Raw genomic sequence first — 992,941 nt, 5'->3', positions numbered from 1 at the left:
AAAAAAAAAAATTGTTTAATTTACTAATGTTTGTATTTTGAGAACGATTTCCGAAGTGGAAATTGAAACGTCAATAAACGTATTTTAACCTTTAATTGTGGCTTATTCCCAGTTAAATAGTGTGAATAGTTAAATTGAGTGAACATCAATCCTATATTAAAAATAGAGAATTTGATAGATCTCAAATATGTAAACATGCATGGGATAATGAACATAGGGTTCAATGGAATGATTCAAATATAGTCCTAAAAGAAACGGATGGTAAAAAGAGAAAAATCAAAGAAGCGGCTCTAATTATGCTAAATGAGACCAATTGTGTCGCGAATTCCTCGGCAGAATGTAGTAGGATCTGGTTACCCATATTGAAAGAGGAAGTTATTAAAAAGAAAATACCAGTATTGGTAAGTCAGTAACATATAGAGAATACATCATTTATATTTTTTAAATAACAAACATATAAAATCGGAATTTGGTATTTATTGAAGGTAAAATAAATGCAAGATCAAATACTTACCATATCGGGATAGTATTATGAGGTTTTTTTCCTGGTTTTTCCCTCATAATTTACTATGGAATCACTAACAGGAGAATTTTACTGTCATCATGGCATGTATTTGTCTTTTTAAAGACGAATTACATGTTATGATCTTTTCTGACGGATATTCTCAAGTTAAAGTTGATTTCATGTAATCGAATGAACTATCTTATAAGTAAAGTCGTCCCAGGAACGCAACTCAACAATATTGGCAATATCATTTTAAAGTCGTCTACTTTAAAATGTATAATGTATGTCTGAATTGTCAATATAGATGAGTCAGATAAAATTAAATTAATAGAAGAATTTTTCACTAAGTAACAAAAACAAAATTTGTTTAATTTACTAATGTTTGTATTTTGAGAACGATTTCCGAAGTGGAAATTGAAACGTCAATAAACGTATTTTAACCTTTAATTGTGGCTTATTCCCAGTTAAATAGTAATTAATTGTCACAGGTATGTTTGCATATCTATGATCTCTCCAAGTCCCTTTTTTGATACATGTTTCATGCTCGTTTATCCTGAAACTTAGTGGTCTTTCGGTTTCTCCCACATAGATATTGTTGCATTCACAGGGTATCTTATAGATGCAGTTCTTCGATCTCTCTTGTGTGTTGTTAGGTTTGGTTTTGAAACGGATAAATCTGAGTATATTGGTTGTTTTAAATGTTGTTTAATTTTTCTGATAAGGCCTTTACATATGGTATTGTCATCCTTGAATTCCTTCTTGTGAGTGTTTCTGGATTGTTTGTGGTATTTTGTTGTTGTCTTTCTTCTATCTTGTGGAATTCTTTGTGGATAAATGACAATGGGAGGTCATTTTTTGTTAAAACCTTTATAGTTTCTTTTCTTCTAGCAATGCCTTTTTATTAGAGCAGGTGTTTTGGACTTTATCGTGTATTGATTTTATTATTCCTTTTTTATGTTTACTTGTGATTTGAGTGGTAATTTAAATATCTGTTGGAGTGGGTTGGTTTTCTGTAAACTTTGGTTGCACATCCGGTATCCTCTTTTGTGATTAGCACATCCAGAAAAGGAAGTGAATTATTGTGTCCTTTGTCCATGATGAATTTGATTAATTCTTCTTTATTGTTGATGTCCATCAGATATTTATTCAATGCTTCTGGTCCATGAGACCAAATGGAGAACACATCGTCTATAATAATCTCCACCACTCAGGGTTGATTCGTTGTTTTGTTTATGTATAATGTTTTGTTCGAAATCTTCCATGAATGGGGAATCGCTAATAAGGGAGATAAGGATGACCCCATGGCTAATCCGACGTTTTGCTCATAGAAATCAGTATTAAGTTGAAAGTAAGTATTGTCTGTGAAAAGTGTTAGATCACTTACAAAGACAACGGTCAAAAGATGAAGCTGGAGCTTTAAGCATATTTTTTTCTGTAAGAATCATATGAGATTGATCCCGATTTTCGAAGAAATGCTGACCATCTCCGATGAAGATAGTACCGTTAATCGAATAAACGGCTATGGAACTGGAAAGTGTTTCACCATTGATAATGCAAAACACTTTTCAATTGGAGAATATGTTGTCACTTTTGATATAAGCTTTTTGTATATACAGTTATCAAATGAATATATTGTAATACATCATTAGAGTTATAGAACGACGAAAAAAGAATTGCTACTGGACTAAAAAATCAGATGCTATTTTTAGTGAAAAATAATAAATTCTTGTGAATTGCAGAGAAATAAAACACCATAGATCTCTCAATGTATTGTTAGTAAACTAATGCTGAAGCTGTTTTTATTTCTTCTGTATATATCCAGTTTAAAATTAAAGGTTTTGGGTGTTTACATTGTTATTGCATGTTTTGCCTACGATTTTCAGAAAAAAAATCACAGTAACATTACAATGTTACTATACGTTAATGTATCCCCAAATAGTATAGTTACCCATAATGTAACTATACATATTATCAGGTAAATATTCAAAAAACTTTTAAAATTTCACAGTTCCTCCCTCTTACTGTCATGGTAGTGCTGAAATTGATTCAAATTATTAAAAAGGAAGACTTTCTCAATAGAGCACTTTTTCTTGCTCAATCAGAAATAATTATTATTATTCTTCTTCTTCTTCTTCGCGCTACTAGGATTACTCCTGATTGTCTGCCTCTTATTCTGTTTCAGTCGTTGTTGACTGTACATTATCTTTCCACCTTTTTGGTGGCCTTCCAACGGGTCTTCTGCTATACGGCTTGTTGTTTTTACAGATGTTCGCTAATCTATCTGGTCCCATTCGGTTTACATGTTCGTTCCATTTTTTTTCTTGCTTTTATCCACCTGTTAATATTTTGAGTTTTGCATTGTTCGCGTATACTTCTATTGGTTTGTCTGTCTCTTAATGATATGCCCGCTATTGATCTTAATACTTTCATTTCGAAATTGTTGATTTGTTGTTTCGTCTTTCTTGTATCAGTCCTTGTCTCCGCTGCATATGTTAGGATTGGTCTTACTGTTGTCTTGTATACTTTCATTTTGCTTTCCATGGTCAGATATTTGTTTCTTCATATGTTTCTCGGAGGCAACCACTTACTCTTGCCGCTTTTTTCTTGTCTCTGTTCTTATATCCCTGTCACTAGTAATCTCTACTCCTAGGTAATTGAATTTCATTACTTGTTCTACAATTTTGCCGTCTATTTCTAGTTTGCATCTACGCGGCTCTTACTGATCACTATACATTTAGTTTTTTCTACTGATATTCTCATATTAAGTTTGTTTGCTGTGATATTGAAGGTGTGGAGCTGCCTTTGTAGGTCATCTTCGTTATCAGCAATTAGTACTGCATCATCGGCATAGCATAGTATCGTGATTTCATGCGCTCCCATGTGGTATCCGTGTCGTTTTCTTACTTCGTGAATTATTTGATTTATCACCATATTGAATAACAATGGGCTGAGCGAGTCTCCTTGGCGGATTCCTCCTTTTATTTCTATGCAGTCTGTTTCCCCTGTTGGCATTATAACTCTGATCTTGTTGTTCTTGTTAATTTCATTAATTGTCCTTATTATCTGATAGTCTATTTGTTCAGCTTGTAATAAATTTAAGATGTCATTTCGCTTCACCCTGTCAAAAGCACTTTTTAAATCTACAAAGCACATGTATGCTGGTTTTCCATATTCAATAGACTTCTCTAATTAATTAATAATTATTCCCGTTCCCTATTAACTGTTGTACTGCTGCTTATAGTTGGTGAGGATCATTTAAAGCGTCGATGATGATGTGGTTCACAGACGTGGTGTTTGGATGGAAGTTGGCACGGAAATTCTTGATGGTCGAATCTCGATGTTCTACGGAGCGGACCATGGTATATTATAATTTAGGAAGGTCTCCATGTTGAAGGTAACTGAATGCCGCAATCTCTTTTATTTAGGGAATTAGGGCGTTTCCTAATGTCAAGAGTTTCTCGGATAATACTTTGTTTATAGAATCAGATAGAGGCTATAGTCCTGGAATTTTCACTATCAATTTTATGACCTGTATGGAGATTGTGTTGGGCTAGGACTGAAATTGAATTGTAATTCCGAACGAAAATAAAATGTTTATAAATTCCGTTTTACCTTCTTTGGTTTGATAATTTTATTGATTTTATTAGTAACACCTTTAATATAAGGAAGGAAAGTTTTCGTATGACCGTCTTATTCTTTAGATTGAGATTGAAGGAAGGATAGATGACTATGGATGCTTCTATTGATATGATTTTCGCGTTAACCGTTTTATAAAGGACATGTTCTAAAGAAGAAAGTTTTTGATTTATATCATTGTAAGTAATAGAAATATTGGGATTAATTTTTCTTGATAAGAATGTCGGCCCCAAGAAACGGTTTGGTTAAATAAGTTTCCACCTCCATCGTGAACTGGATACTAGGATGCATATTACTCAGATGGGTTTGAAAAGATACCAAAACATCCCTGTCGTGAGGACACTGGGGTGTGAACTGTATCGTCAACATAGCACATAGCGTAGCCAACATGTGGTTTGATGAGGAAGGATTGTGTTCGGGTCTCGAAGATATTGGCAATTACTGCGGAGAGTGGGAAACTATTGGGTCACCATTGATTTGCATGTAGAATTAATTTTGTGGAGAAATATTTGTTGGTAGATAAGAGGTAAGTTTGATATTATTTTTTCTCGCAATAATAATTATCTATAGTTTTAATTGGAAGCTATGGATATAACTTTGGACAATAATAATAAAAAATGTTAAGTCATATATATATAGATATATATATATATATATATATATATATATATATATATATATATATATATATATATATTGAAATGATATTATTTAAAAAAATTAATTTATAAGTTACACATTAGATAATATTAGATATTTGGTTATTTTAATAAGTTATATACTAGAGAATTTAATAAAAATTATTTATGTGAGGGCATTTTTAAGAAATTAGCATATAATAATTGTAAAAAGTTGTATTTTAATGTTGTAAATATATTTAAGTGAGCCATGTGCATAGGCAACCAACTATACAGTAAGTGACTGACAGAAATTAAGAATTTTTAGGAATATAAAGTGGGGTTATAATAATAATGTTAGTTTAAAATGTTTAATTTAAATTTTTAATTTTTAATTGAACATTAACGAATTCTCCAGAATGCAGAATTTGACCTGTGTTTATGTTGGAACATTCTGGAATAATGATTATGTCGGTGGATCGAATAGATACTTTTTTCGAGAACATCCATATAGAAGAAATAGAACTAAATCGAACATGATTTCTTACCAGATGGTTCTGGAAGATTGAAAAGATATAAATACCCGTGATTTGGATTCAAGATGGCCAGTTTATTATGAAAGTTAGTAGAAGATAGACTCATTAAGTTAGTGAAGTCAATTGTTCAGAATTTTCAAAATAGTGCAGTCAGAAAAGTTTTAGTAAGAAAGTAGGTCCAGTCCATTCAGTTACAAATAGTCCAATTGTTTAATATAGTGAGTTAAATGAAGATTAAAAATTATGCATATATTTTAATGCACATTTATAATTATACACAAATAATTATTGAAGATTAAAAAAGTAATAGTATAAATCAACTTATAATAATTGGATATTGGTATATTGAAAAGAAGAATAAATATAAATGCTGTTTTGCTGGTTTGCTTGGTGGTTTATAAATGCTGGTGAAGAAAAATATATCTTAATTTGGTAGAAGCTGATAATTGGAAAAAGTAATTTCACAAAAACAAGGATAACCGAAGTACGAAGACATTCAGTGGTGATTAGAATCTATATAGTGGAAAACAGTTCATTTAGGCATTCAGTGAAAGAAAGGTACAAAATTTTGTTAATATAATTTAGTTAGTGTCATAACAATTTCAATTTTGAAGATAGTTTGTTTAAATTTTACATTGTCTATAGAATTTAATTAGTTTTATAAGAATATCAATTTAAAGATAGTTTATTTTAAATTTACATTGGCTAGGTTAGATATATATGTGTGTTTCATAATAGTTATAATAAAGATAATTTAAAAAAGTACTTACAAACTAATTCTTTGAGAACCGCGATAAAAACCCTATATATTATATTATTAAAAATACTCATTGCTCATCATTCAAACAAACAATACATCATAACAATATATATATATATATATATATATATATATATATAGATATATATATATATATATATATATATATATATATATATATATATATATATATACTTAGGACAAAAAATCGAATTAACAAAGCTTAACTTAAAAGTTGACTTAAATAGAAAATGTTCCTTAGCATGGGTAGCATTTGAAAGATTACAAACAATATTTAAATCAAACTTACCAAATACTTTAAAGGCAAAAACTTCAGTATGTGTAAAAAAAATCAGTATGTGCTCTGCCAGTACTGACATATGGAACTGAAACATGGGCTTTTAACAACAACATAGTCCACAAACTCCAAGCGAATTAGAGAGCTATGGAACGGAGAATGCTCTATATATATATATATATATATATATATATATATATATATATATATATATATATATATATATATATATATGTCATAATAAAACTAAAGTCAATTAAAAATCACCGATCTCGAGTCATTTTCGAAATTAGCAGAGCTATTTGGGTTAACAATGGTATCGGAATCGAAATTAAATTCTTTTGTTGTCGATGCGACGATCGACCAGGGAAAATTTACTTATTATTAAGTATTTTTAACGCCACACGAGAGAAGGTAGGTATTTATCATTTAGATATAATTTCGGACCGCAGCAGAATCGAGATGAGATGCAAACCAGTTCCGATTTAGCACAGTACAGCAGCACACAGCAAAATATATGGTAAAATTCTTCTAGTTTTCAGTATGTCTTTGTGTTTTTTAGTGATTCCTCTACATGTTTATTTATATACTGTAGGAATCTGGGACATAGTGCTATTTAAGGCACTAATTAGGTCCCTATTACAAGACAGCAGTCACCAGTCAATTGTCAGTCCTTATGTTACCTATTATTTGTTTTTTAGTTTTGTTGCTGTGTGTTGTCAGCTTACATCGAATACATGTGATGTGCCATTTCATATTAATTTTAAAGCAATATTTGAACTGCTAAAATCAGTCATCGTGTATTTATCACGTTAAAATCAAAACATTTTCTGTCACACTATGATGTCAAAATTTAGCGTCAAAGTCAGAGGTCATATTATCATATTATATCATTTAAAGTTATCATTAATTTGACCCCTTAAAATGTCATTTTTAAATACTATGAAATTAAAATTTCAAACGCGTTGAGTCGATTTATTGTATTCCGGTTTAATCTCCATGATTCCGCTCCATAGTAGAGTACACTCTGTACATAGCATTTAATCAGCCTTATTCTGAGGGCCAATGTCAGATCTTTGCTGCATAAAATCTTTTTCATTTTCACGAAGTTGGCACGTGCTTTTTCAATTCTGTCTCTTATTTCTGCAGTATAATCGTTATTTTCTGTGATTATCGTTCCCAAGTAAGTATATCTTCTTACTCTCTCAATCTGCTAGCCACCTACCGTTAATATTTCGTTTGTATTGTTGTTCTTGCTAATTTTCATGAATTTGGTTTTTTTGATGTTAAGAAAAAGTTCGTATTTTCCACTATATCTTACTATATTAGAAAACTAAGAATTAAGAAAGATTAACTAAGGGTCACAATCGAACGATACCTCTAGATAGTGAATACCTGTTTCCAGACGTTTACAAATAGAATACATGTTACATGTTATCTAATCTAAAAGAAATAGATAGTTCAAGGCGTGTCTTGAATAAGTTTTCAGTAGATAGTGACCATTGAGCTGTCAAAGGAAAGGTGGTGGAAATAATGAAACTTGTAACAGGAAATAAGCTAACGAAGTCGACATCCCCCGAAAATACTTCTAAATAAGAGGAATATGTGAAAGATGGCCTTCAAAACCTAGGGAGCATTGAGCCGGAGAAAATAAATAACCAAACACTAAGACCTCTGAAACAGGATGTAGAAAGTTCTTATAGTAAACAGAATAAAACACCTGATCAAATAAGTTAACACACAAAAGAACTTATTGAAAAACAAAGATGAATCGAAGAGAATAACATAGCAGAATATAGACGAATAAGCAAAAAAATATCAAAACAAATGAGGAAAGGTGTATATGCATAGGTTTTAATAACTACCGTACGAGAGATCGTCTCTCCCACGTGTGTAGGTTATTCGTTAAAATACTATTATAATAACACGATAACTTTCAAACCTAAATTTCTATCAACCTAAAGAGTAAGCAGGTTTCAAATCCGTTTATGGTACAACGCAAACTAATTGCTGCTTTATCTGATAGTAGAGTAGACTATAGAACCATAGCTATGCAACATTAAAAAAAATGTATAAAAGAGCAACAGCAAATACGAACCTTCACACTAATACTCAACAATTAAAACGAAACATGGTGGCAAGGTGATTACATCTCATCAAAACAATGATGCTAAAGTAGGAGTACATGGGAATTAATATTGATGGTGAAAGAATAAACTACTTACACTTCTCGGACTGGTCCAAAAAAGTTCAAGAATCTTTAAGTACACTAAACTCCACGTCAACAGAAGCTTTCCATAAGCTATGCAGAAATCGAATACGTAATGTCATAAATATTCGAGCTACGAACTTAGAATACTAGGGCAGGGGTCACCAAATGGCGGACCGCGGTCCGCATCCGGACAGTTAACTTGTTTTTTGCGGACCGGCGTTAAACTCAAAATATAGTAATAAAATTATAGTGTAAAATTATAATCAAATCTAAATAAATAAATACTTATCTTTACATTTTTAAAATGCACAGTACTAATACTATATAGAAATACTCTATAGAAATATATAGTAATCTAAACAATATGTTTCGACTAAAGGGTTTTTCAAAATTTCAGAAATACCTACCTAAAAATAATATTTTAGCAAACCATAAAGGGAAGCTGCCTGAACACTAAAATTATTTTAATTTGCATATTTATGACGTACCTAGTAACCAGTCTATAAATTAAAATGTTTTCGCCAAATTTTCAGGTAATAGAACCATAATAAAATGAATTTCTTTTGTATTTCAAATTTTGAAATTCTTTTGTATTTTATATTGTTTTTTTTTTCAATTTGCATATTTGTGACATAGTAACTATTCTGTGGAATTTTATAATAATTCTATTGTGTTTAATAAAACTAAAGATTACTGGGGTTAATGTTCGATATTTTCATTTAACATCGATTTAGCATCGATGTTATCGAACACCTAAATATCGATGGCAAAACATCGACCATTGAGCCAAGGAGTACGATGTTTATCAATCATCGATTAATATCCCACATCCCTAGGCTCATTCTCAGTTTTGCTTGTTGCATCGCAGTTTTTGATCAGACGTCATTCTGAGTGTTGTTTACGTTTTTATTCTTTTTAACCTGAATGGACAGCTTTATATTTGAGACATCGTCAATTCAAGGTTTAGTGCTTGAAAGATGGTTTGCAATACTTGATAACATAAAAGAATTTCTGTCCACTATTAATAATGAAGGTGCAAATGACCATTTGGGCTTCCTCTTGGACACAGAAAACGTTGCTTTGGCGGATATCTTCAGACATCTGAACTTCTTGAATTAAAAACTACAATGCAAGAGAAAACTTGTTTGTGAACTTTTGTCGGAGATTAGAAGATTTTCTAAAAAGATTAAATTTTTTTCTGAGGATATTAAGGCAGAACTTTTGAACTTTCCTCTCAATTAGTTTTTGATAGTAATAAAGATATTGATGTTACTTAGTTCTCACGTTTTATTAATGAACTTGATTTGGAATGTAAAAACGATATGCTGATTTCCACAAAATTGAAAATGTTGTGCAATTGTTAAGCAACAGTTTTTCACTTAAGCCTAATGGTGTACCAGCGAAGCTGGTAAAGTTAAGTAAACAAACGCTATTTAAGGAAAGCTGGTAAGCTGTAAATGTTTAAATAGGTTTACATATATGTTTTATAAAATTGTTGAACACTATAGATGCAGAAAGAAAGCAACCAGAAACAGTATCATTAAACGATAAAATTAAGTTTAGTTCAATTAAGATACAAATATTTCAAATTACGCCGAAAAAATTTATTAAACAAAAACGGGAGAAAAAACAATATAATAGCTTTATAATCATCTTTTTCTCTGAGTGTATTTTATACCCCTCCCTAAACGAGGTGGCCTAGTTGCCTGGTTTTAACTACGTAACCAGGATGATCTCCTGAGGGGTGGGGTTACAAGTACTGGAGGGTTTCTGGGTAACTTCCCCCCGGTTACGCCACTGCGTGATATAGTGCTGAGTGTCCGGACCGCGGAAGTGTAGTAGTTTTTTGAAACGGACCCTCATGGAATATAATTGTGACCCCTGTACTAGGGCGATCTGATAAGTACTTAACCTACAAAAGAAAAACGAAAATTTTGGAAAAGTGGCGATTTATTTCTCAACATGTTCTACTTTTAGTTCGATTCGCTTGATCCAGCGATGCTCCAACTTCTTTAACTCGTATGAAAAATACGTTTTCTCGAGGTCTACAAAGTAGGCTTCGGTGGCGGCAATGTTTCAATTTAAATATCTGCCCGGCGAGCGCCTTTTTCAAGTTTGGAAACAAAAAGATGTCATAGCCCCATGGACAACAGTTCATAGCCCAATTCGACCAATTTCTCCATGACGACGGCGGAGTTATAGCGGGTCCGTTGTCATGGTGAAAGAGAATTTTTTTCTTCCCTAAATGGGGGCGTAGTAGAGCCCTTTGACCGTTTTGCCATTCTTCAGGTAGTCGACGTAGATCACCCCTTGTGAATCCTAAAAAATGATGACCATCATCTTTCCGGCCGATATGACAGTCTTCGCCTCCTTTGGAGCACGTTCGCCGGTTGCCATCACTGTTTCGACTATTACTTGGTCCCTGGTCTGTAGCAATGGATTCATGTTTCGTCAATGGTTACGAAAAGACGTAGAAACTCTTTCTAATTACGCTTAAATATTGTCAAACACTGCTCTGAACTGGTCTCATGGTTAAGCTTGTTATCCGGAGTGAGCGAACGTTGCAATCATCGCGCCGACAGCTTTCTCATGCCCAAAATTTCACGCAAGATACTCGGTCTTTTGAGATGGTCACTGTCTCAGCTATTTCTCTTAACTTCAGTCGGCGGTCTGCCAATATGATATTGTGGATTTTTGTCACGTTATCCTTCGTGGTAGCCGATTTCGAGGCACCTGGGCGCGGCTCATCAACAACCGATGTGCGATCACGTTGAAACTCGTTAAACCAATTTTTGAGGGTTGCCATCGAAGGTAAAGAGTCACTGTACACAGTATCCAAGCGCTCTTTGGATATGCAAAACAAAACTACGAATCCGATTCGGTTGAAATTTTGACATTAACCGTCTACGAGAATGTATTACACGATAGTAGATTTCTCTTGAGATAGGGGTGCTATAGGGCGGTGAGGCTAAGTACTTATCGGACCGCCTACATTATGTCGAGATAGCCAAACTTACGAAATTGAAAGACAAATAAAGTTAGTGTGGACAATTATCGACAGGTTAAGAATTACTTTATTTTGAGCCAATATACCGATATATTTGAAAAAGAAGATTTTTTAACAATGTCTGCTCCTACTATTGACTTATGGTCCAGAAATTAACACTAATATTAAGTTTACTTAGTATCCGGGGGATGGCCTTCATCGAATTTGGCTACGACGAACTTTTGACTTCCCCTTTCCAGCGTTTATCAGCACCTACTCCATGGTTTCAGTCTACTGAATACATAAATCACTTCACTATAACATGCACAGGTACTACTCCACTGCAGTATATAATGTTTGATACATATGTGCAACAGAAATACAAAGAAAGATCAGAAACAGAAAGGTCTCACATTGACTGCTTTTTTTAAACCGGTCGTATTGCAGCCAATCAGCTTATTGTACATCTTCCATTCCCTTATGATAACTATTCCAGGAATCAGGAACCCTGTACCAGCTTATACAGGTCCAGTGGATGGGTATATATATTTTTGGAGTCACTTGGTTGTCTTCAAAAAGCATTTGCCACCTGCGATCTAATACCTCGCAGTCATGCAAGATAAGGTTGATTTTTTCAGGTTTTTGAGCTGATTCCTGCTTATTTTTCGAAGTACTTTAGCCATATTAGCACATGTCCGTCCAATAAATGTATTTTTCCATGTGTTATAGGCTGCCTTTGGTAGATTAAACAACATTTTTAAGTCTAATATTCCAGTTTGTTTAAAAAAATTTTTAACCAATATGTTTTACCGGTTCTTATATATGATGCAGAAATACTAATTCTGATAAAAAGAACAATAAATAAAATAAGAGTTACACAACACGCTATGGAAATACCAATGTTAAGTATTACCATCAGAGATAGAGTACCACATCTAGAAATAAAAAGGAGAACAGGAGTCACGGATGCAGTTGAAAGAATAGTCATGGCTAAATGGGCTTGGACCGGACATGTTGCCAGATTGACGGATGATATATAGACCAGAAAGATTCTGGAATGGCGATCAAGATAAGAGGCATATCGAAGCAGAGTACGACCACGGACTAGATGGACGGATGATATAAAGCGCATTACCACAAATTGGATGCAAGAAAGATAGAAGATAGAAATAGGTGGAAAATTTTACGGGAGACCTAAGTTCATCAATAGACAAATAAAGCTTTATTGATAGGTATATATGTTTGATACCAGTAAATATAGTAGTAAAGTGATTGGGGATTGCGGATTTAAGAAGCTGAGGTTCCGGAATAGGTTCTGTTGAGGCAGAAATGAAATAAAAAGCGCGACGCAGATTTTTTATCAGACTTTTTTCTGCTTCATAATACTTTTAAATCGATTATTTTTTGTATCAGCAAATCAGTAAACCAAGTTCTCCAGATATATCATCTATCCCAACGGCTTTACATTTATTTATTTTATTAGTACTTAACCTGGCATTACTGGCTTTTCACAGCTAATAGTAACCCGGTCATTTTTTTTAATTTAAACAACGGAAAAGAACAATTCAGGAGATCTAAAAGTGGATAAAACCAAATCTGTGTACGAATAAATAAAGTTTTAATTTTTTAATTTTTTAAATGGCTAGAAGACCCACGATTTTTGATCCGAATGATCAGAAACAAGCCTATTTTTGAATACCACCATAATAATATATCGATGTTTCAATCTGGAGGGCCGGTACATTATTATAATAATGATTTTATTCAACTCGCAATTCATTCGGCCATTTTTTATAGCGTTTATTGGATACGCAAAGGTTGGCTGGTACCTCCATGGACAACAAGAAAACGCTAACTATCGGGTAGGCGCAACCATTGATCCTCTCATTACGTATATCAAAATTTGATGGCCAACAAAAATTTATATTAAAATAATATTGAATATATAGTGAATGTAGTCTGTTTTTAAGGTTTTTACCGAAAATGTTCCTTTGATAATGTTACACTTCTTTTAAATCAACTTTATTCACCACTAACTTGTTAACAATACTTTAATTCAATGACAACTATAAACTTCAAAATACTACTATTTTGATACTGTTTTGATACTAAGAACCAACCAGATGTAAAATAGAAATGGAGGATTGAACGAGTAATGGAAATAAAATTTCTGGGAATTACACTGTTCAGCTGTGGAAACCTGGACAAAGAAGTGAGAGATCAGGTACAAAAAGCAAATAGACTGGCAGCATGGCTCAATAACACTATATGGCGAAACACACACATTAACACTCAGATGAAGTCAAGAATTTATAAATCTAGTGTAAGACCAATAACGACATATGTCTCAGAAACAAGACCCAACACAGCCACAATGCAAAGTCTACTGGAAACGGCAGAGATGAGAGTATATGTATATATATATATATATATATATATATATATATATATATATATATATATATATATATATATATATATATATATAATCTAACACCTCTTTACCCTAAGGTGTGAGGTAAATTCAAATACAGGTTACAGATATATATATTACATCTCAAATCCAATGAAAATACAGAATTTTTTTTTATTCTATTCTGTGCACGAATTTTGTCCATTCTTTCTTGTTTTTTGCCTTATTTTGAGCTTCTGACCATTCCATTCCCCTACTTTTTAAAATCTGCCCTACTTCGTCATCCCAGGTTTTCCGTGGTCTCCCTCTGGTTTTAAACTTTTTCAATTTAGTCTACCAGACTTGCTTAACGGGTCAGTTGTCACTCATTTGGCACAGATAACCAAAAAGTACTGAGAAGCATTACAGGAAATACACTAAGAGATTGAAAGAAAAGTGAATACTTTAGAAGAAAATGTAACGTACAGTGTATAAATGAATAGACACAAACTAGAAAAAAAGAATAGAATAACAGCATAAGCAGAATGAAGGAGACCCGTGTCGTCAAAATATCAAGAGATAAGTCAAGAATCGGCTAAAGAAGTATCGGACGACCGATAAGAGGAAGATAAGGATAAAGAGGAAGAAGAAGAAGAAGATCTTAAATGTTTTCGAACTACTTCTTCTTTTTCGTCAAGGAACTTTTTGTTGGAAGCCAACAGGGTGGATCAGTTCCATGATATGAATTATCGTGGGTTTACTTTTAGCTGAAAACTGGATGCGGTAGATTAGATCGTTTATTTTCTGCAGAACGGTGTATGGTCCTTCCCAGTTTCGTTGAAGTTTCGGACAAAGTCCTTTCTTACGTGTGGGACTGTATAACCTTACTGGGTCACCTCTTTAGAATTTTGTACCTGTAGCATGCATGTCAAGTCTGGCCTTGGCTTTATCACTTTGAAGTTCCAAACTTTTACGAGCAATTTTGTACATATTTTCCAATTTTCCCTTTAAATTTTCAATCTACGTTAGGGATGAATGTTCTTCTTCGCAGGGAGACAATCTTCCAAAAATAAGATCTTAGAAAGCCTCATTTCTCTTCCGGTGATCAGCATCGATTGAGAATAACCAGATGTTCAGAACTTCTATAGGCTAACAGGAATAGATGAATTAAAGTATTCCAAATCTTTTTGATTATTAGCGATAAACATTAAAAGGTATTAATAAACAGTTCTATTATGTCTTTCGACCATTCCGTTTAATTGAGGATAGAGAGGCGTAGTGCGAGTTTTTTTAATCTTCAAGATTTTCATCAATTCTTGCCATAATTCTGATTCAAAATTTCATCCTTGATCAGAATGTAACTCTAAAGGAACTCCATGTCTTTATACGACGTGTGTTGAATGAATGCTTATGCTATTGTAGTCGCTTCTTGATTAGGAAGGGGTAAAATTTCAGACCATTTTGAAAAATAATCCATTGCGACCATTTTCTACCATTACATGCATTTTTATGCCAGTCTTCTACATCTTGGTGATAATTAATCCAGTAAAATCTGTCTCGAACTCTAGCAAGTGTTCTTTTAACTCTAAAATGCCCTCTCGAAAGGCTGCTATGAAGTTCTTGTAATAAACTTTTAATGTGTGATTTTGGCAGTACCTCTTATTGCATAGTACGTACTTCATCAGGACTCTCCCACTTCCGATACAATAGACCATTGGAAAGATACAGTGATTTCCACTTAGCCCATTACGCTTTTATGGTACCACTGTATTTGGATATTTCCTGCCATAGGTCTTATTCCATTTTTAAGCCATTCTCGTATGACATTTAAGTCATGATCTTTCTTATGACTCTTTTTAAGGGTTTCCAGGGAAGTCTGATCATTATCTTCTTTCTGTATACCTGTGGTTACCTGGAGACTTACTTCTTCGGTTAAATTCTCATTAAATTTTTCTTCAGGCTGACACTGACTTTTAACCTTCAAATTTTTTCAAAACATCTTGGAATCCTTGTAATTGTTCATTCTGCAAAATTCTTTTAACTTTTCTATTTATGTGGTCGTATGTGAGCAATCTATTTCTTGGAGACATATATCTACCAGTATTTCTAGTAGGACTATGTGACGGGCTTCTAAATGTCAATATGGGTGACCTTCTGACCTTATTCTTTGGTTCTTCTGTCCTTGCCTAGGACCAGCTTCTGTAATTATTTTGCAATTGCCCCATTCTTCCGCAATTCAAACATTTTCGTGCGAAGTATAACTGGTTGCATCCTGGGGAAAAAATGCAAAAAAATTGCTGCCTATCCTCAAAACGATACCACCAAAGCAGTTGCCATTTCTTTCTCATTGCAGCCATTTGCTCTAGCTGCAACTTTGTATTGAAAACGATAAGTTTCCCATGCTGTTTGATGGTGCTGTTTGGAATGTGGGTGGTTTTAAAATATTACTAGTTCGAATTGTACCTGGTTCAAATATGGAAGCGGTTTGTTCAGATTCGTTATTAGTTACTGAAAAAATACTAGATCAAAAAACTTGAGTAATAATTTTTAACTCAACTATTTTACTTTTAAAAAGCGGTTTTAAAATCGTTTTGTTGTTGTATTATTTTATTTTCTAAATCGTTTTGTTGTTGTATTATTTTATTTTTTAAACCATTTTGTTGTTCTTCTAATTTGTCTATTCTACTAGTGATTTGACTTACCTCTGACTTAAAATTCTCATGAAGATGGGATAAACGATTATTGATTTTTACCTCTACTTTTTTAAGCCTCTCTCCTTCTTCTTGTCTACACCTCTCTTCCTCTCCTTGACTATGCTTTTCCTTCAGGTCTTCCCCTTCTTGTCTACACTTCTGCTTTAGTTCTTCTTCTTCCTGTCTACGCTTTTTCTTCATCTCCTTATGCTTCTCTTTTTCCTCTTCCATTTTTAAAAACCATGCTGGAGGTCCGTTTGTTTATCAATTTTAGTCGATCTAGTCTTAGCCATTAACAATTACTTATTATCTTCTTTATCCCACTGCTATCACCAATATTACACTTATTAAAAATTAGCTTTATAACACCAACAATATTACAATACTTGTTTACAATAACGCAATGACAAGTATTGATAACAAAGATATACGCTTAATTAAAAATTTATACTTACAGCAAAGGGCAACTGTACGAGTAGACAACGAAACCTCACAAGAATTCACGATAAAACGGGGAGTACGTCAGGGCTGCATTTTATCACCGACGTTATTCAATACTTACTCGGAAATGCTGTTCAGGGAAGCTATTGATGGTTTAAGAGAAGGTATAAAAATCAATGGTGAAATCATAAACAATTTAAGATATGCGGACGATACGGTTTTGATTGCTGATAATGCGGAGGATCTAGACCATGTAGTGGAAGCCTGTGACAGATACGGCATGAAATTAAACGGTAAGAAGACCAAAATTCTTGTAGTAAATAAAAACAACGTAATACAGCACCAATTCACAGCTAATAATGAACCCTTGAAAATAATCTACAAAATTACATACCTTGGATGCAGTCTAAATAAGGAATGGGAACACTAACAGGAAATAAGATGTCGTATAGAAAAGGCGAGAGCTGTCTTCAATCGCCTCAGGAAGATTTTATGTAATATGCACCTGAACATTGATATAACAACATGAGTCTTGAGATGCTATGTATTTTCTACTCTTTTATATGGAGTCGAAGCCTGGACCTTGACAGAGGCAAAATCCAAACGATTAGAAGCCTTCGAAATGTGGTGCTACCGCCGCATGCTCAGAATTTCCTATATCCATCATGTTACAAACAACACCGTGATCCAAAGTATGAATGAAAGAACTGGAAATTATGCATATCGTGAAAATCAGAAAGATGACATACTTAGGGCATGTGATGCGTGATACTTGTTGACAAGTATCAACTAATTCAACTAATTTTACAAGGCAAGATAGAAGGCAAAAGATCTCAAGGGCGTAGAAGGACATCGTGGTTAAAGAACATCAGACAGTGGATAGGAATGACTACCATACATCTATTTAGAGCAGCTGTCAACAAAGTTGTATGGACCAACGTGATTGCCAACATCCACAGAGGATAGGCACCAAAAGAAGAAGAAGAATAACAAGTACACTTCAAAACTCAAAATACTACTGTTCTAAACGGTAAAAAATATCTGTTTATATATATTTTCTGACGTTCCAAACTTCACTAGACATTTCATTAATTTTCGATGTCATCTTGAATGTTCTCGAACTACTTCTACTTTTCGGAATTTTTCTATGTGAGATAAATCTTACGGAACTTTCGTAACAATATATTATTAACAGTTAGTTTGTTTATTAACCATGACATACATGCTCATCTATATACACACCCAAACACAAAATACAGATACACGCAAGCACATCTATACCATGTCCAATCAACAAGTCACCAGACTGCTGTACCACAACTGACTCATAAAAAGGTGAGATTTGTGCTGCTATGTAATGTATAAATGTACTGCCGTTCCTGCCAGTATACCGTTTCGACTGATGGGAATAAAATGGACATAAAACAAAAAAAGATTGCTCCGGAATGATTATATTTTCACTACCTGTAACACCGGAATCAATGCGACCGGTGCGGTGTACAGCAAACGGCTTTCAGAAAAAAAGTGCTGTTCTTTTTACTTTAACAGTTTTAATTTATATGTGTATTCTATATTTATTATAAATTGAAGTTTTAATTTATTTTTTGTGCCTATACGCAAATCTTCGTGTGATTTTGAAAAAAAAATCTAACCCCTTCACCACAATGTTCTCAATCGAAGCTTCTCACAGTTTTCTGTGAAAACGTTTGATTCACCACACTGAAAACATTCTTATTAAAAGTAGATATGGTTAACAAAACCCCATTTTTTATAAATCGCATACCTAAACGCGAACATAATAAATAGCTAACAATATATCGGCAGATGTAAGACATGGCCTTTATTGTGGTCTAAGTCCTTCTTAAAAGTCGAACGACAAAAACATATTAAAATGCAAATTGTGTGAATTCGTCGGTAAATTTGATCAATAAGGATTATTATAGGTGTTGTCTAACTAGATTTTAAATACAGTTTGTCTTTCGTTCTGTTGTGTGGTTATTAGTGGTGTTCACTTTATATTGAGTATACAAAACGTAACGTAGCTGCTAATATGTCGATTTCTGATAGGTTTACAAAAAAGAGTTTTTCAAATAAAGTTTTCTAATAAATCAAGTTATCTGTATAAGTAAATTAGAGCTATACCAGGTGCGCCATTGCTTCAAAATAACTAATACATTTTTTTGAATTTTTCATGTTCTGAATCTTCATTAAATTAAAAATATAACCGTTAAAACTCTAAAACTCTATTCGTTTAAAATTGACTGAAACAGGTTAATTATAAGGACGTTTTATTAACAATAGAATTAACATTAATAAATTACTTACCAATTTCATTTAAATAAATCTTCATAGTGCCTCCTGTTTTCTATTTGGGAGCATCCAAAGGAATCGTAAAAAGCAGATACGGTATTGCGCAATTGCTCATTTATTATTTGACGCGGTGTTGTCACTATTCTATTTATGATATCGTCAAGATAACTATATTTTGTTTTCTATACGATTTTTTTATCCACAAAAAAGTAGCGTAATAGCGATAAATACCTCGGGAGAATACCATTATTCCTCCACCCGCAACAAAAAGTCGCTAAAAAACTAAGAAACTCTAACGGACAGATTAGGTCATATAGCACTTGGATACCATGCTGACACACAACTGGAACAGGCCTAATCATCCACAGACTGAAACAAGCAGTGCGTGAGTCTCATATCGGAAGTTAGAATCAACTTCTGCAATTCGTTCGGTTAGCGTAGGAATCCTGTGGATAAAATATGCTAAGTATACAAAAAAATGGACTATTGAGGCTGTGAGGACTATGGGAGCCTATGAAAGGACGTAGACTTAAATGTAGTCGGTTACAATAATACAGCAAGTGCCCCTTAATCCTCACCTGCGTCCCACAGAAATAGCTAATGAAGCAATTATCAGAACCTATCTAAAGAAACAAATCAAGACCTTAAGACGAATGACTCATTGTTGAAAACTCGGAAGATCGCGGAGAATGCACAAATCTTAGTTTACACGATCGACGAGGTCTCCTACGAAGCATTGAGTACTGCTCATTTTAAGGCGTATTATAGACTTGGAAATGTATCTTTCAAAACCACCAGAGGCCTCGATGACCTTCAGCATACTAAGGCAGCTTCGGCAGAACCCACTGTTGCTAATATTGGCTAATAGCAAATTTTCCGAAATTTCGAGAACTTGTATAACAGTCAAACGACATATTTAAGGGGATTTAACGTTGGTAAAAATGAAGACCATAGAGGGAGAAACCAGTGGGACCAATCGACGGAAATTAAGATAAGGATCGAGAAGGCAAGATCAGCTTTCGTCAAAATGAAAAAAATCTTTAACAACCACGAAATAAAATTGACAATAAAAGTTCGTTTACTGAAATGCTACGTATTCCCGTTTTTTTATATGGCGTGGAGTCATGGACCTTAACTGAAGCATCACTGAAGAGACTCGAAGCATTTGAGATGTGGTGCTATAGACGCATGTTGAGGATTTCCTGGATAGACAAAGTTACCAACGAAGAAGTACTACATAGAATGGGTAAAGAGCGCGAACTAGTCATAACCATAAAACATCGCAAACTAGAATACCTGGGCCATATAATGCGCAATGAATAACGATACAACCTACTTCGGACCATACTTCAAGGTAAAGTGCATGGGAAAAGAGGTCCAGGACGAAGAAGAATATCCTGGCTGCATAACCTTCGAAAATGGTTTAACTTAATCACTACCGGACTTTTCAGGGCAGCAGTCAACAAAGTCAGAATAGCCATGTTAGTGTCCAACATCCGTAACGGATAGGCACCATAAGAAGAAGAAGAGGGAGAAAGTATGAAGAAGATAATTCTCGGATCAGCATACCTCCCATATAATCCCAAGGAAGTTGGAATAGTTAGTGAGAGATTGTAGGAAAATTGGAGTGCAATTGATGATGGCTTTGAAGCTAATGGGCTTGATGTGACCTGGGGCAGTACCAAGATCAATAAAAGAGGTGAGCCATTACTGGGGTTTGTGATGGAACATGATTAAGAGATACTAAACGTAAAATCATCCATTCTATCTGTGTCGCTATTCGAATTTGTCGGAATTCAGAAAAATGTCCATCTGATTGCTGTACCTCAATTTATATCCCGCTACACAAAAAAGGAACTACTACCAGATGTGAAAACTACCGCACATTGTCACTAATAACACATGCTAGTAAAATCTTGTTGCATATAATGAAAAACAGATTAATAACCTATCTACATTACCAAATACCCAAGGAACAAGCGAACTGCGAAGGGTTGAGTACGAAAGCAATAAAGTTAGTCTGAAAATCAATAAAGCTAAGACAAAAATAATGATGGTCGACAGATTCCACACTATTCAACTGACTAACATGTTACAGGAATACCAGATAGTGGACAGTTTTGTCTATCTTGGACCTAGTATAACTAACGATGGTAACTGTGAAGCAGGAGTTCGGAGACGTATTGGTATGGCAAAAAATGCGATGAGTCGCCTAACTAAATTTTGGAAAGACAGATCTATCTTTCAAAATATCAAGATGAGACTGGTGATTGCCTTTGTATTCTCAATATTTCTATACGGGATAGAGGATTGGACTCTTCGCGGACGCCAGCGCCAAAAAATTGATGTCTTTGAAATGTGGTGCTGAAGAAGAATGCTGCGCATATCTTGGACAACTCATAGGACAGAAGATTCCATTCTAAACCGACTGGAGATTAAAAAGAGGCTATCCACAATATATCTGCAACGTATTCTGCAATTTTTCGGTTACGTGGTTCGCAGAGGTGACGATAGTTTGAAGAGATTAATTGTTTCTGGAAACGTTTCAGGGAGAAGATCAAGAGGACGATCAATAACTAGATGGTCCGATCAAATTAAAAATTCAGCTGGAAATTCATTCTGCGAAGTTCTCAGAGCAGCTGAAAATAGAGACCAATGGATGAAAATTGTTCGGAATATTGGAATAAATCACGATCCTCAGTAATGGGGAAATGACAAGAGACACAGAAACGTAGGAAACAAACCAAATTTTATAACTTCACAACGAAAGGTGATAATTAATATAACAATGTCCACAGCTCACGTGACAAAAACTGTTAAAATATGGCATGTGTCAGATGAGGTGAGAAGTGTCAGTACTTGTTCAGCATTGAGAAGCATATTAAGCAGACCTGGAATATTGTTTAGGCAGGGTTAAAAGGACAATAATGCATGCAGACATGGCTGCCGAACAATTTCAAGAGGCTGTCATGTCAACATTGGAAGACAATTGTCCGAATATAGTGAGGAATTTCAACAGGAAAGTATTCTAGTTGATTGACAACCTTGCAAATCAAAACATAGAAGTTTAAATTTAGAACACAGATATATGTATATACTGTTGCCTTCCATCGATATACCTTTTTTGATTTTCTGTTTTGCGTGATATGCCATTACATTTTGCTTATATATAAACAGTGTTTTTGTATTAGAGTATTATGAGTACCTTTTTATGATTATTAGAGTATTAAAAAATGCTGATACATACTGTATATTATCTGTTAATTATTGTTAAGACCGCTGCCAAAATTAATTTGTTGTTTCTGAACTCATTCTTTTACCTGAACCGTTTGAAGGTCCATTACCCAAACAAATTAATTATTTTTAATTACTATTACCTGTGCACTTCTCTGAAGTTCGCCGCTCATGTGAGACAATGACGAACCTTCCAAAATTTTTAGAAAAAATTGTGCAAATGAGTGTTAATTTATTATTATAGAAGATTAGGTTATTGATACCTGGTTTGTAGTTTGCGATGTTGTTATTTATATTTTATATCAACAGGTAAAATTCGATGATTTAATCGGTTGATTGTGGTTTTGATAACAAGTTTAACTCCGGAACTTGATAGAACAAAGAGGTAAGAATGATTCTCACGGTGACATTCTTCGAATTGTTTCAGTTTTTGTCATAAGTCATATCGTAGAATAGTGAAATCGATTTAAAAAATGTGATGATTACTATTGAGATATAAATATAATGCAAATATAGATAGTACCTCACCTTTTCTATAGTGTATTTTTATGTATGAGAGAGTAATAAAACAATAAATTATGTATGCAAATCCCTAAACTGTTGATACGGGTGACTCAATGAAAAACAGATATTTGTCAACAAGTTTATAGAAGTATATAGGAAAACAATTTTAAATTGAGTATGACCACCAGGTATAAAGGTTGGAGCAGAATAGTATACAATAGTTGTGAGGGTTACTAATCCCTAAATAAGGTTGCCAGTGTCGGAGTGATGGAGGTTAACAGGTACTAATGAATTTGCAAGAAATGTAAGATGTTTATTTTATTGGTTATATATAACCAATAAAAGTTTAATAAGTTTTTTATGCAAAATAAAGTTTAATTCTTTAGATAAAATAAAACGTTTTATTTTATCTATTTGCAAAATAAAGTTTAATTCTTTGCCTATTTGCAAAATAAAGTTTAATTCTTTAGATAAAATAAAACGTTTTATTTTATCTGAAATGAGTGCATTCCACGAAGTAAGGGTTTCAACAATCAAACATTTAATTCTTTAATTCCAGGAATCTACGACAGTAATTGACTAGATAATTACCTTCTAAACTTATTCCACAGAAAATGTGATAGTGGGTTTTTCCATTTTGTATATAGGAAGGTCCAAGTGGCGTATTCAAAATTCTTAACAGTTCACTAAAAGTAGGTACTTCAGTTGCAAGGTGCAGTTTATTGTGTATACTAGTGTTATGGAAAATTTGGAAGTGCCGTGTAAACGCCGAAAAATTGGTCCTCTAACAGTTAATGAAAAAACATTAATATTTAATTGTTTTAAATCATTTACAGACAAACGTTTATGTGAAAGTGTTGATGAGACCGTTGAGTTAGTTAGCAGTACACTTGGTGTTGGGAAATCTACGATTTACAGAGTTATTAAAGAAGAGAAATGTGGTAGTTTTCAAATGCCAGGTAATGCTCCAAGGAAACCAAAATTTCAAATAGAATATCATTTTAAAGAAGGACTTCTACGGAAAGTGCATGAATTCTTCTTTAGACAAGAATTTCCAACATTGGATAAAGTTCTTGTCTCAGTTCGAGATGATAAGGATTACCCAGAAATGAGTCGAAGTACGTTATGGAAACTTTTAAAAGAAATAGGCTTCCGCTGGAAAAAGAATCCCAGAAAGTCTATTTTATTAGAAAGAAGCGATATTGTCATATGGAGAAGACATTTTCTAAGAACCATAAAGGAAATGAAAAACCAAAAAAGAAAAATATTTTATCTTGATGAAACATGGATCAACGAGGGTCATACACCAAATAAATTTTGGCAGGATGAAACTGTTACAAGTCAAAGGCACGCTTTTGTAAATAACTTATCTACTGGTTTAAACCCACCATCAGGAAAGGGACGCAGGCTGATAATAGTACACATTGGCAGTTCAGACGGTTTTGTTGAAGGTGGTTTATTAACTTTTGAATCAATTCGTACCGGTGACTACCATGAAGACATGAACGCTGATGTCTTTCAAGAATGGTTCGAACAAATGATAGATCTTCTTCCTAAGAACTGTGTAATATTAATGGATAATGCAAGTTATCACTCCAGACTTATAGAAGGACTGCCCACAACCAAGTGGTTAAAAAAAGACTTGCAGAATTGGCTGAGTTCAAAAAATATTACGTACCATCCCGGATCTATAAGAAAGGAACTTTATTCGTTGTGTGCCCTTCATAAAGAAAAATTTAAAAAATACGAAATTGATGAAATTGCCAAAAATCGTGGAATGACAGTACTTAGATCCCCACCATATCATTGTGAATTAAACCCGATTGAACTGGTATGGGCACAGATAAAGAGTGAAGTTTCAAGAAAAAATACCACTTTTAAAATTCATGATGTTAAACAGTTGTTTTTGGAGGCCGTAAATAATGTAAAACCTGAAAACTGGGAAAAGGCAGTAAATCACACTATTAAAGAAGAGGAAAAAATGTGGAAGCTGGACAATATTACTGATAAAATGATCGAGCCAGTTATTATAAATCTTGGTTCTGAAAGTTCATCTTCTGAATCTGATTTGGATTTGTAACAAGTAGCTGTAAGTTTTATATTAATATTTTTATTCATCTATTTAACATACCTTAGACGGTGTTAAAAACTCTTTTTCTCTTTTGTAATTTTTAAAAATTAAAAAAAATGTGAATTTTTTAAAACCCTTTTTAATGTAGGCCAGTCAGTTCTAATATAGTGTGTGACAGAAGAGGTCACTTTTGTTTACATACACATAACACTTTATAACACTGAAATAATTCATTTATTTTTTACAATTATTCAAAGTAATTTTTCAATTAATCTTGAGCACGCCCATGGAGTGGTCGGAGCTACCAGTTAAAATTATGCTAATTACTCTCTCGTTCATAAAAATAAACTATAATTGTGCATTCTCATTTAGATTGGCGTAAAAACGAAGAAGTAAACAAATGTTCATATAGTTCATGATAGTTCATGTAGTTTTGTAGATTTTGGTGTAACATTTTACATGGTGCTGTTAGGAATAAAGTTATTCTTTTAAATTGTACGACGAAGAGCATATTTTATATCGGCCATACATTTACGTTAGATAAAATAACTGAAGATTCAGTAAGCGATTTAGTATTAGTTCGTCGAGATTTTCTTTTCATTAACAAATTAAACGTTTTCCAATAAAAGCGGTATTGTATGTTAAGAAAGAGTTTTTATCGTCAAAAGTTATTATTCGGTATTTTCAATCGGAGTATTCTGTAGTCTTACATTTTCGTTTGAAAATTCGACAATTTCAATTCGTGCGAAATATTACGTTTCAAAATTATTGAAAGCATAGCTTTTATGATACAGCTGATAATCCCCTATGTAATGTCGTAAAACAGTGATGAAGAATTTCAAAATTATTTGAAATTTTCTCGTCTCAATTGTTGCAAAAATTTTAATTAGTCAATAATATGGGTACCCACATAAACTGATCAGCTTAAGAATATTATCATTAAGAAGCCCCTAGGGGCGTAGGGGCTTCTTAATGATAATTAGCGTAGGGGCTTCTTAATGATAATTAGCTAAATTAGCTAAAAATTAAAGTTTACAATCGAGATAAAATTTCCCATTATCAATTATTTCAGTTTCAACGCCAGCTACTCATAACCCCAATACTGGATGGATTGAACTTACTACGAACAACTGTCAACACTACAGTAATATTCCTTACGAACCCTTCACCACTGAAGAAGTCTTGAACATTATTAAAGAGCTTCATAACTGGAAATCTCCAGTTCAAAAATTCTGGCTAAAAAAGTTTTTAAGTATTCGTGAGCTTTTATCAATACTAATTAATCATGTGATTTCTAATCCACAGGAAATACCATAATTTTTTAATCAGGGAGCAGCTTACTTAATACCTAAGGATCAAAATAAAACCCAAGATCCAGCCAAGTATCGCCCAATTGCTTGTCTTCGAACTTTGTACAAATTTGCCACATAATGCGTAGCCCAGCGTATCTACCAACACTAAATAATATCAAAGAGCCTCAACAGAAGGGACGCACTAAGGGTTCCATGGGTTGCAAAGAACAACTTTAATCGACTTGGTCATTTAACACCAGACATACACCTATTTACTGCTTTAATTGACCACAAGAAGGCCTTTGATTCAGTGCCGCATGAATGGCTTGTAGATATACTGAAAATTATATAAAGTTGATGATAATAAAGTAATCTTTTTAAAGCATATAATGACGGAGTGGAAGACTAACATTCACCTTCGAATGAATAACTACAGATATCCCAATTAACCGGGGCCAAGGTGACTCCTTGAGTCCACTTTGGTTCTGTTTAGCGATTAACGCACTATCCCAACTACTGAACTTCACTGACTCAGGTTTTAGCATTTAAAATAACAATAATGTTGTGACGAAACTTAATCTGTTGTATATGGACGATTTGAAATTAATGGCTTTCACTCGATACCACCTAGATCAGATGCTAGATCTATCTATCCGAATCTAGGGCCTACCTCTCTAGGTTCGGAAAGGCTTACATGCCTATACCGTGGACACTCGGACACTGTGACACATACGATGTTAGAGTGCAACAGATGGATAGTAGAAAGGAACAGAATGGAAAGAGAGACAGGTGTGAATTTTGTTAGAGAAATGATTGAGAAAGTGATTGAATATCCGTACAATGATCAAGAAAAAGAAGAGGGAGAAAGACTGCTGAAAGCTGGACCAACGGCTAGGGTAAGAGGGAAAGATGCTGGAAGTTGAAGCTAGAAAAGTGGGTCAGACTGTATGAATTACACTGCTTGAGTCAGACTGTGGGGAAGGAGGAAATGCCCGTCTGGTAGTGATGCCATACTAGGAGCGATGAGGGTCTTCTACCCGCTACCTAAAACGAGACAGGGAGTCTCCTTACTGATGAATGGAATGCGGATATGGATGAATGGAGAATGAATGAATGAAGGTAGTGCTTCATAAGTAACGCCGGCCTTACAGCGGCCATTCCGCTTCCGCATCGCTGGATGACAGAGGAGGGTCTGGTTTACCAGGTAGGCGTTCGGTGTAGACTCGGCGGTGAGAGGGCATTTTGAAGTACCTCGGGAACTATCGCCGGGAGTGCGAAGAACAAATCCAGCACTAAGGTCAGTCAGCGGAGATGTCTTTTGAAGATTCCAGACCCCCCCTCAATAAAGACGAAAAAAAGATCAGATGCTAGAAACTGTAGAAACTTAGAGAAATGGTCAGAGGAATGGTTCAGCCTGTAGTATTCGATATTCAAGATCGATAAAACACAAAAAATTAACCCTAAACAGTAAAATAGATTAATCGGTCATTTCTTAATAGTAAAAATTTGGTTTAAGGCAATAAATACGTACGCCTGTTCAGCACGTAGCTATTCATTTGGTATTATACAGTGGTCAAAATCAGACATAAAAAGTCTTTAGCGAAAAGTAAGAACAATTCTCACAAAGGCAAAAAAACACCTTCCACTCAGTGCAATAAGGAGATCAACATAACTAGAGTACTGCGGTATCTAGGGGAAAGAGGACTTATGGTCATAGGCGAGCCACTGAATAAACAGGTTGCTAATTTAAGAACCTATTTTCAAACGCACGCTGAGACATCTACTTTATATCGCGCAATTTACGCAGTAGATGACACAAGGCCGCGTAAACTGAGGGAACAAGAAGTAAGCATAAACCCCCTGCCTAAGCAAGAAAAAATGCGCACCCGCCAAGATCAGCCAAGAATTTGTCAACAATACAGCGTAGAAACACAAAATATCAGCAAAGATGTTTCCCGAGAGAGAACGTTTCTTGCTTGCCATTTAGTATCAGGTCATTCTAACTAAAAATTACCTGAAATATATTGTCAAAGAACCTCAAGTCCAAAATGAAAAATGCCGATATGGATGCCAAGCCCAAGAAACCATCTTAACGGGGGCTGCCAGCCGTTTATCGGTACTGATTACAAGGAACGTCATGACTCAGTAGGGAAGATTATTTACCAAGAACTAGCTTACAAACTGGAACTTTTCCAAACCGACCATCTCCCTTATAATCAATACTTTCCTGACATAATGCTTGGAAACGACAACTACAAGCTATACTGGGATTGCACTGTGGTCATAGACCAACCATTGGCACATAATAGACCGGCTCTCATGGAGCATGGAAAGTACCCAGATAGTACATATTATTCTATCCACTACTGTTGTTATTCCGAAGAACCTCCTATGCAAACAATGCAGAAAGATGAACTACTTTCGACTTCCAGATGCGTACGAAAATTTTTGATAGATACTCCCACGTACCAAGTCACTCAGGGCTCGATTACACGGAAAGAGTCTTGCCAGAGCATTCTTTTGATATTATAGGTATCTGGGATGGATGAATTTTTCCCTTGGGAAGAGAGAGTGTGAGCCGTACCTATGGCTAAATCTGATAATGATAAAACAATAATCTAAATCTTCCAATTTATTGGAGAGGAAATATAAATATTTTAAATTGTAACTATATACATATTTTAGTTATGCGGGTGTAATAAATAAAGTTGAGTTAATTAAACCAATAAAAATAAATAAATATATTTGTTGAACCAACTGTACAATATACAAATTTACTCACACTTTTAACTTGTTTATTAAATTTTGAACCTTCGTCTATTTTTCCAAAAAGTCCTTTGTATTGAACTTTTTAGTTCTTGATATTTATTGCTGTTATATACTCTTCCATGTTGTCCACCTTCTTATTCTAGGAGTTTCTCTGTATATGCATTCCTAGTGGTGTCGTTATTTATCCTTCTGACCATATCTGTAACTGGTCGTCTCAGTATTTATACAATTTTCTGCTTTTTCTTCTTCAGCCTGTTTGAATCCAATCCTAGACAAAGGCCTCCCCATGAGTTCTCTACTTTTCTCTGTTTTGTGCTATTTGAACCAGTTTCTCCCCACTTTTGCTTTAATGTCATCTAGCCACCGTTTTTGTAGTCTTCCTCTACTATGACTGTGCTAGCTAATGTATAATGTTTCTCGTCCATCTTTCGTTGTTTTGTCGTACCATGTGTCATACCCAGTTCCATTTCATTCATTTGCAATTCTTCCAATTACATCTTCCACCTTTTTCCTGCTTTGCACGTCCTCATTTCGTATTTGTTCTCCCAGAGAAACTCCTAGGATAGCTCGTTCGATAGGATAGCTAGGATAGCTCCTTTGTGTTGCTCTTAATCTATTGGCTCATAACTCTGTAAGTGTCATGGTCTCCATTCCATAGGTCATAAATGATAGAACACAACTGTTCAATACCCTTTTCTTTAAATTGATTGGTATCTTTTTGTTTTTCAATACAACACTGAGTCTTCCTACTGCTGCCCAAGTCAATTGGATTTTTCTAGTTATCTCTGCCGTTTGATTATGTTTGTCTAGTTTGATCGTGTGACCTAGGTATATATACACTTCGACATTTTTGATTATACTTCCATCTTATTACTTACCGAGTCTTATTTAGTTATTTGTGATTTATTAAAATTCATTTTTAAACCGATTTTTGCAGATTCTTGTTTACTTCTTTAGCATGTAAAGTAGTTCCTCTGTATTGTCACTTATGAGTACTATGTCATCAGAAACTTTTAGATGAATTAAAAATCTGCCATTGGTTTTAATTCCGCGTTGTTCCCAATTTAACTTCTTGATTTCTCCATAAAAAATATTTTTTTGATTAAAATTATGACTACAAAATGCAAACAACTGGATGAACAATTTCATACCCTGAATGGGGCGAAATTGATTATCCTTTTTTAAGTGAATGAAAATAGCATAACTATGTAATTCCATCATGTTCATCCCACGTTATAAATATTTTTCGAAAAATGTACCTATTCTCTGTTCACAAATTGTTGAGAGCACGAAATATGCCTCAAACTCATAAAACGGTCGTAAATCATAGGCGTTCCTAAGGTGTTTATTCATTAAATAATAATATAATGTTTTAATACTGTTATATATAATATTGATAATATTTTAATACTAATATATTCAGCAAAAAAACAATTAAAACTTTCACGACTAATGTTGGTTATTATATTATATTAATACAAATAAGAATTTAACCTTTAACAATTTTGTAAATAAGAATACCTTATCTCTTTGGATATTTCAATACTAATCTTCGCGTTTAATCACTTTACTAGAAAACCTGGAATTCATATCCGAAGGTACTATTCGTTGCAAGATAATTAAGATGGAATTCCCCAGATTTTTAATAATATAATTATATTCGAAACTTAACTTGAAAGGGTGAAGTTATTACGAACGAAAACAATTTTTTTGTTTAGTACGTTTTTGATCGCATGTAATTTACGGCTCGTCGGTGTTTCCGCGTCTACGGCAGTAATTAGCGTCTCGAATATTTCTTTTGCGAATTATATGCAGTGCGTGAGTGATTTTTTATTCCATATACCTACGAACATATACGTACCTTTCGCTCGTGCTCGTTTTGTTGGATTATTTGTGATGGCTTCATCATCAAGTTTTACACCGGTACTGTTGCGTACAGTCAGTAAGTCTGTCTATACACCAAGAGAGAAGACTATTGTCCTGAATGTTCACGATGCTCTGGTTTCTCAGAATCCCACAAACACTGTTCGCAACATAGTCGAAAGTTGTGCCAACATGACTGGCGTAGGAGAGTCAACTTTATATAGGTTCCTATCAGAAAGAAAAAAACACGGTATAGCTAACCCAAACACAAACGAAAACTTAAAGAGAGGGAAAAAGCCTATTGAAATTGATGAATTTGCCAAAAATGGTATTCGAAGGAAAATTCATGGATTTTTTTTCAAAAAAGGAATACCAAACCTTAACAAAATTTTACAAGAAGTTAGAGACGACCCGGATTTGCCTCATATCGGACGAACTAAATTGTGGCAAGTTTTAAAAGAATTAAATTTCCGGTGGAAGAAATCAGACTAAAAATCACTTTTGATTGACCGGGAGGAGAAGATGATGTTGGAGAAGAAATTATCTAAGATTCATACGAAAATTCCGGGCTGAAGAAAGGCCCATCTTCTACCAGGATGAAACGTGGGTAAACTCAGGTCATACTCTAAAAAAAATTTGCTCAGATAAAAATATATTAAGCTCCAGGCAAGCCTTTATGGAAGGTTGATCTACTGGTATCTCCCCACCTTCTGGTAAAGGCAGTAGATTAATAATTTCTCACATTGGCAGTGAAAAAGGATTTGTTAAGCATGGTTTGTTGGAATTTCATTCCAAAGGCACAAAAGACTATCATGAGGAGATGACAGCTGATGTTTTCGAAGAGTATTTTGAGCAAATGATTGAACACATACCACCAAATTCAATTATAGTATTAGATAATGCACCTTATCATTCACGACTAGTAGAAAGACTTCTAACGAATGCGTGGAAGAAACAGGATATTCTTGACTGTCTGCGGAATAAGTATCTGCCTTACGAAGATGGAATGGTAAAAGCAGAACTTTCAAAAATTGCCCGGCAACACAAATCTAAATTCAAGAAATACGTAGTTGACAAAATGGCGGAAAGGCGAAACATCACAGTCTTTAGACTTCCACCCTACCACTGCGAAATAATTCCAATTGAACTCATTTGGGCACAAATGAAAAGTTATGTGGCTAGAAAAAATACGTCATATAAAATACAAGCTGTACGTGAATTGTTATACGAGTCTTTATTCTTCTTCTTCAAGTGCCGTCTCCATCAATGGAGGTTAGCGGTTATGGTGGCAAACGTTTGTCTATCTTCAGCTGTTCTTAAGAGTTCCTCAAATCCAAGTCCTGTCCAGTTTCTGATATTACGTAACCAGGACAATTTTTTTCTTCCAATTCCTCGCTTTCCTTCTATTTTGCATTTTATTATCAACTGAGGGATGTAGTATTTCTCGTTGCGCAACAAATGCCCTAAATAACGAGTCTTTATAACATATTACAAAACAAAACTGGAAAGATGCAGTAAGACATGTAATAGAAGAAGAACAAAAAATGTGGGATCTTGATAACATAATTGATGCGACCGTAGAGATTATTAACCTAATTATTAACCCTCAAGACGACTCGGATTCCGAAGTTGATCCTATTTATTTTGAATTTGAATAGTTTTCTAATCGTAATTATATAAGATAAGTAATAGTAGTTGTAATCGTAAGGTATTAAAGGGGAAAGGCGCAAAATGTCGCCTGTCAAAATCTTCAATGTGTTTTAAATGTATCAATTTTTTTTTTCAAATCCTCAGAAAACTAAAAACCATTTTTGAAAAATTTAAAGGCAGAACGAAATACTTTTTAGAATAAATAAAAAGTTTCTTTTGCATGCAATATTTTCAATTAAAAATTATACTATATTTTCTCTTTTATTTTCACCCCTGTTACATAACACATTAAAATAAACATTGTAGAAGTTTTCAGGGACTTTCTGCCCTGAGTAATAATGTAATCTTTCATTCTGCGTTTAAATTTTTCAAAAATATTTATTAGTTTTCTCCGGATTCGAAAATAATGGATACATTTAAAACACATTGGAAATTTTGCCAGGCGACATTTGGCGCTTTTTCCTTAATTAAATAAATGCATCATTTACAAATGGCAAGAAACTTTTTATTTTTGAATAAAATTAATAAGTTTTATTAAAAAATACAATTTAAATAAGTACAATTTAAAAAATATATTTATTTAGTTCAAATAAATGTTTCAATCATATACTCTACGACACTGGTCGTTCATCTCTAACCATTCATGTACCCCCGTAATAGGATTATAAGGTATTGTATTCCTTCAGATATAAGGTGGGTTAGTCGAAAACGTCTTAAACCGTCAGTTTTAGGTTGGTTTTTACTATTATATCGTATTACCTATCCTGTCTGTATTTCAGTTTTCTAATTAGGGTTAAACTTGTAGTGAGCTATCAACAAATTGTGAACCGTGTATAAGCATTTTGGAAACTGTATACTGGGGCGAAATTCATCATTGCAATTTAAACCACAATATGCTTTTCTACAGATTTATTTTTTCACACAAAAAACAAAAATATGCTAATACGCCTTAAATTAGGTTTTCAAACAGAAGTTATCAATGACATTAATAAAAACTGAATGACAGAGCCATATTCATTAAAAAGAAATATTTTCTAAAAATTGTAATCGTATGAAATAGGTCAGGAAAAGTAAACTTTAATTTGCTTAAACCAAAGGATGACAAAGTTGGACTAGTACTGCAATACAACACCAAAAAACATCTGTCTGATCAAAGTTCTTTTACTTAACTTAATAGCAGTTCCCTTTAAATTCATCACTCTTACAGGAATGACATCTCGAATTTTCACCAAAGCTTTTGCCGATTAAGAACTCATTGTTCACATCTTCGACCATCCTTAAACTTCCCTCTCGGCAGTAACCATCAGGTCTGGTCATCAAAATTTTCTTACTATTACCGGGTATTGTTACGTCACAAGTAGTTATTAAGCTCTTATAGTGTATTTTTATGTATGAGAGAGTAATAAAACAATAAATTATGTATGCAAATCCCTAAACTGTTGATACGGGTGACTCAATGAAAAACAGATATTTGTCAACAAGTTTACAGAAGTATATAGGAAAACAATTTTAAATTGAGTATGACCACCAGGTATAAAGGTTGGAGCAGAATAGAATACAATAGTTGTGAGGATTACTAATCCCTAAATAAGGTTGCCAGTGTCGGAGTGATGGAGGTTAACAGGTACTAATGAATTTGCAAGAAATGTAAGATGTTTATTTTATTGGTTATATATAACCAATAAAAGTTTAATAAGTACCTACCTATTTGCAAAATAAAGTTTAATTCTTTAGATAAAATAAAACGTTTTATTTTATCTATTTGCAAAATAAAGTTTAATTCTTTGCCTATTTGCAAAATAAAGTTTAATTCTTTAGATAAAATAAAACGTTTTATTTTATCTGAAATGAGTGCATTCCACGAAGTAAGGGTTTCAACAATCAAACATTTAATTCTTTAATTCCAGGAATCTACGACAGTAATTGACTAGATAATTACCTTCTAAACTTATTCCACAGAAAATGTGATAGTGGGTTTTTCCATTTTGTATATAGGAAGGTCCAAGTGGCGTATTCAAAATTCTTAACAGTTCACTAAAAGTAGGTACTACAGTTGCAAGGTGCAGTTTATTGTGTATACTAGTGTTATGGAAAATTTGGAAGTGCCGTGTAAACGCCGAAAAATTGGTCCTCTAACAGTTAATGAAAAAACATTAATATTTAATTGTTTTAAATCATTTACAGACAAACGTTTATGTGAAAGTGTTGATGAGACCGTTGAGTTAGTTAGTAGTACACTTGGTGTTGGGAAATCTATGATTTACAGAGTTATTAAAGAAGAGAAATGTGGTAGTTTTCAAATGCCACGTAATGCTCCAGGGAAACCAAAATTTCAAATAGAATATCATTTTAAAGAAGGACTTCGACGGAAAGTGCATGAATTCTTCTTTAGACAAGAATTTCCAACATTGGATAAAGTTCTTGTCTCAGTTCGAGATGATAAGGATTACCCAGAAATGAGTCGAAGGACGTTATGGAAACTTTTAAAAGAAATGGGCTTCCGCTGGAAAAAGAATCCCAGAAAGTCTATTTTATTAGAAAGAAGCGATATTGTCATATGGAGAAGACATTTTCTAAGAACCATAAAGGAAATGAGAAACCAAAAAAGAAAAAATCTTGATGAAACATGGATCAACGAGGGTCATACACCAAATAAATTTTGGCAGGATGAAACTGTTACAAGTCAAAGGCACGCTTTTGTAAATAACTTATCTACTGGTTTAAACCCACCATCAGGAAAGGGACGCAGGCTGATAATAGTACACATTGGCAGTTCAGACGGTTTTGTTGAAGGTGGTTTATTAACTTTTGAATCAACTCGTACCGGTGACTACCATGAAGACATGAACGCTGATGTCTTTCAAGAATGGTTCGAACAAATGATAGATCTTCTTCCTAAGAACTGTGTAATAGTAATGGATAATGCAAGTTATCACTCCAGACTTATAGAAGGACTGCCCACAACCAAGTGGTTAAAAAAAGACTTGCAGAATTGGCTGAGTTCAAAAAAATATTACGTACCATCCCGGATCTATAAGAAAGGAACTTTATTCGTTGTGTGCCCTTCATAAAGAAAAATTTAAAAAATACGAAATTGATGAAATTGCCAAAAATCGTGGAATGACAGTACTTAGATCCCCACCATATCATTGTGAATTAAACCCGATTGAACTGGTATGGGCACAGATAAAGAGTGAAGTTTCAAGAAAAAATACCACTTTTAAAATTCATGATGTTAAACAGTTGTTTTTGGAGGCCGTAAATAATGTAAAACCTGAAAACTGGGAAAAGGCAGTAAATCACACTATTAAAGAAGAGGAAAAAATGTGGAAGCTGGACAATATTACTGATAAAATGATCGAGCCAGTTATTATAAATCTTGGTTCTAAAAGTTCATCTTCTGAATCTGATTTGGATTTGTAACAAGTAGCTGTAAGTTTTATATTAATATTTTTATTCATCTATTTAACATACCTTAGACGGTTTTAAAAACTCTTTTTCTCTTTTGTAATTTTTAAAAATTAAAAAAAATGTGAATTTTTTAAAACCCTTTTTAATGTAGGCCAGTCAGTTCTAATATAGTGTGTAATAAAAGAGGTCACTTTTGTTTACATACACATAACACTTTATAACACTGAAATAATTCATTTATTTTTTACAATTATACAAAGTAATTTTTCAATTAATCTTGAGCACGCCCATGGAATGGTCGGAGCTACCAGTTAAAATTATGCTAATTACTCTCTCGTTTATAAAAATAAACTATAACATCTTCTTTGTCTTCATGAAATGACAACTCTTCACCACTGATCTCGAGAACATGATCTTTGACATTCAACCCAGCCCCAACTTTCCTTAGTAAATCCATCCCCAATATCAACTCGTCGGAGATCTCTGCAATTAATACTCTATGTTTCACTGTGGTCTGGCCAATGGATACTGACATATTAGCCTCGCCATATGTATTAATTATCTCACCAGTTGCTGTTCTAAGCTTTACTGTTGCAGGCAATAATTTAAGATGGCCTCGTACTACTTCTGGCCGTGCAATAGTTCTCGTTGCACCTGTATCTACCAAAAACGATCTACATTTATTATTGATACGACCCTCTATGTACAAGCTATGAATTCCACCTGAGGACGTAATGTTCACAGTTACTATGGGGGCTGTGTTTCTCGAGGTCGGCAGTTGCCCCTTGTTGTCGACCCGTTCTAGTTTTCCGACTGTTGTATCATTTTCTTGCAATTACGGCGAATATGACCTACGTCACCGCAATTCCAACATCTGGGCTCGCGTCTCTTCGGCATCGTGTTACGAACTATTTTTCGTACCATTTCTTCCAGACGTTCATCGTTTGGTTCGTCGCCTTCTTCAATGGTTCGTACTCGATGACTCCGTGAAGTTTGACTACCTTTTTCATGTTCCAAGGCAATAGCGAGCGCTTCATCTAGAAGTTTCGGTCTTGCTAGTCGTAAAGCTTTCTGTAATTCACTTTCTTTTAACCCATTGACGAAGGTATCTACAGCAATTTCTTCTAAAATGTTGTCTGGTACCTCCGGATAAGCCAACCGCACTATACGAGCAACATCTGCTTCAAACTCTTGCAAATTTTCACTTGCTCGTTGAATTCTACTTCTTAGTTGCGCCTTGTAGACTTGTTGTAGATGGGCATCTCCGTAACGTTTGTCTAGTCGAGTGAACAAGGTCTGGTAACATTTTTCTTGACCCTTAGGAATCGATCTTAGGATATCTGCAGCATCATCTCGTAAAGCAGCAGTCAAGGAAACAGCTTTTTCTTGTTCTGTCCAATGATTGGCTGTCGTAATAGCTTCAAATTGTCTAAGGTATATGGACCAAGAAGACTTTCCATTAAAAGGTGGCAATTTGAATCTCATATGATGTGTCGTTTCGTCTCTCGGTGATTCTTCTTTCACTACCGAATCTAAGGCTACTGTATTAACTGGTGGTAGCACTTTTGTATCGGTTATCATGCTCTCTAACTGTTTGATCTTCTCTTCTACGTCGTTTACATTTTTCTGTATCTTATCGAATGTTTTAGAAACTTCTTCAAATTTCTCATTGTTTTGATTACATACTTCTTTAATTATTTGAGAAGTCTCGTCGAATCTTCTAGTAACATTTTCGAATTTCTCGTCATTTTGTCTAGCTGCTTCTTTAATAATTTGAGACGTTTCATCGAATCTTTTGGAAACATTCTCATCATTCTTTCTAGAAGATTCTTCAATCATTTTCGAGACATTTTCAAATTTTTCTTCATTTTTTCTAGGTTCTTGTTTAATAATTTCAAACGTTTCATCGAATCTTTTGGAAACATTGGAAACAACATTTTCGAATTTTTCATCAATTATTTTCGTTAAAACTGTTTCTTCTGCTAATTGAAACTGGAATGTCTCTGGGTCGTCTCCATTCTTGTTGAGAACAGTCTTCAGTCGTTCTTGGAGTATCTTCTTGGACCCGCTGCAGTCTTCATCGCGTTCTTCTAGTTACTCATGCAACTGTTTTACTAAAAGTTCTACTATGAGCATCTTTGGTCAGGCACACACGTACTTTTTTAAATGTTCTTTCGTACAAAGATCACTACCGAACTACGCGGATATTCCCTAAGAACAATACTTTTCAAAAGTTCAAAAGTCTTTTTCAAAAGTCACTGCTGAATTTATTTTTAAATCTTACACCGGACACCAACTGTAGCGTTTTTTAAATAAAACGAGCGGTTCGAATTTATATAAATATATTTATTTATAAGTTTACAGCACGATTATATCTTATCAACTAAAACTACCTCAATCATCGTTACGTATATATATATATATATATATATATATATATATATATATATATATATATATATATATATACAAGTTATTATGTACTAGAATATTCTGGAGTAGCCCACCTCTAATTCGTCTCATCGAAAGCGCATCGAAGACGGGCGCTATTGAAATGCCAACTCTTGAGTTTTCTGGATTTATCCTCTAAGAATTGTGACGCATCGGAGATGGGCTATTTCGTTACAGTATATTAAATTTAAAGTGACATTCTACATATCCATTGTATCGACCCGTTTTTTAAGCATACAATCTGTCTTTGTTGAATTAAGGAATTCAGGATACGGCAAAATGGCAAAAATATCACTCACTTGAACCGAAATTTTTTCATGTTCGATCAGTTTGAAGGCCTTTTTACTTCATCCGTAGATTTATATCCTACAAAGTCTAGTTCATTTTCATTGGCTTTTTGAATTTTAGCAACATAGCGATAGTATTGCTTTTTCCTTCTTACTCCCAATACCTTTACTAACAGAAAAACTCATTCTTTGGTGTCATCCTTGTTATAGGCAAAATATTCAACCCCATCATTATTGTCAGACTCATCCAAGTTAGACGTTTCACTTTCTGTTTCGTTATCAATTGGTGGATCTTTTGCACTGTCGCATTCAGTTTCATCAGGTTGCTGAGCAACAACATTTATTCCTGGCTCGACATTTGGTTTAACAAAAGGTTGTCGATTTGGCCCTCTACTTCTTTATCTTCTATAGGTAACTTATTTAAAACTTTCTCAGTGGAGAAAGGGTAAATTCCTGTGGCTGCAAAGGAGGAAACAATAATTCGTTTTATAGCGCTGTTTTCGTCCGCTGTTTTTTTTTATGTCTATGTGCTGAAGGGTAGTGTGGAAAATCTTTTTTATCTATTGTGGTTAATGTGAGGTGACAGTTTTTCCAATCACTAAGAGTTTCCCTCCACGTCATCTGAAAGGGATGGAAAAAACCGACATTAAGTGGTTGAGTCAAATGTGTTGAGTTTTTTACCCAACATATAAAGCTCACATTCTTTTGTTCGCATAAGGAAATCACCTCATCGGTAAGATATAAGGAAAGGTTATCTCCTATGATGATTTTACAGATACAGAGCAGCATCTGTCAGTACAGTAAGGTGATTCTTTTGGACCATTTTCAGTCCATTGTAACTAGATTTTTTCTGCTTTATAAAGTATATATGGTGGTAACAGCAATCCTGAAGCCGAAGCCCAAATAATTCCCGTTCGGGATATTTGGTCCCGCCTGGAAATATCATTTTCCTATTTCTCAGGTTATCTTGTACATTGGTCTCATTGTAATTGAATATGTTATTAGGTGGAATATTTTCTAGTTCTTTTCACGGATTCTCGAAGTAGGCAACTAAAGTTTCTTTTGAAATATTAGCTCTAGGTCTTTTAATATTGGTCGTTACTTTTTAGGTAATTTCCCCTTTATGCCATCTGAGTAATAAATATATCCAGTCAGTTCCAGGTAAATTGTTTTTGAAAAGAGTCACTTGTCGATCCTGAGCATCCAAAACACTTTTTGCTAAATATTTTATATCTCGCAAGTCAAGGTGAAATCCCCACCCGTCGAAGCTGATTTTTTCTTCATTCGCGGAAAATTCGCAGTCTGCCACCATTTTTTCTTCCATTTTGGTCATTATGGCGGTTATTAAGGGTTCCATAGCGAATTTTATAAGTATTCTTCGGCAGAGCGACGTAAGGACCCTCCTTCCTCAAGAACTTTCTGGAGGTGTCGGCCGATATGCGCTCGGCCGTTTTGCGCCCTTACCTGAAATCGGCCGGTTTGCGCTCTAACACTTTCTTAATGGAGATGTATAGCTAATTATTTTCTTATATCGACCGTTTTGCGCTCTCTTGTAATCGACGTTTAATTTTATTCTACCATAACGATCAGATAACGGTTAGGCTAGTAAAATTAGTTTTAAAAAATCATAAAACTATAAAAAAATAAAAATAAACCATCTTCCCTTCACACTATCATTCAGGCTTAGGACTGTCATAGTTTATACATAATATAAACATTGGCGTGTTTAGAAGATGTTTTTTTTTTATTTTTTAATTTTTTTTCGTTTTTTTTTAATTTGTTAATTTTTTTTTTGTTTTTTTTTTATTTTTTTTTTTAATTTTTTTTGTTTTTTTTTCGTTTTTTTTTTCAAACTTTTGTATACAGTAAAATACAAAAAATTCTTGGGAATAAAAAATTGTCTATTTATTGCAGCTTCTGGATTTATGCCAATGTCCTTAAACACAACTATAAGTCCCTTGTATCTTTATATTTCTGGAAAGTCTTGGATATTCTTTCATCAAGATTAATATATGTTTTCTTACGCCGCTTTCCTTCTAGATTGAAAGTAAATCGATCATAAAGGTGATCACAATATTCTGCTTCTTTAACCAGGCATTTCACTAATTGGAATACATTGGGATGTGGTCTTATTAATGTATTCAGACGATGATTCCAACCTTCTAAAACGTTATTACTGCGATGTCTTTGATCATGGCAATTCCACATTTCCTTGGTAATGTGAGTATTTTCTAACCATTGTTTGACAAAGTAGTCATAACACTGTTCCATTTTTCAGAAATAGGAGACGTTTCTTGAATGCATAACCAGCCATCATCGATATCTTCTAAGGGTAGATACGCTGACGGAGCACACATTCTTATGTGCAAACGTATCTCTTCGTTGTCAGTGTATTCAGAAACAAGTCCAATATTTTGAACATTTTTCCATATACATTGATTGAAATGAAAATTACAACCAGAAATTTTGGCTTCGGGAAAATAATTTTCTAAGGCACCAATCACTGCCTGTTCAAAATCCAGTTTTATAAGAGATGGAAAGGAAAGTTAGTTCCAGCGATCTCTCATTTTGGGAATTCTAGTTACTAACTATATCTAAACAATTAACTTCCAGATAGAAGGATTATAAACAGAGGTATTAAAGATTAAAGAACACTCTGTTGTTCGACAGTATTAGAAAAATTTAATAATTTTGTTAGTTTTGATTTGACATTTTTTTTTTCAAATCTAAAGGAAAAAGATGTTTCTGTTTATTTGACATGTTTGTTTGTTCATTGCAGGTTCACCAGACTATTATTATAGAATGAAATTAAAATTATATTGCAAGAGAGCGCAAATCGGCCGATTAAGGAAACTATAGTAGTTAGATATTTCTATTATGAAAATTGCAAAGCGCAAACTGGTCGATTTCAGGTAAGGGCGCAAAACGCTCGAGCGCAAACCGGCCGTATTCCTTTCTGGGGGGCATTTTCCACCCTAACTTCGTCATAGTACTTATATGAACAAGCACCAAGTTTTCTTATATAATTTCGAATCATTTTTTCTGAAAAGAAAGCACCAATTTAAGATTTCTTCAGAAAAAAACGCACGCCCCCGGTGGAAATCAATTTCGCCCCACAAACCTGATCAAATAATCCCATTATAAATTTTTAAATTTCTCGCGTAAATTATGAAACTATTAATGAATAATTAGTTAAAACCGCACATTTTTTTGTAGTTTTTTTCAGACACCGGAAAGTTAGGAAGCTAAAGAAACTTATCAAAAATATAGCAATAATTAAAACAAGCTTTTTTCCATAAATAAAATATACTTACTTCAACTAAACAATCACAGGTTTCATGCTAGTGTTTACTAACTAAAGCTACGTTGTCAACTGTTTGTTAAGCTTCTTAGATTTCAGGGAAAATTAAAATATTCAAAATCATTCGCAATTATCAATTTCGCCCCTTTGGATCCATTTCACCTCATTTTACGGTAAAAACAATAAAAAAATCGATGAATTACAATATACTGTTACAAAATAGCTTTCTTTTATCACGAAAAGGTTTACCAAAAATGACGACAGCCGAGTTCTTGGAATATTTATACCATCGCTTCAAATTTTTGGAAGGACTCAGTTAATATGGTAATCCTTGTTTTGTTTCGTTAAAGATTTTATGGTCTATAACTGTTCCTATTGTTTATAGAGAAAAGGTAAGCACTTAGGATTAACTTGAATTTTATTTTTATTGTGAAGATATTATAAAATATGGAGTATTTAAATATTTTAAATTTCCTTCGTTTAAAATATATTCAACAGGTGAATTGCAAAGGTTTGATGGGTCAATTATTGGCAAATGAAAGACGTCAACTACTTCTTTAGTTTATTAGAATGCGTTTCTCTTTTATTATTCTTTAAAAGCATTCTCAGTTCTCTACAAAAATAATGATATAAGAATATCAGTAAAAAATGAACAGGGCTCATACTTACAAAACACTTTGTAGGTTTTTCTGATGTTCTAAAAACTCTACGATAACAACATTAAAACTTAATTAACTAAACGAGAAAAAAACCATAAGAAAAACTGAAGAGCATTAATGTTTATTAATTTAATTTTTAGGTGATTTTTAATTTGACCGATGGCTTCATTGGGATGTATGGTTTAAGATCTCAAGGATCAAACGACACTAAATTAGTAACCGTGAGAGGACGTGAACTAGAATGCAAAACTAATCATATATTTTCCATTAATTATATTGGCAAATGTCCTTGTTAGCAGGTAAGAATTGCATTGAACAATTTGATTTTACGATAGTTGATCAGATTTTCAACATTCTGATATTTCCTGTTTTGTGTATTGTTATGGTAATGCTGGTCCTCCACTGGTCTGGTAAATGCTATTTAAAAGTACATGAGAAAGTACCTCTGTTTTTAATGATCACTTCTCCACCATATTTCAAGAGTGCATTTGGTATGTCATCTGGTCCTGGAGATTTTCTGTTTTTACTTTTTAGGTTATACCTGTTCCGTCCCATTATAATTTACTTCATGTTGTTTGTCATAATTTTTGATAGTAGTAAGCTACTATCAAAAATCCTCCACCAAATATATCAAAATCGTCGAACGTGACTCTGCATTCGCGAAATCATCAAACGTATACTGCAACTACTTCACAAAATAGTTGTATTTTTTGTGAAGGTGAGCATTATGTAAGTTCCTGCCGTGAATTCACATCGTTATCGCCTGTTGAACATTACGACGCTGCTAAATAAAGGTGAATGGAGTATTAATTGTTTACGCAAAAATCATCGCGTCTTACCATGCACCGCTTCCAACTGTCGAATTTGTCATCAAAAACACAATAGTTTGTTACATTTCGATAAACCAAAAAAAGCTTCGAATAACAATAAAAATACAAACATGGATACACCTAGTACTAGCGTAAATTTGCACGCTCATTTATCCACGGAAATACTATTAGCTACCGCGGTGGTAGATATCCTAAACGGTCGCGGAAAAGCTAAAACTTGTCGAGTGTTTTTGGACGCTGGTTCTCAAGCACATTTTATTACCGAATTCGTGGCTCAATTTTTGAATCTAGATCAAAAACCCGTTAATATAAGTTTCCGGGATAGATGATTTATCGACTAAAATAACAAATTCTGCTCATGCTACAATCAAATCGCGTTTTAACAAATTTCAAAAATCTGTCAAATCAGCAAAACAATGCCGTCGATTCAAATAAATCCTACTCAACTCGAAATACCAAAAAATATCATGTTAGCTGATCCTGAATTTTGCAAACCTGCAAAAGTAGATACTCTTTTGGGAGTCAAATTGTTTTACAAACTGCTCAGTGTAGGTCAAATATCGTTGAAAAATCAGCCTAATGCTGTTCTCCAAAAAACTCAACTGGGTTGGATTGTTGCAGGTGAAATAAAAAATTCGTCTCGATTGCACCATATTTCGTGTCATAATAGTCCAATGTCGGACTTCAATTTAAATCGCTTCTGGGAAATGAAAGATATTCCAAGCATCAAAATTTTGTCACCGGAAGAAAAGGCATGCGAAGAGCATTACCAATGTCACACTACTCGAGATGTTAATGGTAGATACATCGTAAGGTTGCCATTTAATGACAAAAAATCTAAATTAGGTGATTCATACAATAGCGCGTTAAAACGCTTTTATTCGCTAGAAAATCGTTTTAGTAAAGACCCTGTTTTGCAGATGGACTATTCTGCTTTTTTGCAGTCTGCAGGACTAAGTATGAGAAATTACCACACATTTCTTATACGAATGATGTAAATGGCCAAGAAATTGGATTTTATCTTCCTCATCACGCGGTATTAAAACAAAATAGTCTCACAACTAAAACTCACGTAGTTTTTGACGGCTCGGCAAAAACGTCAACGGAAATATTGCTCGATGATACCTTCATGGTCGGTCCCAAGCTGCAGGATGACTTATTTGTCATTCTTCTTCGTTATCGTCAACATATATTCGTATTGGCAGCCGACGCAGAGAAAATATATTGCTTAATTCTTGTACATCCCGATGACACAGTATATCAAAAAAATTTATTTCGGAAAAATCCACAAGAGGCAATCAAAACGTACATTCTTAATACTGTCACGTACGGTACCGCTCCAGCATCATATTCATCAACTCGGGTTTTTAAGCAATTAGCTCAAGATGAGGGTTTTGCGCATCCTCTCGCAGCTATCGCATTAAACAGAGACTTTTACGTCGGTGATCTTCTCACTAGTGCAAAGACTCGTGCAGAAGCGTCCGCTTTGCGAGAAGATCTTATCGCATTGTTAAAAAAAGGCGGTTTTTTTTCTTCAAAAATGGGCCTCAAATAGCTCTTTAATAGTTGATCAAAATAAACACGATGAGAGTACTCACATGTCTCTAGATCCTGATGCCACCATAAACGCATTAAGAATTCAATGGAGTTCTCGCGAAGATACTCTATGTTATAAGTCGGACATTTCAAGTATCGCAACTGTAACGAAACGCTCTATTTTGTCGCAAATCGCAAAATTGTTTGATCCGCTGATTGTTGGGCCCAGTTATCGTATACGCAAAAATAATTATGCAAGTGTGCTGGAAATCGGGAGTAACCTGAGATGAATCACTTCCGCTCAAAATTCACGATTTATGGTTGTCATTTCAGGCTCAATTAAAACTTATCGAACATTTAAATTTTTCTCGTTGTATTACAATACCAAATCCCGTCGATATCCAAATTCATGGATTTTGCGATGCCAGCGAAAAAGCTTATGGCGCTTGTCTTTATTGTCGTTCTGTTGATGCTGAGGGAAATATTTTTGTGCGATTGATTTGTGCAAAATCTCGCGTGGCCCCCCTCAGCTCAATATCGTTACCGCGATTGGAGTTATGCGGCGCTTTATTTCTAGCTCGGCTCTATGCAACGCGTCAGCATTATCTTTTACTGGAAGTCAGCGGTACTTACTTTTGGTCTGACTCGACAATCACTCTTCCCTGGATAAATACCCAGCCGTATCTTCTTCGCACATTTGTCGCCAACCGGGTTGCATAAATACAAATATTAACTAATCGGTGTCATTGGCAGCATGTTTTCTCGTTAGACAACCCGGCAGATTTTTTATCGCGCGGTCAACTTCCCTCCGAATTTTTAGAAAATAATATTTGGCAAATCGGTCCGTCTTGGTTATCGCGAACCCAGTCTTCATGGCCAAAAGGAGTTTTGGATTCGATCGAAATTCCCAAACTAGAAATGGTAAGGCCTCAATCAATAAAGTGTATGCAGGTTTTGTTGAATAATAATAATATTTTAGAAAAATATAGCTCGATGCATAAATTAATTCGCGTGATTGCCTATGTTCGTCGATTTATTTTCAACGCAAAGTTGAAGGGAAAAAATAAGTGCAATTTAAACGAGCTAAATGCTCAAGAGTTGGTCGATTCGCAATCTTTAATAATTAAGATGACGCAATTCTCGGAATTTTCAAAAGAAATTAATTCTTTAAAAAACAAGGATTTCGTTATTGGTAAAGGTAAATTGGTGCCTTTGAATCCATTCCTAGATAGCAACAGAATCTTAAGGGTTGGTGGCAGACTTAATCAATCCTCGTTATCTGAGTCGCAAAAACTTCCAATCTTGCTGCCAGCTAATCATTACATTACTCGATTAATTATACGTGAAGAACACGTAAAATTAAAACATGCTGGTCCCCAAACCGCCTTATACTCCATGTGCCAAATTTATTGGCCTTTAGACGGACGTAATGTAACTGGAAAAATTTTACATCGATGAATCCCTTGTTTTCGCGTAAAACCTCGTCCGGCTAATCATAAGATGGGTATCCTTCCCGAATACCGAGTAACTCCTTCTTGACCTTTTCTTAAAACTGGAGTCGATTATTGCGGTCCTTTGTTTATCAAGGAGAAAAGGTTCCGCAAGATATATGTCGCAGTGTACGTATGCATGTCTACACGAGCAGTTCATTTAGAACTAGTAAGCGACTTAACCACCGAAGCATTTTTAGCTAGCTTTTGTCGGTTTTGTGCTAGACGAGGAAAATGTGCAGAAGTATATTCGGATAACGCTACCAATTTCGTGGGAGCAAGTCGCGAGCTGTATGAATTATTTAACTCGTCAGATTATCAAAATGCCATTAGAAAATTTTCGGATGCTGAAAGGTTCGCTTGGCATTTTATACCGCCCAAATCTCCCCACTTTGGAGGAATTTGGAAAGCCGCGGTTAAGTTAAAAATCATTTAATTCGCACTGTAGGTGATACTTTGTTAACATATGAATAATTAGAAACCTATCTTATTGAAATAGAAGCAATATTAAATTCTCGTCCTATTTCTCCTATGTCGTCTAACCCAAATGACCTTCTTACCCTTACCCCTGGAGACGCTGGAGAAGCTATCCTGAGACTGACTTTTTGGATATGTCAGCCAATAAATTATCAGCTTGGCAGCACGCCCAGCAGTTGAAGCAGCACTTCTGGAAACGATGGTATAAGGAATATCTTCATCAATTGATCAGCAGCAATAATGTTAATGCTACTGATAATGGAATAGTGGTCGACGCTTTGGTGTTCATTCTTGAGGACAATTTGCCACCGTTACAATGGGCAGTTGGACGCATCACGTCGGTGCACCCTGGGGAGGACGGCATTGTCAGAGTGGCAACTTTGAAATTCAAAACTGGAGAGTATAGACGCTGCGTGAAGAAGTTGTGTCCACTTCCGATCAGCTAGATTATCGACGTCAACCGACAACTTCATTTTGAACTTCAATAGTTCAAGGCAGGCGGCATGTTCCGTCCCATTATAATTTACTTCATGTTGTTTGTCGATTTTACTTTATTATTTTAGATTGATATCGGTAATTCTTAAAGTTTGGGTAAATTAGCTTCCAGAAATCTATTAAAAGATTAAAATGTTTATCAGTTTTCATATTTCTGGGGAAAATTTGTAGATAATAATGATAATAATAATAATCTTTAGAAATTTTTTTCGTGCCCGCCATGTATTTATGTATTTCTGAGAAGGACAATTCGTGCTTTCCCAAGATAAAATTTTATAGTTTTTAGAAACGCCCTCCCCTCCACTAGGAGCTTCTGTTAGACGTTTTGTAATGTATTTTTAGGAGTATCAATCGAAACTCAATTCTGTACACACGTTTAGCTTAGTCAATAAAAGTCCTATCAAAATTGTCGTCGTATATTATTTTAATTTGATAAAATAGTATTTTTATAGCAAATATATCTCACGGTAAACTAATCGTGAGCGAACAATACCTAATTTCTTTTTTGGGATTTTTATGTTCATTATCACTTTACTTTATTCATTTATATATGTATGGTTATCACTTTATTTCACTTTCACTCCTGTTTCTGTAGGTCTAATACTGTCTCCACTGTTAAGTTATTTTATACAGTTTGTATTAAAAGAAGCGATACGGTCGAATATTTCGCGAATTTAACATCGGATTGAAAAACACGTGTTCAATATTTTTTAAAAATCTATCGAATGACACCAAACGCGACCCCCCTGCCACATCCCTTCGAGCGGGGAGGGAGAAAACTTTGAAATCTTTGAAATCTAATGGGTAACCTATTTTTTATAACAGATCTGAATTGCTCATAAAAAAAATAAGTAACTTTTATAAAAAATATATTTTCGAACTGTTGATAGATGGCGTTATAATCGAAAAAAAAAAATATTGTGATATCCTAGGATAATTATGGTAAGTGTTTAATATCTCGAGAACTCCACTTCATGATGTAACAACAGCACATGAAAATTCTAATGAAAGTTGAGGAAATCTATCTATCTATCTGCCATTTGTATCCCACATTTTCAAAATATTTCTCAGGAAATATCTTACACAACTAAAATTTATATTCTTTTCACTTAACAAAGAAACAAGCACTGCTAGAAGGAGATTTTCCTGCTCGTGATATGGTTAAAAAATTAGAAAAATCAAAATAAAGATTTTTTCAAATGCAATATGTTTTCCGACGAAGCTACATTTACAAAAAATTAAATTTTTAATGTACATCATGCACATTATTATTCATAGGTTTGTGACAATCTCCACGTTGTTTAAGAATTTAAGCATCAGCATAGGTTTAGCATAAACGTCTGGATAGGAGTAGTTGACGATTATCTACTTGGACCCGTGGAATTGCGTGCTCGTTTAAATAGGCTTATTTACATTTTCTGCAAAATGTTTTACCCGATTTGTTAAATGATGTGCCTTTCAATATTCGGCAAAACTTATGGTTTCTAAATATTGTTCTGAAGCTATTTTCTTGTGGCATTTTAAATTAATTACTATTTAAATGGGAATAAGCCACAATTAAAGGTTAAAATACGTTTATTGACGTTTCAATTTCCGAAGTGGAAATTGAAACTATCTAAACTTAAACTAAAATTGAAATTAATTATGGTTTCTACATGACGGTTCTCCGGCTAACTTTAGCAGGAATGTACTAGAATTTCTTCAACTAGGAAAGCCACTTGTACCTGAGAATATATAAAAGCATTTGTTTATTCCATTCCAATACAAAATCGTGCACAACTCTGACTAAGGATACAAGATGCTTGCAAGGAATTTAGAAATAACTTTCGGAATTTTTGGAATAATTCGGCGTTTTCTAAGCAAAATGGAAAATTTATGCATAGAGACTAACGGTCATCACATTAAGCATCTTTTATTACTATCTACCTTTAATACTTCTTCTTTTGGGTTACTCGTTCCATCGTAATAAATACTTTGTTTTTAAAAACTTTTAATAAAATTTTGTTTTATACTGATTTTAAAACTAATGAAAAAACGAAAAATTTTCGAATCGATTTTTCTAGAAAACGGTGCATCCTACAGACTTGAAGTAAGAGGACCTTTTAGTATTAGAATACCTAAAAATTTAATAATCTAGTATCACAAATGGTTAAAAGTTAAAGACAAAAAAGTTATGTGTTAAAATAACCGTTGACCTACCTAAAACGGACGCCTATGAACGGTACTAGAAATTCGCAATTAATGGAATCGATTTAATTCTGAAGGACAAATAATCGTACCAATTTTTGTTTTTCTAAATAAATGGCTTCTGGAAGTATTAAAAAAAAAACTATTTACAAGACGCCATCTTCAAAGAGCTCTAGCTATTTTAGGAAGCATTTTCGGACTAGGTGAATTGGGTTAAATCATCTTAAAATTATCTGAGAAATTTCCGGTTTTCGTTTATCAGGAGAGTTTCTGGACACCCTTTACCTATAGGTCGTGTTTCATCTCTTTGGTGAATCGTATCCAATAGTCTCTTTTTGTGCATCTTTTCTTAGTGTTGTTTCTTGTATTTTTGCTGTATATTGCTGGTAGCTTGCCTCTTTTCTAATGCCGTAACTTATATTTGGCTATTGAATCATGTCTTTGATATTTTTGTTGTCTTATAGTTCATTTTCCTGGCTCCTATATTTTCTTTTGCAGCCAGAATTATGTTACATTCTATTTTTGTCCACATCTCGTTTACATTTTACCCCTTGTAACTGGATTTTTCTTATACTTTTGCTCTAAGCATTCTTTGTACAACCATTTTATATTCTGATCATCAGCGACAAGAGAGAGACTCTTTGTTTAGGTTTTCAGTGTATTTGGATGTTTTTTTTTCTTGATTATTGGTATTTTTATAAAAATTTGCCCAGTTTTTTAAAGCTCTTACGTCGAGAATCTGTTTTGATATTATTTCTCTATTTGTTATTAGGTTATCGTTGATTGTTGGCCTTGTATATTCTGCCAAGTATACTTGTGTCTCAACGTATGATGAAGTGTTCTTCGTTACGATTTATTGTGCATAAAAGTGAAATATCGAAAATCATGTAAGCAAATTAGAGTAGTGGGATAAGTCACTACCCTAAATAGACTGTCAGGTCCTTTAATTTTAGAAAGTGATGTGGAACGTACTATAAAATGAGAGAGATTCCATATGCTGGAGTAAGATAGTTAGCAAGATAGTTTTGATAACAGAACTGAATAAATGTCAGTGTAAAAAATAAGGTTTATATCCCAAAATGGATAGGATAAGGTTTGATAACTAATAGACAAATTTATTCGATCAAAACTTTAATCTTTGGCATTAACTTCCTCTGCATAAAAATAAAAAATAAAATGAGCATCATAAAAATTCCAAATAAATACTCTAATCGTGTTTTTTTCGAGGGTCTCGCTTTTCCCACTAACCCTCCTCATCGAGTTTCATCTTCAAAGTTAAGTCTCTAAATAATTCGGTTCTAATAAACCCTTATCTTAATAACAAAACACTTAAAAGCAAGTTTCCGAAATGAAAAAACAGAAGCGGACGACACTTCTTCTGCTTACACAGAACATAGAGATGGTGTTGATATTACAGAACATTATTAACTGACTGAAAATACCGAGAGAAAAATGGATCAATATAATTGGTATTTTTCCACAAAAGTTGTAGCTTTTTCATTTAAAAATTACTTTTGTGTGTGATCTTCTCATTATGAATGTTTCTTTAGAATATATGGTGCGTCAACTATTTCGACTTATCTTTCATTTTTTGCTCTATATTTCCTATTTTCATATTTTTTATGTTCTTTATATATATGTGCCTTCAGTGCAGTATCAAGATTATAATCCTATACTATTTCGCCAATTTTATGTTGATCTTCAAAGTAAATCCCAGCTACAGGGGACATGAGATTTTCGAAGTAAGGTGTTCTCATGTCCGAGGATCAAAAAGGTCACTCCTCGTGAAGACTGTAACGCCAACCTACCTCCTTCCCTCCCCAATCGCAGGCATAACATTGGGACGGCTTTACTTGTTTTTAGCATTAGATGCTCTGGGAAATGGGGCATTGCAGAGGTTTTTTTGTGGCGATGTAAGGTGTTCTCATGTCCGAGGATCAAAAAGGTCACTCCTCGTGAAGACGGTAACGCCAACCTACCTCCTTCCCTCCCCAATCGCAGGCATAACATTGGGACGGCTTTACTTGTTTTTAGCATTAGATGCTCTGGGAAATGGGGCATTGCAGAGGTCTTTTTGTGGCGATGTCGCTTTAGACTCGGTGGAATCGTGCTAATTTCTTTCTGGTTCACAATTCTTTGTGTGAAATTATAGAATTGCCTTTTCTTCAAATGTGTGCCCGTTCAGCGACCATCTTGGTTTTTGGTCTTGATCACTGACTCTCCATAATTGGGTTTTGTGTGTGTGTCGGACGATCTGCTGCCGACTTGGCAAACGGTGTTTCCTTATCGCGGTTTCTCCATCTGGGATACCCGTGAAAAAAATTGCTGTCCTCTTTTGGATAACCTAGAACTCTATTTAGACGTTAAATTTTGTGAGGCGATGGAACGACAATTTGTATACTTCGTGATACTCTTATGGGATCCATGGTACACTGCATTAAATAATTAGTAATTTATTATTTTGCTGAGATGCTGTTTGTTTAAACACTTGCACACGTATTTGTTTATTACCTACCTATGACTAACGTTGACAAAATTAATAGAAATTACATTTAAGTTTAAGTTTAGTTTATGTACTATCATCATCATCAATCTGTACGCGTTCACTACGCGATTTAGATTTCCCTCAGCTCTTTTCATCTATCCCTGTGCAGCTTGCATCCAGTTATTGGTAATAAGCTTGAGGTCTTCAGTCCATGTTATTGGTGGGCGTCCTGTACTTCATAGTGCTTCTTGTCTTGGTCTTCACTAGACAATACGTTTTATCCATCGGTTGTTTGACAATCTGGCGCCGGGTACTGCCCAATTTTGTTTTAGCGACGCAATTTTTTCGATAGCGTCTGATATTGTTGTTTTACGACGTGTTTCTTCGTTTGGGATTCGGTTTCTCAGAGAGATTCTCAACATATGGCGTTCCATAGCTCTCTGTGTCACTCAAATCTTATTCACTACCTTTTTTGTGAGTGTTAATGTTTCCGCTCTATAAGTAAGTATAGGTAATACTGTTGTGAATTTATTAATTGTTAAGTCTTTAATTTATAATGTCTTGTTCTTATCTTAATTCATTAAAAGGCACAATAATTTATATCAATTTATTTAAACGAATAATACACATAATTTATTTAGGCGAGCGTAACAATAAATATCGCGGCGCGGGTCTTCAGAATTAACTGTCCCTCCATATAAAAATGTTGTATTTATATACGAAATCCTGATATACTAGAATGGTCGAGAACATCTAGTTGGAGGATTCACCATAATTTGAATCTAGATCCTTCGCCAAATTTCTACAACAAAACAGAATTATTAGTCATCATATATTTTACAGTTATTTTCAGGCCATGATATTTATCGTAACATTGCCCCCCTCTTAAAAGATGGTTCCTCCTGGAACCTTGTCGGGACTGGAACCGGAACCGTATGCTGGTATCGGCAACTGAACCCTCTCTTACAACTTCCAGTTGTATAAAAATGACAAGGGACGGTTTTCTCTCCGCACAAGGTACTTAGCGGATTGCAACAGACTAACACCTGGGCTTCGGTGTCTTTGAAGATCTCCTCCACCATATTTCGGATAACCCTCCAATCCAATTGGCGGCACTCCAACTTTGGCATGGCTAACTTTTGCACGTCGGACTCCAGTACGTGCTCTCTCAATTGAAGTAAGGCTTCCCATACATCTCGGTAGGTAGGTTGGTCACGGGCAGTGTCTTTTGTTACCAGGTAGAAAAGGCAACGCGATGCATCTTGGAGTTTCAAGGTTTTACCGGGAGCTGGCACCTGGCATTGAAGTTCTGCAACTCGACCAAACTTCCTTCGAAAGACGGATGCCAACCCTGGTGCGTCTTTGATACTGGCCGGGATGGTAAGGGCCAGCGAGTAGTCATCGGAGAGCGCGAGTAGATCTTGCTTTTCTTCAGTGGTAACACCATGTCTTGCTTTACCGGTACCTCCATAGGCACCCATGAATTCCTCAAACGTGAGGTCAGACACGTCTTGGACTTGGTTTACTTCCACTTCTTCATCTACGTCGTGGTCACCTTCGAAAGACGCCAGCCGGTTATGGTGTACTATCATCGGCTTTCCCCTCGGAATCTTGCTTATTCGATAGATGACATCGTTGATCTTCTCCATGATGAGGTATGGACCTTCCCAAAACTGCTGCAATTTGGGAGAACAACCTTTTCGCTTCTTGGGATTATACAGCCATACTTTGTCGTTCTTCTTAAAGCAACCCTTTTCGGCTTGTGTATCGTACCGTTTCTTCATTCGGTCGCTAGCGATCTGAAGGTAAGAACGGACCAACTCATGTACATCGTCCATTCTTCTTCGTAATTCGATCACATAATCTTCACCTGCTACATCTTCTTCAGGTCGACACCCAAACTCTAGATCACAAGGTAGTCGCATTTCGCGTCCGAATAGGACTCTGGCTGGTGTCTGGCCTGTTGATTCGTTAACAGCAGATCTGTAGGCCATGGTGAAGAACGGAAGGTATTGGTCCCAGTCTCGCTGATGATCGGACACCATCTTTGTCAAATACTTGCCAACTGTCCTATTCATTCGTTCTACCATACCATCCGATTGCGGATGATACGCGGTAGTTCTTGTTTTCTTCATGCCTAGTCTATCACATATTCCTTGAAATAGATCGCTTTCGAAGTTCCTGCCTTGGTCACTATGGATCTCCAAAGGCACTCCAAATCGGCTGATATATTCTTGGATCAACTTATCTGCAACGGTGGCGGCCTTCTGGTCTGGAAGTGCGTAAATCTCGACCCACTTAGTGAAGTAATCCATTACTACCAGCATGTACTTGCCTCCATTTTCACTTTCTGGAAATGGCCCAGCGATGTCCAAAGCTATTCTTTCAAACGGGCTTCCAACATTATATTGTCTCATAGGAGCTCTCCTTTTTCGGTAAGGCCCGTTACTCGTGGCACAAATAGTACATTTCTTACACCAGTCTTTTACATCGTCGGAACTGTTCATCCAATAAAACCGTTCCCGAATTCGCTGAAGGGTTTTCTTTACACCAAAATGACCTCCCGATGGACTGTCGTGTAACTGACGAAGTACTTCGGCTATTCTGCTCTTTGGGATCACCAACTGTCTTCTCTTCTCTGAACCGTCATCATTTTCCAGGACTCGTTTGAGCAAGCCATCTTAGATGATAAAGGAGTCCCACTGGGCCCAATACGTCTTAACTACTGAGCATAGGTTTGATATTTCCTGCCAAGGTGGTCGACGGTTTTCCCCTTTCCATTTTCGGATTTTCTGTATAACTGGATCTCTCTCTTGTTCTTCCCTTATCTTAGTAGGCGTCCAGTCGTCGTTGACAATCGTCGTTCTTAGCACTGCTGCTTCCTTGGATTCCGTTTTGTTGCAGTGGGAACACTCTGCTGGGCATGGCCTTCTGGAAAGAGAATCAGCGTTTCTATGGCTAACTCCGGCCCGGTGCTCAATATTAAAATCGTATTCTTGGAGTCGTTCGATCCACCTGGCTATCTGACCCTCTGGATTCTTAAACTGCATCAACCACTTAAGGGCGGCATGGTCGGTTCGGATTAGAAACTTTCTGCCATAGAGATATTGATAGAAGTGCTCTACTGATTTCACTACTGCCAGAAGTTCTCTTCTCGTGACGCAATAATTCCGTTCAGGTTTTGAAAGAACTTTACTAAAATATCCGAGGACTCGTTCCTGTCCTCCTTGAATCTGAGACAGCACTCCTCCAATTCCCACATTACTTGCATCCGTATCTAAGATGAACTCTCCTTCTGGCAGTGGATACCCTAAAATTGGTGCTGTTATTAAATGCTTTTTCAACGTTTCAAAGGCATTTTGGCAGTCTATATCCCAGCGGTAATCTCTTGCTTCCTCCGTAAGTCGCGTTAATGGCTTAGCAATATCTGCAAACTTCTTAATAAACCTCCGGTAGTAAGTACATAGTCCAAGAAAACTTCTCACTTGATGTTTGTCAGTTGGTTTTGGCCATTCCTTAATGGAATCGATTTTTCCCTTATCCACGGCCACTCCTTCTTTACTGACTATATGACCCAGATAATTGACTTTACCTTGAAATAGCTGGCACTTCTTGGGGTTTAGCATCAATTGGGCAGCTTTAAGTCGATTAAAAACGTTTTCTAAATTCCTCAAATGATCTTCGAATGTCTCCCCCAAGACGATTATGTCATCTAAATAAACCAGGCATGTTTTCAAGATAACCCTCTCAACACATTTTCCATAAGCCTCTCAAATGTCGCAGGAGCATTACAAAGTCCAAATGGCATAACGTTGAATTGCCACAATCCAGATCCTGTGGTGAAGGCTGTCTTTTCTTTATCGACTGGGTCCATTTCTACCTGCCAGTATCCAGACTTCAAATCTAAAGTAGAAAACAATTTACTTCCAGCCAATGTGTCCAATGTGTCATCGATCCGAGGCAGAGGATAACTATCTTTCTTGGTAACGTTGTTCAGCAAACGGTAATCCACACAGAACCTCGTCGTTCCGTTTTTCTTCTTAACCAGGACCACCGGAGAGACCCATGGGCTCGTAGAAGGTTCTATCACCCCGTCTTTCTTCATTTCTTGAACAATCGTTTCAGCTTCCTCTCTCTTCGCCTGTGGTAATCGTCGAGCTGTTTGACGAATTGGCTTAGCATTACCAGTATCAATTTTATGCTTAACAACGGTAGTTCTTCCCGTCTTTCCTCCTTTCGGTACGAAAATATCACGATACTGCCGAAGAAATTCCCTTAATTTCCTTTTCTCCATCTGATTTAGAGACTGTCCTGCAACTGCAACCATTTGGTCGAATTTGTCGTTGGAATTATCAGATGTTGTCGCCTGACGGATTATGGATGTCACAGGTACACAAGTTCCTACCTTTGTCTCTTTCTTGATGGTCACTGGGTAGTCGTTGACATTGATAAGTCTCACAGGAATTTCTTTGGCCGAAGTCACCAATTCCTTTCCAATTATGATTCCACGGCCAACCTCATCGTCGTGGTTCCAAGGCTCCATCATAACAGGTGTCCCTTCGTCTACAATTCCCTGTAGTCGCGCTACTATGATCGTTTCGCTTCTCGCAGGCACGACTGTATCTTCTGTAATGGCTGCTTGCACAGTGTTGTCATTATGTGGATGGAGAAATACTTCCTCGTTGCCAACTTTGATTACCTTATTCTTAAAATCCAATTGAAATCCATGCATATTCATTACGTCCATTCCTAATATAACATCCTCTTCGATGTCAGCAACTATAACAGTATGGACAAACTTTTCTGCTCCAATTCCCAATTGTACCTGGATTTCTCCATGAATGTTGGCATTTTCACCTGTAGCGGTCCGAAGTCGCAACCTCGTTGGTAACAGTTTCTTTCGGCTGTTTATAACTGTCGGGCGTATAATGGTTCTGGTCGCTCCGGTATCCACCAACAACGTATGCTTTTTACCATTTATGTCTCCATCTACATATACACTATCTTCACGACATTTCAAAGAAGCTATTAGTATAAGAGGGTCTTTGGAAAAGTTCCGGGTCGAAGCTGCTCCCCTAAAGCCGACTCGTTCTGGTTTTCCTGATGGTGAGTTTCTTGATTTAATGGTCTTCGTTTTCTTATATGTCATGCTTTTCATCATATTAACGAGCTGGTCAAGTTTATCTTCATCTTCTTCCTCTTTTACAGTCCTAACTTTACTGTACCCGCCAGAGGCCTGCGTAGCTGACTCGTATTCGAGGGCGGCGGATAAGACATCAACCAGCGTCTTGTGACGAGCTAATCGTAGTGTTCTCTGCATTTCATGATCACGAAGACCATCAATAAACGTTTGAACGGCCAATTTTTCCATCATGTCTTCGGGAGCTGTTGGATAAGCATATCGTACTAATCTGGCAATATCTACCTCATATTCTTGAAGAGCCTCATCTTTCTTCTGTCTACGATTTTTAAGCTGCGACTGATATACATGCTCCAAATGTTCGTGGCCATATCGCATATTTAACCTCTTCTTCAGTTGTTCGAAATCATCGGTCTCCTCTACGGCTATGGTCTGAAGCACGTCTAAGGCATCTCCTCGAAGGGCGATAGTCAGGTTTACAGCCTTTTCTTTTTCAGACCATCCATTCGCTCTTGCGGCTGATTCGAACTGTTTCATGTAGTTGTTCCATGATGATTTTCCGTCGAAAGTTGGGACTTTAACATGAATAGAACCTCCACTTCCTTCAAATTTCGGCCGTGTCTCCAACTTACATTTCGTCTCGTCTTCTTTTATCTCCACTGTAATTGGATTGTTTCCTCTCTCTGCCGTCCCTGTTTCCTCCAGCTTCTTTTCCATCTCTTTCCATATCTTTTCTTCGAAGGCCAACATATCGGCAGCAACTTGGTTTTTTAACGAAGATATTCTATCGTCCAGGGCAGACATCTCAGAAGTGACTTTAGAGATTTCCGAAGAGATGTTAGCAGAGACTTTGCTTTCCAGCGAAGAAATCTCGTTAGAAACTTTGTCTTCCAACGAAGCGATGTCGCCGGAAACTTTGGCTACATCAGAAGAAACTTTCGAAATATCGTCAGAAACTTTGTTCTCCAATGATGCGATGTCGCCGGAAACTTTGGCTACATCAGAGGAAACTTTCGAAATCGACGAGAGGACAGCATCTTCAAATATATAAGTCTCTGGATCTAGACCTTCTTCTAGCAAAGCGTTCTTTAGTCGTTGGACTAACTCAGCCTTTTTTCCGGTAGAAGCTAATTCTCTGTCTTCGAGATGTCTTCTTAAATTCGTCACTGTGAGCTCATAAATCGTCGTCATTTTCACAATTTATTTTATATTCACTTGTATTATTATTATAAGTCTAATTTATGTTCGATCTCACTTCTGACACCATTTGTTGTGAATTTATTAATTGTTAAGTCTTTAATTTATAATGTCTTGTTCTTATCTTAATTCATTAAAAGGCACAATAATTTATATCAATTTATTTAAACGAATAATACACATAATTTATTTAGGCGAGCGTAACAATAAATATCGCGGCGCGGGTCTTCAGAATTAACTGTCCCTCCATATAAAAATGTTGTATTTATATACGAAATCCTGATATACTAGAATGGTCGAGAACATCTAGTTGGAGGATTCACCATAATTTGAATCTAGATCCTTCGCCAAATTTCTACAACAAAACAGAATTATTAGTCATCATATATTTTACAGTTATTTTCAGGCCATGATATTTATCGTAACAATACACATTGGTCAAAGATTTTCGTTTTGAGGAAAATAGGAAGGCCCGATTTAAATACATAATTTAATTTAAGAAACGCTGCCCAGGCTAATCCTATGCGACGTGGAAGCTCACATGTTTGGTTATCTATGACCAACCAAATTTCATGTCCTAAGTACTTATATGATGCAGTCTGCACAATATCCGTTCCATCAACAGTAATATTTCGATTTAGCACTAGATTAGTCATTATTTGCGTTAATCGTTCGTGTTAATCTTTAGTGATATAATTAACAATCCACGGAAGCGTGATATAATTTTTCCAACATTATTATTGCATCATCCATGCGATCGTCTACAAGGACGATGTCGTCTGCGAATCTGAAATGGCTGAGCTTCTATCCATTTGATACGTTGATATGTTGATACCATACTCGTTATCCTTATACCTTACAAGTATGTTCCAAAAGCGTCGTGAATAGTTTTGGAGATACTGTGTCTCCTTACCGTACTCCTCGCTGTATACAGAATTTATTTGTTTCTTGTTCATGATAGTCTTACGCTAGCTGTGGCATTTTGGTAGATATATTTGATTGTGTTAGTGTAGCGATGGTCTATTCTGCATTCTGTCGATACTTTTAACATTTTCTGCTGGCTTTTGGTATCGAATGCTTTCTCGTAGTCTACGAATATTAGTGCCAATGGATCGTTGTATACTGCAGACTTCTCTATCAGGTTCCTTACCACTAGTTACTTAATGCTGCATTCCGATCTAAATTTAGCTTGTTTTCTAGGCTGATAGAAATCTAACTTAGCCTTAAGTATATTTTTCATAATTTCTGTGAAACTTTTAAATATGTGTGAAAGTAACCTGATGGGACGTAGTTTTTTTAGATCTGTTATGTTTACTTGCTTGCGTAATAAAACAATAACAGCATTGTTCCATTAAGAAAGGGTTTTTTCTTGATAGATGCACTTCTTGACAAGTTTGGCCAAATCCTGGATAATTTTATTTCCACCTAGTTTGATCGCCTCGTTCACTACTCCGGTATCGCCAGGGGATTTGTTATTTTTCACTTCTAAGTGAATTCCAAGTGAAGTGTGTTTTGACTTCGTATGGTGTTATTTCTGACATTCATTTTAATCCCTGATTTGTGATTTTGGGCAAGGGCTGATCTTGCCTTTTCTCGGTGCTCTTGCATTTCGCGATAAAAGGATTCGATAGCCTCGATAATTTCGTAATATGTGGGATAAATATAAATCAATAATTTAAGTCTAAAGTGTCTCTCTTGGCTTATAATCATTGATCTTGAAAACCATGATGATCCTGTTAGTATTTTAATTGATATTATTGTAGACCGCTTCTTGCTAACCAAGTATTTTTATTTAGTAATTTGATCACCATATATATTGTTATGCTATGTAAAATTAAAAATAATATTGGTTTGCTCTTAATATATTTCAAATTATAAAATATAATAATTCAAAATATTTCAACTGATAAACTATGAAAGATATTTCAAAGAAATGAAAGTCCATTATCTTTGGATTACCTGTAGTAAACAAAATTTAAGATATGCATAAATTATTTTCTTTGTAAAATATATTTGAGTGAACGTAGTGAATTGAACAATACGCCCGGGAAACGATTAACATGTTAATAGTTTTTAGGAAAGTTATAATTGTAGTTAAGGTTGTTGTTTGTTATCTAAATGGGGATAAATATGACGAACTTTGATTGGCAAAGAGTGAAAAAAAGTGGGAGAGATAGATGAATGAGAGTTTAGCTAGATTTTAGAGGAAAAAAAGATCATCAGTTGTTTTCCAAGGGTGCAAGGCGAACAGTCGTAGTTCTTTGGCGGTTCTCAAGTGATAGTAAGCATGTGAATTGAATGTTTGTGAGTTTTCGTGGACTAAGTGTATCCTGACGGAAGCTGATCCAGTAAAATATTGTAAGTCATACTTTTCTGCTTATATATTCCAAGAGTCACTGTTCAGGCCGGAACGAGAGATTCAGTTTATCGAGAGGAGAAGAAGTTTATCTTTTGAACGATACGTGCATCTGAAGGAGATCATTGAAGACGAGAGGCTCGCAATAATTTGTTGTAAGATTGCTGATTACCTAGGGAACTGCTAAGAATAGATAGTGTAGGCTACAAGGAACAAGGATTTGGACAACTCATCATCAGAGAGATAGTTTTTTTTTCATTCGTCAGTTTTTCCTTTATCAACAAAGTTTTTTTTTATTTGCTTCAGAAAAGATAGAAATATTTATCAGGAGATATAGAACAACAATTTTGATTTGAAATTTTAATTTATATAGTATATAACATTAATTTTGAAGGTTCACGTACGTAGAACAAAATTTTGATAATCATTGTATGAGATATTTTTGGTTTAAGATATTTGAGTGTGAATTTTATTTCAATATATAATTTTGTATCATATACGTTTATTATTCCGGTATTCCTCAGACCTTACCTATCATATGTAAAGCATAGATATTGAAGCACGAATATAACCCTGAGATAAGAGAATTAAATAGTGTGATAAAATCATAATTGCATCATTTATATTTATTGCATCAAGTTTAATTAATTAATTAATTAGCTAATTAATTGCTTGGCGCATCTCTGACTTTTAATATCACAATAATATATATATTATATAATATTCTTCATATTTAAATTTAGCCCATATTCATCTCATGCTTTCACTACAATCTAAAATATAACAAATTGCCGTCAGTTGGTAATATCGTGCCTATCGTCGATTATTAAAAGGAGCACTATTGATGTTAGCTCAAATAGGTTGTCCCAAATGATTTTATTGCTAAATTTGGAGGGAGCCGTTTAATATCAGTACAAATTAACAATGATCTTTAGGTTAATATTTAAAACGTACTTTTTCGTCAATATGTAGACCTATCACTTAGCTGTACCAAAACCCTTTCGAAAAGTAAAAAAACGCCAAACGGATTTTAGTAATACAACAATAATGTTACATTACTAAAATCTTTCTTAAAAGTGATTAAATCAGCACCCTTTTCAACTTGTTTCCTGTGGTAGAATCTCCCACCTCTACAGTCTACACCCTTTTCCGTTACCTTCCCAACGTTATTGAAAAAGTTTTCGGCAAGTTATTTTCTACTTGTCGGCACCAATTTAAACTTTGTCAATTACGTCAATTGAAATAATTAATGGAGTTATTGGCCCTCTTAATTATCACCTACAGAAATTAAGTATTGGGAGCCGTCGGACAGAAGAAGCGGTGTTTCTCTTTAGTCCACTTTGTTTTCCTCATTTCTTAAGTAAAAAAAGGGAAAACGCAGACATGACTTTATGGTCTGAACGAATAAAACAAATAAATTAGAGGTGTGTACTGCTCTATACCATCAATATCGATAGGATTAAGATTGAGGATAAAGAAAATAGAAAAAAGGAAATTTCCAAACCACTAAAAAATAAGAATATATCGAAATATCTTTGAGCAAGTAACTTATTTATATTTTGGGGATTTGTTTTTCATGAAATCCATCTATTGTAAACTGGTCGTACTTCAGCCAGTTAGCTTATTGTACATCTTCTACGATACTTCTCATGATACTTATTTCAGGATTCTGGAACTATATGCAGATCTAAAGGATGGGTACCATATGTTTTTTAGTCACTCGATAGTCTCCGAAAGCATTTATCGCCTGCGATATAATGACTCACAGACATGCAAGATATGGTTGACTGTTTCAGGTCCTCTGCTACAGAGTCTACAACTTAAGTCTCTGTGAAACAGTCCCCTTATATGCGGGTATCTCCTGACTGGCGTATATGCAGTAAGGATGTCTGTTATGACTTTGAGCTGATTACTGCTTATTTTTCGAAGTATTTTAGCACCACTGATGTTCTTCTGGCAAGTACCTCTCAAGCTGTTTCATTGCCGTATATTCCTTGGTCACCTGAAACCCATACCAGTGTGATACTGTTATATTCCGCCGGTCTGTCTATTATTCTCAGCGTTCTCACACTAACCTAGAGTCCACCTTAAGGCTTATGAGTGCTCCATGTCTGTTGGGATACTTGTGCTAATTGATGGCTAATTGATCAGCAGAAGATCTGTTCGAAAGCCCTCATGTTAATTTCTCTTTCATACTTTTTCTCCGATGTTATGGTATTGAGTCCAGTTTGCTGTCATGTGTCTAGTGGTATCAGTTTTGTTTGAGATTCAAGAAATGCACACTAAAAATGTCTGTCATGGTCTATTTATTATTCTGAGTGTATTTATCGGACTCCTTTTGGAACGGGGTTATACTTATTTGAGAGTCTTTTGAGAGATGGTTGTGGAGCCTTGACATTTTTGCGTCTCTTCCTCGCAATGCCTTCTATATGATTCTCTTTTAATGTTTCTTAGTTCCTTATTATAATTAGACAGAACTTTGTAATAATCGCCCTACTCAGTTGATCTTTTAGCGAATCTTTTGAATTTTGAGATTGTGATTGCACCTGGGTATGTTCCTGTTGGAATTCTTAACTATCTTCGGACAGTTACCTTCGAGCGCTGACATGAAACCTTTTGAAATGTTTAGGCAGCCGTATCTAGGCCCAATGTAAACCTTATCGTCCCTTTAAATCTGCTTAAACAATATTCTAGGTCTGCTTGATATGCTTCACAGTTTGTTTTACGAGGAATACGATAAGTTTTCTTGATAGGTTCACTGCCTATTATTTTAAAACGTAAGTGTCGATAGTCTAAACAAATATATCATGTGACATGCTATTTTTTAACAGTTCTAGCCACGTGAGTTGTGGCCACTGTTATATCAATTACTTTCTAACAGCTTTTGTTGTCAAATTACGAAAGTTGGTTTACTTTCTACGCTTACTATGTCTAAATCATGTTCCATGGCAAACTGTAGTAATGACTCACCTCTTTCATTGGTTAGATGATGTGCATTTTCGCTTCACAGCCAGTGATTAATGGTGGTCAATTTTTTCTGCAATCTCTCACTAACTGTTCCAACTTCCTTTATGGTTTTTCTTCTTCTTCTTTCCCTTTATAAGCAATTCCGGTTATTCATTGGCGCATTAAAACCTGTATGGAAGGTTGTCACTCCATCTTTTGCGCGGTCGTCCGATACTTCTTCTGCCGATTGGTGACTTATCTTTTGCTGTTTTGACGACACGGGTCACTTTTGCTTATGTGGTAATTCCATTCTTTTTTTCTATTTAGTGTCCATTCGTTTATACACCGTATTTTCTGCCATTCTTCTCAGTACTGTCATCTCTGTCGTTTCCAGTAGCCTTTGTGTTGTGGCTGTGTCGAGTCTTGATTAATTAAATTCTTGACTTCATCCTCTGATTCATTAGTTCTTGTAAAATTATAGTTGTAAGTTTTAGGGTAGTATTTAACAAGTTTTATGGGAAGCCTACGTTCAGCAGTGGACAAATATAGGCTAGTTTATTCACAAGTTTATACCTTTTTAGTTTTCTGGCTGTTTTTTATTTCCTTTTTTTTTAAACAGTAGAATTAGTTCGCTCGTTCCCCATTCTTCCGGTTTCTATTGTGTATTATAATTTTAATAATCAATGTTGTTGATTATTCTGTCATTGCTGCTCCACAATATTTCAGTAATTCGTTTGGTTTCCGTCTTTACCTGCTGCTTCTCTGTTCTTCAGCTTTTCAAGTATTTTACGAACTCCCTGTATATTTTAATATTGTTCTGAAGCTATTTTCTTGTGGCATGTTAAAGTAACTACTCTTTAAATGGGAATAAGCCACAATTAAAGGTTTAAGTACTTTTATTGACATTTAAAAGGTCAATATCAGGATGATCGGACAATAAATAGATGTTTTATAAATACGTAAAATGACTTGCTTCTAATTTCTTAATTTATATGAGGAGATATTTAGACAGTACGTTGCAAATTACTTTATATATTTTTTATATTCATAATTAAATAAATATAATTTTGATATTTATATTTCAGATCAAGTAGATATTTATATAGTAAATAAATTGCTAACGTGAACAGTATACTGTGTAGGCTTATACCCGATTAGAATTTGTGACCCTTTAGTGCGCTATCAAATATTAATAAATAATTTGTAGTAGATGGGTGCAACACTGATTCCAAACACATAATTTAAATAATCTTCCTTGGGTATATTGCTTAAACATCTAATTGTAATGTTAACAACATATCAAAGCTAAATCAGTGAATTAAGTTGATGGAGCAATTCGGATTTCGCAAATTAGCGTCAAAGTTGTAATTTGCAGAAGGTCAAGAGCCGTTTCATAACGAAATTACTTCCTTAATTAGGTATAAAGTAGCTAGCGAATTCCGAAACAGGGAATTTGTCCTGAATAAAAAAGTGCATTTGAATGTTTATGGCTGAAATGAACTTGGAATGTTGGAAACGGTGTTAACGCTTGTGGTGGGTTAATTCAGTGAGGTGAATTATATACCTCAGATAAAAATAATATTAAATTTAATTATAAGAAAAATTTACAAATTGATCTAGTACATTGTTTAAGAAAATTGATAATACGCAATCTCAGTGCATTGCAATGTAATGTCGGCTACTTCTCTGATTCTTCTACTTCTTCTGATATATATATGTATACATTTATATATATATATATATATATATATATATATATATATATATATATATATATATATTTCAGTCAATAAAAAATTACATTTTATTTGCAGGTGTGAGCTTAATCAGTTCAAAGAATAGTTAATGTTATGTTAATAAAATATGTTATGTATTATGCAACACAAATTGGATTTTCAGAAATGACCGTGTTAATATTTTAACTTCACTTTTTTAGCCTTTTTAAAGAATTTGTTAGACTCACTGACGTAAAGCTAAGAGTTTTAACACTTCTTCGACGTTCCCTTTTTTTATCTTCTGTTTATTCTAGAATTCTTATATAAGTAGGAAGATGTTTTTAGATCTCAGTCATTATCTCATATTTTTTTAGATATATTTCTCTTATATATATTTTTATTATTTATTATTCCACTGAAAGGTTATTCAGTACACAAAATTTGCACTCAGAGTTGTTTTAATAAATTGTTGACTCTATTATATGCGGCGATGATAAATGAAAGAGTATTAAGAGGTATTAGATATCTTAAGGATGATACGAGCAGAAAACATAAGCTCTTTTATAGGTAATATTATTGCTTTTGTCACCAGGATTCTAAACTGTTAAACCTACTTATATTGTGTATTTACTTACCAGGCAATCTAACTTAGACACATGACTCTTTGAACCAGGTTGGCTGATGTCTCAAACCTTGATACAGCCTCTGCATTCGATATATACACGTTTGGTGGGATTGGAAATCGTCACTGGACAAACGACTTCTCCATGACTCAGAGTATTTATCAGACGATCGTGTTTTGGAATTCCAGGGGCCACTTAGCGCATCTGGTGGAAAGGGCACCAGTTCTATTGGTCCATCAGCACTTACGTGAAAGGAATATGGCCTTAGAAATTATAGTAACAAGTAATTTACAACTTTTGCCAGGTATAAACAATTCGTTTATACTATATTTGCAGTAAAATAAATATAGTTATCATTCAAGGTCAAGGTATATATCAAACGAAAGCCCGCAATTAGAATATCAATTTGAGCATATCCTAAAACTTTGCTAATATCCGCAACTCGGGAAGAGGCAAGTGTATAATCCATTGTATACCTTAATACAATAATTAGGGTATAAGCCACGTTAATCGAGAAAGTGATTGCAATTAGAAAAATAAACGATCAAACATATTCCAGAAATAGTACAAAATGTAAAAGATAAACACTTAAAGGCAAATAAATTAATCAAAAAAAAATCGTGGATGACAGATGTGATCCTAAAACTAAAGGACAAAAATAGAAAAGCCAAAACTGACCCAGACATATTTAAAACGATAGATGGAAAGATGCCAAGAAATTGAAACCCTACCGTCAATGTACGATAGTCAAAATGTATATAGGAAAGTTGAAGAACTCACAGGTGAACTAAGTCGGAGACAGAAATCTATCTGAAACTGACAGAGGCATCATCTTGGACAAACAAAGTAAAATAAGAATGTGGAAAGAATACCGAGAGAAACTGTTTGAAGCCTAGAGAGATAACACCTTTGAACTAGAAGAAGAGGTAAATGATGGACCAAAAATATTACAGCAGGAAGTTTATTCTGCAATAACACAGCTAAAGGATGGCAAAGCAGCAGACCCCGATAATATACAAGCAGAACTACTCATACTAATGGACAACGAATCAATAGCAATAATCACAAAAATACTTAACAACATATACAACTCTGGAGAAATATCAACAGAATGGCTGAAGTCTAGAGCTTATTGCACTTCCAAAAAAAAATCATAAGACAAAAAATGCGAAGAAGAATCAAAATTGTTCCTAAATATAATCTATAAGAGCTGCGTGAATGTCAAATATTACAAGCTGTGTGAATGTCAAATTTCGCCCAACCAGTTTGGGTTTATAAATGCTGTTGGTACGATACAGGATTTGTTCTCAATACAAGTCTGATTTCAGATATGTTCTTGCAACGTATACGCTTGTGTGGTTGATTGCGAGAAAGCAAACTCATGATAATCAGCCAAATCAACCAAACCGAAATAGAAAGAGTGAAGAACTACAACTAACTAGGCACCATAATAAATGAAGAATGTACCAACAACCAGGAGATAAAAAAGAGCATCGGAAAAGCTAGATCTACTTCAACCGGATGGGAGCCTTCTTCAAGAGCTACAACCTCTCGCTTAGTATAAAGGTAAGAATGTTTCAATGCTATATATTCTCTGTCCTTTTTTTATTGTGTTGAATTTTGAACCATGAAGAAAGATATGTGCAGATGATTGGAAGCATTTGAGATGTGGCTATATCGGAGAATACTTAAGATTCCGTGGACTGCCGAGTCACGAATGAGGAGGTCCTCAGAAGAATGAAGAAGGACCGAGAAGTACTTATCATCATCAAATCTCGAAAGTTACAATATTTCGGACACATTATGCAAATTGAATCCAGATATGCCCTCCTACAAGCCATCCTGCAAGGAAAAACATCTCGGTTAAAGAAACTCAGAACCTGGTTTAACAAAACATCTGTGCAGCTTTTCCGTACTGCTGCAGATAAGATAAAGATTGCCATGATTATGGCCATCATTCGTAACGGATAGGCACATCAAGAAGAAGAAGAGAAATAGAAGGTATAGAATTGTGTTATAGAGGTAGTAACTTTTATGAAAACAGCCACATCCAGTGTCAGAGTAGATGGTTTTTGATAACTGATGCCAAGTGTCACACCCCAGATAATCGCGTTGGTTTAATCTAAGTGAGGCTATCCAAAGAAGGTGAAATCACCGAACGATCGTCGGTATAAATGATTCAGTTTTGCTTCATTTCTATCAACAGATTCCTCAGTGAAGGTAGAAGAGTAGACTCAAGTAGGGACATTGTGTTGCGCTTGACTGGAGAAATCGACACTAAAGGCAGAAGAACCAATAGGGTCAACGGGTCAATACGGGCATCAGGATGAAGAAACTATTGCATTAAAGATCCTTTACGGATATCTTAACAAAATCACTTATTACATGGTTCGAAAAATAATTGAAGGGAAAATAGAAGGCCGAAGTGGAATAGGCAGAAAAACAATGTCATGGTTTTGCAATATCAGAGCTTGGACGAGCATGGACGTTCAACAATTACTAAGAGCGCAGAATAGAGAAGATTTTGATGTAGTGATCACAAATCTGTAGTGATGGAGTGCACGAGAAGAAGAAAAGAAATAGAAAATGGTAGTAGCTCAATTAAAAATAAGTTTTCTGCTTCGTCTTAAAAAAATCAAAGAGTACCCAATCTAAAAATATATCAATTTGACGAAAACTTGTTATAAATTTAAAACAGAAATGGGTTACAGCGATATCAGAGAAATTCTCCGAAAAGAGATCCGTTTGAAAAAAAAAACGAAAAATAATAAGCAATTTCCTAAGGAAAACCGGACGATTTTTCTCAAATAAGACGTACTTACATTCGGTTGCGTAAAGGAATACAATTGGCGTGATAACAGTTATAGCGGTCTGAGGAAACCAGTTTCCAAAGGACAAAGGTTAATTATTGTTCACGGCGGTATGAACTTCGAGAATTACCAGAAGCTGACGGATAAACTTCTAATGAATTTACCTCCAATGCATCATACTACAATAAACAAGAGGACAAACACCCAACTTTGACATCTAAAAAAGGAGATATGCAACTGTGGACTAGGAAAAGAAATATAGCATACAATGATAAAGTGCTTAGTCCAGAGTAGTACGAATTGATTAAAGTACATAAGCCTCGATATGTTAAGTATTCAATCGACCGTATTATTAGATGTTTTGAACATGAGGTATTATGTATATCTGATGCGCTTTTTGATATATTTACTTTTTAAAAATTAAAAAAAAATAGAATAAAGTCGTTTTAATTGAGGATACCTTTGTGTTAAAATAACCTTTACTTGATACAGTTTTTGATCAAATTATAATTAACTTGGCCAACGACGGAGCAAATAATGATTCTGATGAAGTTATTTATAGCTCGGATGGATTATGTAACGACCAAGAATGACAATGTTTCGGTTTGAAGTAAGGTTTTATCTTTCGATAAAACTAAATTTTTTACGCGGCAATACCGCATTTGGAACAAGCATGAGTACAATTCTATTCAATCTGTCTTCAGACCAGCCACTTCTTTCTGTTGTACTGTACTAAAATTAGATAATTTGAACGATCAAACAGCATCATACAACTTAAAGCAAATAGCAAAAAATGAACTGGCAGAAGCTATAATGAAACTGAAAAATAGAAAATCCGCCTGGATAAAGGTGGCATAGTAAATAAGCTTACTTATTAAGCTTGACTCTGCAAAGTGGTTTTGCTTGGCCCGTCGTTCGCCAGACGCAATTGGCTGAAGTGTTAGCGTGACTTGAGTCTTCCAAATCTCTCGTGGGCCATCTTCAGTTTTATCTGCTTCTGGGTGAACGTCGTGTTTCACTTTTACCACAAAAATCGTCCTAATACAAACCTCCTCGTTGGTAGAACTGTGAATCCATATTCGTTGGATCAGGAATACTAGCACTTTTAAGATCACGTACTCTGATTTGGCGAATAGTGATTGCTGATTTTACAGGATGTACCTGATTGGAAGTGTGTGCCATATTCGAGCATTTGTTACTTACTTCGGAACTCTTGAGTCGTACACCAGTGCAGTTACTATCCTTTCAGGTTTTCGAACTCTTACAAAGCTGTATACCTTTCCAGTTTCCTGGGAGCTTAGGTTTTAGAATTAGCGTAGATCCCAAATTTCTAAGTGGTGAGTAAGGTATTGTTTCCTACTCATCCAGCTAATTCCACAACCATCGAACGAGATGGTCATCTGCGTCTGTGGTACTAATTTCGCCACTCAGGCCGGTATGGCCACTCATATACGGTGGCTACGCTGCCGAGGACCCAGACAAGATGATGACAACGTTCTCATCTTGTCAAGATGATGACATAAGCTTACAACAGTTAAAAAATTGCTTCCTGGGATTTCAAGATTATCAATAATGTTCGAAGATCATGATTCCATATATTTCGTTTTTCCTCACATGGTTCACACTATCCTTGACATACCTCTTGTCTTACGATACAAAGATTCGGTTTTTGAATGGAATAAGTAAGAAACCTGTAAAAAGATACATGACACTACAGTTCATGGGATTTAAGGTCTCTAATGAACCGATTATGATTACCTTCTTTCAGGAAATCAAAGACACTAGAAATACATTAGTTGTGTGTGTGTGTGTGTGTGGGAGAGAGATGGCATTAGACAAAAAATCTTTTTGCCACAGAAAACAAATACATTAGTTATACTGAAACTTGAAACAATAGTAATATTAATGATAATTTCTTTCGTGCCACTTAAAAGAAATGTGGCAATGAAACAGTGAAGGGCGCAAGTCTGTTTGAATAACAGATAACACTAAACAACACTTAGTGTTACTAGTAACAAACGTGACAAAAATAACTCATTTCAAAAAATAAAATATTTTGTTGAAAAAAAAACTTGCATTATTATCGAATAACCTTTATAGTTACATGTAGCATTACATCTGTTATGGAATACTATGCGTTTATTTCTTCTCCGGACTAACTCTTTGTTTTGGAATTAAACAGAATATATTGACATGTATAAATTTATTATATTAGAGGATGAAAATTACACTCTGCTTGTTATTTCTTAAAACTATGAATATATAAGTTCTGTTATCTACAATTATTTAACGATGTTTCTGGATGGATTTGAGTACAAGAGATTGGACTCAAATATTAATATTAAAATAGCAAATACGGATAGCTTATCGAACAAAGAAATAAGAGAAATAAATTATTATTATTCCATAGATACGAAGTATTAGGTGAATAAACTAGCGAAACTTATTTATTCTAAATAGGAAAATATTTATGAAGAGTATTGATTCTGATTTCTAACAGCAAATAATTATTAGTGATTATACATGAGAACTTTTCATAATTGTAAATAACATATACCAGGTGACTAAAAACTATATAGAAATACATAGATACTTTAATTATCTTACATGTGAGTAGGTAGGTACATTACACCTCCTTTTGTAAGAATGAAAATAATTGTAAAATGAATTTTCATTTAAATGGTATAAAACATTTGTATACATTATTATTTTATTTTAACACATTTAAATAGTTTCTTTTAGTCTCGATAGTCTTTCACTTCGTCTTATCGGTGTAGTCTCTGTGAAACTAGTCTCTTCACACTTTTTGGATTCACTATAATCATTGTCTTTATTATGTTTACAATCTATACTTAAATCTGTCTCATGTACATGTTTTCGTTTACTTTGACATATATTTAGTGTTAAACAATTTGTAATTTGTTGACAACTATGTGACGGATTTCTACGAAATCGTCGGTAAAAATATTTAATTATCCTGTATAAAATATAAAGTAACATACATTTTATCAAAAATAAGATTGCATAAGTGAAATAAGAACTATTTTTTATTGTGTCTGAAAAATTAATATTTGTTTCTGAGGTCATTTTCTCTAAATTATCTAGTTTATGGCTTGCTAAATTTAATGCATCTCGATCGAGATTATTTAATTGTAAGGGAACAAGGTGTAATTTGGATTCATTATTTATCTTAATATCATCACAACAGACTTCTGGAAGGGATAAATCTGGAATGATAGACTGAAAATTACTTTCTTTTGGATTTGAGACAGATATCAAAATAGTTGATCCGGTGTAAGTTTTGCAATTATTCGAAGTAGAAAAAATACCTGTGTTTGAAAGAACAATAGATATTGGCGTACTAGTCTGACAGCTTAAAGTTAAATCTGTTGGTTTGGGTAAAACATATATCCAAGAATTTGGTTTGTTTAATTTATGCCAAATTTCATATTCTGTTTGAATTATACGAGTATCGCAACTAGATGGTATGTTTGTTATTGAAGTTAACAATTCAGTTTCACAAATTGGATTAGTGTGTGTAAATCGGAAAGTATCAGGATTTTTGCAAATAAGTTTTTCTTCATCTAATGAATAACAGTCTTCTAATGTATCAATAGTAACATAAATGTTTCTATTTTCTGAAAGAACAAGATATTTGACAGATGGAAGAATAAAGGTAAGTCTCTTTAATGTTGGATGAATTATAGGAAGAGATATTAGTTTAAAAAGAGAATAAGGAGTATTACTAACCAAAGGTATACTAACCGTAATTAAAATCTTGTTATCAAAATATATATATTTAAGTAAAATGATATCGAAATATTTATGAGCATAATCGATAGTCAATGGAAATGGATAAGTCGATGTACTAGGTAAATGCGTTACCGTTTTAGATAATTCTTGAATTAGTTGCTCAGGTGTTATAACAGAAGGATGAAGGTTATTATTTCTTGCAAATAGAATAACGTTTATTAAAGTAGAATATTCTTGTTGTAATTCTGTTATAAAGAAAGTTAGTAAGGTAAAATGTTCTTCAATTTTTTGTTTTAAATCTAAATTAAAATATTTATTATTCATTTTATCTGTGTAATTGGTAATTGATTCAAAATTTTTATCAAAAATCACTTTGTTTCGGTCTAGATTTGTAATAGAGTTATTAAAATTTGCAATCGTGGCTTTTACTACATGAATTTGTTGTTTTAGTAAATCAAGAAGATGATTTTCGTTACTTTCAGCTTTGTTAATAGCATTATTGAAATTTTCAGCATCATCACTGTCTAAGGTACCGAATAAGGTCCTGAAAACAGATCCAATTGCATTAAATAGAGCGCGTTTTGGTCTAAAATGTTCATGCAGAATTATGTTTTTTAAAGTTTGTTCATCTTGAAAGAGTCTAGGTATGATTTGTCCTAAGAGTTTTAGTGAAGTATCGCATAATCGTAATTCAATAAGAACTGGTTTGTTTTGACACAGTCTTAATGTTTTTTGATAGGTGAGATCTACAAAATTTAATTTGTCTGTAAAAGGTTGTAAAGGAATATGACTTAATATGTTCCAATGAGTTTCAATAAATTGAACATTTTTTATGTGTTCGTAATAGATTCCAGGTGATTTGTTGATAGGAGTATTGGTATATTTCTTGTGAATTTGTTCACTATTTGTCAGCCATATTATTGCATACCTGAAACAAAAGCATGTTTCAATCTATTCATGTGAACTTTTATTGGTTTTTTATTTACTAAAATTGTGCAATTGACAGGAGAATTTATCTCTAGAATTTTATAAGGTCCATTATAATTTTGTGTAAGTTTTTTGGTTTGACCCTTCTTTGTTTGCTCATTTTGGAGATATACTAATTGTCCTTCTAAGAAAACGGTGTCATTAATCTTTTGGTCATAATATTTTTTACTGACTACTTTAGATTCTAATAGATTCGTTTTTGCTAACTCATGAGATTTTCTAAGCTTAAGTGTTAAATTATCTAAATAATCTTCATATGTATATTTGAGTTCTACTGGTCGTATTATACTGCTAGGTAGATTAGGTGTATATCCAAATATTAGTTCATATGGTGTGAATTTGGTTGAAGTATGATTAGTTGTATTATATGAAAACATAGCAAAATCTAGCCATTCGTCCCAATCGGATTGATCAGCTTTAATATAATGTTTAAGGTAGTCTGCTAAAGTAGCGTGACTCCTTTCTAATGCAGCATTTGATTCTGGATGATAAGCAGTACAATTTATATGTCTGATTTTAAAAAGCTTGGCGATTTGAGAAAATAATTTGGAAGTAAAATCTCGGCCTTGATCAGTAACTATTATATCGGGTTTTCCAAACTTGCAAATAAATCCACGAACCAGATTTTCAGCGATAGTCTTGGTTTCATGATTCGGAATTGCATAAGCTTGAGAAAATTTTGTTAAGTCATCTTGTAATGTTAATATGAACTTATTACCTGACTCGGTTAAAGGTAAAGGACCTACTATATCTAAAAATATTTTTTCTAATGGATTTGAGCTTGTTGTTGTTATCTCCATGGGCTTTACGAATTTTTTTCTAACGAGTTTATTTTTCTGACAAGATTCACAGGTTTTTATAAAGTTTTTAATATCATTTTTCATATTATTCCATTTGAAATGTTTTTTTATACGATTGTATGTCCGATGAAAACCAGAGTGTCCAGCCGTAGGACTAGTGTGATTCTCTTGTAATATTGTAGTTATTTCCTCAGGTTCAGGATTTGTTAGTATATCATGATAAATGATAATAGATATATCAGTTTTTCTAAAAATAAATCTAATCATAGATCTAATTTTTCCCCAACTTAATTTATCGTAGCTAAAAGTTATTCTGGGTAGGCAAATTTTTAATATTTTATCGTTTAATAACCAGTCTCTTAATTTTATTAGGGAATTAAATATATCTTCATAAGAGGTATTGTCCCAATAATTATTTTTTATAAATATGTAATAAAAGTTTTTATTTTGATCAGAAATATATATAATGTCATTTAGTCTTGGATTTTTGGCTTTCAATTTTTCTATATGACTGAATTGTTTATTTATTTGTTTCTGAACGATCTCATTAAAATTTAAATCTACGGAAACAAACAATGCTAAATTTTGTGAAAATGATGTAATCTTTTCATTTGTTTCTTTTATATTATCATTTGTTATTAATATAGTTTCGGATTTAGATAAGAACTGTGAATAAGTGTCATTATTTTCTTTACTCATTTTGTTTATTTGTAAGGTGATTGTTGCCGGGTTTTTGTTTTCTTCGCAAATATTTGTTTCAGATATGGTTAAAGGAGGACGACTTAAACAATCAGCATTTTGATTTAATTTACCTGGTTTATAAATAATTTCATAGCTATATTCTTCTAATGCTAATCTCCACCTAACGAGTCTTGATCCGGGATCTTTTACATTAAATAGCCATGTGAGTGGTTTATGATCCGTATAAATGAAAAATTTATTTCCGTACAAATATGGTCTAAAGTGTTTAACACTCCATACAATTGCAAGTAATTCTTTTTCTGTTGTGCTATAGTTTGATTCCGCTTTGTTCAAGGTACGACTAGCATAAGCAATAGGTAAATCATCTGGTACTTTACCTTGAGAAAGTATGGACCCTATTGCATAATTACTAGCATCCGTTGTTAAGACAAAGGGTTTGGTAAAATCTGGATACTGAAGTATTGGTTCTGAACAAAGTATTGATTTCAGGTTCTCAAATGACTGTTGTTGAATGCTTGTCCAATTAAATTCAACATTTTTCCTCAGCAGTTTTGTTAAAGGTTGTGTTAAAGCACTGAAATTTTTTATAAAGCGTCTATAATAACCAGTGAGACCCAAAAAGCTCTTAATATCTTTTTGTGTTCTGGGTATAGGAAAATCTGTAACAGCACATACCTTTTTTTCGTCCGGTTTGACACCAAATTCAGTTATTAAATGTCCTAAATACATTACTTCGCGACGAAAAAATTCGCACTTATCTGGTTGTATTTTTAAGTTGAATGTAGACAATTTTTCGAATACTTCTTTTAATCTTTTATTATGATTTTCTAATGTATCGGCATGAATGACTATATCGTCGAGATAGACAAAACATCTGTAATTTTGTATTCCTGAGAGGACAGTATTCATTAGCCTTTGAAAAATACTGGGAGCATTTTTTAATCCAAATGGCATTCGTGAATATTGATAATGTCCAGACGGAGTTGAGAAAGCAGTCTTTGGAGAATCCTCAGGATCCATTTTGATCTGGTGAAATCCTGATGTTAAATCTATTGTTGAAAAATATTTTGAATGACCCAATTGGTCTAATATATCGACTATATTCGGAAGTGGAAATGAATCTCCTATAGTAATATCATTTAGTCGTCGATAGTCTATAACAATTCGCCATTTCTTCTTTGCTGAAGCATCGGCCTTTTTTGGCACAACCCAAAGGGGCGAATTCCATGGCGAAGTTGATTCTTCGATAATACCTTGATCTAGCATACCTTTTATTTGAGTTTCGACTTCATGTTTGTGTACTTCAGGATACCTGTATGATTTAGTGCTAATAGGTACATTAGAATTTAAAGGAATTTTGCAAGTTATGGCATTTGTACTGGTAAGTTGATCTCCTTCCAGATAAAAGATATGATTGTACTCCTTGCAAATAGAAATTAAAGATGATTTTTCTTCACTATTTAAATGATCTGTTCTCAAGGCATTTTTTAATTTAGCAATTCTGTTAGAATTCGTATTATCTTTATAAGAAGACATTTTTCGTATATTTGCATTGTTTTGTAAATTTGGAATTTTTTCTATTGCTACTTGAATATCGTTTAATTCAACATCCGTTTCAGTAGTGTTTACGATTGAGGTTAAAAAGAAATCATTTTTTACTTTAACAACACTAGGACATAAAAATACACCTTTAAAGATTTCGCGTTCGGGACATAATCCTTCGCTTAATTCATTATTTATTACTTTAATTTGAACAATTGTTTCAGTTCTTGCGGATAGAATAGTTTTATTACTTCTTGAGTTAGAATTAGAGTTTTGATTTAGTATAAGATCGTCTGAACAGGATTTTTCTTCTGAACAGGATTTTGATTTATGATTTCGTGAAGAGTTACAAGTTTTATTTGTGCATATCTCAGTGGATTTTACACATTTTGGACTTGAATTTTCTTTGGATTTAGAGTTAGATTTAGATTGAATTGGATTGGATAGTAGTTCTTCACTACTTAAGGTTATTTGGATATCATTGGTTTCTAAATAAGAATGATCCTCTATGGATTTAGCATCATAAGGAAATATTTCATCGATATTAGAACTTGTCTCGATATTTTGATCTCTCAGAAATTCGTCATTGTCATTGTTTAATGGAGATTTTATATATTCGATTGAAATAGAACAATTTTTAAAGTTTAATTTATTTTCTTTATAATCAATTTGGCATTTATTTATTTCAAAAAAATCGCTACCTAATATACCGTCGAAATGAAGAGGAAAATCGTCTTCTACGACATAGAAAACATGAGTTTGGACAAAATCTTTTATCTTGAAATTTACGTTACAACTACATATAGTTTTATTTGGATTTAAGACATTTTTATCAATGCCTCGTAGAGTAATAGACTTAGAATAAATTTTTGGAATGTTTAGTATTTTTGAATATTTAATTAAAGAAATATCTGCGCCTGTATCGATTAGAAACTTGCAAGAGGATGGATTAGAATTATTTACTAAGGGTAAATCTACATAGGAAGTGACTGAGAAGTTGATGGTTGTGATACGGCCTGAACTGAACGAACTCCTCGAGAATCGACCGTTGGTTGTCGAGGATTCTGGAAGTTTAAAGAATTTGTTGGATTTTTGTTTTTATTGTTAAATTCGCGTTTTCTACATTCTTCTATAACGTGACCTGGTTTTTTGCAGTATCTGCAAAAACGTTGGGAAGTGTTGGTATTTTCTTTTCTTAAGTTTGGAGGAAAATCAGAATTGGAATTTGAATTTGAAGGTTTATAATTTTGATTTTGAGAATTTGACCTTTGAAGATTTGAATTAGGATATTTTGGGTTTTGAAAACTAGAATTTTGAAGATGTCTAACATTTCTATCTGAATTGTTTTTATATCGACAGTTATTTGAGGAATGGTTATTTCGTTTGCAAATATTACAGAATGGTCTGAAAATTTCTTGTCTTGATAACTGTTCTTGTTCTTCGGCAATTGCTATAGCAACAGCTCTTTCTAAGGAATCTGGATTTCGGGCTTTGATTAAAATAGAGAGGTCTTTGTTTAATCCTCTAATAAAGACATTTAGTGCTTGAGTTTTTAAGAGTTTAGTACATGCATTTCTTGCATCTGGAGATAAGTCTGGATCAAGTGTATTTATTAATTTTATATAGCAATTTTCAACTTTGTTTGCAAATGACATTACATTTTCACTGGGCATCTGACGTAAGGAATGTAATTCCAATTGCCACTGACCTTCAGTTCGGCGTTCAGAATAAGCATCTAATAAGAAGTCTTTTAAATCTTTCCATTCGTCAAATGTTCTGTTTCTAGTTATGGCCCTAGCTTTATCGGTTAATTTAGTTTCTATAATGGCTAATAAGATGGGTTTGGATTGCGGATTTACTAAATTGTATGCTTTATCACAATTGTCTATGAATTCGTATAATTTTGATTTTGTACCATCAAATCGAATGAGAAGTTTTTCAGCTATTTCAATTGATACTGACATTTTATTTGAATTAGAAGTAGAAGAATTTGAAAGAGAATTTGAGTCGGGAGAAGGTATTTGTTCGTCAAATAAGTTACTTATATCAGGATATAAAGTAGACATACGTTTACAAGATTTTTAAAATATGAGACAGAATTTAAGATAGAATGTACTTACAAGTAGAATATTGTTGTTGGTCGCATAGTCTATTATTCCACGGGTTCACCTCTACTTCCGATGGAACTACAATTGGGTTATGACTGGAACTGGATTTCGAACTGGATGTACTGGACCCCAATGTAATTAGTTGTAGTGGCGATTTTTCCACACTGACAGTTTTTTTGAATGATTCCTCGAAGGAAACAAGTCAATTCAAAAATTCCTCAGCTCTCCTTCTATCAGCAATCAGAGGAACTCTGCTACTAATATCCCACGTTCTGACACCAAATTTTGTTATGGAATACTATGCGTTTATTTCTTCTCCGGACTAACTCTTTGTTTTGGAATTAAACAGAATATATTGACATGTATAAATTTATTATATTAGAGGATGAAAATTACACTCTGCTTGTTATTTCTTAAAACTATGAATATATAAGTTCTGTTATCTACAATTATTTAACGATGTTTCTGGATGGATTTGAGTACAAGAGATTGGACTCAAATATTAATATTAAAATAGCAAATACGGATAGCTTATCGAACAAAGAAATAAGAGAAATAAATTATTATTATTCCATAGATACGAAGTATTAGGTGAATAAACTAGCGAAACTTATTTATTCTAAATAGGAAAATATTTATGAAGAGTATTGATTCTGATTTCTAACAGCAAATAATTATTAGTGATTATACATGAGAACTTTTCATAATTGTAAATAACATATACCAGGTGACTAAAAACTATATAGAAATACATAGATACTTTAATTATCTTACATGTGAGTAGGTAGGTACATTACACATCTTTATATCTGTACAACCATAACGAACAGAACATTGAACATTTATTATAAAATCTATTGCGTTTCAAATTAAGATAAAACATACTTTTATTATATTATTTTACACTTTCGTAAAATGTCCTTACTTTACAAAAATTCAAATTGTAAAGCAGGTATATTCCAAGAACGGACATAATTCTCGTACCCATATCCAGTTTTCTGTTATTCAGAAAATCGTTGTTCATTGTACCGCATGTGCAGCTGCAACAAGTTTACATTTAGGGTTTGATAATCCCCAAAGAATAAAAGAACGTTCTAGAAAAGAGGAAGTTATAAAATAATGGTAATTAAATTTTAGAAGGTCAAGGAACCACTCATCGTGTCATAATAATAGTTCATGTAAATGTTCCATTGTTAATACGAAACGTGACGGTTTTTAAAAGGCTTCACTAAAACCATTCATTATCTATTAAAATAGGTAAAAAAATGTTTATATTGTTTCTTTGAATAACAAACACAAGTGGAAAAATGTACTAATAGATAACAGTTAACTGAATTTCACATAAATGAATAAATGATTTTCACATTATTTCATATTTATTAATTTTATATGCGATGATTAAATTACAGAGGAATAAATTCAAACCAGCAAATGACATAATACTATAATCAGTAGGGTTCAGATAATTATACATTTATACAGTGTGTAAAAGCCAAATGGAATAAATTCATTATTTAGGTTACTGTACATATTTATAAAAAATCCCGAAACACGTCAAATTTAAATTATAACTTGACATTCTTTAACGTGAAAATGCAACCCCTACCTTCAACCCCCTTAGAATGACAGGTACAACCCCCAATTTTTAAAATAGGAAGTATAGGCTTGTGATATATTGTTTGAAAGGTCTTTTCATTCTCCATTCAAAAATGTTGTCGCTTTCAAGTTTATTATGATTAATTAAGATAAAATAAATTAAAATCATGTGGTTACCGAAATTCGCTAAAATATACTCAAAAGTTATTTCCCGTTTAGGTCTTGATAATGAGAAAGTGAACAAAAACCATAGCAATGTGGGTTTTAGATGGTAACCATTAAAAAACTTTATAGAATTTCCGTAGCAACGTTATTTTAACACGCATTAGTAAATTGTTTTATTTAAGTTGTCACGCCCGGTTCCACCAACGTGATCTAAGTAAAATCTTACGTAAGTTTTGCTTAGTCAAAAAAATTTCTTAGTTAAAATCTGCGTTCCACCAAACAAGTTCTTACTTAACTTAATCAAGAAAAAACTTAAATTATCAAAGATACCAACTTCGCAAAATTGTCAAAAATTCTTAACCTGTTGACTCGTTATTAACAAAAAAGAAGAAAAATTTGTGTAATTTGTCATTTTTGATGCTGTCTTTAATGTCATTTCAATAATTATATTTATTATAAATGGTAATCCTCCTTGTGTATTTTGCGAATTTATTCTGTTGTTAGTTAATAATAGTAAATATTAATTTAAAATTTAGGGATAGTTTTGAAAATAGTAATTTATAGTAATAGTATAGTGATAATAATAGTAGTTTTAAACATAGATTATAGTTTTGTTTTGTCAAGAGTTAGAGTGTTGAAGTTATATTAATATGGAAAAAGTTACCAAAAGAGTGAACTTTTCTACCCAAGAAAAAGAGGAATTGATTTCCTTGGTGTCCAAATACAGGGACATCATTGAAAATAAAAAGACCAATGGTGTGTCTACCAAAGACAAAGATCATGGTTGGGAACAATTAAATTTTGAATTTAATTCAAAAGGTCTTAATACTTTTCGAACTAAGGACCAATTAAAAAAGTATTGGGCTAATCTAAAACAATTGCAAAGGCAGGCAGCAGCAACTCAAAAAATAAATAGAATAAAAACTGAAGGAGGGCCATTCGAGTCTCAGAATGAACCAGATGAGACTGTATTGGAAATAATAAACTGCAAAACAGTCGTTGGGTTGGACAACCCGTATGTTGATGAATCTGTACTGGATAAAAGCCTTTTTGTAGTAACAGGTATGTAATCTTCAATATTTAATACAATTCAAATTATTTAATTTTTTTTGTTTTCAGAGACAGAAAATCAAATAGAGGATTGTGCTCATGTAGAGTTTCAGAGTAGTCAGTTTAGTGTGAGTGATAATTCAACCTTTATTAGACCAAAGACTGATAACATTTTAAACTGCAAGCAGTTAACTAATGTTTGCGAAGGTAAGCAACATTCTAAACACAAAAATCTGCAAATTTTGCAATGTTAGGCCACTTGACCCACTTCATTTTGCAACTGGACAATAGTACATACATAATTGAACAATTGGAAATTATAATACCCAATGAAATAAGGATTTTAGTTCCTAATATTAATGATTATACTAAAAATTAGCATATACATTTGCCTTGCCATCCAAAAAGAGCATAAAAATAGAGTAACCTCTGTTATGAAAATTAATAAAAATTATTAGTAGTGGTAAAGAACTATTGCTAGTGGCCATACTCTATAGTTATTATTAGTATGGTGTCCAACTATTGATAGTTGCTGATAGTTAAAAAAAATAATTTATTTTTATTTATTTATTTAACTAAATATAACTTACATGTATGTACAATACATAATTCAATGTACTTGTTCTTCTAATAAATAATAAATTGTATATGCTCACATGTTCATTAGAAATAATTTTAACACTTTATAAACCCACATACTCCATGCCATGCTACCACCTGATATTGTAGTATAGCTCTAACATTACAATTACATTCATGTTTCTTTAGAACTTTAACCTTAAAATTAAATATGTGTACCTTTTTCAGATTCACAAGATGGAGATAACAAACCGAAGGCGAAACAACAAAAAAACAAATGTAAGATTCCAAGTAATGATCCACCAAAAATAGTAGATTTAAAGGCCCAGTATCTTGGGTACCAAATAGAAGAAATGAAAGAGAGGCTGGAAATAAAGAAAGAAGAGAGAGCCTTTCAAGCAAAACTCCAGGCCCTACAAATAAAACAAAAAGAAGTAGAGTTGGAAATAATGCTTCAACAAAAAAGAAAACTTATGTTCGAGAATGAAGCTCTAGAGAATGAAATAAAAAAAAAATGTAAACAATAATCAGTTAATACTATTTCAATAAAAAGTCATTATTTATTATATTATTATTTCTGTTATATACTGACACATTGTAGTTGATGTCACCTTTTTTATTTATTTATTGGAATAAAATTAACATGTCCATATAACTAAGGTAAAGTATAAAGTATGAAGTCTATTATATAAATATAGTATAGCCTAGTATATAAATTTTATATACTAGGATTTTTGTGGAGTATAATTAGTTGTTATATATTTGTTTGCAATACATTTGAAGCCAATGACTGTTCTATGTTTAAAAATATGAAAGTATTGAAATTGCATAGAAGTTAATAAAGTATACATAAAAAAATAAAAGAAAAATATAAAATGAAAATATGTGTAGTATAGTGAAACTTTAGAATTGATAAAAAAGACATAATGATATTCATGGTAAATATTTTTGGTATTTCTTTATTCTAGCTAACATTAAGGCTAAGTAAAATAGTTTTAAATAAAAAGTCTTCTAATTTGATCATTATTTCGGTTTCCTGCTGGCACAATGTAATTGTCATCTATCACAATATATTCACCAATATCATCATTGGCTGGAGGTTGTGGTTCGCCTTGCCTGACTGCTACATTATGCAGACAAGCTGTGGCAACAATAATTGGTAATACACTTCTCAAACTTAATCGTCATCCATATGCCATAATAGGGAATCTTCGTTTCCAAACACCAAACAGTTGTTCCACCTTTACTCTCGTTCCTATGTGAACTTCATTATAACGCCTTTCAGCATTTGTTTGTGGATTTCTGAGAGGAGTTAACAAAAAGTTGGTGCATGTGTAGCCGCCATCTCCTAAAATTATTGTAATTTAATATTGATTATTAGTTATATGTAGGTAAGGAAAATGGGTGAGTGTTTAATTAATTACAGATAGACATCACTATATTAATGTCAGTGATCATATCACCAGTGGGATCCCATACAGATTGTAAGTATGGTCCTATATAAGACAGACAAATATAAAAAAGAAATAACAATGTTTTTGTGTAATATAAAATGCTCACCTAATAAAACTCCATTTGCAAAATCTCCTCTCATAAATCTTTGTTTCACTACTGAGGTGTTTAGAATGGTTTGGTCATGGGCAGATCCAGGCCATCGTGCTGTTATATTTTGGAACAGACCATCAGCTGAGCATACTGCTTGAACGTTAATACTAAAGTATCCTTTTCTGTTCCTGTAAATTTCTGAATCATTTCCCCCTATAACAAAATAGTAACATTATAGTTATATGCAGTAGTTAAGTGACTTTTTAAATACACACTCTTACCAGGTGATGTTATTTTTATGTGAGTGCCATCAATGCATCCAACCACTCTTGGGAACCCTCTCATTTCATACCATTTATTCTGTTGCTCTCGAACTTCTTCTATATTATTTGGTAATTCAATGTAGCGAGGTCTCATTGATGCTATTAAGGGGGTAACCCGTTGAACAATCCTACAAACAGATGACTTCGAAGGTCCAAAGATGTCACTTATACTTAATAAATGTCCTCCTGTGGCATATGCTCTTAGACAAATTAAAAATTGGTCCATCGGACTTAAACATTTATTTCTGAAACAAGCAAAACTTTCATTGTAAAGCCCTTTAAACTGATTCAATGTTAAATTTGCCTTACCTTGCACTAGTAAACTGCAACTGTTCTTCTATTTGAGATAATACTTCAAAAGCACTGTTTTTTGATAATCGAAATCTTTCAAAAAAATCTTTTTCAGTATATGTTTCAAAATAGCTTGTTCGTTTGACTTGCCTTGAGATTCTAACGACCATATTATCCACTTCATCTACTTCATCCACTACATTCAATTGATTTTCCATCTGATTGTACTCATCAAGCCCAAATAAATCTTCCGCATCCAAATCCATTTTTGCAAATATCACACACTATATTCTATATATACACGATAAACTATACCTTCGGTGGAATTAAAAAAAATATATATATAAATAATCCTATCAACACTAAAATATCTACGTACACTGTATATACACTATCAACTATTATATACTACGTTTTACTATAAATTACGGTATAATTACTATAAATTTATAAAAAATAGGAATATAAAAATTAAATTAGATCAAAAAAATGCGAAAGTTAACATAACATCTACAGAATAAATTTAAATTTAACCTCACTTATATGTCAATATATGACAGATGAATGTGCTCCAAGTTAAAATTTTTGCTTAATTCGTCATAGTAGCTGACTTGAGCTTAAGCAAGAATATTTATACTTACGTAAATATTTTTAGTTGGTGGAACGAAAGTTAACGGACTTAAGTAAAAACTATTTCTTAAGATAAAATTTTCACTTAAATCACGTTGGTGGAACTGGGCGTGTATTTTAATTTAAGTAAAAAGTTCGTTCAATTCAATTCTGAAAAATGGTTAGATTAACGAAAATGCATAAAATAACAGTTTTACAAATGATTGGTTACGGAGATAACACCCGAACACAACAGGAAGTAACTCGCCTATTTCATGAGAAATTTCCTAATTTACCGCCTATATCCCAAGGAACAATAAGTAAAATAGAGAAGCAGTTTCACGAGTTTGGTCATGTAAGGCAGATATAAAAAAGCAGCTGCCAATGCACTGAGTGATCAATTCAAATTAGATGTGTTGCTTGAGTTTCAGGAAAATCCACATATATCGAGTAGACAGGCATCCACTACATTCAATGCTAGCCATACATCGATAGTAAACATATTAGAAGAAAATAAATTGCATCCTTATAAGATGATACCTACTCAGGAGCTCATGGAAGACGATTTTGATAGGAGAACTTTTTTTTGTGAGCAAATGATGGACATGTTGGATAACAATATTATCCAATTAGAAGACGTTATGTTTTCTGATGAGTGTACTTTTTCACTTAACGGTCATGCTAATCGGCAAAATTGCCGCTACTGGGCCACGGAAAATCCTCACTGGATGAGAGAAGAACCCACTCAATACCCTCAAAAGGTTAATGTTTGGGCATGGATTGTAGGAAACAATATCATTGGTCCCTTTTTCATTGAGGGCAACTTGAATGGCAACAATTATTTGGCACTACTTCAAAATGATGTCATTCCAACGTTGGCAAATTTATATCCTGATCCAGGAAACCCTCAAGTTCCAGCGAATACGATATGGTTTCAGCAGAATGGAGCACCAACACATTACCAACTTAATGTCCGGCAGTACCTCGATACAATATTTCCCAATCGGTGGATAGGGAGGCGAGGATCGATTGAATGGCCAGCGCGATCACCTGATCTTACATTATTAGATTTCTTTTTATGGGGATATGTAAAGAGCCATGTGTACAAAACTAAACCTTCTGATTTAAATGACTTAAAAGAACGAATAACGCTTGCGATTAGGTCGATCACGCCTGTTATGTTAAATAATGTTAGAAGACAGTTTTATTTGAGATTAGGATGTTGCCAAGACATTCGCGGTGAACATTTTGAACATCTACTTCATTAACATTCATAGTTCTTTTTCGTGTTCTACATTTTATTACGTTTTGCATTACACTTTAGTTTTTGATTGTATTGTAGCGAATTTCGGTAACCACATGATTTTAATTTATTTTATCTTAATTAATCTTAATAAACTTGAAAGCGACAACATTTTTGAATGGAGAATGAAAAGACCTTTCAAACGATATATCACAAGCCTATACTTCCTATTTTAAAAATTGGGGGTTGTACCTGTCATTCTAAGGGGGTTGAAGGTAGGGGTTGCATTTTTACGTTAAAGAATGTCAAGTTATAATTTAAATTTGACGTGTTTCGGGATTTTTTATAAATATGTACAGTAACCTAAATAATGAATTTATTCCATTTGGCTTTTACACACTGTATACTTGCATATATGCATTTGCTCATTTTCTAAACTTTTATAGATAAAATACACATGGCCAAAAATTAAATAACAATAAAGCATACTTTTTGGTTTTTTTTATAATATTGTTACTCTTATTACAATGTTATAATTCTTGATAACAACTTTAGCTCAAAGACAACTATTAAACATTTAATTACATTTTCTGACGATCCAAACTTTACGAGACGTTTCAAGGTTTTTCGATGACTAACATCTCTAACATTCTAGATTTCTTCTAGACTTCTTCTTTTTCGTCAAGGGTCTTGTTCTTCTTCTTCTTCTTTGGCTATTCTTCCAGTTACCTTCTCTGATGTCTCTATGTATCATAGTATTTCCTATGTACGTTTTCTATCTTACAGTAGGTTTTCCTCTTCGTCTTCTTCCCGGCGGGTCTCAGTCCAATATTCTTTTCGGCCACCTGTCCTCTGACATTCTTTGTACATGCCCCTACCACTGCGGGGCTCTATTTTCTAACTTTTTGTAATTAAGCATTTTACTTCAATTCTGTTCTATATTTCCTCTGTTCTTATTCTATCATCACCAGTGATTTGTAGACTTCTTCTTATTAAGTCCATTTAGTTTTTATTTTCTTTCGTAATGTTGTTGTCATTGAACATATTTTAATCCCTATGCATAGGGTAATATTCTGCACTATGCTTTTAAAGGCTAAATACCCCTCACGAAAATTTCAGTTGAAAACACGCAAATACCCCAGGCGAATAGAAAATTAATGCACGTTCCCTACTATCCGATGATAGATCTAATGATCATGAGTGCGAACTAGAAAACATAAAATCGGACATAGTCGGTCTCAGCAAAGTCAGAAGACGTGACGAACACTAAATTAAACTAAAATCAGGATATAGTTTTTGCCACGTAGGTGAGGACAATAATTCCTTGGGAGGAACCGGCTTTATTATACACAAGCATCTCCAAACAAGTATAGTATCACTAAAGAAATTTTCCACAAGAGTGATTTGTCTTACTCTCAAATTGAATAAAAGGTATAATATGAAAATAATACAGGTTTATGCACCAACAACAGACCATGATGAAGAAGAAGTGGATCTATTCTATGATGATATCGAAGCTGCTCATCATGGACATTTTACTTTTATATGTGGTGATTTTAACGCCAAAATAGGAATGAAATTTAACCCTATAGAAACACCACTGGGAAACTGTGTCTTTAATGGTAGAAATCAACGTGGCAAAATACTGTTAAAGTGTATGCTACAACATGAACTATTCCAAATGAACAGTTTTTTTAAAAAGAAACCACAGAGAAGATGAACATGGTAAAGCCCTAATGGAAAAACTCAAAATGAAATAGATTTTATTATCACGGACAAAAAACACACCGTTAAAGAAATCACGGTTCTAAACAGATTTGTTACCAGTAGCGATCATAGAATGGTACGAGGTAAAATAAAAATAAGCTTAAAGAAGGAGAGGTATAAGATGATTAAAAAGAAAAACAAATCAAAATCATGGGTGAAACCACCAGATGTAGATAATTTTTAGCAATGGATTTCCGACATAATATAAACGACTTAAATAATAAATTAACAAATGCCTTACTGGAAAGTCAAAACAAATTATGTCCTAGAACTCAAAAAGAAGAGAAGATTAGCCAAAATATCAGGCAACTAATGCAGAAAAGAAGAGAAATTAGAAGCGAGACGGAAACTAAAGCCGACGAACTACAAAAATTAAATAAAGAAATATCCAAAGCTGTTAGACAAGACACTCGAAAATATGTACAACCAAGAACAAATCAAACATACCATTGAGAACAACAGAAGTATAAAAGTATTGATGAAAAACTAAGAACAGGGACAAGGCAGATAATAAACATTAAAGATAGAAATGGTCATGTTACAACCAACAGAGAGGAGACCCTTAATAGTTGAAGACTTCTACAAATTGCTGTACACAAGCCAACACAAAGCAAATATAGCAGAGAAGATCAAGTACCAGAAATATTGACAAGGAAAAAGGGCATTGTCTACCAAGGATCAGAACTACTACCGGAACTCACAATAGACGAAATAAAACTAGCCCTAAGAAAAGGTAAGAATAACAAATCTCCAGGCGAAGATTGTGACGTTACTGAAGCAATCAAAATCGGAGGCACTTACCTACTTAAGAAAATAAAAAACCTTTTTAACATGTGCCTTTTTAACAGTAATATATCCGACAAATGGCACAATGCTAATGTAATTCCATTGTACAAAAAAGGAGATCCCATGAATTAGAAAACTACAGACCTAGACTGTGATCTTAGTCACTTATACAAACTCCTTACAAGAATAATAAAGAATCGTCATGAGAAAAAAACTTGATTTCTACCAGCCAATAGAGCAAGCGGGATTTCCTACCGGATTTGGAACATATGACCACCTACAGAGCATTAAAACGGTAATAGAAAAGTTTATCGAATACAATCGACCACTCGTTCGGGCTTTTGTAGATTTCCATAAAGCCTTTAACACGGTGGCATTTGACAAAATCCTGGAAGCACTACAAGCATGCCGCATTGACTACCGATATACAAGGTTAATTTACAATACATACAAGAACGCAACTATGTCGGTGAAACTACATAAAAACACAGATCATATCCCAATCGGCAAAGGAGTGCGACAGAATGATACCTTATCCCCTAAACTGTTTACCGTAGTACTAGAATATGCTTGTAAAAAACTTAATTGGGAAAAGAAAGGCCTGAACATTGACGGTAGAAAATTAACAAATGTGAAATTCGCAGACGACATATTTTTGTTCTCGGACAACCTCAAAGAGATATGTACAATGCTACATGAACTTCAGTTATTGTGTGCCAATGTGGGTCTTAAAATAAACGTCTCCATAACAAAATTCATGACAAACCTAGTACCTAACGAAAATATTAATATTAGTTAGAAAACGAAGTAGAGATGGTGGAAAAATATATATACCTTGGACACGAAATAAAGATCACAAGAGACAACCAAACATGCGAACTGCGAAGAAGAATAAACATTATAGCATGGGTAGCCTATGGAAAACTCAAAAACATCTTTAAAAGCGATTTACCAATTTCTTTAGAAAGTAAAACATATGACCAATGTATGTTGCCTGTGATGACCTACGGTGCCGAAACTTTGACATTGACCGTTACGCTTCTAAAACGCTGCAAATAGCTCAGAGGAAAATTGAAAGGTCAATGCTAAGTATATGGCTTCGTGACCAAGTAAGCAATGAAGAATTAAGACGAAGAACAGGATTTACCGATGTAATTTTCCGAATTGCCACACTGAAATGGAACTGGGCCGGACATGTCGCCCGAATCAGGGATGAAAGGTGGACGAAGAGATTTCTTGAGTGGAGGCCGAGGTTAGACAGAAGAAGTAGAGAGACCCCCTACTCGTTGGACTGACGATCTCAAGAAAATGTCAAGAAATTGGATGAAAAGAGCATAATGGACAAAAATGAGGGAGGTTTTTTTCAAGCAGTGGACGCAAAGGTCTGGGTGATGATAATGATGCTCTGAAAGATCCTTTTTTTGTATTCTTTGGTTAGAGTGTTTGTCCATATCATTCCATGGAGTGTTCTCATTCCATTCGTGTCTTAATAGTGTCTTCTTCTAAACTTAAGTTCAAATCCTCTGCAACTTCGGATCCAATATATAAGTATTTCGTCTCACATCTTACACATATTTATCTTGAGTCCCAATAGCTCATATTCTTTCTTTAATTTTCTATCATTGATTCCATGTCCCCCTGTATTGTGTAAATATGATTTGTTCATCTGCGAAAAATAGTGAATTTAATATATTTTCTTCTGCTGGTATGCCCTTTGTTCCGCATTTTCTATACCATCTTTTCAATTAAGTATATATAAATACGTTAAAAGTGTAGGTGATAGATCACATCTCTGTTTGAGGCCTTTTGTTGCGGTGATTGTTTTGGTTATTTCATTGCGTAACTTTACTTGTACCTCTGTTTCTTTATACAGTATTTATGTTATATTCACCCATTTCTTTCTAACGTGCATTCTTCTCATTAATTTTCATAGTTGTTTCCTGAAACGCTATCGCATGCTTTCTCTAAGTCCATAAAGGTCATATGTGTTTCAATATTCTTTCTGAAAAAATCTGTCTCATACAGATGCTCACAGGACATGGTTGTTTCAGGGCATACTTTTCAGATTCGTAAAGCAGAAAATAACAAATGCTTGTAGGTACTGTAAAATATCGGACACTGTCTCACACACTCTATTAGTATGCGATAGACGGATAGCCGAGAGGAGCCCGCTTGAGTGAGAGTTAGCTTCCGAGGTTTCGAGTCCGAAACAAAAATGATACCACCACAAACATGGCAGCACAGGGAATCCGTCTGACTGTAGTTGCCAAATGGACTTCAAATGTAGAGTCCCCAGAAGTCCAAAATTATGTAATTTACAGAAGAAGGAGTTTAGAGAGATTTGGCTTTCTAACCTGAATAGTGTATAAATCTAAATCTGGTGTGATGTAAAGCATCTTGGAGTAATGTTAGACTTAAGAAAGAGAAAGAATCATCATCAAACATCACATTACGTGATATATACACCTCCAGAGTTTAATGGGAAATCTTCTCGTGACTAGGTAGTCACGAAAGATATTTTTTTATTGATATGCATTGGATAATCTTAGATTATCACCAATTATCACATCAATTCAACTTCGGATAAATGGTGGAATAATTAAAACATTCCCACAATAATATGCCAGTATGTATTAGCCAGATAACACTGTCAACCATAAAATATGAATTACTGAAATCTTCGACCAGACTATATTGGGGATTTTGAAAACACTTGTAATAGATGTTAAAGGTGGAGTCTTTAAGGTCGATGATAAAGAGCTCCCATGAAGCCGCTTCTTTGCTTACTAACTACTTGCGAAGTAGCTATATCTGGGCATAGTGAAAAAATGATCGGACTGATGGACACCGCAGAGAGGGAAGTCTAATGTTGATCAAAGACATAATTGAGAAAGACATTTAACAGTTAAAGATCTTGTACGGATTATATACAATGGCGGTCATAGCTCAGTGGTCTTTTTTCATAGAAGCCAATTGGCTTATTATATATCTTCCATATCTTTATGATACCCAGTCCAGGATTCTGGTATCTTGCACCAGCTTATATAGGTCTAGAGGATGGGTACCATATTTTTTGGAATCTATTGGTTGTCTCCAAAACGTATTTGCCATCTTCAATCTAATAACTCGCAGTCATGCAAGATAGGCTATAAACAATCCTATTGTATGCGTGTGTCCCTTGACTAACGCATGTCAAGTAAGGAAGCCTGTAGTGACTCTGAGCTGATTGCTATTTGTTTTCTGCAGTTGCGGAAATTCCCTACTAGCACATGTCCGTCCATCATATATTTTGCCATGTATTTAACTGGGTATATTTTCCCAGTAAGAGTTATGTTGCTTTAGAATCCAAGATTTTTTTCGGTCGCAACGATGCTTTTTGGCTCTCCCATGGCCGGCTCTGGACCTAAGTAGTTTGTAGTTAATGCTTTTCTGACAAATGTATCAGCTCTTTCAATGCCGTATATTCCCCGGTGACCTGGAACCCATACCAGTGTGACATTGTTCTGTTAAGCTCCTCTCGGCATTCCCATACTAGGCTCGTCTACCTTAGGGCTTAGGAGTGCCCCCATGGCTTCTTGGCTTTCAGTGCACATATTGATCTGCTTCACTTCAAAAGCCCTCATGGTAGTTTTTCATGCACACTGCAAGATTGCAAAAATCTCTGCCTGATATACATCTCCCAGAGAAGTAGAAATGTTTAAATTTGTACCAAGTACAAACCTGCTTGGTTGTCTTAGTTGAGGGTTTCTTCTGTTTAATTAACGTCGTTACCGCTCTTTTGGTTATTTATTCGTTCAATTTACTGATTACAGCCTTAACTCTAATATTACCCCAAGATATCTTACTCACCTGATTTGGATGTGTACCATTTTGACTTAAAGGAATAAATCTCTTTACATTCCTCCTTGTAGTAAATTTCATGATTTTGGGCTTCTGAGGTCAACCATATAGCCCAGGACATAAAACTGGTCGTTTCTGAGTCAATCTATAAGCTCATCCATGACTAGATTCCACAAGAGAGGAGTCAAACCTCCTCTGCGGACAGCCTCTGACTACTTGTGGTGACACTGTATCCCCAATTAATATTTCTGGGGGATATTCTGACCAACTATTGTCAGGTACGGCAGTGCTCCTTTGTCGTGCGAAGGCTATAATCCCCCAGAGGGAGGATATATCCTATATATCGGTATATTCAGTGTAAATGACATAAGATTTTATGTCTGATTTTGCTAGGTTTAGATATAAAAGCCATCCTTATGAGCCTCCTTATGATACTTCTGGTATGTATCTTAGTCCTAAGCTGAAGGATAAGTAATATTAAATAAAGAATAATGAATATTAAACTTCTGGTTTTTCTTTCCCGTGTAAGTTTGTCAAATCTTTTATATTAGCTAAAATACAAAGTAAATCTATAAAATATTTTATTAAAGAAGCGTATTGTTATAGATAATATAAAAATTATACAAAAAATTAAAAATGAAGAACAATTAGCTGTTTGAAAAATACAACAATTATAATAATAATTATAGGACATAAAAAAATATACATAGCTTATTTAATTTTTCTAGTCTTTGAACTGAGATTTTCTTATAAGTTTTTAAAAGGTATATTGTCTCTACGCGGCCTCTAGTGACGTGAAATAATATTTACCTTCGCCTTCTACCCTAACTTTCTACCTAATCATCCTGCAACTCACGCAGATATTCGTTATACGCTTACTTCCAAATTTCTGCATTAGAGCGCAGCACAAATGCTTTTGTCGCCATGTTTTTTTTTGTGTTAAAATTATTCCTTCATGGTTATTTTGCTTTTAATAGTTTTAATAAATTTATATTTTCGTTTTATATGTGAAATGTGGTATGATAATGTAAAAGTCCTTATTTTAGTATTTTTGTTACAAATTGTTAATTTTACTCTTTATTAAATTCTGGTTTGTGTTTATTTAGCCATAATACCAACAAATATAATCAGCATGTCTATATTCGCTGGTAGGTATTCTAGTTCTGGTGACTGTTCTAACTTTTTTATCTTTGTTTTAGATCTGTCTAATTATTAGCAAAACTGGAGGTTTTATTACCGAAATGGAAATAGTTACCTACTACAGTTATAATATTCTTTCATTTTGTACTGTCATTATGGGATTATTTTTTTAATAAAAATTCTCATTTCTTGTGGATTTGAATTCACAATTTTTCAGTTTTTACGCTTAGTAAATTGCCGCCACTATCACTCGGTCACCAAAACAGTGCTTTCTATCTCTGCTGAAGTTAGTGTTGCTACATCTAAAACTTCTATTTGACAAGATATAGTCATATAGTCTATCATAGATCTTTGTTCTCTACGATTTTCAGAACATATTTGTATTTCACTATATGTTTCATTGGTATCATTTTTCCCGCTTATTTTCATAAATTAATTAAAGAAATTGTTTTTCTGGTGCCCACAATTTTCTTTTTAGTTTGTTCTTTATTTCAATACTCTTTGTACGTGTCACAGTTCCTAGAAGTATGGATCTAGAATATTCGATCGTTGGCATTTTCGATGCGCTTTCGACGTGACTACTCGAAGAGCACTTTCGGTGGACTACTCCAGAATATGCTAGTACATGATAATACAGAATAGAAACAAACTGGATTGCAGCAGCTAGAGATAGAGAGAACTGGAGATGTTTGGAGGAGGCCTATATCCAACGATCGATGTGAAGATGGGGCTGGATGATGATGATGATGATATATATATATATATATATATATATATATATATATATATATATATATATATATATATATATATATATATATATATATATATATATATATATATATATAACAGTATATATATATATATATATATATATATATACTGTTTTGGATGGGTTAGAGTCAATAAAAGGGCTGGTTAACTATTTTTTTATATCTCGAGCTTTTAATTGTGTTTACAATTATTATCAAGAGCTGCTAAAAAAGACAAAATATCTTACAAGGTTGAACTAGAAAGAAAAAACAATTTTTGTTAACTTACCAAATAAAAATTAGTTTAGTAAATAAAAATTGTTGCTAATACATCTTAAAAATAATTAATATAAAAATGTCCTAATCTAATAAATGCTTCTCTGAAATTTTTAGTATAATTTTTGAAAACATTTTTTTTAATACAAAAACAATTGAATTTATAAATAAGTTAAAATAGCAACCAATTACAAATAAGCCTCAATGTCATAAATGCCAACTTAAAATTTTTATTTTTGACATATTGCCAAAAATAAAATTTTGTTTAAAAAATTCTTTTTTGTTTAGTAACAAAAAAGAAGAAGATTTATTCACCATTGACAGATGTCTGAAAAAATGTAACAGATATGTGGAAAATTAAATCAAAATGTGACATTTTACAAGTTTTATATATAAATTATAAAGAAAGAATATAATTATAAAATTTGCTTAGAATTTGAATTTCTGATCTTTTGTTTAAATTATTATCACTTTCGCTAATACAAACCATTTCCAAAAAAGTCCTTTTAAATTTATTACTTTCACTACATAAAATTTTAATGTTATCAAAATCCGTAATATGGTCTTTATCGATTACATGCTCTGCTAAAGCACAAGATGGTTTTTTAATTCTGCAATCACTTTTGTGAGAAATAATGCGATTTGAAAGATTTCTTCCGGTCTTACCAACATATTCAGCCTCACACTGAGTACAACTAATGCTGTATACTAAATTCGTTTTTTCAAATTTGTCTATAGGATATTTAGTTTTGGAATATAAAGATGAAATAGTTTTGATGTTCTTTGTTGTTATTTTTATATTGTCAATAACCTTTAGTGTTTGTATTAATTTAGGTATTAATGATGGTATAAAAGGTAGTGAATGATAATAGATGTTCTGATTGTTAGATACAATGTTTTGAGATTTAGCAAAAAATGGTGTTAAGTTATTTATATTACCAATATTAGAAAAAAGCATCCTATGTAGCATATCTGGAGGATAAGAGTTTTCAATTAGAATATTTTTTAACAATTGAAGAACTTCTTGTAGATAATCTGGATGAGAAAGTTTTAAAACACGTCCTTTTAATCCTGTTATAAATAAGGTTCATTTTCATCTTAATTGGATGATGAGAGTAATAGCTTATAAATTTATTACTACATATGGGTTTTCATTTTTTGAAAACCAGATGTACTACTGTTATTTAATCTCGCTACAATATTTACATAAATTAGAACCGCTCGTTTTATTTAAAAACGGTACAGTTGGTGTCACGGTGTGAGTATAATTGATTTATTTAAAAATAAATTTAGCAGTGACTTTTGAAAAAGACTTGAACTTTTGAAAAGTATTGATCGTCGGGAACATCCGCGTAGTTTGGTAGTGATCTACTAGCAGCATCCAAAGATGCTGCTAGTAGATCTTTCAGTAAAACAGTTGCGTGAGCAACTAGAAGAACGCGATGAAGACTGCAGTGGGTCCAAGAAGATCCTTCAAGAACGACTAAAGGATGTTCTCAGCAAGAATGGAGATAACCCAGTTAAAGCAGTTTTATCGAAACTAAAAAAAGTGTATCAAATGATCGAAGAAACTTCTAGAAAAATGATAAGAAACTTGAAAATGTCTCGCAAATTATTGAATAAACTTCTAGAAAAAATGATGATAAATTCGAGAATGTTTCCAAAAGATTCGATGAAATGTCTCAAATTATTAAAGAAGTAGCTAAACAAAACGACGAGACTTCTCAAATAATTAAAGAAGTATGTAGTCAGAACAATGAGAAATTTGAAGAAGTTTCTAGAACATTCGAAAAGATACAGAAAAATTTAAACGACGTATAAGAGAAGATAAAACAATTAGAGACCATGATAACCAATACAAAAGTACTACCACCAGTTAATGCAGTAGTTTTAGATCCGGTAGTGAAAGAAGAATCACCTAGTAGACGAATGATGGAAATAAATATATCCTGGTAGCCATGAATTATTTTACGAAATGGACTGAGGCCTATGCGATACCAAATCAATAAGCTTTTACTGTTGCAAATGTACTTTTTTAAGAATTCTTTAGCCGATTTGATGTTCCCTTGGAGATCAACTCCGACCAAGGGCAAAACTTTGCGTCAACCCTTTTCCAAAACGTTTGTAAATTGATATCAATATCAATTGGTATCAATAAGACCAGAACGACACCCCTGCATCCTCAATCAGATAGAATGGTCGAGAGGATGAACCGAACTATGGGTAAACACCTGTCCAAAGTTGTATCAGAACATCAAAGAGATTGGGACCAGCATATGCATTTATTCTTAATGGCCTACCGCTCGGAAGATTATGTCGACCACCTGAAGTTAAGAATGAACAACATTCATGAACTTGCCCGACAACACATCCAGTTAGCCAGTGACAGAATGAAAGATCAATATGGTTCTCGATGCAAGAATGAAAGCTATAAAGTAGGTGATCTTGTTTGGCTTTATAATCCACAACGTCGCCGAAGCTTGTCTCCTAAACTGCAAAGACAATGGGAAGGTCCATATGAAATTAAAAAGAGAATTAATAAAGTAATATACCGAATTAAGAAGTTGCCGAAAGGTAAACCAAAAGTATTTCACATAAATCATTATGTCAAATTACGCAGAGAGAAAGAGTGCTAGATTCGGCGTGACCACAGAAGTTCAGCAGGATCATTTTAGTGTTCCGCATAACGTCCCTCTAGCCCACTGTGTTGCCCAAGATCTTGAGATGCCTAAAGGAATCTCATCCGTATTTTATAAGAAGTTCGGTCGTTTGGACGAGTTAAAAAATCAGCAGCCTAAACTTGGAAGAGTACTGAGATTAGAAGATGGTCCTCGATCTTTGCTGTATATGGTAACCAGGAAGTCGTATATAGACAGGGCAAGCTACGAGGATATATGGCGTGCTCTAACTAATTTAAAGAAAATCGTGTGCAATTATGACATCAAGAATTTGGCCTTACCCAAGATAGGCTATGCACTAGAAAATCTATATTGAAAGATTGCAGGAGCATGCTTAAAGTGATCTTCCGAGAAACCGGCGTACGAATTACTGTGTGTTGCATTAATCCGAAGGGATCGTGTCCTTCAAAGACAGTAGACTGTTATTTCTTTCTGAGGGGTTTATGCAAAGCTGGAGAGTTCTGTAGATTCAGGACTTCAGGTATAGAGGCCTTCATGTAAAATGGCTGATCGAGACGTTCAGATCTAAGAGCGGAGCAGTGTAACGAAATAGCCCATCTCCGATACGTGGTACTTGTCACAGTTCTTAGAAGTATGGATCTAGAATATTCGGTGGTTGGCATTCTCGATGCGCTTTCCACTTGAAAGATAGAGGTGGACTACTCCAGAATATTCTACTACATAATAACTTCAACTAAACAACTAAACTAGTTAATATCATCGTTACTTATATATATATATATATATATATATATATATATATATATATATATATATATATATATATTTTGCTTAGAAAAACGCAGTTAGGTCGAGGGCGAAGGCCTACATTTTTTCTACAGACCTTTTAAGTTGCCTTAATGTTATTTCCATGGACGTTACCTGCTATCGGTAAATTTTAAATTTTGGGAAATTCGAGGTTGAGATTCTTCTAAGGATATTTTTTTATTCCTGTTATTCCTGTAACAAGGATGTTTCTTAGTATTGATCATTATTAAGATCTTGAATCCTCTACTAACTTATATTATCTTCAATCCATACTAAGAAACCCACCCATACCTTTGATTGGTATGGTTTTCTTAGTATGAATTGAAGATCTCTCCTATGGTTGGTTTTGACCTACCTACGACTGGCACCATGGCAAGTTTAGCATTAAATTAAGTTCAACATCAATATATTAATTGTAGAGTCACTAATTTAGTTGGAGTAATTAGATTAAAAGTTTTGATTATTTCAAATAATATAATTTTAGTTCGGTAGCGAACACATGGTACTTGTTGAGTTGAGTTTTCAAGTGATCAGGCAAATAATTTATTAATCTGATAATTCTTTGTCTGATAATTTTTATTAGTCCATTAGTCAAGTTCAATAACCTTGTTATAACCAATATATTTCAAATTTAAACACATTTTAATTTTTCGGTCAAATTGTTTTTGATGAAGAAAACTTCGCGTGCCGCAGCTCTGAGTGCAAAATTTGTTATTAGGGTAACAGAAATCTAATGAAATGTTGATTGCTTTTTATATTTATATTACAGGACCACTCTACAGTTTCCTACACTTTGGAGGATAAGCTGCACCATCTATAGCATTTATACAATAAATGGTGCAAGAGGTCAAACTAAAAATATTCACAATAAAATATAAATTTTAGTTTGATAAGTATGATTGGTTCATAGTAGAAAATAAATTGTGGTTTATCTTTTGCTTAGATAATTTTGTGTTACTACTACTTATTATTTGGGTTTAAAGACGTTTGTCTATAAAGTTTTTCCGACACCTTGTTAAAAGGCGCGTTGAGGAAGAAGTGAAGAAAAAATAGGCGATATAAGAGAAGAAGGTAAAATAATAGACTCCGAACAAAAAAAGAAATTATTAGCAATAAGTAGTAAAACAATCAATTGTTTAAAGAACAAGAAAAGTCACGGGATAACAAAGATGCATCAAAAATGACAAAATAAATAGAAGAGCATCTACAAGGACGTACATATTATCAAATTAAAACAATAAATGAAAACAAGGATAGAACAAAGGCAAAACAAAAGTATGACCATAACATAAAAGAAAACATTAAAATAATTTTATAAAACACTAGCGAAGCAAACAAGAAAAAAATATTCAAATACGCAGAGAAAGAAAGAGGAGGAAAAGAATAACAAGCAAATTTTAGGGGTAATATGTTGGTAACGAACCGAAAATTTTTGTATTAAAAAATACAACCGACCAGTCATGAACCAACATAAAACCAGTCTATATAGAATTTTAAACAAACCGATGAAAAATAAAAGAAGATAATGCAAAACAACGGCAACGTATGATTGTGAAACTTTAGTATTAATATTAAGAATAGACGAAATCATCGCGTTAGACATGTGGGTGCGATATTGTAGAGAAGAAAAAAAATAAAGGAATAGAAATTATATACGACGCTATCTCAGATCCACGGTGTTGAAGAAGAATGCCAAACTTAGTCCTGCAGAAAACAAGTCTAAAAGGGAAGACAACGATGGCCAAACTAAAAGAATATGGAAAACAGTTATTGATTAATATAAAGCTTTGAGCTAGTCTACAATACCGCCTACTGAACCTTTTTTATACATGATTTGGTAGAGAAGAGAAGGATATTATGGAATGCCTTTTACATTTCTAAAATAACTTACTATTTTTTGAATAAAAATTCCCAAAATCATCATGACTCCATACTACAACTAACTGCAATGAACTATTAATTACTATTACTTGTAAAAAATGAAATATTTATTTTGTTTTTATAAAAATATTTATTAAAAAAAAGTTACAAATGGAGGTTAGTATGAAATAGTTGGCTAATATAGAATAGGTGTTATATTCATTGAAAAAATAATTTTTTACAGTACAATTAAGTACAGTCAAGGTACAAAGAACAGCTTAAGCATTGAATCCAAAATCTCTTCTCGTTTATCTTCGGAGAATTTTCTATTACAGAAAATACATTCAGAGTCTTTCCTTTCTGGTTCTTTAGCTGATGGCATGTATTCCATTACAGATGATATATCAGAATGGAATGATCCATCATTGCTTACACTGGATCATCTCTAGTAGGTTTAGGTCTAGAAGAGGGTAGTTCTAAGTTTAGTTTCTTAACGAGAGGTCTTTGAATTTTTGCCTTGTTTTGTTGTTATGAAGTTCCTGGTTCTTTTTTTTGTCATTCAGTTTATCCTCTAGATCGGTTTTATATAGAGAGTAGGTTATTATAAAAGAAGATCCAGCTTTTCTGCCTCTATTTGACTTCTGCATTTTTGGAGGTGGTGGTGATATATCTTTCGGTAGGATAAAAGGTTTTGACATAGAAACATTAAAAAACCACAATAGGACTTTAAGAAGAACATGATTGAAACGAATCAAAAATGGTAGACAAATAAGGAAGAAGGTCATTAGTTGGTCTCGTAGTTTCAGGTCTAGGAACAGTGAGTGTAGAAACAATGAAATCTTCACTGTTGAAAACATTTCTATTAACAGGATAAATACCAGTCACTTTGAAGTCCTTTACTGCTATGTCCTCACGTTGTACTTTAAGGTAGGCCTTGCCAAACAATTGCATCATAACAAAATCACTCAAGTGCCTTGAGCTATGTCTTAAAAATATCTCACTTTTTCACTATAGTGAGATTTTAACCGACCCATAAAGGTTTTGTCTATTGGTTGGATTTTATGTGAACTATGTGGGGGTAGACATAAAATCGTAACATGATTTTCCCTTGCTAAATTAATAATATTAATGTTACGCTTGTGGGTTATATGCTCGTCAAAGAGAAGCAGTACAAGCGACTCAGCTAAAGTTTTTGTAGCAGCAATGAAATCTTTAAACCATTTAGTAAAAATATTTGTCTGTATCCTACCAGACGGATGGCATGATGCGATGGTCCCTGGAGGAGCACCCCTAAAAAGTTGTTCATTCATGATCTTTCTCGGAAATATCACAAAAGGAGGAATAAAGTCACCTTCTGCACTCATACATGGAATAATAGTCACGAGAGAACCCCTTTCAGCCGAAGTAAGCGACCCAATTTGTCTCTTTCTTTTAGGCCTAATACATGAGCAACTTTACTTTGAACAATAGATACACCTGTTTCGTCAACATTATATATCCTGTTACGAGGATAGTTGTGTTTTTGGAAAATGATATCGACCAGGTCAAAAAGCTTTTCTTTACAAAATTCCCTAACCTGGCAAAAGATGTACCCATGGGTTTAGGGACTGAAAAATTTGGGTTCCTTTTCATAAAAGCATAAAACCAGTCTTTACCAGCAGATTCATATTTAAATGGGTGGGGGATATTATTACGATCCACTAGATGATAGGCAAGACTGCAGACATCTCTTTTTGTGAGCCCATAGAACATGGTTTTCATCTTAAGTAAATATTTTTGCATCTTCTACGTCTTTAGGGAAAACTGGCTTACGACCAAGTATAGTTAAAGTTGGTACCTGTGCATTATTCTCCTTACTGTTGACAAGGCAGAAGAGAGACTCTCTTCTTCTTTTTCTTCACGTGCCATCTCCGCGACGGAGGTTGGCAATCATCATAGCTATTCTGATCTTAGATGCTGCTGCTCTGTTAGTTCAATTGATGCGCAGCCGTACCATTCCCTCAAGTTACGCAACCATGAGATTCTTCTTCTTCCTACACTTCTCTTGCCCTGGATTTTCCCTTGTATAATCAATTTAAGTAGGTTGTATCTCTCATTAGGCATAACATGCCCCAGGTATTGCAGCTTTCGTGTCTTGATGGTTTCCAATACTTCCATTCTTTTGTTGATTCTTCTCATGACTTCGTTGTTTGTTACATGCTCGGTCCATGATATCTTCAGGATTCGTCTATACACCCACATTTCAAATGCTTCCAACTTTTTAGCAGTCGACGCGTTAAGTGTCCATGCTTCTATCCCATAAAGCAGAGTCGAGAAAATATAACACCCTGCCAGCCTAACTCTCAAGTCTAATTTTAGTTCTCTTGCACAAAGTACCTTTCTCATTTTATTGAAGTTTGTACGTGCTTTATCTATTCGAACTTTGATTTCTTTGGAGTAATCGTTTGTGTGATTAATTATTGTGCCAAGATACAGAGACACTCAGAGAACCTGTAATTCCTTGGACTCCTTAAGGTACCCCATCTTTTTCTCACGAACAGCTTGTATAGCTTTAGCCATCTCCATCTCACTACAAAGCTCCCGCTTAATTCTCTTACATTCCTTTTTTCTCGGCATATCTGAAAACATAAAACAAAGACTATCTGAAACCCTTGATACGAATGGACGGGGTAGGTTTATATAGATAAACGTACGTCCAGAAACACATTATGAAAATATATAAAAAAAAACTCGTTTTTTAACTTTACTTTTATTTATTATATTTCTTCGGGGTATATGGTGTAGGCACACTATTTACCAAAATGAGAATACATTGATCTATCAAAAAAAAATCCAAAGGTACAACTTGGTACAATGGTACTAAGAGCACCCCGTCTAGCCTTACCTACATTATTATTCTAGGCCCTTCACTCATGTCAGAAGCGATTTGTGTAGTTCTTCCAAGCTTTATATACAATCAGTTTCAATATATTATCCTTTAAAATTAAAATTAATTTATGGGCGCCATTGGTAAGGAAATGAGCTCACATAGAGAAATAAAAAAATTAAAGAGTTTAAAAACAAAGCTATTAAGAAAGCTAACCTTTATTATTTTGTAAAGAACAAACAGTTACTAAAAGATTTTAGAAAAATGCTACATTTGGGTACTGCGGTAGCAGTACCTAAAAGAGCTGTAAACTCGGTATTCCATATTTCCCGGCTATTCCATAATTTCCTCATCTCCTCTATTTATTGTAAGTTTTAAGTCCTTTTCATCCACGATATCGAAAGCTCAATATATCCACTTTAGCAAATCTTTAATCGGTTTATTTAAAGTTTCAATAGCTTGTTTATATTTACATCAAGAAAGTTTTTCCAGACATGGATTTTTTATATTATTGCATTATTTTCTCGGTCTCCTCATATATTTCAGCTATCTATCTATTTGTAACTGTCAGTTAGTATAAGCAATTTTTTATGAGGTTCCGCAAATCTTTTCATAATGGAAAGCTGCAAATTCTGGAACTATCTATGTAAATCACATTATACAAAATGATTTATTCCTTCTAATGAAGAACTACTGATTACTGTGGTAAGTGTATTCATATTTTATTTTTGATAAAATCTTTTTCTTTTTCTTTATAATTTCTACAACATAAAAAAATCCATACCACCAAAAAATTCGAAAACGATTGCCGCAGTTACGAGTGCAACATTTGGTATCAGGATAACAGAAGTCGAATGAGATAGTAGATTAGTAAAGTTGGAACATATTTAACCACACCACCTTACTTCTCTCCTTACCAGACTCCTACTTCACGGGATGCATTCGTCTACTATTTACAGTATAGATGGCGCAGAAAGTTATACTCAAAATATTTATTTAAAAATAAATAAAATAAATTAATGTAAGTAATACATAGTTCTGTTTCAAAAGAAATTTGGATTTACTTTGTATTAACTAGATCTTAGAAAACCATCTGGAATAGAAAAAATCAATAATTATGAAAGCATTACTTTATTACTCCATATAATCAATGTTGACCCTAGCATAGAGAATTGGATTCCTCAATATTAGTTTTCTTTCCCTCCATCTCGGCTTAACAAAATTAAAAAAGTCTTATTACTCAAATCTTACTTCAGTAATTCCTTGAATTTGGAGTAAGGACCATTTAAACAATATCAACAAACTGGATTAAATGTATCTGAGATGAAAATAATAAAATAATAATTCACGAAAAAGATGTGAAAAAGAGATGGAAAAAGTACTTTGACAGTTAATTAACTGAAGAATTTGACAGAAAACCAGTTGAGTTAACGGAGACAGTAACTCCAATGGCCACCAAAACAATAAAGGAGGAAGTTGTTCAAGCACTTAAAAAAAATAAATAAAGAAAAAGCAGTTGGACCAGATGACATTCCTAGGAAAGTGTGGAGAGCATTAGAAGAGACAGGTACAAGATTACTAACAGGTTTATTTAGTAGAATTATGGATGTTAGTCAAATGCCAGACGACTGGAGAAGCAGTATATTAGTAGCTGTTTACAAAAAACAAGGGAGATATGCGTACAACAATGTACAAACTACAGGGCCTAAAGCTACTTAGTCACACCATGTAAAATATAGGAGCAAGTAATTGATAGATCACGTCACGTGGATACGTGAATACATGTAGAAACCGAAATATTTGATAATCAGTTTGGCAATTTGGTTTATGTAAGGCAGATCAACAACAGATACCCCGTGTGGAAGCGGGCCGCTCTAAGGTTAAATTCGAATATTCATTTGAGCACATATTCCAAATTACTGGCCCTGTGTGAATTTCGGTAATTAATTTATCGATGTCTATAGCTTCAATAATATATACAAAATTTGGCAAACACTCACAAAAGAAATCAAATATAACCGTGGCAAAACAGTCACACGTCTGTGTTGAAGCAAGAGATATCTATCATTGATGTGCCGCCAGAAGTCATAAAACCGCCGACGGCGCATGGTACTCAGCATAGGCCACCCGGCGGCCGACGCGGCGAGCTGACAAACGACGGCTCCTCTGTTTTGCACAACATAAGTACCATAGACGAGAGACCGCTTTCAACGCCGCCGCGGCAGCCGACGTGGCGCGTGCCGCCCTGTCTGTGTTTAACCTAATAGAATACCTTCACAGTTTCTCATGCTCGTCGTAAAAGTTCCTAACTTCTCCCTGTGGGATAGTAGATACTACCAACTATCTATCATACGACACCCACACCTACCCATCATATACGTTCGAGGAGCAAACCTTCACAAATATAAAAGCCAGTGGAGGAAACCCCTGAGAACAAACGGATATGCATAGGACAGGCGACTATACATCATCCTAATATATCACCACCCCAATCTCAAGGAGTAACACCATCGTGCCAAAGGGGTGGAAAGCACTGTCACTCTGCGGCACCTGTTCCATCGGCGCTGTCAGCCTCGCACATACGCAACATGCAAACAGCACACACGCACCACGTTGAGTATGAATTGTGGCGTAAACAATTTGGAGCATCCTGAACGGCTCATTTTTAAAGGAATGGTTTTTTTCTTTAGACTTGAACTTTTAATGTTTCAAATGATTCTTTTTAGAACGCATATTGTTTATAAAAAAAGCCACGGTGAATTATTGAAAAAAGGGCTAACTTGGGTTTTAAGTGTCGTAGGACATTATGTTTTTTTTTTTAGAATTCGCGTAAAAAGCCACCCTAACGAATCCAAAAAAACATAATTTCCTACATGTTATTGCGTCTGAGTGTTTTTAATTGTTTATAAGCTTAAAATCACAGTACTTTTGCGAACCTATTTTATTATACAATTTTAAACCTTAAATAATTGAGTGATAAAATCAGCATTTTTCTTCAATCTGGTGCTTTCAGAATTTATGAAGAAACAATGGTTTACGCATTGTAAATAAAAGTTTTAATGCTAAGCTATTAATGAAACCTTTTAAAATTTTTGAAGCTGAATATTTGTGACATAGTACTTATTCTCAAGCAAAATCAAAGTTTTTTGTGGATTTTTAGAAAAGTTATTAAGAATTTTGGACAACCTTGTTAAGAGAAGTTAGACAACCTTGAAGAACTTCCGATAAAAGCGATATTAGGATTTCCAAACTCTCTTGTAACACAACATGCCATCTCAATCAAACATGAAATCGACTTCACATACGTCAAAACACAGGCCAAACAACAACATTCTCATAAGAGATCCATCCCTCCTATTAGAAATGCACCACATTCTTAAACGAACGACATCGATAATGTGTGTGAGTCAAATATATTCTGCTATTCAGAACTTCCCTTCGAACAAATTATTCCACGAACCCCGTATATATTTTTTTATCAATTCCTTGTCAACAATTCGCACAGTGAAGGTACGACCACCCACTAAGAAAAAGAATAAACACATGTGCTGTGCTAATGTGCTTCTATTTTCTAAACAAGCAAGACTTGCAACACGCAGTGTCTTTTTGGTTGTCACCACAAGAAAACCAAATGAAGCCGACGGTAAAATTTAAATTCACCGTACAATTAATTAAATTAGACTTTGTATTGACAAATAGTACTTTGTAGTGTTTTTTGTTTAAGATATTTATTTGTTCTATATGTTAAGTTTTAAGTAACTTTACGGTTTCTAGAACATCTGAAGGCCGGTTTCCGAATTCCGGTATTGCTACATTGTAGGCATTATTTTCTTTATTTGTAGTGAACTGAAGAAGCTTTTGAAAAATTAAAAAAAGCGAAACATATTTATTTATTCATTCAATAAACCAATGAAGTAGCTGATTTCTCTTTTTTTTGCCAACATAAATGACCGAATGAACGAACGATTGGATTGATTCCATTCATATACTTAACAACACACAAAACGTCAAGACTACAACATCTTATATTAGGAGAATAGAAATGACATAAGGTCGACAATAAATTTTTCACGACTGTTTCTCAATCAACACTGTGTTGCCAAGCTAATACTTTTTCCTATTAGTAACCAACGATACCGAGCCTAATTTATTAATAATTATTAATTACTTTAGATATAAAAATAATTATTAGCAAATTATGTATGCATTTTAAAACATACGTAAAAAATGTATTGCTGATGTTATATGAATTTTGCTAAGTTTACAAATTAAAAATGTTATTTACCTACTAACTACAATAATGCTTTATGAAACCGGCAACACTGTGCTCCATATATATATATTTAGAACGTTATATCATTGTTTAAATAGGACTAGTTAGCCAACGCAATGTATAAATTTGTTTGATTCTAATTGAGACAGTCACTAGATGTCACCACTCTTTCTGTCTCAATAGATTTTAATATACCATTGTTTGTTTGATATACATTATACTAGATGGTGCTATGTGAAAAAGTTAAGGACTAAACTAAACGTCCATTTTTGATCCACTGAATTAAATTCACCAGCGTTGCAATATTTCACTGACCTAGTAGCAACAGGTTTACTTACAAAAAACAGACCATGAATCACAACGTGTTCATTTAAAATAGAGTTATTACTATCAACTAGTAAATATCGTGTCAACTAAAATTGTACATAAACGTACTGTGGCTTCTAAATCTTCCTATATCTAAATAAGTTTAAAGAATTTAAATATTTTATTTTATTTGGAAGTGTATTACAAAAATTTGGTCCGAGGTAAGTAAAACATTTTAATTATATGTGTTTAAAACATAAAAAAACATTGTATGAGAAATGAACAAATTAGTTATTCAGAAATAAATTTTACCGGATAATACATACATTCGATAATATTTGAAAAAACTGATTTTAAATTAAAATAATGTTACTTCCATAATAAATAAATGGTTTTTTACAGATGGCCGGAAATATTTGTTGTTATTACAAATGTGGTTTATCACCATACAAAATTCATTGATTAAGAATGTTCAGATTTCCGACAAAAATCCTTCGGCTTGCCTAAGATGGATATTACACTCTGGTAAGTAAATAGAAACTTTTTTTATATTCTTTTATTTTACACCGTTTCCGTTACGCAATTAAATTGAAAAAATGTTTATTTTTTTTTCATTCATCATTTTTTATTATCGCCAGGGTGCACGCGTCATATTAGAGATGCATTAATTTGAATTTTACGTTTTCGTTGGTATTATAATTATGATATAATAAACTTCGGAAAAACAAATTAGTGAGTAAATATCAAGTTAATAAACATAAAGTATTAGATATTTAAATTTGTATTTATTTAGCTATCTTTAGTTATTGTATTGAAAAGTAGAAATAAGTTCGTCTTTATCGGAGAACCAATTTATACAAAGGTCCATCTGGGAAAAAATTATTGGTTTCACGTAAAAATTTTATACAGATGTTTGAAGGTTCTAAAAGGTATATGAGTGTTAGTTAATAATAAATCTGTGAAGATATACAGGTGATTTTGGCTATAAACGTTTTTTATCCAGTTTAGAGAAAAATAGTTAAAATAAAAATTGTAGATTCAAAAAGTTCTTCCATTTGTGAGTTTCTCAATTAAAATATATAAAGAATTCACCAAAATAGTTGCAAAAAACCCTTGATTTTGCAGAAATTTATAAATTTTAATAACTTTGTTTTTGCATAATGGTATGTAATGTAACTAATAAAAATAGTGACGATACGTTTATCGTAGAAAGCGATTATGTAAACAACTTTTTGTTGAGCTATCCCAGTTTAAAAAAAATTTATGTTTTACGTGCCACAGAAGTCAAGATATTGCAAATTTTGCAATCGCGCTTCATTTTGAAAAAGTTAAAATCTAAAAAAAACCGAGCTCAAATGGTTCTCCATTCTACTTTTTCGAAGCGGTATTTACGATACGAATACCATCATTTTAACGGGTTATAAATTTTTACTTATTTACCGCATATGCCATATGTAAGTTGGAACGCACAATTCAGATCTTCATTTAGTGTCCCTTCAATTTTCAGCTCTTACTGTTGATAGACAATGGAAGTATGATTTTAAGAATAAAATGCTTTGGTTTTAAATATAAAATGCTCTCTTGCCTAGTAATGGTCATAGAAGATTCTGTTTTTTTTTTAGAAAGTGTGTTTTTCACCAGTTTTTCATAAGCCTCTAAATAAGTTTGTGGCGTAAACGATATCAACGTTATTATAAATGTTTATAAACAGATTAAATAACCTATAAACTATTTGCTCTGATTGATATTTAGCGCACTTTAATAACTTATACATTTCCATAATTTCAAGGAGCTATGTTACATGTCTTTGCGCAAAAAAGAGTTATTATAATTTATAAATAACTGCAAAAATAAGGTTTTCTTTTGCAACTATTTCGGGTAATAGTTTTATGTATTTTAATTTGGATACTCTCAAAAATTACGTAACTTTTATGATCTACAACTCTAAAAAAGCTGAAAAAATCTTAAACAGATATTTAAAGTCTCTAAAAGGTATATGAGGGGTAGCTGATGACAATTATGTGAAGACTACAGCTAATTTTGCTTTGCTTTTTTATTAAACAATCGTAAAAAGTGAAAAAAGTTTATGCGCATAAAACGTTACTTATTCATGTTAGAGATATATGATTAAAATAAAAGTTATAGATCATAAAATGTTCTCTAATATTGAGATTTTTATAATTAAAATACATAAATAATTGACCGAGATAATTTAAAAACCCTTATTTTTAAAGTAAAATTTATAAATGTTAATATAAATATAAATAAAATAAATATAAATAACTTTCTTTTTTGTATAACGATATGTAATACAACTATTTAAAATTATGGCAGTTAATGAGTTTTTAAAGTGTGCTAAATATCATACAGAACGACCATACAGTTTAAGAGTTATTCAATTTGTTTATCCAGGAGACCGATTATTTAAACAACTGTACTTGTCCAAACAGTCACTCTAGGGTTATTTTGTAAATAGAAATCGATTTTTATGGCTCTGTTTTAAATTATTAAAAACAAACATCAAGATTATATTAAATTTGTTTTTAAAAATCAGTTTGAAGAATAACAAATTTTGAGCATATAAAAATTTCTAATAACTTTGACTTTTTTATGTGATACACTTGTATCTAGGCTCAATATAAAGCTAATAAAAAAACATTTAAAAAAAAACCAAAACCTTCTATTGCCCAGAGGAAATCAAATAGCATTTTTTTTCTTGTTTAAGAAATTGCAAATATTTTCATTGTTTATTAACATTAAGAGCTGAAAATTAAACACATTGTAAAAGAATATCTAAATTTTATAATTCGATTTATAAATGGCATACACAGTGAAGAAGTAAATTAGTTTTGAAACATTAAAATAATAGTACTCGTAAAATATCGCCACAGAAAAATGCAAGGGAGATCTGTCCGCTGCAATATCTCAGCTTGTTTCTTGTTATTGGTTATGTAAATTTCTGTTTTTTTTTTTAATTGTGCTTTTACACCAGCTTTTCATTGAGCCTACGTACAGCCGTATGACATGAAAAATATCAGAAGTAGTATAAATGTTTAGAAGCTAAAAAGCACTTTTTCAAACTGTTTTTTTAATAAAATGTTGAAGTTTACAAATAAAGCTTCAAATAATCGAATCAAAAAACGTCAAATAACTGTCAAAGCTTAAACACCCTTTTTAAAGCTCCTCACGGATTTTAAAGATTTAAACAGTGTTAAACAGATAAAGTAATTCATCGACGAGTTAACAATACGAAGCGAAGTTCTTTAATCACAATGTGATAAGAAAACGAGTATCAAATTTGGTTTTATATTTCAATAGTCGAATTTAATTGCGGCTATATTGGTGTAATTAAAGAAAACCAGTGAAAATCCCAAGAAATAGGTGAGATCCTTTTTTCTTTCTTTCCAGTTTGGGAGAGGGTCTATTAGGTACTCACATTTAGGTATTGTGTTACGGTCTGGGTAACCAGGACTACACATCTGAACATTTGTAATCCCTGACAAGGTGAACTTCGAAGTGTAATCTTCTCTGTTAATTAACCATGAAAATACATCCTTTAAAATATTTTTATTCTCTGACAGACTATAGTGTTTTCTTTGTAAGCTTACGGGTCGTTCCGTGGGGTCCGATTGCAAAGTCTCCAGTTGACCAGATCATACACTCATTGCAGCTAATGCTCCTCCCTCTTCTTCATTTTCAGCTAACTCTAAGGAGTCCTTAATCCTAAATCCTTAACTTCATCAAAAGAATTTCTATCTTCGGAAATTGAGTCCATCTCCGTTAACTACATACCCATCCTGGCTGCCATTATGGATTTATCCATCCCTCGTCGTACTAATTCAAAGCCCATGTTGGCGGTAGGACAAAAAAGGGGACACTTCAATGACAGTCCTCCTGATACTCCTACCATTCTATCTTCATCCGGTATTCTTGCTCTATTAAGCTTTTTTCCTCCTTCGGCATTTTCGATGCCACCCAAACCAGCCAAAAAATGTCCAAATCTAATCTTTGATTGGATTACTCGATGAAACCTTATTATATTTCCGCTATAGAAATGATTTACAAAGATAATCCGTAATACATACAAAAGAACTCTTTTGTATGTATCACCCCACTACAAGAAGCTTAAAAATCCTCCAACATAGATGGTATTCAAAAGGACTTATTGCAGCTCTACATAGGTACAAGGAAAAGATCACTAAAAAACCGTATCACTAGAATCTTAAAAAAGTTAAAAGAACAGCCTACCTCCGACTTACAAAAGTATATATAAGTGCATCCTCTGATAAATCTTCTGATGTCAAATCTAATTACAGCATACATGATGAATATAATTTCTCTCTTTCTCTCGTATTTATTCATTTTTTCTGCTCTCTGTATATTTTTACTTTATCTTTTGCCAAATTTAGACACGATATTTAATTAAGTAAGAAAACTTTATGTACTTCAAATACTAGCCCAAGTCCAGTGTGGAAAAAAAATTGTTAATAAAAAATAACCTTAAAATATCCAATCTCTTTTTTAATCGAAAGGTTATCCTTGACAATTAAGAGACAGCCAAGATTCTGGCAGAAAATTTAAAATAAAAGTTTTGCAACAAATCTGGACCTAACCATATATACTCTTTTCTTCCTTCGCCCTTTCATTATTCATCCTCAGTTTCACAAGATACCAATTATCCGAACTCTCGTATAAACTATTTCGAACTAAAAGCTGCACTCAAATCCTATAAAAACACAAAAATTAGGGTTTTCTAGAATGATCTTGAAAAATTTACATTAGGGCACCAACGACCCTCTAAATGAAGCCAGTAAATTTACCACTGACATACCGCTGACAATCGTTAATGAAAGATCTTGCCCTAATCTATACTAAGATAAAAGAAAGATCATTACAAAAAACAAACGAACACAAACGGGTTATGTCATGAAGACAAATCGTTTTCGGAATCCATATTCCATCATCAGTGTCTAGGTGTACATTATTTGAGCCACTAAATATCTGGGTAAAAACCCGTTAAAAGTTATAGGTTACAATTCAGTTTACATTATTTAGTCTTATATATTAGGATGTTAAAGTTACCAGTGGATATGATAACTCCACTCTCATTTATAAAAAAAACTGTTTCACAAATCCAAGGCAATAAAACTAACCTTCATCCTATGAATTTAGTCATCCTTTATTCTTCTATCCTAACTATTTCTCCTATCATCTTCAACAACACAGTTATCTCTGACAGTCAATTCATTTCCGACACACTCGCTAATGGGGTTGAAGACAGATTCAATAAAAGTAATATGGCTTTTACTCCCAGTTTTTTAAACGCGCTCAATCTTTCTCCACCATCTCGTCAACTCCACACGATGTCACGTTTATAAACGCCTTGTTTACCCTAAATGAACTAATATTTACCTTGTTTTCATGTACAAAATCTGCTGATGATCCCGATGATATCCCTTATATAGTTTTAAAAAATCTCTCTAATACATCTCTCTCCAAACTTCTCGAAATTTTTATAACCTTATCTAGAACACACAAAAATTCCCAGATGTTTGGCGCAATTCTATAATCATTCCAATTAAAAAATTTGACCAAACATCTATAACTCCAATATCTTTCTTCTGATTTCTCTTACTTGTATTACCTGCAAACTTCTTGAAACAATGATCAATGAAATACTCACTTGGTTCGTTAAACAGTATAATATTATTCCCGACGCTCAATCCGGCTTCCGACGTAATCGGTCCACTATTGATAACTTTTTTATTTTTCAAACACACATTTCTTAAGCAATCTATAATTAACAAGATGCCGTAGCAACTGTACTTAACGTTGAAGGGGCATTTTATTCAATCTCCAGAAAAGCAATCATTGACAAAATCTCCCACTATAATTTAAATGGTAATATTTTCTCATTTGTAAAAAAATATCTAATTGAAAGAATCTTTAAAGTCCTTGCCACGGGTAAACTTTTTAATCTCTTCCTCAAAATTAGGGTGTCCCTTTAGAATCTGCAATGAGTTTAACTTTATTCATTCTGCCATCAACGAAATCTGCCTCTTATCAAATATGTTCAATACGTTGATGACCTAATCATTTACTGCCATGTTAAATCTGTCCCAACCTCATATAAACTTATACAAAGCCAAATTAATAAAATTTTCCATAGGGATTTCCACTCCCTTCCACTTGCCTTCAAAAAATCAAATCTCTGAACTTAAAATCAATTGTTTTAAAAGGTTGAACATTTTTAAAACCCTCAGTCATCTTCAATGGGGTGCCAATAAAACTACTTCTAGGTCTGAGCGCTTTTCGCTTTAGTCCTATTGAGAGTGTATACCGTGAATCTAATGAACTTTCTCCTACCCAAGACGATAATCACTTCTACTTTCGTATGCTGCATCTACATTCGCAAATCCATTTAATCCCGTTCATTCCCTAATTGCCACAATGCCGTCTTCTTCCACTAACAATAACCAACACCTTATCATAAAACCTATACCTCAATTAATTTGTCCACTACTTAAAAATATTGACCTTTTTCTGACTAGTTCATTTCCTCTACCTTTACTTCCCCTCTGAGCTAAAGATCTCCCTTTAATATAAACCTCACTCACAATTTTTAACAAACTTGAATCTTCTAACCTGCTTATAAAGAAAGCATTTTTAGAATTTAATTCTCTATACAGATGCTTCTAAAACTACCACTGGTATTGGTTGTGCAGTAACCACTAAACATGAACTTGTAAGATCATCTCGGTTACCCTTAATATGCAACGTTTGCACAGGTGAACTATATAGTATTGTGTTGACTTTTAAATGCATCTCACATCAAAACAGATATATTGCCATTTGTTCAGATTAACTTTCATATATCCATTTAGTCAATACAATTTTCACTGAGCACCTATTAGTTCAAAACATTCATGACATAATACCAAAATCTCTCTGCTTACGATCTCAGTCTCTCTCATATGACTGCCTTCTCACACCGGAGTTACTGGTAATAAAACAGCAGATCATTTTGCCAAAGAAGCTACCAACCATGGGGTGACTGAAGTCACTCCAATTCAACTAGCTAACGAATCTCGAAATTCGTTTTTAAAAAGTCGGTAGAGCATACTTGACAAAACTTAGAACAAAAGAGCAAAACAACTTTTCATAAACTTCAATCTTTTATTGGTCATCTCTCCCTAGACTTCATAACTAGAAGAGAAGCATCGACTATTACAAGACTACGAATCAACAATACCAAACTTACCAACTGCAAACAATTCACCAACCTGTATAAAGCACTGGACTTGAAACCTACTCTAAGGAACTAGAGAATTGTCTACCTCTTCCTCAACTGTAAATTGTATATGTTGATTATGATACTTGAAAATGTTGACTATTTCAATAATTTTGTGTTGAGGAAGTGCCAAAACTAAATCATCTACATATCTTTAAAAAAAAGGAATGAAAAAAGTGCAATTGTTGATACAATCACTGATAACATCATCCATGACATAGCTACTTAGAATGGGTGAAAGACTAGATCCCATAGGACTACCAAAAATTTGTTTCTGGTAGTCCTATGGGATTTATATATATATATATATATATATATATATATATATATATATATATATATATATATATATATATATATATATAACATATATTGGCATAACTGCCGAGTTATTTATATTTAGAATACAGAACTTAAATTGTTTTTTTACTTTATTGTGCAGAAAGTTGCTTTTTTTTTCAGTTGTGTTAATAATAATATTGTTGTAGGTAATGCTGCATTGGAAAGTCTGAAGCTACCCGATTTAAAAAAAAAATTCTATGCAGTAAGCATTTTGTCCAAAAATATCTAAATGCAAACCAAAAAAATATAGAGAGGTAGAAAAGGAAGGTTTGTTAACGACACCACGCGTTTTTCATACGTATTCGATAGCAAAACAACCTCAACCAGTGCCAATAGTGTTTCGCACTACATACATTGCTTATTTTAGTTCATGAAAACAATGTTACAATCAATTTCTATAATTATTAATGTAAACAATTTTGTTTTGTTATGAATTATTATTTCGTTAATATTGTCTATGTGTAGATATTAGAATTTTGATAAGTGGTATATAAGTATTAAAATAATGCGAATTTAATTTTTACAATATCTATCACTTTGTCATTTAAAATTATTTCATTAATAAACAGCTCAAATCGGGCGAGTTGATTGAAAAAACATTCTCATTTATGTAAACAGAAATACAAAAATGGTGGTTATATTATAAAATACATAAATAAATAAAATAAAGGATACTATTTATTAAAGTGTTGTTAATTATTATTCCTTTTATCCCAACACATAGATTAATTTTTCCCTAAATATGTGTTGCCTCTTGTTGTGGCATATCGATGTGTTTATTTGTTTCAAAAGCATTATCAAAAAACCATACCCATAAATTTACTATATTTTCAAACGTCATTTTAAAGATTAAAAGATTGAAAATTTAATTTTCTCAAAACATACATAAAACCATTGTTTAAAAAGATTTTCTTTTTTAAACAATGATAAAACTTACGTCTTGACTAAAAAATAAACCTCCGCATTAGTGTTCTAAGACGATAGCAATCGAGTCTATTTCAATAAAATATTTAATCCTTTTCTAGCAAATCATATAACCAAATTAAATATCTGGTAAACTAATAAAAATTAAAAAAGCATTTACCTACTTCATTTAAATAGATTACTAACCGATTTAGATTTAGCAAGTCTCAAAATATAAAAACAATTTGAAATATTTGCTCGAAATAGTCAAGTTATCTTTCACTAGACGCATACAACGATAATAACAATAAGCATTTTTATTAAAGTCTTATATTTTCTTCACAATCTGGCATCCGTGTACAGGATGCCAATATACTCGAATAGAACCCTGCAGAGAATTAAGTTTCTGTTAATAGTTTTTTAAATTTATGACTAGATGCCGCCACATGACGGCAGACTGAAACTCAAACGTTTGTTCCATAAGGATTGTCTAACTAGTCCTATTTAAACAATGGTTATATTATTCAGAATCAGAACGTTTAGAGAACTGTTTAATAAGAAAATATGTTATAGTTTATATAAAAATTAAATCCAATAGTTTGAAACAAAAATATCGCAACTCTTGATAATTTTAATAAGTTATATTTTATTATTATTTTCAGTCTGACTGTCACTGCCATCTATTCGCTCTATACCAAAGTAGCAAATTCAACGTAAGTGTAAACTGTAAAGTGGTGAGCTTTTAAAATTTTGAGAGATTCAAATTCAAATCCTATCAAACAACTATCTCTTCAGGTTTCTGTTATCCTGATAAAAGGTTTTGTAGTCTTTACTGAATGTGGTCGAAATATTTTATTGTTATTGCTTTTAGTATGCCTAGTAGTTTAACTCTTATTTATTAAGGTCCTTATTGAAATCATCTCTTTATTTGTCCGACTGTCTTAGCGATAAATAACTATTGAAGAAACAGTTTTGAAACTTGGTACCAAGACTCCTCCTCTTGGTTTAAATAACATCTCGATTGAATTTGAAGACTATGGGTCTTCTCATATTCTTATCCTGTTCTCTTTCTTAAAGGAAAAGTCGTAGAGTTTTGAAACTTGGTATATGCAAACCTAATTACAATTTTTTCTATGGCTCAATTTCTCGCGCTAATGTAAGGATCTGTATCATATCACTGATATTGATTCTTTGTCTGTTAAATTGATTTTTGCCTTTTGTTTAAGTACACCACTAGTATTTTATAGCACACCTCTTTAACTATGCTATTACTCAGTAGCTTTTTGTGTCCCTTTTTATGCAGCGGCACGGTGTTCTCCTCATAATATGTGCTATCAGATATTATACAAGAACATTTGCTGTTCTTTGAATTTTTTATTACACCTTATACTTTTTGCTTTCTCATGTAAATTGATATTGTAAATAACATAAAATTATTATTGTAATAATTCAATTTTAATTTGGTTGCAGTTTTTAACATCTGAAGAAGCCATGTGTTGTGAAATATGTTATGTACAACTAATACAGAGTAAATTTTTCAAAAATAAAGATTAGTTTATGTATTTTATATACCAATCATACCTATCACGCGATCGGAGTCTAGTTATTCAAAGAAGCCAAAGGAAAAAATACCATAACAACATCTTACCGTGAACATTTACTTCAATTTTATGGAGTATTTTTGAAATGTGAGAACAGATAATTAGTTAAATTTGCATTAACGCCACATATCTTATCTAATCATCTGGTTATAATCATCAATGCTATTAAATATTTACCCACTGCCATCCTGAATAATGATGGACTGGTTTCATGCCATTGCGGTGAGACGTTTTTTTATGTTACGCAGTATATGCCCAAAGTATTCTAATTTTTTTTTATGCTATGTATGATCTCTGTTTATTTAGTTGATTAGTACTTCTGCACTTTAAACTCAAGATAATAGTGAAGTAAAACACTCTAATAGTTAAAAGCCCAGAAACTATAGCATGCACATCCCAATGTCTCAATAACACATTAGATAAAATTAGAGAAGCTTTAATCTCGAAAAACGAGAAGAAGAAGATGGAATCAGCAACCTATGGGGTAAACTTAAATTAAACACTACACAAGAAAAAGAACTGAAAACATCATAAACTATAAAATCAGACGAATCCAAGAGGCATGGATGAAAGAAAGATGCATTAAAATCGAAAAGCTACAAGACAAACATGATCTATTTAACACATACAAAAACGTAAAAGTTACTGGGAAATCGAGAAAACGCTCATATATCACACCACAAATGCTAAGTTAATAACTTATCAAGCGTTTCTCTGTATATTTGAACCTAGCCCGCCTATTTAAAATTAGGTAAAATCGTTTTTCTTACCTATCCCGAAAAATTTAACGCGAAAAAATTTGAACAGTTCTGTCTGTTAAGTCTGATGAGCCAAACTCTAAAACTATATCTAAAAATAATTCATCGCAGAATATATCGAAAATGTGGCACCGATATACTGCCCTATTAAGAAAGAACCCCGTATCTCCACTATATCGAGTTTTGAGAAAAACGCGATTAAAGATTTTTGTTTAATCCCTTTTGCTTTTGGTACAATAATAACATAAAACCATTTAGGTTAGAGTGTGTAGCATCGTAGTTAACTTTTTTCAAAAAAAAAATTGCAAAATTACCATATGGACATTAGTTATGCGACATACGGGCTAACAAAGCAAAAAATTATGTCAAGTTTACTTAGCTAAAACCACGTATTATCCAAATTTGTCTTAAGCTTGGTTTTAACTATGTAATTATTATAAAATTTATATAACTACCTCGAAAGGCAAAACATTTAAATATTTTAAGATTATTTTTTATGAACATCTGTTGAATAAAACATAAGTATTTCGAAAAACGTTTATTTAAAAATACAAAATGAAAATTATTATTAGTCGGAAGTTGGCAATTCTTCCCAAAATTGATGGCGGTTCCCGGTATAATTTGACCTAAGTTTTTTAATATTTGTTCTTTTCTCCTCTTAGCAATCCCAGAAGGTTTCGTCACAGGTGTGGGGTCCTTTATCCCAGATTTTAACACTCTGGTCTGCAAAAAGTCCATATCTATCAACTCCTCGCTATCGTAAATCCTAACGTGTAAAATCTTGCTCTCTCTTCACAATTACTTTAAAAATTTGTGATAGGTAAATACGTGACTTTGTTTTCTTTAATTTCGACTGTGATGATAAGTCCTTCCAGATAAGAAAATCCATTTCTTTCACCACCACACGATTCAAATTACAGGTTTTAACGGCCTCGACGAAATCATGATAATCATAAACTTTCTTCTTTTCCTTTAACGATAGTTCCACTTGGCGGTGGAAACTATTAGCGGCGTTGCTCCATTCCTTATAAAAAACCTCGCATAAAGTTTTATCCTACGTTAAAAAACCCGTATCTGCTGAGCATATACCAGGTTTTTACTACGAAGCGTTAAATGCCAGGTTTATACTAAGCATAATAGTCATTTTTGGCGTTTATTGGGAAATTATTTTCTTTCATAAAATATTTAGAAATGTAAAATACGGGTTTTTCTCTATGTGAATATGTTATATAAATCATAATTATTCATATGGTGCAAATATCCCAATTTTTCAAATTTTGGAGATACGGGATTCTTTCTTAGTAGGGCAGTATACGCATGAAACAATTTAGTTTTAGACCCGTCTTGGAACCAGGGAAGCCTTGTTCATTCGATCGGTTCTCCTATAAAAATACAGAAATTCGATAAACGAAGTATATGTTTGTTTTGGCTGTATCAAACACTCTGGAGTTAATGGAAATTCTAGATGCGAAAGTACTAGACTAAAACGGCATTAAGACTGTGTTTTAACTTAACGGCTTTTAACCGCTTTTAACGGCATTAAGAAAGTGCCCGAACAAAAAAACACCTATTAACCGGGCAAAGAAAACACTTGCAGACATAACTCTACAATACGCCAATAGAACAATTGACAAAATTCAAAAACTTGCACTGCTGGATAACAGACAACCTAGACCCAGACCAGGAAATACAAACAACATTAACATAACTGGCAACAGCAACTTTTCTTAAGATGAAGACCTTGGCGAGCCTCGGAATAATTACCAGGCTCAGATTTGTCAAATGTTACATGTATGTACTCTGTCTTGTTGTACGGCATACATACAGGCTTAGACCATGAAAATCGGTACAATGAGGTACAAGTCTTGAGGCCTTAGAAATATAGATATACCTATAATATCTTGAGTGGATCACGTAACAAATGATGAAGTTTGTTACAAAAAGCTGTAGACAGTATTCAATGTTAAAGAACATCCTTGATAAGACAGGTCTAATTTCACATATACTCTTGAGAACGGAACCACAGACAATTCGCTTAAATTGTTGTCAGCCTCCACTGGTAGAGTTGTTTTGAAAACTTTCCGTTTTTACACATGTTATCCGTAAGTGTCATGATTGTATACCTACCTAAACAAACGAGAATTAAGCAAGGAGCACTTCTTTAGAGCTTCCATATAAAAAACACAAAATAATTCGATAAAGGTATACATATAAAGGTAATAGAACGACTGGACATTTACTTCCTTAAACCAATAATGCTCAAACACACAGACACACACACGCACACACACACGCGCGCACATGCACACGCACACACACACCACACCTTATGTCTTGTGTGCCCTGCCAGCTTCACTAAGGATGCAGCCCACATTTGTGTACTGCTAAAACAGTTCTATAAGTTTTTCAGAACACCTAACACAAATACATTCCTTTGCTTACTTATTTATTAGCACTTGTATCTTCTTGATATTCAATATGAGTCCCATGTCTTGATTACCAAGCAGTTTAACGGCTCTTGTACAAGTCTTCCACTGTGTTCGCTATAATTACGGATCAACTGTTTGTCTCATATTATTAATAATTTTATCGTTAAAAGTAATATCTTATTTTCTTTCACATAATACTTGCTGGAAGACTTCTTCAAAATATAAATTAAACAAGAGAGGTGGCAGCACGCAACCTTGTTAGATCCCATGCATGATTGGTACCTCTTCTGATATCTCTGTCTACTGTTACCTTTTTTTCTAATGCCTGTAAAGATTTACTCTTATTAATTCACATTGCTTACTCATTTAGATTTTGGTTTCTTAATATTCTGATAAGTTTCTCATATCCTACAGTAACAAAAGCCATACCATTATCTCTATAACACGCTAATGCATCTACAGACTCATCCGTTCAACTATGTACCAACACTTACATGCTGAACAAAACCTCATTATATTTCTAAAACCGAAGTGTGCATTGTGCATGTTCTCTTTGCATTTGCTGTAAATACGGGCACTAATGATTTCCAGAACAGGACTGATTGTGTTATATTCACAACAATATTTGGCACTTTACTTTTTAATTAGCATCACAAAGATATCAATGAACCAATCTTTGGTTACTTTGATAGGTAGGGGAGCACGGAGCACGTTGAAACTTTGAAACATCGTTCGTATTTCAAATTCTGGCGGGTAAATGAGAACCTGTTACTATCAGTGCCGCTTCGGTTGACACCAGAACTAGTCATCTTTGTTTCGTTATAATCTCAGTTGTGTTTTGGACGCGGCTGAGAAAATTGTGTTTCTGTGTGATAAAACTAATTTACAATAAAACATAACTCGACGGGGCACCAATTAATATTTAATCAAAATAAGCAGAATTAAAAAATGTAAACTATGTAACATTATCTAGGTATGTGAAAAAGAAAAAAGACAGTGAGTGTGATACAAATTTAAAGTATGTTCCGCACTACAATGTCCAACAAGTGTTTAATGTAGAACAAGAACATAAACTGAGAGAGTATTTGCTAATGTGTTCCAAAATGTTTTATGGTCTTCCAATGGTGGATTGAAATAGCAAGATCTGGTTTCAGAATAATGCGTAAAATGCTCTGTAGCATTTTATGCATAACTATCAGTCTCAATAAGATTGAGAACACTAAAGTGTTATGTGTGGTCTCTATTACTATATGGCTGTGAGACGACATTAAAACAGTATGTCGTCAACAAATTAAATTCATTTGAAATGTGGATGTACCGCCGAATGCTAAGAATAAGCTGGACCAGCAGAACTACGAATGAAGAAGTACCGAGAGCAATGAACACACGCCCTCATCTGGTGAATCAAATGGTCATCAAATGAATTAATTCATCAAGCCCAGAACAGAGAGAAATTTGCCATATTGATCGCCAACCTCAACAGAGAAGGCACTTAGGAGGAGGACAAGATTGGTTCTATGGGTTTTTAAAAAGAAATCAATCGCTCAGTCAAAGAACGCCTTTTAGAGGGATTTAGTTTGTCCCGAGCTACTTCTTTTACAAGGGCAAATGTAGATGTATTTTTTGACAATTTGCAGTGTACAAAAATCCTTACTTTGCAGATAGAACACGAGTATTTAATCTGGAGGAAACAGGCACATGCACAGTTCAGAAGCCTCAAAAAATAATTGCCGAAAAAGGAGCTAAGCAGGTCAGCAAGTGCATTAGTGCTGACAAGGATACTAATGTGACAACCTGTTGTTTCATCTCAGCGAGCGGTATTTCGTTAGTTCGTTAGCGAAATGTTCGATTTAAATCTAAATGTTTCCAAAACCAAAATTCTAGTATTTTAAAATATACCAATAAATGTAGAATTGTATGCTAAGGGACAAAAATAATAGAACGGTCCATACAATATTTGGGAGCTGGCCAAAAGGTCCACCATAGATGCGGTCACAGAAGTAACCTCCTTAGTTACGGAGGATACAAAGAGATGGGTGGCTCTCATCCTGCTTTACGTCAAAAAAGATCATGTCCAGGCTGAGAGAATTGGGCGTTAGTGAGTACCTGGTCAATGTAATTGACAGATACTTTACTGACAGGTCCATAAAAGAAAAAGATACCAGCATCAGTTTGTCGCAGGGTGTTCCACAGGATTCAGTACTAGGTCCCATCCTGTGCGACGGGGTGTTGAGGCTACAGATGCCAAGGGAATGCACTCCTGTAGCGTATACCGATGATCTCGCACTGGTTGCGAAGGCGAGTCAGAAAACGGACATGGCTAATGCGGCTAACACAGCCCTGCGTCGCATTAGTAGGTGGATTAAAGATAACGATCTACAGCTAGCGCCTAAGAAAACTGAGGTGTTAGTTCTCAAAGGAAGCCAGGAAAAATCCTCTCTTCGCTTTATAGTGGAAGGTGTGGAGGTTGCATCGGTTAAATCGATTACGTATCTGGAAGTCTGGTTGTTGGAAGTACTAAGGTTCGTAGTACTACACATCCAAAATACGGTAGAGAAGGCGAACCGAAATCTAGAAGCGTTGATACGGCTGATGCCAAACATTGGAGGCTCAGGTAGCACCAAAAGAAAGGAGCTAAATGGAGTTTTCCAGTCAGTGGTAACCTACGCCGCCCCCATGTGGTGTATTGAATATGGGGTAAGAATGGGGTATTGAATACTGCGAAATACGCTAAGCTGATGAAGACTTCGCAAAGACGAATGCTCCTCAGGGTATCTAGCGCATATAGGACGGTTTCAAATGAGGTCTTAAATTTCATAAATTATTAATATTATTGTCTCATATTATTAATAATTTTATCGTTACAAGTAATATCTTATTTTCTTTCACATAATATTTGCTGGAAGACTTCTTCAGAATATAAATTGAACAAGAGAGGTGGCAGCACGCAACCTTGTTAGACTCCATGCATGATTCGTACCTCTTCTGACATCTCTGTCTACTGTTACGTTTGTTTTCTGATGCCTGTAAATTTTTTCTTATTAATTCGCATTGCTTACTCATTTAGATCTTGGTTTCTTAATATTGTGATAAGTTTCTCATATCCTACAGTATCAAAAGCCATACGGTTATCTCTAATACAATAATAATGAGACTATATGTCATTGGAGCGGTGATACCGATCGTTTTGTTGTGCAAAGAGCGAACGAGGGTGTATGCGAGGAGGATGGATGGAAATATAGATTAGAATGAGAGAGAAAGAACGGTAGTAGATTGGCAGAGAGAATGGGCGAATGATAGTGGAAAGGCAAACTGGACGAAGGAGCTTATTCCCGATCTGAGACCGTGGTGGGCATGTAACCAGACTACTTCCTGACGCAGTTTTTGACTAGACATGGTAGTTTTGGTACTTTCATAAATAGAATAGGCAAATCTGCCTCGGCAAACTGTAGTTTGTGGGGTACCGGACGCTTCCGCCCACATGTTTAACTGCCAGAGATGGACATATGAGAGGAGAGATTTCGAAAGGCGAATGTGATTCGGAATGGATGAAAGAAACATGGTAAACATAATGTTGAGAGAAGAGAAAGAATGGAGAGAAGTACACTGTCTAATTTCTGGGGTGATGAAGAAAAAGGAGCAGGAGGACAGAGAAGAAAATTAAACCAGAGATCTGAAATTTATGGTTAATATTATTTATTAGTTTATGGCCTAACATCTGAAATATTTTCTGATTTACGATAATAGGTATGGTTATTTATAAGTTTTTAGTTTTTTATTTTAGTTGTTTATTGAGTGGCAAGACCACCTCCCTGGAACGGTGGTTAAGGTTTTAGCAGGAACATGGTTAATCCGGCACTACCCTGGGGTCTTCTGGCCTAGTATACTACTCGGCCGAAAGATGCCAGAGTGTCTTGCTCCGTGACGTAGATGTCCAAAAAAGATTTCTCTCACCGTTGCCTGCCAGAATTCAATGGATACCTTAGGCTAGGCTCTTACTGGAATCTGGTAATATGGCAATTAAAAAAAAATATCAACAGCTAGAGTAACCCAAAAACAGATTCTATCAATAATTAAACAAGCGAGAAAAACATTCATAAACCTAAAAACAGTTTTGCAAGATCAGTTTAGAGCTCATAATCTGAATGAGGTTTTCTCCGACTTGCTCTATGGCTGTGAAAGTTGGACAATGGATTTTGAAACAGAAATTAAATAGATGCCTTTGAGATGAATATATACATACGGATGCTGAGCATTCCATGAGTATGGATGCGCATGAGTAAACAAAGAGAATTATTAAGCATGATCAAAGAGCGGAAAATACAACACTTGAGTCATGTGATGACAGGTCAAAGATATGAATTACTCGGAATCATATTGGAAGGTAAAGTACAGGGCAATAGATTAGTTGTAAGACGCCAGAACTCTTGGCTAAAAGACCTGAGAACATGATTTGACTATTCATCCACAGAAATCTTTCGTGCAGCAGTTTCTAAAGCTACAGTTGCAATCTGGACCGCCAACCAGTGAAAGGAGATAGCGAAATAAGAAGAAAGTGCTTTTCAAGTTTTTGTAAAGAGTACTGTTTCACCCCTGGTCTACTTATATCACAATCGTATCATATTTATTACTAATACCCGTACACAACTCCTTTAATTTTGATTCTGCATCAAGACTAAATTTGCCTTGTGAATCCATTAATAATCCAGTAAATACTTTGATATAACCTCAGTTCCTTTAAATTTTTTATGTTTGTTTAACGAATAGTGAAGTCTTCTTGATTTTTGATTTCACTTAACTGAGTAGATAACCATTTCTGTTTAGCTAAAATTTTCTTTTATGTAACGTTTAATGCTTCAGTTTTTCTTTTTTGCTTTGAGTTATGGCTTGTTTAATTGCATTTCATGTTATTTGAACATCTTTTTCGTCAATGTAACTTATCTCTCTATATACACTAGAGGCAAGCATAAATTGCAAACCATTTTTAAGGTATTATTTTAACAGTTAAGAAATAAAAAGAGGGTAGCTAAATATAAAAAATTATTTCAACATTAAATACACATACTAAAACATTTCTACACTAATACAAAAATTAACAGCAGCTTCATAAAAAATAAAACGAAAATGTTTAACGGTCGTCATATTTTAAGTAGTTTATTTTTCAAAAATTAAAAGAAACAGAAGTCTCATACTTTTCCACTGTAGTTTACAAATTAAACGGACTAAAATATTTTAAAAAAATACATTAAACAACAAAAATAAAAAACAATGTATCTAATAGTAGTGATTTGGGTAATTTTAGAGAACATTGTGAGATTTTTGCAACAATTTTTTGTTTTAAAGTACTTGATACGTCAAAAATATGTATTTTGTCTATTTAAACGATATTTATTCAATGTTTATATAAGAGGTATGTATATTACAACATAAACATGCTTTTAGTCATTATTGACGTTTTAAATATCTTCCTAACAACAAAAAAGTGGTGGTGGTGGACAAAAAAAAGTTTCAGGACAAATGGACTAAGTGAACGAATCAATCAATAAGAAAGATGCCAAAAATCTGTAAATTACAAAAAACTGACTACAGACACTTTCATTAAGTGCATGAATGCCCAAAAGAATATGGACATATCTATTTTTGATCTTATTTTATTTCTAGTCTTTTTGGAAATATCTTTACCACCTTCTAGTACTGAAATGTATTGAGCTTAGTATAACTATGCTTCCGGTTCTCTCCTTATCCACTTTTCGCAAGTGTTCAATTTATTCATATCAATTTTGGACCTTCCGCTTTTCCTCTTTTATTCATAACACTTCTATTTGATCATCTTCTTCCTTTCTTCGGCGACATACCCATTTATCGAATTTATATTTTTCTTGGTTTTATTTTAGTTCTTGATCTGTTGTTTGTCTTTGGGTTTGTTTTATTCGGACCCATTATATTTTTCCTTTATTTTTCTTAAATGTCGAATTTAGATTATATTTAATTTGAATGTTTGCATTGAACCCATGAATTTCAGCTTATAAGAACGGATTGACACTATTATACCATAAGTACTGTTTTATGTTCCATCCACAGACTTTAAAGTCATTTTATGTCAACTATAACCAAAATTGAATGTATGGAAAGAAAACATTTAAAAGCAAAATATCTTAATTTTAATAAATGTAACCTTCTTTTATATATAATAGTATAAAAGAAAAATGATATACTAGATATTTCCATTATGAATTTATTACTAAAATATGAGTCGAAAAAAGTGTTTTCCATTTTAGCTCTGGTTTGGATTCTACAATACTTATCTTTGAGGCTTCAAGTTGTTAAACCTACTAATTCTCAAATGTTTACAACGTTCTATAGAATTACCGTGATTGATATATGTACAATTCTAGAAAAGATAGAATGAGAATTTCAGTAATTAAAAAAATTAAGTATTTACGTAGTTGTCACTTATGTGAGTTTTGTAACAATTAAATATGTACATTAAATAATTAAAAAACGTGTATTTTAAATTGTCATGAGAGATCACCATTCCTAACAACCTAGTCATCTCACATCAGATCACTAACATTTTTTACGTGACTGTCTTCTCTTCTGATACGTCTGTAATTGTTTATTACACATAATTATCACAATTGTATTAATTTTATAACTACACTTGAGTCCGGCTTCTTCTCTTCTAATTTGGGATTAGTATATAACTTCGTACACCGTCGCCTTCTTATCTCCCGATCCGGTAACGATGTATTTGTCGTCTGTTGATATATCGCAGCTGAGAACACTTGAAGATTCCTTTGACTGAAACAGAAAATATCTTATTAATTTTAGTTTTGGTTGGTTTTATAGAGTCTAAGCCTGGTATTAGACTAGGCAACTGGTGGCGTAACTAGTGGCGCCACCAAATTACCGCACAAAAAATTATGGGCAACTGGTGGCCGATAATTGCCACCAGCAAAAATTAATACGTTTAGTAGTGAATAGTTAATATTGTTTAGTTAAGAATATGATATCAAAGGAGTCGTTGTTTCTTCTTGCCCTTTTATTCAAAAAGAAAGGAAGAGTGAGAAGGAGTCGAAAAATTCATATACATATAATGTATATGTTATTATACGTTATATACATTACATTACATTATTATAGTTATTATACTACGTTATTTCCTGAACTTTGTGCCGACGAAGTAAATTTTTCTTCGTATTTTTGCATGTTAGAACCGTCATTTTTTATGCTCTTGGAGTACATTAAAGATGACATACGTGGTATTGATACAAAAATGAGGAAATGAATTCCAACTGGCGAAAAATAGTAGTGGCTTACAATGTTTTGAAATTTTAATGTGCTAGGGTTCCTCAGCTTTCTTTAATTCTAAATAAAAACTATGTTTATATTTTAATGTAAAAAATGTAGTTACTAAAAAATAACTGAAACATGGGTCAACAATATAACAATATTCATTTCGCTAAAGGACAAATCTGAGGTACCTACAAGAGGTATCGCTAGTATCGAAAATTCAAAAAATGAAACTAAATCGATATGGATCAATAGAATTGACCAAAGAAAAATAAGTGCGGGGACTAGGCAGATTGAGACCCCGAACTCGTACGGAACCGTATCACTCTTGAAAATGGCTCCAAAATGGGTGCCGAAACGTCGAGCATTAAATTCTCAACGCGGTTCTTCCCAGAAACTAAGTGATTTTCATTTATCTGAAAGCGGAATTCTATCCGAACATATATATATATATATATATATATATATATATATATATATATATATATATATATATATATATATATATATATATATATATTTGTTTTAAACGTTTGGCATTCCTTTCCCCAGGTAGCTGTAGCTTCCTCCGTGGTTGATGTCAGTTGTTGCCCTGGAAACCATCAGGGTCTTCTAACTCTAATGCCACAAATTGGTTGCATTGCTCCTGTAGTGATCCTTTCCCAAGTTAATATGCTCCTTTTCTAACTTGGCTGCACCGTACTGAAGACGACCAATAGTCAGAAATACGTATATACGGTTGCCTTCCATCGATATACCATTTTTGGTGTAAAAACGCAAAAAAATCGATTTATTAAGAATCCGTACGCTGTAGAAAATAAATATTTTAAATAAAAAATATAGCTAAAATAATTTTTAATAATTAATTATTATTAATTAATAATTAATTATTAATTATTAATTAATAAAATAATTTAAAAGTGCCCATAAACAAAAATGTTTATGGGCACTTTTTATGTAGAATGAATCGTTCTCTTACAAACAACGCTTGAAGCGACCATCGATTGAGAATGTCAGTTACAAATAAATATCAATAAATAAATTAATGTTCAATAAAAATTGTGTCAGATCGACGGTAAAAATTCGATATCTTTTGATTCAAGTGCTCTATCGATAAAAATCAAAATGCATTTTAAAGGTAAAGAGTTTGGATTTTGTATACAAGTTTTGAATTTTGCCGCAAATACACTTAGATCTTGTGTTAAATAAATAAACGTGGCGCCATTTTTGTCATTTTTATGATTCGCATGAGATCAATACAATATATCCTTATGACTATATATATTGACTAGACCTAACCTTCAAAACCTATAGCATGGAATTTTAGTTTTGACTTTAGTTTTGAACGTTGCCAAACGTTTATTTATTTAACACCATAATAAAAACTGAGTTTTTCGCGGTAAAATACAAAACTGCATACGAAAGCTGCACTGTTTACCTTTACAACGCATCTTGATTTTTGTCGATAGGACACTTGGGTCAAAAGATATCGAATTTTTCCTGTCGAGCTGATAGCTGATTGTTTCTGAGAGAATGGTTTATTCTACACAAAAAGTGCAATAAATATTTTTGTTTAAAATTATCTCAGCTACATTTTTTATTTGAAACATTTTTTTCTACGACGTACAGATTCTTGGTACATCGATTTTTTTGCCCTTTTACCCCCCTGCCACTCCTGCCAGGAAGGTTTTAGGAGGAAGTTCGATGGTAAAAGTGGTAAACTTTTTTGCAACTTATTGAAGGTCCCAAAATTAATATTCTCTGCAAAATACAGATTGTTCGTATAACTGTTAGGCCCAACTCTCTGACGACTGGACTATATGGAACAATTCCAACTCAATCGTTACTTACAAATAAATTAATTTACAACAATTATTTGGTATTGACTGTGATGTAGATTCTTCGCATGTCAGTACTACAATAAAATATTTCTTTCCGATTTGGTCGACAAACTTCAGAATAGGACTATAAATCGGAAATCGAATTCAGGATTCGGCCTAAATATGTACTTTCTTAATGTTGCAAAATAAGCAGACCACAAATGCACTGGCATGTGGATTCATAATTGTATCCACGTCATACCAAATTGTCTAGACAGAAATCTTTTCGTGAAAACGATTTAATAATACTCCATACTAGAGTAATATAATAAAAATAAATTAGACGGTTTAGGTTGGATTTACTTACAGCGTACCACCATTCGCTGATATGCGTATTTCAGCCTCTTGGCTTCTTCAGAGCAAACTCCGGACAAGCTCTGTAGTTTACTTAAACCGCCGACGAGAACACTTATGACTTGTTTCTTCGTATAGAGGTCGCTACAAGCGTTCAGTGCTACATTATTTGATAATAATTGTCAGGTAGATGGTTAGTTTCTTTTCTCTTCGAATCTCAAAAAGTCCTCCTACTAATGAAGCTGACTAACTTGCAGAACAACAAGGTCGCCAAGTACTCCGCCCCTATCCTTACCATTATGTTTTTAATCCCAATAAAGATATATAGGGGATTAATAATGATTATTATAAATGCCACTAGTGTCATCAATGGAAAAATCAAAAATCAGTAAATTAAATATGTGGAAGGATGCACTTAAAACTATTACAAAAGGGTTAGGGACAAAGCAAGGAATAATACATAATAAACTATCGAATAATGGTGCAATAGTGATGCTGGTTTTAATATTTACTCGTGTTATTAAAGCAAATGAGAATAATGTCTTGGACATTGTTTTAACTGGCAGTTTATTTTTAAATGTCTAAACGTTGATTTCTTTGATTAGAATAAGATACAACAAGATGAAGTAATATACATGTGAAAAGGGAATTCCTCCATTGCCCTACAAAATGGACGTAGATTGTGCACACAATTAAGGAAGATAAGGAATATTTATCAGCGCTTATTCAGGCAATTGTTGAAAATCAAAATCAGGATTGTGATTAAATAACCGTTATTTCTTCAAGAGCTCTTTTACCTTTATTAAGTTGTCCGCAATATTTCCACATTCTGAGAGTCTGTTTAAAGTGATGCCAACAAACATTTGACATAATTTACAGAGTTGTCGATATGAAAAAATTTTTCGGTTGTGGTTGGTTTTCAAGAAGTTCTCCAATTTTGATCGACGAACGGAAGGATCGTTCTCTTGTTTGAAAGAAATAAAGACATTTTGCATAATTTTATAAACGACAAGAGATTTTTCAGATTTAGGATTAATTACCAAAAAAAAATGCGTTGTTAGAGGATCATTACCATTATTTAAAGATACACACACGCTTTGCTATCTTTAGTAGTAAAACTTATTTTGGAAGTGAAAATACTGCAGAAGCACGTGTCATAGAATGGCTGGTTTAAAGTGATGTGAATATTTCTTTTGGTATATTATTTACACAACATTTTATAGAAAGTTGCGAATTATTTCAACTTGACGGTGTTCTTGGATATTTTATGAAAATATAAGGAGCCATCTAGTGTGCTCTGGATTAGAGGAATAGAAAATGTCAATGTAGTAGGTTTGCTTCTTCAAACTAGATTACACTAATGAGTGAATGACAAAAAGGTTTTTTTTGTTAACCACTATTATACGAAGGGAAATGTTTTTCATTCCATCTCACCTAGCAGGTCTATCCGACGAATTAAAAATAGCAGAGAAACACGAGTCATGACTCGTGACTATGACTACAGTCTGTCCCAAACCCTTCTTTCAGTGCGTCACTAATTTTGACGTCATATAGGATTTTAAGAATGTTGAGATATATTGCACGTCATTTTAGTTAAATTTGACAGTTGCAGGATCGTAATCTCTCTTTTTCTAATTGAAAATAATTTAATAATTTTAATATTAGTCTTTGTTCGTTCTCGATATCTTTCGGCATATTTAAAATATTTTTATGACAATATATACAAAATTAAATTTTCACTGTAAAATGTCTGATAATACTAACCTGGAATGACAGTTATCATTTTATCAGTTGACATTGTGAAAATACTGTCACGATAGAGACAATCTGCGTCAAATTATATTTATGCGCATCGTTGATTGGAAATCTATTTAGCGTATTCTAAACTCCAACCAATTATACATCCGTAAGTAGAATTGGCTTTACGATAAATAATTCTATGTATAATAATCACAGACTCACGTTTTTTTCTGTCACTTCTAGCTTAATGTGTTAGAGAGAATTCGATCAACTATGACGCACTGAAAGAAGGGTTTGGGACGAACTATAGTTTGACGTGATGTGAATATTCCTTCTCGTATATTATTTACTGTAAAAGTTATATCATCCTTCGATATACATTTGTAGTGGGTACCCTCTTATTGTTTAAGTATTTTTGTCTGATCTACTAGAGGCAGTGTTATTATCCTGATGATAATGATAATAACAGTGCTTACCTGGAATATACTAGCCCCATATGGCGTCCTCCAAGCATTCAGAAGATTATCTTTTCCTGTAGAAACGAACCATTTGCCACACGCTGCGAATCGTAAACTCAGCACACAGCTTTCATGAAGGTGTAATTGGTACTTGTCCGGTTTGTTAGCATGTAGTACTTCCACATTAGAATTTTCCATACCCACCGCAAGCCATTCGCCCATCGGACAGTATCCAAGAGAGAAGATCTGGGAGCTAAAAATATAATTAAGGTTATAAACACGAATTGTTGACAAACATTTTTATATTTTACCTATAAAGTACTAAGCAGTTAATACATAAGTAAAATTAATTCTGATTAGTTGTTTTGTGTCATCAGTTTTTGCGACAAGGTTAGCTATCTGCAATTCCTATGCATCTACAAAAAACTGGGGTAAAAATCTCACTGCAATCGGTCAAGGAGACAAATAAAAGCGAAAAGCTCCTTTCAATCTTTTAATAGAAAACGTTTCGTGCAGTCTTCTACACTCTGTTTATCTTGATATCAAAGCAATTGCTTAACCAATCCATTCCCTTATTACCCATCTCAAGGATACACTTCCTGTCTTTATTAATTAACAATTTTGATAGCAAATTTTTAGACAATTTAGATTTATATTCACTTGAAAAAGATGAATTATTTAGGAGTCACTTTTTTGATTTTTTTTTTATAATAGTATAAAATACTTTTCTTCTGTTTTCAGATTTAACACAGCAATAAATTATATTTTAATATTCAATTTCTTTTCCTTTATATTTTAATTTTAACACAATTTCAACATTCAATGTTGGTTATTCTTTACGGCATGGTACAGTTTTTTTATAGAAAAAAAAATTATATTTAAGATTTTTTATTAAAAAAGTTCAATTATTATACTTTAGTTTCATACTTAAGTGTCTTAGTAAAAAAAAAACCATCGTTCGGTGTTACTGTTGTATTCCTTTTAATTGTAAATGTAAACTTTACTTTTTTATATATTTCACATTTTTAACTGTGACAACCGTATGTAATTTAGAACCAAATGGTTTATTAATAAGAACTCTGTAGCTCAACATGGTTGTAAACCTATATTTTAATTCAATAATCATTAGAAATATAGAATTCTACAGAGACTCCACCAAACATTTTCTATTAAAAGATTAAATATTTATTTCACTTTTTTTTTCTCCTTAACCGATAACCTTAATACCTCAAGTGAGAATTTTTATCCTTATCTGTATTCGCTACCTGCAAGTTCGGAAGAGCGACACATAGTGTCATAGATCAGCAAAATTATTAGCACTTTTAATATATTACTCGTATGTAAACTGTAAATAAAATGACCTAAATTTGTTTATTTAATACAATAATTATTGTAATTTATAGTAATATTTTACTTCGAAAAATTTTCATTGAAAAAATGGGTAAATATATTTTTTACGATTAGATTTCATCATTTGGAGATTAAAGATAGAGGTTATTAAAAGGTAAAAATTTCGGAAGAGCGACACCTAGTGTCATAGATCAGCACAGTTTTTAGTAAATTGCAAATAAAATTACTTAAACTTGTTTATTTAATACAATAATTATTATAATTTAATATAATTTATTATAGAAATCCACTTTCCTCTTTGTATTAATTTTTTCTTATAATTGTAAAACAAATAGAACTTCAATTGACTATTTCTTGTTGTATTTTTACAATATATAATACAGCATTTGCGAAACCCCATTTTCTTCAATGATGGTACTTATGAAATGTGCTAATAAAAATGCAAGGTCTTGCCGCTTCACGCTCACGATCGTTCTCGTATACCTTCCAAGTACTTGCAAACAGCGAGTTGTAGTTTGCCCCTATTTTTCCCTTCCTGGAATATTGAAATTTACAGAGAAATGTAGAGATTTTGTTCTTTATAATTACTAAAATATGTCTAATATTTTTGTTAAATTTACCTGAAGTCATGTTGTTGCAATTGTCTACCTTCGCGTAAGTCCCAACTTCTAACGGTGTTATCCAATCCACCTGTCCACAATTTAGTTCCTTCAGAAGAGATATCTATACACGAAGCGCCGTCAGTGTGGCCCTGGAACTGTCTTACTAAGGTCTGGTTGTGAAGATCCCAAACGGCAATGTGTCCTAAAAAATTATCCGTTGTATAATATCATTAAAAAATAATACCATAACGTTTTGTTAAAATATATCGAATGCCGAGTATATAAGGAGAACAACAAATAGACAATTAGCTCCTTAGTATAGAAATAAATTTCTTATTCTTTTAGTTATGCATATTGCCTGTTCTTCTCAACTTTACCTCTTGTGCTGCTGGAATGTAATTACTCCAACAGTTTCTAGGTTGACCTATGCTTCGTCTTTCTGTGCAACTGCCCTAGGTTGGATATTAAGCATGATTAACTAGAGAGAACTGCTACCAAAGACCATAATAGACTTTGTTAAAACAGTTGAGCTGAAGGGACTACTATAACCTAGGGATGAGCCACAATAGACCTCTTAGGTCGAGCTATTAATACTATGCACAGGCAACCACTAATTTCAGTTAAATAACGATTTTTATAAACAAGATTTTGGATTAGCCATGGACTCATTATCTCCACTATTAAAAGATATTTTCATGGAAGAATCTGAGCACATATTGTGTACAAACAAAAACAAAAACCCACAATATGGTGGATATATGTAGATTATGTGTTCTCCATTTGGCCTCATGGACCAGAAGCATCGAGTAGCTTTTTTATGGACATTAACTGTAAAGAAGAATAAATCAAATTTACCATGGAAAAAGAAAACCAGAACTCAGTACCTTTTCTGGATGTGTTATTCATAGAGGGGGTTATAGGATATGTAACCAAAGTCTATAGAAAACCAACGCACACTATATGAGCCTAAAATACTTTTACAACTTTTCGCTACAACGAAAATTCATTTTAGGAAAAAAAACAAGATTTAAATGGAAAGATGAATCAATATTCATGAAAGGAACAGACAGAAAAAGAGAAAAATCAAAAAAGCAGCCCTCATCTTGCGAAATGAAAAAAAAAATGTGTAGCAAACTCATCAATAAAATGTAGCAAGATCTGGTTTCCAATACTGAAACAAGAAGTCATTAATGAGTTAATATGTCAGAGAAACATAATTAACTATACTTAACTATAACTTAACTATAATTAACTATATAAGCATAGAAAGATCAGAATTTGATATTAACCAGAGGGTACAAATCAAAATATGGCTATTTGCCTAAAAGATTGAGGCCAAGTAAGTTAACTGTGAAATTGGTTTATAAGTTAGTTAAATCTAATAATTTCATTACATATATTTTTTTTTGAAAATGATTTCTGGATTGAAACGTGTCAAAACAAATCAATTCTAATTAAAATCAATTGTGAGTTGAGTTTACCGAAAGTACAAGCTGAATATAGTCGCAAATGTCAAAAATATTTCGGTTTGGCAGTGTTAGCATGTTTTATAATGCATATGTTGTATGCTTCAAATATAAACAGATAAAGCTTTTAAAAAGTGCATTTTGATTATACTATTTTATGAATTCTGCAATTTTTAATTCATATTAAGCAATAACGAGTAAATATTTTAAATATTTCTCTCTTTCGAGATTAATTGTAAACATCTGTTGTAATCTGGCAACTGCTGGTTTGACGATTGCCAAATCTATCCCCTAATCTATCAAAGGGTAATTGCTAAAAAAAAATTTCTAATAATTAACTGCAATTAATCTACAAAGAAACAAATATTTACTCATTGTTGTTTTAAATAAATCAAAAATTGCAAAATTTATAACATAATATAAACAAAATGTACTTTTCTAAAGCTTTATCTTTTTAGATTTGAAGCAATCAGCATCTACATTATAAAAACATGCCAACACTGATATACCGAAATTTGTTGTTCCCTGTTTGACATTTGCGACTATAATCAGCTTGTACTTTCGGTAAACTCAACCCAATATTTAATTTGGTTTTCAATCTCAAATTTGCACCTTAGTGGTTCTTTTGAAATAACTAATACATATAAAGAACCACCTTTATCTCAGCATGTTCGCCTTCATCGTCTTATGAGCAGACCATGTATTTAGGATGAAAGAAAACAGGCTTCCAAAAAACTGTTGAATGCAAGAATGTAGGGGAAGACACTTATTGGAAGACCAAGAAGGTGATGGAACGATGATGTAGATAAGGACACAAGAAATCTCCTTGGCAGTCGATCGTGGAGGAGAATGCTGAGGGAGGACAGGGCTCGAATTGAGCTGCACAGCCATAGGATAAATGATTTGTCGTTTGATACTACTAGACTTTGGTTCTTTGTGGAATACCTATTTTGTTGAATGTATTGGCTTTAGTATTGAAATGATGGAACATTCAATTTAACAATTTAAAAATAAACTAAAATTAAATAATAAAGTAACTCACCGTCTGAGCAACAACTGAAGCAAACTTTAGAGTCTGGACTTATGGCTAAAGCGTAGCAGGCGGGAGCGCTGGATGTCAGTTCTGCCTTTATCCGAGGTGTAGGACTGGCTAAGTCCCAAATAGATAGATTACTCGCTTCACCGCCCACAATAAGTGTTCTTCCGTCCGGTAATAATTTTACTGATCTGATATAGTTGTCCCTTTGCTAAAAAACAAATATATAAACACTTAATAGAAAGGAATCGCTAAAATGCAGAGCTTTTATGTGAAAAAAGTGAGCGAAACACATTGACGGGATACCTGAGTATCTTAATATGAAATAACTGGTCACCTTTATGGATATGTTATGTACTATGCAACGATAATTGGATTTTCAGAAATGACCGTGTTAATATTTTAACTTAAATTTTTTAGTCTTTTTAAAAAATTTAGTAGACTCACTGACGTAAACCTACGAGTTTTAACGTTTCCTCGACGTTCCCATTTTTATCTTGTGGTTATTCTAGAACTCTTACGTAAATAGGAAGATGTCTCCAGGTCTCAGTCATTTTCTTACTCTTATATACATTTTTATAATTATTATACTGCAGAATTACTCAGTACAAATGTTGCACTCCTAATTGTAATAATTGTTCACTTTATTATATCCAGTGATGATAAATGAAAGCTTTTATTGCTTTTGTGACCATAGTTCGAGATTATTAAATCTACTTACATAAATACAAAGACAATTTATATATTTACTTACCAGGCAATCTAACTGAGACACAGGACTTTTTGAACCAGGCTGGCTGATGTCCCAAACCTTGACACAGCCTTTGCCTCCGGTATATACATATTTGGTGGGATTGGAAATCGTCACTGCACAAACGACTTCCCCGTGACTCAGAGTATTTATCTGACGAGCGTGTCTTGGAATTCCAGGGCCACTTAGGGCGTCTGGTGGAAAGGGCACCGGTTGCATCTGTCCATCGGCACTTACGTGAAAGGAATATGCCCTAGAAATTATAGTAACATTACAAATTAAAGGATCAATTTGGACATATCCTACAATTTTGCTAATGCCCAAATCTCGGGAAGAGACAAGTGAATCATCCATTGAGTATTAGTAACATGTGTGCATGAAGAATTCAAAATTTAGCTATTTTTATATCGAGCTATTGATCGAGTACAGCACGCAAAGATGATGCAAATACTAAAAGAAGCAGGAATTAACAGCCAAGATCTGAAAATAATTAGAAATCTCCACTGGCATCATACCCCAAATCTCAGAGTTGAAGGTGAACACCTTGTATATGTGAAAACCATGCGTGAAGTGACAGCAAAGCTGTATTTTGTCCCCCCTAAACTATAATATACTGTGAAAGAATATTTATCGAAGCTTTGTACGAAACTGAAAAAGGTATTCTACTAAACGGGTTCCGGCTAAACAATCAAAAAGGTACCACAATCTACTGTAAATCATCCAACCAACCAACCAAACTCCAGTAGAAAGAGTGAGGTACTACAACTACCTCGGTACCATCATAATTAAAGAATGGACCAGCAACCAGGAGATAAGAGTGCGCATCGGAAAAGCTAGAACCATCTTCAACCAGATGGGGGCCCTTTTTAAGAGCCACAATCTCTCTCTTGGTATAAAAGTGACGATAAAAAATAAAAGACTGCGATGCTATGTCTTCTCTGTCCTTTTTTAATGGTGTTGAAACGTTAATCTTGAACGAAGATATGAGCAGAAAATTGAAAGCATTTGAGACGTGGCTATATCGGAGAACACTTAAGATCCCGTGGACTGATCGAGTCACAAATGAGGAGGTCCTCAGTCTAATTTTATAAAGATGTATAAGTAGTTGTAAATTTTAATGTTAATTTCAGAGTGTATTAATTTTCTATGATACTTTTTCTTTGTTTTGTGGCCCTCCTAGGAAACCAGAAGTTTTGAAACGCCATATACAACTGAGACCCATATATTGTTATCAAATAAAATACCACGAACCTCTAGGTGGTTAAGCTTTTCTTGTATTTTGTTCAATATTCGTATGTACTTTTTGATATTTAGTTTGTTTCAATTTGATATTATATATTTTCGTTAAGGTCGAATCTATCTCTGAGAACCTCTAAGCTGGATAGAATCAGCTGACTGGAATTTTTGGTTTTAGCAACACAATAACTCTCAAACTTGATTGGAATTATACATCAGCATTTCGTTGATTATAGGTTACAATTGATTTCCATATAGTTACCACAGCAGCAAATAGACGAATTTACATTTATTGTAAAGTAGAAAAAACTGAAAGAAAGATATTAGGATCAATACAGAACATGAAAATCATCTCTATTTCTGCTTGGCGTTTGAAGATTGGAGTACTAGCTATTAAATCCAAGGTTCAAAAGTTTAGGAAACGATACAAACAAATTCATGAAGAACTTTAAAATAAAATTATGTTCGAGGATACAACTTTTGCTGTTCCTCATAATTTTCAATATTAACTTCTTAAAGAATATAAGACTTCGTTGTCTACAAACTCTACACAGACACCCCAACAACTACCAGGAATATTTAAAACACAATAAGAAAAGTGACACACCTAGACCATGGAGCCAATTAGTGGAGAAAGATTTAGAAAAGGTCATGAGACAAGCAAGAGCCGTTTTAGTATGGAAAGAAATAAGATATTGGAGTATAGTATATCGCAAAAAGGATATACACATATATTCTGGTAGAGCAAAAACACGAACCTACTAGTCAATGTAAAGGGTCACTAAATATGAGTTATTTCTACATGTTTGCTGTCAGATACACATATGTACTAAGATATAAAAATATTATAAAACTATAACAAAAGAATCACACAGTAGGTAATAAATACGCATTCATCGAACAAGTTTATTTGTCTAAAAAATCTCAATGTAAACTTATCCTTTATTAAAACAATAACAAAAGATCTACAGAATCGTAACAGTATCGCATGCCGTATAGAAAGTAATTGTTAAACTTACGGTTTTCCTCCAGGAATTCCACCAAGTCCTGGTACGACAGGGGCTCTCATCTGTGAATGGGGGTCATATCCAACTTGTAGTGGTGGCCTTGGGTAGCTATTAAGAGCTGGTGGTATATTATTATGCAAACCAGCGTAGCTTCCTGCAGCTTGCAGATCGTGAGGAGCAGCACCTAGAAATAATGTAAGGTTGATTATTAATATAGATAACAGCACAACATGCAACTAAACGAAACCCCTGAACGGGACGAAAGATATAAATAAAATAAAGAGGAGTTTGGAAAATATATGGATAATACATATAGTCACCCAAAACGGTTAGTAACATGCAAAGAGGGAAAGAAAAAAGAAAAGAGGAAATAAATTATAGTTTGCATTGAAAATATCGACATAACAAAATAAAGACGATAGGAATAAAGCATCTAAATGTAGATAAAAACAAATTTGTCTTTAAGTACCAGTGATAAGTATACATACAATATAAAAAAGAAAATCAAAGAATTAGAGCCGATCATTTATATGATGGTGAAATGATTTTGAAAAGTAATAGTTTTAGATATAAAAACGACTATTATATTTTACGGCGCAGATTTTAACGACACTTTTTGGGGGCGTTGTTAAGTAAATGGTGGCAAGAAAACTGTGCGATAAAACTAAATAATACCTGGCAGATAAAGCAGTAACTCGAGGCAAATAAACGTCATTTTGCGCATCTCAACTGCCTCACCATAATTGGCGTTTGTTATATCAAAGTATCAAGTACTTTAAATGAGTAGAAGATCTAAAGATGACATATTGGGGGACATGTTTGTGAAAGGGAATAATATTTTGTGTTGTGAAAAGTATTGTCGCATAGTAATAATGGTAATGAGAATTATAATAGAAAATGTAAGCGGTATGGTCATCATAAATAAAGAACAAGGAAAGTAAAATAAATATAAAAGATGAGAATTATTAGGGGAATAAAACGGAGAGACAACCGAAAACATGAACTAAACTTGAGGAGATAAAGTTTTTTTAAATAGTATCCATTGCTTGTAATAATTTGCACTTACCTAAGCGTAGCTATGAATTTAAAGTAATTTTCAAGAGACAATACCTACTTACCATTAGACATTGCTAAATACGGTGGATACTGCCCCAGCCCCTGTTGCTTGATAGGTTTTAGCCCTCCTGATGCGCTTCCAGATGAAGATCCGGCTGCTGACGTCGGTGTTACAGATTTAGAAATCGGCGTGGTTGGTTTCTCCTCCATTTTCTTTGTCGATGGCGTTGATGCGTTACTAGATGTTCCAGATCTGGGACTGTGCGGTCCTGGGTGTTCTTTCTTCGGTAGTTTATCGATGCCGTTTTCTCTCGGAGAGGTGGTGCCGTTTGGTGGAGAGACGGGATCTTCGGACGCATCGTCCACCACTAAGTCTTGGTCGCTTTTTTCACCGTCACTATGCTGTAATTAATTAAAATAATATTATTAAAACAAAAAAAAAACACACCAAGCAGATATTGCAGTACGTGGAATATGCATGTATATACATATATAGATAAACACACACACACACACACACACACACACACACATATATATATATATATATATATATATATATATATATATATATATATATATATATATATATTGTTATGATGTGTTTGTTTGTTTGAATGATGAGCAATGAGTATTTTTAATAATATAGGGTTTTTATCGCGGTTCTCAAAGAATTAGTTTGTAAGTACTTTTTTAAATTATCTTTATTATAACTATTATGAAACACACATATATATCTAACCTAGCCAATGTAAATTTAAAATAAACTATCTTTAAATTGATATTCTTATAAAACTAATTAAATTCTATAGACAATGTAAAATTTAAACAAACTATCTTCAAAATTGAAATTGTTATGACACTATAATTGGTTTCAAATGAGTGTAGAGTAATAAATCATGAAGTGTCATAAAATTTTCCTGAATTTCGGTGTCGTCATGGGCGTAGGCAAATGGACGGATGTCAACTTCGTCGTCAAAAATTGATGTACCTCAAAATATCATATTTTGGATATTTTGTGATAACCAATTTTATTTAATTTTTCGATTAACTTATTCTTCAAACTCGTATTCCATTATATGGTCATTAAAGCTAATTACATTTTTATTTATAAAAACAAATTCACTTCCTTACTGAACGAATAAAAGCATTAGAAGAAATTGATAAGGGTATGACGCACCTCCTAATATTACTAAGAACTAAAATAAATCAACATGAAGACTAATAACGCGTAATGAGGTTTTACTTACACTTTCATTATAATCCCTCTTTTATTTTATTATTATCATTCGACATTCGAGTTAGTAATTGTTACTACACCAATTAAACGTACAGTAATATTGTGATATAGAAATAGTGAAAAAGTTATAAAATGGCGACATTTACTCCAAAGAAAAGAGGTGTAAAAAATTCTCCGCTATCTGTTAGTGAAAAAGTTATAATTTTAAATGTATATGATTGCATAAAACACGATCACCCTAGTTTGTCTGTGCAAGAAAGTGTTGAGCGATGTGCCCGAATGACTGGAATTGGACAGTCCACGATTTTTAAATTATTGCGAGAAAGAAAGATATCAGGCCAGTTAAGTTCATGCAAGAGAAAATCAGGAAGACCAATAAAAATCTTAGGTGAAGACACCAAACGTGACATTCGAAGAAAAGTTCATTCGTTTTATTTTAAAAAGGAAATACCCACCCTTGACAAAATACTAATGGAGATAAGCCAAGATAACGATATTCCTTTGATATCCAGAAAACTTTTATGGAAAACTTTAAAAAGTATGAATTTTTCCTGGGAAAAGCACAATCGAAAGGCACTATTACTGGAAAGTGATGAAATCATTTGCTGGAGACGAAAATATTTGAGAACTATAAAACAGTACCGCAGAGAGCACAAGAAAATTTTTTATCTTGATGAGACGTGGATAAACGAAGGTTATATAGTCCAAAAAATGTGGCAAGATAAAAATGTAACAAGTGCTCGCCAAGCTTTCATAGAAGGCCTTTCGACGGGTATTAAAGTGCCTTCGGGAAAAGGGAAGAGGCTTATAATTGCTTACATTGGAAGCGAAGAAGGATTTTTAAAAGAAGGTTTGTTAAGCTTTGAGTCGTGTCGGACGGGAGATTATCATGAGGACATGAATTCGGATGTCTTCGAAGACTACTTCGGGGAAATGTTAAAATTTCTTCCAGCTGATTCGGTCGTGGTTATGGATAATGCAAGCTACCATTCAAGGCGCATAGAGAAGGTACCAACTTCAGCTTGGAGAAAGCAAGAAATTATTAACTAGCTGTCAAATAAAGGTATTCAGTTTGAGACGAATTCAATAAAGAAGGAACTACTAGCCGTAGTAAAACAACATAAATCTCGTTTCATAAAATATGCCGTAGAAGATGTAGCAGAAAAGTATAAAGTAACTGTGCTACGCCTACCGCCATATCATTGCGAATTAAATCCCATAGAACTTATATGGGCACAAGTTAAAGGATATGTTGCAAGGCACAATACCACATTTAAAATGAAAGATGTCAAGGTATTGTTTGATCAAGCCATTATGGAAATCACATCAGAAAACTGGCAAAAAGCAATCCAGCATGTTTTAAAAGAGGAAGATAAAATGTGGGAACTGGACAACTTGGTCGATCAGGTGGTTGACCCTATAATTATAACACCAGGGGATGATGACAGTTCTTCGGATGAAGACTATAGTGATGTAGAATTGTAATAACGTATCCAGTAAAGTTTTTGTAGTTTTTGTGAATAAATTGATTTAAACTCCCCACAAGTGTTTCAATATGTAAAGTTCATTCGTGTGTGTTTGTGAGTATTTCCCGATTTCGGTTCGTATATATTTTATTGTTACATTTTATATTTTTTTTATAACACTGTTCTGCTGTATTACATTTTTATTTCCTTTAATATGATTTTTAAGAATGCATATTCTTTTGTCAATTATCCCACTAGCGCGCCTCTGGCTCAGTGTTTATCTGTCGATAACAATGGACTAATCCCTCAAAACAGGGTGATACCTACCTGCTCTTTATGAAACGACAGAATTTTGCAATGCGGACGGAATTTATTGACGGATTATTGACGGATTACCCTGTAGCGCTTTTGAATACTTCATGAGATTTTATTACTCTACACTCATTAGAAATAGATTATAACTAAATTATATTAACAAAATTTTGTACCTTTCTTTCACTGAATGCCTAAATGAACTGTTTTCCACTATATAGATTCTAATCACCACTGAATGTCTTCGTACTTCGGTTATCCTTGTTTTTGTGAAATTACTTTTTCCAATTATCAGCTTCTACCAATTTAAGATATATTTTTCTTCATCAGCATTTATAAACCACCAAGCAAACCAGCAAAACAGCATTTATATTTATTCTTCTTTTCCATATACCAATATCCAATTATTATAAGTTGATTTATACTAATCTCCAATCATAATATAATTTTAATTCCTTCCAATATTCTTCTAATATACTTTTTTTAATCTTCAATAATTATTTGTGTATAATTATAAATGTGCATAATAATATATGCATAATTTTTAATCTTCATTTAACTCACTATATTAAACAATTGGACTATTTGTAACTGATTCACTGACTCCAACTAACTTTCATATTTCTTACTAAACTTTTCTGACTGCCTTCTTGAAAATTCTGAACAATTTACTTCACTAACTAAATGTGTCTACTAACTTTCATAATAAACTGGACTCATAGTAACTGTAACTCATAACTGATCGATCCTAATCCAAATCACCGGGTATTTATATCTTTTTTTTTCTGTTCTAGAATCATCTGGCAATAAATCATGTTCGATTTAGTTCTATTTCTTCTATATGGATGTTCTCGAAAAAAATATCTGTTCTATCCACCGACATAATCATTATTCCAGAATGTTCCAACATAAACACAGGTGAAATTCTGCATTCTGGAGAATTCGTTAATGTTCTATTGATAATTTTGTTGACATTTAGGCTTTTCAGATCAGAATAAACATTTAAATCATTAAATATATATAAATTAAACATTTTAAACTAACATTATTATTATAACCCCACTTTATATTCCTAAAAATTCTTAATTTCTGTCAGTCACTTACTGTATAGTTGGTTGCCTATGCACATGGCTCACTTAAATATATTTACAACATTAAAATACAACTTTTTACAATTATTATATGCTAATTTCTTAAAAATTGCCCTCACATAAATATATTTTTATAAAATTCTCTAGTATTTAACTTATTAAAATAATCAAATACTTTTTTATATCTAATATTATGTAGTATATAACTTATAAATTATTTTCTATAAACTCCAATCGTATCAATATATATATATATATATATATATATATATATATATATATATATATATATATATATAATAACCAACATAACACTGTTGATTTATGTTGATATACAATTTATTCTAATGAAATTTTATAAAAATCTCCTAGAGTGTCTAGGTCTTTTTAGGGTAGCAGATAGATACTTTTCTAAGATACCAGTGGAAACCAGTTCTAATTCAGGGAAGCAAGCGATCCTGCCCACGCGAGCCATGCTTTACTCTCCTCACTGAGAGAAAACATGTCCCATCCCTTTATCCTTTAAAAATCTAGTTACAAAGGCAGCGTAGCAGCGATCATCAGTACCAGCTCAAGGCGCAGGATGGCAGATCGGTTTAAAACTGGACTATCGCAAGTATGACTGGAGCATATTAAGTGGTTGTGGTATTGTAATGGGGAAGGCAAAGGGAAACTAATTCTCTAGTTCATTCATAATGGCACCGACATATAATAAGGAAAGGTATACTGATCACGGTCCTCGGATACCAAGATCTGGCAGGAGAAGACAAGCACATAGGACATCCCAGGCCATTACCCAGTGAAATCCCTATGACAGTAGTTCTATTTTATTAGATAATTAGATTTTTCTAAGCAATGTATTATTTTTATTACTGTATTGGCAACAAGGCAGCGATCGGGCAACTACGTTTGCTAATTTTCGGCTGCAATATTCCCGATATAACGAGAATTGCAACAAAAAATTAACAATCAAGGACTAATCGGTAACGACAAAAAGTAGACTATAAATAGGTGAATCAGGTAAGGATGCAACGTTTCCGCTGTAAGCATGATTTCCCAGGCGACAGTACTTCGTAGGTGGTGGTTGTTAATAACATGATAGACACTGTTTTTTCTGAACCGTAAAGGTCGAAAGTAGTGTCTGGCGTCGGACAATGGAAAATTCCCTGAAACAATATAAAGGTTGGAACATTGAAAGCTCAGCAACAGACGAAGAAATAAAAAGAAAGTTGAGAGATGAAGAGGCCGATAACGATGAAAGACGAAGAATTTTAACAATTAGACCACGGAAGAATAATGAAACAAAGCTCGATACAATAATTGAAATTATGAATAAACTAACAGATGAAATTAAAGAAACAAAAAAAGATAAAAAAGCAGGAAAAAAGCAATAGATCAGGTAATTGCAAAACATCAAAAAATGTTAAGGAACGAGAACGAGGATCTAAAACAAGAAAATAAAGAAATTAAAGCCGAATTGAAACAAATCGAAGATAATATGAAATTTATGGAAAAACAAGGAAGAAAGAACGACGTAATGATAAATGATCTAACAATAGACACCTATGAGCAAAGAGTATTAGAAGAGGTAATGCGGATATTGGGTATTGAAGTTAAAATCAATAATGCATACACATTGTGAAAAAAACCGGCTTGATTGAATTAGAAAACCAGAAAGAAAATATTAAACTTATGAAGAATAAATCCAAGCTAAAAAATTAAAAAGAAAAGAAAATATACTCGTACATCAACAATTACACTGCAGTGAGAGAGAGAGAGAGAGAGAGAGAGAGAGAGAGAGAGAGAGAGAGAGAGAGAGAGAGAACAGTGAAAAGTAACGACTTCAAACGTTGGTGTAAAAACATTGTGGGTGAATAAGAAATAATGGAAATTGAATAATGAAGAAAATATAATAGACAAACCAAAAAACTAATAATGAACAATAATAATCAACAGTAAACAGTAAAAACAAACGAAGAACGACGAAAGAGGCAACAAAAAAGGACACTAGTAATGATAAAATGATGACGAAGTAGTGTTATCAATTTCTGTTGGTACATACGACTTGACACATTTTAAATTTTACTTGTAATGTATATTCAAAATAATGGTCGAAAAAACTAACAAATTTAATTAAACCAACCAGTTAAACATATTTTGATGGAAAGTAAACATTAAAAAGTGACATGAAACACTACTGGACGTTATCGTCAAGCCGTTATGTCGCTGCCGCTTTACAGAAGTAACATCGAGTGCAACAATCAGAAAATTAAACTTGTTTTGATGGATTGCAGATTTATGAACCGAGAACTTCGTAAAAAACCTATCGGAATGAAACATAAACGGGCACAGGAAAAACAAAAAAAAAATGTATCAAAGGGAACTTTCATTACCGATTTGTGAGAGGGTTTTTTTTTTAATTGCAGCAATGTTGACATTCAACAGTATATGATGCCTGCGATCAAATGCTGTGATTACGCTTCAATCACGATAACAATTGCCAAAACTGAATTGGCAGAGGTAATTTTTTTTCTAAAAGGGTATTTTCTAGAATACTGTTGTTCTGAAGCTATTTTCTTGTGGCATTTTAAATTAATTTATATTTAAATGGGAATAAGCCACAATTAAAGGTTAAAATACGTTTAATAAATAATAAACGTATTTTAACCTTTAATTGTGGCTTATTCCCATTTAAATATAAATTAATCTAGAATACTGAAAAATAAAAGTATGTACCATCACCAGTATAAAAATGTAAAGCACTGCACCGAAATAAATATATTACAAAATAATCTTAGTGACATCTAAAGTATATGGAGGATCAGAACCAATTAAATTTCGGACTTGTCTAGAGTGATCTCGTTAAATATCGCCAGCTAATTTAGACGACAGAAAGTCTGTCTTCGGTAGCACTGAATTAAGAAATTCAGAAGAGTTAGACAAAGAGATACCATTTCGCCAAAACTTTTTATCACTGTCTTGGGAGAATGGAGGCACCAATATCGACGGCGAAAGGTTAACTCATATTATATATATCATATTATAGATTCGCAGACGACACAGATCATTCTTATCATAGTCAACATCCTTGATGTAAAACAGATACTTGAGGAATTACTAAAATTCTTATTGGACGTTGATCTCCGAATAAAAGCCAGCAAAACCATAACAATGACAAATCTAGTGCTCGCACAAAACATCAGAATATCGACATAAAAGAAACACATGTTGGACACAAAATACAAATGGGAAAGAACGACCAAACGAACGAGATACAGCTTAGTATAGGTTTGGGTTGGGCTGCTTTTGGAAAATTACATAAGATATTTAAGAGTAGTATAACCATATGTCATGTCATGTCATGGTAATGACATACGGAGCGAAGACATTAACATAATCAAAAAAGTCTGCGGAAATTTTAAGAGTAGCCCAGAGAGCCATAGAAAGAGTCATGCTTGGAATCAGAAATACAGTTAAAATTAGAGACTAGATAACGAATTAAATAAAACATAATACCCAATAACACCATCAGACACAGAACGAAGATCAAAGACATAGTGAAACATGCAACTAAAATGAAACAGATGCACCAGAAGAATATTAGAATGGCGACCACGAGTAGGCAAACGTAGAATAGGTCGACCACCGACGCATTGGAACGACGAAGTAAAAATATTTGTTGGAAATAATGGCAGTCCAGAATCAAGAGACATGAAGGAGATTGGAGACTGCCTATGTTCAACAGTGGACCGTAACTTTTGCGCTGTTGTAACCCAGTTGGTACATATCTTCTTGATGTCAATAGTCCATCACGTGAGTGGCCTTCCCTGGTTTCGTTGAATCACTTTTGGTCTACTCCAAGATGTTTTTAGTCCATCTATTATTTTTCACTCTAGCGATGTATTCAATGATGTGTTTTATCTCTCTTATTATTTACATCTATAACATCTATACAGAGTTCATAATGCAAAGTTTTGAATGGTGAGGAGGAAGGAATAAACCTAGGCAGCGGTAAGATATCTAACTTGTGATTCGCAGACGACATACACTTCTAGCCTCTACTCCCGAAGAAATTACTAACTTATTAAAAATACTCGAGGTAAGACGTGCTAAGTTTGGACTCATGCTTAACTACAACAAAACCAAAATCATGGTTATTGATTGACAACAATACTTTACCTCTAGTTAACAACACAAGCAGTTGTGACCCCGAAATTCTGGGCTTTTCCATTATAATACAATATAATAATAATACATATATGTAATATATTACAATATAATATAATATAATACTTCTATTCTATCGCGTATATATTGTACATCAGCGATAGAATAGAATATACAATAGAATTATTGTATTATATTATATTGTTTTTCTGTAACATACTGTGACATTTTTGGCACTTTTTTAAGTTTGTATAAAATCTATAAAAAATTTTAATGTATTTTTTACTGTAATTTTATTGTAGTTACTAAATGTATTTTTTAACATCTAAACCTATGCATTTGACATTATTTGACATCTTTATATGACTTTACAATCATTAGAACTGAAGAAGTGCAGAAATTACTGCACGAAACGTTTTCTATTAAAAGATTGAAATAGTTTTTTCTCCTTAACCTATATCCTCATTTACAGTGAGATTTTACACTCACATAGAAACGATGACGATATGCCCCGACCTTTTCTCCCATATGCCTTAATATGAACACTGGGGGTCCGGATATGATCCATTCGAGCTATTTTTATAGAGTAATTGCTTGTTAATATGTAATAGATATACAGACCTAATTATTATATCTCATATTCCTTCCCGAAGAACATTCGTATGATCACTTTACCCCATTTATTTTTTTTAACATCCTAAAAATCCCACAGCGTTGTATTTCAATCCACGCCCAAGAATCCACATCCGAGTACCACTGATTGCAATTTATTAAGTTGAACTGCCCCCGGTAGTGGTCACTTTATGGTCGATCATAAACGATACTCGAAAATGCATGAGCCGAGGCTATTAAATTAATCCGTATTGAATATTACACGAGTGGGATCGGTATCCACAGGGTATTTGCTTTAAGGGCCGCAAGATGTTGGTATTACTTGCTAACAATGTAATGTTACATATCAGATTATTCAGGAAATGACTTGGTGTACATTGTTGCCACAAATTGACAGTGGTGGAGGGAAAAACATGAACATAAATTAAAACAAATCTAAACAAACATTAACTAAAGGAGAAGAAATTCGACCACGCCTCGATCATTTCTATATGGAAAACTAAGGCACTGTAGGGCTCTGGATTAGCGTAATAATCGAGATTAATGTGAATCAATTTTTTCAACAAATAAGAGAACAATTTATATAAACAATATCTTTGACGAACCTCACAGACCAACAGAGAATGTCTCTAGAAAACTGTTTAATTTATTTAATACCAAAGAAACCAGATCTTCAGTTCAAAGTTCTAGAAAACTCTTTAATGTTTCATTGGACATGTTTCGTTCTCATCAACTCACTGTCATGTCTTCCGATATTTTTAATTATTCCTGGTCTCAACGTGCTTTATCAAGTCCTCTTCACGTTGGCGATGTTAGTCAAGACTCTCTCTGTCTTAAGCTATTCTGAACAGTTATTCTACTCTCCGTATCCCGGTCCAATCTCTGATATTCTTCAACCACAAGGTTTCTTTTCTACCAATTCCGCTGCGTTTGACGCTATCAATCAACTGATGAGTAGCTTCTGCTCTGTTGAGAACTGCTTCGTTTATCTGCTTCACCGTCCACGATATTTTCATATCGTCTGTACAATCACATTCTAAAAGTCTCTAAGGGGTTAATAGTGGATATTTTTAAGGTCCATCCATGCTTCGACAGCATATAAGACAACTGACCATACGTAACATTTAATCAAGAGTTTTCGAAGTTGAGTTTTTAAGTTATCGTTACAAAAGAGTGACCTCATTTTTAAAAAAGTACATTATATCTCTTTATCTGGATCTAATCGTTCGGTAATATAACAACCTACATATTTAAAATTGAATACTCTTTGTATTCAATTTTATTTAACTAATATTTTTCTAACTTTATTTATGTCATCGCTAAATATAATTGTATCATCAGCGTATCTGATGGTATTTATCAGTTTTCCATTAATTTTACACCGTATTCCAAGTTCTGCAAAGCATGTTTAAAGATTACATTTGAATATAAAATAGACAACAGTGGCGACAGCACACAACCTTGCATGACTTCGTTTATAATTTTAGACTTATCTGTCGACTTTCCATTAATACGAATGGTCACTGTTTGATATCATTTTTCAATGATCCTGACGTCGCGCCTATCACTCCTTTATATTAGTAGTTTAATTAACTTGTCATCATGTACTCTATTTAATGCCTTTTCATAATCAATAAAAACTGCAAAGGCATCTTTATGTTGATCTCGGCATTTCTGTAGCAAAACATTAAATGCAAAAAGTGCTTCTCTGGTTACCAATCCATCTCTCAAACCAAGCTGCTATTCAACTTGATATTCTTTACACTTATTCCATATTCTACTGTGAACGATACACAGGAATAACTTAAAGGTGTTACTCATAGAGTCACACTCAAGACTAAGTCTACAGTCGCTACAGTGCTTCGGACGTTTTAATTAATAAGATGTACATTTGGCCTTTTTTATTCCTAATAATACTCCCAAACACACGTCATTTCAGATAAAATTAATAAATTAATCAATAAGTAGTGGGCATTTTCCAATCATATTAAAGATGTTCAAGGTAGTTTAAAGTCGTCTAAAGAAATCAACAATATTGTTCAGGTCAGTGCAGAGGGTGGGTGCATTGAAGAAATAAAGAGAAAATTAGCAATTACAAAAAATGCTATAAGTAATGAAAATCTAAAAAAAAATCAGAGCTGTAGGAAGCTTAGTTTTTCAGATTTCCTGTATACTGCCGAGAGCTGGACTCCAAGGAGAAAGATAAATGCGATATGAGATATTCTGTTGGAGACGAATGCTTAGAAACCACTAGACCCAAACTAAAAATGAGTCAATTCTAAGACAACTTTCACCTCTCTTTTTCCCTCTATCTACCACTGTCCGTCAACATTTATCCATTCACTCCTTAATGTAGGTCTCTCCCAATTGCTTCCATCTTTCTCTGTCCTGCGTCAATCTTATTCACTGTTTAATTGGAACTATTCTTATATCATCTACTTATCTCTTTTAAGCTCTCCCTATGCTTCTTTTTGTCTCCCTTGGTTTCGACTCTAGGATTCTCCGTGTCTATCGTGATCGCTTAAGGCAACTAGACATCAAGAAAAGAACAGAACTAATAATATGTTAATTCGGGCACATTTTTCGAAGAGATGATATCGGAAAGCTTACCATACAGGAAAGGTCGCAGCTAAAAGAGGTAGTGGCAATCTCCCACAAGATACGAATCGCATTGTCGCAACCGTTAGTATTCTGTTGTAGGAATGTGACAGAATGACAGAAAATATAGAGATGAGGAAAATCGAAAAAAAAATCAACTCGTGAAGTCTTGATATGATGATACTTCTCACAGGTTGAAGACTAAGAAGAAGAAAGTATCCGTTTATAGAAAAGTTTAATACATCGTCTGTCGAAATATGGAGATTTACCAACCCTGGTTATGTTAATAAATCATGGTGTCTTTGCTAACATATTTGAAATGATAACACGTATAAAAGGTGTATGGCTTTGTGTAGGTCATCTTCGAATGTTGCAAGAACTGCTTGAGCATCAGCAAAGAGCAGTTGTTAATTGAGGTTCTTGGATGGAGACTAATTTCCTTGGTTGCTTTTGTTTTCTAATGTCTAATCAAGTCGTCTACATTTATATTAAAAAGTATTCGAGATAGGCAGCATTCTTGCTGTACTCCTTCTTGATTTATTAGGATTGGTTCTAATATTTCGTCAGTACTATTGTCAATACCAATGTACCAATACCGTGTACCAATTATAAACTTTAAACAACATTGATTAGCTGTTTTGGGAAGCCTTTATTTTCTAATATCTCCCAGAGTTTATTTCTTATAAGTCTATCAAAAGCTTTCGTGAAATTTACGAATGCGATATGAGTTTCTAGGTTATATTTACTGCGTTTTTCGATTATCTGTTGAATTGTGAATATAGCGTCTAAGCATGAGCGACCCTTTTGAAACCTATCTTTATCTTCCTCCAAAAAGGATTCAGTTATTGTATGTTTGATGCTATTATTCGTGCATATATAGTTTATAGCCTGAATTAAGTAAGGTAATACCTCTACAATTGTTTGTGGCTGTTTCTTCACCTCTTTTACAAATTGATTTAACTTTAGCGATTGCCCATTTCTTTAGAAGTTTTGTTGTTTTGCAACACATTAATGAAATGAAGAAGTCCTAGTTTTAAAATATTTCCTCCGGATTTCAGTAGCTCCCTTTGGGTTTACGAATTTTCATTCATGTCAGGGCGTTGTCTAACTCTTATATTGCTATATCGTCGACATTGTTTCCTCATCGTCTTCTATAATTTGAGCAGTTGGGTTATACCAGAGATCTTTACATTGCTGAATCCAATCTTCTGTATCAATAATGTGTACTTTTATTGTGTCTTTTTGTCTTCTTTAAATGTTTTACGATTTTAGGCTATTTTTTGTATATTTTTCAGATCTCTCGGTGTGCTTGTTTGTCATGTTAACGTCTTTTCTATATTCCTTTTTCTTTATATCTGACTCCTGTTGTTCACAAAGTTGTTATATGCTATTTGTTTTTCTTGCATTGCTATTTTAATTTCCTCGTCTTATATTTTTAAGTTTTTTACGCACAGAAAAACAATATTACATTTTTCGCTGTATCATTCCTATAATACCCAACCTCAATTCCAAAATAATTACTCAAGCCAATCCTTAGCAATATTTCCTAATCCTGACTTTAACCTATACCCGCAAAATACACAGATAATTTTGGACGAGCAAAAACAAAAATCGCTCTCTTATTTTGGTTCCCGTAGAGAACAGACGCTTTTTGTTTTTTCTCTCGATTGCCGTCCACCATAGAGTAGAGACTTTTTTTTTCGCTTTTTGAACCGATTCAAAAACAAAAGTGAAGTGTACACATGTGTGAAACCTGCTTATGTGCAACTGTGGGCAACTTATAAATATTTTAAATACATATTGTAATAAATTTTCTGTATTTAATGTTTACATTTTAACGATATGCCTGTTAGACTTATGAACTCTTTAAACAAACCAAAGTATCTGCTGTTTTAAGATAAGTGTAAAGATTTAAAAATACTACGTACAACAGGGTATTTACTAGCTTAAATTGCTTTAATACAGAGAACTCTAGGTGTGTGTAATCGGCGAATAAGAGGAATTTGTAAGCTGCAGCGAATTATTTTGCGCAGATCGCTGAGAATTTGTAGCTGTAGGCTATGCTTATTCGTTTTTATTACAAAAAACTTTTTTTTTGGATCGCCTGTGTATCCAAAAATTAAGTTAACATTTAGGAATATATATTTATTAACATCCTTTAAGAATGTTCTGTATATCTAACCAATTCTTTCTATTTTAGCTATTCCCCATTTTACTCGTCTAATAAATACAATCGAGCCTTAAATTATAATGCTACTGAACATCGCAAAACAACCTCTTCACATGATGCTTAAGCCTGTTCGGCGTACAATAATAAAAAATGCAATAAGCGCTACACGCTGCAAGAGTCTCTCTTCTTGTCCACGGCTAATACGATTTATGATACTGGCGTGATATCAAGATATCAAGCGACACCGTAAATGGCCCATTATATGGTAAAGAGGCCTGAGTTGTCGCGATCTAGCCTACGCTACCTATCCCTGGGGGACCCCGTCTGCGACTGGGACGAGAAAGGAAAGAGACAGGTCCGCATTTTACAGCAGCAAATTCTATTAAATAACTTCGTACGATATTATACTAAAAAACAAATGTATAGGTATTTCTTAAATTGACGGTGATGACGATAAAAGGCCATGGACAAAAAATTAGTCATTTTTTTATGTGTATAAACATTTTCCATTTACCCTTTACCAGCTTGTACAGGACTAGAGGATGAGTACCATATATTTTTGAAGTCACTAGGTAGTCTCGCAGTCTATTCTCGCAGTCATGACTCGCATTCATGTAAGATATGGCTGACAGTTCCACGTTTTTTGTTATTAACAGAGATTACAGTTTAAGTCTCCATGAAATATTATGTGCAGGTGTCCCTTGCTGGCGCATATCCAGTAAAGAAGCATGTTATGACTCTAAGCTGATTACTACTTGTCCGCAGTACTTCAGCCCTCTTAGCACATGTTCGTCCAATATACATTTTGCCATGTGTTTGACCGGGTATTGTTTCCTAGTAAGAGTTACATTACATTCAGATCCTAACTTTTTTGGTCGCGGACGATGATTTTTGGCCGCTACCCACGCCCACTACCACGGCCGGCTCTGGACCGAAGTATTTTGTATCTGAGGCTCTTTTGGCAAGTTGATCAGTTTTTCCATTACCGTATATTTCTGGTGAACTCATATGTGTAAAGAAGTGAGGTCCAGTAGGCCCATTATAGCCTCTTGTGATTCCTAGAGAAGCAAGTCTTTGCACCTTGCTAAGTTTGTAGATGGCATTTTTGTGTACCTGAAAAACCTAATGCTACCATATCAATAATACATATGCAATTCAAAGTTGAAGACAAACGCCTTTTTGTAGGAAGTTTTCTTTAGACAGTTCTCGCTACGACTCTCATCTACGACGTGTGTGCGTATGTACACATAAAGTATCTCTTAATCTTAGCATAGGCAACGATCCTGTGCAGACTACCTAAACTTTAAGCTTGAAAACTGCACCGTTCTATGAGTCTTCTTCTTAAGGTGCCATGCATTTCTGCGTAGGCGTCCACCGTACATCGTCTTGTCAGGTGAGATGTTAAATATTCTGGATTAAATAATTCTGTTTTTAGCAGCATTGCGAAGCATTTCATAGCTGTGGATTCCTGTCCATTGTCGAATATTGCGCAGCCATGACATTTTTTTACGTCCGAGACCTCTCCTACCCTCTATTTTCCCTTCGAGTATCAGTTGCTGAAAAGTGTATCGTTCTCCTCGTATAATGTGCCCCAAGTATGCAGTCTTCTTACTTTTTACATAATTAAAAAGTTCCCTATCCTGTAAGCCCGCTCTTCTGAGTACTTCCTCATTTCTGACCCTGTCCGTCCATGATATTCTGAGCATTCGACGCAGGCACCACATTTCGAACACTTCAAGTTTGTTAATGGAACTGGCCTTTAACGTCCATGCTTCCATTCCGTACAGGAGAACAGGCCACACGTAACACTTAAGCATCTTGTATCGGAGGTTGAAGTCCAATTTGCGATCAGTCAGAAACTTACGAAGCCTCAAAAAAGCATTTCTGGCTTGTTCAACTCTGCTCTTTATTTCATTCTCGGGGTCCCAACCCTCATTCAGCAAACATCCCAAGTATTTGAATTGCCTGACTTGTTCGATTTCTTCTCCAGAGACATATATCTTTGCGTTGGGGTAATCATTTCTACTTATAATCATTGATTTTGTCTTCTTGATATTTATTTTCAAACCCCGAGCTTCACTTGCAAGAGTTAGATCATTCAAAAGGCATTGAAGATCTTCGATGTTATCTGCCACTATGGCTGTATCATCGGCATACCTGATGTTATTAATAAATATGCCGTTAACTTTAATACCCTTATTAGAGTCTTCCACTGCTTCTGCGAAGGCTTTTTCTACGTATAAATTGAACAGCATTGGAGACAGTATACAACCTTGCCTTACTCCTTTTTTAATGGAGAAATCTTCTGTTTCGTTGGAATTTTGAAGACGTACTGTTGCTGTCTGATTCCAATACAGATTGGCAATGATTCTTATATCCTTTGCATCCAATCCCAACTCTTGTAGGTATTTTATCATCAATTCATGTTTTACATTATCGAATGCTTTCTCGTAATCGATGAAACAGATAAAAACATCCTTTCTTTGATCTAAACAATTCTGTATCAATGTTTGCATACTAAAGATCGCTTCTCTCGTGCCAAGTCCATTTTTGAAACCAAACTGACTCCATCCACTGACCTCTTCACATTTCTTAAACAATGTAGTGTGAAGTATTCTCAGGAAAAGTTTCAAAAAGTGACTCATTAGGCTTATTAGTCGGTGGTCCTTGCAGAAGTTCGCACGTGGTGTTTTTGGTAGGGCGATAAATGTAGATCGAAGCCAATCTTTTGGAATCTGGCCCGTATCGTAGATGTCGTTAAAGAGCTTGACAATAATGTCTAGGTTTTCTTCATTAAGTAACTTGATTGTTTCTGCGTACATATCATCTGGTCCTGGGGTTTTGTTACTTTTTAATAGTTTGATAGCGTGTACAATTTCAGCTTTCAAAATACTTGGGCCATACAAATGGTCTCCCAGTTGTGGTGGTTTTTGTGTTCTGTCATCATTGAACAAATTGGCTGTGTACATTTTCCAAGTATTAAGTATATCGCTAGGGTCCGTTATGAATTCATTTTGGTCATTATGTATACCAGTGACTTGTTTTTTCTTGAAGACACCAGCAATTTCCTTAATTTTCTTGTGAAATTTTCTTGTTCTATGAGTAAGACGGCTTTATTACGCATTTCCTAGTATCCCATCCTTGACGCCTGGCATCTTCTTCTTCACGTTCCGCTTCTATCGGAGATTGCAAATCATTTTGGCAATTATAATTTTCTTGGTTACGCGCCTGAATAGTGCACTGCATTCAAACCATTCACGGAGATTGCGTAGCCACGAGATTTTATGTCTTCCTATGCTTCTTCTGCCTTTGATTTTGCCTTGCATTATATTCCTTAATAGTTCGTATTTTTGATCTCTCATGCTGTGCCCCAAGTATTCCAACTTCCTGATTTTTCCAATTCCAATTTCCACCTTTTTGTTTCAGAATCTATGTATGCGTTTCTTTTAGGATCCATTCATGATATTTTTAGAATACGCCGGTAATACCACATTTCAAATGCTTCCAGGTTTTTAATATTGGATTGCTTCAGTGTCCAGGCGTCAACCCCATACGAAAGGGTGAAGAAAATATAACATCGAAGAATTCTTATTCAGAGCGTTATATAGATATTGCGATTACAGAAAATTTTCCTCATTCTGTTAAAAATTGACAGTGCAATTTCAATGCGGCATTTTATTTGTTTTGTTTAATTAGTATCTTCTGTGATCCATGCTCCAAGGTATTTCTGTGAAGATATTTGTTCAATTTCTGTGTTGTCTAGTACTAGCTTAACTTTGATGTTTTGTACTTTTGTAAATACCATGAACTTGGTTTTTTTTCAAATTTATTTTTAGTCCATAATCGTTGCAATATATATATTTAGTTGTTAAGCACGGGGTGTTGCAGTTCTTCTACTGTTCCTGCCAAAAGGACGGTATCGTCAGCATATTTTATGTTATTAAGTGCCTCACCGTTTATTTTTAGGCCCTAATTGACTTCGGCCAACGATAAAATATACCCTTGGCGCACCCCACGGCAAATCTGGATATCCTTAGTCAGTTAATTTTCAACTTCCACTTTCGTTGTCTGATTCCAATATAGGTTACATATAATTCTAATGTCTCTACGCATGGAATACGCTTCGTTAACAGTTCTCACTCCCATATAAGTTTGTAAAGATCAGGGTTAATTCTCTAACTACTAGGCGTAATACTTAACGATAGCTCTACAACCCATGTGCGGATTCACTTCTTCTTATTGCGCCGTCTCCTTTCGAAGGTTGGCGATTCAAATGGCAATTTTAGTTGTGGAAACTTCTGCAGGAAATATTTCTGTGGATGAGCGGTCAAACTATCTCCTCAGGTCTTTCAGCCACGAGTTCTGGCGTCTTTCAACTGATCTTTTGCCACGCACTTTACCTTCCAATATGATTTGGAGTAATTCATAACTTTCACCTCTCAACACATGACCAAGTATTGTATTTTCCTCTCTTTGAATATATTGAGTAATTCTTTTTGTTTACTCATGCGTCGAAGTACCTCACCGGACTCACTAAGTGTACACAAACGATTATATAGGGCGCTACAAAAATCTATCCTCAAATCAATTATTATTCTCTGCATGATAAAACTTGAAATGATAAACTTTTGGGTAACTGTTAATAGTCGTAATAGTTGTTAACACTAAAACCTGAGCCAAAAGGTTACATGAAAGGAAAATGTACAATAACCTAAATTTGCTGCACAGCAATCAGTTATAACAACAACCGGCTTCCGACAAAAAAACTGTTACGTTTTCCTGTGATAAGTGCGCTGGAAAATTACTGGTAGCAGCTGGTCTTGTAGTCCTCATTCCGTGGCGAACTCTTTTTTATAGTCGTTGCAAGACTTCTTGGTTGGCAACTTTATCTAGATACGATATTTTCAGCAAACTTCTATAGGCTTCTATTTTTTCATCATCGATTTAGTAACGATGGTTGCTTTCATATTATATGATAAGATGATAATGCATACTATGTAACATCTCAGCATACCAACTATGAAATTTATTTAGAGTCCGATAGATGACCTAGATGAATTATATTAATTTTTCTGTTTGTAATGGGACCCACATTATTCAACACTACATGCGAATACATTCTTCTTCTTTATGTGCCGTCTTCGACCGAAGGCTGACGACTAGGTATGACGGTAGGTTTCTCTGTTTTGTTTTGTTTTGTGTGTGTGTGTGCGAATACATTAAACGTGGTTTTTTGGAACCCTCTGATATAGACTAAAAACTTTCTGAATGCTACACTCTTATTTGTTGGTATTTTATAAAAACATTGACTTACTGTAGGATACCTTAGATATTGTAAATAGGTAAACAAATAATTCCGTTCTGTTCGCCTACATTGGACAGGGCTTAGGCCCCCACTGACACAAGTTTATCGGACCGTCGCAAATAAGTTGCATGTTGCAGCTATGTCTTGTCCGTGTATAAGACAGTCATGGTGAATTTATCGCTGAAGTTTCTGCTATTATTGCTTAGAAAATATTATGGGTGCAGCGTGATACAAAAATTCGGAAATGTCAGTTATGATATTTTCTGTCGCATTAGTTTTTGATGCTATTAAACTTTGATTATTTTTATTTTTCTTTATACAGTTTTCACTCTCCCACGTCCGTCTCATATTTTTATACCAAGGTTAATGTCATTTCCGGAGATGCTTTAATATGCGTGACTTAAACTTTTGAGAAACTCTAAAAGTTCCTGCTTAAGTCACGGATTTCTTGAGTGATTTCAACAATAAATATCTATGTCAACAATATCAATAACCAAAAGGAATTATTCAAAGATGTATTTGGATATCATCATATCTGCTTCAATTTTGAACACAACTGAAATATTTGATAAGTGTTGCTGCCAAACTACTTTTAACTTTTACTTTAAATTTTACAGCTATGCCATTTTTCTTTGCCCTATAAAACAATCATCAGACCAATATGACACACTTAGAAAAATTAATGGTAAGTCACTATGGGACAAAGCTAGAAGTACAGACATACGACGTAGTTGCAAGATGGAAAACGTCAAGGACTTTGTAAGAAATAGAAAAGTAGAATACAATGATCATGTAAGCTGAATGACAAAAAATAGAGTAGTAAAGATGGCAAAAGACGTTTTCCCAATAGAAAGACGATCAGTAGAAAGACCACGAAAACGATGTCATTGTCGTCAATATATTCCATAGTTTGTCCCATCTAACATTATCAAATGCCTTTGTATAATCAACAAAACATATAAATATCGGGATCTGATATTCTCTGGCTTTTTCTACGATTTTCTTACATTAAGGATTTAATCTCTAGTACCTCTGCCGTTCACAAATTCAGCCTGCTCAGGTGATATTTGCCAACTTCTGAAGTTTTCTAGATGACGTTGTAGGATGTATACTTACTGGCGTATGCTATTAGAACTAGTAGTCTATGGACATTAGTCCTTCATACTAGACTCTTATGGTTGTTACAATTATTTGTTAAACCTTTCTTATGTAGAGGTATGATTATGGTCTTTCTCCAATCCTCAGGTTAGACGCCTTTGTGCCAGATTTCATTACAAAATCGATGTAATATTCTCCCTCCACATACCGGAAGATGTTTCAAGACATCAGCAGTAATGAAATCATACCCTGCTGCTTTGTGTAACTTAAGTCTTTTCAGAGCGAATTACACTTTGGCAAAAAGTATCTCAGGTTCAGATTCAAAGCTAGTATGGAGTATCCCTGTTGAAGAAGAGTGGAAAGTGGAGGCCTAACATTCAGGTACATACGGTCCACGGACATCTAGTCCGTATCCTGTATAAAGACTTACAATACGCCCTTCAAATCTCTATAACCTTATCCAAATCCGTCTGTATATTGCCTTCATCATCTCTGATAGACCAATCAATTTGACCATTGAATGATAGACCAGTGAATTTACGTGTGAGTAATCTGACTTTATCGAAGAGTTCTTTCTGTTATTTGTGTCAGCATGTTGTTGAATCTCACGGTAGATTTTCTCTATATGCTTGTTCTTGTTTTGTCTTCAAGTAGCCTGCATAGCTCTAGATAGCTGTCGGTACTGGGAATTACTAAGAGGGTTCTCAATTCTACGTTCTTCAAGGTCAAAAGTATCTGCAGTCAACCACACTTTTTTGGTCCGGTTGAGTCGGCATTACACTGTGCCTTGCAGTCAATCAAGATCTGTATCAAGGTATTTTAAAAGCTAGCCAAATCTTTTCAGAATCATGAGTACAGATGGTTGGTAAAATATTTTCCAATCTTTCATTACATTGGTTTTTGAATTGTGTATCTTTTATTTGTGATATCCTCTTGTTTTGGACCCTAGCACATGCTTTGACTTTTTGCTTTAGTGTTGCAAAACACAACTCCAAACTCCAACTTGCAACTCCAAAAAGGAGTTGGTGATCAGAGCGGCAGTCAGCGCCCGGTCGTGTTTTACTTTGACTAACAGATGTTTTCCAGCGATGTTTAATCATTATGTAATCGATCTGATTTCGGTGTCGTCCATTAGGTGAGATCCAATTGTACAATCTCCTAGGGTAGTGCTTATACATAGAGTTCATAATTTCCAAATCATTGTCAACACAAAACTGGATAAGGCAGTCTCCCCTTGAATTACGTTCACCTAATCCATAACTACCCACAACATTTCGTATATGTTCGTCAGCCACAGTAACACCAATTCTTGAGTTTAAATTGCCCATGATGATAGCGATTGCTTTATTTGGGATATTTTTTTAGAAATATGATTTCAGCTCGTTGAAAAACGATTTAGTTGTATCATAATCAGGGTTTTTAAATTAGAGAAAATGTTGATATCCCTTATATTTTATACTACTAGAGTTATTGCAAATATTAGTGCAGAAATACAATGTGGAGTTAATTAGGTTAAGACTACGTACTTTAATACTTACGTGACCGAGGTCTTTTTCTTCCTTTTTAGGCTTTTTCAGCTCTGGTTCCTGAGGTGTTCTTGGTCTGTATTTTTCAGCCGGTGATATTGAATTTCTCTGTAATAAAAAAAGCAAAATCAGAACAAATAATTATACTTCTAGGCACTACAGCTTTGTTATTTTAGAACTCTATTAGTTACTACTACAAAGTTATGAGATTACACCACGGGTCCATAATGATAGTTATTATTCCCGATGAACATTTATGAACCGAGACACGTTTGCGGCAAGGGAATATTATTCCGAGAGAATAATAGCCATTATTGCGAGTAATATACTATACTTTACCTACGTCTAATTTATTAATGTTAAATCTTTAATGAACAATTTTATTTGTTTATAAGATTGAAATGAGTAATATTACAATGAATATAATGCCCTGACCTTGAATAATCATTAACTTTGGAAGAGTTTTCAATACAAATATGTGGAATTTCGATTGCTATAAGGGAAGAATATGCTTCATTATTATTTATCTGTTTAGTAATGGTATTTGCTGTAGTTGACTTGTTTGTCATAGACTGACTAATGAATTCTTCAACTACATGTATAGAGCTCCATCTTCCATGATTCTTTAATCCAACTATGTCGCCAGTTCCATACCGAGTGGTAGATGATCTGAAATAGCAATAGCTATAACTTTGAGGATTTGGCAAGTTTAAAATTTTTCTACGAATATCTACAAATTTGGATTTTCTTATATATCCCATTGTACATTTTTATTTTTGATAATTTCTTCTTCTTCTTTAGCGCCCGGCTCGATTATCGAAGATTGGCGATCATATTGGCAATATTAACTTTATAAGAAAGTCCTGAAATTAGTCCAAAATTCCATCAACAGAGAAAAAACCCAGTACATTCTGGTTGATTACATATACAGGCCAGATATCATCAAAAATAACCAAACACATAAAAAAGAAAGGAATAACGCCAACTTCCAGAACAAACAACTTAAGCAAATTTATTAACAAGACCCAAGAGAAATAGCACTTACATAGTGGTGCACAAACGTACATGTGGCGACTGCAAAAAAAGTTACATCGGTCAAACGGGTAGTACCATTCAAAACAGATAGCGGAACACAAAAGGGCTTTTAATAATAGAAAAACAGAATCTACGTGCGTACTTCACCTTCTAGATTATAACCATTCTTTTAATAACCAATTTCAAATTCTTTACATTAAAAATAAAGGTCTTCAGCTATCATTATTAGAATCTATGGAAATTAACAAAATTAAAATTGCAGATATAATTCTGAATGACCAACTTGAGACAAACAGTTCTCCCTTCCTCAATTTATCCAGGTTAAAGACTATAAAGTGTTAGAAACATAAATATAATATAACAAATATGGCATAACAAAAATAGCTCGCTTGAGAAATGCACTCTGCCGAAACAGCTGTAGTGATAATAAATTAGAATAAAATTTGTAGAAGTGTTGAAAACAAAAATTTTCAGTATTTTATTGCTTGATAAAATGAACTTAATCCATCAAGTAACGGTCGAATCCCTCATATAATTGTTTACGGCAACTCGAAACAGATTAGCGGATGTCTCTTGATACTACTCTAGGAGATTTCGGAGCCAGGATGTTCTTCTATGACCTGGGCCTCTTCTTCCGGCGATATTGCCGTTTAATTATGAGGTGTATAGGTTATACCCCTCTGGATGTCTCATTAGATGGCCAGCATATTGTAACTTTCGAATTTGCTTTTTCATTCGGTCTAAAGCTATTTCTTTTGTTATTCGATCAACCCAACTTATCCGAAATATTCGTCGGTATATCCACATCGTAAATGCCTTAAGTTTGTCATTAGTGTTGCAGTAAGAGTTTAGCTCTCCAGCAGACTCTTTCAGCAACGTATTGATAGCCAGTCGTATACGTAGTCCAGCGTATTAATATGATATTAACGTTTAATGAAATATCTCTATTAATGAGAATTTTCTTTAGTTTTTAGAAGGCAGCTCTGGCTTTTTCAATGCGTATTCTTACTTCTTCGATTATATCTCAGATATCGTTAACATTGACGCCCAATTAGATGATATTGTGAATTCTTTCTAACTCTATTCCATACTACTACCATAACTAACTCTAGCCCATATCCAACAAATGTTTCGGTTACCTTGTTTATAAATCGTTGCAACTCTTTTTCCTTGGATACAATCAGTACCGTGTGGTCTGCGATCTAATCCCGTTGATTTTAATGCCTGCATTAAACTAATTATCTAAGGCTTCTTTGAAAATAAATTCGTACTAAATATTAAAAAGTAGAGGTAATATAATTCACCCTGCCTCACTCCACATCGTATTTCCACTGCTTCCGTCGTATTCTGACCAATTCGTATGTTTGCACATTGATGCCAATACAAATTTTTACGGAGGTCTTGGTCAACAATTCTCATCTGTTTCAAGACGCCTATCAGTTTGTCGTGGATGTCCCGGTTTTTTTAAGTCAATAAAACACATATATACTGGTTGTTCTACATCCCTACATATTTTAACCAGGACCTGCAAACTGAATAATGCTTCTCTGGTTCTAAGGTTACTTCCGATATCTCGAATTGTGTCGGTATCATTACAAATTTTGGAAGTAGCCAGTCTGTTGGTATATGCCCTGATTCGGATGTTTTATTGAAGAGGTTTAGAGGAGAATATTTACCTTTATCGTCGAGTAGTTTGATTATTTTGCTGAGAATTTCATCTGGACCAGTTTGTTTCCTATTCTTTGATAGTTGTATAGCTCTTCCCATGTCATCGAAGGTTATGTTTGGACCAGTCGATATATTTTCGATTTGTAGTTCTGTTCGTTCGTCATCAAACGATATATATTCCCTCCACCGCTACAGTTTGTTTTATTCATTGATACTACGCACTATGATATTTCCTTGTTTATCAACTATTTATCAACATTTTCTATGTTTATCCTTAAACTACTTGAAGTTTACCTATATGGTCCAGTTATTTCTTGCACCTTTTTGTACAAATTAAACGTGTCATTCGTTTTCTGCAGTTCTTCTATTTTAATACATTGCTGCTGTATAATTTTTTTTGCTTCCCAGATTTTCCATCTGATTTCTTTATTGATTTTGTTGTATTCTTCAGTGTTTTATATTTCTGTTCTCGTCTGTTTCCATTAGTCTCAATATTTCATCAGTCATCTATTACTGTTTGCGTTTATTAATAGTTTTATGCTTTTTGGTTTTTTCTTGCATCATGGTTTTGATCTGATTCCAGTGGTCTTCGATGTTATATGTTTCTTCCGATTTTTCGAACTTCTTTTTTATCTCGTGTATGATTGCTTGGCTATTATCTCGAATACAGTTAGTGTTTATCCGGTTAGTCGGTTTTTGGCAATTTACTTTTTTAAGTTTGAGTGTGATGTCGCTGATTACTTAAGTTATGAGCTGAGGGGACATCTGCTTCAGGTAGTGTTTTAGTTATCTTGATTGAATGTTGGCATCTTTCAGGAATTGTTATATAATCGATCTGATTTCTTATGATCTTCTCTTTAGAATCTGCTGGTGACTTCGAAGTGTATAAACGACGCTTGGGTAGTATTAAATTTCTCTATGTCATCTTTACTACTGCACGCTGTGGGCGCATAAAATTTGGTAATTTAGATAGAATAAATTGATTTTTACATCGAAGGGACGGAGATCGATATAAGTCCTTTCAATATTATAAAACCTAGTATTTATGGTGAATTTTTAGTACAACCTTGGTCTTAATCTTTTAACGTTTGCTACAGGTACTTTCGATTCCTTTTTGTCGACCTTATAATATATCTGCATCACACCTATTTTTTTGCTTTCTTTATACTTTTTTATGCTGGTTTATTTTTTCCCTGACTTTATTTTACCTTACCATATCTCCTTATGTTCAAATTAAAATGTTTAGGTATAAAATTTTTTAAAAATTATTTCTGGAAACCTTAATGTAATATAAATGCTTTTGAGATTCATAAGAATATAAATATTTTAACAAGGGTTCCCATCTGTTAAAGTCGAAACGATAATAACGTGTTTATTTTACAATTTTGTCTTAGTGTCACGATATATACATAAAAATGCTATAAAAAATATACCAGGTAAAACCTAGTTAGGTTGTAAAACTCACAGTCAATATTTTTTACCGTGTACTTAAAGCTCCCGTCCGCAATTTTCACATTTCGAACACGATCTACCGCGAGGAACCCCGCGGGGTCGTATACGTCTGTTTAAATCATCATAAAATAAAACTACATGATGCCGTGCAAAGGTCTTCTATGAGATGTGTGTATATCGCATGTGTATGCAAAACGACGACGAGAACATGGCAGAAAAGAGGACGAATGTATCGGTAATGCGGACCAAGAGACGTAATTTATAACTCGGTGTGAAACGTCTTATTCATGGCGGAAAACATAAGATGATGTTGTAAATTTCTACATAGGCGGTACACAGAAAATTGTGATTTTTGACTAATGAAACCATTTTTAGAACTAATGATTTCAAAGAAACAATAAACTGGATATGAACGACCAATTACAAATAGTAACAGTAAATAGTTGCGTGTTTAGTTTGCACACTGCTTCTTTGCCACTGTTAATCGCCTTTCGATGGCCGTTATCGATTTCAAACAGATGCCGCCTTTTTTTTGACAATTTTTTTTTAACAAAATAATGTTTCAAATGCATTGTGCAAAATAATTTAATTCCCACGACCATGTCAGTTTTGTTCTATAATATAAACAAAATTGAAAACGGAGGCTATCCTGAATAAAAAATTTTATCCTGAAATAATGTTAACTATACAAATATAAACGTGACAACTATACACCAGCAAAATAAATAAAATGAGTCATACGCGTGATCACTTTTTATCGTATCATTTAGATGTCCCTATGAGTTTTACCAAGAAGCGTGTCAGCAGCGGAGAATTTTTATTTAGCGTATTGCATACTAAGAACACATAATTATAAGCAATAGAAAACATTAAATGGAGTATTACAAACGAACATCTACTATATCAATATAATATAAAACATTTTCGGTCGCAATCAAGAATTTCAACTTCTTAGTCTTTCTTGCTGTTCTGTCAATAAGTTACCCTCCTTATCTCTTCACTTCTTTTGTTTGACTTCTTTTCTGCATTTGTTTAGTTTCTGGTAAAGTGTTCTTGTCCCTGTTGGCTTACTTAGTTCTTGTAGTTCTGTGTTCATTCATCTTTACTCCCTTCTTTCTGCGGTGGAATTTCTTTTCTTTCGTAAGTAGTTATTCATATTCCTCCTCTGTTTGTCGCGTTCTGTTCCTCTGTTGTTGCATCAGTTAATATGCTCTGTTTTTTTTTTCTATTATAATCTGACATTCTTCGTCAAAAAAGTTATTCGTTCTCGTTCTTCTTTGTTTACCTTCCATGCCTACTAATTCTTCAGCTGCTTATTTCATGATGTTTCTGCACCTTTCTTCACGCTTGCTTTAATTCGGCAACCCGTTATTCGATATGGACTCCAGTTCTGCGTTTGGCGAAGTGTCAATTTCAAACTAATTGAAAGATCGCTTTGTACTGCCATCTCTGTGTTATACCACATACACGTTGTAGTTATAGAATAACTTTTGGATACAAAAAAATAAGCAAGACCTATAAGATAAGTCCGTGAAATTAAAATAAAGAAAAACGAAATAATTTTAGCTCAGAATCTTTTATGCTTGCTTTCTCTTCCAGATTAAGTGTCAATAATTTTGACTTCATTCTTTTGTATTTTTCTTACAAAGAATCTAGCAAACATCAGACTATCAAAGTTCTGAATAAGTTTATTATGCAGTTAACATAATAATTTTATGAATAATTAAAATATTGACTGATTGGTATTGAAAACAATTAACTGATTGACTTTGATATACTTGTACATAGTTTTATTATTGAAAAACTACATATCGTTCCATGCATTACACTAATCCTACCGGAAAGCTCATCGAACGCGAGCTTTAAACTTTTCAAAAATGACGTATCTCACATATCAAACATTCCAACTAACCGCTTTACCTAGCGATTAGCGATTTTTTCCATTGTACAAACGAAAATTAAAATGGAATGAATCCGAATCATATGGAAACGCACAACAGTAATCCTCGTAATATCAGTTTGATACGTGTTTCTGAAAAACAATGTAAATAACGGTGATGCTATCCGAAAAAAAGTCCCATGAATAAATTAAAAACCTAATCCCGAGAGCATATTTGAACGTGATGTTAAACTGGGACACAAGGGGATGTGTTGGGGGAGTTCGGACAGAGCAGAACTTGTCTACAATTATCATTGGTGTAATCGATATCAAAGAGAATTGGTAACAATGTTTTACAATGGACTAGAATTCAAACATAGAAGCGAGGAAATCTTTACTTCAGGGAAATTCATTAGTATACAAAGTAAATTCAAACTATATTTGTGAAAAATTTATTTAGAGATGATTTGTTTTACCTCACTGTAATCAGTTCGTGAAATCCGCTGTACCACTGGCAGTACGAGGATAGATTGATATTAAACTAGCCTTTGATAGATAACGCTACTTGATACCGAATTGGTTTCGGTGTTGACATTTGCCATTCATGACATGACGTCTGTCAACATTTTAAGTTTTAAAAACAATTAGTTTGGTTTTTACAGCCGTCAAAAGCAAGCAAATTTTGTGTTTTCGGAGAAATGGAAACAGTCGAGTATCGTTCGGTGATTAAGTTCCTCCACAAAAACGGTAAAATGAATGTGCAAATCAAACTCGACCTGGACGAAGTTTATGGTGAGGTTGCACCTTCGTTAGCAATAGTAAAATTTTGGAACGCTGAATTTGTTCGTGGTCGTACGAGTGTTTTTGATGATGAGCGTACCGGGAGGCCAAATGAAGTCACCACGCCGGAAATGATCAACAAAGTCAATGACATGATTATGGCAGATCGTCGAATTAAGCTCCGCGAGTTAATAGAGGTCCTAAACATTTCCTACGAACACGTACACAATATCATTCACCATCATTTGGACATGAAAAAGCTATCCGCGCGATGGATGCCGCGTTTTTTGCTGTTACCGAAGGCAGAGAGTGCACATTCGGCCGTCAAAGTGATGACGACTGTTTTCTGTGATGCGAAGGGCATCATCCACATCGACTACTTGGAAAGAGGAAAAACAATCAATGGTGAGTACTACGCAGCATTATTGGATCGATTCGATGCCGAACTGTGTAGAAAACGCCCAGGTTTGAAACACAAAAAAGTGCTCTTTCACCAAGACAATGCACCGGCTAACCGATCGGCCGTCGCCATGGCAAAATTACACGAATTGGGCTATGAATTGGTTGAACACCCACCGTATTCCCCAGATCCTTTTAACTCAAATAGTCTTTAAAGATCTGACATCCGATAGAGTATCACTTTCAATGAACTGGGTAGCATTGAAAAAATAAGGAATAAACAAAAAAAAAATAAATAAAATCAGTGCGGTGCAGCTTTACAAAAATATGACGGTAAACGTTAAAAGTGGAAACAAATTAACTAGAGAAATTGCTATTATCAAGGGCCTAAAAAAGGCTGCTGTATAGCACTTACTCTCGTTAAAATATATCCGAATGAGGCGCTCTCAGTGTGGAGAAGAAAGTGCTGCAATATGGGCATCCAAATCGAAGACGAGAACTTGTACACGATACACTTCGCTGACGACCAAGCCATTATAGCTGAAGATAGAAGTTATGAGGAGTACACCAAGTGGAGCCTCATAATTAATATACAAAAAATCGATTACTTAGTTGCCGGAGAAAAACCAGAAAGCCTTCAAATTGAAATGGGAAATATAAAATCAACTAGAACTTTCAAATACTTGGGATACAAATACCATCACAAGCAGGGGGCAACGAAGAAATACATTCCAGGATTGGCTAAGCAAGATCAGCTACTAGAAAGCGACACGGACTATTGTGTAATAATAAAATAATTGAAGAAAATAAAAGAAGAATTTATAAAACAATAATAAAAAGTATTGGATTGTACGGCGTCGAACTCTGAAAAATCAAGCATGTAACGATTTGCATCGCCTCAATACCGTCAGCGCTTCGTATTCACGCATCCCTACCATAAGGCCCTCCTCCAACGATGTGCGCTAGAGTAGATGGAAGGCCTTCGACCGTATAAAAGAGCAGCCGCCGCAAGAGAAACCAGAGTTCTGTCGGATTTTTGATCCGAAAACAAACCCAACGGTCCAAGGAAATTGACTGACAACGACATCTGCTAATTTAGTGGTAGGAATCCGTACCCAGTCGTGGAGTATTGATCCGAGGCATACCTATTCTCTCCTGGATCCAAGTACTGATTGGACACCGTCCGTTCCTCATCGGGTCGAGTGTTGATTGGCCCGCTCCATCTCTACTCCTTTGCTCCTTCGACCCGTTTTCTACCGTATGTGTCCTGTGCGTATTAATCACAGCGTAATTGCCGTTTAGATTTTATATCATTAATTGCATTTTATTTTTCGTGGATATTAAACCTGAGTTTTACTGAGTCTGCTGTCTAAAAAAGCTACCCGTCACAAGCAAAGATAAAAATTAAAAAATAACGTCATGGAAATGAACTATTGGAGACGATGTTGCCTACTGACTACACTTAATAGGGGAAGAACGAAGATATTAGGAGAGACATGAAAATTGATCTGGACATAATAGACACAATTGAAGTCAAAAGACTAAATTGGTGTGGACACCTGCAGAGAATGCACGAAAATAGATGGCCAAAAAAGATATAAAAACGGGGTAGACCAAGACGATCCTGGAGAGAAGATGTCGAAGATGCAATGAGAGAGAAATGGCGTCAGTTGGAGAAGACTTGCCTATTATATTTATAACTAAATTACTAAAACACAGCCATATTTGCCTAAATTCGCCTATTATATAATCGACACTTCCTCGATAATTGTGGCTGTAAAAAATTGCATTTTCTTGTTTAAAGCACGTTATTGACTAACCATCTATATATATATATATATATATATATATATATATATATATATATATATATATATATATATATATATATATATATATATAAATGTAAAATCCTTTTTTTTGTTTGTTTTTGAGTTAAATAAAAATAAGGGTACAGCCCTGACAGAACGATGGTGAGAGTGTGGATTCTCCAGGGGGGTGCGAAACAACGGCGAAGTAGTGGCGACCATTTGGCCGGAGGCGGTAGTATGCGCCGCCGACGATGGCAGGGGTAATTGGGGGAGATTAAGAGATCGGCAGCGCCACATAAACACAACCCTCGCTTGTGAAAATCACTTTTCAATTCAGGATCATTGAATAATTAATATTGACTCTATTTCTGGCTGTAGATCGCATACAGTGGCGTTCTGTGTTCAATATTACCTATTGTTCTGAAGCTATTTTCTTGTGGCATGTTAAAGTAATTACTATTTAAATGGGAATAAGCCACAATTAAAGGTTAAAGTACGTTTATTGACGTTTCAATTTTCACTTCGAAAATCGTTTTCAAAATACAAACATTAGTAACTTAAACAAATTTTGTTTAAAAAAAAAAAACAAAATTCGTAAAATGATTAAAAAATCTGATGATTGTATTCTAGGTTTCAGATCATTCCGAACTTTTTATAAAAAATAAAATAAAATAAAAAAATAAAAATATAAAATTAAAAAAAAAGTATTCCATATGGTGCAGACTTAATTGAACCATATGGGAAACTAAACTAACCATGGAAAACAAAAAAAAAATACAAAAATACAGAAAAATGGCAAAATGATAAGAACAAAAAGATAAAACACCAATTAAAGAATTCAAAATAGGAACCAGGAATATTAAATCAATGTTAAAAGTAGGAGACATGGAACAAATTGCCGAAGAAATTAAAAAATACAAATAGACATTTTACGTAAATAAGACATTAAGAAATAATATTACTAATTTAAATTAATCATATTTTGAAAATAAGTAACAATAGTGCCGCTGGGAAAGATTAAAACCACTCCAAAACTTTAAAGTTTACAGGTCAACAGACAAGTGATGTAGACAAAGTAAACAAGACAAAACAGTCAGAAGGCGTCGCTGATATTTGTGTATAAAAATTTGAGTTTCGGCCACTGTATGACTATCACACTTTAGTGTACATAAGAGATGGAAAGTTAAAGAGTTTGAAAGTTGTGAGGCGTGGTCTCGGGTCAGCAAAACATAAGTATCCGAGCGCCGAGCCAACTGGGCACTGTGTAATCATATCTAGAGTGCTCATATGGCACTGGGACTCCATGTGTGTGCATGTGTGTAGTTTTTCAGGTAGAGGTAAGCTGAAAACAAACTCAGCTATATATATATTTATATATATATATATATATATATATATATATATATATATATATATATATATATATATATATATATATATACACTCTGGGCCAAAATTAACCGGCCACCTTAAAAATGGGTAATTTTTGATTTCTTATATCTCCTAAACCTGTTGTCCGATTTAAGTGATTTTTTTAATATGTTATAGCCTCATTCCTTCACAATATCATTATGATAATATTGTTGCTAAACAGGTAAATTTTCATTGTATACCGGGTGTACGAATCAAACTGTGTTTTTTTCTTAAAGTTTGTATCACTCTGTGGAATATTCTAGCATTTGTAGAATACTGAAATTAAATCGTAACTATAGCCTCATGTTTTCTCAACATTTTGTTTTTTGATTGATTCGCTTATGGTGGATAATACAAAAGTTATGTGCTTTAACAACTAGACATGTTTTTTATCAATTTTTATCTCCGTGGAGGAGAAAAAATAATCTTTTTGAAAAGAAAGTCATTTGTTACAGTAAAAATCCAATGAATAAAATCTTCGAAGAAAATTCACATTACCATTTACATGGTCACATCACATTCATTAACAATATTTTGGAAATCAAAGTCTAATTGAAAAAAAAAATGGGTATCAATAATAGGTGTTGCCGCCTCTAGCCCTTAGGACTTCTTGGAGCCGATTTGGCAATCCATTCATGATATCCAGAATATCAGGTTGATGGATATTGTGCCACTCCTCTACCGCAGCTGTCTTCAGCTCTTCAAAGGATGCAGGGGCTGGTACTCTTGCTCTTACCCGTCTTTTGAGGTTGTCCCAGATATGCTCAATTGGGTTAAGATCGGGACTGTGTGCTGGCCATGGTAGAACTTGAATCCCGACCTTATTAAGGTACCCACGGATAGATCTTGCCGTATGGCAACGTGCATTGTCATGCATTAGTCTGAAGTTATCACCAATGAATGGTGCAAAAGGCATGACATGGTCTTGGAGAACTTCTTGCACGTATACTTGGGCATTCACACTGCCTCTACCAAACACAACAAGATCAGTACGCGCTTCGTAAGAAATACCTCCTCAAATCATTATTGATCCTCCTCGGTAAGCCACTGTTTCGTTTATAGCGCATGCAGCAAACCTTTCATTTTGACGCCTATAGACACGTTAGCGTCCATCTGGACCTTTTAGGGCAGTATATTCTTCCATTCCGCCATAGTCCAGTTAGCATATTCTCTCGCAAAATGAAGTCTAGCCCTACGGTGTTGTGGGAGCAGTTGTGGTGCGCGAGCTAGACGAAAAGCCCTCAAGTTTATTTCTGACAGTCTTCTTCTAATAGTTTGTCTACTTACACTAACGTTTCTCACCTCAAGAAGAGACCTACGAGCTTCAGGAGCGGTGCAAAAGCGATTTCTCAATACTTTAGTGACAATGAAGCGGTCATCTCGAACTGAAGTGCATCGTTTTCGGCCTTGACCTGGGCTGCAGTTGTACGATCCTGCCTCCCGAAATCGTCATCCCAGCGATATGACGTTGACTGTAACCAGCATCAACTAAAACCACTGCCCTAGCAGCATCAGTTGAAACGAGTGGCATTTTTAAAATCACAAACAATAAATAAGCACTAAAAGTTCAACCTAAACAATATTCGCTCACAATGATATGAAATTACAATTTTAACTGTTAATTTTAATTACAAATTTAATTTTAATTACAAATTGTTCAAGAATTGTTATTAACACGGAAACAGATTTGCAACAATGTCGTACAACGACTATATGCCAAAAATCCTTTGATGACACAAATTTAGGAAACAAATTGTCACAGGTACTGTAAACAAAACAATAATAAAGGTGGTGGGGTTAATTTTGCTGGTGAGTTAAATCGTCTGTATTGATGAAAAACATGGCTAGTTGTTAAACTACCTAACTTTTGTATTATCCAACATAAGCAAATGAATCAAAAAACAAAATGTCGAGAAAACATGAGGTTATAGTTAGGATTTAATTTCAATATTTTATAAATGCTAGAATATTCCACATGGTGATACAAACTTTAAGAAAAACACACAGTTTAATTCGTACACCCGGAATACAATGAGAATTTACCTGTTTAGCAACCATATTAATATAACGATATTGTCAAGGAATAAGGCTATAACATATTAAAAAAATCACTTAAATCGGACCACAGATTTAGGAGATATACGACATCAAAAATTACCCATTTTTAAGGTGGCCGGTTAATTTTGGCCCAGAGTATATATATATATATATATATATATATATATATATATATATATATATATATATATATTCAACCTTAAACAAAAAAATAAGCGCAAACGGCCGATGAACTATTAATGGCAACAGAAAAAATTCAAAATATTAAAAAATGAAATATAATAAGAAATATATTCAATATTAGACCTTTTTTATAAAAAATGTCATGAATATTTTTTCATTTCAAGAAAATTAAAAATAAAATGTATTTTTTTTTTTCGTATTTTCAACATAAAGGGAGTCGTATTTTCTTCCAAACTTTTTAAGGTTCTACCTTTTAAATAATAAAAACTACTTTTTTCTTTCTTACTTAACACAATAAATTATTACCCTAACATACAAATTATTTTCTTCCTAAACTTTGGATTAAAGTTTAGTGCTACAATTGTTATTTTAATTTTTTTAGCTCTATCTATCATTCTGACTGTATAAGACCCCTTTTTGTTCCCGCCATTGCGCAGTATGTTGAATAGCAGTGCTTATTAGTCACAGAACTTGGGTAACTAATTGGGAATCTTTCCTTCAACGAAAATGCAGATATTTTGTCGCCTCGTCCGGTTGTCAGGGGTGTTTTGCCGGAGTGATTGATTTTCCTTACATCTTAGGATACCTCTAACAGTTTAAAGACTTTGTTAAAGAGATCGCAAGAAACAAGACGATACTTATTCTAAAATTTTTTCTACAGAGACGTAAATGTCAAGACTATCATTTTCAATCGGTAATTTTAAAATGGGCAAATAGTTTAACTAAGGAGATTTATTGTCTAGTAGCAATGATTTGTCATATTTCTCAGAATAACTAAGTTTCTTCTTAAAAGGTATCATTTATACATTCTGAATAATCAAATCATTAAACAAGTAACAACCGGACTTTTTAAGACATATTACTTGGAATCTCGCCATACTCTCTGCGTACATTCATGCATACGATATCCTGGGTTAAAGGTTCCAAGGGATTTTGAGGTATGAAACGGTACACAATTGTATCACGTAGTTTAAAAAAAAAAACCAAAAAACATAAGTGAATTGTAGAGAAATTATGCACTAACAATGGGATGGGGGCTATGATGTATCGTTTATGTGAAATAATTACAAGGGTTAAACTCCAATTTTAATACATTTATGTGAAAATTTTCAAATTGGTATGATGTAGGATTTACGTATAACGGGTTGCCTACCTTGATATATAATTTACCGTATGTAAATGTAATTTTTAATCTGTCTAAAATTTCATGTCGTTTTCGCCCTTAGTTATATTATTGTATGTTTTAATTAAAAAGAAAACAACTAGGAAACAATTTGAGGTGATGTTAAACTACATAAAAATTAATACAGTACGGTCGCGTTTATCCAAACCCAAGGTCGTCCGAACGAAGCAGTAGTCCGACTCGCGCGGTTGCCTCTGCCTCCCCCACGATTGAATCGACATGAATCAACATGACGAACATCGGTTTTTACTTTCCTTGCCCACCTACACATTATCTAGTTATGTTTGTGCTTTCGTATCATGATGGCTCCACGTAAACACGTGATTTTGACTATCAAACAAAAGTTTCAGTTCCAAATAGTTCGGTATTGGCAAATCTACCATTACGGACATTAAGAAGAACAAAGAAAAGATCTGAAAGTTCGTCAGCGAAACGGAAAGCGGTCTAGGAAAGAGGAAAACCATCAAACCCGCCGAATATCCTTAGGTAGAAAGTGCGTTGTTCATGTGATTCCTACAACATCGTAGACAGCATGTTCCGGTGAGTGGTGAAATGTTGTGTGAAAAAGCCCGTCATTTCGCACATGTAAGGGTTGGTTGGATAACTTCAAATGACATCATGGAGTTATACATCTCAAAATTACTGGTGAGAAACTTTCGAGTAATGACGCCGGCATCGAACCCTTCTGAAGCATTTAAAGAACTTATGATTAAACAGTTGGACACCTGAGCAAATTTACAATGCAGATGAAAGGGTTATTTTGGCGCATGTTACCAGACCGTTGTTGCCATCTCAAGAAAAAAACGCTCCTGGTCGAAAAACTATGAAAGAAAGAATCACCTTTATGCCTTGTGGGAATCACAAACTTCGTTTGCTTGTTGTGGGAACGGCTAACAAGCCTCGTGCATTCAAATCTGTTGATTTGTTCTTGAATTGGTTCAAAACTGAATTCGTCCCTGAGGTTCGTCGTCATCTCGCACGTGTGAACCTGTATCAGGAGAGAGTATTGCTGCTGGACAACTACTCTGGTCATCCATCCGCTGATGAACTTCGTAGTGAAGATGGTAAAATTTTTGCCATGATCTTACCACCCAACACGACAACTATGATTCAACTAATGGACCAGAATGTTATCCAGAACACAAAACTGCGCAATCGAAAAGCTTTACTCTCCAACGTTCTTAATGACGAGCAAAGTGGAACGGATCTAGTAGTAGCTTTGAAGAAAGTTAATCTCAAGGACGTCGTTTTCAATTTGGAAAATTGTTGGTCATCCATCCATTTCACAACGTTTAATTCAACTTTCTTGGAAAAACTTGAGCCCAAACTTAGTTTCTGTTGACGACTCTTCATCCAATGAAAAGACATCATTTTAAGCATATTTGTCGCTCAGCTGGCTCAAGAGAACACGACAATAATAAAATTACTAAATCTAAAGTTCGAGAATGAGCATCCGGTGGCTGCGACAAAGAAATTTTGCCCAAGAAATGCTCACGGAAAAAGAAATTGTAAGGGCTATTCAAAATGAAGAAACGGAAGGAGAGGATGTCGATGATGAACCACCATTTATGCTTCAAAAACTTCTCCAGCTGAAGCTGTTAAAAGCCCTGAACACGGCCATCCGTTGAACAGAAGAGAACCTTAACAGCAGCGAGGAGATCATAATGCTGAAACGTATAAGAGACAGAGCGTTTGATCGGCACGTCGAGACTGGCGTCCAGAAAAAATTACAGATTTTTTACTGCTCACCATTGAAATTTATATAGATAATATGTATTTATTAAATATATTGTATATAATATATTAAATTTGTATAATATATTTTATTAATATACGTAAAGCATTTTCAATAATTTTCATTGTGTTTTTACAGTTTTTCTTCTTGTAATAAAAAAGTCATAGGTAATCCGAACAACTCGTTTCCCCGATTCCGTTCGGATTAACCCGACCGTAATGGTCGGGTTAATCCAAACAAGTTGCAGATGGAAGATTTGGCAACTCATTTCAAAGATTCATCTTGGAGAGCCACAGATTAAAGATACATTTGATTTTAAAGATATGCATTTCATTAATGATTGATGTATTATGTTTATTATAGTATATAATATTTTTCAGAGGGAAAAGAAAACCAATCTGGGAAAATCAAAAGGCAATATTTTTATTTAACATTCTATAAATATATTGTTTATAAATGTATACCTCAATTATGAAATAAACTGAATATAAACATTTTTATTTACCAATTGTATAACACAAAGTTTGTAGCAAGACTATAATAGCTTCTCTAAGGATTTTGAAAACTTTTTTGCCACCATGTAATATCTTTTAAATATTTTTGTTTTGACCTTTTTGTAATTAATTGTAACATACATGATTTGTTTTTTTATTTAACAATATATAAATATATTGATTATAAAATTATATCATAACTATTATAAAATAAACCGAACATAAATATTTTAATTTAAAAATTTTATAACACAAACTTTGCAACAATAACATGTCTTCATATTCTCTAAGGGTTTTCAAAACTTTTGTCATCATCATCATTATCATCAATCTGTATGCGTTTATTGTTGGACATAGGTCTCCATCAGCTCTTTCCATCTGTCTCTGTCTTGTGCGGCTTGCAACCAGTTATTGCTAACACGCTTCAGGTCATCAGTCCATCTAGTTGGTGGGCGTGCTCTGCTCCGTATTGCTTCTTGCCTTGGTCTCCACTCTAAAATACGTTTTGTCCATCGGTTTTCTGATAATTTGGCGACGTGTCCTGCCCAATTTGATTTTAACGACGCAATTTTTTCGAAACGAAACAAGACAGTGAACTGTGGACAAAATGTAAAAACATAATAAGTGAGAAAGCAACAAAAATATTGGGGAAAACCAAACCAGTTAAGGAAAACGAATGGTTTGACAAGGAGTGCCAAGAAGCAACAGATAACAAAAACAGGGCATACCTAAAGACAAATCAAGCTGGATGCACAAGAAGAGCAAAGAAAGAATACCGGACCCTAAGAAGAGAAGAAAAATGATTACATAGAAGAAAAAAAAGACAATTTGAGCAAAAGCAGTTGAAAAGCACAGAATGGCTAAGAAATCAAAATGAAACTCGAAAGTTCTACAGAAATCTAAACAAAATGCGCAAAGAGTTTAAGCCAAGAATAAGGAGCTGTAAGAATGTAGAAGGAAACATCCTAAATGATACGGCCTTAATCCTAAACAGATGGGTTGAATTTTTCCCTAGCAAATCGAAATGATTGGAATCCTCTCAACCCAAACGAAAGACCACCTACCATCGAAAACGTTGCCCAAGCCATTAAAAAGCTTAAAAATAATAAATCACCAGGAATTGATCAAATTTGCAGTGAGCTCTACAAGAATGGTGGCGATGCCTTACTACAGACACTGCATAAGCTTTTACTTCTTGTTTGGCATAATGAGACCATGCCTTGTGAATGGTCTCAAGGCGTGATATGCCCGTTATATAAAAAAGGTAACCATCTCCAGTGTGACAACTATAGAGGTATAACCCTGTTAACAACTGCTTACAAAATACTAGCAAATATTCTCTACGAAAGGCTGCAAGTTTACACAGTGGGCATAGTTGGTAAATATCAAGCTGGATTCACTCCAGAAAAATTAACAATTGACCAGATTCATTCAATAAGACAGATTCTCGAGAAAACATTAGAATTCAATATTGAAACCCATCACCTATTCGTCGACTTCAAGGCCGCATACGACAGTGTCAAGAGAACAGTGCTATACCAATCAATGCATGAGTTTGGTATACCAAAGAAACTTATCCGACTAACGAGAATGACAATGTCTAACTTAGAAGCCACTGTTAGAATACAGGGAGAGAATTCTAGATCCTTTGAGATAAAGGATGGACTCAGACAAGGGGATGCTCTGGCTTGCCTCCTATTTAATATTGTCTTAGAAAAGGCAGTCCGAGATACACGAATTAGGGACGGCGGTACTATTTACAATAGATCGATACAAGTCTTAGCATATGCTGATGACATTGACATAATAGGGCGTAGCAAGCGAGATGTTGAGCAATATCTCCTAGAATTGGAAACAGCGGCGAAACAGGTCGGTCTAGTCATCATCGAAGACAAAACCAAGTACATGTTGGTTACAAAGGATCCGATAGCAAATGAGGAACGAGAAACAGTCTTTGGAAGTCATACCTTTTTACGTGTTGACAACTTCACATACCTTGGGTCGCTATTGACTGCTACCAATAAAACAAGCGAAGAAATCAAAAGACGAATAAATCTTACAAATAGGGCATACTATGGACTCCAAAAGCATTTCCACTCAAGAAACATTCAAAGAAAAACTAAAATTATTATATACAAAACATTGCTGAGGCCGGTCCTCACATATGGAGCAGAAACATGGACTCTAACGCAGAAAGATGAAAGACTTTTGGGAATATTTGAGCGTAAAATACTCTGCAAAATATTTGGAGCTATAAACGACCAAGGATTGATGACCAAGGATGAATTGTATCAGCTCTTTGATGAGCCAGATGTCATAACGTTCATTAAAACACAGCGACTTAGATGTGTTGGACACATAATACGAATGCCAGAAAATACGATTGCTAAAAAGCTAACCTAAAAGAAGCAAAGGCCGACCGCGAATTAGGTGGTTAGATGGAGTTGAAACCGACTTACGGATATTAAAAATCAGAAGATGGCAACATGTTGCCAGAAACCGAACAGAATGGCGACGAATCTTAGAGCAGGCCAAGATCCACAGAGGATTGTTGAGCCAAAGACGATGATGATGACGCAATTTTTTCGATAGCATCTGTTGTTTTTGTTCTACGGCGTATTTCTTTGTTTGGGATTCGGTCTCTCAGAGATACACCAAACATCTGACACTCCATGGCTATCTGAGTCACGCAAATCTTATTAACTAGGTACCTTTCTTGTGAGTGTTAATGTTACCGCTCCATAAGTAAGTACAGGTAACAAACATTGGTCAAAGATTTTTCTTTTGAGGCATATGGGTAGATCCGATTTAAATACATAGTTTAATTTACCAAAGGCTGCCCAGGCTAATCCTATGCGACGTGGGAGCTCACATGTGTGGTTATCTCTGCTCAACCGAATTTCATGTCCTAGGTATTTATACGATGTAGTCTGCACAATATCCCTTCCATTAATAGCAATATTTCGATTTAGCACTAGTCATTATTTGCGTCTTGTTCATATTAATCTTTAGTCCGACCTCCAAGGAAGCCTGATATAATTTTTCAAACATTATTATTGCATCATCCATACCATCGGCTATAAGAACGATAACATCTTCAAATCTCAAATGACTGAGCTTCTCTCGATTTATGTTGATACCATGCTCGTTCAGATGTGCCTTCTTACAAGTATGTTTCAAAAGCGTTGTGAATAGCTTTGGAGAGACTGTGTCTCCTTGCCGTACACCTGGATGTATACAGAATTTATTTGTTTCTTGTTCAGATAGCCCTAAGCTAGCTGTGGAATTTTGGTAGATATATTTGAAAACTTTTGTACAACTTTGTAATATTTTAGGTTTGTTTTAGATTTTTTGTTTTGTTTCGATCTTTGTGTTATTCTTTTTGATTTTGTAACTAATCGAAACATAGATGCATGTTTTGTGTTTATCACAATATTTTATTATTAATATTTGAGAAAAGACTGATATGTTTTTGTACACACTTTTACAGAAAATTGTTTAAAATTACAGAAAAATGCTCGTTCTATTTTATTTTTTCGTTTTTGTCAATGAAAAGACACACAAGAGACTGTACCCTGGACTCCACAAAAAACACATTAAAAAAATTTGGTTATGGTACAGGTGTCAGAACCCAACCATTTATTGTAGTTGAAGCAGCAGATAGCAGCAACATATCCAAAGTCAGAAAGTTCAATTGTCTTCATTTAGCAATTCATCTTCAAAATTGTCTACATTTTGATCTCTCGTTAGTTAATAGAATGTTGCTGTAGATTAGAACGGTTGAATGTTTTCAACTTTACAGCCACTTCCACTGGATAAATGGATTTTTCTTCCATGCCTAAAAAGTTTTGTTACATATCTGATTTTAAATCCATTACAGGAATTTTTTTATGGATTGTTTAGAGGACTTCTTAAAAAAATGGCTTTACTGTATAAACAGAATCAACCCATTTCTACTATCTCCATTTAAACTTTTTTTTTAATTATCAAGATGAACAAAAAGAGTTAAAATCTACTTTTATAATATTTTATTAACAACTATTTAAAATATATGCATTCTCAAAATATAGATCACTGTCGGTTTACTTAATCTAAACCTCTTTAAAGATTCTCAATCATTACAAAAATTAAAATGGTCGATTCTGCCTCAAATATTATATTTTCGCACTAAGTTTATAAACAGTAAACATCATATTCTTCGATTTCATTAAATCTTCTAATACTGGATCCATGTCTCTCACCCACAATAAACAACATTATTTAGGTTATATTTTTGATATTGTTCTGAAGCTATTATCTTGTGGCATTTTAAATTAATTACTATTTAAATGGGAATAAGCCACAATTAAAGGTTAAAATACGTTTATTGACGTTTCAATGGAAATTGAAACGCCAATAAACGTATTTTAACCTTTAATTGTGGCTTATTCCCATTTAAATAGTAATTAGTTATATTTTTGATTTCGCGATAACCTACAACATAATAACAAAATACAATAAACACAATTTATCTTCCAGATAACTTCTTATTCGGTACTTTATTTGGCAAATAAATATTTTACATTTTATCTGTCACATAAGTTAATTCATGTCAGTTGGTAGTTCAGATTTTTTCCTAGGTGGCGCTAGGTGTTTAAATCTAAACTAACATAACGCTTTAAATGATTTTGTTTATTAAATCTTAAAATTACAGCAACCAATATTTTTGGCAATTTTGCGCAAAAGTTAGTTGTATTATTAGTTATTATTAATTAAACGTATCGTTTCACAAACAAAATATGATTGACTCAGTAGAATGAAATATCGGTTGGTCGTTCAGATTTCGTTCCTAGGTGGCGTAGTTACCTCACCAGACAAACAGTCTGACTTGTCTTTTCGGACAGTCTGAACTGTCTAGTTTTTTATATAGATAGATTGACGCTGAGCAACACAACTCAAAGTGGTCTAACCTAAAAAGTACTATTTTGTCGAACATGATATTTATTAAATGGAATCCAAAATATAAACTAAATAAATTATTTATTATTTATTTATATTTTCCTAATATTTCCACAGTATTTATATAGTTCTATAATTGGGACGGGAAACAGAGAATAGGTTGATAAAAATGGAGAAACTAAATTGTAAAATATGTCATGTGTTAGTAAATATTATGTAAGTTGTTCAAAAATATTGCTTGAATTTATTTATTATATATTTAAGATCTATTATGTTTAGAGAAAATTTATAAATAATATTCGAAAAATCTAAAAGAAAGTGGAAAACAATTGATATAATATGTGATATAATTCAGCTCTGAATATATAAATTAATATCATACATCAATTGAATTCTTCAGTATACAACTAATAAAATGTAACATCCTTGTCTTTCTTCTATACAAAAACTACCTTCACCACAACTGCATCATTTGCCGATCGAACATAACTTACCTATTTCCAGTTAACCCGCAATAATGTTACGGCCAGACTGTTTTGGAAAGGGGCAAAATGTCGGCGACAATTTCAAAATCAGATACAAACAATTAAAACCCAGTTCCGGCAAAACGCCGGATTTCGTTCCTTAATATCATCATCAGTGTCTACGAGTCTTCGCCGGCGACATAATAAAAGCCAGAGAGTCAATTAATTGATGACGAAACGTCGAAAGCAAGAGCGTCAAATGATGGCATTAAACCAACAAAGAAAGACAGGCGAACGTCCTGATATTAACCGCAGAATGGGCCGAAGTAAGATAAAAAAAGCAGACGCGGTTTGAGGATTTCTCTTTGAAAAATTAAAACCATTTTTTCAAATTTTGATAAAATTAAGTAAGCTTCTCCTAGTAATGAACATTTATGCTTAGAAGTAAATTTTTATTGAAGTGACATACGAAAAAACTAAAATATCGGAAAAATTAAAAGAGAGAAAGAGAAATTATAAAGACAAAAGAAAATTCAATAAACAGTAACGAGAAATATCTTCAAGAATCTTTAAAATAACACATGGTTGCTAATTAAACAAATTAAACAATTTTGTTTACTTAGAAATTTAAAAAATTTGTTAATAATTTAAGTTTACCCGTCTCATTCATATTGATAATTCACATCCATACATTTTAATCTAGAAGACTTTAAAACTATATGACCAGCACTTTGACTTGACTATATTACTTCTGGACGTAAGCCTACCCTTTGCGTTTCCATTTTATTTTGTCTCTCGTTATTTGGTGCCACTGTCTTCTCGCCTTTTCTTTCAAATCATCCACATCTTCTTAGAGGTCGACCCACACCTCTCTTATGTAACCAAAGTATCTACTGTACGATGCGTTTAGTCCTGGTATCATCTTGTCTCACAATATGTACTACCCAAGACCACGTTAATGAAGCAGCGCGTTGTATTACGTCCTCTACTTTTGTTCTTCTACGTATTTCTTATATATTATTAATTCTAAATTTGCCAATAGCAGTCCTTGTCATATGGATTCTTCTGTCTACTCCCGCATGTTTATTTTCTCTGCTTAACTTTATTAGATGACCCAAGTAAATATATTCTCCCACCGTTTCTATCACCTCTTTCGTCACAGTGATTGGTACTTCCACCAAAGTAAGGAATTTGGTCTTTGTTAGATTCATTTTCAAGCCTATTTTTTTCTACTATATATATTGATAGGTTCATATCAGACTCGTATATAAAATTTCTGAATTTTAAATTTGAAATTTCTTAAGTTCTGAATCCAGAGAACTGCTTCAGGAATATGTGTACCAACGTGGGCTGTACCTTAGACCACTCGGGGAGGGCACTCGTATAGTATGTGACGTGTGGTCTCTCGTTCTTCTCAATAGTCTTAATCAGGGGTCTGGCGCATTCCCCATAAGTGAAGACTTCCTTCGGATTTTTCGTAACCGATATGGACTGTATTTAGAGTGGTCTTTATTTTGACTTAAACGAGACTCAAGACTGAAATTCGGAGCGTAATGATGTCTACTGTCTAGGTCGATTCAACAAGTTTCTGCAAGGTATTATTCAGAGCGCACAACTTTGTGGCTAAATTTGTCAGGTTGATGTTACAAGAAAGAGTAGTGTAGGATTAAATCGATTATTGTTTAAATGGAAGATGTTGTTTGTGGTACTTACGGTTAATCTTCACTTTTAAATCAAAGAATCGTTAAAAAAAAAATTCATATCATTTAAAAGGGTAAATTCACAGGACAAAAATCTGAGGTAGACCATTATTTAAGCATTTAGGCTTGCTAAAAATGTTTGAAGAAACGAGTCTATCTGATAACACATTATTTACTAATGTGCTATCACTCTCTTACCGTACTGTGTCGTATGCTGCTGTTAGCTCTATAAATGCAGCACCAGTCTTTTGTACTTCCTCTAATCCTCTTTCGATTGGGGCTAGTACTAATGCTTGCAGATATAGTTTAATCTAAAACAGCTTGATTTATTTCTTCTAGCAGCAACTGTTTGGCTTAAACATCGCGATATTTTTTGTTTAATTCGTTTATTTTATATGAAAGAAACTCTATGCAAGCTGACTCAAAATATGTTCCATGTAACACTATGAATCTGTAAACTGTTTGTAATCTTATATATCATTTTATTTACTATTCCAATTTCGTAGACTGGAGCACAGCAAATCCGTCTCTGTCTCACAACAAAACGAGAAAATAAGAAAGAAAAAGACGGCAAATGGAAATGGAAAGCCTTGGGAGTTTTACAATCCGTCTCCGCGTGTTCCGAGCAATTTCTCCAGCTCGACTCAAGTCGATGAAGCTTTTATTTCCTCGAGGGAATTTGTCCAAGTCGAGAAATGAAACTATACGGAACCGAAACACGTATTTTGTCACCAGAATGTCGGAATCTGGCAAAAAATAAAAGAGCAATTTCCTGCTACTGCTGCCGTCGCTCCTCCGACTACTGCGGATACTTGCTGTAACCACATGTTACTGTCTTCGATATCCGAACGGTTCATAGGCGGCGCATTAGTGTCTCCTAATGAAGGGGTTCGGTTGGTGGATGAATGTATTTTGTAGGACATACGTCACACTTAGTGACTATAAAAGTTCCATAGTGGGACACGATAGAGTGTTATATGCTCATAATGCTCATATTGTTGCTCGGAAAAAGGATTAGATTTTCTGTGCGTCTTTGGTTTCTAATCCACAATGTTATCTTATCCACAATCTTTTTCTCCTCTTTATTACACTGGATGCTTCATATTTCCCTTGTTATCTTCCTAATAAACAGTGACATTTTTTTTTCTCAAGAAAGAGAGGACCCCTTTTTAATCAGTCACCAAATATTTTGAGCTACTACTAGTGTTAATTTCCACGGTTTACTAGACTTCATTACGTAAATGTCTTTTAGTATTTAGTATTTTTTCAGACTTTTCAGATATATATTCAAAGTGTATTATGGTATTATGTAATTGGTTACTCACTATAAAACCTGTTTAAAATATTATATTAGCACATCTACTAGTTAGTTCTTGTTTAAATATTAAATTCAAGTAACTTGTTCTGTCTTGGTATTTTCCAATGTAGTACACGGGAGATTTTAATTTTTTTATATTCAATTTCACTCCAAATTCCTTCCTGTATTATAAGATTTTAAAACTTCTTCCTTACTGATTTCCTTTCCTTAACTTATTGCCCTATTATAAGAACAAGTTCAAATAAAACTAAATAAAAAATAGCAAATAGCGTACATTTATTATATAATTGTTTTGTGTAGTGCCTATACCATCTCCATAACCAACTGTATAATGAAAAAGATATCATTGTAGCCTTATGGAAATATATGGAAAATATAAAGAGAAAGAATATTAATTGAAGAAATATGAGTTAAGCTTATTATATGAGATATATTCTATATGAGAAATATAGTGAAATATGTTAAGGTTATTTGCTGCTACTATGTATGTCGTTTTCTTTTCTTTTTGGGTTAAATATAGTTGCTGAGTTGCTATTGGATATCCTTGCTTTGGCTGGTTTAACCTCTTCAATGAGCAGATATAACATTTTTACATGACTGATAGTAATATTCGATATATTGCCGTATGGCCAATTCATATTATGCAGAAGGTTTTTTAGAATGATCGGAATGAATGAATATAATCTTATGGGTTATAAGATTACGGATATGTAGCTTTCTGAGGATTTTACGTAAACTTATTTTCTTCATCGCCAGCAACCTTCCTGTTTAGTCTACGTTTGAGCAGAGAGTAAATAGCAGCACTATGTACGAGCATCGCTATTATAAATATTTTATAACTGTGGAATAGAGTTTTTGTGCTCGTGACATCAAATTTTTCCCGTAACCCAATAGGTTTGGCTTTTTTCTTACCTTCTCTAGAATTTTATTAATATAGGCCTCCCAAGTGAGCTTTCTAGTTATTTAAACTAACAGATAGGTGACCGTAGATTGGAAAACAAGTCTTTCTAGAAAGCGGACGATAATAGTCTGTATTTTTTGTTAGATTAAGAGCCACTTTCCATTTGGAACACCATTCCTCAACTCTGTTGAGTTGACGCTGTGCTAATTTTAATGTCGTTGAGCTTCTTCATGGCAATGTATTGCCTACAATGAGAAGGGCAGTGTTGTCAACAAAAAAATATTTTACAAAATAGGTGGACTGAGATAGGATATTTGACTTTTTTTGCCTGGAAGAAGTTTGTTCTACACTGATAGTACTATCATTAGGCTTATTACAAAGATTCCATTAACTATTATACAATTTCTCGGGGCTTCGGCAGATCTGCTGTATATAAGGTTTTCGCCAACACCTAATAGACCTTATTTGACCCTGGTATACAAAGGTCTTTTATATATGTCAGACCATGTCGTAGCAAAGTTCTTAAAAAACTTCCCTATGGTAAAGGTTCGTCTCTAGGACCTTAATTCAGGTCATTGGGATCAGAGACAGAAAACAGCAGGATTAGCCTCTTCCCCTCGTTTCACGTATATTTTATTTGTAGACTGAAAAGTCATTAATTTCTGAGTTCTCTTTTTTGTTCTTCTTAATTCAGCTATTTTGTATCCCAGTCCATTTTTATCTACAAGCTTGAACCGAATGCTCTCCCAGAGTTTGACAACTCTTTTAGGCACGGCTTGAAAAACACTGTACCTATTATGTATCCAATTATAATATAGGACGTAAAATTAAGTACTAAAATTAAAGAATAGATAAAACAGTTATTTAATAAACAAAGAACAGTTTTTTTTAAGAATAGTTTAAAAGAAAATCCCATAGTAATCGCCAAGATCTAAGAAAGGTGGAACATATTTTAAAGATTTAAATGAGCTGTAACTACCAAATGTCCTTGTAAATATTTTAAATTGAACAAAAGAGGTAATTAGTATTACCTATATACAACCCCAAGACGACGTGCATGTTGAACTCCTTCTTTCGCTCCAAGTTGTCATTGTAAAACGAAAATAAATGGGTTTTATTGTGTGGAAGGAAGTTCTTGCGACATCTGGTTCTGAGTCTCGGTCTGAGGTCGCCTTTGTCTTTTTCGATGCGGAGAAGATTAGAGCCAATTGCTATATATCTTTGATTCGAAAAATGATATCGCGAAAGAACAAAGGATATTCGAGAAACATAATAAGAAAAATGGGGTTAAGTTTTAGTGGTGATAGATTTCTTAAGAGTGTTAGAAATATACTTGTCTGGACGGAATTTCAAGTTGTCAAAGAAATAGATTATTAGCAAGGTGATACGGATTTACGAACAAAAATGTACAAGTGTTGATAATATACACTTATTTGATTTCAAATAAGAAATTTTAAAGTTGATAATTCAAAAGTCTTTTATTTGATGGACATTTATTTATCCACAAGGAAAACATTCTTTATATGAGGTATATAATTAAAAAGGCCCTTTCGGGCTACATCACAGAACGTTTTCGGACTAAAGAGTCCACCATCAGTGTATTATTACCAGGTATACATGAGTCAAGTTACTAAATATTTGGGTAAAAACCCTTAAAATGTTACAACATTTGTTTAACAGATACCCTGCAAGGCAACGTAAGACTCCCAATAGGGGTTGTTGCTGACCCTTAGAAAAGGGTCAATATAGGTAATACAGGTAAAATATTAAAAATAATAATTGTATTTATATGAAATTATTTTAAAATAAGAAATGTTATAAAAATGTAAACAGATTATTCAATATTGTTAATAATTGGATGATATTTATGACTTTTAAATTTTAATAATCTTTGCTAATCGAATCTTTTATTGACATATTCTTTTAATTTTTTACTTCTAATTTAATGTCTCTATTTTGCTAGTTATTTTTCATGCAGTATTTAATTTAAACCTGATTAGATTAAATATATGATGACTAGAAAAGAATTGATCGAGAGTAGTGAATTGATGTGAAGAACAGCTCCTTTGTGACGCTACCGGTGACGACGCCATCTTGTAGCGCTAATTTCGTGACGCTGGCCTCAGTATTTTACTATAGAGAAAAAAGTAAGACAACGCCAGTAAAAAAGTTTGCTTCAAAAAGTCTTAATCTGATAGCTAAAAACCATACTACTATTTCTTTTAAACTCAATGAACTCTAGTATCACCCAAGATTTAATAATTGTATGAATTGAAAGGAAGTTCAAGGAAGAAATTCCAGTCTCAAGGAAGGAGCACTTATTGAGTAAGTAAGGACCGTGAATAGCTAAAGTGAACAAGAAATAGTTGCTTCAAATTTTTTTTTGAAAATTAATGTTTAATAAAAATAGTTTTAAGAAGTAAAAAACTAACTTTTATATTTGTTATCCTATGAAATTAATCGGATTATCCGCGTAATCACTATTTCGCCCCCTCTATATATACAAGCCATGTCTCATTCCAACGCTCAGAGTTTCCTTCGAAATTAACAAAATTACCAATTTGAGCGCGAACACAACAAAACTACCGGAATTCCAAAGTAGCAACGCCGTCCTTCATTCCCTCTACCCCAATGACAAACTGAATTAGATCGGGAATTAGTAAAACCACATTGTCTTTCACCTCTATCTAATATCCCCGAAGAATTCCCACAAACTTGTCGCCGACCCATCTATCCACTTTACGAAATTACGACGATCGTGATGGAAACAGCTCAGAAACAACAATAACTGATAGAAGTATGTATTATTAATATACTTAATACGTTATTATAGTATCATTATAGGTAAATGATATTAAATCTATAGGTCACATAAACCTAATCGTTATATAAAGTTTCCCTAAATAGTTACAATAAAAATTTAATATAATGCATATATATTTGCATTCATTTACTATTTTACTTCTCATTGGAAACCTACTAAAGAGTACAGTCAACAGTCAACAAACCTGAAAAGAAACGAAACAAACAACTAGTCACTGATTTAATTCCTTTACCAGAATGACTAAAACATTACGAACATCTGCTAGTGAAAACAGACCAAAGTACAAATCTAAAGATCCACTACTTAATATAGAAGTAACATACAAAAATATAGTTATTACGATAGAGAAGTTAGAACCCTTCTCTCCATAAAGAAGAATGGCCGACCCCTAGGTTCTAGAAGTATTTCTGTCAAATTACGAAAGGTAGCAAGTCCTTATTTATGGAACAAAATAACACAACTAATAGAAAATTGCTGCCAACAAATACAGATTCTATCTGAGTGGAAAACGGAGCACTTAATATCTATTTGTAAGAAAGGCAATAGAAGAGATACCAATTGCTATCTATAGCCGGTTCACAATTTGTTGATAGCTCACTACAAGTTTAACCCTAATTAGAAAACTGAAATACAGAGAGGATAGGTAATACGATATAATAGTAAAAACCAACCTAAAACTGACGGTTTAAGACGTTTTCGACTAACTCACCTTATATCTGAAGGAATACAATACCTTATAATCCTATTACGGGGGTATTTTGAATGGTTAGAGATGAACGACCAGTGTCGTAGAGTATATGATTGAAACATTTATTTGAACAAAATAAATATATTTTTTAAATTGTACTTATGTAAATTGTATTTTTTAATAAAACTTATTTATTTTATTCAAAAATAAAAAGTTTCTTGCCATTTGTAAAAGATACATTTATTTAATTAAGGAAAAAGGCGCCAAATGTCGCCTGGCATAATTTCCAATGTGTTTTAAATGTATCCATTATTTTCGAATCCGTAGAAAACTAATAAATATTTTTGAAAAATTTAAACGCAGAATGAAAGATTACATTATTACTGAGGGCAGAAAGTCCCTGAAAACTTCTACAATGTTTATTTTAATATGTTATGTACCAGGGGTGAAAATAAAAGAGAAAATATAGTATAATTTTTAATTAAAAATATTGCATGCAAAAGAAACTTTTTATTTATTCTAATAAATATTTCATTCTGCCTTTAAATTTTTCAAAAATGCTTTTTAGTTTTCTCAGGATTTGAAAAAAAAATGGATACATTTAAAACACATTGAACATTTTGACAGGCGACATTTTGCGCCTTTCCCCTTTAATACCTTACGATTACAACTATTATTACTTACCTTATATAATTACGATTAGAAAACTATTCAAATTCAAAATAAATGGGATCAACTTCGGAATTCGAGTCATCTTGAGGGTTAATAATTAGCGGTTGTGTCTCTACGGTCGCATCAATTATGTTATCAAGATCCCACATTTTTTGTTCTTCTTCTATTACATGCCTTGCGTGCATCTTTCCAGTTTTGTTCTGTAATATGTTGTAAAGACCCGTATAACAATTCACGTACAGCTTGTATTTATATAACGTATTTTTTCTAGCCACATAACTTTTCATTTGTGCCCAAATGAGTTCAATTCGATTTATTTCGCAGTGGTAGGGTGGAAGTCTAAGGACTGTAATGTTTCGCCTTTCCGCCATTTTGTCAACTACGTATTCCTTGAACTTAAATTTGTGTTGCCGGGCAATTTTTAGTTTAAGTTCTGCTTTTACCATTCCATCTTCGTAAGGCAGATACTTATTCCGCAGCCAGTCAAGAATATCCTGTTTCTTCCACGCCGTCGTTGGAAGTCTTTCTACTAGTCGTGAATGATTAGGTGCATTATCTAATACTATAATTGAATTTGGTAATATGTGTTCAATCATCTGCTCAAAATACTCTTCGAAAACATCAGCTGTCATCTCCTCGTGATAGTCTTTTGTGCTTTTGGACTGAAATTCCAACAAACCATGCTTAACAAATCCTTTTTCACTGCCAATGTGAGAAATTATTAATCTACTGCCTTTACCAGAAGGTGGGGAGATACCAGTAGACCAACCTTCCATAAAGGCTTGCCTGGAGCTTAATATATTTTTATATGAGCAAATTTTTTTACAGTATGACCTAAGTTTACCCACCTTTCATCCTGGTAGAAGATGGACCTTCCTTCAGCCCGGAGTTTTCGTATGGATCTTAGATAATTTCTTCTCCAACATATTATCTCCTCCCGGTCAATCAAAAGTGATTTTCGGTCTGATTTCTCCCACCGGAAATTTAATTCTTTTAAAACTTGCCACAATTTAGTTCGTCCGATATGAGGCAAATCCGGGTCGTCTCTAAAAAAAATCCATGAATTTTCCTTCGAATACCATTTTTGGCAAATTCATCAATTTCAATAGGCTTTTTCCCTCTCTTTAAGTGATCGTTTGTGTTTGGGTTAGCTATACCGTGTTTTTTTCTTTCTGATGCTAACCTATATAAAGTTGACTCTCCTACGCCAGTCATGTTGGCACAACTTTCGACTATGTTGCGAACAGTGTTTGTGGTATTTTGAGAAACCAGAGCATCGTGAACATTCAGGACAATAGTCTTCTCTCTTGGTGAATAGACAGACTTACTGACTGTACGCAACAGTACCGGTGTAAAACTTGATGATGTTGATGATGAAGCCATCACAAACAATCCAATAAAACGAGCACGAGCGAAAGGTACGTATATGTTCGTAGGTATATGGAATAAAAAATCACTCACGCACTGCATATAATTCGCAAAAGAAATATTCGAGACGCTAATTACTGCCGTAGACGCGGACACACCGACGAGCCGTAAATTACATGCGATTAAAAAAGTACTAAACAAAAAAATTGTTTTCGTTCGTAATAACTTCACCCTTTTAAGTTAAGTTTCGAATATAAACTGAACAAACGAGGCACGTGGCCAAAGCATACCCATTATATTATTAAAAATCTGGGGAATTCCATCCTAATTATCTTGCAACGAATAGTACCTTCGGATATGAATTCCAGGTTTTCTAGTAAAGTGATTAAACGCGAAGATTAGTATTGAAATATCCAAAGAGATAAGGTATTCTTATTTACATAATGGTTAAATTCTTATTTTTATTAATACATATAATATAATTACATAACATTAGCCGTGAAAGTTTTAATTGTTTTTTTGCTAAATATATTAGTATTAAAATATTATTAATATTATATATATATATATATATATATATATATATATATATATATATATATATATATATATATATATATATATATATAACAGTATTAAAAAATATTATATCATTATTTAATGAATAAACACCTCAGGAACGCCTATGGTTTACGACCGTTTTATGAGTTTGAGGCACATTTCGTGCTCTCAACAATTTATGAACGGAGAATAGTAATTGAGTATCAATAATACAATAAACTAACTGTTTAGTAAAGTTACTAATGATAAAATAAGATGAAACATCAATCAAGTAATTGGAGAAGTTTAAGGCGGTTTTACATCAGATATATCCTGTACAGACAAATTATTCATTTTACAACAGATAGCAGAAAAAATTATAGTTGTAAAAAAGAAATTACATTTAGCATTTGTGGACTTAGTAAAAGCCTACGATAATGTTCGGAGATCAAAGTTGTGGGACGCCTTAGACGACTTCTCAACCTATTACAGAAATATATAGAGACAACACCGTACAAATAAAAAAGGATTGACAGTCTCAATCTATTAACATCACAAAGGGGTTGAGACAGAGTCGCAGCATGTCTCCTATCCTATTTAATCTGTATGTATAAGCTGCGCTTAAAAGTTAAAAAAACAATGTGATGGAATGGAAATATATATAAATAACAATAATACAATTTTTTCACTCAGTTGATGTAAGCAGAAGACACAGTGGTGGACCGAATAGAATAATAATTTTTGAAGTGGTTTGGGCATTTATTAAGAATGCCTGACGAGCGATGGCCTATAAAAATATATCATTGGATATCACCAGGAAGAAAACGGGGTAGACAACACGAGAAGAGGAAATCTTGGATAGGGAAGATTGGCACAGGATGATGGAAATGCGACAAGACACTGTTAATGGTTAAATGTATGTTGTATTGAAACTATACTTGCCAATTCCATAGTAAAATAATTCTTTTAGAGACAATCTTGGATAACTTTTTTTATAATAAATGGTTAAAACGTAGCTTTGACGTTGTCCAGGTATTTTTTCTAAATATTTGGTATATAAAGTATCATTTCAAATAATAACCTTGCTATTGTAATGAAGTTAAATTATATAAAAATTTTATTGGTTAAAAGCAAAGTGATTATTTTAAATGCTTAAGTCATAAACTAGGAAATATTTAAGTTAGTTGGTTAATTAATTAAAGTAATAAATAATGGAATAAAATATATTTATATGATTGAAATAAAGATAGCACAATTATCAGCACAAAGAATTTATTTAAATAACCACTCACCCCTTTGTTGCAATTATAGTTGTATTGCAACTTATCTTGAAGAAAAGACAGAACGACACTTTCTACTGAAATATGATTTGGGGTAAAAGTTAAGGAACTTTCCCACACAGATGTTTTATGGGTATCTTCTGATTTATAGCGTGGTTATATAAAAACCTTCATGCTGTTACAAAATGTACATGAGTTGCCAGTTTTAACGTAGGAAATTTAAAGAAGATAATGAAGTAAAATAAAATAATAAGAACAATAAAAATAAGCACTGAATACTGTTCTAAACATCAACTATCAAAAATTGAAACAAAGTATCTGGGCAAGAAGCTACAGAAATCCTTTTTGGAAAATTAATTCTGCACATTACGACTTGCGTAATTGATCCAAAAGAATAATTGCTAAATTGTTTTGATTTATGGCCGTCAGAGTGGATGGCACCTTGGTCTGCTGCCATTAAAATGCAATATTTTTTGATTTAGCTGATAATAGTTTTTGAGTCTCTTAGAAAATCAATTTTGTACTTAACAAAAATAAATGAAAATTAGTTATTGTAGACCGTCGACTGTTACAAAAGAACTTAACCTAATTCGCCATCCTCCATCTTCTCTATTACTCTTCACGTTCCACTCCACTCCCGTTCATTCGAAATTCGCCTACAAATTGAGTGGTTTCAGTTTTCGAGTTGTGCAAACAAAACAGACCTAAGTGTAAATGTTTCAACTAAGTTTTAATTGAGAAAGACGCCGCCGTCCGCTCACTTGGCGCTTCTTCCACCGCACGCTATGGTAGGTATTCTCCAAATCCATTAAGTGGTCAAACCAGGGAAAGACACAGCGGCGGAGAATCGTCCAGGATTTCTATTTAACTTATGATAATATTAATCATAAATTAAAAAAATTTCACAGACAACGCAAAATGCTCGGGTTTGTTCTTAAAAATATTCCCAAGAGATTTTTTTGCATTTTATTTTGAATCATATATAGATGAGCCTGCCATTTGTGATTTTTCTTCCTCTGGACCTTTTCCCTATACTGTTAGTTTTTTCTAGAAAATGGGTACGCTTTCTCACAATATGAGTAAAATATTTCATTATGTTCTAAATAATTTTGATTAGTCATTCATTTATGTTCGGCGAGGATTGAGACATCGATACAATTTTGGGCCCATGGTATTCTTAGCATTTCCCTGTGAACATTTAGAAAGCATCACCTCATTTCCTATATGCCGATTTCATCGCCCATGACACTGCAGCGTAGATGACAATGGGAAATTTAACTGTCCTCGCAAACATCATTTTTGTGTTTTTGAAGATTCCGTGATCTATCCATACTCTATGAGAGTTTGGCGACGTCAGTTTTGCCCATAGCGATTTTTCTTCCTCACAATTACCGTTATTGGTGATTTTGGCACCTTCGTCTTGTACTCACGTCGCCTTCTAGCAAAAGTTGACGATCACTCCTTTAAATGCATCTATATCTTTTACAACGTGAAGTATCTGTTCTATACTGAGGTTAGTCCAATCCCTCAGTCAAGATTTCCTTTTTCTTTTCACGCCTTTTCTTCCATTTAATCTTCCTTGCATAATTGCGTGTAAGTGAGAGTATTTATCATTTCGAAGTATGTGTCCCAGGTAGGTTTCTTTTATTTTTTTAACTTCATTTGTGATTTTAGCCGTCCAAGGAATATTAAGAACACGTCTTTAGCGCCACATTATGGATTGTGATTTTAATATCCAAGTTTTTATCCCATATAACAGTTGCGATCAAATATAGCATTTTATGAACCTCAATCTAATAACCAAACTTAATTTATTGTTTGGTATACGTTTGCGTGTGCCTCTTCCAGGAATAAATCCTGCTTGTTCTTGAGATATTTCTGAATAAACTTAGGGTTTGAGTTTCTCGTAAATTATATACAGTGATGAGTGTCTTATCCCCCGGCTTTTTAACGTAAGAGATAGAAAACACAGTTACCTTTTGAAATAAAAAGAGATGAAACTCGTAGAGGTGAGAAATAATCGGAAAAACCTATAATTTATATTACATTACATTACCACTATAGATAGTCTCACACCTTTAGACTTTAGATTCAAGCTAAATCATCTCGGTCATAATTATTATGAGTAACGTCGAATGTGTGACGTATTTCCAAATTTTGAATTTCGCAAAAAGTAAAAACTGATTGACCACAATAAAGCAAAAATGTGAATAAAATAATTTAATTAATAGTGGTTATTTAATCTAAAGTTTTAAATTATTAACCAAGAATAATTTCTACTATGATTTGAAGTTTCATACACTCTTGTCACGGAATAATTATAAATCCTTTGTGGATTAGTGGTAAGAATAATTTGAAATTATGCAAAGATCGTTTTGCTTTGAATCATTAAACAAAATTAAACAAAAACTAAAGTTAAAACAAAAAATCTTATTGACAAAACAGTATCGTCGTACTTTCGAAAATAAAGTAAAAACTTTTAAAGAATGTTTAAATAAGTAAAAATTCTACAAAATCTAATCAATCGATTAGGAAAAGTCGCACTGAGATATTCACTGACGATGCGAGAATTATGTGCAGGACAACCATCGTGTTCAAACCATATGGAATCGAAAGGTATTGGTAAATTACAAAGGGCTGGGACAATTTCATTTTGCAGAAGTTCCAAGTATTTCCGCCCAGTCAACATACCGTCTATAAAAAATGGACCAATGACATGATTCCCTATTATGCCTCCCCAAACATTTACTTTTCGAAGACGCTGGGTACGAGCGACAAAAATCTGACGAGGATTTCCTCGAGATCAATACCTAGCATTGATTGAATTGTGACGGCCATGCAATGAAAACGTACATTCATCGGTGAACAAAACGTTCTCTAAAAAATGTTCATCTTGATGTGACATTTCCATTGCAGTTTGACAAAATTCTAAACGTCTATATTGATCGCCAGGGAATTGTTCGTTGGATTTATGAAGTTTATAGGGACGGTATCGATGTCTTTACAAAATTTCACCTACTCTAAATCTTGGAATTCCACATTGTTCTCCGAGACGAGGTGTTGATTGGGTAGGATTTTGCTCAATACTTGCACAAATCAAAGTGTCTCTTAGTTCCAAATCTGGATTTACCTCCCTTCGTCTGCGAACTCCTCTTGGATCGAACACGGATCCATAAGTAAAAAAAATTATAATAGACTGAATTGTTAATCGTGCTGGAGCCGGCCTATTTGGAAACATATTTACAAATTGTTGTGTAATCATGTTGTCTGATAATCCAGTCACATGCCAGACAACAATTTGCACTTTTTCCTCGACCGTTAAAATCCTTTTCACGAATTGTTTTTTCAATAAAAAGTTTCTGTTTACCGTAAAAACACTTCTCAATGTGTTATTATTTGATAACTTGAAGGCTTGATGATTTGGTTAACTATAAAGCGGGTAGCTGTTCGCGCGCATCCATTCCAATGTCGTCAATTGTTTTGAAAATCATTACCTGTACAGAGGAATTGATATTAACACTGAGACTTTAGTGATGGATTTGACATTAAACAGTCTTCAATGGATTATTGTCGTCAATTGTCAATTGTCGTTATTGTCTTCAATGAATTATTATGTCGTCAATTGTTTTGAAAATCATTACCTGTACAGAGGAATTGATATTAACACTGAGAATTTAGTGATGGATTTGACATTAAACAGTCTTCAATGGATTATTTTTCATTCACAACTGAAGACTGTAAAACTGGAATTGAATTTGAAATATTTTGTATTTCTATTTTATAAACTATTACGCCACCTCCACATACAACAATTGTTTTCGGACTGAACATACCTATTTAGTTTAGTCAAATATTTCAGTTGAGTTATTTTTATTATTAAATAAACTTAAAGATTTATAATTTAAAATCGCTACTAATTAATGTTTTTTACTATAATATATCTTAATATATTTAATCATTTATTCTAACATCAGAAATTATTAAAATAAAATATTTTCGAGGTCATCCGTATAATTATGACTGAAGTCAAATAGACACGTCTAATAACTAGCCTTCTCGTACTATCTCACAACTTAATCTGTCTTTTATCCTTTCCGCTATTTTGCCGGGTGGTAAGACACTAATCACTGTATAGTAATATCTTGCTAGCATGAGAGACAAGAGTTATTGTTCTCTATTTGCAGCACATTGGTATATGAAGATGGATGTAATCCAATCGGTTGGCCAAACTCATGATTCCCAGATCTTATTACGTAAGATGTGCAGGAGGTCTGTCATACTGGATACCATTTTAGCTACAACGCCATCTATTTCTGCAGTTTTAGTTTTCATAAAGCTGCTTGAACTTCACTGCCTAAGATTTCGGGTTCTTGATTCTCTGCTGTTGTAAATATGTGGGTGATGGCCTGTCTGGTCACTGAAAAGAGACTAGCAGTATTCTTATTTTCTGTTAACAATCTTTTAATGGGTTTACTTTGTCGGTTGTATTTTCATCGTGGGACGTCGTATGTTTAGGCCTTTCTGCTTTAGTTTCTTTTTATGTTGAATTGAATAACATGCCATATCATTATAACAGCCTCCTAATAATATAATGATTACGTGACGTCATTAAAGTCATTAAATTCTTAATATCAAGTTGTTTAATTCGTCCCGTTTGCCTGAAGTGTCAAACTACTCTTAGGCAAGTTATTGGCACAAGGTACTTATGTGCGACGAATCTATCTTCACATTGTTTCTGATATATTGTGGATTTTAGGAAGCGACCGAACTGCCGTTAGTATAATACGTGAGCTCTAATAGCAAAATACCTGTAAGCTCAAACATGAAGACCGGGCTATCTGGACTAAACAAAACAAAGAAGTCAACACATTGATTAGTAACTGGGTGCCACACTGAAAATACCTACTGTTAATGGTTATATCTTAAATGGGTGCCACACTGAAAATACCTACTGTTAATGTTAAAATAAGATGCAATCTTAAAAAACAAAATCCGACAAAGGGCATCTCATGGCGAGAACCTAGAAGACAAAGCAGATGAAAAACAAGAAAAGTTGAAAAAACGCTTTATATAAAATATATATATATATATATATATATATATATATATATATATATATATATATATATATATATATATATAGTTTGAAGTAAACTTGCAATCAACAACAGGAAGAATTACTACCTGACTTGACAATGGCAAGTGTGACCCTGCCAAAACGTGGACAAAATAATAGTTGTTTATGTAAAACGTACTGATATCGCTGGTTTAATAATTAGAATAATAACGAAAAAATGCAATATGTGATTGTGAATAACGTTAGCCATTGATTGAAAATAAAAAAATACCTGGCGCAACTCATTAAATATTTATCTGTATAAAGAAATCACTTACCATTTGTTGAAATAAAATTTTTTATTAAAAATCCTTTATAAAAGGTATATAATTTAAAATATCCAATCGAGCTATATAACAAAACGTTTTCGGAATCCATGTTCCATCATCAGTGCACTAGGTGGGTATACATGTAATAAGCCACTAAATATGTGGGTAAAAACCCGTTAAAATTTGTTGTTTAAATTTAGATTACATTATATTGTGATAAATTCTAAGATGTTAAAGTTACCAGTGGATTTGGTAACATGGCGACGTATGACTCCACGTGAAGTTGCTGGTCCTGAGACGATGTATCTACGAGGACATGATGAAAGCAACTCGCGACGTATCAGTTACCCACATATTTTGTGGCTCATTACATGTATACCCACCTAGTGCATTGATGATGGAACATGGATTCCGAAAACGTTTTGTGATATAGCCCGATTGGATATTTTAAATTATATACCTTTTATAAAGGATTTTTAATAAAATTGTTTGTTATATATGGTATACAGCCAAACTACAGAAACTTTGATTCCTTGTGGATTTTATTTGTTGAAATGTTAATTGGCAGGGTAGAAACAGCGTCTAAGTTTATGTTTGAGTATAAAATCGGCGTCGGGGCATCGCAACGCGAGGGAAAGATGCGTCCCCGTTAACCTGGAGAATGGTTTCTCTCAAAACCAAAATTATTCAACGCGGCGTCAAACCCGAAAAACCACAAAAAGTAACTATAGTACCCGCGGAAAATTAGATATAATTATTTAATACTGCTGTTATTATTGTTGTTATCACTCATTCATATTAAGTAATTATGAGAAATATTGAGGGTGCAATTGATATTCAGGCATGCTAGTAATAATACCTTTCTGCATCTTGATTCATGAAAATAATAAGCTAATGACTTATTAAATGTGTTATGCTATAAAGAAAAACCTTAATTGAATAAATCTCCTAATGAAAGTAGGTCAAAGAGTTTTTAAACATGAAAAAAGAGAATGTAAACGAAGAAAGAACTAAATTATTCTTCAAGAACGCACATTTTAAAAGTTCACTACCTTCCCATTCCCCTCCTACTGGCCTATTTTCTCTCATTTCATCATCGTCAGTCGTGTAATATTTTTTCATTCCCCTTGTCTGAATCTAATCCATTTAACGAGCGTATTCCTTCCCTGTCTGCTGTCGGAGGCGGTTAATGCCGCGTTTTATTTCCATTCCCGAGTTTCCCGCCCATCCCATTCTTTCCGGATAAAAAAGGAGTTGGAAATGTTCCTCGAGAAGCTCTGGAAAGCCGCTTCGGTAGCGCCACTCTTATTACCGGAATTGGGGTTGAGTTGTGTTAAGATCGTAGTCGTTAAGACGTTTTTGTTGAAAAGGGTGACAGATCGCATTCAGCCGAGTTTATTCACTTCGGAATATACTGAGTTTTTTATAGTTTTAAAATAATTTTAAAGTAAAAAAGATTACTTTCTCTTGAGAGAGCAACTTTAAGCCAAAAAAATTTAGTAGTTACAGATCAGGAAAACAAATCAAAAATAAACGCGTTGGTTAACGGTGTTAGAGTGTGGCCTGTAATAAAGGTCCAGAAAAAGAAGATGGAGGTGACTAAAATAAAATTTTATAGTGAATATTGGGTAAGACTAGAAGGTACAAAAGACTATGGAGTTTTAAAATTTCGTGAGTACGTAATAGCTCGGAAATGCAAAAGTTCCTTAAGTAAATGGTGAAGCACAATAAAGAAATTTGGTTTAGGTGCCAGAGCATAACGTTAAGAAGAATGCAGATAATCTTGCTAAAGAAGGATCTAGTACTTGTTTTATCGGACCAAAACTATACTGCCGTATCTTAAAAACCCACATCATAGAGGATGTCCGAAAATGGGAAAAGCTACTCAGTGCAGCCTACTGGGAAAATATTCCAGGTCAAAGGTAAGCAACGATTATTAAAACCTTTTACTTGCTACACAAAAACTCTCTTAGAGCTTCAGATCAGCGAACTTAAAATAATTATAGGTATTTATACTTTCTTTCAGATATCTTCTCTGTAAAATGGAAAAAGAGGATAGAGCCATATGCAGATTCTGCAAAAACGCACCGCAAACAGCCAAACATATTATCTGTAACTACAGGTTTGCTATCACAACAACAACTACTACTACTAAGGAGTCCCAGAGTTTTCATTGCATTTCATCTCCAAACCCTTTTCTCTACCTATTTCTATCCTATTATTCTCCAAGTAGGTGTTTTGTTTTTTCTTTCTGCATCTTCATACTTAACATGACGATGAGGACTAAGAGATCACCTAAATGAGACTATAAATTTACCGATTTAAATCATAGGCTAATCTCAGCTAAATTCAAACTATAAATGTATTAATTAAATTGTAAATGTTCATTTATGTACTTTTAAACATCAACTATTACAGTTTTAGTTTATTTTTATTTAATACTTATTGTAATGAAGGGAGATTCGATATAAAGTGTCTCAAATAGCCTCTTCTACATAAATGCCAACCTCACTTTCACGTGGTACTCCCTGGTAGATAACAAAAGAAGCTATGGCGACAGAGTATGGGTGGTAAAACCCTAACATCGCAAGCCTGAAAAAAAATGTCTTGCTACAATGTAGAAATCGGATGGCATAACGGACAACGACTAAAAGCTACTGAACGAATATACGAGATTAACCTTAAAAATGAGAACTTCAACTGAGAATATTCAAACCATGCTGCAAGCAGGTAAAATGCTAAGTATTTCCCAGGAATTGCAGAAGTACAACGTAGACATAGCAGCCCTTCATGAGATCAGATTCAATGGATGATTAAATAAAAAAGGCTATAGTTAATATTATAGTGGAGCAGAAAGACAAGGAGAATATATAATGGGTCAGTCAGTCAATGAAAAAATAATGTAAAATGCGTTTAAAAGGCAAATTCTACAATATTACAATCATTCATATCTACGCTCCAACAGAAACAGCAGAGGAACTAGTAACCGATCTATGATGAACTCCAGATTGAATGTGAAAAAGAACAAAAGGGAGATACAAATATAGTTCTGGTAGATGCAAATGTCTAATTGGGAAAGCCTTTGTAGCATTTGCAGAAGCCTTTGTTAAGCATAGTTTACATATTATTAATAACAACAATGGTATAAGATTAGCACAGTTGGCAATGGCAGATAAACAAAGATGTAAGTACGTGTTTCCCTTACAAAAATATTCATAAGGGTACATGGAGGATACCTGGTACTAATGAATTTAATCAAATTGACCATATGTTAATATCTCAAAGGTGGGCCCAGTTAGTACCATACGTGAGATCCTATAGAGGTACAATTACGATTCCGATCGTTTCTTGGTCTTATCAACCATATAACAAAGGGAAGAAAGGAGAATGGACAGACACAGAAAATGAAACACACTGGATTTCTAAAGAGACATGTCTTTAGTAATCAGAAAAAGAAAAATGGGTACCAGCAGAAAATAAAATGGAATGTAATTAAAATAATAATTACGAATACGGCAAAGGAAACACTAGGTGAAAATATAAGAAAAAGAAACAAAGATTGGCTTGACCAAGAATGCCAATAAGCAATAAATAGCAAAAATATTGAGATAATAAACGAGAGACCAGGACAATTGACAAGGAAACCAAACGACAAACACAAGGGTTCATACCAAGATCAACAATTTGCAAGGTCAAAACGGGATAATCAATCAGTCTGAAAGAGAAAACCTGAAAATTGATTTCCAGAAAAAGAACGAGAACAAGTAGAAGAAATAATGTACAACACAGCAGAAAAGCTAGCTGAAGAATCAACATTAGAAGAAACTGTGGCTTAGAGAGTGACGGATACACAGGAGAAGGAGCAATCCTTCCCCCAAGTAGGTCCAAAATTAAAGAAAACTTATTATTTTTTATTATGGTTGGTGTTTCATTGGAAGTCTACCCCCCTCCCCCACCTCAAGGCACCCAGGCAAATATCTAGATCCGTCACTTCGCTCAGATCTTTTGAAAATTTAAAGATATCAAAAATCAATTCACACCACCACGGTCTATTAAGTTGATATTTAAGAAAATGCGGTATGCAAATTTTGACCCTATCATCATATTGCATTTCAATACTATGCGTATCACTTCAAACAGAGAATTCGCTTATTGGCGGTCACTATATAGTTACGGCGAAGTAATAAGCGAGGCGGTGAATGGCAAATTCCCTTTCTGACATAAAACGAGCGATATCATAGAACAAACATGTATGGAAATTGCGTTTCTGTGAACGCGAGACTTGTCACGTTAGTTGCAGTTGCGATGATCGTTCGTCCGATGCCTAATTACTCTACATCAAATGTTGTATTGTTGATTTATCGATAGGAAGTGACAATGCTGAATGTCAAATATGTGTCGTGCTAGTAGTTTACTAACGGCAAATTAACTATAATTTCTAGACTATTTGAATATACCAGATCATATTATATAATCGTTGATTGAATTATTCAATCAACGATATAATACACTCCTTTTATCACCTTCTAAAGGTCAGATTAATCCTAAATCAATATTCCTAAAAGTCTTACTTTTGAGAAATAAAAAGGTTAAACATTACACACATATATTTCACCGAATACCACAATGCCTATGATGGCTCTACAAAATGTTCTACATCTTTTGTAGAACATTTATATATTATATATATTATTATAAATATAGAATTTTAAAGAAATTGGAATATGCAGGCATCTGTTTCTTTAGATTAAGAATATGTAATTATTGTAGGTAAAGTGCGTCATCAAACAATGAAAAGTTTAAAAGTGTATAAAAACTTGTGCAAACAAACGGGACAATGAAAGGTCGTTTGTGTTTCCCTAATATTTGGTTACCAAGAACTATTTGTATATTTCTTTTTATCTTTATATTTTATCTTTTCTCTTTATTTATATATTTGTTTTGAGTGATTTGATTGGTTCGAGAGAGGGATTGGAGAAGTAAGAGGAAATAGAAGTTAGTTTTTTTTTGGACAAAGGATAAACGAGGAGTCTAACATAGAACTGCCAGGGAAAAGGTTGTTTCCTGTGATAAGAAAAAAAGGTGTGGACGTTGCGAGATAAAGTGGTGAATCGTGAAAGAAAGTTTGGGAAGTTGTTTGTGGCAGCAGAAAGCCGTGACAGTGTAAGAATATATATAGGGAAACAAAATACGATTTAATAAAATCGTTAAATATCGTGGGCCATCAGTACAGATGGCACATGGTACCTTTTGCAGCTACCATTAGAGGTAGAAAATAAGCAGAGACATTCGGTGGCCGCTTTGTGTTTGAATTTGTGTCTACCCGAGTCTCTGACTACGCAAGATTATGCAGAAATAACGCGTTATAAGACTTACACTACCGATTCATAGCGTATGAATCCGCTCCGTGTATGAATTTATTTATTTATTGTAGTTTATTGTTTCTGATTGTATTTTATTTTATTAATAAACACGCATGGGACTGCGTTTACTACTACACATAGTGTGTGATCGCGCGATCTTTTGTTACAGTCAATTTTATTTTTTTCACATCTGTGTAAGTAAATTAGAATCATTAAAATATATATCTACTTATTACAGTAATTACAGTAATACCACCAACAACACAACATGATTCAGAAAGGCGGTGAACAAAGTACAAATAATGCTGAATAAATTTACAATGATAGCAGCCACAATTCTTTGTTTGCTTATAAAAATCCAACAATATTGTTAACCAATAAAATGTTCCGTAATTCTCTTTATTTGGTTACTTGACAAAAAAAAAATTGTACAAATATAAATCAATTTGCGGCCAGACAGGCTAATACACTCGTTAGTAAAAAAGATGGCCAAATTGATGAACACCCTTCGGTATTCCTATTTATCTGGAATTACTGAACACGGCAGAGGAAACCTGGATTAGATTTATCGATAACGGCCCTAATGTAATTATTCGAAAATATCTTTCCAGGAATATTGCCGGGATTTTCCGCTTATGTTCCTTAATAGCTTTTAATGGCACCGGCGAGGGTTCAAGCCCCACTACATCCGGGGTTTATGTAATGAATTGTTATGGAAAAAATGATCGGTAGTATGAGTGAGAAGGATTAGGAACTTCTACATACGTTTGGAATACAAATGACGTAATCTATATACGTGGATACGTAGAAAATAGGGCGACTTGATTAATAAAGGGAAAAGTTTGCAAAATTTGATGTAAATAAATCTGAAATTATACAACTTGATTTTGTAATATTTTTAAATGTTAAAGTACTTTATTTTGACCCTTTTTCATTAACAATCTCTTTCACACGAAACGTTAATTAAAATTTTTTATGTACCTATGATAGAATTCAACCAACGCTTTTGAACGACTTCCACTGGATCTACTTATTATACAATACGTTTCTTACACTGTGGATAAGAGAAAACTGGCTGAAGGTACAACCATCTGAAGTATATTTAAGTATATTCAATCACAGTTCAGTGATACCTGTCATTTATAAGTAAAGACAAAGATATGCCTGAATGACAATTTCTCAAAAACATATATTCGAAACCGGATTACACAATAGTGAAGCTGAGTTGAGTGCCGCTATAAAAAAGATGAAGAACGGTAAGGCAACGGGACCCGATGACATTCCAGCAGAGGTCTCTTGGTCATTACGGTGCTGTTATTCTCGCCTAGCTATTTAACATCACCGAAGTAGAAGTTTCCAACTCCTGGCGAACCAGCACGACTGTGCCAATCAGGAAGGGCAAAGCTAGCATCACATAATGCTCCAACTACTGCCCAATCCGGCTTTTATGCCACGCCATAAAAATATTCGAAAGGGTAATAAAAGCCCCACTCATCACATCACATAAAATCATTAGCGACATTCCTGAAGCCTACGTGTCCTAAGTGAAACTTCATTACAATAACGTCCAAGCTCCTTCCGATGCTTATCAGGAATATCTCGGCATTTCCCTATCGCTGTTGTTGTCTACTAACGATCGGTTCTATCCGCGCTCCTTTTTATCCTATGTATGGGCTCACTCTGGACCTTAGTAAACCACATCCATGGTCGATGTTGTTTACCGATGACGTCTTCCTCGCCAGCACGACCAGGCCCAAATTGCAGCAGCAAACTCAACAATGGAAGACCCGACTCGACAAGTATGAGTTACTGCTAAACATCAAGAAGACCGTGATTGAGATGTGGATCTCAAACCAATGACACAATCATCATCGACGGTGAGGACCTTTAGAAAGTCGAGAAATTTAACTATCTGGGTTCTGCCATCAGCAGCAATGGAAGCACAACTGCCGGCATACAATCTCGCATTACCGTAACATAACAAAAATGGCGCCAAGTAAATGGACTACTGTGCGATCGTCAAATGCCCAATCGACTCATGGCCAAAGTAAACAAAACCGTTGTCCGCCCAGTGGCCCTATATGGAACGGAATGTTGGCGAGCCACAGAAAAAAAAGAACAGTCTAGATATATCATGAAAATGAGGATGCTGCGATGGATGTAAGGTATATCCTGTCTTGACACGTTAATAATAAAGATATCAGAAAAATAATGGGAGTCAATGTCACACAAGATGATACCTTGGATCGAACCAAGTGGAGAGGATTAATGCTAGAAAGGTAATGATGTAGTAAATATGAAAACGTTTAATTATTTTACTTGCACTAATACTATTTTCCTGCTAATTTTACGATTTAACTTGTATTTTGTAATTGATAAGATACTACAGTAGCAAAGATAATATTATTTTTTTAAAGGTAATCGTAAATATTGTCTCTCTCTACCGTAAAGCATTCGACCGAATGTACCAAAATAAATAATTAATTGAAAATAGTCCAAAGAAAATTCAAAGTATATTAATTTAGAAATGGGAGTGCGCCTGGGATGTGTGCTCTCTCTTATTTTGTTTAACGTATATTCCCAATACATCATTAGAGCAAACATCACTGCAGAACAGAGAAGATGGTGCTAAAATTAACAAAAACATATTGACTAATATCCCTTACACCGGCATGATTAATCCTGGTAGAGAGTATAAAACAACTTAAGAATTTGATATAGACGGGAAATAGATAAAAACAGAACTTTTTGTAATTTGTAAAAGCAATATTAATATGTGAACCACAAATATTTTCATGAACGATATCCCTTTCGTTGGCTAATCAAGGTCCCAAGGGAATCTTTGAAGGCACAAATTATCAACAATCGCAGAAGACACGAGAGTAAATACGGTTTTTTAGTTTTCACGGAAGCGGATTCATATTTTCCCTTCAGTATCTATACATCTTTTATACAGTTTTTACTACTAACTTTATACAGTACTAACTAATTCTAGGATAAATAGACAGCCGCACAAAGCTAAAGAATCCAAATTGTTAAAAAGCTGTAATTGATAATAAAAATTAGTCTTTATATATATATATATATATATATATATATATATATATATATATATATATATATATATAATATAATATATATATATATATATAATATAATATAATATAATATATATATATATATATATATAATATAATATAATATACTACTACTACTAAGGATTTCCACAGTTTTCACTGTCTTCCTTTACTCAACCGTTTTCTCCAATTTTCCCTGTCATTCCAGTCTCCATCTCGCAGGGTTCTTTTCTCCATATAATATAATATATATATATATATATATATATATATATATATATATATATATATATATAGAAATAGGCAGCGGAATAAGACAGGGGGACTCATTGAGACCTATGATCTTCAATTTAATCATGGATGAAATCATCAAAAGCTTTGGAAAGGAACAAAGGAAGAGGATACAGCGTGGGAAATAAAGAAGTAAAAATACACAGATGATAAAATATTGATAGTCTAAGATGAAGATAGTCTGCAAAGACTGGTCCACAGATTTAATATAAGAGATTTTAATATGACTATCTCATCTCAGAAAACTAAAACAATGGTAATCAACAAAGAACCAATCAGGTGTAAAATAGATATTGATGGCATGAGTATTGAATAAGTGCCTAATAGCAATAAAATACCTTGGAATTACACTGTCCAGCTATGGAGATCTGGACAAAGAAGTAAAAGATCAAGTACAAAAAGCAAATAGACTGACAGGATGACTTAATAACACTATATGGCGAAATAGACACATTAACACTGAGATGAAGTCAAGAATTTATAAAGCCAGTATAAGACCAATCATGACATATGCAGGATGCCTCAAAAACAAGACCCGATACAGCCACAACACAAAGGCTACTGGAAACGGCAGAGATGAGAGTACTGAGAAGAATTACAGGAATCAGAGATGCGCTGAGAGATCGAAAGAGAAACAACGACGTTAGTAGAAAATGTAACGTACAAAATAGCAAAATACCAATCGGCATTTGAAGTATCGGACGACCGACCGCGCAAAATATGGAGTGACAACCTTCCATAGAGGTATTAATCCTCTAATTAACAAGCAGAATTGCTTATAAAGAGAAAGAAGAAGAAAAAGACATATCTTTCGGCTTTTTAAGCGTACAGGCTCTTCCTTTAGGGATCTATGGAGTGAGTAACATCTACTTATAAGGCCCGATCTCTTGCTGTTCTACTTATCCAAAGGTCGATTTGATACATCAGCGTATTCTAGTCTAAGAAGTAGATCCATTTTGGATTGTAAACAACTACGTTAACCTTTTTGTTTTCTGGCTAGGGTCTGAACTATTTAACACTAGATCATTCACAGTGAAGTGTGAAGTAAATGAGATTCGTCCGCCTGACTCGCTGGGCTATCTGACCGACATTATATATATATACATATAAACAATACAATATACAAGATTAAAAATATAAAAACAAAAACAACGTAACAAACTAAACTTCATAAAGGGAAAACAAAATTTCATAGTACCGCCCTGGTTTATTTTTCTGGAACAAAGTACATCGCAGCTTTATTGTGTGTAGAGCCATCGAGTCCTTGGGGAAAATAAAACTGCCACAAATCTCTCGGCAGGATGAAAAGGGGCCCATTTCCTTTTTCCTCGGGTATTCGCATTATCACGGTGTATAACGAGTGAAACAACTGCTATTTTATTTACGAAAAAGTTTTAAGGGCCCACTCTTTCGTATCAAGAGTTTGCTCTGCGTGAAAATAAGCCAGACGGCAATGCGTTGTTGCCACATTATGTATATACCTAAAATCACGTAATTCAACTATCCAGAACAAAAAAAATTTTCAATTATGAAAACTAAGAATGATATAAGTATTGTTGAAACAATATCAAGCAAACGCAAAAATGTCACCACAGTTATAAAATCAAAAGAATTTTTTCAATCAATAAAAATCTGAAAGAACCAGATGAAAATAATTTTATAAATAAACCAGTTCTTACAATTCTTGCTTCTGGAAAAAAATAAATATTTTTGAATATGTATTTTAGTTCGCCCATTTTATCTGGATTGCATTAGAAAATCTAAAGCAAATTTAAAGACTTTTTGAATACTTTGGTGAAAATGAACATTTTTTGTAGATCTGGCCTTGGCAAAGTCAATTGAACAGACTATTGTTTTATTTACCAATCTACAATCAGAGTGTGGATTAAAATAAGGATGGCCATTAAAAACGATTCTATATTTTACGAATACATATGTAGTTAATCCATAGCAATCAAAACGACTGCATTGTACTACCATAAAGTTGTAAAAGCCATTAACTTTTGTACATGTTCCTGCAAATGAGCTGTTAAGCCTTTTCTTCTCAGACCAAACAACCCGATTGCTCTTTATTAGGATCTTTGGACCGATGCCAAACGAAAATGCGGTGTTAATGGAGATAGCTCCATTAAACTTTTGCTTTTTAGTCATGAAAATGAATGGTCCGTTTGAATTAAATCACGCAAGAAATAAATGACGCGATTCTTGGACAAGCAATGCTTGCACAATTTTTAAGTACTTATTGAAGTAGTAAAACGTTTATTTTCGAAAAGGAAACAAAAAGTAATGTACGTCGCTTTTATATTTCTGACAGAGTTGTTATAGTCCAAGAGCTTAAATGAGAATACATGGATATACACTAAACACTATGAAACAAAAGTCTTTATTTAAATGGAAAAAATAACTTAAAATTAAAGCAATATTTCATTTCAATATTATAAAAACTTTAAATAAAATTCATGCTAAAAATTATGTATAATTATAACGAGTGCGACATAAATAAAGCAACAAATTTTATTCAACAGTTCTTTTAACAGTATTTTATGTATCAAAAAAAAAACATAAAACAGATTTATTAATAATAAGTAAAAATATCAAATTCATAGTTTATAGAATCGCAATTATTATTTATTGATAACGTTTCATGTATTGTTTGTTTGCCTTGAATTTTATAAGTTTTAATAACATCTTCTGAGACATTTATCCTTTTTTTTTACTTAACTGACTATATCCCTAAATGATTGTTTATCTGAAAACATTTGTGTACCTCCTACTTCTTCTCACAAATTTTTAATTGAGTTACGGCCAGGCCATTGTGCCGGCCACCCAAAAGTTGAACTTTTCTTATTATCACCCACAAGAGACTTTTGATCGTTATTTTGAAAAGTCACGACGTTTCCATTCTGCGTAAGGGAGCATGATGATTTGCATTATATCTGTGTAAATAAGTCGTCACAATGTTTCATTAATAAAATATATAGGGCCTACCCCTTTAAATGAGAAACGAACCAATAAAAATGAATCAATGTTTAACTGTCAGTGTTTCGTATTTAGGATTGAACCTGCTATCGATTGGTCGTCGCACACCTTTTCAAGTGTCGAACAAATAGTACCTTTTGCTACTTGTCTACTATCAAGTTTAAATTCCGATGCTTTATTTCTTCTAGAGGATGTCCGGCTACATCTACTAAACAACTTTGCTTCTACTAAACTTTCCGTTAGCTAATGCTAATATCTGAGATTTGAGCAATAATTCTAGGTGTAGGCTTCCAAGGACCACTTTGGGAGATTCTTTAATACAACTGTTCACATTATTGTTTTTCTTGGTCTTCCGAAGTCAAATTGTTCAGCTTGTTTACCTTCTATGAATTTATCACAAATCTCTGCTTTAAGTATTTCGAAATTGGAATAATTGGTATTGGAATTGGAAAATTCGTTTTTGAAAAATAATGAAAAATGCTTCGTCTTTGATGATTTTTTAATTTTACATGATCATCAAAAAATATATACATGGCGCTGCCTTAGAAGCATTAGAACGAAATGAAAGAATTGTAAATTGAAAACAATACTGGTGGTATCAAGAGATTTCTTAGGATATAAACGTAAAATACAATATAGTAAATGCACTGAGGAATTTCAGAAGATTCCCTAATCGATGGAAAGAAGCCCATGTGATCACAATCCATAAACCAGGAAAAAACAGCATTTTTCTACAGAACTACAACAGACCAATAATCTTACTGCCAGAAGTCAGCAAAATTGCTGAAAGAGTGATATTTTCAGGGCTCGAAGGAAAAACAGAAAGACTACAGGAAGCCCTTACTAGAAGTCTTACCGGAAGCCCAATTCGGATTTAAAGCCAAACACTAAAGTGAACACCAGCTACTCAGGCTCAGATAATACATCCCAGCAGGCTTTAACGATAGATAGTACACCGAAGCAGCCTTTCTGAACGTAAGCAAAGCATTCGACAGAGTTTGGCACAAATAGCTGATCTATAAAATGAAGAACTATATACACAGCAACGCTCCTCGTACATCGCAAACCGAAAATTCAGGATTCGCATTGGACAAGTCCTATCCTAAGTCAGAATTTCGGAGGCAGGAGTACCACAGGGAGCTGTTCTGTCTCCGCTGTTGTATAACATATACATAACTAATGCCACCAGAACACCACTATGATCAACCTCTATGCAGACGACACGTCGATAGTGACCAAGCACAGTATCAAATACATTGCAACTAGAAACCTTCACTAGACGCCCTAGAAGAATGGTGCAACATTGGAAAATTACAGTAAATCCGGAGAAGACTAAAGTACTGATGTATAAGAACTAACAAGAGACGCGGCATACCAGCCGAACAACTAGAGATGTTCCTCACTCCCATCGGATGATCAAATGAAGCAAAGTACCTTGGGGTCAACAGTACATCAAACAGTACAGAAGGGAAAAATCCTGACATATGCATCTCTCGCATGGGACAGACTTGCAAGGTGAACAGAAAGAAGATTCAAGTTGTCCACAATGGAGTACTAGGAGACGCAGTAAACGTCCCTCAATACGTAGCGGAATGATTTCTTTTCAGAGACACCCAACAGATCAGAGTATTAGACCAGATGGGCGATAAAGCAAGCACAAAATTCGCCCAAATAGTGGACCATCCCAATCACATCCAGCGAGAGATCATAACGTATAATGTCTTCCATTGATGGAAACACAGAAGACCCAAACAACAACAGCTTGGCAATGACTAAGAAGAGATAGCATGTAAGAAGCTCCAAAACACTCGACTACCTCCCACCCCAATCAAAACTCCCTAAAAAAATATTAAAAAAACACAAAAATGGCATATGCCAGCCAAAAAATACTAACAAAACATTAAAAACCGGGTCGGAGGGCCCTTTTTCCCATCCGAGCGTTGAGATTCTGGAGTCAGCTCAGCTGAAAACCTCTGGTAGACTGACGGAAGCTCGATGCTCCGACACACAAAATACATACAGACGAAAAGAAAAAGAAGACTACGGGACTAGAGCGTCTCACGCGGTCCTGGCCTTCACGTTAGAGAAGACTTTCTGAGATAAAGAGTTTCGTGTCCCAAGACTCTCAAGTGACAAGCATTATTATGATAGTAGCGTCTTATAGCGTAACAGGGTATGCAAGTCTCATTCAGGTCGGGTATTACTATTGTGTATATGTATGTGTACTACAAATATCTGAGCACAAAAAATATAGAATATGTATGTTCAAGAGTAAACATATATCTATCAGAAAAAAGAAAAACCAAACCACAGGAAAAGCGACATCATTTAGCTCATACCATCACAAAACATGGGAAGAACACTTCTTCTACTACTAACAGAGACTACAGAACCCATAGAACAAAATCAAGAAGAATGTCAGTGAATAGAATACCAAGGCAAGCTCTGGAATGGCCAGGTAGAGAGAGGCTTGCGCCAGAAGGGCAAAGGGGAAGTTAAAAAGAGGGAATAGATAGATAAATGAGGAAATAAAACTAGAGGACGATCTGTGGAAAGAACGAGATGGACATTGGTAATCGGAAGATTTCGAAGAACGTTATAAACCAAATTTCCCACTGCTCTACTACTGTTCTACAGTTCTTCTACATAGCATAGAGTTCTACAGTTCTTCTACAAATGGGGAACAAAATGTTAACTATCACATGTTAGTAACTGCAATATTAATACTACTTTTCATACCCTTTTTATATGTGTACCTATGGAGGCAATTTTTATAATAAAACTCCAGCAATGATTTACTTCTCACAATAAAATACTTCTTCAATTTTAAGTTATTTGTACCGTAACATTTAAAAAATCTACACTGTGATGAAATGTGTCATTTATAAGTAAATATAATCAATTTTTTTGGAAATTTTTTAAAAACCTGGTTTGAATTTATTTGCATATTTTACATTTCTCTATATCCTGGTAGTTCGTAATTAGTAACTATTTTAGTTTTTATACATTATAAGTCTAGTCTATGTTTTTATTGATTTGATAGGTACTTTAACGATATTTACAAACACAACTTTTTTATTTGTGTAATTCCACTGCTAACCACATCATTTCCCATCCCAGTTTCCTTCACTCTACACATTCTACGGTTCTGGAAAACCAATTAATAAAATTCTGAAAATTAATCTGAAGGGATCTGTATTGGACGACGGTTGAATGGCTGAAAGCTCGAACGAGCAGGTACAGACGTGGATTAAGGACTCGAAGTCGAGCAAAATTAAGGAAGCGGATATTTGTTTTTACCTCGTTTGGGGCAAGCTTAATGAAGAACGTGGCTAATTAAATTCTGATTTAATGGGTGTCTTAAAAATAACCAAGAAATGCCTTGGAATTACTCAAAATATATTTCTACGACCTATTGACTAACGCGATTAATTTTCAATAATTGATACGGGAAAAGAAATAACTGGCAAAATAGAAATAAAATGGAAGTGAGACAAGGTCTCTTATACGAAATTGTTTATTACAGTATTGATAAAGTTATAAAATATATATCAAAGACAGGTACAATAAATAATAGAAACATTCAAATAGTAGGATATTCAAGTGATATAACCACGGTGGTTCATGAGAAAAGCATTTCAAAATATGGAATGCAAAGTCAAGTTGTATGCCATGTACGCCACATGTAGATGAGCAGACAAAGATGTAGAGTTTGAGAATGTCAAATGACAAATCTCCAAATTTAGAATTAATGGATATTATTTTGAAAAATTGAAAAAGCTTAAATATTAAGAAGTACTAATTAATCGCATAAATAATAGACTAAATAAATTTCAAGAGGTGAATTCAAGCGGAAAACAGCGCATTCTACCGAAAAAGCGGGACCACAAAAATTAAGATTGTGCAAAACAACTACACGACCAATTATAAGGTCTTAGAAAGAACGGAATTAACGACAAGAAAAAAAGAACAACTCAAAATTTTTTAAAGAAGAATATCTAATAAGAAAAAAGTATCAATAAATGAAAATTAAACAAGGCCTTGGATAAATCTTGAAATAAATATGTGGATGAAAAACCGAACATAGTAAGAGTCGATTAATAAAATCTTAAAAGATACGATGGTCTGGGCATATATTGAGGAAGACAAGAAAAATCTAGTAAGAGGTAAAGCAGGTACAAGACGACTTAAAAACTAGAGGTATGAAACCTAGGAGAGAGGTTGGGTAGAAACGGGTAGGAGAAAATAGTGAGCAAAGCGAAATGTAAAACCTATAAAATAAAATAAAACTAAGAATGTGCTGATCCCCATCTTAAATCGATTTTTAAATGAAAAACAATTACAGTTCCTCTGACAATGTACATCTTATAGATGTAACTTAATCCAACTAGATGCAAAGTAGAAATCGATGGTGTCAACATTGGGCAAGTAATTGGGATAAAATGTCTAAGATGTATACTGTTCGGCTGTGGAGACTTGAAGAGAGACCAAAGAGATTAAGTACAATAGGCCAATATATTGGCAGAATGCGTCAATGACACCGTATGACAAAACAGACAATTTAACACTGAGATGAAATCAAGAATTTATGAAGTCATTTTTCTTAGTGGTTAAACTGTTAGAAGTATTGTAATTATGTTGATCTTTTGGATGTTTTTATTTCTTTATTTCCCCTGTAATTATTGTACATTCTATCAGCGTAAGACTTATGGTTACAAAAATGTAGTCTATTTTTCTTAGGAGGGTTCTGCATTTAGCTCCTTTACCTTTCTTTTCTTGTATGGTAAGCTTCTCGAGACCACCTCTTAGATAAACGTGGTCAAAACAGTCTATAAATTGTTCTATTACTTGTGTTCTTAGTCTTTTCTTGATGCTCAGTTGTCTTAGTATTGACTCATTACTTCGTTCCACCAGGAAGATTCTAAGCATTGCTCTTTTCAATAGTAAAATTTGGACGCAGCTATAAGTCTTTTAGCTTATAGATGCGCCCGAATTATCAATAAACGAGTAGACACTAAACAAAAAAAAAAAAAAGAAAGGAATCGGCTGATCACGCAATAAATAGAGGCAACAAAAAGAAAAAGCGGAAGGGGAAGAAGAAGAAGAAGCACTGACACAGTTACAAACAATAACGTCCTTTCTATTTCATTTTTCTGTTAACAATCAATTACAACACGAAGTAGCTTCTAGACTAGCTCCTCCAGAACCATCCTCCTTTTCAGGTAGATATTCAGTTCAGTCGTATATTAAGTAAAAAAACAAAGACGATACGTTAGCAAAATGAGCATTTGAAACACTACATCTTAACAATACACCTTGTACCGGAACTGCTTATATTATTTTTATACTAATGTCACCTTTAAATGCAATAAAAACCACCCCCCTCAATTTTAACTAACATAAGTAATATGTGAACCTTTTGTACCATACCTGATGTAAGATTTGGTTAAATTAGTAGTATTACAATAAGTATTTTTTTAGCTTTTTAAATATTGTACTTTACCGGTGACCTGATGATGACCAAAAAACTGTAGCGGTCGAAACCGGTCGTCACTTACTAAATACATAGATTGTAAGTCTGTCATTTATTTCTACTACCCAGTTTAAAAATTAATGTGTTTTAGTCAACATATAGGTCTATAATAAATTTTGGTTGAGAGCCTTGGGTTCTAACAGAACGACAGGTAGTAAAAATAAAATATCTGAGACGAGTTCGAGGAGTTACCAAAAGAGATCTACACTACACAACTCTCAAATAAGACAAGATTTACAAATATAGTCAACATTAGAATATATAGAAAAAAGACGCCTCGGTCCTTTTCAGAGAATGGAGAATACAGAACCGGTGAAAGAAATTTAGCAGACAAAAACGAAACGAAAAACGGTAGACCACGACAAGTATGGGATAGAACCCTAGGAACCATCATCGAAAAAAGAGGAACAACATGGACAGAAGCCCGGGATGCTGGCTAGAAATAAGAAGGAATGAGTCAAATTTGTACATAATATAAATATATAGTAATATTAGTTAATTTTATAAATAAGATTGATAATATTATTGAACTGTATTTGTATTATAATGTATTGTCGCCCTACACCACTGTGGTATATATGTATATATATATATATATATATATATATATATATATATATATATATATATATATATATATATATATATATATATATATATATATATATATATTATTTCTAATTATTGGAATATTTAAATATTCTTTGTTAGTTATTAATAAGTTTGTGCTGCTAGATCTATTAGATTTCAAATTACTTTATGAGAACTGGCAATCGGCCAGCAGGAATTGCGCTAAATGTATTCGCTAAGTCCTTAGGAATTTTGCCAAAACCAAAATGCACGGCCCGATTTTTAAAGGGTTTTAGATGGGGTCAAGGGTCAAGATTTATTGTGTCTTTTGTTGTAGATTTTACAGTGATTTAAAGTAGTCAACAATCTATTCAGCAAGTTAATAATAATAATAAACGGAACGAGTCTATGTATTATATTTAGGTATATGGGATTAAGTCACAATTAATTGTAATAAAAATTACATTTTATATTTATTTTTGATTTTTCGATTTGCACCCCGGAAATTGTTTAAAAAAAATAGAAATTATAAAATAAGGAGGTTATTACACCTGTTGTTTATTAGTCCACTAGTCCACTGTCAAATCGCCAGCTACGACAAAGAACAGGAGTGGCTGATGCAGTAGAGAGAGTAGCAACACTAAAATGGAGCTGGGCAGGTCACGTGGCTCGAATGACAGACAATAGATGGACAAAGCGGATACTGGAATGGAGACCAAGAGATGATGCCTACCGAAGTAGAGGTCGTCCACCAACACGTTGTACTGACGACCTAAAACGTTGTCATAGGAATTGGATGCAAGAGGCACAAGATCGAAATAGATGGAAAATTATGAGGGAGATCTATGTCCAGCAGTGGATAAGCGAAGATTGAATGATGATGATGATGACTACATAAAGCACTAAAACCGGCAACATTGCCTCGAGGGTACGAGGTAATTGTAATTTTCCGATCCCCTCAGTGCCCATGACGATTCATTTCTTAGAGTACATAAATTCGATAAAAATACACGTACCTTTATAAGGCGGTGCATTTGTGTTGGTTTTTAATAATGTGAAGAATTTTTTGTGGTTGAATTAAAAATAAAAGCGCATTTTTTAAAAAAGATAAAACAATAGTAATTTACGTAACAAGTTCCGAAGGTGATATTTTACGAGACAAGTAAGAAATTTCCAGAGCAAGCCGTAGGCGAGTCCTGGAATCCTGCGAGTCTCGTAAAATTACTTTTGGATCGTTACGTACAATATTTTTTCTGCAGCCGTTTTGTGTGTTAAAAAGAATATATTATGGATAGACTTTACTTATCTCTCGTGAATGCAACATTAGAAAAATCTCCTTATGAATATTAATAACACAATTATAAAAATTATTTACATTGATATTGTTAGAAATATTAACATAAGTGGCAGTATTGAAATTAGTGTTAGACGTGTCAGTACTTTTGCTATTTTTTGAGATAATAACTTGGTTGCGGCCATTTTCAATCTGTAAAGCTATGTGAATTTTATTTCTTAAAAAATTTTCTACGTACCCCCTGCTACATTAGTTGATTTCCATCCTCCGTGTCTTTTCAAGTTGGTTATAGTACCACTACTATCAGCCAGTAAAGTGGATGAGCTCCATTTCTTGGAATTAAAAAACGAAAAACTAAGCGAAAACATATGAATCTTAAATGACAAAATGGTACTTTGGATTTAATAAATCATACCGAAAGTTTTATTTTCGGGACGGCTGCAGAAAATATACTCTTATTCAAAATAAAAAATAATTCCTAATAAAATAAGAAATAATTCTTTATGTCCTATATAAATGATTCAAATATTTGACCTTCTTCGGTTGAACAGTATCCCAATCTGTCATAAAAACTTCTGCAGACAGAGGGAAGAGTTTCTGCTGTAACCGAATTCCCTTATTCGATTTTTTAACTCATTCAAATTATGAGCTCTAGCCTCCGGATGATCGTAGATGATGCTTTTTAAATGTCCCCAAAAAAAGAAGTCCATGGGTGTAAGATCTGGAGATGGCGCAGGCCACTTAATATCGCCAGTTTCACTGATAACTCGATTCACGATTCGGGAAAGTATTGTTTAAATTCTCCCTAATTATTATAGCGTTGTAAAGTGAACAGCCGTCTTGATGAAACCAATCATGCTTCAGATTCACATCAGGAAGATTGATAATAGCGGGAAGAAATTAATTCTGCAACAAATAGAGGTATGCTTAACTATTTTAGTAACCATCAATAAAAAATGGATAAAGCTGCTGCGTTTTCGAATATTTAAAATTCTTGTAACCGTACTTTTTCCATATTTTTGTTACAGTAAGATTGCTAACATCTAATTCTCTAGCAACGCTTCTACTTGAACGTGTTGAATCTACCTCGATTGTTGCACAAATTTGTGTATCCCGGTATTCTCTTTACTCAACTTTTTCTTCCTCTTTACACTTCTTGAACGTGACATTTTCTGCAATTTTTGAGGCAATAACAACTCTCAAAATTTTTAACAATATTATGAATTGACTGTACGCAAGGAAAGAAATACACACTTTTGTCCAGAATAACCACCATAAAACCATTTTACAGTATATCCCAAAATAAACAGTACTGAACTTGTAATTAATTTATTGTTTTAAAAAGTACATATTATTGACACTTTATAACGTGTTCTAAATGAGCTCCTCCTCTCTCAAGACAGACTTCATACCGATATTCCAGATTTCTCGTAATGTTATGGATTAAAGGTTGTCTGAAGTGCGCGAAGAAGGCTCCAACTGCATACTTTAACTAATTGATCGTTTGTGGTGCCCGTTTAAAAAACGGCAATTTTAGATATGTCCCAAATATATGCGTCTGGAGATGATAAGTCTGGAAAATGTGAAGGATAGAGGAAGTCAGTAAATCGTGAAATGAATTTGTTTGGAAAATGTCCCTGAAGAAATTGACGAACTGCGACAGCAGTATGGCAAGTTATCCAATCCTGCTGGAAAAATTGATCTCGAAATGCCAAATTACGTGCACGACAAAATTGACGTAGATCAGAACTAAAGAGAGTTCAAATTTGTATGTACCTCTATGGATTAAGATTAAGTGTGACTTGCCTACCATTTTCTTCGATAAAGTATGGACCACTGATTCCGTGTCCAGAAACTGAACACCAGACACTCACTTTTGCGCTATGTAAAGGAACTTCTTGAAAGGAAAAGACTTGATTTCACGTACAGTGCCTCTGTGTATCCGCTTATACGTATCTCACCCTAATAGGGATAATCAGAGACGGCTATTCACAGTCGCTCTAAAAGTGAAAATACATCTTTTCTGTCTTAGGAAGCAACTCTAACATGGCTTCGTATAGACGCAAATAGCGACATCTGATATTAAAATCCGTAAACTAATTTTTGAAACCAAATTCTTCCTGAACTTCGTCTGGTCAGGCAAAGCCCAGAAATCGATTTGTAGAAAATTTACCCGCCCTGTTCGTGTCTGGCTGGCTTTCGGATTGTCCAAGATTCGCTCAAAAACACGTTTATGGTTATCGTTGTTGTTAACTGTCCTGGAACGCTCTAAGTTTCCTTTTCGTTGGCACAATACATTACCCGTATTTCTAAACTTTTCAACAACCTTCAAAATTACAGCATTACTGCGATTACGCCTTTATTAAACCGTTGTTTGAATTGATCACACACGTATCGCAGACTTGCACTATTACGTCGCGTCGGCCGATTCCGTATGAACGAAAATGATGCTCCACAAGAAACACTGTCTCCTCTGTACTTAACACCATTTTTAACAATTAGGCCTTAATAATTAATTGTTTAAGGGTTACTTGACAGGTTCTTACTAGTTAATTTGAATATGAATAGTTTTAGTTTCAGTACTGTTTATTTTGGGCAATACTGTATTATTTGAACTTTTTCTGCGGGCATATAAAAAAACATGTTTACAAAAATAAATTAAAAAAAATCTACGCTTTAGAACCACTGCATAATGACAAGTTCGAGAAAAGTCGACGACGCGCATTGTTGTCATTATGGGGTGTATATTTATTTTAAAACTTAACGTACTGTATATGTTTGCTTAGCACAGCCGTATTGACAACTTTTAAATTAGGAATATAGGTAGAGCTAACTGTGCATGCGAATTTTAAATTAAATGACTGTAGGGAAATAATGGGTGTGTTTCATTAATTCATATTGATTCATTTTTAGACTAAATTGGTGCATTTGCTCTTATTAGTTTCATAGTTATATCCAGTAGCCGGCTTTTGCACACAGTGTTATAATTATTAGTTAATAATTGACTATATTTATCTAAATAGATGCAAATAAATAATCAGTTCGGTCCTTGGCCAGCTATAGAAAGTAAAATAAGTTAATGTGTTCCCTAAATATTAATTAGTCACTCGTATAAAATGTGTCTCAAGATCAATATGTACATAGAGTTGGGTTAAGTATGGAACCAAGTAAATATTTCTGAAACGAAACAGACGTTATTCATGACAACTAAATGCACAATGACTTATAGCGTATTTAATGCCATATATTTTTTACTACCCTACGTCAAGTTTCATCGGAAATACCCTCAACTTATTTAATTCAAATGGGACGTCATGTATATGTATTTTTGAGGATTTAAAATAAAATATTATTTCTAATTCATATATCCCAAGTTTGGGAGAAAAAAATTGTTAAAACGAGAAATAAATCACTTTAGTGTCCAAGAAAAATAAATTTAATTACTAAATGAATAATTATAAAACAATAATTTAAAATGGTCAGAATGCTCGCCATTAACTTCCTATGCGACAATGTGAAAGCCTATTAATAAATTCCAAGGCGTCTTCTTGTAATAGTTCACATTCATCAATATTTGTTTATCTCAAATCCTGCTAGCCTGTTGGTCACGTAATGTAATCACGTGATCTTAGATAACTTCAAAGAAAAAAAATCTAACAGATTAAGGTCTGGAGAACGAGTAGCCCACTCTATGAATCCTCCACGTACAATTCATCGATTTGAAAAATTCGAATTCAAAAAAATTTCTAACCCGTCGATAATAGTGGGGAGGTGCTTCATCTTGTTAAAATCTAAATAATTGTCACCAGTCAAGTTTCCATCTATGCAAACGAGCCTATTTGGGGCAATTCTCATCCAAACATTCAACTTTTTTGGAAAGTATGTGTTTCATGAATCCAATGATGATTCTCTTTTGACCAATACCTAAAATTATGGCCATTAACTGGTCCATTTAAACAAAAATTGCCTCATCGGAAAACACTACATTAGCTGCAAAATATTCCTTTCAATTAGAAATGTTCATCAGTCGCTCGCAAAACACTATCTGTCGGTCAAAATCATCGTCTGGCAATTATTGAACCAATTGCATCTTATACAGATGATACTCTTAAGTTTCAATATTTTCCTTGCCCATTTAAATTAGTTGAGTGTATTTCTGGTGAAACCGCAAGTAGAGTAGTAACAAAAATATGGCATCAGATGTATTATGTGTAATTGTACTTGCGTGCAAAGTTTCATAAATATCGTCTTTTCCGTTTCAAAGATATTTACTTGATTCCATACTTTATCCTAACTCTGCATTAGCATCCACTGAGCAAATAATAATTCATTTGAAGTACCATATGCACACTCCTGTCTTCTGTATGTTTGTCACCACTAAAGTGAGTTGCGTCTGTGTCCAAGTGAGGCAAATCAGCTATTCTTTAGTAACTGTGTAACAAGTCCCTTTAATCCTTTCTATTTCGCTTCCTCTCATACAATTTGATATCAGGTGAGACGAATAATCTCACCTGAGTGATCATCTATTACAAATAGATGTACAATACATTAGTAAATTACGATTAATACATTGACACAAACAAACGGTGTATTAAAGTTCGTATTCTCCCCCACTGCAATGTAATATACTAATTTTCTATTGATCAGATAACATAAACATAAACTGAAATGCGAAACTATAAATTCCAAGTACGGCCTTGAGACCTTGAACGAGCTGTCAAGATCGACTGCGACAATGTGTCGATAACAAGAGATCTGTTATAGAGAAATCAGCTTTTTTTTTTTTGGTGTAACAAAGAGTATTTTATTTTTATCTAATTGGAAACTAAGCTAAGTGGAAACTGACAAATATTTTTGGTATTCTAGCATAAAAGAAGTTTCAAAATAAATACCGGACTCAGACATACCCAGAACAAAAAAGCATTTTTAAATGTTGTTTCAGAACCGAAGCAAAGTACTTGAGACGGTCCTCGAAAAACTTTCCATAACGGGCCAGATCCTCCTTTGTCTTATAGCAAACCGCTACGCGCAAGCAAAAGCCTTCGCCGACTAAATTGATTAGGTCCTGAAAGGCTCTGCGATTTTTCAGGGATGACTCGATTACTTTCAGACGCTCACTGAATGGCTGCCATTCATTCTAATTTGGTACAAGTGACTTTTCAGTCGGCGAATTGAAGGGGACGCTAAATTAATATTAAGATGAATTAGTTTCGGCTTATGGATCCTACAGGATGACTCGTTTTGACTGGCATTCCATTACGCTTTCTTTGTGCGAATTTGGCATCTGCTTTGATGTTCATAAATGTAATCTTAATCAGAAAGAAGGTTTTTGGAGAAATTGAAAAACTCAGAAGCTACACGAGGTTCTATCAACAGATAAAAGTAATATCATAAAAACCAGTAATTGTCTTTTTAAAACTATTATCAAATAGTCGAGTTTATTAAACAAAAATTAATATACTTGTTGAAGAACCAATAGAAACAATTGATATCTAAATATCTAAAGATACGGTAATTGAGAGTACGAAATTACTTAATAATTAATAAGTTCTCTTACGTATAAGTTCTCTCTCTTTCTCTCTCTCTCTTTAATCCTGACCACTCGAAGGGAGTGTAGTGGTCATCGTGATGTCATGTACTGTCCTTCTCCAAAGATCTCTATCTCTGGTCATTTCTTGTAACTCATGCATAGGTCTTTTGCATATTCCTGTAATTTGATCGATCCATCTTGTTCGGGATCTTCCTCGTAATCTTCGGCCTTCTGCCTTTTCTTGAATAATAAGTCTTTCCATGTTTTCGGTGTCTGCTCTCATAACATGACCAAAGTATTTGAACTGTTGGAGATTAACTTTGCTGAATAGCCGTTTGCTAACTTTTAGCTCATTTAGAGTTGATATATTTGTCCTGTGGTCGGTTCACGGAATTAGTAACATTCTTATACAAAAGAACAGTTCAATGGCGTTTATCTTTTTTCTTTTTACTTGTCGTATGGTTGAAGATTCACATCCGTACATCAGTATTAGAAATATTAAGCAGTTGATCAACCTAATTTTTATAGTTCGTGGAATTTGAGAGTCCATCCTATAGTGGGGATATTAAATTCCCTAGATTTTTCTATTATTTTTCTTATGTACAGAAGATGTTCTCGAGTACCTCTACCTTTGGTAAATCCAGTTTGCTCTTGGGGTATTTCTATTTATAGGAAAGTTTTGAGTCTCTCATTGATTATGTGTAGCATTATTTTGCTGGCACGTGAGATAAGAGAAATAGACGTTAGAATGCGATATTTTGTTACCCAGCAAGTGAAGCAATTTTATTCCAGTTTTTTCTGTAGCTTTATGTATAAGTTACAATTACCAAAAAAAAACATTCTTTTTCTCAATTGCTGGATATAATTTAAATAAAAGATTGAAAATAAATCACACAAAAGTATAAGTAAAGAAAATACGTTAAGAAAGTAGACGACTTCAGCAAGCTTGGATTCACAGTTCACTTAATTCTACACTTAACGCTACTAGCATACTATGTTAGTATAACGGCCATATAGATAAACACAATTTCACTTCAATCCGAGCTACCACATGTTTTCCTGATAAGAGATGAAACCTTCAAACACATGTAAACGAATGGTGAAGCTCGTTTTGAAGAGAAATGCAATCGTCTACTCATTTTAACGTATTTTCTCTACGTAAAGAGTGCAAAGCATGGCGTTTAGCAAGGTAAATTAACAAGGTAAAGCTTATTTCTAACATCGATCAATAACTTACAGCAAGCTTGGATTCCACCATGTAAACGAATGGTGGAGCTCGTTTTGAAGAGAAATGCAATCGTCTACTCTCATTTTAACGTATTTTCTCTACGTAAAGAGTGCAAAGCATGGCGTTTAGCAAAGTAAATTAACAAGGTAACGCTTATTTCTAACATCGATCAATAACTTACAGCAAGCTTGGATTCCACCATGTAAACGAATGGTGGAGCTCGTTTTGAAGAGAAATGCAATCGTCTACTCTCATTTTAACGTATTTTCTCTACGTAAAGAGTGCAAAGCATGGCGTTTAGCAAGGTAAATTAACAAGGTAAAGCTTATTTCTAACATCGATCAATAACTTACAGCAAGCTTGGATTCGCAGTTCACCTAATTCACCATCCAAGAGAAGTGTCCTGATTTATTCTTGCTTCATATAGAAGCGTACTCAGGCACATTATGTTAATATAGCGACTATATAGACAAACAGTATCATTTTAATTCGAGCTACTACAAGTCTTCCTGACGAGAGGTGAAACCTTGAAAACATGCAGAATAGTGGAGCTCAAAAATTGAAGAGAAAAACAATATATATATATATATATATATATATATATATATATATATATATATTTATATATATATGTATGTATATATATATATATATTATATATATATATATATATATTATATATATATATATAATATATATATATATAATATATATATATATATATATATATATATATATATATATATATATGAATTATCCGTACCTCGTCTATCTGCCATTGTATTGTACGTATTTCACGCTTTTGATATGATCATCAGATACAGCTTGCTAGTTTAGACGAGAATAAATAAACAAAGCAATTATATCAGCTGACTATATAGACAGATGTCAATAGATAAACAAATTAATAATATATGAACATGACGGAAATTCGCACAATAAATTAACCTTTTTGGGCGTTTTTCATAAAATTTCAAAACTATCAAATTAATACGGGTAGTCCATACTTATTTTTACTCTGTCGCCATTGAAAATTGAACGGTAGCCATTCTGATACGTTGGGATCGAATTTAGGCCAGGAAATTAAGCACTAAAAAGCACTAATCCTACCAATTTTCCGCAGAAAGATAAATCGCTGTACAACTTTTTGCATTCGATTCGGGAAAATGCAAGGAAAGTTTGTGAACACAATTTATGGTGGTAAAAAAATGCATTTCTAAAGTACATAGAAAATGAAAGTTTGCAACTCAGAAAATATCGACAGGAATGAGGTACAATTTTGTTACTCGATGGTTTTTGATATCGCCGAATACAAATATGATAACGACGATGGTCCTTAGACTACCTGGTGCCCAGGTTGGACCTCGTCTCCTGGAGTACGTTAATTTCACTCAAAATCAGTCGAAAGTTATTAATCAAGGGTTTTCGAGGTCGCTGAATACGAATATTATGACACGCCACCTGGTGGAAGGCGGTCCTCGTCTCGAAGGAGTTATGTTGAAGCATGTTCATAATTTCTTTAAATTATTCCCTTTAGTAAATTATTTTCACGCCGCCCATGCCTGCATACTTTCCTCAAATAACCGACACTACCGAGCGATTCGTTATGCCTTTTTTTACAAAGAAATAACTTCGCCAAATGCTCCTTCTTCTTTTTATCTTGTTTTGGTACATAAAAATCTTTCCTAATAACAAAGGAAAAAGGACCTATTGTGAAATCTCCGAGCTACCTTCTCAGAAAAACAGAAGAGTTGTTTTTCGTATAAAGTTTACTTTCCATTGGTAAAAGCTACGAAAATGAACCCCAGTAGCCCGGCTATTTAATGTCAATTTCGCGTGGCATCCTTCAGCCAATATCCCCTCCCTATTTTCAACCTTCGCTTGTCTAAGCCCTTCTAAGTTCACAATCCGATGTTCATTTCCAAGTTGGTTCCTGTGGCAAGCGGTCTTATCTTCGACAATCGGCGGTAAGTGGATTTTCAATTCACCCTTATTTATCTTTACACAGTGTGTCTTATATCAATTATTTTCTCTTTTGTCAAACAGACGTCTTCCAATTGAAGTCACTTCTGTTTGCCGTTCAGATTTTACACCAATTCAGATTGTACACCAATTCAGATTGTACACCGATTCAGATTTTACACCGATTCCTATTATACACCGTCCATACGTGTACAATTGTCAAGCATTCACCGCAACGTTCGCTCACCTCGATCATCAGTCATCTTTATGTTATCTCAACCACCTGTAGTACCCCGGTCTAGCTGCCTCTTTTCGTCGGCCTAACAGACAATCTAAGGGATTACGTTAGGAAGACCGCAATTTATTGTGGTCGTGTCATCCCAACTACCTGTTGTTCGGACCGAAGTCAAGTGCCTTATTGAGAGCGCCATACCATTATTTGAATACACCTGTTTTGTGAGTATAAGTTTTATTGACTAAACTGTGATAACGAAATCTTTAGAAGTTGATTTATGACTCCAGTTCAGTGTACCTTCTTATTTATGGAGGTTTAGTTTGACTGAGTAATATAGTAAAAATACAGGATAATATATACGTATAAATAACGTACCATTTATTTTATATATGTAGATTATACTTCTGATAAATTCTATTCTTAGATTTGAAGTGATCACTATCAAAAACCTAGTAACTTCATGTTTAGGTATCCTCAAGGCATAAAATTCACTTGCTTGCCAAATATTGACGTGGATATAATTATAATGTTCCTTGCCTTTTTTCTAATTCTTGAGGATACTAAATTATTTATAACTAATTTTTAAAGAGATATTTTTTGTTTGTAATTAATAATCAGTTACGCAATAATCATGCCATTTAACTGTTTAATAAAATTTGGTATAGCACATTTACCTTAACAAATAGACCTAAATATAATTTTGTTAAAGAACTATTTGCTTTTTATTTCTTTTATATTTTTTTATATAATTTGAATTTATATTTTTGTGTTTCTCTTCCAGGCATTTTTTTATTGAATTATATTATTATTTGTTTGATCGTATATTTTAAGTATATGTGTCGAAATATTAGGAGTGTACCGCATAATTCCGATACCTTTTCTTTCACGGTTTACTTTATCCTCGCGTGAGTTCTCTAGCTGTACCTTACCTTTCTCGTCATCCTTTTCTATGTGTCTTAAGGTTTCCCTGTTCCTCTAAAAATAGGGTGGTGCCCAAATAACTTTTCTTCTCTTATCTCTTATCTTCTCTTCTAACTTCTTGTCTTTGTGTCGTAAGTACTTCTTTAATTGATCCGTGATATTTGAGCTGTAACAAGAACCCCGACCAAGATACCTCTACCAGACTGAAGCCCGAGCCTAGTACCGTTCTTTGTGTAACCTCCAATCAATCATCAAGAGGGTACAATGTTAGAGAGTATGTTATTTTCATTCGATATTAGTCAAAAGGGATTACTCTGGGAGTTTTTGAGGTTGTTGAACACGAATATTACAACGGCGATAGTGTAAAGAGGATGCAGAAATCCAGAATCATATCGAGAGAATATATTAAATAAAAAAAATGAATGTTATATAAAAGGAGCAAAAATATAATGGAAAGGAATAGGCCATAATTCTAAATCAGCTAAAATTACACAAGGTTTTTTGAAAAAAATAATAAAAAAAAACACAAACAGGAATATGCGACGAATTTCTTTTTCGTAGACCCTGGCTCAGAAGAGGAGAATGCTATATTTGGATTTTAAATATACATTATGTTGTGTAACCGTTCCGCTTTAACAAAAGATACTCCCACCTTTATACCCGAAAACCTAGCACTCTTTCGCCCGCAGTCCAACGAATGTAAGTGGAGTAGCGAGATGTCAGAAGAGCCTCAAGCCGGGAACGGCGCAAATTCGGTTAATTGGTCTAATTACCGTAGTAATTATCCGAACAGTGGCGTGGCAAACTTCCCGATTCCACCAGCTCGAGTTGCCGACTTGAGCACTTGTTGAACCCACTCCTAATTATACTGTAGTTGATAGCCATCATACGCTATTAAGCTTAACCAGGACCGATTTCAGGAGGGGTTTAATTAGTTACATATTATATATAGTGATTGGGTCTTAAAATTAATACCTCTTCAGCCATTCCATAAACAATTACTTACGATTTTATTCTTTAATGCGTAACAATCAAATTTTTGATTATTTGTGCTGTATGCCTTTATTTATTGCTTAATATTTATAAAAAATCAATACAACATAAAATACAAATGAGCTGAGTTTTTATGGCAGAAGATTATAAGGCCTATAAAGAGGACTGTTCAAAGCAGAAAAATTATAAATATTGATACATTCTTATCTCAGTCTTGTATAAGAATATATTAAAATAATGTCAATTCGAATACAATACAATATAAAATGAAAATGAGCTATGTCATAAACATTGTACTAATAATAATTATCGTAACTGAGTACAACCAGAAATTAGTCGAATTTTAAGAAGTAAACGAAACCGTGGTTATTTCTCGTGTTTGCTAAAATGCATAAACGATTCTTCTTCTTCATGTGCCTCATTCTTTAACGACATTGGCGAACATCATGGCCCATTTTACTCTATCTGCAGTAGTTCTTGCTTTAGATTTTTTAACCAGGATGTGCCGTCTCTTTTTCCTTACACTTTGTCTTGTATAACCAATCGCATTAACTCATATTTTCCATTTCTTGTGTTATTTACGTTTTTGTATTGTTGTTCGTTTTTATTCTTGTTTCCTTGTAGGGGATGTATCGCCTCTCAGTTGTTGTTTGTATGATATCCTCAGGATTTTCTCTAACTCCCTCAACTTTATTTTTCTGTAGAGTGAAGTTGACCTTGTCTTTCTACTTTCTGAACTTCCTTGTGTATTTGTTCTTTAATCTGTTGGCAGAGATCAGATTCTTTTAGTTTTCTTAGATCAATTCTAGATGTTTTCGTGGGTAATTTTATTTTCTTTAGTTTGAGTCTCATGTCGGTTGTAGTCACTTGTTATATCTGCCCCTGGTTAAACTTTAGTCGATACAATCGGAATTATATACAGTCGATATAATCGGAAAGTTACGGAATCTTTGGTTTATAATTATGTAGTCAATTTGGTTTCTTACTATGTTGATAAACAATAACGGGTAAATACTTTGGCAACAGAGATTCAATATGTGTATTTTCAAAAGAAGATTAGCAGACTTTGGAAACATACTATCCCATTTCCACTTAGCTGTTCGTGGTTGAAGAAAAAACTTTTAATTAAAATCTTTGAGAACTTTAAATTTTTTCTACAGTTTGTCATCTCCTCATTTTGACAATACAGCATCAATCTACTAAGTTTTCCTGTTCTGTTGTTTTCCAAATCAAACATCGTCTAGCTGTTTATATTACATTTGACTATACTAAAGATTAGTAACCGATGGGAAGGGCAATTGAGAGAATGATTAATACATAATTCCATGGAAAGGATAATGTCCGAAGAAAAATAACAGTCCATCGTCTGAAAAAAGAAAAAAAAAGGTGAATTAAGCCGAAAAGAGAGAAGTAGGTCGTGAAAGAAGGTACTCGTATAACAAAAGAACTTTTAAAAATAATATAAATACATAATATAGTAGTAGTAAAAACTTTGCCGCCGTTAAATCTTTCCTATTAAAAAATTGATCAGATTTCTGATCTCTAAAACAAAAAGTTCAATATGAAACACGCTGAATTGGTTCTTTTCTAGCAAGAAATTTTATTTCTAGAATTCTATTACAGTGTTCCTAAGACAGGGAGTTATTCGCATGAGTTCGTAAATATTATTGGTGGTGACATGGAATACAAATCATCCAAGTTCCTGAATAAAGTTTTCGAGCAAAATAATATTACGGAAGTCAAAGTGCAGTGGTGAAATATGATAAGAAATGCAACTCCCCGAAAAGAAATCGTTGAAGTTATGTGCACACTCGGGACTTTTCCTCAACGCAGGTTCGGAGTTTACACCAAAAAAGGGTCACATAGAATAAAAATTCAGTATCGTGAATCAGATTCTTAACAAAGTACCTTACGCATATATTAAAAATTATAAACGACATCAGCACATTATTGTCTGTTGATGAAAATTTATTTTCTTTATGTTCGTCTAGAAAATAATGGATTTTATGTTTTATATTGGAGTATTACTCTTCCATCGCCCGACTTTAACTCACTAGCGAATTAAAATTCAAAACCGCAGACTAATTAGAGCGTGATTCAAACCATACATCCATATATATATATATATATATATATATATATATATATATATATATATATATATATATATATATATATATATATATATATATATATATATTTATTGGGTTTTACATCTTCGTCCATACCTTCTCTACACTTCTCGTAGCTATATATTTAGTTTTTCTTTCGTTGATTTCTAAAACTCTTTTATTTGCCGCTTTTTTCAGTCTTCTGATGTATGTCTTTTAGTTTTTCCTTTTTAAATTTTGTTAAGAGAACCAGGTCATCCGCAAAAGCTTTAGTGTATGTAGTGTACCTATTCTGTAAATATTATCTTCCCTCAAAAATATTTTCTTCTTCTTCTACACTTTCCCATTATGATTTCGCCGTTTTAACCCTGCACAGCTTTCTGTTCTCTCAGTCGCCTTCTCTGAGATCTCTCTCCATCATAGAATTCCTAGCTGGTCTTCCTCAGCGTCTTCTTCCTGGGGGTTCCCATTACATTACTCTTTTTGGCCATTTATGGCCTGCCACTCTTTGAACTGGACTGTACCATTGTAGTGGTCTGTTTTCCAACTTTTTTAATTATTGAGCATTCTACTTCCATCCGGTTCCACATTTCTTTAGTCCTTATTTTGTCCCTTCTGGTAATTTGAAGATATCTGCTCATAGAGTACAATTCGACTGTTATTTTATTTTATATTGTTGTTGTCATTGGGTATAAAGATATGGGGTAATGTTTTCCACCATGCTGTGAATTTTTGTTGTTTTCTTTGGTAAAAGTTTTATTCCATATCAACCCAGGAAGTGTGTTTGTATATTGCTTTCTCCAAGTTATTTTTATACATATTTACTATATATATATATATATATATATATATATATATATATATATATATATATATATATATATATATATATATATATATTACAATATTTTCTAAAACTAAATTAAATAGTGTAGTCGATAAGAGGATTCCTTGTCTTGTTGTCGACAACTTGAGATTTCTGATCATTTAAATAAACCAATTTGTCGTGTCTTCTAGAGTACTGCTCTTCTAGTAACTGCTAGTAAAAATTGCTTTAGTACGAAGAATTAATCTATAGTAGTTCAGTCTCTTCTGTACCATAATATACCATAGAACCATAAATCTAATAAACTAATTATATCGAAGTGGTCCGCCAGCCCGCTGCGCTATCGATACGACACTTATTAAATATTAAATCTAAATTTGAATTTTTTTAACATCTAGATCAAATAAAATTTAACGAAAATAAATGAACATATATGTTTGTTTTTTTGTTTATTTGTCAAAGTTGGTGTTTTTTAAAGGAACCTCTGTCGATATGATACGTTATTATAGTCGATGTTCGTTTCGCTTACCCATTTTAACGCGAAAACAAAATATACGTAAAATAACATATATCTCTGCCAATTTATGATCAGAAAATTTTCCCAGAGTTATTTCTTCTTTATATATTCTCCCAACTGACTATTTGCCAACTGACACATACCGGCGGTGAAAAAACCTTCTTTCTTTTGCTGTTTGCGGTGACGCCGTACAAAATGAAAAAGCACCGTTCCCTTACAAAGGAGGCTTTGATCAACCAGCTTTGAATACAGCGGTAAACAGCATATTCGGCTTTTCGAGCTGAAACAGAAAGCACAAAAAGGCGTTAAAAAACGTTTAGTATATGAGGTGTGGCGGCGTTACACAGGCAACGAAAAAGAAACATCACAGGCTTTGGATATGTACACTCGTTTGCTTCTATCTGAATGTGCATATGTAGATTGGTTGATCCTTTGTGTAGTCACAAAGGGGTGGGATTTCTACATGATATAAATATGAAACGTATCTAGGAGTTATAAGGTTATAAATTAATGTGGACGTCTACAAAATCTCTTTGCTGCATTGGATTTTTGCATTTTTATGTGACTAAAACCAGAATGTGTGTCAAAAATAATTTTTATGGTCCAAACTTTAACTTTCTTTCGTAGTCTTCTCTTTCATAATTTATGACATTCATTTTTAATGAATTCTCATTTTTAATAAATAAAAAAGACTGATATGTTTTTGTACATATTTACAGCAAAATGAATGAATGGGACAGAAAAGTGTTAAGTGTATATCATATTTACTTCCTACTTTCTGCTTACAAAGCCGAAGCGCTTAGCTAGGAATCCTCAGAGGTATAGTCTGTACTGTAGTGGTAATGGTACTTTTTAAATTTTTGACTATAGCTCTGAGGATAGCTTTCGCTCAGCTAAAAATTAAATATTTTACACACTTTTAAAATATTTTTTTTCATTCATTCATTTTTAATAAGTTTACTCTTCAACTGTAGGATATCTGGCATTTAGTGTACTTAACAATATCTACATATATGATACTTTCCCGATCCATTCTGTGGACGTGAGCCCTTCATCTCTCTCTCTCCATCTCTGCCTTCTCGAACTCGTAATCTCACCGATTCTCGTTAATACTTTTCAGCGTTTTTATTTCGGTTTCATGAATCAAGGTTTGTCAAAATCAAGTATTGTAATATTAATCAATCCATACAAAGAACACAAGAAGTGTAATCAAAGAACGATATGATACCTGAAACAAACAGCTTAATAACATATTTGCGAAGGGTCGCGGTGTTTACAATACTAAAATATATCAAGATAGGGTAAATTTAAGAAATATACTATAAGAATTATTTCGATGAAAGAGCTAACTGACGTGTTGACCGATGTATAATTTTTCTTAGCATATCTAGAAATATTAATTATATCAACAGGCAATAAAAACACACTACAAATAATGGAAACTTTGCCGTAATCTCCACTAATTATTTGGGGAAAGCTCCATGTCGACTTTAACAGAAAGTGATACTTCCAAAAATTATCCTACAACCTCGAAAATATCGACGAGCCCCAAATATGACGAAGTCCGTGCGAACACCAAATTCTTTAGAGAAATTAATGTTTATATTATATAATAATAACTGTAGCACACGGAGAGAATAGAGTAAATAATGTTAATAATATATAATCACATGTGTAGCACACGGCGAGAAAGTTTATAGTTTATTAAAACGCAGTAAAAGTCTAAATTACACTGAGAGTTTACTTTGTAATCAAAATTTCAGCACACCCGGTAAATGTCTACAAATAAAATTTTAAAGAGGGAGTCTTTAAATAAAGCGTTTCACCTTGTATATAAGCGAAGTTCTAATATGGAAAAATCTCACCCAATTTGTTCAGTCGTTTAAAGCAGCAGTCGCAAAAGCAAAATAAACTTCACTTGTGTCTTTTAGTCTTAAAGTTGATCGCGATACATCAATGTCTTTTCAAGGGTCTCTTAACCACATTCGTCAAAATATGCGAAACTGAGACATACGTACAACTTTGCGCCAAACCAAAACAATGCGGCTCGGAGGACCAAAACAAATGATAGAAACTTTGCCATAATCTCCACTAATTGTTGGGGGAAAGCTTATTGAATTTCTTTCCTCAGAGGGTACAGTACCAAATATTTTGGGACCATGAAACTGTTAAAAGATGTTCCCCCGATATGACTTAGCATTTCTCAAGGCGTTGATTTATTATGTGTAAGGTTTTATTAAGTTGTACTTCAGAGGAGAATAAAGAGTAATTGATTGATATACCACATTATTAACAAGAAAATATTTTATACCACTACTAACAAAATATAAGAGTGTTTTACACAACTGCGACTTGCTTTTGGCTTAACACAAGCCAAAGACCCTTATAAGGCACCTATGACAAATAATTTTGTACACAAGAGTTACAGTCTGTCTCATAAAATTTAAACCAATATTATTGAAAACGAAATGAAAACAATATAACTTGTCGTTTTTACATGTTGTAACATTACTGAACTAAACCAGATAAAACAAACGACTGAAAAAAAAGAAGAGTGTATTTCCTTGAAAGACAACAGGGGAAACAAAATCAAACAACAAAATTAAATAAATCATAATTAATAAAAGTGTATAAAAAGACGAATGCTGTGCTCAAAAGCCAAATAACTTACAAACTGTACAAAATGAGCTAAAGCAGTTGGAACACTTAATGAAAAATGATTCCAAGTTTAAAGATAACAGGCCACTAATATTCATTAACAGACAGACATTTAATGAAAAACAGACCCGGATATTTATTTATTTAGTTATTTTTCAATTTTCTTTATTTTTTTCTGCTTCCTGTTCCCTTTTTTTGTTATTTTTCTTTCTTTTATGATATATTAATTATTCATTATTATTACAATTAATTCTCTTTAGTCAGTTCGTGTGACTGAAATAATTGACTTTTTATCAAAGTCGATCTGCAGGTAAATGCAATCCTTGGTTTTGCAAATGAGTCACAATAATTCCACCGCCTGCTTATTTACTCGCGATATCACGATATTGTCGCGTGAGAACAAGCATTCCCACTTAGTTCAATAATATCAAAGAACTGCTTACAACCCCAATATTTTGTTCTTTGTTGCCCGTAAGAATGCCATATTGCATGCACCTTATCTCTTGCTAGATATTCTTCGCTTTAATTGTTTGTTTACTTCTTGCCATCAAGTTTCGTTTGACTTTCAGTTGGTGATAAGGCGAAAGGGAATTTGTTTTTACGGAAAACTATTAAATTAAATTATTTAAGTTGGGAGTTTAGGTTTGTGCGACTACTTTATTAGAACATGTTGACTTAAAAAAATGTGATTGTTTGGTGTTAGATATTTCAGCAATATTGTTGAGGTTTCAGAAAATTATTGCATCAACAAAGGTGGAAAAATAATTAAAAATAAATAAAAATACGAATGTTCAGACGTTAAGCTTTTAATCCCTAGTTATATTACCGATAACAGCGACACATGGAAATATAAAGGTCCGGACTTGCCCCGGCAATAACTTTTACCAACGTAATATGGTAGACGACGATTTACAAAGAAATAATAATGTTATTGCTAATCGCTTTACCCGAATTGGAAAGTTTGTGAGTCATAGATATACCACGTTTTTATATTATCACTTATCACTGCAAACAGTTGTGAACAAGAAATAATATGTTATATTTCAAACTTAGCCTGTGGTAGATTGAGTTGCGTGTACTTGTTGTACTAAAAATTCTTTAATTAAAGACATTACGTAGGTAGATACTATTAAAATGTGGCGTCACTGGGAAAACAATAATACCGAGCAAAAGGTTAAAGGACCAATAAAAGAAGATTTTTATCAATTATAAGATTTACAGGTAGACTATGTGAAACGCAAGCGAAATTATAAATATGTAACGATGCCAAAGGTCTCGAGAAAAATGTGTATGAAGGACTTATATAGGATATTATAGGAGGGATATCTACATCAAGAAAAAATATAGTGGCAAGTTCAGAAAAATAAAAAGCCACCTGATTCAATCTACATATACAACAATATACAAAATGTATGCAGCCAACATTTTCCTACGATTGAAACTCTTTCTTTCCTCAAGGCTAATTATTTAAAGTTTTGAACTATACATAAACGTCAGACACTCATGGAACAAAGCGGAATGATTTCTTTGCGAAACGAATATATTCGAAATATATTCATTGAGTCATTGATAACACATATAATGCCACGTACTTTATTCGACTATTACTTAACACTTCACTTGGTCAGGTAAATTTTGATTTTGTTTCTTATTTACGTAATAATTTAAATACAAGTAAATAATTTCATTTTTATTTCATAGCATAAGATTTGGATATAATTAGCTAGTATTAGTAATGACACTGTATACGCTATAACTAATTTCTTAAAATTCTCTGTCCCTCGCTGAATGCACTATTATTATACTTCCATAACTAACAAAAATGAATATCACAAACAAGCACTTTTTGTTCATCAGTCGGGATATTTATTGCATTCCATGTCTCATTTGTAGTCTTGTTCGATTAATTGCGTAAAATACAACCACCACGCAGCTTGAAACTCGAAACAAGTAACAGGCCGACACGCGTCAACGCGTCAGAACATATGTTAATATACGGCACGCCACTAGCCAGCCGACGCTATGGCTCTAATGTAAATTTAGTACCTATTCACGAGTGTATCCGATTCTCTGTGGGGAAACACGGATAGACTACACAAAAGCTGTAACCAATTTCGAGGTCGTATAGCTGCCCGCATATTATTACACTGGTTATATCTGGTTCTGAGTATGTATGTGAGTTCGCAAATTCGTTTATTTATTGTGCGGCTGCAGTTAATACGACTGTAATGATGTAATTAACAAACGGCTGTAGTGATTAATGGTCCCCGCCTTAAGTTCGAATTGAGGTTTGGTGGATTATGTATGAAAAATTTACAGGTTATACGCAAAGTACAACTTAAAAATGATTTGTTCCCAATAGAAATTTCTAAAATAGGCAAGACTCTTTGGTTTATTACGGTGTTATACCTCGTTTTTAAACTAGAAATAATTGAAATTTAAAGCGCAGTAATGCTTGTTTGTAATTGGTCTAGCCACAGGCAAGTTAACTGTACTAAATTATGACATTATGACATTTTGACACTATCGACATTTAAAATTCATAGGTTAATTAAGTTATATCGGTCATTTTTTGTGTTTTCTGCGTTATTCCTATAAGTTTTAATTCTTTTAATTTTTATATTTTAGCGATATATTAATGTTATTAAGTTAAATTCAATGCCAAGTACCAGTGGTAATTGCCTTTCTCCATTTAAAAAACTCCGAGTAGATTTGGGTCATTTATCATTAAATGAAAAATAATGCATTATAAACATGTATAAACAAATAAAAATTGTTGTTCCTGAAATGCAAATAACAGCCATGGTAGCAAAAATAAAACAGACAACAGGTTAGTTTTGCAGACTTTTGATTATTTAAATCAAGATTTACTAAGTAATTTGTTAATTTTAGGTGTTGCAAATTAAATTATAAAGTGAAAATAACAAATATATAAATTCTTGAAGCAAATCAATTTTAAGTAATTAAATATGGGTTAGGCACAAATATATGTATAGTAAATAAAACGTGCAATACAAAAAATCTTGATATTGTGTCTGAGTTAGGCAATCAATTATAAGAGAAAGAGCTTTATTCCATTGTACATTTTACTCAGTCGCTAAGTCTACACTAAGTCAAAAAGTATTCTCATTGAACGTGATGATATTATCAGATGAAGACATAATTACATAACTTCTATAAAACAGTACAGAAGTGAAGGTAAACCTATTACTTTACTATTATATATTATATTATATATTACTATTATATATTATTTATTATTATATTACTTTGACGAAACATGGGTAAATGAAGGTCACTCCAAAGATAAAGTGTGGATAGACATTGACATAAAAAACCGTAGATAAGCATTTATTGAGAGGGTTGTCTACTAACCCACCAGGGAAAGGAAAACGCCTCATAGTTTAACATATTGGATCAGAGTTAGGTACCTATTGTTAATGCAGGATGCAGGTGTTATTTAATTAAATAACAAACATATAAAATCAGAATTTGGTGTTTATTAAAGGTAAACTAATTGCACGACCAAATACTTACCATGTCAGGATAGTATTATGAGGTTTTTTTCCTGGGTTTTTCCTCATAATTTACTATGGAATCACTAACAGGAGAATTTTACTGTCATCATGGCATGTATTTGTCTTTTTAAAGACAAATTACATGCTATGATCTTTTCTGATGGACATTGTCTAGTTAAAGTTGATTTCATGTAATCGAATGAACTATCTTATAAGTAAAGTCGTCCCAGGAGCGCAACTCAACAATATTGGCAATATCATTTTAAAGTCGTCTACTTTAAAATGTATAATGTATGTCTGAATTGTCAATATAAATGAGTCAGATAAAATTAAATTATTTGAAGAATTTTTCACTAAGTAACAAAAAACAAAAATTTGTTTAATTTACTAATGTTTGTATTTTGAGAACGATTTCCGAAGTGGAAATTGAAACGTCAATAAACGTACTTTAACCTTTAATTGTGGCTTATTCCCATTTAAATAGTAATTACTTTAAAATGCCACAAGAAAATAGCTTCAGAACAACACTACTGAAGTATTTAGTAATAACTCTATTGTTATTCTGTACCACTTAACAGTTTTACGTAGTGAACTGGAATATGCTGTCATACCATCTAATAAATCAACTCCAGCTTTGCCTGTATTGTAAGCTAAAACCATTTTTGGTTTTACTACAGAAGTTCCTTGTTTTCTTTGTACATTTTCAGATTCAATCTAATGGCAAGTAGACAGCATCAACACATTACGTTTATCCCTCCAATTTAGAAAAGTTATCCCTCTGCTATTCTCCATAGCTGCTACTTCAGCTACTTTTAGTTTTTTGTTAGCTACTTCTGTTGGTATTAATTTTCTGTTTCGTCTGATTGTTCCTATAAGATGTGTATTTCTGTCTAGCAGTTTGTTTGCTAACTCTATACTGGTATACCAATTATCCGTACAAACAGTTCTATTCGGATCTAATATTGGTGTGCATAACTTCATAACAACGCCTAAAGAGGTAGTTTTTTCTTGTTCTAAGGTTTTACCAGCGTATATTTGTAAATTATATGTATAACCATTTTTTCAACACAATTTAAAAATTTTAATTTCATATTTTTGTCTTTTTTGCTTGTTGTACTGTTTCATCAGTAGCCTGCCTCTAAAAGGAACCATTGATTCGTCCACACGCACAATTTCTCCAGGTACGTAAATAGATTGATAGTTTTTCAAAATTGAGTTTACTAAATTATTTATTTTGTGTAATCTGTCTTCTTCTATATATTTCTCATTATTTGAAAAATGAACCATTCGCAGTAGAATTTCAAACCTATTTCTAGACATAACACTTGATGCAATAGTCTGACAATGTTGGTAATTTTACAAGTCCCATCAAAGCTATCAAACCAAAAAGCTTTTTTATTTCAACAGTGTCTGTGGGATTCCAGTTGTGTAGCCTAGAAGATGAAGGGGTGTTGATCAGTGTTTGCGTAGCGCATAAGTTTGTCTGATTTGCTATCATTTCAAATATTGAGTCAGTAACGATAGCGGAAAAGAACTCTTCTGGTTTACCCATTGCTAACATGCCAGCCACATCATTGTTAACACCAGCTTTAATTGAAAAAGTTGGCAATTGTACTTGATTACCTTTTGGTTCTGTCCAATCACCATCTACTCTATTTGATATTCCAACATCACACGTCGATATATTCTGATGATTCTCATTATCTTGTGTGTTTAGTGCTACAAATTAGTAAGTGTTAAACATTTTCAGCGCATTCATCTTCGACTACAAATATTATAACAATGGGTACAAAAATATACTTAGTAAATCAACTTACGTTCTTCGAAAGTTTCCAGTTCGTCTCCAGAATTATCAGAGATTTCATCGGAATTAGGTTTATAATTACGATCTATAATTGAATCATCGCTACATTCATGTTCATCTTCTTCGTCGGACATATTATTTAGTATTTGTTTAAGTTCATATTCTGATAAAAATTGTCTATTTCGTGAACTCATTGTATATCAACATGTATCGACAAGTACTCCAGCTACACTAATTTCTGCGTCTGCGGTGGTGGCCGTGGCGGTGGCGTGCCAAAAATCTCTCCCTACTACCTACAAAGATGGACCGGCGTAGAGTGAAGTGACTTTCAAACTCTTTCTACGCCGCGTCGGGCCCATCGGATCGACAGTGAAATATTGACATTTTTTTCGTTATTAATTACTTTTAAAAAAAAATTACAACGATGACGTTAAATATTTAACAGTAATAATTGTCAAAGTTCGGTTGGCCTGTAGGACTAATTTAAAAATATAGCTTGGCAGTTAACTTGTTAAGTGAGAGTGATATTGTGGAAGAAGTCTGTTGTAGCACTGATAGAAGCCAAATTTATAGATTAAAGGTTAAGATGGTCAGAAAACTATGATATATCTAAATGATAATCTTACAATAAGGAAAATGGTTAAATGTGAAGTTCCTGACGGAACTAGGAGAGGAAGGCTAAGACATAAATGGTTGGAGACAGTTATAAACACAAGAGATATAACTATAAACATCATAAGTAATAATATGAGCCAAAATAGAAACATGTAGAAGTTTATTAAGGAAAACCTATATCATATAGGGATAGCGGCAAAGATACTTCAAATATCAAATGATAGCCTGATGGGCCCTTATTAAGAGTTACACAAATATTTACACAGTTAAAACCAAACCACTAGTTAAAAAATGACAAATACAGGTCAACATTTACTGTGAGATCGCAGTTACTAAAATTGCTTGAATACTGTACGAACTCACTTAATTGTTATCGAACTTACACGTATTCTATAGACAATATAAAGAACATAATTGTTCAGTTAACAGTGAACACTAAAAAATAACTTGTTAAATGAACATGGACCTCATTATATATGGCATTCCTTCACATGTCAAACAAAGCACTCATGCCTTCAGGTACATGAACCAATAACAAACAATAATAAAATAAAATCCACTGACACAATAATAGAAAATCAGACGTTATCGAATGTATATTTATCAAACCCCTTCGGCCGAAACCATAGTTGATGTCTGCGTCAACACACATAATACATCAAACAATAACCCTATAGATTGACCATCGACATGAACTCACTCAATTCAAGCCAATGCGGCACTCGAATCGTCACGTTTAAATTACGAGCCCTTAAGCGACATCGAATAGGGAATTTATTGTGCATCGACTTCATTCTCCCTCGCCCTCGTCTTGTCGCTGTCAGCCATATCTCGAGGGGCTTCGCCGCCCCTCCGGTATACAATTTTACGTCTCCCCTTTTTCATATTACGCCAAACGGCTCGTGTAAAGCTTTACGATCGAACGATATAGATATAGAAAGAGACATATTGCCGCTTTTTTCCTCCTTATTCTTATTCGGCATCTAAATGGCGTTATGTATTTCTCGGGGTTAACGCACTAGGTTCAATTTTCAAGCGTGAAAAGGGCATTTTATGGCGCTATATCATTAATGTTGGAAGGAGTCAAGAATCTGTTCATGGATCACGTTCAATAATATTTAGGGTTAGACAAAACAACACACAAAAATATTAAATAAACAGTAAAAACTAAACAAAAAATGGCGAACGAAAAAAAATATATATAAAAAACCTTGTTGCGTTCTATATAACGTAACAGCTTTTTTATTTTACATTTCCGTAATTTTCTATCGATTATTCACTCTTCCCGTTTTTAAATAATTTATATTAATATAACGACCCTTTATTTTTGTTTATTGTTTCGTTTTTATAAAGAACTCATTATGTGTATCTTACACAATGCTCCAGTATTTATATGTTTTGATCTCTCCTAAAATATGTGATTGGTTTTTAATCATAACTCGGTTAGCTTTTAAGCTATGAAGTACTTAAAAATAACCATTTTGTAATTTTAAAAGAAATAAGATCATTCAAATATATTTTTTTAAACCCTTAGTTTTAAAAGTAGCTGAAAAGGCTTGAACGAGTCACTAATCACGAGTTTATCCAAACTTTGAATAGTAATATATTAACCAATTTTTGTCTTACAGAAAAACAAAAAGAACCCAATCGTCCAGAAAAGCAAAACCTATATTATTTTACTCTTCAAGATTTTTCGTATCAATAATACTTTTTAAGTTAAAAAGGTTAAGTAGAAAGGTAGCCACTTGGGCGCATTTTGACCTTTGACCTCATCTGAGCCGTACCCTTTGTAAATAAAAATTAAATTAAATTAATATACTGTTGGAAGTGTGATCTTATGATCTTGTTAGTTCTCGGCAAATACTTATTATTTTTTACATAAGTTTTTACATACTTTTTTTACAATAACCACATGGTCTTTTGCTGTTCTATGTTTGTATCAAATTGTAAACTATATTTAGTTTCAATTAATTGTTTATACAACCTAACCATTTTATGTCCAATATCTTAAGCTTCTTTACATATTATACCATTGACTGCTACATGTATTTTTGAGGTAACACATTTATATTGACTATTGACTTTTCTATGGATGTTGGTTTTTCATATTGTTCTTTTTAGATGAACTGATGATGCTTTCTGATTTGAGAGCGAAACGTCTTCAAATAAATAGATGAAGTAGCCAACTTCTTTGTCTTTTTTCTCCACCTTTTGACCGAAAAACCCACTACTCTTCCAGTGATTCTTAATTATATATATATATATATATATATATATATATATATATATATATATATATATATATATATATATATATATTATGTTTTGGAATAATATATCTATTTCTTTTAATGTCACAATTATAAAACAAGACTTGCGTCAAGAAGTAAACGTGTATAAACATAACTCACGCACTCTCTGTCTCTCTCTCTAATTAGAATGAATAAGTGTAAATCTGTTCTGTGGGGCGTAATAACTCCCAGACCAAGCGTCGCGGCGAGAATCGCGACGGTGGTGGAGTCAAAGGTGTTTATTATTAGTAGACTTCTACTATGTTGACTAGTGGAAAGAGACATTAGAGCCTTTCATAAATCATAACTAAATCAAGTAAGGGATGTACTTATATTAGGCCAGTCGAAGGATTTTTAGTACGCATGTTTTAGTTCAGCATCGTCGGAATGTCAGTATTGAAGCTTACAGTTGATATCACGACAAGTTTATTGTCCCATCTTAATAAAATGAGAAACTGTACATTAGGTACTTACTTGAATCTTTTTGAAACGATGCCTTACTTAAAATAGTTAAAGAAAATAGAAATAAACAAACACAATTGATGTCTGAAGAAAATCCTGTTAGTGCCAGACAAGTTGCTCTTGAGAATTATATTGGTTACAAATATGGTCTGAAAATAATAAAGTCAGCAAGTAAACGACCTTTCGAGCAGTCCAAGAGGTGCTTGAAGACGATACAAATCGCAGAGTTCAGTTTTGTGAATAAATGATGCACAATATTGAGGCACAAATAAAGTATTTCTGGAATCGATACTTTTTTCTGATGAGGTTACATTCACTCTAAGCAGTTATGTTAGTTAATAGAATTGTCGCTACTGGTCTGACGTAAAGCCAAACAGATGAGGAAAACTTACACTCAGTACCCAGTGAAACAATATTTGAGTTGGTATAATTGGCAGTCAAGTGAGTTTACCAATACCGTTCGATGATTCGATGAAGTTAAACATAAGATTCTCATGGAATGTCCAAAGAGAAAAAGACTCGACAAAAATGACATTAACATAGTGAGAAATCTTTATTGGAACCAACAGGCTGTGGTAAAATTAGATGAAAATAGCACGGATGCGCAGCAGATAAGTAGAGGAGTGAGACAGGGCTGTAGTTTCACCATTACTATTTAATATATATTCCGAAGACGTATTTACGCAAGCACTTGAAAACTGTACAGAAGGGATCAAGATAAATGGTGAAAATATAAATAACATCCGTTATGCTGACTATACAGTCATTATCGCTGAAAGTGAGACAGACCTGCAGACGTTACTAAACACAATTTGTGATACTGGGGAACAGTTTGGTTTAACTATAAACATAAAGAAAGTAAAAACCATGATTATCAGTAAGAGGGGCAAAGTCATTACAAGGATCCAGATAAAAAATGAAGATATTGAGCAAGTGGACAAAATGAAATACTTAGGAGTCTGGATTACGGAAGATCTAAATCCGAAATCAGAAATTCGCTCAATAATAGAGCAATCAAGAGCAGCCTTTTTGAAAATGAGGAAATTTCTGAGTAATCAAATATTCAGTCTGCAAATCCGATATGGGATGGTAAAATGTTATATCCACTCTATTCTTCTTTATGGTGTCGAAGAATGGACTGTTAATGCTGACTTAATGAGAAAACTGGAAGCTTTTGAGATGTGGTTTTTTAGGAAAATTTTGAAGATACCATGGACCGATCATATTACGAACGAAATGGTGTTGCACCGAATGGGAAGAGACAGAGAACTTTTGACCACCATTAAAAGGCGAAAGACAGCATATTTGGGGCACATACTTAGAAATAATAAGTACGAGTCGTTGAAGCTGATTATGAAGGGTAAAATCGAAGGAAAAAGGGGTCCTGGTAGACGACAAATATCCTGACTGAAAAACATTCGCGACTGGACCGGGTTAAACACACAGACACTCTTAAGAAAAGCAAAAGATAGAGACGAATTTGCAATGGTTATAGCCAACCTTCATTAGTGAAGACGGCAATAGAAGAAGAAGATTTGATGATTTGGGAAAGGCATCACTAGTTATTTCAACACCAACTACTTCCTACCTTATTCTTAAGTCAGTTATATCCAGATTTGCTTTAAGAAGATAGTGCATCACCATATTATGCTAACATACTTATGTAGCGTGCGTAACATACTTAAAATAAATTTTTACAGATAGACATGGCTTACTCCATTAGAATTTTTTCTTATGAGGGTACCTAAAAAAAAGGTTTACGTAACGAAATCAGAAAACCTAGACGATCTCAATACTCGAGAAATCTGACAGATAACTACAGCCTTTTACAAAATGTAAGAAATGAATTTTGCCATTTCGTTGGCTTAGGCCAGTACGGAGGGGCACACAAGTTAGGGGTTTACTTCTCATCCTCTTTTTGGAGTAAAAATACAAAACACACCTAAAAATATCCCAAACTTTCTTTGTTTTGTTTCTTGATGGAAATACATTGAAATAAATACATAATTTAAAAGGATTAAGACAGGGCCGTGCATGTTTGCTATTATCATTTATTATTATGGAAGTTATACAGTTATTATTAGGTATATTAGCAATCAAGTGTAAAATTTGGTCTAAATTAAAGGTAACTTAATGATAAAAAATAGTAAAAATCATAGCCCTAACAATCCTCATGATAAGTTCACAGTGGATTATGATATTGCCAAAAGAGTCACAACTTATAAAAACTTTGGTTGCTTTTGAAATGTCCAATGAGACAAAGGTCAAATAAGATTCAAAATTGAGTAGGCAGGACAAGCTTTTTTAAAATTGAAAAAATTTGTAAAAATATGTAAAGTGATCATTTTGCTTACGCTGAATACCTAATAATATATTATACCACATAAAGAGAATATAAATGATGATATTTGTAAAAGAATAGAGGCTTTCGAAATACGGATCCATAGGAGAAGGAGAAGGAAAATATTGCCATTAATGAAGATAATCTAGAGCCGACCCTGTTTTTTCTTTACGCAGCTCTCATAGCTCAAAGTTAATTAAATTAGGAAAACTACTTCCCAGAAGTTTACAGTCCCGGAAAATATTTTTTGTCGACGGTGAAAACACCGCGATGATGACTGGGATGTCGAGAGACGACGTCATCTTAAGATGAAGACGCGGTAACGAGATCTTTTGTCTTTTACGAAAGGGTTTGTGAGGGTTGTTTGAAGAAGTTCGTACGTAATTTCGCGCTATTGTCTATGTCGACGATGAAGCGCAGGGATGGCGTTTACTTCTAGGAGAAAATGGTCATCAAATTATTATTGCCACAAAAAAAAACAGAGTTGAATCATTGCACTGAAGTAAATGCAACTACTTTTAAGCAACTTCATCAGTTAAAAATAAATATAAACAAGTCTGGCTAATTGACTCTGCCAAAGCCATTTTTTAGTAAAAAAAAACTTCATCAGTTAATGCTGATAACAATCTTATTATGCTTAGTTGTTGGGGACGATGTCTAGTTTATTCCTGTTCTAATAAAAGTTTTCGTAATAATGTTTCGTCCTTCGAATAGTTATTTGGTGATTTATATATATTGGGTTTCCCCCAATCAATCATTTGTTAGTATCCTTTGCAGTTTTTTCGCAACAGTATTCCAAGCTGACATTTTTGAATTGGTCGTTTGCAGCGAAAAATTATAAGGAGGGGCTAAAATCCACAGGGCGAAGATAATTAATATTTACATCGATTACAGTTATCTAATCAAAGCTATTAAGTAGTAGGATCTCCTTAAAAAACCGATAAAAGCCAAAAGGATGTATTTAATGTAGGGTTGTGCAAGGGAGTGAAGAAACAAACTCGTTAGCAAAACGGACCTCGAGAGAAACCTTTGTGGGCCCAGAGCTGTCCTATGGCGTCGATATAGACGCTGCAAGATACGAAGTTCAAAAGTGGCTAGAAAAAAGTCATCAAAACAAATGGAGCGTTACACAAAAGGAAATACATAAAAAGACAATAATATAAACTATTGATAGAAGAAGACTCTTCAGTAACCTGATAAACTTCAACATGCGAGAGTTAAAAATGGTTACACAAATGGTGACTGGACACTATCGACTAAACGAGCAGCTATTTAGCACATGTAAGTTCAACGAACTATGATACAGAAAATAATAATTGAAAGAAGAAACTGAAATGGACAGCATTGGCGAATGTGATTTGCTTAGTGATCTAAGGAGACACCATCCTACCAAAAATTGCATAAATAGACTTACTTACTCCAAGAAGTAAACTGCAGTCTTTGTTAAAAGACTTCTGCTAAAATTTACACGATTGGTACTGGCACTTGGTCTTACGACCAAGTGTCAGAGACTGTGGTGTATTGTCTGAGAAAATAAAAAGAAAAAAAAAGATGTAATTAAATGCTTATTTATGTCAATTTTCGAGTAATATTTTCCCAGTATTAACAATTTTATTATAAATCGATAGATAAAAATAGAAAAAAACGGCTTTGGAAGAATAGAAATTTGGACGACCTCTACAATCTCAGCCCATCGTCAAGTTCCCGATTAAGCTTATTTAACCACTAAAAAAGAAATATTAGTTGTTATTTGTTACCAAATATAAATTATGCACATACTAAGTTTATAATGAGTGTCATCATCATCATTCAATCTTCGCTTATCCACTGCTGCATTCCAGTATCCGCTTTGTCCATCTATTGTCTGTCATTCGAGCCACGTGACCTGCCCAGTTCCATTTTAGTGTTGCTACTCTCTCTACTGCATCAGCCACTCCTGTTCTTTGTCGTAGCTGGCGATTTGGGATCTTGTCTCGTAGTGAAACGCCCAACATAGCACGCTCCATCGCCCTTTGACACACACGGATCTTTTGAACTGTTCCCCTTGTCATGGTCAACGTTTCGGCACCGTAAGTTAACACGGGCAAAACACACTGATTAAACGTTTTTCTTTTAAGGCATATTGGCATATCAGACGATTTGAAAATATGGTTCAGCTTGCAGAAGGCTGCCCAAGTCAGTCTTATACGACGGAGAAGCTCAACGGTTTGGTTATCTTTTCCTATGCGAAATCGCATAATGAGTGTATGTACATGGTATATCGTATAGTCCTAAGTAAGTATATCTATAACATACTTCTCTTTCTTTCTCTTCAATCCTGACCCGACAGAGGGAGTGTAGCGGTCATTGTGATGTCGTGTATTGTCCGTCTCCAAAGATCTCTGTCTCTGGTCACTTCTTTTAACTCATACATAGGTCTTTTGCAAATTTCTGTAATTTGATCGATTCATCTTGTTGGGGATCTTCCCCGTATTATTAGGCCTTCTACCTTTTCTTGGATAATAGGTCTTTCCATGTTTTCTGTGTCTGCTCTTATAACATGCCCTAAGTATTTTAATTGTTGGAGATGGACTTTGCTGGGTTTGCTGACTTTTAGCTCATATAAAATTGAAATATTTGGCCTGTGGTCAGTCCATGAAATTCATAACATTCTTCTCCGGCAGAAAATTTCAGTAACGTCTATCTTTCTTCTTTCCACTTGTCGAAGGGTCCAAGATTCACATCCGTATGTCAGTAGTTGATCAACTTTATTTCTACAGAATAGAGAGTTTAGAGAACATAATTATACCATGTAAATATAATCGTTATACAATTCACATTTAACTAACTATTGACAACTAACATTTACTTTTTAGTGGTTAAGTAACCTTAATCTGATAATGGGCTGAAATTATAGAGCCTAAACTGGTCGTCTAACTTACAATAAAATCAAATTGCAAGTACCTATTACATTATTATAATTATATTGTTTACCTATTGAAAATACACTCACATATGCAAACAATTCATCATTGTATTATACTATAACCTTAACCCACACATTCCTCCTCCCCTCGTATTCATCTATTTATCACCCTATAAGGATTTAGGTCACTCACTGAAGAAGCCACTATGCTACGCGTACGTATGCAACGTAAGCACTTTATCCGCGATTTCCCTTATCTACTGTCACGACTCCGTCCGGAGCGAGATCAATCCAAATTCCTGTCTCCGTACTCAGAAAAGGGGTAAACCTTAATAAGGGGTGACAAATCACGAATCGGTTTACGAAGGTAACAGTTTCCCAGATTACGCCACGCTCATCTGACAAGATTAAACTTTTTAGTAGAGGTGGGTTGATTGTAAATAGATGTAATTTTTGAGTAACTTACAAGAAGAGTTTGTTTTAAGTATTTCTTGAATATCTTCATAAGCATACAGCATAATATCTCATTAAGTTGGAACCATATAGAAAACTTTTCATTATTAATTTTGGGAAAAAAAGCTACTCTTCATAAAGCTTATGTATGGTTTAAAACCTAAAACACAATCTCAGGTATTTGTGAAGTATTTTTAAAAAACTTGCCAAAAAAATATCAATTTTGCTGAAGAGGAAAATATATTTATTAGTTTCAATTTTCAGTTTCGAAAATAGTTATAAAAATAGTTTATATTAACTAACCGAGCTCAAGATGCAGTCACATTAATTATATTGCAAATATGTGTTTCTAAAATACCTCTAACTGTTAAAGAACAATATTTTTTGGTAAAGTTGGCTTCGTTATTATGTTCAATTGCCATTTTATTATTAATTGAATTATTTCGGATTTAATTTTATTTAATTTTAAATTTCAGTTTCCACATGAAATCCACAGAAGCTGGATTTCGTTCAAGTTTTGGAGAGAAAATGACAACTATATAACTTTTCTTACTTGCCGGTCTGAGACTGAGTTCGTCAGTATACCAAACAGGACAGACTGGACTGAATTCCGAAACAGGTCAGAGAAGCATTTTGTTTTGACTCGTGGGAATAAAATGGGTACGAGGAAAAATAGATAGCACAGAAGAGGACTCAGAAATGATGTACTTTTCGGAGACTACCAACAAAGATATAGAAAGAAACGAGCAGATAGGCGACCTCGGTCGAAAACTCTGGCTCTGCCACTAATAGGTATCAATGTAATTTCCGTAGAACCCAAGTTGTTACGCGAAGGTTCGATGTCGCTTTAATACAAAAATCCTACGTAAATCCTACGTCAAACAAAAGGTCTATCGGGTGTTGGCGGAGAGTATATTTATAATTGATCTAACAAAATCCCGAGGATTTAATGAAATATAGACAATAATTCAATTTGCTACTGTCCGACCGGTGTATAACGGTGTAAAAAGCACTTAAGGAATGCCGAATTGACCGTCCATATGCCAACTTGATCCATAACATATATATGAATGCCGCAACGATGGTAATCAAAATCAAATCAAAATTAAATGGGATGCCACACAGACTGACCCATTATGCCTAAAACTGTTTATACCTGTCCTTGATTACAGCTTTAAAAAACTCATATGAGACACCACAGTAATAGCGATTGATGGAGAAAACTTAAATAATATTAGTTCCGCCTTCTAAGGCAAATTGGATGACACCTATATAACTTGTAGGAATAAATTGAATTGTTCGAAAAATACTGGACACAAAATCAGAATTAGCAAACAAACAGACTTGTTAGATGATAAGAAGAACAAAGCTGGTTATCGTCATAGAGTAGAGAGCATAGAGTTCGAAACGAGGAACTCAATCAAAGGACAGGGGGTTACTGATGTTATAATCAACCGTAGCGACACTGAAATGGAAGTGAACAAGACATATCAGCAAGTTCGGCGATATTTATAAGATAAACGCAGTACAGGACAACCACTAACGCGCTGGACTGCATTAAAAGAACCGCTAAAAACTGAAAGAGACTAAGCTAAAAGATTAGGGGAGAGTCTATGTCTAGCAGATAACACAAAAGGTTATATGATAAATATACAAATGGATGCGTACATTTTATCAAATAACTAATGATATATCAGAGTATATAATCTTTCTAATACTTCGTTATACTAGACAAGAAAATGAACCCTGTAATACATCAAGCCTATTAAGTAACTATAGCAATAATTATTAATATTTGACTCGTTGTGAGATATCGGTTCACAAGTGATCGAAACATTCAGCTATATCCCACCTCTAGGAATTCTACTTTTCCATGGTACATCGATTTGATGGCGTTATCTCGTGATGTCTTTCGCCGTAGCTATTACCGGCATTACCAGCATTACCGGCACTACCGGCATTAAAATGTAATTTCGGGGAAGCCGTGTCGTTCTCGAAACGTCGTCTCGTCGGGGCTCGTATTCGAGTAATGAGAACTAACTAGCTGGATTGAAGTTGACTGACGCTGAAGTAATTCGGTGGAAGTTACGCTTGTTTTATTAGGATGCTAACAACAAATGCTAAATTTACAATTCGAAAATAATTTATCCTGGAATTTCTGTTACATACTGTATTTTTTCTACGGCTTTTATACAAGTTTGGCAAAGTTTGGAAAAGCTCAGTTAAAAGCAGCGATAAACTACTTGTATTTGAAAGCCTCAACAGATTCTAAAATATTGTTTTTATTATTTAATGCTGTGACAATACATTATTTTCTTTTCCTAGGTAAAATTGGGTTGCTGAAATAGGTACAAATGTGATAGACACATAGTGGATATTCAAAAACTATTACTACCTCGGATCGCATTGAAAAAGACTACCATCTTCTATTGGATAACTGTCGAGTGACTGCGTGTCATGGAAGAGCAACTAACAACTTAGTGATAGAATCAAAAAAGAAATTGCCTTATTTGGTACAGAAGAAAGTAATTTTTCATCAGGATAACACACCTGTTACTAGTTTGACAGACTGTAAAGTCTGCCATGTAGGCTTTTCTCTGGGGAAGCTCCTCTTAGTTATAATCCATTCCCCTGCGGATTTCCTCATTTTTCTTCCATGCGGATCTCTTTTTTCCTTATACCCTACATTCAATAATTCGTTAGTAATATATTTTTATTTACACTCCTTATATGATGCAACCGATACAAATTTTAAAGGTTTTTCTTTATTTCAATATTGTGAGCATTGTTAAAATGTACTAAAGAAGATTAATTTATATTTAAATGGGAATAAGCCACAATTAAAGGTTAAAATACGTTTATTGACGTTTCAATTTCCACTTCGGAAATCGTTCTCAAAATACAAACATTAGTAAATTAAACAAATTTTGTTTTTTGTTACTTAGTGAAAAAATTCTTCTAATAATTTTTTACTGACTCATCTATATTGACAATTCAGACATACCTTATACATTTTAAAGTAGAAGACTTTAAAATGATATTGCCAATATTTTTGAGTTGCGTTCCTGGGACGACTTTACTTATAAGATAGTTCATTCGATTACATGAAATCAACTTTAACTTGAGAATATCCATCAGAAAAGATCATAACATGTAATTCGTCTTTAAAAAGACAAATACATGCCATGATCACAGTAAAATTCTCCTGTTAGTGATTCCATAGTAAATTATGAGGGAAAAACCAGGAAAAAAACCTCATAATACTATCCCGACATGGTAAGTATTTGATCGTGCATTTAGTTTACCTTCAATAAACACCAAATTCCGATTTTATATGTTTGTTATTTAAAAAACATAAATGATGTATTCTCTATATGTTACTGACTTACCAATACTGGTATTTTCCTTTTAATAACTTCCTCTTTCAATATGGGTAACCAGATCCTACTACATTCTGCCGAGGAATTCGCGACACAATTGGTCTCATTTAGCATAATTAGAGCCGCTTCTTTGATTTTTCTCTTTTTACCATTCGTTTCTTTTAGGACTATATTTGAATCATTCCATTGAACCCTATGTTCATTATCCCATGCGTGTTTACAGATTTGAGATCTATCAAATTCTCTATTTTTAATATAAGATTGATGTTCACTTATTCTAACATTTAATGGTCTTGATGTTTCACCTGGAGTGCACTTTTAGGAGTCCGTGTATGGAGAAGAGCAGCCACAGACAGACAAGGGTGGAGGCAAAAAATAAAGGAGGCCAAGGCTCATTTTGGGCTGTAGTGCCGTAGAAGAAGATGTTTCACCTAAATAAAACTGATCGCATTCACAAGGTATTTTATAAATGCAATTCTTTGTCCTTTCTTGTTCATTGTTAGGTTTGGTTTTGGACAAGATAGATCTCAACGTGTTTGTTGTTTTGAATGTTGTTGAAATGTTGAATTTATTTCCTATCCTTTTAAGCTTTTCCGATAATCCTTTTATGTATGGTATTGTTATTGTTCTCGTATTATTCCTTGCATATGCTGTAGGATCTCGTTCTAAGTTTTGTTCTATTCGATCGATTGTTGAAAATTCCTTATTTATAAACGATAAAGGATAATCATTTTTTAATAAAACAGATGTTAACAAATGTTTTTCCTCCAAGAACGATTTTTAGTTAGAACAAAATATTCTTATTCTAGATTATTCTATATTATTATAATATATTAAAGTTGATATTCTCAAGTTAAAGTTGATTTCATGTAATCGAATGAACTATCTTATAAGTAAAGTCGTCCCAGGAACGCAACTCAAAAATATTGGCAATATCATTTTAAAGTCTTCTACTTTAAAATGTATAAGGTATGTCTGAATTGTTAATGTAGATGAGTCAGATAAAATTAAATTATTAGAAGAATTTTTTCACTAAGTAACAAAAAACAAAATTTGTTTAATTTACTAATGTTTGTATTTTGAGAACGATTTCCGAAGTGGAAATTGAAACGTCAATAAACGTATTTTAACCTTTAATTGTGGCTTATTCCCATTTAAATATAAATTAATTTAAAATGCCACAAGAAAATAGCTTCAGAACAATACGAAAGAAGATATTTGGACCAACCCAATGCAGCGATGGTTCATGGAGAATTAAAATGAACCACGAGCTGGATGAACTAATGCAGAGCGCAGATATTGTTAGATTTGTAAAGTCACAAAGACTAAACTGGCTTGGTCACCTAGAAAGAATGCCAAATAATCGAGCTGTAAAAGTAGTCCAGAGATGGAAGCCCCAAGGAAACAGAACAAGAGGAAGGCCCTGTAAAAGATGGATAGACGACGTAGAGAGGGATCTTCAAACCATGAACATCAGGCTCTGGCGAAGGAAAGTATCCGCCAGGGCAGAATAGAAGAACATTGTGAAGCAGGCCAAGACTCACAAAGGGTTGTAGTGCCATTAGAAGAAGAAGTTAATATGTACTATATCATAGGTCTGAGACTAAAATACTTCGAATTCCTTAACAGCAACAATTTAACTCTAAGGTTTATTATTTATAAATATATACCATACCAAAAAACAGAAAGAACAACATAAAACTGAATAAGACTAACAAAAAATTTTTATCAGCGATTCCGAAAATATAACAATATAACGGATAACTTATACAAAAAAAGGCTCTTAAACTTTTTTTATCAAAACTTCAATAACCCAAAATATTTCTCAAAACATCCTCCTTGACAATTTTCATTGCTAGGAAAAAACCAAAAAATATCCAGGATTTGCTTCAGTTCTACTGCTTAAAAATATATTAACAAGTCAAGAAAAACTGTATATCTGGCGGAATCTATTTTCAAAGAAGTAGCTAAATCAACGACGTTGAAAAGACAATATTTTGCAAAACATTCCCCTAGACAATCACCTGAAGCCACTAAATAAAAAGAGAAAGAAGCCGCAAAGGTGAAAGGAGAAGGTCGGCGTCTGTATGAGGACCCGAAGCGACGGATGTTGTTCGCGCTTCCCTAAGCACGACAACCGAAACGAGGGGGTGAATATCATAGACGTATTTTTACAGGAAAAATAATTGGGAGTATTTAGTGTTAAATTATTTGCGGAAGCATTAGAAGACACGGAATTAGGCATTAAGGTGAACGGCATACCAATTAGCAACCTACGCTATGCAGACGACACAGTGATTATAACTGATAAATTGGAAGATCAGCAGTTATTACTTGATAGGGTGAATAGCATAGGTAAAAAATATGGCCTCAAAATCAACATTTTGAAAACGAAATATATGGTCATTAGCAGAAACCCTCCAGAAAACCCGATAATATGCATAGGTGACGATCGCATAAAACGCGTGAAAACTTTTAAATACCTTGGCACCACAATCAATGACCAATCGGATCCACAACAAGAGATAAAAACCCGAATACAAATGGCAAGACAAGCTTTTGTGAAATTCAGACCGCTTCTATGTAATCAAAACCTACATTTCGAAATACGCTACAGAATGGTCAAGTGCTACATATGGTCCATCTTGCTTTATGGCATGGAAACGTGGACTTTGAAAAAAACATCTATCAACAAACTTGAAGCATTTGAAATGTGGTCATTAAGAAGAATGATGCGCATACCTTGGGTGGATAGAGTTCGAAACGATGACGTCCTTAAGAGAGCCGGCGTGGAAAGAGAACTCTTTAAATTAATTAAAAAACGCAAGATTGGTTACCTTGGGCACATATAGAGAGGAGCAAAATATGAAAAACCTCAGTTAATCCTACAAGGGAAGATCGAAGGTAGGAGAGGAGCCGGCCGCAAACAATTATCCTGGTTAAGAAATATTAAAGAATGGACAGGAATACACAATACAGGCGAGCTGTGTCACGCCGCCAAGAACAGAATTCTAGTAATGAGATAGTCGCCTACGCACTTTGGTGTATGGCATGTTAAGAAGAAGAAGTGTTAAATATAAAACTTCTAAGAAAATTTCCAGGATTTAAATTAAGACCTGTTCGAGTTGCGACTGAAGCATTTTAAATTTATAAATTTCACCTGCTACTAAAACTGTGGCCGTCTCATAATATGCTAAACGTACTAAACCACCGTGACTCAAAGTGTGCTCCACGGAGCCACGGTGCTTAGTTAAAGCCTCCGATAGGGCTCCGCCGTCAGCAATACCACCCTAGCACCATTCGCTCCCAGACCCCAGACTATAAGCAATCAAACGACCTCGGTTCGTCGCGCCGCTTCTCGTTGACGCGTAGTTCGGAGAAAATCGTCTAATAGTTGCGCAAAGTTTATAGGCAATTCAAGATGATTCGAAGGCTGTATAGTATAAAAGGAGGATTGTTTTTTCGCAGAGAATTAATTAATGAAACATACAGCAAAATTTACTCGCACCACGCTGAGTATTTTATGTTCGCTTGTGTAGCTCATAGGGGTTGAAACCTCTTGGATTTTGTACGAGCATAGATTTTTTGTTACAAAATTAGCCAATACAAATTAGTGTTAAAGAAGAATGGAGCGTTGGCTTAACAGTGTTCTAATAAAAACAAAATGATGCATGGATGGTTCACAAGTCGTTCGCTGAAGTTAAGTACTAGTTCTCTGTTTTCAACTTCAAGTATTAAATCATCTAATGATACAGTAAAGGCGAAATCACGACATTATGATAAATCATAGATTAAACACTGATTTGTTGAGTCCAATATCACACCTCTCTGTATGTTATGCTGCAAACTCCTTCTTAATAGTTCAATAGTAGCTGCTAAAATGCGCAGACGTTTAGAAACTACGGATACCGACTTCAAAGGCAAAAGTAAAGAATTTTATGTACGTACAAATAATAATTATTAAAAAGCTAATAAACTATGACGTATGGGACCCCGACTGTGAATGAAAAGGCCACGGCGGCATCGTATTTGGTTATCTGATTGACAAAACGGTAGACACAATGTATTTTCGACGTAAATCTGTAAAGCATCTTTCTGCAGTGCCACTTTCGAACAGTTTCGCGCCTAATTAAAGATCTCGCAGGATACATAAAAGAAGAACTAGTTGTACTGTTTCAAAATAAGAATTCGTCCTGCAAATGGATGAGTCGACTGATGTTGCTGTATTGGACATATTACTATTAATTGTGCGATATCCATATTAACATTCGCTCAAAGAAGACTTGCTTATGTACTCATCGCTGCCTACTAAGACAACCGAACAAGAAAGTTTTACAGTATTAACATATTTTTTTAAGAAGGTAACGATAGGTCGAACAGTAGGAACAGCATCGTAAATAGAAATGAAAGTGCCAAATTGTAGTTCCAGCCAATGCAAGCTTGTGGTAGCAATCACAAAACACTACTGTACAAAAATACCATAATGTACTCCAATACAAAAATATTTCAAAATAAAACACTTATTGAATTCGTCCAATTGGCAGAAGCCTGAAAATATGTTGTAATTAATATCCACAACTTGCCACACAAGCTTGTACTAAACTATGGTCATCTGATAAATAATAAAACGAATGAAATCTACAAGCACAAAGCGTATATTAAATAAAAAAAAACAGTATGTGTAGGCCAAATAGTAGGAGGAAAAGGATAAGGCATTTCAAAAATCATTATAATAAAATATTTAATAACATGGAGAAAATCAAAATATTGATTAATTAGTATATTTTTAAACAGAAAAAGTATTTTTAATTGAAATGCCTATGTCAGCATTTGACCTCTGTTACGACTATGGAATTACAGCTGGAGAGAACATTACTGCGAGTGAGATAATGGATGTTGTAAAGAAGGCTTCCTAGCTAGAATAGCGGCGGTAAGTAGAAGACGTCTTGTGCATCCGCGAGCATAGCAAAGTGTAATTAAAGCTCCACCACTCCGATGAGGTTTCGTTTAATAATCCAGTCACTAAAGCCAAAATTTAAATAAGAATTAAAGCGAAAAGAAAAAACCATATATTATCATCTAGCTATAGTTGAGTCACTTAATTATGGATTTTGATATTTGCATGCATGAAAACGAGATAAAATAAAACTGAAGTTATTCAAATTAAAACCTGAAGTTAACCTTGGTTCCCCCTTTCATACTATTTAGAAGACACTCCATTTGGTAAATTACCTATCAAAATGATACATTGCAACGTGTTGCACGAAACATTGAACATCAGATCAATTGAGAAAGGATGTACCACGGTCACTGGACGTCCTGCATGTTAGTGTGTCTATACAACAATTTTACAACAATTTCTGTCTGATTAGCATCGAAACATAGTGAGACAAAATAAAATAAGGTTTAAGAAACTGACATATAAGAGAAAAGAAATAACATGACTACGATAATGAAAAAACATGAGAAAATAGTATAATATAAACAAAATACAGTGCACAACTAAACTACCATTCCACTGACAATTTTTGCCCGTTGGTTGTTTTTCGTTATTTGTTTCTGATATTTGGATTTTGAAAAGTTAAAATCTATCATGAAATCAATCAAGATTCCGTTAAATAATTGTATCTGGTGAAGACATTCTTAAGAATATTTTTCTGATGTATTGATAATGCACTTCGGTTTAATTATTGCATTGCTTTTCTTCTGCTTCTTGTATGGAAGCTTTTAATTCTTTGGTTTTTGTAATATGGGTGAACATACGATAATAGTTTCAACAGTTGAAGAAAGATTTTGATATACTTAATGGATTTTTTCAGCCTGTTGCAATTTCAAAGAAATCTATTAGCTGGTCGTATGTAAGGAGTTGACTTTCGTTGTCTAATAATTATTTTACGTGATTCGTTAATAAAACAAAATCAGTCTCTTATGTTGAAATTTTCGTACTTTACGTGTTTTTATCTTTTTGTTACATTTTCGATGAAGAGTCGGGTTTGATTTGGATGTGAACAAATAATGTTTTTTTATTTCTTTTTTTGGTCTATCAAGCTTTTTTATGTAGCATAAATAATTTCCTTATAACTATCGAATATTTAATGTATACAATTTATTTGATACGCCCCTGGCTGGTATGTATAAAAATTCCTTGAAGTTTGTTTACTCCGGTGTTATGCGAAAACATCCAAGAAAAATATTTAACTGCGAAGATAACATTTACGTTTTAATTAAATAGATTCCTACAATTTTGAAAGCCCAGCCGTCTTAAGGTTCATAATCGAATAAAAAGTGTCATTAAAAAAAGTTCCGATTGGCCGACAGCGAAAACTGGATCAGGGGTTGTGAACGGTCGAATGATCGGAGGCAAAGAAAGTGAGAGTTGAGATTTAGATTCGGAAGAAATAGCTTAGGGCGTGTAGTTTTTCAAAGCCGGCAATTTTTTTTTTTGTGGAGAGGTGAATTTGAGCTTAAGATGCTATTTGGCAGTGTTTGATGAAATAATTAATCACCCAATCACCGATTTGTTGTGCTGTGTCCCATGTGAGGAGTTTGTAAGCAGCGTTATAACCATTTGAGAGGTCCACATGGTTTTAAGCAGGAGCGTTTGAGTGGCCGAGTTTTGAAGAGTGCAGTTTGTTGTCATCCAGGATAATCCGAAGCCCGAATCAGGTTCTACCTCCCCAGAACTTGTGCATTTTGTTGTTTCCATGGCCACCCTAGACTATTTGCAGTTTTTGTGGGACACAGTTGTGTGTTGTTTGCAGTATTTTTGATTCAATTCCAATTCCAATACCAAAAACTTTCTTAAAGGAAATACCAGCCAGAGTAATATAAGGTTCTTTTTGTTAAAAGTTTTCTAAGTAAACACATATTTTCTAAGTAACATATTTTCATTATTAAAAAAAATTGCTTTCATGACAAACTAAAAAATTATAAATAAATAAAATTATTATAAGTTTTATGGATTAGCTAATTGTGATATTAGTTTTCTTTTAAATAAAGTTAGCTCTAATAATTAATATTTCAAAAAGGTTTAATATTTCATTTCGACACATGACAGTCAGTATTAGCCTTTGCTGACATTTGGTACATAACAATAATGTTGAATTCTGTTTTGTTTAAAGGTTAACCTCAATGAAAGCAATGTAAAATTATGATATTTTGATTTATAATAATTGTTACAACTAGAGCCACTGTAATGTTTGTTGATAAACTTTGTTAATATTATTTGTAATAACTTTTGATGTGAAGTACTTAATAATAAATATGTAATGTTTCTCTCTAAACCAGGAGTTGTAAAATTATTTCCTTGAAAAATATTCTCACTCTTTTGTTTTTAGGAAAGAAAAGCCTTTCTTTCTATCCAGCAAGAGGATTCTTTTAAACGGCGCCCCTTTCAAATAGTTTAGGAACCTTCTTGTGTTTGTTGTCCAGTAAATCTATGTAAGTATTTTTTTATTTCTTTCTTTGTAGGTACCACTTCCAGTCCCTCCTTTATTCATTTACTTACCCAGCTCTCCATCAAAAATAAGAGTGGCCGTTCGCAAACGTTTCGATTTGTTAGCTTACCCTATCTCCAGCACATTAATTGCTCAGTCCCCACTTTTGACTATAAGTCCTATAAGTGATACCCAATGTGGTAGATAAATTAAATCGTTACAGTTGGACCTTGGGCAGGTCATTTGGTAAGATCAGAGTGCTAAAGACAGTGTTTTTTGAGAGACCAGAGGGTAGAGGATCAGTAGGTCGTCCCAGAAAACGCCGGAAGGATTATGTCGATGCCGATTTATCTATGGGGTACAACAATGGAAAATGGAAGCGCAAGGTCGTAGAAGATAGAGGGCTATAGTGGATGCGGCGAAGACTCACCCCGAGTTGTAAAGCAAGTCAAGAAGAAGAAGACGAAGCTTGGTTCGTATATGCATGTTTTTTTTTATATCAGATTAAAGCTAATTTTTTTTCTTAAAATTGATAATATAAGGTTGTCTGATAAAAAATGGTCGCAAATTAAGGTTTCCAGCTGTTAAAAATGCGAGGTATCAAAGATAAAGTAAAATAGATTTAGTCTGGAACGACACTGGTTTGACAAGTGATAATATGTATAATATTATATATCTATCGACGCATGGTTTAAAAACTCACACAACTGACCTTAAGCCAATAGCGTTGCGCGCCAGGTGACTTTTACTTTATGTTTGAGACCCCGCATTTTTAACATCTGCCAACCCTAATTTGTGACCATTTTACTTCAAGCAACCTTATTTTATCATTTAATAAAAAAAATAGCTTTAGTTTGATTTAAAAACATGTATATGGGTCATGAGCAGCGTATTTTATTTAAAAAATAAATGAACGAAATATTTTTTTTTACAAATTAATAATTATTCATCATAATCAGTGGTGCTGCAGCCCTATTTGAGCCAGCTTTCCCCAGTGTATTTCGCCCGCCCTCAATCTCAATCTCTCCCCTCCCTCAATCAATCCCTCAATCTCAGTCTTGGTATAGCTCTACTCCTATTTTATACTGGTGCCGCTAATAGAGTTCGTCTGAGTGGGTAATTTTTATTTGATCTCAACACATATCTAGCCCATCTAAGCCTATCTATTTTTATGAAAGATATTACATCTCTACAATTAACTATTTCTTTATGCTTCTCGTACAATTCGAGATTATATTGCCTTCTCCAAAAACCATTCTCACAGATTGCGATTGATTATTATGAATTGAATTAAAAATATTTGCGGCCACTTTTTAACTGGCAACTTCGTATAGACGCAAATAGCGACATCTGATAATAAAATCCGTAAACTAATTTTCGAAACCAAATTCAGAATTTCGCTTTAATCTGTGCCTTCTAAGAATTGCAAGGCAAAACAGACGTTGATAAAGATGTTATTAGAGACATGGGGAATCTAAAAATTGCATTCCACAACATATCTCCTCAAATAAACAAAATTCTTAGCGAATTGGTTTTTAGTACTCGTACATAGTATATCGGAATAAAAAGAAAAAGACAGTTAAGATTAATGGATAAATTAATTAATAATTAATCTTAGTTAATCCTTTTATGACGTTTTTGTGACGTAATCATTAAAAATGGCGAAGGGGCTCTATTTTGTAAAACTATTTTAAATAAAATTATAATATAGCTATCCGTTTCAGCCCAAAAAACTAAGTAACAAAAAATTATCTATTTGTTCCCGTAGAAAGATTCCAGTATCTTGGTTGCTGGATAACAAACGATCTTGATCACGAGGTCGAAACTTGGTAGAGAGTATGCTAGGTCCGGTTTTAAAAGAATGAAGAAATTCCTAATAAACTCCACCTTATCATTTGTTATCCGGTACTGATTTGTAAAAAAATTCATAATATATTCCATATTGTTGTACAGAGTGTAAACATGGACTCTTGGAATTACATAAGATGGACATAAGCCTTTGGGAGGAAGGTTTTTCGAAAGATGCTAAAGATCTCTTGGATAGAGCGCATGACCAACAATGTGGTACTGAGAAGGGTGGAGCTGAAAGAGAACTTCTAAACACTGTAAAAAATAGAAAAACGAGTAATCTAGGACATATTTACAGAGGAGGAAAATACAGCTTCCCTACGACTCATAATGGAAGGGAAAGTATAAGGAAAAAGAGGTCCGTAGGAAGGAAACGCTTATGGCTGAGTGAAATAGACAGGACAGGCATGGAAACCCATATATTCTTAAGAAAAGCTCCAGATAGAAAGCAGTTTGCTTTATTATCGTCGACCGTCAGTAACGGGAAAGGTACCTTAAGAAGTAGAATCCTTCAAATGATCTATTCCATTTGTCATGTAATTCCATTTAAAATTATTATACAAAATGACACCCGTCCGTCCGTTTTAGTAATTACGCCATAATTAATATCTCCACTTTTATAGTTTTATTGTTCAGACACACACAGTCACGTTCTCGTGCACATTGTTAGTTTTACTTGAGACTCTTTTTACATAGACTAGTTTCTTCGTATATCTCCCGGTGTGTTCTACTACTTATCTTCATTATTTTTTATCGTATATAAATAAAACATCCTCCTAAAGTATCGGTAAATAATAAAATATAAAATAAATACCTCCCTTACCTTAAAAAATGCTACAATGTACGAATTCACATATACACCGATCTTGTACACTTGAAAGAGGAAAGGCAAAAAAAAGAATGCAAAAGGTACCAACACAGGTTTAACTTCAAAACTCGAAGAAAATCGCAGCACATTGTTCTACTAAACCTTCTCATTCCTGGACTATATCGGGATGATAAGGATGAGCACAGAGGAGAAGGAAGTCACATTTAATTAACCCGAGTTGGTGGGTAATCGCGATGTTAATGGGGACGAATATTTAATTGCGTCCTTATTGCTTGTGATGGATGACTTGTTCCCGTATCGATGGGTTTTAGTTGACGCGATTTCATAGGGTCGAACAGGGAGGGGGAAATTGATTAATTGAAGACAGCATTGATTAAATGGTTTTAAGAAAAATAATTAAGAGAGCTATTATGGATATTGATTTTAGGGATCAGACGCAGGTCGGAAATAGAAAGATAATTAAAAAGAGAATAAACAAATTGACAAAAAAATCTGTATTTAGAAGAAATTAGCTAAGCATTAACAATTCGAAGGTTCGTTGAAAAAGGAAAAATATTGGAAATAACTCTAGATGTAAGGCAGCACTAGACTATATAAGTGGTATGCGTGATTTTTATATTAAACAATAAATATTGTATACCAAGCTAATTATATGCTAGCTAATTATATGATATACAGTACTTAAATCCCGTATATTTAAGAAAATGAAACAAGTAAAAAGCATAAAGAACAAAAAGATTCATATGGTATTTATCGCTCTGAGAAAGAGACTGAAAGGTTGTATGGTGACCACTGAATCAGAAAAAATTAAGAGATATGCATAATACAATGACAATTAGTCTGAAAAAAACGCGTAGGAGCCATACATTTAAGTCCTTATCTATTTTCACTAGTGCTGGATGAGATGACAGGCAATTTTCAAAGAGATAGTCCTTGGTGTTTTATATGTAATAAAGATGTCCTAAAGATGTACTAAAGTGTACATGGAATGTTGAACCGTAAAAAAGAAGAAAAAAAAAACGAATAGAAGTTGCATAAATGGAATTGTTTAAATACATGAATGGTACAGAGGCTTTATTACACTTTATTGGAAACAGCCAAGAGATATCCGAAGGAATCTTTATTGACAAGATACAAGCATGACCAACAAGAGTGTTCAAAATTTGTAAGGGAATCAAGGCAAGGAAAATATTTTTTGGTTCAAGATCTATGAAAATATTTCAAAGCCATCAATAGCAACCAAATCAGATTAGTATCATCATCTTTCTTTTTGCATTTATTTTCTCAATAAGTTTTATCTTGGTTTATACCAATAGTAACTAACTTGGCAATCATGTGTTGTCCAAGCCTCTCCCACCAGTCTAATTTAATTTTTCTTCTACTTATTCCAGGAAATTGAAATAGCGAGTATTGTTCACGTCCGACATGCCCTAATCACCTGAACCTCTGCTTTCTTATTTTGGCATTAATTTCGAACGTACCTTAACTAATTTTATTATTAATTTTCAACCGAATTCACATTTCTACACCATCTTTTTAACATCAGGTTCTTTACTTCAGTACATAATAGCTGATGCATGCATGTATCTTCATCTATATCCCCTTTGCCACGTAATAACGATATTAGGTATTTGAAACTACTACTTTTTACAATCATTTCACCATACTAGTAGTAAATTCAACTTCAAATCAACAATTGTTACTGGATTTGCTTGATATGCACTTCGCTTGTGCCGCTGGTTAATAATCAAACTCCGTGCGAAAACAAAACTGATTTTATTTTGAATTACACAATACAATATATAAACGCTTATTAAGTATTATGTCCGCTCGCTCTGAATGCTCTTTCACCGATCCCGTCTCGTACTTGAGTGCTGTCTTCTTTGGGGTGCCTTAAGGGACTCGCCTTATCTTCACATATGGCATAATATATCTCCCTACGCCACTATGTTGCCGGATTGTAAAAATGCATAAATAAACTCGAATTGGATAGAGGCGTGAACATGGCCCCCGCCTTGGCAAACACTGCCAACAAAATCGTCTGCTAATGCTAAATGTTCAAATGTTTAAACTACACTTAGTCCGAAACGGGTAGCGGACACACCTTGGAAAAAGAACGAGTTATGATACCATTGTCTGTCTTTATCCTAAAAACTCTGGCTACACCATCACTGCCGCGTAAAAGTTCGATCACGCGACCTAACTTCCACCTTAATGGAGGTAAATTGTCCTCTTTTATGAGCACTAACGTGTTTTCCGCAACTTCACCGTTAGTAGTAGTCCATTTCGTGCGTTTTTGTAGTTCGGAGATGTATTCTTTGTTCCATCGTTCCCATATATGCTGAGAAAGCTGCTGAATATGCTGGAATTTTGAGAGCCGATTAACTGGAACATGACGCAAATCTGGATCTGGATTGGTAATAAGTGGTCTTCCGATGAGAAAATGTGCAGGAGTTAATGGGGAGAGATCATTTGGATCACAGGATAAAGGATGAATGGGTCGGGAATTTATTATAGCTTCAATCTGCACAAGCAACGAATAAAATTCCTCGAACGTTAAGTGCGCGTTTCCCAAAACCCTATGCAAATGATGCTTAACTGTTTTTACTCCGCTTTCCCACAGTCCGCCAAAATGTGGAGAATAGGGAGGTATGAAGGACCACGAAATATTATTCTTTAGCAAGGATTCTCTTATCGCGGGAGTGTGCTGCTCTAAAAATTTGCTTAACAATTTTAACTCCGAACTAGCTGCTATAAAATTGGTTCCATTGTCGGAGACCATCTTTTGAGGCTTGCCTCTTCGCGCAATAAATCTTTTAAAGGCCAACAGAAATGATTCCTTAGACAGTTCTGTAACTAATTCTAAATGTATGGCCTTCGTACAAAAACAAATAAAAAGACACATGTAACTCTTTATTAGTTTACAACCTCGACCCTTTCTATCGCGAATTAAGAAAGGGCCCGCATAATCAACACCTGTTACAATAAATGGTGGGCCACCTGCGAGACGCTGGGCAGGTAAGTCACCCATTATTGGCTGAATGGATTTAGATTTTAATCTAAAACATTTTACACATTTGTGTACGGTACGTCGCGCTAAATTTCTTCCTGATAACGGCCAGAAAGTTTCTCTTATAGTTGCAAGTAAAAGCTGAGGACCAGCATGCATAAGATCCTTGTGAAAATGATTAAATATTAACGATGTAACTATATGATCTGCCGCTAAAATGATGGGATGTTTTTTGTCATACGTAAACTCGGAATGCTTTAAACGCCCGCCTACTCTCATGATGCCCTGATCATCAAGAAATGGAGATAAATTTATGAGTTTGCTGTTTTTATCTAAAGATCCCTTTTGGTTCAAATGCTTTATTTCATTAGAAAATGACTGTGATTGACACAGTTTTAGAATACGATTAAATGCAGAATGTATTTCATCCAAAGAAAGGGGTTCAGAAGTTCTTTCCTTATTTTTACACATGCGGATGATGGCCATTTATCTGAATCTTGCATGATCCACTCCGGTCCATGCCACCATAAGTTGCACTCGATTATTTTATCTGGTTCCACGCCTCTGGACACTAGATCTGCAGGATTATCCTTGCCTGGCACATGACGCCACTGCGCAAACGAAGTGGTTTCCTGGATCTCTGCTACGCGGTTACTAACAAACGTCTTCAATGCATTGGCTGCTGTTTTCAACCAACTAAGTACTATCGATGAATCTGTCCAGAGGTAACACGTATCGAATTGCACATTTAATGAATTTTTGACCTTATTGGTCAAACGCGATAAAATTACTGCTCCACAGAGCTCTAAACGCGGCAAGGTAACTGGCTTTAAGGGCGCAACCTTGCTTTTTGCACATAATAAGAATGAATACGACCTGCCTAACGAATCGGTAGATTTAATGAATATGCAAGCACCGTACGCCTTTTCTGAGGAGTCGCAAAATCCATGAAGTTCTAGTTTGACCTTACTAGAACATATAACATGCCGAGGTATTTTTAAATTGTTTAAGCTTCCTAATTTATTCCTAAACTGTAAATAATTATTTGCTAAATGCTCCGGTATGGGATCATCCCATGAAAGACGCTCGAGCCATAGTTGTTGTAACATAATTTTCGCTATGATGGTACACGCACTTAATAGACCCAAGGGATCAAAAATTTGAGCTATGTCCGATAATAAAGTTCGCTTTGTGATTATATGGCCTAGAGATGAACTTATGCTATAAAACATAGTATCTGATTGCGGTGAGTACAATAATCCCAAAGTTTTCGCCTTCTCGTTTTCACCGAATTGAATAACGGAACCCGTAGTTGAATTATCCGGTATATCTCTCAATATTTCAGGATCATTTGAATAGAATTTACGCAATGTAAATCCTCCGCCTTTGAGGACCTCAAAAAATTGTTTACATGCTTCGCGCGCTTTCTGTTTTGAATCAAAACCTGTCAAAAGGTCGTCCACATAAAAATCGGATTTAATAATGCTAGCAATGTTAGGATTTTTAGCTTCTTGCTCCTCTGCCAATGTCATTAGACATTTAATCGCTAAGTAAGAAGAGCATTTCATACCGTACGTAACTGTTTGTAACTGAAATATTTCTATCGGTTCTTCCGGATTATTTCGCCATAAGATACATTGTAAGGATTTTTGATCATCTGCAACCAATACCTGACGGTACATTTTTTCTATATCCGCACTAACTACATATAAGTGTGTTCTAAAACGCAATAAAATGGAGAGTAAATCATTTTGTAAGGTTGGTCCGGCCATTTGAATACTATTTAATGAAATGCCGTTTGTAGTTGGCGCACTACAATCGAACACAACGCGCAAACGTGTCGTCAAAGAATTTTCTTTTAATACTGGATGATGTGGCATGAAATAAAATGTAGTATTTACCCTAAAGTCTGTTGCCGCTTCCGTAATTCTGCATAAACCTTTCATATGTCCTAACTCTTTATATTCCTGGATGAATTCGCTATAAAGAGTTTTAAGATTGGCATCTTTATTCAACTTACGCTCGAGATTTAAAATCTATTTTTTGCTTGACGAAATGAATCACCGAGTGAACTTATTGGTTCTTTGAATGGCAATGATACTATGAATTTGCCTGTCGCGTCGCGTTTCACCGTATCTTCGAAATGTTTTTCGCATGCAATTTCTTCGCCCGAGAGTGCAGGTTTTCCATTGAAAACCTCTTCAAGTTCCCAGAACTTACTTAGCTGTTCTGTAACTTCGATTGTGTTTGTGAAATTACACTTAGTTATTCGCTTTTCTGATGCTTTGTTTTGGCTGATATACGGCCCTGCTATGATCCAGCCAAACATTGTTTCTTGCATGAATGGTTTATTTTTACCTAAACTAATTCTGTTTGCGCCCAGTATTTGCCAAAATAGATCACTTCCTATCAACAATTCGACCCTTTGTGGTTTATGAAAATAATTATCCGCTAATTTTAAATGTTTAGGTATCTGCAAATCGCTAATGTTTATTTCAGATGCCGGCACGCACCCCGTAATTTCTGGTATTACGAAACAATTTAAAGTTGTATGAAAAGTTATATCGCTACGCGACTGTATATTTATTTCGCATTTGAATCGAACGGGAGATGCAATATTATTTATGCCCATGACTGATATGTTCGCGCTTGTCGTTTTTAATCTAAGTTTATCGCATAAATTTTCGGTTATGAATGAGCTTTGTGAACCGCAATCTAACAAAGCTCGCACTATGTATGCCTTACCTTGGCTGTCAAAAATATTAACTAATACTGTGGACAGTATAGTTTGATCTGCAGCGCTAACTGCCGAGACTGACAAATTGGTAGTGTTTAAGCTACCTTGTATATTATCTGCAGCTCGTATATCGCTCGCGTTTTCTACCGGTTGATGAACTAAAGCTGCGTTCTGTTCGCTTGATCTATCTGGATGCAATAACGTATGGTGTTTTGACGCGCATTTCTTGCATGTTGATTGTCTACACCGCTTATAGAAATGTCCAGGTTTAAGACAATTCGTGCAAAGATTGACCTGTCTTACTTTCTCAAACCGGTCCCTAGATGAAAGTTTTGAAAATTCGCCGCATTGATAAATGTTGTGTTCCCTTTTGCAAATAGGGCAACACTGTGTATTATCCGATTTATTTAAAGTTCCTTGTGATGAATATAGACCGCGAATGTTATGTGAATATTTCGTATTCCGTGAATACGCGCCCGCCTGAGAAATATTTCGTGTATTTTGCTTTTCAGCTTGATTTACCTCAAGAGATTCTAAGAGGTCCGCCCTTGATTTTAAAAACGTTTTAAAATCATCAAAACTAGGAATTTCATTATGTGTTTTGCTATTCTCCCATGCGCGTAAAGTCGATGTATCGAACTTACAAGAAATAATATGAATAAGGAGTATGTCCCACGAATCAGTAGGTAGCCCTAGCTGCTTTAACGCGTATAAATGCTTCGAAAAAATGTCAACTAATTGCCGCAATTTATTAGATGACTCTTTATGTATTGGCTCTATATTAAATAAGGCATTAACATGATTGGAAATTAATAATCTCTTATTATCGTACCTTTCCCTAATTAATTTCCACGCAACTGCATAGTTTTCGGCGGTAAACTCTAATGTTCGTATGACCTGCGCCGCACCGCCCTGTAATGAACTTCGTAAATAATGAAAACGCCTTATATTGTCTAAGTACTCATTTCTGTTAACTAAAGATTCAAAAAGATCTGCAAAATCTAACCAATTATTATAATTACCATCAAATTTTGGTAACTCGATAGGTTTAAGCTCAATACAATGCCCTGTATATGAATTCTTAGAGCGCTCACTTGCTTTATCGCTTTCTATACAAGCTACTTGTTGATTATCGCGAATGATTTTTCGCGCTACCGCTAATTGTGAATAATATTTGTTATAGAATTCTTCGCGTTCCGTATATTCATCCTCTAATAATTCAAATTGAACCGTATTTTCTATTTGCCCCTGAACTTCATCGAATTCGCCCTGTAAATGTTCTATATTATTTACCATTTCAATAGCCTGTAATACTTCTAAATCTGAAATCGTTTCACCCTTAGTTATTTTATCATTTAACGCTAATATAAATTTCGAAAATATTGTGAGTTTGCATTTAAAACCGCCCCTTTTTCGCTTTAAATTCTCCATAATTTTATAATGAATTATACAGTAAACAGAAACAGATTATAAATCGCTTGATATTCGACCCTAACGTTCTCAGAATTATCACATGTGCAGAATAAAGGTACAAAGACTGATAAATAAAAGGAAATGTGAAATGGATATGCTCACCAAAATATTGTATGTTTATTGTAACAGCTCTAGCCTCCTGGCGCCAAGAATCTTCGCCTCAGGTCTTCACAGATTTTAAACCCCCAGTTGTCCAATTATGTAACTGTCTTAAGAACAACGTTCGACAGTCTATAACGCGCTCGGGCCACTATGAATGCACTATTTCGCCCGCTAATATGATGACACAAATATGAGTTCGGAATTCGGTGAATTTACACTGTTTTAACACAAAAATTTGATGATTCGGCTCGAATAGACCATGGATTTGCTTAATATGCACTTCGCTTGTGCCGCTGGTTAATAATCAAACTCCGTGCGAAAACAAAACTGATTTTATTTTGAATTACACAATACAATATATAAACGCTTATTAAGTATTATGTCCGCTCGCTCTGAATGCTCTTTCACCGATCCCGTCTCGTACTTGAGTGCTGTCTTCTTTGGGGTGCCTTAAGGGACTCGCCTTATCTTCACATATGGCATAATATATCTCCCTACGCCACTATGTTGCCGGATTGTAAAAATGCATAAATAAACTCGAATTGGATAGAGGCGTGAACAGTTACTATTACGCCAATTCCTCTGATCAAATATGCAGACGTTCAATGTTCTAGTGGCTTCAGGGACAGTTCCGATGAAACTACTTGGAGACCCACAGTGACTAAGGAAGGAACTTCGAGAGCGATCTATTCCAGGAGATCTGCAATAGACTAGGGATGAAGAAATCAAGAACTATAGCCTATCTTCCGAAATTTGATGGAATGGTAGAGAGAATGAGTAAAACAGTTGGCAAGTATTTAGCTAAAATGGTGTCCAATCACCAACGAGAGTGGGACCAGTACCTTCCGTTCTTCGCAATGGCCTACAGATCCGCTGTTAATGGATCAACGGACCAAATATCAGCAAAAGTTCTGTTTGGACGCAAGATGCGACTACCTTGTGATCTAGAGTTTGGATGTCGATCTGTAGAAGATGTAGCTGGTGAAGATTATGTGAACGAATTACGAAGAAGAATGGACGATATACACGAGTTGGTCCGTTCCCATCTTCAGATCACTAGCAACCGAATGAAGAAGCGGTACGATACCTAAGCCGAAAAGGGATGTTTTTAAGAAGAATGGCAAAGTCTGGCTCTATAATCCAAAGAAGCGAAAGGGTAGTTCTCCTAAGCTGCAGTAGTTCGGAGAAGGTCCTTACCTTATTAGGGAGAAGATTAACGATATCATCTACCGAATAAGCAATATCCCGAGCGGAAAACTGATGATAGTACACCATAACCCATTCTAAGCAGACCACGACGTAGATGAAGAAGTGAAAGTAAACCAAGTACAAGAAGTACCTGACCTCACGTTTAAGAAATTCATGGGAGCATATGGAGGTGTCAGTAAAGCAAGACAATGTGTTACCACTGAAGAAAAGCAAGATCTACTCGCACTTCCAGATGACTATTTACTAGCCCATATCATTCTGGTCAGTATTAAAGCTGCACAAGGATTGGCATTCATCTTTCGAAGGAAGTTTGGTCGAGTTGCAGAACGTCAATGCCAACTACCAGCTCCCCGATAAGCTTTGAAACTCCAAGATGCATCACGTTACCTTTCCTGGTAACGAAAGACACTGCCCAAGACCAAACCAGCTACAAAGATGTATGGGAAACTTTACCTTAATTGAGGGAGCACGTGCTGGAGTCTAACGTGCAAAACTTGGTCATGCCGAAGCTATAATGCCGTCAATTGGATTTATCCGAAATATGGTGGAGGAAATTTTTAGACACCGAAGTCCAGGTACTAGTTCTGTTACAATCCGCATAGTTAGCGATGCGGAGCAAATACCGTCCCTTGCCACTTTTATACAGCTGGAAGTTGTAAAAGAGGGTCCAGTTGCCGATACTAGCACCCAGTTCCAATCCCGACCTATCCCGAGAGGAACTATCTTATAAGAAGGGGGCAATGCTACGCCAAGCCCTTGCTATGCATCTGATCGAACATGCGACGTTCGATGTGAAAAATGTAGACTGGGAGCGTTCAGATCATGCTACACGATGTTCGAGAGAAACGTAATCCCACCTAGAAAATTGGATGGAATTCCGTAACGACTAAAGCGACTATATATAAAGATAAATTAAATTGTAGAAATAAGTAGAAAATATAAATTTGTACGGTTAATTACATAGATGTTATAAATTAATTGTATTTTTAGTGTTAGTGTCAGAAGACTGTAAAGAAATTAAAATAAATATTAAATTACTTCTATTAGTGCCCACCACAAAAACTCCCGACGTACAATACTATAATATTATACGGTTTCTCAAGATCAGTGAATGCCATATGAGCCTTCGTATGATCGTCGGAATATATATCAATGTATATCCTTTCCGACTGGGTTAGTAGACTAACATTGCGAACAAAAAGAGACCGAGTCGAGAGAAAAGGAAAAGACATAAAAATAGCGGCTCTCGAAACTGAAATATGTTTGTCTGTTAATAAATTCTGTCGAATGGGGTTAAAGGTGGATACATTTCCTCTTATATAAGCTTGAGTGAGTAGTTTCTATACAGTACAATGTTGAAAAATATCTATCCTCGTTTCTTACGGTGAATATTTGACGCTCTCCTTCTAGAGATTTGGTTCAGTGGCGGGTTTAAATTTAAATAATTACTAGTGTTAATAAATAAGATACCTTTTTAAAAGAATTATTTATAAAATTTAATCTCTTTAAACATGTATCCCAAGTAGTAAGTGTTACTGCTCATAACAGCACTAAGTAGGTACAACACTCATGTTACTATCAACAGCAAATAATTAAAAAATTGTCTAACTCCTGGATAGAGTTTTATTGCATTAACCTACCTGATAAAACTTCGGTGGTTAGGCTGCCAGGATTCCTTCTTCACGTGGGGGAGATCAAACCGAAGTACAGAATTTAGAAGTTAAAAAGAAAACGTACCCCATACACTCTGCTATATTTTATTATCCCTAAACAATAATGGCAGAATTTCGTGTTCCACGTTGATTTATTACCATTACCAGGCATAAATACGTACATGCCTCTTACCCCTAACATTATAATAAGTGTTATATCAACTGACATATTTATATGAACATTGTAGGGAACGAGTAGAGCTTAAGCATATTTTTTTTGGATATTTAATATATTCGATATCTCGAATATATTTTGAATATTCCTTTCAAATCTTTCAATATTATGTCCATTCTAGACATTTTTTGTCTAAAATTCACATTAGGTTATGATAGGTTAGTTTTGTTTAAATTGTAGAAAGTGAATTGTGTGTTAAGCAATGGAAAAATTACAAGAAAACTAACAGTCGAAATATAAAGATTACTTAGTTTTCGACATCAAAATTCAGATAATTGCCCAAACCTGTGCCTCCTACAATTTTCAAAGCAAAACAGACGATAAATGGACAGATATGAGGAATCTAAATTTACATTAATATTTGCAATGTAACAATTCATCTAGGCAAGAACATTTCGCGAATTGATTTCTCAATAAGTGAGTAAATAAAAATACAGAAAAGACAGTAAAGATTTGATTTCAGTATAGTGCTTGTACTATTCGCTTACACGTGTTTCGTCCTATCAGGACTTTTCAGAGCAACTATGTGGAAGCTCTAAACGAGAAACGAAATATTTGATTTCACGTTTAGAGCTTCGACATAGTAGCTCTGAGAAGTCCTGATAGGACGAATTACGTATAAGCGAAAAGTGCAACCACTATACTGAAATCAAATGTTAACTGTCTTTTCTGTCCAAGAAAACTATTTATTCTACCATAACAAAATCAATCATTTACTTTTTATGCAGTAATAGTCTCTATAAATAAATGATAAATTACATAAGATCCAACATAAAGTTCTTCTAACAAGTACTCAACCGTAGTCAAACATTTATAATGCCTTATTATTCCCTAATTTATTTTGTCTATTCTGAACTGATTCTACTCTCTGTACAAAAAACCCTCCTTTACATAGACTATACATTTTATTTTCCTATTACCAACGAAATTCCTACATCGTCTCTGCGATGCTCTCAGAGCTAATATACTCGCTATCTCCGTCTCACTTCCCATGCAAATACAACTCGAACGATTTCTACACAGACGTATACACATTACATACATCTGCACACAGTAACAAACCAATCTTGAGGCAACAAGCCAGATCTATCTAGCTTGCAACGCGCCTGAAATAACTGAACCCATCTCAGATTCGCACAGGGCCGTCCCTAGGGAAAGAAAGCAATGAGGATGAATCGATTGTCTGGAAAACCAGAGAGAGAAATGTGTATTGTGGGTAGTTACAAATGTAAGCCAAAATTATTACTACCTTTTTAGACGAGTGATATCAAATATTAAAATCATAAGGTAGGTAAGTACTTTATTATTTCGAATACTGGAATTGTAATTTTGGCCAAAGGCGTAGGCAAAATCTGTATTTATTGTTATATCTGTTTAAGGACAGTACTTCTAAATAATGCAGTAATTGAGATTGAAGGCAGTGCTATATGCTTGCATTTTCAAGAAACAAACTCTTTTTTGCCTGTGGAGTGTATTAAAGAACAAAAAATAAAAAATATAAATAATAAAAAATACTAGATACGTTCATGGTAAATTAAATGTCCAAAAGTCTGATGAAAAAACTAAATAAGTCAAGCTCTAGGAGTATCGGTTCGTTAATCGATAGTATATCTGTTTTTTTTTATTTAAATGTATTTATGATCGAATATACGATATTTTAAAAAAGTTTGTATCAGGGCTTAGACTGCGGCTTCTTAATAAGTACGGAGCGGCATCCATATGCGCATATTACACTGATTCAGTCTCGGCCGATAAAAAAGTTTGATGGGCTTCCCGATTGCCTTCAACTCATATGTCGGCCAACTATTAGCGTATTGTTTAATCAGTATTATCTAACTACGACTTACGCACACACAATTAAGCAATTTATAATCTTTGATTGTAGAAACGTGCGTGATAAAGTTAATAGAAGAAGTCGAGCGAAGACCTGGGCTTTATAAACAAAAGTTTAAATCTCAACTTCTCCTCCACAGGTATAGAAAGTGTTAAATTGGTATCCTTCATGGATATAGCTGGTCCAATTAGCATGACTAGTTCATTGAAGCTGGTTAGGCTTATCTGATAAAAGGTGACAAACTTTTTTGGGTAATCAAGTAATTTAGAATAATTGTGTAAAATTTTCTACTAAATAATCACTGAGAATTGGATGTACCCAAACATTCCGAATCTATTCTTAATTTTCCTTCTCCGTTGTTGTATGAGGACAATAATAACCTAAGTACTAAATCGTTCAAAAATAGTCGGCAGGCTGTTGCTGGTATGCCCCCTCTTCACCAACCCGACTGTTTAGTTGGCTGGGTGTGCACATTAACAGACACATTAACAGCGACACACATTAACAGCCCAATTTGACTAAACTTTCAGTCAATAAAATGTCTGCAGTCTGCGGTGGTCCTTAGTGCTTCATATTCGAAAGACTGAAAAACATAAGACATGCAGACAACACCATATTTTTCGCTGAGAGGCTAAAAGATCTGCAGAAGCTTATATCGACAGAAGTAGAAGCTTATATAGACATAAATAAAATAAAGTATATGGTTATATATAAAAATAATATAACTAACGGATAAATATTAATCAATTAACAATCGATAGCACAGACCGCCAACCATTGCCACTTGGGTATGCATTGAAGTGACCAATGGGAACTAATAATATTTAATAATGAATGATTTGGTTGGTGTTTCATATTACAGAAACGATCATATTCATCATCATGGCCATCAACCTGTATGCGTCCAATGTTGGACATAGGTATCTCTCAGCTCTTTCCATATCTCTCTGTCTTTTGCGGCTTGCATCCAGCTACTGCCAATACGCTTCAGGTCGTCAGTACAACTGGTTGGTAGGCGTCCTCTGCTCCGTAGTGCTTCTTGTCTTGGTATTCACTCGACAATACGTTTTGTCCATCGGTTTTCTAATAATATGGCCCTGCTCAATTCCATTTAAGCGATATGATTTTTTCAATGGCGTCTGTTGTTTTTGTTCTACGACGTATTTCTTCGTTTGGGATTCGGTCTCTCAGAGAGACACCCAACATCTGGCACTCCATAGCCCTCTGAGGGAATCTTATTTACTACCTTTTTTCATCATAAGTGGCTCGACAAACCGTTGTGGATCTTGGCCTGCTCACAAAGAACTCGCTACTCTTGTCGATTCCTGGCAACTTCCCTCCATCTTCTAACCCTTAGAATCTGTAGGTGTTCTTCCACATCATCAATCCATCTCATTCGTTGTTGACGTTCGGTTGTCGCTCTGCTTCTTGTGCCCTCCGGTTTTGAAAATGTTAATCTCTTCGTGTATTCGTGATCTGACATCCTAACAATGTGTCCAGCCCATCTAAGTCTCTGCACTTTAACGAATTTCACAATATCTGGATCGGTGAATAACTGATATAGTTCAAAGTTGTATCTTCGACGCCATAGCCCATTTTCATTTAGGGCCCCAAAAATCTTTCTTAGTTTATAAATAGTTTAATTTACCAAACGCAGCCCAGGCTAATCCTATGCGACGTGATAGCTCACATGTCTGGTTATCTCTGCCCAACCGAATTTCATGTCTAAGGTTGGAGTCTGCACAACATTTCTTCCATCAACAGCAATATTTCGATTTAGCACTTTTAGCATATTAGTTATTATTTGCGTCTTGTTCATATTAATCCTTAGTTTGACTTTCAAGGAAGCTTGATATAATTGTTCCAACATTATTATTGCATCATCCATACGATTGGCTATGAGGACGATGCCATCTGCTAATCTCAAATGACTGAGATTCTGTCCATTTATGTTGATACCATGCTCGTTCAGATCTGTCTTCTTGTAAGTATGTTCTAAAAGCATCGTGAATAGCTTTGGAGACACGGTGCATCCTTGCCGTACTTTTTGCTATATACAGAATTTATTTGTTTCTTATCCAGATAGTCTTGGACATTTAGTAGATACATATATATTATTATGTTAGTGTAGCGATGGTCAATTCGGTATCCTGTCAATGCTTTTAACATTTTCTACTGGCTTATGGCATCGAATGCTTTCTCGTAGTCCACGAATATCAGTGCAAATGGTTTGTTGTATTCTGCAGACTTCATTAGGGGTTCTTTATCGTGGTCGTTAGTACTGTATCCTGATATAAATCTAGCTTGTTCTCTAGGCTATAGAAGTCTAACTCACTTCCAGTCTTTTTTTGATAATTTTTGTGAAAAGTTTATATATTATGTGTGAGAGGAAACTGATAGGACGGAAGTTTTTAAGATCTGTTATGTCTCCATGCCTTGTAATAAATCAATGACTGCATCGTACCATTGAGAAGTAGTTTTTGCTTGGTACATGACTTCTGTGAAAAGCTTGGCCAAAGACTGGATAATTGTATTTTCGCCTAGTATGATGTTATTTCTGGCATTGATTCTGATCCCTGGTTTGTTATTTTGGATAGAGGTAGGGCATATCTTGATTTTGAAATTAATATTCTTTGTGTGCGCATGCAGGTACGTGTGTGTACATAATCAAATTTATGACTGTAGATTCTGGATCCATTCTTCTAATTATTAGAATATAAATAAAATATGTGTTGTGCTCATCGCAATTTTTGTAGGTATTTAATGTTTAACATAGCGTATGATACAATTTTATACATTGGCTTTTAGCTCTCACAACCCGTTAAAATATTTTCATAAAGTACATTTTTTTAAAAATTGTTCACATCGAAATAATTAAATTAATGCATTTTTCCCTCTACTGGATTTTATGCATGAATGTTTCATTGCCTTTCTGTAAACACAAAATGCATGACTCTGATATAACACAGAGGTAGTAGTATTCTAAAATATTTATTCGGAAAAATAGTGTTGCAGTTAATTCTAAATGTGATGTCACGTTTTGTAGGCGACAAGGCGACAGTTTGCTACAGTGAGAGCTGTATAATTTAAGTACAGGCAAATTCTCATGAATATATTTGTGAATGTATTTTTTTAATTTTTAGAACAATCTATTATACAAAAATTAATTAAAATCCTTTGTAAAAGGTATATATTTAAATATATAAATATATATACCTTTTACAAAGAATTTTAATTAATTTTTTAATATATGGTATACAGCCAAATACAGGAACGTAGATTCCTTGTGGAATCTATTATACCTTTTTGTACTAAAACGGAATATATAAATGTTAGCAAATCAACAGGATAGGGACAAGATTGAAAGCACGAAACATTTTATATACTTAGGCATATTAGCCACCTAATTCAACAACGTCAGCGAAGAGTTTAAAGACATATTATACTGCAAATAAAACATATAACCAAGATCTGATAACATGAAATAAAAAACTAAATATCAAATATACAAAATCCTGATAATACCAGTTCTTTTACATGGATCGGAGTCATGGACACTCTAAAAAACGATAAGGAACTACCTTTAAAAGAAAAACCATCGAGAACATTGTATAGAGGAGTGAATGAATGATACAGATGATGTAATTTTTACTTATAGAGCACTTGAAATCTTCTAATTATGTCAAAGAACTTAATATCATAACATTTGTAATTATTACTCTTAAGATTACCACCCGAAAAAACAAAGCAAAAAACAGATCCGAATGTTGGAAATACACACCATAAGATACATAGAATGATACAATAAGTAAAGATCCAGAAGACATTGTTGAGCTAGTGATGATTAGTAGGTAGTAAGCTAGGTAGTGATACATTTTTGTACTAGAGCTATAGCTAAAATAAGTATAATTTCGTTACTCAATGTCATACAAACTGAAGATCGAAGGGAAAATAATAAACCAAAAATTATTTATGAATTAATACACTCGCGATCATAAAATCCGGGTCACCTTGAAAATTTTAAGTTTTTTGAATATTTTTGCCTCTGGTGCAGTAATAAGCTTTTTTTAGGCTAATGTCTTTTTTATTTGTCATCAATATTTGTTTTGAAAGAAAAAAACGGGGTTTTATTGTTTTTATTAAAAAAGCAGAAAACAAACCAAATTGTTAATAAAACAGACATACGAAAAAAAAAAAAATGGAAAATACAGAACGTGATAAAAATCAGTGAAATTTCAATGACTAATATCGTGTATTGCCTCCCCTTGCTCTAATAACCTCTTGCAGACGAGGGGGCACACTCTTAATTTTTCTCCGGATTACATGTTGTGGTATGTTATTCCACTTTCTTACTAACAGATCCTTAAGCTCTTGTGCGTTGTTAGGAGGAGGTGTATGGGTTTGAATACGTTTTTTCAAATCGTTTCAGAGATGTTCCATGGGATTCAGGTCGGGAGACCTACCTGGCCAGGGAACCTCGTAATTCTAACCTTGTCCAAGTATTGCATACTGATCCTGGCAACATGCGGCCGCGCGTTGTCCTGCATAAAAACGGAGTCTTCTCCAAGCCCTGCCATGGTGGGCATAACATGTTCTTTCAGAATCTCCGTAATGTACCTTCGTGCAGTTATGTGTTTTATGTGTTTAAAGTGTTTTCTTGTGACATGACTAAGTTAAATACTATGTTTATATAGAAATAAGCCACAACTTATTGTAATGACAATTATATTTTAGCTAAAAAATTTGACGTTTCGATTTCCTCTTCGGAAAACGTTCTCAACAAATATTATTAAATAATTTAGTTGAAAAACGGTATGCATAACCACTAAGATTGTTGACAAGGTTATGTCATGTCAAAAAAATTGGAGGTTGATTTACTTTTGCCCAAGGTGTTATAAGCGATAGCCACATTTGACTGAAAAGATGTGAGGGTTCATGACAATTGTTGTATCTTTTCATTGTACTCTATGTTCATTGCCCCAGGTACGTTTTCATATCTGTGATCTGTCGAAGTCCCTGTTTTTGATGTATGTTTTATACTCATTTATCCTCACATTTAGTGATCTTGCGGTTTCTCCCACATAGAACTTGTTGCATTCACGAAGTATTTTATAGATGCAGTTCTTTAATCTCTCTTGTGTGTTTTAGGTTTATTTAGACGAAAAATTTGGGCGTAACCTCCAACAATTATTGTGTGTATGCAAATATATTTGATCATAAGCGGTATGACCCAAAATCTTCCATGATAATGGTCTTATCTTACAGATCGATTTCATTAGTGATTATACTTTCAAAATTAACGATAGACCAGGTACATAGAGTTTCTAATATCATTGAAAGAGCACTAGAGGAAAAACAATTCTTCTTGGATGTGGGCCAACCTTTCGATACAGTATGGTACAAAGGGAATATCCATAAATTGAATAGGGCACTACCGAGGCAGTATTCACACAATTACTAGAGTCGTGTTTAACAGATAGATATTTAAGAATAAAACAGGAGAATTACTACTTAGAGTTACAGGAAATCTAGACAGCGCAGACTAGTGTGCTAGACCCAACTTTTTAGTTGAACACAAGGGATATCTCTGAACTTAAAAATAAAAAAATAATAAAAAGAAATCAACAACCTTCAGTGAACAAGATCGATGATTAGACGGAAAAAGAACGAAAGATTGAATGAGACCAAATCAGTGCATGCTAATTTCACTAATACAAGAAAAGAATATGTGCCAATTAAAATAAATAGATCTCTATTGTAGATACCAGCAGGCCAAGATCCACAACGGATTGCCGAGCTACTTATGATGATTGTAGATACCACATAAAGAAAAAAAAAACGAGAAGAACTTGAACTAAAATACAAAAAATTGTACTGGTTGGTTGGAAGAAACTCAAAGTTCTCCATAGATAATAAAGTCTTGATCTAAAAACAATATTTTAAAGATACAACAATTTCAGAACAAACTTTTAACGAGTAGCGTCGATGCGCCTTGGTACTTTAAACGATTGCATTCACAGAGACTTTAAGATAGAGACTGTTGAAGAAATAATATGTAAATGTGCCAACAATCATGAGCAAAGATTACATCTACATGTGATTATCGAGACTCTCCAAATTCTGGATAATACAGACCTAGAAGTTAATGTAGACAGTGAACAGTAAACATATTATAATGAATATAGTTCAATACACGCCACAGGAAAATAGCTATAATACTAAAACGTTTGTTAATCTCATAAAAATGAACAGGTTTTAAATTACAATTATAGCCATTTTCCACTAGTTATCCATTAAAGTATTTGACATTTTTTAAAAATTGGTTCACATCGATGTAATTCAATTAATGCATTTTTCTCTCTGCTAGTTTATACGTATAAATATTTCCCAGTCTTTCAGCAAACATATGGCCATGATGAAACACGAGCAGGGCATCGTGAAACATTAATTCGCTAAAATAATGTTGTAGTAAATTATACAAGTGATGTCGTGTTTTATATGCGATATTTTGTTACAATGGGAATATAGCGAATGTAGTGTAAAGTGAAACGATGAAAAATTCAACTTTAAAATATAACAAATGCTTTATAAAATTTTTCATTGTAGGTGTCATTTTACTAGTGAATTAATAATAATTATAGGCATTTAAATGCACCATGAAATTACATATGATTGGCATAAGAAATATTTAGCAAAATAGTATATTAAAAAACAAGATTATAAAAGCACAGATATACTAATCGAATATAGCTTTTGTGTACGAGCAAGCGCAAGGAGCAAATTCGACACCCAATTTTATACCTAATGAATTAGTGGGACCGTTCGATCATTCTAAAATGCCGTCTAGAGAATTAAGGATACTGTTTGGGAAGATCAAACGGAATTTAATAAATTTGGCATTGTTTATTTTAAAAATTTTGATAATTCTTCTTTTAACGTTTTTGTAATATTTAAATAAAAAAAAAATATATAAAAACATACCAACTCCATAATTACCATATAGTTGTATAACTATATGGTAATGTATAACTGAAAAGAAAGATCTTTAAATAAAATATCTTAAAAAAAGATCCTAAAAACTTTAGCCCCAGTGGTATATAAAGAGAAAAATCAAAAGAAGAGTAACACATCAAAAAAATAGAACTAGGGAGAATTATAGAAAAAACGTGTACAGAGATAGATCTTAAAATCACTCAAAGGGAAATAGTCTGAGAGGAGGAACAATCAAACAAAACAACTAAAGAACAAAATTCAGAACGTCTTGGAGGAATATTAATATACTTTTTAAAAACGAATTGCAGAAATTATAACACATAATGCATAAAATATATTTGAGAGATGGCTAAATGGAAAAAATTTATCGTTCGAAGAGTATGTTATATCCATGTTATATGGAATGTCCGGTTCATAGCATTCTGCGCTTTCCGGTATGGGTATAAGGAGGAATATCACCAAGCCGCAAACCCTTAACCCTTATCGTACTGCTCCACCACAGGCCGATCAGACACCAGCATATTCTATTCTAAGTAGCAGATTCATTCAGAATTTTAAACTACTGCGTTAGCCTTTGGTACTTTTTTGTACCCGGCCAGGATTCGAACTCACTTTGTAACGAAAAAGCTAACAAAAGTAGATGGTAAAAAGCTAATCGTTCAGCAAGACTTAACGAAAACCACGTTGCTCAATTCGGTAGCTGCATTAGAGTTGGGTAAGGATATGATTAATAGAAAAGTTAGCGATTGATAACAGATAGATAAATAAGAGAGAGATAATAAAAAGATAATACATAATTAGATAACGAAATATAACAGTTTGACAAAGAAAAACAAGAAACACCGAATAGAGCTAAACTGCAAAATAAATAGGGCGCTAATAATTCTGAACTAGAGAGACAAAAATAACACAAAATCGTCAGAAAACGTATCAAAGAATTACCAAAGCAAAACTATAAAAATTGACTATTTTCCCATAGGCTTGAATGGATTATATATTCAATAAAATACTTTAAAGTCAAAGTTATATCGTCTATAAAATATTATTATAACAAAATAATAAGTTAAAAATAATATTCAAAAATATACACAAATATATGTTAATTTCAGCAATTAGCCAACATGTATTTAGTAAATACTCAAAAAACGACATTTTATATAATAAACTTATATACAGTGAACGGCTAAATTATGGAATATTATCATTATTTCCAGAACCGTCGAGTTTTGAGGGAAATCCCGAAACAGGTCGATTTTTGTTACAAAATACCCATCTAATAACGTACATGGAGTAGGGATGACGTCACCGGTGTGGGTGTAGTGACATAACCGTTAATTTTTTTAAATAGAAATTGGTATAATGCGACACCTCATTTGAAGGAGAATTTAATTCTCTATTTAACGACATTACATTTTTAACTAAAATATTTTTTTAAATATATATACGTATACCAATGAAGAAGCTGAACGTAAAAACGTGCCAAAAACAGATGATACCGAGATTTTGGCTTTACCTGGTATTTTGATGGGAGATAATGATGACAACAAATTAGATTATTGCGATTTGAGGTTTAATATTTACAATTCGGCAGACCATCGTAGTTTCAATAAAGAAATTTGCAACTAGTTAGGTTTTATGTATGGAGGTTGATGCAGGAAATATTAAAAAATTGCTGTTTCCGATTTGAAACTCTGGACGTTACGTAACGACGGACAGACATTACACTTTCGTGGAGTTTGCAGAAGATATCCACATAGACTTTAGTCTAATTTTAGTTGGCACTTTTCAACAAAATCGTAGGCATATACCGGAAGTACTTAAGAAAACGGAAGGAAGGCAACTGTATTCAAATGTGTTCGCATTTTTAGATTCAAAGTCTGGAAACCCACCAGGTACTCTTCTTTCTTATGTAACACGTCAGAAGCCTACAAAGATACTTCTCTTTCTACCAACCCAGCATTCTGATGATATAAGCGGTGAATACAAAAATTAGTCAGATATCAATCGTTTTATAATAATGAGACTAAAGAAGGTGTTCATACTTTAGACCAGATATCGAGCAAATATAAATCGAAGCAATCTACGCGAAGATGGCCACTCTCAGATTTATCCTCAATTGTTTAAAATGAAATGATAATAAGAGCAATCGTCATCGTTTCTTTCTGCAAGAGTTAGGACTTGCCTTAATGCTACCTCGTGTTGAAAGAAGAACTGCAAATTTAACTGGATTTCAACATTTTGTACTACATGCCATGGAAAATATACTTGAACGCAAGTTGTACCTTGCTTAAGTTGTACCTTCAACACCATCCCAACATGTAAAGGGACAATGCCATTCATGTTAGAAATTCTTCTTCTTCTTCTTCTTAGTCGTTAACCTGATGCAGGTATCGTGATATCATGAAGCTATTAGCTAAATTTCCCAATGTTCCTCCACGTTTTTCTATCTTCTGCCATTCTAGCACATTCTGACAATGGAGCGCCAATGGCAGCAACAATATGGTCCGTGTATCGTGTGGGAGATCTACCTCTATTTCTTTTGCCTTCTATTTTTCCCTGGATGGTAAGTTTTTCAAGACCATTTCTTCGAAGCACATGTCCAAAATAGCTTATTATTTGTTCTGATATTTGTGTTCTTAGTCTTTTCTTTATGTTTAGCTGGTCCAGTATGGATTCATTTGTTCTTCGGGACACCCATGGTATTCTCAGCATTCGTCTCCAGCAGTACATCTCAAATACATCTATGTTCTTTTTGTCTTTCTCATTAAGGGTCCAGCATTCCGATGCATAAGTAAAAACTGGAAAAACTAGACTTCTTACTAGTCTTATTTTTGTATCGGTAGTTATTTCATGGCTTTTCCAAATTTTTGTTAATTTTGCTATAGCGCTTTTTGCGATTGCTGACCGCCGCTTTATTTCTTCAGTACAGCCTCCTTTGTTGGTTATTAATGAGCCCAGATACACAAATTTATCTACAACAGCGATATTGTTTATCATGACCAGATGATTTTGATTGTTGTTAGCTCTGTCAATTATCATGATTCTCGTTTTATCTCTGTTTATTTTAAGGCCCATCGTTAAACTTACGTCTTCTATCCGTTGTAGCAGGTGAATCAATTCAGCTTCAGAACTAGCGAGGATAGTAGTATCATTTGTGACCCTGAAACTATCGGTTAGTTCCCCATTTATTCTAACTCTGGCATAATTGTTATTATACAGGGTTTTAATTAGCAGTATCAGATGATTGGGGACTCCCATTTCGGACAAAACCTGCCATATTTTACTCCAGTTGACCAAATCGAAAGCTTTACTATAATCTATGAAGCACAAATATGTTGTGATGTTCAATTCTCTGGATTTTTCTACAATCTGCCGTACGTTTAAAATTTGTTCTCTAGTACCACGACCGGAGACGAAACCTGCTTGTTCCTCCGCAATGTTAGGTAGTAAAAAGGGCTTTATCCTCTCGAGAATTATGTGTAACAGTATCTTACTGCAATGCGCAATTAGAGCAATTGTGCGATAGTTGCTACATAAATCTTTCGCTCCCTTTTTATGTATGGGAATATATAGTGATTGTGTCCAGTTCTCAGGCCATGTTAGAAATTAGCAAAATCTAAAAGAGAAAAGACCAATAAGTTGGCAAAAACCACCATAGTTTGTTCAAAATGCCAGAAGTATGTATTCGGTAAGCACAGCAAGAAGTCAAATGTTTGTGTATCCTGCGGTTATGCCAATTCCACTGAGCCCGAAGACTCCGGGTAAATTATAAATTCTTATCTTTTTAACTATTCCATTAACGTCCAGGAATTTTTTTTATCCGCAAACGTGTTATTTTTAAATTGGTTTTAATAAAGAAGCACGGTTTTAATTAATATATATGTATATGTGGACGTTTATTCACCCCTAAGGATCCAGTAGTTATCACACAAGATCAAGACGACTCGTTTTTTGATTAGAAATTTAACAGGAATACAGGAGTACATGAGCAACATACAGTAACAGTATAAGTCAATTGGAGATAGACGCAGCAAGAAAAATCAAACGAAGAATAACTATTTAGGACTTAAACAAAGAATAACCTTTAACTATTTAGGATTCATAATAGCAAACACTGGAATAACGCATAAAGATTTAAATTAAAAATTAAGGCAAACACAAGACTTAAAAAAAACCAAACAAGTGTTATGGAATAACAGCATTACTCTCTTTCTCTCTTTATCAACCATTTTCCATCCACTCCTGAATGTAGGTCCCTCCCAATTGCTTCCATCTTTCTCTATCTTGCGCCAATCTAATTCACTGTTTACCTGTCACTGCTCTTATGTTATCTACCCGTCAAATTTGGGCTATCCAGCAAGCGCAGAATGTAATAAACATGAATTTAAACATAAATTGTACATATCACTATACTAAAACAAGGACAAACCGTTTAAAATTATTTAAAAATTGTTCTTGTCGCCAACAGGAGAGAATCTCTCTCCTGGTGCCGACAAGAATGTAACGTACAATAATTTTTAAATAATTTTAAACTGTTTGTCCTTGTTTAGTGTAGTGTTATGTAATTTATGTTTAAATTCATGTTTATTACATTCTGCGCTTGTTGGATAGCCCAAATTTGACGAAATGCCTCTAATGATGCTGTAGAAAGCGAAAGTACTTGGGCAAGATTTGATTATTAAAATTGTGCTCGATATTTGCCTTTAATTTTTTCAAAGTTCATTTATTCGAGCATTCAACCTTATATCAAATTATATATTTATGAATAATATGTTTTGACTTGCTTTCTGATTTCTTATATCAGGTTTAATAAATTATTTTGTTTATTTAACGTATCACTACTAGAAATTTTCCACAATAATACAAATGTCTCTCTACATCCGATAATTATTTAATCCTCATTTATTACCCTTAACACCACACCACACATTGATCGATACAACGGCAGCATTGGATAAACAGACTTTCTATACAACAACAACATCAAACAGAATTCGCGAATAGAGCAGGATATTCAAGAGATGGCGCGGATGTTTACGCAGTTGATTATAAAGTATGAAGCGATTGTATAGAGCCCGAAGGATGGGATCCATGTACAAGTATGTAGTAGACGAGGAAGACAAGGAGCGACAGCAGCGTCTTGTTTTCTCCGCGAAACCGACAGCAGACCGCAGCCCTGTACATGTTTACATGAAAACCACAGCTGAGCACTCAAGCTGCGGTCACCGAGATAGCTGAGCGAGGTTGTCGGATTGTGTCAGTTTTCGTAGAATAGAATAGAAACAGAATATGGTTGAACGTTTATAATAAGATCTGATAAAGAGTTCTTAAATTTTATTAAATTAGTTATCTTGATCACATCTATAAATTTATTATAAAACTTTAACAATTAATATATTGGAGAGCTTTTTATCGAATCTGTAAGTTGGAGTATTCTATTTAAAGATGTGACTTCTTATTCCGAAAAATGCATCATCACATCGTTTATTCTTCATTTAATTTCATTTTTTGAAGCAAAACGACAGGTTGTTATAAATGTATGTTTCTTTTAATCAAATGATTCTCTAGAATCAAATCTAACAAGTATCCAAACTATTTTTTTTTATAAATTAAAAGCTTCTGCCTTATCGCGTCGAAAAGACGATCCCAAATCGTACAAGCGAATGACTAGGTACTTGAATTAAAATTTTTAACCCGTTTTTAAGTGACAAATATGATATACTTTTAAAGAATAACACTTTTAAGTGAAGGCTCTCCAAAAATCCCTTTTTAAGTTTCCAAAATGCCGTTTTTTAAAGATACTATATTGTGCCACTTTTACACTATCTACTAATTTTTTTTGGAAATAAACCAAAATTATAATTACAAATATTATATTTTTAACGTTTTGATTCACACCTCAAAAAAATTTTCTACAGACACAAAGAGATTCCCCATATCTTTTTAATTAATTGACACCCAATTTGCACACCACGTTCTTCCTATTCAATTTCAATACTCCAGAGAACTGGCCTATCGCCCTTTTTCATCCCTCGTTTTCCTTTTCTTCGGTTACACGTAGCAACTCATAAAAATTTAATTCAATTTATGTCGCTGCAAACTGGCATATTCTTTTGAATACTTTAAGGCTTGTTTTTCCATTAAAGGCGTTCCGATACATCACATGATATTTATTGTTGTTGCCTTGTTTTTTTCCGTCGTTTCTCTCTTCGTTTTCAAGATTCCCATTAGATTTGTCGACAGTATAGAAGTTGTTCGTGATGGTATCTCGTATGCGCTAGAGGATAAGATGCTATTGTTTTAAAAATTACTTAATCGAAAAGGTGATTATTGATTTTACGTGAAGATAAAGCTAATTCATTCATATTGAAAGTTATAGCCAATATTTTTTTCTACTTTTTTACAGCAAATAAACGGTTTCAAAATCAAGAATTGTAAATAGAAAAATACAATAAAAATTTTTGTGATGAGCGCATCTTAGTGCAGTTACCGTAACGGTAACAGATTAATGTGAGAGCAGTTTTTTTTATTGATCAGAACTTGAATGGCGATTATTATTTGGCATTGTCCCAAATAATATCGTGTCATCTTTGACAAAGCTCATATCCTGATCAGCAAACTCACAAATTCCAGCTATTACGATATGATTTTAGCAAGAAGAAATAAGAAGATGAATAAAACTTACAATAATTAGATTTGTTGCGTCTGAGATGTTGAATAACGTTAAAGAAAACTTATATTTAAGATTAGGATGTTACTAACACGTTCGCGGCAGGCATTTGAACATCTACATTGGCAATTACTCACTAATTTTTGACTGTACTCTAACGAATTTCTGTATTATAATCAAATAATTTTCTCTATTTAATGTTAATGTTTACAATAAAACATATCATATTTCCGAAAGAGATAAAGATAGAAATAGAAACATTATACATGAAATACGTCTAGAATGAATAAAAAAATATAAACTACATTGTATTTAGAAAGTTGGTATCGACCACCGTTACATGATATAAACTGTATAAAAATTTTTGGTTGAAAAACTGCGTAACAAAAAATCCGAATCGACATGTCTAAGCGTTTTTCAAACACGTCCATTTATTTGTAATTGAAGTTACTGCATTCAGCTTATACACACTTATATAATACATATACAGTGTGTCAATTTTAAAACTTACAATGCGCCATATCTCACGAACAAAAGCTGATATCGAAAAACGCTTGAAACCGTTTCTAGGATAGTAACGGGGAACTAAAATGACATGAAAGAGAACTCACCCCCATCAACCCCCTAGGCCCCATCCACCACAACCAAAAAAATTTAAATTGCAAACCTCTACTTGTGATACATCATTGAGAACATTATAAAAAATGCTATCCAATGGTATAAACAATAATTATACAGGGTGAAGCAAACTTGTGAAACTTTGGCTTAAATGTAAAATTTAATGAGGTTTTTGTTGAACTACAAATTTGTTAAAAATTATAATTAAGTTAAAGTTCAAAGTGAGTTCCGTTGTTTTGTAAACAATAATACAGTCTATTTTCAAATTCTGCACGAACCTTCTGCGAATTCTATTTGAGGTAACCCCATAGAAAAAAGTCAGGTGGCGGTAAGTCTGGTGACCTCGGTGGCCACTCAATAGGACCTCTCCTTCCAATCCATTTGTTCGGATAATTAGTATCCAACCAGTGCCTAACTGGAACTGCATAGTGAGGAGGTGCTCCATCTTGTTGGAAGCGCAGCAAATCGTCGTCTACAGCTAGGTTGCCTTGATCGTCCCTTTGGTTCTCGAATTCATGCAAAATTAAAGGTTTGATGGTGTTTGAAATGAAGCATGCTCCTTTTCTAACTTGGCTGCACCGTACTGAAGACGACCAATAGTCAGAAATACGTATATACGGTTGCCTTCCATCGATATACATTTTTTGGTTTTCTCTTTTGCGAGATGTGCCATTACATTTTATTATATATATATATATATATATATATATATATATATATATATATATATATTGTTATGCTATTTAAATTGTATTATATTGCTTACTTAGGAAAAATCCTGTCTATATTTATTAAATGAACTAATCTCCAATTAATCACAATAAATCAGCATTAATTAATTACAATCTCAGGCTATTTAAATTGTACGATTTACCTTTGATCGTGGATTCAAAATATTTTCCAATTGGCGTCCTAATCGGGATAGGTAATATGACCTGAATAAAATACATAGAATTTCAACTGAACTATATGTGAGATGTCCTTTATTTTAATGAAATTTTATACAACAATCAATCCTGTAATATTTGCAATATACTAACTTTAAATATATGAGACGTTGTTTTCTATCATGGACCCAAATGTTATTTTACATTGATTTTTAATATGTGTTATAACTAAGCTCTTTTTATAATTCCTTTTTTTTTTTAGTGATCGCAAAATTAACTGTCTCTATTATTTATTCAATTTACTTAATTAATAAATGAAAATCACACTCCGGCTCTAATGAAATTTGACTGACCTTTCCTTCTCTGCCGTTGCAATTCTATGGCCACGCCACAACAAAAAAATCCTTTCTCTGCTTCTGCTCCTATTGTGGTCCAGATGACGTACACCTTTCTCCTATCTGTCCTTGTATCTCCAAATGTTTCCGGCTTCGTCTGCTATTAATATTCTTAGGCCCTTTGGTGTTCTATTTCTCTGTACCCCGTTCCTCACACTGGTCAGCTTTTCCACCGCAAATAAACACACCCGGTAAATTACGTCTTCGGGACTTCAAACAAACACAAATCACAAAGCTCCTTCCTTCTTGGACGACGAAAACTGACTAACTAACCTTTTTTTCTCTCTCCTATCTCATAGCCAAAACCAAACCTCCTTGCATTCAAAATTTGACCAATAAAAATCATCCACCTCTTGTGAGTATATCGTTACCACCCAACTCTCTCTATAAAACGTCATTCGGGTAATTCCAGAAAACAAATCTTCTTTAATTATTCTAACTAAATCTATCTACTTTACAAATATTTCTTACTAATAGCTACAAACGATACCTGTTTCTCAATTCAATGTCTTTTGTTAATAAACTTTTACCGATATAATCTTTCGGGGAGAAAACCACCGCAAATCCCGGTCCATTGTTCAACACTTTCTATATACACTTTTATTCCGGGTAAAACCATTTCACAATAACCGACTTATTTAAATTTCTTATCGATAATATTTGAAAGTCTTGTCTCTGATGCCTAATGAACAATTCTTCGAACAACTTAAAATACATATTTTGTCTTATACAGGATGTTTGAAAATTCATATGCCCGTGTCTTTATGAAATATCAATAATTTTAATTTTTATTTAAGTAATAAAATTTGTATATCGGTTTTTTATTGCTTATGGACATTCAAAAGTATAACAAATCCCCGCCTTTGTAATCGATAAAATTTATCAATTTATGCAACTAAATTTTCTCGAGGCAAAATAAACGCACTTCCTGTATGCTATCTGTACTTATGCTACGTATTATCCTATCCTACTATCTACTTTATACAAATTTAAATCTTCATTCGTGATATTTATATACATCATGGATATTATAAATACCTCTGATCTTTTCAGAATCCATATGTTTCAACTCATAGCTGTTTACTCCATCTTCGTTGTTTACTATGTATGGCCCTTCGAAAACAGGCATCAATTTTGCGCAAATACCGGTCTGAAGATTTGACACTCTTAATGCTCTTACCATTACTTTGTCACCCTTTTGGAAAGTTACTGGTCTTCGTTTCCTATTATGACCCTGTCTCTGGATGTATTTCTCATTGCTTCTTCTTAATCTCCTCTGAACGGTTTCTATAACCTGTCGATACTCTCTTTGTTCTGGATCTTCCCACGGTCTTATCGGCATGACGCCTTTCATGATGTATTCTGGTGTTTCTTTCGTTACTGTACTTGGCATGGAATTTAGGTACATCTCTATTTCTCCCAATTTTCTGTCCCATCGCCGATGTTGACCATCCGTTGCAATACGAAGAAATTTCGTTACCTCTTGTATAAATCGCTCAGAAGGATTACTTTGGGGATGCCTGATGCTTACAAAGTTCGTCTCGATTCCCCGTTCTCTAAGCTGTCCCTTGAAACGATCATTTCGGAAGTACGTTGCATTATCTAGTAAAATTTTTCTTGGGGTTCCTACCGTAGCGATGAAATTGTCTATTTTTCTCAATATTTCTTCCCCTTTTGTGGTGCGGCAACTATATAATTTTACGTATTTTGAGAACACATCCACCATCACCAGAATATGCTTGTTCCTTTGCGTGGTCACAATTAGATCGCTTAACATGTCGATGGCTATAATGTCCAGGTTGTTCCGGGAAACAATGCTCTTTGCAATATTTTCGTTTTTAAAATTCCTGCTCTTGTATTTCTGGCATACTTCGCATTTCTGTGTGATCTCTTTTGCAATGCGGTAATCTTGTCGACTGATGTAGTTTTCCCTAAATACAAGCCATACCTTTCTACTGCCAATATGTCCATTTTCCTCGTGTAGTTTCTTGATGATTCTTTCTGCCAATGTCGGTGTCACTAAATATAATTCCTTTCCGTCTATTCTCTTAAAAAATATCTCGTTTTCTAGCTCTGCTCTTCTCTTTTCTCTTTCTTCTAGGCCTTCCTGGTCGGTCCTTATCTCATTTAACGAAAATATCCCTTCGTCTTGTGTCAGTATATTCAATCCCACATGTAATGTAATTGTCTCCTTTTTTCCTGTATCTTCGTCCCGTGTTAAAGCGTCAGCTATTATGTTGTCTTTCCCTTTGATGTATCGAAATTGGAAATCATACTCTTGTAAGAGCAGAATGCCTCTGTGTATTCTGTTATTTACCAATCGATTCTTCATGATGTGTATCAATGCTGCATGATCCGTTTCGATGGTGAATTTAGCTCCCAATAAGTAAAACCTTAATTTGTTTACGCAAAATAGTACACTGGCGAATTCCAACTCGGTGACACTGTATTTTCTCTCATGTGTTTTAGTCACTCGAGATATAAAACATATCGGAACCTCTTGGCCGTTTTGTATTTGCGACAACACTCCTGCAAATTTCTGTATCGACGCATCCGTACGGAGTATAAACGGCAAATTGTAAATAGGGTGATATATTTTTGTTCCTTTAGCAAATTCTTGTTTCAATATTTTGAAAGCTTCCTCCTGTTCTTCTTTCCAATTCCATTTTGTCCCTTTCTTTAACAATTTTATTAAAGGAATTTCTTTTTGGCTTAAATCGGGAATTAATTTCTTGAAATAATTTATCGTACCGAGAAACCCTCGCAATGTTTTTAGATTTGTTGGTCTTGGGTATTCGTCGATGAGCTTTACTCTGTCCTCGGCTAGACTTACAGTTTCGGTGTCAAGTTTGAAACCCAAATAAATCACTTCCTTTTGAAAAAATTGACATTTTTCAATGTTTAGTTTTAATCCCGCTGTGTCCAATTCTTTCAAAATTATTTTGATATGTTCCACATGACTCTGCATATCTTGTGAAAAAATTAATAAATCGTCGATGTAATGGACGATGAACTCTTCATGGTGATTCAAAATGGTATGCAAAGCTCGTACAAGTGCTGCACAGGCGCTTTGTAATCCAAACGGAACTACCTTAAATCGGTATACTATACCATCAATTGAAAAGGCAGTGTAGTTTCTACACTTTTCAGCCAAAGGTATTAACCAAAAACTATGCTTTAGATCAATTTTTGAGAAAATATGTGATCCCGTGATCCTTCCAAAAATGGCCTCGATATTTAACGGTGATTCATATTGTGATACTGTGTGTTGGTTGATATTTCGGGCATCTAAACAGAGTCTTAACTCTCCACTGCTCTTCTTCACTATCACAATTGGGTTAATATAGGGTGAGTCACATCTCTCAATGATTTGATCTTCCAACATTTTTTTGATTTCTTGCTTTACTTCTTGCCGATACTTATAAGGAATTGGATAAGTCTTCGATCGAAAATTTCTCAAGTTTTTCACCTCAAATGAGTGCTCGTATTTTGTGGCCACTCGGTTTTCCTCATTTATCAGCGTTTCATAGTCTCTTAAAATTATACGCAAATCATTTTCTTTGCCTTCTCCACATATCAATTTTTTTTCTCTCCCATCAAATTTTTCGCACATATTCACCGTGTACTCCGTGTCTTCTTCAAACACCACTGTCTCCATTGTGTCCTCTTCATTTTCCTTTGTGTTTTTTTTTGTTGGGCTCGTCTCTTCTTTTGAGGAATCCCAAGTTTTGCTTTTATTTCTTGTCAAAATTTTTCCATCTTCTTCTCCTGAGCTCGTCTCATCTTTTGAGGAATCCCAGGTTTTTTTTTCTTTGATCTTTTTCAGACCTTTTCCCCTCTTTCTTCCTTTTCCTTTCTTCGTCGCCAGGTTCATTTCCACCGTTTGTTCTTTCTCTGATTCGTCCGTAATTTGTTTCTCTTGTTCCTTATCCTGTTCTTCTTCTTTTTCCTTGGCTATTTTCATCGTATTGGTTTTGAAGTCGATCACTACATGTTTTTCCGTTAATTCGTCAACGCCTACAATCATGTCATGTGACATATTCGGCATTATTACACATTGAAGTGCATACATATTTTTTTTCAATCGTACCATTACTCGTATACCTTCATTTATTGTTGCCAATGTCCGTTTATTTGCGCCCACTAAATTCACCCTAGGTATTTTATAAATTAGACTTGTTAAATTTACTTCTTCGATTAATTTTCTGTTGACCAGTGTTATTTCAGAGCCTGTGTCTATCATAATTTTAATTGGTTTCTCATTTATAAATCCATCCACAAATTTTAAATTAACTCCATTTCTCTTTTCATTGTTTCCTGCCAGTTTAATAAATTCCTTGGGGTGACAAAAAATTCCTGTTTGTTTCTTCGTTTTTAGTGAGCGCCTTCTTGAAAACACGCCTGTTGTTCTTCTGTGTTTTCTCTCCCGTCATCTTCTCTCTCATATTCATTTTCTTCTCTTTGCATATTATTTATTTCTCTTCTGTTCTCTTTTGGTCTATCATTCCCGTATCGATTACCGCGAGATTCCTGTTCATTCCGTGGGTTATTGTATCTGTTTCCTTGGTATGGGCGGTTATTTCTACTCTGATTTTCCCGATCCCTGTTTTCATTCCATCTCTGGGTTCTGGGTTCATAATTCTCTCTTCCGTTCGGTCTATTTTCATATCCCCGTCTAGGTATGAATTCTCGTCTTGTATAATCTCTTCTAAAATTTTGACCTCTATCTCTATATTCTTGGTTTTCTCTTTGTCTATAATTTTCTTGCGGTCTTCTTTCTCTTCTTTCATGCCTATGTGATTCTCTCATTTGCAAAAATTGACATAAGCTGTCAATGTCCTTGTAATTTTGGAGATTTATGTGGTCTTCCAAGGTATCTTCAAAATGTCGCGATATCAACTCTACCAATTGTTCTGATGAATAATTATATTGCAAATGTTTTGCATTATTATAGAGTTGTAATGCGTACATCTTTTCTGATACGCCCATCCTCTCATGGTATTTTCCATTTTGTAACTCTTTATTTACTTGTAGTTGCTGGATTTTTCCCCAGAAATAATTTAAGAATCTTCTCTCAAAATCTTGCCAATTGTCCAATTCTTCTTCCTTGCTGACAAACCAAAGATTTGCCTCTTCTGTGAGATGGTTTCTGATGGTTTCCTTTGCTGTTGCAAACGGTCCTATGTATTTGACTTTTTCCTTTAGGTTATTTATAAAAGGCACTGGGTGTATTTTCCTTATATCCCCGCCAAATCGTACTTTTACGTCTTCTGTGCTATGTACGATGACTTCCTTTCTTTCTACTCCTCTTATCTCCATCTCTGCAATTTGTTTAAATCTCCTTTCCGTTTCTTTCCGGTCTTCTTGTAGGGCATTTTCAAATTTTATTTCTATCTGTTCTAATTCCCTTTTTTGCATACTCTGAATATCCTTCATTTTAGTTTCGATTTCTTCTCTCTGCAATTCTATTTTCCTCTCTGTTTCTTCCCTACTTCTTTCTAAACAGACTTTTATTTCGTTTTCATATTTGTCCATACGCGTTTCCATTTTTTGTTCCATTTTTCTTTGGTTTTCTTCCAAATTGTCCAATTTTTGTTCCGTTCTTTGTTGTGATTCATCCATTATGTGTTTTGTTTCCAGTTGATTTTTATCCATTTTTTGTGACGATTCTTGTATTTGTTGTGTCTGTATTTGCATCATAGCTAATAATTTTTCTAACATCCCTGTTTCTTTTCTTTCCTCCATTATTGTAGCATTTCCTTCATTATCCGATCCTTCATCAATAATTGTTTCCTCTTCTATCTTATCCTCTTTCCTTTCTTGCGTTTTGCTTTGACTCCTTGTGGCCGACATGTTCGTTAGATTATTTATCCCCGCCAAATATGAAACTTTGAAATTTGTGCAATAATTTCCCCGCCAAATATAAAATTCTACTGGTCTGTTGCAACAAACGGGACTTTTCCTGTTCAAATGTAATAACTCTTGAGTACGAGTATCAAATTTCAATATCCCACAAATAAATCAAATGGTAAAATATCAAATGTCAAAATCAATCAAATCATTCAAGTATGGTAAAATTATCAAATTTAAATATCACACAAATAAATCAATTATGGTAACCTATAAATTGTCAATATCACGAATAAATCAATTATGGTAAATTGTATCTTAAAAAAAATATATAATCTTTATGTCCTCAATTTTTACATAATATTTCACTTTATCCCCGGCATATAAACTTTCAAATATCTGCTCGTCTACTCCTATCCTTTCAAATTTGCCAACTAGAAATATTTTTCAAAGCTTTACACGTTGGGGGCCATTTTTGTTATGCTATTTAAATTGTATTATATTGCTTACTTAGGAAAAATCCTGTCTATATTTATTAAATGAACTAATCTCCAATTAATCACAATAAATCAGCATTAATTAATTACAATCTCAGGCTATTTAAATTGTACGATTTACCTTTGATCGTGGATTCAAAATATTTTCCAATTGGCGTCCTAATCGGGATAGGTAATATGACCTGAATAAAATACATAGAATTTCAACTGAACTATATGTGAGATGTCCTTTATTTTAATGAAATTTTATACAACAATCAATCCTGTAATATTTGCAATATACTAACTTTAAATATATGAGACGTTGTTTTCTATCATGGACCCAAATGTTATTTTACATTGATTTTTAATATGTGTTATAACTAAGCTCTTTTTATAATTCCTTTTTTTTTTTAGTGATCGCAAAATTAACTGTCTCTATTATTTATTCAATTTACTTAATTAATAAATGAAAATCACACTCCGGCTCTAATGAAATTTGACTGACCTTTCCTTCTCTGCCGTTGCAATTCTATGGCCACGCCACAACAAAAAAATCCTTTCTCTGCTTCTGCTCCTATTGTGGTCCAGATGACGTACACCTTTCTCCTATCTGTCCTTGTATCTCCAAATGTTTCCGGCTTCGTCTGCTATTAATATTCTTAGGCCCTTTGGTGTTCTATTTCTCTGTACCCCGTTCCTCACACTGGTCAGCTTTTCCACCGCAAATAAACACACCCGGTAAATTACGTCTTCGGGACTTCAAACAAACACAAATCACAAAGCTCCTTCCTTCTTGGACGACGAAAACTGACTAACTAACCTTTTTTTCTCTCTCCTATCTCATAGCCAAAACCAAACCTCCTTGCATTCAAAATTTGACCAATAAAAATCATCCACCTCTTGTGAGTATATCGTTACCACCCAACTCTCTCTATAAAACGTCATTCGGGTAATTCCAGAAAACAAATCTTCTTTAATTATTCTAACTAAATCTATCTACTTTACAAATATTTCTTACTAATAGCTACAAACGATACCTGTTTCTCAATTCAATGTCTTTTGTTAATAAACTTTTACCGATATAATCTTTCGGGGAGAAAACCACCGCAAATCCCGGTCCATTGTTCAACACTTTCTATATACACTTTTATTCCGGGTAAAACCATTTCACAATAACCGACTTATTTAAATTTCTTATCGATAATATTTGAAAGTCTTGTCTCTGATGCCTAATGAACAATTCTTCGAACAACTTAAAATACATATTTTGTCTTATACAGGATGTTTGAAAATTCATATGCCCGTGTCTTTATGAAATATCAATAATTTTAATTTTTATTTAAGTAATAAAATTTGTATATCGGTTTTTTATTACTTATGGACATTCAAAAGTACAACAATATATATATATATATATATATATATATATATATATATATATATATATATGCACATCTCGCATAATGTTATTTACGGTTCTCTCATATGAAGTTCTTTCAGTTAATCCAAATTAAACTTTTAACTTTTTGTTTGTTTATATTTTGAAAAATACATGTTGTAAATCTGTTATTAATTACGCCCTGACTCTTGTGTTACGATAAAAATGTTTTAAATTTAATACAGTTTTCCAGCCTTTTAATTGATCAACTGTCCTTTTATTATCAAAATAATGAGTTAAAACCACCGAACCTTTTTTGAAGCACGTAAACAGTGGAATATAAGGTCTTTATTTATACAAAATTTACTGTTGCATCAAATTACAGCACATTTAAATTATTTAAATTTCATAGTAAATTGATATTTTCATTGATGTTATGTACTACTTCATTAGAAAAGCACATTCTTGAGAGAAAAACTGAACTTTTCTATATAATAGAATGTATACTGCAGCAGAGTAGGACTCGACGGCAGACTTGTCACTTTTTCAATGTAGACTTTTTTTGTGTACACTTTTGTACTAAGGTAAGTTGGATTCGATCAATTTATTTTTGTCCCCGGAATGCGTGATTTAATTTATGACATACCTTTTTGAAACACCCTGTATATCAATTTGTGTTTTAAGCTGTTAAAATCATCATTATCATTTGTAAATCATAGACATACATTTTTGGACAAATATTTTTATTCCCTCTACAATCTTTTTCCTTCTACAGATTTTCGTAAGAAGGTTATTCCTCATTTTTTTGTTAAAAATAAAATTGTTTACTAAAGACAACAAAGACGAGATATTAGTAAAATAACTATTAATACATTAAGCGGTGTATTTAAGTTTTAAAGGAAAGACAAGAAGCGCCCAAACACACAATTCATAACGGCAAAAATACATCAGTAGCCTCGTTCCCGACAGAATTACCTAAAGACAAGCTCACAAAAAAAGAAACAACTACAAGTGGCTCCAGGATCCGACAAAAAACTTTCTAAAGGACCCGGAACATTCTTTTCCACCCCAAGTTATGGAGCAAGAGTTGGAATTTGGTCGTAAATTAGAAGAAAACGAGGCAAAACAACAAAAAATCGAGAGATGCCCATTATTCAGCGGCGAGGCGGTTTTCAGGAGAATTACTTTATTAATTTCAGTAAAAGAGTTGAATTATTAATAGGTGATTAATTTTCTGGGGTTTGCTCGGTCGCAAAATCTGCTGGGGCAAATTGGTTTCTAAATTAAAAAGGTAGCACAATAGCTGAACTAATGAATCATAACCTGAATATGGTTTTGTTTGAGTTTCAATTTTATTTTTATTTTTGCAACTAACATTAAATATTAAATCTGAACCTTTCTAGAATTTGAGAGAGATTTGAGATTTCGAAATAGTTAACTTTAACTTACAGCTAATTTGATACAATCAGTCCGTAAATTAAATAAATCTTTCCTCCCCTTAACGAAGACCTGAATAGAATTATAAAAGTTGCGGCAGAACATTTTTTGCAGGTAAATAAAAAATTTACGTATTAACTGCGCCAATAATTATATTAAAGATAAACAATTAATATTTGCCAAGTAGCAAAAACTCTGGGTGTCTTTTTGGATTTAGATATAAAATATACTGCAACAAACTTAAGTTTGGGAATATGACTCATACCTCGACGTGTTTACTAGTGTTACCATGGAAACGGCCAGTGTACTGCTTGGCAGTCGCGTAGTCTGAGAAGTACGGATGTATCAGTAAGAATCATAGTAATAATCGCAGAGAGTATTTGACTTGTCTTGTTGATTTGATTGTGTTGTATATTTTATTATTTTTTTATAGATTAGTGCTTAGTATAGTAGTAGTGCTTGGTAGTAGTAATTCGTGTATTATAAAGTAATTTAGTGTGTTTAGATCGATTATTAATAACAGTTATTTAACAATGTGGTTCCTAAAAAGATAAGAACAAAATTAAACCATTATACTTTTGAAAAGATACTCTTCAAATCATCTGGAACAAATTGTACGTGGCGAATAACCGGGGACACTAGGTGTGTCCTAATGGAAAGTTCTGATATTCGTTTAAAACGAATAGAATATTTAAAACAGCTAATTCAATTTTAATCTAAATAATATATCTAAATAATACTCTCTTAAAGTTTCATAATAAATCAAATTCTATTGTTGAGAAAAAATTCGTAAAAAGCTTATTAACTACTGTCTACGAAACTAAGAACGAGGCAAAGGTCGTTCGGCAAAAAGTTTTTTGATAAACATTTAGTAAAAATAATAATATACAATGATTATTTTAATTCGGTCTAAAAAAAAGTATTTCTTTTCAACAAACACTAACCAAACCGGAGATATATAAAATTATACAAGCCCATAAACCACGTTTTCTACCTGTTTATGTATTATATTATGATCTTGATCAACATGGACATAAAGTACTTCGCTTGCCTCCCTATTATCCGGAGTTAAACCCTATCGAAAAATATGGGCTTTGGTAAAAGGTAGAGTGGCAACTAATTCATCAATAATTCTTGATTAGATAAATACATATATTATTTAATTAGTTAAAATAAACTACTTAATTATTTTTTTTGTAATGTTGAAACCTCTCCGTTGAAATCGCTCTTCTAGTTCCTTCATTCCATGAGCGTCGAAGTCTGCCTCTTTTTCTTCTTCGAGGGGGCTTCCATCTGTGAAGTTTTTGGGGCCAACGTTCGTCAGGCATTCTCAATAGGTGTCCAAACCATGTTAAAAATCTTCTTTCTATTCTGTCAATGACCGTTTCTGTAGCATTCATGTAATTTCTTATGGATTCGTTGGTCTTCCTTTCCAGCCTTGATGTTCTAGCACTTGTTCTCAAATAATTCATTTTACCTGCCAACAATCTTTTCTTCAGGTCTGCATTAATTGTTCATACTTCAGAGCCATAACAAAGAACTGATTCAACCATGGTTTCCCCTATTATTTTTTTATTCCTTTTGGAAATGTTCCGATCCCACCATAAGGACTTCAGACATCCTACAATTTTACGTCCCTGATTAATTCGGTATTTAATTTCGGTTTCTCCCAAGCCGTTTTTATCAATAAGTGAACCTAAATATTTAAATTTTTCCACTTGTTTGATTTCCACGTCTATCAACACTTCAAACCTTGTATCTGAATTGATAACTAAATATTTTTACTACATATATTATACAACTATATATTTTTTCATGCTGACTTGTAACCCACCATTTTACATATTCTCTGTATAGACACTGTATCCCAAATTCTAGATCATAAGAATCTTGAGCTAAAACGACTTGGTCATCCGCAAAGTTCAGGGAGAACAGTACGTCATTCCCTATGGAGATTCCCATTCCCTGGCAGTGGTTTTTCCAATTTTGGAGGGCTGCCTCAATATATAAATTAAACAGTAAGATTTTTAGGTAAGTAGTGTTATCCCTGTATACTTCTGTGATTATTCCTAAAAGGTATGGACTAATGCCGAGTTGTTGTAAAGCTTGCCACAATTTAAGTCTTGGAACTATATCATACGCCGTTTTTGTATATAAAAAAGCATTAAACTCGCCTAAAGTCTCGAAAGAGAATTTTATGGTAATCTTTTCGTGTTTAGTTGACGCAAAGTTAGAGAGATTGTATAGCTTCTTTATCGTCCCTTTTGTTTGATTAAATAATCAATCAACGAAATATCAAAATTTTCCTCTTCCATTACGTCCCCTCCTTCCTTTATTCGTTTCTTAAAGTTTTCCCGGGGTTAATTTGGTAATTTACTGCGCGAATGCACCACATTTCGAACTTTGAAATTCATTATTCATTTTATGGAGCAGCTTTCATTTGCATAAATGCGTTTCTTGCCCTCGTATACTTTCCATGTTAATCATGCCATCCATAAATTTGTTTCATCGCCCTTGTTCCCACTTTTTACAACCGCCTTTTGAAATACTACAACAAATTAAGTCGAAATTCCAGCTGGCAAAGACAGCGAACGTTTTCGGCTGGGAAATTACAGAAATATAAATTTGAGGCTGATATCGACCCTGCTGATACATATTTTAGACTGGCAAAGTTATTTGCTTTGTCAGAAAACGGTGTTCATAAACACAAAAAAATGATAACATCGATGGAACACAAATTGGATAACAGATTAATTTTTGGGTTATAAGGCAATTAGGTATACCCTTAAAAATGACAAAGCAACAATTAATGTAATTACAAACACACAGATACTACAAAACTCATTGGAATTATTCTTCAACTTCTAAGCAAGACTATCTAAATACGTAAGTAAAAGTTATATGATATATTGTAGAGGTTTTGTGATGGACATTACATAAAAAAGTAATTCCCGGTATCTTTGTGATTATTCCGATATCTCATTATCACATACTGATAAATTCCGATAGAAAAGTGGACATACTCTTAAACAAAATTTTCTAAAACTAAGTGGGAGAAAAAATAATACAGAATGTTCTGTTGAAGAAGGACTTATTATTAAAAATACTCAAATCAGAAGATGTGTTCTCACTTATTATAATGTTGTGTCAAAATACTTTAAGCGATAGAAATAGGGATGAGGAAACAGGAATAAGAAATAAAGGCAAGGTACTGACATAGGTAATAATATTAGTAAAGAAGAAGCTAGAGCACAGAAATAAGACCGACCACCCAGATAATAATAATTTTGTTCATTATAATTTTGTGAATTAAAAAGATTGATTATAAAACGCTTATTCTCTTCTGTAATTTTATTAAAACATTGCAATCGTTTGCACTTACAGTCATCACCTGTTTCATGACTCTGAACACATAGTACTTTCATAACATCCGTCATGCGTCCAGTTTTTCTTTTTTTTTTAGATGGTTCCATTATATTATATGCACAAAATGTCTTAAATACTCATCTTTAATGATTACTATTAAACCACACTAAAAGTAACATTAGGCGACAAACAAAATAAACACATAAATGGGTTAAAGTATTGTTCTAACCTTTCTTCTATTACTTCAACTGCTAACAGTAAATGGCATCTAATGACATGACATTCCCCCTTTTTGCTTGGTTCGACTATTCCCGTTTTACTTGGTACCATATGTATTTAAATGCTTTTTTATCGGTGACTGTCACCGTTTCAGCCTTAAACGATAGTTGATATTACTCCACAGACCGCTAATAACCATTAATCTGCTATATTAGTAGTAACTGTTACCAACCTTAACTCGAAAAATAAAAAAACTAAAAAAACTGACATTCCCCCTTTTTGCAGTGTACTCTTCAACTGCTAAAACTAAATACTACTTACTAGTTACGGATCATTCAAATTAACACACTTTTACCACTTTTTTCCATTTACCAGAAATTATTACAGCTGCAGAGTATAAGGAAATTGCCTCAGAAGAGTATGGAGAAAGTGGCAAGCTACATTGAAACCAAGGATAACGAGTGCGCTATAGAGTTGTGATTAATACATTAACTTCTTGTGACTCCAGTGGAATCATTGACGGGATTTGGCGAGCACTATTTCCTGTTGCACTATTGAGACAAATTCTTGACGGATCTGGATATATGTATTGCTTCGTCAACGTTCAAACTCACCCTTCTTAGGCATAGACCCATAGTTTTCGGTGTGCTTTTTTTGCGTTCAGACTGCCAAAGTGGAGCTAATTGTCTATTTTAAATTCAACAAAAATATTTTTGATATTTTTGCATATTTTCAAATGGATATATTTGGACAGTAAGAAATTAATGGATCAGATCTTTTTAGAATCTAATCAGGTAATAAATGTAAAACCGAAAGGTATAATAGGCTTAGATAGACATATATTTATCAACTATGTTAGACATTTTTATATAGTGCTCCTTTTGTTTTCCTCCTAGTCTTTTGGTTATTACGCCAATTGAATGCACGATAAAATATATGAAAGGATAGCATATGTAGACACCTTTTGGGTATTTGATTACACTGAGTAAATCGGTAACAGCGTAATCAAGAGTACGTTAGCTAACCGTTAGAAGCAATAAAGAATGAGCATTTGGTTAGCAATGCAAACAAAATACATACAAATATAGCAACACACTGTGGCATCATCAGATGTTAAAGTATCAGAGTAAAAACTGAATAACAAGAATCTTGCACACTTTTATGTTTGGAATGGTGAATAAACACCATTAGAGAAGACAAAAAGCAGATATTCTGATTAAGACTGTTTATTTTTTCGTATTTGGATTTCTTTAAAGTTTCTGTATTTAAGTTCACATTCACAACTTCCTTTTTTGTTTGTTGTACAAACATTGATTTCTAAAATCTCTTTATTCGATAAAAACTTTTAAACAGCCTGAACTTTAGGTCTGATTGTTTATACACCTTATCCCACTTCTGGTTTCAAATGCCGAAAAGGACGACCGTGGAAAGAGAACGAGACTTCGCCGCCGTCATCCGGAATTAATAGCATAACTCGACTTTCATTCCGGCCGTAAATTTTCGAGTATAAAAATCTCCTCGGGACATAAAAGCTCCGGCGGAGCATAAATATTTGATGTAACAGCACAAAGTTGAAGGAAAGTGCATTCGTGTGATACATGCACGAATGCCTCGCGACGTTCTGTCTTCTTCTCGTCCGTGGTGCCGCTCGGCGTTGCCAAAAGTTCCGCTAAAGTCATTCGAATCAATTTAGGAATCCCGAGGGTCTTTTAAATCTGTTCGTGCGGTTGGCTTTTGTAAAGCTTCTGAATGTATCTTTATATACATATAATAAACATGCATCATATATATATATATATATATATATATATATATATATAATATATATATATATATATATATATATATATATATATATATATATATATATATATATATATATATATATATATATATTAGTATGCTTATATTGAAGGAAGAATATGTTTCGTGAATTTTTTGTTGATTATTTATTCCCTAGATACACACAAGAAACATCCGAAAAATCAGCAAAACATATATTTGACTTCCTTATACCTTCACGTTCTCCTAATTTCTCTTATGGATATTGTTACCCGTATGAGATTATAACCAAAGGTAGGTATCATCATTCGAAAAAATTAAGGGGAATATATACTGGTAAGAGACGAACAGGGCACGAGTATCTAACAAATATATGTGGACAATGAAAAATATCAGACAAATGAAAGAACAAATGATGCGTATAAAACTTAAAGATCGATAAAGAATAATAATGGATTAGCGAAATGGAAAAAGTAAGATATAATTATTATGGTTAAACAAAATGATAGTTGATATTCTAGGAAAACTTTTTCAAGCCAAATCAGATATAAATGTAAAAAAATCTTTCCGAGTGATTTCTTGCCATTTCAGATTGCTGGTAAAATGTTTTTAAAAAAGATAATAATTGCTATGTCAGTAGGTAAATGAATTTTCATAATCTATCTTTTAAAGAAATTAGTACACATGACAACATCGCTTAATCCACTAGCAAGTTCTTAGTCTTATCACGACCCATATTTCACCTTCTCACCCGTATTACTAAATATACGACTACTTGACGTTCCCTGAATATACTACGAGAAGATTTAGCGCTCGGCTGAATGCAGGAAATTATGAGGTGTTGATAAATTACCGGCAGCACAGGAATTATTTGCTTTGCTTGGACAAGAATGAATTTTGATTATGCAAGTGCGCTCAGTTACCGGAATAGCTTCATCCAGAGTCGAACTTTCCCGGTTATTTCCTCTTCTACTCTTGGATAGCAGTTTTATATTATTATTGTTGTATACCAACCCTAAGCGTACTATACAGTTATGTCCAAACTACTCCAATAACTAACAATACTGAAACTAATAGAAGTAACACATTTTTAAAATCATATCTACGTTTGAGATGTACCTAACCATTTTATATTAAACAGAGTTCTGTGTACTAGAACCAGTCATTTACCTGTTACGAGTATACAGGATGCATACTGCATCAGCTAGATATGACAAGTGTTACTTTAGTTAACAATATAGTTATATTAACACTTGGTGAAAATAGCACACAAGTACAAGAAAACTTGCATTTGAATCAAAATAAAACTATTGAAAAATAAAGATAAATGAAGCAAAAACCAGCTAATTTTCAAATAACTAGGAGCTCCGTGATGTTTTGGTAGCGATTTAAAAAGTTTTACAAAGTTTTGGGATACCCTACAAAACTGCGAAATATTTTGGAGATAATCTCAATTTTCTAAAAAACATTCATTATAACATATACAGTATACTCCCTTTATAACGAACACGGTTATTACGAGGTTTCGCTTATAACGAGGTACATTAGATGTCCCGTGAAATTTATACTGAACTATAACCCTTTATAGCGAGGTAAATTTGTTTATAACGAGAGAAAATAAGATTGAAAAACGTATTTTTTACGTTTTGGCCCGGCCGTAGCTATAAATAAATACCATTTTTAACTGCGGGCCGCCCGCAATAAACTTCTTACAACTTATGATTCTTAGTCGGAAATGTAAAATTTATGATTCACAAGTGTCATTGTATTGGGTTGACCATTCACACCTAATAATATGGGTTCTAATAGACAAGATATGGAAAGTGTTTTAAAGGTTGTCAGAAACTTTATCCAAGGACAAAACGCAAATGAAGAAGCATAAAACTGTTTCACATCTTTAGAAAATATGATAGATAGAATACTGGACAATTTAAAGCAGTCAAAAATGACAAAATAACTTTATACGCTTTATACATTACAGAATACAGATTTTTTGTTTTAACGTATATCCTTGACAGTAAAAGTAAACAAATCTTTTTTGTTTTAATGCATTTCATTGAAAATAAAAGTAAACAACTTTGTTTTAAAAACGCCATTCAAACAATATTTATTAGCATCTTATATTGCTCCGAATGGCTTCACTATAGAAAGTTAATGTTTTAGAAAACTACATATTCATATGTATGCACACTATTATTGTTGTTGGATATAACGAAATCCGCTTATAACGAGGTAATTAGTCTGCCATTTCAGTTCTCGTTATAGAGGGAGTCTACTGTATATCATTATTTTATAACTTTTTCTTTGAGTACCTTCTCCTATCGAAGATCGGCAGCAATTTTGGCAAATTCTTCTCTTTTTAGGTCTTTTATTTCTCAGAAAGTCTTTTGAGCCCAAGCCTATCTAATCTCGTATGTTTTTAAGCCAGGAGTACTGTCTTCGTCCTGGACTACATTTGCCCTCAATGTTACCCTGGATTTAGAGATGTAGAAAATTGCATCTGTTGTTTTTTATTACATTTCCTAGATATGCAGTTTTCCTTGTTTTTTATGATTTCAATATGAGCTTTAGTTCTCTGCTCATTCGGTGAAAAACTTGCAAGTTATTTATAATACCACTATGGTATATAATGATACAAGGCTTTTTTCTGTTTTCGGATGAAAACTCAGGATAGATAGAATAGTGCAAAATTAAGTAGCAGAAACAAAATTAAGCTTAATATTTATTGTAAAACAAAAATACCCACAATCTTAAAATAATATTTAAACGATATTTAACCAATAGGTAATATGCTCATAAATCAGAAAACTTACAGAGGGAAAAATTAATACACATAATTTTTTTAGTTAATTAGCTTATTGTACATCTTCCAATCCTTATAATACCAATTCCAGGATTCTGCAAACCTGTATCGGTTTATATAGACTTAGTGGATGGATACCATATATATTTGGAGTTACTTCCCTCTCTCCAAAAAGTGTTTGTCGCCTGCGATTCAATGGCTCGCCATCATGCAAAATATGGTTGACAGTTTTAGATTCTCTGCTATGAGAGTCTGCAGCTCAAATCTACATTATGCAGTCCCACTATATACGTGTCCCTTGACTGGTGCATCTCCAATTAATGACTCTGAGTTGATTCCTCCTTGTTTTCGACAGTACTTCAGCCTTATCACTACATGCCCGTCGAATGTACATCTTGCCATGTGTTTGACCGGGTATATTTTCCAATGTGAGTTTTATTGCCTTAGGATCCAGGCTTCAGGCTTTTTTTCGAGGCTTTGTGACACTCCCACAGCCAGCTCTGGGCCGAAGTATTTTGTAGCTGATGCTCTTCTAGCATGTGTATCAGGTCTTTGGTTGCTATATATCCCCCAATAACCAGGAACCCATACCAGTGTAACACTTTTGTACAAACACATGCCTAGAGTCCACCGTATGCCTTATGGCTACCCCCATGGCTGCTTGGCTATCTGCATTTATTAATCTACAGACGTATATTCTACCAGTGAACTTGATAAGAGGTGATAAGAATTAAACAAAAATGTGCAAAACAAAAAGTCATAGTACATGAGATGAACTGACGATCTTAATAAACAAGCTGGAATAAGATTGATTACATCACTAGAAACATTGTTAGGAATATGTCCAAAAAGGAGTAGACAAGAGAGACGTAACTATACAAAATCAACAGATAAGATCGGAATGTAATGCGTTTGGCTCGGAATACCTTGACTCTTGTGCAAAAAAACAAATACCTACAGCATAGAGAATTATCGAAGCAAGGAGAGAAACAACGGGACAATGTGACGATAATTATTATCTCTGCCTTGCCCAATCTCGCGTGTCCTCAGAAAATATAATATAGAATCAGAAAAATAAATGATAAATGTTTTTTAAAGATTCTAATTCTCCAATATCAAATATTATAAATCTCTATAATTTATTTTAGAAACTGTACTTAGAAGTTTAATCTACAAATGTTCAGTAGTTTTTTTGCTTAAGCAGAAAAATAAAAAGTAACAAAATTTACTTGTAGAGCCTTCTTACAGTGAATTTAGTTTTATTTTGTTATAAGTAATTGACCTATGTAACATATTCTGACTTCTCTATCTTCATAAATATAATATCATACATCTGCTACCTATACTTGAAACCTATATATAGAAAAATATCGAAAAAACTTTTATAGCTAGCAGCTTGAAGATAGTGGATAAAGAACACAACAAAATGAAATTATGTATTCAATTGGTACTTACGTGTCTCTCTTCGGCGGAGTTGATACCTGCAGCGCGGAATATCCATGAAAACGACGCAAACAATGGTGAACACAACAAGGAAACAGCCAGGAACAGCGGGAACAGCATCAGCATCACCAACGGCAGACACATGAAACAATCGAGACGAAAACAATTGAGATAAAATAAGCAAAAACGTGAATGGAATTTTTACGCTGCTCTTGTGGCACACTGAGATAAGTAGTTTCAGTTTTGTAGCTTTATAAAATAGTTATTGGTGTAGTAAAGTGTTTATTGTTAAAGTATAATAAATTTTATTGTTGTAAATAAAAATATAAGCACCTGTTCAAGATTGTTTTAGTATTTTGTAAGGTTATCGACAAAAACATACAATAATCCAGGGAAATAAATTTTTCGTAGGAACTTTCAATAGCCAGATATTTGACGAGTTTTTCCGATAACATACATCTATAGTAAGTAAACCTATACATTTTTTACAGACATTTAGGAGTGGTTTTTTAATTATTAACAATTTAGTGCAAACATTTTTTCGAATTTCCAGTTACCATTTAAGCTAAACATTTTATGTGTTACGAAATAAAAAATCCTTCAAAATGGCGGTAATTTTTCAAATGCATAATTATTAATTGTTTATAATTTTTGCAAAAATCAACTTTCACTTTTGTGATTGATCTTAAAGCGAAGACTTATAGTGGGTCACAGCTTCACATAATTTTAACTCGATCTATCAATTAGTTTGAAAGTTATTTATAATTGATAATCTCAGAGGTCATTTTTTTGTAATAACATAAGACATAAAATAATGAAAATACGGTAATTCTACTGATATCATACGAAAGATGACAACTTGTACTTTTGACATACACCAAAGAAAGTTAAAAAAACCATTTTTATAACCAAAAATCGGTTTGCAAAATGACTGTTATTTTTAACGTCTAAACAATTACTCGTAGCTAATATACTTTTGCATTTAAAAAACTGACAGTTTTACACGAATTTAAACAAAAAAACAAAGTATACTTCTATGACGATTAGATAAAAAGTAGGTATAATATAATTTCTTACTTATAATATACGTTGAGATCCATCAACTAGCATCAAATATACAGAAACAATATTTTGAAGGTAATTCACATTTTTGAATGCTTAAATTTTTAGTTTCCCCTTAACATGGTAAGACTTAACTTCATTTCAACCTCATTTTTAACACTCACAAACAATGCTGTTTACGTTTAATTTTATATATTATATAAAATCATTATTTTCTACCCTTTTCTTTTCTATAATGATTTTATATAATATATAAAATTAAACGTAAACAGGGTAGAAAAGCCATATCCATGATGAACGGAATTCTGTGGAACCAAACAATATCTAAAGCGAACAAACAACTCATATACAACACCATACTTAAAAGTGTAATCACATATGGCAGCGAAGTTTGGCAAATGAAACAAAGAACAGAGAAACTGTTACTAGCAACAGAAATGGACTTCTGGAGAAGAGCAGCAGGAAAATCAAGAAGAGATCGGATACCAAATGAGAGAATACGTGAAATGATGGGAGTCAAGCATACAATAGTTGATGACATAAAAACAAAACAGTTAAATGGTACGGCCATGTACAGAGAATGCCAGATGACAGGATTCCAAAACAGATTTTGACGTGGACACCACAAGGGAGAAGGAAAAGAGGAAGGCCGAGAAAAAGCTGGAGAGAGGGAATTGAAAAAGAACTAGAGGAAAGAGAAATCCCTCCAGGCCTATGGCTAAATAGAGAAGAATGGCGGTTAGGAGTCGGAAGGCGTCGGAGAACGCTGTAAACCGATAGTAGTAGTAGTAGTATATAAAATCATTATCAACATCCAGCGTCCAAGTCCACTGCTGAACATAGGCCTCTTCCTCGTGTTTTCAATACCGTCTATGTTGCGTCACTCTCATCTAGTTTTTATTTTTTCTTCTTAAATTGTTAGACCATTGTGTAGGTAGTCGCCCGACGCCAATACTTATCTTGTCTTCCCTTGGTCTCCATACCAATAACCTCTTTGTCCATCGCCGATTCTAGCTATGGGTCCTGCCTATCTCCATTTTAGTCTGGCTATCCCTTCGATGACGTAAGTCACCTTGCTTCTTCTCCTGACCTCTTCGTTTTTTATTTTGTCTCGCAGAGTTACTCCTAACATGGATTCTCTGTGTGACTCTTAGTTTGGTAGCCGAGGCTTTTGTTAGAGTAAGTGTTTCTGCTCCGTATGTCAGCACTGGGAGGACGCATTGATCAAATACTTTTCTCTCCAGGCATGTAGGCAGCTCACTTTTAAAATTTTTTCTCAGTTGTCCATATGCTGCCCTCCCAAGACCAATTCTTCTCTTCAGTGTATGGACTGAGCTGATTTTATAAGATATTTATATCTTTGTTCTCCAGTTGTATCTTATTGATTGGTCGATTAGTTATTCTTATACCCTTATGTTTATACTAATGGTAATTTCCGATATAAATTAGGTCATGTATTCGTTTTCGCAGTGTATAACACAACGTTTTACGGTAGAAGTGAGCTTGTCGGATTTGTGCTCTCGTAATTCGGACAAAAGGAAGAGCATCCACCAGAGAACACAAGAGAAAATCTAGTTCATAAAGTGCAGCTCCAGTGTTTTCATTATTTATTTGTTTACTTCATTAGATAACACGAACTAGAAGCCTTAACATTTGTGTAAGGAAATAATAATATGGAATTGTAAGGTAAAATATTTTGGAGGGAATACATGACCGAAAACTAATTATATTAGTAGTTAATTTGTAATTACGTGAAAGTCAAAAATTATTTTTATTTGTTTGTATACTTTCGATCTAGCTTAATACACTTATTCGGACGATATTCCAAATTAACAACGAATTCATTGAAAGTTGATAAAGCCAAATTCTTGAAATATGAATTAACACCAGCCGTTACGTTAAAATAAGACAAAAATCTCTTACTCTAAAGACTTAAAGAGTAGGGGATTCAATTCACCAATTTTGGTCATTGCAATCGCATGGTGGTGGTAGCTGACTTCATTCATGAAAATGAAGCCGTTGGAGTTTTATTTTGTCAATATTTTGCTGCATAAATGGCATAATACTGCCACTTTTTGTTTTCTCTCGTTTTCTATACAGTTGATACAACTAAATACAAAAGAAATACAAAACAACAATGACTAAAAAAACGTTTGTGCCTGCTTTGATGTTGGTTAACTATTGTGTCCATTGTTTGGACTGTTATGTAGTTTAAATGGTGAGAAAAATTATGCTGGGATAGCATATGTGGAACGGCAGGAAACATGACGAGACTAAATACCACTAGGGGTATCAACTTTTCATATAAGACCTCAGACATGGTGACTGGATAATATAAAGATGGTCAAGCTCGGAAACACCGGAGAAAACAGAGAGAGGCCTATGTTCATTAGTGGTGTCACGTCAAAAATTTAAGTGAAACGGCAGGAAACATAACGAGACTAAATGCCACTAGAGGTATTAACTTTTTATATAAAAGTAAGGGAAGACACGGTAACTGGATAATATAAGAGGATCACAACAAAATGAATTTACACGACACAAGCTCGGAAGCACCAAAGAATACAGAGAGAGGTATCAGTGGTGTTACTTCCAAAATTTAAGCCTGAGCTTAAACCATTTGAGAGAATAAAACTAAAAAAATTTCTTTGGGGTTAGACAACGCAAATTACGTACATGAATTGTAATATTGTAATTTTGGCACATATTAATAATGTAATTACCTAATTTTTATTTAATTATTTCTGGAGTATTGTCGCAATCAGTCCAATTTTTGCGAATGTTAAATATGCAGCTTACAAAAACGGTTATAATAAACATGTGTTTATTTACAATTAGATTTGTTACTTCTTATTTGTTTATTAATTGTTTACCAAATCAAACGTATGTAAAACAATTTGTTTTGAGTTTATTAACACTTATTTTATTTTGTTTCTCTTACCCCACAAAACAGAATAAATTAGTTATTATATGCTTTTAAAAAACTAAATTTTATACGCTCAGCTTTCCTTCTTGCGCAAACTCTTATAGAAAGACTGTTTATGAATAGGTGAAGAAATTCCATATGCATCACGCTTATCGGATAGTAAATTTACTTGGGACACCAAATTATTTATCCAATATTCTTTTATCAAGAATTCTTCAATTAACTTTACCCGAACAAAATATTCTTGTAAATAAGGGCTGGAGAAATCCAATTTGAAAAAGTACAATAATTCAATCTATTCAAAAAATACAAATAAATTTGATCAAGAATTATGAAATCGTCAAAAACATAGAACTAAAACTTTTCTGTGCAACTTGATACAGTAGTTTAACTTTTAAATTGCTGGGAAGGTACATGAGTAACTATTACGGTTTACTTTCTACTTATTTGGCCGTTAAAAAAGATCCAGGTGACTAATTTCTTAGGAGAACTTAAAATAGGGTACAAAAAATTAGAATAAATATTTTTACACTTTTTCAATTAAACCCAAGTGGCAAAAAATCAACAAAGAAGAAAAAAAGTTAACAAAGAAAATCAAACTGCCGAAATTACCAGAAGAATAAGGTTAGCGTAGGCAGGATTGGGAACACTGAATTAGATCTTGAAAAGCACTACAATAGAACAATATTTGAAAACCAGAATTTACGATCAGTGTATCTTCCCTATACCCACGTATAGTTCACAGATGTGTATACTCACCAAGTCTAATAAGAATAAAATAGTAAAGACACAAAGAGCAATGGAAAGATCAATGCTCGGGGTGAGACTTATAGATAAAAAAAAAAAAAGGATTAGAAGCAAAACCAAAGTAAAAGACGCAGGAGAACATGCTGCCAAATTAAAATGGATACCCGACTAAAGGATAAAAGATGGAACCACGAAATACAACAATGGAGACCATGGTTGGGAAAGAGAAGCAGAGAAGACCACAAATGAGATGTACTGATGACATTAAGAAGATCGGAGGACATAACTGGAAGCAAGTGGCACAAAATAGAAAACACTGGATTTGGGGGATGTCTATGTAAAAAGTTGGATTACTTAAGGCTGAAAAAGAAGAAGGCAAAAACTTAATGATCTTTTTTGGTGACGTGAATTACTGAAAAGGTACAGTTGTACCTAGGTATAGATTGCATTGTAATCAAACAAATTAATGTGAACTGTTATTTTATTTTTATTGTAAATAATACAATCCCAATACCCAACTTAACTATTTATACATTGGTTACATGTTGGTCTGGTTATTGAATATTCATCACACACAGGTTTTTAACAGATTTTGCAAATTTTTCTTGTTTTTCGCTGTTTATGATTTTCTTGGCGGCATATATAAAAAGTCCCAACTAGGATGGCGTGTCCAGATGCATTACGTTGTGGTCTCTTTAAACTTCTGGTATTGTTAGTAGCAATAGTTGATGTGAAAGTCACGCTTCTACAGCCGTTTTGGTAAAGTAATTTCCTACTACCTCTGGAAGGGTAGCGCGGGTCTAGATGGATGCAATGCAAAGTTGATTTGCGTGTTCTTTTAGAAACATTCGACGCGTTATTTTTTTTAGTTTAGGATTGTGATTCATATATATATAATATATGTGCCCAAAACTGCCACGTCTAGGATATTAAAAAGAAATGCCAGTGGCCAACGTCGGGTTCCTCGCTTAGTGGTATATTCTGATAACATCTTATCCATTGTATCAACTCCTTTGATTTTATTATATTACAAAATCATTTCTGGTTTTGCAGACAATGTGTTTGATACTACTGGAGACTTGTGCATTGATGAAAGCAATACCACCGATTTATTCTTTTTTGGGATCATACGAGCAAACTGTGACCTCTTTTGTATATGGAAAATTAGTTGAAACCGCTTATTTGTTTTCACTGTACCAACTACACTCAGCACAATTATTGTATTGTAGTAAAAAATTGTCTGTGGTTAAGTTTTTACCAGATCCTTGGTATGGATTCATTCGCCAAATACAAAACCATGGTTTTGCCGACATCTACTTGCCGTTCGTCACCTAATGGCTTTCCCGTATATAACTGTCCTAGTAATGCGTAAGCATTTTATGCGTTACATGCCCAAAAAATCTTAATACAACATTTTGCAGGCTTTGAGGGAATGTATTGAGTAAATATTGTATGCCCTCTATATGGAAATAACTGCTCATCTATAGTTACACATTTTCAGGACTTGTAACCTTTTTTCAAATTACTGTTCAGCATGGCTCAGATGTCACAGATTGGAGCAGCTTTATCTGTTGCCTGACGTTCAGAACGTGTTCGATAGTCATCAAAACGAATTATCCTCAACAGTAATTGGAAACATGACATAGCAGCACGAACAAGTGGCAGAGCATTTAATTTCCACAACTCAATTAAATATTCCCATTTGATTATGTGACCCAAATTCGATCAGAATTCCCAGAAACGCATCCAATTCTTTTTCGGTGATGGACTTAAAAATTATTTTTTGTGGTTTATTGTCAGCATTCTTAAATTTTGGTATCTGTTCAGTATTGTTGTGTTCTGTTATTTGTTAACCTTTTGTTTTAGATTTGCCCTAGATCTAGAAGCCTTATTTGGTGTACCAAAAGGATCAGCCATAATTAGTTCCTTTTAGAACTTTATAAAATAATAATATCTCAAAATAACAACAATTATTATAAAATAGTCCAACACAACAGACGAGATTGAAATGAGATTGAAATCCTACCAATTCACACCCCAGTTTCGACTGTGGGTGTCTAAATTTAGATATAATGGGTTTCACTTAGGCTAGTCCAATCATTTGCCTATTAGCTGTTGGGGTTGCGATGCACTTCATCATAAAAATAATCTTTAAAATAATAAAACCATTTAAAGTTTCTGTAGATACAGGTGTATTTTTTACGTAATCTACGTATGTAAAAATTGCTAGTAACATAAAGGTTAAATATATAAAATATTTTACGAATTTTGTTTTTTTAACTTGAGCACACTGTACTGATGAAGACCAACATATCATCGCTTTAGTTGATTTTGTTTACATTGGGTGAACGGCTTTTTGGAATATAGTATAAGAATAAAAACACACTGAAACGAGTTGCAGTTGAGTAAAAAAAAGTTGAAAAAGAGTTGAAAACAAAAAAGGAATGAGTACCTATGCTCATTATAAGGAGAGGGAAATGAAGAATTATTATATTAAATACCGCCATTTTAATAACAAATATCAACTGTGTACATACTTATTTTATAATACTTTTACTTTTCTACACCTTTATACAATTTAAAATTTTCTTTGATTAAAGCTACAACTCTTGTTTTTAGATTTAACAAAACTTTAAACACAACAAACATACAAATACTTATTCCTTTGCTTTGCGAAATCAAATCTACGAACAAACACTTTGAAATATTTACACAAAGTAAAAGAACATCTAAGGGGATGAAACGAGCATCTTCGAGCAACAGTTGCTGCACCTGAATATAATAAAGATACAGATTAAAACGCAGCCTCCCAATCTAAATTAATTAGTACTTCCAGAGCAAGAAAGACGCTCCATTTGGAGCTTGATTCTTAATAATGAGCAGAGTTACTACAACTTGCGTCTGAAAGGATTATAGGGGTGTTCACGGAAGGGTGGAAGAAAATAATTACCTCCTTTGGTTTTATGATCGCAGTTTTTTATAGGCACTTGCTGACACAGTAAAAGCGTTATTAAAAATTCATAATTTGTCGAATCATTTCGCGTTTAGTGTAATGGTAATGAAGAAGGTAATTTATGTTAAGGGAGTAGAAACACTATAACATTTTTTATTTAATAGCTGCACGGACCCTTTTTTAAAATAAGAATCACGAATAATACAAGAATACACGAAAAAAGATTTGATAAAAAATACTTAATATACCGCCAGAATCTAACTTACGTTTAATTAATTAGCTTAATTATGGTATGTAGAGAAAAGCAGCATTTGAGTTGGTGTAATTACTAATAAATAAATGAAAAAAGAAAGCTAAAGGAATTTCCGGAGCACGGGTCAATGACTTAGGATAGCATGGGTGGTTAGGGTAGCATCAATACAATTTGTACTTGAGAAAACAGTTTTGAATGTGCTTTTTTCAAGTAAGGCTGAGTAGAACAAACTAAAATATTTTAATGATAAATTGAGTGAGATAGTGACTTAACAACAAAGAAAAGAGAGGGTAATAATGGGAGATGGATGTTATAAAAATGTGGTTCAAATTAAAACCAGAATATACTTTCAGACTTTCTTTCTTGCTCGTTCTGAAAACTCCTTTAATATTTTTTATCTACTTTATCCATAGTCTTACTATTTAGTAATAGTATTGCTTCTCTAATTTACTTTCCTCATTCCACGTTACAACTTGGTCGAAAGAAATTTCCATTTTTATGAGATATACGAGTTTTTATAAGATGTGGTAGTATTGATTTTCCATAAATATACTTAACCAACATCATGCTTATAATTTCAACAGAATCAGTTATAGAGATGCTGATTAAAATAGCATGTTTTAACCATGTTAACTATAGTTATTAAAAAAAATAGCTTTCAAGTAATTACGAATTACGTCGTGGAATGCTAATGGCGTTTCAAACCATATACTAGAGATATCACTGTTTTTAAAAATAAATAATATAGACATTATATTAATATCTGAAAGCCATGTCGCATAAAAAACGGTTATTAAGATATTTTACTATACTGTATATAATGCAAACCATCCAGACGGAGCAGCACATGCAGGCTCTGCCGTTATTATTAAATCAAAAATTAAACACTGTGCAGTCCAACCTTATATTACGGAAAAAATCCAAGCAGCAATCATTAAAATCGAAACAAACACCTCTCTCTGTAGCATCAATCTATAGTCCACCTAGACATCCCATTTCAAGTGAAGTGTATCATGATTTCATACAAACTCTTGGATCCAAATTCATAGTAGCAGGAGACTGGAAGACCAAACACACCACATGGGGTCCGAGATTAATCACGCCTAAAGTTCGAGTATTATTGTATATCATTCAACAAAATAACTTAAGATGCTTATCAACTCACATACTGACATAAGGACTTCAATAAAATCCCAGATTTGGTAGATTTTGCTGTAACAAAAGGGATAGCTGACATCCATAGTCCATAGAGTCAAACTTCGACTTAACATCAGACCACCGCACAATAATAACAACTTTAAGCACACACATAATATGGAGAACACCACCACTCAAACTCACAACTAAAAAATCAAACTGGGATATTTTTCAAAATTCTGTAATTACAAAGATTAGAGTAGATATTAGGATAAAAGAAAACCAAGATGTAGAGAAAGCAGTAGACTATTTAACAACAGTTTTACAAACAACAGAATGGGAAGCAAACCCACAGCGTTAAGGAAGTGTGCAAAAAAACCATAATATCCTTCTCCATATAAGAAAACTTGTAGCAGAAAAAAGAAGAGCTCGGTGCATATGGCATTAAACGAGAAATCCACTAAATAAAACGTACCTTAACAGGACAAGTCATAGACTAAATAGAGCACTAAATGAAGACCATTCTATATGGAAACACACAAACAAAATTAAACAACCGACAACGCAGAAAAAAACACAGTATTCGCAGACCATTTTGCAACTATATTGTCAGCACCAGACACTAATAACGATTAATATGATACGATAAGAATGTACCTCGAAACTTCATGTCAACTATCTCCTCTAACAATATTTACTTCGACAGAGGTTCGACAACAAATAAAAATACTAAATTGAAATTACACCAACACTAACAGACTAACTATACTGTATCGTATCTTACAGACCGTTGCTTCCACGTCAAAATTGAAGACAGCTACTCAAATTGCCACATCATACGCGTACCTCAGGGTAGCGTTCTGAGCCCATTTCTGTATCTAATATTTACAGCAGACGTTCCAACCAGCAATGATACCTTCTTAGCAACTTTTGCCGATGAGACGGAAAAATTGACAGTGGATATCGACCCCAAAGTAGCATCACAAAAAGTACAAAATGATTTAGACCAATTACAAAACTGGCTTAAGCGATGGAGGATCAATATTAATGCCAGCAGATCAGTACAAATTATATTTACAAAAAAAAGATCTACATGTCCACATGTTTCTATTAATAATACCCTCATTCCCATAAAACCAGTTGTCAAATACTTGGGATTTCATCTGGATGAAAAATTCACATGGAAAACGCACATTATTACTAAACGGAAACGAAAACATCTTAAACTAAAAAAATATGAACTAGCTATTTAACAAAAGGTCTCAGTTATCTCTTGAAAATAAACTGGTTTTGTAAAAAGCTATACTCATACCAGTTTGGGCATACGGAATCGAACAATGGGGCTGCAGGAAATTTTCAAATACGAAGATACATTGGATTTAAACATTCCAATTCAAAATATTCCGTATGATAAGTAAAGCTCTATGGTATGTATCTAACCAAACACTTCACAATGATCTGGTCACCAAAAACCTGGCAACCATTTGCAGAAAGAAGCCTAAAGAGAGTAGCCAGAAGACCTACGACAATAAAACTTAGAGAACCGTCACTGGACGGTACCTAACTCACGATAATTTACTAACAGACTATTTACTTATTACTCTGTATAGAGTAGAGTAGAGTAAACATTCAATGTAACAATAAAAAAAGTGCCTAACTAATACTTTCTGTAGTATGTAGTTATTTTGAATACCATAAAAAATAACAGTTCCTTCTCTAAATTTTATTTTCACATTCAAAAACATACGTCAAAATATCATGGCATTCATCAGGAAATAACAATAATATCTATGATTTTCAGGCATGAAATTTATCTCGCAAATCAGATATAAAAATATCGCAACAAAAGAAATGATGTGTAGTAAATACTGTGCCAGTTTTAGTGCTACTAAAATGTTTATTCATGTTCACCAACCAATTACAATTTGGATCAGCAATAAATATAATGCTTCTATCAGTGGCGTTTTATTTTTTTAAACTCGAAATTGAAATTATACAAAGTTGTATTATAGTAGTATTATATAAAGTTGACAAAAAACTATTAAATATGTGATTCAATAATATTACAAAACTATTTGTAAATAATAAATAAATAGTGAATGCATTCAAATGGGACTTGACATCAACACAGATAAGACCAAATTTATGATAGTATCAAGGAGTCCAATAAATAATAAACAACTAACTCTTGGTGGACAGCAAATAGAGAGTGACAAAATTTAAATATCTGGGAGCTTACATCAACACAGAATTAAATCCAGACCAAGAGATCAGGGTACGAATAGAAATGGCAAGGGCAGCGTTCTTAAAATTCAAGCAATTGTTCTGTGACAAAAATCTGAATACTGCGCTGAGACTGAGGTTTGTTGAATGTTACGTCTGGTCGCAACTATTGTAAGGGGTAGAAACATGGACATTAAAAGCGCAAATAATTAAGAAGCCTTTGAACTTTGGATATACAGGAGAATGTTGAGAATTCCATGGACTGCCAGGGTCACCAATAAGGAAGTGCTGAGAAGGATGGGTCGAGAAAAAAAATTGTTGAGAACAATAAAAGTACACAAGACTGCATATCTTGGACACATACTAAGAAATGATAAATATAGTCTTCTGCAGGTCATCATGCAGGGTAGAGTCGATGGCAAAAAGGGAATAGGTAGAAAGAGGAAGTCATGGCTGCGAAATATTCGAGACTGGACACACATGACTAGATGAATTATTCCACGTTGCAAAAGACAGAGAAACTTTTAAAAATGTGGTCGCCAACCTCCGTTAATGGGGACGGCATAGGAAGAAGAAGAAGATTTTGTGATAAGAAAAGTTGAAATTTCATAAAAAAGACACAAATAGCGACACTGCAAACTAACGTCATAAGTTGCTTGTGCTGGATATTTAAGTAGGAAGTAAAGCGAAAGAAAAATATTGGAGCAGAACACATAAGATCAAATGAAGGAACTTAAAATGTGAGAAAGAAGTTATATGCAAATAAGGAATGTCCCTCGAAAAACATCAGGATAGACAATTGAGAATTAGGAGACCTGGTGATGGTCCTTCTTTACATACTCACCAGAAACTTTTTTGTTTATGAATACACACCCTTGTGTCAATTTTATCATTTTTACAATCATAATTGTAAAAATTTAAGACTTTTAATGTGTTTTAAATTCCAAATTCGTGATGCTGACACGTTAACTGTGATAAACAACGTTACTGAGTTAAGTTTAGTTGTCTAAGAAGCTAAAGCTTTGTCGGTACTTTTGATGTTAGTAGGACAGAAATTTCGGAGTGACAATGACAGTTAAACTACTTAGTATACTAAGAAAAGTAATGAGGAAGTCGTTCAAAACTGTAGTAAAATTATAGTTACACTGAGAAACGAAGTAATCATTACAACTAGTGTTTTCTTCTCAGTATTATTCTTTTTTTACTATTATATTGTACTTAATTATATTATTATACTTTTTTAAGGTATTAAAATATGTATATGTATATATACAAAAATATGTATAACAGTATTATTCTTTTTTACTATTAAACAACACACACGGAACAACACTCCTCAATACGTAAATAAACTTCAGTTTTTGTAGGTTGACAGATAAACTATTTAGAACATGGCGGATTGTCACAGAAATTTGGATTGCGAAAAAGCCCTTCGTTTCGCTTCTTGTTGGGTGGTGTATGTTGCGGTTATGTCTCTAAACTCTGTCCTTGGGGCGACAATATCCATGAAGTTGAATAATCAATGAAATCGTCTAATTAACGGGAACTTTCCACATCACAGTGCTTCTTAACGAAGATGCAAAAATTGACTGACAGTTAATGCGAATGTAGGAGGACTAACCGAATTACAAATGAAGAGAAACTCATGAAGAAAAACCAAGTGGTACACCACCAAATCTTGATCAAACAAATTATACGAAATGAATTCATATATGCCCTCCTACAAGCCATCCGGCAAGGAAGAATATTTGGACAACGAGGTCCAGAAAGAAGAAGAACATCTTGTTTAAAGGAAGTCACAACCCGGTTTAACACAATATTCGTCACGTTTTAGGCACATTAGAAGGAAGGACAATTAGAAAACATTGTTCGAAACCAGATAGATTACATTTTAATAAAATCTAGATATAAAAACGCTATAAAGTCTCTGAGAATATACTCCGGAGCTGACATAAATTCAGACCATAATCCATTAGTAGGCGTAATGCAGATAAAACTTAAGAAGATCCAAAAACAAACAAATATACCACAGTTTGATGTCTCAAAGATAAAAGGAGAACCTATACGTCAGAGCTTAAAACAAGAAATAAATGATAACTTAAAGCAAATCAAACAAGACGTGATAAAAACAACAGATGTTAATGACAAATGGAACATGGTACAGGAAACTTTAATAAAGGCAGGAGAAAAGCTACTGCAGACAAAAATAAGAAAAAAACAGAGATGGATGACTTCAGAAATCTTAGATCTAATGGAGGAAAGAAAATAAAAGAGGCCAAATCCACCTGGCTTGCTAATCAATGCAGTGAAATAGAGGCATATGCTAAACAGTATGATAGCTTTAACATGCATAAGAAAGTAAAGGAAATGACAAATACATTGAGAAAAAAGAAAGATGCCCTTTTGAAAAATGTAAATGGAAAAATCATTATAAAAATTAAAGAGAAATTAAAAAAATGGAAGACATACATAACAGATCTGTTTGAGGATAATCGACAAGAACCGGAAGAAATCGACAGCGAAACGGGGCCAGAGATCATAATAGAGGAGCTCGAACAAGCAATACGAAACGCAAAAAACGGAAAAACTGTAGGTCCAGACGAAATACCTGCGGAACTACTGAAATGTCTAGACGATGAAACTCTACCTGTACTTCTGGACCTATTTAATGAAGTATATAAAACTGGAAAAATCCCACAGGAATGGTTGGTGTCCACCTTTGTAGCAATACCAAAAACAGTATATGCCAAAGATTGTTCAGACTATAGGACAATATCACTAATAAGCCATACCCTCAAAATATTTCTAAAGGTGATTCATGGAAGATTATATAGAAAACTAGAAGATGATATGGATGATAATCAGTTTGGGTTCCGCAAGGGACTGGGAACGAGAGAGGCATTGTTTGCTTTTAATGGCCTCTCTCAAAGATGCTTAGATATGAACCTAGATATTTATTCCTGTTTACGACAGGAATAAATATCTAGACGAGACGAGACGAGACAGACGAGACTTACGAATCATTATCAATCTGTATTGGAATCAAAAGGCCAACATAAAGATAGAAGAACAAAAGTCCGAAAATATAGATATAAAGAGAGGAGTAAGACAGGGCTGTGTTCTGTCACCATTACTGTTTAACGTGTACAGTGAAGCCATATTCCAGGAAGCGATAGCGAATCTGGGCGATGGAATCTCTGTAAACGGAAGAATAGTAAATAACATAAGATTCGCTGATGACACCGTTATAATGGCAGACACCCTGGAATCGCTACAAGAATTTGTAAATAGAATTAACGATTATTGCATTAGATACGGACTAAAAATAAATAAGAGAAAAACTAAATTTATGATTGTCTCAAAAACGCAACATGGAAATGAAAGATTAATGATAGAGCAAACCCAAATAGAAAAAGTAGAGACATATAAATATCTGGGAACCTGGTTTGATGACAAAAATGACCAAAGCAGAGAAATCAAAGTCCGAATTGAAACTGCAAGGCAAGCATTTGTGAAAATGAAGACAATGCTTACCAACAGAGACCTTCAGTTGCATCTCAGATTGAGGGCTCTAAGATGTTACATATTTTCTATCTTACTATACGGAATGGAAGCTTGGACAATGAAGAAACAACACATAAGAAAAATAGAAGCGTTCGAAATGTGGTGTTACAGAAGAATATTAAAAATTCAGTGGGTTCAAAGGATTACCAATGCTGAGGTACTACGACGTCTAAATAAGGAGTTAGAAATTATGAACAGCATAAAAAGAAGAAAACTAGAATATTTGGGTCACATAACCAGAGGAGAAAAATATGAGCTGCTGAGAATTATTATGCAAGGAAGGATCCAAGGAAGAAGAAGCATAGGAAGAAGACGCATCTCCTGGCTGACTAACCTTAGAGAATGGTTTAACTGTAGTTTACTACAACTTTTCAGAGCAGCAACCAACAAAGTGACCATAGCCGTTATGATATCCAACCTCCGATAGGAAATGGAACTTTAAGAAGAAGAAGAAGGAAGGAGGAATATGTTCATTTACGAAGAAGAGAAAGGATAGTGCAAGTTCAGAAAAATAGAACATTACATTAAACCTTTTACATGAATGGTATACGAAATGTACGTAGGGAATGTTTTTTCAACTTCTGAAAGCTTTCTAAAGTCAAGTGGTTCAAAGATATATTCGCTTTTAAAATTGAAAAGAGACATTTCCAGTGATTGACTTACAATGAAGTAAAACCTCCCTTTTGTAAAATGGTATAAAAGTTTTATTAAAATTTTTAAAAATGTGGCGAGTAAAGTGGGGGTTTGTGATCGAAGTGTATTTACGGTGATTAAGGAATATAAAACTAATCATCAGTTCGATGGACCGAAAGTATGTCTGACTCGGAAAAAGAGTTGGATAAAATAGATGATTTTGACAAAAATGCAGTTAGAGCACAGGTTCATAATTTTTTTATGAGAAAAGAAATACCCACCGCGGGCACGGTTTTAAAGGAAGTGGAGGATAACCCTGATTTGCCAACGAAAACCATATTTTAGAATATTAACTTAATTTTCAATATCAACGCAGGGGAAGAAACGCCCTTTTATCAGAGAGAGTCGACATTGTGGTGTGGCGACGAGAATATCTTCAACAGATAAGGACAGACAAGAGAAGAACAAAATTTATTATCTAAATAAGACATGGTTGAACGCTGGGCACACAAAATAGAAAATACGGGTAGACACTACAGTCAAATCATCTAAACAAGCTTTTTTGGTTGGTTGGAAACTAACAAATTCCTCAAATTTTTGGGAAAAGGTAAAAATGTGAGTCGAATGATTACCATGAAGAGATGATCAGATCCAGATCCAGATCCAGGTCAATCTTTTAAAAATTGGTAAAAATTTCCAATATCTTACCAATATTAGAAGAAAAATCTATCATTGTTTTTGTAAACGCACCATACCATTCTCGTAAAATAGATAAAATACCAACAAGTGCATCTAAAAGTACCCAGAATTGACTCCGTTCCAAAAATATAAAATTTGATCAACATATGCTTAAAGTACAGCTTCCTTTAATCGTAAAAAACATACAAAAAATTAAATATGTAATTGATGCAATAGTAAAAAACCAGAATAAACTGGTATTGAGACATTTTCCGTATCACTTTGAGTTCACCTTATTGAACTCTGGCGGCTGGACAATATAATTGAAACACATGTTGAACCACTTGTTATAAACGTTAATAATAGTGACATATTATGCAGTTTATCAGAATAATGTTTAAAAGTAGCCGAGATCTCGATCTCTGCCATATATAATTATGAATCACTATGTATTTAAACAAAAATTTATTTATTTAACCAAAAATTAAAATTAAAAATTATATTTTTTGAAAACACCCTGTATATAATATTTGTTGGCCGTTTTTAAAATAAAATAAATAATTCCTTGGTTTTTCCGCCCTGTATAAATGGTTCCTATTGTTGGATATGAAGTAAAAACAATAAGGTTCTTTGTCTCGCATTTTTGCAAAATTAAAACATAAATTTCGTATTTTCCAAGATAATACTTCTGGTCAAACGAAAAGATAATCCTAAATGCGGTCCTGTTAAAGGCATACAATTGCTAATGTTTACGTCTCCTGTATAGCTTATTGAATTTTAGTATAGTATCCTATTATCTTCATCTGAGAGTAAAAGTGAAGATAAAAATATGGTTCTAAATATTATAGAGCCACCTACTATTAATAATCGACAAGTATGGAAATCCACTTCTTCTAAATGTGCCTATCTTCTAGAGATATTGGCGACCACATTGACCATCTTATTCTATTCACAGTAGCTTGAAATAAATCAGTTGACGTTAGACCCGTCCACTTCCTAAGATAAGCCAGCCAGGATATACGTCTACGTCCAGGGCCTCTCTTACCCTCAATCTTGCCTCGTAGAATCAACTGCAAAAGTCGGTATTTATTATTACGCGTGATGTAACCGAAGTAAGCCAATTTTCTGTTCTTTACGGTGTTAATAATTTCTTTGTCTTTTCTTAGTCTCTGGAGAATAGTTATATTACTTGTATGGTGAACATACGTTGGTAGCACCACATTTCAAATGCCTCTAATTGTTTTATGGCATCTTCTGTAAGGCTCCAGCTTTCTACGCTATAGAGGAGGACACTAAATACGTACCATCTAAGAATTCTTCTGTGTATATTGATACTTAAAGATAAGTTGCAGATAATCTTCCTAAGGCTGTTGAAAGAGCTTCTGGCTTTTCAATACGAGTTTTTATTTCGTAGCTGTAATCCCAAGTATCCCTAATATTGCAGCCCAAATAGCATATTTTTCCAACTCTTTCTAACGGTGTCTCGCTATTGTAATTTGGGCGTTTATGTTGATGTTCTTACTAATGATCATATCATGATATGATCATGAAAATCCACAGCAGATAATATTAAATAAATAACAGCATCTTAGTACCTAAGTAAAAAAAGGAGATATCAAAAACATATCACAAAAATATGAGAGAGAGTAATTGCTAAACAAAAGATAATATAAAATGAAGCAATTTTATACAACACAGATTAATAACACATGTCCTTTTCTTTAGAAAACCGCTAATAAAAAAAATACGAATAAATAAAAATCAAGCGCATTGAAAGCGCTTACCACTGGATTTACTCCTAATATGCCGTTTATGATCATATATAAATCTAGTGTCTTATAATAAATTAAAACACAAACAATTGAAAAATGATCCGATATTCACTAAATAATATGTAACTCATCATTCTCTAAAACCAATATAATATGTCACCAAGATGCTCAAAACAAACATTTCTAAAACCCTCTGCTTAGAAAGACATATTAACGACTCACAACAATATCTCAAGTTCGCGTCTTTGTCCTGCTCACCCCTCATGCCTTTGAGTATGTGCGGTCTTTTGAGATGATAAAGATTGAGAGCAAAAAACGAAAGAAAAAAAGGAGGCCGAATTAAGAAGATGTGAAAAAGGCGAAGCGTGAAATCCCTTTTTATGTATCACAGAAAGAGAGACCAGCTTTACAAATGACTACACATATTGAAGCAGGGTTGGCATAAAAAATATGGATGTCAATTGTTAAAAAGTATTTTAATCTGAGTTTGCATTTGGCTTATATTAAATTCTCGTTAGTACTGGATCAGATACTGAATCAGATTTGACGGTGTTTAATGTATGCTGAAGATGTGGTGTTTGTCTTTTGTTTTGCTCCTATACTAATCCTAATTGATTATGTTTGTAAATCTCGGTCTAGTCGAATTTTCGTAGTGTTATTTTACTATATATTATGGATTATTTAATACACTATCTTCAATATAAGCGGCAATTTGTTAAGTGTTGGAAGATATTTTTACCTTAATGGATACATATACAGCGTCTTCCAAACTTTGACAGTTGGTAGCAGCTATATTTTTGAAACTACATCTGTCAAATTGGCATTTATTCAATCTGTTTTTTCAAATCACCATGGGTACCATGTACCATATAGCGTACAACAACACGTGCAAATAAAATTGTTGCATCAAAATGGATATTCATAATATCGTGGATAACTTTAAGTCCACTGGTTCAGTAAACAATCAAACAACACTCGTACGTCGATGAAATGCCAGATCTGCCAAAAACATCGTCGCTGTCCATGACAGTGCAACAATTTGGGCTTTCACAGACCACAACTTGGCGAATTTTGTATCGTGACTTGGGCATGCCCCCGTATAAAATTCAAATGATATAGGATCTCATGGTATTATAGAGAATGTTTGAATAAATGGTTAGCATACCCATTTATCAAACAGAACTGTCGAATTTGGGACGATACCAATTCAGTCTTAAATGCATCTCGAAAAGTCACTGTTTTGTATATTTTGGGCTGCGGCGCCATCAGTCCACATTTCTTTGAGAAAGACGTTGGCCAAGCCATCACCGATAATGGCAAGTGCTATAGGTTGCAAACCATATGCGGTTTCAACAGTCAGACAGTCTGCACGAACGAATTGAGGGCATGGTCATCTCACGTGATATGAAATGGCCACCAAGATCGTACGATTTGACCCTGCTAGACTCTTTCTTGTGGGTTTTTTAGTCGCAGATCTATGCGAATAAGCCACAAACATTGGAAGTGGAGTTCAAAGCTTACATAACCCATGCCATCGGTAAAATCCAGCCTAATTTATGTAACATAGTTATGGAAAATTGGACATTTCGCATGCGCTCCACCGTCATCCAAAATGTCCGAAAGTCTTAACGGACATTTGAACCATATTATATTCCATATATACTGGTATGGAGAGGCATTTCAAACGAATAAACATTTTCGATGATATCTGACAGACAGTTTTGTTTTATTTAAATATAAAAATAAGGAGTGCTTAATGAAAGACCCCACGTCCATGATCTGGGACAATAAAAGAATCTGAGTCAACCGAAAATATTAGAATAGAGCATATTTGGAAGACTTTTTTACATCGTTAAAAATAAAAAAATGTCTGAAAATGTTTGAAATTAAGAACGAAGATATTCAATGTATGTACCAGGAACAACTTCTATTGGTTGACTGTTTCAGGTTCTCTGAAGTTTACGTAACAGCCCCATTGTATGCGAGTGGCCCTTGATTGGCACATTTCCAGTAAGATAGCCTGTTATGATTCTGAGCTGATTCCTGTTTGTTTTCAGCAGTACTTCAGCCCTATTAGCACATATCCGGCCAATACACATATTATCATGTGCTTAACCGGGTATACTTTCTCAGAGAGAGTTATGTTGTCTTCGTATCAAGACTTTATCGAAATCGTGGATGGTAGGAAGAATTTTTATAGCTGATCCTCTTCTGGCAAGTTCATCAGGTCTTTCGTTGTCGTGTAGTCCCTGAAGTAAGGACAGGATCTTAAGTAGTAGTACCTTAAGGAAGTAATAAAATAACAATATTTGAAATGTATTATTGCAGGATAATGTGTATCTCATAGATGATTCGAATTATAACACATACGTTTAAGCAATCATTAGATCAAGATCACAACCTAATCTGCACAGTTAACTTAAAAACCTTACAAATTTTATGTCACGTGACGACAATCTATACGTACTACAATATTCAAGTTATACTGCATGAAAAAATTAAGAGGAAAATGCGGGCCGGGTAGACAGTGACGAATCTCTTGGCTAAAAAATCTGAGACAGTGGTTGTTTGGTAAAACATTATTAGAGCTATTCCGAGCAGCTATAAACACACTTATATGGGCCACAATGACCAAGAACATCCATTTACGGTATGGTACTAAGCAGACCAGAAGAAAATCATAGGTATTACAGAGCTATGGAGAAAGAACGTATGTCCTAAAAGTTTTGGCACAAAATTCATTGGCTTTAATATTATCAAAAATAAAATCATACAAAACAAAAAACCTTTGGAAACAAAAGTTTGTTTACTTTGGGTACTGTCAGTTTACAATTTATTTTAAAGTTTCGCTTTAACGTATCGTATAAATTAGAGATAACAAAAAGTATCTAGTTGGTTGGGCGAGTACCCATAGCTGAAATCTGTCGAATATTCCAAAATGAAAATATTTCACGCAGAACCATTTGTAGAACAATAGAGGAGTGCCAGCAGTGAATACTATGTCTGAATCTCCAAAAAAATGGAAGATCACGTGCATTTATTGCATAGAAGTCAGAGAGATTGATGAGAAAAGCAAATACCAGTTTGGATATCAACGAGGAGACTGGCTCGTCATACGAATACAAATCTTCTAAGACTACCATATCGTTGTAATTGAGGAGAAATGGTCTTAAATATCGATAGGGATGTTAGTGCACTACATACTCTCAAGCGCAACTCTGTTTTATACCAAGATGCTGTCGTCAACTGAGGTGGGTATACTTTGCCAATGAAAAAATAATTAATTTAGATGACGAAAAGTATTTTACTTTAAGTAATTCTGAAATGAAGAGAAACGGAGGATTTTATATAGACAACTTTGAAGAATGCCCTGACAATGTTAGATAAATATAAAACGAAATTTGCAGATAAAACAGGGGTGTATCCCGACCTTTTGTGAGACGAGTAAGAGGTGAAGCTTTGAATAGTCAGAGCTATATTAATAACTTCCTTTCTAAATTACTTCAGTTTGGCCACAAACATTATGCTAACGACGATATCATGTTTTAGCCATACCTAGCATCATGCCATTACTCAAGAGATACCCAAAGTGGCTGCGACAACACCACATACCTTTTGTTCCCAAAAACGATAATCTTCCAAACTTGTCGAAGGCTCGTCAAATAGACGGGCTTTAATGTGTAGGAAGGTTTATTGTGGAGGCTGGGAAGCCCAATATAAAGAACAATTAGGACGGAGAATTTAGGAAAAACTAAGAGAAATTGATCTGAATTCCGTCCAGGACCTCATGAAAGACATTCGACATAAGGGCCACTTTACATAATTCGATAGTACAATTTAGTTAAGTATTGAGTTAAAATTTTATGATCTATGAACTAGTTAGTGTTGAAATAAATTTCTTCATTAAAAAAAAATCCGATAAATATTTTGTACCAAAACTTTTAGGACATACATTACATGAAGGTAGATCAAATACAAGTGAAAACGATAAAATTAAAAGTAAATATATCAGAAGAAATCTAGGTATGGCACACATTGATGCCAAAATTAGACACGTTCAACGCCAAAAATGATAATCAACCCAGACGAAGAATCGCTAATATCAAAGTAGGAACTAAAGGCCAAAAAAAGACAAGACGGGATAATATGGTTAGGCCCTGTATGTCTGTGAAGGGGATTAATACTGATACAATACAAGACAGAAACATAAGAAAAAATGCAATTAAGGAAGTCCATCCCACACAAGAATTAAGGCAAAGGGAATGATGGTAAGACAACTTAGTTGAAAGAAACGTAACTTTAAGTGTAAAAACTTGTTTTTTTTTTGTAACAGGTATATTTAAATGTAAAAAGTGTCCAAAAGGATTAGTTAAATGAAAACGTTGTCGGTCTTATCAGACCATCATAAGTGACCATGATCTTTTTTTATTTATATGGTCTTTCTTCTACATATCAAAATTTAAATAAAATTAAAAAGTAGTGCCATAATGCTAAAGATGGAAGAATTAACTAAAAACGAACATTTTAATCCCTCACTCGAAATTGAGAAGTGTTTCATTCCGGTCCTGAACAGTACGTTTCTTATACACGTCGGTTTGTTTGCTTTAATGCAGCATGGCGTGTCTTTGGATAATTTTTTCTTCCCCGCTTTTTTTGAGGAGTGATGGGAAATTGGGCGTGAGGAATATGAGGAATCGTAAAGCAGATGAGGGCGAAATCGTGATTTTTATCTAAGGTCTTCAGGGAGTTTCTGCTATGTAATTGTAACGAATGGATGTGGGGGTTGAATCAGATGGCATGAAAAATTGAATAAGTTAATAACAATTTCCTCGCAGAATGAGGTGTTGTATAAATTGCAGGGGGTAAAACAGATTCTCAGAAAAACGTATGATGGATTAAGAAGTTAAACATTTTGTAAACATTATGGTCTTAAACAAAGACTAAGAAGATTTAGACGATTTGATCGTATATCAGGATGGAAAGACTAAATATTTTTATTACACAATGACGGGTCTTTCAACGATTACGAGGAACACTCGATAACTATGTGACGTAATACCGAGACGCCATAAATTCACAAAAGATTTTTCGCCACTGTGTAGTACTGTGTTTTAGTAGGTTAAATCTGACAGTAGAAAGCGATATGAAGTAGTATTTTTTGAGTCGTCAACTTGAATGTCGTCAACCAAAATGAAGGAAAAAAAATAAACTAAAGATCATTGAAAAATAATTTAAAACTGAATTACTGAATTTAAGCGACGTAATATAAGCAGAAGGTTATCATGTAGTGTCCAAAATTTGTAAACGAACGGATTAGAATATTTGAACCTGGTAGCATCTTCCTGGGATTTTGTTTATTCAAGCTTTTATATACAACTAGTTTTACTTCCCATCATTGTAACATTTATACTCGTTTAATATAAAAACTTTTCATCAACTCAGCGAACTTCCAACTTTTCCAGCTTCATCGAATGGACGAAATTCTAATGCGGTTCGCAACATTCGAATATCTGATAATTTCCTCTTTCAGCTCCGCTTACAACAGTACAATTTTCGAAGTGTATCCAAGTATGTAACTCGATCGTATTCGCCTGATAAATCACATATATATAGAAAGAATCGATATTATTTTATCCCCTAGGATGCGTTCCGGTGCGTCAGCTACGGAAAATAAGGAAAATATTTCATTTTCTTTCGAGATGTGTTTTTTGTTTTTATTTTGCTCTTTCGTTTCTGGTGTTATAGTGCGGTAGCTGGAAGTTGTCACCGTTTTATAAACAAAAATGGACGAACATCTACTAAAATTTAAAATTAAGTTTTTGAATAAAACGTATTTCACAAAACATTTCGTAACTTACAGTATTATTTTATTTCTAACAATAACAACATATACCACTGTAAGATTGATCGAATGTTAGTTGTCCCTGGTAATGGTTATACTTAACTCCTGTTTTCTTCCGCTACGACTTTTAACATTCTTTCACGTTTGGTGTATATTTCTTCAAATTCCTACTTACATCTTTGTATTATTTCTTTCCCAGATTCTGTTCCATTTTTGACTGTTATTTCTCTTATATTTTGTAACGTTACAAATGTCACATGTTTGTTATTTTTCTTTAAATATTTATTTATTTCAATTTCTTTCGATTTTATTCATCTATTAATTTTATCTTTCATTTTAATATTTTTATTATAAAAATAGTTGGCGCTCAACTTTTCATGCAACTCTTCAATCAACTAAACATCCTATTTGAATCGGTGTAAACAAAAACTTTCTAAGTCATTTTTTTTTCATTTTTTACATTTTGATGGAAAATAATTGTTCTATGAACAGAATTTCATCTTTTGGTGCAAAAGCATTCAAGTCTGTACTCTCCATGCATGGTAAATCGAAATCTGAAATATATCATTGTAAATTAAAAGATTCTATGTCAGTGACTTAGAATGTTTTTGTAGATAACACTATCAACATCTGTGTATTGTACTGTATTATTGTGTTCTGAAAGTCCCTCATAAAATGAAATAATCACATGGTTGATTGTTTCTGGGAGGTTAAAGTTGTATTTAGCATGATTTTATTGTATTTTTGTAAAAATTACGATGAATGAAGAACAAAGCAGTACTAGCGACGGAAGAAAAGTAAAAAAATGAAACTAAGTGTTAAATAAATATCGTGAGAAATGCTAGAGTCAAAGGTGAAGAGTACATTGATTACAAAGGTAGAGTTGTACCAACTATCGCTGTTTGCTCTGATTGCAGGTAAGATACGTTTTGCAGGCTGTATAGCTCTATAATAAAATATTATGACACTGGAATTAAAATAACGTTCAATGAATATAGCCTATGCTGGCATTGTATAATTGATGTTTTCTTAATTAATAAACTAAGGTTTATTTCATCGAAACTTTTATTTTGATTTCAGATGTAAGTGTACAGACCGCTTGCACAACCAAGCTGAAGAGGTATTCGTTCATTTGAGATCATTGGAAACAAAGAACAAGCAGGATATTTTTTTCTATCATTGATTACCTGCAACAATGTAAAAACCCATAGACCCAGAATAGAAGGTGCAGAAGCGAGTGCTGCCCATCATTTTTATTTAACATACGAGGTAATTGTGGGTGAAACAAGAGAAAAGGTATGTTTAGAAGCATTTAAGTTACTCTATGGCATTAAAATAAATCGTATTAAAAGGCTTCGCTCATTATTATAAATAGGTAAAACCCCAAAGGACCTTCATGGGAAAAAATTAGGCACTCATACAATCAGTGGTCATACCAGGTTATTAATAAGCCAACATATTGAAAGTTATCCAATAAAAGAAAGTAAATATGCAGGAAAGGCTATATATAAAAATATTTGGACGCAACACTGAATGTTACAATTTTATATAATATGTTCAAAGAGAAACACCCCGAGTCAAAATACAGCTATGAGATTTTCTTCAGGTTTTTCAAGGGTAAATTCAATTTACGATGTGGTCGCCCCTAGATTGATTCATGCTGCACATATTATGAAGAACTAAATTTAAAATTGAGAAGTCCTCATCTTAGTGATGCATCAAAAAGAAATGATGCTGCTGAATTGATGATTTACAAGCGTAGATCAAAACAATTCTACAATAAATTAAAAAGAGAAAATAACCAAGAAACAAAAGCAAAAGAGTCCCATCTACTAGCAATAGCTGTCGATTATATGCAAAATATTCCGCTGTCCATGATTCCAGTACAGAAACCTTTTATTTGAGGCAACTAACGGTGAATGTGTTCCACGAAGGGACCACCAGAAAAAGTCCTGATGAGGTTTGTTCCTTTGTATATAATTATTTAAACTCTGCTCCTCTTCAGTTTACGAAAGTTAACGTTTATTCGGATATCTGCGGAGGTCAAAATAAGAACCATACGTAAAACAGAGTGTTTCTAGCCCTTGCCGACAGTGGTCGGTTTAATCGAATTGAGCAGTATTACTCATCACCTTACACGAGATAACCGAAATTATTAATTACTTCGAGTAATACGATAGATAAGTTTAGAGTCGAAGAAGTTAGCACAGAAGATATTCTAGATTTCCAAAACTGGTGGCCAACTTACTATAAAAATACGTGCATTTCTGAGGAAACAAGAGGAAAACGTGTACCTGCTAAGGATAAGTTATCTTTTGGAATAAGTTCCTTCGTGCACTTTACTTATGGAACAGCTCAAGGTGTCATTGTTTGTAGGCCTTTTATTGATGGGTTCATAAAATAAACCTATAAACTGTCAACAATCAATCAATTGAATTTCTCACAATAATTTGTTATCCATAGGGTACAGTACCACTTAAAAAAGTGAAGCTCCAAGATACTGGTAAGCTGTTACCTTATATACCTGTATGGTAGTATCAGACAGTTTTATGATGAATTAATGGAGTAGCCAACAACTGATAATCCCAATGATGGAGAAGATGAACACGACATCCAGTAGAAGGAAACATGGCATTTGAAATCATTCAAAAAATGACTAAATATTTTGATTTAGTCTTAATTTTTACGTTTTTACGTTTAAGTTTTTACTTAAAATTGTATTTTTGTAGGTTAAATATATGTTTCTTGAACAAAATTAAGGTTTTTTTGTGTCATCTTAGGAATGTAAACAAAAAAATTCCAAGTCGACACAATTTGCATATTTATATCATATATATATATATATATATATATATACACTTATTATTTTGCACTAAGAAATATCAATCATTACACCTAAAAGTGTCAAAAACACTTCCAAATTTTTTAGTATTTATTTAAATGACTAATACAGATTTATAGTTTTTTCCTGTTTTCCGCAAAAATGGTTTTCATAACAGAACGTTTTTGTTGATACCTATTCATTTAATCTTTATTTTTCATTTAAAATGTTCTTATTTCAGTTATATTTCCTGTATTTGACTCCAGTCTGTTCTATGTCACAGACCTACAAGGTATAAATTGTTATGTTTCACTTTAATAGACAAAGTATATCTGTCATTTGGCAACTCTGTTCTGTCATGTCAGTTGTACTTTAAAATAAAAGGAGAAATTGCTGTTCATCTATAAAAAGGCATTCCTTTATTTAATATATTAAAAACAATAATTTATATTATATTAAATCATTTCCTGTGGTTGGTCGTTACATTTGTAGTTAATCAATTTTGTTTATATCTGTCTTTTTATAATTTGACTTTGTAGCATTTGAAATTTATTGGAATCCCCTCGTATATGTGTTAATCGAAATCCCCTTATATATGCATTATAATAACGAAGAATTTTTTCAATGTTTCTTAGTTCGTATCCTTCAATTTAAAAACCCAAATAATCTTTCGTTCTTTGTAGGTCGCCGCCGTCGACAATAAATCATTTTATTGTTTGTTTATTGAAACAACTCAAATTCAGTTGGGCGCCAATTGAAACAACTCAAGTTGCAAACGCAAAAGCGCCAATTGAAACCTAACCAAATTGCAAACGCAAAAGCGCCAATTTAAACCTAAATAAAATTTAGGGGTGGTATATGGAGAAGGAGATGATCAATTAGAGAAGAACTAGCAAAGAAGTTATAATAAAAGAATGGCTTAGCTCAAAAGAACACAGAGACACAAAACCTCAAGCACGAATTCGGGCTAGCCTCACTACACTAGAATTTGGCTTTGAGATAAGGGGAAAAGAGATCTTTTAACCAAAAGAATACAATATAATAATGCACCGGAAAATCTGGAACTATAAAAGGGGTAAGATAAGAGAATATACGGAGATGCCTAGGAAAATACTAAAATGGGCGCCAGCTAATTTCTGAAGGAAATTAACAAAAAAATAAATGAAGTTATGAACAACAAGGAATAAAGTACTATTGATTTAATACCCTGTAATAATGTTTAAAAACCGAAAAGACACTATTGACCTTGTTCTGCTATATTATAACTGTAAGCAGGAACTGAAATAAAAGCAAAACTATTTGTAACAAATATATTTATAATATTAACAACTAACAAAACTCACCTATATATATATATATAGAGAAAATTTAATTACAGTAGTGGGGCTACGGTATGCGAGGACCAAAAAGCCACGACAAAATTAAATATCCCCACTACTGGGCCAAACGAAAAAGTGTATTAGTAAATCTATAATCTAAGTCCATGGGAGAAGCGAAATCTTAACACTAAGGTTAGTTACGAAAGTTAAATCCTAGATAGGTAAGGTAGGGAATATAAATACTAAAAAAAAACCGTGACGGTTATACAAAAGAAACTACCTTACCTAACAAATATACGACTAATATGCGTCGAAGCAGCTAAACACCAGATCTATGTGTAAGTGTTATGCTTACACACAGATGCTGGGAGATATCTAAAGTGATCAAGTGTGATGAGTATGGCCAACAGACTCGGAAAGATATATATATAATTTTTAAAAACCCTGATACATAAATTTCTTCCCTTCCCTTTTAAAAACCGCTATACAAAAATCATGAACCCCTTCCCTAACAATGAATCTAATTTAATTAATTAATAGCTATTTACCTAACTTTTATAGATGTTACAAAAACTGTAATAAGTACTAACCTTGGTATATGCATATACAAAGTTTTAAATTACAAGAAAAACCTTAACCCTGAGAAACTAGTTGTTACTGTCTGTCACAACACTACAGCGGTCCTGGATAAGTCCCCTTAAGACTCTGACGATCCTTGAGGCTCCGAGGAAAAAACGAATGAAGAGGAACGCTGTGGTTCTGGAGACAATCGGTTCCTGGTTTCCAATAGGTTGAATTAGGTGTTTGGTTAAACTAATTCTAGTATTAAACGTTATCCTAATCGGGTGAAATCTACAAAAAATAACATTTAGAGAAACATCAAGGCACCCAAAGATGACTGTCAACACATACTCTTACATCGAATTACCACAACAAACAAACATTTTATTTTATCAGCTGACTGTCATCCTGTCTATTTATTGCGTCTGCGCATTTAAAGAATATCTAGTAAATCAGGCATGAAACTATTTATACCGAGTAGGTATACAAAAAAACAGAAAAACTAATTAGGTGTCCGATAAATTAACGATCTAGGCTCAAGGCCACATGATACATATGAGAAAACTCGGATTTTACACTTTTAATATTTCAAAAGACAATGAAAATATCAATAAAATGATAGACCTATAAAACTAAATGATTTAATTGCTCACCTGGGTTTTAAATAATTATTTCAGTAGATTTGGAAGCCGGGTCTTAAATATTCACTTCTATAGATTTGGAAGTCGGTTTTTCAATCAAGATTCTTTATCATCTGTTCTAATTTCTCCCTTGATGTTCGGGGAAAATATTAAATCCAATCCCAGATTTTCTACCCGATTTAAAGACAAAAAAATGCCGGTTAAGGCTTGGAGAAATACACCTCTCTGCTTGAGTTGTTGGCCAAAACTGACTTTAGCGAGCGCTTAATACTTGACCTGTAGTTTGCGCATCGCACCGTCTATTGCCCATGAACGTTTCATAAACGGGATTCTGAGGGGTTTTAGGATTTTAATAATAAATTATATTAATTAATTATATGTTAGCAGTTGTGACTGCTACATCCTCCCTCAACTCCAGAAAAAAAAAGGAAAACTTTCCACTTACCAGAAGTTTCCTTTTTTTTTATTGTCTAGGATAATCTAGCCTTAAAGACAAACCAGACGATGAATATGATGAAGCCGAAACGTTGTGGTGTCAACCACAAGGATTTTGAGCTTATCAGCCACACTGTTTACTCATTAGATGGGATAAAAGTAATGACACTGACAGACGTACAGTAGACAGACAGCATGTGATCTATTTAATAATGCGTAATTTACCAAAAAAAATTAAAATAATTTAATTTATTTAGACAAAGTATTAAGAAAAGTAAAAAAAACATATAACCCAATCACTTAGGTACTTTCTAAATATAATTCAATAACTTTATAGCAATATCAATCTCAATACCAATATATTCAATATAATTCAATTCAACCTTATATAGAGTAAATTAACCTTCGACAATACTTAAATTCTATATTTCCAAGTATTAGTAAAACTATTAATAAACTACACTACTGAGGTGTGTTAACAACCTCTAAAAGATAGGACCAAGAACCATTCACAACACAAACTCAAACAAAGTCCTATCAATTTTACCCAACGTTGACACTAGAGCGAACAGATTCTATTAATCACCCAAGAGTTCAATGAGGGCTTAATTTATTAGGACTAGTTGAAACTATATTACTACAAACCTAAACATCTATATGATATGGTTCTGGATATCAGCAATATATTCGAAAATTCAAGGTAAAAGATAATTCAATACATCTACTTGCTTTAGCAGCGGTAGGAAAAACACACAATCGGTAAAGGCACTAGCAAGCCTAGATACTAGCAAGCCCACTATACTCATGGTATAGGGTATGCTAAAAAAAAAAAAAGTAAGTTAACTGCAATCCCAACTCGTAGTAACGAATATGCACAAAAGGTAAAAGATAATTGCAAGTCCAGATCTACTCATGGTAGAGGATATGCACAAAACTCACTTCTACCAGCTATACACTTGGTAGAAGGAAAGGGAAAAGAGATCCTAACTGTAATACCCAAACTGTACTATTGACGTGGTCCAATTCTTTACTCACGACAAGAACAGTAAAGGACAGATTTTTAGGACTCCATAATCAAGATAAGATATATATTCATAAGATATAGATAAGAAATAAACTTATCAAGGTAAAGGTAACGATAACTAACTTAAGCTAATGGTATGAGATAAACCAATGAAGGTAAAGGTACGAGATAAACTCCATTAAGGTAAAGGTACGAGATAAACTCAATTAAGGTAAAGATAAGGGTACACTCAAGGTAAAGATAAACTCACATCTACCAATCCGTACGAATGGTAGGTAGACAGGTACAAACTCAAGATACTAAGATATGTTAAACTCAAATTCTTGAGAAGATAACAACATAGGAGATAACAAACCAAGTTAAACAGACTTACTTACTGCTGAATATCAGAACGATCCAATTCTAAATGACACATTCTAATTTCAACCTAAGAGACATTCAAGAAACAACTAATATGTATTGATATATTTCTGAGCCAAGTGAGGGCACACATCCAGGGTGATCAATCCTGAACCCACGCTAAAACACCGACACAGTAAGTGAATATGAATGCATAAGCTTTATGGCCATGGTCCACAAAACCATACAACACTATTAAAGAAAATATTTGGAATGTTTTCCGCATTATCCCTGTAAATATCTATTCAACTCAGAACTCAAGATGGGGAAATTCCCATATATCCATCCTGTACTCCTATGATATGCAGTTGGACTTTTAAGAGAAAACAAACAACAAAATTAACAAGTCCATAAACTAAGATAATAACCAACATTAAGATAAGATAAAAAAAATAGAAGGCAAAATAGCACAACTCTTATTGTTTTGCCAGGTAAACAAAAATAGATAAACCGATCTTAAACAACCAAACTGGTACAGCATTGATAAGGGACCAGTTAATCTTCATCTGAAGATGAAGAATCCAAATTATCTGACAAGTTATGTGGACCTACTGTCTTGTCCTCCAGTAAGTCTTTGACATGAAACCTTCCTAGTTTCCTGCCAGTGGAAGTTTCCTTCAACTCATAAATTAAAGGAGAAATGACCTTAATAACTGTGCAAGGTATGTACTTCTGACATAACTTGGCCGATTGAAAGTTCACTTTATCAGATTTGACAAAGTTTCTTTTCAACACAGAATCTCCAATTCTGAAGGATAACTCTCGCTTTCTCAAGTCATAATGGCATTTATTTCTAGCATAAGATGCTTTCAAACGTTTGCGAACATCCGCATAAATATCAGGAAGATGCTGGATATCTTCTAAACGGTGTAATTTATCTGATATAGTGGGAAAGTTATTGGCATTTTCTGAAATTGTACCAAAATAATCACCAGAAAGAGGAACATGACGACCAAACATCAAATAAGATGGAGGACATTTGGTTATTTCGTGAGAAGAAGTCCTGATAGCCTGTACTATAGAGTGGATATGAGTATCCCAAGCTCTTTGATCAGGAAAGGAATATGACCTTAAAGCAGTCACGATTGATTTATTAACTCTTTCGGTATGATTGACTTGTGGATGATAGTTCGCATTGTACCAGATCTTTTGGACATTATATTTAGACATGAGGTCGCGAAAAGCCTTAGCTGTGAACTGTGGTCCATTATCGCAAGATACGATCTGTGGAACACCATAAATTAAGAAAACCTCATTCTCAAGATACTTGATAATGGATGAAGTAGTTGCCTTAGACATAGTATGAACCAAAGGAAATTTTGTAAAATAATCAACAACTACCAAGGCATACTGAGAACCTTTATAAGACCTAGGATAAGGACCAATGAGATCTAAAGATATAAGTTGAAATGGAAAATCAATCCGTCGATAACTACCCATTAAACCTGGTTGGGGAAGATTTGTCGGTTTGCATGTAGCACAGATTTTGCATTTAGCGATATAGCTACGTACAGTTTGACGCATCTTCGGCCAGTAATAGAGTTCCGATATACGACGGAAAGTTTTGTAAAAACCAAAATGAGCTGCAGTAGGATGGTCATGAAAAGTGGCCAAAACCTCTGCTCTATTAGGAGTTGGAACGACTATCTTCCAATCCGACATTCCAGTAAGGGCATCCATGGAACTTAAGACATGTTTATACAAAACACCATGTTTAACTTTAAAATCAGGAAATTTACCTGGTACATTCTGTACATCATACAACATTTTTCGATACCAGTCATCTGGTTGCAAGGAAGATAAATCTAACAAATTAATATCGAACGTTCTAGAGAGAGCATCAGCGACTACTACACCTGCAGCTTTACGATGAATAATCTTATAATCATATTGTGCCAATTTTAAAATCCACCTAGCCAAACGAGGAGATGGGTTCTTCATATTCTGTAACCACACCAAACTACTATGGTCAGTTATGACCGTGAAAGAACGACCCTCAAGAAAATATCTGAAATGTTCAATACCAGTAATTATAGCTAGCAACTCTTTTTCAGTTGTAGCATAATTTTTCTGGGCTTTATTTAATTTCTTGCTTGTATAAGCTATAGGGTGTTCTTCTCCATCTACCATTTGATAGAGTACACCTCCAGATGCAGTGTTAGAACAATCTGTCATCAGATAAAAAGGCTTAGTAAAATCTGGGGCTACCATAACAGGAGAATTTGTGAGAGCCTCCTTGATTTTAATGAAAGCTTCATTAGCCTCAGGAGTCCACACAATATTTTGTCCCTTTTTCCGATTTTGAAGTAAATCTGTGATAGGAAACAACAAGGTCGAATAAGACTTAACAAACTTCTTATAATAACCAACCATTCCTAACAATCGACGGACCTGAGTGGTATTTTTAGGCACAGGAAAATCCCGAATCGCTGACATCTTATCAGGATCAGTACGAAGACCCTGAGAATCTACAACATATCCTAAAAACTTAATAGAGTCACGACAAAAGCTGCTTTTATCCAAATTAATAGTCAAATTTGCGTCTTTTAAACGCTGAAACAACTGCTGCAATACAGAGATATGAGTTTCGAAATCAGGAGTAATGACAAGAATGTCATCAAGATAGTATTGACAAAATGGGTCTAAAGCAGGACCTATTACCAAATCCATTAATCGACACATAGTCTGAGGAGCAGACACAAGACCAAAAGGCATTGTAGTGAACTGATACAATCCTTTGCCATTTACTGCAAAGGCAGTAAGCTTTTTACTCTCCTCGCTGAGAGGAATCTGTAAAAACGCCTTCTTTAAGTCGATAGATGAAATAAATTTTGCATTCTGTAATTTACTTAGGATGATATCTATACGAGGTATAGGATAAGCATCTCTGTTCATAGTTATACCGTTAAGTTTACGTCCGTCAAAACAGACACGAAAAGTCCCATCTTTCTTTTTTGTCAGCCGCAGAGGGCTACAAAAAGAAGAAGTACTGGGCTCAATAATACCTAACTTAAGCATTTCATCTACCTCCTTTACTAAACTTTCATGCCAGGCTTGAGGCAAGGGATATTGATATTGCCTGAAGGGCTTAGACGAACCAACATCAATGTGATGTTCGATGAGATGAGTTCGACCTAACTGATTTTTCGATGAGATAGAAGAGAATGATGTGATGACACTATTTAACTGCTCTAATTCCTGAGCATTAAGTCGACTCATATCTTTAACAGCATTGACACAAGAGATATTGAAAGAAGACACAGATAAGGAAAATTCAGTAAAATTTAATTCACTATTAAAAGTTTTCAGAAAATCCATACCTAGGATGACTGAATTCTTAACTGAAGGAATAACAAAGAATGTAATCATTCTTTTACAAAAACTAACAGAAATCTCAGTAGTGAATTGACCTAAAATTGGTTGAATTTGACCATCAGCTGTAGTCACTTGCAAACTTTGATCTATTCCTATATTTACATTTGAATTCTGGAGAAATTCCAGACCTAGAGAACCTAAAATAGAGATATTGGACCCTGTGTCCAGTAAAGCTAAACAAGAATGTCCTAAGATAGATATTTCAAGATATGGACGATTATCCTTGTTTTTTCGAACTAACAATGAGTTTATATCTAAATCAACAAACGACGACAAGAGATTACTTGAAGAAACTACAGAAGAATCACGGTGTTCATGCTCAATTAACGTTGTCCTCTCTTCGGTTGGTATTTGCCGTTCTGTGATCTTTTGTCTTTCGGTAGAGCGTGAGATGTTTGGCTTGTGGAAGCTTGGGCAACCAGACTCGAGAAACTGGTTCCTTGGTTTTGAGGAGTTTGGACAGTGTTTGTATTCCCTGTATTTTGACGAGGAGTAGGAGCCAGGGCCAACCCACCCCTTCTGTCGTTTCCCGAACAGAATTCACACTCAAATTTACGGACACCTTGACGTCCACAACCATAACAGAACCGAATTCTAGGCTCAGAACATTCGTAATACCCATGTCCTGACTGACAACAATTCCAACAGGTAAGCTTCGAATTAAAAGAAGAGACATTACCAGACCGAGAATAGTTAGGCCTACCAGAATAGGATGAGTCATTATTTCTGAAATTCTGATGAATAGGGACTCTAGACACGTTGTCAGAAGACCATGACAAAACTTCCTCTAACTTCTTACACTTTTCCGTTAAGTCAGCAATTGAAGAAATATCTGTAAGTGCCAGACTAGAATGATACGATGGCAACAAATTTTTTCTAATGATCCTTATGATATGTGACTCAGACAAAGGAGTCTCCAACCGTTTACACAAACTAACAATCTCATTTACAAATATAGTTACCTTCTCCTGCGGAGCTTGTTTTCGAGACTTAATTTCATCAAGAAGATTGTCCTCATAGTTATATGGAAGAAAATCTGACCTAAGTTTGGCAACTAACTCTTGCCATGAAGCAAAACTACCTCGGTTATTGAGATACCAAGTGAAGGCTGAATCCTTAAATAAATCGGCAGCAGAAGAGTAACACTCTTCCTCGCTGTTACCACGCGCTATACGCAGACATTCTACCTTCTCTAAGAAACTAACAACATTTTCATTATCTTGACCTGAAAAATGGACACCCCATTTATGAATAGGAGCAGACTTAACGAAGGGAAATGGATTTACTGAAACACTAGCATTATGAGGAGTTGACTGTGCCTGTGGAATCACTTTACAATCAAGTTCACCTTCCAGAATCAGAACCCTGAAATTAAGAGACCTCTTCACTTCCTCCTCTTCCTCTGTTGTAGCTTCTAACAGATGGACTCTAGCTGCAACATGACCTAAGCGAGAAGTATAGCGAGCATAGGCAGTATCACTAGGAGAACCAACAAAAGAACCAATTTTGACCACCAGATCTGCAAGAGTAACCTCTATTTCCGCAATCTCGTCCTTAAAATTAAGATGGGAAGCAGACAGAACAGCATAACTCCGATTTGCTGCAGCTTGCTTTAATGCACCACGCAACACTACCCTTTTCCTTTCCACTGTTGTCAAAGATGGATCGTTTAAGTGCCGGACTCTCAACTCGTACTCTAATTCTGGACCTAACAGATGCTCTACCTTGAAAGAAGACATTTTATACAACTTGGAAATATACCAGAAAATATATGAGGAAAACTATGATAAAATAGGTAAAGTCTAACTTACTCTATGTTTCCAGGTTATTATTATAATTGAATTATTTTACCAGTAATGTTTGCTTGTTTATCCAGTCGTGAACTCAGATGCAAGGTACGGCTACAATCCCTGAGAAACCTAGAAATTTCAAAAAAATGTTACTTCCAGACAGTGGTGAATTACTTTGGTGCTACTCCGGACTTTTATAGTGTTAAGATAGTTAAATTTAAAATATTTAAATAATTTTCCTTTTTAATATATACTTATGTTATTTATTATTAATCCAATATGGATATTTAGTTAATCAAAAAAAAGCAATTTATTCAGTCTACCCACAATATAGCAAAAACAAGGGTACTACGGGTATATTTAATAGATAATGTAGATAAACTAAATATTGAAATACAAAACCAATGTTGCAGTTAAGAAACCAAGAGTTAAAGAAAACAGCTGAAAATTAAAATACAACACCAAAGGTACACAACCAGAAATTCAAGTGGGAGAAAAAAAAACCAAAGATATAAAGCCAAAAGTACGTGCAAAAAAAGAGGCCCCACGTTTGGGTCAAGCCAATTGAAACAACTTAAATTCAGTTGGGCGCCAATTGAAACAACTCAAGTTGCAAACGCAAAAGCGCCAATTGAAACCTAACCAAATTGCAAACGCAAAAGCGCCAATTTAAACCTAAATAAAATTTAGGGGTGGTATATGGAGAAGGAGATGATCAATTAGAGAAGAACTAGCAAAGAAGTTATAATAAAAGAATGGCTTAGCTCAAAAGAACACAGAGACACAAAACCTCAAGCACGAATTCGGGCTAGCCTCACTACACTAGAATTTGGCTTTGAGATAAGGGGAAAAGAGATCTTTTAACCAAAAGAATACAATATAATAATGCACCGGAAAATCTGGAACTATAAAAGGGGTAAGATAAGAGAATATACGGAGATGCCTAGGAAAATACTAAAATGGGCGCCAGCTAATTTCTGAAGGAAATTAACAAAAAAATAAATGAAGTTATGAACAACAAGGAATAAAGTACTATTGATTTAATACCCTGTAATAATGTTTAAAAACCGAAAAGACACTATTGACCTTGTTCTGCTATATTATAACTGTAAGCAGGAACTGAAATAAAAGCAAAACTATTTGTAACAAATATATTTATAATATTAACAACTAACAAAACTCACCTATATATATATAGAGAAAATTTAATTACAGTAGTGGGGCTACGGTATGCGAGGACCAAAAAGCCACGACAAAATTAAATATCCCCACTACTGGGCCAAACGAAAAAGTGTATTAGTAAATCTATAATCTAAGTCCATGGGAGAAGCGAAATCTTAACACTAAGGTTAGTTACGAAAGTTAAATCCTAGATAGGTAAGGTAGGGAATATAAATACTAAAAAAAAACCGTGACGGTTATACAAAAGAAACTACCTTACCTAACAAATATACGACTAATATGCGTCGAAGCAGCTAAACACCAGATCTATGTGTAAGTGTTATGCTTACACACAGATGCTGGGAGATATCTAAAGTGATCAAGTGTGATGAGTATGGCCAACAGACTCGGAAAGATATATATATAATTTTTAAAAACCCTGATACATAAATTTCTTCCCTTCCCTTTTAAAAACCGCTATACAAAAATCATGAACCCCTTCCCTAACAATGAATCTAATTTAATTAATTAATAGCTATTTACCTAACTTTTATAGATGTTACAAAAACTGTAATAAGTACTAACCTTGGTATATGCATATACAAAGTTTTAAATTACAAGAAAAACCTTAACCCTGAGAAACTAGTTGTTACTGTCTGTCACAACACTACAGCGGTCCTGGATAAGTCCCCTTAAGACTCTGACGATCCTTGAGGCTCCGAGGAAAAAACGAATGAAGAGGAACGCTGTGGTTCTGGAGACAATCGGTTCCTGGTTTCCAATAGGTTGAATTAGGTGTTTGGTTAAACTAATTCTAGTATTAAACGTTATCCTAATCGGGTGAAATCTACAAAAAATAACATTTAGAGAAACATCAAGGCACCCAAAGATGACTGTCAACACATACTCTTACATCGAATTACCACAACAAACAAACATTTTATTTTATCAGCTGACTGTCATCCTGTCTATTTATTGCGTCTGCGCATTTAAAGAATATCTAGTAAATCAGGCATGAAACTATTTATACCGAGTAGGTATACAAAAAAACAGAAAAACTAATTAGGTGTCCGATAAATTAACGATCTAGGCTCAAGGCCACATGATACATATGAGAAAACTCGGATTTTACACTTTTAATATTTCAAAAGACAATGAAAATATCAATAAAATGATAGACCTATAAAACTAAATGATTTAATTGCTCACCTGGGTTTTAAATAATTATTTCAGTAGATTTGGAAGCCGGGTCTTAAATATTCACTTCTATAGATTTGGAAGTCGGTTTTTCAATCAAGATTCTTTATCATCTGTTCTAATTTCTCCCTTGATGTTCGGGGAAAATATTAAATCCAATCCCAGATTTTCTACCCGATTTAAAGACAAAAAAATGCCGGTTAAGGCTTGGAGAAATACACCTCTCTGCTTGAGTTGTTGGCCAAAACTGACTTTAGCGAGCGCTTAATACTTGACCTGTAGTTTGCGCATCGCACCGTCTATTGCCCATGAACGTTTCATAAACGGGATTCTGAGGGGTTTTAGGATTTTAATAATAAATTATATTAATTAATTATATGTTAGCAGTTGTGACTGCTACATTATGTCACAGGTGCAAATTTCTTCGATATTTCTTTGTTCAAACCGCCCGATATTGCGTTTTTAAATTAAGAATTTACGTCTTAATTTCCGTTGTGTCTTGTTTATGTGTCTTAAACCCAAAGTGTTTTGTTTATTCCAACTTATGCGACCAATTTTTTAAAGGTAGGTACACATATGCGAGCCGAACTGTTTGCGAACTGCTCGTGCGCTGTTCGCGAAGAGTTCGTTGAAAATATGTTTATGTTCAGACTATCCAATACCCTAAGTATCTAATAACAAACCTAGAATTAATTTACTTCGTTATTCTAAACATTTCGGTATTTTGTTTAGATTATCTGTTATTAATTTCTCTCGTTACTTTTGAATAAGCCGCGCTCGTTCAGCAATTTTGTTTAACCGAATGATCTCATCGCACACTTAGCAGAAACAATTTATAGACACAATTTATAGTTCTGCGAACATTCTTTGTGTTCGTCCCAAAAACCGACAGACTGTGGTTCCTGACGAGCAACGAACGAACAGCTCGGAAGCGGTTCGTCCCGTCGTACAAATTAACGAATATAGCGTTCACAAACGGTTCGCGAACAGTTCTGCTCGCATATGTGTACCCGCCTTAAGATAATTTCGTCCCTTTCGTTGGAGCCGCGGTGAAGGGCGGTGGTCTTCAGCGTTATGTCCAAATTTTACGTCAAATTTGAAATGTTCCTCGTTGTTCGTCTTTTTCTATGAAAAATACGTAAAATATAGTAGCAGTTTAATGGTTCAGTTACAGTTTTAAGTGAGTTTTGAAATGTTGCCAGTGTATCCAGTTGTACCTTTTCCTGTTTTTAAGAAGCCAAGTCCAGTTTAGTTTCCAAGGTTTGTGTTCCAGTGACCCATTTTCCTTTTTGTTCGTGTGTCAGAGATTCCCAGCCATTGTTGAGTTTTTAAGAAGTCCAGTTTACAGCGCAAGTGTAATTTTTGTGAAATCCAGGTAACTTTCAAATTTTAAAGTAAAGACAGACATTTTTTTAATAATAAGAATTTGCTTTCATAACAAAAAAGATTTGTAATAATTAATAAATTGTAAAATTTTAGGGTTTGACTTTAGCTGGCAATTTATTTGTTTAGTTTTTTTTATTTGTTGTTAACTCACGACAGCTCGTTTTATTATTTTTGATTTTAGTTTGTTTTATTTTTAAAAAAAGGTTAATCTCTGTGCGGTAAATTTTTTAAGTTTATAATAGTATCTCCAACTCCTGGAATTTGTAAACAGATGAAACATGTAAGTCTTTTTTGTATTTTTGTATTTTGCGACTATGTTGTATTATTTTTTCACTGTCTATTTTGTAACTGTTTGTGGTGACACAAAAATAAATGTTAAATTTTGTTTCTTAACATTTTGTTTATTCTTTTTTTAACTAACCCTTTTTTTGAGTTTAATTTGAAAAAGATATGTTTTGCATTTCTAATAATTATATCTCAAGTTACAAACAGTTGTTGTAATAGTTATAATTAGGCACCTTGAAGTGGCGCTCTTTATAAATTACTAGAGGTGTTTCCTGTTTCTTTTTATTTTGTCCCAAGAGATTCATGACCATTTGTTTCATATTTTTGTAGTTGCCCCAATCCAACCCCCTTGTCTTTTACTTATCCACGACCCCAGCTCTCCTACCAAAACCTGAGTGCCGTTCGCATATGTTTCGATTATTTTGCTTGCCCTTCTCCACCCCCAGTAGTTTCTTCCCCTAATTTTCTACCCCTTGTATTAATGCCCCGTGTGGTAGGCAAAATATTATCGTTACAACTTATTTTTTATACATAAACAACCTCCTCGGCACATGTTTCTTTCAAACTTATAATTCGTCTCGCATGCAGTTAGTCTTTAATATAATTTTTAATATAATTTAATATAATTTAACTACTTTTTTTTTTAAATAATAATTATATTCATTTTATCCTTGTCAATTTGCTATTTTCTATTTAATATCGTAAGTATTTTTAATCTTCATATGACAAGGAAATATTTTACATGCAGTTGCTAACACAAGGTTAATTTTTCTAGTTTTTTGGCCGTATTAATTTTTTTGTCCACCTTTTGGTGGGACCTATCGAAACTATATGGGCGGAACTTCCTGAGCCTCGTTAAAGACTTTCCACGACACAAGGTCGACCATGCAGTAACAACTGCAGGTGCTATTCAGAATTTAATGACCACATGAAGATACAAATATGAAAGTATCTAGATTCAGTCACATCAGCAACTAATCACTACATTCTGCTATTCTGTCCAGCTACTTGAAAACAACATCAGAAATCATAAGTATCGTTTTTTGTTTTGTAAAGTTATAGGCAAGATTTGCTTCCAATATTTAATTTACGTAATTTCTTTTACCCTTTCTAGTTTGTTTCTTAATTTCTAAATTTGTTTCACATTTCGTCAATTGGCGCACACGCATTTTTCTTTTTTGTACAGTCACTTTTGCGTTTGATCAATTATTAAACAAAAAAGAAAAAAAATACGTGTGTGGCAGTTGACCATCATTTAAAAACTGGGCAATATTTTGACCATTCAAATGTTAGATTTTTATAAGTAATTATAAAAAAGATTTGTTTTTGGAAATGTATCACATTAACAAAGAAAAAGCAGCAATAAATTACAAAGCAGACATGCTACAAATTCAGCTGCCTAACCCGCTTGGCTACCTGACCAAAATATTGATTTATACCTAGAGAAAATTTAAACGACAAACAAACTAAAAAAGTTTAAACATAAACAAATATCTCTGTGTTATACGCAACATTCTCATGTCAAAACAGAATCAGTAAAATGGCACTAACAGGTGAAAAATCTATATAAAAAAAATATTTTAAATAAAAATAGATAGGCCACGATACCAAAAAACCAAACAAGCATATTACCAGACAAGCAGTAAATTATAAATTTCGTGGAAAAGAGTATGCAGACCAAAAATCCCATGGGGAAGGAATATACAAAGAATTAATTAGTTTAGTAGAGAAATTAATAGATCGCGCTTTAGAAGGAATGTCATCGCGTGCCTTAGTTTGTGGACCAATGAGCACGTCCATGCGCATCGCCCCGTCTTTAACCTTCTAAACAATTTTCGATCGGCCAATTGACAAAAACGTATAAAAAGGGTGCATTTTCCAAGCCAAGACAAGCTAGTCTTGCTATGGCTCCCATATAGTGTCTCCTATACCTTGGGAGTCTTGGGAGCATAGCCCCTTCATGGGGCTATGCTCCCCACTAGTCCGTATAGTCTTTTGCTAGATAGAACCTTTCTACTACCAAACTGTATTTTTATTGTGAGAAATTACCTAACCCACCAAATTGGGACAGAAACGCAGAGGAAACTTCGATTGGGCTGGTCGAAGCACTCTGCAGAGCACTTAGGATGATGATATGGGTTCATTCTTTCGAAGACTGAAACCTGCCTATGGTGACAAGAGATATAGATGGATAATTAGTGTATTTGTTTGTATTTTTTAGCCTATTTGTTCAACTTTATAGACACGACTGAAAAATGGTTTTGTGCGGGCACCGATTTTTACCAGTAATGAACCGAAAATTTCTACTAGCCTCCTTCTACAATATTTTATTTTATTTATTTATTTTTTCATTATATAGCCGAATTATTTTCTTTCTTATTTTCTTTTATAGCTTTAAACTTTTTATGCAATATAAGGTTGGTATACTATTGGTAAACATTAACATCAATCGATTATCACACATTTCACAGAAAGGAACGTTTAAAAAAAATAAAACGTTTACTATTCTTGAGAATTTCTCATAATTGTTACACTTTGATATTGGTTTCTGCAGTTTTGATACATTAAGTAGGTCAACTTTTAGCTGCTCTTGTAGATGTCGACAACAACGAATTCCTAGCGCAGCGTCTGGACCATGCCAGTCCTGTTCCCTTTACAGTTTTATTGTTTAAAGTGTGGCTATTCGCGGAACATAAAGTTTCACCGAATTTGTCAGAAAAATGTTATTTCTTTGCCATAAAATTTGCGCTGCTGACAATTCCGAACTAGCTGTGTATGGAAGGAGGTTTTACGAGAAATTTATCGTTTGAGGAAACGTATCGCATAAAAATATTACTTTAAAATTGACTGTATCGCCGTACTACTGGAAAATATTGTATATAACCATACATTTTTCTGTAATACAAAGTATACTTTGGGAATAATAAAAACGTAAACGAATTGCTTGGGGAAGTATAATAATAAATATTTTAAATTAATCGAAACCCTCGTGTTATGATATCTTTTTTCGACTTGCGCAACAAGTAGAATGATTCACAAATATATTTCCAAAACTACGAATTAGATAACAGAGTATCTAAGATGTAAGGTTATAACATTTTTTTTATAATTAAAATATTAAATCATTTTTAATCCTTTTACCCCTGTTGCTGAGACGCTGATGGCCGTATTTGCAAATAATATATAGGTGGTCGTGTTTACCATTAGGAAATTCCAATGGAATCTACCGATTATCTCAAAACACGGAAGGTCCGACTTATTATTCTCGTTAATCCACAATTAATTCTTTCTGGTCAGGCGGGTTCTTTTTTGATTCGTCGAAGGCACGTTATAGTAATTTTCTGAGAGAACTTAATCCAAAAGTATTTACCTTTCATCACGTTTCTAGCTAGAAGAGTACCGTTATTTTCGATATCGTTAGAACTTTTTACATCCTTAGAAATATATACCGGCTGACCTGTCATTTTTAAGTGGAGAATATGCCAGCTATTTTTGGGGAAGCTTGTGAAATTTTGAGAGAAAGAATGGCACTTCTGGCAGAGTGATATTTGCGTAAAGACGCTTGCTGATATTACCGTCGCTGTGTTATCTTACCGTCTCTGTGAATTTTTTCTTTAAGTGTGTTATACACTTATTATTTCAGTTTCTTAATCTAATACCATATTAGATTAAAGATTGGTATAAACTACCTTTAATTTAATTAACCTCAGTGTTTAATTAATTTATATTTAAATGGGAATAAGCCACAATTAAAGGTTAAAATACGTTTATTGACGTTTCAATTTCCACTTCGGAAATCGTTCTCAAAATACAAACTTTAATACACTTCTCTCAGTGTTTAATACAAGTAAAGTATTTAGCTTCAGTGAAGAGTGCAGCAGTCATCAAGACTTATCGTAAGTTATCATAATCATCTTATCTTCAACTATCTGGGCGAATCTCCGTCGACTATTTCTTCTCCTGTAGTTAAGGTTAACTACTGAGTTAACATTCAATCAAGGAACATTTAGTATTTTCATACGAACTTTTAATCAGCTATTACGAACTTCTAGTTAGTCAGTTAATCATTAAAGAACAGTGCGATATAGATAATTATCTTGAAACCAAGTGCGGGTGGTTTATTTTTATAATACAGAATTCTTGAAACCTTTTTGTATTCTTTAGAATTTAAATTTAATTATTTTGTTATTTGCTAAAAGTGTTATACATTTTTAACCCATTTTCTCGAGATAAGCCCATAAACAGCAAAGAGAGATTTATATCAGCTTTAAGTTGAATATTATTAAATACTATCAGGCTCTCTTCGCTGATAATTTAAACTGTACATGATTTAATTATATTATATTGTATTTATAAAGATATTTCCTAATTATAATATTGTGTATTGATATATGTACACCACCATTTAAGAATTGACGGTGCATTTTTTTACATGTGTATACATTCAGCTGCCTATATCATAGTGGTGTTGAATATATTGTTTTGTTTTATCAATGCATTTTATTTCTCGACTCCTAATAGGTTTTCTGATATAACAAAACCTCTGAATGTTTGTTTATTATATTAAATAATTATTATACCTTCGACCAGAAAAAAGATCAGGCTGATTAAGTTTTGTAGGTAAGTAGGTGGACGGAGTCTACCTAATATATTTATTATTTGTTTATATAGTGTGTTGACCGAATTTATTTAATAATTAACTGTCGGGCTTTCCTTGGATTTGGTCTCAGAACCTAAATATCTTTCCTTACCTGTTTTCTTTTCTAAGGTTTCTTAATTTTCTCCTTGAACCCAAAAACTTAAGTGGCGCCCTGTTTTTATCTTATCTTATTTTTGGTAATTTTACCCGTCTATCTTTTTGTTTCAGAGCAGCCGTCTCAAAAGTTCGAATAGCTATGATGATTGCCGACCTCCGCCGCGGAGATGGCACTTGAAGAAGATCTTTTTGTTTATTTCTTTTCTAATATCTATTATCCTGTTCTACCTTTACTTATTTCGTCCGTTGGACCCATTCCCGGTTCCAAAAGCTAGTTTTGAACCCACGACTCGCTCTTCACCAACCATCTGGCTGCCGTCCGCAGTGTCTCCATTGGTGACATTTCTAGCACCATCCAAAAAAGGTTTCCGAGGTTACAAGGTAGTTAATTATCAAAAATCGTGACAATATAAATATGCAGAGAAAATGTTAGTAACATCCTATATATTTAAGTTCGGGTTTTGAAAACGATGAGGTAAACTAACGAACAATAAATAAGATTAATCAAGAATTGGTAAATTGAATTGTATCGGAGCTCATTAGACTAGTCCATATCTAGACCCAGTGTGTTGTATGATGCAACAGGGAATTTCCAGTTAAGTAACAGGTGACACTTGTTCTTTAATATAATTATATTGACAATTTGGCGTTAAAAATAAGTACTGAAAGAGAATTAGAGCAGAAACTGAAAGACTAAATACAGGCTCTTGGTGAAAAACCACTAAAAGTTAGAAGGAGAAAAACAAAATATTTGAACTGTTCATTTGTACTATTTTTAACTTTAATTTGAACTATAATCGTTTTTCGTGTCGTGAAAGTCTACAAGATAGCTACGTGGAATGTAATAACTATGTTTGAAGCTGCAAAATTACAAAATATTCAGCTAGAAATGGCCAGACTATACATTTCCATCCTCGGTATCTGCGAAACGAAATGGCCAGGGTCAAACAATTTGAGAGTAATGGATACATTGTAGACCACTCGGGAAAGGCAGACGTAAGGGAGTGGCAATCATTATCAAAGAAGATATTTGTAACTGTATTAACATCATAATGATACAACTGACTGCAAAATAAATTATTGAATATTAATTTAATATAAGTCTATACACCAACAGCTGACAAACCAGATGAAGACATTGAGCAATTCTACAGCCAAATTAAACAAATTCTCAGGAGCACAAAAAACATAAAGCTACTGTTATTCTCGGAGACTTAAACTCAAAAGTCGGTGCCGAAATCACACAAGATATAACCAATATAACCAGAAAGTATGGGCTTGCAGAAAGACGTGAAAGGGGCCACAGACTAGTACAGTTCTGCCATTATAACAAATACTTTGTTTCAGCGACCTAAAACACGACTATAGAACTGGAAATGTCCAGCTGATCAAGAGGGAAAGATAGAGAGAAATGAAATTGACTACATTATCATTAATAGAAGGTTTAGAAACAGAATTACATCAGCAAAGACATATTCAGGTACAGACGCAGAAACTAACCATAACCTGCTCTATGCTGGATTCAAACTAAAACTAAAAAGAATAAAAGCTCCGACAACTCAGAAGAAATTCGAAAAGAAAAGAATCGACTCCTAAGAAATGCCGTAGTAGCAGTAAATTCAGAAATAAGATAAATCGTGAGATTAAAAAACAGCTAGAAAGATCTGAACAAAACATATCGGCCAAAAATATAGACATAATGAATTCCGCATGGTCACCATAGCAAACGAAGTTTTTAAACAAGAAAAAGACCCAATAAATAAAAAGGACTGGATGACCGATAACATATTACACTTATTCAACAAAGAAGCAAGTGAACAAATAAAGACGAAATCCGATATAGAGAAACATATCGACAAATCAGATACGAAGTTAAGCGAGCAAAAGAGGCCTGGATGGAAAAAATATGTCGTGAATTCGAAAAAAAGGAAGAATGGACTAATTACATATAGGAGCTCTTCCTGGATACGAGGCCACCACTTAACATCGCAAAGTATACCAATACTGGTCGTAGTATCTTAAAAGCGGAAGTAGAGAAACCCATCAAACAAAGTAAAAATAGGAAATCTTCAGGCTCTGACCAAATACGTCTTACAACTAACAAACATACACTACATATACGAAACTAGAATAATGCCACAAATATGATAGGAGTCTACATTTATCCCACTCCCAAAAAAACCTAATACATCATCATGTAAAGACTTTAGACTATTTGCCTTATGAGTCACTCTCTCAAACTGCTCCTCAAGATAATTATTAATAGCGAGCTAAGCAGAAATGTGAAGAAACAATGGAAAACAAACAATTTGGTTTCAGAGAAGGATTGGGAACAAGTGAAGCTTTGTGCTCAATGCTAAAATTGTTTAAGTATCTGGAAATGATTGGAATAGATGATAGGGATCTGATAATTTTACAACATCTGTATTGGAATCAAGAATCTTCGATTCTGACGGTAAAGAAGCACAAAATTTTCATTCAAATAAGCGCCCAGCCCACTCTCTGTGTATGCCCGCACTCCCACCAACAACCTGCCACTATCATCGATGCGCGCTGGAGATACCAAGCAACAATGTAAAACGCCGTGACTCATACTAGAGAACCGAGTTCGATCCGGAATACTGATCTGATAAGAGCTCGTACCCCGGGTCTTTTAGTGATCGATCACTTCCGTTCTTTGTCCGTATCAAGTAATGATTGACCGGCTCCGACTCACCTCTAACGTAGACTAAATAACGATTAGCCGTTCCCAGGTTTTTGGGTATTTACCGAAGATCGTCCTTTGCTTTACCCATCCACGTATCGCTAATATTTATTTTTCACTGGTATCGACAGTGGACCGCAGCCTCGTCGATTTTATTTACAAGGATTTATATTTTTATTTTTTTTTTTGTACATATTATATAGAAGTTAATTTTATTTTTGTTTTTTTTTATGAATGCACCTTCATTTAAATTAAACTTGCGTTTTACTGAGTCTTGTGTCTAATAGAGCTACTAGTCACAAAGTAATGGTACATTAAAAGCAGGAGATATTGGAGAAAGATCGTAAGAAATCAACAAATACAATAAATTATAAGGGTGTTTAAAAGTCGATCAAACAAAAGTGCTGGAATATGATCTATATGTTTTTTGATCTGAAAAAAAAATAAAAATGATACGAATATAGAGAAAAGTTACAGGAAATATTCGGAGAGATCGAATAACAACTGAAGATATCAGAAAAGGTAATGTAAAGAGAATAAACGAGAGAATGACACATGTGACACTAAACAGAAAAAATAATGAGATAGTCACATAAATAGAATTGAGGAGGCCAGACTGGTCAAGTTCGCAAAGAATAAACAATAAACGGTACAAGAAGAAAAAAACCAACCGCACAAAAGACAGTGACAACCTTCCATAGAGACATCGAGTTGCCAATGAACAAGCTGATTGTAGAGAGGACGAAAAATAAGATAAATATAAATCAAAAACAGTAAATGGTAGAAAAAGGTAAAGAAAATATGTAGATAAAGGCCACAAAAAAGGAGACTAACCATAAACGAAAGTGACAAGTACTAGAGTCACGTAAATTATATTTCTGATACCCTTATAGTAGTTTCTAAAAAAACTAAAACTGCTCCTCCACATCTACGACACTGGCTTTCGAGGAAATATTTCCAGAGTCGGGAACAAGGTGGTATTATTAAAATAAACTGTCTGGAAATAAGAATTCTGAGGATAGCACAGAGATATTTCCTCCTGGAGCATTGAATAAGATTTCGGTTGGAGATGAAAGAAGGATGAACAAAATGGGTAAATTTATAAGGGTGAATGCCAAAGTGATTGGTTTTTTTCCCGATGGCTGGGGGGAACTTTGGTGTGACTTCTGTTCGGGAAGTTGATACCGTAGCAAAAAAGTAAATAAAAAAGGCTATGGTTAAGGTCGTTAGGACAGATGAAATGTGAGCAACAAAGAAAGAAAAATGTAAAACTTGGGAGATCTTTACTTGATGAACATCCATTATTTTATAAAATAAAGAAATTCCTACGACGTGTTTCACTACACTGCGGCTTTTTCACATCTTATGCACAAATAATGGTGAAAAATTGAATAATGATATCTACAAGTTGGTGCCATAAATGATACGCCCAATATAAAAATATAATACATAGAGAATATAAAATGGATTAAGTAAAACAATTTCCTAACAAATCATTATTTGTGGAGAAATATAACAGGAAAAAATTGACTGCATGGGTGTAAAAAACATAAAATGTGGACTTTTAAAGGGCGATATAATAATTTAAGAGTTTTTAAAAGTTATCAGTTCAATTGAACAACTAAAGCCAATGTTGCCAACTAAAACCAACTGATATGCAATTATAAAATTGTTTGTTCTTCTTTCTTCTATCTAGGACTATTTTCTTGTTTATCTAGCGGATTAATACTTGGTGTCACAGAAAGTCTCATCTTCGTTTTATTAGTCTTCCCGCTAGCATGCTTTTACTGGGTGATGTGTGCCCCTTATTATTTTTAATACTTTTTGCTGCCATGCCGTTTATGTACTGATTTCACCCATTATTCATATGCTTGGTTCATTTGCTAATTTCTAAAATTTTGCATAGGTCCTTAAATCTTCATTATGTGCTGTCTCTTACTGTTTTATTTGTTATTCTATGAAGTACTCTCATTTTTGCTATTCTCAATAATCTTACGTTTGTGTTCGGTCATGTTTCAACAGGATAGGGCAGTACCGGTCTTACCACATTTTTATAATATATACGGACAGGTCCATAAGGGTAGAAGATAGCAGCATCAGGTTATAGAAGGGTGTTCCGCAGGATTCGGGACTAGGTGGACCTTGTGGAATATCCTGTGCGAAGGGGTGCTGGGACTACAGATGCTAAGGGAATTCACTCTTGAAGCTTATGCCGATGATCTCGCACTGGTTGAGAAGGTGAGTTAGAAAACGGACATGGCTAATGCGGCTAGCACAGCCCTGCGTCATATAAGTAGGTGGATCAGAGATAATGATCTACAGCTAGCACCTCATTAAACTGAGGTGGTAGTTCTCAAATGGAGCGGAAGAAGTTGCACCGGTTAAATCGGTGAAGTATCTCGGAGTCTGGCTGTCAGAAGACCTGAAGTTCGGAGTACATGTCCAAAAACGGCAAAGAAACCGAGCCGAAGTCTGGAGGCCGAACATTGTAGGCTCAGGTAGCACCAAAAGAAGTTTTGGTGCTACCACCAAAGGGGTGCAAGAACCTAAATTAAGTTTTCCAGTCGGTGGTGACCTACGCTGCTCCAGTGTGATGTAGCGTGTTGCAAAACTCTGCGAAATGCTCCTCGGGGTATCTAAGGCATACAGAATGCCCTTAAACGAGGTTCTGTATGTCGTTGGAGCGGGGATACTGATCGTCTTGTTGTGAAAAGAGCGACCGAGGGCATATGGAGTAGGAATTGATAGTAGGAAAATTGATTAATCGAATAACTTTGGATGGTAAAATAATCAACAAATATCAACATTAGATATATGACAATGGAGAAATAGATCAATATGCATGCAGTTTATTTGAGGATACACAAGTATAATGTTTGACCAAAGATATGAAACTGAAAGATCAATTGTATAAGACATGATGGGAGGCGGTTAGACAAGACATCTCCCCGAAGAGAATAAATACTGATATGTTTCCATGATGTGTTAGTTTCAAAGATTTTGTGAATAGATATGCTGCATATAATTGGCGATGTATATAACACTTGCGAACTCCTTTTCACATTCAAAAGGTTCCGTTGACAGATCATTATTAATATTAACCTCTGTCACCTTTTTCCCGTCCGTATGGATTTGAAATGATTTATATGTGCTTTTCATATACATTGAACTCTCGTAGTCTTACTTTTCGCGGTCTTGATTTAGCAAATCATGCTTGATATTATCGAAAGCATTCCCGTAGTAAATACACAGATGCAAAGATCATGTCATTCAAAGTAGTACTTTTGAACCAAAAGTTTCAACTAGAAGAGAGCTTCTCTTCTCTAGGAACTTTAATAAAACTAAATTGTGTCACCACCCATCTTTCCATATCCTATCACATCATAAATATATACGTTCAAAAGACACCTTCCTTATTAACACAGTATGTGTTATAATTCTATAAAGGTCTGAAAAATTCACATACCGGATCTGCGAAAGATATAAAACGGCGTCCGCCCTCCGAAAACTGCCAAGAAATAAAATCCAGTTCCAACAATCTCGAATAAACCGTCTTTATGGCCAATTCACTCCGTTTATTTCCGGTAATAATTGTTTAGGTTAAAAATACGGTTCGCCAATTTAATAATATGGCAATTACCGAAAGCTGTCGAGGATGATCGTAAACTGCAAGGTATCCGAAGGTCTTTCTCTCTCGCTCTATATATATATATATATATATATATATATATATATATATATATATATATATATATATATATATATATATATATATATATCAATTAAGGTTCACTCGAAGAGTGGTGGGTTTTTCGGTCAAAAGGTGGAGAAAAAAAAAGAAGGTGGCTACTTCATCTATTTATTTGAAGACGTTTCGCTATCTAATCAGAGAGCATCATCAGTTCATCTAAAAAGAATGTTTAAATTCAAATATGGTTGTATAAATTAATCAATACATTTGTCCTCCCTGTATTCCTACGATCCCTATAAGTACCGCCATCGGGCTCGAGGAATGCGTCCCTTTAAGAGAGAAGAGCACCAGTCGTTGAAAAGAAAAGACGCAACCCGGCACGGGAACCCATGCACGCATATTGAATTGATTTCGTTCGTTGTTTTGTAGTGCAAACCCTGGTAATTAGACCCAGCGGTAAGTTTTTACCTAGTTTTACCTAAACCTATAAATTGTTTTTGATTGTTTATTGCAACCATTTAAATTTTAATAATTATTTGCATCAATGAGGAAAAGTCCATTTTTCTCGCCAGAGTTATCGAAGGAATAGTTCTGTTAATTAAGTACTATTAATTTGTAATAGTACATTTGTTTGTTAATACCCCACATTGGCCTATCTAGCCGGATTTAAACTCATTTGTTGAAAAAATATTTTGTTTTATTTAAATTTTAATGGTTGGTTTCGTCGAATGTCGTATTTTTTATCGTTTTGAGGGTTCTTATCTTAAGTTTGCGTCTCTTGTCGTGGCTCGAGAATAATTTATGACCTTTTTGTAAAATCGACCATATGGGATTTTAAAAGGGGATTATCGTCGTTTTAATAAAGTATCAAATTACAAATCGGTAATTTCGGGTTTTAGACCACATTTTTGTACATTTTCGTTTGTATAAATATTATTGGAACTTGTTAAAAATTTAAAATGGAAAAACTTGAAGAAAAGAATAGGAAGCTCAAATTTTTAAGAAAAACTGCTTTAAATGATATTCAGTTAATTTTCGATTTAGGTTTTAAGGCCCGTTCAGACGTTTCTATTCGCCCTTCATTTAAAATTAGACTGGAAAAATTAGATTCGATTCGCGAAGAGTTCTTAAAACATCACACTAATATTATTAGTAATATTCTTTCTGTACCAGACGCGGATACGAGGGTTGAAGAAAATGTTCGGGAATTATTTTTGGAACAATTTTATAAAATAAAACTATTTAGTGCGGAATTATTTGAGCCACAATTTGAAACTCCAGAACCATTTAGATCGGTAGTAGTTCCACAATCAAATATTCGCTTGCCTAAAATAGAGCTGCCTAAATTTAAGGGTGATTTTAAGGAGTTTAGTTCATTTTTAGATTTATATAATTCGGTTGTACATAATAACGCAGGCCTAGCAGACGTAGAAAAGTTTAAGTATTTGAAAGGATGTTTAGAAGGGACTCCACTTAGTTTGATTCGTAATTTGTCAATAAATAGCGATAATTATCAAATTGCTTACGATCTAATTGTTAAACGCTACACAAATGTTCGTCGTTGTGCGACCGCGCATTGGGATGCGATCTTGGGCGTACAGAAAATATCGGTAGTTAATTCGAAAAATCTGGCTAAATTAGTAGATACGTTTTTAGAAAATTTAGCCGCATTGAAAACATTAGGTCTTCCGACAGAACATTGGGATTTTATTATGTTTAATTTACTTTTGTCGAAATTAGACGCGGATTCAGTAAAGTTATTTGAGTTAGAAAATAAATCGAATAAAATCCCGTCATTTCAAAAATTGGTAGAGTTTATTGAAACTCAGTACATTGCTTACGATAATTTGAATAGTAGCTTAAGTGAATCTAAGAAATCGTCGAGGGCTCCAACTTATACGGAGCCAAAGTGTAATTATAAACATTCCAATGAGTCAAGGCATAATAGTAGTTCATCCTTTGTTACAAATTCGTCGTCAATATGTTGTGCTTTATGTAAACAAAGTCATTTTCTTAACCATTGCTCGTTGTTTTTGAAAAAATCTCCAAAAGAAAGATACCAATTTTGTAAAGAATCTTCCTCGTGTTTTAGGTGCCTTAATCAGGCTAATCATTCTGTCAAGTCGTGTCCAAAGGCCTTTAAATGTAGTAAATGTAATAGTCACCTTCATAATAGTTTGTTGCACTTTGATAGACATCGTTGCAATAGTCAGTCGTCCACAGAAAATACTAATAATTCAGGGGCATCGGGAGTCGAACAAAATTCGCCTGAAATATCACATTGTGCTGCTAGTTTTGTAGGGAAGAAAAACGAAACAAAAAAGGAAATCTTGCTCGGTACTGTTTTAGTTCACGCGATTGATAGTAAGGGGTGTAAACAGCCCTTGAGATGTCTTCTAGATTCAGGTTCAATGAGTTCGTTCATTAGTCGCAAAGCTGCCAGTAGATTAGGCTGGCCTAAAACTTCTTGTTCATTTGAAGTTAACGGACTCAATTCGATGCAAACGAAACTGAATCAAGGTCAAATAAGTTTTTCTATCCAACCTCGTCATCAGGAGTCACCGGTGTTTCACTTGGAGGCTATTATTACAGATCGGGTTTGCTCGGATTTGCCGAGCACCAAAATTGACATATCGACGTGGAATTATATTAAAAATTAGAAGTTAGCCGATCCCGAATTTAACTGTAGTCAATCTATAGATTTGTTAATTGGTTGTAGCATATTTTCGAAGGTGTTGTTAGAAGGTAAAATTGAAGGTAAAGCGGGACAACCAGATGCCCTAAATACCGTTTTTGGTTATATTTTGTTAGGACCTACTAGCACACCTAACCTTTCGTCGACTTCGCTTGTTTGTCTTTCAAATATTGAAGACCCACTAAATTCTTCGTTAACGAAATTTTGGGAACTGGAAAACGTACCAGAAAAGCCAGTTTCAGAACCAGAAGACGTTCTGTGTGAGAACATTTATCTGGAAACGCATAATCGGGACGTCTCGGGTAAATATGTTGTATCTTTGCCTTTTCGTGAATCGCCGCCTGGTTTGCAAGATAGCTATGATATTGCTTTAAATAGATTGCTATCATTAGAACGACGCTTATCTCGTCAACCAAGTTTGAAAAAAGAATATTCTTTTCATATGCAGGAGTATCTTGATTTAGGTCATATGCAGTTAGTCTCTAATGCCGAAAATAAAAGGGGAAAGTATTATATTCCACATCATTGCGTTGTGAAACCAGATAGTGTTTTAAGTAAAATTCGAGTTGTATATAATGCGTCTCAGAAAAGTCCCAGTCGCGGTAAATCTTTAAACGACTATTTACTGGTCGGTCCTAAGCTGCAACAGAACATAGTCTCGCTGTTGTTGAATTTTAGACTTAATCGTTTTGCGCTGTGTGCGGACATTCGTCAGATGTATCGTAATATTTTAGTCGCTCCTGAACACACGGATTATCAACGCGTGTTATGGAGATTTTCTAGCGCTGAGGAAATTCAGGAATATCGTTTACTAACCGTTACTTTTGGAATAGTATCTTCGCCGTATCTCGCTTTAAGAACTCTCCAACAATTAGCATTAGACGAAGGCTCTCGTTTTCCTAAAGCCGTCTCGCTTATTCGTCATGCTTCGTATATTGATGATTTTGTTTTTGGTGCTTCGACTCTCGAAGAAGCACAAACTTTAGTTGACGAATTAGTCGCTTTGTTAAAGTTAGGAGGCTTTGAGTTACGGAAATGGTGTTCGAATGAACCCAAATTGTTGTCGCAGTTTCCTGAATCCCATATTAATCCTCACTCCATTAATTTTGATCCAGAAGCAAATGGTCCTTCATTAAAAATCCTTGGTTTGAAGTGGATTGCACAGTCCGATGTCTTTCAATTTTCAGTCAAATTGCAAGACGTCCCTTGTACCAAAAGATCGTTTTTGTCCGAATTAGCTCGAATTTATGATCCTTGTGGTTACTTAACACCTATTACCTTTTGTATTAAACATTTAATCCAACGACTTTGGGCAACCGGTCTTAAATGGGATGATCGCCCTCCTTCGGAAATAATTCGTGTATGGGAGCAATATAAGAGCGAACTATCTCTTATTTCACAGTTCAAAATTCCTCGTTTTTTGAATATTTCCTCATGTCCCATCTTAGAGCTTCATGGATTTGCCGATGCTAGTGAAAAGGGATATGCTTGTGTCGTTTATATTCGTAGTATTGATACTCGTAACCTAGTTCAAGTTAATTTACTGTGTGCCAAATCGAAAGTAGCTCCTATAAAACAGATTACTATACCTCGATTAGAATTGTTAGCTGCTGTTCATTTGGTAAAACTTATGTCGTTTGTGTTAGAGTCGTGGAAGCATATAATATTTCAAAATGTGTATGCTTGGTTAGATTCTCAAATCGTATTGCACTGGATTAAAAGCTCCCACTCGAGATTCAAAACTTTCGTCGCAAATCGCATTTCGTATATCCAGTCCCATAGTCAAAATTATTCTTGGCATTATATCGAATCTCGAAATAATGCAGCTGATGCGCCTTCGCGAGGCATGCTACCGGCCGCTTTTCTATCAAAATTAGACTGGTTAACAGGTCCTTCGTTTTTGTATAATATTCCATTAATTTTTCCAGAGGTTCCTCCCTCATTGCAGGAAAAATCCTCTTTGGAAGAGATAAAGAAAGCTTTAGTATTTGTTTCCACTCGTGAGGAACATTTGTTGTCTTGTTTGCTGAAAAATAAATCGTCTTTTACCTCAATCCAAAGAATTTTGGCTTTTATGTTGCGATTCGCGCACAACTCTCGTTATAAAAGGTCGAAACGGTCAGGACCCTTGACCTTCGTAGAATTAGAAGACTCGTTGATTATTCTTGTCAGATTTACACAAGAAAAGTATTTTGAAGAACATCTTCAATCAAATTCTTTTCCAAAACCATTTCGTAAGTTGGGAGTATTTTTAGATGATAGTACTCAGTGTTTAAGAGTAGGTGGTCGTCTATCTCAGTCTTCGTTATCGTATGAAGCAAAACACCCGTTTTTGTTACCAAAAAAATCTCGCCTTACTACTCTTCTAGTTCGTCATTATCATGAGAAGTATTTACATGCTGGATTTAAGAGTACTCAGTTTTTGGTTAGTCAAAGGTTTTGGATAATGTCTTCTAAACAAGCCGTTAATTCGGTATTGTCCAAATGTATTAGATGTTGGAAACAATCTCCTAAAAACTTACAACCCCCTATGGGTAATTTGCCTAAATTTCGTCTCGGTGCCATTAAACCCTTTTCGATTTGTGGGTTAGATTATGGTGGACCGTTTTCGATAACCATGTCTCGTTACAGGGGAGTTAGAACTCAAAAGGCCTATTTGTGTCTATTTGTATGTTGTGCTACAAAGGCTTTACATCTTGAATTAGCTAGTGATTTGACCGCGGAAGCCTTTTTGGCCGCTTTACAACGTTTTATCGCTCGGAGAGGTCGAGTATCGCAAGTGTTTTGTGATAATGGCACTAATTTTCATAGTGCTTATCGACAGCTTAGTAGCTTCATGGAGAGCGCTCTCGATAAAGAAAATATTAAGTTTTCATTTGCTCCTCCCGCTGCTCCACATTTTGGTGGTATTTATGAACGGGGAATTCGTTCTGTAAAGGAACATATTGTTCGTATAGTCGGGGCTCAAATTTTGACCTACGAAGAATTTTATACCGTTTTAACTTTAATTGAATCGGTCTTAAACTCACGCCCTCTTACCCCATTAACTAACGATGTTGAAGATCTCAATGCGTTGACCCCAGGACATTTCCTGACTCTTGAACCCTTGACCTCTTTGTCTGTGCCTGATTTTTCGGAGGTATCCTTCAATCGTTTGTCAAGATGGCAGTTGTTACAACGCATCCATAGAGATTTTTGGGCTCGATGGCGAAAGGAATATTTGCACACCTTGCAACAAAAGTCCAAATGGTTAGATCCTGGCTTTGTACCTAAAATCGGTGCCTTAGTTGTTTTAAAGGAGGATAATTTGGCTCCGTGTAAATGGCCTCTCGCGCGTCTTGTGGAATTGCATGAGGGTAAAGACGGTGTAGCTCGAGTGGCTACCGTGCGTACGATCACCGGAACCTTAAAACGGCCTCTTGTTCGAATCTGTCCCTTGCCGATAGATGAAGATTAGATGGTCAGCCTTTTTACTGATTTTGTTTTGGTCGGCTTTTGTCAATATAACCGCGACGAAACCACCATTTTAATTTAAATTTTTTTATTGTAGTTTAAGTTTTGAATATTTGTTTAAGATTTGTATAGGAATTGTTTGTATTAATTATCGTTTTAGTTGTTTAAGTAATGATAGTATTTAGAATTCGTTTTGTTTTTTAAAGACCTTATGGCCTTTAAAGGGGGGAGAATGTTTAAATTCAAATATGGTTGTATAAATTAATCAATACATTTGTCCTCCCTGTATTCCTACGATCCCTATAAGTACCGCCATCGGGCTCGAGGAATGCGTCCCTTTAAGAGAGAAGAGCACCAGTCGTTGAAAAGAAAAGACGCAACCCGGCACGGGAACCCATGCACACATATTGAATTGATTTCGTTCGTTGTTTTGTAGTGCAAACCCTGGTAATTAGACCCAGCGGTAAGTTTTTACCTAGTTTTACCTAAACCTATAAATTGTTTTTGATTGTTTATTGCAACCATTTAAATTTTAATAATTATTTGCATCAATGAGGAAAAGTCCATTTTCTCGCCAGAGTTATCGAAGGAATAGTTCTGTTAATTAAGTACTATTAATTTGTAATAGTACATTTGTTTGTTAATACCCCACAAAGAATAATATGAAAAACCAAACATCCATAGAGAGGTTAATACAATCATGTTACCTCAAGACATGTAGCAGTCAGTGGTATAAAATGTAAAGGAGCTTAAGACATTAGACATTGAATAGTTAAGTTGTATAAACAATCAATTGAAACTAAGTACAGTTTACAATTTAACACAAACTTAGAACAGCAAAAGAACCATGTGGTTCTTATACATGTAATTTAAAAAAAAGTATGTTAAAAATAAGTATTTGCCGAGAAACTAATAAGATCACAAGATCACCGTTTTGACTTTAGGTAACATTATTAAAGTGGTCGCAAAAGTTTGCAGATGGCGAAACGTCTTCAAATAAATAGATGAAGTAGCCACCTTCTTCATATTTTTCACCACCTTTTGACCGAAAAACCCACCACTCTTCGAGTGATCCTTAATTTATATTGGATTAACGGTCGTACTCCTTTTCTTGATATATATATATATATATATATATATATATATATATATATATATATATATATATAGTGTGTGTGTGTGTGTGTGTATTTATGTGTAATATGTTAAACGCATATAGTGTTCTACCTCTTCTGTCTAAAAGTTTGTTCCCCGGTGCAATTGGCATTTTGCTTTGCTTAAAACCCAGATATTGATAGGTCCAAAACAGACAGCCATGGCTTTTATCCATATTTTCTACTACGGACTAGAGAAAAATATATCTGTGTTATCTACTTTGAATGAAAGCCTGTTTTAACTAAAGTTAGGCTAATAGAAAGTGCAATTATTTCTAAAAACAATTTCTGCAATTAGATTCCTAAATATACGCCTATTACGCACGTACAGTTAGTACCATTTGTGTCTAACGTTTGTTTTCCAACGATACTAATCTAAGACCTATCTAAGACGAATCTAAGTTTTGCTACCCTCGGAGTTTATCAGATTGTGGTAGATACCGTATCCATGTTTCACAATGTTATAATAAATTAATATAGACGTCCTATGAGTTAACAAGTACATATGATGTCGAATTGGACATATTTGGATATATAAAGTAAAAAAATGGCGAAAAAAAATTTTTTTGTTAACCAGATGAGAATATCAAAATCAAAATGCTTCGATTCCCTTTAAAAGTAATGTTCCGCCTATGAATGGAAAGCAACGTTTTACATTATTTTCGGAATTTTCATCCCCCAGACACGAGACATCGCTACCGTAACCCCAAATCCCGAAGAATAATATATTACCAAAGATGGATATTGAAAGAAACGTTGAATGGCGGGAAAAATGAGACCTGGAGGGAATAAAATAAAACTATCCCATGCCTCTTCAATATTGTAAATCTGTTGGGGTGGTTTTTACGAGTTGGGATTTGACAATGTAAATTTTGATGACAATCTGAATTCGAACAAGCACAAGGACATGAAATTTATTGAAGATTCTTGCTCCTTGTTTTTCTTTATTTTTGTATCGTGTCAAGAATATGAAACAAAACTTTTATTGATACAGGAAAAAAACGAATAAACTGTTCAAAAAAGAGTTGTAATATTAATGTTGATGTTCAAGTTTGTTTCATCGATTATAAAAATACTTTTGAAACGGTGTAGCGTGTCAAGCTTATGGAATTAACACTAAAACCAAGTTGGAATTACATCGGAATAAATACGTATTAACTAAAAAAAATCTGAAACATATTATTTATGAAAAAAGTTGAAACAATTTAATGCTTTCTAATAAACAACATTTTTATTATTTTGCGTTGCATAAACAACGATGACGGTTTTCCGACGCGCGAATAACTGCCCATGCGCAAAACATGGAAACTTTTCAGTTAATTCCGCAAACTTCCAATGGTTGGCTTTGTGAATTAAATGGTACGTTCATTGGAATCATCGTTATACAGCGAAATCAAGACATCCTCTCCTTTATATTTTTTTTTGATGATCCTTGCCTCAATGACATTATTATTTACCTTTTCACAGTCAGTCTCGTTTCAGGGCACAGCCGAGGTTGATTAATGCTACGCAGCATAATTACAACTGATCCTACATATGTAGGTTAAATTACACCTCTATGTGAGACAAACGTACATTAGTACTAACAAAATATAATTATCTAGATATATGGGGGTGTCTGAATATTGTGGGGCAATGCAGTACCATATGGATTAATGTATCTTAATATAATTAGTAAATGTAAATGGTAAGAGAGGACCGGGAAGAAGACGCATTTCCTGGCTTCAAAATTTACGAAAGTGGTATAACACGACTACCACTGAACTGTTCCGCGCTGCAATAAATAAATTAAAGATAGCCGTGATCATCGCCAACATCCGGAACGGATAGGCACTTTAAGAAGAAGAAATATATTAGAAGTTAAGCTTGCAAAAAATTTAAACCATAATGTATGTATGGTATCAAATGTTGTCACAGTGTGGGTATGAAATGGTTTTGAAAAGGTTTTATAATTTTTTAAAGTTTTAATAAAAATATATCATCATACAAAAGTTTTTACTTCATTGCAAGTTTTTTATACTATGTTATACAGCCAACCACTGGGATTTTTTCTTTTACTTTGGAAATACTTTATATTATCTCCTGTACCTTCCAAACACAGGAATCTAGGAGTATGACAACATACTTAAGAAGACAAAGAAAGCATTGTTTTCATTGGGTACTATTAAGAAAAAAAGAGGATAAGAGATTGTAAGTTCAAAATAGTAAAAGACGGTAAGATGTATATTCCCTTATCAAATTATGAAATGAAGATAATTTAAGATTAATTTAATAGAAAATTCTTAAATATGAATTTTCTATGTATATTTTTTTGAATTTTTGTATAAAGATAAAAATGATTTTAACTAAATTATAGAGCTTTTGAAATGTTTGATTAATTTTTACACAACAAATTATAAAAATATCAATATTTACAGTTCCCATTAAACCCTTTCTCAAATCACCGCCATTTCCCGTTCATTTCTCAAAATCTTGTAGAGTTGTCATCGCTCAAAGAGGACAGAGATTAATATTATTTATTATTCTGTTTGACTTTGCAAAGCGAAGAAGTAATTTGCGCTGGTAATTTACACTTTCACCCCTTCCTTCCTGCTGAGCAAATCGAGGAGGGCGGCACATAACAACGGAGGGTCTGAATCCACCCGAGAGACGCGTCAGTAAATTTGCATTCTTACACCACCTCGGAAGAGACGACGAAAGATCAAAAAGTGCTTAGAAGAAAGGGATCCTTGGCAAAAAGGGAAATTTGTTTATTTTGGAGGCTTTGTGAGCATAGGCGGAGAACAACAAAGCGATGAACACGACGGAAATAAATTTAACTTTCTATTTTTTTATTATCTAATTTATTCAGTTTAAAATCATAACATAATAAAAAAATTGCAAACGACAGTAAAAATAAATGCAAGGAAGTTATTTTATTATCTAGCATTTTATAATGCTTTTATATTTAATTCCATTTTTTTTATTTTTTATTAATTATTCACTTTTTATTATTCACTTCACACTTGGTGATGCAAAGCTTACTCGACTCTCCGTCTAACCTGCGCCTACGACACGGCATGGAAAGAGTGTGTACCAGATGACATCTTGCCGATCGTTCAATATGCTGATAAACCAAATGCTAAGTATTTATAAAAATATAAGTGATGGATTCGACCGTTACTTGATGAAAATTCATTTTCATAAAACACTGAAAACTTTTGTTTTCAGCACTTCCACAAAATTTATTATAATAACTGTATACTGTAAAGTACTGATATCTAATAAATTATAATAAATTTTGTGAAATTATGCAAAAAAGAAAGTTTTCAGTGTTTTATTGTTATATAAAAATATAAGTGATTTAATTGACAAATTAATTTTAACAATATCTGCGATTTCCAAAACTCATGAATTGTGTTTTGAATTAGTGCAGCGTTCGATTTATTTACCAGATTTCGTTCCGGGTAATCACTATTTGTTTTCAAAACTAAAAAATAGCTCGTCAGTAAGAATGTTGGTCTAATTTCAAAAAAATCACTGCTATGATAGATTGAAAAAAAAAAATGATGAATTTCTAGAGCAGGGGTCACCAATTATATTCCCTGAGGGTCCGTTTCAAAAAACTACTACACTTCTGCTGTCCGGACACTCAGCACTAAACCAGGCAGTGGTGTAACCGGGGAGGGGTTACACAGAAACCCTCCAGTACTTGTAACCCCCACCACTTCAGGAGATTATCCTGGATACGTAGTTAAAACCAGGTAACTAGGCCACCTCGTTTAGGGAAGGGTATTAAACTCAAGGAAAAATATGATTATAAAGCTATTAAATTGTTTTTTCCCGTCTTTGTTTATAAATAAATTTTTGCGGCGTAATTTGAAATGTTTGTATCTTAAAAGAACTGAACTTAATTTAATCGTTTAATGATACTGTTTCTGGTTGATATACCTACACCTGTTTCTGATACCTATTTAAACATTTAAATGTTAGTAACAGCTTACCTTAAATAGCGTTTGTTTACTGTACTTTTGCTTAAGAAAAACTGTTGCTTAACAGTTGCACAACATTTTCAATTTTGTGGAAATCAGCATATCGTTTTTTACATTCCAAATCAAGTTCATTAATAAAACGTGAGAACTGAGTAACATCAATATCTTTATTACTATCAAAAACGGATTGAGAGGAAAGTTCAAAAGTTCTGCCTTAATATCCTCAGAAAAAGTTCAATCTTTTTTGAAAATTTTCTAATATCCGACAAAAGTTCACAAACAAGTTTTCCCTTGCATTGTAGTTTTAAATTCAAGAAGTTCAGATGTCTGAAGATATCCGCCAAAAATGCGATAGTTGCAATGTTTTCTGTGTCCAAGAGGAAGCCTAAATGGTCATTTGCAGCTTCATTATTAATAGTGCACAGAAATTCTTTTATGTTGTCAAGTATTGCAAAGAATCTCTCAAACACTAAACCTTGAATTGACGATGCCTCAAAGATGATTTTGCACGTACAAAGTTCACTATCTTCATGGCGGTTTGCATTTTACTGTGAAGAATTGGATTTAAACTGCAAGACAACATACTTTGATGAATAATACTTCTTCTTCTTCAGTGCCTTATCCGGTCCGGATGTTGGCGATCATCAAGGCTATCATGGTTTTGTTGACTGCTCTGCGAAACAGCTCCGCTGAGGTCATCCCAAACCATTGTCGGAGATTTTTCAACCACGAGATACGACGGCGTCCCGGTCCTCTTCTGCCAAATACTTTAAACTGCATAACAAGTTGAAGAATTCGATATTTTTCTTCGTTCCGCATCACGTGGCCGAGGTACTCAAGCTTACGTTGTTTAATTAAATTAAGCACTTTTTTTTTTGTCATGCGCTGTAGGACCTCAACGTTGGTGACATGGTCCACATAAGATATTTTTAGTATCCTCCTGTATATCCACATCTCGAAGGCTTCGATTCGTTTTTCAGTGGCTTGCGTCAGTGTCCAGGCTTCAACTCCATATAGTAACACTGGAAGAACGTAGCACCTCACTATCCGCATCTTGGTTCCCAAACTGAGATCACTGCAGCACAGCAAGGATCTCAACTTAATAAATGTAGACCGTGCCATTTTAATTCTGGATCTAATCTCTTGAGCGTAGTCCCATTGTACGTTGAGGGTAGTTCCGAGGTAAGTGAATCTGTCGACTCTCTGGATCTCTTCGCTACCTGCCATTAGTGCCCCGGGATCTAAATTTGTACGGCTGACAACCATGAATTTAGTTTTCTTAATATTAAGGTTCAGTCCGTATGATACGCTCACAGTTCGCACTCGGTCTAGTAAGGCCTGCAGATCGTTTAGGCTGGTTGCTAGTAACACAGTGTCATCGGAGTAGCGGATATTATTGATGTATTCACCATCATTCAACATATGAATAATACAATGATACGATATTCATCGCTACTAAGTTGCTGAACCAAAACTTTTCTACACCCAACCATCGCTGCAGCGCCATCCGTAGTGATCGAAATAACTTTTTTTAAATCCAAACCATTCTTGCCAAAATAGTCCACCACAGTCTTGTGTAAATCCTCTAATGTAGCAGTTCCTGATATTGGCAAAATATTCAAAAGAACTCTTCACTGGTTCTGTCCAGGTACCCCCCAAAAAATTACAAGCTGTGCTGTATCTGTAATGTCGCATGACTCATCCAATGCCAAAGCAAAAATATTTAATGACAGCCAAGATTTGTTTTAACGTTTTGTATTTTTCATTTTCCAATACCTGTGTATTCCTTGTGCTTGAAGTAGTAGTGTTCAGGCAGCTTCCCTTTATAGTTTGCTAAAAGATTATTTTTAGGTACATAGTTACTTCCTGAAATTTTGGAAAACCGTTTAATCTAAACATATTGTTTAGATTAAGAGTATTTCTTTATAGTATTAATACTATGCATTTTAAAAATGTAAAGATATTTATATCTTTAGATTTGATTATAATTTTACACTATAATTTTATTACTATATTTTGAATTTAACGGCGGTCCGCAAAAAACAAGCTCACGGTCCGGATGCGGACCGCGGTCCTTTATTTGGTGACCCCTGTTCTAGAGAAAAGAGGGACTGGTGAAAGTGAAGATAAGGAGCAATAGACACCATTTATAACATAGCAAATATAACATCTAATAAAATTCTAGGCGAGATTATTGATCGCAAAAAATCAACTGCGAGTTTGAACTGATATCAAAAGAGGAGAGAACAGAGGTGAAAGAGCATGCCAAAACTAAGCAAATGTAAGAAAAATTGTCATATTAATATACTACTCCTATCAAACAAATACTTACCGCTATTCGATTTGACGTCGTCCGGCCTGTGAAGGTCTGGCTTCGATGCCAGCATAGAGAGGGGGTGTTGCGCTGGAAGGGCTCCTGAAAGGCTCAAAAGGCTGGCAGCTGAACTTGACGGCGCTCCACCTAAGCCTGGATGAGGCATCATCGGTATAGGTGGTGCTGCATGTGTGGGTAGCTGTTGAGCGTGCATCTGTTGGAGTAACCTGGGCAGATCAGGCCTTTGTTGCTGAAACAAGGAAAGATTATTAGAATGTGTTTATTAACTGTACTACTTGTTTAATGAAGCTGCTAGGATTTGTATTGTTTAACAAGTAACGAGTGTGGTGTAGTGAAATTAACGAGATGTAGGTTAAGAAAATTATTTTCTTGTAGCTTCTTTGCAATTTAAATGCCATTATTGTGGACGAAACTAACGGATATTGTCATAAAGAGAGCAGGTAATATTGGGAACACAAAACAACTTTGACTTTCATTTCTGTAGGTATTTAATTGGTAATATACAACTCTTTAATACGAATATACAAAGACATATTCATCGATTTCTATATTTTCAGTACATTCATTAGTTTGATTTTTTATATTTTATAAAATCTTTTATAAACTCTAAAAATCAAAATATTAGAACTCCGCGAAAGATACTACTGAAAGTAAACACATATTGTAAGATTAACGTAAACATGAATGAAACCTTTCCTTGGATTTTAAATGAGAATAATGTAAACATAAATGAATATACTGAAGATAAAAATAATACTGAATGATCAATTTGCAAAGTTTTAAAAATGAAAATTATTGAAATATTGGGAATACATATATACTTGCCTTAATAGGCCAATAGCGAGGCAAGCCAGCGTATCCTTCTTCTTCTTAAAGTGCCTATCCGTTCCGGATGTTGGCGATCATCACGGCTATCTTTACTTTATTTATTGCAGCGCGGAACAGTTCAGTGGTAGTCGTGTTATACCACTTTCGCAAATTTTGAAGCCAGGAAATGCGTCTTCTTCCCGGTCCTCTCTTACCATTTACTTTCCCTTGGAGAAGCGTATCCACTACGATAAAACTGGTCTAGTGGGTTAATGTCTCGAATCTGACCCAGTGGAGGCAGAAACACAAAACGTTTAATATAAACTGTAAATGTATCTAATCTACGTACTGTATCCAAAATGGATCTGCGACGTCGGTATTGGGTCGAGTTAAGCATCAGCAGTACGGTAAGAGATAGAAACTTACGGCTCGGTGTTACCTATTCTATTGTATATATATATATATATATATATATATATATATATTCACCTAGCCAATATTGATATAAGGTATTTAACTAAAAAAAAAATAAACTACTTGTTCAACTGGAAAAGTCTAGCACACTCTATTAGTGATACAATACACAACAAATAAATTATTCAAAATGGCCATCATTTGCCTGAATACAGCACCGAAGCCTCTTAGGCCATTAATCGATCACTGTACGGATGACATCTTTTTCTTCATGTACCATGTCCTTTCAGAACGTTGGTTAACATCATAGCTATCTTAATTTTATTCACTGCTACCCTAAATAGGTCCAGGACTCGACACCATAAAGTAAGACCGAGAACACGTAGCAGCGAAGTAGGCGGATCCTCAATGCCAATTTTAGGTCTCTGTTACATTACACCTTGGACATCCTTCTAAAAGCTGCTGTAGCCTGCTCTATCCTAGATCTAATTTCGCCGTGACTTTCTGCGTTACAATTTAATTGCTGTCCAAGGTAAACGATTTTATCAACTTGCTTAAGTTTGGTATTATTTATATGTATAGACGGTTTTATATGCTGTTGTTTACTTATTACGAGTATTTTGGTTTTCCGTATGTTCAGATCCAGACCTGCCTCCCTACAACTCTCAACGACACTATCAAGTAGTGTTTGCAGATCTTCTTGACTAGAAGCTAGGAGTACTGTATCGTCCGCATATCGCAAATTATTGATGACTTCACCGTTCACAAGTATTCCTTCTTGTTTTTCAGAAAGTGCTATTCTGAATATTCTTTCGGAGTAAACGTTGAAAAGCAGGGGTGATAAGAGGCATCCCTGCCGTGCTCCTCTTTTAATATTATGAACCTGTGTTAAGATTTTCATGAAATTTTAAAAATATGCTTAACTTACCCCCCACATCAGAATCTACCCTATATCGATATGTGCTTATTGTTTTAAAAGATGTAACTACCCCTTTTTTCAAGAAACAAAAGTGGAAAATGAAGCATGTGTGGGGCTATAATGAAGGTGTTTTATCATGTTTCAACCCTTTTGATTTATTTTATCCTTTATAAAGCACTCCCTGTTAGTAAATAAATAGAAAACAATAGTTTAATGACCTTTTATGACATTAGTTATAATGAATTAGCATCTTTTATTGTATTTAACTTAAATATTTTATACCACTAATTTTCATCCCTTAATCATCACTTATTACGAAAAAAATGAAAAAACTTTTTTTACCGGCTTATAAAATGTAATACTTTATGTACATTAAATCAATATCTTTTTATCACGTTCTGTTTCATTTTTTCAACCCTTATCAATAGTCACTTAGCACAAAAAAATAAATGAAAAAATCGTGTACGGATATATTGATACAAGAATTTGAAAAACATAAAAGGAAAATTATAATAAAAAGTTTTCCTCATGTATTTAATTGAAAGTAAAATATTTTATTTTACATGAAAGTGAAAAAAAAAAACGAAATCTTTCAATTTATATAAAATAATTTAATTAAAAATCATCGTCATCATCAATATTGGTGTTTTCGTTTTCTTCTTCTTTAAGATTCATTATTGTAATACAATTCTACAGTTTTGATTATCACATTCACCGCAAGTGATGTTGCAATACAGCTCAATTTTACCTGAAGCACATGATGCGCCACCTTTTTTGTAATTGCAAAATATAATTTTCAAAAGATCTTCGGGTGCAGCATTGTTTTGAAGTCTGATAGGATGCAAAGATCTCTCTAGGTAGTCCATTTCCAATAAGTTGGACTAATATTTTTATTTCCTAGCCAAACTTGAATTTGGTAGTAGCATCTTTTGATACGCATCCACTGTAGGAACGAGGGCTGATAATTCCACTGTAGTGTTTTTGGTGGTTGCCTTAATGATGAACTCATAATGCATTGTTTCGTTATAATCTCGTCAGTATTTTATATTTTGCATTTTATTTACTGTTAAGTCTTGAGGAACTGCATATAGCATTACGGAACAGTACAAACTGGCTTCTAGAATTTGGTCTGTTTTAGAGGTGCTGTTATAAAATACCTTTGCCTTTCCTATTAAATCTGATCTTTCTTCCATAATTAAAAAAAAAAAATTCTTCTTATCCTTATTATAAAAGGCTACAGTTATATTACATCCAGTAAAGGAATGTGAAAATACATTGTTAAGATAATCTATTTTAAAGCTTGTGGATGAATATACCAACAAGGGTAAATTTTGTTTTCGTAACTTTAGGAAAAAATTTCTTGCTCGGCTTTAGCTCCATCAGTTAAAATAACTAGTGTATCAACATCTTCTGCTACAATAATTTTCTGTAAAGATGACTCGGTTTTTTCAACAACTAATTCGTTGGCTTCACCATTTGCTTAATAACAGTTGATCGAGTTTTCCTCTAATCCCTTCATAAGGTACGTAACAAATCTGCTTTTATTTTGGTATTCAGAAAAAAAATTGTCTTGACAAAGATGAACGATCATATCCTTCGTGAATCGACATTATTTTGAGGAAAAGTTCTACGATCGACATTTTCTTTGAAAAATTGTCTGAACAATAAACTAAAGTATTTTTATCAAAGATAGTTTGAAAAACGAAGGAAAACACGTCTGGCTTCGGCTTCTACAAGCTCACAATCAAACATACATACAATATACACATAGACTCATATGTATATACATATGTGTGTAAACATATGTGTAAAAGGTTCCCCTTTTCCCAAAGCAGATGAAACAAGCTGTACAATATTGTTTCTCACAATTTGAATTCATATACATCCAATATATACATTCACCAATACTCCAAAATTGACTTGCTCCGAAATAAAAAAAATTGTTCCGTTTTTGGGCTACATCTCGGTTAATTTTTAAGCAAATAAGTCGGTCAATAGCTTATTTTGTAAGGAATTTTATGACCTGCAAGCACATAAAGGTTTAAAATTTCTATAGCCTTTCACTTTCAAAAGGGTGTCGTTGAAAGGGCCCGAAACAGCACCATTCACATGCTAATGCGAATTTGCAAATTTTGAAAGGACATAATTATCACAGTTTGAAAGCTACTAAAATAAAAAAACTAAATATTGAGTAAAAAAGACTTTTTATTGTTTAGTAATTTTTACGTATCTTTGATGTTTTTCAGTTATGTTGATAAAAAAAACGAAATTTTTAAAAGTTTTAAAAATACTTTTTCTCCTATAACCATAATTTTTTTCAGAATAAGAATTCAAAATCGTCCAAACTGCTGGATGCATCTGCTGATACACAAATAAAGTAAATCGTACATAAGTTATCCTTTGATTGAAATTGGGATAGAAATATTGAGGGTGTCATTGTACTTTTTTTCCAGAAAAAATTGATCTTATTTTCATCATAACTCTCTTATTTCTCAGCGCAGATGGTTTAATCACTTCTCCCTTTAAAGCCTTTTTAATGTTATAAAAAAATAGTGAAGTTTCTCCATAAAATTAACCGTTTTCCTGATATTAAATGCTGAATTTTTTAAATTTTTTGTTCGAATAACAACTTCAATCTTTAATATTACATATCTCGGTTTGTATTAGGTCCACAACAAAATTAAGTAAACAGATCTCTTCAATTTTTCATAAAGTTGACCCCTTACAGTTTTTTGATAAAATGAAAGATATTTCGTTATTTCGATTATTAGTTATTCGTGAACAACCGGCATACGATAGATTTTTCTTGTTGAGGTATTCCCTAGCTACTGTTAAAATTTCAAGGAAATCGGAGGTGAAAACTTTGAGAAACTGGACTACTAAGAAAAATAATGAATTCGAGTTTGCTACAATAATAAAAATTGCTACTCATGCAGAAAATGTATCTTTTTCTTCAGTACAAACGGAACAAAATTTCGTAAATTGAATACAAGCTCAAATTGGACGACCTAACGGACAAAGCAAAACTGTTTCCTAAATCGCAACAAGCAAATAAAGATAGAAATAAAAACGTCACAATCGTAAAAACGTCGTTAAACAAATTAAATAGCCCGTTCGGAGCGAAGCGGAGCATCGCAGCAAACAGAAAACGAGCAGAAAAAATACACTGGCAGCGATGAAATCAGTGCATTTGCAAAAGTAGCCCTTTTTTGTCAGAGAGGTTAGAATCCGTGATAATTGCGCTATAAAACAGCAAATAACATTCAAAAGGGTAACTCGCAAAAGAACAAAAACTGCCACTCAATTTTTAATCCGGTTCGGGTCCCCGTGCTATGTCGGAGCTTTATTTCGTCCGAGAGGGAAGCAGAGAGGAAGAGAGCACAAAGGGATCGCCAGATGATGTCGCTATAAAAAGCTACCGACCAGCGGGACTATCATAATCCAATTAGCATTCTATGTGAGTGACGCTGGGTGGCGCTGATGTCAACGGAGAACTTTTTATATTAAAAGTTCGGGGTGCTGTTCGGGGCGTCACCCCACGACCTACTCCATCATTTATTTTGGGTCATCTTCAGTTAAAGGTAACGATTAATTCAACAATATCTACAATACAAAACAGCATAAAAGCATATGGGAAACTAATACTTATTAAACCATTTCCCTATCTATGCAATTCGCTATAAATTAAGCAATCTATGCAATTAGTCAAATTGACTATAGATATTCAGATATTAAAGAAAACATAATGTAGAAATATCTAAATTAGAATAAATGTATTCTAGTTGTCGCGAAACCAGTTAAATTACCACGGAAAAGTAAGACATGGAGATAACACATCTCCAAAATTGTTGTTGGATGGTGTCTGCAAGAAGCTACACTGTAACGATGTATTAATATAAATAGGCAATACCTAAATCATTTGCGATATACCGACGCCGACGGTCTAATTCAGATAGCTGAGATAGAAATACATCTAAAAAATTTCTTGAAAGCTTAAATAGAGAAAAGCAAAAAAAATAGATCTTACAATCACTAAAACGCCTCGATATCAGATGAACTCAGACTGACTTGGACAACATGGAATATTAAGCTAGATGCTGAACAACAAAAGATACCCACATAGTTTAACTCACCGTTAAGAAGAATGGGCATTTACAGAGTAAAATATTAATGAAATCCTCAGACGAGATGCCGAGGTTTGAAGAAATCATGCATGAGGACAGCTCTGGATAGTAATCAGTGTAAACGACAAGTAATCATTGTGTAGTAACAGTGGTATTGCGAAAGAAACCTCATCTATAGAAGAGAACCTTTTAGTACTGATTTATATTTCAAGTACCAAAATTTAAATATATGTCTCTGATAGAATTCTTCTTCTTCTTGATGTGCCTATCCGTTACGAATGTTGGCGATCATCATGGCAATCTTTCTCTTATCTGCAGTAGCGCAAAAAAGCTGCACACATGTTGTATTAAACCAGATTCTGAGGTTCTTTAACCAAGATGTTCTTCTTCTTCCTGGACCTCGTTTTCCAAATATTTTTCCTTGCAGGATATCTGGATTCATTTCGCATAATATGTCCGAAGAATTGTAACTTTCGAGATTTGATGGTGGTCAGTACCTTTCGGTTCTTATTTATTCTTCTGAGGACCTCCTCATCTATGACTCGGTCAGTCCACGGGATCTTAAGTATTCTCCGATATAGCCACATCTCAAATGCGTTCATGGTCCATGATTCAGCACCATAAAAAAAGACAGAGAAGACGTAGCATCGCAGCATTCTTACTTTTATATCATGAGAGAGGTTGTGACTGTTGAAGAAGGCCCCCATCCAATTGAAGGTGGATCTAGCTTTTCCGATGCGTGCTCTAATCTCCTGGTTGTTGGTCCATTCTTCATTTATTATTATTATTTTACTTATCGTGAAAGAATACTTAGCCTAAAAATTAACATAGCGTAAAAACTAGATGGCTAATCTTTGAATATGATAGCAATCTATGTCCCTGATAATTATCGAAATGTCAACGTAACCCCCAAAATGAATATATTCTGATCATATGGGTGATTTTAATGCCCGTGTTCGCGATGATATAGTACCAGGGGTAATATAACGATGTAACAAAAATATCAAAAGTGAAAGGGGACATTTCACCTAAGCTAAACAAAACTAATTAAGATAAAATAGACTAATCGGTGTATATTATTAAGATAACATATATTGGTGCCGTGAGATGACCTACCGACGCCCGTAGATCATCTCACAGCCCAGGAAGGGAATTTAACCTATCCTAACCTAACTCAACCTGACCCATAGACATATAATACAAATAGACTGAGCATAGCAATACAGCGTCGTTACCCCAGTGCGACAGCCAAAAATTGACACAAAGCAGTTCCTGCACCCCCTTTTAATGGGCCGGATTGTTTGATTACGTGACCTAACTGAAAAATGGAAAGAGCACGTGATCGATAAACCCTGACAAAAAGGCCTGATAATGTATTCATAATGGACGTATTAGAAGGTAGGCGGTGCGGAACACCTTTTTTTGCAAAAATTTAATAATTAATCCTTCCTAAAACCATATTATATAAATATATAGTTCTGACTGGTACTTGTACTGGTACTTCAGGCCTTCAATTACACTTCAATTGTTCTTTAATTAACCCAAAATCCCGGCACCAACAAAATTTATTACACACTACAAATCTACTACTACACTACATGGGACATACGTTTCGACGTACGTCCGCTACAATATTATGGCGAACAGTGGCATGACAAAAGATCAAATCCAACGACAAGTAGGATGGAAATGTTACTAATGTTACGGCAGCTATGTTACTAATAATTGATGTTGTCATGGTAACTTTAAAACACGCGCGTTTTTGAAAGTTGAATTTAATCACGCTGAGGCGTACTTTAAATAAGCAAACTTGGGTACCAATCAAAAAATTATTAAATACTTCGCAATAATACGATTAAAATAAAAGGTTAGTAGAAATATATAATTTTGTTTTATAAAAATATGTCTCAATTAGCATGGCTAATAGAAAGACCGGTACCAAAAAAGAAAATAAGAAATTATCAAAAAAGACACTGGATATTGGTGAACAATTAAATATAAGAAATTATCAACTACAAGTATGAATATGTACTCACCCCAGAAGAGATTTAAATAATATACAGCTTACAGTAACATCAGCTTAAACAGCAAGTATTAACTTGTGAGTTGATACTTGCGTATAATTATTTATATAAATTTGATGGATGTCAAAACACAGAGGCGAGAGGCGCAAGAACGTCAATGTTGGAGGCAGAAATTATAGAAGGCCAAGGCTCAACATTGATTGTAGCATTATAGAATGAAGAAGAAGAAGAAGTAAGATGGAATTACCCGTACTGCAGTTGAATAGTCTCTAAAAATTTAACAACATCTTAACGTACCTATATTAGAAAAGATGCGGTACCCCTGGAGGCCGAAACATTTCCGAATGAAGATCCATATGTGTCAAAAAGACTGCATTAATGCGATTGTTGTTTTCTGTTTAAGCTATTATTGATTAATACTTCAAACTTACCAGATTTTTTTTGCGGCATTCGAACAGCTTTGTTTTATATTTCACGCTTTCCGCACGACACTGCAGAGATTTTTCGCGCTGCTTTTTTAATTAAAATTGACATTTTTCGTTCCGAAAGGCCGTCCGATTTTGTTTGTATTCTTTTTGAAGGCAAATGTGATATGATGGGCTTATTTAACAAGGCATTAGTTGATAGGGACATCAGCAGTGAGCATAATTTGTAATTTATTGGAAACTTTTAATTTTATTTTTTATGTTATAATATATGCAGACAGATATAAAGATCCAAGAATACAAGATATTTGTATCCAATACATTATTATTTAAAAATATTACAGATTTCTGTTCTATTCTTTTCTATATATCTATTTCTGGAGCTTTATTATATTACGATCGTTCATATATCTGCTAATTTTAGTGCATTTTCGTTAGGAAAACACACTAACTACAGTTTCGATGGTCAAAATGGAATTGGGCTTTAAATTAGTATATCTGTCGATTAAAGATTTCAAAGTTGACTTTTTGTAAGCAGTAAGTAGTAAAAGTAGTTTGGCATTTATAGAATGTGTTGAACTAGCCAAAGCCTGTATCAAAAATAAATCGTTTTAAAAAAAAGTTATTTTCGTTATTTATAATTGTTATGAATACTGAAGATACATTAGTGGTTCCTTTATTACACATTTTGACAAAGCCCCTGTACTAAAACATTTTCCATTACAATTCTTCAATCTGGTCGACTATACTTTTCTTCCGACAAAAATATAACTTCTTGTCACGTGTCTGAGATCTGTTCTGCTCAATTTAAAGTTCGAGCCCTGTTTACAGTACATTTACGGCTTCGCGGGCGTCGCCGGGAAGGAGCAAAGGAAAACTCTTTCGGAACCGAAACACCTCTTCAGTGCACTCGACAAAATGATGGATGAGAGTGTTAACTAAATCAACGACTTCTCTTTGCTAATACCGTAATTGTATTTTGGGTAATGAATAGATGAGACGGAATTGTACTTATCTATGCAATTTAGGTTTACGTATGTAGTAGATAGATCTAAATTACATAGATAAATTATGTTAAACTTAATTAGTTTGTATTAGAGTGTATTTCATTTTGTTTAATTCTCAAACTGAAATGATTTGGTGCAACCATTTACCATACGTAGTAAGTGAAATTTAGTGTATTTGAATCTTATATTTGATTATTTTGATCACATCTTAAGAAACGATTATTATAAACTCTTAAAACTACTAAAACTTATAATAGAAAAAACGAAACATCGCGAAAAAGAGAGCTTCGGAGCGAAGGAGTATTTCTTGGCAAAAGAACATTCATCAATGGTAAAGAGTCAGTACAACAAAACTCTTTAGAAAAGCAGATAAAGTTGAAATTGCACTGAGATGCCAAGTTTCTATGGGGAACAATTAGCGCGTTGGGTGCACCAACACACAATGAAAAATCCACTAGGAAACTAAGTTCCTGTAGCTGGCTGTATACCATGTATCACAAAATTTTTTTATTTCAAATCTTTAGTAAAAGGTATAAATAAAATACCCAAACGGGCTATATCACAAATACAGAACGTTTTCGGAATGTAAATTCCATAATCAGTGTAACCTGAAAGTAATTAACCACTTTAATTAAAAAGAACGTAAGATTTAAAATGTTGACTAAGGTTATGCAAAATGTGGTTAATACTTACAAAGTGTACATGAAACCCTTTAAATGTTATAAATTTATAAATATGTTACATTATATGTTATTAAAAATTAGGATGTTTAACGTGTGGCAAGTGGCGAGTGGCAACGTATGGCTCTACATCGGTTACTTGGTCCTGAGACAAAGTGTCTTCGAGGACCTGTTGATAACAACTGATAAAAATGACAATATTGACATGTTAGAACGGATGTCGGAACAGAGCAGTCAGTGCAACTTCGGTAGTTGTCTAAAATGACAGAAGCCAGCATTATTTAAAATTGAATAAATTAAAATTGTAATAATATAACAGTATCAACCATCAATGTTGTAGTCTGTAATGGGAATTTGTCCTATATTTATGTTGAAAAACATTGAAAAAATTTGTTTTATAAATTAATTTAGGTAAACTGGAGTACATGAAATTTTGTAGGTATCGATAGGCAACCAACTATACATGTGTCTAAATTTGATTGTTCTTAACTAAAGATTTTAACAACAGGTCCTGTATGTTATAAAACATTTGGGAGCTAGGAAATAGTGAAAAAGACATATGTAGGAAGATGGTTCTATAAAATTTATTGTTGAGGAGTGATATAATAAATGATATGTTTGAATTTGCTGTTGAGATGAAATTTGAATATGAAAAGAATGTTTTTGTAATGTAATGTTCATGTATTGCTTAACTTACAACTTAAGCATGGAAGGCCCTCTATGTCAGAAAACAACAATTGAGCAATTTTTGAACAAAACAATACCAAACCACCTATCAGCCATCAATTTTCTGTTTATATTGTATACTGGTCAACACACAAAACAACTTACCACCTTTACCCTTCAAACCGAACCAGTAATTTATGTTCATGAACTTATAACTTAAAAAATCTATTACATTTACCAGGTACCAAATGTTATTTTCTGACATAGAGGGCCTTCCATGCTTAAGTTGTAAGTTAAGCAAGACATGAACATTACATTACGAAAACATTCTTTTCATATTCAATTTTCATCTTAACAGTAAATTCAAACATATCATTTACTATATCACTCCTCAACAATAAATTTTATAGAATCATCTTCCTACATATGTCTTTTTCACTATTTCCTAGGTCTCAACTGTTTTATAACATACAGGACCTGTTGTTAAAATCTTTACTTAAGAACAATCACATTTAGACACATGTATAATTGGTTGCCTATTGATACCTACAAAATTTCATGTACTATAGTTTATCTAAATTAATTTATAAAACAAATTTTTCAATGTTTTTCAACATAAATATAGGACAAATTCACATTACAGACTACAACATTGATGGTTGATACTGTTATATTATTACAATTGTAATTAATTCGATTTTAAATAATGTTGGCTTTTAGACAACTACCGTAAGTTGCGCTGACTGCTTTGTTCCGACATCCGTCCTAGCATGTCAATATTGTCATTTTTATCAGTTGTTATCAACAGGTCCTCGAAGACACTTTGTCTCAGGACCAAGTAACCGATGTAGAGCCATACGTTGCCATGTTACCAATTCCAACGGTAACTTAAACATCCTAATTTTTAATAACATATAATGTAACATATCGATAAATTTATAACATTTAAAGGGTTTTCGCCCATATATTTTAGTGGCTCATAGCATGTACACTTTGTAAGTATTAACCACATTTTGCATAAAATTAGTCAACATTTTAAATCTTACGTTCTTTTTAATTAAAGTGGTTAATTACTTTCAGGTTACACTGATGATGGAATTTACATTCTGAAAACGTTCTGTATTTGTGATATAGCCAGTTTGGGTATTTTATTTATACCTTTTACTAAAGATTTGAAATAAAAATTTTTAACAATGAAAAATAGCTCGTGTTGACACGATTGAATGACTTATTTATAAATTAAATGCAAATTATGACTACGGATATTTCTCATCTTTTATATTTCTAATTTTTTTTAACAAAAATTTTACCACACTAACCTGATCTCTGCAGTGTTTAGCACAGCCGTATTTTTTTACTTTTTTCTAGCATTTTTATGGCTGGTAAGTAAGTTTATTTCTGGGGAACGTGTAGCCAATGAATGGTCAGTATTTTCACTAGATAAAGTCATTTACAAAAAGGGCAGAAAAAACTAGTAATTTCATGTTCAAAGTTGAAAACATGATTATATTACCCAATCCAAAATTGTCTTTGGATCTGTTTAGCATATATGTTGTTGCAAAGACCATTTTCGGTCATCGCTATAGAACTAGTGGTGACAGTTGTTGCTATGTAACTCATTATGTAGTATTCATCAACTCCCACTTTAAATAATTATACAACCAAATTGTACAAATCAAATAGAAACAGGGTATAAAAAGTCACTGATACAATGGATCTTAATAAGTAACTCGTTCACATAGAGTAACTTAATAAGGATTCTTAACGATTTCCATCATAATAAGTAAAAAATTACATATCTTCTAGCCACCTAGACGATGAACCCGTTCTCAAAATTGTTCTAGTCGTCATAGTTTACGAGAAAATAAGTTTTCTTGGAAGTTTTACTTTAGGTTTCATAATTTTCTCCCACATAACTTTTACTTGTTGCTGAATCCGAATCCTTCATAATATAATTGTCTGCATCTACCCTAGTTTTGGCTGCATTAAGCCTGTAGTGGACAGAAAAACCAAACAAAACTAAAGAATCGATTTTTAAATTTTTATTTCGATCCAATAGTTATACGATCATTGGCATTTCTTGACCTACTTTATTTATATCTTTAGTCTGTTAATAACATAAAATATATAAACTATTATTATTAAAACCATAGAAATATTCAGAAGTAATAGCCAAAATCGAATTATTTAAAAAAATTATGCAATATTAGAATTACTAATATTTCTAAGTAAATAATCTAAATGCATAAGCCATTAAGACCCAATTGAGTTGTTTATCGTTTCTAAACTGAATATATTGTTATTTTGTCCTGGTCTATATCTTGTTAAGGCTTTATAAAATCGTTTGGCCGACTGCCGGAGCCATTATTCAAAAATTCTTATTGCCGAAAGCTGCAAATTGATTTCTTTGACAGCGAGCGCTCCACTTCGCCCCCATTTGCTCTCCCCGCATCTCGCACCCTCGTGAACCCCTTTACCACCGCTGTCGTTCCTGATGGATTTCATTATAATTACATTTTTCTACTTGGAGATTCCACGACGCTCCGCGGAATGGAAAAAGTTGGCTTTTTAGTTCGGAGGCCCGATTTACGACTGCGTTTTTAGAATGCAGAAAAAAGAAAAACACCAATGACCGGAACAGATCAAATTATATCTATTAGCATGATTATATGTACATTTATCCCTACATAGACTGCGCTTTCCTATTTTTCAATATTTTTAATTTTGGTCAGACGAACATTAATCTTCTCATGCAATTTTTTTTTGTCTCACACTACGTATTAATTGGCTTTCTTATCTTTCTTCTACGAAAGTAGCGATTTATGGTATCTCTATACAGCAGCCTGTAGATTGCGTCAATATTTTTTTAGTTTTTCATATATATGTATAAATAGCTAACTTATATAATAAATTTATTCATTATTTGATGTTTTATTGTAATTTTAAAATTAAGATGGTTTTCGATTTGTGATGGACAAAAACATGGAGTAAAATAGTTTGCATCGTTTATACAACTAACAGTTTTGTCGCTTTATTCATTTCTTTTAGTTTTCTTTATTTTTCCCCTAATGACTGATATAAAAAATTTAAGTGTCATTGTATTTTATTTCTTTTAATCTTGTTTTTCAGATCATTCAATCATTCAATAAACCACATTTTTTTTAGTTGGATTTTCCTAATTTTATATAACAATGGTACTTAGTATTAGAAGGTATACCACTTGTATGTTTGTGTAGCGTTAACAGGCCTTTTAGGCCCATTGCCGGATTAATAATTTCCATTGTTTTCTGTTCTTAGAGCTGTCAGCTTTCAAACTCTGATTCCCAGCTCTCTAACATCTTCCATCATTACATCTCTCAATTTCTTTGTTGGTCTTCCTTTTTTTTGCCCTCAGGTACTCTCCAACCAATATTCTTTACTTGTCTATTACCTTGCATTCTTTCTAAATGTCCGAGCCATACAAGTCTACGTTTTTTCACTACTTTTGTGATTGTAGGGTTAGCATACAATTGGTACACTTTTACATTAGTTCATCTTCTTCATTCTCCCGCTACTACTTTCCACCAAACATTTTGCGAAGTATCTTTCTTTTCCATGTTTGCAATCTATTCTGTATGGTTTTGTTCATAATCCATGTCTCGGCAGCGTATAGCATTATGGGTCTAATTATTGTTTTGTATAGTTACTTTTATTTTTGTATTACGAGATATATCTTTGGTCTTAATTATTTTGTTCATGGCCCCAACACATATGTTGCCTTTGGTCAGTCTCAGGTTGATTTCATTTTCTTCCTTACATGTCTGATCAATAAGGTACCTAAGTACATATATTCATCCACCTTCTTGAATTCTACAACTGATCCATCCTCTACCTCTAATTTAAAGAAGCCCCTGATATTTATTCCTTTTTTGATCGAGATTTCCATGTACTTGGATTTATTAATAATAACTTTTAGTCCCATTTTAGAGCTCTCCCGAGTCAGTCTTTTTGCTATACTTGCCAGTTCTTTTCCATTTCTTGTAATGAGAACCACGTACTCATCAGCGTACACTAAGCATTGGTGTTTTTTGTAGAAAAGAGTGCCGGACCTCTTTATCCCACTAATCCTTACAATTTTTTCTAGAACTATATTGAATAGCAAGGTAGACAACGGGTCTCTTTGGCGAACACCCTTTTTCACTTCGAATTCTTCTGATACTATACCATTGCATTTCACAACACAAATGATTTTTCTAATTGTCATTTTTACCAATCTTACTTTTTTACTTTACAAGTTTTTCCGGTACTTCTGTTGATCTTTTCATGTAGAATGCAATTTCTTCCTATACGTCTTCCAACAAGGATTTTTTTTAATGGCATAGACATTAGTCATTCAGACAGAAGCTCACGAAGTTGGTTTCCTAAAGCCTCTTCTCCATATTTTAAGTTTTCTGCCACCATGCCGCTCTCCCCTTTTTTTATTTTTCATATCTTTTACTATTTCTTCAATTTCTTTACTTGTGGGCTTTGGTATTTCTTCTACTACTATTTGTGGTTTAGGAACATTATAATGTTCTACAGTAGGCACTCCGCCATTTAGCAGCTCTTTGAAATATTCTTTTCATCACATATTTGGTTTTCGTCGACTATCAGATTTCCTTGGTTATCTTTTACATTCATCGTGTTCTTCCTGATACCCAGTTTTAATGTATTTTACCTCATTTTAGACATTTTTTGTTTTGTTTAACTTGTAATTTTCTTCAATACGGTTTACTTTATCATCCATATACTTTCTTTTCCACGTTCTTGGGATTTTCTTTACTTTTTTTCGTTGTTCCTAATACCTTTCTAGGTAGTCTTGTTTTTGGTATTGGTCTTTTTATTCTTGGTAATTTCTTTAACGTTGCGTCCTTTACAGTGTTTGTCATTTTCAAGTACTAGAATGATAACAGAATTAGTGCTACGACCAACGTCAGATAAATAGGGAAACACAACATCATTCGACATATGTACAAAAAAGTGAAGTTTGACTGCAGTGTACAAAAGATCAATAAAATTGATAACACCATAAAAATATGAGAGATAATAATTAATAGACAGATGCTTGAAGAACGAGAAAAGAGAAATTGTCTGAAACACAGAGATACCAGTTTAGATTTAACCACGACAAATAAAGAAATGCTTGGATTATACATTAAACTCAAGAAAGCATAAGAGAGGTAGAAGAAAGCCGAGAAAAAAATGAAAGACTGTGGCAGAAGACTTCAGAGAGAAAGGTTTAGGTGAAGGACACGCGATGGACAGAAAAAGACACAGTGGCGAAGAAGAATACGGAATAGCGACTTCTGAAAAGGGAAAATTTATACATACATACACACGCAAACACAAATAATACATACACATATGGTGTATTTATTATCAATGTTGGAGAGGAGCTTTTGTATAGCATATCTACAGAAATTAATGAGCGATATATAAGAAGTCAATTGGTGCAGTACGATCGCTGTAGAATAGACGGCTTCCAGTAGAAAAAACTACTAAATCATTTGCAGATTTTCTACTTATCTAATAAAATATAATAGCGATTAACCAAAATAATACGATTTCTTAAATAAATCCAAGCCATGTTGCATGGTTTTGTTTCCTTTGGTATTGTATCTGCCTCACGATTCGTCACACTCTTGTAGTATTAGCGATGCTCCAAAACCTCGCCTACACTTAAACGACAATGACTCGCGAAATACTTCTGGAAATTCAATACCCCAAATCCAATTCAGCTCCTTATACTTCCGGTGTGCTCGCACATTGATATTCACGGCGAATGAAATCCCCCAACATGGAGTTTTTGCAACCAAAAAGGAGGATTTTATCTCGCACCAAGGAACACGCTTCGACGAGTTTTGCACAAATTTACTCCCATCCTTTCCGAGGAATTTAACGAATGCAATCCACTTTGGCGCACCCGCCAGATGGGGTTGCGAATAATTCCCTTAAAAGTGTTTCCGATTGTTCGCCACTTTTTATTTGGCCTAGGGCAGTGGCGCTACTCCACGCCACTTAACAAAAAACATCTCTATTCACATTTAACTGAATTATACACTAGTTCCCAAATTGAATTGGTATTGAATAAAACCAAATTCAAGATATGAACATTAGAAAATATGTTTTATATTAGGGTTGGCTTAGAGATGACACAAATAAACGAATCCAAACTATATTTTTAAAAAAATTTAATTGTGTTTACTAATACACTGCCGAGCATAAAATTAGGGTCACCTCGTAATTTAAATTTATTTTATAAATTATATTCTTTTTTAACTACTTTCGTTTTTAACATAGTTTTCCAATGGATTGTTTAAAGAAAACAACGCTTTGTCCTTCAAAGTTTATTGAAAGTACTGAAAATGAAAAATAATTTCCTTTTGATATACTAAATATTAAAAAGGGACAATTTTGATTTGATGTGCTTTTTGTTGAAACAAAAATAATTTTAAGAACTTCAATACCGAGTATTCTCTTTTCTGAAAGTGATAGCAACTAGTAAACCACGAGTCGTGCTTTGGATCAGATTTTTGATCACATTCTGTGGAAGATCGTTCCATTCCTGCACTAACATGTCGCTAAGCTCGCTTGAATTTCTGGTGGCCGGCACATGACTCCGTTAACGTCTCATCCCAAACATGTTCTATGGGATTAATATCTGGACTGCGAGCGGGCTAAACAAATTTTGTGATTTGAACCTCCTCAAGATACTCAGTAAATATTCGAGCAGTGTGAGGCCGTACATTATCATGCATACATGTTGCATTGTTTCGAAGAATAACCGTAAATGGTAAAATATGGTCTTCTAGAACCTGTGCCAGGTAACCATGCGCAGTCAATGTCCCATTCTCTATAAAGACTAACTCTGTGGGAGCGTCAAACGATTGCTTCTCCATGCCATAACTGACCCTCCACCGAATAAAGTCACTCGGCAACACATGCTTGAGCATAGCTCTTGCCTGGACGTCGCCACACTCTGACACGTTTGTCTGAGCCCGTAAGACAGAATCTCGATACATCGGAAAGCAATATACGACTCCAATTGCCCAAGCCAAGTATTCTCGTGCAAAATTTAATCTGGCAATTCGGTGTTCACAGGAAAGCGGCGGTCCAGTTACTCTAGTTCGAGAAGATAGACCAGCAATATGCAGACGTTTCCTAACTTTCACTAGACAGTCTTCGCCTAGTAGGATTCATAGAGTACTTGGAGTGCTACTAAATTAATTTGTTCGATAAACGCTCTCGTTTGTATTTTGGACAGTCAATTAGGAAGTGATTGCGACATTCACTTCTCGAGAGTAAATACGAGTGTGTAATCTTAGTGTGTCCTAAGCATAGGCGACTTAAAAGTGTTTGGACAAAACAAGTACTAGAGCTAGTTTTGCACAAACGTATATTCGGTTTTATTGGTCTTATTTTTGATGACCATGATGTCAAATAGCCAAACGGACAAGGCTAACGAATATCATTGACTTCCCTCTTGATGATTTGTGAATCAATGGTTCAACCCCTGGTCAGAAAACAAAAAGGTTAACGTATTAGTTTAACATTCTAAATGAATCTGCTACTTGGACTAGAATGTGCTGGTATCTGTAGTGATCCTTTCCCAAGTTAACATGCTTCTTTTCTAACTTAGCTGCACCGTACTGAAGAAGACTAATAGTCAGAAATACGTATATATGGTTGCTTTCCATCTTATACACATATTTTATTATATTTTTTTCCTTTGTTACGAGCTATGCCGATACCTTCTACCTTTATTTTACTATTAACACGCATTAACCTTTATATATATATATATATATATATATATATATATATATATATATATATATATATATATATATTCTAGAACATTGTCACTGTTTTAATAGATTAGAAATAAAAATTTACAAAAAAAAAACCAAAATGTTTTACTGTATATTTAGATAAGTAGTTTTACAGTGTAATTTAGTGATTATTTATACGGAGAGAAAAAAAGAACGATGTTGTAGTGCGAGTTAATAAAACTTTCTCTGTGTGGTTTCTAGGAAGACTAATAATCGTATATTTTCTCTGTTTTTGATTAATGGAATAAAAGACTAGATTTCCGTGCAACTGAACTTATATTAATTCACCTGGTATAAATTCAGTTAGGTAGAAAAAGCTAAATTCCTTGTAAATGCAGCAAACCGTTTAACAGTCCCTGGATAACCGCTACTGGCAAGAAGAGCGAGGAAAGCTCGGAAAGTCGGGAAATGCAATCTAGTAAATAAGTGGGTCGGCCAGGCCATTCCGACCGCTTTAAGAAAAAGAAGATTGTTTGTTGGAGTTGATGGGCTCAGTCTTAGAATGAGAGTTGGTTGGAAATCACTTGAATTAAAATAAATGTACCAATTATTTTCAGGAGGGTTAGTACGGTGGAATTACTTTACTAATGATTAATAAGGAACTGGAGGATATTAGGTAGAATTAGAACAATGAGATAAACTTATTTAGTCGAATAATAATGGTCTAAACATTTATTTTTCTTAAAAAAACATAAATCTTGTATAAAGTTCTGGAATGTTGTTAGATTGTTTAAAAGATGACGTTTATGTTGACAAGTTGACTATGTAGTGCCGATTTCGTTTATAAATTTTCTATAAAATGTCATTCTATGGAAGCTAAAATTACACCGATCAGAAGCTTTCTTTAATTCTCGATATAACTTATATCATGGGCACAGAAATCCAGTCATAAAGATTTTTAATTTCCATACAAACAAAAATTAAAAGATGTAAGGAAGGGATCGACTGGTAAACTATTATAATAAAAACACTTATTTTTGTTATAAACCATCTTACTTCAAGCTGCTGTGTCCAAGTGGTTGAGGAAGTCGACTTAAAATCAATTAAGTATTGGGTTTTGCCAGCATAGGTTTGAATCCTGTTTAGAGCATAACGTCTAATTTTTATTTATATAAAAAATTAAACTTGAAACAACACTAGAGGAATTTTTATAATGGATTTATTATCTACATCCAAAAACGCACCGAACTAATATGTACTATTTTACTTGGGTACTGAAATAAGAATTATTAAATCTCCTTATAAATTAGCTCCATGTTGATCAAGCTACTCCATAAACTTTTGTTAAAAATTAATATTGTCACTCCTTATGTATCTCTTAACGAAACCAATGTCCATCTTACAAATACACAGAATGAAATTCTACAGACTCTTTTCATGTCTTGAAAATTTTGGACGAAATACTGCAAAAATATTATCAAGATAGATTAGAGTAGTGATGATAATTTGCAAATATAAAAACTTTAGTTTTGAGAACGAATGACGTACACTGAAGCTATGATACAATGGCTACTAGAAATTAAAAAATACCTCATAAACAAAGATATAATTTAAACACAAAACAATAGCTATAATATAAAAATGAATCGCAAAATGTATTGGTAAGCGCATAACTCAACAACGCATGGACCAATCTTAACAATTCTTTTTTTAAAATGTTCCTTGAAGTCTAAGAATGGTTTTTACGGCGAGAAAAATTCGAATATTTTCAGGGAAAACCCTAAAACAGCCCTTTCCTTTTTCCCATACAAATATTTTCGGAGCGCTCTGTTCGGTCCGGTGAACACTTTGAAAGAATTAATTCAAACAAATCTTGCACTATTGAAATGAACAACAGAAGTATGTATTTGATACACTTATGAAAGTAAAAAATGATAAAACAGGAGGGATTTACTTCTTAGATGCACCTAGTGGTACAGGAAAAACTTTTTTGATTTCATTGATATTAGCAACAATTCGCCCACAAAATAAAATTGCACTTGCACTCGCTTTGTCGGGAATCGCAGCAACTTTGCTTGAAGGTGGTCGAACAGCCCATTCAGCACTAAAATTGCCATTAAACATGCAAAGCAACGAAACTTCAACCTGCAACATTTCGAAGAACTGTGCAATGGCAAAGGTTTTGCAGCAATGTGAATTTATTGTTTGGGATGAATGCAAGATGGCACATAAAAAATCTTTGGAGGCTTTAGATAGAACCTTACAAGATCTACGTAGCAATCATAACCCATTTGGTAGTACAATGATTTTATTAGCAGGAGATTTTCGTCAGTGATTCCACGATCAACGCCAGCTAATGAACTCAATGCATGTTAAAAGTCCTCCAATTTGTGGAAACATGTCAAGGTATTACACTTAAGCAAGAATATGCGTGTCGAGTTACAACATGACCAATCTGGAGACATATTCTCTAAACAACTCATTGACATTGGTAATGGCAAATTTCCTATAGACACCTTGACTGGTTGCATTAACTTTCCTCAAAGTTTTTGTCAGTTAATTCGATCAAAAGATGAACTTACTCAAAAGGTGTTTCCAAATGTTGCTCAAAATTACAGAAACCATGATTGGTTTAGCGAACGGGCTATATTGGCTGCAAACGGGCTAAAACATGTATGTAAATGAATTAAATTTCAAAATTCAAGAACCAATTACAGGCGAATTGAGGATATATAAATCAGTTCATTCGGCTACTAAACAAGATGATGTCGTCAACTATCCGCCTGAATTTTTAAACTCGCTGGATTTACCAGGATTGCCACCTTCAATCTTCAATTAAAGGTTCGATCGGTGGTTATAATGCTAAGAAATATCAACCAACCACGTCTTTGCAACGGCACACGGTTAGCGATAAAAAAATTATTGAATACGTGATAGAAGCAACTATACTGAAAGGAAAGTATAAAGGAAAAGACGTTTTGATACCACGCATCCCAATTATTCCGACTGATGTACTATTTGAATTTAAACGACTACAGTTTCCAGTGCGGCTTGCTTTTGCTATGACCATAAATAAGTCCCAGGGGCAATCATTAGGTGTTTGTGGTATTAATCTAGAAAACCCATGTTTTTCACATGGTCAATTGTATGTTACCTGTTTCCGTGTTGGAAAACCAACGGATTTGTTTGTATATTCACCAGGTAATCAAACAAAAATATTCTATTTCATAAAGCACTACAATAAAAATAAAACAGATTTTTGTTAATAATTATGATTCACTTGATTTACAATAAAGCGATTACTGAAAATACTTATATACGTTTTATTTCACTTTTCTTTATTACATCGGTTATTAACCCTATGTTAATAATAATAATAATAAATAATTAATTATCTCTATGTTTTGTCATTGAAGCACCCACTTTATAAATATGTGTCACCTTTAGGTTCCCACTATCCCTTTAGATTATTTTTCAATCAGGTTGTTCCCCTCTTAGTTTGAAGCCCTCTGACAGACATCCCAGTCGGGGTTTTTAGTGGGTCCAAAACGGTGGCCAAAGTTCGTGGAAGCGAAGATATTTAGGTCACCCGAGCTGACCCTGACACACCGCCCTATCATCATGGTGACGGTTCTGTTCACGAGAATTAAAGAAATAAACTGTCACATTCCAAATCTATTTGACAGAACGAAGTCTATCGGGTCCGCTAGTAATTAATAAAAGAGACATACTCATGACTACAATATTGGGAGACTAAACGAAGACAAGAAACAGAATAACTATATGATGGTCTGTATTAAAATCCAGTGATGTAACGTTAATATAATGTGAATTGATTGTATAAAAGGTTTTGATCAAATAGACTAGAAGAATTTACTTTCTGTATCCAGTATCTTTCAAAATCGAACTGGCTCACGTTTTATTAGAGTGCAATATTGAGAAGTCTTTGGATTAAACATATACTTAAGAAAAGAAATAGTACATCTTTTTTGATGACTCGTCTTTTGAAAACAAATCTTCTACATTATATATTAATCGAAATCTAAATCAAAAATGACATAACGTACGATAATACCTACTACTGAAAACTACCAATCAATTTTGTTTTTACCTTTTTCTGTTAATTCCCGTACTTTAACTTTAAAAATATAAAAGACAGCCGTGAAATATCTGTAGTATGCGGACCTTTCTGATAAAACGCTTATCTGATCAACTGTCAATTCGCAAAATCCTACCGTCGAGCTCCTGCTGCTCTGTTTCAGGATACATAACAGCTTTTCGCCCTCTACATTGCCCATATCCTCATCCGCAGACAATTTAATAGAGCGCTCTCGGAGCAATTCACTTGAACGGATGTCACAGCAGAAATGTGGGGGAAACTGGAGCAAAGCAGGTCATCGGCAGAATACTGCCACAAACACTCATTGCATTGCATTCCTTCACCAGATAAAAACTAATTTTATAAACGATGCATTCAAAAATTTTGGTTTCTAATAAATTTCATGTGAGAATTAAATTGTATAAGCGCTTCATCCTAAGTTTTTATCTATTCTTATTAGAGTTTCTTATATCCGGTCGTACTCCAGCCAGCCAATTGGCTTATTGTACATCTTCCATTTGTGTAACCTTTTGGTTCAGGTTTAAGTTAACAACTACTTACTTAGCCGGCACTGAATATCATCTGTGAGTAGATGACATAAGCTGATAAGTCATGTTTCATCAACTTTTCAGGAGAGCAATTTTAAAGTTTAGCAGGGTTCTAAAAATCAGTTATTAAGTTATTCATAGCAAATTTTATATTTAAATATGCAGCTGTTCTTTGACTAACTGAATACAAAATATCAAGCAATAGCAATGTTATTTAAATTTACGAATCATTTTTTTTTGTAAGTGATGTAAAAGATATCATGTTTTGTTTTGTGTTTGTGTAGTTTTGAATTTATTTTCGATTTCTATGTAAACAATATATGAAATAATTTGAAAGACATCTTGATAATAACAACAATTCAGACTTTTAGCAGCTTTTATTAAGATAACTATTAAATTAGTTCGTAAAATAGTTTCGAAACACAATTCAGATAACTGCCTTAATCTGAGCCTTCTATAAATTGCAAGGCATAGCCAGACGTTGATAAAGATGTTAATAGAGACATGGGGAATCTAAAATTTGCATTCCACGACATGTCTCCTCAACTAAGCAGAAATCGTTAGCGAATTGGTTCCTTGTACTCATACAGAGTAGATCCGAATAAAATGAAAAAGGCAGTAAAGATTCCATTTCACGTACAAATCGTCTATGTATCTGTTTATACGTATTTCGCTTTAATAAAGCTCATCAGAACAGTTATTCATAGGCGTTCTCAACGTGAAAAATAGATCTTTCCTGTCTTAAGAAGCAACAATAAAATGGCTTCGAAACGGACGCAATAGCGACATCTGATATTAAATCCGTAAAATAGTTTCGAAACACAATTCAGATAACTGCCTTAATCTGAGCCTTCTATACATTGCAAGGCATAGCCAGACGTTGATAAAGATGTTAATAGAGACATGGGGAATCTAATATTTGCATTCCACGACATGTTGCCTCAACTAAGCAGAAATGTCCACATGTTCCACATGTCGTGGAATGCAAATTTTAAAGGTATTTAAAGGACTAAATATATTTTTAATACATTATTTAAGTTTGCTATGTTTTAAGGTTTTTATAAACTGTTCTTGTCTGAGTCGACAGTTTTGTTTGATTTCAGAATCACTGCTTGCTTTACTCGCCCCCAATTATCTCTTAAGCATTCGACAAAACTCTAAGCCATAACGTAGCAGCTCTAGGTCCAGACGTTTTACATAATTACATCATGTCTTGTCGGCGACGCAATATCATAGCAGCCGTGATCGGAATGTCTACGCTAACTTGATGTGGTAATTTACCTCCCGGTTCCCTGCTCTTGCTCTCTCAGTCTCAGTCAAGGGTCGCCTGATTTCATTGGCGTGTTCGCTATGCGGATACGTGTGAAACGTAGGAATAATGAATTGGGATGAGATGTAATTTCGATAAATCAAGTGGGAATTATGTGTTACACCTGGTTAACGTCGAATAGATAATGCTTAAGGTAAAGAGTTGAGATTCGGTGAGCAGGAAAGGGTTTTTTACACAATCAATTTAATTCATGGGTGATTCCAGTGATATGTGTAGATTGTAAATATTGTGATGTTCAATATAACGACAAATACCTGTATGTGCGAATAGATCCAAGAAATTGATGTTACGGTTAAATCAAATCTGGACAAGTTCATTAATATGGTATAAATATACATTGGAATCTAAATTGTACGGATTTTTAGGTTGTAAAAACTCTTGGGAGTTTTTCTTCTATCTTTTGGATGAAAATAAGTGATGTATAGAATAGAACTCAGGACTTCTAAGTGTAAAAATCACCAAATGCAGCAGAAACTGTTTCCTTGTGGCATGTTCAACATAGATATTTTTATCTAGGATTAAACCACAACTGATTGTAATGAATGTTGTATATGCTTTGACGTTTAGATTTCCAATGCGGACATCATTTTCAAAAAATAATCTGAAATGAAACTTATAAATGATCTTAACCTGTAAATATTTATAACTGTACTCTTAACCTGCAATTACTTATAACTGTTTGGAATTTACATGTCTACGGTTGAAAAAAATCTAAGGTTAATGTTTTTACCCCCGGAATATCCTCAATTATCAAATTCTGACTGAATTATATGTTTGTGTATTGTGTATTTACGTAGATTATATGTTTGTGTTGCATATGTATTGTATATAGATTGTAGATGGTATATCTCTGACTTCTCATTAATCCGCTATTGTAGGTTATTGACTTCTTCTTTTAAAGAGGGACTCAAAGCTCAAAAAGAAGATGATTCCATAATAATATTACCAGCAGACAAGGGCAACGCAGCTTTAGTTATGTATAAAAGTCAATATCAGTAGAAAATTTAAATTTAATTTATTGGTAACAAATGGACCTTACATCAAACTTAAAAAGGGACGCTTACCAAATCACTAGGGCTCTCGTTTTACCTTGTTTCTAAGTAGTCAGATAAAATATTTCCACTCAAAATCATCCGTGAATTCGAGAATAACGTTTGACCAATTACCGTACAAAAACTTGTCCCATAATAAGCTCTAAAAAAGGAGTAAGATTTAAAAGTGTTTTAGACTCTAGGAACGACGTGATCAACAATTTACCCAAATTTCCAGCTCAATCCATCATATTTTAACAATAACAGCCCGAAACATTATACCTAAATGAATCCTCAAAGTTTACCGAGCTTCTAAGTCATTGTAATCGCAAATTAGGATAATAAACAAAGGTCCCCGACGCGAATCTCCATTACCCAACCAACTTGTTAATTTCCATCAATAAGATTTAAATGTCCATCATAAATTACGAGGCGAGATTCCCTTTTAGCACTAATTTGAGGTCACTGCCGAAATAATTTACCGATTAGTTTTACAACCCCGAGACCCAACCTTAGACGAGGGTAGTCTGGTCATTCTAATTCTATCCAGAAGGACCTTACAAATATTTTACACTGGGGTCGGAAATTTTGTTGACCGATCTCGCAAATCTCGAAAACTTCGACAGATAAAACAATTTAGGGACAGGAGACCTGAATGCGAAATGGGCAGTTTGCGTCAAAGGAGAAGTTGTAACATTCAGTAGCGTTAAGGAGATTGTTTGGAGAAAGGAATTTTTTCATACTTCTTCGAGGATATTTTAAATTTAGCTTAGCATGTATAAAAATATAATTTTCTACAAGTACATTAATATGCACAAATTTTACCTTAGTTTTTATACCTATAACTATATGTCCAAGCAACAAGAATTACATTTGACTGGAAACTACATCAAAAATATTAGCCTATACACGTTTTATACAAGTGGAGACGATAATTGGAATTTTGGAGTCGATTTTATGATACATGAAACAAGTAAAACGATTTGTAACAAAATCTGACAGAATGTGTGCAATTAGAATTAAAGGAAAAGAGAAAAAAAGATCGCTGATAAATGTACACGCTACAGAAAAGGGAGAATTGAAAGATGAATTTATATATATATATATATATATATATATATATATATATATATATATATATATATATATATATATATATATATATATATATATATATATATATATATATATATATATATATATATATATATATAAAGAATCATGGAAATTTTCGGGATCAAATGAAACTAACCAAATAGACCACATCTTAATACAAGAAAAGTTCTCAAATTTAATAACAAATGTGAAAACGTGAAGAGGGGCAGACGTAGACTCTGATTATTTTTTGTTTACAATTAATATGAAGAATGCAATAATTAAAAAGTATAAACGAAAAAAACAAAGTGCAACCTAAATTTAATTTTGAAGAGCTTCGAAAATTTGAGGTAGTGCAGGGTTACTAAAAGGATCTCCAAGAAAGCTACGCCAAACAAGATAGTGCTATTATCAGTAACATACAATAAAAGTTCTTGTAAATGACAAACAATATAAATAAAGCAACGTCGAAGAACATACCAAGAACAAGACCATTTAGAAACAACCACTAGTTTAATGACGAATGTAGAGCAGAGGTTAAAAACAAAGAAGATTTGAGATTAAAAATTTGGATTTTTGCTTGTTGTACTTGTCTTTCATTATCCCGAAACAGCTCCTTCAATTCGTTCAAGTTTCTAGTTCGTTTATTTTTGTCTGCTATTATTCGTCCAGTGCTATTCATTAGTCTACAAGTGCTGTTACTTTATTAAATTACGGCTATTTCCTGAATTTTCTTTTGCAGACTGAATGTATGCATTTTTCTAACGCTTTTATCTTGCTACATTCTCCTCTCTGTAGCGACTATATATAAGTCATATCCCTTAATACTTGATGAATGAAAAACGACAACATTTGGTGAATATAAATCAAGACAACAAGGTAGTTCTATAAAGGGATTTATCACTCATCATCATCATCAACTAGTCTCTAACGTCCACTGCTGAACATAAGCCTCTCGCATGCTTTTTCACTTAGTCCGATTTTGCGCCATCTAAATCCAATTTGTAGTCACTCTTTTTATGTCATCTGTCCATCTCGTTGGGGGTCGACCTCTATTTCTGTTAGTTTGTTTTGGGGGTCTCCATTCCAAAATTCTTTTTGTCCACCGATTATCAACTGATCTTGCTACATGACCTGCCCAGTTCCACTTTAGTGTTGTTATCCTTTCAATAAAGTCTGCTACTCCTCATCTTTTGCGTATCCCATTGCCCTTTCCGCAACTTGTAGTTTACTCACTGTTGTTCTTGTGAGTGTTAGGGTTTCTGCGCCGTAGGCCATCACTGGCAAAATACACCGATTAAATACTTTTCTTTTCAGACACATTGGAATCTTAGACCTAAAAATATCTTTCATCTTTCCAAATGCAGCCCAAGCGAGGTTTATGCTTCTTTTCAGCTGGATTGTTTGGTTGTCTTGACTTATTCTAATCTCATGGTCCAAGTATTTATAGGAGTCAACTGGCTCAATATCTTTGTCTTCTACTGAGATGTTGAGACTTTGTTGTGGACTAAATTTGTCATAGATTATGTTTTTGAAAAATTTATTTTAAGACCAACTCTTTTTGTGACAAAATTGAGTTCTTGGAGCATTATCTGTGCCTGATCAAAGCTGTCTGCAATAAGAACGATATCATCTGCAAATTAAGGGTTATTTAAAAAATTTCCACCTACATTGATGCCCTTTTCGTTCCAATCTATTGTTTTACAAGCGTATTCTAGCAAAATTGTAAATAATTTAGGAGACATGTTGTCTCCTTGCCTAACGCCTCTTTCAATACGAAAGGTCCCAGTATCTTCATTAAGTCTTACATAGGCTGTAGCATGCTGATAGATGTATTTGATGAGGGATATGTATCGGTGATCTATTCTACATTGTGTTAGAGCTTGGAGCATTTCACTTTAATTGACTGTATCAAAGGCTTTCAAAGTCGACAAAGACAAGTATCAAGGGTCTATTATATTCAATGGTTTTTTCAATCAAGGACTTAATGGTTTGCAAATGATGACTTGTTCCGTATTCAGCTCTAAATCCTGCTTGCTTGCAAGGTTGATAGAAGTCTAGTTTTGATGTCAACCTATTAGTTATTATCTTCATAAACAACTTATAAACGTAAGATAACAAGCTAATGGGTCTATAGTTCTTTAGCTCTGTTATATCTCACTTTTTGTGCATGACTACTATAACAGCTTTATTCCACTGAGATGGTGTAACCTCTTTTGAAACGCATAAGTTATATAATTGTGTCAATGCTTTCAATACTGTCTTTCCTCCTGCTTTAGCTGCCTAAATAACGATTTGGTAATCACCAGCTGCTTTATTGTTTTTCATTCGATGTAATGACTTTGAGACTTCTTGTTATTTCTGGGATATCCTCTGAACCCATATTCTGGACTTTTCTCAACTTGGTGCCGTCTTTCTTACCCCTTTCTCTATATAATTCTGTGTAAAATTCTTTAAATACCTTCATTATCTTATCTTTATCTGTTACCACTTTTCCATTTCGATCTGCGAGCTAAACTTTTTCTCTTTGTTCTTAATAGCTTTTATTAATATACGAAAATGGTTGAGTTTCGATTTAATTTGAGTTTCTTACCACTCCCTGACACGTGTTTCTGGGTCTTCCCGTCATCAGAGAGAGCTTGTAAGAAAACTCAAACTAAACCAAAACGCACCGACTACTCTAGCAATTATAGAAAAAATAATTACCAGAGTATGCTACTAGAGACATCTAGTGATGAAAGATGAAGTTAAATGTGTCGATAGCAATTAAAGTAAACTGTATACTCACGCTTAATCAAGCCATTAAGAGCAATGCTGGGAATATTTATATTCCACTATGCATCAACAATTTACTCATATAAGAAAGATGGTGATTTATATGAGTAAATTGTTGATGCATAGTGGAATATAAATATTCCCAGCATCGCTCTTAATGGCTTGATTAAGCGTGAGTATACAGTTTACTTTAATTGCTATCGACAATTATCATTTAAGGTTTAGACATCCATAACGTCTATATTTGTTGTCTCTAGACATCTCAGAAGTTCCTCTTCGAAGGACATGGTGTTTTCGCTTGGATTTCATCCTATTGGGTGTGTTTTTGTTATCATTTTGTATCTTTGTTTTTGGAGATTTAGTACGATCTTCGCTCTTACCATTCTATGATCACTTCCCACTGAACAGCTATTAAGAACTGTTACATCATGGACCATATCTTTGTTGTTGGTTAAAACAAAATCAATTTTATTTTTGGTGACTCCATCTGGACTTGCCCAGCTCCATTTTCTTTGAGGACTTTTGTTGAGAAAGCTATTCATTGCAAAGAGGCCACTTCGTACCAAGAAACCCAAAAACATTTCGCCTCTTTCATTTCTTTTTCCGAATCCTGAGGAACCTACGGATTTATCACTGCTGATAATTTAATTAGCGATGAAAATGTTAATTCTTCTTCTGTAAGTGCCATCTCCGCGAAGGAGATCGGCAATCATCATAGCTATTCGGACTTTAGCGACAACTGCTCTAAAAATTTTATTTTATGTACTATTCTTTTAGGTCGCGCAGTCATGGTATTCTACGTCTCTCTATGTTTCTTCTTCCTTGAATCTTTCGCTGCATAATCGGTTGGAGTAAGTTGTATCTCTCTCCACGTATAATATTTCCGAGATATTTCAATTTTCTTGTTTTGATTGTATTTAAGATTTTCATTGCTCAACTAATCCTTCTCAAAACCTCTTTGTTTATGACGTGTTCTGTTCACGATATTTTCAGAATTCTTCTATACACCCACAACTCCAATGATTCCAGTTTTTTTATTGATCTCACATTCAAGGTTTCAGCTTCCACTTCATAAAACAAAGTCGAGAAAGCGTATCATCTCGCCAACCTAATTCTTAGCTGTAACGTTAAATCTCTTGTGAAGAGCACTCTTTTCATTTTGTTGAAATTAAAAAATGCTACTGGCGATATCTGATAAATATTATTTATTTACTTTGTCTAATTTTTTAATCGTGCTGACCTCCCTGATGTCGAAACATTAGCGTAAGTTTCGTAGGCAAGAGAACTTCTTTCCTCCGATGCCTCGCCTTCCGTCGATCTTCCCTTCAACGATCAACTGCAGAAAACCAACGTTCTGAAGATATGGTCATAATAAGCTGTTTTTTTTTTCTCGCTTAATTGCTGTCAATAGTTCCTTATCATTATTCATTATTTCCAACACTTTATCATTTGATACACTCTCTCTATATTTTCAATAAGCGCAGGTACCAACACATTTAAAATAATCCAGACCTGAGGGAGTGCTCTGAAATAAACGCAGTACACCGCGTACAACAGTTGCACCCTGCATTCAGCGTACAATAAAAGACCGCATCTATTACGGTCGTATTACCAGATGCGACGTATAGCGCATACATGGCGTACGGAGTTTATTGGAGGCCATCGCCTGACATGGTTCTTGCCTCTAACGTCCATCCCTCAACTAGAGATATACAGATCTTAAAAAGAACACTTGTAGAACACACTACCCCAACTACCAGAAATAACTAGATTAATTTAGATGTGTTCGGCAGAGACACAATACGATACGTGTCGTTGAATGACTCTCAGTAAAACGGGGACTATGAGAAAAATAAATGAAAACACCTTCTCTTCAATCACAATTAATAAAGTTTAACAATGAATAGAAGAAACCTAATAAAATCAAGCCCAGAGAGGCAGCAAGATCAATGGAAAGATAGTATTGCATAAAACACTTTCCTGCTTGTTTTCCGCAGTACTTCAGCCCTACTAGCGCATGTCCGTACTTCAATATAACCATGAGCCGAAAACTTAGCCCGAGATGTGGCTAATACCGGAAAGTGAAATATTTTAATTTGTCATGAGTTGGTTAAAAGATCTATATCCCCTTAACAAAGCACGAATATATTAACGAGCTAACGTGTTTTCGTTGTGACTCTTATTCAAAATGTCACGGCACTTGGAATATTGGCTACTTATATCATTTTTACTTCGTTTCATTTTTTCGCTTTTTCTGTAGAAAAATATGTGAACCAAAGATCTCCTAAATTTTAGATAGAAACCCTCGAAAATACCTCATTGACTCCTTTCCGAGCGTACTTTGCGATAAAAAAGTTAATAAAAATATTGCTCTAAAACGTTTGCTCGACGTTATGGAGCTTTATGATCTTTTCTGGGGCATACTCCCCAACGTTATTATACTCTGGCTTTTATAAGACTCTCACTATAAACTTACGAGAGTCATAAAGTATTAATATTCCCTCCTCTTCCTTTTTCACCAAGGTGGGATTGCGAATACTACCGAGTTTATGTGTTCATTTATTTGCTCTTTACACTGGGTTGGGAGTAGATTCGGCAGTGTCACATATGTTCAAGAAAATTGGTAAGAAGGGTGTAAGTAACGAGGAGATAGGTTTAAAATGAGTAAGCTTATTTTTTGTAGAATAAGTATTTTTTAATATGCTTGGCAAACACTTTTTAAGATTTAATAAGTTAACAATACACGTTAACAAATTAATAAAATCTGAAGACAATTTGTTTGTCTGTCACTAGGGATGATTAGCTTCCTTTATGGGATTATTTTTTATGCGAAAACTCTAAAGAAGTGCTCTGCTCATTTTACAAAAATATATAATTATTTTGTTTTTTATTTCTATTATAAATTCATCATATTTTGGACTGTTACATTGTTTTATTTTTTAGCTTTCTTTTTATTTCTATTTTTTAGTTTTTATATACGAGTAGACTGGAATACAAATTAATTATTCGTGGGTCGATTAGAACATTTAGACAAGGCAGGTATTTAGAGAAGCCGAGAAGAAGAGGCACTGAAGGAGACTGTGTGACAAGCTGGACGAGAATATCTGGAGTGAAGGGTATAAGATCGCAATGAAGCATTTCGACGCCTGTGCTCCGTATGACATGCCATTGGACCAGAAGCTGGAGGTAGTCACCAAACTGTTTCCACAAGGACGGTGGCTGGTGTGAGGAGAGACGTCGAGGCTGTGCATGTCCGGATCCCTGGAAAATCTCGAGGCTCGTGCTCCTACCTAAATTCGGGGCAGGAAAATATCGTCCTATTTGCCTTCTTCCTTGTATCGGAAAGTTGTATGAGAGAATGCTACGTGCACCTATCGAGGAGGTGATTGTGATGTCTGGAGGCCTGTCTCCGAAACAATATGGTTTCTGCTAGGGTAAAAGTACAGTGAATGCGGTGACCTATGTGCTTCGGGCGGCATGGGGAATTGGGGCTGATCATCGATGGGTTATCCTGATTCTATTTGACGTCCGAAATGCTTTTAATACATTGCAGCGGGGTCACGTAATGAGCACTTTGGAAGCAAGGAACTCTCCTAGGTATCTGAGGAATGTGAATGCTGATTATCTTCAAGAGAGGAAGAATGTGGTAGAGAATCGTGTAATGGTGGATGTAACGGCTGGGGCCCCGCAGGGCTCCGTCCTGGGTCTGACGCTGTGGAACCTGGCATATGATAAGTCCTTGTTAAGGATTGGTTGAGCGAGCATAATCTTTCTTTCGCGGAGCATAAAACGGAGGATGTAGTCAGTGTGAGGCAACACGTGATGTGGTAGAGTGGACAAAGTCACTAATCCCGAATATTCGAAGATAGGTGGCCTGTGGGCATAGGCAGCAGAGGCAGGGATTATTATCTGACGCAAATGCTCACAGGCCATGACTGCTTCCGCAGCTACCTTTTTAGGTTTAGGAGGGCACAGTCCAATCAGTGCCTTTACTGTGGTTTCTCGGATACTGTGACACACACGATGTTGGAGTGTGAGCGTTGGGCGGATGAAAGTGAGAATTTTGAAAGAGAGTGTAACTGCAGAATGTTTGATTCCGTGAGAGAAATGGTAAAGAAAATGATGAGAGGTGCCACAAAATTATCAGGGAGCTGCTCTCTTCAACAGAATTTCAAAACGAGCGAGTAGCACCTCGGTCAAATTCGGACTGTCGCAGGCCAAAATCGGAGCGAATGAAAGACAGACAGACCCTCTGTTGATATTAGCTACAACAGTCATTAAGTACAAGTGCACTTTGAGCATGTTATTCGCAAATTTAAGAATTAAGTGTAATTTTATTATTACATATTATTTTTCGGCGAAAAAAGTTTGAAATTTTTTGTATTATAAGCTATACTGTAAGCGTTACTGCTTATACTATTGATAATCCATGATTTATGTTTTAAGATTAAACAAAAATCATTTTATTCTCAAAATAAATTACACATTTAAAGGAGACTCCAAAATTTTATTTAGATTCCAAAACACAAGACTCATCTAAATTTTTAATATTTTCTACTACTTCGTCGATAACAGGTTCACCTTCTAACAAGTTTTTTTCCCATTTTCTTCAAATCTGAGTATTACAGGGGTAATCTTAAAAATAAGAGGCAAGGGCTGGTTAGTAAAGATACCATGGGAATTTACCAAACAACTTGAGAGAGAATTATTGCCAGGCAATTTACAAAGGATTGAGCTGTGTTGCAGGAATTACCTCAGAGTTACGCGAAAATCTCTTACATACCACCAAAATAGATTTCAGATTTTGGAGTTAAATTTGGAGAATGTGTAATATGCGCAACTTATTAGTCACTTTGATTAAGTCCCCTGGATGATTCTAAGGTACATAAGTGTTTTTTATAATATTTTTGTGGCTGCTCTGGGACAAATTTTACTTTTGAAAGTTTTTTGTAAGATCCACAAGAATTTGATTCCACCTGCTTTGATTTTTCATTACTGCGGCTATTTAATGACCTCAATATCTTACAGGACATAATATAATAAAAAGTAAAATATAATTTTATATAAATTTGTTTTCTCAGTTTATACTCGAAGATCCAGCATTCGTTTTGTTAATTTTAGTTAAAAATTTTTTCTACTTGATACCCTATTCTTCAACACTTTGTCCCCCATTCCGTCACAGAAAACTCCATTACTCTTCCCTAATTAATTTAAATCGAATTAATAAGCGCCCTTTTCGCAAATTTCATAATTACATATCTCATCTTAACCACTTAAAGAACAAACCGTCTTCTTTCCCCATTCATTCCCTTCTCCTGCCGCCACCGACTAAAAACATATTTCCCAGACGCGAAGGGTAAAGCAGAGCAGAAAGAACTTCCCGAGGGACACTACGAACAAGCCCCCTCGTCCTTTCTCGACTTCCCTAATCAACATTCCAATCACCTTTGGACTTTATCGGCTGAAGGGCCCCCAATTCCCGACAGGAAAATTAAGTGAAGTCGGCATTTCGGTTCCAGTCAGGGTCACGTGCTAGGCAGTGCAGTTTTTTTATTATTGAAAGGGTTTAATAAGTTCCTTTCAACATGTGATTGCTATCATAGTTCTAACATGTCTCTATTTTTATTTGTTATTTTTCAGTTCACATTGGTAGAATAGCAAATTATCGACTCACCAAAATCCTTATATCAGGGAAAAGTAAAAAAATTAAAAAACACCCGCTCATGTTACAGTAGGTCATCATAACCTTAAAATAAGATCATTAGGAGTGAAATTAATGATATGTTCTTAAAAATGCCTCTTAATCCTTTTCCATGTGCACACCTCGTTTCAATATAGTTTACCTCTTTTTGTGGATTATTAATATGTTATGTATTTTGCTTCATTCTCATTGGAAATTAGACTACTAAGTTTTTAAAATAGTCTTTATTTTAACTTTTACCATTTTATGTTAATTGATAATTTATTATTTTATCATGTCAAATTAGTTATTTCGTAAAAGAATTTCTTCCTGTCTGACCAATATAAACTTTTGGGGACTTATATGCGGTATAAGTTACGTAAATTTCTTGATCCATTCTCTTCAACTTCTCTTTATCTGAACTCCTGAGATACATTATATTTAACTTGCTGCAATTGCTAGAAATATTGTATTTTTTTATTATTCTTGACCCTTTTCACCCCCTCGTAGTGACGTGAAAATCATATGAAGTCAAGAGCTGGTACGGATTGATGCAAGCAATCTTATTTTGCTCCTCAATCGATCGGGGAATAGGGTGAGGCGTGAGGTGGGCGAGAAGGAATGACTTTGATGTTTTCCGCTGTTGAGGATGAAAAAGAAATTGAGAAATAAGGACGCGCTGGGAATCGGTTTCTACAGAGATGCTCAGGCGGTGATTGGGGTACTGGGAAATTCGTCTCAGAAAATAATGTGTCTTTAAATGTTTCCCACTCTATTGGGGTTTGGCTTTTTCCCGTTTGCGTGTTCAATAAGGTCAACACATTATGTGTTTCAAAATGTTCGTAGGTTTTTTTAAACTATATAAAACATGACATTCGTGTAACTGCAATATAATAAATATACACAATATTGTGCTTGAAATAGACTTAGACCATAATGATGTATAAAGCCATAGAAAAAAATTGTAATTTGAAGAGGTTGTGAAATAAAAATTTCATTAGCCACTCTCACATAAAAATTCAAACCCAAATATAACAAACACACATATAACATAACTTGTTGTTTATCATTGTATGCTTCTTTTAAACACAAATTTAAAGAAAATGAGAAAATGAGAAATTTAAATGAGATAACATATTAAACCCTTTTGATTACTTGTAACATAATGCAGGAGAGGTATTTGTCAGGAATGTAATAAACCTTATAAACAATATATATATATATATATATATATATATATATATATATATATATATATATATATATATATATATATATATATATATACAATAGCACTAAAGGCTTCAGAGGCCCATGGCTTAAAAGGTTTGTTCTTTCTTCATTTTCGCTTTCCTTTTATGTACTGAGATCTTCTCTGGCTCGATATGTAATTTTTCTCCATTCCTTCTTGTTATTCATTTTTTTTCTGGCCTTCTAGTCCAATTTCTTCCATATCTTTTTCTACCTCCTGATTCCATCTATTTTTTGGCCTTCCTTTTCTCTTTTTTCAAGTTATAGTGTAGTTTAGTACCCTTTTTGGAGTCCTCGTGTTCGGCATCCATTCTAGGTGACCTCGCCATCTTAGTCTCTGTGCCTTTATGACTCCTATTATGTTAGGTTGATTATATAATTAATGGGTTGATCCCATATCTCCAGTAAATTTTGTTCATTTTTGTCATTGTCAAGGCCAACCAAAACTAAACTTAATGTGTGTGTGTGGTCTATTTTAAATATTTGCAAAAGATCTCAGGTAGGGACCAATGACGACACGCCGCAGTTACAGTTACAATCAGAAAGTAATTACTTTAAAATCGGCATTTGTGTTGAAGCAATGACTTCCTTTGAGATTGAATTTCAAATAACTTCTAATACAGCTTGGATAAATGTAAATAAATGAACATGTCCAAAAACAAATCTGAACAAACTTAATACATACAAAATTAACCCACATACTACTACTGTCCTTTTAAAAGGCAATCGATCTATTTCCCTTAAATTGATAACTTAAACTTATCGTTGAAAGATGGCGCGTGTGAGTCTGTTTACTGTCAAACATATCGATCAAGATATTTCATCAGTTGCTCGCTTTAAAAGTTTGTTTACGTCCGGCATAGCATTGTTTTGTTTTGTTTTTTAATTAAACATGGGTATTGCTAATTGGAGGTAAGTTTTTTTAATTACAAATCAAATGTGGGCGTTTTACATGATCTGCTAGTCATTGCTTTACTTACGTGTAATTATAGTGGAAATATTGCTTGGAGTTTTTTGTTACTTTTTTGTGTACGGCCATTTTTGTTTTGTTCTTTTAAAAGGACAGTAGTAATAAGCACTACAAAATGGTTATTTTTTAGGAAAACCGTTAAAATTGCATGAGTTAATTGCAGAACTTGAGACAGATGAGATTCCAACGCCTCCTGATGCTATAATTATTTTACCTCCAGACAATGCAAATGATAAGACAACAGATTCAGGAACGAGGATGTCACAACGATAGACCATTTACCAGAAAGCCAGTTGAGAAATGACGTGGAGGTTATTTTCGACAATCAAGATCAGAGTGCAGAAGAGTCGGATTCCGACGACGACGACGTACCTCTTGCTACACTATGTAAAGAAGAAACAAAACCTTCGATTATTCTCGAAAAACTATGATCTGCACAATGGCTTATGGGTGATCTGTACCAGCATCCTAAAGATGTTTACCGGAGACCAGAAATCGGACCTAAACAAAATCGCACGCCATTACAGCTCTTCGGGCTATTTTTTGGTGTTTAGTGGGTGTACTTATTTTGAGTGGCTACCTGGTGTTACCCTATTCGCTCCAACAGCTATGAAAAAAAAAGAACTGGGAACTTACGATTACAGATTAGATAAAAACACAGGAATTGTGGTTTGTCGCTGGCACAAAAGTATCGTTACAATTGCATCTAACTTTTGTTCAGTAAAACCACATCACCTAGTCAAACGGTTATCCCATAAGGAGAAGAGACACATTTTTGTTTCACAACCAAATATGATAAAGCAATACAATTCTTTTATGGGTGGCGGAGACCGATGTGACCAAAACATTGGTATTTACCGGATCTCTATAAGAGGGAAAAAATGGTACTTTCCGCTAAGAGTACATGGAATTGACATGGCTATTCAAAGCGCATGGCAATTGGACCGAAAAGATGGAGGAAGCCTTGATCAGCTTGAATTTAGAAGGCAAATAGCTTGCAACCTTCTATAAACCTACAAAAAAGATACCAAACACGACCCAACAAGACGGAATCCCAACACGGTCTTACATTCAAGATATTTTGGTATGAACCATTTAATTGTTTATCGAGAAAAACAATCTCGTTGTGGACTTTGCAAGAAAAAGGTTCAATTTTTGATACCTAATAACGAAACACTAAAAATGACTTGGAATTTATTATAAATATTGTATTTATTAAGGATTACTATAACAATGAAGAAAAAATAAAAATTTGAACACTACAATACTCTGATGTTAACCTGTTTCTAACTAGTCCCAAAACCACTGTTTGAATTCTCACAAAAATAGTCATTAAATAAACATATCAAAAATGTCTACAGTCCATCTAATTTAAAAACCGTTGCACGTCATTATCTACGTCAGAGATCGAAGTTGACATAGTTGCCAAAATATAAAAAAATCGTGAATCCATTTTAAATCAAATAGGTCACATAATTATTATTATACTCTTTACCACGACTATTTAAATTCTTACGTGACATTTTTAAAATAAAACACACTAATTTTGTTCTAAAAAGAACAGATTTTATTAAATAGGTAAAAATATAAAACAAGAGGTATTCACTTTAAAATTTAAAATAATAAAGTAACATAATAAAATTTAAAATAATAAAATAAAAAAGTGTCAACACCGCAACTGTCAAATAAGTGTTACCAATTTATGCCAAAATTTCACCTTCGTTCGATTACAGTTACAGTGTGTTCCGAACAAATGTTCTTCATAAAAATGCTTTATAATGCATTTATACAAATTAAATGAAACATATTGTTGTCTATTTCTTTAAGTTAACATTAATATAAATCTTTAAATATTAGTTCTACGCGTATATAATAAAATATGTCTAGTGGCTGTAATGCCAGTGTACTCGGCAAAGTGATTCTAAAAAGGAACACACCTACCGCCTAAATATTTGTGACGTCACGGGCTATGATGCCAATGACGTGCAACGGTTTGTAAATAAGATGGACTGTATGGAACACGAAGTTTTTTTCTCTATACATCAATATCTCTATAATCAGATTTAAAAAAGTGTCACACCGGTATAATACCCGATTGGTCAATAATGAACTTATCTTAATTTAGTGTAATATGATTTCTGTACGATGAAAAAATTCAAGAAATATAAAAGTCAATGTAAAATAAAAATCTAACTAATAATTGAAACAATCTTTAAGATCTCGTCTAGTATGGCCATTGTGCAAATGAGGAGCAACCCATTCTTGAAACATATCCGATACATGCTCGATGGGATTAAGGTCCGGCGATTGTGCTGGCTCGCTAAAAGCTACGCTTGTAATTTCCTCATTATAAAATCAATCTTTTACTATTGCTGCAGTATATGGCCTTGCATTATCCTTCATGTAAGGCAAATCAGGACTTACAGCAGTTTCAAATGGACGAATAACAGGTTCTAAGATACGATAAATATCTTCATATTGATTGAAGCACCTTTAGAAGCTAAGATTATTTAACAATTTCACACACGTGGAGTGAAACATCAGGACTTTATCACCGTTGCTATTCATTTTAGCCTTAGAATATACAATGAGTAAATTATCGGCTGAACTGACAGGGGGATTTGCGAATCGAGAATCAAAACTATTGTTGGCCTTTGTTACAAATCTAGATGCAGTCGCTCATTCTAAAACAGACGTCAGAGAGGTGTTTTCAACACTCGAGGAGGTAGTCTGGGTCTTCGAATAAATAAAGAGAAGACGGAATACATGCTAGATATCAAAAATCCAAGACCAAGAGTTAAGCAAAACATAACTAGTAATGACCACAACTTCGAAGCAGTAAAAGAGTTACATCTGGGGACGGTAATTACTAATTACAGATGACAACCACATAGAAAAAAAGGTCTCAACAAGGATAGCTGCGAGAAATAGAGCATTATACTCTCTATCATCATTATTAAGAGCTAAGCGGCTAAAAAAATCTGAATTAAGAATATATAAGTCAATTATTCGCCCAGTTGTTACATTCTTCTTCTTCTTCTGGTTCCTATCCGTTTCGGATGTTGGAAATCATATTGGCAATCATGACCTTGCTCGCTGCGGCTCGAAACAGCTCTGTTGAGGTTTTCTTAAACCATGTTCTTAAATTCCGCAGCCATGATATTCTCCTTCTACCGGGTCCCCGCTTACCTTTGAGTTTACCTTGCAATATAGACTGCAGCAGGGAGTAACGGTGCTGATTTCTTATAACGTGTCCCAGATATTGCAATTTTAGGCGTTTGATCGTAAACACAATCTCTGGTTTCTTCTTTGTTGTTACATATGCAAGTGAAACATGGGAACATACATTAAATACGAGCAAAACATTGTATATTTAAATATGCTTCTTCAAAATTGGTTCTTATTTTCTTTAGTCACGGACTGTCATGGACATGTATGCTAGTACTTGTATAATAACCTTAAAGCTGCCGAGGTTTCTAATACGGTACCAAAAGAAACATAAGCTTTACACTGAATCCCGATGCAGTCCCACTACTTAACTCAATTAAGATGCAATGATCAAAAAGCGAAAGAACTATTTAATCAAATAAAAAAATTTTGCTTACACGGGGTACATAAAATTGACTATATGGTGTAGATATGATCTTCCACAAAAATCACAACATCGATGACGATATCAGCTATTGATATCAGATCTCAAGCATAACTACTTAAATTCTGATACCTCCTCCAATAAATTTCCAAGCGACTTTTTGTATATCCTGAGGAAAGACGCGCTTGCAAACGAAGCCGAAAGAGGGCATGTGTAAAGCTCCTTATTGAAATGTAAATATGAAAATAGAAGGAATCGAGTAAGGTATCTTTTGGCATGTACTCTGAGATTTGCTCTCCGGCAAACGCTAAAATTCAAATATAAATATTTCATGTATGCGGCGATGGTGATGGTGAGGGGCCGGGGCCGATAAGGACGCCAAAAGGAAAAGATAAGTGGATTGACAACGGTGAAGATTCCGACACGAACGGAAAACCTCCGCGGTGAAGTAAGTAGATGCGAACGTTTTCTTTTCCTCGCAATTTTCTTGCCACTCTATTCGGCTTCGGCTGCAGCTTTTTATCCCAGCGGCGGAGATTGAATACGTTTTCAGTTTGAGATAAGCAGATGATGCTGTATCTGGTTGGAAATCTAATTCGGTGAGTTTTATTTTTAACCGGGGATTTAAATCCCTACAAAGTTTGGATCGTGATTTAGTAAAAGTTAGTGCAACTCTATGAGTAAAGAAGTTTTGCTAAGTAAGTTTTTTGTTATTAGAGGAATGACTTTCTAGGTAATTTTTCTTCTTTAAGAACGCGATCCACTTTATCTACAACCAGACCGAGCAACTTCTAGGAAAGAACAAATAATTGTATTTATAAAATACGGTGTAAATGTAAAAACTCTTATTTGGGCGAAACTTCAAGAACATTAAATGTTAGAATAAGTGAACATCAATCATATAATAAAAATAGAGAATTCAAAACACACACGGGAAATTTAATAATGAAACGAATTATCTATAGTTCTGAAGTAAAAAGAGAAGAGAAAAATGAAAGAAATTGCTTTTACTTTGGTAAATGAAACATGCTTCGAAAATTCCTCGGTAGAACGTAGTAGTATTTGGTTACAAATATTAAAATAAAAAGTCTTAGTTAAACATCACGAAGATACACATAGTTTAAAATTATGTACATAAATTATAATTTGATACTAATATTGAGAGTAAACTAAAGGCAAGACAAAATACTTACCATGTCATATCAAGAATGTTTATTCTGATTTTTTCCTTCTGATTTAAAATGGAATTACAAGCAAGAGAATTTTACTGTCATGATTGAATGTGGTTGGGTTTTTAAAGACCAATCACATGCTATCATTACTGTGCTAACAGGTTTTCGTAAGTTGAATTTGATTTCATGAAATCAAATAAACTATCATAAAAGCCACCCAGTAACGTATCTCAAAAATATTGACAATATAATATTAAAGTTCTCTAATAGTATACGAGCATCATAATAGCAATTAAATGCGAGTAGAATACATGATTTTTTCTACGATCATTAACGACAAAAAAATTATATAAAAATTTATTTATTTTTTAACACAAACAAATTAAGTATTTATATAATTAAATGAATTATTTTGTTACTAAATTCATATTTTAAATATTACAATTATTATTAAAACGATTTTTAGGCGACAATTTTATTGAGCTGGTTTTCCGCAATTTCCTTACTAATTTGGTTGTATTTCGTTGGAATTTAAAATTTGTTTACCTATGTTGGTTTTGTTTTGAACGGATTTCTTAATTTAACTTTCCACCAATGTATATTTCTATCCGCCGTGACGTTTTAATGTTGTTATATCACCACCAAACTGTTTTGAATGTAAATTTTTTTCAGACTGATGAAAGATTTTTGATACACATATTTTTCATTAAAAATAACACCTTAGAACTGTATTTATCTCTTCATTCATTTCATAAAGCGCCTTTACCGCGATAAAATAGAAAGCGACAAATTCTCATCATCGTTTATACATTAAATAATCCAATTAGAGCGTTAAAGAAAACATTTCCACTTTGAATTCAGTCCGTGAGGTTGTCTCCCTGTTTTCACATAAAACCGCCACGGCTAAATTATTAAAACAGTCGTAGAGTCATTTGCCGAGTACAGTTGAAGTCCTCCAAGACCTCTTAACGCGAGAAGCAAAAAATCGGGAGTGTATGCTGAACTGCTGTATTTCGAAAAAACTTTGTAACATTCATCATTATTGTCTTTCATTTTTTGCTATGCAATGTCATTTTTCAAATTACACTTTCCAATACGTTTCTTTCTTACCTACCCTACTATTCTTTTTACACAAGCCTTTAAACTCAGGGAAATGCGACAGGAAAATATTTCCAAATAAATTTCTTCTTAATTTTATGGTTTTTTATCAGACCACAACGATGTTCCGAAAGGTTTCCGCAGGTGGTGCAATTAAACCTTAAACTAAATTCATTTTACATATTCCCAATTGCCAACAGAAGCACGTGAAAGCCAAACAGGCTCGTACTGATGTGTATCATAAGATTTTTAAAAATATTTACTTTTAAAACTATTAGTGTAAGAATTTCTTGAAATTTAATAATTAAATCACAATTAAACTAAACTCTAAAAAATAACACGACCAGTAAATAACTTAACAATAACTATAACATAAATATAACACAATATATTAACTTAAAAAACAACACGATACAATTTGAATTTAAACATACTGGCAAGTTTGGATCTGTAACATGAGAATCTGTCTGGCTTAAGGCAATAAATTATATTTAATAGCCTCTTGACGAATGAGACGGCGAATATCAACACGTGCGTTTGTTGTCAGATGGGAATTTGCTAAACGAATGAACTTTAAGTAAATTCATCTTCAACCTACGGACGATGTAAACAAATGCACACTGGAAACACCCGTTTGTTCAGGACCGGACTAGTAAATTGAAGATACAATATAAAACAGACAAACTTTGACAGACACAGATTATAGTACACCAATTTTTTAAATGTAAAAATTATTTACAAGATCTAGAGCTATTAACCACAAAATAAAGTATGTATGCAGAAAAAAGTTTATAAAATTACCGTATTTGCGTTATTAACTTTCAGAATCTGATGTACTGCTGTCATCATTAATGTTAAAAATGAGAGGCTCAATTTGGGCTTCAATTAAATTATTCAACTCCCAGATTTTTATCTCTACTTCTTTTTTTACATGTCCGACGCAGTTTTTCCATTTTTTCATGATTACAGCAGATATAGCTTCATGGAATAAATTTTTAATGTCAGCAAACTTAAATGTGTTATTGGCAGCAATATAATTCTTGACTTGCGCTCATACAAGCTCTATTGGATTGAGCTCGCAGTGGTAAGGTACCTTAACACTGTTCTATTTGTGCTTCTTACCAGTTCATCTACTATGTAGTTCTTATATTCACCTTTATGTTGTTTAACGATTTCTAAAAATTGCAACAGCGTTTCTTCAAAAGGAGTGTTTTTTGAGCGAAGCCAATTTTGAATATCTGCCTTTTTTGTAGACATAATGAGAATTTTTTCCAATTTTCTGAAATGGTAAGGGGCATTGTCCATCACAATTACGGCATTTTTTTTCCAATGTTGGTAAAATCTTTTTGAGCCAACTTTCAAATGACTTCCCATCCATCTCCTCATGGTAGTCTCCACTTTTGCTGGATTTAAAAGCCCACAGTGCATCCTTAACAAAACCATTCTCACTTCCGATGTGACAGATTATCAACCTTTAACCTTTTCCTAAAAGTGATATTAAAGATAATAATACAAAAATTCAAAGTTTATTTTAATTCGAATTACCTTAAGCCTGTCGACACCCCATCCAAAAATGCATGTCTTGCAGAGAGTTTTTGGCAAATGTTTATACAGCACTACTAATATTTTCAAATAAACATTTTAGATATTTGTTTTCATTTTACGAACTTTAAAATCTTTTCTTTAAAGACTGTTTTTTTCTTTTGCTTTAATTTAATTTCTGCATTCTTTATTAGAATGTTTCTTAGAAAGGTTTAGACGATATATATATATATATATATATATATATATATATATATATATATATATATATATATATATATATATATATATATATGTATATATATATATATATATATATATAAAGTAGTTAGGTATTATTGACTGACACGTTATGTAAAATAAAGTTTTATTTTGAGGTTGCAGTCATTAATAGGGCAGGAAAGTAAAACTCTTTGTTCTTTAATCAAGCTTTCGCAAAATTTATTTGCTTCTTCAGGATATGCTAAAATATGGTAACAGTAAATACAACGAAATTAGAACTAAATAGCATTGTATAAAACTAGTAAAAAAAAACTTACAACATGAGGTTAATCCATTAAATTTTCAAATTTGCAAAACATTAAAACTTAACTTATTTTAAAAATTATACAGTTATGTAAGTACAATATTCCAATTTAATTTAATTTTGTAAAAATTCATTTTGACATTGATTGTTTGATTTATCTCAGAAAGACACTCGTTTCTGTTTATTATATTTTTTGTTGTTGATAACTAGATCTTGATTGTTATTATGGTTACGTATAAAGTGGCAATTAATAAAAATCATTCATTTAATTTCAATGAAACTAATATATTAAGACGCGAAAACCAATTAAATAAAAGAGAATTCTTAGAAATGGTATGCATAAATAAATATCAATGCGTTAATAAAAAAACTGATATTGATAAACTAAGCAATATCTATAATTACATTCTATCTTACGAAAATTAATACTATAATTTTCCAATATTAGATTTTCTGACTATAAATATTAGAATTTCAAAAAATTTAAATATTCATATTTGGCGCCACTTTATACGTAACCATAATAACAATCAAGAGCTAGTTATCAACAACAAAAAATATAATAAACAGAAACGAGTGTCTTTCTGACATAAATCAAACAATCAATGTCAAAATGAATTTTTACAAAATTAAATTAAATTGGAATATTGTACTTACATAACTGTATAATTTTTAAAATAAGTTAAGTTTTAATGTTTTGCAAATTTGAAAATTTAATGGATTAACCTCATGTTGTAAGTTTTTTTTTTTTTTTACTAGTTTTATACAATGCTATTTAGTTCTAATTTCGTTGTTTTTACTGTTACCATATTTTAGCATATCCTGAAGAAGCAAATAAATTTTGCGAAAGCTTGATTAAAGAACAAAGAGTTTTACTTTCCTGCCCTATTAATGACTGCAACCTCAAAATAAAACTTTATTTTATATATATATATATATATATATATATATATATATATATATATATATATATATATATATATATATATATATCGTAGGTATGTACGACTCTCAATAATTTTAAAACGTTGCTCAAACAACATATCAAAAATTTATAGTGTACTTTTATCAATATTGTATGTATAGCAGGTTTCCTATGTAAATAAAGATCTATCATTAATACCACATGATCCACACAATCAACACCAAAGAATGTCTTTGTGAAATTGAACTTCTTTTTCCCTATGGTGATCTACCTGAGAACATTAATATTAAGGCAGTCGCCAAATTATTTCTTCTATAACTGTATTTATAAACGCTTTTTCTCTTCTACAATATATGTCTGTAAGTATTTGCAAAATATTTAGGTCCATAGCCTTTTAACTTTTTTCCAGCCTGTTCTTTTTCTTTTTTTTTTTCGTTCTTCCTTCCTAGGCCTTCCTTGTTTAATTCTACTTTCAGTTTTGGTTAATACTACGTTCCTTACATTTTTCTTTCAGTCCGTTTATTCTAAATTCCTATGCCACTGCAGCTTTATTGGTCTAAAAACCGCTATCAAGTTGCAGTTTTCAAAACAGTACTGCTAAATATTGTTGGGAATATTTTTTGGGAACTTGATTTTGTGATTTGTAAGGATTCACGTTACAAGATGTGTAACTGATTGAAAAAAATGAGGTACAGTAGGGCGTACTGTAGACTAGCGCGAAGCTTCATACTATGTTTTCTGTATTTTTAAAATTGAACAAATTAATTGTAGTATTTATTCATTATCTATATTTATAGATTTTAGTCACATAAAAAAAGTTTACATCGTATCACGGACTCCGATCGTTGAGTAAATGGACTCGTCCAACTTTTTTCTTTGACTGCAATGCTATTTCGTAAAAAGCCATATTTAATATGATGTGCTGATTTAAAAATCTCTTCCAAAGTATAAATATAAAAATTCAACTCAAAATATTGTATTAGTTACTCTTTTTGTTCGAAGAGCTCGAAGAACTATACCCAGACGCCAACATCATAAAAGAAATAAAGTCCAAAAGACTCCAATGGGCAGGACACCTCAGAAGACATTCTGATGAACGAACAGTAAGACTGGTGTGGGAGGAAGTCCCAACTGGAAGGAGACCACGCGGACGCCCTCGTCTCCGGTGGTGAGATAATAAAGCAGGAGACCTAAGCACTATGGGCGTGGAGAATTGGATGGAGGTTGCTCAAGACAGAAAACAGTGGAGGCATATTGTCGAGTCGGCTAAAGTCCACGAAGGGTTGTAACGCCACGGAGTAAGTACATAAGTAAGTAAAACTCTTTTTGTTACACCTTAATACAATAGTCGAACTGATAATTGTAAAAATCTGACATTGCATTTATATGAAATTATTTTAAAAGAAGAAGTGTGCAGAATAAAATCTTAAACATATGATTCAATATTGTTATTACCTGGAAGGCATTTATGATTTAAATTTTGACCGTTCGAGAATCGTTATAAATCGAATTCTAATATAAATCTTTAGTTCTTGTGTTTGTTTTATTACATTATTGACAGATAATCTTTTAATTTTTACTTTTCATTTAATGTCTGTATTTTATTATTTTTCATGCAGTTTTTTTATTTAAACCTGTTTAGAATAAATATATGATGCCTAGAAGCTAATTAACGAAGAGTAGTGAATCCTTGTGAACACAACTATTTCGTAGCGCTACCTCCGTAACACCGTGTCCTGGCGCTACTCCCGTGTCGTGACGCTACTTCCGTGTCGTGGCGCTACTTCCGTGACGCTCGCCTTACCATTTTACAGTATAGAAGCTTTGTTTCAAAAAATAATTAAATGAAAATATTTAAAGCGTATTAACTGACTAATCATTCTGCTGCACAATTCTTTTAAGTATGCTCTCATTACTTCCCAATACTTTAATTTATCTGGTAATTTTATAAATTTTTATTTTATTTTTAACACCTTTTTAGTTTTAATATTGTTGTTGGAAGACACATAAGAGGAATAAACAACTAAAAAATAATATCAATAAGGAGTCATAATTAAGATACCTCATAGTGATTTGATATTAGAAATATCTCATCCACTCGTTGAAAGCTATGAAAAGTATCATAACAAACGAATGTCGATCATATTATCATTACAAAAGAGTATTACCAAAACAGTAAAGAATAAAAATAAAAATATGTATTGGTGCCAATGGTAAATACACTTTACATAAATAATTTGAACTTCTATTGGTGGAGTAGCCACTACCAAAACATAGCCTCTCCCAAAAAAAAGAGAGAACATCTTTGGGTTCACGAGTGATCAATCCTGAAAGGTAAAAACTTCTCTGGAACTGTTGTAGTGGTAGTAGCATCATTTTAGCAGCTCGTAAAACCGGCAGCGACAAAGAAGTGCGGAAAAACGAGGACAAAGCAGGATTTGTAGCGTAGGAAGTAATGGGTACATTCGTAAAAGAATTGTGCAGCAGAGTGAGTAGTTAATACGCTTTAAAAAAATAAAAGTTTAACTTTGGTTTTAAAATTTTAAATTTACAAGAAGATATAGAATGTAAAAGATTTATTTACGAATGCGACGTATTTTAACAAATTAAGTCATTAGTGTGGAAAACTTGAAATACTTTGGTACCTGCTTATATTAAATATTTCGATATTTACAGGGAATCAAAAAAGAATATCTCTCGGTTAGTATAAAACAATTTTTCCTTATATCTTCATGTATATAAATAATTTACCTACTCGTAAAACACCGCTGCATTAAAAAAAGGATCGAATTGGATAGGTATATTACACCGTGGGATTCACAATGAAGCTAATTTTCCACACTAATAAGTGGTAATGGTAACTGTATACTTCCAAGTGATAACACTTTCTGCTCATCTGGTGATTTCGATCATCTGGTGTACTATGCCACGGATGACTATTTTATGGTCATCCGTGACCATGCTATTAAACCAAAGAGGCTCTGACGACAGTGAATACCAAAATTAGCAATCACCCACTTACACTGTGGAAGAGTTGATAAGTGGTAAGATATTCTTTGGTTCTGGAGTTTAGAATATTGCAGTTTCGCAACTGTATATTGTTAAAATATTAACAGACTTTTTGTTAGTTTTGATTCGTCCCCGTATCGCGTACAAAAACATAGACGCTATCGACCATAAACAGTTGTTAATACATTGTCGCAAACAAAAGATTGTACTTTTGTACATTGTTGTTAACAAAGACATTGTTGAATTTCATGTAACATTGGTGAATTTCATTAAAATTGCCGATCATTTTGGTAATTATCGTCATCTAGTAAAAAACATTTTTTAAACTAACCGCCGTTTTTGCAGTCAGTAATAGAGACGAGTTCCATCAGCGAAGCAAGTCAGTCATGTCTTAGGTAGGGGTGCAGGCCACTCCGCAGTCGAAAGTCATTCCATCCAGGGGGGGAGGCGACTTCGCCATCATCAACATTTTTGTGGTTGCTGCAGTCAAAGAAGACATCGTCTTCGATAGCGGGTGCTATCATTCTATTGGGGTACAAGTACAACCTACACAATTTGTTACCAAAAATATTTGTTGCTATAGCGAGTACCGTTTACTGGTATATGCATTTTGTTGGTGTTATATTTAAAAAAAAGTTCATTAATGAACTCTATTGAATTTTGTGCCGCCAATCGAGAGATTTTAGTCTTTATTTGGAGCATTTAAATTTATCGGAACGTTTTACGTATATTTGAACATATATTTACTATATTGCATAAAAAATTGTAGTTTTGTTTTACTATTTGTATCTATATGCAGTTTATAATAAGATATTATTTGTCTTATATACAAAATCATCTTATTGCGTTATAATTGATACTTATATGACAATCAGCTGTAAAAGTCATTGGTCTTTCTTATCGTATCATATTTTCGATTTCCTGATATCTTTTGTAGACAAGCGGTTTAGTTTTTCTGATATAGATATCCACAATTCGTCTCAATCTTTAGTCTTCGAAAACAGCTGTGTTTTACACTAATTCGTTTACCTTTTGTGAAGCAATCTGGGTTATGAATAACTACTTTTTTGTATCTTTATCACGCATATTTCAATTTGTAAATATTAGGGATTTATATAATCTTTATGTATATACAATTTCAACATCTGAATTGTGTTTCGAAACTATTTTACGGATTTAATATCAGATGTCGCTATTGCGTCCGTTTCGAAGCCATTTTATCGTTGCTTCCCAAAGACAGGAAAAGATTAATTTTCACGTTGAGAAAGCCTATGAATAACTGTTCTGATGAGCTTTATTAAAGCGAAATACGTATCAACAGATACATAGACTATTTTTGCGTGAAAGGGAATCTTGACTGTCTTTTTAATTTTATTTTTATTCGGATCTACTCTGTATGAGTACAAGAAACCAATTCGCTAATGATTTCTGCTTAGCTGAGGAGACATGTCGTGGAATGCAAATTTTAGATTCCCCATGTCTCTATTAACATCTTTATCAGCGTCTGTTATACCTTGCATTTATAGAAGGTTCAGATTAAGGCAGTTATCTGAATTGTGTTTCGAAACTATTTTACGGATTTAATATCAGATGTCGCTATTGCGTCCGTTTCGAAGCCATTTTATCGTTGCTTCCCAAAGACAGGAAAAGATTAATTTTCACGTTGAGAAAGCCTATGAATAACTGTTTTGATGAGCTTTATTAAAGCGAAATACGTATCAACAGATACATAGACTATTTTTGCGTGAAAGGGAATCTTGACTGTCTTTTTAATTTTATATTTATATACAATTTGTTTATTGATTTTACTTTTTAAATAGAGTTTTAGTTCTCTTGGTTTTATTTTCTATGCTAATATACATACCCAATGCGAAAGGGAGAAAACCAGCGAGTTCCAGATTAAACATATATATTCATCCTTCCTTTCTTATGGCTTTATATGTAATATAAAGGTCATGGAATGTGCAGAAAGTAACAAAGAAATTAACCCCGAAGCCGTGATCAAAGAAAGTTATCAGATAAAATATTCAAATATATCACATATCAATAAAGTTATAATATATTCTAACTAACGACTAAGTCCTCTTTGCAATGAATTAACTGTGTATGCAAGTAAAACATAACATGTAATTAAATAATAAATCCCAAAAACAAAAAAAAAATTTTCGTTATTCCATTTCCATTAATTTTCCATTAATTATCCTTCCGCCTGGTTCTTACCGGTTTATCAAATATCTATAATACGGATATCGAACTGAAGATAAAAAAATATAGTATTCAAATATCTGAAATAAAAGCATAAAATTGAAAGAGACATGAAAAGGTTGGTGGCTAAAATTTCCGGATAAAGAAGATGAAATCGTTATCTTTCTAGAGCTAAACTAAGAAAACAAAGTTTTTATACTAACCAATTGGTAAAATGAAGCAGAAAAGATTGACACATTTTAAGGGATATAGTTTTGAAGTTTGCTTGTCCGAACTGTTTGGACAACATTAAGAGACAGATTACCAAATAACCAAATAAGAGATCTCTATAAAATACAGGCTATTGAATGATGGGCAAGACAGAGAAGACGGGAATAGAACCAGCATGTTATATGAATGGATACTGAGGGACTAGGCCGAACAGTAAGACCAACAGACGGTCAGAAAAACCATTTAAAAGATGTTGAAATAGCTGGTAGTCAACTTCTCAAACACTACTACGGCTTTAAAATCGGACAATAATAGACCTATTATAAGAAGAAGAAGAAAAACTTGGTGGAGAAAAGGTGATGGAAAAATAAAATAAGAATACAACAGAATATATATTTGGCTAGTGTTAAGTGTTTCTGAAAAACTATTATTGGAAATAGGTTAATAAATAAGCACTTCGTACGAAGTCTCCAAGGAAACCGCATTCGACATAACGAAAAATACCAGAGAAAATCGGGCGAAATGTGCATACTTTATATAAAAGTGTAGAATAGAAAATCCCTCTTGAAATGATAATGAGCTCCAAGATTAGTATTAAAATCCCGTAGGCGAATTTTCTTTGGGAGCGCTTTTAGATTTTAAATTTGTTCAAAATCCTGGAAGATTATTACATCGAGGACGTTAAAAATGTTTCTGCTATATTACCATTTTAAGCAGCCGAGAAAGGATGATTTACATAAACTGCTTCGTTGAATGCCTTTGAAAAACCTACTACGAGGAAAAGTAAAACAAGTCTAGCAAGAATCATTATATGGAAATATACATTGGGAGAATCTTTGTTATTTTTTATTAAACAAATTCAAAAGAAACTTCCATTGCCATCAAACCATGTTGCACATTTTAACCAATCTATGAATACCTACTTTGCTGAATATTCTGGTTCAATCATATATGATAACTGTATTGATATTTGATATATTTAATCACTTTATGATATTTATGATATTTGGATTTGAAATATATTTTCAGATAGTCAATTGTACGATTTTTTATTTTTTATGATATTGCACTTTTCTCTTTGTTTTATGAACTCCCCATTCCTGTTTTTTTGGGATTCAAATATTTAAAAATAGTGGCGCCTTTTTTTTTGAAGAGGTATTCTCTTTTTTGTTCTTTTTTTGTTTTTTTGGTATATCTTTCTTGTGTTTCTCAACTTTATGAACGACTCCGTCCATAATTTACCAGGGCCGAGCAACAGTTCTTTGGAGCATATACTGTATTAGTGTTCTAAGTTTACCTCTTAGTAAGTTAGTTCACATTTATGGTATACCCCGTTGGTCGGTTTATTAATTTTTCTGGTGTCATTTCAGTTTCTGCGCGATAGGAAATATAGTTTTCGTATTCATGTTTTGAAATTGTTTGGAAAATTTAATTTCTTATTGCCAGAGCTTGTTTTTGGTTCAGAAATTAATTTGCCAAATCCACATGCGATTAAGCGAATTATAAACGTTTTGTATCCCATAGTTTTCGCCAAATAATTGAATTTAATGTTTCTACTATCTTTTGATTCGCAGTTATTCTAGAGGTAATCATGCGTTCACAGTTTCCACAGTTGTGGATTTGTACGTCTAAGTAATTATAAACTGTTTTAAGATGCATCTGAGGTTTAATTAAATCTTTTTTTGGATCTGTATTTCAATTTTTGGCTTTGCAATCGTTTAGAATACGTAGTTTAAAGAGTATATAAAAGGAAATATAGAACCTGAGGAAAATTTACATATTGTCTTAGAACAGTCGCCGTCAGAAGAAAATAGAAAGAATATTTCGAATTTCTAAATCTAGTCATCAAGTGCTGATAAACGTGAAAACTAAATTCATAGTTCCAGCATTTTCTTGTTTATCTATTTGAAACGATAGCTTAAAACTCTTAGTATCTTCCAGATTTACTCACGTTTATCAATTACCCTTATTTTTCTCATTTCCACTTGTAATGACCACACTCATCCCTTGTCCTAAGTCAACAAAGGCGATAAGAGAAAAATTCTGTTCTGTCTGCAATGACCTTAAGGATGCGAGAAAAATTTTCCGGCCGTGATGTTGGACCACAAAGCTCAGTCACGTGTCGGAAAGGAGGGTTTTCCAAACGGCTCCGAAGGGAATCCCCGGAGCGGGTTTAAAGGGCCGTGTTCGAATTCCTGCTCTTTGAGAATCCCAGCTTCCGGTTCCGGTGAGGCTGTTGGATATTCTTAATGGGCTCAAGCAGGGGTGTACAAACATTGTGAATATTTAAGAAAATTTTTTATCTAAAACGACCATTCCTATTATTTTTTCTTTTAACAAGAGAGATGATAGATTCAGAAACAACGTAGAAGGAAATGAAACTGCCTGGAAAAAATGTGTGTCTTCCGATACCTGTAAAAATATAAGACGATAAGTATATAAGACGATATCAATTGCATCAAACTGAGGATTTTCATTCATAATCTATGATATAAACTTTTTACTCCACATGTGCTAAGAAGATCAAATTTGACATATATTCTAAGACTGATGCGGTTACGTCTAAAAGAATTAACAAACCAAGACACTACCGAAGCTCCAGTTGGAAGAGGGCAAATTGGAAGATGCAAATTTTCTGGATCTCAGAAGAACCGAAAAACAAAATGTAGATGCGAACATTGCGGTGTTTATTATGTTTAGAATCCTTATTTGCAGTATGTAAGGACTGTAAATAATTAAGTTTATCTTTGTACAGCGTTTTTTATTAGTTTACTAAAGCAATGTTTTTTCATTTTTTTTAACTACCCATTTTTAGAGCTGCCTCTTCATTGTATTTTGTTTGTTCTTTTGTAAGGGTTTATTTTAATTTAAATAAAAACTGGTTTAAAATATGTAGTGCTATAATTTTTTATCAAAAACAGTTAACCTATAGTTAGTAATTAAGAATTTTTTTACCTAGCAAAAGCGGTCTCAGGGGCCGATGCGACCACAGTATCCTAAATGTATCACGCCACAAATCTAGGGTTAAGAAAAGGGTCCCCTTATCCACAACACTATTTAACTTGGCAGTAGAAAAAATCATCGGATGAAATCACTAAAAGCCACCAGTACCTATCATCACCAGTACCTATCATACGCTGATGATGTGGTACTACTAGAAACAGGCAAAATGAAGTTGACGCTAATTGTAAATAGGCTTATTGATACAGCAAATAAATATGGATTGCAAATAAATCCAATCCAAAACACTTTTGAGAACAAGTGCTCTGTATGGGGCCAAAACCTGGGTTACCAATAAGACGTCTCAAGATCAATGAAAAACAAGGAATCTGAAAATATTACGCAGAATATATGGTGAAAGGCAAACACATGAAGGATGGTAGAGAAGGACTAATAACAAACTGTACGAAATTTTCAAAGAATCTGTAATAAGTAACATCTGTACAGACACGAAGACTGTACAGCCTTGGAGTGGGACATTTGGGCAGAATAGAAAATGAGAGATGGGCTAAAAACATTAAATGGAGAAAACCTGATCTGACCAGAAGAGGCAGACTGAGACAAAGATGGTAAGAGGTGATTATGGAAGATTTAAAAGAAAAAAATATATAAAAATCAAATATTTTATAGGGCTTTAATAAATAATTTTTCGATATATAGATTAAACAAAGTTCGGAACAATATGAATCCCTGTCTTACCCCTTTACTTATTTTGATCTCATCCCTTTCATCTCCTATTCTTTTACGTTAACTCGGATACGTTGTTGATTTTGATCTTTTTTTTTGACTCCAATACAGTTCTGGTATAATTTTATACCAGAATAAATATAATTTAAGAATATCCGTTGATCATAATTCAAGTTTTTCTAATTATATTCACAAATTAGCTACAAGATTAAAAAAAATGTACTCGAAGAAATCGTCAGGAACTGTCAGGAATAAAGAATATATATTGGATAAGTTAAATGAAAGTTTGAATATAGATCAATTATCAGGATTCCAAAACATTATATCGGTATTTGTAATTTTAACAAAGTACAGAAAGGATACAATATGTAAACAATCAATACCTTTTGGAAATTATTCTATTATATTTTATTATTCTCATATATAAGATTTTTAAATTGTTAGCAATAAAAAAGTTAATAGCATCGCATATAAACACTGACACAATTGTTAAAATTCCAATAAAAAATAAAAGAAAAAAAACATAACTCAAACAAAACAAAAAGAAAACATTATTTTCAATACCTTCTGCTTGTATAATATTAGATATTTGCTAAACAATCTGATTTCATGGACAAACTAAAATGAAGAAAAACAAACAGAGAGAACAATAAAAACTAGCACTGAATACAACACACATTTTAAACTTTAAATAAGCTGATGTTGGTGTTGTTTGTATTTACTGCTTTTGTCTATGAATATTAGTACAGTCACAATGTTGTCGGTTGAAAAATAGATGTCTTAAAACTTACGATTTTTGATATCTATATAAAATAAACTCTATAATAGTATTTGCCAAAAGACAATTGTAAAACTAAGCTGTCACAGAAAAAATTCTTTACAACCCCATTAAAAATTAAAATTGTGAATATGTATATACGATGTAATATTACAAACTCAAAACTTCTACTGACCGGACTACGCTTTCAAATGAGAGAAAGAAGGGAAGAGAAAGACGAGAGATATCAACCCACATTCTCCATATAACGAATTAAGACAATTAGCGGTCCCGCTTTGAAACCAGCCACGAACAATTGCGTTAAAGTATACACTAACTAACATTATTAATTCTGTTTGTTTTGCAACTGTTTGCTTTCGTCATTAAGAAAAGTATCAGTCACTTCGCGTGGAGACGCTAATGAAAATGAACAAATTAGTTTAAGTTTGCGTTTTCGCGCCTAATGAAAATGTATTGTTTAGTAATTGGTGTTAGGAGGATGTGCTGAAAACCATAAATGTTTATATATAGTCTTACTATACGTACATTGTTAGTAGGAATTCATAGTAAACTTGGTTCTTATTTATTTTTATAGGAACAGGGTTTCTGCGGTTTCCTAATCCCTCTATGAGTTTTAGTAAAATTAATCCTAAAGCTAAGATTAACACTATTACATACATTATTATTAAACTTAACAGGCTTCCGGGTTGAACCGCGTCTATTATCAGTGCGCTGAGCTTTCAATGTCTTCTTCAGGGCTTTCGAGATCTCAGTCTCCCGAGCCTCTAGACACTACTACACTGATCACTAACTAATAGCAATATTGCATTGATGCCTGATGTTAACCTACTGCGTTCTTTTCCATCTCTTCTACTACCTCTAATTGTTTTCCAGCTTTCTTTACTTTACTTCTTGCCGTACCCATGTCCCGTCGTCTTTCGAGTAATGACGTCACCGTCATTTTTTTTAAATGGAACACATCCATTTTGTCTCAATTTTCGGATTACTCTAGCTGAGCTGATTCCAAAAATGTATCAATATGTTGATTCAAATTGGTACAGGGTGGACAAAAATAAAATAGTTTTGTGTGTGCTCATAAAGTAACGCCTTAGTTAAATTAACAATATCAAGAATACTTATTGTCTAGGCGGACAGAATATGAAAGAAAATATTTCTTATCAATTTAAAAAAAACATAGTAGGCTATGTTTTTGTTAAATGTCATTATTTGTTTAGTAATTTATTGATATTCAGTGACAGTTTAGTACTACAATATTTTTGGTATTTGTGAATGTTTTAATTATTGCTTAAATTTAATTTGAAGTAGAAATGGAGTTAAGTGTAAAGCAAAGAATTGAAATACTTATGATGATTGGGTATGGAGACAGATCGCGAACTCAGATGGAAGTGTGCAATTTGTTTAATGATAAATATCCAGAAAGACCTATAACGCGTTCAACAGTCAGTAAGACTGAAAAGAAATTTCGAGAAACTGGTACGGTTGAAAATGCACGGAAATTAGGTCGTCCCTCTGCAAATGCTGATACAGCATTAGACGAAGTTAACCGTCAGAATTGTAGATACTGGGCAAAAGAAAACCCCCCCTGGATGCGGTAGCATCATACACAATACTCACAAAAGGTAAATGTATGGGCTGCAATTATCAGAAATCGAATCATCGGACCCTACTTTTTCGAAGGTAATTTAAACGGAGCAACGTACCTTGAGTTTTTAAGGGGGTATCTCGTACCTACTTTACGTAATTTGTTTCCCAGCAGACGTAATCCTGGAGGTTTTGATGAAAGTTTATGGTTTCAACAGGATGGTGCACCTCCACAATATGCTGTAGATGTTAGAAGGTACCTAGATGAATTTTTTCCGAACAGGTGGATTGGTAGACGTGGACCTATTGAATGGCCAGCGAGGTCAGCAGATTTCAATCCTTTGGATTATTTTATGTGGGGAAGAATGTTGTGTATCAAACGAAACTAGCAAATATTCAATAATTACAACAGAGAATTCGGAGAGCAATAAACAATATTTCTCAAGACACAATAAACAAGGTTCAACAAGAATTTGTACAACGTTTGGGTTACTGTCAAATACAGCAAGCGGTGACGTCATTACTCGAAAGTAATTCACTCTGTATATTAGAATATTATTTTAAAATACGGTAAATTAATTAAAATTAAAAATTGACGTGTTTCAGGATTATTCCTTAAAATGTTCTGTTTAGCTAAAAAAGAATTTGTTCCATACTTTACGGACACAGTGTATATATATTTATATATATCGTGTGACACGCCATGAAAATTATATGTTTAGATTTTTCAAATTCTGACACAGCGAGCTCAAAAGGTTCACCATCACTGTGTTAGAATATACAAGATATTAGTGACACTCAGTTTGAGTTTCGAAATGGCCTAGGCACTCGTGAAGCTTTGTTAAATACGAAGATTTATATTTTTGCTTTATTGACTATAATAAATCCTTTGATAAAGTTCTCTATGATCATCCAATACAATTGTTACTGAAAAAAAACCTAGATACAAGAGATTATACACCATTATTTCCAATCTCTTTTATGGTCAAAGAGCTGCAGTAAAAATAGATGGAAAGCTATAGAAATAAAGAGTTGCCAATCCTTTTTAACATATATTCGGAAGACTTTTTGAAAAAAGCTGCGGATGGTCAGAATTATGACATTTAAGTTAACGGAAGCCCAATCAATAATCTGAGATAAGCAGAAAGCACAGTACTGATAGCTGGATGGCTTCAGCGCTTGTTAATTAATATAATGGTAAAAGCTGTTCACGAGTACGGTCTCTCATTAAAGACGAACAAAACAAAATGTATGCTTGTCACACAATCGACCGAAATACCGGAAATATATATACATATAACCAGCCAATTAAGACAGTGACAAAATAAAATTATTAAAGTACTTTTTTCGACGAAAATGTTGACAACTCTCAAGAAATAAAGATCAGAATTGACAAGGCCCTGAGTACATTTATGAAAATGAAACAAGTATTCTGTAGTTGAGAGCTAAGTCTAGAATTTAAGATACTGCTTATGAAATGTTATGTACTATCAGTACTGTATTACGGCATGGAATCGTGGACACTAAAGAAAAATGACATTAACCCACCCTTGTTGTTTCGTAGAATATGGAAAAATTTTTGAGTTCTGTGCCACCCTATAAGTGTATCTAATAAAAACGAATAAAAAATTTGGTCATTCAAACTACACCAAATGAAAAATTATTCGTCAATGGGCAATTAAGTTTTAGTGCATCGTTTTTAATTAGGCAGGACATCGAATCATAATTTTCAGTAATTGTGAACATGATGTTGAAAGCGCCCTATATATTCGTTGCAGCTGTATGAGATATCCTTATATTTGAAAATACTTTTAAAATGTGAAGCTATATATACTACATCAATGATTTTAAAATACATTCTTTTTATTTATTTCTTTTTATAACAGCGATATCGTACTTATAAGGGCAAAGCAAATGATGCTAATTTTTATATTATGTATATTTAAATTTCAAATAAATTTATTCTATAATTTGTGGTTTATTCCCAATTAGATAATTGATAAAAGCCAATATATCACAAAGAGACAGCTTCGGAACAATATAAATAATTCTAAATAAATTGTTCACAAACATTTCTTAAAAATCGCTAAGCAGTTTGGACAAGAACGGAGAAAACAATTACTTTTAAAAACAAGAAAAATTGAATTAGTCTCTGCTAAAAATTTCTACTTCGTCGCTTTTTGTCTAAAAGTTTTTCACTAAAGTTCAAAGCTAGTACTTACCCCTATAATTTGATTTAACTCCGTCATAGTTACTTGTTTCGCCCTCTCCACAGCTGTCGCGACTTGCTGTTGGTGTTCCTGCGAGAGGAACGGTAAAATTTGGGCGATGATGGCGTTCAGTCTCTTGGCGATTTCAGTCTGAAACAAAACAAAACCTCTATTATCATATTTAGACTTGGAGAATGCTGGCGCAATAGATGCAATGTGGTTAAAGAAGGGAACCACAGAAAACCATCAATAATTAACACGGTCGTCATTACCGAGTTTAGGTGTATTAAAAACCTGTCAATCATCCAAATTAGTTTTAAAAGTTACATACAATTTACACAAAATACAAGAAAAATCGGGTAAATTCGATGCCAAGCAACGGTCTAAAGGGTATGCTCGAAGTTTTACTTCTACAAGCGAGTTTAACGGTACTAGCAAAGTTTGTGTTTTCTGCAAGGGCAATCATCCAATTTATTCCTGTGAGCAATTTCTTAAGCTTTCTATTTTTGAGAGGCGCAGTTTTGTCATTAAATCAAATTATGTCTAAACTGCTTAAGAGCAGGCCATATTCATTCTAAATGCAAACTAGGGCCTTGCCGAAAATGTAAGCAATGGCACAATACTCTTATTCATGAAAAAATTTCTAGTAATAAAAATGAAAACAATGAAACTATAGCAAACAATAACACTTCTCTAACTACCATAACTGCATTGACCTCTGTGCAGCAAACAATTTTATCAACTGCCTTTGTAAAAATATCAGATTCGAGGGGTAAGTATCACATTGCACGTGCGCTTCTAGATTCAGGTTCTCAGAAATCATTCATAACCGAGCGCTTATTCAATCTGTGAGGTTTCCAGGGTTAAGCTACCAACATTTCTATTACTGGCATCAGCAATCAGACTTCTTGTTCTTCCAGAAAGTGCAATATATGTATACAATCACAATATCACTATTTTAAAGCTGATTGAGCAACTAGCTCAATTAAAACCCCTGGAATCGAATCTACCTAAATACAATATTGATGCACTGCAAAACGACTCGACATCATTCTTATATAAGCTGCGACTCAGCCAAAAATTGGCAAACCTGATCTACTCCTCAGCCCAGAATACCTATAAAGAGATAATCAATAAAATCAATGAAGCAGCTTACGAAGCGCTCGGCACAATCCAAAAGAACAAAAAGAATACTCCATTGTGGTGGACAAATGACATCGCCAATGCAGTACACAACAAGAAACAAGCATATCAAAAGTGGCTACAAACAAATGATCCGGATGATAGACGAACATATGCAAGATCAAACAGAGAAGTAAAAAATTTAGTAACTAAAGCAAAAAATATTTCCTGGGAAAGTAAATGCGAAGAACTCAACAAATATATAGTGTCAACAAGATCAAGGGAAGCATGGAAAACGGTAAAAAATCTGAGAACAAACATAAAAGAAACGAGTAGAATAGATTTAATAGAAGAAAGATCTTGGATCGAACACTACTCACAACTTTTGACTGAAACAAGACCTCAATTCACGAACATCAGTTCAACAACATATGAACTGGAATTCAGTGAAGACGATGAAATAACAGTACAGGAAGTCGAGAATGCAATACAAACTCTAAAAAATCGGAAGTCATGCGGACCACAAGGTATACCAAATGAATTATTAAAACATAGCCCACAAGTATTACGGGAATTACTGGCGTATGTCTTCACCTTATTCTATAATGGACACGACTTACCACCGGAGTGGACAAAAGCACATATTAACAACATCTACAAAAAAGGAGATAGAAAGAATTGTTCAAACTACAGGGGGCTAAGTGTCATAAATTCACTCTCAAGACTGTATGGAAAAATAATAAAAAACAAAATTGAAAAAGAGATGACAGATGTTGAAGAACAGAATGGCTTTCGTGCAGGCAGATCCTGTATGGAGACAGTATATTCTCTCTAAAGCAAGTTATCGAGAAAAGATTAGCCCACAACCTTTCAACTCATATAGTCTTTATAGATCTGACAAAGGCATACGATAGTGTACCACTTTCAATGCTTTGGGTAGCAATGGAAAAACAAGGAATAAGCAAAAAAATATACAAGCAGTACAACAACTCTACAAAAATATGACGGCAAACATTAAAACTGGAAATAGATTAACTAAAGAAATTCCTATTAGTAAGGGCCTAAAGCAAGGCTGCTGCATAGCACCTACACTCTTCAAAATATATCTAAATGAGGCACTCTCAGTGTGGAGAAGAAAGAGCTGCAATATGGGCATCCCAATCGGAGATGATAGATTGTACACGATACACTTCGCTGACGACCAAGCCATTCTAGCTGAAGGCGTGAGTGATGTAGGCTACATGATTAGAAAACTGGAAGATGAGTATACCAAATGGGGCCTCACAATTAATATACAAAAAACTGAGTACTTAGTTGTAGGAGAAAAACCAGAAAGCCTACAAATCGAAATGGGAACTATAAAACCAACAGACAATTTTAAATACTTGGGAGTCCAAATAACATCAAAAGCAGGAAGTAGCGAAGAAATACACTCCAGGATTGGCCAAGCCAGATCAGCCACCAGACAGCTACACGGACTATTATGGAATAAAAAAATAACAAAAGAAAATAAAAGAAGAATCTATAAAACAATAATAGAAAGTATTGGGCTGTACGGCGCCGAACTCTGGGAAATAAACCAAAGAAACAAATCAAAAATTAAGGCCATGGAAATGAACTACTGGAGACGATGTTGCCAGCTCACTAGACTTGATAGGGTGAGAAACGAAGATATTCGGAGAGAAATGGAAATCGATCTAGACATAATAGACACAATCGAAGCCAAAAGACTTAACTGGTATGGACACCTTCAGAGAATGCCTGAAAATAGATGGCCAAAAAAAATAGAAGAATGGACTCCGCCAACTAGAAGAAAACGAGGTAGACCAAGACGATCCTGGAGAGACGATGTCGACGATGCAATGACCGCCAGAGATTTAACAACTGAAGATTGCTTCGACAGAAAACGCTGAAAATTAGGATGCGAGAAGCGGCGCCAGCTGTAGAAGACTCGCTTGTTATATATAAAGCTGATGTTACATTTTTTATTCTAAAGGAAATAACTAGCAATCTACCTGCAACATTTGTCGATAATGAAACCTTGAATATCCCAAACAATATTATACTAGCGGATCCTAAGTTCCTCGAATCTAGATCTATTGATATTTTAATTGGGGCAGATCTATTTTGGCAACTATTATGTCCCAACCAAATCAAAATCAACCAGTACGTTTTCCAAGAGACTCATTTAGAATGGGTTGCATCGGGTCAGGTCGGTCTCTCTAGTTTAAACAATATCAGATCCCACCTCAGCACTAGCATTAATTTGGATTTGCAAATGCAATTAGCAAAAATTTTTGATCCATTAGGACTTTTAGGTCCATGCACAGTGATAGCCAAAACTATAATGCAAAAACTTTGGCTCGAGAAGATTTCTTGGGATGCACCCATTCCAAACGATTTAGCAGAACGTTGGATTAGCCCAGCTTAGTCAAGTCAATCTTCCTAGGCATGCCATATGCAAGAATTATAAATACATTGAAATTCAGGGATTTGCAGATAGCTCTACTATTGCATATGGGGCGTGCATTTATTTGCGTAGTGTAGATCATGACAATAAGGTCCACATTCATTTACTTTGCTCCAAGCCAAAGGTCGCTCCAATAAAAACAATTAGTAGGTTAGAGCTTTGCGGAGCACTTTTGTTAACACGTTCATTCAATAAAGTGACGCAATCTTTGAGAATAACAATAAACGAAACTATTTTATGGTCCGATTCTACTATAGTACTATCCTGGATTCGCACCAGTCCAAACTTACTGAACACATTCGTCAGCAATCGAGTATCCGAAATTCAATCTCTCACTTCCAATTGCAAATGGCGACACGTATCATCACGTGACAATCCATGTGACATCTTATCCAGAGGTCTATTTCCCAGCCAAATTTTGAATTACGATATATGGTGGTCAGGTCCTCCATGGCTTCAGTTGAATGAACCCTCCTGACCCACCTCTAAGTTAGACTATATTTTAGACCTGCCAGAATTAAAGCAATATAATTTCACTCATTTGGCCACTACCTCATTTGGCTATTTCCATTTGAGCGCTTTTCAAGTCTTAGTCATTTAAAAAGAGTGGTTGCTGTGTGTTTTCGTTTCAAATCAAATTCTCTGCGCTCAGATAAGGAGAAAAGATCTCTTAATAAATTTTACTATTTCTATTGATGAATTAGATCAAGCTTTTCATTCATTAATTCGAATGGCATAACAAGAATCTTTCTCAAACGAAATTGAACTCTTAACCAATATCAAATCAATAATTAAGGGCAAACTAGCTAGTCTAAACCCATTTTTGGACGATAAAGGACTTCTGCGGGTAGGCGATCGTCTGATCAATGCTTCCTATGAATTTAATAAAATTCATCCTATTGGTTTAGACTCAAAGCACAAATTTTGTCAGCTTCTTTTTTAATTTGAACACTATAGATTAATGCATCTTGGTCCTCAGAGTTTGTTAGCCACTATCCGAGAGCAATTCTGGCCCATCGGGGGCAGAAAACTCGCTAGCTCAACTGTTAAATCGTGCAAACTTGTTTTCGATTTAATCCAAAGACCATACACCCTATGTTGGGTAACTTACCTAAGCAGCGATTCAATTTGACTTTGATTTAACTATACCGGAGTATATTATGCTGGACCTTTCAATATCAAAACGCACAAGGGGCGTGGTGGTTCTATAATTAAAGGTTACATCAGTTTGTTTATCTGCTTCACTTTCAAATCTTTCAGCAAACGAATTTTTACTTGCTCTTGGTAGATTTGTTGCACGGAGGAGCAAGCTTTTAAAGATATTTTCCGACAACGGAACTAATTTTATGGGTGCATTCAAAGAGTTAGGCACTTTTATTTCTAATAACGAACTAACCTTGCAGAAAGTATATACTCAAGAATGCTATTTCATGGCCTTTCAATTCACCGTATTCACCACATATGGGCGGAATCTGGGAAGCGGGTGTTAAGAGTTGCAAGCACCATTTAAAGAGAGTTCTTCAAAACACTCATTTTTCATTTGAGGAATTCAATACTGTGTTAAATCAAATTAAGGCTATATTAAATTCCTGTCCACTCTGTCCGCTATCATCCGATCCATCCGACCATACTCCATTATGTTCTGCTCATTTTTTAATTGGTTGACCATTAGTTGCATGCCCAGACCGCAACATTACCTTAGAAAGGGTAAACCGTCTTACTAGATATCACCACATCCAGTTATTGTTTCAGCATTTTTGGCAACGTTGGAGCCTCGAATACATAGCAGAACTTCAATACAGAACCAAATGGAAAACCAACCATCACAGCCTATCTGAGGATTCTCTTGTTTTACTTAAGTCGGACAATACTCTATCTATTCAATGGCGTTAAGTAGCATTGTTCATATTTTCAAGGGCTCTGATGATGTTGCAAGAGTAGCATCAATCAAGACCCAAGATGGAATCGTTAAGCGGAGCTTTACGAAAATTTGTCCATTACCAATTGAAAGCTAAGGGCTTTTGTTTTCAAGTCCGGGAATTATTTTAGACTTTTTACTACAACAGGCAACAGTATGCGTTACTTCAGCGAGCAGAGTGCGCGCCAAGCAGATGATATCGAGACATCAACAAGTAATGTACAATTATTGTAAGCAGCTCGGTATAAAACTATAAATTTGTTCGTAAAGGTTTCCATCTACAAAAAGACGATAAAGTTTAGTTTTAACAGCGTTTTGTTACAGTTTTTAATAAAGCCAGTGTTACAGTCCGCCTAGTTTTTCAGTTTGCCTATAATACAAAACGACAATAGACTAAACTAAACAAGGCCTCTCATTCGACTTGTAATAATCATATTTTATTTATTTTGAATCAATGAACATATATTTTACTTGTTTTTGTATTTCACCACCCTGCGGTGGTTTAGCCAGCTTTGCCGACTACATCGCCACGGTGCGGTGTTTCGATATCGGCCAAGTCGTCTTCAGTCGGTAATCTTTATCCTCAGAATAATCACGGTTAGTGTTGTGACGTGAACTTAAGCTCAATGCAATTAAAATTTCAATTAGGTTTACGTTTAGTTACTTCGTAGATTTAATCCGACACGCCTGCACCGGGAATCGGAAGATCAATCTGCGGCTGTTCAACTTAGATTTTGCAGGTTTTGAATATCGGAATTCCGAAGGATTTAGCGGTTTATGTCTTATTATGTGTACGATAAAGTTTTACAAGATTTATCTAGCAACAAAAACTCGTTGTGAGTTTTGACTGTATTACTTATTTGTTTCTACTTTTGTTTTCTACATCCATTACAATTTCAGACATCCATTATTAGTAAATATTTTTATTAACCGTGTATAATTTTGCGTTTCTCGGTGTAATCTACATTCTGAATCCCGGATTAGTTTTTTTTATTACTTACTTAAGCATTTTTTTTATTTCTAATATTTTTACATTTCCGAAATATTTTGAGTGCCCCTTATCTGTGTCTCCTACATTTGATTTTTCTCTCTCTCTGCTATTGTATTTGGATTTGAGTAGATTCTTTTTTTTCTAATATTATCTACTTTTTTAAAATGTTTTCTTGGAAATAACCAGCAAATTGCAAAATAAATTATTTATTTGAAAAAATTAAATAAATTAACTTGTTTATCCAAATATTTAGTTTCCTTTTTGGATACTGTGCCATTCTATTATAATTTGTTTTACCTAGTAATATTTTTGGAACATTGTATGGTTCTATTTTACATCAAATATGTTTATACGGGATTAAGCCAGAATTAACTATAATGAAAATAACATTTTATAACCATTATTTGACAAACAACTATTGGTTATAATCACAGCTAACTATTTTAAAATAATCTTCTTTGAAAACGATTTCCGGAGTGGAAATCAAAATCTCATATAACAATGATAAAATGTAGTTTTCATTACAGTTAATAGGTAATATGCATATAAATTAAATTTGTACCAAATTTTTTTTTTCGAATCTTTATTATCGTTAAAATATCAGTATAGGCTATATTTTTAAGTTGATTTAAATTTTTTGGTTTTTAATCTAGCTAAATAAGCACAAATTGCATACCAGTTTACGTGTAACAAAAATCATGTAATATTATTTAAAACAGATATTATTCTCGAGTTGCTTCAAATACTAAGTAATAACGCCTGTGTAAAGGGGCCATGGTCGCAACTGTTAAATTAATATATACTTGATTTGAATGCTTACGAACTAGATATATCTCCGCAATGCTGTTTGTAACACTCCACTAGGTTGAAACCAATAAACATCCCAAGAACTCATATTAAGCTGAAAAACGAATCCACTTTAACAAAGCCAATCATTTCGTTAAAAAATGATCAATACAAAAGACAAACAACGTTCGTACCTAAAATTAAATCTGAGAACATTTTGATTGACAATTAGCGAGGGAAAAAAGGACGCCTTTCACGAACGAAATCAAAATTCCGCCGGACTGGAAAAATAAACACAGACGCAGAGAGAGACGCCTGGAAACCAGAGGGAGAGAGCCAACAAACAGTGTTTGCTGTAGGTTAGGCAAACACTCGTCAGCAAAAGCACGGCAGCATCAGACGGAAAAAATTGGTATATAAAAAAAGTTACAATGGTAGACAGTATTTGTTTTTCGTACAGTCCGCGAGGCAGAACGGTTGATATGAACGCAGTGTTGACATACTACTTATGTTAATCCTTCAATTTTGATGTTGCTCCGCTTTTTTGTGCCCTTCGAGAATTTTTCTGGTAGAATATTCTGGAAACCATCGTTATTTTTTTATAAGTCGTGGTTTGACTTTTATGGTTGTTTACACATAATTTTTAGCGAAGGGTTGCTTTGGAGCACGAAATTTACGAGATCATATGATACATTTTAAAAATGTGTTATTTAAAAAAATAATTCGTGGAAAAATAAACACATTCTTGGAAAAAAATAAAAGAAGAAACCGATTTGCTCCATTACATTTAATATCAGAATTAACTAGCATGCAATAATGTAATAAAAAGAACAGGGCAAATTATTACCATAATTGACATGTTTCTAGATAATTATTAAAAACAACTAGTTTTATTATTAAAAAAGAATAATGTTAAAAATGTTTTAAATATTATAGATTAGTATTAACATGAATACCAACATTCAAAATTTTATTCGGTATATTAAATAAAATCAACACAAATAATAACAAAAGGTGATTTAGAATCGAGGGGTGAAAAAAATGAATAGCGACTATCATACATTTTGGGCAACAAACTAACAAAATCAAACAGAAATGTCTTCATTTAGTAGGAAATAAAGTGCTTTTCATGAGTATAATGCATGTTTCAAAACCTGCGCAGATTGCTAGACGGTAGAAGTTTTTTTGGTCTAATTCTGAGTAATCACTATTATTATTCTGATGAAAATAGCTATTTTGAGGACTTGGATTGAACAACCTACATAAAAATGTTTACTGAATAGGAGATTATAAATGATTATTTTAAAAACGGCCTAAATCAAATGGGTTGCAAATTCATATGTTGCGAATTATATTGAGAAGATAAAAAACCGAATTGATCGGCAATTGCTAGGTTGAGTTGAAATGAATACTTTGTAGTAAATAAGTGTACCTTGATGTTGAGTACTCTGGCACGTTGACTTAAAAAGTGTTTGCGGATTATCCTGTTATTGAAAGCCCACGTTATCCCTACGTAAGCCAAGTTATCTTCTTGGCTGTCTTCTTTCGAAGTTTGGCAATATAAATGGCAACTGTAGCTTTGGAAACTGATGCACAAAAGATTTCTGCGGATCAGCGGTAACCTCATCTCTTCAGGTCTTTCAGCCATAAGTTCAGGTGACTTTCTACTGATCTTTTGCCATCTATTGTCTTCAAATATGTTTCGGAGTAATTCATATCTTTTACCTCTCAACACAACACCTTAAGTATTATATTTTCCTCTCTTTGATCATGCTTACTCTTTTTGTTTACTCTTGCGTCGAAATAGCTCATCCTCGGTAACTTTTTGAACACATGGAATTATCCTCGTCACTCTGTACACATACATCTCAAAGGCATCTATTCTTCTTTCTGTTTCACAGTCCATTGTCCAACTTCCACAGCCATAGAGCAAGACACAGAAAAAGTAACATCTGATTATTCGGATTCTGTGCTCCAGGCTAAGGCGATCTTGTAAAAAAAAAATTTATGTTCATAAGTGTTTTCTTTGCTTGTTCTATTCTTGATAATTTTTTTGGGTTAAACTGGCTCTTGATATTTTCTTCCAAATATTTTAAGGAAGTTAACTGTTCTATTATTTGTCCCTTGGAATACAAATATACGTTTATTGGTATCTTTGAAAATACTACAATTTTAGTTTTGAAAACATTTGGATTTAAACCGAACATTTCGCTATGACGAACTACCGCATTTATACACTCTGATGGAAAAAAACGCAATGTAGAAAATTTTGGTCAAATTCAAAGTATTTAAATTTTTTTTTTAGCCCTATTTTGATGATTTTTTTAGCACACTGTGTATAAATTTATAATTTTTAATTTGGTATAGTCAGTATTTTGATAGTGTTGCATTGTGTTTTTTGTTTCATGTCAAAATATGCCTTGATTCATTTTTTAGAACCAAATGAATTTGCCATTCAAAATATACTTAGAGAAAGCCTTGACTACATGGAAAAGAAAATGCGAAGGCATGGGAGTACCGGTACGGAACGAATACCTATATACATTAAGTTTTGCAGACGATCAAGTAGTGATTGCACAAGACCAAGACGACCTCAGCTACATGATGAAAAAACTACAAGAAGAATATACCAAGGCTGGCCTAGATATTAACCTCGCGAAAACAGAGTACCTATCTACAAGTGAAGAAGACATAGAAGATCTACAGATTGATGACAACGTAACAATCAAAGGAAAGGATAAATTCAAATACCTGGGGTTTATAATCACGAAAAAGGCAACAACAGAGGAAGAAATTACACAAAGATTAGGACAAACAAGAACAGCAATCCGACAACTTAACTCAGTATGGTGGGATAGACACCTAAATATGAAGACAAAAACGCAGATTTATAAAACATTAGTGCGAAGTATTATGACATATGGGGCTGAAAATTGGATCATAAACAAGAAAACCAGCAGTAAGATAGTAGCAACAGAGATGGAATGCCTGCGAAGATGCTGCAGAGTAACAAGAATGGATAGGAGAAGTAATGACGAAATAAAGCAAACAACATCAATAGAAACAGACATACTAACATATATAGAACAAAAAAGACTAAAGTGGTATGGACATGTAAGAAGAACTAGCGACAGCAGATGGATAAAGAAAATAACCGAATGGAGCCCCATAGGAAGGAGGAAAAGAGGACGACCCCGAAAATCCTGGAGGAACGAAGTAGACGACGCCATGAGTAAGAGAGGACTGAACGATGGAGAATGGAACAACAGAGAGAGATGGAAACGGTTGAGCGAGGGAAGGCAGTGAATACTGTAGAATCCCTAAATATATATATGAATTTGCCACCCACAATTTATGATTTTTTTAATTATGATTCTTTTGGAGTTATTTTGTTATACGACGAGGTGGCTTTGGTGACTGTTATCATTATGTCATATTGACACTTACATTTTGTTTACCTATGATTGATCATGGTTCTTAGTGTCGAAGATTGTGCCAAAACCGTTGCTTTGGTTGAAAATGGGCGAAATTATTAATATGTGGCTAGGTGTAGGTACTACACACTCATCTCTCTGCTATCCAAAGGGTAGTGGAACGTTTTATATGAACTGAAACAAACAAGAGTAAAGCGGGAAGTGGCAGGAAGCGCAAAACAACCGCTTTAGATGATCGTTTTATACGAGTCAACGCTTTGCCGGATCGTCATTTAACAGCGGTGCAAACAAGAAATCAGCTTCAAGAGGTTCGAGGCAATAATGTAGGTGTATTTACAGTTTGTCGAAGATTACATGGATTTGGTTTGCAAAGTTGCAGACCAGCAATGACCCCAAAGGGTCCAAATGTTGCGATACTTCTCCGAAATAGCTAAACCGATTTTTATGAAATTTTACATGTGTATTCTGTAGGTCTAAAAATAGCTTGTTATTTTTCATACCCTTAAGGACTCCAAATTGGTTCACTCCAAACTTTTTTATGTTTTAAACAAAATTTTTTATTTTTATGTTATTATGATGTGGCATTAGAAAATACATACATCCCTTAATTTTCACCCCCCTATTACTAACCTTTTTTATAGCCATATTAGGGTCACGGAGTTAGTTGCCATACTTCTCTTCTCCGAAATGGCCGAACCAATTTTTATGAACTTTTACATGTGTATCCTGTAGGTTTAAAAAAGGTTATTATTAATTTTTCAGGCCCCTAAGGGGCCAGGGTGGTTCACCTCAGACAATATTTTTATTTTCTAAATAAATTTTTTTATTTTTGTTTTTATGAGATGATATTACAAAAATACATACAGCCTTAATTTTAACTCCTTTATTAGTAGCTTCTTTTTTTAGTAGCCATATTAGTGTCACAGTTAGTTTCCATACTCCTCCGAAATAGCTGGACCGATTTTTATGAAATTTTACATATATATTCGGTTGAATATACTACCGTGAATTTTCTTCCAGGAAAATTGTTTTCATTCAAATCGGTTGACACAGTTATAAATCAGAGAGATGGAGGATGAGGAGAGGCGTGCATTAATTGACGACAATGAGGGATGTTCTAGATGAGGATGTCAGAAAGATCGGTATTATTAACGGTCCTATTCTATGGCATCAAGCTGTATAGAATAGGACAGAATGAAGGAATCAGCTTAGACAGGTCGCGGCTCAACTCTGATAATGGTGATAAAATTGAATATTAAACTGTCAAAAGGAAAGTGAAATCTGATAAGAATGATTATTTAGATTTTTATATGTCTTAGGAAGATTAATTAAAAGAAGTTTTAAATTATTATTAAATAAACGTAGACGTCGTCCAATAATGTATTCCTATTCTTTCTTAACTACTTAATACTGAAAAGAACCTGCTCCCAAATAATACCATCTCCAGCATTATTACACACTATTTATATTGTTCTGAAGCTATTTTCTTGTGGCATTTTAAATTAATTAATATTTAAATGGGAATGAGCCACAATTAAAGGTTAAAATACATTTATTGACGTTTCAATTTCCACTTCGGAAATCGTTCTCAAAATACAAACATTAGTAAATTAAACAAATTTTGTTTTTGTTACTTAGTGAAAAATTCTTCTAATAATTTAATTTTATCTGACTCATCTATATTGACAATTCAGACATACATTATACATTTTAAAGTAGACGACTTTAAAATGATATTGCCAATATTGTTGAGTTGCGTTCCTGGGACGACTTTACTTATAAGATAGTTCATTCGATTACATGAAATCAACTTTAACGTGAGAATATCCGTCAGAAAAAATCATAACATGTAATTCGTCTTTAAAAAGACAAATACATGTCATGATGACAGTAAAATTCTCCCGTTAGTGATTCCATAGTAAATTATGAGGGAAAAACCAGGAAAAAACCTCATAATACTATCCCGACATGGTAAGTATTTGATCTTGCATTTAGTTTACCTTCAATAAATACCAAATTCCGATTTTATATGTTTGTTATTTAAAAAATATAAATGATGCATTCTCTATATGTTACTGACTTACCAATACTGGTATTTTCCTTTTTATAACTTCCTCTTTCAATATGGGTAACCAGATCCTACTACATTCTGCCGAGGAATTCGCGACGCAATTGGTCTCATTTAGCATAATTAGAGCCGCTTCTTTGATTTTTCTCTTTTTATCATCAGTTTCTTTTAGGACTATATTTGAATCATTCCATTGAACCCTATGTTCATTATCCCATGCATGTTTACATATTTGAGATCTATCAAATTCTCTATTTTTAATATAGGATTGATGTTCACTTATTCTAACATTTAATGGCCTTGATGTTTCATCTAAATAAAACTGATCGCATTCACAAGGTATTTTATAAATGCAATTCTTTGTCCTTTTTTGTTCATTGTTAGGTTTGGTTTTGGACAAAATAGATCTCAACGTGTTTGTTGTTTTGAATGTTGTTGAAATGTTGAATTTATTTCCTATCCTTTTAAGCTTTTCCGATAATCCTTTTATGTATGGTATTGTTATTTTCCTCGTATTATTCCTTGTATATGCTGTAGAATCTCGTTCTAAGTTGTTTTGTTCTATTCGATCGATTGTTGAAAATTCCCTATTTATAAACGATAAAGGATAATCATTTTTTAATAAAACAGTTGTTAACAAATGTTTCTCCTCCAAGAACGAATTTTCGTTAGAACAAGTAATTTTGGCTCTATCGTATAAGGATTTAATGATTCCCTTTTTAATATTAATATTGTGATTTGATTTGAAATTTAAATATCTGTTGGTGTGTGTTGGTTTTCTATACACCTGAGTTTCGTATCCAGTATCGTTCTTAGAGATTAAAACATCCAGAAAAGGTAATGTGTTATTATGTTACCCATATTGAAAGAGGAAGTTATTAAAAGGAAAATACCAGTATTGGTAAGTCAGTAACATATAGAGAATGCATCATTTATATTTTTTAAATAACAAACATATAAAATCGGAATTTGGTATTTATTGAAGGTAAACTAAATGCAAGATCAAATACTTACCATGTCGGGATAGTATTATGAGGTTTTTTCCTGGTTTTTCCCTCATAATTTACTATGGAATCACTAACGGGAGAATTTTACTGTCATCATGGCATGTATTTGTCTTTTTAAAGACGAATTACATGTTATGATTTTTTCTGACGGATATTCTCACGTTAAAGTTGATTTCATGTAATCGAATGAACTATCTTATAAGTAAAGTCGTCCCAGGAACGCAACTCATCAATATTGGCAATATCATTTTAAAGTCGTCTACTTTAAAATGTATAATGTATGTCTGAATTGTCAATATAGATGAGTCAGATAAAATTAAATTATTAGAAGAATTTTTCACTAAGTAACAAAAACAAAATTTGTTTAATTTACTAATGTTTGTATTTTGAGAACGATTTCCGAAGTGGAAATTGAAACGTCAATAAATGTATTTTAACCTTTAATTGTGGCTCATTCCCATTTAAATATTAATTACACACTATTTGTAATGAATTATTAAAAAATATTATGCAATTAGACCAAACTCTACTTTTCAGTGCAGTTAGTCGTTTTCGACATCAAATACCGGACCGCATCTTTAAGAGTGTGTTAATTTTAAGGATTTTCTCCACGTTTTCCTGGTGTCTGCCCCGGTCGACGTGACGTAGATGCCTTTTCGCTGTTGTCAATTAATGCACGCCCCTCCTCATCCTCCATTCCTCCATCGCATTTGCATTCACACCATGGCTTCGCGTGAATGTTGATTCACTTCGGAATACGGCGTTTAGTCGTTTCTACGGTTTGAATAGTTATGAGGAAAGGCCGTAGGGGCGACGCCGAGGGGGAGTCCTCAGTATATCGGTAGTCAATGTGGAGCGGATCCGCAGAGACATAATCGGATTTGGAAGCACGTGCTTTTGTGTACGAATAATTGCGAAATGTGACTCTCTGGCTTCGAATGGAAACTGATTCTGCATGATTAGGGTGCAAGGATTCTATTTTAGCAAATGATGTATCTGTGCTGCTTCGGTTGATATATACTGTTAATAGGAGTTTACCTGAACTGAAACATTTGTCAGGTTATCGTGGGGAAAGCTTTGAATACACATTTGATTTTCTGGTTCATACACTACAATGTGTTTTGAAATGTTTATATAGTAATATTCAATGTTGCATACCTGGACGATTTTAATTTTCTAAATACAACTTTAATAATAAATTTGCGGATTTTTACAATAACTTTTCTATAACTACGTATTATAAAAAAAGAGAAGTGAGTTTTTGTTTTCTCACAAAATCGTTTAATTTTTAATATTTATTTTTTCTACTTGTTCAACACATTCATTCCGATAATATTCCAAGTAAGCAATGTTTCCAGTACAAGTCGATGAATCCAAGTGTTAAAAATCACGAAACTCACTTAACGCCTTAACTCCTTTTTGTCCTTTTTTATGGTGTTAAATGTTAAATGGTGGATCTTGAACGAAGATATGTGCAGAAAACTGGAAGCATTTGAGGTGGCTATATCGGAGAATGCTTAAGATCCCGTGGACTGACCGAGTCACAAATGAGGAGGTCCTTAGAAGAATGAATAAGAACCGAGAGGTACTGAGCACCATTAAGTCTCGAAAGTTACAGTTCTTCGGACATATGATGCGAAATGAATCCAGATATGCTCTCCTTCAAGCCATCCTGCAAGGAAAAATATTTGGAAAACGAGGTCCAGGAAGAAAAAGAATATCTTGGTTAAAGAACCTCAGAATCTGGTTCAATACAACATCTGTGCAGCTTTTCCGCGCAGCTGCAGATAAGATAAAGATTGCCATGATGATCGCCAACATTCGTAACGGATAGGCACATCAAGAAGAGGAAGAAGAAGCTCTTGATGTATTCTTCCCAAGTTTGTTGTTTTTCTTCTTCTGATAATTGGAGATCTCCATTGAAGTTTCTTCAGTGGAGGTTCATGACTTGTAGTATTCTCTTCCCTGTATTACCCGTAATTTATTTTAGTTTCTTATGTAGGTTATGTATGTCGTGTTTCATATTAAATTCTTTTATTTCTTTGCAATCTTAATCTATCCAGCGTTCTTTAGCTTCCTTGATCTGCGTTTCTACTAGTTTCTTCATTTGCTTATATTTTTCTTTATTTGTATTTCGGTATTTTCGTTTTTCTTCTATGAGCTTTATAATATCTGATGTCATCCAGGTTTTCTTGGCACTTGGTTCTTTTGTACCCACAACTGTTTCGCCACCGTGAAGTACTGTCGCCTTTATTTCGTTCCAGGCGCTGTTAATATCTTTTTTTGAAGCTTCTGTGAATGCTGGTACAATTGCTTCATTTATTTATTGTTGACATTTTTCACCATCAAGCTTTGTCAAATCTAGTCCCAATTTTACTCTTTTTTTCTGTTGTTTTATCAATTTAATTAACGTCGGAGTCTGCATCAGCAGTACTATATGTTTTCACGCTTTTAATCCCTTTTAATCTATTTTACTTCTAAATATTTTCTTAACAAGAATGTAACCGATTTGATTTCTTATCAGATTATTTTTGTTGTCCCCTTGTACACTCCATGTATAAAGTCTCCTTGGTGGTAATTGATAACAGGTATTTGTGACGACTAGTTCTTTCTCTTGACAATATTGTACAAGTCGATCTCCTCGTTCGTTTCTTAATCCTAAACCATAATTCTAGTCCCTAACTTAATGATAGGGCAACTAAATCTGCAAAAATACCTTTTTAGATTCATCTTTTACAGAAAATTAGCAACCGTCATATAAAGAAGGAACTGCTCTTCTCCGATCAATTCGTCGTTTTTTTTGTTAATATTTTAGAGATATTAGCTAGACTAGACAATCAAACAAACTGTGAAGACCGCACGACTAAGATTCAAGAAAGTATAATCCAAAAAGTCTTAAAAACAGTAATGGAGTTGAAGCAACATTAAAATACCTGGTTAATGCTCTCAATAATGCCTCACAATATACCATTTCAAAATTACCAACAGAGATATAAAAATAAATCTAGGGGAAATAAACTCATACCGAGAAAAAAAATGGAGAAGGCAGGCAAACCTAAAATACAGATTCGTTCCATTCGAAATGAAACTATTTCTCCTCCTAAATAGGCAATAAGTGACGAAGAAAAAGCAACAGTGCTTTCCGAAAATGTTGTTAATGTGTAAATACCTATCAGTATTTAAATTGACAACGGATAGAAAGGTACGTACTTTATGTGCTTTTTGATAAACCCCACTTGGCATATTCATCTATTTTTTGTAGCATGAAATGACTCTCATTTTGATCTTCGACAAGTATTACTTGATCATCTGCAAAATGCAAGCTGTACAGTTTATAAACTCCAATTGAAATACCCCAGCCTTGATGAAGTTCTTTTGTTTTTTGGTCACTTTTTTTTTGTCCAATCTCTATTGAACTCGTAAAATTGCCGTATAATTATTTTGGCGAATAGGACATTATCATATGCCTTTTAAAGATCAATAAGACCATCTTTGTTTTCATATTGTGTTCTAACTGCTTTTCGATTGTCTTTTTCAAATCTTTCTTTAGTCTTTATTCTTGTGTAACTTGCTTATATATGCAGTTTTCCATTCTGGGCTCTTAACTTCTAAACAATAAATTAAAGGTATGAGCTAATAGCTGAATTAGTATGTCAGCTCCCTATTTCAGGGACAGGGAATTAGTTTTGAAGCCTTCCCATTTTTCTTACTGTTCCCATGTTTTTGTTATGGTGTCATTTCAGTTATTTTACGGTAGGAAATATAATATTTTTTGTATTCAATGTATTTCCAAGGAAACTAAATTTAACCCACTGTGTTCTTTTATATATTTTCTACTACCTTTAATTATTTTCTAGCCTTCCTTTGTTCTTGCGTTTTCCAAAAGAATGTCTACGTTATCACAGGCTTTATTCCCAATCTCACTATTGGCTTTATTTACCGCTTTCTTTTACTTCGTTGTTTAAGCTGTTGTACTCTTGGCGATTGTAAATGTTCTTTATTGCTAACAATTTATCATACATATATTTTTTTCTCCATAAGATCTATTATTTCTTTATTCCAAAACATTCATTTCTACCATTTATACTATAACCTTCTCCAATAGCTTCCATTGCACCTTCGTCAAGAGCTTTAATGATTTCGTTGTAAGTATTAATTGGGGAGAAGTGTGAAACATGACTTCTCAAAAAAAAATCGATAGAAGTAAGATCTAAGCCTTCGAAATGTGGGTCTACAGAAGAATTCGACGCGTCTCCTGGACAGAACATAGAACAACCTGTTAATTCTGGAAGAGCTACATATAAAAGACAGCCTATTAAAAAAAGTAAACCGAGCATACCTAATTTACTTCGGTAACATAGCCAAAAGAAAGTGGACTATGGAACTATTGGTAGTAGAGGAAAGGTAGAAGGCCGAAGACTGAGAGAAAGATCTCCAACATGATGGGCAGACCAAATTAAGGCTCTGGTAAGAAAATCCCTTAGCCTATAGCCTTTCATTTATATTTTCCCAGTTCTAAGTGTTTAATAATTCAAGAAAAATCCTTTCTAGAAAGTTTATAGAAGGCTTATGTTCGGCAGTGACGCTCGAGGCCGATTGATGATGATGATGATAATTAGGACGATTATAATGATGATGATGATAATAATGCTGATGATGATAATGTTGATAATAATGTTTTGAAGACTAAAATATATTTTTTTTAATTTTGAACACTCTACCATCAAAGACATAACCGAATCAAAAACTTTCTAACTATTACGAAAAACCGCCGCCTCGAAAATTCTCCTTGGAAAATTCAATTATATCTTAATGAAGACCTAAAACTAAAGTTCTCGGCTTAAGCGCCTCCTCAAATTAATATACTTTCAACAATAAAAATTCCAAGACAACCCCCAAGGATATAAGTTTCAGCGGGGCCGCAAACACGGAAAATTACTAATTACCCCCCGAAACTTCATTACCGACGCTGAGACAGCGACGTCACAGGGAAGGGGAGGCGTCGTCGTTGGCGTCGTGACGGAGACGACGACGGTGACGACGTCGTAGTGGAGAATTTTAAGGCTTTATTAGCCTCTTGGAACGTGTAATTATTTTAACGTGCAATTTGAATTAAGCTTCACTAAACTTGCTTCGGTTATATTTTCTGTTGGGGGTAAGTATACAGTGAAAAACTTAATACTTAATTGAGAAGGGTGTTAAACAACTTCTTTATTTCACTTGAGGATGGATTTATTTGAATGATCGTAATATATGGAAATCTTTCTAATAATAACTAATAGATAACAAACATATTTTTGGTTTTTTTACCCGACTTCTGTTTACCAAATTTAATAATTTTTGGCAGATACTCTGCATGAACTACTTACAAAGCCATATCTATTTCGATGGTAAACAGTTACGATCTTATTTTGTTTTGGAATATTTTTCGTTTATCGGCAAATAATCTAGAACAAATATTGCGACCAGACGAACAAAAAAACGATGAACCGACATGGATAATGAAATATTTACCGCAAAAAAGCCCCAGACAATTTTAACAATTCATAAGAAAAGCAGCAATAAAATTACTAAACATAATAAATCCAGCTTCTAGACTAAACCACGTTACCAGGGGGGTGTAGAGTTGTGTTATAGAGGTAGCACCTTTTATCGGAACGACCACATCAAGCGTCAGAGACGGGAGATGGTTCTTGATAACTGCATTGGTCTGCAGGCTAAACTAAGTGAGGGTAGCCAGATATGGCGAGAATGTCACCGAGTGATTACCGGTATAAGCAATCTCCTACATACCGACCAACGGCTTAGGGCGGATGAGTTAGTAAGTGGTAGGGCACTCTTTTGTCCTGGGGTTGAGACATCGGCCTCGAAGGCGGATGAACAAAAAAAACTGTCAACGGCATAAGAATGTAGAAGGCAAGTGGAAACCACTACATTAAAGATTCTACACAGATATCCCTAGTACAATTGTCATGGCTGTATAAAAAAGTAACTGTGTTACTGATCATGGATATCAGAGGCCAAGATCCGGCAGAGGAGGCAAATCACACACAGACCACAGGGCCTCTCAGGTCGATATCAAACGAAATCCCTGTGAAATACCCATTAGTAACACACCGTCCAAAAAGAAGACTAAAATCGACAGAAAGTGTATGAAGATAGGCACGTGGAATGTTAAGTCAATATACCAATCAGGTAAAGTCCATAATGTCATTCAGAAAATGGAAAGACTTGACATAAAAATATTAGGACTATACTACTCTAGAAAGATATACTACTCTGGTAATGACAATGACACAAATCACTTTGTAACTGGCTTTTTACCCATCTCGGATAGAGTTATGATGCTAACACTAAAAACAGCTCAATCTAGAGTCAATATAATTCAAGTATATGCTCCCACTGCAGAAAAGTCAGATGAAGAGCTCGAACAGTTTTATAATGAATTCCAAGTATTTGAAGTAACCAAGTCTAGAGAGGTTACAATAGTCATGGGAGATCTAAATGCAAAAATCGCTAGAGGAAGTCAAGGTGATTTTATTGGAAACTTTAGACTGGGCACCCGTAACGAGAGAGGAGACAGATTGGCTCAATTCTGCCAAGAGACCGATTTTATTGTCGGAATACTTATTATGATCTGTCGCCCAGGAGACTCTATACATGGAAATCTCCAGCAGACAACCAACATAACGTCATCAGAAACCAAACTGACTACCTTCTCATCTGCAAACGATACGGAAATTCCATAAAATCAGTAAAATCATACTGCGGAGCTGATGTGAGATCAGATCACAACCCAGTTGTAGGAAGGTTTAGAATTAATTTAAAGAGGCTTGTGGCTAAAACTAAAGTAGAGAGAATACAAGTATCCCGTTTGAGAGATCCATCAACAAAAGAGCAAGTCACACTAAAAATTAAAGAAGAGCTCACCAAAATAAAAATTATTCCTACTGAAGATGCGAACAGGAAATGGCATATGTTAGAAGATGCTCTTATACGCACCTATGAGACAACACTAACACCGAAGCTGATCAAAAACAAAAATGAATGGATGACCGATGAGATTCTGGATCTTATGGAAGCAAGAAGATCCTATAAAACCAGAGACAAAAACATGTATAATATTATACATACAGAAATAAGGAGAACGATTAGAGATGCAAAGGAAAGATGGTATAGTGACAGATGCGAAGAGATTGAACAGTTACAGTTACAGTTATTGAACAGGTAGAGAAACATGATAATTTAAACCTTCATAAAAAAAAATTGGGAAATAACAGGCAATAATATTAAGAAAAAATCAAACATACTGCTGGATAAAAAAGGCAAAATAATTATAGACGTCAGTGAAAGGCTTAAAAGATGGTAGGAATATATTCAAGAGCTATTTAAAGACGAACGGACTGAGATAGTACTAGAGCAGGAAAAGTTCGACAACAGCCCAGACATGACAGAAGATGAGGTATTAGAGGCGATAAAGCGAACAAAGAACAACAAGGCAACAGGTCCTGACGAAATACCTTTAGACATAATACGGTTAACAGAAGAACAGCAAATTGGAATATTGGTCGACTTATTTAATACAATATACAGTACAGGAATCATTCCCAGAGATTGGCTGATGTCAACATTCATAACACTACCAAAAAAACCAAATGCAAAAGAATACCAAGACCATCGGATAATAAGTTTAATGAGTCATACGCTCAAAATATTTTTTAAAATCATACACCCGAGAATACACAACAAACTTGAGCAGGACATAAGTGACACACAATTCGGATTTAGAAATGCACTGGGAACGAGGGAAGCTCTGTTCGCTGTGAATGTACTTGTGCAAAGGTGCATGGATGTTAATCAGCCACTATATATGTGTTTCTTGGATTACAACAAAACCTTCGATAAGGTCAGACATAACTGTCTTATCGAACTACTTGAAAAGAAAAACTTAGATATGAGAGACATCAGGATCATTAGCGCTATCTATTATAATCAGATCGCTGTGGTAGAAGAGAACAACGTCTTTTCAAATGAAATACAGATTGAGAGGGGCGTCAGGCAGGGCTGTGTCCTGTCTCCTACTTTGTTTAATTTGTATTCAGAGGAAATAATCCAGGAAGCACTAGAAGAACTAACTATGGGAATAAAAGCAAATGGCAGACCAATCAATAATATATGGTTTGCAGACGACACTATTTTATTAGCGGAATGTCTTGAGGATTTGCAACAAATGATTGGCAGAGTGGTAGAAGTCAGTGAAGAAAACGGACTATCCCTAAACACAAAAAAGACACAATTTATGGTAATTACAAAAGCCCAACAGCGCCAAGAAAACATAACAATACATGGAGAACAAATTAAAAAAGTTGAAAAATATAAATATCTGGGTACAATAATTAACGAAAATAATGAGAAGAGATTAAGGCAAGAATAGGACAGGCAAGAAATTATTTGAACAAACTGAAAAAAGTACTCTGCAGCAGGGACATTTCAATTTCTTTAAAGATAAGACTTCTGAGATGCTACGTGTTCTCCGTATTATTTTATGGGTTAGAGGCTTGGACTTTAAAGAAAGATGTTTCGGACAGATTGGAAGCCTTCGAGTTATGGGCCTATCGAAGGATATTAAGAATAAGTTGGGTGGATAGAGTCACGAATGTCGAGGTGTTGAGAAGAATGGGAAAAGATAAGTAGGTTTTAAGTACAATTAAAGTCAGAAAACTGCAATATCTGAGACATGTCATGAGGGGCGAGCGTTATAACTTGTTGCAATTAATAATGCAAGGAAGAATACAGGGTAGAAGGAGTCGCGGAAGAAGACGCATCTCCTGGTTGAATAATTTGAGAGCTTGGTTTAACTGCACTTCTGCTGACCTCTTTAGAGCAGCGGTGTCGAAAGTGCGAATTGCCATAATGGTTGCCAATCTTCTTAGAGGAGATGGCACGTGAAGAAGAAGAAGACGTTACCAGGCAAAGCAAAGTTACTGAAGTAATTATGATCCCCAAGCCAAATGAAGTAATTATGTCGTCTTATAGCTTCACATTACTCTTGCCTGTAATATCAGAATAGTTTGAAAAACTACTCAAAAGATTGAAACCTATAGTCGAAGCAAATAACATAATAAATAAAGTTCAAACCCTTCAGTGCGTCATAGTTTATCGAATTCTCTTTAACGCATTAAGTTGGAAGTGACAGAAAAAAGGTACGTCCGTCATTATTATACAAAGAATTTAGAAAATAGCGTTACGAAGTAGACCAACGTTAAGGAGTATAGATCGTTACCAACGGTAAGACGATTATCAAATGAAGGTATTCAAACAGTATTCAATGCTATAGCTTATTCTGTGGCAATGGCAATGAGTAATTCAGTATCTACTAATCTTTCACCTACATTAACCAATATATAGAAACATATCATCAGAACTCGTATATATATAATGTTTAATAAAGTTTTATATTAAAGTATTAGTTTGATTTTAAAGAAAAGTACTTAGTTCAATTTATAGAAGTTTATATTTTTGGTAACAATATAAGTTTGACTCCTTTCAGGAACATTTTGCTGAGGAAAATTCTATTCATGACACATTATTGCATGCTTGAAGTAATTGTTGGTTCTTATTGTCCTTGAGGTTCATTTTCTGATATTGTAAATCCACCAAATATACTGCACATTGTGAAATAAATAGTCTTTCCTAGAATGATTAACTATGTAATTGTTTTACTCTGAAAAAAAAAGCAGATAACATGTTTTCCATAACACTACTAAAATATCACTAGTGTCTACATTTTTTCTTAATCATTTTAGGCCACCAAGTTACTCTTTATACTCTGCCAGAAAAACAGAAAGATATAGATGAAATTAACATTTCTACCATTTCACGGAATAAGGTTTTAAAAGATTTGAAATTCAGATGATTAAATTGCAATATTTTAAACTGAAAATATTTAATGGAACCGTTTACAAGTGGCATATAAAAGAATGCCATTTTTAAAAAAATACAAACAAAAACGAAAATGATTTATACTCGTTACGGAGAAGGTGTAAGATATATTATGGTGCTCCATGCGGGTTGTGAAAATGGTTCCTTGATAATTGCAGCCTAATTTTCAAAAGTGAAAAAAAACTGGTGGCTATCATGATTCAAAGAATTCTGAAAATTTTGAAAAATAATTTGGGTATCAACTTTTGCCAAATTTAGAAGAACCATCATTAATAATTATAGACAATGCATATTACCATTTTAATTTAGTGGAAAAAATTCAAAAAATCAAGTTAAACCAAACACTCTTTAATCGAATGGTTAAAGAATAGGCATATAGCTTTTTAAAAACGATAATGAAACTTACATTAATGGACATTGTAAATAAAAATTTACCGGTCTGATTCCAAAAGATATTAGAATGCTGAAATAACTTCTGCAGGTACTGTAAAGGAAACTACTGTATTAAGTATTTGAAAAGAAGCATTCAAACAGATAATTCAAGAGTACTAAAATTCTTAGATAATAATTGACAACATTTAAAACAACCAACACATTGAGATTTATTCTGTCCAAAACCAAACTAAACGACACAATCTTGTGAACGCAACATTTTTTATGTACGAGAAACCTCAAGACCACTAAGTGTGAGAATAAATGAGCATGAATCACACATCAAAAACAGAGACTTCGACAGCTCTCATATATGCAAATATGTCTGGGACAAGGAGAAGAGAGTGCAAAGGAAAGATGCATCAATAGTGATGAAATAAACAAAGAACAAAAAGAAAAAAATCAAATAAGCAGCGCTCACCTTACTAAATGAAGAAAAAATGTATAGCAAATTCATTAATAAAATGTAACAGGCTCTGGTTACCAATACTGAAAGAAATCAGCAATATACCAACATTAATAGGTTAATAGAAGGTCAGAGATTCATCCTCAATTATCAATTATCTACATAGGAACACAATTTGTAATTTAATCATATAAACATTATTCGGTTTAAGAATTCTTAGTAATTCACCAACATACACAGTAATTATTAATTCAAGCAAATTCTTGTATCAAGTGACACCCAGTTTTCATTAACCTTCTCCGGGCATGCGGAGCTCTAGGGAGTGAAGGGAGTGTAGGGAGTGAAGATCCGTTCAACAGCTTCTTGTTGGAAAATAATGGATCAGGAACAAACAAAAAAAGCAAACACGAAAGAGGAACAACGTGGCGTCAGTCATGCAAAAATTATGGAACTGTATACCAATACAGGCTATACTTCCAAAAATAAAAAGCAGTTGCTAAAAACTGACTACGAAAACCATTATCAAGCTCAGCAAAAAACAAAAAACTCCAGCAAGAATAACATATAGATGTTTAATTATAATCTCTTCTTTTATTATATTCTACTTACTTATTTCAGTTAAAAGGTTATAGTATATTTTTATAAAATCTCACGTTTAAACAGACTAACGCATATGTTCATCTGTTTTCAAGTTCAAAAAATACACTTGTCGGTAATCGTCTCAAAAAACCCGAAACGCTTTTAAATAAAGGGCAACTATTTGAGGCATTTATTCAAGTAATTGCATTTCACAAGGGCGATCCACAAGCGATACAATAGCTTTAATTTACTACGGTGTCCTGCATCTGCATTCGTTTGAAAAGTATTTGGGGACCATCGAGGTTGAAAAAATATTTTCCCTACCACATAGCTGGTCCATCCACGATACACTTACACTTGTGTGTGTATCGTGGGTCCATCCCTTAGCTTAGTACCAGGACTCAGTAGCTAATCAGAAGTCGAGATGATTAGATCTACGCTCTAGCGCCAAAGATGTCACTTCTCCTCGCGAGGGTATTACGCTGAGCCCTTCTGCATCGTGACATCGGTCTTCGATCGTATATGCTGCCGTCACTACCTACCAATGCATATATTTGAACAAAAGGTGAGGTTTTTTAATGAATTATTAACATTGATTAGTTACGCCAACTATTGTTCTTATTTACATAAATATATCTGTTACATTCAATTATTTATTATTTTAATTAATTAATCAGCTATTTCAATTTAATTTTGCTTAATCATTTGCTTAAACACACGGCCTCGATCAAAAAGAGGTTGAAACGGGCGCTAATGCCTATCCGGAAACCACAAACATGGATGTAGCTTGTACACAAATAATCTTCCAATTTGGAGAGATTTACAAGATCAAACGGCTCCTTTAACTATAATCTACAATATATTGGTCGTTTAAAAACTAAACTACTATCGACGTATAATGTAAACCAAAATTGAATTTTCTGCGTACGTGTATAGGTGTATGTTTTTTTTTATTTTAATAAATATTACGTGTAATTCGTCGTTTTGGATATAAATTGTTGTATAATTAATTGTATTCCAAATTAGAAAATTTCTACGTCTATGTGCCTACAACTCTTCCGTTTTTTTTTATTTTTTGCACGATCAACAGGCTAATGTTGAATTCGTGTCGGGTGCCCACAAGAAACTGGTTAACAGATTCTTGTAATCATCTACAATGCACATTGATTAAAGTTTTTTATCGTTCTCTGCTAAGAGCTTGTTGCAAATCATGTCCAATTCGAGTCTTTGCAGTTAATTTGTAATTACACTGTACGGCTAAGTAGATGGAAGAGATAAAAGGAAATGAGTAGAGGGGGCTTGCTTAGGAATGCCGATATAAATATTTTCGTTTTTTTATTTAAAGCGACAACTTTTTTAACATAATAAAAATATAACTATTTTAAATGAGAAAAATAAAATATGAAGAATGCAGTACCTGATAATTACTAGCTCATCCTATTTTTACAAAATGTACAAAACATTCTTGATTGACGTGAAGTTGGAAAAGGTTGACTGTGCTGAGGTTGGAAAAATTAGAATTGTGTTTAGTTTTAATTTAAACATGAGTTCTATTTAAAAAAAATATGCGCAATTTGGTAATTCATCACCAAGTCTCCTAGAATAAGATATGATTGATAAAATGATCGAGTGATTAAAGAAACAGCACAAACTACCTTTGTTTTTAAATAAGTGATGGATTCTAGATAAACGAGACATCCGACTAATAGCAAATATGTACTACAATCAGAAAGCAGTAGTGAGAGTAGAGAATAATACCACTGAAGAAATTGAAATAAAGCGAGGTGTGAGACAAGGGTGTATACTGTCACCAACCCTGTTTAATCTCTATTCCGAAGACGTAATGAATAGAACACTCTCTGAGCAATCCGTAGGTATTAAAATAAATGGTGTTAGATTAAACAATCTGAGATTTGCCGACGACACCGTTCTGATCGCAGAAACACTTTTGAAGAGCTACAGACATTGATGAATAAGATAGCAGACTGCAGCGAAGAATATGGACTATCTTTGAACATAAAGAAAACTAAATTTATGGTAATATCGAAATCAACACAAAATGTCCAAAATTTATATTTACACAATGAAATTATCGATCGAGTTAGCAAATACAAATATTTAGGCACTTTTATAAATGAAGACAACGATAGCTCAGCAGAAATCAAAATAAGAATAGAAAAAGCCAGATCCATATTCACTAAAATGAAGAGAGTGTTCTGCGGAAGAGATTTGGGCCTTGAAATGAAACTTCGCCTGATGAGATGTTACGTACTTTCTGTGCTGTTCTACGGAATGGAGTCATGGACGTTGAAAAAGATAGATACCAAAAAATTAGAGGCATTTGAACTGTGGATGTATCGCAGAATCCTGAGAATATCATGGACCGAGAGAGTCACAAATGTCGAGGTCTTGAGAAGAATGAATAAAGAAAAGGAAGTCATACTTACGATCAAAAAACGCAAACTGCAATACTTGGGACACATTACAAGAGGCGAAAGGTATGAACTGCTTCGAATAATTATGCAAGGGAAAATAGCAGGAAAAAGGTCCATAGGAAGAAGACGAAACTCCTGGCTAAAGAATCTACGGGAATGGTATAGCTGTAGCAGCAACGAATTGTTTCGCTCAGCAGTTTCGAAAATACGTATAGCCCTGATGGCACTTGAAGAAGAAGATGGATTCTACCATTACTTGATGGAAATTCATTTTATATAACAAAACACTGCAAAACTTCCACAAAATTTATTATAATATTTTATCACTACAGCTGCTTCGGCAGAGTGCCTTTCTCAAGTGGGAAAGGCACTCTGCCGAAACAGCTGTAGTGATAAAATATAATATATTTTGTGAACCTTTGTTTTAGTTTTTACCTTTACCTTTTGTTTTGTATCATATAGAGATATCTTGAGTTACCATGAAAAAAAGTATACATCTTCGAGTTATCTAAGGAAAGCACCTAAAAAATACTGATAGCTCCATGTTAAAGTATATAGTGTCATTACGAAATCCGAATGCCACTGGACGATCTAGCGGTCTGGCGGACCTAAGGCGCATATATAATTTACCCGATCGCCGTGAAACAGATTAACTCGGCCACAGCCCAGAACTTTATCTAATTACGTTCATATATCTCTCCCTTGCGGTTTTGTCTTCTCTCCGACGCTCTTCTGCGGTCTTTCTGTTTCCTCTTGTCAGTCGGGTTTGTGTTTCTGTCGATGTTTGTAGGCTCCCACCCTCCTGTGAGACTTAATGGATTACGCTAATTTCCCTAACACGAATAAATTGGCTCGCGAATGTTCGTTATTCCATCTCCCTTTTCTTTATATAGGGAGGTTACTTTTAAACAAAACTTGCATAAGACTCTCTGAGATCTAACCTTATATTACTAGGATTGTCCGATGGAAACAATTGTTTGAATTTTTTGTTTATCAAATATGGATGACGCTTATGTCAAAAATATTTTTATTTGATTATTCTCTAATTTCTTCTAGTGCTTATTCTCCTTGGATGTTTGCGATCACACGGTTCTAATTAATTTTATCAATAGTTGTTTTGAAGATTTCGATTGATGGTATTCCGGTTCAGTGCCTAAAATTTTTTAAATATTTTTCCACCTTTGATTTTACCTAGAGTATTGATTGGAGCAAACTATATTTATTATTTCGCATGTTGCACGCTGCTTCTCTAGATTTTACTGATATTAAAATTTCAGATTCTTTTCCAATTCTTTCCAGCATTGTTTTATTAGTTAATGGACAGGGTTAAAATACCCTAATCAAGCGCTATGTAGTAGCATTACATTTTGAAAGATTTAATTAATAGCCTCCAACCTTGTCGGTCCCACGCTGATCTTCTCCAGATTCTCACGTCTAGCAAATTATGCGCTTCCGCTGCCACTTCATCCTCTCACCTTTTCCGTGGACTTCCTTTTGGTCTTGCGCCTTGCATTTTGATATCTAGAGCTCTTCTCGGTATTTTTTCGGTCTCTATTCTCACTACATGATGAATCCATCGAAGTCTCTAAAGTTAAACGAATTCTGAGATCGGTTCCACTTTGAATAGTTGGTAGAGTTCATAGTTGTACCTGGATCTCCATACTCCCTTTTCGTTAATAGGTCCAAATATCTTAGGACTTTTTTTTTCAAAGACTTCCAGCTTTCTTTCTGTGTCTTCTATCATCACCCATGTCTCGCATCCATAACATACTATTGGTCTGATAATATTTTTGTAGACCCTGATTTTGGATATCTAGTGTGTGTTTTTGAAGTGGAAGACATGGACGAGTGAATTGTACGCTTTGTTTCCCTTTTCTATTCTTCTTTAAATTTCTGTTTCTTCTGTTTCATCCGTGTTTAATGCAACTCCTAAAAATGTGAAAATTTCTACAGTTTCTGTATCCTCTTCTGTTCATCTGTGCTTTTGTTTTCTTTAGTTTTTGCCCGTGTGACGTTTTTTGTCTTTTAAATATTTAATTCTAGTCCGATCTGTTTTGCATTGTGAACATAATTTTGCGCCTCTTCTGTTCTGCGAGACATAATGCTAATATCATCGGCATAGACGGCAATCTGTATTGGTTTATATCTTAGGAGATTACCTCTTCCTACATTCAGCTGTCTTATCACATATTCGACAGTCGGGTTTAATAGTGTCGGTGCCAGTCCGTCTCCTTGCTTTAATCCTGTGACTATTGCAAAGTTCTCATTGAGCTCATTTCGTACTCTGAAAGTTGCTGTTGCAGTTGCTACACTATATTTTTTTCTTTTGTAGTCCTTTGGCACTTCCGCTAGTAGAATGGTGTCGTCAGCATATTTTAGATTGTGGATTATCTTACCATTTACTGATATAGCAACTGTCGATAGTAAAGTCTAAAAGTAAAGGTAACACAATCCTATATACTGTGCTCGGTAAAATTGTAGTTCCACGCGAACTGTTGTCCACTGAATTTTTTACAGGTTTCTTATTATGTAAATATCTTTATTATCTAAAACAAAATATGCTAGGACCTCGATTATGATGTTGCACTTTGTTAAATGCTTTTTTATAAATTAACTAAAGGATGAGTAAACATCTTGTACACAGTGCAATGCCTCTCTGGTACCTAGGCTCTCTTTTTAAATCAGATCTTCAGAAGAACCTTTAGAACATTCATTTCACTAATTATTGTGTGATATTTACACTTCCTTTATTATTTATTTTATATTTATTTGGTAAAAATATTGCATCGGAACAATTTTACAGTATTTTAACATAGTGATTGGATGTTCATGCAAGAATAAAAGCTGTATATGAAGGCTAGAGTTATTCTCATAGTACTTGTACATCATAGAATCTCTAAGAATTTTCACAATCTGCAAGTGTAGCTACATCATAATAAATTTTAAGACCTTACTGACGTAGCTGCTTTATGTGAAAATTTGCAGTTAGAAGACTCTCTCGTGTTTTGAATATCAGCGTTAGAACTTTATACCTATTCCACGATGATGAGTCTTGCTATATTACCACTAGGAACCAGAATTCAATCGTCGGGGTATATAGCCCAAAATATTAAACCCGAAACGTATTTACTCATATAGATTGATTAAATAATAAGACCCACTCCTTCATGTTAATTGATATCTTTGTCGAATTTATTAAATAACAATTAATTATAACTTTTAAACGTGTTTTCATTGAACAAAAGTCGCACAATATGTCATCTAGAGTATGTTGCATTTAACTTAACAAATTCTACTACTGCTACTACTAACATTTCATAACGACTTAGAAAACGTATCATTCCGGATTTTATAGTAGTGGTAGCAAAAGTAAAATAACCCACATGTTCAAAATCTCCAGTCACGTAAATCCATAAACAGTCACCTCGAAACAAAATTTTCACAACAATTCTGCTTTCTGCGTCTGATAAATGACATCTCACATCCAAACTTGCTATTCGCGTCACGAATCCTCTCTTTTAGCTTCGATCTCGTGTTTCAGTTCAGTTTCGCCCATATTTTATCCCGCCGCCGACTCACTTGATCCTATAAAACCTGACAAACATATCAAGATACTTGTCCTTTTACCAAACATCCTGCAAAGGACGTTGAAGTGTCATCAAAGAAGGATTTCGCCGTGTATAGCGAGCTGTGTAAAGCCTTTGCGGACGAAAGAACGGTCTGACTCAGCGTGATACTTTGCTTTTATATACACTCTTTTTTCTTTGCGCGAAGATGTGATAATAATGAAAGACATTTTACGAGGAAAAGCGTAATTTAACTTCTATATACTGACAGAAGTGGCTTGTAAATTAGGAAAGTGCACTCGATGGCATCAAAGAAATTAAGCCTGTAGTTTATAATACAATTTAGGTGCGAGGCTTTTAAAGAATAACATGGGAAAATTGCATCAAAAACTTTCAATGGAAGTGAAGAACATAAAGAAAATAAAAAAATGTTCTCCAATACACATTTAGAAAAGAGCGTAGGCGCAAAATTTCGGGCCAATGCTTTTTAAATGCATTCATTTTTTTTTCGAATCCTGAGAAAACTAAGAAATATTTTTGAAAAATTTAAATGCAGAATGAAAAATTGCATTATTACCGAGGGCCGAAAGTCCCTTAGAATATACCAAAAGGTTTTGTGAATGAGATATTTGAAATTAAAAATCACAATAATTTTCTTTTTTTTTTTCACCCCTGTAACTTATCAAAATAAACATTATAGAAGTTTTCAGGGAAAAATTATCTAATGATTTAGAAAAAGTATTTGGATCTATTGTAGGGGTATTGCAAGGAAATACGAGCTTAATATTGTAATGGGAGAGCGAAATTGGGGACTGAGTACAGGAAGAAGTTATAGAAAAACATATAGAAAAACAAAAACAAGGTTAGTCCAATCTCTAATATGCCTCAGCCAATATTTCTTCTTTCTTCCCTTTGCCTTTTTATTCCTCTACTCTTCCCTGCATGATGACGTGTAGAAGAGAGTATTTATCGTTTCGAAGTATGTGGCCAAATAGGATATTTTGTTTATTTTAATTGTGTTTATAAGCTTTCTGCTATATCCAATTCGTCTTAAAACTTCTTCATTTCAGACTTTTACAGTCCAAGAAATTTTCAGAATACGGCTATAGCCAGATTTCGAATGACTAATTTTTTACAAATTGGGGTTTCAAAGTCCTGGCTTCTACTCCATTTAGCAGTTGCGACCATACATACCATTCGACGAACCTCAATCTAATAGCCATACTCAATTTCTTAGTTGTAAACATTGACTCGTAATATTTTATTAATCCTTTTTGAGCTACTTCAATTCTGACCTTTATCTCCTCATCTTGATCTAAAGGTGAGTTTATAATTGCTCCAAGGTATTTATACTTGTCGACCCTCTCTAAATATTTACCCTTCAATGTTTGATTTATGTTGTTAGATTTATGTATTTGGTTAATGATTTCTACAAGAATTTGTAAATCGTCTATATTTTCTGCCATGATTGCGGTATCATCTGCAAATTTTGTTATCAATGATGCTCCCTCCAATTTTTACATCTTCAGTTCTTTCCCATAGTGCCTCCTGAAATATTAGTTGGGAGTACACATTAAATATTTGTGGTGACAGCTCACATCCCTGTGATCACATCCCCCTTCTCTTTGATTTTCTACTTGGAATGTCCCACTATCTTCCACCCGTACCACCACTGTTTAATTGTTGTATAAATTTTTGATTATCTAGGCTAGGTGTATGTGTTTCAATGAATGTATGGGTTTACCATGTTGAACTCTGCCAAACGATTTTTGGAAATCTATATAACATAGGAATACGTTTTTATTATATTCCCTACATTTTTTGTAATATTACCGTCATTGCGCACAATGCCTCTCCTGTTCCCATTCCACCTCGAAATCCAAACTGTGTGTTGTCTAATTGTTCTTCACATTATATATATATATATATATATATATATATATATATATATATATATATATGCTGTTAAATAACTTTGTTATTTTTAAAGTGTGGCCCATGAGGCTAATTAATCGGTAGTCATCGCAAGATTTAGGATTATTTTTCTTGGGTAAGAATAAAAAGATAGATTTTAACCATTAACCAAAACCTTTACCACTTTTTAAGTTTTTAAAGAAAACTATAAATGTTCATTTAGTAAAGAGATTAATTTCTATAGTGAATTATAATTCACTGAAAACAGTGATAAATAAATAGATGGCTATTTACCATCCAACAAAAATAAATCAAGAGAAGGGCTTATAAAATTAAGCTGATGAATATGTGCGCGTATGATCAAGCGGTTATGGGAACTCTATAGGCTTGCCAAGGTAGTCTCTTGGCTAGTGTGGGAATGCAAAGCAAAGACGAACTCAACAGACGAAGGAAGATAACACACAGGATGAGTTATTGATAGGGGTACCAGAACATCGGGAATATACGGCAACAAAAGCGAAACTTACTAAAAGGGAATGAACTCCAAAAACTGCGATTTAGAGCCGTCTTTAGAGGACCAAAAAGTACTATCCGTGAAAAGATGAGGTCTGAATCTATATACAATAAAATTACCACTGAAAAAGTATACATTATCAAGCATATGGTAAAATGTATATTAGATGGACATGTTCTAATAGACCTGAAGTACTGCAGAAAAATAAGTAGGAATCAGCTCAGAATCATCCTGTTATGATTATCGTTCCACTGGGCATGCACCAGTCAATAGACTCATGGATAAGATGAGGTTGTTTCATGTACACTTAAACTACAGACTCTGTGCGAGGTACTAGATCCTAGGCACTTTTTGGAGACTACGAGTTTGTCGTTTTTAACTAGGCATCGAAAATGAGGAGAAGAAACGCATTGACTCGAGCCGATCAAAGAAAAGTAAGGTTAATATACTGTAGTTCGCCTGTCCATTGCATTCAAGGAGAATTCAAATAATTATAATAATAAATAAGAGATTCTTCCACATGAACCGTAATTTGTTTTTTGAACTAAAATATATTGCACACTTCAATGGTTTCCGTAAATATTGATGGACAACCGGTATAAAATCATAAATTTCGTTTTAACTCCGTGTAAAGCATAAAAAGCTTTTTCTCCACCAAAGTGGCATATAAAATTGCTCGGCAAATACCGACTACTCCTGCAAGTTCGGCAATAAAGCAACCGAGACGTCGCGGAGGCTTAACCCCGGAAGCTCGAGTACCTAACCCCGCGGCCCCTAACCCCACGTGCCTGCTCTCATTTTTCCAAACGGCGTGAAATCCAATTCGCACCCTATCGCAGTCGAATTCCTCATCGGAAAAATCGCCGAGTGCCGTCGGGATTTCGACTCAATATATATTACAGGAAAATCAGAACCAGACGATAAATAGTTTATCACCAGAGAATTACAAAGGCGAAGCACCGACTGAAAAATTGTATAGATGGGGAGGTATAAGTGGGACACGTGTAACCGTTTGACGAATGATAAAACAAATGCTTGGCAGATAAACGTTTTTGATACCTCTATTGTGCTAAAAGTCTAATGAGCCACATTTAAAAATTTTGTGAAAATCAAACATCTCAGAATTTCTCTAAAATAAGATTGCCTTAAGCAAAGGGCAGCTACAAACACCTGAACAAATAATAGAAAATAAGATCACGTAATGAAAAACAATAAAAAACGTTAAATGGAATATTACAATCGGGGGCGTTTATTAACATTGAGACGGACAGTCTGTCTGAGGACTTAATACTAGACTATCAATAGCCCTCAGAAAGACTCTGATACTATATTTCGGAATTATTAGTAACAGGATGCTAGAATTTCAACCACTATTTATGTACTTTTCAATCTACAGTAATTACTACTACTATTGTAGTAGCGTACACTTTAATCTACAAATAAATTATTCCATTGTGTGCGCAAAAGATCTCCAGTTTAAATTTTAATACGTCAGTTCCAGAACTATCCATTCTCAACTCTAAATCATTTACAGGTTATACACCACACCAACCGGTCCTACACAACAAAGATTACGTGACACTTCATTTGTTTTTCAATTATTCACAGTATGGATGATAAATAATTAGCTGGTGTAATGATTGTCGGCGGATCGTTGTAGACTATTCTATTATTATCATTATCTCATGCATAGTTAATGGTACTTAATGGCACGTCGAAGCCCGCTGATTATCCAACAAAAGACTCGTTCAAAGGTAATTGAATATTATTTGTCGTCGACAATGTTAGCCGCGGTCGATGGTAAAATGTTATTTTCATCGATCGACGGCTTCCACTTTTTATCTTTAGATTGCCAAATTGTTTATTTAGACAGATAACTCATCTGCTGTATTAAGCTAGCGAATCAATTTTGGTGTATTCTCCAATTTTCCTAGTGAAAGACTCCCGAGATATTTGAAAGTACCACTTAAGCTACTAAACTAAAACAATAATATAGACAAATTAGGAATCTAAACATTACAATTATTACTATTGTACATTAGAACATACACAACTTAGAATATAAAAATATATGAACGAATTGAAAAGAAAAGTAAAATATTTCATTCCTAAGTGAGCGCTTTTGGCTTACAAAGCTATTTTTAGAGCTATGGTCAAAATTTAAAAAGTACCACTACAAAAGAGGGATGCCATTGGTCAAAATATACAAAATGACAGCATTGAAACACATTAAAAGTTCTGTTTATAGTGCACGCATCCAACCATCTGAATAAAGTTGAGGCGACAGACAAAATTTGTTGAAATTATCCGATGTTATCGTCTGACGGACTATGGACGTCATGGGTACACCGGTTTCTGCTTTCTAATAGTCACTAGGTGGTAATGGAAATTAATAAGTCTTACAGGAATTTTTCTAGCAGAAGTAACCAATTCCTTCCCAATTATAATTCCTCGGCCGACCTCCTAACCTAGCCTAACCTCCTCGTCATGGTCCAAAGGCTCATCATAACAGGTATTCCATCTTCCATAATTCCCTTCAGCCGCGCTTAATTATCATTGTTTCACTTCTAGTAGGCTGCTTGCATAGTGCTGTCATCATGTGGATGAAGATATACTTCCTTTATTACCCTATTCTTAAAATCCAATTCGTTAAAATTCAATCCATGCAAATTCATTACGTCCATTCCTAATATAACATACTCTTAGATGCCACCAACTATGACAGTATGGACGAACTTTTATGCCCCAATTCCTATTTTAATCTGAATTTCTCATCGGAATTTCTCCATGGCTGTTGGCATTTTCACCTGTGGTAGTCCAAAGTGACAGCCTCGTTGGTAAAAGTTTCTTACGGCAGTTTATAATTGTCGGGCGTATAATGGTCCTAGTCGCACCTGTATGCACCAACAATGTATACTTTTTACCATATATTTCTCCATCTACGTAAACACTACCTTCACGACATTTTAATGAAGCTTTTATTATTAGAGAGTCTTGGGAAGACTTCTTTGTCGAAGCTGCCCCTCTAAGGTCGAACCACTCTGAATTTCCTGCCGGCAAGTTTTTTGATTTGTGTTGTACCCAGTGGCTTATATGAACTTCGTACGTGTTCCATTTTTCCACAATTCAAGCACCTTATGGTCTTCATTTTCTTGTGTGCAATACCTTTCATCAGACTAACAAGCTGCTCAAATTTGTCTTTACCTTCTTCCTCTTTTCCAGTCCTAACTTCACTGTACCCGCAGGAGTCCTGCGTAGCTGATTCGCATTCGAGGGCAGCGGACAAGACATCGACCAGCGTCTCGTGACGAGCTCATCGCAGTGTTCTCTGTATTATATGATCACGAAGACCATCAACAAATATTTGAACAGCCAACTTTTCCATCCTAACCTGGCAATATCTACCTCATATTATTGAAAAGCCTAATCTCGCTTTTGTCTTCGATTTTTGAGCTGTGACTGGTAGGCATGCTCTAAGTGTTGGTGACCATATCGTATGTTAAGTCTTTTCTTAAGTTGTTCGAAATCATCTGTCTCCTCTACGGATATAACCTGAAGCACAGCCAAGGCATCAACTCGAAGAGAGTAATAGTCAGGTTTATAGCCTTTTCTTTTTGGGCCATCCATTCCATCTGCTCTTGCAGATAATTGAAACTTTTCATGTAGTTATTCGATGACGATTTTTCGTTGAAAGGTGACACTTTAACACCAACAGAACCTCCACCCCCATCAAATGTCGACCGTGGTTATAACGTACGTTTCGTCTCGTTCTCTTTTGACTTTACTGTAATTGACCGAATTCCTCTGTCTGCTGTCCCTATGTCCTCCAACTTCTTTTTAATGTCTTTCAGATTCTACTCAAAAGAGGAAATCTTTTCAACCTTTTTTATCGTTTCTTCAAAAGACGAAATATCGGCAGCCACTTTGTTTTTCAACGAAGATATTTTATCGTCAAGAGAAGACATCTCAGAAGTTACCTTAGTGATTTACAAAGAAATGTTAGCAAAAACTTTGTTTTTCAGAGAAGAAATCTCGTTAGAAACTATATTTTCTAAAGAAACAATGTCCGTAGGAACTTTGGAAATATGAGCAGAAACTTTCGAAATATCAGAAGAAACTTTTGAAATATCACCAGAAATTTTGCTTTCCAACGATGTCGTATCACCAGAAACATTGTTTTCCAACGATGTTATATCACCAGAAACTATGGCTCATTTTTAAGAAACTTTCGAAATCGACTAAATGACAACAGTAGCATGCTTGTTCTCAAGCACATATGTTTCTGAAGCAAAACCCTCTAATTTCAGGGCGTCCTTTAGCCGTTGTACTAATTTAGTCTTTTCCCAACAGTATTTTATTCTTTATTTTCCAATTCTCGCCGTAAATCTGTCACTTTTAAATCACTAAGTCTCGTAGCCATTTTTCACATAATTATTGAAATTTTTCGACTTCTGACACCAATGTAAAGTTTAGTTTAATTTATTTCAAGTTTTCTAATATTAACACTAAAACACATTTAATTTATAAGCCTACACATTCATATTTTAGACTGACTCCCTAAAATCTAATTTTCCCTATTTGAGAAAATTGCCTCGTTATTCGAAATGTTCCCACAACCCATTGGAATTTCCTCGGCGGCCATAGAATACCTGTAACTCAAATTGTTGATTGAGCGTGAAGTATATTCAATCAGGAGCGTAGCAAGGGCTTGGCGTCATAAATGCCTTGTCTAATGCTGTATTATTTGTATTATTTGGTCTATTTTTTTGTTATTATTTGGTGTATATATAATTTCGTATACTGTTTTTTGCAAATATTAGTCCTTACAAATTACCTTATAGTTCGGTAAAACCTTAATGTATAGCAATTAAAAAAACCATGGACGTATTATGCCGAAGACACGTAGTTTTTATGTTAATTGGTAAGGCTAATATTATTTTAGATTATTTTTTTTATAATTGTTGTTAAAAAGATTTTTCATGAAAAATATTTTCTAATACAGAGATTGTAAAATTTTACTAGGTAATTATTTTGATCTACATTTTTTTTCTTTTTTTCGACTTTTTCAGATTTTCGGAATGATATTCTGGGCCAAATAATTTAGTTTTCCTATATATTTTCTTTATGCAGTTTGAGAAGTCCGTAAGTGTATAAGGCAGTGCCTTTGCGAAATATTAGTTTATTTTTTGATTTTGTGTCTATGTATTTTTTATTACATATGTTTGTATTTTGAGAACGATTTCCGAAGTGGAAATTGAAACGTAAATAAACTTACTTTAACCTTTAATTGTGGCTTATTCCCATTTAAATAGTATTTATACCATAATTTTTTTACTAATATTTTTTTTTCTAATTTTTCTTTTTTATATATCGTTTCGTCATTTAGTAGAGATACATCGAGTCGTTCCCATCTTTTACACTACTACCAATCTGTCGGTCGACCCCATCCCTTGGCGTATGTTTTAATTGAATTCACAGATCAACCATTATTTAAAAATTTTTAGTAATTACTAACTACATAGCCAATACAGTTGATTGGCAATTATTCAAAAGTAAGTGTACTCAAATGTACCGCTATCTGTTTCGTCTTCACAAATCGAAAGTTCCATTGAAGCTTGATAACAACATGGTATTCAAATATTGGATTAGCAACCTTTGAATACCATGTTTTTATCAAAATACGCGAAACGGTCTCCGAAATGGATTGTATTAGTGACTTTGATAAAACAAATCTAAAATATTATTCACATTTTCCACCTTTCATTCGACAAGAAGTTTAAAATTAATCTAGCAAAAAGCTTATCAATTTTTTACATCTACGTGCAGCCGTTTCACTCGTGTATTCATAATCCCGCATCATTATCGCATTTAAAATAATAGACGATATTTCAATTCAAAAGGTAGGGGCATATTAAAACTAATCCGTTCATGTACCCTAGGAAAAGCATATTAAGTGCAATTGTGCACGTAACAGAATATTTTATAATGACGTTCTATGAGGAATATGCACGCAAATCGAATAGCAGAAGTCGCTAATGGTATAATTTTGATGTGACTGTAGCCGAATAGACAATCTACCTAGCACCAGAAATAAATCTTCCATCGCCATCAACTGCTGCTGCTACTACTACTACTACTATACTCCAACAATTAATGAAAGAGGGTGACTCATTGGCAACATTCACATTTTAGACCGTTAGTGTTGCGAAATTCCACGATTCCAGCGGTGTCGATATTTTTTTTAGGAATGAATCATTTAATTAGAAATTAATTCCACCGTGATGTCTCTGTAGGTGCCTTTGTAGGACTCTCTTATATTCTTGATTCTATAAGCTGCTAAACTTATTTGGTTCGTGTTTGTCTTTGGCTGCTAAACTTAAATTTTTTCTTTTTTTTCTTATGGGAACAAATCAAGCTCTCAAATAAATAATTTTAATCATTGTAATATTTATAATGCATCAGGATAACAATATTCTAAGCTCAGAAAACAAATGTTAGATTATTTACTCGACCAAACTGTAAACAGACAGGAGGGAGATGTTCTCATTCCCTACACAGTACGTCTGAGTGCACAAACACAAAATACACATATAAACATGTACATATCTAAAAACATTAAATTATCTAAAATCTAAGATAAAATTTTTATCTTAGATTTGTTCTGCGGCTACTGTGCTCCACAATCCTAAGGTATAACACCATCGTACCCATGGCGCATAGCACAAGGGGAGAATAATTGGCTGAGCTATGACCCTGATCTGGATCACTGACTTGCCTAAACACATTTCATCCCAAAAGGTGGGAATAAAAATTTAAGGACAAAAGAAAAAAAAGATGGCCAAGAAGAGTGAAAAGTCTAAAAAAAAATATAAAAATATAAGGAAGACGAGTAGAGAAGAGACTTCAGTCGCAGAATCTGTCCTGTCCCAAATAGGTTACAAGAACCTCAATCAGGGCCCTACAGGCGAATCTTGAGCATAGTACAGCAACTTCAGCCGACCTTATTTTTGCTATAATGTATGTATAACGTTAAAGGCCTTTTAGGCCCATTGCTGGATGGATAAGGCTAGAAGAAGCCTAAATGCCGCCTTCATACCAGATGAAGCCTAAATATCGAAAGCATATAAGATTACGACTGTTGTATCGAGGTTAGATATGTGTGTCTCGTTATATGTTTGTAAGGGGTGTTCGCGGGCAAACTAGTAATGAACAACGGAGATGCACTATGAAAATTACAACTACTTAGGGGCAAAATTCAATGAGTGAAAAGGATGAACACATAACTGCCTCTAGAATAAATGCTGCCTGAAAGAACAGAGGAGCATTAAATTGAAGTAAATATTTTTTTATACTGAACCCGGTACCTAGCAAAACCAAAAATAGGTGTCGTAAAATTATTTTATTGGATAAATAATCTTATATGATACTCAATAACACCATGTGGTACAACAAAAAAACCTAAAGGAGACAGGGGAAAGCGCTTTTTGAATTAGTTGCCTAGAAGCAACATTGTAGGTCAAGAAACACTATTTGGTACTAACAATGAAGATCTCAAAATTTCGTTAATTATATTCAAAGACCTGTTTGAATAAAAGACATTTTGTTGATTTAATAAAAAAACATTTACTTGTACAGTGCTCAAGACTAGAAAATTATAAATATAAGCCTAATTCTAACGGTGGAATAATGAAAAACAATTTTTGTTGGATGTAAAACAAAGCCGCATGCTACATTTTTCGCAGTGCACAGTTGTTAAGCCAGTTGTACAAATTCTACATGTTCCTTTAGCAGTATAAAGTGGTCAGTGACCTAACGCATCTGTTCTGGTAGCATCATCAGGTCTCACAGCAAGAGGATGGCGAATTATATTGCCTGTATTTTCCGTAATTGCTGGACACCCTTGCTTTAGTTTGTTCTTTCCAGTGTTGGACTAAAACCTAGCTAGTTCCATTCTAAACTTCTTGAGAGGCATCAAATTTATATGATTGGCTTAATCATTTTGATATTATATCCAAGCATTTATAATACAGACATCTAAGAACCAGGTAACTATTGGAAAATACCATCTTTTACTACGACTTGGACTTCTGTAAAGACCCAATAAAGAGTTAGCTTTATCCACTCCAACCATGTGTTTATTGTATTGAGTGATTAGATTTGGGCATGGCACATTTAGTTTTCTCTTATGTAGTTTAGAATATCTTTGTACATGGTTGACTGCCTCAGTCCCACAACCAGTACTAGCCAGAAGTACACATTTTTTATCTGCCACATTTGAACCCCTGCACGTTTTAGCAAAATCTTGCAGTGTTCTAAGTTTTTGAAATTTTTAGGGACATAACATCAGCAACAAGAGGAGTTCTTCAAAAAATGGCCCAATAATTTTCTATTGCTGTCAGCTGTATTACCCCCATAAAAATCAAAATGGACCCCAGTTTTTTGCGTACTGTATAAATTTATCTGGTATACAATATCCTTTATTAGATTTGGTGAAAAACACCTCATAAAATACTCAAAAGGCAAGGCTACCTCTACTGCATTATTGCCTATAGGTGGATTTTCGAACGGAATGATTTTATGTCCCTTTCAGACCAGTTGTAATATACGGACTCCACTACTTTTTTACGTTTCGTTGGTGGTTCTTCATGCTCGTCCTCTTAATTCATTTAGTCTTCAAGTCTCTTATTCAGTTAGCAGTTGATGATTATGAGGTTCATCATTTTCATCCGAGTCTGCGGCAGTTTCATTTATATTGATGATTTCAATTTCTTCATCATACTCCTCTACTGTTGACAGGAACAGTACACAACATTTTTGCCTTTTTTCTATAGACAGGGTTAAGAACCATATAAAAAGGTGACCTAAACCTTAAAATTGATGTGAATCCACTTCAGTAAATTTAATATTTAAAGGTTTACTTTCGTAAAAAAGTTTTTATACTACAATGTACGCTGTAAATATCTTCAATGAACATAATACTTTGTATACGAGATAATTTAACAAATAAACACATTCAGTGCTCTATCCACTCTCGGTATATAGTTCCATATCATCATAGCTTATTCACTCTAAAATGATTGCATATCATGAATTCCAATTTATGCAGAGCAAATAAAAAATTACAGTTTCTAGCATGCAACGTGCAGTATTAAAATGTTTATATAGGAATATAAAAGCTTTCTGTCGAAGTTATTATCTAAATTTCCATATGATCGCTTCGCGTACGCTTTCTTTCCAAGAATATCGCTCTTCCTTGGAGAATTCGGAACACAAATAAAACTAGGTATCCTTTGAAATAAGGAAATCGATTGAAGACTTTGAAGGAACGGAAAACCATTCATTTGTAATGAATTAAATATATGTTTGAGATATAGAAAAACAAGAGAATATTCCTAGTTGGAGAAAAATGTATCGATGGCTAACACTCGTAATAACTAGAAGGATTGTTCAATTGAAACAACTTTGATCAAAGCATTAGTGATACAGTCTCCCTGGCAACGGAATTTATTTGAGTTCTTACGAAACACAAAATGATATATGATATTGATTGAGTTTTTGTCAACTGGAGGTTTTCAACAAAATGACTGTTACCCAAGAATGAAGGTTGTATGTAATGACTACAGTTACTTATGACGAAATAGACACATATAATATGACACCATAAGGGATGACAAGGCTAAATAAACCAGTTCTAGGAATTATTAAGATATGCTGGGAGGGAACTAGTCAATGAAACTTAGATGACCAAGAGGATTCTCTTCCAGAGAAGAAGACAATCACCACCGAAATCATATAGCATCATGGCTTTACATAATGAGCTCAGTATTTTTTATCTATAAGTCACATATCTAAGAGTCCATATAATAAGCTCAAAACCTATCTATATATCATAATGCAATTAAGCTCAGAACGAGTGCATATCTACCTTGTTCAAGCTTATGCGACCACAGCAAAATGTGGTTAAGCTGATTAAAGAAATTTTATAACTTTACTAATTGAACATTGACAACCTAATTAAAGAGAAGATCGTTGTATGGAATTCTAAAGAGAGTTTATGTGTGACTAAAACATTTTTCAAACTACCCAGATAAGTTCATTAGAAAGGAGATCCGAAACTCAATCAAGTTAACTAAAATACTACCCAGTGCAGACGTTCCCTCAAATCATAACTTGTTGATTAATGCCTTATAAATCAGACTCAAGAGAATAAATACAAAACCGACTGACAAACTAAGCATCGAGTGTATTTAAAGTTATCTAAGCGATCAGTCTTACCATATTCTTATGTATATTCTTTTATTCTATCTTATTGTCTCAACCTTCGACAGGAAAACTAAATATAATCGTATTTTTTATCACAAGTTGGTATATATACTCTTTTGGAATTTAAAGTACCTGATCGTAACATTAACAGTGAGCCATATTCAGACACGCTTAAAACGCGTAAGAGTCACATTAATAAAATATACAAGTTGTCTCCATTCTTCTGTAAAAGACTTGCACCTTCTGTGATTTACACAATTCAAGATCTGCTTGGACATCCTAGAACATCCGATTTTCAATCCCGACTTATAACAGGTAAGTAGTACCATTTTTGGTTCAAAGTTAGATATTGCTGTTAAAAATGGTTCTACAAGCGACTGACAATATTTTATCACAAGACCACTTATGAATTGGGTAAACAATTGGCTCATGTCGTTAGTTTTAACCAGATTTCTTAATGTGTTAACTAAACATAGTTACAGCTTCTAAACGTGTTTTTATTGAAAAAATAACGCGGAGATCACCAACTGATAAATTAGTCCAGTCGAAAAAACACCTAACCTTACATGGCGAGCTTCCACAAATTTTATTATTCTAACCTTTAGGGGGGTGGGGGTCAATAGCAGTGTAAATTTAAAATCGTGGCTGAATTCAACCGTTGCGTTAGCCGTCATCCTGAATTTAAAGGAGAACCGTTTTGCTCAATATTTTCACCGTTTTAAACTTTTACACAAAAATGGAAAGGACTGAAATTGTTGCAAATGTGATTTTCTACAATTTTTTTATTATAAATTTTTTCGTGCGATCGATATGTTCCGGGTTATAGTGGTAGAGGGGGCCGGCAGCATTATTATTGAATTATCTCGTCTATTATGAATTTTACAACATGAATGTACCTAAACAAAAACGGATAGACCTATATTTTATAGAGTTTTGATCTCTTTCATTTTTTTGCTAAAATCAATATTTGAGGTTTTACGTATGCGGTAAAGGCGCAAGCGTAAGATCCTACGGGGATTGAATTTATTTGATCTGGTTTTGTTCAATATCTCGGCTATTTTCAACTTTTCGACAAAATCATATAGGCTTAAACTGTTGCAATTACGATTTTCTAGAATTCTTTGCAATTTTTTCGTGTGGTAGATATTTTCGAGTTAAGGAGAAAAATAGTGACTAAGTATAATTATCCAATTATCTCGTTTAATATTAACTTCAGGACATAGATGTACATTAACAAAAATGGAGACAATTATATTTTATAGAATTTGATTTCTTTGATTTTTTATGCTACAATCAATATTTAAGGTCCTAAGCCTAACGAATCCTAGACGGTGACGTCATCAGTAAAAACGACATAAACAAGAACAAACCTACATATATATATATATATATATATATATATATATATATATATATATATATATATATATATATATATATTATATATATAATTCAAGGATTCTACAGTATTCACAGCCTTCCCTCGCTCAACCGTTTCCATCTCTCTCTGTTGTACCCATTCTCCATCGTTTAGGCCTCTCTTACTCATGGCGTCGTCTACTTCGTTCCTCCAGGATTTTCGGGGTCGTCCTCTTTTCCTCCTATGGGGCCTGTGGGGCTTCATTCGGTTATTCTCTTTATCCATCTGCTGTCTCTAGTTCTTCTTACATGTCCATACCACTTTAGTCTTTTTTGTTCTATATACGTTAGTATGTCTGTTTCTATTGATGTTCTTTGCGTTATTTCGTCATTACTTCTCCTATCCATTCTTGTTACTCTGCAGCATCTTCGCAGGCATTCCATCTCTGTTGCTACTATCTTACTGCTGTTTTTCTTGTTTATGATCCAATTTTCAGCCCCATATGTCATAATCGCACTAATGTTTTATAAATCTGTGTTTTTGTCTTCATATTTAGGTGTCTACCCCACCATACTGAGTTAAGTTTTCGGATTGCTGTTCTTGTTTGTCCTAATCTTTGTGTAATTTCTTCCTATGTTGTTGCCTTTTTCGCGATTATAAACCCCAAGTATTTGCATTTATCCTTTCTTTGATTGTTACGTTGTCATCAATCTATAGATCTTCTATGTCTTGTTCACTTGTAGATAGGTACTCTGTTTTCGCGAGGTTAATATCTAGGCCAGCCTTAGAACCTTAGAACGAACCTACAAGCCTAAATATTGATTTTAACAGAAAAATGAAATAGATCAAAATTGTCTAAAATATAATTCTATTCATTTTTGGTCACATACATTCATGTCACATAAAATTAATAATAGTAGAGATAATTCAATAATTATGCTTTCCCTCCCTTCCAATATTTTCCCACTTAACTCTTGAAAATATCAACCCACAAAGAAATTGTAGGAAATCACATTTGTAACAATTTTAGGTCCATACCATTTTTGTCGAAAAGTTTAAAATGGAGGAGATATTGGGCAAATACTGTCTGATTTTAAAATCAAGATAGCGACTAACGCAACAACGGAATTCAGTCGCGATTTTAAATTTACACTACTACTGACCCCCTCCCTAAAGTGTTAGAATAATAAAATTGGAGCAGCTTACCATTCATGGTCAAATAATATCCCGACTAGACTAAATATGCAATGAATAAATAACTGGTTTACCTTTTTTCTTCCCTTTATTTAAGTTCTCTCTTGAGACAAATGTTGAGATTCAGTGATTTTTTTTGTAATTTTGTTTGACCGTTAGTCTACCTATTGATAATAATTACATTTCTGTTTTTTAGACTCGAGAGTTTTTTTTCTGAGAAGTGAATTTTTTCAGTGTGTAATTGTAGAAGTAATCAAGTGCTCTTAGCATATTATAGCGAACCTCAAGCAGACCACACAAACCGCCGACATTTCACTATGTCTGTCTCTCCTAGATAATTGAATTCTTGGCATAATTTAGTTGTTATTCTATTAACATTTTCCGTGTGGGTTTAAATGATCTGTTAATGGATCGTTTTTTACATTTGTTGGCCAGAAACATTATTCAAATTCTTACGACTTGATCTAATAATTTGATGAGTCATTTATGTATTTAATGACCAGGTGTTGATTTATGATTTAACAGCTGAATTTTCTAAAACAGTGGAAAGTATTAAAATTCGTTCAGTATAAATGAGAAGTAACGTATTCAAAGCTATAAAGATGTAATAAAAATCAATAAAATCTATGTGACTTAGAAAATTCATGCAGAGTTTCAGAAAGAACTTCATATTACACATCAGCTTATAAAATGCTGTGCATGATCTCGAAAGACAATTATTTTGTGACACTTTAAAGAAATATGTCGAAGCTTCCAATTTTGTACTTTTTTTTGTACATTTGTAACAATAGTCAATTATATTTATAAGGTTTAAACATTTACGAATATTTAAAGGCTTTTCGAAAAGAAGTCAATATTAATAAGTTATTAGACCTACATAAATTCTGAAGCACCATATTAAAGAGAAAGCCTTATTTTGTCAAATATATCATTTAAAAAATTAAAAAGTTATGTTAAATATTGTAACATAAGTTTTCAAAAGGACTCTGATTTTAAGTTTATAAAATATTAAATAACTCCATACGCAATAACATGTAGGAAATAATATTTTTTGTATCGTTATTGTGGCATTTTTATACGAATTCAAAAAAAAAAATCCCACGACTCTTAAACCCCGAGTTAGCCCTTTTATTCAAAAATTTGTTCAAGTTTAGACAAAAAAAAATTAAAAACGATTACCTTTAAAAATGATCCGTCCATGATGCGCCAACGATAAAGGATTTAAAATCAAAGCGATTTTACAATTTAAAAAACTGAATTTATAAATTCAAATTTATAAAAGTTGCAATATATCCAGTTCTCGTCAACGAAAATTACTTAATGTTTTTTTTAATTTGCTGAACCTCGTGGCATATAGCATAAAAATGCATTTAGTTAATTTGTGAATTGATTAGTTAACCTAGTAATTTCTTTAAAACAATTTAAAATAAATATTTATTTTGTAAAATTTAATTTTTTTCTTATTATTATAAGCAGAAAAGGTTATGAAATAATAAGCAACTTAAATATTTATATATTTTAGTTATAAATAATATCTTTTATCAATAGATTTTACAACAATTAATCTTTTATTTGAAAATCAAATCTATACGTGTAAATTTTTCTTGAAATATGCTTATTATTTTTAAAATTACTTTTTGTCAAAAACATTACAAATATATTTTACACAAATTAATTGGTATAAATTTTGTATATTAAAAAAAAATATGGAATTACTCTGTATATATAATTAACATATAACAATTTACATACTTAATTTTACTATTGTTATTTATAATTATACAAAGTAAGTAAATATTTGTAATTTTTTTCTGTCAAAAAAAAGTAATTATTAAAATAATAAGCATAATTCAAGAAAAATTACCACGTATAGATTTGATTTTCCAATAAAAACTTTATTTTTTGTAAAATTTGTATTTAAAGGATATTATTTATAACTTTATTACATAATTATTTAATTTTCCTTTCATAACCTTTTCTACTACTAATAATAATAGAAAAGTAAAATTTTAAACAAATTACTAAGTTAAAAAAAACAATAAGGTAACAAGGTACCTAAAATTAAAAAAAAAACATTAATTTTCGTTTATTAGAACCAGGAGATATTGCGACTTTTATTTTGAATTTATAAATTCAGTTTTTGAAGTAGAAAAGCCGAGAAATAAAAAAACTGCTAACTCCGGTTGTATGGATCGTAGGGCATTGAATTTTGTTGTGTAAAAATTGTAAATGTTTTAAAATTCGTGTAAAAATTTTGAATAAAAACATGAAAAAACTTTCTATATGTTGATGCGTCTGAGGTATTTTAAATGTTTATAAACTTAAAATCACAGTACTTTTTAAACCTATTTTATTCATTAAATCATTTAATTTGATAAAATACAGCTTTCACTTCAATTTGGTGATTTTAGAATTTATGTAGACCTAATAGTTTACGCAAATATCGAGTGTGACCATATAATTTTTAGAGAAACTACCAACAACCAGGTCGAAAATCTACTAAAAACTATAATGATACGCAAGCGCCATTCAAAAAAATGGTTATTCTTTCTAATACATATTATCTGACGTGAGAACCATGGGAACTAATAATAGTGTAATATAGATTACAAATACGCCGTTTAAATGTTAAATTTCCGTTTTTCCGTTTTTTTTTTCATACCACTTTTACTAAAAAACCAGGAACTTTGACAATTTCCTTTGGAATCTTTTTCAAAATAATATATCTAATATATCTATACTACATATAGAGATTTCTTAAAAAATATTAGACGTAATTACTCATGCTCTTTTTGACGTGACAACGTCTTAAATTAGGTTGTGGCTCGGAGTCACTCATGAAAAAGTGTAACGCCCGCTCACGTCTGTTACGATGAGTCACCGAACGAGAGAGAGGCCCGCCGGACCGACGAATGCCTTGCGTCTCTCTCCCACTCAAACATGATCGGTCCGCTGCGCGCGCAGCACTAGAGAATTAGGCGCGTTGAATCGGTGCGTGCTTGTGTCTCTGTCTTTCTCGAGCGTTCTTGGCGTTGGAAAACCGAGAAAGCGTCATAATACAAGTTCACACGTGTGGTTAAAGTATCGTCAGCTGTGTCTGTAGTGAAAATGTGGAGTGCTTAGATTCGTCATTTACAACAACTACAACAATAAAGGTAAATAATTGTACACTAATATTTCATTATCGTAACCTATGATTGATTGATTAATTGTTAGATTGACACAAAAGTTGAGAAACTGAGTTTATAGGTTATGTCATACTATTGACAAATGTTGATAGTGTTAAGTAAATTATTAGTTTAAAATCACTCTGCAATCAATCGTAATTCAGTCGATTCAGTCATATCAATAAATATTCTACCGAGAAAAAGACGTTGTCACGTAAAATCTTCGCCCGTAAAACCGACTTTACAGGCAACCGATTTTTTTTCTTTATAATTTTGGTAAATATTTCTAAGTATACAATTTTAAATCTTCCATTGATTTTACCATATTGACATTAGGGATGAAGTTAGCACAATCTTCTACTTCTCGCAAACCCTTCTTGGCATGCATAATCAGAGAAACGTTTTGATTTTCAAACCTATTCCGGTCCTTGGTTTTAATTCTGTTAATATCCGACAAGATTCATTCACATTTAACATTAGATACTGGAAGAGACAACAAATGTTTGGAAAATGTGCCTAATTTACTATATTTGGTGCTTCCATCGGTATTAATCAGTTTAGATACTTTAACCTAAAACTTTTCTACATCAAGTCACAGTGTCTATGATGTGATTAGGTGATGAATTACTTCCACTCCCGGATACAAGTAAATTGGACACTTCTGTATAAAACTTCAATTCTCTGTATTCATTGTCTATGTATTGTATTGAAGTTTCATTAAATAAGTTAGGAAATTTAGAAAAAAAGAAATAAAGACTAGAAAAACCTTAAATAAAGCTTTCTGTGGATCACGAAAAAACAATTCTCTAAATAAATTATCATTGGGTACTGAAATATTATTTACCAGTTGGTACTCTAATGTATTTAAAGAATTTACTTATAGATGTCTCTGTCTGTAAAAACTACTAAAATCTTCTAAAGATTTCTTCCCTACTAAAAATTGTTAATTTATGTCGAAAATCTACTAAAAAAGTAGTTTTCTACTAAATATGGTCAAACATGATAAAAGCTTTCTGATTTTGCAATAACTGTTAAGTGGAACTTCTTGAAATTTTTATAGCTGAATACATATGATATTGTCTATTAATCTTGTGGCTAATAGACTATGTCTAAGGCCATCCCTTTCCTTTACACACATTGTCCCTATTATCACAAAAAATTAAAGTTTTTTGTGCATTTTTAGTATTAATCCAATCGACATTTGAAACTATTTTTGTAATAATTAAGCAACAAATTACCAAAAATACCTTTATAAACTTTTATTTTAAAGGATTTTCTATGCTTTTTCAGTAAAATTGTGTCACTCTTCGGTCTTCACCTTTCTTCTTCTTAGGGTGCCTGTCCGTTCCGAACGTTGGCGATCATTCTGGCTATGATGACTTTATTGGTTGCTATGCGGAATAGCTGTGTTGACGTCTTTCTATACCATGCTCTCAGGTTAGCAAACCAGGATATTCCTCTTCTTGGGGCCCTTTTTTCTTCAATTTTACCTTGCAAAATGCATTGAAGTAGCTAGTATATCCCTTGATTTCTCATTATATGTCCCAAGTACTGCAGCTTACGGCCCTTCACGATTTTGACCAAATCCGCGGTTGTGTTCATTCTCCGCAGTACTTCTTCATTGGTGACTTTTTCTGTCCATGGTATCTTCAGGATTCTTCTGTATAACCATAGCTCAAAAGCCTGAAGTTTTGATAGAGTTTCTGCCTTCAATGTCCACGTTTCTACTCCGTACAGAAGCAGTGAGTACACGTAACATTTAAGTAGCCTTATTGTTGTTTCTATGGTGAGGTCATGGCTCTTGAACACAGAGCTCATAGTCAGGAATGCACTTTTTGCCTTTCCGATGCGACATTTAATCTCTTGGGTATTGTCCCACGACTCATTGATTATAGTTCCAAGTAGTTGTTTTGTGAGACAAGTTCAATTCTCATTTGGTTCACATACAGATTTGCTCCAGTTAAGTTTTCCTTGCTGATGATCATTAGCTTGGTTTTGCTGGTGTTTATATCCAGTCCATATGTTTTACTTCAGCTTGTTCGTATGTGGCATTTTCGTCTGTGACGACTGGAGTAAAAAAAATTTGATGACAATGACGCTTAATTTTTTGTATATTTTGTTTTATTACATATTTTTATCACTAAATTTATCAAAAGCAGTTGTTATATACCTGTATCAAAGAGTGTCACGAAAAAGGGTTTTTATTTGTTAATTTCTCTGGTCTATTAAGAGAATGTCAGCTGCCAGCTGAGCAGATTATTCATAAATAGATTATCGGTTTTGTAGATTTGGACAGAAAATGGATGGTAATTAAAATTCTAAATGGTACTTCCCTTGGCAAAGAAATTTACATCCAGCATGATGTTACGCCTATGCCTAGGCGATATATGCTGGAAGTAACGAATTCAAATACAAAGACTGCCAAAGCGTTGTGCTCCTTAGGGCATAGACTGCATTTTTAATATTTTTACCGTAAAAATACTTAATACTTATTTGTTCCTGATGAAAATCACATCTATTTCAACAATTTACAACATTTAAATACAATCGATTCACCCTAATGGATCACCCTCTGACAACTCCGATTCTCACTGTCACCGTGACAGCCACAACCCTCTCCTGACCGAAATGTTGGTGAATGTTAACTGCTTGTAAACAAGCTTCACTTGTTTTGCGAAGCTGTTAATTTCGATAATACGCACGTACACGTCGGCTATTTCACGATAAATTACTACATGCAAATAGTGTGTCTCTCTTTTTTGAAACTAATTTTCTGTACAGATCTATAATGAGATAAATCAGCTAATGATTTTCGACATGCTAACTGGGCGTTGCCCGACATCGATACGATTAACCTAGTCAGCAGATAAAATGCTATTCCATACACAGCAGTATTAAAACAGAACCTTTCGAAAATGGTTTATAGCGCCGACACAATGGTAACTTTGAGATCAAAACGTTAACGTTCCAAAAAACATTTAGGTAAAATTATTAAGGACAAGCAGACACTATTTATTAAGGACAACACAGAGAGCTAGAGAATCAGTATCTGAGGAATTTCTATAAAATAATATACATGAAGTGAGGAAAGACATAAAAATGAGAACAAAAGTGGAAGATGTAATCAGTTTCACACATGTAATGGAACTGAGTAGGGGACGTATCACGACAGGGAAATAAAAGATAAACAAGTCATTATTGTAGGATATGAGAACAAACACATAATAAGGAAAAATCACAGAAACGGCGGCTAGATGATATATAAGCAAGAAGATGTAGACATTGGCACCAACTAATAAAGGAGAGGCAAGAGTGGAAGAATCCAGGAAAGGAATACATCTTTATGGCTAGGTGTATATGAAATATTTGGATAGAAGACCAGATTATAGAAAAGAAACCGTAGACTAACTCTGACTAGATCAATCGTTGACTGAAAATCAATAGTCTAAAATTTATAATACGCATCCCAGAAAGACGAAAATTGAATAAAGTTATTAAGAAAGTTCTGCAGTAATAAATAGCACTTAGCTGTAGTTGGGAGGCTGATAACTAGACCCCCATGTGTATGAAATTATTAATTAATGTAAGGTTCTATAGGTGTTGGTTCACCGAGAATAGGTAATTAGCTATGTACATAACCATACCAGCGAAATTGCTTCCTACAAGGCTTAAATCTAGCCCATCTAAAGAGAGAGGTGATTTTAACACATTTATTTTAACTAAAACCTAACAAGTAAGTATATAAAAAAGCTAAATAACAATGAAAAATATTACTAATACTACAATTAATGAAAATGGCAAAAAAATAAAACTACGATAGTGTATCTGTATAACGTTCCACACACTAATCTTCTTCTTCGCGTGCCATATCAGAATTATCCGACGTTGGCGATCACCATTGCGAAAGCTTCTCGATCTTCTGCAATATGGAATAATTGTCCTGCATTTGATATCTGTGTCCATTCACGAATGTTTTTTAACCAAGAAACTTGTTTTCTTGCTACACCTCTACGGCCCTCTATTTTACCTTTAAGGATCAGTTGTAATATTTTATAATCGACTTCCCCTTTTTTTGATGTTAAACAGTCTTAAGCAGTTCTCTATCTTTGTTGACGTTCCTTAGTACTTCTTCATTAGCTTTCCTTGCTGTCCAAGATATCTTCAGCATTCGTCTATGAACCCACATTTCCAATGCTTCAATGTACTCCACACACTAATACAGTCTGATATTTTCTTGCTTCAGGCCTTTACCGGTAAATACTATCGAGCTCATAAGACATATGGCCTTACCTTATCTACCCGGTTCTTAGGTATCTCTTGCCTAGATATGCAGCAACTTGTTACGATATGGCAGTTTCCACTAATTTTTCGAGAAAGATACACTTTAAACGTACACTCACGAGTACCGAGTGCTATTGTTTCTAGCGGATAGAGTTATCTTTTAAACCTTCAAAGTCGTAATATACTTGTCAGGCAAACGAGACACGAGAGAATTTGTGCCGTTTACACCATTAATTTGTGACTATCTTTCAAGTCTTTCACGAGAGAGAAGATACTCCGAGTTCTTGTATCTTCCACAATGACTAGCTTGCTGTTTTGTTTTTACGTGACTTGGGGTAGAAAAAAAAAGCTGGTGTCTGATGTCACAGGTATCGGGAATACCCGTGTATGGTCCTACTGTATCCTACTAAGCTATTTACAAACAGGATTAACGTAAAACAGGATTAATCTTTAAATAAATAAATATTTACTGACAGAGAATATGATTTGTCTAACAGAGAAATTGATAAAAATTAGTCAAATAAATTAAAATTGTTTGAAAATTTCCCGAAAAATAGTTATAGATATGTGGCATGCTGACTGATAACCTTAAAAACTTGCAGGATCAGCTGATTAGTAGCTGTGTCGCCACAACATCTGCAAAACTTTGCTACTGAAGGCAAAACAATTTTTTTACTGTTAAACACTAATAAGTAACTATGCGAAAAGTAAGAAATATGTGTAGTTCACTAGATCTTAACAGAAATAAAAAAAAAGGAAATAACACTTTAAGAAATAAAACTTTTTCGATACTCACATGCATATATGTTTTTTCTGCAATTTTGGAGACTTACCTAAAACAATAAGAAAGTTATTAAAATTTATTAAATATATTTGTAATAATCGTTATCTATTAGACTTCTAATTTTAAAGTATTTCGATATGTAGGGAAGACTAGAGGAATGAGACACTATATTTATTTCTTATAATCGGGTAAAGAGGGACATTTGTTGGTTACTGGTTCATAGCTTAAGTAAGTCTCTCACTGCTTTGCAAGTGAACCAGCGACAATATTAAGTGAGAATTCGAGGTGATTCTTTAGGTATTGTGACCTTAGGTATGTTTTGAATTATTTATTTAGTTATTTGATAAATTAGAAGTTTAACAAGAATTTTAGGTTAGATTATTTGATGAAATGATATATAGGAAGACATGTAACAGTTGATTTGGGGAGACATGAGCCGTCTCATGTCTCCCTATATACCGTTTTATAAAATATTACTATACTATTAAATAATACCTAATTCACTGGATTACTAGCATTTTTAAATGATTAATTTGCCCATTTGTACAAGTTTCTGTTAAAATTTAACAACCGCTTTAACTGACAGTTTTAGATGTCATTTGATGATTAAAGTGTTTGTTAAGTAGTCGTTAAGTTTGAACGGAAACTGGTGCAAATGGGCATAAAACTGCTAAACCGATTGAAAAATAATTTGGTGGTAATATTGTTTTAGATATAAAAACGTTTTTGGATTAAAAAGACAAAACGAGTAGTTCCTCCTTCTGAAGTTAGGAAAAGGGGGAGCAAAATTACGCGCAACTGCAAAGAAATATCAGATATGCAACAGATATGTACAAAAAAGGAAGTTGCATACTCCTAATGACAACATGACTTATTCACCTGATTTTAAAACTGCGTTAGTCTTTACCCATGAAGAAAAGACTTTGTTATCGGATTATCTAGTCCGTGCTTCGCAAATGCACCAAGGTTTAACAGTCCCACATACACGTCTACTAGATTTCAACGTTCTCAAACATTTAATAATAATCCTTGTATCGGCATGTAAATAATATTTATTTAATTTCAATTTTCACTAAATCATTGTTCACTTCATTTGAAAAATTAAGAAGAAGACTGAACCATTCTAATCAAACAAAACCAAGTTAATGAATACAGTGTAAAAAACAAAACTGTTCAAACACTGTATTTTTTCCATGCTTATATATCGATACCAAATATAGATTGGCATTTACAAGAGCTAATGCAAAAAAACAGCGAAGGGAGAAAGAGCGATGGAAAGGCAAATTATCCACATAACAATGTCAAATAGGATGAATTTCAGAATAATGTCACAAAAGTGAAAAATAGCAAAACTATATAACCAAATAGCCACAATATTAGACGCAGAAACGGAAGATTGAATAACATTATTAAGAGTATATATTGGAGACATATAATCGAAAAAGAGGGAGACCATAAGTGAGATGACCTTAAAAACCGCGCTGGTTTGAAGTGAATCCACATGACTCCAGATACAAAAAAATAGGGGAGCGAAGGGAATATCTACCTACAACATTGGATGTCTCAAGCCAAATAAAAATATATGTAGAAATCCGAACAAGATTTGAATTATAATTCGGTATGATCGGCAGAAAGACAAAGATACTTTATAAAAGGCAGACCACTAAATATAATAGTAAATATAAGTGATACGAACAATCGTATCAATAATAATTTATCAAGTCTTCCTGTACTTGTTAAAAATTTTTCTCGGCTTCCTTATATTTGAATTTAATTATTACCTATGCGTGCTACTCCACTACCGACAGTTCTTGTGTTTGAACAGCTTCATACAGTTGAATACATGATTGATCGGAACATATCATTCATCTCGATGAAACATTAACCCACGTTTCCACAACTCAAAATCAAGTTGTTTATTTCTGTGGGTATTAATAATTCCGTATATAGTTAGCAACCACCAGAAATAAATAATTTCTACCACTAAAAGCCAACTGATCGAAGTGGTCCATTAATTATTTCGGGACGTGCATCGACTTTGGTCGGATCCAGAAATAATTCATTATCCTAAATCGTATTAGGGAAAGCATTACAAATATTATATGATACTCTATCTGATTTCACGGCAATTCCCATGAATTTATGAATATGCTACAATTTCAACAGAGTTCCGAGTTTACCCGTCGATTAGTGTTGTGGTCGACGAATGGGTAATGATCTGGAAAGATAAATATTACAGGACAGCTCTATACAAGGTTTAACCTAAAACTATTGGGAGAAATTCCCAGAAAACATAAAACAGAAAAAGTAATTATCTAATTATATATAAAGCAATAATGTTTGTCATGAAAGTTTTAAGAAAAAATTGATAAGTTACAAATAATTCAATAAATAATTTAATAGTATATTACTTTATGAGGCGGAGAAGTTTGACTTTTCTTACGCGCCCGATATTACGCGCCGAACGGAGTGAGGCGCGTAATAGAGGGCAAGTCAAGAAAAGTCGCTTCTTTGCCGAATAAAGTATACTATTTTTTCTTCAAACGTAGCAATTTTCAACCATAAATAGTACAATTCATACGCTATTTTTACACGAAATTAACTGTGACAACTATCAAAGTCGTCTAGATGTTAGAAATTAAAATAATTAAGTCGTCGGTGGGATTTGCGTCTCCCTGGTTACATTTGTTTGACAGTTGTTTGCAATTATTAAAGACAGCTTATTGTTGTTGCAACCGCAAGCGCAAATTTAGTGCGAAAATGGAAAACCTAAACGAAATTGAGTCCGCTGCTAATGATGCAGTAGCACGTTTGGGGCCCTCCAAGTCCGGAATAAAGTATCGGTTAGCGTACAAGCACTTCCAAGAGTGGTGCGATACAAGAGGAGTACGGCAAGTTTCCGAACACGTTTTACTGGCATATTTTAATATAACGGAAAATGAAAATAAATGGAAATCTTCTACAATGTGGTCACGATATTCTATGATAAAATCCGAGTTAGTTATTAGAAAAAATATGGATATAAGCAAATTTTTAAAGTTACGTGCCTTTCTGAAAAAAACAAGCGAAGGATATACTGCAAAGAAGTCTAAAGTTTTCACTAAAGACGAGTTTGATAATTTTTTGTTTGAAGCGCCAGATAAGTTGTATTTAGGATTAAAGGTAAAAAAAATTATATTGCAAAGCATGTAGTATACTCTACTAAATTATAAAAATATTTCAGATTGTTTTGTTAATTGGGGTTACCGGCGCCTGTCGATGCGACGAAATGGTAAAAATGAAGAATGTGGACATTGAGGATAAAGAAAATGTAATAATTATCAAAATCCCAGACAGTAAAACACGACAAATTAGATCTTTTACGATAATTGGTCAAAACTACATTAAACTGTATAAAAAGTATGCATCACTGCGGCCTGAAAATTTCACAGAAAACCGATTTTTTATCAAGTACTAAAATGGAAAGTGTTACCGAAGCGTCATGGGAATACATTCGATCAGCGCAGTAGCCCAAAAAGTAGCTAGTTATTTAAATTTAAACGATGCAAGCGCATACACGGGTCACTCTTTACGACGAACTTCAGCAACACTTTTAATAGATGGAAGCGGAAATCTAGAATGCCTCAAACGACATGGGGGCTGGAAATCAAGCACGGTTGCCGAAAGGATATATAGAGGATTCAATAAGAAATAAGAACGATAATGCTCAAAAAATTTTAAACCCTCATGATTCGCCAACATCGGGAATGATTGCTGAAAGTTGTTCTCGACCATCAGTATCATCAACAATTACCAATGTCGATGCCAATCAAGAGTCGATAACATTTTTGTACGGTTTCAATTTTGAAAATGCCTCATTAACTAATTGTACTTTTAATATTACTATAAATAAAAATGATGTTTAATTGTTGTTAATGACATTTGTATTGTTGCTTTGTGACATGTTTCATATTGTTGCCATGACAACATTTTTATTAACCCTTTTCCATACTCTCTTACTTTAAAAAATAATAGTTAATAAATAACGAATAGAGGTCCAATTCCTATATGATTAGGTAACTTTGTCGGAGTTCATCGCAAAGATAACTTGCTTATTTGGTGATTGTCATAAACTATTCATTTAAGTGTAAATAATATCCCACACGTGTTCGGTGATAACTCTGTAGGACGAGAAGATAATGGAAGCAAACTCACGTTATTGTCTTGTTAAACATTTTATAGTAACTTTTACTATATGAAACCGTGCGTGATGTTGCTTTAAAAGAGAATAACTTGCGTAGGCATGTTAGTGCAATACACTGCAGTCCGTAATCACTCGCATTCAACTTTCTATCAGTCAGAACTAAAGATAATCCGTTACGTTTAATTTTTGCTTTGCGCTTAGTGCTTCGCAATTCTATCTGCCATTGTTCTGGCTTAGTTTTCAACCATCTGTTTAAATTTTGTAATTATTGTCAACTGAGGTTAGGTTGATTCTTCAGCATTTTCTTGATATGGATGAATGTAGGCTAGTTTCTAATAAGTTTGTAGGTGATTGTGGTACATCTTTCTTTATGTCAATATTTACTTTTTCTCACTTGATATTTAGCTACCTCGAGTTTGACTTTTGTCGGCTATTGATCTTAAACGAAAGGAAACACTAATGTTTAGGTGAATTTTAATTTTAAATCAGAATTCTGAATTTACTTTATCTATACTGACAGAAAAAATTATCCTACATTAAGAAATTTCGTGTACGAAATTTTAGTTATAATATAATAACTGTAATTTGAATATTTGAAGCATTCTTGATTTTGGCGAGGTTATGTATATTATGCAGTATGCAACGCACCTAGTTTATTTATTAAATCAAATCTGAATATTAAAAAGTCATTACTTACCGATGTGTAGAGATTTGGGCAAAAATAAATCGTTAAAAAGATTACGAGGTACGTTGTAAGGTGTGCTTATATCCGAATTGTGGGTTAATTTCTTAAAACTATTGTGTTTGCAAGTAGTTATTTATCTTCATAGAACAAACTTTATGTGTGTCTTCAGTGAGAATCCCAGTTTTATTTAATAAAACGACAAGGTACGAGTCAGATTGGGTTAGACTATTCCTATTATAAACTGAATTCCTCCGCCTAGATGGAACACGAAAGATTTGCCAAACTTCTAACCAAACTGTTTAACCAAACTGTTTAACCAAACCCCACATCCCATGCTGGACCAAAGAATGTAAAGACCTGTATGATAAATACAAGCAAACTAGAAACTCAGACGTAGGCAAAAAACCTTTAGAGTCACTGAATTCTGTAAGAACCACTAAGTGGAGAGGAACTCCGAAAACCTTAACTTTACTTATAATTCCCTCAGTCAAACCCAATGGTTTCTATCCTTCTCTCTTCTTCACGACCAGAATGGTATAATCTGAACCAAAGAAGAATAGGTCATGGTATTCAGTAAGTTACTTAACCAATGAGGCATTGCTAACAGCTGAGGCAATGAAATATTAACAGAATATTAATAACGGTAACAATATTCGGTCTTCATGTTTTCACCCATTTTATTATATTGTATTCTATTTTTTTTCTTTATAATGTTAAACTATGTGTAATGTTTATACGGATATATATATATATATATATATATATATATATATATATATATATATATATATATTATATACTAGTGATTTTTCCAGTGACCATGCTACGGGGATCCAATCAACTACCATTTACAGTCACTCCACTCAGTTTTTTCTCACTCCACTCAGTTTTTTCTCACTCCCTCCAGTTTTGACTCCCTTCAACTTTATCGTGTCTCCCTCTAGTTTTTCCTGACCCTATCCAATTTTTCTAGTAAAAGGGAATAAATTGCTCATATCATTCCCCAATCATTTCTTAACCCGGAGAAAACACATTCACGGGAGTAAACCTACTCACAGGAGCAAGTTCGTTGTACTTTGGATGTAGGTAGCATGTGCAAAATGCAGATCATATGCAAGAATGAAACAAACATGAAAAATAAAAATTATATCAAATCATTGATTTACTCATTCGTGACAACTCATAGTAATTTTTAAAATTTGTTAAATATAAAATAGAATTTATTTATCATTTAGATTTTTATTATTATCTTGTATTTATGTTTAATTATTTCATTTTGATTATTATTATATTTTATTATAATGGTTTTAAAAAATCAAAAAATTATATGTTATACTCTGGGAGTGAAAGCATAGCTTTCTTATCGTCTACGCAAGCTTTCCTATCGTCTAATTTATTTTATTTTATTCCATTCAATTTTACTTATTTTTATTTAATTTTAATTTTATTTATTTTCATTTAATTTTATTAAATTTTATTTATTTTTATTTAATTTTATTTAATTTTATTTAATTTTATTTAATTTAATTTAATTTAATTTAATTTAATTTAATTTAATTTAATTTAATTTAATTTAATTTAATTTAATTTAATTTAATTTAATTTAATTTAATTTAATTTAATTTAATTTAATTTAATTTAATTTAATTTAATTTAATTTAATTTAATTTTATTTAACTTTATTTAATTTTATTTAATTTTATTTAATTTTATTTAATTTTATTTAATTTTATTTAATTTTATTTAATTTTATTTAATTTTATTTAATTTTATTTAATTTTATTTTATTTAATTTTATTTAATTTTATTTTATTTAATTTTATTTAATTTTATTTATTTTATTTATTTTATTTATTTTATTTAATTTTATTTAATTTTATTTAATTTTATTTAATTTTATTTAATTTTATTTAATTTTATTTAATTTTATTTAATTTTATTTAATTTTATTTAATTTTATTTAATTTTTTTTTATTTGATTATATTTAATTTTATTTAATCTGACTTATTTCATTTAATTTTATTTAATTTTATTTAGTCACTTTCGGCGAATCACTAAACTTTGCATGAAGTCGACTTATGAAATCGATCTAGGTACAAAAGACATCGTTTGTACGTTCTTGCATGTAATCCATATAAATATAAACTAACATAAAGCTTTAAATTATTTTGTGAAATAAATCTTACCTAATAATTACAGCAACTAATATTTTTGGCAATTTTGCGAAAAATAATCGTACCTATTATTAATTATATATGTAATTAATATGTATTAATATAAACATGTAATTATTATTATTAGCAATATTAATTAAACTAACATAAACCTTTAAATTATTTTGCTTCTTACTTTAAAATTACAGTAATCAATGTTATTAATTATATTTTATAAATGTTTCTATTTTGAGAACGATTTTCGAAGTGGAAATTGAAACGTCAATAAACTTATTTTAACTTTGAATTGTGGCTTATTCCCATTAACATGGTAATTAATTATATTAAAATGTAATTAATATTATTAGTATTATTAATTAAACGTATCGTTTCAAAAACAAAATGTAATTGAAATGTCAGATGTTGGTAGTTCAGATTTCTTTCCTAAGTGGCGTAGTTACTCTACCATACAAACAGTGTGACTTATCCTAGCCTCTTATATAGATGTTCTTAAATATATGTAGCAGAGGATACAGCCACAGCTGCCCTCACGCGATGGCGTTCAATATATTTACTAATTTATCAATTTGTAAACATATGTTATACATTCATATTACGCTAACATATTTTTTAGATTATTAAATTCTGAAAAGGACCGTTTTACCAATACCTTTGACCTCTGATTGTCCAGTGCGCTCCTCCGACGACCAGTCACAACAAAACACCAGTGGATCTACGTAGCCAGGAAAAACGAGACGCCACACAAAAAAAAAACAAACCACGCCCTGAAGAGGTGGAAAACCTATAACAGGACACAAAACTCCAGACTAAAAAGAAAACACCCACTGCGAGTACAAACTGACAATAGACTATATACGTGGATTATTTCGACGAACAATTACATCAATAGTTTACATTTCTTATTCTGGTTGTTAACATAACTCATCTTCGTAAGAACTTCCCAATATTTGTCAAAGCCGATGACCACCAAACGCCAGCTAACCATAAGGAGCTTTAAGTATGCTTCCACGTACAACGTACATTTAAGAGCATTCCTTGTATCGGCATGTAAGTAAATATATAATAATATGTTTGGCATAATTGTTATTCATTTTATACCATAAAGCACTATATTACTGGTAATTTGTAAGTTCAGCATTTAATTTGTCGTACAGGAGACCTGATGATGCATAGTAAATTGTAGTATGCGAAACCGATCGTCCGTGGTAGAATAAATTGATTGTGAGTAAGTCTTTTTATTTATTTAACTGTACCTAAATTGAAATGGACTCATGTGCAACAAATTCAACAAATGTGGAATTGTTCTTCGGTCAATTTAGATGTGCCTGCGCTGCGTCCACTCATTTCTAGCTTCTTTATTTGCTACTAATATTAAGGGAATTTTAAGTGACTGTAGTACATGAAGATTAGCTTCATGTAAACGTCTTCTGGTAGGTTGACCACCAGTTACAAATGTCTGTTCTTTCCAGTTTAGGGGGTGTTAAAACAGTCTTCGACTAGACTTATAATTCTTTCGCGGTATAAATAACACTATCGCAAATTGTTAGTTTTACCATACCGTTGCTAAAACCTGATCACAACACTTTGTAAAGTTCCTATACAAACATCGAATGCTTGTTCAGGGGCACCTTCTTCAAGCATTCCAGTCGCTTAAGACTTCTTATGTTAAATATCTTCTTTTTATGTTTACAATAATACTGCACATGTTTATTGAAAATAAATAGGTCTGTAGCATCTTTTATGAGTATTTTCGACTATTTTAATTATGATTCTTCTTGTAAGATTGATTCAAGAAAATAAATGTTATTATACTAAGCTCTGTTTGTTTTCTTTACTTTTATTTCCTCTTTCGTTGTAATTGCGTCCTTAAAACGTTGAGCTTTCAAATCCTGACACCAGACGACACACACTCCGAGAAATATCCGATACGAAAGGCATTGTACAAACACCCCTCAGAGACCATCGTTCCTAATAACAGCCGTCTTTCTATATGACCAAATATTGACACTTCGTGGTCGGTACACACTGTCTCGTCATCGCCCTCGCTACGCGCTCCTACCCCCTTCCCTCACCGATCTTCGACAAACAGACTGCTGCAGTTCTATTGGGTAAATTATTTGAGTTGCTGAACTAACAAAACTAACGGGCCGATGTTTACCCTCAGTATTATCTGTGATGAAAATGTGGTTCGTTTATCTACAAACAACTCAACTTACGATGTTCTATCTCCGCAGAGTTTCCTAGCACACAGGGTTAAGACGAAATTTACAACCTCTATGAATTTAGTAAAAGGTTTTTAAAAATGTAACCTGTACTTTTCATATGTAAATGTCATATGTCACTAATATCTTGTCATTTGTCAGTATTGGCATTTATCATAGTAATAATATAATTTTTATACCGCGAAAACAGTTTAGTTATTAAGCAGCATAATCTGCTATTTCGTGAGTATAGTCAGAAGGGTAATAGGTCTAGCATTTTATTCAGAATCGATAGAACGGTAGAATCAATCTGAGATATAATTTTTTAAAAATACCTCAATGCTGTCTCCGGATCTTTAAATAATATTCACACATTAATTTCTTTTAAAAACCAGACAATACGGCTTCCTCCTCCTGCTCTATATTTCTATTTCGTAAGGATGTAGTGACATCATGTAATCGTTTCAACTATTGCTGTCAAATCTTCATGCCCTTTATTTGGTCCACCATCGTGCTAAAGATCTTCCTTTGGATCTTTTATCCGCTACATTGCCTTCATATCATTCGTTCCATATTTTCTCTTCTTCTAGTTATGTCCACAATATTTTAGTATATTTTGGTTGATAGTTGTGGTGAGTCTTCTAGTTTTGAAGTTCTTCTAGTATTCATGTATGCGCAACATTCTACGGTAGATCTACGTTTCAAATGCCATATTTTGTGAGTTTGGCTTTTGCCGATTTGGCCTTTGTGACGCGTTTCGCACCTTCCACTGTTAGTGAATGGGGAAATATTATACAGTAGACCGCAATACTGAAACATTTTGTTAACATTATTTACAACCTATTTGCGTATACCTTTCACCAATGAGTTTCGCTTTCGATCAACTGACCTATTTCTTCCATTTTTGGTTAAATGCTATTATCTAATTGTTTTCCCAACGAGTGAATAATTTTGAATTTTAATAGTTGTTGTGTTTTGTGTATTCCATAGGGTACTGGATTTGGTGATGATTAAAGATTTGGTTTTTTTGTGATTTATTTTTCACACATGGAAACGTTAATTAATTGAAAAAAAATAGGTTATATCTGCCAAGTCAAACTTCTTCTTTTTTATCAAAATTCAGTTGTACCAACTGCTGAGTACAAAACTAGTGAACAAAACATTAAAATATAAAAATCCTGACAATAACGATTTATTATAATTTATGATTCTGACTGCATGGAAATCCTCCGTAATGTCAAAAAAAAAACGTATTTGGTTTTATAGTCATTCTCTGTGCATTCAACTTTAGTTACAAAACAAAACAAATTACTAGGGTGCTTATCACTTGGGAATCGCATGAACGAACGGACTATACCGTATTCTTCTTTTCTGTCCATGTGATTTTCATATTCGTGATGAAATCCTCATTAAAACTTTTAGATTTTTTACGAAGGTTTTGCATATGTTTTTGATTATTCAGCAATGATTATTAAACTCAGCTAAATGAAAACACACACGCAAAAAGAAGAAAACATTTTATTACACATTCCATTAATGATTCGGCGTAACCCATCCCTCGCAACAACCTCATATCGCGCTTTCACTCTAGCACATTTTATCCAGAAACGGATAATATACCGATTACAGCAGATTGCAGGAATATTTGAGTTTGTCGGCGAGAAATAGGGTGGAAATGATGATACCTTCTCGTCTTGCTACTACTGATTAACGCTCCGGTTCTGAATATAAATGATATGATAATTATGTTTGGATTCAGTCGGGTTTTGTTTGTCTTACCGTATGAACACGGCGCGGGAGCAGGGGCAACTGCAAAAATCGCCCCGGGTGGTGTCTAATAACTAGTCAGGTCTCCGGAAGGGGATTAACAGGGAGTAGACAGATTAGGATTGAAAGGTTCGAGTATCTCTGGCTTGATTTAATCGAAAATGGAATTTGGTTTTGTTGAATATTTTTATTAATTTTATACAGCTTTCTTGTGATTTGAAGGAGTGTAAATAATAAGGTGTTTTTAAAAACTTAAACATACACAATAATTATTATACAGAGATTAGTGTTGATTACCTTTGACGTGAAGTGATTCAACTTTAACTTCTAATTGGTAATATGTTCCTTAACCTTAGAACGACACAGTGGGGTCGCCGGTAACCTGAGTGTTTACGCAGACGCGACTAGAGATTATGAATTTGAAATTAATAGTACCTTTAGTATTTACTCCTTCAGTTATCTATAGCTGCTAAGTATGTCATTGTGATCGACTAAATACTTTATGCATAATGAAAGTTTTTCAGTTAAAGTAGTTATTGACCATATTTTGTAAACCATTTTATTTTTAGTCCTATACGATTAACTACAATCTTCTTCTCTATCTTAGAGTTCCGTCTCTCTACAGAGGTTGGCAATGATAATATGCTATTTAACTCGCTGCTCTAAACAAAGCAATCGATCTGCATTGATACCAATCACGTAGTTCTTCAACCAAGAATTATGCCTTTGGCCAACAGATCTTCCTCCTTGAATCTTTCCCTATATTATAGAGTCTCAAAATGACATTCATTGGTCCGCTCATAACGTGACCTAGGTATTCCAGTTTGATTGTTTGTATCATGGTAATTAGTTCTGTTTCTATGCCAACCCTCTTCAGTTCTTTATTTGTAATTCTATCAGTCCATGATATTTTTAATACTCTGCAGTCTAACCAGAATACGAAAGCCTCGATTCTTTTTAAATTTTATTTTTTTACTGTCCAAGGCTCAGTTTTATACGAGTGGTACGTAGTCTAATTTACAAATTAAGATTTCTGCACGTTAGGAATAGCTTTATTCATATAAACGCTGATCTAGCAATCGCTATTCGCCTGTTTATTTCTGCATTTGACCATTACTCCGTAATATCCAAGGTATTTAAGACTATTATTTTTTATTATAATTTCACCATCCAAACTTATCTATCATCTAAGTTGTAGCAGTGACTCCATCTTTGAATGAAAATTCTAGATAATCGTGTTTGTGCTACTAAGTGATACATTTTCTGCAAGAGCTTGCATCCCCTGTTTCAGTTTTCGCCAGTTGCGTTTCAGTAGCAGTAGTGGAACATTCAATTTTGCGTAGAACTTGACGACATCGTTTACCCCAAGAGTTATGGTATTAATGCAATTTCATATGAAAATAGGTCTCCATTAGTGTTCCTTAAAAAAAAATAGGACATATGAATACATCCACAAAATTCTAGAACCAGTTGATATATCAGCGAAGTTCTAGAATCAGTAACTCTATCATATTTTTAGCGACAAAAAAATGAATTCATCAAATGGCTACAGCCAGACCTCATGCAACAGCAGTCATTATCAGGTACCTCTTAATTGCTTTTAAGTTACCGTTCTTTTTTGCATACAGCTTACTTCTTTTCGATACAGCTAGGTCTCCTGAGCTGACATTGAAAATGTAATGGACATGATAAGTAGAAGATTGAGTCAACTTTCTTCTTCTTCTTCCTACTTTATAAATTGGCAAAATGCTTGTTTTACTTCGGTTTTTAGCCTCAATTGACGTTGTATGACCATCTTTTTCTCGGTCGTCCCAATGATCTTATTCCATTTGGCGATTTGTCTCTTGCTATTCGTACTATTCTATTTTCTGTCATTCTTTCGATGTGTTTATTCCATTCCACTTTTCTTCTTTTGGTCCACGCGTTTATTTCTTCTATACCACATCTCGCTCGTATTTCCTCACTTCTTACTCTGCCTCTTAGAGTTTGGTTTGTTATTTTTCGTAAGACTTTCATTTCTGTTGTTTCCAGTAGTCTTTGTGTTTTCGCCGTATTTGCTCTTGTTTCCGCTGTGTACGTCATTATCGGTTTTATTGTTGATTTATATATCCTGGTTTTCGTTTCCGTTGTGACGTATTTGTTTCTCCAGATTGTGTTGTTGAGACATTCTGCTGCTCTGTTTGCCATGTTCACTTGTTTTTGTACTTCTTCTTCCACTTTTCCGTAGCTTGACAGTTTTATTCCCAAGTATTCAGTTTCCATCACTTGTTCTATTATTTCAACTTTCAACTTTCTAAGTTAATAAAATATGTGTTTGCATGGCCTGGACAATAAGATCAAGTTGCTTGGGACTTTTAATTGTTCACAAAGACGATCACCTCATTTGAAACATGTCTCCGCAAAGTTGAACTTCCTCTATAAAGAACTTCCTCTTCCTCAATAAAATCATCAGACAATGTAAGAGAACTGATCATTTGATGTATCGTATAAACTCTTTTATTTACTAAATGTATAGAAACATATTTTGACATTTAAAGGGTGTTACATTTTCAATACTATACCATATAAAAGAGCAAAGAGAGGCCTCAAAGGCGCAGGACAGAGAAGGATTAAAGAAATTGGTAGGGACCTACATTCAGGAGTGTATGGATAAAAGTTGACTAAGAGAGAAGAGATAAAATATAAAAGCATACAAAGAATAAAATAGTATGGCCATGCATATAAAAAAAAAACTTAAAAAAGGCATGAAACCGATGAAGACAAGAAATATGGGATAAAAAATGATATAAAAGAATGGCCAAAATAGTGGAAAATACATTAACGACACCAATTTGCAATAGGCTGAAGACGTACATAAAAAGAATTAAGTACAACAAAAACAGCTATACCTTTTACATGCAGCTTGTATATACGTATCTATTAATAATAAGGAAAATGAAATATATTGTGAAATTCTGTATTATACTGGAAGGTATTTCACTGCTCTCAGAATAACAGACTAGCCAAATAACGGACGTATATTTTGTATAACATGAAATAATTGAGTTTGATTCCGCACTCTCTATTTTCCTTCCGCTACACGGTTCGGTTAAGTTGCAAGTAACGCCGCCTGCAGCCCCGGCTTGCTACTACGATGGACGGTCCACGCGGTTACGTGTCGGTTAACCGCGACAACACGATGACGTCACGCGGCGCGGTTAACCGCTCCGAATGTGGTTCGCGGTTGTATTAACATTAACATATGTAGTTCGAGTGAACAATTTGACGTAATGCATTTGTAAACGGACCGGAGTCGCTCGTTGATAAATGCCTAGGGTTTGTCGGAGGATTAGATCTTTCTAAAATCATTATAATATAATTATAACTTAAAAATATGTAGATATAGCCCTTTTTTCTTTCCATTTTTCTTTATATATGGCTTATATTTTTCATTTCTTTAGTTTTCTATCTCGAACATCTTACATCAACTCTTACCAGTATTTTTACTTGATTACCCTTTTTCTCTTTGCTGATTTGTCAGACTCTTTGTTTAATAACCTATCAAATCATTCCTCCTGTGAATTTTTAAGTCTGATCTGAAAAACTCAAAATACAAAAAATAATGTTTCAAATTTAGACCTCGAGCACCCTTCTATTTTTGCTAAAACAATAGTTTACAAAAAACTCTACGCTGCTGATTGGTAATTCAATTTGTTAGTGACAATGTAATCGTCACGAACAAATACCCATTATCAAAATAAAGAACGAAACAATATTTTTGGCATTATTCGATAACAAAACGTGAATATTCAATCAAAAAAACAAGTCGTTTAGTAGCAATACATACTCAAAACAAAATTGATCATCGAAGAGATAGTCCAGGCAAATTCGCTTGAGAGCAATCTAGTAAAAAATAAAATAGACGAAATATCCTAGTAATATTAACTAAATTGTGATGTGAGTTTATCAGGCACTTTATAATTCAATAACATTTACTGGAAATGAGCACTTTAAGAACTGTATAAAATCAGTCAAGGACATCGATATAATATCACTCAAAGCACTCCAAGATCCATGCACTCTAAGTAAGGTCTAAAGAAATTAACAGCAATTTACAAAATTAATCTTTTCAGACAAAGATCTGTTCCACAGGAGTGGATGGCACATGACATCTTAGACCTAACAGAGGTCATAGAGGAGACAATACAAGCTCAGAAAAAAGGAAAATACAATGAAATTTACGATGGTTGCAACAATCCTCTCTAGAAAAGAAGTTGGAGCAACAACATGACAGCTTCTAATTGCATAAGAAGCTCAAAAAACTGACGAGTAAGAGCGGAATTTAGAATATTAGGTGATATTTAAGTTATATAAAAGTATTATTTGAATACAATCAAAGAACCTACCAAGAATTAACATAATAAAAGAGACAACGAGCCGCCACCGATTCTAGTTTCAGAAGTTCAAAGGGGCACCGACCAAGCAAAACGAAGAAAGAATTCTAGTTCTAAGAAGATACCTTGTTACAGTGAGTACAATGAGTTACAATGACTTGTTACAACTATTAGATAATAATAGTATTGCGATCATCAACTCCTTCTTTAACAATATATAAAACAGTAGCGAACTACCAGACCATCGGAGAGAATCAATATTTGTTAATATTCCCAAAAAAATTAATGCTAAAAAATGTAGGGACTATCATTAGTTCAATTAGTCTCACTGTCTAATTTTTATGAAAGTATTACATTGTCGTATATATCAATTTTGGAAGGGGGTAATGAGCAATTTAGTTTTTTATGTGGTATGGGTACTCGGGAATCACTTTTTTACATGCAAGTATTCTTACAATCAATTGATTAATATTACTAACACTGACATACGGATCGGAGTCTTGGGCCCTACGACAAGTGAAAAAAAGAAATAAATTCAATTTTAAATAAGCCAAAGGTCAGAAAACTGCTTTCCACCAAAGTCCATCTCCAGCAATTAAAATACTTTGGACATGTTATGAGAGCAGACACAGAAACATCCAAATACATATTATCCAAGGAAAGGTAGAAGGCTGAAGATCACGTTGAAAATTCCCAACAAGATGGATCGACCAAATTACTGAAATATGTAAAACATCTATGGACGAGATAAAAGAAAGGACCGACTGAAGACGGACAATACATGACATCACGATGACCTCTATAGTCTCTCTGAGAGGTCAGGACTGAAGAGAGGAGCTCTTACAAAAAAAACATAGAGTCTCGTAAAATTATTTAAGCATGCTTTATCTACTCCGAGAATCTAGAAGTATTACATATAGAGTACCACAGATATCACTATTTCAATGCTTGAACTGGTCTGTCTAAGGTCAGATTACTTAGACTGGAACGTCTAAGATCAGATTGCTCAAAAATGTCTACTACCATAATTAGACTGCTAGCGTTAAGATGGATCAGGAGGTTTCAGACATAGTTCCAATTAAGAATTGGCGTCAGACAGAGATGTGTTATATCGCCGATTCTGCTTAATGTCTACCCCTGTCATAACGGCAGAGAGTCTAGAAGATCTTCAAACTCGGTTAAACGCAATGTACAATTAATACAATGAAAAGAGCTTAACTATTAACGCAAAGAAAACAAAATGTATAGTCGTCGAAAAAATTAATATTAACAAACAGTAATGCTAAATGATATTCTCAATAAAAGTTTAATAAAGTACAACTTTTTAGTGGGTTAGTAACCTTAATCGGGGACCTGACGATGGTCTGAAACTGCTCGAAAAAGATCATCCAAGTTACAATAAACCAATTATAAGTATGTCTTTTCTTTACTATTTTACCTATCCAAGCAATATCTTTGAACTCATCGTCGAAAATGGGATATGGAGATCTAGATATAATCACGAACTTTACCAACTGTTCAAAGAAACACCTATGCCAGAATTCGCTAGATTCTAGCGACTTCGATGGGCTAATGGGCCTCGATGGGTAATATAGTGAGGATGGATGATGAGAGACTGCCGAGAACAGCTCTAGATAGAAAAATGGAGGACAAAATCCCAAAAGGAAGGCCACGTAACTCTCTCATACGATGGGATTTGTGCTGCGACTATTGCGCTCCCCAATCTCAAGGTAGATAGGGGGACCAAAGTGTTGCATAAGCGAGGCTCCAGAGACCTGGCAAACCCTGGGGATTATAGTCCTTGTACTGTATGGGTGCCTGACAGCATTTCGTCATGATCCGTGGGAATAAAATGAAAGCAAGACAAAAACAGATGGCCCACATATGAGTGACTCTTTGAGTACAGAAATAAAAAAGGAGAACGAGCAGAGACGGGACTGCGATCATGGACTCTCTCTGTGGAATAACTCTCAACGACCCCAATATCCGTTTTACAGGCGTACCTTCAGAAGGCAGCTTTCACAGAACTTACTGTTGCTATGGGAGGATTCGATGTCGCCTTGATATAATAGCCCTATGTACACGGTTTGGGATGACCTCCGCGGAGCTGTTTCGCAGAGCAGTCAACAAAACCATGATAGCCTTGATGATCGCCAACATTCGGACCGGATAAGGCACTGAAGAAGAAAAAGATGTATACGAGGTCCAAATAACTGGTCTTTCGCGTGTTAACGGAGATACAGATACTGTCCACAGTAACCATTAACTGTTATACCATCTTGTATAACAGTTAATGGAATATGTACACTAAGTCTTTGGGATGCAGTATAACAGATGGCTTCCAAAGAAGAAAAAAATTATAAGAGACAGAACAGGGATTAGATATACTGTAGAAAGGACAGCACAAATGAAGTGGGCCAGGCACGTGGCAGAAATAAATAAGGCTAGCTGGACTAAAGACACAATGGAGTGACGTCCAAACATATATCTTTTGGTCGTATTGAAAAAAATAAACAGTGATAATAAAGTACAAAAAAATGTGTACACCAATGAGACATAATAATTTTGTCACTCAAGAACACTCATATTTTTAAAATTCTAGTGAAGAAAAACATAATTCCACAATGATTATATGTACAATGACTTAACTGCGAAAAAAAAATGGAAATTGTCCAATAATTCTTCTTTTTTTGTTTTTCTTTGGTTTTTGTTGATTTTTTTGTAACGTTGTACTGGACTACTAGCGACATCATTACTCGCATCCGAGAACAGACCCATCCGGACAAAAATACTCAATGTATCAGGGAATAAATGGGGATTGGCGCTTTCGAAATAAACAATTATTCATGTTCTGTTCGGACAGGCAATCAAAACCAAACCGTGAATTAATAATTAAACAGACAGTTATTCAACATGGTAGAGCAACATAATGATAGGTCACGTTTTGATGCTCGATAAGCTTCCCCAAATGTACGAGGGTGACAGGAGAGAGCGAGTGTTAGGAAACGATCGATTGTTTGTTCTATTACTTAAATGGTCGATCTAGACTTATATAGGGAAAACGAAAAAGTAATAATTAATATATTATATCAGTTTTAGTGGTTTTAGACAATACAAAGGAACAAAATGTATATCAGTAATATTTTGTTAGGGTTTATCCATTGAAATAATACATCCACAAAAAATAAATAAATTTAGGAAATATTCTTGAAAACTTTCTACTGAATTTCTTTAACATAACATGTTCCACCACAATGTAGATTCTACAGCTGGACTTTTACATCAGAAGTTATAGTAAGTATTTATGCTGCATCATCATCATGGCTTATTCACTCCTGGCGGAGTGTTTCCGCCCTTTTGAGCTCTCTGATTCATTTATTGCGTAGAATCAGTCCGCTGTTGTTTTTTTTTTATTATTATAGCAGCGTGTGTGACCTGGCCCTGTCTACAATTTTCCTCCATTCTTTCCGGTCCTTACAGCGCTCCTTCCAATTGTAGATTCTCAGCTTCTTTATGTCTCCTAAGACTGGATCTCTCCATCTTGTTTTGAGTCTCCCCTTTGGTCTCTTTGTTGTTGGTCTCCATCCAGTTATTCGCTTTAGCGTAGAGTCTGGGTTAGCTCTTTTCTGTGTGTCCCAGCCACCTGAGCCTTTGCGTCTTCACGAACTTAATTATGTCTTCATCCTCGATGACTTCTTTAATTTCTTCATTGGTTAATCTTCTAAATTCGCCTACACTTATCCTCACCGGTCCCATTATTCGTCGAATTATCTTTCTCTCTAAGATTTCCAACCTCATTTCATCATTTTGTGTTGGGCACATCGTCTCTGCACCATATGTGATCACTGGCCTGATTGCAGTCTTGTAAATTTTTAATTTGGTTTTCTTACTCATGTGCTTTTCTTTCAGGAATTTTTGGTAGTTCCAGTAGGTTTTATTACCCAGTAGGATGCGTTCATTTATTTCATCCGTTCTTCATTTCTGTCATTCACCATCACTCCCAGGTATTTGAAACGGTGTACTCTTTCAAATGTATATGCACCAAGCTTAATTTCTTTCTCTATGTTCGTATACTCTCTTGAACACTTGAGGTATTTCGTTTTGCTTTGGCTTATTACTAGCCCTCTCTTCTTTGCTTCTTTATCTAGTATGCAATATCGTCTGCATACGCTATCAGTTGGGCTGAGGATTCGATAATCGTTCCCATAATTTTGGCTGCTCTTACTGCTGCATACATATAATAATTTGGCAAGAACACTTGGAAAGATGTTCCTCACCAGGTATAATTTTATGTATTTGAATTATTATTAGTAATACCCTTTGTAAAAAAAAATCGTACTACAGATATAAAAGAACAAAAATATTCAAAGTTCAGCAACCTTACTCTATGTAGAGAGATAATCCTTCTGTATGTCAAGAAACATGACGTAACTACAAAAGTATAACAAGGCATACTCTCTTACGTAACCTTTCATTGCATTTTATTTCTCCTCAAATCTATTCACTACTCAACTACAAGAGCTTGGTAACCAACGTTACTGTTTTCACATATATATTTCACCGGTTAGTGTTTTTGTTCTTCATTTCTGGATTGTTCCAAAATTTGGAGTTGTGGGGTTTTATTTTAAGAACTGTCACATAATTTCGAATTTCGATATGCCTCTAGTTAGACTATAAACAGGAGGTTATGAAAAATATTTATTTTATGAAAACCAGTCGATTCAAAGCTGTTAGAGAACACATAAGGGAGTTCTGTGCTGTACGTTTGTTAAAATGTTTTATGTTGTTTTATAAAAAAAACTAATAGTTTCAATTCAAAGTTAAAAAATGCTGGCATAAAATTCGGGTACAGAAATAGGTTTTTCAAATCTCCTTCACACTGACTTAAACATAACCAAAAAGATTTCTAGCAAACTGTCGACGGGGTAGCTTTATCAATTCAATCAATCATCTTATGTCCTTCCATTCCGAAAAATCCGATAACCTTTAACGTCCTCGTCGCTATTCCACGGGAATCGGGAGCGCTAAAAGGGCGACAATAGAGTAAGAAGACCCAGATAAATTGTTCACGATAATCCTCTGTCGACAACAACAACCTCTGTCGTTGTAGTTAAGAGGCTGCGATAAATCTAAAAAAAGTGCATTTAAATGCATTGCCAATGCACGATAGTATAAGCAGAAGTTACTAAAAATAAAATATACCAATCATATATATATATATATAGTTTAAGTCTTAAAAAAATTTTTTTAATAAAACTAATTTTATTTGGTGACAATTATTTTAACAAAAATTTTTTTTCTTTCTAGTTTAACTTTGTAAGATATTTTGTATTTTTTAGCAGCTCTTGATAATAATTGTAAACACAATTGAAAGCTCGAGATAAAATATAGTTAACCAATAGCCCTTTTATTGACTCCAACCCATCCAAAACAGTTAAATATTTTTTCCAAACGAGTCACAAGTACTTCTTTTTTCTTATATATATATATATATATATATATATATATATATATATATATATATATATATAAATATGTATATATATATATATATATATATATATACACAACACAGTTTATTAGGGTTGCAGTCAGAAAATTGGCCGGGATGTTAATGAAACACTCTTATGACTTTTTGTCTAGCTTTCGGAATGGTTTTATTCCTTTTTCAAGACACGTAATAAGAAAAAGTGTAAATATTTATAAAATATCACAAATCTTCAGTGCAACTTACTAGTCGTTGAGATTATTTATAAAAGCATAGACACTCAACATTAATAACACACACATAAATATAAAATAGTGGACAAAATACATTTTAAAATTCTTTAAAATTTAGGTAAAAATAGTAAAAATTTTGTTGTCATCTTTTACTGGTGTGTTTTAACTCTGGCACATAGAGAACAAAAAGAAAAAATCCTATGATTAAAAAGTAATTAGGTGTACTTAATATCATATTTCTTTGTAAGAAATACTAGAGGCCCATCTTAGGTGATTTTAATTTTTAAACCTGTCTTAATGGTATGCAACATGTTATGCATATAACTGTAATTTGTGTGGGTATGGGTGCAGGTAGATATTAATTTTATTTTGGATGTTTTTCCAGTAAGTAACAACTGAGCAGGAACTATATATATATATATATATATATATATATATATATATATATATATATATATATATATATATATATATATATATATATATATATATATATATATATATATATATATATATATATATATATATATATATAAGCAGGAACCGGCCCATTACAATCTAATAATGGGAGATTTTAACGGGAAACTCGGAAGGAAAAAGGACGAACAAGAAGTAGCAATCGGAGATTTTGGAATCGGAGTAAGAAACGAAAGAGGCGAAATACTTACCAACTTTCTACTGCAACACAAACTGTATGCAATGAACACCTTTTTTAAGAAGAAACAGAGTAGAAAATGGACGTGGGTTAGTCCAGATGGAAGAACTAAGAGCGAATATGATTATATAATAACAGACAAAAAGCAAATTATTCAAGATGTCACTGTACTTAATAAACTATCAGTAGGAAGCGACCACAGACCAGTAAGAGCTAGAATAACGATAAACCTACAAAAAGAAAGAGCAAAGATGATAAACAGTGGCAAACGCATAGTTTGGAATTCACCAAATCAGCCAGAAGCGTACATAAAAAATATAGCAGAAACTTTACAGAGTAAAAATTTCCAAACCTCTAAGTATCGACGATCATAATAAATTAATTACAGACTCGGTTAGAAACGCACAACTCAAATTTTGCAAGAAAAATTACACCAAAAGTGAAAAGATTAGCAAAGACAAAAAAGCTCTCATGGAAATACGACGAAACCTAAGCGAGAAAGAAAAGGGAAACAAAGAAGAATATAGAAAACTAAATAAAAGAATTTCAGCGGATATTAGAAGAGATATAAGAAGATATAATACTAATGTAATTACTCAAACAGTAGAAAAGAACAAAGGTTTAAAGATAATGAAAAGAGAACTCACACAAAGTAAAAAAGAAATATACAAGCTAGAAGATAAAGACGGAAAGGCAACAACAGATAAACAAAACATTCTGAAAATAACTAGAGAGTTTTATAAAGACCTCTATACCAGCCAAAGATCACAAGAAAATTTACCGACACGAGTAAAGACTCTCATAAATCAGGGATCGGAAATACTTTTACCCATTACTGTGTCAGAAGTAAGATCAGCTTTAAAGGAAATGAAGAACCATCGATCGCCTGGTGACGATGGACTCGTTATTGAGGCAATAAAAGCAGGAGGAGAAATTCTATTAAAATCAGTAAGCGAACTGTTTAATAAATGCTTACATGCGGGTACGATTCCTAAAGACTGGAACAATGCAGTGATAGTCTTGTTACACAAAAAAGGTGATATTACTAAATTAGAAAATTATAGACCCATCAGCCTCTTGACACATATGTATAAACTCTTTATGAAAATCTTAACAAAGAGACTAACACCTAAACTTGATTTCTATCAGCCCAAAGAACAGGCAGGCTTTAGGAGAGGATATGGCACAAATGACCATTTGCACACCATAAAGATCTTAATTGAAAAATGCATCGAGTACAACATACCACTGGTTCTTGCATTTGTCGATTACGAGAAGGCTTTTGATACTGTAGAGTTTGAAACCGTACTGGAAGCCCTAAATCAAAGCCGAATAGATTACAGGTACACGTCACTAATCAAAAACATCTACGAGAACGCTACATCAAGCATACGACTACACGAAGACACAGAAAAATTCAGGTTAGGTCGAGGAGTAAGACAAGGAGACAATATTTCACCAAAATTGTTCACGGCAGCTCTAGAGTCAATATTTAAGAACACCCAATGGCAAGATATGGGCATCAATATAGATGGAGAAAGATTAAATCATCTGAGGTTTGCAGATGATGTCGTATTAATCGCAGATAACTTACAGGATACGGTTTCTATGCTACATTCGCTTAAAAGTCTGTCTGAAAGAGCAGGATTAAAGATAAACTTTGAGAAAACTAAACTTATGACAAATCTCGTAATGAGTGGAAATATAACTATCGACAATAATACCATACAACAAACAGACACTTACAAATATCTGGGACACGAGATCAAAATAAACAGAGACAATCAAACAAATGAAATACAGAGGCGAATAGGCCTGACATAGGCAGCATTTGGCAAACTAAGCCATATTCTAAAAAGTTCAATTCCCATGTGTCTCAAGCGAAAAGTTTATAACCAATGTGTTTTGCCTGTACAAACTTATGGAGCAGAGACTTTAACACTCACGCAGAAATCTGCGAATAAACTAAGAGTTACACAACGAGCCATGGAACGTGCAATGCTGAATGTGAGCCTCCGAGACCACATAACAAACCGACAAATCAGGCAAAGATCAGGAGTTCAAGACGTCATCGAAAGAACCACGAGACTTAAGTGGAACTGGGCAGGACACTTAGCCAGAACACAAGATGGACGATGGACAAGACGAATTATGGAATGGAGGCCCAGAAATTATAAAAGAAGCCGAGGACGACCACCGACTAGATGGACCGACGACATAAAAAGAGTAGCGGGAAACTGGCTACAAGCGGCCCAGTGTAGAGAACACTGGAAAGAACTGAGGGAGGCCTATGTCCAGCAGTGGACGGGATTGGCTGATTGATGATGAACAACTGAGCAACATTTATTGTTGTGGATTGTTACCTAGGATAGAGTAGAGCTTATGTGTGGATGTGGGTCTCAAACATCTACTGATGATTCTTGCTGACTTATTGATAGCTACATCTACGTGTCTACCGTATGCTGATGCTTCCAATACTGGCGATGCGTATTCGGCAACAGAAATACAGACTGCCAGCATCGATGTTCTAAGGGCGGAAGGATGTGATCCCCATTTTTGCTTTACAATCTTTCGTGCAGCAATTTCCAAAGTTACAATTGCAATTTGGATCGCCGACCTTCGAAAGGAGACGGCGCAATATGAAGAAGAAGATGCTTGCCGAGAATATTGTTTCTGGGCGTCAGTTTGCCGGTTAGTTTCGAACAATGTTCTTTGAATGACAGCGTGCGATCCAAAGTAACTAATAGGTATTGAGGAGAAGCGCAGTATTCAATGGTTTCATTACATCATTGAACGTTCACTTTTCTGGAAGCATCTCTGTTACGAAAGCAGAAGAAGCAAATCTAAATTTTTCCGTTGTTTGGCTTAATATTATAGTTTGATTCCTAGTATGTTGTCCTTATGTGTAAGGCATCAATTAGTGTTGTATCGGTTGGTTGTTTGTGTAAATATTACACAGTGTTGGTGCCATTTTACTGTCCTGAGCAAGACCGTGCTTCTGTCTTCTCCAACTGCTACTCTTACCATTGAGAGATAAATATGTGGATCTACATGTGTATCGCATTGATCCTAGCACCAATGTGACTGCAATGGAAAATCTTCTAAAACCCCATTTTCCGGAAGTGCTTTGCGAGTCTATGGAGTCTCGCTACCCAAGTCTTTACTCATCATTTAAGGTCCGAATATATCAAAATAATTTCAATAAAGCCATGGATTCAATAAAGCATGTGTGAACAATTTTTTGTACCTACGGAAAAATCAGAGGTTCCAGAGGTAATGTTTAACCCTAAATTAATGTTATTAAATGTTCAAAGTATAAATAACCATAAAATATGTGACATTGCTGTGGATATTAATACATTTAAAAATATAGAAATCTTATGTCTAACAGAATTATGGGAAACCATTGACTCTATTAATAATGTATACATTAATGGATTTACTATGAGTAGTAGTTATTGTAGAAACTCTTCCGTAAGAGGAGGTGGTGTAGGAATATTCGTAAAGAGAAATGTAAACGCTCATAATATTAATGTTAAAAAATTCTGTTCTGATAAACATTCAGAGTTTTGTTGTTCTTTAATTAGGGATAAAAACAATAATATCTTTTATATATTGAATTGCTACCGATCTCCGTGTGGAGATGTAAATATTTTTTTAAATAATCTTGACTGTCTTTTAAATCATTTATACAAGCCAAATGCATGTTATATTATTTGTGGTGACTTTAATATTGATATGAAAACGTCAAACAATAATCAAACAAAACTACTTAATTGCTTATCTGCTTATAACATACATACTAATCTTGTCAAATGGCCTACAAGAGTAACAAATACCAGCATAACAACAATTGATAATATTTTTGTAAATTTTTCTAATTTAGGTACATCATGTATTCTTGACAACACTGTGTCTGATCATAGAACTGTTTTAGTCGAACTTAAAATCGATATATCGACCTTGCCTATGTCTTGTCAAAAGCGATATTTTTCTGAGAGTGGGATAGATAATTTTGTTACGAGTCTTGTGCTGGAAGATTGGAATCTTGTTTATAGTATACTTGATACTAATTTGGCTTTTAATGTGTTTGTTGATATTTTTTCGTATTATTTTAACATTCATTTTCCATTGCAAAATAAACGTATTATAAATGATCGTAAAAAATGGGTAAACACTGAAGTACGCTTATCTAGTAGTAACTTAAAAAACTTGCATGTTTTATCTAGATCCTGTCCGTGTCTTCGTGAATATTACAAGTTAGAAAAAAAGAAACACCAGAAACTTTTATGTTTGACAAAGAAAAATTATTACCAGAATATTATTTCATCATCAGATAATCCTACAAAAAGTGCCTGGAGACTTGTTGCCGACGTGACTAATAATGTTGACAATAATAGAAGGAAAAATATATGTCTAAAATCAGATGAAAATTGTGTAATAGAGGAATGTACGTTCTAAAATTCCCAGTCATCAAAATAGTACTTTAAGGAAACGGCCTTATAATGAAAATGACAATTTTTTACAATTATGTCCTTACACTTCAAATGAGCTGAGTGAATCATTGATAGGAAAATTAAAATCTTCAAAATCGTGTGGATTTGATGAAATACCTCAATTTTTATTAAAAAAAGTAATTCCATTCATATTATCACCTTTAACATTTCTAATAAACTTGTCTTTTTGCAATGGTATTTTCCCGGATTATCTAAAGGTGGGAAAAGTCGTTCCTGTACATAAGAAAGGTGATCCAAAGAATATTAGTAATTATCGCCCAATAACTGTCCCTTCAGTGTTTTCAAAAATATTCGAATACTGTTATCTTAACAGATTAAACTCTTATTTATTGGAGAAAGGTATTGTTAGTAAATATCAGCATGGTTTTCAGGCAGGTAAGTCTACAAATACAGCAGTTCATTCATTTTATGAGACTTTAACTAACTATATTGATGCGGATGAATGCCCTGTCGGGATTTTTTGTGATCTCAGTAGGGCATTTGACTGTGTCGATCATACGTTACTCATTAATAAGTTAGAAAATATTGGAATAAAAGATCTCTCTCTAAAATGGATAGAATCCTACCTATCAGAACGTCGTCAGTATGTCTCCTTAAGAGATGTATCCCAACAATCAGTAAATATTTGCAAATCAGATTACATTTACATTCATATGGGTGTTCCACAAGGTTCTGTAATTGGCCCAATATTATTTCTTATTTACTTAAATGATATTGTCTCAATAAATTCTGCTGTACAGTTTACACTTTATGCAGATGATACTTCAATACTTATATCAGATAAACCACATATATCTCTTGAAAATAAATGTAACGAACTTTTGTGTGATCTTAGTAATTGGTTTTCCTCGAATTACTTACATCTTAATGCGGATAAAACGCATGCTATTCATTTCCACAATAGACAGAAACATCTGTTAGATATCGAACTATCAATATATTCTAAACAAATTGAAAAAGTTCATTGCCTAAAGTTTTTGGGTTTGTATGTTGATGAATGTCTCAATTGGAAAAGGCACTGTGATGATATTATTTCCAAAATAAACTCATCATGCTACCTACTTCGAAACCTCAAAAATATACTAAGTGAAAAACAGCTAATTATGCTGTATTATGCTCAGGTGGAGTCTCGTTTGCGGTATGGCATAGTATTTTGGGGTAGGTCTTGTAAATTCGGTGAAGTCTTTCTGTCTCAAAAGAGAATAGTCCGTTGTATTGCTGGTATTTCTCGAATCACTAGCTGTAAGAGTTACTTTACTAGATATAAACTTTTAACTGTGCCATGTTTATATATTTTTGAAGTTTGTGTTTTTATTCATTCAAATCTTGAGAAATTTAAAACTAATAGTCAAATTCACAATATAAATACAAGGCAGAATCAAAAATTACATGTGCCTTTTTCTAAAGGAAATACATATGCATTTTTACTCACCTGCAATAATAGGTCAAAGAATATATAATAAGTTACCCGAGCCAATAAAAAAAATGTAAGAATATGAAAATATTTAAATTAACTTTAAAAGACTTTTTATTGCAGAATACGTTTTATTCTGTTGATGAATATTTTAGTAGTTGATACTGGTAATTTTACATTTTCTATTTGTGTTTGTCTTGTAATGTTAGGTTTAGCGTAATTTTAGATTTACATTTATATTTACTTATTTTGTTTTCTAAACTGTGACTGATCCTATTATTATTATTATTATTAGATACGAAAAATCTTCGGTTCTGCAGGAAGACGCACAAAACACAAGCGAGTTTGCTATCTAATGTGAGTCATACAGTTCTAGGAAATTTTGACAATTTGACAGCGACAATTACATTTGAAAATCTAGCTTTTAACCAATAAAAATGAAGAAAAGCCATACTCAATAATGTTAAAATTAACGCTACTTAAATTCTCATTTTTTAAAGTTACAAATAAAAGTACTTAATGCGTGCTCACAAGTCACGTTTTTCCATTATTTAAAAATCACATGAGACATTCACTTTGGTTACTATTAAAAACAGACTAATTGACACAGCGCTCTGTACCTACTGTCAAAGTTAACATATTAAAGTTGGTTATACAGAATGGTAAATAAAGTATCCCCGATTCGGATAGGAAGCTATCGAATGATCCTCCTAAAAAAGATAAAAGATTCACTATCGAAGCTTTTGGTAAATGTTTGTTGTTTTAGTTAGATCTGGTACTTTCTGGACATCCTTTAAAAAATTCTTCAGAGGGGCTTATTTTGCAAATACTTGTACGACGATGGCGATGACGTTCTCGCCAACGAATCTCGATGACATACTAAAAACTACAATAATTGCCCCTTTTGTTACGGACTAACGATAGGATGCTTCCGTGATTAAGCGTTGATAAACATACGCAAACTGGTTCAACGTGGGGTTCGCTCAATCGAACCCAGAGACGAGAACTACCAAACAGACAATAAACTCTGTTTGCCATCGAGAAAGGATGATTTGCTTGAGATGTGCCGCTTCATTTGCTTCGTGTATTTACCAGTTGACTGGAGAAAAACAACACGCCTGATTACATATTCTGTAGCGATTCGTTTGTTTTGTGGTTAAAAAAATAAAGCATTTATAAAATAGTTGCAAGATGATATTTTTATATAATCCACCTGTCTGTTGAAAAACTAGAGGTTTTATAATCTATCTATTTACAGTTACAATCAACGAACGAGCAGGTATTATATAGACATTGTTGCCACATGTAATAATTTCATTGAGATGAATTCAATGAAAATAAAAATAAAAAATACACATATTAATAACGTGTTAAAATTTAGCAATATAAACATAAAATGTATCCTCAAGCACCGTATCATATTAGTATAATAGAAAAAAAATCTAAAATTAAAAATACCTATTTTAGGAAAAACTAAAATATAATTCTAAAACCAACAATCATATTTGAAAAATTGGAAATCGATTCACTAGATATGCTTAATAAACGGAACGGAGCCTGTTTCACAATTTAACGTTTTTGCTAATGACCTCGTGGAGAACGCGGAGGTGTATCTCAGCCTACTTACACTTACTATTACCAATAAGAAGATAACTTTAGCTTGTGAAATGATAGTTCTCTATTATAGTCCTTTAACTCTAACGCCACAAATTGGTCGCATTGCTCCTGTAGTGATCCTTTCCCAACTTAACATGCTCCTTTTCTAACTTGGCTACACCGTACTGAAGACGACCAATAGTCAGAAATACGTATATACGGTTGCCTTCCATCGATATACCTTTTTTGGTTTTCTGTTTTGCGAGACATGCCATTACATTTTACTTTTATTATTCACTCGCATTATCCTTTTCCATTTATATATATATATATATATATATATATATATATATATATATATATATATATATATACACTCTGGGCCAAAATTAACCGGCCACCTTAAAAATGGGTAATTTTTGATGTCTTATATCTCTTAAACCTGTTATCCGATTTAAGTGATATTTTGAATATGTTATAGCCTTATTTCTTGACAATATCGTTATAATAATATGGTTGCTAAACAGGTAAATTTTCATTGTATACCGGGTGTACGAATTAAACTGTGTTTTTTTCTGAAAGTTTGCATCACCCTGTGGAATATTCTAGCATTTATAAAATGTTGAAATTAAAACCTAACTATAGCCTCATGTTTTCTCAACATTTTGTATTTTGATTTATTCGTTTATGTTGGATAATACAAAAGTTAGGTAGTTTAACAACTAGCCATGTTTTTCATCAATATAGACGATTTAACTCACCAGCAAAATTAACCCCACCACCTTTATTATTGTTTTGTTTACATTACCTGTGACAGTTTGTTTCCTAAATTTGTGTCATCGAAGGATTTTTGACATATAGTCGTTGTACGACATTGTTGCAAATTAAAATTGTAATTTTATATCATTGTGAGCGAATATTGTTTAAGTTGAAATTTTGGTGCTTATTTACTGTTTGTGATTTTAAAAATGCCACTCGTTCCAACTGATGCTGCTAGGGCAGTGGCTTAAGTTGATGCTGGTTACAGTCAACGTCATATCGCTGGTATACTCGATGTACCCAGAAATACGATACAAGATGCCATCAGACGATTTCGGGAGACAGGATCGTACAACCGCAGACCAGGTAAAGGCCGAAAACGATGCACTTCAGTTCGAGATGACCGCTTCATTGTCACTAAAGTATTGAGAAATCGTTGAGCGCTTTTCGTCCAGCTCGCGCACCACAACTGCTCCTATAACACCGTAGGGCTAGACTTCATTTTGCGCGAGAATATGCTAACTGGACTACGGCAGAATGAAAGAATATACTGTTCTCAGATGAGAACAGAATAGCCCTAAAAGGTTAAGATAGACGCCAACGTGTCTATAGGCGTCAAAATGAAAGGTTTGCTGCATGCGCTATAACCGAAACAGTGGCTTACCGAGGAGGGTCAATAATGATTTGGGGAGGTATTTCTTACGAAGCGCGTACTGATCTTGTTGTGTTCGGTAGAGGCAGTGTAAATGCCCAAGTATACGTGCAAGAAGTTCTCCAAGACCATGTCATGCCTTTTGCACCATTCATTGGTGATAACTTCAGACTAATACATGACAATGCACGTTGCCATACAGCAAGATTTACCCGTGAGTACCTTAATGAGGTCGGGATTCAAGTTCTACCATGGCCAGCACACAGTCCCGACTTAACCCAATTGAGCATATCTGGGATAACCTTAGAAAACGGGTAAGAGCTAGAGTACCAGCTCCTGCAATCTTTAAAGAGCTGAAGACAGCTGCGATAGAGGAGTGGCACAATATCCCCCAATCTGATATCCAGGATATCATGAATGGATTGCCAAACTGGCTCCAAGAAGTCCTAAGGGCTAGAGGCGGCAAAACCCATTATTGATACCCAATTTTTTTTTCAATTAGACTTTGATTTCCAAAATATTGTTAATTTGAACTTTTTTCGAAGATTTTATTCATTGGATTTTTACTGTTTAATGACTTTTTTTTTAAAAGATTATATTTTCTCCTCCGCGGAGATAAAAATTGATAAAAAACATGTCTAGTTGTTAAAGCACCTAACTTTTGTATTATCCAACATAAGCGAATCAATAAAAAAACAAAATGTTCAGAAAGCATGAGGCTATAGTTACGATTTAATTTCAGTATTCTACAAATGCTAGAATATTCCACAGGGTGACGCAAACTTTAAGAAAAAAACACAGTTTGATTCGTACACCCGGTATACAATGAAAATTTAACAGGTTTAGGAGATATAAGAAATCAAAAAATACCCATTTTTAAGGTGGCCGGTTAATTTTGGTCCAGAGTGTATATATAATATATATATATATATATATATATATATATATATATATATATATATATATATATATATATATATATATATATATATATATATATATATATATAAATTAGTATTTCTTGGGTTTAGGTTCAATAAATATTATTAAATTTGGAACTAGATTTTATTGTCGATTGAAATCAACGTTTAGGCACGAAACCTTTCTAAAAGATTCTAAAATGTACAAGATTAGGAACAAAAAGTTATTGAAAAATACATATATAAAAAAACTTACCAAAACGTAAAACGGGACACTGAGATTAATGAATTGACACAATTAAAAATTGATATACTCGGTTCGCTATTCCCAGTCCGAACTGTCTAGTGAATTTAGTAATTATTTTTTTGCGAAGTTAGTTACTTTTTGACTGACTAAAAGTGGCTGGAAATTACTATACAACCAAGCACACGTACTCATAGCCAATATTAATAGTAAACAAACTAAATAATAAATAAAATAGAACTTTGCGAATTACCGACAATCAATATTTATTTATCTGCACCATATAATACGAGTAAATAGTTATGTTAAATTATAACAACTAAAATATATTTTTTAAATATATACTACCCAAAATTTGATGGGTTTAGTATACACTTCCACTATTTAGAATAGTTCTTCTTTTTTTAAAGAAAGAAGTCTGCAATAGTAGGATACTTGAGCTATTAATACTGAGAAGTAGGAATTGTTGTGTTGTAGGTTTCCGACAATGAATCTGTCAAAATATGCCCGAGCTAAGCGAATGGAGTATATCTGATATCTTATGGTTTACTGTAATTAGTATATAATTATTTTTATATGGGCGTATCGTTGGTGTTTTCGAAAAAGGTAAAGTGGAGATATGTTATGACTTTAAGAGTTTTTTATGGTGTTATATTTATTATTTAAATCAGATTGAAATATATTTTATTACAAAAAAGATACACAAAACCCAAATAAAAATAATTTTATATTAAATATCAATTTGACTACACCGTAAATTATTTAAAACAATAATTGTTGGCCACAATAATCGCGCCAAATAAATACGATCTCCAGGTTTATAATACTCGTATATATTTTATTGGAATGTTGGTGTAGCGAAATGGTGTACCATTACCATTGCCGTTGTGGTCGACAGAAACAAATAACCAAAATTACCGGTTTGTCCAATAAACGCAATTTCGTCCAGCTTTAATTGTGTGTGGTCATAGTTTGGATTGTCACGGACAAATTGGAAATAAATTCAATTTGGTGTCCAGCGGCGACTAACTAAATCGTTGTGATTTTAACTATAATAGAAAGAGTTTAACATGGTGTATCTTGTAATATGTATCTATGTATTGTGCTATCTAAAAAATACTAAAGTTTAAAAATAATTATTTCCCCGTATAGTTGGCTGTATAAAATGTTATGATTTACGGTATCAAAAGCCATTCTGAAATCAACAAATAATGAGATAATGTGTTTAGGATGATTGAAGTGAAAAGCTGTACCGTAAAATTAATTAGTAAAATTACTCTATATACTTCATTTTTTATACTTCTGTTCTTTGCAAATTTTACATATAATTTCTTTTTTCTTATAAAGAACTGTTTTAATTCTTATGGTTTATAAGTTAAGCTGTTACTTCACTTTCATCTTTTTTAAGCTGCATATATTTTTTAAGGCAATTCTTTTGCAATTCTCTCTATGGATGTATGCTCATTTAACTAATTTTAGTTATTATTGTAATTACATATACGTAACTACATATTAAAACATAGTTTTAATTCCAAACAACTTTTCTTAACAATAATTTTCGATATTGTGAAATATAAAGGTGCTTTATTCTTGAGCGAAATTCATAATTTTTTACATACCTCGTATAATATTAATAATATTTCATATCTGATAATTGCATCTTAGGTTTTAGACCATGCATAACTTTTTATAAAGAATAACTTTTTTCGTAAAATTATTATTAAAAAAGTCCATATGATGCAGATTTAATTGGACACACTTTAATCCATTCACGTTGGTCATTGGGCCGGGTCGATAAACCCGGCCCATTAGAAAGACATGCAGGAACTGCTTTGCGTCAGGTTTCTTTGTCGCACTGGGGGAAGGGGTCTATATTGCAGCGTTCAGTCTATAATGTATTATATGTCTATGCCATAGACGTATATATTAACATATATTGGGCATGACAGCAACAAGCAGTGACAACATCTTTTGCGATTGTTCGATCTGTCTCTCTAACCTAACGTAACCTAACCTAACGTAACCTAACCTAACCTATCCTATTCGTGATTTCCAATTTGTTCTCAGTAGCAAAGTGTCTCAATTCAAGTCCTTTGTCATTTAAGTGCTGTTTTTGGTGATTTGCTAGGTCTTTGAACCTTTGAAGTGATATGCAGAGATTATTATTATTCCTACATTGTTCTCCCTTCTGGAACATAAAATCCAATAACTGTGATAATAGTCTATCAAATTTTAATTTTGTAGCTACTCTCCATCCTTTTATGAATCACTACTTTCTATACTAGGTATCCACTTCTTGCCTTTGTATAGCTACACCGCAGTGAACTCTTTCATTTTGATGTACTCCACTGTGTATATCATTCTGTAATTGTCTAAATTATTAGTTCCTCGGAATTTCTTTTTATTTTGGTTACGACGGCTACGTTTATCTCACGATCCTGGAATTAGTTGTTTATTTCCCTAACTATTTCCTAAACAAATTAAAATAATCAAACGTATCATTAAAGTAAGGTGCTTTAAAAATAGTTCCTGTATAAAAAAAAACAGTAAAGCATGTTCTTCTTAATTTACTGCATTTTATTTTATTACAACCGAAAAAAGAATTATCCACATCTTCCAACAAAATCTAATATTATAATAATGCCTTTTATTTAACATTTCTCCGTTTTAATTTTTAATTACTCCTTAATGGAGAAACATTAAGACAGTTTTCTTTTACTGCTTAGTTCCTTTAATTGCGGCGCTCTGGAAATCTCCTTTTCAACGGTGAAATATCCAATTAAGGAGTATTCTTTTTCAATTCGAGGCGGACCTTTTGTTGTTTTAATGAAAATTTCGACTGGAAAATTAAAATAACTTTTCTCTCTCGCCGTGAGCCGATCAAACACTTTTTTCGTCGCTACGGTTAAACAGAAGGAGGAACGATAGTCCAGCGGTTCGAAAGCGTGTGTATGTTCGGAAGAAGCGATGGAATTAGGGAAACTTTTTACCACAGACATTTCCAGCGATTTAAAAAGCTTTAGAACTTAACAGGTATTTTAATACCAAAAGCTTTCTATCTAATTAGATAGAATAATCTATTTTAGACATAGGCTTCTCTTTAGTTTCATTATTTTCTCTTCTGAGCAATTATGGCCAGCATATTGTTTGCAGGGAAGTAATTAAGTTGTAATCTTCCTTTATTTCGTCCACGTTCTCATTCCACGTCCATGTTATTTGCAGTTATTTCGTCCCAACATACATCCCACGAGTATCCAAATAAAAGTTACGGCTTGTGTTTTTGTACTAGCTTTGTAAAAGCATGATGTACTAGCACGTATACTGTAAGAGTAGACCTTAAACCGGGTACCACCCATCAATACTACACTGTTAATTTCTTCTTTCAACAAGGTGTTGTGATTAAAGTCTTTTTTCCACTTGTGATTATTTTCTTATCAAATGGTTTTTAACAGAATCTCTAAGAAGATCTCGGTATTTATTTCCATTGGATCTTATAAAGTCATTTACACATCGTTTAGATCATTATGCAAAATTTGGTTTCAGACATACCATGCAGACTCTCAGCATTTTTTATTAGAACGTATGTATTGTATTGATGTTGGATGGTTTACTGCCTCCCTATAGTTCATATACAACAAATATCATACATAGGATAATGAGAAATGGAGAAATATAGAAAACGACTTCATCGAAGCAGTGAACGAATTTGTATACCTGGTGCTCCTTAACATTGAAAATAATACTACTGCAAAGATAAACCGCAGAATTTGAACGGCAAACAAATGCTATTTTGGTCTCAATCTCCTCCTTAAATCCACAATATATCGAGAAATACAAAAATAAAACTCTACAAAATAATAATACGCCCAGTCCTAACATATGGTTCAGAGAATGGACTCATAACAAAAGGTAATGAAAAATGAAAAAAAGATACGACGTCTCAGGTGGATAGAGCATGCAATGCGGATGGAACAAAATGGCCCAGATAGAAAAACCAGAGAAGAAGAGGAAGACCCAGAACAAGGATCCTTGATAACATCGATGAAGACATGAGAAATATGGGAATACGTGCTTGGCGGAAAAGGCGATGGATAGGGACGACTGAAAAAAAAAGAAGAAGACCAACTTTACTTAGAATTTGAAATTCCTGCCATCATTATTCCTTGTCATTATCATAATCATGATCTTCGTCTTCTTTGTTATTTTGATTTTTTGCCAGTTTATTTGTGAAGATCTTCTCTTTTTTCAACATTACCTTTAGTGGAGTTGGTATTCCTAATTGCATTTTTTAATAATTTTACATTATAGGTTCTTACCAATCTTAACACCCTTTAAAGGTAGGTCTGGTCTGAGTTCTAGGTTTTTATACTCTCCTACTCCTTATGGGAAGTTGATACTCATTCATTCTTAGTGTTGTCTAATTCTGATGCCTATGTTCGACATAGAAATTCTACCTATCTTTTACCCTGACTATCCAATCAACTATCTGGTTGTTTTTACGTTTTCACTTCTTTAATTTTTTATCCAACTCGTTAAATTCCACTCCCAGATCCTATCAGCTCCTACACTATTACAACTTCCGCTGCTCAACCGAAATGAAAAAATCTATCCTCAACGACTAAATCTGGATTTCTTTCATTCCCAATTCTCCCTAATTCTTTCATCCCTCACGGAGTATTCGCGTAATGCGTCCATTGTACTCCAGCCATATCTCGTAATCTCGTCTTTGTTCGATTCAAAAATGTATACGAGGGGTAAGGGTAATGGTAAGGGCATGAGCGCCGAGCAGCGATAATGAAAAGGACGATGCTGTTAGATGAAGTTCAAGATTAAAAATGTGACATAAAAAGGGTCGATATGAAAGTTTATTATCTATGAATTTATTTGATATTGTTGCGGATTTCAATCGAAACCAACTAATAAGCATCTTATACAAAAGCCACATGAATATAAATGTAATCAGTCTAGTAGAGCACTGTGATCAAATAAGTAGAATAATAACCTTTAATTTGAAAGGGATACCAGTGGAGTTATTCTAAAAAATATTAATTTTCCTATTCGATACCTATTGGAATATGTTATATTATGATTACCATATAAAATATTCTTAGAAATATGAAAACTCAAATAACAGATATTATAAAGGGCGATTAACTTTACAACAAAACACTTATTATCAAATATAAAAGTTGTCCTGCAGAGTTAAAATTAATTAAAGTTAGGTCTTTTTAAGTGAAATTTTAAATTTGTATTCTCTGTATATTTTCCATTTTGTTAACATACTTTTCTGCCATGGCGATCCCAAAGTTACGATCACTTAGCAGTGAAAATCTTCATGTAATCGAGAAATTTTAATTATAACTGAAGCACTAAGATCGTTGTCTATTGCCAAAGATTTTTTAATATGACCTAGTTTAATGCTATAGTAAAATTACAGATATTTTAAAAACACTATATATATATATAAATACTTAAAAATTGTAGTAGAAAAGTATGGAAGTAATGGGAGTTTCAACTGATCAGCTTAATGAGTCAGATAGTAAAGTTGTTCGTAAAGATTCTACATAATTTAATTTATTAAAAATTTCAGGTAAAAATAATCATAACTTTAAAAACTTAAATATACAAATTTAGTATACAAATCCCATATAAAGAAAATATTTCTATACTGGGTTTTAGGTAACCAAAAATACTTAAATTTGTTCTAGCTCTATGGAATACCCTGTATATTTGGTAATATATATATATATATATATATATATATATATATATATATATATAAATACAAAGCTATGCCGTATTTATGATTTTTCTATATCTTTTTTCTTTATCTCTTCTGCTAACAGAAATATTGAACTCCATCGTATAAATTGATCCCCCTGTATATTTCTACCGTCATTTATTTTATTTATTTTGTACTAATCATCATGCAATCGACTGCTTTCTGGTTCCAATAAGGTTTAAAGTCACCTCTACTTTTTAGAGAGATTAAATATTTTTCATACTGTATACAATCGAAAGCTGCTTCATAATTTACGAATCAAGCAAAAAGTTCTTTTCGAGGCGTCATATTTTATAGTAACGTATTTTAAATGAACGCTTAAGCTTTAATGAATGTTTGGCGCTAAAAATAGATTTGCAATTAGTTGTGAATCTTCCCCAATTAAAAATTCACCCCTGACAGAGACTGACTTAAGCACTATGCGACTGATATATTCCCTAATCTGACCCTATGGCAGCTTATCAAATAGGATATACCTGTAATATATTCCAGGCATGATCTTTTCAGTATCTGCGAGCATGGGGTTGGGATACGCTTTTCAAAGAGGGTGAGAGTGTGTGTATATATGTGTGCGTAACGTGTAAGGGGTTGGAACTCTATAATTTATGTTGATGGAAGTATTTTGGGTATAATTTAATTTTCCATTTATTATTTACAAGAGTTGGGGTGCGTCAAGTACGAATGGTAAGATTTCATGTTGACGGTTTTTGGTTGTAAATAACGAGCGGGGTTTCATTCAAATTGGTGGACAATACCGCTTAATGTAATTAATTTAAAGATCTAAGAAATTTACGGTCCTATGTGATGAGATTTGACGAAAAATTTAAGAAAGATATGTTTACGTTATACTTTTTTATTTTAATACTGCAATATAATCAAAAGGATCAATGAGCAGTTTTATCGGATAGTACATTTACGATCGAAAAATATACTACCGAGCATTCTTCTAATGGAAAATCCATCTGGAGAACACACATTAGAAAGACCGCCAAAAATATTAAAGGGTAGTTGGCACTTAGTTTAGCCAAGAGATATAGCATTTTTTCACTCTGAATATCATAAAAATTTCATAAGTTCCTATTAAACACTCATAGTAATAATTGTGTCTTAGAATTTCGAACGAGAAAGCATAATCTAAATGTTTATTTACACAGCCAAATTGCCTCGCGTAAAACGAATCGCTGTCTTTCTTTTTAATTAATTTTCTCTGTTTTTCCCATAGTAACTTTAAAATAATAATTGATTGAGTTTTCGATCAATATAGGCCAGATATTAGTAGATCTTTTTATGCAGTAAGAAAAATGACTGAGATTCTCCACCGGCCACCCCCACCCGCGTAAATAAGGAAGCTGGTACCCCGAAGCAAGAGTTTGTTGGGGTCACTAGTTTGGCTGGCGACGAGAAGTTCCATCTGTAAACTTGGTTCCAGACATCGGCATTTGCTCCGGCGATGAAGACTGAAAGCCGAAGTGTCTGGAAGTATTTTAAATGGGCAAAAAACTATTGTTTTTTAATATTACACTACATTGGTATATAGATTGTATTAAAAGATAAATTCTGCTGACTACATATCATGATATGATAATGAACCAAGGTAAATTCTTAATTTTTTATTTGAAATAACATTTACTATTGAGAGCATTTTGAAATTCAATAGTTTACCCGGTCATCGAAAAATTTAAAATTTACATTTTTATAAAGATACTAACTGACCCGGCCAACTCCGTACCGCCTTAGATAAAATGTCAATAGTTCAATAAGCTCCTCTTTCGAATCTGTGAAGTAACAGAAATATGTGAGTAATGTGATGAATCCGGTCGCGTGTCAATAGCGACTTTACCATTTCCAATGTATAAGGACTGTTTCTGTTGTCTAAGGACAATTTTGAACAAAAATGTTTAAACACTTTTTGTATAAAATAAAACGTTCTCTCAGAAACAACGCTTAAAGTGGCCGGTGATTTTAAATAGAACTTGTTACTCGACGGTAAAAATTCGATATCTTTTGATCAAAGTGTCCTATCTACAAATATTAAATTGCGTTTTAAAGGTAAAGAGTGCAGCTTTCGTATGCAATTTTTTTTATTATTAAAGTCAGTTTTTATAAAGATGTTAAATTAATAAAATTAGCGCAATTTTTGTCGAATGTTTGTTAAATGAAATTTCGGTTTTGAGTTTTATCAAGAATTGGGAGGCATTTGGAATATGCCTAAAAAACGCTGAATTTAAGCTTTCACATTATAAACGATCTAAGAGGTTTAAATCTCCTCCTTCTTGATTACGCAAGTAAGTTTTGCGAAACTACACAACTTCAGCTACAAATTCCACTCAATATTGCCTTTGTGAAGACCTTTCTCATGACGTGTGATCGTTTGTACTTTAAAAGTTAAAATTTTTACCGTCGAGTTCGTATGATTTTTACAGGTCAAATCTCTGACGACTGGACTATGAAGCTATTTTCTTGTGACATTTTAAAGCAATTAGGTACTATCTTAATTGGAAATAAGCCACAATTTAAGTTAAAAATAAGTTTATTGACGTTTCAAATTCCACTTCGGAATTCCGTTCTTTAAAATAGTAATTTATTTTGATTATGTATGTATATGTATGATTATGTATGTATAATATGTATGACTCCTTCGGGCCCGTGCATAACATACTGGAATACCGAGCGGTAAGAAGTATTCACTTCAAAAAACAAAAAATTTCAGTCCAACTCGTTTTCGCGTGCAAAGTAAAAAAAGTAAATAAATGTGAAGGTAATAAGGCTTCAGTGACTTTAATCCATAGAGTATAATGTAACTGTTTGTATGGGAAAATAACTCTGTGGCTTCTACTATTTTCCTACAATCATATTTGTTCATCTTTTAAACCTTGCTTGGACTTCTACGATAATATTTCAAAAAATGCCGTTTGTCAAACGTTAGATATAGATTTAATGAACTACTACGCTAGAGGTGGAGTCGTATAAAACATTTTGAATTAGTTTATAATGTAACTGTTTGTATGGGAAAATAAAATTGTTCCTTCTTCTATTTTCTTTATAAATTCACCATATTCTCTCACCTTTTAAACCTTCCTTGGACTTATTTATATTTTAAAATAAAAAGTAGCCAAATTGATCTAGTCGTTGTCGAGTTGTTATGAATATTTTTAAATAATATTTTTAAACTTGAATAAAGTAATTTATACATTAAAATAAGTAATTTGTCAATGTCTAATAGCAAGAGAATCATCACGCTATATAAATGACGCAAATCTCAGAGTTGAAGTTGAAGGTGAACACACTGACTAAGTGAAAATCATGCGTGGAGTGAGGCAAGGCTGTATTTTATCTCCTCTAATCTTCAATCTGTACTCTGAAAGAATATTTATCGAAGTTTTGCACATAACTGAAAAAGGTATTCTACTAAATGGTTGCCGGCTAAACAACATCCAATATGCAGATGACACCATAGTATTTGCGGACAACTTAGAAGACCTACAAGTTCTTATGAACAAAATCACGTCTTACAGTCAACAATATGGACTCAATATAAACGTTAAGAAGACAAAGCTTATGATAATTAGCAAGAAAAGAATAACAGAAGGTCAACTCTACGTCAACCAATCCCCTGTAGAAAGAGTGACGCACTACAACTACCTCGGCACCATAATAAATGAAGAATTGACCAACAACCAGGAGATTAGAGCACGCATCGGAAAAGCTAGATCCACCTTCAATCGGATGGGGGCCTTCTTCAAGAGTCACAACCTCTCTTGATACAAAAGTAAGAATGCTGCGATGCTACGTCTTCTCTATTCTTTTTTATGGTGTTGAATCGTCGACCTTGAACGAAGATATGTGCAGAAAACTAGAAGCATTTGAGATGTGGCTATATTGGAGAATGCTTAAGATCCCGTGGACTGACCGAGTCACAAATGAGGAGGTCCTCAGAAGAATGAATAAGAATCGAGAAGTACTGACAACCATCAAATCTCGAAAGTTACAGTTCTTCGGACATATTATGCGAAATGAATCCAGATATACTCTCCTTTAAGCCATCCTGCAAAAAAAAATGTTTGGAAAATGAGGTCCAGGAAGAAGAAGAACATCTTGGTTAAAGAACCTCAGAATCTGGTTCAATACAACATATGTGCAGCTTTTCCGCGCTGCTGCAGATAAGATAAAGATTGCCATGATGATCGCCAACATTCGTAACGGATAGGCACATCAAGAAGAAGAATATAAATGACTTTCATGATCATCGAAACTAACATAATAATATTATTTAATATATTAATATATATAATTTCTATTTATGCTTAAAGTGTGTTATATATCCTCCCAGAATGTCTACAACTAGTTACATGAACTCGACGTTACTGAAATAAGTTCTTTACTCACTATGTTTTGCTTTTATCTCGACCACGTCTATTAAAAGTAATTTCAAGCGACAAACTTAAAGAAAACAGTTGATTTGTTAAGTATTTTTTTATTGAGAACAAAATATTTCTTATTCGTATTGAAATTAAATCTTAACTGTCTTTCATATTTATGCGCATGCCCACGCAATGAGTACTAGAAATGAGTTCGCGATGTGTTTTGCCTAGATAAGTTGACGAGTTATGGAATGCAAATTTTAGATTCCTCGTGTCAGTTTATTTATCGTCAATTTGCTTTGCTATATGTAGAAAGCACAGATCTGGCATTTTCCTGAATTGATTTCAAACGTAAGAAATCTTCGGAATTCTATTGCTTTTTAAAAATTCATGAAGTTGACTTTGAATATTGTCTCATTCACCACAGCAATTTTCATATTTCTGAATATAAAAAAAATGGAGTAATCGTCTGATTTCAAATTAATTGTCACGTTAAAAAAACTTGCATTTTTTTAGGGTTAGTGATCATCGAATAATCCAGAAATCTTGCCAACCGATCGTTGATTCTTTTTTATTGGATATTTTCTTTTTATTTTCATCTCAATTTTATTTTATCATTCCCTTCCAGTGTTTAGTTACGCTAATATCGACATTCTAATCGCCACGTAGCACACCGAAAATCAAACAACGCATCCACTCTCCCCCCAACAGCAAATTTATTATGTAATATCGCCGGTACCTAATGTATAACAAAACAATCTGGTAGCGATCACAGGCATCAATAATTCAGGAAAACAACTGAATTAACTAGCATTCACTTCATCGCACGTCACACTAGTCATCCCTCATCCCATCGTATGCCACCCTTTCACAATGTCAACTCGGCAGTCAGATTGGAAATTGTTCGAAAGCAGCAGCGGTTTGAAAATGGCATAAACATGTTTAACAGCGGCACCTGCCAACGATTTGCACGACACCTGGCTAGAAATCCAATCACGGTAGTATTACAATCGGTTCCAATGAATGTTTGTTGCTAAATGTATGAGTATTTGTATTACGCCAAATATAGTGAAATAATATTACAGTTGAATTAGAGCGCAGTCAATTATTGTGAGACTGAATATGGGATCTATGTACAATTGCGTTTGTACGTTCGAAAGTATATAAACTAGAATCAAAATGGTCTCATATCCTCTAGCAACATAATCATTTGAAAAAAGAAGAACTGAGGATATGGCGGACCTGATCGCTCTCCTTTATTCATATTATGAAGCAATCTTCAGATTTGCTAGCCTTCCAGGAAGGATTAATGAATGAGGTTCACAGAGCCATAAGACCCTACTCTGAGATCACTCTCAAAATTATTATATGGTTGTTAGAAGCATAAGAACATACGGGAGTACTTACGATCACAAGAGCCCAGTTTTTTCAATCCTAATAAAAATACAAGAAATTAACTGTGAAGAGAACCAGACTACTTAAATGGATAGATACTGAATATTATTGAGTAAAAAACTATGTACATTTATATAGAACTATTTTAGATATTAGAATTATGAGTCTTTTTTCGGAATAATATAAAATGTTTAAAAAGTAAAAAATTGAGAAAATAATTATTACATGAAGACAGAGGACTACAATCCAAAATATATTGATGAAGAAAATAAAGGATAGAAAAACCGAACTAAGTCAACGAGTTGGGGCAAAAGATTCGCTAGTTAAACCTGTGACAAATAAAGGCTGGCGTGCAAAATATTTTCGTATAAGGCGAAGACGTGATTATGTTTTAGTATCATTTTTCTACTAATAATAATAAATTTTATTGTTTAAATAGCACCATGATCATTCTTTTTGCCTTTATGTATATACGGGATAGATTTACTCAATTAAAATTTTCCATATCTTGGGTCTTGCATATCAAGTTCATATCTAGGGCCATACTGTAGCATAAATCATTTCCTTATAACTATCGAATATTTAATATATAGAAATTATTTGATACGCCCCTGGCTGTTATGTATAAAAATTCCTTGAAGTTTGTTTATACAAGTGTTTTTGCGACCCATCTAAGAGAAATTTTAACTGTGTAGAGATAACATTTTCAAAGCCCAGCACTCTTAAGGTCCATAATCCCATAAAAAGCGTCATTAGAAAAAATTTCGATTGGCCGACAGCGAAAACTGGTCGGGAGAGGTTATGAAGGTCGACTAAACCGAGACTAAGAAAAATAGTCAAGATGGGATTTTAGATTTGGAAGGGATAGCTTCCGGCTGTAGTCTTCAAAGCCGGCAATTTTTTTCAATTTGAAAGGTGAGTTTGTACTCAAAATGCGATCTGGCAGTTTTTGTTGAGTTAATCACCGATTTTTTTGTACTGTGATTTATCTGAGAGATTTGTAAGACGGCGTTTCCAACCATTTGAGAGGTCCACATGGTTTTAAGAAGAAATTGAGTGGCCGAGTTTTGAAGATTGCAGTTTGTTGTCATCCAGGATAATCCGAAGCCCGAATATTTCCAAGAATTGTCCATATTTGTGTTCCCTGGTCACTTTAAACCAATTCAAGCTTGAGTGGGATACAGTTATGTGTTTGTTTGCAATGTTTTGGTTCAATTTTGATCCCAAAAACTTTTTTAAAGGAAATACATCAGCCAGAGTGATATAAGGAAAGAAAAGCCTTTCTTCCTATCCAGCAAGAGGATTCTTTTGAACGCCGTCCATTTCAAATAGTTTAGGAACCTTCTTGTGTGTGTTGCCCAGGAATTATACGTAAGTATTTTTTTATTTCTCTCTTTGTAGTTACCCCATCCAGTCCCTATTTTGAGGGATGAGTGGCCGTTCGCAAACGTTTCGGTTTGATTGCTTACCATATATGCAGCTCAGTAATTGCTCAGTCCCCACTTTCAACCCCCTATAAGTGATACCCAATGTGGTAGGCAAAATTTATACCGCTACAATACCAGTATCAATTCCTTTCACATATATGCTCTGTCTAAACCTGTTACTTGCAGAAACTTACAACTCAGTAATTCCTGGTATTATGTGATTATTATTTCGATGTTTACATTATCTTAACCTATACTATTTTGTGCTTTCTTGACACATCAATCATTTATCTAAGTATTAACATTTCCGCCAAACACATTCGTTACTTTCTTTTTAACTGTCAGTTTCCTACACCATAGCTGGTCTAATAACAGTTTTATAGAATTTCTCTTTTGCACAACATGCCGCTGACATCCATCCATTATATCCTTACCACTCTAAATCTACTGCATGTATTTCCATGTATTTTCCTATTATTCTGTAATACCGATTCTAGATTCTTAAGACGAATACATTTTACAATATTTTTACGATCTAAAGTTATTATCATATTTGTAGTAGTAACTCTTATCTTTAAAACAACATTCTAGATACTCTGTTTCTGTCTTAGTAAACAACACCTGCTTTTTAAAGAGATTGTTTGTCTTTATTCTAATTCTTTTTTGGTATTTCCTACTAACACTTCAACCGACCCTATTGAAGCTGGCAATGGGATAAGACAGGAAGATTCCCTGAGTCCTCCATTGTTCAACTTGATGGACGAAATAATAATAAAAGTAAGAGCTAAAAAAGGATACCAAATGGCCAGAAAATTGAACATGTTAATTTCCCCAAAAAAGACAAAATGCATGGTTACAACAGCAAATTTACTAAGAGGTAAATTATAGCTGGAAGGTCAGATAATAGAACAAGTGATGGAGTTTAAATATATAGGCATCATATTATCTAGCTACGGAAAGCTCGAAACCGAAGTGGAAGATTAGGCGAATAGAACAAAAAGAGCCGCAGGCTGCTTAAGTGAAACAATATGGGAAAATAAAAATATCGGGAAAGAAACGAAATGCTGAAATTACAAAACAGTCATCAGACCAAAAAATAACATACGCTGCAGAAACAAGACCTGACACACAAAAGACAAAAATGATGTTAGAAACAGCAGAGATAAAAACACTTATGACAACAAATAGAGTAGTAAAGACGGCAAGAGACGGTTCCCCAATAGGAAGACGATCAGTAGGAAAACCATGAAAACGATGGAACGACAACTTACTGGAGGCACACTGAAAAACAGAAGAGTCATGTCTATATAAAAAGAAGAAGAAGAAGAAGACTATATCCTCTGTATATTTAAGCACCAGGGAATATTTCCTATTATCTGATCTAACACTAATGAGAATAAATTAAGGACTAAGCTCTGAGTTCTGATGCAAACTTCACGTGAAATTTATACGTTATAGCCCGGCTAGCTCAGTCGGTAGAGCATGAGACTCTTAATCTCAGGGTCGTGGGTTCGCGCCCCATGTTGGGCGCCAATGTGTAGCGTTATAAACGTCACAAGTTTGTTATTTTTCTTTAAATATTTATTAAAATATATTATATTTTACTGTTTTTATTCTATAAATAGTTGGCGCTAAACTCTTTGATTGACTTTGTATTTACTAAATATTCTGTCATAATCTAAATTTTAATTTTATTTTTCACTTAATATTCTAATTCTCTATATTCAGACCCTATACGGCTTACGAAATAACGAATTTATTCTTTTCATTTGCACCATACTGTATAATAAACTATCATTATAATTCTCAAAAATATTATCAAAAATATATGCATAATAAGTAAGTTGTAGGCATACATATTACGTAAAAACAGATCTTGTATTGTTACGTTTTTAAAATACATTTTTTACCACTTTCAAGTGTATCCTAAACCTTTTTTGATGTATCAATATTTTTCAAATAGAATTACCTACTAATACAATATTTTCTGTCATTATAAATATGTTGATAAACTCAGACAACTATACAAGTTAAAATTCAAAGGGTGAATAAACCACTCATAAAATTTAAAATACAGGTACTAAATTGAAATATTTATGGACAGCCATCAAAGATACAAGAGTGTAACACTTAGACTTCCCCGGGTATCATCAATTTGATTACGCTTCCCGTCATATACTGGAACCCTTGCAAATTTACGTTCACACCGAAGGATAATGCCGTTAATAAAACTGTTGTAAACGGTTATATGTGCCAACACTTGTACAAATCAAGTATTATTTCGATAGGGCGACAAAATAACCCTGATCAGATAACGAGATGACTATGTAATAAGATGATGCTATTTATTTTTAAATATATTAGAAGAGGGAGTAAGGTTTACAAAAGTATTGAAAGAACTAAAAGAGAAACATTGAGAGTCGTTAACAATTGCCATCTTCTATGGAGGAGAGAAAATTATATTAAATAAGCCGAAAAGCCTAAAAATAATTTTTTTAGAATAAGGTCCAAGAAGTTTCCCATGCGAAAAGTGTCTCTGAAAAAAATCCATCCTGCAATTTTTTCTAAATTTGATAGTTTTCGAGTTATAAATAAAAGTAAAAAAATATTCTTGAAATTATCAAACCTTCTATCAGTTCCGGATAAATATTTTGGCTTGTCTTATTCTAAAACATTTTTTTTAATTGTTAATGAACCGCTTACATCAGACCGATCGCTCGGGCTGCCGCTTGTATAAGAAAGAGAAAATAATTTTTTATGCCACAAATATTTCCTAGTTTGAATTCTTATTGTATTAATGAGCGCCCGCCCGGTCATAAGCGATTCAGTAACAATTAAAAAACAATATCGCTGCTTATGCATGTTTTATTGACTACCGAAAAGCATTTGACTGCGTTAACCATCAAAAGATGATCGAAATTCTGAGAACAACTGAGTGACGAACAAGACTTGCGAATTATCTCAGAACTATACTGGCACCAAACGGCAACAATTGAAATAGAGCACACAACATCCGAAAACATACAGATCCGACAAGGAGTGAGACAGGGTTGCGTCTTATCACCGCTACTCTTTAATTTGTATTCGGAGTCTATATTCAGAGAAGCATTAGACGAGGTCCAAGGCGGAATTAAGATTAACGGAATCAGCATAGACAACATCAGATATGCTGATGATACCGTCTTAATAGCAAGCAACGCACAAGAACTACAAAATATAATAAATGCGGTAGTTCACCACAGCGAAATGTTCGGTTTACATCTAAACGTTTCCAAAACTAAAACTTTAGTATTTTCAAAGACACCAATAAACGTACAGGTGTATGCCAAGGGTCAAATAATAGAACAGGTAAATTCCATAAAATATTTGGGAACAAAAATATCAATAGTCAGTGTAATCCAAAAAAAGAAATCCTATCAAGAATCGAACAAGCAAGGAAAACATTCATGAGCATTAAAACATTTTTTACAAGATCAGACCTTAGTCTACAGCTTAGAATGCGAATGATCAGATGTTACGTTTTTTCTGTCTTATTGTATGGCTGTGAAAGTTGGACAATGGACTCTAAAATAGAAAAAAGAATAGATGCCTTTGAGATGTATATATACAGACGAATGTTGAGGATTCCATGGGTACAAAGAGTTACTAATGTTGAGGTACTTCGTCGCATGTGTAAACAAAAAGAATTACTAAGAATAATCAAAGAGAGGAAAATGCAATACTTGGGTCATGTGCTGAGAGGCGAAAGATATGAATTACTTCAAGTTATACTGGAAGGAAAAGTACAGGGCAAAAGATCAGTAGGAAGACGCCAGAACTCGTGGCTGAAAGACCTGAGAAGATGGTTCGACCGCTCATCCGCAGAGATCTTTCCCGCAGCAGTTTCCAAAACTACAATTGCCATTTGGATCGCCAACCTTCGAAAGGAGACGGTGCAATGAGAAGATCGCTGCTTATAGATACTTCGGAGATGTGCCTGAAACATATTCTCTGAATTTGTTATGGTTCAACTATTCTATGGTAAAGAAGGTTTTAACGGTAAATAAGAATATTAACACCGCTAATTATTAGAAGATAAATGAATATTTGTAACATAGCCCAATATATGTTAAACAAAAAGGTACTGTTTAGAGAAGATGTTCTAATTTATTCAAGGATACTAAATAAATTATTCATGAAACAAAGTTGCACTGATATTTGCTGTATTTGGAAGATGATAAACGTTACGTTTTTACCATTCTTGAGAAGATGAAATGAACATTTTAAAACTTATAAGTGACCACACAACATGGACAACTATTAAATAACGATAGCATCATAAAAGCATCTAAAGAGGTCAATACATTAAAGAAAGGATTAGATGAAAGAAGATATCTTAAATATTTAATATATTATAGCAACAAAATACAAAAATATCAATATTAAAATCATGAATATACTAAGGAGAACTGATACACACACGAAGATTTAAATAAATTGAACAGATACAAAAACATGTAAGAGTTAAGTAATTATTTACGTAAAAAAGTAGGAACAAAAATCATAGGAAAACTAATTATAAAAGAAACTTCGTATTACTGGAAGAGGATATATCAGTTCAACAAACAGGGTTCAACGAAAGCGAAAATTCAATATTCTTTGAATAGCATGAAAAATGTGAAATAGTCGTTAATCACACCGAAATACTTATTTGAGAAAATTTATAGACCTGACGTAACACTACCACAATATTGGCTCACATCCACATCATAACTATTCCAAGGAAACCAAGTAATTAATTACCCACTTAAAACTGTTTCCGAAAGTTGTACATCATAGACTGTAAGTAAGTCAAACTTGAACGAGATATTCATGGATCATCGAAAAAGGTTTAGGAACAAGAGAACCAATATTTACATACAATTTACTTACACAGGCGTAAATCGGGATTTCTATGTTGTATACTTTATTGATTAAAGCAAAGCATTTGATACAGTAGACATCAACAACTTTAAGAGTAAAATTTGGATGGTAGTAACTTACCTATAATAATTAGACCAATAGATCAATAAAAGAAATAACTTCCAAGGTAAGTATTCTCTTACGGTACTATTTTACTTTACGGGAGGAGAGAAGAGAAAAGACAAAAATGGGTGAACCAAGAACGGAGATCATCTTAGAATGAATATTTGAAGAACTCGATTGTCAAATTTAGAAGCAGTGAATATTTAAAAAAGTTAATTTAATTGATTACAAAGAAAAAGTGTGAGTTAAAGTGATTGTTCTAGAGGAGTCCTGGATAGATTACAGATAGCTGAACCCCGATATACACTGTAGGTTATTGGCTTTCCTTTTGCCGTGGCTAGAGAATTTTATGATTCTGCAGTTAGTCTGAGGAAGATAAACGATTTTCGATTGTATTCTGAAATATTTGGAACAAATTTTGAAAGAATTTTTTTTTATCAGAGGCCGGAAATTGACTGTTTTATTGGGAAGTTTGTTTTTAATTTATATTCAAAGGAACTACTCATATTTAATTACTGGAGGCTTCGATTGGTTAAAAATTCTGTTTTCCGTGTAAAAGTATATTCTTTTTATATAAGGAAGCAATTACTAATACATAGATTATTGTGGTCATTTGACATTTTTTCTATTCTTATTTAAAAAATAGTCAATAATATTATTATTAACAAGTTGTATTTGATCTGATCAGATTATCTTAGGAATAATTTTTTTGTCTTTAGCAAAGCATTACTTTATTTGTGAATTAGCTGAATAGCTGATAATTTGTGAAATTATTTATTAATTGTGTTAAATTTTCTTTTTGATTTGATAAGTAAAATAGATAAAAATTTCAGTAAAGTAAATTAAATTGTGGTTATCGTAATATATATATATATATATATATATATATATATATATATATATATATATATATATATATATACCTATATATATCTTCTTTCTGCTTATAGTGCCGTGCACCCATAGTGCGTTGGCGAATTATCTTAAGGCCAGACGTCTGTCTGTCCAGTTCTTTATGTTCCGTAGCCACATTTGTTTGCGACCTACTTCTCTCTTGCCTTCAGTCTTTCCCTGGATGATTAGTTGAGGGATTGCGTATTTTTTTCCTCTCAGAATATGGCCGAGGTATCCAATTTTTCGTCCGTTGATCAAATTGAGTAGTTCTCTCTCAGTATTTGCCTTTCTTAAGACTTCCTCGTTTCTCACCTTATCTGGCCATGGTATGCGGAATACTCTTCGCAACGTCCACATTGCGAATGCCTCCAACTTATTAATGGACGGAACTCTTAACGTCCATGTTTTCATGACGTATAACAATATGGACCATACATAGCATTTAAACATCCTGTAGCTGACATTGAAGGAAAGATTGCGGTTATATAGTAGCGTAGTACATACTAGTACACATATATATATATATATATATATATATATATATATATATATATATATATATATATATATATATATATATATATATTGTTATGATATGTAAAATCAAGAAAATATTGGTTTGTTTAAAAATATTTCAAAATTCAAAAACATTAAAATAATTCAGATAAGTAGGATAATATCCAACAAACATTTCGGAGAAGGAAAGTTATTAAATCCTTGAATTACCTGTACCAAACAAAATGTAAGCTTTACATCAATCATTTCTTTGTTAAACTTGAGTGACCCGCATAAGTTTAAGTGAAACAAAAGACAAATTGAAACGGGTTTTTACAAATGCATTAGTGCAGTGATTAAAGACAATAGAAGATATTTTAGAAAGAGGTTTTTGTTAGTTTTAAGATTTATAGAAAAATATTATTTGTAAATAAGTTTTAGGAAATTTATAATTATAGGTAAAAATTTGTTTGTTATCGAAATGAAGAAATGGGGGAATTGTGACGAGTTGTGATTGGCGGAGATTGAAAAAGGTGGGATAAGTGTGTGGGAGAAAGTTTAGCGAGATTGAGGAGAGAAAAAAGATAGCGGTCAGTTGGTTTCCAAGTCTGTGAGAGGAACAGGGATTGTTCTCTGGCGGTTCCTGAAATGTAGCAAGCAGTAGTGTGGAATGTTAGTGAGTTTTTGTGGAGTTAGTGTATCTGACAGGAGCTGAAGCAGCAAAATATTGTAAGTCATATTTCTCTACTTATATTCCAAGAGTCACTGTTCAGGCCAACGAGAGATTCAGTTTATCGTAAAGAGAAGATATTCCAAGAGTCATTTTTCACTCGGGCCAACGAGAGATTCAGTTTATCGAGAGGAGAAAAGGCTATCATAATTAGAATGATTTGTGCTTTTGAAGGAGATCATTAAGGACGATATACTTGCAACAATCTGTGTAAGATTGCTGATTACATAGGGAGCGGTTGAGAGGAGATAATACAGTCTATAAGGAACAAGGATTTGGACCACTCATCATCAGAGAGAGATATTTTGTTTTCTGCAGTTTTTTCTTTTATTGATAACACAATTTTTACACTTAATTTAGAAAGGATATAAATATTTTGATTAGGAGAGTTAGAATAGTTCGGAATTTTGAGATTTCAATTAATATTGTTTGTACCATTAATTTTTGATTGTTCTCGTATGTAGAACAAAATTTTTGAGAATCATTATATGAGATTTGTTTATTGAAAACTTTTGAGTGTGAATTATTTCATTATTTTTATTTCAATATATAGTGTTAGATCATATGTGTTTTTTAATATTCCGGCATTCTTTGGACCTTACCTTTCACATGTAATAGCATAGATATTGAAGCACGAATTTAACCCTGAGAATAAAAGAATTAAAAATTGTGATAGAGTCATAATCATATCATTTAAATAATTTTAATTAATCAAAAAAATTAATTAGCTAATTATTGCTTGGCGCACCAAGACTTTAAATATCACAATAATATATATATATATATATATATATATATATATATATATATATATATAGAAAAGGTTAATGCGAGTTATTAATAAAAGTAAAGTGTAATGACATTGTCTGGCAAAACACGAAAACAAAAAACAAAATAGGTATATCGATGGAATGCAACCGTATATACGTATTTCTGACTATTGATTGTGTTCAGTACGATGCAGCCGAGTTAGAAAATGAGCATGTTAACTTGGGAAAGGATTACTACAGAACCACTCCTGTAGTGATGCAAAATGGTGAGGGAGATGTATGTTCAGCAGTAGACACGGAAGAATTTAATGATAAGAGACCAATGATCAATACAAAGAAAACTAAATTTATGATCGTTTTAAGAAAAATATTAGTAATCTCAGGCACCAAATTAGCGGTAAACACAATGAAAGATTTGAGAAATATAATTATCTAATAATATCTGTGACCACAATAACGCTACAGAAGAAAACCTATAAGAAGACCAGCTAATAGTTAGGCCTAGAACTAAAAGTATAACTAGTAAAATGTTACATACTTTTGAACCTACTGTATTTTGTAGAGGCTTGGACAATAAATAAATACTGATGCAATCAGACAACTATTTGAATCATGGATTTAGAGAAGGATAATAAAAATATCCTATATGGATAATATTAAATTTAGAAGTACCTACTTATACATGCTTATTATACTTATAATATTAGCCATAGGACATAGGACTGTTAATAGTAGAAGGAAAGGTAGAAGGCCGAAGGTCAAGAGGAAGATATGCAACAGGATGGGCAGACCAAATGATGACTCTGGTGGGAAAATCTCTAAATAAACCGTCTATATAGCACAGGATCGTAGATAGCAAGCCAATATTATTTGGGATTATAGAGACATTAAGATATACATATAAGAAAACGTTCATGGCAACTCCAATGAACTATTCTGGGCTGATGTATCCAAAATTCAGAAAAAATCAAAACAGAGTAGGCATGTAAAGAATATGTCGAAATGGTCACATGTCTGAGAGGCAAAATAATTGTTAAGAATAAAGACTATTTCTAACATGTGATAACATGGACAACCCTTGATGGATAGAATGGTACGTCAGTTGTTAAAAAATTACCGAACTTTAATTATCAATTTTGAACCAAAGATTATTATAAATTATCACAAATGTTTTCTCATTATTTATGCCGCGTGGGCCATAAAGTGTATTATATGCCCACACGTACATAAATTACACTATTATCCATTTGGTAAATAAACCATAAAAAGACAATAATAAACTAACAGATATAAATGAAGATAAGTAGTATACCTTGTAAAAAATATTTTGTATACGTTTTTTAATATTTCCCAAAAGAATCCTTTCATAAAATTCAATGTATACATAAATCGTGCCAGAAAATGTGTGTCCAGGATGAAAACCGTGCTGGAAAGAGATAGACAACGGCGTGCTTGCTGGACCGTTTAATAATACATGCCGAATTTGCTTTTTACTGTATCCCATTCCAGACAAGCAAGTGACATATGGTGCTGCGTTCAATCGTTAATAGGATATATCAGCGGTATTTTGGCGTTTTTATGGGGACTTTCGTATAGTTTATCTCTCTTTTATCGGTCTATTTCGTTGTTGTTTCGATTTGGTAGTTTATAAATTATACTTCTATCTAGCCGGTTGTTATTTTTTAACGCTGAGGGAGAATTTGGGTCTATTTTTATAGGCCTTTTAATTTTTGTGTCTATTTGTTTTAAACTGGGAACTCACAAAAAATTGATGCTCGTACATGACGATAAAAAACGTTTTATGGTTGGTTCTCTTTTGTGAATTTTATCGCGGTTTCAGCTGCATACGCTGCATGTCTATGTAATGGATTAGTAGCGAACAAAGTACTGATTATTTTATTTATTAAAAAACGCAAATTTACTATGTTTATATAAAGTATCAAAGGAAAAAGGTTTGATTTCTTTTTATAAATGAAATGATAAGTATTTTTTTTTTAATTCGATTTTTCAAAATCTATGAAAATTTCGCCAACGGACAAATGATGGTATTATGTTATATGGTATTTTTTAGTAAAGAAAGGTACAAAAGATAAAATACTAATTTTTAAGTTGAACTAGATTGTACTATGAACTAAATACATGTTGATACTTCAATATATAATTTGATTGTTTTCTCTGAAAGGTGGTTCTTGGTATTACTCGTTTTTCTGTACATATATTTGTGATTTTAACCTTCAAATTATTGTTAATTCCTTTGTCAAATTTGTTAATTCCTTTTTATTTTGCATATTGTAACATATCCAAAATATTTTATTTTTTCTTAAATTGCATTTAATTCAGAAAGCACTAACTTTTACGTGACCCTGTAGGAGGTGGTAATTCTGCGTCTTCCACTTACATATTCAAACGTTAGTTTATCATAAGCATTCAATGTTTGAATGGCATCTTAGATTCTTCAAAAGGTAAACGTTTGAATTCTGAACTAGCCGGCCTATTCTAGGTGTTTAAATATACAAGTATTAATTTCACTGAATAAAAGCAACCGCGTCCTCTTTAAATCGTTTTCTCTGTGAGAATTGTGTTAAACAGATAAGCACAATAAGTGTCTGCTTACAAATTGCCCAATGCCCCTGCCAGATTCCTCTAAATTCCACCAATCGCTTGCAAGATCGAATTCGTCATGAGAGCGAAGAGTTTTGCTTTGCCGGCAAAAATCATACACGTGTGAGAATTGAGATTATTACCGGTCGAGCCTTTAAACAAGCTGGTAGTCTGGCATTCTTACGCCAGGTGCTGGACTTTGTGTGCCTTTGTATCAACAATTTTCAGTTCAGTCCATTATAAAAATATCTGCTTTCGTTTACTCCCCAGAGATGGGAGTTAAAGCACAAGTTTTTCCGGTTGTTTGTTACTGAGAAACCTACCATGGTTTAGTTAATAGTCTGAAACAGTCTTTATTCCATTAGAAGAACCCACATGGCTACAGTGAATAAACTATAGTGAAACAAAGAAATTCACAATAAGTTTTTATCTTTTTTTATACTGGTTTAGCAGATAATTTTTAAGCTGAATATTTCCTTTTGGTAGTCATTATGGAAAAGGAACCATATATCATTAGTTTCTTTTTCCTCTACATATACCCGGTGCAGTGCAGTGTTCCTCTTTTTTGAAGGGGTACATACTGTAATTTTTTTTTTGCATGATTTGATCACTATTGTTTCGCTGTATACAACGCTAAATTTTAGATTATAACAACCGAGAATTCTACAAATGATATAATAATGATCCAGGTCAAGTTCAGATTTTAACTTTTTTTAAATAACATTCAGTATTGAGATCATTTTTAAATATGTTTACCAGGTGATCTAGAGAAAATATTGAAATTTCTATACATATTTAAGAAGGTATAAATTTGTAATGGACAGATTTGTTGTAAGATGTAAGATAATATGATCAGTTTAATTTAGGTTTTGGCTTGTATATAACATGGCTTGTATATAACAACATTGTATTTTTAATTTTATAATCTTCTTCTTTTCTCTTGGACCACATATAAATACTTGCTGGGAGCCAATATATACAAGGTAGGTGTGATTGTTTGTTATTATTTGTTTATATATGTATTCTGGTTTTAAATAGTTGTCTCTCTCAAAGAAAAGATTATGTGTCTCCCTTTTTGGCAAATTATTTATGATTTTCTTTTGTATTGTTTATTCAATGTCTGGTTTAACTCTAGTAGCTATCATATCTTAATTTTTCTTTTTTTCAATTTTCTTTTGTTTATGTGTCTAATAACCACGCCCACGCGGCCTCGTTCATTTTGTGTACCTACAACAATGTCGATCATTTCATGTGTTACAATATACACCTTGTATCTTCAAACCGTGCTCTGTACCAATGTTTTTACACTCATTTTTACTGATTCCAACAACTTTGTGTTAGTTCGTGTCTGGAGCAGTATTGTATCAATCGCGATTGATTCCTTCGTTTTGATTCTATCACTTCAAAGTATTGAACGACCGAATTCCGCTAGTTTATAACGATCCGATCGTGCGGTAACAGAAATCTATTGATCGCCTGCCGACCGCGTCGATCGAAACAAAACAAAATCCTACAGCCAATACTCTCATTTCTCTCGGTCCTCGGTCGTTCCTCACTTGCCACGAAGACCGATATAGGCTATGCGGCTGAATGCGTTCGTTTGAATGACGAAAAATTAAAATACAACGTCTGGAGAGCTAGAGTTAAAAGTCGGAGCTCAGCAGCGTATGTCATTACCATTAGAGTTCATCCTTATTATGCTATGTATTTATTGCATCATTGGTATAACAAATTATTTTCAGTTTGGTTTACGAAATTGTGCATACTTTCGTCTAGGATCAAATTGAACAAAAGAAAAATTAGCGATTCCCCTTGTTACGCCTTTTTCGAATGCAACTAATTTATTATTTCAGTACCTTGATATCCTTGTCGTTTTTAACAGTTTATGGGTTTTATCACATCTTGTATTTTCACTCAGTCAAACTTTTTTGTTAGATCTTTTAGACAGATAGATGCATGCTGATTTATTACATTCCAGGGTTTTCTCTTTCTGGATAGCTATCGATTCCTTTCGAATTTTCTTAAAAACAATCTAAAAACAAACATTCTTGCACTTCGTTATACGTCAGGAATTCAGTTTTGTGTAATTATATTCTCTATTATTCGTAATTGTTTAGTAAGAAGTGTCTTTGTTGTCTTATTTTTAGATCTCTGTTCTTTTATATGTTATATGTGGTGTTTCTGGCAAGGCCGTTTTCGATTTCATTTTGACCAAATTTGTAAGAAAAGAGATCGACTCGTTTTATTTGATATGGGTGATTTCTGCCAATTCTTTCATTTGCCCCTGTTACAAAGATGGAGCAATAATATTAATGCTTAAAACGGAAAAGAGATAGAAAATTGGATAAACGATGTAAGTAAATTAACAAAACTATCCTTAAATGGGATAGTTTGTAGTTTTGTAATTTGTAAGATTACGTTTAGTATTTAAAATTTATATGTATGGTATAAACAGCAATTTAAAGCCCGTTGAGATAAATAAATAAATAACACTAACAACAGAATTTCTAACGCCATTTCTTTAGCTTTACCCTCCGTTTCCGCCTTTTTGCCTCACGTTGTTCGAGTCCCTTCCTGGCGCTGCCGAGGGCTTTGTCAGGATTTTCTCGCCTCATTGGCACACTCGAAGCTTCAAGTAATATGAGTCGTAGTCGTAGGGAGTTAAAAGACGAGAAAACAAAAATTGCTGGTTTCTTAGAGAAATGTGCTTCGCAGTTGAGCGGTTTGAAGAATAATATTATACATTAGCGTGGAAAAAGAGGAAGACGTAATAAACTACGCATTTGAAGTTACAGAAAACTACTTAACTAATTTGTTTTATAATACTAACATTATAAGACACGTCATTTACAAATTAAAAAAATTCTTATGTAAAACAGGACAATATATGGACCAATTGAGCAGAGGAATTAAGAACATAATCTCCCAATACCTTGTGAACACTGATTTATTTTTTACGGGTATTTGATAAAATCTAGCAAAAGCTCTCAAGATAAAAAATTTTACCAGGAAACTATTTTTTCAATGTACTTTTCCAAATCTAGAATCATAGAGGTACCTAACTGAACACATCAGAAATGTTTAATGAACACCACCTTATTCTACGTAAATATGTACGTCAATTTTAATTGAATTTTAAAAAATAACGTATCCATTGAGCCACAGTAACCTCATGCAGAAACAGCAGTCACCTAGACGTTCTAGATGTAGCACAAGACTCGCAATGATTATTCAGTTATTATCGCAGTTATTATCATAGAAGACAGAGTGGTTTTTACAGAAGGAGATTAGTTATGTGTTACATACTATAAAAAACAGAATACTTGGATCAGTTTCTACTATGGTCAATTCTACTGAAATCAACATACAATATGAATACATTCTCTACATAGATGAACCACAAAAACCAGCGAACTCTGATTTACCACATCACAAAAATTGTAACGATTCAAAAGCAATTTTTTAAATTTAATACAGAAAGCAGTAACTTTCATGTGACCCTGTATAATATTTTAAACTACGCATTACGAATATTCGAAGAAAACATTTTAGAATATATCTTTAAATTACGTGGAGTAAAACGCTTCCTATTGAAATTTTATAAGTAGCCATAAACACTCATGGTTTTTTCTAAAAATCTCTTTCCTTGATTGGTCAAAGAGATCACACGATTCAAACTGCAGTCCTTTTCCGATAAAGTACATCATGTGAGTTTTTTTAATCTTTGTGTCGAGTTTATGCTACCAATTTTTGGTATATTGTAACACTAAAAGTTGCTTTTTTCTTTACTTCTTTACATAAAGAAAAAATAAACATCTTAAATATTTAACTCCTTGACTTCTCTTCGCTAAAATCTCTTCTGGCTGCGTTACGTCACCTCAGGTAGACGTCAAAGACACGTAATATATACTTAAGACATGGATATAATTAATATTCCGATAGATACCGGATGTATTAAAAAATATTTCCAAAAAATGGATCATCTTTATATTAGAAATGTATAACGATAAATAAAATTGTTTCTTTTATTCGTCTATTTACTATCCAGCGAACGGCCGCCATAAGAAACAAAATTTCAAAGTTTAATAACTCTTAATTGTGTTAATCTTTATTAAATGTTTATTTTGTTATTTTAAAATGATAATCGATACAAGAAAATTCAATTGCAATTTGAAATGTTAATAAAAAAAACACATATTAATTAATTACAAAAATTGTATGATTCTATTTTGTTTTAAATATGATAAAGTTATTCTTGATTGCTAGCAAACACAAAACAATTTCATAAAATTAAGTGTATACCGATAACTTTCAAATATCTAGGTAAAAGGTAAAAATTCTAATAAATCTCTACGCAAATAATTTCTTTGTTTAGTAAGAACTGGTTTCGCTGGCAATGTCATGATTAATACTCCAGTCGTCAGAGACGAAAATACCACTAAACCTCTAAAAATCATACGAACAAACTGAATTTTGCCGAAAATGTCAATTTTAGAACCCCAAAATAGATCTTTACCACTTTTACCCCCGGACTTTACCAAGAATCTGTACACCGTAGAAAAAATATTTCAAATAAAAAATGTAGCTGAGATAATTAAAAAAAAATGTTTATAAGCATTTTTTGTGTAGAATGAACCGGTAGAATTGAAGTGACCGTTGATTTTGCATGTCAGTTACGCCCGCGAAATCAATGTTCAATAAAATTTGTATCAGCTCGACAGTAAAAATTCGATATCTTTTAAATCAAGTGACCTATCGACAAAAGTGAAGATGCGTTTTAAATGTAAAGAGTTCGGATTTCGTGTTCAGTTTTTGTATTCTGCACAAATAAATTCAGATTTTATACAGGTGTTAAATAAAAAACTTGACACGATTTTTGCCATTTTTTATGATGCTCACGAGATCAATACAATCTATTCCTTTCATTGACTAGCCTCTATGAAGTTTTGATTACTAGAGCCTAACCTAAAAAACCTATAGCATGAAATTTTAGTTTTAATTTTTGGATAAAATACTGGATTTAAACTGGCACACAACCAACGATCTAAAACATTTAAAACTTTTTTTCAATTACACTAGTACGTTTTTCAAAGGAACAAAACTTCTGCAATAAACTACATTTAAAACCGTGTTCTTAAATGCATTTCTCGTGACGTGTGATCGTTTGTAATGTAAAACATTAAAATCTGCGTTTTTTATTCATATTTCAAATGATATATATTTGTTAGCATAACTCAAAATTGAAATTTAATCTCATACTTATAAATTTTACTACAACTGGTCAATTAAAGTTATCAATTTTATTGATCTCACGAGAATCATAAAAAATTGCAAAAATCGTGCAATGTTTATTTATGTAACATCTGTATAAAATCTGAGTTTATTTGCGGCAAAATGCAAAAACTGCATACGAAAGCTCAACTCTTCACCTTTAAAACGCATCTTGATTTTTGTTGATAGGTCACTTGAATTAAAAGTTATCGAATTGCGTAACTGACATGCAAAATCGACGGTCGCTTCAAGCGTTGTAAATGCTTATAAACATTTTTGTTTAAAATTATCTCAGCTACATTTTTTATTTGAAACATTTTTCTCTACGGTGTACAGGTTCTCAGTAAATCGATTTTTTTGCGTTTTTACCCTCCTACGAGGGGGGTTTTCCAGGGAAGCCCGGGGGTAAAAGTGGTAAACATTTTAACATCTCTTATGGGGTTCTAAAATTGACATTCTATGCAAAATTCAGCTAGTTCGTATGATTTTTAGGGGTCAACTCTCTGACGACTGGACTAAAGTTTGAACGATTGTATCTTTCTATATCTCGTTTTACTTCTCCTATTCTTAGAAGATATAAAGAAAAAATACGGTGGGCTCTTTTGGCAACTTCTTTATCATTTAATTCTTTGTTTATTTTCTCCTATCATATCATATTTTGTTTATTCTAGTGTAGTTTGTACCAGTGTAAATGTCGAAATAACCCCACATCTCTTCCTACTCTGAGTAACGCTTCTCCTTCATTTTGTGTACTTCAAACTGTCTCATCGTGTATTGTGCTACAAAATATTCCCAAAGGTAAATATGGTTAATCACTATCGTGACTTCATTTATCCATTTTTTTACATAGACATTCCCTTGTCTGTTGCGATACTATATTATTTTTCAATCAACTCTATCCGGAGACCGTATTGCCGTACACTAATATTTTGATAGAAATACGATAGATCATGATGTCAATGTCAACAAACATATCTTGAATTTGATGATTTGTCTGTTTTCATATAATCCTTCACACTAGAAATCTGTCAGTCGTAGCGGTAATATTAAAAAACATTTCGTTGGCGTTAAACTCCGCCGCGATGCCTTGTTTTCTCCCCGAACTAAAATCCCTTTTTTTCATTTAATTAAAACCCCATAGGGTAGACTCGCATCGTTTCGTAAAAAATATGTTGCTCGAAAACAGCAATGAATTGATCTTCACTTAAATTAATTAGCAGAGTTATAGGGGAGCGCTCATGATCTCCCGAACGTGATACAAAAAGCAAGGGAGGTTTATTTGACCGCGTCGCCGTACGGAGGTGATGAGAAAACTGGGGTGAATCCCCCCGGTATTGATGCTCGAGAAACTTGACTCTGATCTTTTCGCCATTAGGCAGGTAAAACGAAAGGAATTTTTGGAGCGGTGCTCCATAGTTGTGGAAAATGTGGCTTACAAGCATTTTACTCACACTGAAAATAGAATTTATTGCGAACGTAGTTGTCTATTTTATTTTAAGATATTTACTGAACTATTCTCGTTGATTTTTTTAATCAGGAATGTATCTTCTTTAATGCTGGTCATATTTAAAATAAATCTATTTTTGCATTAAACGTTATACGATTTCATATTTTTTTGGAAGACGAAGAGACATATGCAAAGCCTAAAAATCAAATAAATCATGTTCTGATCAAAAAAAAAATGCAGAAATTTACAAAGAAGATAATAACTTACAGAAGACCCGAAGCCGACTCCAATCATTACATAGTTGTGCATTAAAATGAAGCAACTAATACCAGGAAACAACATTAAACTAAAGGAAAAGAAGTATATTAATAAACCAATCCCACTAACAACAAAGAAAGAGCAGTAAACATACCGAGAAACGATGAAAACAGAATTAAAGAAGATATAAAAACGGAGAAGAACTGGGAAACTATAAATTTTATTCATGAATAAAGAAGCAAGAGAATGTGGCAAATAAGAATACAAAGAGGAATGAATGGTTCTGCATGTAGTTCCAATAAGAAATAGCAAAAAGAAGTTCATGAGGATGAAAATATTTATAAAAAAAGGGTAGAGATAAAGAATAGATCTATAGAGTAAAGGAAAAAGGTAAAGAGGTTGTTAAGCGAAAAGAAGAGCACGTAGAAAATAAACTAAAATAAATAGAAGCTAATTACAAAAATCAAAATTATATATCTTGGAACACAACTAAATAACAGCAACCTAGTAAGCGTAGAAATTAAGAGAAGAATATACCTGGCGAACAGAGCTTACTTTGGACTAAAGCAGCTCTTCACATCACACATCATTAGCTGAAAAACCAAGATACTAATATATGAAACTCTTATTAAACCTGTGCTGACATACGCGTCAGAGACATGGACTATGGTAAAAAGCAACTAAGAACTGTTAGGCCGCTTTGAAAGAAGAATACTTAGGCACATATACGGAGGAGTACAAGAAAGCGGGATATGCCACAGGCGCTACAATTTTGAGTTGTATCAATGCTATGAAAAATGCAACATCGTCCGGTCTATTAAAATTAATAGACTAAGGTGGCTAGGACACCTCGAAAGAATGGACACTGGAGACCCCCAAAGACAGATATTATATCAAGAGCCAGTAGGAACCAGGAAGAGAGGCAGGCCAAGATCTAGATTTAAAACTCAAGTGGAAGATGCATTGAGGAATCTAGGGGTCAGAATTTGGAAAGCCAGGGCGAAAGATAGGGGGGAATGGAGACTAATTCTTGAACAGGCCAAGACCCACACAGGGTTGTAGAGCCATAGATGATAAATTACAAAAATAAAGTAGTAAGAAACGTTTACCACGGCGCCAGAAATGAAAAACAGAATACTAACCAAACCTTATATTCCTTAAAAAATAAAGCACGGAATAGAAAAAGTGAAAAAGCAGAAATATTAGAGAGATGGAAATAATATTTTGACGAATTACTAAATTACAAGAATAAACTAAACCAAAAAGGACACAGAGAAACAGAAGCACGAAATGAACACTTAGAAGATGTAGAAGACAATTCAATCAGCAAAGTACAAATCGAATAATAATAAAAAATCTAAAAACAGCAAATGCCCTGAACGTTATAACATAACAACAGATATGTTAGCACATATGGTAAAAAATTGCTATTCAGCTAAAGAAAACGCTTCAACTTATCAACATCAAATTTGGTATACGCACTATTAATGACGATGAAAGTTGGGTTTAGGCGTATAACCTGGAACCCAAACAAAAATTATTGACGGTTTGGGTTTTTGTGTCCAAAACTGGACAAGTGGCTACTGTTTCATTAGAAAATTAACGCATTGTAACACGTAATGGTATACGGTATACCAGAAGTTTTTTCAATTATTCTCAATTAAAAAAAATAGAACCAAGCACCAAACACATGGAACTTTTAGCTAATTATAAGGTACAATTGATGTCCCATCCTTCCTACAATCTTGACTTAGGTCCTAATATATTTTTTATTTTATAATCAAAAATCAATTGCGTGGTAATGGATTTTCAATATCAGAGGAACTCCTTGGAGCATTTAAACGGAACATTTGGTTATACTCTCTTTCAACTTTCATCTACAGCTAGGAGTATAAAACATCAATGTTACATCAATTTACCACAATGTTAATAGAAGAACGATGTGCAAACTTCCTTTTTTTCTAGTAAGCTTTGATATTTTGGTTGGTTATTTCCTAAGTAAAATATGGTTTCAGAGAAAACACAGACAAAACTAAATATTATGTGGTAATAGTTAATAGGCTGTATAGGAAACAACTTAAACATGAAGGGAATTATAAAAAGTGATACCAAAGAATATAAATTCCTGAAAGTTATCTTAACTGAAGATAAAAAACGATGAAAAGGATATCGTGCAGAAATAGGTAGTGGAAGAGCCATCACGATTCAGTTTAACTCCTTATTATAGTGTAAAGTATATAAAGTCTTTATTATAGAGTAAATACATATAAGAAAAAAAGTATTTGTAACACTGATGGACAATAGAGTTATTTATATATGATTCAGAAGTAAGGAGTATAAGTAGGAACAATTAAATAAGTAGGTAGAAATCACTTTTTGGCGAAGTTATTCCAGACTCACTACATGATCATTTAAGAACAGACAGAATTAAGAAAATAATAAATACAAAAACATCATTAACAGATACTATAGAGAAAAAACAGCTGTCCTGGTACGGTCACGTAAAATTACTAGAAACACTCAGAAATTACTAATCTGGAAAACAGCTATGCCTCAAAAACAAGTTTTGGAATACAAGGATTCAATGTAGCCAAGAACAGAAGAACTATCGAATTAGACTCATGGCAAAACAAAAACCAGTTGTGTTGGAATTGGAGGAACGATTTTTTCGCGTATTAAATCAAATTCCGCTGCTTTCCTGAAATTGCTATTTTCTTTAATTTTATTGGCCACTTCCTTTGGTTTGACCAAATTGACTCTATAAGATATTTTTCCAGCCAAGCGACTTCAAATCCTTCGGCTAAAATGTTTCACATATAAGTTGTACGTTTCTATGAGATATTTTCACTCTATGAGATATTTCCTAGCCAAGCGTACTGTTAGTTCATTTGTCTGAAATGTTTCACATACAAGTACGTTTCCACGTGAGCTCCCAGCTTATAGATTATGTACATATATAAATTTACACCTAATTGATTCAAAAATGCGGGGTATACAAAATATTCGGGGCTTATATGCCGTGGTCCAGACTTGTATCTTCTGGACGTGTCGTCTGAAACTGCGGCTGATATTATTAAAGGCTATGTTATGTGTAAGCAGACGTACACAGCGCATAGCCTATGAGACGCAATTTCAGGAAGAAATAATTCCAGATCACGGCCTATAGATCTCGAATACAATAATCAACGTTCGACAAACTCTACATACTTTTCTTTTTGCTGTAAAAACGAACAAGTTCAATGCTTTAAACCTACTTAGCACGGAGTAATAAGTTAAAGAATATTTTTTACTAAATTATTCCACTGATTCTTCAACAAAGCTCGTGAAAGACAATAAATTTAAGTAATATCCCCGAGACTGTAGTAAAATGAATCAGGAGGTATTAAATATATTGCAACGTTGCAACATTGCGAAAGAGAAGACCCGAAATCGGCCCCAGTCATTGATTCCTCCTCGTCTCTTCTGTGCGCTTCTCTTCTTTTTTATTGGCAATAAAGGTCCAACTTCACTGCATGTCACGATAAGAGCCCTTTTATCACGCTCCGGGGAATCGATTTCGACTAATAAAATACAGAAAGGAAAACGTCATGTTTGTAGAGCGCTATTACCGCTTGTGGGATTCGCCAGACTATTTTTCAATGCGATAGCATCGTTGTTTCTTTTAACAAGACACGAAACTGATCCGTCTCCAATTTCAGTTTGTGATCAGCGAAGAGCCTTCAGTGGTGGAGTGGAGAGAGCGATTTCAAATGATAAGAATCTTTCTTTATTTTGTCGATCGGTGGTGACATTATAAACTTTATTTTAGTAAAACAAAGCATTTTTCACTTTGAAAAACAAAAGTATCTAAGAAAATACAAAGCACGGAAAATATGTAAATGTAAAATACTAAAGAAAACAAATATTTATTTTTGGACCATTTTACTATATCTTCTTCTTTCCATAATTCTCTTTTACATGTATTTTTATTTTGTCTAGGTTTTATATCGAACCTGGTTGTACGGCAATCCTAAGAACTTACTTGTTACTTGCTTTTTCAGCAATTTTCCATTCCATTTACTCTTTTCTTCTCTAGCAATTGTGCACGGATATTATTCTTAATAAGCACGAGACGTTTCTCATATATGGGTGCCAGGGTATGAGGGAGGGCATCTTTCTTATGCGTTGTTGGGTTTGGTGTTCTCTCAGGGTTGCTGAGAGCTATCACAGAATAGATCTTAATGTATTGGTTGTTTTGAATGTTGTTGTGATGTTGCACTTAAACCTTTTAAGGCCTTTACATATGGTGTTGGTGTCATCTTTTAGTCCCTTCGTGTGAGTGTTTCTAAATTGCTGGTGGTATTATGTTGTTTTCTTTCTTGAATCTTGTGGAATTGCTTGTTTATAAATGACAACGGGTAGTCAGAATTTTTAGTCAGAATTTTAGTGACGGGCTCCGTCATATAGGAATTTGATAATTTCTTTGTTGATGTTTACGGTGTAGTTGAAGGGCTAATTAAATATCTGTCGGCGTGGGTTGGTTTTTTATACACTTTGGTTACATACCCTGTGTCTTCTTGTATAGTTTGCAACCTTTGTGGTATAATACATTTTTTTTCACAAATATATAACACAAAATACAGAAAAACAATCAGAATTTGATATTTCTAGGGTAAAAATATCACCCTCAAATTTCGTTAGCCATTACATACTGCTTCCATACGAGATTGAGGTAAATCATGTCAATTTTGAAATGACATAACCAATAACAAACACTTTAGTTATACATTTCCCAGAATTTTTATAATAAGCTTTTTTGAAAACTCTTTCCGGAGTGGAAATCGAAACGTCAAAACATTAGTTAGTTAAAAATGTGATTTTCATTATAACTAATAGCTAATATCTCGCCTAAACTAAGAAGCGCAGATTCTACTCATATTTTATAAGTCTCTGCTACTCTGTAATCCAGATACCTAAAACAATTATTTTTTACAATATTTTCGCCATCCTATAAGTTATAATCTTATTTGTAGAAGTAACCCCATCTTCAAAAAACAAACATTAGTTGCTGTACTATTAATTTTTAAATATTTTCCTTCAAAATTATCTTAACGTGAGTACCGTGGCGTGTAGGAGTCTAAAGAAACGAATTAGCTTGTTGGTAAAGCAAGACCTTAAAAGAATCTCAGCAAAATCTCAAGCACAGAACTAATCTGCAGTATCACGAAAGATGCGGTTAGAAATGAAATTAAGAAGTGGCTGAAAAAGAGTGATATTATCAAATGGACAGCTTACAGAAATCGTAAGGAGACAGGCGGCGGGAATAAACCGTGGTGCAGGAAATACGAAATGAACTAAAAATCGCTACATTTTAAACTGCACATAAGAATGTTATTTAATTTTGACAAAAGCACAGAACTTCTTGATGGAGTCTAATGAAAGGACAAGGTTTACTGCTAAGGTCTCACGATCAAGTGTCACCAATGTTATTGAAGGAATGTCTTATTCGCTGTCTTTTCTTTTTCCTCAAAACTTTTCATCATCATCATCATTATCTTTGACTCGACAATCTTTTGAAGATCTTGGCCTCCTTCAAGATTCGTCGCCATTTTGACGTGTTCCTGTTTTGTATATCCTTAAGCCGGTCTCAACTCTATCTAACCACCTAACTTATAGACGGCTTCTGCTTCTTTTTCTTACAGGTGTTTCTGTAGTTACAGTTAGTTCAGAAGGTCGTTCTAGTAATCGTGTTATCTGTCCTTCGTATTAAGTGTCCAGCCCATCTAAGTCGCTGTGTTTTATGAACGTTATGACGTTTGGTTCAAGACTTGGTATAATTCGAAGTATAACCTTTGCGTTACTGTCCTTGGTCATATATAGCTCCAAAGATATTGCGGAGTATTTTCCGCTTGAATATTCCCAAAAGTTTGTCATTCTACTGCGCTAGAGTCCATGTTTCTGCCTCATATGTGAGGGCCACAGCAGTGTTTTGTAGATAATAATTTTAGTTATTTTTAGGATGTTTCATGAGTTGAGTTGAACTGCTTTTGGAGTCCAACCACAGTATGTCCTATTTGTAAGGTTTATTCATCTTTTAATTTCTTCGCCTGTTTTGTTGGTAGTACCCACTAGCGAACCAAGGTATGTGAAGCTGCCAATACGTTCAAAGATACGACTTCCAAATACTACTTCCCCTTCTTTATTTCCTATAAGATCCTTAGTAACCACCATGTACTTGGTTTAGTCATCGATGATGATCAGACCGACCTGTTTCCCGCTGTTTCCGATGCTAGGAAAGATTGCTCTACGTCCTATTATGTCAATGTCATCAGCATATACTAAAATATAAATCGATCTATTGTAAATAGTACATCTACGCCGTCTTTACCTCGTTTATCTCGCACTGTCCTTTCTAAGTCAAAATTAAATAGGAGGCCAGCCTTTCAGGCAGATCTTTCTGTCCATATTTTTTTCGTATGCTGCATTGAAGTCAACGAATATATGATGAGTTTTAATGTTAAATTCTAATGTTTTCTTGAGGATATATTTTATTGAATCTGGTCAATGTTTATTTCTAAAATCTTTTACAAAATCTAATATTTGTAATTGTGTACGAATCATCTATATATTCTTATAATTATATTTTTACTTAAACCTTCCAATTGATTCCTAGCTTGTGAAATTGTATACTATCATCCTAGCCCAATTAATACAACCCCAAGTTTACTTACGAAGGGCAATTCTCGAGAAATACACTTTTCGCCGGAAATCACACAACCTACCCTCATCCTATTCCCCATCTTTCTCCCTCGTGTCACCTAACACGAAACACCACTCGAAACTCATAGGTAATTCTTTCACGACGCCATGACACATGGCGCAGTCGATGAACGTGTTCCGCAATAAAAGTTCCGGTGGGCCACGATCTGGAGACCGGAACAGAAGTCATTTCCTGAAGTTGCGAGGAAGTTTACATTGCAGTTACTCACCGACACGGCGACCGGAGATTTACAAGCTCTCTCTCGTGTTGTAAAGGAGCTCGGTAACTGGTCTTCACTTACTGCTTAATTGCCAGTGTTGTGTCAGAAGGAGAGTGGTTTTAACAGAGTTGTAAGGTCAGACGGGAGATCAGAAAGGGGATTTTAAGTGTCTGGTCCAAACAGCTATAGCATAGAATTTATTAAGCATCTACGGAGGAAGTCTTTGTGACAGTAAATACTTTATAGCAATATTGTGGTTATTTATATACTTAAGATATCTGCAGATGACTTACAGACTAACAAGAAATATATCGATTAAAAATTAATGCTTAGTTAACCTTAACCATGGTAGGAAAAATTATAAAGAACGCTTATAAAAAACCCTTGATAAAAGTAATAAACGACGATTTTTGTGCCATACAAAAATTTATTTATTTGTGTTTAACTATAAACTTATAGAATTACAATAATACATATACACATAACGTACTAAATTTGTAATTTCACTTTGAAACATTTTGGCGTATACGATCTTAAAGTTTAAAATTCATCAAATCCAAATTTTGTTTCAGAATTTGCAATATAGAATGGTAAAAATAATGAGTTGTAAATTCAGCATGAATCCCTTGCCACCAACACGGATTTTTTACTGCTTTGATCACAGTTCCACAATGTTTGATATAACAAGGAAAACTTTTCAGGATTTTGTGGATATGGAAATATCCTCAGAAGGCCCAAGCGTAATAATATTATTTGAATTTGAAATCAGTTTCGGCTACGGATGTATCGATGGAGACACGGCTTTCCATATGGAAATGCTACGGGTGGCTTTTATTTCGGAAAGATTTGGCGTTTTCTTGGAAAGTTTCTTGAACATGCCGCAGGAATTTGAATAGCGAATTTTCTCTTGTCGAAAACAGGGTCGTAAGAGCGGTTGTTTAAAGAGTGTTGAATAACAAAGTAAAACTTAGGGAGTAAACGTCGCCTAATGAGTTAAAGAAAACGGGAAAATTTAATATATTAACATTGATATCTTTTTATTTACTTATTCTATTTCCGTTTATTAGTGTGCTCAGACAATCATTAGATACATTTTTACGGAAAAAACGGGGCCAATATATATATTTATATTTTTCAAATTATTTTCGACAGTACTGTTTTAAATATTGATTTATAGTATCAGCAATCGGTCTGTAGAAAATGAAACGCTATTTGTTCTGTCTCAATATTTCGTCACGATCTTGTTATTCTCAAAAATAAAAGTTAAAACTCCAAATTAATTAATGAGTAATATAATTTACAGAATAAATTACAATCAATGTCAAAGTTGTTATATTGGTCAAAGTCAACAGTGACTTAAACAACGTGTCACTCAACACAAAAGTGACTGTAACATACGAAAAAACTCTTGTGCCTTAGTGGACCACCACTTGAAGACAGGACATAACTTTGACTTTAATAATGTAAAAATCTCGGAACAAGTTGATAATTATAAAAATCGACTTTTCCTTGAAATGGTATACATTAATAAAACGCCTGAATCTATCAATTATAAGACAGACACCAACCATTTAAGTAATATCTACTGCAACATAATAAAAACAATATATGATAGATCTTAATCTTTAAAAACAAACTCAGTAATTCTCTAGTAACTCTACCTATAATTTTATTCCATTCCTACATATCAGTATTACAATAACTGACTACATACCATCAATTACATTTTATAGATCAATTTACCATGTTCCTGGTTCTTTCTCAATTCTCTACTAATAATTCCATCTTTCCACTTTATAATATGTATAATACTGTCATAATAATTGTTTATTTTACCTTATTCACTGAAAATTGTACAATGGGAATTCACTCTATAAAATATTGCGGTTACCATAACTCCTAAATAAAAATCAAACTAAAATGTCATGTATTTAGATATGTTAAAAAAATTTAAATTTTTAATCTTATAGTTGTAAGTATTGAAATATTCACTTTGTTTATATATTATAATTAATTATTCTAATAAATTTACAGTTTTCTCCTGAAGAAGTCACAAAATCGTGACGAAATATTGAGACTGAACAAATAGAGTTTCATTTTCTACAGACCGATTGCAGATACTGTAAATCAATATATATTTATATATATATATATATATATATATATATATATATATATATATATATATATATATATATATATATATTTAACTTAAGCTCAGACCAATCTGATTTGCCTTTTTTATTATTTATACTGTCGGAGATTCCTTGTTAAAGAGTAGCCCTAAAAGTAGCCCTGTTAAAGAGTAACATTTCGCAAAAAGGATAAAAAAGGTATAAACAGATTAAAATTCGTGCTTCTGACTTATTGGTCTTCATCAGTACGATACAGCCACGTTAGAATAGGAAAAGGATCTCTACACGAGCAACGCAATACATTTTGTATATTTTGCAATCCCAGAGTAACAGCTAACATCAACCGCGGAGGAAGCTACATACACCTAAGAAAAAACAGGAATGCCAAAAATGGATAAACCAAGAGAGAAGGAGAGGATAACGCGAGTAAATGGTAACAATTAAAAGCTGAATAATAACGACATCGGAAAAACACATGTTCGATTTATGAGTCTTTGTCTGTGTTTGTCATAAAGGTGTGTTGTGTCATATAAATGAGTCTTTTGTTTTACTGGTATTCATTCTACAACATATTTTTTCGGCGGCCCCATTTTATCATTCAACCAGATTTTTTGTCTATGCTCCTGTCAGCTATTACAATAACATCATCATCATATCGTAGATGATTCAGATCATATTGATTTATTTTAATGACTTGTTTGTCCCACTGTAGTCTCTTGAAGAGATCATATCATAAAGAATATTGGATTTGTTTGCAAAGTACGAGGTATGGTTCTTGACAAATATATTGCCCTAATCGAAATCTACATCTATACAATCACAGAGAGTCGATTGAATATATTATAGAACATTAGTAAATCCAGAGTTAACACACGGAGCAAAAATTAAAATTATAACATCACACACAAAATCACACACAAATATACAGGCTCATATAGGAACACCTGACATTTGCAGACGAAATGACTCCATAAAACCTTATTAAGACCGCCAGATATTTTAACTGTTTTGTCACTTGCTATCGGATCTGCTTGCACTGTATTTAAATATTTTAAACTTACCACAAAAGTGGTATTTTTCTTAAAATTTATAGTGAAAAAATACCACACATTAATTAGCAAAATATAAAAAAACAAGTTTTTAAACGAACATAAAAGATTGAATCCTTAAAATATGTGCTAATGAACCACCAGATCAATTGTCACGTTTGCCGCCAGATGCACGTGTTCAAAAGCCTAATTTCCGAGGCTCCCTTTATTACTTGTACAACATGTTTACTTTTTACAGGTCACTGCCCACCTATCCCCTTTTTCACTCACTTCTCGCATCGATGAAAAAGCCCAGGGGTAATTTAAACAGGATGGGGACAGCTAAGGGGAGCCCCGGCTCGCTTTGATTTAATTTGTTAGCAGTTGGTCATTAATTCAGTCTTTTTCGTTGGGGTATAAACTTTTTTATCGGTGTAACATCAGAATATTAACCAGTATGTTATGGATTTTTATGTTGAAACATTAGGGAGATTCTGATTATGCTTTGGATTTTATAAAGTTATTTCAATGTAATTAAAAATAAATATTAACGTAGCTGATAGATAGATCATATGGATAGAAGGAAAAACGAGCATGAAAAAATAAGAAAAATTAAATAAAATTAAATAACCGTAAGGAGAATTAAATGAATTTAAATCAAGTTAAAAAGAATTACGTATAAATTAAATAACAATTAAATAAAATTAAGTAAAAGCTGTAACTGTACCGGCTTGATATACCGGTTCTGCTTCATTTCACATGTAAAATAACATAAGAAAATGCTCTAAGGTTCATTCTGCTCATTTTTTTGAGCGTTTTGTGGTGGGAGCAGAATAGTTTGTCGGTTTGTGACGTATGATACATAATTGACAAAAAAACACACATTGCGGCATTTCCAAAAGGGCAATACATCATATCTCCTTTGTAAGAAAATTTAAATTGAAGGAAAAGGCTATAACCAATATATTAAGATGGAAAAAAAAGTACTACTAGTGTCTTCATTATTAATGAACGTATAGGTACATACTGATGTCATAGGGCACTATGAATAAACATAGTTTAACTAAAAGATAAATGTTGATTTATTGACTTAAAGAAGGCCTCTGACTGAGTACAAAATAAACAACTGATCGAATCCTAACATGCGACATAACAAATGAAAGGGGAGGATATAACGAATATCTTCAGATAGAAAAAACAAACAAGGCGACTGCTAAAAGGGCACTACACAGTATCTTCATTATTAATGAACGTATAGCGACATGCGATATATCATAGGGCACTATGAATAAAAATAGATTAACCAAAAGACAAATTTTGATTTATTGAGTTAAAGAAGGACTCAGGCTGAGTAGATGAAAGGGGAGGATATATTAAATATATTCAGATAGAAAAAACAAAGGGATTACCAAAGGGTACTATACCTCATTTTCGTTATTAATAAACGTACAGCGACATATCACATATCACATGACACTATGGATGATAATAGACATATTTGCTTTATATATAAAGCATAAGGTAAATTTGCTTTATTGACCAGACAAGAGACCTGAAGAAGGTGACTGATTACAAAATAAACAACTAGCGCCTAATACTACTACATATGACACATCAAATCAAACTTCGTGAGACGTGTAGTACATAAAAATTATGCACATTTTACGATATTATGAGGTTTATTATTATTTGTGCCAATAACCTAAATGGTTGCAGAGCTGCTATTTTACAATAAAAATCTTATCAAACAGCCTTACATTACGTTCACATCCTTTAAATCCCCAAAAAATCTCTTAATATTCAAACATCTTAATCGAAGACACTACTTTTAAAAAGCTTTTAACCTCTTTTCAGCCGTCAAAAGAAAAATGAAATAAATCATCTTTCTATTTCCGAGTTTTTATCATAAGTTGCAAGTCACTCCCCATCAACTCCATCCATTTCCTTTTCCCCCATTCCGCAGATCCTTCCCTCCCTAAAAATCTGATCCCATAAAACTAAATCAATTCTAGCGAACTCGACACGTCAATCAATATCCTGCCCTCTTTTTCTTTTTTATCGTCGTCGAAATGACCTAATTCTATGAACTTCTTACCCCATGTATATAAATTTTATACCATATTCGCGTATCACCGAATATAGTCAGTTCTTCGGACTAGAGGAAATTTGGAAGTTTTATAGTATAGGCGCTAGTTTTATGCGTTTTTCATTCCAATTATTATATATTTTTATGAAGACTAATGAGAACATCTTTCCATATGATCAAAAATTTAAAAATAGGAGATTGATTCTTTGAATTATAAACAAATTTTGTAAATTCAAACTATACATATAAAAGAAATATTATATTTCACATATATTATTTCTTTTGACAAGTGTGCATTAACAGATCATGCGATCAATCTCAAGCATGACTTTAATTTCTCTGAAGCAATTTTTTTACAGAAGGAAAGAAATGAACAAAAACGTTTATTATTGGACATGACACACATTCAAAAAAAATGTGACAGAAAAATTAAGTAACAGATACTGGTGTACCTGCTAAAAGTAACAATCAATCGTAACAACTTCAAACCCAACTAGTCACGAGTAAGTTCATTAAGTTGTTATACAAGTAAATCTACTTACTAATATAATCATTTTCTTAGATATAGTAACTGAATACTACCATACTGCTACATACTTGCAAAATATTCGATGGTATTTTCTAAAATTATTGGAAAAAAATAATTTGCTCTACAAAAGTTACAAACAGTGACTTTCTTCACTGATTAACAAACGTTTTTGTTGTTTACATCCTTTTAATCCTATACCTTATTTAAAATCTCCACAATAATGTCGAATAAGTATATATGATCGGTCATCATCATCATCAATTAGCCTATATTTATCCACTGCTGAACGTAGGCCTCCCTTAAAAATTTCCACCTATTTCTATCTTGAGCTTCTTGCATCCAGTTTGTGGTTATGCGCTTGATATCATCCGTCCATCTAGTCTGTGGTCGTCCTCTGCTTCGATATGCCTCTTGCCTTGGTCGCCATTCCAGAATCTTTCTGGTCCATCTATCATTCGTTAATCTGGCAACATATCCGGCCCAAGCCCATTTAGCCATGGCTATTTTTTCAACTGCATCTGTGACTCCTGTTCTTCTTCTTATTCTTATCTAGGTTTGGTACTTTATCTCTGATGGTAATACCTAATATTAATCTTTCCATAGCGCGTTGTGTAACTCTTATTTTATCTATTGTTCTTTTTGTCAGAGTTTCAGTGTTTCTGCACCATATGTAAGAACCGGTAAAACGCACTGGTTAAAAACCTTTCTTTTTAAACAAACTGGGATAATAGACTTGAAAATGTTATTCGATATATATGATCGGTATTACATAACAATTAAAAACATATAGAGATAGACAATAAAAGGAAGTGGTGTAATTGTAAAGAGATACTCCAATGAAACTGACGCAAATTCTATAACATCGCAGTAAGACCAGTTATAATGTAAAGCACTAAATATGAAAGACTGAAAAAGAAAGAGAACCAACAACTACATTTAGCTGAAATGAGACAATTGAAATAGATGAATAGGGTGATTAAAAAGTAAAAAAATTAAAAATTAATATATTCGAGGAAATGTTGGTGTGGCACTAATTTATGCCAATAGGAGTGTTCTTTGTAATCTGCACCTTAACAGAGTTAGAGTTTAAATACTAAACTGATATGTGTTTTTGTCCCTGCTGTACTTAGCGTAACGCAGAAGTACAATACGAAGAATCGTTTAGTATCAAGTTCTTAGAAGGAGAAGGAGAAGAAAATCAAAACGAAGACATGATTGGAGACGGTTAGATGTTTGTTAAAGAGATTGATATTTGTATGACCCAAGATAAGAGCATGTGATATGGAATGCTGATCCTCCATAGGGATGAAGAGAATGATGATGATGGCGATTATAATTTTGATGTCTTGGAATTGATAACAATTGATTTGATGTCTTGGGATTGAATAGCAAGTGAAAGCATAGAGCACTTGCTGAAATTATATTACTAAAACTCTTCTCTGGGGTCTTGGAAATTACTAGAAGTAATGGAAAGTAAGAAAAGGGAGAGAAATAAGAAAAGAATGGGATAATAAAACAGTTACAAATGTAATTCCACGTATATGCATATTTATTAAAAATTATTTAATAAACATAAGAGATAAACTCATTAAAAAGTTTTACTAAAACATTGTTATACTTATATGCTTTAATTATGTATGAACTTGATAAATAATGAAAGCAGAATATTTTTCATAATGGGTACATTTTATTATCAAACCCGCCCATGGAGATTTCTATTACCAAAACAATTGCTTTGCGGGACTCAAAAACACACACAAACGGGGGAACATTTCTAATATCTCAATTAAGACACATCTGAATGCACCGGACAAGCAGCGCTCCTACTATTTCGCGGTTCCTGTCCTAAATTCTGGACAGGTTGCCGGGAAGCAAATCGTGCCTGGAATAAGTCTCCTGTAGGAATTACGAAAATTACGAACCAGGCCACGTTTGCGACCCATTACGGCGGTGGGTACACCAACGGCTGCTTGATTATCGTATTATCGGGGTGTATTGTAGCGCATTTGATGCCCCAAACATACTCATTTGGCTCTAGGGGTTGTTCGTGAGAGGACGCAGTGAAGCGCCGAAGGATTTTGTTTGTGTTTTTATTTCGCTCGAGGTATAATTTTATTATCGTGGCAAGAGGAACGAAGTTGAATAATTTTGAATTGCTTTCAGAATAAAAATGTTTTCTTTTTTAATAGAACTTTGGAATTTATTGTTTTCTAAATTTACTCAAAAATTTCATGACAGGTGTCAAAGTAAAATTCGTAAGTGAATATTTTAATACGTGCAAAACTATTACGACGGAGGAGGAAGGGGGTTGAAATACATTTGAAACGAGGATTAATGTTGATAAGACCAAGATAGATAGACCAAGATAAAAATAATTAGACTAGGTCCGCATAGTGGGGAAGGTAAAGAAAATAGTGTACGACATCCTGCATAGTATTGTTCTGTAAACGGCTTATGTTCTTAGAAGGATTTATTCCCGTATACCCAATGAGATAGGGGATATTTTGCCTAATCAACTTCGCCAAAAGTATTTAGTTAGATTAGGAAGCGAACATATCTTGTTAGATCGAGGTATAGAATAGTTAAATAGCCTACAAGACTTTATATGATCTACAATGATCTTGACGATAAAGGACAGGAAAGAACTTTCAAGAATCCAACTGCAAATCATAGCCAATTCCGAATTCTCTCTCTTTGTCAACCATTTTAAATCCACTCCTGAATGTAGATCTCTGCCAATTGCTTCCATCTTTCTCTACCTTGCGCCAATCTAACCCACTGTTTGCCTGCCACTGCTCTTATGTCATCTACCCATCTTTTTTGAGGTCTTCCCATTCCGAATTAGGCCTCATAAATTTAAGCTCTACTGACCTCCCAGTTCTCGCCATTTTTTTCTTTCTTATTTGGAACATCCAGCATAAAGGACGCATGCTGTACTATTTGTCTCTTGACGAGGTAAGCCGAAAAGTCCCTTTTTCTTTTATATTTTAAATAAATACTGATTTTAGGCCCCCACAGGGAGTCCTAACTACTGCCCAGGCCATGTTTGTTGGCCCGATGTGAATTTAATTATGGAATAGAGTACGATTGTTTTGAAGTCATATTTTCTAGCTAGCCGACATGACACTTCCAGCCAATTTTCGATTTGCTGTTATGGTTATGTTCGGTTTGATACACTGCTTTGCGGATTTTTATAGTGGTATATGTTTCCGCCTCTAATGGATTCGACGCTCTGAAATCCACGCCTTAGTACCCAGTGGTAAAATTATATCCTTTTTATAAGCTTTGGATAATCCAGGTTGTACCAATGTTTTACTTTTTTATTGAATAGTGAAGATTATCTATGACCTAAATAAAGAGTAATGTGATTTTATTTTTATTCTTTTAATCACACAACTATCAAAATTTTTTTATGTGAACGAATTTCGAAATTTGGGTTAAATATAATTTTGGTTTCATGTAAGTACTTGCAATAAGTTGCAATATAATGCAATTTTCCTAAAATATTTTAGTAATGTTTCGTTATTTACAAAGTAATAAAGATTAGAATAGTTTTGTTTTAAATTTTTCATTTTATTTCTTTGTTTGAGCTCGTCTCCTTACGAGGGTAAATAAAGGATGGCGCCCATAAATTTGTGTTGATTTTAAAGATAATACATTGAAACAGATTGTATATACAGTTTGAAAGAACCACATCCAAATCTCTTCCGACACGGGCGATGAACCTAGAATAATTATGTACGTAATGCTATACAGGGTGCTCTTAGAAAGCCGTACCTTTGGAATTTTTTTGATAAATATATTCTCAATTTGGTAAATAGTGTGCCTACAATATACGCCTCTCGCATTCGTGTCCATTCATCCCTGTATTGAATTTCGTTTTTCCACATTTAACCTAAAGTTTTTTAATACCATAGCTTCATCTCTTTTGAGGTCGATCTCTTGATCTTTTATATTTTACATCTTTATAGTCCAGGATATTGCGGTAAAAATAGTAGAAAACCTCTGATTTTTGTTTATCCATCGATTTGCTTGAATTTTTGAGAAAATAGCTCAAAGATCAAAATCTACACTATACCAATATGTGCTTTTTCTCTGGGAGCGGAAAAAGTTTATCAAAAAAAACCATGTTAATCGCTAGATTGGTGAATTGTTAGACAAAAATGTTCTTACGAGTTTTTTAGAAAAGTCAATATTTTTTAGTTATTCGTGACTGAAAGTTCACAAATTACCTGCCAAAAAAGCATATTTTTAAACGGTTTTTCGCGAATATTCGCAGAAAACCATTAACAAAGTTATGGCTGTTCTAAAGTAGACTTTTATTCATCAAATACAAAAAACCAAACATATCAAGTTGAATAACCGGAAAACGGTAAGTTTTTCATGGAAAGGTTATTGAAACTTTTTAAAGATCTTAAAAAATCCTTGAAAATTACCACTGATAAAAGTGATTTGTATGACAATTAAGGTAAGTTATAGCTAAAATAAAGTCCACTTATATTTTTGGTGACGCAGAAAGTAACAAACTTACCCCCTCCAAAACTACCCTGGTTAAAACCATTATCCTAGACAAAAATCCTAGATTAAAGTGGAGACCCTTTTTCCATCTCAAAAAATTCCCTTGTTCAAAATAACCCAACAACTAAAAAAAAATGAAAAAAGTGCTGCAATACAGAGAAACGGCTTTTGCTGAAGATTTTAATATTTTTCTTATTTCTATAGACCAGAAATTAATCGAGATATGATTGTTCAAAGGTTGTATTCGCATGCGTTTAACAACATCGTCAAGCACTTTCAGCGCAACTCTTTTTAAAATGAAGGACCAAAAAAAAATTTAATATATATAACTTTGTAGCTTTTAAAATAATCTATAAAGTAATGTTTACTAAATTTTTTCAAGCTCTTAGTTTTAGGGTTGCACTGAAAGGGCTTGAAGATGGTGCTAAACCCATGCGAATAAAACCTTGAAATAACCATATCTTGTTTCTAATTTTTAGTTAATAGAAATTAAAAACAAATACAAATCTTCAGTAAAAAAAGCTGTTTTTTTGTATTCTAGAATTTTTTTCCGCATCTTTATTAGTTGTTGAGTTATTTTTGAACAAAGGGGATTTTTAAGAAATTCAGAAAACAATGTCTTCCCTTTAAACTCATTTTTTCAAAACTGAACCTTCTAAACCAGTTAAACTTCCAAAACATATATACATATATATATATATATATATATATATATACTTAGATTAACGAAATTGGTTTCTTTAATCTAAGTATATATATATATATATATATATATATATATATATATATATATATATATATATATATATATATATATATATATATTTATAATGTTTGTATATAAATAAAGTAAATTGTAAATGAACAACGAATAGATTCAACTAGGGTGATTTTGGAAGGGGTGTTTGTTACTTTCTGCGTCACAAGAAATATAGGGGACTTTATTTTAGTTACCTTAATTTTAATGGAAATAATTTTTGCCAGTAGTCTATTGTAATATTATAATAATATGTACTATTGTAATAACTTCAGAAATATTGACTTTCCGAAAAAAACTCGAAATAACATTTTTATCTAAAAATTAACTATTCTAGCGACTGCCATGCGTTTTTATAAACATTTTCCATCCCCAAGTTGGGGTGGTAACCACTTGCAGAGGAAAAGCACATACTTTCTTAGTGTAGATTTTGATCTTTAAGCTATTTTCTACCTACGAGTAAGTAAGTAAGTACGAGTATGGCGAGCCAATCCAATGGTCTATTCCATTCTCACAATTTTACAATAATATCTAAGCTTAAAGCAGTTCCACATCACGTGTATCTAAGTATCATTTCCTTTTTTATCTACCTTCTGTATATAGTTTAGGCGTAACCAACATTCCTAATGCGCCCTTTCCAGATTTGAGCATAGGCAACTCCTCTGCATACATCAGGGGAATCTTTTGTAGCGGAAATTGAATCCAGATCATACATTATCAAAGGAAGATAGACTCATCTCTCAGGTGCCTAGCCCGCTTAGCCATAACCACAAAATATAACTAGACCTAAATAGACCTAGTTTGTTTCGTAATATTTGTCATAAAACATATTATATAGGCAAAATTTTACGTAGAATTCTTATATAAAAAGGTCTTCCAGCGCGCTACTGTTAAGTGTATATATCTTTACGTGGGATAGCAACGTTGCCAGAATCATGTAGTTCATGTATGAAGAGGGTCTGTTGGCAGTATAGGGTGCGTTAATTGCCGACGACGCGGTCGGTGTATGCCGATGTTACCCCATCCATGTTTGCATATGTAAGCATCACGTGTTTACTGAGAGATGTCAAATTCCAGTAGGCCAGGCGCTTGTAAACGGATTATAAATTGCGGAGGACGATTTTAGAGAATCTTCTTGTATTTAGACCGTACATTTGTCCATTTCATTCCATCAGATGTGGATTATCAAAAATCAGTTAAACAAACTACAGCGAATGAATTCGTTGACGTCAACAGTGTGATGACAGATCACGACTCCTTTCCGTCAACTATTGGACTGATCTGAACGCAACTGTTAAGTGTGTGCACGTGCACATTCGTCAGTCGACTGTTGTGAGTTGTCAAAAGTTGCGAACTAGTACCTTAATACAAATATGGTGGGTATTCAGCAGAATCTCCATTATCATTTTGTAGAATCATATAATATATAATTAATCGGAATAAATTTATAAATATGTAATCGGAAGAATTATATTAAAAAAAATATATATATATTTTGAAATTTTATTTTGAAAGTGTATGTAATGAAAGTAATAATTTTGATTAATAATTATTGTGAGTGAGATTAATTAATAATACGCGAGATTTAATAATGACTTGTATTATTGGTTGCATAAATAATAGGAACATATAAATACAAAATAGGATTTATGAAAATATACAAATTTTCAAATATACAAGATTTTTTAATATACCTACAATAACATATATACGTATATATATATATATATATATATATATATATATATATATATATATATATATATATATATATATATATATATATATATATATATATATATAAGAAAAGATTTAAAAAATAAATGTAGAAGGTATCGGCGCATAGCTCGCATAAACCTTTTCTTACTGTTTGAAACGTTCTAAATTTTTGGCCTTTCTTCCATCGGTAGCTTTGCTGCCTCCGTGGATGTGTTAGTTGTTGCTCTGAAAACCTTAGAGTGTTCTAAAATTCTTGTCACAAATTGATTGCATTGCTCCTGTAGTGATCCTTTTCCAAGTTGACTCTCCTATTCTAACTTGGCTGTACCGTACTGATGACGACCAACAAGTCAGAAATACGTATTTTACATTTCACTGCATTGCATTTTGGATCAATAGTTATTTAAAGACAAAATGTCAATGCATTTATATCAGGTTCAAATAGATTTTAAGATAGAAACATCACTTGCTCAGTTTTAGTAGTAAACAAGCTGGAAACCGATAGAAAGTACATTACAAACGATACGATGCTAGAAGAGGAAGTAATTAAGAAGACGATAGGTATACTAATAGTAATTTTTCGTGGAAAGAATTCTAACCAAATAGCATTACTTTCCAGCCAGCAAACTAACGATGACTAATCAATTCATCATCGTAAATAAAAAGTTTGATCCATTATGTAACTGCCAATATGCAACAACTAAAGATATCTGGATAATATACTGCAATAGATTTTATTACATTTAATTTAATTTATTGTATAATAATTATTATCATAGTCTATACAATCGGCATATGATTACTTCATAATAACTTTTAAATATTCAGCTCATGTGTGAAACACTTGTTAGAATGAGATTTCGCTCTCAAAATTTACTGATTAATACATATTTATATGCCTTGTTAACCTGACAATGAAAGAAAATGTGATTCAGATCTGCTAATGCATTATTGTTGCATATACAGACTGAATTATTGTGCGCAGGAAAAAAATAAGATCGGATTTAGATGGAGTGGTCTCGAAATGGATCTGCAGAACTTTAATTGGACGATTGAAAATCCAAAAATATACAGTGCGATGAGAGTTGGACTTGAATTAATACGAAAAATTGAATCCTTTGAATAATTCTCGTGACATTTTGGAAATTTTTTGCCACCGCCGAAGAACTTTTTGAGCTGTATCGTAATCATCGGTTAAAAAATTAATTCATTATACGCTTAAAGCCAAAGAACAGTCCAAACAATAGACGTACAAAGTTTCTAGAAGAAAGAAGGCAAAAGGAAACTCTACAACAAGAAAAATAATGAACACTGTTTACAGATTCTTGTAAAATTATCTAGGTCGAATACTTAAAACAAATGTTGATTATTAGTCTAAAAACGTGAAGCAATAAAATCAAGGAGAAACAGTACCATTTGTTAAAGAAGAAAATGGTTTTTCAACAGCATAATGCATCTGCCTACAATTTTCTGCGTTTACAATCATGAAGTGAGTTTTGAATTGGAGCTGTCATATTCGCCAGATTGTTCTTCTACCGATTTTTATCTGTTTCTGAATATGAAAAATGCTCGGCGATAAGCGATTTTGATTTAATTTTAGAGTAAATTTAATTTTTAGTAAACACTGCTATAAACAGTTATTGTGAAGACATAAATTCATCGATGTCCTTTGAAAGTATTATTAACATAGAATATCGTTGGAATAAATGTGCAAGCAACTTCCAGTGAAAATTTGTGAAACGTACCAAAAAATAATTACTAAATTTACTAAACAGTTGGGACTGGAATCAATGAACCGAGTATATCAAAATTCATTCAAAGAATACTAAGACCTAATAATCTATGTATTAGATTTTATTGAATATAATGTGTCGCCTGGCCTACGTATTTCCACGCTTCGCGTCGAGTTGAAGGGGCCAATGTTATCCGCCCCCTGAGACTTGATTTGAATATGGTCGGGTGTTTAATTTTGTTGTTTAATGGAAGTTTGTGGTTTTTGAACGATCGCAAAGAGGGAAAGCGACATTATCTCGTGGTGTTATCGAGTGGTAGCGTTCTACCTAAGCACGTAGGAAGAGATTTAGTGAGATGACGACGTCTCTGCGGGTCCAGAATGTAAATTTAATTCTGACGAAGTGGATCTGGAGAAATTATATAAAGGTGAGAGGTTGAAATCGGACAAGATCAAGCCGAGCGAATTTTGTGAGATATAACAAGATTAAACGTTTCAATTTACCTTCAGAATAAAAATTAACTGATAACAATAAAAAGTGTATTTAGAATTAACATTAGGTTAAAAATATAGTAAGTACAGACGACCGATGTAGTAGAGAATGATAAAATTCTTGTACATTAGAACAAGAGCCAAAACCAACCGTAACTGAATGGATAAAGGAATATAAAGTTGTAACATTCGAACATGGTAAATTATTTTGTGGAGAATGTGTAAAGACGGTAAATTTTATTTTGCAAATTATCCATAACCATACTTAGGTTGTTTCCTTATTATTACGAAAAAATTTAGTTGAGTTCCCTGTTCAAAAAATAAATATATGTTTGGGTTTCTACAAACAACAAAATACAGCATGTTCTTTTAACTTTTAAACTTTTATGTTTATTTTCGTTTTTTGAAAGTAATATTTGAAATAATCGACGCAACTTGTGGCGTACGCTGACGACATAGCACTGATTAGTAGAAACCTAAAGAGTTTAAAGGAAAAATGTGCGTTGTTCTGCAAGGAAGCATCCAAGAGGGGTTTGGCAATAAATAAAAAAACAAAATACCTGAAGATGATACCTAAATAACATTCTCAAGAAAAAGTACAGTTAATGTGATAAGGTAAAATATTGGGAAATATAAGTTTGAAAAGGTAGAACACTTTAAATATTTTGGAGTCCCCGTTAATGGAACTAATGAAAGAAGTATAGTAATCAAAGAAAGAATTCTGACAGGAAACACAACGTACCGAAAATACAACAACTTCCTCAAAGATAAGAAGCTTTCTCAGAATACTAAACTGAAAATTTACCGAGCAACAAATAGACCAGTAATCACATATGGTGCTGAAGTAATGTGCCTGATACAGAAAAATAAAGAAAGATTGAGGATCTTAGAGAAAAAAATCATTCGGAGAATAGCAGACCCACTAAATTTAGGTAATAATGAATTTAGAAAACAAATGAACCATGAAGTAAGAGAACTTTTGAAGGGAGAAGATATCATCAGATTTATCAAGGCATAGATAGATGGGGCATCTAGAAAAGAGAAATCCAGAAACAGTTATCAAGAAAATCACTAAGTACTGAAGACCAGTATCAGGCAGACCACGAGAAAGACCGAAGACGATATGAGAAAACCATATAATTGCGGACCTTAATAAGATGGAAGTTAGAGATTGGAAAACCATAAGCAAAACAGGAACGAATGAAGAAATATTGTAGAAGACGCCAAGTTACACAACCAATTGTAAAACCAAAATGTTAATATGGACTGATTCCCCTCGACAAATAAATGGTAAGAGTCCTAAGAGGGCGGCAATCACTCCGCTAGGAGTATAGACTCCTAGGATATTTTGATGAAAATTGGTATTTGGGTGTATTTTGACATGCAAAATTTGAATATGACCTCCTCAGTATTGGATTAGTTGTAGAGGGCGCTACCTAAATCTCTTTTTACTTTTTGTAAAACCATAAATTTGTATGTACGTGGATTTCATATATGTCAGAAAATAGATAAACAGATTTCTTCATCATTTTATTGTAGAAAAAGTATACGTGATAGAAGTCCCCATGAACAACCATTCTCCAGATATTTCGATTTAAAATAATCGCTGCATATTATTTTAAAGTCACAACTTTTATCGTATCTGGCCTCGTATTCAAGTAAATAGTAATAATATTCAACTAAATTATCTAAAATATTATTTAGAGAAAAACAAAATAAACATATACTTTAACATCCTGTATTTCTGTAACAAAGCATTTCTGGATAGATATTTATTGCATTTTTTAAGTACCGAAAATACCCTGTGTTGATTCTCTAAGGTACTTTGAACGAGTTTTGTAGTGAAATGATTATTTATTAGAAATACAATGTGACAAAAAAATCCAATATAGTACAACATGTAACAACAGTTTTACATCAAGTATCTCTAAAAGTATTTACAAATAATTGTAAGTAACAAACAATTGCGGAAACCTTACAATCAACTTACAAAGAGATATAGCAAACAGCAGAAATTTAATTTTAATGCATGCAGTGCAATGGTGGACTGATATCTCATTAAATAAATTGCAAAATGAAAGTTTTAAATCAATTTTGGAAAAGTACTGTCTAAGACATGTGCCGGATGAAAGTACTTTGCGAAAAAATTGTGTTAATTGCGTTTACAAGGAAGCGCAAAAAAAAGTAGAAACACTAGTGGGGAACAATTACATCTGGTTTGCTGTGGACGAGACTACCGATATTTGTGGAAATTACGTCGCTAATTTAATCATAGGCGTACTTCATGAAGAAATTTTGGCGTAGGGTTATTTAGTGTTCTCAAAATGAGTAGAAGCAACATATAACAATACAGTTTCAAGATTCGTAAACAAATTTTTATCTTCATGAGTCTGTGCCCACCAATAAAATAGTATTAATGCTTTCCTACGCTGCACCATATATGATCAAAACAGCATCAAATATCCAAATCTTATCTTAGGTTTATCTAAACTTAATTCACTGTACATGTCTAGCATATGGCCGGAATCGCGTTGCTGAGACTATACAGCAGCAATTTTGTAGCGTTATAACTGCTACATTGCCTGCTTTCTTTCTTATGTTAATATATTTCGTTAATTCTATTCTCCAATTTCCATATCTTCTGTCATAATTCATATTCTTCTATATCCTCCATTGTATCTCTTATTTTTCTATATATTTTCTCAGATATAGATTGTATCAGAATTATGTCGTTACTTAATTGATTCATTATTCTCTTTTCATTTTTACTGGTATTTGGTATAAAAACCAGTTGGCGTCCAAATCTATCTTCTTTATATATATATTTCAGTATCTACCTTTCCTATTTTCTTAATAATCATCATTTTTATCTTTTACTCAAGTTTCTAAAGAATGAATTTTATTTTCATCTCTATTTCTGTTACTTTGGAACGAGAGGTGCCATCTTTATTCTCTGTTTAGTTTAATGCTAGTGACATTAACTGTCTGTCAAAGACTCCTTTTTGTTGACATTTCCCCCTTCCCGTTCGATACAAAACTCGATATAATGGCTTCTATTTCTAAAAATGTCGATTTTCTTCATGACTTCTGTAAAAGTACAATAACCAATTGTTGTGTCGTCTCCTGAATTAGGAGGTAAGAGTATAATATATTTTATATTATATTGGTCACCTATTCATCCAACAAGCAAGGTCTCTCATTTTGGTTTCACCATTTTCTGAAGCAAGGTGTGTTTTTCTTCATTTTAGTCAACCTCCAGGATACATTTCTCAGGTGCGGGTCAAATTATATTAACATCCAGAAGACCAAACGGCCTGAGAATGGCACTATCATTCCGATATGAGAGTTGACTCCAGGATAAGAAAATCCACAGCTAACAACATGGCTTGCTAACAACCATAACAGAAAAGACCAGGATAAAACCTAGGATTTGGTGACAAGCATTTTCCTTACTATAATGTAACACTGTAGCAAGAAGTCGAATAATTTTTATTTAAATTCAATATCATATTTAAACATGTATTTTTCTGTCATTTTTTTTTAATATTTTAATAAACATGTGTTAATTTAACTGTGTATTGTTTCTTCTTTTTACTTATTTGCGTGTGTTCCTCCAGAGTAGGCCATATTCACGTCCTGAGTGAGCTAGCCAGGGAGTGTTTCGTATAACGTCTAATGTAGCAATTTTGCAATTGATACATTAGGGGTTATGACGTTAAAAATTGGTCCCAACGGGAAACGATTCGTCGTTCCAACGTTGTTAATGATGTTAGTCAGGTTGTAGCAGCAAACTCAGGTTTGCGGTTACAAGTTGACAACAGCAGCTCAACGTTGGGATGTTACAAATTGAGCCTCGAAGGGTTACAAATTGGCACCCAATGAATATTCGTTGGCACGTCATAGATTGACGTCCAATAAATGTTCGTTGGAACGTTACAATTTCCACTTGTAAATGAGTTGAAAGGTGCAACTTTTTAGAGAAAGATTGCCTAACATTCCATTACCACCTGAACCAGTGTTAACTCGGTGGGTACATGGTCACATGTAGCTTTATACTACGCCAAATAAATCGGAAATTTTAAAAGCTTCGTATTGGAACTGCTATCAAAATACTGCTAGCAAATCGTCAGGATGTTTTTAGGCGAAACAGAATTACAAAACAATCTTGCTCTTATATAATAAGCAACTTTTGCTTTGTGAGTGAAACACTAAAATATTTGGGGAAGCAGCAAATGTCATTAGTTGTGTGGATCCAAAAAATCAACAGTTAAAAAAAAAAGATGGTAGGTATCCCTGAAAAAATTGGTCAAAAATGATTAACAAAACTCAAATATGTATAAAAACGAAGGATTTTAAAATATGAAGAAAATATTGCCAATTTTAAATGGAAAATACGATGAAGATATAAACATGGATCCGACAGTAGTGATTAAAGTATGCACAGATAACCAGTGTGGATAACGAAAGAAACTTTTCGATTTATAAAAATATTTTTGAGTGACAGGCGTCAAATTTTACAGTGGAACATTTATATGAGTATTTAGTTATTTCAAGTTTTAACCGAAAATGATTTAAATGATGAAAAAATTATTTATTTTCCTTTATTTAAGGTGTGTCGACAAAAATTAGGATAAAGCATTTTTGTTTCAGTTATCTATTTTTTTTTTGTTTATTTTATTATATTTTTAAATTTATAATAGGTACTTACTTAGTTTTTAAGCTAAGTTTCAAAATTATTATATATGTTTTAGGCTAATTTTCGTAAAAAAGTGGTTTGTCAAAACCTATATGCTTTTTTTCATAAAATCGTTATGCTTTTTAAGCGCTTTTTTGCGTTTCTTTATGCTTTTAAATCCGAACTCTAGTGATAATACTCGTATTTATCAACGGAGTGAACAATAAAATACAAAAATCGTGACTACGTGCTATATTCAAATGATACTGGTAGGGAGAAAATAAATATTATTAATAATGAAATTACGGTAAAGAACAATGTCAAACAATGTGTGACCAGATCACACGATAAAAAACTAACAAATTAAGATCCAAACCACCCACGCACACAATTAATAATAAAGGTAACAGTAAATAATCAACAAAAGCGAAAAAAACAAATTTTCTTTCTAACATCAATTAAACTGCCTGATTGACTTAGTTGTATAAACTATTCGGCAAGCAACATTCCCAACGCTCGACCAGCAAGCACGTTCGTGTAAAATATTCAGTTCTAAAGTAGTTACGTTAATGGCTTTATTATTTTAAATTGGCGAATGGTAAATCCCTACACGGAAATTTACTTTAACGCTTAATCAGGCTCTACTTTTCTTGCATACCTATCGTAAGTTAGAAGACGCCAAAAATAGGTCTGAATTGTGAAATAAGTCTCAATACAATAAAAAGAAGTAAAAAACGGAGACATCAGAACGTTGCTCTTTTGAAAGGCCGTGGATGAACTTGTCATGTCATGTTAATGGTTTTCAACGCTCGAAGATTACGTAGTACATGAAGAAGAGGAAAAAGAATCATGACATATGGCAATATAATAGGATTGAAAATCCATTACTGCTGAGGTCTTAAAGTTACTGGCATTGTATAAATAAAGAAGAAAAATAATGGTATCATAGTTTAAATCGACGCTTAGAGCCTTAGATAGTTCGACACCTAGAGCCAAAATTCGTTGTATAGAAATCGAAGTTTAGGAGTTTATAAGATCACTTAAAAGTATACATAGGTTAGACAGAAAGAAGTTTTAAAATGAGTAATAGATCAAAGTGCGAGTTTTGTTCACGGTAGATCAAACTCAACATACCAACCATTTGATTAAAGAAAGTCATGAATTCAACCATATTCGAAACACATGCAGTTATACATGTATCTACGTACCCTAGCCTAAACACTTATCAAAACCTGTCTTAAACATTTATCTGCAAAGTCTAAACATATACCAAATTGAATTTAGTAAGGATAATCGACAATTCATTTGAACAGTTAGATGTGTGAGTATGACACTTAATACACAGTTCATTGTAAAACCTAGCCAAGAACAGATCCTTGATTATTATTGATAAAATGTGTTCTTTAACTACAAAAGGAGCCTTAGCATGGCAAAACTGCTAACAGTTGCTAACAGCGTTGTTGTTTCAGCATTCTCAGTTGCTAAAAATATCTAGACAATTTGAATAATATATTATTAGTGATATATCAAATAGTAACATAATGATCAACGATAAAAATGACAACTTCGGTACTTTTTATTGTGACAAATATTTCGTGGTTGTGTTATTGTTTGTATACGTTGTAAGCTGGTTGTGTGCACACTAGAAAATTATTAAGTTACTTTCGATAGGATTTGTAATTGACAGGTTAATTGGCAGTTCTTTTACTAAGTTAATTTATTATAATATAATAGTTGGTGATTTTAGTATTGCCTCTAGTACACACAGCAAAAATGTCTAAGGAACACCATTATTATTCCAGTTTTTTCAATAAAAACTTATGTTAACTATGTTAATACATACCATTCGATTTGAAAACTTGTTCTCTACAAATTAAGGTATGCCATGCAAATTAATATGTCAATTACACTCTTTTATTAAGGTAAAATTCGCAAAATCAAGGCGCCTTAAATTCGTACGATTAACTGCTTCAAATTGTAAAGAAATAGTGCTTCAAATTTTAAAGATAGTCTGTATTTAACACATGTTCATATGGTAAATGCTGTGAATCTAATTCAAACTAATCTTTCACAAGCTGATGTTGCACATTATTTTGACGTGTCTCGGGGCGTGATTTCGAGATTGTGACGTCGATATGAACAATTTGGTAATGTCACTGAAAGATATGGAGGTCATCAACGTGAAACTACTCCTCGACAAAATCGATGTGTGGTAGAATTAGCTCGTTGAAATGTGCGTATAACTACAAATGAACTGCAAGTCAACACAACATTACTGTATGTGATATAATTTAAGAATTACAAAATACAAAATTTAAGAAATAGATTACGTAAAACTGACCTGCACGTCAGACGTCCGTTGCGGGTTCCCATATTACGTCATGGTAATTGTGGACTCAGATTAAGGTGGGCACAAGAGCATGAGCAGTGAGAATTACAAGAATAAAGTTCTGTGTTATACACGGATGCAGCTAGGTTTTGTCTCTACCTTAGTAATTAAAGAAGAGCGAGAGTTTGGAGAGGACCTGTTCGACAAGAGAGACTCAGGCACGTACAAGGTGTTCGTTCATATACATAGTGATCTTCAAGTTGTGATGTGGGCTAAAATAATGTTTCATCATCAAACTGTTCCCGTTTTTGTCGAAGGCACTTTGAATCAATCTCAATATATTGATCGCATCTAAGAAGCTGTTGTCCTTCCATTTGCCACTGCTGCAGGTGCTAATTTGCGTTACATGCAGGCCACATACTGCAGCAACAGTAAGAGATTGGTTTCATAATGAGAATATTACACTTTTACTGTGGCCAGCATATTTGACAGATCTTAATCTCATCGAGCATGTATAAGATATGTTTCAGAAACAGATTGCTCCTCATCTGAAGAATGTTTATACTAGACAAGGTCTTTAAGATCTTCTTAAATGGGAATGGATCATATTGCCTGAAAACAAAATTGATAATTTAATTTTAAGCATGCCAAAGAAGTGTCAAGCTGTAATTAATGCTGCTGAAGAAAACACAGATTACTAAAAACACATTTTTGGTTAGACTTTTAAGGTTTAATACTGACTTTTATGTTAAAAATTTCCATTAAATTAGTGCAGTTCTTAACTTTTGTTTGATTATTTCATCTCAAAGAGACCGTAGCATACTAAAATTAACCTGAATTTATTGCTGACTAATCAGACATTATAACAGTATGTCACTTTTTAAAATCCAATTAAAATTGATGTACATATGGGAAAAAAACTTTGTGATCCTCAGACATTTTTGATGTGTTTATTTCTTATGGCTATAGACTGGCCTAATCGGGACTTAAATTCTCGGTTATTTTTCACCTAATTCATTTTTATTCCAACCTATATGCACGTCATTTTTTGAATACCTCTAACTAAACCCGAGGCTTCGGTTGCCGCATTCTTTTCCTTCCCGTCTCGCTCTTTTTCATCAAAAACATGTCGGTGGTATTAGAGCGGATTTCAATGACATCGAGATGTTTTTACAGAATTTTTTGACAGGTTCTCTTTGTCTCTGCCCAAATCACCGAATATTCCGAAACATTTTAAACGTTCCAGTTTGGTCGCCGTTGAATTTTACAAGAAGGGGCCTTTTAAATGGCCCTTGTAAAACATACGTGACCTTTTTTTGATTACTATCTGTATCAGTTCGAGAGATTAGTGAGTAGCAATTTAAACTATAGTCCAGGAGCTAAGAGAAAATGTAGATATGTCAACTATAAAAACTCAAATTACCGTTTAATCAACAGAACAAAATGAATATTGCAAAACAAAATAATAAACAATATCTTTTAAGGCTGCGTCGTTAGCGAAAGTTAACTGCAACTTTTGATATGCGTCAGCGCAATAAGAAGTTGTAAGGAATCCTACGAGAATTTTCAAAAGTTCTAAATTTTGCACAGCACTTTTTCTAATATCACACTCCGCCAAAAAATTACTTGATTATTTTTAAACTGACTGGTTTTATAGACTAAACGTCAAATGGTGGTAATACATTGATGACACCCTTAAATATCTTCTATAACTGAAACCGTCTATTTACCCAGTTGTTTAAAGCACAAAAATAAGTCAAAATAATGCTTCATGCATTTTAAAATTACAAACGCCGTTATAGCCTAAGAGCCCGTGAAACCCAGACCTTCGTTATTTTATAAAAGATGAAAATTTGTCAGCGCATACTCCCAATACAGGTACGAAAGACGAAAGAATGGCACATCATTAAGTTTATGAGTTATTGTCAGCCGATATTCATCAAATAATATAGAGCGATTTTTTTATATTTCCTTCAGACACCTTTAATGCGCATTTAATTGTAATTGTAATTACGTTGTAGTATAAAAACTGATTTTTATACAGGGTGTAATAAAAGAAGCGGGAGGGTCGAATATTTCGTCAATTAAACATCGGATCAAAAAAGTAACACACGTATTTAATGTTTTTCTATCGAATGACATCAAATACGACTTCCCAGCCACACCTCCTAGGGCAGGGTAGGGGCAACTTTAAAATCTTACATTTGAAACCCTCATTTTTTATTGCAAATTTGGATTTCTTATAAAAAAGTAAGTAACTTTTATAGAAAACATATATTTCGAATTATTCATTGTTGATTGATAGTGTTTTAAGAGGAAAAACAATTTATCCTGATACCCTACGAAAATTAAAAAAAAAACGATTTAATATCTAAAGAAATACACTTCCAAATAAAAAACTAAAAAACACGTTTCAATATTTTTCAAAAATCTATTCAACCCCTCTTTGGGGTGGGGCTTGGTGTAAGTTTGAAATCTTAAATAGGAACCCTTATTTCTTATTGCAGATTCTGATTCCACAAAAAATTCTTAAAAAACTGTATTCAGTACCATGAAAATTAGCTTGAAGACTTCTAATCTGTATATGTTTCCGTTTCTAACCGTTTCTATAATTCTCCTAGGGTATTACGATAAATTATTTTTTTCGATTCTAACGCCATCTACCAACAATTCGAAAAAAATATTCCGTATATACTTAAGGTACTTATTTTTTATGAGGAATCCAAATCAGCAATAAAAACTGGGGGTTCCCATTTATGATTTCAAATTTGCCCCGCTCCCCGACAGAAGGAATGTGGTTGAGTGTCGTGTTTGGTTTATTCGATATATTTTTAAAAGATATTGAACACTTGTTTTTCAGTTTTTCGTTTCGATGTTTAATTCGCGAAATATTCTACCCTTGTTTTATCATTCCCTTTATAAATATCAGCTCTTAGAATATAACGTAAATACAATTACAATTAAATGCGCATTAAGGACGTCTGTCAAGGGGTTGCAACCATGGTAAGCGTCTGGAAATCAATGACTTAATTTTTAACAATATTCTGAGGAGAATATAAAAAAATAACGCTTTAATTTGATAAATATAAGCTAGTATTTTGCACACATTTAATGCCGTTTACCCACCAAGGCTACGATAACCCAAACTTCATGATACTCCCATTTTTCGTACCTGTGTAAGGAGCATGTGCTGACAAATTTTCAACTTTAACAATAATATCAATTACATCATCAATAACATCATACCAAAGAATTTGAAGTTACGACCGTCATACTCAAACAGGTATAAGGTATTGAAGAAATATTTTTCGATGCAGAATTAAGTTCTAATTTGAATCGAATCATTTTTACTATACATGCTGACATTTGAAACTGATTTCTATAACGTCTTTTAGAAGTAAAATTGACAATGTCAATATGTAATGAGGATAAATGTAGTTTTTCTGTTCTTTAAAGAAGAACTGTCACATTTAACCTCATTTCATAATGATATTGTCAATTTTACCTCTAAAGGACGTTATAAAAATCAGTTTCAAATGACTTCACAAAGTCATGTCTATAAATTTTTACAAAAACAATTCCAAATGTATTGCATCAATAATAATGATTTTAGTTTGGGTAGTATCTTAATGTGTGTTTGAACAGTTTTAATGTTTTTGTCCCATTCCCCTTTCTTAAACAATGATCTTAGTATTCTTCTATATATCTACATTCCTAGTATCGGCATGTAAGTGCAGTTTATACACTTTTTTAAACTATGCATACATAATGATAAAGCATACATAATGATATAGCTTATAATATACCTTATAGAACCAATTTCGTAATTTTAGCATTTAAGTAATAAATCTTACTGAAGAAGAAGTGAAAAAACAATGACATTGTTCAGACTTACCTGTTTATGCATTTCAACGTTGAGACCATATGACATTTCGTAATACTGAAACAAATACAAAAATAATATTAGTTTTCATAAAGAGAACATAAAAAAATATACATTCAATTAGGATGCATCTTAATTAGCCATATATCTCAATTTATTTATATCTATGACAGTAATGATCAACTGATCTTTATAATAATACGTTCCTATTAATTCTTATATGTTTCACCTCAACCTCCTTTCTTATATTTTTATATTTTAGATTACTAGCCATTTTATTCGCGTCACGTCTATGACCTGCTCACTTGTGCCGGAAATCCCGATCACATTCTTCTTATTTATACACACACCAAATTAATATTTACAAAAATATCCCCAAACCTAATTGCGTGATTTTATTTAGCTGATTTAAGTCACACAGACTCCCGTGTTAGTCAACGAGCACGAAAGACCCCGTAGACATAAATATCAATTACAAAAAAGCGAATTAAATTCCCTTATATTATCAATAAATTTAATAGTTATGAAAGCAGGTAAAAGATCGCATCAGCACGACGTGAATACCCCGTTAACACAACAAAAAGAACACGGCATGCTATATACAAGCTCTGACATACAGCGGTGATAAAAAGTGCTCTGATAGAAATCGGTCGAATGATTTCCTTTGCCAGAACCAGACTGGCAGTTCTCGATATTTGCAACGCTTTCAAATACACAAAATGATGCAAAATCATATCTAGATTGTAATACATACATAATTAGTTAAAGAAATGGCTTCATATTCTTCTTCTTAATTTGGAACGATATTATATTCATTACATGTTCAAGACTTGCAAGCAATCATTATATTCTCACGTTCTCCATATTCCTTTGTTACTTTCTAATCGTTAAGTTATACTGAAGTCAAGTTGTTTTGTTGTTTATTCCATTCGCATTTTTAAGCAATTTGAGATCGTAAGTTTTTATTTCAGGTTTCCCTAGCAGACTATCTGGTGCGTAAATTTTGTTATTGCTTCAGTTGTATACATTATTGGCATGACATATACAATCGCATGACTCTTAGAAGCTAAATTTGGGAAAGAGGGCGATTGAAACGTTAAATCCAAAACTCAATTATGAATTTAGGCCATTCTGTTATACTTTATCAATGATATTCCCTAAAAAGTTAACGTTACTGATTGATTTTTACAACTTTTAAATTATTAATTATCCCTACATACAAAACTGTTAAGGGTTGTCTACATTACAGCTAGTTTAATTAATTAGTATTATTATGGCTGTGAAAATATGATGAGACCATTTTACCCTCTACCTGTTTAATTGTGATATAAAGACGTTAGCATATAGTCAATATTTGAAAAGTTCACTTTTTCATCAAAGTCCCATATATCTATCACTCTTTTCCCAGTTATTAGGGTCAGTAATTATTTGAACTAAATATTCCTTTTCTACTCAGTGACTCAGTGTAAATTGCTATATGCTTAACATGTAGTTTTTTAGCTTCTATTATTTGATAATGCTTTATTAAATTTGTTTTAAAATTATATATAATTAGAATATATAATTAAAATTGAAATCTATAAATTCTGTTTGTAATTTATTTTAAGCTGCTCTCAAGTTAGCTGGTAGATAATATATTTTACTAAAATCCTTCTTTAGTTTGTAATTTTGATGGTACTTTAACAATTGAGTTTAATAGTCAGATTGCAGATATTGAGAGTAAATAGTATTGTGGTTAGGTTTACTACAGTATCTTATTTTTTTAGCCCTGCAAGAATTCATAAAGCATTGCAATTACTCCTGAATAATACTGTGCAGATATAATACCGGAACAACATTGTTAGGCCTAACTATGAAATCATCCTACATCCACCGTGACCATCAAACGCTCAGCCTCGCAGCTTTCGAATAACTCTTGATTAGATATCTTCTTCTTCGAGTGCCGACTCCACTAATGAAGGTTCGCTATAACCATTGCAAATTCGTCTCTATCTGCTGCTTTTCTTAAAAGCGTCTGTGTGTTCAACCCGGTTCAGTCGCGAATGTTTTCCAGCCAGGATGTTTGTCGTCTACCAGGACATTTTTTTCCTTCGATTTTACCCTTCATAATCAGCTGCAACAAGTCATCCTTCTCATTTCTAAGTATGTGACCCAAATATGCTGTCTTTCTCCTCTTAATAGTGGTCAAAAGTTCTCTGTCTCTTCCCATTCTGTGCAAAACCATTTCGTTCGTAATATGATCGGTCCATGGTATTTTCAAAATCCTTCTGAAAATCCACATCTGAAAGCTTCCAGCTTTCTGATTAAGTCAACATTAACAGCCCAAGCTTCGGCACCATAAAGAAGAATAGAGTGGATAAAACATTTTACCATCCGATATCGGATTTGCAGATTGAGTCTTTGGTTACTCAGAAATTTACTCATCGTCAAAAAGTACTCCTAAGTACTTCGTTTTGTCCACTTGTTTAATATTTTAATTTTTTATCTGGATCCTTGCTATGACTTTACGCCTCTGACTGATAGATATACGATATACTGGATTAGATATACAACAGTTTTATTTCATTTTGTTTTATAGTTAAATTATAACTATATTTATTATTTGTTTGTTACTAATTAACTACCACCAACATCGTCGGAAGATAATGTCGGAAAATATTATGGTGATAGTTAAATTCATCCCTGAGAAGCTATAAGCTAACTAAAATCAAAGGACACATTGATTAAAGGTTATAAGCAAAGCAATCGCAGATTTGTAGATAGGTAAGTTATCCCGATAGAGAAGTACTTTCTTATTTACCAAATAAGGCCGTTTTACTTTGTTGGTGTCGCTAGTGATTCACCAAGATATTTTCATAAAAATCCCAAAACAAATAACGTAAAGATCAGACAGTTTTACAACCATGACGAAGCATCTACTATTATTTCCAAATAGCGGCTACATTTTCGTCAAATCGAGAATTATAAGTATCTACTTATATAATTATAATAGGTCTTATTCCGTCCCTGGCCGCGAGCCTGAATTATTTCCCTTAGCAGAGGTTATTAAGGCCTTTTTTGTTACCGTTGATGCCGGTCCGTCACGCGATTTAGCAGTTACCTTTATCATAATAATATAAATACGTTCCTGGGGAGTAGTGGTTTTATTGAAAAAATTCGCTGCTATTAATAACATCTGTACTCTGCACGATAACTACCTACTTACAGGGGTCACTTGCCAATAGTATTTATGGAAATTGTAGAAAGTCTGATTAAAAATAATTGATTGAATTAAAAAGTCCTAAAGCAAACACGATAATGTAAAAAAGAACAGGTTTTCAGTAATTGCAATCACGTATGTAGATGACACAGTTATTTTGCGATAAAATACAGAAGTTATGAATTAACAAATCTTTAAAAAAGGCACTGTGGAAAATTATAATGATGACGTTCTATTAAAATGGCTTTCTTGTTTATTGTTACTATAAAATCAAAACAGTCTTAAATAATATACAGGCTGAAAAGTCGAAGAAGGGTACATAAAACTTTCAACACGTGATTTAATGAGATGGTTTCAAAACTTTATATATTTATATTACACCAAAGTTCTGGAGTAAAGATCTATTACATTGTATATGTTGAGGAAAGAGCTTTTTATCATCAAAAGTTTATGTATTGCGGTTTTTCTATTCTTCCGTCACATTGTGAGACAGCCTGAAAAATATGAACTTTTGCGTCTGATCCTTCAGGAAAAGATCTAAGGTAAACGTAGTCCGGGTAGAAGAACATCATGGCTGAAAAATCTAAGACAATGGTACGGCAAATCGACTACATCGTTGAGAGCTGCTTTCAATAAAGTCACGATAGCAAATATGGTAGCCAACATGTAACCCAACGATCGATAACGGTCATGGAACTAGAAGAAGGTTTTTCTATGAACTGATTACCATTCCCAGACGTACGAAAATATCAAATAAAACCATCAGCAAAATTCGGTTGTATTATTAGATACTCTAACTGTTGCTTACATGATGGGGCTGTATTTAAAGAACGTTCAGAACCAGTTATGATTTTTACCATGTTTGAAATGAATCTTAGTATTAATAAGAGAATAAAACAACGTGTTTTATTTTATGAAAACATGACAGAAATTTGTTCAGGATCAAACTTTTTTTCAAATCTAATATTATAAAGAACGTAGTTCACTAGTGTAGAGGGAATAAGCATAAAGTATATCTGTACAGACCCAATTTTCCCAGAAATACTGAAATTTACTGAAAAATAATATTATTTCCGTCCTCCAAAATTTGGAAGCCATTTTAATAATATTTGGTTATTATTAGGGCCTCATATCATCAGAAAAGTAAATCTTATGACTTTTTTGATGACACTGACACTATTCTTCGGATAATATCATCAAAGAAAACGATTCGGCGGCCCCCTCGTTTTGATGATTGAGTCCCTTATAGTTTTTATGTTTTTATATTTTTTCTATGTGTTTATCATCATCATCACTGGCTCGACAACCCTTTTTGGGTCTTGACCTGTTCCAGTATTCTTCTCCATTCTGATCTGTTTCGTGCTTTTTTTCTCCAGTTTATTATTTGTAAGGTTGTTATATAATTTTCTATTTGTTCTAAGTATCTCAGTTTCGGTCTTCCTCTTGTTCTTTTTCCTACTGGCATCTGTTTGAATATTTTGTTTGGTATTTCGCCTTCTTCCATTCTTTCTACATGTCCTATCCAACGCAGCCGTCCTATTTTAATTAATGTTTTAATATCCGGATCCTGGTATATTTTGTATAGTTCAGAGTTGTATCTTCTTCGCCATATTCCGTTTTCTTTTGTGCCCTTATATATGTGTCGCAAGATTTTTCTTTCGAAGGTGGCCAACAACGTTTCCTCTCTTTTAGTGAGTGTCCAGGTGTCTGAGCGATATGTGAGTACCGGTCTTATTAGGGTTTTATATATTTGGCATTTTGTTTTTCTTGCGATGTTATCTGATATTAGTTGCCTAATTAAGCCATGGTAACATTTATTTGCAATAAATATTCGCCTCTTCACATCCTCCGTAACGTTATTATCAGACGTGACTAGGGATCCCAAGTATATAAAGTTTTCTACCCCCTCTATGTTGTATTCTCCTATTGTTATATTGTGTGGCAGCCTTATTTCTGCGTTTTTACTTACCTGCATATATTTTAAAAAATTAATTAAATCCTTTGTAAAAAGTATATATTTAAAAACCCAAACGGGCTGTGTTAGACAGAACGTTTTCGGAATACATCATTCCATCATCGGTGTCTAGGAGTACATGAATGTAGCCACTAAATATATGGGTAAAAACCCGTTAACAAATAATTAGTTACATTTGTTCGACATTATATCTTATAAATACTTATGATGTTAAAGTTACCGTTGGATTAGGTAACATGGCGACATATGACTCCATGTTGAAGTTGCAAGTCCTGAGACGGTGTGTTTACGAGGACTTTATGGAAGCAACTCAGCTCTTCTTGATCTTGCGATTATGTCAACATCATCTGCAAATGCTAGTATTTGCACGCTTTTATTAATGATTGTTCCTCGTGTATTGACTGTTGTGTCCGTCAGTATTTTCTCGAGTACGATGTTGAACAAGATGCATGATAGAGCGTCTCCCTGGCGTAGTCCTTTTTCACATCTATTGTTTCCGTTAATTCATTTTGTATCCGGATTCTACTTTCTACTTTTAGAGATTCTTTTATCAGTTCTATTAGTTGTGTTGGTATATTAAATTCTTTCATTGCTTTTATTAAGAATTCTCGGTTTATATTGTCTATGCGCTTTCAAAGTCTATGAAGAGATGATGTGTGTCGATGATATTCACTTGTTTTTTCGAGGATCTGTCGCAGAACAAATATCTGGTCTATTGTTGACTTCTGTCTACATAAGCCACTTTGGTATTTGCCAACTATTTTTTCAGCGTGTGGTCTAAGTCTTTCATAAATGACGTTGGACATTATTTTGTATGCTGCATTCAGCAGCGTGATTCCACGGTAGTTTCCACATTCTAAGTGATTTCCTTTTTTATGTAATGGTACAATAATACCGCTATTCCACTCCGTTGGTAGCTGTTTATTCGATCATATCTTTGTTATCAATTCATGTATTGCTTTTTGTAGGGCGTCTCCTCCGTCCTTCAGTAACTCCGATGCTATTTGATTCGATTCTATGTGTTTATATCGACTACAAAATTTGACACTTTCATGAAATAATTTAAAATTTGAAAGAACTCCGACTAAAGATTGTAGTTTTGAGATCGATAATGTAGTGGTGCTGACAAACGTGAGATTTTCAGGAATAATTGACGCTAAAAGAGGTGGAGTCAAATATTTAGTCGCTTGAGTCATGTACACCTGGTAATACACTGATGATGGACTTTTTAGTCCGAAAAAGTTCTGTGATGTAGCTTGAAAGGGTCTTTTTAATTATATACCTTTTATAGAGGGTTTTTTTAAATAAAAAACTCTTATCAATCTAGTAGTTGTGTCGTCGAAATCTAAACTATTCAAATCGCATATAGGAATCGAATCTATGCATTTGGGATGTGATGTTTGAGAAGAGTGCTTTAAATAGCCAAAAGAAAAATACATCTATTTTTGTAGAGATTCATAATTCACAAAGTCTCTCCAGTTTCGTATTTTCAAAGATATTAGCATTGTTCGAACATATCACACGTGTAGGTAATATGGACAGAATGATGGTCCAAAAAAAAAAACAAGAAGGAAAAAGTCTAGCTCGATCACCAACTTGACAGATTGATACAGTTGAAAAATTAATAAATACAAAAAACTTCATTAAAGCAGTAAGTATACACCAAAATAGACGCAGATTAAGAAATAACATAAAATGAGCAGTATTAGTACAAACCTCATTCATAATCACTATGCATCTAATGTAGAGATTGGAAGAAGACTAAAGAATTAAGCAAAGGTATTATTAATATTTAGATGAAATATTTAATGATATTCCTGGTACTTTGTAGTATGTTTTCATCAATTTGAGTTAATGCTTCTTAGAAATATTCTTTGAACGATTTTTATAGTCTTCGGTTCCTTTAAAGACTATTTATACTTTAAACGCTCACGAAAACGACCCGGAACGTCACTGTGCGAATGTTATGCTTCGTAAAAACTAACAAAATCGTTTATGCTGACAGACTCGACATACCTTATTGGAAAAACATTATGGACCACCGGTTTTGGAACGAATTTTATGTTAACGAACCGTTTTTTAACTTCTTGTCCTGGAATGCAGGCATCCGACACCGACAGTGGAAAAAATAGTTGAAAATAATTAGTTATTATAGTGGGATTTTTTTAATGTAATATAAGTATTCAGGCGTTTCTTGCTGCTTGGTTAAATGTATGAATATTGATTAACTGTCTTTAAATTGCCACTTAGGTATTTAATTATCCACCTCCATCATTTTTCCTCTGAGTCAGTCGACGTTAAAAATTCATATAGCAAAGTATTACTAGTGGAAACAAATAAATTGCTTAGCCATATAATGAAAAATAGATGCAAAAGTAGAAATAAAATTTATAGTAGGTAACTTCCTCGGTATTAAATACCTTCCCAAAACCTAGAAATCCTTTAAAATAAAAATCAAATACAGATTTTATTACAGAAAAAAATTACAGCAAAAAACAAAAGCCATATGGACAGCTTCATGTAGGCATTTTCCTACCAGAGTCTTAATTTGGCCTGCACATCGTGTTGAAGATCTTCGTCTTGGTCTTCAGCCTTCTACCTTTCCTTCTACTATCAATAGTTCCATGTTAAACACCCTTTTCTTTAAATGTATTAGTATCTTTTTGTTTTTCAACAAAACACTGACTCTTCCTAAACCGTCTCTCTGTCTAACTCTCCTTTCAGTTCTGATTTGCATAGTTGCGCTGACAACCATCGAACTGATTTGATAGTCTGTTGGTAATTATTTTGATAAGGAGTTTGTACGGATGTGATAACAGTATTACTGGTCTGTAATTTCGAGTTTCTGTTTGTCTCCTCTTTTGTGTAGTAAAAGAACCTGCGCTTTTTGCCACGAGCCCCAAAGAGGAATATACTCATTAGGATTTTAACCGCCTCCAAAGTAGTTTGACCTTCAGCTGTAATCATCTCTTTTGTTCGTCTCTAAGAGCTTTTCTATTACATATCATTGTATATCATTGTAGATGATATCTGAGACTTCCTTTAATATGCGATGTATTTGCTACAATTTTTCTCATTAAGTAGAATGAGAGCTGCTTCTTTGATTTTTTCTTTTTTATATCAGTTTCTTTCAGTTCTTTGATGTTTGTTGTGTGTTGGGTTTGGGTTTGGACAGAATAGATCTCAGTGTGTTGGTTGTTTTAAACGTTGTTGTGATGTACTTATTTCCTATTCTTTTTAATTTTTTTTTGGTCCCTTCTTGTGCTACACTGCTTTTGGTGTTTTGTTGTTTCCTTTCTTCAATTTTATGAAATTGCTTGTTTATAAATGACAATGAGTAGTCATTTTTTGTCAAAACCTTGGTTAGCAGTTTTTTCCTTTCTCAAATGCATTTTCATTGAAGCAGGTGTTTCGGAGTCTATTGTATAATGGTTTGATAATTCCTCTTTTGATGTTTATGTCGTGGTTTGAGTGGTAGTTTAAATGTCTGTTAAAGTGGATTAGTTTTCTGTAAACTTTGATTGCATATCGTGTGTCTTCTTTTGTGATTAATACATCCAGAGAAGGAAGTGAATTGTTGTTTTCTTTTTCCATGGTGAATTTGATTGATTCTTCTTATTGTCGATGTCCGTAGGAATTTGTCCATATCTCTGACTTACTTCTGTAATTCTATTCATTGGTCGGTACTATATCGGTACTATAGTTTGGATTGTGAACTATTTGAACTTAATACAAAACCTGAAATTTTCGAAGTGTGCCTAGTCTGCCAGTCGATTATAAAAGATTCTTGTCCCCAGTATTTCATTACAATTCAAAACTGCAGGTGATTATTTTTACTTTGTACACAATACGAATTTTATGCAAATTTCACTGTCGTGATCAAAATGTACACAACAAATCATAAATATTATATAAACTCTTCGTAGTTTATATGACGAATGGATGTGGGAAGGTATGTAAATTAATGTTAGTTATATCTACATAAATTATTAGTTTTTTGTAACCAAACTTGATAAATGGGGTTTTTCAATTCGTCGGCGAGAGAATTGAATTAGAGAATTAGAGTTTAGCTTGTTAACATTTTTCGACACACCTGAAATCGTAGTCGTTATATCGCAGTTATTTATTGCGTCGCCGGATAGAACAAATAACTACATGGTGATGGCGTGCTTTAATAAGTTTTCTGGTAACACTGAGCTGGCTCACGAGTCATGATCGCAAATGTTTATTTATTATTTATTATAAATAACACAGCTATATTTAGTGTTGAAGACAAAGTTTTTCTATATCTGGAGAAAATTATATAAATAAATTTTTGATAAAACTGAAGTATTTATTGAACATTTAAAAACCGCTGTCAACAATCTGAAACAACAGCCAATCTATCTTCCATATTTACATTTATTTGTGCGCTTTATTAATTTATTTTTTAAACACAAACTTTATTGTATCGACTAAGTTACGCAAGTTTTTAGAGATCAAGATCAAAATTTACTGTTTTACAAAATTTTCGAATTATAAACAATTTAAAACTGAAAATATCGAAAAATGACGATTTTCAAGGCTCAAAAATACAAGTAAAAAATATTATCTTTTTCTCTTAGTTCCCGACGAGTATTTGGGACTTATTTTATTTTAAAACACTGTTTTTTTTTATTTTCACAATGATAATGAATTCCCTGTGTTTAGCTGTACACCATAAATCACAAAAATGTTATTTAAAAAATCCTTTATAAAAGGTATAATAATATAAAAGAACACTTTCGGGCTATATCACAGAACGTTTTCAAAATGGATATTCCATCGTCAGTGCTTTTTCTAGGTTTACAAGTTTCCTCTTCTTTTTCTTTCTCTTTATAAGCAATTCTGCTTTTTCACTGGCGGATTAATACCGCTTTGGAAGGTTGCCACACCATCTTTTGCGAGGTCGTCCGATACTTCTTTTTTGAATTGGTGACTTATCTCTTGCTAGTTTGACGACACGGGTCTCTTCCATTCTGCTTACGTGGTTATTCCATTCTTTTTTTCTATTTTTTGTCCATTCATTTATACACTGTACTTTACATTTTCTTCTAATGTTTTCACTTCTCTTTCGATCTCTCAGCTTATTTCCTGTAATTCTTCTCAGGACTCTCATCTCTGCCGTTTCCAGTAGCCTTTGCGTTGTGGCTGTGTCGGGTCTTGTTTCTGAGACATATGTCATTATTGGTCTTACACTGGCTTTATCAATTTTTGACTTCACCTGAGTGTTAATGTGTCTGTTTCGCCATATAGTGTTATTAAGACATCCTGCCAGTCTATTTGCTTTTTGTACTTGATCTCTCACTTCTTTGTCCAGGTCTACATAGCTAGACAGTCTAATTCCCAGTATTTTATTTATTCTATTCTATTCCATTACTAGTTCAATACTGATGCAATCAATTTCTATTTTACATCTGGTTGGTTCTTTGCTGACTACTATTGTTTTAGTTTTCTGAGATGAGATTATCATATTAAATTATTTTGCTCTTATATTAAATCTGTGGACTAGTCTTTGCAGACTATCTTCATCTTGGGCTATCAATATTGCGTCATCTGCGTAACAGAGTATTTTTATTTCTTTGTTACCCATTCTATATCCTTTTCCTTTGTTAACGCTTTTGATGATTTCATCAATGATCAAATTGAAGAGCATAGGGCTCAATGAGTCCCCTTGTCTTATTCCGCTGCCTATTTCTATAGATTCTGTAAGTTGTCCATCTATTCTGAGTTTTATTTTGTTGTTTTGGTAGATGTTTTCGATAGTTTTTATAATATTTAGGGGAACTTCTCTATTATACAGAAAATGGATTACATCTTTGAGTCTTACTCTGTCAAACGCTTTCTTTATTTCAATCAGACACAGAAATGCTGGTCTATTATACTCTAGTGATTTCTTTTTCATTTGCTTTATAACGAATATTGCATCTGTACACGATCTTCCATTACGAAAAACCTGTTGTTCATCTGCTAAACTTATCCTCTGATTTATTAGCACTTGTAAAATTTTGGTTGTAAGCTTTAGAGTAGTATTTAACAACTTTATACCTTTGTAGGTTTGAAGACACTAATTATACGAGTAAAAACCTTTTAAACCTAGTTAAATTAATATTAAGTGACATTGTAATATTCTAGGATGTTAAAGATTTAGACGGAATTTACTTCATGGTACTGTAAGACTCCAACACTGGGGTTGCTGGCCCTGAGACAAAGTGTCTACGAGGACTTGTACTATGGGATCGCTAACAAAAGAATTTTACTGTCTTCATTGCATGTGGCTGTCTTTTAAAAGATAAATCACACGCTTTGATTTTTCTAACGGGTATTCTTAAGTTAAAGTTGAAAGTGCAATCGAATGAACTATCTTTCCATAAAGTCGTTTAGAAACGCAACTCAAAAATATTGACACAATATCATTTTAATGTTATCTACTTTAAAATGTATAATACATGCCTGAATTGTCAAAACAAATGAGTCAGATAAAATTAAATTATTAGAAGCATGTTTTTACAGCAGTAAGAGGATTCAAGGTAGAAAAAGCAAACTGTGCATAAAGACGAAAATAAGACTGCATCTCACATATGCATCTCTCGCATTGTGACACATAAGCAATTCAAATAAAATAAAATACAAGCAGCCCACAATAACATCCTCGGAGAAGCGGCAAATGTACCCAGATACGTCGCTGAACGCTTTCTGTTTAGAGAACTGCAACAAGTTATGGTGATAGATAAAATGGCAAAAAAAGCCAGAATTAGGTTTGCAAAATTACAGAATCACCCAAGCCCGATCCTGCGAGAGATAATAAGACATTATGCGTTCCATCGATGGAAGCACAAAAGGCCAAAACAGCAAATTCTCGCAAACACGTAAAGTCGTAATTCGTAACTCTACCAACAGAAGAAGGCATAGCACGCAGCACTGGAAATTTTATTAATTGATGTTTATTTTCAGGACAACCTTAAAAAAAATAATAATAAATAAAGACATCGGCCAACAAAAAAAATTAAAAAATACTAACAAAAAGACGACAGCTATCCAAAAAAATTAACAAAACCCCAAAACCTGGTCACGAAGGGCCTACATCCTCGGGCACCGAGTCGCCGAACTGGGCGTAGCCCGGAGCGGAGACTCAAGGCCCGAGCAAGCAGGTCCAGTTCGTTGATACGTCACTAGAAAAAGCAGAAATAGAACTCCTCACGCTAGCCTGCATTGATCGGGTTAGGATATTTGGGTGATAGTGAGCCCCTATCGCGCATTAGAGTGCTATAGGGGGGAAAGGGACGGCCTGAATCATTGGAGCGCGGTGGAGTGGTTCCTGATAACACGAATCAATACACCTTGTTCCAATGAATTGTAACACCCGAATGTCATTCTAAGGAGTGCGCAAGTATCTTAGACTGGGTTGTATCAAGTATCAAATTGCTTGCTTGCTGAATGTTTTTACCAAATAACAAAAACAAAATTGGTTTAGTTTATTATTGTTTTGTATTTTCGCTATTTTAGCATTTTAGCTAAAATAGCTTAGAAGCAATATTTGGGATAAGCTTTATGACTCATATCTTTTTAAGTACGAGTATAGATACGACGAACAGTTCGGGTTTGTTCGAAAAAGTATTTCCATGAAATATTTTTGCACTCATGGGACACTCCAGAATTAGGTAGCATAAAAAGTCGCCCATGCTACCATAAAGTGGTACCAAAGTTTATATTTTTTGGATCCTTAACAAAAAAGGTCTCCTGCAATTTTTTTCTAAAGTTGATCGTTTTTGAGTTAAACCGATCGATCTTTTAAGTTTAAATAAACAATTTAAACACAAACCTCAATTTAAAAATAAAAATTGTTTCGATTTTCAAGGTTCAAAAACACAAATAAGGAATATTAGTTTTGAAATCCTCAAGTGGTAAATTCAAGTTCAAACCTTCTTTTATCAATTCCCTATTCAAATTTTGGGCCCTTTTTATTATTTTAAAACATTGTTTTTTATAGCTCGGTAGTTATAAATTTATTAATACACCATTGACGTGCTTTTAGACTTATTTAGCTAGCGCTTCATTAACAATTAAAACAGTATTTTTATAAATATAACAAAATAAAATAAGCCCAAAATACTAATAAGAATCTGATAAAAGAAGGTTTGAACTTGACTGGACTTAAAGTTAATTTTCGTTTTTATTTTTAGTTTTAAATTGTTTATAAATTGAAATCGATCAACGTCAGAAAAAATTACAAGAGCCCTTTTTTGTTCAACAGGATCCAAAAAAAAATTGCCCAAGCTGAAAAACCATTACAGTTTGTTTAAAAGAAATGTTTAACAACATTGGGACCACTTTTCGCATATGCGACTTTTTCAACCTTATTTAGTAGCCTTATTTAGTAAGAGATAGTCCTAAAATGTAGGCAAATTTGTGGTAGAGTGATTTGACATAATATACCAGTTTAGACTAAATTGTTTAGAAGACAAAATAAAACAAGATAAAAGGATGGTTATCCCGATAATGTCGTAGATCGGAGTAAAAATCATGAGATTGAGGTGTAAGTATGTTTTAGAAAGGATTAAGCAGAATTTTGAAACAATTATGTACGTTGACCCGAATTACATTTGACCATAATACAGACTTCAAGCTGGATTAAACAAATTGAAAACATTTAAAAACATTTCGGTAATAAATATCTTATACCAAAAATACTCAATCGGATTGAATAAACATTGTAAACAGTCCAATTACAAAAATATTTATATCATTGCTAAATATTTTAACAATCACATGAGTATTTCCAGTCAACGTCAATCTTACTTTTTTTTTATTAATATTGATACATGGACACCTCTTTTAATATTTGCAACAAATAAGTCAATAAGTAAAAGCAAAGTTCTACATTGACAGCAACTTCATACGGGTCATTAGCCACTCCTGTAAAACGTCATTAACGTTAAAAACGCATTTCGAAAACAAAACTACAAGTGCATTAATTTAAAAATCCAGTTTCTTTGCCTCAATTACTATAATTATAGTAAATATTATCCGCTAACCCCGATATCTGATGATGGTCGGCCTACAGAGACGCAGCCTTAAATATTCTCAGAATTTATGCCTGCTATTACACGAAAGACTCTGAAGCACGCCAATAATCCAGTCGGAGGATGGAGCAGACGTTTCTGGTATCTTTGATGTTCTTACGGCATTTTAGAAGAGATATCTGACAAAAGTGTCGATATAAATCAAGATTGTTTGGATTGAAAAACATGTTTCCAGCGATTTTTAATAGGAAGAGTAATATTTTAGGCATATTTATTTATATATACATATAATAGTCAGGTATTGTGTATAATTTTTTAATTATATTTAAAATTATAAGATCTCAAAAAGGAACCTAAATTAGCAGCAGGCAAAGTAGGAGCTATAAAAATATATACGTTGAATTCGATTGACACTGTAAAGAAAACAAGAAGATTATTGATAGAACAGTTTATGATCCCCAATGTAATGTCATAAACCAATGAAAAAAAATATTTCAAATTTTTTTTCTCAATTGTTGCTGTACTTTTAATAAATGTGGATACCTACATAATATGTTAAAGTATAAAATATTATTAATATATAATATTATTAAGGAGCTTTTTAAGATCCTGGAGTTGCTTAGAAGTTTTTAAGTGTCTTAGAAAGGATTAAAATTTCTCAGCCTTATAATTTCTCATTATCAATTATTATTTCAATTAATATTTATACTTACGTCTGTGTAGACCTTTCAACATAATTTGTTGTTAGTTTTATACGTCTTCTTGTGCTTCTGGCGTTACACCCTTTGTAAGTTTTGGCCTGCTTAACAATGTTCTTTCATTCTGCGCTTTCGGTTACTTTTTTCTCAACTCCCTGATGTTCATGGTTTTAAGGTCCTCCTCTACATCAGGACCTGTACAGGGCCTTACTCCTGTTCTATTTCATTAGGACTTCCATTTCTAGGTAACTTAATTTTTTTTAAATGACCAAGCCGATTTAGTGTTTGTGACTTTACATATCTAACGATGTCCCCGCTCTGCTTTAATTCTTCCAGCTCCTGGTTCATTTTATTTATTCACGAACTATCGCTACAATGGGTTGGTCCAAGTATATTTCTTAATATTTTGCGCTCAAATATATTCAATTAATTTTCCTCCTCTTTTAGGATCGATAAAATATACAAAAACGCACACAACACGAAAATTTACAATTACAGAGAAATATTAATAATATTTTATCGAATACAATCAAATTAATAACGAAATTAATATCACACAATCAACGACAGGAACCTCATCAAATCTATCAACAAAGTAATTAATTTATTCGTATAACTAGGTACTTAATTTATTGGTGCTGCAAAATAAATAAATTTGAATATATATTTTTTTGTTGTCAAGATCGTAGAAAAAATCATGTAAACTACTCGCATTTAATTGCCATTATAATGCTCGTATTCTATACGGCATTTGCCGCTACGCAGCTTATGTCGTATCACTTATACTCACATCATAATGACTATCATTACATGCTCGTTGTATAATATACTATTTTGTAGATTTTTAGCTTCTTCTTCTTAGCCTTCTGTCGTCCATTTTTAGACACAAGCTTCTCCCAACCGGCCTGCGAAGCTCCATTTGAGTTTAGTAATTTTTGTTGTGATATCCTCGACCCTTGTTTTTGATCTTACCCAGTCGTTCCTCTTTGTATCTGACAGTCGTATACCTACCATTGCTTTTTCCATCGCCCTTTCCGTTGTGTCCCGTTTATTCAGATTTGCCTTGGTTGGCATCCAGGTTTGACATACATGTCCATGATAGGAATGATGCACTGGTTGAACAGTTTGCTCCTCAAGTATTTTGATGAGGTATTTTGCGGTTCTAAGTATCCAACTGAGATTCCCAAATCCTTACCATGCCAGTTTTGCTCTTCTAGTGACTTCAGCACTTTAGTTCTTTGTCAGGTTTCAGAATTTGGTCTGGGCATATATATTTATGGGCTTGTTTTATCTCAATGCCATTTATAGTTATATGTCTGGGGTCGTCTGTGATTGTCGTTGCTTTTGTTTTTCTCTTTCATTTTTAGGCCGAGGTATTGGGAGCTGTCTCCGAGTTCGTCCATAACAATTTGCACTTCCTGGAATGTGCTCAATATAATCCCGATATCTTAAGCGAATCTGAGGTGATTTAACTTGCTGCCATTAACGTTGATTACATATGTTTACCAATTTTGAAGATGTCTTCTAGGGCTAGATTAAAAAGCGTTTTTTTTTGGAGATATTACATAGCCTTGTCTAACTCCTCTCTTAATCGGGATGGGAATTGGATTTTGGTCTAGTTGTACTAGCATAGTTGCGTTTTCATATATATTATGTATGAGTTGCCTATATCTCGAATCTATTCTACAATTATTAATAACTTGTTCTATGGCACACATCTCGATACTTTCAAATGGCTTTCATAATCTACGAACGCAAGAAATACGAGTAGTTGGTATTAATTTGTTTTCTCTATCAATGTTCTCATGTATTATATCCCTTGCGTAAGCCAGTTTGTTCAAAAGGTTGGTAATTATCCATTTTTTAAGCCAACCGATTGTTAATAACTCTCACAAACAATTTTGTATACTTGACTGAGCAACGATATAGGTATATCATTATTAAGGTCACAATTGTCCCCTGTTTTGTATAAGATTATTACTAGACTCTCGTTCCAGTCTTTAGATATTTTGCTATCATGGAGTTTAAGTATCATGGATATTAAGCTCTGTTAGTATATGAATTGTTACTGTCTTGCTTCTGTTCCACAGCTCGGCAATTATACCTGGATCTTTATTATTTTTTAGACTAAAGATTTAGTAATTTACTTTTCATTAAGTCTCTGTATTTATAAAAGTACTTATTACCGCTAAAAATCCTTGCTTTTATTTATTGACTGACGTTGCTGTTGTCATTTAATATTGAACCCCGATAGGAAAAGATGGAAAGACATTCGTAGATATGGTTCTCTACCTCTAAGTTTTCACGTCGATCCCATTTTGTGTACTCCATATTTGTTTTACTTTCAATAATGTTTACACCAAATTTAAGAGCTTCTTTAATCTATAGTGTTGTTACAGCTTATTTATAGTTAGTTTTATACAAATAGCAAGAAAACATTATATTAAGTGAATTCATGCATTCAAAATGGCAAATTTTATCTAATTTTGATCCTGTGAAAATAAGGTGATTAAAAGAAATTCGAAAACTGAGAAAGGAAGCCTAATTATTTTATTACTAATAATTTTTTTCTCAAGTCAATTATAATTTCATTGGGAAATCACGAATGTAGTAATGATGATGATGATAACGATGCAACCTAATCCGAAGATCACGACATATTTATTTAGATCACTAAGAAATGTACGACCTCGTATGGACCTCGGACTCACAGTATGCTGAAGATGTGTAAATTATGTGTTCTCCATTTGGCATCATAGCCCAGAAGCGGTGAATAAATTTTTGATGGACATTAACTGTGAAGAATCAATCAAATTCACCATGTAAAAAGAAACCAACAACTCACTACCTTTTCTTGACGTGTTAATCACAAAACAGGTTACAGGATATATAACCAAAGTCTTCAGAAAACCAACCAATAGCGACAGATATTTAAGTATCACCCAAACCACAACTTAACTATCAAAATATCAAAAATGAAATTATTATATCATTATTATGATATAGCCCAAAACACCTGCCCCCGAAAATGTACTTCGGAACGAAAAAAACCTGCTAACAAAAATCTTAACAAAAAATGAATGTCCTTAATCGTTTATATATTAAGGAATTTGATATTCAAGAATGGAAATAATAAAACACTAAAAACGATCCAGCATTGCTCACAAGAAGAGATTTAAAGAAAACAACAATACCATATATATTATCAAGGCTTATCTAGTCACTTCTAGTTCACTCACTAGTTCACTACTACAAGTACTGTAGTAGTGAACTAGTGAGTGAACTAGAAGTGACTAGTGAGTGTAGTAGTGTCTGGGGGCTCGGGAGACTGAGACCTCGGAAGCCCTGAAGAAGACATCAGAGAGGATGTCGAAAGCTCGGCAAAATGGATATCGACGCGGTTCAACCCGGAAGACTGGTGAGTTTAATATTAATTTTTATAATAATATTAATCTTAGCTCTAAGTTTAATTGTACTAACCGCGGAAATCTTTCCGAACATATATATATATATATATATATATATATATATATATATATATATATATATATATATATATATATATATATAGGAATTATAGTTTGTGATTATATTATTTAAATTATCTAATTACAATTAGATACTATACACTTACACTTAATTATAATTATTTTTCTTTTCAATTACAATTATATGCACAATTACAATTATTATTATACATTAATTTATAAGTAGAATCAATTTTAATGTTTAAAAACTTTAACTTTAAAGCACAACTCATTACTTTATATAAAAGTACTTAAAAATAGTTTAATAAAGAAATTTTTAATTTTACTTTTTATGAAGTTGTAATTAAGTGAATACAATTCTCTTTTTTAATGCATGTACTTTGAAATGAAATTATAATTTGTCTCTTTTTAAAAAAGTGCGTTGTAATTGCAATTATCTTTAAAGTCGATATAACTATTCAGCTCTGGCTGAGATATAGGTGTTGCCGGACGAAAATAAAACAGAAGCATTATCAGGAACTACGAGAACATCTTTAAAAACCCAGCTACAGGTCCATTTTGGATTACAGGGGACACATATTTCCGGTACTTTCGATTATTTTACTTTGATCTCTAAACCTGGGTGAGAATCATCCCCCACCTTTTTTAATGGACAATTTTTATGGTATTTTATATGGATATAATTTGTTCTTCTGTAACATTTTTTTTATAATTAAAATATTAAATAATTTTTAATCCTTTTACCCCTGTTGCTGAGACGCCGATGGCCGTATTTGCAAATAATATATACGTGGTTGGTCGTGTTTACCATTAGGAAATTCCATTGGAAGCTAGCGACTATCTCAAAACACGGAAGGTCCGACTTATTATTCTCGTTAATCCACGGTTAATTCTTTCCGGTCAGGCGGGTTCTTTTTTGATAAATTTGATAAACATCGTCGAAGGCACGTTATAGTAATTTTCTGAGAGAACTTAATCCAAAAGTATTTACCTTTCATCACGTTTCTAGCTAGAAGAGTACCGTTATTTTCGATATCGTTAGAACTTTTTACATTCTTAGAAATACATACAGGCTGGGCTGTCATTTTTAAGTGGGGGTTATCTTACCTTTTTTTTGGAGAAGCTTGTGAAGATTTCAGAGGAAGAATATTACTTCTGGCAGGGCGATCTTTGCGTAAAGCCGCTTGCTGATATTACCGTCTCTGTGAATTTTTTCTTTAAGTCTGTATACACTTAGAAGTGTTTCAGTTCTTAATCTAATACCATATTAGATTAAAGATTGGTATAAACTACCTTTAAGTTAATTAACTTCAGTGTTTAATACAAGTAAAGTATTTAGCTTCAGTGAAGACTGCAGCAGTTATCAAGACTTATTGTAAGTTACCATAATCATTTTATCTTCAAATATCTGGGCGAATCTCCGTCGACTATTTCTTCTCCTGTAGTTAAGGTTAACTACTGAGTTAGCATTCAATCAAGGAACCTTTAATATTTTTCTACGAACTTTCAATCAACTATTAAGAATTTCTAAATTAAGAACATTTAATTCTCAGTTAATCATTAAATAACAGTGCGATATAGATCATTATCTTGAAACCAAGTGCGGGTGGTTTATTTTTATAATACAGAATTCTTGAAAACTTTTTGTATTCTTTAGAATTTAAATTTAATCATTTTGTTATTTGCTATAATTGTTATACATACATTTTTATCCCATTATCTCGAGATAAGCCCATAAACAGCAAAGAGAGATTTATATCAGCTTTAGTTGAATACTATTAAATACTATCAGACTTTCTTCGTTGATAACTTAAACTGTATATGATTTTATTATATTGTATTTATAGAGGTATTTCCTAATTATAATACTGTTTATTGCTATATGTATACCACCATTTAACAATTGATGGTGCATTTTTTTTACATGTTTGTACATTCAGCTGCCTATATCATAGTGGTGTTGAATATATTTTGTTTTGTTTTATCAATGAATTTTATTTCTCGACTCCTAATAAGTTTCCTGATATAACAATACCTCTGTTGTTTGTTATATACTGAATGTTTGTTTATTATATTAAATAATTATTATACCTTCCACCAGAAGAAAGATCAGGCTGATTTAGTTTTGTAGGTAAGTAGATGGACGGAGTCCACCTAATATATTTATTATTTGTTTATCTAGTGTGTTGACCGAATTTATTTTATAATTAACTGTCGATATCTTTCCTTGGATTTGGTCTTAGAACCTAAATATCTTTCCTTACCTCTTTTCTTTTCTAAGGTTTCTTAATTTTCTCCTTGAACCCAAAAAGTTAAGTGGCGCCCTGTTTCTATCTTATCTTATTTTTGGTAATTTTACCCGTCTATCTTTTTGTTTATTTCTATATCTTTTCTAATATTTATTATCCTGTGCTACTTATTTCGTCCGTTGGACCCATTCCCGGTTCCAAAAGCTAGTTTCGAACCCACGACTCACTCTCCACCAACCATCTGGCTGACGTCCGCAGTGTCTCCATTGGTGACCTTTCTAGCACCATCCAAAAAAGGTTTCCGAGGTTACACTTCTTAAAAATGGCTTGGACGCTAGTTCGGTTGATTCCAGATATAGCTGCTACTTCAGCTTCAGCAAAAAATCAACTCACGATGAATTGTAGTTTATGCTTATTATTTTTATGTTGCATTAGTAATTGAAACAACTAATGCAAAAAAATATTGTCTATTATAGAGTTTAAAAAAATAATTGTTTTATGCAAATTGGCACCGTGGTGTAAATTTGCCTACTTTTGTATGGTACAGGAAATGCAGCGAACATTGTAACGGGCATGTTCTATGCAATGTAGACCTCTATGAATTTGTCGGTGGTCGTCTCAGTCACTTGTTAAACGTTGACGTTTATGTACACTTTAAAGTGCAGTAAGTGAATATTTTAGAAATGGATACTTTACCAGTAAAGGCGGCCCCAGGGCATTATTACGAGAGTGGCCCCACCGTCATTCAGTGGGCAGTTAGGACAAGACTTAAGGCTGCCACTTTGACTCCCAGACGAGCTAACAAAGAGTCCAAATCGAACGCACATCAGAAACAAGCTCGACTTCAGTTTGCACGAGAACACGACAATTGGGACCTTGGCCAATGGAGCAGAGTTTTATTCTCTGATGAGAGTCGACTGTGCTTGTATAACAATGACAGAAGACAACCCGTCTATCGGAGGCCAAGAGAACGATTTGCCCAGTGCTGTAGTGTCGAAATAGTGAGCTATATAGGTGGTTTGTGTATGTTTTGGGGTGGTGTATCTTTAGATAAGGCTAGAGCAAATTTCAACAAAATGAGAAGAGTGCTATGTACCAGGGATTTAAAACTGGAACTAAGAGTTAGGTTGGCGAGGTGCTATGTTTTTTCGACTTTATTTTATGGAATGGAATCTTGGACCTTGAATGCGACATCAATGAAAAAACTGGAACCATTCGAGCTGTGGGTGTACAGAAGAATTCTGAAAATATCATAGACAGAACACGTCACAAACAAAGAGGTTCTGGGAAAGATGAACAAAGTAATGGAAATTTTAATTACAATAAAAACAAGAAAATTAGAATATCTCGGACATATTACACGTGGAGAGAAATACACCTTGCTCCAACTGATTATGCAGGGAAAGATCCAAGGAAAGAGAAGCATAGGGAGGCGTAGAATGTCATGGCTGCGCAACCTGAGAGAGTGGTACGGATGTACACCAAATGAACTTTTCCGAGCCGTCTCAAAAGTCCGAATAGCTCTGATGATTGCCGACTTCCGCCGCGGAGATGGCACTTGAAGAAGAAGATCTTTAGAAGAAAAAACAGAGCTTTTGTTCGTGCCCGGTGATAGTTGCGGAGGTGGTTTGACAGCGGATCTTTACATTACGGATATTTTTCAAGACCATGTTGTTCCTTACGCCGGCTACATAGACGACGGCTTTATGCTAATACATGATAACGCTCGATGTGACACAGCGCAAATTACGAAAGATTACCTGGGCAACATCAGTATAACAAGAATGGATTTTCGTTCATTGAGTCCGGATATGAATCTCATCGAGCATCTATGGGATGAACTTAAATGTAGGGTTCGGGTCCGTAATCTAGCACCAGCGACAGTGGCGGAGCTAAAAACTGCCTTAGTTAACGCAATTTTACTTTTAATTTTACGTATATGTTTATATACACTGGCCAAACAGTATAGTCAAAAATTATACCTTATTTTACATTTAGAGTCGATTTTTTTGCTCGCAAGTGTAGATGAATATGTCCCAATACTGCAATTTCACTACGTTTATTAACCCTTAAGGCAGTTCAGTTTCTGGTTTTTATTACATACATTCCCAAATAGTTTAACTAACTTCAAAGCACACTTCCTACTGTCGTGTTTATTTTGATGTCGGTTATTAAATTGATGAGCTGTCATATTGGCACATTTATTGTTCATAAAATACATCGAAACGATTTCTAACCTTTCCGAAATCGAATAAATCATGTTCTAATAAATTTTCGAAGACTACAAATTAATGTTTACAACTGATGTTCACAAGAGAATCCTCTAATTTCACGTTCTCTATATGTTTATATCATATCATTTTTTACTTAGCGTGACAAATGTGATGAAAAAACAAAAGCTGCACGACGAAATAAATTAAAATCTAAGCCACTGGCGTACTAAATCAATGCAATTTAAAAGTAAGAAGTATTTTTAAATAAATAATAAAGTATTGGACCAAAGTTAAAAATTTAAAGACTAATATTGAGGGAATTGCAAGGCTTTAAAACGATATCTCTATTGCGATTAAAAAGTATTGGGGTGATTATTAGCCTGGCTTAGGGTTGAAAGTAAAATAACCGAAAATACGGGAAAAAGGTCTTCCCTTCAATCAAAAATTGACCTGTTGCCGGGGTTTTCAAAAATGTTGTCGTAGTTCCTGATAATGCCTCTGTTTGGTTTTCGTCCGGCCACCCTGTAATACTTCAGTGTGTTTAGAATCAAGACAATATTACAGAATCATGGCATGTAGGAAGATTCCATATTTATACGTAAGATCTGCAGAGTTATTCCCGTAGCAAAATTAGATTATGAAAACCATAAGCTATTAATTATTTATATGTTTTAAGGCTTTCCAAGAATCACAAGAATCCAGTAACTATATCCACATCATTAAACAGCTCTGTTGTTTCTTCGGATGTGACAAAAAAAGTGCGAATATGAGACCGACAAAAAGCTCAGCACTCACTTTAAGTTTTTGTCATTTATAAACGCACGGAATCCGGTCTAAATGGCGAAAGGTGGCACTGATATTTATGGCCATGGCTCGACGAAGAAGAAGTAAACGACTGTTTACGTTGCGATACATGGAGAAACCCGTGATTTTAGTTTTCAGATTCAGAGAGCGGAATACTGATGAGGTCTGCTATCGAGAGAGCGAAAGGTAGTTGCAGGACAGCGGTCATAAAGTGATTGTACTTGTGGCAGATGTAACAATCAACGAAGCAGACAGGTAATACCAGAAAGGTAAGAAAAAAAACATACAGGGACTATACATATATAAATATTTCGGAATTTTTTGTAAAGCTTAAAAAAACGTCATGCAAGGGGAGAGTTTTGAAAAATCAAATTAGGAAATGGAGGTACATAAACAAAAATGAATAACATTGTAAAAATTTTAAAAAATGTCAAATAGAAAGCAGATTGTAACACCAGTATTCTTGTCTTGTAATTTGTTCTCACAAAACATAGTAACTACGCAATTGTAATACAAAGATGGTAAGCTAGAGTGTGAAATTATTTGGAGTGTAAAACTAAGTAACAGGTTGATACATTCACGATTCGTTTTACATAATGACGAGAAAATATATGAAGACACATACATTAGAGTTAGTACAGGATGGATATAACAAAACGAAGCGAGCTTCATGTTGTGACAGACAAGTTTCACTGAAAGTAAATTTTATAAAACAATAATCATATAAAAACAAATAATGATGTACGGCACTTAATGTTGAGGAATTCAAAATAAAAAAGAGCAATAAGCACATGTTACAGTTAAGCCTAAAAACGAATAGATTAGAGCAAGTCTACTCCTGAAAGAGAATACAGTGTTATGCGAATTAATGGAATCATTGTGACATTGTTCAATATTCACGCTTGGCAACACTGTCCAAACATTTACAACTGACCAAGCATTGAAAACATAGCCTTAATTTTCTCTGCCTTTTATTTTAGGGTGTTTTAGGACATTTCCCACTTGGTTTGTGTTGTTTGGTACTATTTTGTGTTGTTTTTGGTAATTAGTGTGTTTGTTTCATTTAATTTCATAATGGCCATAATAAATATTACGCTTAGGAAGCATGAAAAGATTATCACTTTAGGTGAACACCCTTCTATGTCACAAAGAGAACCCGCAACAACGTTTGGAGCAAAGTTTGGCAAATTGGACCCAAGAAAAACAAACCAAGAACTCCAGCAAGATTTACCAGCAGGTGTACTGATTGATGACTCAACTGTTCGGAAAAAGCTTTTGAAAAATGGTAGATGGACAATGCGTTCACAGAAAAAAACAGCTTCTAACTGGACGAATGAAGAAACAAAGGCTATTGGGGGCCAAAAATTAGTCTAATTGGACTATAGACGACTGGAGAAAAGTCCTATTTACAGATGAAACTCACTTTATAGTTCAGAGACAGCGGTTGAAATTTGTTAGGAAGTCTGACAATGAAAACCTTACACCATCTCGTATTCATCAAACCGTAAAACAGCCAGTCAAAAAAAATGTTTTGGGGATGTTTTGCATAGATGGGGGTTAGATTTTTGGTACCGATCAAAGGCATGATGAACAGCCTAAAATACAAGTCCATATTGGAACAGCGTTTGGACACAAAATTCCAAAAATTCAGCGCCAAGGAGGAGCGCTGACACTGGACACTTGGACACTGACGCAAGCCACTGAAAAACGAATCGAAGCCTTCGAGATGTGGATATACAGAAGGATACTAAAAATATCTTATGTGGACCATGTCACCAACGTTGAGGTCCTACAGCGCATGACAAAAGAAAAAGAAGTGCTTAATTTAATTAAACAACGTAAACTTGAGTACCTCGGCCACTCGGTGATGCGGAACGAAGAAAAATATCGAATTCTTCAGCTTGTTATGCAGGGTAAAGTATTTGGCAGAAGAGGACCGGGACGATGTCGTATCTCGTGGTTGAAAAATCTCCGACAATGGTTTGGGATGACCTCAGCGGAGCTGTTTCGCAGAGCAGTCAACAAAACCATGATAGCCTTGATGATCGCCAACATCCGAGAGAAACGTTAAAATACGAGTTCAAAAATTTCTTTATCTTCATTTAATACCAAGTTTAAATAAAAAGAGTTTCCAGAGCTTTTATTAATTCATACTTTATTTAAAAGTTTAAAATATTGAACCATATTTACTGGGAACCATATTTTTAACCAAACTAACGCTGATCGACTTCAAGATTATAATGGATGATATGAATGCTAAAATAGGCAAGGAGCCGCAGTTCTATGGCACAACAGGAAAACACCCACTGCACAATGAAACAAGCCAAAATGGGGAGTTTTTGATAAATTTTGCCACAAGTAAAAACATGGTTATAAGTTGTACATGCTTCCTACATAATGACATACACAAATGAGCACTGAATGCTAGAATGCAGGAAAGAAATGCTAAGAAAGCGGTTGGAAGACACAGTAAACAGCGACGCACAAGCCCTTTTAGGAGTCCATGTATGGAGAAGATCAGCCACAGAGAAGCAAGGGCAAAAAATAAAGGAGGCCAAGGCTCAATTTGGGCTGTAGTGTCGTAGAAGAATAACGCTGGCCGTTGAAATCTATTGAAATTAATCTCAAATAGTATAGCATCAAATTTATGACAGATCACGGGGCACAAAACCTCATGACAGCTTATACAGAAAACATGACAAAAGATAAGTAGCATATAAAACATTACATGCGATATCAACTCGAGACATTCCACTATTAAAGTATAAAATCATTTTAATTTAAGTATATATTCGAATAATATAAAACCAGATTTTAGAAAAAATTCTTGTTAATTTCTACTTAACAATAGTATTTAAATTGTGTTTAATTTATATAGCTATATACTACTTTTCTGACCGATTACATCTAGACTATGCGACATTAAATGACTGGTATTATCTTCTTGGGATACTTCACCATTGTAAAAACCTGTTGCGATTTCTTTACGAACATGAGAATAAATTCTGCGGCACAAAAAAGCAGATATCTAGAATGGAATGTGATGACAAGGAGTATCAGGTAACTCGATCGAAGCAGACTCGGAGATATGAGGATTTCAGGAAATTCAAGTTTCCGTTTATCGGACAGAACGTTCAGTAGTGTATTGATGTCTTTGTCATGGAAATAAAATGATTTATGTATGTTGTAAACGAAGATATTTACAAAACATGGGAACGCAAACAATACACAAATTAATGGAATGTTGAAATATTTACGAAATAATTCAAAAACAGAATTTGTAGATAAATATCTTCTTGAAACGATTGTCTTCGAAAACTTTCACTAGTTCGCTGCATACATTTCGTATACTGTTCTTATCACAGGTTCAATAAGGTGAGTTTTTATTTTTCTGAACTTGCCAATATATTTTCTCTTCTTCCTAGGTAAAGCGCATAAACGGCCGATTTTGGCGTCATCTTAAAAAAGCACGTTTCCTTAATTGCTTCCGACTTTGAAAGTACAGAACAGAGATTCTCGCAAATATTTTTTAGCATGTGTTTGGCATCGTCAGACTTTTCTTTGTCAGCCTTGTTAATCTTCCGTTTGATTAGAAGGTTCCATTGGTTCTTCAGCTTCATGGATATTGTCGCACCACGGATGCCACATTAAAAGTTTATCTCGGTAATATTTTAAAAGTTTAGATATAGGAAAAATAAAAATCACAAGTAAACTGAATGTTACTGAAGTGTTCTCCCAAAAACTATTTTCATTAGATACCTTTTACCGCATCCCGCATTTCGATCGCCACGTCTTTCGTCTTTCTAGGAATCTTCATTGATTGCCTGGTCTCTTATGGTCTCTTACTGTAGCCATAACTCCCATAAATCCATGTAGTTGGTGGCCAGTAATTTCACAAATTAAAGTTGAAACATGCGTATGAGAATAAGGAAAGACTCAAATTGAGTCGAAACGCAACCACCTATATTTATTTGGTAATCAAAAGCTTTTCTTGGCCATATATGTTCTTTCATAGGGCTCATACAAGAATCTGGTATAGACATTTTGGAGTGGCCATCAATATAAGCTGCTTTGTCACCCATCGATATGGTAGGTCGAAACATAAATCGATTTCCACGTCCTCCAGCAGACCTGTGGCATGCCATAAAAAGAATCTGGATGAGTATTCTGCAATATGATCTAGACCACTTAATTCGTTCAATGCCCCATAGAATAACTGAGTGTATAGAAAATCAAGTAGGATCCACTCATTATTACTTTTTTGACGAAAATGACGTTGCCAATATGTTTATAATGTTATCAAATAATAAGATTACAATGTATACATCCATAAATAAATATTTAAAAAATATTTGTCCTTCTAGGTGTGGCCATTTGCATTTTTTTATACAGATATAAATTTATAGAGTATTAGTATTTTTAAGTTATTGTAAAATTATAAGTTATTGTTATATTAAATGTAAATATGTAGTAACGAATCCGTATTTTTATTAATATTTAACAATATAATAAAACCAATAATCGATACACCGACGAGCAAACTAAATATGGTGTAAGTATCATCATAATAACAATTGCCTTTTTCGATGGAGGCTCATAAATATTCAACCAAATTAATTACATAAATATCGTCCCTAAAAAGCCAAATGTCTGCTTTGATATCAACACAAAATTATTCCTATCTATACCGAAAACACAATGGTTTTATCCTATTATTTCTAATTGAACAATTAATATTAATTTCAACTAGTAAAGCCGAACACAACATATATGTATATGTTAATACTTTTACGCTGTTAATTTTGATAAACAGCCGATCTGGATATACAGGGTGACTTTCAAAAACGAAACCATTTTTTTTTACGTAACTTTTCACCACTCTTAACTTCTAAATTCAATTTTTTCTTCAATTTTTTTATATAATTGGCATTTATTACGTTTCCAATGAGTGTATACCATTACTTGCAGTTTATATCGTTTATCCTCTTTTTAATTTATTTTAGTCAAATTAACGTAGAAGGACGTAGAGGCAGAGGACGCTCACCTATCCGATGATCAGATCAAGTACAGAAAGCTACTGGAGAGACGTTTTCCGAGTCCATAAGAGCAGCCCAAAATCGCAAGAGATGGAGAGAATTGAAATTGTCGGCATTGTAGGAAATCACGATCCTCAGCAATGAGGAAACGACAAGAGAGAGATTCAAATTGCTTGTTTTATCTTATTTGTGATTTTCCTTGAGCGATTCTAATGACTCTTCCTTTTTTAATTCTGTAAATATATTCATTTCACACTTTTTTCTCTTTAATTCCACCTTCACTTCTTTTTCTGTCTAAAAGTGTCTTTACCAAGTCTTTTTATTTCGGTTGTTTCGAGTTAATTTTTGGGAACTAACCTATGGCATATATCTGTACATAATGTTTTAGTACCGTAATCATTTCAAATAGCGAATGGATGGCATTTTGTAAAATTATTTTAAAATCCTATAGCAAGTAGTGAATCATTTAAAAGTTCTTGCATCATAGAGTATGTTTCTGGATTTTTGTACGATTGTGTTCCTCCGTCCGGCTCGCGGAGATAAAGAATACGACCGGGGTCAGAAAGCCCTGCCTGTCGTAAGAGGCGACTAATGGGTAGGAATAGGGAGGTGGAGAGCCGTCGTTTGAGGTGTCGGGTTGGTAGAAACGCACACGGTCGCTTCGGCGACACGGTCACCGGTCTACATTCCTAGTATCCGAGACGAGACTACTCGTGGGACCACTCTACTCCCATTCCAAAAGAGCCTGGTGAGGTTGAACGAGCTGGGCCCGTAAATACCTCTCCTGACCTTGGTCAGGAGGGGTGTGGACACACCGCGCCTGACGGCGGTCAGGAGCGGTGTAGGTGCCCCGGCACGTACCCACCGGGAGATCCAAGAGTGGTAGAGGAGAGATCCTCGGCGGCGACCTGTCTACGTGTGAGGTGGAAATTCCTCCGCCTGCCGAACCTACCCGCCCGTAGTGTGGGAGTAACGGGTAGGCAAGGTACTCACAACACAGGTACTACGGGGAAGGTGGAGCCCCCGCGGGTTGCGTGTGCTAGACGTGTCGTGGTAACCCTACGGGGTACCCCCAGGGGGGGACCCACGGGACGTCTTTGGTACGCGCCCCGTGGCACCTTCACTTTGGTGTCGGACTCGTAGGGGCAGAGGTTTCACTAACGGGCGTATGCCGAAAGGCCAGGTAGCCCAGGGTCCTGCCAGTTCTTTAATTGGAGGGCACGCCATTCATGTCATGTACGATTGTGTTGTGAAATTCCAAAATGATGACTTTTATTTATTGACATGTGTCAAAAGTATGACGTCATGGACGTCATACTGAAAGTATATTGCATAATGTGAGATCTAATTTGTAAGTCCTTTTTTAAATCGCACGATTCTGAGTTTTGTGCGGTTGTGTCACGAAATTTCAAAATGGTGACCGTTTCATATTCAATGGTGAGGGTATAAAAAAGTAAAAACTGCTCCTGATCATTTGGTAGTTTTCAGTTTTTATGGAAAAAATTCGAAAATGTCGATTTAATTTTCCACGTTTATTCAGCGTCATTTTTTATTATAGTCCTTCCTAAACCTTTCTTTCAGTGCGTCATAGTTGATCGAATTCTCTCTAACGCATTAAGCTAGAAGTGACAGAAAAAAACGTGAGTCTGTGATTATTATACAGAGAACTTAGAAAATTATGTATCGTCCTCGGGTAATTGCATATTAAAGCGAATTCGACTTACGGGTGTATAATTGGTTAGAGTTTAGAATACGCTAAATAGATATCCAATCAATGATGAGCATAAATATAATTTGAGGCAGATGGTCCCCACCGTGACAGTACTTTCACAATGTCAACTGATAAAATGATAAATTGTCATTGAAGGTTAGTATGTACAGACATTTTATACATACAGCTTTTATACATGCAACTAAAATGTCATGCAATAATTCTCGACATTCTTAAAATCCTACATGACATCAAAATTAGTGACGCACTGAAAGAAGGGTTTGGGACAGACTGTAAATAACAGTATACGATTATGACAAAAGTGTATATGTGAAAGTTTCTACGTTTTTGTGCGAAATAGAGCGACAGAATCGCAAAATAGTTCGGGAACGCATTAAGTAATACAAGAGCTTTCAAATTAGGTATTACTTTCCTATGAATCCATTTAAAATAATATTATAAAATGGCTGTGGTGCACCATTAAAGATTTGTGTGACCATAACTGTGAAGAATAACTTGTTAAAAGTGTTAGTGTAAAATTAGTGTTAAGTTTTATAACAGTATTAACATCGATTATCATCAATATATGACATAAATTTGAAAGGGTTAAGAGGAAAACATATTATCGAAGATACGCTTAATACCCTTTGCGATCAATGTCCTTCGTACGGTAGCGAAAAAAAATCGTTTGCAAACTTCAATTCAAAATAGTTAAATATTCATTGAGGATGAACATCGATCGGGGACAGTATCTGTGTACATCCCTGTAAATAGCGATGCAGATCATGACGTGACTGTCGTCATGACAATGTCTGTCTGTATGTTAACCACAAGCGTGCAGGAATCTAAGAATAATATTAGAACTGTTCTCGATTTAGAAAAGATGCAAACTTTTTAAGTCGTTACTATGAAAAACTTGGATACATTTCTACCACCCAAAAACAAAGCAGCACTCGATGGAATGAAGACACTCTGGTTCTCCAAGACTTCAGATTCCTTGTCCAAAAATATGTTGGAAAAGTTCTTCCTTCAGTTTTTTCAGGATTACCAAGGAATAATTATGAACCATTTTCTGGATAATTGGTAATTAATCTTCGACGTTATTGGAATTAAATTATGAACAATATAGAAAACGTGGATAGTTGCCCAGAGGTATCTTGTTCTTACAGAAAAATGTCTCTGCACACAAATCGCATGTTGCTATGCCAACAATTAATGATTTAGAGTCCGAATTCGAACACTCGAACTCGACTTCGAACTCGACCACTCCCTTTATTCACCAAATCGAGCTCCGTTCGCCTACTATGTCTTTCCACAAGTCTAAAAGGTCATAAAGTGAGTAAAGCTGTGGAGGCCTAGTTTAATTTATATTTAAATAATTTAAGTAATAAAAGTAATTTTTTAAAGGTTTAGAGGGGTTATTGGTTCGCTGCAATAAGACTCTTCTTCGGAGAGTCTTAGTGCCGGCCATTTGGGTTCACTGAGTAAGCGCCACAGAGCCGCGAGATACTATATCTCAGCGCACTACTAATTTATTGGCCGACTAAATAATTTAATCGTGACTTTCAATTCAAAGTCGCAGAATCACTTTGGACTTTGTAATGAGTAACGTATCGGAGGGATATTTTTGACCGTTCTGTAAATTAATATTTTTATATGTTAACGAAAAAAAAATAGTATAGTACAGTCATAAATTATTGTCACTTTAAATGCGTAATACTAAGGAAAATCAAAGCAAAGCTGAATTTAACACTATTCGAATCCCATGTGTTTTGTTTTCGCTAGTCGTTTTCAACGTTTAAACTTAACTTAAAAACTTTATATGTTAACCAATGAACACGAGGAATTAAATCCAAAAACTGCTTCAGCTTAGGATATGATTGAAAAAATCCACCGTATTATGTAGTATGATCGTCGAATAAAAATATGTGAGATCACAGTCATAATGCGTAGGAATATCATAAATTTATTAAAAGGCAGGCACATTTACGTTGGAATTCAAATTACTTTTAGGCAGTAACTTTGCTTTTAAGATCAGGTACTCCAAAGTAATACGTTTTTCTTTTACATTGCTGAATAAACTTTGGAGGTTATAAGTGAAGTGTGTAAATCGTATACATACAATTTAAATCTATCTTAGGCAAGATTTCCCTTATTTTTTTTATTCATTTTAGATTAGGCAGCTTTGTAATTTAGGACCTTCGGTGTAGGAAGACAGAAGTATAAAATAAGTAGAAGTTTCCAAATTTGCTAGACTTAGGTCAAAGTGACGATAAACAAATAGTTTTTTGACCAGTCAAAGTAGAAAACTTTAACAGTAAAAAAATATGTAAAAGCTTCCTTGTAATTACATAATTAGTACCCAACATTGATTTGGCATGACACATTCTGATCCCTATAAATAGGGTTATAATAAAATTGTACGCTACACATATTTTATACATAATCTATACTAGAAGTGAGAAATATGAAGAGAATTTTTTAACGAAAAATTCTAAGTGGACACCAATAACTACTGTCGCGGATACCATTCAGTAATCGTATTGAATGACATTTTAGTGTTTCCAGCAAACTTTTTGGTACGTTTTGGCCAGAATCCAAAGATTTTTGCCCAGTATAATAACCATTAATGAAACCACTGTTATATTCCCTAACGCTAAAACAGTTCAAAAAATGGAAATCTGAATGGTTCGCTGCTACCAAAGAAGGCAAAAAGTGGTTTTATTTACAAGAAAGTTTACGGCAACTGTAATTTAAGAATGTCATAAAATTATTTTGGTCGACTAAATAAAATAAACTAGAAGAACACAATGAATGACGAATATTACGTCAATCTGTTTATACTGTGTACGCAATTTCATAGCTAAGTATTAAAATCAATGAGGAGTAAACTGATTTGGCAAATAAGAAAGGTTTTTCCATCGGGATAACGCATCTACCGTTAGCCTAGGATGGCTTCTTCTTCTTCTTCTTATGGTGGCTATCTTTTACGGATGTTGGACACTAACATGGCTATTCTGACTTTGTTTACTGCTGCTCTGAAAAGTCCGGTAGTGGTTAAGTTAAACCATTTTTGCAGGTTGGATGGCAATGATAATAATTTATAAATTTTCTTATTTATTGCATCACTCAAATGAAAACTGGTATAACATCTAGGAGGAATTGGCAACTTGTAACAATAAATTACAGAAGAATTAATTTATTAAACACAACACTAAAATTAAGAACCAAAGTGATAAAAATAAAGTGAATGAAATCATAACACTATCAGAAGAACAACAAGGTTTTAGGTCGGGAAGATCATGCACCGACGCTATAAATATAATGAGGCAAGTGCAAGAGAAATCATTAGAATACAACAAACCGGCATATCTGCGTTTCGTGGACCTTAAGAAGTCATTTGACCAGGTCAAATTAAAGGACGTTATTCACTTATTGTACGCAAGAGAGATAGGAATAATAAAAACGATCGAAAATATCCACCTGATTATGGATGAATTAATAAAAAAAAGTAAGAACTAAAAAAGGATACTAAATGGGAGAAAAATAACTTAAAATAATCTGTTACGCAGACGACGCAATACAACTCGCTCAAATTAAAGAGGATTTACAACGTATGCTGCACCAATTTAATATAACCGCCAGAAAATGTAACATGGTAATAGAACATGGATAGAGTTTAAATATCTAGCTACAGAAAGCTCGAAACTGAAGTGGAAGATCAAGTGAATAGAGCAAACAGAGCCGCAGGCTGCTTGAATGAAACAATATGGCAGAGAGGACAAAAAGGATGGTAGAAACAGCAGAGATGAAAACACTTGAAAAAATTGATGGCAGGATACAACGGGACAGAGCTAGAAATACAGATATACGACGTATATGCATGGTGGAGAACATTAAGAACTGGGTAAGAAATAGAAAAGTAGAATGGAACGATCATATAAGCCGAATGGCAACGATTAGAGTAGTAAAGACGGCAAGGGACGGTTCCCCAATAGAAAGACGATGAGTAAGAAGACCACGAAAACGATGGAACGACAACTTACTGAAAGCACATTGAAAAACAGACAGAGTCATGTCTACATGAAAAGCAGAAGAATAAGAAGAAGGCGAAGTAGAAGAGCAATAAATAACAGTTAAACTATACCTGTTATAAATATAGTGCTAAATCGTGCTACCCTGTAGACGTATCGCGGTGTTAATTTTGATAAACAATCGAGCGGCGCATATTAATATGCACGACAAAATAAAATGCAACAATTCGAAATCAATACCGAAACTACTGCAAATAACGGGTACGCATTCGACCGCATATTTGCAATTATTACCGATTACGTTTTGTCCTCTCTCTATTTTCCGATGGACTGAACGCTAATGAAAGCCCTATTAATTATCCGATAAAATATTTGAATATATAATATTCGATATTGTGATTATTATTAAATAACACACTGAGGGTATAATGCATCGATGACCACTTAATCTGGCAAAATTGAACGCGTATGAAAAATAGGAACAACCAACATTTTGAGTGAATTTTATTTATTTGTTTTGCAGATAGTTTACACGTTCTCAAATTCAAAAAATACTATATCTATCAATGCACTATGGTTGCATACACACTAACTGCTGTACAAAACAAACATTTTTAACGTTGACCGATATATTGCTAAATAACGTATTATGTACATTAAAAAAGGAGATTTTTATAATCGGATTGTACTGTTGATGAACGTAACCTTATGTGGGCTCTAGAATATATGAGTTTTAGTTGCGGCAATCATGTTACGCGTTTGTATATCATATTAACTTTGAAAGTGTCAAATAGCACTGCTATTAAATATTGTTACGTCGGCCCCTGCTACGCCCCTGATCGAATTGTCTAGGTGTTCGGAAAAGATCTACGGCTTTTCTGACGTCACGAGAATTCCACTTAATTCTGGAAACATTTCGAAGAGTGAGGCAAAATGTACCTATATAAAGGCAAATAGATTTTAGGAGTTTGATAAATATATTTGTACCGTTAATAAATAAACGATATAAATTCGTCGTGTCTTAGTGTTAGTGTTAGAAGACTTTAAATAAATTAAAATAAACACTACATTAGCGTCAAAATTGTGATATTTAAATAAATTCTGTGAAAAATTGCTAGGAGACTTAGTAATTTAAAAGTGACAGATTTCCGACGGAAATTGGGCGATAGAGAATTAATTCTGCAAGGAAAAAAGCTATTAGAACAACGGCTGAAGGACGCCCTGGAAGAAGAGGGTTTAGATTCAAAAATTTCAGTTTTGAAATTATTTCATGATATGGGTATTTCATGATAAGCATGTTGCTATTATTTCGGCGATCACATAGTTGGAAAGCAAAGTTTCTTGTGATATTTCAAATGTTTCTTCTGATATTTCCAAAGATTCTAAGGACATTGCTTTTTTAGAAAATAAAGTTTCTAATGATATTTCTTCACTGGAAACCACTTTTAAAAGTTATTCTCTTAAGAGCGTAAGCTCAAAATTTTGGACTAATGCTTTTTAAATGCGTTCATTTTTTTCGAATCCTGAGAAAACTAACAAATATTTTTTCAGAATGAAAAAAAATTACAGTAGAAAAAAAAAGACGACGAGACGAAATGAAAGTTACAGCCATGGTCTACATTTGACGGGGTAAAAGTTCTGTTCGTGTTAAAGTCCTAACTGTCGACGGAAAATCGTCATGGAATAACTATATGAAATAGTTCGAATCAGCTGCAAGAGCGAATGGATGTTCCGAAAAAGATAAGGCTGCAAAACTGACTAATGCTCTTCGAAGAGATGTCCTGGTTGTGTGGCACATCTGGTTGGCTTCAGACATGGTCACGAACACTTGGAACATGTCTACCAGTCACAGTTTAAAAATCGAAGACAAAAGAGAGATGAGACTCTTCAAGAATATGAGGCAGATATTTTCAGGATGGTGCGATATGCATATCCAACAGCTCCTAAAGACATGATGGAAAAAAGAATATGAATCAGCTACCCAGGTCAGTAAAGTTAGGACTGCAAAGGAGAAGAAGATGAAGACAAATTTGACCATGCATTGCATACAAGAAAACGAAGACCATAAAGTACTGGAATTGTAGTGAACAATGAAACACAAATCATTAAATACACAAATAGTTTAAGAGCCACAGGGACGCTGATCCTCTCTACAATGCCGTCCCCGGCAGTGTTCCCACTGCAACAAAATGGAGCAGTGCTAAGCAAGGCAAGGCAAGCAAGGATGCAGCAGTGCCGAGAACATGATCTAATTTTATAGAAAATTCGAAAATGGAAAGAAGAAAACCGTGCTTTATTTACTTTATCATTTCCTACAATTTAGTTTTTTTTACAATTTAGTCTACAAAAGACGTTCCATAAAACTTCTTCGTACAGATACAATAATCCTTTCACTCGTTGTTTGTATCAAAATTAATACCAGGAAGATTAACACTTTCATAATAAAAAAAACCATATAGTGGAACCGTACTTTTGGGTATATAAATTTAATTCGTTTGGAGTTTAGAAATTAATTCCCTACAAAAAAACACGTGTCGTAATCTAATAACCAGTTTAACTGTCAAACCGAGCACAAATTGAATTATACAACGTGTCTTTTTAATTAATTCACCGTGGCACACCTGTGCGAGCTTATTATTTATCGTCGGGCTAACTTTGGACGGGCCCGTGTTGTATATGAAAAATAAAATATAAACGGTGGTATGTATATACAAACGTAAGCGAACAATTCTTCGATGTGTAATGACCGTGAAATAAGCAAAATTAAAAAAAAAACTGCCGGATTAGTTGGTTTGTAAAAGTTAATTCTCGATGTAAAGTTCATTAAGTTTTAATCTTTAATTTATGATAGAATTATGTGATAGAATCAAATACGAAGTCAAGAAGTTATATCGAACTTTATAAATACTTAATTATGAGAAACTCGGTGAGAGAAAAGTAACGAACAATATGCTATAATTGGAAGTAGAACGACACAAAATAAATTACAACAATCGTTAATAAAATTTTAAAACCAATAAAATGCCCGTCTGCTGATATTTAAATTAAGAAAAAAGATATTTCTGCAACATTAATTAGGGAAATTTTCCCCCTAGAAGTGTTACAAACGACGGGACAATCCTACGCAGCAGGTTAAATAGATATGTCAAACAGTATTAAGCCGGCATCTTACAGAACGTGAAAAGGCGCTCTTCTCTGGTTCCCGTCGGCAAAGAGAAATAGAAAATAGATACACGGTTGGCACACTATGTTAGTGTGAAATTAATAAATACTTACTCTTTGATAACCACCCCAATGCAGCGTGTACTCTCGAATATCGGCTTTAGTTTAGTTTTGTCCACCAGTATTGTATGTCATAGAATCGTGGATAATGAACCAACAGGAAGAAAAGAAAGTAAAGATATGGGATAAGAAAGGTGATAAAATAAATCTTCGGAGGCAATGACTGCTGAGAATATTTGGAGAATACGAACAAATAAAGAAATAATGAGAATGTATGGAAAACCAATCATTATGGCAAAAATACGAGCCCAAAGAGCTAGATGGCTTGTTCAGATTTTACGAATTTCAGAGAACCAAAATGTTAAAACAGTAATGAAGGAAGGAGAAATGGGAAAAAAGGATCACCAAAGAAGGAATGGATGGAAGCAGCAAAACAGTACTTGTCAGAAAAAGGTATGAGACATTGGAGAGAAAAATAAGAGACCGAAAAAAAAGGAGGAAAATAACCAAGTTTTTGGAAGCCTTAGGCCAGGCCTAGAGCGCTGTTACGTATATATATATATATATATATATATATATATATATATATATATATATATATATATATATATATATGTATATATGTTTATAACTATGTTAATATAATTTTTATTTGTTTCGACACGAATTGCATCAGGTAATAATTTAAATAAAAAACATCGAAAATGCCGAAAACATCGAGTGAAAATAAAATATAAATCGAAATGATAAAACAGAGCACAGGCAACAACCACCTAACTTTGTAGGCGTTTTAATATTAATTCCAGTTTGAGCAGAACATATCAGGGAAACAAAATAACAACGGTATTCATTTGTTTCCATTAAAGCCAAGCGGTGTACAGCTGTTCGCTTGCCAACTTTTAAATTCTGCATTAATGAATATCAAACTCATTGTAATTGAAAAGCATTATATTGTTCTGGCGGCGCTGTATAATTAACAATTTTAATAAACAATTCGGCAAATGTCCGCGTTGCAAAAACCGCACCTTTTCTATTTGCTGGAACATAATATTTATTCGACAGTGCCAATCACCGGTTTTCGCGTTGATTCTAGCATAAAATTTTTCCGCTACGTCAATTAGAAACGAAATTGGCGCAGTTCGATAGGATACCTGATCAACTGGATTTAGTTCGGAAATTCCGCAAAATTTGTGTAAATCCAGAAAACATTAGTTTTCAGTATCTAATGACATACATTGAATGTTTAACCTTTGTCCCTTTTTACAACAAAACGATAACAAAAATCAAATAAATGTCAAATGGATAAATAATTAACCACTATTGACAGAATTAATTGTTAAGTCATAATAACTCTATCTTATAACAACAAGGAAATGAGCTAAAGAAAAGGAATAATAAAAAAGTGGTCAGAGGAAATAAGTAATCAGAATGCTAGTGATACATAAAAATACACTAATAACTTACTGGATGTTGGAAATTTTAATCGAAATATTATTTTTATAAAAAGATATGTTAATTACAAAGGCATATTTTAGGACATAAATACAACAACCCTACAAACAATCAACATTAATGTATTTAAAATTCATTACGCAAAAGAACTACAAGAGTCCAAACCTGAATATCTCTGTTCAGCAAACAAACTCCCAGAAGATAACAATTCCATGGACCAGAAATTAACATCGGAGACAATCCAACTGCCAGACGTATAGGAATAATGAAAATTAAAATAGCCTATGGACCAGAAGGAATCACTGCTGAACTTCTGAAACATGGAACTGGAATTTGGAGGAATTTGCAGGATTTCGAGTTGGACAATATTGCATCGACCATATCTACACTTTAACATAACTACTTTTAAAAAAGAATGACTAGGGATAGACCAACTCATCTATTATTTGTGAACGAAGCTTATGATACCTACAATACCCCTATGCAGACTATGGTAAGTATTGGAAAGCTCATCTGTTAATATTACACTTGTGAAAGCAATACAACCATTCTACAATGATTTTCAATCAAAAATAAATTAACGACCAGTTCCATGAGAATTATATGGTAAATAAGTTTAAGGCAAGGCTGCAGTCTATTTCCAACACTTTTCAAAATATGCCTAAATGAGGCACTGAAGAAATGTAGGAGATCATATTCTGAAATAAGTATACCACTAAACGTGGAAGTACCATAAGACCAGGAAGATCTACAGCTGATGAAAAGAGACTAATACAAGAATACGAGCGATAGGGTCTAAATTTTAATTACAACTCACTAAGAGAACGGAACAAAACTCCTTGTTCTAGAAACAGATTTTTGGCGCAGAGTAGCAGGTATATCCAGAATGATCCATGAACAAAATAAAAGAATAAGACAAATCATATTTATGCCAGATTTACCACTTTCTCATCTTACACAATAAGTAAGAATCCATCAAACCCCATATTTCGAGTTCAACAAATAGTCTAATATATTCCGCCATTCACAATCTTTCTTCGAAGAAATTATTCCACGAACCCCGTATATTTTTTTTCTTTTCAACAATTAAAGCACTTGGGCAGTTTGAAGATACGACCATCCACTATGAAATAGAATATACACATATGCGGATCCTCTTATTTTCTAAACAAGCAATACGCAGTGTCATTTGGTTGTCACCACAAGAAAACCAAACGAAGCCGTCCGTAAAATCTAAATTCACCGGACAATTAAATTAATGGACTTTAGTGCTTTGTAGTTAGTTGGTAAGTGTTTTTTGTTAAGATATTTGGTTTATATGTTGAGTAACTTTACACTTTCTAGAACATCTGAAAAACTACAAATTGTTTTGTATGTGTAGTGTAGTTTAACATTGTAGTACTTATAAACTTCCTCATTATATTTGTAGTGAACTAAAGAAGCTTTTGAAAATTAAAAAAAAACGAAACGTTTTCAATAAACCGATGAAGTAGCTGACTTCGCCTGTTTTTCGCCAACATAAATGACCGAAGAAACCTCTGCATTCACTTATTCACGGTTGCTGAAGAATACTATTGATCACGTCACCATCGATGGTATAAATGAACCGTCTGCTGTTCCCAGTGGCAGTAATGCATTAATGAGTGATCAGTGTAGTAGTGTCTGAGGACTCGAGAGAATAAGACCTCGGAAGCTTTGAAGAAGACATTAAAGAGGAAGACTTCAACCCGGAAGTCTGTTTTTAATATTAATTCTTGTAATAGTATTAATCTTAGCTTATTTATATATATATATATATATATATATATATATATATATATATATATATATATATACAATATATATATATATATATATATATATATATATATATATATATATATATATATTCAAATGTATATTATTAGGATATCAGTAGTCTATTTTTAAGTGCATATGTCTATTTTTTGTTATCATATTTGCCAGTTTCTACTAATTTATCTATTATGGACTAATTTAACACTGACAATTATTATTTTATAGTATAAAATCATACTTTGTACTCACCATAACGTAGTGCCTTTGGATTTCTATTTTTTCACTTGCTAATTTCTCGCACTCCAATTTTAAACTAGAAAAAAACCAACAAAATTAATTATGGGAAACAATGAGCTCAAATATTTTGTGAAAATATTCACCACTACAAATATTTATTAGTAATAGTAAAGCAAAGTTTATGCAAAGTTATTATTACATTTTTGAAGAACTTTTATTACCTGCCTAAAACGCAAATAAAATGACTAAATTAATGTGTAATCTAATCCAGAGTATATTTCTCCACGGTTCTTGTCTTGGTAAATGACTATCATTATCAACAAAGTTTTACGGAAGGAAATACTGTTGCCATTTTGAAAATAATAACATACCATCACTAATAGTAGGGAAAATGATTATAATTTGCCGTACCTGGTAATTACAATGCCTTTTTTTCGTTCGTAATAACAGCTATGGGATTCATTCCTCCAGCACATAGGCGTGGGCATCTTCAGATGAATCTACGTGGGATATTAATTTGTTTTCATGACTGGGGAATTTTAATACTTTTCAATAGAATGAGTAATTACATACAGGTAAAAATGGGATTTGCTTGTAATAAATAATATTAATTACATTAAAAAAACTAATGTTATATTATTTGTATTGGCAGGAAAATAAATAAACTGAACTAGGAATGTTGTTTGAAAAATAAAAGCAAAACGATAGTAGGTCAGGATTAAAATATTTAATTAATTAAAGAAAAGTGTGATTTACAGGAATGTGGGAAAGAGAACTAGAGAACGATCTGTGGAATGACAGAACGAGATGTGAGATTGGAAACCGGAGGACATCGAAGAAAATTATGCAAATGATAGAGATTTGTTTTGAGCATTGGGGTGCAAATTTCAAAAACATATCCCAAAAGCGTTTTAATGTTCAGTTTTTTCCTTCAAAGGTATATAACAAACATCCTATGGGTATATGAAAATTTTAAATTTGAACGTTATTTTTATCAGATTTTTGTTCTTGTGATTTCTACTAACAATTTATCAAAAATTTAAGGAAGATATTTGGATAACTTCAAAAGTGACATTTGAACTACGTCTTAAAAAGTTATCCTAAAGAAATCACCTTATAGCATATTTGACCAGTATAGTAAGTTATTTATAGTAAGGTTTAAGACCTTTTTTCAGTGGCATATTCCTTTATATGTAATACGTTTGATAAATAACGACAAAAAAGTGTAGGATTGGCGATTATTTCTCAGATGAAATCAACAAAATGCATCAGCCACACGTATTCATACATACAGTACGTTCAGTTTTAAATTAGATATACACCCTATAAATGGCAACACTGCGCGCCGTCGACTTTCTACGAATCTGCTTCGTTGACCCGTCGTCAGTAATTTATTACAATGGTTGTTTAAAGCGTTAACAGCGTAGATCTTTAATTTATTTTTGTAAACAGCATGTCTGTTTAGACGTTGATACATTTATAAAAGTTCAAATAATAAAATGGTTTCTGGACAAGAGTATGTAAATTTATTGTCTGTGTTTTTTGAGAGGAGACCACTTGCGTGCAGTCCATCATAATATTGTTAAAAATTTTGAGAATTGTTATTGCCACAAAAATTGCAGAAAATGTCACGCTCAAGAAGTGTGACCAGAAAAGTGACAGATTGGGATACTGTTCAGCCGTAGAAGGTCATATTTGAATCATTTCTGTAAGACATAAAGAATTATTTATTATTTTATTAGGAATTGTTTTTTATTTTCAATGAGAGTATATTTTTTTGTTTTATCGTTAAAAAATGCACTTTTCAATTCAACCACAAAAAATTGTTCACGTGATTAAAAACCAATACAAATGCACCGCTTTATGAAGGTTAGTGTATTTTTATCGAGTTTAAGTACTCTAAGAAATGAACCAGGCAATGGCAATGAAAACAAATATCGAATTCGAATGACGGATATGTGAATACCAGCCGTCGTTACGTGCTACTAAGTGATATTCAATGATTTTCTGTCGTAGTGTCGGAAAAGATTGGGAATTACTATTACCTCGTACGAGGCAATGTTGCCGATTTTACCGCTTTATGTAGTGTACAATATCTTATTACAAAATGGTGGGTATTACAAAATTAACTAGATATCTAACAAAAATAACTCACATTATGTTTTCACTGAGTTTACAAAGATCAAAAACATATTTACTATTTACTCCAGTCTGACCCGAGTTTTTCCGATCATAATATGCTGAGTTGCCAAAGGTATGATAATTATCGTTTTAAACGATAATTTTTAACGTTGTCTGGTTTTATGCCGTGTAATACATACAAAAGTTGAAATGAAAAAAAAAATTGTTGAATTAAATAAATTTTTACAAATCAATAAAGTAGTTATCACAAATTTTGCACAGTGAAATAATCACACTGTATAAAAATCTATTGCTTACGTACATGAACCCACGATATATGGGACAAACTAAATGTTGAAACAATTTATCGTCAAGATATTTTGATTTAGATTATGTATTGATACAACATTTTTACGAAAGTTGGACGAGTTTCTTGATTACAGCTTATATGTACGTACAAAAAGAAATGATTTTGCAGGTCAAGTCATGGGCTAAATAAAAATCCAGTCTAAATAAAAAAGTTTTAACAACTGTCAAAGTATTTTACCACGAATATCAAAATTGGCACGAATTTGTAATCCTCAAGACCTACAAACGATGCAAAAGATCGATGACAAATGGAGAAAACTTCAACAATACCAAGATATTCAAATAAAATTCGAAAATCTAAATAACTTCTATTTTAAAGTGGGTCAGAAAAATATTTTGACGGTAATCCTATATTTGCTAATTTAAGTGACTTTGTATTGGCTCCGTTAACTTTGCCAAATTTAATTGCAAGTTGCGGAAGACAATTTTGAAAAGTAAATTTAATAAAGAAGAAGTGTAGAAACTGCTTGATAACAGACGCTTTTGGTATTACGCATTCATTTCAATAAGTTTATCTTCAAAACGGTTGTGTCAATATTACACCGTCAGAAATAATGGTTACAACTATAAATATAACCCGTTGATATAATAAAGATGCTGAGATAAACCGCAAGTAATGGAGTTAACATTAACTGAATATTTTTTTTACTTTAGGTTTTTTTCTTTTAAATAATTTGTTTGTTTATTTGTCTTCGTTTGTTTCTTTTACAAAAATTAAATACGTTATCTTTTCAACTTTGTTAATTTCTTGTTCAATAGAATATCAATAAGTACGATAATCCGTACTACGAGACATGTTTTTTAAGTAAGTACCGTTTTGCGATTCCGCCGCCGCAGCACTACGGTCGGCGTTCCGCGCATGAGCGCTGGTTACCTACATCTCTTGTCTACGCACTGACGCCATTACAGTCTGATTCTTCATTGTATACTTGTTTACTCCAGTGTTTAAGATGCCTCCAACAATCGTGAGTCACGCTGATTGTGAAGTGCGGGCTGTTATACGATTTCTTAGTGCTAAAGGCGTAAAACCGATCGATATTCATCGTGAGATCGTTGAAGTTTACAGAAAAAACATTATGAGTGATGGAATGGTAAGGAAATGGGTGAGAGCATTTAAAGATGGCCGCACAAATGAGCATGATGAAGAACGGAGTGAGCGTCCTTCGGTCGTTAATGAAAATTTGGTGCAGAAAGTGGACGAAAAGGTGAGAGAAAACAGACGCTTTACAATTGCATCATTGTCCGACTGCTTTCCTCAGTATTCTCGTAGTGTTTTGTATCGCATTGTTACCGAGAACTTGAATTACCGGAAATTGTGTTCACGTTGGGTTCCAAAAATGTTGACGGATTTGCACAAAACCCAACGTTTAGGCAGTGCATTGACTTTCCTTGAGCGGTACCACAGTGAAGGTGAAGATTTTTTAGACCAAATTGTTACTGGTGACGAAACGTGGGTGGCCTACGTCACACCAGAATCGAAACAACAATCCATGGAATGGCGACATTCATCATCACCCAAAAGAGTGAAGTTTAAGCAAACAATTTCTGAACGGAAAATCATGTGCACAGTTTTTTGGGACAGAAAGTATTGCTAGTGGAGTTTCTGCCTCCTAATGAGTCAATCAATGCAGCGTCTTATTGTGAGACATTGAAAAATCTGCGTCGTGCAATCCAGAACAAAAGACGTGGCAAGTTGAGTAAGGGTATCGTTTTGCTGCATGATAATGCCCGTCCACATGTGGCTAATCAGACCAAAGATCTCATCAAATCATTTAAATGGAAAACTCTAGATCATACTCCATACAGCCCTGATCTGGCGCCCAGTGACTACCATTTGTTCCAGCACTTGAAGAAACACCTGGGCGGTCAGCGTCTTCAAGACGATAACGAAGTCAAAACATTTATGATGCAGTGGTTAACAAGTCAGGCGGCAGAATTTTATCAGGAGGGTATTCAAAAACTGGTGCCACGTTATGACAAGTGCCTCAATATTCACGGAAATTATGTAGAAAAGTAGATTAAGGTACAGGCTTTCATGTAAAAATAAAATTATTGCCATATCTTTGCACGTCTTTTTTTAATTCCAAAACGGTACTTACTTAAAAAACACGCCTCGTATAAAATACGATAATTTGAACAGGAGCATACGATTTTCTGACTTCTATGACCTGTCAACGCTGCTCTCACAGAAACCTTTGGTGGCCCGAACTAATATATAGCTATACTTATTATTAAGATACGATATATAAAACCGATTGTTTCTCATCCCATTCCACTGTTTCAAGTGAAGTCTCATTTATTTTAGAAGTAACAAGTGATAATCAAAATTCAATATGGTGACTGTTTACCCAACTGCAGAAAGAGTACAAATAATAAAATGGTACTTTAGGAGCCATTTTGCACCAGAAACTATTAATTTAATTATTATTCATCAATTTAAAAAGTCTCGCTGTACTAATGGCAGATGTAAAATCTACTGCCCATCAGATCAACCACGGAAAAAGAAAATTAGAGAAACCCAGGTTTGTGCATTGGCAGAAGCAACATCTTGTTCAAGTTAACAAATTAAAATTGCGAAATCAAATTATTCCTGCACTTCAACTTAAAAATCTTCAAATCAACTAACGAAATTTGGTTTCAACAAGACGGCTGTCCTTCACATAATGCACAGGCCGTTATGGACTATTTAGCTTTAATTTTTCGTAAACGTGTGATTAGTACATAAGCTACAATAAAATGGCGCCCTCGGTCACCCGACTTTGCTTCCCTGGATTTTTGTTTTTGGGGTATGCTAAAGACCAAGTTGTACAGGCATACATTCGAGCGAGCCACAAACTTGGAGCAACTGAGACAAAAGATAATCGAACTTAGCCAAAAGATATCGGCAAGTGAGCTCAACGCCATGAGGAAGGCGGTGTATAACAGATTTGGTTTCTGTTTGGCACAAGGTGATGGTTTGTTTGAAATAAATTTTAATTTAAGCAGAATTTTAAGATGAATTTTTATTTATTTTATTTTTAAAGAACTAATTTTATATTCAGGCCCACTAATTCTAAAATAGCTAAACAAAAATATAGTTTCAAAGATATTATTTGAAAATACTAAATAATATCTTATTTTTAATTAAAAGACGTAATTTTTCGCCCATTTTAATTTGAATTACATGCTCCTATCAGTGATTAAGTAATACTGAATTCTGATATTCTGAATTACAAGAAACAGCAATGATCCATGGCCACGCCTACAAAGCAATATTTACAAGAGACTGAAGCGACGATGCCATTTTTTTAAAACTTTTTTCTTGTGGCATCTAATCTAATTTACTATTTTTATTGGAAATAAGCCACAATTTTACTTAAAAAAAAGTTTATTTTGACGTATCGATTTCCACTTCGAAAAATCCTCAAAATAAAACAAAGCGTTAATATTTTTTTATTATTGTTTTGTATTTTGAAACTGATTTCCGAAGAACAAGCCAAAACTTTAAAATAAACTTCACCCAAATCTGACTGTCTTAGCATATTTAGCATAGAGACAATACAACGTCCTGTACAATAAATTTTTGGGACTCTGCGTTATGTTACCATATTGAGAAATAATACGTATGCGCAACTCTTTATTCAAGGACTTTTTGATAACATTTTGATCTATCGGCTGCAATAAACGTATTCGTGCAGTTTGGTAGAAGAAAGATGGTTTGAATATTCCCATCACTTGATCTTAGTCTTTGTTTATTTGGGTAGCCTGGAGCATTGCCAAGTCCGAGAAAAGCTTTTATGGACAAGTTGAATCTTTTTATAAACTCCTTCACTTTTAGGATAGTCTTTATAGAACCATTCTTTAAATATCTCCCTCGAGATCCAACTTTTAAATTGGTTATTGTAGCAGAGTGAAAGACAAATGTTTTTGAAAGCTTTAGCTTAACCAATCACTAACAAATCCAATTTGTGTGTTATAGTAGCATTTGAACACTTCATAAATGCGATTCTTTACTCACTTTACAACCTGGTGCGCTCGCTTCTTTGGAGGATACGATTGATTGGTTGGGCAACAGGTCCAAAACAGACCACTGTCGTCTGCATTATAGAGTCGATGAGGAAGAGGACCCAGTTCTTCCACCTTTTAATTAAAATGCTGGATAAATAGCTGCACTGTAGATTAATTGCTTGGCAATGTTTCACCCGATATAGTTAACGACGGCGTAATGCACTCGGCGAAAATAACTTAAAAGAGATTGGAACTATGCTTACTGGGTTAGATGTCACCTGTAATGAAGTTGGTTTGAACAGAAATTTTAGAAAGACACAATAAATGAAAAATCTGGTACAAAGCGAAAATTCAAAAGTCGACTGCAACGAAATAGGAATAGTTCATAAATATAAATACTTGGGCCATGAAATCCAAATTGCCAGGGACATCCAAACTGCTGAACTGCAAAGAAGAATGACTCTAGCATGAGCCGCATATGGAGCTCAGTCAGATATCTTCAAGAGCAACATGTCAAATTATTTGAAAAAGAAGACGTTCGACCAATGTGTGCTTCCAGTTATGACTTGACTATGTGGTATGTGCAGCAGGAAGACAAAGGGAAGCGGTGGCCGAAGGTGCCGGATTATTGCACGGGTCGGTTTATTGAAGTGCCGTATTAGTGAGATTCCACTGAGATAGTCTGACTTACGCAGCAGAATTATTTTCTTTTTCGATAACCACAGTAAGGATCTCAAATATATTGCATAAAAATTATGTCAATATCAAAATATTTGAATGGGTATTTATTTTCTATTGTTAATGTCAAAGATTAATAATCAAAAGCAATATCCAATAAAGACACAAAGGCGTCTGTCGTAGTACTTTTAAACATTCTTTATGATTATTAACCGGAATGATTGTGGCGAGGCAATAATGTAAATCACTTAGGACTTGGAGGTTAAATCACTGTAACACGTCTGCCGTAGATAATTGGCTATGCTGTAGAGATGGTGCTGTTATAAATGGAGTAATGTTGCGTTCTGCACATACGATGACCTCAATATAACAATTTTGGTCATCCTGAAGGGGAGAGAAGATATTTTGTTCAATCTAGAACTCGCTGGTTTCCCCCTTTCGGATTGGGTATGTATATTAAAATAAAAGAAATGAAATGAAACCAGTGGACTGTATAAAACTCTATTTTAACACGAAGTAAAAGCAATCATAAATATACATAACCCAATATACCTACAATTATAAATAAAGAAGAATATATTACTTAAAAGAAGAAGAATATATGTAGTACAAACTTAAATATTAATCAATACGTAACGACACACAAAAAGAGAACCATAAACAAACCATAGATAGAAATAATATTATACAAAAAAGAAATATATATGTCATATAAAAAAATTGATATTAAACGTGAAAGAGTGAAAAATATACGCACATATTATAATATACTTAATTCGTAATAAAATGAATAAACCTCGTTAATACAGTTACACAAAATGCAATCAAAAATATCATATATGAATTATATCAAACTCAACTCAAATTATATATTCAAATACAAATATTTAAACTCAATTCAAATTATAATCGGGAATGACATATTACAAAAAATAAGAATAGAGTAAATACTACACAAAACAAAAGCAAAATGTCCAATTGACAACGTTTAATGTTCTGAATAAAGTTCAAAAGTTCAAAATCGCGACACAATATGTAATAATTGGGCACCAAATAAACGTACTTAGCCCATGCAGCAACAAAATTATGGTATTGTTCCTTACCCAATGAGAAGATGGCACTCCGGCCACCTCAAAAAATATGTCTTCACCGACGAATAACAGGAACCACAAAATTCATATTTCAACTTTTCTGCATCAAACCGACTTCCTCGGTCAAAGGACCGATGCCAAGTGGTAAGGTACTCTTCTTAACCCAAACGCACACACATGTGTGTGGTTTGAGAGATAAAACTCGACTCTGATTGTGTAGATGCATCGCTTATCTCGAATACACATCTGTGTCATTTTGCAGATTGCCCGTCTCGTAGCATGTAGTTTTTAACCCAGATGCACCCTTGTACATGAAATCTTGATATACGGGGAGAATCAAAACTACCAGAAAAGACTTAATATTTAATAAATGTTTATTAACAGTTGCGAAACTGCAACATAAATCACTGTAACACGTCTGCCGTAGATAATTGGCTATGCTGTAGAGATGGTGCTGTTATAAATGGAGTAGCTCATTATCTAAACACTAAAAAGTCCATTTCTTGTCAGAACTTACTCTCCCTACTATTAGGACACGCTTATTTATTAATTAATTAATTTAAAAGGAATATTAAAATTAAAAGCAGCATTATGACGCAAGCCTAGATACGAAACATTAAACCTTATTATATTCAAACAGACTATGACAATCAATACATCGCTTTATAGTTTTAAAAATAAAAGCAGTGCTAGAAATATCACGTTGGATATTAAGAGGTCGAACTTTACTAGTTGCTCAATATGGCAGTAAACTTTTTTTGGATCTAAATGATTTGTTTGAAAAGAAAAATATCTTATACTTATAAACAAAATTGTAAAATGGATCGTAACATGGCAACAATAATTTCAGCTTCTTTTGACAAAGCCAAATAATTTTGAAGGAAAATCGAAATCGAAACTTTAACTCGAAACTAGAAAGGTTTTCATCAAATATAATAGTAAGGCCTTTAATACAGGAAACATAGGTTGACCAGTTATAAAATAACTTGTTTTAACTTGTTCTTATTAGCAGAACTAATAAAATAAAAAATTTTAATATTAAATATATCTAATTCATGCTTATAAAAAAAATATATCTTCAGTATCATTCACAATTTTAATTCATCTGGAATAACATTAGTCCAATCGTCAGAGAGTTGACCCCTAAAAATTATACGAACAAACTGAATTTTGCAAAGAATATTAATGTTGCGACCCCAAAAAAGATGCAAAATAATTTACAACTTTTACCCCCGGGTTTCCCCTTACAGAGGGGTAAAAATGCAAAAAAAATTGATTTACCAAGAATCTGTACACCGTAGAAAAAAATGTTTCAAATAAAAACTGGAGCTGAGATAATTTTAAACAAAAATGTTTATAAGCATTGTTTGTGTAGCATGAACTGTTCTCTTAGAAACAACGCTTGAAGCGACCGTCGACTTTGGATGTCAGTTATACGAGCGAAATCAATGTTCAATAAAATTTGTATCAGCGGGACGGTAAAAATTCGATATCTTATGATCCAAATGCCCTATCGACAAAAATCAAAATGCGTTTTAAAGGAAAAGAGTGCAGCTTTCGTATGCAGTTTTTGGATTTTGCCGAGAATAAACTCAGTTTTTATAAAGGTGTTAAATAAATTAACGTGGCTCGATTTCTTTTATCTCGCGATTTTTTTCATTTTTTCCAATTCTCGTGAGATCAATAAAATTGATCACTTCCATTGACCAGTTGTAGTAAAATTTCCATTTTTAGGTGATCAGTCTTTAAAACCTATGACATGAAATTTCAATTTTCAGTTGTAGTAACAAATATGAATCATTTGTAATATGAATAAAAAACGCAGAATTTAATGTTTTACATTACAAATGATCACACGTCACGGGAAATGCATTTAGAAGACTGTTTTGGGTGTAGTTTATTGCAGAAGTTTTGTTCTTTTGAAAAACGTACGAGTGTAATTGAAAAAAAAGTTTTAATTATTTTAGATCGTTTGTTGTGTGAAAGTTTAAATCTGGCGTTTTTTAAGCATATTTCAAATGTCTCACAATTGTTTCCACAACTCAAAATTAAAATTTCATGCTTCATATTCAAATAAAACGGTTTTAAGGGTTAGTTTCTAGTAATCGAAATTTTATAGTGGCAAGTCAATGAAAGGGATATATTGTATTGATCTCATGAGAATAAAAAAATGGCAAAAATCGCGCCACATTTATTTTTTAACACCTGTATAAAATCTGAGTTTATTTGCGGCAAAATACATCTCTGAAAAGATCTACTGAGAGCTGCCACTATACCACTCTCTTAGGTTTTTTAGCCAGGAAATTTTTCGTCTTCCTATGGATCTTTTACCCTTGATTTCACCTTGCATTATGAGCCTTAATATCTCATATTTCGCACCTCTGGTAATGTGACCTAAATATTTCAGCTTTCTTGTTTTGATGTGCTTTATTACCTCTCAATCCTTTTGTAGCCTTCTGCATTTGTAACTCGTTGGGTCCATGGTATTTTCAAAATTCTATAGCACCACATCTCAAATGATTCCAACTTCTTTATATTATCCACTTTTAGTGTCCGGCTTTCCATTCCATACAACAAAGTCGAGAACACGTAGCATTTTAAGGCTCTTATCCTCAGCTCCAGAAGAATGTCTCGATTAACAAACATTGTTTTCATTTTAATAAATGCTTGTCTTGCAATTTCAATGCGTATCCTTATTTCTCTACCTTGGTCAGTGTTTCCATTTACCCAGGTTCTCAGATATTTGTAGTTATTCACTTTTTCTACTTGTTTTCTCTCGATATCTAGCCTTCCTATTGTATGTTGCTTAGAAATAATCATGCACTTAGTTTTCTTAACGTTCATTTGTAGTCCATATTTTATACTGACTTGATGCAATCTATTTACTAAGCGTTGCAGTGCTTCTGGACTGTCTGCAAAAATAGCGGTGTCGTCTGCGAATCTTATGTTGTTCAAGATTTTTCCGTTTATTGATACACCCTGTTGTTCCTCTAATAATGCTTCCTTAAAATAGCTTCGCTGTACAGATTGAATAAAAATGGGGACAGCACGCAACCCTGTCTAACACCTCTTTTGATTTCTATAGTTTCTGTATCGACATTTTCGATTCTAACCTTTGCTTTTTGATTCCAGTACAGATTGAGAATAACCCGTATAGGTCGACTATCCACATTCTTTCCTTTTAACAGTTTTACGAGTTTCTGATGTCGTACTCTATCAAAAGCCTTTTGATAATCTATAAAGCAGACATACAAACAGCAATAATTAAACAATTATTGTTGTCTCACCACAAGCAGTTACAAAATATAAATGACATAAAAATACTATATTAGTAGATACAAAAATTTATACCAAAATAACAAAGAAAACCTTACATGTCCTATCTGTTTACAAACTCTGTTTACAAGTGGGAGATGCTACAAAACTTACAAAAAATTGTTACTAGGTTATAAACTGTGACAGAATATCTGTATATCTTTACTGTATATATCCCTTTATATCTTTACAGACTCCCATAAAAGCAAACCAAAATGTTGATTTTTACTTTTCCTTTAAAATTTAAACACAAAAGTTACCTGGATTGCACTGGGGTTTTACACAAAAATGCTGGGGGTGGAAACTAGACTTCACTGGAATTTCTGGGGGTAGAACTGGGCTTAAACTCTCCGCCACACGAACAAAAACTGCATATCACACTGCGAATTATTGAGGTTGGAAGTTGGGGCACTGGAACACAAAGTTTGGAAACTTTTCTCCTTAAAAAACTGGAATAGGTAGAACTGAACACAATGGCAAAATGTGGTTATCTTTCAAAATCTCGCTTAGACTGCAACTACACATTGAACTGCTACTAAAAACTGCCACAAATCTACTTATTTTCCATAACAAAGAAACGATAAAAAAAACTGCTGCCGGCGGAGACATCAAACGTTGACAGGATCAAGTTAGATAAGTAATGGCATCATTATTTGACGTTTGAAGAAAAAATAACATTTTATGCTGCACCTAAATTTAAAAGCACTTCACTTTTAAGCATAAATCAATATTTTTTATTTTCGCTGTATACCACTTAAAAATTTTTAAATTTGATTATTGATTATTGATTTCTATGCAATGCAGAAATGTTTATGAAGAATAGTTTTTTTCATGAAATTAATAATAAAGAAATTTCCCAACTGTTGCCAACTTTTTCAGACATACTTTATACCTTACTAACAATTGAAAAACTCCTTCCCTTACATGAAGTATAAAATATAATCATATTTAGCTATGTGTATATACCTACATTAATTCATTTTAATTTTCACTTCACCATTTTATTATTTCACTTGCAATTTGTTTAACAAAACAAAAATTGTTTATTACTTTCAAAATTTGGATATATTTAATAAAGAATCGATACAGAAAATATAATAATTAATTAATTGTAATACTCCAGTTTATGTATTTTTTCCCTTAATTATTTAGATATTTATTTAAATTAAATATGTAATGTAAATGACAAATAAAATATAAAATTCGTTAAGCCGACCCTTTTTACTATATACTTTTAAATTCTGCATAAGTCAGTTCTTATAATTATTGTGATTGGAGTTTATTTGGTTTGTCGGGGTGATCATATTAAAGTCGAGTGAAAAATCAGATAAGAAGGTATCAATGAGGACCAACCCTGTATGAGCAACCTTGCTATAAAATTTATACTATCAATCATTTTCATATGTACTATAATCAAGTATAAATATATACATCATGCAATAGTTACTAACAGTTAAAACTAACTATCACTGTCTACATCTCTACAATATACATTTAGTGGTTGTAGCTTATTATAATCTTCTGTAATGATTGTAATAATTTACAATCTATGTATCTTTAACAAAATAGTTGGTTGGTTACGGTCGAGTTGGGAGGCAAACGGCTTAAAAAGTAAATCTCCAATTCCATGTTTTTAGTATTTAAACAATGTAATAGAAACTTACAAGGTGTATCTTGAAAAAGTAATTTCAATAGTAATATACTTAGGTGAACCTAAAATATTATAAGATGTGGAATAAAAGAAAACAAAAATCCAATATTTAAATCCGAAATTACAAGTTTCTTATATGTTCTTTCTTTCTTATTGATCCTGTTACAAGACTACACGAGATATAAAAAATAAAATCTAGAAAAATAATTTACAACTTAAAAATTCTTCAAGGTAATCCTGCAATAGTCTATATACAAAATACAATGGCAATAAGATGTTAAATTTACAAAATAAAAATCAAACAAGAGTTGAATGGTCGGATTCGATATATATCATGTGTTTGAATATATAGCCATCGAAAAAAATTGTAATTAAGGTAGGCCATGAGTTATCTTATTTATACGTATTGTTAGTAGCGTAGTCATCACACTAAATGATGTTACATTTATGGCTCGACACTGTTAATAAAAAGTTCGGTTATACCTATATGTTTAACAATTTTTTTTTTGAGAAAATTAAGTAAAAATCTGTTCGACACAGAAATAATTAATAAATATTACTTCAATATAGATTTAAAAGTAAACAGCGAGTGAATTAGTGTTTAACTAAATAATGTGCAAATTAGAAATGCATAGACAAGTTGTGGGCAGTTTTTAGAGACACTGTGAAATAGACAAATTCTTTAGTCTTTTGAGATTTCTACAGTGAGAATAGAATATACTATATTTCGATCAATTTTAAGATAAACTCGTGGTAAATAGTTTCAGACATGTGATCGGTAGTTGAATCGCGTAGTCGCAGCTTATCTTCTTCTTCTTCCTTTGCCCTATCCGTTTCGGACGTTGGCTATTAACAAGGCTATTTTGACTTTGTTTACGGCACCTCTGAACAGTTCGGTCGATGTTAGTCCGAACCATTGTCGCAGGTTATGCATCCATGAGTGTCGTCTTCTTCCCGGTCCCCTCCTACTGTCGATTCTTCCTTGGACTATTAACTGTAGCAGCCGGTACTTAGTATGCCTCATGACATGTCCGAAGTACTCAAGCTTCCGTTTCTTTAGCTTCAGCTTATCATTGGTTAGAAATTAAGTGCTAAAAAATTACAAGCTGCGACTACCCGACACACCCACCGATCACGTATCTGAAACTGGTTACCTCGAGCTTAAAATCTTGAAATTGAACGAAGTGTAGAATAGAATTTTGATACTTAATTAATTTAAAAATCAACTTGATGATAAGGAATTACAAAATGGGTATTACTAATAATAATTTAACAACTCATATCAAGAAAAATAGGAGACAAAACGAATTTAATGAAATTGACAAACTATATTAAGAGAGAAAAGCAGTAAAAAAGATGCTCTTTGGGAAAAAATATTTTTAACGATGAAAACAGCCACAGGAAAAGTCAGTTTAGGCATTTTATTAAAAGAGCAGAAATAAAATATAGAGTATATACAAATTTAATCAAATAATATGGAGAAGAAATACGTAACAATAATGGAAGAAGATTATTGGACTTCACAACACCCGATATAAGAATAACAAGCAAATTTTATGAACACCAAAATATAAATAAGTTACCCAGAGTAGAGCAAAGCAGACAGGAGAAATCCATAATAGATTATAGAAGCTACAAACGAGAAGATTATGAAAAAATTAGAACTATAAACAACAAACAAGGAGACAACAATATGGCTAGTAGATTTGCTACGATAATAGAAAAAATAATGCTCGATGTACTTTGGGTAATATCTAAAAATATTATTATCCAAACAATGAAAGAAGTATCCGACACTATGTGAAAAAATTACAACTTTTGAGAGAAAAGATTAAATGGAAGATATACAAGATGGGGAGCATACAAGGAACTTAGAGAAATCAGAAATCTTTAACAAAACATAGTAGGAAGGAAATGTACCAAGAAAGAGACTAGTAATTAATCTAGTGGATAATTACCTAATTAAGCCAATTTACAAAAAACGACATAACAAGAACTTTCAACAATCACAAGGGCATTACTCTACTTATAAGGCAGTATAACCGAATTATATGAAGGAATACTGCAAATCTAATTGAGAATTAGTGTTAAACTAGAACTAACACCGTAACAGAGCAGCTTTCGAAGGGAGGATTTCGTATAATAGATCGCATTGACTATAAAGGAAATTAGTACCAAAGTACAAAATACAGATCAATCTCTATTTGAAAGTGTTTTTCTAATACGAATATTGACCATAAACTTCAAATAAACATACAAAACCAAGACAGTAAACTGTATCAGAAGTATAAATATGAGATCAGAACTTTTCACCACCAAAGAATTTAGACGAACTTTTCTTTTATTGTCCTTCCCTTCATGTTCTTTCAGAAAATAAAACTTCCAAAATTTTATATCGCATTTTATTTAAACAAAAATCTGCAAAGGGAAAGACAAATGGAAAAGACGGCATTGCAAATTTTTCGTCTTCACTAAAACAGTGATATTATTATCATTATATATGTTTTGCAAATTGCACCAAAGAAAGTCCTGTTTTTTTTTAATAATTACTGCACCTAACACGCAATTTCTTTATTATTCATTATAACTAAAACATCGGTTTCACTGTCTGAGTTCTCAAACATTAGCAAATACGTCTAGCGTTTAAGCAAGAACGCATACAAGTACTTTGGAATGTCGGTAAGTACCCAGTTCTCATAAGAAACATGTAATTTGTAATACAAATAAACCTGTTCATTAAAAAGATAGCAGAGAAAAAACGACAGTTAAAGAACTCTCTATTGACCCATTTCGGCTCCTCGGAGAACAACAAGAAAGCAAGTCTCTAACAATTAGTCGATGCTATCAACTCAATACTGTTAGTATGGCTTGCCATTAAATGCCAATCTTGCAAAAAAGAGGCGATTGATTCTTCGTATAAAACTGACAATGGCACGCATTCTGGAACTTGATTTTCTTTCTTGTTATTTTATACATTCATCCATATTCCTAATGTCTTATATAGATATATATATATATATATATATATATATATATATATATATATATGTATATATATATATATATATATATATATATAAATATATTGTTATGATTGTTTATTTTGACTTTAATCTTAGTTTATTGAGCCAATAAAAAAATATAACTTATTTGTTATCAAAAGTAAAATAAAATCCTTATATTACCTGTGTTCGATGGATTCAAAAATTTTCTAGTTGTCTTTTATCGGGATAGAGAAGAAGGATAAGAATAAAAAAAAATATTATATTACAAAATTTTACGTTTCTTTATTTTATATGAACGAATAAAACAATTATCAAATTCTGTCGTTATCTTGTCAATCAGCATACAAGAAAATAAATAAATTTTTTATGATAATAAGATTTTAAATCTACATACATTTATATTAAGTGAAAACCAATTTTACTTAAATTTTTCTTTACTTGAAACAAGAAAACAACAAAACTTTAAATTTTTGATTAGCCTAACAAAACCTCAGTTCTTAAATTTGAATGCTAATGACCATGATGTCAAACCGATCCTTCACAGATATAAAATTCAATTGTACAAAACACTTACAGCTTATTTTCTTATTGAGTTGAATGTTGGAACATACCCAGAAAAATCCAGTCTCCTCAACGATGTGATCTCTCCTTTTTGGCACCTAGGCTCCTTCCTAACGTCTCTGCAAACCTGCTGCACTAACCAAAAACACCTGATGCACTTCTCCAAAAACTCAACTACTTATTAATGACACAAGGGTCTCCTTTTGTCAACTTGATGCCGTAAAACTACTTTCACAAATCTTCACAAAATGCCAACAGTAGATACAAGAACTTCTTTCAATCTACTTTCTATCTCCTTCTGCAAAACTATTCAATTCTTTTCACAATGCCGGTATCCAACTCACGAACCACGCCCTCTCTTGAGACAAACGACTGTTTTTCGATGAAAAATTATTACTGACCGTCTCCGATTCTCATGATCGGCTAACAAATTCCCATTTAAAAACGACCGTCCAATCAAAAGCTCAAATTGTGTTTACCATGATTTTGGAAAAGCCTAATTTCGGTTTCAGAGAAAAACTAAATAGCTTACTTTAAAATTGGTTTTGTCAATATACAATTTATACATATTTCAAAAGATTAGAATATGGTCATTTAATACTCGATTATACAAACAATGAAAATATTAACTTACAGGTAAAATGTCTTCTAATTCTAAACAAAGGTTTTTTGATAATTTTGTTTGAAACGGAAAAAGGTCGTTTGCCAAACAAATTTCTATTCTTATCTACACAGAAAAGAGACAGAATTGAAAACGCAGAGATTAAGCGGAGAATGGGAGTGCAATCAGACATAATCGACTATATAGAGGAGAAGAGACTATCCTGGTACGGCCACGTCAGAAGAGCGGACAGAGGACGCTGGATAAACAAAATCACAGAATGGAGCCCGATTGGAAGAAGAAAGAGAGGAAGACCCCGAAGGTCATTCAGAGTTGAAATCGACGAGGCTATGGAGAAAAGAACCCTGCGAGATGGAGACTGGAATGACAGGGAAAATTGGAGAAAACGGTTGAGTGAAGGAAGACAGTGAAAACTGTGGAAATCCTTAGTAGTAGTAGTATCTACACTAAATCTTATCTTAAATTACTATATACAATTTGTTTATATTGATATCTTAAAATTTTATTTCGATGGATTTTTTTATTTATTTTTCTTTGGTTGGGAAAGAAGAAACATAACAATATATATATATATATATATATATATATATATATATATATATATATATATATATATATATATATATATATATATATATATATATCCTTACTCGACGCAATGAGTACAAGAATGATGGTAATTTATATTGTTGATGCATAGTGGAATATAAATATTCTCAGCATCGCTCTGAATGGCTTGATTAAGCTTGGGTATACAGTTTACTTTAATTGCTATCGACACATTTAACTTCATCTTTCCTCACTAGAGGTCTCTAGTAGCATACTCTGCTGCATAGAGCTAAGATTAATACTATTATAAAAATTAATATTAAACTCACCAGTCATCCGGGTTGAACCGCGCCGATATCCATTGGACCGAGCTTTCGACATCCTCTCTGATGTCTTCTTCAGGGCTTTCGAGGTCTCAGTCTCCCGAGCCCCCAGACACTACTACACTCACTAGTGAGTCCAAGTCTGGGGGCTCGGGAGACTGAGACCTCGGAAGCCCTGAAGAAGACATCAGAGAGGAAAATGTCGAAAGCTCGGCCTAATGGATATCGACGCGGTTCAACCCGGAAGACTCGTGAGTTTAATATTAATTTTTATAATAGTATTAATCTTAGCTCTAGGTTTAATATATATATATATATATATATATATATATATATATATATATATATATATATATATATATATATATATTGTTATGATGTGTTTTTTTGTTTGAATGATGAGCAATGAGTATTTTTAATATTATAATATATAGGGTTTTTATCGCGGTTCTCAAAGAATTAGCTTGTAAGTACTTTTTTAAATTATCTTTATTATAACTATTATGAAACACACATATATATCTAACCTAGTCAATGTAAATTTAAAATAAACTATCTTTAAACTGATATTCTTATAAAACTAATTAAATTCTATAGACAATCTAAAATTTAAACAAACTATCTTCAAAATTGAAATTGTTATGACACTAACTAAATTATAGTAACAAATTTTTGTACCTTTCTTTCACTGAATGCCTAAATGAACTGTTTTCCACTAAGTATATAGATTCTAATCACCACTGAATGTCTTCGTACTTCAGTTATCCTTGTTTTTTTTTTTTTGTGAAATTACTTTTTTCAATTATCAGCTTCTACCAATTTAAGATATATTTTTCTTCACCAGCATCTATACACCACCAACCAAACCAGCAAACAGCATTTATATTTATTCTTCTTTTCAATATACCAATATCCAATTATTATAAGTTGATTTATACTAATCTCCAACCATAATATAATTTAATTTCTTCCAATATACCTTTTTTAACTTCAATAATTATTTGTGTATAATTATAAATGTGCATTAAATATATGCATAATTTTTAATCTTCATTTAACTCACTATATTAAACAATTTGACTATTTGTAACTGATTCACTGACTGTCTTGAAAATTCTGAACAATTTACTTCACTCTACTAACTTTCATAATAAACTGGCCTGACTTCTGACTAAAAACTTCCAAAAACTGCCATCTTGAATCCAAATCACGGGTATTTATATGTTTTGGATTTCTAGAACCATCTGGTAAGAGATCATGTTCCAATTTGTTCTCTTTAATACATGTCTGAATTTTCTGGAACAAACCATTTCGCAAACATGGCCATCTCCGGAGATCCAGAGAATTCCATTCTTTTCTATTAATAATTTTGTTGACATTTAGGCTTTTCAGATCAGAATATATAATTAAATTAGTAACTAACACTCTAATTTAATAAAATACACATTTCAAACAATATATTATTATAATAACCCCACTTATATTCGTATTATGATTCTTAATTTGACACTTGGAGTATGTATAGTTGGTTGCCTAGGCACATGGCTCACTTAAATCTATTTACAAAATCATAACTACTAAAATACAACTTTTTTACAATTATTATATGCTAATTTCTTAAAATGCCCTCACATAAATATATTTTTATAAAATTCTCTAGTATATAACTTATTTAAAACAACCAAATATCTAATATTATGTAGTATATAACTTATAAATTATTTTCTATAAACCCTAATCGTATCAATACCCCAAAAATAATATTTAAAATAAATAATTTACTTATTATTTTTTTAAATATTAATTTTCTCATACCTTATTAAATTTAATAAATCAAATTTTTTTTTTTTTATTTATTTAAAATGTGTTAAATACATCCCTGTTCGCTGTCTATGTCAAAACAGAGAACAACGGATCACAGTTCGGCTATTCTATGGTCAAACTGTCATGTCAAATGGAGAATGGATTTTATCAGAGAATAAAATATCACCTTAATTAAAAATATAATCTATATTGTGTTCTGTTTATTTATAGACAAAATCTAGGAAGTATTTCCATTCAAAATAACTTCATCAATATAAATTGGTAAGTTTTTCCACTTTATTATATTAGAAAGACATTTTTATAGCAATTATAGTATCTAACCCCAAATTATGATTTTTAGGGTACCAAACAATTTCCATATGTACAAAATTCAAAAAGTATGATGTCAAATTTATTCACAACAAAGAAATCTACCATCTATCTATGAAATGGATCTATCAGTAAGTTTTTTTTTTTTAAATTCTTTTCTTTGTTTAGTTGACATATTGGGCATTGGTTAGTAATTTCTTTTGCTATACTTATGTCATTCTTTGCAAAATAATTGTCCCTAAATAGCATCCATAACTTTCTTGAACCAATATGCATATAATTGTTATGTAAATTTTTCAATATTTTCTTTGCTAAAGTTCTAGTTATTACATATACTTCTATGCCATTTATTATTTTATAATATACCCCATCTTTCCTAAGGACTTTTTGTTTTTCACTCAAATTGATCTGATCTCTTATAATTTCTTCTTTAGAATATAATCCAGTACTTTCTACTAATTGATTTAATCCAATTTTTATTGTTCGCTGCCCTTTTTGTGGTGTATTTTCTAACCTTGATAAAGCATCTGCCACTATATTGGATTTTCCAGAAATGTATTTGATTTCAAAGCAGTATTCACTAAGTATTAGACTCCACCGATGTATTCTACTGTTTCCATATTTGTTATTTAATATAGATGTTAAAGCTTGGTGATCTGTTTCTATTGTAAATTCATTACCCAACAAATAAAATCTTAATTTTGTGACACAGTGTATTATACTTGCTAGTTCTAATTCTGAAACTGAGTAACCCTTTTCATGTGGCTTTGTAATTCTTGAAATGAATTGTATTGGGTATTCGACCCCATCATGTATTTGTAATAATACCCCTGATAATCTCTCTATTGATGCATCTGTTCTTAATATGAATGGCTGTGTGTAGTCAGGATAGTATATTTTCAAATTTGACAGAAAAATGTTTTTAATTTCTTGGAATGCTAGTTCTCTTCTCTGATCCCATCTCCATTTTACACCTTTTCTCAGTAGTTCAAGTAATGGAATTTCTTTTATACTTAGATCTGGTATCATCTTTTTATAATAATTAATTATTCCAATGAATCCTCTTAAAGTTCTTAAATTGTGTGGTGTTTTATATTTCTGAATGACTTGTGTCCGTTCTGGATCCATTTCGATTCCCTTAGTGTTAAGTTTATAACCTAGATATATTACTTCTTTTTGAAAAAATGTACATTTTTCTTGATTTATTTTTAGTCCAATTTTGTCTAATCTATTTATTATAATTTTTAGGTGTTTCTCATGATCTTCAGCCGTTTTAGAAAAAATTAATATATCATCAATGTAGTGAATTACAAAATGTTCATATTGATCCAAAATATCATGAAGACATCTACATAGAGCACTGCAAGATGATTGAAGTCCAAATGGTACTACTTTGAATTGATATACTACTCCATCTATCTGAAATCCTGTATACTGTCTACTTTTTCTTTCTAGAGGTATTAACCAGAAACTATGCTGTAAATCGATTTTAGTGAAAAATGACATTCCTGTAATTCTTCCTAATATTCCATCTATACTCATTGGTGCTTCAAATTGCTTTTCAGTAATCTTGTTAATATTCCTTGCATCCAAACATAACCTGATTTCACCTGATCTTTTTCGTACTACTACTATGGGGTTAATAAAACGTGTGTCTGCCTTCTCAATGATCCCATCTTCTAACATATTATTAATTGTTTTGTTTACTTCTTCTCTGTATTTATATGGTATTGGGTATGATTTTGTTTTAAAATCTTTTTCTTCTTTAACTTTTATACTATGGATATAATTTTGTGCAATTCTATTTTCTTTATTGACAAATCCCTTGTGTTGCTGCAATATGGAAATGACTATTGATTTATATTCTTCAGGGCAATTTAAAACTTTCATCATATCTTCTTCTTTACAAATAAAATTATTCTTCATTATGTACTCATTATTCCTTGCTTCCAATTTTACGCACTCCGCCTCGTAGGCATCCATCTGCTTAAAATTTCCATTCCTTAAATATTCACTACAATAATTATTCTTTACATTCTTCTGGGACATTTCCCTATCATCAAAATACATTTCTTCTTCATAAACATCATTATTTTCTTTTAATAATATCCTATCAACTCTTATTCCTTCTTCTACCTCATCTTTCTGCATAAATTTAATTATTTGCCCTTCCAAAGTTACCATTTTTTCTTCAAAATCTATCTTTACTTTCTTCTTTTCCAATTCATCATTTCCCATTAATATATCAACACATAAATCCTTGACAATAAATCCTTGCATATTAATTTCTTTATTAAGAATATTAATTTTAAAATTGGCTAGTTTATCAATTTCACCCAACTTCTTATTATTTGCACCAATAATTTTAATTTTTGGAATCTTTATTATATCTGATAGTTTTAATGTATTAAAAATAAAATTCTCCGAGACTAAAGTACTTTCTGACCCAGTATCTATCATAATCTTAATCATTTTATTTTTGGCCAAAGCATTTATATAAATTAAATTAATAGATTCAATAATTTTATCTTCATCTAAAGAAATAAATTCAGAAGGTTTTTCATAATAGCAATGGCCTAACTTGTAATTCAGAAAGTTTACTGCACAAAATTTTGATTATTAGAATTGTCAGATTGTATCTGACCACTTGGATCTGATGTCCTATGTCTTTCCCTACTATGACTTCTACTCACATTTTCTTGCCTTGTACTACTTCGTTCCCTGTCTTCGCAGCTTCTATTCCTTCGAACACAATTTACCTGTCTATTATAGTTAGGTCGCTCTGTATTTCTTCTATTGTTAAAATCTTGTTTATTATTATTAGTACTGTTATTAAAATGTTGTCTATTATAACTAGTATTGTTATTAAAATTCTGTCTATTTTGATTACTATTATTATTATTAATATTTTGTAAACTATCAACATATCTATAATTATTATATGATTGTCTATATTGTTGATTATCATTTCTATTATATTGAAAGTTACTATTGTTTTTTCTGTTATTATTATTACTTGTCATATTGCCTCTTTGTATTCTTTGAATAAAATTAATAAAACTATCTATTGTTTGAATATTTTGTACAGTTACGGTTTGCACAACATCAGCATCAAAATGTCTAGATACATTTAAGACTGTTTCATCCTCTCTAAGTGGTGGTTCTAAATATTTTGCAACTGTTATCAATTTCAATGCATAATCTACCATATTTGATTTTAAATTTTGATTATACTTTCCAAAATATAGAATTTCTCTAAACTTGGCTTGCTCTAATTCACCCCAATAATAATTTAAAAATTTATTTTCAAATGTTTGAAAATTATCTAAATCATTCTCAATACTAGCAAACCAAGTTGCTGCATTGTCATTTAATGTCACTCTAATATAATCTTTAATATCATTAATATTATTCACAAATCTTAATTTATGTTTTAAACTATTTATGTATACTCTAGGATGCAAATTTTTTTTATTACCAGAGAATTTAATCCCAGTCTCATTTGTTAAATTTAAGTAAGGTCTCCCTATGTCTCTCATTTGTGAAATATCATCTATTCTCTGTTCCACATTTCTTATTTGATTACTATTTATTTGGATATTTTGTTGTATATCGTCTAATTTTTCTTCTGTGTTTCTCCTGTCTTCGTTAATTTTTACTTCTAAGTTACATTTCTGTAACTCTATTTTCTGTTCTATATCTATTTTATTATCTTGAATAATCCTCTTTACTTCTGTCCTCTCATTGTCTATCCTTTTCTTGTAGTCATTCCGTATACTTTTTATTTCATTTGCTACTTTTTTCTCTGCAGCTTCAAGTTTTTTATCCATTTGTTTTTCCATTTGTTTTACAATTTTATTATTATTATCTTCTATTTTCTTTTCTAATTTTCTATAATTCTCTTCCAATTTCTGTTCCATTTTTTTCATGTCTTCTTTGACTTCTTGTGAATTCTGTTCCATCTTTTGTTCTATTTTTTTCATGTCTTCTTTGACTTCTTTTGAATTCTCTTCCAATTTTTTTATGTCTTCTTTGACTTCTTTTGAATTCTCTTCCAATTTTTTTATGTCTTCTTTGATTTCTTTTGAATTCTCTTCTATTGTCTTTTTCATCTGCATCATTAATGACATCAAAGCTGCCATATTGACATTTTCCTCTCTTTCTGGATTCATTTCTGCAGTATCTTGTGGAACTTGAACTAAACTCTCCTCTTGTATAGGTTGTGTTTCTACTTCCACATCTTCTTCATTCTTTTTGCTTCTTGTACCTTTCTTTCCTTGAGACATTTTGAGACTTTACTTGTTCAAATATAATTAAAATAAATTCTATAATTTTTCCTTTCTACTGATAATTAATTTAATTATATGAGAGCACTTATCTTCCCAAACTAATTCTTTTAAATAGAGAGCCACCGCGTTGGGTGCCAAATTGTTATGATGTGTTTTTTTGTTTGAATGATGAGCAATGAGTATTTTTAATATTATAATATATAGGGTTTTTATCGCGGTTCTCAAAGAATTAGCTTGTAAGTACTTTTTTAAATTATCTTTATTATAACTATTATGAAACACACATATATATCTAACCTAGTCAATGTAAATTTAAAATAAACTATCTTTAAACTGATATTCTTATAAAACTAATTAAATTCTATAGACAATCTAAAATTTAAACAAACTATCTTCAAAATTGAAATTGTTATGACACTAACTAAATTATAGTAACAAATTTTTGTACCTTTCTTTCACTGAATGCCTAAATGAACTGTTTTCCACTAAGTATATAGATTCTAATCACCACTGAATGTCTTCGTACTTCAGTTATCCTTGTTTTTTTTTTTTGTGAAATTACTTTTTTCAATTATCAGCTTCTACCAATTTAAGATATATTTTTCTTCACCAGCATCTATACACCACCAACCAAACCAGCAAACAGCATTTATATTTATTCTTCTTTTCAATATACCAATATCCAATTATTATAAGTTGATTTATACTAATCTCCAACCATAATATAATTTAATTTCTTCCAATATACCTTTTTTAACTTCAATAATTATTTGTGTATAATTATAAATGTGCATTAAATATATGCATAATTTTTAATCTTCATTGAACTCACTATATTAAACAATTTGACTATTTGTAACTGATTCACTGACTGTCTTGAAAATTCTGAACAATTTACTTCACTCTACTAACTTTCATAATAAACTGGCCTGACTTCTGACTAAAAACTTCCAAAAACTGCCATCTTGAATCCAAATCACGGGTATTTATATGTTTTGGATTTCTAGAACCATCTGGTAAGAGATCATGTTCCAATTTGTTCTCTTTAATACATGTCTGAATTTTCTGGAACAAACCATTTCGCAAACATGGCCATCTCCGGAGATCCAGAGAATTCCATTCTTTTCTATTAATAATTTTGTTGACATTTAGGCTTTTCAGATCAGAATATATAATTAAATTAGTAACTAACACTCTAATTTAATAAAATACACATTTCAAACAATATATTATTATAATAACCCCACTTATATTCGTATTATGATTCTTAATTTGACACTTGGAGTATGTATAGTTGGTTGCCTAGGCACATGGCTCACTTAAATCTATTTACAAAATCATAACTACTAAAATACAACTTTTTTACAATTATTATATGCTAATTTCTTAAAATGCCCTCACATAAATATATTTTTATAAAATTCTCTAGTATATAACTTATTTAAAACAACCAAATATCTAATATTATGTAGTATATAACTTATAAATTATTTTCTATAAACCCTAATCGTATCAATATATATATATATATATATTCCCTGCCCCATTAGACTCACCATAAAAATTTCATTTCTTTTATTTCAATCGCACTGAAAGTATGTTTACTTGGATACTAAGGTGTTGAATGGGTTGCATAACTATTGGGTACATAGTTACGTAGAAAATGGTATAAATTTTTCTTAGAATTGTCAAAAATTTACAGATGGCAGTAGAAGTGTGGAGTAACTAATTGTTTTACAATTTGAGTTTTTTACTTAAAACAAAGATTTGTGGTCAGTTTATTTAAAATTTGCACTATGGATTCAGGATCAGGATATATAGATCAGTAGTGCAAATAATTCTTGTACCCAAACTCGTCCAACGGATTTTTTTTGTGTCAATTAACGGCACTGTTTTGATCCAACAGACCAGACCATTGTAAATATATCCACAATTATTACACAAATCATTTTAATTTATCATTATTTGTTAACGTTTAGTATATAGACCTGATAGATATGCAACCCATACTTTTTTAATTTGTTTTTTTTTATTTTTATTAATTTAAAAAAAATTTGTACTTAACATCTTGTCTATATTTTTCAACTTTTTTTCCCTTTTTAATTTTATTTTTTCTCTCAGCACATAATACAATGATTCGTTTAATTGAATTATGAGGGATATCTGTTATTAAAGAACCAATCATTTTCCAGCGCACATCTCTTCAAAACTCGTAATCTCTTAGACGTAGTGTAAACACCGTTTTTATTTCTTCGCGGTTTTATTATAATAGCTATGCAAATCTGAATTTTTTTTTATTTTAATTACATGGAACTTATCGCACTGTGTTATTTGCCACCGCAAACAAATCGATTAAGTGGAAGAAAGAAATCAAGCATTCATATTTCAATGTCAAGTCGGACACCATGAAAATTTTAACAGAGTCGGCTGTATTTATATAATTGTTTATGGTAATAAATTAAGGTATATATACATAGCAAAATACACTCACCGGCATAAAAAACGGAGAACTTTGATTTTTAAAATAAAAACTAAAAAAAATAAAATAAAAAAATTTTAATTCACATTAAACTTTTATGTGTTTATAGCGTAAACACAAATGAAACAAACTGTTTTAAGAAGTTCTAATAAAAATTTAACTTTTGAACAAATAACTTTCTGTAGATCATAGATAGGACACTTGGATCAAAAGATCGAATTTTTACCGTCGAGCTGATACAAATTTTATGGAACATTGATTCAGCGCGCGTAACTGACGTTCAAAATCGACAATCGCTTCAAGCGTTGTTTTTAAGAGAACGGTTCATTCTACACAAAAAGTGCTTATAAACATTCTTGTTTAAAATTATCTCAGCTACATTTTTTATTTGAAGCATGTTTTTCTAGGGCGTACAGATTCTTGGTAAATTGATGTTTTTGCGTTTTTACCCCCTACGAGGGTGGTTTTAGAGGTAAATCGGAGGTAAAAGTGGTAAACTTTTTTGCATCTTTTTTGGGGTACCAAAATTAATATTCTCGGCAAAATTCAGCTTGTTCGTATAATTTTTACGGGTCAACTCTCTGACGACTGGCCTATATAATTGTCGTTACAATCAATTGTGGCTTATTCCCATATAAACATAGTATTTAATTTTTCTTGAATTTTTCCTCAGAATACGAGTAAATTTTCTATAGATAAAAGATAACTGCCAAAATAAAAAAAATACTTACTTGTGGTATTGTGCCTGAAGAAAGCTAAATTCTTCTTTTATTCTATCACACGATTCTCCAACAGTAAATTTGAACGGTTGACCCGGTTGCGGTGGCCCCTGAAAAACAAAAAGCAGTTCGTTAAATAAATTAAGACAGAAAAAAAATCAGAATTGACAGTGAAAACAAAAATATTTCTGTAACACATGGTGTTACATATTTTTTATTCTTTTTATATATGATACGTGACTGATTTGTACAAATATCAGATAGAAGTATTTTACTGACTTTTTATTATTTTCATTAATTAAATACCAACAATATAGATTATATTCTTATCAACGCGCTCAGCTTGTGGTTTCCATTTCCCTGTTAGTTTATTGTTATTGTTTGTCCGGTTTAGTCGAGAGATTTACAATATGTAATTATTAGTATTGCCGCACTATTGACTGGAGAATTAATTACATATTGTTTGGCTCTTGGATAAGTGGTTTCTGAGGTCCGCCATAGACAGAACTGATCGGACCAGAGCTGGGGCGTATACGGGCTAGTTGAATTTCATATATTTAGTGATTGAAGAATAAAAAATAGAAAAGAGAAAGATTCAGAATAAATTTCACATGTATTTGTTTTTTATCAATGTCACAATTTTTTCACTGTCATCTTAAATAAAAGAAATTGTGTTCATATCTGAAGCCTTCTCCAAAAATACCCATTCTTCGTATAAAACTCCGCAATACTTTATGCTTTGTCATCGGGGTATTATTCGACTTAATACCATCGGTGGTTTATCACTGTTGCAGTTCAAATTCAGTTTTTATAATGATTTTCAGTGCGATCGTCGCATTCTTTGAAATCGTCTTTATGCCGTTGAAATATTGCCCTTACATCAGAATTTTCAGATTATGAAATACGAAAAAAACTAGAGTGTGCTGTCACATTCTTCTGATGAGGAAACCAGTCGTTCATATTCCAAAAATGTCGTTTTCTTCCCACTGCACCACGCAATCTTTTTTTAAGTTGAATTTAAAATTATTAACGTAATTCAAAAAAACAATTAAACATAACCCCTCGGAAGCTTTTATTGTGACTGTTGTTTTGTCTACAAACTCACGGTTTATCACTGGCGAGTTGATAATTTAAAGCATATTTTCATCATTAGCGAACATTTGCACGTTGTGTAGAGCGATTTGATATGATACATAATAGGAATGAGCAAAATGAACAGCAAATAGTAATGTATGAAGTGGTAACTGATCAACTTAACAGAGTACAAATTCTTCACGTTACCTTATATACAGGAGCTCACACATAAAATAATACGGATATTAAGACCATATACGAGTACGAATATTAAAATAGCTAATAAGACTATGTTAACAAATAACTTTATTTTTTCGAAATTAAAATTCAAAACATCTACGGAGTGGTTTCTGATGTGGTATATAGTATCCCTTGTAGAGACTGTAATAAAATCTATATTGGTTAGTCCTCAAGACGTCTGAAAGACCGCATCGTATCTCACAGGAATAATGGTGTTGGGCATTAAAGACAGATGTTGCTTAGCGAAACATGCAAAAAAGTTGAGTCATAGTATGAGTTTTTGGCAATAAAGAGGAAATTGAACAAAAGGCTTTTTCTGGAGATGGCATTCATAGCTAAAACTGAAAATGACGTAAATAAGACACCTGATATACAAAATTCAAGTGAAATGTGAAATCTATTCTTTTTTGTTGTTTTTGGATAAATAAATTAAATTTCTGTGAAAGTCAAATTAAAGGTTAAACATCAGCAGTTTCAGACAGTTTAGTAATTTTATTATCATATACTGAATAAATGACAGCTCAAATCACCAAATAAATGATCACACAGTATAAAGTGAGAAAAAGCATAACAAAAAGAAATTTTCCACAATCAATTTGACAGCGTCACTGATATTTTCAAGATTGTTTCCGGTACCTGTCATCTGGATATTACTATAAACTGGCGTAGACTACATGATCATGTAAAATCAACGATATAATATACTAAGGATAGAAGATGTTGACATTTTTACATGTAGGTGATCAACGACGGAACTGTCGTCACATTATCAGCTGCAATGTCCGACGTGAATTTGACAGGTGATTATTGTGAATATAGTTGTCGATATTTTATTGTTTAACAGGTAGCATTATCTGTTAAGTCAATAATTTAAGGTATTCGTTTTGGTAAATCAATATATTCGTTAAATTTTTAATATTTTGCATCCAGTCACATCAGTGGCGTGCGATGCGCAACTGCGTACCTGTAAAATATATACGTTTTATGTTTTTAGAATGGAGCTGCACGCTTACTGACTTAAACCCTTATTCCTATTCCCCAACCCCTGATCGAACATGGGCGGTATAACCCTAACCGAACACACAACATAACACCATTGGCCTGGAGGAAATGCCTAGCTACTATAACTGGAGTAAACCGGCTGGTTCAAACGCTATAGCCATCAGTCCTAGCACTGGACTCGGGTCGATAGCATATTCACCTTAAACAACGTACAAACCGGACGGGCCAACGGACAACGACCAAAGCTATGGAATAAGGACTTAATGATGGAATTGCGATTGGGAACCTGAAATGTCCAAACCATACTGCAGGCAGGCAAAATGCAAGGTATTGTCCAGAAAATACGAAGTAACATAGCTTCTCTCCCAGAAATCATATTTAAAGGGTATAGATGTATAAATAAAAAAGACTACAGTTTATACTACGGCGGAACAGAAAGACGAGGAAACTTTGCAACTAGCAAAAATGTCTAGGCAGTAAAAACCAGCTAGGCAGAAATGTCTACAAAGAAAGGGCATATGAAGAACTAAGAAGGGATGCAAGGAGAATATATAGAAAGAAAGAGAGAGAAATGCTAAATAGAAAAATACAACAGAAGAATAACAGGAGAAAGAATAGAAAATTTTACAAGGAAACCAAGAGATACACTCAAGGACACATGACAAGAATAGTGTGCAAGAACAAAAACGGGACAATTATCAGCGAGAAAGAGGAACTAATGAAAAGGTGGAAAGAGCATTTTCAAGAGCTCTTAAACCCAGAAAAAGTACAAAACTAAGAAGAAGAAATAATTCATCACGCATCGGAACAACTAGTTGAGGAACCAACATTAAAGGAACCTGTATACGTCATAAAACATCTGAAAAATAACAAAGCGTCTGGAACAGATGGAAAAACTGCAGAACTGATAAGGAATGGTTGACATGTGCTATGGAAACGTATCCATAAACTAATCTGCCGCATATGGACACTAGGCAGGATTGGAAAGTAGAAAGCATATTTCCATTGTTCAAGGGGCGAGACAAACGACTCTGCGAAAATTATAGGGGCATAACAGTGTTAAATGTCACCTACAAGGTATTATCAGGAATTATATAAGCCGCCTTGAATCATTTTCGCCGCCTCGAAATAAATAATTGGTAAATACCAATGTTGTTGGTAAAAACAACTATCCATATTAGAAAAACCGAAAAAGTTAAACTTATAAAAATGACTTTGGAGAATTGAAAAGCCATACCAGAATAGATGGAGATATAACAGAGGCATTTACTATTGAAAATCGAGTTAGACAAGGTGATACCTTATCAACAACACTTTTTAATCTAACTTTTATAAGCTGTTGTCAGAAAACTAGATATGAACTGCTGTATTAATACAAGATCCACTCAAATATGCGCATACGCTGATGTTGCCATAATAAACCACAATAGAAGGGTATTAAGTGAAAAAGCTATAGATTTGAAACGAGAAGCCGCTGCATTTGGTCTAAATATAACTGAAAGGAAATCAAAATATATGGAGTGTACAAGGTCGAATCGACATGAGAATCTGAAGGTAGACAACCTTACTTACGAATATGTCTCAACCTTTCCTTACCTAGGCACAATAATAAATGACAGCTACAACGTCAGTCAAGAAATACAACCACGGATTCTTAGCGGTAGGTAATAAGTGCTTTTCTGCCTACAAATACTTAAGGAAAAGTAAGTTACTGAATCGTACAGTAATTAGACCAGTGGTCATTTATGGACGTGAAACGTGGACCCTTTCAAATACTGATGAAATCAATTGAACATATTTGAGCGCAAAATATTAAAAAAGATATTTGGACCAACACATTGTACACCCCAAGGAAATAGGACAAGAGGAAGGCCCCGTAAAAGGTGGGTAGACGATGTAGAGGAAGATCTTAAAACCATAAACATCGCGCAGTGGCGAAGGAAAGTATCCGACAGGCCAGAATGATGGAAAAACGTTTTTAAGCAGGCCCAAGACCCACAAAGGGTTGTAGCGCCATCAGAAGAAGAAAAGGAAGATTTGTTTTTATATTATAAAAATATTTTTTTTTATTTTACAATGTTATACGTCGTTATATCTTTTATTCAAATGTAAATAACAACAAAGAGGTTCTGAGAAGGATGAATAAACAAATAGAAGTTTTAAATATAATTAAAACAAGAAAATTGGAATATCTTGGACATATTACACGTGGAGAGAAATACACCTTGCTCCAACTGATTATACAGGGAAAGATCCAAGGAAAGAGAAGCATAGGGAGGCGTAGAATGTCATGGCTGCGCAACCTGAGAGAGTGGTACGGATGTACATCAAATGAACTTTTCAGAGCAGCCGTCTCAAAAGTCCGAATAGCTATGATGATTGCTGACCTCTGCCGCGGAGATGGCACTTGAAGAAGAAGAAATAACAACGAAAGTAAATAATTGTTGTACGTATATATGTACCAAAAGAATTTTTTTCGTACAACACTGACATTCCGGAAACAAGAGTCGGCCATTGTTATCAGCTACTTTGGACGCAAATATTTATTCATAGGTTCCATCCTTAGTAGATTACATCGTTGTATGAAATTTTAGTTTTATCAATAAATTGTTAATCGTTGTTCTTAAGCTTTATTTATTGTTGTATAATGAAGTTTTTAATAATGAGGTTCTTAAATAATACCACTGTTACATTAAGATTCAATTACACCTTTGAGACTAGGCATTTTTTTGTCTATGATAAAAAAATGACAAACAATTGTATTAACCTTTCAAATTTATCATAAAGCAAGTTATTAGATTATAAAATATTGACTGTATCTTCAACTGTAATACTTTTTATCCTTGTATCTGAAGATGTATGCGACTATATACTAGTTGGTTCAAAGAAAACGTCTTTTTGTTTTGATTCGACTGTACACCCTGTGACTCTAAACAAATAGTATATAATACATACGAGAATATATATATATATATATATATATATATATATATATATATATATATATATATATATATACATATATATATTCGAACTTGTAAAACAATACTTGATCTCACCCTCAGACATTCTAGGAAGTTTCGATTTTGGTTGCCATGTAATGATTTGATGATCCCTTTTTAATAGTTATATTGTGATTGGAATGGTAGGTATTTCAAATATCTCTTGGTGTGTTATTTTGTTCCTCCTTTGATATTAACATATTTAGAAATGAAAGTGAGCTAGTTTTTTCCTTTGCCATTGTAAAATGGACGGATTCTTGTTTGTAGTTGATATTAAAATAAGTAGATATAAAAAACAAAGTTTAAAGCCATTTACAGGGTGAAATTTTGTTTATTATGTAATAGCTTATTAATTATGAATCCTTCACTCCCACAACTAAATATCACCTGCGATGATAAAAATCTCGTTCACATATATTATAAAAGACATTTAAATAAATAAAGATCTCATTATTTACGCTACATATTTGCAGAAAGGTTAATGTGAAATAAACAGTTAGCTCTAACAAAAGTTCTAGGAAGAAGTTATCTGATTTGAAGAACTAAAAAATGTGTCTTCGCACTGAATGACGGTATTGTTCAAAGAATACGAACAGTTAACGGTCTTGTCGAAGTTCATTCGACGGAAGGAAAGAAAACAATGGCGTAACAGAAAGTATATTGATAGATTTAATAATAAAAATTAGAATTATAAGTTACTGTGTGTTTACTCTAGAACTAAATCAGAACCTTATTTTGAAGTAGTTTTGACTGGCATAATTGAAAATTGTGATGAACAACAAATTACTAAACCAATCTAACCAGTGATTTATAAATTTTAAATTATAGATCAATCCAAAGAACCGCACGCAATAAAAAATTTTAAGAAATGGATAAGTACCCACCAAAAAAAGATATCAAGTCGTCTTATTTTTCTTCTTCCCTCTCTTTCTGTATAGACGTATTTGACTTTTTAACTTTCGGAGTATACCATGGTTTCATAAATTGTCTGACGACCGTTTTCTTGGCATTTCCCTATTTTTATTACTCTGTATGATGTCAAACCGTTGATACATGTGTCTTATTTGTTCTACTGTGGATTTCTTACTAAAGAAAAACTGAAACAAGAAATTAATGCAAACCTAGAATCCACACTGGAATCAATTGATGGTGATGTAGAACAACACTGGCAATTCTTTAAAAATGCAATTATCGAACCAAGTCGCAGAGAACTCACAACAACCAGATGCAAGAAAGGAGATTGGATGACAGAAGAAATCTTGGAAATGATGGAGGACAGAAGAAGGCAAAAGAATATCAACATAACTCAGTATCAACAGCTGCATAATCAAATAAGAAGGAAAATAAGAGAAGCTAAAGAGACTTTTTCGCTGGAAAATGTCAAGAAATAGAAGACTTACAAAACAAATCTGATAACTTCAATCTCCATAAGAAAGTTAAAGAATTAGCTGGGGTAGCAAAACAAAAAACCTCAAGCATACTATTGGACACACAAGAAACCATTTTAGTGGAGACAAAACAAAAATGAGAAAGATGGAAAGAATATATAGAGGAATTATTCCATGATCAGAGACAGGAAAATACATATGAAGATAATCAGAGTAACGACAAGGAAACCGAAATAACAACGTCAGAAGTTATGCATGTAGTAAAGTCCATGAAAAATAATAAAGTTGCTGGTCCAGATGAAATAACAAGTGACTTGCTAAAACTGGTCAATGAAAAAAACATAGATCTTTTAGTCCAACTACTGAACACAATCTATAAAACAGGAATCATTCCACGTGAAATTCTGACATCAACATTTATTTGTCTACCAAAGAAAGTAAATGCCAAAGAATGTAGTGATTATCGAACGATCAGTCTAGTGTCACATACCTTAAAAACCCTGCTAAAAATCATCCATAATAGAATACACGCTAAGCTGGAGATGGATAATAGTGATTTCCAGTTTGGATTTCGGAATGGAGTTGGGCACAAGAGAGGCACTATTTTCTTTTAACGTGCTGACCCAAAGATGTTTGGATGTTAATCGAGATCTTTATGTATGCTTTATAGACTACAACAAGGCATTCGATAAGGTAAAACATGACCGACTCAAAAACAAGAATCTGGATATGAGGGATGTAACATTGATATCAAATTTATACTACAGCCAACCATCAAATGTGAAAATTGAAAGAGAAGTGTCAGAAGAAGTAAGGATAAGGAGAGGGGTCAGGCAAGGTTGCATACTGTCGCCGTTATTGTTTAATGCTTATTCTGAAGAAATCATACAAGAAGTTTTGGTAAACGAGACAGTCGGCATAAAAGTGAACGGAAGTTTAATTAACAACATTAGGTATGCCGACGATACAGTCATAATGGCTGACAACTTGAAAGACTTGAAAGAATAATGAACAAAATATTAAGATATAGTGGAGAATACGGACTCTCTCTTAACATCAAAAAACCAAATTCATGAAAATTAGTAAGAACAACAATACAAACGAAATATTAACGGTAGGCGGCCAGCAGATTGAGAGAGTAAAAAGATATACTTACTTGAGAACGATAATCACAGAAAATACCGATTATACTGCAGAAATAAGAGTCAGAATTGAAAAAGCACGTGCCAACTTCGTGAAAATGAAAAAGATTTTATGCAGCAAAGATCTGACATTGGCCCTCAGAATAAGGATAATTAAATGCTATGTACACAGTGTACTCTACTATGGAGCTGAATCATGGACATTAAACCGGAATACAATAAATCGACTTAACGCGTTTGAAATATGGACATTTAGAAGATTGTTAAGGATTCCATGGGTAGATAGAGTCACGAATACAGAAGTGTTAAGAAGAATAGGCAGAGAGAGGGAAATGGAAAATACAATAAAAAAAGGAAATTGCAATATCTCGGACATGTGATGAAATTCAAAAGATACAACATCTTGAGACTCATAATTCAAGGAAAAGTAGAGGGTAGGAGAAGCGTAGGAAGAAGATGCGTTTCCTTGTTGAAGAACCTGAGAGAGTGGTTTGGTTGCAGCTCAAGGCAATTGTTCAGCGCAGCTGCCTCGAAGGTCAGAATAGCCATGATGATTGCTAACCTTCGTCGAGGAGATGGCACTTAAAGAAGAAGAAGTGGATTACTTTCATTTCTACTGCTTCCAATAACCTTTGTATTATATTCGTGTCTAGTCAGATCTCAGCAGTATTCGATATATCTAATCGGCCAAACCAAAATTTTGTATAATCTTGTTTTTACTTTTGTTGGTACAAACTTATTTGCCAATTGAAGGAATTTAGGCACATAATATTCTGTTTGTCTTGGTTATTTGCTACTTTATTCTTTGTCCTATCATTTCACACCGTATCTTACCAACTACTTTGTTGTTCTTGTATATGTGTTTTACTATTTTGCCGTAATAAAAAAGGTTCTGAAACTGTTTTCTTGTAACATGTTTAATTACTTGGCCTCGTCCTGTAGAAAAATAGCCATAAAATCGTAGATGATGTGTTTTTAACCTTATATTAATCCATTAATGTCGGTATATTTTTATTGCTCATATGCCACATTCTGTTGGTGAGTTTGCTACACAGTTTTCTTCATTAAATAAGATAAGAGCTGCTTCTTTGACTTTTCTCTTTTTGCTGACTGTTTCTTTCATGCTTATTTATTCTAACACTTAGTGGTCTTGAGGTTTCCCCCACATAAAAATTGCTGCAAGTTATTTTATATATGTAGTTCCTTAATCTCTCCCATGTGTTGTTTGGTTTGGTTTTGGACAGAATAGATTCTAGTGTGTTAGTTCTATTGAATATTGTGATGTATTTATTTTCTATTATTCTTAATTTTTATGATAATCCCTATAAAAAGAATCATGATTGTAGCTGTCCGGAAGCGTGGTATTTTTCCATACTGCTTCTGCCTGGTATGAACACTTTATTTTATACATGAAGTTCCTTAATCAATCTCCCTTATGTGTTGTTTGGTTTGGTTTTGGACAGAATAGATTTTAGTGTGTAAGTTCTTTTGAATGTTGTTGTAATGTTGTATTTATTTTCTGTTATTCTTAATTTTTCTGATAATCTCTTTACATACGGTATTGTTACCTTCAAATCCCTTTTTGTGACATTTCTGAATTATCTTTTATGTTTTGTTGTTTCATCATCATAAGTGGCTCGACAATCCGTTGTGGATCTTGGCCTGCTCACAAAGAAGTCGACACTCCTGTCGATTCCTGGCAACTTCCCTCTATCTTCTAACCCTTAGAAACTGTAGGTCTTTGTTTTGTTGTTTCCGTTCTTTAATTTTGTGAAATTTTTTGTTTATAAATGACAATGGATAATCATTTTTTGTTAAGACCTTTGTTAGCTGGTTGTTTTCTTCCTGAAATGCATTTTCATTAGAGCAGGTGTTTTGGGCTATACCATATAATGATTTGATGATTCCCTTTTGGGAATCTGCAACATAATGATAAATATTATTATGTTGCAGTTTGATTGTAAATACCTGTTGGTGAGGGTAAGTTTTCTGTTTTTAGACTTGGTTACATATGCATTCTGTATTCTTCTTTATGGTAACAAATTCAGAAAATGTAGTGAGTTGTTGTTTTCTTTTTCCATGGTGAATTCCATTTATTCTTCTTTACAGTTGATGTCCATCAAAAACATATTCAGTACGTCTGGTGTATGAGGCCAAATATATATATTACAAGAAATTGTGGTTTAATCCCATATAAATACAATATTTAACATATCATGTTTAAGTAAATACAATAGAGAATTTAAAAAAAAGTTTACAAAGAGAACATATTTATTTTATTAATGTATTTCCATCAAATTCTTTTACAATAAATGTTTTAAATGTATTTTTCCAGAAGGTATTACAACTTATCGCAATATTATTAGATACATAATAATAAATTTAGATATCCACCAATTGGAAGAGGATACAAAATGTGTGCTGCTACTTGTTTTGGCTATTTGCCATTGGAGCCTTATCAATTTAACGTGCGGATTTCGTTCATCTCTGTACCGCCACTGTCCGCACAAACCGTATCGATGTCGGTATGCCAGCTGTCACAAGCCGAGCACACATACAGTATTTTCAACGGCCGCCATTCTTCTTGTTATACATATACATTACAAAAACAAACTTAACCTTACGCAAACAAGGAGTATTCTTAACAGTTGGAACGATATATTGACTCACCAAATAACGAATCTTGTTTTATAATCAAAACTCAAACATGGACGCAGGTAAATATTGGCTTTCGGCATGTAGGTACTTTCTACGTGTGTGAATACGAGGATGAGTATTTATTCGGTTTACTGGGGGAATTGTTCTTTGTCTAAATGTCTACAGTCGAACTTGTCATTAACGATACCACACACATTATCAAAAATATAACCAACGTTAATACATACTAGAATATTAACTTCTACAAAAGTTTATAGATTAACATAAGTCCAACGTAGAGCTAACAGAAATAAAGTATTATGCATATATCAGTTCCGCGCCATTTTTCATGTGAATAATAAATCATTTATTAAAAATTGCTGTAGCTGTTGTGGTTTATTTTTGATTTTATAAAAAATAATAACAAAATTAATTGTATCTAAAAATAAAACAAAAGGTTACACTTCGGACATGATTCAAACTTATCCACTTAGTCATCTGGACGTAAGACTTTTTTTCAGAGGTTCTTCTATAAGGTTCTTCTATAATTCGCTCGTATTGCAGCCAACTGGCTTATTGTACATATTTCATTTATTCACGTTATCCATTCCAAAATCCTAGAACCTGTCTAGTAAATGGGTAGCATATATTTTTGGAGTCACTTGGTAATTTCCAAGCGATCAAGTGCCTCAAAGTCAAGGAAAACATGGCTGACTATTCCAGATTCTTTGCTACAGTCTGTAACTTAAGTCTCCATGCCTATTATTATTCTGAGCATATTTTCCTCAGTATTTCTCAGGTTTATCAGCACATGTCCGTCCAATAGACACTTTGTCACGTACTTGACCGGTTATACTTTGCAATTGAGAGACTATGTGTCCAAGTAAGTGAGGACATGCTAAGTTATCTTAGGATCCCAGCTTTTTCCAGTGCGTTTTTTCGGCTCTGGACCGAAGTTAATTGTAGTTGATCCTCTTCTGGCAAATTCATCAGCTCTTTCATTGATTTTATTTTTCGACGATGTGACAGCCATATCAGTGTGACATTGTTATGGTCTGCAAGCCTATCAACGTATGTTGACGTAAAAGGGTGTTTAATACCTTATATCTAGTAGTCATAATTATACGAGTAAATTACAGTTTTGTCTGCACTAATCCTCGAACGGAAAGATGTAAAGATGTAAACGGACAGAATTAAAGAATCATTATTTTCATCAGTGGCTTTCGTCATACAACTCAGTATCATACAACTATTCGTATGAGTCTTGACTTCGTTTACTATTGACTTTCATTCCTGTCGGTCCTATTTCCATATTCCCATCTTTTTCTACGTGGTTCTCCACCTCGTTTTCCAACTAGTCTTTCCCAAAATACATGGTTGATAAGTCGGATGTCTCTTCTACATGTCATAGATCCTATCCATCTTAGTCCTTTGACCTTTCGTATCTCACGAGATTTTTCTTTCTGAAAAGATTATCTTATTTATTGTTGTATCTGCGTTTGTCTTCGTATCTCTGAAAAGTCCATATATCACTCAAAGGGTTTTGTAATCCCTCACCAATTCCTTCATTAATTTCTTTTTTTGTTAGTGTCCATGTTTCGCTTTCGTACGTGGCTGTTCTATTATGGATCCTATTATGGTCTTGTAGATTTTTATTTTGGTACCCCGAGAGAAAAGTTTTGACCACATGTGATATTAAATTGTGAAGAAAGATCTGTTTCCCGCCATTATTCGCATTTCAATTTCCAATTTTAAAAAAGTTTTATTAAAGAACGCTTTATAAAAGGTATATAATTAAAAAACCCTTAACATACATTACAACAGAACGTTTTCTGACTTACTAGTCCATTATCAGTACATTTACCTGGAATAAGTATAACTACTTTAATGAATACAAACGTAAAGATTAAATTTTGACTAAGCTTAAAAAGCAATGTGGTTAAATACTTACCAGGTAAACACAAGACAGGCCACTAAATATGTGGGTAAAAACCCTTAAAATAGTACAACATTTGTTATTTATTACATCTTCGTTAAAAACTTGGTGTGATGTTAAAGTTAAACAGATACCCTGTATGGCAACGTTAGACTCCCAATGGGGTTGCTGATCCTGAGACGATGTGTCTGTATGGGCTCTAGATGGCAACTGTTTAAAATGACATTTTTAGGACAGATGTATGAACAAAGCAGACAATGTAACTTGTAGTATGTGCCTTAATTTTAATGTTTTCCTACTGATTAGTAAATTTTTTGATAACATCGTGGCCCAATAAAGAGATGGCGCGAAGCTCGAGGAATATTTACCTTTTACTTAAATCATCTTGTAATACTTTAAATATGTATATTGAAGCTTTATTGAAGTGCCTTTTCCCGATATTTTTTACTTTTGTAGCATTTTGAAGCATTTTGTTGTAGAAACTCTTAAGGAATTTTGAGGTCAGAGTTCTGGAGATACGTATAATCCATAACTGAATTTAGAATGTCAACACTGGTTTTGGTACGAACTTACATACAAGAAGCTTATTATTCGGTGATAGTTAATAATTTCTTCCTATTATCCACTAGTTTTGCTAAAGTTTTGCCAAGTTCTGTTTTCGTCAATTCTTTTTTAAAAAATAGAAAGACTGATATGTTTTTATACACATTTATTTCCTAGCTGAGCGCTTTCGACTTACAAAGCTATCTTCAGAGCTATGCTACAATAGAACAATCATATAAATAGCTAATTTACAGTTTACAAAATTTTACTTACGTCAAGTATTTAAAGTATCCTAGTAGGAATACTTTATTAATATTCAATCATATTTAATACTCTAATACTTGAAGTATTTAAGGTATTGAATAACTAAAACATTGTGAACTTTAAATTAGCTATTTATACCATTGTTCTATTGTAGCATAGCTCTGAAGATGGCTTTGTACGCCGAAAGCGCTCAGCTAGGAAATAAATATTTCACACTTTAAAAATACTTTTATTTTTTCATTCTTTGACTTCTTTTTTTATGTATGATATTTGATTTAAGTCATGTATAATTGACATATTTAAATGTAACAGTAAGACAGTTTTCATTTTATTCGACATTTTTAAAAACATTAAACAAGAAAATATTAAAATCAAAACAAGAATATAGAAAATCTTCATTCGGCCAATACTTAAAAGAGATGCCGAGACAGCTCGTTATCGGAATGAAGAGGAAGAAGAAAGTTATGGCAACTGATCTGTCCGAACAATGAATTTGTTCAATACTTTGTACTTAAAAGTTAAAAACAAACTTTTAACTAATAATATTTAAAATATTCAGAATTTTTCCATTTACTGCTCTCCTCACTAATTCTATCCACTGTAATCCATCTCATTATAAGGAATTTTTAAACGACTTCAGTATTTCTGTTTAAATTACTATTCGTGATGAAGATAATTATTCGCTTTGCCTCACGACAGAAAATATGAAAAACTCTTTACCCAGATTCCCATTCATCAAAAATGCCTGTAATGAATAATGCACAGCGTTCTTAATTATTAATTTGAGTCTCAAGAAACAACGCAAGAGAGTTTTTAATGAGAAAGCAATACGGCAGGCGGACGATTCCGTGTAACAGTTAAAAATGTATTTAATTTTCAATTCCGAACAGGTGTTCCGAACAGACGACAGGGCTGGCTTCATTCTGATCATCGACCTGTTTATTCGTTCCTCTACGATACGTTTGTTGGATCAAGTTTGACAAAGAACCTAGGACGTAGTGTGTATTGTATACGGTCTCTTACTAACAACGCTTGAACACCATATGTAAAGGGTACATAATTCACTAAGTGTCACTTTGTTATTTTGAATTACTTCTTTGAGTTTTAAGTAGCATTGATATTCTTTTGGTTAAGCCTGTTTAAAGTCTATAAAAAGAATCATGGTTGTAGCTGTCCAGAAGCGTGGTATTTTTCCATACCGCTTCTGCCTGGTATGAACACTTTTCTTTTTAAAGATATATCTCTAAAAATAAAAGTTGATAATTAGTGGGGAACAGAAAAACTACCACGGAACAGAAACACTTATCTTAACAAAAGTTTCAGACACCAAACTGAATGCTATAGAGGAAAATAAAACGATCCATACTGGGAATAATAGTGCGAACAAATTTGCAAACGAAGATACAAGAAAAATTACGAAGGTGGCGGAATTCCTTGAAAAAATAGCCAAATTAAAATAGTGGCAGGCAGGACATGTAACGAGATTGACAAATGGTCTGTGGAAAGGTGCTAGAGAAATGGAGACCAACGCAACAGATATGACCCAAGATGATAAAGAAAATAAATGAAAATTGGATCGGTGCAGCGCATGATAAACAGGATCGGAGAAAAGAGGAGGATGTCTGTGTTGAATAGAAGTAGACGTAGCAGACTGTACGATAATGCTTCTGTCTTTATTATATCAGTCTTTATGCATTTTCTCGTCTTTTTTTAAACGACACAAAGCTGTTCAAATCGACAAATTCCGGCTCTGCTTTTGTATTACCTGCTGTTTCTTTCATTGAATAAATTATTATGACATTCGAATAGTTCCTGATAATTACATCCTGGGCAGGAACTTGCTCGTACATGTTTGTTTTTAAATAAATATCTTATGGACGTGTACATGGAATATACACACCGGCAAAATAAATTGATAAACACATTACCATCGAATAGCAGTATTGAAAAAACGGAAACAAGACATATTTAAAATAAAATACAGGTAAAATAATCATGTCTGTGTAAATTGAGAAATTGGCGTAACTATATACAGGTCATATCAACATAAACATAGTTTCCGTTTAATACTACAAGGGCAGTTCAAGAAAATAGCCGGGTAGTCTGGAATAGTACACTCTGGGACAAAATTTACCGGCCACCTTAAAAGTGGGTAATTTTTGATGTCTTATATCTCCTAAACCTGTTGTCCGATTTAAGTGATTTTTTTAATATGTTATAGCCTTATTCCTTGATAATATCGTTATAATAATATGGTTGCTAAACAGGTAAATTTTCATTGTATACCAGGTGTACGAATTAAACTGTGTTTTTTTCTTAAAGTTTGCATCACCCTGTGGAATATTCTAGCATTTTTAAAATATTGAAATTAAAACCTAACTATAGGCTCATGTTTTTTCAACATTTTGTTTTTTAATTTATTCGCTTATGTTGGATAATACAAAAGTTATGTAGTTTAACAACTAGCCATGTTTTTCATCAATACAGACGATTTAACTCACCAGCAAAATTAACCCCACCACCTTTATTATTGTTTTGTTTACATTACCTGTGACAGTTTGTTTCCTAAATTTGTGTCATCGAAGGATTTTTGACATATAGCCGTTGTACGACATTGTTGCAAATCTGTTTCCGTGTTAGTAATAATTATTGAACAATTTGTAATTAAAATTAAATTTGTAATTAAAATTAACAATTAAAATTGTAATTTTATATCATTGTGAGCGAATATTGTTTAAGTTGAAATTTTAGTGCTTATTTATTGTTTGTGATTTTAAAAATGCCACTCGTTCCAACTGATGCTGCTAGGGCAGTGGCTTTAGTTGATGCTGGTTACAGTCAACGTCATATCGCTGGTATATTCGATGTACCCAGAACTACGGTACAGGATGCCATCAGACGATTTCGGGAGACAGGATCGTACAACCGCGGGCCAGGTCAAGGCCGAAAACGATGCACTTCAGTTCGAGATGACCGCTTCATTGTCACTAAAGTATTGAGAACTCGTTTTTGCACCGCTCCTTAAGCTCGTAGGTCTCTTCTTGAGGTGAGAAAAATTATTGTAAGTAGAAAAACGATTAGAAGAAGACTGTCAGAAATAAACTTGAGGGCTTTTCGTCCAGCTCGCGCACCACAACTGCTTTCACAACACCATAGCGCTAGACTTCATTTTGCCCGAGAAGTTGCTAACTGGACTATGGCGGAATGGAAGAATATACTGTTCTCAGCCGAAACAGAGGCTTACCGAGGAGTGTCAATAATGATTTAGGGAGGTATTTCTTACGAAGCGCGTCCTGATCTTGTTGTGTCCGTTAGAGGCAGTGTGAATGCCCAAGTATACGTGCAAGAAGTTCTCCAAGACCATGTCATGCCTTTTGCACCATTCATTGGTGATAACTTCAGACTAATGCATGACAATGCACGTTGCCATACAGCATGATCTACCCGTGAGTACCTTAATGAGGTCGGGATTCAAGTTCTACTATGGCCAGCACAGAGTCCCGATCTTAACCCAATTGAGCATATCTGGGACAACCTCAAAAGACGGGTAAGAGCAAGAGTACCAGCCCCTGCATTCTTTGAAGAGCTGAAGACAGCTGCGGTAGAGGAGTAGCACAATGGAATGCCAAACCGGCTCCAAGAAGTCCTAAGAGCTAGAGGCGGCAACACCCATTATTGATACCCAATTTTTTTTCAATTAGACTTTGATTTCCAAAATATTGTTAATTTGAATTTTCTTCGAAGATTTTATTCATTGGATTTTTACTGTAACAAATGAGTTTTTTTCAAAAAGATTTTTTTTTAATATATATAGTAACGATTTAATTTCAGTATTCTACAAATGCTAGAATATTCCACAGGGTGATGCAAACTTTAAGAAAAAAACATAGTTTGATTCGTACACCCGGTATACAATGAAAATTTACCTTTTTAGCAACACTATTATTATAAAGATATTGTCAAGGAATAAGGCTATAACATATTAAAAAAATCACTTAAATCGAACAACGGGTTTAGGAGATATAAGAAATCAAAAATTACCCATTTTAATAAATTCGTTATTTCATTAAATTGTGTATATTAAAAAGTCCTGAAACATATTAATTTTACATTTTAAAATTCATCCCTAAATTTAACACCCTTAAGACGGGATCCAACGGAATGTGAAGCGGCATTCTTCGCCGGTTAGAATTTTTCTCATTCTATAAATTACTCAACTTACTGAAATTTTTACCGCCAATGCTAGTGGCGTACAGCAGGCTAAACCTCGATATTCGAGAGGACACGCTCCATCGGAATGGTCCGACCACATTTTGGGGTATGTCGAGTGAATCTATTAAAAAGTAAATATTTATGAATTTTACCGTAACGTGGCGGGCCAGATGTGCTCTCTTTTCTTTTCACTAATAACTATTTTCTATTTCTCCTTAAGTTTTTCTATCGAAACAAACTGCTTTGTTCAGTCTTCCGTCCTAAGGTTATTTTAATCAGTTGCTATCAACAAGTCCTCTCAGACATTTCGTCTAAGAACTAGCAACCCCAGTGGAGTCCTAAGTTGCCATGTGATTAATCCCTTTTAAAATTAAAACATCATTCTTTTTAAATATCAAAGATGTATTTCAAAGTTATTCAAAGTACATTTAAAGGGTTTTTAACCACATATTTAGTAACTTTAAACATGTATATCCATTAAGTAATAATCACACTTTTGTGTAACCTTGGTCAAAAGTTTAACTTTTAACGTTTGCTTTAATTAAGGTGGTTATACTTATTTTAGAATAGCACTGATGATGAAATTGTTATTCCCAAAACGTTTTGTCATGTAGCCTGATAGGGTTTCTTTATTAATATACCTTTTATAAAGGAAATTTTTTAAATAATTTTTTTTTTGTGATACGTGGTATGTAGCTAACTACAGAAATTTAGTTTCTTGTGGATTTTAAAAAGTAAAACATGCTCCTTTTTTCCGTTTAAATATTTAGGAGTAGCCCTCATTCTACATTCAAATTGTACCATACAAACGTTGTAGTGTTGAGAACTCTTTGTCAACCATTTTCCATCCACTCCTGAATGTCCCATCCTCTCCCAATAGTTAAGAACTAAAGAGAACTAAAGTACCTATTCCTAGTTGGAGATTTTGAGATATTTATAAAAAACATTCCTATAATAGCGACCAGCAAATCCAAACTTTATACAGGGTCGAATAAAAGTTACTGAATTGTGAATAAAATCAAATTTAAAAAATTAAAGGATTCTGAAGCGATACAAAAGACAGTCAGATACCAGCTATAAACTTTTAGTATGATTCGCAGCTTTTAATTTTACATTTTAACGGTTAGTTTATTTTTGTACTGTTACAAATACTTTAATGTTGTTTCCATCGTGATTCAAACACTTATATTGATAGTCACAGATTATTGTTTTAGCTACCATGACTTTCACATCAACATGTATATATATATATATATATATATATATATATATATATATATATATATATATATATATATATATATGAGAGTCATTACGAAGGTATGAAAATTTTGTAAGAAAATGGCACGATAAAAATAAAGAACCTGTTTTACAATGGAAAATTATCTTTTAATGACCGATTTTATTATACAGCCCTTTAACAAAAAGAACATAAAAACTAAATTATTTTATTCACAAAACTTTTTAATCTCCGTCTATTGACCTGAAGCACACCCATAAACTTCGCTGACAATCTCTACGGTAACAAAATCTCTTCCATCTGAGATTTTTCGATAAAAATCAGAGAAAACCATCTCCTGCCGTACATATACCGTTTCGGATGTGCAACAAGAAAACAACAACCAGAACCAGACCATCACAAAAGACTTTATCAACTCTTTAATCTCACAGGGAAGATCGATCTATGGCGTTCGATTTTCAAGATGTCTTACATGATATCAAGTAGAGAGTTATATTAGAAATAAAAGCTTCTGTTCGGTCACGATTTCCTTGTTTTTTACATTCTCTGATCGTATACCGACTGTCGCACATAAATTGTGCTGTAAATGGGAGAAACTTAAAAAAAAAACAATACCGTTCGTTTACCAAGAAACAAAAAACCAAAAAAAAGTAATAACCAAAAAAAAGTAATTTTTTTTGGTTATTACTAAAAAAATTATTATAAAAAAGTAATTTTTTTTTGCTTATTTTTTATTAGTCATTAATATAGTATTAATAAAAAAGTAAACAATAAAGATGTCGTGTCAAAAACAACTTTTTGAATTGCAACAACAAAGTGTGGCACAAAGGATTAATATATAAACTCCGCCGCTACATCCCAGAGCAGTGTTCTTTACTATTGAATCATATATAGGGTGGAAATCACTTATTACGTCCTTGTTATTCAAAATTATAAAAAACTCTGAAACCTGTCGACTTTTATATATACATATGCATGTATGCATACTTAGTATACATACAATACATACAAACGCATATAAAAGTACTTACGCGTTTTGTAAACATAAATTTAAATGTACATGGTAGCTCACACAAGCTAATCCTAATCCAAAAGTTTTATTTTTAATGGAACACCCTGTATATTCTTATAATTTCCAAATCTCCTTAACAACCTGATCTCAAAGAACTGTATCATGTAGGGTCTACTAAGTATATTAGGTTAAGTTAGGTACAATACGAGTGGGCGCTTTACTAGCCTTCCACTCGACCTAAGAGATCTGTTTTGGCTCATTCCTACAGTCCATCTAATGCCAAAGTATAAAAAAAATCCTGAATCCATTTTAAATCAAATAGGTCACATAATTATTGCAAAAGTGGTCACATACAAAAAAATAGGTCACATACAACAAAACAAATTAATATTTATTGTAAATAAATAGAAACAAAGCAAGAGTTAAAAAATGATCTTGTTAAAAACAAAATCTTGTAAAATGGAATACTTAAACAAAAACAACACTTTTTTCATTACTTATTAACATTAGTCAACACCGCAACTGTCAAATAAGTGTTACCAAATTTATGCCAAAATATTACCTTCGTTCGATTACAGTCACAGTGTGTTCCATTTATACAAATTAAATGAAACATATTATTGTGTATTTCTTTAAGTTAACATTTCTACGCGTATATAATAAAATATGTCTAGTGGCTATAATGCCAGTGTACTCGGCAAAGTGATTCTAAAAAAGAACACACCTACCGCCTAAATATTTCGTGTTGGTATCATGTGACCTTACGGGCTACGACGAGGATGACGTGCAACGGTAAGTAAATTAGATGAAGTATAGGTTAAAGTAGTCCCTTCAGTACAGACTTTTTAAAAAAACCTATTATGGTTCATAGTGCGTGGTAATTCACGCAACTCTAGCATAGTCCATAATCTTTTTTTAATGGAACACCCAGCATATTTTTATGTTTTTAAAATCACCGTTACAATATGACCTGAATATGACGATGACCCAATGATGACCAGAAAATACTGGTCGAAACCAATCGTCTCAAGATAAATCAAATAGATTGTGAGTAAGTCTGTAATTTATTTCTACAACCTTGTTTGAAAATGGACTCACATGTGCAAGCAATTCATTATTTAGAAATAATAATTTTTGTTTATCACAAGCGAATTTTATTCGCCACCCTGTAGTGGCGTGTTTGTGAAGGTTGAGAAGACATAGCTGCCGGATATTACGTCACTGACGTATTTATTTGTTCCAAGCAAATATTAGTTCTCGGCCATTCAGGAATGTACACAGGCTGCATATCGTTTCCTTACAAATATTCTGTCTCTGGAGGTTCAATATTGATTTTGGAAGTAGTTTACAATGGAGACCGGAGAATGAGTTTATTTGAATATGAAAAAACATCGTCAATTTCGTCTTCTTATTTCTACGAAAATAATAAATTTGGATAAGGTTTTAACGGATTTGAATTTCCCAGCTTATGGAATTTTTTCTAAGATTACAAGATCTTTGTAAAATATATTATAAAGTAAATTAAACCATTTATAAAAAACTATAGCAGTAAATTCATATATGGAGAGTTACTCTAGCTGTGACATTCTTTAATTGGTCAAATTATTTGGAAAAATAAAACGATACGCAAGCAAGGACGGGTGGAAATATATAAATATAATTAAAAATACATGATTGCGCCAAATTAACCGAAAGAAAACCTCTAAATAGATAAGTAAACTCTCGTACTAGGAGGACTGTTCGAAGTACATACACGGTGGTAAAAATAAAACAGTGTTATAGTGGCTGTTCCGTCGCTCCAGAAATTTTTTTTTTTTATTATTTTTTGTAAGTATTTTATTAATTATTTCTTTTCATATTTATATTTAATTAACATGTGTGTCTTTACGTACGTAACCTAATGAGACTATTCCGCTTGCACAGCCACATTAAGTTTTCTTATATCCACCGTGAGAGAGACATCTCAGATTTCGTTTAACCAACGCGTGAGAAAGACTTCGGTTTGTGTGTAACCCGCTACCCAATGTGATTCGACATGGTCCAACCACGAGATACCACAATCTAGCGCCCTGGGGAGATAAAAGAAGCATTCATCACCAACGGTAGCGTACAATCACAATTTACATCATCATCATCGTCATCATCTAGCCTTCAGCGTCCAAAGTTGAACATAAGCCTCCACTAATTTCTTCCAGTTCTGTCGGTCTTGAGCTTTCTGCAGCCAATTCCTAGCGATTCTTTTGATGTCGTCTGTCCATCGTGTAGGTGATCTACCTCTGCTTCTTCTGCCAGCTCGTGGTCCCTATACTGTAATTTTTTGGCTTCACCGCCTGTCATCCATTCTAGCCATATGGATCGACCAGTTCCACTTCAGCCATGCTATGCGCTCTATAACATCTGTGATCACACAATTTACATACACACACATTATTTGAATATTTAATTGATAAATTTACCAACACCGTTAAAATAAACAGATATAACTCTTATAGTGAATGGATACATTTGTACAGTAGCAAAAGGTAATGGAACAGGTCAAAAATAAAGTAAAGGGCATGTCTCAAATAATGGAACAGAAAAATGAGGTAAGGTCGACAAAATAAGAAAATTAGAAAGAAATAAGATAAATGGGAAACCGTAGATGGATGGATAAAAAAATATTAAGATGGTAGTTCCTCTCTGTTGCAGTGAAAATATTTCATGGCTTTTGGATGAAATAATAATTTTTCTTTATGCAAAAGGTAATGAAATGATTTAGCATAATATAAATTTATTTAAAAAATACGAGAGGCGATAAAATGATTTAAAATAAAAATTTGAACAACAATGAAATGTTTGGAATTAAAAATGATAATAAAATAATTAAAAAAGAAATTAGAAATATTTGTGCAAAATGGCGGTACTTACAATGTGTTTTTCAAAACGCACGACAAACGACCTAAACAAGTGAAAGAAATTGTTGGAAAATAACCGAACGAAATTGATCAGTCGTCGTGTTTCGGGGGTTGGGGGATGCGCTGTATCAATCATAATAATTATCTAACTGGCGCCGATCAACGAAAATTTCCCGCTAAAGCGTGTTCTATCAATAACATGCTTTGTTCTAGCACTGGACCTAATAGTTTTTAAAAAACCCGCTAACAATTCAAATTCAATTTAGATTTTATCAATTTAATTTCGATGTTCAGTTTAAACGTTACACAGCCTTCTCTACGATTTCAACCTGGTTACAAGGCTTGGAATCGGACTGAGCAAGGTAATACCATAGATTCTGACGTTCAAACAAGTTTATAAGTAACCGTCTGGTAAGATAATGCTACTAAAACAAACAAGAGCAAAATGTATAAAATTAAATAAGTAAGATCAGTCATTTGGGCTTACGATCACTTAAGACATACTAACACCAAATTTTCACTAGAATTAACATTAAGTAAAGGTAATAAAACATTAACTAAAAATACGTGAAATCTTTCATCCACGACTAGAAGTATGCTGGCTGAGAGAGATGATAAATTACGATAAGTCCAGGAAAGTACTTTACTAGTTTTCAAAAGGGATACTACACTAAGTTACACGGTACAAGCTAGACATAAGGAATTATTGGTTTAGTAATCGGTGGAACGGGGGCATATGTACATATGGTTAATAGTTAGGCAGTTAGCATTTGTGATAACTGTAACAGGGACATAATTGGGAAGGTCAAAATCGGTAAAGGTCACAATCGGTAGGGTCTGAATTTTAGGTGCCATAACTAAATCTTGAGGATGTCTTTAAAAAAGATTCCTTAAACTGTGGACTTTTGAATCGAGATTGTTGCTGGAAAAGACCATATCATGAAAGCTTTTCTTTCCGACGAGTAAACTGTCAGATCCGCTGACATCACTTTCGCCTTCCTCAGTGTCTGGTTATCCATGGTATGGGATGTTCACCAATAACAAAGTAAGGTGTATACGGGGTTTTTAGAACAAAAGAAGTCAAATTCCTAATCTCTCAAATATTTCGATTTCTATTAGATGTTATTGATATAATTTCGATGTTCAGTTTGAACGTTACAAATAAAAAACAATGGTTATGCTTTGATTATATTATTAACTTGCTAGATATACAAGAAAATAAATAAAAAAAAAACAAATATACTGATAGATCTTTTTAACACGTCTACGATCACTGGATACTTTGAAGGGTACATTAAGACAATTTCAGCATTTTTTTTTGTCTTCTTTAGTAGAGAACAATAATAGGTTCCAGACTAAAGCCGCCATGGGAAACCATGGAATTGGATAACAATGTTCCAGCTTCGCTGCTGCAAGGAGACAGCTGAACTTGTTTCATCATATAAATCCCTCAAAAGTATTAACACAAACACTGTCAAAAAAATACGTATGTCGACCAAGATGTGCTAAAGCAAGTGAAGCATCGCTCACACTGAGATTCTGAGCATCCTGGCACGACTCAACTGCCAAAATCAGAATGATCCTATCAAACTTTCCGACACGACACGAGACAACACTTTTTCCGGACAAAATTTACTTGAAACGCAATATTTCTCGACCTTGGACTTTCTCTCGTCTATTTGGATGTTAAAATTCATCCGCAGAAAAGACAATAAAAAGAACCAAGTGGATTGAATCCCTTCAGCAGTCAAACGAGTGGACTTACCAGAAAGCACATAAAGGTATACACAAAAAAGGTAGAAAAAGAAAACAAAACACATATCGAATTACAGGGATTAGCAAAAGACAGGAAAAATATAGAGATAAACTAGCTCAAGGATTACGTGTACTGCACAGGTGTACTAAACCTGTCAGTATTACACAGGATAAAAAGGTAAGCTTGTATCTTCTTGTATTTATTTAGCTGTCTTACTTTTCATTTTCTGTCTAGATGCTTTAGCCATATTTCTGGGTATATAATCTAGTTTTTTCCTTCACATACGATGTTTGTTATCTAAATTTCTCTTTAATTACTGTAATTGCTTATTCTCTTCGATGATTTTAAGAAGCAATTCTCAAAGTGGTAATTAGAAACCTTATGAAATTTATAGGATATACAGAGTGGACGAAAAAATGCTACAACAGCTTTATTATTTATGTATAAGAAATATATCATAAATGCAAAATTATTTTACTAGAATAAGTACCATGTTTTTAGTTTTGTTAACGTTTATTTAGTTTTCATATTAATTCTTGTCTCCAACCATATACATACTAATGTTGCACACTACTACATAACTGGAAAGATATAAAGTTGCAATTAAGAATAAATTTGATACTTATGATAAAATATGTTGAAATAACTAACAGATAGAAATTCAAAGGGTGTGCAACAGATGGAAATTCCTTCAAACAGGGGGAAATAACTATGCATTTTACATTGTCATGGAAAATCTGGTTGGGTAGAATATATATACTACTTTCAGTAAAATCATAAAAAGTGCAGTTTGGACTTTTATCAAGATATAGATAGTACTTCATTTGAGACATGATTGTTGACTCAATTATTGCCAAAACTGAAACATATTGTATTGCAATAGGTGAGCATTGCAGAACAATTTATACTCTAAAAAATATTACACTCAGGAACAATTTTTGCTCTAGGCAAAATTTCAGGATATTTTACAGTTACTTCTTTACTATTTATTTTATTTTAAATACTATTGAACTGCTATAGATACTATCAAAAAATTTTAAACATGACAAACATTTAACTCCCAAGTGAGATACAACAGTTCAGAACTAACTAAAAACTATGGTCCGTGTGAAAATGCCAAGACGAACTCGACAGACTAGCGGAACATAATAGTGTCATTCATACTGGTATGGGTTCACGTTCATGGGGGAATACACTAGTACAAGATAAATGTATTCCTTTTCTCTCTTACTATTTCAGTGTTGGGCTCATTCAATTTGGCCTCAACTGCTAACAAATGTATATGGATAGATTCATGTGCAAATCCATAGCTAAATACAAAAAGTGTAGTATAGAGTTAGATGTATAAAGCAATTAAGTATTATCAGTAAGTCTGCAAAAATTCTTATTTATTTACGTTTATTAACAAAATTTAATACAAGTACATGTACCTGCATTATCGAGATAACATTTACTATATTTGTCGACTCTGCCTACTTTTGAAGAGTTACAAACTTCGGCCATCCCATCTCTTATATTTTGCTACTCGGTGAAAAGGTCATTTTTTGTAGAGGTCAATAGCATCTTTTTCTGAACAACAAAATATCTATATTGCATATTGTGTAATAAACTCTACAGTAATAAATCAACTAATTAAAGCAATTTTTCAGAAATGAGGTCCGCGACACGAAAGGGGAAAGGTTGAGATAAGTCTCCAGTCTGGTTATAAATCAGAAAGAACGTTATCATTAAAGTATATATAAAACAATTAATAACGATGAACAATAATGAAGTTATTCTCGTTAAGGGTATATAAAGTACATTCAGGTGGGGCGTATTAATTTTCTCTTTAACTTTTTCCAGCGAAAAAATTCGCACGGGCCCGGCTGGTTGATAAATACAGCCTTTGCGAGGGTAGATTAGAAGGATTAATTACATGGAGGTTTGTGTTTGCGTTTTGATTAAGTATTTTTATATTTTATAAACCTTTTAGTACAAAACTGAGTTAAACAAAATTTACTCTTTTTAGCGTATTTTTATAATCATTATCATACTGTGTTTTTCATGTGTTTGGGTGTAGTTTTTGGGTATTGGGAAATTCCATTTATATGTTAAAAGTATTCTTATCATCTTTATCTACGATCTCTCATCTTGGTATTAATTGTTGGTATCATTTTAATCATTTTAATTGTACTTTTTTTGCAAATCTTTACTTCCAAAGCATTCTTATTTCTACAGTACGCATTCGTTGGACTTCTTTTCTGTATCCAATATTTAGAGTATTGTAGGTCGTGTTCTGGTGGTTTTCGATAATGTACTTCATCTTTATAGTACGAGATCCCACTGCAAGATCACTAAGTCCGTAACGTAGTTAATCAAGCTCACATTTTTACATACATTTAAGAATTGGAAACTACATTGATAATAGGTTGTCACTCAAAAAGTGGCTGCAATTAGTTTTAATTAAATTAATGGTTATTATTTTTGAACAAAAATTTCGTTTGTTTATTTTTTTAAATAAAATACGCTCCTCATGACGTATATCCATGATTTTAAATTAAATTAACGTTATTTTTTTAATATAATGATATAAGGTTGCCTGTAAAAAAATGTCGCAAATTAAGGCTGCCAGCTGTTAAAAACGCCAAGTATCAAAGACAAAGTAAAAAAGAGCTAGCGATAGTCTTAATTGAAAAGTGTTCACTTAGCTGTGGTCAAGTATGGGCCAATGGTTCTATGAGTAATGACTAAGATGCTGAGAAGAAAACCGGATTTTTGTAATTTTTCCTTTGCTGTAACATTAATCAAACAGTAACGTGTAAAAGAGATGTACATATTTATATGCTAATGTATCTATTAATTATTAAAATACATGCTGCCATCACATTATAACATGAATTTTTAACTAGTTACTTGCATCTGAATGAATAATCGATGCGTATCTGTAATTATTGACCATATTGTATAATGAAAATCTTTTAATCTTCAATTACAAACATATAACACTATTAGCCCCATAAATAATAGTATTCGCTTCTGTTAGTCCAGTTATCCATGTTCATTTTTGTTTGTATAGGATGGTTTAAATGTTTTGCAGACATTGTGGATACTAGAATACGTTTGGCTTTTATTATTTTTTCAAAAGCATCCTCAGTTCTCTACAAAAAGTAATGATCTTAGAATATAAGTAAAAAACTAACAGGGTTCATACTTACAAAACAATTTGTAGGTTTTTTATGATGTTATAAAAACTCTACGATAAGTTAATATTAAAACTTAACAAACTACACGAGAAAAAAAAAAACAAGAAAAAGTGCATGCGAGCACTATTCTTCATTTATTTAATTATTGGTGATTTTTTATTTTGGCCGATGGCTTCATTTGGATGTTATATTTTCAGTTGTTTGCTATCCGTTATTGAATGTCATAGTTCCACATGTGGCTTGCTTTCGTACATGTGTTTGGTACTTGGAATGCAGTGAGATACGATTATCGAGGGAATTGGTAAAAGAAAAAAAAAACCGAATTTTTTTTGAAAAGAATTTAAAAAAATGTTTTTTATATATTATATTCAATGGAGAACGGATTAATTTAGAATATTACTTAAAAAAAAGAGGGAATATATATATATATATATATATATATATATATATATATATATCGTATCTACTTCTATCCACTTTTGAACATAGACCTCCCCTTATCTCTTGCACTGGCATCTATTCAATACTGTGGTCTTCTGGTTTCTTAAAATCGTTACTACATCTCATCTGCCGTCTTACTCTTCCTCTCATATTTCAAGGTGGCCAATATAGTATTTGCATATTCTATTTAAGGTTTATTATTCCGGTAATGTTTCTCTTATTTCAAGCGTTTGACCAATTTCATATATTTCTTTTTCGCTCTTAACTTTTATATATAACAAACATTTCATCTTCAGTTAAAGAATTCCTTATTTCTTAGGTCCATTTTTTTATATATTATATTATTAATATATTATATTTTCAATATTATAAGTATATACACCACATTCAAAATTGTTATTGAGTTCCAGTGCTTCATCGGTTAAAATTTTTCTTTAGGATTCAGAAAATCTAGCTAACGTATTTTTTAGTACCATTAACAGTTTTTTTAAATGAAAATAGCTTTACGATATTTTTAGCAATACTAGCATATACTTGTAGACCACTTAAAGACGAGAAAAGTTGCCAGAATATGAGCCGTTGGGCCTAAAAAAAACATGACAAAATTTGATTATCATCTACTAGTGAAGAAAGAAGAAACTCACAAATTAAATTTAGAAATTGACAAAATCAGGAATGGAAAATATTATTAACCTTAAGGAATAATTCGATCACAAAGTTAATAAGAAATACTTATATCTACTGAATTGAAATTGTTGCACATAGCATGTGATTTGTTATATAGTATGTTTGGACATGTTGAATTTTTGTATAATAGCGTTGTATCATCATGAGATAATGGTAAAATACAACATTGCTATTTTCTTAGGTTCATGCAATGTTAAAAAGCTAGTGAAAAATAAAATGCACATTCACATGGTGATATCAATATGTACGTATTTTTGAAATTCAATGTGAAGAGGTCTATAATCACACAATTGCGTAAAAGCTAATGCTTTCTCAGCAGGAGGATGCCTTTATGACTTTACGTCACCTTACCTTTAAGATAACACAAGAAGCAATTCCCAATAATTTATAATATATATATATATATATATATATATATATATATATATATATATATATATATATATATATATATATATATATATATATTGTGACGATTGGGGTTTATAGAAAATAATTTATAAGTTATATACTACATAATATTAGATATTTGGTTGTTTTAAATAAGTTATATACTAGAGAATTTTATAAAAATTATTTATGTGAGGGCATTTTAAGAAATTAGCATATAATAATTGTAAAAAGTTGTATTTTAGTAGTTATGATTTTGTAGATATTTTTAAGTGAGCCATGTGACTAGGCAACACACTATACCCTCCATTCCTAAGTGTCATTTTAAGAATTTTACGAATATAAGTGGGGTTATATTGTTTGAAATGTGTATTTTATTAAATTAGAGTGTTAGTTACTAATTTGAATGTTTATTCTGATCTGAAAAGCCTAAATGTCAACAAAATTATTAATAGAAAAGAATGGAATTCTCTGGATCACCGGAGATGGCCATGTTTGCGAAATGGTTTGTTCCAGAAAATTCAGACATGTATTAAATAGAACTAAATAGAACATGATATCTTACGAGATGGTTCTAGAATATCCAAAAGATATAAATACCCGTGATTTGGATTCAAGAAGGCAGTTTTTAGTCAGAAGTCAAGCAGTTTATTATGAAAGTTAGTAGATTAGTTAGTGAAGTAAATTGTTCACAGTTTTAGTAAGTCAGTCAAGCAGTTTAATAAGAAATATGAAAGTTAGTTGGAGATAGTCCAATTGTTTAATATAGTGAGTTAAATGAAGATTAAAAATTATGCATATATTTAATGCACATTTATAATTATACACAAATAATTATTGAAGATTATAAAAGTATATTAGAAGAATATTGGATGGACATTGGAAGGAATTAAAATTATATTATGATTGGAGATTAGTTTAAATCAACTTATAATAATTGGATATTGGTATATTGAAAAGAAGAATAAATATAAATGGTGTTTGCTGGTTTGGTTGGTGGTGTATAAATGCTGGTGAAGAAAACTATATCTTAAATTGGTAGAAGCTGATAATTGGAAAAAGTAATTTCACAAAAAACAAGGATAACCGAAGTACGAAGACATTCAGTGGTGATTAGAATATATATATAGTGGAAAACAGTTCATTTAGGCATTCAGTGAAAGAAAGGTACAAAATTTTGTTAATATAATTTAGTTAGTGTCATAACAATTTCAATTTTGAAGATAGTTTGTTTAAATTTAACATTGTCTATAGAATTTAATTAGTTTTATAAGAACATCAATTTAAAGATAGTTTATTTTAAATTTACATTGGCTAAGTTAGATATATATGTGTGTTTCATAATAGTTATAATAAAGATAATTTAAAAAGTACTTACAAGCTAATTCTTTGAGAACCGCGATAAAAACCCTATATTATTAAAAATACTCATTGCTCATCATTCAAACAAAAAACACATCATAACAATATATATATATATATATATATATATATATATATATATATATATATATATATATATATATATAGATATATATATATATATATATATATATATATATATATATATATATAGATATATATATATATATATATATATATATATATATATATATATATATATTATATATTATATATACGTATATATATATTGTTATGATGTGTTTTTTGTTTGAATGATGAGCAATGAGTATTTTTAATAATATAGGGTTTTTATCGCGGTTCTCAAAGAATTAGCTTGTAAGTACTTTTTTAAATTATCTTTATTATAACTATTATGAAACACACATATATATCTAACTTAGCCAATGTAAATTTAAAATAAACTATCTTTAAATTGATGTTCTTATAAAACTAATTAAATTCTATAGACAATGTTAAATTTAAACAAACTATCTTCAAAATTGAAATTGTTATAACACTAACTAAATTATATTAACAAAATTTTGTACCTTTCTTTCACTGAATGCCTAAATGAACTGTTTTCCACTATATATATTCTAATCACCACTGAATGTCTTCGTACTTCGGTTATCCTTGTTTTTGTGAAATTTCTTTTTCCAATTATCAGCTTCTACCAATTTAAGATATATTTTTCTTCACCAGCATTTATATACCACCAAGCAAACCAGCACACATCATTTATATTTATTCTTCTTTTCAATATACCAATATCCACTTATTATAAGTTGATTTATACTAATCTCCAACCATAATATAATTTAATTTCTTCCAATATACTTTTTTTAATCTTCAATAATTATTTGTGTATAATTATAAATGTGCATTAAATTATATGCATAATTTTTAATCTTCATTTAACTCACTATATTAAACAATTGGACTATCTCCAACTAACTTTCATATTTCTTATAAAACTGCTTGACTGATTTACTAAAACTGTGAACAATTGACTTCACTAATTAATTGTGTCTATCTTCTACTAACTTTCATAATAAACTGCTTGACTTCTAACTAAAAACTTCAAAAACTGCCATCTTGAATCCAAATCACGGGTATTTATATCCTTTTTTTTTTCCAGAACCATCTGGTAAGAGATCATGTTCCAATCGTTCTATTAACTTCTATATAGATGTTCTCGAAAAAATATCTGTTCGATCCACCGCCATAATCATTATATCGAGAATGTTCGACTGTAAACAATGGTCATCTCCGCTGATCCAGAGAATTCCATTCTTTTCTATTAATAATTTTGTTTACATTTAGGCTTTTCAGATCAGAATAAACATTCAAATTAGTAACTAACACTCTAATTTAATAAAATACACATTTCAAACAATATAACCCCACTTATATTCGTATTATGATTAATTTCTATCTGTCAATCCACTGTATAGTTGGTTGCCTAAGCACATGGCTCACTTAAATCTATCTACCACATTATAATTACTAAAATACAACTTTTTACAATTATTATATGCTAATTTCTTAAAATGCCCTCACATAAATATATTTTTATAAAATTCTCTAGTATATAACTTATTTAAAACAACCAAATATCTTTTTTATATCTAATATTATGTAGTATATAACTTATAAATTATTTTCTATAAACCCCAATTGTTACAATACCCCAAAAATAATATTTAAAATAAATAATTTACTTATTATTTTTTTAAATATTAATTTTCTCATACCTTATTAAATTTAATAAATCAAATTTTTTTTTATTTAAAATGTGTTAAATACATCCCTGTTCGCTGTCTATGTCAAATGGAGAGAATAAAATATAACCTTAATTAAAAATATAATGGATATTGTGTTCTGTTTATTTATAGACAAAATCTAGGAATTATTTCCATTCAAAATAACTTTCATCAATATAAATTGGTAAGTTTTTTCACTTTATTATATTAGAAAGACATTTTTATAGCAATTATAGTATCAATTTTGTGTCTAACCCCAAATTATGATTTTTAGGGTACAAATTAATTTCCATATATACAGAATTCAACAAGTATGATGTCAAATTGATTCAAAATAATGAAATCTACCATCTACCATTTAACAAATCAAGTCTATTGAATAAAATGGATATATCAGTAAGTTATTAGTGTTATTATATTTGTGTTAAAGGTATAGAAAATATTATTCAATCTCTTCATGATATTGAAAAATGTCGTTGATTTGAAATATGCCTCTTAGTCTGTTCTCTGCATCTATTAACACATAACTATTTAGTCCATTCTGATTTTCAATTGTATATGGACCTTCAAACATTGGTTGTAATTTCTTACAACGGTTTTCTTTAACATTACTTTTTCTAAGTGAACGAATTAACACTTGGTCTCCTTTTTGAAATGTGATTGGTTTTTTTATATTTCGATTTTGTCTTCTGATATATTTTTCAGCTTTCCTCCTAATTCGGTTATTCACTTTCTGCATTACTTGTTCTAACATATCCTGATTATATTCACTAATCCACTTTCTGTTTCCTATATGGCCAAACATTAAATATTCTGGTACTTCCTCTGTATTCAAATTATGTGTATTATTCAAAAAATATTCTACTTGTGGTATATGTTGCTGCCAAGTTTCATGTTGGTTTTGGCACAGTATCCTTAAATATTTTATAACTTCTTTAATATATCTTTCTGCAGGATTTGCCTGAGGATGTCTGATACTTGTAAAATGAATGTTGACTCCCTTTTTCTCACAAAATGTCCGAAATTTTTGGTTGTTAAAATATGTAGCATTATCTATTATGCAATTTCTAAATGGTCCTATTTCTTCGAAAAATTGATTAATATATAATTTTAATGTTTTAACATTTGTTCTAAAGCAGGGATATAGTTTAATAAATTTTGTATATAAATCAACTATCACTAGTATATGCTTTTTTTCTGTTGGACTGAGAACTAAATTTGAAATAAAATCCATGGAAACTGTATTTAGTTTTTCATATACAACATTAGATTTATATGTGTTCTGGTTTTTGAAATTCTTTTCTTTGTTTAGTTGACATATTGGGCATTGGGTAGTAATTTCTTTTGCTATACTTATGTCATTCTTTGCAAAATAATTGTCCCTAAATAGCATCCATAGCTTTCTTGAACCAATATGCATATAATTGTTATGTAAATTTTTCAATATTTTCTTTGCTAAAGTTCTAGTTATTACATATACTTCTATGCCATTTATTATTTTATAATAAACTCCATCTTTCTTAAGGACTTTTTGTTTTTCACTCAAATTGATCTGATCTCTTATAATTTCTTCTTTAGAATATAATCTAGTACTTTCTACTAATTGATTTAATCCAATTTTTATTGTTCGCTGCCCTTTTTGTGATGTATTTTCTAACCTTGATAAAGCATCTGCCACTATATTGGATTTTCCAGAAATGTATTTGATTTCAAAGCAGTATTCACTAAGTATTAGACTCCACCGATGTATTCTACTGTTTCCATATTTGTTATTTAATATAGACGTTAAAGCTTGGTGATCTGTTTCTATTGTAAATTCATTACCCAACAAATAAAATCTTAATTTTGTGACACAGTGTATTATACTTGCTAGTTCTAATTCTGAAACTGAGTAACCCTTTTCATGTGGCTTTGTAATTCTTGAAATGAATTGTATTGGGTATTCGACCCCATCATGTATTTGTAATAATACCCCTGATAATCTCTCTATTGATGCATCTGTTCTTAATATGAATGGCTGTGTATAGTCAGGATAGTATATTTTCAAATTTGACATAAAAATGTTTTTAATTTCTTGGAATGCTAGTTCTCTTCTCTGATCCCATCTCCATTTTACACCTTTTCTCAGTAGTTCAAGTAATGGAATTTCTTTTATACTTAGATCTGGTATCATCCTTTTATAATAATTAATTATTCCAATAAATCCTCTTAAAGTTCTTAAATTGTGTGGTGTTTTATATTCCTGAATGACTTGTGTCCGTTCTGGATCCATTTCGATTCCCTTAGTGTTAAGTTTATAACCTAGATATATGACTTCTTTTTGAAAAAATGTACATTTTTCTTGATTTATTTTTAGTCCAACTTTGTCTAATCTATTTATTATAATTTTTAGGTGTTTCTCATGATCTTCAGCCGTTTTAGAAAAAATTAATATATCATCAATGTAGTGAATTACAAAATGTTCATATTGATCCAAAATATCATGAAGACATCTACATAGAGCACTGCAAGATGATTGAAGTCCAAATGGTACTACTTTGAATTGATATACTACTCCATCTATCTGAAATCCTGTATACTGTCTACTTTTTCTTTCTAGAGGTATTAACCAGAAACTATGCTGTAAATCAATTTTAGTGAAAAATGCCATTCCTGTAATTCTTCCTAATATTCCATCTATACTCATTGGTGCTTCAAATTGCTTTTCAGTAATCTTGTTAATATTCCTTGCATCCAAACATAACCTGATTTCACCTGATCTTTTTCGTACTACTACTATGGGGTTAATAAAACGTGTGTCTGCCTTCTCAATGATCCCATCTTCTAACATATTATTAATTGTTTTGTTTACTTCTTCTCTGTATTTATATGGTATTGGGTATGATTTTGTTTTAAAATCTTTTTCTTCTTTAACTTTTATACTATGGATATAATTTTGTGCAATTCTATTTTCTTTATTGACAAGTCCCTTGTGTTGCTGCAATATGGAAATGACTATTGATTTATATTCTTCAGGGCAATTTAAAACTTTCATCATATCTTCTTCTTTACAAATAACATTATTCTTCATTATGTACTCATTATTCCTTGCTTCCAATTTTACGCACTCCGCCTCGTAGGCATCCATCTGCTTAAAATTTCCATTCCTTAAATATTCACTACAATAATTATTCTTTACATTCTTTTGGGACATTTCCCTATCATCAAAATACATTTCTTCTTCATAAACATCATTATTTTCTTTTAATAATATCCTATCAACTCTTATTCCTTCTTCTACCTCATCTTTCTGCATAAATTTAATTATTTGCCCTTCCAAAGTTACCATTTTTTCTTCAAAATCTATCTTTACTTTCTTCTTTTCCAATTCATCATTTCCCATTAATATATCAACACATAAATCCTTGACAATAAATCCTTGCATATTAATTTCTTTATTAAGAATATTAATTTTAAAATTGGCTAGTTTATCAATTTCACCCAACTTCTTATTATTTGCACCAATAATTTTAATTTTTGGAATCTTTATTATATCTGATAATTTTAATGTATTAAAATAAAATTCTCCGAGACTAAAGTACTTTCTGAACCAGTATCTATCATAATCTTAATCATTTTATTTTTGGCCAAAGCATTTATATAAATTAAATTAATAGATTCAATAATTTTATCTTCATCTAAAGAAATAAATTCAGAAGGTTTTTCATAATAGCAATGGCCTAACTTGTAATTCAGAAAGTTTACTGCACAAAATTTTGATTATTAGAATTGTCAGATTGTATCTGACCACTTGGATCTGATGTCGTATGTCTTTCCCTACTATGGCTTCTACTCACATTTTCTTGCCTTGTACTATTTCGTTCCCTGTCTTCGCAGCTTCTATTCCTTCGAACACAATTTACCTGTCTGTTATAGTTAGGTCGCTCTGTATTTCTTCTATTATTAAAATCTTGTCTATTATTATTAGTACTGTCATTAAAATGTTGTCTATTATAATTAGTATTATTATTAAAATTTTGTCTATTATAACTAGTATTATTATTAAAGTTCTGTCTATTTGGATTACTGTTATTATTATTAAAATTTTGTAAATTATTACCATACCTAGTATTAATGTTATATGATTGTCTATATTGTTGAATATCATTTTTATTATATTGAAAGTTATTATTGTTTTTTCTGTTGTTATTATTACTTGTCATATTGCCTCTTTGTATTCTTTGAATAAAATTAATAAAACTATCTATTGTTTGAATATTTTGTACAGTTACTGTTTGGACAACATCAGCATCAAAATGTCTAGATACATTTAAGACTGTTTCATCCTCTCTAAGTGGTGGTTCTAAATATTTTGCAACTGTTATCAGTTTTAATGCATAATCTACCATATTTGATTTTAAATTGTGATTATATTTTCCAAAATATAGAATTTCTCTAAACTTGGCTTGCTCTAATTCACCCCAATAATAATTTAAAAATTTATTTTCAAATGTTTGAAAATTATCTAAATCATTCTCAATACTAGCAAACCAAGTTGCTGCATTGTCATTTAATGTCACTCTAATATAATCTTTAATATCATTAATATTATTCACAAATCTTAATTTATGTTTCAAACTATTTATGTATACTCTAGGATGCAAATTTTTTTTATTACCAGAGAATTTAATCCCAGTCTCATTTGTTAAATTTAAGTAAGGTCTCCCTATGTCTCTCATTTGTGAAATATCATCTATTCTCTGTTCCACATTTCTTATTTGATTACTATTTATTTGGATATTTTGTTGTATATCGTCTAATTTTTCTTCTGTGTTTCTCCTGTCTTCGTTAATTTTTACTTCTAAGTTACATTTCTGTAACTCTATTTTCTGTTCTATATCTATCTTATTATCTTGAATAATCCTCTTTACTTCTGTCCTCTCATTTTCTATCCTTTTCTTGTAGTCATTCCGTATACTTTTTATTTCATTTGCTACTTTTTTCTCTGCAGCTTCAAGTTTTTTATCCATTTGTTTTTCTATTTGCTTTACAATTTTATTATTATTATCTTCTATTTTCTTTTCTAATTTTCTATAATTCTCTTCCATTTTTTTCGTGTTCTCTTCCATTTTTTTCGTATTCTCTTCCATTTTCTTCGTATTCTCTTCCATTTTCTGTTCCATTTTTTTTATGTCTTCTTTGACTTCTTTTGAATTCTCTTCTATTGTCTTGTTCATCTGCATCATTAATGACATCAAAGCTGCCATATTGACATTTTCCTCTCTTTCTGGATTCATTTCTGCAGTATCTTGTGGAACTTGAACTAAACTCTCCTCTTGTATAGGTTGTGTTTCTACTAACACATCTTCTTCATTCTTTTTGCTTCTTGTACCTTTCTTTCCTTAAGACATTTTGAGACTTTACTTGTTCAAATATAATTAAAATTAAAATCTATACTTTTTCTTTCTACTGATAATTAATTTAATTATATGAGAGCACTTATCTTCCCAAACTAATTCTTTTAAATAGAGAGCCACCGCGTTGGGTGCCAAAATTGTTATGATGTGTTTTTTGTTTGAATGATGAGCAATGAGTATTTTTAATAATATAGGGTTTTTATCGCGGTTCTCAAAGAATTAGCTTGTAAGTACTTTTTTAAATTATCTTTATTATAACTATTATGAAACACACATATATATCTAACTTAGCCAATGTAAATTTAAAATAAACTATCTTTAAATTGATGTTCTTATAAAACTAATTAAATTCTATAGACAATGTTAAATTTAAACAAACTATCTTCAAAATTGAAATTGTTATAACACTAACTAAATTATATTAACAAAATTTTGTACCTTTCTTTCACTGAATGCCTAAATGAACTGTTTTCCACTATATATATTCTAATCACCACTGAATGTCTTCGTACTTCGGTTATCCTTGTTTTTGTGAAATTTCTTTTTCCAATTATCAGCTTCTACCAATTTAAGATATATTTTTCTTCACCAGCATTTATATACCACCAAGCAAACCAGCACACATCATTTATATTTATTCTTCTTTTCAATATACCAATATCCACTTATTATAAGTTGATTTATACTAATCTCCAACCATAATATAATTTAATTTCTTCCAATATACTTTTTTTAATCTTCAATAATTATTTGTGTATAATTATAAATGTGCATTAAATTATATGCATAATTTTTAATCTTCATTTAACTCACTATATTAAACAATTGGACTATCTCCAACTAACTTTCATATTTCTTATAAAACTGCTTGACTGATTTACTAAAACTGTGAACAATTGACTTCACTAATTAATTGTGTCTATCTTCTACTAACTTTCATAATAAACTGCTTGACTTCTAACTAAAAACTTCAAAAACTGCCATCTTGAATCCAAATCACGGGTATTTATATCCTTTTTTTTTTCCAGAACCATCTGGTAAGAGATCATGTTCCAATCGTTCTATTAACTTCTATATAGATGTTCTCGAAAAAATATCTGTTCGATCCACCGCCATAATCATTATATCGAGAATGTTCGACTGTAAACAATGGTCATCTCCGCTGATCCAGAGAATTCCATTCTTTTCTATTAATAATTTTGTTTACATTTAGGCTTTTCAGATCAGAATAAACATTCAAATTAGTAACTAACACTCTAATTTAATAAAATACACATTTCAAACAATATAACCCCACTTATATTCGTATTATGATTAATTTCTATCTGTCAATCCACTGTATAGTTGGTTGCCTAAGCACATGGCTCACTTAAATCTATCTACCACATTATAATTACTAAAATACAACTTTTTACAATTATTATATGCTAATTTCTTAAAATGCCCTCACATAAATATATTTTTATAAAATTCTCTAGTATATAACTTATTTAAAACAACCAAATATCTTTTTTATATCTAATATTATGTAGTATATAACTTATAAATTATTTTCTATAAACCCCAATTGTTACAATATATATATATATATATATATATATATATATATATATATATATATATATATATATATATATATATATATATATATATATATATATATATAATATATATATATATATATATATATTATATATTATATATATATATATATATATATATATATATATATATATATATATATATATATATATATATATATATATATATATATATATATATATGTATATATATATATATATATATATATATATATTATTTATAAAATAATATTTTGGTAAAATCTAAATCTTTCTGGGCATAAAAATCATGCAAAACGCTTAGTGTCACACCTGTCCAAATGATTACCTTAGTTAGTTATCAATTTCTCCTATCATTTTGATATTGTTTTTAATTTGCGACATGGAAGTTGCAATCAGACATTATATAGAAATAAAGTTGAAAATTTAAAAAAAATGCCCTCCCTCTAACTACGACAGTGCTAATTGTCAATTCTCATTAATCTTTTACCGTATCAAATTAATCGACCGAAAACGCAATAATAAATATGTTAAACATTTCAATTAATTTATGTCAAAATGTAATTGCTTTTAGACAATTTAAAAGCTCAATTAACAGCGGACGAAGCGGTGACAATGTCAATTAGCTCAATACCTTTGCAGAATTGAATTTTAATGAGAAGTTTCGGCGATGATCATTGTACCTAATTTACTAGTTCCGGTTAGCAAGAGAGCTCAATCAAATACAAAAAGAGACTTGTGGTCAACCACCTAAAAACAGTTAAAATTAGTCTTTGTTATTGCATTAATGCGAAAAGAGCTCATTTTTAAACCGCACTTGATATAGCGACCATTTCTAATTTAACGGTTTTTTTGGAAATGGATGTTGTGGTCAGTTTTCTAAAATTAGCTCTCAAACTAACTAACTCTAGATTCGTTTATGAATTGATGTGAAAAGCGGCAATACTTTGAGTAGTTGTTAGTTAATGAAACCAGTTAAATTAGGCACAAACATCATATCTCCAAAATTGTTCGATCAATCATTGGAGGATGTCTGTAAAAAACAATTATCAAAAGTGACGATTTTATTTAGATAAATCTATTTTGAAAAACCGAGATTAAATCTATAGAGTGACAAGGTTCTCTTACCTGGGAGCATGGTAAACACCACGAACATAATATCGGAAGAGATAAATTTATCTAGTTACTGCTAACACGCTTAAGGTCGTCAGTCCATCTGGTTGGTGGGTGACCTCTGCTGCGTAGTGCATCTTGTCTTGGCTTCCTCTCGACAATACGTCTGGTCCATCGGTTGTCGGATACTCTGGCGACGTGTCGTGCCCAATTCCATTTTAGTGACGTGATTTTTTCAATCACCTCCGTTGTTTTTGTTCTATGACGTTGTTTGGGAAAGTATGTATTATTTCTTTTATATTTTTACATTTAATATTTTTCTGTTACGGTACTGTAATGTGATCTAATTCAATACTGTATTCTAACGACTTTGGTAAAATATATTGCTTCCTGTACAATTGCTAAATTGGCTATCTCATTTATTATGTTTTAAGTACGGAGAATTTGACTTCCTTTCTTATTTTTGTGTCGCCAATATACACAAGTGTATGGTCACAATTAACTTAAATTATCGCATTCAAAATCACAATACAATAGGGTGATTTATTGATGTACCCTGTTCCACCCAACGGCTAGAAGGTTCTTTTTTGACCTGCAATCTCAAGACACTTCATCCCCAGACAGCGAACCAAACGGACCTAGTGTGTTATAGGTTCTCGCCATCGAGCGTCGGCGGGCGCCCCGACGCGGTATCAACGAGATTTCCCTGGCTAAGAACACATCAATATTTCAAGGGGTAAGTCTATATTCTTTGTACAAACATCAATAATGAGTAAGACCAGTTAATTTCTTAATTTACTGACAGTTGTGTTTGCTATTTGTCGCTAATTTATTCACAAATAAAATATCGCATTTTTACTTTATAATTATTTATCTAATATCATTTAACCAGCGACCTCTTAAGTTTTATACAAAACAGACGTATTTCTTCGTTTGGGATTCGGTCTGTCAGAGAGACATCTAACATCTGGCGTCCCATAGCCCTCTGAATAAAGAATCTGGTTTACTACCCTTTTTGTGTGTAAGTTAGTACAGGTAATTACAGTACAGTAGTCAAAGATTTCCTTTTGAGGCATATGGGTAGGTCCGATTTAAATAGTTACATAGTTTAATTTACCAAACGGTACCCAGGTTAATCCTATGCGTATAGGAACCTAGATCCGGTAAAAGGTTTCCATCTTTTCTATGTACCCGACGTGGTTCTTATTGCAAATTCAAAAAATAAAATGCATAAATTGATTAACGTATGGACGGAGGAAACAAACAAAAAAGGTAAAAATGGAATTATGAAAAAAAAGTAATGATAATGAGTAATGAAAGGGAAGGCATTTAGAAAAGGTAACAACAATTGAATACCTATTTAGGTTAGGTTATGAAATGACGGAAAAATGGATTCCGAAATGGCAAACAGAGGAAACAATACTGTTACAATATATTATGCACTAAACGAAAAAAGAAAAAGCGAGAGAACACAACATACCAATGCTGCTCTGTTTCTAAAATAACACAAAGGAATTTTCACGACTATCAAAAAAATCGATAGGAATAAGATCAGGACCTTCAAAATGTGGGTCTATAGAAGAATTCCTCGTGTGTCCTCGACAGAATATAGAACAAACCTGTCAATTCTGGAAGAGCTTCATATAAAAGATTGGCTATCAAAAAAAGTAAACCGAGCATACCTAATTTACTTCGGCCACATAACTAGAAGAACGGGGACCATGGAACTATTGGTAGTAGAAGGAAAGGTAGAAGGCCCAAGACCAAGAGGAAGATCTCCAACACGATGGGCAGACCACATGAAGTCTCTGGTGGGAAAATCCCTACATGAAGCCGTCCATATGGCACAGGAGGCAAGCTAATAATAGTAAGAGCAACACCATGCCCTGGAAAGGGCTCAAGGAATGAGAAGAAGGAGGATGCACTAAGCAAAACAATACCAGGACATATGGAAATTCGATGCTGTATACTTAACAAGAAGCAGGAAACAAAGATAATTGCAAAAGAAATTAAGCATACTAGAAAACTAGAAAGCAAGACTACGTGGGACAGAGTGAGAAGTGAAGGTATAAGAAATAGCATTGGTCAAGAACCAATATTGGCAAAAATAAAAAAAATAAATGAAGTGGTTCGGTCACGTGGTAAGAATGGATAAAACTAGACTTAAAGAGAATAATGGAAACGAAAAGGTCAACGACAAGAAGCAGAGGCAGACCAAGAAATTAAGTCAATCAAACACAAAAGGTTGATGATTGATGAGTTATAACACGTTTGAATCTACTATTTTAATTTAAATTTAGGTGAAAATACTCTAGACTCTAATCAGTAGTTACGATTATGACTATGAGGAGGTACAAATACAAACAAACGTTCAAAATTGACTAAACATCCAAAAACCAGTTTAAATATAGGTATTTGGAAACGATTACAAGAAATCAGAGATACAAAACTCATTCATGAATTTTTGCCAATACAATAGAAGACTTGTGCGTAGGTATGTTGTCTTGATACATAACTTATAAAAATTTAAAACATGGGGCCGTTTGAATTTAATATTACCGTTTCTTCTTTTATATTAGGCTTCTATCGTCCATTTTTGGACATATGCCTCTCCCAACTCCTTCCATCTATCTCTATCCTAAGCAACATATTTCCAATGTCTTCTGTCTATTTTTTTGATGTTATCTACTCATCTCATATTATCGCTTAGCTTACCTATTAACATAACTATAATTCTAATAACATGCTATAAGCGCGAAACGCGTTCAACAATATGAAAAAGTGGTTCACAAGCAAAATCTCAATGGAACTAAAATTAAGACTGGTCAAGTGTTATGTCTTCCCGGTCTTGTTCTATGGAGCAGAGGCATGGACCACAACGGAAGCCACCCTGAAGAAACTAGAATCCTTTGAGCTGTGGATATATCGCCGTATTCTTCGGATATCCTGGACAGACCACATCACTAACGTGGAAGTAATGCAGAGAATAGGCAAAAGCAAAGAAATAATCTTCACCGTAAAGAAACGGAAGCTTGAGTACTTCGGACATGTCATGAGACATACTAAGTACCGGCTGCTACAGTTAATAGTCCAAGGAAGAATCGACAGTAGGAGGGGACCGGGAAGAAGACGACACTCATGGATGCATAACCTGCGACAATGGTTCGGACTAACATCGACCGAACTGTTTAGAGGTGCCGTAAACAAAGTCAAAATAGCCTTGTTAATAGCCAACGTCCGAAACGGATAGGGCAAAGGAAGAAGAAGAAGATAATTCTAATAATTCTAATTATTTGATACAATTATAAATTGATAAAACTATGTTTGCGTTTGGTGTCAGGAACCTCTGCCTCTCCACATGTGGCACCCAACGCGCCGAGTATTTTTTTATATCCAAACTTTACATTAAAATTCTATGCACACTGTTATTTGATATAACCACTATGTAAGCATCTCACGTACGTTAACTCGAACGTCATCTAATACGACACAATGTATTTTTTAATCACTTTCAGGACAGTACCCGTTTTTGGAATTGTCTACGTGATTTATCATTTGTGCTCATTATGATACGCTTAAATTCCGCAAACTAATTTTTAATCTTTAGAAAGGACGAATTCCAACAGTGCTGAATCCAGCTCTGTTTTGATCTGGGTGTGTCAGGTCTTTCAAATGAAAGTACTTAATGATTGTTATCAACTCAGCTTTTCCATTCTTTACAAAACCATATTAGATGTTAACACGATTCTATTAATTAGTAAATATTTTTACGAATTCACGTTGTCCGTTTCGGCAACGTATAAACAATGTACAACATATTTCATAACACGTATAAAACAACATTCGTTCATATGTGGTGTTGCCTAAATTGTCTGCCTTTAAATTTTAAATTTAAGAGCTTTTAAGATACCTCATTGAATATGACGCTGAACAACATAGACTTAATGGGCTAGCCTCACATCTTTTAGTAGCCAATTCTAAACCACAACTTGACATAATTTTAATGCCAATTAATGGTGTTGTTTTAGCTGTCAAGTAGAATGTAGTTTTTATAGATCCAGCATTTTGTTTTCAGTAGTAATATCCCTAGGACATTGATAACTTCTTCTTCTTCTTCTTTTGTTTCTATGGCTTTCACATCATGGTGATACGCCAGCTCAATTTGCTGGTGACCCCGATAAAGTCTGGCTCTAAACCAACTCGAGGCCACTTACTTGTGACTGTGCCAAATAATTTTGTAGGAAAAAAAATTCATTAATAGTTAATTAATAGGTTATGTTAGTAAACACTACAAAAAGTATTGAGCATTGTCGATTACAAATTTAATTTATTAATTGAAAGGAATTTTATCAAAATGCTGACTGATTCTTCAGTAAGTTTATTTAATATAGAATATATAGTAATTGGTGAATTATAATTCATATAAATGAATTTTGTGTATAGGTCAAAACTCGGAATGATCCTTATCGGGCATTCAAAAAATATATGATTTAGGTTCTCTATTAGGCCACACTCACAGTAAGGGTTGTCCACCAAATTCAGTTTGAAAAGATGTTGACTTGTTAAACAATGACCGGTCCGCATTCTTATAATAGTTGTAATGTGTCTCCTATCTTTATATGAAAAGTTTTGAAACCATGTCTTATTAGAAAAAATATTTTGTACTCTGTAATACTGATACGATTTTTTGCTAATTAAAGTTTTCCAAGTGTTTTTAAATTTGTTTTTAATTTTATTCTTAATTATGGGTAACACGTCTTGAGAATCTAATTTCATATTTAAAGGAACATTAAGATCTCTCCCTATTTTGGCCAGTGTGTCAGCTTGTAGGTTGCCCGGTATATCGCAATGACCCGGTATCCATGAGATAAGTATTTCAAATCCGTTTCTATTTGCAGATGTAATAAGATTTTTTGTTTTAAGGCACCAATAATCTACCGAAGCAGAAATATTGCTATTAATAATTTTAGAAATTGCACTAAGAGAATCAGAAAATATAATAACTTTATTGATCTGTCTATTAATGGATAAATTAACTGCTTGGTATATAGCCATGTTTTCTGCTTTGCAAATGCACAGTTCATCAGGTAGTCTGGATGAAAATTTGTAATTGATACTAGGAATATAAATGCCAAAACCTACTTTGTTACAATTTTTTGAGGCATCTGTATAAATGAACGTGAAATCATTGATATATTTTTCAGTAAATATTGCAAATTTTTCTCTAATCATATATTCATTCTTTGTTATTTCGCAATTTAGTGTTTTTACTGGACTGACTAATGTATCAAAATCCATCTCATAACATGGAAAATTATTACCTTTATATATTTTGTTAAAATATGGAAAAAAGTATTCTAGTGTTAAAACTAAGTAAGGACAGTTATCTTCATTATAAAAATTAGGTTTGATTATAAGTTTATTCCGTAAGTTAACAAGAGACAAAATCAAAGGATGGTTTTTGATATTAACGATCTTACTTAAAAATTTAGTAGCTAATATTAAACTTCTATGTTTTAAATCAAATTGCGCCGATTCTGCTAGCAAGGCCAAGTGAGGGGTAGATTTCATACAACCTAAAGAAATTCTTAGCCCTTCAAAAAATATTGTGTTAAGTTTATTAATACATTTCTGAGATATAGGTCTGAATAAGAATGAACCATAGTCTAAGTGAGATCTTATTAAAGCATTAAAGACTATTAAAAGAGTCCTAGGGTCTGCCCCCCACCACACTCTGCAAATTGCACGTAAAATATTAATATTTTTCTTTGTTTTAACTAATATATTATCAACATGTTTGTCCCACTTGAGATGATTTTGAAAAATTATGCCTAAAAATTTAACTTGATCTTTTAATGGTATAATTGTGTTACTAAGTTTGATTTCTGGGGTAAAATTTTTGCGTTTTCCCTTCGAAAACCATACAGCTTCACATTTGTCTATAGAAAGAGATAGATCATGTTCTAACAACCATTCTTGTACATTGTACAATGCCATATTGACTTTATTAACCATTTGTTGGATAACTGATCCTTTAACATATAAAACCAAATCGTCAGCATACCCATTAATATTTATATCTTCAGGAAGAATGGAAAATAGATCCAATATGTATATATTAAATAAAATTGTGCTTAAAGGTGAACCCTGGGGTAAACCTTTAGTTACTACAGACGGGCCCAAAAAGTCACCGTTATTGGATCTAGTATATAAAAGCCTGTTTTGCAAAATTTTAAAAATAATATTAATTATAGGACAAGGGACATTTAAATTTTGTAATTTATTGTAAAGTTTATATATATTCACATTATCATATGCTGATTTAATATCAATGAAGACGGCAAGGACTGAATGGGAAGATTCAAAGGCTTCTAAAATGAAGGTATGAAGGAGCGCTAAGTTGTTGGCAGTTCCTCTACCTCTTCTGAAACCTGCTTGAGTATTTTTAAAAACGAGATTATGTTCTAAAAACCAATCTAATCTATTTTTTAAAATGATTTCTAAAGTTTTTAGTATGCAAGAGGATAAAACAATTGGTCTAAAACTAGTTGGAAGAAGTGGGTCCTTTAAGGGTTTTAAGATGTTAAGAATATTAAATTTTTTCCAATCGCTAGGTAAGGGTTCTCCTTTAAGACATTCATTGTATATATTTAGGAGGATTTTTTTGGCTTTTAGAGGGAGATGTTTTATCATTGAGTAAGAAATATCATCAATTCCCGGGGCAGAATTTCTTTTATTGAACAATGCAGTGTCAATTTCTGAAATTGAAATAAGTTCAAATTCTTGGTTAGCGTGAAGTAAACGGAATTCAGGATCAATAGAAATTGATGACATATTATATAATATTTCTCTTTTAATGTTATCTGAAGGATTATAAAAATTTTTGCAATTATTATGGTTTGAAAATTTTTTTACTTTATTCCATACGTATGTTATATTGGATCCTCTATTTAATGTTTCACAAAATTGTTTAAATTTATTTTTCTTTTTTAATCTAAGGTTACGCTTGGTTTGTGCAACTATATGTTTAACATACAAATAATTTTCTAGTGATGGTGACGAGTCAAATATGTGCAAAGCTTCCTTACGTTTCTTTACCCATAATGTACATTCATCATCCCACCAAGGATTGAATGGTTTACCCTGTATCCTACAATTTTTATAAGGAATCGAAACATCTGCTGCTTTATTGATAACTGACATGAATTGTTTGTAATTTATTTTATTTATTGAGAAATTTACTAGGTTGTTCAATATTTCATCATAAAAAAGATCCCAATCAGCTCTTGAAGAATTTCTTATTTTATAATTTTTAACAAAAGTTGTATCTGATAGTTCAATGTCGTTGATTTTTATGTATGTGGGAAAATGGTTACTATTGCCGCAGTCTTTAATAATTCCCCATTTGGTACATAAAGCCAAATTACTACTCACGATTGTTAAATCAACAGCACTGATATTATTGTTGGGAAGCTGAAACAAGGTTGCTGAACCATCATTTAGGATGGTCAACTCGTTATCAAATATAAAGTCAACTATTTTTTTACCACCTTTATTAATTAAACATTTATCCCAAATTGGATGATGAGAATTCATATCGCCCATAATGATTAATTTTTTTATATCTAGGTTTTCTAACATGGAATTTAAAAAAGGCACTGATATTTCATTATTTGAACTTGAATAGATATTTATTAGGAATATGTCATCAATTTTTGTTATAATATATTGGACTTTGTCCGAATTATATTTTTTAATAGTCTGAAATGAAATAGAATTTTTAATACAGGTAGCTACCCCACCATAGCCATCATCCCTATCTTGTCTAATAATGTGATAAAATTTTAGAGTAAAATTGAAATCTTCTTTAAGCCAAGTTTCATTAATAACTACTATATCTGGGTCCTCTTTAGAGACTAAATCAGTCAGAGTATCCCTATTTGAATTGATACTTCTGATGTTCCATTGAATGATTTTTATTTTTGTTTTTAGGATCATTCTAAGTTTTAACCTATTAATCACTATCTGAATAATTGTCTAAGTCCATATAGGACTTAAGGTTAGAATGGGAAAGAACAAGTTTTTTAACCATATTTAAATTATCTGGTGAAATATTAATAAAGTTCATACATGATTTTAGGAAATCTTGTGAAGGTATTGTATCGAAATTATAATTACTATGCGATGCACTGGCATTCCAGGCTGAATTTGGATTTACGTTATATGAATTAGAAGATTTTGGTTCCGATTGGGAGGGTATTGGAGATTTAGATTGAGATAAGGCAGTTAAAGAGGAGTAATTCTCTGGTCTACCATTTGGAACATAAAGACATTCATCATGTGCATTTCTATCATAAGTTTGTTGGATTACTCTTCTTTTATTATTTGTATTTGATACTACTTGCTGAAATGTCCTTTTCGAAGATTTGAAATTGTGTGTTCTTCTTTCTGATGGTGAAACGGTATTGTGCTGAATCGTTTTATTATTAAGGGGTTTTACTTTAGTACTATTACTCGGAAGGGACGGAAAATCTTTTGAATTGAAAATAAATTTGTCTTTTTCTATGTAATTTTTGGGAATGTATTCACTAGCTTCAAAAAAAGTTAAATTTTCGTAAGACATGAGTTCTTTAATATTTTTTTGACGTAAATATTCCGGACACGTACGCGCTGTTGAAACATGTGGACCTTTGCAAAAGAAACATTTCATAGTACAATCATCGGTATGTTTAAGTTCACCACAATTCATACATTTTTCTTTTGCTTTACAATTTGTTTTGGTGTGTCCAAATCTTAAACAATTGTAACATTGTGTTACTGGGGGAATGTACACATTAACCAATTTTGGTAGATCGTAAAAATTTATTGTTTTAGGCATTAAAACACCACTGAATGTGAACAAAACTGTACCTGTAGGTTCGTATGTAGTTGTATCCCCTTTGACTACTCTCCTGTTTAGCCTTTTAGCATTCAAAATTTTAATATCGCTGTTAGTAGAACAACATTCAATAAGTTCATTTTCATTTATTTCAACATCTATTTGACGTACAATACCTTTACAAGATATATAATTAAAAGGTATATAAATTTTATAACCTTGATCTAATAAATTTTTGTTATTTAGGAATGTATTTGCAGATTGATAATTATTAAACTCTACAGAAATTCTGTTTGAACCTTTGCTTCTAATTTTATTAATATTATTTAATTTTAAATTAAAAATATCTCTTGCAATTTTTATATTATTAAAAGAACCAACTCTAATATTATTTATATTTGTTGACTCTATAAATACAAAAAACGGACCAACATCTTTTTCAGAATACATATTGACAGTGACAGTTGAATTTAATTTTTTATTTACATTGGGATCAGGGGGGGTAACCCCCCCCCCCCTCCACCTTATTCTTAAAGAATCAGTCAGAAATGTCAAATTTTTGGTCACAAAAAATGAATAAAAAATTATTTTGATCAAACTAAAATTTAAAATAATATTACAGCAAAGTACAATGCTCAAAATACCTGTTCAATTTACAAGGATAGGTTTGATTCTGTTCTATTTGGCACAAACACGCACCTCTTTTCTTCGTTGACAGTAAGTAGCTCTTTACTGCACGAACGACGACAGGGGAATATACATTGATAACAGACGAGATAATTTCATGACAATCGAAAGCTCGTTCCTTGGTAACAGCACGAAGCCGAAGGCTGAGTGCTGTTACCAAGCAACGAGCTTGAGAAATTTGTCTTGAAATTATGAGGCATTCATCAATGTCCGAGGGATATTCGGCGGATAATTTTTCGAAAAAGAAAATCATAACTCAACATAACGAAACATTTATTTATAAGTACAGTTAGTGAAAGTACAATTATTAAAATTTAAGTCAACATTAGATTCGTTGCTGTTCTCTACTATAGAAGATCTATTACCACGCATAATATTTATAATCTTGTTGTGGTGTTCTTGATCGAGATTCAAGGAATTTTTTCTTTGATTAGCGCATTTATACTTTGAACATTCTCATTGCCGAAACGTGACATTTTGAAATTTATTTGGATGAAGTTGTCAAACTCGATCGTGTTGTCATTCATAGGGATTGAAAATTGCACTGAATGCAATTATCAGTGTAATGTTGACATGATTGGGTGAAATTGTTCCACATGACACAAAATGACGAAATTTGAATGGTTGTTATAACAGTCCTGAAATTATCCTGGTAAATATGTCTGATTTTAGATGTGCTAAAGATGGTAACTTTGGATGATAAAAAATAATGTGAAGAGTGATAGTTGTAAATTATTCAGTATCGGTATTAGAAAGAAGCGGTGAACTGCAAGGATCATATATGCGTTCAAGATGTTCTGTTGAAAATAATTAGTCCATATTTAGAAAAATAAACGTTAAGAAAAAGAAAAGACCAATAGAGCAAGTAACAGTATCTATGGTAAATAATCGGCTATCTCGGGCACGTTTCTCGAAGAGATGGTCTCGAGAAGTGAAAAAAATTAATTGTCTTTAATTTACTAAATAAATTTTTTTTAATTTAACTAAATTAAACACCTACGATCAGCATGGCATGCCTTCTTCCTGCTGTATCGTATCCTATGCCTGTCAGTTTTTCACAACTAAATTTTTTTGCTTTACACCCATTTATTTAATTTTAAGAACAATATTAATACAATCATTTGTGTATTTTAAGAACATTTTATTTGAAAATTTATGTTTTTATTATCATTCAAACGGGTGATTTGTTGGCAATTCTCATACTGCTATTTATTTATGTAAATCATAAAATAAAAATATTTCTACTACAAATCTCATTTTAATTATTCCATTTTCAATTTTACTACACTATTACTAATCCGCAATTTTGTGACCTATTGGTCGCTGGTCCTTCGAGATTTATATTTATTTTTTATCTACCAAATGTAGGAAGGTGAGAATATAGTTTTACAAATATTTCTACCTCATCTTTTCGATATGTAGTTTTACAAATACTTTTACCTCATCCTTTCCCCTACAAGAACTTTACCATATATGGAAAGGTTGAAGCAAAAAGACGAAGAGGCAAATTCTTACATAGGTGTATTCTTACATTAAAACATAGGTGTTCGACTGTCCGAATGTGCGAGAATGACACGAGGTAGCGAGAAATGGAGTAACATCGGAAAGATAAACTCATGAAGTTATATGCCGATATCTGTAACAGGTTAATCACTAAGAAAGAGTATTTCTAGTCTAATAAAGATAGTTTGTTTTGTTTTGTTTTTCTTTCTTTGCATATACAAAACATAAATATGTTATCATCAGGTGCGGGGCAACCGCTCTGACCACAGACAAGAAATTTCCAACCTATAATCAAATTCGTCATGTTAATAGTGATTTAAAATTCATTCGCATGCATTTTAATCGTGTGCTCATTATTCGCTGTGTGGTTTGTGTGCTGCAAAATGCAATCGTATAAATTTATTAAAATAATATAAACTAATTTTCGCCGGCCTAAAATTGACGGCGAGTCACATATTTGTTTGGAAATTATTTATGCGCTCTTTGCAAATTAACAGGGAATATATAATTTAATTTTAATTGCATCATAAATATGGCAATTTGTATAAATTGCGAATTCCGTAGCCAACTATAGGCGCAGTTATTATTATTTACAGATATAATTTAGTTATTTATTATAATACAGTGTTTAAAACGACAGAATAGACAACTAATTTACAAATATAGCATATTTCGCATTAATATATTTCAATATTTACATGTTAATAAATAGGAGTAAGGTCTAGCAATCTTGGAAGTGTATCAGATCAGAGTACGGAGTTAACACATGCGCTTAAAACAAGAAAAATATAAAATGCTTGTAAACAAAAGACTTGTAATCTCACATTAATCTTAACTTCTTGATTTTACTGTATATAATTGTAATATATATCAATAATATACTTTAATTGCGAGATTATTTACCCTCCAGTAGAATTTGATCAATTCCTAAATTCTATTGCAATAACTTCTTTGTTCGAATTATATTTGTTTAAGCGTCTAGGTTGAAATAATATATTGGAATACCTTCCTAGTTCAAATTATATTTATGTAAGCGTCTAGATTCAAAGGTATGTTACAAAGTGCAATGCACTTGACTTTTTGATAAATTGATGTTTTATTTGTGAGATTATAAACTCTGATTGAACGCTTTTGAGCACGTAGTCTAATTAGAATATTTACCTCATCAAGTAGTACGTAAGTCATTGTTTGAAGTTACGTTAAGTGTACGTATTTATTAGGTACCAACAAAACTGTATTCCACGACTTCCAATTTTTTTTATATCAACGATCGAAAAGTTAGGACATAAGGACATTCGCCATTATATTCGAATTTATATACCAATTTTATACAACTAGAGATTGAGATTTATATGGGGTTGAAGCCTGGACAATTACTGACTTAAAAAAGACTTGCCAGCTTTGAAAAGTGTTGTTATTGAAGAATGCGGAAAATATGACGGAATACACAACACGTAACAAACACAGAAACATTAGGAAATATCCACGGATATCCACTGTGGTAACTCTTTCTCGACGTGATCTTCCAACTGACCTCTTCCAGAAGACCATTCCCGTAGCTAAAAATGTTTTTTATGTTTTGATTTGTAGTGACCAACTTTGAAACCATATGTGACAGTACGTTGTACAATGGTATGGCATATTCTCCTCTTCTCCCCTTTTGTTTTCATTGGAGATACTTTTGTCCCACAGAACTCGGTTCATCATTTTTATGGCTTTTCTTCTATACACATTTCTGTCTTTTACTGCTTTATTCAGAGTCCCATCATCTGACAATTTCATGCCCAAATATTTGTCGTCTTCATATTTACTTCTAGGTTCCATTTTTGTATTCTTCGACTAGTTTGTGAGTAACATATTCCAGATCCTCATATTCTTCTGTTAATACGGCTTGATAATCCACAAATCATAGTGTACAGAGTACGTTGTTTATTGTTAATTTCTCTCTTTCTCTTTCTCTCTCTCTTTCTTTCTCTCTCTCTCTCTTTCTCTCTCTCTTTCTATCTTTCTCTTCCTCTATTGTCGTTTCTTTATTACTGAGGATTGTGATTTCCTCCAATACTCCTAACAAATTTTCTGTTAGACTGTAGCAGAATGAGTGGCCGATGAATTCGGATATTAGTCGAACCATCTGGTTGGTGACCAACCTCTTGGTCTTCTTATCGAAACGTTTCCAAAAACAATTAATAATGGTGTTTCTATATAATTCTTTCACAGAATTTATAGGACTTTCCACAGTTTTGTTTTAGGTTTACTGTTATACGATTTCTTGAGATCAATAAATAAAATGTCTATTTCTTGATTAAATGACCGTTTCTTCTCCACTGTTTGGGTAATAGTAAAAAGGTGATGGACAGTATGCTTGTTCTTCTGCTTCCATGTTCTTATATTCTGCTTCAATTTTATTTTTCAAAAGTTTACTATATATTCTGCTGATACTGTAATTCCTCGATAGCTCTAACAATTTTCTTTGGTTCCCCTTTTATAAATGGTTGATAGATGCGAAAATTTCCATTCTTTCGGAATGGAAAGTCTTTGAATTTGAACAATCTTTGGACGGAAAATAACTACACTTGAAAATTTAAGTATATTTATATTAAAAAATATTATCTAGATGAATTAACGTTTTTAAGAATTACATTTAACAAAGATTGAATTCAGAGCGGAATAACGGTGCTCTTTGAAGGCATTAGGCGGCATCTTAAAAACGGATATTTTGAATGTTTGTTATTAGCGATCTCTATGTGATGAAACACGAAGCCAGGAGACATGAAAGATAATATTCCAACTGAGAATGTAGTCATCAAAGCCACAAAAAAAAATAAAGAAAACAAATCTTCTGGAGCAGATGGCATTCCCTCCGAGCTTCTAAAACATGGCGCAAAAAATCTGACGTATCGTATATGTAGGTTGGTAGAACTAATTTGGAAACAAGTAAAACTACTAGAAAGCCGAGATCTAACAGGACGTAGAGCAACGTTCTTCATTGGCGAAGATAAATAGAAAATGCATAATAGAAAAAAAAAAACAAAATATAAAGACGGGAACCAACGCAACGTAGAGCACCGTTTTTCCCCTCAATATTTGTGAATGACCTGTGATAGGGCAAAACTGTCTATTTATGGTTGACGCGTGCAGTCCGGTCATTTGTAGGTAAATGAACGTGGTTCAAAAGACGGTGGGAAGCTCATGCATCGCATGTACGTATCCTTCCAACTATTCCGACGCGGCTAGAGGCAGGTACGGTCAGTGTCGTAATAATTTTACTACGGAATAGTCTAACGAATTTGTGTTGGAATTTTTATCATTATATAAATTACCAAATTTACTAAAATTTTTACCACCAACATTGGTGGCGTACAACCGGCGAAGAGCGCCTCTTCACGTTCTGTCAGATCCCGGCTGAAGACGTTCTTCGGCGCCACTCGATATTCGTGTTGGCCTCCTTGACAGGATGCTGGACAACATCTTAACACAGTATCTGAACTACTGTGTACCCTATTCGCAATTTACTGAAAAGAAGTATCTCCTAGACCAACTATCCGCCTCCTATCAAACTCGTTGAGTTGATGGATATTTGCGCTTCTAAATTACTCTAAGCATTGTTAACGACTTTCAAAAACCAAAACTGCATTTTTAAATTTTGATCGGTACTAAACTTAAAAGTTAAAAATTTTTCTGCTTAGCAAATTTAACAAAATGAATAAAAAACGAAAACCTAAACTAATATGGCTGAAATTCTCATCACTTATTGTTTTTGCCAAGATAAGCATGTATACCAAAATAGAATAATTTAAAATTAATGAGATTTCTCTGTCAAAGTTGTCGACATAGAAAATTTTCTTTTCTATTAGTTTTGATAAGATCTTACATCGAAACAATCTCAAGGAAACAAGCAACTTTGTGGAAATTAAAAACAATGTTTGTTCCATGTTCACATACTTGGTGAGCTTTTGTTAGTGAGCCATGTTAAAAAAAGTAACACATTTTTTTTACATCCAACAAAACCAAAAGGGTTGAGTCAAGATCGGTTTAATCCAAACGCTCCGACACATGATAAAGCGACAAGAAGGCAAGAGAGTCGGTCCCTCAGTCGCTTAAAGGCAATTAAGTGCTGAAACGTAGTAATTAGGGGATACAGAGTGCAGTTTAGAAGCGTGTGGGTGTGTTGAAAGTCGGCCACCTGCCGTTTAATTTTGTACTTACACGTTATTCTGGATTCTCGACAGCAGCGCCGCTAGTTTATAGATAATACTAATACTGTTCCCGCCTTTACTGTTTCTCTTTGTTTGGTTACGAGAAGTACACTGCGGATATAGAGGAAAGATTATTCTGCCTCTCTCCTGCGCTGATAAAATAGTTTGTGAATGTATATACTAATAATAATAGTATATTAGTAATTTATTTAGTTTTTTCTATAGAATATGTATTAGATTCCTAGAGCGACTTACTAATATTTGTATGTCATCCAGTCATAAAAAAATATGCAAATATTATAGCATAATTCCCCTAGCTTAATATAATCATATTTAAGAGATATTCATAAAAACACCAATGACAAACTGAAGTATAACATATTTTACATATGAAGTCTGTTCATAAAGATTTGATTCATGCAAATCACTATTCAGTTTTAACGTACAATTTCAATAGAGCCATGATGTCATATCCGGGGTTTATGCTTCTTTCATTGAGTACAAAAAACTTGTGAGAAAGTACAAGTAACATGTTTATAACTACTTTAAAGAAAATAACTAATTCGCAAAATCGGCAGAATATCAATATATTCTAAATAAACATCATTTAAAATAGAATGACATTAAAGAAGATAGACGTTTTACAATGGTGTATTTTGTCTTCTCTGTTATTTAAGATATAGGTGGAAGTTATAAAACAGGAAACACCAATGAAAATTGAATATATATACAGTAAAACCTTCGTTAACCGAAATAATTGGGGGGAGGCCGTTTCGGATAACAAGAATTTCGGTTAAAAATAACATTGTTTTTTATAATATTCTTGATCAAAGTATTGGTATTAAAAATACTATGAGTTGATTTCGTAATGTTTTCTAATAAGTAAATCCAAAATAAAGTAATAAAATTAAGGAAAATGAACAAGTTTAACATGCTTTTTTAAAGAAATCTGCTATTTTTTTTTGCGTTTTCGTTTGACAACGATGTTTCCCTCTCCCTCCATCGTTAATTTGCAGAACCTCATGAGTTTGCCTCATTCGATTGTTCGACGAAACGTAAAGTAATCTGAAAAGGACAAAACTTTATGTAATGACAACAAAAATTAAGAATCTAGTCGTGTCCCTAACTAATTAGGCCTACTGTATAAAATTCTTTCCTCTAAAGCATTGAAAATCTCGTCGACGGTCTTGTGCTGCCTGTTGCCTCTTGGGTCGTCATCTGATATGCTCAGGTTGTCTTGATAAAGAACCATATCAATGATGTCCTGGTCGATGAATTCACGTTCTGAGTCATCAGCTGCTAACTAGTCACGTATCTCTTCTTAGTTAATTTCGTCATGTCCCGGCAAATTTTTAATGAAAGGTTTAATTTCTTCTGTCGTTTTCTTACCATTTTCTTCTTCGGGATCGTCAATCAAAATCTTATAAAAAGGTTTGTTCCAGCATTTTTCCAAAGTTGAAGATTTGATCTTGGCCCACGACTCAGCTCACCAATAAAAATGTTTTATTGTTAAAGATTTGAGAATTTCGGGAACACTTTTGGATTAATTCGTCTCCTGTAATAACAGATGTCTTAAGAATGCTTCTCTATAATGTCTCTTGAATGTCTCTATGACTCCCTGGTCTAACGGCTGGATTAAGCTTGTGATATTCGGTGGCAAAAATCTGACAATTGTCACCATTTTGTAGATTTTGAGGGTGAGGGCGCATTGTCAACAAGCAACAATGCTTTGATGAGAAGGTTTTTGATTTTAAAAACCATGCCAAACCATTTTCAAACCATGCTAAAAATAAAGTGGTTGACATCCATGAACTTTTTTGGCTTCTATACCTTAAAATGCCTTTTCGGAAATATCTTTTAGAGCTCTTGGTTTTTGTGATTTCCCAACACACAGAGACATCAATTGGTGAGTGAAACTAACGGAATTGTTTACGTTTTGCGACAAACATTTACTTTTTATTGACGAAATTATTGAAACTGTCAGCCATTTCGGTTAAACGATGTTTCGGTTAAAAAGGTTTCGGTTAAGGGAGGTTTTACTGTATATATATATATATATATATATATATATATATATATATATATATATACATATATATATATATATATATATATATATATATATATATATATATGAGCCCCTTTCCATATCAGTTGGCCAACCTGTGGAATTTGCAGTTTAAGTCGAATACCATAAATGAATTATTTTATTAATATTTATTAAAAACACTACCCTTATGGTTTTTATTTAATTTCAACAATAAAAAAAATTTCACTAAACCCTGGCTATACATTCACTTATGTCAACATACATTGATTTTTTCATAATTACGTTCAATTCAGAGGTAGCTATGGAAAAATGACATCAAAACAATAATATTGTCAGTTAATGTCAAATGTATTTTGTAGTATTGTAAAGCTTGTGGATTGTACAATGAAATGAAATGTACAAATGATTGTACAATGATTGGTCGAGGTAACGTTATCGATGAGAAAATTTGTTCAATCATTATTAGATTTTTTAATTCTGGAAAATCCAATTCGAAAATCGCGAATATGTTGCAATTGTCACGGTATAGTGTAGGAAATATAGTCAGAAGATACAAAACTACAGGTTCGGTTTTCACAAAACCTAGAAATGTACGAAAAAGTAAAATAATCGAAGCAGGCCGAAGGGTATTAAGACGCATTTTAATGAAAAATCGACGAGCAAATTATATATTATATGGAGTTAAGCGTTTTATTGAGTGACGCTATTGGAAGACACGTTTCTAGTTCAACATGTCACCGAGATTACCACAAATTAAGATTTGGTACTTACAAAGTAAGTTTTATAGTTGAAAAAATTAGTAAGAATTGTTTTTAATTAATTTCATTTTATTTTAGGCTCAACAAAATCCACTTTTAACATTACAACAAAAGAAAAATAAACTAAGCTGGTCAAAAGAGCATAAAGATTGGACTCAGTCGCAATGAGATTCAATACAATGGAGTGATGAGTCCAGATTTGAAGTATATGTTGAAGACAGTGGGAGTCGCGTCATTCGCAGGAAAAATGTAACACGTGATGGGATTGTAAACACGGACAAATATTTGAATATTTTAGAAGAATCTCTTTTACCGATTATGGAACACTGTTTAACATCAGAGGAAGATTTTGTCTTCCAACAGGACGGCGCAGGTTGTCATACCTCAAAAAAGAGTTTAAAATGGATTGAAGACCATGACATACCACTTCTGGAATGGGTTTCTAACCGTCCCGACTTGTCCCCGATAGAGACTTTTGCGGCGCGAAATGAAAAAAGCTTTGAGAAAACATCCCGCCAGGTCCGTCAACATTTTGGAATCAGAAATTCCAAAATGTTTTCCAAACATTAAAACTTATGGGAAGGGGCTGATATACACATATACACTGAAACAATGGTGTATTCTCCAAAACCAAAAGCTTTTCCTACAGTAGTTCTCAAGTTATCTTTTTTTTTTCTTCAAGGGTAGTAATTTCGTCCATAATCAGATAACACTGTCGGTTTACAACGTTGTAGTAAACAAGTTCGAGTATTATCGAAGTTGTGTGAGAAATTACTAAAAATAGCATATTTTCAAATTCTTATACAGCTTTAAGCAAGATTTGCTATTGAAATTATTTTTTTATGTATAATAAATATGTTTAGTTAGTACATATAATCGTTTATTTGTCAATGCCAAACTTATTGTTCAGATTTGTATTTAAGATTAGACGTACCTACATCTGAGAGAGAGCTAATTGCCATCTTAAATGTCGTTTTATAGTTACACCACTCAGGTATCATTTTGTTGTTAAACAATTAGATTCCAATGATATAGCTAGTATAGATTATTATAGGTAATTGATTTTGACAACAGCTATGACCTTGTAAATAACAGGTAAACTTGTGTACTGCATCGGCATAACTCATAGCTCTTGTCAAAATCCATTACGTCTATATTCTTATAAGACGCTGTGAAAAATATCAAATTGCCAATGATCATGAATATATAAACTGCCTTATAATTTTTACATCCTAAGAAGGGAGATAAAGCAGTGTGCGAAAACTAAATTAGTATCACTCTTCTGGGTGTAACATATAAGGTACTCAACAGAGTCATAAGAAGTAGATTATAAAAGGCACTTGCTGGTTGGTGAATATCAGGGAGGATTCAAAAAGGGCAGATCTACCATAGATCAAATATTCGTGTTAAAAATGATTTACAGCATTACGCACGAGCAACAGTTAAAGCTAAACACCTTCTTTATAAATTTCAAACAAGCTTACCATTCTGTGATAAGAAGGCATCTGTACCATGCGCTAAGAGTACTTGAAATTTTGGAAAAGATGATCAGACTATTAAAAATGACCTTATGAAGATATACAATAGAGTAAGGATAGAAGGAAGCCTAACAGGAAAAATTGTAGTAAGAAGGGGACTAAAGCAGGGAGATCCGCTGTCTGCAATACTCTAATTTCTTGTTGAAGGCAATTAAGAGAGAAAGTTGAATAAGATCGAAAGGTAGGATTTATGACAACATAAGCCAGATCCTGACCTTTACGGACGATGTGTTAATGGCAATAACTGCTGAGGATTTTCAAACTCTTTAAAGCGAAGGCTAAACAGTATGGACTGATTATTAATGGTCAAAAAACAAAGTATATGAAAATGGGGCAGACCACATATAAAGACACACAACTAAAGACTATCACAAACAATGAGAGTAAGAGTAATTGCTTCAAAAAGGTGATGGAGTTTGAGTATCTAGGAGTAACCCTAACAAGTAAAAGGGAAGAAAGCCAAGAAATCGAGAAGCGGATTTCGAGAGGAAGGAAGACGGTCAGAGCTCTACACAAACTACTAAGTGCAAAAACATCTCCAAAATTGAGACTATACCGAACAGTGATCCAACCCCCTATTACTGTACGGAGGCGGAACATGGATTGTGAACAAAAATCAAGAAAATATGCTGAACAACTGGGAACGGAGTTTTTTAAGAAATATATTCGGGGGAGTAAAAGGTTATGAAGACTTTTGGAGGAGGCGAATAAATGCAGAGATCGGAGAGCTGTACGGGAAACCAGAAATTGGCCAGATCGTCAGGACAAAGAGACTTAGATGGTTAGGTCATATTGCGAGAAAGGCAGATGGAAGATGGGCAAAGGACCCGCTGCTGAGAGGGGAGAAGGGGAGAGAGGGGAAGATGGCGACCACGAAAAAAAGGGCTAGAAGCGTGTAAGGAAGACCTACAAACAATCAGGTTAACAAATTGGAGAACCGCGGCCATGGACAGAAACAATTGAGAAAAACAGTGGAAAAATTCAAATTAAGGGCCTGTTGAGCTATACTTATATATACTCTTATTACGTCTGATTGGAAAATAAAAAGTGGACAACCCGAAAAATGCAAAAACATGAATGTTTCATAAAAGGCATTAAAACGTTTGACTATTCTTAACGGACAAAACAGGGGGGAGTTTTTGCAGTCGGCGACTGCGAATTTTTCGATTTCCAATAATATCTTCAAATACGATAGGTCCATAGTAAGCTAACTACAGATTAATCATTAAGAATAAAGCGGTAAACAACCTGAAACGTGAACGGAAATCGTTAATTGTACAAAAAAGTGGTTTAAAAATCAGTACTAGATACGACTAATAATAACACTCTATTTCTAAACATAAGTTTAATAAAAACGTTCTATTTTAACTTACTATAATAGCTACTTGAATAATCTTAGCCCTGTTTTAACATTCTAGTAGCAACATTTAAAGTAATTAATATTTATGACGAATCAGCTCTCGGACTCATTTATAAAACTATTAGTAAGCCATTGCGTCGCTTTATGAGCACTAAAAATTCTATTCAGGTCCACGATCGTTTCGTTTCTAACGACAATAAAATAAATTTTATCAGTCTTTACGTTAACTACTACAATTTTATTTCTGTAAAAATCCTTGACCGAAAAAGCCACTGGCACTTTTATTTATGGGTGTTTGGAAAAGCGTGAGATTCTGTAACGAGATGTTGGATGTAAAGGAAATGGCCATACAAATAGCATGTAGTGAACAAAAGGTAATGTATATTAAAGGTTTCTATTTAAACTTTCTTAGTAATTTAGTCCTGGGAATAAAAACCTGATAATAAAACGTTATAGACAGAGGGGAAATTGTTAACTAAACAATAAAATAAAAAGAAAAACATTTCTATTATGTCTTTAAGTGATTTTAAAAATTTAAACATCAACTATCAAATGTGTTATAATGATCTGGGCCGAATTGTACTTTTTTTTTAATTTGTGGCCTAAAAAATAAACAGCACTTTGACAAACTGCTTTTTAATTTTGAATAGCTGGCGACTAGTCGAATGGAGCATTGCTTCAAAACCCAATGCATGAATTTTGGTGATTAAAATTGCGGACTTTTGGGCTTATTTAGCGGCAGAGAACTTTATGTGTTCGGTTTGGACAGTTTTTTGGTTTAAGGAGTAAAAGCAGAAGGTTTTATCCAAGGTTGTGAAACGAAGCCACCAGCATTTCTTTTAACGCAAACCAAACGATTTAGTTTTTGCTCTGCTTTGGGCAACTGCTCAATCATTTTTTTTTTCATTTCCGTTTCTTCAGTTATTCTGGTATGCAATATTGTGCACTCTGTAATTTTAGATAATAATTACGACCGGAGTCTCAACGCACTTTTACTTGACGACACGATAACGAGGGTTATTTTAATCTTTTATGGGCAGTAGCAGTGTTTGAATATCTACTACAGGGTTATCGTTTTGGGCTATACGAAGGATGCCCGAAGGGGTTAGACCTTTGACACTTCGTCCTGTCATCACTTCTAGATGGTCGGCGTTCAATTAAAAACCTCTCCTCTGTCACTCCAGACATCAGGATGGAAGGTCCGGTTAAGGCAAAACATCTCTCCTGATACCCTGCTATCACCCAATTCCCATTCTTTCTCCCACACATTCATCGGGAAAACCACACCCACACGAACCACCAAAGATTCTCAATCCCCTGCCTTAGCGAGGCAGCCATCCGTCGTTTGTCTCACATTCTCTCCGATTTCGGCATACCACAGGCCAAACTCTACCGAGGTGCTACTCGCTAGTTTCAGAATTCTGTTCCGAGTTCCCTCTCCACTCGATTCTTTGAGGAGAGCAGCTCCCTGAGTTCGAGATTCGTCCACTCTGCCACATCACGTGTTGCCTTCCACTTTTTCTGCCACTGGCCGATTGAAACTAATCTCTCGGTTAGCCTTATCTGACTTACCTCTCGTTTTCCAATATTGCGACCCATACGACCATGACTCCTGACCCTTTCACCTGCCAGCACATGTAAAGAAACACAGTCGATGATCACCCACATAGCAGCAGCTGACACGGTCCTGTAGGCACATGCTAACCGTAGCAGGCTAGTTACTATAAACTATAGACTATAAACAACACTACACTACTAGTTAGTAACCTTGTTAAATTCACTGTTCACACTTAATTCAACTAGTTAAATTCATCTGGGAATTCACTAGAACAGTATACTTATTTGGAGGATCTACAACGCTTGCAACTCAGTCTACTCTACATGAATGTGAATTACTAAATAAACTGCTTACTTGTTTTTACAGAAAGTAATACAAACACCCAAAAATTTAATTATTTCAATTTATGTATCTGCTTTATGTTAAGAATCATATTTTACACCAAGACGTATAAACATCAACTGCCAGCAAAGTGATTGCTAAAGTAAGTTCAGAGTGTCTTTTTATCCAAATCCCTATAATGCCATGAATCTGCTCAACAGTTAAAATAAAAAAAGATAGAAAAGACTTATCCTTTGAATTTTTAGTAAACCTGAATAAACAAGTAGTGTAATCTTCTTCTTCTACGACACTACAGACCAAATTGAGCCTTGGCCTCCTTTACTTTTTGCCTCCACCATTGCTTGTCTGTGGCTGATCTTCTCCATACACGGACTCTAAAAGGGCTTGCGCGTCGCTGTTTACTGTGTCTTCCCAGCGCTTCCTTGGCTTTTCAACCGGTCTCTTTCCATACATTCTAGCATTTAGTGCTCTTTTTGGTAGCTTATCCTCTCCCATTCTTATCACATGCCAGACCCATTGCAATCTTTGTATTCTAATAAAGTCTGACAGTGGTGCTTCCTTATAAAGTTGATAAACCTCGTCGTTGTATCGACTTCTGAAGATTCCGTTTTCCCTTACAGGTCCTAGTATTCTCCTCAGTACTTTCCTTTCAAGCAGTATCATACTGCGGCGATATGTTTATAATAACTTTTAATTTTTAAAATCTTTATACTTTTTCTTTACTTTTTACAGCTATAATATTTTTCTGTGTTTACTTTTATTTGTTCTGTTTATAAATTATAAATTTTCTTGTTTTTAGTTATATTAATATATGTCTTACTTCACCACCCGGCCGCTGCCGCACATGTTATTTAACATGGATTATATATCTTCCTTTGTATTGAAGGAGATTGCAACAGAACTTTGTGATGGATGTGAATTATTCTACGTCAATGTCATGGTCAAACTATACTTGTCAGGTCATGATTGTTCAGAATATTTTCACATAATTGATAACTTGTTTGATTTATTTGTTTGCTATTCGGTTTCGTGTGCAGTATATACTTTGTAATGCAGTATATTAAAATATGTAAATAATCTAATCTAAATCTACTTACTCCTTTATTTAGGTTCCTGTAATCAACGGGACTCACCTGAAACAAAAGGATAATAATTTAAAAAAAAATCAACATTATATTCTTATTGAGAGTATTAATTTTTTTTCTGTTAATGTCGGTAAATCGTTTGATGACCAATGTAATTTATACTAGTCCAAAATCTCGTATTTTTATATTGTACTAATCGTGAGTAACCGTGCCAGTCTCAAATTTTGTGGACGAGAAGTTCTGAACTGAGTAGGGACTCCTCACCAATCCGCAAAAGATAGACTGGATGGGGAAGTATTCAACCCAGACACGGCACGTCCCAATGGCTGATAGGGAACGTCCAGTATATTATATGCAGGATACGTGCATAAGGTTCACGAAATATTCACTGGCAGATCAACTGAGAATATTAGGGCAGCAGATATGCCATTATTGATTTTAAGGCTAGATAAAAATTAATTCTTAATAGACAACTTCTTAATATACTTATCCACCCTATCCCCTATCGCGCATCAGAGTGCCATAGGGAGGAAAGAGATGGCCTGGAGCATTGGAGCGCGGTAGAGTGACTCTTGTTTTTAACTCGAGTTAATACACCTCGCTCCAATGAATTGTTACACCCAAACGTAATTCTTAGGGGTGAACATGTCTCACAGGCTGGGTTTACTTAAACTGCTTGCTTGCTTCTTAATATACTTATAGGTGACAATCAGATATTGGTGTTATCGGCTATAATACTGCATTGTGTAAGGCAAGGAGTAGACCTTAAATGGTCAAGGGGAGCTAAGAATCCCAAACTTGCAAGAATGCAAATAACCCGAAATTGGAACAAAACAAGACTGACTAATTGAAAATTGGAGACTCCAATGTAAAATCTTTAATATCTTATAATAATAATAGTCTCCCGTTTTATACCGCTGTCGCGGCTTTGGGAGTATAGCAGGGTAGTCTGCTATATCTAGGGCCTACGGTATACAAGGAAGGTAACATGGCCAGTGCTATGCTTCAACCGTCTCTTATTACCCCTGGTTTTACCCAAGGTACTCATTTTTATTCAGGCTGAGTCGACCTGGGGCCTATAGACATTCTTAAAATGTCTAGATGTTCTTGCCGGCGGTAGGATTCGAACTCCGGACCACCGGCTTGCGAGGCAAGCATCCTACCGCTTGCGCTACGCAGGCCCTTTTAATATCTTTAATAATATTTTTTTATCTTTAATAATAAAATCTTAAAATTCTTTATGCCTGAAAAATTTCATAACATCGTGAGAGAAATGAAAATAATGGAAGTCAACATTCTGCGAGTCAGTGAAATAATATGACCTGGATCTGGACAGACAAATATTGATAAACATAAGGTATTATGCTCACAATGACGATCCCCATCACTACAACCGAGTGGCATTTATAGTTAACGAAAACTGTAAAGAACTTTATACCTATATCTGAGATGGTGTGCTGCAAATTAATACCACTCCACGAAATAAACTTTATTCAAGTATATGCTCCTAGAGAAGAAAACCTAGAAAGAGAAATACGAGAATTTTACCAGAGATCAAACAGACAATGAGGATAACAAAAAAAAAATATGTAAACATTATTATGGGAGATTTTAATACCAAAGTAGGTAAAGGGTGAACCGAAGACATAGTCAAAAACCTTGGTTTGGTAAAAGAAATGATTAGAGGAGAAACACTATTTCAGTTTGGTCAAGAACGATTGCAAACACCTGGTTTCACCTACCAAAAAGAAAAATATATACATGGAAAGTACCTGGAGATCATGAAAGTAACTTAATAAGAAACCAAATTGATTATATACTAATTGACAAGCGTTATAGAAGTGGAATCAGTGAAGTTAAAAACATATCCTCGGGCTTACATCGGTTGCGACTACAACTTTGTTGTCAGTAAAATCTTGTCTCGAAAAACCTAAACATTCAGAAGTACGAGCAAGGATAGAGAAAATAAACAATGATGCTCTTAAAGAAAAATTCAGTGAAACATCCACGGAATTAAAAAAGACAGTTGAAAGTATTTGGCTCACATTCAAAATAACAATCAAAAAAATTCAAACAGAAAAGGCTGTATACTTTCTCCACTATTATTCAATACATATCTCCAAAAGATCTTTCAAAATGTCCTCTAAAATAATGAAGGAGGAATAAAAATTAACGGGGATACGTCAATAACTTAAGATACGATGACGACATCGCCATTATTGTGGGCAGTGCTGAGGGCTTTCAACGACTTCTGAATGTCATAACCAGGAAAGGAGATACTTTAGTGCTAAAAATAAATATCTACAAATCAGACAAAAGTATTGGCTGTTGCATGTATACCAAATGGCGACATTAATGTTCGTATTAATATAACAAATAGATATAGCCCCTACAAAGATTCCAGTATCTCGTCTACAGATCTTTTGCCTTTGAAGACTTTGAGATGCGGGTTTTTAGAAGGATGCTGAAGATCTCTTGAAAAGAGTACGTGACCAACAATGAGGTGCTGGGAGGGATGGGGTCAGAGGGAACTCCTAAACATTGTAAAAAACATAAAAAAGATTTATCTAGGACTGATTTATAGAGGAGAAAAACACAACTTTCTACGACTCGTAAAGGAAGGTGGAAGGAAAACACGTCTAGGAAGAAGAAATTGCTCGTTGCTGAAAAATGGACAGGCATGGACACCCATTCATTATTAAGAACAGCTTAAGATAGAGAGCAATTTGCTGTAATTATCTCCAACCGACAGGAGTGGAGAAGTTACCTTATAAAAGAAAAATAATTATGCAATGGAGATCATCTTCAACTTCACCAATGTTGTTGGTGTTACACCTATATCTGATAGAGTAGCTATGCTGTAGCTATGATTTAGATACAGTTAGCCATTATAAATTCTGTGTCTTATTCGTTATAGAAAAAACACTTTTTCTGAAACCAAAAGTGGAGGAAATTTTTGCCTAAAAACATGATTATCATTTGTTTGTGTGCATGTTTCTATTGACTGACTTGAGCTGACTTTACATAATAATAAGGCATTTACTCAACATATCCACACTACACAAGACACAAAAACAATTATGTCAAAAGATCTGTTTAAGTGGTGCAGTTGCTATAAAGCAGTTGCTAAAATAACCTAGGATCGTACTATTATCTATAATCGAGAAAAACTTTCAATATTTAGATTTTCGTATTTCTAAGTTTAATATTTGAGATTCACAGAGGACAGACTGTACATACATTCTACTTTCACATACCTGAAGCCAGCCATCCCATTAAAGCCTTCTACGCGTCTTACCATGATGAATATTTATGCTACACGAACATACAAAATCAACACATAGAGGAGTAATAAACTCAACAAATATTTGATACAAATATTAGCCGGCGGCAAACAAAAAATATATAAATATTTGTGTCTCCGTGGAGCAATATTTGACAACCCTAAATTAAATATGTCAATTATTGTGATACGAGCTAGCGAAGAACAATATTAAGGACATAACTTTGTTATTAGTGTTCTTTGCGTTTGTGTTAGTCTGTTTACACTTCGGTTTTCTAATTTATTTGATATTAAAAAAATTTTCAGAAAACAAAAATCTAGATCTTAGTTCACTACGAAAACCAGACTAAAGCAAAATTGAGCAATACTGTGAGTTCCATTACTAATCAAATAGTAAATGAAAGATTCTTTTCTCTTATTAACAAATAGGCGAGGAAACGACTACAACATAGCTACCAATTTTCCGCAGCAAGATGAATCGCTGGCGCTGTAAAACTTTTTGCATTCAATTCGGGAAAGTGTGAAAATTGCATTTTGTGCATAAGAAATATGCATTTCCAAAGTGCATAGAAAATCAAAAATTTACAACTAAGAAATTATTGACCCTAATTGACAGAAGTGTGTTTAATTTGGATACTAGTGGGTTATCGAGGTCGCTGAATACGAATATGATAACTACGATGGCCCTCGAGCTACCTGGTGCCCAGGGTGGACTTTGTCTCCTGAAGTTTTATGTTATTTTCATTCGAAATCAGTCAAAAGTCATTACTTGAAAGGTTTTCGAGGTCGCTGAACACGAATATTATGACGGTGATATTCCTTGAGCTACCTGGGGCCCAGGGTGAACCTTGTGTTCTGAAGTTTTATGCTATTTTTATTCGAAATCGGTCAAAAGTCATTACTCGGGGGTTTTAGAGGTCGATGAACACGATTTAGAATGAAATTAAATACTCCAGGAGACGTGGTCCATCATGGGCACCAGGTAGCTCGAGGACATTCGTCGTTATAATATTCGTATTCAATGACCTTCGAGGTCATTTAATACGAACTTTCGAGTTTTCTATGTACAAAAAAAAATAAAAAAATAATGTAGAAGAAAGAATACAAAAAAGCACTTAGGTCTCAATCTGCCTACTCCTCAGTGTCGGGTTACGACCGGTCTTACACTGTATGGCTGCTTTTATACTACCAGTATGCGCGGGAACGGTATGCGCTGAAGCACCGAACAACCGTTGTTCGGTGGCTGAAGTGGTCTGAGCTGACGTGGTCTGAGATGACGCGGCCTGAGCGGTGTGGGTTGGGGTGGGGGGTCGTTAAAGTAACGGTTGCCATGTTGCCGACAGTCGTTTAGCGCCATCGCGCGTATTTAAGCTGTTGGGCCGTTTTTCAATTTCGATGGCTTCACGAATGATTCTCGATTTTAAGGAGCGGATGGGAGCGATGGTTTTTGCTTTTTCAAAATCTACTTTGTGGCTTGTCTGAATATGATGTTGGGCTAGAAAATGGCTTCAAAATGTGTGACAAAACGTCGAGCATTAAATTCTCAACGCGGTTCTTCCCGAGAATTTAGTGATTATCATATAGTGTGCTGAACGAGTCACCCTGTCTGACTTCGTTTTATATGCTGTACTGGTATACACTGTGTTAGTTTTCCATTAATATTAATATTGATTGGTATATTTCTTTTATACAGTAGGTGTAGGACGTATTAGACTTGGATGCGATCGAAAGCCTTTGTCAGGTCTATAAAACATAGATATGCTGGTTTATTGTACTGGATGGCCTTTTATTTGATTTAAATCTGTAATAATTGTTTGAATAGTTTTCTTATCTATTCAACAATTATATATATAGTCAGGGATTCTACAGTATTCACTGCCTTTCCTCGCTCAACCGTTTCCATCTCTCTCTGTTGCTCCATTCTCAATTGTTTAGGCCTCTCTTACTCATGGCGTTGTCTACTTCGTTCCTCCAGGATTTTTGGAATCGTCCTCTTTTCCTCCTTCCTATAGGACTCCATTCGGTTATTCTCTTTATCCATCTGATGTCGCCAGTTCTCCTTACATATCCATATCACTTTAGTCTTTTTTGTTCTATATATGTTAGTATGTCTGTTTCTATTAATGTTCTTTGCTATATTTCGTCATTACTTCTCCTATCCATTCTTGTTACTCTGCAGCATCTTCGTAGCCATTCCATCTCTGTTGCTACTATCTTACTGCTGTTTTTCTTGTTTATGATCCAATTTTCAGCCTCATATGTCATAATACTTTGTACCTACTAATGTTTTATAAATCTGTGTTTTTGTTTTCATATTTAGGTGTCTATCCCACCATACTGAGTGAAGTTGTCGGATTGCTGTTCTTGTTTATCCTAATCTTTATGTAATTTCTTTCTCTGTTGTTGCCTTTTTTGTGATTATAAACCCCAAGTATTTGAATTTATCCTTTCCTTTGATTGTTACGTTGTCATCAACCTGCAGATCTTCTATGTCTTCTTCACTTGTAGATAGGTACTCTGTTTTCGCGAGGTTAATATCTAGGCCAGCCTTGGTATATTCTTCTTGTAGTTTCTTCATCATGTAGCTGAGGTCGTCTTGGTCTTGTGCAATCACTACTTGATCTTCTGCAAAGCTTAACGTATATAGGTTATTAGCTACATCAATTATTAGCTATTATAGTAAAATTAGCGAATTTTGTGAGAATTTTTGTTAATTTTAATCTTTGCTATGTCTAGTTTTACACCTAATATACCTCTTGATAGTAGATGATGGTCTCCTGCTTGTATATACCTTTTATAATTCTCTTTGTCGATTTGTTCAAATCTTTGGCCAGTATTTACATTCATGATACGATATGATACGATAAATTTTTCAATAAAATCGATTGTACTTTTACATTTTACGATATACATAGGAAACCATAATCTCAATCCAGCAAGTACCCAGTGTTAACTCCTCAATGGCTCACTCTATACATTTTTTTATATTGAAACCATAATCTTAATCCAGCAAGTACTCAGTGTTAACTCCTCGATGGCTCACTCTATACATTTTTTTATATTATATACAAAGTAATTGATATCAAACATCAAGAACTTAAATGTAACTTCCATGAAATTCTCGTCAGCCGTGATACGCAGCATTTACATCTTTATATGAAACACTTCGATAAATACCTAATGAAACCATGCATGACCAGCGTATTACAAAAAGGAAATCTTTAATCTGATTATTGCTGCAAACGACTGCATATCAGATAATTACAGTATTAGTCGGCGGTAATTGGATTTTCAGTCTTCTATGTAATCAGGTTAAAACTCATTTAGATTTTTTTATTTAATAGTGTACAATAATTTACCGAATAATTCCACCACAAAACAAATTTGGACGTATACTTTTTCTTTGTATAGTTTCGTATATAATAATATTTTGGTATTACTTTTACCGACAGAACCTTCTACCATTCACTCTTGTTGTTGTGATCCGCCTATCAAAAATTGGAAATCATCAAGATTATCCCAATCTCATGATGTAAAAAGCTTATTTGGTTCTAGCGAAATCATTATCTCAAATTTAATATCCAAGATATTCTTCCTCGGCTTAAATTTCTACTTCCTTACAAATAGATTCGGAATTGTTAGTAGATCTTTATTATCTACGAATTTACTTTAAAGAATGTGTCAGTGACTATTTATTGAGTAGTTTTACAAAAAAAAAGTGATATAGTAGGCGGTACTGTAGATTAACGCGAAGGTGCATATAGTATTTTTCATATAAAAATGCTTGCACGTCATTCTAGATTTACGACCCCACAGCGTTACCAAAACATCAGAATATTTAGTAAGTGCGGAATTTGTAAAATGTCAAACTATAAATAAATACAATTAGTTTTAAGACTACTTTAACACACTAAAATACATAAGAAAACATTTGAATACAAAATTATATATTCTAAATTTTAAACTTACCTCTTTTAGAGCATTAATAGTAAAAACGTCCTGCCATTATTTCTTGTTCAAAATAATCTACTTTATGTGAAAGCTTATCAGCTTTCTACAGACTATTTAGTTGTTTTGGCATAGCACAATCCCAATACACAATATTAATTAGTTTTTAAAGCTATTAATCTAAATTTAATATGTATATATAAATACAACTATAATCAAATTGTGTAAGAAATCAAAACATAAACAAAATTCTTACTCTAAAAAAGCGGCAACACTTTAAACAATTTTGTCACACGCTGAACTGTCAAAAAATTTGAAGTATTCCCGTATCAGTTGCGTACAATAATTGTCTAATATATTTAATTAAAATTATTATTTTGTGGAATATTAGACTTAAAGAGGTATTTTATCAAATTTATATTATTAATAATAACAAATATTTTTGGTTATTTAATCAATATAATTCTAAAACTCTCAATATAATGATGATTACATTTTTCTGATTATTATACCATGTTGACGCCTATGAAAGATCGAGCAGTTCCGTACGGGTTTCGTATTATTAGCTGTGTTAGAAAAATTTGAATTCTAAGGTTGATGTTCTGGAAATTTTAAATATAAGTGACGTCACTTTATATAAATTGTGACGTGCAAGCATTTTTATATGAAAAAGACTATACTATTTTTTTGTATTTTTAAATTTTAAATAACATTAAAACTGAATAAAGTAACATTATTATTTATTTATACGTAAAATTTTAATAAACACGTGGTGAACGTGAAACAAAAAATAATAATATTTAAGGATTATACATATAACCGCTGTTAGGTAATATAATGGTTATAGATTTTAATAAAATTGAAAAAGTTTACATGTTGTATAACGGACTCCACTCGTCGCGCAAATTGACTCTTCCAACTGTAGTAGCGCCACGAAATACGCTATATCGTAATACTCATTTCCCAGAATTTAGTGCCTACTATTCTGAAACTTTACTATAGTCGATTTACATCTAATCTGTTTAGTGTTGTTCCTATTTTGTTCTACATTCTTTTGTTTTCTCAAAACTTGTAGAACACCCTAAATACCTAATTAAAATGACTCAGTTGTTCTTAAAATCTGATGTCTTATTTTACGTCTCTAAAGATGAAACAATCTCGCAAAAACGTTGTTCAAGCACAAATTAGTCCATTAATTTGTAATCTCACATTAATCTTAATTTCCTAAATTTGTATAGTTTCACCGTGTATAATTGTGAAACATATCCATTAGTAGGTTAATTACAGTTTGATCAAATAAAAGGCATATATCGAGCACAGTTTAATTTAATCTTGCCCAAGTACTTTCGATCCCTTGATCATCTTCAGGTGCATCTGAAATAAGCCAAGAAACGTTTTTTTATAACTAAAGAAATTGATTAACTTCGATAAAAACTCGAAGTTTATGGTTGAAAAAGAGTTTTTATGTGATTAACGTTTATAGACTTACTTCGTCAATTGCGGCCTATCTGACAAGAAAAAAATGTCATAAACATATAATTGTACATCACACTACACATTATATGTTTATGACAATTATTTGTTTATGACATTTTGTTTTTGTCAGATAGGCCGCAATTGACGAAGTAAGTCTATAAACGTTAATCACATAAAAACTCTTTATCAACCATAAACTTCGAGTTTTTATCGAAGTTAATCAATTTCTTTAGTTATAAAAAAACGTTTCTTGGCTTATTTCAGATGCCCCTGAAGATGATCTAGGGATCGAAAGTACTTGGGCAAGATTAAAATAAACTGTGCTCGATATATGCCTTTTATTTGATCAAAGTTCATTTATTCGAGCATTCAACCTTATATTTAATTACAGTTTGTTCAACTTCCTGCAAACTATTGCCCAATATTATTAAGGAAATTCCTGCAATCATTTCCTCGGTTCAAATTATATTAGCTAGCTTTCAAAAGTCCAAGGTTTTTATTCTATGCAGAGGACAATACACTTATTTGATGAATCGCAACATTTTAGTGAGATTATAAATATAGCTTCAGGACTAGTTTGGGACGCAGTCTATTATAAATTTTTACCTCAACAACAACTGTAGTGTAATAATTCAGTAGCTGTCAATAAAACTATGTTTTACTCCACGACTTCAACATTTTATTTTATCATCGTCGATCAAGAAGAATCGGACACAGTTAATTAGAAACAATTCGAACTTATAATTATTATTACATTCGAATTTGTCCAACGTATATGCATGTTTTTGATATCAAATTAAAGCTACTTTTTTGTTAATATGATAATATAAGGTTGCCTTAGAAAAGTAGGCGAAAATTAGAGTTTCCAGCCGTTAAAAACGCAAGGTATCAGAGATAAAGTAAAATAGAGCTAGCGCGCAACGCCACTGGTTTGAAGTGTCTGATTTGTGTGAGTTTTTAAAGAAGCAGCGTATTTTATTTAAAATATAAATGAACGAAATAAAATTTTTGTTCAAAAAGTCATTACTATTAATTGATTTAAAAATATTTGCGGCTACTTTTGACTGGCAACCTATTATCAATGTATTCTTCTAAATGTGAGTTTAATTAACTACATACATTATGAAGGCAGTGATCTTGCAGTGGAAGCTTGTACTATATGTGAGTATACGTAAAATGATTTAAAAAAATTAAAGATTTCTTAAGGAGTTCTAAAACTAAAAAAAATAATCACATAAAGAGATTAAAAACATTATTAAGCGGAAGCTTCAAGAATTTTATTAAGAAAACATCTAATTTATTTAATCACCGCTTAGGCAGTAATGAAAAACAACATCAAAAGTAAATTCGGCAAAAAAATATCCTCGCCGATTTATTCTCCTTTTGGTGGAAATACTAGGTAATATTTTTAACTATCGTCGAAGAATTTCCTAATTATATAAGCTGTTAACAGACCAATATCTATAATTTAATCACCAACGACCAATTTGCAAATTTTCTAAACGATGTCGAAAGTAACAGCGAACAGGAAGTCATTAATCTACACATTAGGATCCTTAATAGCTCTCGATTTAATTATCTCGAAGCGAAGGAACGGTCTTTTATCATAAAAATATTCTCTATAATGGTTTAATCATTATATAGAAGGATCCAATAGATAACTATTTTGTAAAATATTAGATATGATGATAGACCTCAAAGATGTACTTATATCTAATGGTGATTACTATGCTGTAGAATATATCTAATCCCCACAATATTGCAAATTAGTTTTATTGTAACGTTCTCTCCATGTGACTTTTATTACATTTGGAAACTAATAATAATAGCTAGGAACTAAATATGGAAAATATAGCGAATGAGACACCGATTCAAAACCTTATTTTGGCCATTGTAGTAGTAAACCTGCGGAAAAGTGTGCTATCTGGATAAAGTAGTATCTCTTTCAGTACCAAATAACAGTTTCTATTTTTCTGTTTATAAAACAGTTTTTGACTTTACTAACGGAGAATCTTTGTGTCTTCATTTGATTTCGAGAGTATAATCGCAGTCATATGTATATATAAAGGTCTCGATAAACGATTCAGTTTTTCCTTAATTGAAGGTTATTATCGTTGTTAGAGGTATATGTAAAACGGATTTCATTAAAGACATTTAAAAAAATTGATTAAATTGAGGAGTTTCACTTGATTTTAAAATTTATGAAAACTTTAAACTACCTTAAAATATAATTCCTGTACAAAATTAAGAGAGATGACACAAGACAAGAGGATTTTCCAGAAATAGGTACAGTATTTTTATGTCTTCTCTAAGTGTGCTAGTTTCTCTTAATCTGTTGTTTTATATCCTATGATCATTTGTATTTTGGTTTTACCATTATCAAAAATATTGATCTGTGGCTCTCAATTGGTGTCACTTAATTGTTCCTGATCAACGAAACAAGCAATGGGGAGCTTTACCAAATATAACGTCAAACTAGTAACATATAATACGAAACATACCACATTACTCAATAAACCCCGGGACTAATGCATTATGGTACCACTAATAACAAATCTATATGATTTAGGAAGTACCAATCTTGTTGAACTGAAGGTAATTTGTACAATTTTTAAAACAATCGGAAAATGTAAATTTCACGTGTTAATATATTATTGCTTCTTGATGTAGTAAGTTTTATGTAAAAAAGACTGTTCAAGCAAAGGAATATCTGATTTAGACTTAAAAGTTTTATTTAGACTCTGCTCTGTCGGAAACGATTAAATTATTTAAACATAGTACTAACATTCATGATGTTAAATGTTCCTGTCGTCCAAATTAGTAAATTTTAAAAAACTCCACAAGATCGGTTTGACTCATCTTAAATTGAAGTTACATGAGATATGTAGGAGAAGAGTGAAAATATCAGAAGGCAGGAAGTGTATTCACCATTTAGGATGAACTTTTGGCAAGGAAAAAATGTACAGTCGTGCTTGCTCACAGTCGATAAAAACAATGCATCGACGATTTATAGCATTATTTTTAGAACAATATATAGCAGTTTTTGAATGAAAGCAAAAAAGCATAAATTACCATACGCAAGATCTTTTGTTCATCAATTTCTTGGAGGGGCCGCCAATACTATGTAGCATTATTGCGTCAATAAGTCGATCGCAACGATGACCAAAGTCCTGAAAATTCTTCATTAGTTATGTTCGGGACTTATGTAACGTGTCAAAATTCCGATACGTTACATCTGGTCAAATTTTCGCTATTTTATTAAATTTTAAATCACCTTGTACATCATTTTAAAGTTCAGTAAACATTTTTTACTGAGATCCTTTCGTAAGTCATCCAGTTATCTCTGTCTTACAGTTAGGCTAAATAGTACTTACTGTAATACCGCAATAGACTTTTAAAAGTTACCGCCGGGCTGCCATAATTTAATTTCCCGTTTAAACAACCCTCGCTGTTTTGACTAACGTTGTCGGTATTTTTTTTGTAAATATAGTGCCGTCGGTCTGTTTCAATCTTTTATTGTCCCTTAGACGGTCTGAACGAAAATATCCCATTATCGACTACACATTTCCGTCCATTTTAGACTTTTAGACCATACACCAAAAGCATGGTATTGCCGTTTGAATATATTCTCTATAAAAAGGAATATTTTTTAATCTTAACTTATTTTCCCCTAAGCCAGTATGCAGTGAAGCTCAATATTGTCTGTTGGAAGACCCTTGTCAAAGGGTAAGCTATTTTTGATACTTTTCGTATTTCTTTATAATTTGATCTTCTTTTATTTCGCCTATTTGACATAGTTATTTTCCCATTTAATTAGGGTAAAATTTCCAAATGTAATTCCTATCTTTAGTCTGACATAATCCTAAGTAAATCCACGGTTAGTCCAAGTTTAGTCCCAAGTTAGTCCCAGTTAATCCCACGTTATGCCCTGATTGGGAACGCATTTTTATCTCGTTGTGAGTCCCAAGTTATTCCATTGGGAATCCATTTTTATCCTGATTAGGAGTTCAGTTCTCTCCAGCTGAGTATTGAACCCACCGTATGTTCAGGAGTTGACTACACAGGAGGCCAACGTCCAGGTAACCTGCTTTCTAGCTGAAAGATTGTTAGCATTTTTTTCTTATATGCATTTATCAGCCGATTCAAGTGGTGGCACTTTCAAGTTAAGAAAGTTACACAATACAAGAGACTTGATAAAGACATTTTTGAAATTGCCTCTTCTATGTGTTAACCTATATCATGATTTTCTGTTACATATGTAATTTTAATTAATAATTTTGGATTATAAAAACATGTTTACGCGGAATTGATTAACGAAATAGTTAAGTTTTTAATCTTTCTTTTCTATCGTATCTATGATTTAACACGTTTTATTTTATTTACACAGTTAATCCATTGTAAAGAGCACCTAGGCTATTTCTCACGTTTCCTTATGATATTTGACATACATTTTTGATACGTATTATATTTGAATATTTCATTTGATTATTGAATTTGATTAGTTTGCATAGTTCTGATATTTGATATAATTGATATTATATTTAACTGCTTTATTTAAAATGTTGTCTAAATAGGAACTTTATTTAATTATTTTGTGTTATGTGTGATTTTGTTATTTTTGAATATATTTTGATTGGCATAAAAGAAAACAGCGTGAAACTCTAAATCAAAGGTTTAAAATCACTGAATACTAAACAAAGAAATTTATTTAGAATCAATACTTTGAATTTGAGATGATAATATTAAATTTTATTCGTTACTTTAAGGAAATATTAAGGGAGCGATTTCTCAGCGTTCCTTACAATAATTGTAAGTTGCCTACATTTGGCGTAACTCAACGACTGTAAATTATTATCATTTTAGTAGATTTTAATATTTTTAATTTTACTCTCGAGTAAAAATCACATGTTGAAAAACACTTCATATACAACTAATAAAAGTTGATATCAGATGGTATATGGTATAAATCAGTATATCTAACTGTTTGCATGGGAAAATTAAACTGGTTTTACTATTTTCTTTACAATTTCATAATATTTTCTTAAGTTTAAGCAAAACGAAAAAAGTAAATAGACTTCACTTTGAAGTTTGTTAAACGTCACTTGATGTTTAAATGAACTACTGTAGAGGTACATCGTATACAATATTTTGTAGAAGAGTATAATGTAACTGTTTGTATGGGAAAATAAAGCCGTTGCTTCTACTATTTTTCTTATAATTTCATTATATTTTCTCACATATTAGACCCTCCTAGGATTTTAAATATTTCAAAACCAAAATTGACCAAATCAATCTAGTCGTTCTCGATTTATTATAAAAATGTTATAAAAACATAAAATGATGTTTGGTAAACGTCATTTTATGATATTTTATAACTACATGGATCAAATGAATTAAAACTGTAGAGGTGAGGTCGTATAAAACATTTTAGAATTACAATTAAAAAAAATAATGGTCATTTATCGAGATAAAAAATATCCTATCTCCTAAGTTGGAACAACAAATACACTTTCACAAAATTTATTTTCAATCTGTTCAGTGGTTTTTCAAATATGAGCTTGGACAAACACCGTGCCACGAGATTTTTATATATAAGATATACAAAACTTTAACTTCAGATGAACGAGTCACCACTGAAGATTTCGTGATTTCTTAAATTGTCCGGTAAACAAACTGCACCATACCCAACAAGCAACTAATTATATCTCGACCAATAGCCTACTTTAATAATTAAGATACATGACACGCCTCGTTGCTTCACCTCGAAAAAGTAGTTCTGCAAATCTAGTAATATAGCGCAAGAGAACACACATATCGCGTCTAGAACATACAAAATGGCTACTTAAAAGCCGATCAATTATGAAGGAACAACGGCCGAGCGTTTTAACACAATCACCACTTGATCTTTCCTTTTAGAGAAGGTCGTGTGTGTTATTTACCTTAGTTATTAGGCACTACTTTACCTCGTTTAGGTGCTCGCTCACTTAGTTACTCTCGAATGAGTCGAGAAAGATGGTGGGTTAAACCACAGAAAGCGGTTCAAGAAATAATTCGAATAAAACATAAACTGGGACGTACTTGTGACTGACACTATTGTGTGCTAATAGGAATACAGTGTCGGATCTTACATATGAGTGAAGTAAAGATCACCAACGTGAAAAACTAAGAAGCATGTTTTAATAGAAATTCCTGTTTTGAACTAAAAAATAAATCGGTATAAGCTATATATTGCAAAATATTACTATGAGTTAATGTAGGTGTATGTGAAGATTGTAGGTGTGATAAAAGCTGAAAGTAGGATTGCATTAGGACTCGAAGCTTAGTTCGTATTTATTCGCTAGACTGTTGGATCAGATAGGGTAACATTCCGTAAAAAATGTAAATCTTAGGAAAAATAATAATTTTAAGTATCTAAGATAAAAGGTGGCGGAAATGGAGATGCTTAGATGGATGGGCAAAAAAGGATGAACTTAAGAAGGTATGTATGGAAGTCTAATGGTGGCACCAATTGATGCCAACATGAGATAGCATAGGTTAAGATGATTAGGACATTTTTAAACTCGAAGTGATATTCACCCAATCTGAAGAATTAGTTAATATGCTTAGGACTTGTAGGGAGTAAGACCAAAGAAGATGCTTAGGCAGGCCATGCCTGAGAAAGGAATTGATATTGGCCCAAGGTAGAAACTTAGGAATAATTCTAATGGGGGAAGCCAGTCCGCTCAGGAACAATGAAACGATACTTACGACGATTGAAAAATGTTAAAATGAAAAAGATCAAACAAGTCATACTCACTGTTTTAACTTAAGATTCTGAAGCCTGCACACATATTACAAAAGTACTGAAATATGAACAAAATCGTAAAAATGCACAGAGTAATGGAAAGGTAAATTGCACCATCTTGCAGTGTTAGATGGATTGCGATCTATTATCATGATTTGAGTTTTCTTTTTGTTTAGCATATGATCCTCCATCATCGGCATATCTAATATTCGTGATTCTTTTGTCAGCTATCGTTACTCCACTTTTCCACTCTTGCCTTTCCAATAATATATTCTCCATATAAAATATATTGAATAATATGGGTAATATAATACAGCCCTGTTTACACCAAATGTTGATCTAAAGGTTTTGAAAACAATTATTTTCTTTTCCTAAAAAGTTTTCACATAGGATTTTAAGCAGATGAAATAGATGTTTTTGAACTTTCATATTTTCCAAAATTAACCATAACCCATTTTATGTTATCGAATGCCTTAGTGCAGAGTTTCCCACACATGGTAGGTCGCGACCCGGTACCGGGCCATGAAAGCAATATGCCGGGTCGCCTCGCCTCGCTGTTTCACATTTTGCTTTTCAAGGCCGCGCTCTGACTGACGCCACCGATTTTCTTTTAACCTCCCACTACCACATCCACAAAATTACAAATTTTCGTCCGCTGGACCCCTGCTTCTAATATTCCATTCAATTTAAGCTTAGTGTCAAACCAAAGAGCGCTTATTTTTCGTGCATATTGATTACGTTGAATTTGACGATGGATAAATTTGTTATAAAACAAAGTACAAGTTCTAACACTTGCACAAACAGACCGTCGAGTGATCTGCAGCCGGGTACAAGTTCTAAGAGCGACAATAGTAATATATAGTCGAGTAATGTCCATCCAGATTCAGGTACCACTGGTAATTACAAATGGCCGCTCAATGCGCAGTCTACAACTGTCACAAAATAGAAGGAGTCCTGGACTCGACAATATTCTGAAAATTACTTACAATTCGGTTTTATAAAGGGTATTGATGACAAACCATAATGTGTTATTTGTTATGCTGCACTGTCAAATGAGTCCATGAAACCTTCAAAATTGTAGCGGCACTTGGAATTGAAGCACCAGGAATATAGTGGTAAGCTAATAGATTTTTTTATAAATAAAAAGAGAATTAATAGCTATAAAAAAGACTATGTCTTTGAATGTTTCTCAAAACACTCAATCTGAAAACCCTGTACTGGCTTCTTATGAAATATTAAAATTAATTATTGAAACCGGTTATCCTCACACAATTGAGGAGAAATTAATAGTTCCGGTAATGAAAATAGTAGCATCTCGGATATGTGATAAAAACCAGGAAAAGAAAGTGAATTTGCTGGCTCTATCAAATAACACAGTGAGGATTGTGGAGATTGCAGATAATATTGAACAAACTATTATAGGTCACTTAAAGGAGCGTAACTATTTTTCCTTGCTTATAACAAGTTGATGAAAGTACAGACATACCAGATAATGCTAATCTAATGTGATTTGTAAGATACGATTTTGAAAATACTTTTCACGAAGAATTTCTATTTTGTAAAACTTTGTCAACAAGAACAACGGCTGAATAAATATTAAATCTGAATGATAGCTACATTAATGACAATGGAATTGAATAGAATAAATGTGTGTATCTAAGTAGCGACTAAGCACGGGCAATGACGGGCGCTCGTACTGGACATTTTCTGAGGATCAAAATCGTAGCACCAGAATGTGTTTGGGATCATTGTAGCATCCAGAGAGGCATTAGCTATCAAAAAAATGCCACTGCTTTTAACCAAATCTATGCAAGAATGTGTAAAATTTATAAACTTTATAAAATCTCGCCCACTTAACTTAAGAGGAAAGTAAACGGGAAGGAAATGGGAGGTAAACATCTTCTTTTACACTGAGAAGTGCGTTGGCTATCAAAAGGGGATGTTTTAAAAAGACTTATTGAATTGAAGGAAGAAATTTCAATATTCTTAGAACATTAAATTCATATGCCTTTTCTATTATTTGTCGGACATTTAAAATTTGCTCCCTCATTCCTTTTGCAGAAACGGGAAATTCCTAAATTGCATACAAAACTTAAATGTTGAAAAATAAATCTATTAAAGAACTAGCACAGTGAGAGAAATTAAATAAAACATGGTGAAATTTAAATAATGGAAATTGGCAGCTTGTAGCATGCAGCTGAAATAAAAAAATTAGATAATATAATGGCTACCTTGCAAACAGAGCAAAAAAGGAAACACCTCATATAAGATGAAATGATGACCTACAGAAATATACTGGAATAAGATAATGATAACAACGCGGAACACAGACAAATGGAAGAGAAAGACATAGAGAGAGCTTGTGTTCTTATATGTAAAAAATTAGAAAGATAAGACAAAATATACTCCCAGATTAATCTGTTAGCACAAAGGTATTATAGAAGGAAGCTATTCAATGATCTTAGATCATGACATATAAAATGACTTAAAAACTCTAACCAGTTAAAGAAGCTTATTAAAACAGTAAATCTTCTTGCAAGCCGACTAATAATCCTACGAACAACCCTCGATCGTCCCAATTGTCCGAATGTCGAAATCGCAAACCCGTGATGCCATTTGACATGGCTTTAGTACAACAACATGGCAAATACCCCATCTATCCAGTATGAAAGTTATATAGCTTCGCTAATGACAAAACGAAGAGAGCGATCCGATTACATCCTAGAGGTCGTGCAAGTTGAAACTGGCGGCGGCGGCGTAGCGGCTGCGGTGGAGGCGGCAGTGAGCACGGGCCGGTGGTTTTGTGGTTTTCACTGACTCCCGTCCAAAATGCCCCCGCAACGTTGCCAAAGTGTTATGGATTTTAGTTGGAAATTTACGAGAAAGTGATGTGCAGTTTGGTTTTGGGTTAAAGATAATGGATAGTGCCGCTAAGAGGTGGTGCACACGAGGCAGTTTTCAATTTAATCTTTTATTTGTATCATCCATCCATTGTAGAACATGAACATGAATTATACATTACATGACGTGATTGATTTGATTAAATCAAAATAAATTTGACTGCAAGTTAAATAAACCAGAATCATTTTATATTTATGCAATGACAGGCCAATAACAGATTCAATTTTTACTATAAAGCAAGTAATAGCAATTAAAGTTCATATGGTATTCACTGATCTGGAAAAAGCATAGAGTACCTAGAAAGATAGATTAGTAGAGTACAGATTCTTAGAAAATCGTTGTTTTCCGTTTTTTCCATCTACGAGAGGGGGTTTTAGGAGGAAGCATGGGGGAAGAGTGGTAAACTTTTTACATCTTTTTTGGTATCCCAAAATTGACATTCACAGCAAAATTTAGCTTGTTCGTATGATTTTTAGAGATTGAGTGGCATTTTGATCTCCGACGACTGGAGTATCGAGTTACAAGCGTACAAAGGTGTCATCTCCTTTAATGGCCATGAACGAAAACAACTAATATTGTTGTCTGTCCTTTACACATCACGAAATGTGTAAAAGTTTACCCCTTTTAGCGAAAGCTTGCTATCGCTTTGCTGTATTTAAGACAGTATATGTCGTGGAGCACGATTTGTGAGTGAGAAACAGTTAGAAGCCGTTTGTTGATCTTTCGTGTTTGATTTTATATTCAACATTCGCGTCTGATAAGGCCATGGGAGGCCGAAATGACGTCATAACGCTGTGTTGTTTGCCAATTCAAACACAGAGACTGAATATTGTTCTGAAGCTATTTTCTTGTGACATTTTAAATTAATTACTATTTAAATGGGAATAAGCCACAATTAAAGGTTAAAATACGTTTATTTTAAAATACCATTTATAAAATACCTTGTGAATGCGATCAGTTTTATTTAGGTGAAACATCAAGGCCATTAAATGTTAGAATAAGTGAACATCAATCCTATATTAAAAATAGAGAATTTGATAGATCTCAAATATGTAAACACGCATGGGATACTGAACATAGGGTTCAATGGATTCAAATATAGTCCTAAAAGAAAAGGGATAGTAAAAAGAGAAAAATCAAAGAAGCGGCTCTAATTATGCTAAATGAGACCAATTGTGTCGCGAATTCCTCGGCAGAATGTAGTAGGATCTGGTTACCCATATTGAAAGAGGAAGTTATTAAAAGGAAAATACCAGTATTGGTAAGTCAGTAACATATAGAGAATATACATCATTTATGTTTTTTAAATAACAAACATATAAAATCGGAATTTGGTGTTTATTGAAGGTAAACTAAATGCACGATCAAATACTTACCATGTCGGGATAGTATTATGAGGTTTTTTTCCTGGTTTTCCCTCATAATTTACTATGGAATCACTAACAGGAGAATTTTACTGTCATCATGGCATGTATTTGTCTTTTTAAAGACGAATTACATGTTATGATCTTTTCTGACGGATATTGTCAAGTTAAAGATGATTTCATGTAATCGAATGAACTATCTTATAAGTAAAGTCGTTCCAGGAACGCAACTCAACAATATTGGCAATATCATTTTAAAGTCGTCTACTTTAAAATGTATAATGTATGTCTGAATTGTCAATATAGATGATTCAGATAAAATTAAATTATTAGAAGAATTTTTCACTAAGTAACAAAAAACAAAATTTGTTTAATTTACTAATTTTTGTATTTTGAGAACGATTTCCGAAGTGGAAATTGAAACCTCAATAAACGTATTTTAAGCTTTAATTGTGGCTTATTCCCATTTAAATAGTAATTAAGAGAGACTAAACATCCAAACTCAGATATACGGAAAAAGTAGAAGAAGATCTGAAAATCTTCAAAATTATCAACCGAAAATACAATGCAAAGAACAGATTAGAAGAGTTGTCGAGCTAATGGTAGGGATTAGGGATTACTGTATAAACAAATGTTGAAACTTGCAAAACCTCGAAATTTTAAATCATACAATAAAGAAGTTTGCAAAGAGTGATAAATCTAGATTCCACCAATATTTTAATTCTGACAACTCAATACATACAAAATTTGATACTAACACCAATGCATTAAATTCGTTATTTAATTGGACTCACGTTTTACTCTCCACAATTCTTTGATTTTTGGATGTAAATTCTTTTTTTATGAGGCTGGAAATTAGTTAGTTATAAAGTGTTCTTACCGCAATCAGTGAATTTTAAATGGAAATGCTATAAACCAGTAGTCACATAGTAAATATATAAATATATCTTCATATACCAGTAACATAATTAAAATTAAATAAAACATGCTCAAAAAATTTGGTAATAAACCTAAAAGCGTTCTTAATTCAGCATAAAATCATGTTTGAAACTTAATTTGATGGCCAATACTAAACCAACTATAAAGATTAGGAATATGCCGAGATTCTCAAGAAGCTTTTTAAAGACCACACCTTATGTTAGACCGTTGGTAAAGCTATTAAATTCGAAGAGTCGAGAAATTCTATACGCTAGCAGTTCATCGTGCCTCATGTTCACATGCATTTTAATGTTTTGTACTCGGAAAAAATTACATGAACAATGCGTTTTTACAATCCGATCTGAAGCGGGTTATTAGTAGAATAAAACAAATGATGTTGACAATAACAGTGTGTAATAAGTTTAATAAGTATTCCTGTTCAATATTGTATTTAAATAAGTATAACTTTCAGACATATAAATCTTGTAATGGACATATATACACACATCGGAAATGTCTAGGGATATTTTATTGCAAATAAAATTAATAAAAATGAATTTATACAGTCGTTTAACTTCAATTGAATTTGTACAGTTGCTCACCCTGTAGATTATTGTGATTGAAACAAAACGTCAAAAGTGATAACGAATATTTGACAAAGTTTTAACAGCAGCGAAAAAAACTATAGATTTTATAGGTACTGCAGTAAATATTCGTCTGTATAAAGTTCTTGTTTAGTTAGTGCACTGAAAATATTGTTTTTTATGACGGAACGACGTGATTTAACTTTCGATGAGATGAATAGGGCTGCAGGCTTTCTTCAAGGTGGCATGCGGCAAAATAATATAGCTGAATGCATGGGAGACTCCCAAAATGTTAGAAGGCGATTGTGGCGGCGTTTTCGAGACACTGGAAGTCCAGCCGAACGTCATCCAGGACGTGAGCGCGCTACAAGACGCGCAAAATTGTCTCCCTTATGCCATTTTACGAATCGATAGAGGAGTACTGATTACATTTTTAAAAATGTTGGCATAAGGACTGCTGGTGACCTAAGGGTGTTAATAATTATGAGCTAAACATGTAATGTAAATAGGTCAACAACCGTGATTTGCTCCTTTACGAACTTAAAAGTTTATAAGTTTTCACGATAAGGAGCCTGCAAAAAAAATTGAATATCTTGAAGTTTCAGAAAATTAGGAAAATTCGATTAATTGAAATTTCCTTTTTTTTGCTTATATTATATGAAATTTGCAGTACACAAAAAGGCATCAGAAATAAAATCGTGTTTGAACTTCGTAATGAAATCTGACGGTCTATAAGGTGGAAGTATCATCAGCCAAGAAAAAATTGATTAAGAACCATTAAGAAAGGAAATCTTAGTTCCAACAGTAATATTCAGAAGTATAGTAAGCAAAAGGGAGAGTAAGGTTCTTATTTACTTACTGTTTCCTTGTGGCATGTCTAAGTCAAATATTGTGTTTATATGGGATTAAGCCATAATTGATTGTAATGATAATTACATTTTTAACTACAAAAATTTGACGTTTCAATTTCCACTCCAGAAGAGACTTTTTTAAATGGAACCCCCTGTATTTTATAATTGTAATGTAATGATATTTTATGGTACTTTATTATTCATTAAGCATTAACTATATCTAACTGCTTTAATTTGCGAATTATTCGTAATTCTTTTAGCCAAACATTAATTGCAACAACAACTAGGTGAAATTTTATTAAGTTGGCCGTGAAAATATTCAATCAGAAATAATTTTTCTAGACTGGTCGTTAATTTGTTAATATAGGATGAGATATGAAAATAGCTAAGTAGTTAAGATTGTTGGTGTGTAAAATATTAATAAAAATACACATTAGCTAAAACATTGACAATTAGACTGTGAAGATAATAGGTATTCGCATCACAATCCTTATACAAAATTTACATTTTGCACCCATTAACAAATCAACATAGTGAAGTAACAGTTATATATAAATAAAATTAAATGTAAAACAAAATATTTATTTAAAAAAATAATAATAAAATCGTTGAATTTATAATAAATGTTCAAAATGGCCTCCGTCAACGTTACTTACACTAATTAATGCAGTTAGTTCTGTTTAATCTCATACATTCATTTCTACTTCTCTCTTTTATTTCTTCTACTCCAGTCGCCAGAGGAGAAAATGCCACTGAACCTCTAAAAATCATACGAACAAGCTGAATTTTGCCGAGAATATTAATTTTGGGACCCCAAAAAAGATGCAAAAAAGATTACCACTTTTACCTCCTGCTTTTCCTTAAAATCCCCCACCTAGGGGGGTGCAAAAAATCGATTTACCAAGAATCTGTACGCCGTAGAAAAAAATGTTTTAAATAAAAAATGTAGCTGAGATAATTTTAAACAAACATGTTTATTAGTACTTTTCGTGTAGAACGAACCGTTCTCTCACAAACAACGCTTGAAAAGACCGTCGATTTTGTTTGTCAGTTACGCGCGCGAAATTAATGTTCAATAAAATTGTTATCCGCAAAATGCATTGTAAAGGTAAAGAGTTTAGCTTTTGTATGCAATTTTTGTATTTTGTCGCAAATAAACTCAGATTTTATAAAGGTGTTAAATAAATAAACGTTGCGTGATTTTTCCATTTTATATGATTCTCATGAGATCAATACAATCTAGTCCTTTCATTGACTGGCCACTATGAAGTTTCGATAACTAGAGCCTAACCTTCGAAGCCTATGGCATAAAATTTTAGTTTTAAGTTTTGACAACAGATGTGAGTATTTGAAATATGCCTAAAAAACGCTGGATTTAAACTTTCACATAACAAACGATCTAAAACGTTTAAAACTTTATTTATTTTTTAATTACTCTAGTACGTTTTTCAAATATAGCCTTCTGCTATAAACTACACCCAAAATCGTCTTCTTGGAGGCATTTCCCGTATTATAGTGAAAAACATTAAATTCTGCGTTTTTTATTCATATTTCAAATGCCTCTTATTTGTTGCCACAAATCAAAATTGAAATTTCATGTCATAGGTTTTAAAGATTGATTTTTAAAAAGGGAAATTTTACAACTGGTCAATGAAAGTAATCAATTCTAGTGATCCCACGAGAATCGTAAAAAATGGCAAAAATCGTGCCACGTTTATTTACATAACACCTTAAAAAACCTGCGTTTATTCGCAGCAAAATACAACAACTGTATAAGAAAGCACTCTTTACCTTTAAAACGCATCTTGACTTTTGTCGATAGGATACTTGGATCAAAGAACAGTTAATTCTACACAAAAAGCGCTAATAAACATTTTTGTTTAGAATTATCTCAACTACATTTTTTACTTGAAACATTTTTTTCTAGGACACACAGATTCTTGGTAAGGTAAACGTACTGGTAATTGACACAGTACCGGTAGTTGACACATATGACTTTACATCCTAAAAATAAGAAAATCCTTTTGTGTAAACCTTTTCAAAATAAAAGAGTGATTGATTATGCCATCTATGATTCAGTGGCAAAGTTATTAGTTTCAGGTTTCAAATTTCACAATATGGCAACCATCGTTTACAGACGTGTACATGCTGATCTGTGTTTTACTGAATTTCTTGTTAAAAGTGGTGAGAAGGTAAGCTTTAAAAATATATTTTTCTTTATTTACGTAGTACTTTTTATTAAACTAATAGATGTGTGCAGGCTAAAAATACCTAAATAATAGCGCATTTAATACTGTAGCTTAATTACTGATGTATAACCAACTTTATTTTTTAGTGTCAATTACTGGTACAACTATTTTGAAAATGTACCGGTAGTTGACATTTGTGTCATCTACTGGGACAAGGGCGGTTTACTCCGTATCATGCATATTATTTGAAATCTTTAAAATGACTCCCACTAGTAGTTGACACGTATGAACTACTGCATCAAATGAGTGTCAATTATTGGTTCTTTCTAGGTTTTATTATGCCGCCAATCAAGGGTCAGATGTTGTCTTACTCTGCAGAACAAATGGAAGCCGCTATAGCAGCTGTATTGTTCGGCGAGGTCGTTGCAAGGGCAGCAAAGAAGTTTAAAGTTCCTCGTGCCACTCTGACATATAAGATTAAAGAAATTACGCTACGATGTCGAAGAATGGGACCGGATCCAATTTTAACACATGATGAAGAAAAAATTGTAGTCCAATGGATATTTTCGATGGCTAAAGCCGGATTTCCTCTTGGAAAAGATACTTTACTGGACAGTTTTCAACATCTAATCTTACAGTTAAAACGTATAAATCCATTTACAAAAAATAGACCCGGAAGGACATAGTATGGACAGGAAGGACACATATGAAAGCTTTCTAAAACGAAATAAAGAAGTAGCGAAGCGAATAGCTCAAAATCTTACTGTAAGCAGATCTTCAGTAGCAAAAGAAAATATCCAAACATAGTTTGGATACAAAGAAGGACAAAGAAGTACGCGAATACTTAGATAAAAATGAACATGGGTCCATTCTAGAGGATCCTTTCAGAATTTTTAATAGTGATGAATCTGCATTTTTTTTAAACCCGAAAGAAGGGAAAGTCCTAGCACGGAAAGGAGACAAAACTGTACCAGCACGTTAACAGTAAAGAGAAGGAATGCCTGACCGTCTTGGTTACCGGTAACGCATCTGGTCAGGTACCATCACATATTAGTAGGTAGTGTTTAGGTACAACAGGATTCCGAAGGAAATTACTATGAGTATTCCCCCGAACTGGGGAATAGGAAAATCGGATTCTGGGTGGATGTCTGGTGAAATTTTTTTTGAGTTTATAGCGAATATTTTTCATCCCTTGCTAGTGGACAACAACATCAAGTTTCATGTTATACTTTTTATTGACGGACAAGCTTCACATCTCAAACTTTTTCCCTGGCCCTTTTTCCAAATGCAACCCATTTGATACAGCCCATGGACGTTGCCGTTTTTCGCACTCTGAAAGAAGGATGGAAAACTAAAGTACAGCGATGGCGAATTGACAACCACGAGCCTCCAATTTTAAAAAAAGTCCATTTTTGTCCTTTACTAAATACGTTGTAACATAAGAGACTAACTCCTTCCATACTCCAAAACGGATTTAAAAAATGTAGGTTAGTGCCTTCGAATTATCAGGAGATAACCATACCAGGTAAGATAAAATCAAAGAGTAACTCTCAGTTGACACTTCATGTCGAGCTTCAAAAAATATTGAAGAGCTGGGATTGAAATGTTTGGAAAAATATATTCAACCTGAAAAACTTTTACAGTTTAGAAAGATTGAAGAATGGAATGCAGATAAAAAAGATGTGTCACTTTTTTGTCTTGATAAAACAATTACCTATGATTATCAGGCAAAATGTGCTACATTACAAAACAAGAAAACGAAAGAGGTGAGAGCAGAATCTGAACAAGATAATGACTGTAAGAGTAAAGAAAATAATAAACAGAAAAAACAGCTAGAAGAAATCCCCAACAATTCTTCAGATGAAATATATGACGTGACGACCACACCAGATGTACATCACACCTGTCAAAAAATTACAGACACAAGCGCCGATCCCTTTAACTTCACATGATAGCATTATAAATAATAATGTGATTCAGTCAACGCTTTACTTTCAAGGTCCCTCGAGTCCACGTGACATTGATCCACCTAGTACTTCAGAAATTGAGAACCCGTCAGTAACAGAGGAACAGTAACAAAAAAAAACAGAAGAGGGAAAAAATGCCATCAGTGGCCTCCTCCAGACAGTGGCAGGAGTATCATGAGAAAAAGGAAAAAGCTAAAGTAGAACCTGAAGAGAACAAGCAAAAAAGAGCCAAAAAAAGGGTCGTTAAATAAGAAGAACGTGGACTAATAAAAATAAACACAATAGAATAAAAGAAAAGCACAAAAAGAAAAAAAACAACATACGATATTTCCTCTGATTCAGAGTCTGATGAGGAATGGGTTAAATCAGGTAACAGCATAGACGATATTAGCGATATAAGTTTTAATTTGACAAACGCAGTGGATAAATCTGAAAAAACCAATGGTACTTATAAAGAAGGCGACTATGTATTAGTTGAGTTTCCAGGAGAACAAATAGTTCATAAATTCGTTTGTGTTATTCAGGAAGTTATTTCAAAAATTAAGCTGAAGTAGTAGCAATGATTTGCTGTAATATGGAAAAAACTTACTTCAAACTAAATTCAGATGATGTAAGTGTCATTGATTTTAAACAAATAAGAGAAAAGCTTGAATTCCCAAATATGACAGCAGCAGGTGATCGACTAAAATATGAATTTAGCAAGTCATTAGATGTTAGTGGATAAAAATGTTTCAGTGTCAACTACTAGATCATTATTGTGACAAGCACTGGTCAAAACAACTTTTTTTAGTGTCAACAATAAGTACAGGGATATTTGCAGCCCCAAAATTTTGTTTATTTTTCTGAATAATTTTGGTGTTTTCATTATCCAAATTATAAACACATTATTTTAGAAGCATCATATTACCTAAGTTGTATTAAAGTTTTAGTTTTTTCAAATAAATGCGTCGTTTATATCCAAAATTTGTATTTTTGATTCTTAAGGTGTCAAATACTGGTACATTTACCTTAAATAGATTTTTTCGCTTTTTTAATTTAAAGAGCACAAATACCATAATGATTAAGTCAAGTGCAGCAGAGAAGTACAATGAAGTAAAACACAATTTGGTTTCAGAAACAACCTCGGAACCAGAGAAGCACTCTTCAGTTTGCAGGTCATGGTTCAAAGATGTAGGGATATAGAACAATCAGTATATATGTGTTATCGACTTCGAAAAGGCCTTTGACCGAGTAAACCATGACAAACTTATAGGTGTCTTGCAATAGGTGGGAATGAATGACCGAGACCTCCGTAGTATCAAAAATTTGTATTGGCATCAATGTGCAAACATACGAGCTGGACACAACACGATGGAATCAGTGGAAATACGACGTGGAGTGAGGCAAGGATGTATTCTATCGCCTCTACTTTTTAATATCTACTTCGAATTTATTTTCAAAGAAGCCTTAGTTGAAGATACAGGCATTAAAATCAACGGAATTAATGTCAACAGTCTCAGATATGTAGACGACACGGTACTTTTTACCTCCAATGAAGAAGACCTGCAACGACTTATAAACAGGGTAACCGAAGCATGTGATGAATATGGGCTAAAACTTAATACTTCTAAGACAAAACTTATGGTTGTCAGCAAAACGGAGTTGCAACCAACGAACATCAGAGCGTATGGAATAGAGTTAGAAAGAGTCCACAATATTACCTACTTGGGTGCAAACGTTAACGATAACTGAGATATAAATAAAGAAATAAGAATACGCATTGAAAAAGCCAGAGCCGCCTTCTATAAATTAAAGAAAATTCTAATCCATTAATAGAGATATTACGTTAAACCTTAAAGTCAGATTAATACGCTGCTACATATTCTCCACATTGCTGTATGGTATGGAGAGTTGGACCCTTACAGAGACATTAATGAAAAAATTAGAGGCCTTTGAGATGTGGATTTATCGACGAGTATTGCGGATAAGTTGGGTTGATCGAAGAAGAAATGAAATCCGAGAATGGTATCCATCCATCCGAGAATGGTATCAAGATACCACCGCTAATTTATTTAGAGCCGCCGTAAACAAAGTTATTATTGCCAATATGATCGCCAAAGTTCGAAAATCGGACAGGGTACTGAAAGAAGAAGAAGCAGCAGAGAGCAGGAATTAAGTATCCAAAATTGTTTAGAGTAGAAGCCCAATAGGAAACAAAACGGCGCCTAAAGAAAAGATGGTATGAACTTTTTTAGATGGCCTTCGAAGTATTAGCATTCTTGCATAAAAAACAGTGCAAACAAAGGTGAATGCAGGAAAATAATATACAAATACGTCGGAAGCTATTATGATAAGAAGATAAATGAAATTATTAAGGTGAAAGTCACATTTAATTTGTCATCTAGAATTTGATCGTTAATTCTATCGTACTAAGTGTATCCGACAGCCAATTAATTTCCAATAAAAAGAAGGACGAAGACACAACGTCACGAAATAAAAAGGAGCAGCTCGATTTCACACCATACAACTAGTTTTCGTTTTTACTTCCAAACTCAGAGCCAACTGAGATTCCGTCCGGCACACCTCTTTGTTTAACCTTGTTTCAGTCTTGTTGCACGAGTAGCACTTGGCAGTTTTTTATGTTTCTTCGTTTTTTATTTGAGGAACAATACTTAATGTGGCGTGAAGAGTAAATTAACAGCGCTTATATGGATTCTTTTTGTTATTAATGCTTTTTCGAGGATGGATTTTCGCTTGAGAAGTTGGTAATTTTTTGTTCGTTTTTAAAGAGACCACAGGGAAGGAGAAAAAAACTCAGAATAAATAAAATCTTCAAGTAAAAAATCTTAAAAGGGAATATTGATACTTTTAAAATATAAGGGTTTTGGTTTGCATAAGAAACATTAATAAATGGCGAGAGGAAATAATTGCAGTATAATATAAAAGTATATAATAAACCAATAAAAGAAAGATATATTAATATAAATACCTCAATATCACCGTCACAGCAGCGGTCATAGTAGCAATGAAAACAATAGCAAAAAAACATAGAGAAACAATGGAACACAATTCTAAGGAACACGGAAGGTAAGGTGTCATGTAAAATTAAAACTTAGTCCATTAGCTGCACTGAATTTCAGATAGATGATTTTGATTTCAGTAACAATACAGACGAAAACTACTTTTCAAAAACGCCTGATTTCATATGATCATATTAAAAAATCCGGTATCACTAGCTATAATATATACCTAACACAGTCTCAAAAAATATGAACTATACTCATTTATATTGGGTACTTTATACTCAATATACACACTTAATATAAATATTTCTCCCTGCTCTTCATTCTTCATGTTCTTTGCTGAAGTCACCCAACTTTTCTGGAAATGGATCTAAGTGACTGTGAAGGTAGTGAATTTGAATGCTTATTGTACAACCAATCCAAAGATCCAACAGATCCAAAGATCCAACAGATCCAAAGATTAAAAAATTTTACTTAATGTTCGAAGAAATGATTTCTATTTCAAAGCTAACGTTGAACAAATTGTTTATTTTCATTTTATAATTTTTCGTATTTTTGTTTGATTTATATTCATATGATTTGTTTACTCTGAACTGAATTCAGATTTTTATGTAGCTTCATTAGTAGATAGTAAGTCACTTTTGTCCACTTTGACCTTTGATCCCATTTTTTTGGTGGAAGCATACATTATGTCACGTTAGGTGTACGTCAGATCACGTTAGGTGTACGTCAAATAACGTTAGGTGTACGTCAGGTCACATCAGGTGTACGCCGGGTCACATTTTATGTCGAATTACGTGATATTTAACATCCTACGTGACCTGATGTACACCTGACGTGACATGATATACACCTGACGTGACATGATGTACACCTGCCGTGACCTGATTTACATTTAATGTCATCTGAAGCACACCTAATGTGATCTGATGTACACCTAACGTGAAATAATACACGCCTCCACCAAAAAATGGGATCAAATGTCAAAGTGGGCCAAAGTGACCTACTATCTACTTTCATTATTCTTGTTCATATTGTGTCTTCAGTGACTGAAATTTCTTCACTTCTTGTAACGATATTCAAGAGAGGAAAGTCCTTTTTATGATAATACAATCATTTTATTATAATAAACAACGATGACAACACTGAAATGAGACAAGATTCTGTTTTATCTAACATCAATAATATATGTAAACTTATTCTGCATTAAGAAATGCGTCACTTAAGTTCATCGAATAATTAATTTTAGTAGCAAGGAAGCGAATAAAAAAGAGTTTTGAATTAAAAGTGTTTATAATGAGCTTTTAACAGTTAATTATGAACTTCCTACAAATGTCAATGGCTATTTGATTAATAAAAAGCAACAAGACATCGACTATACCAAAAAACATTTAATATAGTATCTTAACGTTTATTATAAGTAATTTAAAAAATATATGCATATTTAGTTAGTTTGAATACATTAGTAATTCTGATGGATAAAAAATAAATACGGCTTCAATATGTTAATTACAGATGTTTCAGTAGCAGTAAATTTATGGACTCAACAACTTTTTTTTTCGTTTTTAGATATAACGGATATTATTAGTCCGTCACCACATCTCCATCCAAATTTTTCATATTTTTCTATAAAATTCTGTTATCTCTTAAAGTTTTCTACAGTCATTGACGTTTCGTTTGTTGATATCGTCACTTCAATATTTCCAAGTCTATCGTCTCCTTTTTGGGTAGAATATACTCTAATATTTTTCGGGACCATGTATTTTTTCTTGGCCGTGTATACCAAACAGTCAGTTGAATATATATGTCAACTAAATGTTTGTAAAAATTATTTATGGTTATTTACTGTTTGTAATTTATTGGTTATCCGCTATGCTTATACACAAAATTCAACCGTGATGTAGCCATTCGATAAATAAATGTCCTTATAAATATCTTCAAACTCGTAAAACAATGTTTTTGTTGTATTATTTACAAATAAAACTACCTACTCAAAAAAGAACTGTACAGAAGGACAGAAAAAAAGAAAGAACACTGGCTGCACAAATACTCAGTTCGCTTATTTCCAGTAGAGCCTGAAACCGACGAAAAAGAAGTACAAGTTCGTACTGATTATTTTTTTGTAGATTAGAATCTTCCTGTCTTACGTGTTGTTTTCTAAAAAGATCTTATTCTATTCTCCAATAATCTCTATTGCTTGGCCGCAATCTCGTACGAATATTCAATCAGTTAATTTTCGCCGTTTGAGCATTAAGTAGTGGAATTTGAGAAGCAACTAATTGCTTCGCATACCGCAGAATTGTAGACCGAAGGCACGTTACGGTAAACCGAACACACTAGGGACGTAATTTATGTGAAATGAACAAGAAAACGGAAAGCTTACCACAGGCTATTGTGTTAGATAGAGAGATCGGAAGTAAGGACTATACGGGATAAGTTCTAAATGACATTAAAGGAATTATGGATGGAATGTATTATGATGTGATATAAATTTATTGAAGAATTATTGTGATGTTAATCAGTAGGGTAGGTTATCATTGGAACACTCATTTCACAAGGTATTTTTTGTCCACTTAAGCAGGAAAATAATAGAATCACAAATGCCTCTATTATGCTAAAATATTTATTGCCTGACGGTCTAGCAGCACTAAAGACTCTTCAGTATTTTCTGCTCTCATAGTCATTTCTAAGCTGTTACCAACTCATAAGTCTACAACTTATGAACTGCAAACAGTCATATAAGCAACTGGCTAAGCATAAGAAAGTAACTTTTTTATAGGGCATAAAGGCATTGCTGGGCACTTGATTGCTGATAATGTTGCATACTTATTATATACTATACTATATCTATTTTATTTGACAAGAACTATTGTCCAGCGAGCACTTGCTCGGTTGAAGAAGGAATGTTTGCAGTTCTAATACGGGGAAAATTCGAGGAGTCTAACGAATTTTCTGAATTTGAGAACTACTTTTTGCCTGACTTCGATTCGATCTTAGCGATCGAGACTCCATAGTGAAATTTGGTGTTTTGGAAGAGAAATGATCCTTGTTTCGCCTTTTCTCATCTGTATTTTTATTGTTGTTGCTTTCATAGTGTCTAGTGCTGGTGTTTGTTGCATTGTTCGAATTATTGCTTTTCTCACTAGGATAGCAGTTCCTTCTGAATTTGCTCTGTGATCATTTCTGTATATGTCGTATCCCGGAAACTTGATGTTGATGTTACGTGTTAGTTTAATTTCTGGTATTGCTTATAATCCAATACATCCATTTCATATGTTTATTAGTTGATCCAGCAACTTAATGGTTGTCACCTCCGAGGGTATTTTTTAAAAAGACCCTTTTAAAAATACAACTAGCAGAGTAACTGCAGTTTTATAAATTAAATTATAACTGACTTGAAAACAGAAATTTTTGCTAACCTGTCTGCGAACCTGCTTATCGGCAGGGTTGTTGGACTTGGGGTACTGCTGATGCCTGCGAGTTCCAGGAGCCTATCTTCAGGTATCCCCTTGGTTCGCACCTTAATTCAGTGCTATCGTTAAATTACATTACATTATCGCTTAATTGACCATTTTAGTAAATAGCTCCTCTATCAGCATAGCTAGTCCTTTTTGTTGCTCTTTAGATATGAATACTGTGGAATCTGCTATTGAGCTTTGCGTAGGCTTTTGATTTGGGCGTATGATTACCCATCTGTTCTTCTTGTTGGTTGTGTTCTTCTATTTTCTTGAAATACTTGTTGGTATGCCCTAGGCAGGTACTCTTGGGCATCCCCTGTAGCGTGCTGCGTGTTACTTTGTACAATATCCACCACATTTTATTTTTTGTTATTGCGGTATTTTGCAAAATTTCGTTTTGTGTTCTTCACTGCACTTTACACATCTAGCATATTTCTAGCATTTTGGGCATGATGAAAGCCCCGGCAATTGTAACACTGTATTGGGCCGTTACTTTTTCTTAGGTCTTTGATCTTGACTTTTATGTATATTAGATTTGCTATTTTCTTAGCTTTTGGCACATCTTCTTTTTCAAGTATCATAATGAACATTGGCTGTGCCTTTTTGTCTTTCTTGACATCATGTTTGTTATTTTAATGGTATTTATTTCATGTACTCTTTCCAATTCTGCTTTAATTTCTTCGGTCTTTGTGTTGTGGGGAAGACCTCTTATTACCATTTTTGGTTTTGTGTCTTCCATCTAGATCCATTGAATTTTTGTGGTTTTGTGTATTTTGTAATAGTCGAGAATGCGTTTTATTTTCCTCTAGTCCTCTGGACTTTTGGTTTAAATGAGAGTTTCTCTCCCATTCCTCGATATTTATGTGGTGGTGTAAACTCTTTGAGTTTCACTTCGCTTGCAAGCAACACCAATACGAAAGTCTACGAAATTTAAGGGAGTTAAAACGTTAGCAGGACTAAAGCGCCTCTGTTGTCTCACATTACCCGTTAAAGATTTTCATCATATGAGGGAGGGTCCTTTTTCTCGGAACTCTCATATCTCTCGCCCAGAGCCTGGGCGTTCAGATGATTCGTCTCTCATTGACTCGGACCAATTCTCCTCACCCCAACGAATTGTTTACAAGAATGTCCATTGGGAAATACAAGTCTCTACAGGTTGAGATTACTACTTTTGCTTGCTTGTGTGGGCTATGTAAGGTCGTGGCCATCTGGCTCGTGGATACAAGGAATTCAACATCTAGCTGACACTCATTCATTAATCCCTACCGGAAGGCGTGCAAATAATAGAAAACCGTAACATGCACACATAAAAAATACTTTATAAGTACTCCAATAATCCTGTTACTAGATAAAATTGTAATATAATACGATCACAAAAAGTAAACAATTATCTAATAATATCAATAGTGACCTACTAATTAATTTTTAAATGTTCAAAGTAAAATAACAAACATAAACTCACTATGATGTTCACAGTTTAATTTAACACCAAAGGCGATTCCAAATCGCAAACTGAAATATTTTGGCCATGGTATGCGTGACCCAGATCGATTTAATATACTTTATTTAATAATACAAGGCAAGACCGATGGAAGAAGAGTGCCAGCTCGAAGATGAAAGTCATGGCTTAAAAACCTGAGAGAATGGTTTAACAGATCCTCGGCATCCCTTTTTCGAGCTGTCGTCAACAAAATTAGTATAGCCAATTTGATAGCAAACGCAGGATAATCGAGCAGGCAATGAAAAGAAGAAGAAGAGCGATTACACTCATCTCTGAAACCTAAAAAATTTGGGAAATTATCTAACTATAACAAAAGATTTGATCATTTAATTCTATACATAGACATACTAATTAATTTTTAAATGTTCAAAGTAAAATAACGAACATAAACTCCACATTTAGCTTAAAATCAGCCATGTAAATATGCCGAACAATGATAGCTTTTATTACTTTTTACTTAATGATTATCAATTTATTTAATGATAAAACATAATGCGACTGTATAAAACCCCGATGCATAATTTCAACGTTATGCCGCATCACTAAATAATATTATTTTCATTGAATTTATGAATTATTTTATATATCTGACACGATGTGTATAATTACCGAGTCGAACTACTCGTATAAACGTTTTCACATTAGTGAAGAGAACTAAATAAAATTTAATATGCAACGTATACAGTATGAGTGACCCAACTATTTAGAGATCAGTTTTTAGGCCTGTGTGATTCTAGATACACAACATTTATCTAATAAAAATAGTGTCATCTGTAATAACCACAACGAATCATAGGTAACCCTACTTTTAGATTTATACTAGACGTTTGGTTGGATTCTGTTAAAGTATCTACAAGTGTTTTGTAAAAAATCATAGCCATTATTTTCTTACCAATAATGTAACAGCAATTAGGGTCAGAACAAAACAATATTTACTCATTAAGACAACTAAAATAGCAATCATATTTTGAAGATTTTACACAAATAAGCACAATAGGAAGACCATCAGTGGGAAGACCATGAGATAGAACGACAACTTACTAGAGGCACATTGAAAAACAGACATAGTCATGTCTCCACAAAACGAAGAAGATACAAACATCAGGCCTTATGTTAAATATATAAAGATATAGAAAAATGTGCACTAGAAAACATAATTATTAACGATAAGCTATTATAAACCTTTATGGGACATACTTTTCGTTGAAATAGCTCTCTATTCAATTCTATCCCTCGCAAGTCTCCTCTATCGTCAATTGCCAATTTTGTTATTGTATTCTTCACAATTGTTTAATTATCTAAATGCTGATCTTCTTTTGTTTAGTAACAAAAATGCTCAGTTTGGTCAAACCACGTTCTACTCTCACTATATTACATAAACTATCAATCATATCACGGGATCTAACAACATTCCCGGCACGCGAGTCTATCAAAAGTGACCATCCATTCCCTACTTTCTTTTGGAGCAAGAATGAATCAGGAGTTAGGTTAGGTTAGGTTCAATATGAATGGAATTGGCACTTAACCACCCTTCCACTAAACCAGTAGAAAAACACAACAAAAACCGAATTAAACTCAACAAGGAGCGAAAAATCAAGCAAGAGAACACATCCCAACGCCTTTGTGAAAGCGACATACAGCAGTATAACTACGTAGCAAAGTATGTACAAAAGATTTTTCAGGTTACAGTGTGGAAAGGTTTCTTCTTCTTAATATTGAATAACCAAATTTGAGCGTAGGCAACTCCTCTGCAGATGTCTGTGTTGTGTATCATTCAGTGTACACAGATATAGGGGACCTACAGTTTACCGCCGGCGTCGATTCTGAACGACTAAGTGTATGATGTTCACAGTTTCATTTAGCACCAAAGGCGATTACAAATCGCAAACTGAAATATTTTGGCCATGGTATGCGTGACCCAGAGCGATATAATATACTTTATTTAATAATACAAGACAAGATCGATGGAAGGAGAGGGCCAGCTCGAAGATGAACGTCATGGCTTAAAAACCTGAGAGAATGGTTTAACAGATCCTCGGCATCCCTTTTTCGAGCTGTCGTCAACAAAATTAGTATAGCCAATTCGATAGCAAACGCAGGATAATCGAGCAGGCCATGAAAAGAAGAAGAGCGATTACACCTCATCTCTGAAACCTAAAAAATTTGAGAAATTATCTAACTATAACAAAAGATTTGATCATTTAATTCAAGCACTTACCATTTACATATTTTTCCAATACGAAAACTGAATTGAAACTTACCTGAAAAAATAAAAAAATTAAAATAACAAATGTGAAGGATATGGGAAATATATTTTATTCATAGATATTGTTATCAAAGTAATTTTTTAAGTTTATCGTGTACATAGCACATTTAAATTTATTATAATGAATGAAAATATTAAACCTCTGACGTCAGACAGTTTTAATTAGGTTGTTTAAGCAATAGGAACTTACGGACAAAGGCATAAAATATTTTGTAAGATATCCATTGTGGTAATATTTATTAACAAAATGCATAAATATATATATATATATATATATATATATATATATATATATATATATATATATATATATATATATATATCGGTTGTAACACATCAAACGATGGACAGTGCAAACACAAAGAACGGGCCACGTTGCTCAGAATGAGGCGAGATGTAAGTGTGGTTCGATATATATAAGTATATATATATATATATATATATATATATATATATATATATATATATACACCGGTATATTAAGCGCCCCGCCCTTCTGGTAGGAGAAGTATCAACGAGCCGCAAGCCCTTATCTGTTGTCGTACTGCTGCACCATAGGTCGGTCATTGCAACGTCCTCCGGTGTTTTCAATTTACCATCTCCACCGCGATCGCCCATTTCAAAGAATCTTTTGCTCATCTCTTTATCAATTCCTTCTCATTTGAAGACTCAGAAGACTCATTTTGAGTCTTTCTGGTATTTTTCTCCAGAAAAAGGGATTAGAGGGATTAGATGCTATAAAACTGAATGGTACAAAACTAAATATAGTGAGTGAAGTAACGTGCTTTGAGATACTGGGAATCAGCAGATAGGACAAATAACCAGGTTACACATGTACACGGATGGATCTAGAACTGCAGAAGGATCGAGTGTAGTAATATATAGTATTTTTAGAAATGTCAGTTCCCACCACTACTGTAAATTTTTATTCGACTAGGAGAATCTACCTCGATGGTTTGTTGTAGGTTTCAGGCAGAGACTTATGCAATCTTGCATTGTACAAGATAAATAAATATGAAGACTCTCGAGCATAACGATAAATTTATGCACAGACAAAGTAGACTCTAGGCTAGTATGGGAATGCCGAGAAGAACTTAATGAACAGGTGCCATGGTGCCAGGTTATCGGGGAATATATGGCAATAAAAGAGCTAATCACCTTGCCAGAAGAGGATCATCTACAAAATACTTCGGTCCAAAGTCGAAAAAAAAGCATGGGTCCGAACACAACATAACTATTAATGGGAAAGAAAGAAATACCTGATCAAGCACATGGTAAAATCTATCTTGAACAGATATTGAATGGGAAAGAGCTAAGATACTGCGGAAAACAAGCATAAATCACCTTGGAAGTATAACAAGCTTCCTTGTTGGACATGCACTAGTCAAGGGGCACCTTCATACAATGGAGCTGTTTCATGGAGACATACTGCGTGACTGCATGACTGCGAGGCACTAGAGCGTACGCGGCAAACACTTTTGGAGACTATATATGGTACAAACCTACTGGACCTGTACAAGCTGTGAACAGACTCTAGAATTCTTTGTTTTAGTATTTCTTCTACTTGGGTGTTCTTGTACATTCATATTCTTGTATTTTGATAACAGCATAAACCAAGTGTCATTCTTTGGTATTCTATTCTTCACTTTATATTTGTAAGCTGATGAGCCACAACCGTCTTGACTGCAGTGAACAAGAGCCAAAACCCGTTCAGATAACCGCCCTAATATCGTGCAAGTTTAGGTTAACATATTCATTCATTTTGTTGTTCATGTTATTAATTTGACACCCGATTTTTGGTCTTTATAACCTTAATATATACTGTATTTTTTGTTTTATAAGGAAATACATGTATCCTATCAGGAAACAACCTTGTGTTAGTCCAAAATGGAAACTAATTTGTCAATAATGGTCGCCAACCTCAACAGAAATGCCACCGAAGATGTCCTCTTCTTTTTAATTATAAATAATCCTCATCTTTTCTTAAGTATTACATTTTAGTATAGGTATAACTGTCTCAGATAACATGGGACATATAGCATGTAACATACAGTAAAGTCTAGTTATCCATTCATTTATCAGTCATTAACTGTAATGACACAATTAAAAAGGTCTAATGAAAATTTAATAATACCTAATGAAGGAATAGCTCGTTAGTGGAGTATGAATAATTTACTCACGAACTTAGTCTAATATATTTTTTGTTTTATCTAAACGACGCTACTGATATTTATAACGACATAATGGAATTCATTATATCGAAAATTACCGAGTAGTCAACAGTTTTACTTACGATATCTGGTATTATACACCCGATATATAGGTCGATAAGCAACGAGCTGGGAAATGATAGGTTGTTTCGGAAAATACGTTTTAATTTGGTGTAATAATCATTATACTTGTCTAACTTTATCGTATAATAACTCATGATTGACACAGGCGTGTCTATTTCTTATTTAACATAATACACCCAAATACTGGAAATGAGTTTACCGATAACCCGAAAAGCGAAACACAGTTGTCATGTTTGTTCTAAGATAGTTGCTACAAATCAGTGGCAACTTGTGACATGTGTGGTTGGAGAACTAAAAACTAATACAAAAATTAATTTCTTGCAAATTCAAAAATAATAATAAGTAATTACCACAACATTTTTCTTTAGGAGTTAAATTTTTGCACTTTGTTTTAAATTAGTTGGAATAACGTACTTTCAGGTTTCACTGATAATGGTTTGTAAAGACCGAAACCGTTTTAAATTTTAAGTAATCCATTACGAAATATAAAATTCTTACTTCAAAACAAATCCTATTACCTATTACTGATGTAAGTTTTTTCTAACCGAATCTACACTCCAAAGAACATGAATCGAAAATTGTATATTTCTCAATTAATTTTGCAACTTAATAAATCCATTCAAACCCATGAGCATATAATTCAAAACCACATTGTATACCATTCCCACATATTAGTTACGCCCGCAATTTCACTTAATTATAATCTCAGTTTTTTCCACGAAAACAAGAAAAAAATTCATTACTTTTAAGAAATCTACACACAGACGTGTCGGTTATTTCAACACACGCGTTTGAACAATGTCTTCTCGAGTGGAAAAGTTTAATACATAGTTGTAAAATGTTTTGCCGGTTTTATAGTTAACCCAGTTGCTTATTTGCTACGCAATGTTTCAGTTGTGTAAGGAGTGACTACTGGTTAGAGATGAGTTACATCGTGTGTTGCATTTAAGATCCATAATTCTGTTTTGAAAAAATAAAGTTTACAATTTTTGAATAATAAATTAAAATCTCTAAAAACGCCAAAAAATTTGTCTTCTAAGGACTCTAAATAACTTCTAAATGCTTCTATTCTTACTAATACCTTTAGTTAATGACAACAAAAAATATTGAGTGTCGATGATTATTTCTTAGAGAAAATCATGCAACATTCACTTATAATTTGTTTGTTTAAACGATTAAAATATTTTAATTACGCCAATGTATCCTGAAAAAAAAAATACAATTTATTTTAAGGGTGCTTAAGTATTTTGAGATTGTAGTATTGAGAAACTTTATAACTAGTGATAAAATGAGTTAAAAAATAATTCTAAATATAAAAAATATAAAACATAACGTGCATAATTGTTGTATAATAAATAATAGCGACAACAAGCATTATTAAGTAAACTTGTGCAATAAAAATAGGACAAACGGCTACTTTTAGTCCTGTTAAATGAGAGTAGTAAAGTTAAGAAGAAGAGTCTGAAGATTATAGTATTAAATGTGCATGACACTATTGTACATGAATACACCCTAATACTGTTCGGAGTATAGTATAGTTTCTAAGTGTTCAACCATGAATGGAGTTAGAGAAGCAAACATTTATACATCTTTGCAACAACGAAAACAAGAGACAGAACATTAGAGAAGCACCGAAATCTTCAACAGTGTGACGGGTCAATTTCCAGATCGCTACTCTCGCTTGAACTTTTTCTGTTGAGCCACCACGCCAAATTGTGATGTTTACTTCTGCTCGGCTGATAATTTGTGCATTTTACTTCTGCTCGGGCGCCAATTTGTGACGGATAGAACAATTCAGCCTTATATCAATGCTCCAAGACCCGGGTTAAGAGCTCTTATCAGATCATTACTCCAGCTTGACTCGGTTCTCTATTGCGGTGGACGTCGTTTTATATCATTGCCGCATGCCATCGTTACAACAAAAACAAAAGCCCAACATATGGTAAAACATTATTCGAAGAAAGGTGCATTCATTTTATTTTTAAAACAAAAATACCTACTGTGGACAGTAACTTTTAGCCGACATTAATAATAACGAAACTTTGTTATACATAACACCAGATATATTATATAGATTTTGCACGAATTAGACTTCGTTTGGGAGAAGCATGAGTGATCAGGAGTTGTAGAGAAAAAAGTAACACTGAAGTGAAACTAGGCAGATCACATGGCTCGAATGAGAGACAACAGACGGACAAACCGGATACTGGAATGGAGAACAAGAAATGATACCTACCGAAGCAGATGTCGTCCACCGACACGTTGGACTGACGATATAAAACGTTGCCATAAGAATTGGATGCAAGAGGCACAATATCGAAATAGAAGATTGATTGATGATTTCTTAAGAGAAGGTTTGTGTATTGGATTAAAATTTTCAACTGGTAAACGTCGTCGTTTGATTATCATTCATATCGAGGAAGATATCGAATTTGTTGATCAAGGTTTGTTAGAATTTGTTTAACGAAAGATTACCGTGAAGAAATGACTTCTTATGTTTTGGAAGATTATTTTGGATAAATGATACATTTCCTGTCAATCAATTCTATTGTAGTTATGGCCAATACCAGCTACTATTCAAGATTAAGGAAACTATTACCTAACAGTAACTGTAAAAAGAAAGAACTCTTAGATTGGCTTAAAAGCAATTAAATAAGGGCAGAAGAAGAAATATCCAGAAAAAGAGCTTTTACAATTATGTAAATTACATTCACCAAAATTTAGGAAGTCTGCTGTATATATGATGAAATAGCAAACGAACGTAGAGTTCCGGTGTTACGATTACCAGCTTATTACAAAAGTATCGATATTTATAATTGCTTTGAACAGTCTTGTATAAAGACCGTTGTAATGTTCTGCTATGTGCTATATATCGTAACAAATGCGATCCATAAAACTGTATGACTGTCCAAAAATTGAAATACTTAATTCTTCAAATATCAACAATAAAGAGGTGTCTTCATCTTAAATGCGACAATGTATATATCACATATTGAGACCGTTCAGCAATCATCGACTGCTTCAGTTTGAAACTTGAGCTTTAAAGATGGTTTATTTTACTACAAGCTCTAAATAATAAAAATGCTGAGCATTTAAAATACAATTGGTCGTAAAAGTGCGACTACTTGGGACATGGGACATTATAAGCAGTAATAGTGGGCAATGAAACTGAAGGGTAAGTGTAACAAGACCCCCTAAGACCAGCTCATGCAGTGCGCTGAATGTTGAATAGTTAAAAACGAAGGAAAACAATGAACGAAATATAGTAAAGGAAGACAGAGCACATTTAAATATGTTTTCTTTGAACATGTTTCATTTATTGACGACCAACATTACGCTTTCATACGGTTGTTCATAAAGTTATTTATATATTTTCTTTAGTACTTCTAAATCAACTTTTATAATTACGACTATTATGTTCAAGTCTTTTTATTAGAATCTTAACATTTTATCTTTGTTTCGAAAATTCAGAAAATTTCATTCCTTTAATATTCTTCTGTTTTTATTGTCATGGACACTAACCGAAAAACAACACGCATCTTATCTTCATGAGCATCTCTAGCACCGAAAAAATCCGTTTCCTCGACACCGAACACATTTTCAGTAGGAGATGTTTAAATAAGATAAACTAAATAACCAATATATATGGAAATTTGACCAAACAAAAGGTTGTTAAATGTTATTTTTCACGCTTCTTTATTCGACGCCTCTGATTTTACTACTATGGTCAGATTGTGGTGCGTAAGGTCCTTTTATGGCAGTCATTTTCTTTTTGTTTATGTATCATGGAATTAGATCAACTGTGAAACGTCTTCAAAACATAAGATGGAATAATTAGGAAAATAAAAAAAAACAAAAGTGAGCTTCTCCCGAAACAATAAATACAATATTTCCTTAATGTATAAGGATAGAAGAGGTTAAGGGAAATCGAGAAGATTAAAAGGTAAAAACTTTTCAGTCCAAAATAAAATTTTCTTTTCTTAACTACCAAGGGAAAAGGATTGACAAAGATCCTAGGCAACTTAATATTTTGTTAAGTAAGTTGTTAAGTTTTGTTTGTAACCTTATAATTTATTATCACTACAGCTGTTTCGAGAGAGAACCTTTCTCAAGTGATGTATTTTTAGCACGCGTCTATACGTTATAGTCTTTAGCTGAATAAGTTCAGGAGGTGAGAACTGTTTGTCTAAGTTGGTCAGTCTGAATTAATCTGTATTTTTTAATTTATTAATTTCCATAGATTCTAAGAAAGATAGCTTCAGCCTTTATTTTGAATATGGAGAATTTGAAATTGCTTATTAAAAGAATGATGATGATCTAGACGGTGAAGTGCATTCGCAGAATTTATTTTCTATTAACTAAAGCCCATTTGTGTTCGGTTATACGTTTGTTAAATGTTCTAACAGTTTGCCCGATGTAAGTTTTTGGGCAGTCACCACATGTAAGTTTGTATACACCACTTAAGTGCTATTTCTTTTTTATATGTTTGGCTATTTTTTAATATCTTGCCTGTATATGTAATCGAGCACAAGGTACTTTGTTTTTTTCTCTGGTGGTGGGAAGACTAATTTCAGGGCTTTCTTATGCAGTTTTTGGTTTAAATTTTGTTTGTTTGTTCGTTGTACCCATTATTTACTGCTATTTGATTAATGATATTTATTAAGCGTCAGTATGGGTAGGTTTATGAAATACGGAAAACTCATGTTTGTTTTTAAGTCTGATAATTTTTAAATTTATGAATTGACTCTGTTCTGTTTCTGTTGTAAATTCAATATTACTATAGAGTGAATTTATGTAAGATCTGAATTGGTTAAGTATATCGTCCACGTATCTCCATCAATATAAAAACTTCATTAAGTCTCCAGGGACAGATGACATATATCCAAAACTTTTGCATATGGCTCAATGTTGGATGATCTAAACAGGTTTATCTCAAAGTAAATAGAGCACAAAAAGATAGCAGTGGCCGTTTTTTTTAGATATTGAAGGGGCATTTAATAATGTTACCACCAACTATATGTAAAGCAACAGTCAAAGCAAGAGCAAGTGGAGGCTTGGACAACCTTGGTAGATGATCTTCTCAAAAATCTGTCCACAAAAGATGTTTACTATCTAGGTTACGCTGGCGACATTGTAATCGTTATCAGGGGCAAATTTGGCCAGGTTGTATCTGGGAGAATGTAATATTCTTTCTTATTTTATTTCTATTTCTATTTTAAACAAGAGGGACTTACAGTCAATGACAAGGGACAGGCTAGAGAATGTAATCTTAAGGCCAGACGTCTGTCTTTTGTGGCATGCAAAAGATCGTCAGTGTTATTTATGCCTGTCCAGTTCTTTATATTAAGTAGCCACGACATTTGGTTTCAACCTACTCCTCTCTTACCTTTAATCTTTCCCTGGATGATTAGTTTAGGGATTGCGTATTTTTTCCTCTCAGAATATAGCCGAGGTATCCAATTTTTCGTATCTTGATCAAATTGAGTAGTTCTCTCTCAGTATTTGCCTTTCTTAAGGCTTCCTCGTTTCACAACTAAGAGGACCACAATAGAAATAAAAATATCGCAGTGGAATAGGCCAAGGGTCACCTCATTGAATCTATCTACCCTACTTCACAAATATCTTCAAAAAATAACCAGATAATAAAATACTTCGCCAACCACAACAAGTGTAACAACAGATGACAGACCATATATTACAAATAACACGTTAAAAAGCACTAAAAAACTTAAAAACCAAAAATCACCAGATGAAGATAAACGGCTGGATCAAGAAAATGAAGACTGAATGAAACCAACACATAAATATAACGACAGATAATAGAACAGTAAAAATAGCGAAAGCTAAATGACCTTACGGAAGACGATCTACGGGAAGACCAAAAAACAATGGTCAGATAATCTTTGAAACCATAAATTGACAACAGCAATTACAGAAATTTATAAAAAGTGAAACCAACAATAACGAGCAAGTTATTTTCAACTGATAACTTTTTAATAAAAAATCTTTCTTTTCCAGAATGACATAGTGCTATTTATTTTGTGATACCAGCTCTTGTCTAACTTTTATTGCTTGGGTGGTTAGCCTGATAGTTCTTGAGTGGGTGCTTTTTATACTTGCCATTTTGCTCTTTTTTAAAGTTTCATTAAGCAGATGTCATATTTGTTACTTATTATGTGACTCGTTGCTGTCATATTCGATTTTTTTATCAGAATGTATATGTAATATTAGTGTGAATTCTAAACCATCGAAGAAACCTACACCCATAGAATTAGTTTCTACGATCTTAAATTTCCCATTTTCCGCAACGTTATTCACGTCGATATTTTTCACAATCGAGAGATCACAAAAACTCCGGATTCTAAATCACCATCCAATTATCTATCGCTTCATCGAACATTCAAATAAATTTCCATCTCTCACGCCAAAAAAGTCCTCGCCTATAAACCGGAAACATCACCGATTAACATGGAAATCGGGTTTGGCGGTGTAACGTTGTGAAAAAGCCGATCGGACCGTTTTCGTCCGTCGATCAAGGTTCCCGTCGTTTTCCAATTAGAAATTTTGATTAACAGCCGTTCTGGTGAACGTTTCCATGAGAATCAGACCGTGATGGCTGTTAACTTCCCGTTTCTAATATTCCACTATTTATTCACGTCAATCTTCTACCTAATAATATTAGTACTTTTGCCATTGTTTAACTAAAAAAAGAATATATTTTTCGCAAAAAATAAATTAAAACAAGAAACGCCTTAGAAGAAAGAGATATTTGTAATAAAAAAAATCAGTTACCTACAGTTTGTTAAGTTTGTTTATACTATTCAATAATAAAATATAAATAATATATAAAATATGTATAGCATTGTTTGTGGAAAAAAATATGGTTACCGGACGATTTTGAAATTTGATATATCGTAGTAAGAGCTGCCTGCCTCTTTTTACAGTCCATGTATTGAGTAAAATTGGTTATTAATTCAATAAGAGTTCAGGTGAAATAACCATTATATACGTCAAAATAAGTGGTACTTCCTCCATAAATAAAGATTTAATACATAATACCTATTAGTCTCCCGTTATAATGTTAGTACACTTTTGCAGTATAGCACAGTAGTTTGCTATTTCTTGGGCTTACGGTATATACGGAAGGTGATAAGGCCACTACTATATTTCAACCACCTATTATCACGCCAAGGTACTTATTTTCTTCACGCCGAGTTGACCTTAGCTTATTTAAAAACATCTGGATGCTTTCGCCGGTACCGGCGCCAGAGCTATCTTACTCTGAGTTTTTTCCTGATAGTTAAACTCTCCACCATTTGAGGTATCCAGCACTATCCATAAAGATTTAAAGCATAAATTAAGTGTTAATTACTGTGTGATGGTAGCCTAAATTAATTGGTTTCAAAGGTCTTATATAGACCCACATTTTAAAGGCTTCTAAGCATCTAAAAGTATTTACTTTGAGTGTCCAGGTTTCACAGCCATATACGAGACAGGATAAACAAAGCAGAACGAAACCTAAGCATAAATTGATGTTGGATTATTACTCTTACAAATAAACAGTTTCTTTGTTTTGGTAGTATTTATTTAAGGTCCATTGGATCTCCTTCCTGAATTAATTGATTTAAAGAACTTCCGCATCGTCAGGAATAATGGCAGTGTCATCTGCATACCGTAGGTTGTTAATTGAGATGGCATTTATTTTTATATCTGTATATGTTGTCTAAACCTAACAAGGTTTAGGTCGGGAAGATCATGCATCGACGCTGTATTTATAAAGAGACAAGTGCAAGAGAAATCATTAGAATACAACAAACCGGCATATCTATGTTTCGTGGACCTTAAGAAGGCATTTGACCGGGTAAAATTATAAGGCTTTATCCACTTACTGTATGCAAGAGGGATACCTCTAGGAATAATCAAAACCATCTAAAATATCTACCAAAACAACACAATAAAAGTAAAAGTAGAAGAAGGACTAAGGCCTATTAAAGCTGGAAATGGGATAAGACAGGGAGATTCCCTGAGCCCTCTATTGTTCAACATGATTATGGATGAAATAATAAAGAAAGTAAGAACTACAAAAGGATACCAAATGGAAGAAAAACAACTTAAAATAATCTGCTATGCAATACTACGTAATACTAAAGTGAAGACGATTTATAACGTATGCTGCACCAATTTAATATAACCGCCAGAAAATTTAACATGGTAATTTCCCGAAAAAAGACAAAATACATGGTTACAACAGCAAATTTACTAAGATGTAACTTGGTGTCGGAAGGTCAGAAAATAGAACAAGTGATGGAGTTTTAATATCTAGGCATCACATTATCTAGCTATGGAAAGCTCGACACTGAAGTGAAAGATCAAGTGAATAAAGCAAATAGAGTCGCAGGCTGCATGAATGAAACAATATGGAGAAATAAAAATATCGGGAAAGAAATAAAAGGCAGAATTTGCAAAACAGTCACAGAGAAGACAAAAAGGATATTAAAAACAGCAGAGATGAAAACACTTGAATGATGAAACATTAATGATAAGACACTATGGGACAGAGCTAGAAGTACAGATATACGAGGTAGATGCAAGGTGGAGAACATCAAGAACTGGGTAAGAAATAGAAGAGTAGAGTGGAACGATCATATAAGCCGAATGACAACAAATAGCGTAGTAAAGACGGCAAGAGATGGTTCCCCAATAGGAAAACGATCAGTAAGAAGGCCACGAAAACGATGGAACGACAACTTACTGGAGGCACATTAAAAAACAGACAGAGTCATATCTATATAAAAAGAAGAAGAAGAAGAAGAAGAGAGGTATATGTTGTCTGTGTCATATGTGTGTCGTCTGTGTGAAAATATATCCTAAATATCTATATTAAACCACAAAGGGGATGGCACGCATCCCTTGCTAACCTCTCGTTGTATCAGTATGTCCGTTTTATCTTGTCCTATCCTTAGGAATGTTTCCAATATAAGTTTCTTAAGAATTGAATCTCGTTGTATTCCAGATCCTTTCCTAGTATAATGTTAGAAAGTACTGTGTGTTCTACTCTATCGAAAACCTCATAGTCGATGAAACAAATATACACGTCTATTTATTGATCTCTACATTTTTGTAATAGAACAGATAACCCAAATAATGCTTCACTAGTTCACATTCCCTCTCGAAAACGAAAAGCAAAGTGCCCTACAACATATATGTCCATTTCACATTTTCTATATTCTATATTTTTGAGATGCTGGACAACCAATTGTGTAATCGTACCGGATTTATAGATTTTATTGAACAGTATCATTTACATAGTTTTCATTTCATTTCACAGTATCGTTTTCTTCGTTCACTAATTTGAATATATCTTTATGTACTTCATCTGAAGTATTGGCTTTTTACTTGTTACTGGATATTTTTCATTGCTCTAATGACTTTGGAAGTTAGTTTATATTGTGCTTCTTATAGATCTAGATATCCCATATTTTTGAAGTATCTGGGAATTTTCGGTTCAAAGAGTTTTTAAGCAAAGAGTTACAGGTCGATTACTGCTATCAATTATATTACTTGTGAAACAGTCTCTTCGCTGTCCTGTCGTTAATTCTTTGGCTTTTTATACATGGTAAAATAAAAGTGTCTGCTCTAGTTCTTCCCCTCTAGGCACCTAGTTCATCAACCAGTAGTATCAACCATATCTCTTTTGCATTTTTATCTCCTTTTTTTGTACATATCTACTGATGTATACCTAACTAAGTCTCTGTTCTTCTTAAACGATCTTCTCTTGTCCATCTTTGTAGCATCTCTTTGGTTATCCACTCTTTATTCTTTTTTGTTTCTATTTGACCTATAACTTCTTTTTCTAGCATAACTAGTATGTTCTTCAAAGTATTCTAGTCTCGCTCAATATGTTTTCCAGTCGTGTGTGTCTAAAACTGATAGTTTCTGATTTACTAAATACTTAACCTCTATATATTTTGGTGAGCACCCACGGTTCTTCTTCTTATTGTGCAGTCTACTTTCGAAGGTTGGCGATCCAAATGGCAATTGTAGCTTTGCAAACTGCTGCACGAAAGATTTCTGTGGATTAGCGGTCAAACTATCTCCTCAGGTCTTACAGCCACGAGTTCTGGCGTCTTCTAACTGATCTTTTGCCCTGCACGTTACCTTCCAATATGGAGTAATTCATATCTTTCACCTCTCAACACATTTGATATCAGTAACCAACGGTTAGTAATATCAAACTATTTCAGCATGTTTCTTTTTTAATTCTTTAAATCGAAAATTTAGACTTCCCTCAATTTGTGCTTGTTTAGAAGATAATAATTTAAACAGTAGCATGCCAGATCTTAACCCTATTCAATTATTGCCAGCAGAAAGCCTGCCAGATTGTCTAATTCTGATTCGTGAATTTTTATGTAAATATTTAAAATTTTAAAATAAGATTTCAGCGTAATATTCCACAGTACTAGTAAAAACAAGCATAAAAAAATTATTTCATTTACCATCAAGGAGCATTATAAAAAATTCAGCATTAACGCGAGAACGACTACTAAAGCACAGCTGAAAAGGGAAACAAAAAAAAGGAACGAAAAATTATAGACGAACTTAACAAAAAAGTATATATGTTGGATTGACTGTAATAACTGCTTTCAAAATCAGTAAATTGTTTAATGTTTCTATCATAAAATTGTAGACAACTCATCAAGAAATTATCATAACCGGAGGAAAATAATTGGCCGACAGTTTGATTAAATTTGGTACGAGAAACCGGTGTATGTATTTAACTTCCTTTTCCCCCATGTAATCAACCCATTTGAACTAACAAGCTAGATTTTAAAATTGCTTTAATCACCGATATTAACGGAAATAGGTGTCATCAAATCAAATATGATGTTATCAAGGAGACAGCCAAGTGGCATCAAATAGACTGCTCATAACGACATAGAAGAAAAAGCAATTAATTCTACTATATAATCAAAGTAAATTAACAATTAATACTATGCTAATAAATAACATTTTATTACTGATGTATACGTAGTGTAAAAGACCTTCGTAGAAGAGTAATGCTAAATTAAGACGACAGTTTATTATGACAAACACGAAAACATTCGGAACAATTTATTTGTTTATTTTCTTTGGTTTTCAGAACAATAATTACATTTTTATTTATATTTCTTTATAAAAATTATATATTTGTAGACTTTTAATATTTCTTGGTCGACTGTACATTTCAAAACAAGGCGTTTTACCTGTTAGACTTACTTATCCATGTTGCGACCTGAAAGATTTCTATGTATAGTGTATATTCTACAGAAGAAAGCCTATTTATTTTAGTACCTGATTGGGAGATACGATCGGGTTTAAAAAGACTTGTTTCAGGTATTAATGGAATTGGCGAACAATTGCCCAGTTGTTACAGACAATATATCCGACCGTCTCTATGCATTTTCGCATAATCTTCATGTTGCTCTGTCTACTTTGCTTATTTTATAGAAATTATATCTGAGGCAGCAGTATCAGAAGAGGTGGATTCTGTAGAAAACAAAAGTCTCCGGGCCCGAAACGAAATCCAGAATAATTTAAAAAGTACGCAGGAGACGATAGAAGACTCACGAATATAAACAATACATTACTGAGACAAAAAAAATTGATTCTGTACTTAAATAAAATGAAAAGGTATTTATATCTCCGAAATCAGAACAGAAAACCAGTAAAAACAAAAGAAGAAATACAAAGACGTCTACTTGTAGTTTCTCGTGGTTTTTTAATACCGGTTACTCATTTTCTTGTGGAATCTCTACGAAATGGATTAATTCTTCTTTTATATACTATTGTAACGTAATCCTTTAATACTCCAGAGTGAGATAAATGAATCTACTAGATCCCTTCTAATGCAACGACAGCCTAACGTCTGAAATCCATCATGTTGGTAATAATTATAGAATAGTGCATTGTTAATGACCATAGCTATGTTGATAGGCTATTAGTAAGCGGGGAAGTGGTCGATTGTACAGATAATTACCTTGTAGTGATTGTCATCTATGCTCAGGGCACCTTGTAATGCATAATATAAACCTGTTGTTACATTAACAGTACCTTAGTTGATATATTTCGTGTGTGCATATACTAACATAAATAAAGTATGACTAATAATACTAATTACATCAAATAATGTAAACCATCGCTTTTGTTATTTTTACTAAATTAATCACGATTGGAATATTTTATGTTTGCCGATTAAATTAATGAACGACTCATTTGAAACACAGTAATTTAAAATACGAAGATCTTGTGAAGTAGTTCATATTATATAACCTAGTCTAACTTGCGTATATCGTACCTTTCGTACTTATGAAGCTATTTTCGGAGGGTTTTTCTGTTTCCAGAGTACCTAAACCATTTTTTCTACAAATTTTGTATGTAATCATGTAACTAGCATTTTTTTAAGATGGATGTTTATAATAGACCGTCGTAACAAGCCTTCCACAAATTGATCCATTTGTAGTTTGGATACTTTTTTTGACGAAGAGAACTTAATATTCTTTGAGCTACCGTTGTCTACTTCTCGGTATTTATTAGTTATCCTTTAAACTAATTTTAAGCTCACGCTTACAAATAATAATGTAATTTTCGATTGACTGAAGTTGGAAAATAATTTTTTATTTAAAATAAAAGTAGCATTTATTGCTTCTAAGAGTTAAAAATAATAGTCAATAAAGCAAATTATCAATTCAATAATATTAAATGTACATTAATTTAATTATGTTTTGTAATGATGCATTATGTTAATTTATTATTAAAATAATTACCCGTTAAATTAGCAACTTTTAATTCCAACAAATATCCGTTCCGTTTCAAAGAAATATTTAAACACTTGACAACATTGCTATGGATTTAACGTTAAGAGCTCGATCTCTTTCACTTGACGGTCAGAGAAGAAATGAATTATGTAATAATGTAAAATTTGTCAACATGCAACAAACCGTTGTAACAATGTTTTATGTCACAAATGAATTTTCTGTTTTTGCCATTTATTCTTGTACAAAACTTTAGGATATTCTTAAGATAAGCCATACCATAACTTTAGAAATATTTACACTTGTGTCATTAGCTCAAAATGGCCCTGAATATTTGATTTTGTATATGCACACATTTGATTTTAGATAGTTTCGTTCTAAAGTCAATTAAATCATGGAACGATTATTTATAAATTCAGCTTTGACAGCTTTTTCAGACAATTATGGTGTATCTTCGTTCGAAATTATCAATTTTTCGATTATAGTTTCTGGAATCGAGCCAAGCAGCGAGCGAAATATCCAATTCTTCATAATTCTTTCGCAGAAATCAGGTTAAAATAAGAAAGAATCTACAGCAACAACTTCAAAATAAAACATTCAGTGTCTAATATATTAAAATTCATAAATAATGGTAGTCATACATTACATTGCATTGTGTAACTGCCATCGTTTTTAATCAAGTGAATGCATACAGTAGGTCAAGTTTATCGAATACTACAAGAAATACCTGAGTTTCCTACTTGCAAAATTACACAGTTCTGAGTAGTTTAGAGTTGAGTAGAGTTGATAACTTCGATGTCGAGATGTGGACCTCGTTACAACGTCAACTAAGTACTACTTAAAATATTAAAAATTAGTATGTAATAAGTGTTAGCCTTTTGTGCTCCTAAAAAAAGATGGAAAGTAATATTTATTATATATATTATACCGTCTTAGTGGTCAATAGGAAACGTTCGCTTGTTGTGTAGGATCAAAGGAACAAAACACAAGGGATGCTGCTACCATTACATATGTACACACTGACATACACGCAGAAATACAAAATACACATGCACACCTACACCATGCTCAATGGTATACACAATTTTTTCAAAAAAACTTCTTTTTATTCGCTAACCTAATACAGGTATCATGTTATAATTAGTCAATTTTACACATTCTGATAGTGGAACGCCAATGGTTGAGACGATAAGGTCGGTGCACCTTGTAGGGGATATGCGTCTTGCTCTTTTACCTTTCACGCCGCCCTATATTGTGAGCTTCTCTTAAGTCCATTATTTTAAAGGACGTGTCCAAAATAGGCTATTATTGCTCTGCTACATATGTCCTTAAACTTTTCTTTACATTACACATTTGTTCTGCTTGCTGTCCTAATAATTCTCAGCATACATTTCCAGCAGAACTGCTCAAACGGACCTATGACCTTTTTGTCGATTCCCTTTATTGTTTACTGATTTGATAAAACCATAAAATCAATAAAGTATGTATGAAATGCTGGCCCAGATAACAACTTCCTTCTGGTCTACAGCTACTTATTCGTTTTTCCCATAATTTCTTTATATATTTTTTTATCAGCAGTTCAAAAAGCTTAAGTCTAAATTTTTCTTGAAACATCTTAAAATGCTTTTGGGTCGCTGTCCTATAACTTGCTGGAACGTTCAATATCAAATTTCTTATCCACGACCAATATTGCCTTAGAAACTAAGTGTCGTCCGCATGTGGTATCAGCCTCTTGAATATTTTTACATTGTTAAAGGAGAAAAACATATTACAGACGTCGAAAAAAAAGAATATATAAAATATTGTTAATTCCAAAATATCGATACGGAAGGAAAAAACAATTGGAAGATAAGATGAATAATATACAGAATAAACGCACCAATGCAACTTTACAATTACAAAGAAACTTAAAGTTTATGAAACTATTCAGAAGACTTCAGTGGCTTGGCCACTGAGCGTAAGATTAATTAAATGAAATTAGGTGGAATAAGAAAATGAGATACATCAAGAAGAAGGTAACCGGAAGAAGTCATGCAAGATGTTACGAGATAGAAAAATAAAGAATTGAGATAATCAATTGAGGGAGATAGCCAGAGCAACACGAAAATCATAGTGGTATACAAATACAAAGCTTTGCCAATATATGTCAATATCAAAATACATAGTTTAGTATACAATAGATAATATCATTGTTCAGCTTTTGCCGCTGAATACGTTATTGTTACAAGAAGTAAAAAAAAAACAACAAAAACCCATTCATAAAATGTATAATTCATGCTGTTCAGTGTATTATCGAGAAAACTGAATTACGCACATTGGCAATCATTTATCTGATATGGGTGAGTTCGCTTCTCGAAGCAGACACCTGCCATAAGCGATACTGGTCGAACAGCCCTGGGCAATTTCATTATTGTGAAACTCAACAAGTTATTGCAGATGTAAATACACTGACACTGTCATTACCTGTATAAAACTGCCAAAGCACTTGACTTAATAAAAGCCATATTTTGATTTATTTTTATATTGAAACATATAGAGAAAATGAGTCAATACATTACGTGACACATGATTTGATAAAAAATTTATTCATTGATGTTTCATTTACAATAATGTGCGAATTAATGTAAACACAAGTGATAAAAAGAATAGGAAGAAAAAAAAATTTTAATAGGATTTATATCATTTCTTATCTCTTATAATTTTGGAATGAAATCAACAAGTTATTATTACATAAAATAAATCTCCATCAAGTATCGGTCAAATCTATCACTTAATCAACAAGTTATTTACAATTTTTTGTCATGTTTTTCTTCATTCTTATTTCGACATTTATCTCTTCTATTCACCTCAATCGTACCAGTAGGTGTCCCTTATTCGTTTCAAAATCTTGTTTACAACTCCTAAACTTACACCATACATCTTAACAATATCAAAGTAGCAATCTTCTATGAGTGTTTTGGGAGTAATACCGATTTTTGAGAGCAGCTTTTTACTACTATTTAGCACTATATGCTTATAGCGACCTAGTTAAGTCGCTATAAACACTTACCGTTTTTAAACAGCACTTACGGAATTTATCTGATTGTATCTCATCCGTGCCGAAGAGTTATAGTGTGTGTTTCTGCCGCTCCACCAGGTATATATTTTTTTTATTTTTCCATTTTTTTTATAACAATTTTAGTGAAAAGAAAAATACAGAAATGTCCCTTTCCCTCTGCTTCGTCGCAGAAGGAAAAAATGCACATCTCTAAATATGAAACAACTTTGTTGCTCTTCGCTAAGATTCCTTCTGGTGAATAAATGCATGGATTTATCTATGTAAGTATTTATTTCATACTTCGTCCCCTCATGTCACGTAGAATTTTGGATACAGATACATTAAAGGCATTTCTGTTCTTTTCTGGCCAATGTACCAATGGACCATCCAGATAAGTAAACCTCGTTTCCTATTTAATTTGTTGACAATCCCAGCATCAATAAGAAAAGGTTTTCACAGTCTAATGGTATTTTTTTTTATAGGTTAACTTTGCATATTTTTTTTTATTAATCCAACATAATGTTTAATGGCGGAATTAAGATTAACGGAATCAGCATAGACAACATCAGATATGCTGATGATACCGTCTTAATAGCAAGCAACGCACAAGAACTAAAAAATATAATAAATGCGGTAGTTAAATCATTTCAAATCAGTTTTTATTTTTATACACATATAGTTCACATGTGTTTTAGATATACATATTTTAATCATCTGTCAATTTAATCATATTCTCCTTGACTAGGGTGGCCTTTGCAGGGGCTTTGTGCCTCGTATATGAGAGCAAAAGTTCTTTATCAGAAAGTTTTTAACGCATAGACTGAAGTTTTTTGATCTAGCGAGATTATGGACATTTGGGAGATCATCCTTCTGGATCAGCTAGTACTCATTAAGTAGAATTTTTAAATTCCGTTCTGTGTGAAATTTTAATTCACGTATTTCAAATTCCAACCTGTATAAGGTTTTAATTTGCGTTTTAAAAAATCTTCGAAGAAAAAGATTTTAGGTTCTCTTGAAATAAAATAAACATCCAAATATTTATTTTACTCAGCCCAAATTTTCCTTTTATAGAAGTTTTTTGTAACTTTATTGCTGAGAAACCTATTAAGGTTTCCTTAATATTTCCACCTACCTGTTTATTGGAGTAGAAGTGAAGCAGTGTCCGTAATTCATCAATTTGTTCGCTGGGAAGCAGTTCTTCGTCTATTAAAAGAACCCGCAAAGTTTACAGTCAAAGTACAAGAGAAAGCAAGAAACGAAGAAATTCACAGTAAATTTTTACTTTTTTATCCTGCTTCAGCAGATAATTGCTAAGCTGAATATTTTCGTATGGGGGTCAATACAAAAAAGAAAATATATTATTACTTATTACTGCACTACCTATCGCAGTGCAGTGTCACAGTGTTTTTTGAATGGGGTATATCCCAGTAATTTTTTGCATGTTTTGATCTCTATTGTTTTTATATGCAATGTCATTTTTTATGTAGAGTAGATAGTAGTAAGATAGAAATGTTTTACATACATATCATAATATTACAATGACCAAGGTAAATTGTATTCTTTTTTTTAAGTAATATTCAATATTAAGATCATTTTTATATATTTTACCATGTCATCAAGAGAAATTTACATTAAACTTTTTATAAACATGTAGGTAGGTATTAATTTGTAATGAACATTTCTGTTTAAAAGCTGTAAATTAATACGTCCAGTTAAATCTATGTTTCGGCTAATAATAAGTATTGCTTGTATGTAACAACATAGTATTTTTGATTTCTCTAAATTTTTTCATTTCCTAAGTTTTCTACACTCTCATTTTTTTTTTGTTTATGTGGCAGTCAGAATATTGTAAGGACATCTTCACCGACTCTGATCAACGTGGAATCGTTAATTTTGTGTACTTCAAACACTGTCCATCGTTTGTTGTGTTACGACTATTAGCTTGGTATAACAACTAGTAATAATTTCAAGCGGGCTCAGCAAACGTATTAAAATTGCTGAGCACAGAAATTAATAAAAAGAAGAATGGGAGTCCTATGTCCAAATATTTATATATTGCTGAATTATCGTTCGAAGTATATTCCTGATTTAGCTACCGGACTAACGGACAGTTGTACAAATTTATTTTTAATTCCCTCTCTCCCGACTGGTTCGCGTGTTATAAAAATAGAGTCGTCAGTCTAAATTACAGACTTATCAGTAAGTAGGTGATAACGTAGACTTGCGTGTCAAACTAGAATAGAAAAACAGCAATGTTCATATGCGTGCCATTCTGCTGTTCAGATTCGAGGTGGTTCGCCATATTGGGAAGGCATTTCGTGTCTTACTTTTTATTGATAGTCTTGTCAAATTAAATAAACAAAAAGGGAGAGAGTAGGTTGAGCCGATTCAGAAAATGAGACACGCAAAACGATTAATGGGAAATTAATTCTGTAATTAACTTTTTCGTAGAGCCGTATTTTTTAACGGGTTAAGAATTTATTAAACATCTCGTTCTTCTGTAGAATCGGTTGCTATTTAATGGAAATTTATGTTAAAGTATATAAACACGGCTTTTATTTTTTAATTTACTAATTTGAGAGCTTAACATGCTAAAAACACAATTGCTACACATTGGCCTCAATTAGTTTAAATATATTCTTCTGATATAAAAAAAATAATATAATTGAACATCGTTGGAACATAAGAGAACAGTCGAATAGAAATTGAACGATCTATATGTCCAAAAAGAGTTAACCTGGATATCGACCAACCATGTGAACAAAATACAAAGACCTTTATCATATATATTCATTAACATTCAGTAACATGATTTTAACGAAACATAATTTTAAATCAATCAAGACGACATCAGCCTACTCTAATGTGAACGACCGTAACATACCGTACGACGGCAAGATATTGGCCTTCTAAGCCAGAGCGCACAAGTTCGAATCTCGGCACCAACAACGAAATTTTCATTTCCAAAAATGACACGAGCCGTTCACCGTGCTTCAGAGAGCACGTAAAGCCATCGGTCCCTCTGGGCTGATGTGCATCGACACTAACTGCTTAAAACTCGGTTAAAGATGCAATTGGCGCTGGAAGTTGTCCGAAAGGATCTCCGGCAAAAACGCCATACGATATTATAGGAAATGGACTGAATATGGGTCCTGCACATAATGTGGGCCCCCAGTAATTTTCTGATGCTAATGGTGCTATACAGTATCGGGACGCGTAACTGTCGTCTATCTAAGTTGTATGTAAACCATTTTCCATTGCATGGTGTTCTCAGGTTATAGTTTGTGAGTACATAGTAAGAGATGGAAAACCAGGAGGTAAAAGTCCACAAGGCAGACCCCCTAAAAGATGTAGAGATAGCTGGCAGTCAACATCGCACATACTGCTAAATCAGACCGGAAACAACAGGCCTTAAGTGCTAACATATGAAGTAGAAAAATAAGAAAATAATAACGTATTTTCTTGCAGATACACTATGGACAATGACAGAAAATCTCCTAAAAATCGAATTAGGAAGATATGGAAAGAAAGCGACATGATGTTGGCGTTACAAAGTGTATTAGCAAAAGAGTTGGACTACAAACAGCCCTTAAACAATTTAAATTTACTAGAAAAACTCTACAGAGATTTGTGCATCAATGTCAAACATCAAACGCTAAACCCTCTGAAGTAGTTCAGTCAAAATTGGGAAGAAAAACAGTTTTGAAAAAATAATTAGAGACTGAGTTAGTACAGTATGTCTTACCAATGGAGGCAGTCTTTTATGGTTTGACCAAATACGACATAAATATATACTATGGCATACTTATTAGCTGTGAGGAATAGAATAAGACATCCTTTTATAAACAAAACAGCAGAATGCAGTTGGATAGACTCGATTTTGATGAGGCATAAAACAGTTTTGTCATCACTTAGGCCAACTGGAACTCCGTTTGATAGAGATCTCGGATTTAACAAGGAAAACGTTAACGAACTTTTCAACTTATTAGAGCTTGAATGTTCAAACCATAATTTTGAACCGCATAGAATATTTAACGTAAATGAGACGGATCTATCAGTGGTGCAAAGTAAAATTTCGAGAGTTGTGGGGCGCAAAGACAAAAGGCAGATTGCTGTACTAACATCGGCAGAGCGTGGGTCACTAATAAGACTAATTGTTTCTATGAGTGCTGGAGGTCAACATATTCCACCAATGTTAATTTTTCCTAAGAAAAATAGAAACGACCAGCTGATGCATGGAGCTCCAGCTAGATCAACTTATGAAGTTCATCCTAGCGGTTGGGTTCAACAGAACAGTTTTACATAATGGTTTCAGCATTTTCTCAAATTTCTTCTTCTTCTTCTTCTTTAAGTTCCATCTTCTATCGAAGGTTGGAAATCATCATGGCTATGCGGACTCTGTTGACTGCCGCTCTAAAAAGTTCTGCACTACTGCATTCAAACCATTCCCTTAAGTTCTTAAGCCAAGATATTCTTCGTCGTCCCACATTTTGCTTTTCTCTGATTTTGCCTTGCATAATAAGTTGTAATAATGCGTATTTCTGCCCTCTCATCACATGTCCTAAGTACTCAAGTTTTCGTCTTTTGATAGGGAAAATCAATTAGCTTTAACTCAGTATGATTTGGCGGAGTTGCTTGGTAAAGCGTTTCTTAAATGTCAAACAGCTGAAATTGCAGTTAAAGGATCCAAGGTCATTGGAATTTGGCCATTTAATAAGAACATATTTCCTGAAGCAGATTTCATTACAGAAAAAGATAAAGCAGCAAAGAACTGCAGTTCTACGTCTTTAGAGGACTATATTGAACCAAAATCAGCAAAAGATCTTTTAAAAGACATCGAGTCTTAACCGGTAAGTAGCAAAGAAAAATATCTTTTTTATTATCCAAGCGATTCTGTAGCCCAGACTGTTGTACTACCAAAATTGACAACAAACATGATATCACCAAAATCCACAACGGACATGAAGCCGGAATGCAGTAAAAACATTGATTCTCCTAGCTGTTCAAGAAAATATTTAGCAAAAACTGATAAGTTTCCCCATTTCACATATTACAATTACCAACTATTAAAAAGTAAACAACCACCCAAGGCAGAAAGCTTGCCAAATCAAAAATTATAACTTAGTCGCCGTAAAAACAAGAGTTGGAGATTACATTGGAAAAAACAGCTGCAAAAGCTGCAGAAAAAGGAGAAGCAAAAGGAAGGTCTTTGCTACTTCTGAATTACCAAACAACAAGTCAGCAAAAAACAGAAGAAACCTGAAAGTAATTCAGAAGAAGAAAAAGATTTTGTACCAGCTGACGAAGACGATGATTTAGAAGAATTAGGTAACATTCCAGACAACAATGACACAAAGTGCATGCTGTCTGGAATGCACATGAACAATGTTCTGGCACAGAACAGGAGAATTATATTTGTGATTTTTGCAAATAAATGTTATAAAATGTGTATTTTTGTCAATAAATGATATCTTTAAAATATTTATTTTGTGTTTAGTTAGATGACAGAAGGGACCCATATTTAGAGTTGTGTGGTAGGTGTACTTAAAAGCCCAGCGTTTTATATTTTTTTGAATATAATTTTGGAACTAAACTGTTTGGAAAACAGTGTCCACTACGTAATACAATATGGTTTGTAAAAGTTTTGCACAAAAATATAAAGAAATTGGTAAAAAAATTGAACGTGTTATGTTATAAAACAAAAGTGAGGGCCCATATTCGGACCATTTCCTCTTATTATAGCCTCGTCCAATGTTAGCCAAAGATCGAAGATAACTGTTGTGTACTTGAGGAATTTATCGCATTCTCTGCAGTTGTAGTTCAATATACATTATAAAATAAGAAGTACTGTAAATATTTAAACAGTCAATAGAACACAAAACGGTTGTGAACATAAGGGTCTCTTTTTCGAAAACCGTTTATTTTAAAAAGTTGTACTGCAGCTAATTGACTTATTGTACACCTTGCATTTGTGTAAACTTCTGGTTAAGGTTTTAGTACTAACTACCTATTAGTCATAGCTATTTACGTAGCCAGAGTTGATAAGCCAGTACTTAACTACTGGTTATGGCTGCCACACAGTCTCCATCTAAATTGGATGTGGATCTCAGCGCTACGAAATCACATCAAAAATTTCAATAAACGCAACAACACTACCTACTAGAAGCGCAACACCTTTGATAGTTTCTGTTGCAGTTTCAGACCAAATATCAAAGCATTAAAAAATGGCTTAATATTATTCAAAATTGTGTAAAAGAAATTAATAGTGTCCTCTAGGAGATACAAGGATCAATTACACATGGAAGAGAATGGTGGTAAGATTGGTCAACGATAATTTAAAAAAAAAAATTTAAAATATACAATACTCTGTACCTTATTCATAAGCATATATATTTTTAGAGAGTGCTACAAACATTTTTCAATATTGAAATAGTAATAAGTGGATTTAATAGAAAAATAACTGTATAATGGCAAATAAATAAATAATAATTAAATTAAAAAACAGTAAGTAAATGGAAAACTTGCGGAAAATAAACAGTTGTACAACGTAGACTTTTATTTCTTTCCGTGTATATTTGTTCAATCGATACCTACGTATTTTCCCTATTTACTGTTATCGCAGCTCTAATAGATATTTACATAATAATTCGTAAACCGACGTAACTACTTCGTCTATTTATCCGATATTATCTACGGTTGAGTTAGTTCAACCAACACGAAACATTTAGAGCATAACTAAAATCCGGATGGAAGTACTGAAACTCTTCGAATATGTGTTATTTGTGTTCCTCGATGTATATTTTATTGCAGGAAACAGGCATAACCGTTTAGAAATGTAACAATTTGCAAATTGCGATACAATAAAAAATATTGAAACGCGACAACTAGCAATAACTCCCAGACATAGCAACTTGTTAAGTACTATAAAGAAGAATAGGTAAATAGAAATATATACACGTATTTAGTTGTATGATTCTTTCATAACAATGATAATATTAATAGAAAAGGCTAAAAATAATTCTGTGAAAATTCTAATTAGACATTTTAGAGAAACTTGACATACATACTTAATTAATATCTAGAAATTTAAGAAATGGGGATTTTGAATATGCTCAGTGATTACAAAATAATTACAGCCTCCTACTACTTCCGATTATACTGGAAGCTGACTAAAACTTTCTGACCTATCTATATAAAAGGCTAGGACGACGATAGTCTTCGAACTATCTGGTGCCTAGGGAGGAAATCGTCTCCTAGAGTTTTATGTTATTTTTATTTAAATTTAGTCAATAGTTATTACCTGGATGTTTTTGGGGTTGTTGAACACGAATATTACAACGGCGATGGTCTCTAAAGTATCTGATGCCCAAGGTAACCTCGTCTTCTGGGCATAAATACCTCATGCAACTTTAAATAAAACTTAAAAAATTATCCAAAACATAATCAATTTGGCGCTTTTAAGCAGTTGGTTGTATTATACCAACATACATATTATAATCTCCCCTGTAGCAGATCACGCATTTTACTTTCATATGTGCTCTTATACTTATTCTTTTACACGGACTAGTACACAGATATTCTTAAAGTTATATAGTTGAAGTGCGTTTTTTTTTCTCCTCGCTCTATTTCAAATTATTACAAAAATCACTGTTTTTTATATAAAAATGTGGATCTAGAAAGAATGGCTTGGTTTACAATTTGAAAATTTCACGAATATGGAAAACTATGAAAAAATAAAATATATGATACAAAAGAAAATGATGAAGAAATAAATTTGAATGCTACTATTATTAGTTAATGTTCTTTTTTCCTTAGTAAAAAAATTTTAGTTATATTCAAGAAATCATATTTTAACTCATATTTGATACCATACCTTCATAAAAATCTTAAATAGCAAATTAACAAAAAATTCCACGAGATGAGGTCCACGTTGGGCACCAGATACATTAGAGATCACCGCTGTCGTAACATTCGTATCCAGCAACCCCAAAAACTCCCGAGTAATGACTTTTGACTGATTTCGAATAAAAATAACATAAAACTCCGGGAGACGAGGTCGACACTAGGCTCCAGGTGGCTCGAGGATCATTGCTGTCATAATAGTCGTGTTCTTCGACCTTGAAAACGCTTGAGTAATGACTTTTGACTGATTTTAAATAAAAATAACATAAAACTTCAGAAGTCGAGGTTCAGCCTGGGTACCAGGCAGCTACAGGATCATCGCTGTCATAATATTCATGTTCAGGTACCTCGGAAAACCCAAGTATCTACCTTGGTCACCAGGTGGCAGGAGGAGTATCGTTGTTATCATATTTGTATTCAGCGACTTCGAAAACCCACGAGTTATGACTGACGAGTGATTAAGAATAAAATGACCATACTCCAGGAGACGAGGTCTAATATGGGCAGCAGGTAGCTGGAGGAGCATCGCCGTTATCATATTCGTGTTCAGCGACCTCGAAAACCCCCCAGTAACAAAATTATGAGTTTAATTTATGAGTAACAAATTTTAACTCATTCCTGGCTATATTTTCTTAGTTGTAAATTTTTCATTTCCTATGCACTTTAAAAATGCATTTTTTTTATGCACAAAATTCAATTTTTATTTTAAAAATCAAAAGGAAAAAGGTTTACGGCGATTCATCTTGGTAGGTTTAATGTTTCGTTTCCTCCCTTAATCATATACCCAGGTGATATACCAAAATGGAAATAAAGACGTAAGATTAAGGATAGTCTCTATTAAAAACTTTAGGAAAGTGTTTTTTCCACCTCTATATTGTTTAAAATATTCCCATAAAAACTATCAATAATAAACGGCTCGTAAACCCATAAACAATATTATAAAGAACCGTTTTTATTCACACCAAAGCATTTATAATGCACAACTAACTAGCAGAAATTCTTACTGATACTAAAGCATTAGCGGTTAGAAGGGAAATAAAAACACAAAAAACGACCGCAGATTAATCATGGTTCTTTGAAAACTAGTTTATTGTCGAACTTGAAGTAAAACCGCAGAGGAGAATAAACACAAATGAATGGATAGGAATTGCGGAGTTATAGTTCCGGGGAATTGTTTACGAGGGGCGAACACAATGTGTGTAATTTATGGCAGAATATTATAAATATCATTTTAGTCAAAAGGATACAGAAAATTTGTTTGATCGATATCTACTAACATATATCACATTTTATTATATTTGAATTGTTTACGAGGGGCGAACACAATGTGTGTAATTTATGGCAGAATATTATAAATATCATTTTAGTCAAAAGGATACAGAAAATTTGTTTGATCGATATCTACTAACAGATATCACATTTTATTATATTTGAATCAAAATCATAGATATATTATTATCATTGAACATGCATCGTTATCATTATTCATTTCATTAATATGCTGCCATTTCAGTCTTACCCTTCTACTCCGTCTATAATTCCTCTAAGCGTTATAATTTCTAGAGGATCATTGCTTGATCTTATTTACTTTTAACGGCCCAACATTAAATGTTGTAGTCCTACCCAGTAGAAATGCTAGTTTCAAATGGTTATGCTAGATCTTTTATTTTTGACCTACGAGGGACAGTATTACCTAAAAGATTCATTTCAGTTGCCGAAAGTAAGATATAAACCACATTGATTTGGTCTTGAGTGGAAAGGGGGTTTTTAGTGTTGGAACATTATTTTCCGGTAGTTTTAGTATAGTTAATAGCAAGTTGGCTGGGCAAATTATTGAATAATTTAGTCAAGTCAATGAGGCGTAATGAGGTGTTGACAGTCAAATAAGCCTCATATCTACTAAACTGCTGAATGGTACTATTGTAAGTTTTTCACCGCTGGATAAGTCAGTTTGTAGAATTACCATAACTATTTTAAAATTAGCTAAGAGTTTTATATGAGAATCGTTTAAAGTAAACTTAGGGATTCACTTCGGTATAACGCTTGTGTTGGTGTTCGGTGTCATGCTTATGCAAAAACTAAGGTCTTGCACTAGTAATTGTAATTTTACTATATTTATATATTGTGGGACAAGAATGGAAATTAAAGAAACTGTTCGAAGCAAATAGTGTCTGTACCAAGTTCTAGATAACTTATTAGTTAACCTACGTACAACAAGCATATCAAAGAAATGAATGGTAGATCAATCATTGGAGCTTCAAATTCTGTAAGTTTATTACCCTATATCTATATCTTATTTTTTTTTTTTTAGATAAGAAACTAATAATAATATCGTATGGCTTTTTGCCAGGGAGATCATTTCGGACAGGTTCTAACGCCAATTGCATCTTTAACCCTGTTTTAAGTAGCTAGTGTCGATGCACACTAACCTAGGGGTTTCTTCTTCCATTAGAGTTCTGTATTTTATTGTTGTTCTTACTAATTTTTATGTATCTCCTTTTCCAAATATACATACATAAAAAATACCACTATTATTCCACTTTTTCAATAAAAACTTATTGTTCATACATACCATTCCATTTTAAATCTTGTTATCTAAAATCACGGTATACCATGAACGTTAATCTGTCAATTGCACTGATTTGTCAAGGCAAAAGTCCCAGAGCCTCAAATTCGTACGATTAATTGCTTCAAATTGTAACGAAAAAGTGCTTTAAATCTGAAAGATAGTCTGTATTTACTTTAAAACTTTACTAAGACAAGATTATTAAACGCAAATATAGTCATGGAGCATCGGCATTTAGCACATGATCAAATGGCAAGTGCTGCGAATATGATTGGGGCTGGTCTTTCACAAGCGGACGTTGCAAGTGATTTTGACGTATCTCGCAGCATGATTTCTTGATTGTGGCGTCGATATGAACAATTTGGTAATGTCGCTGAAAGACATGGAGGTCGTCAACTTGCAACTACTCCTCGACAGGATCGTTATGTGGGAGGATTATATAACTGCACGTCAACTCTGTGGAGCCTTGGAAAATACTCACAAATTATTGTATGTGACCAAACTTTCAAAAATAGATTACATGACGCTGGCCTGCACACCAGACGTCCATGGTTCCCATGTTATGTCAGAGAAACCGTAGACTCAGATTAACGTGGGCACAACGACATGTGCATTGGGTCTTACAAGGATGGGGTTATGTGTTATTTACGGATGAAGTTAGATTTTGTATCTACTCTGATTCAAGAAGAGTGAGAATTTGAAAAGGACACGAAAGACTCAGTCACGTACAGAGTGTTCGCCCATATAGTGGTCTACAAGTTATGATGTGGGCTGGAATAATTTTTCATCATCGAACCGTTACTGTTTTTGTGGAAGGCATTTTGAAATAATATCAATATGTTGATAGTATCTTAGAACCTGTTGTCCTTCCATTTGCCACTGAAGACATTCGTAAAAGGGATAGATAAATGATATCTATCATAAGGTACGATTCCGACATCCGACTGCAACTGCTACCCGGCAGAACGTGAGTTGCTGTGCCGTCCAGTGACAGACGGCCGTTAGTGCCGTCATGAAGTATTGACAAACGAAGAAAGTGATTATTTAATTGACTAGGGTCTAAATATAAAAATTCACATCTCAAATAAAATATTTGGAAGGAAATCGGCCAAAAAAATGAATAAAATCTTTTGATCAATGTTTCATAAAAGCCTTCTTTCAGTCTAGTTGAGTAGGTACAATGATTGTGTAGGATTTCTCCTAACGCAATAATATAATAACAAATCGTCGTCATCAACTTCGTCTTGCAGTAAAACTAGCAGCATTTCGTAATCCATATTTATGTTAGCATAACATAAACTGTTTTATGCCACCACGTAACTGAAGTAGCAATACGACAGCAACTGCTGCCCGACTGCAACTGCAGTCTGCAGTTGCTGTCTATCGTCTGCAGTCATTGTCTGAATTGTACCTTTATAAAGCATAGACGACGTCAATTAACATCTTGGAATTGATAAACAAACTAAAATAAGAAAAGAAGTCGTAATTTTATGGTTGCTTAATTAAACATCCATATTAAACTGGTTAAAATTAGCTTAATTAAATAACTAATATTCTTCATCTTTCATAGAAATTTAATTGGTTTTGGTACCATGTTTTATTATTTTATTTGCTGACTGTGTAAAAAAGCTTCTAAACATTTATAAGAGTTTTTGTATTTTTTACTCTAATGAATTTTGTTTGCGATGTTCTTGCTTTTCAAATTAAGTTTTCCTTTTGGTCAATGTTGCTTGTTACAGTAATTTATTCTGCATGCTAGGAGAAGGTAGGTATATCCACAGAAAATACATGTTGCTTAATAAAAATGTATATAAATAGCAATTAGGTCATATAATAAAAAATATAAGGGGGTATATCACGTTCTCCAACATTTACAGTTCCACCTACTAAAAACACACGAACTAAAGAATACATAGAAACCGAAGTTTATGTGTGTGTATGTAAAGTCACTAGTGGTATTTATCCAAGAGTGTATATAGATCAGACAGGTGCAAGTTTAAGAATGCGTATAAATGAACAAAGATTTCTCCAAACGGAAAAAACAACTCCAAATATGTCAATCAATTTTAGTTAATAGAATCAACTTTAGTATTATTTTGACCTCTGTAACACTTTTTAATTTTATAAAAAAAGAATAAAATTTTTGTAAAATCCTCCGCTACTGAAAGATGGAAAAAAGCACCAATGACCCAGCCTTCGGCGTTGGTCGTGTCTTCGTGTATGATTAACTGTTCCGGCCTGGTAATCGTGGGAACATTATTAGACGGGTCGGCCTGCCCGGTAATCTACTGGCTACCGGATTACCGCGTGCGTCATTTATTTTGTTGTATCTGCTCCAAGAAGGCCCTCGTGTCAAAAAAGAGAGAGAGCACTTATCTCAGTCTAACGACGGCGGAAATTGGAATCATTAGTTTCTTTGTGTAAAAAGAATTACAAGGATTAAGAGACCGTTCGTTGATTTAAAGAATACTCTCTTACCTTTTAAAGTACGTTCTGAACTTTAAATGGTTTTATTAGAATGTTTTTTGTAACAATCCTCTAGTTACAAAAAATAATATCTCCTTTATGTACAGATAATTCAAGAGAATTTTGTGAGCAAGAGTAACTTAAAATACAACAATATTAAACACCTAAAACTGACCTTCCGTAGTGGAAATCCATATAGCTTTGTTATCTTTGTCAGCATTCAGGTTATAAACAATGTAAGCTTTCTTATAATAAATAAGTCTTCAGATAAGTTCAAGATAGTCAATTTTTATTCTCTCCCTTTCTTTCTTTCGTACTATAACTTATTCTTTTTTTGTGACTAAATTGATCTCTCTATACCCTAATAGTAATTTCTCCCATACGATACGTACTATATTTTTGAAAACTAAAAGTACCCAAATTTCACCATACAGATATCACAAAACTAAAAACCTATGCCAATGCAATAACTATGTTCTTGGTGGTTAGCAGCACATTACCGTCACGCATTTGAAAAGAACCCACACTCAATATATCAGAAATGCGACAATTAGAAAGAAATGTCTTTTAAATTTAGTTTTGCTTTTATTTTGGATAATAGCAACTGTGATGATTTCGTTATCACATCATCCATTTATTTCTTAAAGAAACCTATATTTTTTCTGTCAAAATTAAATAGACAATGAAATTCTATGAAAGGCCATAATATGTATTGGCCTAAAGTTAGTAGTTTTTGATATACAAGGTGTTAAGAGTCAGATAATTACACAGTTGGACAGTTTTAAGAAACTATGTATAAGTAATGAATAGTAAATAGTTTATAAATATTTCTTCCAAGAATGGCCCACCACGTGGATATTTATATTATAGTAAATAAATTCCTTCTGAAACTAAACTCATCACCAATTAGCATAAATGCACTCGCGGATAGCACAAACTCCGCAATAAAACCAGGGATTTTAAAATAGAGCCGGGGAAATTTGCAAACTGATCACTGGCCTACCTGCACCACGTGGCAGGTAAAGACCTGCATTGCATTGCTTGCAAACCGCTAAGGTTTGATAATTTGCAAGAATAATTCAAGTCCGAATGCAAATAAAATAACGAAGTTGGGTACTATTTCCAATATAGCCGAAAATAGCAACTGCTCACGAATATTTTCATTAAAAAAAGTTCACCATCAAAAACTAACTATGCAACTGAATTTTTAAATCTCAAATCTGTTAAATTGCCAGATACAACTAATAGGCCACTCACCGGAAGACAAAAACTATAAATTTATCAGTTAAATTTTAAAGCAATTTGCTTAAAATAATTTCTAAATTTAAAAGATTACCACGTAAACAAGAAGTGTAACACGTAAAATGCAATCCAATTCCGCATTAGAAACCAGCGCCTTTGCGCAACAATACTGGTGACAAATCCTGGCCTATGCTGATAATATCAATATTGTTAGCAGAACGGAAAATTATACGAGAGGCGTATGTAGCAATAAAAGAATCAGCTCCAAAAATGGTTTTAAAAATAAACACCAACAAAACGAAGAATATGAAATATGATCTTCCTGCCGTGAAGCCTGCCTGATCCTCCCCGATTTTGCCTTTTATTGCTTGCTCTATCTTTTCTCGCAGTATCTTCCCATATAATCTTCCTATTGATGATATTACGCTTATTCCTCTGTAGTTTTCGCATTGTTTTCTATCTCCTTTCTTAAATATAGATGTCATATGCCTCCGTCCATTCCTTTGGGAGTTGTTCTCCATTTATGGCTTTCTGAAATATCCATTGTATCATCCGGTGTAATTTTTTTGATCCGTATTTTATAAGCTCAGGTGAGATGCCTCCAAGTCCCGGTACTTTCTTATTTTTGATTGCTTTTATGGCCGTTCTCATTTCCCTATCTGCTATCTCTATTTCTTGTTGTGGGGATCTGCTTCGTCTTCGCCTGTTTTCTTTTTCAATGAATTGTGGTCTTTGTTCTGTTAACAGTTCCTTGTAATAGTCCTTCCATTCTTTGTCCTGTATATTTCCCAATTTAATTTTTTCTTTTGAGTTTTGTTTCAATCCTCTCAGTACTTTCCATGACTCCGAACAATCCTCTAGTTACAAAAAATAATATCTCCTTTACGTACAGATAATTCAAGAGAATTTTGTGAGCAAGAGTAACTTAAAATACAACAATATAAACACCTAAAACTGACCTTCCATAGTGGAAATCCATATAGCTGTGCTATCTTTGTCAGCATTCAGGTCATAAACAATGTAAGCTTTCTTATAATAAATAAGTCTTCAGATAAGTTCAAGATAGACAATTTTTATTCGTTTTTGACTCTCCCTTTCTTTCTTTTGTTCTATAACTTATTCTTTTCTTGTGACTAAATATATCTCTCTATACCCTAATAGTAATTTCTCCCATACGATACGTACTATATTTTTGCAAACTAAAAGTACCCAAATTTCACCATACAGATATCACAAAACTAAAAACCTATGCCAATGCAATAACTATGTTCTTGGTGGTTAACAGCACATTACCCTGACGCATTTGAAAAGAACCCACCCTCAATATATCAGAAATGCGACAATTAGAAAGAAATGTCTTTTAAATTTAGTTTTGCTTTTATTTTGGATAATAGCAACTGTGATGATTTCGTTATCACGTCATCCATTTATTTCTTAAAGAAACCTATATTTTTTATGACAACATTAAATAGACAATGAAATACTATAAAAGGCCATAATATGTATTGGCCTAAAGTTAGTAGTTTTTGATATACAAAGTGTTAAGAGTCAGATAATTACATAGTTTGACAGTTTCAAGAAACTATAGTATTCAAGTAACTAGAAACCATAAGTAATGAATAGTAAATAGTTTATAAATATTTCTTCCAAGAATGGCCCCCCACGGACCAGATCGAGGTAGCACGAGATTATGTAGACTCGACAAACCACAAGCTGTCTATCAACCCCTTTATATTCAGTCAATATATTTGCACTATATTACTTCAAAACTAATTCGATTTTTAAACTCGTCGAAATTTAGATTACATTTTTTTTACTTACATTTCAGATGGAGTGGATATTTATATTATAGTAATTAAATTCCTTCTGAAACTAAACTCATCACCAATTAGCATAAATACACTCGCGGATAGCACAAACTCCGCAATAAAACCAGGGAGTTTAAAATAGAGCCGGGGAAATTTGCAAACTGATCACTGGCCTACCTGCACCACGTGGCAGGTAAAGACCTGCATTGCATTGCTTCCAAACCGCTAAGGTTTGATAATTTGCAAGAATAATTCAAGTCTGAATGCAAATAATATAACGAAGTAGGGGACTATGTCCAATATAGCCGAAAATAGCAACTGCTCACGAATATTTTCATTAAAAAAAGTTCACTATCAAAAACTAACTATGCAACTGAATTTTCAAATCTCAAATCTGTTAAATTGCCAGATACGACTAATAGGCCACTCACCGGAAGACACAAATTATAAATTTATCAGTTAAATTTTAAAGCAATTTGCTTAAAATAATTTCTAAATTTAAAAGATTATCACGTAAACAAGAAGTGTAACACGTAAAATGCAATCCAATTCCGCATTAGAAACCAGCGCCTTAGCGCAACAATACTGGTGACAAATCCTGGCCTATCACTCGTTATAGAAAACGACGCCATCGAAGCAGTGCACGAATTTGAATACCTGGGAGCGCTCCATAATACGCCCAGTCCTAACATATACTTCAGAGACCTGGACTCTACCAAAAAATAATGAAAACATGTTGGGATGTTTCGAAAGAAAAGTACTAAGGCGAATCTATGAAGCAGTAAATGACAATGGAGTGTGGAGAAGACGATACAACTTCGAACTTTATAGAATATACCAGGAACCTGATATCGTAAAACATATTAAGATAGAACGTCTGAGGTGGATAGGACATGTAATGCGGATGAAACAAAATGATCCAGCTAGAAAAACGCTCCTTGATAGACCCATTGGCCAGAGAAGAAGAGGAAGACCCAGAACAAGGTTCCTTGATAACATTGATGAAGATATGAGAAATATGGGAATACGTGCTTGGCGGAGAAAGGCGATGGATAGGGACGACTGGAGAGAAATTCTTGAGGAGGCTAGGACCCACGCAGGGTTGTAAATCCAGAATGATGATGATGATGAATTTCACTTTATCTAAACTTAATATATTACTGCCTGTAGGGGATGTAAGTTAAATATTATTTGAATTTCACGTTGTGTAATAATACAAAAACAAATCACTTAAACTAAACTGTATTGTAGTAGAAATAGCGTCCTTGTCATAACGCTGATGTGATGATTGTGATGAGACTCTTTGAGGGTCGACCTTCTTCTGTCCGCAACTACCTGGAGCCCCTCTCGAGGGGTGTAAAATGAAGCTCGGGTATAACTTAACTAAAAGTGTATTATACGCTGTTGCTCGAAAGTTTTAACACTGCCATATGAACATGTAGAAGCCGACTCAAGTAATGTGCCAAATACAGTGGCGGGTTTTGGGGTAGCCAGGATAGGCCGAGCCTACCCAATAATGTTAAGAGTTTTAAAATTGAAAAACATATATTCAAAAATTATGTTAATGCATGTATGTAAATAATTTTTAAATGTACTAAATTACTCAATACATTAGCGTCCGTTAAAACAACTATGTTATTATATTACCACAGAAAGCATCGAATCGTATTCAGGCATTTTAAATATCATTAATAGGCCCGATCGGAACTGGCCGACCCAGTTCACATAAGATCCCTGTACAAAAAGCGTTTGAAGTTGCAGCTTGCCGGACAACGATTTATATTGTCGTGTTTATGCTTGCTGTTTAGCAAGACGATCTTGCAGACGATCGGGCCTACGCCGACCATCGTTGTCACTTGTAACGTAATTATCGAATTGTAATATAAATTTTCTTTTAAATTATGATAAAAAAATATGTAATATAATCTATAATTGTAAAATATTTTTAAACAAACAACACAATTGCAAACAAGTGCACGGTTGTCCAAATAAATTTAAAAAAAATCGTAAAATTTGAAAAAAAAAAAAAGATTCCCACTCTCACACAAAAAAAAATGTATTACACACACTGGAGGCTACAGAATTTTTTTTTTTTTTGGGAGGTCATGGATCTTGAGGGTAATTACTTTTCTCTGATGCAAGGTCACTTTTAGTCGACCAACAATATGATAAGTGGGTTTTCAAATATTTTTAGGGGTGGGTGTCATGATCCCGTGACCCCTCCCTCTGGATCCTCCACTGATTACACATAGCTATATGTAATTTACTGGCTTGGCCTACCCAAAATTTTACCACACCAGCCGCCACTGGCCAAATATCATCAAAATCATCCATAAGCTATGAAATTTTATAAATTAATTATGACATATTATTAAAAAATTAAGAAACATCATAGGTGGTCCTTGTTATATCTGGAATAGAGATCTTTACAAAGACTTACTTCGTCGTAACCAAAATCAACCTCGAAACAGCAGAAAGTCACAAATAACAAGTACATTACCTATTATTAGTTATTAACTAAATGTCGAAATCATCTCGCCGAGGCTCTTTGGTAACACTGTTCAAACGAAGTGACTTTTGTACTAAAAGATAAAACTTTTGTAATCAGTGTAGAATGTGTTGTAAACCTATCTATAGTGCATTTGCATGCTTGTCAGTTTCAGTATATGTGTTAAATACGCTAAACCACACATCGTATGGTAAACTGCCAAATTTTTAATATACAAAAATTTAGTATAATGAGGAGACTAAAATTGCTTTCTTATCTTTAAATGTTTTAAACTTTTTTTAATAAATTATAAAATAACTAGCATGAAATAAGCTACAAATTTCTCATCTTTGTCCATATCGGTACTCACCGAGGTACCGTGGTCGTTTGCATATACTACATAATAAGCGATTCTTTGTAAAGACAATAAAGCCGACTGTACTTAGTAACAAGGCATTTAGTTAACACACACACTACAACAAAGAATATCCCGCCAATAACCTCAGTAGTTGATACGTTTCACTGAAATAAAAAATACTTCCTAATTGGACATTGTTCATTTTACAGAAGGGATGCATTCAGTACATGTTTAATTACCCAATATAATAATTCTTCATAATTCACACGAACATTTATTTTTTTTTAACTGTGTGTGCTTTGTTTTGTTAGTATACATTTTGCAAGACTAGTCGCTTTATAAAATGTACACAGACATCTATAGTGGAAACTCAGTTTTAGTTGTACTTACTACACGTCTGTCAAAAATACAATACAATATTCATCAGAATATTTCTAGACTGACATTTAATATTCTTGGAACAAGTTCCATCACTCCAGCCTTTTATTTTAGAAATGCATAAAGAAAAGCGTAAACCCTAAAGCTCAACAATCATCTCCTCAGACGTCCCTTTCCGAGAAAACACCATCAATAAGTTATTATCATCGACTGGGTCTGAGTTTAACAGAGAACCTCATTTAATATTTATAGATTTTTTCTGAAGAATAAAGATTAATTCAAAAGTTAAATGCGAGAATAACGGCATCGCAAACATCCTTTTATAAAAAATTCATGCTCACTGCCAGGGTTCGCCACTGTTGCCACATTTTTTAACTATCCTTAGTGTGACCCATAAGGTAAATAAAAGGATATGCCTTACAAAAAAAATGTTACAGATTGAAATAGGCAAATTGTGAGCGACATATAACGTCAAATCCTTCTTCGAATAAATGAAGGTCATACAAACAAACCTAAGATTGGCCACACATTCACGAGACTCTTTTTTTCGTTTTATGAATTTATGTTAAACAAAATGGTAGAAAAAATAGTCAAGTAAGTAGAATGGCAGAAAATAGAATATTTGGAACAGCCCGAGGTAACTCACATATCGAAAGAAAAACTTAGGTCGACCTAAAAAGACCTAGAGAGGGGAAAGGCAATAGGACTAGGTAAGAGTCGAGGAAGAATACAAAGGAAGAATTTATCACATTCTACGAAATGGCAGCTTCGTTTAGGATTAAAATCTGTCCGACTGAGCACAAACACAGTGGTCACCTTGGTCATTCCGAAAAATCAACCATTGGAGATATTATGCCAGTGCAAAACATAATCATAAGATTTGATCGCTACAAACGCTAATTTAACTTTATTCGTAAAGAAGAGAATCTTCATGTAGACAAGATAAAAACGAAGTACAAAATATCTATCCCGGCGCATTGAAAATTTCAACCGTAATGCAACCAAAAACGAAGCACGCTCTTGCAATTAACATAACTCACAAATATTGAAAATACCTTAAAAAGTATACAGTACACATTGATACCTTCATCTTCCACTACATCAAATGAAATCGGTTACTATCATCGAATCAAAACTCTTTTCTTGAAGAAGCATCTGCTAAACTAAAAACGGAAAAAACAAAAGTTTGCCCTCAGAATCAAATGTATCCAACGAATTTTTTTGACAACAAAATTGTCAAAGATACAATATGTTCTGATTGGTTTGAATATGTCTTATAGAATCCATTTTGTAATATTCTTTGTCGGCTGCTATCTTTACTGTTTGTTCTTCTACGTATTTTCTCTTAGTCGCAAGCACCATTTGAATTGAAACTATTTGCAATATCTAAACCTTAAAGCGAATCTGCTTATATTTGATTATGTACTTTAGAAAAGAAGCTTCACGTTTTTACTAACTTTTTGTTTCATAATATCGTTAGAGTACAATGGCCAGACACGATCAGGAAAGTGTAGCCCTGGTGCAGAACAGGAAACTCCCGTAAATAACCAATTTGCTGTCCAGAATCTCCACATAAGCTCAAGACTGAATAACTCAGACTGGAACCTATAGGAAAAAGTACAGCCCTGGTACAGAACGGAAAACTCTAATAAATAACCAATTTCCTGCCTAAAATAGTATAGTTTGCCACACGCAGGAAGTAGGGGGACCACCACATAAGCCCTAGACTGGACTCAGACTGGAACATATAGGAGAACTAAACACAAGGAGACCAGAAGCGAAAACAAGACTTGCAATCTACTATGAGCGTCAGCCACTGACAGCAACTAATAAGCAACTTTTTTCCTGTTATGTACTTTTTCGATATCGACTTCCATATAAATATCAATTTCTTGTTCTCAGATATGCATGGACTGACTTTTCTTGCATGGATACCTAAACTTCTTCTTCTTCTTCTTCTTCAGCCTGTATTCGTCCACTGCTGGACATAGAGCTCCTCCATTTGCTTCCATTGATTTCTACTCTTGGCAATTCTCATCCACTGCTTGTCCGCGACTTGTTTGATATCATCTGCCCACCTCTTCTGTGGTCTGCCTAGTCCTCGCCTGTTCTCTCTTGGTCTCCAGTTTGTTAATTTCTGTGTCCATTTTTCGGGATTATCTCGGGCAACATGTCCGACCCATTGCCACTTGATCTTGATCCTTGCTATACGTTCTGCGACATCAGTAATCATTGTTCTTTCACGAATGTCGATATTTCGAATCCTGTCTCTCAAACTAATCCCTAGCCTGGCCCTCTCCATCGCTCTTTGGGTTGTACTGAGCTGCTCTAAGATTTTGTTTGTAACCCAAACTAATACTAAACTAAATAAACTAATGATACCTAAACTATGTGGGGAATATTAACAATAAAAAAAAATACGGAAGTTTTACATATAATTTAGCGTGGCAACATCGCAGGCGTCCTTTCACGGCTGAATGAAGCAGAAAAGGCCCGTATTAAGCATTTCCAAAGCCGAAGCGTGACAAGATAATATTCAGTGATAAAGTAACCCACACGATGCCGAGAAATAGAAGAACAGCGGAGAAAAAGTCGGCGATTATACATTCACGGCATGGGTGCGTAGTCACACCACGCAATACCCATCAGTCATCACCCCCTGGGAGGCGTGCTTATAATCACTTTGTGAGAGCCATAGTCACTCTCGCTGTGTAGTTACAGTTTTTTGCTTGTTAAGTTCATTGTGTAACGCTAACGCCTTTTCAATAGGAGTTGTCGGATCAAACGACAGGCACTGTTTTCAATTGGCGTGTAGAATAATTTGTTATAAAGGCATAGCCGCTACAAAAGATACTGGATGTACGTACGAACGTATAACTTGAAATTTATTTCAAATGATTTTTGTCAAGATGAGTGTAAGTTAAAATGCGAAATTAACCAAAAATAGGAAGACTAAATGGTAGATGGTAACTAATGAGTAAGATTGTGGCTAACAGAAGAATGTGAACTGCGAGTTACAATATCAACAAACTAGAACCTCAAGAAATAAACCCTAACAGAAAATTCTAGTTGTCCAGGTTGGTACTTGGAACAGCTCCTCACATTTCGAAAAAATCTTTTAAATGAAAACATCAATCAGGAGCCTCGGAATACGAACTGATCGAAGGATTGAAAACGGATAATGAATATGGTTATATGGAATATACAAGGTACGGGTACAAAAATATAGGAGAGGTATTTAAGAATTGGCAAAAATGAAGTTATGTTTGGGTACTTACTGGAAAAAGGGCGAGAAACCGAAACTATTGGTGATTATATGCACTTTCACAGTAGTAAATAAACATGATAAAGATAAAAAAGGAGCGTCTTGTTCTTCTTGTTACAGTGTTTATCCTTTTTGGATTTTACCCTGCTGTATTAATTGTATCTACTAAATAAAATGTAAGCTGTTTTTCTTTTTGTGGCAGTTTAATCTTTTAGAGAAGGGCTGCAAATCTTGGTTGATCGCACTACGCAGTACTGCGAGAGGTATGGAATGACTTTGAATACAAAAAACAAAAATCATGATTGTCAGTAAGAACAAGCTTAAAGACGAAACAATCTACGTTAAAGGAAAAGCTTTAGAGAAAGTACCCAAATACAATTACTTGAGAAGACAACGACGCGTTGAGATTGCAGTAGCGCTTTCAAAACTGGGAATAGAAATTAGAACTAAAGTATTGAGATCCTATGTTCTCTTTATCCTTTTATGTGGAGTTAAAACCTGGACAATTACGAACGCAACTGAAAAAAGACTTGACAGCTTTGAGATGTGGTGTTAGTAAAAAAAGTGTGGAAAATATCATGGACCCAACACGTAACAAACACGCAAACATCAAAAAATATGAAAAAGAAATAGTCACACTATAAAGGAAAGAATAATGAACTACATTGGTCACATATTAAGAAATGAAAAATATGTGTTGATGCGATTGCTTATACAAGGGAAAGTGGAAGGAAGAAGAGAACCGAGGAGACGACGCACGTCCTGGTTGAAAAATTTAAAACAGTTGAGTGAAAAAACAACAATCAACTCTTGATAACTGCTACAGATACGGTAAAATTAGCCGTGATGATCGCCAATGTCCTTCAAGTATGAGGCACACGAAGAAGAAGGAAAAGAAGAAGGTAGTCTGATGTTAATGGAATAAAACCATGCTCTTGTATTCTTGTTTTTACTTACTATAAGAAAGTATTTCTTCTTATAGTTAAGTACCATGCCGTATCGTTCACTGGCAGTCACTACACAATCTATTATATTTTATTATTAGGTATTTAGCATTATGTGTCAGTAGAACGGTGTCGTCTGAGTATCTGAGATTGTTAATTAGTTTTCATCGATTGATACATCATCTATTAAATGGTCCCCGAATAATTATAATAACCGTTGACAATACATGAAAGACCAGAAGTTACACTAAGAACAGAACTTGGACTTGTATATATTGTTGTTTACAGATGACCAGGTAATAATAGCAAACGATGAAAACAGCAACATTCATGACTAGAAAGGAAGAATAAAGGGGCAGTGAGAAATTTCATTTTAGGGACAGAGGCTGATCACTAACAGTTAGCGTCTAACCTCCTCTGTAAGCTTAGTCTCTAATGTTATCACGTCCGCAGACGAAATGTATTCTTACCTAGTATTTGGTTTTAGGTTAGTTGTTAATATCTGAATATGCACACAGTGTGGTGAAACAGGTCATGTTTAAGTAAGTAGATACTATGTTTAAAACTTTTCAAAAATAGCATTTAAATTGATTTATTTTAAATAAATCATATTTATCTAAGGAAACAAACCTTGTGATTCCACTTTTGTTAAGAATTTAGAGCACACTCCTGGTAATAACTGCGAACGTGAACAAAATCAAAAGATAGAATAATCAATACATATTCAATACCATAAACGAAAACAAGCATTCGCTCGATAAGGATAATAACTTTTTCGAGGCAGAAAGAGATAAAATATATACTGTTCTCGGAAGGTTTATCGTCCAATTAAATCAAAATGGAGGTTGCTGCAGCAGCGGTGTGTCGAGGCCGTACATCAGATCGCAGATAGCCAAGATGTGTATTCGAAGAATACAATGAATGCAGTCACAGAATCCGCAGATCTGGTAAACAACAGTTTATCTCATTTATCTGACTTATTGATTGAATTACATTAGTCGAAACAGATTTTTCAATATTTGAATTTTGGAAAGTGATTTACCCTGATGGAAAAGTAGTTTATTTTTTACCAGATAAGGACATTTCTGTTGGATTTTGTACTTAAGTTGTTGCTAAAATTGGCATAATGAAATCTGTAACCCTTGAAAAACGTTTGAAAGAAATCTGTAGAAACACTCGAACGATTTAGTTTTGATCAAATCATAATATGGTGTACTTTTTTGTGAATAATATCTCTGGTAGTAGAGCCCACTAGAGTGTTTATTATTTGTGCCTTACTGAGTGGATTCGACAACACAGTTTTAAATATTATTTACAACAAAGAAGAAAATTGCGATAGCATTAAATTGGGCACTGCCTTGATTATGTAACTACTATACTGTTCAAATTAATTTTGACAAACATGTTTTTCTGTTCTGAGTTAATATGTGACTATCGGTGATATCCCGAACCGCCTCAAACCGATTTTACCTGCCTAGAGACAGTGTGACGCATCGATTGTGACTATAATTTAACATTTTACTGGCTTTAGAGTGTCAGTAGTTCAGTTGTGAGCCTCTCTGTATGGCAGCCGGTGGTTCTAATGTTGTTTCGTGTAATACGTATTACTTTTGCTAGTTCAAAAATGGATATTACTCCTACGAATCGTGCTAAAATAATTGCCCTTAATGAACATCCATCTATGACTGTAAGAGCCGTTGGTATTAGAAATTTAAGTGCTTTAAGAATTTTAAGAACATTTCAAGATTTCAAGATCATTGCCTCCAAAAAATAAAGTAAAATATGGGGGCAAACGGAAAACAACTCCAAAAGCCAATAAAATTCTAGTAAGAAATAGCAAATTAAACCCAAGAAAGACAAGCACATATTTTCGAAGTGATGTATTAGATTATGGTATTGAAGTGAGTACCTTAATTGTACAAAAAAAGCTTCTGAAAGTTGGCCGAAAGGCAAGAAATGAGAAGAAAAAATAATTTCTAATACAGAAAATGTCGAAAAAAAAACGTTGAGCATGGGCCAAAAAATACCGATCAAGGACTGAACAAAGGTGATTTTCAGTGATGAATCACACTGATTTATACAGGGATATAAATAAAGTTTTGTTAGACGAAGTGAAAGTCATATCCAACATAATGTAAAATACCCTTCTAAACAGATGTTTTGGGGGTTTTCACAACAAATGGCACTGGAAACTTAGTTCCTATTAAATAATTGATTAATTCTACCAAATACATTGAAATATTACGCAGAAGGATTCTTTCATTCTCATTCATGGAAACATTTGACGGAACATTTTAACATGACTTTGTCAGACTTTTATGCGGAAAAAAAGTAAGTTTGCTTGATTGGCCTGGTCATTCACCAGACCTAAATCCCATTAAGAACTTATGGCATATTCTCAAGAAAAGTTTAGCTAAGATAATTTGCCTACAAAAGAAAAAACGATAACAAGTGCTATACAAGTGTGGTTCCAGATGACGAAGTCAGAACATGTGCGCTAAACTAGTGTAGTCAAAGCCAAAACGTGTATGAGAGGTAATTTATGTTAAATGAGGACATGCTTCGTACTAATATATAGATTTTCAGTCTACTTATGGTATGGTATAATATGATTAAAAGCTAACGTTTTAGAAAAAAAAATGTTTTTCATTTGTCCCAATTAATTCGAAGAACATAGTATTTTATCACTGCTCTTGATTTATTTATTCTTTCGGTTCTTTAATAGGTGACGCGAGACGTTCACTTTGACGTATTATCACGGATGACTATAGCATGACGGTCATCATAAGACGACCATGTTATGGTCATCGTTGCTATTGTCAAAAGTAGATTCATTGTCAGATTTTACTGTATGCAACATATTCTACAGAATGGTAAATACAGTTCCTTCCGAATTGGTTTTTTTTTCGGAAACCGTTTATTCCTATAATCTGTCTTACTGCAGCCAATCAGCTTATTGTAAATTTTCCATTCGTGTATCCTTCTGGCTCAGGTTTTTAGTATTAACGACTACTTACGTAACCTTGGCCGATTACTTTACCTCCCTCCGAAGCACGATGGCGGTTCAGTTGAATTACAAATAGAAACATTTCTCGTCTCTATCCCAGGATTAAACCCGAGCGGTCCGGCTTGGTAAGCCAGTACATATCTACTGAGCTATGGCCGCCTTACCCAGGAATGTAGTTGAGTGAGTACACTGTTCAAACAAGTCGAGTAAATTAGTTCCCTAAATCAAGTTACGTAAAAACAATCGGTTACACACAGACAGTTGAAAACACTGGTTACATCTGAACCAAGCTGTAAGCTAGTAAGGTATCGGGCAGTTCTTGCATATTTAACGGAATGTTCAGACATAATATTATATTTCTACGTATTTGAAACCAGATCTCATAAATGACTCAAAATCTAATTTTCGAAGAAATTTATTCATAAAAATGTTTTAAACGGTTGTCGTAACTGTGTAACAACTCCTACTGCTTTAATATAATCAACAAATATGTGGTCATATATTATCAATTCTTTATGGAAAAACAGAAAATAGTCCTACACTACATTTAATGTAGGATGATTGTCAGATAGTTTTAATAAAAGGCACACTAACTTCGTTCACTGGCCTACATGGCACCGCTATCATGGCCTTTTCAACATAATAACTTCAGTTGTTTTTAATATGCACAAATGCCAGCGAAAATTAAACCCAATTTTTAGCAATTATGTCACACGAACGCCGGTAATGGGCGTGTGTGTTGTACCTCATCCTACGCGACCAATTTATTTTTTAAACGATGTTGATTTTGTAGTTTAGCAACCGGACAAATTATACGCTTAAAAACAGCAGGTGCGTTCACGAAATATATCGAGGGCCAATTTATTTCGAACATGCCGGTCGGAGGACGAAAAATACCTGAGCGTTTTACAAGTCGTAGAGAGTAATATACGGGTAGACAAATTGCTTCAGGATCGGATTTCGTCGCTTTTTATTAAAAAAAAAAAAGAAAACAAAAGAAAAACAATGAACATTATATCCCAAATGTTCAGTGCGAAATATGGGAACTCTTAATGTTCAAAATATAAATATCAAAAAATATAGTCCGTCTAGAAAGTATCCGGAAAAAAGAAAGCAGAATTATAATTTTACGGTATTTATTTCTATCACTTGAAATATAAAATGTCAACAAATAATTCATCTCATTTACTCATAAAAGCTCCATTTAAATCTAAACACTTAACTAAACGTCCGGGTATACCCGAAACTAGGTCAAGGCCATAATTTTCGATAATGGTGTTCCAGGCCTGTAAAACTGACCGAATCAAACCTTCTTTATTTCGTGGCGCTGCTCGTTCCACTTCAATCTTCATCAGTCCCCATATGTTTTCAATGGGGCTAAAATCTGGAGATGCTACTGGCCACGGAACTGTTGCCAATTCGTGTTCTTGCATCCAAGCTTGAGTATAAGCAGAAGTATGGAATCTTGCATTATCTTGCTGAAAACGCCACCCCTCTGGATATAAAACATGAGCCGTTTCAAGAAGAAAACCATTTAGGATGTCACAATATTTCGCAGTATCAACAGTACCATTAACTATACAGAGAGGTGTAGCACCACGCTGAGATATTGCTACCCAAACCATTATTTTAATGGGACATTTGGAAATTTCAACGGTTACATTTTCTCTTCATAGGAATGTTAGATGATTTGCACCAAGCTGGAAACAACTTTCATCAGATATAAAAACATTATTAAAATTATCTTCTTGAAAACGTTGACAAAAGTCTATTCTTCGTTGCCTTTGCAGAGGTGTCATTGTAGGGATTTTTTTTGGATTCCTCGATATGTAGCCTTGCTTTTTCAGTGACATGCGGACAGTTTCTGGGCACACTTTTATTCTTCGTTGATTTCCAAATCTGTTTGCTAATTTTCGAAACCCTAGGCGCGGATTTTGTCGTCCCTAAGCCACTAAAGCATTTAAATTGTTTTCGCGAATCTTACGCGGTCTACTCGAAACTGGTCTATGTCTCATATCTATGCCATTTTTTATCCTCTTTATTGTCTCATACACTGCACTTTTTCCGAGTTCAGTTAACTGCACTAATTTTTTAACATTTTGGACACCCTTTCTATACAAATATTCCACCACTTTTCTTTTTTTAACTTGCAACATTATTTCACAAATCTTAAGTCTGTTTACAAACAACAATATTTGACAGATGGTGTTGTCATGCGATTTTGTCCATAACCTACTACCGGTACAACCTACTTGATGCATTACTTTTTTCTTAAAATGTTACAAAAAGGAAATCTATTAAAATTAGGAAAAATAAAAAATTCTGGATACTTTCTAGACGGACTATAAACCACCAAAATAACACGGCAAAAATTTTAATTTACAAAACAATCTTGATTTACTTAAATACGCATGACCACATTGTTCTCATCTACTGAGCGGGCAATTTGACGATATATTGCGAACAGACTAGTTTTATCTGATATAAAATTGTGTTTAGTATGGATCTAAACATGGAATATATTTCAGAAGACATGTGCAACTTGGTAGTTCATCAACTTCAGCTAGCATCACATTCATCTCACAATCCTCATCGAGCAATCAAATTTTCTGGAAGTAATGGTATAGAAGTACAAATTCTCTCATATTCTCCAGATATATGTATCTTTCTTACATATGTATACTATATATATAAAAATTTTTGTTTAGTATCGACCGTATATTATTTAAAATAATTTTCTTGGGTATATGTCAAGTTCTATCGGTCTGGAATTAAAACAATTCTATTTTCTAGTCACTTAATATTTCTCCAACTGATTGTTGGCTCCATCAGAAGTGCTCTACAAATTTATTAAAACAAAGAGATAAGCAACATTACGATAAAATTACATAAATATTTACTTACAGAGGTAGAACTATTCACAAAAAAGACATGACAAACATTTGTTTGACACTTTCACAATTAGACTGATTAGAATTTAGCAAGAACTGTATTATTCTCGTTTTTTGGGTGGTTAGAAAAAAAGTTTAGAAATCTGCCTGATGCGGTAGGTTTTTTCTTGCTATGAAAAATAGAATACTGAATACATGCGACGACCAGTTTCTAAATAATAGTCAGAGCAAATTACTTGAGATATTTATTAACAACGGTTATCTAAAGACACTCCTTAAACAATTAATTTATAACTCCCACTATTATGATGGACCATTGGATAAAGATATTTCACAAAACTTTACATATAAAAGATTGCCCTTCGTTAATAATCTAACAAATAAGATTACAGCCCTCTTCAAACCGTACATCAGAATTTGTAGATACAGCGTTATTAGTAACAAAAGTCTATTTTCTCGTGTCAAAGATAAGACAGCAATAATGTATACTACCAATACAATCTATAAAATACCGTGTTTAGGCTGCGAAGATTGCTATATTGGACAGACAAGTCAATGGTTAAAACAACGTATTACCCAGCACAAAAATGACTGCTATAAAGGTAAAAACACATGCGCTGTTGTCGAACACTCCGTCAATACAGGTCACAAATTTGACTATACCAATGTTGAAATCCTACAAACAGCAACTAATTATAAAAACGATCTGTTTCTGGAAATGTGTTATATTACTAAAACAAAAAATGTAATAAATTACAAAGCAGATACTAATCAGCTAAGCAGCATCTACAACAATATTCTGCAATTCATTTAAGTCAATATTAATTTACGATATACCAGCTACCATATTTTTATATATAGAAATTTAAAGAAACTCATCTAGTCCACTATACACTTTTTGTTGTTTTATGTGTATATTAATTATTTTGAAAATTGTCAGTCTAATTGTGAAAGTGTCAATAATGTTTTTCATGTCTTTTTTTGTGAATAGTTCTACTTCTGTAAGTAAATATTTATGTAATTTTATTGTAATGTTGCTTATCTCTTTGTTGTAATAAATTTGCAGAGCACTTCTGGTGAAGCCAACAATCAGTTGACGAAATATTAAGTGACTAGAAAATATAATTGTTTTAATTCCAGACCGATAGAACCTGACATATACCCAAGAAAATTATTGTATATATATATATATATATATATATATATATATATATATATATATATATATATATCAAGAAAGTTTAGAAATCTGCCTGACCTAAAATTGTTTTAATTCCAGACCGATAGAACCTGACATATACCCAAGAAAATTATTGTATATATATATATATATATATATATATATATATATATATATATATATATATATATATCAAGAATATAAAGAAGTAGAATCAACAATTACAGTAATGAAAAGCGGTAAAGCACCTGGAATAGATGGCATAACAGTGGAACTGCTTAAATCATCATCATCTTTGGCTCTACAACCCTGTGTGGGTTTTGGCCTGTTCAAGAATTAGTCTCCATTCCCCCCCTATCTTTCGCCCTGGCTTTCCAATTTCTGACCCCTAGATTCCCCAAGTCATCTTCGACTTAAGTTTTATATCTAGATCTTGGCCTGCATCTCTTCCTGGTTCCTACTGGCTCTTGATATAATATCTGTCTTTGGAGTCTCCAGTGTCCATTCTCTCAAGGTGTTAGCCACCTTAGTCTATTAATTTTAATAGACCTGACGATGTTGCATTTTTCATAGCATTGTTACAACTCAAAATTGTAGCGCCTGTGCCATATCCCGCTTTCTTGTACTCCTTCGTATATGTGCCTAAGTATTCTTCTTTCAAAGCTGCCTAACAGTTCTTCGTCGCTTTTTACAATAGTCCATGTCTCTGACGCGTATGTTACTTACTGAACTGCTTAAATACGCTGGCAAAAAAGCCTGAAAAATCTTAACAGGCACATTTATTAACTGTCTAAGATCAAGATGCATATCAGACCACTGAAATACAGCAAACATAATTCTCATTTGTAAGAAAGGTAGCAAAGAGGATATCAAAAACTACAGACCTAAAAGTCTACTACCAATCATATACAAAATATTCACAAAGATCATCAACGACAGATTAACAATTACAGATTAACAGGAACATTTAGTGAGAAGAACTGACAATAGATGGTCCACTAGAATTACACTGTGGGATCCAAGAGGCATCAAGAGACCAAGAAGACGTCCAAATTTAAGATGGATCTATGACATAATGAAACAAGCCGATATAATATGGTACAGAAAAGCGAATATTAGACAATCGTGGGCAGAAATGAAGAACGACTATGTAAGGAAGGCTGCACCATAATCGTTAGAATACGCTGAGAATGACGATATATACATATATACTTTATACTTTTCAATACATCTTATCTCCAGATAAAGGTATCGAAAATATATGGTCATTTTTAAACCCAAGCTATACGAAAACTATATCTAGCTGAATCATAATGACTTAAGCGATAAGTGTATAAACGTATATTATTCAATCGCCACTCGTATAATTGATCTTAATTAGTGGTTTCATGTTTCATTGCACATGTTTAACACTAACGGCAAAATAAAATATGTACAACCATTCTGAAACGGTTTTGCATCACTCAAAGAGCAAAGAAAGAATAGTCCACATGAGGGTACCTCAAAATTATTGTGGTAAAAGCAATACATAACTATACGAGTACAAGGAGCAAATACGGGGGCTGTAATAAGCGGAATAAATTTAAATATGTCAGAAATAGAGCAAACAAGAAATGCAAAATATATCTTTGAAAAATGTTCTCAGTTTTCACATATACACACGGTTTCACCGCAATGTGAGTTTCTCAGTTACACATTAACATATAAACGAGCTATTTATTTTATCGTAACATCTATTTGATGAAACACGTTCGAAATGAATAAATACAGTAAAAATTTTCAAAAATATAATTTAATTGTATTATTTGATTAAAAGAAAATAAATGCGAATTAATGTAAAAAACAACCAATTATATATTATATTTTTTGGTTTTTTTAGCGTTGGCGACCATCATCGCTAGAAGAACTAATTTATTCCCATAATAACCTTATGCATCAAAGAAGTAAAAGTAATCTTAAAACAATGGGATGAATGAACACACAATATAGAAATATATAATCATAAAGAAAAATCGCAAATGATTTCTAGTTTTTACATACGCTTACAAAATTAATCATTATCAAATTAATACAGTCTGTCGAATACGGACCTGCGCGCAGAACTTCCACCAATTGTTAAAATTCGCAAAAGAATCTCCTGAAATTTCGTGACGTTTCTTTAGATGAATGACTTCTCCGAACTTCTTTCATACAAATACACTTGATACGGTCCAAATTTCGTTCCCCGGAGGGCATCTATGAAGCTGAATCGCCCTTTGCCACCTGTCCCTCTTATGCTATACTTGAAAAAGATAATATGTCTCGCGATAGAAGCCATTCTGGCGGTTATTGCCTTAGGAGGACCTAAAACAGGTTATTAGTGCTATGACGATACGAATATTGGGAATGCTATTACGTGAGTGGATTATTCTAATATATTAAGGATTTTGCAACCGAAATATTGTAACGAATTCTGATCAGTTAAATAATAAATCATATTATTTTTAATAAACTTTTGTCAGTTATTCCATCAAATAGGCGACGTGGACACACCTCTTAACGTCAAAACATCAATATTAATAGTTTATTATTAATAAATTTAAAATTTTGTTAAGTGTATTTTCGATATCCTTTCTAGGTCATCGAAAATTTTATCAGCAAACTTTTAAAAAGTGTGTACATTATTAATTAAAATAGCAGATAAGAGAAGGGGGAGATTTTATTGCGATTTCGCGTCTTCGAATAATAAGGTCTCGATTACATAACAATATACTGTACATTTTTTTAGAATTAGATTTTAAACATTTAAAATGCAGAATGTTATAATAATATAAATATATGTTACGGTTAAAACGCAAATATCAAATAATACTAGAATTATCCGGATAGAGTTAGAATTATCCTACATAGTGGATAAGGCTAAATATTTGTAAATATTTCGTTCTATTCTTGATTTATTTGGTTAAAACTATATTATCCTGTCCAAATTAACCTTCTTCTTTTAGTGCCGTGCACCAGTGTTATTTATGCCTGTCCAGTTCTTTATATTTCGTAGCCACGACATTTGTTTGCGACCTACTCTTCTCTTGCATTCAATCTTTCCTTGAATAATTAGTTGAGGGATTGCGTATTTTTTTCCTCTCGGGATATGGCCCTGATATCCAATTTTTCGTACCTTGATCAAGTTGAGTAATTCTCTCTCAATAGTTTCCTTCTTAAGACGTCCTCGTTTCTCTATGAGGACGTCGACGCATACCATGGACCCTATCTGTCTACGGTATGCGGAACATTCTTCGCATACGGTATGCCGTATAACAATATGGACCATACATAGTATTTTACCATCCTGTAGCGGCGATTGCAGGAAAGATTGCGGTTATATAGTAGCGGTTTAAATTTAATAAAAGCTTGTCTTTCTTGTTCGGTACGGCATTTTATTTCTTGTTGAGGACCCCGTTCTTCATTCTATACCATACCCAAGTATTTGAATGTTTTCACTTTCTCGATTGGAGCGTTGTCTACTTGCAGCTGTCCTCTTAAAAGTGCATTCTTTTCTTATTGCCATGCATTTAGATTTTCCAGCATTTATCTTTAAGCCAGATTTTTTTCCTACGGTATTTATTTTATTTAGCATTAACACAAAAGCACAGGAGACAAAATACACCCCTGTCGCACCCCTCTTAAAATAATATAAATAACCGTTTCTAATTTTCTTCTAAAAGAAGAAGTCAGCAACAAGAATATACCAACATTGATGGATCAATAGAAGGTCAGAGACACATTATCTATACATACTCAATACACAATGCATAAACACACAATACATAAATTTGATATCGTTCCTTCGTCTCCAAGATAAAACCAAAACAACTCAAACCATGGCTATATTTTATCTGCCAGCAAGATCGAGGCCGAGTAAAATTGGCCAACCGCCAACAATACACAACAAACTGGTGTATGACCCTGTCGAAACACCAAAAAAAATTATAAAATGTAATTTTTATCACAACCAATTATGGCTTAACCCCACTTAAATATAATGTTGAACTTGTCACAATATAATATATGCCACAAGAAAACAGATTCAGAATATCTTTAAAGGCTGCAATTTAAATACTTGAAGAACAGGTAGTCAAAGAAAAAAAAAAGAAAAAAAAGAGAAAACTTCATAAAGACTGAAGATCTTGGAAGCAGTAGATCAGTAATATTAAAGTATATAATCATGATGGGAGATGGTTAGACGGAACATATCATTAATATTGGTATGACCCATGTCAGAGACATGTAGGGAAGGGTCTTGTGTCATATAATCTGTACATGTGTCTCTTTAACGTTTCAGTGATTCATGTAGCATAGCTTTGATTACTCTATATTAACACTCTACCAGAGGTATTCCTCTTAAATTTGCGCATGCATTTGATCTAAGTATATATTTTATGTAATTGTTTTCGTTTAAAGTCGTTTGTTCTGCGTAAATTATGTCGGCCATATACAGAAAGTAAAGTGTCGTGTAGTAACATCTTTTGGTATATCTAAATTTGTACACTTTGAGCGTAATTTTCACTACCATGTTCTCCATAAAACCGTCTGTCTGTTATATAAGACATTAAGACATAAGATATTAAAAATATATTGTATCCACTTTGTCATTGTTTTTAAGGATCACGTTCTCTATGAAACCGTCTTGCTGATGTGTATGTTATCAAGAATATATTGTTTAATCACAAAAATCACACGGTTCTATGCTGTCTAAAAATATTTAGGAATTAAGTAAAAAGTAGAACGCTCCCTTAATATTATCCACTTCATATCAAACACACGAATGCTATGATGATAATAATAATAAGAAGGATGTAATATTAAAATAAATTACGAAATATTCCAAGAAATCTCCACTGATAAAATCGTTCTAGATTTCTCTTTGTTGCTTATATCTATAAGCTACCTATTACGAATTATAAAAAAACATACCTTAAAATTCCATTATTATATTTCAGATCACTTAAAAGATAATAAAAATTGGAAAACTCCAATTAAAAATAAAGTACTTTATTCCAACTCGTTTGCAAAATTATCTGATATATTAAATTGTAAATATATCAGGCAAAAGTCAGACATAAGAGATTATCAAGTGTAAACATGGAAATGAAAATATTGACATTTCTCAGCTTACAATATTGGTTAATCAAGGTTTAATATCGAAACCGAAGAACACATGTTTTCAAGCTAAATTATAAGTATAAAGATTAAATGATTGTGAGATCAATTCTTAGGTAAGAAAATAGAATCTTTGATTGCTGAGCGTATCGCAGAATATTGCGAATTTTATAGGTACAAGGAATCGCCAGTTCAATTAGATCAGCTAAAACGTATCCAGGGGGAATATAGTATCAGATCATAATCCTGTTATTTCAATGTGTGTAACCTTTTTTTGATGTCGCTAGAAACGTCACCGATGGATATACTTCGAAAGGCAGCTAGACGATTGGTGAAAAGTGAATCCTGGGTTCGAAACTAGCTTTTGGAATTGGTAAAATAATAATAAATAGATAAACAATCCTCCAACATACAATTGAATACAAAATATGTGAACAGTAAAGGAAGCAGTAATTAAAAAATTATAATAAAATAAAAAATCTGGATCAGAACTTAACTTGAGTTAAGTGAAACTCTAAACTTAATATTTTAATTTAAATCTTAAACTATAGTTAACAATCGATGAAAATAAAATAAATTAAACTCCTTGTAACAAACAAAAAAAAAGCAAACCGACACTGTAGTTTATCAAATAAAACTCGCATTGCGTTTAATAGGATATTAAAGTGAAGAAGGATATTAAACTGAAGTTCGAGTAGTGATGCTTAATTACTCTTGACTTCTAGTAATTAACAGGTAACTAAAATATGATCTTTATTTGTCAAAGATCCTCGCAACTCTCGGATTTTTCCCGAAAGTATCATAAATAACTTACAGTATGTTGTCGTCTGTCTACTCCTTGAACACTCACTGACTTTAGTAAACTTTTAACTACTTACTAAGGAACTGATAACTAATTCAACTGTATTAGTATTACTAAAAATACATAAATCGGTATTTAACTTGGAGATTCGATTTGAAAGTATTACGACTATACATTTCTTAATAGAAATACACGAAGATTATTAGATTTAGCTCAAAATCGACTGGGGATACACTTCTTCACCCCTAAATCACCACACCAAAAGTATCTTGTCTTTCCTTTAGAAAATTACCAGCTCCCCTAAAAAAGTAACAGTCCTATGATCAAACTTTCTCTTATAATTCCTAAAATTATTAGCTAGAGGAGAAGCCACTTTCTGACACATTGAGATCTATCAGTTTAGCAAAAGGTTCTAAAAAGAAAGTGAAGTGTGTCTAATTGAACGCTTTAAAATATACTCCCCGCGGTGAAGAAGGGTTCAAGGTCTATAATAGTCCTTACTCTCGGGTGGGCAATGGTCACGCTTTCTCAAGTTGACGACAAGCAGTTTAAAAATTGAAAACGCATTACTCGGTAGCGTATCATTAGTATGTCGAAGGAAAATAAATTAAAATAAAAAACATTAAAAGATTTAAAAAATGTCACACTATTATATCAACATTTTATGTCAAACTTAAAAAGCTCCTAACTAAAAATACTAGAAGAAATACAGGTATCCCAGTTAAGGAATGAATCAGTTAGACAGAAGGCTACAGAAGCAATTAATGAAGAGCTGGATAATAAAAAAATTAACACCATTGAAGGCAATGATAAAGAATGGGAAATAATATTTCCCATTTTTCCAATAATATTTTAAGTTATGGGAAAAACCCATTTATGATGATGGCATAATTATTCCGAAAACGTTCTGTGATGTAGCCCGATAGTGTTTTTATATAAATATACCTTTTATAAAGGAATTTTTTTAACAAAAAATTTTTGTGATTCAGCTACAGGAATTTATTTTCCTTGTGAATTTTACTTATTTATTAAATTTATATATTAGCAGAAACGGAAGAAAAGCCGTTTTGACGAAAATACAGCGTTTAACTATAACTCATTTTAGTTATATGCGTAAGCGTTATACACTTTAAGAGCCTTACACAAAAAAAGAATTAGTATAAATGAGCAATACCGGAATTAATCGCAGAGTGAATAGCTGTACAGCTTTGTGTTAGCAGTTTAATGACATTTTTAACACACATTGCCTGCCAAAGACAAGAAGGAACATGGTTGGTTGTTTAATTTATGATTACCATTCATTGTACCCATTGTCTGATTAAAACAGTTTTAGTACACATTAAATATACTCACAATAAAGTAATGAGTAATAGAAACCTCTCAACTCTTAGAAAGCTTTATTTGTCATTCTAATGTAGCAAATCACTACCAAGAATCTGACCATAGAACACTATTTGCCTAAACTTATATTTTAACCAAAAATCTATACCCATATTACTGAAAGATTTGTGGTTCCCTAGAAATTTAACAGCATCTACAACAAACAAACATAGAGGACGGCAATTATTGTCTCCCCACTTCTTTCTTTCCTCCCAACATTTTTTCTCCAAACGAAATGTTGAGTTTTGGTTATGGATTATAAATTAAAAACACCTAGGTATAGGTAATACGACCTTGTCTACTTTATTCGACAATAAGTACGGTAAATTAGAACTTTTTAACTATTTCTTGGGAACTAAATTAATATTACGCTGTTATTGATGCTGAAATTATGGAACATGCTGAAACAAAAAGAATAAAAAATTTATTTTTTTCTTTCTTCAAAATTTTAAACAAACTTGTAGGTTTACGTAGGAAGAATGGATTCATTAAGTTGAGTGACAATCAATTAGAAAGTAGTAATATTGGCCATACCAGTACAAAGTAATTTGATGCTTCGTTGTTCAGTAAGTTGTTCAATGCTGGATGATTTGAACTTTTTGCTAGTATAGTATTATGGACGTAGTTATACGTCCATCGCTAGTATTAACTCAAAATGTTCCATCAAAATATTTCTCTTAAGATAAGCAACTTATATCATTATACCACTGGCCAGAATCGAAAGAAATGCACCACATGCAAAAAAATTATTGACATGGATCACAAAAACAAAGTGTACCCAGATTATTAAGCTTTCATTCTTGTTATTATTTAATTCTAAAATATTGAATATAGAGTGGAACATGTATTTAAATTCAATTCAATTTAAAAAAAAAACAAATTTTGGAAAAAACACTAGAATATGGCATTGATACTCATCACATATTTATAGACTACAAAGCTGCCTACGACTCTGTGAATAGAAGAGAAATGTTCAAAGCAATGAAAGAGCTAGGAATACCAAATCAGTTGGTAAATTTAACAAAACTAACTTTTGAAAAAGTTGAATGTAGGGTACGAATGCAGGGGGAACTGCCTTGAACCTTTTAAAACAAATAATGGGCTGCGCCAGGGAGACCCGCTTTTCTGTATACTGTTCAATCTGGCTCTGGAAAAAGTACACAAAGTCACAAATCACAACCACTGGATCAATATATAATAAATCAGTGCAAATCCTGGCCTATGCTGATGATATCAATATTGTTGAGAGAACGGAAAACGCTCTACGAGAGGCGTATGTAGCATTAAAAGAATCAGCTACAAAAATTGGGTTTAATAACAAACACCAACAAAACGAAGTATATGAAAATAAGCACGCAACCACAAATTCTACGACCACTCGTTATAGAAAACGACGCCATCGAAACAATGAGCAGTGAACGAATTTGTATACCTGGGAGCGCTCTTTAACACTGAAAATAATACTACCGCAGAGATAAAACGAAGAATTTGCTCCGCCAACAGATGCTATTTTGGTCTCAATCTCCTCCGTAAATCTACAATTATATCGAGAAACACAAAAATAAAACTCTACAAAACAATAATATGCCCAGTCCTAACATATGGTTCAGAGACCTGGACTCTAACAAAAAATAATGAAAACATGTTAGGATGTTCCGAAAGAAAAGTACTAAGGCGAATATATGGAGCAGTTAATGACAATGGAGTGTGGAGAAGACAATACAACTTCGAACTTTATAGAATATACCAGTATATTCAGAACAAAATGACCCAGCTAGAAAAACGCTCCTTGATAGACCCATTGGCCAGAGAAGAAGAGGAAGACCCAGAATAAGGTTCCTTGATAACATTGATGAAGACATGAGAAATATGAGAATACGTGCTTGGGGGAGGAAGGCGTTCTTCTTCTTCAAGTGCCGTCTCCATCAATGGAGGTTAGCGGTTATGGTGGCAAACGTTTGTCTATCTTCAGCTGTTCTTAAGAGTTCCTCAAATCCAAGTCCTGTCCAGTTTCTGATATTACGTAACCAGGACAATTTTTTTCTTCCAATTCCTCGCTTTCCTTCTATTTTGCCTTTTATTATCAACTGAGGGATGTAGTATTTCTCGTTGCGCAACAAATGCCCTAAATAACTGGTTTTTCTTCTTTTGACTGTTCTCAATAGTTCTTTTTCTAAATTTTTCTAAGGGAGGCGTTAGGAGACATTTTTGAGGAGGCTACGACCCACGCAGGGTTGTAAAGCCAGAATGATGATGACGATGTTGAATGTATTTAAATGTTCAGTTTCGTTAATAAATTCAATTAGTGTTATCTCCTATCTTGTGTTTTCTGGTTGTGGTACACTTGTTTCCCAGGGTATCAGTATTCCCAGGGTATCAATGCAGAAATAAAAAGGTTAATTAATTTAAAATTAATGCAACTATATTTTAAAGAGTTTTTACCCATGTATTTACTGGCTTCATACATGTAGATCTAGATAGCACTGATGATAGAATAGTTATTCCTAAAAACGTTCTGTGATGTAGAACCCGATTGGGTTTTTATATTAATATGCCTCTTATAAAGGATTTTTTTACATAAAAACTTTTGTGATTCATGGTATACAGCCAACTACAGTCGATTTGTCGATCCTTGTCGATTTTAAAAAGGTTTGAGTTCTCACCATCTTACTAAACTCTTAGATATCCAGACTAATTTTATGTGCTTCAAAATATTGAGCCTATGTCATCGAGTTAGAATCTATGGAGAAGCTATGAGCATATTAACGTATGTACTAAAAACGGCGTAGGTAGGCGTGGCTAACTGTGATATCAATATGGCGGTGGGGTCATGGCCGGACTCAACAATATTAAAACTACTATAAAAATATGACTAGTTATTCAGAAGATTTAATCATAATCTAAAAAAGTGCAATACATTTTTAATAAACTATGATTTATTTATCCTGCGGTAAACACTAAAAACACGACATATTATACATAAAGATAAATTAATACAGTCAAATACTATTAATTTATTCTCTGAAGTACGGGCCATTACTTTGTTTACATATTTGTATACTATCCTGTAGAACGTTATTCCTGAAGATTTTTTATTAACATTGCTTCTGCCACTGCAACTAAGTTGAGAACAAGAAACCATTATTATGCACTATCACAATATATTATTACAGTTTCTATAAAATTATTATAAAACTAAAAATATTCGAAAAACAAAAAACGTAAATAAACTTATACGATCTGTCAAAAGTGGCAAAACAATATGGCCGAAGTGAGGTCGTTTTTAGTCACGTGATGCCCTCTCCATAGATTCTAACTCGATGGCCTATGTAAATCAGTTTTATGTAAAGAATCTTTATTTAAAACCCTTTAGTAAATCATTCGGTATCTGTTTTGAGTTGGGTCAATCGTATATGATCCTATTTTCTTGCTTTATTCGCTTTGAAATAAGATAAGAAATGACATCATTCATAATTTAGATTTATTATTAAAATTTTACCTTCCAGAATAACTAACCATATCCTATGCCTATAAAGATTAGAAACTAATGTCGAAAAGTTTCAAAATTGTAATAACAAATAACCGCCATTGCGCTTAACAGCTTGTCTTTTCACGACCGCACATTTTAAGTATCCTGTAGAGTTTATAAGCGAGTGTTAAAAGGAACCATTAAGCTTTATAGAACGTTAATTGCTTTTTTAAAAGGCTTAACACGCTGATTATTATAACGAAACGAGCTAATGATATTTCTGGTGATTAATATGATAACCCAGATTAGTACAATTTAATCATGTGAGTCAATAAAGACATTAGAGATCTATGGTCGCGTGACTTGGTACTAGGAATTAGGTTAACTCATTGATTATATATTATTTAATTTACAGTAAGAATATATTTTTTTAAATAATATATCCTTTTTAAACCTCCACACGCAATATAAAATTCCTATAGTTGGCTGTATACCATACATCACACAAGTTTTATTTAAAAATCCTTTATAAAAGGCATATAATTAAAAAGACCCTTTCGGACAAGACCACAACAGAATGTGTTCGGACTGCTTCTCAACACAACAAATTCGGACTAAAAAGTCCATCATCAGTGCATTTACCAGGTGTTTTACGCAAATATTTAGTGGCTTGACTCATGTACACCTGGTACATGCACTGAGTATGGACTTTTTAGTCCGAAAACGTTCTATGATGTAGCCCGAAAGGGTCTTTTTAATTATATACCTTTTATAAATGATTTTTAAATAAAACTTTAAACCTATTTTATTATAGTTAATAATAAAAGTCAAATGTAACATGTCTCATGCAATGAGACAAATTGTCTCGCAAAACAGAAAAACAAATTAGGTATATCGATATCGTATATACGTATTTCTGACTATTGGTCGTCTTCAGTACGGTGCAGCCAAGTTAGAAAAAGGGCATGTTAACTTGGGAAAGGATTACTACAGGAGCAGTAGCTGTAGCTTCCTCCGTGGTTATTGTTAGTTGTTGTCCTGGGAACCATCAGGGTTTTCTAACTCTAGTGCCGCAAATGGGTCGCATTGCGCCTGTAGTGATCCTTTCCCAAGTTAACATGCTCCTTTTCTAACTTACTGTACCGTACTGAGGACGACCAATAGTCAGAAATACGTATATACAGTTATCTTCCATCGTGTAACGATAAGACTACCAAAGAGAATTGAAGTACTATTGTAAAAATAATACCTCAATCAACCATGGGAGCTTATCGTCTATACCTTGCCTAGCTCAGTATCTCAAGGGTGAGTTCATCTTGTCCTAAACTAGGGATTGAACCTGAGTTCTCAGCTGATAGCAAACAAGACAAATTTTAACCAAACATATTTATTTAAAACAATAAAAAAACAATAATTAAACCTGCCAAAGCTTAACAGTTAATAAGTGCTACTTATTGCTTTGATGGGCTGCTTGTGTGTTCTAGCTGTTAGGTCCTCCAATTAAGTTGTGGCTTCTGGAGAGCTGCAGTCACATGTGGCTGTATGTCCTGACTAATTGTTGAAATCCAAATAAAGTGGTTGATATGCCAATAAAGTTTTGATATGCAAATAAAGCCAATAAAGTTTGATATGTCCAATAAAGCCAATTAAGCCAATAAACTAAAATATAAGATACAACTTGCATTAGAAACACATCAAAAAGAAAGGTTTAACTTCCTTGCCATCTTAAAAAATTACACTTAAACAGATAGCGTATGGCAAGGATAAAATGAAATATGATTGCTACTACTTAGTTAAATTCTGTTAAAGAGTCCTAATGCATATATCAGAAAAAAAATGTGCTTTCGAAAGAAAGTAAGGTTACAAAAATATTAGAAATGCCGTCAGAACTATAGAATAAATATCACAATGAAAGTACTTACCCCAAGAGAATTTGTAGACCATAAAAATGAGTCTTATAATAATTTTTGCCTTTTTTTATAAATTTCAAAAAGAGGCAAAACATAATCCCACTACAGAAAAGTTGTTTTGACAGAAAGTGGGAGACTGAACGAAGTTAGCACAGATGTCATAGGATGTTGCTATAGATATCATGAAACTAGCTTGTCTGTCAACACGGAACAGAATAGTCTGCAGAACAAAAAGAGAGAGGGCGAATATTTATTCTACGGGACAGAAAGAGAAAATAAAGACAGAGGAAGAAAAGAAAAAACAGAGGGCGCCAACTATTTTGTAAAATAAAAAAATAGTATAAATTAAACTGAAGATAAAGAAATTAATAAATCAATAAAGAAATTAAAATGAAATAATTATTAAAATATAAATTAATAGAGATGTGACGTTTATAACGTCACAGTTTATATGTCACATGACGTGTATACTTAGTTGTTTTTTGTTTACCTTTTTTGCGAGACATGCCATTACATTTTACTTGTATGTAAAAAAAACGAAATGGGCCTCTTTTGAGAAATTAAGCGTCTTTTAACAAAGAGCAGTTTCTCTCTGGAACGTCGTAGTCATTGTTGAGGTTATATTAGATATTTTCAACGTTCGATAAAATAAAATAATAATTAAGATAAAAAAGTAGCCTCAGTATCCCTGTCATATTTCAAAAGCGAGAGCTATAGGTTATTCATTTGATGACCGAAGTAAAAAAATCAAATATTCAGTCGGTAATAGGAAAAATGTATGGAAGATGACATCATTGGATTGCCAACCTTTATAAAGAAACAACGTTATAAGGAGAAAAATGGATATAAAAGCTCATCCTATACTAACACTTTTGTATTTGCCTACTTTAGAAAGCTTCCAAAACCCGTAGTTTTTGGTTAAGACTAAAACCAGAAGATGATACCGCAAGCTAAATGGGAAGCTGTATGAATTTTTATTACTTTCTTCTTCGATTTGCCCCTTCTCCACATATTTATATTTTTGGGGTTTGATATTTATATTGTTTTTAATATGTTCATTTTTAATCCTTTTTGTGCTGTCTTTTTAAATAACTAAAAATTTCTTCCAGTTGGTTAATATTGTTTGATAGCAATATTATAGTGATGTTTATCATCACGTTGATATTATCTTCAATGTAGCAAGTTTGAACACTTCTTCCAGTAGGTTAGTAAATTCCTTGTATACGTTTTTAATGTGAATGCAAGCTTGTGAATAAGATAGGTAGTAGATTCAGTTTTCTATACCGCTTTTATTAATACTAATTCAGCGTATTAAAAACTTTTTTGAAATCTATGAGTGTCATATATAGTGGTATGTTGTATTCATTTCTCCATAAGGAGTCTTACGCTCACTATTCTTGTCTAAATTCTAATTCTAATTCGACAGTCCTTCGATATAATTAAATTGGACGATAATACCATACATATTCTTACTGAGGATATCGGAAAGTTTCATACCGGTCCATAACGCGTGAGTCGCAACCTTGTGATTAGGCAACCACGTTTCTATCGGTATCGCCCGCTTGAGCGGTCCCTATGACCGGTAGCGGCGCGATAGTGTGAAACGAGGTGTATTTCCTCGCTCCACGGATCCGAAACTAATTCGATACTTATTTTTCTTTCGCCCAGATATCGTTTACATGGCCCTTCAAACCGTGACGGTGATCATTCAACTTTGGCTCGTACTTGTTTGCTCATCGCTGTTTAGTTTAGTTTTTGCGTTAGACGGATAAGATTTATGTAAATCGACGGTGATAAATGCACCGGAAACAACGGGTTTGAGTAAGTTGACTATGTGGAAGGGTTTCATAAAAGTGAACCGAACGAATCGAAATAGTTTGTTCTAGCAACGTAAGAAGCTACTATCGAAAATCACAATATGCTCTTTGCTCGACAATACTTATCCCAATGTTAATAATTTCGCATTTGTTAAAAAAGGAATGATTCTACTATATAAATATGATCATAATACCAATTAAAAATGATGAATGCATGAATAAGAATGGATAAAATGATATAAATTTACTCTAGAATAAGGCTGCGAAATATAAATATAAAAGTAGGTAATAAAAGCTAATAAATAAGCTTAGAAACTGATGAAGTGTAAATCCTGATAAAAATATTACCAACTATATAGATTCAAGATATCGTCTAGATAAACAATTTGTGTAATAAAATAAACCATTTAATGGGCTTGGTGTTCTTAATGAATGCGTTGGTTGGAATCAAGTTGTTATTCTATAACAATTATCTTAACAACAGTTTATTAAGTAACTTCTTGTTGGCACTTGATCAAATTCGCTTCGTATAAGTAATTCAGAAGGCGTTTTAACGACTTCATTATTTCATAAATTGAAGTTTAATATCGGTTTTCACCTCCACGTAAGTATATTAATAAATAGCTCTTCTTTCTCTCTTATTCATTTTCATGCGTCGATTTAGAACATTATTTAACATTTTATTCATGTTATATACATTTGTACTATGTCATGACATGACATAACACAAATATGACTTCTGGATTATACTCGTATGATAAAGGAAACTGTAAAAAATGTTGAATTGAATCATGATCATAAACGTTAGTGTAGAACTAGTTTTTGTTGGGAATTTTTAAAAGTTGGTCCATATTTTTCTTCAAAAACTTCTTTCCCTACTGCAACATTTACTTTGCTGAATAAAATTTCTTTCACGTTCAAGATATCATTGATTTCATTTATAAAATTAATCTCTACGAACGGATCTTCCAGAGGAGAAGGACCAGATCTGACCAAACAACTATTCAAACTAATCCAAAAAATAATAGAACAAAACAGAATTCCTCAAGAATGGAGATCGAGCATCCTCTCTTCAAAAAAGAAGACAAAGCGGACCCGAAAAATTACAGAGGAATTAATTTATTAAACACAGCACTAAAATTAACAACCAAAGTGATGACAAATAAACTGAATGAAATTATAACACTAGCAGAAGAACAACAAGGTTTTAGGTCGGGAAGATCATGCACCGACGCTTTATTTATAATGAGGAAAGTGCAAGAGAAATCATTAGTATACAACAAACCGGCATATCTATGTTTCGTGGACCTTAAGAAGGCATTTGACCGGGTCAAGGGAAATTCCATGAGTCCTCTAATGTTCAACCTGATTATGGATGAAATAATGAAACAAGTAAGAACTAAAAAAGGATACCAAACGGGAGAAAAACACCTTAAAATAATCTGCTATGCAGACGACGCAATACTACTCTCTCAAAGTGAAGATGATTTACAACGTATGCTGCACCAATTTAATATAACCGCCAGAAAATTTAACATGTTAATTTTTCCTAAGGTTCATGGTTACAACAGCAAATTTATTAAGATGTAAATTGGAGCTGGAAGGACAGATAATAGCACAAGTGATTAGGTTGTGGATGTGGATGAGTTTAAATAGCTAGGCATTACATTTTCTAGCTACGGAAAGCTCGAAACTGAAGTGGAAGATCAAGTGAATAGAGCAAACAGAGCTGCAGACTGCTCTGCCGCAGAATAAAACAATATGGAGAAATAATAAATAATGTTCATTTTCATGCGTCGATTTAGAACATTATTTAACATTTTATTCATGTTATATACATTTGTACTATGTCATGACATGACATGACATAACACAAATATGACTTCTGGATTATACTCGTATGATAAAGGAAACTGTAAAAAATGTTGAATTGAATCATGATCATAAACGTTAGTGTAGAACTAGTTTTTGTTGGGAATTTTTAAAAGTTGGTCCATATTTTTCTTCAAAAACTTCTTTCCCTACTGCAACATTTACTTTGCTGAATAAAATTTCTTTCACGTTCAAGATATCATTGATTTCATTTATAAAATTAATCTCTACGAACGGATCTTCCAGAGGAGAAGGACCAGATGTGACCAAACAACTATTCAAACTAATCCAAAAAATAATAGAACAAAACAGAATTCCTCAAGAATGGAGATCGAGCATCCTCTCTTCAAAAAAGAAGACAAAGCGGACCCGAAAAATTACAGAGGAATTAATTTATTAAACACAGCACTAAAATTAACAACCAAAGTGATGACAAATAAACTGAATGAAATTATAACACTAGCAGAAGAACAACAAGGTTTTAGGTCGGGAAGATCATGCACCGACGCTTTATTTATAATGAGGAAAGTGCAAGAGAAATCATTAGTATACAACAAACCGGCATATCTATGTTTCGTGGACCTTAAGAAGGCATTTGACCGGGTCAAGGGAAATTCCATGAGTCCTCTAATGTTCAACCTGATTATGGATGAAATAATGAAACAAGTAAGAACTAAAAAAGGATACCAAACGGGAGAAAAACACCTTAAAATAATCTGCTATGCAGACGACGCAATACTACTCTCTCAAAGTGAAGATGATTTACAACGTATGCTGCACCAATTTAATATAACCGCCAGAAAATTTAACATGTTAATTTTTCCTAAGGTCCATGGTTACAACAGCAAATTTATTAAGATGTAAATTGGAGCTGGAAGGACAGATAATAGCACAAGTGATTAGGTTGTGGATGTGGATGAGTTTAAATAGCTAGGCATTACATTTTCTAGCTACGGAAAGCTCGAAACTGAAGTGGAAGATCAAGTGAATAGAGCAAACAGAGCTGCAGACTGCTCTGCCGCAGAATAAAACAATATGGAGAAATAAAAATATCGGGAAAGAAACTAAAGGCAGAATTTACAAAACAGTCATCAGACCAATAATGACAGACGCTGCAGAAACAAGACTTGACAAAGAGAGGACAAAAAGGATGTCAGAAACAGCAGAGATGAAAACACTTAAAAAAATTTATGGTAAGACACTATGGGACAGAGCTAGAAGTACAGATATACGACGTAGATGCAAGGTGGAGAACATCAAGACTCTGGGGAAGAAATAGAAGAGTAGAATGGAACGATCATATAAGCCGAATAACAACAAATAGAGTAATAAAGACGGCAAGAGACGGTTCCTCGATAGGAAGACGATCAATAGGAAGACCACGAAAACGATGGAACGACAACTTACTGGAGGCACATTGAAAAACAAACAGAGTCATATAAAAAGAAGAAAAAGAAGAACGGATCTTCCGAAATGAATCGATCAGATTGATTTATTAGTTCCGATTTACCATTAGAATCAAGTTAAGTACACCTCTATATTTAGGAAGCAGAATTTGTATTATTAAATTTCTTTAGGTTTCCAACGCGAAAATTATTTTAGTATCCACTAATTAAGACACTTTTTAATTACCGCTATTTTGCCTGCCATAACCGTAGATTTGCAATCAGCGTAGATTTTATTAGATGTGACAAACGAACGTCATAAAAGCGTCAAGTCAGAAAAGCACCTGCTGTTACGAGTGATTTAATTTTCGCGACCTTATTACTACTGGAAAATCGTAAAGCCAACTGAATCGCGTAGCAGACCTCTCATTGGCTTATAAATAAACATAATAGAAAGGAAACTGTTGCTAATATAAATTAGAATAATGTGCATATTCTGGCACGTAAATGCCTACGCCTAATAGGCCGAGAGCTAAATCCATTGAGGTATATAATAAATATAATGATATTTACCATTTTCGTAATCTTGTGGAATAAACAGTCAATAACTTTCAATACACTCAATATAAATATAAATATAAAATTAAATAAAATTCAATATAAATACTAGAAATATAAAAATACCAGCGACATAGTGCTTTAGAGACGTCACAGGTTTTTTCCAAACAAGTAATCATCATTATTGGTGCTACAGCCCTATAAAAGAGCCTCGACTTTCCCAAGTCTATCACGCCAGTCAGCTCTATCCATTGCCAACTGTTGCCAGTTTGCTGCGCCTATTTGTCTACCATCCTCATCTACACAATCCCTCCATCTGAGTTTTGGTCTACCCCTACTTCTACTTCCCACAGGTTGTGACATAAGGATTCTTCTAGGAGGGTTGTTCTGCTGTGATCTTGCCAGATGTCCTGCCCATCTTAGTCTTCCTATTTTTATAAAGGATACTACCACCAAATATACCACCAAATATACCCAGTCTTTACCACCAAATACATGTTTATATCTGTGGTATATCTCGTAATTGTACCCCCTTCTCCAAACACCATTTTCACAGATGCCACCAAATATTCTTCTTAGGATCCTTCGTTCAAATATAAGCAGGAGATTTTCATCTGCCTTGGAAATGGTCCATGTCTCCGACCCATATGTCAACACTGGTTGTATAAGGGTTTTGTATATGGTTATTTTTGTTTTTTGGTTTAAGTTTCTGCTTCTCATATGTCGACTCAGTCCAAAATAGCATTTGTTTGCTAGGATTATTCTTCGCTTGATTTCTTCCGTCATGACGTTCTCCTTGGTGATCAGGGAGCCTAAGTATGTGAATTTGTCCACCACTTCAAAGGTAGAATTATCAACCGTGAATTGGTGGCCGATGTTTCTGGCTCAATTGTTGGGTGTTAACGCCATTATCTTAGTTTTTACTTCATTTACTTGCAGGCCCATATTTTTTGAGGCGTTTGACAAGGTGGTATACATTTCTTCTAGCTTGCGTGTTGTGCAGGCAACTATGCCAAAATTTGGGATGATTTATTAAAAATGTTTCTTCTGCTGTCTATTTAGGCATCCCTGACGGCCTTTTCCAAAACTATGTTGAAAAGGAGACACGCCAGCACATCTCCCTGTCGCAGCCCAACATGCGTTTCAAATGCCTGTGATTGTTCGCCCTGTATTTCGACTTTGCAAACAACTTTACGCATTGTAGCCTTAACCAATCTTATCAGTTTATCGGGGATGTGGAATTCATCCATGGCTTCATACAATTTATTTCTTAGGACACTATCATAGTCCGATTTAAAATCTACGAAAAGATGGTATGTGTCGATATTGAATTCATTGGTTTTTTCCAGTATTTGCCTTAGCACAAAGATCTGGTCTGTTGTTGATCGACCAGGCCTAAAACCACTTTAATATTCGCCAAGAGGCTCCTCTGAATATTCACTCAGGCAACCATATAAAATACTCGAAAATATTTTGTATGCTTTTTTTTCCAAACAAGTATCGATGTTAAAAGTATATGTTTAAAATGTTTGGTGTTTTTACACAATACCCGCAGCTTTTGTTAATGCATTATGCGAAAATTGTATTAATAACTACAAAACAATAGAGATCAAAGTAAATTACATTTGGAAATGATTGATAGCAAAAATTTTATTGTACGTGAGATAAAACCCTATATAACATCGTAAAACAAAATAAAATATTCCGCATTCTTCTGAAAATATTTGGGTTTTACCTAAAATTTTTAAACATACTAATTTATTTCAATTCTTTTCTTAAATTTTGTAGTCATTTTAGTCAACAAATGACATAAGTAAGTACGTAATCTCTACAGGTGCAAAATATTTACAATTTCCAAAAAGGAGAGGGTCAATTTATAAGCCCTCAACTTTCTCAGAAAGGATTAAAATTTCCAAGCGGCACAACGTGTTTTGTAGATTATGAATCATTTGAGTTAATGTGTTCATTAACACGTTGTGTCTGTAAAGTCCTGTGATTACGCATAACACGCAGAATGGTTAGTTCTATAATAAAAAGCGACATTAATAATTAAGTGAACTTGTGTAGTAAAAATGTCACAAACGCCTAATTTTACTCGTGAAATTAAAGTATTATTTAACCGTGCCAATGAAAACTTTAGTGTTAAATGTACATGATGCTCTTGTACATGAACATTTTACAAGTATTGTTCGGAATATAGTTTTTAAGTGTTCAGATATGACCGGAGTTGGAGAAGCAACTATTTATAGACTAACACGTCAACAGGGAGAAAACCCATTCATATAGACGTTACTGTGAAACAATCGATTCGAAGAAAAGTTAATTCATTTTATTTGCAAAAAAAGATTCCTACTTTGGATAAACTTTTATTAGACATTAATGAAGATCAATCCTTGTCAAACATTAAAAGAGATAAATTGTGGAAAACTTTATGTGAATTAGGATTCTTTTATAAGCATAACAATAAAAAATCTGCGCTCATACAGAAAGAAGAAACTATTTGTCAGAGGAAGCAATATTTAAGCGAAATTCGAAAATTGAGGGAGAACTAAAAAATATTTTTATACATTTACATTTAGTAAAAAAAAATTGGCAAGAAAAACTGGTTACAAATGCTCGTCAGACATTTATAGAAGGTTTGTCTACGGGCATAAAATTTCCAGATGGTAAAGATCGCCGTTTAATTATCACTCATATTGGAGGAGATAAAGGATTTGTTGATGGAGGCTGGTTAGATTTTATTTCAAATTCTACGAACGACTACCATGTAGAAATGACTGCTGATGTTTATGAGGAATATTTCAGTCAAATGATAGATTTATTACCAATCAATTCTGCAATAGTCATGGACTATACCAGTTACCATTCCATACGAAGATTAAAGGAACCGTTATCTAACAATAAACGGAGAAAGCAAGAATTCTTGGTTTGGCTAATAATCAAAGAAATAGTAGTGCCAGCAGAAGGTTTACTCAAAAAGAATTATTGCATCTATGCAAACAATATTGAACAGAATTTAAGAAGTATAGTGTAGATGAAATAGAAAAAGAACATGAAGTTAAAGTGAAGTTAAACCCCATAGAACTAATCTGGGCTCAAATAAAGGGATATATCGAGAGAAATAATTCAACATTTAAACTTCAAGATGTTCGTCAACTATTATCTGACTCCATATCAAAAATTTCATCTGACAATTGGCAAAAAGCTATAAGACGTGTCATAGCAGAGGAAGAAACATTCTGGAAACTCGATACGTTAATAGAGGAAACAAAAGAACCAATAAATATTTCTGTGGTAAATGAAGAAACTGATGATGATGCCTCCTTATCGAAAGAAGACAACTTATGTATTTAGGTATCTATGTAAGTATATATTTATACTACTAAGTAAGTTATATGACGCTAGTACCCGAAATATATTTATTATTAAATTGTAAGGAAATCTCCTAAACCAATATTTAGTATTTTTATAAAAGTTAATGTGGGTACGTAATATTGACATTTTAGTTTTTTCTTATAGTAAAGTAATTTTATGTTCTCCGTCACTGAGGCGTTCAGTTATAGCTTAATCCCTTAGGGTTTGCTAATTTGCATTTTATGATGTATTGTAGTTGAGGTTAATCAGTGTGGTCATATTAAAGTCGAGTGAAAATTCAGATATGAAGGTATCAATTATTACGCTTTTTTCTGCATTGACCAACCAAGTATTTAGACCTTTAATATAAAATTTGTGCTATCAATTATTTTCAAATGTACCTACTATAGAATTGGATTGGACACCGTTGCCTAGAATAATTTAGCTGCCGAGTTTGAGACATTTAAAAATTTAATGTGATTGAAAAGGTTCACCAGATCTAGTGGGCATATCAAATAACACAGTGTCCACAGAATTTTAATTGAAGAATTGTATTGTGTCGTGATTGCTCATACTTGAGATGAATCTTTGAATTTCATCTTCTGATTTTTTTAAACGTTTGGCAAAGAAAAGACTTAACGATGGATGCTTAAGTAAAAGTTTTTCATCCCCAATCATCAACTTGAAAAAAAAAACAGTAAATAATTAATACTTAATAATAGTAAGTTAATAAGAGAGTAATAACTATCTAGAGCAGCTTGATTTAAAAATTAAGAAAAAATGAGTTTATTAGTAAACAAGGAAATGTCTCTTCATCATAATAACGCACCTATCTACAAGTTCGTGAAGACTATAAAGAAAAGAAATTAATAATAATAATAATAATAATAATAATAAACAAGTGACAATTGGCTGCAGTATGACCATGGTAAGTATATAACAGACAGCTACCAAAAGGAACAAAAAAATAAAGAAAAGCAAAATGTTTTATGTCAAAAAAATTTGCATTGCCTTTGTTCGGTGACAAAATCATCGAACAATCTGCGTACGATAAAGTTGAAACCATCGAGCAAAAAGACAAAAGAGGGAATGTAAAGGTAGTGGGGGCAAAAATATTGTTAGACAGGAAGTGCCATCTTGAGAGGCCAAATTAAACAAGGAAAGAGAGTCTTTCCTTGTTTAAGAAATCAAATTTAGTTGGGTTATGTTATTATTTGTCCCAACTGTCACATGAAATCTTATTTATATTGAAGTTTTTTAACATTTGTTTCACATTTTAGACTGTTATCGTTAATATTTAATTCAATTTTTCTCGTCTAAGACACATTCTGAAAACTATTTTATAGCTACTGTTAATAAGTGTCAGAAAATTTAAATTTGGCGCATTCGCATTTCCGGATATGTCCGCCATCAGAGGCCACTTTTTTGGTCGCCTTTTCATAACGATTAGATTCCCTCTTTTGTCTTTTTGCTCGATGGTTGAAACCAAAACAACTAAAATCTTTAATTATTAAATTTTGTAAAGGTTAACAAGAAGCGTCAGTTTTAAGTGTTTTCTTTAGTCCTATTATCAGCTCTTGTATCCTGTATAAGCTCTACCGCAGAATACCGCATCGATTCTTCAAACTTTTTGAAAAATTCCATTCGCGAAGGAAAATAGCCCCGTCCCTACAAAAATAACAAAAACTTACAGATAATTAGGTTGACGTGCTTACATTAGCAGTTGAGTAAATATTAGACGGAAGAGCAAACATTTATGCTAACAGATAATGGGAACAATTGTTTTATGGTGTTTGTTTTAATGTCACGACTATTTTCAATAACTCTCAGCCACACGTCAATGGCGGCGCAGAGGAATGAGGAATATAAGAAAAAAAATTATATAATGTTAAGAGGCAGTTATTTGTAAAACTCTCTCTTTGCTGTTTAGTTGGGTTTTCAGGAACATCAAAAAATATTTCAGAGTTTCATGCATATCATATTTTTAAATTTTATATTTGGTAGCCAAATAGATATATTAATTGATATGCATCAATAATAAATATCATGACCATACATGACATTACTAAGGAAAAATCCCAGTGATTGGCCGCATACTATGGTATAAAAATTTCTTTTATGGATCAAAAATTGAGGAAAAGCTGGTTTCGAATTTTTCAAACAAAAATTAAGGAATGGAATATGGAATTGCTGATTGTTGTTCTATTTTTACAATCGAGGCGGCTGCTAGTCAGAAAGCACTAGCGTACTATATAACTAATTCTTGTGAGAACATTGTAATAGTGTCAGAGACAGACTCTTTAGCACTATTTGTGTCCATTTTCTAGAGCATATCCAAAAATCCATGATCTAAACTTTCTGAATGACATGATCTAAAATACACAAAAAACAGTTACTTTTCTATTGGTTAAGGACACTGAATTAGAAACGATATAGTGGATGAAATGGCAAACAATACATCCAAGATATCACAAAATTCAAACATTTTCAAATTTAAAGATATCTTTTCTATTATTAGGAGTATTGGCATAAAAATATGGAGGTCAAAATATAAAGAGATCCAGAAGATTTCCAGAAACCATTACTTTACTATCCATCCATGATTACCATAAAGTATTCCTCGTTTCAACTATAACTATAATAAAGTGCATTCTTCGTTCACATATCTAGATTTAATCCAACTTAACATTAATCTACCAGTTAACATGAGAAAGCTGTTATCTTTTTCAAACAAATCCATATGCGATATTCTAATTAAGTTTTTAAACGAATGGAAAATCTTCTTCTTTGTAAAAGGTTATTAAATTGTAGAGCATTATTCAAAATGGTTAGTTGAATCAACACGTTTATGATGATACACTGACAGGACCTTGAATCAGTTTTTGAAAAAAAAAATGTAGGCAACGATAGAGTTTTAATTTTAAAAATTAATTAATTAAACAAAAAATCACTGTTAATCGTTTAAGATTGCTTTTCAAAGATTCACACAAGATCGTCGAACAGCACTGGATAGACCAGTGAATTAGAGAAGGGAATATTTATGTACTGGAATGAATCGAAACAGACTAGATAGATAGATGGATAATAGTGTTTAATTACCCCTTTTTAATCGACTCATAAAGAAATAACGTGTAATGTTATAAACTTCACATGTTTGCTATTTTTCTTCGAAGAATTATTTTAATTCAATTTGTTTCGATTTTATTCATTTATTAACTTGTCTCTTTTATTTTACTATTTTTATTCTAAAAATAATTGGCGCTCAACTCTTAGATCAACTTTCTATTTACTAAATATTCTGTCATAATCTAAATTCCAATTTTAATTTTCACTTATATTAAGTCCTTTATTCAGACCCCATTTCTATACCTACTTCACTCAATAAAGTATATCTGTCAGTTGGCTACTCTTTGACTTATGTCATGTCAGTTGTACCTCAATTCTGTAGGAAAGGCAAATTATCGTTCATCTATAAAAAGGCACGCTTTGATTGAAAATTCATTTATATCGTTAAAAGTTTTCGGGGGCAAGTTTATATTTAATATTTAACTAATAACCAAACTTTTTATAATTTCATACTTGACTTCTTATACATATCATACCTCCAACCCACGTGCTTCTTTTCAAACCATGTGCAGTAAGCATTTTTAATATAATTTAACTAATTTGTTTAATAATAATTATATTAATTTTATCCTTACCATTTTGCTATTTGCTATTTTATATTGTAATTATTTGTTATCGTCATACGGCAAGGAAATATTTAAAAAGTTGCTAACACAAGGTTTATTGTTTTAGTTTTTTGGCCTCATTTATATTTTTCCTGTGCCCCTTGCTCGGGAGGGACCTCTACTGAAACCACATGGTCGACCATGGGGACTAATATACTGCAGTAGGTGGCCGCTCTCCGTCCGGCTCGCGAAGACAAGAATACAGCCGGGACAAGTTATCCCTTCCTATCGTAAGAGGCGACTAATGGGAAGGAATGAAGAGGTGGAAAGCCGTCGTTCGAGGTGTCAAGTTTGTACAAAAGCACGCAGGGTGTTGGCGTAGGTTAGATCATTCTTGTTCTCTTGAATGATTCTGTTCGCCCTTGTAACTGGTGCGCTGGTTTAACTTCGCTAGTGGACTGTATCTCTAGTAAAAATTAAAGGATATGTGCACAGATACCAAATTTATTATCCAAACTCTTATAACAAAAATAATATCGACTATATCGACATGCCATCTGTTAACCTATATTTTCGACCGACTGTCACTCTCGGCTGGCGGGTGGCGACTCTTCTCTTTTTCGGCAAGACATGAAGTGTCAACCGCCAATACAGCTAAGGCCCCGTCTACAAATGCACGGCAAATTTAAATAATTCTCATTATTTTACATTTCTGAACACAGGGCACTTCGGCGTTACCGGTCACCGGTCTACACTACTAGTATCCGAGACGAGCCTCTCGTGGGACCACTCTACTCTCATTCCACAGACCAAGGTGAAGTTGAACGTGGTGCGTCCCTGATACACCATTAAGGCTGTGGGGTTACGGCATCTTGGGAGACTTAAGAGTGGTAGATGAGAGCTCCTCGGTGGCTACCTGTCAAACGTGCGAGTTCGAGCCTCGACATGCGTTCACTTTTCCGACACAGCCGGGCTAATAACGGACGGGTATGTGTACAGCAACGCAAATGGTGTTGAACTCGTAAGGGTTAGAGGCTAGCTAACGGTCTTATGCCGAAACGCCAGGAAGACCAGGGTCCTGCTAACAATTTTATTGTTGGGGGATACACGAATTGCGTAAAGTGGGTGGCTGCTGCTGTAAAAACTCAACATATCCTTGAAGTTTAATCCCAACCAGTATCTGGAGCTAGCAACGGCACTAGCTGCATTCTACAATCCATCCAACCAGCATTTGAAGTCACCAACAAATAATCATGTCCATCTACTTGAAGACAACAATATTTGCCATAAGTATCATTTTAAAATTTTTTAAGGCTGTTGTCAAGATTTGCTCTGTTTTTCATTTTTCAGATTACTTCTAAGATAAGTCGTTCTCACACCTGAGAGACTGGGCTAGACGAGGCGTAACAATTGGCTACCAAAAAAAGTTGTGAGTTTCTATTGTTCTACATTGGCTCCCAACTTTCCGAGGTATTTATATGGTTCGTATGTCGTTAGATGGTTACAAACGACTATTATATTAAAATTAATCTATCATTAGCTATCGGTGACAAAAAAGTACTCAAATAACATAAAACCAAACCTCTTTTCTATAACGTTGGAATGCCACTGATCATTTCAATCGACATCCACCCACTCAAAGGTTGCATTTATCTATAAAATACATACATAAATCTCACGGATATTTTGATATCATGATAAAATCCAATTGTAGAGCAAAGCAAATATTTGAGATATTCGGCTTATCGGTGTTTGGTGATGCGATGGACTATTAAGTTGGATTAACGATATAACTATTAGTATTATTACTACTTGGAGCCCCGCGCCGAAAATTATTAGGTGATAAAAATACATCATCGCTATTTCGCATGATATGTTGCTATAAATCAGTTCCAGACGGATCATAATGTATTCGGGTTATTAGGTATTATTATATCAAAAGTTTCGCAAACAAACTAATAACATAACACAAAATAAGTTTTTGTTATGATACAGGCCTGTAAATCTGATATTCAACCACTTATAAATTAAAAAATGTCAAAATACAGAGTGTGTTTGGGAAAATATTTAGCATTTATTTACATATTTTGTTTTTAATATATTTTTTTATTGTATTGTAATATGATCTTGTTTAATTATATATTCTATAATTACTTATTCACTTTAAAAGGTTATAGAATATTCTTTTAAATTCTCATTTTCAAATAAGCTAACACATATGGGCATCTGTTTTCAAGTTCAAAGAAATACACTTGTTAATTGCCTCGAAAGCACAGAAAACGCTTTAAAATATTAAATTTCTTTGAACCATTCATTTAAATGATCGCATTTCAAAAGGGCGATCTACACGGCATACCATAGCTTTGATTTATGTCGGTGCATTTGACAAATTTGACAAATAAGTATATATTGAAATCCGTAAACTAATTTTCGAAACCAAATTCCGAATTTCGCTTTAATCTGTTCCTTCTAAGAATTGCAAGGCAAAACAGACGTTGATAAAGATGTTATTAGAGACATGGGGAATCTAAAAATTGCATTCCACAACATTCCAAAAATCTCCTCAACTAAGCAAAATTCTTAGCGAATTGGTTTCTTGTCAGTACAGCGAGCGACGTTACAGAGGAAGTGTGTAATCTGAAATTTTTTAGCCTCAAAATTGGACAAAATGATATATGTCACAAAGAAGATCTATGTCAAAAGTAGCAAAAATAATCCAGTACATTTTAACTTTTAACAATGATTTTTTGGCCAAATGATGACCAAGGCCATATTCCTAGTCTCAAAATATGATTTTTATTTCAATATCCTTTATTTCGAAGAAATATCGTGACCATTTACTGCCTCTCCGCCTTCTTGATTCCATTTGAGCGCCTCCTATAACCGTTAATTTTTAAGACGGCCCCGAAGTCATAAAAACTTTTATGTGGATATCGTAGTTATGATTTAGTTAATAAATACCTTCGATATTGGCCCATCAATCAACCTTTGTGCAGCGTATTTCTCGAGAAAATCAATTAACTTCTTGTGCGACGTGTTTAACACTTCGGCCGTTGTTGCAGTCCTGTTTTCGAAATTCGTTACGGGGTAGAGGTGGGCGTCTGGGCATATTATAAACGGTTATTTTATTGTACAGAGCGTTATTGCGCCGTTAGACGATTTAGTAGGCATGTAAACTTACGCTAAAAACGTAGATATTAAGGTTAAATATTTCATACATGAATCAGTAATGACAATTTAGAAATATATAATTTAACAATAGTTATCAGTATACCAACAACCGACTAACCGAATAAACACTGACTGTATTTGAGATAATAGCCAAGAAATTATACACGAGATAGAAAAGAAGTTCGAAAAAACGGAAGAAACACATAACGTCGAAGACCACTTGAATCACACCAAAACCATCATACAAGAAACAACGAATAATAATAACACTATTAATAAACGCAAACAACGATGGATCACATAAAATATTGAAACTAACGGAAAACGGACGAAAACAGAAAATAAAAACACAAAAGAAATTAATTTTATTGATTATCAAAAATTTGTATTGGCATCAATGTGCAATAAATTATAAAGACTGCAATTTCAACATAGATTGGGCGAACACACCAATATCTACTTAAAATGGTTGTTGCACACAAAAATTGTGTAAAAACCAACAAATTAAACATTACAGCCTTACCCAAGCATTCTCTACAATCGATCAAAGGTCTTTCCAATATGTATAATAATTTAATAAATTGAGTTGTAGTTTAAATGCACCATTGGCAGATATTTAAAATACGACTTTGAACCACTCGTATTTTGATGTACCGCCAGATGTATTTAGGTTCAGGTACCCCTTTTGCGTTCCATGTTAGACTATTAAAAAGTGCCAACATAAAATATAATTAAAGTGCTTTAAGTGTTTTATTTATAACAGACCGACAAACCCAGGAATTAAAAAAAGAAGAAATATTAAAATATTAAAAATCTCAGCTTTAAAATAATACAGTATGCTGATGACTTTCTTATGTATTCTTCTACTAAAAAATACGATAACTGCATTCAAACTTTAGAAAAAATACATGATAGATCCAAAAATTGGTTCAAACACAATGGGTTTGAAATTGCATCAAGTAAATCAAGTATTACTATTTTCACTCGACACAATATCCCAAAACTAAATCAGATAAAATTGAATGGGTATGATTTTAATTTCAGTTCTTCAATTAAATATTTGGGAATGATTCTCGATCGCAAGTTAACCTGGAAACTTCACGTTGAGTTTATGTTGGATAGATGTAAGAAGGGTCTAAATTTCCTCAAATCAATTACAAAAACATGGTGGGGTGCAGATGTGGAAACTTCTTTGCTTTTCTTCCGATCTTATATTAGATCAATTATCGATTATGGATGCATATTATATGGTTCAGCAAGTAAACATATTCTGAAAACAATAGATGTATTTCAAAACGCAGCATTGCGTATTTGTTTGGGTGCCATGAAATCGACGCCTATTAATGCTCTACATGTGGAAGCTCTAGAAAATCCCTTGGGCTATAGAAGAGAATACCTCAGTCAGAAGTTTGTTATTAATATACAAAATCGTAACACTACTCTCTACTCAAATATCAAAAAACTGAACGAAGAGGATTTAACTAATCGATATTTTAGACTTAAGAACTCACCTCCACTTTGTGAGGCTTTTAGAAGCCTGACAAATTTTGATTATGACTTTAAATCAGAGGATAATCTTAACATCGAACATTTTTATTCGTGCTTGCAACCCATTACTGTGATACAACCGAATTACCATGTAAATTCTTCTGTTAGCTCGAATATTTTGAGGTCCTGTTTATCTAGTCTGTCAGACTCTTTAGTTATTTATACGGATGCCTCAACGTCTATTGTTGGTACTGGGTGTGCTTTCTACATTCCAACTAATACAGAAAAACTTTGTCGACTAAATCCTAGTTTTTCAATCTTTAGTGCTGAAGCTGTAGCAATATATGAAGCATTAAGATACTTTGAAAACACTTTGAATACATCTGTTACAATAGTATCTGACTCATTGTCTGTTATGTTCGCCATTGAAACTTTAAATTTTCCTAGCAATAACTCAAATATATATGTCTTTCAAATTAAAAAACTTGTTTATGACCTTTATAAAAACCGAAGAGTTGTTCATTTTTTGTGGGTTAAAGCACATATAGGTCTTAAATACAACGAACATGTTGACCTATTAGCTAAAAAGGCCATTGATACCGGAACGCAAGCTGATCACCAAATCTGTAGACAAGACGCATTAACAATAATTAAAAATAATATCAATAGTAAGTGGAAACAATCTTGGCATATATATAGTACGCAGTCTTCCTCGCAATATGCTTCTATACAGCCTTTAATCCCAAGTGATTATTGGTTTAAAAATTATTCTGTTTCACGAAGGTATATAACATCCATAATTAGAATAAAATTTGGACACGCCTGCTATCCTAGTCATCTGTCCAAACTAAAAATCGTAAATTCAAATTTATGTCCAGACTGTCAAAAAGAAGGTGATTTAAATCACATTTTCTTCGAGTGTAAAAAATACACAAAACAAACTGAAGATCTAATAAAAAATTTAGTCAACATCAAAATTTTTCCTCCGTACAATATGTGCTATCTGCTATATCTAAATATAAGAGTTGTGAATGAATGTTTGATGGAATTTATTTGCAAAAGTAAGCTTAATATTTAACTGTATTTAGAATCCTAACCTCTGTTTTACCCCATTTGTTATTACCTTTTATCCGTGACCCGATCTAGTTTGTCTTAAAAGCAATTTCTTGATGGGTCCCTAGACGAGAAACGAGTGTCCATGTTTTATCTCTATCCTATCCTTAATAATAATTTTAATACTTAAAATTTGTAATGCTACTTAAGTTTGAAATTTATATTATCTTTTTATTCTTTCTGGGTAGAAAATTTTCATGTTGTGACTGGCTGTATGGCACTTGCCTATGCCATTAAAACAAAAAAAAAATATATATATTTTAATATTTCTTCTTTTTTTAATTCCTGGGTTTGTCGGTCTGTTATAAATAAAACACTTAATTAAAAAAAGAAGAAATATTAAAATATATATAATATATATATATATATATATATATATATATATATATATATATATATATATATATATATCAAAGTAATGTTTTTTCATGGTTTAAGTTGATTTACAATGGAATTGCACACCCACACACAGAAAGAGAATTAACAAATTACCTGAAGATTCCAAGAATATTTATAGAGAACTGACAGAAACAGATTACGATTCGTGTTAAGTTCGCGTTACGATTCGATATGTGTTAAGATAAGTTAACAACACTCAAGAGATAATGAAAACAATACCAAAAAGGTCTAAATCACCACTCAATTACTATATTGTAATCTTAAATTTTTTTCTTTAGATATAACTTAATATTTTGTATCATATCCACTTCCATCTCTATAGACACTTCAAATTACAGGGGCCTGTAATGTCGTCCCTGTGCATAATTTCTCAGAACTAAATCCGGTGGCTGCTAGAACCCAAGTTTTATTTTCTTCTTTTGGTGGTTCATTTTTAACGACCGTGTAGGTTCAGTGTGGTATAGTAGCGATATGTCTCTGAGATAAGAAAAGGATGAAATATTGCATCCCAAGCAAAGAATGTTGCTGGATGTCAAGATATTGTCTACAGTTGTTTATTTTTGGTTCTTGTTATTTGGGTTGCAAATGGTTCTTTTTTATATGTTGCTATGTAGGTTGTTTTATTATTTTTTAGGAAGGAACGTGTACAGAGATAGCCAAAGATTTAATTCCAATTATAGTTAAGTTGGTTATTTATATAGGCAATAGCATATTATTTTTCCTTTAGTAAAAGCATCTGAAAGTATAGGATTGAGATCTTCTCTTGATGGAAATATTTTATTATATAAAACGAATCAATTACACTAGGTTTGAAAAAATTCCACTGTATTTATTTATTTATGTTTGACATATTATGGATTCCTTGAATATTAACATCTCTACTTTTACTATCTGAGTCAGTCACACAGTGGTGGAACCTATTATATGTTAAACAAGTACAGTAGTAGTATAGAAACATTCGTAGATAATATATTATGCGACAAAGCGAGTACAAGAATGAATATTGAAATGTTTGTTATTATTTGTATATATGATATAGCCTTGCAAACATTACCACGATGACGTTCCCATAAACCAGATGTCCAAGATGCCCTCCGTTCAGTTCCAAGCATTTTTTCGTAGCGTCCAAGAAGGTTCTCAATCATGTCTATGAACGAAGGCTGTTGAATGGCACGAAAAAAATCTTGAATTTTTGTCCGCAATTACGGAATAGATACTAGACGGTGGATCGGTACGAAAAACAGCCTCCTTCAGCATGCCCCATATGTACGCATCAGGTGGCGTTAGGTCTGATGAGTGCGATGAGTAAGGGAATCACTGCAGTTTTAGTACAATTTTTATTGCCGCATACTATATATTTCCAATTTCTGCGAACCGTTTCTTTGAAAGATTTATTATAAACATATTATTTCTTCTAATATGTACGTTGTTTAGATTTTTTCAGATAGGTATTCACAATACCCGTCTTTTACAAAACATCTCATAAAGTATCAACGGTCATTCTGCAGCTTTTAACTAGAGAAGAACACTTCTCAAGATCAATATGAAAATACCCTAACCTAAAATAGTTTGCTTAGACCATAGACATGCAATACCTAGACAGCGCGCTGCATTCTAAACCCGTTCCCCCAGTGCGACAGAGAAAAAAGACACGAGAGTCCTTGCATCTCTTTTTATGTGATCATTTGGTCTTCCCATTGGAGTTTGTTTGGTAATGATGTCACGTGGTCGATAAACCCCAGCTATTAGAAAGAGATCCAAGGACTGCTCGTATCTTTTTTCTCTGTCGCACTTGGGGAACGGATTTACATTGCAGCGCCCTATCTAGGTATTATGGTTTGACTACCATTCAAAAAAATTAGTTTAATACTGAATTTTTCTAGTACGTCTCGTGAGGCTCATCATAAAATAAAAACATAGTAGAATATATACAGCTAATAGGTACGTAGAAACTTTTGAATATTTCAGGCACTAATTAGTAGTAAAACGAAAATAATAATTCAAATGTTATTCTAATAAATGGTAAAAAGTTGGTATGAACAAAGACATCACATGAAGACTACAAGATATATATTGGAGTAGTTTACTAAGGATTAAGTTCAAGACGGGATTAGACTATGATAATAATGCATAAAAAAAGATGAAAAGGAGAAAACCGTAATTAATTAAATACCAGCAGCTAAAAGATCAATATGTTATATCTGAAGCAGTAGCACATTTTGAAGGTTCGATATGAACATTTGTGTTGTGCTCACATTCGGAAACACAATTTTTACCGTAATGTAACAAAATATTTTTGAATTTAGTTCTAGTTTGATTTCGGTTATTATCCATTCAGTTTTTCATTGTTGACACAATGACACTATACATCTTTGATTACCTAGTTGATTGATCGCTTTGCACTTACATATTGAACTTATTAACAAACAAAATATTATTCTACAAAATGACAAAAAAAATTTCTGCCTATTCGATACACACAATTTTTGTGTGTATTAGATAATGTTAAAAAAAATAACTCTGAAATCGTTTGACAAGAAGTTCGGCAATATGTGGAACCTTATACAGCCAAGGGACGAAAAGTAAGCAAAGAGAACGGAAATAATTTGTTCGATGCGTTGATAGCTATATAACGGTAGAAGTTGTAGCTAATTCTTAACCTAACCTAATTCAAAATTCTATACTTTTCTTTCAAATATTCACATCATTACTTAAATCTGTATTCTGGCGTTTCGATGACAAAAAATTTATATATTCAAAATATAAGTTTACATTTATAAAAACAAGACTTAGACCCTCTGACATTGCACATATGACACTCAAGAAAATATCTGTAGATACTATAAGGCAATAAGGCCAGTATTTATGACGTAGTATAAAGAAAATTAAGCAATATTGGCTTTACGCCAACACGTTGTGCAACTTACTTTCCCTCGTAGTAAAATCGCTTAAATTACCAAGAATATCGTTATAAACATACACATTTAACGCCGTTATTAATAACAGTCTCTGCGCCGTTTTCCACTTAAATCCCAATCTCCATATTCATCTTTGGACGTTTACAAGCACACTCAGCATGGGTGATCGTGGTTTGCGATAACACCCGAAATAATTCACCATAATTATGGGGCAGCGGACTCCAGCCGACACCTCTGTGTTTTCTACACATTATGCACTAATCGACTTATCTGTTTGGGATATCTAGCGGCGCTGCCACTTCTATAACCGAATGGGTGGTAGATTCACTATTCACTCTTAGTTTTAAACTTAACTTTTTTCTATTTTTTATAGTATAAATGCGGCAATACAAAATCTACCAAATATTCGAGAAAAAATAAGTGGACCGACCAATAACTACAAGATAACTTAATAAATGAACACGATCTGCTTCGATATATGTATATTGTGATTCCCACTATCACACAGTAAGTAAAAAACCGGAATACATGAAGCTGGATTAATCTGTACACTAATTGCAACGTTTTTTTGCTAAACATCAAGGTTGAGTGAGGTTATTTAAGAGAAAGAATCCTCAATACTTAAGGTCGTGGCATATTATCGTGCACGTTGCGTTTCCAGCACATAGCGTTTCCGAAAAATATAATTTAAATGGTTTTAAATATGAACAACGCACACTGTCCGGAACATAACGTTTCAGACACTTAATGTTTCCGTTCAGTATATTCGAAAACAATATTTTACTGGTGCCGACGGCTACGTAACGAGTCGTAACCGGTTTGTAAGTATAATGTTAATTAGATGTCCGTCGTTTTCCCCTAGTTGTTTATTTAGGTCTTTGTTTGATTTTGATACAGAGTATTTAAAAAAATAATTTTCGAGGCTATTTATGCATGTGTTTTTATTACTTTGTGACAATTAATCACGGAATTGTGGGAAGACAGTTTCGGAGGAGCCGATATTTTCGAATGGATTGGACTGAATCACGAATTGAAATGGGACGAAATCGAAGGATCTGCTGAAATTATAAACACAATACTCGGTTCGGACGATCGACAAAATATTAATAGTGACAACCTTTTTGACGGGCTGTCACTTACGAAAGTTTTTATAGCATCAGAGAATGATGAATGGAATTCCACGACGATACAAATTGATTATGTTGACAAATGGTTTCTACTATTTAAACATTTTCATGAACAACACATCGATACACCCAACCTGGTAAAAATGGTGCAATATATTTTGTGCTTACCAGGCACCTCCGCTCTTTTAGAGCGTGTCTTCTCGATGATGAAACATATTTGGTAGGACGATAGAAGCCGTATGTTAGAGTCCACCGTAGAAGTATTACTATACTGTAAATTAAACTTTAATATGACATGTAACGATTTTTACGAAAAAATAAAAAAAAAATAACATTTTATTAAAAAAAGTACATACAAGCGAGAAGTATGAATGGTACAAAAATAGGTATTTTATTAATAAAAATTTTTGGCAGCAGCTTAATCGTTTTTTTTTTATACTTTACCCTATCCACCATTTACTGTCTCGGTTAAGAGTTTCATAATTATGGTAAGCCTAATCATAGTTATGTGGCGTATTAGACAAGACGAAAAGCTCGAGTTCGATCGAAAAAATATTCCCAGGAAATTTTTTTGCATAATCACTATTATGAGATACCTCAAAATAAGGTTCAAGAGGTCGTCGCCCAGGCGAAAAGTTGTTCAAATTTGTTTACACAATTTTTTACCACTGGTGTTTCGGGCCAGAGACCCCCTGCTGGATTATGTTGCTCTCCGGGCGTAATTATCTTAATAACGCTCTTGGTGAATAAATAACTACATTAAAAACACGAACGTTTTCGGAACAACAGTTCCATCATCAGGTTAAAAATACAGGTTACCATGCCTGAGCCACCAACATATTTGGGTAAAAACCCTTTAAAATATATTATGTTACCAAAGATTGTACATGATGTTAATATTATTTGATGTTTAATATTTTAATTAAATTTTACTTCAGGTAACATACACCCATGCTTTAAGTGAGTTCCAGTGTCCGGAGAGTAAACCTCTTCAAACGGACTTCAGCTGGTAACTGAGTTATCAATATTTTGGTGGCTTAGGCATGGCAACCTGTATTTTTAACCTGATGATGGAACTGTTGTTCCGAAAACGTTCGTGTTTTTAATGTAGCCCTTTTAAGGGTTTTTATAAAATATACCCATTTACAAAGATTAACCTCTTTTTGTGATACGTGGTATACAGCCAGCTGCAGGAATTAGTTTCCTTGTGGATTTTTTTAATAAATAACTATTAAACCATTGTTTTTTAATTGATAATGAAGCGAGTATGACAGGGCGGGCGTTCATTTGTACAATGAGAATTCAAACCAGTAAAAATTTGTGCCATAGATCTTGTTTCTCTCTCTTATACACGCCGCAGCCCGAATGCCCATCCTGTCATAAGCGCTTCATTAACGATTAAATAGCAATGTTTCAAAATAAAATAGGCCCAAAATACTTATCGGGAAATAATAGAACAAGGTTTGAACTTGCATTTAAGTCCTTGGTAAATTCAAAAATAATGTTTTTACTTGTGTTTTTGAGCCTTGAAAATCGTAATTTTGCGTTTTTCTCAGTTTTAAAATATTTATAACTCAAAAACGATCAAGTTTACAAAAAAAAATACAAGAGACTTATTTTATTCCGAATGATCCAAAAATTATGAGTGATTATGCAAAAAAACTCATGGGAATATTTTTCCGAACGCTCGCGAGCTTTTCGCCTTGTCTATATAGATTTGTCACTAATGATACACAAGAAATGTAAACAAACCGTTAAAAACGATCGTAGTTTATCAGCTAAAAATAATAATTGCTTGTGAATCAATGTTTATTTGTTTTAAAAAGTTGTGTCTCAAGAGGTCAGCTTTTATTGCTATTCATTTGTTATCTTAAATGTATTTGAATAGATCATATGAACAAAGCCGTTTCTTATGTGGGTGTCAAGAGGATCAATGATGTTTTTGACTAATCTACCCGCAGTTACACAGGTCAAAACGATTTATTTAAGAGGCTATTAAAGTAATTAGATATAGAAGAAGTACTGAATATTTTTGTTCTGGTATAAACAAGAATAATGATGTATTGTTCTTCTCTACAACTTGAAAATTATCTACCTTTATTTCGTATTAAGAGCTATTTAAAAACTCCAATTTATGTATGCAAAATGCTTACAAAGAGGACAAAACATTTTAATAAGTTTCTATAAATATTTCCATTGCATTCGACGTTATTTGTCTTCCCCATCCTGTCCTGTAAGAGCTACGAATACTATCGAAATAGGTTTCTCCATTTATTATTATCGGCAGGCATAGGCGTGCCTATTAGTTTAAGTATTGTTTATAAAATATTTATATATTTTTTATGTATATTTAAATTTAGTTAACTCTATTTATTTGAAGAAACTTTTAATTAATTTTATATTATTTGTAAAAATCTAAAAATAGTTTTTTTCTCAACAAATGAATGGTATGCTGGAACATTGTAACCGCCAATATTATCATATGTGGGTTTTCCATGAAACAACGTTCTAAATGTGCAAAATAATGTACTGCTGACTGTTGGGAATATTATGAGACTTAACTTGCCTGTTTTGGTAGTTTTTTGAAAATTAGTCAACATTCCACTTTGGGTGTAACAACGTTGTATGTGTTAAAGTGGTTCGTGTTTCGCGCCAAATTTTCTGCACGTGTTTTGTAAGTCAATGTTTTCAATCGTGTAATTTGTCATTTCGAGCTAAAATGGATGTTAATATAATCAAGTCAGTGATAAGTGGAAGCAGAATATTAGAAAACGTCGCAGAGATGCTGGTGATTCGTATGTTTCGTCTGGAGAAGTACCCAACGAAGATGAAGTAATTTAAAGTAGGTAATCTAAACTAGTTCCATGTTTTAAAACAATATTTATTTTAGGTGCGTATTTGTAAATGTAAGCAGTGTGAACGGGTTGATCTGCTGTGTCTCGTCTCAAATCGTCCCAAAAAACTCATGATAACAGATGCAGAGAAAATATGCGAACATATTTAGGTCATTTCCGCAGCAAGAAAAGCTTCTAGTAGAAATGCTTCTTCTAAAAGTTGTCTTTCAGCTGATTTAAGTGTCTCAAAAATGTACAGATTATTTTTAAAAATGTGCCCTGATACAACAATCTCTCTACGAACCTACCACGACATTTTTAAAATAAATTCAATTTGCGTTTTGGACTTCCCAGATCAGATACTTGTTTATATTGTGACAAGCTCTTTATCAAACTTTCTTTTGCTGGCGATGAATGTGAAAGAAAGAAAATAGAAATTGAAAGTAAAATTCATCATATGCTAGCGGAAGCAGGTTACAAAACATTAAAACAAGATACTGAAATTGCAAAAGTAAATGCTAATTATGTCGTTTTATGTACTGATTTGCACCAAGTTCCTTTTTGCCCTAATCTAACTCACTCATCAATCTTCTACCAGCGACAACTTTCTTCGTATAACTACGCTGTTCATAATATGGGGAGTAATACTGCTACAATGATGCTGCAGAAAGAAAGTAATGGATCGAGGCTCGACTGAGATAGCACTAGCATTGCTGCTTTATATAACTGAAAACTTCAATCGTCTTGATCTAGGCCAAAAAAGAAAACTTGTTATGTGATCAGATAGATGTGTCGGCCAAAATAACAATTGGAAAGTCATAACATTACTTCGACTACTACTGTTAGAAAAACACTTCACCCAAATTGAGCAAAAGTTTCTAACTAGTGATGAACTTTTTAGGAAGATATTGCCCATCTTATAACATATTTTCCTAAAATTAGTCCAAACTCTATGACTATTGATCCACTTGAACAATGTCCACACCGAGAGATAAGAAGAAGAGCTGTCAATACATGCTGTCTTACATAAAAACACTTTTCAATATATCAACATGGTAAAGTAACTTTCCAATATTTTAATTATGTTCTGTTTCTTGTTGTCTGTTGTTGCTCTGTTTTTGAAAGAGTCTCGATTCTTGTTTTTATTTTTAAAAAAATTACGTTAACATGCAGTGTAACATGCTCACATACATGATATAAAACCGATACCTTCCCTCTGTTTATTTTTTTTTCTTAATGCACTGCTCTTGTTTCTATGCCCAATCAATTGGTTCTTTTACAGCACCGCCCTGGTCAAGATCAAGCTAATCGAGTGCTCACTTGTACAGTGGCGCACCCAGAGGGGTTTTGGGGGTTCAACCCCCCCCCCCCTGGACCCTATTCCGACACTGTTGCTCACATATTTTAAGGACTCAAAATGGAGATAAAAAAAATTTCGGTGGCCAACCAAAACCCCCCCCCCCCCAGAGGCTACTGCACTTGTAAACCTTGTGCCGTTATGTAAGTATCTTGCAATACACTTGTATTAAATTTGGTTAAGTAAGTCGTTAGAGGGGACCTTATAATAGGCTGAATTTGAAGAGCTTGAAAACGGTCGTCTTAGTTGCAATAAAATCAATTGTAAGTCATTTTCTTTTTACCTTTTTATTTTAAATTGATTTATTTGAAAATAGGTAATAGTTATTCGAAATGTATTTACATAAAGAAAATCCACAATAACGTTGCAGCTTAGGATATAAACGCAAAGGAATGAGTATTTGCTTTCCAAAGTGTTGAAAAGCAAACATCAAAAGCTGACAGTTTGACAGTCAAGCACTGTGTTTACAGGAATGTGTATCAAAAAATAGAATTATAAAACTTCTCAATGAAAAATGATTTCTGGTTTTCTTATTAAAATAACTAAAATAACAGTACAAAAAATAGCTGAAAACGAAATGAATTTTAATGAAACTGTTGTTTTCATAACATTGTAATGTATTTACAAATATTGATATTTGTGATTTAGAGTTCATTAGTGAACATAAAGTCAGAAAAAGTGTTAACAGTACCTATAATATATTTGCAAAAATCAAGCATGCATTTATTCTATTCTTTCTCAATTAAAAATCAATTAAAAATATGTACTTTTTTAATATTTTATCGATCAGCATTTAACCAAGCAATGTTCGCATTAAGTCATATCGCTTTCCAAATAAAAAATTAGAAAACATAACCTTTAATAAACAAAATACTATTTTTTAAATTACAATTAAGTTTAATAAATTAGAGTCAATAGCTAACTTATATCAAATGTTTAAACATATACTATATACATAAAATACTGCATTTTAATCATTTTAATCTTTCTCAGCTCCTTTTCCCTCTCAAAATACTTACAACACTCTTAATATTGATTATTATTTTTTTAACTAAGTATAATAATGAAAACACAGAATATTATCGTAAAATTTTCTGTACGACTTTCCACATTGCATGGTTAGAAGTTATGAAAAGCTAATTCGCATTAACAAACAGATCTAAGTTCAACAAATCATTTGGTTACGGTGTCTTTTGAATGCCAAGGAATAAAATAATGTACACAAATAAACATTCTGAATATAAATGTATATGATGTATTAAGTTGATTGTATCTGAGAAATAATTACCGACATACAATTTTTTGTCGTGATCTACTAAACGTATTTAAATAAATAGGGCACTGAAAACAATTATATAAACAGATACGAATGGAATTTTTACGTGGGTTTGGAAATGTCTAGGAAGGTTTCAAAACAGTATAAAGAACAAACCTGAATAAACCTAACTCAATAATTTAAAAACCGTTTAAAAGACAATTGTGTACCAAGTAATCTGTGTTTACAGCTAGAAATCAGTTAACTTTATTATTTGTATTTGTAATTTGGGTAAATAGCACATTGTATGTTAAGTCATCAAACAAATATTAATATTTCAGATCATTCAAGGAAAATTTTTGTTGGCGCATCTAATATTTTATGTAAACATTTGTAGCAATAAAGATAACACGATTTACACGTTCTGTGAGATTTATTGACTCTTTATTAATATGGTTTTAGGCGTCATTTCGATGTTTCGAAAAAATATTTTCGTTTTATTTCTGTACAAATATTTGCCAACTGAATTTGTCCACATGTAAGTTTCTTTTGTTTGGTATAAATATATTAACTGTTGTGTTAACTGTTAGAATCATTTAAATTTATTTTCTTAATATACGCGTTACTATTTAAAATAAGTTATTTTTTAAAATATTTATTAAATTTTTTGACAATTGCTGAGGATCATTTCACCACACCGTTGCTTCTTCATTTTTAGTAATAATATATATTATACTACGTTCTTTCCCAAAATAAGCTCAAGGACATACTAATCGGTGGATGTGTCGTGTGTCGCAGCTTGTCATTGGTTAGAAATTAATTTCTAACCAATGACAAGCTCCGACGACACGGCACAGCCACGGATCAGGGTGACCTCGAGCTTATCTTGACAATGAACGCAGTATAGTATATATATATATATATATATATATATATATATATATATATATATATAATATATATAAATATAAATATATATATATATATATATATATATATATATATATATATATATATATATTATTGTGATATTTAAAGTCTTGGTGCGCCAAACAATAATTAGCTAATTAATTTTTTTGATTAATTAAAATTATTTAAATGATATGATTATGACTCTATCACAATTTTTAATTCTTTTATCTCAGGGTTAAATTCGTGCTTCAATATCTATGCTATTACATGTGAAAGGTAAGGTCCAGAGAATACCGGAATAATAAAAAACACATATGATCTAACACTATATATTGAAATAAAAATAATGAAATAATTCACACTCAAAAGTTTTCAATAAACAAATCTCATATAAGGATTCTCAAAATTTTGTTCTCCGTACGTGAACAATCAAAATTAATGGTACAAACAATATTAATTGAAATCTCAAAATCCCAAACTATTCTAACTCTCCTAATCAAAATATTTATATCCTTTCTAAATTACGTGTAAAAATTGTGTTATCAATAAAAGAAAAAAACTGCAGAAACAAAAATATCTCTCTGATGATGAGTGGTCCAAATCCTTGTTCCTTGTAGACTATATTATCTCCTCTCAACCGCTCCCTATGTAATCAGCAATCTTACACAGATTGTTGCAAGTATATCGTCCTTAATGATCTCCTTCAAAAGCACAAATCATTCAAATTATGATAGCCTTTCTCCTCTCGATAAACTGAATCTCTCGTTGGCCCGAGTGAAAAATGACTCTTGGAATATCTTCTCTTTACGATAAACTGAATCTCTCGTTGGCCTGAACAGTGACTCTTGGAATATAAGTAGAGAAATATGACTTACAATATTTTGCTGCTTCAGCTTCTGTCAGATACACTAACTCCACAAAAACTCACTAACATTCAACACTACTGCTTGCTACATTTCAGGAACCGCCAGAGAACAATCACTGTTCGTCTTACAGACTTGGAAACCAACTGATCCTCTCTTCTCTCTCCTCAATCTCGCTAAACTTTTTCCTACATACTTATCCCACCTTTTTCAATCTCCGCCAATCAAAACTCGTCACAATTCCCCCATTTTTTCATTTCGATAACAAACAAATTTTTACCTATAACTATAAATTTCCTAAAACTTATTTACAAATAATATTTTTCTATAATTCTTAAAAACTAACAAAAACCTCTTTCTATAATCCCTTCTATTGTCTTTAATCACTGCATTAATGTATTTCAATTGTCTTTGGATTTCACTTAAAATTATGCGGGTCACTCAAGTATAACAAAGAAATAATTTATGCAAAGCTTACATTTTGTTTAGTACAGGTAATCCAAGAATTTAATAACTTTCCTTCTCCGAAATGTTTGTTGGATATTATCCTACTTATCTGAATTATTTTAATGTTTTTGAACTTTGAAATATTTTTAAACAAACCAATATTTTTCTCGATTTTACATATCATAACAATATATAAATATATACTGGTAAAGAAGTATATACCATCATAATTTTAGTCGACTTTAGTCTATAAAAGACAAGAAGAGAGTAGACTAGAAACAACAAAAACTAAAAGAATTTTGAAACAACAGAAAAGAACGTTCTATAAGAAGTAGGTACATGTGGGGTAGACGATATTAATGCTTGGGTGATAAACAGGAAAAAAGAGTGGAATTACCATAGCAGCAACAGTATGAACGTTGATGTAGGTGGATGAAGTTTAAACAAGCGATTCGCCTAAAATAAAGAAGTAAGAAAAAGAGATTCGATCACAGTAAGATATTTCAAATCCAAATATGTATATTTCAGGCATATATTTTAGCATAGTAAACATTTCTTTTATGCTATGTAGCGTTTTCAATTTTCTGGTAATAATTGCCCTTAAATTTTGACAGTGCGGTACCACGATATGCCGATAATATTTCGTAGACTATTTATACGAGTACTACGTTTAACCACGTCGTATTTTTAGATCCCATATAATTAATTTCGTCTATGTTTAGTCTAGTTAAAAAGTACTACTTCTACCATGTAACCAATTTTGTATGTATTATAAAAACAGACGCACTTTCTTTCTCGAAGTACCTCTCATCTAAAGTTTCTATAATAACATTGTGCGAAGATGCAGGTCTGTTTGTCCTTACACCTCGCCCTGATGCCTTTGTTTCGCGCACCAGTCATAGGTCGCTGGTAGGTTCCCTTTTCTATAATTTTTTGAAGGACCACCCAGAAATCTTAAAATAAGAAATCGCCCCCTTGATCCTCGACGTATCTGTATCTGTAGAGTAGGGAGGGCGAGTTAAGTTTCACAGCACTTAGGCCACAATTGATCCATTGTGCATCCTCCCAGGGAGCTGTCACCCTTAGCTCATTGTCCATCCTGCCATTTCTAGAAAGGTGGATAAGTCATCAGGAGACATATCTCTTATGTGGGCAGGTGTGGCCAGGACTCGCCGAACGCGTACTCTCGTATTAACGATAACTCCGGGCATTCACATAGGACATGCTCTATAGTTTCGTTTTCTCGTCCACACTTCCTACATAGAGGTGTGTCTGCTAGCCCCAGTGTGTGGAGGTGTTTGCTTAGTTGACAATGACCAGTTAAAAAACCAACTGTCAAACGTAGGTTTTTCCTGGTCATTCCCAAGTACCTCTTTGATGTTGACACTTCAAGTTTACTTAGTGGTACCCTGGCGAGTTTACATCCTTGCCCTTCTCCCATCTTTTTTACGGTTTGCGTATGGGAGTGACATTTGACAATTTCCGCGATTGTTGTAGTTGACCAACCAAAAAGATCCCCAGGAAGAGTCTTAGGCCTGCCGCCTTCCTAGATAATTGGTCAGCAATGCGGTTGCCTTTATTCCTATTGTGTCTTTTAACCCACCTCAGGATGATGGTATTACCATCCGAAGCTTGAGTTAGTGACTCGTGACACTCCATTACTAACCCTGATGTGACACGTGGTCTATTCAAGGTTAGTAGCGCTTATCTGCTATCTGTGCAGATCTTTATATTTTTCCCTGCTATATCTTTTTGGGTTATCTCTTTGCGGCTATGGAGATACCAGTCTGTTCTATCTGAACTACGCTGGCATTTTTGCCCATACCCCACTTTATCTTAGGTTCAGTGATCTGAAGTATATCCGGCATCCTGAGCCTTCTTTCATTTTGGAGCCATCGGTGTATATGCAATAGGCATTTGCAACGTTTGACTCCCTATACTGTCTTGTTTCGATTTTTTAGGGGTTGTTAAAGACAAACTTTGGTTCAATTGAGTCGCAGCCGGCCTGTAGCAGTGGTAGCGCATCCAGCTCTCCCCGCCAGAAACGAGTTCTTAATTGTCCCATTCCTACATTAAGGTTCGCACCAGCTGAGCGCTGGTGCTCTGAATATTTCCACGAGGTGCGGCAGAAGCATATCCAGTCCCAACCGTAGTAGGGCTGGATGTATGCCGTCAGGCCCTGGTGATTTGAAAGGGGTGAAGCACAATATGGCCCATTTTACCTTTTCCTCATTAACCATTGTAATCCTCGACGTATATGAAGGATCTGTTTACATTTCGCAACCTTCAACTCTTCTTTCATTGGAAAAATTATCTGAGTAGGTTTATGGTCGATGAGAAGGGTTATTTTTCAACTTGCATTGCTGTTGAGATTTTTCGGATGACTCTTTGACGACTCTAGAAGCTTATGTCTAGAAAGTTCGTTTGAATACAAGCTATCGGTGTCGGTACAGATTATTAAATGGTACAAAGGAATTTTACAAATCTAAACCTTAAAACTAATATACAGTGTGACATGATAATATGATTTAAAATGGAATAAATATTAAATGTTGTTGTTACGCAATAGACATTATGGAAGCTTTTAGAAGAAGTAGGTTTCAAAGATGGAAAACACAATAGAAAATAGGGAAATATTTTAACTAGACAAAACATGGATGAATGAAGGGATACACTGTTTCTAAAGTTAATATACATATATTGTATACATGAAAGTTTTAGCTTAACTTTCGTAATGCACTCTGAAAATATTTTGGATACTTAATGATGATTTATTTGGATACTTAATGATGATTTATTACACTACGTATTTGTTTACACACACTAGTGCTTTTAGTAAAGATATGTGGACAAAAGCAGTTTTTATTATTTGAGTTAGAGCTATTTTCAGAAGCCAAAAAGTATAATATCGCCTGTAGTTCGTATTTGAGGGAATAGAATTAGAAAAAAATAGACTATCCTTTTTCTGGATATCCAACTTCAATTTTATTCAGGAATTCATTACAGTACTCATCCGCCACGAGTACAAGAAATTCTTGTGGATCAAGCAACTAATTTTTTACGAAGTTCTAGCAGCTTCAAGCTCATTTCATTTCCTGATCCGTATTTTTACCCGAACACATTTAGCTGATTAAAACTCATTTAAATATATTGTCTCATGTTTCAGTAATGAGAAGTTTTATTTAAAACAGTGTGACTCTAACTTAAGAGAGTGAAATGTGAATGAACTCTGTTGAACGTTTATTCTCTTTTTTCTTCACGTAATTACTAAAGATTACAGTTTACTTTTGTGCATAAGAGAGTTTAATCTTCGTTCAAAGCTCACTAACAACTGACAGGTACATTATGGAAACATTTCGGTTATAAAGAAGTTTTTTAGATCGAAATGTTTTCCTCAGCAGTGTTTAATTCTGTTTTTTTTTTGTTGGTCTGTTTCATATCCTATTTATGCCGAAGTAAATCTCACAGTTTACAAATCAATTAAAATTTAACAATTTTTAATTATAAACTTTTATTATTTATCAGAATTACTTCGTGGCTAATTTTGGGACAACCTTTATATAACACTCTCAAGTCTCACCGGATAATTTCATAGTTACGCCGAGGCGGTATTTTCCTTTTGAACATTCCTGATAATGCTAGATTAGGTGCGCGCAGAAATGCAATTTGTTGTTTATTATTGACCGAGCACTTATTTATAAGCCCGATCGGTCTTCCGTTGTTTCCCAGATTGTTTCTCTTATAATGATTATTTTTTTGTTTTATGGCTATCTATTCTTTTGTTGTTAGGTATGCTTTTGGAAAACAATAGATACTGACGTAACGTGGCGACTTGTTTCCATATTTAATGGTGAGGAAATATTCTGGGACTGATAAATCAGAAATGTAATGTAAGGTTTGTCCAAGTATGGATTAAGCGTAATGTAATGAATAGAACACGTAGATTAAAAAAAAATAAATCTAGGAAACACGTCGGTCTAACTTGAGAGACGTGTCTTATGTCGATATTCTTGAGGTCTGTCCTAAAACGAAAAACTTTGAAAAACTTTTCTGTAAGAATAACAAACTGAAATATAATGTACAATATAAATACATCTAAAGTTGAATAACTACTTGGGCTAATAGTCCAGTTACTGTGGCATTTTCCCTTTAAATTTTTTATAACTGCACCGATTTATCTGAAATTTTTACAGTGGGTAGTAAATTACTCAAAAAATATAAGCTTTATGGTGCCGATGTGTGCTTCTACCCCTGGGGTGGTTGGCACCCCATCTAGGGGGTTAAACTTTTTACACCCAAAATAACCCCGGAAATTGATAGAGAATCAAATTTTAAACAAAAAATGTCATATAAACTTTTTTCGCTAAATCAATACTTTTTGAGTTATACGCACTTGAAAAAGTAAACATTTCGCAAAAAAAAAACATGTTTTCCAATGATTTTGTACGAATAACTCAAAAACAAAGCGTTTTATTGAAAAATCTATAACGGACAAAAATAAAGCTTATAAAAAAACAAAGAGATTGTTTTTTTATTAAGCTTTATAAGTACAATACTAAGCGATTTATAATTGTTTGAAGATGACTTTTTATTTTTGGGATACTATACTCGATGCATTTAACATCAAATATCGGAAAATGGACATCTTTTTTGATAAAAACTCATACAACAACTTTTTTAAAGAGCTAAAAAAAACCTTTAAAATGAGCTATGTTAAAAGCCATTTCGTTTAAAGCAAAGCGAAATACGAAGGAAAGAATTTGAATTACTCTAGCGTTTTAAAAAAAAACGAGCAGTATAAGTAACACTATTTCGAACAGAATTGAAATTAAACGTATATCTTCGACAATTCATTTTTTTTAGTGTTATTTATAAGTTTTAAAAGTTTAGCCTGTTTAAAATGCGTATTTTTTGAAAAAATCATGTTTAAATTAAAAAATCTATTTTTTTAATTATCTAAAAATTTACATTTTTTCAAAATAAATATAAAACTATAAGAGATACGTGAAAAATGGTTCTATACCAAAATGTAGTTTTTTTCTTATCAAACATTTTGATTTTTTTATTTTTGTTGTAGCTCGAAAAATAATAACCGGCGACTGGACCGGGTTAAACACACAGACGTTTTCAAGAAAAGTAGAAAATAGAGACGAATTTGTAATGGTTACAGCCAACCTTCATTAGTAGAGTGAAGTAGATTCTGTAGGTACCTATGATCGGTTTTTACAGCGTAAGGGGGAAATAGATGGAGATGCATGCAGTAGAGTTCAGGAAGGAATGGATGAAGTGGAAGGAAGCGAGTGGTGTGTGTGTAGCAGAAAAATGGTAATGATTAAGAAAATAAAATTGTATAAAAATGCCATAAGACCAGCTATGATGTGCGTCACTGTATGTTGGACAATTTAAAAGAAAGAGAAATAACGAATGCCTGTAACGGAAATGAATATGTTAGATGGTCCATTATCCAAAAAAGATAAAATTAAGAATGAGTATGTTAGGGGAAGTCTAGAGATAGCACCAGTTAATACCAAAATGCTAATCCCGGAAGGTGCAGGAGGGGAAGACTAAAGACTTGGGGAGACGTCTAGGCAAGGTATGTACGGTAAAGGTGATTAATATTGATATGATCCAAGATAGAGACTTATGGAGAAACGTAATTAAAATTTACAAGATTTATAAGTTCCTGGAAAAAGTATTGGAGGAACACCAAAGAAGACTTATTTATATTGGTATGACCCAACATAGGGATCAAGGTAAACAGAACGATAAAAGTTTTATTTCAAAACTGTTTATTAATGTTTATTTAGGTGTATTCATTCGATTTGCAGGTGTCAGTTTTGTGAATTTTACCTCATTCTTAACGCACAAGGCATATTTTTAGATCAAAGTGCTCGACTTTACATAATATAATGTACACAGTGTCAGCTCAGATAAACTTTTGGATATAGTGCTCTTGTTCCCACTTCGGCGTCTTATTGATGCACCACCTGATTCTTTAATTTTTAGAGAGACTTAACTTTTTTGTAGATCGATAAATAGAAAGTATAAAGTTTGCTTTAGTTACATTTCTTTATGATATAAAATAATTTTGTTATAACAACTTACTTGAAAGTTTCCTAAGCATTTCTATTTAAAAAGTACAAGAAGTTTCTGAATACATTTAAACTCGTCAAAACATCAAATATTCCATTTTGTGCAACGATTCACAAGAGAAACATGAATTTATATTTTCTTTATCAGAGTTAAAAAAGAATAATGGATGGCTGATTAAAAAATTTATCAAAGAACGGTATTTCAGAAAAGCAGAGGGTTAATGGTTTATACACTGCTCAGGTTAATATTGAACATATTTACTTTTCAAGTAAGCATCCAGTATATAATTAATTTATACTATAGTATAAAGTAATGGGGAAATAGACTATGTGCAGATTTCATAGTAATTACGGGCCAAGTACTTAAAATTCTACTAAAAATAGTTCACAACAGATTATACGAAAAATGTGAAGAGTGGGATACGAGCCATTTGGATTCAGAGCCGGAATGGGGACACGAGAGGCTTTGTTTTCTCTACAAGTACTGTTGCAGAAGTTTTACGACCAACAAAAGGATGTTTTGTCGATTTAGAAAAGGCATTTGATCCCGTAGATCATAATAAAATGTTAAGTTGTTTACAGAACATTAACTTATATGATAAAAACCTCAGATTGATAAGAAACTTATATAGCGACAAGATTAGGATCGACGACCAAAGATCCAGAAATATTAGTGTAAATAAAGGAAGGGCTGTGTATTGCCCCTCATGCTGTCTAACCTTTACTCGGAACTGCTACCCAAGGAAGCCTTGGAAAACCTTTCTACAGGAAAAAATTATGGGAAACAAATTTCTAATATAAGATATGCAGATTACAGTACATATTGGTGACAAAAAGAATCCAATGAAACTAAAAGGGAAATTTGAAAGTTATGAAATACGGAACTGAATTGTTTTAGTTAAAATAGGAGTGTCTGTGGCGGGAATGAGAATTTTAAATGTATGAATATCACTTAGATAAGAAACTTATAAGTTAGTCATATATTTTGTTAGCTTTGTTGTTTAATATTAAAATCTTTCACGTACCAACTACCAACAGCATTTTATTTCTCTGATTTCTTTGTATTTTCTCTTTCTTCTTCTTCATGTACCATGTCCTTTCAGCACTCTGGTTAACTCTCTCGATCCAAACCCGTTAAGGAAACCAAACTGTGTGTCACTTAATTATTTCTCGCATTTATTACAGATACGCCAATGTATTACCTTTAAAAAAATTTGACGGGTGGTTCTATAATCAGCACAGGTTTTTGCTGTTGTCTTCTATGTAGAGCTATGAATAATGAATTGGACCTACCATCAGATGGGTGTCCGCTAGTAAGTATAAATGGTATTGACAAACGAAGTTATAGCCTCGAAAACATTGCTATCATTTATAAGCTATATTTCACTTGGAATTTCATCAGGACTTGTCGCTTTGCCATTTTTTTGATGGTTGTATGGCTTGTGTTACCTAAGAACGTGTTATTAAGAGTCCGTCGCGGTTAGTAATATCCGGAGGTGAATTAATTCTATCGTCTTCGAATAGGTTCGTAATGTAATTTTCCCATTCTAGAAGCTTGTCCTCCACTTCAAATATTACTTTACCATGTTCATCATGTAGCAGTGCAGTTTGTCTCTTATTGAAGATACCAGCTTCTTCTTTCACTTTTTTATAGATGTTAAACATGTCGTATCTATTTTCCAGTTGTTCAATTTCATGAAGGATTTCATTTCATTTCATTTTCTCTTTTGAATTTTGAAATAGAGTATAGAGCTGTTGATAACGAGGAGAGTCGCCTATTCAAGATCCTGTCCACCATGATTTTTACTTTTCTTTCTAGATTTTTTTTAAGTTTTTGGCACCTCTTTTGTGTGACAACACGATTCTAATCATAACATAACTATTAATAATTAGAGTAAGATCCCAGAGCGGTCAGACATAACTTATTTTCACACAGATGAAACCTTAGAGTCTGAGTAGCGTCTCGTGTGCTTTGAATACCTGCGTATTTATGAAACTTGCTGAGTGACATCTGGGCAGGTACCAGGTGAGAAAGGTAACTAAAAATAAGAGCTATTTAACTTAAATTTACATAACTGATTTTTATACATATTTTGTAGAATATTATTTTGAAAATACAGTAATAAGTGTCAGACACTTGTCATGGACCAGAACTTTTGTCAGACGCTTTAAAGCTCCACTAAAATTAAATGAACCTGACTTACTTTTACATGTCTGATTTTTAAATAGAGATGCAAAAATATTTAATCGGATCGAAAACAGTAAGTATTCTTAATGTATTGGAATTTTTTACTGAGGCTCATGCGCACAGCACTCTCGCGCTCATACTTCTGGTTAACTAATTTTTGTGTTTGAGGAATGTTTGGTCATTTTAATTTGTCTAACTGATTAAATATAACTTTATTATAGTTCCATTAATAACATATTTAAAAATCAGACATGTAAAAGTAAGTAAAGTTCATCTAATTTTAGTGGAGCTTTAAAGCGTCTGACAAAAGTTCTGGTCCATGACAAGTGTCTGACACTTATTACTGTATTTTCAAAATAATATTCTACAAAATATGTATAAAAATCAGTTATGTAAATTTAAGTTAAATAGCTCTTATTTTTAGTTACCTTTCTCACCTGGTACCTGCCCAGGTGTCACTCAGCAAGTTTCATAAATACGCAGGTAGAGACCGACCGAATGTGATTTTTTTGGCCGAAGCCGAAGCCGATGCCGAAGTTCGGCCTGTAGGATACCTTCGGCCGAAGCCGAAGCCGAAGCCGAAGGTAACTAAAAAGATACCTATTCCTATTATATGTTAATAATTTAAATAATGTGCATTATATTTTTATTACCTGATATGTGATAAACAAAAATATGAAATTATGAGATAAAAAAGTCAAACATTTATACATTCTTTGGTAATAGAAGCGATAATAAAAATAAATAACAATAAAAAACATTAAAGTCGAAACATTCATAGTCGATGGTCGATGTTTTGCCATTTAGGTATCTGGTCAAAACACCAAATTATTATCAGAATTTTACTACGTGAGAAATATTCAAATGATGATCTTTGAGACATCTTGGCCTATTGTTAAAATTTATATTCTACCTACTACCTGGCCTAAAAGTTTGTAAAACGATTTAGTTAAGGGTATAAAGTAGGGTGTAAATACTATTCAAATTATCAAAGACTCGCCGAAGCATATTGTTCAGAGATTATTTCATTTCTACCGTATAGTATACTGACAGAGCATTTTATTATTCCACCTTCGGCGAAATCTTCGGCTTTGTTTTGGCCGAAGCCGAATTTTGGCCGAAGGTTTAAATATTGGCCGAAGGTGGCCGAAGCCGATGCCGAAGCCGATTAATCGGTCGGTCTCTATACGCAGGTATTCAAAGCACACGAGACGCTACTCAGACTCTAAGGTTTGATCTGTGTGAAAATAAGTTATGTCTGATCGCTCTGGGATCTTGGACTAAATGGTCTTATCTATATTATAAGTCAATATCTTATAAGTTAAATGACTTCTCCTAACGAAAATATTTTCATAATTAACAGCTCTCTGTTAACATATAATTTGATAAAAAAGATTATGGTTTGTCATTTATAAGTAATAAACTATGCAAAATAGAGAAAGTACAAAAACTTGAAACATTTATACGAATTCATTTCAAGAATACAACATCATCGTACGTAACAGCTTTGTCAGAAAAATTTGTCGAATTTATCAAATACCTAACAATAAAGAAGAAAAAAGAAAAGGATTGAGAAGAAACAATTAAATAAACCACCTAATTTATTTCATAATGAATTCAATAATATCTTCACCGATTACCTTCCCACGCTTTTCCATTTTTAATTTCTCTCGCGTTTGACTTTACCCAGATACATTAAATATAAAATAAATAAATTTAGAAATAAACTAGTTTGACCAGTGTAGGAACTTCATTGAGCCACGTCACGCTTTTCTAAGTTGAGTTTGTGTTAATCAATAATAAAATAAGACCTGTTGGAATATTAAATATTACAAAGTAGGTCAATGAGAGGTTATAATCATCCAGTAATAATTATAGTAATGACAGACAAGACAAAAGAAAATTGATAATATGGTGATTTAATACGAAAAATATAATAATATATCATCAAACATATTTAATAATAGTAAGAACTATAAATGAGAAATAAGCTTAGATGTTTCATTGTTAATTTGTCCTATTATCTTAAAATTTAATTAGATTCAATAAAATAGAGTTGGTAAAATGAACTTACTAGACTAGAACAGATTTAAGACTATAGTCGTTTTCACATCTGTGTAGGATAAAAAATTATAATTTATATCAGGCACACTAAAGCCTATTAGACGTCCGTTTTTTTTTTTCACCGGACAAGGGACCGTGTTTTTTGTCGGAGTCATAATGTTCTTTAGACTATAATGAACTGAATGTATGTATATGCACGATATACACCAATGAAATAGTTTGATTGAGATTTTTCTGTCCATATAAGTACTCTTGGGTTTTCTTTATATTATCTCATATATTCGTTAATAAATGTGGAAAATTTGTTGCTGCATCTGAAATTTTATTCCCCACTAAACTTATCAAAAGTATTATGGAATATACCACATTCTTCGTATCGCTATGTACTCACCATGGCCTTTTACTTTTTTTCTTTTCGCTTTTCGATGAGAAACTAACGGAACGTGTTAGATATGCTACTATGCAGCAGCCACGGCGAATGTCGTAGAGGCAAAATCGAATATTCGGATCACAGCAGACAATATTTAAAAAATTCGATATTAAATAAATAGGCTTATTTCTTCTCTTTTTACATGTATATAAAAATTTCATTTACTTACGATCCGTTTTAAAGTGAAAAAACTGGATGTCAACCACAGGACTGAATTAGGTATTTAAGTAGTTTCACTCAGAAATACTAAATAGTGCCCTATTTTACTATGCACTTGTAGAAAACCGATTAAGGTGTCTCGAATGGTAATTGGTGTGGTAATGTTAAATTTTTTTGAAAGAAAGCAAGCTGTGAAAGCATGCAGTATGAAAATTGGTATCCTGCTAAATTTTTTCTATTGTACAGTCTCATTTACGGATTACACAGAACCAAATTGACCATGTTTTTATAGAAAGTACACACTTCTCAGCCTTCAGTATGTCCATAGCTACAGAGGTGCTAGCGCCTACTAAGACCACAAAACTACCCGCAAGGATATCACGTGCAAACAACATGAACATCTCTTGAACGACGAACAAGTGGTGGAAAGATACCCGCAGAAGATCAATGCTGAAGCTAATAACTACCTTAGATACGTAACACAACATGAGTGGTGAATGGGATGTATCTACGTAAAGAAGTCATAAAATCTGTTAAAAATCAGATCCAAGGAAGGAAAGTGTTTCAAAGCAAGAGGGGCTGGTTTAACAGTAAGTCCGAGGAAACTACTAGAAGGAAAAATCATTATCAATCAAAGCCACGGTTGAATCTTACAAGGAGCTCAGAAGAGAGAAAACTAACACACAAGAAAAATAAAGGAGAACATGAGACTAAAATTATGAAAGAGATGGGAACCCTTAGGAACCACAATGATACGAGAAGGTTTTATAGAAAGATACACGGCACAAGAAAAGAATTCAAACCGACACTAAACCTATGTAGAGACACAGATAAAAATAAACTAGCCCAGGAGAAAACCCTTAACGAGATGGAGGGAGCATTTCAAGGATATGCTATGCACTGATAAAATCAGAACGAAGTCAATCCGCCCAAGTTTACAGGAAACAATTGACGCTGTCCAAACAATGAAAAACAAAAAGCACCAGGAACTAATGTAATCTCGAAGTATGGGGGGTGAGCATCTAACCACGCAAGTCCACACCACAATATTAAAGGCACAGTATGCGAAGAAGATCAAATGCCTGAGGAATGGAACATCCGTTCACCTTCTCCACAACACAAAATGGTAGTGAAAGGCAATTACAGAGGGATAACACTTTTCAACACAGTCTATACAACATGATTTATACACGTAAGAGCCCAGACTCTGAGGAAAATCCTGGCGGATATCAAAGTGGATTCAAACCTGGACGGTCAACAGTAGACCAGATTTCATATTAATGTAGATCCTCGAAAAAAACAAAGAATTTGACAATGACACCTTTCACCTGTTTAGCAGATTTAAAAGAAGCATATGATAGCGTTATACGAAGCAAGGTATATGAAGGATTGCAACACTTCGGAATTCGTGTCAAACTGAGAAGGTTGGTAACGAGGATAATGTCAAATGTTACATGTAAAGTAAAAATTCAAAATAGCTACTATTTTAAATTTTTTGGGGACGAGGGAACTAAACGAAGAGGTAGGCCAAGGTAGTTGAGATGGTGGGATCGTGTAGATAAGGATACCAGAAAGGTCAGTGTTGTCAGCTGGCATCAAGCTACGTAGAATACACCTGCGCACCAATGATGATGTTGCCAGACTTAAGCTAAGTTTCGTTTAGGTAAAAAAATACGATCGTTCGAAATTGTTGCGAGATAACTTCTTTAAAAAAGTAACACCTCCTTATCGGTAAGTGCTACGGCACTTTACTTTTAGCTAAGTAAAATTTCGTTCTTAGAGTTTCTGTCATGTTGGATTTCTTCTTAACCATACTACTACATATTTCGCCAAATGGTAAGCAAAAAATATGTACATAGCATATTTTATTAGATTAAACTGGTACAAAATGACTAGAATACCTCCAAACCACGAATGTCAAAATAGATACTAGGTGTGTGAACCCAAATGAATAATATTAAACTCTAAACTAGCATTTATTTAAAATCTGCTGATATCGACAGGTTACCTGGTCATAGGATAAGGTGGTTAGCTATATCTCGAAAGGTTCAGTTTTTTAAGCATGGCATATACCAAAACACTGAGTATATAACGTTTAGAATTCTGATCTTCAGTTCTAGATTTATATCGCGTCCACAAAGAATTTTCCTCTTCTTAAAGAAAGCATTTCTTGTTTGTACAATGTTACAACGAACTTCTGAAAACTGGTCCCAATAGCTATTTATTTTGTAACCCAGGTAAGTATACTGGTAATTCTTTAAAGTGGCTGAGAGCCTTAACTTGTATGCGGCTATAAAAAATTACTTACTTAGTTTTCTTACTGTCACTACTTGGTCTAATAGATATTGAAAGTAATTGTCGTTAGTTGCTAGTAGAACTATCCGCGTATCGTAGGTTGTTAATAGGGACACTGTTGATTTTTATGTCGATTGATTTGTCCGAGTACTGGTTAAATATGAGCGGAGATAAAATGTATCCTTGTCTGACTCCTTTTCTTATAAGAACTGCTTCCAAAAGTTAATTGTCAAATCTAATTAAAACCTTTTGCTGAAATCATAGTTTACAACTTTTAATAATTTCATTCTGGTGTGTCTAACTTTATCAAATTTTTTATCGAAATCTAGAAAGCACAGATAAGCATTTATGTATTTACGTCTGGCTTTCGTTACTCTAGAACGTGAAGACTGCTTAATTATAATGCAACATTTTTTTGTAACACATTAGGACAATTTCAGGTAAACTATTACTGTACACTGATTTGAAAACAACCATAACTAGATTTCCGACAAACGTATCGACTGTAATGAAAGTAACTATATTAAAGTCAAAGCAAAGGTAAGAATTTAGTTGGCGAAATATAATCGTAAAGATACAAGAAAAAATGTGCGAAAATTTAAACCTCTTTGTTGATAGATAACCGATCATATCACAAAAGTATATTAAAGGGAAGTATATTCTTCTACTTAATCCCCTGCTAATATAAAACGTGCAATAACCCTATCATAAACCGAGCTATTTTAGAAAATGAGTTTATACATCAATACCCATCACCTATTTATACATTTTTCGTGGGTAGCGTGTTGAATGGAATTACATTTAAGGCTAGGAGGGTAGCAACCCTTCAAATAACAATTGCCCTTGAAGACAGCACAAAGGACAATTGAATTATAGAGCTCGAATTAGGCTTTCGAAAAGCATACAATGCTTCTCGCCGTGTTAAGTCGTTCCAAAACAATCCGGGAGAATTAGCCCTGGAAGTTTGTGGAGTTATTTGTCAGTACATTTGCTATTGTCTGAGGGTTTATTTAAAATACAGAGAGGGCCAAACAAGATACAAAAACCACTACTGGTGGTTGATGGGAGAAAAACATATACACAAAGGGAAATACAAAATCTTCGAGCTTGCACAATTTACTTCAAACTGATTATCTTGCGACTTTACTATAATTTATTTATAAAAGAGTAGCGATTTTATTATACAAAATAATAAAGAATTCTTCAATAAACAAGACTTTCCAAGTCTTCCGATGTCCTGAGCGTACAGCAAATACGAATTTTAATTGTTACCTGCATTTTGACTAATAATGTCACGACCTGTTGTTTCATTAAATGTAATTGTTTGAATTTTACTATTAAGACAGAGAAAACGTATATGGAATAATATACAACCTTGCCTCACACCAGATTTGATTTGTATTATTTTAGATTCATATGGTTTGTATGATACTCAAGTTGTTTAACAATTTAAATTTCTTGTAATTATTTCTATCCGTGCTTAAAATTTTCAATGGTACTTACGTACTTTGAAAATATGCGAGGAAAAAATTTTAAGGAAAGGTAATGGCTTATGTTTGATTACTAGTTACAAAAGTCCACAAATATAACTAGTATATTAACTAAATAAACATTCTTGTTACAACTTTTGCGTACATACTTACATCATGTTTATTATTTTTAAGAAAACTCTTTAATTAATCTAAGCACCATCTTCAACAGAGACGAGCAATATAAATAAGCCTACACAAGAACCAACCAAGCGGCAATTATCCTGTACGCCAACTGCATCCCGGTGATCTTTATTTATTGAAGAAACAACGTGAAAGGCTCATAAAATACTTGCCATTTCTCATTATCAAACCCCCCGAAGCAACCAACAAATAAAGCTGCATGATTCGTTGTAAAGATGGGTAAAACCACCGGTTATTTCGTAACTAGGATACGGAACACGTGCCTAACAACTTACTCTCTACCTATCAATTAACAATCGGTAGAGTATATTTTCCCAAGTATTGCTCTTGTACTTAGTAGTTTTAAAGTCTTGCTGTGGCGACCGTTGGAGAAGCCTTGGTAGATTGCATTGAATAACAAAATACTAGTACAAATAAATAAATATGTGCACGAAAAGAATTAAAAGATTAATGATTTTACTATTGTATAAAAATTTAAAAAAGAGATACAAGATAAAAAATAATTTAAAACATAATTCAATGCAGTCATTTTTATGGGTCTGTTTTGCTTTATTCTATTCTAAAGTGTTCTTGGACTATACAAAAATCAAAATGAATTACGAATATTACAAGGTACTCAAAAACTGCGACCGTCAAATCACGACTTCGTCCATCTCTACGAAAAATTCAAAACAAGAATAATTATTATCAGTGTAATAATGGCAACAACACAAAAGATTACTTCTTGTTATTAATATACCTCTTTCATGGAATTATTTGCAGAACTTAAACCGGTATTCAGCGTGATAAATAAAACAAAACGTTCATCATTTTTGTCGTTCCTTGTCAGAAAGTAAGAAGTTTGTTTAGGATATCAGATCTTGTTTTCTTTTTTATTTATTAATTAAATATCTTAATGTAAAATCTTGATTCTACCCATATTTTATTTTATAACGGTATACTTAAATGTCACATGTGTTTTTTTTCTATTATTATTTATTATTTTATTCCAATTTCTCTTGATTTTCTTCATTTATTCACTTTCTGTTCTGTTTTACTATTTTTCTTCTAAAAATAGGTAGCGCTCAACTCTTCAATCAACTAAATACTCTGTTTAATCTTTATTCTTTAATTTTAATTTCTACTTGTTTCGATTCTATACTATATGGTATTCTATGCCATGGACATCATATAAAATGTCTATGCTCTATCCCGAAGTCGATACGAAATATTTGTCACTAGGCAACGCTTGACTTCTGTATTGTTCTTAAAAATTAGTAAAATAAGACATTTTTAGCAGTTTCTTCCAATATTCCTCATTATCTCTGGGCCTATTGCACCACACACTTTTTCTTAATTATTTTTGTCGTGCGCCTCTGTGCAGGCAATTAAACCAATTCGAAATACCTGCGAATAGTTAATAGTTAACCGTTAAGAAAATCTCCATTAAATTTATAAAAATAGACGAGAGAGTTCCTGAGAATCGACGAAACGTTATGTTTTATGGCACAATTAAAAGGATTTAATTCAAATTTAATGGCTACATTTCTGAAGTCGTAATGTTATAATATGAGATGTTATTGTTATTGGACCTAATAATGTATTTATGCCAGGCGTGTTATTATTAATTAATTAAATATCTTGATTATATAAAAATGTTACAGTAATCGACCCTAAGTATAAATTACGTTATTACTGCATTATTATTTTATTACTGTGTCTTTTCATTAATTAGCCAGTGAAGACCAAATTTGTTGCATTCTGTGTTTCCCCTTTGAACTATTATTTTTATCTTTTAGTGTCGTGTAAAACGTGTAAAATTCCTGTTTCATTTATATTAACTATTTCATTCGGAAAATACTAAAAAATGTATGATTTGGCGAAATATTGAGTTTCTAAAAACCAGAATCGTTTTGTTATTCTATTTTATCTTATCCTATAAGAAAATAGTAAACAAAAGGTATAAATGTCATGGCTGATGGCAAAAATTAAATAGGTTAAGGAATAACCTCTTCAGGTTAAAGAACTGAACAGGATTCTAAAAGAGAAAAGCTTCAGACCACAACAACTGATAAGTAATTCTCATGTAGCTGTTGTTTATGTCTAGAATTTAACTGAGAACAGTGGTTTAAAATTGGTAAAGAGTATTGCGGGCTAGTTGGGTGCCAATATATAGCTTGAAATAAAATTATAGAAATAGCACTCAGCCACACCAGCAAATGGTACTCTCACGACCACACGAAGTTATGAACGAAGTAGAATAGCTAAAGGTTAAAATTACAGCGAACACTGAAACTAAAAAGGAGATCCAAAGATTTAGGGCAAAGACTTAGAAAGTATAAAACTTCACGGCAACTAATAAACGAATTAAATAAACATTAGCGATGTAATCAATTTAGTCCAGTCGTCAGTGACCAAAATGATACTTAACCTCTGAAAATCATAAGAACAAGCGGTATTTTGCTGAAAATATCCATGTTGGATCCCAAAAAAGATGCAAAAAATTTTTATCACTCCTACCCCCGGGGCTTCCTCCTAAAACCCCATCGTAAGTACGAAAACGGAAAACATCGTTTTTCTAAGAATCTGTAAGCCATAGAAAAACAAGAAATGTAGGTAGTTTTGAACAAAAATGTGTATAAACACTTTTTGCGTCGAACGAACCGTTCTCTCAGAAACAACGCTTCAAGAGACCGGCGATTTTGAAGATCATTTACGCGCGCAAAATCAATTTTTTAAATAAAATTTGTATCAACTCGACGGTAAAAATTCGACGCCTTCTAATCAGAGTGTTCTGTTAACAAAAATCAAAATGTGTTGTAAAATTCATTTTGCCACAAATGAATTTCTATAAAGCTGTTAAATAAATAACCGTTGCATGACATGAGATCAATAAAATTTGTCACTTCAATTGACCGGTCACTATAGAATTTCCCTTGCCTAAAAGCCTAATCTTTAAAACTTATAACATGAAATTTCGATTTTGAGTTTTGGCAAAAATATGAGACATTTGAAATATGCCTAAAGAACGCTGAATTTAAACTTTTACATAACAAACGATCTAAAACATTTAAAACTGCTTCTTTTCGATTACACAAGCAGGTTTTTCGAAATTACACAACTTCAGCTACAAATTTCACCCAATGCCGTCTTCGTGGAGACATTTTCCGTGACATGAGATCGTTTGTAATGTGAAAGTTTAAATTCAGTGTTTTTAGGCATATTTCAAATTCCTAATATTTGTTGCCAAAACTCAAAATCGAAATTTCATGTTGTAGGTTTTAAAGACAAGCAAGACTAGACTACCTTGAAAGCAGCATTCTTCAACTTTAAAACGAATTTTTACCGTTGAGTTGATACAAATTTTATTTAAAAAACTGATTTTGCACACGTAACTGACATTCAACATCGCCGGTCGCTTCAAGCGTTGTTTCTGAGAGAACGGTTCATTCATTCTACTATAATAAACATTTTGGTTCAAAATTATATCAGCTTCTAGATGGTAAATCGATGCTTTCAGTTTCCGGGTGGGGGAAGGGGTTAGGAGTGACATCCATAGGGAGAACTGTTTTCCATTTTTTTTATATAAAGATTAAGTGAAAGAAAGTAAAAGAGAGTGAAATTGGGAGTAAAGGACGACGCGCTAGTACAAATTAAAACCAATTTTTTCGAAGTTACGAAACAATAAAATTTTGAAATACACAGGAAATAATACGACTAGGTGGACTTTAATAGTAGGATAGGAAGATAAATTACAGGACAAAGCTGCGACAGTGATTAGTATCTCTTACGCCTAAAATAACAATGAAAAAGTCTTAGGAGATAAAACTTATAAACTTGTCATGGATACCTTAAAAAACTGGTAATGAGCTGCAGTCAAAGTATTCTGATACCCACCTAAATCAAGAAATACGTCTTGTCTCTATGCTTCTTCTCCTTCTTCTGATTCTACCTTGCATAATGATCCTAAGCAGCTACTATTTTTCTTCTCTTACTAAATGGCCCAGATTTTCATAATTCCTAATTATTTATTTAGCCTTCGCAGGCTTTTTTAACATTGGTGTCTCTGTCAATGCACGGTATTTTCAATATACTTTCGTTAATACCTCATTTATCAACATAGTGGACAAGCTGGATTTAGATCGGGATACAGCACTAACGACCACTTACTAGTGATGAAGAAGATTACCCTCGGGCTTCCACCTAAAACCCCATCGTAAGTACGAAAGTACTGATAGAGAAGTCTGCAGAATACAACAAACCACTGGCACTGATATTTGTGGACTACGAGAAAGCATTCGATACCATAAGCCATCAGAATATGTTAAAAGCATTGACAGAATTCCGAATAGACCATCGCTACACTAACAATCAAATATATCTACCAAAACGCCACAGCTAGTATAAGACTATCTGAATAAGAAATAAATACTGTATACAGCGAGGAGTACGGCAAGGAGACACAGTCTCTCCAAAGCTATGCACGAGGCTTTTAGAACATACTTGTAAGAAGGCACATCTGAACGAGCATGGTATAAACCTAAATGGAGAGAAGCTCAGTCATTTGAGATTTGCAGATGACATCGTCCTTATAGCCGATCGTACGGATGATGCAATAATAATGTTTGAAAAATTATATCACGCTTTCTTGGAGGTCGGACTAAAGATTAATATAAACAAGACGCAAATAATGACCGATCTGGTGCTAAATCGAAATATTGCTGTTGATGAAAGGGATATTGTGCAGACTACATCGTATAAGTACCTAGGACATGAAATTCGGTTGGGCAGAAATAACCAGACATGTGAGCTCGCACGTCGCATAGGATTGGCCTGGGCACCGTTTGGTAAATTAAACTATGTATCTAAATCGGATCTACCCATATGCCTCAAAAGGAAAATTTTTGACCAATGTGTGTTACCTGTATTCACTTATGGAGCGGAAACATTAACACTTACAAAAAAGGTAGTTAATAAGATTCGCGTGACTCAGATGGCTATGGAGCGCCAGATGTTGGGTGTCTCTCTGAGAGACCGAATCCCAAACGAAGAAATACGTCGTAGTACAAAAACAACAGACGCCATCGAAAAAATCGCGTCGTTAAAATGGAATTTGGCAACACACGTCGCCAACATACGTATTTTAGAGTGGAGACCAAGGAAAAAAGCAATGCGGAGCAGAGGACGCCCACCAACTAGATGGACTGACGACCTGAAGCGTGAATAACTAGATGCAAGCCGAACAAGACAGAGACAGATGGAAAAAGCTGTGGCAGACCTATGTCCAGCAGTGGACGCATTCAGGTTGATGATGATTACCTCATTTCAAACGATTCAGTTTTCTTTATGCGTTCACAACCTTATACAACAAGGTGGAAAATACGTCTTACATCTTAGAGCTCTTTGTTAGTGAAACAATCAGAAGTCATCAAAAACAAACAGCTGGTGTATTATGGACACGTACTATGCATAGACAAAAATAGACTCCAAAAGCAACGAAACCAATAAGAAGAGAAAAACAAAAGATTAATATAGAGATAAAATAAATAGACATTGAGGTATATTTTTATATAGGTATTTTTTTTTCGGAAGCCGTTTATTGTTATAAATGATCGTACTACAGAAAACCGAGCTGATACCGACGGAAGTGCTGTCCGAAGCACGGTGACGGCTCAGTTAAATTAGAAATGGTGTGCACTGAGCTGTGTCCGCCACTTAAGGTATCCATATGGAATGACTAATCGAGAAGGAAATTAAAAATTAAAAGAGGTAGGCAAGTAGTAAAATGTAACTGAGAATACAATTTGTCACATTATTCAAATATCCGTTCCGGCTCAATGATACTATTCAGATATCTGGTTGTTCACATCTCTATTAAAAAAGTTGCTTATTAAAACTCGACTTTTTGCTTTCCTTGAATTACTAATAAAATTCATTACTTAAATAACTCGACGATCGTTTCTTTTGTCTTTTTGTTTGTTTTAACGAGTTGTATATAATTAAGAAAGTATTTTGTATTCTGTTTGTAACAGAAAAGTTTGTTAGTTTGTCATCGGAGACAACAGCTGCTGTCGATCTAAGGCCGATTGAACGAACCTTTGCTGTAGAGTTTGAATGTTTTAATATCTTGATTAATAAATAAAAAGGAAATAGGTATATACGAGTAGGATGTCCGTTGATTTATTAATGTGTATTAAAAGTGCCTCTCGTCCTCATTTATCTATTTAATACATTTCGTTATTTGATAAAGAATAGAATATGTAAAAAAAAGTAAACGAATTCAATTGTTTTTTCAGTAACTCTCCAACACGTTTTATAAGAGTGCTTTGTTACTTAAAAAAAATGTATGAAGTGTAAATATTACTGTAAGTTAGTACCTATAGAAACATTACTGAATAAAACTATGGTTCTTAAAGTGACAACAGTAACAGTTTAGGTTAAAATAGAACTGCTCCTTAACTTCAGTATTTATTCAGTATTCCCAGCGCCGGATAACCCTTTTATCCGGCTCTGGGATCGATTACAGTGCACCATAGAGGCAGTAATCATATAGGTACTCTTCTTATTGTACCGTCTTCTAACAAAGGTTGGCGATCACTTCTTTAAACGCTTTACTATCTTTTGCTAAGTAAAATATCTGTACAATACTGAGGTTAGTCCAATCTCTGATATTTTTCAGCCAAGATTTCTTTATTCTTCCCTCTACTCTTCCTTGCATGATGACGTGTAGAAGAGAGTGTTTATCGTTTCGAAGTATGTGGCCCAGATAGGATGTTTTTCTTATTTTAATTGTCTTTATAATAAGGTGCATAAGATAAACAAAGAAGAACTGAAAAAAGAATTGAAACAAATGAAAAATGAAAAAACAGCCGGGCCTGGAGACATTCCCATCGAGTTGGTGAAACATGGACCGGATGCTCTTTTGGAAAGCTTAGTGAATATTTTTAATAAATGCTTAATTGAAGGCCAAACGATTCCAGACGATTGGAATTTGGCCCACATTAGCCACATTTATAAAAAGGCATTAGCTCGCTGGGAAGGTTATATGATCGTATATTGAAAAGAAGAATAGAAGAGGAGTATAAAGAAATTGAAGAACAAAGCGGCTTCAGAGCAGGAAGATCGTGCGTGGACAACACATTTACCCTTCAACAAGTAATTGAAAAACGAACAGCTCGAAACCCCCCTACGCATCTGGTATTTATAGATCTGGAGAAGGCTTATGATACAGTTCCTTTAAAACTCTTATTTAGTGTCTTGACGAAAACGGACCTTAGTAAAACATATCTAAAAGCAATACTGAACATCTATAAATGTCCTCAAAGCACTGTAAAAACAGGAAATACTTTCTCAAGGGTATTTACAGTAACGAAAGGCTTGAGCAGGAAGATCGTGCGTGGACAACACATTTACCCTTCAACAAGTAATTGAAAAACGAACAGCTCGAAACCCCCCTACGCATCTGGTATTTATAGATCTGGAGAAGGCTTATGATACAGTTCCTTTAAAACTCTTATTTAGTGTCTTGACGAAAACGGACCTTAGTAAAACATATCTAAAAGCAATACTGAACATCTATAAATGTCCTCAAAGCACTGTAAAAACAGGAAATACTTTCTCAAGGGTATTTACAGTAACGAAAGGCTTGAGACAAGGATGTTGTCTTTCCCCCACCCTATTCAAAATATATACCCAAGAAGCACTGCACCAGTGGAGACAAAAATGTGCGGGAATGGGGTTGAAGCTTAACAACCATTATCTGACAACGCTGTTCTTTGCAGATGATCAAGTACTAATTGCAAGCTGTGAAGAAGATGCAGATTATATGCTTAGAAAGCTCAAAGATGAATACGAAAAATGGGGGATGAGTATGAATATGTCTAAAACAGAATATATGCGAATAGGCAGTGAAGACGAAGACCCGGATTTGGAAATTAGACAAATGAAAAGGTGCTACGAATACAAATATTTGGGAAGTATTATCTGCAGTAAAGGAACAACGGAACGAGATATAGACTATAGAGTGCAACAAGGCAGGAAGAGTGTTCAAATTCTGAATTCGATACTTTGGTCCAACAAAGCTACTATGAGAACTAAAATGACTATCTACAAAGTAATTGTAGAGCCCATTCTTACATATGGAGCAGAATGTTGGCAAATGACAGTAAAAGGAAAGAAAAAAGTTGACACGGTTGAAATGGACTACCTAAGAAGAGCTTGCCGTATATCAAGAGTAGAACGTATACCTAATTCTGAAATTAGAAGAAAAACAGATAGAGTACATACAACTTCTGAAAGAATAGAAACTAGACGGTTAATATGGGATGGACACGTACAGAGGATGGACGACAACAGATGGCCAAAAAGAGCTATGGAATACAATCCAAGTAATAGAAGGAAACGAGGAAGACCAGCCAAGTTTTGGATACAAGGTGTTATGGAAACCATGAAAGATAGAGCCATTGATGAAGACACCTGGAGAGATAGAAAAAGATGGCGATCGAAATGCGGGAAGCGGCAGAAGCTGTAGGATCCCCGCTTATATATATATATATATATATATATATATATACTTTTTTATAGGTATATTATTTAAAAAGTAAATCATTGATTCTTTAAACCACTTTTCTAAACGTTTTCGTATCTACACTTATGTGGTTCTGTTCCACCTGTTTGGTATTTTTCTTCCTGTTTCCTTTCAGTTCAAAGGCCATAATTTTTGTACGATCTACGTAGTAATTGATAACATAAAACAATATAAAATAAGAAACAATGTATCTCACCTTTTATCTCTTTTTGTCCTTGCGGTCCGCAAATTTGTAACACCAATAACGCACATTCTTGCGGTGGCGAAACCGTTTTTGTTTGTGTACTGGTCTTCTGGTTATAAAACCTGTCTCTATATAAGTATCTATATATAAGTATATAATTTTAGCAAGCAAAGCATACAGCATCCTGCAATATCGTTCTCGTCCTCAATACAAATTCAACAAATTATCTTGTTTAGTTTCCTAGTAATATAAAAAATTCTTCTAATAATTTAATCTACCATTTATATTGACCATTCATACACATATGCATTTTAAAGTAGATGACTCTAAAATGATACTGTCAAATCATAGCATGTGAGATGGCAGTTAGAAATTCCATTGTAAGTCATGAGGAAAAACCAAGTAAAAACTCTTAATACTATTCCGACATATTCGCAACGCATTTGGTTTCATTTATCATAATCAGAGCAGCTTTTTATTTTTCACTTTTTACTATCTACTTAGATACTATTACATTATTACATCTTTATTGTATTATATCTGTTCCCCGACTAGATATTTGGAGCTTTTAAGCATTAGAACAAGACATGAAGATGTCCAGAGACATTAGGCTACTTAACAAAGGTAAGTTAACAGAAAACGAAATCGTTCAAATCACAAGGGTTCCCTCACTTATACTGATGCGTGAAAAACACATGAGGGAGTAGAAATAGGAGTCAATGAGCCTAATTTAATTCCAACTAATAATGGCCCTCGGTGAACTGCAACAATAATTCAAGCAGAATTACTAGCAGTAGATCTTGGGATCAATAGTGCTTAAATGTGAAAAGTGAATTAACTCTGAAATCTACAACTTACGAATCTGTAACATCTTAGTTAAAGTGCAAGCAGTTCTTTACGAAACTGCCGAAACACAACAAAGTTACTTTTTGTGTTTTGGGTGTCATGGCATAAAGAAATTGCTGGAAGTCCTTAGTATTGCTGTACACCATTATCATCACTAGCCGTTTTCTGAGTCTACCACTGAATATAGGCCTTCCGTAAATAATTTCATTGTATCCGATCTTGAGCACCATGAATCCAGTTGTGTTCGATGCGTTTAATGTCGTCCTACCATTTTGTTGTACAGCACTCGACAAATAATTCAGGCTACAGACTAAGTACTTTCAGGCTAAGTGCAACGGTTATCACAACTTTCTGGTAGCTACGCAGAAATAGTCCTAGAGCTCCGGAAAAATGAACCAGGAGTCATGTTTTTAATGTACACTGTCACTCAGATATCCTCCCTGTAAAATGGAAAAGTGAATAAACTAATGCAGATTCTGCGAAAATGGTAAAGAAACGGCCGAACACATTCTCTGCAACTGCAAAGTAATTGTTCGCCAACACCATAAAGCTATTATACACGTATTTGAGCCAAAAAATATGGAACAGCAACTTTTGTAAAACCTGATCCGGTAACAAATGTATCTACGAAACGAACAATATCTAGGCTTTCTCGGAAGTCTAGATTTTTTTACTAAAACTAAAATAAGAAAAGAACCCCTTAAAGAATACAATTTACAATAATAGATATGTTGAATATGGAGAATTTAGTTAAACTGAAAACTATACAACGTATTGTAAATTTTCAGCTTTCAATGTTCAATTACAGCGATAAAAAAGTCGTAAATACGGTAACAATACATGACAAATATTACGAGTACATTATAAAAGATAATGTATATAACAGATAACATTTCTCCAAAAATCAATTACTCGGCGGCTTATATTACTATGATTTCCAATTGAAAATAGTAATTACACATTTAAAGTGACCTAATCTTTTTCTCGGCAGTGTAGATTGGAACAAACAAATCTTGTTCAATTGATTACGGAGATAGACGGCCAAATATGTACAGTTTCTAATACGAATATGGTGCAAGTTTCTAGGCCTTACTTAGTGACTAAGCCACAACGTTAAACCCTCAATTAAAACGCTCACACTTCATAGTCGCAGCGTCGAAAGTCATCGACCCCTCTCACATGTACACGGTGACGACACCGGCGACACGTCCAATATCAGGATGCTAAAACCGTCACCGCGACTGCTATCTCAGCGACCAACCTATCAGCCCGTCTCTCTCTACGCCACTCGAGTGGAGAATAAATTTACAGTAAACATGTTATAGCTACATGCTTAACATGAGTCTGTTTAATTATTAACAACTTACCTACACGTACATGGCGTTACAGACTGTGTGGAGTGTAGGATTGGAGCTGGCGTGTATTTCTAGGGAAGATGTGTAGTCACGGAAGAAAAAAACAGTGTATATACTTGCAAAAACATTGTACAAAACTATTTCGATGTGGTGTAATTGTCTCTTATATCTTCGGTAAATGTCAAAATGGCACATCAATGTTAACGTATTTTACATTAACACTACATACTATTTGACAGCGATATTGCGTCTTTCTGTCAAAACGCCATAGACAACCTACATCACAATCTGATTTTAGGTATGTATGTAGGTTTTAAAACTTTCCACGATAATGAAAATGCTTTAAGATCATTAAGTAATTAATATTTTATTTTTGAGTCATTAAATTAAAATTGCAATTGGAAGAAATAGTTACACGGCAAAAATGTAGGTTTATTTTTACAAAAATCAAAAATATCTCTAAAAAACAGTAAAATGTGATGGGTTGGTGTGATATTATATAGTACTACGCTCAACGTCGATCTGGTTAGTCACTCTACAATATAAACCTATATAATCCAAATAACTGATGCCTATAAAAATTCGTTGCATTAAACAACTTTATGCTTTACTATAAGCACCCCATTTTCACATTTTAAAATGCATCACAAATCAAAAACTCCAAATTTTGTGTCAATTAAATCACTGTGTAGCATTAACACCTCCATCCCCCCAACCGAACGCCATAAATAAAACAAAAAATGGCAACAAGCCCTGATTCATCATCAAACGACACACACTATTCAGGGTTTTCAGCGTACGAGGTATCAGATGACACAAAAACACCCCCAAGGTCTCAGATGTGTGGGGTGCCTAATTGTACGAAGCACAGCACGTTAGACACCCCGTAATTAAGCCAAAGCAGCGAGGGGTGCGCTCAAGGAGGGCGAACGACCCTTATGGTCCTCATAGGCGGCGAAGAGAACTCTCAGAGGGAATTAATGAAATTTAGTTCTCCAATAAAGATATTATTAATAGGGAAAAAGGATTTATTATGAGCATGTTTCTTTGGTTTTCTTTTAATGGAAATTATAAATAAATACACTAGATCGGGCATAAAACGCAATAGGTGCAAATGGAGAAGATTAGAACTTAATCCCAAAATCACTAATAAAAGAAAATGGAAATAAAATAAAATAAATTAACAAATCTATAAGTAGAAAAACATATAATTTGCCAAAGATGAGTAAACTCAACAGGAAACACGTGTTTTAGCTGCAAAAAATATGAGAACCGACAGGAAAAATAAGGAAAAGTTACCAGGTAAGTGTAGATCTCCTTTTACTGTATATGGTATGAAATATTCCTGTTTATTATGTCATTACAGCACTTACGATGACTGTTATACCATATGACCCTTTGGTTCTCTTCATTATACTGGGATTATTCGATAACTACCTGGCAAACAAACATGTATGTATTTTTCCACAAAAAAACATGTTTTTTAGTACAGTGTTAGCATTGTCATATCAAAGATATTTCAAATTAACAACGCCTTCTTTCTACGTACATAAAGTTCATGTACATTATTATCTCTGAATTATACGAAAATCTCTTACCGTGGAGCAATTTTGTCATGTTTGAAAACAAATAATAGGGGCTAATAATCGCTAGGGACCAAATATGGAGATTAGGGCAAATTGAGCGGTAATTCAAAATTTGATATTAATATTTTAAATAAGTGGAAACTGCCAACTTTTGGCTAGGTGTATTAAGCTGATGGAAAAGCACTTTCTTATGTATCAAATTAAGATTAATTCAATCCCTAAATTGTTACAACAAAGACCGGCATATCCTTGCCTTTTATACTTTGTTCTTTTCTAAATGTCGACCAAAATAATTTTTTACTGCTATAAAAGTTTTTGATTCACTCTTTCCTTTTTGTTTGAAAAGGAAAAGGCAGTTTTTAATTAAATGTATCCAAAAGGTTAAATCTTGATTCATACCAACATTAATCCCCTTCATAGACATGTGTTGTCTAAGCGTCTCTCACCGGATCTTCCTCGCCTACTTCTTCGAAGAACTTATAGTTCAGCGATTTTTAGAAGTGGGTTTGGGCATTGCACTGTGTTGCAGTTTCGCAACACACTGAACCTTGCAAGTGAACTATGTAGTTAAAATAGGTTAGTTAATAAAATAGAATTTATACGTTTAGGAGAAAACAAAATCCATGGCATAGGTACATGAGAGATGTAAGGGCACTAGACTACTGGTAATGTATGCCTTGGGTTATGCCACGTGGGTTAAGTAGTACCAGTTCACACCATTTAATAAACTTTTTGGTGAGTTTTGGGTTATCCAAAAGAGGACAGCAAGTTTTTTCTACAGCTGGAGCAACCGCGATTCCTGAGCATTGAGGCCTTGCTCCGTTAGGCACGACCCTCCGGTTGGTCGGCTGGCGAAGTAAGCAAACTCCGTTTGCCAAATCGGCAACCGATCGTCTGTCACACACAAAACCCCATCCCAGTATCCAAGGTCACTGGCTCGCTTGGACGGGTATACATTTGGAGAAAAGGCAATTTTAGAGGATTCATAAAAAGAAAGGTAAACCAGGAATAAAGGCACATAACGCCACTTCTAATAGACCGGAATCGCCACACAAATTTCTCTTGGAGAACTCATTTTCCACGATATCCAAGATCAAAAACAAGTAAGCCTACCCAACGTTATGACTCCAATTGGGGAGCGTGGTACCGTCTCCACAAGGCATGACCTCTTTGATCTTAGGACATGAGAACACCTTACTCCGGGAATCCCGTTCCCTGCAGCTGGGATTTATTTTGTTGTGTGTATGTGGAATTGCGTGAGTCTCATTTTGTCGGTAAACGTACTCTACCTATGTTAACCTACACTCCCTCATTTTGGCATCAATTCGTGTCATACATAAATTTTTCTTTTTGTTGTTGTAACCCCACATTTAAAAGAACATTCCAAATGCTCTGTTTTTGTCCGCTTAATCTGTAAACATTCTTCTTTAAAAGCTTGTCTTCTATAACTTTCCTTTAGTATTTCTTACTTATAACAAGTCATCGGCATACCTTAAGCACCAAGGAATGTTAAGTACTTTGAAATTTCCTTATTATCTGATGGGCAAAAAATTCTCCGGATACGTGACTAAAATATTCGCATATTAAACATTTTTTGCTGCAATTCACATGCTACCAATGAAAAAAATGTTAAATATTGTAAAGTAAATACCTACGTTAAGTCACTTAATTTTTTATGAGGGTGTAATCAATTGGGAATACGGAAAGCATAATTTTATACTTCTAATGTGTGTTGCCATACAATCATCCATTACAGAACACATTTTTTACATTATCTGTGAACAACCACCCCTCGCATGCAGTCATTTTCGTCATCCATAATCCACTTAGGCCGGGAATACAGTTTAAAATATTAAAATACCATTCAAAAAGATCTCAAAGAAGCTTTTACAGCCGTCAATCGTCAGTCTGTCGACTACCTGCCGGTTCGAAATGTTCGTCGTACTTGCTCTCCCTCCCTGCTAAGCTTTTGTTATGTGTTTATATCAGCTGCTATTTTCTTAAAGGGCGTGGGTAGGAAATGAGAATTGGGGTGCAAGCTACTAAAATATACATGCAGTTATTGTTATTTTGATGTGATAGATCCGATCAGATATTTAATTTTTAAAATTAAAAAACAAATTCTTGTTTTTTTCAATATTACTTAAATGAAAATATTGATGATTATATCTTTTAATAGTTAAAATTATTGTTATTATTATTATTTCAATAAGTTTCCCGCGCCTTGGATTTTTTTTATTTAATAAATAATCAAAAAATTTAAGGAATCTTTACCAACTTTGCTACTACAAGTAGTGCTCTGAATGGTGTCTATAGATATAAAACGGTTTTAAATAATATTTTTATAACCTCTTTAGCACTAATGTTGTCACTAAAGGCTAAGGCTGTCTTGCTCAATATGAAATAAGATATAACCCTCTAAAAACCATACTTCCAAAAAGGACATACAGCAAACAAAATTGATTGCAGGCTTATAGATACTAGGCACTTCAAAAATATAACTAGTGTATCATCATGCAAAGGACACAAATGTGATTCAGATCACTACCTAATCAGAATTAAATATCACCAACCAGAATTCATACTGAAACAATTACACATGTGGAAAAATTGATATATGTTAAATTGAGACAACAATTACAATCAAAGATAACACTCCAAATGAACAACACGAAGTTTATAAAATTCCTTGTGCAGAGTGCCCCCGATCTTATGTAGGCCAAACAAACCGTAGAATCCAACATAGGATTTATAAACACTCCATTTCTCTTCGCAATTCCGATTCAATTTCAGATCTAGGTCAACACCATCTTAATACAGGTCAGAAAATTAATAACCGTAGCCTCCATCCGCTTCTATAAAGCAAGGATTATCCGAGAAGCTATAGAGATTGAAAAAAAGGCCAAATTGTCTCAATAAAAGAGATGACGGCATCCGGTTACCTTCTATATGAAGACATCTCGTAAAGAAAATATCGCCTGCCCCATCTTAGCACTAGTGCAGTGACTAACAGTGTAGTAGTGTCCGGGGGAAACCCGGGAAGCTAATGAAGACATTAGAGAGGATGTCGAAAGCTCGGCGCAGTGATAAACGACCCAGTTCAATCCGGAAGCCTGGTGAATTTAATATTAATTTTTATAATAACATTGATCTTAGTTTTAGATTTAATCTAACGTCAATCATTGTCATATAAATACAACATATAAAACAGACCTTGATTGGAGTATGTCCAGTAAGACTTGTTATCATTCTGAACCGATTTCGGCTTATTTTCTGTAGCACTTAAGTAGTATTAGCGGATGTCCGTCCAATATACATTTTGCCATGTTTTAACGAGTATACTGTCCAAATGAGAGTTATGTGGTGTCCGGATCCAGGCTTTTTTTTCCGACTATAGAAGTATTGGATAAATCTCGTCCATAACTTATAGTCTCCAGTCCAGTATCCTGCCATATTTCTAGTGGTATCAATTTTGTTTTAGGTTTGGAAAAGTGTACTCCAAAAAATTGTCTCAGGGTCTCTTAATCATTCTGAGGTTATTCGTCTAACTCCTTTTGGTGTAAGGGTATACTTATATGAGGGACCTCGCACAGAACTTTATAGGGTCTTAACACTTACTTATAATAATCTGTTCTATCTCCACCATTTTCTTCTTGCCTTACTCAATTTCTTGTTGTATTCAGTCATGAGCTTTACGGTAATTGTCTGTTTAAATTGTCTCTATTAAATTTTTGTCTGACTTCTATCCTTTGATTATTGACATTTTACCAGGTCACCATTTTTGTTGGAATTCCTTACTATATCCGAACAATTGTTTTCGAACGCCTACATGATAACCCCCTTCAAATTGTTGGGCAGCCATGTCTAGGTCCAGTGTATGCCTTATTTTCCGTTTGACCCTGCCTAAACAATATTCCATGTCCGTTTGATATGCTTCCCAGTCCATTCTACGAGGGTTACGATAGATTTCCTTAAGAGGGTTATTACCGGTTATTATAAAACTGATGTGTGCTGGTACTGATACTTTGAACAAGATCTGACACATGCCATTTTGAACTCCTTAAAACCACGTGTCCTGTATTTCTCGGAGAAGAAGGTTTTATACTTCTTGATTGTAGTCGCAGCACAAATCTATTGGTAAGATAAACGAGATGTGATTCTGCTGTCTTGCCTACTTATGGTGTAAGAGTTCGTTTGTGAGTCATGTTCAATCAACAAATCTACAAAAATGACAGCTGTCGCCTATGCCATGTTCTTAGTTAATCCGCGACTGTTTATTCGGATATTCTTCTTATGTCCATATGATGTGTTCTATCAGTCCTTGGGACGCGCTGTGTCGGGGTCGAGAACTTACTCACCAACTCCCTATCGCCATGTATTCGCCATTCACGCAAAGACAAAGGATCCTGGCAACGGCGTTTTTTGGTTTAAGTTCCTGATATTTAGTATCTATTTTTATATGATATTATGTTAACTAAAACTAATTGATGAAATAATTTCCCATTTTACTGATATTGTAGCATAATGAAAAAAACTTGGTCATTTTCAGTCAATCACGGCAGACCCGAATATACCTACTACGGTAACATGAAGATTTTCCAAAAATAAAAATCAATTTCAGCACGATTTATTTAACGTTATCAAAATTAATGGGGCGTTATTTACGGAGTACAGATTAAGTACTTTCCTCATTATTTTCGGTGTCGATTAAGAGCTGTCGTGTCCCACATCCTGTGTTCATATCTCGCAAAATTATTTTATCTGAGTAGAATCTTTGCTATTTTTAATTTGCTTAAAACCTCGTCTAGTAGTTCGGTAACCCTGGGAATGTATTGATATTTTGTGAAATATGCACGTGGACGTATTTCGGCACATTAGTTAAATACCTACGTTTGTACTAAACAGAGATGGCGTAAATTCCTGTGTTGTTGATAAAACACCGTCTCGTATAATTTTATAAGTAATTAAGCATGGTCATATGATCTCAGATGATGAATACTGTAGTGGACATCAATAAATTTTTAGTGCCTCAAACATGATTTAAAAACTGTTGTAAGATGATGACCATTACGTGAAAATGTGCGAGAAAACAGTCTACTGTGTACAGAGTTTTCAAATGAAGATAGCGAGGAAAAAAAGGACGAAAAACTAAATCATTTGAGCGTTTCTCATGATCTGTTCGCCACAATCCGAAGCAGTATTTGTTTCGTTTCATAACTGTCGATGAAACTTGGTGTACAATTGTATTTACTATTAGAATTAACAATTGTTGTACAAAAAGGGTGTACATATGTGAAATTATAAATATAATTTCAGTAAATGAGGACTGTATTACATAGGGCTGGTTCAAATAAATTAGGATATGTGGTAAAAGGTTATACAGATTATAGCAAATAAAAAGTTTATACAAAGTCTTACCAATTCTTCTGCTGCACATACACACACTCGCGGTATTTAGAGGCTTCAGTCGCGGTTGTTGTTCATACGGGGAAACTGTCCGGTTACCGGTTTCTGAAGACGTGTTTCGCGGTACTAACACTTAGATCACACGAGATATAGCACATTTGCGTCTGTACACGATTTAAAATAGTACTTGCGGTATTTTTCGCGTAACTATAAGCGAGAGAGATAATTAGAGTAGAGAAAAAGCGTGGTAAGTCTGTACCAAGCGATAGGTAGCGATTGATAGAGAGATAATACGTCTGCCTAGTAGGACTCAGCAGACGAAAGAGAGGACGACTGTCTCTAGCAACAGTCAGCAGTCAAGAGAGAGTCTGTTATCATCGAGAGACAACAGGCAAGAGAGTGTGACTTTCTTTGCTATCTTACAACTGTCTGTATTTCTAATGGAGTGGGGTTAAAATGTGAGTAGAAAGGGTTGGAGAACGGGAAATAATTGTAAAATTGTGGTAGAATGGTAGCTAGTAATACAGCGAAAAAATGACATGATTTTTCGCATGTGAAAAAATTGAACAATTGTCCAAATGTTTATTTATAGGTACTAGTATTATTTTCTATGTCGAAATAGGTTAAAAATGTAAAATTTATCAATTAAGTTTAATATTGTGTGTGTATGCAAATCAAATTAAGGTACCTGTGATGTTGAATTAACACTTCTGCTTCTTAAATATAAAATAAAATAATGAAAAAATACTTAATAAAAGAAATAAGAATATGTATAGAGGGTCTAGTAATATACTTCCGGAACCAATCAACAATTAAAGCAATAGACTCAACAGCTATGTTCTAGGATTTTCATGGAATTATCTTTGTCGACTATTTAGAAAAGAAAACAATAAATGGTGAGAATCACTGTGAGAATTTTTAACAAGTAACTTAGGATAAACCACAGTAAACTTACATGATAAAAAGTTCCTGAAATAAAAGCTTTTTTTTTCTGCAAAAATGTTAAAAATTGGCACTATCAATGACACAACATGTATTGAAATTGTGGTAAATATGTTCAACAAATAAATACTTATACACACGGCAATGCTCAAAAATTCTTTAATGGACAGTGTAGTTACATAGCAAAGATCTACAATAACTATCTTCCACGTATTTTCTCTTTAATGGAGGACGAATATCTGAGGTTGCCTCTATTTTATGCGAATATTTTACTTATCGATTCCGTTTGTTCCCTCAATTTTGTCTCTTGCCATTATATGTACCTAACAACAAATATATTTCATTACTGATTAGAGAAATATGTATAGCTTTGTGGGTGTTAAAACTTCTTGTTATTTATTTTTTCATTATTATATTTGCAAAACTAGACAATTTGTTCTCTTTAGATTTACTTATCTATCTAATAAAGATATAATGGAGATAAAACGGTATAATAACGGGAAGAGAGACAGGCAGCAGATTTTGATTAACTAAACAGATGGAAAACCATATAACTCCGAAGTCAAAAAACATTACACAGTACTTAGTGAATATTAATAAAAAAAAACGTCAGAGGAGTTAACAACAGAATAAAGAAAGGAAGTAGAGAAGTACCACAAAAATTAAGAATATCTAGAAGAACAAAAGGGACCTATAAAGAACAGTAAACGAGAATGTTTATTTTTATTAGTGTAAGGTATGGTTGTTAAATTAAACACGAGCATAAAAACTAGAATTTTGGGAATTGAAGATAAAATAAGGAAATAAAAGGGAACAACCCAATAAATATAAAATAAAAGTGCCAAGAATTCGGTGGCTATAATAAGTAAAAGAGTTGCAGAAAGGAGAAGAACGGGGTGGTCCGGGAGTAAGTAATAGGCACTGGTGAAATCAGATTTAGAAATAATAGTTATTAGACAAAATTGCTATGAGAAAAATATAATGGAGAAAATTCACAACAAAGTAAGTTTATTATGGGTGCCAGAGCATACAGGAAATGACTGGTGTAGTCTTGCTAAATAAGAAACTTAGATAGTATCTTCGACAAGGTTTGTTGTCTTTGGGGATTTTTGCAAATTTGAGACTAATTACCATGTACTCTTATTATGAAAATCACAATACGATAAAAAGGAAAATTCACCAAATAAAGAAAAATTAAATTAAGGACCGAGTTGGTTATATGTATAATAAATAAATTAGATAACCTTCGTTTTCCAAAAATACACAAACTTCAATTATTATGAAGTCCAGTGAGGTGTGCGGAAAGTCGTATTTTCGACTCCTTGTTTTATACATGTTTGAACTTATCTTTCCTATGTTATCGCTTATCAGTTATATACTGTTTTTGTAACAATTTTATACAGTTTTGTTGTAATACTATTTATATTTTCAACATTTTTACTATATTATGGACTATATACGCTGTTTTAGAGTAGAATTGTAGAGTCTGGCAACTCTGTTTATACACGAAATTGCGGATGCAGTATCGGTAATGACGTCGGACCATATGATACCCAAATATAGGCTCAAAATATCTTTCCAGGGGGAAACCCAACCAATTCCCTGATGGACGGGGCAGAGGGAAGACACAATCCTGGCTGCAGGTTTACACCCGGGTCACAGATAGATCTAAAACTACAGAAAGATTGAATGTAGGAATTTACAATAGTGGTGGAAATGAAAGCATTTTTATTGCACTAAGAGGATATAGAAGGATATGAGTGATTTTGAACTTTGGAGGCTCAATATATGGGGCTATCTACAGGCTGGCGGAGTATAACAGTTTTACAATGGTATAGCTGCCTTATCATTGAGGAATACACGGTAGATTTGATGGAACTGCTAAAAGAGGAACAGCTACAAACTACTTCGGTCCAGAGCTGGCCTAAGTAACACTGTCCGAGACCGGATGAGAGTCTCAATCCGAACACAACATAACTACCACTGTGAAAATGTAGCCCGTCAAGCACTTGCCTGGATATTTGCGGAAAACAGGAAGCAATCAGCTCAGAATCATAACAGGCATCCCTACTAGATATGACATAGAAATTACAACAGTCGACCATATTTTCAAGATCGAGGCTCTAGATCGTGAGCGCCAAGCACTTTGTCTAGTTAATGACTCCGCAATCATATAGTACTCATCCCCTAGACCTGTTCAAGCTGGTCAAGGTAATGGTACAATAATGTCAATCGGCAGGTGTATAACAGACGACTTCCAGAAAAACAAGAAGAAGGGAGAAAAAGCTTCCAATACGGATTGAGAATGAGAAAGCTTTCTATGATCAATTAGGAGACATACTTAGAAGTTATTCTAACAGAGGAGTGGTATTCGGAGGTGATTTTAATGCGTAATATGAACCCCGATACAAAGAAAGGTATGACCTGATATATGGTGGATTTTGGAACTACAAAATATGCTGGATATGATAATTTACATTCAAATACAGGAATGCAATCAAGAGATACCTACAAGGTAATAATTGGTGCGACTATAAACCAAAACGTAAGTTGCTTGTGCTGGATCTTGAAGTAAGATGATACATAAAACCAAAATATTGGAACAGCAATTCTGAGTTTTTATAAAGTATTGCCATTCTCTTTATACCTATGTAGTAGTACAAGGCTTCCTTTTTCACATTTGTCCACATGTCTATCTTGCATCATATCAATATTAATTTTCTTCGCAGATCTGTTTCGTATAACCGTTTCCCATTATGGAATATTTGGTGTTCCTCTCTTATTGCTTTCAGTGAATTAACACTCAGCGATTCTTAGATTTAGGTGATTATAATTTCGGCATCAATTGGTAGCACACTAGTCGTTCTCATATCAGTGACAAGTAATTGTTACATTTTATTTGTTTTTAACAAACCAAATAATCGGTAGCTGGTCTTACATAATTTTCCTTCATGTTTTTGATAAAATATAATTTTTCTATTCTATAAGAATTTCTATTTCTATAAAATTCAATTTTGTTTATAACATTAGTAGGGAAACATGACTATAAAGATTTAAAACCACACATACTTAACATTAAATGAATAATTAATATGTTTACTCAGCTTAACTTTCCCATTCTCTTCGGCAAGGTGTGTTGTTTGTCCGCGAATCCACCTAAAGTGACTATTGTTTGTTTTGGCTCCTAGACACAGCAATTACTTGTGAAGTTACTGTTTGTATAGAAAAGGAAAAATGAGTTCGTCTGTGTAGGTATCTCTGGGCCGGCTTGTAAATACCGGGCCAGGTAGATTGTGAAGTCAAGGGATTTGCTGCCTTTGTTGGAGCCACGTTGTAAAATTTGTGTCAATGGGGGAGATAAAATGCTGGGGACTGGTTTTATTGTTGAATAAAAGGAAAAAACTTGTTTTAGTAGTATAAATATTCTTTGTATGTTGATCATGCCAATATTTTTATTGTATACCTGTGCTTCAACTAATTTGCCATTTGATAGATTTTATGTAATTGAACCTGCAATCTTATATTTTTTTGTTTTTAATTATTTTAATAAAACATGTACACAGATGTATAGATTATATCAAAAGGTTTTCTGATAGGCACTGAATACGAAATACTCCAGTGAGTAGGTACATGAAATTTGTGCGGGGTATTTAAGTATGATGGAGTGACAACTAATGTTAGAGCAGTCCTTGGAGATAATGCATAGTATAAGAGCTGGGAATATTCATGCAGTTGACTAATATGACAAAAACTTCGAAGCTTTGAGAAAGTGTATCTATTTAGCATATGGCTTGACCCCTATAACAATACATCAATACTATAGCTGATCAAAATATCTAACTAACAAAATAAGTTTAAAAAACAAGAGTAAAGTTGTATAGGGTACTGATAATGGACTACAGGCACGGACTCTAACCAAATCCGAAGGATCCTCTTTATGTTTTACAAAGATCTTCTCTTCTTGTAGTCCCTATCCGTTTCGGCTACCAACATGAAAATCTGTACTTTGCAAACTGCGGATCTGAAAGGATTTATGGTTGTTGTGTTGAACCACGTACGTAGATTCTTCAGCCAGGAAATCTTCGCCTAGCTAGGCCTCCTTTCCTTCAACTTTTTTCTGTAAAATTACTTACAGCAATCTATTTTCGCTTGACCTTATGATGTGACCGAGGTATTTGATTTTTGCTGTTTTATTGTGGTTAACAGCTCTTTTTCGGTTTGCATTCATATGAGGTACAACAGAGCTCAGGTGAATAGAATGGGGCAGGAGTGAGGCATAATGCTGAAAAGATTGATGCTTCCGTTGAAATCTCAATCACAGAACACAAAAGTGTGTCGAGGAAACTTAAGAAGGTCGACGCTCTCTAAGGGCTGTTGCAACACTAATGATAATGTAGAAGTGCATAAAGCCTAATAAACGGGAAATTTCAAATATGTACTTAGATATTCTCTAATGGTCAATGTTAGTTGGAAATAGTGAAACGGAATTACTTAGAGCAAACATTAAAATAGTGGATTAAGGTTCTTTAAAAAGAAGGTCTTTTAGCACCGAAAGTAAAATCTGTAATAAAATGACTGATAAGAGAAGTAAATAGTTTTAGAGATCAATGATGTGTATCAAAAGAAGCGACGATTGTGTTGTGTGACAGAAAAATCCAATGAAACTATAAGTTAATTTTGTAAAACTATACAAAGTAACTTCTCAGAAAAGAAACTAATTTGGTATGCATATTTTAGTAGGTAAGTACCTGTGCTTGCCCTACAATGGCAATATTTCAGCTTTAGCTCCTATTGTCAATTTAGATAAACAATTGTGCAGATCACCCGTATACGTATACCCTAAAACCTGTTCTACCTGCTATTGTCAGAATAATGGGCGATGAGAAGTAACAGGTCATAGATATACATTCAGAAATTACCTACTTTTTTTTTAATAAACAAACCCCAATTTGTTGGGGTTTGTTTATTAAAATTAGAATAGTTTTGTCCAGTCAATTATAAGCGGATAAAGAGATTTGACATTATAGTGTGATTTTTGTGATAGTTACTTAATAGGGAGTGAATTTATCGAATAAAAAACCAACTTGTGATCATAGACCAGTCAAAAAATTAAAGATGGGCCATGTAGCATGTAACGAAAAGAGTGTTTTGTAGAATAGTTCATTCTCAGTTCATTTCGCGTTCATTCAATAAACATGACGAAAAATAAGGTATGATAATACGCTGAAAATGACTATTCATCACAATAACAGTAAGAAGTCGGAAGGTAAATATAACTTTCTTCACTACCGTATTTATTTTTAAGGTAAACAAATAAACTCATAATACAATTGATAAGTAATACAAATAAATGAATTACAATAAATTAGAAAATAAAGACATAGAAGAACGATCTAGAACAATAATAATTAATATACATAAAATAAATTCTATACATAACCTAAAAGATAAGCGATATTCGAAAAAAAAAAGGTAAGAAAAACCAAGTTAAGCAGTTATAAAATACTTCATCAACTCTAATAGACGTGAAACTGATAGACAGGTTAGAAGGAGAAAATTTGCAATCTTTCATAGAAAACCAAAGATGTAGAAATGGACTAAGAAAAAAATTATAACTAGACATGAAACATAACATGAGTCAACTACAGAGTAAGTAAATACCTAATTGATATTTAGAAAACCGATAGAATTAAGGTCGTCCCTTGTGGATTATAAACATTATACAAAATAAGCTGAAAGACAAACTCAGATACGGAACGGACGTTTTAAGCAAAATATTTTTTTGTTATGAGAAAACAATCACATCATATTAATCTAATGAACTTGACGAGTACCCCGTAAAAAAATGAGACACAAGATGAAATTATTTTAAAGGCACATAAAGAAACATTATTTGAAAGGAACTAAGTAAATAAAATCACAACAAAATTGAGAGAGTATGAGTATTTTTAGTGTTGAAATATAAATAAGTTATGGTCGTACCGCGAAATAAACCAGTAATTTTAGGAAAACATTGCTCAGTGGCTAGGTAATTGTTTGCCAAGCCCGGGGTCGATCCCGGCACAGACACTATATTTTTTTTAATTTCTAATTTAACCCAACACCCACCTTCGGAGGGCAAGTGAAGCCGTCGCTTGCGGCTACGTACTTAAGTAGTGGTTAACACTAAAACCTGAGTTAAACAACAAACGATTTCAAATAAAACACTATAGGAACATAGTAAGTAAAAAACGCAGATGTCAACGATAAACTATTAGAGAATAGACGGAAACTGGATGCAATAAAACCCACGTCAAGAATTGAAACCAGAAAAAAATCAATAGATCTTTAAGTTGAAAAATGGTATAAAACATATCTTTAAACAATGGAAATAAAGCAATAATAGAGCCTAAACGATCTGGTTATTTGAAAGATATAGCAAAGTAGTCAAACGGACACGAAAAACGAAAAGAAACAGCAACTAGAGTAAGTTAATAAAATTGTATCCGTCGGTAAGTGTTTAGAGCTTCCAAAACTGAGTTAAAATGTGAACAATGCCGTTTATACGAGATCTATACAGCTTTGATTAACAATAAATGCTAAAAGTCTGTATTTTTAATCATAAAATGTTAAATTCTTAGTCTTGCTGAGCTGTAGTATACCCGCCGCCACGTTGTCAAACTCAAAAAGGATTTCTAAGAAAAAAAGTAGAGTGTTTGTATTTTAAACAAGAGTTACTACCACGTGTCTTCGTTTGAGTGTTTCTTCAAGTACGTTGCAGATATAATTTTGAATAGATAAAAGCACGTTGTCAAGTTTATCTTTCCGTCGGAAGGTGAATGTGACTAGTAGGTCTAAAAATATGTCAAAAGTGTAGATTAAAAGCAAAATATTAAGTGAAAACTTACCGGATGACGAGCTGCCGCCACAGCTGCTGCCGCCGCTGCATTCATTCCAGCACTAGGATACATTTTCCGTCAGCAAATCATGATATTCCAAAATACACTGTACTTAATCCAGAAAAAGCGTAACACTTAATCCACAAAAAGCCAATCACTATAGCCGATGATCACAACACTCACTGTAAAAACAAAACACTGAACAACACCGTTTCCTTTAATCCACACAAGTTGTTTAGGTTAGCTAGAGATGCAGCGATGTTCGGAAATAACCGTGACGCGCGAAACTGTTCACTCAGAGGTTCGAGAAGCACTGACTCGTTTGGCTTCCCCTTCTACTTGCCGGAGAGAGGATCGCCCCTCTCCGCGCTGCCCTAACCGCTAACACACACATTCCGCACTCTACAAAAAAGCCTACAACAACCCCCAATCTCTCAAAACACCGGTAGCTGTATTATCCGCCGCCGCGGAAAAAAGGAAGAAGGCTTTCGATCGAAGCGGGGTAATTAGAAGAATTAGTGTACTAATAAATGCGGTAATGAGCTAATAATATGAAAATTCCGTCAGCCAGGGAACTAATGGCGGTAAACCTTCGGCGGTATTGACAGACAACTAGGTCGTAGTTGGCGGTTGTAATTGGCCTATGATTGTAATTAGAACAGGACTTGCTATATACAGGGATTAACTGAAGCAAAAAAGTTTCTCAACTATACTTTTACGGTCGCTTACTTGTTTTATAAAATCTTTTAAATGCCTTACTTTAGGTAGGTATATCAATTTTGTCTTTGGGGCGCATTTTCAAACACAAGTGAAACATTCATTTTTTAATGGATAAGATTTTTTCTTTTTTGAATAATGTATGTTGTTCCATGCTTTTTTTTATTAATTATCTATTTTTATCCTTGTCTTGTCTCGCCGTGTTTCGTCGATTTTCTTTGATTTCATTACTTTCCACTTCTGGTATTTTTGTTATCTTTATTTTGTTTCTTTTGTTAGGTATTTATTTTTTATGCCCTTTTATTTCCGCTGTTCTGTTTATTTTTATCTTTCTTCTTCTTTTTGTCATTCTTGCCTCACCTTTTCTTTCGTTCTTTGCTTTTTCCAAAATTATACAAAATAACAATGTACAAATAAAATTTAGTAAATATTTTGCAAAGATGGAGGTATTTCGAATTTATTTATTTAACAATGCATTGTAATCAAGTAAGCTCTTTCTCAGACCATACATGAAATAAAAAATTTACTCACAAATAATAAAAGAGTGAAGAAAACATGACATTTTCTGCATTTTAGATCGAAACAAAAATAGGTATTTTTAGTTTTGTGCGATCCGTCACCCACCCGCCCCCAGCCCTCGATGATTAGTGCAGTCAAAACAGACAAAGCTCGTAACAGATTCAAATTCAGCATTAATCCTTAGGTATAGAAAATAATTAAACTGGAAGCTTCCAGTATACTAAAATGACGTTCTAGTGTAAGAAACATTGGTTATTAGTTCAAGGATTGTTTTTTAATAATCATCAACCTGTATGCGTCCACTGCTAGACATAGGTCTCCCTCAGCTCTTTTCATCTGTCTCTGTTTTTTAATACTTATTTCAATTTGAAATAATCCGTTTTTCTATTTATTTACTGTATTTTATTAAAACTCTCGTCAGTTATTTCCCAAAGAACAAATGTTTCCGTTTACCCCTATCGTTACGTGGACTTACTTTTCCTCTTGATATCCTTTTTCATATAATTGTGGTACATTATTAAATAGTTAACTATAAACTATCCATGAAAAGTGACCACAAAGATCGTGCCTATAGTGCTTACCCCTAATACCTTAACAGATCTACAAATTGTTTTATTTTAAATTAGAGGTAGCCCGAATTAGCGCGGGCGAAGGCAATAATACCCCTCCCGGTTGCTTGTACGTTTCTCTCGCCCCTAAAATGATCCGTACATGCTCACTATAAAAAGTAGAAAAAGTAAAAAACAAAAAAACTACCCTCAAAATGGCTGCCTGGCAGAAAGCATCTCATTTTAGCTGAAACAGAGGTGGAATCTGTCCTTGTTCCACTCGCCTGATTTTACTTCAACCCCTTTCACCCTTATAAATATGGCGCCCTGATTGCCAGTATACCAAGCTGGTATATAGTCCACATGGACTACGATTCAACAAACACGCTACGACGAATAATATCGCTGGAAACGACATTCTCGTCGAATCAGCGCCAGCTATTTGCTTTCTCCGCCTATTTTAAACGAGCATTCTAGTTTTCGCCGCTCTCGTCCAATGATATTCGATGATCATCCAATGAGAGCGCTCGGTCGTATGTTCGTTGCTTCGCAACACTCTGACAGCTACTTCTCAAGTCCACATGGACTAACATCGAGGTGCCAGTACATGGCTTGCTGGATCTGTACGCAGCGGGCGAAACCGGCAAAACTGAGAGTCGACAAAAAAATGAATATGAGTAAAGATAAAATCTTGTGGGTTGGGGTGCCTAGCAGAACAAAAGCTTCGTCCGGCCTACCAGTTATTAGAGCAGGTTTTTGTGAAAGGTTAAAACTTATAGCTAAATTACAATGGGAGAGTATTTTTTTAAATTCCTCTCTGGTGTTGCTCAGTAATGAGATTAGTAGATGTTCACTTTTTAGCTATTAGTTCAATTGTTTTCACCTACAACCTTGTACCGGGTGATATGGATTTGATAGGTCACACTTGAAGGAGTTCCTAATAGACGTAATGAACGACTGTTTTGATTTTACTGTTATGAGTGAAATATTTTAAGTGTATACAGGGTGTAATTATTTATAACCGGAAAAAAATATTACAATATTAATTACAAAAATTACATACTAAATTAGTGGCTTCATATCAAAGACGGACGGACATGTGTAATGCAAGAAAAATTGAAATAAATTGTTTTTTTTTGTACACAGCAGCTATTCTTTTTATAAAAATCTCACTTCCTATAATTGAAGGCTTCAAAAGTAATCTTGTGGACATTCTGATATCAGAAATATATGAAATTATTATAAAATTATTATTTGAAAATACAGATGTCCGCTTTTTTAAACAAAAATGGATAAATGTCAATGTTTGATCCAAATGTGATGTAGGTGTCCGTTTTTGATGCCAAAAAAAATTGTATTTGAAAGAGTGAACCCTCGGTTTGGACCTAACTTGAAATTTAATTCTTATAACATTCATATAGGGAATCAGATATTTTAAATGAAAATTGCAATTTTAAAATCTTTTATTCAAGTTGCATTAGTACCCACCTACAAAGCAATTTAACTAAAAATATACATATAAAGTAAAATATCCGTACTTATAAAATATTTAAACTTTAGTAACATTCAAATTGAAATTAACACAAGATCATCATCAAAATCAGCAATTTTATTTTCACACTCAACTCACATGAATCGTCACATTCAACCGATATTTCAGGTTCTGCTTGCATTATGTTTTTGTACTACTGCAAAGTCCATTCTTCCTCCAATTTACTCCAAAATGTAATTCAAGCAATTTTGCTACGTCCTTAATATTTTCTGTTTTTAGAGTCACACCAATACGAATTTCTTTTGGGTTGATCTGTCCAATAGTGGTTGGTCTTACAAATTTTCCTTTCTGCACCAGTGTCAAGGTTGTAAGCCATCTCTCCTTTCACAACGATGTTTCCTAATTTAGTTTTTCAAAGAACTATTCGTCGGCAGGTGGAAATTTTGAAATGAATTGAGCCGCTGTTTTTATAAAACTTTTCGCTTCTTGTTTCCAGTCCAACGGTACCCAATCCCATCCAATCAACTTAATCGTACCATATTTCTTAAAAATTTCATAATATTCTTCTTTTGTCACAATTATGTTGATTTTTTTAAATGTTTTCTCTATCATCCCAAATACTCTGTCTGCAGGAAGGAATGAGTGCCCTATTACAGGCAAGCTTGTTTCAATTTTTTGTATGCTTGTTGGAGCACAGCTATCTAGAAACTTGCAGGACATAGTTAAAATATTTATATTCTTATTGTGTCCAGCACAACCATCAGACACCAAACGAATGGAGTCGTATCCTGAGAGATCAGTTGAACTGATCTCAACTCATTGAATACAATGGAAGCATCCTCGTTGGATGACTTTTTTGCTTTGTCTTCCATTCAGGTATAAATTGAGACAGGGATTCGTTTGACAATCCTTTAACTACTGAAAAGTTATAACAGTAAAACTGTCGTGAATAGTACGCACTTTAATCAGTTACTTTTGGCAAAACAAGGTTCTTCTGACAATCAAAACTCAAAATAAAACATCCTTGTGATTTTTCTCGCAGGTGTTGGAAGAAGGCTTGAGCCTGTTTCTTGTGTAACTCTACTCTCTCTACAGATACAGGGTAAGAGAATCCAATGTTGAAATCAGAGCAAAATATTTTCCTGAAAAATCCCTGAGTAACCTTCTCAGATTCTTCTTTACCATAATTGAACATTTTCCACATTTTGGCGATATTCAGTGATGGTGACGATGATGGTAGGTAGACACGTGATGAGTGATGGCGTGAATAATGCGATTTAATAGCTTGAAAACTAAGTGGTTTCGAAAAATTAGTTTACGGATTTATTATCAGATGTCGCTATTTGCGTCCATACGAAACCGTGTTAGAGTTGCTTCTCAAGACAGGACAGATTTATTTTCACGTTCATAGCGTATGTGAATATCCGTTCTGATGATCCCATTTAGGGTGAATTACGTATAAGCGGATATACAGACGCACTACTAACTACTAATCTTAACTGTCTTTTTCTTTTTATTCCGGTATACTCTTTATGAGTACTAGAAACCAATTCGCTAAGGATTTTTGCTTTTAATTCTTTAAATTAAAATTAATTAATAATGCTTTTAATTCGGTCTGTTGTAGTGTAGCATTTTTTTGATTCCTTATAAATATCATAAAAGTGTCCTATTCTTTTCACTCAATATATTCATAAAAACATTCAAGATTTTAAACAAGTGATTTTAAACATCTGAGTCTGATGACTCAAGCGAAAGCAATCGCTATCATTTCTTATTCCACACTTGCTTATTCATCTCACGTAAATTTAAAATAATATCTGAGTTATTTAACCAGCAAAACGCGTTAGTTAAATCTAGAATCGATTACGATTATGCCTCAAATAAATAAGACATAACGAATTCCCGCTTAGTGTTTAAGATTATGTAAACTGGCCTTGCCACAGGAGAAAGAACAAAACGAAAGAAAAATATGTTAGTCAGTTAAGTTAAGTCCTGAGTGCTTCAGCGCTTTGGCCACAGTCGATGGCAACTGGGCATACAAAATAATGTCCAACGTCAATTTTGAAAGACTTGGACCATACGCTGAAAAAATAGTTGGCGAATACCAATGTGGCTTCTGCAGACAGAAGTTAGACCAGATATTTGTTCTACGACAGATCTTCGAAAAAACAAGTCAATAATACATCGACACACATCATATCTTCATAGACTTCGAAAGCACATATGATAATATAAACCGAGAAATCTTAATAAGAGCAATGAAAGAATTTAATATTCCAACACAAATACTCGTATTAATAAACGGAACTCTAAAAGTAGAAAATAAAATTTGGATTAAAAAGGAATTAACGAAACCAATAGATGCGAAAAAGGTACATCAGGGACGTCCGCGAGACGCTCTGTCATGCTTTTTGTTCAACTACATGGTCGAAAAAATAATAAGAGACTAAACAGTAATCCTCGAGGAACAATAATTAATAAAAGTGTACAAATACTAACGTTTGCAGATGATGTTGACATTATCGAAAAGTCAAGAAAAGAAATGATAGAAGAAATCAATCAAATAGAATAAGCTGCACAAATAGTGCCCTTAAAATCAATAAGGACAAAACAAAATATATGTATGCAAGTAGAAGTGCAGAAATAATGCAGCTACAGGAGTCTGGCATGAAGGACTGACATACAAAATGAAAACCTATGGATACAGCGGAGCCGTAACAGGACTAATCTCATCGTACTTCAGCGGCTGGAGCTTTAGGGTTCGGATAGAATAAGTCTTGTTCGAGCGAGAGACAGAAGTGCCACAGGGAGCGGTCCTTACCTCTACTGTATACAATATACACCGCCGATGTTTCAAGAACACCAGGAACACTACTCAGTCTTTATGTAGTTTACTCAGCAAATGCTTGTAACATTGTTGTAGCTGTAAATAACTTATACACAGTATTGGATAATATACAAGAATAAAGCATCCAATGGAAAATAACCATTAACCCGCAAGCAGTCATGTTAAAAAAGAGAAGAGAAATCCAAGATGAACAGCTACCAGTACAAAACAATCACGTCGAATGAAAAAGAGAAGCAAGATACCTAGGAGTCACAATGGATCAAGGACTATCCTTCACGCAACATGTGGACCAAAACTTCCAAAAAACTACAATAGCCAGATCGACAATAAGAAGACTCGTAGGGAGAAGAAGCAAATTAAGACTAAAAATGAAAATACTAATAATAGCATCATATTTCCAATAATAACATATGCATCTCACACATGGGGACACAGAAGTAAATCAAACAAAAAGTGTATACAAGCAGCACATAATAAAAACCTCAGAGAAGCGGTAAATGTACCCCGATACCTTTCTGAACGTTTCTTGTTCAGAGAACTGAAACAAGTAAGGGTGACAGACACGATGGAAGAAAAAGCCAGAACAAAGTTTGCTGAAGTAGGGAACCCAAGGCCCGATACTGCAAAAGATAATAAGATATGATGCGTTCAATTGATGGAAGCACAAAAGACCAAAACAGTAAATCCTAACCAACATATAAAGTCTAGATAATCGTAGCTCTATCAACAAAAGACAACCCAGCCCATAGCACTGGCAATTTTAACAATGACAACTGATGTTTCTTTTCAGATATCTCTTAAAAAAATTATAAACAAAATTCAAAAACAGCTTCGGCCACCAAAAAAATTACAAAACTGCTAAAAAATGGCGAAAGTCACCCAAAAATTAACAAAAAGCCCTAAACCCAGGCACGAGACACCCAGATCCTCAAGCACCAAGTCGCCGAAGTAGCCGTAGTCCTGTGAGACTTCATGCAATTCTTATCTCTTCTAATATCTGCCTTTATACTGTTAATTTTACTTTCAGATGCGAGTAAAGATGTTCTATTATTTTTATCTCGTTTATCTAGATTTTGTTTGCTTCTTCTTCCGTCGTTCATTTTTGGACACAGACCTCTCCCAACTTCTTTCATCGATCTCTATCCTGAGCAAAATACTTCCAATTTGTTTCGGCTACTCTTTTTATGTCATCTACCCATCTCATCTGTGGTATCCCACATAGTCGTCTACCTTTGTAAGGTCATCAATGTTGTACTGTGAGGTTACAACGTTGGTCTTTTTATCTAGCAGTATGGCCTGCGAAGCTCCATTTGTGTTTGTTAATTTTTATTGTGATATCCTCGACCCTTGTTTTTGATCTTTGCCAGTCGTATCTCTTTTTATCTGAGAGGCGTGTACCTAACATTGCCCTTTCTGTAGTAGTTAATTTATTCATATTTGCACTTTTATCGTTAAGTATTGAGGTATTTTGCGGTTGTAAGTATGTAACTGAGCTTTCTAAATACTACCCATGCCAGTCTGACTCTTCTAGTGATTTTCTTAGCATTTCATAAATTTTTTGTGTTGGACCGTATCGAAAGCCTTCTCGCAATCTTAAAAAAGCAAGCGGTTAGGGATACACTGGCTTGTTTTACCGCATTTCGTACAAAGGTTTGGTATCTGCTAAGCCAATGATAACCGTCGAAGATTGGTTACTGGATCGGTATCCGGTGAGAGTACATATGTCATTGCAAGCGAAGCAACACTGTGAATCCACTGAAAATAAACGGGTTTATATCCATTTGCAAAAACGGTGCATATACAAGCGCTGTAACAGTAGACTTTGTATTAACATTTTTATACCTACGTCATTTATTCCGCCTTTAGCTATTATATACAATACAGCTACAAGAAAATGTATATTTTAATGAATTATCACCATGTCCTGACTTATATGGGTAACATATTCATTCTCATAATTAAATTTACTAAGAATCACAAAGATAATATCCACCTTAACATACAAAAGACTAAATAAAGGTACTTAGTGGTTGAAGAAATGCACTGTGTTCGAATGGGTGCTCCCTCAAGTGTGACATTCTAAATTCATAACATTTACTGCGATCACGTGAATTAAGTTAAGTACAGGAGTAGTTTAATTGTTATAGTTGCTTTATGTGTAACAATGGAAGATAATTAAAAAAAAAACAGAATAATCGAAATAAGGTAAAAGGATCTACAACATAAAAGCAACATAAAATATTTTTTATTAAAAACAATAATATCAACAGAAATAATATCGAGACTAAATAAATGGACTATCGTCATTACGAAAACTTGAAATAAAAGATTTTGAGATAAATCTTAGGACCAATAAAAGAAAATGAAGAATTTCACCGAAGACATAATCGTCAGTTATATGAACAATTTGAAGACATTGTTACCAACATGAGAAAACTAGAGAAAGAATGATATTTTGTGGTCACCTGGAATGTATAGATTATCAAAGATTTACCTATCGCATCTATTTTTTAATCTCAAGATCATCATCCTATTCAAAAAGGGTAAGCAGGTTAAAAAAGCGAAAATTTGTGAAACCTTGTGACCTTTAAGATCATCAAGGTCTTAGAGATAAGGTGAAATCTACTAAGAACCTTATTCCTCTCACTATTCCCACTCCTTGCCCCGCTTGCAAGTGTTCACAAGAAGGGAAAGAGGAACATCCCATTAATACTAACAGAAAAGGAAAACTCAGTTATGAGAAAGATAAAAAAATCTTCGTGGTTCTTAGTAGGCCGAAACGGCAGCAAAAAATAAACGGACTATCGAACTACCAGATAGAATTTTTGAACAAAAAGAAAGCTTTTGCTGAACGTCTACTGCCTAAGCAAAGTCTAAAGACTCTACGTACTCTATATACGTAGTTTCTAACTTTGGTAAGCTATGACTTGTTGACCCCAAATTTAATGACGTTCTTCCTCGAACCAAAAGTAACCTATATACAAAATTATAACTTTTTCTTAAAACTTATCGCATATATAGAACGGAGAAACAACGGCATAATTTTACAAAGGACTCTAATAAATAATAATACAAAGAATCGATAATTGTGAACATTGCAGAAAGAGTGGGAGAAAGATGCCAAGAAGATATAAAACCAGTTGGACTAGACACGTCTAAAAGATACTTTTTTTGGTATATAGAAACGGAAATGGTACGAAAAAAGGCGCTAAACAAAAAAAAGAAACACATATATGTTTAAAAATCATAAGAAAAAGAATCCGTACCAGCAGAAAATAAAGCTAATATTACATAAAAGAGAAGAAAAAAATAGCCTCGAAGACGAATGGAATATCATCTAAACGACAATTACTAATACCGCTAATGAAAAATTAGGCGAAACCTCAAGCAAAAGAAACGAGAAATGGTTTGACCAAGATTGCCAACAAGTAATAAATAGCAAAAATACAGCTGGGCAGAAATGTCTACAAAGGAATTCCCGATTGAACAGAAGGGCATATAAAGAACTAAGAAGGGATGCAAGGAGAATATGTAGAAGGAAAAAGAGAGAAATGTTAAATAGAAAAATATAACAAATTACAGACTGTAATTACAGCAGAGAGACTAGAAAATTTTACAAGGAAACCAAGCATTACACTCAAGGACACATGACAAGAACAAAAACGGGGCAGTTATCCACGAGAAAGAGGAGCTAATGAAAAGGCGGAAGGAGCATTTTCAAGAGCTCTTAAATCCAGAAAAAGAACAAAACCAAGAAGAAGAAATAATTCATTACACAACAGAACAACTGCTTAAGGAATCGATATTAAATGAAACTATATACGTTATAAAACATAACAAAGCGTCTGGCACAGATGGAATAACTGCAGAACTGATAAAGAATGGTGGACATTCTATTCATTATAATAAAATACGAAGGCAGAGAATTACATAAAGAAATAAACAAGTTAATACAACAAATATGGACACAATACACACTACCAGATGATTGGAACAGAAGTGTTATAGAGCCTATATATAAAAAAGGAGATCGGGAGGAGTGCAGGAATTACGGAGCAATAACTCTATGAAATACGACATACAAAATTCTAGCACACATACTAAACAAGATACTTAAATCATGTGCTGAACGAATATTAGGAAAATATCAGAACGGGATCAGGCCGGGGAGATCGATAATTAATTCCATACATACAGTGGAGCAAATAATTCAAAAATTGAGAGAAAATAACAGAGAAATGCACGCAATATTCATAGATTTCAAGAGCGCTATTGATACAATTAATCAGACGAAAATAATGGAAGAGCTAGAGCATCTTGAAATTCCAGAAAAATTAAGACATATGCTAACAGTGAGTCTAAAGAACACCGCAACAAAGATAAGTTTCAACGGAACAACTTCTAAGGAGATCAAAGTGAACAAAGACGTAATACAAGGTGACTCTATCTCCCCGACTCCGTTTAATCTGATATTAGAACAATAATAAGGAGGACAAACTTCGTAAACAAAAATATTATTACCGATCAACTTCAAGTAATAGCATATGCAGATGATCTAGTCATTATAGCAACGACAAAGATGACACTTATATGAGCAAATGAAAAATTAGATAAGGAAGCAAAGAAAATCGGGCCAGAGATAAAACAGCACAATACAAAATACATGACGGTAGAGAAGGACGACACAGCAATCCAGAAATATCTAATAACACAGAACCACCAATTTAAAACTGTATCCACCTTTGGCTATTTGGGAGTAACAATAGAGATAACCAGAAAAGAGAGAACAGGGGAAAGAATTGTGAAAGGCAAAAAATCATATGGAATGAATGAAAATCTGTTGAGAATCAATACTCTAAGTAAGAGAACAAAGATGAACCTATATAAGTCCTTAATAAGATGTTGTTAGGTATGGGATGGAAACGACGACGATGAACAAGAAAGAGGAAGATAGCCTACTGCAATTTAAAAGAAAAATAACGAGGACGATTCTGGACAACAATGTAACAAGAGAAAGAAAAAGAAAAAGAAAAATTACGACAGCAGCAAAGACACACAGCAAGCTATACATGACATAGAGGAATAATCCTCCTCACCCAAGAATAGGATTTTAAAGGATTTGTGTTCTAAATCTTAATGAATGAATATATCCTCTTTTCTTCTCTTCTCTGTGTATGGTAATTATCTACATGTTCTAGTTCGTCGGGTAAGCACCTTTCTGTATTCTTCATTTTTTTCGTTTACATTCTAGCATTATCGTCAAACCAATGATTTTTACGGGCACAATTTTCTGTTCCTATTTCATCTTTTGCTGCTGCTTCAATATCATCCGTTATTCTGGTCCAGTAGGAGTATATATCCTTCTGACCTTCTTTATTTACATTTTAATTACTTCGCCTGTTAGTGATGTTTTCCGAGTTCCGTTCTAAAACTGTTACATCTCTCAGCTTTTGCACATTCCATTTCTTCCTATCCATTTTATTTTCTTTGATGATATTCGAAATTCTAGTCCTCAATGTTGAAATCACTAGGCAATGATGTGAGTCTATGTTTGGGGCCATACATAACACACAACACAAAACACACAAAACCGCTACCCTCCATAAACAATGTTGAACCAAAGATGAAGTGAACCAAAAACCAAATAGTGAAGAAAACTAATAAACTCAGTGAAAACAGACACTCATAAACAATTCACAGTAAAAGGCTGTGACAAGATATCCATAATTAACCCCAGAACACAGTACAGAGACACTCGCCAAAATAAACAATACGTTCAGTGAAATAGACACTTCTAGATTAGGGCAAAAGCACAAAATTAGAATAGGCAAACTTTAACTTCAGTTAAAAATTGTAAAACTAGGATTAGCACGTAGAAATTAGGCATTAGGCAAAATTGTAGATGATAAGAACTCTGTAAAATAAAATTTTGAGAAATAAAAACAAGTTAACCTTTTTTCGCCGCTAATTTTTGGGGAAGATGGCGCATGGACAAAAAGCAATAAACACAAAGCCGAAATTTTTGCTAAACATCTTAAAACGGTTTTCCGACCTTTTCCTGCAGATAAATGTATTATTATAGGTAATGAAATCCAAATTTATCTAGAATCTCCCTATCAACTTGAAAGTTCTCTAAAAAATCTATATACATAAGTCAATAATCTTATTCACACTAAATTAAACTCCCAGGATATGACCTGATTACCGTAAGAATCTTAAAAAAATTACCAAAAAAAGCACTACTTTAGGGCTTTTCAATAGTCAATAGTCAATAGAGCCAATTTTATTGACAATTGACAAACAAATAATACCTCATCACCAGTTTGGCTTTAGGCCACAGCGTGCTACCACTGAACAAATTCACTGGGTTTACCATCAAATATGCCAATGACTGGAAAACAAAAAATATTGCTCTGGAATCTTCTTAGACATCTTTCAGGCATTTGACAAAGTTGGGCATAATGGCCTTTTATAAAAAATCAAAAAATCCCGTCCAAACAATTACTTCCAAATCTCAAGGTCCTGCCTGTAAGACCGCCATTACCTTGTAAAATACCACGATGAGTATACCCGACTTTACCCAATTATGACTGGAGTCCCTCGAGACAGTGTTCTCAGACCAGTGCTGTACATGATATTTACTGCGGACTTAACTACATCACTAGAAGTAATCTCTTAAGATACAGCAGTAATCTCTTCTCATGAAGACGTAGCCGTAGCATCACACAGAGTACAGACTAACCTAAATGCAATACAAACTTGGCTAAAAATGTGGCGTCTACGAGCCAACGAGACAAAATCTGAGCAGGTAAAATTTACAAACCGCAAGGGAAACTTTGCCACAGAAAGATAACATAAAATATTTGGGAATGCATAAGGATCGCAGGCTCACATGGAAAAAACACATATTTACCAAGCGAAAACAGCTGGGCCTTAAACTCAGCAAACTATATTGGTTAAAAACCTATTTGAAGCTATGGAATCCAGCTATGGGGAACAGCAGCTTAATCCAGTATTGAGATTCTTGAAAGATTCCAATCGAAAGTCCTCCGACTGCTAACTAATGCTCCATGGTACGTTCCAAACAAGACGATCGCACGATCTCAAAATGACAATGAAAGACCCCAGCCGACCAGTTAACTATAGGGAAGAGTCGCCTAAAACGGGGACGCAGGGTAATATGGGGACATTCAAAATTTCAGAAATATAGTGTTCTTAGTTGCCTAGTAACCAGTTTGCAGTAAGTAGTCGAGGTAGCCTTATTATTGTTTTGTGTACAGTCGATCCAAGATTTTTTGTGATTTGTTTACGACTTCAACCTACACTGTTGGTTGGTGTTAGCAAGGTACATTGAAATAATCAATTTCGGTAAGTAGACCTTTGTTTCCGCTGTCTTTAAACTACATTTTCACATAATACTCATTTAAAAATCTTGGCATTTTAGCTTCGATACGCCATATTTTTTTAATTAAGCCATAAACGGGTCAAATGGGGACGGTAAGGATAGCTCAAAACGGGGACGTCCCCATTTTAACCTATGGTAAAATGGGGACCTGTAAAAAAATAAGCGTTAAAATAAAAAGTGTCAGGCTGAAGATTCTGATACGTCCTCTAATGAAGACGAGGAAGAAGAAGACGAAAAAGCTTGCCATTTTTGCAACCAGATGTACAAAAACTTGTTCGATCAGGAAGGTTGGATTCGGTGCTGCAAATGTGGTGGCTGGGCACATGAAGCTTGTTCAAGCTGTGAAGATAATGATGACACTTTTATATGCGATTTTTGTTTACAGTTTGATTTTTATTTTTTAATACTGTTCATACTGTCATACTGAACCTACTGTTCAATACTTCATTACATGTTTAATTAAAAAATTACCTAATATTTCCATGTACCCCATTTTACCCACCCTTTCTTGAAAAACGAGGTATTTGCACATTTTCAAAAATGTCTATTTCTGTCCTTACGTAATTTTTGTTAAATACTCTATATCTGTTTTCTGGTGCCTGAAGACACACTTTAACTACATAATTGTGTAAAATATTTTATTTATTACAAATTTTCATTTTATGTCGCAAGAGTTCCCCATTTTGGGCAACTCTCCCCAAAAGTAGTCACAGAAGCCCAACTAAAGCCTAAGATATACGTGACACTATCAGTGCCAAGAATATACAGGAAGTTATCAATGGGCAATTTTATACAAGATATTTTTTCTTTAATAATATTTATATTTTTAAAAATTGTCAGACAATTGACTTACTGTAGTAAGATTACAGATGGTAAATAAAATGGGATGTTAATTTTTTTTTGATCGTGGCATTAGGATGACTTCTCATGACAGAGATTCGCAGATATTGTGTAGCAAACAGGTCATATGCCGAAAGATAGTGGACCAGAGTCACCAGCTAGTGTAGACGCGTATATAACAGATTCATGTCCAGGCTACGTTAAGTAGTCGTTAACACTAAAACCTGAGGCATAAGGTTACACAAATGGAAGATGTTTAATAACGAACTGGCTGCAGTATGACCGGTTATAACAACAAACGGCTTCCGAAAAAAAGACCTTGTATATTATAAAAAACCACTTTATGTTTATAGTTTTGTATGATATAACTCCTAGAAATAATTCGGTACTAAAACTATATGATTATTCTATTAATATTAAAAATATTTTATTTTTATCCATAATTCCAATTTTTCTCTTCAAAAAATGTTAAGGCCTTGAATTGAATAACTCGTAATGACATTCAGTGTAGATTTGCATTGAAAAATACTCACACGTTTGTTTGCAAAGAAAATATTAAAATTAATAATAAATTTATTATAATTATAATTTTACATTTAGATTTCGTCAGCTAGAAATTATATTTTCTTTTATTATGTTGTAATACTTTAGCGCGGGTAGTTATTAGAAATAGGTATGTTGCTTGCACCATGATGGACACTAACAAGTAAATCTAATGAAAAATTATCCCCTATGTGGGTATTTCTCAACGTTTCGCTACCCTTGTAGGTAACTTCTTCAGAAGCAGGGGAAGCCTGTTCATTCACTCAATGCTGAAAATAAACCGCCTTTAATTTCTTGCGCCCTTCTCTATTTCTTGCTCATTATTTATCATCTGCTCATGGTGTTTGTGGTATTCTTTGTCATCTTATTTTTTTCAAGGTCTCTACGGTATGATTTTCATAATCTGTTATGTCAATATCTGATATTCTGTCCTGCAAATTCACATTTTAGTTTTACTAATTACCAAATGTTAAGCAAGACTTGCTCTTTCTTTAAAAATAAAATAAAATATGAAATAAAAAAATGAAAAAGCACTCAAGGAACAGAAAAATGTGGATGACGATAACGAGAAATGCCATTATATTATACCTAACATCAAGACCGGAATTACTTCCTTTCCATCACCAATAAAACTAGTATAAAAAAATGAAATAGAAAAGTAATAAAATGCAACAAGATTCAAGAGGTTATGTTTGTGCCCGTGTCAGAAATAGAGCTTAGAAAACAAAAGAGGAGCGGCAGTGGTGGGATGCATAGTGCACACCAGATTAACAGAACAAATAAATAATTGGGAAGCCTGGTCAGATCAACAGATGGAGATGGTCTATCGATTGAGATGAAATACAAAAGCAAGAATTTAAAAACAATAATAACTGTATATGACCCAAACGATGACGACTCGGGTTATAATAAGGATACATTCTGGGAAGAATTAGAATTGGTCACGGAACAAACAAAAGGAAATATATATTTAGTAGATGACTTCAATAGCAGAGTAGGCACAAATAACCAGGAATATAAAGAAAGAAAACATAGAGAAACAGCAGAAACAATAATGCCATAAGAATGCTAGACTTCTGTATGATGCACAATTTAGTAATAACTAATTTATGTTTTGAACACAAAAATATCCACAATTACACAAGAGAAGTTAAAAGTAGAGAAGAGGAATCGATAATTGATTACGTGTTAGTAGAATAACATAACAGAAGAAACGTAATAGACACAAAAGTTGGAAGGGGTCCAGAAATAAGAAGTGAACGCTATTTAGTAGTAAGCAAAATAAAACAAAATAAGTCAGATAATCACAACATTAGCAAACTGCAAGCAAAGAAACGAAAGAAAAGAATATGAAACTATGAGGTCATATAAACTGAGAAATAAAGAAAATACTGAGAAGTATCACATGGCCATAAATCAGAAGCTGGAAAATACTAAAGAAAAGGTAGAGGGTCGAAACGTAGAACAAATACGGAACTACTTCAAAGAGGTTATAATAAATACAGCGACATAAGTATGTGTGCATATATTCTAGTTAGCGTGTGAGCATGTATTCCCATAATATTCATGTGTAAATCAATCTTTTTTCTGCCCAATCTTACAATCAAAATCAATTTTTTTATAAACAAATAATCTTTGCAAATAATTGAAAGGTAACGCAATTTTTGACTAAGTTAATATTTCCAGATGGTGTCTTACGAAGCAGAGCAGAACCGCCTTCAAAAGTTGATGGAAGAAGCATTATTAGATGATGAGGAAGAAGAACCTTTCTATGATGATGATGAACATCAAGACGGAGATTTGGAAGAAAGAAGTGATACTGAGTGGAAAAGAACGTATCACTAAAGAATGTTAAAACCAGATCTGAGTTCTACTGAGTGGAAAAGAACGTACCACTAAAGAATGTTAAAACCAGATCTGTTAATTTATTAAAACATTTACCTGTTTCGAAAACTTCAACTAAAATATTGAAAGATCAACTTGAAATCTCGAAATACTTTTAAATACAGGTATGTTAGAAATTATTGTAGAATTTACAAATCAGCATATTGCTTCAACTATAGCCAATTATTCTCGTGAAAGGGATACATCACCTACAGACAGTGCGAGCTTTAAGCACTATTTGAATTGTTGTACCTTGCTGGCGTCTTAAAATCAAGTCGCCTAAATTTAATCGCCGGTTTCAATTTCTTTTATGGCACTTAAGATTCGACAATTCTGAAACTGGCGAAGAACGCAAGAAACTGGACAAGTTGGCACCTATACGGAATGCCTTCGTTACCAACTGCAAAACTTCTTACAGTCCTTTTCATTTGGTAACAGTGGATGAGAAACTATAGGCGTTTCGAGGGCGTTGGGTCATTTAGGCAATATATTCAAAATAAACCCAATAAATATGGGATTAAAATTTTCGCCATAGTTGATGCCAAGTGTTACTTTACTGTACATCTTGAAGTCTATGTAGGGCAGCAATCTGATGGTTCTTATGCTGTGAGCAACTCTCCCAATGCGGTAGTTTTGAGATTATATAAACCCATATATGGATCAGGAAGGAATATTAATACCGATATCTGGTTTACAAGTGTGTTAGAATCTGTAAGTGTGCGCTCATAACGAGGCGCCGACCCTCGCTCGGACCATAGGATGGTATCATATTATCATCTTCTTGTTCTTCTAGTGCCGTCTCCATTAATGAAGGTTGGCTATAACCATTGTAAATTCGTCTCTATCTTCTGCTTTTCTTAAGAGCGTCTGTATGTTTAACCCGGTCCAGTCGCGAATGTTTTTCAGCCAGGATATTTGAAGTCTACCAGGACCCCTTTTTCCTTTGATTTTACCCTTCATAATCAGCCACGTAAATATTATATTATCATCGCCATGCAAAATAAATGCATTATTTTAAAAATTTTAGCGTCCACCGTCAACGCGCAGCGCCCAGCCTCGAGCCAGGTATCGGACCATAGACTTGGTCCATAGTATTCCAGCTTAGTATTAAAATAATTTATTTATTTTACCTGGCCATCGATACTATGGTCGGAGCGAGGCTCGGTGATCGGCGCCTTGTAGTGTCTATCGTAGAGTACTAGGGTCGAAGGTCGAAAAAATACTAAGCTGGAATACTATGTCCAAGTCTATGGTCCGATACCTAGCTCGAGGCTGGGCGCTGCGCTTTGACGGTGAACGCTGGAATTTTTAAAATAATGCATTTATTTTAGGTGGCGATGATAATATGATACCATCCTATGGTTCGAGCGAGGGTCGGCGCCTCGTTATGAGCGCAATCTAAGAGTCCTTGTACGCGAAAAAGCTGACGTTAGTTGGTACAATTCGTAAAAACAAAACAGAATTACCACCTGAGTTTGTCAACCCCCCAAAGTCATGTTTAGTCTATAGTAGTTTATTTGGTTTTCAACAAAATGCCACTCTAGTGTCCTACAAGCCCAAGCAAAATAAACACCTGCTTTTATCCAGTCTTCATTATGATAATAAAATAGATCAAGTAACCGGTTAACCCGAAATCATAATGGTTTATAACAATACTAAAGAGGGTGTTGATACCGTTGACAAGCTGTGTGCTGCCTATAACACTGCACGAAATATCAGGAGGTGGCCAATGTTAGTTTTCTATTTGATGTTAAATATTACAGGTATTAATGCAAATGTCATTTTTCATTGCGAAAACCCCGATAATGTAACCAGCGGAAGAATTTTTTTACAAAGTTTAGTTAGACAATTAGTTAATAATCACCTTCGTGCTCGTGCTACTTTTTCTTGTTTGCCATCGTCAATGAAATTAAGAATTACAGAACTGGCTAATCTTTTAAGAATCTAAAAATCCACCACCACAATATTGCACACATATATGTAATGAATGTATATAATGTCGTCTCGGGGGAGTTAGACTTCTAAAATTGTCTACTCGCCCCGTACGCTCTGCTAAGGGGCTTCGTGTGTAGTGTATGAAGTATCCCTCGCACTTGTTTAGATAGGATGGTAGGTTTGTGAATTCAACAAGTCTTTATAAAGTCTTCAGAATTTCTTACATGAATAAAATAAAAGTACATTTAGAGATGAAATAAAAGCAGCCACAGAGTCTCAGGTGTTAGAGTGGGGCAGAGCCTCGACAGGAGGCCCCCTAGAGTGTACGCTACTCTAGGAGAATAACATGCAAAATAATTAATAAATAAGTGTTTGCAATAATAGTTCATTTTATTTTATCAGAAGAATTTCTTAAATTCGTCTCATACTTGCTATCTCAATATGCGGACTCACAGTCCGCCGCGTGTACTGATGCAAATTTTTGAGGCGCGTGTACTGAATTTTTAAAAAAATAAGAAAGAATGGAAAGCGTGTTTTTTAAATGGTACCATGCAATCATGATATCCTTCCGAAAAATTCTTGTAGGTAAATGAAAATACTAACTATGAATGAAAAGACTAACATAAATCATCATCATCATATAACGGGGGTCCTACGGCGATTGCCGCTTCCCGCATTTCAGCCTCCATCTTTTCCTATCTCTCCAATCTCCCTCTTCTAAGCCTCTAGATTGCATTGTTTTTGTAATTTCTCTTCTCCAGGAATTTGGTGGTCTTCCCCTTTTCCTTCTTTCTGGCGGAACATACATTAAGGCTTTCTTTGGCCACCGCTCCTCCTCCATTCTCATCACGTGACCATACCATTGTAATTGCCTTCCTTGTATTCTATCTGAAAGAGTATCTCTAATTCCTGTACGGTTTCGTATTTCCTCATTCCTGATTCTTTCCATTCTCGATACTCGACATGACCTTCTAAGATATTCCATTTCCACAACGTCTACTTTATCTCGTTCATTCTTTGTCATCGTCCAACATTCAGCACCATATGTGGTAATTGGTTCTACAATTGCTCTGTATACGCGAAGTTTGGTATGCATCTTTATTTTATTAGACCACAGTAATGAATTCAGTATTCGGATGCATTTTTTCCATTGGGTTATTCAGTTTTGTACATCTATCTTAACTCTGCCATCTGCTGATATGATGCTTCCTAGATATTTATACTGGTTGCAGCCTTTTATAACTGCGTTTTCAAGCCTCAGATCTGTGGTATTTCCTCCAATTTTTAAATATTCTGTTTTGCTTATGTTTACAGTAAGCCCCCATTTGGCATATTCCTCAAATAATTTTCGATTCATATAATTTATATCTTCCTCATCGGTTGCAACCACCACCTGATCATCTGCAAATAACAATGTATACAGAGTTTCTTGTCCCACTTCGATGCACATAAATCTACATTTATTTTTCCAATTCCTCAATGCTTCTTGGACGTATATTTTAAAGAGTGTCGGTGACAAACAGCATCCTTGCTTTAGGCCTTTAGTGACTTTAAATTCATTTGAGGTTCTGGTTCCAATTTTTACACAACTAACTGCATTTTCGTACAATTTATATATCGCTCGGATATACGTCGAATCCAATCCGGACCTTTCGAGGACCTCAAACATTTTCTTTAACGGGACACTATCATATGCTTTCTCAAGGTCTATAAATACCAAATGGGTCTCTCTACTTTTTTCGACACGCTTTTCAATTATTTGTCGTAGGATAAATATATTATCAAGGCAGGATCTCCCGGTACGAAAGCCGCTTTGTTCTTCAATATCTTGTATCTGTCTTTCAACCCTCTTCTTTAATATTCTGCCGTACAACCGACCCACAGAGCTCGTCACACTAATACCTCTATAATTGGAACAGTCTCTTTTATTCCCTCTCTTATATATGGAGCTTATATATGATTTATTCCAATCTTTAGGAATTTCCTGGTCTCCACACATACATTTATTGAAAAGGTCTACTATTAATTCTAAAAGTGCAGTCGGCCCATATTTAACCAGCTCTATGGGAATGTCTCCAGGCCCTGCGGCTTTTCCGTTTTTAACCTCTTTTAAGGTTTCCGTCAATTCAGATAATGTTATTATAGGGATTTCCTGTCTTTCGTCTCTGTTGTCTATTAATTCCCTTATCTTTTCCCATCTGTACTCTACTCTATCCTCTTTCAGCAGTTTTGTATAATATTCTTCCCATTCATTTAACTTTATGAGAGAAATGTTGTCTTCACTTTTCTCATTTTTCCTAAAATGCTTTAATGTTTTCCAAGCTTGTGCCACTTTTGTTCCACCCATAAATCTGTCCAGTTCATCACACTTAGCCTCCCAGTTTATATTTTTCGCCTTATCCACGTCCTTTTTAACTTCTCTATTCCATTTAGCGTATATTTCCCTGTCTTGAGGGTCTTTGGATTCAAGCCATGTGTGATATGCTTGTTTTTTCTTGAGAACTTTCTCTTCTAGTTCCGTTGACAACCATTCAGGTTTACCTTTTTTCCGATTTTCAACTTTTCCCAGTGCTTCATTTGCCGCTTCATGAATATATTTTTTAATTACCTCATACAGACTTTCAGGGTCTAAGTCCTTTGTTTCTATATTTTTTTAACATAAATTAGTTTAGAAAAAAAGTTGTAGTTGTAGAAAAATTTAGTCCCGTGTTAATTTTCCACTTCCTTGACTTTATACTTATATAATACAAAATTAATTAACCTATTTCTTCTGTTTGTTTGCTTTACACATCCACGCATCCGTAATCAATTAGGATGGTTACACAATTTTTCTATTCTGAATTGAAAAATTGTTGTATTCAACAAAGTGTCTAGTTAAATTAAATAACGCGATTCGGTAGAGTGGCCGCCCCTGGTGTTTTAGAGATAATTCTCGACTATCACGGTTCCATTATACGCAACGGTGATTACGTTGTACGACAATAGGCAAGGTGAGTTACACTAAAACAAGCATTAGAAAAATATCATTGTATTATAACTTTCACATGCATGCACGGGCAGGACGAAAGGGAAATATGAAGAGGCTATTATATATGTATTTTAATTATCTATATTTAAATAGTATATAGAGCACTCTAGCTCAAATAACTGTAGCGTTATTTCCAGTGTATGAATATAAATATGTTTATAGATAGACACCTGTTAGATAAGATCTATCTATCAACTGGGACATGGAAATAAATTTTAATAAAATGGAGTATTTAGTAGTGGGGAGTAGGGGAAAATAGTAGAAGCTTGATAATGGAAAACCGATCATTACTAAATTCAAATAGTTTTGGTCATTAATTTCAAAAAAGGAGATAGCGACGAGGACATTAAAAATAGAATAGTATTAGGAAAAGTTGCAATTAGACAACTGCACCAGGTGATTTGGAATAGGAATATAATAGGATATTAGATGATTACTTTACAAGAGTCTTGTAGAGAGCATTGCGATATACGGATAGGAGATATGGTAGGGACATTACCAAATTTGCGAATTAAGTAGATGAACAGAGTTAGACAGAGTCACCAATGAAAACATTAGAGCGAGATCTAAGGTTGATATAAATATAATAAATAAGAAGCATGTAACATTACAAACGTCACATGTTTGTCATTTTCTTTAATAACTATTTTATTTAAATTTTTATTTTATTTTATTTATCTATTAACGTTATCTTTTAATTTACTATTTTTAGCTACAGCTACTTGAGGAAAGGAATACCAAACGTTAAAACGTTTAAAACAACTAGAAAAGGTTAATGCAAGTGAATAATAAAAGTAAAATGTAGTGGCATGTCTTGTCATAGGCAAACATCCACTCCCTTCAAAAGTCGGCTGTGGTTCCAACTTACATTTCGGCTCGTTGTCTTTTGTCTCTACTGGAATTGATCAAATTCTTCTGCCTGCTGTCTCTGTTTCCGCCATCCTCTTTTTAATATCTTTTATCTTTTCTTCAAAGGACGAAATATCGGCACCTACTTTGTTTTTCAATGAAGATATTTTATCGACAAGAGAAGAAATCTTAGAGGTGACTAATTTCTAAAGAAAAAATATCCGTAAAAAATTTGGAAAATATCAGAAGAAACTTTGCTTTCCAAAGAAGACATATCGTTAGAAACTTTATTTTATAAAGGAACAATATCCGTAGAAAGTGTGAAAATATCAGCAGAAATTTTCGCCACATCAGAAGAAATTTTTAAAATTTCATAAGAAACATTGCTTTCCAACGATGTGATATCACCAATAATTTTGGTCGCATTGGAAGAAACTTTCGAAACATCAGATGACACTTTTGAAATCGACGAAATTATAGCAGCATGCTCCTCAAATACATACGTTTTTTTTTTGGTTAAAAAACTTTGTCTTTCATAGCGTCCTTTAGCAGTTGTACTAATTTAGCCTTTTTCTCAACAGATTTAATTCTCTATCTTCTATTTCCCGTCGTCAATCAGACACCACCACTTCTGACACCGATGTAATGTTTATTTTAACTTTAGCACTTACTCTAGTGTTAGCTTTAACACTTACTCTAAAACACAATTAATTTATAACATTTATTTATATTTATATTTTAGACTGCCAGCTGAAATCTAATTTATTTTAATATACAGTCGGTTTTCTCGTTCCAGAAGCCAGTGAAAGTGTCTTGACATCAGGCAAGATATATCTGGAACCAACGTTAAAATGTTCTATCAGGGGCGTAGTGTGGGTGATGGCATAACAGTATTTAGAAATAATAACTATTATTTTCCAAAACATTGTTTACAATTTGATTAAGAGGCTTTGTTAGCCTAGGGCATATGTACAATAAGCCAATTGGCTGCAGTTCAACCAGTTTGCAACACTTGGCTTCACGAAAAAGAAGGCCGATGGTATTTAAAATGAATTCATTTTTTTAGATTTTTATTAATAAATTATTAATATTTTTCTTTTCTTCGACATTTCTTTAATGAAGTCTTTGTGGTTAGTTTTTAACCTTTGTAACATAGTTTCAGTTCTTTATTTATACTTATCTTCCACCCATTTATACCTCCATATATTGCCCCCCAATTATTTTTCTCCGCATTTCATTTTATCCGATTTTCTAAACTTGTGCTTTGCATAAACAGGTTGAATAATATTAATAGCTTATTTCTTGTTTTTGATATAAGGATTATGCTATCCTCAGTTGCATCACATAAAATTTATCTATAAAGTTACTTGATCATCTTGATTGTACAAAACAAAATGACTGACTTGAATGCGCATGAGTGCAGGGTTTTCATCTATTGAGCAATTAATAACATTTGAGATTAAGAGTAGTTTTACATAGTTTAACATTGTATTTAGTTTTCATTTAAACATGAGTACTTGTTGCAGTTTCGCAACTTTATATAAATCTTGTTAGATATACATATTAACAGACTTTTGTTAGTTTTGATTCTCCCCGTGGTATATTTAAACAAGATTGCGTGTACAAGGGCACAGCGGTTTTAAGGGCTAAACATTGCAAGACGAGCCATCTGCAAGATAGCACAGACATTATCTTCTAATCGACACAGATGTGTGTTTGGATTAAGCGCAGAGCTTCCCAGGGGACTTCGCTTTGGTCTTGTGAGACAGTCGTTAAATGCAGTAAGGGTGGAGGTTGGTCCATTATCAATACTTTGGGATTCCTGTATGTCATTGAAGACGTCTTTTTCGATAGCGGTTGGTGATGTCATTTCATTGGGGTAAAGTACAATACGCCATTTATCTTGTTGCTGCATGGATCAAGTACGTTTACTTGGTGCCAAATTATTACATATTGTGTAGCGATGAATGAAAATATTATATCATAAAAAGAGGGTACCATTCAGTCATTGTTGGCATATGTATTGCAATCAAAATGGTCAGGGCTGCGTAATTATATGTAGTTTAAAAATAATTCCAAGTACAAAATAATTTTATAGGGAAGGACTAAATTGTGATAAAATGTAGTAATAGTCAAAGTTTGATTGTAAAAAAAATTCGACTAAATAACTTTTGTAAAATTTTAACTTTGTTTGGATTTGTGCTTAATAAGTATTTCGATTCTGATCAAGACCAAGGAATCGATGAGTGGTGAAAGCTGCAAGAGGTGGAAAGTATGTCCAATGAAACATTATTTTAGAAGATCCGTTAAAATCCTTTTTAAAATAAGATTGTAACGCCCATGTCGATTTATTCATATACTTTTGGAAGTTACCGGAAACGACTCCGTTAAGAATTCTAATTTTTCAGCTGATGCGTTTTATAAACACCGTTTTGTTTATATTTGAATAAATTTATTTGCTGAAAACACTCAGTGGGTATCGATTAACGATGTCAGGAGAGTTATGGTTTAATATAAATTGTCAGTCACGTATTTCAATAAAGAAAATTAATATTTTTAGTGATAGCAAAACATGAATCAAAACAATATCAAAAGAGCGTTTGATGAAAAATCATCATGAAAAACAGATGTTTTACAAATTATAAAAATGGTAGATAAAATAATAGTAGTTAAAAAACTGGAAGTTGGTGGCCGTTTAAATGTGCGACTAAAAACTGAAGCCATTCAAAATTAATTTTATTTATATTGTCAATTGTAATATTTTGTATATAGAACTAACTTGCTTATTGATCATAGTGAATGATCAGATAGCAATTATCATAAGATTTCTGTTTTATTAAATAAAAATAAAAAAAAATAACTATTACATTGTATTTTGTCATATTATGGAGAAAAGTTCAAAATTTTGTTTATAATGAATATTTCAAGTAATAAATTTTATTCCATGAAATTCTATTTTTCAATTCAATTTTAGAGCATAATTGAAGAGCTTATTTCCAAGTGTCTTAAATTCAAAATTTCGATTTGTCGATGTATTTATTTTATTAAAAACGTTATAGATTTCTTCAGGTCTAGAATAAAGTTTCATGCACTAAAACGGTTTATTTGCCATTTAAAAGTGTATTTACTACTACTAAGGATTTCCACAGTTTTCACTGTCTTCCTTCACTCAACCGTTTTCTCCAATTTTCCCTGTCATTCCAGTCTCCATCTCGCAGCATTCTTTTCTCCACAGCCTCGTCGATTTCATCTCTGAATGACCTTCGGGGTCTTCCTCTCTTTCTTCTTCCAATCGGGCTCCATTCTGTGATTTTGTTTATCCAGCGTCCTCTGTCCGCTCTTCTGACGTGGCCGTACCAGGATAGTCTCTTCTCCTCTATATAGTCGATTATGTCTGATTGCACTCCCATTCTCCGCTTAATCTCTGCGTTTTCAATTCTGTCTCTTTTTGTAAGTCTACAGCTTCTCCTCAGGACCTCCATTTCTACTGCTCTTATTCTACCTCTATTTCTCTTGTTTATTGTCCAGTTTTCGGACCCATATGTCAGGATACTCCTTGTCAGGGTATTATATATTCTCTTTTTTGTCTTTATCGTAATGTTCTTATCCCACAACACTGAGTTTAGTTGTCTTATACAGTTTCTTGTTTGTCTCAGTCTGTTGTTTATATCTTCTTCTGTTGTTCCCTGGTTCGATATTATGGTTCCTAAATACTTGAATTTATCTGTTCCATTTATTTGTCTTCCCTCGTCTATCTCTAGGTTTCTCATATCCTTGTTTTCTGTTGTTAGGTATTCGGTTTTCTCTAAGTTTATTTCCATTCCGTTGTTTTTATATTCTTCTTCTAGTTTTCTGAGCATAAAGCTGAGATCTTCTTCATCTTGTGCGATGACTACTTGATCGTCGGCAAAACTTAAGGTGTATAGGTATTCGTCTCTTACTGGTATGCCCATTCCTTCGCACTTTCTCCTCCATGGTTTGAGTGTCTTTTCCAAGAATATTTTAAACAGAGTAGGAGACGTAGCCCAGCCTTGTAGAAGTCCTTTTGTCGGCTTAAATGGATTGTAGGCTTTATTTCCACATTTAATAGCTACTTTGTTTTGTTTGTATAGTGCTTTAACTGCTTTTATTAGTATTTGTCGGATTCCGAGATCATTCATTGCTTCCCATAATTTGACTCTAGGTATTGAGTCATATGCTTTCTTTAGATCAACAAAGGCCAGATGGACCGGTCTACCTTTTGCCATTTTCTTCTCTATCAGTTGTTCTAATGTGTACGTATGATCTAAGCATGATTTTCCTACTGTGAACCCTGCTTGGTCTTCTCCAATTTTTCCTATTATTTCAGTTTCTAGTTTTTCCTTAATAATTTTCCCGTAAAGTCTACCTACCGACGATATTATACTATTTCCTCTATAGTTTTCACATTTTTTCCTGTTTCCTTTCTTATGTATGGATGTGATGTATGCTTGTGTCCATTCCGCAGGTATTTTTTCTCCATTTAGTCCTCTTTCGAACATTCTATGTAGCATGCGGAATAACTTTTCCGTTCCGTTTTTAATTAGTTCGTTTGGTATTCCTCCGGGTCCTTTGGCTTTTTTGTTCTTCAATGTCTTGATTGCTCTCTTAACTTCTGCCAGGCTTATTTCTATCTGGTCGTATGCCCCATTTCCTGCATGTTCTATATTCTCTTCCTGAAATTGGGGACGGTTTTCTGTAAGTAGTTCTACGTAGTATTCTTGCCACTCGTTTTCACTAATTTTGCCGATCTGGGTTTTCTCTGTCTTATTTCGTTGAAGTGCTTTTAATATTCGCCATGATTCTGAATTTCTCGTTCCTCCGATATGTCGTTCTATCTCTGTGCATGCTTGTTCCCATCGTTCGTTCTTTTCATTTGTTACTCTTTTCTTTACCTCTCTGTTTTTCGCTCTATATAGGTCTAAGTCTTCCTGTTTTTTGGTGTTTAGGTATTTTATGTGTAGTTTTTTCTTTTCTTTTATGCATTTCAATGTGTCTTCCCTTAATTTGATATTCTGATGGGTGTTCCTTTGGTCGTCTTCTCCAAGAGCTTCTAAGGCCGCTGAAATCAGGCAGGTTTTTATGTGTTTATGCATTTCATCTAACGTGTCATATCTGAATTCTTCTAGTTTTTGGTCTAGTCTTTTTTTATATAAATCTTTTATTGATTCTTCCTGCAATAGATGTAATTTGAGCCTCTTTTCGTTTATTGTCGTTCCCGTTGTAACAATCGATTTATGTTTTTGTTTTGTCCAGATATAGGGGAATTCCATCCATGCCACCACAAGTTTGTGATCTGTTCCACACTCTGCCCCTCTTTTCACTCTGGTGTCTTTCACTTTGATGGAGCTTTTGTGGTTCATGATAATGTAGTCAATAATGGATCTTAGTTTTCTTGTCTCTTGAGTTCATGTGTACTTATGTATATTTTTGTGTTTGTAGAATCCGTTCATAATTTTCAAATCATTTACTTCACATAGCTCTACCAATCTTTCTCCGTTGTCGTTAATTGTGTCTTCTCCAAATGGACCAACTGTTTTGTCATTGTCTTTTCTTCCGACTCTTCTATTTAGATCCTCCACTATTATTATTTCTTGTTTAGGTTTTCTCTTATCCATTTGTTCCTGAAGTTGTTCGATAAATCGCAAAAAAAGTGTAAAAAAGTGTAAAAGCGTATTTGAAAATCGCATTTATTTTCAAAAGTCTTATCTCTCTACTGATCTTATATGGCTTTTATTGACCAATTTTTGAGCACATAGAACATACTTGACTTATTATTGCTGTTTACTCTGTAGCATCTGTATTAAAAACATGCATTGTTTTTTGCGTTTATTTGTGTTGTTCCGTGGTTGTGTGGATGCGTGTATAATAAACTTATTTTCCACGGAAACAAAATAAAAATAATAATAAAATCGAATACAACCTAGAAAAAACTGTTAATAATATTTTTTTTCGTAAAACGTAGTTAATTCTCGAAGGGAAGGTATTTGTACGTATCGCGGAAGGATGCAAATTGTGACTGATTGATTAGTGATTACTAAAATAAACACACATTCTTTGTTTTAAAAGCCAGACGATAAACTCAAATATTATCGGCCTGGTCTCTTGTGATGTCATTGCTTACAATATAGTATTTCGTTTTCAGTACATGAAAAATGCAACGTCTGCAAGGTTAAAGAAGAAATAAAATTTTTTTTGTATAAGTATTACCAACTGCGAAAATGTAAATTTTAATATGAGATCTGTTATTTAATTTTTGAATAGAAAAGTTATAATTATTCGTAATTAGCTTGACGCTACATTGTGTATAATGATAATGGCTAGTTTTGAAGAAGAAACACGGAAAAAGATCACCAACACCTGCACATTGGGCGAAAAATATAGATATACGCCAGTGATAGTGCTGTGTATCACCACTTAACTGTCTTTTGTACCTTACCTTGAATCCAGCCATAAAGAAAATCAAAATTTTTTGAAAATCATTTTTAGAAACGAAAAAATATGAACTAGAAATTTTAGCTCTGCTGGAAATACAATGAAAGGATCAAGGAAAATTGAGGAAACAAACTTTACTATGTACTATTCGGGAGAAAACAAATGAGAGAAAAATAGGACAGCCTTTATGGCGAATAGAAGAATAAGGGAAAAAGTAATTAAATTCAAAGCAGTTAATACAAGGATATCCTATATCAGAATAAAGAATAAACAAGCAAACATATCGATACTCAACCGCTACGCCCCTACAGAAGAAGCAGCCCAAAAAGATAAAGTAGCATTTTATGATATCCTAGAAGAAACCTGTGAAAATATCCCCAGAACCAGAAATGACATCTTAATAATAATGGACGACTTTAACGCACAGGTGAAAAGGGAAGATTATAACCGAACTGTTTTTATCCTATGGGAGTTTTTACCAGTTCTTCTATCAGGCATTCTCCTGCGAATGGGAGATACTTTCTGGGCATTTTTAGCATTGATACCCAGAGAGTAGCAGGGATACCTGCCGGGGAACAAAAACTGACACCTGGCAGTAGGTATACAATGCACACCCATGAAAATGGAGATTAATAATTTGTGTTTACGGTAGCTGCCTGGGGATCGTCAGGGCACATCTGGAGCCGGCGCTGAACGTGACAGCATGCCGGACGTCGGTGGCACAGTGTTAAGGAGGCGGGCCCTTTTATATAATCAGCTACAACCCAACAACAACAACAACAACCACAAGTAAGCCAAACAACAACAAGAGCTCCACTTGCTGAAGGTGCTTTGCTGCAACATCGGCCGGCGCTCGACGATCGAGGCAGCACATGAAATGGATTGTATCTATAAACGAAACCTATTAGAAGGTGACGAACCTCGATCGAAAAACAATCGGCCGAATTGTGCAGGGAGAACTCAGAGATTAAAGTATCTGAACAGCGAATAGGAGATCCATACCGGGTAATTATAAGAAATAATCTTATCCCAGAGACTAGACGCGATACTGTCAGAAGCGAAGTCGAACAAAAGATTCGTATCCAAGAGCTAGTTGTAGATCAAGTCCCTAATGAAATCCCTAATAAGCAGATTGCTGAGCCTCTCATACAAGAAACTCAATCTGTTAATACGCAGCAGGACAACAATGAGTTGCACAATAGCCTGGTAAGTGAAATGGCACGTGGCGTGCAAAAGTTTAATGGGAAAAACCCACTTAACAGACCACCGCTACCAAAAATAATCTCTTGTAAGAAATTAGATGCGCTGTTATAAATTATGAACACTGAAGTCCAACACAATTATATCAGAGAAGCCCATACATTGAAATATTTGCTGTATTTTTTACTGTACAGCAATAGCAATTACTAATGTTATAGGCATTAAAACCAGAACACAATGGTGTACTAATATTGAAAGGACTGAAAACAGAATTGCACCCTGAGAAAACCAACTGCTGAGGAAAATTAAATTATTGCTCAGGAATGTTAGACAAATTACGGAACACATCCGAGGAATAATAAGTCGAAAAGTAATTTAAAAGAGCTGAAGAAATAATTCTGAACACCCCAAGACACTCACAACATGATCCAGAAAACGACACAGCTCAACACTAACTGGACTTATTGTCAATACGTTCCCGACAGAATTCTTGAAAACGACAACTATAAACTTTGCTGGGACCGCACTGTACTCACAGACCAACCAGTCGCACATAATAGACCGGATCTCATACTAGTTAATAAACTTACTAGACAGACACCATTAATAGATGTGGCGATACCTAACAATAATAATCTGCGTATTAAATACAACGAAAAAATCGCCAAATACGGAGATCTGGAAATACAAATAATGAGACAATGGAGAATGGAAAGTACTCAGATAATACCTGTTATTCTTTCTACTACTGGAGTTATTCCGAAGAGCCTGTTAGAGAACATAAAATAGCTGGGTCTGATAGAACATCTCTATAAGACCATTCAGAAAGCAGTACTGCTCTCAACATCTAGATGCGTAAGAAAATTTTTGGGACATACTCCAGCATATCAAATCACCTAGGGCTCGATAATACGGAAAGAGCCCCACAAGAGCTCAATCCTTTTGATACCGTAGGTATTTGGAATGAGTGAATATCCCCTCAGAGGAAGTGTGAGCCGTACCTATGGCTAAATCTGAATGGTATACTTTAATGCAAAGATAAAAAGGGTAGATTATAACTGAATAGTAGCGGACAACAAACAATACGTGGAGCCACCAGTAAGAATGGAGGCTAGTATCCTAGCATCTGCAACAAACAGATATATAGTCATTACAAAACACAAACACAAAAGAGAACACAAGATAACGTGGATGATAGAAATAGACCATATGTTAATTTCGAAAAAGTGGATACAAACAGTACAATATGTGAGATCTTATACACTGCTCATATATTCTTAATAATAGAATTAAAGATGAAAATAATCCAAACAAATATTAACAAGGAAAGAAGAAGAAAAAAAAAATAGTACACAGATAAATTGAAATACAAAAAACAAAACAACAGTTTACTGAAGTAATGAAACAGAAACTGGGCAGATACAACAATGAGGATATAGAAAAGGAAAGTGAAATTAAAAACCTCGTGAGAAATAAATGCCTAGATAATGGACGGCATAAACAACTGGAACAATACCGAATAGAAAAGTAAGAAGCTACTAAATTCTATAGGCGAAAGAAAGAGACATGGATCTCTAAATAAACGCAACAAATAAATAATAAGACTTTTCGTATATATAAAACAACAATGTAGTACCAAAAAAACAACTATAAATATAAACAAAAAATATTTTACGGATCTATACAAAACCAGCCAAGAGACATATGCAGAAGATGAAGAAATAACAGATAATAGAGGTGCAGAAGAAGACACATCTACCTATCCAGAATCTAAAGCAACTAAAACTAAACAAAACTTCGGGGCCAGATGAAATTAACAACGAACTGCTCATAAAAGAAAGAGAGGAGCTGCTGAAATGGAGTACAAACTAATGGTCAAAATTTGGACGAAGAACGAAAACTTACCTGTAGAATGGAAAACCGGACAAATCACACCAATTTTTAAGAAATATAGGACACTATTAACAGGGATTTAGAAAAGGGAGATTGACAGTCGACACGATACATGTAGTAACGCAAACCATCGAAAAAAGCTATGAACATGACATATAACTAGACATATCGGCTCATCGGCTTCCAACAGGCCTTCGATAGCATATGCAAACAACAATTGTTAAAAGAAATGAAAAGGCGCTATTTAATATAATACTAGAAGTAGTGATCAGAGACGCAGAGCTGAAAAAGTCAATTATTCAAAATTCAGAACAAAATCATACGATACGCGGAAGAACCAAAAGTGCGTGACAAAAAAAGGCTAGGAGAAACACTTCTAGAGAAGAGAAGAAGAAGCAATAATTAGAAGGAAAACGAACTAGAAACCATTAATAACCAGACCAAGAGAAAGACCAAAAATAAGATGGAATTCTAACTACTAGATGATATATCAAAGATGGAAATTGCAAACCGGATAGACGATTCAGAACCGGAGAGAGTGGTGGAAAAAGATAAAAAAAAAAACATAATAATCTTTGAATAGCCTAAAGTATATATGCGGACTAATTCACCGCGTTAAATGAATTTAAAAAGCTCAGGGAATATTGTCTCTCGTGAAAATTACTTATAATTAGCTTACTATCAAACATTAAGAAATATATTATAGAAAAAAATTGTTATCTTACTTTCATCAGATTTATATTTTTTCCGTTTAATATTTTGAAGTGAAGCTTTTTAACTGCCGTTCGGGATCGACAAGTAAATGGAAAAAAGTAGAACAACACAAAAGTTTACAATGGAAGTCAATGTTCTTAATTTCCTTGTATGGGTTATGCGAGTGGGCGAAACAAGGTAATAAAAATAGTATGACAATAAGTAACGTGTTGCTTTGCTTTCGTCGGTTACCTCACGATACCTATCGCGTTTACTTACTAGTTCGTAATCATGACATTAAAACAATTTAATTTAACCCCTTACTGCATGATTTTTTTATTTTTTATAAAAAAAATTTATAATTACAAACTTGACTTCAAGATTACGGTAAAAATATAAAAAAAATCCTACTTGGTTAGTTTTTTGTATTTTTTTATTTTTTTTTGTGTCATATATGACACACTATGCGTTAAAACAAGATTCAACAAGTAAAATTATTAAAAAAAATGACGTTTATTACTTTCTAATTATAATAATAATTATTCAGTGTGAAAGTTGTAAAAACAATTTCTGTCTTTGTTTAAGCAAAGAAAAACATTGAACCACAGGTGAAGCATATTTGCATCTTTACTTTTCACTACACTATAATGGAAGATGACCATATCCATCTGTTCGTACATCTTGCATTGGAATATCGGTTGCTGGACCCCTTCTTTTCTTGTTTTGTAAATTTTACCTAGCTCCACACGGATGACCCCTTTTTGTAGTAAAACCAGCTTGATTAATTTTGCATAAACACTCTGCTTCTGCCATTTTGAAATCTGCCAGAGCTAAATTATTATGCTCATTGTCACTTCTTCTCCAAAGAATCCACGCATTGACAGTCATCAAATCAATAATATGAAAAAATATACGCACATATCATTTTTTGGATCTGAGTTTGATCCTAGAATATTCCAACATTGAATCCAGTAGATCTACTCCCCCCATATACTTGTTGTAGATCGTTACAACTTTTAGACATGGAACCATTATATGTGTCTTATCCTTTTTCGAAAACCGTGTTGGCACACTCCCAGCATATGTTGATAAAATGTTTACTAATTTGTTGTCATACCATGTAACAACAGATATTTTTGTACCATCAATTGTGGCGACTTTCTCTACCATAGCTCCTCGGCCGTTCTTTTTTAATTCAGCCTCTTTTGACATATTACTGTTTGGCACTCTGTTTATTCTAACTGTTCCTAGTGGTAACATACCCTGTTTCGTTAGATTAATTTTGCAATGGGACGCTGTTGAAACAACTGTTAAAGAATATTTTGTGATTTATAAGTCTTGGTACTGTTTGTGTTAGCCGAAGAACCACATTTGAACTAACCTCTACATCAGGAAAACCATCGGGTACAACATAAGTTTGGCATCCTACAAAAATTTCATAATCTTAGGAAAATCCGCTATCACTACTAAGAACAAACGTCTTATATCCCCATTTGTGGGGTTTTTGCGGATTATATTGTTTTATAGATGAACGCGCCTCTGTTGAAAAAAACCTTTATTTCTTCCCATTTATTGCATGACATAACATCTGAGATCAATCGATGATTCAGGCTGGAGTTCCAATAACTTCTAGCGTTGGCAATTGCACTATTGACATATGAATACGGGTTCCTAAGAACTGTTATGGCCCATTTTCAGAAGGTTTTTGAGGTCTTTTTCCACTGAATATAATATAGTTTGATAAACTATATCTTTGATCATCTCATTTTTTAAAAAAAAATTGCATAAGGGGAATCCGCTTGTTGCAACTTAGGTGACAGGTCAGTAGAACCAAAAATCTTATATCATCACCAAATTTCCTTTTTTCCGAGTTTGAAGATTTTTATTTCTATTCTTTATCAGATTACGTTGTAATTCGTCTAAAGAAGTATCGTCTTCGCTTTCCGAACTGCTTTCTAAATCCGTTTCTGGAATAATACTATCTGATTCATTATTATCTATTATATCATCTTCATAGTCTGACTCTGGGGATAATATAATAGGGGAAATATTATCATCTGATAGCCCTTCGTCTTCAATACCATCTGGTATGTCCACTACCACAAGAGTTTCACCATAAAACTTTTTTGGATCCATTATCTAAAATAATAAAAAAATAATAATACCTAGTTCTGAACGCATATTGTGCCATATATGAAAGAGAGTTTTGCACGACAGTGCAGATTGTGGCATATATGGCACAAGCATATTTTTGATCAACGAACCAAAATATAAAGAAATACGTAAAAATACTTACAGAAATTCTTTCTTGAAGGTATATCCTTGATGTCGCTATTTTTTGGAACAAAAATATTCCGTAGAAACTTCCATAATTGAATATCAAATTGCACAATTCTTATGAACAGCTGTCAGACCGCGGCTATTTGCAAATTTTCATAAAACTTCACTGTGCTGCATTGAGATGGCGCTTTATTACCGGTTATACTAAAAATATATGCTCTATGTGGACATGTCATGCATAAATACATACTTTAAAATAAGATTCGATCTCTAACGGTTAGGTATAAAACTAAGTTTTGTGCCATATATGACCCACTATGCGGTAAGGGGTTAAGAACTAAGATTATGATCCAGATTTTTCTAGTGATTCTCTTTGCTCTTCTTGTGATGAATTTTCACAATCTTATCCTTGACTGATTAAACAATATCAGTTACGATATATTTATGACACATTTTTTTTATGAAAATTTGAAGTTGATTTACGTGAGAATTAAATATTTTACAATTAACAGAGATGAGATGACTATCTTGACAAAAATAAAAATTTTAAACAAACGTCTGACAAGTGGACTGGATCCTACTTTTCTTTTGTACCTGTATTATACATTAAGCGGGATATATTGACAGGCAGAACCAAACTTAAACTCTCAATACTACTAAAAAAGGCAAATAAACTAATTTATTTTTATTATAAGTAGTTACGTCCCTGTATTAACTCAAAAGCGTAATTATTTGTCGACATTTCCACTTATTACAGTAATTTGGAAAGTTACTTAACAAGCAAAAAATTCTTAATAGCATTTTTGTTATTTTTATCGTTTTGTTAGTTCGACAAAATATTGATGTTTCCAATAAACTGAAATACATGTTTAACTACTTTTTAAATTAATTGTCAAGGAAATTTTAATCAACTCAACAGTTAATCAAAAGTTCACCTGGTAAAATTAACAGAAAATTGGATAATGACACATTATTTGAAACGATTTTTGAATGGTGGACATATATCCAAAAAGACATTTTTCGTCTGCCACTTTATAAAAATTTTTTATTGTTTTTACTAATTCCTCATTTCTCAATTCTTCGTTTTGTAGTGCCACTCCTGCTGGAGATTGGAAATTCAATCTTTAACTGATGTATTTAAATAGCTTGTTCGCGGTATAGACTATTTACTCATTCTTCTTCAGCTACCTTCTTCACTGCGAAGGTTGGCTATCATCATAGTCCAAGCCGTAGAGACAAAAATGAGTGTTTTGAAAATTAATTAGTGAATTATGAAGGGCAATGCATGGAGTAATATAAAGGTCGATTTATACATATTCGTGCCGTGTCCGTTCCGTGTCCGTGCTGAGTCCGGGTATTTTTATTATTATATTTACATACAACCGCGGATACAAAGAAGATGAAGTGTGCATCCTATGTGGAAAAAACAGACAAACCGAAGGAGAATTCAAAATATACAGAGAATTATTGGACGATGAAACAAAATTTTACGAATATTTTAAAATGTCGCAGTACTCTTTTTTTCTTTTTTCTTTAATACACATAAAAATTCATAACATACTCTTGCCTGTCTGTTTACCAGCACTCGTGTTTAAAAAACAATAAAAATCGTGTTTATACAAGTCCGTACGGTCCGCGTCATTTCTGTGCATTGCTAGAGCCCAAAATAAAAATATCGTTTGGGATTAATTTCAGGCCGGGCACGGACAGCCCGTCCGAAAAACGCCAATGTATAAATATACTCATGAGAGTACATTATTTTTTTTTTGTCGGGCACTGTCAGAACACGGAACGGACACGGCACGGATATGTATAAATCGACCTTTGTCGATTGCGTGCAACTCCTAACTGTTCGTTCTAATTTTTTTATGGCACTTTTAAGGTGCACAAACAGTGTTTTTTGATTTTGATTTTTAAATTTTTATTACATCAAATTAAAATTTTAGGGTAAAATAAGTACAATATTATGAAAATATATAAAAAAAGCTTTAATTTGAGCTATGCTAAAACAACTTTGACCGAATAGTTTATGCAAAATTAATGATTGAAGGTTCAAAAATGTCAATTCTTCGCCATATTTAGTTTTTGAAATAACCTTTGTAAAAATTCATTTTTTTATTGGAAAAATCATAGAGCTTTTTAAATTACAAATCGAATGAGACTTCGCAAGATCCGATCGCTCCATTCGTTTTCGAAATACGTTTAATTGTTCATAAAAATTCTAAACGGATTCTCTTCTTGGACGTAATTACTCTTTTAATGGAAATAAGCCACAATTGAAGTTAAAAATAAGTTTATTGACGTTTCAATTTCCACTTCGCAAATCGTTCTCAAAATGTAAACATTAATAAATTAAACAAATTTTGTTTTTTGGTACTTGGTGTAATCTTCTTCTAATCATTTAATTTTATCTGACTCATTTATATTGACAATTCAGACATTATATTATACATTTTAAAACAGACGAATTTAAAATGATATTGCCAATATTGTTGAGTTGCGTTCCTGGGACGACTATATTGTAAATAGTTCATTCGATTACATGAAATCAACTTTAACTTGAAAATATTAGTTAGAAAAATCATAGCATGTGATTCTTCTTCTCATGGCGCCATCTCCTTTTGAAGGTTGGCGATCCAAATGGCAATTGTAGTTTTGGAAACTGCTGAGCAAAAGATTTCTGCGGATGAGCGTTCGAACCATCTCCTCATGTCTTTCAGTCACGAGTTCTGGCGTCTTTCTACTGATCTTTTGCCCTGTACTTTTCCTTCCAGTATAACTTGAAGTAATTCGTATCTTTCGCCTCTCAACACATGACCCAAGTATTGGATTTTCCTCTCTGTGAGCATGTGATTAGTCTTTAAAAAGAGAACAACATGCCATGGTGACAGTAAAATTCTCCTGTTAGTGATTCCATAGTAAATCATGAGGAAAAAACAATATACACCAACACACACACACACCAACAGATATCTAAATTACAAATCAAATCACAATATCAATATTAAAAAGGGAATTATTAAATCCTTATCCGATAGAGCCAAAATTATTTGTTCTAACTAAAATTAGTTCTTAGAGGAGAAACATTGTTAACATCTGTTTTATTAAAAAATGATTATTCTTTATAGTTTATAAATAAGTAATTTTCAACACTCGACTGCAAAGAATACAATAACTTAGAACGAGATCCTACAGCATACACAAGGAATAATACGAGGAAAATAGCAATACCATACATAAAAGGATTATCGGAAAAACTTAAAAGGATAGGAAATAAATTCAACATTTCAACAAGATTTAAAACAGCAAACACATTGAGATCTATTTTGTCTAAAACCAAACCTAACAATGAACAAGAAAGGACAAAGAATTGTATTTATAAAATACCTTGTGAATGCGATCAGTTTTATTTAGGTGAAATATTAAGGCCATTAAATGTTAGAATACGCGAACATCAATCTTATATAAAAAATAGAGAATTTGATAGATCTCAAATATCTAAACACGCATGGAAAAATTGGAACAATTCAAGTATAGTCTTAAAAGAAACAGATGGTAAAAAGAGAATAATAAAAAAAGGCTCTAATTATGCTAAATGAGACCAGTGGTGTCGCAAATTCCTCATCAGAATAAAGTAGGATCTGGTTACCCATATTAAAAGAGGAAGTTAATAAAAGCAAAGTACCACTATTAGTAAGTCAGTAACATATCAAGGATACTTTATTTATATTTTTAAAATATTATACACATAAAATCAGAATTTGGTGTTTATTGAGAGTAAACTAAATTTTATACCAAACACTTACCATGTCGGGATATTATTATGAGGTTTTTTTCTGTTTTTTCCTCATGGTTTACTATGGAATTACTAACAGGAGAATTTTACTGTTATCATGGCATGTGGTTGTCTTTATAAAGACGAATAATATGCTATGATTTTTCTGACTGATATTCTCCAGTTAAAGTTGATTTCATGTAATCGAATCACTCTCTTACAATAAAGTCGTCCCAGGAACGCAACTCAGCAATATCATTTGACCTACTTTAAAATGTATAAATATATGTCTGAATTGTCAATATAAATTTTAACTTCAATTGTGGCTTTTTCTCATTAAAATAGTAATTACTTTAAGATGCCACAATGAGAAATTTCTTCAGATCTCATCTTGGTCGATCAAATTTTTATGTAGTAATAAAAATATTTGCTTAAAAAAGGTTTCAATCCCTTATTTATTGCTTTGAACTAGGGACAACTTTTGCGTTATAAATTAATTAAGCTACAAACCCTACACATTACATACATTATTGATTCCAGCTTATTGATTCTTATAGCTGAAGTCAAGACAAAGATTCAAAAATAAAGTTTAGTTTTTTTAAAAAATTGCAGCTGCTTTGCTTACAACAATTAATAATTATTAAAATTGGCGCCATATGAGTTTTTTTAATGGCATAGACATTAGTCGTTCAGCCAGTTGCAATAAATTCTCTAATCAGATAAATACACAATCCTATCCATTAAAATAGTTAAAGGCTTGTATTTTACGGCAATATAGCTTTTATTTTTAAAAACCGTAAAAAAAAAGTAGCCGAATTGGCCCGGTGGTGGGGAACTCTTCTCCTGTCGGCTCGGCGAAAAAAAACTTAATTAATTCGGAACTTTAAATCCCTGGCGCTCGGAAAAATTTATTAAATCTCCATTAAATATGTACCCATTCCCTGTTTTTTTTTTCTGGGGTAGCGAAAAATTTTGTGAACATTGGAGATATTTATATATATATATATATATATATATATATATATATATATATATATATATATATATATATATATTACAGGATCCAACTTGTAAATACAATACATTGTGGAGACGGGTATCGCCGTATTCCCGTTCTCCTCCGCCAAGGGTCGAGGTCTACCTCTTTTTCTTCTTCCAGGGGCTTTCATCTGTGAAGTTTTTGGGGGCAACGTTCGCTGGAGGTCGCCCGTTATTCATTTTAATTAACGCAGTACGGACCTCGTTGTTAGTAGTATTAATGTTACTTTGTCTCTCCATACTGTATTCCTCTTCCATATATTCCAATCTGGACTCTTGGAGTAAATTTTAATAGTGATTTTCTCACTTTTCTGTAGGAATTAAGTTGTCGAAAGAGTTAAGGGTGTTTTTCTTTAGATTAGTGATAGGTCTCCACGCTTCCGTAGTCTGAGAACCACCAATTAAATTTTCAACTTGGACACATTTTTGTTCTCAGAAATTGTTTTATGCTTCTTTTATTTGATTGCAAACTTCTCCGTTTTTCCTTTGATATGTTACTCTATTGCTAGATGTTATATCTGTTAGCCATTTTTTATATATTTTGTTTTTTTCTTGTATCATTTCTTTTACGTTTTCTGTCATCCATGGTGGTTCGTGGTGTTTTTTATCGTTGTTCTCTGTTCCTAATCCTTCATAAGCAATTTTTTTTATTATCGTTTTGTGGTTGTATTCTTGGTCTACATCCATAGTTCTTTCCATCTCATTTAGTCCATTTTTTAATCTAGATTGAAAAAATACTTGGTTGGAATAAAAGGTGGAATTTATATCTCTCCCTTTTGTACTGTGTAGTATTGTTTCTCTCACTTTCGGTGTTCTGTTTGTAGTATTGTTTAAAGGAGCATAAAAGATTAGCTAAAAGAAAGTAGTGATCTGTCCCACAGTTAGATCCTCTTTTTACTCTGCAGTCTTGGCACTTAAATTTTGATTTTTGTCTCATTATTATTAGTCCATTGGCGATATTTTTTGGGGATAAATGAAATTTTTTTAATATTCCTTGAACTTATTAGTAAAAAGAGGATTATATTATATGGACAAAACCAGTACGTCTCTGGTATATAATATATATACTGTTGAGTTGTTTTCGAATAATACGCAGGTTCAGAGTCTTGTTTGGATATCCAGTTTGATCTATATTGGAACATGTGTGGTTTCGAAGCGCCACTGCATTTGTTAAAATATCCCCTGATAATTTCTCGCCACTTTTTTAACGCTCTTTTCACAAAAATGTGACACTTCATAGGAGACTCCCCACCAAACCATTACTGAGTCAGGAAAAGTCCTCGTTTGATCCTTGGCACCAGTTCGCGGACTTCCTTGAATAACCGTGCATAACTAAATTGTTTTGCTTATTGAAAGTTTTCTCCAGACTAAATTTTTTTTTATCTGTAAAGAGGATTTCTTTGTAACACGCTTTACCGTACAATGACAACACGCGTTTTGAATTGTTTTCCTATTTTGTTTTAATGCAACGATAAGGCGGTGTCTTGTTTATCGACTGAAAACCGCAAATCTCAAATCTTGTTTGATATTGTAACTTATGGTTTTCGGCGCAATATCCATTTCCCGAGCAATAATTTATTGTTTTCCGGTAGGATTTTTGTTAAATCAATTTAATTCTTTATCTGGGCTATATAAATGACCTAATTTTTTTAGAAAGAAATTTCAAATTTCCAGAAGAAGATTTGACAACTGAAAAATATTTGAGTATATTAAAGTTGATTTTGATTTGGTAAACATATATCCGAATACTGCAGATTAGAACTGCATGGTTTTTACTTTATCTTATGGTGCTCGGAATGGTTATCTTATGCTGGAACTCATAACAGGCAAAATATGCTGCACATACTACTTCGCCTCAGACTCAATACGCTAGATGTTCATATCTGCTACACAAATGGAACAAACTGATGTTTTTCTTATACGACTGCGTGCAAAATTATTCAAAACATAAAAGGAAAATGTATGTTCCTAAAATTTTGTGTTTGTGATGTCAAAGTCGATAGAATTTACAGTAAACCTATACTCAGTGTTTGTTTTATGTAGAGTAAATGTTTTTTTTTCTGTTTTTAAATGTCTCAACATGCCACACGCTTAATAAATCAGACTCTTTTTAATGTTATACAAGTACCTATATAAAGAAGAAAAATCAATACGTACTTTTTCATCACCACTTCTATTCCTACAAAATAAAAGAGAAAATACATCTTAAATTTAATTTTCTCGTGAAATCACCTCATAGCAAGATCTGAATCAACAACCAGCCTGTAAAGATGTGTTCTCAGCAACACGTCGCATCCTACCTAAGTCTGAAACCATTCGAGAAAAATAAATATGGAACACGGCAAAACAGAGAAGCGGTGGCTGCCGTCTTATATAACCCGAGGCAAACTTTAAAATTACAAAATAAGAAGAAGAGAAGAATAAGGAGCTTCCAGCAGCCCGAGTCTGCTAAATATTTAACATTGACTTTATTATGGCATCGCTAGGGAGCAGTAACGTAGTGGTTGGGGTGAGCATTTCCTTTCGAATTTCCGCACTACATTAACTGTCTACAAAACACTTTTATTTATGTTTTGATACATGCCTTTATTATTATTGATATCATGTAAATCTCTTTTAAAATGATTCCTAAGAGATTTTCAAGATTTAAATAGTAATAAAAATAGTAGTAAATTTTTTTTTAAATCAAATACAATACAAATCTTTTTTAATCAATTCGCTCAATAAATTTTAATATGATTTTGAAGCTATTTTCTTATGGAACATTATTTTTATATACATATTCATATAAAATTAATATATTAATTAAAAACCAATAACTATTGCACCTTACTATAGTGTATTTTTATGTATGAGAGAGTAATAAAACAATAAATTATGTATGCAAATCCCTAAACTGTTGATACGGGTGACTCAATGAAAAACAGATATTTGTCAACAAGTTTACAGATGTATATAGGAAAACAATTTTAAATTGAGTATGACCACCAGGTATAAAGGTTGGAGCAGAATAGAATACAATAGTTGTGAGGGTTACTAATCCCTAAATAAGGTTGCCAGTGTCGGAGTGATGGAGGTTAACAGGTACTAATGAATTTGCAAGAAATGTAAGATGTTTATTTTATTGGTTATATATAACCAATAAAAGTTTAATAAGTACCTACCTATTTGCAAAATAAAGTTTAATTCTTTAGATAAAATAAAACGTTTTATTTTATCTATTTGCAAAATAAAGTTTAATTCTTTGCCTATTTGCAAAATAAAGTTTAATTCTTTAGATAAAATAAAACGTTTTATTTTATCTGAAATGAGTGCATTCCACGAAGTAAGGGTTTCAACAATCAAACATTTAATTCTTTAATTCCAGGAATCTACGACAGTAATTGACTAGATAATTACCTTCTAAACTTATTCCACAGAAAATGTGATAGTGGGTTTTTCCATTTTGTATATAGGAAGGTCTAAGTGGCGTATTCAAAATTCTTAACAGTTCACTAAAAGTAGGTACTTCAGTTGCAAGGTGCAGTTTATTGTGTATACTGGTGTTATGGAAAATTTGGAAGTGCCGTGTAAACGCCGAAAAATTGGTCCTCTAACAGTTAATGAAAAAACATTAATATTTAATTATTTTAAATCATTTACAGACAAACGTTTATGTGAAAGTGTTGATGAGACCGTTGAGTTAGTTAGCAGTACACTTGGTGTTGGGAAATCTAAGATTTACGAGTTATTAAAGAAGAGAAATGTGGTAGTTTTCAAATACCACGTAATGCTCCAGGGAAACCAAAATTTCAAATAGAATATCATTTTAAAGAAGGACTTCGACGGAAAGTGCATGAATTCTTCTTTAGACAAGAATTTCCAACATTGGATAAAGTTCTTGTCTCAGTTCGAGATGATAAGGATTACCCAGAAATGAGTCGAAGTACGTTATGGAAACTTTTAAAAGAAATAGGCTTCCGCTGGAAAAAGAATCCCAGAAAGTCTATTTTATTAGAAAGAAATATGTCATATGGAGAAGACATTTTCTAAGAACCATAAAGGAAATGAGAAACCAAAAAAGAAAAATATTTTATCTTGATGAAACATGGATCAACGAGGGTCATACACCAAATAAATTTTGGCAGGATGAAACTGTTACAAGTCAAAAGCACGCTTTTGTAAATAACTTATCTACTGGTTTAAACCCACCATCAGGAAAGGGACGCAGGCTGATAATAGTACACATTGGCAGTTAAGACGGTTTTGTTGAAGGTGGTTTATTAACTTTTGAATCAACTCGTACCGGTGACTACCATGAAGACATGAACGCTGATGTCTTTCAAGAATGGTTCGAACAAATGATAGATCTTCTTCCTAAGAACTGTGTAATAGTAATGGATAATGCAAGTTATCACTCCAGACTTATAGAAGGACTGCCCACAACCAAGTGGTTAAAAAAAGACTTGCAGAATTGGCTGAGTTCAAAAAATATTACGTACCATCCCGGATCTATAAGAAAGGAACTTTATTCGTTGTGTGCCCTTCATAAAGAAAAATTTAAAAAATACGAAATTTATGAAATTTCTAAAAATCGTGGAATGACAGTACTTAGATCCCCACCATATCATTGTGAATTAAACCCGATTGAACTGGTATGGGCACAGATAAAGAGTGAAGTTTCAAGAAAAAATACCACTTTTAAAATTCATGATGTTAAACAGTTGTTTTTGGAGGCCGTAAATAATGTAAAACCTGAAAACTGGGAAAAGGCAGTAAATCACACTATTAAAGAAGAGGAAAAAATGTGGAAGCTGGACAATATTACTGATAAAATGATCGAGCCAGTTATTATAAATCTTGGTTCTGAAAGTTCATCTTCTGAATCTGATTTGGATTTGTAACAAGTAGCTGTAAGTTTTATATTAATATTTTTATTCATCTATTTAACATACCTTAGACGGTTTTAAAAACTCTTTTTCTCTTTTGTAATTTTTAAAAATTAAAAAAAATGTGAATTTTTTAAAACTTTTTTTAATGTAGGCCAGTCAGTTCTAATATAGTGTGTGATAAAAGAGGTCACTTTTGTTTACATACACATAACACTTTATAACACTGAAATAATTCATTTATTTTTTACAATTATTCAAAGTAATTTTTCAATTAATCTTGAGCACGCCCATGGAGTGGTCGGAGCTACCAGTTAAAATTATGCTAATTACTCTCTCGTTCATAAAAATAAACTATAATAAAGCCAAAACCTTTGGGACATGATTTGATCGTATTCGGCAACATAGTCTAGAGTGATACATCTCAACGCTTTTCTTACAATTCGATGATTTTTTGTAGAACGATTTCTCTTTAGCCCCAAAATACGCCTTAGTTTCCGCAATAACCTCCTCATTTGAAAAAATCTGTTATTTAAAAGTAGAAGATTCTTTTGTAAATAATCTATAACCGTAACTCCTGATGGCCACATCTGAGGGAAATGATTGGTGTAGAAACACTAAGAAGAGCAATTCATCGTTTCGATCAACTTGTTATGTTATATATCATCTGTGGCCATGTTATATATCATGTGTGTAATGTTATATCATGTGTGGCCATTATTTTGAAATTTCTTGCTTAAATCGCACTAATAACACTATACTATAGTCGCAATTCATTCATTCTGTCTTTCTGAAGGCAATTCATGAACAAACTACCTTTAACATACAAAAGTACGAAAACCAAAACTTTCAGAGCTAAAATTTACATCTTGGGTCTCTTTGGGTGGCTTTCACTTGATCTTTGTCTACTTAGCTCACTGCCGATTTGAGTTTTAACTAAAGAACTAAAGTGGTGGATTTATATTTATACAATTGTTACTTATCGACTCAATAAACTATGCTTATTTAACTGGTACTGCTATTGTATTTTTCTTTATCGTCAACGTTTTGTTGTTTTTTATTGTTCGAATAGTGAATGGTGAATACAATGGTGAATACAATGCCCTTATGATATTTTTAATTTCTCTGCTGTCTCACACGACTTCAATTTATGATCGGCCAAAACATTTTCGTGGACTTCTGATGTTTTTATGTTGAAATCGATGGAAAACTAAAATTTTCAATTAAAGACAGAACAAAATATTCTCGTTTAAGTTTAATATTGAGAGATACACAAGATATTGCATAGCCAAAAAAGAAAATACAAAACTTTTAAAAGTACTTTTTGATCATCATAATTATTTCCCATTCAATTCATGGATACATGTCTTCCTAAGGTTTTTTCAATTGTCAGCCTCGTCCAGGGTATTTTTTGTGCTTTGGTTATGCCATATCTCCATCTTGTTCTTGGTCCTCCTTTTTTCTCTTGTTGTAGGTCACCTTCATGTCCAATGTATTGCACTTTCTTCTGATTATGCTTATTCAGGATTATATTCAAATCCATCTTTCGTTTTATTTATATTCATTTTATGGCAGCTATGTAATTATTTACATATCATTGACTTCTTATCTTATTGCGAATTTAACATGTTTATTTTCCTGTCTCTCAAATATATAGTTAAGTTTTTATTTGAGTTATTTTCAGTTTTTTAATGTTGGTTTTTGTAAGAGACCAGGTTTTGGAAACGTAGGTCATAGAGAGAAGAAAACATTATGTGAATAGTTTTGATTTTTGATGCATGAAACGATCTCTAAAAACTTATTTTAATGTGACAAATGATGTCCATGCATGATTGTGTTGCGTTCTAAATATGTACCTTTACGTCCTTTACGTATACCTAAATATCCGTTTTTTTGTGACTATCCCTATATTGTATTTCCTAGTTGTAAATATTTGTCCTACATTTTCGACCATTGTGACTAACCGTTTCCTTTATTTCATTCATATCGTTTGATAGCAAGTGGGTGGGTCTCTTGTCTAAGGCCTCCTGTTTATTTCAAATGGAAACATCTTTGCCTCTTTGTTTAAGTCTTTAATGCCCTGATTATATCGTTGGTTTGTTTAGCTTTTCTTTAAAGCGTTTATTAATGCCCATGATTATCGTTTATATTTATATAATTTCTTCATTACTTGTCTCATGTAAGTGGTTATTCTATTGTCTAAGTCCTGCTTGATCTTGCCTCGGTTGTGCAAGATTCCTCTAGGGTAGACACGATGATATCCGAGACCGCAGGCAGGGGTTGTTCGGACACCATCGGCGTCAATGTCAGAGACCTACCTGGTAAAAAAACACCCTCCCCAACCATGTATTACTGGCCGGACCGCCCTGATTGGCACGCAATGTCGAAATGGAATCTGTCATTCTTACACAATTCTCACGAACTTTTTCACTACGACTGAATCCTTCTCTCTCTCTGTTCCTCCCTCCTCCCTGTTCATGTTTAAACTCGCACCTTCTTGTTCTGCCTTATCTTCTTGCTTGCTCCTGGGAACGCTGCCTTCTTTCGGGTCGTCTTTCTTCTTGTTCCTTTCTCTCCAACGTTCTTTTTACATACGTGTAAACTGCTCTCCACCGATCTGACGACTTAAATATCTCTTCCACCAGCTTTATAACTGAGTGCATCCTACTTCCTAGCCCAATCTCAAGCAGGTTCCTCTTGGCTATCTGCCTATCGCATACCAATAGTGTGTGCCCATCTTCTGCCTTTCCAAATCTGTAAAGGTATGCCCTAAAGCAACCATATCCTGTGAGTAACTGCTTCATTCATCTTCTCAGATTAGGAATCTGTTGCTATGTCTTCATTTCTTCTTTCGTATACTCTTCTTCTTTCCTTCACTAGCACGTGCATCGTAATACACCCGGTGATAACTCTCAGCTCCTCCGCAGAGACTGTTTTGTATGCACATGTCACCCCCAACAGACTCTTCCTATCTGCTCGGGTGAGCTGCCTTCTGTATGCCTTTGTTAAAACTGCAGTACCCGATACAGGCGCCCCGTAGAGGACGATTAATTGCACAACAGAATGGAGGGTCCTCCTTCTCCCACTTTTGGGCCCCCTGATGTTGGGCATGATCACCCCTTCGCGGCAGATCTCACGGCAGCACTTTTAGTTACTAGCTGTACATGCTTCCCCCACCTTTCTTTTTGACTCTAAAGTGTTAACTGTCTAAACAACAAAGCTCTCCTGTACAAAGCTATACTGAAGACCCTTTTGATGTCCATTATCCACCTCTGGGGATGTGCCAAACTATTACACATAATAACGATACACTGATTTAAATCGAAAGATTTTAGAGCCATTACTAAGGTACCAATGGTATGTCAGTAATGATCCATAATGTATTTAGTATGATCAATGAGATAAAATATAGATTGTAGCAACCAAACATAAAGACCAAACTGATAACCTATTAATTGAAAATCTCTAAAATAATGGACCAACCAAACAATTCCAGCGAACGTGACCATAAGATTAACCACAACAACAATGAGATAGGTTTATAGGTTGGTCGCAAAAAAACGTTGCTAGATGCTTAAAGATACATACAATTTATTTAAAACCATTACGTAGAAGTTTAATGTAAATAAACAGGAAAATCATATATTATGTGAACCCATTAAAACTATTCTATACTTTAAAACCATACTTAATACTGAATAAAAATGGTCATAGCATATTAAGTAAAATAATCAAAACCTCCAGAGCTTTAGCTCCATATTATTTGTATAATGTAACTCGATAGATGTGAAATAAATGGACTCATCTTCTCGCTAGTGATTCCTCTTTCTCTCTCTTAATTTATTCCTGTTACACCTCTGTCAGGATGCCGGTGTTGCCGGAAAAAACTCTCTAATATTCCGGCCGCCTTGCCATTTGGGAATAATAAAACACTGCCAAAGAGAAGTGTTTGGAAGACTCGCTGGAGTTTAATTTTTCAGCAATAATGCACCGACTGAGGCAGAGCCACCGGGGCCCGAGACATTCTCGGCAGGATTAAGCGCTTGTTATTCGCCCGAACCTTAATTAGAAAATTAAATCAGAGAAATATGGAGTATTAGATGGTAGGAGTGGGTGGCAGTAACATGTTGATTCCGTTAAGGTGTCGGTAGCATGCATATATTAAGGCACATTCTGAATATTTAATTACTTACTATTACTTATTTCAGTTACCACTTACATTGCAACATACACTAAATTTGAAAGATGTGTTAAGTTACTTTTATCTCAATGAAGTTTACGGTAATACACAATGCTGACGGCTGCTAGATGTCTTTATTGCGGTATAAACTTTCAGGTGTGGGATACTTAAAACGGTTTATATATATATATATATATATATATATATATATATATATATATATATATATATTATTGTGATATTTAAGGTCTTGGTGCGCCAAGCAATAATTAGCTAATTAATTTTTTGATTAATTAAAATTATTTCAATGATGTGATTATGACTCTATCACAATTTTTAATTCTTTTATCTCAGGGTTAAAATTCGTGCTTCAATATCTATGCTATTACATGTGAAAGGTAAGGTCCAGAGAATACCGGAATAATAAAAAACACATATGATCTAACACTATATATTGAAAAAAATAATGAAATAATTCACACTCAAAAATTTTCAATAAACAAATCTCATATAAGGATTCTCAAAATTTTGTTCTCCGTACGTGAACAATCAAAATTAATGGTACAAACAATATTAATTGAAAACTCAAAATCCAAACTATTCTAACTCTCCTAATCAAAATATTTATATCCTTTCTAAATTACGTGTAAAAATTGTGTTATCAATAAAAGAAAAAAAACTGCAGAAACAAAACATCTCTCTCTGATGATGAGTGGTCCAAATCCTTGTTCCTTGTAGACTATATTATCTCCTCTCAACCGCTCCCTATGTAATCAGCAATCGTACAACAGATTGTTGCAAGTATATCGTCCTTAATGATCTCCTTCAAAAGCACAAATCATTCAAATTATGATAGCCTTTCTCCTCTCGATAAACTGAATCTCTCTTTGGCCCGAGTGAAAAATGACTCTTGGAATATCTTCTCTTTACGATAAACTGAATCTCTCGTTGGCCTGAACAGTGACTCTTGGAATATAAGTAGGAAAATATGACTTACAATATTTTGCTGCTCCAGCTTCTGTCAGATACACTAACTCCACAAAAACTCACTAACATTCAACACTACTGCTTGCTACTTCTCAGGAACCGCCAGAGAACAATCCTTGTTCCTCTTACAGATTTGGAAAACCAACTGACTATATCTTTTCTCTCTCCTCAATCTCGCTAAACTTTCTCCCACACACTTATCCCACCTTTTTCAATCTCCGCCAATCACAACTCGTCACAATTCCCCCATTTCTTCATTTCGATAACAAACAAATTTTTACCTATAATTATAAATTTCCTAAAACTTATTTACAAATAATATTTTTCTATAAATCTTAAAAACTAACAAAAACCTCTTTCTATAATCCCTTCTATTGTCTTTAATCACTGCATTAATGGATTTTGAAAAACCCCGTTCAATTCTTTGGCTTTCACTTAAACTTATGCGGGTCACTTAAGTATAACAAAGAAATGATTGATGTAAAGCTTACATTTTGTTTGGTACAGGTAATTCAAGGATTTAATAACTTTCCTTCTCCGAAATGTTTGTTGGATATTATCCTACTTATCTGAATTATTTTAATGTTTTTGAACTTTGAAATATTTTTAAACAAACCAATATTTTTCTCGATTTTACATATCATAACAATATATATATAAACTAAGGAACACTCGAGGAGTGGTGGGTTTTTCGGTCAAAGTAGAGAAATAAAAGACAAAGAAGGTGGCTACTTCATCTATTTATTGAAGACGTTTCGCTTTCTACTCAGAAAGCATCATCAGTTCATCTAAAAAGAACAATATGAAAAACCAAACATCCATAGAAAAGTTATAACATGTGTGTTACCTTTAAAAAACATGTAGCAGTCAATGATATTAAATGTGTGAAATAGCGTACGACAATGGACATTTAGAGATCAACTTGTATAAACAATTAATTGAAACTAGGTACATTTTACAAATTAACAAACTTAGCACAGCAAAAGAACATTTGATAATCATACATGTATATAAAAAATTATTGTAAAAAACATTAAAATTGATATGTAGAGAACTAGAAAGATCATAAGATGCACTTCCAACAATATATTATCAGTTAAATTTAATTTTGACTTTAGGTAACATTATTGAATAGGTTAAGATTAAAATATAATATTTAAAAGTAAAATGAAGTTACCAGTCTTTAGCTTACTAGGTGCCGCAGGTAAATGAATCTAACAGGTGTAACACCCACGCCAACAACGTGAAAAGACAGTGGCCTTGAGGTCAAAATATGACAGAACAGCAAGGCGAAATACCAACCTCTAGTGCAATAGAGCGGTACATTAATTGCACTAGACGTTATTACTATTTGGTACTACCGAAAAACCCACCACTCTTCGAGTCTTCCTTAGTTTATATTGGATTGACGGTCGTACTCCTTTTCTCTCTCTCTCTCTCTCTCTCTCTCTCTCTCTCTCTCTCTCTATATATATATATATATATATATATAAGATGATGTTAAAAATAAAAAATTAAATGTTAACAAATAAGAAGGCCGCCACCTTTATTTTCTGTAGTTAACTGAAAAATACAGAAAACTCAAAGGAACCTTGATATTAAAGGAATTATTTACGAAAGAAAAACTACTTCTAACCTTTTCTGAACCATTATATAGATATATTAAAGACAAGATACAATCACATACTTACCTTGTATGGTCTTGCTACAAACTTGCTTAAATTAATTGTTTATTTTATTTATAATCTTAGAGAAGATAGGATTAGTAGAACATAACTACTTCAATTTATATTTATACAATATTTACTTTCGGACTTAATCAAAATGACATGATTTACATCACAGACTAAACTAAATCTAAATTATTTCTGTATTTATATCATTTTTCTAAACCGGACATGCTTCTGGAACTTTCTCGTCTAAACCAGAGATAACAGGATCCTTCCATGACGTCACGCAGCTCCATATCCCTCGGATTCTCGAAATACTCAATTACCGTTACGCTGGCGCTGGTAATCTTTACTTGGGGTGTGATTCAGACCGGCAATGCGGTGACATGCTACGTAACATTGCAGCCTCCTTAAGAGATGGTTCCTCCTGGAACCTTGCCGGGACTGGAACGGGATGCTGGTGTCGGCAACTGGACCCTCTTTTACAACTACCAGTTGTATAAAATTGACAAGGAATGGTCCACACCAGTAATTATGCGGATTACAACAGACTAGTACCTGGACTTTTGCACATTGAACTCCAATACGTGCTCTCCCAATAATTGAAGTCATGATGCCGATACATCTTAATAGTAGATATTGCTTTTCTTCAGTGGTAACACCATGTCTCGCTTTACTGGTACCTCCATAGGCCCCATGAATTCCTCAAATGTCAGGTCAGGCACTTCTTGGACTTTGTTTACTTTCACTCTTTTATCTACGCCGTGGTCTCCTTCGAATGACGACAGCCAGTTATGGTGTACTACCGTCCACCATTATCGTCCATTTTTCTTCACAGTTCGTTCAAAGAATCTTCACCAGCTACATATTCTCCAGGTCAACATCCAAATTCTAGATCATAAGGTAGTCGCATCTCGAGTCCGAACAGGACATTTGCTGGCGTTTGACCCGTCGATTCATTAACAGCAGATCTGTAGGCCATTGCAAAGAATGGTAGGTACTGATCTCAGTCTCGCTGGTGATTGGATACCATTTTTGTCAAATACTTATCAACTGTCTCATTCATTCGCTCTATTATTTCATCCGATTGCGGGTGATAGGCTGTAGGTCTTATTTTCTTCACGCCTAGTATATCACATATTCCTTGGATTCACTTCGAAGTTCCTTCCTTGGTCATTATGGATCTCCAAAGGCACCCCAAATCAGCTGATGTATTCTTAGATAAACACATCTACAATATTGGCGGCCTGGTCTGAAGTTGCATAGATCTGTACCCACTTGGGAAAATAATCCATTACAACTAACATGTACTTGCCTCCATTTTCATTTTCTGGAAATGGCCCATCAATGTTCAAAGCTACTCTTTCAAACGGACTTCCAACATTGTCTTGTCTCATAGGAGCCTTTCTTTTTCGGTAAGGTCTGTTACTCGTAGCAAAGGTAATACATTTCTTACACCAGTCCTTTACATCGTCGGAACTATTCATCCAATAAAACCTTTCCCGAATTCTCTGAAGGGTTTTCTTTACACAAAAATGCCCTCCTGATGGACTGTCGTGTAACTGACGAATTATTTCGACTATTCTGCTCTTTGGAATCACCAAGTGTCTTCTCTTCTCTAAACCATCATTATTTTCCAGTACTTGTTTAAGCAAGCTTTTTCAAGAAAAGGAGTTAGTTTTAACATTAACATTTTTTGCTTCTGGAAAAATGCAAATATCAGTAGCTGACTATATGGGTATATCGAGGGCAACAGCTTCAAGGATTGAAAATATATTAAACAAATGATGAAATGTTTTAAGTTGAAGAAAAGTTTTATGCCATTCTATGATTTCCAAGTAGCACAGCTGCAGTTATTTATACTTTAATACGAATTGATTCTTATCCAGGTGCAAATACAGAAATATATCGTTCAGAATAATAATTTTTGCATTAAATGTCCCAAGAATCAGTGACTAGTTTAAAAATTAGAAATATTGATGCAAAATGGCTGAGATCTGTACATAATCAAAAAATATTTAGTAATAGTGACATACAAAGATTTGAAGCTGGAGATTTTGTTAAGTTTGTACTATTTTTTATAGTTGATCAGTGTGGTTATAGTTTGAAATCATAGTTGATGAACGAGCTAAACAAGATGCTAGAACAGAAGCAGATAATCTTTATAAATGAATCTTCCATATGAACTAGGAATGTTGTGGCAAGGCATTACAGGGTATTGTAGTATTTTTATTATTCTCATTTATTGTCTTTATTTATTATCAAAGGTTCTACACTTATAACACTTACAAGTTTATTTAAAGTCTTTGTTTGTACAATATTACTAATTTATTTCACACTAATAATTATATAATTTATTTACATTTATTACAATACGTGCGTTACATTTTAAAAACTCGACGCGATGTTCAAAAACTAACTGTCCTCAACAAAATTCCCTCTTTAAATATAAAATACCGTTAATCGAGATTTCCGGCGATTCCCTTCGAACAGACGAGAAGGTCACTCGGACCGGTTTTGTTCGAGCTGCTTCTGGAAACTTCGAATCGTAGTTGACCCGTCAGAATTTACCTGGGGTTTCTGCCGGCTGGTGTATAATCTATAAAAGACTTGAATGAGAAAGGATGTTTACAATTTAGATATTATGCGTCATTATTTATCGTAACAGTAGGGAAACGATGATTCCCAATTTTCAAAAATTGAATTAGATTAAATTCGGAAGTGACTATGAATTTAATAGTAGCAACAGCAGTATTTCATAACATCACCATAGAAAATTGAGTCTTGTTCCTGTAGATCATAATCTAGATCAATAAGAAAACCATTTAATTAAAGCCATAAAAAGGAAAAGAAGACAATTTCCCTCAATTTTAAGGTGAAATTGAGGGAATATTATTGTGAATTATGTATTAGACAACATTTTGCAGAACTGGATTCACAAATTATAAAAAATATTTTCTATTAAACCAATTGTTTCGTTTCTGACGTAATTTACAATGTGTAAGTTTTAAACTTAGTTTCACCTTTGTCAAGATAAATTTATAAGATATTATGATGCTTATATTTCAATAGTTTGCATTTTTATAAATGTACATAATAAACTAATCATAAATATATTAGTTCAGAAATTTCTGTACTGTGTTAAAATTTGTGTATAGTTTAAATTTTCTTATTTAATATAAATGGCATTAAAAGACAACACTTTTTGTACAGTATATTTATTATAAATATTCTTGAGCACAAATTCTTTAGTTATAATTCATTTTTTAATAGTTGGATTTTTAATTATTGTTCCTTAATATCTTTCATGATTGGCCTTCTCTCTCTTCTTTGTCCTCTTATCTATCATTCTCTTCATTTAAAACTTCCAGTGTTCGTTAATATTTTTTCTTGGTTTCTATACTTAATTAATTTATATTTGGATACTTCTTCAATAAGTAAAAGTTGCCATTTTTGTGAAATTTAAAGAACTGCTCCTTTTTTTATACAGACATAATTAATAACAATTAACAATTTTACACACAAATTAACATACAACAAGAAAAATAAGGTTATTTCAACAAAAATACCGCAAAATTTATAGAAACACAATTACCAACCTACTAATTTAAAGTAATTACTACTTAAATGGGAATAAGCCACAATTAAAGGTTAATGTACGTTTATTGACGTTTCAATTTCCACTTCGGAAATCGTTCTTAAAATGCCACAAGAAAATAGCTTCAGAAAAATACTAATTTAAACACCTAAGTTTAAAATCCACAAGGAAACTAAGTTCCTGTAGCTGGCTGTATACCATGTATCACAAAAAATTTATTAAAATCCTTTATAAAAGGTATATAATTAAAAAACCCAATCGGGCTATATCATAAAGACAAAACATTTTCGGAATTCATATTCCATCATCAGTGTCTAGGTGTACATGTTTTGAGCCACTGAATATCTGGGTTAAAATTAAGTTTACATTATTCGATATTAAGGTGTTAAAGTTACCAGTGGATTTGATAACATGGTATCTGGTATCTTTATGATATAGCCCGATTGGGTTTTTTAATTATATACCTTTTATAAAGGATTTTAATAATTTTTTTGTTTACCTAAATTTACTTTAATAGTAAAGAGCTGTAGGTATTATGAAACTGAGTGTGACACTAAAGTGTACATTCGTCTAAAGTGAACATTAGTTAAAGTTTAACTAATTTAAACTAATTTAAAAGTTTAAAAATTGTATTAAAATGTGACAAAAATAATTATCACTAAAACATTTTGAGTTGAACTTTCATATTTATAGTTTGGAAGAGATTTTTAAATTATTAGCACATATTAAATATGGCTTTTTACGAAATAGTAGTCACAATAAACAATTGGAAGAGCCCATTTACGTGACGAAGGGTGACTGTTATACAACATGTAAACTTTATCAATTTTATTAAAATCTATAAAAATAATAAATAAATAATAAAATTATGTTATGCAATTTTAAACATATTATTTAAATTAAAAAATACAAAAACGTAGTAAGAAGCTTCGCGCTAGGCTACAGTACCTCCTACTGTACCACTTTTTTTCTATTTTAATTTGGTTTTCATAACAATATTTCCATACCTATTTAAGTTAATTTCACAATTTTTTTAGAACAATCTGTGTGGCTGTTATGAATTGCTGTGATTTAAAAAAAATATTTAAATAACTATTTCCTTTCTTTACTCAACCATTATAGTTTTTCGTAACATACTATCGACACGTATCGCGGCAACGTATGCACTACTTTTTTTTATATCTGTAATTTCAATTTATAACCATAATTTTAGTAACGATTCCCGTAATTACACACAATAAAATAATCCATTATTAACTATATTCAATATTTCTATCGACGGTAGACTGGATTTTGTTCAAAAACATATTAAAAAGTTATATAATTGTTTTTAACGTGGTTGTTAACCGATTTGCACAAATAATGAACCGTTTCAATTAAATGGCAAATTATTTTAATTAATTTTGACCAGCTTCAGTGGCGGCGAACTGGTATATTGCTGATAAAAAATATTTACGATAAAACTGCATAATAGTTGCGAAGTAGTTTACTACTATAAATTAAAATAAAAAAAACGAATTCTGGAATTTAACGAAAAACCAGTACATCTGAAATAAAAAAAGAAGCATTAAAAAAATTAAAAATAAACCACTTTGATACGAAGGAATACGGTGATAAAAATAGAGGAAATATACCATCAATACTCTCCATATTGTAATAAATAAAAAATTTAAAGAGAAGAAAAAACAAAAAACCTGATAAACAAAAATGTTCAATAACGCTTCCTCAAGTTGTGTGTCTGGTTGATTATGAGAAACCTTTTGATCGAGTACAGCACGCCAAGATGATGCAAATACTAAAAGAAGCAGGAATCAACAACAAAGATCTGAGAATAATTGAAAACCTCTACTGGAGTCAAAACAAATCTCATAGGTCTCCCTTAGCTGTTTCCATGTGTCTCTCTCTTGTGCGGCTTGCAACCAGTTATTGCTTCACGCTTCAGGTCAGCAGTCCATCTAGTTGGTGGCGTCCTCTGCTCCGTAGTGCTTGTTGTCTTAGTCTCCACTCGACAATATGTTTTGACCCTTGGTTGATTTTTTTGACTTTGACTTTGAGAAGTTGACCCTTTTTGTGAGTGTTAATATGTGTTACCTGAGTATAGATAACTCATATTGGTCAAAGACTTTCCTTTTGAAGCATATTGGGAGGTCCGATTTAAATACATAGTTTAATTTACCAAACGCTGCCCAGGCTAATCCTATGCGACGTGGGAGCTCACATGTCTGGTTATCTCTGCTCAACCGAATTTCATCTACTAATGACTTATACGATGCAGTCTGCACAATATCCCTTCCATTAAGAGCAATATTTCGATTTAGCATTAGTCAATATTTGCGTCTTGTTCATATTAATCTTTAGTCCGACCTCCAAGGAAGCGTGATATAATTTTTCAAACAATATTATTGTATCATCCATACGATCGGCTATAAGGACGATGTCATCTGCAACTTTCAAATGACTGAGCTTCTCTCCATTTATGTTGATACCATGCTCGTTCAGATGTGTCTTCTTACAAGTATGTTTTCAAAGAGTCGTGAATATCGTTGGAGAGACGGTGTCTCCTTGCCGTACTCGTCGGTGTATACAGAATATATTTGTTTTATGTTCAGATAGAATTATAATATAACAGCTATGGCATTTTGGTAGATATATTTGATTATGTTAGTGTAGCGATGGTCTACTCGGCATTCTGTCAATGCTTTTAACATTTTCTGATGGCTTATGGTATCGAATTCTTTCTCGTAGTCTACGAATATCAGTGCCAATTGTGTTGAACGATTACAGAGACATTCTATTAAACGGGTACTGTTTCTTATCTGTGCAGATAATACCATTGTATTTGCGAACAATCTAGAAGACCTACGAGTCCTTATGAACATAATCCCGTACCACAGTCAATATAAACATAAAGACGATAAAGCTCATGATCGCTAGCAAGAGAAAGATAACAAAAGATCAACTCTACGTTGTAGAGCACATAACCAAATCCCAGTAGAAAGAGTAAAGCACTACAACGACCTCGACACCATAATAAATGAATAATGGATCAAAAACCAGAAGATAAGAGATCGCATCGGAAGAGCTGGATTCACCTTCAACCGGATGGGTGCCTTCTTAAATAGCCACAATCTTCCACTTGACATAAAACTAAGAATGCTGCGATGCTTCTTCCTTTCTGTTTTGTTTTATGGTGTTAAATCATGGATGGACCTTGAATGAAGATAGATGCAAGAGATTGGAAGCATTTGAGATGTAGTTATATCGGAGAATATTCAAGATCCCGTGTACTGACCGAATTATAAATGAACAGGTTCTCAGAAGAATCAAGAAGAACCAAGAGGTACTGAACACCATCAAACAGTACTTCTGACATAGTATGCGAAATGAATACGGATATACCATCTTACAAGCCATCCTGTAGGGAAAAATATTTAAAAGACGAGGTCCAGGAGGTAGAAGAACATCCTTGTTAAAGAACCTAAGAACCTGGTTCAACACAACACCTGTGCAGTTTTTCTGCGTTGCTGCAGACAAGTTAAATATTGCCATAATGATGGCCAACATTCGTCACCGATAGGCACATCAAGAAGAAGTTGTGTACAACTAAAATTATCTGTGTGTACTTTCTCACTAAAATATTAACCACTAGGCTGTGGTTTATTTATAGTTAATTTAAAACACAAGAAAAATACATTTAAAATGGTTTAATCAAGCCTGTTAACAACCAATAAATAACACAAATACCCACGTAGAAATGTTTACAAAGAACTCTTGATTAAATAGGAAACTATACGAAGAAAAACGAAAAGAAGCAACAAGAGAATTCATAAGGAGAAAAGAAATGTTTAACAGAAAAATATAACTGATAAGAAAATATGACAACAGTTGGTAGACCAGGAAATTTTATAAAGAAACCAAGCAATAAATTCTTTAGTTCTTAAATCTTAAATAATTGTACAAAACTAATACAGAACGGTAGGCATGCATTATGAAAGTTTATTCATGGATTAATCTAATACATATAGTCGCTTGAAGTAATACAGAAAACTGGAAATTAGAAATCATATTTCCTATGTAGAAGAAGGAGCGCAAAAGAGTCTTAAAATAATTTTAAGGGCATAATGCTCTTGAGCCAAAGGAATCAGTGTCGACGGCGAAATTCTCTCCCACCTACGCTTTGAGGACGACAATGTTCGGAGAACAGATAACTTAAAAGAAATTGGAACTATGTATATTTACTAAGTTGGATGCCGCTTGTAAGGAAGTTGATTTGAACATAAATTTTAAAAAGACACAATACATGACAAATCTGGTACCAAGTGAAAATCCAAAAGTCGACTAACGAAATAGGATTAGTTCGTAAATATAAATACGTAGGTCATAAAATCCAAATTGCTAGGGACAACCAAACTGCTGAAGTGCAAAAAGAATCACTTTATCATGGGTTGCAAATGGAGCTAAAATTATTTGAAAAAGGAGACGTTCTAACAATGTACGGTTCCAGTCATGATTTATGGTGCCAAAACACTGTCCTCAACCCAGGCTACAGCAACCAAATTCAGAGTATCCCAAAGACGAATGGAACGCTCACTACTTGGACTGACTCTTAGAGATAGAGTTAGAAACGATGAAATAAGAATTGGCTGTAGGAAGCTCAAGACTGACAGAACTGGAAAAAATTACATGAGGCCTATGTTCTACTTTGGACGCAGAAGGCTGGATGATGATGATTATGTTATTATTATGATACTGATATATTTACTAGGTGTGTGTAGGGTACAATGGTATTTTATTTCTTTAAAACCTATCAAAATCTTGCTTGAAGCCTATATACAAATTTATGATTCTATATTAAATTCGTAAGCTTTTTCTGGAACAATTCTTAAACCAAATAATTTGTCCGTAGAGGTTTTATTCGATCTAAATCCATTTTTAACAATCCCCAATTAGTTATATTTTCTGCATACTCTAATAAATATTATAAATAATAATTCCATATTACCTCAGTATCTTATATTTAAAAAGTAATACTTCCTTTTTCTTATATATTGTTTTTATATTACCAATTGACCATTCCTCTAGCATTAATTCCTTTGTCTATATGAGTGGCATTAGATAATATGGATTTTTTTTCACTATTACCATCCTTCGTTCTTTAATAGCGTACCTTGTAATTCCATTCGTCCCTGGTACTTTATTTTTTTTTTAGTTTTGTTATTATAGTACTTCTTTTTCTCATGATGCCGTCTCCTTTTGAAGGTTGGTGATCCAAATGGCAATTGTAGTTCTAGAAACTGCTGCGCGAAAGATTTCTGCGGATGAGCGGTCGAACCATCTCCTCAGGTCTTTCAGCCACGAGTTCTGGCGTCTTCCTACTGATCTTTTGCCCTGTACTTTTCCTTCCAGTATAACTTGAAGTAATTCATATCTTTCGCCTCTCAACACATGACCCAAGTATTGCATTTTCCTCTCTTTGATTATTCTTAGTAATTCTTTTTGTTTACACATGCGACAAAGTACCTCAACATTAGTAACTCTTTGTACCCATGGAATTCTCAACATTCGTCTATATATATATATATATATATATATATATATATATATATATATATATATATATATATATATATATATATATATACATCTTAAAGGCATCTGTTCTTTTTTCTATTTCAGAGTCCATTGTTCAACTTTCACAGCCATACAGTAAGACAGAAAAAACGTAACATCTCATCATTCGGATTCTAAGCTGTAGACTAAGGTCTGATCTTGTAAAAAATGTTTTCATGCTCATTAATGTTTTACTTGCTTGTTCGATTCTTGATAGGATTTCTTTTTTTGACACTGACTTTTGATATTTGCTCCCAAATATTTTATGGAATTTACCTGTTCTATTATCTGACCCTTGGCATACACCTGTACGTTTATTGGTGTCTTTGAAAATACTAAAGTTTTGGAAACGTTTAGATGTAAACCGAACATTTCGCTGTGGTGAACTACCGCATTTATTATATTTTGTAGTTCTTGTGCGTTGTTTGCTATTAGGACGGTATCATCAGCATATCTGATGTTGTCTATGCTGATTCCGTTAATCTTATTTCCGCCTTGGACCTCGTCTAATGCTTCTCTGAATATAGACTCCGAATACAAATTAAACAGTAGCGGTGATAAGACGCAACCCTGTCTCACTCCTCGTCGGATTTGTATGTCTTCGGATGTTGTGTGCTCTATTTCAATTGTTGCCGTTTGGTGCCAGTATAGTTCTGAGATAATTCGCAAGTCTTGTTCGTCAACTCCAGTTGTTCTCAGAATTTCGATCATCTTTTGATGGTTAAGGCAGTAAAATGCTTTTCGATAGTCAATAAAACATGCAGATACATCTACATTCATTTCTCTGCATCGTTGCGTTAACACATTTAAAGCAAAAAGAGCCTCTCGTGTTCCCAATCCGTTTCGAAATCCGAATTGAGTGTCACTCATCTGGAACTCGCACTTCTTGTAAATTCGTGTATGGATAATTCTGAGAAAAGTTTTAAGGACATGAGACATCAAGCTTCTTCTTCTTTGTCAACCATTTTCCATCCACTCCTGAATGTAGGTCTCTCCCAATTGCTTCCATCTTTCTCTATCTTGCGCCAATCTAATCCACTGTTTGCCTGCCACTGTTCTTATGTCATCTACCCATCTTTTTTTAGGTCTTCCCGTGCTTCTTGTTGTCGTCCTTGGTCTCCATTCTAGAATTCTCCGTGTCCACCTGTTGTCATTATATCGGGCTACGTGACCTACCTAGCGCCATTTCATTTTTGCAATTTCTTCCACAATATCTCTAATCTTCGTTCTACGTCTTATCTCGGTGTTTCTAATCTTGTCTCTTAGTGATATTCCAAGCATGATTCGTTCCATTGCTCTTTGCGTTGTTTCTAATTTTTTAGCAGATTTTTTTTTTCTCAAGCTTAATATTCGATAATCATCGCATTGTGAGGAATTCGATTTTTTTGGTAATGCTACGAATGTTGATTTTAGCCAGTCTGTTGGTATTTCACCTGTGTCAAATATCTTATTGAATAGTGCTGTTATTAAATCTAGGTTTTTACTTTCGTTATCTGCAATTAGTTTTAGTATTTCGACATTGATATTATCTGGACCGGTGGCTTTTCCATCTTTCTGAGATTTTACTGCGTGAATCACTTCTTCTTTGTGTCTACCTGTCATTTCTTTTACTTTTTTATGAATATTAAAGGTGTCGTATTTTTTCTGAAGTTGTTCGATTTCTAGGCATTTTGTTGACATCCAGTTTTCTTTCGTCTCCCTGCACTTTTTTCTAATGATTTTGTTGATTCGCTTGTATTCTATTGGGCTTGTTTTATGTTTTCGTCTTACGTCCATGAGGTCCATGATCTCTTGCGTTATCCATTCTTGTTTTTTGTTGTGTTTTATGAACCCGATGTCTTCTTTTTGTATCTTTGTTATTTTTGTTTTTAGAGCAGTCTATGTTACTTCAATGTCTGTCTGTACCAAGTTTTCGATCGTTTTTATTTCTTCCTCAAGCTTGATACTTATTTCTTTTTTCTGTTCCGGGTTCTTCAGTTGTGAGATGTCTATTTTTCTTGTCACTGTTTTCTTTTTGACTTTGAGAAATCTTTTTAATTTAATTATAGTACATACAATCGTAAAAACAATGCAAGTTTAAGTATCAATTTTGCTCATGCTTGGAGGCAACACCCTTTCCACCTTTTATAACTGGTTTATCGTTCTTGGCAAACGTTATTGTAAACGTCTAGGTAAATTTTTATTTATTCTTTTGTCGAAATGTCTGCTTTATATCAAAGCAGATATTATATTTACTATGGAATCACTAACAGGAGAATTTTACTATCATCATGGCAAGTGTTTGTCTTTTTAAAGACGAATTACATGCTATGATTTTTTCTGACGGATATTCTTAAGTTAAAGTTGATTTCATGTAATCGAATGAACTATCTTACAAGTAAAGTTGTCCCAGGAACGCAACTCAACAATATTGGCAATATCATTTTAAAGTCGTCTACTTTAAAATGTATAATGTATGTCTAAATTGTTAATATAAATGAGTCAGATAAAATTAAATTATTAGAAGAATTTTTCACTAAGTAGCAAAAAAACAAAAGTTGTTTAATTTACTAATGTTTGTATTTTGAGAACGATTTCCAAAGTGGAAATTGAAACGTCAATAAACGTACTTTAACCTTTAATTGTGGCTTATTCCCATTTAAATAGTAATTACTTTAAAATGCCACAAGAAACTAGCTTCAGAACAATATAGTTTATAATATAACAAAGTTCATGTAATCAGCTTCTATTAGTAGTCGGCACCACTGATTTGGAATTATTTTCATGATAGTAAAAACTGTAATACAACGATTGCTACAAATCATAATCATGTGAAAGGTAGTAATTATCGACTTTGTCGTACTGTATTTTGATTAATAATGGGTAGTTTATATAATTATACGAAGTTAATATGTGCACGCAATTTGACATTGTTTTGTGGATGTTGTCCAAAGTACGAATAAACTATTCCATTTATCCAATTAAAAACATCGAAGAGGAAAAATATTAAACACATGAGATATACCGATGGTCAAAAATGTCCTATGACCTGTCCTTATAATTCCATTAGAGTCATTGTTGTCAAAATATATCAGCATTTTCATCTTCATCTAGCATTATTTACGTTGAATACAAACTAAAACTTAGAACTATATAAATATGGTACAAGATCATATTTTTGGTATTTTTTTATCAAAGTTTTTTGTTGTGATACATTATTTTTGCGGTTTCTAGGTAATGTTGCTGGTAATTCCTGACATTTCATCCGCAACTGCGGCAGATATTATCAAAGGTGCAGCCATCACCTTCTTTTATAACCATTTGTCGTTCACTCATTATCTTCATTGAGTATAGTATCTGCCCTATTTATAGGTTTTGTATGGCTCCCAAGATAGATTAGTTGGTCCGAATCGATAATGAAATTCAAGTCAGACTCTCTTGTTTACGATTAAAGCTAATCGGGAATTTTTGTACTTTGATAGCTTCTCAGAACATCCGTCGATAATAGTTGGTTAGTGCTACTAACCAACTATATCTCTACAGTATTTACACAACGGTTTGACTTTCCAACTTACAATGAATCACAACTACTGTGGATGTAGTCGTGCCGATCTGAGACTGTGAGTCTGAGCTCTCCAGTGCTCCTCGTAGAATACACTGGTTGGGAAAAATCTCATTAACGACAGAGCGCATCCCAATGGCTAATGCAGAAACCTACTATGAATATATAGGACAATAGAAATGTGACAAACCCAATAACACCTGCGGATCAACTAAGAACACTACATAGGGGCTGCAGCTCTATCATTAACTATATTTTGTTAGTTGAACATGACACATACATACAAAAACGCACACACACGCATATACAATACGCATTTGTGTGGACCACACAAAATACACATACGCATATACCAATCAACACCATGCTCAATCGGAAAATCACCAGCCTAGAAATATAAATATTAAGGGAACGAGCAGAGAGGAAATCCCGGTCGCGGAATCTTGTTCTATTCCAAATGGGTCTCGATGACCTCAATCAGGACCCCACAGTAAGTTGTAGAAAAAGAATTTATTGTCTATGATATGGTTCAATCTTACCTTTATACAAGAGCTCTGATATATAAGTGGTATTGCAGAACATACCATTACACAAGACAACCACAAAATTTTATTCGACAAAACACGGACGCTTGGTAGATTATCCTATTACTATCCACATATGTTCAGAGAGTCTATCACTCAAAGGGTATGACTTTGGTTTGAAGAAAACCAACTTGTTTTTAAATGTTTGCCATCCATGTAGCTTGTAGCGTAGTCTGTAGCGGTAGTATTGTTAGGTGATTGGGGTGTTTGTCTTTGAGTTTACGCTCAGTCTAACACAATCGTTGTATGTGTGTGTGTGTGTGTGTGTGTGTGTGTGTGTGTGTGTGTTTGAGCATTATTGGCTTCGGAGTCAATGTCCATTCGCCATCTTACCTTAAAACAATTGTTGAAAACGTTTACATGACTGAATTGTCATATTTTCCCTTGTCAGCTTATCTTACTGTTCTTTCAATAGACATTTCTTTTATCTATCAATTTGAGAATGGATTTAACAGTTTGTTTGTATTATATACTATTGTGGAGCAATTTATACCGTAAGTATACATTTTCTTGGTTGATCCTACTTGGATTAACCTATATCCAAGGGATATAAGTTAATCTAAGTAAATAAAAAAATTAAGTTAATTCTTCGAAGACATTTTCTTTTATTTCTTCTGGTTAGTCATTAGTCGGGGCATGTGCGTTTAATTAAAGAACTTCCCTTTCCCTTTTAGGCGTAAGTAGCACATTGTTTGACTGTAAGCTTTAAATTCAATAATAATGCCTTTTGTCCTCTGGTTACAGTAAATCCCACCCCATCTATGTGTTGACTTTCATTGTAGCTTTAACTTTTCTGTTAGGGTTGCCATACCTTTTTTAGCCTGTTTTGGCCTTCCCTATCTAACTTTACTTTCCTCTAAACCGTTATTATATACACATGGGATGTTTCAGTAGAATGTTGATTTTTCAGATGTAAAGCCGGGATCTCACAGAACGTGGAAAGACGCTCTTCGCCAGTACACGTCGTCACAGAGAAATGGAAAATAGATAATAGTGAAAAGAAAGAAGAACACTGTTGGCAACCCACGTTACTGTCAAATTAGTAAATATCTACTATTTGATAAATTCACTCGACCTACCCCAAAATGTGGTCGGACCATTCCGATAGAGTGTGTACCCTCGAATATCGAGAGTTTAGTTTAGTTTAGTCTGTTGTACGCCACCAGTGTTGGCAGTAAATTTTTTTTAAGTTGGGTAGTTTATACAAATTCCAGCACAACTTCGTTAGACCACTCCACAGTTAAATTACCACAACACTGAACGTACCTATCCCCAGCCGCGTCGGAGGAGTTGGAGGGGTAAGTACATACGGTGCATTAGGTTCCGACCGTCTTTTGAACCATATTGATTTACCGACAAACTACGGGACTGCACTCGTTGACCATGAATAAACAGTTTTGCCCTATCCCATGAATCGTAAACCACAAATATTGAGGGGAAAAACTGTATTTTACGTTGTGTTGGTTCCTGTCTCTAGATTTGGCTTTTTCTATTACGTATTTTCTATTTATCTTCGCCGATGAAGAACGCCACTCCACGTTCTGTGAGATTCCGGCCTTAGGTTTAAGATTTTTCATCTAATTTAGAGTTTACAACCATTTTATGATTCAGACAATGAAACGAGAACAGGTAAATGCAAAAATCTTCACTGTGGTTATTCTTTATATATTTTCGTCTTCTCGTGTCTATAATATATTGTGAGTGGTCGTTATGGTGAATAGTAATAAAAACGCTAACTAATATTACCTATTTAATTTGAACAGCTGTCCTTTTTCCCTGTGTACATGCACAAATATATTACATCCATTAGAGTCGTGGCCATTTTTGTTGCACTAACCATTTAACAGGATTGCAGCGACCATAATTACGTCACCGAGAGAAAAATGGTGCTCGTCATCTGTCACCGATTAAAATCGTGAACATTTGCAAGTTGATGACATTTTTTCGTGCCCGTTTTATGAGTACTTTAAACCTATTTACAAACATTTTTAATAGCGCATGCAAGTTACTAAATCTGGAGGTTATTAATAATAAACAATGTTAATGTATATATTTATCAGACTATTAAAAATGATGGAAGACGTTAATGCGGTAGCAGCTGCTATATTTAGATAGCAATAAAATAAAATGGCATGAAATGATGAACTTTGACATACACTAATGCGTTTTGGTGAAAGTTCAAATTATGTCAAATATAAGGTCAATATAAAAGATGGTTTACTGCTTTGTTATCACATCACATTTTACTATTTAACAAATAAAGTAATCAGAATCATTAATAAACTTAAAAATATACAGTAAACACTGTCTTTGAAAATATTATTTTTCTCAAGCGATATTATTTACTTGACACCTTGTACTGGTGCTTCTACAAGTGTTGAATAATTTTAAATGTAATATTATCAAAACCATATGCAGTACTTGTGGAATATTTAGTAAAATCTATCAATTCAACTAATATAATAGCCCAGTCGTCAGAGATTTGACCTTTAAAAATCATACGAACAAGCTGAATTTTACTGGTAATGTCAACTTTGGGATCCCAAAAAAGATGCAAAAAAGTGTGCTGCTCCTACCCCGGGCTTTCCTCTACACCCCTCTTAAGGGCTTTCCTCTAAACCCCCCTCTGAACGGGGAAACTAAAAACATTGATTTACCAAAAATCTGTACACCTTAGTGTATGATAATTTTGAACAAGGATTAGCACTTTTTGTGTAGAATGAACCCGTCTCTCCAAAACAACGCGTGAAGCGACAGGCGTTTTTAAAAAATGTCTCTCGACGGAAAATGTCGATATTTTTTGATCAGTGTGTCCCATCGACAAAAATTACAATTTGTTTTTTTTTGTATTTTGTCGCTAATGAAGTAAGTTTCTATAAAGCTGTTAAATAAATTAACGTTGCGAGATTTTTGCCATTTTCTACAATTCCCATGATATCAACAAAATTTATAACTTAAGATGTTTAGTTTCGAAAAACGTACTAGCGCAATTGAAAACAAGCAGTTTTAAACATTTTAGATCGTTTGTAATTATCATCATTATCATCATCATCATCATTATCATCATCATCATCATCATCATCATCATCATCATCATCATCATCATCATCATTATCATATTCACCATCATCATCATCATCATCATCATCATCCAGCCTTCATTTATCACGGCTACTGCTGGATATAGGCCTCTTTTAAACACCTCCATTTTTTACGATTTTGTGCTCTTTGTTGCCAATTTTTGATGATACGCCTGATGTCTTCAGCCCAACGTGTAGGTGATCTTCCTCTATTACGTTTGTCTGCTCCTGGCCTCCAATTTTTACACATGGCGCTACATGGCCTGCTCAGTTCCATTTCACTTCCCCTATGTGTTTTGTATAAAACTTAAGAGGTCGCTGGTTAAATGATATTAGATAAATAATATTGAAGAAAAAATGCGATATTTTGTTTGCAAATAAATTAGCGAAAAATAGCAAATACAACTGTAAATAAATTAAGAAATGGTCTTACTCATTATTGTTGTGTGTACAAAGAATATAGACTTACCTTTTGAAATATTGATGTATTCGCAACAGGATAAAGATTTGGTAGCGGTGCATCACGACGCCCGGGACGCCGAGGCTACTAATAGGAGACCGATCAAGCTAGATGTGTTTGGTTCGCTATCTTGGGATGAAGTGTTTTGAGACTTAAGACGGTCAGAAAAGAACCTTCTAACCGTTGCATGTGGTCTGTATACCAAGAGGGTACACCAATAAATCACTCTATTGTGTTGCGATTTTGAGTAGCGATAATTTCAGTTAATTGTCCTGGTAATACGAAACCGTACACTTGTTTCTATATTTGTGACCCAAAATACAAAAGAGAAGCCAAATTCTCCGTACTTAAAACATAATAGATGAGATAGCCAGTTTAACAATTTTACGAAATAATAGGAAGCAATATATTTTAACAGAGTCGTTAGAATACAGCATTGAATTAGATCACATTACAATACCGTAACAGAAAAATATTTAATGTAAAAATATGAAAGAAATAGTACATACTTTCCCAAACACTATGCATTCTACAATACCAGCAATACTCATCATTCTTCGCAGATCTTTGTTTCTTATTCGGTCCCGCAACGTCACTCCCAGCATAGACCGTTCCATTCATCTCTGTGCCACTCATCCATTCCATTCATCTCAATTTCGAAGCCGTAGTCTTGGTCAAAGTAACAGTTTTTGTCCCATAGGTCATAACCGGTAATAGGCATTGGTCAAATACTTTTCTTTTGAGGCTAATTGGTATGTTGGCCCTAAGCGGTCTCGCAGTTTTTTAAAGGTTGCCCACGCTAAAGTAATTCGTCTTTGGATTTCGCATGTTTGGTTATCTCTGCTAATTCTTATTTCATGACCCAAATACGTATATTTCTCCACCAGTTCTACCACTCTGTCTTGAATAGTTAAATGGTTATTGGGGGCCATATTTGTCATAAACTTAGTTTTGGTCAAGTTCACTCTGAGGCCCACCTTCGAACATGCCCATTTCATTTAAAATATCTGTTGTTGCAGTTTCGCAACTATACATAAACATTTATATAACATTAACAGACTTTGTGGTAGTTTTGATTCTCCCCGTATTTCAAGATTACAGCTAACAGCCCGTACAAAATACATCTGTAAAAACTACATATTACAAGACGGGCCATCTGCAAAATGATACAGATTTGTATTTGAGATAAGAATAGTAAGAGTTGAGTTTTATCTCTCAAACCATACAGATGTGTATGCGTTTTGGGTTAAGAGTACCTGACACTTGGTATCGGTCTTGCGAAAGAGAGAGTAGTAAAATGCAGTAAGGATGGTTCATTATCAACTTTTTGTGGTTCGTGTACGTCGATGAAGACGTTGTTGGCGATAGCGGTTGGTGCTATGATTTATGGGGTAAAGTACAAGTTATACTATTTGTTGCCAAAATACATTGCTGCATATCGAGTGCTGTTTACTGGTATATGCATATTGTTAAGAAATTCATCTTGTGTGCTGAACTAGCTATTTCTCATTTGTGTCGTGATTTGAACTTTTAAAATAACATTTTACGTATATATAAACATTCAGTTTAGCGTGTTACTGTATAGTTTAATTGTATATTTTATTTTACTATTAATTGATTTGTGTAACTATGCTTATTACTTATAATATTGTTTGGTTTCTTTACCTTTATATATACACAAAAGTATCCTATTGCATTGACTTTGGTATTGCCTGTGGTATCATATTTTAGAATATTCCTGTTATGATTTCATCCGGAGACAAGCGGTTTGTGTGATATATAGATATCCATCTTATCATATTTAGTTCCACACAGCTGTGTTTTTTTTTACGTTAATTCATTCACCTTTCTTAAAGCATTTGTCACGCGTATTTTTTTGCAGATATAAAGGATTTGTTGTAATTAAATGTATGTAATTGGTTTATTGATTTTACTTGTTTATTTTGAAATAGGATTTCATACGATCGTCTTGCTTATTATTTCTATGGGGATTTACATACCCAATGCAAAAGGGGGAAACCAGCGAGTTCTGGATTGAACAGAATATCTTCTCTTCCCTTTCTGATGACCCCAATTGTTATATTGAGGTCATCGTATGTGAAGAACGCAACATCTGTGGCTTCACCTAAATTATCTGTGATAAGGATAATGTCATCTACGAAACGGAGATGGTTAAGCTTTTCGCCGTCTATTGTTACTCCTCTTTGGTCCCAATTGACCATCTTAAAGGCATACTCTAATGTCGTTAGGAATAATTTCGGTGACAATGTATCTCCTTGCCTTATCCCACGTTTTATTTTTATTGGTCGAGTTTTATCGTGTATCTTAACAGTCATAGTTGCATTTTTGTAAATATTGTAAATAAGTTCACTAAGTATACCTATGGTCAATCCTGATGTCATTCATTGCTTCTATAAGGCTGTCTTTTTCGATCGTGTCGACCGCTTTATGAAAATCTATGAAAGTGAGGACAAGCGGTTTGTTTTATTCTTAAGGTCTTAAGGTCTATAATTTTCTAGGTCCGTTCTATCTCCTTTTTTATGCAAAAGCATGGTTATGGCATTGTTCCTCTCTTTGCTGCAAACATAGATTAAACAGTTTCGTTAATTTATTAAGTAGCATATATCCTCCATAATTTGTAATGTGAAATTTTAAGTTTAGCCTTTTTTATACTTATTCCAAATGCCTCCTATTTGTTTCCAAAATTTAAAAAACGAAAGTTCATGTAATATGTTTTGAAGATTATTAGATTAATGAAAATGATACATTTTATTGATATCATGATAATCAAATAAAAATTGCACAAAATATAAAAATTTCATATGAAAGCAGAACTCTTCACCTTTAAAACGCAATTTGATTTTTGTCGATATGAAACTCTGATCAAAATGCATCGAACTTTTAACGTCGAGTTGATACAACTTTTAAAGACTGCCATTTAAAATCGCAGGTCGCTTCGAACTTGTTTCTGAGAGAACGGATCATTCTAGCTCTGTCGAACCCTGACGAAGATACCTCTACCAGACTGAAGCCCGGACTTTCGTTTTCTGTGTAAACCTCCCTTTTATTTATAAAGAGGGTACAAATGGACTAAAAACGATGAAGAGAAGTATAGGGTGCCATCAAAAGAGGTGGATAGACGACATAAGAGCAATAGCAGGTAAACAGTGGATATGAATCGCGCAGGATAGAAATCAGTGAAAGGAAATGGAAGTTTTAGTTAACTTTTGGTATAGCTGGAAGTTTTAGGAGGCTTTAAATATTTTAGATTAATTGGGCATATCTAAAAACCTCTCATTGTAAATTTTTAGATATTGATTATGTCAAGTTTTTCTAAAAGGTTTATTTGAAACTACAGTTGGTATAATTATCTGGTAACAGAATATGACCAATTATGATTGGGAATAGTCTACTTATATTTTTATGAGCGTATTCGATTTTAACACAATACGGACTCTTGTCCTGGGGTGTGTATCTACTATTTAAATTTAATCATTTACATATCCGGTTTTCTCTGAAATATAATTATCGGGTAGCTTTTCGCCGTCCCTTTTTTCGTCCATATCATTTTATTTTACTTACTGAACTAAAATTTATTTATTTACCAATAATCAAACAAAATTTATCAAATCGCGAAGTTCACAACACTTACAAATACCGCCAAAAATATTTTTCCGGGAGAACTCTAAAAATCCACACTAATTTTGACAGTTATTTTGACAATTATTTCGACAATTTCCGTTATAAGAGTTGTACCAGATGTATATGACGCGCAGTATAGTATATAATACATCAGAATCTTATTATTCTATCTTATATCCTATATAAAAAGGAGACATCTCTTCTTTCATCACATCTACATAATGCTCTCGTTTTAAGATATTCTAAAAGAATTTAAAGACATTGAAAGAGAAAAAAGTTTCTCGTCCTGAATGGAATTCATGACCCTTCTTATTTGCAATTTTTATTCGAAAACACAACCCTCCGAAGTCGAGTTTATCCTCAGCTTTAGACAAAATATCGTCGTTTATCCGCAAAAGCCCCGGAGAATAATTAAACCGAGAGGGCAGTTGCCGCTCTCATTGGGGGCGATACAAAACAGTGGTGGCGGTACTTCCCTTCAGAGAACTTTAATCTATTTGCTGCTACTTTCAAGTCGCAGGAATAGAATCAAACAAATTACTTTCTGCTTGCTTTTTGTTCGTTTTCGACACCCATTACCTTTTGTGTGCATGACTGTTTAAATATTGGAGAGAATAGACAAAAAAAAGGGTTAAAAATTATTATATATATATATATATATATATATATATATATATATATATATATATATATATATATATAGAGAAAAGAAATTTAATCTTTGCAGATTAGTTAAATAGTAAACTCTTAAATATTGGGGAAATCTGCAAGAAATACTCTAATGTGTATCAATTGTTTCGCCGAACGTTTTCGCCAAAGAGAATTAATTTGGCTTCTTCAGGGCTGAAAGAGAATAAATTATAATTAGCTACCATATATTATCTATTAAAACATTATTGATCTTACCGTAACTTAGAATTGTAGAGTTAGAATATTAAAAAACTTTGCTAGTAACATAGTGGTGTTTTTTGTTACTATGTGCAAAAAAAAAAGTTTTTTATAAGGATTGAAATGTATGGTAGCTTCGAACTTGACACGTAAAGGCTTACCCAAGGTTAATCGAAAAACCCAATGCAACTACATTTAAAAGGAGGTAATTCTTTGAATTGTCGGCAATAACTAAATTTTTGATTTTTAGATAGTTAAAAGTGAGGTTCTGTTTCAGCCAGAACGCAAGCGCTGACAACTTCATTATTAGTTCGAATGAATCTTTATGTCGTTAAGGTTCATTGGTAAAAAACGAATGAATTTAAATCCCAGTAAAGGGAAATATTATTTTGATTTTCTTTATTTAATTATATTATATTGTTCATGTATTATTGAATCTTATTGAGACGTATCTAAGAAAAGCAAGGGAATGTTATATATTTTTTGTTAATGAAAATTAATTATAAAGGTATGTTAGTTGTTAATGGATATATAAGTCAAGTTAGTAATCTGTGATATAGTATTGTTCTTGGTATCTGATTTAAGTAACAGGTGGTATATATCGCTTAGATTCTTGATGTCACTCTTAACATTAATGGAGAAATCGTTAAGGAAAATATAAGACATTTCAATGAACTCTCTTTTAGATTTATTGTTCTCACGGTGGAGAATTGTGGTGTTAGTATAGTCCATGAGATGACCAGTGGAGTCCATTCCACTGGTCATCTCATGGACTATACTAACACCACAATTCTCCACCGTGAGAACAATAAATCTAAAAGAGAGTTCATTGAAATGTCTTATATTTTCCTTAACGATTTCTCCATTAATGTTAAGAGTGACATCAAGAATATAAGCGATATATACCACCTGTTACTTAAATCAGATACCAAGAACAATACTATATCACAGATTACTAACTTGACTGATATATCCATTATCAACTAACATACCTTTATAATTAATTTTCATTAACAAAAAATATATAACATTCCCTTGCTTTTCTTAGATACGTCTCAATAAGATTCAATAATACATGAACAATATAATATAATTAAATAAAGAAAATCAAAATAATATTTCCCTTTACTGGGATTTAAATTCATTCGTTTTTTACCAATGAACCTTAACGACATAAAGATTCATTCGAACTAATAATGAAGTTGTCAGCGCTTGCGTTCTGGCTGAAACAGAACCTCACTTTTAACTATCTAAAAATCAAAAATTTAGTTATTGCCGACAATTCAAAGAATTACCTCCTTTTAAATGTAGTTGCATTGGGTTTTTCGATCAACCTTGGGTAAGCCTTTACGTGTCAAGTTCGAAGCTACCATACATTTCAATCCTTATAAAAAACTTTTTTTTTTGCACATAGTAACAAAAAACACCACTATGTTACTAGCAAAGTTTTTTAATATTCTAACTCTACAATTCTAAGTTACGGTAAGATCAATAATGTTTTAATAGATAATATATGGTAGCTAATTATAATTTATTCTCTTTCAGCCCTGAAAAAGCCAAATTAATTCTCTTTGGCGAAAACGTTCGGCGAAACAATTGATACACATTAGAGTATTTCTTGCAGATTTCCCCAATATTTAAGAGTTTACTATATATATATATATATATATATATATATATATATATATATATATATATATATATATATATATATATATATATATATATCAAGAATTATAAGAATTATACCAAGCAATCAATAGACATTCAAAAGACATATAAAAAGAATGATAAAAAAAATATGCTAATTTTATTGCTCATAAAACAGTCTAATACGGTAGAATTCCATTGCTTACGTTATTTTTACTAGTTACAACACTGACCACTGACCGCCAAACATCTGAAAACTAGCCAGTGACTACGTTTGCTGCAATAGCACAACGCCTACAAACTATATTTTTCGTCGACGAATTTCGTATGATTAATGCGTCATTACGTAAAAATCCCTATCAAGTTGTCTTAGAAGTTCTACTTGCAGAGCCACTCATGATTTAAAAATGTAGATATATCAATTGTGACGTATTCGTTTACTTTCTAAGCAATGCAAAACCTTTTGGTGCAAGGACAAAAGCATGCTGCATATTGTTAAAGGCTCAGTAGTAGATGGAAGGACATTAAAATATTAGCTAACCTGTATTGAGAATAAAACAAAACACAGGGTCACTACAGGAATAAATAAAACGTAGATATGATGTAGCAAAAGTCGCTGTGGAAAAGATTGCCAAAATATGAAAGGACTCTCAAATTTCATAAACTTTAAAAATGAGCTTGATCAACTGCTTAATATTCCCAATACGGACTTATGGATATGAATCTTGGACCCTACGACAAGCGGAAAGAAGAAAGATATACGCCACTGAAATAATCTGTTAGAGAAGAACCTTACGCATTCCATGGACCGATCACAGGACAAATAATTCAATTACAAATGAGCTAAAAGTCAACAAACGGCTATCCAGCAAAGTCCATCTGCAACAATTAAATTGCTTTGGACATGTTATGAGAGCAGACATAGAAAACATGAAAAAACTTATTATCCAAGGAAAGGCAGAAGGCCGAAGATCACGAGGAAGATCCCCAACAAGATAAATCGATCAAATTATAGAAATATGCAAAAGACCTAGGCATGAGTTAAAAGAAATGACCAGATACAGCGATCTTTGGAGACGGACAATACACGACATCACGATAACCACTACATTCCTTCCATGGGCGCAGGATTGAAGGGAGATTGAGAACAGAAGGTGATAGTACGAGTTAAAGAGCAGTATACCAAACTTCATTTGTGATCTTGATCACAAACGAAGACCTACGAAAAAGAACCAGTGTTACAAATGTTGTGGAGAGAGCTTGCAGATTGAAATGGAGATGGGCTGGCTACGTGGCAGTGATAAAGAATGAAAGGTGGACACGCAAGTTAACCGAATGGAGACCAAGGACAGATAAACGAAACAAAAGAAAACCACCTACACAATGGCAAGATGATCTGCGAAAGATCCAAAATTGTATTCATACTACACAAGACGGTGCGCTCTGGATACAAACAGAGGAGGCCCGTGTCCTGCAGTGGACTTAAAACAGGCTGATGTTGATACCAAACTTGTGAAAATTAACACCTTGGCTACGAATGGCTTAACTTCGCGTACCAAGAGAATCCCAGGTTTCTTTTTTCACTCTCTTCTCCCGACATGCGGAACTTGGTGGAGTGTGCTAATCCATTTCCAAGCTTTTTGTGAGACAATAATGGACCAGGACAAGGCAAACATAAACCGTAATGATGCTCCAATGACCAAAAAAGAATAAAGCCATCATGCGAGCATCGCGTTGCAGTGAGAAAAATATTTAAGCTCCTGTTGAAGTAAGATCTCGAGACAAGAGATCATGGGAAGCTGGCGCTAAAACTTAGTCGAAAGTTAAAAACATTGATGTACGATATAAACAAAAGATCTTTCAAAAAAATTATTAAAATCCTTTATAAAAGGTATATAATTAAAAAACCCAATCGGGCTATATCACAACATCAAAACGTTTTCGGAATCCACATTCCATCATCAGTGTCTAGGTGTACATGTTTTGAGCCACTAAATATCTGGGTAAAAACCCGTTAAAAGTTATTGGTTTAAATTTATTTTACATTATTCGATCTTATATGTTAAGATGTTAGAGTTACCAGTGGATTTGATAACACGGCAACGTAAGACTCTACATGAAGTTGCTGGTCCTGAGGCAAAGTGTCTACGAGGACTTGATGATAGCAACTGAAGTCCTCGTAGACACTTTGTCTCAGGACCAGCAAGTTTATGTAGAGTCTTACGTTGCCATGTTATCAAATCCACTGGTAACTCTAACATCTTAACATATAAAATCCACTGGTAACTCTAACATCTTAACATGTAAAATCCACTGGTAACTTAATATATAAGATCGAATAATGTAAAATAAATTTAAACTAATAACTTTTAGCGGGTTTTTACCCAGATATTTAGTGGCTCAAAACATGTACACCTAGACACTGATGATGGAATATGGATTCCGACGTTTTGTTGTTGTGATATAGCCCGATTGGGTTTTTTAATTATATACCTTTTATAAAGGATTTTAATAAATTTTTTGTGATACATGGTATACAGCAAGCTACAGAAACTTAGTTTCTTTGTGGATTTTAAAAGATCTTTCATGTTGCAGTGTCGAAAGTTTTACGGGGATAATCAACCTCTTTATATACAATCTACAACCTACAAGCCACTAAATATTCAGGAAGGAGAACATAAGAGGTGCTTTAAATAATCGTTATTGTTTAAATGGGGTGTAAAGCTAGTTCGCGTCCGTAGTAGAACACTACACGTGCACCCTGGGTAACGCTAAATGAACTAGCACAAAAGGCGCCAGACAATCTTGAATCTCCTGGCAATTCAAATATCACAGAAAATCTTTCTAAAAATGACACTTGTAAACGGACCTTATCAGGACCATTTGACCAAAGAACTCGGACCAAGCATACGAGTTTGCCATTTTAACATAGAAGGCATAAGCAGGGCAAAATGTCAAATCCGCACAGACTTTTAAAAGACAACGAAGTTGACCTAGTAGCACTTCAGGAAACGCACACAGAAAACGAAGGTCAACTAAGCTCAAGAGGAAAAATCCCCGGATATGATCTTTTGGGCGCTACCTACGATAGAGCTTACGGAGTGGCAACATATGTCCGTTCAAACATAGACAATGCAGCATTAATCGCCACTTCTACCGAGAACAACATCCACGAGGTAACTGTGAAAATAGGCAGTGTCATAATAGCTAACATATACAAACCTCCTGCTATTACCTGGCCTGTACAAGTTCTTAATCCCTATGAACACCCAGCCATATACGTAGGGGATTTGAACAGCCACCATGAGATGTGGAAATACTCAGACACTGACAGAAATGGCACGTCCCTTGTGGAATGGGCAGAGGAACATGGTGCCCACCTTCTATTCGACGCCAAAGATAGAGGCACTTTCAGATCTGCGGCCTGGAGGAGAGAATATAACCCTGATCTCTGTTTTGTTACCATTGACAAAGGCCAACCGCTAGCAGCATCACGAAGGGTTATGCCTGACTTTCCACATAGTCAACATCGCCCCGTCCTAATCAAGATCGGTATCAGCATTCCGATTATAAGATCGTTCCCACGCCCCAGATGGAACTTCAAGAAAGCTAACTGGTCTGCTTTCACCAGTAACCTTGACAAATGCCTAGGATGGATTCCACCAAAGAGCCAGAACTACGGGAGACTAACAGGAGCAATAATCACCTCAGCAAAAGCGACAATCCCTAGAGAATACCGCAAAGAATATATCCCTGGTTGGACAGAACAGAGCAAAAAACTGTATGAAGAATATTGCAAAGATGGAAAGCAGGAGATTGCAGACGAACTACTCCACAGCATTGATGCTGCCAGGCGTGAAAAATGGACCCAGACAGTGGAAAACCTAGACTTTCAGAAGTCAAGTCGACAAGCTTGGTCCCTACTACGGAAACTCGGAAGTAGCAACCCACCCGTTCGCCAAACCAACCTAGTAACTCCAGACCAAATAGCTACGCACATAGTGTCAACCTCTAGGGCACCTCAAAATCGTTTACATACAATTAAAGTTAAAAAAGACCTCAAAACGATAAAATCTAGTCTTGCACACTCAACAGAATATTCCAACCCATTTACGCATGAAGAAATATCGCAAGCCCTAAATGAAATGAAAACAGGAAAAGCGCCGGGTTTCGACGCCATTCACGCTGAGTTCCTCAAACATAGCGGCAGATTCACAGGGCAATGGCTCGCAGAATTCTTTTCTGACATCCTTCAAACGGGAAACGTCCCCCACCAACTCAAAAATGCAAAAATCGTGGCCATTTTAAAACCAGGGAAAACTAATAATTTACCGAAAAACTACCGCCCCATCGCACTCTTAAGTATGGTGTACAAATTGTTCGAAAGACTGTTGTATAATAGAATCAGCAAAACCATATTCCAACACTTACCAGTGGAACAGGCAGGATTTCGGCCAAACCGCAGCTGCACAGACCAGGTACTCGCCCTGACCAATTATGTGGAATCAAACTTTTAAAAGCAATTAAAAACAACCGCTGTCTTCATCCATATATCTGCTGCTTACGACACTGTGTGGCGACAAGGGGCAATATATAAATTAATGCGAATAATCCCATGCAGAAAGACCACTGAGGTTATTAATGCTATGCTATCCAACAGATGTTTTAAAGTTATATTGGGAGACAAGACTAGTACCCAAAGAAAACTGAATAATGGACTTCCACAAGGATCCGTGCTGGCTCCCATAGCAGACGACTGGACGCTTGCCGCAAGTCATAAAGAATTCGAGGTCACTGAACGCATTCTAACAAACGATTTAAATGCCCTAGGGAATTATTTCCGCAAATGGAGATTGCAACCCAATCCAACTAAAACAAAAGTATTCTGCTTCCATTTGAACAACAAGATGGCCAACTATCAACCTCAAATCCATTTTGAGGATAGACTCCTTAACTATAATAAACACCCAAAATACTTAGGTGTTACACTTGACAGAACGCTAAACTTTAAAGAGCATCTTACTAAGACTGCTGCAAAACTCCGAACTCGTAACAACATCTTGCAAAAGCTCTGCGGCACTACATGGGGCTCCTCAGCACCCACACTTAGATCGACAGCATTAGGACTGCTATACCCCGTAGCGGAATACTGTGCACCAGTATAGATAAACAGTCCACATACTCACCGTGTTGATGTCCAACTCAACCAAGCCATGCGAACTATATCGGGCACAATCAAGGCCACGCCCACTTACTGGTTACCAGCTTTGAGTCATATAGCTCCACCACCCATTCGCCGGGAACATGTCCTTGTCAGAGAATTTACAAAAATCAATACTGATCCTGAGCTCCGCTCCCATGTCGGAACTTCCGCCAGAGACATAAATAGGCTCCGTTCAAGACACCCGCCTCTAAAAACAGCAAAAAGGCTAGTAGATCAAAACTTTAATGTAACTGAACGGTGGAGAGAACAATGGGAGAATAACGCTGCACCAGCTAACTGGAACATGCCATGTATTACAAGCAAACCTGAGGGCTTCAACCAACCGAGACGAATTTGGACCACACTCAATAGAATAAGGACGAACTGTGGCAGATGTTCCGACTCACTTTTTAGATGGGGAAAAATACAATCACCAAATTGCGACTGCGGCGCCGAAAGGCAAACAGTAAAACACATGGTAGAGGAATGCCCGATTAGATCCTATAACGGCAACCCTTCGGATTTCCTGGCTGCTACAAAAGAGTCAATCGAATATATTTATAATCTAGATGTTTGTTTGTAGAATAATATTTTTGTATTTACTGTTGTTTGTAATTTATATAATTTATATATATATATATATATATATATATATATATATATATATATATATATATATATATATATGTATATATATGAACCTGTGATGTAGCCATACGCTAAATAAATAAATAATTGTTTAAATTCATTTCGGAACAGATTTTAGGTATGCACTAGAATATTTTAGGAAAGTTATTAAGATAAATGGCGAAACCATAACCAACATTAGATTTGCAGCTGACACCACATATTAGCGAATAATCTACAAGACTACAAAAATTTAGTAACAAAGATACCTACCAAAGTAGACCCACGTTGATTACAAAGAGTGTGATTATGAGCAAGAACTTACAACACAAACTATCAAATTTTTCCATCGTCTCAGTAACTATAGATTTAACGGTTCTTCTCCTTCATTTTGCACACATTCCGCTTTTCACATTGTTTTTATATCTTTGTTAATACATTTAAGGTGTCAAACTTTATTCCCAGTATTAAACATAGCTGATCTAGTATAGAAGCTATAGATAAAGAATTATACGGCCAAGATGTACGAGCCTTCAATATGAGGAACTTCTCGTTGGCTGTATCGGCTTTAAGTACAGCTAGCAAACTTCTGGCAGCTGAACGTCAAGACGATTTAAATGAGTCACTCGGTGAAGGTGAGGTAAATCTAGATTACGGAAAAGCGCTTCTTGATTTATCATGGGAAGAATCTGAAGCTATTGGTAACGCCGTGCCTAGAAATGAAGATTCGATAGAAGAGGATAATGCTGATGAAACTGAAGAGAACGACGAAGAAGTTGAAAATAGTGCAGAACTACAAGAGAATAACAAAAATGATGCTAAGCAACTGTTGGCGATCACTATAGCGAATTCTTCAAGGTCATCTGCTATATCAAAAACATATCCTGCATTTCATATTTCCGTCCAATCTCAAATGCTTCTCAGCTAAAAAGCATTCGTAGAACAAATAGTTCTATTCTAAAAGAACTAAAGATGTGTAAGAGACTCTCCAGCAAAATCCAACTTCTTCTTAAGGCCAGACGTCTGTCTTTTGCGGCACGCAAAAGATCGCCAGTGTTATTTATGCCTGTCCAGTTCTTCATGTTCCTTAGCCACGACATTTGTTTGCGACTACTCCTCTCTTGCCTTCAATCTTTCCCTGGATGATTAGTTGAGGGATTGCGTATTTTTTCCTCTCAGAATATGGCTGAGGTATCCAATTTTTCGTACCTTGATCAAATTGAGTAGTTCTCTCTCAGTATTTGCCTTTCTTAAGACTTCCTCGTTTCTCACCCTATCTGTCCATGGTATGCAGAACATCCTTCGCAACGTGCACATTTCAAAGGCCTCCAACTTATTAATGGAAGGTACTCTTAACGTCCATGTTTCCAACTACAACAATTAAAATATTTTGGACACGTCATAAGGTCAGATATAGACAATATGGAGAGACTCAACATTAAATGAAGGTAGAAAACCAAAGACCACGAGGAAGATCTCCAATGAGATGGCTTTACCAGATCACAGGAAGTTGCAAAAAATCCATGCATGACGTATCAGAAATGACGAGAGACAGCAATAAAACAACACAATAAAAGTAAAAGTAGAAGAAGAACTAACTTACCCAATTGAAGCTGGCAATGGGATAAGGCAGGGAGATTCCCTGAGTCCTTTATTGTTAAACTTGTTCATGGATGAATTAATAAAAAAAAGTAAGAACTAAAAACGTGTACCAATTGGGAAAAACCAACTTAAAATAATCTGCTATGTAGACCACGCAATACTAGTTTCTCAAAGTGAAGACGATTTATAAAGTATGCTGCACCAATTTAATATAACCGCCAGAAAATTTAACATGTTAATTTTCTAAAAAAGACAAAATGCATGGTTATAAAAGCAAATTTATTAAGATTTAAATTGGAGCTGGAAGGTCAGATAATAGGCAAGACAAGCGATGGAGTTTAAATATCTAGGCTTCACACCACCTAGTTTCGGAAATCTCGAAATAGAAGTGGAAGATCAAGTGAATAAAACAAACAGAGCCACAGGTTTTCTGAAAACAATATGGAGAAATACAAATATCGGGAAAGAAATGAACGGCAACATTTACAAAACAGTCATCAGACCAAAAATGACATACGTGACAGAAACATTACCTGACACAGGGAGGACAAAAGGAATGTTAGAAACAGCAGAGATAAAAACTCTTAAAAAAATTGATTGTGAGACACTATGAATCAGAGCTAGAAATACAGATATATGACGTAGATGCAAGGTGGAGAACATCAAGGACTGGGTAAGAAATAGAATAGTGGAGCGATCATATAAGCCGATAGACAACAAATAGAGTAGTAAAGATGGCAGACGGTTTCCCAATATTAAAATGATCAGTAGAAAGACCACGGAACTCATAGAACGAAAACTTACTGAAGGCACATTAAAAAACAGACAGAGTCTCTCTACATGAAAAGAAGTTTTTATCTTTTATTATTTTGAATATGATAAATAATTAAACAATCAAGCAAATTAAAATGAACTGAGTAACTAGTGTATATCTATCACATCTGATTCATATTTAACATAGCCTGTAACTTTTTTTGTTTTCTTGGTCGACACACTATAGTATACCAGACTAAAGTTTTCGCGTTGTTAGCCTAGACCAAGTAAATTAAAAGGTGGGCTACATAGCTAAGAAGACTCTCCCGCTTCCTGACAAACCCAAGTAACCGGAAGTTAAAAACAGTCCAAGAAATAGTGACAGGTCACTATTGGCCTAGAAAGCACCTATACAATAAAGGTTAAAGTGAATGAACTATGGTGCAGAACATGAGAATCGTAGCAATTAACTGGCAGGTAGATTATTTCTGAATATGATTGGTTTATTGCTTTAATACAAACATACACAGGTCAATCAAAGATTCAACCGAAAGAGATCCTTAAGCTTCCAATAAGCAAGCCGCTGGCATTCGTCGATAGCACAAGACTTCTTGGTAAAGTTTAATTGAATGCCAGGGTATGGTGTAAAGATCTTATGACCATGTTTCAGAGTCTTTCGTGTCTTGTCTGAGAACGTAAGACGAGAAAGAAAACACAGAGGCTGTTGGAAATAACGAAGATGAGAATACTGATAATAATTAAAGCAAATGCGCTGCGCTATAAAGAAGTGACGAGATCAAAAGAAAATGTAATGTAGGAATAAATGAGTGGATAATGAATAGAAAAAAATAACAGAATAATTACATAAGGAGAATAGAGGAGCCTAGATTTGTCAAAATAGAAAGGGACAGATGATCAATTGGTATAAGACATAAGAGTAGACTCCACAAAAAATAGAGTGACAACCTGCCAATGAACACTTCTAATTGTTTGTACAGATGAATAAGAAGAATACCACGACATACATAATAAAACACATGAAGAGAAGCAGCCGATAACTAGAAATAGTAATAAGGGAGGTAGGTAATACAAAAAGTTATAGCAGGAACGATATATTGGAAAAAACCCAATAAATGGCTATGGCTATTATTCAGATAAGTGTAGAAGAACTTGTAAACAAATGATAGTAAATAAAAAAAATAAAAATATCAAAAAACTTATATGAAAAAGCTAAAAATTCTTTTGTTTTTTTATTTTTCCCATATTTTGTTTAGTATGTGTTTTACTTTAGTTACTGTATCTAGCTGGGTACTTCTTCCATTTATATATTAGACAAACCTTCTTTACACCTTCTGGTTGTTTTGTTTGATATTATCGAACTTAAAGTATAGTAACATTCCTTATTTCCGAATTAACTTTGATCTGGTTCCTTCCGCGCCACTGGGGGTCGGTTTTTGGGGCTAGCGCTGGTGGCGGTGTGAGAGCATCAACGAAGGCTTGTGAACTGACCAAGTGGCGCATTGGCTGACCATCCACCGCTAACTGAGACCGCTGAAGCTTTCGGTTCTTGTGGTCAAGCTATTAAACAAGGGTTGGTCCGTTCGTCCGAGGAAAGATATATATGTATAGTAGGAGAGGTGGGAACATATCACATGGTTTCGAACAATGTTTAGTAAATTAGAGCGATTGGAATTATTGGAATTGTTAATCAATAGAGCATCCTTTGTTGAAGTAATATTTAACCTATCTTTGATATTATCGGTGACAGTGTTGCCAAGAGTTATTAAAAGTAAACAAATTTATCCATTTGAATAGTTTATTGGAAAAATAGTGAGTGTACATCAAACTCAAAATAATTATCAAAATTCTTTAGCTTGGAAGAAGATCAACATATCTAAAAAAAGTAGAGATTAATGAGAAAGTAAATGTTCGGCCATAATCTCTTACAGAAAAATTAATGGCAATAAAGTTGGTAGACAAAACCCAGATTTCAAGATTACAAGTAAAGCCAATTATGTTCTAGTCTAGAAAGTCATTAGTCCCAAACTTCTAGTACATAGTAAAAGTAATATTTAAAAATAATACTAAACAAAGATTATTTATACCGCATTTGTTAATGTCTGATAGCATGGTAACTCTATTGTATATTTAAAAGAAGAATTATGCCAAAACTAAAAACAAACGTCAATGTTTATGAGAAAGAAATTATTATAAGAAACACAGTTCATAACTTTGCAGTGATTCATGGCAGCAGACCTGCAATGTCAACTGTTTACTGCTGTTAAGGATGATATTAATTTCCAAGGAAAATTATCGTAGTTCAGAGAAGTGGTGAAGAAATTAGGTTTTAAATGGCAAAAAACCATGGACAACAGAAAAATACTGATGAAAGAAACTGATATTCGTTCCAAAAGAACAGATGATCTAAGAAAAATAAAAAAAGATAAAGCAGAGGCTTATGATATTATCTTTACTGATGAAACGTATCTCTACAGCAGTCATACAACATATAAATCATGAGATGATGGTTCAAACCACTGTTTAAAGCTCCTGTTGCCAAAGGTCAGAGGTTAATAACTATTGTACATGCAGGAGGGGAAAAAAGTTTTGTTCCAAATGACTTCCTAATCTGCAAGTCTGCTTAGCGTACTGGAGATTATCATAGCGATATGAACCACGATAACTTTACAAAATGGCTTCAAGAAAAGTTCATTCCGAACTTGCAGCAGAAAACCGTGCTTGTATTCAACAACGCATCCTACCACAACGTAGGCCGTAAAGCGGCTCCTACATCTTTATGGAAAAGGACATGCAGCGATGGCTTACAGAAAGATGTATTTTTTTTAAAGTGACTGATACAAAACCAGAACTGTATGTAAAAATGTAATTGAATAAGCCGACACATAAACAATATGTAGCATATAAAATATTGGCCAAACAAGGACACATTACGTCTTCCTCCATACCCCCCAGAACTAAACACGATTGAGAAAATTTGGGGAGTAGTCAAAAATCATGTAGCATCAAAAAATGTTTTACCAACACTTCAAACTCTGGATGACTTTTTATTATATCTTCAGATTTGATATATGTAATCAAGGGAGATCACGTATGACCTTCATGGAGGCGGTTGGGGTAGTCGACATCGCTACTGTTATAAAGTATGTAAATAGGTACAGATACCACAGATTAAAACTATCTTTTATCTAGGTGCCGAGAACGTTTTTTATTTCGAAAGATTTATTAATTGCCATGGACACAGATCCAGTTTATACTAAAGGTAATACTTTAAAATTGTGTGTGTGTGTGTGTGTGTGTGTGTGTGTGTGTGTGTGTGTGTGTGTGTGTGTGTGTGTGTGTGTGTGTGTGTGTGTGTGTGTGTGTGTGTGTGTGTGTGTGTGTGTGTGTGTGTGTGTGTGTGTGTGTGTGTGTGTGTGTGTGTGTGTGTGTGTGTGTGTGTGTGTGTGTGTGTGTGTGTGTGTGTGTGTGTGTGTGTGTGTGTGTGTGTGTGTGTGTGTGTGTGTGTGTGTGTGTGTGTGTGTGTGTGTGTGTGTGTGTGTGTGTGTGTGTGTGTGTGTGTGTGTGTGTGTGTGTGTGTGTGTGTGTGTGTGTGTGTGTGTGTGTGTGTGTGTGTGTGTGTGTGTGTGTGTGTGTGTGTGTGTGTGTGTGTGTGTGTGTGTGTGTGTGTGTGTGTGTGTGTGTGTGTGTGTGTGTGTGTGTGTGTGTGTGTGTGTGTGTGTGTGTGTGTGTGTGTGTGTGTGTGTGTGTGTGTGTGTGTGTGTGTGTGTGTGTGTGTGTGTGTGTGTGTGTGTGTGTGTGTGTGTGTGTGTGTGTGTGTGTGTGTGTGTGTGTGTGTGTGTGTGTGTGTGTGTGTGTGTGTGTGTGTGTGTGTGTGTGTGTGTGTGTGTGTGTGTGTGTGTGTGTGTGTGTGTGTGTGTGTGTGTGTGTGTGTGTGTGTGTGTGTGTGTGTGTGTGTGTGTGTGTGTGTGTGTGTGTGTGTGTGTGTGTGTGTGTGTGTGTGTGTGTGTGTGTGTGTGTGTGTGTGTGTGTGTGTGTGTGTGTGTGTGTGTGTGTGTGTGTGTGTGTGTGTGTGTGTGTGTGTGTGTGTGTGTGTGTGTGTGTGTGTGTGTGTGTGTGTGTGTGTGTGTGTGTGTGTGTGTGTGTGTGTGTGTGTGTGTGTGTGTGTGTGTGTGTGTGTGTGTGTGTGTGTGTGTGTGTGTGTGTGTGTGTGTGTGTGTGTGTGTGTGTGTGTGTGTGTGTGTGTGTGTGTGTGTGTGTGTGTGTGTGTGTGTGTGTGTGTGTGTGTGTGTGTGTGTGTTTTGCGATGTCCTAAGTAATTATTTGTAAAAAGAGACTTTAAATTTATGAAGTCGACTTTACCCAGTATCCCCATTCACTTTACCATTCAACATTCACATTACACAAAACGATTATTGCCCTAAGAACAGGGTTGATACAGATTATTATTTGTATTAAGAATGTATTTTTGGTTGCTAACGTTGCATTTTTTTCTTGCAGTTGAGTAGTATTGACAATAGAGAAGTACACGTTTTTTTGAATTAGTGGAGTTACAGTTATATCAAAGCAGATTTCTAGAATTTATTAGGCGACCATATGTAAGACATGTATTCCTATTCTTAATCCTTGAGTAATAGATTTATTTTTCTTTTTATTGTTTAAAATTTTGTGGCAGAAATTATTTTGGTTGAAGAATGTTTCAACTTGGTATTACTTTTTTTCGAGGGGTCATTCCAAAGGCACATTATTTTTTGTTTGATTGTTGTCTGAACTGACATCCAAAATCGCCGGTCGCTTTAAGTGTTATTTCTATGAGAACGGTTCATTCTACATAAAATTCAAGATTATCTCAGCTACATTTTTTATCTGAAATTTTTTTTTCTAGATTACAGATTCTTATTAAATCAATTTTTTTTTCGTTGTTACCCCACTACGAGGGGGGTTTTAGAGGGAAGCCCGGGGGTAAAAGTGGTAAACCTTATTGCATCTTTTTTGGGGTCCCAAGATTGATATTTTTGGGAAAATTCAGCTTGTTTGTGTAATTTTTAGGGATCAAATCTCTGATGACTGGACTAGTGGTCTACCTAGCTGTGATTTTACGTAAGAGAATGTCAGATTCTGTCATCAATATATTTAATATTGCATAGGAGCCTGTATAATTTATCCTAAGAAAGATTAACGTCCTACTTAATCAGACCCTTATTTTTAATACTGTTTTTGGTTATGTTAAGTTTTACCGTTGGTAATTACTTTTGATTATTGGTATAGAATCAGAAGCTCTTTCAATGTATAAAGAAATTGCAATAATGCCATTTTTGTTTTGTAAGGCTTGAGTATTGAGCAAGTTCTGTTTGGAGAAGGATGATATTGTCCATGGTGCACTGATTTGATAGAAAGGCTGATTGATATTGATCAATATTATGCTACTTAAGATAACGAAGTTTTTATTTATTAACTATTTTTTCAAATAATTTGCTTAACGTGTCAGTCAAAGGAATTGTCCAATATACGTTTAAATATTTTAGGGTTAGATCATCAAAAAAAAAAAAGAAATTCCCCAAAGCAGTAGATGTCAGAACTTTAGGTACAAAAAATTATTGTAATAAAACAACTCCGATGTGTCACATGCACTGCAAATCACTTATCTAAAGACAGTCCAAGGAAATCTAGAGATGCAGAAGTTAAATGCACAAATTGTAATGACTGTTATCCAGCACACTATAAAGGATGTATGGTATACAAACAATAATTTCAAAAAATGTACCCAAAACTAAGAGAGAGAAATCCACGACAAGAAAACTCTGTATCACTTCAGCCAGGGGTAACATATGCTGAAACTACACTAAATCAGTGAAACCAAAACAGTCTTAATAATAAAACAAACAATACTAATGTTAACCAGGCCCAAAACAATGCACCACAACAATACAATGATATAACCGAACTTAAGAACTCTCTCTCTCTCTCTCTCTCTCTCTCTTCAGCCTTAAATAATCCAAGTTTGGACATAGGCCTCCCCCAAATTAATCTAGTATTTTCTATTTTGCGCCACTTGCTTTCAGTTGTATCCTCCGATCTTCTTAATATTATCAGCCCATATCATTTGTGATCTTCCTCTGCTTCTCTTTCCTAACGATCGTCTCCATTGTTGTATTTCGTGGTTCCATCTTTTATCCTTCCGTCGGGCATTGTTATTTTAATTTGGCTCCATTTTAATTTGGCAGCATGTTCTCCTGCGTCTTTTACTTCTAATCCATTTGTTTGTTTTTTTTGTCTATAAGTCTCACCTCGAGCATTGATCTTTCCATCGCTCTTTGTGCCTTCACTATTTTATCCATATTAGACTTGGTGAGTGTCCACGTCTGTGAACTATGCGTGAGTATAGGGAGGATACACTGATCGTAAATTCTGGTTTTCAAATATTGTTCTATTTTAGTGCTTTTCAAGATTCAACTCAGTTTTTCAAATCCTGCCCCCGCTAACCTTATTCTTCTGGTAATTCCGGCAGTTTGATTTTCTTTGTTAACTTTCATTATGTGTCTCAGGTAGATGTATTCGCTTACTGTTTCTAAATTTATGTCGTTCAATGTTATTTCTATAATGTTCGGTGTATTTGTCATTATTTTTGTTTTTTCCAAGTTCGTCTTAAGACCTACTTTTTCGGAAGATTGAAATAGTTGCATCATCATGGTCTGTAGTTCTTCGAAACTCTTAGCGAATATTACAATGTCATCAGCGTATCTCAAATGACTCACTTTTCTTCCATTAACATTTATTTCTTTATCTGCCCAGTTAATGTATTTGAACACCTCTTCCAGTCCAAGTGGGAATAGGTTTGGTGAAACAACATCTCCCTGGCCAACTCCTCTGTTGATTGGTATAGTTTTGGTTTTCGCATTTATTTGTGTTTTCATTGTAGTTTTCTTGTAAATATTATGTATGAGCATTCTGTATCGGGAGTCTACCCTGCAGTTGTTCATAGCTCTCTCTATTGCCCAAAGTTCTATGAAGTCGAATGCCTTTTCATAATCAACGAAACCAATGTATATTTTAAGTGATATTCATGGCCTTTCTTTGTTAGTGTTCTGACTGTAAGAAGATGATTCGCTGTACTGTAACCTTTTTGGGACCCTGCCTGCTCTACCGGTTAATAGCTATCGAGCTTAGACGTTAACGTCGAACTTAAGAACATGATGAAGAATTTAATTAACCAAATGGGAAACATGATGAACCTAATTTCAACACTAGTCAACCAGACGTGATAATAGCTCAACTACACAAAATTGCTTTATGGAATACCAACGGACTGTGTCAGCATGCATTAGAATTTAAATATTCCTAAAAACAAACGAAATTGACATAGCGTTCATTTCTGAGACCCATTTCACACAGCTTATTCATATACGGACATATTACACGTGGAGAGAAATACACCTTGCTCCAACTGATTATGCAGGGAAAGATCCAAGGAAAGAGAAGCATAGGGAGGCGTAGAATGTCATGGCTGCGCAACCTGAGAGAGTGGTACGGATGTAGGTACATCAAATGAACTTTTCAGAGCAGCCGTCTCAAAAGTCCGAATAGCTATGATGATTGCCGACCTCCGCCGCGGAGATGGCACTTGAAGAAGAAGAAGATTCATATAAAAATAACAAGATATTGTACCTATTTCACAAATCATCCAGGTGGAACCGGCTAGGGTGGCATGGCCATTGCTATAAAAAATTTTCAAACACTACCTAGTGACTAACTATAGGTAAGGACACTTACAAGCTAACACAATAGCAGTCAAGAAAAGACGCACCAATTACAAATGTCAAAACACAACAACAAAAGGGAAAACTGCAAACAGTTCTTTAAGACGCTAGGTAATAGGTTCATCGCAGGTGGAGATTATAACACCAAAAATACCCATTAAAGAGAGCAAACGTATTGGCCTGCTGACAGATGCAACATTCCAGATCTACTTGAGTTTTGTGTTACAAAGGGCCTTGATATAAAAAATTTAACATCGAGTCAAACTAAATTCTGCATTCCGCCTATTCTCCAGTAATTACAACTATGTTTTCGGACATACTGGAAATATCACGGGAGCCCAGACTACACAAAAAAATACGGACTGGGATTATTTTAAAGAAAAATTAAGTAAAAGGGTTGATTTAGAAATTCCGCTAAAAACAAGAGAAGACTTAGCAATCGTCAACTTTACAAAAAGTATACAGCAATATGCATGGTTAGCCACCACCGAACAAGTCACTTCATCCATAAAATATAAAACACCCCTAATTGTTAAACAACAAGTTGCAACACAACGTAAATTAAGAAAAAGATAGCAAACAACCAGGATGCAAATAGACAAATTCAACAAAGCTTTCAAAGAACTAAAGAAACTGTTATTTGACATATAAAATCTATCTATAAATAAATACTTGAGTGAACTGACAGTTACAACAAATACTGATTATTCCTTGTGGAAAGCCATAAAAAAATCAAAAACCTCAACAGCATATGTCAGCTATTTAAAAACCTAGCGGTGGATGGGCAAGAACTGACACAGAAAAAGTCGAAAGGTATGGAGATAATCTCACTGAAGTATTTAAACTCCCACAAATTGAACATACTTTTGGAACATCAACAAAAATATCTGATTACATTCAAGCACAATGGACTTTCACTTAAAGTCCCGAACAGGAGTGTTAAGATAACAGAAATTGATTCTCTAATAAAAGATATAAACCTTAAGAAAAGCCCGAGTTGTGATCTAATAACTGGTAAAACTATACAAAAACTACCAGTTATAGCCCTAAAATCACACCAGCAAACAATCAACGCAGCGTTAAGATTAAAGTACTTCCCTTATCCCTGGAAAATTGGTCAAATAATAATAATACTGAACCTGGAAAAAAACCAGAAGAACTATAGGCCAATAAGTATGTTGCTAATTCTGTCAAAACTACTAGAGAAAATTATACTTAAACAACTGATGGAGAAAAACAATGAAAGAAAACTTATACCTGACCATCAATTTGGTTTCCGGAACAAACATGGCACCGTGGAATAGATTTATTGTGTGGTTGAAAACATCACCAATGACCTAGATGGCTTAGACACACACTCTACATAATAAGTATGACATTCGATAAAGTATGGCATTTACTTTACAAAATAAAATATACTCCTTCTATGAAAGGATCAAATCTTATCAGGGCACGCGAAACTTCCAAGTTAAAATAAACGCAACATTCCGAAATTTTTTCAATCTCTGCAGGAGTACCGCAAGGAAGCATACTGAGGGTAACAGCGTACTTGCTATTTACTGTCGATCTATCTACAACCAAATCAACGCTAGTTGCATTCTATACTGATGACACTGTTATTCTGGCATCAAATACCAGGGCTGAAGCTGCCTCTAGGGATTTGCAAATCTCTCTCGATAAAATACAAACGTAGTTACACATTTGGCGTATGAAAACAAATGCCAGTAAATCTGTTCGTGCAATGTTTACTATAAAATGAGTAACTGTCCACCAGTCCCACTTAATGGACTTCAGCTTCAAAACTTCCACCACGCTTAATAGACAGAAACACATCTTCGCTAAAAGGAAACAATTCAGGAACATATTTGTCTGACGCGATGCAACGCGACGCAATGCGACCCGATGCGACGCGACGAGTCTGCATATTTATCTGACGTGATGTGGAGCGATGGTATATTGTTAGAGAAAACATTCGCAGTTGTGTTCCTCCGTCAGTTTACTGACGGTCAGATAGAAGGAAATGTGTTGTACACAAATGACAAGTTTAGATGATTTTGAAGAAGAATTGGAGGAAGTAGCTGCGGTTATCACGTGTGTACAAAACTGTAAAATTAGAAGAATGTAGGTACATGAAGTTATCTTTGAATAAAGAGCGTGATGGCCAATTTCACACCCTTATGAATATAATAGAACATGATGAAAATAGTAATAGGTTTCATATGTATTTTGGCATGAGAAAGGACCAATTTAACTATCTTTATAATTGTAACAATAAAACACTGAAAACTTTATTTTCAAAACTTCCACAATATTGTTGTGTTTTGTAAAGTTTTCAGTGTTTTATTGTTACATAAAATGGATTTAAAAAAAGACATAATTAAAAAAAAAAAAAGAATATAAGATTACTACAATCAATTCGTACCAAAGAAAGGCTAGCTATTTATTTAAGGTAAGCAAATAAGAATACTACTTAACTCAGAGTAATATTTAATTTATTAAAATATGCTTATTAGACAAATCATAAATTATTATATTTGTTGGTGTACGACAATTGGACTTTGACAGATATGATGAAGATTGTGTAGCAGATATGGACATCGTGGACCTTGCCCAGGATCAGACATGGGATTTATGGAAGCAGGGGATACAAAAGAGGATACATAATCTAATGAAGAAGTGATTGTGTATTCTCCAGAGTTTTCAGCTATTGTTCGAATTTCGGCCTCCGATAAAAGTTGGTAAAAGGCCATACGTATTTTGGCTTGTTCTAACGGAGGAAGCTTCGTAACTGTTTTAGCCATACTTAAATAGAACATATCTACCTCATTCAAATTTATTACGTCATTATCATATCGTTTCATACGTATTGCTGCATTTTGCTTCATAATTTGAACCATTTCATGGACAGGGTTCTGAAATTTTCGACTTATAGCCGGAATGTAGCAAGCCGATATCTGTTCACCCCTTTCTGTCTCAATCAATTCTTCAGTGTTGTCTAATAACTCTGTTGAATTCTCTTGAGAATCTGGTTCTACTACGATATCTTCATCATTGGTTCTTGTTTCTAAATTGCTACAAGTTTCCCCTTATTTCCAAAAACATTACCGAAAAAGACAATTCTTTTTCGAATCTCTATGGTGCAATTTTTTTTTGCTGCAAAAAACGTGTTTGTTAACTTTGTCCACATAATCTTGATCTCTTCCGCTGTAACAAAAAATATGTATTAACAACAATATTGTATTTACAGGTTTTTAGTAACCGGAAGTTCGTTTCGTTGTTTGGGATTCATCTACAATATGGGATTTAGTTCAGTACGAAGTATTATCCAGGAAGTATGTAATGCCATAAGAGACATTCCTCTCAAGCTTCCTACCTCATTGTTTGGTCCCTATAATATTTGCTTTTGATGTCGTACAAGCAGGGATGCTCTCTCACTTGGTCAATCAAAGCCGATTCCATTATCAAATTGATAGCTTAATATCTAAATCACAGTCTATAAATGTAAGAAACGTGCAAGTCTAGTGTGCACACTAGGTACACTGACGCGATGGGGCCTGACCCGATGCAACTCGACGGAAATCTGAATCTTTGGAATTGTCTCGCGTAAGGCTGCGTCGGGTAGGATGGCATAGCACTGCGTGCGGTAAATATAACCACTAATATGTAAAACTGTAAGTCAGATATCTATTCTATCAGGTCGCATTGCGTCGCGTTGCATCGCGTCGTACAAATATGTTTCTGCCTTTAGTCTGAAACTGAAACAGTATTATTGGCTCATAGAAAGAAAATCACAACTCACCCTCGAAACCAAACACCTTCTATACAAAACTATTATAACACCGTTTTGGACTTATCGTATCCAACTATGGGAATTATGGGGACTACCAGCAACTCCAACATCGACATCATCCAAATGTACCAAAACAAGATACTACGTATACTAGAGAACGCGTCATGGTATGTACTCAACAGCAAAAAGCTGTTCATAGAAAATAATTCATAGAAATACTAACGCTCTGAGTGTTAAAGAAGTGATCAAAGAGTTAATGCATCCTATCAGGAACGAGTGAAATCACACCCAAACAAACTAGCAAATGATCTAATTAACTTACCAAAAGAAAGTAATAAACTCCAGGTTCAAACCATATAACTTACCCAGTTGATTTTAGTTTTAATTATATTGTTAAAATATTTTTTAGGTTAAGACAAAACTTATTTTTGACTTTTGAAAGGTGAGTACTTACTGGAGTACTCCCTACAAGTCATTTTAAAAGGCTTATCTAATTTATAAATTAAGTAAACTGATAGTTATCCTTCTTCTTAGGGTGCCTGTCCGTTCCGAACGTTGGCGATCATTCTGGTAGTCATTCTCCATGTACCATGCCCTTTCAGAACGTTGATTACCATCATAGCTATCTTAATTTTATTTACTGCCACCCTAAATAGCATGCTTGTATCAACACCATACCAATCTCGCAAGTTCTTTAACCATGAGGTTCTTCTTCTTCCTGGACTGCGTTTTACCTGCTATTTTTCCTTGCATGATATTTTGCTACCTATATTTGGGACCTCTCATTACATGTCCGAAATACTTCAACTTTCTCTGCTTGATGCTTTTTATGATCTCAGTAGTCTTGCTGAGACGTTCTAGTATTGTGGAGTTTCGAACCTTCTACACCCAGAAAACTTTTAAAATTCTTCTATAGCACCACATTTCGAAAGCCTCAAAGCGATTTAGATCGATTTTATTCACAGTCCAGGACTCGACACCATAAAGTAAGAACAAGAACACGTAGCAGCGAAGTAGGTGGATCCTCAATGCCAATTTTGGGTCTCTGTTATATAACACCTTGGACATCCTTCTAAAAGCCGCTCTAGCCTGCCCTATCCTAGATCTAATTTCGCCGTGACTTTCTGCGTTACAATTTAATTGCTGTCCAAGGTAAACGATTTTATCAACTTGCTCAAGTTTGGTATTATTTAAGTATATAGACGGTTTTATATGCTGTTGTTTACTTATTACGGGTATTTTGGTTTTCCGTATGTTCAGATCCAGACCTGCCTCCCTACAACTCTCAACTACACTATTAAGTAGTGTTTGCAGATCTTATTGACTAGAAGCTAGGAGTACTGTTCGTCCGCATATCGCAAATTATTGATGACTTCACCGTTCACAAGTATTCCTTCTTGTTTTTCAGAAAGTGCTTTTCTAAAAATTCTTTCGGAGTAAACGTTGAAAAGCATCAGTGACGAGAGGCATCCCTGCCATACTCCTCTTTTAATATGAAGAGCCTGTGATTCCACACCATCTACTAAAACTGATGTTGTTTGATTCCAATATAAATTTGCAATTATTCGAACGTCTCTGTCGTCCAAGCCAATATCTTTTAGAGCTTCGATCAATATAGAGTGCTTAACACGATCAAATGCCTTTTGGAAGCCAATAAAACAACAGTATATGTCTACAGATATATCTCGACATCTTTGAGCAAGTACGTTCATTCCAAACAGTGCCTCTCTCGTTCCAAACCCGTTACGGAAATCAAACTGTGTGTCATCCAGGTATTCCTCGCATTTATTGTAGATACGACCATGTATTAGCTTCAGAAAAATTTTCAATAAGTGGTTTAAGTAGTGGTAGTCATTAGAAACACTTATTGTCATTAAAGAGAGATTTCGTAAATTAATTTAAAAAAGAATACGCATTTGGTAAAAGTGTTTTAAAACAATATAGATGAATATTGTCGGGACCTGCAACAAGGTCTATTTTGTCGAGAGGAGAGCCTCGATTGTTTCTTAGATACTAAAAGATATATTCTTAGGGTCTTTATTATTGGGAATATGTTAAAAAGAGCGATTCTAAAGATTGATAGAAATGTTTTATTTTTTTAGAAAGTCCGGTGCAAGTCTTTAACTGATCTGTTGATTATCTATAATGACGACCAAGCCTGAACCAGATGAGTATATTTGGTAATAAAACGAGTAAAAAAATTCCATGTACTTTTCTTTACTATTTTTTATTATACTGCTTTCTTCTGCTCTAAACTTTTTGAAATCCATTATGCCCGCTGTGGCGCGAGATTATCTTTATCCAAGAAGTTTAATGAAGACAAAAAATAAATGATAATAAAAAATAACTGTTACAATGATCACTCTGTCCTCTATTCCTAGTACAAAGCTTCTTCCCGTTCCCCGTTGGCGGCGAGCAGACATTCGTCGGGCCGTCGGGCAGCTACAGCCACAAGACCCGACTTGCCTCCTCTACATCCAATTAGTAACTTAATTAATATTGATGCCGCATAAAGAATTTCTATTAGGGTTTAGCTGGCCTTCGGTTCATTAATATTAAGGGTAATTCCGGATCTGTTCTGTATGCTGGGTGAGTTGTGGGAGCCGAGTATGGTGATAATTATTATGGTTCATATTAAGGCGGCCTTCTTGGAACGTTGTCGTGGAGACAATAAAATGAAAACGTGGTATTGAAATGCTGATCAAACACATCAGAAGTGTGGGAATTGTTTTTAAGTCAAATTCACGACAAGCAAGTATCGGAGTGAATTTTACCTCATTTACCTGACATATTCCCAATGTCTGTTTTTTACTTTAATTCAATTTAACTAATCAACTCCTAGGGTTTTTAGCGGAATAATAATTTAGTTTAGTGTGTGTTGAGTGAATGCTTTGTTAGTAAGTAAAGTCGACGTTATTATTGTTACAAAAAGGCAGTTATTATATCCGAACGACTTATTTCCGGGTGAGTGCCATTCCAACAAAGATGAAAATTTTTTTTAATACAAATGTCCATTTCCACTTGGTTTCGAACTCACGACCCCTAGTTTTATAGTTTTAATACTCAATACGTTGTTGGTCTCACCACTGCGCCACCGATGCGTTTATTGCGGTAAGATGTCAGTAAGTCATACTATAGAGTAGGAACAAAGGCAGAGATAATGATCATACAAGCAGTTTTCTTCTTTTTCAGCCTGTTTGCATTCAATCCCTTCAAAGACATACGCATGAGTTTTCGCTGTTTTCCACTGTTCTGTTTTATGCTATTTGATGCCAGTTTCTTCCCAATTTTGTTTTGATGTCGACTAGCCACCGTTTTTGTGCTCTTTTTTTACCATGGCTCCAAATAATGTACAATTTTCTCGTCCATCTTTCGTTGTCCTGTCGTACCACATCTTGTAGCCAGTTCCATTTAATTTGTGGAATTAGTTTTTAATGAGTTTCTCTCAGAGAAACTCATTAAATACTTCGTTCGATGGCAGTCGGTATTGTTCTTAATTTATTAGCTGATAACTCTGGAAGCGTCACGTTTCCATTCCATAGGTCATATCTGGTAGGATTTTTTAAGCCCTTTTCTCTATTCGGATTTCCGAATATAGGCCTCTCCTAATTCTCGCCATTCATTTCTGTTGTTTGTGAGACGTTTCCAGATTGGTCCTGCAGTTCTTTTAATATCATCCCTCAAGCGCATTTGCGGTCTTCCTCGTGGTCTTTTGGCTTCATATGGCTGCCAATTTTCGATTTCTTTACTCCATCGGCCATCCTTAAGACGTTCGTTATGCCCAGCCCTTTTCCATTTCAGTTTAGCTGCCTGTTCGACAGCATCATTTACTTTTGTTCTATTACGAGATGACTTCATTGGTTTTATGGTCTTTGAGTGAGATACCCAGTATCTGGTAGGATATAACTATTGATTACCATTTTCGTTAAATTTATTAATATTAAATATTTATTTTTCTACACAACACTGAGTCTTCCTAACTCCTACCGTTGCCTAATTCATTCAGATTCTTTTAGTGATTTGCTGTTTGATCCTGTTTGCTTAGTTTTATCGTGTGACTGTAGCAGTCACAACTGCTAACATATAATTAATTAATATAATTTATTATTAAAATCCTAAAACCCCTCAGAATCCCGTTTATGAAACGTTTATGGGCAATAGCCGATGCGATACGCGGGTGTAATCAACTAAGGTGGTCAAGAGTCGCTCGGCTAAAGGCAGTTTTTGGCCAACAACTCACACTGAGAGGTTTATTTCTCCAAGCCTTTACCGGCACTTTTCGTCTTAAAATCGGGTAGAAAATCTGGGATTGGATTTAATATTTTCCCCGAACATCAAGGGAGAAATTGGAACAAATGATAAAGAATCTTGATTGAAAAACCGACTTCCAAATCTGTAGAAATGAATATTTAAGACCCGACTTCCAAATCTACCGAAATAATTATTTAAAACCCAGGTGAGCAATTAAATCAGTTAGTTTTATAGGCCTATCATTTTATTGATATTTTCATTGTCTTTTGAAATATTAAAAGTGTAAAATCAGAGTTTTCTCATATGTATCATGTGGCCTTGAGCCTAGATCGTTAATTTATCGGACACCTAATTAGTTTTTCTGTTTTTTTTCGTATACCTACTCGGTATAAAAACTTTCATGCCTAATTTACTAGATATTCTTTAAATGCGCAGACGCAATAAATAGACAGGATGACAGTCAGCTGATGAAATAAAATGTTTGTTTATTGTGGTAATTCGATGTAAGAGTATGTGTTGACAGTCATCTTTGGGTGCCTTGATGTTTCTCTAAATGTTATTTTTTGTAGATTTCACCCGATTAGGATAACGTTTAATATTAGAATCAGTTTAACCAAACACCTAATTCAACCCATTGGTAACCAGGAACCGATTGTCTCCAGAACCACAGCGTTCTTCTTCATTCGTTTTTTTTTCGGAGCCTCAAGGATCGTCAGAGTCTTAAGGGGACTTATCCAGGACAGCTGTAGTGTTGTGACAGACATTAACAACTAGTTTCTCAGGGTTAAGGTTTTTCTTGTAATTTACAACTTTGTATATGCATATACCAAGGTTAGTACTTATTACAGTTTTTTGTAACATCTATAAAAGTTAAGTAAATAGTTATTAATTAATTAAATTAGATTCATTGTTAGGGAAGGGGTTCATGATTTTTGTATAGCGATTTTTAAAAGGGAAGGGAAGAAATTTATGATCAGGGTTTTAAAATTATATATATATATATATCTTTCTATATATGTGTATATATATGTATGTATGTATATATATATATATATATATGTATGTATATATGTGTATATATGTATATATGGGTGAGTTTTGTTAGTTGTTAATATTATAAATATATTTGTTACAAGTAGTTTTGCTTTTATTTCAGTTCCTGCTTACAGTTATAATATAGCAGAACAAGGTCAATAGTGTCTTTTCGGTTTTTAAACATTATTACAGGGTATTAAATCAATAGTACTTTATTCCTTGTTGTTCATAACTTCATTTATTTTTTTGTTAATTTCCTTCAGAAATTAGCTGGCGCCCATTTTAGTATTTTCCTAGGCATCTCCGTATATTCTCTTATCTTACCCCTTTTATAGTTCCAGATTTTCCGGTGCATTATTATATTGTATTCTTTTGGATAAAAGGATCTCTTTTCCCCTTATCTCAAAGCCAAATTCTAGTGTAGTGAGGCTAGCCCGAATTCGTGCTTGAGGTTTTGTGTCTCTGTGTTCTTTTAAGCTAAGCCATTCTTTTTATTATAACTTCTTTGCTAGTTCTTCTCTAATTTATCATCTCCTTCTCCATATACCACCCCCTAAACTTTATTTAGGTTTCAATTGGCGCTTTTGCGTTTGCAATTTGGTTAGGTTTCAATTGGCGCTTTTGCGTTAGCAATTTGAGTAGGTTTCATGACCTAGGCGCACATACTCTTTGACACTTTCGATCTCACTTCCATCTAAGTCTATTGTCTATTTCGATTTGTCGTCTGGAACTGTAAATATACAAGGAAGGTGAGAAAAATCACTAAAATAAGGTTATCGGTGAATGCGAAGAAAAAGTGAGATACTAATTCCCTTTTTAATGGAAACCGTTTCGAGCAAATTTTCTTCAGTTCTCCGTGAATGGTCTTTATGGGATATAATAGGCACGTAAAAACAATGTCAAGATATAAAAGTATGTGATGAAATACATTGGAATCAGTCCAGTTCGTCAGTCACTTGGTCCAAGACCATTAAAACAGATGGATATTTCATCGAATATATATTTGAACTAAAATGATTTGTCCTAACGCCATTAGAACTAAAAGATGTTGCCTAAAGGTAACATTGCCTAAAGCCATTCGACCTAACGACACTTCACCAAATGAGACTTAAATTAAACTAAAGTCAGAAAAATTTAATCGATATTATCATCATCATTATCAGTGGTACTAAAGCCCTAATTGAGCCTCGACCTTCCCAAGTCTATTTCGCCAGTCGTTTCTGTTTATCGTCAACCGTTGCCAGTTTGCTGCGGCGATCTTCCTTGCTTCTTCGTCCACACCATTCCTCCATTTTAGTCTTGGTCTACCTCTACTCTATTTGCTGTTAATGCGCTAATAAGGTTCGTCTGGGAGAGTAATTTTTGTTTACTTTTGATATATGTCCAGCTCATCTAAACCTATCTTTTTATAAAATATGTTATTTCCGAACCATTTACTATTTTCTAAAATTTATCGTACTGCTCGAAATTATATCGGCTTCTTCAAATATTATTCTCACAGATTGCACATTATTCTTCATAATATTTGTTTGCTAGCAGTATTCTTCATTTTATGTCTTCAGATTTGTTATTATCGCTTGTGGTGAAGGAATCCAGGAAGGTAAACTTCTTTACTAGCTCAGAATTGTAGTGGTTTAAGCTGAAGGTTTGTTCGGTGTGTCTAGCTTAATCTTTGTTACTCAAGAACGATGCCAACACTTTGGATTTTTGCCATTTAAACTCGTCACCTCTTATAGTCTTTTCTAATATAATTTATTTTAATAAGTTTTATTAATTTATGTGGAATATTAAGTTTATTCATGTCTCCATATAATTTATGTCTTAGTACGTTATTATACGCTGACTTAAAATCTACAAAGAGCTGAAAAGTATCGATATTAAATTCATTGGTTTTTTTCTAAGATTTGAGGTAGCACAAAAATCTGGTCAATTGTTGACCTATCTGACCTAAAACCGTTTTGGTATTCACTAAGGAGATCATCAGTGTACGTACATATATGATGTTGGAGAATATTTTGTATATTGTTTTCAAAAGAGTTATACACCCTGCATTTTTACATTCTAACAAATCTCCCTTTTGTGCAGTGGACATATAATTATAGCTCCTCTGGCATTTGTTCCTCTTCCCAAACTTATATATAATAGATAATAATCTATCTAATATATAGTAATCTTTATAATTATTAGTCATTAATAAGTCTTCACACGTCAGCACAATTTTCTAGAATGATGGTTTATTACATCCAAGAAGAGTACTGAACGCATTGTGCAATCCATCGATCTGATTTTTGAAACCAGGCAACTTGTTCTTTAATCTCTCTTATTGATTCCAACTAGCCAAGCCAAAGTTGTCTCGTGTGTTGTGTTTATAGCCAAGCTGTAAGCCTCAGTTACATACACTCGCCCTCAAGAAATAGCTTTCGAAACATTTGAAACAGACAACTTTCCAAATATCTAAATAAAAAGAACAGACTTACAATCATTTTAATAGTACTTTGGATGTACTAGGTCCCCAGGTAGATGTATCTCAGGGACCCAAGAAGGTTACTTAACCACTAAAAAAGAAATTATAGTTGTTATATTTTATTAACAAACAAATTCTCGATTTTTCGAGTCACATTAAATAGGATTTCGGGCCCGTGCAAAACATCATGCCAAACGATAAGAAGTATTCACTTTAAAAAAGAACAAAGAATGCATATGGCGGAAAAGAGAATGCTTATAGATGGATGAGTGGAGTGACAAAAAAGGTGTTGCACCAACTGATGCCAAATTAAGAGAGCATAATTGTGTCATATGTCAAGACGGCACCTAAAGAAGAAGAAGTTTTTTGTTAATATAAATATATCTACATTGTCAAATCAAGACATTTTTCATCTGCTGCTAAAAAAGATGTAACACCACTTCTGTTTATTGAGATTTCTTTTTTATATTGGGCAAGATATATTATAATTGTCTTAAATGCCTGTTTTTTGTATTTTTGGTTTCTTCAGGGTTTTAATTTCGACCAGTGATCTGCAAATTCTTTGCCTCCTATATGTACCGAAAGGCTTCTGCGGTTAGTACAATTAAACCTAGAGCTAAGATCAATATGATTACATTAACTAAGATTAAACTCAACAGTCTTCTGGGTTAAACCGCATTGGTTATCATTACGCCGAGCTTTCGACATCCTCTTCGACGTCTTCTTTAGGGTTTGCGAGATCTCAGTCTCCCGAGCTCCCAGACACTACTACATTGATCACTAATCAATGCGTTACTGGTGCTGGGAATAGAAGAAGGGTCATTTATACCGTCGATGGTGACCTGGCTTGGGTGGAGGTTGGCGTGGAGGCGGGTGGGGAAGTTAATATGCAAGTAACGATTAGTAAGGGTGGGTTTTCGACTTGTATGCCAACTCTCATCATCCCCCTCCACAAATTAATTCAATCATTAATACGCTTGTTTCCAGATCAATACGCATTTGCGATGATGCAAGTAGACTGCCCTGAGCTCTCCAGTTTAAAACAAGCCCTGATTCAAAACGGTTACCGCGAAAATCACATTAATAGGAGCATCCACGGGCCTCAATCTCCCACTCAATCTCAACCCAAAGACTCAGACCCTTATTATATGAATGCTTTTCTTCCTTACATCACAGGTGTCACTGACAAAATCGACAAAATTCTAAAATTAAGAGGAATAAAGACAATATTTACCCTCCAACAAAAATTTTCATCTCTTGTCCGATCAATCAAAGACAACATTCCAAATCAACAACACCTAGTTTATGAAATTCCTTATGCAGACTGTCCCCTATCCTATATAGGCCAAACAAATCGTAGAATCCAAAATATTATTTATGAACATTCTATTCCTGTTCGCAATTCCGACTCAATATCAACTCTAAGTCAACACCATCTTCATGCAGATTACAAAATTGATTTTGAAAACTTCAGAACTATAGCCCCCATCTGCTTCTATAAACCAAGAATTATCCGAGAAGCCAGAGAAATTGAAAAAAAGCCAAAGTGTCTCAATAAAAGAGATGACGGCATACGGTTACCTTCGACTTGGAGAGTTGTCATCAAGAAAATACCGTATACTCCGGCCGTCGGTCACACAAATCACACTGTCAGAAATGTTCGCGCCCCACCTCCACCCAAGGCACGTCACCATCGACGGTATAAATGACCCTTCCTCTATTTCCGGCACCTGTAACGCTTTGATTAGTCATCAGTGTCTGGGGGCTCGGAAGACTGAGATCTCGGAAGCCCTGAGGAAGACATCGAAGAGGATTTCGAAAGCTCGGCGCAATGATAACCAACGCAGTTTAACCCGGAAGACTATTAATTAAAATAAGACATATATATATATATATATATATATATATATATATATATATATATATATATATATACACTCGCGATCATAAAATCCGGGTCTTCTTGAAAATTTCAAGTTTCTTAAATA

The 992,941-nt window shown here is 33.5% G+C and overlaps 2 protein-coding genes and 1 non-coding gene across 4 annotated transcripts; 2 read left to right on the top strand and 1 right to left on the bottom strand.

The window, feature by feature from the left end:
• The first annotated feature begins 44,124 nt into the window (after positions 1 to 44,124).
• LOC140452935 (uncharacterized) lies at positions 44,125 to 44,706 on the top strand. The gene has a single exon (XM_072547271.1). The coding sequence runs from the start codon at positions 44,125 to 44,127 to the stop codon at positions 44,704 to 44,706; it is 582 nt and encodes a 193-aa protein (XP_072403372.1).
• An 81,464-nt stretch (positions 44,707 to 126,170) lies between these two features.
• LOC140450574 (transducin-like enhancer protein 4) lies at positions 126,171 to 889,272 on the bottom strand. Of its 2 annotated transcripts, XM_072544231.1 has the most exons (16): positions 888,765 to 889,272; positions 719,757 to 719,792; positions 655,504 to 655,601; positions 627,612 to 627,675; positions 586,456 to 586,500; positions 436,684 to 436,821; positions 376,499 to 376,730; positions 311,571 to 311,596; positions 162,861 to 162,956; positions 141,326 to 141,665; positions 140,220 to 140,391; positions 137,968 to 138,217; positions 137,220 to 137,424; positions 134,730 to 134,913; positions 132,778 to 133,012; positions 126,171 to 127,895 (listed from the first exon to the last, which is right to left on the bottom strand). In XM_072544231.1, the coding sequence occupies exons 1-16, from the start codon at positions 888,825 to 888,827 to the stop codon at positions 127,788 to 127,790; spliced, it is 2,292 nt and encodes a 763-aa protein (XP_072400332.1). In that variant the 5' UTR covers positions 888,828 to 889,272; the 3' UTR covers positions 126,171 to 127,787. The 2 variants fall into 2 exon arrangements, with proteins under 2 accessions (XP_072400332.1, XP_072400336.1); XM_072544235.1 differs by lacking the exon at positions 719,757 to 719,792 and having other exon boundaries at positions 126,172 to 127,895; positions 888,765 to 889,270.
• TRNAK-CUU (transfer RNA lysine (anticodon CUU)) lies at positions 537,589 to 537,661 on the top strand. Its single transcript has one exon. It is a non-coding gene; the product is annotated as a tRNA-Lys (tRNA).
• Positions 889,273 to 992,941: the final 103,669 nt, after the last annotated feature.

This window comes from Diabrotica undecimpunctata, chromosome 1, assembly GCF_040954645.1.
Source record: "Diabrotica undecimpunctata isolate CICGRU chromosome 1, icDiaUnde3, whole genome shotgun sequence".
NCBI lineage: Eukaryota > Metazoa > Arthropoda > Insecta > Coleoptera > Chrysomelidae > Diabrotica > Diabrotica undecimpunctata.
The sequence above is the reverse complement of the archived record's forward strand: the minus strand, read 5'-3'. Positions and strand labels throughout refer to the sequence as shown.

Bases quoted from the DNA above. Each gene is read 5' to 3' on its own strand.
- LOC140450574 (XM_072544231.1), bottom strand. From the start codon at position 888,827: ATGTATCCTAGTGCTGGAATGAATGCAGCGGCGGCAGCAGCTGTGGCG. The intron at 655,602-719,756 runs GTAAGTAGATTT...TTTGTTTTTCAG, and splicing joins ACAGGAACCTAAATAAAGGA to GGGCCACCGCAACCGGGTCA. The intron at 133,013-134,729 runs GTAAATTTAACA...TTATATTTTTAG, and splicing joins TTGCAACAACATGACTTCAG to CTCCCAGATCTTCTCTCTTG.
- LOC140452935 (XM_072547271.1), top strand. From the start codon at position 44,125: ATGCCGTCGATTCAAATAAATCCTACTCAACTCGAAATACCAAAAAAT.